Genomic DNA, 1,087,651 nt, shown 5'->3' with positions numbered 1-1,087,651 from the left:
GAGTGCTGTTTTAAATTCTTATTTTCTTAGTATTTCCTTTTTTTTTTGCATTGTTTGAATTCTTCTTTTATCTTGCTGCATCCCCCGCATCTGCTTTATGTTATTACTGTATATAAGAACATTAAAAGATCCTTGCCTGATCAGACCAAAGGCCTATCCAGTAGAAATGTGCACCAACCACAATATTCAGTTTCAACTCAGAGCTTCAAAAAACAACGAAGTTGGACTTGATTGTTCAAATCCACTTTGTTTTCCCCATCCACATTCACTATTGAGAAGTTTTAAAATGCTTATAACTTTTTTTATTTGACAGAAGTGGATAAAATTTGCAAGCATGGTAGCCCCTCCAGATTTGTGCAAATTACAAGTAAATAATTCTAGGGACTTTTGTGTTGAACAACTCTAAAATGTGATCACCACTCTTCCCCTGCAGAAGGGAACCATCTCTAACTTTTTTTTTGCAGAACTGGGTGAAATTTGCATGCAAGGCCATCCCTCTGAGGGCATAAATTTGAGGACTCCTTCACTTCCTGAGTAATCATTCCTGCTCTTTAAAAGTGAGATCAGTCAGTTGTGCATGAGTGCTTCTACACCTTTCCCCATTCTGACATCTTACCTCCGCTTAGAGACATAAAACTTAACCTTGCAGTGCTGTTCCCTGCAACTGGTATTGTAGAACACTGGCCAATCCCTCTGATTACAATGCAGACAACAGCCTTAGTCCTCTGTGTCCTTGCCCCACTCTGTATTTGCTCTCCTCTTCTCTCCGTTATCCCACCCTGGTGTTATGGAAAGCTTAGATACATTGCTTTTGCTTTCAAAAATGACTGCAGCATTTTTCAAAACATCTGGATGACTAAGGTGCCACTAAGTGATTCAGGGTTATGCACTTTGAATCATGTTGCCTTGTAGAGATTCCAGTACAGCTGACATGACTAGTACCCATTGCTTGCCTTATCTTCCATGAATTTGTCTAAACCTCATAGATAGATGATAGATAGATAGATGATAGATGATAGATAGATAGATAGATAGATAGATATAGTTTGACCCTTAATTTTTATTCAGCCTCAGAATTAATGTACTTTTATCGAATTTGTCTAAACCTCTTTTAAAGTTATCCAGGTAATAGAAAAGTAGGATCTAAATTATTAACTATTCACCTGTCAGGGACTGGACTGAAGAGGAGGAGGAATGGTGGAGGTCACCCCCTTTCTCTGGTAACTCTCAGAGAAAAGGGAGGCAGTCTCAAATTACAGCAAAGCTTTGAGGAAGATAATAGCTCAGAGACAGGTGAACAGCAGAGTTATGAGGTGTTAGGAGGAGGAGGGGAGGCAGAGCAGCTAGCTGACACGTCACTGGATAGCATAACTGACCCTCCTTCCCCCAAAATGTGGTGTTCATTACGTGTGAAAGAACAAAGGGCACAGAGGCAGTTGACCATGGACAGAAGCTGCAGAGGAAGGTGTTGTTGCTAAGAGTGAAGGGGGAGGAGCTCAGTGTGAGCAACGCCATCAGTGAGGAATGACAGGATTATTTGTCTTTCACCGTGATACTGAAAGAAATCATAAGTAAGAACTTTCTTGTTTTCTCCCTGCTCCTTGGTGCCATCAGGGGAGGGAAAGAATTCTTCACACCTGACATCACCTAACTTGGGGAAAAGCCTCATTGAATGTGTGAAGACTTTTGAATAAACATGCACAACATCATGTTTCACAGCTTCAATGGTATTAAAACAAAGACAGCAGCTTGAAAGGAGACCTGATTGCATTAGAACGATCATGTTCTCTTTGGTGTTTTCTTCTATCATTCTGCCCCCCCCCCCCGTCAAAAACCCAGACACCCTTTCAGGATGTGTATAATTGGGATGTGTTATCACAGTGGCTCAAGAGTATCTTGATGTCAAAGGTAGAGTGATATCCAACTAGTTCATACCCAAACGAGACCCACTGAAATAAAGTCTACTTTCAGTGGGTCTACTCTATGATTGATTAACACTGGATATCACACATAGTTTCTGACTTCTTACAATGAATGACTACTGACTGTGATTATTCTTGCTGGTGGTGGAAAATCACACTGTGCATATGCTCAGAAGTCCTGTTTGGGAGTTCAGTTTTGCATTTAAAAAAATCAGACTGTGACATTACCACAGCAGATTTGAAGTGAAGGCATGTGGCAAAATATGTTCAGAGAAGGAGAAACACTGTGTGGGTTTAATCAGGGGGAAAATCCATGGAGATAATTTTCATAATTAGTTATACTGATTTAGATCTAACTCTGATTATAATGAGCTGCATTGTGTCAGTCAGCACATAGCTGGTTGTGCTGTTTTCTTGGGAATTCTTGAAATAAGATAACTCAGTCTGAATCCTCCCCTCCTTTTTTATTCCATGTGAAAATCCATCATGTTATGTGAGCAAATCCTTAGGACAAAGGGATCATCATTTCTTTCAGATGTCTCTTCTATGGAAGAAGATACTCAACATGCATCTGGAGCTCAGATTATATTTAAAATGCTCACCTCACTTTGGGTACTCTAAGGATGGATTACCAAGAAATAGTCCATCTGGAGCAATCCTCAAGCACTAACTATTACTGGCAATTGAGAATTGTATACTGTAGATGTAAATAAATGGAATATTTGCATCCTGGTAAAGCTGATTGGAGTCTACACTGCCATTTTTTATTAAGCAACCAGGCTCTTGTAAAATCACCTCCACATAGTAATGTGGCAGTGTGGCATGCTGAGGTATGTTGACAGGGTGTGTGTGTGGAGCCGGGAGAGTTTTCAGATTCAGAAATGTCGTGTGTGAATCTGCCTTCAGCGGCCATGTTATTAATGCAAACCTGCATTTGTTATGTTGATGTGTATAGCTGTAGCTGTGTATGTATGTGTGTGTCTGTATCCATGACAAATCTATAAATAGATACATAGCAATGCACTAGGATAGTTTGTGGTGATTAAACATCTGGCAATGACTAGATGAACTGCATTCCAGTCACAGAGGAGTAGAGTAAGCTAGGGGTACTTGACTGCCATTGGTTAAGATGGTCAGATCTTAGAGACGTGTACAATGGCAGAAAGGCTTTGAGAGACCAAGCCGCTAGTATATGGGTCATCCAATGAAACGTGAGAAAGGAAGACATTCTTTGCAGAGCACATAGATGGAGGTGGATGGACGAACTGGGTAAATTATGGTTAACGCTGTCAGGGTTGTTGCTGCTGTTGTTGTTTGGTAGACCAGATGCTAGCTTTGTGACAAATGACAAATGACTAGCCAGAGATTGTGTTATGGCTATGGTTGCTGCATTTTTTTCTACCATTCTCCAACAATTAATGAGAAAAGAAATTGCAGGTGAAAAAATGTTAAAGGTGACAGGAAAAAGAAGAGATATGGGGTTGCATTTATCTTACTTCTGAAGTGGCCATGGGGTATTTGTGGGTGCCCTTCCTTTCATTCTACAAATCATCTCACCACTGGCCTGTATTCTGCAGCCTTCCTGGGTGCCCACACTTCACTTAAAGCCCATCCTGACTTCCCATGGGGCACTTTCCCACCAGGAAGCATGGCCAGCTGCCAGCCCAGCCAAGAGGTTGCAGAGTGCCAGATAAATGTTCGGTGGCTAGAAAAAACCACATACACCACCCTCAGCCGCCTTGCAATGACAAGGTAAGCTCAAAGCTCTGCACCTTCAGAACTTCTAAAGAAATTATTCATTGCACTGAGAATGACATAGAAAAGAGAAGCCTCTAAGATTAAGAAAACTTTCAGGAAATTGGAAGACAGATTTCAACACAGCACGGTACAGAAAACTAGTAATACTACATGAACAACAGAAACATTGGCTGTGGGTGTAGAGAGAAAACAAATGTTTGCTCTTTTCATGCTAGTTCCTTCACCTGAGAAATCTAAGTTGCCCTTCCCGAGACATGAATTAAGAGTGGGTTGCTTTGATGTATTGATACTCAAAGCTGGCAATGTTATTATATAATCCTAGCCAAATTTGAGCTGCTTCTCCCCTCTCCCCCTGCCTCATATTGAATGGCATATATAGTCTGAAGGTCCTTGTCAATTTTTTTGTGCCTAACTGTCAGGGGCGGGCTTGGATCTTTCAGATTTCAGCCTTCTGCTCTTCACATGCACTATATCATAGTTGTGACACCATATGGCGGCCCCTAGGCTTGGCGCCCAGTGTAAGGCTACTATATTTTTTTCAAAGAATCCGGGGTTATTTTAAAAAAAATATTAAGAAGTAATATCTTCTCTTCTGTGGTCTCCCCTGTCGTGCGGCCATCCTCTGGGCCCTGGCCTGCTCTCTTGGAGTGCTAGCTGCCGTGGAGTAGGCTCAGGTCAGGCCTGGGCTTGGCCATGTGTCCTTAACCTCCCGGTGCTCTCCTCCCTCTCCTCCTCAGCAGATGGGGTGGCAGCGCGGCAAGGTCGGGGCTCCCCTCTTTTTTCTCTTTGCATCAGCTCTGGGGTTTTCCTGGCCCCGGAGCACCGCTGGGCAGTTGGCTGGGTGGCCAGGCACTCTTGCTCCCAGCTTGCTTTGGGTTGGGGGGGTCAGTAGTTCCCCCAGTTGTTGTGCCAGGCATCCCCGGTTCCCCCATGGCAGTGGCAGCGGCAGCAGCAATCTCAGCAGCCTGGTACTGCAGTTGGCTCTGGCTGGCTTCAAGAGCTGCTCGCTGCCATGGCGCCTGCCTTTTTGCCTCGCCAGAAGTCCCCATATGATGTGTCTTGTGCCATTGAACCAATCACACAACATTCATTCCCTACTAATAAATCTACAACACTTAAAATATAAATCCGGGGACATTAAATGAAATCTGGGGACAGATTTTGTCTGTGGACAGATTTGTAAATCCGGGGACTGTCCCCGGGAAACAGGGACATCTGGTAACCATAGCCCAGTGTGGTGAACTGGTAGCACTGACCTAAATCTTCATCTGGTAATAGTCAAGATTCTTGATATGGGAAGTTGGGAAGTTACGGGTTAACTGACAGAAAATGTGCAAGTTTGACCTTTTGTTTCACCCCAAGCTCCCTCACCCCACCCCATGTTCCTGCCTGCCTTTGTGCCAACTTGAGTGGGCAATCAGGGTTGACCTTCCTTTCACCCCTGCCAACACCCTGAAGCAGATCACACTGTAACAATTTCACAAGTAACAATCCATAAATACTTCTCCAAGTCCTGTGCATGGGTCATGCTGTTCATCTGCCAGGAGGCCAGAGCGAGAGGGGCCAATTCTTCTCAGAGGAGAAGATGGTGAAATGCAAACAGGGGACACAGAAAGGGCTGAACTCCTCAATGCCTTCTTTGCCTCAGTCTTCTCCAATAAAGAAAACAATGCCCAACCTGAAGAATTTGGAGCAAATGATTCAGCAAAGGAAACACAGCCCAGAATAACTAAGGAGATAGTACAAGAATACTTGGCTAGTTTAGATGTATTCAAGTCTCCAGGGCCAGATGAACTGCATCCAAGAGTATTAAAAGAACTGGCAGATGTGATCTCAGAACCACTGGCAGTCATCTTTGAGAATTCCTGGAGAACGGGCGAAGTCCCGGCAAACTGGAGGAGGGCAAATGTTGTCCCTATTTTCAAAAAGGGGAAAAGAGAGGACCCAAATAATTACCGCCCAGTCAGTCTGACATCAATACCAGGGAAGATTCTGGAGCAGATCATTAAGCAAACAGTCTGTGAGCACCTAGAAAGGAATGCTGTGATCACCAATAGTCAGCATGGATTTCTGAAAAATAAGTCATGTCAGACTAACCTGATCTCGTTTTTTGACAGAATTACAAGCCTGGTAGATGAAGGGAACACAGTGGATGTAGCCTACCTTGATTTCAGCAAGGCATTTGACAAGGTGCCCCATGATATTCTTGTAAAGAAGCTGGTAAAATGTGGTCTTGACTATGCTACCACTCAGTGGATTTGTAACTGGCTGACTGACCGAACCCAAAGGGTGCTCATCAATGGTTCCTCTTCATCCTGGAGAAGAGTGACTAGTGGGGTGCCACAGGGTTCTGTCTTGGGCCCGGTCTTATTCAACATCTTTATCAACGACTTGGATGATGGACTCAAGGGCATCCTGATCAAATTTGCAGATGACACCAAACTGGGAGGGGTGGCTAACACCCCAGAGGACAGGATCACACTTCAAAACGACCTTGACAGATTAGAGAACTGGGCAAAAACAAACAAGATGAATTTTAACAGGGAGAAATGTAAAGTATTGCACTTTGGCAAAAATAATGAGAGGCACAAATACAAGATGGGGGACACCTGGCTTGAGAGCAGTACATGTGAAAAGGATCTAGGAGTCTTGGTCGACCACAAACTTGACATGAGCCAACAGTGTGATGCGGCAGCTAAAAAAGCCAATGCAATTCTGGGCTGCATCAATAGGAGTATATAGCATCTAGATCAAGGGAAGTAATAGTGCCACTGTATTCTGCTCTGGTCAGACCTCACCTGGAGTACTGTGTCCAGTTCTGGGCACCACAGTTCAAGAAGGACACTGACAAACTGGAACGTGTCCAGAGGAGGGCAACCAAAATGGTCAAAGGCCTGGAAACGATGCCTTATGAGGAACGGCTAAGGGAGCTGGGCATGTTTAGCCTGGAGAAGAGGAGGTTAAGGGGTGATATGATAGCCATGTTCAAATATATAAAAGGATGTCACATAGAGGAGGGAGAAAGGTTGTTTTCTGCTGCTCCAGAGAAGCGGACACGGAGCAATGGATCCAAACTACAAGAAGATTCCACCTAAACATTAGGAAGAACTTCCTGACAGTAAGAGCTGTTCGACAGTGGAATTTGCTGCCAAGGAGTGTGGTGGAGTCTCCTACTTTGGAGGTCTTTAAGCAGAGGCTTGACAACCATATGTCAGGAGTGCTCTGATGGTGTTTCCTGCTTGGCAGGGGGTTGGACTCGATGGCCCTTGTGGTCTCTTCCATGATTCTATGATTCTATGATTCAATTCCAAACTCAGCGATTGCTGCCAGAAGTAGATCACACAGAAGACTTCTTCTATCTATCTAGCAGCAAGAACAAGTTCAGAAGTCAGAACAAACTTTTCTCGTTTATCTTGGTGGTATGTTCTGTATGTTTTATTAATAATTGTTTGGCGAAAGTACAGCAGGTGTGATCCAAGAACAGTATGAGCAGCCTGATTTATTTCACCCTACATCTCTGCTTTGAACCTATTACCCAAGAGAATAGTCCTATTTACTTTAAAGCTAAGGTGTGTTGCAAAGCAGGTTCTCCATCTTAGTCCAAGGAAGGCACACACAACTGTAAGGTTTAACAAGGTTGCTTTACTCAGGAGGATCAGCCATTAGATGTTACAGACAGAAGCAAGCAAGGAAGGCAAAGGGGAAATGAAGAAAGCCACTCAGGCCTCTTTCCCAGATATGTGGCCTTATTTCTTATGTGGAATAGTTATCTACCTTCCAAACAGTAAGCCTACTGTTGCCTTTGCTTGTCTATCTTTCTTGTCCCATTTGTAGGGATTTTTGGAAAAACGGTATTTCAACTTTAAATTTCCACAATTAAAACAAGGGTCAGGATACCATGCTAGTTATGCCCTAAGATCTGAAGGACCCTTCTGTATGTTCCATCTATGGTTTGACTGATGAACGCTGAAGAAAGGGCCTTCTCTGTGGCTGTCCCTAATTTGTGGGACTCTACACCATGGGATGGGGATGCGGGTGGTGCTGTGGGTTAAACCACAGAGCCTAGGGCTTGTCAATCAGAAGGTCAGTGGTTCAAATCCCAGTGACAGGGTGAGCTCCCGTTGCTCGGTCCCTGCTCCTGCCAACTTAGCAGTTTGAAAGCATGAAGTGCAAGTAGATAAATAGGTACCACTCCGGCGGGAAGGTTAACGGCGTTTCCGTGCGCTGCTCTGGTTCGCCAGAAGCGGCTTAGTCATGCTGGCTACATGACCTGGAAGCTGTATGCCGGCTCCCTCGGCCAATAAAGTGAGATGAGTGCCACAACCCCAGAGTCGTCCGCGACTGGACCTAATGGTCAGGGGTCCCTTTACCTTTACCTTTAGACCATGGGATGCTAAGGTGCCCCTCTCTCTTATGGTGTTTTGCTGTGAGGTGAAAATGTTCTCTGTACCCAGACATTTACAGTGCTACCTCAGGTTACAAACGCTTCAGATTACAAACACTTTGGATTAACAAACTCCACTAAACCAGAAGTAGTATGTCAGGTTGAGAACTTTGCCCTAGGATGAGAACAAAAAATCACTCACCGGTGGCGCAGCAGAAGGCCCCATTAGCGAAAGCACGCCTCAGGTTCAGAACGGTTTCAGGTTAAGAACGGACCTCCGGAATGAATTAAGTTTGTAACCCGAGGTACCACTGTATTTTATGGGTTAGATAGTTTTTTATCTGATGTTTTTGTTTTATTAGGCTGCACTGTCCTTTTTTTATTATATTGCCTTTTTGTAATTGCACAATAGTTTATGGCTGGCTTTAATTGCTGTCAGCATAGGCACCAGAAAGGCAGGATATAAAATGGCATAAAAATAAAATAAATTCAGGTGGCAGCAGCTGGCAATCCATTTGGGTAGTCTATTGTGCATGACAAGGGTCAAGATGCCTAATTTAAGTTGACTTCTCTTGTGCCCTTCCTGCCCCCTTCCCAGGAATGCCAGGGTAAGGATCCCCATGGTATGTCATGGTCCTCATTTAAATTTGGGAGGGAGAACCAATAAACCGCAATTCACTGAAATGTCTTCATTTCGTGTGGAGTGCATTCTCATGGACCATTATGCTGAAGCCGTGAAAGTAGCATTTGTTCTACTAAAGAGATGGATGCTATGAAATTGATAAGCCATATGCCATGCTGCAGAGTCTACCTGCCTGTAATGAGCTCTTACCTGCTGGCATAATTTATCTAGCGAATTGCTATCTTGCACATGCAGAAAGCTGGTCCATGACAACCTGCTATTCCACTTTATAACCTTTTCTGTTTCTGTGTGCTGTTTTCACATTCCTCTGCCAAAGCTCTTGTGCCATATGCTTTCATGCTCTTAAAATGGGTATGGGGAGCCTGTAGCTCTCCAGATGTTGATGGATGCCAACCCATTATCCCTGGTCATTATTCTATAAAGATGGGAGATGACTGTGATACACCGACAGTGCTATTTTTTGATAAAAAAGAGGTGCCAGAACTCACCATGAACACCTCCCTCGTTCTCTTAGAATGGCAGTGGTGCCCATTTGCGAGATGCTGGAACTGAGTTCCAGTGAGTTCCAGCTGGGGGAAAACCCCGGAAACACACACACCATGTTATGGCAAGGTGGAAGTAGGTGTCCCATCACAAGGTGAGCCATGAAGGGGGCATGCTTGTTTTTCCAATCACTATCTGTTGAACATAACAAACTCAGCGGAGAGATCAAACTGGCTGCAGTCGATTTCAACTGAGATTCATAGCCTTGAAAATTGTTGGGAGCAAATTGATGCAACTGAATCATGTTGTCAGGCAGCAGCGGGGCGGGGGGGGGAGGGGGAGAACAGACTGCTGGTTATTATTGCCAGCACGTTAATTAGATCTCAAGGCCATTGCTTGAGTGTGGAAAATGCCTCCTTTCCACTCAACCATAAGCTGAAAACATAGAAGATAAAAGCAGAGCACTACAAGTGGAGGGAAAGCACTCTGCTGCACATTTTTCTCTTTTTGATAATTGATTCACCTAAAAGCCACTGGCAGATGGCCTGGTCTACCCAGGGCTGACTTTTTAGATACCACCACTCTTACTTTAAATGAACCATATGCCAAGGCTCACAGCATTAAAGGTCAGACCTGAATGTCTTCATCTCTCTGCTTTGTTCCTCAAGGTTTTAAAAAGGGGGAGATGGCAAGCAACCGCATAAAGCTGGATCCAGATATTTGATCCTGCAAATCCAAAATGATTAATAGTCATGGGTTCTCAAGACAAAGGCATTTTGTCTTATCTGGGAAGACGAGACAATGCAATGCTAACATAAGACATACTGGATTGCTTTTTCTAATTTAATGATGTACTGCTGAGGGTTGCTTCACAGCTGAATTTTGCTCACTTGATGCCTTCCATGTGTGTGAATCAGCCACTGGAGATCAGACATCAGAGCAACTAAAATGTAATGCTTTTCAATAGTTCACATACTCAGCTGTGTTTCATCAAAGACCAGGACAACTTTGAGCTTCTCACATTCCTTGTTCAAAAGGTGACCAGATAGACAAATGACTTCAGAACTGGTGATGGGGCAGAGTCCTCCACACCTGAGGGAAACAGAGTGGCTTAGAAAGCACAGCCCAGGCTACATGCCTCACATAGTCTTGTCTGCTTCCAGCCCCTCAGCATCTGTTGCCTGTGATGTTGCTTCACTCTGCCTGATAGTAGGGCGAGCCCTGTCCAAAATGATGAGAAATCAAGAGATCTATATGCTCACCCTAAGTATACTGATGTTTGGTTTTAGCTGTGCTAAGGTTCTGCAAATGGTTTTCCTAGTGTTCATGTCTAAAATTTGCACTAAATTCTTCAGGGCTAATATGTAAGGTGACATTTTTATTTGAACCAAAGCCCCATCTTCCATGGGACCCTTGTCTGCATGTTTCTAACGCATGCACAGGGTAGGAAAAAAATGAGGATTTGGAGCCAATAGGATCAAGAGACAGGGTTTCTCTGGTCCTACATTCTCCCAGGAGCTGCCAAGCGCTTGAGCTTGAGTTTGCTGATGCCCACTAGCTATCATACGTAGCTCCCAGCTAGAAGAGCAAGAAGCAATTTCACAAGGGAGAGACAAATCTGGAAACAGAACACAAAGCATATAACAGTAAATTTGCACCAGTACTGATTGGGAGCAGTCAATAAACTGAGTAATTAATTAACTATTGGCTGAGAGGAGTATGTGTTAATGCATTTTGTTACTGAGACCATAATATGGTGCTCTGAGGCTTTCCTATGTAATTAAAAAAAATATGGATTCCTACCTAAGTTATTTAGTCTCAGCCCTATTGCTTCACTATGCTGAAGACAAAGATCAAAGGTAGGAAGGGTAAATGATATCTAGCAGCACATGCCTTCAAACCACTGAGCACCAGCTTTTTCGTGAAATATTTGAATAATTGTAGAAACTTAAATGAATGGACGCAGGTGGCACTGTGGTCTAAACCACTGAGCCTTGGGCTTGCTAATCAAAAGATTGGCAGTTCGAATCCCTGCAACGGGGTGAGCTCCCATTGCTTGGTCCCAGCTCCTGCCAATCTAGCAATTCAGAAGCACGCCAAAAAGTGCAAGTAGATAAATAGGTACCGCTCCGGCAGGAAGGTAAACAGTGTTTCTGTGCACTGCTCTGGTTTTGCCAGAAGCGGCTTAGTCATGCTGGCCACATGACCCAGAAAAACTGTCTGTGGACAAACGCCGGCTCCCTCAGCCTGTAAAGCGAGATGAGTGCCGCAACCCCAGAGTCATCTGCGACTGGACTTAACTGCCAGGGGTCCTTTACCTTTTTTTTTTTAGAAGCTTAAATGAGAATGTTGTTGATCATCCATTTCTTTAGCATTGAAGGCTGTGGTGTCAAGTGAAGCTAAGGCCCCATCTGGTCTATATGTTTAAGAAGGATTATATGTTTAAACAGGTTTATGCCACCTTAAACAGTTATGGCTTCCCCAAAGAATCTTGGAAACTAATTTGTTAAGATTCCGAAGAGTTGCTAGGAGACTTCTATCCCCCTCACAGAACTGTGCAGGGATTGATAGTTAAAGCACTCTGGGAACTGTAGCTCTGTGAGGTGAATGGGACAACCCTGAATAAACTAGAGTTCCCAGGATTCTCTGGGGGAAGCCATGCCTGTTTCAAGTGGTGCTGTACCATAAATGTATAGCGCAGATGAGAATTAATGTGTGATATAGTATTAGGCACTGAGGAGATAATGATAGGAATTGACACTGGGGAAAAGGTACCACCACTGTATTGTAGAGGCACTCGTGACAGCAGAGATTCAGTTATGTTGGAAGGAAATGACAGGAGATTTCTTCTTAGCTTATACAGGGCCAGTGTCAGCCCTGCTGATACCAGCCCTGCCCCCTGTTATTTCCTAGCCTGGCCAAGTAGTGCCAAGCAACTAGATCTAGTACAGGATCTAGTGTTGCTCTTGGCAGGGGCAGACTTTGGTAATCTTTCATAATATGGTGCCTTGTGTGAGGCTAAAATTTTATGCCAGTGTGAAATTCTTTTGGGCGCAGTGAGAAATTGAATGTGTGGCAAGATCCAGACACCCACCACTGTTACAGCACTGTTGAAGCAGCCAGGTAAACCCACCAGGACCATTAATAGAGGACACTACTTTACTGAGTGCCCCCTCAGACCAGCTTCTGGCCTTTCTCATATTATTAACAGCTAGTCCTGGTGCTGTTGGGAGTCTTGCCACGAAGAAGCTGAGCCAAAACAGCTGCAGTTCTTGAACTTGCGCCATTGCTGCTTATTAATTCCATAAAATAAAATAAACATTCCAGTTCAGTCTTACTTGAACCATGGGATTTTGGTAAACTTTACAATGTGCTCCTGTAAATAAACCTGCTTGTCCCAGGAGTGCAACCTGCCTAATAAGTAGGTAATGGGAAATCAAACTAGACATCTTGGAAATATTACTCTGCTGCATATAATGCCAGTCCACCATACACTGTTTTTTTTAAAAAACCCCATTTGTTTTCAATCAATATTTTCTTAGAGTCAGGGCAGGTTATTATTATTATTTTAAGTTGGAGAAATCTATGCTTGTTCTCATCCATCATACTCTTGCTTTTCCACTGCTTCACGCTCCCCAAAAGGCATCTATTTATTTATTTATATTATTTATATTTTGCCCTTTGGCAAATGGCGCCACAAGTTAAAATACAAAAATAAAACATAAAATTGCCACACAAAACAGTTGCAGGATCTCAGCAGAAGGAAATAATGAGATCTCTGACCTAGATATTATTTCCTTCTGCTGAGGAGAATGGTTTACAGAATCATAATAATTCACATACAACAATATGCAGTGGTACCTCGGGTTACATATGCTTCAGGTTACATTTGCTTCAAGTTACAGACTCTGCTAACCCAGAAATACTACCTCGGGTTAAGAACTTTGCTTCAGGGTGAGAACAGAAATCGTGCTCCGGCGGCGCGGCAGCAGCAGGAGGCCCCATTAGCTAAAGTGGTGATTCAGGTTAAGAACAGTTTCAGGTTAAGAACGGACTTCCGGAACGAATTAAGAACGTAACCAGAGGTACCACTGTATACAGATTCCTTGCAGCATGTATGGTGACAATGTAGGTGTCATTTATTTTTTTAAAATTAGGCATAATTAGCTCTTGTTGTGGTGAGGCAGGATGATGTGGGAAGATCAATATAGCTTCATCTGCCCTTACTGCCCATAGCACACCCCAGTCTGGGCTCTGACTATATTCAAGTGTAATACAGAATGCATGGAGACTTAAACGGAGCGCAGCAGGCGGGCAGCAGGTATGGCCACTGGCGGAGGAAGGCGAGTGTGGGTGGTGCGGTGCGCACCGGGTGTTAGCCATGAGGGCGGGTGACATTGCCACACCACACCACACACACACACACACACACACACACACACACACACACACACAAACACACTTGCTGCACGAGCGGCGCCCCAGACGCTTACTGCATGGGTGGCAGGCCACTAGGGACCATGCTGCTGCGGGCAGCTAGAGGCACCCCTCCCGACGCTCGCCATGTGGGTGCCAGGCGGCTAGGGAAGCTCGCTGCGTGGGTGGCAAGCATCACCCTCCCCACCCTCACCGTGCAGGGGGCTAGGGATGCTCGCTGTTCGGGTGGCACGTGGCTAGGGATGCTCGCTGTACAGGCAGCTAGCCCTGCCCCTACACCACTCCGGGTGCCCTGGGTATGGCAACTAGTCCCAAACCTTCACCCATTGAGCTGGAAGGCCTAAAGAGGGCTTGCAAGCACAAGAAGGCATCCCTGCAACCAGCAAACCTGCCTTATTGGGGATTCTCAATTGCAAGGGACCTTTTAAGTGCATTCAGCCAAATGCACTTACAGGGGCGCATTCATGCTTCCGTTTGCTTCACCGCTTTCCCCTAGGGAAACCTGTGGTTTGGTGCTGAATTAGAGCAAATAGCAATTGGGTTTTTCAGGGATTTCTATTTCTTCCCATTTAACAGCGGGTTTTCCAGGGGGAAAGTGGCAGGGCAAAGACAAAACCGCTTGGACATTGTCTTGCCGAATCCAAGGTGATTCTTTTAAAATGAGATTCAGAAACAATACAAAATACACAAGGGAGTGAGAAGATCAAAGGTTTCATTCTACAGCAGCAAGCAAGGTATACATACCATGCAAGCACTTCAGTCTGCCACTTGGAAGCCCTCAAGCAGTGGCGAAGTGACTCCTGCAGGTAGCCTTAGTTTGCGCAGCCCTGTGGCTGATCAGTCCCTGCACAAGGTTCAAAGAAACTCTGCCCAAACCGTCTGATTTTATGGATAGCCTGTGTGGCTTCCAAGACTGGCTACATGCAGATCATTCATTAGCCACCCCCTCCCAATGCCTCACTTTCTCAAAACAATGTCCAACATAAAAGAAGCTCCCCAGCATTATCCTCCACAACTGATGAGGCAGCTGTGTGGAGGGGCTTTACCTCCTCCTGACATTCTCAATACATCTAAGACTGTTCTCACACCATCAAAACACTTAACAAGAACGAGGGAGGGGGAAGGAACAGAGGCAGGAAGGGCTCTGTGTTAGATCAGTAACACCTCGATACATTTTTGTCTTCAGGTTGCATTTTCCATACAGACATGTGCCTAGAATGCACAGCACAAGTGGAAGTGTAGGTAAGCCCTCAGCCTCTTTTCAGATTTTCCAAGAAGGTCAGGGTTGGAGCAGATAGACCTGGTGCATCCAGGAATGTTGAGGATGGAGCTGGAGACTTGTTAATTTTCCAGCATTTCATAAGCTTCACAATTGTTTTTACACTCGTCAGACCAAAATGTGACACACTCTGTCAACTAGAAATGGATAAAAAAGCATTTGTTAGAGTGAGGGCACACACACACACACATTCAAATCATGTCTCCCTCTATTTTTGGTGTCTTGTTTTGTTTTTAGTGTTGTCATTTTAGTTTTTATTCTGTCCAGGGCCTTCAAAAGCTAAAAGTAGCCCAGACCTGTCTGGATCTCTGAGAGGACCTGCCTGGGAGATGTTCAGGAGACCCATACTCCCCTCACAGAGCTACAATTTCCAGAGTGCCCTGGGAAGAGAGGTTTACTGTCAAACCACTCTGGGGTCTCCTAACAATAACACCCTTAGCAAACTGCAGTTCCCCAGATTCCTTGCGGGAAAGGCATTACAGTCGTACCTCGGAAGTCAAACGGAATCCGTTCTGGAAGTTCGTTCGACTTCCGATTGGCTTCCGATTGGTTGCAGGAACCTCCTGCAGCCAATCAGAAGCTGGAGAAGCTGTGTCGGATGTTCAGGTTCTAAAGAACGTTCATAAACCAGAACGCTCACTTCCGGGTTTGAGGTGTTCAGGAGCCAAAACGTTCGACTCGCAAGGTGTTCGGGATCTAAGGTATGACTGTACTGTTTAAAGTGGTATCACACTGCATTAAATGTACAGTCATACCTCGGGTTGAATGTGCTTCGGGATGAGCGCGTTCGAGTTGCACTCTGCGGCAACCCGGATGCAGATGCTCAAAATGACGTCACGCTCATGCGCAGAAGCACCGAAACGTGATCCGTGCATGAGCAGACGTGCGGACACGGGTTACGTTTGCTTCTAGATGCGAACAGGGCTCCAGAACGGATCCCATTCGCATCTAGAGGAAACACTGTATAAGGTGCATGCTGCCTCAGTTGTTAGTTAGTGCAACTTCTCTTGAGATTTGTGCTCCCTTCTAAAAGAGTAGGCTTCTGTTGCATGTAGGAACAACTTACTGTGGGGGTCAATTCCAAATCATCTACAAAGGAAAGCTACTTGTGATGCTTCAAGCAGAGGCGAAAACACCATCTGTTTTTTATGGTAATGAACAATCAAGCTCCGTAGTTATCCTGTCAGCAGGGAGAAGAGCCATGAGGTTCTGGCATCCACAAATAATATGCCAAATACAATTGGATCAGGATATTTGTTCTTGGAGTGTCATGTTGCAGTGCCCGAACATGCGGAATCAAATCAATGGTTATGTGCTTGCTTGATAAGAACAGCACATTAAAATTGAGAAAATATCAAAGCCTATGTCACCTAAAAAAGAAAAGATAAGCTTCTATCTGCTGGCAGAGGTGAGATTTTGAGCAGAGAATCCATCATAAATGAAGTGTTTTCTGAAAGCACTACTGCAGCAATTGTATGAAGCAGTCATATTGCACTGCAATTGTGCCAAGTCCTTGACAGTTCTTAACCCTATCTCGGAAGGTAGATTAATGCAAACTTTCAAAAACCTGAGGATGGAAATTGAAGTCTTAAGAGTATTTAGGGACGCTTTTAATGTTTGATGTATCACAGTATTTTAATATTCTTTTGGAAGCCGCACAGAGTGGCTGGGGAAACCCAGCCAGATGGGCGGGGTATAAATAATAAATTATTATTATTATTATTATTATTATTATTATTATTATTATTATTATTATTATTATTATTAGTGAAAGGCAGGGAAACCAAGTGCTACCCAACAATCTTTGATGTTCTCATCTTTCTAGTTATTTCATATTACGTTGGTTCATGTCTGGGTTCTGCACTGGAGAATTTGCTCTGCTGCCCTGCAGCTATAAGGTTTATTGTTGAGAGCTGCTCAATTTTGACAGTCCTTCTTCCACAAGTGCTGGTGTCAACTGTTTTAACCACTGTTTTAAAAATATTTTTTATGGGTGTTGGATTTGAAAGCTGTTGCTCTTGTTGGTTTAATGATGCATACATTCCTGCCCTGCTGGGACCATCTAAGGTAGGGTGGGTTATAAATATCCTAAACAAAATAACTCAATGAGAGGATACTGTTTCACTTGGATACTTGGATGCTGCCCTGACACAGCAGCCAAATGCAGCCTTACATTGCCCAACAAAAACTTGCTTTCTGCACCCTTTGTGTTTCAAAATTGTGTGCAATATATTGAGGGATTACCACTCTCTAATCTGCTGTTTTGTGTTTCTTTCCCACTATTAATAAGGCGTATCCATCTATAGAAGCCCAGAGCCATTCAATAACCACATTGCCACAAAAATGAAAAAGTCTCAGTGATTTGAAAGTTTTCAGGGTATACACTGATTTCACAAAAACCAGGTCTAAAAATTAATTGGCAGAGCACTGACAATATCTGTCACTGAATGGTTTAGCATAGATGTGGAATTAGAAGGGCCAGGTTTTAGACATTCACTTCCTTGGAGACATATTCTCCTCACCACCACTTTTGTTGTTGGAAAAATGTGTCCATATACATGTATATGGGCTGCATCTGACTAAATTGCATGGCAGACTTAAATTTGTTGATGGATCTGCTCTGAATAAGACTCTGCTGCATTCCCAAATTCTTATGCATTGCATTTTTATTCCACTTATCACAAATATGAACATTTTATAAACTCAGCCATAAAGCATGTTTTCTTCTGCCTTCCCTCTCTCATTCCCACCCCTCAGTTCAACAGTTTCACATTATTCAGCTGATTTTGCTGTTTGCCAAACCCGGCTTATCCGTTCTTTACAGATTCGAATGCTCGTATTTTCCAATTTGTTGCCCTGAACACACATTGATTGCTTGAATAGATGTACGGCTTATTTTATTTCTCTGCATTCCTATTACTCAATATGGGGTGCTTACAAAGGAAAATAGTACAAAATATGAAGCTGGTGTTGTTACATTTGATTTTACTGCAAAATGACATTTTTGAACTGAAGGAACCATGAGGAGTCACATTGTTAGAAGCTTTGGGGGCTGGAAGACAGAGAGTTCCTTTATATTCCACAGATTAAGAGCAGTGAATATTTCTGAGCCTGAGGGCCAAATTCCCTCTTGGGGAACCTTATGGGGGCCACATACTAGTAGGGGGTGGGGCCGTGTGCAAAAGTGGACAGAGCAGTAGATTTGAATCTGACCTTTGTGCCGGGCAAAAGTGATAGATTTACACACACACACCCATATATATCTCCTTCCAAATAAGCCAGGCAAAAGCAGTCAAGGAAGGTGTGGCCTGGTGTAGGAGGTGTGGTCTATGGAGGGTTAGACAGAGAGGCATGGAGGGGCACATAGGGCCCCTGAACCTGAGGTTGCCTGCCACTGCTGCAGATGGATGGCTTCAAATGTTGCATAGGATAGCTATTGAAGAGTGTAAACATGGGTAATATGTACATTTGCTTTTGTACTTTCAGTGCAATGGCCCAAGGTCCATAGCCCTCTTCTTCTGCTCATTCAATGTTAAAATTTAAAACAGCAATACCGTGGTACCTCGGGTTACATACACTTCAGGTTACAGACTCCGCTAACCCAAAAATAGTGCTTCAGGATGAGAACAGAAATTGTGCTCTGGTGGCACGGCAGCAGCGGGAGGACCCCATTAGCTAAAGTGGTGCTTCAGGTTAAGAACAGTTTCAGGTTAAGAATAGACCTCCGGAACGAATTAAGTACTTAACCTGAGGTACCACTGTATAAGGATTTGTACCTAGGCCCTTTAAACTATTTTAAACAATAAGCTATTTGGTGGGGCAGACTAAAGATTCAGGAAAGGCAGAAGTGTGGCAATAGCACATAGTGTCATAATGACCACTCCCTTAAACGGCTTAGATGGGGATTAGACAAATTCACAAGCATTATGTATGCCAATGACTTTTATTTAGGATTGCTCGGTTCAGAGGCAGCATGCCTTTGAAATACCAGTTGCTGGAGAATAACATTGAGAGAGGGCTGTCATCTCCTGCTTTTGGGCTTCCTATAGGCATCTGATGAGAAACAGGGTGTATTAGATATCCCTTTGCCTTGTTTTCTTAATAGTGTGTTAAAAAAAGTGAGTCGATTACCAATAAAGTTGGTTCTGCGAAATGGCCATCAGCTCAGTTCTGTTCAATCCCAATAAGCCAACACAGCAGTTTTAAGTTTAGTGGGTTTCCTAGTGCTGTGTGTGGCAACTACGGTAAATTCACATTTCCATTTATATTGTGTTGAAAAGGTTTGATGGCTTCCCTCTTCCATTCTCCATCTGCATAAGATTAACCTTTCCTGTTTCGCTAAAGGCTCTGGTGAACCTATATGCAGCTTTGGAGAAAACGAGAATTTTTATGTTTGCCACACTGTGCCTGAGCATCTGACCTAAAGAAACGCCTGAAGAGTAAGCCGTTTCCCATTACAATCTCCTCATGCTTCTATGGGGGTGGTGATAAACATCCAAAATATAAGCCTGCAGCACTACTGAACAGCGAATAGTTCCCAAATGGTCTTCCCCCCACTTCCAAATTGCTTCCTGATTTGTTGCTGCTTCATGGTTGCACACACGCACACCCTGCCACCGCCCATTATAATTTCTAAGTAAGGCTTTTATGAAATTTATGTGGAAAGACCTTATCAATTACTGCAAATGTCAGGCAAACAACCATAAGGCCTCCCTAATGGTTTGGCCTTTTAAGCAGAAAACAGGAAATTTGGTGACCTAAGCAACGGCTGCATTGAGGGCTGTTTTGTGGCTAGAAGCACACTCAAACACATTTCTTAAGGAGAAAATATCTGGCTGGAAGGCTGTTTGGGGCTCTGTAAGCCTGGCTGCAAGGTACTTCTCCAGCAGCTCCTTGCTGTTATTAACCTATTTGACTCCCCAGGAAACGAGCAGTTTCCAGCATTCTAAGCGTGACCATGCATCCTGTTCTACAATGGGAGCTGGAATATGCGTCTCCCTGTAGAGATACATGTGAGCTGTTGCTATTCTTATTTGTGGTTTTTAACTTGCTGCTCACCAAAAAGTCCCAAGAGGTTACAGCATATAAAAACAAAAATTAAAACAGTTAAACAACCCAACCCATGACACCCAAATCAGTAATGCAGAAAGCACATTGCAGGGGAGGACACCAAAACCAATTCTTCAGCTTTCAAAGGTAATGAGGTATATCTTCAGAGCAACCGGCAGAAGCTGCTCACTTCTGCAGGGAGGACATTCTACCTTCTTGGAGCCAGATGTGCAGATAAGAGACATGCCTCTCACTGCAAGGGGAGATTTCATGCACTTGCTTCCCACATGTGAGGGGCTCGACTTCCTACTTACTTGAGAACCAGACCACAGTCTGTGGTGAAAAGCTGGGAAGGCAGTGATGGCAATGAAAACAGGGAGTGCTGCCCTACCACCCCAGTCAAGCTTAGCAAGTGGCAGGAGGCAGCATCCCAAGTGGGGGTAGCCAAGGCATCCAAGCCAGGATGACCCTAAACGAAGCAGTTCAAAAGGGCTTGCTTTTTCAACAGAAGTGCAGGGGTGAGAGACCCTTGTTTCATGAAAGGATCATGGGAATGGTGGCGCAGAGGTGGTTTTAGGGTAGCACAACCAGTATGGTCACCTTGAGCACCGTACTGTTGGTGCCACCACAATGCTGTAGAGTGGAGCACAAGAGGTGGGGTGTGTGTCACATTTTAGCGTTGCACAGGGCACTGCTGCCCTGTTGCAAAGGCTGCCACTGTTGCGGAGTCCTGAAAAGAGTGGTAGCAACCCTCCTCCCCTTAATCCAGCCATTTCTCCCAGGGTGGAGTGATCATCATGGAACTCTGCAGGCAGGCAGCCCCTATCCAAAGTCTTCCACTTCTCGCCAACCAATATAACCAGGAAGTCTCAGTTAAACAAGCTTTGAGTTAACCTTGCACCCCTGAAGGAACTGGAGCAGGTCTTCTTTTCCTTTTTCCCCTAGTTGTTGTAACCTTACTTTGCATAATTACTTGACCTCTGTTAACTTATGACTGTTCCTTCCACACTGTTTTGCACTGGGCATATCCTTTAAGGTGACATTAAAGAGAACAGAGGGAAGCCTCTGCAGAGTCATTCACTGCCCCCTTTGGCTTTTTCAGTACAAGAGCAACCATTCAAGGGTCAGGACACACATAAAGCCCAAATATATTCCTGAAGCCAGAAGCAGCATATTTGAGCCAGAAGTATCCTCCAAAATTGGCCTTCATTAAAAAGCAATCCCACCTAGACACTAGTCTTCATCCCAGAAGGACTCTGCCCTAGCTGTCGGCAATTGGGCCTATGGCAGGTCTTGAAAATGTGACTCAGTGGCTAACATTCAGGGAGTTAGCTCATACTAAGAGAGCTCCATACTAACTTGGCTCACCCTCCAGCTTTGTCTAAATAGGATATTGCAAGAGAGGTAGCCACATTACCCAAGGCAGCAGCCTCTTTGAACATAGATGCCAGACCAGGCTATCTGACGCTCTGTGGATCCTAGAAGAATTGCAGGACTGGCTGTCATGGTTCCCCATGAAGCCTCAAATTCCAGTTAGGAGTGGGAGGCTTCTGAGGATGAGGACTTGGAACAGGGGGAGGAAAAAGAATATGCAGCAAAGTCCATCTGATGAAGCCCCACCCTGACCCCAGATGTACCTAGATCTGACAAGGCAGGAGACCCAGTGGCTGCCTCTTCCTAGCCTGTGGAGGATGAGAGAGGTTCAGGGGCACAACCTGCTGTGACAGAGCAGAAGAGCTCTGAGGAGGAGACACACCCAGCAATCTCCCCCAGGAAGAGGCACTGCATCAGGAAAATGGAGGAGAATCATCATTCTCAGAGAAGCACCACCTCCAGGCCAGGAAAGCTCACAAGGATGGGGATATCCACCAGTGGCTGAGTCTTCTTTGCCTCAGCTGAAAAGCTGGACAGGAAAGTGGAGGATCTTGTTAGAGCAATGTCACAGCTTCCATGGAGTATTGGAAATCTTATTCTCGGGCTCTTGAACCTTGGACTAGATTTATTGTTGCTATTCCTGTGCCCCAGGGACACGGGTGGTGCTGTGGGTTAAACCACAGAGTCTAGGGCTTGCCAATCAGAAGGTTAGCAGTTTGAATCCCCGCAGCGGGGTGAACTCCTGCTCCTGCCAACCTAGCAGTTTGAAAGCACGTCAAAGTGCAAGTAGATAAATAGGTACCGCTCCGGCAAGAAGGTAAACGGTGTTTCTGTGTGCTGCTCTGGTTCACCAGAAGTGGCTTAGTCATGCTGGTCACATGACCTGGAAGCTGTACGCCGGCTCCCTTGGCCAATAAAGCGAGATGAGCGCCACAACCCCAGAGTTGGTCATGACTGGACCTAATGGTCAGGGGTCCCTTTACCTTTACATTCCTGTGCCTTGGAAGGGTACCTACACTAGATTCTGCTCCTTCCTAGCTGCAGAGTCTGCAGAAATTAGACTGCTATAATAAAAGTTTACTTGCAAGCAAATGCCTCTGTTATCTGCTTTGAGGTGGGAACCAGGGCACAAGTCTCCTTGCTAGGTCTGAGCAGCAAAGAGAGTGTGGGAATGTTAAGGATAGTAGGAAAGGATATATTGGACAAGTATTATCCTTCCTTCACCCACGCTAGTAAGTGATGTAGAAGAGCAGATTCCCCTTAATATAGCTGGAAGCTAGTTTGCAGATTTGTTTGAATCTCTTCGTTAAGATTATTTCCTGGTGTCCACTTTGATCCCTCTTAAAATAATAAAGACACGAGAGTCTTTCTGAGTAAAGTAGAAAAATGTTTACTTACATTTCATTTTACTTGGTACTTACATAAAGAAACAGTGTGAGTTCATCTCATAGGAAGACTGAACTCATGTGCTGCTGGCTGAGAGCCAGCAGACAGCAAAATTACATTTATAGAACAAAATGGCTGCAGGAGAACAGCAACAAGACAACAAGAATCAAGTCAAACTGAGCAACTGAGAAAATGGCTGCGTGACTCGACTCTTTTATGGAGTCAGCCAGGGCCACACCCATCTCCCAGGTCATATGCAGGGGTAGAAACTCCAGACCAGTGGAACAGGAAGTTACACTGACTGGATGTCCCCCTGCCTGTGCCCACTCTAGGGAAATAAGGAATGTTGGACTTGACTGTACCAATGGATTACATCCCACAGAGAGCTACTCTTGCAGACCCAGATTCCCAGCATGTAGTATGCATCACGTAGTAGTTACAGGAAAATAGGTAGCTGAGTGAGCTATGAGTTCTTCTAGCATCCATCAGGGGTTGGGATGACGGTCTCTGTTTCTTTGGGATGCAGGATGGAGAGTTGTGTGTTTGGGGTGTGCATAGAATCCCTGACTAAAGGCAACCTCTTGTACAAAGGTAGGAGCCCACTCCTGCATCTGTCCTCACCTGCCATTGGCATGCAGCCTTGGACTGAAAAAATTCCCCACCCCCTGAAGCACCCCCTGCCCTGACATGCAGTAGCTGCCACTGTGTCCTTCCTAGAAGCCTGCCAGGCAAAGATTTTATCACTTTGCCAGTCATTTGGAAGCTGAGAGACTTGACTAGCTTGAACCAATCTTAGTCCCCGAATCCTGTTGTGTTATTAGCGGGCTGAAGGAGCTGAAGTTGCTGGCTGGTTTTAAATGAGGTGTTTAAATGTGCTATTTTAATGCACCTCTTATCTCTTTCTATGCAGTTAGACACCTTGAGTGTCCCAAGTGGACCTGAAAGGATGGCTATTTATATTGAGAAAGAGCAGAGCAATGTTAAAAAGAATTAAATGTTGTTGTTGTTTTTTGGGGGGGAATAGATGAGGTGAGTAAGCAGCTGCGCTGTTCCAAGGACGTCAGCTTCCAAGCCCAGAAGATAGTTCAGTCATTTGTGTCGTGGTACAAATAGCTATACTCTCTAGATTAAGGCCAGACTGAACAATTTTAGCACTGTGCATGCTTTTTAAGAGTATAGACTATTTGTGTTCGCATCACTTCTGTGCAGACATTTAGAGTTCAAAACACGGGAAGCTCTCCGATGCTCTGTTTCCGTTCAGAGCCAAAAGGACATTATGCATCTTCTTTTCATGAAATGTTTTTTATGCATTAGGATTGTGCAGTGAACTAGAGAATAGACCATGAACTCTTCTGCCCTTTCATTAAATTGTAAATTATATTTACAATGCGCGTAGGTGTTATTTAGCAATGTGATTTCTCATGCGTTCAACTGAAACCCACACAGCAGTCAACAACAGCAGCTTCCTCAGAGCAGCCAACTTCACTGGCAGTCACATGAAGACAGGTTAGGGCATCTGCAGCCAAGGCTTCTATAACTATGGAACATGGGAGACAGATACCTGGCTTGTCCTGGTTACTGTCAAATCCTCCTTCCTTTCCAAAATATTCGGTCCAACTTTGGATATTGGCTGCTGCAGGGACACGCTAGCTATCATTGCATCCCTGCTAGCTGTATCTGACTGTGAGGTGCTGGTTATATGTCTAGCCACGCCAGGCTAGATTATGCTTCCCCAATGTTAGTGGGCAGCTTTGCATTATATGGACTGGTTATGAGAACTATCTGTACTGTATATAAATGCATCCCTTCTAACGAAGCTTATGATTTACAGCTGATGAAGATAGAGTAGTGTTTTCTAAGGGATCTATCCTCAGGCATAGTGGCTCTGCCCCTTGAGCCTGCTACATATTAGAGTGACTCTACCATCTGCTGTGCCAGGTTCCACCCCTTGACACTTCTGGATTCTGCCCCAGAGCCCAGCTTAGGTATCATAATTTTTATTCTTTCAGGAATTGGCTGTCCTGCTATCTGGAGCCATGGATATAGAGGAGAGGAGGGCATAAACTTGCATCTGCATCCCAAGTGTTCTTGTATCCTCAAATACAGAGGTAGTCTGGATTTGTTACTCTTGCCATTTCCTACATTCCTGTGCTTCTACCTCCAGGAGAAAACAGAGAGAACAAGCAGTGAAGACAACTTTGTCCAGCCAGGAGGTGGAAACCATTATGTTAGTTGTAATGGACTATATGTACAATAGGGAAACAGAAAGAGATATTGGTCATAGGGGTCCTGGTGGTTGTTCTTGGGGGTTTTTTGTGGGGGGGGGTTGCAGAGAATCACCTGGGAAGCCTATGCCCACTGAAGGAATTCTCACTTGATGAAAGATCATTTGCCAATTTTACACTGACTGATATGCGCTCTATAATCACAGGGAGTCATAATTTTCCCAGAGCACATCAATCACTATAAACCTGCAATTTGAGACACATTTTCTGGAGAGCAAGCCCGATGATCATAATGGAAATTCACTCCTGAAGAAAGATACTAAGGGATACAACATAACTCAGAAGATGAGAAAGGATTCCATGTGCAAAGAAAAAAAATTGTGTGAACAAGTCCTTTGTACAGTGGTACCTTGGGTTAAGAACTTAATTCGTTCTGGAAGTCCGTTCTTTCCCCCCCCCCCTTATTTTTTTAATTTTTTCACAAAAATTTAAACACACAAACAAATAAACAAACATAAATCATAACCTTATTAAAACTAATCTAATTAACATTGTTAAATGATTTCCTCATATCCCCTTGGTTAGATTTCAGTGCATATCATTTTAACGGTTTTCCAAATCAGTATTCTTATAAAATTAATCACTTAACATCTTTCTTTCTTCCCAATTCAGTATTAAACATATTAATTCATTACATTACATATTTAAATCCTAAGCCTATCCGGTATTTGCAAGCTTTTTCCAATTAATTTAACTTAACATATTTAACTAAATAGTCATTAAATTTTGTCCATTCTTCCTGATACTCCTCCTCCTTCTGGTCACGGACTCTTTCAGTCAGGTAGGCTAGCTCCGAAAAATCCATCATCTTCATCTGCCATTCTTCCACTGTTGGTACTTCTTGCTTTTTCCAGTTCTTGGCTAGTAAAAATTGAGCAGCAGTTGTGGCATACAAAAATAATTTAACATTTTTCTCGGGCAATTCCAGACCTGTTATTCCTAGAAGAAAGGCCTCTGGTTTTTTTATGAATGTATATTTCAACATTTTTTTCAATTCATTATAAATCTTTTCCCAGAAGTCTTTCACCTTGGGGCAGGTCAACCACATATGATAGAAGGTACCTTCTTTTTCTTTATATTTCCAGCATTGATTATCACAGTTATGATAAATCTTTGCTAATTTAACAGGAGTCAGATACCATTCTATACATCATATTCATTATATTTTCCTTTAGTACAGTACATGCAGTGAACCTGACCCCTTTCTTCCACAATCTTTCCCAATCCTCAAACATTATGTTATGTCCTATTTCTCTTGCCCAATCTATCATCCCTGATTTAACTTGTTCATCCTTTGTATGCTACTCCAACAATAAATTATACATTTTAGACAAATTTTTAACTTTGGAATACAACAACCCAGTCTCCAACTTAGATTTTTCAGAAGCAAAACTGTTTTTCTTATCTAGTTTATATAATTCATTAATCTGGTGATAATGTAGCCAATTTAACTTATCTTTAACTTGATCAAATGGTTTTAGTTTATATCATTCTTTATCCTCCAATAATAAATCTGAATATCTCAACCATTTGATATCCATATTTAACTTTTTCTGGACCTTAGCCTCCATTGGTGAAAGCCATCTGGGCGTCTTCCTTTCTAAAAGATCTTTAGATTTTATCCAAACATTATACAACGATTTCCTAATTACATGATTTTTAAATGCATTATGAGCAGTTACTTTATCATACCATAAATATGCATGCCAACCAAACACATTGTCAAATCCCTCTAAATCTAAAACATCAGTATCTTCTAATTGTATCCACTCTGTAATCCAGCAAAGTGCAGCTGCTTCAAAGTATATTTTCAAATCTGGCAGGGAGAATCCCCCTCTTTTTTTAGAGTCTGTAAGTAGTTTATATTTAATTCTGGTCCCCCCCCCCGGCCAGATAAATCTAGATGGCGCTTTTTGCATTCTTTAAAACATTTCACATTGTCTATGATTGGGAGGGCTTGAAATAAAAAAAAAAGCATCTTTGGCAATACATTCATCTTAACCACTGCGATCCGGCCCATTAATGACAATTTTAAATTTGACCATATCTAAATCTCTCTTAATTTCATTCCACAATTTCTCATAATTATCTTTATACAAATTTAATTTTTTTCCCCAGACAGAATCACCCCCAGATATTTAACTTTCTTCACGAAATCTAGGCTTGTCTTTTGTAATAGTTTCCTTTCATCATTATCTAGATTTTTCTCTAATACTTTGGTTTTGCTCTTATTTAACTTAAATCCTGCTACCTGACCGAATTTTTGTATCAGCTCCAGTAATTTTACTGCACTGGAGCCTGGATCTTGTAATGTCAATACTAAATCGTCAGCAAAGGCTTTTAATTTATATTGTTTGGATCCTACTGTGATACCTTTAATTTGTTCATCTTTTCTAATCATACTTAGCAAGACCTCTAGGACTGAAATAAACAGCAGAGGGGAAAGTGGACACCCTTGCCTGGTTCCTTTCTCAATTCTAATTTCCTCCGATACCACATTATTTACAATAATTTTAGCTTTTTCTTCTTGATAGATCACTTTGATACATTTAAAAAATCTTGACCAACCGCCATACTTTCAAAGTTATGTAACATAAAACTCCAAGATACGTTGTCAAAGGCTTTCTTTGCATCAATAAACATTAACATTGCTTTGCAGTTCTTTCTTGCTTCCAACTTTTCTAAAATATCAACAACATTCCTAATATTATCTTTCATATGTCTTCCTGGCAGAAATCCTCCCTGGTCCTTATGTATATGCTCAGACGAAACCTTATTAAGCCTGTTAGCCAGTATATTTGCAAAAAAATTATAATCCACATTAAGTAAGGAGATTTGTCTATAGTTCTTGACATTAAATCTATCTTGGCCCTGTTTGGGAATCAGAGTAATATAAGCTTCCTTCCAGGTTTCAGGTGCTTTGCCCCCTCGTAAAATCAAATTACATACTTCTACCAGAGGTTGAACGAGCCAATCTTTCAATGTCTTGTCATATTTCACTGATAGACCATCTGGTCCAGGTGCCTTGCCAAGTTGCATTAAATTTATTGCATGTTCTGGAAGTCTATTCTTAACCTGAAACTGTTCTTAACCTGAGGTACCACTTTAGCTAATGGGGCCTCCCGCTGCCACCATGCCGCCGCCGCACAATTTCTGTTCTCATTCTGAAGCAAAGTTCTTAACCCAAGGTACTATTTCTGGGTTAGCAGAGTCTGTAACCTGAAGCGTCTGTAACCTGAAGCGTCTGTAACCTGAAGCGTCTGTAACCCGAGGTACCACTGTACTGGGTAAACTTAACTATAGTTTAAATCTGAAAGTTCAGGCATTCAGTGAAACTAATGAAAAACCATTTGTTCACATATTTGCATGATGTTCACAAACGGACAAAAAACAGACATGTGGGTGGATGCATCGGGAAGTGAGAGAACCTCAGACTGTACAGCAGACTCCATTTCCATGGTTACAGGTGGAGGAAGGGGGATCATGGTTCCACCCCCCCCCCACCGTGTAATCCCGTTATGCATCAGACATTCCATAATGCCACAATGCAGTGCTTGGCTGAAGTCTGTTGCTAGCTCTGCTTGTCAAGAAATGTTCTTGCATGGACAAAGAGGGGTGGAATCAAAGTGAATACAGAAGTGGGGTTGAAATGACCTTGATGTATTCTTTCCCTTTTTGGAACCATTATATCAAAATGTTTTCTGTTGCCACAGCTACTTCATAGTGTGCCACTTGTTCTAGTCACAGCAGCAGCAACCAGCAGGCGCTAGAGGTTTTCATTTCAGGTGAGGCAGAGCACACTGCTTACAAATTAGGGAATGGGAACTTTTCCCAGAGGGCAGAGTTCATTCCCTTTTGGGGGCTGCATTGGCAGTGCAGGGTGCAGTCAGAGGCAAAAGTGGGTGGAGCAATGGATCTGATTTTTTGACCCCTGGGCCTGACATTCCCTCCGTCCAGGTATGAAACATGAGAAATGGCATCAAGACAGAACAGACAGCATTCAAGATAGAGCACCATTCTTTGGGCTCTTCTGTTTCAAGTGAAGAAATGTTTTACTGGAGTTAATGAGAAATGGTGTGAGACACGGGCATGGAAGAAGTCCACAAAACAGCTGGGTCTGACATTTGACGCCTATAAAAGCTTTACAAGGCTTTAATTGAAGTTCCTTTTATAGACAAATTTAATGCTGCTTAATGGGACAGTATTGCTGATGTCAACACAACCAATTGCAGAAGCCTCTCTCTCTCTCTCTCTCTCTCTCTCTCTCTCTCTCACACACACACACACACAATAATTTGCAGGAGCCATTGACCTTTGCTATTTGGGTATAAAATACAAACATGTATGGATAACAAGTAGTTAAAATTACTGAAATAAATAAAAATATCAGTCATCACAATTTGTGCACAAGTACAAAACTGTTAACACTATTAAGTAGATAAACTTATCAAACTCAATGAGAATTTAAAATTATACATTTTAAAACACAGTGCATTATGGCCCTTCTTCTTTTTTTGGAAGCTGCCAATAATTTTGCAACTTTTGCTGCAACCAACTTGTCTCGATCTGCAAGGAGAAACATCATATAATCGCCATCTGAACTCCCTGGCTGGGACAGTGTTATTGGAGTGATTAACTCCTTATGTGAATCTTTGTACAAAGAGCCAAACAACAATGCATGCTCAAATCAACAGATATAAATAAATCCATGAACCACAGTTTTGGAACTACCACCTACACATGCAGTTCTGTAATTTCATTGGGTTTCAAGGTCTGTGACAATGATGCTGCTTGAAGCTTGTTTACTACTCAGAATTAAAGCAGCAGCTAACACAGGAACACAATGACGTTTCCGTGAGCTGCTCTGGTTCGCCAGAAGCAGCTTAGTCATGCTGGCCACATGACCCAGAAGCTGTACGCCGGCTCCCTCGGCCAATAAAGTGAGATGAGCGCCGCAACCCCAGAGTCGGTCACGACTGGACTTAATGGTCAGGGGTCCTTTTACCTTTTACACAGGAGAGTGCTTTATACCAAGTGAGAGCACTGGTCCATCTACATCATTCTTGCACTAGCAGGCAGTCACTCTTCAGACATTCAGAGAGGAGCCCTTCCCAGCCTGCTACCTGACGATACCCAAGATTGAACCATGGGACCTTTTGCATCAAAGCTTGTGTTCTACCATCTTACAGGTGACCTTGTACCATGAAGTTTAACTGAAGCAAATGTTTGATTTCAATGTCTTTGGCAAGTGTGTCATGTTTAAATACATAAATAAATAAAATGGAACCTCTTCAACTTTGCAAATGTAAAGAAATATTAAAATAACGAGTGATTTTAATAAGACTTGATGAAAATTGTTGCATGTACAGTTCAACGCAAATACTGGGTTTATAATTACATAGCCACTTTTTAAAAAATGCAATTAAATGGAATACATGCGATAGGAATTAGCATGCTTTTCAAGAGCAAGTCATTTAATTCAGTGTCAAGCACTTCCAATTAACCTATCAGCCATTAACTGCTTTAATTTATCCAAATTGTGCTGTGAAAGGCTAATTGGAGCTGCTGAAAGAAGTTGTCATCTTAGCAAAGATAAAGGTGTTTCATTGCATATGTGCATAAGCATTAGCCGAGAGTGTGCAATTTTTGGCTGGCAACCAGACGCTATGGAAATAAGGAGAGCAGAGAGGGATACTTTGCTAAGCATTTTCCAATCTTTTAAAATCTGGACACATCAGAAGTGTATGTGCCTTGAGCTGTGACCCCCGCTTCTTCTGTAGTGAAAGAATGGCCCCCTGTCTCCTCCCACTGCCCATTCCTCTGGGAATTCTCCTGATTCTGCAGAGCACATTTGGGGGAGGTATGAGGAAGACAGGAGAAAAGAGGAAGCCCCAATGTACTTGCAGGAGTCCTTGTGATGGCTAGTGTCACTGGCGGAGGAATGAGAGTGCAGAGGGACCGCTCCCGGCACCACTATTCCAGTAGGGTGCCATCGCAGCGGGGCCCCCCCAGACACACGCCGTGACCCCCCGCACGCTGGGCGCCATGCCCCCACAGGCGGCGTGCTATGCCCTCAGAACGCACGCCACACCCTTGGGAGTGGCATACCATGCCCCCAGGATGCACGCCACACCCCTGCGGGCAGTGTGTCACGCCCCCAGGGGTGTGTCACCCCCCAGGGGACACCAGCCACACCCTCACCTGCTCTCCGCCCCTGGTAGCGGAGCATGCAGCTTCGCCACTGGCTAGTGTATTGAGTTATTTGAATCTGGCCCTTTGGGATCCAGCGCTGGATTTACATATAAGCTAAACAAGCTATAGCTTAGGGCCCCACTCTCTTGGGGCCCCCAAAAAAATATAAATGAAAAAAACCTGGATGTACATTTCCAAAATATAAGATAAAAAACAAATAAAATAAAACCTACATACAGCAACAGTGTTTTGTGTTGTGTAGGTTCCTATGATGTAAGTAATGGGCCCCGCCTGCTAGCCTGCTCCCTAAAATATCACTGGTTTGCTCATTTCTGTATATAGGGTGCCTACATTCTGCATGGACTGGTTGCACGGCAACATGTGCAAATGGCTTTAGAAAACTATTAGGTCCATAAATTACTATATAGCATATAGTCAACACAAAAAACAGTGACAATTTGTTGTTGACAAAGCACAGGTGGACATATAAAGGGCCCCATTACCAGCAGTTGCTTAGGGCCTCAAACCTAAATCTGGCCCTGCTCTTAACCTAACCCAGGCATAGGCAAACTCGGCCCTCCAGATGTTTTGAGACTACAGTTCCCATCACCCCTGACCACTGGTCCTGTTAGCTAGGGATGAGGGGAGTTGTAATCCCAAAACATCTGAAGGGCTGAGTTTGCCTATGCCTGACCTAACCTCTACCTCACAGGGTTGTTGTGAGGATAAAAGGGAAAGAATGGCCCATATATGCTACTTTGCTGTCCTTGTAAAAAAAGGCATGTAATAAGTAAAATGGGCAACCAAAATAGTCATGAGGTCCGGCTAACTAACCTATGAGGAAAGATGGAGTCAGGAGAGACAACAGAAAGTACTTCTCTACACATCATGAAATTAAACTATGCAATTCACTACCATAAGCTGTAGTGGTGGTTGTCTACTTGGACAGCTTTAAAATCCTATTAGATAAATTTGTGGCACATTGATTGCAATGCAAGAATATAAGTATAAAGCACTCTGCCTTTTAAATCAACGAGGAAGTGCTTATCTTTGCTTGAATTGTACCCAGTGTTCTAGTTTGTAAAAAGGCTTGTCAATAAAGGGTGTGATGGTTGATTTATCATTAAAAATATATTCACTTCTGGATTGAATATCTCTGGATAAGGACCCTGTGTTTAATGTGTAGGTGGACATTTTTTAAGAGAAGTCAATCTCTAACCATTTTATTATTTAACCATTTTACTAAAAGGAACAATGAGGGAATTTTAAATCAGGCAGCAATTTTAAACCCCATTGATTTCAAAAGGGACAGAGCTGAGTTTGTGCTTATCCCTTCCAATCTAAATCAATGAGACGCAAACCAAGTGGCTATAAAAGTATAAAAGGCACAATCTTCATGTCTGTTCAAGGAGCCCTCTTCTCCAGCCAAAGGAATAATAAGCCCTGACTTAAGTGTTCAGTGGTCCTGATGCAGTGCAAAAGAGCATCTTGCTGAGATGTACTGACTGCAGAATGTAGCCCTCCTCTCATTGTCTTGCATACCTGTTAGGCAAGATGTGTGTGAATGGAAGCCCGCTCCCACGGCCTGCATTGCATTCTGGACAATAATTCTGTTTTGTGGTCCATTTTGGAGCATGCCGAAGATGGGTGGTTGGAATAACTGTTTCTCGTGGGTCAGCACAGCAAATACTTCATTTCTGATCCTTACCAATACATTTGCCTTTCTTGCTCTGAAATGAGTCAGAATATAAATATTAGATCAGGCAGGAAAAAGAACACATGTTTTCATTTTCAACACTTGCATCCTTTGAACAATTTTCAGTTGCTCTTTTTCTTTTAGAAAACGGAGGCAGTCTATTAGGTTTGGCAGGTTGCCTTTTGCAATGACATCGTGCTTTGTCTCTTCACTGAAGCACTGTGATTAAAGGAAAGCAGTTTTTGACATTAGGAGTGAGGAGACAAAATGGGATTAGATTGATGACTTCTCCTTCTCCTTCGTGAAATTGGAACAAGTGTTTCCCCTTCTCCCCTAAATAACAATAGACCAACTTAGTTGTGTGAATTCAGTCAATATAAACTATTTCTATGCATTTCAGAAAGCATTGTGTTTTCATTTCAGTCACACACTGAAGGTTTAAGGCCTGCAGAATACAACAGGTGCAGATAAGTTTTTATTGCCTGAGGGCCATATTTTTAGAGGGAAGCCAGTCAGGGGCCACATTTCAGTGGTGGGTATGAGCCAGAGGCAAAAGTGAGTGGAGTCATAGGCAAAAATGTTGGTAGAGCAAGGGATATGACTCTTATTTTTTGTACAGTAGGTTACAGTAGGCTCAGGGGTCAGCAAACTTTTTCAGCATGGGACCGGACCACTGTCCCTCAGACCTTGTGTGGGGCTGGACTATATTTTGAGGGGGGGGTGAACAAATTCCTATGCCCCACAAATAACCCAGAGATGCATTTTAAATAAAAGCACACATTCTACTCATGTAAAAACACCAGGCAGGCCACACAAATTGTCAAGGGGTCCTACACACGAGTAGGAATCCGGCAGAGACACATGCCCAACTGGCATGTTCTCTACCTCCTGGTCGGTCGTTTGGGAGATTCAAAAGCTTTTTCCAGCCAGAAAATCACAGCAACTGATACCAAGAGGCATCAGCACACTTCAAGATCAGCAGAGTATAGGCAGTCAGTGTTCAGACTCAGTAGCACAGCTTTTCAGCTAAACTACGTTTATGTACATATACACACTTGGAACATCGCAACTCAGCTCCTTCCTCTTCAGCCTCAAGCAGCAAAGAGAAAGAACAAAAGGACAAATGTCCTACATCACGGAAACACAGTAATAAAAACATCCTGTCTCTGTCACTTCCCACAATGTGGAATGAAAACATACACCGTCATGTGATAAAAACAATCCCATGACTGCAACACGGGAAAAGAATCTTAACACAAATAACCCAGAGATGCATTTTAAATGAAAGGTCACATTCTACCCATGTAAAAACACGCTGATTCCCGGACCATCCATGGGCCGCATTTAGAAGGCGATTGGGCCGGATCCGGCCCTGGGCCTTATTTTGCCTACCCATGTTCTAGCCAGACAAAAGTCAAAGGTTTATGCACACACACCCTGATACACATTTCAGCAAAGTAAAACAGATCAGGGCCAGAGTGTGGTGTTGGGAAGAGGGTGTGTGGCCTGAGGAGAACACACAGCTTGGGGGCAGTCTTGAAGGTCGTATAAAGAACCACATTTGGCCTCCTGGCCTGAGAATCCCCAACTAAGATATGGGGGTTGGGGAGAGCAATGTGCCTAGGAAGTATTTTACTTCATTGATCTTGTGGGTGAAATTAAGCTATATCTATTTGTTCCACAAACCATAACCATCAAATACAGTGCAGGGTTATCAAGACAACCACAGCATAGAGAGGAGAATAAAAAGGCACATAAACTGTGCCTTTAAAAATAAAAAATATAACAAAATCCATGAGCAATCACAAATAGTTAAAAATAGACTTTTTTAAAATGCAGAACTCATCTTCCTTTTAATAATTGTGGGCTAGTTTTGATGGCTACAGTGAAGAACTTGGCTATAATTTATGCAATCTGAGGCCCAGAGCCTACCATTCAAATATAAGCATTGACTGTATCTGTGTTCCCCAAGTGCAGAGAAAGTATTAGGAAGATAAATTGGGATTTTATATCCTTATAAAAATTGCAGTATACGAGGACATGGGCTAATGTCTCGGCTAAGCCGTTTTTACAAGAACTGCCAAGACAGTCTGATAAATTGGCCTCCCATAACAGTGTTGAACCTGGCCATTGAAGATGCTCTCCTGTATCCAGGGATAATTAGTGTTGCTAAATATCTAGCAAGGCAATAATTACAACTAAGTTGTAGACCAGGAGACAAATCTTTTTGCCAGAGTGAATGGATTTTGCGAGTTAAGTTCTGGAGACCTTTAATGCAGCAGTTGCTTTTTTCCTAACTCAAGAGATAGAAAAAGTGGGCATCCCACTTTTGAGCATGCGGCCATACGGCTCAGAGTATGAACTCCACCCTGTCTGACCCACATCTGCCTCTGCTATACTGGTCTTGCAGATTCTTGAATGGCTTCAGAACCTTGCCACAGATGTGAGAAGGCAGATGCAGCAGCGGGAGAAAAGAAATTACTATATGCTGTCTGAATATTGTAATTCTGCATGCTGTATACTGCCTTGCTGTATTTCTAGGGACTGTCTAAAAATAATCGAATAAATGAATAGGTAATAGATTCAAAAGACCTTCTTGACAGAAATGCCAAAATTTGCCACCAAGTGAACCAAACATGATGACCCACAACCTAGTTTTACTAATATTCTTGCATATCATCCCAGGCAGTACAGTTCTATTAACCTCTAACATCAAAAGCTAAATTGCAAGTAATAGTAGTCCAATGAGTCTTTTTTGTAATAGTAATAGTAATAATTTGTTATAGTAGCCCAATGAGTCGGCCCCTGGCAGAACCGTCCAAATCGCTCCCCCTAGCCACAGACAAATTAGCTCTTCTTTCTGCCTCTCCTCCAACCTCCCCCCTCCCCCTCTATTAAAAACCTTTTCTTATGAGGCAATAGTCGATATTTTTATTTATAGACATATTTATGGACACATTTTAAAGCTGATTTTGCGCCCCCACCTGCGCCCCTGGCGGGGGCCCACCTCACCACCCCCTAGCTACGGCCCTGCTCCCAGCCTAACCTACCTCACAGGGTTGTTGTGAGGACAAAATGCAGAGGTAAACCATGTGTACCTCCTAGAGCTCATTGGAGGAAAAGGTGGTATATAAATGTAATAACCTTTATCCAGCTTGAGCAACATCAGATATTTTAAAGTCAACCCACAGCCAGGGTTTACTGTGGCACCACAGTACCCAGCCAGCATGCTTAAAAAACAACAACACACCTATATTAATGATGGTCCTCTCTACATCTAACTGTAATTTCATAGTATGTAAATAAAAGGCATTCTTACTTGAAGCTCCATAGGAAGGAACAGGGGCTTCCTGTGCAAAACAGAGGCCAAATCTTCTGGTCTTGTGCCTTGTGGCTGTGCAGGAAGAGAAGAGTCCAAGGCTCATTCAAGCATTTTGTCAGATTTTTTTTCATTTAGTTAATAAAATTTATATACTGCTTGGTTGTAATAAAACTTCTAAATGGATTTTTTAAAAAATAATATATATATATTAAAACTCTTTTTAAAAATGGTATTTATAAACAGTCAAAACATAATTAAAATCAGCAATAGGCTAAAAAGGCATCTCAGCTTCTACATATCCAGATAGGCTTGCCTAAACAAAAATGTTTTAAGCAGATATTAAAAAGAGTTCAGTTGAGGGTGCCAGCCTGATGTCAATAGGCAAGTGAAGGGGTCACCACACTATAAGATTGATTTCTTACAAGTGCCATTTCTGCAGACTGAAATGGCTGAGTGGACATGTGTGGAGTAAGGCAAAAGAGGCCAATTAGTTCCTTTCCTAAAGGCAACTCATTTTGAGGATCAGACCGACAAGTGCTAAGGAGATACCAGCCTCATAATGGCAGAACTGAAGCAAAGGGAAGGAGGGAACAGACACATACTTAGGAATCTAAATTAGACACAAATAAGGTGGATAAACCGTTGAGAGTCAAAGCGTTATTTGCAGACTACAGGGCAGAGGAAATAAATAACACACCCACTTTTCAGTTCCAACTAGGAATGTTGTTTTCATGCACTTAGATGGTCATTAGCATCTCAAAGTTATTGCCTTTTTTACGTTTTCCATTAAAGTGCCTCACAGCAGCACCAACACACAGAGAAAAAATGTGCAGTGAAGTCCAATTAATGTTCCTCAATTAAATATGTGGGATATGTGTCTTAATGGACGTGCAGATAAGCACGTCATTATCCCAGTCAACTTTCATTGTAGCTCATCAGGAAAGTAGAGAGAAAATAGTGTACTGCTATCATTACTTAGCATTGCTAATAGTATATCAAATAACCTACTTGTGATCCTGCATTATGTTATTTCCCCCCAAAGATCTCTTTTTTCTACATTAAATATAATTGAGTTGGTATGGGTATATGCTGCCCATATTAGTACTGTGTGGAAAAGATTATGGGCATTTTGGTGATGATGTTTTTTAAACAAACAAACAAACAAACAAAAACAAACAAACTTTTTCCTCTGGTGCCCCCTGCTGGTACTTCTGATTAACTCTCTCCCTGCTCTGCTTCAAATCCACTTAACCTTTTATCATATCTGCTCTTCATATGTGGATTTTTTTCTAGTAAAATTGCAACTGCTGTGAAGATAAGTGATGCTAGTGAATCAAGAACAATGTGGGTGAGGGACAATGGCTACTTTGTCAAGTTTTTTTTCAGAGTAGAAGCAATGATGTCATCTGCTGGAGGGTCAGGATTTACTGGCACAGCGGAATGTGTGTGTGTGTGTGTTACGGAGCATTCTTCCATTTGTTCACAGTGAAGCAGTAATTGTTGTTGTGCTGGATGTATGCAGAACTGCTCTCACAAAAGGCTGTGACAGTGATGGAGAAAAGCCAGCCTCACTTTTTATGTTTGCGACAACAGCTGCATGGATGCTACTAGCCCAGAGATGGAAAGAAGACAGAGTCCTTACCAGAGAGGAATGGCAAACCAAGCTGTTGGACTACAATGAAATGGAAAAACTGACCAGAAAACTCAGGAACCAAGGAGACAAAAACTTCAAGAAAGAATGGGGGGAAATTATAATTTATTTAGAAGACCACTGTACGCAGATGAAAACATTAGCAGGATTTTAATATCGCTTGTAATGTAACATCACAGCCAGATGGGCGGGATATAAATAAATTACTACTGCTACTACTACTACACTTTGGACAATATGGACAGATAAAAACTACAGAATATGAAATAACATGCAGTTGAAAATGTTGACAATAAGACCCGTGGAAGGGGTAGTGGAAAGTCTCGAGATTCAGAGAAATCTCTATATACAGATGTGCATTTGGTAGTGTTATAAATTTACATGTGTAAAACCAAATAAAAATGAGAGAGAGAGAGAGGGAGAGAGAGAGAGAGAGAAGCCAGCTTCTGTTCTGATTTGTTGCTGTACCAGCTCCTCGGCAGGTGGTCATGCAAAACTACTGTGAGCGCAGGATTCAGACCCTGCTCATCACCCCTTCCCCCTCCCCACTTTTCACTCTAAGGGTGGAACTAGACATGAGAATGGCAGACCCATGTCTTCAAATGCTGGTTGAACCAATTGGTCGTCGAGTAGGATGAGAACGTGGTTTCAACAGAAAAGTGACAAGTAAGAGGGGAGTGCGAAACTGTTCCTCCAGCCACTGCTCTTCCTCTTTAAAAATCCTTGCTGTGTGATAGCGGTGGAAGGAGGGGGCACTGTGATGGAAACAAAGCAGGAGGGGGAAAACACTTCCTCTCTAGCACATCTCTGTTTAAAATGCCCACATTCCCTAACAGGGGTGCAGGCTTCACCCTTCGCCGCTTTTGTAGATCTAAAAGCAGCCTTTGACACAGTCCCCAGAACCAGACTACGGGACAGACTTAGGGCCACCAACATCGACAGAAGGCTATTGCACTTAATACAGGCTGTTCACACAAACATGGCCCTTAGAGTCAGGTGTAGCCGCTTAGGGCACCTGTCAGCTCCGTGAATCTCAAGCCTCTCATGCCTCCGCTGACAGAGCCTGAGAAGGCAAGAGATGTGATTAGGTTGGAATGTGAAGCGGGGGAGGAGCAGCCAAGCTGTAGTAGGAGCTGATCTCACAGAACAAAGAGCAGGGAGAGGAGAAGCTGCCCGGGGGGAGAGAGAGACTGATTGCTCCAGTTTGAACTCTGATGCAGAGATCCCAGAAATAGCCTGTCCAAAAAACCGTAGGCTCGAGAGAATCTGTGAGAAGAGGGGGAAAAAGAAAGCGAAAGTGGGGGTTTCGTTGCTGGAGGAGGAAGGGGCGGAGCTCAGACTCGGCAACTACAAACTAGGATGAGCATGCCGAAGACTGAGCTCCGCAGTGATTTATGAGTTTGAGCAATAAACCTGAGATAATTACTGCTGGAGTTGTCTCGCGTCTGTGGGGAAGAATCAAGCCATTACAGCACCTAGCAGACCCCATTAAAACCTTTAAGGGTGTTAGGCAAGGGGGCCTTGCTATTCAATTTCTATCTCAATAACCTGGTGAACACTCTCAATAACCCCAAACTTCATCCACCGAAGACTGCAAATAGGCATACAGTGGTACCTCTGGTTGCGAACAGGATCCGTTCCGGAGGCCCGTTTGCAACATGAAAAGCCCCCAACCTGAAGCGCCATATCTGCGCAGGTGCGCAGTGCAATTTGGCACTTGTGTGCATGCGCAAAGCACGATTTAGAGCTTCTGCGCATGCGTGAGTGGCGAAAACTGGAAGTAACCCTTTCCAGTACTTCCGGATTGCCACGGGGCACAACCTGAAAAAACGTATCATGAAGCAAACATAAGAAGAAGAAGAAGAGTTTGGATTTGATATCCCGCTTTATCACTACCCGAAGGAGTCTCAAAGCGGCTAACATTCTCCTTTCCCTTCCTCCCCCACAACAAACACTCTGTGAGTTGAGTGGGGCTGAGAGACTTCAAAGAAGTGTGACTGGCCCAAGGTCACCCAGCAGCTGCATGTGGAGGAGCGGAGACGCGAACCCGGTTCCCCAGATTACGAGTCCACCACTCTTAACCACTACACCACACTGGCACACTGGCTCACTGACTCACATAACATGAGGCATGACTGTATCACGGTTCTGCTATACGCAGACAACACGGTAATACTCTCTAGAACCCCTGTAGGGCTCAGTAGAGCTTTAAGAAAACTTGCAGTCTATTGTGAAACAAAATGGCTTAAAATAAATTATCAGAAGACCAAGATTCTCGCTTTTGTTTTTTGTTTTTCATAATAATATTTATTATTTTCCATACATAGACATAATAAGAGAAAAAGTTGACAATAATAAAGGGGGGGAAGAAATAGAAAAAAGAAAAAAGAATATAGAACATAAAATAGAACAAATCACCACCACACTTCTCGCTTTTGGGGAAAAACCAAAGCCCAGAAGCTGGGAACTCCAAAGTCACAAATTAGAACAAGTCTCGAACTATAAGTACCTAGGAATGGCGGTCCAGTCTTCAGGATCCAACAAAATTCATATAAATTCCATCGCAGTGGTGTAGCGTGGGTTGTCAGCACCCGGGGCAAGGCAAGTAATTTGCACCCCCTAACCCGTGGATTTGCGCCCCCTAACCCGTGGATTTGCGCCCCCTAACCCTAACCCCCAGATGTTGTGCCCGGTGCGGCCGCCCCCCCCTGTACCCCCCACGCTACGCTACTGTTCCATCGGGAGTGTTGAGGAATAATCTGCAAACTTTACCCTCAAATTCTTTAGAACACAAGGGGATTTTTCCGTCCCCACGGCCCTAAAACTATATAAGGCCAAAATGTTGACACAGCTCCTTTATGGAACCTTCTTAGGCCCACCATCCTCTTCCTTCTCTCCCCTTGAAAGAGTTCAATCTAAACTCCTCAGAGCCCTCCTACAAGTCTCCAGATGCGTTCCAAATGCATGGGTCAGATTAGAAACTGGGATGGTGAGAATAGAGGCTTATATTAGTTTAACATCCATCTACAAATGGCTGATGCTGAAATTGCTCCCACAAGGAATAGCTCCACTCATTCTATGTGACTGGTTCCAGTCTGGCTGGCAGACAGCAGTTCTGAATACTCTTCAGGAATTGGGCTTTGTTCCTCAAGCCCTTTTAAATTTGGGCCTGGGTCAAGCAAGATCTGTGGTCAGGCAAAGAATCATGGACACAGAGAGAGAGCATGACTGCTTGAGGTCCCCCGATTATATAATTGTAGAAAATGAGAGATATGTTGCAGCCCCGGCAGCATACCCCTATTTTCTTGCATCAAGAAACACAAGAAGGGCCTTTACTCTAGCCAGAAGCTCGGCCTTGCCCTCGCTGGTTTTGGAAGGAACATTTGGAAAAGTCCCACATGCTCAGAGACTTTGCGCCTGCCCGTTAGGGGAAATAGGAACCCTGAGCATTTATTTTTTAGATGTCCCTTTTATGACAAGATACACAGAGATACTACTGACCCTCAGCTGGAGAGGCTTGCCAACCTTTTGGATAAGTCTAAACTCAATTTTCTCCTCTTAGGCAAAGACCACAAGATGACCTGGATGGTCGCCAGATTCTGTGCGCAGATTTGCAGGTGCAGACCACCCCCTGAAACAAATTAGTTCACTGGGAAAACAGTTGAAGTCGGCCTCCATGGTGGCAGGGCCAATTTGTATGGTAGCTCAAAGTTTAGGTCTTTATGTGTATATGCGTTCATCTCAAATTTTAATCTTTCAGCTGTTGTTGTACAATGTTTTAAATGTATTTTTTTTTCTTTTGAAAGCTGTCCCAGTTGTACTTTTTGAGCTGGTCTTTGACCGTAATAAAATTATGAAGATGAAGCCTACATTCCCTGTTTATTGCCTGCATTTGAAGGCTCACATCTGCTGTCTGTTAGGTGTGACATTTTTAGGACTCACTCTATTTTTTGTGATTGTAAGTTGTATTAAACTACTTAATGCTCTATTTTAGATTGTTATAACCCATGATCTTAGGGTGAACAGAGAGATGATGATGGTGATAATAATCATGATGATGATGATGATGATGATGTTACAAGGGTTAGAAAAACTTATAGTTGTCTTCGGGAGAAGCCATTGAAAACAACTTCCCATGGGCGCCCTATTTTTGTCTCAGCCCACAGGGGTGCTGTAGAAAATAGCCTCCTTACATGGTCCCCATCTGGGCTATGATATCCATAAGCATTCAGCATGTTAAGACACACACAGTCAAGGTGTGACGTTTTTCCACTTTCCAAGTATACTTGGGGTGGGTGTGAAAACTCACAAAGTTATGGTGAGTACCTGAATGGATATGGTGTATCCTTATGCTCAGTAGCACCCCTGGGGTGACTTTGATGCATGAATGTTGCATGGCATTCAGATGTTGCTGGCCTCCAACTCTCATTGGTCTCCGCTGCCACAGTCAATGAGCAGGGATTGTAGGAGTGGAACTCCAACAATGTGTGGAGGACCACAACTCGCCCATCCCTACTGTAATGCATGCTCCATCTCTATGGCAGGAAGCTGGGATGCAGTGTGCAGGGTACTACTCGTCGCACTCCATTTAGCAGCCACAGGCTTCTGCCTTTGAAAGAGAGTCAGGGTCTAACAGATTTCTTCGGTCTTCTCTGCTCTCATTATCTCTTTTCAAAGGGTTGCACAAATTGGCCAGTGCTTTCTTGTCCTGAGCCAGAGGCCACACGTCTGTAATTACTTTGTATCACTAGAATAGGGGCCAGCAAAAGTTTTCAGCAGGGGGCCAGTCCACTGTCGCTCAGTCCTTGGGAGGGGCTGGACTATATTTTTGGGGGCAAGAGCGATTTCCTATGCCCCACAAATAACCCAGAGATGCATTTTAAATAAAAGGACACATTCTACTCACCTAAAAACACGCTGATTCCCAGACTGTCCACGGGCCAGATTTAGAAGGTGATTGGGCCAGATCCAGCCCCTGGGCCTTAGTTTGCCTACCCATTCACTAGAAGATACAGGTGCATCTGCCATTGCAAAATGCAGGCGTAAATGATGGCCAGTAAATAAAACAAAAAACGCTAAAGCAATAGCCAAAACTTAATTACATTGGCCAAGTCATTATAATCCTTAAAATATTATCCATGAGGCATCCTCTTGGGTGTACACAGGCCCCAATGTTCATTTTATATTCTTATATGCATTTTTAAAAATTCTGATCTGTTTCTGAGGCATTCTGTGCTCTCTCCACTTCAATCTGTGTTTCGGTTTCCAGCAGCTCTGTTAAGATGTAACCATGTAGTCCCTTTTCAATCTAAATAACAGCTATTACGTACTCCCCTATGGGCCAAAGTGGATGAAATTTACAGGTACAGGAGCCCCTTCACAGTTGATTACGGCTGCCAAATTGCAGCTAAATAGCCTCAGGGGCTTTTTGTGGGAGAAGCAAAAGGGATTCACTTTCCTTCCTTATAAGAAGGGAGAGTGGAAGTTTGTCTTACTCTTCCTTACTTTAAAACAATTAAGAGGTGGCCGAGTCATGTGTACATTTCAAAATCTTTTCTCTCCAGTGGTTATTTGTGTCCTCTGACAGAACTTATAGGTCTCTGAGAGGCCTTATACTGTGATGCTGCCTCCAGAGTTTTGAAGAGTTCTGGCATGCTTTTTTTAAAAAAAGAAAACCAAAAAAAATATATATGCTGTACTGCTTTAACAAAAACAATGCAGAGCTGTAGACAATATGTTGGACAGCCTCACTTCTTGTAAAGTTCATGTATCTAGAGAAACACAGAGATATACAGAAACATAGAAAGCTATACTCACAGAGAAAAGCTCTGAAACAAAGTGAAAGAGCAACATGAGGCTTTGTGAGGGCCCTTAACCAACTCAAGGTGGCAGTGGTTGACATTATGCTTTGACTCAGGAGGAGAGGGCTACCCAAATCACCCTGATTCACCTTATTATCTGGCTTCCACAAAAAGCTAACGCACGTCCCTAGCATCTGTCATTTGCATGAGTACTACTTTGTAATATATAGCAAAAATGTGTCCATATGTTATCCATTTACATAGTTGGTTATGTGGGAGCCAGTTGAAGTTAAATCCTTCAAAGACAGAGGTCCTTTGGCTGGGTTAGGACAATATGGGATTGGGGGGGCCAACTCCCATCTCTTGTGGGGGCGCAATTAGTGCCAGCGCTGTCTATTAAGAGTTTGGGTGTAATCTTTGACACCTCCCTTTCTATGGAGGTACAGGTTGCAGCTATAACAAAGGTGGAATTTTTTCATCTCCACCAAGCTAAGCAGTTGGCTCCTTACCTCTCTTGCCCTGACCTATCCACTGTGATCCATGCAATGGTCACCTCCAGGCTTGATTATTGTAACTCACTCTACGTGGGGCTGCCCTTGAGACTGACCCAGAAACTCCAGCGGGTGCAGAATGCCATGGTGAGACTCCTTACGGGGTCCTAGCCGCAGGATCACATTCACCCCGTGCTATACCATCTTCAGGATCAGGTTTAAGGTGCTGGTTTTAACCTTTAAAGCCCTATACGGTCTAGGACCCTCGTACTTACTGGGCGCCTCTCCTGGTATGTCCTACAGAGGACCTTATGGTCTTCAAATAAAAACATCTTGGAGATCCCGGGCCACAGGGAGCTTAGACTGGCCTTGACCAGAGCCAGGGCTTTTTCAGCCGTGACCCCAATCTGATGGAACGCTCTGTCACAAGAAACTAGGGCCCTGTGGGACTTGACATCTTTCTGCATGGCCTGCAAGATGGAGCTGTTCCGCCAGGCCTTTGGCCAAGGCACAGTCTGACCCCCTTTCTCCTTCTGTAATCTTCATAGAACTCTAACCCAATGGTTGCCATTAATTTGATTCTGAATTGATTCTAGAATGTATTTTAATTAACTGACTGTGCGATTTTATGCACAGTGTGCTATTTTTACCTGTTGTTAGCTGCTCTGAGTCCAGCTTTGGCCAGGGAGGGCAGGATACAAATTAATAATAATAATAATAATAATAATAATAATAATAATAATAATAATAATAATAGGTTTTTCTCCCCATTTCCCAATGCTTTTTACAAATTTGGAGGGCCAGATTCAACAAAACAAGCATGCTGGTGGGAGCCAGCCTAATGAGTCCCACTAAGCTTCCCACCTCTCTTCCTGCCACCCTTAATTAACTCTGGGGAATTAGGAGAACCCCCTCCCTGAACAGTGCACAGGGGGAGGAGGGTGGAGATCCTTCCATTCGGCAAGTAGAAGTGCTTGCTCTAATGAAGCAATCATCATAGAGTGATGTTGAACTCCTCCCATTGTTTCCCCTAAGCCAGTGTTTCCCAACCTTTTTTGGGCAAAGGCACACTTGTTTGATGAAAAAAATCTCGAGGCACACCACCATTACAGCCCCGTGACGTCAGCGCGCAGCGTCACGCCGGGAGGGACGCACAAAAGTGAAAGTTTTCAATTTTTTTCCCTCCCCCTTGCCGGGGAACCTCCAAGCTTTGGGGGTGGGGGGGGAGGAGGCAGCAAAGCGGGGCAGGAAGGAGAGCGCGGCTTGGCTGGGTGAGCTTTGGCAGGGGCAGGGAATGAGAGCCGCGAGGCGGGCGCTGCGGACGGAGGCGCTGCCAGCCGAGCTCGCAGGCAGCCAGGCAGGCAGACGGCGAGAGCCCCGCGCTGGGCGGCCTCTCCTCGCCGCCGCCGCCCCGCCTCTCGCCGCCCGACTCGCCCGCCTCCCTCCAGGCAACACCTCGCGGCACACCAGGCAACATCTCGCGGCACACTAGTGTGCCGCGGAACAGTGGTTGGGAAACACTGCCCTAAGCAGCCTTTCCCACTGGATAAAGCTCATTCAGCTCACTAGCACTATGAAGAGTAAAGGGTAATGTAGCAGATGGGTGATAGGTGGCATGGAGGAGGAGAGAGAAAATGAAAATATAGGACTCAAACAAATAACCACAATTTAAAAACAATTGCACTTTTTGATGGAGAAAAAAGTCAGGGCTTTAAAAAAAGAGTGAGGGTCAGAGTTACTTAGCTTTGTTAAACATTTCTGTTTCAGCAGCTCAGGAAAGTTGCAGATTTTGAATAGTACAATCAGTGGGTGCCAAAAATAGAAATGACAGTATTTCAACTTGGAAACAACAAAAGCATCAATCAACCACATCCATGTGGCTGAACAGATATATCTCTGGTGTTAGTTTGGAAATAAAACGAAAGGGCATGACTTATGAAAATCTCCAGATTTTAAATCAGATTTGCAATACAAGCCTGAAATCCATCTCCTCAACTCTCGGAATGTGACATTGCTGGGATAATATTACTATAATCATGTATCCAAAAACTTGTTCATACGATTTAAAAGGTTGCATCGCCACTGAGTAGTGTGGGCTTTTGATCCTTTTCTCAAGGCTTGCTTTTTCTTAAATAGATTAAACCGCTATTATCATCATCCCAGAGATCCTTCAAAACTCACAGGACCAATGGAATTTAATTAACAGATATAAACCTCATGGGTATCATCACTGATTTTCATCAGAGGAAGATTATTTCCTCCAAGGTTTTGGAAGAGCCATGTTAATGCTCATGAAGGAGCTGTTAGATGTGCCTTGTTATGGGGTTCACCAGTAGGAGTAAAGCCTTTAGATTTCCTTGAAACTGGAATCATGATCTTCAAGTGTGCTATAATGAACAGGGTGCTCTATCATTTGTAGACTGACACTTCAAAACTGAAAGCCCACAGGGGGAATGAATGTGTGGAGGCTGGAAGTGGGGTTAGCAAGCAGATCCCTCTTTCCCTCTGTGTATTCACTGTATGCAAAAGTGATCTAAGGCCAGGCAGCAAGGTCCAAGTATTACCGTATTTTTCGCCCTATAGGACGCACTTTTCCCCCTCCAAAATGAAGGGGAAATGTGTGTGCGTCTTATGGGGCGAATGCAGGCTTTCGCGGAAGCCTGGAGAGTGACAGGAGACGGTGCGCACCGACCCCTCTCGCTCTCCAGGCTTCTGGAAGCTTCTCCCCCCAGCCCGGCAAGCTCCCAGAGCGATGCCGAAGCTGCGCGCAGCTTTGGCATCGCTCTGGCCCCGCGCCTGGGGGAAAAAAAATAATTTTCCTATGGGCCGGGGCGTCCTATAGGGAGAAAAATACAGTAAATTTAGAATAGGACATGGAAGAAACAATGACCTTTTATGTATCTAGGTGGGCTGGCTGCATTCAGAGTTTCATGCCAATACCTTGAACCATGTCTGGAGATCTGTACTGCAATACTGTGAGGCAAGTAACATTACTTACTTAAATAAACAACAACCCCATACATACCTGAATTCAGAGGTCCCAACCATTAAAATCTATAAAATAATACTTTTTTTATTTATAAAAACAGATTAAAACTCAAAGCAACTGCCTAGCCTTTTACTCCCAGCAGCCAAAACCTGACTTTCCTGAATAAAGATTTTTCCTTAAAATAAAGTGGCAAGGAAACAGGAAGGCAGATATTGTTGACATATGCAACATTCAGAGAAATGCGACCCAGGTATGAAAGATAATCTAGATATATATATGAAATCTCTAGCTATAGCCTGGGATTACAGCGGACTCTCACAGCAAGTTACCAGAGGCTGAGGTACATTTGTTACTCTGAGCAGCACATTAATGTATGCCTTGGTTTCTACTGTATGAATGCATGAATAGAGAACCTATTAGAGTAATATTAATCTTTCTTTCTCCCCTGACAGTTAATCTCCTTTCCCACCCACATACACTGTGATCAGCTAAGTTTTGCATCTAGCTGGCTGCTGTTTTAGTCTGAGGTCAGAAAGACCTGGAGTGTCAAATGTTCTGGGTTGCTGCATCTAATATATTGCCATCTGTGTAGATGAGAAGGAGCTTCTGGGGATCTTAGAAAGGCCTCTTTCTTTCTTTCTTTCTTCCTTCCTTCCTTCCTTCCTTCCTTCCTTCCTTCCTTCCTTCTGCCGTATGGACAGTGTTCAGGTTTTAGAGCACAGCTTCTTCTTTGAGCCCTGTTTGCTCAGTGCTTTTGTTTGGTCTTTCTGGCCCATGTGCATTTTACAGAATTGACGCCTCTCTATTTTGAGAGATGACAAATTAAAACATTTAGGATTAGGGAGAGCTTATTGAATCTTTCTGGCACCAAATAGAAAAGGATCTATTGAGTTAGTCTACAGACCATATCAAAAGAGAACAAACTAAAATACATTTAAAATTCCGTATAAAAGTATACAAGAAGCAGAACTGCTTCTTAGGTCTTTACCGAAACAAAACTCATAATCAAAAATTGGGGAAATGTCAGAATGAATGTATACCTTCAAAACTCAGCATCTACACCATAGTTGACTAAAGCAGATTCTGAGTACAGTGGTACCTCGGGTTAAGAACTTAATTCGTTCTGGAGGTCCCTTCTTAATCTGAAACTGTTCTTAACCTGAGGTACCACTTTAGCTAATGGGGCCTCCCCCTGCCACTGCGCGATTTCTGTTCTCATCCTGAAGCAAAGGTCTTAACCCGAGGTACTATTTCTGGGTTAGCGGAGTCTGTAACCTGAAGCGTATGTAACCCGTATCCTGAGGCTAGAAACCATTACTATAAAAGAGGCTTCTGACACTGAGAGACACATCCTCCAGAAAGGAGAGGACCCTGCTCCTTTCTCATCCACACCTGTCTAATGTTCAGGTAAAATAGCCACTGGTTCCTAAGAACATAAGAAGAAAGCTGCTGGATTAGGCCATAGTGTATCCAGTCCAACATCCTTTTCTCACAGTGGCCCGACATTGATGATTTTGGAGCACCATGAACAGGACCTGAACGCAACATCTCTTTCCCCGCTTGTGATTCCCAGCAACTGGTACTCAAAGGCATACTTCCTCCAACAATGGATGGAGAGCATTGACACCATGATTAGTAGCCACTAATAGCATCATTCTCCTTTTTACCCTGCTTATTCAGTGGCAGTGAGTCTCCCAGCTGTGCTCCTTCTCCTGGCTTGTGGCTGCCACCCCCACCCCCAATTCGCCTTAGAATAGAAAGAGCGAAGGGGCAAATATGGTGACTGCTAAGACCTAGGAGTGTTGCCACTGCTTCAAATTTTGTACTACCACACCGCCTTGATTAGTTGGTCTGTATAATGTTGTTTTTGGTAAGTGTGGCCTTTTATTTGAATGAATAAATTTAGAGATGAGTGCTTGCCATTTCTTACATCTGGAAGCCACTAAATGGACAGGCAATTCTCAATATAAATAAACTTTATAATGTGGGGCGGAAGTAGGCAGCGAGGTCACAGTACTTCTATTAAAAACAGATGGGTGGTAGGTGGCATGGAAGAGGAGAGAGAAAATTAACATAACAATATTGGACTCAAACAAATAACCACAATTTTAAAACAATTGCACATTCTTTTAATGCAGAAAAAAACAAGGCTTTAAAAAGAGTGAGAGTGAAGGATCAGAGTTACTTAGCTTTGTTAAATATTTCTGTTTCAGCAGCTAAAGAAAGTTGCAGGTTTTGAATAGTACAATCAGTGGGTGCCAAAAATAGAAATGACAGTAATTCAACAAGTATTACTTCCATTAAAAAAATCCACAACTATTAATCCTGCCTCCAGCTTTCCTCATTTCAGCTTTATTACTTTTTGCAGGGTTTCATCATTTTGTTCTTGCCATTATTAAACAATTAGGAGTTGGAAACCACCCAGACGTAACTCCCCCCCCCCACGGTAGGGGATAGAAGCATGGGTGTAGCTAGTATTTACATTAGCGGGGGCCAGGCATTATGTTAGGGTGACAGAGCCTTGTTTAGTTAAATATTTTTATTGATTTACTTGATGGGGGGCAGCTGCCCCCTCCACCCCACGCCTTGGTTACACCCATGGATAGAAGTCAAATTTAATATCAGAGGAATCCACAAGCCAGGGAGCTAGAACATTTCTTGCACTATCTGACTTCCTTCCCCCAACCCCTAACTCCAGTTCTTGAAATAAGCCAAGCTGGTATAAGTAAAGGTAAAGGGACCCCTGACCATTAGGTCCAGTCGTGACCGACTCTGGGGTTGCGGTGCTCATCTCGCTTTATTGGCCAAGGGAGCCGGCATACAGCTTCTGGGTCATGTGGCCAGCATGACTAAGCCACTTCTGGTGAACCAGAGCACAGAAACTCCCAAATCAATGGACCATAGGCAGGAATAAGTGGCTGTTTAAGCTTCTGCACCCTTGTGCAGCACTTTAGATATTAGAATGAAACTCTCCACCCCCAGTTTCAGTTTTGTGATGGAGGCAGACTCTGGGATAAAAAAATTGGTTACCATCATTTCTAATGTCTACCTTTGCTCTTAGATGTTAATTTTGTTAAGCACTGGCAGGGGACTGCCATCAGAATGGGGGAGGGAGGCAGGGGGATACCGAGAGCCTCCAAAGCTCCTGAGAAGCAGCTCCTCCTCCGGCAGTGGAGAAAGCCACACCTCCAGTGGAGCAGAGGGGGAAGGGGATAGCCGAGTGACGGGAAGGTTCAAAGATGTTTCTGAGAGCCCAAGCGTCTCACCTAGCCCAGCCGGCCAGGAGGTGCACACACCGCTTCCATCGCCCTGCTTGTGCAGGGGGTTGAAACATAAGGAGGGGAGGCAGAGATTTGGGATGTCCAAGTTCTTACGCTGGGGGAAAAACCAGAAGGGGGCACTCCCGGAATCTGCAAGTGACTAAGACAGACATGAACTTTGGGTTTCTGCACTGTACATAGCTTGCACCAATAAAACCTGTAAAAGGCAGGTCGGAGTCCTGCCTGGCACTCACAAGCGACCACCACCAGCGCCTGACAAGCACCTATGCAGCCTTGTATTCTGTAAACCCTGCTAAGGCTGTGTCATTGCTTTGATGACATTGCTACGTTCTGCATGTTGTGTAATATACCCATTTTTCTTCATTTTCTACCTTTTATTCAAGAAGGGCTTTAAACTTTATTCTTCTGCCTACGGCACAGAACCATTACAAAGAATGCCAGCTGTGTGCAGCATGTGGAACTTAGAAGCTGTGACTTTTGGTTACTATCAGTAGCTGTTTGACCAGCCTGCAATTGTGTGGCATGTTTCACACACATTCTCTCTCTCTCTCTCTCTCTCTCTCTCTCTCTCTCTCTCTCACACACACACACACACACACAGCGGCAGTGGCAGCATTGGAGCTTCTCTCTCAAGGCATAATGAGTTCCTAAGCCAGCAAGCAGGTGACTTAGACTATTACTTTTTATTTTTTAAAGCTAAGGAATTCAGACATTTACAAAGCATGTTAGAAAGCAAAAGGTGGAGGCAGCGCTTGAAGGCTGCAGATACAGAGAAACTGCTATTGCAAAGGTTGCTTAACTACATACCGTAATTACTGTTGCTAAGCAATCAGATGAAGGAATGCTGACCATCCCCACTAGGAACTTAGGAGGAGACAGGGCATCCCAGTGCAGCAGGAAAAAGCAGGAGCAGCTGATTGTTGCTGCTACTCTGATGCTGGAGAGAGGAGGGGAGTCTGTCTTGTGTGCTGTGGTATGTATGTTTAAGCACTTTCCACCCTGTCCGCATTATTTCTTTCACCCGCTCCCCACCCCCAACCCCCAAGTGTGCTGCCTTTACAGGATAAAACACAATTGGCTGTTTTTGATATATTTTACTTTGAATAAACTTCCTTGAAATAAATGAGGCTTCTCCCTACTGAGAAAAAGAAATGGTGCTATTGCAATGTGTTACCTCCCCTAATTTTCCATGCCCCCCCCCATCGGCTGCTACTAGTCTTCTTATCATCACTGGGCTGTTATTTATTAATATACAGGGTAATTAGTCCCATTCCTGTGGTTGGAACAGTCACCCACACAGTTTAAGGGGGGGGGTGTAGCTTGATAAGTTGGCTATTTGTAGACCTGGACCAAGACATATTACTACCTGAAACAGAGCCCCTACCTCTGTTCCACTGTGAAAGGGGTTTGATTACATGTAATTTCCCAGTAGGGTAGCCTGTGTCAGCCTCCTTTTCTTTTATCTTAATACATTTTGAAAAGTTGGGTACTATTTCTAGCTTGATAGAGGGTAAAGTACAGTCACCATAGATGTAAGCCTAGTAAAAGCAGCGAGGTATTCTCTGTTCGAGAGAGGGAAGTGGGAAAATATGAGGCAATTGCTTGCTTTTAGATGCTAGGATTTTCTGCCACTGTGGTGAGCTGTAGATTCTGCAGGCTCACAAGCCTAGCTGGGGTGCTTTAAATTCAGCTACGGGTAACTGCCAGCAGGAGCCATTTTTGATAGCATCCTGTTTATGAAAGTTGGGTCTGGAAGTCTACAAACTTTACTAAGTTTTATTTCAGCCAAGGCTGTTTGGTAGGCTGATAGATTTCAGTGCCGTGAGGGAGAAATTAAAATATGAGATTATTAAAATTGGAATCATATTCACTTCATAATGATCATAATGGAAAATATAAACTCTTTAAAAAGACAGTGATTTCCTTATTTTGGGGGGGAGGGTGTTCTCTCTCTTTTAATTATGCACTGTAGTTGGGGAATATACTAATTCTCACACACACACACACACACACACACACACACACACATATATATATATATATATGCTTTCGTAGATTTTCACGGGTACAGGAATGTAGGTTTTGGTGTCTTCGGGTGTCTTCCCGTGTAAGAGTTGGGGTGTCTAGGCGACGTTTCGACGAGGTGACGAGATGACGAGTGAGACCTCGTCGAAACGTCGCCTAGACACCCCAACTCTTACACGGGAAGACACCCGAAGACACCAAAACATATATATATATATATATATATATATATATATATATATATATATATATATTTCTATGCTGCTGGTTAGAAAAAAGGGGGGAGGGCCTTATCTCAATGGTGGAGTGACTGCTTTGCACACTGCAGGTCCCAAGTTCAATCCCTGCCATCACCATGTGGGGCTGGAAGAGACCCCTGCCCGAAACCCTGGGGAGCCTCTGCCAGTCAGTGTAGACAATTTAGCCAGGCAGTGTTTCTCAAATTTAAGTCTCCAGCTGTTGTCGGACTACAACTTCCATCATCCCTAGCTAGTAGGACCAGTGGTCAGGGATGATGGGAGTTGTAGTCCAACAACAGACGGAGACCCAAGTTCAAAACAGGAAAGGACTTTGGGACCGCATCAGTATAATGCAGCTTCCTATGTTCCTATCATCAGGTCACCACCACCAAAGTCATAAGCAAAGAACCCAATCCAACTGCACAAGGGCACATTGTCATTACCAGAGATGCAACAAGCACACTGTACACACCGCTGCAGACACCTTCGTCTTGCAGCAGCACTGCCTATATTGCTGGGAGCTAGTTTTCCCTTTTCAAGGTACAGCTTGAAATGCTCCAGTGAGCTGTAACCTGGAGATAATAGTGGGGTGAGAAAAATGGATTCTCCAATATCATCTTTGCGGCTCTAAGTAGTTGTAATGCTTTAAACACAAACACCTGCTGCCTCAGTTCAAGCTCTTAAATGGATTATTGCTTGCTGCTAACAGGTGAATCCGACCATTGCTCTGATAATGTTTTGTGCCTTTTGACCTCCAGGTGTTCCTTCACAGTTGGATTTCAAGGAGGTCATGAGTTGTAATGAAAACTATATGAAGCAGCACGGGAGCATAGCTTCTGTGCTTGAACATTAACAGTTGGCAGGCAGGAAGCACTTTGGACGATAAAAATTGCCGTGTGATTGCTTTTCAAGTCTGAGAAAGGATGGGCATCGCCTGTTTTCAGTGTGTGTGTGTGTGTGTGTGCGCGCGCGCTCTATGGTCGATGAACCAATAAAATCTCAGAATCAAAGTCATGGGAATAAATGTGAACACCTCAAAATCAGGGCCAGCCTATGCACACGTATCAAGGGGTAATTGACTAATTTAATCCAGTGGTACTTACTTTTGAGTAGACATGCCTAGGAACGTGCTGCTACATAAGACTGAGAAACCAGCTCCATTTTTATTGCTGCAAGCATGAAAAGTATGTCATCGATTCTCCAGAGAAAGCTTTCCAAAAGAAAAAAAGGTGATTATATCAAAACACTCGATAACCATGTAAGGATGTAAGCTTGCCTTGGCTATGAACTCAGTAGGTGGCCATAGGCATGCAGCTAGACTACCTGTCTGTCCCTGCCTCCCTTGGCCAACTGCTATATAAGTGGTAAGTAGAATCTGGCTCAGTGCAGCTCTTAAGAAATGAAAGTCATGAATCAATCGAAACGTTTCACGGCTGTCTATATATTAATGCTTGTTTGGTGATAATTAGATGTTTTATTGGTAAATACAAAAAGGAAAGGAAGACATTGGTGTCCCCCCTCTCCTCCACATCTGTAAGGCTTTTTACCATTTCACTATGTTCCAGGTAAAGAAATCTAAAAATAGTTTCTGCATGCAGCACTAAAGAGAAGCAGTGTGGAGTAGCAGTTAGAATTTTAAACTAGAACCTGGGAAACCGGGGTTCAAGTCCTCCATTTGGCCATGTAGCTCATTGGGTGACCTTGGGCCAGTCACTGCCTCTCAGTCTAACCTACCTCACTTGATTATTGTGGGATTAAATGAGGGCGGGAAGGACCATGTATGCCACCTTGAGCCCCTTAGAGGAAAAGGTGGGATGATGATGATGATAATCTATTACTTGTACCCTGCCCATCTGACTGGGTTGCCCCAGCCACTCTGGGCAGCTTCCAACAGAATATAACAGAACATGGCAAAACATCAGTCATTAAATCTTCCCGATATAGGGCTGCCTTCATTTACGTCTTCAGATATAAATGCAGTAAGTAAATAAAACGTACAGCAAAATGCTATGAATAAATAAATAATCAACCCATTTATTCTTGAAGGCCTTTACATTAGCTGTTGCCTAAATCAACATAAAGCGGGAGGGCGGCAGCCAAAGCCATCCTGAGAGGGAGTTCCATACATGCCGACCTGCAGTCCTGAAAAGATGCTTCCCATCACTGTAGACAATAGTGAACTAGATGGATCAATGATCTGATTCAGTATAAAGCAGCTTCCTATGAGGATTTGGAGAGAAAAGAGATCTGAATTTTGTATATTCTCATAGCCATGCAGATGAGGGGTTCCTGCATTTCCTAATCCTTTGAAATATCACATAACAAAATGTAGCACGTGGGTTATCATCAAGACACATGAGAACAGCAAAATCAGATCACCATGAAAGTACAAGGACTATACAAAGAAATGATCGAAGCAAAGTGAGTTTTGTGGCAACAACCACATGACCCATTTTTATTCATCCATTTTTAAGAACAATTTTCTGTACTCCATTTTTCAGAAGAGGTGACAGTCAAAGCAGAGGAGAGAGGAAAGCTGGGAATCAATCAAAACACTTGGGTAACTAGTCTATTCTCTAATCAACACCAGTGAATTACAAAGATAATACTGTCTCATGCTGATCTACAAATTAGTTTAATAGACAATAATGGCACAGACAGTAACTCTGGTAGAAGCAAATTGGCTTAGACTGGCAAAGCAAAGTTAATAGACACCAAGGTAGCATTTTATTCCATCTCATTTGAGTTTATAATGGGTTCGTTTGCCTATTGAGGGAAAGCAGATAGTCTAATCTTATTCCACACATGACCTTAAGGGCTTGGCCATTTAATTGCATTTTTTTTCCTATGAAAAGAAAATTATTCAAAGTGCTGTAAAGTACTGCAAAGGAGTTCTTTATTGTTTCAAATTACTCTCCAATTTAATCTAGGGGAAAACAGAAATAAGCATATTGATTTCTGAAACCCTTTCAACAGGAAAATTCACAGCTCATAAAGGAACAGATTTTCTATTGATTCACAGTTTTAAAACCTGCTGCATATATATATGATGTGAGTAAAAGCTCTCAAGCCAAACCCCTCTTTCTTCCATCTTTCTACATCTTTCTAATGTATGAGAGGCCATGGGGGGCAGATTTCTGACTTGTGGATCTACTTTGGTTTTTTTACTAGAAGGTCAGGATCCACCAACCACAGCCAGATGCAAAACACATTCTGTTAGATTGAGAGGACTGGGTGCCTATGAGCACACTTTGAGTCTAGGAATATGTTTTCAGTACCAGAACTGAATGTATTATACAACCCTTGTATGCAAAAGCCCATCATTTAGGCCAGGCATGCCCAAAGTCTGCTTTGGGGGCCTAATCTGGCCTGTCGGTCGGTTCAATCCTAAAAAAAGCTCTCAACAACTCTGGGGTCAAATCCTAAAAAGGGGTCAACAACTTTGGTCAGCCCTCCTGCATGTTCACGTCATCAAATCTGGCCCTCTTTGAAAAAAGTTTGGGTACCCCCCGATAGGTGGAATAAGTAATTCTCATGTTTGCTGTTATGAAACAACTGGGAGTCAGAAACCATTGCAGAGCTACTGCATATCACCCAGAGATCAACCAGTAGATTCTGATAAACCTTCTTCCCATTGGACCTAGGCATTACAAGGAAGAAGGTGGAAGCCATCATGGAGAAATGGTATCACCCCATGTCTCTAGTTAAGCCTCATTGGAGAAAACCCACAAGAATCATTGCACTTGAGATATATATTTTTTTCAAAGCAGGAAGCACACAGCTCTTTGTTTTTCTCTGGTAGTACATGATGCAAAAACTGGTGACCTAAATGCTTATGAATGAAGCATCATTAGGAAATAACTGCTTGCTGTGTGCGTTCTTTTGTACCATGCATATGTATATGTACATGTACATGTACATGTACATGTGGAGAGTTACATTCAATAAATAACACACTGAGGGCACAAGGAGAAGGGGACGACAGAGGACGAGATAGAATCATAGAATCATAGAATCATAGAATCATAGAATCCTAGAGTTGGAAGAGACCACAAGGGCCATCGAGTCCAACCCCCTGCCAAGCAGGAAACACCATCAGAGCACTCCTGACATATGGTTGTCAAGCCTCTGCTTAAAGACCTCCAAAGTAGGAGACTCCACCACACTCCTTGGCAGCAAATTCCACTGTCGAACAGCTCTTACTGTCAGGAAGTTCTTCCGAATGTTTAGGTGGAATCTTCTTTCTTGTAGTTTGGATCCATTGCTCCGTGTCCACTTCTCTGGAGCAGCAGAAAACAACCTTTCTCCCTCCTCTATGTGACATCCTTTTATATATTTGAACATGGCTATCATATCACCCCTTAACCTCCTCTTCTCCAGGCTAAACATGCCCAGCTCCCTTAGCCGTTCCTCATAAGGCATCGTTTCCAGGCCTTGGACCATTTTGGTTGCCCTCCTCTGGACACGTTCCAGTTTGTCAGTGTCCTTCTTGAACTGTGGTGCCCAGAACTGGACACAGTACTCCAGGTGAGGTCTGACCAGAGCAGAATACAGTGGCACTATTACTTCCCTTGATCTAGATGCTATACTCCTATTGATGCAGCCCAGAATTGCATTGGCTTTTTTAGCTGCTGCGTCACACTGCTGGCTCATGTCAAGTTTGTGGTCAACCAAGACTCCTAGATCCTTTTCACATGTACTGCTCTCAAGCCAGGTGTCCCCCATCTTGTATTTGTGCCTCTCATTTTTTTTGCCCAAGTGCAATACTTTACATTTCTCCCTGTTAAAATTCATCTTGTTTGTTTTTGCCCAGTTCTCTAATCTGTCAAGGTCGTTTTGAAGTGTGATCCTGTCCTCTGGGGTGTTAGCCACCCCTCCCAGTTTGGTGTCATCTGCAAATTTGATCAGGATGCCCTTGAGTCCATCATCCAAGTCGTTGATAAAGATGTTGAATAAGACAGAACCCTGTGGCACCCCACTAGTCACTCTTCTCCAGGATGAAGAGGAACCATTGATGAGCACTCTTTGGGTTCGGTCAGTCATCCAGTTACAAATCCACTGAGTGGTAGCATAGTCAAGACCACATTTTACCAGTTTCTTTACAAGAATATCATGGGGCACCTTGTCAAATGCCTTGCTGAAATCAAGGTAGGCTACATCCACTGCGTTCCCTTCATCTACCAGGCTTGTAATTCTGTCAAAAAACGAGATCAGGTTAGATGGTTGGACAGTGTTCTCAAAGCTACCATCATGAGTTTGACTAGGCTGCGGGAGGCAGTGGAAGACAGGAGTGCCTGGCGTGCTCTGGTCCATGGGGTCACGAAGAGTCAGACACGACTAAACGACTAAACAACAACAAATATACTCTGACCCTTGACTTGGCAATACTGATAAAAAGAACTCAATGTAATATGTTATATGATTAATTGACAATACTTAATCAAAAGTACTTGCTTCCAAGCAGTGTTGTCTGATGGTGAAACACAGCTGAATATGAGGGGTTTTCCTCAGCAAATATGTTTAATATTCTAATGGCTTGTCATCACCAATGCCCACCAGTATATTTGAGATGCACATATTTGCACTTGCTTCCCCTGAGCAGTGGGTAACTGAGAATGCCTTGTTAGACATTGCATAGGTGAGAAGTGATAACTGTGCATAATGTAGTCCTTCAGGAAGAGGGGCAACCTGCCCATTGGAAATGACAACACTTAAACAGTTGCAGTTTTGTGTTTACTGGGGAAATTAATGCTAGCCATTCCCCTTGTAAAACAAGACTGCATTTTAATATGAGCAAATGATTGCAGTAACTTTCATGCAGCCTGAATTTATTCCTTTTGGCATTTGCACTTACTTAATTTCAATATGCATTAAGCTTTGAAACACAGGGCGATCTTTAGTTCAGTCTGGTACGATTAACCCATTGATGCAATTTTATTTGTTTGCTCCCAGTTGCTGAAGAACTCAAAGGAAAATGCTTTCCCGAGGCTTTAATGTTCAGATTGCTGTGATACATATGCAAATCACTGGCTTAAGGCCCAACGGGCACTTAATTAATGCAACGTACAGCTACACAAAAGCAGGTGATTCCCAAAGCTTAGACATAGATCCTATAGAAAGGAATGGGCAGGAATACTGCAGCAAGCAGTTCTGCTGCCTAGCAATCAATCTCTCACTATGCCTAGTTGGTGGCATCATCTGTTCTTGCCTCAATTGGCACCTCCTGGATCTAGGTGATGGTGGAGGTTTCTCTGCCCCCTGAGGGGTTGGTGGGGCTAGTGGAATGTCTCCCTCTGGAAAGGCAGGGCTACAGCAATCCCAGTGCTTGATGGTGCCAGGGTGGGTCGCACAATAGGCACCATAGAAGTGTCAGAAGTAGGCTCCAAAAGCTGGGGAAAGAGAGGTGGGGCTCGTGACTCTTGTTAAAGAGACAGGTGAAGTGAGAGAACAGATTGAGGTAAAGCTGGGTCCTCACTCTGAGGCTGCCCCAACTCTGTCAGAAACCTCCCCATCCCATTGGAGTCTCCCCTGGGTCTTCAGCAAACCCTCTATCAGCATTGTCCTGACTTTGCCAGTGCATGACAATAGCGTCTACTAAACTGGAGGAAGAGCATAATGCATCCAGATAAAATATGGTGTTTAACACAATCCTTGGTGCACATTAATAAATAAGGACCATTTGATACATAGGAGCTGTTTCTGAATAAGCAAACGTGAGACTGGACTGCACCTGATGCTGCAAAAATTTGGAGTACTTATCCTTGAGTAGATTGTGGACTTGGTGCTTTGATCTCAGTTTTGGAAGGCTGTGGGAGAGAATAGGATATTTGATTTTTTCTCTCTTTAAGTTGCCCATGGTGTTAGGAACTCTTTGTTCACCATTTGTTTCTCAGTTCCTGTGCTAAAGGCTGGCATTAGCTCTTTTTTAGATTCATGAAAGCATCTTCCATCCGCTTTGTCCTTGGAAAGGTCCCCTCTAGCAAGAGAATCAGTGCTTCCCTTTCTGAAGCTAAACAAACAATACATCATTATTCTATGCTTGATAACTGGAATTGCAAATCAACTAGATCAACCACTGTTGGGAATAGATTTACATGCAATGTAATATCTGCTGATGGAAATGCACTTATCACATTAGTGTGTAAGTACTTGTTATATTGAATTGTACATGGAAGGCATCTGGTATATTTTGGATGAAGCTGTGCCTACATTGGCTGTTGTACCATAATTTATCCACATGAATGTATGAAGCTGCTGAGATCATCGCTCCATCAAGACCAGTATAATCTGCTTTAATCATCAGTAGCGCTTCAGGGTTTTAGACTGAATCTCTCCCCAACTTCTGTAATCTGTAATCCTTTTAACTAGGGATGCTGGAGACAGGACCTGCATGCAAAGCACACCCCTTCCAGTGAGGTGTCCATTAGATCCTTAGATCAGAGGTGGGGGCCCTGCAGCCTTCTAGATGTTGTCAGACTCCATCTCCGACTAGCCCCAGCCAGCATGGCCAATGCCCAGAAAGGATGCCCAGCCAGCATGGCCAATGCCCAGAAAGTCCCAAAGGATACGAAAGGCCACAACACCCTCACCCCTGTTGTAGATTCATACTTGTTTTCCAAGTGATGAAATTTGCTCATATTTGTATACACCTCTAGAGAAGAGTATAACCAGAAATTTTAAAATTATGTTTCTCCTTCCCCTTTCAGGGGAAGGAATGTGCGGCTTTCTCTTGCCCTTGGCAGCACAGACCAATTCAGTTCATTACCTGGTACCATGTTGATATATTGTTGTATTGTGTATTTTGGGTCTATGGACTGCAATAAAGCTGTGTGTGTGCTACCATGATGATATTATAAATATTTCTCAACTGGTTGGAATCAGATAGGCAGCAGGAAAAAACCCTCTTTCTTCCCAGTGGTGGCAAAATGAGAAATAGAGAAGGAGAACAAACATGAATAAAAGGGCAAGCTGAAGAATGACCGGAACCCTCAAAATCCCATTTTCACATTAAAAATGTTTGCCATTGGCACATGTCCATTCCCAAGTTAGCATCTCCATTGGATGTTTGACTTTTGCATCATTCACACATGCTGTTTCTCGATAACTCCAAATGTAGAATACATTTGAAATGCTGTTTCATTGTTGAACAGCTATCAAGCTTTACTGTGAAGAATCACAGGCACCCAGATAAGCAGCAGTTGCTCAATGTCTTTGCACCCTGCAAACAGTTCCCCCCTCCTACTATATGTAGACATTAACATAGTCATTGTAATCCTCATGTAATAAGATGCTTTAAGTAAAATAAAGAAGTTTGGCTGAATTGCAAATAATGATGGGGCAAACTCCATTAAACAGTTCTTGTGCATTGCTCTACTGTAGATTTTATGAGAGGGTTAACAAATGCATCATCCAACCCCTTATTATGTGATTTACTGGTAGATCCTTTGAGCTCTAATAAAACTGTTGCCAAACAGGTGGCAATATATATGGATGTTGCAATGTATCTCAGACCTGCTATGATTGCTACTATCTTGTCACCTTTAATAATTAATGATTCAATCTACTGGAGCTGTGATTTTGAATTACTGTATATTATGTACTTTGTTTAATGGTCGACTGACTGTAATAACATTTGATTGATATTATTCCATTAGGCTGGGAAGATCAAACTGCCTCCCTTCCCCAAACTCAGAAAGTGACTCAGTTTATTCCAAGTCAAATTCCAAGCCAAATCATTATGTCTCAACCAATGTTATTACTAGTACAACAGGAACCCCCCCCCCCAAAAAAAATATTCAACTAGGGTGAGCATCCTTCACACACAGCAGAGACCAGCAGGATAACTGTGTCAGGACAATGGATAGCTCACTGCTGTGGCTGTTTAGGCAAGGCAGGAAGTCCGACAGCAAAATGAAACTGCTGCTGTGTCTGAAAAGGCAGGCACAAGGTTCTCTGGAAAGTGTAGAAGGATGGGTGTACTTGACTTCTTCTCTGGAAGGCTCACATCTGACCTGAAGAAAAACCTCAGTGGCTAGAACATTCAACATTCAACTTATCTTTGTGACTGACTGAGATCTGCAGTCTCAAGTAGAAAAAAATGGTGATATCCCTAATGGCTATGAGAGATGCAAGCATACTGCATAGTTCTTATGTATAATAATAATAATAATAATAATAATAATAATAATAATAATAATAATAATAATTTATTATTTATACCCCACCCATCTGGCTGGATTTCCCCAGCCACTCTGGGCGGCTTCCAAAAGAATATTAAAATACTGTGATACATCAAACATAAAAAGCTTCCCTAAACAGGGCTGCCTTCAGATGTCTTCTAAAACAGTGTTTCCCAACCGGTGTTCCGCGGCACACGAGTGTGCCGTGAGACATCGGCTGGTGTGCCGCGAGATGCCTGGAGGGAGGCGGGTGAGTCGGGCGGCGAGAGGCGGGGCGGCGGCGGCGAGGAGAGGCCGCGCCTCCTGCTGCTGCCTGGCGCTCCTCCTCGCAGCCGGCAGCGCTGCCTGGGCGCCTCCGCGCGACTCTGCCTCGCTGGGTTTGGTCTCCCAGCAGAGACGGGTCACACGCGCACCTCCCTCCCTCCCTCAGCCTGTGCGGAGGGAGAGCCAGAGAGAGGCATCGCTCCTGCGCGGCGGGAGAGGGAGCAGCTGGAGCGATGCCCCAAACGAAGGCATGGGACCGGAGGGGAAATCCTCTCCGAGGAGGATTGAGCGCAGCTGAGAGAAGCCTTTCGAGGAGCTGCCGTGTCCCCTGGAAACCCCCTTCCCAGCTCTGCCTGCCTGCCTGCCCAAAGCTTGGAGGTTCCCCGGCAAGGGGGAGGGGAAAAACTTTCACTTTTGTGCGTCCCTCCCGGCGTGACGCTGCGCGCTGATGTCACGGGGCGGGGCTTTAATGGTGGTGTGCCGCGAGATTTTTTTTCAGTAAACAGGTGTGCCGTTGCCCAAAAACGTTTGGGAAACACTGTTCTAAAAGTCTGGTAGTTGTTGTTCTCTTTGACATCTGGTGGGAGGGCGTTCCACAGGGAGGGCGCCACTACCGAGAAGGCCCTCTGCCTGGTTCCCTGTAACTTGGCTTCTCGCAATGAGGGAACCGCCAGAAGGCCCTCGGTGCTGGACCTCAGTGTCCGGGTAGAACGATGGAGGTGGAGACGCTCCTTCAGGTATACTGGACCGAGGCCGTTTAGGGCTTTAAAGGTCAGCACCAACACTTTGAATTGTGCTCGGAAACGTACTGGGAGCCAATGTAGGTCTTTCAAGACCGGTGTTATATGGTCTCGGCGGCCACTCCCAGTCACCAGTCTGGCTGCTGCATTCTGGATTAGTTGTAGTTTCCGGGTCACCTTCAAAGGTAGCCCCACGTAGAGCGCATTGCAGTAGTCCAAGCCTTGTATGCCTTGATTATTTCAGAAAGTGGGTTTCTGTTGAGAACCTGGCTCTTCACTTCCAGTCACTGAATTCCAGAAGCTTTACATCATGCCCTCCAGTCATTGGCCTTGCACAGGGCTTCCTAGGTGTTGAAAAACATTGGAGGACTGGTTTATAGTACCCAAGCACTCCAAAGCTCTTGCTGTGCAGAGGCTTTGCATAAATGTCTGCAACATTCTAGGGCCCAAAGTGGTGGCTTAGACATGTGGGGCTGTGATTTCATCAGTCTGTGGTTAGTTGATAGTTTTCATGACTGATTGACCAACATTTTTCACAGACACCTCTGTCATCTCTTCCTAATGAACCTTTGTCCATGTCTTGCTGTTGTTCTTTTACTTGCATCATATCCAGGGCAAGTTTCTTCCTCCTGAGCAGAGATAACTTTTTTTAAAAAATTGCTGCTTATATGTCACTCCACTTCTGGAAGTTCAAACATTTTTGACAACCTCTATATCGTCCTTTTATGTGAATAAGAGAGTGTATGTTTAGCAAAAACCACCCATTACATTTGTCTTCTGCATGATGTAACTTCCTGTACGCTTGGATGTGTTGAATGATTCTCACCACCACCTTCTAAGTGAAGATTTCAACAGCTGATCTAAAAAGTCTTGTCAAAAATGCTTCCATGCTGTTCAACCAATTTCACAGGCATTTAGAGTACACAGTACTGTGTGGCATTTCCCTGAGCCATTTGAAAAGCAGAATTTCTTTCAATATTTGTCCTTGTTTGATCCCTAAATAAAATCTGTTTCCATTGCCAATTTGGTGTCTCACTGTTTAAATTGGCAGCAAATGTTATGACAATACTTGCAGGCTCAGGTTTGTATTAGTTTTCCTGTTAGGAAGTGCTAAGTTTAGCAAGAGTGAGAATTTTGAGGAAAGACTGAAAATAGTTGATAACTTAATATTCACCCTGGCTTATTTCTATTCTGGAATCAGAACATTTTCACCACTGTACTTGTTTCACCTTTCAGCAGGCAACAGAACTTTCCAGACTTAATTCTGAGATAATGGTACCCCAGAGACAACTTAAATGTTACATACAACTATATGAAAGGAAGCCCAGGCCACAGCCTCCTCTCATGAAAGGGCTTCAGAAAGGTACAGGTTTCAGCAGAGGAGTAATGAAGTGGCGACCACTTTCCCACCAGCTGCTTTTCTGCTCCACGGCTGAATTTTCCCCATGGAAATCTGGACTGCACCACTGCCAGTGTACACACAGAACACCTCAAGGGGCAGGGGAGCAGGCGGTGATTTGAAGTGAGGAAGTAGCAGGTGGGGAAAGGGTTAAACAACCACTAGTACACATAACACCAAACAAGTAATGCCTGTTTTGTAAGGGGAAAGGCAGGCATTTGGTACACTGGCTGTACAAAAGTGATCAAAGAAGGAAAGTGCTTGGCTAGCAATTCATTTATATCTCTGGCAAAGAGCTGATGACAATGTGGAGCAGTGATAGTTGAGGAAGAAAGAGGCAGGTGAAGATTTCTCCTGTTATGGGTACAATGTGTGAACTAAAATTCTCACCAAACATGGGATTTACTACATTCGTTTTATTGGGTATAATGTCTGTACTTTTATCCCAATTGCTAATGTTCCTTTTACAAGGCAGTTCCTTGTAAAAAGTGTTTTTTTGATTGATAGACCTCCACCTCGTGCTAAATTTTAAAGGGTGGGAAAGAAGCATAGGCTGTCATACCAGCCCAAATTCTGTCAGCACAAAAGTCCTGCAATTTCCCAAGTTAATGGGGTTGCAAATGACTCCCCCCCCCCCGGAGACTATTAACTAAGCTTCTGCTAGAGTCCACTAGATTTCTAGAAATGGCTTCTATGCTGTGTGAAAGATCACATAAAATGTGAAAATGAGCAGGTGAGGAAACATTGTGAAGATGAAATAAAGTGCTATCTTAATGCAGCCTGTGATATTCCTAGTGTACAATTTTGGCCTTCAAATGTCACTATTAGCATAGCTTGCATTCTTTTATAAATGTGCCCATTTTGCCTATACTTAAGGATTTAGCATGCCTCATTCTAGACTTCACATCTAAATATTTGAGTGTGTATGTGGGGGAGGGAGAAGGCTTAGGGGCGTTGGCAGAATGACAAGAAAGCATTAATGTTAAATCAATATGAAACAAGACTGATGGTCTCATGGTTGCAATCCTAAGCACATTTAATTGGTGACACTAATTAAATCAATGGGCTTTTTTCCACACATATATTTCAGGATCAGGCTGAAAGACTGATGTGAAATCAATGGTAGCTGGACATTTGCTTTAAAAAGCAAAGTTGATAACCTTGGGATTCTATACTGAGCATTAGACAATGTGCAGAAACCAGATCCTGTACAAAATTATATTCCCAATCCAGTGATTTCTTATTGATGCAAAAGGGCCAGCACACAGTCAGAATGTCCCTGTCACAGCGATATGGCGAGGGCCATTCATTAAGATTTCCCCTGACCCACTTTTGGTTATCATAGGAGGATGAAATTGCACATGTATAATTGTACATCTCTCCACAGGTAACATGGAAATTTGTAGCTCTAACAGTTTCTCAGTTACAGGTGCTAATGTGGAGTAACATCTGATAATAGAACCAGTTGAAAGCAGAGCAGTCATCAGGTTCCTGTACTTGAAAGGGGACATACCACAGGAGATGTTTGATGAGATGAAAGGGACTTATGGGGAGGATGTGCCATCGTATGACATAGTCAAGCACTGGCACCATCAGTTCAGGTGTGGTCGGACTTTGGTGGAACGGCTCCAATTCCTGGGTGACCACAGCCCTCAGTTGATGAAGAGACCATCCAGCAAGTGGAGGCCGCCATTCTGGAGGATCACCACATAATCATTCGCCAACTAGCTGCAGATGTCAAGATCAGTGTCGGTTCTGTAGAAAAATTACCCATGACCATTTGCACATGGGAAAGGTGTCCACACAGTGGGTTCCCCGACTGCTGATGCCTTTCCAGAAGCAGGAACGAGTCACATGCTCATGGGCTCGTTTGGCTATGTGTCACAGAAACTATGATGACTTCTTCACCAGACCAATTACTCAGGATGAAACATGAGTCCATCATTATGATCCAGAGACTAAATTCCAGTCCAAACAATGGAAGCACTCTACCTCACCACCTCCTAAGTAGGCACGTGTCCAACCATCAGTGGGCAAGGTCATGCTCACAGTCTTTTGGGACCAGCACGGAGTAGTGGTGATGGATTTCCTGGCAAAGTGTACCACAATTACCGGGACATACTACGCTCCACTGCTGCAGAAATTGTGGAAGGCCATCAGACTCGAGAGGCATGGTATGCTGACCAAAGATGTCTGCCTCCTGCAGGATAACACCTGGTTCACAACTCACATGTTGCTCAGATGGAAGCATGGTTCAGTGGCTATGAAATCTTTCCTCACCCCCCTTCTTCTCCTGACCCCGCACCATCAGACTTCCACCTCTTTCCAACCATGATGTTATTTTTGAGGGACAAGCTTTTCCAGATGATGAAATGCTGATTTCTGAGCTCAAGTTGTGGCTTCTGATGCAACCTGTTGACTTCTACAGATGAGGTCTCCACAGCTGCATAAAGCGATGGGAGAAGTGTTTAACTCTTGCTGGTAGCTATGTGGAGAAGGACTAATAACTGTGCCCAATTTTGTTTGTCTCAGTCCATGGGAAGTATGTCAGGGGAAATCTTCAATGAATGCCCTTCGCATGTGTATCTCAACAGGAAAAATGAGACTCCTGTGTTCTCTCCATTTTTGTTTGTGACAAATGGATCTTCCTCTTTTCAGAATCATGGGGCAAATTACCTGGGCGTGACTTGCATGCATCTGTTCCAAATTGAGTCATGTCCAGTATTTCACATTAATTTGAAAGCGGCTTTCTGATTAAAACCAACATGATGTTTCATACTCAGATGAAATGGAAAAGGTCAGGACTATTCTTTGCATTTTATTATTACTTATTAATTTCAGTTTTCTCATGGGAAGTCACTCAACACCATCAGCTAAAATGTGGCGTTCTCTTAAATATGAATTTCAAACCCTGCAACATTCATTTTACCTCCTGAAAAGGAGATTTCTAAGGTTTGGGCAATTTAAGTTGATCCACATTGAAATTTATGTTTGGTTTCATATTCTGTTCCATGGTTTTATCTTATTCCTGGTAAAGGCTTTTGTCACAGACATTGTGCTTGAGGTCATGACTTGCATTACATTATTACCTGTTTCATTTTTACTTCTAGAAGCCCTATTCTAACTCTGTACACATATCCCCTCATTAGAGAGAAAAAAGCAGTACCTGTGTCTAATTCAGCCTTCTAGCTGTTACCCTTCAGATGCTTTGTACTAAAATTCCCATCAGCCTCAGCCACCACAGCCAATGGTCAGGGATAATGGGAGTTGTAGTCTAAAAATCTGAAGTGCACCAGGCAAGAGAAGGCCAAACTAAACATAGGTACTACAGTGGAACCTGTTAGGATATTTCCGTTCCACCTTAAAAGGGAGCAGGCTTTGTGACTTACAGAGTCTGCGCATGTCCTGTTCACAGGATGTTTATGTTCTGCTGTTCCTTTCGTTTTCTCAGTCGGTCAGAGACGCTGACTGAGAACGGTCATGTTTTTCTTTGTTCTGTTCTACACGAAATAAAGTCTGTAAATATGCTAAATATGCTCTTCTGCGGTGCAGCTTTCTGCCTGTGTTTCTGCTGATAAACATTGTGCACAAGCCTGGAATGTGGCTATCTATTTCTGAGGCTTCGTGTCGCTAACTGCTGGATCTGCCTGTCTACGGGAGATCGATGGATGTCCGGCAGCCGGCTTGGGGCCATGATGGACAATATCTCCCTGGCAGTTTCCCAACAACAAGGTTTCAGGCCCAGATTCACAGCACCTACAGGAGAGTAAAAGCTGCAACAGACTGTGTCTAAGAGGTATGATGTGGGAAAAGCGAAAGAAAGGGAGGCTTTTCTGTTTTACCTCAACAAGGAGCCTTTGAACTCCGGAAGGCTTAATTGGCCTGGGAGCTGCGCCAAAGAGGCTTCGTGATTAATGGCTGGCAAGATAAGGAGTCTCTGAAGTAAATAAGACTCACGGCTCAAAGGAAAAGCTGGAAATGGAGTTTTTCCAAGCTTATGGAGATGCTGACTGTCCTAAGTTAAATGCGAAAAATTATGAAACCTGGGCAAAATGGTGTGAAAGTTTGCTGCGTCAGTTTGGGGTGTGGCACACCGTATCTGAGCCCCCTCCGGTTCCTCTGACAGAGAAATGGAAAGGCCAAAATTCGAAGGCGATAGACGTAATAGTCTTATCCGTCTCTCTTGAGGAAATTAAGACGCTGGCTGGCAACACCACTGCACATGGGATGTGGACTGCTTTGAAAGCTGCTCATTTGCCAGTCATCCCAGCCCAGAGTTTGACTGCATCGGAGGTCCTAGCTGTTTCCCAGAATGCAAGTGAATGCAGGGATGCTGAGGGCACCGGTTGCAAGCTGCAGGGGGAGCTGACCGTCACATCATCCCAGGCAGCATTCCAGCCTCCAGGGGGAGCCAAGGAGTCGGCAGCTGAAGACTTCCGGGTTGGCGCGATTCGGAAATGGTGGATTCCCTCCGAGCTGCGGAGGGAATCGGCTCAACCGAGGACGGGTCTTTGCCGCGCCGGCGACGCGGGGACCCTTAAAAACCGCAGGCGCGGAAGCCTGCGGACTGAAGACTCGGCGGGTGCCTTAAGCGCCCCCCCGATCCACGAAGAGCCTTTTTAAAGGCTGCGGAGAGGATACAGAGGGTGGCGTGGCACTGAGAGTCGATCGCTACCTCGGTGGAGTGAAGCCGCGAGCCATGACCAGAGAGCGCTGACTTCCTTCCTTGCAATTTGGACTGAAAAGAAAGAACCCGGAAGTAAGACGGAATTGGATTTAAAAAAAACACATTACCCTGAATTGGAGACGACCGGGGGGTGTGCTAAAAGGAAGTCCGCACCCCCCCTTGCAGATGATCTAAGCAACGACAAAGTGCTAAGCTGGAGAGCCTACCCTTGGAGGGGTGAGTTAAAAAGGACACTAACTTCCAAGATTTAGTTAAAAGAAATTTTGAGCTGGAGAGTGGAGACTGGGAAGCCTTCTTTTTGTTTTAAACAACCCCCCCTCCCGGGCCCGGGAGCGTCCTGTCTCTGTGCCTGTGTAAGAGCTGTGGAGTTTGACAGCTGTCAAAGCTGTCAAGCGGGCAGTTTAGAGTGGGAAAATTGCTATTTAAGATCCCTCTGGACTAAGATGAGTTACAATTGAACCAAAATTGTTGGAAACAAAGTAATAAAAATAAGTTAAAGGATTGTTGGAGAAAAGACTAATAAGTAACCAGATTCCCCCTAGGGGGAATTCTGTGAAACTACAATGGATACAATGGCTGTGGATGGAAAGTTACTAGTGGAAATCGAAAGGATGTTTCAATTGGTGGGAACTCTACAAGAGCAGAGCTTAGCTATGAATAAACAACTTATGACCTTGACTTCTGGAACAGGCAGCTCTGCTGTATGTATTGAGGACCTGAATGAGAAAGAATCCACAGCTGAATGGGAACTGATATCTGAAGAGGTGGAAGAGACTAAACAAGAAAAAGAGAAAGTAAAGCTGGGAAGTAATAACCAAAAGCCGACATCTGTGGAATACAAGCAAGGAGATTTTTGGATTACATCACAAGTCTGCGAAAGATGAAGAAGAAGAAGGAGGAGGCCCCGGGAGTTTATGGAACACAGGAACTTAAAACAAAGAAATATGATTGGGGCCTCCATCCTGATTTTGACTTTGAAGATGCAGGATTTGTGGAAATTTTTCAGCAGTGGCTTCCAAATGTCCTTGTGGGAAGAGAATATGGTTTGATGGCGAAAGAACTCTTTCCAGATTTGATGACCGACATAAAGGACTACCAACAAGACCGGCAGAGAGGGACTGAAAGAGACTTGAAAGCCTCGGACGTGAGGAACCCAGGCTAAGAACTGTTATTCTGGATATGTATTGGGAAGGGACAAAAACCGGGGATGGGAGGGAGGGAAGAAGAGAACCTTAAAAACACTCAAGACCTTTAGGTTTAGTTAATATGACTTTTAATTAAGACAAAATGAGAAATCGACGGAAGAGAACTTGAGTCCAACTTAGGAAAAAACTATATTTTGTTTATAAAAAAGGTAATAAGATGGTTAAGAGGAGAAACACCAAATTGCTGACACAATCTTGGGAATTGGGATGCACGAGGGGGGGGTGGGGGGAAGTCTGGGAATAGGGTTAGGAAACTAGGTTTTTCGGAATTTATACATGTTTTTGTCTTGTGTCTTTTGTGTGTGTGTTTTGTCTTTATAAAAGTGGAAAAACCAACTAAATTTTTTTTAAAAAAAAAAAAACAAGGAGTCGGCAACTGAGAGCTCTGTTTCTCATGGGAACCAAGGCCATCGCCTTTGCAGAGGCCAGAAAGGCAAAGGTAAACAGAGGCAGACGCCTGCAGATGGCCAGAAGCAGAGGGAGGGTGAAGAGCCCGCGCCAGGGAAAAACAAAGCGTTGTTTGCTGGCACAGCTTCACCAAAGGCTAAAGGCACGTCTGCTGACCAGAAGCAGGGGGGCAAGCTGCAAAAGCCCACGCCAGTGGAAAACAAGGTTTTGTTTGCTGGCACAGCTTCACCAAAGGCTAAAGGCACGTCTGGTGGCCAGGAGCAGCAGGGGGGCAAGCTGCAAAAGCCCACACCGGTGGGAACCAAAGGTTTGCTTGCTGTAAAGACTGCTCCAACAGCCAAAGGCAGATTTATTGTTGATTCAGGTGCGAGCCGCCACGTTTCGAAGGATCGCCACCTCTTTATCTCCTTCACACCTCAAGAAGGTGAGATCCACCTAGCTGATGGAAGGACGTTGCAAATTGCAGGAGAAGGGACTGTGAAACTTGCAAGTTTGCACACAACCATCAGCGGTGTACTTTATGTTCCAGGCGCTGCAAGCAACTTGCTGAGTGTCCCGCAGCTTACTGGGCGTGGTTTTCAGATTTCCTTCAAGAGGAGCGTCTGTGTCATCAGTAAAGGCAAAGAGGACTATTTGCATGCAAAGTTTATGGATGGTTTGTTCCATATAACTTATGATGACACTGCTGTTGTGTCTAATGCTGATTCTTGTTGTGTTGCACAAACTAACAAAGTTCTTCATGCAGGTTGCATTCACGATGCACATCGAAGGTTTTGTCACCTCTCTTGGAAGGCACTGGCCAAGATGCCAGAGGTGGTTGAGGGTTTGAACATCAAACCCTGTAAATTTCACATGAAATGTGTATCTTGTGCAGAGAACAAGGTGAAGGTTGCTCCAAAAGGCAAGGAGTCTAGCAGGCAGGCCTCCAAGCCCTACCAGCTAGTGCATGCGGACCTGGTTGGGCCACTTGCGCCCTCTTTAGGAGGAGCAAGGTACTTCATGATTCTAATTGATTCTTTTTCCAGGTACATTCATGTGTTTTTGCTCGAACAGAAATCGCAAGCGTTTCCGAAGTTTAAGGCATTCTGTGCTTGGTTGGAGAATGTGCACGGTAAACGTATTGCCTGTTTGTTTACCGATCGGGGCGGGGAATTCACTTCTCAGCAGTTTGAAGCTTTCCTGACTGAGAAGGGAATCCAGCATGACATGTCAACGCCCAGATCGCCATGGATGAATGGGCTTGTGGAGAGAGCAAATCAGACATTGCTGCAAGGAATAAAAACCTTGTTGCATGATGCCAATCTCCCTGATAAGTTTTGGGGCGAAGCTCTGGGGAATTTTTTTTACAGCTTTAATCGCAGATTGTCATCACCCATTGGCTGTACCCCCTATGAGAAGATGTTTGGCAAGAAGCCCAACATCAAGCACATGAGAATCTTTGGATCTGACATGTGGGTACGCACACAACAAACCAACAAGCTTGGGAAGCGTGGAGCACATGGTTTGTTCATGGGGTACGAAAAAGGTGCATACAGGGTATGGATGACTAACTCTAAGTCCATTAAGTTCACAAGGAGTGTTGAGTACAATCCTAAGTGGGGGGGAAATGTGGGAATTTTCCAGAGTTACCCAGAGGAGGATGAAGGTGATGTCAAGCAAGCAGCTAAAGATGAGAAAGCTGCTGCTGCTGATGATGATGATGATGATGAGGATGAGGATGAGGATGATGATGATGATCAGAGTTCGGATTCCAGTTCAGTGGGCGGCGCTGCTGCTGGTGCTAGTGACAGTGATGACACAGCAGACTACAAGAGCGCACAGGCCTCAGTCACACCATCTGATGCGTCTGACAATGAACTGGAAGAACCACTGTTCACCATTGGTCATTTTTCTCCTAAGAAAGAGGAGATGAGTCCAGAAGACTTGCGTCTAGTGCATAGGTCTGAAAGGGCAACCAAAGGCAGACCTCCAAAGAGGTATGCTGATGAGTTTGCTAAGACAGCAACTGCTGTTCTTAGTAGCTCAGAGAAGGTGTGGGAACCTTCAAGCTTCAAAGAGGTTCAGGAGTTAACCTCTAAAGATGCTGAGCCTTGGCTTAATGCCATGAAGGCTGAAGTTGATTCCTTGAACAGGAACCAAACTTGGGAACTGGTACCGGTAGTCCCAGGAATGAGACTGGTTGGCAGCAAATGGGTCTTCAAGGCCAAGACAGACCAGAATGGCAAGGTAGTCAGACACAAAGCCAGATTGGTTGCCAGAGGTTTTTCACAGGTACCAGGACAGGATTACCATGAGATCTACTCACCCACAGTCAAATATGAGAGCATTCGGCTGATGCTCAAGATCGCTGCGGAGGAGAAACTGCATGTTTCCCATCATGACATTAATACAGCTTTTTTGTACGGGATTTTGAATGAAGAGCTGTTCATGCTTCCACCTGATGGGGTGCATATACAGAAGGGAATGGTCTGTAAACTGCGGAAATCCTTATATGGTCTTAAGCAGAGTGCCAGGTGTTGGAACACAAAACTCACTGAGACATTGCTTTCTCTAGGTTTTCACCAGGGCAAAGCTGATCCATGTGTGTTTGTCAAGGAGGAGGGGCAAAACAAACTGTATTGTTTATGTTTTGTTGATGATCTTCTGATGTTTTGGAAGAATCAGGCTTTTTATCAAAGCACCCTAGCTCAGCTGAAGGAGCACTTTGACTGAAGGATCTTGGTGAGGTATCCAACTATCTTTCTCTGCAGGTGGAGAGAGACCAAGCAGGTAATTTTCTGGTACATCAAACACAGAAAATTGCTGATGTATTAACCAGGTTGAATTTGGTTGATGCAAACCCAGCAGACACACCGATGGTGACAGGTTACCAGGTAGACAGTACTGCTGTAGCGTTTTCTGACACAACGCTGTACAGATGCATTCTAGGCAAGCTGAATTTCATTGCTAGATGCTCAAGACCTGACATAGCTGTAAGCTGTAATCTGCTTAGCAGACATGCCAACAATCCTACGGTTCAGGATTGGAAAGCTCTGAAGCGCATAGCCTGCTATTTGAAAGGGACTATGCACTACAGGCTGAGGTTCACCAGTCAAAAGACTGGAGGTCTTGAAATCTTTGCAGATGCAAGTTTTGGAAGTGACACCACAGATGGTACAAGCACTTCTGGAGTATGCTACATGTACAACCACTGCCTGTTTGACTGGTTGTGCAAGAAGCAGACAACAGTGAGCCTAAGTTCCTGTGAAGCAGAACTCAATGCTCTGTCATTTTCACTCATGGATTGTGAATGGTTGATGCAACTGTTTAAGGACATCAGGGTGTCTGTGAAATGTCCTGTACAAGTGTATCAAGACAATAGATCGTGTTTGGCTTTGCTGAACTCCGAGAGTTGCAAGCAAAGAACCAAGTACTTGCAGATTAAGCTACATCGTGCAAGAGAGTGTATTCAGAAAGGACTGATTCAGGTGTCCTACATGCCAGGAAATGAAATTCCTGCTGATCTGTTGTCTAAGGTTGTTAACAGAGAACAACTTAAAGTTTATGTACAAAGGTTGCAATTGGGTTGAACCACAGGTACTACAGGTTACACGGAAAGGGGGAGGATGTTAGGATATTTCCATTCCACCTTAAAAGGGAGCAGGCTTTGTGACTTACAGAATCTGCGCATGTCCTGTTCACAGGATGTTTATGTTCTGCTGTTCCTTTCGTTTTCTCAGTCGGTCAGAGACGCTGACTGAGAACGGTCATGTTTTTCTTTGTTCTGTTCTACGCTAAATAAAGTCTGTAAATATGCTAAATATGCTCTTCTGCGGTGCAGCTTTCTGCCTGTGTTTCTGCTGATAAACATTGTGCACAAGCCTGGAATGTGGCTATCTATTTCTGAGGCTTCGTGTCGCTAACTGCTGGATCTGCCTGTCTACGGGAGATCGATGGACATCCGGCAGCCGGCTTTGGGCCATGATGGACAATATCTCCCTGGCAGTTTCCCAAATGGCTTAGTTGCCGAACAAATCGGCCCCCGAATGCTGCAAACCTGGAAGTAAGTGTTCTGGTCTGCGAACGTTTTTTGGAAGCTGAATGTTCGATGTAGCTTCCACTTGAATGCAGGAAGCTCCTACAGCCAACTGGAAGCTGCACTTTGGTTTTCGAATGGGTTCAGGAGTCAAACAGACTCCCGGAACAGATTAAGTTGAAGAACCAAGGTACCACTGTATTTAGTTTTTAGTTTCCCCTTCACCTATACACCAGTATATATGCAAATATTAAACTTTTTCTAATTTCATTGTTATTTCTGTTAGAATAATACACAATTTCCAGAGGGGAGGGAGAGCAATTCTACTGGGCCTCTTATACCTGACTTAGTTTAGGGCCTGTGAATGTCTTTACCTGGCACTGATTAGAGTCTTGGATTTTAAACTACAATTTAGACCACAACCTCCCTGCTCCAACCCTGGCCTCTGAACACCTATACACATTTTTGCTCTCTGTTTTTGCAGAAGGATGAGTGGTATTTTCTGACTTTAAAAAAGCAAGCTGAGATGATCACTGCAACAAGTGTTGCTTGGAGGCAATTTTTATTGCCCAATAAATCACATATTGAGAACTGTATAAACCATTAGATGATCTGGCCTGTGTCGCTCCTATCCTCACTCGTTCCCTATTAAGGTTGTACATAAAGACACATTCAGTATGTAAGCAATATTGAAGAATGATGAGAATGTGCCATCCTGGGTAATTGTTCTCTACCAAGAAACATGAAAGACAGAAAAAAGAACCCAGGAAGGGAGAGAGAAAAGAAAAGAAAAGAAAAGCTGAGCATATGTGTGAGCTGTGACTGTTCTTGCTGCCTCTGAAATCAGATTATTAGTGCAATTAGTGAAGGTTACGTATATGGGACTCCAGCAGCAGGCTGTCTAGTTTATAAAAATGAGTGTAATAATAAAAGAAATACTTCCCTGAGACAGGAACAGTACAAATATTGAAACATAGCCGCTTTAGGCTACTGTACCTTAGCCAGTTATTAGTTTTGTCCACCTGGCCAGCAGAAATCCATGGAGGATAATGCTTGCTAATATTGCTGGCTGGGCTATCTCTACCATTAGGCAGAATGAGTTAGCGGCCTCAGGCGGCAGATGCTGGGAGGGGGACAGGGAGCGTCAACAAGGTGTTGGAGGACAGAGCTGTGTAGCCTATGTGGGCACCCTGTGGGCACCTTGAGCACCCTGAGGGGTACCTATGAGGGCACTCTGAGCACCCTGAGCTGGACTGCTGCACTCCAAAGCAAACTGTCCTATCACCGGTATTGAAAGACAATACGGCTGCTAACCTGATCAGCTTTTCTATATGGAATGGTGAGCACCATCTTGTCATTTGCCTCAGGCAGCAAAATATTTTAGGCCATAAATTTACATAAGTATGGAAATGTTGCTGTGTGAAAATACATTTCCTTTATTCTGTCCTGAGTTTTCAGTCTTCGATGGGGGTGACATGCCTGCCAATGTTGGGGCTGGGGCTTTTGTGCATTCCCTGGCCCTGCCTTGAACATTTGCATTCATTGCCTCTGATCAGCGCCAACGTCTTGTCACCACTAAGGTGGGAGTTAAACCAAGGTTATACAAACCAAATGTCTATCCACTGGGCAAGAGTGAAGAGGGCAGTGTAAGATAGTTGTCTTCTCAAATAGCCAAAATAAAAGTGAAGCATGAAAGCTGTTCTATTTATGCTTTAGTTACTAAAGGAGGAAAAAACAAAAATGCCAGTAATGCTTTATTCATGTACAGAAGACGCATAATTAATGGCACTATATATTAATGTTAATTAAGTTCTACAGACTTTCAGTTTGGATATAGAGTCTGTGCATTATTTCATTATCAATTTAATATTCTACATTTTAACTATTCTGCAAACATTCTATTTAATATTTAATAATTAGACATAGCATTAAGAGCACGAGCTTAAAACAAAATTAGAAATGGCAACATAAAAGGCAAATTACCAGAACGCAGCTTTTATTCTTATTTACACAAACCTCCTTAGCAGAGTATAAAAGCTGCTTTTGTTCAAGAAACAAAACAGCAAACTAGACCATCAGTGTTTATTTTAGTTAGGGTTGTGTCTACAAAATAACTTAAAATGGTTCATGGCTTCACATACCCTGGATGAAACCTTGGGAACTGCAATCCATAAAGGTCTCAATAGAGAGAATTTTGGCACTTGACAATGTTATAATAGGCATATTTCAGTGAGAAAAAAATCATTACAGTTTTGTAGTACAGAATCTTTTCTAAGGCAGAAGATATAATGACACTCTAAGGCAGCCTTCTTCAACCTGGTGCCCTCCAGATATTTTGGACTACAACTCCCATCAGTTCCAGCCACCCTGGCCCAAGGGTCCCATGCTTCAGAAGTTGTTTCTCCAAGTCATGAGGGGGGAGTAGACCTAGGGACTCAGCAATACAGCTGCAAATAAATAAATAAATAAATAAATGTGTTTTAAGTGCAATATACAATGAGGCACTAGATGGTGATGATGAGCTTTATGGAAAATTCAATGTACAGTGGTACCTTGGTTTTCGAACATCTCCATTGACAAATGTTTTGGTTTTCGAACACCATAAACCCGGAAGTAAATATTTCAGTTTTCAGACACTTTCCGGAAGTCAAACGTACCACACAACTTCCGTATTGAGTTTTCTGTATTGAGTCTTCTGTGTTCTGCTTCCATGTTGAGTTTTTGTTTTTTGAACGTTTTGGAACTCAAATGGTCTTACGGAACAGATTACATTCGAAAACTGAGGTACCACTGTATTCTTTTAAAAATGCTCTGAAAAAAGTCATTTTCAGAATGGTTTTTATATGTGTGTAGATTCTACCCTAGTGGATCTTTCCCACATGGGATTACAATACCTGGAAAGGGCTTGAGGGTGGTAGGATGTTTAGATATCTTCCAAGTGTGGGAATGTTAGCTGTGTGGGAATGCTTTCAACAATAAAAGTCGAAAGTTTTGCATCCTCCTGGTCTGAGCCTACAAGCATTTGAGCTTACACCCCAGAAGTATGCACCTTCCCCTGTGGCTTCTATCCTTGTGCTGAAACTGCTGATCATGAATGAGAGAGAGAGAGAGAGAGAGAGAGAGAGAGAGAGAGAGAGAGAGAGAGAGAGAGAGAGATGGCAAGAAAGAAAAAGCAGATGAAATGATATAATAGACACAACTCACCGTATTAGATTTATATGAGAGTCTGCCATTCTTAAGAGCAGCATATTTTTTTGTCCCAGTACCCATGTCACAAGACTTGTGGCAAACCCTCAGTCTGGACTTTCCATAAGCGATATGTGTGCCTTTTGAAGTGGAAGGTAATGAGAAACAGCCCTTGTACACAGACTGTTCATTTATCAAGTGCTGTTATTGATTTGTGTTATTAACATTCTAGTGGGGCCCTTTTGAAACAGCAGAAAGCTCTCTTGAAATCTCTTGTTGATGTTGATTTAAATGCTAACAAAGGAAGACAACTATTATGGGGCTGTCAAAAACCCTGTCTGTCAGAACTACCAGGAAAAGGGAGAGGTGGGGTAACAACAACACTCCAATGCCTTTGTTTGAGATGTCGGTTTCATATTTCCCTGGGAAAATGCATTCATCTGCTGTTCATATCAATCCATAACCTGGAAACAAGTTAGTCATACAGTTCATTAGAAAACACTATTTTTTTTTTTATTTCAAAGGAGAGAGAAAATATTTATGAGAAAAGGGTTTAATAAATAAAAGACATGGAAGAGGAGATGCCATGGATCTGGTCCAATTATGTGTGTTTGTGTGTGTGCACAACTGCTGGGGCTGCCTAATGGAGTCCCTGTTAGAAAAGTAGAGACTGTGCGGATCAGCTGTTCTGAATTTACAATACATTAGGGGGCAGTGAGAGAACAATATGCCACCTCCATCCATCCAAACAGAGTTTCTGCAGCTCTAGTAGAGCTGGCCATGTGCAGCTTTGATAACTGGATGGAGGAGGTGGGCTGCACATGCAGCAGCATCCTGCCTTAAACTGACGCCAGATCAGTGTGTCACTGGAGCAGGGAAGTCCAGGTTCTGTCCTGCTCAGCATAATGAGGAAAACCCCAAAATACAGCATGGCTGGCAGACCACAGTTTAAAATAAATGAACGCACATTGTATCTATAGAGAAGGGTCTGCTGTAAGATCATTCACTCCAGAATCTAAAACTACCTAAAGATATACAGTGGTACCTCGCAAGACGAAATTAATACGTTCTGCGAGTCTCTTCGTCTTGCGGTTTTTTCATCTTGCGAAGCACGGCTATTAGCGGCTTAGCGGCTATTAACGGTTTAGCAGCTTTAAGAAAAAGGAAACAAACTCACAAGAACTCGCAAGACGTTCGTCTTGTGAAGCAACCCCATAGGGAAATTCGTCTTGCGGAACGACTCAAAAAACGGAAAACTCTTTCGTCTTGCGCGTTTTTCGTCTTGCGAGGCATTCGTCTTGCGAGGTACCACTGTAATTAAAACATGTTTAAACCACCCTTGCCTGGGAGTAAGCCTCATTGAACTCAAAGACTCTTACTTCTGAGGAACATATATAGAAATGCACTGCTACTGCATTCTTTTCCCTGGTCTCATCTAATGGTTTTTGTAACTACTACCTTCCTGTTCCCACCACCACTATCTCATTTCCTTTTAAAATGTATACAGAATTCAGCTTGTTAACTGACCAGGAAGATGCTAAACTCTGGGCTTTGTTTTCAGAACTGCCAAGCAAATTACAGCCTACGTGCTCTTGTATTATATAGCTCATCAAGACTTGCTTTATTGTGACGATGGAAGAGTGCCGAAAATAGCTAGAGAAAATTCTGCAGCAAATGATCAGGTTTTGATGTGCCCTCCATCGCTTGCGATGTTCACGAGCAATTGTGATGTTTTACAAAGAGTAAGGAGCTCTTGAATTAGCATTCTAGGGGCCAGAGCACTGAAAGAATCAGAAAAGACTGGATAAGCTTGTTGATGGTTGATGCTCCCACAGGGGAATGAGGCCCCCCAGCTTCCATCCAAAAAGACAGAAAAGTGTTTTGGGTGGGGGGAGCACACCATTCAGGCATTAATGAAATCACTTTGTTTTTGAAAATTTTGTTAATAATTTATCTTTACATTTTTGCTGCCAGCAGATTGTTAATGACTGATTCTTCTTTTTCCAATGGGACAATAACTCTGTTCCTCTAAGTGGTTAGGAAAGAATCAAAATACATAGTTGCCTGCTATATATTTAAGTGCATGTCTTGTTTGGCACTCAGTAACGTAGCAACTGGATTTCAGGGTAATTGTACACCAAATGTTTTAGAAAAAAAGACCACTTATTTCCTAAAATGCACTTCAACACACAACTCTACTTGAAAATAAACATTTCTATACATTAAAAAAAACTAAGCTTGGACCAAAATGGGGGAAATAATCTCCTCCAGCTTTCAATGAAATACAAAAATGCTTCTCTTTCATGCTTTCACATTAGATCCAGTGAGGGATACTGTATGAAATGCCAGCCTTAAACCATGGATACCTGCTTTTGACTCATCCATAAAATTGCTTGGTGACCTTCTCTGCAGGATTGTGAGAATAAAGGCGGGTAAGGTAAATCCATGCCTACCACCCATAACTTATTGGCAGAAGGTAGGATAAAAATCTAATAAATAGATATACACATACCCGCAGTTTCTCTTTGCTGATTTAAATAGCTTTTCAAATCGAATGCAGTCAGAAAACAATACTCACTATGGTTTAGTCTGCAAAAAGCAGACTAAGGGGAGCAGTTCCCATTTCTCCTGAGATCAGGGGTGGGTAAACTTTAGTCCTCCGGGTGTTGTCCAACTACAACTCCCATCATGCTCCCATGGTTATGCTCACTGGGAATGATGTGTTAGAGTACAACATTTGGATTTATTTATTTATTTAACCCCACCCATCTGGCTGGGTTTCCCCAGCCACTCTGGGCAGCTCCCAACAAAATATTAAAAATACAATAAAGCACAAAACATTAAAAACTTCCCTAAACAGGGCTGTCTTCAGATGTCTTCTAAAAGTCAAATAGTTGTTTATTTCCATGACATCTGTTGGGAGGGTGTTCCACAGTGTGGGCACCACTACTGAGAAGGCTCTCTGCCTGGTTCCCTGTAACCTCACTTCTTGCAGTGAGGTAGCTGCCAGAAGGCCCTCGGAGCTGGACCGGGCTGAACGATGGGGATGGAGAGGCTCCTTCAGGTACACTGGGCCAAGGCCATTTAGGGCTTTAAAGGTCAGCACCAACACTTTGAACTACAAGTTAGCCATCCTTGCCTTACAACAGCACATATTGTTGGGACACATATTAAAGACATGTGTCACTTTCATCACCCTTGAAATACACATGTTTGAGGTGTTTCCAGAATGGTAAAAGGGTAGATTTTTGCCCTCTCAGTTTTGACACATGCTTCTGAGTAGATGGTGACTCCCAGTTATTAAGCACTACAAATGCACATCATTGTGGTAATCTTACTTCACTGCCTCCAATTCCACTATACTACTGCATATTCCCTTTAACTTGAGCACAGAATGATGTTTTCCTCCATTTAAAAGAGTGGTGTGCAACTGCTGCTGAAAATTTAGGGATTGGGGCCAAGAGCTTCCAGTTGCTGACTCTTTCCTGAGCCAGGAGGCACTTCCGGAAGTATGTCAGCAGCCATGACAGGCCTTGCAGCAAAGGAGGCCTCAGCCTCATCGCAATGGTGGTGATGGCAGTGGTGACGAGGCAGCAGCAGTGGGTCAAGGGGTCCTGGGTGCACTTGTAGTCAAGGGGGATGGAAGGAGGCAAGGTGGTATGGGGGTGGGGTGGCATGGGGGTGTCCCGGATTTGGGTTGGGAAAAGTTGGAGGTTGTGCCTAAGGCTGACATTGGAATCTTTCAGATGTGACACAAGCCTTGTCCCCAGTGCTGCATCACTGTCAGCCTATGCAGCATCCAGGTGAAGGTGGAGAAAACTTGAAGAGGAGAACCATAAGCTTCTACTATGATGAAGGGCCCTGCATAGACAGAGTTCTCAATCACGGAGGAAGCCTATGTATGTATATACAGCAGGCTCCTGTCTCGGGATTCCTCTGGTCGTGTGGGCACAGCTAGCAATGTCTGGGAGGGAGGGATCATATATCTAATAAAATAAAAAAGGCAATGGAAGGGGGGCAGGTCTTTCATGTCCTACAAAACTCTTTATCCCTCCAGTAGCATCAAAGCAAATAAATTATACACCAGAAGTTCATGCAATTTGTGTGATTTGCACAATTTGTACAGGCTGCAAGATTTAGGCTTTTCTTGGAGACTCTCTATGCCATACTGGTGATCAATACGATGAGCTATGGGCACACAGTGACATGTATGAAATATGCAGTGATGCAAAATGCAATTAATGCCATGAAACAGCGGTTGGCTTCCTTACCTCCTATTCTTTATCACATACCAGGAGAACAAAGGTCAAATCTCTCTTTGTTGGGTTTTCTCTTTTTGCTGTTACTTTCCCAAGCTCCTTCCACAATGGTGCCAATGACTTTATTATCAGATGTACTGATTCATCAACAGGTAAGGGTTAGCACTTCTTATTTCATGTTTCCTCTTCATTTTAGCAATACTTGGGAATATTCAAACAATTTTTTTCATGGTTCCCACTTTGCTGTCACTTCAGAACTTGATGCTTCTTACATGTTTCATTTTATTCTAGAAAACTAAAAAAGGTTTTAATTCATTTGAACAAATTTATCATTAGTAAGGCATTCTTCTCTTTCTGTCCCCTTCTGACAAGTGGATCTCTTAAAAATAATAATGCAAACTATAGGAATTAAAGTGCTTCAACTTTTCATTTAGGAACACTGCATAATGATCATCCATGCTTATCACTTCATACTCTGACATACAACTTTTATGAACAAATAACTTGATTACCAAATCTTATGAATATGCATCTCTTTATTAACACAGTTGACATCAAATGTCCTGATTACAGCAGTTACAAGGGGAAGAGAGTAGCATCCTTATGACTGATAAGAATATTTAACTCCCATGTGCTTCATTAGACATATGTCATCTGCCCTTGTTGCATACCTGGTTTTGATATACATATAATAAACAAATATTCTTTAAAATGAAACCAACAAGTTAATAAAGTATTACTGTCTTGATAATGCAGATGGGGTGCCTAACAGCAAGAGTTGTTCAAGGTCTCCTATTAGGGTCCTGATAAGGGCAAGATTTCAATCAGGGATTTACAATTTTGGGGTTCAGTCTCTTAGCTGCTGCAGTACAATAGTTCCCGATAGGGATGGTATAAATTTTAAATATTATTATGGCATTTGGGTGCCCTGCAGGCTTGTGAGTCTGTATTGTATTTCTTTCATTTATTTATAGGAATCCTTGCCCATCCCTCACCATAAGTTTCCAGAGTGGGTCAAAACAATGTCAAGTTACAATATTTAAATAAATTAATCTGTCAGGATCTGTCAGAGGAAGAGGAGGAGGAAGAAACAGAGGGTGAGCATGGGGGAGGGTCCAAGCTATGTGTTGTGAGAGATTCTTGCCCCGTTTTTCCTGGATGCCACAGAAGGGGACAGAGAACAATGTGAGTCAACCTCCACCCTGCCCCCTGAGAGTGAACCTTTCGTGATAGCCAAGGAGGCAGTTGGCCAGTAAGCAGAACCAATAGAAGGAGAGACAGAAGGACTGACTCAGGCCCCATCTCTAAGGCCACAGGATGGCCACTGCACCTGCAATTTGTCTGTCCCTCCCAACACCAGGTGCAGACCCTCTAAACCCATCCCAAAATTGAAGGGGTTTCTGCTAAACGAGATGGTGCTTCTATGGGCAAAAGCAGCACTCCCTTGACACCCCCAGCACGCCTGGTGTTGTACCAAGTACCCAGATGTAAACAAACAATAAACGTCCATAAAAATGGCAAAATTAGTTTCTTTCCCAAATAGGTTTTATCTTAAACAATTGCAAACACAGTAAATAAAGAGTTCATTTGTAATGTATCAGTGGCTCCAATTGCATTTGCAATGGTTTAAGAGAAAACCTATTTGGGAAAGAAACTACTTTTGCCAATTTTATGGACATTTATTGTTTGTTTACAGATAGTTGCCTTGGTGGTATTATCTTGTGTCGATTGCAGTAGTCATTATATCACCACCCTGTTCATTGTTTTATTGAGTAACCAGATAGGAACAGCTGAATTAGGTCACTCCCACCCAGCTCATCCACCCAAGTGTCTTTGATATATGCCAAGTCAGCACCTTCATTCACAACCAAGTTGTCAATGAGCATGGTCTTATTAGGGACTGACTTGGCACCACCAAGGACTGAAGAGATAAGCTACCAGTAACTTCTGGAGAACTGGGGGGCTGGAAAAAGGAACCAAACATATAGGCCTCTGCCCCAAATGGTGGTAAGACCCTCCACTCTAACTATACCTTCACCTGTCCACCACCACAGAAATTTGCAACTCTCTGCTACCTGCCCACCCTGACACATCTAGTATCATTAGATGCAACTGGGAGAGTAGGGCCACAGATAATAATTTATGGTCCAATACTAAGTGCTTAGGCCCACTGTCAGTTGGAATAGCACCACTGCAACATTCTTCCCACTGTTTCTCACTCAGAGGCAACATCACCAAACCAAACTTCCCCGACCTCAGGCTATCACCCTGCATAAGAGTCACAGTGCCTGGCCTATAATTCCATATCTTGACTAAGAGGGGGCTTCCCTGCTCTTGTACCTCCCCAAAGTGAAGACTCCAAAGGCAAAACCCTATTGGTGTCATTCCCTTTGGGGATGATCCAACTGCCCATGGCAGAGTTTGTCCTTATATTAAGGCAGTCTCTGGAACACCTCCAGCTGTATCCACTCAACCACATACTTCTGATGCCCATTGCCCACCACTAGGGACATGTGCTGGGCCATGGGGTAATTTTTGCAGAGAATGACCTAGGTAAGTGATGGGGAGTGACCTAGGCAGAGATCAGTGTTAGGAATGAAAAATGAAACATATTCAATTTAGAATAGTTTCCAAGTGCACTCTTCATGCCATCAATAAAAAGGAGAACAAAGACGGACCATTTAAAAATAAATCACAGGGGCTAAACTATCCCCAGTATAATGAAAAATGCTTCCGGAATCAATGTCTTTTCAACTTAGGAAGATGAATTCACTAGATAGTATATTTTTTCTGGCTTGACTTATTGCATTGCTAACTTGATTTGCAAGTGCACCATCTTCTTCTGGACCGATGAATCATGAAGGTGTGTGATTTCTTGGACAAAAGCAAGCTGCTTGTGATGTTACATTAACATGATGCCTTGGCAAAAACTAATTTCATAACTCATTATTTTAAAAGAAAATGTTATGCCTTTATGTATTGGTTTTCTGTTGTCTTGGGAAACCAGAGATTGCCTGTTCAGGAAACTGTATATTGGGTATAATGGCTTGTATCAGGAGCCCCTGAGAAGGCTCAGGGGATGGTTTTGTTTCTTGTTCCGAGTCAAGCATTTCATCGCATTTGAGTAAGGAAGGGAGCTTTGCAATTGGTGAGAATAAGAATTCATGATGGTGGTAGTAGTGCTAACTAGTATTACAATAATAAAGAACAGGGAAAGAACAGGTATGGCAGGTCCCTTCTCCAAGGAGCTTACAATCTAAAATCCCAGAAAAAGGGGTCATGGAGGGATGGGTAAGCAGGGGGAGAAGATGTGATTATTAATGTGCTTTGCCTTAGTTACTGTACGTTATAGGGACTTGGGGGGGTAGGCAGCTGTGAAAGAAGTGAATGCTGTGCTAGAGATGAGCAGGAAAGGGTTTGGATATAAAACTGTCAATATCATAATCCCACTGTACAAACATACCATGAGACCACATTTTGAATACTGTGCACAGTTCCGGTCACTTCAACTCTAAAAGGTTATTGCAGAGCTGGAGAAGATTCGGAAAAGGGCAACTAAAATAATCAAGGGGGTTGGAACAACTCCCCTTTGAGGAAAGGTTGAAACATTTTGGCCTTTTTAGGGCGAGTAAGAGCAGACATGATGGGGTGCATACAATTACACAAGGTGTGGAGAAAAGGGAAAAGTTTTTCTCCGCCTCTTGTAATACTACAAACAAAAGGAAGAACTTCTTCACACAGCATATAACCATGGCTACTTAGAGAGAGGTTGCATTGAATTCAATAGGGCTTAGTCCCAGGTAGGTAGTTATAGGACTGCCAGCTTCATGTGTGGATGGTGACTAAAACCTTAAAAATTCTAGCACATGTGAGCGCACACATGAATACAATTTCTAATTTGCCTCCCTAACATTTAGTTGAAAGGCAAAATAGGGACACATAGTGATTTTCTAGGCAAAATAGGAAGACTTCATCTGGATTATCCCTGGTAATAAGGGCTATTCAAAGCATATGGAGGCAATACTACTCTCATAATGTCCTGCTGCTTCTGGAAATTTAATATTGAATATATCCAATGGCAGTTCTTTGAGCCGTGCTGTGAATCTTGCCTCATCCCCAGCCCTAGCCCACACACCAAAATCTACTTGCCGTTTCCTAGAGACCATGACAGAGAGACACAGAGCAATTAACTCCAGGTTAATCTTTAAACAACCGTAGGATATAATGTAGCCCTCGTTTGCTGAACTTACAAAAATGGATGCTCAGGGAAGTGGTTATAGCAGAAGCAGCAGTGCTCCGGTACAAGCCATTGGGTGGACTTTGCAAACCTACCGCCCAGGACAAATGCTCTGTTGGGTCAGCAAAATGTCAGCTCTTCCATTTCAGCTATTTCCACATCTTAAGAAGCTTGCAGAGGAAAGAACAAATGCAGAGATTTCACCAGGCATGTAAACACAAGCATTAATCCATGTGTGGGACTCAATCAATTATCTTAATTTTGTGTAAATCCTTCCAGAACCCGCCTGAAAGGCCCAAGCAGATAACAAGCTCCTTGCACTAGCAGTGGGGTTTCATTTCTGAATGCACGAAGGGTTTTAGAGAGGGATCGACATTCATAGCCTTTCCGTGCTTCATTACTTTACAAGTGACAGTAATTAGGTCTGCCAAGTAAGCAGTGGACAAGCATTCATCTAGATGATCACATCCTTTTGACTTCAACAACATTGCACATGATTCATGGAGAGCGTTGTCTTGCTCCATGACTCTGCGGAACAGGGTAGGAAGGAAAGTTTGTACTGATGAGAAATGGAAAACTAATCTCCACCAAGTTTGTCAGGAGGGATTTTGTGTAGCATCTTTCTTTGCCCCTATTTCTCATACTGCATAAGGGCTGTTCTACATATCCATGCATGTCCATCAAATCTTATCACTGACATCTCTGCCCCTATGGGCAAATACAACACCTCCCCCCCCCCCCGAGAGCTTGAAGTCATCCTTACAGGGAAGCTGCTGACTGGGACTTTTCTTTCTGTAATTATCTGAAGTAATAACACCCTCTGCTCAACTCACTCCCTCTCCCATTGTCAGTGAGGAATGGTGGAGACCGCCTCCCCGGCCTGACTCTTCCAGAGGAGGAGGAGACAGTTCAGAATTACAACAGAGGTTTGAGGGAGATCACAGCTCGGAGGCAGATGAGGGAGAAAGCTGGGAAATAATGGGAGAGGAAGAAGCAGCAGCACCAGAGGGGTGATAGCTGAAGGACACAGTGTCTTTAGAAAGCATTCCAGGACCCCCCTCCCAGAACCTGGCGAGCCTTGAAAGTAGGAGAGCAAAGAGCTCAAAAGGCAGAGGGCACTTCTCAGCACTCATAGTGATGACGCATGAAAGGATAGAGGGAATGGAGACTCACTCAGGGCAATGCCATTATTCCAAGAGGCTGCGTTTCCAAGCCTCTCTCTGTGAATATTGAATAAAAAGCAATTGGTAAGAACTCTTCCTTGTCTTTTCCGTTCCTGGCAATCTGCTGTGGGGGTTGGATCCTCTGCCACCTGCCACCCATTCATGCACCCAAGTAGCCCTAGTAAATCACTTAGAGATTTCTACTGAAATATGAAGTTGCATATAAATTAACTAGATAGATAGATGATAGATTAGATAGATAGATAGATAGATAGATAGATAGATAGATAGATGATAGATATAGATAGATACCTATTAAAAACAACAGACTTAATTCGTCCAGTTGCTTAATACAAAGAAGCGTACTCTGAGTGGGGCTAACTCTGGATAAAACCCACGGTATGTTTCTTCTTCCCAAGAAGCCATAGGTGCTACCTGAAAACAGCAAAGGATAGAGGCTCATTTGAATGCCTGCTACTTCCGCCTATGTTTCATTTTAAGATGGTGACCAGGCGTAGATGCCTTCCATGGCCCCAACTTGGGATGGGAAAAATTGTCAATTTTGGTTTCCCTCACTGCCTCATTTTTCCAAGCTTCAGTTCAGTTCTCCCCATTTCCACATCAGTTTGCAATTTAAAAAAAGGCCCCATGAAAATTCGTCAACATTTTAATGAAAATTTCTCCTAATAAACACATTTTTGCAAAGCAATTCCCCCAATATGGTGCTTGTTTGTATGTTGTTTTCACCAATATATTGTTGTATGCCACCCCCAACCTTCAAGTGGTGCGAGATTCCAGGGGTTCCAGTTGCTTAGACAGCAGAGACTGTGATGTCTTTATGATATATGGTTTATTTACACACATATACAACCTGAGTCTTCGATGGAACATTAACACCCCAAGAGGGCCTTGCTTCTTGCATAGCCAGAGCCTTGGATTCCAGCAGAAGTGGAACCCAAGAAAGAAAATTGTTTGCTTTCTAGTCTGATTGAGAATTCTGGAGCATGCAAAAGTTGGCATTTTTTTGTAACATTTTGGTTGGCCTAAGAAAGCATTTGCCCTAACGTGGATTTTGGAATTGTTCTGCTTATGTACTCCCCATTTTCAGTTTCCATTTCTTCCCTGTGAGAGATGGCCTCATAAATTTACTCTGCTTCTCAAAAACAGTCATAATCATACCAGTAATATATACTGCAGCACATAAAAGAAGAGGCATAGTGACTACCAGTGATGAAAGTATTATTTTAGATCATAAAGCCTATTTCTTTCAAGGGCAGAGGGCACATTGTATTAATTATACATTTCCTAATGCATTCTCATAAGAGAGAGAACCGGCCCAAACAGAGATGACTAATCGTCATTACATTTCTGAGAATGAAGCTGGCGTCTAATACCAATTGTCTAAATTCACACTGTTGCTGAATCAAAGTACCTACCTTAAGCTGTGGCTAGAGAAAGTGAACAGAGACAGTCAATAAATAAGGGGAATTTGGCTTACAGTGTCCTGTAAGTGAGAAAGAATAGGAGAAGAACAGTCATTTTGAGCAAATGAAAGGTTGATCTGTATCTCTTTGTATGTGTTCTGAGCAAAGGAACCATAAGGTCTGGCTGTTGACAGAGACACTAAGCACACAATTTCCTGCAAGACTATTTTATACAACTATGAAATATTTACGAGAGAATTTCATCGGAATTGGAAACTGTCTCATTATCGGAGAAGTGACAAGATGAGCTCAAAGAAATGCCCCCAAGAAATACATCTGAGAAGTAGCAACCTGGTTATTTTTGGAACAACATCTAAATGTGTCTGAAAGTTACGGGGGTGTCTGTCTCTTGATTTACACACACACACACACACACACACACACACACACACACACACTTGTTCTCTTTAATTAAATGAAGGCTGGAATGAACAAGTCTGAGTAAGAAGAGGATGCTTGTTACTAAAGAAGGCATCCTGCCTCCAGAGAATGCTTTGGGTTTTTTGCTTCCATTAAAAATTCTAACAAACAAGATCCACAAAGATCTCTTGGAGGTCTTTTCTAAGACTTCAAGAAAAAGCACGGATTAGTGACATGACTCCAGAGCATCTCTGGCAGCTGTGATCCTCAGATGGGTTCGGCACTGGAGTCACATAAACACTGACGGCTCTGGTCAAGTACTGTGAACACTGACTGACAGTGGCTCTGCAGGTGTCTTTTAGTCTTTCCCAGGTCTGGCCCTTCCACGAGGCAGAGTGATGCAGCTGCCTCAGACGACAAGTTCTGGGGTGTGGAAATTTGTGGTCTGCCCCTGCTGCCCATAAGCTAACTTGTTGCCTATGGGGGTGGTGGAGGACCGGTGCTGAAGTAAGACTCAACCACGAGTCTAGCCAGAGTGTGTGTTCCGTTGATAGGGAATGCACTATCCTGTTCTTTGCTTCAGGCAACAAAATGGCTTGGGCCACTCCTGGTCTTTCCTCTCCCAGATCCAATGTCTGATAGCCCACTGGTTCCCATAAAGAATTTCTGTACTGTTAAGAGTATTTATTTTATTTTAGTGACCTCACCAGCAGAACTGCACTCCTAATAATTACATGTATTTCTCACTGACAGGTAGAAATATTATTCTTAATCGTCCTATGATGAAGAGCAATTTAGTCCCATAATGATTTCTATCAGTTCACTTTGGTAAGAGTAAGATAGATGTTGACCTTATAGTCCACTTCCTTCTGCAAATTAGAATACGATAAGCAATCTCTCCCCCCCAACACACACACACACACACACACACACACACACACACACACACTGATAGAATAAAGCAGAGATTTATCCTTCTCATCTCAACTGATTAAGAGATTTACCTCTCGGCAATGAATGAATTAATACGTTGCTCAGGGAAAAGAGACAAACAAGTTTAATTAATAAGCCTATTTAACATCACTCCAGACACATTTTCATTTATACACTAAGCAAACTAAATGTATACAATTAATTACATGAACAATACCAGAGCTGAAGAGTTGATTGATGAATTAAGGGTAAAAACTGTTCTAACCAACTCTATTTTGACTCAGAATTATATTCTCTCCCTTAAAGGAATAAATGGATATGTACATGGAGGAAAGACCTGCTAATGATTAGCCACAGAAGCTACAGAGGGAAGGGCTGTAGCTCAGTGGCAGATCATCTGCTTTGCATGCAGAAGGTCCCACGTTCTATCTTCTGCATCACCAAGGGAGGCTTGGAAAGACTCTCTGTCCAGAAACCTGGAAAGCCACTGCCAGTTGGTACAGACAATACTCAGCTAAATGGAGCGTTGTTCTGTCTTGGTATAAGGCTGTGGGGCTAAGTGTTGTGATCAGCAAAGCCTTTAAATTATGGTTACCAGATTTTTTTCAATGAATCCAGGGACTTTTTTTACTTTTTCTTTATTTGAAGCTGATTAGCAACAGGGAGGCAGTAGTGGGGATAGTGAGGCAAAAGACCCTGAGCCCAAGCACACATGCATATTGTATAAAGGTGCAAAGCCCTTCTCTTGCACCCTGTGAAACATAAATGCACAAAGTTTTTTAAAAAACTGGGCAACGGCTGCCCACCTGTGTCTCCCGAGCCTCCCCTGATCAGTCAAAACAAAGGGGGAAGGAGATTGCACAATACACATCATATGCGCACAAGACACATCATATGGGGACTTTCGGTGAGGAAAAATGGCAGGCGCCACAGCAGTGAGCAGCTCTTGAAGCCAGCCAGAGCCAACTGCGCTACCAGGCTGGCTCTGGGCTGCTGAGGATGCCGCTGCCATGTTTCCCACGGACAGATTCGAGAAATCTGGGGACATTCCAGGGACAGAATTTGTCGAGGGACAGATTTGCAAATCCGGGGACTGCCCCTGGGAACGTCTGATAACCCTACTTTAAATTCCAGGTGCTGGGGACAAGCAACAGAAGGCCGTCACTTTCACCCTCTTCATTTGAATTTCCAAAAGCAGAAAGGGCAAAGCGTTTGGTAACTCTTCCTTCCAATGTGAGGGGGTGTGACCTAGCTAAGCCTGGCAGTACAGCTTACTCTATTGTCATAACCCCTTCATGCATTAATTAGAGTTAAGCACACTGGTTATATGATGCTGGATTTATTCCAGATAAATGGAACCAGTTTCTTCCCCACTTCTTCAGAATTTCCTCCAGCATGTGGATAGCACGGCATGGAGAAACGTTACTTGCATAGAAAAAGACACGCCTGAATAAGGCTACTGCAGTATAGAATTCAAACCAAATTCTGGGTATTGATTTGTTTGAATTTATAACCTTGACAGCTATTAGTTGCTCCTGGATACAGGACAGCAGTTCGAAGCCAATCATTAGGTGTTCATTTAGATCCATGTGTTGTGATATTTTTTTTTTAAGACTAATGAACTTGGATCCATACTGCATTAAAAAATACAAGGTCAGCCAACAGGAAAAGACAAAGAAACACTACAGTGGAGATTATTTCCACCCCACCCCGGTGAATCACTCTTGTATTACCAATTTACAAAAATCCCAGCATAAGTTAACTGCATTCCTATGTGTTGCATGCAGTAGGGTGTTGTAATGTAACTTGATCTATGGGAGGAAATGCACCTTGACAGCTGCCCTCATGGATTTGGAATGCTCTTTTCAAAATGCTAGATTTCGTTTAAAGGTTGGCATATGCAGTGATGAAGTGGGTGCTGCCAACCCTTTAATAAATGATGGCAAAATTAATTTTGGAAGGAGGCTAGCAGACATTTTCATTGAAGTCCTAGCTAGAATGTGGAATGTTCGGGGACGGGTGTTTTTTGTGAAGGCCACTACAGCAATAGCAGAAAAACACCACAGGAGAAGTCGATTGTAGGAGAAGTAGCAGTTCAACATGCACTCTGAATAGGTTTGGTAGGTGTGTGAAAGGTACATACATACACTGGTTTTTTATTCATCTTTTTTGATAAAATATATGAGGCGCTGTTACTCCTAAATTGATAAATTTGATAAAACTTTGCAGTGTCATTTGCGGTAGCCTGGTACCCATTATCTCCTTCTCATCTTCTACTATGGAAAAACAACTGAAGGTGCCATAGAAAAACAATGTATAAAATTCCTTTTATCCAGCAATCCTGCAGAGGCCATGTATGTCAAGGAAGGGCTGCTGCGGTTTAACCAACCCACATTTGTATTATTGTGTGCAAGGTTCCTGAATGCAAGGATTAACCATCTGCATGATCCCCTTTGTCTCCTGCTGCCACTCTTTCCTGTTAAGTAAATAATACTGATGTGTGTTTGGAGAGGAATTAGGCTGCATGATGACCGAGTCCCTTCTAATCCCCTTGATCCAGCAAGGTTTAAAATCGAATGGAAGATCACATGGTGGAATTAGCCAGGCACGGGTTGCAAATACTGCCTAAGAATCGTCCTTGGTCTGACAAGGTAAGCTGTGCTGTGCCCCTCCCTCACCTGGCCAGTAGTGAGAAGGCAAAGGTCAGAGTTGTGAGAGAGATTGCTGGGCTAGAAACAGGCTGCAGGCAGAAGCCAGAGAGTGATAGCCATGCTTGATTTCTTATTGAATCCCAAGCTGTGGTTATGGGAGAAGCATGACCTCCTGGGGCATTAATGCAGAGGCCTTCTGAAATTAGACAGTGTTGTGTAAAATTAGGATGAGGGCTGCAGGTTGCCCACCCCTGCTCTGAATCTTGGGTGACTAACTTTTGGCCTTCTAGATCTTGGGTGACTAACCTTTGGCATTCCAGATGTCACTGGGATACAATTCCAATCATATCTGACTGTTGGACCTGCTGGCTGGGGCTGATGGGAATTAGAGACCAATAACATCCTGAAGGTGACTGGATAGCTATTTCCAAAGTACATAAAATTCACAGAAGACTGTTGAAAAAATTCTAGCTTTTCATTGTATGTTTTAGATATGTGGACAAAACTTTTTATAGTACTTGAAAGTGACAACAAAAGCTTGTGGCAAATACGATAGGCACAGGAGAAAAAAAGGATTCATTATTCTCAGCAGTAAGGAAATGGCAAAGATGATCGCCAACTCTAAATGATAAGCCAACGGTTTTCTCAAGAGGGCCACCAAGGAAGCACAATACTTACCGAAGAGGATCACAGAACAGTCATGTAAGAAACTTACAGCACTTTGTAAAATGATGCTATTTTTATGTTTCACTAAAGGGCTCTGAAGGAAATTGCAATAATTTCTCTCTCTCTCTCTGTATTCTTTAGCATTTTATTGGTACATTAAAAGTGCAGCTGTATTCTTTCCTTGACTCCTTGGAAAACATTTTAGCAGCAACACGTAAACCACAAGTCTCGTTAAAACGTTCCTGAACAATATTTCCTAAACTGTCAATGAGGAGACTTTGTGGAAGAACAAGGTAGCCTTTTGCTGAACAATGTCAAAGCTTTCATTTCTAAGATGGATTTCTGGGGCCATTTGATTTTGTCAGAACCCATTAGCCATTATACTGATCACTCAAAAAGCCACTTAGGAAAATTATGGTTTTCAAAACACTCAAAACACCTTTTACAGTTTCAAAGCATAAAGAAGCCTCAGCATCTTCTATCTATCATCTATCTATATCTATCTATCATCTATCTATCTATCTATCTATCTATCATCTATCTATCTATCTATCTATCATCAACCAACCAACCACCTCACACCCAAAAGTTACTGAACCAGTGTACAATATAATATAATATAAAGTACAGAATAATATTGGCCACTGAGCAATAAAATAAAAGCAATAACACAATGACACAATTTCTACAATTAATATTCTATAAAATGACTGGGTCACATTTCAAGGAAAGCATTCTTAAACCAAAATGTGTTCAATTGCTGCACAAGATGCTAGGTTCATGATTAGTTTAAGTTGGCAGTTGTTTCCAGAGGGCTGGAGCTGCATCACCAAAAGCCTTAGTATAAACTAATTGCATCCCTGGGACATGTAGTACTCTTATTAGCACCCCATCTAAGTAGCACAGCTACCAGGCAGAGATATGGGGTGAAGCAATTTCTTAGGTTTGTAGTGAAAAGCAATACAGTATTTAACTTCTCTTTACTATGCCAGCATGGTCTGTATAGCAGGCATGACTAAACAACCAAGCATCATTTTATATGGACATTCTCAAATATTGCTTACTAGAATGCATTAGCTATTCAAGGAGGTAAAAATGTTCACTGAAGGCATATGATCAAAATGATCTTACTTTAGTTACTCTTTGCTAAGGAAACCAAACAGTCTAAAAGTTTTGATCCAGACCACACAGCACAGCAATGACAGGTTAATTTGCATTCGGTCCTTTTCTTGCAGACCATATCAGTCTGTTGAATATTTCTTTCACAATCACAATTGGATCTTCTCTTCTCCATTTCCAGTGATGAGCCCATTGATGGCTGGAATTTTAATAGATTCCATGTCAATTTACTCAGTTTGTAAACAAAGCACATGTGATTACTGCCAGTCAGATAAGGATGCATTGTGGTTCACCAGGGCAGAGGAGAGATCATTGCACTAAGCACACCACTTTGATGATGTGCACATGGCAATAATTGACAATGATTTTGGAGTTCAGAATATGGGAGAACTTTCATGTGAGCTTATGCTATTGGAGTCATAAGTCACACATGAGCAGAATGCTTGAATTGGACTGAACTGTAATAGGAAATGAAAACACTGAAAATAGCATTTCTTCTTAAAAGTAGTAGACTTGTTAAAACGGTAAAATTTAATCCATGCTTCTTCAAAAGGCACCACTCATGTAACTACGTTAAGGTTTGGGGAATATGAATATTCACATTTAATTGACTGGTTAATATGCAGATGACTAATCAACTGACATTATTCAGTTGTTTCAAAGCACAAGTTGCTGTTTCATTGCTAAACAGGGTAACATCAGTTTGCCATTCTAAGATGGCTAGCTGGTATTTCAGGATAGACTAGCAAGACTTGGATTTTCAATCACTGGCCACATGCAGCATATATTTGTAATGTTGTGCAAGGGTGGGATAGACCTGGATCCAAAGCTTTTTCTGGGCAGCCTGAAGGCAATTGGACTCATGCAGCAGATGCTGTCATCCCCATCCCAGCACATCTGCAATATTCCATGACCCCATGGAGGATCTACCTTAGCCTCTCCCTCCAATTTTCTGAGGGATGCAGCAGGGAGGAAATCAGCAACTTCCCCTGAATGATACTTGGATCTAAGCCACAGCTAATTTATATGAAACTATGCATAATTGTCTTCATTGACTTTGTTACTGCAGTGTGCCTATTGGCAGATGGCCCTCAATTGGATTGGATCTAGCATCTGTCATTGCAAAATCCATTTTGTTGCTCCATGGGTGCCAGAGTGTTTTTGACAGTTATTTTATTTAAAGTTCCAATATCCCGTGATGGTCCCAGGTTGCCAAACTGGTTTAAACTTGCTTGGAAATCATGTCCTCTGTTTCCAGGTGTATGGCAGCCAGATATAGTTAATCAGTGCTAGAGACAACGAAGATGCACAGAAACTTTCATTAAATATAACATTATTTCACATGTTTTGGAGCTGCTGATACGGGGAGGGAAAATATTGTTGATTTGGCAGGCAACATACCATTTGCAAAGGTCTTTCTTGACTTTGACAGGCATCAAGGTTCAGGCCATATGCCATATGGAATCACACTATTGGTCTGTCTAGCTCAATAATGTCTACTGGTATTTGGATTCCAGACAGGGACATTATGCTCTATTTATGTACTTAATACTTAACCTAGGGATGGATCTCCAGAAGTTGCTGGACTACAGTTCCCTTAGCTTTGCCTGAACAATGACTTTACAGTGGTACCTCGGGTTACATACGCTTCAGGTTACAGACTCCGCTAACCCAGAAATAGTACCTCGGGTTAAGAACTTTGCTTCAGGATGAGAACACAAATCATGCTCTGGCAGCGCGGCAGCAGCAGGAGGCCCCATTAGCTAAAGTGGTGCTTCAGGTTAAGAACAGTTTCAGGTTAAGAACGGACCTCCGGAATGAATTAAGTACTTAACCCGAGGTACCACTGTACCTGAACAGGGACTAACTAATCTGCAACATAACTTGCAACTGAGAGGGTTGGGAAACTGGATTATTCTTTTGACTGCAATCCTATATGCACAAATATCAGGTTGTGGAGTGGCTGCCCAATAACCATTCAGTATAACCCTTACCCATCAGGAATATTTGTGTGTGCTCCATCTCAAGCATGCAGAATGCTTCCTGCAAAAACAGGAATGAGCAGGCACCTGGTATAGGACAGAGACCAGGAATTTTGAAAAAAGAGAGAGGCTTGAATTGTCTTGGGAACTGCAAGGATGGCAGAATTGAAAACAGCAGCAACTGTTTCTCAGAATAGCTGATAAAGGAGACTTAGACTGGATTCTCCAGGAGCTACTGCATAGGACCACAGGACTACAGGAAGGTGCCATATGGAATCACACTATTGGTCTGTCTAGCTCAATAATGTCTACTGGTATTTGGATTCCAGACAGGGACATTATGCTCTATTTATGTACTTAATACTTAACCTAGGGATGGATCTCCAGAAGTTGCTGGACTACAGTTCCCATTAGCTCTAGCCAGGCCAGTGTGGTGAGTAATCAAGGGTGATAGTCCCACAATACCTAGAGAGTCACAGGTTCCCCGTTCCTGCATTAGGCATTGCATCTGTCCTTTGCCACAAGGTTATATTGTCTCTTTTCTAATCTCGATATTTTCTAATCTCTTAAAGCAGATCTCAGATATGAATGCAGAAAGTATTTTTCCCCTGGCAATAAGTGCCGTAGAAGTGTTTACAGCTTTTGCTACACTCAGCAAGCAATTCTTGCAGTGATTAGATCTCTACAGTCCTTTGGGAGAGTATCAGCTTTTATGGAAGCATTTCCAATCAGAACTATCTAGTTCTAGTTTATGAAACAGACTTCAGAAATGCTGTTTTCCTGGAAGGGTGCATGGGTACTTGTAGCTAAAAGGAGCAGGAGGCACTGTGATGTATCCAAAGCAATGTTCTAAGGCAGCTTGGAGAGAAGTCAAATGGGATGAAAGGAGAGCAACAATTGCAGGATATAATTGGGAATTCAGTGAAGTGCATATGAAACAAGGATGAAAATGCTTGACATCCTAAGCTGAGATATGAAGATCTCAGTTTGTCATGAAAAAGATGGGTAGTTTTTAAAAATCTAGTTAATTGCTTAGTCAACTTGTGTAGGATCAGGTAGTTCTACTCATGTCTTTTATAGAATCAGAGAGATGGGCGACCTTTCCATAGGTTTGTTTGCTGGGAAGAGGACTGATGGCAAGCCTAGCCTATGGAGAAGACGCCAAGGGGACTTTGGATGTTCTGTGTATTAACTGAAAGCCCTCCCCCCAAGTCTTGTAGTGCTAAAAGAGACTAACAAATTTATTGTAGCATAAGATTCATAGACTTCATAAGATGCTTTAGCGTGCTACAAGACTTTTTGTTTTTGTTCCTGTTCCATTAGCAGTAGTGGACCAGGAACAAAGCCCCCTATGACATGAAAGGGAAAGGGAGGGAGGAGAGAGATAATAGCTGTAAATGGGCACTGCAGAAGGATTGCTATCACCATCATGTTACACTTAGAAGGGGAGAGATGGGGAATCTTTGTCCCTTGAGCTGTTGTTGGACTACAGTGACAAATCTTTTAATGTTTAATAGGTTATTGTATTTTATATTCTATTGGAAGCTGCCCAGAGTGGCTGGAGAAACCTAGCCAGATGGGTGGGGGTATAAATAATATATTATTATTATTATTATTATTATTATTATTATTATTATTATTATCCACACCATTCATTCAAAGCACTCTTCAGCCACCATGGACTCCCGCAATGAATCCTGGGAACTGTGCTAAGGGTGCTGAGAGCTGTTAGGAGACTATTCACAGAGCTACAGTTCCCAGCCACCTTAACAAACCAGGATTCCTAGAGGGGAGGCATTACCATTCAGTGGTGTAACAGTGCTTTAAAATGCAAATTTTCTAGAAGAGGCAATTAGAATAAGATATATTACTTGACTACTGATGTAAACCTCCAGAATGTATTTGGTATTGTTAAGTTTTTAACCTCTATCTTCAGTACATTGTGTTTTATTTTATTGTTATGGCTAGTGGCTGATACAGATAAAGATTCTTCTGATTCTGCTTTAAAACGTAGGATTTGGGTGTGACCCAACTCCCATCAGCTTTGACCATTGGCCATGCTGGTAGGGGCTGATGGGAGTTGTAGTTCAGCAACATCTGGAGATCCATGTTTCCCACCCTGCAACAAAAATTTTCAAATGTTATCAGCGGTAATTGCATAAGCTAATTTGAAGTAGAAGCATTACTGTAACGATTCCTAATTGAAAGTATGTGATTGCCTTCCTTTCTAAGTTTCTGACTTTGTTCTCCATAATGAGAGAGCATCTCAAGGGCAATCTTTTAAAATGCAATAAAAACATCACATGTAGGATTGGATCCAGATCCTAACCCACCTCCTCACCCCCATGGCCCAGTGGGATCCCTGACGTGCCATCTCAAGATCTAACACTGGCCAACTCCCAAGGGCTGGTGGCAATGGATTTGGGTGCTTCACAACCAATTGGAAATAGTATTCCAACAGCAAGGGCTAGTTGGAATGGAGTCAAAATCCTTGGCCTTTTAATTTGTCCTGGCTTTGGAGCTTCCAGTTATCTCCAACTCTTTCAATCAGTTCCCAATACTTTGGCCAGTAGGCCTCCATATTGGGCTTTTTTTTAGAAATCTTGGCTTCCACAGGTGATAGCCACCTCGGGGTCTTGCTTTCTAATAAATCCTTGTACTTCATCCAGACGGCAAAAATTGATTTTCTGACAATATGATTTTTAAACAATTTATGGACCTTCGCCTTGTCATACCACAAGTATGCATGCCAACCATACACATTATCAAACCCTTCCAGATCTAGGACATCGGTGTTTTCCAACAGGAACCAATCCTTCAACCAGCAGAAGGCTGCAGCTTCATAGTACAACCTTAAGTCCGGCAGGGCAAACCCCCCTCTTTCTTTTGAGTCGGTTAGTATTTTAAATTTTATTCGGGGCTTTTTGCCCTGCCAGACAAACTTAGAAATATCCTTCTGCCATTTTCCAAAACATTCCATTCTGTCCACGACCTGAAGGGTCTGAAATAAAAATAGCATTTTAGGCAAAACACACATCTTTATAGCTGCGATTCGGCCTGACAAGGTAAGTTTCAATCTTGACCAAATATCCAAGTCTTTTTTAATTTCCAACCAACATTTTTCATAGTTATCTTTAAAAAGGTTTAAATTTTTAGTGGACAAGTATACCCCCAGGTATTTCACTTTTTTAACCACACTTAACTCTGTCTCTTTCTGATACTCCTCTATCTCTGTAGATGTCAGATTTTTGACCAAAACCTTAGTTTTTTGTTTGTTTAACTTAAATCCCGCCACCCGACCAAACTCCAAAATAAGTTCCAGAACTCTTCTTGTACTAGATACTGGCTCCTGTACTGTCAAGACTAGGTCATCTGCAAAGGCTTTCAGTTTGTATTGTTTCGCTCCGACCTCTATACCTTGCACCAGACAAGTGGGCCTCAGAAAAGAAAGTTCCTTCTTTACCCAAAGGGTTCTTTGTCCTCCAAATGTCAATCAAGTCCATATTGTCTGTCATTTCAAAGAAAGTTTTAGGGAGTCTGCCGTCTGTTGTTAAGTTTTGATTTTGGGATTTGTCCATATTTGTAGACACCACCCCATTCATATCTCCCATCACAATAATATTAGCATAGTCCAAATAGTCCATCATTGTCTCATGCAGCTTCTTGTAGAATTCTGATTTTCCATCATTTGGCGCGTAGATTCCTAATATCAAAATCTTTTCCCCTTGTGTTTGAATTTCAATTGCGAGGATTCTTCCATGATCATCTTTAAATAAAAATTTTGGCGACAGGTTCTCCTTTGCATAAATTACAACACCTCTTTTTTTAACTTTGTCTGATGAGATAAATTCTTGGCCAAGTCTTTTATTAATTAATACTTTCCTGTGGAGCCTAGTCACATGTGTTTCTTGCAAACATATTACATCCAATTGTTCTTTTTTTAGGATATGAAATATCCTTCTCCTTTTTTCCGGAGAATTCCCGCCATTTATGTTCCAACTAAGTAGCTGCAGAGACATCCTGTTCTATTTAAGATGTTCTTAAGATGGGGTGTCTTCCTTTTGTTCAGATCCCGAAGGTATAGGCGTTGGCCCACTTCCGGGCGGTGCTGGTGCTGGTAAAACTGGAAACCAATCCGCTCCTTTTTGGAGATCTTCTCCGTGGTCGTGAAGGAACCTTTGGTTATCTTCAGGTGTTCTTATTTTAACCTTCCTTTCTTTGTAGGTGAAGGATAATCCCTGTGGAAACTCCCACCTATAGGGGATTGCGTTGTGTCTCAGCAATTTTGCTAATTCTGTATAGGTGGCTCTAAGGTCCAGCAGCTGCCTCGGGATATCTCTGTAAATTTCCACTCTTTTGTCTTGTATTTCAATTGCTTTTTTGAAGTGAAGGCCTAGGATCTTGTCTCTCTCTTCCTTTGTTCTTAAAATTATCAAGCAGTCTCTAGATCTGTCTTTCCTTACCAGTCTTCCCAATCTATATGCCGAGACAATCCTAAAATCCGTGTCTTCCTTTAAGCCCCAGAACTTCGAGAATTCCTGTGTTAAGTATCCAATCAAATCTCCTTGCTCGAGTTCTGGAATACCTCTCAATTTGATGTTGCTCTCACGATTTTTCAGTTCCACCATTGACAGATAGACTTGTTGTTCACCCACCTGTTTGTGCAGGGGCCTAACTTCTCCTTTTATTTCTTCAACCTCTTTTTGTAGGACTCCCACTTTCTGGATTGCTTCTCCAGCTAATTCTCGATTTTCCGCTGTTGCTCCTTGCAATTTCTCTATGGCTTGCGTGTGCTGGGAAACTTGGTCAGTCAGTTTTTGGATCGAGGAAGTTGCTTTATCTATCTTCACAGACTGATCGTCCACCTTCTGATTTAAACTTGATAGTTGCTCCAATATTTGTTTTAATAGTGTGTCTGACCCACCTGCTGCCATATCTTCCTCAGTGGACTTCTCAGTTATTTCCCCTTGTTCTCTATGAGACACCAGTACAGCTGGAACCGACGAACGGCGTCCTTGGGTCAATGTTGTTTGTACAAATTGTGCTGGTCTTCTTTCCTTTTCCTTTTCTTTTTCCTTAGCCTCTTTAGTTTCCTTTGCTTTAGACGCTCTTGTTCTCCCTGCACCACTCATTACACATCTGTCAATGTTCAAGGTCAAATTGTCTATTGTTCCATGGGAAAGACAAATTCAGGAGTAAACAGCCAGTGAGATGGAATTCAAAACAAAAGTCAGTTCCCAGGATTTTGTAATCCGAAAACCCTGTAGGGGGAGTGCCACCCGATTTCAAAGACAAGGAAGGAAGTAATCCGCCATTGAAGTTCCAAATTGTTTCAAAACAGTAAATTCGTTAATCCAAAAGTCCCTTCATAAATTCAAGATCTCCCAAAGCACCTTTTATAAATCGACAAAGTTTCACGAAAGGTGCTTGTAACAGTATCCCAATCAGTCTTTTCTGCTCAAATATAACAATTACTTTCTAGCACAGTTTGCAACTGTTTCCGCAGTTTGACACAGTCTCTCTCTCTGGCAGCCCGACAATCTGGCTCTTTAAAAATACAGCCCAAAGAAGAAAAAAGATAGGAGGAAAGTCACCATCTACTGCTTCTTTTAGTCAATGTCCATTTCCACCTTGAGCTCAATAAAATAGGCAAATTTTATAGCACGAAAAAGTTTAAGCTTCCCAAAGTCCCGTTTCAAATGCTTCCGTTTCTAAAAGCTTTGCTTTGATCTTGTCAGCAATGTCGGAAGACGGACTTCCCTTTTCTCGTCTCCCGCTTTCAGCCAAATTAACCGAATTTCTTTGCCAAATTTTAAACCCCTTTACTCACGGGTATGTTGCTTGCAGTTTAGCGTTGATTTTAGGAAGAAGGATCAGCGCTCATCTGTAACAGCCGCGCGGCTTCGCTTCCGCGGAAAGAGCGATGAACTCACAGCACCGCTACCCCTCCTTCACTCCGGGTCTCCTTACGGGGTCCCTTCTGTGCTTTCGGAGCAGCTTCTGGTGCCCGCCGAGTCCCACGGCCACGGGCTCACTCTACCCGTGGTTTATCTTGATGGGTCGTCGCTATGCCGCAGCGAACGACCCTTTTCCGCGGAGCCCCTCTTCAGAGCCCGAAGAGGACCGCCATTACAGTTTCGCGCCGCCCCCGGAAGGTGCGAGATTGGCTACATTATGCTCAAATTCAAGAGGTATTTAAAATGGACAGAAAAGTGGGTTTCCAGTTGGAGAAATCGAAACTGGAGACGGAGCTGCTAGAACCAAAGACTAAGGTACTTTCGAGGATGTATGACTTGCTGCTTAAATGGAACACACAGGATGAGACAGTTAAATCTGCTATGATAAAATGGGCACAGGATGTGGGACACAACATTATGTCTGAAGACTGGGAAAGGTTATGGAACACCGGTATGAAATTCACGGCATGTAGTGCCTTGAAAGAGAACATTATGAAAATGGTATACCGGTGGTACATGACTCCAGTCAAGCTGGCTAAAATATATCATCTTTCTGATAATAAGTGTTGGAAATGCAAGGAGGCAGAAGGGACATTCTTTCACCTCTGGTGGACCTGCCCGAAAGTAAAGGCCTTTTGGGAAATCATACATAATGAGCTGAAAAAGGTATTCAGATATACCTTCTCTAAGAAACCAGAGGCCTTTCTCTTGGGCATGGTGGACCGGAAGGTGCCAAAGAAGGACAGAACCTTGTTTATGTATGCAACCACAGCAGCTAGGATTCTCATCGCTAAGTTCTGGAAAACACCAGATTTACCCACACTGGAGGACTGGCAGACGCAGTTGATGGACTATATGGAGTTGGCAGAAATGACTGGCAGAATCCGAGATCTGAGCGAAGAAACTATGGAGGAGGACTGGAAAAAATTTAAGGACTATTTGCAAAAACATTATAAGTTGTTTGAATGTTAAGATAGCGCACGATTAAGAAATGTTATGTTTCCGCAATTTATTTTAAGAAATGATAAAGCAAGTATTGATAGAAAAAACGAGAAATATTTGAAACAAATTATTATGTTTATTAAGAATGTCAAAACTAAATTACAATTTTTTGAAATTGGTAACATAATACATTTAAAGGTATAATAAGATGGGAAACAAGATAACAAATTGCTGAACTGGCTAGAACAATGAATGCAATGCTGAGAGGATGCGAGGAGGTCCAAAAGTGAATTGCTGAAAGATGTTAAGGAAAGTTTCATAACATTTTTTTCTTGTTTTTATTTTTCCTTATATATATATATAAAAAATGTTTCTTGTATGTTGCCATGTAAACAAATTTGTTAATCTATGAAAAGAAACGCAATAAAAAATCTTTATAAAAAAAAAACAAAATCCTTGGCCTAACTGCCATTGTGAACTCCACTTACCTGTTGTATAAACATGTGTTTATTATGCTCAAGCAGATGGTGATGGTGTAAAAGGAATACTTTTAGATTCATGCAAGTTATAAAAACATACCAGAAATGAAAATACTTGGAAATATTACTAGCAAGCCAGGCCAAATAATTTGGCCTTAAAAATCCACTCAAAATTTTATTATTTTCTGGAATGATAAATTTATGGACAATATCCAAACATATAGTAATGTCATTGCTCTCTGGCAATAATGTACCAAATCTACTGTATATAGTTTATTTAAATTATATATCAGGCAAGCATTATTGCATTTCTGGGGCCTTGTTGAGTACTTTCCTCTAGCAACAATCCTTCTAAGTGGAGATTTTTTATCCCACTTGGTATCTGTGTTGGATCTGAAACTTGTCTTATGTATGTGATTGCTGTTTTTTAATTATTTTGCATGTATATTTTTTAAAAAAAATGTTTTTATATATGCAATTTTCTTAACTGTTTATATAAATGAAAATACTTTTTGTATGTTTTTATTGTATTCCAAGTTGCTTTGAGATGCCTCTCAGGAAGTGATTCACGAGTGAAATACAATATATAAACAATTAGTTTCCAAAATTTCCTCTGCACAGTTTTCATCTCAGCTATTATCTGAATGCTAAAATATTAGCCCCTTCCCTATAAATATTTGATATTTATTTGATATGGATGATATTTGACTAGGCAACTGACTTAATCAGTGGGTCTAATGCTAATCACTAGAGAAGCAATCAATGAATGCCATAGACTCTAGCAGGTGGGTAGTGCAGTTCTATGATTCCACTCACACCAGTGTCATGTCCCTACTCTGGTTAGGAAAGGAGAATGGTAAACCCCACAGAATTGTTGGAATTCCTTCAAATACACACATACCCAACACACACACAAATATATACAAAGTGGTCAAAAACGTCTACCACCATTTCTGTGGTGGCAGTTGTGAGGGGAAATATTTGGCCCAGCACTCAACTTTTCCTAAGTTGCATAAGATACAAGAGAGTGAATTTTGGGCAGCAGTTCAATCACCTTCACCTAGACTTTTTCATTACTGAACATCTCTTACTTCAGAAAATGAGACTACTAGAAGTGGAATTGTGTTCTCCAAAAACAGACAGCAACATATTATATGCTGCCCAGAAAGCTTTTCTTCCCTCCTCCACTCTCTAGCTAGTATCAATCTTTTTGAGAAATTCTTGAATAGTTGGAGACATTAAACCAAAGATTGCATTTGGCAGTGGGTGGGGGACCCTCCATAACTGACCATTTATCAGAATCCTTTTTTATTTTTGGAAAACAGACTACACCCCTGCTTTATTGCTTAGAAAAATTTCACGCAAGGAGATCTAAAACAGAGATACATTTCTTTATATTTTACATGGGGGCAATGATATATATCTATATTCATAGCACATTGCTTTTCCTGTTTTGCTTTCCTTTCCTTAGAGGATAGAACTTATTTTTGTTTCAAATCATTCTGCAAGTTAAGGTGGTGTTATTTTCTGGCATTATTGTCTTCTTGGGTTTTTTTGGTTGTTTTTCCCCCCCTAAGAGCTGGCAGAAGCTGTCTTTATTCCTTCAAGGCTGAATACTCTCAACTCATAAATATTGCCATCAGCAAACATGAACTCAACTGCATAAAACATCTACCAGGTGGCGGTGTCTTTGACCACAGTTACTGCAATAGAGACTTCCACTAACAAAAAGCCATAAAGCAGAAAATAGAAAGAAAAAATCCCTATAGCCAAGTTTATATTTATCATTGCCACCTGCTGACTTGTACCAGAATAAGTAGTAGGCATCCCATGATTTCTAGGCAACAGCATCAAATACAGTGCTCCTGAAGACAGTGCTCCATAGACCAAATGGAGCAAACAGCACGCAGACCTAGTGGTGGGAGGAAAAAATCCTTAAATAAGAGACACGGGGGAATGATTAATGGACTTCAATGTCTGTACACTAATGCGCAAAGCATGGGAAATAAACAAGATGAGCTTGAGCTCTTAGTACAGCAAACTAAATATGACATAATAGGCATCACTGAAACCTGGTGGGATAAGTCCCACGATTGGAATGTAATAATGGGGGGATACAATCTATTTCAGAGAAACAGACCAGACAAGAAAGGAGGAGGAGTGGCGTTATATGTCAGGGATGTGTATACCTGTGAAGAGATCCAAGATTTAGAACCTCAAAGCCAAAGTGAGAGCATTTGGGTCAAAATTAAGGGAGAGAAGAATAACAGAGATCTCATTGTGGGAGTTTACTATAGATCCCCAAGCCAAACGGAGGACATAGATGATGCCTTCCTGGAACAGATGGCCAAGCATGCAAAAGGAAGGGAGATAGTAGTAATGGGGGACTTCAATTACCCGGATATTTGTTGGATGTCAAACTCAGCCAAGAGCATAAGGTCAAACAGATTCCTCACTGGCCTTGCAGACAACTTCATTGTCCAGAAAGTGGGAGAAGCAACAAGAGGAACAGCCATTTTAGATCTGGTCCTAACCAATGTTGATGACCTGGTTAGTGGGGTAGAAGTGGAAGGATCATTAGGCGCGAGTGATCATGCTCTTCTGAAGTTTACTATACAGCGGAAAGGAGCAGCCAAGCATACTAGGACTCAATTTCTTGACTTTAAGAAAGCCGACTTCATAAAACTTAGGGAAGTGCTGGGTGAGATCCCATGGACAGTAATACTAAAAGGAAAGGGAGTTCATGATGGCTGGGAGTTTGTTAAGAGGGAGATACTAAAAGCACAACGTCAGGCAATACCAATGAGAGGGAAACATGGAAGGTGCCTAAAGAAGCCAGGGTGGCTATCTAAAGAACTTTTAACTGAGTTAAGATTAAAAAAGGATGTGTACAAAAAATGGAGAAGGGGGGAAACCACCAAAGAGGAATTCAAACAAATAGCCAGCACGTGTAGACACAAAGTCAGAAAAGCTAAAGCACAGAATGAACTCAGGCTTGCTAGAGAGGTTAAAAGCAACAAAAAAGGTTTCTATGGGTATGTTCGTAGCAAAAGGAAGAACAAAGAAACAGTGGGGTCACTCAGAGGAGAAGATGGTGAAATGCAAACAGGGGACACAGAAAGGGCTGAACTCCTCAATGCCTTCTTTGCCTCAGTCTTCTCCGATAAGGAAAACAATGCCTGACCTGAAGAATTTGGAGCAAATGATTCAGCAAAGGAAACACAGCCCAGAATAACTAAGGAGATAGTACAAGAATACTTGGCCAGTTTAGATGTATTCAAGTCTCCAGGGCCAGATGAACTGCATCCAAGAGTATTAAAAGAACTGGCAGATGTGATCTCAGAACCACTGGCAGTCATCTTTGAGAATTCCTGGAGAACAGGCGAAGTCCCGGCAGACTGGAGGAGGGCAAATGTTGTCCCTATTTTCAAAAAGGGGGAAAGAGAGGACCCAAATAATTACAGTCAGTCTGACATCAATACCAGGGAAGATTCTGGAGCAGATCATTAAGCAAACAGTCTGTGTGCACCTAGAAAGGAATGCTGTGATCACCAATAGTCAGCATGGATTTCTGAAAAATAAGTCATGTCAGACTAACCTGATCTCGTTTTTTGACAGAATTACAAGCCTGGTAGATGAAGGGAACGCAGTAGATGTAGCCTACCTTGATTTCAGCAAGGCATTTGACAAGGTGCCCCATGATATTCTTGTAAAGAAGCTGGTAAAATGCGGTCTTGACTATGCTACCACTCAGTGGATTTGTAACTGGCTGACTGACCGAACCCAAAGGGTGCTCATCAATGGTTCCTCTTCATCCTGGAGAAGAGTGACTAGTGGGGTGCCACAGGGTTCTGTCTTGGGCCCGGTCTTATTCAACATCTTTATCAACGACTTGGATGATGGACTCAAGGGCATCCTGATCAAATTTGCAGATGACACCAAACTGGGAGGGGTGGCTAACACCCCAGAGGACAGGATCACACTTCAAAACGACCTTGACAGATTAGAGAACTGGGCAAAAACAAACAAGATGAATTTTAACAGGGAGAAATGTAAAGTATTGCACTTGGGCAAAAATAATGAGAGGCACAAATACAAGATGGGGGACACCTGGCTTGAGAGCAGTACATGTGAAAAGGATCTAGGAGTCTTGGTTGACCACAAACTTGACATGAGCCAACAGTGTGATGCGGCAGCTTAAAAAGCCAATGCAATTCTGGGCTGCATCAATAGGAGTATATAGCATCTAGATCAAGGGAAGTAATAGTGCCACTGTATTCTGCTCTGGTCAGACCTCACCTGGAGTACTGTGTCCAGTTCTGGGCACCACAGTTCAAGAAGGACACTGACAAACTGGAACGTGTCCAGAGGAGGGCAACCAAAATGGTCAAAGGCCTGGAAACGATGCCTTATGAGGAACGGCTAAGGGAGCTGGGCATGTTTAGCCTGGAGAAGAGGAGGTTAAGGGGTGATATGATAGCCATGTTCAAATATATAAAAGGATGTCACATAGAGGAGGGAGAAAGGTTGTTTTCTGCTGCTCCAGAGAAGCGGACACGGAGCAATGGAGCCAAACTACATGAAAGAAGATTCCACCTAAACATTAGGAAGAACTTCCTGACAGTAAGAGCTGTTCGACAGTGGAATTTGCTGCCAAGGAGTGTGGTGGAGTCTCCTACTTTGGAGGTCTTTAAGCAGAGGCTTGACAACCATATGTCAGGAGTGCTCTGATGGTGTTTCCTGCTTGGCAGGGGGTTGGACTCGATGGCCCTTGTGGTCTCTTCCAACTCTATGATTCTATGATTCTATGATTCTATGAAATACATCATAATAGTGATGTGGGAAAGTTAACACAGCAACTATGACAGCTGCTCCCCCACAAAGGTCCCTACCAATGCTAGGGACTTTCCAGGGTTCTAAAATGCAGATGATAAAAGGCCTTCTAAGAATTGTTTCCCATATGTTGGAAGGCTATCAAAATAGCAGTGGAGGGGGATAGAACTAGGATGCTTGTCACTGCTGCCCTAGGTCCATCCCTCTTCACAGGTGATTACTAACACCTTCACACTGCAAGAATGTCACCTACTCTCCCTTTATTTCTTAGATTTCTATTCCACCTTCCTCCCAAAGGAGCCCATGGCAGCAAAACAGCAAAGCCACACAATTTTCTTTTCTTTTCTTTTTTTAGAAATACCTCTTGCAATTAAGGGAAACTGTGTACAGGTTTAGGAAACCTCCCTTCGTTGATAGAAGTAATGCAGATGTCTCTCACACAGAGGATGTGGGGGTCAATGTGTTCTTGTAGTGGTTACAGTACTGAAGGGGGAAAACATTATTCCCTTCCTCTTCAGCAATGATGTCTCAGAGCTCCCGAGAGAGCAAGAACATTGTGAGCTCTTTAAGCACAGTTGTGGCCACCATTGATCATTCATGTCTGCTGCATCCATCAGGAGCCCACAACCTTTTCTATTTCAGCGACTGATTGATGGCTTGCGATGCGGTTGTGCAATAAACTTTAGCTGCTGTCTCCTGGCTGGCTGGAAAATTTGGTGGTTGTTTGCAAAACCCTCAGCTGGAACTTTTTGCTCTGGCCATTAGGATGTCAACCTTGAGAAGAAAGCAAAAAGAACTTCAGGAGTCGCTATCATGGCACTCACTCCAATTGATAGCCTGGACTCCAATAAGTAGGGGGCCTTCTAGAGATGTTGGGTACAGGTTCTAGGCTCCAAAACACTGGGGAGGGTACTGAGACACAACCTGTGCTATTTGACTGAAGGGACCTTGAACCGTAGAAACCTGAATCGAGATCTCCAGAGTGACTATAATGCCCCAGGAATCATCCCACTGAACTCTAGGCTCCTTGTGGGCCACCCAGTGCAGGCAACAAGCCTGGATATGGGGTGAAGTGATCTCCAAGGTAAACTACCATATTTTTCGCCCTATAAGACACACTTTTTCCCCTCCAAAAATGAAGGGGAAATGTGTGTGCGTCCTATGGGGCGAATGCAGGCTTTCGCTGAAGCCTGGAGAGCGAGAGACATCGGTGCGCACCGACCCCTCTCGCTCTCCAGGCTTCAGGAAGCTATCCGCTAGCTGTGGGAGACCCAGCTCTCCCAGGGCTAGCGGAGAGCTTGCCTGCACCCAGAAGCTTGGGGCGCGCTGAGCTCCACACGCCCCAAGCTTCGGGATTAGCGAAGTGCTCCGCTAGCCCTGGGAGAGCCGCGCGGCTCTCCCAAGGCTAGCGGAGGCCTTGCCGGCACCCAGAAGCTTGGGGCGCACTGAGCTCCGCATGCCCCAAGCTTCAGGATTAGCGCAGCGGTCCGCTAGCCCTGGGAGAGCCACGCGGCTCTCCCAGGGCTAGCAGACTGCTTGCCGGCACCCAGAAGCTTGGGGCGCGCTGAGCTCCGCACGCCCCAAGCTTCGGGATTAGCGCAGCGCACCTGGGGGGGGGAATAAAAAAAATTCCTTTATTTCCCCCCAAAAAAACTGGGTGCGTCCTATGGGCCGGTGCTTCCTATGGGGCGAAAAATACAGTAGTTGACTTAGCCACTTGGAACCAGTTTACCTGCAAGATCACCTTGCCCCATATATGCCCACCCAAATGCTTGTCTTGTTGTCCTGGAATTATGGATGATCAAGCCCTACCATTAGTACCAGTGGAACTGGTACTTCTAAGCAACTGCATTTTGTGGCACATGGTTTAAGTTAACATTTCATAGCTCCTGCTAGCTATGTTATTTCCTTTGAAGAAGAAAGAAAATCTACACACTTAGGATGTCAGTTGACATATTTCAGATTCATTATGCAGTAGTCCTTAATGGCTAATATGAAACAAAGGCGCCTTGTCATCTTCATTTTGTTCAGAAAAGGCTTGAAACACAACAATCTCAGAAGCGTCTGTATTCAATGACAAGATGACTCAGTGTGTGTCAAAGTAATTAAGAGCTGTTTGTTCTCTGCACTCCCGGTGAAACAGACATTTTACAGCTCAGTGGTGCTGTCTTTAAAACGCTCTCTGAGATTTCACAGGAGCTGAATGTAGAAGGCTACAGTCTTGTCTGCCCTGTTGCAACATGGAGGGTTATTTTTATTGGAAGTTCATCAGTACAAATCTGAACACGAGAGTAATTGTGTCAGCAAAGTACAGTAACGCAGAAGCCGTTGCACTCTGCAAACACTGTGAGTTTTCAACTAGTAAAACCAGTTGAATTGTATCAAGAATATTAGGAAACCGGCTGCCTTACCTATCAGAGTGTTTTCAGGCAAACAAGAAAAAAGACTCAGCTAATAACTCTCCCTGTTTGTCACCATTCTGCTTCTGTCTACAGTGGTGACGAGCTTGTCTGCTGGATATAGGCTGTTGTTTAAGAAGCAATGCTTACCAAGACAAGGTATAATTTAAAGTCTCTGACACAAATCACGTTCAAGCTGGTGAAAAAAGTTTCAGTGATTTCACAGAGTGTTTGCTTGGTTGCACCTCAAATATCCTGAAATCATTGCAATGAATAGCTGGTTATGACGACTTTGGGCAAAACAGAGGAAACAAAACTTAGTTTTCCTCAGTCATGTACAGAGGAGATGAAACAGGCCAGTGTAAGATGGACATCAGTCTGATTAATATTGCACATTCTTCACTTGATGAATGCAGTATTTGAGGATGTACGAATGGGCCATCACCAATATGATACCCCACAGGCAGAATATTAGTATCACCTGAAAACAATGCTTTTAATCCATAATACTTTTAAGTGGAAGAAGGTCACACATTCTGTTGCTTGCAAGCATGAGTGACTCAGTCCATTGCCGAAAACAAGGATGGGGAATCTGTGACCCTCCAGAGATTGTTGGACTCCAACTCCCATCAGCTCCATCCAGCATGGTCAATGGACAGGGATGATGCAAGCTGTAGCACAACAGCATCTAGAGGACCACATGTTCGACCTAAAAACAGAGCCTAGTGGTGAATATTATCTTGCCTTATCTTAATTTCCTCAACTACACTGATCCATCTATGGTTCCTTTTGAACAGAGATGACTTGGCCTTTGTACTCCATGCTCTGGTGAGTTCCAGAACAAATTATTACAATGAATTTAAATGAGGCTAACTACTTGAAGACTACTTGAAAGCCTCAACTGGTCTAATAGGCAGCAGTCGGGCTATAGTTCCATTTGGAATCCACATTATCCCTGTTTGTTCTTGGGTCCAATTCAAGGTGTAAACACATTCGTGTTTAAAGTGCTAAATGAATTAGGCCCCAAATAGCTGAAAGACTGTCTCCTTCCCTGTGGGTCTTGGGTTATAAGCTCAGGGGAAGGGGCCTCTTGGTAGCTACAAAACCTCAGAGGTTAGGGGGATAGCAAACTGAGAGAGGGCATTTTCTGTGGCAGCCCCCAAGCTGTGTATCTTATATCTGTGTTTATATGATGAATACTTGATTTGAGAAAGGGAATGAGACTACAGTGGTGCCCCGCAAGACGAATGCCTCGCAAGACGGAAAACCCGCTAGACGAAAGGGTTTTCCGTTTTTCGATGTGCTTCGCAAGACGATTTTCCCTATGGGCTTGCTTTGCAAGACGAAAACGTCTTGCGAGTGTTCCGATTTTTTTTTGCTCCCCCCTTTTTCTAAGCCGCTAATAGCCTTTTAGCCGCTAATCCGCTAAGCCTTTAATAGCCGCTAGGCCTTTAATAGCTGCTAAACCGCTAATAGCGCTAAGCCGCTAAGCCGCTAATAGGGTTGCTTCACAAGACGAAAAAACCGCTAGATGAAGAGACTCGCGGAATGGATTATTTTCGTCTTGCGAGGCACCACTGTATTTCTGCAGGATCACACACATTCATTTGGTTCCATTTCAGAAGTAAGCTAGATTTGTTAGCTGCCAGTGGAGATGCATGATAGTAGTTGTGGGATAATTCAGAGACTTGGGTATTTCTCCAGCAAGGCAGATAAAGTGAAACTAGTTCCATCTATAACAGACAAGTTGAAATGCATGTGTATCTCATTTGATCTAATCATCTTCATTTAGCACTTTACCCTTTTCTCCTCCCTATTTCATCCCCACAACAGCCCTGTGAGGTAGGTTAGGCTGAGAGAGGCAGCAACCAGCCCAAGGTCACCCGATCAACTAGTAGTCCAACACTCTAACCACTACACCATGCTGGCTCAGTTTGCACCTTCAAGAAATCCTGTAATTGTAGACCAAGAATTTATCCATCCATTTATCCATCCCTAAGAGATATGGAAGGGAAGGAATCTGTGCTCTGAAAATTTAATGATCTGAACATGCCAGCAGTGTCTTTTCAAAACCCATAGTCTTTTAGTGTGTATTAATTGAAAGTCATGTTAGTATTTTAACAGTCTCAGGGAACACATATCAAGAATCAGTGTAGCAAATTAAAATCTGAGAGACGTATTCAGCAGAGTGTCTCTTATCTGGATATATCCCACACTGTTTTTCTTCATGGTTAACCTTTACAGAGTACACAATCGGTAACCAGTGTACCATGAAACTGTTTTGTGGCAGGCATGAGCTATTTACACGAGTGTTTTGCTGTGTCTACCCTAGGCCACTCCTCTCTCCAGGTTCAGCTACTGAGATGTCTGCTACCATTCATCAGAAGATTTTATCTGGCTCAGTCACCCAGGCTGTGTTGCGTAGCAGCTGCCTTCCTACTAAAAACCAGCTGCTTCCAGGTGACTGAATGGATCCATGTAGATAAATCTTTGCTTTTTACAAAAAATGAAATTGCTGGCTGAAAGACTGCAGTAGGAAAATGTGTGCTTTTCTGAAATCCAACCCCATAAAATCTCCAGATTACAGTTGCAGATGATAGGCAGAGACACAAGATTTGAAAAAAAACCCTAAATCACAGCCAGGCCCAGATTAATGAGGAACCTGTGGAAGGGCCTCAGTAGTATGTACTATGTATGTCAATAATACCTGAACTATGGTCTGACCCCTTATATACCTACCTAATACCCCTTGGACATTAGACTAGTGCCATCTTTGTTGACTTCTGAGAGCCTGCCAAAGTCCTTCCTCTTTCAACAAGCCTTTTAAGCTGAGACCTTTCACAGTCTGCATATGTACTAGAATTGTTTTTAAGCTGTTTTTAGTTGTTTTACTACTTGTTGCTTGCTGCCCTGGGCTCCTTTGCAAGGAATGTATTAAATGAATAAAGTCATCAAACAAATTAAGTACAAATTCACAAATGTACTCCAGTTCAAGAAAAAGCATACGGACACTAAGTCATTTCTTTAGAATTCCTCCCACCACTACCACCCTTTCCCAGCTTTGGCTGTGGTCACCATGAATGGTGTTGTTCAGCCCAGGAGCTCAATATGGCATACATCCAGGGATTTCTCTTCCAACAACACTGGAAGAAAGATAAGGCTAAGAGAAAGTGACTCACTCAAGGTCACCCACTGAGCTTTGTGACTGCCCTGGCCTTATTCTCACATGTTCAGTGCTCACTAGGAATACAAGAGAAATTTTGAGTCGGCTCACATTTAAAGTGAGAGCTTACTTAATTTGCACTTCACTTTCTGAAACAAGATGCAAACTGAAAAACAGGCATCTTTTGACATTCACTCTTCTCTGAATTTTGCAATGCACTTCTCCAGCAAAGTATAAAAAAAATATTCCAGTGGAAAGTGTGTGTATAAATGTGAAAATAACATAGAAAGTGCTGGGGGGGGGGAAAATGGTTTTGCAAAAAAAAAGCATATTAGGGAAAGTTGTATATAGAAATGCACATATGATGAGAAATTCACATTAAAATGATGCTGAATTTTCATGAGTTTTTTATTATTAAATAAAAAAGCAATGTAGAAATGTCAAAAACTAAACATAAGATTGGGCAAATGAGAAACTAAATGAAACTGAAATTAAGAAATCCCTAGGGGGTCACATAATTCACAGAAGCTGAGCGCTGAAGTTGCAAACTATGGGAGGTTCAAGTCAATATCTGAAATCTACCTCCACATTACAATTACACATTATAGAATGATGAAGAAGTGATTGGAAAGTCATGGTTCCACATTTAAACAAGCAACAGTTTCCCATTAACGTTACTCTGACAACTGTGGTTTTGGAGCTCTTGGGGGGGGGGGATAATATTATTCTATTCCATATGACCAGCTGTGCCATGAAAGTCATGCCTAATGAGGATGTAAACTATGCAGTCTCAGATATATGAAACTAAAAGGTGGAGTTATCTGAAGGGGCTAAATCTAAAGTTGACACCCGCCAAGCACTTTACCTGCAGTAGTTCATTGCTATACCGTGGTATCTCGGGTTAAGAACTTAATTCGTTCTGGAGGTCTGTTCTTAACCTGAAACTGTTCTTAACCTGAAGCACCACTTTACCTAATGGGGCCTCCTGATGCCACTGCGCCGCTGCTGCACGATTTCTGTTCTCATCCTGAAGCAAAGTTCTTAACCTGAAGTAATATTTCTAGGTTAGCGGAGTCTGTAACCTAAAGCGTATGTAACCTGAAGCATATGTAACCCGAGGTACCACTGTATATTTTGTTGAATAAGCAGGAATGGCTTAGTCTGTCTCTCGCCTGACTTCAGGGTGAAAGGACTCTGCACCTAATTCTGTTTCTGGTACCGAAAACAACTTTCTAGACTTAGAATGAGCTCAGAAGTATCTTGTTTTTTAATTTTCCTATTATTATTATTATTATTATTATTATTATTATTATTATTATTATTATTACCAACCTTCACCAGCAAGTCCCAGGGCAGGTTACCACTATTTAAAATTCAGAATTTAAAATGGTTAAAACATATTACATTCAGAATAATAGGGTGGGTCCTGAAAATACACATCTATGTTTTTTAGTTTATGGTCCTGATTGGTGGATCTTGAGATTCGGGGGGGGGGGGACCAAAATAGATCCAACAAGCCTGAAATCAGTCCATCCCTTTACTAAGGAACACTGTCTCATGATGTCTTCATTTTGTAAAATAAAATTAAAAAGGCACTGGCATCTAATCAAAGAGTTGATTAAAAAATAACTTGAGAACAAGGCCATATCTTTTTCAGTGAAATAGTTTGTTACCGCTTTTGAGTTCACGGTTTGCTTCATTATGCTTAATTCAAAGGCTTATCCATCCAATTACTTGGCTTAAATTCTTTTTTGATGTAAAATCACGTTCTGTGCCAATACTGCAAAGATACTAATTGGTTTTGATATTAATTAAGCCTGTCCCTAATTTAAATCGCAGACAAACAGCAAGTTCTATATTACACTAAACTACAAAAAAGGGTGTAACGTTCATCACAGGTTGCAGATGCAGCTGGCTTACATGCAGATAGTGGGAGGGCCAGCCTATCAAAATCTCATAGTAATAATTAACAGACATTTAACAGTAACATGCAGTTTTTTATTGCTGTACTTGTTGCCATTGTCTCCCTTATGAAAGACAAAAACAAAAAACGAGTTCCATTAAAATGGGCATCAGCTTAAACAGATCACTCTACATACGACAGACAGAAGTTTTGTAATTAGTGAACCATGATGGCACAACAATACAACCCTCCAGTTCCTAACAGAAGCCAGAGGACATCTCTGACTCTCTGCCACAGCAACTACCTTTATCTCAATCCCTGGACTCAGCTACATTGGCAAAGAAAAAACACTTTATATGCATTATAACACCATTACAACAGAGGGCGCTGTGGAGTTTCATTTTTGCCAATCTGATTTCTCATACAAAGTTTACAACATGTTTAACTGAAACACGTCTTTCATGTGTCTAGATCCAGCCCCTGTCTGCAAACTGAAGGCTGGCAGTCTGAAGCAGGAAACCTGCTTCTATGCATGTAGGCTCTCCATGCTACATAGACCCTATGCTACATAGACCCTAGATTTCCCAATGACACAGATTTCCTGTGACACAGGGAGCTTCCACAAGTCTAGAAGGTGTGCCTGAGCTGTTTTTTCTATGTCATACCCCTCAACCATCCCAATTTAAGTAGGACATCCAGGAATTACAGAAGCCATCCCGACTTCTGATTTGATCCTGGAATGTCCTGTTTTTTGGGTCCGGAACTGTGGCATGAGCCAGCTGACTCATGCCATAGTGCTGGACCAAAAGGTGCTCATTTTTTGGTCTGACACTCTTGTACAAGTCCCCCAACTCCCATGAAAAACAAGCGTCCCAATTTTGATCAGTGGGATGTTGGAAGATATGATATGTATATTTACAAAAATATGAGCCTCCGCCATCTTCCTCTTCCCTTCTTGCCCCCCACAGGCACACGTTCTGTAGTAGAAGTGTTTTATTCAGGGATAGTCATGGTTCACAGAGGAAAAGACCACTACATTCTGCACAGAAGTGAAGTCCCCCCACCTCCAGTTTCTTGGTAGAGACCTTCATGCCTTTAGAAATGTTCAAATAGTGGGTGCCTTTGAGCAAAGGACTGTCCTCTGAAAAACAGAATTTGTTGAGGTAGTTCAGAAATCTTAATAGACTCTGTAACTAATTTCAAAAGTTAATTCATTTTAATTTCCATTTTACAGATGAGAAGCTAATAACCAGTAAATGAAAAAAGGGTAGTTGATGGCCATGCTGTAGACTGAGTGCCTTCAGGCAGTAGTGCAGCTGCAGGGATTATTAATTATGCTGATCCCTGTATATTGGCCTAGTTTACCAGGTGGGATGAACTGAGATATTGGGTCAGCCAGCATGTAGCCACCAAGAGTCTAGATCAGCCTTTCTCAACACTGAGTCCCCGGAGGTTGTTGGACTACAACTCCCATCATCCCTGACTACTGGTCCTGCTAGCGAGGAATGATGGAAGATGTAGTCCAACAACATATGGGGACCCAAGCTTGATAAAAGCTGGCCTAGAGAGTATATAAATCTCTCAGATGAGGTCTGGCCCCTGAGCTTTGATGTGGCACCTGGCAGCAAGGGTGCTGTGTACTGGCCACCTGGACTCTGTTATTGTTTGCTGGGGCTCCTGGTAACAGGACGAGGAAGTCGTTTTATCTTGTTTATGCTGTGTTATTTTGTTAAAGACTGTTTCACTGCTTTTTGTGCTGTATTCAAACCTGCTATCTAATAAAAGCGGGAAACATCCGACCCTCCACTTGTGTTGTTATTGCCACTGAATTCAAAAGAACTCTTCCATTTGGTCAAGCACACAGGGCTATTGACAGACGTTTGCCCTTGCTAGCTTAGAAGCCATTCTTCAAAAGAAACAAGTGTACTGTCTGCTTGTTGGCAGGAGCATTAAATTCACTCACGAGCCAGTCAACTGTGCAAACACCTCATGCTGTCTGGCTGCTGTTTGTCTAGGTCCCTCTGATGTGCTCCCCTTAAACGTTTCACTAGGAGAGTCGGAGCTGCTCGCCTAACCAGATTATTCAGGCAGAACAGTGGCGAGCAGCATCTACAGCAGTTCAAAGAAGGGCACTTCTCTGAGGAAAGATAATGCTGCTGAGAATTCACCGAGCACGTGCTGTGTCTTGTGGCATGAGAAAAAAGAAGAAGCTATGAGCAGAGAGCCATCACAACACTTTAGATAGATAAGAGTTGAGGAAATTGAAGAGCCTCAACTGAAGTTTTAGAGAAGTATTCCCTAGTTTCCAGTCATGTCCCAATAAAATTCCCCTTCTTTTGGTATGTCAAAGGGGGAATATCCTAAGAGATATTTTAACACCCCAATGGGAAGAAGATGTTTGTTGAATCCATTGGCTTGAAAAAGAAAGTGCCTGGTAATTTTCTTGCAACAAATAGTTTTAAATACATAAGAATGGGAAATGAAAAATGCCCAGTAAAAAGCTGTACTCTATATGATATGTGAAAGAATTATTGACTTTAGCATGCGGAGCCTCAGGTCAAGGGGCCAAATGTGCTTCTGTGGTAGGATGGGGTAACTGGCAGGAATAATGGGTATTTAGCCTACTGTGCCATGTGCCAGCCCCTCCTTAAGCCCGGGGAATTATGGTTGTCCTATCAGCCAGCCCTTGGGTCTGTGGCTGCTGCTGAATGCCAGGTCGGTTCTGAGTAAAGCCTCCCTCATCCACGATCTGATTGCGGATGAGGAGCTGAACTGGTCTGTATCACTGAGACCTGGGTAGGTGAGCAGGATGGAGTTGGTCTCACTCAGCTGTGCCCACCTGGGTACTCAGTGTAGCATCAGAACAGACTTGAGGGTAAGGGAGGATGAGTTGCTGAAGTCTACAGAGATTCCATCTCTCTATCTCCAGGCTCTCTTTCCAGTGTGTTCCTGGCACTGGGCAATCAGGAGAGATTAGGGATTCTGCTGGTTTACTACCCACCTCGCTGCCCAGCAGTCTCCCTGCCCAAGCTGACAGAACCGGTCTCGGAGGCAGTGTTGAGGAGTCCCAGACTACTGGCTTTGGAGGACTTCAACATCTGTGCTGAGGTGACTGGCTCTGGGGTGGCCTGGAACTTCATGGCTGCCATGACAACCATGAGGCTGTCCCAACATGTCACCAGCCCGGCGCATGTGGCAGGCCACACTCTGGACCTTGTTTCTCAGCTGGGCAGGAAGAGGGTGATCTGAAAGTGGGGGGGGGGGGTATTGGCATCAGTCCCTTGTCATGGTCAGATCATTTCCTGCTGAGATTTAGGCTACAGAGAAAAATATATGCACTTTGTACACTTTCTACACTTCAGGTATGCTACTGCTTATTTCCCTTCCCTGGTTTTTCAGAAGGCTGGTGTTGTTAGATATGTTATATGTATTATAGTTGCATCTGAGATAAGTAGGTAATTACTTACGTTAAGAGACTCTGTGTTTTGCAGGGTTGTGGAGTTATTGCTGAGTTGACATTGTGTTTTTAATTTGATATTGCTGCTTAGTATGCATTGCTTATTATGCATTAGGTACTATTATGTATTATGACTATTGCTGCTTATTAATATTACTTGCATTTATATACTATAATATTCAGCCAAGGTTTATTCAGAGCACTCCCACTGAAATTAATTAAGATGACTAAGTTAGGTCCATTACTTTCAGTGGGTCTACTTTGAGTAAAATTTAGTTGAATACTACCCTTAATTTTTTTTTGGGGGGGTGGGTATTGTACGGGTGTCATGTTATATATTTCTATTATATTGTTTATTATGTTCTATGTTGCAAACTGTCCTATGAACATTTGATGAAGGGCAGTATATATTTTTTAAGAAAAAAAATACAATATATATGCATCTATTATTTGTTGTACTAGTCATATTCCATGTTTTAATAAAAATAGCTAAACTGGGCAGCCATGTTGAAAGAATGGTCTGTTTGATTGGGAAAAAATGGAATCCCTTTATGGTACATTAGAGTTTTGTGATATACATGGAAGACGAGAGAGAGAACTTTTTTTGTCAGATTTAAATACCGGAATCGATAAAAAGGGAAATAAATCCCATTGCTCCTCTCCTAATTGAAATCAATGAAAGACTTTCCAGTGACATTGGTGTTGATAATTAATTTCAATCCCAAGTGAAAATGTAAACTAATGATGAAGGAAAATGCACATTTGTATTGAGAATGTCCTTTTAATAATATATATGGCATTTATATGCCACCTAATTAAACAATGTTGTTTGGGCAGTTCACAAATGAAAGCTAAAGAAATTGGTTTTCAACTAATCCATTGTAAGGAACTGAAATGCAACTCACTAGAGGGCCTTTCTTCCACAAAGCTTTTAAAAAAGCTCAAATTAGTTTTTTGAGGGGGGGGGTTAAAGTCCACTCACCTTTTCTGGCGGGTAGCGTTGTGGCCAGGCATCCAGGCCCCTGCAGTGATCCAGCGGAGGGTGGAGATTGAAGCCCCCTCCCCTTGTGCAGTCCCAGATGCGCCATCATTGCTGGGCAGGGCCATGCCCAGGGGTGGCCACACTGTCCAATCAGTGCCGTTGGGGGCGTGGCTGTGGGAAATTTAAACTGTGGCACAGCCAGGGGGGCCTGTTCTCTCTCCCTTAACTGGATCTTGCCCTTCCTCATTGGATACTCCATGGTGATCCCCTTTTGCAGCCTTTTGATTACTGGGTGTGTCCCCATCCCACCTCCTCTCCAATTCCTGCAAGATGTGCTGCTACTCTTGAGTTAGGCAGCATGAAGTTTCTTAATTTCATTATTCAAGATAGAAAATCAATTTAACATGAAAAACAAAACAGAAACAAGGACACCTCACCAGGGAAATAAGAAAGGAACAGAATACCAGTTCCTGCATTATTGCCTTGCATGCATACAATTTTAATTTAACATTGTATTATTGAGCAATAAAGAAGTTAACTTTAGCTATTTTTAAATTATTCCCTGTCGTCACATCCCTATTAACTTTATGATCAAATCAATCTTTATTGTATTAAATGAAATTAAAATCTGTTTAAATTATTCTCTAACATCCCTATTAACTTAACCATCCAATCAATCTTTACTGTATAGCCAATTTTTTTTAAAAAAGCCTTTCCGTTTATCATGATAGTCTAAACAGATCAAAATATAAAGCCATCATATGAATTATATTCCTCACTGTTATGGTCTAACCATCTCATTACTCAGGGTTTGTGACTAAATCTTGGCTTCATCTTTCTCAGACAAAGCCACTTTAAAAAGTAACTTTTTCCTCCTTTGGAAGCCTTTGAACAATTGCTATAAATTTTGTTTGCATTGTGCACCAGTGATTTTTCTAAATTCTTGTAGGCCTTAAGTACATCTTCAGTAAGTCTTTTTGTTGATACAGTATATATATCATACAGGAAGCCTGTTGTTGTTGTTTAAATTTCTATACCACCATTCATCCAAGGATCACAGGGTGAATTATATTGTTGCAGCTGCTGGAATCTGTCTTCAGCAGATTGCATGGTCATGTCTAAGACAACATAGTAGAAACCTACTTTGATTTTTTTCTTTGATCTTCCTGGGCCTCCTACTCAAGCTGCCAGTTCTTTTGCCCTTTTCTAACTTGTTCTGTCTCAAATGTTGGTAGTACAGTATTTCCACCTCCTTTAAAATCTCAGTAGCATCTATCAAAACTTGTTGAAATCCCTCACTGCACCTGCAGCCCACTAGGTAATTCTTGGCCACTTGCAATTGGCTTGCAGCTTAATTTAAATTGGCTTCCTTACTTTGCTTGTAAGATTCACTTCAAAAAGGGATACTACGGACCTGAACTTAAAAATTGCATCAGCAAGGGCCTTAGCTTTAATTTGGGAAGTATTTCCAGATAAACCTTTGAGGCTTGCATCATCAAAGATCTCTACTAAATCATCATCTATACTACCAGTACAATATCTCAGTGGTTTCCCATCTTGTTTCACTCAATGGCTGAACAGTTCTGCCTAAGTCTGATACATGGCAAGTTAGAATTTGCCAACTCTGAGTTGATGCAGAGAAATAATTATACAGTACATCAGTTGAACCAAACTGAAGAAAATGGTCGCTTCCAGACAACATTTAGTGGCATCACTGACTACCAACTTTAAAGAGTGTGCATTGCCGGGCACAAAAAGGTACATGTGGGTTTTAATGTTACTCCCATTATCATAACTTTGACCACACAGATTCTCAATTGGTAATCCTATTTTCTCAAGATGTTCAGGAAGAGTTTCTGTCATAAAGGCAGCTGTAGTTTCCTTTAGTGGAATAAATCCCAATAAATTTTCTCTCTCTATAACCTGCGGCTCAGAAATCTCACCTTTTCTTTAAACTAAAAAGTCCCAAACGCTGCAACCTTTCCTCATAGAGGAGTTGCTCCACTCCTTGATCATTTTGGTTGACCTTTTTCTGAACCTTTCCCAACTCTAAAATATCCTTTTTTTAGGTGAAGCAACCAGAACAAAGCAGAGTTCCAAAAATGCAGTCACATCATAGATTCGTATAGCAGCATTATGATATTGGCCATTTTATTTTTCAATTATTTCCCTAATGATCCCTAGCATGGAATTTGCCTTTCCACGGCCACCACACACTGTGTCGACATCTTCATTGAGCTATCTACTGCCACCCCAAGGTCCCATTCCTGGTCCATCACTCCCAGTTCAGACCCCATGAGCATACATGAGAAATGAAGACCTTTTCTGCACTGGCACACATCACTTTGCACTTGTTTACACTTAATTGCATTTTCCACTTTACTGCCCATTCACAGAGTTTGGAGAGGTCCTTTAGGAGCTCTTCACAACCTCCTTTTGTTTTAATAACCCTGAAGAATTTAGTATCATCAACAAACCATTAACTCATTGATTTGGAGTAGATTTTTCATAAAACAACATATTGCAAATCAATGTCAAGAGTTTGGCGTTTTAATGTTTTAATTATGTTGTTTCTGCTATCTTAAGGTGTTTTTACTGTGTGCTTTTTCACATTCATTTTCAGCTAGCAGGAATACAGTTTGCCTTTTTGTAGAATTTGGATACAGAGACCAAAAAAAATAGGCATAAGTATATCTACTGCTGTTGGTGCACTTGGACACCCATCACTGAATGATGAAATTTACAGCTTTGCTCCGTAATAATATTATACAAAGCTAGAGTATGTGGCTGTACAATCAACAGATTGACAGGGACTAAAATATGTCCACTATTGCAATTCATTATCTTGAATTGTAAGTCCCTTCTTTCTGCAGTGCTGAAGCTTGTTTCTTTAGGAGCTGGTGTGCATTAATGATAAACTAAGAGGGGTAGCCAGGAACTGCCAAGGTCAAATTTCATCTACAAATTTACTGGGTAGTTTAGGTGTGGAGAATCCATATTTCAGAAGGAGAGCACATACAGTACAGTACTATACATTCAGAAGGTTCAAGTCTCAATCCACAGCACTATGCTACAAAAAGTTGAGCCTTTGTGGTACCACAGGACTGCTTCATGAAGACTAATAATTCTTCCTTAATTTTAATAATAATAATAATAATAATAATAATAATAATAATAATAATAATAATTTATTTATACCCCGCCCATCTGGCTGGGTTTCCCCAGCCACTCTGGGCGGCTTCCAAAAGAATATTAAAATACTATGATACATCAAACATTAAAAGCTTCCCTAAACAGGGCTGCCTTCAGATGTCTTCTAAAAGTCTGGTAGTTGTTGTTCTCTTTGACATCTGGTGGGAGGGCGTTCCACAGGGAGGGCGCCACTACCGAGAAGGCCCTCTGCCTGGTTCCCTGTAACTTGGCTTCTCGCAGTGAGGGAACTGCCAGAAGGCCCTCGGTGCTGGACCTCAGTGTCCGGGTAGAACGATGGAGGTGGAGATGCTCCTTCAGGTATAATAAAATTCCATGGCTATCCGCATTTTTGAATTTTCCTTCGGGTCATGGCTTTGGGGACTGTCATGATGAGCTCTTAATGCTTCAAAATTTGCCACTGCACCCTTGCAGCTACCCTTTTGAGGATAAGCACACAAGGAAGAATTGGGGGATATTTGGTCATAATAACTCCATAGCTTTGAGCAGATCCACGTGATATATTTAAAGCATATTCAATGCACATTTACAGCAAATGACTTTTCCCAGGGAATCTGTAATTTTCCCTTCTTGGAGGTACCATTTCCAACACTTTCAAGTAAATTACAGGATTGAGGGGGCATGACTTTTTGAAGTGGTATAGCGCTCCTTTAAACATACAGTGCAGATGTGGCCTTTGTTGGGGAAAGTCATGCACTGAAAATTCATTTGTTCCTCACATAATGATTAAAAGCATTATGATGCTGAAGGCTTCCACGTAGCCTCCAACCCCCTGGCCATGCCTAGACCTGCTTAGATCCACAATCTGTACCTCACAGACCACGACATTCTGCCTTCAAACTACCGTGGTACCTCAGGTTACAGATGCTTCAGGTTACAGACTCCGCTAACCCAGAAATAGTACCTCGGGTTAAGAACTTTGCTTCAGGGTGAGAACAGAAATTGTGCTCTGGTGGCGCGACAGCAGCGGGAGGCCCCATTAGCTAAAGTGATACCTCAGGTTAAGAACAGTTTCAGGTTAAGAACAAATTAAGTTCTTAGCCTGAGGTACCACTGTACAGTCCTCAATGCTAATGTATTTGGGAGCAATGGAACGTTAGCTGGCATCTTATAACTCATCAGCAACTGTAAAATGGGCAGGATATAGGCTGTAAATCAACCTATACTCAACAAGAAGAAATAGGTATTTTACACAGGCAATTTAAATTGTTATTGCCTAGCTTTGCACTTCTCCCAGTTGCAGCAATAAAATAAAACAAATATAATAGCTTTGGCAAAGTAATAAGAATATGTTTTCAGTTGCTTTTGCTGACGAGTTGAAATCAGTTTCCTTATTTACAGTATTTGTTACTCCAAACTTTACAATCAGAGTCTGTGCAATCTTATTCCAAGAATTTATTTGCAAATATTAATAATCCTGTCCCCAAGCTCTATAAACTTTGAAAGGAAATTACTCCATGGAATTTTCTTGAAAAGCAAGGGGACTGGGTGGAGATATTTTAATCTGATGAGTTGTCCTGCTTTTCTGCGTAACTGTTTCACTTTTTCACATTTGAAAGCTTATTATTTATTATTTGGGTTGGACCTTATTTGGGCAGGATCAATCTGTGCCTCATCCAGTTTGATCTGTACCACAGATCCACATTGCAATATGTGATTCCAGATTTCCCATTTTTCACATAGGTGCATGCAATTTGGTGACATGCTGACCCCATAAGAGGGGAAATTCTGCACCCCAAGAGCTGTCAGTGTATTCTTTCACAGCTGAGGCCTCTGAATACCACGGACCAGGATGGAGAGCACGGAGCTGGGGTTGTTTTTCCTCTATCCCATAAACACCATGCCAAATTTCTAACGTGGGCTGCATGAGCTGCTGTGGATGCATAGATTTGGACTCCCTATAAAAATTGATGTAAACTAATTGACTGCATACCTGTATACTAATAGTGTGATTAATATTCCTTAGGCTAGGGAAATCAATTATTAGTGTTTCTTCCCTAGTTAAATACTACACAATGGGGAAATCAGATCATTTCATAATCAGAGCACATGCATGCAGATCCTGACGATTTATGAGCGTAGGAAAAGTTTTCAGAATTCTCCTTAAGTTTAGTTGCCAGTGCATTAAATGGACATCCATCTTCTTCCTTGGTAAACAGTTTATCAAAGCAATGAATGTGACATGACAGAAAAAATAACAACCTTTTTGTGGAGAAAATTATGTGCAGGGCAGAGTAATAAGTCAAACCTTTGCCAGACAGAGTATGAGGTACAAAGTATCAATAAGCTCATGATTTGAGGCAAATTGTTTAGCAATTTCTTCAGCCTTCAAATAAATTAAAAGCTGGTGGCACTTGTAAGAATATTGATCTTACAAGAATGGATTGTCCACCTTTAGTGATGAAATCCAGTATCCAAAATTAGTAGTTTTCTTTTAATTTTAATCATTAGACTGAAGTTATAAATTAAGTTGGAGGGATGTAAGAGAAGATTAAATCTCTGCTATGTAGAAGCAACTGTGAGAATTGCGCTTCGAGACCCCCCAACCACCCCCCAAAAATGAAGACACAGTGACAAAGGATTTTAGTTTAAGTTATTGGGCAAAATTTAGGCCACAACTTTATTGAATACAGAATGTGAGTGGCATTGGCGTAGGCATTGGAATCATCCAATCTATAGCTAACTCCCACCTGCATCGTGGGAAATCTGATGAAAGGGTGAAACAGTGCAAGAGGGAGCCCCGCCGATGTGAACCAACTCGAGCTCACCCCCGGTGCCCCCATGGGGTCATGGTATGGCCCTAGCCCCTACCGCGGGGTTTCGGACAAGACCCAGGCCAACCCCGGATTCCTTTAATGGAATATCCTTGAGCTTGGAGGGGCAGGTGATGGCCGCACCTCCCCTCCCCACACATTGCTGATCCAATGCCTAATGGCCAAACCTTACAAAGTTGTGATGATTGCTACACCGTAGATGAAAACCAAATGGCTCTGCCAATCAGCCAGATGGAAAAATTCCTACCAGGCCCCCATTGCAAAACAGGCGACCAACAACATCCATTGCAAGGCCAGCGCACCAGATAAAGGGGTGGGCGGGTGATCCGTGCATGAAGGGAATGCCTACCCTCCTTGAAGAGGATCTGATTAATCAGATATTGGGAAGATTGATCAATCAGGAATTTAAAGAGAGAAGAAGAAGAAGAAGAAGAAGAAGAAGAAGAAGAAGAAGAAGAAGAAGAAGAAGAAGAAGAAGAAGAGTAGCAGTAGTAGTAGTAGTAGTTTGGATTTGATATCCCGCTTTATCACTACCTGAAGGAGTCTCAAAGCGGCTACCATTCTCCTTTCCCTTCCTCCCCCACAACAAACACTCTGTGAGGTGAGTGGGGCTGAGAGACTGAGGTTCACCAGATTATGAGTCTACCGCTCTTAACCACTACACCACACTGGAAGCAAAGGGAGACATACATACATCACATACTAACATGGGTGCCTTTACTAGTAGCAGATTATGAGGTAGGGTAGTGACACTCACCTGACCTCTGGCCAGCTGCATGCCTGCTGCTACCAGGAGGTACTGTAGAGGGAGTGGGCCGAGGCAGTAGTGGGATCAGCACAGGGGAAAGGTACTGAGCCCTGAATTGGCTTCACTGGCATCTTTGCATCACACTGCTGCCTTTTCCTCCCCTCCCTTCTACCTCCTGGTAGGCAGCAGCATGGTCGACCAGAGGTCAGGTAGAGTGCTGCTGTCCAACCACACTATCTGTTGCTGCTTGTATTTGCAAAGCCAAAATTCCCACTCACCATAGACCATTACAGAGTACAGTGGTACCTCGGGTTACAAACTTAATTCATTCTGGAGGTCCATTCTTAACCCGAAACTGTTCTTAACCTGAAGTGCACTTTCACTGATGGGGCCTCCCGCTGCTGCCATGCCACCAGCGCACGATTTCCATTCTCATCCTGGGGCAAAGTTCTTAACCCAAGGTACTACTTACGGGTTAGCAGAGTTTGGAACCCAAAGCATTTGGAACCCGAGGTACCACTGTAATTATATAAAGGATATTTGCACAATTATAATATTCCTTTCATTTTTTTGTTTTACATGTTGAGGCCAAATATAACCTATTCTTTTAAAATAATCATTGCTTTTTTCTGGATTGAATGCAGAAAACCAGCTTTAAATCGCTATTAGCATGGGAAGCTTGGAATGATCTATTTTCAGCTATGTAATTTGCCTCCTATTGTTCACACACATTTAAATATACACATATATGCATATATATATACATACACACACACACGTGTATATATATATATATATATATATATATATATATATATATATATATATATAGCGCAGCATGCACACCTAGGATGATGGAAGATGTTAGTGCCAGAGCAACATAATTGATCCCTGACATTTTATTCACTCTTGATGTCTAATTGTCATCTATTTCAGTCAGAAATAAGTCTGGGATGTAGAATGTGATTGTGGGGTAGGAGCTATAAGTCATATTTTCTAAAATAGCATAACTATTTGATCAGACTTCCCTCTCAACCTCTCATTACATTGTACACTGTTATTAGTGGTGACTTAAGAAATAATGGAACATTGTTTTGATAGTGGGGGGGCGGGTCTGAATATTTTCCCCAGACACACACTTTTGCAGAACCAATGTTTGGAGGGGAGAATCTTTGGAAGGGTGAGATTCTAAGATTTTTCAGGTAACTTTTTTAATTCAAGGTGGTCAAGCATGTGTCTTTCTACACACACACACACACACACACACACACACACACACACACACTTTTCTTTTTAACATTAAAAATGCAATATGGTGTCATTCCTCTGAGGCATTCTGTTCCAGCTTGGGGCATGTCTGGTCTCTTGTGGGCATCTAAACTAGCTCTTGAAACCATAGCAAGCATCTTCTTTTAAGCTTTTAAAAAGAAAGAAAAAACAAAACACTTCAATCTTTTAGAGCTATTTTGTCCTAGCTCCACGAAATGTCAGCTTAAGGTTCCAATTTTTATTTTTATTAATTAATTAACATGCTATTTGGCTCTTACTAAGACACACAAGCACATTGCACAATGATATATATTCACTTTTTATTGTTTTTTTGGGGGGGTTAAGGTGGGGTGGTACGGGTTGTCTGAAAGATAAGCTAACTAATAAACCTCATTACCCCTTGGATAGTGACATATTACAAAAGATCCAACTACTTTTATGTTGTTGAAAATACCATAAAATCTGCAACTGCATACTGAACACTTCACAGAATTGATTAGTTTCTCTTCAAATATTATATGTCATGAACATAATGTCCCTTATTAAACCCACCTTGTGTCATAGTGACTGGCTGTGGGCTTGAGGAATTAATAGCTAGATCAACACTGAACATTTTACAAAGTGATTTTGGAGAGTCGACAGTGGGAAAATGGATTGTTCTGTGCAAACTTTGCTGGCTGGCTCTCTTTATCCACCTTCTGTACCACAGGAAATGGACCTTGTTTTTTTAGGCTGTACTGAGGAAATGGACCTTTTTTTTTTAGGTTATAGACCCAGTCACCTGGGACTGCTTGTAGCTCTGCTGCCTGCTGTCACCCACCAGTACCAATAAAGCCCACCAGAACCCTAGTATTGTTGTTGTTGTTGTTGTTGTTGTTGTTGTTGTTGTTTATACCCTACCCATCTGGCTGGGTTTCCCCAGCCATTCTGGGCAGCTCACAACAGAATATTATTAATAATAAAAAAGCCACAAAACATTAAACATTAAAAACTTCCCTAAACAGGGCTGCCTTCAGATATCTTCTAAAAGTCAGATATTTGTTTATTTTCTTGACATCTGATGGGAGGGCATTCTACAGGGCAGGTGCCACCACTGAGAAAGCCCTCTGCCTGGTTCCCTGTAGCTTCACTTCTCACAGTGAAGGAACTGCCAGAAGGCCCTCGGAGCTGGACCTCAGTATCCGGGTTGAACGATTGGGGGGTGGGGAGAGACCTACCATGGTGCATTTTGCCCAGAGACCTCTCAAACCTAGAGGAGGACCTTTTAAAAAAAACAGATAAACCCACAACCAATACACTCCAAACCACATAAAATGCACTGACTGTATTTCATGGGATTAAATATACAAGGAGTCACTATTTTCCCCTCCCCAAGTAATGAAGGCTGATAAAATGATGAAAAGCCAGTGCATATCAATCACATTTTTTTCCTAATGAGATCAGTGCATAAAAAGTATTAAAAGTTCATGGACTCCTTCAACGGTCATTGATCAAGATGCAGCCAGGTAGTTGATCTTCCCAGTGTTGTGAAACTGAAAGCACTGGATTTGTCACCCATCCTGCACAACAGGGCCCACAGGAGCTGCCAACTTTCTGCTCTGGAATCCGGTATTTTTTTAAAATAAAATGGCTAAATGAAACAAACTTCCTGTCAGCAAGCTTCATTCACCCCATTGTGAGAGAAAAATCCTCACCTACTGATCTCCTGCAATAAAGCTCAACAGTAGCCTGTCATTCATCCAGAAACCTCCCCTCATTTGGCAAAAATGTAAATACATGTCACTGTCGAAGAGGCAGAAATGGCTATTATCAAGCTGCCTTGGGCTTGGAGGAGTCTTGTCCATCACATGCACCTCCTGACTCACACTCTAAAAGGGCACTACATAAATCATCCTCAGAATAAACATGCAAAATGAGCAATTTTATGCAAATTTGGACATGAATATTTGCATGTGTTCTTTTCAAGCCAGACTTTGACTCTTGGTGGAGAATGTGAGTTCGCTCTGCACAGTTGTGTTGTCAGCCTGCTAATGTTTAGGATCTCCAAGAGTTCACCTGTGCAATGCAAGCTCTTAAAATAACAAGCAGGGGTTGCTGAGAAAGGACCTGACAGCAATCCTAGTAGCATTATTTGCAATTATACCTTCTATACCCCAATCAAGAGTAGAGGGGGGAATAGGAGTATCTCCCCCCTCGTCCCATTCTGTGGCTTGATTAATGCTTTTGTTTGCTCTGCTGTCCTCCCAACATCCAATTAAGCAAGCAGAATTTCAAATTAATTCCAAAATTAGAGCAGGCAGGGCTCACCTCTGCTTTCAATTTCTCCAGTTCATTTGCATCTTTCTCCTCCCCCCTTCCTATTGCCAACATAAACATGGATATTAATTAAAAACTGGGGGAGAGGACCATTTTGATGTGACCATATACATGAATGATTTGCATCAAAATTCTTTCCGGTGTGGCGTTTTACTGAGGCACACATGGGTTCCTACCCATTGGTTCCATACCAACACAAAAAGAATCTTCCACATCCAAAGCAGATTTTAGCCCTTCCCCTAATTCTCTTAAGCCCAACTTCGTTTTAACTAGTTGTCAAATTGAAAGTTCATTGCTTGTGTTTGTATCACCAGGCAGCATTCAGTATACGGTAAACATCTTACTTAACTGTTGCTTCTGTCTGGTTCACTACAGCAATTAGCCTTTATATTTCTAAGGTCTAAGAATGTACTTTCCAATGATTGTTACTTTTCACTTATCTTTAGCATTTATATTCTAATGACTCCTCCAAAGACTGCATCTATGGATAAGAAGAAGGGTGCTACGGGCTGCCAGTATAAAAGAATACCCTCACAAATACAATTATATTTGTTTGTTTCTTCTTAACGAGCCCCAGTTAATTGGTCTGAAACACACAAGTTCTTTGCAACTGCATCTCTTCAGTGCAGACATACATCTCAGACAAACCTTTGGAAGACATCACATTCCCAACTGAATTGGATTAGCCACTCAAGTAAGGCTTTTGAAAAGTTTCAAACAACCCACTCTCTGTGTGGAAGCTTAAACAGGCCCCTTATGGTTGCAGCACTCAAGTATAAGCCTAGTGGAAGAAAGACAACAAACCTTCCATTTGACAAGTGAGGAGAGAGTGGGGCTTTGATTATGGAAAGAAATAGGTACATGCAGGAGTGCCAACATGAAAAAAATATATGGGGGGGGGGGAGTAAGTCCCACCCTGCATAATCAATCACATGATACAGTGCATACACACCATTTGAATGACAATGCCCATCAATTTTGTGGGGCCCAGCTCCTCAAATATTTTATTAGGGGGCCAAAGGGACCTCAGACCTTAGGAGCTGGCTCCTACAGGTACATGCTGAAATGCTTGCCTTTGATCTGTAAAATGGGAACGAGTTATCTAAGTGTTGTATGTGGAAACATTTATAGATTTATTACATCTATATCACACCTTTCCTCCCAAGAGCTCACAGTGACATACATGGTTCCTCTTCTTCCCCATTTTATCCTCACAACAACCCTGTAAGAAGTTAGGATGAAAGACTGTGACAGGCTCAAGGCCACCCAGTGAGCCAGTTCTGCCTTTAGGCAGCAGATGTGGATGAATGGGACAGAGGGGTTGGAGGACAGAGCTGTGTGCATCACACACAGCCTGCCCTGTGTCCCGTAGGTTAGCTGCTGCCCCCAAACACAATGGCTAGCATGTTCTCTCCATCCTGGCTGATCGTTCAGGAGCTTCAAGAGCTTTACTCTGCCCAAACATCACAGTGACTGATGCCAAAAAGCACACTCAGCGATCCTGAGAGTATTTGCAGTTTGCGTAACAGAACTCAGTAGCTCAGTATTTTGGCTAATCTGTGTTTATTTACATATAATACACTCGGAGCATTCTGCCTTAGTTCCTTCCTCTTTCTCATCAGACAGCAAAGAGAGAAAGAACAAAGGACAATAGTCCCACTTCACGGAACACAGTAGCGCAAACATCCTGTCTCTGTCACTTCCCACACTGTGGAATGAAAACATACACTGTCATGTGACAGACAACAATCCCATGACTGCAAACACGGAGCAGGAATCTTAACAGCCGGTTGTCCCTGCCTGCCTGCCTTGGGGAGAGGGTGGGGCTGCTGCACAGAACAACGCTCACCAGGAGCCCCACAGACCAAAGCTAAGCTTGCAGCTGCCCGATCATCCCCTGGTCACCCCAGTCTACCTGCCAGAGAGCTGGGAGGTGTCAGTCTATCTGGAGGAGGGGCTGAAAGCGCTGCCCAGTCTACTGGCCCATGGAACCATTGGCACATCCAGGTCTATTGTGAGGCAAGTGCTCTCCTGTCTACTCACTGGGGAGGCTGGGGCTGCCGGGTCTACTTGGGAGGAAGAGCTAATTTGTCCATGGCTAGGGGGCACAATCTAGATGGTTCTGCCAGGGGCGCAAGCTCACTTAGCTATGGCTCTGACCAGGGCTGATACGAGCTGGAGTCCAACATGATCTGGAGGGCCACAGGTTCCCCATCCCTAACTTATGTGGTGATAAAAGGTTTTGGAGCAGATTATAGAATGCATACTCTGTTCATCTAGCACTAGCCAGTGTTCGGGCCTCATCCTTTCACTTGACATTCCCTGGTGCACAAAACTGAAATCTATTGATATAGAGAGAAACTTGCCTAGGTCAAGCAGCAGCCAAATCGGTGACTTTGCATGCAGTAATTGCCACTGTGACAGAGCCCAGGAGGAGACCAGAACTGGTCATGAAGGCTGCTTTCACCTTTTTGAAATGCCCATTGCATTTCTTCCGTGTCCCAGAGTAATTGAAAAAATGTTCACATCTTTGCCTAGAGTGAAAGCTATAAAATGCATTAAATTGGCTTGGTGTGTTCAAGACGACTTTTGCAAAAGTTGGTTTTTGCTTTCTTCTGGCTTTGCTGAATAGAAGTTCTGTTATCAGCACAATACCACTGCCAAAAAATTCTCCTCCTTCAGCGTTTAACTCGCCACCCAGATAGGCAAATGCTCTCATGCGAGGGGATGTCAAGCTGAATCCTCTTTCATCTCCTCAGCAGTTCTTTCCTTCCCATCCCTCACTAACAAAAAAATCTCTCTCTGATGTCTTTTCACCAGTTTTACAGGTGTAGAATCTATTTGCCAACCCAGTAGAACTGCTTTCCCTTACAATAAATTGGAATGTGTCAGCTAGGAGGTGAACGAACACTTATTAATTCAATAAATAATCCATTATATGCACAGGGCCGTCTTTACCCAGGGGTGCAAGGGGTGTGGGGCAGCCGGATGCTGAATTCTGGGGGGTGCCAGGCACCCACTGCTGAAACCACCTAAGCTCTTAACTATCTACCTGTTATGAAATAATAACATTTTTTGATCAAGCTAGAAAAACAAAATACATATATACCTAGGTACAGTGGTACCTTGGGTTACATATGCTTAAGGTTACATACGCTTCAAGTTACAGACTCCGCTAAGCCAGAAATAGTACCTTGGGTTAATAACTTTGCTTCAGGATGAGAACAGAAATCATGCTCCGGAGGCGCAGTGGCAGCAGGAGGCCCCCTTAGCTAAAGTGGTGCTTCAGGTTAAGAACAGTTTCAGGTTAAGAACGGACCTCCAAAACAAATTAAGTACATAACCAGAGCTACCACTGTATTACTGAAATGTATACCTACTGTTTCACGAAAGGACTTTCAACTTTGTGCGCTAATTTATGAAAGATGCACCACGCCAGCGGTGGCGCTTGTCAGATGAGTAAACGGCGGTGCTTGTTATTCTCAACGGTGCCGTGCACGAGAAATTAACTCTTACAAAATATTATGTTACATACAGTATTGTATTGAGCTGCTATGTGGCAGTGGGGTCAGCGGCACCTTTGACACGACTGATCTTGCGCCGCCTGCCTGCCGGCTGCATGTAAGCCACGCAAGATCAGTCGTGTCAAAGGTGCTGCTGACCCTGAGTGAAACATTGCAAATTGGGTTTTAATTTCCTCACTTACAGTTTAAATTCATTTAGAGAAATGGTTAAAAAATGTTTATTTTCACTAATTGTCTGCATTTTCTTTGACTAACTACTTAGTACTTAGGGCTCTACTACACATGCATTTCAGCATGCAATTTTTGTTTTCCATTTCCGCAAAAATGCGCCTAGAGCATGCACACACTATGAATTCCGTGAGCTGCATTTTTTCTTCATTTTACGATGAATGCTGAAGTTAATTTGGGGGCTAAACTAAATTTGGGGGCGCTGGGCAGATTTTTGCACCCCAGCGGCGCATATGCTAAAGACGGCCCTGTATATACACTGAGCTCTGACTTGCTCACCAGCAGTCTGATTTGCATATATAGAATAAAAATCCCAGTTCTAAAAAATCTCTAGTTCCTCTGAACAGTTGTGAGACTACGGCAAAAATGAAGGAATGCTTTTGTATTATTCTGCCTGCTTTACCTGAAATCATTTTTCCCTTTAATGCAGTTAGATATTACCGGTACTTCAGTGTCGTCCCTCTAGATGGATTAACAAAATATATTTTCATCACATAATGTACACTTTTCTCTTATTAATGCTGGCAGTTGATATTTCCTATTAATTTTAAAAGTTGGAGATAAAAGCCTCTTTTTATATGAAAACAAAACATCATTTTGTAAAATAATTAGAAAATTGAAAAGATCCAATCCAGCTGACAAGGGTTGACCTTTCAAGATAGGAACAAAATGAAAGTTAATCAAACATCAAAGATGTTTTAAAGAGATTTTTCCTTCCAACAGAACTATCATTCCCTTTTAAAATTCTGCTTGCTATTAGAACCTCTGAGGAAAAAAGTATAGGCTTACAAAGATGTTTCAAAAACAAAGAACTGAGTGATTACTTGGTTCCCTTCAAACCAGGCAACAGGGTAGGTAGGTTGAGGCAAAGACTGTAATTGTGTTTCATTGGAATTATGAGATCTAAAATCTTCCCTCATTAAGTTGTAGTTTAGTGGTCCTCAGCCATGGCCCTATTTATACTTTATTCACATAACCATGTTGAATATATTCTTTTCACAGCCATGGGCTGCAGCTGGTTGTCTGTAAACAGACCCAACAGACAAACCCTTGCTCAGGAGTAGGTGAACCATGCAAACAGGTGTCTCAATCCTCCAGAGTCTCTATGTCTGTGATGAGACATCAGAATGCAGCTAAAAGCACAATTTTTTGCAAGTTTCTAAAATGTTTGGGGAGCCACCATAGATGCAAAAGATTCTCAACCACAGAAGTTCACCTTCCACGAGTTGGAAAGTGACAAGAATGGTGACAAAGATGGAGCTATGTTTATGTTAGACTAATTTCAAACTTACAACGTGAAAAGGGCTACTGTTACAGCCCAATCTTATATGCATTCGCTTGAACATTCAATAAGGATTACTTCCACAGAAGTGTGTGGCGGACTGCAGCTCTTCTTAACACAACGATTCCTCCTGTTTATGATCCTTACAACTTCTAAAGCCAAGAGAAGATTATCCACTGGCTCTTTCTAAGAAAGGGTGGGAGAGGGAAGAGGCCCTGACAATCATTTTGCCCATTAGATAAATGAGAATTTAGAAAGAGGGCAAGCACAAGCAACCCCCCCCCCCCAAAAAAAACCCCCATCTCTGGCTGTGCTTTCCACACAAAAATCAGGTCAAAGTAGGTGTAAACATAACTGAACACATCGAAGAATACACCTCGGGGGGGGGGCAATACTGGTGTGATGTGTGTCTGCACCTGCTAGAATTTCAGTTCTGTCCTTTCCATCAAAGCCAGATTTTCTGAGATTTTGATGGAGATGAAAGAAAGCCTGGCAAAACAGAGTTGGATCATTCTTGAATAATGACTGACATGTAGATGTCCCAAACGGTCATGGTTCTTCTGCACTAATTCATTGCTGTGTTGCACTGAACGGCTAGTGTGGAAACACAACTATTCATTATCTTTGTCTCTGGTGGGGGGGAAAGGTTGTTTAAGTACAAAGAGGCCTCCAAAAGATTGTAGGAGCAGACAGAAGAAGATGGGGTTATTGAGTCTTCCCTCACAACATATGAAGCATGGCAGATGCTAATAACATAAACATGTCATCCTTATAAATTATAAGCTATGTGCAGCAGCTCTAGATTGGTTTAATTGCTCTGCTAAATTATTTACACTTGCCAGTTACAATTACTTTTGCAGACGATCAGCATGTTATGTGAATGTGTTGATGCCGCAAAGCAACCCAGGGTTCTGTGGTAAGCTGGCCAGGGGGGAGTCCACAGTGGTGGCACAAGGCAGGGCCAGAGGAGGTCTTTCCTTAGGTCTTCTATCAAACTTAGCAGCAGGAGTGCCACCAGCAAACTGACATATAATGGCAGCTCTAATGTTTGATGCATTAGGGAAATTGGGAAAGGAGTACGGCAAGGCTGTATATTGTCTCCCTGCTTATTTAACTTATATACAGAATTCATCATGCGAAAGGCTGGGCTGGATGAATCCCAAGCTGGAATTAAGATTACCGGAAGAAATATCAACAACCTCAGATATGCAGATGACACAACCTTGATGGCGGAAAGTGAGGAGGAATTAAAGAACCTTTTAATGAGGGTGAAAGAGGAGAGCACAAAATATGGTCTGAAGCTCAACACCAAAAAAAACGAAGATCATGGCCACTGGTCCCATCACCTCCTGGCAAATAGAAGGGGAAGAATTGGAGGCAGTGAGAGATTTTACTTTCTTGGGCTCCGTGATCACTGCAGATGGTGACAGCAGTCATGAAATTAAAAGACGCCTGCTCCTTGGGAGAAAGGCGATGGCAAACCTAGACAGCATATTAAAAAGCAGAGACATCACCTTGCCAACAAAGGTCCGTATAGTTAAAGCCATGGTTTTCCCAGTAGTAATGTATGGAAGTGAGAGCTGGACCATAAAGAAGGCTGATCGCCGAAGAATTGATGCTTTTGAATTATGGTGCTGGAGGAGACTCTTGAGAGTCCCATGGACTGCAAGAAGATCAAATGCATCCATTCTGAAGGAAATTAGCCCTGGGTGCTCACTGGAAGGACAGATCGTGAAGCTGAGGCTCCAATACTTTGGCCACTTCATGAGAAGAGAAGACTCCCTGGAAAAGACCCTGATGTTGGGCAAGATGGAGGGCACGAGGAGAGGGGACAACAGAGGACGAGATGGTTGGACAGTGTTCTTGAAGCGACAAACATGAGTCTGACCAAGCTGCGGGAGGCAGTGGAAGACAGGGGTGCCTGGCGTGCTCTCGTCCATGGGGTCATGATGAGTCGGACACGACTAAACGACTAAACAACAACAATACAAATTATACAATATTAATATTTTGCATTTTTTGGGTGCGTTTCACTTAATGAGTCCCATTAGCAGAAGCGCTGTGTAAGGACTTCCACTTCCCTGCTGTGGGAAACACTGGATTTTGCTTAAAAATAATACAGCAAGTTTGATGTGGTGAATCGTACGAACAAGATATGACTGTTGTCATGACTTTCGCTTTTTAAAGGTTAGCTAGACTTTGGATCCCCTCCTTCTGCTTTTCATGTGCTATGCAAGCAACATCTAAAACAAGCAACATCTAAAATGCCCTTTGCACATAAAAAGCCACAGACATCTGAAGACTCTGGCATTCGCTTAATGTTATGCAACAGAAGGTAGATAGTCAAAAAGCATTTTTAAGTAGGTGGGGGAAAGAAATTGCATAAAGTAACTTTACAATTGGACCAGAACCTTAAGCATTAATTTATCATGATGTAAAGGGCTAAAATGTGGAGCATATATTAGGGCTGCCAGATGATTAAAACACTTAGCAATCTTCCATAATACAAAGATAGATCCAAAGATAGCTCAGCTGTTCTTGACTAAATATCACAGATCAAACAAAATTCTGTGACTTTTTTAAAGGACACTCTTCTTTAGTTCATTACCTGAATATAGGTAAGCAATGAAACAATCTGGGTTTCCCCCCCCCCAAATGAAAACCCTGACTGAAATCCATTTTGTAAACTGCTTCTGATATAGCCATTGACTAATTCTAATTAATTGTTGATTTCAGTCTTGGTGTTATCTTTTACTCTGATGAACTATTTCAATTCAATTTAAGGACCCATCCTAACACAGAGCTACAAACGATCTTAGGTTCATGTTTACCTTGTAGTGCAATCCTGTGCATATCGATTCAGAAGCAAGCCCCATTATGTTCAATGACAGGTGACTATGGGATTGCATTCTAAAAGGTTTGACATTCTTAACTGTAACACTTCTACAATTTCCAGTGGCTGTGACTTGCATATGAATATATTGCATTGATGCTCATGAAGGAACACATGGAAAGTTCAGTTGTTTAGAGCATTGTGCTGATAATACCAAGGTTGTAGGTTCGATCCCCGCATGGGACAGCTGCATATTCCTGCACTGCAGAGGGTTGGACTAGTTGATCCTCAGGGTCCTTTCCAACTCTCTGATTCCATGAATATATATATTTATTAATAAAATTAAAGTGCAGAAGTTGTAGGTGTGCTGATCCCAGGCTTACTTAGTAGAGGGTGCCAGAAGTGGGAGATCATGAAGGGGCTGAGGAAGCTGGTCCTGCTCTGAGACTTTGCACCAGTGCCCCAATGAAACTCGCGAGGAAGCAGTTGGCAGCATCCCAAATGGGAGATGGCAGGAAGGGGCAAAGCTTGGGAGGCATGAGACCAGACTGTCCTAGTTAACACATACTTTCCTCTACACTTGGGGGGGGGAGAGAAGCAGGAGGTACCACTGGCCACTACACTAGCTTCCTGTCAGGTGAGCTGCTGCTGCTTACCAAGGGGGGTCAGGGCAGCGTGGTGCAAACACACTAGCAGGGTTTCCTGGTTGGCTTTGCACCAAGCTAACCTCTGCCTCAACACACACATCCTCCATCCTAGTAAGTAAGCAACAACAATCAACCTGCACATAATCTAGCATGGTGGCTCTATCCCACCCAGCAAACTAGTTCTGAGAGCCACCACAGCTGTAGAGACACTGAAACTAGTGAACAGGGGGAAATCTTATTGAAGAAGGTGACAAGCAAGTAGTAATACTGCTCCCCTACAAAGGATGACAACTCTGTCGGCTACAGCATCTCAAGCCAACAGAGACGAGTTGTCAGTCCAGTTTGGAGGCCTGCCACCTACATCGTCAGAGGCAGGTGGGCTTGATTGGCCAGCAGGTGTACAGTGTTTTCTGTACAGTGGTACCTCAGGTTACAGACGCTTCAGGTTACAGATGCTTCAGGTTACAGACTCCACTAACCCAGAAATAGTACCTCAGGTTAAGAACTTTGCTTCAGGATAAGAACAGAAATCGCGCAACAGAAGCGGGAGGCCCCATTAGCTAAAGTGGTGCTTCAGGTTAAGAACGGACCTCCAGAACGAATTAAGTTCTTTACCCAAGGTACCACTGTATAAGTAACCCATAAAATGCTTGACCAGAGGCCGGCAGTCATGAAGAATGCTTGCTGTTTCGGCATCTGTCCCGGGTCTGTAAAGGTAGCAAGGTCTCCCACCTTGCCTTGTAAGCTTTCACCTATTTACAATAAAGGACTAGAATTGATCACTCTGGCATTTTGACATCCTTCTTTGGAAACCCTGCACCAAACCACATGCACAGGACCTGCTTTGGCCCTGTGGATCAGGACAGATGGTTGTATTGGACTTTTGAAAATAAATTTAAAATTGGCACTTCAGTCACATGATTTTGGCAGTTTTATTTTCAGTCCCTTTCCTAATGCTTCCTAGCATGGAATATGCCCTTTTCACAGCTGCCATATGCCAGCTTGGTGTTTTTTTTTTTATTTAGCCAACTCAGTCACTGCCTTCTCAGGCATATGTGAAGCATTTTTTATATATTTTTTTATATATTTCAGGTCTAATGCTCCTCACTTACAATAGCAAAATAAATGCATTTAGCATTTCCTTGCCCGTTCATCCAGTTTGTAAAGCTCCCTTTGATACTTATTGCAATCCTTAAAATACAATAAAAAACCACCCTAAATAAAGTGGAACCATCAGCATACTTGAGAACCTTGCTGCTTATCCCTAACCCCGGATGATTTATGAACAAGTTTAAAAAGCACACGTCCCAATATTACTTCCTTCCATTGTGAGAAATGCCCACTTGCATCTTTCAGTAACTGATAAAGAAATCTATTACATGCATTTTCAGAAATGAACAAGCCAAGATCAATTAAATACTTTTCCAAACCCTGATGGAATTTAATCATCACATATCCGTATGCTGTTTTAAGGCTTGCCAATAGAGATAAATCTCTCTGCACAAAACGATCCCTTAAGTGTTTTTAAATTTCTAATTTAGTGGTCAGCAGCAGCCACGTTGCTTTGAAATAATTCATGAAAAAAGCCATAGATCAGAAACAAGTGGGCAGTTTTATTTATGCCACATGTTGGGGCTGATGAAATTATATTGAATCTGTTCACATAAACAAAGCTTTGGAAGTCCAGCTTCTGATATATAGTATACCTTATAAGCCCAGACTTAAGTAAGTGTGAATCACTGCTTGTATCATGCCAGTTTCGATTCTCAGCATAACTAAAAGAGAACTCCTAGGAGTTCCTAAAATGTAATTTAGGTTTTTATTATAAAGAAAAAACAAATTTGGTTTTCTACCAAAGCTCCATATTTTAGGGCCATAATTTAGGATGCATTGAGGTTTCCCTCCAAGGTTTTCAGTATCAGTGTTCATCCCCTGAAGTCCAGCAGAATGTTATTATACTGAGAAGAATTGCTCAATTTTCAGCTTTGCCTGAGCTAAGTGGTTTTTCTCCCTATATGTTCACATTGCAAAAAAAGTAATAATCCTAAATAGCAATAAAATGTGACCTACTCCATGGAATTTACTCCCACAAGAGCTAGTGATGGCCACCAATGTGAATGGCTTTCAAAGATCTCTCCTCCCCTCCCCTCCACACCACTGTGTGGGCCACAGTTGGGCCCGAGGGGGGTGGGCTTACACGTACTGTTCCATGCCAGCACGCTACCCTTCGTTCAATGGTTCCAGGAAAACAGGGTACCACCCTTGGAGAGGCACAGATCATCTGATCCAGGAAGTTCTGGACTCTGCGGATAAAGATCAATGAGCCAATCTGAAGGACAGAAGCTCAAAATCTAGCAGCAAAGATTATTAAGCTAATTCATGGAGGGTGATGCTGTCAATGAACATGGCTATGTTCTGTCTCCCAATATTAGAAGCAGTAGGCCTTTGAATAGCAGTTGCTGCAAATCACAGGTAGGAAATTGTAGTTTTACTCAGGTTCTTCTGGTGGGCTTCCCATGGACATCTGGCTGGCCACCTGTAAGAACAAGATGCTGTACTAGATGGGTCTTTGATCTAATCCAGTACTCTCATTTTATGATTTATGGCCTAATGCAACACTTTTTTGTGTTTTCATAATTTATAGACAAAAATAACCCAAGGCAGCTGGCAGTTGGCCTAGCTCACCCTTCAGTTTTGTTATAATGGACCAATGCAACTATCTGATTTTAATCTAGCATAAAGCTATCTTTGCAATTATTTATTCTATTATGCCATCCCAAGCCAGTAGCATATTCTTATGGTATCATATAGATTTGGTCTGCTTTCTCTACTACATTTTCCAATCAAAGTCCTGAGGCTGCTTAAGACCAGCAAATTTATTATAATGTAAGTCACACATTCTAATTTCAAAAGAAATGCCTGCCCTACCGGTCCTGAAAAGAAGCATGAAAATCATTTAGATCAGCCTTCTGCAATGTTGCAGATGTTTTGGACTACAGCTTCCATCTTTGCTGGACCCTGACCATTGAGTTTGATGGCTGGAGTTGTTGGAAGGTGAAGCCGCAACAATATCTGGCACTCAGGGAGAAGCATAAGGAAGGACCGATTGATTGAATAATAGTACAGTGGTACCTCAGGTTACATACGCTTCAGGTTACATAGGCTTCAGGTTACAGACTCCGCTAACCCAGAAATATTACCTCGGGTTAAGAACTTTGCTTCAGGATGAGAACAGAAATCGTGCTCCGGTGGTGCGGCAGCAGCGGGAGGCCCCATTAGCTAAAGTGGTGCTTCAGGTTAAGAACAGACCTCTGGAACGAATTAAGTACTTATGAGGTACCTGAGGTACCACTGTAATACTAAACCTCTATTCCTGCAAATTTTTACACTTTACAAGTGGAAATGCAGAAGGAAGGCTCCCATGAGGGCCAACAAGCAACAAATGGAGGGAACCAACTAGGTCAGGAGAATACTAGCAATCCTGCACATACCAACTTTCCAAAGTACTAACTGAAGCGGAAGTCTTTTGTTGAAGCAGCCACGTCATTGATCCCTCTCAAAGCAACCACATGGAGACAGCCTCATGCAGTAAAATAACACACAAGAAGCGTTTCCCGCACACAGTTCCTGTGATTTCAGCCACACCCCACTTTCTGGGTGGTTTTTTTACTGTCATGGTTAAAATACCTGGAATGTCTTGGAAATCCAGTTCACAACAAGTGATTTGCCACTTAGAGCTATCTCTTTGCCATTGCATTTCGATTCCAGTGCATCAGTGCATGAATCGTGACTCAGAGTTCATGGATCACTGTCTTATACAAATAGGGAGAAATTTAGAAATGTGTCTTGCATTTAAGGACATAGAATCTGAAGGTAACATTGTTAACAGGTAGGATAAACAGATAATTGCAGTGATGTTATCAGAAGATTGTGGATTGTGTTGAAACAACTAAGGGCTCTTTCATTGCCTGGGCTTCACTTTCAAAGCAGATTGCCTACTGTCACCTGGAGACAGACAGGTGACCTGGGGCAAGAGGTTTGCTGTTATTGTAGTTAAACTGTCAGTTGTCAGATGAAGAGGTGCAGAAGGAGAGAACAAACACCACACAAAGGTCATCGTGCTCTGAACTGAAGAGAAAGGGCAATCATTTAAATAAGCAAAGAAGACTCTTAAGCAACAGAACCGAGTAGGTCAAGTCACACTCATTTCTCCAGCTCCTATAATGTCACGCTTGTGCACTAGTCTGAGCAGTTTAGAATTATGCCTTGCCATCAACTTGACCAGTCTTTGACATCCAGCTAGTCCCTCCAGTGTCTGCCTTTGGCACACTATAGGACAATGAGTTATTATACATCTTTCACAACCTCTACAAACTACATTTGACCAAATCATTTTCAGGTACCTTGCAGCTGCAAAGTTATATGTTTCTGGTGCTTAATTACAAGGATGGACCTTGTACATAGAAAACTACAAACAGGTTTCTAGTACTGTACATGATTCATAAAACCTAAAAGTTTATGTTGATTAATCTTGCTACTGTTCCACAGCATGGCTGGAGTGATATCCAACTGCTTTTTACTCATTGTAGACCTATTGAAATTAAACAATATGACTAAATTAGGTCCATTGATTTCCATGGGTCTACTCTGATTAAAACTTAGTTGAATACCACCCTTTCCCCCCTTTCTAATTACTGAAGGCATACAGTATGTCTTCTGCCTTGCAGGCAGAAAGCCAATTTAATTGAACAGAGAAAGCAAATAAACAACAGCACTAAATATATTTCTTGCTAGCTGGCAGATTGTTGTTTCTTCCATTTCATTTTGTGACCACTCAGAGAAATGTGTAATAAACATGCTGTAAACTTCTGTGGGTTTTTCCAGCTCTTCATCAAGTTGCACTTTCATTGGCAGAAGGCACTGCTACTGTTACTATTTCTATGGGAAAGGGGAAACCATGAAACCCCATGGAAATGACATACAAAGCAAAACTGATACAAGGAACATAGCCTGGTGCAGTGTAGCATGGCATGTATATCTACAACAGCATGCACAGAATGAACAGGGGTTGCCCCATTCAGTGTCAGGCAAGCTTTGAATGTGTAGTCCAAATGTGCAGATGTATCTTTTCATACAAGAGGAAGTAAACAGGGAGGAGGAAAACTGCATGCATCTGGAAGCAAGTGTCCCTCACATTTTGGGGTGCTTATTTAGGTTTTTTTGGCAACAGATCTACAGATGAACATGAATACAAAAACTTGTGTGGTGTGGCTTAGTTTCTGAATAATAGGTGTGGTGTCAATATTGTCTGGAAATCATACTAGGATCCTTTTACACCAGGCATGTCCAAGGTCCAGCTCAGGGATCTAATCCAGCCCTGCAATCAGTTTAATCCGGCCCCTGTGGCAGTTTATTTCCTTGGGTAAAATCCACACATGTTCACTTCATCAAATCTGGCCCCTGTCTTACATAGAAGCTCTTCCCCTGTCCATAGCTGTGCAGAGAATAATAAAATGTGAGTGAGGTGACAGTCACATTCTGCACATGTGGAATGATACACTTTCCTAAATAAGTGCTATACAAGTCTTACTGTCGTGAAAACAGCAAGGTCAAAAAGTGTGATCCTACCAAGTCAAAATGTTACCAACCACTACTGCAGCACAGGTCCCACTTCTCTGATTTTCAGGTGCAAATTGAAGCTTTTTCATGGTTTGGACTGTGGCCATGATAAAAACATAAGAAGAGCCCTGCAGAATCAAATCCAAGGCCTATCTAGTTTGGCACTGATGCCAATCCACAAGTGAAGATGAGTTACAATGTTTACATTGCCCCAAAGCCTCAGCAAGGGCACATCTATGCCACACTTCTGTTTGGTCTGAGATTTCTTCTGTTTGTCCCGTGACTTATCAGCATGGATCCTAGAGGTTCTCCTTTTGTCCCACCACTTTTCCAAAGAAAACTCATAGTTTACTGCTGAATCAGAACATTCCAATGCTGCTGTTAACCATGGGTTTTCTCTGTGAAAGCGGAGGGACAAAGGAAGAGCCTCTCAGACCCATGTCGAGAAGTCGGTGAACAAACGGAAGAAATCTCACACCAAAGAGAAGAGGAGGAACCCTGAGTTGCCAGGTTTTCAACCAATGCTGCAACAAAGCCAGACAGGCCTCTTCATCCTTAAGTTAAGCCTCTGAAGCTGTATTTTTTCAGTCCTTATGCCAGTATTCTTATTTAATGTAGCTTCTGAACTCAGCTGTGTAGCAAGATTATGCAAGAAGCAATAAGAAGTGTTTTCATTTTAAATTCAGTATTATAAAACTCACTATGTTCCCTGTATTCACTGTGGTTTTAATTTCATTTTAAAGCAGTAATGCTTCTCTGGCATGATTTATTGAGCTCATGATGCCCACTGTTCTCGGATCCATTAGGCACTAGGGATACAGACTTGTGTTAGCCCTAATTTCTCAAATCAGTCGTCTAACCCTTAATAGTCTACAAACAGCTCAGTCCTCAATTCCCTCCTGTCTTACTGCAGCGCAAGCGCACACACACACACACACACATACACACACACTCTCATCGGTATCTTACATGCCGAAAACAGGCAGAGCTGAAAAACTGTGCTTCATCTGCCTCTAAAGAAAAACATCTTTCTTCTAGCTGGTGTTATCAGCTATGGACAGGCCAATTAAAAATACAAGAACACAATGTACTAAAACATTGACAAAAAACAACAGTAGCCATGGCATAAAGCTATATCTTCCAGATCTCAGAAGGCCTGAATGTGTATTGACCTCCTAAAAATCTGAGTGGACTGGGCCTGACAGAGCTCCCTGTGGAAGTTGTTTCAGAAAGCAGGGGCCACTACAAAACACACACACACACACACACACACAACCCTTTCTACTTCCAGTAGAAGACAAGGTCATCTTGCCTGGATGGCAGTAGGGGCATCTGAGGTTATATCACCACAGTAAACTCATAGTACAAACATATGAAGGAAGTGGGTCTTTATACATATAAGATTCTATGAGGTATAGAGTCTATACCCGGCTTCCTCAAACTCGGCCCTCCAGATGTCTTTGGCCTACAACTCCCATGATCCCTAGCTAGCAGGACCAGTGGTCAGGGATGATGGGAACTGTAGCCTCAAAACATCTGGAGGGCCGAGTTTGAGGAAGCCTGGCCTATACCAACAGACTCCCTCCCTCCCTTCAGACATTTGCACTGTACATGTGGGCAGCAGAGGGAGGAACTACTCAGTACATCTGTGGACCCCACTTACACGTTCTCCTTAATACTGGTGCTCCCACACTCAGATCCCTAGATGAGCTTTTCCAGTGGTTTTACATAGACATTAAAAAGCATAGAAGTGAAGCCGGAACCCAGTGGGACTCCATGGAATCATTCCCAAGGGGAAGGACAACAATCTCCCAGCACCACCATCTGGAACTATTTGGGATGGTAGGCAAAGAAGGTGGAACTACTGCAAATCAGTGCCCCTTCCTAATCCAGAAAATCTATCCAAAATTATACCATTGTCAAATAAAAGACACTGACTGATCCAGAAGAATCCAAAAGCTTATACTCTCTGTGTTTCTCACCTAGTATAGGTTATAACTAGAATCCCATCTAGAATCTTGTACAGAAGCCAGATTGTAATGGATCTATATCATCTACTTCTATCACTTCCCAGTTAGCCTTCTTGATCTGATGGCTGGAAGCTAGAAACAAATCTAACAGAAGGGGCTGAAGACAGAATTTCTTCAGCAACAGGTTTTTGGTAGCCCATCAAAGCTTACACTATAAAAGATGAAGTGATGGTTGCCAATTTAGTTGGTACAAATTCCTGGAAATGAAGGTCATTAATGGCTACTAATCACGATGGCTTTTGGGCTATCCTACCTCCAGGTACGTAGGTGCATCCTTCTGAATGCCAGTTGTGCTGCTGTCCTGCTTCTCAGAAGCTTCTCAGAAACACCTGGTTGGGCTCTGAGAACAGAGGGTGCTGTGTGAGGCTTTTGCTCTGTTCCAGCCGGGCTCCTTTTTGGTTCTTTTTGTTATTTGCATGGCCAGTGTTCTTAGCTCTGAGGGTGCCAGAAAAGGGAGAAGAGGGAGCACCTGGAAACATGAGTTCTCTAAATATATGATTGTTGATTTGTACTGAGTAGGCATGCTGTCTATGTACCTCTGCATCTGAATAATACTTTTATTTATTTTTTCTTCACAGGAAATCGGAAGGCCAATCCACTCAGAGAATTCTGTCTCTACACTTGGATTGCCTTTTCTGCAATGAGATGACCTTTGTGATCAGAGGTGCCTCCTGGTAAGATACATGTTAATGTTAATGAAGACTCTTCCTACCAACACTGTTTAAGAGATAACTATTGTGATTATCTTACTTACTGGTTGGAAATGCTTTTCATCGGATCTCTATTATTTCAGGATGGGAGAAAAGAGTAAAAATCTTTGCAACGCCCCACAGTGAATGTTACCACAATGCAATAATTATTATGCCTATGACATAGGCAGTGGCATACAATAGTTCTCAGTTATATAGTTAATGATTCTTAGATTGAAAAGCAAGGAATGAAAATACGTAAGAAGTGCACTGAAAAGGCAGTTCGCTGTTCTTTGCAGCAGAAGAGAAGGAAATGAAACGTCCTGTGAGAACAACAAAGACGAGCCTCCACATTTAAACAGAAACAGAAAAGTGGAAGGAATAAATGCATTAACTTGAAAATGTCTGTAGCAAGTTATTTGCATATGCATAAGGACATAAAAATGGAATAGTTAAACAGCTATAAAAGCTGTCTTAATTTATCATTATAGATCTCAGCTGACTATCTTCAAATGAGTGGAATGTTCTAAGGGTAGAGAAGAACATTCTGGTGTGTTAATAAAATAAAGTAAAAGTTAGCTACATAAATTCTGGCCTTCACAGATTGTGATCCACTGCCAGCCATGTGTGGCAGCCTGCCAGGGGCTTAACATACATCTCCTGGCTTTGCTGCTTACCTGGGACTGGGGGAAAATGGGACTTTGACATCTGAGCTGCATTCTGTGTAGTGGGTCGCAAGTTGTGTTGGTGTTCATTCATGAAACGGGCATTTCATGCTGGACTTAATGCACCTCAAATGAGTTAAATCAAGGGTGGGGAATCCAGGGCTGCATTCCCTTTGTAAGGGGGCACACAGGGGGCAATTAAGATGGCTTACACGAGCCTTCTCTTCCTCCCCACTTTATCCTCACTAGAATCCTGTGAGGTTGCTTTGACTAGGAGTGAGCGACTGGTCCAAAGTAACCCAGTACCTTTCATGGCTGAGCAGGACTAGAACTTGCATTTCCAAACTCTCCATCCAGCATTCTAACTTCACCACACTGACCCCACATATATGATGGGCCCCCTCAAGGCAGGGACCCCAAAGCAGGCCCCCAGACAGTGGCCAAGAATGCTGAGTGTCTTGTGGGGCTGGGAGCAGAAACTAGAGGGAAATGGAATATCCTGGGGAAAGAGCATGGCTGGCTGGCTGAACTGAATTTTGCTGCAGGTCTCACTTGTCTTGCACTACAGTGGTACCTCGGGTTAAGTACTTAATTCATTCTGGAGGTCCGTTCTTAACCTGAAACTGTTCTTAACCTGAAGCACCACTTTAGCTAATGGGGCCTCCTCCTGCTGCCGCTGCGCCACCAGAGCATGATTTCTGTTCTTATCCTGAAGCAAAGTTCTTAACCTGAAACACTATTTCTGGGTTAGCAGAGTCTGTAACCTGAAGCGTATGTAACCTGAAGCGTATGTAATCCGAGGTACCACTGTATTTATAGATACCCGACACTTAGCACTCTGTTTTCTTCCAATTGAGCTGAATCTCTTCTTGTTTTGGAGAGAGAGAAGAGTTTTGGATTTGATATCCCGCCTTTCACTCCCCTTCAGGAGTCTCAAAGCGGCTAACATTCTCCTTTCCCTTCCTCCCCCACAACAAACACTCTGTGAGGTGAGTGGGGCTGAGAGACTTCAGAGAAGTGTGACTGGCCCAAGGTCACCCAGCAGCTGCATGTGGAGGAGCGGAGACGCGAACCCGGTTCCCCAGATTACAAGACTACCGCTCTTAACCACTACACCACACTGGCTTGTGTTCCTTTGGCAGATGTCATTGGAATCTGTCAGGGGTAACTTGATTTCTGCACATTGGAGGAGTGAAAACATATTTTTCTTCTTGCTTTGAGTGAAAAACCATTGAGAATTGATTTGTTAATAACAAGTGTAAAACAACATTGTTTGGGAACCAAGTAACCAAGTAAGCTCTCTCTTTGTTGGTATTCCCAAGGACACAACAGTACTATTACATTTGCTCAATGTAGGAAAATGAGAAATTTGATTCCGTTTCAACCTAAGGGGAAACTTACATAGTTTGTAGATTCCAAGACACTATGTGCATCAAAGCCAGTTATCCATTGAAATTTGCAGCCCTCCAAATTTTGCAACGCAGTTCTCCAGCCAAGGAATGTGTGCACAAATGCATATAAACTCTGCATAGCAGTGCATACCTTATTTTTCGGCGTATAAGACGCCCCCATGTATAAGACTATTTTTTTGGACCCAAAATAAAGAAATCAATATATTTGGGGAGGTCTCCCATCAGTTTTTGAGCTTTTTAGAGGGAAGTTAGCCAACTTCTGTTGCTGAGCTTTGGGGGGGGGGGCATTCGCCACAGCCGTCGCCAACAATTGGCTGCCCACCCAATATGGACACTAACAATCTCCCGCACATTCAACAATCGCCCGCTCACCCAACTCAGCATTCACTATCTGTATAAGATGACCCACAATTTTTGCCTCAACTTTTTAAGTAAAAAACTTCGTCAACTTTTTAAGTAAAAAACACAGAAAAACACAGTATTTGTAAAACAATAAAATGGCTGACACATCAGGGTTGATGACAACCTTTCTTACAACAACTAAAATTCTCCTGTCAAGGCAACACCTCTCAGACTGAGAAGCCATACCAGAGTCAGCAGCTTTAGTGGCTCCTGGCACCATCTCAGCTTAGCAGACATTGGTAGCTGCAATGCCACTTCTGCCCATTGGCAGTGATGGCACTGCAGTGGTACAGAGAACAGGCCAGCAACTCCTTCAGCAGGTTGCTATATGCTGGTGGTACAAAGAGTAAGAAGCCAGGCCAAGTAATTTGAGTATGCAGTTCAAAGCCCATGGCAACTCTCTTCTCCTCTGCAACACGTGAGTTACAAGTTCAATTGCATTTATTGTCTGGAAAACAACTGTCTGGAAATGCCCCACAATGACAAGCTGTCTGGTTGCTATTGCCATGAGCATTTGATGCTTTAAATAAGATAGCTCATCTATCGTTGGCAGGGTTTAAGATGAAATGCAGCACCTACTTGTCGCAGCATCACCAGGTACTGAGTCAGATGCCAGTTCTTTTGATTTGAAAAGAACAAATCTAAAACAAAGTTGCCAGGTCACAGAGCTGATTTGTGTTTGGTCTAGTGAAGCAAGAAGCTTTTCTCACAAATTCATTTATCTTCCATTCTTAGAAGATTTCCTTTTATTCAGCCACCACCCCCTAATTTCTTTCCCAGCCTGACAGTCTGCCATTAGCAGTGACAGCCTAATAAATCTCTGTTGTTTAGATTTTTCTGCTACATGGATCTCTCATGCTAAAGAAAAGAATACATCTCATATTTCTTCAGCATGTGCTCCTTACAATAACTACATTGCCGATTGTCAGGGAACTGCCATCGCAGTCAGGAGTGGTGGAAGGGCTCCCGAGCGATGCCGGAGAAGGTCCCAGCAGAAAAAGAGGGGACTCAGTGACAGGGGAAGGAAATCAGCGTTACACCAGGGAGAAAGGCGGACAGAGGCGGGTTTCGGAGGGATGGCTCCAGGACTCTTCGCCAGAGACCAGCAGGGAGAGCATTGGTTCTCCACTGCCCACACCCACCCTGCACAGAAGACTTCCGTGCAGGGAGGCGAGGCGGAGACTATCTGTCAAGGAACTTTTATGTTGGAAGAAGTTCAGGAAACGCCCACTGACGGATGCTGCCAGTGACTAAGACAGACACGGAATCAGGACTGTCCAGCCAGGGAAAGGTTTATCCAGGCAACCTCACCGAGAGTGGCGGCAACTTACGCACGAGCAACCCCCAATTCCCATTACACCGATGACTGAATAGTCTAAGGATCAATGAGTAGTCATAGCAATCGAGTTGATGGATTAGCAGTTCTTCCTATACTTTGCCCTGAAACATCCAGTTGCCTTGCAGGTTAACAGGAAGAAGAAAGCAAAAGTGGGAAGGCAATAATGACAATGAAAGCGTGGGTGGAGACCACCATGTTCACAAGAGCGATTGGTTGTTAACAAGCAAGGATAGCAAATGTGGTTGTTGAACTTCAACTCCCATCAGCCCCAGCCAGCATAGCCAATGGAAAGGGGTGATGGGAATTGTAGTACAGAAGCAACTGCAAGGCCATGGGTTACTACCCCTATCTAGATCTTCCGTAAAAGGTTATAGATGTCTTTCCTCAAAATATAATTTTTGTTGGGAGAGGGCACCACATTGGCTATTTTTCTTCAAATGTTTTCCTGAAAACACAAAGTGCAGGGGATCAAATAAGCAACAGCATGAAGAGAATAGGATTAAAATTTGCCATTACAGAGTGCCGCTGAAGAAGGAATTGGACTGAAACACACTGGGCTGAATAAACAAGTTTATTTCCTTCCGTTTTCTTACAGCTTAAAGAGGCTCACTCTCTAATACCCTGAAGCTGGCACTAGTCACCTCCCTTTAAGAGAGAGAAATACATGCCTCTTCAGGTACCCATTTATTCCCCTCCAGAAAGTTCTTCTTACCTGCCTATGAAGGGCAGCACCTGAAAGGCTACAGTTGTGGCACCGCCATCCACAAGGTGATTGCTTGGAGAAAGATCTTCCTTCTGGTGCTGCGCCTCCAAGGGTACTCAACAGAACTTTTACTCATGCACTGGTCATAGTCATATCTTAAAGAGGGATAGAAGATGCTTTATATCATAGCATTAAAGGGATTGACAAGTTCTAGAAAAGATCATGGAACTAGAGGTAATCTCAGGTTGTGTATAGTCAGACACTGAATCAAAAAGTGTCCAAATCCAGTGGCAGGTTTTTATTTTTTTATTTTTGCTTTCTCTGTAATTTCAGTCATACGATCTCATGAGGTCATATGATGTCACATGACCATAGGAGCCAACTCCAGGGGGCCATGGGTGCTTGATCACCCACAATAATATAATTGGGGGGGCTGGGCACCCACAAGGTCAATGAGCAATGGCAAACTCCCTGTGGAAAAGGGCACCTTGCTGGCTACAGAGGAGGAGGAGGAGGAGGAAGAGGAGGCCCCCTCCAATAACGCAATGCGGCATTGCACTACGTGCAGGCACGTGCATGTGATGTCACACATTTGTGTTATGGCGGCGGGCATCCACAATCCTGAGGGGGAGATGGCGCCCCTGCACGTGACCACATTTCTTAAGGATAAAACTTGTTCCCACTCTCCTCAAATCAGGCATATAAGTGGCTCTGTATTTTATTAATGGGTTCAATATATATCCATATTGCAAGACAACCCATGTTGGATCATGCTAAAATAAAGTTGATCAGGAGCTCACCAAGTTAGTGGCTAAATATATCTATTTTTTAATTATTTTTTTGGAAATACACTGCAGACGTCTGATCTCCCTGGAGACCAAGAGATGTGATGACAGACTGCTCTGTCTCCTTTCTTTTAGCAAATGTTTTGTGCCACCGGGGAAGTGGTAATTCTGTATTGATTTGTTTTGGATGTTGTACGTGATGCCAATAAAAGGTTTGATGATGATAAATAAAGTTGATTGGGTAAAACATGCATCCGGTTGCATCAGACAAAGGATGGTTCTGCCTACAACTTCATGAGACAAGACACTGTCAGCCTTTGAAGTTGCCACAGCAGTGAAACGCAGCAGTTATTTTGATACCTTATCAACTAACCCCAGTTCCCTGTATGGATGTACTAAGACCCAATGGCAGAGAGGTGTGGAGGATAACAAGGGGAAAACAGGCCCTTTCTGTGGTAAACCCCTAGTTGTGGAACACTCTCCTCAGGAAAGCTCCTCAGATCATTGTCCTCTTTCCAGCATCAGGTGAAGATCTTTTTTTCTTTTTTTATTATTCTCCCAGATATTGGGGCACTAATATGGGCCACTGTCTTTTATGATGTCTCTGGCTGCGGTTGATTCATCTCTCTGTCGGGTGGGAGGAGTTTTGTGATCTGTTTTTGTGGGTGACCTTTCAGCATACTGTTGTTAGAACTCATTTATTTTCTATGTTGCATGCTTGTTTTATATTTGTACTTTTGTCACTAGCTTCAGGACTTTTGCGAGGGAAGCAACACACAAATTAAATAGATGAAGAAAATAATGAATTGAGACTTTTACAAATGGTGCCAGAAAACAAAACAAAACATGAGGAGCAAATCTGGGGTCTAGCTTTCAATAGCTTTCACCCCACAACAACAACAACAGGCCCAATCTAGTTGTGGTCCCTGCATTCTGTCAACACAAATAACCTACTCCAGTGAGATGTTTCCTGACTCTTAAAATAATAATAATAATTGAATTGTATAGCTTGAGTTATCCCTTCAAATTAAATGGCAGACTGGCAGACAGCAGAAAGGGCAACTTAATAAAAAATAGATACAGAGACAATCAAATTCCAGGACTCGTATACATTTTGGTTTTCTTCAGATTCCTTCCAATTTACTACAACCAGCCTACACGCTGATTGTCACTCTGGTGAATGCCAAACTCATTTATTTTGACTGTTGATCATTGTTGATTCCGTACTTGTGGGAGATGTCAGAAATTACACCGAATGTTTTTCCAACACATAGTTTTAGAGTATTCTGAAAGTTCAGGGTTCTTTGAAAAAGTAACTCATTATATAGAAATGAATGCTTTCCCCCTGCCATATTGAGTTCTACCATGGAATGTTTAAGAGAAGTAAGTCAACACCAGCCAAGTCAAATCATGGAATGGCAGTGAAGAGACAAAATTATTATATGGCCATGCATTAGTGAGAGATTATTGGAGCTGGCTTCTGTCATGGATCAACAAACCTGCATCTACAGCCAATGCAAGTTGTTCTTCAAATGTTATCAGAAATGTGGTCAGCTAGATGTGGAAATGTCTTCCACATTAATCTGTTGACACTTTGCCAGTGATATCTGAAGCTAGGCAAATAGTGGTCATATCAAACTGAGATAAAGGCCATGAAGCATGCTTCTAAACCAAGTAACTAGAGCAGAGGTGCTTTTTTTAGGCCTAAGGGCTACATTCATGCTTGATCAGCTCTATGGGGCTGCATGCCATTGGTGGGTATGGCCACCCCACAGTTTTGCACACAGGCACATGCAAAATACAAAATACACAGTCAAACAGCCACCCTCAGCTGATCCACTCATCAAATGATTGATCTGATGAATAGGGAAAGCCAATCGGAATCCATATCAAGGTGTTGAGATGGGTGAATAGGTTTCACCCTCTTTGCCCACTACCACCCAAGTACTGTATCTACATTTTTTCTTTTTCTTTTGATAGGGTCTTTGTGGGAGTTCAGAAAAAATTGTTTGTTGTGGATAAGAGCCCTGGGCTGGGGGGTTAGCTAATTCAAAAGGTCTCCACAGACCCTATATTCAGATTCTATGCCCTTGCCCAGGGCTTCCACTGATGGGACTCATTAATTGAAAACCAACCATTATTTAGTAGAAGATACTGAATATTGCAAACTAGAGTTCACCTCCTGCCAAATTCAGGCATGACAGTGTAAGTACATCGAATCTAAGAACAGCTCTCATGATTGTATGGAAATCAATTATTCCATCAAGCGCTTACACAACCGCTGATAAATAATACAGTGCATTATTTGTCGGGGAGCGTAAGTCAGCAGCAGGATAGCAATAATCCTAATGTGTATAATTGGTTTTCTAGGATTTGCCTTTACGATGTCTGCAAATTTCTCTCATTGCACAGCAGAGGCAGAACAAACCACATTAACTTTTAAAAGTAAAGCTCATGCAGACAAAAATAATTAACTGATCTCAGCTTCTCACTGTCGTGAGGCAGCAAATACTGTAAGAGTGGCTATGTGTATAGATCCATTGCAGCCACTCACTGAAGCCCAGTATTAAAGTAATTGGAACCATGGGCTATATCCATTGGTGACCCTCAGCTCACAGAAGCTCTTTGCTGCAGCAAAGACTTCCGTGAATAGATGGGGGAGAAACAATTGCTGCAATTTCCCCCTTTCTCCTGAAGCTCCTTGCATGAACTTCCAAAGGGCTCTGGAACTCTCTGGAGCAGATGGGGGGAGCACAGGGGAGAGGGGGAAATCAACCAACATTACCTTTTCTAGGGTTCCTCTGCAAATTGCTGATTGGTGTTATTGAAAGGAATACTTCCATTACTTCCCCACATAAAGTGAAAAGCAATGCAACGTTTCATTTTCAGATTGGAAACACATCACACATAAAGTGTTTCTGCAACAATTCAGCATCAAATCAGGCTGGAGATGGAATAATCTAACTTGTGAGAGTTCCCTGTCATTGATCATGGTATGTGTTATAAAATGCAATGGGTCACCAAATTATTTTGTTCAAACTTCCTTCAAAACCTGAGGAAATCACCACCATTGGTGGCATAGCAGCAGTTAAAAAAGCTAAAATAACTGGCATTCATTCAATCTGGAGAATTTTGAAGGTACTAATCTTCAAGAAATGAAAAACTACTCCTTTGGGTCTAAATGTGAATTTGTGCTGTGCTGAAACCTGTCCTCCAATTTCTCCAAAGTTTTCTTGGCCAGCAAAAGTGGCTTCCATCTTTCTGCCTCATTCCTGAGGCACTTTAGAATTTATTTATATCTTTGGTGGGTGTGGAGTTGAGTTTACCTCGTGTCTGTGCGGTGGTTAAGGTATTTTGATGTGTGTGCTTTCTTTTCCATTAACCATTTCTCCAGCACTTTGCAGCCTCCCCAGCTGCCTGTGCTTCCTGATCTGAGAAAACCCCATGGGAGGAGTTATCCATGATGTCTTCCCTCAAGCTTTAATTGAATCACAGGAAGCCAGGCTGGCTGGCTACAGGGCTCTGGAGATCGGTGTGCTCACTGATCTTGCTTTTAAAGGAAGTTCTTTTTATTACTATATTTTAAAAATCCACACGGATTACTTTAAAAGTAAGAAAGCATGTAGAAAAAGTGACTAGCTCGTAGGCATGCAGTTGGCAATCTCATATCCTCACAGGAAATCTCAGCTAAGGACATAATGCTTTGGGGGGAAGTCTGGCACCCAGGAGCGTTGCAGAAAGCAGACTCACAAGCACCCTGTAGCCATCTCAAATGTAAGGCAAATGCACCCAACCTCTGCACCCTGCCCATAAGAATTTGAGCAAAATAATTTCTCTCCTATGATAATTTTCAAATGCAATTCAATTTTTTAATTAATGAGTATAGAATGACACACACCACCAAAGAAAAAAGAAAAAAGAAGAAGAGAAAAGCTGTTGGCACAGCGCTAAAAGGCTTAGGTTTTAATTACTAACTATGAGAGGAAGAAAAATACTTGTTTGGTCATGCTGTTGTCACATCGCTAAAAATTAACAGGTCAAACTCTCCATATGCCCCTGTGGATTCAGCTTGAAACGGCTCTATCTGAAGAGCGTTATGGGGACTTTATATTCTTTTATTTCAAGCTTTTCCAGCTGTGCCCGGGGAGCAGCTTTAGATAACTATCACAATTTTAATGGGGGGGGGGGATGGCTGTGTTTCTTTGTTTGTTATTTTGCAAGCTCTATATACCTGATTCTAATGAAGCCTCAAAGCAGCTTACTCTATCATCTATCTATCTATCTATCCATCCATCTATCATCTATCTATCAACAGTTTAAAACAGCTATTTGAAACATTCAAGAGTAATGAAAATCGATGGTAAGCTTTTTTTAAAAAAACGAGTTTTAAATGTATGTCAACACTCTACATGTCTGGACAATTTTGTCCAAACTAAAATGCACCAAAGGCATTCAACATTATGAAAGCTAACTAAATATTTAATAAACATAAAAGATAAATAAATAAACATAGAAGATGCAATGGGTCAGTGTGTCTTTTGTTTTTGTTTTTATTATGTATTTATTTTGTGGTTTTGATATTGTAATTTGATGCTGTGAACTGCCCTGAGATCTACGGGAATAGGGCAGTATACAAATTTAATAAATACATAAACAAATACAGAGGTCAGTATCCATGGTGTTGCCTATGTACACTTAGCACCTAGACCAGGCTTCCACAACCTCGGCCTTCCAGATGTTTTTGGCCTACAACTCCCATGATCCCTAGCTAGCAGGACCAGTGGTCAGGGATGCTGGGAATTGTAGTCTCAAAACATCTGGAGGGCCGCAGTTGAGGAAGCCTGACCTAGGCAGCAGACTGAGTAGGCACACAGTTCACTTGACCACACTCTTGCCTACATATCAGATTTCTATTTAAATCATAGTAACTCTCTTCAAATGTGTATCTCTGCAGATAGATTAGCATCTTCTTTGTTGATGTGCAAGTGGGTGCTATCTTCATTACCAGCCCCATCATCCCCAACCAGCATGGGCAATAAGGATGATGGGATTTGGAGTCTAGCCCACATCTGGGAACCCAAGCTCAGAGAAGGCTGGCCACTGTTATAATCTGTTAGATATTTGTTCTGCTATCAATCATTTTATGTATGCTATTTTTGCATTTTTGTTGTGGTCTGTAGCCAATATAGAAATAAAACTGAACAAATATGTGCTCTCCCTTTGCTCAAACAGCTTAGGGCAGAATTACCAAAGCTCCAAGCCAGAGCAAACATCCTATGCCTGGGACTATGAATGGATGTAAACACTGGGCAGGGAATTAATTACAATGATCCTACCATGCTTCTCCTCAGTTGCCATTGCACTGCTCTGTACTTGTCATTCTAAAAAGGCTGTTAACAGGAACAGATAGAGGCAGAAAACAGGAACTAGTGAACCTGTTGATTCTTAGAGCAGTGTGCAACCTCACATAGTTCTCTTCACACCCTTCCTTCCTTTTTTTATTTATTTGTTTTAAAAAATCTAGCACATAAAGCTAAAGCATGGTTGTCACAAATAAAGAAAGCAAAATACTTTTAACAGATTGAAAGCCGTGCACAAGTAGACCTGCAATTTTGCGGTGCTTGGGGCTGCTGATCACATAATAGCAAAGGTAAGATGCGTCTTCTGTCTCTGACATGGATTTTTACTGCCAGTGTAAAAGTGTATAAAAATGAGGAGGCCCCTTAGCAACCAATCAAGCTGTGCTGCAGTTGAAACCAAAATAACTCTAATATTTTAAAATTACGATTTAAAAGCGCGCACACAAAAGCCCACAAAATGCTCTACCCACCTGGCCTCATGACATGAACCGTAACAGTAGTTTATTGCCCAGAATGCTTTTGCCAAATCTAACGACAGGAAAAAAATTCTAGGGGGTGGTAGCGATAATGGATACAGTTTTCTCTTAATGAGAACTTGTCTGTACCTTAGCCCTTAAAATGATTTATGGAACTAGCACTAAAGTAGTACTAAAGAGTGGAGATCTTACCAGTTGCTGGAAAGCTCAGAAGGAGAGAATACTCAGGAGGAGAGACATATGGTTGGCTCACATGTTACTTGCTGGATCAGGAATGAATCGCAAGCCTACAGCAGATCTGCCTAACCAAAACCTCATATGACTGGGGATGCTTTCTAGTCAGGCTGCATTGCTTTCAGTGGAATGCACACAGGTCACATCCACAACATACATTTTAAATACATTTAATGCATGTTGAAAGCTCACAGCTCCCCCCCCCAAATAACCCTGGGAACTACAGTTTGTTAAGGGTGCTGGGCATTTCAGCTCTAAGGGATAAACTACAGTTCCAAGAACATTGGAATGATGCTCTTCCCTTTGAAGATTTGCATTCCATTTGAAAGCAATGCTGATGGGCTCACGAGCAGCCAGGTGTATATCTGGTTTAGTCTGTGGTCTTTCAGACTGCAAGGCATAGGGTAGGGTTTTAAAAATCATTTCTCAAGGGTCTCTCCCATCTGTATGGATGTCCTCTATTCCTGTTCCTTCCTCTGTTTTGGTGCTCTGCATGTCCACTTTACTAATAAGGAGATACAGCATTACATGGCATGTCAAGAAGAACAAAAGATCCTGATTATAACAGAAGGCCAGTCACAGTATTTGCAAAATTAGCCAACAAAAAAATCCCATTCCTAGAGGATTTAGGGCTTGCAGCTAAGCTGCTTGTTCAGAGCTGAATGCTACAACACCAGATGCATCCACTGGAATAGGTTTTGCATAACTTTGCCAATATTTTCTTGTTTTCTTTCTAGAAAAATAAAGACGGAAACACAGAGATATTTTGCTTCTGTTAAACAGGATATTTTTTTTGAAAAAAGCAGACACACAATTGGTAATAAGAGAAAGCACACAATAGGATTATTCATTGGGTTTTTTAAATTGTAGTCCATATTCTCTCATCATTGGCAGTGTCTCTTTCAAAACAACGTCTGCAGCTAATCCACAGAGCCACAGTTCAAACTGAGCATCTCTTGCATGTAGAGCATTTACATTTTAACCTGCACATAAAATGTTTTTAACTAAGTTGTTTTTGTTTTATTTCCAAATAATGTATTATTAAATTTAAGCATCCTTGAATCCCAACCTGGGAGAGAGGTGGGATATAAATACATTAAATAAAAATAGTGTTTGTAACTTCACATGCCCTGGCAGTAAGAACAAATTCTGAACTGAGTTTTAGCAAACCCTCTCTCAAATTAGAAAGAGGAGAAGCAGGGAATAGCTATGGATATATAAACTTGTAGAAGTTTACTCTGTGGGCTTGTAAAATGCCCCACTTGTTTACCATTAGTGCTTGTTTACCATCAGTTTGAGTTGGATTGGTTAGTTATTTATTTATAAAAAAATTGGAAAGAAATGGAAATAGCAAGCAGTTTTTTGTACCGTCTATGCAGTGCTTTTCTTTTAGAAAAAAGGTCCTGGTACCAAATATCCTTGAACACCTACAGAAAAGAAGCACTGCATCTATGTATGCTCATAATAAAGAAATGAAAAAGAAACTGGCATCATTTTTTCACAAAACATCTCCAGAAGGTAGAATCAAACTATGTCTTGAGTCAGACTCCTGATATTCTCCTTCCACCTCTGGCTTTTTGAGCTTGCCTCCTAGAGAATATGAAAAGCCTCAGGGCAATTTCTTGTATCTGGTGACAGAGATGTGATGCATAGCTTGAGGGCAATGATGTGCCAGGGCTTCTATTTTGCTGCCAGGTGAGCCTGTTTCTTTGTCATGTATCTCTCATTCAAGAAAAAAAAGGAAATCATCCCATTTCACCTTATCTTGCTGAAGATTTGATGACTCAGTTGGTACCAAAATGAGTGTGGGAGATAAAAGCTTAAGCATCCAGATCAAGAGACAGGTGAGGATAATTTGATAACTGCCTTGAGGTCTCTTCCAACTCTATGATTCTATGAATTTTGTCCCACATGGTGGCTGTACATAAAGAATAAACAGATTACAGCACCTGTCAAAAGCCAGTAATAGCAAAAGGGTGAAATAATTTGTTGCTTGCATCTACTAGAGACCAAAGTTGGCTGACGAATGTACCTGTATTTTTACTATGTTTACTAAAGGTTAATCAGATACAGCCGGAAAACTCTGGAATGAAAAGTAATTGTGAACTGGTGACAGCTCTACAAGAAGAATAACAAGAACTTGTAAATGCTATGTAGAGGGGAAATGAGAGTTGTCAACGTAAGAATAGAAGAGAAAAAATAGGAGGGGGAGTCGCACAATATTATGTGAAAGACTTGTCAGCGAGAAGATCTGAGGAATGACTTTATCTAGCTGAAAAGGCTGTTAAAATCCAAATTGGGTCACTAATTGTGAACAGCCACTAATCAAATGTAACTGCATGTTTTATTTAGATTCCACCACCTCCTTCCAAAAGACTCACAGCTGGATACAATCAATCCATCTTACTTCTTACAACAACATTAGTGTTGTGTTAGCTCAGTGGCAGACCATCTGCTTTGCATGCAGAAGGTCCCAGGGTCCATTGCTGGTACCTCCAGATAACAAAAGGGATGCCCAATGTCTAAAACTCTGTAGAGAGTTATTACTAGTCAGTGTGGACAATACGGAGATAGAAGGAGTAGTGATCTGACTCGCTGTAAGATAGCTTTTTATGTTCCTTACTTTTGTGAGGACTTATAATTTATAGCTCAAACCTTACAATGTATATATGTTCGGCTTTGCATATCTCCCTGGGTACTCTAGCTGTCATATCCCAAATGAAACAGACTAACTTATTCCTGTTTGTTCTCAGTGAACTCCATCATCACATCTGGGAAAGTGGGTTTAAAGATATCTCACCTGATCCAGAAAGGCTCCATGTGTGCACGCGCAGAGATACAGGATGGCCACCATAATTGCAACAATATTTTCCCAAAGGTTTCCACAATTTTAGCACTAATGTTGACCCTAAGCCCATTTGCTTCTGGGGCCCTTGAGCATGAATCAGGACCTCCAGAATGTCTGTGCTCAGAGCCTGAACCTCCTTGCCCCCAAAGCAACCATTTCCCCACTGCACATTCTCATATCAGCCCATCAGCATAGGAAATGAGCCTGGAGAGAATGGTCCAAAGAAAGGAGGAGAGCTGGGCTCCAAGGCAGGCCTGGCCCTTTAAAACCTTCATGGAAGGGGCTGGGAGAGATTATCTGGCCCTGGAGGAATTTCATTTCAGTCCAGTTCTAGACTTCATTGAAGCAAGTTGCTCACTTGGAGCTCTCCAGGGTGCTGCAGTTACTGGCCTGCCTTGACATCTTGTCCCATATGCTTCTTATCAGGGTCAGGACAAGACATGCAGGGAGGTTCCTCCTCCCCAGCATGCAGCTGGCCAGCACACATGGTCAGATTAGACCCAGTGAATTTGTTCAAAGCCAAATAAGCCGCTTCTGTCCCCTGAAAATTGGTACTCTTGCACTTTTAATAGGTGTGTTTTTATGCTGCATTCACTCATGTTCCTTCTAGGTCAAGTAATGCAACATGCTCAAGAGGTCATCATGCCTCCAGTCAAGCTTCTAAGCACAAACTGTTTCTCTTTTATTTATAAGCTGCCTTCACATTTCTACTGTACCAGCCCCAAATAGTGCTAATTGTATCAGTCATTAATGACCTTGGTATGAAATAAACCAATTGTAAATGGTGGGAATGGTGTTCAAATTAGAAAAGAACACTCTGCTTACCCTGAAAGAAGCAACAAGTAAACTAGCTTTGTCACAAAACCATTTCAACACTGCAAAACAAAGCTAGCTAAAGACACACTTCAAAGCCTAGGATACGTCATCTTCTCCAAAGTACAAGGAACAGCAGCCCACCAGGACCTTCTGGGTGTGACCTCAGTCTGGAGGAAAACTCTACATTTAACACATACTTCATAGCAGTGTTACCAGACTAATAAATCTATGAGGATGTGTTGGCATCCTAAGATAACAAAGGATGTGAAAGAAGGGTTGAACAAATAATCCATTGTAGCTGGGGGAAAGGGTAGAAAAGTTGGTGCAGAAAACAATGGCTTTTGGTATGATGGAAGGGGCAAGAACTCTGCAGCACAATGTATCTGATGCCACAACTACCACCCCACTTCCTCCTCTATCACTCAGAACTCCTAGACTGGTCATCTAGCTATTAGAGTACCTACTCCTAATAATTATACCTCTGTAGAGTATGTGGGTGTAAGAGAGAAAGAGGCTTGATCTTGTGACTTGGCAACAAAGAGAAGGCATGCTGAAAACAAAAATATTTTGCAGGGTTGGGAGAAAAATATTAAAAATGGATCAGAGGTGAGGGTTGCAATCATAAATGATGGGATCACACTCTCTTGCTCCCCAGCAATACCTCTGAAATGATGTTGTGGGTTGACATGCTGTCATTTAAACAGAAGCGTTGAGAAAAATGGCAGTGCATCAACTTCAAATGTTTTTGAAAAGAAACAAAGAAAAAATCTAATTAAAATGCTGCTCATACTATCATAGTAAGCACTCACTGATTTTTCAAAACTAATACAGTGGTACCTCAGTTTACGAACTTAATCCATTCCAGAAGTCTGTTCTTAAACCGAAACTGTTCTTAAACTGAGATGCGCTTTCCCTAATGAGGACTCCCACCGCCAGTGCCCTACCACCGGTTGGCTTCCATTCTTAGACCGAGGTAAAGTTTGCAAACTGGGACACTACTTCCGTTTTTGCGGAGTCCATAAACCGAATAGTTCGGAAACAGGATTGTTCATAAACCGAGGTACCACTCTATTGCCAAAATATCTGCCCCATTTTTTGAGCCTGCAAAAAATGGGCTGCAAAAATTGAACTGTATTTTCAGCTCAGTGCTATTCTAAACAGATATTGAAGCACTTTTACAACAGTTTTGTATGTCCCTTTTGTGTCATATCGGGATTTTATTGGGTGGTTGTGGACCATCTGCCCTGACTCTTCTAGAGGAAAACTGGAAAGAGAAAGATGAGAGGATTGATTTAAGTTCCATTCAATTCTATGTGGAAACAAGAATAGTACTAAACTAGTTTTAAAATGTTTCATTCATGGAAAATAGCCAGTCTTTGTTTACTGTACAAAAATTCTTACTAGCTTGTGATTCTGTGCAAAATGCCAAAGCACTGTTTACAATTCCTGTTTGTTTCTTTAGGTCTTATGTGGAAAGAGATTTCAGCAGATTACTGTCATTGTCACATTGAATTTAGATGCAGTTTCTCATCTGTGACTTTTGGATCATACTATGCTTGAAATGCAAAGCCACAAACAAAAATATAGTGTAATCTAGTATTCAAGCAAGAGAGCCGAAGTTTGGTCCATTTTAAATATATTTTTCTCCCAACCCTTAACCTGCAAAATATTTTGTTTTTAGTATCCCTTCTCCTTGTTCCCTCCATCCATATTTTGGAGGGGTGAGGGAAACAGAGTAAAAATATTTGGTCTAGTTTAATGCCATCCATCCTCTCCCCCACTCCACCACAAAAATGCTCAGGTTCAGACTTTGAAGTACCTCATGGGAAATGAGTTTCAAAATTGTGGAGCAGCTATACAAAACACCACTCTGCTTTTTTTAATTTGGAATGCAGCTGTTGTAAGCAAAGAGACATCCTTGATTGCTCTTAAATCACAATGACCGCTCCATGCTTAAAACGGGGGGCGCCCTTTGCGTGGACGCGCACAGCCCCTAGATCTGGAGCGGCTCCAACAGCATAGGCTTGGTTTGCCTTCCCTCAGGTGGGATACCTGGAGGTCTCCGCCTACCTCTGTCAGTTGTCCAATCCCACCTGGGGAAGCGTTGCCAAGGAGACCAGGCCAGGTAGGGGAGGGATTACCTGCCCACACAATAGAGGGAGGATCTTACCTGGGAATCCTCACTTGGCTCCAGAGCTTCTCCCACCCTACCCACCCTCAGTTAATGTCTTACTTGCAGGTTAACTTTTCTTCACAGGTCTTGCAGGTTAACTTTTCTTCACAGGTATGCGGGCACTGCTACGTTAAGGTCGCTGTTAAAGGGCCGGAAAGGAATTTCCCTGCATTGGCAGGTTTCGCCTTTCCCGTAGCAAAACGTCACAACTTTGGCGGTATCAGGCCTTGGGCGGAATCCTTTAGTCGATCTTCCTCTTTGCGGCGGCGATACCAGGGTTCCCCGTTAAAGGGGTTTCTGAAGGGAGGCTTTGACCATACGCCGAAAGGTTGTCATTGCTCTCCCCTGCGGTGGCGGCGTAACGGGGGCGGCTATCTCTGCTTGAACATATGTTCTCCAGAGCCGGCCCATCCCCCCCCCACACACACACACACTGGATAACCCTGATGCTCCCTAGGTCCCCGGCTGGGGACTGGGGAGGGAGAACACCCAATGCCTGAGCCAAGGTCTACCCACATTTGAAATTTAATAAAGTTGTGGCCAATTTAATCCCATAGCATGTTGTCATGAGTCGTTATTTCACATGACGGGGGGGGACCGCGTGGGATCTGGGGACTCCGCCTGTCCACGCAATGGAACAAAAGATGGAGTGGCCTTTAAAGCACATGGAGCCCTAGCTACTTAAGAATATACTACTCTGCTGTGTGACATTTGCTATTTTCAGTATTGAGTTCTTTGACCCATGAAGAAGTCAGTTCTGTAAAACCTGAGCCTGGATGGAGGACAGCTTCAAATAACTGCTTTCTATTTATTTACCTGATGCAAAAGCCTACCTTTCATATATTAAAAGGTGCACTGTCTAGCAGTCCAGTTCGTGAACTCTGCCAAAATATATTTGCTTCAAGGATTCAGTTATATTCTGGTGGTAAAGGCACATCATCGTAGCCTGTGCATGTTGATGTGACTTCTTTCTGCACCAGCAAGAGCTTATCTGCATTGTAGTTGCCTAAGTAGTTCTAAATTAGAATGGCAGGATTTGGCCAAGATATACCCTAAGGGAGGAACTGGAGTTTTGCAATTAAGTGGAAATAAAAACTTGGAGCACTATGTGTCAGCAACTCTATTTATCGTCCTGCCTTTGAAAACAAAATGATTAAAATCATGATTAAAATAAAGGCATACTTTCATTTTTCATCTACTGAATCTAACATGCAGGCTTGGTGTAATTAAAAAGCGGGAAGGGAGCTTCATGTAAATGCTCTTCTTCTGCTTACTTTGAATTAATGAGTTGCCTTCAATAGCAGAAAAGAGACATTTGATTAATGATCTGCTTATCAAGAACACTCTTGCTAGAACCAGAGTCCAAATTGGTTATGGCAATGGTTTCTAATTCCAGCTACAGATCATACATTCGGAAAATGCATTTCCCATTTGTTTGCAGATGAAGAGAAAAAACCATGCAGTCTCAAAGATGCAAATGGTATAATAATTGCAGTCATCACAACACTGAGAGCAAACACGCTCATATTAAAAGTCCTTGGACTATCATCTGCAGTCCCTTATTCATGCCTTTTTATAACAGAGGGCAAGAATCAGGTGTGACAGAAGTGAAACCAAAACACTGAAATCCTGGGGCATTAAAGCAGCAAAGACAGAACCCTGTGGGCCACATTTGGAGATCAAAGATGAACCTTTGCTGATGACATGCAGACTTGGCTTCAGAACTCAAGATCTGCATTTGTTTGAAGCTGCCCAGCATTCACATGGCATACAAACAGCTGTGGATAGCCACATTTTCTAGTTTTGATATTAGAGGGCAAGCTAGGAGAAGTACTTCAGGGTCAACTAGGGTTGCTATAATGTCTGGGATTTCCAGGCATATCAGGAATACTGCAGTCAGCAGCAGTGTCTGGGCGAAAATCATCGAAATGTCCCCGGAAAATTTGAATGTATGGCAGCCCATGTTGGCAGTGCTGCTTTTGCTGATTTTCCATAAAAATAATTCAAAACCAGCATGTTTTTTGTGATTTTGCCCAGAAAGCTCAACAACTTTAAGCAGAACTAAATAATATTAAAAAAAACCGCAACAACTTTTCTGTCCAGACCTTCACTGTTTGAAATATGGCAAACCCAGTGACAACAGAAGCACAATCACTAAAGTGTGCAGCTAGGGTTACTCTTCAAGGTGAGCCTTGAGATTATCCAGGAAAACCAGCAAAAGCAAAGAAATAGCAGAAATAAGGCATGTGTGGACTGAATGCATTTTGAAATCAAACTTCTCTTATCCCCACCCCGACCCCAATTCACTGCAAGGAAGATAATAAAATCAAAATTAAGGTAAGTGTTCTCAATTTAGAACGCTTTGGAGAAGGATCATTTGGGAGACTCATCAGTCAGTTTCAGTGACCATCCATTTTTAAAAGCTTAATCAGAGCAATGTAATATATAGCCATTCATCTTTTGGTTTTGCAGCTAACATCAGGCTGTGTAATTAATCTCTGGGCCATTCAAGTAATTTTGGATTGTGCAATTAATCTTTGAATTGGGCAGTTATTTTTTGGAGTGTGCAATTAATTTTCTGAACTACAGTGTACCATTGACTTGTGGGCAGAACACACAATTTTAAGTCTGGGTAACAGATACTTCAGCGTTGTCAATTAGATTTTGGGCTGTGGGTCTTTTATATATTTTTTCATTAATTTGGGCAGCTTAATTGAGATGAGTGTTATGAAACAGAATAGCTCAAGTTAAAAAACACTGTTGCAATAAAAACCAGAAGTGGAAAAGTTGCAGCTGTGGAAACTTTTCTAGTTTCTATCTAGTTTTCCATTTAAAAATATGTAGCAATTTGTAGCAATGGAAAATGCATACACAACACCAGAAAAAAGATTGCTGAATTTAAGGTATTTCAGAAAAGAATGACTGGGGGCATGGAGGAGAGGAGAGATGTAAAAGACAGAAAGTGTAAAAAGATTAAAATGATCAGAAGATCAAGCGTGTATATGTGGATATATACATGCAAAAGGGGTTTTTTTTAATAAAAAGAGAAATTATAAGACACATAAAGTGGGAAAATAGAACACATGGTAGGAGGAAAAGAAGAATGAAACCTACAGCTGACATTGATGATGGATAAAGTGAGGACAAGTGGAAAGCTAGATTAAAAAATCATTAAAATTTTGAAAATTAGCAAACTGAAAGGAGATAATTTACAAACCAGCTCTACTGATCTACTGCGCTAATGACTGCCATGTAAATGTTAACACTAGCCATCAGATGTCCCTGTTTTCAAGAAAAATGGCTTTGTTGCCGTTTTGAGAATTTCCTTAGATTATTGACAAAAGATCTCCATTTGGCCAAAGAAGGTACACTAAACTGAGATTTGGGGAACCAAGGACAAGAAAGCATGTCGCTTCGCACCAGCAGGCCTCCTTCATAATAGACACAAGAGCAGCTTTCACAATCTATATGCAAGGGACACAAAGCTTCTGCACTTTGTGGGCGATTTCCTCCCTGCCCATTTTTTAATGCGATCAAATCACCCAACCACAAATGTTGACTGAGTCTCCAGATACCTGGAACAGAAGAGTTCTAAGCATGATGCACTGAGAAAGCCACTGGTAAGCACATTCACAGCCATTAGGTTAGGAACCTACATCCTAAAATATGCACAGGGCACCCCTTTGTATGCATCACCCACAACAGGCAGGGGGAATCCTACAAACATCCTAGATAGCCTTCCCCTCTTTCAATCCTAAGGATCGTAGGGAGAAGGCAAATAGATAAAGGAGGGTATGTTCCTTTTCCACCTTTTACTGCTAGCATCCTACTGATGTAAGAGCCACAGTTCAGTGATGGAGAATCTGCCTTGCATGCTGAAGTTTCAGGGTCAATGCTCTTCACCTCCAGGTAAGGCTGAGGAGCTGCTGCCCATCAGTGTAAACAGTATTGAACTAGGTGGAACAATGGTCTGATAAGGCAGCTACCTACTGTAAATTCCCCTTCCCCAAGCATAACTGTGCCTCCTAGTGTAGAGGTGAGCCAATTACTATCCAGCAGGCATAATCTAGATCAGGGGTGGCCAACTCTCAAGAGACTGCGATCTACTTTCAGAAATAAAAACTGGCAGTGGTCTACCCCTGGTTTTTCTGGGTTCAGCTCAAAGTTCTTCACCTTTTTTTAGGTAGTAGGAAAGGCCCATTTGGAGGGGCAACTCAAAGATGTTGAGCTTTTTAAAGGGAGGTTAAAAAAAGCTGGGGGGGGGAGTTCCATTTTGGGGGTTAAAGGCAAAGGACAGAGGGGTAAAATCACTCACAAGATAATCACTATGGATCGAAACAGCAGCACAGATAAAGCTCTGTCTTCCCTTCCAGAGATCATACAACAATGGAGGGAAGGGTGAGGGGGCATGGCCAGAGATCAACTGTGATCTACCAAAACCTCACGGGGATCTACCAGTACATCACAATCGACCTGTTGGACATCCCTGATCTAGATCATTGGATTCCTCTGTCAGAGGTCATCACTTTGCAGACAGTCATTCTGCTGCTTGTCTCACATCTGCCCTCTCTTGTCATGCTTCCTTCTTTCAGTGAAATCAAGCAGAGCCATTGGAAAGAAATCAAGCAGACCCATTGGAAAGAACCACAGGTGGGTCAAATGTCTTCCAGAGGCAACACAAGTGTGTGTTTGTCAGTGTGTCTGTGTGTGTTGAGTTTAATTACATCACTGAAGTGACAGCAGGCCTTAAAGCCAGTCTAGGACTTGAACGGAAGAAGGAGCTGCATGGAAATGCCTCAGTTTTTTAAACTTTTTGTTGGGTTAGGCAACAAGCACCTTCTTATACCTCAACTTCTTTATGTTCCTCTGACTTTGCACTCTAATAATGTTTTTACCCCCTAAAGATTGGAGCTTCTCAGCCAATGTCAATGACTGCTGTACCCGTCTCAGACTTCTGTTACATGATTCAGTCAATCACTGCCTGGATTTTTGGTTCACTGCCTCCACATTGTACTACAGAATTTTACCTCATGCTTTAAAACTTTAAATTCTAAGCATTCCACTACTTTCATCAGTTTTAGCAAAGGAATAATTCATATGAACTGGCATATCTTCAAGTGGATAGGGTTCCCAGTGTATTAATTGCAACAGTTGGTTAGAGTGTGGTGCTGACAATGCCAAGGTTGCAGGTTCGATCCCTGTAAGGGACAGCTGCATATTCCTGCATTGCAGGGCATTGGACTAGATTATCCCTTCTAACTCTCTGATTCTATGACAAATGGAAGTAGCTTTCACTTCACCACCTTTTTATATTTATGGACAAAGATTAAAGATGAACAATATTTGCACTTGATCTTCATGGTGGACCTTTCTCTGGCAGTTCCAGATCAATGGCTGCCAGAAACACTACACAAGAAAATAGTGCTGGTCATAAAACTAAAATGTACAACCTATCACAGGTTTAATTTAGTTCATCACATTTAATTCAGCTCACAGCCATGGCGAGTACAAGCAACAGAGGACTGCAATTAGAGGAAAACACTTGGACTTGGCAGAGAGTTTGGGTCATAACAACACTGATTGCAATCGTCTAGTGTCAAAGTATCATATTATATGTGGTTGAAGTGATGAACATTTCAGAATTCAGACTCTTCCCAACTAAAGGAATTAAAAGCTGTTTTGCTTATTCTCTCAACTTCAGCATTGTTGAGGACAGGAATGGCCGGCATTGCAGAATCAACGCCCTGGCAGCAGCATCACTACCACTTACCAGGGTGGCGCAGGGCAGGGCGGTGGCAAGGTCAGGGGTGCACCAGTGAGCCAATCCCACTAGTGTGCCCATGCAACCCCAACTTTGCTATCACCCCACCAGACACTAGGACTCAGCTATACAGCTGCAAATAAAACATTTAAAGCAGGCATGGCCAAACTTGGTCTCCAGATGTTTTGGGACTACAACTCCAATCATCCTTAGCCAACAGGACCAGTGGTCAGGAATGATGGGAATTATAGTCCCAAAACATCTGGAGGGCCAAGTTTGGCCGTGCTTGGTTTAAAGTGTGTTTTAAGTGCGATATACAATGTGACGGGACACGGGTGGTGCTGTGGGTTAAACCACAGAGCCTAGGACTTGCCGATCAGAACGTCGGCAGTTCGAATCCCCACAACAGGGTGAGCTCCCGTTGCTTGGTCCCTGCTCCTGGCAACCTATAAGTTCAAAAGCACATCAAAGTGCAAGTAGATAAATACGTACCGCTCCGGTGGGAAGGTAAACAGCGTTTCCTTCTGCTGCTCTGGTTCGCCAGAAGTGGCTTAGTCATGCTGGCCATATGCCCCGGAAGCTGTCTGTGGACAAACACTGGCTCCCTCGGCCTATAGAGCGAGGTGGGTGTCACAACCCCAGAGTCATCCGCGACTGGACCTAATGGTCAGGGGTCTCTTTACCTTTATACAATGTGACAATACATGGTGATGGTGAGCCTTAAGGGAAATTCCATGTATTTTTAAAAACGCTTTTAAAAAAAACATTTTCAGAACGGTTTTTATCCATGTGTATATTCCACCTCAGTGTGAAAAGTGTGCACAGATTATGAACATGAGTTCAGCAGTGACCTCTATGAAAGTGTCACCACCATCATTGTGACATCTGCTCAGCTTTCGTTTAGAGATTCTGGGCATGTGGACATCTTCCTGTTTGAATAGAACTTAGAGTTGGCCAGCACTGACTGGTCAGCCCTTCTGTTATTCTGTCATTCAGTTTCTCAGAACAGGATTGTACAGCGTATTGATTGGCCGGCTCTCGTATATAAGGCAATTTCAAAGAGAGAGAGGGGGGAAACAGCTGGGAGAGCTCCTTTTTAAAAAAGAAAGAACTAAGCAGGGGTGAGGGGACAATGTATCCATCTACTTGCTTATAGGGGTGGGCAGGCAGTTACCAGCTTTTGCTCCCAAACTCCAATTTATAATGTGTCGAAACAGGGAGGAAGGAGAGCTCCCTGCACAGAACAAAATTTAGCACCTGCTTCTGTTTCCATTCATGTTTGTATGGTGTGGTTAGCTGATTTTAAACTCTAAACTGAATGGTCTTATGGACGGGCTCTTCAGATGGTGATGTGTATTACTTCAAAATGTGGCCAGTGAGCCCCATTGTACTTGGAGACCCTCCCACTCATTCTGCCTAATGAGCCTTGGCTAGCATTAGCCAAAGGCTGGTCTCTCTCTTCCCTGTACATTTACAGGATGATATCCAAGTCAGAGCAAACTTACTGGATTCAATGAACTTAACTCTTGAATATTACTAACACTGGAGATCGCCAAATGCTTTTATTGGTGGCTGTAGATGTGAGTGAACATTGTCCTAGAGAAAGTGTGTGTCCAATGAAGTCTGCCCACTTGCACAATGGACATCTTCTGTAATGTGACTTTTGGTTTCCATTTCCTTTCCCCTCCTGCAGCCCCAGGTGTACCCCCAAAATATGCTTGGAAGGGTCCACCAAATTCCAGAGTAGATTGCGGAAGGCATGTTCTGATGCCTGTTCAAGTTCTGCTGGATCCTACCCAGTAGAACCTATACTATTCTAGCTTATGAAGAGAGGCAACTGGATATAAACTTTCAATTGTAATATATACTTCTTAGTCATCAAAGACACATTGAAAATTCTCCCATCAGCCTTTTAAGACAGACACTTGAAAGGACACAACAGGAAGATACATTTTACAGAGAAAGACAGTCCCTTCAGGCTCAACTAAATGGCATTAAGCATGACATACAATACTTCTTGTTTTTGAATTTCACAGGTAAACAGATACAGTTTAATGGAGCAGCAAAAAAGATCCATGAAAGATACTGCTTCATTTCTCCCCAAAAAGTATATTTTTATGCTGTTGATTTTCTATTTGCATAATATTCCATTAGAACCGGTAAAATAATTTAATATGATACAGTGGTACCTGGGGTTACAGACGCTTCAGGTTACAGACTCAGCTAATCCAGAAATAGTACCTCGGGTTAAGAACTTTGCTTCAGGATGAGAACAGAAATCGGGCAGCGGCGGCAAGGCAGCAGTGGGAGGCCCCATTAGCTAAAGTGGTACCTCAGGTTAAGAACAGTTTCAGGTTAAGAACGGACCTCTGGAATGAATTAAGTTCTTAACCCAAGGTACCACTGTACTATGCAAGCCACAATAATGTTTGTTAAATAATGACAAAATGACACTCTGGGGTTGCGGCATCCATCTCGTTTTATTGGCCGAGGGAGCCGGCGTACAGCTTCCGGGTCATGTGGCCAGCATGACTACGCCGCTTCTGGCGAACCAGAGCAGCACACGGAAACGCCGTTTACCTTCCCGCCGGAGTGGTACCTATTTATCTCCTTGCACTTTGATGTGCTTTCAAACTGCTAGGTTGGCAGGAGCAGGGACCGAGCAACGGGAGCTCACCCCGTCGCAGGAATTCGAACCGCCGACCTTCTGATTGGCAAGTCCTAGGCTCTGTGGTTTAATCCACAGTGCCACCCACGTCCCACAAAATGACAAAGACAAAGAGACCCTATAAACTTTATATTGGGAGAAGTGCCCTATAGAAAAGAGAAAAAAAATTGTTTTCTTAACACTTTTCACTATAAGATATATCTCACAATGACAAAAAGAAACAAGATGAGAATGCTATGTGAAATTACAGGAAAATTGCTTGAAAAATAAAGGATGGATATGGAAGAGAGAGGCACATTATTCCTGTTGTAAAGAGCCTGAAAAATTTGCTACTACACTTGCCATGCAAGACTTAGAGAAGACTTCCATAATGGGGGGGGGGGCTACTCCTACTAAACTACTTATAAGCAAACCTAATGGATTTGACAGTTGTACAAAAAAAATTATAGGCATAGTGAATAAATTCTTGGAAATCATATGAGGAAAAGGTTGAAGGAAAATCGGAGAAGCCTGTTATTTTCTTTTCCCCTCAAAAATGAAATAAATGGCAAAGAAAAAGCAGAAGATTAAAAGACAGAGACCTAATTTATGCCCCATCTGATAAAAGAACAATAAAAAAGGAATAAAGTTTCCCCAAGAACTCAGATGTCTTTGTGCTACCATTATATGTACAACTTCTGTACAAAACTTCTGTACAATTGCCAAATCCGTTTGTGAACACGAAGTTGAGTGGAAGTATTATTAGGTGCACGGCATTTTTTTTGCCAGCATTAAGCAAGCAAATGATTTATCCTTTGCATTTTCATTCTTTGGCAAACTCTCCTCACCCCCACTGAATGGTTTGCAGCCAGGTCACTTAAAGACAGGGCTGGCCCCAGCATTAGGTGGAATGAGGTGACTTTCTCGGGTGGCAAATGCTAGAGAGCAGCAAAGGAAGCCCCCTGGCCTTAACTTTCTGGTGGAGGACAGAATTTGAGAAAACAGACTATTTACAGAAAAAGATTAGCCGTTCCATTGACTATCACTTCAATCCTAATCTTCTCTGTGCACAGAATTGTAGGGTTGGAGAATCATTAATGGGCTTGAAGAAACCTTTTGGCTCCACATTCTTATCAGATCTTGGCCTCGTGGACCAAACTTGACAGGTGGGCAGGGATGCCCACTCGTCAATCATATGGCATCACAATGATGCCAAGGGATTGGGCGTTTTGAAATCTCAATGCTGGAGACCTAGGGTTGCAAAGAACCCTACAAGGGGCTTGAAAGTGCCTGAGGCTACTTTATTACCCAGCAGAGAGAAACTCACTTACAGCCAAAGATTGCTTTCCCTTGCCAATGCGCAATCAAGTGTGCACTTTAAGGATCCCAATGGTGCATTGGCAGCCCCATCTCTACCTATTGCACATCCAGTGCTTTTGTTTTTCTGGGGGCAGAAAAGATCTAGTTAAAAGTATGGCACTTTCTGTAACAACTTCACTAAGTTGTTTTTCTAGAAGAAAAGTGCTGCCCACACCTATCATCATATATGGGTGTGGTTTGGGGAAAATAGCCTCATGGGACAACTTTGAACTCCTGGTGGCCCATGTTAGGCTAGTGGTTCCCCAGGCCTGATATGGTCCAACCCCTGGACTCAGTGGCGGATCTGCAATGCTAAACACAACTACAGCATCCCTGACAGATGACCGTCCACCTCCCGCTTAAATACCTCCAGGAATGGAGGGGCTACTAGCATGCAATTTAACAGCAGAAGTTATTAACAAGAGTAACATAGCTCAGTTATTTCCCATCATCTCAAAAGAGATGAACAAATTATACCTTGAAAATTCCTCCTCATCCTGCCCCGCTCTCCTCTGCAACAGAAAACTTCTGGAGGTAAATCCCATGCAGATAATACTCACCATTTCCCAGCAAATTATTCTCAGCTACCGCAGCTTTGCTTTAATTTGCAGTTAAAATAGCATTATCTGAAATTTTCTTCGAGTACCATTATTACTTTGTTCCATACTGATAATGCGGCTTTATGAAGGCTGGAAGAAGGGAAATGGCATAAGTGGGTTCTTTGATTATGAGCTTCACATATTGAAATTAGGCATTCAGCAGAACCTTGAAGCCACAATAGAATCTTTAGAAAATATCCCATTACTTCACATAGCTGATAAGAAGATACATAGGTCATCTCCTGCCATTTCTGCTATTGCATCTTCTTCATTCTGTGCTGTTTTATTACAGTCCACAGGAGTGTTACAGGCTGATCTATCAAATGAGAACAGTGAGTCCAAAAGTTAATGCTCCTTTGTCAAAGATTATGCATTGCCAGCCTCTGTCATCCATAGATCAAGACTATACCAATATCTGCATTCCTCAGTGTACCTACCTGTCCTCAGGGGTAATAAAAACTGACAGCTGTACGTTCCCTTTCCTCCATTGATTTGGAGTAAGCTTTTCTCCTGATCTTCTTCTTGCACTGCTTTGTTTCTTAAAACAGCTGCTCAGAATCTTGGAGGCAGGGCATGCTCATTTAATTCTTTGGTTGTTTTCAGCTGACAAAGGCTCCCAGAGCAGCTGAGAAAGATCAGAAACAAGACAGTCCCTGCCCTCAGGCTTACAATATAAAAGCCCATGGCACAAAAGGAAAATGGATTGGGAGGGAAGAGGAAAACAGCTGTCTGAAGCATGAGCTCTTATTTACAAATGATATCTAAGTCAAAATGTTTATCTGACTGGCCTGAGCATCTCCCTCACCTTCCCTCCTCACTTTACATTTCTGTTAGGAAACTTCAGCTTTTTTATTCTTCTGCTCTTCTGTAATCCATACATTTAGTCTCCTGCAGCAAGACTTAAGGGAGTGGCATAGATGAAACCACATCCATAGCCCCACATCTCATGCTGGCCAAGGCAGAAAGGGGAGCAGGAAAAATGCCTCTTTGCTATGCCAGCTTCTAGGCTGGTGATTCAGAGAGGCCTGTTGCAATCATGTGACAGCAGCAGGACGACCCCAGGATCCCCCATTTGGGGACTTCCAACTACTGCCAGTGGTAACTCCTGCCTGCTGTTTGAATAGCTGCATTGGGAAACTGATCATTGGTGGACCCAGGCAGGACTGGTCAGAGAGATACCTCTGCCTCATCTTAACAGCATCCAGCACAGTGGAACAGAGGCTTGGACTGTTCTGCCCATATGCTTAGTCAAGCTCAATGACATTCAGATGGGCATCATGATGTGCCCTGACACCTGCTGACATGCAGATCTCTCTTGCTGGATTGGAGTGAACGACACAGGACACAATCCTAACTCCACCTACTTTGAAGTAACATCGGTTGAATTCAATGGGTCTTCCCTATGAGTAGACATGGTTAGGAGTGCGGCCTAAATTCAGTAACTGAAAGCATGTAAGAGCCTTGTCCCAACATTTTTTAAAAATCGCATACCATCTGCATCAAGGAATAGATCTTTCATTATTGTGTGCCTTAAAATTAAAGCACATTCTGTTAGATTCAGGTTACGAAAGTAATTAGCAGAGCAGTAATCAGGATATGTTTGAAAAAAATAAAGATACTTTTCTAATAGTATTAATAATAGCATATACAATACACCAATAAGGCCAAGCAGTTCATGACCCCTCCATGTTTAGGTTAGCTCACTTGCTAATGAAGAGTGCAGCTTTGAAGTGATCATGTAATCTCTGTGTGTTCCAATTAAACAGCACTGGACAGGATCTAAATCATTGGCAGATGCAATTAATAGCAATAAATATTCATGTGTATGGCTTTGCGGCAAGTTACATAATCTGGCTGCTCATTAAAAATAATGCACTATAAAAGAGCATCAAGAATTAGAGCCATAAAGTTCTGTTCTGGAAAGAGAGTAATCAACGTGAAGTTATTAAAATGTGTCTGTTCCTTACTACATTGCCTGGGGAAGATTTTATGCAGTGTCTGATCGCATAGTCAAAGATTTTGGGTGCCCCCCCTTCATAATTAGCATATGACAAAAAACATTATCAAAGTAACTCATATTGGCGCACTGCTGTTGTAGAACTGCCTAGATTTCTGGTGTTAAAAATTGAGATAACTATTTTCCGGTCTACAACCTAGACAGAGATTGTTCCCTTCCCTGAGAATAAGAGATGGAAAGTGGTTTTAAGGAAGAACCACATAGTTCCTGGACGAATGGCATGGCTCCTTCTCATACTAATAGCGCCCTTGCCCTGAATGGTGCATGAACTGGGACATGGAAAGAAATTATGCTGTTCACCAAGTTCAAATGGATCCTCCTTATCCAGAGAGCATGAATAGACATTGCCCAATGTCCTAGGGAGGAGAGGGCTGGCTGGATCTGTATATGGGAGGCTTATATAGGCTTCCTATAAGAGGTACTGTGGTGTGTTCAGGCCTGTCCAAGCAATGGCAGGGAGAAATAGTGACTGGATGATCAAAAGTTCTCTTGTGCAGAAGACTGAATCATGGCCTACAGTGTGTGTCAGTGCCTGTTTAATTGTAAGCAAGTACCATCATGTTCAATAGAGATAATGATGATGAAGGTGATGACGATGATGATGATTAAACTTTCTGTTCTAGTAACATGCAGTTTTTTAAGTTCAATCTAAAACCAGATGGTTCATTAACTTTATAAAAATGGTTAAAGCCAGTTGAGAACCCTACATTATGATTTCTTGCAAAAATGCCTTCTAGCTTCACATTCTCAACTAGTTTTTGTTTCTTAGTCACAACCAGTTTATGCACCTCTGCTGCTGGGGTTGGTTCCTTTTTCCATTTTCTGAAAGAGGAACTCCTCCCCAGCAAATGCACAGATAGCCTAGATCAGCCTTCCAGATGTCATTGGGCTTCAACTCCCATCAGCCCCAGCCAGCAAGGCCAGGGATGATGGGGGTTGTAGTCCAGCCCATATCTAGGAGGCCCACATTCTCACCCCTGGCCTAGATTTTTCTGTTTTCTTTTACTATCAAATGTCAATATAATTCTAACTTGGACTACTGCAATACGCTCTACGTGGGGCTACCTTTGAAGGTGACCCGGAAACTACAACTAATCCAGAATGCGGCAGCTAGACTGGTGACTGGGAGCGGCCGCAGAGACCACATAACACCGGTCTTGAAAGGCCTACATTGGCTCCCAGTACGTTTCCGAGCACAATTCAAAGTGTTGGTGCTGACCTTTAAAGCCCTAAACGGCCTTGGTCCAGTATATCTGAAGGAGCGTCTCCACCCCCATCGTTCTACCCGGACACTGAGGTCCAGCGCCGAGGGCCTTCTGGCGGTTCCCTCACTGTGAGAAGCCAAGTTACAGGGAACCAGGCAGAGGGCCTTCTCAGTAGTGGCTCCTTCCCTGTGGAACACCCTCCCACCAGATGTCAAAGAGAACAACAACTACCAGGCTTGTAGAAGACATCTGAAGGCAGCCCTGTTTAGGGAAGCTTTTAATGTTTGATGTATTTTAATATTCTTTTGGAAGCCGCCCAGAGTGGCTGGGGAAGCCCAGCCAGATGGGCGGGGTATAAATAAATTATTATTATTATTATTATTATTATTATTATTATTATTATTATTATTATTATTATTATTATTATTATAACTTCCAGGGATTACCAGGTTTCTGAGAAAAGGCCTAATCATATGAAAAATTATGTGCAAAAAATATACATATAATATTTTAAGAAAGGGCAAGCCACGTGTTATACCATTCTTCTGCAGCATAATTTTATAAGTATATTAATAGTGTATTTTATACAGTTATATGTATCTGTTTATGTAGGCTTGGAGGAAACTAGGAATGTTTATGTGTAGAACATTATATATATGACAACACATATAATGTGTGATTATTGTTTTTATTTTAGTTGATTGGGGGGATCCCTTCTCACTGAGACTAAAAAGTGATTCGGGAATTTAAAAATAAGTACGTGTGTGTGTAGATAAGATTTTCAGAAAATTTCACCCCTATTATTCACACATGCTAGGGTAGCAGCTAACTGCGTATGATAAATGTATTGTCAACAAAGCATCAAGGGAGAAGAATTCTATTAAGAATAGTTCTCTGTTGCTTTGAAACTGGGAGAGAGGCAACACTCAGATTTTCTGAGAGGTAGTTACTGGATTCTTTATTAACATGCTAATGGTATCTACTAGAGCCTGCTGAGCTGTAATTATGTTTGTTGACCAAATCACTTGGTAGAAGAAACATAGCACTATATACTCATCTTGCCAGTAAAGAGGTTCATCTAAATAAGATGTGATTGTTGTCCATATTTCAAAAGAAAGAGTATTCTTTCTTTGGAGAAGGAAGAAGAAAGTGAAAACAAATTTATTTTTCTAACATTGGATTTTCATACGTCTTAAGATCAAAAGTATTGCATGGCTGTGATGAATGAGAATGGAATGAGATCAAGCATATCCTCTTCCCTACTCCTATAGAGAGGTAATATTTCCCAGAACTCCTAGTTACCCAACACAAAAACAAACAAATAAATGGCATATGAGTCAAGGGATATCTGCGGACACCACTATCAAGAAGACCCTCTGCCTGGTTCCCTATAACCTCACTTCTTGCAGTGAGGGAACCACCATAAGGCCCTTGGTGCAGGACCTCAGTGTCCGGGCTGAATGGTGGGGGTGGAGACGCTCCTACAGGATGTATAACTCACAATCATCAGAATACCCATCCAATGGAATGCTTAGTGGGTGTTTTGATACAATTACAGTGGGACCTCGGGTTACATACTCCGCTAACCCAGAAATATTACCTCGGGTCAAGAACTTTGCTTCAGGATGAGAACAGAAATCATGTAGCGGCGGGAGGCCCCATTAGCTAAAGTGGTGCTTCAGGTTAAGAACAGTTTCAGGTTAAGAACGGACCTCTGGAACGAATTAAGTACTTTACCTGAGGTACCACTGTATTGGGTGTCTGCAACTAGGGATGGACAGAACAGCCTTTCTGGTCCATATCCATTTTTCATGTGCTCATTCATAAATCCATTTCATCCAGTCCATAATCTGCAATTATTTTAATCCATTCAAAAATCCATAATTAAATAAACCTTTTATCACAAAATTAATATTTAGATACATATTTTTATTAGTTTGTGGGTGCTAGACTCCCATAAATTCCTGATTCAAGCTAGTGTTAGAATTTAACTAAGGCTTGTGTGCTAGACCCAATGTGTTTTAAGGTGTGTGTGTGTGATGCTGGAAATTAGCATGTGTGAAAAGCTAATTAAGCTAAACAAACTTCCTAAACTGTATTAGACACTTCTAAATCCTAGGGAATCAACATGTGGTAAGTGTCAATTGAGTCAGACTCATTTCTTTTGAGGTAATAGTCTGGGCATGGGCCATTAGGACACAACAAAGGACTGTGGCCTTCCCCTGTGTTAGAAAAGGTCAGAGCTTAGGTTAGTGAGGAGTTAGGCGTCATGCAGTGGAGTTAGTAAGCAGCAGACTGGAGAAAGAAAGTCAGAGAGCAACATTTGAGAGCAATCGTTGGGGTCTGCTTAAGTTCAGAACCTCTTGGGCTGTTGATGTTGTGAGCCCCTCCCTTGTAGGCTTAGGTTGTATATATGGGGTGGCATGTAACATTGGTGTCAGCTAGGGGTTGTATATAACAATATTTTATCACCAAATGTGTATTTAAATCAATATTTTACCTCAGTATACACATTTCTTGTCCTAAAATATACATTCCAATGCATTTTTATTTTCTTTCTGAGCTAAGAACTAATTTCAGCAAGTCTGAAATCTGATCAGGTCAGCTCAGTCATGCCTACCTGTAACTAGAGGTAGAGAGGAGGTATGGATTCTCTGGGGCGAAAGGCAGCAATTGTAATGTGTTGCAAAGAAAGATTGGTTTTTTTTAAATGAACTTATCAAGGGGGAACCTAGAATCAAGTGAACGTCAGTTTTACAGAGCCCAAAGACTCCCCTTCTTGAAGCTCTTTTATGCTTTCCTTCTGTTGATAACAGGAATCTGTTGGAAGTCAGTTGAACAGGTGCAGCACATTTCAGAAATTGCGATGGGATACAGCTATGCTTCAAAATGAGCTCATTTGAAAGTCAGCATATTCCACATAGGAATAATCCACTGAACCACCCAATCCTTTTTTAATAGTTGAATTTTCATAGAAACTTTTCCTTTTACAGTACATAATGCATAATACAAAACAATCCAACAGAATCACAACAATTCACATCCAAAATTGAAGGTACAAGAGTTACAGAGCACAAGAAGAGTAGTTATATTTACAGGAGAAAGGAGACTTATACTATAAAAAGCAAAGTGAGCAGATGACAGTATCAGGATGGAGATCTTAAATGCTTTGGTAGTAAGTCACACCAGAAAGACTGCTGCAATAAGAAATATTTGATGCAATATTCATTGTGGGAAAAGGAACTGAGGAGATATTGTACTACTTCAGTATTTTGCATATTCCATGCCATGTGAGAAGTCACATTGAAATGAAATGTGATCAAGGGGAAATGCTTTTTTAAAAAAAAATGCAGAGTTAACATATGAGGGCATAAATCTTATTATAAATAGATTTAAGAAAATTACAGGTAAGGCGAGAGGAACAGTTTTACCCTGGAGTCCTGAAGAAAAATCTTAAATGAAGTTTAAGTAAAGACTGCAATACTAATACTAATTTTCAAAGGCAAGCCAATCAATTCATGCAGGACTTGCCATTAAGATTGTGGCGAAGTCTTCTATAAGGGGGGGGGGGAGGCATATTGTAGCTCTTTTTATATTTTTCCTTTTTTTTGAAAATGTACAGTTTAGAATGGAAATACATAGAGCATAGTGCTAGGCTGTGTATATAAGGGGCGATGTGATCTTTTGGTATGCTAGTCGCAATCTTTCTACAACCAAACCAATGCCATAAACCTACTGCGGTAGCTAATTGGCGGCATTTTAACAGTATGCTATGACTTTTAATAAACCAGTTTTATACTATTTTAATACTAAATCCTGAATATAGCAAAACCATGAATCTTCCATCTCTGCCACTTATAAGGTGACCATTAAAAATCAACATTGTACCAGAATTTTTAAACTTTTTTGCACCTCTGAACTCTGCCTATATCCTATTTTTCATTAATTGTAGTTGGGGTTTTGCACTGCATGTACCAAAGAGCTGAATTCTTTAGCCTAATTGTTCCAAAATGTTCTGTCTGAAATGAAGGAAGGATCGTGCGTGTTTCAAACAAGATGCTTCGGGGGCAGAAATAGGAGAAATACTTTGGAGCATTTATTTTTTTAAACAAAACAAAACACATTCTTCCCCTTTTTCAACTAAGTTTGAAATAACAGTCTGAAAAAGTGCTTGAGAGAAGGATGACAACATTATAACGGAGCCTTATTTTGAGTTCTCCTTGGATTATTGCTAATGGTCCAGTGGGGCACTGTTCTCTCTCCTTGCCACAGACACACAAATACTACCCCTGATATCAAAGCACATAATTTTATCATGAAAAAAACCCAGTCTGTTGAAAAGACAGAAATGAGTGATGGGTTTTACACTGTACAATCCTATGCAAACATAGCTTACTCAGGAATATGTTCTATTGTGTCTAATGGGGCTAACAGGGGTGCTTGAATAAAATATTCCCGGGGGGGCAGTAAGCTCCACCCCACATGACATGGTGCACGCACACCATTTGAATGGCAATGCCCATCAGTTGGGGGGGCTTAAATATTTTATTGGGGGCAGCGAAGGGACTTCGGCTTCTGGGAGTTGGCTCCTATGGTCCCTAGTAAGTGTGTGTAGGATTTCAGTCAAAAGTGCAAATAATATTTTGCTAGAATTTGGGTCACACCCTGGCACAGGAAGTGATTATGGTAGAATTTGTTGTTGTTTAGTCGTTTAGTCGTATCCGACTCTTCGTGACCCCATGGACCAGAGCACGCCAGGCACTCCTGTCTTCCACTGCCTCCCACAGTTTGTTCAAACTCGTGTTGGTAGCTTTGAGAACACTGTCCAACCATCTTGTCCTCTGCCGTCCCCTTCTCCTTGTGCCCTCAATCTTTCCCAACATCAGGGTCTTCTCCAGGGAGTCTTCTCTTCTCATGAGGTGACCAAAAGTATTGGAGCCTCAGCTTCAGATCTGTCCTTCCACCAACTACTGGTGCTGAAGAAACTGAAATTGACCAATTCTATGAAGACTTACAACACCTTATAGAAATGACACCAAAGAAGGATGTTCTTCTCATTATAGGGGACTGGAATGCTAAAGTACGGAGTCAAGAGATAAACTGGCAAGTTTGGCCTTGGAGTTCAAAACAAAGCAGGGCAAAGGCTAATAGAGTTCTGCCAAGAGAACAAGCTGGTCATCACAAACACTCTTTTCCAACAACACAAGAGACAACTCTACACATGGACGTCACCAGATGGGCAGCATCAAAATCAGATTGATTATATTCTCTGCAGCCAAAGATGGAGAAGTTCTATACAGTCAGCAAAAACAAGACCTAGAGCTGACTGTGGCTCAGATCATCAGCTTCTTATAGGAAAATTCAAGCTTAAACTGAAGAAAGTAGGAAAAACCACTGGGCCAGTAAGATACAATCTAAATCAAATCCCTTATGACAGTGGAAGTGAGGAACAGGTTCAAGGATTTAGATTTGGTGGACAGAGTGCCTGAAGAACTATGGGTGGAGGCTCGTAACATTATACAGGAGGCAGCAACGAAAACCATCCCAATGAAAAGGAAATGCAAGAAAGCAAAGTGGCTATCCAACGAGGCCTTACAAATAGCGGGGGAGAGAAGGCAAGCAAAATGTGAGGGAGATAGTGAAAGATACAGGAAACTGAATGTAGATTTCCAAAAAATAGCAAGGAGAGGCAAGAAGGCCTTCTTAAACGAACAAATAGAGGAAAACAATAGAATGGGAAAAACCAGAGATCTGTTCAAGAAAATTGAAGATATGAAAGGAACATTTCGTACAAAGATTACCATAGTAAAGGACAAAAGTGGTAAGGACCTAACAGAAGCAGAAGACATCAAGAAGAGGTGGCAAGAATACACAGAGGAATTATACCAGAAAGAAATGGTTGTCTCGTACACCCCAGGTAGTGTGGTTGCTGACCTTGAGCCACTCTCCAAGGAGAGTGAAGTCCAATGGGCCTTAGAAAGCACTGCTAATAACAAGGCCAGTGAAAGTGATGATATTCCAGCTGAACTATTTAAAATTTTAAACGATGATGCTGTTAATGTGCTACCTTCAATATGCCAGCAAGTTTGGAAAACTCAGCAGTGGCCAGAGGATTGGAGAAGATCCGTCTACATCCCAATCCCAAAGAAGGGCAGTGCCAAAGAATGCTCCAACTACCACACAATTGCACTCATTTCACACGCTAGCAAGGTTATGCTTAAAAGTCTACAAGGCAGGCTTAAGCAGTATGTGAACCAAGAACTCCCAGAAGTGCAAGCTGGATTTCGAAGGGGCAGAGGAACCAGAGACCAAATTGCAAACATACGCTGGATTATGGAGAAAGCTAGAGAGTTCCAGAAAGACATCTACTTCTGCTTCACTGACTATGCAAAAGCCTTTGACTGTGTCGACCACAGCAAACTATGGCAAGTTCTTAAAGAAATGGGAGTGCCTGATCACCTCATCTGTCTCCTGGGAACAAGACAAGAAGGACAAGAAGCTACAGTTAGAAATGGATATGGAACAACTGATTGGTTCAAAGTTGGGAAAGGAGTACGACAAGGCTGTATATTGTCTCCCTGCTTATTTAATTTAATTTATCTCTGCCCTAGGGCATGTGAATAACATCTCCTAGTTCTAATCTAACAGTTCCTGAGATTCATGACCTCTTAAGGCATTGTATGAGCAAGAAAATCCTGTTCATGCTGTCTCTTTACTTGTGGTCAGCTAATCTCTAGAATCTGTAAGGGATGGCAGGATGGATGGATGGATTTGCACATGTAATGAAATAAGGGTTTTGCTTTTATACCACTTGCACTGAGATGCACAAACCGCAGCTATCTGTGTGGTGGCTATGAGCCAGGTGCCCACCAGCAAGCAGCTGACAAACACAGAATTTTTCAAGTATTAAAAAAGGGATATATTTAAGGTTCATCATTCTGAGTCTCACAAATCAGTCAGCAAGTCAACCGTACTCACACACACAAACACTCACACTTTAGAAATCAGCCTGACTTATAGGAAACTTCGTCAACTTTCAATTTATGAGTGTTCATAAAAAATGAGAACCCTCTCTTCAATCCCAGACTTAAAAATGAAATGTCATAGATCACATTTATTAATTATATTCCTGGTTTAGTACTAGAGCAGCACATTTCTCAAGTTAATTGCCAGAACAGGAACAATGTTGTGACATTAACATTGTCTTAGGTCAAATTGGAATTCGAAAGCTGGAGGAAACTATTATTGCTTGTCAGGGGCCAATATGGAAGGATGGCATTTTCTGGAAGATAAAATAGTAATGCCTGCATAAAAAAATGGGCTCATGGGCCTATTTAAAAAGGTGGTTCATGGCATGCACATAGAAATGTATGCAAAGTAGAACAAAAATGTAGTAAAGTATCTCTGGGAGCATTCTTATGGCTAAAGAAGGTGAATAGGCAACTGAGATTAGACTTAATTTTATAATCCTTGACATTTTTAATACCTGGGGCATATGGAAGTACATAACAGTTTCAGAAAAATCAGCATTAATGCAATGCTCACCAAGTAGAGGAATCCATTTCTGGAAATATAATCTCCTTGCTGAGTTTTGGAAATGGGCGGGAGTGCACTGCTTTGTCTTGGTTTGTGCTTTGCTGAAAGAATAAAGTGGGAGAGAGAACAATGTGCATTTTCAGCAGGTCATGCTATAATAATAAGAGCCCTGCTAGATCAGCCCAAAGTCTGATCTCGTCGAGAACACTAGCCAACCATGGGCACATTCACATCTTACATTTAAATCACACAGCTACCCCCCAAAGAATCTCTCGGGAGTCCAAGCAGGGGAAAGGGAAAATAAATAAATTAGAGAAAATTGAAAGCAGGATTCAATGAGCTTGTCAAACAAATCGGGACTAAACTTGACACATGACAAAAAAAACAAGAAAGCAATTGATTATCAATATGAGTGAGGCCAATGGGAGTAGCAGAGCCATTTAGTGTCCATCAAGGCAAGTTGGTCAAACCTATTAAGCTATCTAATGACTGGAGGGAACCGCAGGCTAAGTGAGTTCTCTTGACAGTCAGCTGTTTCTTCTCTGAGCTTTGTGAACTAAAGCTCACAAGTGTAGAGTGTATATGCCAAGCGTATAGAGTGCTGTGAAAAATTGTGGGCTATGACACAGCAGAGTCAATTTGCACACAACATTGCGTTTTCCTGCTGCCTTCTGAAAGGGTGCCGTTTCGCCAGAAGCCATGGTAAGATGGGGGGAGGGGAGGGGAGAGACAAAACAGCATTTTTCCCTTCTTTGATTGCTTTTTTGCATGGTCTCAGAGGATTTCCCTGGATTTTTCTATCATTTTGGGATCAAAATTCCATGTGCAGGAGTGCATTAGAAATTTTCCAATAGGAAGCAACAGAAATTGTTGGCTTGTTATGTGAACGCTCACCCATTGAGCGTTGTGTTCAGACAGTGAGACCTGTGTGCATATTAAATAAAAGGGGAGATAATAAACAACCTTGTCATACCCCCTTTGATGTTGGAATTGTGGCTGGCAGCTGCCCATTCAATCCTACTCTCACTCTCATATTTGTTTCAGAGTATCAGAACAAATATCGAAGGAGGCCCTTCCCCATGTTCCATCATTAAGTAGAAAAGAGAAAGTACTTTTCTACTTTCTCTCTGTAGTGTCCCTGACTGTGGAATGCCCACTTGAAGGAGGCACGCTTGGCACCAACACTGTATCCTTTTCAGTGCACAAGCACTTTTGATGGTGATATTCTAAGCTGTTTGAATGGACACACCCCTTTTAATGCCATTGCCTTGTTGATTTGTGAAACCCTTTCCGGATGAAGGACAGCTTAGACATTATAATGAAGTACACTGCATGAGGCAGCTGTTGATGTGGCAGAAGGAAGGCACCCAGAACACTTTATTCTGTTATTACAGTGAACCTGCTCTTTGTGTTGACACACACTTTATTTGGATTTATCATGGTGGGCACAGGAGTGGCTGGTCACTGGTGGGGTGAGGTGCTAGAGACCCCCTTGTCTCCAGGCAGTGGTGTATGGAGACAGTCTGGGAGTAGCACAGTTCAGGCACACCAAGAGAGCTAATCCTGCACTTATGCCAGCACACCCACATTCCCCCAACCTTACAGCCACACTAACCTCAGCAACTAACTGTCCCACTCTGTAGCATGTTAGGTATCACTCGTCACGCAACAGGAAAAGGGTGCAGATAACTTTAAGGACATGTTCTATGAGTTCTGGGTGTGGGTTTTCTCGGCTAATTAGGACGAGCTGGTGATGTGTATAAAGAGAGAAGAAGTTGCCGTTTGCAACTGCCTGCAGAAAGAGAACACCCACATGCTTTGTGTTTGTTGTTTGTGTAGTCATAATAAAACTCTTGTTTGAGTATTTTACATTGGTCTCGTGGTTCTGTCATCTGCCGCCAGGGACAATTCGCCTCCATTACAGCAGCCAGGAGATTCCTTTCCCTGGAACCAGCCCTACCCACTGGCCACTTCTTTGTAGGCATAGGGAAAACCGACAAGAGTAGCTCACATGGGATGCACACAACTTTAAAGAAGGAATTAGGTGCATTTATGCAGGATCAGTTGATTGACAGCAATCATAGCAAAGTGGAACCTCCAGCTTCAAAAATAATGTATTCCTCCTTTAAAACAGGGAGGATGGACTCCAATTCCATAAGCCCCAACCAGCATGGCCAGTGGTCAAGTATGAGGGAAGCTATAGTCCAGCAACATATGCAGGACCACCAGCTTCCCACCCCTAGGTCAGCAAATGCTTCCAACCCAAATGTTGGGAATTTTTTAATTTGATGTGTATTTTCAGCACCGTGTCCCCACGATGCTGATGCTTTGTGACAGCGCCAGGATTCCCTTCACACAAAGCAAGTCAAGTCTTGAATGCTGCTCAGGTTTATTTTGCACTCAGCATATTATGGTTGAGACATTCTCAGACTTTTTACACTTTTCAATCACCTCTATTTTGGCAGTTTGGTTCATCTCACTCAGAAAGCAATGTGATTTGGGCTGAGCTCTGTGCCACTAAATTTGGATCAAACACTTGAAAGTTATCCCACATGTTTAAGTGATATGCCATGTCTAATATGAAGTAAACATATTATGGAGAGTGAAAACCGTGCCTTTAGCTAAGCAGATAGGAAGAAGGAAAATGGCAGATGATACAAATACTCCTCTACTTGTACTGACTTCAAAGAGATAGGCCTAGTTGTGGTGAATTTATCCTTTTAACTGCAAATTCTAGGCAGATTGCTGTTATTATGTGGAAATATAAATTACAGCATAACAGGATATTCCGCGCATTGCACTGGGGAGGAACTAGCATCAAAACAACATCCAGCAACACTGAATTTCCTGTCTGGAGTTTGAATAGCCTCACTGCTGAGTCTTCTCCCTTTGTTATTGGGATGAATGCCCAAGCAGCGCTGAAGATGATACCATGGCAACTCCCTTGTCTGTCTACAAGCACCAGCACAATAGGATAATAGAGATGGAAAGGACCAAAAACCATCGATTCCAGGCTGCATGTCATGCCCCATTAAATACAGCCTCCATTCATGTAATGTGCCAAGTGCCCCAATTTTTCCCATTCCAAGCATGGCTGGTAAGCTATAATCGACTTGGTGGGCTGCAAATTGTGACGGCTGTCTGATCTAGTCCACTACTGATGCAAGGATGAATAATCACCCTCCGAGACATGCCCCACATATGCAGTTCACTTGACACATGCAAAACCACAGTGTTCTAGTTTATTTAGGCCATACCATACATTTAAAGCAGTATCATACCACTATAAACAGTCATGGCTTCCCCCAAAGAATCCTGGGAACTGTCTTCTCTCTCTTCCCAGGGAAGAGAGAAAAATTATGAGAAGAAATTGTTTTCCTCCTCCACCCCCAGAATAGTGATCAGTCAGATCCTGAACATGAGGCGCACATCCACTGGACCTCCCACCCCCCAAAATTGTTTTCACTTTCCACCATAAGCCTAATATATTTCACATTCTGTGGGGGGGGGGGGTTATTGCTTTTTTTTTAAAAAAAGTATTATATATTTTTCTGTTTTTATATTTTAAATTGCCCTGAGATCCCTAGGTGAAGGGCAGTATAGAAATTTAATAAATAATGATGATACTAATAATCATTGCAATTTCAAATTCCCTGTGGAAGACAGCATCAAGACCTTAGGGCAATAATCCCTGATTTAACTGGCTACAGCTAACATACCATGACGTTTTAAAAAGTCTTTATAAATGCATCCAACCAATGCACTGAGATGCATATTGAACGCTCTCTCATATTTAGATATCTCTCCAACAATCATTCTGTTTATGTTCTTCCACCCTGAAGTCTCACAAGGCCAGGCAGACAAGAACCAGACCAAATTATTCCCACATGCCTCATGCTTTGTGCTGCTTCTTCCCTGGAACACCTCAAAAGCATACTAGCATTTTCCATTGTAAAAACAGAGTTATACTCAAGTTCTTTGAGACACAGCCAGATATCTGCAATATTCTGGTTGGGTCCCCTTCCCCCTGTCACCATTCAGAGTGATTATAAGAATAAATGAGAGCAGCCAATGTATGCTCCCACATCTATTTATACTATGGATGATAATTAGCATCTAATACCTGCTTTATTTCTTCACATTATTTAAAGAAGTCATGTGAGAGTGTGTGTTTGATTTATATATGAACATATAAATATCTCCAACTGAGAAAATATTGAGACAAAAATATTACTTTTTAAGGGATGGCACAAACTTTGAAAATATATATATCTTTCAGGAAATAAGTCTTTTTATGTCTAAAATATATGTTGTTACTTTTTTGTGAAGAAAAACAGATAACTTTGTGTTGCTTTGGGTTCAAGATTCAGGAAACCTCAAAATGTCTGATGCTTGGGAATGTGGTTTAATTTTTCTCATTAAACGTAAATGAACTGCCTATAAGGAAATGACTAGGCTTATTTAGAATATTTTGTTGACCACCCAATCAACAATGTCCTCGGGGATTCACACAGAGTGCAAGCAACTAAAAATAATTAAAACTTAATTAAAACATTAAACATTAATCAGTTCAATTTCCTGCTTAAAAAACAGCACAAGCTGCATAATCCAGCAAAAATAGGTCTACATTTGATTCAGAAAGGATCAAAATGGAGGCAGCAGGCATACAGAATCATAGAATCATAGAGTTGGAATAGACCACAAGGGCCATTGAGTCCAACCCCCTGCCAAGCAGGAAACACCATCAGAGCACTCCTGACATATGGTTGTCAAGCCTCTGCTTAAAGACCTCCAAAGTAGGAGACTCCACCACACTCCTTGGCAGCAAATTCCACTGTCGAACAGCTCTTACTGTCAGGAAGTTCTTCCTAATGTTTAGGTGGAATCTTCTTTCTTGTAGTTTGGATCCATTGCTCCGTGTCCGCTTCTCTGGAGCAGCAGAAAACAACCTTTCTCCCTCCTCTATATGACATCCTTTTATATACTTGAACATGGCTATCATATCACCCCTTAACCTCCTCTTCTCCAGGCTAAACATACCCAGCTCCCTTAGCCATTCCTCATAAGGCATCGTTTCCAGGCCTTTGACCATTTTGGTTGCCCTCCTCTGGACACGTTCCAGTTTGTCAGTGTCCTTCTTGAACTGTGGTGCCCAGAACTGGACACAGTACTCCAGGTGAGGTCTGACCAGAGCAGAATACAGTGGCACTATTATTTCCCTTGATCTAGATGCTATACTCCTATTGATGCAGCCCAGAATTGCATTGGCTTTTTTAGCTGCCGCGTCACACTGTTGGCTCATGTCAAGTTTGTGGTCAACCAAGACTCCTAGATCCTTTTCACATGTACTGCTCTCAAGCCAGGTGTCCCCCATCTTGTATTTGTGCCTCTCATTTTTTTTGCCCAAGTGCAATACTTTACATTTCTCCCTGTTAAAGTTCATCTTGTTTGTTTTTGCCCAGTTCTCTAATCTGTCAAGGTCGTTTTGAAGTGTGATCCTGTCCTCTGGGTGTTAGCCACCCCTCCCAGGGGACAATTTCACCAAAGGGGTGCCACAACTGAAGGGGCCTGAAGCAGTAGATGATGCCACAAAAAATTGCCAAGCAATCCTAAAGTGGTGATGATATCTCATAGCCAGAGCCACATTTAGGTTGGATGAGGCCCTAAACTACTGAAGGTAATGGGGCCCTTTATATGTCCAGCTGTCCTTTGTCATCAACAATTTGTCGCTGTTTTTTGTGCTGAATATATGCCCATTGTGGGAAGCAGGTGGCGCTGTGGGTAAAAGCCTCAGCGCCTAGGGCTTGCCGATCGAAAGGTCGGCGGTTCGAATCCCTGCGGCGGGGTGCGCTCCCGTCGTTCGGTCCCAGCGCCTGCCAACCTAGCAGTTCGAAAGCACCCCCGGGTGCAAGTAGATAAATAGGGACCGCTTACAAGCGGAAATGTAAACGGCGTTTCTGTGTGCGGCTCTGGTTTGCCAGAGCAGCGATGTCACGTTGGCCACGTGACCCGGAAGTGTCTTCGGACAGCGCTGGCCCCCGGCCTCTTGAGTGAGATGGGCGCACAACCCTAGAGTCTGGCAAGACTGGCCCGTACGGGCAGGGGTACCTTTACCTTTACCTATATGCCCTTTACTTGCATCATAGGAGCCTACACAACACAGAACACTGTTGCTGTATGTAGGTTTTATTTTAGTTGGTTTTTATCTTATATTTTGGAAATGTGCATCCAGTTGTTTTTTTCCTTTACAATTTTTTGGGGCCCAGCCCAAGAGAGTGGGGCCCTAAGCTATAGCTTGTTTAGTTTATACGTAAATCCGGCACTGCTCATAGCAGAGGAATTGACATTTTCTAAAGTCTGCCAGCTTGCTCTGGCCATACTAGAAGAGGGTGGAATTTTCCCCCAATTTAACCTTTCCCCCTTTCCATTGACTGACTGGAGAAAATTGACTACCGCATCTCCAAGGCTGGTGTAGCATTGGACCCACTTTGAAGGTGAATCAGCAGCCTTCCTCAACTCCCCCCTCCCACCCACCCATCCCACTGCTGAGAGCACAATAACAGCAACAGAAGTTCCTCCACTACATTGGGGAGGCGTCACTCTTTGCTGGCAAAGAGGGAAGTTGGCAGCATCTTATGACCTCCCAACTTACCTCACAGGAAGTATAGGGAGTTAGAAGTGAATATTTAAAATGTGGAAGGTAAGGGCATTCTTGTCACCCATGAGACATGTAACAGTTAAAACAATAACAACTGAAAGAGTGCTTTCAGGTGACCAGTTCAGCCATCCTGATTTCTTTGCCGAGAGATTAGATGGCATTGGCTACTGAATGAGCATTCATCCTGATTTGCTTGCAGGGAGGGCTTGATGGCATTGGGTCAATACAAGCCACGCTTTCCCTGCCACTTTCATCATCACAAAAAGGAAAGTGTGATCTGTTGGAAAAGCTGGTTTCTTTGCAAGACCTCCCAGTCAAATCTACCTATGTGACCTGAATTTGCTGGTATGTGATTGAATTTGAGCTGAAAATAGAGATGATCTGGAAGATTTAATGATTTAAAACAAAAACAAAACCCTGCTTGTCTCAGATCAGAGTTAAGATGTTCTCCTGTTGGCTCAAGTTCCACAAAGCTGGAAAACAGGCCATGTGGACCATGAATAATGTTTAAAGAGTAAATGGCAATTGAAATCTAACTAACCAGAAAGGAACACTGTGACCTAATGGAAAACCATATCCTTAGGAACAACATGATTTAATGAAATTCACATCTTTGAGTTCCGAGTCTTGGTATGCTCAGGACCACTTCAAACAACTGGGTTTATAGAAAAGTAAAGGATGATTAAACACCTGCTTATTTTAGTTTGCCATTTTTCTTTTTACAACCTGTAACTCAAAGTACTTCTTTTGTGCAACCTTAAAACTTGATAGAGTTACACACAGCTCGTAACTCACAACTTGTGTGCATTTAAACTTGTGCACATTCAGCTTTATGCACTTGGCAAAGAAAGAAATAAAAAGGGGGCAGAAAGGGAAAAAAGACTTTGGCTATATCACCTGCCATTGAGCCCAGTGTGTTTTGACTATGTCATTTTGGCTTTATGCACTGTAAAATTGATAGTTTCACTTCCTCTGAAGTAGATATTTCCCTCTGATGATTGGGAAACTATAATCATCCTTAGATATGCCCCATACATTTTTCTCTTCAAACGAAAGATGGGTGTAAAAGCTTGCCTTTTTGATATCAGCTGAGTTTGCTTCTAAGAGAGACTCAAGGCTTGCTTCTCAGGTCAGGTAATCAAGTAGCATGTCTCACTCTGAAATTCAACGTATTTGATTATTAAATTGTTAAATTATATATTTTTTACATATGATTGATCAATCTTATATTTTTAGTAAATAAATGTGTTGATTAAAGCTAGGAGACTAAGATTATGTTCTGAACTCTAAATATTACATGTGATCTTCTGGGTGCTACTTCACCAGTTGAACCAAGAATTTGATACATAAAAGGTATTCTTATGCAGGGCAATTTTTGTCAAATAGCCAGCCTGGCTTAATTGACAGAAATAGCTTAGAAGGGTGTCTGCATATTTTAAATAAAAGAGAGAGCACCCCTGGGTCAGACATTATGCTAGGTGCTGGATCTAAAGTCCCTGGGAACCTCATATTTTCCTCCCTGCACTTTGGTTTCCAAGCTGACTTTGAAGTGAAGAACTAAGTGATATAAGCCTTTGCTTGTCTCTCCCCTCAAGTTTCCAAGTGCTGCCGAAACAAAGTTGTTTGTTAACAAGGTCGTGGGATCCCAGTGCTGAACTTAACTGCATTTTCAGTTATTTGAAAGTTAAGTGGCTGGGTTGGCATTTAATTAACTGGCTGTTGGGAGTGCAAGACTGCCCAAAGCACAGCAGGCTTCAATTGCCTGCATTAGGGTCATTAGCCGCATTTGATCATCTTTACTGACATTACCCGTGCCTTCTTGGTTGGCAGTTTTCAAAGTATAGTCTGTAGTTTACCTCCAAGATACAGTAACTGGGTGCCTGGCTTGGAAAACTGAGGTAAATTCAATTTGCTGGGTACATACCAGCCAGCTATAGTGCTCTTTTTCACCATCATTCTCCTTAATCTACTGTCAGTGGCTGAGGTAAGAAAACCGCCTGACAGAATTCTGAGTTCATTCAAAGTCAAGAACATGAGCCAAGCAGCTGGGCAAAGCAATCCTCTGAGGGTTCTAGGCAGAGAAGTGTTAGCAATGTGCTTATGAGAGTGGAAGAAGAACTGGCTTGATCAGGCCAAAATTCCCAGCTCATTCAACATCCTGTACTCACAGGGACCACTCAGATCTGTGGGTTCTGTATCTCCCACATTTGCCAGCTCCAGAACTCATGAATCTCTACCATCAGCTTCCAGAAACTGAGAGAGAACCTCTGGAATATTTCTTCTTTCGATAGAGAAGAGAAGAACAGAAAAAGCCCAAGTGCTGGAATGATTCAAGGAAGGGGAGAAACCTTAATGAAACTCCAAAGCCCTATCTTCTACCCATCCCCAGTTTGGGCCAATTCAGCCCTCCTTCACCTCTCTGGGTAGCCTTCCAAAAGACCAGTAGCCAGAAGGCTACCACAAACAGTGGTTCTGTTAGGTAATGTTATACTCTGGGCTTCAGGGTTTTTAGATGGAAATGTGTATTTGTTTCAAAATGTGGGGAGCCAGACTGCTGCATTTGGGGGCCCTCCTGCTAATTTTCCTGAGTGAGACCAAGAATTTCTGCCCCAAAGTCTTGCTGTGAAAGCACCACAGGTCATGAAAGCTAAGCTTCCTGCACAGCACAGCCATAACTGAAGCCCTGCTTATTATAGAAAACTTGAAAGTTCATATAGACACATCTTCAATATTTTTCTGGCCATATTTTCATTAAAGGGAGAGTTATTTCTAAGCTTGAGTCAGGTCTAGTGCATTGATTAGTTATATGCTGTCTGCATATGTCTATGGCTGAGTGTAAGTGGTACTCCAGTCACTTATTTTTATTTCGTGCAGATTTAGATTTTTGTAATTTCAGACGGGTAATCTTGTTATGCAATGTTCATCATGTAAACACTTCAGAGCGTTTCAACAGCTTTGTTTACAAGAGCCTCATACCGAGATCAATACGTGCCTTGGATTCAGCCAAATGTGATGCTTGAGGCCTGCCATCGAATTAACTATTGTATTTACTACTCAGTCATGGGGCTGAAATTTGGTTTTTAAAAAAGAAAAGCCAGCAAAGAATGAAACAGTGAAGGCGTGCTGCGGGCATGAAATACCACATTTATTTTATTTTGAAGAAGTGATTAATTAATGAAAACCTTAGCTGGGCTGGTGATTCTGATATTAAGCTAATTATGTGAACAGTTAGTCTACATAGGCAGCTTTTTCTCCTAGTAAAAGCTCTGTCCCTTTTCCTTGGTAATTTGGGAAGAGAAGCATGGATTCATAGCTGCAGAATAATGGATACCGCTGAAATAAGAAAAAAGTAGCATCAAACTGAATATAACCCAGGATGCACAAAAAGCACAGGAAGCTGTATTGGTTCATAAAGAAAATGCCAAAATCCACAATCAGGCAATACTTTTACTAGAACCATAGAGAAGGCACCCTAGCTCAGAGAAAGGCTCCTGTCTGGAACCCAAGAGAGCCACGACCAATCAGCACACAGAGTACTCAGCTAGATGGGCACAGGAAGCTGGCTTATACCAAGCCAGACCATTGGTCCATTGAGCTCAGTGTTGTCAACACTGACTGGCAGCTCTGCAAGGTTTTAGACTGGGGACATTCTCAGTCCCACCTGGCGATGCCAGGGATTGAACTTGGACCTCCTGCAAGCAAAGAAAGTGCTGTGCCAATGAGCTATAGCTGGTCTGACTTGGTATAAGGCCCGTAAAAGCAAACTCAGTCTAGTCCTATACAGAGTAGTAAACACCAAGCCAGTTGTTTTCAATTTGCTTAACTTTGCACAGGAGGGTGGAACTGTGACTAGCCAGTTCCATGTCATTTTCAGTGTTTGGCCCGTTGGTGAGTAATATAAAATTCCTGCATGAATCACAAGACTTTGAGCTATTTTGCTCCTTTTGGTCCCCAACGTAGCCTGTATCTCAATATGAGTTTGAATTGGTCAGTAGTGGTGGTGTGTCTGTGCCAAGGTGACAGAATAATCCAGGCAGCTGTTAATGACATAGCATTGCTAACTTTTCCTTTAAATTGGACAAAATTAGTGGAGTCACTAAATGCCTGTGCCAAATGCCACTTTCTGGAGAGTCTCCCTCTGAGAGAAAAATAATCAACTGGTCATCAGAGAAACTGTGGCAAAGGAGCCCAAGGAAACCGAAGCATTTGCCCTTTTTGAAAATGCTACGGCAAATTTGCAGAGGGTGATTCACTAAGTAATTTTCTTCACAGGCTTCAAACCAAGGACTATAGATACATTGCAATGGGCTTGATACATTCCCAAAAGCTGACCAGCAGGTGGGGGGGGGTGTTTACAGGGATTTGTTTTGATTTGCCTTGGACTATTGATTTTCAGTCTCTTGCTTCTTGGATCAATTTGTCAAATTACTGTGCTGCTCTTAACCCACCTGTGACTAGAGGGTTTGAAGAGAGCATTTCCAGTGTGTTTTTAGGTGTAGATGGTAGCATATGGGCACTGGGCAAAATTTGGCTAGAATATGTATCATTTTATAAAGGTGTCCATTATTTAAATCAGCAAGACCTTCTGGTAACAATTGTATGGTTTAGCTTGCAGTGTATTTCATGCTTCCCATTGAGAAGGTCCAGGGGAAACATACACTGACTGCATGATTCAGTTAGGACCGTAACTGAGGAAGCAGCCTGCCTATGTCCAAGGTATTTATAGGCTGTGTAGTTTGGCTCAAAGTGAATCTTAGTCCACTTAGTTTTATCTCCTTCCTCCCAATTCACAATTGGGAAAGCAGAAAACAGATACTGATAGATATCAGATAGATACAGATAGATATTAGATATATATTTGATAGATATCAGCCCCTCAGGAGGGTATAAAGCTTGCCAGATAACAAGCAAATAGGTCCAGAAGTTTTTGTCCTGGGCACCTTTAAAGTTCATTTGCTTGCTTGCATTTTAAAGAAACATCTCTAAATGTTTAGTTTGGCAGAAGTGGATGGAATTTGCAGGCACGCTTACAAGTGGAATTTCAGAAGTTAAGTTGTAGTGACCTACCCTTGTGGGAGTTCTGGTGTTCAGTTCTCATAGGAACTATGAAACTTCAATGCCCACATGCTCTGTGGGGGAGTTCTGAATTGACACAGCTGCCTCCATTATTGAATCTATATGCTGGGTACAGCTGCTTCTGTAGAAGTGATGGAATGCAGCTTCATTACCTCTTTAAAGTAAAATAAATAGCCTCTATTTTTTTTTATTCCCCAAAAGCCACCTCTTGAAATCATTCTGGAGAATATTAGCTAGAATCCAGGCATTCAAGGGCATATTTATCAAGCAGTAAATAAGGAAATCATTTATTGTATTAAATAACCCACAGATACTCTGGAGACATTGAGCCCAGTCATGCCACACTAAAATGAATGGGGCAAGGCAAGTTCAAGAAGCAGTAGAGGTTCCCAGCATCATGTATTGTGATGGTTTATGGGTGCCTAGTGGATTCTGCACATTACTTGGTTTTTAGACATATGGCATGTTGTTCCAAGTTTGATAGAACAATAATTCATTGCCAGTCTGTGCTCCATTTCATTATTGCTTGATTTCCTCCCCCTCCCCACTTTTCTTTTCCAGACTTGCATGACTAGGGTTGCTTTTACACTAGAGTCCACTTATATTGGTTTTTCTGCAATTATCTAGGAGCAGAAGTAAAATGACAGTTCCCCACAGCATTTTAATATAGCTCTATATTGGCCACCAGTGTTCTTCCCCATAATAGATATTTCTATTATGTTTACTCACAATTCCCATTCAGTAAAACTTCCTAGCAAGTTCAGTGCAACTTTTATGACTCGCAGGCTGGACCCATTTTTTCACTTCCTGTTTTGATGACAGCTGGGGAATTACTCTCCATTGCTCACATTTTTTAGTCTTTCTAAATAGAAAACTAGCACTAGGTCACTCATAAAATAATAATAATAATACAAGGAAACAATTAAAAACCCTGATAGCTCCCCTGTGGGAACAGAAACAGACATTGAGGCAATTCATGGAGCAATTATCAGGCTAATAATAACCACTAATTAACCCACCTGAGAAAAGCCAAAATAGTGCTTCACCTGTCAGTGCTAGGCAGGATGCAGCCATGAATCAGGTCAGAAAAAACATGGGATAACAACACAGGAAACTGTGGACTGCTCTATTTCCCCCCTTCTGAGGTTAACAGTGGCTTGGGCCTGGCTTAAACTTAGAGCAGAAAAACACTACATCAATGAAGTGTTTCTGTTCAAAACTAAAGCAGAAGTTTCCATGGCTGCTTTAAAGTCTTCTTTCTACAGATCTCCCACATCATGTCTTTTTTCAAAAATGTTGTTCACTTGTAAGGCTAATGGGGCTTGATGCTGGTGCTCATTATTAACTTGTTGGCCACTTAATAAAAAATAATAATCTGTAAGCAACTTACAAAAGATTGTAGCCTAAAAATGGACACTACATTGTTTTTTTAAATTACAAAAACCATAAAAGAGACACACCAACAGCAGAAAACCTCTGCAACAAAAAAAACACACAACAACAACAGCTAGTGAATAAATAGAACAGTTCACATAAGCACTGAAATGATGTTCATGATAGCTCCTGGCAGACCTGACTACAGAGAGAGCATTCCATATGCAGGGGGCCACAGCTGAAAAGATCCTCTCCACCGCCACCGCAACTTGGCATAATATTTGATTTATTGTATTTCTATGCCACTTTCCAGTCAAATAACATTATTAACAAAACAGCAGGGGGAAAAATAAGCTAAACATTATCACACCACTCAGACACTGGAATGCATGCAATAATATATTTAATGTATCATGTAGTTTGACTCCCAGATGAGAGGTTTACAGTGCCTCATAGAGGCTGCGCAAGTTGTTCACAAACCACACCCTCTCTCCTCTCCCATTATGTCTGATACAATGTCTGATTATGTTCCTCCTCAAAAGAGGGAGGGGGTTGCATGTAAGTATGCAGCAGCCACACCATGTCATGTGATGTCACTCATTCACAACAAAATCGAAGATACCCATTGACACAGGGCTCATCCACACTTCCCTTTGTCCCACAGGTTTTTCTTTTCTTTTCTCCCAGTAGTTTCCCCAGGAAAACCCTCTTTTGACTGCTTGATCGGAACAAACATGAAGCCACAGAAAACCCAATTGTCATTTGTTCCAGTTCAGCAGCAAACCATTGGTTACTTTGGAGAAACTGGTGGGACAAAACTAAAACCTCTTGGACCCATGCCTAGAAATCATGGGACAAACAGATTGTTGTTGTTTATACATACATACCCTGCCCATCTGGCTGGGTTTCCCTAGCCACTCTGGGCTGCTCACAACAGAATACTAAAAACACGATAAAAGATCAAACATTAAAAACTTCCCTAAACAGGGTTGCTTTCAGATGTCTTCTAAAAGTCAGATAGTTGTTTATTTCCTTGACATCTGATGGGAGGGCATTTAACAGGGAGGGCGCCACTACCAAGAAGGCCCTCTACATGGTTCTCTGTAACCTCACTTCTCGCAGGAAGGGAACCGCCAGAAGGCATTCAGAGCTGGAGCTGTGTCCAGGCTGAACGATGGGGGATGGATGAGCCCTCGGAAAACATATGAACAAAGGCATAATCTGTCTTCAAAAGGAAACTCATCTCATAAAGGCTGCCCTTTCAAAACTTCTGCAAAAAAACAAACAAACCTACAAAGCATTTCAGTGTCACAAACGATTTGTAAGAAGGTGGTTGCAACGTGTGTGCACTGCGCTTCCAAGTTCCTGCCGCAAAACCCCTCAAAGGGGACAAACACATTTTCCAGAGAGCAGACTTCAAAGCCAAACACCACAGGGTTCCAATTATCCTCATTCATGAACGCTGTGGTTTCTCTTGCAATGTCAAATGCCGTGGACTGCTAGCATTTTCAGCCCCTGCAAACCAAAGTAGAAACTAACACCAATTAGCAACATTTGGGGTAACCTGTTTATTTCATGAGCTTATAGGCTGCTATTCAGCATTAGGCTCCCAGAGCCGTGCTGATATTGAATAACGAAACAATGTTATTAAAATATAGTATCGAAACAGGAAAAAGCAGAAACTAGGCAAATCAATAAATTCTAAGGGGGTGGCAAAATTCATGTTTAAGCAAGCTGTGTAAAACAAACAAGAATGTTTAGGCAATTTTTAAAAAGTTTTTGCCAGGCAGTTAGAAGACATCAAAGTTGGTGTCAAGTGGTCTTCCATAAAGACCAGATATGGAGCACCACTGAGAAGACCCTCTCCTGATGTTGTGGCTGCAGCAGCTGGTTCTAGCAAGATCTCGCCAAACTATCGAGGGATCTTGTGAGATCTCAAGAGAACCGCCAGAGGTGATGCACAACAGAGAGCAACTTTTCATATAGTCTTGACATGTAAAAGGCATGTCTTGCGCACTTCCCTGTTGCAAAGTGTGCATATTCCACATGCGTTGACTAGAGAAGGGAATGCCCAAGTTCTTCCTCTGCGCACTGAGTGGGAACTTCCAATTTAAGTGCAAGAAAACAGAAAGCCCAAGTCATTCACTTTATTAATTTATTTAATAAATAAAATTTTAAAATAGTGTTTGGCTATTTATGACCTTTAAAATATATTTGCGGAAGGAGGTTATTTGGGGGTTTTTTTGTTCTTCTTGATTTTATTCTGTATTTTGTGTTCTCATTTTGCATTTTTATGGTGTGAACTGCACTGTGATCTTCGGATGAAGTGGAGGGGGTATACAAATAAAATAAATAATAAAACAAAATAAAATAAATAAATTAACACATCTGCGTTTTACCAGTTTATGCAACATAAGCAATCTTGGGTTTCACAACTGGCTAGGATCATGGCTTCAAATGTTGCTGGACTATAATTCACACCATCCCTGACCGTTTGGCTGTGGAGCCCCAAGAAGGAGAGAAGAGGGAGGTCAAAACTCAGGCATCAATTTCTAAACAGTTATTTCTGTATTTACCAGCTGTCACAGTTCAGAGGCAGCAGGTGCCTGGTGGAGCTGGGCCTGCAGCAAAGCAGATAAGACTGAGCTCTGCCTCCTCTCTATCCCACAGAGGCAGTTTGATAGAATGGCTGCCCACAAGGCCCGATGGAGCTGATCTTTCATAGCAGAGCTGATGGAGTGAGCACTGTTTCTCAGCTCTCCTGCTGCTGAAATGGTTGCTTCCAGACAGGGCCGGATTTAGGTTTCATGAGGCCCTAAACTGCTGAGGGTAATGGGATATTTTTGGGAGCAGACTAGCAGGCAGGCCCATTTCTTACATCATAGGAGCCTACACAACACAAAACACTGTTACGGAAACACATCCATCTCATTACAAGAGTGGTGAGTGTCTTCAGCAGCAGTCCCATGTGTTTTTCATAATATCTGCTTCCACCTCAACTTCCAAAATATCTGAGTTTCGGTTCCAGAAAATGCTTCTCCTATATAGGCTGGCAAGCATTGCTATGTCATCAGTCCTCTCTTATTGTGAATGATAAAAGTTTGGCCCGAATTCAAAGGGAATTTTAGTGTAGGATTGGACCTCGAATAGCCAAACTTCAGATTCCATCTGGTTAGAGAGTATTAGTCAAATCACTAATTCTCTCCACTCAGTTATTGGGAGTTCCAGGGTTCGATAATGGAGAGACTCCAGCTGGCCAGTGTGCCTCACCCTCTCACTCAGAGCTACACTGAAAATTATTAAAGGTTAAGCTTTATGCATCATTTCCATCAAGACTTTGCTGACCTGCTGTGAACCACAGTGCCCAGAACACTGAGGTACTACCATGAGGTGGTGCCAGAAAGGCAATGATTTCACCTTTCAGTCATTTCACTTCAGTATATTTACAACAGTGGTGGATGGCGAATTTTTTGCCAAGTAACTGCTCAAAAGTGGACACAACATTAGTTCCAAAGGGATTGTCTCCAGTGTCGTTAGTCGGACTGAAGCATTAATTTTACCAGGCACATTTGTTGTGGTGACGGGGAGTATAAGTGAGTTTCTAGTGCTTAATTATTAGCATCAAGCGATCATGTTTTTCTTTCCTAGGCAGTCAATCAACCAGAGGTAAGAGTTTCGAAGCCAGGCAACACAGCTGAAAAACCGATGACATTTGGTTAGACAAACAGACACTTTCTCCTGTGCTCTCCGTGTGCATTTGATTGAAAGCAGTGTAAGACATAGACTGCATCTGAACCTGGGTATTCGAGAAAAAGGTCCAGTTTATCTCCTGACCCTTTAAACTATGAAAGGACTCTTCCCTGCTACCAATTAACGAACAAAGTTTTGTTCATTAGGGATGTCACGAATCTACGTGTTTTTCTATTGCAAACCATAATTCTTTACATTGTGAAAGATATTCCCAGCCCACTCACTTCCTCCTCCCACTCACTTCTACAGGCAGTACCATCTCCAAGCACTTCCTCTTGACCCAGGAGCCAGTTATGTGCAGCATGTGTGACCAGGCTGCAGGTGCTCCAGTGCCTCAGCAATGCCTGGCTTGGTTTAGATTGTCATGTTAGTGTTCCAAAAGCTTCTCTTTAACTTCCTCTCATAGATGACTGGTTGCCATTCATTCCCATGGGGAATAGTAAAATGCTGCACTAGGGATTCTAGTGGAAATTAAAAGTAGATTCCACTAGCCTGAAGTCTGCCTTAAAATGTCCTGCCTTCATACACACAAGAGTCCTTGAAAGGCCAGACAAACTTTCTATTCTTCCTCATAATTTTCATTCCCTTTGATTTCAATCACTTGAAAATAAACCAATGGAGGTTCTATTTTTTCACTGCAATGCACCAAATGCATACGGTAAATATAATTCAAACATGATAATTTAGAATTAATTTATCCTGTTCTTTGTTTCATTGGGAGATTATAGCTCTGAGGGTTAATGGTTTGACATTTACCTGTGCTGGTTTAAAAGAAAGCATATTTCCTCAGATATTTATGATCCATAAAGATTCTGGCACAAGCTTTCCCTGCTGCCTTCAGCTGACTTATCACCTCTGCAGGATATATTTCAAGCACTACTGCAGTTCCATCTGTCTCAGGAAGGGCTGCTCCCTCAACTCAAGTTCACTCAGGAAACACAAAATAACTATGCATTTCTTGCACATACCAGATATATATGATCCACAACTCAAATGGCATACTTGGGCCAGTTCACATGTCAACGGGGAAGCCAAGGTTGTGCAATGAAGCAGCAGACCCCCTTTCATAGTGCATAGATGTCATGTGAAACAAAGATATACATACACCTGTGCACTTATATGCCCAGATCACCTTCTCTTGAAAAGAGAGAGAATGGTTGCTCAAATTGAGCATATACATAGAATCATAGAATCGTATAATTGTAGAGTTGGAAGGGACCACAGGAGTCATCTAGTCCAACCTTCTGCAACGCAGGAATCTTTTCCCAATGTAGGACTCAAATCCATGAGCCTGAGATTCAGAGTCTCATGCTCTACCAACAAGATCATAACATATTGTAAAACTTACAGTGAAAAGCATACATACCTCCTCATAAGAACATGAGAAGAACCTGCTGGATCCTGCCAACAGTCATCTAGTCCAGCATCTTGTTCTCACAAAGGCCACCCAGATGCCTTTGGGAAGCTCAAAAGCAGGAGCAGAGAACAACCTCCCAACCTTGTGATTCCCAGCAATTGGTATCAGTATTTTCTCCTCCTTTAATATCCATATAATATTCCAAGCTGATGAATATATAGACTGTTGCTTCAACTTTTTGCAGACTTCTTTCCGCTCCATGTGGGGCTGGTCCAAAAGCTCCAGTTGGTACAGAATGCAGCAGCTAGACTTGTTTGGAGGTTCTAGCAGGGGAGCGCAGCTATCATATACCCTTGACCAAAGAATGGTACACTCCTTCTATCTGGGATGGTTGTCCTCTTCCGCCCAGCACACAGTTTTAGGAGGGATGCACATGGAGCAGTGAGGGAGGAAGGGGACACCTGCCTAGCCAGCCAGATCAGCCAAATCAACCCTGGCGATCAATGGGGTGACATATGTCACAGCCAGATCGCCCTCACATCCGATGGGGGCAGATGGCCAAGAGCATATGACAGCCCCGCTAAAATATCTGCACTAGCTTCCCATATGCTATCAGGCCAGCTTCAAGGTTCTTGTGCTGATATGCAAAGCTCCAAACAATTTGGTCTTAGGAGCCCTCATATTCCAGCTTAACAACTGAGATCATCCAGAAAATAGCTGCTAGTTGTCCTCCCATGTTACAGAGGGCCTCAGCAAGAAGACGGGCATTTAGTGTAGATGGCCCCATACTGTTTGGTTTCTTAAATAGTGTTTATGTTTTAATATTGCACACCATCCTGATGTTCTATAATCTGGTGGTACGGAATAATTTATGAAAGGAAGGAAGGAAGGAAGGAAGGGAGGGAGGGAGGGAGGGAGGGAGGGACATAGTGTCATATGTACTTTGTTCCTAAGTCAGTGTGTTTGAGTGTTGGACTAAGGCCTGAGAGAGCTGAATTGAAGCCTGCATTCATCTATGAAGCTCACTAGTTGACCTTGGGCCAGTTGCCATCTCTCAACCTAACCTACTTCATAGGGTTGTTTTGAGGATAAAATGTGGAGAATGGGAATCATATCAGCTTTTTGCAAGAATGGTGGGATATAAATATAATAATAAATAAATAGCATTATAAAGACAAAACCTTTGCTTACTTCAGCCTTGTAGTTTATTCCACCACTGCTCTGCTTCCAGCTGTGATTTACTTGGTTCACTGTTGAGTAAGCTATATTAGATCCACCGTGTGACATATGGTGCAGTGATTTTTCTCTTGCTTACCAGGCAGCATTGCCTCTTTCTTCCAAAAGCAATGAGCCTTTAAACACCTGGATAAAAAAAGAATTAGCTGTCTGTTCCCAAGGACAATACGGCACTCAGAAGGAAGAAAAAGACACATATATATTGTGGTGGTGTGAACAAATCCTTGGAGCACTTTTTATTTATTTTTTCTGGGAAATGTTTTTACAGAAATACTTTAACTTGAAAAGTAGCTGACCATTGTACAAAAAAATGTCCTTATTTGTTAAAATCTATTCTGTGTCATGAGAGATGCTTTCAGGTTATGCCATATTTTAGAAATAAAGAGACAAAAATATTTCCTATGAATGTAGGTTTAGGCTACATTTTTCCATTGAAGGATTTTAAAATAGAGTGCGGCTATCAAAAGTATAGCCTAAATGAAGACATGCTTAGAGCTGGGATTATACAGTAATCAGTTTCAAAGAAGAATAAACAAATTCCATAGAGAACAAAATAAATTTCTTGCAGCCATTCTTTCCTGCATTTTACTTTTATATATTATATAATTTCATTTCTTTTCTCTAATAAATCAAAGAAGCTGAGAGAAGCAAGTTTTGGTAATATGCATGCTGTCTTGAAATATTCTTGCCAAGCTCAATCTAGCTATTATTTTAAAAAATATTTCATAGTTTATTAGTTGATTAGATTTCTATTTTCAAAGTATCATTGAAAAACACAGGTGAAAACACTGGAGCGGGATTTAGTTATGCCTAGCTAAGAACAGCTGCAGTTTTCTGCATGTTTACCCAGAAGTTTCAGAGCAACCCAACCACCCCCTCCCCACCCACCCAGCCCTCCCTATCTCCCCCAGTCTTCACCTGCAGAGCGACACCAGAACTCCCTCTTCTGCGTACAGATCATGTGAGTGGGTGGAAGTGTCACCACTGGGTCCCCCCCCCCCCGCAGAAAGCTCTAAAAGAAGGCATTCCAAGGATGGGAAGAACTGAGCTGCTCCAGGATACAATGAATATTGAGCTGACCTCAGTGGAATCTGCCTGCTCTAGGTATGTTGCAGAATTCCAACAAACAAGAGAAACAGATGGAGGAAATGCAATTGTATACTTTAGGTATCTTCTTCTTTAAGCCAGCTGCATATTTTTCCATAGGAAGACACACAAAGACACATGGAGAAATGTCATTGTTCTTATCAACACTCTATTGGTTTCCTTTGAAATTCATCAGAAATTCTGAATAGAAACACCTAAAATTTATATTTTAGATGACATTTGGAGACAGCCTAGCAGAGTTTTCAAACTAGCAGCCATTCCAGTTTTCCTTCCAAATGAAGAAGCCCGTTGCAACATCAGGGATGGAAACACAATTCAGACCTTGTGCTGAAATAGTTCTCTTGAATGTTTGCTTATAACCATGAGCTTGTTGACATCTAGGCAAGAGCAACCAGGTCTTACTGCATATTTGGGATGTGGCAGTGATGTATGATCAGACATTGATGAATGATGAAGCCCTGCAGCATCAGTGGATCCAAGATGCTTAGCGCCTGCCATGATTTGTTCTGAGCAACAAATTGATACTGTGCTACGTTGTTTTGAAGGACCAACTTCAGCCCATTAACTCTTATCTTAATTTATGAGATGAAGTTTTTTTGGAGCCTGCCGGTAAGAGTTGTCTAAATGAACTCCAATTCAAAGTACAGAGAAAGTTACAGGATTTAAGAACATTTAAGCCTGATACAAGGAGCTACTGTAGCATAACTGGCCTTGAACCAATTTAAGACTAATTAATCTAACGTAACTGGATGTTCATTAACTTAAACTAAAGATATGATTTCCCTAGCCTAACAGCTATTTAGTTTAAAATAAAATAATGTTCATCTTATTTAGCAGGAGTATTGTTCTATTACAGTGACACTTCTAACCATGCAAAATGATTTATGACTTTTCCATTGATCCTTACCACAACCCTGAAGTTGGGCATATTTCCATTTAAGTTTTGGATATTTATATCCTGCTCTTCAATCAAAAAGGATTAGTGTGCATTTTTTAAAAAATGAATCAAGTGGAAATTTCAAATGAAACAGTAAATTATAAAAATAGCAAAAAAGGCAGAAAATGTCTGTGTTGAGATACAGGCTTAGAACATCTGAAAACTATGAGAGTTAATAATAAAGGTATAGTTTTATTACTTTGTATTTTATAATGTTGTTTTTTAATGTTTTAAGCTGCTTTGAATCTCAACTTGGAATAAAGGCAGGATGTAAATACATTTAATAATTTCAAAAACAGCAACAACAATACTTTGTACTTGGAGATATTTAAATATTAAGTAGTTTAGGAATGCTAAATAGGCTCCTGAATCATTTTACTTAAGCCCCAGCTGACATCTTGGAATGGAGATTCTCAATAACAGAAGCAATCCCTATTTCATTTAATATCACATCAAAGTTTAGGGGTACTCCTGGATCTAACATTGTCATTTGAGGCACAAGTGGCCTTGGTGATTGGAGTGCCTGTCCTGTTTTGAGCAACAGCTGGCTATAGCCCCTTTTGGACAGAGATGACTTGTCCATGATGCTCCAAGCTCTGGAAACTTCCACATAGGTTTATTGCAACGCACTCTTGAAGACGACTCAGAAATATCAGCTGGCCCAAAATGCAGCAGCAAGACTGGGGTTGAAACCCTGTTCTAAAACAGCTGCATTGGCTGCCAGCTTGTTTCTGAGCCTGATTCAAGGTGCTCACGTTAGCATTTAAAGCCCTCAATGACTTAGGCGGCAAATATCTGAAATACTATCTCCTTCCCTACAGATTCTCTTGGATCAGCAGAGGGGGGCGCTTTTGGTAATTCCACCTCCCTTAGAAACTGAGGGGGGTGGTCTGGAAGAGGGCATTCTCTATAGCAGCCCCTAAGTTGTGGAACTCCATCCCCACACAGGTATATCTGGCTTCCTCACTATGCAACTTTCAGTGAAAGCTGAAGATGGACTTTTTTACCCTGGTTTCTGACACCTGAGATGTGTGATTTCAGGGCCCACCCTGTGGTTTCCTGTGATTGCAATCTGTTTTCATTGTTAATAGTAGGGTAATCGAATTAACAACAAGAACAACTTTGAAAACTTCTCCCTAACTTCCCAGCCTTCTCTTTGCCAAATGACTGAGTTCATCCTCTTGAAAACTATCACCAATTCCTCTGTTGTAGCAGCTAAGATGCTTTGTTAAGCCTGAAGGCTGATGGCTTGTTTAGGCAGCTAAGATTCTTCAGAAGTGGGGCCACATACTTCCTTGTGCTTCCTCTACGCAGTTCAAGAGAATGCTTGACTCTTAGGCAATAGCAGCTGTTCGTCTACACTGGTGGTAGCCAGCACAATATGGTCCAGGCGATGCAGGGTTCCAATTCCCCGTCTGGAAGGCCAGAGATTCTCCATCGCCATCACCACTGACTTCAAGCATCCAGTCGACCAAGACAGGGATCAAGGGTTGTACCTGAAATTCCCACCTTTTAAAAGAAGAGTGGTGTCATGGAGGCTTATAATCCAGAATCAACCATTCAAACAATGTGATTTATTCAATGTAGAATCATAGAATGGCAGAGTTGGAAGGGACCCTGAGTGCCATCTAGTCCAACCCCCTGCAATGCAGGAATCTCAGCTAAAGCATCCATGACAGATGGCCATCCAACATCTGCTTTAAAATCTCCAAGGAAGGAGAGCCCACCACCTTCGGAGGAAGATTGCTGCACTGTCAAACAGCTCTTGCTGTCAGAAAATTCTTCCCAACATTTATTTCAAATCTCATTTCTTAAGAGATCAAAATTAAGCAGGGCATTTCCGCCTGTCTAAGTTTTAGACAAATGCTTTCTCTTTGGCTCCAATTCCCCCCCCCCAAAAAAAAAAAAACATCTAGAAAGGAAGCGACAGCCATCCAAATTTTTGGCCAAAGTTTGCTTCTTGCCAGGCTTGTAATATTTAAACCTGCTTGAGATCTAAGGAGAGGTAGTGGTGCAGAGCATTCTTCCCTCACCCATCTCTCATTAAAAATGGGTTCTTATAAACAGTAAGTTCATCAGAGAGAGAGATGGTGCATATTTCAAAAGGAGGGCAGTAGTGCAGAGCAAAGTCATGTCTATGCCTGCTGGATGCAATTTGCTCAAAGCTATCCCTTCTTTTACAGCAGCCAGAGAAGTACTGCAGTGTTTTAGCGCCTTCTTGTGTTGGTCTCTGGCAATACAAATGAAAGAAATCTCAGAAGTGCTCTCTCTTCTAAGCAGCATATAAAAACGCTGTGCGTGGACTGCTTTCTTTCATTTATTGTGGAATTCCGGTTGAGAGAGTTTGCTTTAGCAGGGTGTAAAAATGGTGATACATATTCAGCTTTGCTTTTAAAATACGTGGTGTTTAAACAGTTCGTATAACTGACTCGGAACCTTCATTTGTCCCATGCATTGTGCACCTATTATGCACACCCCCGGAATCAAGTCCAAAAGAATGGGAGTCACTCCCTTCGACATATGTGCTTTAGACTACTGTCTAAATGAACTGTGTCCCCACAATAGAATAGGAAAAGATGGCCAGTCCCCTTGTCTCTTATACTGAGTGAGAAGGTAAAGGTAAAGGGACCGCTGACCATTAGGTCCGGTCATGACCGACTCTAGGGTTGCGGCGCTCATCTCGCTTTATTGGCCGAGGGAGCCGGCGTGCAGCTTCCAGGTCATGTGGCCAGCATGACTAAGCTGCTTCTGGAGAACCAGAGCAGCACACAGAAACGCCATTGACCTTCCTGCCGGAGCGGTACCTATTTATCTACTTGCACTTTGACGTGCTTTTGAACTGCTAGGTTGGCAGGAGCTGGGACCGAGCAATGGGCGCTCACCCCATCACAGGGATTTGAACTGCTGACCTTCTATTGGCAAGCCGAGGCTCTAGACCACAGCGCCACCTGCATCCCATCTTATAGTGGGGTTCTATTCCTGTTTGCTTGCTTACTGCTTGCTGGGTGCAATGGTTTTTTTTAGGTGTCCCCTAGAGACACATAGGTAAACTACCACACCCCAGCATTATGGCAGGCAGACACCAGTCCCAAATATTTATATACTAATGGAGACCAAAATGGTCCCCAGGCAGCCTGTCTCCTGAAGTGAGAGGCCAGTGCCACTTCAGCACAGTCACTTTAGACAGTTGTCTAAGTCAAGTACCCCAGAAGGCAAGTGCTTAAGAAAATGGCATGGAGATCACTTACCAGAAGGCAAATGAATACAGCAGACAGCCTTACAATTTCTATTTGAATCTTATTTCTACTAGCAACACAAAGCTATTAAGGAAAAACAATTCCTTATTCTCCAATTCCTTGCTTCAACAACATACCCACTCCTACAGACCAGGAGTCTTAGGGTAGAGATAGACAGAGCAGTCTATTTCCAATCTGTGACAGTTTTGCATGTGTTCAGGTATATATCTTTTCCATCCCATTTTCTGCCTTTTTTTAAACTGCATGAAAAATCACATTTAGGGGGAAATGCATGTGGGTAAAAATATGGGTACAATCACATTTAAATCATGCACATTTTCCCTAAAGCGTGTATTTTTTTTGTACACACACATCTTGAGCTGGGAGCTACATTGCAAAATTTGGGGAACTGCATAATCAAAACAGTAGTTGTGTTCTGATCTGCATATTAGTCCCAAAAGTGCATATTAAATGGATTTGCTTAAAAGTGCAGACTAAACAAAATTCTCCGGTATCTTTTCCTTGGGGTTTGCTCCAGGTTTGAGGGGACCCTCAGCAAAGTGCCCTCTCGTCACCTGGAAGAGGGGTGAGCTCCAGCCTTACCTGGACGTGGCAGTGACAAGCAGCCATTTTAATTTCATAGTAACATAGGAAGCTGCCTTATACCAAATCAGACCATTGGACCATCTAGCTCCATGTTGTCTACACTGAGAAGCAGAGGGTCTTAGGAGTTTCCCAGCCCTACCTGGAGAGGTTAGGATTTGAACCTGGAACCTTCTGCAAAGCACTCCATTCACTCTTTGCCAGTCATTCAAACTCCCATGTTTGTGTGGCTTTCTTTAAATAAATCATAATTTATTTTTTAAAATAAATTACCCCAGAGGCATTTTGCACCTTTAAGAAATAATAATGCCTTCAGATTTTCATCCTAACTGTTGTTAATTGACAATTTTTAGCCATGTACCCATAATTTTATTTAATGTTATCAGCTTATATTTCATAGTCATGTGAGACCCAGTATTATTTTTATTTCTTAAATTTGTATTTCATCCGCAGATCTCAGGGTGGTATTATCCATCCGCAGATCTCAAGGCAGTAGTATCAGAGCCGTACGCATCAAAGAAAATGGTAAAGTCTCCACCTCATACATTCTCCACTGATTTACTTACAGTCCATCCAATTATCCTCACACGACAGAGTTGTCCCAAAAGAAGGTATTGGCTGAGATGACAAGATGCACAAAAGCCAACTAGACATGCAACTAGCTCTTACTTCAGCACTGGCAAGACGACAGAGCCCTCCACCTTACCTGATTGTGGCAGGTTATAAACTAGACTCAGAAAAATCTAGACTCGGGGAACTCAGGAAAGGCCAGTTCTGTCTTCTCTCCACTCCTTATTATCTGCCACCAGAGGCAGCTATCTCACTCTGCTTAATAATAGGGACAGCCCAGTCAACATGTACCACTTCCACTCACACCCATACTTTCTTCTTTTAGGCTTACCTTATGAAGATAACCCTTCACAGCACCAATCATTTCCTTATAGGATAATCTAGATTACAGCAGAGTTGCCAGCGTTTCAGTTGTCCCCTGCCATTGTGCCTTTAACAGAGGCTTGATATGTGTGAATTAGCTGGTGATGCTTTTAGCTGCATAACCATAAACATAGCCAGCTTCTCTAACTCCTGCTTATCCAGCCACAACAGCAGGACCCGGTTAAACCTGTTGGCAACGCAAGATGCCGATTATCCAAACGAAAAATCAGTTATAACAGTAGTACCACACTGATGAGGTCCTTAAATTCATGGACCACTCCATAACGCTGGCATCTGCATCTCTAAGGTTTGACTCTGTCATTTTGTAACTTCTGCCACATCCATCAGTTGCAGAATCCATTGTAGCACAGAGCATAATAAATGCTGAGAAGCAGTCAGGCACTCACCATACCTTCAGCAAGCAAATCAGTCGAGCCCTGCTACAGAAAGCAGAAACAGGTCTGATCAAAAGCTTCATTGGGACATTTTAGGGGGGGAAACCATGTTATCATTATTGGGGGGGGATTTGCTGCCATATACACAGCTTGAAGACTATTTTTTAAAGTAAGGTAAGGTCTAGCCAGTGCTTTTTTCTGGGGGGACGCAGGGGCGTGCATAGCCGCTCTGAGCCCGGCCTTGGCTGGGGAGGGCGGGGTATAAATAAAAAATTATTATTATTATTATTATTATTACCCCTAAACATTTTGTGAATTTAATTTTGGCCTCATTGAGGGGCAGTATTTCAGTATGAGTAGGAAAATGAGAATACCCCTAAACATTTTTTTTAAAGAAAAAAATACACTGGTGCTAGCTGATTGACAACCTGATCCTACCCATTTTTCCTCTATAAGCAGCTGAATATTTCATCCACTACATGTGCAAAATTTAAACATTTACCTGTGGAAACATTTTGTCCATCTGGAATATTTATATATTGCCCATGAGTTTTGCAGATCCCCCAGGGCAGCTCATAACAATCACCAAAACAATACCAATGTTGAACAAATATTTACATTTTAATATAAATCCCAATTAAAAAAATATTAATACAGAATGGGGGGGGATGGGGGACCCTGCAGAATCAGTAGACAACATGTCAGCAGCTTTGAAACCGGCTTAGGTCATATGCTGGGTATCTTGGGAAAATAAAAAGTCTTCACTGAAGTGACTTCCAGTTTCGCAGTGGGTGAAGTGCCAGTAAAAAGGCCTCTTTCCACTGAACCTCAGAAAGCCAAGTAGGTGCAGGAGGACCTCTAACACACATGGGGAAAGTTAACGCTTTCTAAGCTCCCGTGTAATTTCCAGTATATGTTCTTGACAATCCAAGCCAACTCTGAAGTCTTTCTCTGCCTAAAACTCCATGTCTAGGACAAACCCCAGTTCAAAACAGCAAGGAGAACATGGCAAGAAATACCTCAGTTTGAAACTCTGGGTAGTTTCTGTCAATCAGAGCAGGAGACACTGGGCCAAATATTGCTAACCTATATAAAAGCTCGGGACAGCTCAGTAGGAGGTTACACTGAAAAATTGCTTGTCCCTATAAGATCACCTTGGGAAATTTCACTCGTGGGGCTCAAACCCCACACAATAGCACAGGGCAGTGACCTGAAAATTGTCATTTGGTGTACGGATGCTTTTAATGAAATAAATAAGCAGGCAAACAAACAGCTGGCCCAGCCTAAGGCTCCTTTCTGTGCGCCTGTGCCTCATGCTGGCTTGGAGTGGTAGCAGCAGCAAACCAGTGGAGCCGATTCCATCAAACAGCAGGAGTCGAAGCAGCTGCTGTTTCTCCAAGGATTCTTTGAAGGAGTCTTTGCACCTCCTCCTCCTGCTGGGATGCTTGGATGCAGCATGGAAACTGCAAGGCAATTATCACCTCTAGGGGGGCTCTACTTGTTGTTTCTTTTTTTTTTTTTTTTTTGTTTCAACTTCTTTATTATTATTTTTCCCTCATGAATGTAACCATATAAAAACCACGATGTCAGTTTTCGAAGGGGCAAGGGATTTTTTATTTAAAAACACACACCCCTCCCTCCCACAGATCCGAACAAGGAATTGTTCTACTAAGAGATTGATCTGGGAATGTGAGGTTCTTCTTTGCTGAAAATGATTTGGTGGAATATAGGAAACAGCGTGCATCTGGGGAGCTCCCTTTTTAATTGCTTACTTCATTACAGTCAGTGGGTGAGATCTGATGTAATGATGTTCAAGCTCTACGTACAACTGTCTCCAGCAGCAGCAGCAGCAGTTGCCATAGAGGTTGCACAACATTGTCTTGTGTGACAGGTTTCCCACATGCTGACAACCTTTGGAACTCACTCCCACTGAATGTCAGGCAGGCGCCTTCTCTATAGTCTTTTCAGCCCATGCTAAAGATGTCCACCTTTCAACAAGCCTTCTGAAATCTTTATCCCAGTGGGTATCTGTCATGAATTAGAATTGATGTTACGTATGTGCTGCTGCTGTTTTCAAATTGTTTTATCAGATGATAGGCCTTGCATTTACAAAGGCTGTCATCAATACCTTGAAACACTTTTTCCATAGGGAGTTTCCCTACATTTTCACATTGCCGTCTCATGTTGCCCCATGTGGCAGAGTAGAACACTTCTGGTATAGTATATTATGCAACTTGTCACACCAGATTAATCACCTGGGTTGCTAAGTAGAGCACAGTGTTTTTATTCTGGAATTTTTGCTGGGAAGGTGAAAAAAGCAGATGGGGGAGGAAGGTCACAGCTACTATCTTATTCTATGTGTGGGGGGGGAGGAAGTGTAATGTTTGCTCTTTGGTGGTTGTGGGATTCATTTTCTGTCTGGAAAATAGCAAATTTGCTTATTTTCCTAGTGTCCCTTGGTCATGTATGTTTTCATATGTTATGGATTGTTGAGGAAAGCAAAATAAGCCATTTTAAATGCAAATATTAGCCAATGGAGCAACTGACTATAGAGGCATGTACAAGCAATTCAAGTTTCAGATTGATAGTTTCCTTATCATCTGGTTTGATATGTTTGACAGTTTTGTCTGTGCCTGATAACAAAGTCCATTCAAGCATTTTGAATTAACACTTAAAAAAAAAGTACAAGGAAAATATTCGTTTTCCCTATGTGCATGCTTGCCTGCAGCTTATGAGCTCTTTGGGGACAGTAAGCTATATTTAGCATCTATTAGTTCTAATTACTTCCTTCTTTCCCCATATACAATTCTCTCATCTCTCGATCTCTCAGGCCCCATCTTCGCCATACATTTAAAGCAATGCTATAGCTCTTTAAATAGTTACTGCTTTCCCCCAAATATTCCTGGGAGCTGCAGTTTGTTAAAGGTGCCGAGAGTTGTTAGAAGACCCCCATTTCCCTCACAGAGGACTGGAAAAATTCATTGGAGGATAAGCCTTTCAATGGCTACAAGCCATGATGGCTGTGCTCTACCCATCCTGTCAGAGATAGTATGCCTCTGGGAGAATCAGTAGGTGGGGAAGGGTTAAGCACTCCTTCCTGCCTGCCAGCTCTCCCTTGTCCTTGGTGCTGCTGTGAGGGGAACAAGAGGAGAAATCCTTATACCCATCTCTGGTACAGCAGGCATGTGGAATAAAGATTCGCTACATTTACCATATCTAGGCAAGTATGAATACTGTAAGCCTAAAAAAAAAAGTGTTCTGTAAACCTGATCTTGGAACAACTTCAAAGAAACTATAAAACTATTGTTTTCTTTCTGCATCTCCACAATGAAAAATGCTGTCTGGGTAAGTTTCAAGAAATTTACAAGTGTTTGTCATTCCTGGTTTATTTTTTATTTTTTTAAATAATATTTATTAGTTTTCCAACAAATTAAACACAACACTACAAAACACCAAAAAAGAAAAAACATACAATACAATACAAAAAAGAAACAAACAAAACAAAACAAAAAAACCATTTAAAACACAATCCAATTTCAACATCTTATCTTTCTTTCCCTTATTTCCTCGACCTCCTCACACCTCCCTTTTTGTATTCCATTTCTGTTAATTGTTTCAGCAATTCCTTTCCCTCTTCCTCTGTTTTCTATCCTATAATTGTCTTAACACATTCTAACCATATTTTTCCCTTTAAAGCTCTATTAATCTATTTATACTTAATTCCTTGTAACATTTCTACTAAAGCCATATAACTTCATTCCAACATTTTTCTAACATTCATTAATTTTACAGTATTTCTGTAAATAGTCTTTAAACTTTTTCCAGTCTTCTTCCACCGACTCTTCCCCCTGGTCTCGGATTCTGCCAGTCATTTCCGCCAATTCCATGTAGTCCATCAACTTCATCTGCCATTCTTCCCTGGTGGGTAAATCTTGTGTCTTCCAATATTTCGTGATGAGTATTCTTGCTGCTGTTGTTGTTGCATACATAAAAAAAGTTCTATCCTTCTTTAACACCAATTGGCCAACCATGCCCAGGAGAAAGGCCTCTGGTTTCTTAAGGAATGTATATTTAAATACCTTTTTCATTTCATTATATATCATCTCCCAGAAAGCCTTAATCCTTGGGCACGTCCACCAAAGGTGAAAGAATGTACCTTCAGACTCATTACATTTCCAACATTTATTATCGGGCAAATGATAGATTTTTTCAAGCTTAACTGGTGTCATGTACCACCTGTAAATCATTTTCATTAAATTTTCTCTTAGGGCATTACATGCCGTAAATTTCATACCTGTGGTCCATAACCGTTCCCAGTCAGCCATCATTATGTTATGTCCAACATCTTGTGCCCATTTAATCATAGCTGATTTCACCGTTTCATCCTGAGTGTTCCATTTCAACAGCAAGTTATACATTCTTGACAAATTCTTGGTTTTTGGATCTAACAATTCTGTTTCCAATTTTGATTTTTCCACCTGGAAACCAACTTTTTTGTCCAATTTGTATGCCTCCATTATTTGATGATAATGGAGCCAATCTCGCACTTTGTTTTTCAATTTTTCAAAGCTCTGCAATTTTATTCTCTCTCCATCTTGTTCCAGAATTTCCCAATATTTCGGCCATTTGGCCTCCATATTGAGTTTTTTCTGTGCCTTCGCTTCCATGTCATTCCTGGTTTAAACCCTGAAGCCCCTAGAGCTAAATGAACATCTTCTTTCAGTAAGCACAGGTGCCTGTCTCCTCCCTGTTCAGCCTCTTCCTGCCCACAAGGACAAATGCACAGAAAGGGTTAACCTTGGCACTTTAGGATGAGCTCCTTGCAATTATGAAAACTGCTGGGGATACAGCAAGAGGTAATATAAAGAACAAAAATCCTATTAACTTCAACGGGGTTAGGGCTGGTCGAGCACTTTGAGGATCAATGGGCACTTCAGGGCTATTATTCAGTCTGAAGTCGTTGACAGCAAATGATATTTGCCTGAATAAAAATTGATTAAAGATCAAATAAGGGCCTAAGAGCCTGGCTCTGGAATCTTGAATTATTTGGTTTAATAGCCACTTGCCATGCACAGATTGCAAAGAAGGTTCGCCTTTTTTTCTTTGCAAAATGAAATTATAGAGCTGGAACAAGATTTGGGGATATTCTGAAAAATGAATGACCATTAAGAATGCCAAGCATGTGATAAGGCAGAAAGATCTAACGGCACAGTTCCCCATTTCAAATTTCATTATAAAGTTGGAAGTATTATGTAAATGAAACGCTCTTAAAAGTTGCAAATATTAAACGGAGGCTTCGGATAATCTGCTCTTGGCCTGTACATTTGATGCAGCCAGTTAGGTAACACACCCAGTGCCTGAACATTCCTGTCTCTCTGATGAATGGTCATGGCTCGTTGATAAACTGCATGGTTTGCATGCAAGAGGTCCCAAGTTCAGCCCCAAAGATCTACAGGTAGGGCTGGGGAAAGGCTCCTTTGAAACCTGTCTTGAAATCCACTGCCAGTTGGTATAGACTAGATAGAAAATGATCTGACTCCATGTAAGACTTATTCTACAATGAAAGACAAAAGAAGCAGTTCACCAATATCAGAAAAAGTGAATCAGAAAAAGCTGATGAGGTGCAATTTTAATTTAATGAAGACTACCCAATGCATGTTCAGCAGAGGAAACAGTTGACCATATATATATTTGGAAAATGGGCTTCTTTTGCCCAGAGGGAACAAGTCATATCACTGCTCAGCCTTCTTCTTTATCCTATCAGCCCCAACCAGCATGGTCATTGGTCAGGAATTCTGAAAGTTGCAGCCCCAGATGTCTTAACAGTGCCACGTTGAGGAAGGTTCAGTCATATGATCTTCCTGAGGTGCTACAGTTGTAAGAAGGCTGAACTCAGTGCAGTGTGCTGCATGGTGCTTCTAGATGGGCTGCTCAGCTCTCCTCTTAGCTTGGGGCATGAGATTGCCAATTTCTGTTGCAAAAACAAAAATTTAGCACATCTACAAAGCTGCAAACGAAAAGCAAATATTTAATGAGAAAGCTCATTAAGACGTGTTTTTGCTTGCAAATAACTTGGTCACGTTTCCTTTGCAACACATCAGAAGGGCTACATGAAAATATGCAGCGGGTGATTCTGTTATTTGCATGGAATCTATCCATGCCCCACCCCCAAATACTTTCTGTCAAATTGTCATAGGGTTTCAGGGCTATTTTTAGCATCCAGGAGGCTCCAAAAAAATTTTTTTTACAGGTCAGAGATTCCTAATGGAAGTAATTGGATTTTTAATTAGTTCTTTCAAGTTTCTAAATTTGGCATTTCCAGCAAATAGCCAGTTGCTATACAAGCAGAAGAAAGCAAAGCAATAATTATGAACAGTTTGGACCCCTCTCTGCTGGAAGCATGGTTCACTTCCTAGTGTCTTTGCTGACCCTTGGAAAAAACATGAATAAAGCAGTTCAGAGTGTTCAGCCAATTTAAGGGCTTGGTTGACTGAATATTCAAAGCCCTCTAATTGTGAATTGCAGATACCACATATTGTGTGGGGCTTTCTTTGCTATGGTGTATCGTATGGGGGGGACACATCCTAGTCAATTAGTGGTGGTTGGAATGATAATAAAACATGCACCCATCTTTAAAAATAATTCCCCCGTCCATTCTGATTGGGAGTAGTCAGGGACTAATTTGAGATAAACTTGAGTTTCCCCCCTGATTGGCACATATTTCCAAAGTCCCTGTTTTCAGTGCCAGGACAATGTCTGGGAACATGAGAAGTGATCACTGAATGTCTTTCAACATCTACAAAGCTCCTTCCTCTTTTTAACCGCCCCCCTCTCCCCAATTCTGGTTTTGAAGAATAGGATTTGGCAACAGGAGGCATAAGCTCCAAGTGAACTGGAAGCCTAACCCCCCCCCCCAGTAGAAATGAATCATTGTGGATTTATTTCAAATTTTTGCTGGGTGTTTCCTCAAAATACCATGCCTGAAAGTCAGGGTTGGCCTTCCAGATGTTGATGAACACCAAGTCCCATGAGTCCCAGGCAGCATGGCCCATGGTCAGGGATGATAGCAATTGTAGTCCAACATCTGGAGAACCATGTTTCCCACCCAGCCATGAATCTTGAACTTGTACTACAGCAGCCTGCCAGTGTGAAGTTCTCCTCTGCAGCCCTCTGACGTAAACTAGATCACTAAGCCTTCTTAATCGAAATATAAAATAAAAAAATAAAATAAAAAATTGTCCAGTAGCACCTTAGAGACCAACTAAGTTTGTTCTTGGCATAAGCTTTCATGTGCATGCAGATACACTGAAACAGAAGTCACCAGACCCTTATATATAGTGGGAGGGTGGGGTGGGGGGTTTTCCCAGGAGGGTAGTAGGAAATGAATGATTGACTCAATGGGTATGGTAAACCTGTTGACGACTGTTAAAGGTAAAGGTAAAGGGACCCCTGACCATTAGATCCAGTCGCGGACGACTCTGGGGTTGCGGCGCTCATCTTGCTTTATGTGGCCAGCATGACTAAGCTGCTTCTGGCGAACCAGCGCAGCACACGGAAATGCCGTTTACCTTCCCACCGGAGCGGTACCTATTTATCTACTTGCACTTTGATGTGCTTTTGAACTGCTAGGTTGGCAGGAGCAGGGACCGAGCAATGGGAGCTCACCCCGTTGTGGAGATTCAAACCGCCGACCTTCTGATTGGCAAGTTAACAACTGCAATTAGTCCCACAGGAAAAAGCAAGCGGTAGTATGCATCCAATATCTCTATGAAGACCAGGTCTCACCATAGTTTTCAGTTTAGTGATAAGTTGTAATTCAGTAACTTCTCTTTCAAGTCTGTTTCTGAAATTCTTTTGTAATAAGACAGCTGCTTTGAGATCCTGTATTGAATGTCCTGGGAGATTAAAGTGTTCTCCTACTGGCTTGTCTGGCTTGTGATTCCTGATGTCAGATTTATGTCCATTTATCCTTAAGCCTTCTTAGTTGTAGCACCCTGGGATAAATGCCTTTCCGAAAGAAGCTTGCCCCGTGTCAATCCTGATGTCATCCTAGAATCAGGTGGACACCTTTTAAAAAATAATTTGTCTGGGCATGTGATGTAAACTAGTTTTAATTCTGGCATTATATACTCTGTTGACTTCTGTTGATGTTCTGTTGATTGATGTCAGTCAACAAGGCAGGTTCAGAGAAAGCGAGAGAGAACACAGCTCTAATTTTTCATATATATGCAGTCCTGAAACTCTTGCACTGAAGAGTGGCATAGAAATTTTCTGAAGAAACAAATATTGGTTTATTGATTTAGGTAATTTATAACCCACTCTTCATTAAAACTAGCCCTGGAGCAGAGTACAACATAACCATATATAATACATAATAAAAGAAAGCAACCTGAAATATCAGACCACAACCACAACATTTCAAATTTAACAGGTATCACGAGAGTGACAAAACAGCTCCTGCAGTCAAATAACCAAATGCCTGAACAAATAAAAAAACAAAATTTAAAAGACACCTAAAATTCATTGCAGTTGGTAATGACTATCAGGGGTCAGATGGAATCTGCCCAAATTTATCTTATCAGAATTCCTAGCACAGCAGAAGGATTAGATCAGACATAGGCAAACTCGGCCCTCCAAATGTTTTGGGACTACAACTCCCATCATCCCTGATCACTGGTCCTGTTAGTTAGGGATGATGGGAGTTGTAGTCCCAAAACATTTGGAGGGCCGAGTTTGCCTATGCCTGGATTAGATAAACCAGAAAACTTCAACTCTTGGTGCCGGCAGGAGACAGATGGGAAAGAAGCAAAGCTTGCTGCAATTGCTTGCAAACCACACACATTTTAATAAGTGTATCTGATGCAAAGCTTTATTAATGGTGAGAAAATACAATTGAAAAGGGATGACCATGTGCTGAAAACTTGCCAGGATTGGGCTCCAGGATTGGGTTAAAATGCACCACCCTCAAAAAATTATGATATTCACTTTGTGATTATTAACATTTATTTATTCAAATATTGATATGCCACTGTTCATAAAACATATCTGTTTTGCTTGGGGTTTTATTTTTCCAAAGAAGGACCTCAACACTTGTTGACTATCAGAAAGCCACCGTTGTTGGGTTTGTGTGTCTTTGAAATACAGCAAGACAATGTTTTCCTATCATTTGTAATGGTTTAATAGTGAGCAACAAGCATGGCTCTTTTCCCACAAAGAACAAAGGCCCTTGTTGGTATCCTTATCTCCCATCCACAAGGCTCCTCATCTGCAAGAAAACAAAAAACAAACAAGCAGAAAGCAATATTATTACAGGAGGAAGAAACCCAGAAACCACAGCAAAAAAAAAAAAAGAAAATAAACACAAAAGCATGTGAGCAAATGAACAAAAAAATGATAAATATGGAGATGGACAGAGACACAGAAGAACAAGCCAGGAAACAAGCCAAAGGATGAAAAGGAGGGACACGGTCCTCTGACCTACCAGGTCACACCTGCATGGGACATTTGAAGGGAATGTGTTTATGTCATTTCTAATGGCTTTAATGTCTTTGTCCTAAGAAGAGGCCTTTCTTCTGTGGTTCTGAGTGCAGCGTGTTAGTCTCACAACAGCTGTGTGAAGATATGTGAGGCTAAGATGTCGGGCCAGTTTTTACAGATGTACAAATATCAACAGGTTTCTTCTCCATGTTGCGACTGCTCTCAGCCAAATGTGCTGTGCCGTGCTGTTAGGGATGCTGCAAGCATTTGGAAAGGGGTGCTCTAAAATGCAGATTTTCATATTACTCAGGGCATGGAGAGAGTGGATCGAGGAAAGCTTTCCTCCCTCTCTCACCCCCCTAGAACTCATGGATATCCAATGAAGTCAGATGCTGGAAGATTCAGCACAAATAAAAGAACATGCTTCTTCACACATCACAGTGAAACTTTGGAACTCACTGCCACAGGAGACAGAGGTGGCCCCCAACCTAGATGGCTTTAAAAAGAGGATTAGACAAATTAATGGAGGAGAGGGCTATTCATGGCTACTAGCTAGGATGGCTATGCTCTTTCTCTACACTTAAGAGGCAGCAACACTTCCTCTAATACCAGTTGTAGGAAACCACAGGAGGGGCGAGCGCTCTTGTGTTTGGGTCCTGCTGGTGGGCATCTGTTTGGCCATTGTGAGAACAAGATGCTGGACTACTAGACAGGTTATTTGTTTGTTCAGATGTCCCTCTTGGAAAGCCCACATGCGTTTGCATGGCAAATGCAGCCTTGATTGTTGTCTGATGTGAAAGCAGTCAAGCTCACCTCTGCCCACCTTGCAGCCACATGCCACAACCATTTGTGCCACTACCAGGGAAAAGGCCGTCTGATATTCAGACAACTTGTGCTGCTGTATGGGACGCAAGGTGGCAATCATACACACACACACACCGTATTTTTCCATGTATAAGACGATGCTTTTTGCTTTAAAAAATTAAGCAAAAATTGGGTGTCGTCTTATACACAGAAAGTGAATGCAGGGGGGGGCATGCGATTAATGGCAGCAGCAAGCAAGAGATTGGCAGTGGTGATGGGGCGGGTGATTGGTGGCTGTGGCAAGGCCTGCTGGTGATTGGCTGCGGCTGTGGCAATTGGGCAGGCGATTGGCGGCTGTGGCGAGACGGGCGGTGATTGGCAGCTGCGGCAAGTGTGCAAGTGGGTTGTTGGTGGCAATGAGCAGGCAGACAATTGGTGACTGCAGCGAGGTGTATGATTGGCAGTGGCTGTGGCAAGTGAACGACAGTGGCAGGTAAGCGGGTGAGCGATTGGCGGACGTGACCTTCCCCCACCCCACCCCAAAAAAGCTAATTTCTTAAAAAAATTCTAAATTTCTAAAAACTTAATTTCTTAATTTTGGGTTAAAAAAAATAGGGGTCGTCTTATACATGGGGGTGTCTTATACATGGAAAAATACAGTATATCACATGTGTTTAATAATCATGAAGCAAGCATGATGAGATGGCTGTGCAATTTCTTTGGCTATGGTTGCATGAAAGAACAAGGTTATTTGGAAGTCAAAGTCATTTTGAAACTGACTTCCTATGCAATCTGCTTAAGAAGAGAACCCAAATGCTTTTAGCTGAATTCCACTGGAATGGCTGTAGCCACAATTTCACTAGTTGTTGCTATAGAGTTTTAGGTCACTTTGTTTTTTTAACTGCATTTTATTGATCTTCAGTTATAACAGGACTGAACCACAATAATGTTATTACCAGTTCACCCCACTCCCCGAGATACAAAGACAGCATTAAAGGATAGTATATTGGAATCAAGACTTTATTTAATAAAATGGATATACCACTTGATTGTTTTTAAAAGGGGGAAAGCCTCTACACAGTTTGCAGCTGTATAAAAGAGAACAAGGAAAAACTATTGATAAAAAGTTAAAAACAGGAATTAAAAATATTCAGGAGGAGCTAAAGATATCAGCAGCAGCTAAAGAAACAAAATACATGTTTGGGTAGGCTTGCCTAAACAAAAATGTTTTAAGCAGGCACCAAGACTACAGTGAAGGTGCCAGCCTGATGTCAACAGGCAGGGAATTCCAAAGTGTAGGAGATGCCACCATTTCTTACAAGTGTGGAATGGGTATTATGTGACATGTGTAACAGTGTCAGTTCAACGCTCTGTAAGAAATCTCTAGTCTGCCTCATAGAACTAAATGTATCATTACTTCCTCAGCCTTTGTCTTCTAAATCAGGGATGAGCAGCTCAACTTGATATTCAGGGTTTTCTAAAATCCATCATTTCCCAGGTGGATCCGACTCCAGCCTCAGGCACAAGATGGAAGCCGTTGCTGCAAGTGCTGCCAGAATGCGACAAAAATATATATGCAGAAATGTATGGTTGATTATAAGGATCTGATATCAAGATTTGTTAGCCCATGATTACATTATTGCTTAATATATTGCATTATATTATGCTGTTCATATTTTATTTTACTCTTCTTGTAATTTTGTGTGGTGGTTCATTTTTAATTGTGGTTGCTATCGCTTTCTGGCTGAAACAATAAAATCTATATCAATTCCAAATCACAGTCCCTGCTGAATCTTCGCCTTGGCGTCAGACAGAAAACATAATTTTTGTTGTTTCCTGAGTGGCATTTTAAAAAATGCCTTGGAAATTCTGATGCTGGGATTTCCAGCCCAGGAAGTATCTGTAATTGAGAGTTTGCCAACCTGTACTCAACATAGATTTTTATTTTTATATGGCTGTTTTTGGTTTTTCTTCAACAATCAGGGTGTTTATTTAAAAATAACAAATAAGAGGCATTTAATTAACAGCCTTTCCTGTCTCTTCCAAAGGCTTTCTCCAAGTTTCAGGCTTCGCTCCCTTTCTAAATTACTAGGATAGAACAATGGGGCATAATTAGAGCATGCACAGGACAGCTTATTAATAAAGAACCCAATCTATTCTTTGCAGAACGCAGCAGGTCTGGCGGCCCTTTGTATAAGCACTGTGTGTACAGAAGAGGGCAGCATTATGTGGCATGTACTTCCCATGAGTGCAGTGATCTGGATATTATTGCACAGATGCCAAAGCATGCAGGATTTTAAAGCACACTGCAGCCAACACTGAATAAATTGGGTCCTATCTGTGTGTGTCCCCTACTGTACACTGAAGCCTCTGGGTGACTTATAAAAGGATCAGAAATGCAAGAATTAAAATACATAAATGCATCTCATCAAGCAATCACTAAAAAAACACACCACCCTGTATGTAACTGTATATAAGAAGAGATTTCCTCACACCAAGAATGTCAACTCCAATGATCTGTATTAAAACTGTCTACTGAGGGAAAGTGTTCTCTTTTAAACCCAAGCACTGTGTCACTGAAAACTAATAAAACACTAAAAGGCACTAAAACTGTGGGGCAGGGAGAGAGAAACCTATTTGAATGGCACTGTAGCAGGGCTGCTACCAAAAAGGCCCTGTCTCTCATCACCACCCTCTGGATTCCACTCCAGAGGGCACTTTGAAGAGGTCCTCTGTAAATAATCTTAGGCACACATGTGAACCCATGACCCCATGAGTTCATGATTGTTGTTGATTTCTGCAGGAATAGCATGAAGGACTTGATCTCCTAGTCACCCACCACAGACACTACTACTAGCCTAGTGTATCTGAATGTACTAGCATGGCTTGTAGTGCCTGGGGGACCAACAAATGCAGGAAATTTCCATTATAATATCAGTCCAATTGAGAGTGCTAGTGATAACCAGCAACAGCTAGATTTTTTTCATTTAAAAAAATTGTGAAATACCGGTAATTCCCATCAATATTGTTGAGTCCCTGGGTTGATCCATTGAACTGCACCATTGATTCCACATGTATGAACTGCCCATACCCCACTCCCAGCCTTCCTCTCTGTGTACGAAGCATGAATGGACCAATATTATATTCCACATCTATGCACTCCTGTGGGACGCGGGTGGCGCTGTGGGTAAAACCTCAGCGCCTAGGACTTGCCGATCAGAAGGTCGGCGGTTCGAATCCCCACGGCGGGATGCGCTCCCGTTGCTCAGTCCCAGCGCCTGGCCACCTAGCAGTTCGAAAGCACCCCCGGATGCAAGTAGATAAATAGGGACCGCTTACTAGTGGGAAGGTAAATGGCGTTTCCATGTGCTGCGCTGGCTCGCCAGATGTAGCTTGTCACGCTGGCCACGTGACCCGGAAGTGTCTGCAGACAGCGCTGGCCCCCGGCCTCTTAAGTGAGATGGGCGCACAACCCTAGAGTCGGACACGACTGGCCCGTACGGGCAGGGGTACCTTTACCTTTATGCACTCCTGAATAGTCTGGAAACACGTCCATGGTTCTTTAGGGCCGAAAAAGGAGCAACAGAAAAACAAATCCATGTGTTGGAAGCAGTCCTACCACCTCACCCCTCCCCCTATAAGGCAGGGAGGCCATTGGAAGCAAGTGTCCTGTTTCACACAACAGCTTCAGCAGTGCAGGGGATCTCTGACCCAAGGGGAGAGTTCAGGTTCAGGGTGAAGAGCAAGGCAAAGTAACACTAGGTCTGGGACTAGTGTTGATGCCAAGTAAGGCGCCCTGGACAGCTCCATGCTGGGCTCCAGCTGCAGGCTCCACAAGGGCACCACTGAGCAGCCCACCTCATCACAGGCCCTTCTTTGTGTGCCTCCTTGAGAGGTCCAGAGGCTGGCAATACACAAACAGGCCTTTTCTGTAGTTCTGGAATGCTCAACCCAGGGAGGTTTGGCTGGCACCTTCATTAAACATTATACATTATACATGAGGTATGTCCCCTGTCAGATCATGCCACCATGATGTCTGGAAATCCCCTTGTCTGAAAAAACACAGTGGGAAAGATACGGTTTTCTCATTGAAGGAAGCACACCCTGCCCCACCAGGAAAAAAGGAATGGTATTGTAGCCAACGGATAAAGGAGCACAAGGGGTGTGTGCATCTCATTTTCTGCAACCCAGCAACCGACTGCACAGTCTTGCTTGCAGTGCCTTCGGAACAGAGCTTTTCTATGAAGAGACTGGAGCTGGAGCTGAGCACTCATGAAGAGAAGCAGAGCTCTGAACAGCGAACTTCTACTATTCTATAATATTTGTGAACTTTTCAGTGCCGTTGGGGCCTCATTTGATTTTAATTCTAAATTACGTATTGAACTGCCTTGCATCCACCTACCTTTAAAGCACTTCCAAGATCCTGGCCTATGATAGGACAGCCATAGCTGATAACAAGGGGGAGGAGCACAGCTCAATAGCACAGCACCTGCTGTGCATGGTGAAGACCCTGGAGAACTACTGCCGCTCAATACAGACAATACTGAGCTAAATGGATCAGTTGTCTACATGGTTTAAGGCAGCTCCCCATGCCCCTAACTTCCTTCAGATTCAGATGAATGCTAGTGCATATCATAGAGCTAGCAAGAAGTGAGACACAGTGCCGTTCATTTCTGACTGCCCATTTAGACTTTACTCTGACAGCCCATTTAGACCTTATTCAAGCAAGCATCTTCTCATTACTTTCCCAAGACTTTTAAGCAAAGTTTATAGCCATGCATTACTTGGGCCAAACTTAGATGCTCTCTCTCTCTGTTTTCTGCTGCCAAACTGCAAACAGAGCTATTTCCCTGTTTACTTTCAGTTTAAGTGTTTGTGTTCCCTTCATGTTTAATCTTCTTTCTCTGGTGGTGCTCCTGAGTCATGTGTTAGGCCGCCTTATGAAGTTTCTCCATTAAACTATCAGGGCATGCATACATACATAATTTTATGTGCCTTTCCATAGTTCAAAATATGCTCAAGGCGGCTTACAAGATGAGAAAATGCATAACTACAATGTAACAAATGTAGACATAAATAAAGCATTAAAAAATACAAAACCAAACCAAACAATTTCCACATAAATCACAACAAAAACTAAAATAATATACTCACTTGTACTCTAAATCCTGCAATTTTTTGACTGTGAAGATTACACACAAACAAAATTACAGTGGTACCTTGGTTCCAGAACTCAATCCGTTCTAGAAGTCTATTCTACTTCCAAAACGTTCAAAAACCAAGGTACAGCTTCCGATTGTCTGATTGGCCCCAGAAACAATGCCGACAACTGAAATGGACGTTCAACTTCCGAAAAACATTCACAAACCGGAACACTTACTTCCGGATTTGTGGCATTTGGGAGCCAACTTGTTCCTCAACTAAGCCATTTGGGAACCACTGTATACAGATAAATAAAAGAGAAGAATATGTAACATTACATAGCTATTTATTATTAGACATATTTGCATCCTATCAGTGTTTCAAGTTGTTGAGGACAATATGCTTGAGATAAACAATCATTTTATTATATGAGGGAAGTCCCCTCAGGTGAGGGCAGCCTTTGCCAATCTGGAGCCCTGCAAGTCCTTTGGACTACAATGCCCATCAACTTGAACTAGCATGGTTATGCTGTTTGGGGCTGATAGTTGTAGTGCAAAACATCTAGGGTGCACTAAGTTGGCAAAGACTGGCCTAGAGGTATTGATTAATATCCAAAGCTCTCTCTCCTTGGATTTGTCTCTCCTCTGTAACTCCCAACTCAACATCCAGAGGGTTGGGAGACTTTCAGGACCTACAAGGAGAGGAGACAGAAGTCTCATCATGTGAGTGGAACTCCTTGCATGCAGTGCTGGGTGCACCCTATGTTCCTACAGCAGGACTCAAGCCTTTCTCCTGGGCTTTCCATGTTGAGCCTGTACTTGCAGTACCAGTGTGATTTGGACAGGTGGTGTAGTGCTATCATTACTGGGTTGTAAATTGTGCATGGAGTATAGATCTGGGTGACTCCATGGTGTTGTTCAGCCACTGCTGCACACTGATTGGTGCATGGGTACTGTGAGCGCAGTGTCAGTGTGCAACATCATGATTGCTGACAAGAACTTCCAGGAATGCTGTGGGCATGTCTATCAGTGTTACTATGTTGACTTGAGTTTCTTCTACTCTTGCAGTTTTGATCTTGTGGCAAGTTGGGCAAAGGATGAAGATTATGTTGCACTGGTGTTAGATATCATTATTAAGCCCTACGTTATATATGAGCTACAGGATGGCCCATCCTTCTCTCAAATGCTAGGTGCTGCTCCGGCTAGAATACAGCCATTATCAAAGCCCCCGCTCTCTCTTTCATAACCACTTCAGAAAACACCTGCTCGCACAATGTGAAAATGAAACTGAACTATATTTTTTTAAAGCCATTGACCAGCTCTCTTTAACATTACATTGCACTAAATGCAGAACTCTTTCAAAATGTTTTTCTCCCTAACAAAATTGTCACTTGATTAGCCCTGGAAATTAATCTCAGCTTGCTGAAATACCCCCCTGTATATATTGAATAGCAGCTCTTGAGAAGGGACAAGAATGTAACTCAGTGCTTTTCCATACTTCGCCAATGTGCAGCTGGGTTGGAGCAGTTTCCGTGTTTTAGAAAGTGCACAGAAGATCGGTCACAATATTTTCTTTTCCTTCTGGGGTTGCTACAATGAATATCCACAGGCCTCTCACCACCTCCTCATCATCTGTAACATCAGGTAAAAAAATAACAGCATATCCATTTTCTGGTTGACTTGCCAGAGGCAGCTTCACAGATTTTGACTGTGTGAAACATCATGGTTATATTTGGATTTCCTACAGCTGATATGTAGCATATGGACATCGCACACATCTGCAACTGGTACCACTGTATCAAGCAGTGTCGAATCGATTAAATTAAATAGTTTAAACTGAATTTCAAATAAATGTGCAATTAATTGTAACTGTTTGGAATTCTATTGTGTTGTTATCTTCCTTAGTGGACAATGCTTTTTGATAGGGTAGGGAGCTTTGGGACCCACTGGACTAGGTGGACCGTAGCGCATTCAGTCAAAGGCTGCCCCTGATGTCGTGTCTGGGGGGTGGTCTGCTCTTTATTCCCCGGATCCATCCCAGCAGTATAAGCTGCCGGACTTCTCAGCGTCGTCCGGGCTCCGGAGGCAGCTCCGCTTCCCGACACGGCCGCCCGCTGCGCTCGGACGCCCAAGTCCGAATCTAGCTCGGCTGCCAACCTCCCCACCGGAAAAAGGCAGCTCTTCTCTCTTGCTTGGCCGAAACTTAGCCGTTTCCTCTCTCCGATATGAAACAAATAAATGAGCAAATAAATCTGGAGCGGCTCCCGCCACCTCGCCCGGGCGCTCACCTGGACGCGCGTGCGCCCCGCACAAACACGTGGCCCGCTGGCCTGCTCGCGGGGATCTTTTCAACGTGCCGCCTTCTCTCCTCCGGAAAACTCAGCCCGAGGGTGGGTGTGGGGTGGGGGGGCTAGTCTGGGCAACTCCCCCTCCCTCCTGCCCCGCTCGCCAGATAGCCTCCTCCCCCACCTCCTCGGAATCTCCCCGGGGAGGGGGGAGGCGGCGCGTGGGGGGGGGCGTGGGCGGCGGCGGCGTGTGTGCGGAGGAGGGGGGCAGCGAGGAGTGAGTCACGCTCGGGAGAAGCGGGGAAACTCCAGCTGCTGTGCCGGGGCCAGCGCTGGCGGCAAGGCGCGTGCGCAGACTGAGGTCTGGGCTCTCCACCCTCCTCCTCCTTCCCTTGCTTTGCTCCCTCTCTCTCCTTCCCCCCTCTCCCTCCCTCCCTCCCTTCCTCTCTCTCTCCCTGCCGGCTGGGTGCTGAAGTTGGGCGGATGGCAGCCCAGCAGCTCCGCTAGGGACCAGCGGCGCCAGCCTTTTTCGCCGGGATCGCTCAGGGCGGAGCGCGCGCAGCCAGGCGGGGGCGGGTAAGACGCCGGAGCGCTTTCCCTTTGGCAATCTCGGCCGCGCACGGAGCCCCGGCCCCAAAATGTCTGCTTTTGGAGGGACCCAGATGCATGCAGGGGGGAATGGCGAGAGCTCCATCAGGAGCCTGGCGAGGGGAGAGGGAGCTCCGCGCGGGCGGAGGGCGACAGGGGGCGAGCGGGGGGGGGCTGGCGGCGCCTTCAGAGGTGCGCGCCTCCGGGTGTGCTGGGTGCCGGCGGGGGGGGGTGTTGTTTCTCTCCAGTGATGCAGAAAGGGGTGGGGAGCGAGAGAGGCTCGCCGGGGTGTCTTCCCTGGACCGACTACCACACGCACACACGGGGGCTGCAGATGGAGGAGAAGGATGCTGCCGGGCTTGGCGAGCGAAGGGTTGGAAACCGAGCGAGTCAGAGAGGCAGAAGATGGGGTTGGGAAGAGGAGATTTTTTTTCCCGGGTGGGTGGGGAGAAATTTCGTAAAAAGGGGTGTAGCGCTGAAAAGAGGGGTGGCAGAGCTCCTGAAATGTGCACATGTCCGTTTTTCAGAGATGAAAAGATGCTGGGTGGTTTGGTTTTGTAATTCCCTCAAATGCCTCCCAGAGAGGTATCTGGGTTGATTCCCTGAAAGTCTCCAGCCAGCCGATTCACACCCCTCACATCTCTAATGCATAATCCTGGCAACGTGTAGAGCCATTTAAGAAAAATGTTATGGGGTTTTTTTAAGCGCTTCCAAATCTTGGATTAGAACTCTTTCCTTTTAAATAATCAGCGGCAACCCCTAAGGGAATTTAACATGCCACCAATTTCAGAAAGAGGGGGGGGTGAAAAGAGGAGAAACACCCACTGAATCTCTAGTAGCTGCTTTGGTGTGAAGGGGACACCACGGAGGGATGGGAGGGGGGGTGAGAGGGGGTGACAGACAGCCTCTTTGCCTTTCCTAGGGAGAGCCAGGCATGCTTCCCCCCTTTCTATACCAGGCAGAGCCTCTCCTGGCTGAACGCCACCCAGCCACCCTCTTCATGCACTCTGCGGCATCGGCAGGGGGGCTTGGACTTGGCCAGATTCTTCTCCCCATTTCTGTGGAAATATTGGGGGAGGGTGAGATTGGAGGAGAGAGAGAGAGAGAGAAAGAGAGAGAGAGAGAGAGAGAGAGAGAGAGAGAGAGAGACTAGGCTACAGCTAGCAGGATCCTTGCCAGCCTGCTTAGGCTAGAAGGGCAGCAGAGCATCTCTCCCCAGGTAGAATCAAAATCTGTTGCCCACCCACCCATAGCTGATACACTGATGGAGTGATTGAAATCTTCAGTCTTTGCTTAGAGTGTCCTGGCGGAATTGCTGACTCTGCCAATAGGCATGTATGTGTGTGTAATTGGGGGGGGGGGGCGACGACAATACACAGGGTAAGGAGAGAAGGGTGGCAGATTGTGATGGATGGCATCTTCCTTTCAAAGTCAGCTCTCCCTCCATCTTTCTCTCCAGGAAGCCATGAGATCTGATGCCTCAACACTCTTTTCTGCTTACCTCTCAGCTTCTAGGATTCCTTTCCTTCCAGTCAGTTTCTGGTCTCTCAGGATAATTTTTAGGTAGATGGGCTACTCAAGTCAAGACCACTACTTCTATGCTCTTTTAAAATTTGAATTAATGGGATCTTTCTTCAAAGAGTTGTAAAATGTTTTAGTTTCTTAATTTCCATTATAGCGTTGTATTAGGAAGGTCTCCAGGGGAGTGGTGAAGGGGTATTGGGCACTCACCCAAAATGTTGCCTGCAAACCCCAGCATATATTTGTTTGTAATTTGTGTGACAAAATCCTTACTCCCTTCATAATGGCCTTTGTACTTCTTCACTCCCCCAGTCTAGCTTTCCAGCATTGGCCCTGACAAGTCGACAACCTGCCTTTGTGTTTCTGTACTTCATTCATACTATGTATGTTAAATTGGAATCAATCAGAAAATTATTGTCACAGGGATGTGGTTATTCCATAGCATTCTTCATTGCCCAATCTCTGCACTGCTTCTGCTGCACACCTCCTTTTCCCCATTCATAGCCTAATCTCTATGCATAGTTAGTCAAAAGTAATTCCCTATGAGAACACAGGAGAGGAGCCTCAGTTCTGCATCAGAAAAGTGGTTTCGTCTGTGGTCATTTGCGGAAAAGGAAGGTCTGGATTTAAACTAAACCAAAAGCTGCGCTCAAACTCCTAGAATCCTTAAACTTTCAGCTTATGAGTGGGCAGTCTATTGTAATTCTTTGGTGATGGAGATACACTCTATACATGTTCTGAGGCACTCTTAGTTCATATGTTCAAGGGCCAAATCTTGGCGTGGTAAATAGATTCTGGGTTCAGCCCTGGTCAGGCTAGTCTCAAACTAAACTCTCACCCCTCTTACTCAGAATATTATTAGTGTCAGGGGACTAATGAAACATCAAACAAAACTATAATCTGTTCTTATCAGTTTTTTCTTCTCTCAATAACTTCCTGGCTCCTGTATCATGTGTGTCCCTTGCAGCTGAATGAGTGAAGGAACCTCATATGTCTTGTTTGAAAAGCAGAACATGAAAGATGCATAAAAATAAAGCAAAGCTGTGTGTTGGAGGTGAAGTGGAGGGTATGGAAGTTCTAACATACTGCATGGACCAGGCCTATATTTATGGCATGCCAAAGTATTGTCAGTGTGGAATGAACCAGAGTGAGGGATTTTTTTAAATTTCAAGACCCACATTCCCTGAGCGGTAACTTATCTGGGGTTGTATGCCAGTAGTGGGGAAGGAACGAAAGTGGGAAGAGGTTACAGGATTGCATGGTCCACACACTCTTTCTATGCCACCCCTTCTCTCTCCTCTGTCTTTTTCTCTTACACACACATGCACATGATCTGTAAGAAGAATCAGTTCTAGGTATCTATCCGCAGCATGCATAAGAATGTATTAAATAAGTCGGGGGGGGGCATCACTGCCCTAAAAAATCACTCCTTTATACTGGGTAGCAAATAAAATTATAACAGAGAAATGACTTGAATTCATGTCTTTTCAACAGGGACAAACATCTCTCTTTTGCAGTTTCCAATCTTCCTGGCATAACTGCCATGGTTTGTACATAAGTAGCCCCATTTCTTTGTGTGTTGACATTTTCATGAGCTTCCTATGGATGGACTAGTTGAACTTCCCCTCTCATCAGAAGTATTGGGATTGAAAGGCATGGACATGACACAAAGAGGAAATAGAATGCCCTCCATGTTACCTTGGCCTGCTCCTTTGCCCCTAGCTGTCAGGGGGACATGCTACTTATCTTGGATGTTGGCTGGAACTCTGGGCTCAGGAGGTTATAAGCATGTGGTTGAACCTCTGGTTGGCCCACTTTGTTGATAAACTGCTTGGCACCCTTCTTCCTCTATTTCATTTAATCAAGATGGCTTCCTCCAGACAGTTCTAGAATCTAAGCAGAAAGAACTAAGTTGTGTGTTGGTGAAGGAACCCAACAAATCTTCACTAGGTGGAGGGAGAATGGAGTTTGAGGAAACAGTAGAGAATAATGGAAGGAAGAGCTTCTAATGAAGATTCAGGGACCATATTTTCCGATCAATACAGTGGTACCTCAGGTTACGAACTTAATTCATTCCGGAGGTCCGTTCTTAACCTGAAACCGTTCTTAACCTGAGGTACCACTTTAGCTAATGGAGCCTCCCACTGCCGCCGCCCTGCTGCCGCGTGATTTCTGTTCTCATCCTGGGGCAAAGTTCTCAACCCGAGGTACTGCTTCTGGGTTAGCGGAGTCTGTAACCTGAAGTGTTTATAACCCGAAGCGTTTGTAACCCAAGGTACCACTGTACTTCATCAAACTTCCTTGGTCTTCAGCTTAGTTTCCTGGTGGTCTGCCCTAGAGCAGGGACGGGGTACCTGTCATCCTCCAGATTTTTATTCTTGTTGGACTCTGGCACGAGACCCATCAGCCCCAGCCAGCAGGTTTAATGGTCAGGGATGAAGGGGGCTGGTAGTTCAGCATTGGGTATGTTGGTTGGAGTTGATGGAGGCTGCTCTATTCTAAGAGTCATCCATCTTCCGAGCTCTCATATATTTGCTTAGCTCTTGTCTTGCTGATCAGTTCTATGCCGTGATCGTCTGCAGAGAAACCCCTCACTAGAAAACAAGGACAATATTTTTTTACAAGTGTGTAAGAATAATGATGTAGCTGCTAGAGTAGTGACATTCAACTACAGAGACCCGAATGCAAAATCTCTGCTCAGACACAAAGCTTCCTGGGAGACTGCTGGCTAGTTATTACCTCCTAGGCTATAATAAAAAAACCTTACATGGTTGTTGTAACAATGAAAAATCAGGGTAAAATCTGCATTCACTGGATTATATTGCTCTGTTAATACAACTCTTGCATTTTCAATTGGCTTGCAAAGAGTTGCAGGGTACATGTATTGTATATGCTAGGTAGAAGGGGTTGCCAACTTGTCTGGACGTTGGTTTTAATAGCAGCATAATACACAGGAATCAGTAGGTGAAACTTTTTAGAAGAAAGAAGATAAGCAAAATAGTAGCAACCTAAAGGTACTGGTAACATGTGCCAATGGTGAATATTGAGTTGACGAGCCACCTATAACCCTTAACAATACTCAATAGCCGACTGTTTCAGCTTCTAAACATGGCCTTTCATGGCAAATCAAACATTTGGGTTGACTTTTTACAAGACAATACATATAAACTTGACAGCATATTCTAGGCATGGGGGCGGAAATGAGAGAATTTGGTGGTGATTTTGGGTCTGACTGACTGGCATCTGCAATGGAATTTTGTTGAAAGGAGACTCCAGAATACTTTCGCCTTGAATTTGGCTTCCCATTACACACAGCTATGCTAGGCCTATTCAGTAGGGTCCAGGCTTTGGTGTGTGGTAAAGTTATCATCAGTGCATGCCTAGAAGTCAGCATTCCTCATTCATGGTGCCGATCTGGCCATCCCTGTCTAGTCATCCAAGGCTCTTGTCTATGCCATGCAGTCTGCAGCAGGCCCAGGAATGCCCCAAATGTGCAAGGAGGAGGCTTCTAATATTGTTGTTGTTGTTGTTAAAGAGTAAATAGGATGCTGCAGGCAGCATCATCTGTGTTCTGTAGTTTCAATCCACAAATGCAGCATTTTTCAATAATCAGAAGGTTCAGCACATCAGCTTTTAAAGTATTTTAAAAGCAAGTTTCTGTCTTTTAAGGCCACAAATATGTTTTCAAAAACATGGGGTGAACCAAAATCCCAGCAACTCGAGAAGAGCAGAATTTCTGTGAATGGTAAGACTGGTTTTCAGTTATCCTCATAGCTCTTGCCCCTTACCATGGCTAGCAGAAACAAAATATATTTGGTAAAATATATAAACATATGAAGATGTATATGGGATGGAGAATCCAGCTTTTATTGGAACAGAATTGAAGGGAGAATTTAACTTTTTTTAAAAGAAAGAAAGAAAGATAGAACACTGTTATCTGATAGATGCATTGGCAACGATGGATCGAAACATCCATGCAAAGCTATCAGCAGCCTGGTCCTATTGATCATTTTTACCTACCACAGCACAAAAAGTGGTTTGCACCATGTAAAGTGAAGCAGTACCTTCTGCCGAGCCTGCTTTTCTGAGTATCTACAAATGGTGACCCACCAAACTAGCATCAGCTCACCAAAGACCTGATAAACCTTCTGTTTTTTGCTGCTTGCCTGACATTACTAAAACAGGATTGTCAAACAGCTGCCAAGTTGTGTGTCTGATGGCAAGGATGCATTTCTTGGCACAATGGAAGAACCAGATAGATGCCTTCTTAAAACTTTTCACTCAGGCATTTCCTTTGGGGTGATCCAACTATATTGATTTATTAATCCAATCTACAGGCTTGTGGTGCATTTTGTATTTATTTTCTGGGTGTTATTTTGTTGTTTGCTTTTCACCATCATGATATTTTCTTGAAGTTGGCAATGTAGACATTTTAGCAAATAATTAAATAAATAGGAGGGAGGAAGAGTACTTCGTTGTCATTGCTGCAAGGAGGCTGCCGGCAACCAGATTTTTAAAGGCACCAATGGCAGTTAGGTTCTTGGATTCTTGCAGACTGGCTGGTGAGTTGTGTTTCAGTTGGTGGATTTCAAATTGTGCAGACCGTGTGTGGAATCTTTGTGCAAATGAAAACAAGGCTCGGTGGTCCTATGAACTAGGACAGAGATGAGCGCCCCCATCCTATAATGTGAGGCTTAGTTTAAATACTTCATTAATAGGGCTGTGAGACTTGAAGTCTCCTGTTCACAAAGTATTTAATTTAGTGCACTGTATTAAAGCTACTTTGGTACCACTGAATTTGTTTAATCTAAATTGGCATACATGGCTTGCACTGTTTGCCTTCTGCCTCCCACCCGTCTTCATGAAGACTGAATCTGAAAGACAAATAAGAATCCAGATTAAAGAATGCCTTAAAATGGAGAATTTATGTGTGAACTCTTGACAGAAAATAGCCTGATATGTGGGGTTAGAACTATTGGAATGGTGCCCCATCAATATCCTATCACTTTGCTTTGTAATGAAGTAAAACTCCTCAGGAATGTAACTGCTGCCTTATCCTGAGTCAGATCATTGGTCAGTTTAGCTCGGTGATGCCTACACAGGCTGGAATCAGCTTTCCAGGGGTTCAGACAGGCGACATAAGAACATTAGAAGAGACTGCTAGATCTAGTCAAGGGCCATCTACTCCATCATCCTGTTTTTGCAGTGGCCAACCAGTTGCCTGTGAGAAATCTGCAAGCAGGACCTGAGCAGAAGAGCCCTCTCCTCTCCTGCTGTTTCCAGCAACTGGTATTCAGAAGCATTACCTCCTCTGACTATGGAGGCAGAGCACAGCCATCTTGGCTAGCAGTCAGCCTTCCCTGAGTATGGGACCTTCGACATACAAAGCAGATTCTCTGTCACTAAGAAGTTACTTTATAATGAATTTAACGTTGAAAAAAACTAGACCCAATAAAGCAATTTATTGAAAAGGAGTGTTCATGCCAACAAATTGGAATATGTGGGTTAGTCTGAGGCAATGAATGCTGGCATTAACCAACAAATGAGCATATGTTAATGTCTTGTGAGAGTTGCATCCCCTGAGCCTATCCTGCACTGAGCCCAAGCATATCCACCTACAATCTGGACTTGGCGCCTTTAACTGCTACTGATATACCAGTGGCTTCCCTTACTAAGCTGGCTGAGGGGGTCTCAGGTGTGATATTTGACAGACTCCGGGTCTTAGACTTGGGGCACTTCAGTCCCAAAGTCCAGCCCTACTGTATATGGCGAGGGAAAGGCTCTTGGCATGAATTTTGGTAGAGAAGAAAGCATGGTCGATAGTATAATGGAGATGTGTGGAGTCCTAGCATAGGGCTTCCCTATCCTTTGATCATATCCTCAAACTACAGTCATACCTTGGTTGTCAAATGCCTTGGTAGTCAGACCTTTTGGCTCCTGAACACTGCAAACCCGGAAGTGAGTGTTCCAGTTTGCGAACGTTTTTTGGAAGCTGAACGTCCGACGTGGCTTCCACTTGAGTGCAGGAAGCTCCTGCAGCCAACCGGAAGCAACGTCTTGGTTTTTGAACCATTTCGGGAGTCGAACAGACTCCCGGAATGGATTAAGTTCAACAACCAAGGTACCACTGTATATTTAATAAGTGGCTTGCCACTATATTTAGCGATTCCTCCTGTGTGATTAATGTATACTTAATACTGAGGTTCAGTTGGCTGGATCAAGATGGGCCATTTTTGAGAGCTAAAGGCGCTTTCCTAAAGGTGGTTCAAGCCATATCATTCCATCTTAAACATCTGTAGCTTTCCCCAAAATCCTGGCTGGGGACAGTAGTTTGTTAAGGATGCCGAAACTCCTATTCCCATCACAGAGCTACAGTTCCCTGGAAAGAGGGATTGACTGTTAAACCACTCTGAGAATTACAAGTCTGTGCAGATGAAGCCTTCCTAGGGAGTAAGCCCCAATGAACACATGCCCATTTCTTAACTTGGCTAGTGTTGTTGTGTATAATGAAATTCTGACTGTATTCAAGTATGAGTGAGTAACATAGAGAATGAGAGTAGCAAACAACAAATTAAGACCCTTCAGTATAGTGTGTGTGTTACAGCTTTCAAAAAATTGTGGTGCAGCATGTCCCTGAACCTTTTAGTAGTGGATTACTCATATATCTCATGAACTGCTATATTATTCTTTCCTTCATCACCATTTAACATGAAGCCTGTCCCCATTTTCCCTTGTATGTTTCATTTGGCTTTGAATATGACCCTCCAATAGCCGGCCTGCTTCGTCCAATGAACAAATTACATTGCATGATTTCCCCAATTCATTTTGTCCCTCTTTTGTCACATTTAAAACACTTTTAAAATGGGAGAGAACAACCCCAGTCTGCATCTCAGCGAAGGCAGCAGGTTCAACAGATGTTGCTGAGTTTGTTCAGTCGGGCGTTCTCAATAACTGCAAAACTGCTAATTGTGACAGGCAGCAGATTTTATAACCTTGTGCTGGCATCCAGTTACAGTGTTCCCTGCCTAAATCAGCTTTGCCAAATGTATTCCTACGGCTGCTGCATGCTCAAAGCCCACAGAGACTGGAGACAGACAAAAAAAAATCTTATTTATGTAAAACGTTAGTTAGCTGCTCTTCAGCTGTAGCTCCCTAAACATAACTTCTTATTATTTTTAAAAAAAACTAATATCCAGATTGTCTTCCATCATGAAACCCAAGACAGCATATATACGAATATAAGGCAAGACTGCTGGATCAGAACAGTTGTCCACCTAGTCCAGCATCCTGTTCTCAGTGGCCAACCAGATGCCTGTGAGAAGTCTGCAACTGGGCATGAGCACAACAGCACTCTGCCCACCTGCAGATCCCTGCAACTGGCATTCAGAGACATGGTGCTCCTGCCAGTGGAAATAGAGCATAGCCAAATGGTTCTCTTGCATACACCCCTCCCTTCTGAGCTTACCTTCTACTTGCATTGGGGTAAAAGCTCTATTTACACCAATGGAAGTTTTTCTTCTAACGTGAATAGCAGGTGTGTGGCACAAATGGACCTCTTGCTCCACTTGCTAGGGTCGTGATCCAGACTGATAACTGTATGAATGGTGTCTAATTTCAAAGACTGCCTCTTCCATATGAACCAACCCAGACCCTGAAATCATCTTCTGAGGCCCTCCTTCCTAAACCTCCTCCTCAAGCGGTCTGGAGGGTGGCAACACAAGAACAGACCTTCTCTGCAGTGGCTCTCCATCTGTGGAATGCTCTCCCCAGGGAAGTTCGCCTGGTGCCTTTATTATACACCTTTAGGCGCTAGGTAAAAACATTATTTTTTAACCATGCCCTTGATTGACCTGATTGACATCCTATACCCATTTTAAAATGTGGCTCTTTTTGGGAGGGGGTGTTTTTGGGTTATTATTCTTATTTTGATTTTATATTATTGTGATATTTTCTGTGAACCGCCCTGAGAACTCCGGGTATAGGGCGGTATATAAATTCAATAAATAAATAATCTAGCTTTGCCCTGATCTAGGCATCCTCAATTTAGAAAATTTTCTGTTGTATATTTTTCAGCAGAAAACCTCCTGTTTTTATCAATTAATTAAAAACATAATGCAGCTCCTGTACAAGTCGAGCTAGGTGGCTAGAATGTTTACACAATACCAGCAAAATCCAAAATTAACTTTTAATTAATTAACTTTTCTCAAGTTAATTAAAGACAGGCACAAGAGACAGGGCCTTCTTAGTGGTGGCCCACTGCTTATGGTACTCCCTCTTCATAGGGGCATTTGTGGCCACATTGATACCAGACTTTTTTATTTTTTTTTTTAAAAAAAGCCTTGAAGACCCACTTCTTTCACTTGTCTTTTGGTTCAGACTTGGTTTGGCTTGATGCTGTTTTAGAAAATATTAGTTCCAATCAGATGAACTGAGGAAGCCGGCTTTCTATTAATTCCCTAAAGTTGTCACATTTGATGATGTTTGGTCACCAGGGGGATGTATTGAAGGTCGGGCTACCACAAAAAAGCAAAGAAGTGCCAGGAATTATAGACCCAGGTCATGTTATCTTTCGCACAGCCCTGCTGGGCCTGATTGTTGCACTTCCCAGCAGGGGATTCCCCCAAACAGAGCCTCCTGGCACAGAATCTGCTCTGCCATTCTCAGGGGAAAAGGAGCCGTGTTTTAGACTGGAATGTTCAAGCGACAATTCCTGAGTCTTTGTGCACACACTGATAGGTACGTTAATATCTGGGTGAGGAGAGGCGGAAGAGAAATGCAGACTGAATGAAAAATTCAGTGATGAGCCATGTTTGCTGTAATGCTGCTTTTTGAACTCGGGAGAGGTTCATCTAGTGTACATTTTTCTTCATGGCAAGATCATCACAGGCTTCACACTGCTACCGTTTAATTCCTGCCATGCTCAGCTTCAAGCAGATGCAAGCAGACAATCGGACTGATGCTGATTTGCCTCATTTGAAGAGCGGATTCACTGCACGGTGCTTCTCTCCATCAGTAAGTCCCATTGTAACAGGCACAAGCGAGAGAGCAGGTTCAGTGCATTTATTTAGTGCATGCATTAAGTACCTAGATACTTGGTCAAATCCACGGTTTGATTTTGTTCCAGAAACGGCAAAATGCTATATATTAGCTGGCAGTTCCTTGCGAAGTGAGATCGCATTTTAACGTATCGCTAATATAATTTTGTTCGTACGGCAGTTCCAAACCGTTATACTGGTCAGCATTCATGAGGCAATTTAGGGCGTTCAAAGCATTTCCTGCACATTCTCTTGTTTGTAATCCTGTAATTCTGTTTGTAATTATATGGCAAATAATCCTGTAAGGTAGATCAGTTTTATTCTTCTCAGATTGCAGAGGAGAGTCTGAGTTTATGAGAATGTGGAATGCCTATAACCACTGTATTCAAGGCAGAGGTTTGCTTCAAACAGGGTGGGGGAGGGAGGCTGAGGCTTCCTGATTTGCCACTCAAATCTCTCAGGGTGCTTCCAGATGGGGGTTTAATATTGCAAACACACGAATCAAATAGATCATTAGATATATAGAGATAGGGAGATATAGTTGGGTTTTTCTGCCAAAAGGGTATATCCAAATTAAATCAGGGGCGAGGGGAGGGATACAAACTGGAATTTTGATACCAATGGCATCATGTGGAGACTGGCATGCATGAGAAGCACCAACCACACAATAAACACTGATTTTGAAGCACCCTTGGTATTTGTACAATATGTTGTGAGGGCATCAGAATTAGCGTCTCTAGGAATTCAAATAGCCTGATTATAGCTTCTTAAAAGCCAATGTGGAGGCAGTGGTTAGAGTGCTGGACTCGAATATGAGAGACTAGAGTTCAATCCTCACTCACAAGGAAGCTCACTGGTTGACCTTTGGCCAGTCACTGTCTCTCAGACTAACCTACTTCACTGGATTGTTGTGAAGATGAAAATCAGAGAGGGGAGAAACATGTATGGCATTTTTATCCTTGGAAGATAAGCTGAATATAAATGCATCTTAAAAAATAAATAAATCACCTCTTAAATACCCAAAGTGTGAAGGGAAGATGAGAAATTTCAGTCCTGTACGAACGTGTTATTCTGTATCAGGAATAATCCCTGGTAGATTACCCTCACTTGGCTTACTTTTTTGTGTTTTGAAATGCCTGATTAACATGTTTGTTAATGTGAGTTATAAGAGTTACCAGAGTCAGCATTCTTCAGTCCTTTACCCTGTCCTAGAAGTCTCCAGAACAGGAGAGGGGCCCCTGCAGATCTTGTTGGACTGACTCCAACTCCCATCAGCCCCAGCCAGCAATGATCAGGGACGAAGAGAGTCATGAGTCAATCCAACAACATCTGGGTGTCCACCAGTTCCCCACCCCTGCTCTATAAGTTAGATATCTGAGTGAAGACTGGATGCATCTCATCTCTAGTCCGCATCCATGTGACTCAGGTGTGGGAAACCTTTGGCACATGAGACCTCATTGTACAACAACTCCCATCATTGTTGGCCTTGGCCATGATTGCTAGGACTGATGGGAGTTGTAGTTCTGCAACATCTGGAGGGCCAAAGGTTATCCACTCTCATGTACAGACTGCTACATGTGTTTCCCAGTAGGCAAATAAAGAGGCAGACACATAAACTAGGCCACTTTTATATAACCTTCAATTAAAATCGGCAGAAGGGGGTTGACTGTGGGGCGGGAACTGACTATACTGGATAACTATAGCCTTTGGGAGACCCAGCCTTGCCCAAGGAATTAGGGAATAGCTCCCTAGCCTACTTGATTTGAGTATGGTTTCAAAGGAGGCCCCTACCTCCTTTTTAACCAGGCCTTTGGTTGATCTTATTGACATCCAACACCATTTTAAAATGTGGCTTTTGGTGGGGGGTTATTGGGTTATTGCTTTTGATTTGATATGTTGTGGTCTTGTTGTGAACTGCCCTGAGACCTCTGGGTATAGGGCGGTGTATAAGTTCAAATAATAATAATAATAATAATAATAATAATAATAATAATAATAATAATAATACCTCACCCTCTGAACTGTGGAGTCCAAAAAGTGAGCCTCCGGGCTGACCAATCTCATGAAAGGTGCTGAAAGGGTATCACCAGGTTCAACCAAACTACCGTATTTTTCGCTCTATAACACGTACCCGACCATAACACGCACGTAGTTTTTAGAGGAGGAAAATCCGTAGGCATGCCACCCGTAGGCATTTCCTCCATAACACACACAGACATTTCCCCTTACTTTCTAGGAGGAAAAAAGTGAGTGTTATGGTGCAAAAAATACGGTATTTCTTTCCCCACATCTAAACTGCCAAAAGTGACAAAATCAAGCAGTTTTACCTATTTAAACAACACAGTAGTCTGAGTTGCACCCTGTCAAGTGTGAATGAAGCAGATGGGGGGGGGGAATCCTACATAATCTCCTAGTGGCAACCCCAAAGCACACTGGGAAGCTGCTGCAAAGCGGAGAGGCTGGAGGGAAGGCAGGCTGTTCCTTATATAGGGATCAAGCCCTCCCTCCCTCCTTGGACCACCTTTGGAATGTGCCAGTCAATGCCAAGGGTTTTCCCACGCTGCCTCTCTTGCACGCCGCTGTCTCAGCAACATTTGGGCTGCTTGGCGGAATGTTCTTCAGATGCTGCAACCGGTGATTTAGATTTTGAATGATTGAAAACACGTGCTTTGTTAAACCAAATGAACAAATGCCCCCCTTAGCTTTTAAATGAGCATTGGACACAGGCTCTTTAACAATATAGCTCACAGCAAGCAGAGTGGAACCTGCAGCAGCAAGTAACGGTGGTGGAGGAGGAAGAAGCGTTGGGTAGTGGCTCCCAGTGTGGGACTGGGTGCAGGAATAGGGTCCTTGGTGTGTTACATTCAGGCTCCTGCTCTCATCTGTGAAACATTGCAGGGTATGTGAATGCCTTTGCTGAATTTGCTTTCTTTTTCTTTCATTTTCAGACCAATTACCCAGTTTACCAGGATAATTATGCACCCTCCTGATAAACTCAAAAGTATTGGCGATCCTTCCAGTTTAGCACAGTGTACTAATTTGATGAGCACACTCGCTCTCTGTTCCTGAGTCCAAGTCATTAATAAAAATGATGATCAAGCCCTGGCCTGGGAATGATTCCTTTGGGACTATGCTTAACTTCGCTTAATTATTACTTGATAAATACTCAATTGCACTTTAAGAATAGCTTGTCATCACGTTATGTACATACCTGATGGTAGCTTCCTTTCCTGCCCCAACCACAATCACTTAATCAAAATTTATTTTTACTTACAGAGATGCCCTTTAGAAAAATTAGCAAGAAAAACAGAGAGTCAACAGTAGGTATTTTAGGATGCAATCCTGCACAAAATTAGGCTCATTGAATCTAATACATGAAATGCATGATTGTATTTCATGGAGGGGTGTCTGTAATGTTTACTTTCAATTCATTAAATTAGGAAAGGAATTCATGAAATTCAATTCCTGAAATTAGGAAATTAGGAAATTCATGAAATTGGGGAAGGAGGTGTGTGGCGTTTGCCCTCCTAGGTGTGTGACATCATACTGGGTTCATAGGGAAAGGGTTAACGAATTGTAAAATGACTAACCAATGGGAACCCAGGGGGCAGAGTTATCTGTGTATAAGGTTTAAGCACAGAGGTTTCTTTGGGGGGGGAGTTAGAGTTAGGGTGGTTGAGAAGACAGTCTGGAGTTAGAAGAGACAGATAAGAAAAGTCTGTAGGTTGGGCTAGTCTGGTGTGAGAGAGTGAGAGAATTTGTTAAGAGGAGTCAGTCAAACAGTTGAGATAATCAGTCAGAAGGTATCAGGAAGGTATAGGCCGGTAAAGAAACTAAAGTTAAGGTACTGACAGGAATATTATTGGAGAAACGATAAACTGAGTCTGGACTTAGTGTTTTACCAGAGAGTAACTGGTTGGTGGCAGCGGGGAAGCGAGCACAGTGGTGGCACAGGGATCAATAGACCGTTAAACGTCCGTGGACCTTGTGTGATCGCCACAAGGTGTTAACTCTTTTATCCTTGATTACAATAAAAATCACACATGCACACCCCTCATCTAAGTTGCTGTTGCTGAAGGATTGAAGCCACAGGGATTAACTGCAGGTCCATAAGAGTTTTAGATTTATTTGATCAAATTGCTGAATTAAACCAAATTAGTTTATCCACAAAAGTAATGGGGACCACATTGTAATTTTTTATGTTTATCTATTACATTTATATCCCACCTTTTCCTCCAAGGAGCTTAGGGTGGCATACATGGTTCCCCCCTTCCTCATTTAATCCCCACAACAACCCTGTGAGGTAGGTTAGGCTGCGAGGCAGTGACTGGTCCAAGGTCATCCAGTGAAATCCATGGTCTAGTGGGGATTTGAACCCTAGGCTCCCAGGTGCTAGTCCAACACTCTAACCACTACACCACAAGGGCAGGTTGCATCTGGTTCAACAATCTTGTAATTGTTTACGGCATATTCCTCAGTGTCTTCACACATTTCCCAGACACACATGGTTCCACTTCCCAGAATTTCAATCTCTGGTTTTAAATTTTGGTTTCTCTCTTTTCAAAGGAAAATAAAAGTAATAAGGGATGCAGCCCAGCCAAAACCACCAGATTATTTTAAGGTGCAATAAATTAAACGGGAATAATAAAAAAAAAAGGTTTGTGCCACTTACTGGAAATGTATGGAATTTTGCAACTGGTGTTATTAATGACTAATTTCGGCCAGTTCTGCTTGTGGTTCTTGTGGCTATCATTGCTGGGAGGTGATGTTGGATTTCAAAAGGTGTTGAAAAAGTCTGAAATTGTGTAACTCTCCTTCTCAGACATGGACTGAAACTATTGAGTTTCAGAGGCCACAGGCACGTGCAGTTTTACATGCGTATATCTTCCTAACATGCAAAAATATGATAAACATTGACATTGTTGTATAAACACTGACAAATCCAGATGAATTTTTGGCTGGCTGACAATAGATACATCTTTCCTGATACATATATTTGTGATGTAAATTTAAATACGATATTGTAACATTTCAACACTTGTTGTAACATCCAGTGCTTTTTTTCTGGGGGAAAAATGATCATTTTCCTACTCATATTGAAATACTGCCCTCAATGAGGCCAAACTTAGATTCACAAAATGTTTAAGGGTATGTGTACCCTAGCGTACCCCCCCCCAAAAAAAAACTGGTAACATCTATTTTCCTACTCCATGTTCGTTTGGAATACATTGAGGTTCTACCATCCTAAGCCTACACAGAGACATAGAAGCATAGTCTGACTCAGTGTAGGAAGCTGCAGTGAAAGTTGGTCCATTAGAGCAGAAGAGACATAAGTCTGCCCTTAGCCAGACGCTGCCTGCCTACCTTTTTGCTTGCAACCTGATCAAGCGATGGCCCAGAGAGGAGGATGGGGACAAAACTAGAATTACCTTATTTTTCCGTCTATAAGACACCCCCATGTATAAGGTTTTCTCCGTAGTGATGTATGGAAGTGAGAGCTGGACCATAAAGAAAGCTGATTGCCAAAGAATTTATGCTTTTGAATTATGGTGCTGGAGGAGACTCTTGAGAGTCCCATGGAGTGCAAGAAGATCAAACGCATCCATTCTGAAGGAAATCAGCCCTCACTTGGAAGGACAGATCCTGAAGCTGAGGCTCCAGTACTTTGGCCACCTCATGAGAAGAGAAGACTCCCTGGAGAAGACCCTGATGTTGGGAAAGATGGAGGGCACAAGGAGAAGGGGACGACAGAGGACGAGATGGTTGGACAGTGTTCTCGAAGCTACCAGCATGAGTTTGACCAAACTGTGGGAGGCAGTGGAAGACAGGAGTGCCTGGCGTGCTCTGGTCCATGGGGTCATGAAGAGTCAGGCATGACTAAATGACTAAACAACAACAACAATATGTATAAGATGCCCCCTATTTTTGGAGATTCTGATTTAAGAAAATGGGAGGAGATGGCCCCCGTGTATAAGATGCCCCCAAATTTTGGACATTATTTTTTAGGGAGAAAACCTAGTCTTATACAAGGAAAAATACACTACTTGGCTCTGGGTCCACCTACAGTTGGTCCCCCTGACTTCCGCCCTTCCAGCTGTGATAAGCACATTTAAAACAGGACTAAATCCCTAGCAAGTGGACACACATGGTCAGCAGTGGAGGAAGCCACTCAGGCACCTGGGGCAGGGCAAGCCACCCATAGCGGCAGGGCAAGGGCGGGGTGAGCCGCACCGTGGGACCTCTGGAGTCTGCCTGCCTCCTCCCACTCAGCCACCCTACAGCTGGGTGGGAGGCAGCAGGCAGACCATTTGTGCAACACGAAGCCTGGCTCAGGCGCGTGGCTTGGGCGCACTGCAGGCCCCATGGTGACTGCCGCCTGGCATTTTGTCACACACACCCCCCAGTGGTGACACCCGAGGAAGAGCGCACCCACTGTACCCCCCTTCCTCTGCCCCTGCACATGGTGAAGGTCCATTTATCCAGCTGGGAAAGCCTGTTGGAACAAAAATGTCTTAAATTGTTTCCAGAAAGGGCAAGTAGCGAGTGCCTGTCTGATCTTAACAGGAAGGCTATTCCACAGAACAAGGGCAGCCACACTAAAAGCCCTTCCTCCAAGTTACTACTGGAGTGTGTGTAGTATTTATATGCTATGTTGATGGTTTTCAACATAGAACGCCCTCCCATCAGATGTCAAGGAGATAAACAACTATCTGACGTCTAGAACAGTGTTTCCCAAACGTTTTTGGGCAACGGCACACCTGTGTACTAAAAAAAAATCTCGCGGCACACCACCATTAAAGCCCCGCCCCGTGACGTCAGCGCGCAGCGTCACGCCGGGAGGGACGCACAAAAGTGAACGTTTTTTCCCTCGGCAGCTCCTCTCAGCTGCGCTCAATCCGCCTCCGCGCAGGCTGAGGGAGGGAGGGAGGGGCGCGTGTGACCCGTCTCTGCTGGGAGACCAAACCCAGCGAGACAAAGTCGCGCGGAGGCGCCCAGGCAGCGCTGCCGGCTGCGAGGAGGAGCGCCAGGCAGCAGCAGGAGGCGCGGCCTCTCCTCGCCGCCCCCGCCCCGCCTCTCGCCGCCCGACTCGCCCGCCTCCCTCCAGGCATCTCGCGGCACACCAGCCGGTGTCTCACGGCACACTCGTGTGCCGGGGAACACCGGTTGGGAAACACTGGTCTAGAAGACATTTGAAGGCAGCCCTGTTTAGGGAAGTTTTTAATGACTGATGTTTTAATGTACTTTTAATCTTTTATTAGAAGCCACCCAGAGTTGTTGGGGAAACCCAGCCAGATGGGTGGGGTATAAATATTTTATTTTTATTTTTATTATTATTTCTTCACACTTTTGTGAAGAAGGCATGGTTATGAAATGCATTAACTAAATGAAACCGATGGCTCTCTCCTGCCTCTGCTTACAGGTAACTACAATTTTGTTTGCTTGCTTGCTTCTATTAGTGTAGTACAGATGATAGGATATAGGGATTTTTGTTTCAAGGTGGACAGCTGAACTAGATAAATGTGGAAGATCATTTGAGTTGGCAGTGCTGTGTGCTGCTATACACACACAAGGAAGAATTTGGTAAGAAAGGGACATTTTCTTGTCACGTAATGATACGTACAATAAGTGTCCAATGGAGCAGAGAAAGAAATGATGGTGACAAATAGAAAACTACCTATTTCTGTGTAGCTTATTTGCTACTTTTAAGCCATAAAATGGAAATCTTTAAACAAAGCTTCTGGCACTTGTCTTGAAAAGGGAATGTGTTATTAGGCTTCATTGATAAAGAGATCCCGCAATTTGGCAAGGCAAATAACTCTTCATTAACTCTGTTACACCGGCAGCTCTCCCTCACACCTTCCTTTTGATCAATGAACCAGGAACTTCCCTGAGAGATAGATCACTGGATTCAATTTAGGAAGCTTGTCAGTAGCATAACTCAGTGATTTGCTTTCAGCAAAGAGCTGGGGCATACACAGAAGTGACCTGTTTCCCCTCACTATCACTTTTGTGAGTTCACAACTATATGGAGAACTGTTCCTGCTAGTGTGACCTCAGTTTGACCTCCTGACCCCTAGCTTAGCCTAACATATTTTTGCACATGGTTATTTATCAGCCCAGCATCAGCCCCTGACATCCTTGAGGTGCACTTGCTGGGTTCACAGGTGTCTGGTCTGGTCCTGAGCTCACTCCTCTGTTTGGATTTACCTAGTTACAGTGGCAAGTGGCTATGAGTGATCTGCCATTTTAAGCTTGTCACAGTATGGTCTCTTTAGGATACGTTTTCCTATTAAAAATGAGCATACGAGGCAGTTTGGTACCATCTGCACAACATGAAAGGACAGCAGTAGATTAGGTCTTTTCATGACCACTTGTTTTGATTGCCACTCTTTTGATCCCTTTCATATCAACAGTTCTGTTGGAAGGCACATCAAAATTGAGAGGCACCCATGTTTGCAATCTGACTTGGTTTTTTGGAGTTTTATGACATAGAAGTGAAATGCTTGAATTATATCCTCATAAGCATTTTCTGCACAAACTTGGTTCGTGTTCCCATAGCCAAGCCTTCTCTCCTCATGAAGTTGTAGCACCATTTTGCCTTTCCTATGAAGTCAGCAATGTTCATTTCCTTTGCAAACCTTTTTGCCTCATATTGTATCATCTTGGTTGACACACTTATCCCACTTTGACATTGCTCCATAATTCTTGTCTTAAGCCTCTGCTCCAAGTTTGGCCATTTTGCTGGTTTTTCTCTTAAGGCCCTTTTCTGTTTTGACATTTTGAGGAGACGCTCTTCCTGTTTTCTCCACTTTCTGATCATGCACTCGGGGGGGGGGGCTTTATTTCCATGGTTTTTTGCGTAATTGATGACTTTTAACTTGAATTTTGCAGAATATGTCAATCTTTTTTATTTTCTGACATTTTTATGGGCTAGTGCTAAAAAAACTGTTAATGCAGTACAGTGGTACCTCAGGTTACATACGCTTCAGGTTACATACGCTTCAGGTTACAGACTCCGCTAACCCAGAAATAGTACCTCAGGTTAAGAACTTTGCTTCAGGATGAGAACAGAAATCGTGGTGGCGCAGCGGCAGCAGGAGGCCCCATTAGCTAAAGTGGTGCTTCAGGTTAAGAACAGTTTCAGGTTAAGAACGGACCTCCGGCACAAATTAAGTACTTAACCAGAGGTACCACTGTACTCTGAAGTTACGGTAATGGCTCCACAGTGCATGCTGGGAGACAACAGCTCCCACAATACAGCAGGTGGTGTGAGTGCATGCTGGGACATCACAGATTATTCCCTCTGATCCCCATTTCAGCCCCCATAAACATCAGAAAGCCAGACCTTTCTCATTACAAACATTACAACCTAGAGCATGGATTTAAACTTGATTTGATGATTCCAGAATTCCTGTCCTAAATTCCACTCTTCCTTTTTGCTACTCTTTTTTTCCTATTATTTTTATCACTTTTAGATATGTTTTATTTTGTATTATATATGAAGTTTATTTGACATTTATTTGACATTGTGGGACATTGAGGCAAGCTGTGTAAAGAATAGCAATTCTATCAACTAATACTAACCCATTTTAGAAAATACATCCTTATAATCATGCCTGAGGATAGTGGAAATGATCCAATCTAGGAGAGTGTAAACAACCCCTAGGAAAAAACATTTCCTTAAGCATGCTTAGCATTCCCAGGAGTCCTGCGGGGATGACACACACAACATATACTATAGTTTCCTTACCCTTATTAAATCAAATTATACAAATGCAGCTTTGATTGTCTTTCCTTTGATCATACAATAAGAGGCATCACTATGTGCCTGGAAGCAGCAAATGCTGAGGAATGATTGTGATTGGAAACTCTTGAAACTGGAACGAAAGGTTTACCCGATGATTTATTATCATGAAAATTAGTCTATGGAACCACAAAGAAATAATTCCTTCTGTGTCTGATGTGACGTAAGCTTAGTTCTTTGCTAACTTTTCAAGAAATTATAGACTTCCATGTTACATTGTACATTCATTCACAGTCCATCTTTCTCAGCATCACTTTCAACCGCACTAATAATTTATCCTCACGGGATAGGTCAAGAATCCCTCCTTATCTTTCAAAAGCTAATTTTAGTGAACCAGAGAGAGAGAGAGAGAAAGGGAGGGAGGGAAGGAAGGAAGGAAGGAAGGAAGGAAGGAAGGAAGGAAGGAAGGAAGGAAGGAAGGAAAGACGGAAGGAAGGAAGGAAGGAAGGTTGATGGTACACAATTTTAGTTGATGGGATTATTGCACAGATAATGCAGAAATATGAATGGAGGGTTCTACTACAGTCGTACCTTGAAAGCTGAACGGAATCCATTCCAGAAGTCCATTGAACTTCTAAAACATTTGGAAACCAAGGCACAGCTTCCGATTGGCTTCAGGACACCGGATGTACAGCTTACAAAGAACGTTCACAAACCGGAACACTCACTTCCAGGTTTGCGGCATTCGGGAGCCAAAACGTGCGAGTGCCAAGGCGTTCAGCTTCCAAGGTACGACTGTACTTGTAAGATCATTGGAGAGACATTGCTTTTCTCAAAGCTCAGTAACTTTAACTTGACATACACAAACAGAAGATGTATCGTTCATACATTTCATCATCTGAAAGAAGAAATCTTTAAATGCTCTCCCTTATTAATGTCTGGACCCAATTCAAGATGCTAGTGCTGATCTTTAGAAAGCTAATACCAAAGGGCAAATATTATTAGTAGCATTAGAAAAATCTTTGCCTGTCACATAAAACTAGATAAAGTTGGTGTCAGGTGTACCTCCCTAGGGAGAGCATCCCACAAGAATAGCCAACATGCCTTCTAAGGAGGTCCTTGTTAATCTGGCCCTTCTGGGCTCAAGGAAACACTGGAATCAGCTGCAATCTTACGTCTGTGGTCCTTGTCTGTGGTTCAGTGTTGTCCAAAAATTTGAGGTACAAATCTGAAAGCAGACATTGCACCCACAGCTTCAAAAAGCAAATCTGATTGCTGTGGTAATGTAATAATGATTTAGGAACCTTAAAAAGAATATTATGGAGAAGAAAAAATCTAAAATTATGTCACTGGTATATTCACCTCCATATAGAGCTACAAATGTTCTAGTTTTGTGGTTTTAAATTTTCCCACTTCATTGCGTAGGATTCTGGGATATATTCTAGTGTCCCCAGACCAGTGGCCGGCCCTGTTATTACTGATAAGTGTGTGTGCCTTTGCACACATTTATTTGAACATGTATTTTACACATGTACTCACAAAATGGCTAATTTGGGCGAATTAGCAATACTTATCGAGGGATGTTTAGTGGAGAAAATTGGATGCTACAGACATGATGGCATTAACTGGGATTGGCTTGTTTACTTTGCGGTTTTTAGCGGTAATCAGTAAAACCCAATAAAAGCAATAACCGCTCTTGCTGTTGCAATTGCAATTTTTGTTTACAAATGAATAATGGTATTTAGGAGTAAGATCATGCCAAGGTAAAATGATTTAGAAGCAATGACAACTGTTTTTGTGGCTCAAAATACCGTATGGAGCATATAATTTATTACCACTGCAGAAACAAAAGGGGAAGGACTAGAAGTGAAGCATTTCTGAACATGGAGTTTAGAGACTCAGCTTTGCTATGGCGAGAGCAGGGGAACCAGGATGAGAAAATGTTACATGCAATAGTTATTTCCGTCTTATGAGAGCCAGGAGATGCAAAAGTTAGAGAGAAACTATAGAGTCCAGTCAATATACTGGCCTACCTTTACGTAAAAGGAATAGGAAGAACACTCTGGATCATGGTTTCACAATGGTTTGCTGTAGCAGCAGGGTGAGAGCCACAACTAGTCTTGGATGCTTCAGCAGGAGTTTAGGTATTTAAAATAGTGTTTCCACCTGTTGGAACAGTGGCAGAATCCTAGCTTTCACTGGGGAGGCCAGTCACCCAACTCCAAATCGATTCACCACCACCATTGCTTCCCTTGGTTCTTGCGAACCCACCAAACCTTGGTTCTGAAACAAAGTCTTGTGCACATTTAACAAAAAAAAAATTCCCTTTTAGAAACTGTGACAATTCCCAAAATAAAATAACATGGCATCCAAGGAATCAGTTAGATAATTGCAACCTGCTTGTGCCTGACATATGCTGAAATCAAAGCAGGCTACTAGCACAGCCTGTTTCCCTTGTACCATAACAGCACATTCATTGCTCAGAGCAAAGCCAAATCGCACATATTCTCGAGGCATGTACAGAGTTCCAGCTGAACTCATTGACACTGGAGAAGAGGAGGTTAAGGGGTGATATGATAGCCATGTTCAAATATATAAAAGGATGTCACATAGAAGAGGGAGAAAGGTTGTTTTCTGCTGCTCCAGAGAAGCGGACACGGAGCAATGGAGCCAAACTACAAGAAAGAAGATTCCACCTAAACATTAGGAAGAACTTCCTGACAGTAAGAGCTGTTCGACAGTGGAATTTGCTGCCAAGGAGTGTGGTGGAGTCTCTTACTTTGGAGGTCTTTAAGCAGAGGCTTGACAACCATATGTCAGGAGTGCTCTGATGGTGTTTCCTGCTTGGCAGGGGGTTGGACTCGATGGCCCTTGTGGTCTCTTCCAACTCTATGATTCTATGATTCTATTCTATTCTATGATTCTATTTCCTCTTTGACAGCAATATGTGACTGAGTGTGCACAGTGAACTAGAACACACTCAAAACCTCTCCATAGCTGTGTAATAAAGGGACAGATCAGCTGTGGTGAGCAAGCTATATTCAGGGAAGCTCAGCTTGCCTATTAAGTTGTGGGTGAACATATCAGATGACGCAGCGATTCTTCAAGCAACTCTTCTTTATTCCCAGGCCAGAACAGAACTGAACTGAAGGGTTCCGCCAGCCTGCTTATATAGAGTTCCAGTACAACGTAACTGTAACAACTTTCTGTAACTATCCAATCACTGAATGTCACTTTTGATCCCTTATTTGCATATGTGGACCTGAGTAAAACTATCTACAGTATCCCCCTGCTGGCACAGGGTGAGAACTTCAGTACATAACATTGCCATTAAAGAAACTTTTAAGGATATACCCCAGTTTCCTAGAAAACAATCTGAAAACCACCAGGGCTCTAATAGATATCAAATTTTATGGTCTATAATTTAGGAAATGGTGCTGGACCTTCCACTTTGGACTGAGCACATTGTCTATGCCAAAATTCTGGTTTTAAATACAGTACTCTCTTCACATATTGTATTACAAAAGAAGGCATAGAATGGCAATGCAGTACATTATGCAGTCCATAACTCTTATAAAATGGATTGCTCCCCGTAGTTTTCTAAAGCCTGTAGTCATGCTACTCACTGAATTTCATTGCTGCAAGTCTAATATAGAAAAATTTGGTGGGAAAGCTATTAATAATCAAGTTTGTATATTAATAGTGGTCCACTGGGATTTGGCTGCTGTGTTGAAAGTTTTCTGGTACTTAGGGAACCCAAGTCCCTAGAATACCTAAAGAAGCCTTGAAGTGGGGTGGGATATAATTTTCAGTGTTTTTTGCTGTCCTAAAAGCCACTCGTGTGAGTGGTATATTCTTGCTTACTTACTTTATCAATCATAACTGTTCTGAAATGCTAAAAGGAGCACCTACAGCATAGTCTTGTGCACATTTAACAAAAAAAATAATAATGAACCTGGCTGTGTTTGATGGGTCTCACAGCAAAGTATTGGTAGCATTGCATGAGTTAGGAGCTAGTAAGAGACTGGCTGCTTAAGATGAAATTCCACTTCTGATAGCTTTCCTTAGTGCTAGTTAGCTCAACTTTTTGTTTTGCTTCAATACAGATTGAGTGTTTTGTTTTGGGCATATTGTGGTTGATGATGATGTGTTAAACAAACAGCCATCTCAAGGCACTCCACACATAAGATGATTAAAAAGCAGTCAAATACAAAAACATCAGATACATTTAAAACAAGACAAAAGCCCTAATAAAGTAGACACTTTCAGCAAAGACCCAAATACCCAGGTGGGAAAGCCTGTCAGAAAGTGCAGACAGTGGGTGCCTGTCATATCTTGATAGGAATGCCATTCCACAGAACAGGAGCAATGTAGTGGGAATTGATGAGCACTCTCATGAATAAGTTTGCCACACATTCTCACTTCATGTGGATGCAGAAGGTTACGCAGACACTGAAGACCACCATAATAAGTATGTCCAGCAACCTGTTCACTTCAGCAGACACAGAATAAATCCAAAATGGATGACCAAAACCAGATCCCTTCTCTCCCTGCCCAGGGAGAAAGGCTTATAATGTTCATTTGATTTCAGTCTTCACTAATACATTTTCCATGATCCAATAAGGAAGAAAATTGCAATTCTCTAACTGTAAGACTTCTGCAGCAAGAAGCACGGCTGCAGCAGGAACTAAAATTGTCCCCAGACTTCCAGTTTATCTAGTGTATTCCTGAGTACAGCCTTTAGCTTTTAAAGAATGCTCAAATGTGGTTCATGTTCCTGTGCGTTTGCTACAGTGCTTTTAAGGGTGTGATTTATTTCTAACCATGATATGCCCCGTTAACCTGTATGAGTAGAAATATTTTCTGCTTGAGTGTGAATCTCTGTATTCAGATATTTAGATTATATTATTATTTTATCAATAAAAATTCATCAAATTGCAACACAAAGATGAAACTTGTACTACCTTGAAACTCATTGTTCTGAATTGAAACAAATTATGGAGACAAGTTTTGAAAGAAATTGCTATCCACTTGCCTTCCTTCACTTTGGATAGAACTAAAGCTTACTGCACAGGTGTCAAACACAAGGCCCGCGGGCCGAATCCGGCCCGCCAGACCTCGTCATGTGGCCCTTGTACATTTGAATATCTACTTATATTCTAGTTCCGGGCAAGCGGCTTCTCTAAAAGACAGGAACCGGCCGCAGCCCCGGGTTTTTATTCTCCTCCCTTCCTTTTGCTGTGGAGAGGGAGGGCGCGTGGGTGGCTGAGTTGGAGGGTGAAGATTTGGGTTGGGCAAGAAGGATCAAGGGTCGGGAGCAAAAGCGCAAGTCAGGGCTCCCTCGCCACCCCCACCCCCCTCTTAGGACATCCGAGCAGACCCCGCAGCACAGGCAGCCGTGAATGGGGTGGGGGAAGGCAGGCGAGAGAGACCACCAATCCGGGCCAGCTGTGCCCAAAGAGGGTCGGCGATCCAGCTGCACCGCAGCCCGCCCACCCCCCCTCCTCCAACGCGAAGATCAGTCACACATGCTCGCCAGCCAAGCTCCGGGACGCGGGCCTGACTGAGTCCCTGGCGCAGCCGCTGAAGCTAGCAAATGCACGGGAGCGGCAGGGTGAGAAGAAGCTGGGCTCCGGTTAGGTCGCCAAAAATGCTGTAGGTGTGAGGCTGCGCGGCACGCTTATTATACGGCGCGCTGTATCCCTCCGCCGGAGCAGCACCTTTTCCCCTCTCCCTCCTGGGACTGGGGCATGTGGCAGCAGAGTGACTGCAGCAGGCAGCCCTGCCCCCTCCCCTCCCCACACCCGCCCCGGCCCCTCCCCTGCTCCCTCCCAGCCACCAGCCCAGCTGGGCGCGCGCTCCATCTCCCTCCAAGGAAACGGCGGGCAGCTGCAGCAGCCAGCGCACTGGCTTCGGAGCGCCTGCCAGGGGTTGCAGCAGATGCTGCTTGCGGCTTAGGCTGCTTCCGTGTTCCTGCTTTGGTCCGAGAGGCCGAGCTGTTCCGCAGCAGGCAGGGAGAAGGGCAGGCTGTGTGTCTGCTGCTTCCCTCGGAAGCCCTGAGGTGCAGAAGCCTGGCAATAAAAACAAGAGCGGAAAGGGGCCTGGCGAGGATGCATTTGGGGCTGGCCCTACCATAGGCGCCGACTCCATGGGGCTTGAGGGGGCTCGAGCCCCCTCAAAAAATTTTGGGGGGGGCTCGGCCCCCCCAATAATCTCGGGCGGGCGCCCTTCCAGCAGAGCGCCGCCGCCGTCGCCCGTCTCCTCCCAGCCTGCTCCTTCGCCAGCCAGCCAGCCGCGCGCCCTAATCGGAGAGCCCCGGCCAAGGCACTGCCGGAAATCCCGCGAGAACAGGGGAATCCCGACTGGCCACACCTCCCAGCCAGCCAATCGGCTGGCTGGGGGGGCGTGGCTTGCCCTATTTAGGGCCGGAGCCACTTTATTTGCATATTCATGAGCTTATTTATTATTCATGAGCTTTCCCGGGCCCCCCCAATATTTTTTCTAAGTCCTCGTCCCTGGGCCCTACTGTTAGGCAGAGTGAGGAGGAGAGATCTTGAGGCGACTGGTTTGGGGGTGGGGGTGGGGGGCAAGAAGAGGAAGCAAATTCTTGCCTAGTTCACTTATTGTTTCTGGAGTTTTGCTCCCAGGGAGAAGGAGAGGAACCTGTGGGAATTCGCAGTATCTGCAATAGCCAGCCTGTACATTTGAATATCTACTTGCCATTATTTTGACTATGTTTCTGCTTTCAGAGCTAGTTATTACTTACATTATTACAAAAAACAGTAATAATTGAATGCAGTGACAATAATTTATGATAATAAAGAGTGGACACATAGTCCTACAGATACAACCAGCCCTTTGAGGGTGACCAAACTGCTGATGCGGCCCCCGATGAATTTGAGTTTGACACCCCTGGCTTACTGCAAACAAGTGGCTGCATCTCCGGTCCTCTATCTCCTCCTCCTCCCTCCGCTGTGACTTCCACTACTACAAAATACGTAATGTAACATCACCATACTACATGCTTCCTGCATTTCACTCCACTCCATTGGCTGTTGCTTGTTGTGGAGGCAGAGAAGCACACAGTGAAATCGCTTTACCTTTTTTGTGACTTACCAAAGGAGAGAGGAAGAAGAGGCATGGGCTGCTCTTTTGGGGAGCAGTCATACTTTGAAATGGGGGACAAATTTGCTGCAGTTCATATTTAGGAACAAAGCGATCTAATTTGCACTATTTCTGAAACAATCCGCAAATCAAAATACAGACCCCTCTGAATTTTTTTCAGTGCAGTTCTCCAGGTATGTGCAAAAATGTATATGCTAGAGCAAATGCATGCCTAAAATGCATGTGTTTGTTGATGAAAATCGTATAGGAAGAGCTTTTCAAAAATACTAGGCAAAATTGCATGCAGAAATGTGTACATCACGAGAACTTAAGAAGCCCTTGCTGGATGGGGGCAATTACCCTTCTAGCCTGTCAACCTGTTCTCACAGTGGGTAACCAGATGCCTGTGGGAAGTGCACAAGCAGGGCTTGTGGGCAAGAGCACTCTGTCCACCTGTGATTGCCAGCAGCTGGTGTTCAGAGCCATGCTGCTTCCAGCAGTGGAGACAGAACATAGCCATTGTGGCTAGCGATTAGCACTTAAATGCTGGCAATGGCTTTCTAAAAATAAATCGCAAACTGATGGGGAATATCAGAACTGAACTTAAGCTTCGGGAAATGAAACATGAGAGAAACCTCAATTAATTCTCTGTTATCCATATGACATTCTTCTCCAAATCATTGCCTTCCCACACTCTCTCCTCCTCCCTCGGTCTGGATTTTCTCTCAGTCTCCTTTTCAGTGCATCCCTCGTATGAGAGAATCCAGACTGCGGGAGGGGAAAGTGTGAGGAGGCAGCTATTTGGAGAACATCATATGGATGATGGAGAATTAATGGGGGTGCAGGAAGCTTGCTGTCCACATAAAACAACAGTATGGATGAGTCCGTAGTAAAATTTATGTTTGCAGTGTTGCAAGTTTTCCACTTGACAAGCCTTTCTCTTCTGACGATTATCAACTGACATTTTTGCAGCTGCAAATAAAGTTGTAACAGGCTGGACTTAAATGGAACTTGCTCCTGCTCTAATGCTAAACACATTTGTGTAGAAATAAGCAAGATTTTGTTGTTTAAAAAATGATAAATATGTTTTAAACGTTAAGTAATATAATGAGTCTCTACAACCATGTATGTACCTAGCTGGCTGTCCCCTAAGTATGAAATGTTGCTGTTTTTTATAAAAAGGAAGGAAGAAAGGAAGGATACTTCAGCAACCAGTGTCAGCCCCATTAGCTCCTGGCATGCTCATACTGGCCCAGTTGCTGACACTGGTCCTATTTGCTGCTGTCCCCATCTTCTTCCATTCTCTTGGAATTTGGGGTGGTGGGGATTTGGGGTTTTGGATTTCAACCATGAGGTCTAGCCTTAGCTGAATCACTGGGCTGTGTTGTTGATGCAACTGGGCTGATAAGTCTTACACTCAATTCAGCCATGCATGGATGGCTAGTTAGATAGGATGCCCATTGGAATGCACATCACATTGAAAGTGACATGGTGGAGGAGGAAGATAGCTGCATATTGGTGCACATCTAGAAATGCAATGTGATGTAAAAGGTAAAGGTAAAGGGACCCCTGACCATTAGGTCCAGTCGTGGCCGACTCTGGGGTTGCGGCACTCATCTCACTTTATTGGCCAAGGGAGCCGGCGTACAGCTTCCGGGTCATGTGGCCAGCATGACTAAGCCACTTCTGGCGAACCAGAGCAGCGCACAGAAACACCATTTACCTTCCCGCCGGAGCGGTACCTATTTATCTGCTTTGACATGCTTTCGAACTGCTAGGTTGGCAGGAGCAGGGACCAAGCAACTGGAGCTCACCCTGTCGCAGAGATTCAAACCGCCGACCTTCTGATTGGCAAGTCCTAGGCTCTGTGGTTTAACCCACAGCACCACCCGCGTCCCCCGCAATGTGATGTAGTTGTTTGCTATTTGCAGTGCACGACTTTCAGTGACCCGTTCAGGTGCTCTCTAACTAGTTATACATAACGTACATAGACTTGAACTAGATTGAGTCAAAGGTCTGAAAATACTGCAGGACATGAAATCAGCAAGGCAAGGCAAAGAATGGTTACTTGGGCAAAAAGAATATGTTTCCTTCTCATTTACTGCCTCATTGAGAATGAAGGCAATGGGAGGACTTTGCCCCTTTGTGATATTGCCACACAGCCCAATCTGATTGGTTATATGACACTGTGAGGTCATCACACTCACTACATGATGTCTGATTGGCGTGGATCATGCACTGAAATAGAGAGCATCCCTAAAAATGGCCATGAAACTGTGAATGTGGGCAGTGGGAGGGGAGGGAGATTGCAAAAATCCGCTATGGTGTATGAGGTTTCCTTCCCCTTAGAAGTCCATTTCGCAAGACAGAATATCAAACCTCGTGAAAATTTAGCACAGCACTATTTTAACTGTTAAATTAGTCAGTGAAATGTCAACCAATTCTAAAATGTCAGATTCACCTGAACTTGGAGAGAGAAATTATATTTCTGAAATCCAAACTTAAATTGCCCCAGCCTTCCCTATAAAAATGTAGCAAGTTAAATAGGAGTGAAACTGTGAGAACACAAGTCCTCTAATAAATGCAAGACGTTTTATTTGAATTATAAAAGGACGCCATAGACCCACTGTGTTTGTTCTATTAAGATTTAGTGTTCTAAAATACAGGACATGCAGCGTTTTCTATGTAGCTGTGATGTCCTGGAACAACAGAAAATACTTTAGAAGAATGCAAAATCCATTAGAAGCAGGAACATTTGGCAACCTGTAGTCTGGGAGTAATCTAGCTAGCTGTTACTCTGTCTTGATTGGAGCTATCACTCACTTGTAGTTCAGCTACCTCCCTGAAGGCCTAAAAGGTAGCTTTGAAACATAGTTTCTCCTTATTCCAGTATTCTTGATAGGCAGCAATAGTAAGATACCAGCTTAAACTGGAAAAGTGCTTTACACAGTGGTGCCCCTCAAGACGAATGCCTCGCAAGACGAAAAACCCGCTAGATGAAAGGGTTTTCCGTTTTTCGATGTGCTTCGCAAGACGAATTTCCCTATGGGCTTGCTTCGCAAGACGAAAACGTCTTGCAAGTCTTGCGATTTTTTTCGCTCCCCCCCTTTTTCTAAGCCGCTAAGCCGCTAATAGCCTTTTAGCCGCTAAGCCGCTAAGCCTTTAATAGCCCCTAAACCGCTAATAGCGCTAATCCACTAAGCCGCTAACAGGGTTGCTTCGCAAGACGAAAAAACCGCTAGACGAAGAGACTCACGGAACGGATTATTTTTGTCTTGCGAGGCACCACTGTACTAGGCTAGGCTATTCATCCATTTATGTATTGCCCACACATATTGGCAGCTGTCCTCTCCAGGAAGCCAGGCAGAAAACTTTTCCATGACCTCTAGTGGAGAAACTAGAGACTGAAACTGGGGCATTCAGCATGTGCTGGGTCACCAGGCTATGGTAGGGTTACCATACATCCATAATTTCCCGGACATATCCAGAATACTGCAGTTGGAAGCAGCGTCTGGGCAGAAATCGCTAAAATGTCCAGGAAGATCCAGCCATATAGCAACCCTAAGCTATGGTTCCTTTGCAATGACAGTCAAAGCTTGGTTGTCAAACGTAATCTGTTCCGGAAGCCCATTCGGCTTCCGAAATGTTTGACAACTGAGGTTGCAGGAGCTTCCTGTACTCAAGCAGAAGCTGTGTCAGACATTCAGCTTCTGAAAAACGTTAGAAAACCGGAGCATTTACTTCCGGGTTTGCAGCGTTCAGGAGCCGAAACGTTCCAAAACAGAGGCATTTGAGAGTCAAGGTTTGACTGTAACGGATCTGCATTATAGCTGCCAAGTATTCAATGTAGGCATCCTTGCAAGAGGGTAACAATCATAATTATGTTTGTTGCTATTATTATTATTATTAAAAAAAACCACATCAGGAGATGCCCATTTTAGCTTTGGATAAGAGGAGTGCTCAACATCAACCCTGCTGTGTGTGAATCCCTTGCAAATGACCACAGTGCTTGGAGACAGGCAGGTTGTGTATCTATAGCAGTGACCAGAGAAGGAATGGCTGCTGGGAGGAGCACAGATAGAAGAAATTCCATGGTGCATCTGCAGCAGCAAAACTGGATGCCTTCATCTGCCCCAGCTGCAATAAAACATGTCTCTTCTATATCAGTCTCTATAGCTACAGCAAGCGCTGCAACCTTCCAACAGTTTGACCTCACCTCCATAGGCGCAGTCCTCCATTGTCTCCCAAGATAGATGGATGCCCACAAAGGGGGAATGCTCAGCCTCTAAAAAATAGGTAGGAAATCTTCAGCCTTCCAGATGTTGTTGGACTCCAACTCCCAGCAATTCCAGTCAGCATGGCCAATGGGAGTTGTAGTACAGCAACATTTAGAGGGCAAGAGGCTCCTAACTCCTACTCTACTGATCTTCCAAAAAGTTGAAGAGACTTGTGAACTGACAATATACATTGCTGCATAGACAGCATTGCTGCATATAGACAGCTGTAGAAACTAACTTCCCCATTCAGTTTTGGGAACCTGTATTCTGTTCAGCTATAAGTATTTCAGACATGCTGACCTAGCACTGAATCTGATTTATAGGAGAATCTGCAAGATAATTGACACTCTTGTCATAGTTTGTTCAGCAGTCTATAAAGACAACATTCTAAACAGCCTCATCTACTGATCTTGAGGGTCCTATTTGTCAAAATTAAGTGGATACGCTGACTTCCCCTGCCTTTGCAATTGGAGGAACTTCTTAATAGCTTCCTGTATAATAGCTCAGCTAGGGGATTGCAAATTTGTGCTAATACTCAGGGTAAGATTAGAGAGCTGGGAATTGCACAGATCTGACAAGCCACAATATTTATGTGCTGTAATTTCAATGTGCCCACAGGATTTAAAGGACGAAGGTTTGAGTTTGGATAGCCCATTCTTGATATACATCTTTGGAGTATGAGATTAGTCAGTAGTGATGCAATAAACAGAAATAGGCTAGAGTTAGTCATGGAATTAGATCACTGGAAAGCAGCTTTGGAGTTTCTTCATCTCCTTAAACATCACTAAAGCAAGAGATACTACATATTTTTGAGGTGTGTATAAAGAAAGGAAGAGGAAAGGCATCCATTGTCCCCAAGAGATTTCTGAACACTTTTATCGGAACAACTTGAAGGATACTAAATTTGATATGGAAACTATGAAACTGAAAGTTCGCGATGCTAAGCCCTGTCAAATTAAAATTAAAAAGTCTTCACCTAGTCCGGAAGACCATATTGCACAGTGTCAGATGAGCCTTCTTGGGAAGGGCATTCCACATGTGTGGTAACACAACTGAGAAGGCCTCTGGTCATCATCTAATTTTGGAATGTGACAGAACTCAGAGGAGCCTCAAATAATCAATGTAATGTCTGCTGAGCGGGTGCAAAGAAAAGTTGGAGCTTGGTTTTGCCTCTCCTGGTAGCTGTCAGTGCATAAGGTCCAAAGACGTCTCTTAATAAGATTTCACTTGTGACTTTTTTTCAGTAGATACAGTAAGTATGGAATAAACCCAGTCACATGGGTGGGGTAAGGTAAAGGGACCCCTGACCATTAGGTCCAGTCATGGCCGACTCTGGGGTTGCGGCACTCATCTCGCTTTATTGGTCAAGGGAGCCGGTGTCCCATGGGTGGGGTATAAGCATTAATAATAATAATAATAATAATAATAATAATAATAATAATAATAATTCCATTAACATGTGCTGTGTATGTGCCTGACTCTCTGCACCAATGAGAAGGAGAAGAATCCCTTTTGGGTTTTCTTCAATACAAACTGGAAAATTTGCGGATTCTTTGTAACTAAGTATCATGCCCCAATCTAGGGCATTTAACAGATTAAGCGGCGACTTTCTGTTTCTTTGCATTTCTTATCTTTTTCTCCCCAAATGTATCTCTAGAAGATCATGGTTTTATATGCTGGTTAGTAAACCAAAATTAAGCCAAATTTTCCCAGTTCAGATGTAATAGGAAATGATGAATTCATTAAACAAACCAAGATAAAAGCAGCAAAGCTGGCACACAAGGGGAGGATTAAGGAGAAATCCCATGATTGTTCTTGACTTTGTCATGGCCTGTTGGTTTTCTTTGTAGTAGATGGTTGCAATGGAACCTCTTCCTTACCTGGCTAAAGGAAAAGACTGAGCAGTGCCAGCTACAGCCACGTATTCATTTGCATGAAATCTGGGTATCCTGCTCTGATTCGTTAGTGTTCAAAGTCAGCACACAACAATTTAACCGCGACAAGCATGTGAATTACCCAGAGCAGTCTCTGTGATGAGCATACCTTGTTTTGATACTCCCCACCCCCGAAAGCTTTGAACTTAAAGATGATAGAGATTTATGCCTTGAATAATCACAACAAATTTTGTAGTCCTTCACATTCATTAGCTTCAAAGGAATACAAAATCACAGGAGTCTGTTTTATTTGCAGCATACACTTCAAAATTCAAATTGTTTTACAAGTAAAGGAAAAAAAGTAGCAGCAAGAAAAAGGGAAAATAGTTAAAACTTGTAAGCGTTTCATGTAGAGAGCTGGAAGTGAAAATATGCTACAGATTAATCTGTGATCTCTCATTCTCTCCTCTCCAATCATGAAAGAGTGTCATGATTTTCAACAGATACATATGCTCCTTTATTTACCGCTAAATCTTACTGAGTTCAAAGACTATCTCCAGGTAAATATGCAAGGGATTAGTTTTCTCCAACTTGATTGTTGTGTTATTTGAAAAATGTGGTATTTCATATTCCTCTCACAAAGTGCAATGGCCAGGGTGGCCTGTGTGGAGAGACTGGTTGTTAAGCCACTTTGAGAACTGTAGCTCTGGGAGGAGTATAGGGGTCTCCTCACAACTCTCAACATCTTAACAAACTACCACTCTCAGGATTCTTTGGGAGGAGCCATGACTCCTTTAAAGTGGTATCAGAGTGTTTTAAATGCATGATGTGAATGTGGCCGCAGAGGACTTCAAGGCTAACTCCAATCCTGTGATTCTAGACATCCACCTGCTTTAATAGAAATAGCAGGTTTTTTGGGGGGAGGGGAGTTACCTACACCTTTAGACTGGCACCGTAGCCATTCATTTTGTTACTAAACAATTTAAAGAAAGAATGCGTTTTCAGAAATGGAAAACTTCCAGCCGAAAATCATACTGGAGGGAAGTATTCCATGCACATTGATAAATGGAGGCGGGATGGAGCATAAATTAACCGAAGGCTACTGCAAAGTTCTGGATTAATTTTGAAAATTCTCCTACTTAAATTTAAGCTCCAAAAGAGTGTGATGCAGGGCAGATTGATTGTTTTTTAGTGATTCCCTCCCCAGGGGCGGAGGAAGGGGGTACGGTGGGAGCGGGTCACCCCAGGTGTCACCACTGAGGGAGGTGACAAAATGCCGGGTGGCACTCACTGCTGGGACTGCAGCACGCTCGAGCCATGCATCTCTCCTGGGAGTGACGCAGTGGCTTGGGCACACGCATGCTCTGCGATGCCCCAAACGGTCCGCCCGCCGCCTCCCCCTCAGCTGTAGGGCAGCTGAGTGAGAGGAGGCAGGCAGACTCCTCGGAGGACCCGCAGAGAGTCCTGCCCCAGCTCGTCCCGCCCCACTGGCAGCTGGCCCCGCCCTTGGGTGCAGGGCACACATGCCGCCCCAGGCGCCCGATCAGCTTGCTCCACCGCTGTCCCTCCCCCCTATGTTTTAGCTCTTCCTATTCTATCTGTAAGCCGCCTTGAGTCCCTGACAGATAAAACAGCAGGATATAAATAAATATTATGGTGATGATGTGGAGGATAGTGGGGTAGTCAACCTCCCTTTGACTACCTCTGCAGGAAAGACAAGATGTGGGAGAAATTCATTCCACAGAGTGCCATTATTATTGTTGTTGTTGTTGTTGTTGTTGTTGTTGTTGTTGTTGTTGTTGTTATCCACCTTTTTCCCTGACATGGACTCAGCTTACTGGACTCTTTTCTAGGATCTTTTGCTTTTCTCATATTTTCCCCAAGATATATTCATTCCTTCCAGAATAGTTTCCACCACAATAATTTCATGCCACGCCAGTTTTCATTTGGGGAATATACATGCAGTTCTGTTACCTTTTCTACCACAAGGCTTGGGCTTGTCATTGCCTTTTTAAGGTCTATTCAAAGGGCAAACCAAGTGTTACTTGCAGAGGAGAGCAATAACCTGCACAGCATGTGGAAGCTGAAAGAGAGTGTTTAAATTTGTGACTTCTGCCAGGAGGCTTTCATGGTGTTATTTGAATGGTCCTCTTCAAGGAAACCTGGATCAAAGCAAGTTCCCTTGGGGCCAAGGAGAAATATTCCAGGTCTAAATTACTGACCTATGCCATTTTGTCACCTTGAAGCATGAACATTAATAAAAAGAAAGAAAGAAAAAAAGAACAGCACATTTAGAGGTATTTTTCCCCGTTATGAATAAATGTTTATTTTTCCTTTCCACTTGTCCCAACCTTTACTTATTTGATAAGTATATGCAAATTTACTATTGGCAGACCTCTCTTGCTAGATGGAAAGATGGAGGGCACACTGGGTTTAGACAAATCTCTACGCCTGAGGCAAAAGTGGAATGCCTGAAACTTGTGGTCATGGCACTTTGTTGGGGGGGGGGGAATCTCGATGGCTTGGTATTAGACTGGTTTAAAATGGGTAGAGAACTTTATTTAGGCCCAAAAGATGCTCTCAAATTGGATGATGCAGTTATGCTGCCAAAGCTAAGCAGGCTGAGCAGGAATACTTACTGATTTGAGCTTTCTGGAGGTCAAATGGGGCACAAGTGTAATAAACAGAGGACTGTAACCATAGTGGAAGTGGATGGAGGGGGTCAGCGGAGGGTAGGTGCAGTTCTGTGTGCCGATAAAATACAGGTGATAGGGTGTATTTAGATAGGATTCTTTAGATGATTCACTATTCCGGTTCTGGATTTGTGTAATGGAAGTATATAGAAAGTAAATAATATAATGGAGTTGCTTTCTAGTCGGCAAGGCAATTGTTCAACTCAGAAATTGTCTGTTGCACTTTGCTAGTCATAGAGTTGTGCCTAGTTATGTGAAGGTCTGAGAATCTGCATGGATACAAGGAAGAAGCTAACATTCCTGGTACCAGGTGTGGATCTTCCAAGGTCCCATCCCAAGGCATTGCTGTGTGAGCATGGGGATTTTTTTTATTTTTTTTATTTTTTATTTTGCTAATTACTTCTGTGGGCAGAGTGCAGTCTGTGATAATTAATTCTCCCTAAATATGGTAACAAGCTTCTGTGGGGCTTCACTTTATGGAGAACCAAGCCTCAGGAGATAGCTTGTGGTTTAATTATAAAAAATCACGCGACTCTCTTGGCCTGTGAATAATAATAATGATAATAAAACTTTTCTCTCGCTTGTTTCTGTTGTTTAACACTGGCCATTGTTGGCACAATTGAATGATTGACTCACTAAGTGAAAACAGCAGCACAATATTGAGAGAAGGGTGGTGTTGTCATCAACAGTATAGAGGCTTGTGCTTCTCTGTTGCGGTTTCCAGTGTTTCGGGTGTTAATGAATCTTAAGTAAATAGTCAAGCTGTGGCATGGAACTTCATATCTAAGTTAGAAATCATATGCAAACTTACTTAGGTGCAATTCTTGTTGAATTCAAAAGGAGTTATTTCTTTGTATAAATATGCATAGGTTTGGGCTTCCTGGGGAGGTTGTTTTCTCCTCTGTCCGACTACTAAATTTTGTAGATTTCATTAATCGAGTTGCAGAGGTTTCAAAATAACAACTCCCAGAGAGAGAGAAATGCCTACCCTGCCATGAGAAAAATGTGGTATTTTTGTGCATCAACTTCAAAATGCAGCTCAGACCCTAATCTGGCTTTTCCAAAACAGTTCAGCTCAGTCCAAATCGCTTCAGATGCTGCTCAATTCAGCTTAAGGTTCCAGGCCAAGTCTGCTTCAGGAAAAACAAAGATTCATTTCATTTCACCGTCCCGCTCCTGCCCCCACCCCCCATTGATGATTTCAGAATTTTTTAAAATGGGTATTGCTTTTTCCCCTTTTGGGGAGAAGTGAATGAAATTTTCAGGCATAGTGGATAAAGCCAGCCAAATTACAATGAAATAAGTCTTGAGGTTTCTGAACTGGGCACCTTAACAGTTTGATTTTATATATATAAGAGAAAATGTCTAACATTTTTACAAAGCCATTCCAATAAGTAGAACAGATAACACAGAATTAAATATATTACACAGTTAAAATAATTATTAAAACCAGGTACTTTATCAGATAAGAGTTTGCTCCCCTGAAGAATTTAACTGATATTTCCCCACAAACTTTTCCTCTTCAAATTGTCACTTTTTCAGCAGTGTATTTCATAATTCCTTGTGAAGAAATTCTCAGAGTTAACCAATTTTAACTTTATTGTACAGATAGATATGACATATCCAGCAGAATTCAACCTATCCGTGACTTATGGTGCTTCACCAGGGCTTGCAATATATGTTTTCTGCTTGCAATAACAAAAACCAGTGAGATTGGCAAAGATCCGGCAGGCAACATAGTGAGAAGCAATGAGGCACATTGATTTCATTTTTCACAAATTGTTCCAGGTTCACAATCAAATTGTGAAAGTAGTATTGTCCATGTTGCGTGGGTACAATATCTACTTTTATATGAACCCAGAAGAGTGGCCACTTAAGCACTGCAAAAAAAGAAAAAGAAACTGCCAGCAAATATATTACCAAAAAAGGGGGAAACTAGAACACAGATGTACCTTAGCTAATTTACGTGCCTAAGTGCAAATTTAGAAATAATTTTATAAATGAGATAGAATTAGAATACATCTCATCATAGTGTGGAAGACTGACCAGGTGCTCGCCAATAAAGGGATTTTATTGTGTGCAATAAAATAAAATAAAAAAATATATAAAAAAATATAAAATAAATTTCAGGCTCCTGCTCTCCATTCTTTTTTCTTTAAAACTGGGCTTCATCTGGCCAGCCCTTCAAATAGAGGATGTTCCTCTGCAAAGTAAGGCATATATTGCCACGCTGTTTAGAGTAAAACAGGGAATATGTCTGTGTGTCTTCAGTGACATTCTTTCTCTGCAAAAAGAAAAGAAAGACGGAAAAGCTGTGATAGTCACATTGTCATTGGCATCTTAAACACTACCAAGTGCTATACAAACTGTGAGATGTGTACCACTGAACATGGGTAACAAAAAGACTTTCTTAAACCAAAGGAATATAAAACAGCAAGATGGGATCTGTGAACATCTTTTAGGTGTTAAGCCTTGTGGCAAGCAACCCTGAAGCACTATCTCCCCAGATCCACACTTCAAAACCTTTCTGGCAGTGAAAGATATCTGCCCTTCTCCCCACATCACTACAGAAAACATATTTGCTGGAGAGGGAACCATTTTTCAGGAATGCACATTGAAGAGGGAGCCCTTTGAACTCCTTTCCCTGTTCTCCTGATTAAGTCTAGAGGCCATCTTTGCTTCCAGAAAGGTTTAGGGAGATGGAGACTGGCAGATGGAAATTTGCCCTGTACTCCTTACCTTCCGTGTAGCTTCTTTTCTGCATTCCTTCCTCCCACTTAGGGTCCCTGGAAATCCCACTTCACCTGAGACACAAAGTGGCAGACAGGATGTCACGCCGATGCTTTGATTTGTATTTTGAAGTTGAAAGAGGGCGTGAGCCGTTGGCTTCAATTTAGAAAGAGCACAAATGCAGGTTGCGTTTCCTTCATGTTCTTTTATGTCTGTGTTCTTGTAGCCACTGGGGTGCTGAAGTAGCTGAAATGAGAAAAAGGCAACAGCCACAAAATGAAGAAACATCTGCTGTGTCTCAAGCACCTGGAAACCAAAGGCCCAACAACACATGTTGCTTCTGTTGGTGTTGTTGTTGCAGCTGCTCATGGTATGTCACACAGTCTATTTGATACCATAGCTAGCGCAGGTAAATGTCAACCCAAAGCAATCAGTTGTCAGGCTTAATGTAAAAAGCTGGGGGGGGGGGGCTTTTCTGTGCAGTAAGGTTGTTGCACTATAAACGCTCATTTGATTCTCATTGCTTGCACACAGACTTCATGTCTTCTCTCAACGTTGTGCTCATGTTGCACATTAAAAAAAAAGAAAGTAATTGAACAATGTGATTCCTAAGCCTCTGTGCACACATGCGCACACACAGAGCTCCCCCCTGATAATGCAACCAGAGCGAAGCAAGAAGAGCATTTGTGTGCATTTGCTTTTTGCATATAATTTGACCCTCTCTAAAGTTGTTCTAGGAGAACTGGCTTCCCCCCTAACCAATTTTAAAAGATGGGCATTTGAAAAGACTTTCCAAATTTTATATCTATGAAAACTTCCAACTGTAGAAATAAAAAAAAGTAATGTAGCAAATATGTGCAAAAAAGTAGTTTTCTGATTATTTGGGGAAGCAGGGCATGGGGAAGAAAAAATGGGTGATGATCTGTGCATTTTGAATTAATGGGAAACATGAGCAAAACTGTCTTGTTTATTTCTACCTGATAACCTACAGAATGTATTTATAGTCAGGATGCATTCAAATTCCACTGAGATCCTTCAACTGGCAAAGAGCCGTCATCTTAATGGGGATCAGGCCAGGAAATAGTTGCTGTTCAGCTCTTCCTAAAAGAATCATCAGCTCAGGAAATATGAGACTGAAATTTAGTGTTTATTTTCCTGTTTTTAAAATAACCTCAGATAACCATGTGATCTTTCTAGGCTGGGATAGCCTGCCTAGGATGCCTGTCCCAAAAGTGTATATATAAAACTTTTAATATAGCAATATTTATATGCATGTGAACAGCTCAGTGGCATCAACAGGGCTGCAGTTACAATACAGCTATTTACTTGCTTAGATGCTCTGGGTTTCCCATGTGTACACATCTGTCTAGAAATGCCAGTAGCTAAAATTTCATAGCAGGGATACAGACCCTCAGCCCCATGAGCCAAATGTCATCCTCTGAGTCTTGGGAATCTCCCCAGACCAAACACTCTCACAAACCACACCCCTCACCAGCCCTGTCTTGCACCCTCCGTGAGTGTTTTTGCTTGGCTGAAATGTGTCCTTGGACTCTGATAACATTGGTTACTTGCTTGTTTGGAGGATGGAGAGAAATGTGTCAACGTGAAGAAACTGGGCTACCAAAGACAAAGTTTGCATTTGTTGCTCTGACCTGGCAATGGCATATCGCCCCAGGAAAGCTACCAGAAGGGAATGTGACCCCTGGGCTAATTAAAAAGGTCCCCTGCCTTGCTGTAGTGTGATGAAGAAACAGACCCCAAGATGGAACAATGGTGCCATTAGGGCAGAACCTTGAGACAGAAATCCAGAACCGTATGAAGTGTGAATCAGGTCAGTCTGCTTAAAAATGCAGACCAAGCAAAATCCCCACTCATCCCTGCCTGCACTGTGTGGTTTTATAAGCTTGAAAGAAACCATTATGTACAGAGAAGATTTCCTGCTCCATTATTCTACCATTTCTCTTCCTAGGGGAAGATGGTTTCCAAATATTTCTGGCCAACGGCACCTATGCCATTCGCCTTTGCAAACCGCTGTCCATATCACCATTCATGTGTGTGAATTGTGCCTTGGATGTATGGGGAAGCCATCATGTGACCATTTTCTCTCGTGGCCAAATGCAGTCCTCACACTGGCTACCAACTCACATCATCAACAACAACTACAATTTATTTATACCCCGCCCATCTGGCTGGGTTTCCCCAGCCACTCCGGGCGGCTCCCAAGAGAATATTAAAAACACAATAAAATATCAAACATTAAAAACTTCCCTGATAGTCAGGTAGTTGTTTATTTCTTTGACATCTGATGGGCGGGCACCACTACCAAGAAGGCCCTCTGTCTGGTTCCCTGTAACCTCACTTCTCTCAGTGAGGGAACCGCCAGAAGGCCTTCGGCACTGGACCTCAGTGTCCGGGCTGAACAATGGGGGTAGAGACACTCCTTCAGGTACACTGGGCCGAGGCCTAGAAGGGCACTTTGATGTCCATGCTATATAGTCATGGACATCAAAGTGCTCTTCCAGGGTCAAGCCAAGTGTTTGTTTGTCTGGGAAAGGGGTGGGAAAATTGGTTGCTATGAAGCTTTCTCCTGATTGCTTTTGCATGCTGGATAAGGAATAAAAAAGACTTTTTAAATATAGGTGAATATATAGGTGAATAATAGCAGTAGCAGCCAGTGTGGTGGGGCAGGAATATGGAGCCACCCACACTGACCTCACCTCAGCTTACCTGGATGCTGGATTTCCACTGGTACCCGTACAGTCCTAGCTTGGCAACATCCTTCCCCACTCTATACCCATCCAGGTAAGCTGCATCCCTCCCAATTTTGGTAGGGCAAATCCACATCTCTGCCTCACCACACACACACTGCTAGTAAATAGTAGGGATAATGCAAGCTCTTCTCTGTGTTACGCAAGTGTCACCCATGGCTGTCAGCTAATAGAATTGTATTTTTCTGCTCTTTAAAAGCAAGCTGAATTTATTTACATTATACTTCTCTGGGAACTTTTCTTAGCTTGAAGTCATTCTCAGATGGTATTTAAAAACATTGTTGCCCTTGGCAAGACTCCAAAACTCCACAGTCCCCATATAGTAGCTTGTGAGTATTTGGGATCTACGCATCAGCATTCGTTGCTTACATGCCCCCCAACCCAAGTCTTCAGTGTGTTTGTAAGCTGCAATACTGTCTGTCGTCACAGATTATGTGCTGCTAGTTATACAGTGTTCTTGTGAGAGTTTGGGCAAGCCTGTTACAGCTTGCCTGCTTTAAAAAATAATAACGTTAGAAAGTTAGGATCAAAGTTGTGGTGGAAATGCTATTGCTTGCAATTTTTAGAATTAGATTGGACAAAAGTATGGAAAAAGAATGTAAGGAGAAACAGATTGGATGGCCTAATAACTTTTTCTTCCATCTCTAACATTTGCAGTGGAAGGGTTTTTTAAAAAATTGGTTTTCTTTCAGGAAACAGGGAAAGATACAGCACAGATCTTTGAAGACCAAATGAATCAAATACATGATTCTAAAGGCTACTAAAATTACAGCAGCACATCCAACTCATGCTAATGGGGGACAATGATGAAGTTGCATCTTAACTCTTTACACGATGACTGCTGTGTCCATATAGAAACTCAGGTTGACTCCTGTTGCCATTTAGCTCCAGCAAAAATAATAGTTGTGAGTTTCATCTTAAATAAGCTCCTTGAATGGTGCAGATGACCATGGAAATGACCATCACCATTTATGCAGAACTTTCAATGTACAGCCTGGTCTGCAAATAAAAAGTCCCTACCTGAAGGGTTTTCAATCTAAAATAGGCACAAGAAGCAACAGGGGAAAGGGAAGATGAAGGCAGAGGAAGAATGTGTGACTATTTCAATTACACATACTCTGGCTTAGTCTCCACCTTACTATAACTAAGCAGATGATCCAAAGGCTTTGTAGGAAAGCTGAGCACAGCAGCACTAATGATGGGGACTGTGGTTGCCATTTTCTCTGCAGATATCCATTTAGTGTGGCATTATCAAATGCAGTTGTAGACCCACTGAAATGAATACCGTATTTTTCGCCCCATAAGACGCACTTTTTCCCCTCCAAAAATGAAGGGGAAATCGGGGTGCGTCTTATGGGGCGAATGCCTGCAATCCTCGCGCGCCCGGCAGGAGGTCCCACCGGGTGCGCAAGGCTTGGGGCGGCAGCCTGTCGCCCGAAGCACGGGGAGCCCTCCGGAGGGCTCTCCCTGCTTCGGGCGAATGCCTGCAAGCCTCGCGCACCCGGCAGGAGGTCCCGCCCGGTGCGCGAGGCTTGGGGCGGCAGCCCGTCGCCCGAAGCACGGGGAGCCCTCCGGAGGGCTCTCCCTGCTTCGGGCGAATGCCTGCAAGCCTCGCGCGCCCGGCAGGAGGTCCCGCCCGGTGCGCGAGGCTTGGGGCGGCAGCCTGTCGCCCGAAGCACGGGGAGCCCTGGGGAGGGCTCTCCCTGCTTCGGGCGAATGCCTGCAAGCCTCGCGCGCCCGGCAGGAGGTCCCGCCCGGTGCGCGAGGCTTGGGGCGGCAGCCCGTCGCCCGAAGCATGGGGAGCCCTCCGGAGGGCTCTCCCTGCTTCGGGCGAATGCCTGCAAGCCTCGCGCGCCCGGCAGGAGGTCCCGCCCGGTGCGCGAGGCTTGGGGCGGCAGCCCGTCGCCCGAAGCACGGGGAGCCCTCCGGAGGGCTCTCCCTGCTTCGGGCGAATGCCAGCAAGCCTCGCGCGCCCGGCAGGAGGTCCCGCCCGGTGCGCGAGGCTTGGGGCGGCAGCCTGTCGCCCGAAGCACGGGGAGCCCTCCGGAGGGCTCTCCCTGCTTCGGGCGAGTGTCTGCAAGCCTCGCGCACCCGGCAGGAGGTCCCGCCCGGTGCGCGAGGCTTGGGGAGGCAGCCTGTCGCCCGAAGCACGGGGAGCCCTGGGGAGGGCTCTCCCTGCTTCGGGCGAGTGTCTGCAAGCCTCGCGCACCCGGCAGGAGGTCCCACCGGGTGCGCGAGGCTTGGGGCGGCAGCGGACTGCTTGCGCGCACCTAGAAGCTTGGGGCGCGCTGAGCTCAGCACGCCCCAAGCTCCTGGTGTAGCGCAGCGATCCGCTAGCCCTGGGAGAGCCCCGCGGCTTTCCCAAGGATAGCGGACTGCTTGCGCGCACGCAGAAGCTTGGGGCGCGCTGACCTCAGCTCGTCCCAAGCTTCTGGATTAGCGCAGGGGTCCGCTAGCCCTGGGAGAGGCGCCCGGCTCTCCCACGCTAGCGGAGACCTTGCCTGCACGCAGAAGCTTGGGGCGCGCTGAGCTCCGCACGCCCCAAGCTCCTGGTGTAGCGCAGCGCACCTGGGGGGGAAATAAAATTTTTTTCCTTTATTTCCCCCCCAAAAAACTAGGTGCGTCTTATGGGCCGGTGCGTCTTATGGGGCGAAAAATACGGTAACTAACTTTCACCCTTCCCGCCCCCCAAGCCTTAGTTGGATACAATCCATAGTGTCAGTCCAGGGCATTTGCAGGTGGAGCAAAGGCTGTCAAGAGGTGATTCATTGCCAGAACAGCCACATAGGTACCAGTGAAAATGAAAGCAAGCAACACCCCACTCTGCCCAACCGATTCACTTAAATTATCCCATTTTTCCACCTGCACATGGTGTGGAGACAGAGAATTTAGTGCATTTTGCAGCAGCATTTCCCCTTCCCTCCCAAAGCCCAAAGCCTCTTATAAAATCTGCTAAGGTCATTTTGATGCCCATTTTATAAATGAAGAATAAATTCTTTTTCCAGACCATGCAGGCTGCTGTTGGAAGCCAGTCACTTAACGTCCATGCCCAATACTCATCCCCTGGACCGCACTGTAATTCCAGTGGATTGACGTGCATGCTTCTGTTCCTGGTAAAGGCTTGGAAGACCTTTGTACCTTTGAGCCGGGACCTTTTTAAAAGCACCAGTCATCCTTAAGGCTGCATCTGTTTGACTGGCACATTTCATGTCAGGTGATGTTTAGTTTTCGCTTTCACTGCAGCCAACATTTGAATCAGAATGAGGATTAAGCCTTTTGTTTGCGCAGCAACTGATAGTTAAATACCCACACCTTTGTTCAGTGGATAGTAAATTTATGACATCAATCAAAGCATTAGATATGGCATGAGAACAATTAGCTGTTTAAGAGAGGATGTGCCTCTTCTGTCATTTATGCCTCTTTAATAATAGGCATTAGGCCACATGGTACCTATTAATACTGCAAGGTTTCTTAGCTGGAAATATAGACCTAAGAGTGGATGTTAAGGAATAATCAAAAATGTCATTTCGTAGAAAGACAGACATCTCTTCTCATTAACTTTCTTCCTGCTGGTTAAGTAAGTTCACTGATGAATCAAGATTTCATTTGCAGTGAACCTTCACAAAGTAAGGAAAGATTAGTCAGAGCCTCTCTAAATGTAACTAAGTGTGATCTACACATTTTGTTTTGTTTAAAGCATGATACGGTTATCCTAGAGGCTGTGCCATTTCTGGAGGCAGATGGGGGTGCAAGTGGGACTGAATGCTCCTCCTCCTGGTCAGAAAACCTTTTGTCTCTGGAAAGCTAGGGTGCATGAAATAATGGTTGCTTACCTGCTTATTTTCTATGTGCAGGCAAGTTTGGCATAAAACTGCTCTACCCCAGGATTATTTCGCATGTTTACTTAATATCTTTTTTTTAAAAAAAACAAAGAAAAAGACATAGTATTTGACTGGTGGGGCTTGCATTCAATCTGGATACCAAGATCCAAGGAAAGAGAAGAGCCAAGGATGCGGACTTCCGGGTTAGCGCCACCGGCAATGGCGGGCTTCCTCTGATCTGGAGGAACCCGCTCCATGAAAATCAGGGTCTGCACCGCCACGGCGAGGCGGAGACCCATCAAAAACCACAGGCGGGAGAAGCCTGTGGACCTGGGATTCGGCTGGCACCTTTAGCGCCTCCCCTACTCATGGGGAAACCCGACTATGGGGATCCGGAGCGACGTGGGGTGAGCGGCGCGGTGCTTCGAATCGATTGCTCTTTTCACGGAGTGAAGCCGCATTGCTGTTGTCGGAGAGCACTGACTTTTTTCCTGTGGACAATTGGACTCTAAACAAGTACCCATGAGTAGAACGGAAAATTGGATTATTAAACTTCGTAATTTGGCACCGGAGCGGGAAGGTCTAAACAGGAAGTCCGCCTTCTGCTTTTGTAAACAGCTTGAAGCAAAGACATCGCAAGCTAAAGTCTGGAAAGTCATTTGTAAAGGACTAAATTTCCATAGGTTAAAACTACAAACCCCCCTTGGAAGCAGGAGAAGAGGGGGGAAATCTTAAATTGTTCAAGCCTGCAGGAGAGGGAGTAAAGAAAGATAAATTTCTATTGTCTTGAACCTGGGAACAGGCTGTCAAAGATAGACGTTTGGGGAAAGTTCATTGACTGTGAATAATAATGCATGTTGACAGATAGTTAAATAAGAGAAACATATTGATTCCAATGTTTCCTTTTGCACTAAAAAGGAACAAAGATTTGAAAAACGAAAGCAATTTTGTTGCTGGATCTGCTTGTAAAAGGATGGATACAAATAGAAATTGTTTCCTCTAGAGGGAGCTTTTGAACTGTTGTTGGAGTGGACCTGGGGAACTCTACAGCTGTAGAGATTAGAGAGCGTGAGAAACAGGCTCTGACCTTGGATAAGAATGTTGACACAGGAAACCTTAGTGTCTGCTTTGTGCAGGACAAGTGCTTTGTTGGAGCAGCTTCATGCAAAGATGGATTTGATGACTACTGCAATTGATAATTTCGGTCAAACAGTGACCACTGATATAGAACCTGCTCAACAACTGACCCAGGATTCTGCCCTGACAGGGCAAGTTGCGGAGAAGACAAAGGAGGAGGTTGTTATTGAACCTCAAGTAATACAAGTTGAGAGAGATGCGGCCTTGCAGGAGCATAAGCTGTCGTTTCTGAGGACTGAATCTGGAGTGAGGCAGACTTGGAGAGACGGAGTCCTGTTGGGACTGGAGATGGCAAGTTGGTCAGATCCTCCTATGCAGGGATGCTCTGACCTTTGGGATTTGGTTTTGGGCCAGGAGGAGATTGGAGTGGTCGAGGCACTCAACTTTGGAGGGGCATTGAAGTATGTTTTGGAATATTTTTTGGATTTTAGTGCTAACCATGGAAAACGGGCTGACTGGCCAAGAAGGGATAAAGACACTCTTAGGTTGTTCCCCCGAGATCTACTCCTCAGAGACAAAGGAAGGAAATTAAGAACAAGACCAGCAGAAGACAAAGTAAAGTGCAGGTACAATTATGAAGAAGATCTGCAGAAGGGACATGGAAAAGAGTTAAGAGCCTCGGACATAAGATCACCAGGTTGATGGACTAGATGGAACAGATAGAAAGGACTGACAGAACCCGAGACCAGGAAGAAGAGACGGTGGATGAAGATTGGCAGAAAGTTTAAAAATTCATTTAGAGAAATATTGCAAAATTAACGACTGTTAGGAAAATCTTGGAATGAAACTATTAGGCTTTAGTAGAAATGTTATAAGGAGTTATGTATAAATAAGTTTTTAAGTTTTAGGGGTTTTTTATGGTAAGATAAGGCTAAAATAAATTAAGATAACTAAAGGACAGAATACAGTGAAAGATGGAAAGGATTTGCGGAGATAATTAATAATTAGAATGCAAAAAAGGGAGGTGTGAGGAGGTCGAGGAAATAGGTTAATGAAGATAAGGGTATGGGAATATTGGATTTGTTTTTAAATTTATTTTTTTGTTCTTGTTTTTGATTTTGGTGTATAGTATGTTTGGTACTTTTTATTCTCTTTGTATTGATTTGTATTGTTTAATCCCTTTTTTCTGTGCTTTTCTTTTTTTCTCTCTTTTCTGTAACTTTAAATTCCCAATAAATATCATTTTTTAAAAAAAAAAAAAAAGAGAGAGAGAGAGAGAAGAGCCAAGGATACTTGTCTGCCTTAAGGGACAATGGAAGCTGATACAACTCGCTCCCACAGGAGGCAATGATGGACAACAACTTGGAGGACTTTAATAGAGGAGGTTGTCAATGGCCACTAACCATGATTGCTGGGCTTTGTCTCCACCATCAGAGGCTTAATGCTTCTGAATACCAGTTGCTTAGAAGGGGAGAGTCATCTTTTGCTTGGGTCCTACTTGTGGGTTTCTCACAGGCATCTGGTTGGCCACAGTGAAAACAGAATGCTTAACTAGATGGGCCATTGGCCTGACCCAGCAGGCTCTTCTTGTGGAGAATTCCCATCCCACTAAAAAAGGGAGGGAGGGAGAGAATTGCCCAACCTGCCCTCAGTTCCATCAAAAAATAGATAAGAAGGCATCCAGGTAGTGCAGCTGGGATATGGGAGGAACTCAGAGATGTAAAAACATATGCTGAAGTGAGATACCCACAGTGAATTTTTACCTCCCTTATCTCTTTCCTTTCCACCAATCCATTTTCCACTCAAGCTCTATCCACAAAACAATGCAAGAAAATGTATGCATGTGGTTGCATAGCCTATGGGATTCTAAGAAAGTTATGATGACCTTTGGTTTTAGCAAATAAAGTGTTGACTGACATTCAGAAGAAACCGTGTGAGAATACCCTTGCATGATATTTTTAAAATTTTGTTTATTTCAGCTGGCAAATTACTGCATTTGTATTAATATTACATCGCTAGTTGTCTAAGAGAGGACCGTAGTCCATTCTTTAAAAATGAAAATAACTTATTTGACTATGCACTTGCCTAGTCCTAAGAATCATTCAAGTCTCTTTTACCAACCTTTGAAGCAGATTGGATCCATATTTTCATATGGATATGTCCTCCAAACCCTCAAATAAGATGACTCTCTCCCGTTAGACTTCTTTAGTTCAGATATTTAGAAATCTGCACCGTATTCAATTTATGCCTGGCATCTAAGACACACCTCATCTTGCTGCCACCTCCATCCACACAAAGCATCAGAGTGAGCATTTTTTTTAAAGAGAAGCAAGAACAACTGGTTCGAATTATGCAGCCTCACAACCTCTTATTCACTCTAGCCAGAACAGCACTGACCTCCTGCTTGGCTGACCCTTTAGAGATGGTTAAAGCCATCAGTTATATTACAGCTGTAACAACTGCAACTGTATAAGTAAGTTTCAATAATGACCTTGGCATCAGAATCTTCAGTCACACCATCTTCATCTCACCTTGGGGATGGGGAACCTGTGGTCTTCCAGATATGTACTAAAATACCCATCATCCCTAATCACTGGCCATGCTGGATGGAGCTGATGGGAATGAGAATCTAACAAAACATCTAGAGAACCACAGCCCCTCATTCTTGCTGTAATGGCTTGGCATACTTTCCTAATGTATTAGGACTAACAAAACTCCTTTTCCTTGGGGATTATAATTTTAGGGGGCAACTGATGAGCTGAATTTGTGAAATATTTTTAAAGCCACTAATTCAGACCCTCCAAGTGTCCCTATTTTCTGGGGTGTTGCTGATTTAGAGAAGCCGTACCAGTTTCTGATTTGATCCCGAAATGTACCACTTTTCCTTAGGATCTCCCTGTTTTCACAGGAGAAATGTTGGAGGGTATGGAGTTATCTAACCCCTGAGCCATCTGAAGGCAACCTTGTGAAGGGAATGTTGTTGTTTTTTAAGTTTAGTGTTTTATTATGTTTTAATATATGTTGGAAGCTGCCCAGAGTGGCTGGGGCAACCCAGTAAAATTATCATAATGGAATGGAACATCCCTATTTTCACCAGAGAAATGTTGGAGGATATACTAATTCCATCAGGTGGCAGAAGAGCCTATTGCAACATGTGCCTTGAAATTTGAAGAACCCTGCATTTTAATAGAACTCTAGGCCCCCCCGTCCCTGAACATGCCTGTCAGAGCTGCTTCCAGGTCCCAGCTCACAGAGGACCACGCTAGCCGGTAGTACTGTACAAAAGTCTTTATTGAGTTAGTTTCCATTTTAAGCCGCAGCGTGCAGCTCTACGTCTTAGAAGCTAGACCGGCGAAGCTCCGTCTGAGTCTCTGCCTCCTGTACACCAACTTAATACTCTAGCCTTACTCCACCTCTTCCGTCTTTCCTTCCTCCTCTGGGTCCCTCTACCCCCCGTGGTCTCTTCCTTCCTGGACTCTTCAGACGCCGACCCCCCGGACTCTGCTCCCTCTTTGCGGCGGGCTTTAGGACCTGGCTCCCTATCCGGACTGCTTACTGTGCCGCCTTCCTGTGCATTTGAACTTGGCGCGCGCGCGCAGCCTTCAACCTTCCTCTTGACCGTTTCCTCGCTCCCCGATGGAGGTGTGGCCAATCCTAACTCCTGCCTTCCCGCTTGCGGCGAGCCGCCAGCTCCCGATGCCTGCGACCCCTCCCCCCTACTGTGCTCTGGTGGGGAAGCTGCTCCCGATTTCCAACTGCTGCTCTCTGAGTCTCCTCTGGTCCCTTCTTCCTGGGGTGTCCCCCTAGGTGCCCCCCTTGCTCTGACCACTGGCGCCCCTTTCTGTGAATCTTCCGATTCACTGGAAAGACTCGGAGATCTCGGGCCGCTGTCATCGCTTATATTTCCTTCGGATTCCTCCCCCTCGCTCTCTGTTTCCTCCCTTTCCTGTGCCTCTGCTCCTGAACCCCTGACAATGCCCTATACTAATTAAATCACACCACCCATCATGAAACCATACCAAAGCTCAAAACCTTACTTCTGCCACAGTGTCATAAACGTAAGGTGGATAGATTAGTTCAGTAACTGACAGTATTTCCACCATTTCCCCCCAGTAAGTAAGCAAACAAAAGTTTTACATTATTTTAATAGAGTGAAGTACAATACAAGGTCTTAGTTCTTCAAAAATTGGCTGTTGGCTCCTGACCTTCAAAGTGAAAAGTCAGAGTTGGGCATGGAAGTGTAAGGCCCAGAATGGCAGCAAGCCAGCACTGGAACCAGGTGAACTCAGCAAGCCTTCAGGCTGCTCACTAAAGTACTCAGAGTCAGCAAAAGTCACTGTTGGCAAGAAACCTCTTCTTTCTGGTTTTGTAATTTGCCTCGATAGTCTGAAAGCTCTTGCTTCTGACCTTATTACACAAATATTTCTTTTTATTAAAAGGAACATTTTTTCCTTGTATGGGTTTAACAGCTAACTTGGAGTTATAAAAAAAAGTCACAGCGTCCATGCTTTTGTCATTATTTTTACAGTGAATTTGTGAGGTGTCTGACAGCTATACATGTATTTTGGTAAAGACCTACAGAGAGAGAGAGAGAGAGATTAAGCGTCTTGTTCTCCATCCCACACTAGGAGCCAGATTTCTCTCCTGTTATTTAAATGTAGCTATCACTATAAAATTTGAGGCTGTCAGATTATTTATAAAGATGGCTGGCTATGTTATCACACATAGCTGTGGAGATTTTCCGAGTGGAAAGCAGTTTGAAACAGGGATTGATCTTCATTGGTCTATATACTCTCGGTCTCATCCCACTTCTGCCCCTGGTGACCAGTTTTTGAAGAAGAGGGGGGAAATAACTCTGTGAAATGTATTTGACCAGAGGCAGCTGGGGGGCAGGATCCATTGGAGGAAATGCTTCTCTTCAAGCAGTTTTTAACTCCCTTAAGAGCTATTGCCTTACTTCAGCCACACTTGGATGGAAGAAATTACTGAGCTTCACACTAACAAAAACCCTCAGCAGCAGGCCTACACAACTTGTGACCCATCAAGCTGAGTGAAACCCACCAGTCACATATGGCAACCCACCAGGGGTTCGTTTCTACGTCCTGCTGGGTCTAGCCTACCCAGGGCTTTGATAGGTAGCATCATCTGTTCATGTCTCATTGAGTAAATCTTCAGTAAGTAGCAAAGCAGGTTCATTAACCTGAACATTTCCAGTTTGTCTATTTGAATGCAAATAACTTCTTCGCACACTATTTTGTGAGGCCCTGGGAGTCTGCTTTGTGTTCCTTAATAGCCAAGTGATTCTGATCTTTAAGCAAGGGGTTGGTTTGAAGCTTGGTAGTTCTGCTCTCCGCTACATAAAGATTTTGCATTGATTCATCCTCCAGCACTGAATTATTGACCTTATCAGTTGCATTTACAATCAAGGGAGTAAATTTTTCAGGAGCCTGCAGCCCGGAGGAGCTGCTTATTCTTTCCCAAGTTCTAGCACTTGTGCCTCCCTGACAATATCTTAAATCCTTTCCCTGGGGGGAGGACACCAGCTTTTGAGGATTTTAGAACAACCACCTGGCCAGCTGCAGAGATCATAGCGGTAGAACAGCCTCCACCAACCTAGTGTCCTCCAGCCAGTACAGGGCATAGATTTGCATATAATTTGCATTGATTTATATAATTATTTTTAAATATGCCTATGCATTAGCTAATGTGAATTATATGCAAATATGTGCCCTGTGCTTAGTCCATTGTACCTGCTCAGTCTGCTGTCCAGTTGCTCACCACTGCTGGGCAATGTCAGGGTATCCTTCTCCCTACTTATTGCCCTATGTCTGTGACTTGGCCTGGCAGCCCATCAAACAGAAGACACCTTCAAATGGAGGTCTGTCCTCTGGTAATCCTTCAACTAGAGGGGACCATCCTCTATAAAGTAGGACACATGGCCACCCTACTTAGCTGGCAGCCAATGGTGGGCTTGATGAGCTAGCTGCATTCTCTTCATTAATCCCTAGGGATATGGTACACCTGGGTTGCATCAAGAGAAGTTGCCAGGTGTTAGTAGTGACATAATGAGGTTATGGGACAGACAGGGTCTGTAGAGCAGGTATCTACAATTCAGTAAACAGAGAAGCCTTTGTTGGAAGCATGCAGAAGAGTGATGGAGACTGTAACCCTATGCCCACTTACCTGGGAAGATGTTTCATTGACCTCAGTGGTACATACTTCTGAGTATACATGTGTAAAAATGTACAGTGAGTGTGTATGATAACACTGTTTAGCCTTATTAGAAGGCAGAGATGGAAATGCTGTAACTTGCCTTTTCCTTTGGTCTATGTAGTCAAGCTCTGAACACAGCCTGCTCTGCACACCTAGAGTTTTCTTTCTCACACCTAGTATCACTTAAATTGTTGTGTGAGGAAAGATTTTGTGTTTTGTCCCAAAGAAAGCCCCATGCAAAAAAAAAAAAAAAATAGTCTGCTACAAAACTGCTCAGGATGCAAGATGTGGGAAAGAAACAAAACCTCAGTGTCCTTTTGGCTTCTTAAATTGGACACCCCTCCCCACAAGATGCAGTTCTCTTTCCCATAAGACTTCACACTGTTTTGAATGTCAAGGTGCATTATGTGAAATTAAGACAAGTTCACCTCAGGACATAAACAATTACAAAACAGTATAAGGGTCAACTGAAGGGACAGGAAACAGTGGCAGAGATGCCAGGGTTAAGGTTGTCAATCCTTTCATATGTCTTTATTCAACAACTAGAGTACCAAGTATAAATGTGATATATCCACACATACAAAAGTATCCTTTACAGAGTTACAGTTCTCAGCACCCTTAAACTACAGTTCCTAGGATCCTTTGTAGGACGCCATGTGCTTTAGATGTGCATTAGATGTATGGTGTGGCTGTGACCTACATTTCATTTCGTTTTACTCTCTTTTATTCAGAAGACTGCAGTGAAACTCAAGTCCATAAGACAGACACAGCATTGGCATGATTTCCCCTATTTTTCAAAAAAAAAAATCCATTGCTAGAAACTGTGAAGATAATGTGCTTTGCCAGCGCAGACCAACAATGTGTCATCTGTCAGTAAGTTCCTATGAGCTTGTATAGACTGCATTTGCCTAACAGGGGTGACATCATCTTGGTACACTCTCTGCTCAGCTCAGGAACTATGCAAAACTCATATCTACAAAGAATAGCCACCTGTGTATATGGAAGTGATGTTTTCTCAGGCATGGTTCCTGGCTGCTATGTATAGAACCAACTTAAGTCTTCTTTCAGTTGAACGACCAGCAGCAGCTTGGGTGTGGTGTGCTTTGACGGGATCCAGCTCACCCCTCCTATCAAATATTTACCCTTCAAACGGAAAATGATTGCAGTCAAGAAACTGTTTTCAGGGAGCTTACTTGAAACAGTGTAATTGTGCTCACTGAAAATAATAAATATATTAGTCTCTTCAGTTTGATAAGGACTGGGGAATTTTGATTTTTCTGACTTCATGGGCATATTGCAAGATGGTTTGGAGGGATTTCATGTTGTCATTTTAGTGAGGTTGGCATGTTGGCATCGTTGGAGACCAAGAATACCTGTTTAATCCCCTACTAGGAAATTCAGCTACTGTCCTTGCACCTTTATGAGTGGTGTGATGGGCAGCAGTTAGCAGGTAATGACATTGAACTCATTGGTATTGGGAGAGAGGCAATGAGAGTGCTACCCTGTTGGTTCTCTTCACGTCTCAGGGGCTTTTGACACCGTTGCCAATGGTGTTCTTCAGGAGCAACTGAGGAAGGTGGTGGTACTATCTTACAGGGGTTCTGCTCCTACCTGCAGGGTCGCTACCAGAAAGTCGTACTAGGCGATGGTTGCTCAGCTTCATGGCTTTGGACCTGTGAGATCCCTCAAGAGCCCAAGCTGTCTCCTTTGCTATTTGACACCTATATGAAATCGTTGGGAGCTGACATCTGGGGATTTGGAGCACGGTGTCATCAATATGCTGATGACACACAGCTCTATTTTTCCATTCCATTGGAACCAGGAGAGGCTGTGAAGGTTTTGGACAGACATCTGGATGGGGGTCAATAAACTGGGGTTAGGGAAGGGAACAAGTGCTTGCGGGGTTTTCTGCCATAGGTCCCAAAATAACTTGGTTGGCTTTGGATATTTTGCACCTTGACTTGGTGGGAAGCCTCAGGCAGCAGATTGTCTTGGGTTAGTCTTGCCAGTGAAACTCTATAAATAAAAAGCAGCAGGTAAGAGAGTTGGGAATTAGACCAAGCATCAAAATAAAACTCTTGTTTTGAGTTTCCGAAGACACATCTGAAAGTTCTGACTTTAGTGACTGAATCTAACTCAGCGGCCCAGTTCACATTGGGCCAACCCTGACTTATGGTTTGTTTGAAGTGAAGGAACCATGATCCCCAGTTCAGGTGTAATGACACATGAGGGATCATGGTCTGTTGCTCCCATTAATTAGGGGGAAGGAGTGAGCTGGGAGCCTTCTGTGCATTCACAATAATCCTCTAAGATTTTCTGCAACATGCAAACACTGCCAATGTTTTGATAATGGAATTATAAAAAAAAAAAATATCCCCTTCACCCCCTATAGTGGAGGATGAAAGATATAACTTCTGGCTGATATATTAGCTCACAGAATAATTTCCTGCTTGCAGAGGGTTTATCTTCCAACTATGTATCATTCCAAATCAGCTTAAAATGTCAGTTGCACCAGGAATAAGTGTCTGGGATTTTTAAACAGAACTCAAGCACTATCTCTGGACTCCAAAGAATTAAGCAACTCTTTCAAGACTGTCTCCTTACTTAAAACCAAGATGTTGTGGAATCCTTCAATTAAAAAGCAGCCCTACTCTTTCTTAAGACAGAAGGCAAAGAAGATAAACAGCCTTTAAAAATCTGGCAGAATATAAATATTCATCCATGTGGAGGCCCTACTGATGTGCTTAGGCATCCTTTCATACAGAATGTGCATCGTGTCTCCTTGTCTCTCTCCCCTTTTCTTCATTTTCACAATTTGGCTTCATGGAATTCTATTTGTACCTCTTACCTTCATTTTTGCTTCTCCTATAATGTTCATTCGCATGGAGGGATTCATCCCATCATTTCTGTTTCCAGATGTTAGTTGATTCCAAAGTGCCCTCTCCAAAGTATGTTTTAAACCTCCCCTGGTGCACTTTATGTTCCACTTTACATGATTCAACTTGCAGTTGGTTGGAGCAAACATTATGGATGGCCACTTACCTGTATTAAAATGGCCACAGTCACATACTTAAATGGGACATTGTGGTGGACCAGTTTTCATCACTTGCCTGGCAGTGTCCGAACAGCTCATATAGCAATAATCACATGATCACTGAGAAATGCAATATGTACTTAGTGACATCCTAGTCATAAACATTTGGCTTGTGATATGTTCACAGTACTGATCTGACAGTTGCTCTAACGTGGTCTGGTTTAGTTTCATTCTGGATCAGGAATGATTCAAATGTGTGGGGCCGGCTTCAACTCAATAGTTGTACTGGCAGGAGCCAGAGCAACGAGTCCTGCTGGCACAATGGAGCTTGCTCATTTCTGCTCCCCTGTATGCCCCTGCTTTCCTCAGCTCAGTGGGGTTGGGAGAACCCCCAAAACAGCACATCAAGGGAGGGGAGATAGTTCCATCAGCAGAAATGCTTATGCTGATGGAAGAATCATAGTAGCATGATGTTGAATTTCATCCATGGTACCTCTAACTCAGGCTTCCTCAACCTCGGCCCTCCAGATGTTTTGAGACTACAATTCCCATCATCCCTGGCCACTGGTCCTGCTAGCTAGGGATCATGGGAGTTGTAGGTCAAAAACATCTGGAGGGCCAAGTCTGAGGAAGCCTGCTCTGGCTGGATTGTCACATTCATTGCACATGGATAGATACGTTCCAGTTGTTGGATGAGAAAACAACCACAGTGCCAAGAAGATGACCAGTGCTGTATGTTTTCCCAGCACAGATACTCTGTTTTCCCCAAAACAGGCAATCAGCTCACACTCTAGATAGAGAGATAACGCTAAAAAAAAAGAGGCTACGTATTCCCTTCTAATAGATAAGGCATGTTATTTATATTATTACTGTATCATGCTGAAGTTCAGTATTTACACTTTAAATACTCTAGGGGGTGCATTTACTCAGGGAAAATCAATAGTTAAGACTTCTGACTCAGTCCTATGGCACAAGAGCTTTCCACACATTTTTCAAAGGATCTGCTGACAAAGCAAGTTCAGCGCTTCCCCTTGCTGTTCCACCTTCTGCCCAGTCCCCTGCATGTTTAATTAGTGTCAAGACTTGTCCCTTCTTCCCCGTTGCCACTGTTCACCACTGTCATTTTTATGTTTTGTGTGCAGGCACATACACAGACATTTTAAAATGGGCAGCAAGGAGAATAGCATGGATCACCTGAAAAGAGCGGAAGAGGGAACAGGGAGCTATCAGCAGTGCCATAGATCAGTGGGTGGGGATTACATACCTGCCAACTATATGCATTCAATAAAACTTTCTCCAAATACGAATCAATAAGAAATGAAGAACTTTCACAAGTTCCATTTTCAATCATTCCATTGTAATAGATTGGCATTCCCTAAACACTTCAACCAGCATCTCTGCCTATAAGCCACATTTATTTGACTGTATTATAGCGCACACAGCATCTGGGTTACAGCATGTTGCCATAGTGCAATGCATGCTGCATGCTAAGTATATATTTGCTGGCATAGCAAATATATAGGGATGGCCCTTTTGCTTATTATCCTGCACATGCTCACCTAGACAGTCACTGAATTCAGCTGCTTAGCAAGAACCTGATTAATATGAATGCAGTTGGGGGTGTGAATGAATGTGAGTGATGGCAGGTACATCTTCATCACAATTTTGTCCCACCTTTCCTCCAAGCAGCTCATATGTTTGGGGAGGGAGAAGTACATGATCCCCCCCACCCCTATTACATCCTCACAACAACCTCCAAGGATATCCTAATGCAGCTTTAAAGTCTATGGAGAGCCCAAGGTCACAAGTAGGATTCTAAATAGTATTGTACCTAAGTAACTCTGGTCCACAGTCCATGCTCTCTGCCTACTATATCACACTGTCTACAACACAAGTTTGTGATGTTCAACATTTACTCCCAAAGCAGGTGGCTTATTTGTTCTATTGGCGCTTTCCCATTTTATGAGTCTTCAGAAAGTCAACTGGTGCAAATTTCTCTCTCACACACACACAGTTCTGCTTCTCCATTGAAATCATAGTTACTGCTGCATTACTGAATCACTGCTGAATCATTGTTGCAGACCAAAGACCAATGACATAGTAGTATTCTTATAGTGCCTGTAAGACAGAAATATGCTCGGAAACTGACACATTGGGGGGAAGGGGATTTCTGGCCCCCTCGTTTCAGTTTTTAGCATACAATTCATGCTACAAAAGGGTTAAGTAATTATGGAAAGGCACACTCTGTTTCCCAAGGGCAACATTATAACCCTGCTCAGTTTCTTAGAAACACTGGGTACACATGAATGAATATTAGTGCTAAGCCAGACTAGTGGGCTTATACCCCTCAAACATTTACATACCCCTCAAAAAGTATGCTCTGTGTTCAGCAGGGACACTTGAAAGGCACAAAGCTGTTCACCAAGATATTTTAGGATTCATTCATTACTCTTAAACTGAGCTTTCAGTGTTTATAGCTGACTATTCTACACTGCTTAGGATGATTGGCATGTGCTGCAAATGGCTGGTACTGTAAGGCTGAAATCCAGTGCACACTTACCTGGGACTCTGAAATTAAGTCCCAGTAAACTTAATAAGACAGGTAGAAGATTTCACTAATTTTTTCACCAAGAGCAGAAGTCATAATTTTGAAGCCTCACAGTGTTATCGAAAATGGTGGCTGCCATTTCTAATTTACTAGTCAGGTGACCCATTAACCATAAACGTGGATTACTGGGGGGGGGCATGGCTGGCCACAATTCTAGAACTATAACTATCCTTATTGAAAATCATTTTGGTTCTGTCAAGGCTTCAGGTGGTTCCCCTGATGAAATCTCAAAAAAATCAACTTTTTGCTTTAAGTAAAATTGCATGGATCCACTAGTGCCAGGTTTTCCCAGTTTTATCCTCTGTATGGAGAGTTTCTTCAACAGCCCTTGACTCCAGTGCTGTAGAGAATCAGATGGTGCCCACAGAATAACTTTACTAACAACCTACATGAATGCTTTCTGTGGGTCCTGGTTAGGGCTGTGAGCAGCCCCATGGGGGGGGGGGGATATCTAGTCTTTGTTTCCCTTAGAAATCCAGAGAAGCTCAAGCAGAAACTATTCCAAACTCCATTTTTTGCCTAGTGGCAACTATAAATTAGCTTACTGTATACCTACTGTTTTGTTGTGAATAATACACCTATTAGGGATCTTAAGCATAGTCATAGAAACCTAACATACAAATTTGGGAAGCAAATATTATTTCACAGCAAATATTTTTGTAGGAGAAAAAAAAATCCCCCATTACTATCCATTAAGCATTATAAAAGAGAGAAACAGGTCTTTGGGTGCAGAAATTTACATTGTTCTCTGCATCTAGTAATTGGAAGTAGATTTGATTTTGATTTTTTTGCTGGAAAGCAAACATGCTTTTATTGGCTTGAAGAGATTACTGGCCAAAGTGCCATTTATCACAGTGGTACATATTGAACTCACAGCCGAGGAGTATTCCTTGCACCTTAGTATTAAAACTATGGCTGGAGGCTCAATACCTATGTTTTATTCATTGAAGATGATGTATAGTTTGGATTAACTCTCTGGACAATGTCATCAATCATCATAAGACAAGCTCCCAGTAGTGCTAGGGCATACTGTTGTACATAGATATGTTTTTACACCCGATTACATTGTGAATGATAATATGACTTCTTAAAGATATATGCTGAACATTAATGGCTCTAGTTGAAATAAATAGATGTTGCATAGTAGCAGTACCAGATTTGCTGGATTGTGCCCCAGTTTAAACCAGGCAGGTGCACCAAGTATTGGGGACGGAGGGCTCTTCAGCCTCCCAAAAAATTCAAGGAGGGGGCTGCCCCCCCAAAAAAAATCCTGTGGCCCTGCTCTGCCTCCTCCTCCCTGCCCGTTGTCGCACAGGTAGAAGGAGGCCAATTGTGGAGCCTGGCAGCTATGCTCCAGAATTGTGTGGCAGCAGCTCCCAGCGAGATCTCACAAGATCTCACCAGAAGCAACACAATTCTGGAAGGTGACGTTTCGGCCGGGTGGAGGTGACACCTTCCTGTTTCACCTCAGATGGCAAAACGGGGCAGGCTGCCCCTGCGTAGATGCCATACAGATACAGTATGTCTGGCTTTAAATACTTATTTATGAAAATAACAACTGTTGGGCCTTTTAAATAATGACAATATGGAACATCTTTTCTTTGTTCTTTTCTTTCTTCTTTTCTTTTCTGTTCTGTTCTTTTCACATATGTGTTCCAAATATTAAAATACAGAGAGAGTCAGTTTATTGTCAGGACTTAATCACTGAAACAAATAAAGATTACAAAAGTTACAATTGAGGTGTTGATATTAAATTTACAATCTGTCTCCCTTGGTGTTCCTTTGAGTAGAGGAGATGGAGGAGTCTTACAAGGTCAGGGGAATCTCTTTTCATGATGGGTATTCCAATGGTGGCCTGCATTTGCCACCAAGACAATGTCTCCTTTAAGAATGCGGGTTCACGTTAAACCTCAGTGTTGTTTTATATATTGTATATTCATTGTTTTAAATTAATTCTCTCTAGACAAAATAAAGTGTTGTACTACATTGCAGCCTCACTGTTAGGAATGAAGATAGAGGGGACAGTACAGGAAGGCCGACACACACAACTAAAATGGAGAGTATTCAAGTCATAGAAGAGTGGTAAGTTTGCTGTTTGTCTTCTCTATTTGCCTCTTACCATAAACTAAGATGGTCACAATCTTCTGCACACATACTTGGAACTAAGTCCCACTGAACTCAATGGGCGGTATCAATGGCTACCTTAGCACAAAGATCTCTGTTTGTGCCATGGAACTTCCTTCCCTCCCCTCTTCCCAAATCTGCTCTGGACGGTTGGGAAAAACACAGAACAAGTTGGGGAAGAAATGAGTAGAAGGGAGGGAAGTTTCATTGTGTAGCCAGAATAAGGTTACCAGATTTTTTTCAATGAATCCAGGGACACTTTTCAACTTCAATGGATTTTATATGGGGACTGATTTGTAAATCCGGGGACATCTGGTAACCTAATGGAACTACTTTGTTGTGGCTTACTTCTGAGTAAACATCTACAGGATTGCACTGTTAGTTGCTTCACTGTGTGTGCTTTCCTGTAATTCATACAAAAGCAACAACCAGAAATTTGAGTTTCAATCCAGTCTTCATGTAATATAACAGCAAAGGAGCATTGCTGATGCATAGTTGTGGTATAAATAAAATAAAATCAGGCATGCTTTCTCGTTTCTGTCAGCATATCAATGAATAATAATGCATTTTTTTCTGTGCAGAGAAATAACTGTAAGAAGCAGAATTAGATTCAGGGCTGTGCATGCTCCATGCAAAAATAAGTGTGTGTTAAAACTCCTGTGTTATGGACATACAAATTCTGTGCCAAGAAAAGCTGAACTCATCATCATATATAAATTAGGAAATTGAATAAATTTTGCACACTGACTCTTTTGCGTAATTTATTTTGCTTTTGCTTGTCATGGTGAGAAGCAAATAACTATATGGAGCCCTGAGCTCTGCTACCAAACTATTGGCATTCTTATTCATCCATACTTCTATGCCTTCTTACAGTTTAGTAAGTCACTGTTAATTTTATTATGTATGTTTTTAAAACTGTTTATCAGTTTCTGATAATTAGTATAATTACTTGCTGTTCTTAATATCTGTTTTTAGCATTATTTTAATGCATATTTTATACTCTTATGTAAACTGCTTACAGGTATGGGCTTGTGTGTGTTTTTGTCCTCTCTCCTCCTTGTGCAATAAAAGGGGAGTGAAAGCTTTCACTTTCGCTGTTGAATAAACCACAGTTCCATGTTATGTATGAACCTAGAGAACTGTGGATAGTTATAACCAATGTTAGTTACAATGGTCTGATACATAACAGATTGTGAAACTAACAGGTTGCTTGTTAGTTAAGTAACAGGCTGTTAGTTTGTTAACTAACAGGTTGTAGAAACATGCTGGCAAGCGTGGGGGCAATTCCTACTGAAATCTCAGAAACCAGATCTTTTAATTAATGCAAGTGGAAGGCTCAGGAAGGCACAGTTGAAATTTTAATGGTCATCTGAGCTGGGTCTCTCTGTTGCATCATCCATTGAGGATTCACACAACTGACAACACTCAGCTGAGGTTCTGGAAGAGCAGGGAAGTTCATCCCTTGTTCTGTCATCAGACACATACCCATGTCACAATTACACTGATGTAGTTACCTTTCAGGCATACGTGCTACCTTATACTGAGTCAGACCATTAATCTATCTAACTCAGTGTTGTCTACACTAGGAGCAGACAGCCTTCTAGGCCCCAAGTGGCAGTGTGTGAGCTTTTGGATCTAGTGGGTGTGGTTAGTGATAGGTGTGGCTGGAGCCAGTGTTGACCTATACAGAATTCACATGCACACAATGTTCTTTTTCTTTTGCCCCAGTTTTTCCTTTCATTGGTTTTTCATTAGCCTCCCTATCCCCTTTCATTTGCCTCCCTTTACAGAATCAATTCATTTCTGACATTACACTGCTGCTCCTCCCTTTTTATATTAGTTCAAGTTATTGGCCTAATCCTGTCTTATTGATAACCTTACTACATGCTATAAATTACAAAAATAAGAGTATTGGAGCTTACTGTTGTTGTTGTTGTTGTTAAGTTAAACTATTGCACCAATTCAAGATCTGAGACTTTACAAAATTGCCTTCATGGTTTTCAGTCTAACTTTTTTCTTCCCTTTCCACTTCAAGGCAATGCCATCTTGTGGACAAGAATGATTTTTCATAACATAGCATTCATTAGTTTCAAAGAATGGTATCCCATATTTCTGGTCTTTATAAGTTGAAGAAAGGTTTTAATAATCCATTGCACAGCCATTTTGCTTATAGAAAAAATTTTAATATCCTTTTTAGAATTAATTCACACGTCTCATGTTTCCCCTCTGGCCAACTCAAGTCAAAGAGTGAAGCTTTCATTGGAGAGGGTGTATGGTGTGTGGGAGTGTAAATGCATGCCAGGGGGGGCATGCACCTGCTCTCCATCCACGCTTGCTGACTTGTCAGTTTGAGGTCTGCGCTTTGGGATTAGGATAAGATTTGTATTTGGATTTCCATGGGAGACAAAATCTCTGTCCCCAATCCCAGCACTCATCTCTGACTCCTGTACATAACCTGACAACCTACTTCTGTCATCTCTTTCTAAATTTGAATTGTTTGACTGCTAGCTTTTAGAATTAGAAACCCTGAATAACTTTTCGTTGTTGTTGCTCTTGTCATTGTTTGTTTGCTGTTTTGCAGCCAAAACCCTACAGAAGATGAAATCCTGTCTTGGGCTCAAAATTTTGACAAGATGATGAAAACACCAGCCGGTAGGAATATTTTCAGAGAATTTCTTCGAACAGAATATAGCGAAGAAAACTTGCTGTTCTGGCTAGCATGTGAAGACCTGAAGAAGGAACAGAACAAAGAAATTGTTGAAGAAAAGGCAAGGCTTATATACGAAGACTACATTTCTATACTTTCACCCAAAGAGGTAATACCATAAATTCCAAATTGGCATACAAGCTTGGGGTCAAATGTGGCCCCAGGCCCCTTGTTCTCTCTGGCCCTTGGAATTCTCTGAGGGCCATGCCCTTCATCTGCTCTGCTGTGCATTCCCCTTGAGTGTTTTAACTGGCCTGAACTATGATAATTCCCCTTGCTTGTTGGGTGAAGAATGGAGAATATGATTTGTGCAGCTGGAATGCAGTCTACAAAAACAAAGGGAAAAGTTCCAAACCCCTGCCATAAAGGCTTGCAGTTGCCTTTAGGTTAGAAAGCATGAAGTAAACTCCTTCACAAGTGGTGTGTAAAGGCGCCATAATTGATAAACTCTTTGCTGTAATGCTCTCTAACAATGGGAAGTGAAAACAACATGGCAGCAGTTGTTCAGCAAAGTGATAGTGCAAAGCAGGCATTATGCCTGACAATGGAGAGAGTCCTGGGAAAGGTTGAGGCAGAGGGTCGGGCTTGCTTTGCAACCAAACTGGACTAACAATGTATGGAACAGATAAATAAATACCTGAAATGGTCCTATGTCTATGCTTTTCCACCCAGGCCAATGACTCAGTAGTTCAGGCAAAAATGCATAGGTTTGTATCATTCCATTTTCATTTGCATTGATTTAAAGAAACACAGCACATTTCATATCAATCATACAACTGATAAAGATGTCAAAGGGCTTATGACAGTCCTTCCATGTAGGCAAGATCCAGTTGGGTGCAACGGCGATTGAGTAAGACTGAAGCCTTAAAGTGAGATCTGTATACCTTTCTTGAGTGAGGGCTTGATCAACTTCTCTTCCTCTTCTCTTTAGGTTAGTCTAGACTCACGGGTGCGAGAAGTGATCAACAGAAATTTGTTGGATCCCAATCCGCATATGTACGAAGACGCTCAACTTCAGATCTATACGTTAATGCACAGAGACTCTTTCCCAAGGTTTTTGAACTCTCAGATTTATAAGTCTCTTGTCGAAAGTACTGTGGGCTCTACTTCTGAAACTTAGATCTATTTGAGAGGGGCTGAAATCCTGATTTAGCTTTTGGGGTGGGGTGAGGGTGGAGATACTATTAGGATGAAGACAGAAGAAGCATTTTTAGAGTGGCGGGGCTGCTCTGGAAGCACCCTTGCTGCATTCAATCCAAAACGTACCTTTCTTCTCCCACGTCAACCTCTGGGGGGGGGGACCAGTTCTGCACCTTTGAAGCAGAGTCTGGCTGTGCACGGTGCTGATTTGCAGAGCCCACCCCCCGAAAAACCTCCCCCGCAATAGCTGGAGCAGTTTTGCACTTTAAGAAACGTATCCTTTTTCAATGAATAAGGTGACAAATGAGCAGATTGAACGCTGTGCTTTTTTAAAAAGAGAGAGAGAAAAGGTGGATTAAATGGAGGGGGGGGAGCAAGACTGACAGCTGAGCCAAGCTTTACTTTGCTGGCATGTCTACGTCTGTCTTTTCGCTTGTGAGGCTGAGAGGAAGCCAGGTTCACCCCACAGCTGAGAGACATGCTACAAGCTCTCTTTTTGTATTCCATCTGTCTTCACCTTAGTAGTTTACTAACATCTGGAACTGAGTTCCTGGAGAACTACAGTTTAGCACTACTCAGGCTACTGTGAAGAAAACAAATACACGCAATGGTCTTTGTCTACATTTTACCAAGGTCCTTCATGCTTGAGTTTGGAAGGGGGAAAGAGTAGATTTGCTAAATAACCACTCGTTTCACACACTTTTCACAGCTGCAGTTGAGATTGCAATGACATGCGTGTCGTTTTATGAAGTATTTCCTTGTGTACCCTCACACAGCATGTGCAAAGCAAAAACTGCTTCATTTACCACTTTGTTGTTGCAATATTTAATCCAACAACATAAATTATATCGGTATTTAATAACATTTTGTGCAATATGGTCTTACAGTACACACAGGAATCCTCGGAACAGGCCGAAAAGCAACTTGCATTTTTAAACAACATATGCGAACACTGTCAGAAACTAGCCCTGAAGTGTAGCAATGTTATTCCAAGCGCTCTGTGGAGGAAAATCCATTGCTATGGAAGACAGACAAGCTTTCTGTGTAAGATGGAGAGAGAGATGGAGCATGTGTGTGTTATTTATCATTAATTTAAAAATTCAAAACAAGGGGTTCCTCTTGTTGACTGCCATAATTGTGGCATTTTCATTGCAGAGTTCAAAATGTCAAAAAAAATAAACATAAACAAAGCACAATTACATGAAGGGATCCATGTTGGGGTTACATAGTATATGCGCTGACATTGTTTTTAATTGTTATAAGAACAGATAATCAATGTACATTTCAGATGTCGGATAATGTAACAGATTTATTAAAGACTGGCTATCCAGTTATCTCACGCTGCTGTGTAATGTTATGTAATTCAGCAAAACAAAACAAAAACCCAGAAAACAAAAAAAATTAATGCATACACACAACCATGGTTGATAAGTTACCTTTTTTAATTAAAAAGTTTAAATTTTTTAAAGGGAAAAATGCCTAGATGTAGCATTTCAGTCCACACTGAGGACTACTATTTGTCTGTCAGTTATTTTTTTCTAAAAAGTGTTATCATATGAAATGGAATGTTCATGTGTTTTCCAGAAACTGAAACCAAATTGTTATTAAAAAAAAAAAAAGGCTGAAGAAGACTATCTTCTGACCTGCCTAATTTTGAAGGATTTGTTGTGGAGTAGAAAAAGTTTACAGAGATTTAAATAAATATTAATTTTTTTAAAAAAAGTGGCCCAAGAATGAGATCGGTGGGTGTTCTATTATCTTTGTTATTTGTTCAAAAACAAAATCAGACAAACAAAAGGACTTCTTTTAAGCACTAGAATGAAAGAGGGAACAAAGTAGTTCAGCCACCTTAAGCTCAGTTTACTTGGGCCATCTTTTTGCACAAGCCACTCTGGACTGAACGTGAGCTCAGGCAGTGAGTAATGGGGCTTTTGTGGAACTCCCATTCATTGCTTTTGTGCAATGGTCGAGATTCCTGGGGGGGGGGGGAATATACACACTCCCTTTGCTGCTAGTTTAGTTTTGTAGGTAGCTGCTTAATGTGGTTTTTTTAAAAAAATAAACTTTCCTGATTTAAATATGTTCTTGGACCTTGCGAATAAATATCTAATCTAAAAATTGAAAGAAAACACCACACATTTTCACAGCTGTTCAAACCAGTGGTGCGTGTTGACATATTTCCTTTGAGGAACTTTTTTAAAGCAGGCCATAGGGTTTTGAAGAGTTTTGTTTTGGGTTTTTTTGACCATCCAAAACCTCAGTGATGCTTCTCCCTTAATGTCAGCCAGTTGACGTGGTTGGCCCTCGTTTAAAATAAACCTCACTGTGGTGTTAACTGAGTAGACTTTGGTTCTCAAATGTTGGCCTCTTGTCTGCAAGCTATTCCTAAAGGGCAACATCTCTGAAGGGCCACCAGGCATGCTGAGGTGCAGCCCCCCTCCCATCTTTAGGTGACATTTGACCCAGGGCTGTGCTGAATAGGATGTCCTCAGAAGCTCCATTGCAGTGGCCAAAATGACTCTCTGCCGGCATAGGTACTGATTGGTGCAGAATAACTTTCAGAGCTGGATAGTCCTACCCCAGTCCTAAACATCTGCACCAGAAGTCCTTTTATCCATGCCAGCAGAATATCAGAGTACCCTAAATACCCCCTTCCTAAATCCCTTTTTGCTGGTGATTGGGCCATTCATATGTTTCCAAAATGATCTTTCTTTCTGTTTTTCTTTCTTTTTTTCTTTCTTCCTCTCTTTCCTTTGCTACCTCTTCATTTTTAATTTATTGAACACATGTCAAAGGGCAGACGTGGGGAATTTTTGCTTATTATTTTACTTGAAATCTGTAGAACTTTTAGGTGGGAGGGAGGGAGGGAGACGCAGGCAATTTAGCTGCTCATTTTCTTAAGCTCATTTGGTTTTTTTGTAATTTATATAGAATTCAGGAGATAATGACTTTAAAGGGCTATTCTTTATTCCCTATGCAACTCTTTGGATAACTGTGGTAGTGTTTGACAAAATGGGAGTTTTAAAAAAAGAGGAGAGAATAAATAAATAAATAAGAGGAAATTCTGCAAAGCAGAAAACATAAAAGGTCTGTTTACACTGGCGTTGCTGACTATCCTACCATAATCAGCACTTTTAAATATTGTTGTTTATGAAACTGTAGTTTAAAATGCAAGATGAATTATTTATAAAGGACATTCTTTTAATAAATATCTGTTTTGTCTGAAAAGTGTTATTGTGTTATGATATACTTTATTCATGTTGGTTAGTTATTTACCATTATGAATAAATTTTAAAGATATATTGATAGAATAATACCTTTGAAGATGTTTACAAAGACAGATTTTTTTTCCCTAAAGGGGGGTGGGAATGGACAAGGGGAGTGGAACTGACAGAGAAATGCCTCCTCCTACTGTGAAATTCTCATTGTGAACGAAATAAATGTAAGATATGTGGTTTTTTTCCTAACCAGAATTGATTTAACTGTGGTATTGCATATCAAGAGCACCACAGTTAACGTCATATTTACTATGGTACTCTGAATATATAGCACCCTTCCTGTATATATATGGTGTGAATTCAGGTTTGTTACAGTGTTTGAAACACAATTATCTCTGGTGCACACAACTAGGTACTATGTAATTAGAGAATACTGCATGTATACAACTTTCAATATTTAGACTTCATATTTTGATGTTACTATTTGATGGTGACCTGTTAATCAGAAGCTATCTTTATAAGATACTTTTAATACAGTAGGCGAGTTGTCAGTTTGACAGAATTTATCTTCTGAGGAAACTTGATAAAAACTATAAGGGCCCGAAAACATCACCCTGAATTCTAGCATTGGATTTCATAGTACCTGTATTTGGGGGAGGGGGGGAATGTATAGCATTTAAACAAACTTTTCAGAAATTGGTTAGTGTGCTATTGCAATGAGACTGTGTTAACATTTCAGTCTATGTCCTTCTTAAGGGGTCAGTAGACTCACCATACAACACTCCAAATGTTCTTCCTAGGAGTAGATGTATATTTTAAATACACAGGATATATATGCCTTTTGCCGGTTTGTTTTTTATTAAAAAAACCCATGCAGGTTGTTGGTGTCAAACTCCTGTGGCTGCAAAAACAGCCAGAGTTTTTTCGTGCCACTTTTGCATACCTCAATCTGTTTTATGAAATTGATGCAGTATTGGCAATGTTTTAGACGGTAACATAATCTCATTGCTCTCGGTATATTTGCAAAATTGAGCAGCCAATGATTAAACTTCTAAAAAGATTACCGTATTGTGCATGCGCTATACAATAACTTTAAAACAAACAAATGCCTACCTATACTTAACTACTTGCAGGCGAAAATAGATTTAAACTGTATTTACTTCCTGGATTTTGGATTTTCATGAGGCCACACATATATGAAATAAATATGAAACTTTTTATTTAAAAATGGCTTGGAATAAATTATCTATACACTGTGATCATGCAAAAGCCCACACATGTCTCTCATTCATCTAAGTGCTGTTGATATTTCTTATTCCAACTAATCTTTTTATTGAATGTTTATAAGTAAGGGTGCTCTATGGACTGTGGCTTATGACAGCAATTTACTGTATTTTCTGCTCTATAAGACTCACTTTTTCCCTCCTAAAAAGTAAGGGGAAATGTGTGTGCGTCTTATGGAGTGAATGCTGGCTGTACAGCTATCCCAGAAGCCAGAACAGCAAGAGGGATTGCTGCTTTCGCTGCACAGAGATCCCTCTTGCTGTTCTGGCTTCTGAGATTCAGAATATTTTTTTTCTTGTTTTCCTCCTCCAAAAACTAGGTGCGTCTTGTGGTCTGGTGCGTCTTATAGAGCGAAAAATACGGTACTAGGCATTTGGGGCATAAACCTGAATCCATAGATGCAGTTGTATTAGCAAAAGGTGCTTCTACTCACTCAAACCAGGGGGGTCCTTAATTTCACTAGTTCTCCGTTAACATGCTAGCCCCCTTGCCATTTCCTGTGCTATTCTGGAGGATCCCCAACCTAAAAGAGTGGCTTTTTAGGGGCTCAGTGCTGCAACAGGAAGGAGGCAGAAAAGTGCCACTCTAGAAGTAGAACCAGATCCTGGAAGTTAAGATCTATATTGTAACCCACCCACCCCATCACACATGCTGCCCACTTCATGCTTCATTTATCCTCTGGATGGAAGAGGATTGATTGTTTTGTACTGTTTGATCTCCCCTTTCCTATACTTTTTATATGGTTTCTGATATATCCCAGTTAAAGTGAATTGAGGAATGGGGGAGGAATATCCAAGGTCTTGGGATCTAAAGTGTTGACAACTAGTAAAATTCTTAACAACACTTGCTGATACAGCAGGTAATATACAAGACATGTTAATAATTCGTTATTGGTTTTTTGTATTCACACTTCTGAGAGATTTTGAGTTGAAGGGGGAAATGTGTGAGACCCCATAGGAATTAACACTAGCGAAGGGTGATTACAGACCACAGACACTCTCTCTGTATAGTTGTACCCCTGTACTATGAACAATAATTATTAATAAAATTTTATATTTTATACTTCAAATGGGAGTCATTGTCTAATACATCAGATTTTTTCCCCCATCTCTGACTTAATCAGGATCTGTTTGACCCCAAGAGCAGATCAGTGGGATGAGTTAGAAAAGGGACTCATTTTAGAATATACTGTTGTATTTTGAGTCACACACCAATATAGGAGTTCATATACAGGGCTCAAGTATATTAACTATTTCTCCCAGGTAAACAATTTCCATGTTAGGGAGCAGCACAGAGCCGGATCTGGAAAATCCATAGGTGGAACTCTGCTCACAGTACACTCTGACTAAAGAAGGGGTGGAGATGGGGCTTGGGGCTTCAAGAGGAAATAAAGACAGAAATTGGTGGAAATCCTACACACACACCTTTTCCCAGTATGTCTCCTCTCCAGACCTTGGTCCTTCCACCAACAGAAGGAGCTGTTCAGTTTGCACAAGGGCAAGTCTGAATCTAACCTCATGACAGAAACTTTCACCAACTAGAGTCCATCAGATGCATGAAGTGTTATCCCTAAGTTGTTAGGTACACATGAAGGTGGAGAAAGAAAAATCTAAACAATATCAGAGAAAAATGAAATACGAAAACCCAGATGTTGAAAATTACATAAAGGTTAAATGTATGTAAAATAAGCACACTGGTCATTCACAAGGCAGCATTAACAGTAGTACTTATTCAGCTGAAGCATTTATGCATGCCACTACAATCCCCAGCACAAAAACTATATAGTTTACTTCCATGGGCATAGGCAGTGCTCTTTTAGGGGGTACTCAATGGTACGCAGTACCGGCAGCACCTCTCTCTTTTTGTTAAACAGTGTGGCACCTACTGTAACAACTTTGTGGTGTGTCCCGGCACCACATTTCTAGAAAGGAAAAAAGCACTGGGCGTAGCTAGGATTTATGTCATAGGGGTCAGGCTTTATGTTAGGGGGCAGAACCGAGTTATCTGCAACACGATTGTTCCGTTAGTTAAGTATTTTTATTTATTTACTTGAATAAGGGGGGGCAGCTGCACCCTTCTGGCTACCCTCATCATGTTTACTTCTACTTCTGCTGGAGAGGTGCTCCTTGGTTGGCTGTGGGTAGGGCGAGGTGCAACACACACTTTATTTTTTAACCTGCTGTTTAGTATGCCGTTAAACTGGTGTTTCAATAATAATAATAATAATAATAATAATAATAATAATAATAATAATAATAATGAAAAATTGACAACCAACACAGGTAAACAAATACCTGTGTTTGTCAGTCATCCCAGCACCTTTCAATTAATTGCCCAGAAACCGGGAGGCAACCAGCAACCATTCTGGTTGGGTTACCTCTCTCTAATGTTTCATTTCATGATGTTTATAGAAACGTTTGACTCCTTCCTCCCGTCGGGAGTCGCATCTTTTCGGCTTTTTCCGGATTTTGCTGCCGTTTCAGTGAATGGGAACTAGCAATGCAAGCCCTGCACGACAGTGCCCAACTGAACACATGACAACCCGTACCAGCAAAAGAAGCCCACGCATTATTACCTCCCTACCTCTATCTCCCGCCTTTTCTCCGTAGAGCTCGGGGCAGCACGCGCGGCTCTTGCAATTCCCACTCCCCCCTTATCCTCACAACAACCCTGCCATGTAGGCTCGGCTGAGTGACTGCACAAGCCCACTCAGTGAGCCTCGTATCCGGTGTGTGCGTGTATGTGTGGACTGGAACCCGGGTATTCCCTGGCCATGGTCTTAAAGAGACTCGGGAATGAAGCGCTTCCGTGATTTGCCAACGCGGTTCCTACCCGGCATAGAACGCCGTCCAAATGTGAACCCGAAGTGAAGGCGGTTCGTATTGCCCACTCTTGTTTTATCTCTATGCTGGACGCGGGGCCGGTTCGTTTGTTTCCGGAAGTTGCCGGCCTCGTGACCGGAAGCGGAAACTTTCCGGGCAAGGGAGGGCGTGGTTTGCCGTCGGCATGTGGCGGAGTGTTGGGCGCAGTCTGTTGTGGCGGCGGCTGCAGCAGCAGCAGCGGAGGTGGAGGTCGCGCGCCTCGTCTTCTTCGCCGCTCGCCGTTGCCCTCGCGCCGGGGCGGTGGGAGACGACGGCACCTCGGCGCTCCTCCAGCAGCCAGGCTGGCTTGCGCGAGCTGTTCGAGCTGCCGGCGCTGCAGCGCTTTCTGGAGCGGCAGCAGCAGGAGCCGGGGCTGCTTCGCGGGGCTTCCTGGCCGGACTTGGCAGCGCGGATTCGCCTCCTGCGGGAGAAGGAGCAGGAGCTGCGCGACACGGAGCGCCTGGCGCAGGAAGGTGAGGCCGCCTCGGCAGACTCCGTAGCCACAGCCCGCTTGGCGCTCGTTGCCCTAAGCCGCAGCTTCAGTGGTGGCTGCCACACCGTCTGCACCAGAGGGAGAGAGGCGAGTCTTCCCGGGCTTGGTTCTCTCCTGCAGGGACCATCCTATATCGCCGTCATGTAACGCTATTAGTACTTGCATTTAGTGCATTGAAATTCTTATACAGGGGGCGGGTATTTTAGTTGTATTATCGTTACAGGCATTATTTGCTAACAATAGCTGTATTCTAGATGAACATGAAGATTTGCGGAAGCTGGCGGAAAAAGAAGCTGTTTCCTGTCAGGAAGAGATAGCAGAATTGAAACACCAGGTACATTGCTTCCTTTTTTTATTCATTTTATTTAAAACATTGCTTTTCATTGTGGGAATAATTCCAGAGTGGAATATGATATGCAGCATTATTTTCATATTGCTGAATGCATGGAACTGGTTACATTTCGGCTCCCGAACTATAGAAAACCAGAAGTGACTTTTCTAATGCTTTTTGGAAGCCGAATGTCCTTCTGGTTTCTGCAGCCAATCGGAAGCCGCGCCTTGGTTTTCTAACGGTTTCGGGAGTCGAACGGATTTCTCAAACACATTCTGTTCGAGAACCAAGGTACAACTGTATATATATATTGATTATTGTTCTTATTGCATGTGTTCCAGCAAGGTATGTGATCGGATACTATTGGCTGAAGTTTTTATTTGGGTAGAAAGGCATCCCTTTTTCGTTACAGATTGTATTGCTTTTGATTCCTTCAGAAGAAACAGATAGAAGTGATCTCATCATGGAAGTGACTGCTGGAGTTGGAGGGCAGGAAGCAATGCTGTTCACAGCAGAGATGTTTGATATGTATCAACAGTATGCTGCATATAAAAAGTGGAATTTTGAAGTTCTGGAATATGCTTCTAGTGACATAGGTAAGTAACCAGTGCATATACCGCTGTCACCCTACACATTACATTGCTGCAGGGGACATCTTATTTTTTCTGCTGCTAAATATGAGTGTTGCAGTATGAATGGTTATATATCATTGAAATCCAGCAAACATGTCTAGGAATCTTGTAGAGGTTTGCCCAGTAAGCACCTAGTGTTTAAAGATGCATGCACTCTTGTGTATGACAACCACATGAGTAAAATGAAAATAGTAGCATAAAAACAGTGTGAAGCTGCCTTCAGTAACCCTCTTAGAATACTCTGCTGAAGAAATTGCATCCAACAATTACACCCAGTTAGATCCAACAACAACTGGAGGGCCAGTTCCTTACCCTATTATATGTTGTTATAATAATTACCTAGTTTATAGGAATATTATATGAATTAATGAGTATTTTCATAGGTTGGCTATGATAGGCCTTTCCACAGCTGATTGCACTAAGTAATGGACCAAAGATACGGACCGGAAGAGTGTTGGAGGCAGAAAACTGTGATTAATTGGAAACTTCCTGGTTTGATCGTTGTGGCGTTAAGGGGCTGCATGTGCAGGCAAAGGCACAAACCATGGGCATGAACATATGTCTGGTTAATAAGATCAGAGATGACTGTCTGAACTTAATCAGTGTAAAAGCAATAATATACATGAGTGGGACCCCCAACAAAATACTGTGGTGTGGAATGCTCCTATTTGGTGTTCCAGCCAGTTCTTTCTTCTTTCAGGATGTTCCATTCCTTTTCTTCTGCTGGTTTTCTGCCTTTACTACTCCAACAGACACTCAGTATTCTCTGGCTGCTGTTCATGTTCAGTCCTTAATGGTTTGGCTTTATTTGAGGGTGAAGTGGGGTGGGGGGTGGGCGGCTTAGGTTCTTTAATTAATTTTTCTACTTCTGCCAACCTTAGGGTTCTCCTTAGCATGGTGATACCCCCTTTAACTCAACAACACACAAGTTTGCTATCAGTATATCCGGTTATTTATAAACTTTCTAGGAACGGGGCAAAAATTAAGAACAAAATACAAACTCTGGTTGTAAGCTTAAATTAATCAGTCACAATATAAATCCTTCAGTCAACTTTTCCAAATGGATTGTACTATACAGTTACAGTGCATTTTTATTTTTATTGAAGGTGGTTTGAGACATGCATCTGCTGTTATAGGAGGCCTCGACACGTATAAACAGATGAAGTTTGAAGGGGGCGTACATCGTGTCCAGAGAGTGCCTAAGACAGAAAAGCAAGGACGCATTCACACCAGCACAATGACTGTAGCAATTTTACCACAACCAGATGAGGTATGATACAGTTACACAGTTGCAGGACTAGATGACGCTAAGGTCCCTTTTCAACGCTACAATTCTATGATTCTGAGTAGGTGCTCAAATATTCTGCTTTCAGATATGCTCTTTTATGTAGACTTACTATGCTCAGAATAATTATTGATTTTATTACTTGATTATTTCATTTATAATCCACCTTTCTGCCAAGGAGCTCTAGGTGGTATACATAGTTCTCTGCAGAAGGCAGCTTATTGTTTCGGAAGAGTGTTTTAAAGGGTGGTGGGTGGCCCAGGTATCAGTGAAAAACTTGCTTTGTCATTTTAAATAAGAATGATTTGTAAATCGAATTATCTGCTGTTCATTTACAAAGCATAAGTTGAATGTGTCTCTTTCACATTGCAGATAAATTTGACAATTAATCCTAAAGACTTGCGTATTGAAACTAAACGAGCCAGTGGAGCTGGTGGTCAGCATGTAAATAAAACTGATAGCGCTGTAAGAATAGTCCATATTCCCACAGGTACATTAGAACTTACTTTCTACCTTGGTGAAATCTGTTTCTGCATATTATGATTTACACAAACAGTGAGCATGGCTTAGTAGCAGTACAAATGCTATGTAGGCAGAAGATTCCAGGAGTCAGTGTGGATACTGCTGCCAGTCAGAGTCGATGGACTGAGTGGTCTCATTCAGTGTCAGGGGTCACTGTTGCTCTCCCCTTCTTACTGCCATTGTTGGGCCACCTCTGAGTGGCTGCAGACCTCTGTGCCTGCCAAGGACATAAAACACAGGTGCTAGGAAGCTGCAGACAGGCTAGAAGACTGGTAGAAATGGTGGGGTAGAATTAACTGGAAGTGAGGGGCAGAGACACAGAGGGCTGGTGGCTGGAAAATAAACCAAGAACCTGAGCAAGGGGTGAGGTGGAGGAAACAAGAGGATACAAGAACCTAAGGAGACGGAGAGGTGGGCAGGAAGTAGTTAATAGTGTGTAGGTGGGAAGCAGGTGGTGTGTGAGAGGGAGACAGTGGAAAAAGCATGGACATAGGCAGCAATGCCCTTAAAAGGAGAACTGGACAAGCCACCAGAGAGAAGCAAATGGCATGCGGAATGCAGAGATCACAAAAAGCCTGCACACATTACCACTGCTAGATGAAGGTGTTTGGCCCAGAGATGCTGACCCATGGAAGAAGCCACCTGCTGACCAACCCATGCAGCATAATGTAGAGAAGCAAGAAGCTAGTCTTGACTTTGCATTACCCACCAGGGATCACTACCCTAGAGAAAGCTCTGAGAACACCTTAATTATATAAGGTGTTAAAAAAACAGACGTTGAGCAAGTTAGCTTTGTGCCAGGGAGATTCATGGAATGGGGAGGTGTTGCGTCCACCTAACTGAGTGACACTCATTGTAAGGCAACTTCATATATACATGTCAGAAAACCTAGGATTGCCACCAGTACTGCTTCTCCAACAAGTATATTTGGGTGACTAACACATCCATAAATACATAATTTTTCCATTCATATTCAAGACTTTTGCATGTACAGGTAATAAATGTGGCGTTAACCTGTGAATTCAGTGATACCTTAATCTATTTTTTTAAAAGCTACGATTATCAGTGGCCTCTACATGAATTTTCACTTTGAACTACAGTTTTTACCAACCATAAGTGTGAATTCTGCAGATAGTATTTGAATTCCTGGAGTATGTGGGAATTAGTTATAGTTAACAGTGCAAAGGGTTTGTGTTTCCACATTTAACCTCTTTTGATGCTATTTGCAACAGACAGTGTACCTTCTGAATAACCTACCAGTAGTAAAGCATAATCACAGCAAGGTCCTTCCTTTCTTACAAATCTACTTAATATTTAGCTTTTCCTATTTCTCTTTTCCAGTCCTCAGTGCCTTCCCTCTTTTCTGCTTAAATTGCAACATAGCATAGCAATGTATTTGGTTTTTTCCTGTTTGGGGCTAAATGCCTACCAGACGTCCTGCTTCTAGTGCAGGGTTGACTAACCTTTGAGTATCCAGATCCTTTTGGATTCCAGTTCTTTTCGCGTAGTCGGGGATGATGGGCCCTAGGAACAGTGCTCTGTTCCCACTGGAGCTTATTGCTTTCGTTTTGCTATCTTGGTAATCACCAGGCTTCACACTGCTGCCATTACAGTAGCATATACTTCCCCAAGCCCTGAGTTCAGAAACTAGCAGTTGTGTAACTTAAATTGCTTGTCAGATCTCACTGTGCTCCTTGGAAGTTGGCCTTCATCCTTCCCTTAGCACTCTTTGTTTTGTTCTTGACTGATCATTTTTCTTGCTGCTGCAGGTGTTGTGTCTGAGTGTCAGCAGGAAAGATCTCAAATAAAAAATAAAGAAAAGGCTATGAAGATCCTTCGTGCCAAGCTATACAGTATCAAACTTGAAGAAGAGACCAGAAAAACAGAAATTGCTAGAAAGATTCAGGTAATGTTTAATTTACTCTTCATCAGTGCCTGGAAACTTGAGTTTAAGTTCTACTGGGACAAGTACGTACATCAAACATGACAAGAAGGCATGAGCTGATGATATAATTGGGCTGAAGGGCGCAAAGAAGAAATCTACAGCATGAAGCTTGGAATTTTAATAGGCATTGTGTGGTGGAGAAAAAATAGGTTTCTTAAACAGCACAGTGAAGTAGAGTAATTTAACAATTAACACCTCACTTAAAATAAAATAAAGTGAGCATAAAGCTTACCAGCATGTCTGTTAATACCCTTAAGTGTATCCCTGAAACTAATGACAGTACTTATTAGTGTGCACCCCGACTTTTATAGCTGTGCTCAGAAGGCGAGGAAACTGCCCTCAGTTCTTCTGGTAGCACCTTGGGCAGAGAAGGTGTGGTATAGTAGTTAGTGTATTTGTGCAGGGAAAATAAGTTTCCTATAGTGTTTTCCTATACATTTGCATCTCTAATATGTTTTCAGTTCAATCCATGCATGTATCTGAGCTCTTGTTCATGGCGCAATAACCCAGTTAGTCGCCAAGGAACTAGATACAGCATGCTCTTGTTTTCTTCATATTCTGGCAAGGTGTCTCTGAGAGCCCAAGGCACCTCCAAGTGCATCTGCTCTCCCTCCTGTTCCCTTTAAAAGTTTGACTGGCTGAGAGAAGTGATGCCTCAATTTGTCAGAAGCAGGAAATGTTATAAGAGATGCAGTACACATGTTCTGTTTCTCCTACTTACAGTAGTTGCTTTTTAGGTGTAAGCATAATGGAGAGAGCTATAAGCCTCTCCTGTTACACTACATTTATTTATTTTGCTCAAGAAATCTATTGCGTAAGCTATTCAGGGTGAGGGCTTATCTTCTGGGTCTTTTTGGTTATGTTAACTCTGCAAAGGATTAGGTATATATAAAAAAACCCTGATCAAATTTTTCTTTTTCTGATTAGACTGGGTCCAGAGGAAGGTCGGAGAAAATCAGAACCTACAACTTTCCCCAGGATCGTGTTACTGATCACAGAATAAGCAGATCAGTGCATGACATTGAAAGGTTCATGTTGGGGGAGGAACTGCTAGATGACATGATAAAGTCCCTAAGAGAATATGCTGATTATGAGACTGTATTGGAAGTTATTTCTGAAAGTGATCCAACCAGGCTGAGATGATCTGCCCCACAGGTACAGAATGCAACCAACTAGCTTCCTGCATCTGCTAGCTTTGGACCTACCTGACATTGAAATCTCTCTTTCTGTGAAAAAGGGTGAAGTTAGCATTATTCTCAAATTGCTTCTTGAAGCAGACAGCTATGATGGTGCTAAGCAAATTGACACTTGAGACAGATTTTTGAATGGATGCCGGTGCTGTACACTTCAGAGGTGGGCAAGAAATTGAGAACACACTGTCAATGAATAGCTTTTTTACAGCGAAAATCATTCAGTGCAATAAGAAAGCTAACATGATGTTTTAAGTTATTACAATGTTGATACCTTAATCTAAAACCTGGAAGAAATTCTATTGTTTTCAGTGGCACTTGGATTTGTCACCACATGTAAATTTGAATTTATTTATTGTGACATTGTTAGAAAATTATACATAAGATTCTAACAGCTGTAGTGCCATAGCAAGTCAGAGGATTGGGCTTTTGCTGGTTGCCCCTCTGTTATGTTAAATGAAACTTCTTTAAAATCTGAGCCTACTTGTGTTGAATCCTTTGGCCCAGTTATGCACATGGATCCCATGAGTAAAGAGAACACTGTTACACTTTCCATCATGCTGTCTAAATAGCTGGTCACCCCATACTTACATGTCCTAGTTTTCCACCACGCATGGAAATTTGACTGGGAACTTTGGAACCTTAGAGCCTGCCTAGAGGTAGCCAGCTGGACCTCATTTTCTATCATCCATGACCACTGGCCAAGCTGACCTGGAATGATGGGAGTTGGAGTATAACAATGCCTGAAGGGCATCTCATTGGATATCCCCTAGAGCCTGCCTTCAAACAGAAGGAAGAGTCTAGGTCACTGGTATTTTAGCTGCTGTCTCGTAACCCAGAAATCTAGAGGAAATGAAGAGCCTTATGGTTCACAGGCAAGTGCCTAATGGCTGGTTTGAAAAAGAATAATAAAAGTCCTCACTTTAGATGGCAAGTCTTTAAAAGGACACTCAAATACTCTACTCTTCCCAACTGCAGAGGTCCAAGATCATCTTCACAGCTTCCCAGTGGGCTGCTTAACTCCTTGCGCTGAGGCAAACTCCAATCAAATTGGCTTTCTATATAGGGAGTTCCTTTTTCTGTGCTTTTCACACCTGTGACTGTGCTGTGAAAAAGAACCCCACTGGATAATCTGCTCTGAAATTCTATCTACAATGAGTTGACAGGAATTTGTTAAATAGGGATGGAAATGTTGGGGGACATCCAACCAAGTTGTCCCATTAGCACAAGGATGTCTGTCTATTAAACAGAACTTCCTTTCTCTGTGCCCCCCTTAATCTGCCTTTGGGCTTTCCCAAACCCTCTGGACCAGATTGGGGGAGGGGGGGAATGCATGAAGGTGAAGCTCCATTGCACAAACCAATTATTGGCCTGATGGAACTACTTTGTTGGATATTGCCCCCTGGCTTTACTTTCCTGTGTACAACCTTGAAGTAGAAAGCTTTCAAGAAGAATTTTGATTTAATATTTTTTATTTTAAAAAACCAGCTACTAATAAGAAAACACACCCCTGCACACATGCCTGTAGCAATATCTTTGGCATGTTTCAGGCTGAGGTACCGCATTTTTCGCCCTATAGGGCGCACCGGCCCATAGGGCGCACCTAGTTTTTTTTGGGGGGGTGATAAAGAAAAAAAATTATTTTCCCCCCAGGCGCGGGGCTGGGGCGGGGGAAGCCCAAGCTTCCCACAACCCCAGCCCCCAGAACAGGCTGCTATCCGCAAGCCTAGGGAGCCTGGCGGGAAGTCGCGCCGGTCTCCCCAGGCTTGCGGGTATCTGCCCGAAGTGTGCCCCAGGCTTCGGGATGCAGGCAGCTCTCCGCAAGCCTTGGGAGACCGGCGGGAACTCCCACGGGCTCCCAAGGCTTGCAGATAGCTTCCTGAAGCCTGGAGAGCGAGGGGGGTCGGTGCGCACTGACCCCTCTCGCTCTCCAGGCTTCAGCAAAAGCCTGCATTCGCCCCATAGGACGCACACACATTTCCCCTTCATTTTTGGAGGGGAAAAAGTGCGTCCTATGGGGCAAAAAATACGGTAATCTAATAGTGATTTGTAAATGTCTCACAGAAGATCAAGTAACTTTCTTGAAGTTGGGAAATTCTGATCCAGTGATTTAGTTAGAAACAGTCTGATATTCTCTTTGGAGATTTATCCCAGCAGTTCAGTAGGTTTCTGTGATTATTCTCTTGTATCATCCTGTAACAGAATACAGCCATACTGCTGGGGGTTGCGGGACTTTTAAAGTTCTTTGCACATTTATTTCATACAGCTTTTACATTTCATTCCCTGCTTGTTATTATTCAGGGTGGGGGGAAATTATAGCCAGTTGTGAAACTATGAAACATTTTGGGAGTCCCAGATATGCAAGGACATAGGGTTGAAAAGTGAGTCCAAAGAGATTCTTTGGGACAAACTGGAAAAGCTTTGCAACAAGAGACAACTTGTGTTATGGCAATCTTTAACTTGAGAATTCAGTATCTTGCACTCTTATCTTTCAATATATAATGCCAGTGATAGCACTCTTTATAATGTTAAAGCCAAGATAAAAATGATGTACACAAATTAGCATTTTACCCTTTTCACAGTGCAGTAGGATCAATCTCTTTTACCACTTGTACACTCTCTAACATAAGCTCTCTGGTAAGAAATGTGTGGGCTTTTATGTTTGTTTGTTTGTTTGTTTGTTTTTTAAAAAACACCGTTTTAAAACAACATATAGAGAGCCAGAGAGCCTTACTGAGATAGCTTTCCTTTGCTCAGAAATTCTTTTCTGTCCTTGGTAGTTGTTACAGGTCAGGGGTCAGCAATCTTTTCCAGCCATGGGCCGGTCCACTGTCCCTCAGACCATGTGGTGGGCCGGACTATATTCTGGGAGGGGGGAAATGAACAAATTCCTATGCCCCACAAATCACCCAGAGATGCATTTGAAATAAAAGGACACATTCTACTCATGTAAAAACACGCTGATTCCCGGACCATCTGCGGGCTGGATTGAGAAGGCGAATGGGCCGTATCCGGCCCCTGGGCCTTAGATTGCCTACCCCTGTTATAGGTGGCTTGTTTTTATTCATAAGATTCAAGAACCATGGCTTACAGCACAAAGGCAGAAGGATTCAAAGATGCCCTACCTTTCTGTTGGGCTGCCTTCCTTACTGCCCTGCCCTGAAGGCAGTTTGTAACAATTAAATCCAGTGGAAGAGCCTGACCCCTTGCCCTCAAGACAGCTAATTCTATCACTTGGCATGATTACCTCAAAGGCAGGGTAGAGTCCTGGTCTTTCTTTGTTGGGGCAGTAAGCTCTAGTAAGCTCTTTCTCCTTACCTTTCGTAGGGCTGTTCTCAGTGATAAGATTTATTTCTAATCACTGAGAAAAGATGAAAACCTACCCTAAATCTAATTGCCATATTTCTTTCCTGTCTACGTCTACCTGTTGCATCACTACAACTAAATAACTGGAGCGTTTATGCTTGAAAGAGGCAAGTTGAAGCATCTGCCTCACCTGTTTCAAGGAAAGAAGCACCTATATATAAGGATTTGTTTCCTTTAAAAAGGCATAAACAAAACCGATATCTGTAGTGATAATTTCTCAACATGGGATAATGAAATTATGTCAAAAGATATTTTACAATTTAGGAGAACATGAGATGGATATGAAACGGTAATCTTAATTTGTTTCACCTATAGGCCACAACAAAATTATGGGTCTACAAGTGGTGAAAATATAGGATAGATTACCCAAGTTTAAAATTACGTTGCTGTATTAAGTGAGGGTAGTTAAAACTACTTGATTTAAGATAATTTCTACCTGAATGTCCTAAAAGCTGAGAAAGCATTTCTGCAGTGAAGCCACTATCATGCTATAGTAAAATGAATTTCAGGAAGGACTGTGCCTATCTCAAAAGCACAAGTTTTTGTTAGGTTTAAATCATAAATTCTTAAAATATGAAGTGCATTTGCTTCTGGAAAAACAACTTCGTAGTATTTTATTTCATATGCTGATTTGCTGTAAAAGATTTTCCAAGTATTTTTATTGTTCTTTGTTGGAATATTAGCTTGTGTGTTGCTGAAAGATGCCTTGGCTCTTTAATGATCATAAAAACATTTAAATGTGATATTAACATTTTTACTTAGGAGAATCTCAACAAATATGCTGCATATTTAGAGTGTGATCCTAAACACAATTATCCAAAAGCAAGTCTCTCTGAATTCAATAAAATGTTGCTTTCTTGTAACTGTGTTTAAGATCAATTTTAGAATCAATCCTATTCACATTTACCTGGGAGTAAGTCTTATGGAACTCAATGGGACTTATGCATAGGACTCTTATCTCTGCACACGTATCCTATAGATGCTGCTTTATGTTTAGACATAGAGGGGAAATAATGTATTCTTTTGATACTAAAATTTGTGGCAGAAAGATCCATACTATCTATCATACCCTACTCCAGTGTAGCAGACAGCCTTATCTAAGGGCCAGTATTTCTTGCCAACCCTGTTTGGTTTTTTAAAAAACAAAGTATTACATTGATTTTTATTCAACGCTGATAGCTTTGTAGCTGGAGGCAAAGGTAATGTGTTAGTGTTTGCTATTTATATGTAAAGATCTGCATAAACACTTCAGAGGCATGAAGTGTTATGTGTTTATTCATGATACATTATTTGTTGAATGAATCTATGGATAGCTTTGAGGCTCTATGAACAAGCTAATAAAAATTGTTAAGAGCTGGTCTTCTAAGAGTTGGATAGGAAAGTATAGCTGTCACAATTATTACTTAGTGCATCTATCTAGGATTGTACCCAGTGCCTCTCATGCACTTCCACGCTGCTTTTGTAACTGATGTGTTTGGGGAGGGGGTGAAAGATAGGTAATGGTACATTCCTAGTCCCAACACAGTTAACACTCTTGATAGCTGTGGGAATGTATTAATATCTTTTGCACAAACATAAAACTGCTGCAAACTGATGACCTGGAAAGAGCCTTGGTGCATTCAACTTTCACTAAAACCAGTGGAAAATGGCGTAGACATGGCAGAAGGAATCTTATTACATTCTGTAGCTTTAAACTGAGGTCTACTAGCATAATTTGTCCAATTCTACTATTGTAGAATTATTGTATTCTATTGTTCTATAATTCTATTATTGTAGAATAATGGTAATAACAAAATTAATTGTAATGCAATTTCATAATATTTATACCTTTGATAAGACTTCACCAAGCTGTCCTTGATTCAGAAATGGGAGCAATTTCCATCAGGTAGCTGGGGAAGTTTCAAGAGAGATTAAACTAAATATTGGGCTTCATTGTCCAAGACCACTGCAGCAAGACATGATTGCACCATTAGAGTATCAGAATAGAATGTACTCCCATACTTGCAGCTTATATCTGCTTCTCCTCCTGAATACATGCAAACTTACAATTAAAGATAATAGCCCAAGGCTTGTTTACAGGAAAACCCTCTGCAGTGCAGGGGGTTGGACTAGATGACCCTCATAGTCCCAACTCTACAATTCCACGCTTTCATGTGTGGAGGTGTAGGAGGCCAACAAAGTACAGTCATTACTGTTACGAGTGTGCTTTTTAAGGATGAATATATTGGGACGTGGGTGGTGCTGTGGGTTAAACCACAGAGCCTAGGACTTGCCGATCAGAAGGTCGGCTGTTCGAATCCCTGCGACGGGGTGAGCTCCCGTTGCTCGGCCCCTGCTCCTGCCAACCTAGAAGTTCGAAAGCACATCAGAGTGCAAGTAGATAAATAGGTACTGCTCCGGTGGGAAGGTAAACGGCGTTTCCGTGCGCTGCTCTGGTTCGCCATAAGCAGCTTAGTCATGCTGGCCACATGACCTGGAAGCTGTACACTGGCTCCCTCGGCCAATAAAGCGAGATGAGCGCCGCAACCCCAGAGTTGGCCACGACTGGACCTAATGGTCAGGGGTCCCTTTACCCTTATATTGGAGCAAGCTGTGGCTTTAATTCCAAACTTACTTAGACTTAAAGCTACAGCCTAATTCTGTGAAAAGGTTTAGCTTTAGGATTTGTTTGCAGCAGCAGGGTTTAAAACTAGTAGGCTTTATAAAATAAAATATCTGAGAAGCTGAACAATGAAATCTGCTTCCTTAAACCAAGCCAATCCACTCCAGCCCGCCCCCGGCCCCCAAAAAAACCAGGTATCATAGAAGGAAATACTGTACTCCCAGGTCAGTTTCTGGTCCCTGTTTCTTGACTGTGTTATAAGAACCCAATTAATTTAGGAAATTGCTGCCAAGTTAATCATACTCATAATTGCGAAAGCTCTAGTTTTAAGAAGGAGACTTAATTATATACCAGTTTCCTGTACCAGTTATATTAAAAACCGCAGGCCGGGGGAGATGGAACATGTCTAAGAGGCGGTACAGTGTTACGTGTCTCCTCCTCCTCAGTTATCCTAATACAGTACTATCGTGGCAAGAGGTCTGAAGAGGCGGAGAGCCCGCCAGGCCCGAATGGTGTCTCCTGAACGCGCAGGAGCCCGGGGCTGGGCGCCAGACTCTGACCAATAGAACAGCCCGGGGAAGGAGAGCGCGAGCTCTTTCGAAATCGTGGGCAGGCGCCACAGCCTCTCCCGCGCTCCAACGCGTTTCTCTCCAAAGCTCGAGAGAGACAGCGCGCACGCGGGAGGGGCGGGGGATGGGCACGCCTTTTCCCCGCCCCGCCACCTCAAGGCCCGAGTAGCAGAGGCTCGCGCCCTCAGCCTTTAAAACCTCTTGTCAGGCGAGAGAGAGAGGGAAAACCACCCCCAACGGCAGCTCCGCCTCTCGCGAGCGGGCATTGGCCTCCGCCTCTCCCTTTCCTCGTATTGGCCGCCGAGCTTCGGCGGCGGCTCCCCATTGGCTCCTCTAGTTTTGGATACCAGATTCAAAGTTTTTAAAAGTACCCGGCAAAGAAATTCCGCCCAGAGCAGGCAAGCGGGCTAGTGGCGGCTGGGGAAGCAGCGCCGAGGAAGAGCCCCGTTAGGGAAAAGGACGGAGGAAGAAGAAAAGGGAAGGAAAACGTAGAAGTGCATCGACTCCTCCGTTCCAGGTACAGGGGAGGGAAGCAGGGATGAAAGAGGCGCCTGCAAGGCTGCAATGCCCTCTTTGGGGAGGGGGTGATGTGGGGGGCTCAAATCCCCCCAAGAACGCCTGATAGCAATGGATGGGAAGGGATTAGGATCCAGCTTGGTATGGATGGGCTGAAAAAGTCCATATTTCCCCCTCTTCTCCCCAATAAAAGGGAACTGACGCTGGAAAGGAGTCCCGCCGGCGGGAGAAGCCCTGAGTCGCTCTCCCGCGTAGTGGACGGGGAGCTCCTTTAAAGTGCGGGAAATGATGATCCCCTTTACCACCTTAGCTCTTCTCCGTTTACTGAACTCGTTTATTATCCCTCGATCTCCTCCAGAGATGGGTTTCTCCCCACCCCGGCCAACCGCCTCCCCCCACCCCAAATTGTGCCTTACAGCGCACGTGGGGGTATGGATTGGGGAGCCCTTGAAAAAACACTGAATGGTCTCTTCTACCCACCCGAGATCCTTTTCTCCACCTCGCCCCGCAAACTCTTATTTTTCTTGCCCTGGGAGGCCTGGTGGGCACCATTTCTGCAGGGCGCGGGCGAGTTTGCGCCTCCCTCGCTTCTGTAATCTGGAGCCCGCCAGGGTGGGAGCAGCCATTAAGCGCGTGCTCGAGCCTTGAATTGGAGGGGGGGTCGGAGGTGCGACTTAATATCTCCTCCCCCCCCCCCAGAAAGACATACATTTATTAAGAGGAAAACCACGCAAGGCGGGCCTCCCATGTCCATTCTCCCATCTCCCGCGCTCCTTGAGAAGGCGCCTCCCCAACCCCTCAGAGATGGCAGCGGGCTGAGGAGAAATAACAGCGATTTTGGACTGCTCTAACCAACGAATAGGGGTGGGTCGGTGGGTGAGGCCCGATAGACAGAAACTGCCACTCACCTTGATATTGGGGGTGGGGGGCTTTTCCTCATTGTTCCTTGGGGGACGGCAGTGTGATTCCCTCACATCTGAATATATTTTCCCCCACAGCATATATACTGCCTTTTAGGGTGTAATGCCCAAAACAGCATTTGGATTTCCCCACCCCCTTCACATTACAAACTGTACCTCACTGTTGAGTAGGGGTGCTTGAGAAAAGGACTGGCGGTGTGCTTAATGCACCATAGCTGTATTTTTTTTAGCCACCACTAGGTTCCATGACTGCCTCGCCTTGGAGAAAGGCTACCGTATTTCTCCTGACCTTTCCCTAGCAGCATTCTGAATGAAGGGGAAACCCCTAATAATCCTTCAGAAAGTAGAACCATTATTTCCCCAGGACCCAGCTGGAAATCTCACTGATAATGCTTTAACTGTACACCAGGGAATTGGACAAACATGCCAGTTCAGGACCATCTATCCTGATCTGCCATTTTGTAGCCCTCCTTTTATAGCTTTCCAAGTTGTTCCATACCTGGCATACAATATGTCTATGCAGAGTAAATAATTTTTGGTTTGGCAGTTTATCCTCATCTTCGCTAGAGGTAAAATGCCTTGTAAAATGTGTTTTGTAAGTTATTTTGTTCATTTGTATTAAAGCGAGCTGTCTATAAACAGTAAGAAATAATCACATGTATAAAAAGCCCTATATTTCTGCAGCGTAATTTTATATTAACATGAAAGTGTTGAATTAAATGTTTTAAAACAAATGAACAGCCCTTCAACAATGCTTCCAGATTGTCTTCTGAAATAATTTTAAGGCTAATGTCTTTTTATTTTTGTTTTAGATACAATTCTGACAATATTTAAAAACAAACCACTTTGAAAATGAAACGTGATGTTAATTGTTACTATGTTCACTGTGGACATTCACCATTAAAACCAGGTGGAACAGAGAAAAGATCAGAAGAGCTCTGTATTGCTAATTATGATAAAGACTTTTGTAAAGACTGCAGTAAAGACTATCAGAAGGTTTTCTACAGTGACCTGCACAATGGAAGTCCCAAGAGTGTCAACATCCAAAGTGGCGAGGAACCTGTACATAACAACAAAGAAAACCAAGAAATATTGTGGAGGCATGTTCAGAGTGTCAGTGAAATGGACAATGGAAATGAGGACAGTGGGTATTCCTCTTTGTTGGGCAATCAGCACGAATCTACTGTCCACGATGATAGCATGCCTTTGGCAGGAAACATCAATAATACACCAAATCACCATCTTAATCAAAGAAAAAATTTGCTTCCAGTCCTCCATTTTGAAGAACTTGTCTGCTCAACTTTGAAAAAAACTAGTAGAAGAAATCCAAAGACATGGGCTCTTGTCTTAGATAAGATTGTTTCCAAGCAAAACATGGAATTTAGGAATCTAATTGGCAAAAAAATGGGACTAGATAAATTAGACATTCTTGGTGAGCTGTTCCATGGAAAGTTCAGTCATCTACTAGCAAGTATCTTAAAACATCTCAGCTATATGGACTTGATAAAGTGAGTTCATTTAATATGGTGTTTGTACATTAAGCTGAATTATTAGGTCAAGCTTAAGAGACCATTTTTAGTGCACTAATTTTCCTCATGGACGAATACTGCATGAAGACATAACTTATGTGTCAGCTAGCATACCCATGTGAAGTATTGTGCAAATATTCTCTTTTACTGTCTGTTCCCAGTGCTCTGGCAATAAATATTAATATCTCAGAATGACCTTCATTGGGTGACATCCAATCAGCAGAAGAGACCTGTTGGTTATGCAACAGGATTCCTCTTTCTATTCACCTTTGCAGTTGCACCAAACTCCAAAATATACTCTGGAGGATTGGAAGACCCTCTGAGCATATGAGGCGAGGAAGGGGAAGTCTGTTCACATGACATTGGATGTTACCCATTCAATTTAATTTGTTAAGGCATTGGTAGGGAAAACAATTTTATATTTGTAGATGTTAGAACCCTTTATCATTTTTCATTTCTGCTTTCCTTTATTTCATTTCGAACTATTCAAAATAGAATATGAACCTGTCCAACTCCTATGCTGTGCTAAGCTTAGAGTGGACACTTCTGAAACGTGCACGTCCTTTCTAAAAGGGCATAGGAGGGAGATGAATGTACAGCTCTGCACTGAGGTTGCCTATAGATTTATAACAATGAACAGGTTTATAAATGGTGCCTTGAAGGTATCTGTAGGTAGAATTGTTTACTTGGTTAAGCAACGGGATTTGGTCTTATTTTCTGAATATAACTGATGGGTTTTTTCACAACAGTGTGGCTAAAGTGAGCACTACGTGGAAAAAAATTCTACAAGATGACAAGTGGGCTTTCCAGATGTATAACAAAGCACTGAAATTGACTTTGGTAAGAATCTCTACTTTCTACTGTTTTTATTATTGAAGCACCTACACATCTAGGAACTGGGGCAGGGGGTTCTATTATTTCTGTTGCAAGCCTCCGATTGCTAACACAAGCTAAAAAGCAGAGGTAGAGAACCTCAGGCTCTGTCTGGTCCAAGGCACACACCTCACAGGCTCTCCTTTGTACTCCCAAGTCTTCATGCATGGCTGAAATGCCTCCATGAATTCTGATGATGCCTCTTCCTTCTATGAGGGTAGAGAGGTACATGCATAGGAACTAGTCTACTGTACAAAGGCACAGTTTGGATTTGTTGCTCCACCCAATTTTGCCTCTGGCCCCACCCACCACTGACATGTTGGCCATTGGGCTGAAAAGGTATATACACCCCTCCTGTAAAGGTAACTTGCTCGTTTTCTCAGGCCCGCAAGTTTTGGCTGGATTTGTTAGCCTGCTTTTATTTGTGCCAGATAACTTGGTAGGGCCTGATTAATATATGTGGCAAGGCTCAAGAGTAAGGGCTGGGCCTTGGTCAGCTTTGCATGCAACTGTTTTGCCCCGCTAATTGTGCAAGCAGCAAAGCATGCCAGGAGTCTATATGCTAGATTGCCAGTGGCAATGCCTGTACAATCAAATCTTGTTTTAATCATCTGAGATATTCCGAAACTTCATACAACCACACACAGCGCTTTGCAAACATACAATCTAAGAAGGAACAATTAACTAATTTCCCATTATGTCCAAACCAGGAGACAGCAGATAATGGCTTCTAAACAAGTCAGAATATGAAAAGGTGGCTTAAAAAGCTGGTTTTCAGAACCTGGTTTGTTTGGGCGATATTAACCATAGTTTCCCATTCAGTTGGAATAGAAATGTATGACTAGTAGAGGCTTCCTGTCATGCATGCTTACATAAAGGTGCTGTATATGGGTACATGCACATTGGGCAAAAAGATTCCTGCGTTGCAGGGGGTTGGACTAGATGGTCCCTTCCAACTCTATACTTCTATGAACCTCAGACATATCTCATCTTACTAAGCCAAGATTGGATTGTGAATGTGGCCAGTGGCTGTTGCTACAGGCAGTCCATCAAATAGATTTTTTTGAAGCCCTGGTTCCAGTCTTGCAAATAAATTTGGGGAAGGTATTGGCCCACACATACATTTAGTAGCCTGCCAGCCAATCCATATTTGTATTGCTCTCTTTGGAAGTTCCAAAAGCAAAAAACACTAATTTTTAATCTAATTAGATTTTTAATCTAATTTTTAATACCTCAATTTTTAATAAGGTCCCCAAAGACACATTTGGAGGCTATTGGGCCATATGCCACCTGGAGGGCTGATACAAGCTGTGAGTTAAAATGCCGTGTTCTGCACCAGGGGTCTTTTATTCATGAAAATTCCTGAGAATTTGGCAAAGGTGCTGAGCCATCTATTGGTCAGATAGTAGATTGTCTTTTGTAGGAATACTGCCAGAAACTAGAAGGAAGACGTCTCCGAAGTATCAGCTAAATTTCCTTATTCTGCTTTTGTTTCTTTACTCCCTGAATACAAAAGCAGGTTCCGATGTGTGTGTGTATACTAACAGATAATTAGCACTTTACTTTCTTTTTTAATCCGCAGTCTTGTAATAAACATTATTTTCTTGGCAGAATAACAGTGTGAAGGCCTCCAGACAGGGTGATACAAGGGAATATGCTCTTTGTCGAGAACCGTTAACTCACGTTCAGAAAGTATCAGCTGCACAAAACTCTAAAAAAACATCCAGAATCAAGGTGGACAATCAGAGCTCTTCCTCCTACAGCCGGTACACACAGTTTTCTGAGGTAAAGTGCTTTTAATTCTGAGTGGCTTCTGGTGATGCCACATTGTTAGTAATAATTTCAAGTACAGTGGCCCCATATCATGTGCCAGTTATTCTTATACAGTACAAACCTTGTGAAGCCAGATTAAGCGAGCAACATATTGAACTGTTTAACAGGCTGTATCTTTTGACAATGAATTTGAAGTAGGGGAAGCCTTAAATTCTTTTTAGAAGGGCAAGCAAGCTGTAAAAACATGGTGTGTAATTAAATGAGCTTCATTTTGATTCAGGGAGATGTTTACGAAAGTAAAATCCTTTAAAAAAATATTTTATTTTGCTCAACAGGTTGCCATGACTTTGAAAAACACTGAAAGCCTGAAAGTCTGCAGCTACTGTGGTTCACCTGCTAAGTATGATTCCCATCTGCAGAGGGCAACATGTATCCGTGAAGGCTGTGGTTTTGACTTTTGCACAAAGTGCTTATGCAGCTACCATAGTGCCAAGGACTGCTCAAGTGGAAAGTCTTTGAAGCCCTCCTTCAAATCAGGACCCCTTCCTGGTACCAAAAAAAGCAAACAAAATTTACGCAGGCTTTAATTTGAACTGAGGGACAGGCTGTGGCTGTTGTACCATGGGACCTGATTTGGAAGTCCAAAAGAGTGAATATGAAAGAAAGAACTGACTTGTTTAAAACCACTTTTTAAAAAGAATGAAAACATAAATGTATTTTGGAACTTTTCCAGTGGGTTAGATGCTTTTAAATTTTTAAAAAATGAATTTGCTATTCCAAATGTCCTACCTGCTGTTTTAAAAAGGGTATTCGCCAAAAAAAAATTTAATTCAATTTGTTTTAAGGGGATGGAGAGGGTAGCATCTGGACAAAAAGTGGAATTAGGTTTTGAAAGTTCAGTAGAATAAATTTGTTTTAAGAAATGAGCTTTTGTTTTAATGTATTCAGACTTCATGCCTTACAAAAGCTTTTAGAACTTTACTGTTGAATGACAATGGATATGAAATGCATTTTTTGCTAAATACGCAATAATACCCTTGTATTTGCGGTTTGAAATATTTATTGACCAAGTTTTGTCTAATTATTTTCAAAGCATTGGATGTGACTGGGATTAATAACCACTCTGGTCTTCATAACTGCTGAAACAATACTGTTTATCATGCCCCCATTTCATTCCTGGGCAAATACCCTGATGGCCAGTTATCCCTTTACTTTTCTTCAAATCCAAGATGCTTCTCCTGCCTATATACTTGTAAATACTTAAATATTTGTCTGTCTCTATGCTGAAAAATAAATTTAACTTTATAAATAATACCAGCACTATGTTTGTTACAGCACACAAATAACTAGAGACAGGTACATTCCAGCATGGACAGAACTCCATACAATGGGCGAGGCAGTCACACATACCATGTCAAGCTAGCCATGTGCACATCACAGTTCAGGCCCAATGAAGAGTCACTAGGGACAAATAAGGCTTGGAGGGTCACATTTGACCTCTGGCCTTGAGGTTCCCAACTCCTGGTCTAGATTTTTAGAATGGAAAATTGCCCTGAGCAATAAGAACAAGAACTGTGTGTGTTTTTTAATCCTCTCTCATAACAAAGAGTTCCACGACAGATATTACACATGCAGCTGGAGAGAAAATTTCTTCGCCATACTTAGAAATCAAGAACTTATCAGAGAGTGGGAGCATTTTAAGCTCTGTCTGGTATGCTTATTTTACTGTGGGGATTCCTGTGGTACTTGTATGCACAGTGGTGTGGCGCTTAGCCCATTTGAGTTCTTGCCCATATACTTGATGTATCCCCTTGATTCCTGCTATATTGTGACACTGCTACCAACTTTTTGCACTTAAGGAAACCTAACAGTGAAATGTTGCTCCCTACAAAACATATTCTCTTCCAGTTTTTTAGAAGTTCTTTGGCATTGATTGTGTATTATATTGCACATAGCCTTAGCTTTGCCTTATGCAGTTTTACGTACTTAGTAGTAATTATGCCACAATCGTGCTTTGAAAATGTAAGTTGCTCGAAAAATTGCATGGGCCTGGTATCTTTTCTAGGGTCCTTCAACTGGCCTAAGTTACACCATTTTCTTTTTTTACAGTGACTGCTTAGTTATTGCATAGGTTAAAGGAGACCACACGATGGGGCTGTTGCAGCATTACACAAATGTCCTAGGAAAACATGTTTTCGAATGGGAGAAGAAAAACATTACAGTGCATTTTGATTCATTTTATGAGTTGTTATAAGGCATGTTCCACAACCTTTTTCTTGATCTCACCACCCTGGAGAACCACAGACATCCGCCTGAATCCATTTAAAATAAACAATGTTTAGACTTTATAATTTTACAGAAAGCCCACAAAACAAGTTCAGAGTGAAAGGGTTGCAGGGAATGAAAGAGATGGGATCAGGAAGGAGAAAGGAGCCACAGTGATCTGATGTGGTTCTTCTGCATGTCTTTATATTTTCTTTTATGGCTGCTTACATTATTTGGTGTCAGGAAGACATCTCTTATGAATCTTAATCACTTCATGATGAAAAGGTAAGTGCAAAATTTCTGTAGTGTAGTCACCTTATTTTAAAAAATGTCCTACTTTTTACCACCTGGGTGTCAATGTGGCCTACTATAATAAAAAAAATCCAATATAAAATAATATGTAATTTAAATTTCAAGAAGTTAAAATCTCAGGAATTGGAACAAAGGACTTCCAAAAATCAAGGGGAATCCCATACAGAAACCCTGAAATACCCGTAGGGGCATGATAGTGCTATAATTGCTCACCGTGCTGTGTTATAAATTTTGCCTACAGTTTTTAAGTAAACTGTCTTCAAGTCATACTGTTATTACAGTTTTGGTGTACCAAGCAGGGATACAGAAAGTTGGAAAGTAGGTGCAGGGTGAAGAGATCTGTGGGTGCCCTTATGTGGACAGGGATAGCCTAACTACTGTTGTCCATGCTCTGGTAACCTAGGTTAGATTACTGCAACAGGTTATATGTTGGGCTTCCTTTGAAGACTGTTCAGAAACTTCAGCTAGTGCAGAATTCAGCAATCAAGTTTCTCACCAGGGTAAATAATTAGAATAAAAAGAGCTCATCAGCAGCCTTTTCATTAAAAGCAGTTAGTTCCCAAAAGCTTGCCTGCAGAAGCACAAGGAGGGAGCCAATCTAACTTTTCTAGGAAAGGAGTTCCAACGTTTGGGAGCAGCTACCAAGAAGGCCCTCTCCCACATCCCTTCCAAATGCCCCCTCCCTTCTGATGTTTGTGCATATCCATTTGCAAGGATGCCAGGAGATGGACTACTCCACATGCCCCCTTGGCATGTTCAAACACTGGAAAAGGCAACAGTAAATGCACAGTGCTACTTTTATCTAAATTTACCCATCGTGATGTTTTCCCATTTACTCTGCCTTCCCTCTTAGGGAAGTGGTGTAGCACAGTAGTACAGTGGTACCTCAGGTTACATACGCTTCAGGTTACAGACTCCGCAAATCCAGAAATAGTGCTTCAGGTTAAGAACTTTGCTTCAGGATGAGAACAGAAATCGTGCTCCGGCGGCAGCAGGAGGCCCCATTAGCTAAAGTGGTGCTTCAGGTTAAGAACAGTTTCAGGTTAACGGATCTCCAGAACAAATTAAGTACTTAACCCGAGCTACCACTGTAGAGCATCTGCTTTGCATGCAGAAACTTGCAGGTTCAATCTCCAGCATCTCTAGGCAGGCCTGGGAGAGAACTTTGTACCTTGAAGTGCTGCTACCAGTCACCATAGACAATATTGATCAAGATGGACTTAAGGGATTGTCCTAGTGTTAGAGAGCTTCCTATATTCCTGGTTCTACCTGGTCTTGTTCTGTTATGGCTCTTTGGGTGCTTCAAGGCAACCTGTTTGTACATTCAACATCAGTCCTGATTTGTTCACATAAAGCTGATACAAAGGATTTATTGAGCATTTGATCTAATTTATTTAAATATTTTAAAACAGCTTTCAAATAAAATATCACAAGATACTAAAAAAACACAAATACTACAATAAAAGCATCAAGCACACAACCAAAAGCTGGTTGGTAAAGAATCTCAGGTTTGAAAGGTCTTTTTCAGAAGAAGTCTGAAAGAGCAGGGGTGACTACTGCTGAACCCGTATTGGCAGTAATTGGGAAATACTTCCAGGTAAAGATATGTAGGGTTGCACTGTAAGTGTGTTTAGGATAGAAGCCCAAATCATGCATGGCCACCTACTTTGCAGTAAACATACTGTTGGAGGCAACGTGGTGCTCCCACCATCTGGCAGCTTGGTACAATGGTACAATGAAGTCTGCATTCCATAGGTTCATCAGAGGGGTGTGGCTGATTATCTCAAGGCGATTTGGCCTTAAAATGAATAATTGAGAGGATAAGGTTGGCCTCCTATTCCAGGGCAATGATGAGACTGAACATTGGCTCTGTTCTTCACAACTTGTATTCATTTCCCCCTCTCCTTCCCACTAGAGGGCAAACTACATCTTTTCATTTTCAGGCAACAAAACGAGAAACAAAGTCTCATTTGAGCTAATTTTGCAAGTTGTTAACAAGGCATGAATCGGAAAGGGAACCATATAGCTTGTTAGGTACATGTCTTCAACTTAGTACTGTATTGTTTTGTGAGGATTTAATTCAGTTTAACTTATTGCATTACAAATGCAGATGTGTCTTAGAACACAATGAACTGGGGGAAAGATCAGCTACAGTTTGCTCATAAATACATTTTAAGCAGCTACTTTAAACAAGGCATGCTTCTCATTTTAAAGTAGAATGCCATTTCCAATCTAAAATCCTAGTGACATGAGGAGTGAATAATTCCATGGGAAGTGGTATATCTATATAGAATACATTTTAAAATCTAAATTCTGCTCCAAGAAAGACTGTATGCTGTGGTTAGTACAAATATATGTACACATTTCCTTATTTCCTGTATTATATTCTCTCTGGGTTGGGACACAGCACTATGCAGGTGCTTCCAAATACCAGTTTCTGTATTCTTGTGCTCAGGTCCTGCTTCCAGGTTTGTCACAGGCATCTGGTTGGCCACTGTGAGAAGAGGATGCTGGAGCATTCAAAGTGTTGGTGCTGACCTTTAAAGCCCCAAATGGTCTCGGCCCAGTGTACCTGAAAGAGCGTCTCCACACACATTGTTCAGCCTGGATACTGAGGTCCAGCGCCGAGGGCCTTCTGGCAGTTCCCTCACTGCAAGAAGTGAATTTACAGGGAACCAGGCAGAGGACCTTCTTTAAGTTGTGCCTGCCCTGTGGAATGCCCTCCTATCAGATGCCAAGGAAAGAAACAACTACAGCGGACGCTCGGGTTGTGAACGTGATCCGTGCAGGATGCACGTTCGCAACCCGCAGCTGCGCGTCTGTGCACGCGCAGGTTGCATTCGGCACTTCTGCACATGCGCAAAGCACGATTCAGTGCTTCTGCGCATGTGTGACTGCTGAAACCTGGAAATAACCCGTTCCTGTACTTCCAGGTTTTGGCAGTCCGTAACCTGAAAAAACGCAACCTGAAGCGTCTGTAACCCAAGGTATGACTGTATTTGACTTTTAGAAGACACCTGAAGGCAGCCCAGTATGGAGAAGTTTTTAATGTTGTATGGTTTATTATGCTTCTGTACTTGTTGGAAGCTGCCCAGAGTGGCTGGGGCAACCCAGTCAGATGGGTGGGGTACAAATAATAAAATTACTACTACTGCTACTACTACAAAATGGTCCATAGAATTGTAGAGTTGGAATGGAGCGCAAGAGTCATTATTCCAACCCACTACAATGCTCTGTTCTGATCAAAGGCAATAGAGCACCATAAGACACGCAAAACAAATTTAAGAATGGATATAACTAAATTGTGTGCCTGAATAGGCCTGAAATGAAAAAAAGTTCAGCCTCTAATTATGTCTGACTACAACACAAAGTGATGCCTTGCACAGGTGAAATGGCAAGCCTGTATCAAAGTTAAGCATAAGCTATGTGTGCCACATTGGGGGGGGGGCGGATATATTACTACTCTGACATTCCAAGCATGGAATCATCTGCTGCATGTGTGGCTAAACACCCTCTGGGTGTCTGTATATTATATCACAAGGGAATTAAGACTTAATGGTCATGTTTGCCTTTTAATGGTCATGTTTGCAAAATGTGATTAAGAAAGGAGCACCTGCTGGAAAAGATTTTACTGCAGCCCAAATTGCAGAAGAAGAAGAAAATATTGTTACCCTGTTAGGGAAACAGAATTCTGCTCTTTGTCAGATTTCTTAACTAAGGAAATGAAGACTCCAAAGTGGAAGATGCTCCCATCTAATTTCCTCCCTTGTTTCATATGCCTTATTAAATATTAAATTCAATTTGGCGCTTTGTTTAATTGAAATACACCTTTTAATCCCTAAATTTTATTCCCATCAGGCCTCTGCTGCAGCAGACCTAAACACGTTCAGAAACTTTCATGAGCTTTCAAGCTAAGACTCTGAATCAGCAGACTTGACCTCTGCAAAGGCCCTCTTACTCACAGCAGTCACAGGGGGCCGAGTGCAAAAGAGAAAAAATAACTTCAAACAGTTTTTTTCTAACCCTACCTGCTCTCTCCTATGTATCCATTCCCTTGGTATTCAAGGATGAAACAGAAACAGAATACCCTCTCCACCTCCAGATTGGAGTGTTATGTTTCTTGCCACGGAAAAATAGCAATGTATTCCCTCCTAGGGAACTATTGCCCTGCAGTAGACAAATGCGGTTCAAGAGCAGTATACGTATAGCATAAACGCATAATTTAAAAGGTTATTCAAATAAATCAGTACAATTGCAGGGTTAATTTTTTAACAGAAGTCTGAATCAAGTTATGGGACACTAACTTAACTCCCCAACTCTACTAATTTAACTCTGCCCCAAGCATTGTTATGGATGCACCCAAGACACAGAAAATTAGAGAAAGGATCCAGCAGTGTTTTTACAGCTATTTCATCCGCTGCTCAATAAAAAGGGAACTTCAGGATGAATTGCAAACTGGCATAAAGAGAAATTTATTGATTGGATGGGCAATGATCAGATACAGAGAAAGACCAAGTGAGAGAAAGTTTGAGAGATATAGAATTTATATTGTATGAATATTTTCAAATTAGAGATTTTTTAAATATAATTGGTTGTGAACTTACAGAGGAGGATTAAGGCAGCCAAATAATGTTGAGAAATTAATTTGTCAAAAGCGTGTCCAGTTTTTAAAAAAATATTCATATAGCACTCAGTACACAAGTGAACCATGTTATAAAGATATGACTGCATTGCAGGGGGTTGGACTAGATGACCCTTGGGTCCCTTCCAGCTCTATGATTCTATGACTGGGACATCAATCCCAAGAAATGTCCGGAAATATATAGGGGAAAATAATTCCAAATATATTGCAACATTAACATTGATAGCTAATTCTATAAAGCTTTGGACAATGTGGCATTTAACATCAACTCAGATCCAGTGGTACCTTGGTTCTCAAACACCTTGGTACTCAAACACCTTGGAACCCTAACACTGCAAACCTGGAAGGAAGTGTTCCTTTGCAAACTGTTTTCGGAAGCGAAATGTGCTCCATAAGAGTGTTACACTTCCAATTTGAGTGTTATGTTTCCGATTTGAGTGGAGTGCCACACTAACATTTTTGAGTGTTACACTTCCGATTTTGAGTGCCACGCTTCCGTTTTGAGTGTTACTCTGAGGTCTGTCTGTTTTTTGCTATTTATTTTGAGTTTTTGTTTTTGCCGCTCTTTTTGTTTTGTTTTTGTGACTGTGCGGAACCCAGTTCAGCTACTGATTAATTGTGTGACTGCAGTACATTGTTTATTGCTTTCATTTTATGGATCAATGGTCTTATTAGATAGTAAAATTCATGTTGAATTGCTGTTTTGAGGGTTGCTTTTAAAAGTCTGGACCAATTAATCCATTTTGCATTACTTTCTATGAGAAAGTGTGCCTTGGTTTTGGAACACTTTGGTTTTGGAACAGATTTCTGGGATGGATTAAGTTTGAGAACCAAGATACCACTGTATTTAGAGTATGCAAAACAGGAAATGGCAGATGATATAAATGAGGAATGGATAAAGCAGATTTTATCCACTGCTTGTGGAACTGTCCCAAAGCTAAAAAGTACTATGAAATGGCATCCAAGATAAGCAATATTTTGAAGTATGGTTGGACCCAAACATATACTGTACTTACTAGTACATCTTCAGCATGCAGTCCCTAAAGATAGAGATAAGTTATTGCACTGGATTATTCTAACAGCAAGGACTGTGTATGTGGATCATTGGAAAAAGAAAGAATGCCCCTGCTTAAGGGAATGGTTTATAAAATTCAGGACCTGAGCATAACAGCACTCAAGCCTGGGTTCCTCCCCCAGCTGGTATCAAGAGGCATAGCTTCCTCCATGACTGCATACCTGCCAAGTGCCCCAGAAAAAAATAGGACATCCTGTTTTTTCACGCAAGATTGCAGTGGCCACTTTTTTCCAGGGTGCTTTTTGGGAGGTGAAAGTGGAGCACAGGTCATGTGACTAACCTGGGAGCATGTCCTGGAAGATGCACATCCTGGTTTTGGGTCTGAAAAAGTTGGGTGGAGGTAGCACATACTCATAATGACTAGAAGCCATGGGTAGCTTTATCTTTCATGAACTTGTCGAATCCTCTCTTGTGGCAGTGAATTCCATAGTTTCCTTAGGTGCTTGGGAGCATAACTGAAACAGAAGGGACATTATTCAGTCTCTGCTGCATCCTCCCAACCCCACACTAAGCAGCTGAGCCACTTTGCCCCATTGACGGTCTCCCTTGTAGAAGGGAGGGCTGAACTCACCTAAAGTTGGATGTAAAGGACTGGGCAGCGTTCTTATTCATTGCAGCAAATGAAAGCCTTTTCTGTTACCTTCATAAAGTCAGAATAGCAGCCTAAAAATTATAGCGATGTTTCAGAAGCATTATTGCCATGAATTCAAAGTTAAAGTCTTTTATCTTCCCCTTAACCTCTCTGTAACCTCCTCCTCCCACAGCTCTGCATTACCCAAAGACTGGGGGTGGGTTAGTCTATTGAAGCAGTGCTCCATAATGACATTGCCTTTCATTATCGATCTTAGGATCTCTTTCTTGCACACAGATGTATCCCTAATAAGATCTTCCCTTTTAAAAATGTTCTAGGCCAAACGTGTAAGTTATATAGATTCTGCAGGGGCCAGAAGAACAGAAAATGCAGCAAATAGTATCACCATAATTTGTACAAATTATTTCCCAACTTTATTGTGAAATTTCAAATGACTATGACTTCATGTGATAATTCCAATAGCCACATTAAGCATGGGGTTGCAAGAATTCTATTTCAGTCGGCTAATCTTAGCTAACCAAACAAGCTCTGCACAAAACTTTGGGTAAACATCTGAACCATAATGCTTTAGGTTTGTGTAATGTATCACTAGGGAAGAATCTTGTTCAGTCTAGTAAAACTGCAGAAAATATTCATTCTTAGGTGTATTTGAATTAATGATATTTTAAGGTCATGATCTAATAGTGTAACCTCCTATTTCCTCTTTATACCAACCATGGTTTCCAGCATTGTGAATAAGTCACATGAGCCTTTAGCTTGTGTGCTCCTTGCTTCCTTTACTACATGCTAGAGAAAGAAATCAAAAGCATCTGTTTCTGGTTGTAACCACAGTTCTCTATGATGTGCATACTCAGGGAACTGTAGCTCATGCAAACCATAGTTTCAAAACAAACAAGGATATGAAACTACAGCTTGATATTCACTTGTTTTCACTAACCAGTTTAAATAAACCATGGCTCCCTGAGTTGTCATGCCAGAGGGAACTTTGGTTTTGTTTGAAATGGGGAATGAAAGCTGTCACTCATCTCCTCAGAAAAGAAGGGAGGAGGAGTGGGGAGTGTGAAAGCCTGAGGTTTTATGTAGCTTCTTTATGTAGTAAGAAACCATGTTTGCCTGTTATATCTAACCTGGGCCTCTGTGTTACACTGTAAACTGCTTTTCAACTTGAGCTGTGGAATAATGTTGCGCTTCGAGGCCCACAAGCCCTTCCCCTGAAAATAACTTCACACTGACACATAATTTTAGTTATTGGGCAAAATTTAGGCCACAACTTTAATGATTACAGCAAAGTGAGCAGTATTGGCTTAGGCATTGGCAACAGACTATAACTGACTCCTGCCTCTCTGGCTGGAAGTGTGAACGGGTAAACAACAAACGAGGGAGTAACATCGATGAAGACCAACCGAAGCTCACCCCGGAGTTCCTGCGGTCCTGGCATGGCCCTAGCCCCTCAAGCAGACTTCGGACGAGATCCAGGACCCCCAGATTCCTTTACCGGAATACCCTTCTTCATGGAGGGGCAGGGACCTTCCCTCCCACACACTTCAATAAGCCAAATGCCTAACTGCCAAACATTACAAAGTTGTGATGATTGCTAAGGTGGTAGGCAAAAACCAAGTGGCTACAGCCAATCTGCCAAATGGAAAAAATTCCTACCCAGCCCCTGCTCCAAAGCAGGTGACCCAATCCAAAGCAAGGCCAAAGCAGCAGCACCTAAAATTAGGGAGGGAGGACAGGCGTTTGGCAGCGCGAAGCAAGCACCCTCAGTTACGTCGCACTTCCGCTTTTATAGACCCCAGGAATCGCGCCAACTGCCCCGATTGGCCCAAACAGCCTGGCACAATCCTGGGGCCTAATGGTTAAGGCTTGGGCCACGCCTGATGACAACTCTCCCAGTGGGGGTGCCTTAGGAGCCCGTGCGCAACCAGGACCCTCACTAAGGAGGATCCCAACTGTAAAAAACAAACAAACCCACAGATAAAAAAGGTGTACTTACATAGGATCTGATATATATGCACCTCTAAGGATCATGGTTCGGTCTTCATCTAATCCCTGCATCTTGTTATGTAAAATTCAGCCCATGCCTGATTCTTGCAATAATAGATTTGTAGCTGAATCAGAAGGTACATGACCTCTTGCTTGTAGTGTGATCCTGCTGATGTTCTTGCAGGGCCAAACACTGGTGGGCTGAGATAAATGAATGTCTTAAATGTTAAGTTTCATTGAAAGAGACAGGCTTTTCCAGGCAGAAGGAAAATGTGAGAGAATAAATATAATTTTGTTTGTAATAGTCCCCGGCGCTATCCTTTTGAATAATTCAGCAGAGAACTCTCATCAGTGCTGCAAAGGAGCATAATGATACTAACATATAATAGTCCTATTATGCAGGCATGATCTTGCAAAGTAAATTTAACACATTATTAAACTGCTAATAATATTGGTACTACTCTGTGTAGGGCTGCATATTAGCTCCAAACAAGCCAGAAAATGGCCTGTAGGCCATTATCATCGCCACCTCCTCAACACAGGGCAGGAGGAAAGGTTTAGACCCATACTTGTGCTGCAGCCCTGTCCAAATTGGCTGCTTCCCACATGAATGCTCATAACTCAGTGGTAGACCACATGCTCTTTGTTCAATCCTCCAGGTTGGACTGGAAAAGACTCTGGTGTGAAACTCTGAAGAGGCACTGCCAATCAGTGCGGCCCAGTGTTTCTCAAACTTGAGTTTCCAGCTGTTGTTGGACTACAACTCCCATCACCCCTAGCTAGCAGGACCAATGGTCAGGGATGATGGGAGTTGTAGTTCAACAACAGCTGAAGACACAAGTGTGAGAAGCACTGGTGCAGGCCAGATGGATCAGTGGTCCAGCTCAGTATTAGGAAGCTCTCTGTATTCCCATGTCAGGACAGGAGGCACACCCTCTACATTTAATTTGATCCTAAACAAAACCAAGAAAGTGATGTGTCTGGGTGTTCCCAGCTCTCACCCTCCACTACTAAGAAACATTTTAAGCATTTGGTGGCAGAGGGAGGAGGCTTGTTTAAAAACATTCTAGTAGGATACAGAGAACAAATTATTTGCAATGAGGTCCTGGTGGTTTAAGCAATTTCATTTTAGTTGGGGGCTATGAATAGGAATTGAATACAGAGGATTAGACCGGACACTCAGAAATGTGTGTGAAGATTATTAAGCGCTTACAGTGAAATGTGGCTATGACAGGGGCTTATTGTGAAATCAGATGGCAAGGTGATCCAAAACAGTCAAGATTCATGCAAATGGAAGAAATCTACCTGAAGTCACCCCTTACATATTTAACCTCCCTGGGTGGGCTTCCTCTGCAGCTTGCAGCACAATTACATTTCCTTACAACATTAGATTACTGTACTTTTTTAGTGCTGATTTAACAGCTGTTAAATTACTCATCACCACCAATGCTGTTATTCAAGCTAAGTGGCATTGAGTAAAATATGTTAATGCAATAACTTTTATGGTATCTAGATCGGCCAGACATTACTTGAAAATCAACACTCTGAGAACTTAAGATCTAGGTATAATCTGAAACTCATTGACATAGATGGCAGCTTCCTCACAGGACACACAGCAGCCCGGCAGGGGGTCTGACATTCTAACAGGATTAAAGCCCACCCCTACTGCCATAGTCCTGATCCAGGCATCTTCCAGTTTTTAAAAATCCCATCTATGCAACACTAAACTACATGACTACACGGTGAGGACTAATGCTGCTGGAACTGTATGTTTAACACCATGTGTGGTGAACCTCTAAACTGCAGGTGGCAGCTTCTCAATGAAAATAATTCTGACCCTGATTTGAGTCACCCCACACAGATGGACCATTAAAGGTAAAGGTAAAGGTACCTCTGCCCGTACGGGCCAGTCTTGACAGACTCTAGGGTTGTGTGCTCATCTCACTCTAGAGGCCGGGAGCCAGCACTGTCCGCAGACACTTCCGGGTCACGTGGCCAGCGTGACAAGCAGCATCTGGCGAGCCAGCGCAGCACACGGAAACACCGTTTCCCACTGGTAAGCGGTCCCTATTTATCTACTTGCACCTGGGGGTGCTTTCGAACTGCTAGGTTGGCAGGCGCTGGGACCAAACGACGGGAGCGCACCCCGCCGCGGGGATTCGAACCGCCAACCATGCGATCTGCAAGTCCTAGGCACTGAGGTTTTACCCACACAGATGGGCCATTAGTTCCTTCATATAGGAGGGCTTCTTTTCTCAGCTGAACAACAAGGTCTTCCGTGAAAGTTGGTGTGTTGCTGCATCCTTGATTATTCTTTGCTGCTACGTGTCCTGGTCCAGGATGCTGGATGGTCCCCCTACTCCAGGTTTTTTGCTTCCTGACCCAATGCTGCTGTCCATGGTCCTGAAACACAGCAAGTTTGGCCTTCAATATCCTCTCTCCTTACATTAACTTTCGGTTCACTTCCTTTCTACATAGCAAAACTCTGCTCCAAGGCACATAAATCAAGATGGTATATTCGTTCAGTTGATAGGTTCCAGAAAATGGGCTATGCTTCTACGTTAACTACAACAGTATATTTTTTTTTATTGGTTAACTTAGGGGTCAGGAATCTAGGCCCTTGTCAATTTGAGGGAGGCTCTTGTTCCTTCCCCCCCATTTTCTGGAGTCCGTGTATCCTCCTGCACACCAGCCTTTTGGTGGAGGAACACAAAAAGCCATAAATTAGAGAAACCTTAATTTATACATGGTAAATATGCACAGTTCTTTGGATCACAGCCTTAGATTTGATTCTTCCTCCTGCTCAGGCTACGATTACTGCCATTCCTGAAGTTCTGTGTCTTTCTTAAATCCTGCTCTTTATTGCGAGTGTGCTGAGTACAGCTTGGTAATGTCAAACATCTCTGATTTGATTTGTGTGGAACCAGATGTCAACAAATTGGAATTTAATGTTGTTGAAGCAGATGACAATGTAGGAAGCATAAAAGGCCTTCACTGCCAGTAACAATCAAAAGCAAACATTTGCATCTTGTTGGCCAAATACTGCATCCTCTGTAATTTGTGTGCATTAGAAGAATATCAGAAAAACAATTGAGACTATATTTTTATTTCTTCCCAAGGAACAGTATTAAGCTGGTGTATTTTTTTAAATTTTGCAACCTACCTGGCAGCTTTCCTTAATGGGTCTTAAGAAAATTGTATGGGGTCTTCCAGTTACATATTTGATACCACCTACATTAGGCAGAGGACTGATGGCTTTCCCCTCAAAAACACTGGAATGAAAAAACTGGTACAACAAATGGCCACATTTATGTGATGAATTTCTTGAGTGTGTGGAAGGGAATATTTCCACTGTTTTTCTAGTTGGCTAGAATGTGTAAATGCTCTCTATCAGAAAGATCTGCATGCTCATTTAGATTTATTTTACACATAAAAAGTAACCCAGCTTTGCCACCATGGTGTGTTGCTGCACCCTTCACAAAAGGAAGCCACACCCAGTTTTCTGTACCTGCATGATACATGTCTTTTCACCTCTATGGCACCATCACACTTTTTTAACATTTGGGTGGTAGATACTGAATTTTAAAAAATACCTTTTTGAAATCTTTGGTTGTTTTAAGCTGTTTTGCAAGCCACTCTGGAAAGGTTTTCTTCAAGGACAGAGTATATGAATCCATAAAAATAAACCAGCAGACAAGCTGTGCCCTTTTAAAAAAGTAATGTGCAAGGAGTGTCATCACCAGAGACAAAGACTGCTGCCATGGTGACTTAGACAACTCTCCAACCAGACATGCCCCTGAAGGTTCCTTTTATTCTCAGTCTGGCAGTGGAATAGATAGCCATCCTTCCAAGGCCAAAAATATTGATACTTCCGCCTACAGTGCACCAGCTGGCTGGCAACGAATGATGCCTCAAATGGCCATCTGTTCAGTAATCACTGTGCAATCATGAGGGGCATTGAGGGCCTAGGTATTCATTTTGACTGTTTGGAAACCAGCGCTTAGTGGTTCCTGCTCACAGAATTGCTCTTGCAAAAGTAAACGTAAAACCAGGGGTGCAAAAAAGCAGGTGCCCAGTCATAACTGGCAGTTTAAAAATGGTCCTTGCAACTGGTGCCTGTGTTAGTGAGAAGGGCAAGAGGGAAGGATGTTTCTCCCCCTCCATACTTATTTATTGAAGAGTCTTTTAGAAGAATGTTCCTAAGAAAGCAGTGCACAGCAATATATAAATTAAGCAAATTTATCACAATAACATATCAAGCAATACGGTTTAAAACTAAAGAAAAGGCAGTAGCAATAAAGGCAAACAAAATGAAACCCTAGCCAGTGATAACATCAGAATAGCACTTGGCCCAGTAAAACAATAAAATCACAATATAACCAAAGATAAAGCAAGCACCAACAATTTCAGGAGCCCAACTGAAGCCTTAGGTCTGCCTGGAGCCCTCCAGAAGTGGTTCGACTGCAACTCCCACCAGCCCCCAGCTTGCAGCTGCAACGGCTGATCTGAAAAAGCAGCAGCAGATAGATATCAGGGATCTGTGTACTTTATTGCAGAACTGGGCAGACTTCAGATTTGTGGGATCAACTTTGTTCTTTTTTACTAGAACTGTGAGTTCCACCAACTGGGAGCAAACGTGTATGAGAATGAGGGGTTAAAAATAGAAACCATTCACAGGAATATTTGGGACCTGCCCAAGAATCACTTGCACAGTTGGCCCCCAAATAAATCCAAAATGGTGAGCGCTAGAGGAAATGTAATACACGCCCCCAATGTGTTTTTTTGAAGTTTCTAGGCTGTTCCCCTTCCTTTCACCCTCTATCTAGCCTTCTCTTCCCTCGGTTATTATACAGGTTTCCTACTCCTCTCCCCCCCAGCATTTTAAAGGTCTGATATTGAGGTGATTCTTGAAGAAATGGTGAAGAGCAAATGAGATCTGAGCTAGTATTTTCCCCATTTCAAATATCACCTCATATATAAAGCCCTGCACAATAACATATTGCTACAAATCCTCATCAACAATGTGGCTGCAGTAATAATACCTGCCTACTTTACAGGGTTGTTATAAGAATTGCAGAGAACAGGAATTACTTTTTGCACTGAACTATGCTATATAAGGGACGCGGGTGGCGCTGTGGGTTAAACCACAAAGCCTAGGGACTTGCCGATCAGAAGGTCGGCGGTTCAAATCCCTACGACGGGGTGAGCTCCCGTTGCTCGGTCTCTGCTCCTGCCAACCTAGCAGTTCGAAAGCATGTCAAAGTGCAAGTAGATAAATAGGTACCGCTCCAGCAGGAAGGTAAACAGTGTTTCTGTGCACTGCTCTGGTTCACCAGAAGCGGCTTAGTCATGCTGGCCACATGACCCTCGGCTCCCTCGGCCAATAAAGCGAGATGAGCGCCGCAACCCCAGAGTCGGCCACAACTGGACCTAATGGTCAGGGGTCTCTTTACCTTTTATGCTATATAAATGCAATACTAATAGAAATGTATTGCATCTCATCTGTTTTCGCTACTGTGTGAAGCATGGTTTCCCCACAGTTGTGCCCCCAAGCCACCACCCTTTTTCATTTGGCAGTAAATATTGTATCCTATTCAACATTGTATCCATAACACTTGAAATGTCAAGATGTCTAATTTTGTGTTCTATTCAGGGTATAGCTCAGATACCAAGGCATATCTGTGTCCAAATTATTTTCTTAAGAACAAGAAAGCCCCTGAAAGAAGCCAGATGAGAATAGTAATCCTGCTTAAGCTCTCTGTTATTTTCACGTTGAGGGTATTGCATAGCGTAATCATGCCAGTGAAGGATCTTACATGGTAAAATCTTATTACAGCTAATGGGAACTGTGCTCTTGCCTGTCTCTGTATCTGCACACACCAACCCATCCCAACCTACAGCTGAAAAAGCAGTTTGGGAAGGGTGATCTTCAGATGAAAATGACGGGGAAGAAAGGGGTTAAGCAGCCCTTCTCTGTCCACTTTTCCTTTGCTCTGACTCACAACCTGCCCAGGGTGATGAGGTGTGTTTTAAAATACATGTGTTTTATTGTTTTTTTCACTTGTAGGGCAGGACTCCTTACTCTGTGTATAATGAGTAGTCTGAGCCAGAGGGAGTAAGATATGGCTGCTTTCATGCATTGCAATGGAAAGGGTAAAAAAAACACACAAAAAACTTGTCTAATGGACACATAACCAGAGGTCATATATTTCCCATTCTTATTTTACTCCCTAATTAAATTACATTTCAAATCATTTCAGACAAAGTAAGTTATCACCGTCGAAATAGCTACTGGGGGTAGATATTTTTGTTATAGCCATTGAAACATCATTGCAAGATTATAGAGACCAAATGTTGTACCTAAAGTTAGAGATGGTCAGAGCTATGGAGAGTTCAGTCCAGTTCTCAGAAGGGATAGAACTAAGTCCATCCTTTTCTTATTTCCAGGCAGATTTTCAAGGGGAAATCCTTAAAAGTTTGCACAGAAACACATATTGCAGATACATCTACTGCCGTGGACTCCTCCGGGAGGAAGGATGGGATATAAATTAAATTATTTTTTAAACAAAAACAAAACTTGCAAGGTTGTGCACTGCCTTCATATTCCCCCTTTCACCTTTGTGAACATAAAGAACTTCCCCCTCTGAGTGGCAGGGCTTGGTGACTCCCAGCAGGGGGAATTGCATGGAAAACAACATGGCTGCCTCCAGTGTTTACATTACAGAAGCCTCAGATTGTCCTTGCAAAATGGGTACAAATATAGGAAAGGGAAAGCCATCGAGGCAGAATTCTAACTGCAGTTTATTCCCTTTTCCTGACTTTTTCCTAACTGATATTCTGTGCATTATGTTGAGCTTTCATAAGACATAAAAGCTACTTCCAGCCAACTGAAGGAATGTAGCACAAGTTTAGTGCTCATTTCTGTGTTATATTATTCCAGAAAAAATCTGGAATTTGCAGCCTCCTCAATCCAGTTTTGTGTGGTAATTTTCCTGCCTTTTTCACGGGTTCATGCCACAACCACTCAGGTGACAATCATCCTGGCATGCCCACTTCAAAGCTTTTTCTTTTTGCCTAATGAGAAGGCTGGTATTTTGGCATTGAATGGCAGAATGCAGAGGGAGAGGGATAACACACTGGCCCCTGTTGATGTTTGTTGCTTGTTGCTGTGCAAATGACATTTAGTGCAACCTGGCGGTACAACGGTTGAGGTGTGATGGAACAGGTTTGTGCAGTGTGAAAGGAATGTCAGAAAATGGGACAGAAATGCCAGCCTTATAATCAGTTAAACTAATGTAATAAACCCTATATGTGAATGCAAGCCAAGGCTCTTGATGCTCCCTTTGCACCAAAAAGTTAGCCCTTTTGAACTTCATGCCTTTTCCTGTTACCACAAGACTTGGATGCAAAGGGGCAGCTGGGAGTGCACTTAGAAGGTGGGAGTGTTACTGATTCTATTTAAAAAACTAATCTCTTCCAGATATTGAGAATTGGAGCACTTTTCTTCTGCGTAAGAGAAAGGAAATAGAAAAAACATAGCAAGGGGAAAATAGCAACTGGGAGGAAATGGGGTAGAAGGTTTTCCTCTAAATTAGCTAAGGTACAAACAATTCTTTACTTAAGATGTTTAGACTCCATATTTCTATAATAAATTCTTTTCTTTTTTTATTCTTCCCATTGAAAGATCTGACCGACCACCCCTTCAATAATTACCTTTTTGTCCTTGAACATATATAGAAGGTAAGAATGTGTATCATTTTGTATCTCTCAAGCTTTAATCTTCAAACAGAATCCAAAACTAGGCTAACAGCTTCTTGCCTACACCTTACACAATAACAAGAATGAAGTAATAATTCCATTTCATCTTCCTCACCTATGTACAGCATTGCTATAATTATATTATTAAGAGTGCTAACAAAAGCATATTGTAGCCAGTCTCTTGATAAAGAAAGCTTTAGTCTTCATTTACCGCCTCCGGAATCTATTGACTTTGGGTTCACTCTCTTCCAGATTTCACGCTACTTATCACTCCTTTAAATAAAGCCCTAAATTAGCTGGGAAGTGAGCCTTTTTCTGCCTCACTATCCCCTTCTCCTAAAATAATTATTACAGAAACCCATAGCACTGGTGAAATTTTGATAATGGCCAGCAATGTTTCATTTGGTGGTGGTGTTAAAATTTATTACCCGGCATTCACTCTGAGGTATGATATATTCTCATTCATCCAGACACAGAAGTTATTTTAACTGATCATGTGAATGTACAGTTCAGATAACTTCGGTTATAGTTGTTTTCACCTTACATATCGGGGTAGAGAACAGGGTGGCCCTCCAGATGTTGCTGGACTGCAAATCCCATCACCCCTGACCTTTAGGAGCTGAAGTCCAACAACATCTGGAGAGTAACAGGTTCCCTAGCCTGTTTCATCAAAGCCAACCAGGGATCATGTAGTGAACACAAGATTGTGATGCCCTGTGGCTAGTAAGATTTGGTTATGTGGCCAGCAGTATTGCACAGGTGGCATTGCTCTCCTGGCTTCCCAACACCTGTGTGTCACTGCCAGTTACCAAGAAGGAAAAGGGCAAGGCAGTGGAATAGTACAGGCACAGGAATACCAGATTGACTCCCCCACTACAGCCACACTGACCGAGCTTTTTGCTGCATTGCTCCATCCCCTCCACCCTTAACAGGCAGCAAGACACAGAATTCGGAAGCCAGGAGAGCAATGCACCTGCCTCCCCCGCTCCACCCGAGTGCAGCCCCATTGGCCAGTGCTGTATGTGGCAATGACACCGAGGGCAGATAAAGCCCTCCCTTTTTCTTCACTCTGAATGCAATGGGAGAAAGATGACATTCCTGTTACCCATCTAGCCTCACTACGCTGCAGATTTTGTAGCCTGTCAGCACTGCAAGGAAGACACCCAGCATTAGTTCCCTCCAATCCCGTCCCTTGAAGACCTTTCAGACTCCCCTGGGGATGAAAATGTTCACAAAATGCACCTTTACCATTCTGATCCTGTGCTACTTCTGAGTTCTGTTAAAGTAAGCCTTGTAAGGCCCACAGCCATGGTAACACCTTAGTAACCAGCATCCAAGTTTAAATAAAATTAGTGCCTATATATTAGATTTTCAAATGTTCCAAGGTCTCTCACTTGCTTAAGAATCTATTCCTCCCACAAACCAAGGAACCAGGAAAAATAGGAAAGGAGAGCATTGGCATGTTAGGTGCTGACAAAATAATGGCTACAGCCTAACTTAAAGGATTGTGTGCATTTCTTAACTGATTAGGCAACACTTTGGACCATGCTCTGAAATATTTGTATTTGACCCAAAGTAGAACTGATTCCTGGTTGTTTTTTTTAAGAGAGAGAGTGTTACATGTAGCATTAATATGCCAGTTGGGGGGTGAGGTGGGGGGATTTCTGCTTCTAGAACTGTTATTCTTCTCGTACAAAGGGCGTTTTCATACTGCACAGCTAGGGTAATCCAAACCTTCTTTGCAACAGTCTTGGTGGTGGCGGATTGAGCATATGTATCCCTCCGCCAAGCCCTGCCACCCGGTACTAACCTCCTCATCCCAGAATCATTCTAGTGGTGTGGATCTCCTCCTACTGTCTGGCAAATCAGCAAGAGGGCAGGTATGTTGCCTGCTGGTGGTAGTCAGTGAAGAAGAGCTCTGGAATGGGGTGTTGTGTGGGTGGGGAGGAGCTGAACCAGCTCAGAATCTTGTTGGATGCCATCAAGTGATATCATTGAGAGTGGTAAAGGCCCAATTGCTGTACCAGCTCCAGGAGGGTGCAGTGTCCCGAAACCCAGCATAACCCAAGTTGAGTCCCAACAGTGCTCACAATTCCAAGGGCAACACTAGAGAGTACTTAGACAAACCAAAGGGTCAAATGCCAGTCCAGGTCCAATACACCAAGCAAGGTCCAAAGTCATTCATCCCTCCTCTGAAGTAGCTCCAGGGTTGGAAAACCTGAAGTCAGTCCCAAAGGCACAACCCAGTGGAGTTCCCAAAACAGCCAAGCTATGATCCATCAAAAGAGCCATTGCTTTGCTTCCCTTGTATCCTTCCAATTTTGATTGACTTCAAGCTGGGTTTGCTGCAGCTGAGCAGCTGTGCTTCTCCACTTGATGAGGCATGTGATACTCACCTGCCCTGAGCCTCATCCAGCTGAGTGACTTTAAACCTCCTCCCAGACCTAACAAGCCCTATGGTCTTCACCTGGTCAACTAGTTAGACCTTCCATTGTTCCCAATGCTTTGGAGTCCGCCATGTCCACGGAGATGGGGGCACCTCTGGTTCTGGAGATGTATCTATTTCCTTTGGCTCCTGTGAACTTTCAGCTGCTCCCTCCCTCAATATCCTCTGATTTCCTGTAAGTACCTCCTAAGCCCCCCAAGCTCCCCATTCCCACCTTCAGTTTGCCCCATGGCTACACCCCTCACTGGGATCCTCTTCTCCTTCCTCAGCATCCTGCCAGTTCATGACATGCAACGATCTGCCTGCTTCCCTTTCACCCCAGTTGTCATGCACAAGACTGAGGATACAGTGATGGCAGCACCACTCCATTCAGCCCTGCCAGGCAGTGGCCAAGGTTAGGATTGCACCATTTGTTGTGTTAATTTTGTTTTGAGATTATGTCAATGAGCTTCAACGAACTGGGAAAGTGTTGTATTCCATTAGCAGCCTTCCCCCATTATACATTGTTATATACTGAGTTGAATAGGATCCAAAAGGCAGCAGTCTGATTGGTCTTAGAACAATAGGATTCAGAATGCAGCAGTCTGATTGGTCCACAGGAGCCACCCAATCCAGCTCTAGGTGGAAAGGAATCTGCAACCTGATTGGCCTACCAGAGAATCCCAGAATTAGCCAATCACCTGGGGCCCATTGTGTAAATAATGTATATAAGGCAGACATTCTGGGGGAAGTCCCATTCCTCGTCTCCACTATGAGCTGAATAAAGAGCATGAAATCCACGCTCGTCTCCGAGTATATTTCATACATCCTGCTTGCATTTGGGTTCCTAGAATGTAGCAAAAAAGCACTTAAAGATTTGTATTTGTATTAAGGAAAGACAAAGTATGTGTGGCCAATGTGTACCAGAGAAAAATGGTATCTAATTCAGCACAAAACACATACATTTAGTCATGAGTCCTGAAGCTAACTGCAAGGCCTGGAAAACTATTTCTCCATCTGATAACAAACATCACAGAGGTGTGACTAAATGAGATTCAGCTGGTAAAGCAGGGACAGAATATGGTGTCTAAATAGTCTAAATAATCTACAGTGGTACCTCGGGTTAAGTACTTAATTCGTTCCGGAGGTCCATTCTTAACCTGAAACTGTTCTTAACCTGAAGCACCACTTTAGCTAATGGGGCTTCCTGCTGCCGCCATGCCGCCGGAGCACGATTTCTGTTCTCATCCTGAAGCAAAGTTCTTCACCGAGGTACTATTTCTGGGTTAGCAGAGTCTGTAACCTGAAGCGTATGTAACCTGAAGCGTATGTAACCCGAGGTACCACTGTACTCACAATGAATGAATACTTGAAAACAGTAAGCAGAACTTGTAGCAAGGACAGAATGGAAGAAATCAAAACAAGGCCTACAGACTTGCATCAAATAAGGCAGTGTTTCCCAACCTTGGGCCTCCAGCTGTTTTCAAACTACAATTCCCATCATCTCTGACCACTGGTCTTGCTAGCTGAGGATTATGGGAGTTGTAGTCCAAAAACAGCTGGAGGCCCAAGGTTGGGAAATGCGGAAATAAGGCCACAAAAGCCTCCTTGATTTCAATAGAATATAGCAGGCTTCCTCATCCTTGGCCCTCCAGATGTTTTTGGGCTACAACTCCCATGATCCCTAGCTAGCAGGACCAGTGGTCAGGGATGATGGGAATTGTAGTCTCAAAAAAACTGTAGGGCCGAGGTTGAGGAAGCCTAGAATATAGGCATCCTTAATTGGCACAGAAATGCAGATCATATAATGTGCTTTGCTCTGTCAAAGCCTCATCATATTCTGCTCTGTCATTTTGGTTCAGCACAAAGCACACCCCAAGCACTTTTGGTGCTTTGGCTTGCCAAGTAAATGTCAGTTTCCCACTGTTTCCTGTTTTATGACAAACTCCTGTAGGGTTCCTGATCATCTAACCAAAGTCATTAGATACCTTTAGTCAACCATGAATACTGTTGCTATATGTAGCCTCTGCTCAGAAAGTTCTCTTGCTTGTCTGGAGTTAGTGACGTCAGATCCTTTAGCCAGTGGGATTCAGAGATCAGCTATTTTGAAATCATGGGCTATGCGAAGCTTGGAAATGCTAGATTCAAGCTGTATTCCTTAGTGCATGCCACTGAATTCATTAGAAGGCAGCGTTCTTGTAAACAATTGTTTCTAGTCGTCTTAAAATTATTAGTTCCACTTTTAAAGTGATCCATGAGTAATAGAGGACTGGGAGCACGAACATAAATAAACCCATGTTTGGAGATTTTGTCTGGAACATAAACAAAAGCAAGATGAAGTAGCTGATTTGTTCCTGCCTCATGCATTGAGGGTTTCTTGGCATTTTCACTGAGAATCTCTTATTAAAGAAAGATTTTAGGGAGCATCCCATCTCGACTGGTTTAATGCACCTTGCAGGACCTTACTGTAGAATTGCGAGCAACATCTTTTGCAAGCTTAATTTAAATATGCATTCCTTCTGAGTACTTGTGGATGTGATTGCCTAAAAATATCCATTAGTTTGGCATACTGCAAGGTAAAATGTCTTTGTAAATAAGCCTGCTCCTTGGGCAATTGTGTAAGGCTTCCCACAGGCATCTGGCTGGCCACTGAGAATAGGATGCTGGATTAGAGGAGGCATTGGCCTGATCCAACAGACTTGCTTTATGTTCTTACGTAAGTAGTCCAGTAAATATCAGTTCAGCAGTGCGTCAGGCACATGTTGAAGCAATCGTACACATAACCACTTCAGCCATGACAAATGTTCACAATCTTAAAATATATAGACGCAATCTTCACATTAATATATTAAAAAGGAAATTCCTGAGATGGATATGGCCCTTTCTGTGAATAATTAATATTTGTTTTATCTTCTGTTTCCCATAAAAAGTTAAATGAAAATGACTTGTTTCAAATCTACTTTAATTTTTCTTGTCTTTTAATTTCCCATTTAAATTAAAGTTATTTTAATATATTCAGTCCTTTTATCCTACACCATGTCTTTCCTCTTATCTTTTAGGGTCCATAAAAATGCATAGGCTATGGGCCATAAATATAACTGATGACTCAGCCCTGCTCCAGCGTTGGCACTGGGGTAATTTTAAACACATACGTGCGGAATTAGAAGACAGCCATTGGAGACACTGAAGCTTTTGCTGTAGAAATGTTGCAGTCCGTAAGGGGAACCCCAGGCCTGGAGGCCAAATGCAGCTTGTTGAAAATATAATGTCTTCAGGGGGCACCAAAAAGGCAACAGAGATTGTTCCTGCCTAATATTCAGGGGAAGGGAGTACACATGGGTAGGTACCACCATATTAAAGGCCTGACTTCTTTATTGTGCAGGATGGACCTCCTGAAAAAATGCTGCCTACAGGAGGCCCTCACCTGAGGAGGACAGTGATCAGTTAGTTGTAAAATGGGTAAAATGATTCTTTCATAGAATCTTAAGAATTGGAAGGGTCATCTAGTCCAACCCCCTGCAATGCAGAAATCTCAGCTGAAACATCAATGGCAAATGGCCATCCAACCTTTGTTTAAAAACCCCCAAGGAAGGAGAGTCCACCATCTCTGTTCCACTGCTGAACAGCTCTTCCTGTCAGAAAGTTTTTTCGAATGTTTAGCCGGTATCTCCTTGAATGAAGCCATTGGTTTGAGTCCTACCCTCCAGAGCAGGAGAAAACAAGCATGCTCCCTCCTCCAAGTACCTTTCAGGTAAGCCTGGCCTATACATATAGCAGAATGAGGTGATAGATTGGACTACACCACTTCAACATGGCGAGATGCCACATCTGGAGGCTCCCCATGTAACAAAGATTCTGGTAAGTAGAAAACTGTCAGCTCAGGGAGATTTCAAAGATAGGACTTCTGCCTCCCCACCCCCACCCCTGCTGGGTATGCTGCACTTATTATTATTAGCCAAAATAAATGTGTTATTTTGTTTTTAAGGCAGTACATTCCAAGATGCTATTCCCTGTCTGCAGTCTGAATTGCTAAAGTCCACCATATACTTCAAGCAAAGGAAGACGAGAACCTGAATGCTAAACAAAAATGTCATTCTGCCTAGTGTTAACATTTTAAGCTATGCTAGGAGATTATTGTAGGGTAACCCACAAAATGGCCGTCATGTGTTGCTGGACTACAACCCTCATCAGCCCCAGCTAGCATGGCCAGTGGTCAATAATGATGGGCCTTGTAGTCCAGTGGCATGTGAATACTCCATGATCTGAGATGCTTAGTCTGCAATCCTATACTGTTTGCCTGGGAGCAGGCCCCAAGGAACTCAATGGGGACTTACTTCTGAGTAGACATGTAAGGGATCACACAGTCAAAGAACAACTAAACTCAATTAAACCTTTGCCCCCACAGCTGTTCCAACAGGAATTGCTCCCCTCCCCAAAGCATGTCAGTTATTCACAATGGAAGGCTCCCATTGATGTCAGTGGCAGATTCTCTCCCATTGTGAATAACGCACACTCTTTGTTTTTTAAAAAATCAACTACATGACAGACATTCCATCTACTTTGATCCTTATGCTCAAGCGTCAATGTGCCAACTGGGGCCCTGGTGAAGAGACAGAGATGGCTTGAGAAAAATGTGGTTGGCACACATAGGCTAAACCAATGACATCATTTGCCATTTTTATTTACTTGTATAATGTTTACAAATATTTCTTTTAAGGCACCCCATAGGCATAGTATCTAGGCTCTTTGGGTTTTGCAGAATTTATTATGCCATCAAGCAATGTCTCTTGCATGGTCAGGCTGCATTTGCCTTTGCAAGTTAATGGACAGCAGGCATGTTGGAAAGGGCAAAAATAATCCATCAGGGAACCTAATCAGCTTCTGTGTAAGGAAGCATCACCATCCTTTTCATGAGTCTCCCACTTGAGTGGCAAAAAAATAATAGTCATACAATTTTGTGACTTAAGGTAATTTGTTTCTGAGACAATAGACAATTAATCATACTCTTGTCCTTTCTTCAAGAGATGGCCTGTGATTGAAATTGCATGCTCATTAGAGCAATTAGATCATGAAAGGGCTTCATTTGGCTTAGGAAGTTATGTGGCCTGATACGTAGCATTACTTTCTCCATTTAAAACTGAACATAGTTCCAAGAATCTGCAAAGTAATTGGCCACCTTTCTTGATAGTGCACTAAAAACTCTGCTCTTTAAGTCATTTCTCTGATGTCATTGTGTAACTCAACTGCTCTGATCTTCTGAGAGACATCTACAAATGGCTCTATATTTAACTCTTGCCATGAGTAGGAGATAGTTTCATTCTGGATGAAATAATGAATGAATATTATCATCCACCACAACCTACTAAGGAAAGGGCCATTAAACAGTATCTATAATTTAGATTTTAAAAGAAAAGCCACAATTTGCTTGACAGAATTAATTCTAATCATCATACATTGCAATCTAATACTGAGCTATGCAGAATAAGTCAAATTCAGATGCAAAAATAGTTGCTATTTCTAGATTAATACAATTCACATGCCATATAGCAAAACTATCAGCTAACATCTCTACTTCATAGACAAGGTGAAGGAACACAATCCAAGTATCTGGTGAGTTTTACATAGTCAGAAAAGTATTCACACACTCAACTGGAATACCGGAGGCTACATTATATGAATACTTTTTATGAATTCATTTTATGAATGAATGCATTTTTGTGCATGCTACTTGACTGGAGAACTATACTGCAAAATTATGAGGAAAATGGATTCTCAAAGATGGTCATATTTCAGTTCCCATATTGTTTTGGTAAGTGCTGATTAGATAGGTTTCTCTATAAAAGCAAACTGAATCAAATTTCTTCCCTATCCTTAGCTAGGATTTTTAAAGAAACACTTCTTTGGAAATAAGTTCTACGTAAATCAATGGTTCTTGCATCCAAGTAAGTCTCTTTAGACCCAAAGTGTTTTTTCTAAAGAAATGAATTAAAGCTGGGAGATTAGACTAGGACAGAGAAAAATGCAGCATAGTGTTTATTCTTCCAGTTTGTCTGCTGACAGAAGGTGTCAGGCTGGACTAAGCAGTTGTATGGACTGCAAGGCCAATGTGGTTGTCAGTGGCTGCTTCAGTCAAATGACAACAGCCCCCCGTCCAGTTTCATTAGAATTGTGCGTCCCTGGACTCCAGCTCTAACAGCCATACTGCCAGCAGCCTAACTGAAAGTGGAAGTTCAGTGACATTTGGATGAGGATGATTCAGACATACATTCTCTGAGGAGGGCCTTGGATGCAATGATTCCTAATATTTGAAATATATTTTTTTAAAAAGAGTTGGTAACTTTTAAAAAAATAATAGATGGGAGTTGGAGAGGATGGCTCACAATTGTACACATGGGTTTGTCCAGAAATTTATTTTTGATCACAAGCAAATTTCACAGAAAAGCTATTAAAAACTCATGATTAATCTATTACAATTTATTTAATCAAGTTGAAGCTTTACTTAGAATGTCTCCATGTATTGCCTTGCATTGTCTTCTGCTGTTTACGTATGAACTCACTACAGCTGAGTTAATGGTAAATCAAATTTTATTCTTGATGAGGCCTGGGAGTCTGTGGAGAGTAGTATATCACTCCTCCAGCCAGGCTGCACCTCTGAGTCAGCTCTCCAGAAGCTGCCTTCCTGGGCTATAGCTGTTTGCTTTAACAGGGCCAAATGCCAGATATTTAGTGGATAATACATATGTTACACTCATATTCTCAATAAACATTAAATGAAAAAATCCCTAGATATTTCCAGCCAGCAGACAGGTACAAAGCTAAATAATTCGTTCTGTGTGTGTTCTAGGTGGCGCTGTGGGTTAAACCACAGAGCCTAGGACTTGCCGATCAGAAGGTCGGCAGTTCGAATCCCTGTGACGGGGTGAGCTCCCGTCGCTTGGTCCCTGCTCCTGCCAATCTAGCAGTTCGAAAGCACGTCAAAGTGCAAGTAGATAAATAGGTACCACTGCGGCGGGAAGGTAAACAGCATTTCCGTGCGCTGTTCTGGTTTGCCAGAAGCGGCTTAGTCTTGCTGGCCACATGACCCGGAAGCTGTACGCCAGCTCCCTTGGCCTGTAAAGCGAGATGAGCGCCGCAACCCCAGAGTCGGTCACAACTGGACCTAATGGTCAGGGGCCCCTTTACCTTTACCTAGGGTGTGACATAGTCCTTCCACTTGAGTGGATACTTGCTGATGCCTCTGGAGAGCAATGTGATAATAGTGCTTCTGCCCACGGCACTTATTGCCATGACCTCACCCTGGCTACTGTATGGTCTTGTGCAGGTGTCCAAGTTGGTTACAATTTCATCCCTCTCAATTGCTCCCTTTGTCTCATCTGCTGTTTCAGCTGCACCTTAGTGTCTGCCCACTTTTCATTTATATTCTATATGACCTGGGATCAGGGCTGAGCCTCCCATGAGGTGAGGTGGGACAGCCTCTGAGGAACATGCTGCTTGCTGCTGCCACCCATCACCACCGTCCTCCACCTTCTCCTCTCAGGCCTCATTTTACTCTCTCGCCACCTTGACCATGGGGGGGGGGCTACTGTGAAGAAGAAGGAAGCACTAGGGCTGTGGAGAAAGAGTAGGGGCAGCGGGGAGGGTAGAAGAGGTGGCAACATTTGTTATTTTGCTTCAAGGAGGACGTCTCCTCCTCCCAGAGGGGAGGAGTTGTGAGTGGGAGCAGACCCTGAAATGACTCCCCACTGAGCGGGGTGGAGTCATGTATTGCTGTTTTATCCAATGCCTAAGCCAATACCACTCACATGCTGTAACCAATAAAGTTGTGGCCTAATTTTACCCATTAACCTAAAATAATGTGTCTTTGTGTCTTATTATAATCCTATGTGGGTGGCGGGTCCTTGACTCACAACAAAACATCCTGGGACAGCCCTGCTGGGGATTTCCTAAGTGCCATTGCCCATTCTGGCTTTGAACAATCGCATTTACATTTTGGGAGAAGAGTCTTGATATTTTGGCTCTTTTATCATAGTGCAATTTCTGTTTTACTTTTTCATCAAAGCAGCTTTGTTTCACCTTGGATGATGATCTGATGCTCTTGTCTGCAGCAGGGAGTCTTTGGCATATGTCCTGGATCTGAGCCTTCTGCTCATTAGCATTTGAGCATATCCTCATTTTATGGAAACAAAATAAAAAAAAATTCCTTCCAGTAGCACCTTACAGACCAACTAAGTTTGTTATTGGTATGAGCTTTCGTGTGCATGCACACTTCTTCAGATACCATGCACACGAAAGCTCATACCAATAACAAACTTAGTTGGTCTCTAAGGGGCTACTGGAAGGAATTTTTTTTTAATTTTGTTTTGACTACGGCAGACCAACACAGCTACCTACCTGAAACTCATTTTATGGGTGTGCCAAATATTTAGTTGATAAAGCATACATTAACACTTGTGTCTTTCTCCAGAGTTTTCAGCTGATTGTTTTGTTCACAATCTTTAATTCTTGCTCTACAGAGTATGGAATCGTTTAGGAAGAAAACTTTAACTACCAGCCATTTTATTTGCTAGAGCTGCTTATTTTTAAATCCAGGTGGCTTTCCACACATATGCTGCACAAAGTATCATTCAAAAGAAAAGCAACCCAGAAATATCTGCCTCTTAGCTCCTTGATCTTGGTTTCTCATTAAGCAGTCCACTCTCTAAGCTACTTGAAGAGATTTTATGCTAGTTTCCATATATTATGGTTCTTACCTTTGAACAGAAATGTTTGGGAAAAGGAGAAATCCAATATTGGGAAGGACTAGGTATTGTGTGGGGCCAGTGGATGCCTTACTGTTGCAATGCAGACTTGTGAATCTTATGGACGATGCCATCGAGAGGTCAAACATTTCCATTTCAAGGATAATCTGGAGATGGAGGCTTGCAAAATAACAAATATCCTATTCCAGAAAGTGATTGTGAGGAGGAGAAAGTCAAGTGGAAGCAGAAGCTGAATAGTGGGCACCTCCAGACTGCCAGTATTTTGCTGGAGGGAATCAAGCATTTATATATCTTCATATATAATAAGATTATAATAATGTTGTCACACTGCAGTTTGCATGGTCCTGATAGGTGGCCACACAAATTGCACCTTGACAGCAGAGCAGCCGGTGCTTGGTCCAGAGAGACGAGTGAGCAGCCCAGGCAAGCTGCAGGGGGACAACCAGGAGAGACAGTGACAGCTCTCCAGTAACTGTATATACATTCAGTTTTTCTCTATCTTATCTTTCTTCACGGTATAGGTGTGTATATTGTATCTGAGAAGCAAGCAGATGCCCTTGGCACTTATTGCCTTGTAGGATGTTGCTCCAAAGAAGCAAACCAGAGCATTCAAAGGGACTTCTTCTAACCCACCGGCATCAACTTGACACTCCTTACTTCCTTGGACATCACCCAACAGGTAAATCTAGTTTTGAACAAGCCAAGATATAAAATTGCTAACAAGAGTTTAAACCAACCACAGCCTCCTTCCCCCCACCCTGAATTGGAATATAATGAGGAATTGTGGCTTGTTGAAAAGTTGAAATTTATCTTATTTAAATCCTGTTGGTTTCAGTGGCAGAATTACGGGATTTAAAAGTGGCTGGATTATACCCAAACCTTCCTGTGGTTTTGCATGTAAATTCGATTGGAGCACTGTTGTGCTTGTACAGCAGATTAGTGCAGAAGTGTGAGCACTTAATGTGAGCTGTTCACTCAGTGAGAGCAGCAGGTATGCTTTCCTGCCTTTTGTTTTTCTTGACCTGCTGACACACAGATTTTGTCTACTTCTTATGCCTTTCAACTTGCAGTCTCCTAGGAACAAACATAATGCACACATATGCAAGAAACAAAAACAGGTGTTGTTTTCGCCACCTTTTATCAAAGCTTTGTAAACGCCTATTTGCTGCAGCTATTACCAGTTTTCTGCGTTTCCTTTTAATTTAGAAAAGAAATTCTTAGAAATTTGCATTTTCTGAATCTTTGCTAATTGACCAGAAGCCATTGACCTTTCTAGCAAGCAAACTAAGACAAGGAGTCACTGGCCCTGAATGAGTACTATAAAAACCGTGTTTCACTTTTTGAAATAATGGTTGTTGTTTTTTAATTTATACAGCATATAAGCCTTGATAAGTTTCATAGGCAAAAGCAGACAGGCCTGTGCTCCCCAAGAGTTTACAATCTCAGTTAGATGGTAGGGAAATGATGGGAATAGGAAGAAGAAACAATGCTAGCAAGAGACGAATGTGGGAAAATGCCATGTCACATTATTTAATAAGTTAGGAATGAGGATCAAGTCAAAGGTGAGTTTTGAGGGATGGTTTTAGAGCGGGGGCAGCACACATTTGGGGGTGTTCCAAAACTCCCATAGTTCCATAGCAGCAAGGGAAAATCCTGTTAGAGTTATGTTAAAGGACCAGAGACCTTTGTGAGGTTCAGATGCCAATCTTATACATTTGTGGGATAAATCCGACTGAACTCAATCAGACTTACTTCTGAATAGGCATGCATAGGATTGTACTGCGAGGATGCAGAGTTGAAGAAATGGGGGTCATGGGTGGGGATATCATGACAAACAAAGACTGAAAAATAGGACTCCATTTCATACTGCAAATGGGCCTGCCCATGTAAAAAGCTCCTTGCTTCTGGAAAGCTAGCAAATCAGGGAGAAGGCTGTGTCTCCCAAAAAGGCAACTTTGAGTGAATGACTAAAGTATTTTAAGAAGAAAAGTAATAAGCAAGAATGCCAAATTATTAATGCTATGCCTCTGATGTTAGTCATCCTCAATGAAATTTGTGAACTGCATTACATCAACCAGTTCAGTATGCAACTGGGAATATTGAATTTTGTGATTCTCTAATATTTCTTTAATATTTGACTGTTTCTGAGAGTGATGCTTTGACTAAATTCGCAGACTGTTAACATCTACACAGAAAGTTAATTACCCGATCTTTTAATGACATTCTGCGCAGCTTTATTACTCTAAGGAACAGGTTCCCATGGAAGGAAATGCTATTAGCTCCTCAGGGCACAATATGTAATTCTATCTGTGTTCCATCATTCAACGTCACTTGCATGGAGAAATTGATTTGTAGTTATGGTTCATCAAAACTATATCCATTATCTAGTTACAAGTGTGAACGTAATTTCATCCTCTGGTGCCAAAATGCTAATATTTACAGTATGTCTCTAAAATATATTTGACATCTAAGAGTTTGTCCTGTATTATGTCTTTCAGCCAGATCTGAACCATGTTTACATAAGAAGTAAGCCGCACTTACTGTCATACTTAATTTGCTTACTTTGGATTTCATAGGCCTTTACTATTTTATGAATTTGAGAGAATTCATTCCCCTGCCCGAGATGAATCAGGCAGATCAGTATAGTGTGTAGAAGCTGTTTGGATTTTATAGGAATTGTGAAACTAATTATGCAACTGATAAAAGCAATTTAGAGTGACAGCCTAAAAGTCTTTCCATACTCTTTTTGCTGAGGCCACCTAGCCCATCCAATAACTGTTCAAGAGCACTGTCATGGCACTCACGACCTTTGGGTGGTGGTTGGAGGGGGTAGGGAGAGTGGGCAGTGCGCCGGGAGTGGCTGCTAACAGTTGAGTGTTGTGGCAAGGTAGCCCTAGGTGAGTACTGCTGTGCTCAAGTCCTGATTTCAGGCATCCCATAGGCATTTGGTTGGTCACTGTGAGAAGAGGATGCTGGACTAGATGGGCCTGATCCAACAGGCTTTCCATGCTACTGCACTTGTCCTCATTTGTGCACTTATGCACTACAACAAATATGAAACACCTGAAGATTACTAGTGTCCTCTTTAAAGTGTGGCACTGACAACCGGATGCAGCCTCTCTCTCTCTCTCTGTGTGTGTGTGTGTGTGTGTGTGTGTGTGTGTGTGTGTTTATTTCATAAAATTTATACACTGCTTGATTCTAGGAAGGAGAAAAGCCTCAAGCGGCTTACAAAAAAGATAAAACAATAAAATTATCAGTAAGAAAAATTAACAACAATAATTTAAAACCAATGCATACAGAAGGTCATCAACTGCCTTCACAGTAACTGAATCACAAATCTGCAAGACTAGAATTTTTGGGACCCCAGAGATACACCCTGAACAGAGTGGAACTATTACTTTTTACAACCGGACACAGGTGTGAAGCTGCATCACACGAGTAGCTCATGTTCAGCTTGGGAACAACTTAGGGAGGGATAGCCAATGTAGTGCCCTCCAGATGTTGAGGACTACAACTTCCATCGTAGCTGAGCACTGAAATTGTAGACCACATCTGGAAGGCGCCGTGTTGGCTTAGCCAGACTAAGTCATGTAAATACTTTTCATATGCAGTCAAGCCAGGTCTCCACAGGCTAATATTTGTGCTTTGTTTTTACCTAAATCCAGGTCTTTACCATTATCTTAATCGTTGGTTTTGGCCTAGAGTCCCAGCCTGTCAAGATCATTCTGAATCTTAATTCTGCTTTCTCTGATGTTGGCTATCCCTCCCAGCTTTGGGACATCTTCAAATCTGATAAGCCAACCTATGCCCCATCATAGAACAGACCTCCTGCCAGGTTGATGCAGAACCATCAATGAGCACTCACTGGATATGCTTTTCAACCAGATCTGGATCTGCCTAGCGGTAGTACTAACAATAGTCCACATTTTATATTGCCAACCAATATATATTGAGGAGAGATCTCAGGGGAAAAGATCTGCATGGACATAAGTGGCTCACTCCTTTTTACCCCAACCATACATAAAAGTCTTTGGAGAAACTGGGGGGGCCACTAGGGGGCGCATCGGAAGATGGCTGACAATAACATCTCTCCGACCCACACGAGGTAATTTGGAGGCTATGATGGGAGTAATTAGCCTCCCTACCCCCCCCCAGGATGGTGGGGGGGACTGCCTTGTCTGCTGTGCCCTATACCACCCCCGAATTTGTGGGGATGGGGGCACTAGGCACAAAGCCCTCCTGTGGGATTCCAGTGCTCCTGGATGCCGTCCCTGATCCGCGCCACTAGCTGCAAGAACTTCAAAAAGAAACAATTTGGATGAAGGAATGCACATATTTCAAGGAAGGAGGGGGAGTAAAGACTGCTAACAGAAGAGATCTCTGGTAAAACAAGACAAGAATAAATCATGAGAAGATACGCCAAGATTTGGTATGGCAAATGACTGATGGGGGGGGGGGAACTTTCCTTTCTTTTCTTATGTGATTAAACAAGAATCCCCTCCCCTTACGAGTCAGAAATGTCATTTTAAGGACTTAAGCTGTGGATTTAAGGCTGTGTGGAGATAAACTTTCGAACCAAAGCATGTTTTAAGAAGAGCGTGGAATGTATAAGAGCTCTGGAATGACGCAGTTAAAAATGCCGTCGCCATATTGGGAAGTTCTGTTGGAGGTCTTGAGTCTGGGAGGAGAAATAGAGAAATAGAGCTGTTTTTATATTGTGGGTGAAACTCCTCAGAGGGACTTAAGAGCGACAGTTTTGCGAGATTAACGATGGAAAGAGCGATGTTATTTATGAAGGCGATGATATGTGGAAACCATCTCGATTTGAGGATTGGAAGAACGGAAAAATTCACACAGGATCATTATTGGTGTTTATCGGCTTAAGGAGACTATCAGAAGAGATCATAAAGAAAAAAGAGAAAATATATGAACAAGATGTGATGTGGAAACAGCAAGATAAGACTGGATAGAATTATGAACTCTGTTTGGACTGATTTGGACTGATTTGGACATTAACGCAGTAGTAAGAAGATGATCAGAATCCCCCTTCGGATCTTGAAATATGGGTCCCCCCAACAAAATTTATAATTCGGCTTTGTAATTCGGAATTTATGTGATGTGATTTAATTTGATTTGATTGGCCAGTTAATAAAAATTATTTTAAAAAAATATATTTTAAAAAAAGTCTTTGGAGAAACTGGACTGTTTTGGACCCTTTCAACTGAGGACTGAGACATTCAAGCCACTTATACCTCAACCTATGGGGTCCATATGGTATACACTATACCTGCTCTTTAAAAAGAGAGACTGAGAACAAGGATTCCCAAGGTTCCTTCAGGAAGCTTTGTTGGGAAATAACTCTCATATCAGGTACATATTCTCCTGTGTCTGCAGCACTGAAGTGACCTCTCCGGGGCGCAAACCTGGGTAGCGCAGTAGTATTCCCGACTATTCATGCATGATAATAATAGCAATACTAGTTAAACTCTTCTGCTTAAAGTCAACAGTTTTGCATTGATTTTACTTTTAAAAAATTAACATTTCATTAAAAATGCTCCAGTGTTCTTGTGACTCATCGTCTATGATTCAGAACTTCTCAGGCCATTTTGTAAAGGGCAGCATGCTAATGTCAGATTAAAAAGGAGGGGAGAAATCTAATTTGGTGCTACTTCACAAGCACTGCTGCTAGATTTCCCCCTCCTCCTTACACACATCCCTCTTACTCATAGTCTTCTTCCCTCTTGAATAACATTGCTTCCTGTACTCCAAGTTTAAATACCAAGCAAAATTACTCTCAGGTTGGTGAATAGAAAGATGCTTACGGATTAGGTTAAAGAGTGCCAAAACTCAATCAGTCAGAAAGCTGCCTTACACCACTTATATCCCCCTCTGTGTGAGCAATACTCAACAGCTTAGTCTCAGTTTCTCCATCTATAAAATAATAATAACAGTGGCTATTATTATAAATAGTAATAACAAAAAGCCCATTTATATAGACTGTCTGAGTGCCCAAAAGCCTTCACATTTTTTTGTATGCTGTATGTTGTTTTTGTATTTTATACTGTAGTAACTAATAAGGTTTATCATTAATTTATCTCAGTAATCCTTATAACACCCCTGTAAGGTAGGACGCGGATGGCGCTGTGGTCTAAACCACTAAGCCTAGGGCTTGCCAATCGGAAGGTCGGCTGTTCAAATCCCCACGACAGGGTGAGCGCCCGTTGCTCGGTCCCAGCTCCTGCCAACCTGGCAGTTCGAAAGCACGTCAAAGTGCAAGTAGATCAATAGGTACCACTCCAGCAGGAAGGTAAACGGCGTTTCCGTGTGCTGCTCTGGTTTCTCCAGAAGTGGCTTAGTCATGCTGACGACATGACCCGGAAGCTGTATGCTGGCTCCTCAGCCAGTAAAGCGAGATGAGCGCCGCAACCCCAGTGCCGTTTGCGACTGGACTTAACTGTCAGGGGTCCTTTACCTTTACCTTTTTAAGGTAGGACAATACTATAATCTGTAACACAGATGGAGGTCTTGGAATGAGGAACAGTGTCTTGCTTAACACTGTGCTCACATCAGAGGTATTAACTAAATGTTCATACTCTTGATCACTATGCTATACCCAGTGGTACAGTTTTGGGGGGGCATAGCAGAGGTTGTCCCAAGCACAAAATTGTTAGAGGTGCAAAATTTCAACACCTGTGCTGCCACAATACAGCTGTGTACATCTATTACTGGGGTCTGTTGAAAATGGCTTCTTCATGTGAAACAGGAAGTGACCTCTCCAAACAACCGAACGACCCTTCTTTTCTTATTTCTGTGGCTGCGATCTCTTGGGTAACATCAAGCAGTTAAATGTGCATGCACACTCCATTCATTTCCCTCCCACCCACCTCACCTCTACACAGCCCCATGTGCTGGTGACCAGCTCTACACCATTGGCTATGCCAACTCTTATGTTCCTTACACCTTATCTACTTGACCAAATCCAAATCCTCTACTGATATTCAGCCCAGAAGAAAGAAAATGCTGTGATTCTGGGAACAGGCTTGGATTCAGGTTCCATTGCAACCATGGGCTCACAGCAACTTGGCCAAAGCCTCACAAGCTGCCAGACTAGTTTTTCATCTGATGAGATGAGGATAGAAATCTAACTGACATGCTTGTTGTGCAGGGGTAGCACAATGGACTGGATCATAACCCCCCAGCTGTTCCATGAATGGAAAAACTCTTCTGTTCACAGAAGGAGCTGAAATCCAACTGAGGCTCCCCACTGGAGGAAGGGAGAGGAAGTGATTTTTGCTCATTTCCCTTGCAGCTACCTGCATGGGCTTTCATGCAGCTATAGAGGGTCCTGCAACTCTCTGGAACAAAATTTCAGGAGCTTGCCGAGGGGAAGGGGAAAACCAGTGAAAATCTTCTCTCATCCATTCCTGCACAGTTTCAAAACATACTTATATAAATGACTGATAGGAAGGATATGTGTTGTCACTAGTAGTCAACAACATAACAGTTCCTAAGGTTTTGCTTCTTACAGATGTAGATATAAAGGATTAGACTGTTTCTGGACTTGAAAGCTCTCTGTTTCACCATCTCCTCTGACTCACTGGCTGGTGATTTTATTTCGTATTGAACACTAGTCAATAAATTCACTTATAGTTCTTTCCATGTCCCTAAAGAGGAATTTTGAGAAAATGAGGGTTGAAGGTTCCATATGTCTAAGCTGCAGTGGCTGGTTAAAGTGATTTCCATTGAAAAGTTAGTTGATTTGCTTGGGCTTAAATTCAGGTTAGGGTATATTTTTCTTCTGTTTCAAAGTCTATTAAACTGCCTTCATTATGTTTCCGCAGCCAGCACAGCTGTCTTTTACTGCTGAGCTTTTCCATCTTTTATTAATTATGCACTCAGACATATGAACAGACCATTTGTAAATGATAAACATTCCAGATCTGGTATTGTATAACTTGCACACTTTATATTGCAACAGACATGTGCCCTTCAGATGAGGTTGAGGTATTTGTAAATCAATTGTTTAAAAAGGTTATGAGTCCTTTTTCTTTTTTGAAAACAGAAATTGCAGCATTACAATTATTATGATGGCTTCATGTGATCACATGGCCTACAGGGTAAGCACAATGATCACCTGATACTTTGGTGGTTTGTAGCTTCTGTCATATACTAGCTCTCCTCCTTGAAAACCTCTTCCAGTGATTTCAACCAGCTGTTGTCAATAATGGCTTATCACATGACCCTTTTACAGTTATATAAGGATTATTTAATAGCCACATCTCTTACCATGTGAGCCTGCCCAGTCTCTCAGAGGTCTTGTTGGATGCCCATAGCCATCTAAGGTTCAGCTGGTGAGAATGAGGTAGGGCCTTCATGTTGTTGTTCTGGAATATCTTGCCCGTGGAGATCCTCTTTGGTCCTTCTTGTTTAGACTGAATACCTTTTTGTTCCAGCAGGTCATCGTCTTGCCAGCAGTGTAATTTACAATGCAACCCAGTGGGGTAGCAGAGGGGGAAGTTGGGAGGATATCTCCAGGACTATTCTTCTCAGAGCAGGACTGATGATGCAAATGGACTCACTTCCTCCTCCCTTAACATCCCTTGTCACACCATGTGATATCTAGATCTCAACCAACTTATTGCTTGGTTTGCCCATTCACCATTCCAGCTGCAGCAGACAGTAGTGACCCATATGGGAAATGAACACAAAAGAAGCCTATCTGTGGCTTGGTGATGGCTGCTGTAGCCCACTTAAAAATGCTTGTAAATGGAAATGCATTTTAATGAACAGCATATCTTCCAAAAGTAACCATTGGAGATGGTTTTCTCCAGCGTGGTACATGGGATACTAGCCAATGTTAGTCATACTTAGAACAATCTCATTGAAATTTGTGGGTGGTATTCAACTAGGTCAGGGGTCTGCAACCTTTAAGACAAAAAGAGCCACTTGGACCGAAGAAGAAAAAACTGGGAGCCGCAAAACCATTGCGACATTTAAAACAGTGGGGAGTGTCGGGGCACACAATGCGCCTCCTCCCCTCGCTAGTATCTGCCCCGGAGCCGCGGCAAAAGTGTAAAAGAGCCACATGCGGCTCCGGAGCCACGGGTTGCTGACCCCTGAACTAGGTTTTACTCAGAATACACCCACTGAAATTAGTGAACATTACTGAATTAGATCCATTAATTTCAATGGGCCGCCTCTGAGTAAAGCTGAGTTGACTACCACCCATTGGACCTAAATAACAAGTTCATTGATTTAAATGGGTGTCTTTTAAGACATAGTTGGATGTTGCCTATAGGCTTTAGAGTTCCTTGCAGTAAGAGGCTTGGTTTCCCCCCTCCTCCCTCTTTTCTGCTGGCAACTAAAAACATTACCTGAACTGGTGTTTGCTTAGTTTACTTTCTGAAATTTGGTCTCCCCTAAGTTCTATTATAGGTGATGGAATCTTGCTCCTGCTGCAATGTGTTCCATTTTAATTGCTTTTTATACTGTTTTACAGTTAGTTGCTTTAGTGTGTTTTTTAGTCACATTGGAAGTCAAAAAGTGAGAGACAATTATGTGAATAAATAAAATAAAATATTCATGCTGTAGTTTTCCTGGCTGTTCCCCCCCCCCAAAAAAAAAAATACACAGCATAAATAAACACAGCAGGTGCCCAAACAAGTTCCCACACCAGTTTCCCACAGAAATGCACAAAATAGGTGTATGCAGAAAGACCGTTTACTTTTTGCAAGCAGCAGGTGGCTATTGTGGCCCAGGGGAGGTGGGGAGTGTGTGAATAAGATGATGTCCACACATAGCTGTCAACTTACAGATTTGAAAATAAGGGACCAGCAGCCTTGAAAATAAGGGACTCATGCTGGTAGCTTCGAGAACACTGTCCAACCAGCTTTGTAACCAGAGGTTCAACTGAATAGAATCTGAATCACATGCACCACAAGGCCTATGCAGCCTCAACTTAAGATGGCTCCCCGGCCTGGCTTTGCACTGCAAAGTTTGCAGCAGCACGTGCAACAAAATGGCGTCCAGCATTCAAAAACCCCCTCAGCTTGCATTAACTAGCCACACACAAGGCATGCAAGCTCCACCCCCCAGTCGTTCTTAGACTTCTTATTGGGTGAGCAACACAGCCAAGCAACACAGTTGGAGCCTCCCTCCTCCCTGGCCGGCTGGGAGGGGGGGAGAGGAGCTGCTTCCTTTGAAATTTAAGGGACATCATTTAAGGGACATTTAAGGGACATCCATCAATAAGGGACAACATGGCGCTGGAATAAGGGACTGTCCCTTCAAATAAGGGACACTTGACAGCTATGTGTCCACATGATCAGCTGGTGTTGTTGTTGGCCTCGGCTGGTTGCAGGGGTGGGTGGGATTTCCTGCCAACCTTCAAATTCAAATGGACGGTGCTCTGGCAGCAGATATGACAGAGCCAGTCCTCACTCTGGTCCACCGCCACAGCATAAAAGCCGTATGCACTGCAAGATTTTTTGCCCCAGTCTGCATCACTTTTTACTTACATTTGTGGGCACAGTTGCAACCACCAAGTTGCTTTTCTTTAAATGGACAAGAGGTGATTTGCAGTGGGGGGGTGGGGAGCAGGTTGAATGCCAAAGATTTACAAAATGCAGAGTATACATGCATGAAGACAGAACATTTCTCACCATATAACAGTGCAGGGAATCCCTCGCTTAGTTTTGAGCCCTGTGGATCTTTGGAAAGGGGCTTACTTGTTATAAAGCACTATTTATGGCATCTTTTCCATTTGAATGTGGATGAGTCTTCTGATCTGTGGGAATCTACCAGTCAAATGAACCCTAGCATCCTAAAAAATATACATCAGATGGAATAAGCCAAGGGGATGAATTTTAATTTTCTGAAGTACTAGGATTTCTTTGCTAAAATGATAGAGGTGGAGCAGAGAGTAGTTGTCAAAGAAATAAATTATTTAACTCTCAGTTATGAATCCAATCCATAGGGAGGCAAATATTTTTAGCTACTGCCTTTTTACATGCACTGGTAACTGACAGCAGCCAGATCCTGTAATTAACTAACCTATTAAATATTAATTTTTCAGTAAATTAGTAGTATAGAAAATGATGATGGTTTAATGTTGGGTGGCAAGAGGGGAGAAACCCAGGGAATGGAAGGGCTACTGTTATGAGCTTGTGGGGAGGGGAGGAAGTAGACTGTGTGTAAGATCCTTCTAACTCCTGGATCCAGCAAGTCTTGAAATATAAGCCAGGCTAGCTTCATAGAATCATAGAATAGAATCATAGAATCATAGAGTTGGAAGAGACCACAAGGGCCATCGAGTCCAACCCCCTGCCAAGCAGGAAACACCATCAGAGCACTCCTGACATATGGTTGTCAAGCCTCTGCTTAAAGACCTCCAAAGTAGGAGACTCCACCACACTCCTTGGCAGCAAATTCCACTGTCGAACAGCTCTTACTGTCAGGAAGTTCTTCCTAATGTTTAGGTGGAATCTTCTTTCTTGTAGTTTGGATCCATTGCTCCGTGTCCGCTTCTCTGGAGCAGCAGAAAACAACCTTTCTCCCTCCTCTATGTGACATCCTTTTATATATTTGAACATGGCTATCATATCACCCCTTAACCTCCTTTTCTCCAGGCTTCCTGTCTTGAGTTGATAGCCTAGTTGGTGGGCCATTAAGAGAACAAAGGTAAGGGGCCCCTGGGCGAGATAGCAAATGTTTGGAGTCCCTCTCTCAACTCAGAGATAGAGGGACAAAGCCTGAAGTTAGAGTTGAGAATTTGCAGTGAAGTGACCTAGAGGTAAAGCAGCAAGCTGGAGAGAGAGTCAGAGCAATGGTTGATTTCTGTTTGAATCAAAGGCCATGACTATGGGAGAACCAAGACCCTCTGGGGTGCTAATATTGCAAACCCCTCCACCACTTGCTCAGTTTGTATATATGTGAAAATAAAGCCTATAGCATGAAGACACCACAGTCTCCTCTGTGCCTTATTCCCAAAAGGAAACATGAGCCCCGGGTAAGTGCCTGGAACCCCTGAAATCTTGCACTGTTCAGAGACTGGGGTGGCGTGCAACTGCTACCTTTATATACATTTTCCTTCCTGAACTCGAGAGATGCAAATGAAGATTAAGATGTTTCTGCTCTTATAATTACAGTAGACAAGTGAGAGTAGAAAATAAGATTCAAAGACGAATTGGGAATACAGGCAAGATGTCTGAATTTTTTCTTTCAGTTCTAAAACTAGAGCACTTTGAGGTGTAAACAAGAAGCTAGATTGCCGGGGCATCACTGTGCCTGCACATATAGACACCCTTTACCATGCCATATATATATATATATATATATATATATATATATATATATATATACTTTAACTGAGCCAGGGGCATATGCACATATGCACACATGTGTGGGTTTGTGGTAGAGCTTTTTGCATTCTCCTTGCTGGATGGAGAGCTGCATATATAAATTGATACTGGGTGCACGATTCCTGATCAAGTAGTTGGAGCTGCACCTGCATGACACTGTTAAAATAAAAATGCAGCCCCCACCAACCACCTTTCTGGAAGAGAGTGGGAAAGAGGCTAGATTTTGCTTCCTCCTCCCCACCCATCCCCTGATCTGATATCACAGAATCGTAGAATTATAGAAGAAGAAGAGGAGTTTGGATTTGATATCTCGCTTTATCACTACCCAAAGGAGTCTCAAAGCGGCTAACATTCTCCTTTCCCTTCCTCCCCCACAACAAACACTCTGTGAGGTGAGTGAGGCTCAGAGACTTCAGAGAGACCCCACAACAAACACCTCTGTGAGGTGAGTGAGGCTGTGACTAGCCCAAGGTCACCCAGCAGCTGCATGTGGAGGAGCGGAGACGCGAACCCGGTTCCCCAGATTACGAGATTACAGATTACTCTTAACCACTACACCACACTTGAGAATCATCAAGCCCAACCCCATTTTACTGGACTTTTCTTTGATGGGTAAAGTTTTCCATATATGAAGAGAGACATACACCTTGGGATGTGGGGGCAGACCTCGGTCTTGGTCTTTCATGCCCAAACACCCCTATTCAGACAATATCAGAAACATACAGTTCTGATGCCTCACCTACTTCACCTGGCATTTCTCCAGGGGCACCGGTGGGGTGAGAGTAGGCCTCACCTCCTACTCTCAAGGTTCAAGTCTTGATCTCTCCAAACACCATGTCCAAATCCAGTGATCGCAAGGACAAGAAAACTCCCACTGAAGAATGAGCCCCTGCTGACTTTACTGTTCGAACCCACAAAAGCTGGTGTCGCCACATTTCTACAGGATCCAGATGAAGACATAGCTGTCAACGTTTCCCTTTTTTAAAAGGGAAATTCCCTTATTCCAAATAGGATTCCTCGCAAGAAAAGGGAAAAGTTGACAGCTATGGATGAAGAAGTTGCCAAAATAGAAATGACCAAGAAGAAACAGAACGAGAGCCAGCTGTTTTCAAACTATGATGTGTGTGCACATCCCCATATGCTGATTCAGAGAAAGATGATGAGCTGGGAAGCCCAAACTTCTCTCCTTTCATGCACCTGCTTCACCTGGGACATCAGGGACTGCTATAGTCAGGGTGCTGGGAAATCCTAGTGAGTGTAGAGTGGCATCCAAAGTAACATTCTTTTTCATGTGAATTTTGCTCATAATCAGGGTCATTGAAAGCTTCCACTACAACATATGGATTGGCTTTCCTGATTCAGCTATATGAAGCTAGTTTGTCTGAATGTGTACTTCCAACAGTTCCTGGCTTGCAGCACACTCTGTTCTGGAACTAGTATGTTAAAGCATAGGAGATGCCTTCCAGCTCTATTCTTCTCAGGGTAACATTTATGTGTCTTCATCATTTGTTGACTGCAATATTGAGCAACGACCAGACCCAAAATTGTAGAGTCATTGCTCAATATTGGGAGACTCAGGTTCAATCCAGGAAGCTGAGTGCAAACAAAACCGTGGTAAGAGAAAATGCCTCCCTTGCAGTATTAACTGTCTGAAATAAACTGAAGACCATATTTGCATATTACATAACTCAAGGCCCAATCAAAGCCTATTCCCCTTTTGCTAACTGTCATGATGGGGAAAAAATAGTACAGGAATAAGAACTGTGCATTTACGTAAAATCATTAACATTCTTTTGATTTTTTTCTGAAGGCAACTTAACGTTATTGAAATACAGATCTGGCCTAATTTCCCAGCTGAAAATAAAAAGCCTTGGAGTATTATAGAGAACTCACACATTTTGAAAAGCAAATTACTTTTTAAAAAAGAACAGAGTTGTTGCTAAATATATACATATCACAATGTTAAAGTTAAAAGTGATGGAATTGGACCCACAGTTCGCTCCTCATTCCATGAGGGAAGCTCTGCTCTGGATACTCTGGCTGGTAAAAACAGGGAACCATTGGGGCCAATTTCAGTTTCCCCCTGCCACCGCCATGCCGCTTCTCACACTGTTCCAGAGCCTCCTCCATCCTTCTGGTGCAGATTTGGGGGGGGTATATGGGGCTGCAGTTGGAGGGAGAAATCATCAAAACCCATCTCCCCCCAAATAGGGCTCCTCCACTGGTTCAGAAATCTTCTGTAGACAAAAGAAACTCTTCTGTTTGTGGGGGGCATATTGCAGATGCAACTCAGAAACAGAATATTTTGAAAGTCAGCACTAGATATCTTATTTAGTTAGTTAGGAGTAAGTGTAATATGTGTGATTTTGCATGCATTTCAATGAATGATTATTTATACTAATCACACTGCAGAAGTTTCCCCTCCATATTGAGGTGGAGCAGGAAGTGATTCAACTGGAAAGCACAGCTAGAATAGTTTCTGGCTATTCCAAGGCTCAGCTTGCAGGTCAAGGTCATGTTGTAACAAACATGATATTCAGAAACTCTCTAAGGTGAGGCTTTTTCTTCATGATGCTCTGAAGTCAAAGTGCAACAGTGACATACTGCTTAATTATAGCATAGTGTGAGATCTTTATGGCTTTTAATACCTGAAAATGTCATTATCAACATTTATAGAGAAAGAAAGGTGGAGGTCTTTGTGGAAAGTACACACAGAGTTCTAAAGGGCAAGGAATAGTTGACATATTAAACAGTCTCATTCACAGGAGTTCAATAAGAGATGTTAAGAACTAGAGTGGGGTCGTCCCCCCCGCCTAATCCCCTCCCCCCCAGAATGCTGCTTCATGGCTAATGTTCTCTGGGAGTTTCCTGAGCAATTGAATAGTTACTCACATTGAATACCTGCATTCAACAGTCAATAATTTATGGTTTCAGTATTTGGCATATAACACTATATGACACCTGGCACCTGCTAATAGTATTTGACAGTTTTCATAGCTACTACAGTCATACCTTGGTTTTCGAACGGAATCTGTTCTGGAAGTCCGTTTGACTTCCGAAAATGTTCAAAAACTAAGGAGTCACTTCCATTTGGCTGCAGGAGCTTCCTGCACTCAACCGGAAGCTGCAGAATCCATGTTGGACTTTCAGCTTCCAAAAAAAGTCTGCAAACCGGACTCACTTCTGGGTTTGTGGCATTCGGGAGCCAAAACATTCAAGTCACAAGGAGTTCGAAAACCAAGGTAAGACTGTACTTGAGAGTAACTCTCAAAGATTCCAACCTTTTTTCTCTTCAGGGAACACTTTCCAAGTTTACATCTGACATGTATGCAGATGTTAGGAGTCCCTGCATGTTGCAGAGGATCCTGGAGCATATTTTAGGGTGTGAGAACAGTGTCCACAAGGAATAGAATTGGGACTCATGCATTGTGAAATGAGTTTGTCTCAGAACACACCCAAACATTCCTCAACTGCAGCCAGCAGGAGACTATCACTGGGCTTTCCCCCCCCTGAGCCAATGATGGGTTCTTTGTAAGTTGATTACGAAGTCAATTTACAAAGAACTGCATTTATCAGAAAACATTTGAAAACCACATGCATATCATATTTGATACTATTTTATGACTGGTTCTGAGGTGATTTTGAGAAGAGTTGGTTGAAGAGATTCAGCTAGGGCATTTAAGAGTGGAGCAGTTGCAGACAGTGTGGTGGTAGCACTGAATCAGCAGGTGAGTCGCTGCTGCTTACAAGGGAGAAACAAGGTGGCAGGGAACACACCAGTGGTGCCAATACAGTGTTCCTGCTGGTATCTTTGCACAGCATCAAGCTCCCCACTGCCTTTCTCTTCCCACTCTCCCTTCCAGTAAGCAGCAGCTTCCCATCTGCCAGAAGGTCAGGTAAGTGCCGCCACTGTCCCATTCTGCTACTGCAGCCTTTCTCAATATCTGGATCTCCAGATATTGTTGGACTACAACTCCCATTATCCCTGACCGCTGGTCCTGCTAGCTAGGGATGATGGGAGTTGTAGTCCAGCAGCATCTGGGCACCCAAGTTTGAGAAAAGCTGGATGAGAGAGAGAAGAGAGACCAGGGACAGAGAATGTGCACAAAACCTTTTCATTCAGGGAGGACTGTAGAGGAGAGAACAGCAACTTCCTTCCTTCACACAGTGTTTGTCCAGCAGATGACCAAGGGTCAGGCAATATCAGAATGAGGCATGATATAGTGGTTTGATTGTTGGACTAGAACCTGGGAGACCCGGGTGAAAATTCCCACTCAGCCATGAAGCTCACTGAGTGAGCTTGGGCCAGTCACCATCTCAGCCTAACCTACCTCAAAACCTGTGAGGATAAAATGGAGAGAGTGTGGGTGGGGAACCAAGTTGGTGCAGACCTTGAAGCACTCAGAAAAGCTCCATTAGACTGAACTATGAGAATGCAAAGATGGAGATGAAGTTGTGTTGTTGGTGATAATGCCACCATCACAGAATAGGTTCTTAGTAAGCAATTTCCTATGTTCAAACAAATTTACTGCATTTTTATTGATGCCCACATTTGCGCCATCTCCCTGGTAAACCAAAAAGCTGATTCAGTAGGCATGGGATGGGACCAGGGCAAAGGGTGATCATCTTAACCAGTCAACGCTTCCTATTAAATTGGTATTTCATTGGCAGCTTATGCTCTGCTATTACCTTGGGTCCTTTACACAACTCATTATCTGTTTGCACAAAGGAAGAGTTAGGGAAGCAGCTGCAGTTTGACTGCTTCTCAATACACACAGAATATTTGTAAGCAATTACATCTCAGCATCTCTTCTGAACTCATCTTCTTGTTGCATAGCAAAGAGGGCAGATTAATTATTATAAGGATCCGGACTTCATGCACATCCCCTGTAAAGTAGGTTAAAGTATATAAGAAGTTTCTTTCCCACAGTCCCTTCTCTTCACAAAGACAGAGAAAGAACGAGATGGCAGCTCACCCCTCCACAATGAGCAAAAATTAGTTCAGACCCTTACACATACAAAATGCTATCTGAAGAAATTGTGTTTTATTGTGAGTTAATTGTTTTCATTTAACTCGGCGGAGAGAGCAGACGCACATGGCAGAACGGAAGACATCAAAAACAGAAGAAAACAAGCAAACAGCGATGTTTAGCAGTCTCTGATAGTACCAACAGATTGAACCCCCCCCCCCACACACACACACAATAACTTAACTGCAAATGTATCCAGCATTTTGGGTTGCCACTACCTGTCTTGAGAGATGTTCTTATGCCTTAAAGAGCTATTAATCAAGGAAGATACAGTACAGCAAAGGGAGTAATGGGCATGCACACCCCACCATACCACCAAGCTACCAAGTCAGAAAACGGACTAAATTGTACTTAGGATATTCACCATCAGCACCTCAGAAATGAACAAGGGTTGCCACTAGGTAACACTCACAGGGACACACTACTGGCTCCTCTCTATGGAGGGCGTCAGCCACCACGTGAATAATGGTAGCTGCATGGCCAGCCACTACATGGAGGCACCAGTTCTCACAAACTTTGCCTCAACTGCAAATGGCCTGCTTGTGCTCCTAAGCTCAGTTGTGGCACATGAGCTGAGGTGCTGCTGATGGACCACAGTCAGTCACCAGGTCTCAGATGGGGTGGGACAGGGCAGGTTAGCAGCAAAGGTGGAGAGATGCTGAGTGGGAGATGGCAGACACCGGTGAAGGCACACTTGTGGCCAGTCCTTTCCCCCACCCTCATCACCACTCTGCCATGCTCTGTGCTAGCAAGTGGAAGCAGCACTACAACCAGGTGGGCAGCACAGGGGCGGCAGCCCACCTCACATGGAAGGAATTTGTGTAGGGCAGCTACTACCGGTAATGTGAACAGACCCTTGAGGAGAGAAATGGGCTTCCCATCAAGTTTCCCATGCTCCACACTGGCCTAGCCAGAGGGTTTTGTATAAAATCTGTTCGATCGGAGACAACCCTGAAACAAAAGCCATGAGACATCTATCATAATCACTTTCAAGGCCTGGAAAAACAACAACACTGTTGTTTATTTCCAGCCTTAGGAAGGAATTTGCTTTGTCTAAACTTGATTGACTAAACGGCAGATCCATTTCTCTATTTCTTTTCTGTATTTCATTACCAGCTGGTCATTTTATTGAATTGCATGTTTAAAATCCAGCTGAGGAATGTATTATGTATCTTTGCATTCAGTGAGGCTTTCCATGTTTTTAGATAAAAACCTGTTAAATCCCTAATCCAGGGATACCATGTGTGCAGCACCTTTTATTATTTCAACATCTTCAAACTCAATTTGTGGTTTTTATTCTATTTCCTTTTGCAAAAGGCTAGCCTTTTCCCAACAAATATGGGCCAGGCTCAATATTATTTGCTGGGGGCAGGAAAGGGATTCACACAGAATTTCAGCAATCTAGCCTTTTTCTTGAGATGCCTCATTCCATGCCCAATAAGTGTGAGATGCCTTTGCCCAGTGGTGCTGGGTCCCATAAATTGCAGCAAAATACCAGGCAAGGTTTTGCTCAGTATCTTGTCTGTGCGATGGGCTCATGGGAAAAAGCTGCCCCATGAGCCCTTGCAAAGTGGAGGAGAAAACATATATAAGGCTGCTTCCCTTGGAGCTCAGAAACATTTTGCTTTGAGAGCATCCCATCTGCCCACCCTCAGGTTAGTGCCTTCACTGAGCAATTTTAGGTTGCTGGTTAACAGGACAGGAAAGGATTTTTCTCTCTCAACCTGGTTGTTGTTGGTGGGGGGGTTGCCTTTCCCTTAGTGAAATTATGGAGGAAGAACATTGTTTGTATGAGGGTGGAAATGGCATTGGGCAGGAGAAACATAATATGGGGGGGGCATAAGGGGCCTGAGGGGAAGATGGACTACAGCACCCCCAAGCTCGGGTTGGGTATCTGCCTGGGTGAAATCTGCACCCTGGTCCCCCAGTGAGGCCTTGCTTGCTTGGCTTGCACCACGGCAAGGTTCAGCACTGGCTGAATGGAATGGGTTTGGGGTGATCTAAACCCAGTGGACCCATTCTATCAACATGAGGCTTGTGGAATAATGAACTGATCTTGGGACCCAGTGCCAACCCTTACCCTACGTGCTGCTCTCCATAAAGATTTGGCTTGATTTTATCTCATCACCATTGTACGGTCTGGTTACAGTCATACCTCATGTTATGTTTGCTTCACGTTGCGGCTTTTCAGGTTACGAACGCAGCAAACATGGAAGTGTTTACCTCCAGGTTCACCACAAACGCATGCGCAGAAGCACTCTATCGCGCTTCGCGCACATGCAGTAGCAACACTCTACTTATGGACTTGTTGGGGTGCGAGCGGCACCCCAAAATGAATCGTGTTCGTAAGGAGAGATACCACTGCATTTTGCTGCTCTCATGGATCACATAATGCACCTGCCTGGGCAATGAGTTCCTCATTTGGGTTGACTGAGGCACAATAATGACCTCACAGTGGTCAGCTGTTCTTATCCAGTTACCCAGAATCCTCCTAGATCTTAATCCTTTATTCTAACAGAAATAATGTAGGATTTGGTTGTAAGTCTCCTGAATTGATAGCCAATAATCAAATATTGGGACGCAGGTGGCGCTGTGGGTTAAACCACAGAGCCTAGGGCTTGCCGATCAGAAGGTTGGCGGTTCGAATCCCCACAATGGGGTGAGCTCCCGTTGCTCAGTCCCTGCTCCTGCCAACCTAGCAGTTCAAAAGCACGTCAAAGTGCAAGTAGATAAATAGGTACCACTCCGGCGGGAAGGTAAACGGTGTTTCTGTGCGCTGCTGTGGTTTGCCAGAAGTGGCTTAGTCATGCTGGCCACATGACCCGGAAGCTGTACGCCGGCTCCCTCAGCCAATAAAGCGAGATGAGTGCTGCAACCTCAGAGTCGTCTGTGACTGGACCTAATGGTCAGGGGTCCCTTTAATCAAATATTACATTCTCAAATGAATGATTAAAATGGCTAACTATTGTTTTGATGGCAGGTTCTTGAGCAGTTCTTTCTTTATACCACCTGAGTGATTTCAAAAAAAACCCTTAGTAACAGTGTAGTGTGCCCTGCTCACAGATTTTCCATGCTCTGTGAACTCAAGTTGGCTGATCTGAAGCTGCAGATGGTTCAAATGGTGTCTGCTAAGCTGCTGAGGGAGGAAGCACGGTGGACCTATGTGTCGCTGGTCCTTCAAGCATTGCATTAGTTGCCTGTGCACCATCGGACCCAATTCATAATGCTACTAGTGTACACTGATGTAAAAACCACTTGAGGCTTTTAACAGTCAAGCAGCATATATATTAATTGTGTGAAACGAATAAATATGCGGCTTGAGGGTCCAAGTACTTAGCACCTCCCTCAGTACCAATGTGAGCTTTACCATTGAATGGGAAGGCCCTGCTGCTGGTGCTACAAATGGACAGGACTCTGAAGAAGTGACCCATAGCATAAGTTTCTCTGTGGTGGTGGCCCAACGACAGAAATCCCTTTCTGGTGAAGTTCAGTTGTTGACAAAACCTGTTGGTTTTTCAATAAGGTGTTTGATATTTAAAGGGCAATAAGTTTTTAGGAGCATTGGAAATTGTTGTATATGGCAGAAGTGTGTTTTCACTTGCTTTGGTTTTTGTAATATTTTTAACTCTGATGTTGTAAAGCTGCCTTGGGCTCCTTTCGGAGGAAGGATGGGGTAAAAATCAAACAAATCTTCATCCCCATCCCCACCATCTGACATTATGGTAGCCTTATAATATTGTCACCCTGTGGATTTTAATTGTGTGGCAAGCTGGCAATGGGAAAACTGTGGGGAACTTCCCAAATAACTGTCACCAGCAGTGGCCATCTTAGAAGCACCTTGAGATCATAACTCTTGGGGACATTTAACTTAAAAAACCCTCTGCTTGTTGCTTTCAGTGTGTTTGCACTTCACCCACTTAGCATGCCTCCATACAATGGCAAGAAAGTGGAACTATAGCCCATGATAAAAGCTTACTAGAAAAATTATGGCTGTAATAAATGCACTCCCCTTGCTCTATGCAGAGTTTCATAAATGTACTCTTCTAAATGCATTTTATCTTTTCTTATTGCTTTCTCCAAGGACATCATCATTTTGGAGGCGGCTGGAAAAGGGGATACTGTATAGTGAATCCCTTAATTGGTCTGACCACTGTCACCTTGCACTGCCATTGTTGCATTTACAGGGGAGGAAATCCATCACAAAGCTTGCTGCTCCTTCTGAAAAGAGCATTTGGGTGAGAATGCTATTCATGCAGAGAATGGGAGAAAAAAATGAAGTGGTATAGCAGCTAATAGAGTTTGAATCAGAAATTCTGTGCTAGACGGTGCAGGATGCTCTCATGTGCTTTTCTACCTCATCTATTGCTATTTAAAGCATCTCCTTTTTTGGTTTCCCCAAAAAGTCTTTTTACGGTAATTTCAACTTTCTCCCAACATTTCCAACTGTGGCAAATTTTAAAGGAAGAGCTCAGAGATAAGAATATGCACAAGCTCCACATGCATGAAATTCCAGACTATAATACGTGTTCTGGATTGAGTGGGACACTTTCTGCTGGGATTTTGGTATATCCCATCAATCAACCTACTTCACTTCATTTCCAAAGTACAGTGGTACCTCGCAAGACAAATGCCTCGCAAGACAAAAAACTCGCTAGACGAAAGGTTTTTCCGTTTTCGAGTTGCCTTGCAAGACGAATTTCCCTATGGGCTTGCTTCGCAAGACGAAAACGTCTTGCAAGTTTGTTTCCTTTTTCTTAACACTGTTAATACAGTTGCGACTTGACATAGTAGCCTTTTTTGAGGTTTTTAAAGACTTTGGTGATTTTTGAAGCTTTTCCAGAACTTCTTTTGCAGCCATTTGGTAAGTTAAGTTTTTAAAACTTTTTTGGGGGGGGTTGGATTTTGGGTTCGGGTGTTTGGAATTCAAGGACTTGGTGTTGGGGAGGGGTTTGCAAGAATCTGGAAGCTTGTGTGTTTTTTCTGCATTTTTATGATTTTTTGTGACCATTGGGGCACTCTGCTGTTTTTCAAAAAAAATTCTGGATTTGAATTTCTGTGTGCTGGGTGGCTGGGGGAACAGTTGGGGAGGGGTTTGCAAGAATCTGGAAGCTTGTGTGTTTTTTTCTGCATTTTTATGATTTTCTGTGACCATTGGGCCACTCTGCTCTTTTTTAAAAAAAATTCTGGATTTGAATTTCTGTGTGCTGGGTGGCTGGGGGAACAGTTGGGGAGGGGTTTGTAAGAATCTGGAAGCTTGTGTGTTTTTTTCTGCATTTTTATGATTTTCTGTGACCATTGGGCCACTCTGCTCTTTTTTTAAAAAAATTCTAGATTTGAATTTCTGTGTGCTGGGTGGCTGGGGAAACAGTTGGAGAGGGGTTTGCAAGAATCTGGAAGCTTGTGTGTTTTTTTCTGGCATGGAGAGGCTGCCAGTTCTGATGTTTCTGCGGCTGAAGACTTTGCAGCGGAGTTCCTGGAGGTTGTGAAGACGGAGGGCTACGTTCCACAGCAGGTCTTCAACTGCGACGAGACCGGGCTGTTTTGGAAGAGGATGCCCAAAAGGACTTTCATCACACAGGAGGAGGCCAAGTTGCCTGGCCACAAGCCCATGAAGGACCGTCTGACCCTGCTCTTCTGTGCCAACGCAAGCGGCGACCTGAAGATCAAGCCCCTGCTGGTGTACCACTCGGAGAACCCACGGGCCTTCAAGAGACACAAGATCGACAAGGAGTGGCTGAGTGTCATGTGGCGATCCAACAGCAAGGCTTGGGTCACACGTGTGCTGTTTGTGGACTGGGTCAATCTTGCTTTTGGCCCTGCTGTCAAGCAGTACCTGCTGGACAATGACCTGCCGCTGAAGGCTTTGCTTCTGATGGACAATGCTCCTGCCCATCCTAAAGGCCTTGAGGTGGACTTGTTGGAGGAGTTCAGCTTCATCAACATCATGTTCCTGCCGCCTAACACCACGCCACTGCTCCAGCCGATGGATCAGCAGGTCATCGCCAATTTCAAAAAACTCTACACCAAGGAGCTTTTCAGGCGATGCTTCGAGGTGACTGACTGCACCACCATCACCCTGTGGGAATTCTGGAAGGACCACTTCGACATCGTCACCTGCTTGAAGATGATCACCACGGCCTGGAACGGGATCAGCCAGAGAAATTTGAATTGCGCTTGGCGCAGCCTGTGGCCGGACTGTGTGGCACCAAGTGACTCTGATGCACCAGAGTCAACAGTGGTGCAGGACATTGTTGCCTTGGGGAGGACCATGGGCCTGGAGGTCACGGAGGAGGACGTCTGCGAGCTGGTGGAGGAGCATGACGACGAGCTGACCACCGTGGAGCTGGTCGAACTGCAGGCAGAGGCTGCGCAGGAGCAGGCCTCACTGGAAGAGGAGGAAGCAACTGAGGAACGGCTGTCCTCCGAAAAACTGAGGGACATTTGCCTGAAGTGGAAGGAGGTGCAGACTTTTGCAGAGCAGCACCACCCTGAGAAGCACGTGGCACATGACGTTGGGAACATTTTTGATACGAGGGTCATGTCACCTTTCAGGGAGGTGCTGAAAAGGCGGATGAAGCAGCAGACTATGGACAGGTTCTTGAGCAAGAAGCAAAGAGTGGAAGAGGAGCCTTCTTCGAGTGGTCCCCCAGAGTCTTAGAAAATGTACTGTACACTTTGTTGATTTTTAAATGTTTTTCTGTCATGTTTATAAAGTTAATTTATTTTCCCTTCAGTTTTTGAACTGCTCTTTATAGTATGTGTGACTTTAAAGAGCAGTTAATAAACTGTTGTTGTACCAAATTTGGCTTTGTTTGGACTTTTTTTGACCATAGGAACGCATTAATTGATTTTCAATGCATTCCTATGGGATTTCGTGATTCGCAAGACGAAAAATTCGCTAGACGACAAAACTTGCGGAACGAATTAATTTCGTCTTGCGGGGCACCACTGTATAATGAATGTTTTATTTTGGGTAATTTGGAAGAAGAGTTATTTTTACACCCTGAAACATGGGCATATTTCAGATAAAGAATTTAGGATTTAAAATATCTTTCAGACATTGGATCTCTTGGGCATGGCCTTTACATCCTATTTGATCATGACTGTCACATCTGTTAACATAGCTGGCACAAGACATTTTGCTGCCTGAGGCAAAGGACAAGATGATGCTCCTGTTCCATGTTCAGAAGGTGACTAGAATGAGATCTGGCTCAAACCCCAGAGCTGCCAACAGGACAGTAGCACCTGGCTAGTTTAGAGGGTGCGGGGCATGGCACCCACCACACCCACTTCTGCTCTCCAAGAGGGGAACAGCCAAGGAGGTAGTAGTAGTGGTGGTGCCCCTCAGCAACTGTCACCTGAGGCAGTTGCCTCCCTCTGCCCAATGGTCACACCATCCCTATCTGTCAGCATAAAACAAGTGCACCTATTTTCATCGCACAGACATTGAAGAGGATGGGAAAGCTAACCTTGTTTCAATTTCTTCCAAAGTGGGCATTTCAGTGATAGCTGTACACCTCCCTGTGTGCTCAGTGTTTTCCCTGTTCCTTTTGCTGAGCCCCCATGCCTTCATTCAGAATGGAAAATCTGATTAGTACTTAACTGACCAGTTTGGCTGAAATCAGAAAAAGCCAATTAAACAATGGGAATACTGCGTAATTAGATTTGCCACCAGCTAATTATCAGCCAGACCGCATCCAGCACTTCCACAAACGGATGGAAGGAGGAATAAAAGTTGCAGTCCGGCAAGTGTATATGTGGCTTTCCCTCCGCCTTTCCCCAAAGAACACTTTAAAATGTAAGCTCTCCCCTTCATTCCATATGCATTTTCACAGGCCTTGTCCAAAATAAGCAATTGTTTGCATTGTGGCTGTGGTGGAGTTGCCATTTCATGGGGAGAAAGGAAAGAGGGGGGCCTGCAGTTCTTTGCTTGGTGAGCTGGTAGGAGAGGAAAGAGACATGTATGAGTGACAGGAGGCTGCATTTTTAAGCATATTCCACAAAATTGCTTCCTTTCACAGCCCACAGATGCGGCTGGCAACCTTCCTTAACACAACTGAAGTTCCTACCAAACTGACCCTGTGTCTTTCCTCAGAAGTCTGACTTTTTATGGACAAAAATGACTGGAAAGAAGGGAGGTGGTGGCAGAAACACAAAGTGGACTCCCTCCCCCCCCCATAGAATGAAAGTATAGACTCTCCAGGTTCAACCTTGGTACTGAAAATGGGTTCTTGGGCTAACATGAGGTAGCCCTGGGTGGGTAGTAAATAGAGAATGTGCCTGGACAGTCACAAAGTGTGTGTAGGCATGTGTGAAAGACAGAAAGACAGACAGACAGACAAACAGGCCACATCAGTACGGAGCTACTAAAAGATATCCAGGAAAAAACAACAATGGATGAGTGAAGAAGGACCAGATTCTTTCAAAACTGTTGAATGAGCTAGTGGCTGTGCTCAGGTTTCTTGGTTTCAGACTTATATGAGAGTCATACCACAAGCCTTGTAAGACCTTTTGTGTGTGAAGGAGTGGATGTACATACATGTGTAAGTTGTAGTTGATCAGTAGCTGGAGAAGAAAATGTATCTGCACATGCTCAAAGGAGCTTTCCCTCACATATTCCACAGTCAAGCCCCGATATTGAACAAGGGAATCCGAAGAAGCGAACTACAGCTGTGATGGTGGTGTCTGAATTTTGTATATTTACATACTGCTCTCTCATAAAATATCAGGGTGGTGGGCAGCAATATAGAAGCATACAAACAGTAAAAAGCAGTACAGAACAATCCTTAACTTGACCGGCGACTCAATAATATTTCAAACAACTACACAGACCTGTTGGCATAGTTACTGTTTACAACTAATCAGCCAAATCAAGAATTTGGATTGCCAGTCCACCAGCATGCAACAAGGATTGCAGTTTTACTTGGCCTCTGCCTATATTTAAGACTGATTAGAAAACACACCCTCTAATTTGTGTAGAATGCACAGAAATTAGCCACAGTCAAAGTTGATTGCCTCTGTGTTTACAGAACACAGACAAAATTGTTGGATTGATGCAGGAAATCAAAAAGTGATATTTTGCATTTAAGGTTACAAAGCAAATCGTTCATGCCTGTCCTTTCTGGCCTTCAGATCTATTATTACACAGGGGCATCTTCATGTTCTGAAGGCTACCCTGATTGATCACATTTGCTTTACAAATCATATTTGGCTCACCGTTTTTCCCCTGTCTCCAAATCTGCATCAGTACTTATCTGTGAGAGCCACAGGGCAACCTTATTCCACTGATTGCTAAAATAGCCCAAGGACAGGAATTATAAGTGGAGAATGGAAGTAGTTTTAAGATGTTGGAAGTTTGATATGGATAAGCATCTAGGATTTGCAAGGCTTATCCCTAGATTATCAAAGCCCTTTAAGATTTCTCCTTTCCTCCACACATTCTCCCTTTTTAATCTCTCTTGTTTCATTCACCATACCAATTTACAACAGCAAGTCTCCTTCATGCTGTTTGAAATTCCACAGAATGATCCAAATAAGGTGATCCATGGATGAGACTAGGCTTCCAGATGCCCATCATTTTCTGAATCAAAAGCAATTATGTCACTGAACTATAATCTAGTTTTGAAATATAATTTTGGTGTGCGTGTAATGTGTATGTATCAATCTTTCAGTGCTGAACTGGGTCCATGTCCTGCCATACTTCTTATTTGACTGAGTTTACAATCTGAGCAGGAAAAGAAACGGGCCAACAAGTGAACAGCTACTCCTTCCTCATTCTTAGGCTACTTACCAAGTTCTGGCTCTTGTAATGGTGGGAGGGCAGCAGGATGGGGGGGGCACATAAGCATTCATGGGAAAATATTAGTGAACTATCATTTGTCTTGTGTTTTTGGCCTCTGTGCATTGATCTGCTGCTGTGAAAAGTAATGCTTTCAAAGGGTCTATAGTGGTAAAAAAAAGGGGGGAAAGAAAAGATGGTGCACCAAATATTCCATGCCAAACAAACTCTCATTGTGTCTATACTAGTTTCTGTACACATACTCAGATTTTTCTTCCTTTTTTATCTAATAAAAGCAATAACACAAAAAATCAATACGGCATTAAAGCCAACAGCAAACTCCCTTTGATATTTATGGCTGTGGACTGCATGGCTATAAAGCAATCGGGGAGGAAAATGTAAAAAAACAATAACTCATAAGGCTATATAGCCTGAAATAATTATTAAAATATTGTTGGAACAAGTGTCCTGCTGGGCCCTGTAGCATCTTTAATAGGGGTGTGCAAGCAGGGGTGTCATTTAGTTACCAATTTGCTTGTGTTATTAAAAGATTATTATGGTTTTTTAAAACTTTACTTATTTTTTTTAAAAAAAATATAAATCAACACACATCGAACAATTCATACATTAAACATCGACTTCCCTTCTCCCCACTTCAATGGTTCATTACATTGCTTCGTTGCTGCATACTCTGATTACTATCTATTTTAGCTCATCCAATTCTTCTCTTGATTATATTTTTACTGCTAGATTTATTATTCTAATCCTGCTAATGTTTTAAGATGTTTACAGTAATCTTTCAAATAATCAACAAACATTTTCCAATCATCCTTAAAAATTCTCCTTTCCTGCTCTCCTAGTTTACCAGTTAAGCTAGCCAGATTAATTTGCTTTGTTTGTTTGAATTACAGTATGTTAATTATTATTCTCCTTTATTTTTGTCTCCTGTTACTATCAAAGGGAGATCCTGTCTGTCTTCTGCTGCCTGTACCTTTGGGTGTATTTGATTCAAATGGAATGATATCTTTAAGGTATTCTATGGCTCCCTCAAAGCATTAGCCATGCCAATTGTCAGATTGTTTAAAAGAGGTTCCATTTTAGAGGCACATCCTATATAATCCCCCATTTATTCCAGCTGCATTTCTTCTGGTGACGACTTTGAGGTTTTCCATCCAATTGTTATGCCATTTTCAGACCTTCTATTGCCTCTCCAAAGGATCATCTCTGACAAATTTTAGATTGAGAAGAGCCAGGGTTCTCATATTATGGTCAATTTTAAAAGGTGAAGAGAGAAAACAGAGCTTATCAACTCTCCTCCCCCCACTTTCCTCTAACCTTTTGGTGATGTGTACAGGGAGTACACATCTCCAGTTGAAATGAACGAGATATGAATGGATTTCTTCCTTCAAAATTCATTCATTTGAATTCTCATTTATTTCTACAACCAAAATGGTTTCATTTCTTTTCAAAATCAATGCACATACTTAAGGCTGCATCCAGCAAAGTTGTCTTGTCCATGCAATGATTTCTGCATGTGCTGAGGAACTTCCCTCTGCTCTCCTTGCATATCCCCCAAATCTTTTCTGGAGTTACTCTAAGGCCTTTGGTGCAGATTTGAGGGCATGCAGGGAGATGTGAGAGTGGGGATCCTCCCATACCCATATTCGTCCTTGTGCGAATGGGAAGCCTTCATTGGATACAACTCTTTGTCTCTAAAGATGAGGTGAGGAACCTTTCCCCTTGTCCTGAGCCACATTCCTTCATGGGATATTTATCCTTCTGCCACCTCCTTTTCTCTCTTTCTGCCACCCTTTTTCTCACTCCCACTCTCTTTAACTTCTCTTCTCTTTCTTTTTAACTCCCTGTCCAGGAGCAGCCAGCACAGAATGGCGGTGTCATGCAGCCACCTTCTCAACAATGCTATTGGTGTGGGGTTGGGGGCAGGATGGTGGTGAGCTGAGGGCTGAGAAGGCACATCCTTGGGGCAACAGTCATGTGTTTATGTTTCCAAGCTAAAGCAAAGGAAGTGGCCTTATAGAGGGATGGAACTTTCAGAAAACCTCACCGAATATTTTTCTAGTTCCATCTCATAAGAAGCAATTCCATTCTGCTAACAATATAATTTTTTTTACCGTATTATATGCATTATTATATGCATACATACATTATTATACATGTAACATCCTATATATATATATATATATATATATATATTAATTACATGTATAATATATGCATGTTATACACATATACCCTCCAGGTTTCCTAAAGTAACCAGCACATGGCCTGATGCATACAACAATGCATATAACTGTTTAAAAATATATTTTGATATTATAAAGTTATGCTACAGAAATATTGTACAGCATAATCCAGACTTTCTAATATGTATTTTTGGCATACAATTAGTAGGGCTTAAAAAAAAAAAAACACACATGGGACTTCCGGGTTGGCGCGAACAGCTAATGGCGGATTCCCTCCGAGCTCCGGAGGGAATCGGCTCCGCTGGGGACGGGTCCTGCCGCGACGGCGACGCGGGGACCCTCAAAAACCTCAGGCGCGGATGCCTGAGGACCTGGTGACTCGGTGGGCACCTTAAGCGCCCTCCCCGATTCACGAAGAGCCTTTTTAAAGGCTACGGAGAGGATACGGAGAGTGGCGTGGTGCTGAGAGCAAACCGCTACCCCAGCGGAGCGAAGCCGTGTGCCATGGCTGAAGAGCGCTGACTTGCTTCCTTGAAAATTTGGACTGAAAGAATTACCCGTGAGTAAGACGGATTGGGACTTTAAAAATTCTTCCCTGAATTGGAGACGACCGGGGGGTGTGCTAAAAGGAAGTCCGCACCCCCCCCCCCCTGCAGACGATCTAAGCAACGACATAAGAGCTAAGCTGGAGAGCCTACCCTTGGTGGGGTGAGTTAAAAAGGACACTAACTTTCAAGATTTACTTAAAGGAAATTTTGTGCTGGAGAGTGGAGTTTTGGAGACCCTCTTTATGTTTTGAACAACCCCCCCTCCCGGGCTCGGGAACGTCCTGCCTTTGTGCCTGCGTAAGAGCTGCGGAGTTTGACAGCTGTCAAAGCTGTCAAACGGGCAGTTTAAAGCGGAAAAATCACTATTTAAGATCCCTCTGGATTAAGATGAGTTATAATTGAGTTAAAATTGTTGGAAACAAAGTAACAATAACAAGCTAAAGGACTGTTGGAGAAAAGACTAATAAGTAACCAGATTCCCTCTAGGGGGAATTCTGTGAAACTACAATGGATACAATGGCTGTGGATGGAAAGTTACTAGTGGAAATCGAAAGGATGTTTCAATTGGTGGGAACCTTACAAGAGCAGAGCTCAGCCATGAATAAACAACTCAACATTATGACCTTGGGAACAGGCAACTCTGCTGTTTGTATTGAGGACCTGAATGAGAAAGAATCCACAGCTGAATGGGAAACAATGTCTACAGAGGTGGAAGAGACTAAACAAGAAAAAGAGAAAGTAACCTTGGGAAGCAACAATCAAAAGCTGACATCTGTGGAACACAAGCAAGGAGACTCTGGGAACACATCTACCACAAGTCTGCGAAAGATGCAGAAGGAGGAGGAGGAGGTTCTGGGACAATATGTACAGGAACTTAAAATAAAGAAATATGATTGGGGCCTCCTTTTGGACTTTGACTTTGAGGATACAGGCTTTGTGGAAATACTCCAGCAGTTGCTTTCAAAACTCCTTGTGGGAAGAGAATATGTTTTGATGGTGAAAGATCTTTTTCCAGACTCGATGATTGACATAAAGGACAACCAGCGAGACCGGCGGAGAGGGACTGAAAGGGACTTGAAAGCCTCGGACGTGAGGAACCCAGGCTGAGAATCTTGACTTTGGATTTTTATTGGGAAGGGACAAAAACCGGGGATGGGAGGGAGGGAAGAGGAGATTCTTAAAAACTCTTAAGACTTTCATGTTTGGTTAATATGACTTTTATTCAAGACAAAATGAAAAATCGATGGAAGAGAACTTAAGTCCAACTTAGGAAAATCAATTATTTTTTTATTAGAAAAGAGGCAACAAAATGAATAAGATGGTTAAGAGGAGAAATGCCAACTTGCTGATATAATCCTGGGAATTGGGATGCACGAGGGGGGGGTGGGGGGAAGCCAGGGAACAAGGTTATGAGAAGAGGATCTGCTGAACCTATACATGTTTGTGTCTTGTGTTATTGCTGTGTTTGTATTGTCTTTATAAAAGCAGAAAACCCAATAAAAATTAAAAAAAAAAACACACATGAAGAATAATACATGGACAGTTCAGTCATGAACGGGTACTCAATGAGAGACAGTCCAATGCAAGCAAAGCTTGATTGGGTTGGTACTGGCAGGTTCCAACTATAAATCTATTTAAAATGGGTTCTTCCTCCATCTCTAGCCTTACACCAGATCAGACTGTCAATCTAGCCTATAGGCAGTGGCTCTCCAAGGTTTCAAGAAGAAACCTGCTACCTGATCTTTTCAACAAGAGAGAATATGGTTGCATCCAAGCATGTGCTCTACCACTCAGCTATGTTCCTGGTGCTCTTTCAAAACAGTCATCATGTAGTCCATCAGCGGAGACCAGAAATAAATACTGAGTGCAATGCTTTTAAGCTTGGTGTTGATACTTCTTCCCCTGCTTCATAGGGTTCTTTCCTATATTTGGCACCATGCTTTAGTATCAGCAAATGTCACAGACAGACCTTTTGTTTTCACATGACCACTTCAGCCTGCATACAAGTTCAATATTTAGCTAGGCACCCTTCTACTTTATGAATCCCAAACATTCCCCATCTGCTGCAAACCACATAGTCTTAGCAAACTTTGTCCTGTCTTGCTGGACAAAGAGATTATTTGACAGCAGTTTAATAAGTCTTCACCTGGCTCCGTGAAACCCAAAAGGAGCACTCCAAATGAGATCCAGATTACAGTCAATATTCAATATGCCCTCTGGAAACCAGATGTGATAGCTTTTCTTCCTTCAGGTACTTATTAAGAACTTAATTGTATGGTGGAAATTATCCAGTGCTTTTTTCTAGGGAGTATTCAAGGGTGCACAGTACCGGCACCTCTTTTTTGTTGTTGATGTTAAAAAGTGTAGCACTTACTGTAACAACTTCATGGTGAGTACCGGCACCACTTTTTCTAAGAAAAAAAGCTCTGAACTTACCTATAGATGTCAAGAGAAAGAGACTGTTTTCAGAGGACCATGCAGGCATTGTGCCACCTGAAGAATATTACAAAAGTGCCAATCAATCCACATGCAATATGGAATTAGAAAAATCAGTGATGGGGTGGAACTAGGGTTGGGAACATAGGAGCTAACTCCAGACTGGGATCTCTCCTAGCCATTCCTGAAGATCCTGGGGGATTGGACCTGGGATCTTCTGCATGCAAAGCAGCCATTCTGCCACTAAGCTGTAGCCCTTGCTCAGGGTTGATCAACTGAGCTGTGAAAGAAGCATAAGATTCCATCCATTGCAGCTTTCCTGTTTCCATACTGAATGGTTGAGAGGACCATGAAAAGATTAGATGTTTCCAGCTTGATCTTGTTTTAGGGGGTGAAGCATATTGTCAGGGACTGGCTGAACACTGAGGAGTGGTGGCTCTATTGCTGAGCTATGGAGAGTCTGACCATAGCCAACATCCAAATCACATTCTTTAGCTCAGAAATCTTTCATGTGATTATCCCATAGATTTAACATCACTGAGTATATGCATTTCTCCTAATTTTCAAATTAATGTTCTATTGTATTTGCTTATCTATTGAAAATTGTTATTGAAAATGGCTTGTTCTGTTTCACTTTTAAGACCCAGTGAACTATGGCTTTAGTGGGGGAATTTAATCAATTCAAAACTTCCTTTCGGCAAAATAAATTTTATGTCCATATTGTAGCAGTGTTTCAAATGTGCTACCTATTAGAATAGCCTTATAGAAGAGAGATGCTCATAGCATTTTTATTGCACTTTCATTTGGCTGATGTTCCCCTTAGTTTACAAGATTCATTTTGTTCACACTACTCTTGGTATTAAAGTGCAGGAATCACCTTCGTACACCTTAGGGTTGCTGGGGCCAACAGCAAAATATACAGACTGAAATTAAGTATGAAAAAGTGTTATAATATTATAAGAACAATACATATTTTGAAGGCCACTAAAAAGGCATTTTTAAAAAATTATCTAAAATCAGCTTCAGTTTCTTTCCAAATATTAACTGGTTTCCTGTTGTAATAGCATCTTACTATTACTTTTTAAATTTTTTAAAAAATGAATCTTAATACTACTCTGAAAAGAGATATAAAACAAACCTGTGCATATGTCTTTGAAAGAAAAGTACAACCAGAGCTCCTAGCTTCATGGAGAAAGCCCATATGGAGGCTTTTCAGACATTAAAATATGAGGTTGAGCATACATGAACCCACGTTCCCCTCCATGTGTTCAGCTAACATCTGATCAGGGCAAAATTTGGAATATTGACATTTCAAATGCTTTTAAGGCCATGGGTTGGTTCAACATGAGGCAATGCAAGTTCTGGATAATATAAAGTATATACTGCTATACCATCTACCAAAGGCACATGAAATTCATGCTGAAATCTGATATGCCGTGAGCAAGATTTGCCATTGTGTGAATGGTGTATGTTCTCCATGTGTGAGGCACAGGAAATTTACATTGTGTTTAACAGAGAGTTCGATTTTCTTAGACATGTCAGCAGCCTCTACTTTCTGTACCTCTCTAAGATTGTTCATCTTGGAAATTCTGGACCACAACGTTTCCCATTTCCACACATTATACAATTATTGTCAGATCACCATAATCTACAATAATGCATGAAGCCATGATGCCAGAACTTACTTTTTAAATTACTATGGCAAGAATAAAGTCATCAAGTCACAGACTTCTATGCTGCGTAAGTGCTCGAGCTGGAAAAAGATATGAAGGCTTCAAGAGTAATACACTGGCTTTATTCAACTGCATGAGTCAGTTCATTGCTCTGCCAAATGGAGAATGTCAGTGTTATTTCATTTTCCAATTTGTTACAAGTGTACTTGTCATGCTTCCTGATCAAAAAAGCATATCGGCTTGGGCAGCTCACTCTGAAAGTTATGAGGACTGCTGCACCCAACCACAAGCAAAGGCACTCCATCCCGTGAGGCAGACGTTGGCATGATGGCGCAGGACGGCTCACATACACATCCCATGCTGTCCACAGAATCAGTTACTAAAACCCTTCTTATTTCAAGCACCACAAAGCTGGGAAACTGGAAGCTAAGACTGATGTATTAACAGGCAGGCCCTGCTGAAACAGCTGAGCTGATGCTTCCTGATGGGAACAATGGATTGGCTCTGCTAACCTCCACATCACCGCACCCCTCTCCCTGACAGTAAGTAGCAGTGGTACTTCCTGCTGGGAAGTTAGTGTTGTAGCTCCACTCTACTGGGCAAGCCTCTTCTGGTGTCCCATGATCAGCAATGATGATGTTGAGAGCCAGTGTGGTGTAGTGGTTAAGAGCAGTGGACTTGTAATCTGGTGATCAGGGTTCGCGTCCCTGCTCCTCCACATGCAGCTGCTGGGTGACCTTGGACTAGTCACACTTCTCTGAAGTCTCTCAGCCTCACTCACCTCACAGAGTGTTTGTTGTGGGGGAGTAAGGGAAAGGAGATTGTTAGCTGCTTTGAGACTTCTTAGGGTAGTGATAAAGTGGGATACCAAATCCAAACTCTTCTTCTTCTATGTCACCAATTGTGCTTGCTTGCAACTTATTCTCATAAGTCCTGTGGCCCCATCAGGATTGGGGTCATACTGATGAGGAGGAAGTAGAAGGGAGAAGGAAATCATATACCTGTAGGTTCTCTCCCTTCCACCTCTCCTATGCAGCAGGGAGCCTCATTGGGAGCTGAGGAGGGCATTGACCACCCACTGAGGTAGAGGCGATGGAGAATGAACAGGAGTCAGAAGGGGAACAATCAGATGTTGTCTCTGTAGATGAGTACAGACTCACCCATACCCAGTGTACATTTACAAATGTGGCCTTCTTGCCATGCCTCATATTTAAAAGCTTGGCAGGAGTTTGGGACATACACGTTGCTTCTGCTCAGTTCTGAACTTCTTGTCTGGCTCCTGAACTCTTGGCTCCTAATGCTAAGCCCATCACTTTAATTGCTTGAATAAAGAACTCTGTCTTACATGCAAGTTAAGATCCTCTCCCACTGTTTTGGGCAGGAGTCCGCACGTGTTCTGTCCAGGAGTGAATGCAGTTATGGGAGAAGTAGCATGTGAACTTTAGGCTTCCCTTCTGCCTACGACAATAATACTTTGTCGTTCCAGTGTGGTGGCCAGAGGAAAGCAGCTCTCCAGTGGTCTGATTTCACATAGCACTAGAAGCACAACTGATGCTAGGATATTGCAGTGACTTTCAATGGTAATTTTGGCAGTGCTTATGGAAGGGTGATGCTCCTGTGGCCACAACCTGGAGACCATCCCTAGATCATGACACAGATAGACAGGGAAGCAGTTTTTGGTGACCATAGTTAGGCCTTAATGAGGCCTGAGTATAATGAAGGCCTGAAGTGATACAATAACACAAAGAAAAGGGGGAGGGAAATATTTACTATCAATTGCCCAGAAAGTAGTACAAGAAGTAATGTTAAATCCTGAAAAATTGAGCTATATATGAGACTGTTCTTCCTAACTGTACATTTGCATTCCAACTGTTCTTATTTTGTCCACATCTTAAAATGCAATAGTTCGAACTGAATTTTTGCCCTGCCTTGTTGGCAACTTTACCTTGCTATGCCACCAACAATATGAAAGACCCTAATACGTTTATTAAATCAGTTCCAGTTTGAAGCTGAGCATTCACATTTGCGTTTAACATTTTCTTCACCTCTGGGACAATTATTTTTTAAGCACATCAGAATGTAATCATCATGTTTTGAGGTTCCTGAGGCTAAAGATTTACAGAACAGAGCTTTGTAGCTAGGCCAGTAAAGGCCATGGTAAGAACACGGCAGGTTAAAATGCCCTCTCACCGACATCTTAAGCTCACCAACAAATCAAAGTTTCTGTCCTTTTGGAAATCCCCAGAGCCATGCTCCTCTGACAGGGATGATATTATCTGTCACCTTTAAATCGTCTAAGCCTCAGTTCAAGCAAGCCTTGACAGTCTCTTTAGTTGCCAAGGTCAATACCTCTGCACCTGTTGCAACCACTTGTGACAGTAAAAATGGAGGTAAAGAGAGATATCCCGATACAGAAGAATGCTGCTCACACAATGCTAATTCATAAAAGAACCTTTTGCATGATTGTCAAACACAACATGAGGTCATCTATTCCATCTTTGCAAGTGCCAAACAACAGTAGCCTTGAAGAGGTTATAGCTTTGTTGGAATCAAGGGGCTTTTTGAAGTTTCAGTGTATATTAAAAAGGAAACATGATGCATGGTGACATCATAAGACAATCAACAGATGAGTCATTGGCAAATATATATTTACAAATAATCAGAAAGGATTTGTTAAAAGAATCACATCAGAGTAACTTGGTTTCTTTTTTAAACTCCAAAGTGTTACAAGTTGAAAGAGCTCTTTATAAGAGGTACTACTACCAGTGCTTTTTTCCCTTAAAAATGTTTAGGGGTACTCTCATTTTCCTACTCATATTGAAATAATGTCCCCCAATGATGCCAAACTTAGAGTCACAAAATGTTTTTGGATATGTGTACCCCTGCGTATCCCCATAAAAGAACGCACTGACTACTGCTATGCTGGGAGAACATCTAAATGACCCAACAACATGAGCAGGGTTGTATGCAAGGGTCTTCCCTTCTGAACTGGCAACCCCTCCCAGCAGTTTGCTAATTCCACAGAAACAATCCATGCTAATCCTGCCATCCAAACTGTTCAGTTAGTGAGACACAGCTCAATGCTGTAAGAGACATATCTGCTCATTGATAAGGAACTCCAATGTGGATGGGATAATAATAATAATAATAATAATAATAATAATAATAATTTATTATTTATACCCCGCCCATCTGGCTGGGCCTCCCCAGCCACTCTGGGCGGCTTCCATAAAAACCAAAAATACAGTAAAATGTCACACGTTAAAAACTTCCCTGAACAGGGCTGCCTTAAGATGTCTCCTGAATGTCAGATAGTTGTTTATCGCTTTGACATCTGCTGGAAGGGCGTTCCACAGGGCGGGCGCCACTACCGAGAAGGCCCTCTGCCTGGTTCCCTGTAGCTTTGCTTCTCGCAGTGAGGGAACCGCCAGAAGGCCCTCGGCGCTGGACCTCAGCGTCCGGGCAGACTGATGGGGGTGGAGACGCTCCTTCAGGTATACTGGACCGAGGCCGTTTAGGGCTTTAAAGGTCAGCACCAACACTTTGAATTGTGCTCGGAAACGTACTGGGAGCCAATGCAGGTCTTTCAAGACCGGTGTTATATGGTCTCGGCGGCCGCTCCCAGTCACCAGTCTAGCTGCCGCATTCTGGATTAGTTGTAGTTTCCGCGTCACCTTCAAAGGTAGCCCCACGTAGAGCGCATTGCAGTAGTCCAAGCGGGAGATAACCAGAGCATGCACCACTCTGGCGAGACAGTCCGCAGGCAGATAGGGTCTCAGCCTACGTACCAGATGGAGCTGGTAAACAGCTGCCCTGGACACAGATTTGACCTGTGCCTCCATGGACAGCTGTGAGTCCAAAATGACTCCCAGGCTGCGCACCTGGTCCTTCAGGGGCACAGTTACCCCATTCAGGACCAGGGAATCCTCCACACCTGCCCGCCTCCTGTCCCCCAAAAACAGTACTTCTGTCTTGTCAGGATTCAACCTCAATCTGTTAGCCGCCATCCATCCTCCAACCGCCTCCAGACACTCACACAGGACCTTCACCGCCTTCACTGGTTCTGATTTAAAAGAGAGGTAGAGCTGGGTGTCATCCGCATACTGATGAACACCCAGCCCAAACCTCCTGATGATCTCTCCCAGCGGCTTCATATAGATGTTAAAAAGCATGGGGGAGAGGACAGAACCCTGAGGCACCCCACAAGTGAGGGCCCAAGGGTCTGAACACTCATCCCCCACCACCACTTTCTGAACACGGCCCAGGAGGAAGGAGCGGAACCACTGTATAACAGTGCCCCCAGCTCCCAGCCCCTCAAGACGGTCCAGAAGGATGCTATGGTCGATGGTATCAAACGCCGCTGAGAGATCCAGCAGAACTAGGAAACAGCTCTCACCCTTGTCCCTAGCCCGCCGGAGATCATCAACCAGTGCGACCAAGGCAGTTTCAGTCCCATGATGAGGCCTGAATCCCGACTGGAAGGGATCCAAATGGTCCGCTTCTTCCAGGCGTGCCTGGAGTTGTTCAGCAACCACTCGCTCAATCACCTTGCCCAGGAATGGAAGATTTGAGACTGGGCGATAGTTGGCCATCGTGGCCGCATCTAAAGATGGTTTTTTAAGAAGCGGTTTAATAACCGCCTCTTTCAGCGGGTCTGGGAAGGCTCCCTCACGGAGGGAAGCATTCACCACCCCACGAAGCCCATCGCCCAGTCCTTCCCGGCTAGCTTTTATAAGCCAGGATGGGCAAGGATCCAGGAGACAGGTGGTTGATTTCACTCGTCCAAGCAGCCTGTCCACATCCTCGGAGGTAACAGATTGAAATTGGATAATATTTATATGTCATTAGACGTGGTTGAAAAAAAATGGCTGTACTGCTGTTTTACCACAAAACTTTTATTGTACTGATACGTTCTAATGCATTGCTGTGAACTGCTTTGGGCTTTTCAAAATGTAAGCAGTTCACAAATGTTTTTAAATAAATGAATATCCCCTTATTTGACCCAAGACTGACCAATCTTTAGATAGATAGATGTATACACATAAACGAAAGAAAGAAAGAAAGAAAGAAAGAAAGAAAGAAAGAAAGAAAGACGCACACCAATTGCCCATAAGAAATTGCCTCTATTCCTGAAGAAAATGTGTATACAGCTCCTTTTTGGGAAACAAATTGCCTCTATCGCAGCAGGGAAAATGTCACATCTAAATCAGTTATACCTGATGAAGAGTTGTTTCTGATCCCAAACACACTGGAAAACACTGAAGAGGTGGCAGTAAAAAATATTTATTGCTTTCACTTTGATTACTTTCATGCTATGTTTGCTGTACCACCTGCTGCATTGATGACACTTCAAGATAAGCCAAGGTAGCCCAATGGATGAAGCAGGAGGAATAGTGTGGATACAGTGAATCTTGACTCTTAACAGCAGTGCCACACTTCCAACTGAGAGACAATAATATAATGTCATGTCAAAATGGGTATGAAGAGAGTGTCTGCAGGAGGCTAGAGGTAGATAGAGAGGATTACACCTGTGAAATAAATCCATTTCTTGTATTTCATACCAATAGTGAATGAACCCCCTTGTAATCCTAGCAATGAGATTGTTGATAGCAAAACTTGTTTGACTTTAGTAGACCAGAAAAGGTGTAGGTTTTGGAGATAATGATAATATGGGCCCAAGCATCATTTTACCCCCTTCAATTCAACATCCCTCTGCATGTGCATCTGCTTGGTGGCTCAGCAATAGCAGCAGCTTTCCAATTTATTTTAACATGACTATTCTCAGGTAAATGGATTGTGAAATACAGACTTAATGAGAAGATTTAAAAAAGCATGTTCAAGAGTATTTTCAGCCCATTGAAATGTAGACTATAAACAACATACTTACTCTTTTCTTATTAAGTTTGATTTCTTGCGTAGTATTTCTTCACAGAACAGAACGCACAATGTTTTCAGAACTGGCAAATGAGCGAGACCAATTCCTGATCAGAATCAAGAATGGTTTATTTTTCATGCTCCTCTTAACTGTTGGGAAAGTCTTGTGTACCCATTTCAAAAAAGAAAGAAAAAGCAATAATCCTGGTCAAACTAATAGTTCTCACCCGAGCTCAGGAAGGCCACACAGGTGAGATAGCTTGAGAAAGACAACTGAGGAGAACAGTTTGAACATTTCATTTGCACTGACTTGACCATCGCTCAGTGCACAGTGATTTTAAATTGTTGTCATATAGTTACCAACCATTTTCATCCATATGTGCCATCGTAAAAAGTGATACATGTACAAGTGTAGTGTAAGCTCTGCATCCACAATTAGAGACCTGTGGACATATTAAAGGGCTACTATGGCAAATTAATTTGGACAAAAGCTGCCATTTGGAAACAAAATCTGACTCTTATGTTTCTCTGCTGGCATGGGAGCTATTAGCAGCATAGGAAAGAATGACACTTCAAGTAATGTTACAAACCCCAGGCCACATGGAAGCATAATATATTCCAACTTGTCCCCATGCTAGGGAGGCAGTTCTTGACACAGAGGAACTGAAGTGTGTGCAATAAGTTGTTTATGGTGCAGACGTTCTCATATTCCTAAGAGGTACAGAATAGAGGAGCATTGAAGGAGCAAAAATGGGCAGAGAAATGGATGTGGCATTTGTATTGCACACTAGACTACATTCCAACTACACAAAAGCCAGAGGTTTCTACACACCTGTCTCGATCCAAACAAGCACAAGGACATTTCAATGACACATTTCTGCCAGACAAAAGCACTCAAGAGGGGTGTATCCTGGGGCCAGACAGAGAAGATGCTATAAATCTACTAGGAGGCCAAATGATGCTGCTAAAAGTTGAAAGTATATTACATATTTTAAGCTAATTATGCAAATACTATGGAGAAAGGAGTGGATTACTTGTTTAGTATTGAGAATCACTGCCACAAAGACTAGAAGTTTATTCTTTTCAAAATGTTTGCTTGGATTTTCATGATACTAACGCAGCCAGGAAGAATATGAAAGAATACTGTGAGGCTATAGACTTAGCAGCCCCCTAGAGAATGATATTTCAAACTATGTGGCATAATGATTAGAGTGTTTGACTATGATTTAGGAGAGTAGGGTTTGAATCCCTACTCAACCACAAAGCTCATTGACTTACTTTGGGGTAGTCGCCATCTCTTAGCCTAACCTACCTCACAGGGTTGTTGTGAGGATGAAATGGGGAGGAGGAGGAGAACCATCTACACAACCTTGAGCTCCTTAGGAGAAAATGTGGCATCTAAATGTAATAATTAATTAATAGTCCAGAGTACTTTGTTTCACTGCTCTACACATCAGCTAAGGATCTGGATGTCTCTCACTCCAAAAGGTCACTCAGGATCTCCCAGGTTAAAAGTCAATTACATTTTCTTGTTTGTTTGTTTTTTAAAAATAATATTTATTACTTTTAAACCTTACAAAAAGAAGAAAAGCAAAGAAAAAAAAGAAGAAAGAAGAAAAAACATACAACACAATATATAAACAATACACAACACAACATTAACACATTAAACAAAACAAAAGCAAAAACAGTTCAAAAAACACACATCATACCATCTCAATATCCTCTCTTTCATTCCCTTGTTTCATCGACCTCCTCTCACCTCCCTTTTTGTATTCCATTTCTATTAATTATTTCAGCAAATCCTTTCCATCTTTCTCTATTTTCTGTCATATGATTATCTTAACATATTTTAACCTTATTTTCCATTAAAACTATATTATTTATTTATTTATACTTAATTCCTTAAAACATTTCTACTAAAGCCATATAATTTCCTTCCAAAATTTTTCTAACACTCATTAATTTTACATTATTTCCATATATAGATTTTAAACTTTTTCCAATATTCTTCCACCGTCTCTTCTCCCTGGTCTCGGATTCTGCCAGTCCTTTCCGTCAATTCCATATAGTCCATCAACCTGGTGATCTTCTGTCCGAGGCTCTTAACTCTTTTCCAAGTCCCTTCTGTGAGTCTTCTTCATGTTTATACATGCACTTTACTTTGTCTTCTCCTGATCTTGTTCTTATTTTCCTTCCTTTGATGCTGAAAAGTAGATCTCGGGGAAATTCCCACCTAACAATGTTTCGGAGAGCCAGTGTGGTGTAGTGGTTAAGAGCGGTAGTCTCGTAATCTGGGGAACCGGGTTCGCGTCTCCGCTCCTCCACATGCAGCTGCTGGGTGACCTTGGGCTAGTCACACTTCTTTGAAGTCTCTCAGCCCCACTCACCTCACAGAGTGTTTGTTGTGGGGGAGGAAGGGAAAGGAGAATGTTAGCCGCTTTGAGACTTCTTGAAGGGAGTGAAAGGCGGGATATCAAATCCAAACTCTTCTTCTTCTTCTTCTTTATTCCTTCTCGACAAATCAGCCAAATCTCCATAGTCAAAAGTAAAGTTCACAAGATATTTCCAGTCGTATTTCAAAGTTCCTCCAAGTCTGGCGGTCCCCACAACTCCAGTCTCCTCCTGACCCAAGTCCAGGTCCCAAAGGTCAACAAATCCCTGCATGAAGGGATCTATCCAACTTTCCTTCTCCAGTCCAAGCGGGACTCCAATCCTCAAAGTCTGGCTTTCTCTAAATTCAGTCATAAAAGGCATCAACTTATAGTCATCAAATTGCATCCGCGAGGCTGGGGCTCTAACAACTTTCTCCCCCGCCTTCTCCTCAATTTGCCATGTCAAAGTAGATCCCTGTATTGATTCCTGGATAGTTTCTTTATTAATATTCACTTTTTGTCCCAAGTTAGTCACTTTTAGTTCCAAGTTATCAATTTTTATAATCATCACATCCGTCTTCCTGTGGAGCTGTTCCAGTGAGTCATTAATCTTACATAATGCAACCACTAAGGCTTCTTCTGTCAACATTCTTGACGGTCCAAGGTCAATCCCAGATTCTCAAGGTCTTGTCTTACAGCTGGAAATTCCCCCAGCTCCGCTCATGTAACAATTTCAAAGGCTTCCTCTAGGGGGAAACAATTTCTATTTGTATCAATCCTTTTAAGCACAGTTCCAACAATAAAGTTAGTTTCAATTTTTCAATTACATTTACTCCTTTTTAAATGCAGAAGGAGACAATGGAAACAATGTATTTCTCTTCTTTAACTTACTGTCAACAAACGATCTATTCACAGTCAATGAGCATATCCAAAACTTCAGTCTTACTAGCAGCCCGTTTCCAGGTTCAGAGCAGTGGTAATTTGACTTTCTTCACTCTCTCCTGCAGGTTTACGAGGTCTAAAAATTCCCCCCTCTCCTCCTGCTTCCAAGGGGGGTTTGATGATTTTAGCCGATGGAAGTTTAATCCTTTAAGAAAAGCTTTCCAAGACTTTAGCTTGCAGCCTTTTTTGCTTCAGTCTATTTACAAAAGGGGAAGGCGGACTTCCTGTTTGAAACCTCCCCGTTTCGGTACCAAATTAAGACGTTTAAAAATCCAATTTTCCGTTCTACTCACGGGTAGTTGTTTTAAAATCAAATTGTCCACAGGAAAAAGTCAGTACTCTCCGGCAACAGCAATGCGGCTTCACTCCGTGAAAGAAGCAGTCAATTCGAAGCACCGCGCCACTCACCCCACGTCGCTCCGGATCCCTGAAACCGGGTTTCCCCGCGAGTAGGGGAGGCGCAAAAGGTGCCAGCCGAATCCCACGTTCACAGGCTTCTCCCGCCTGTGATTTTTGGTGGGTCCCCGCCTTCGCCGTGGCGGCCAGACCCTAATTTCCACGAAGCGAATTCCTCCCGATCAGAGGAATTCAGCCATTACCGGAGGCGCTAACCCGGAAGTCCAGTCAATTACATTTTTTTGAACTTGGAGGACTTTTAGGCAAGCCTACAGGATTTTGGAATGAATACATTCTATTCTGTTCTGTTCTGAGATGTGTTATTATCTGTTAATCCATGATGCAGAACTTAACCTGGCACAGGAGGAAAAACACTTCTTAATAATAATAATAATAATAATAATTTATTTATATCCCGCCCTCCCCAGCCGAAGCCGGGCTCAGGGCGGCTAACAACAATAAAACAGTACAAAAGTACAGCATAAACAACATTCTAAAATCATTCATTATAAAATTAATTCAGTGTAAAAAGTAGAAAATTCTGAGATGCTGATATTCAAGAACAACCCATACAAGATGTTGTAAAGAGATTTGTATCTTAAAAGCTTCAGATAAAAAGTCAGCACTTCTTAAAATTAAATAATGCTACCTGTAAAGAGATATCTGCTTGGGCTACAATGATGAAATTTAAGTTTTAGTGTTAATTTAAAACATGATGTAACAACATAGTGACTGGATGATATGTTGTTCATTTTATTGGAACTTGCATTTAAAGTAGGGAGGGGGACCCTGTGGCCCTCCAGATGGACCAGGCGACCCTTAGCTATGCTGGCTAGGGCTGATGGAGTGCCACATTCTCTGGGTTGCATGATATCTTAGTGATATCCTGAGTAGACCCATTGAAATTAATGTACATGACTAACTTTGGTTCACTCATTTCAGGGGGTCTACTCTGAGCTCAAAAACTGGGAGAAGTTGTCATGAGCTAGGCTCGCTGAACAATATAACTGAAATACTCTCTTGTGATAAAAGTAAAGTTACTAATGCAGAGCAAAGAAAAAAGCTAAATTAAACTATGCTATACTAGAAACAAACTTCACTTGCATCCTCTTAAAAAAACCTGCAAGGGGGAAAGAGTCCGTGAGGATCCTGGGGAATACGCTGAATGTGTGAAGTTTGTGAATGATAATGCTGGTATAGCTCTTAGCTTGAATAAATTCTTGTTTTGCCGTCACACAAAAAGCCAAAGGTCACACTCTGGGGACTCCTATATTTTCCCAAGTGGGAGGAAAGGAAAATCAAGCCTTGAAAAACTTACTAATTACATCATAGAAGATAAGCAACTGGGGCTGATGAAAGATCACAAAGAAAACACACAGATACATTGCATTCCAAATGCTGCAAGCTAGCAAAGGAACCTCATAAATCCTGCAAAGGTTTCTGTTAGCTTAAGAGGAAGGAAGGATGGAACCCACACGCTATCAGTGTTAGAAACTCAGATATATAAGGTAGGCGTCAAACGGCTCCTTAAACCAGGGTTACAGTCACCCAAATAGAATGCTTAGTTGCCATTTTGGGGCCAGACAGCTCAAAAGCCATATTTTTCAATACGACTTTTATGGTTCCTGAAATTCATTCTGATTGCACAGATAAAATATAATGAATAGAATTCTACAGGGTGTGTTGTTGGTGTGTGGAAACAGTAACGATCCAATGATCCCCAGGCAGTGTCTGAAACTCCCATTGTTTTAAGCAAATTCTGTGACAGGGAATTTCATTAGTGTGAGCAGTTTCTGAGCTCTGGGCATCTAAGATTTCAGAATAAAACTGCAGAGTGGAAGGAAAAGAGGACCTTCTTTTGCCTCCCAACTTCCAGCTACTCTCTGAAGACTGGAGAAGAGACCTTAAGAATATTAGAGGGGTGGGCAGAGGAAAAACTAGACCATGTGAAAAATGAACATAATATTTTAGCTGCAGTTCATTCATCTTCAGATTTGTATTCTTGGTATAAAAAGTGCACCTAGACGTTCCGTTGTTGCACCCATAACCTAGGCTTAAGGTGTCATTTAGCTCCTAGCTTTCATATCTTAGCTTCTAACACTGTCCCCAGGCGTGCACCTCCAGATGGTGGAGATATCAGGCACCATCCTGAACCTGGGCACCTTCACTTGGTTGCAAGTGACTGATAGCTAGGTGCAAAATGCATGCAATGCAGAGCCAGCTGTAAATGGTGTTTTCAGGGCCAGGTTTCTGAGGCCCATTAGGAATAGGGTATCTGTGCCCTTTGTTTCCTTCTTCAAACTATATTTCTCCTTCCTTGTGGCCCCTTAAATTTTTTTGTAGGAGTAAATTTACCTATTTTGTTTGCCTCAGCTCCAATTGCTTCATTATGGTTTACAATGCCCAGTGCTTTTTTTCTAGAAAAAGTGGTGCCGGTACTCACCATGAAGTTGTTACAGTAAGTGCCACACTTTTTAACAACAACAAAAAGGTGCCGGTACTGCATACCCTTGAGTACCCAGGGGGCAATGACCATGCCAATGATAGGCAGATTTTATGAATAGTATCAGAGCCTGGTATCTTCCACACAGAGTACAGAATACTGAGAAAGTGTGGAGAGAGTCTCTTCCTTTAAATTCCTGGGAGTTTACCTTAGTGAAGACCTCACTTGGAAAAACAATATAACACAGGTGGTTAGGAAGGCCCAACAGAGACTCAATTTTCTCAGGGTCTTGCAAAAGAACAATGTTAAACAACAATTGATGACCTCCTTCTACCGGTCCACAATAGAAAGTGTCCTCTTATATTGTATCACAGTGTGGTACAACCATGGACAGAAAGTCTTTACAGAGGGTGGTGAACACAACACATGATATCATGGGCTGTCCCCTGAGCCCGCTAGATGACATCACAAGGGATTGTTGCCTTAGGAGAGCAAGAAAAATTTTCTGGGACGATTCACACCCTGGCCAGCACCTCTTTAATCTTCTACCCTCGGGCAGGAGATACAGAAGTATAATCAGTCATACAAACAGGCTAAAAAACAGTTTCTATCCGTGGGCTGTTAGGCTGCTGAATGGAAAATAATATAGTGCAACTGACTTTCGGGGTTGGTGTGTTGTGCGACAAGCACACAGAGTGCAATGAGATTGAGTGTTTTGGGGAGGGAGGCTCGGTTAATTTCAATGTTCACAGGTTGTACATTGACAATAAAGATATTATTATATAATTTTCAGTTTTGGTGGTTTCTGTTTGCTTCTCTAAAATGTTTTCATACATACAAACAAGTCAGGGGCTGGGGTATAATCAATCATTTCCTGTAATTTGCAAATGTCTTGGGGAGGGGCAGGGAATCATTCCAGATAAACATTTCCATCCCAAACATTTCCATCCCAACATATCAAACAAAAAAAGAGAGAACAACTCATCTATACAAAACAGTTTTATGATCAGAAAGGACAGAGCAGTAGACAAAAGGCTGCCCTCTTAAACAAATACTCTTTTAAAACAGTTAAAATTCAATTTCTCCAAAAAAAAGGCACTTACAGTAATTCAGCTGCAATTCATTTATGTATTAAGCAGATGTATATATAGTGCTCAAAAATGCCAGCGAATACTCCCACACCACAGCACTTCCATGAAGATGAATTAAAACTGCCACATACTGTTTGATCCAAGTAAACACAGGCGGAAGAAACCCTGATTAAAAATCTCAAATAACAGGAGTCACCATTGATGCGTAGTGCAGAATAATTCCACAGCACTAGCGGAGATTTAATGCTATTAGTACCATTCATATGGAGCTCTGTATGAAGGATTGTAAAGGAGCCTTTCTATGGGTAAGCTAATAGTCTGAGTTTGCAGTGCTACTATAATGCAGCATGGCTTCCCAAATTAAAGTTATATATGACTAGACTCAGGAGACCAGAGTTCAAATCACCACTCAGCAATCACCCTCACTAGGTGGCCTTGGCCTACTCACTATCTTCTAGCCTAACCAACCTCACAGGGCTGTTGTGAAGGTAAAATGGGAGGCGGGGGAGGGAGGAATAAACACACCACCTTGAGAGCTCCTTGGAAGAAAGGCGGTATTTAAAAGTCATAGGAATAATAATAGCAGCCATTGGACCTTCCCAGAGGCAACTGTGGTATGGGGAGAGGGGGATGGAATATATATAAGCCCCACATTGGAAGCTGGCCTATAAAAGAAGAGGGAAATACATACACACAGCTGAGGGGCGAGAAAAGGGAACAGTGCTACTCAGGTATTAAAACACACTAAGGGAGAGAAGCACTGTACCACCTCCTCTCTCCCCCTATCAAAGCAATGGGGCAGAGAAGGCACATAGTAAAGGCTGTTCTTTGTCAAAGTATTTTAAAAGGACAGGAAAGAAGAATGGGGGAAACTACCTCAGCCATCCTTCACTCACAAGTCACGGAAACAACAGCGGCCATATGGAAACATACTGGGAGCTAATGTAGGTCTTGAGCAATTCCACAAACAGAGAAAGATTCAGTATTGTTCTTTCATATTTTTAAGTGCCCATAGGCTGTTCTTAATGAGGTCCTTCTGAAAGAAAAAGAGTGGGTTTAAAAAATACAAACAACCCCCATACAAAAGGAAAAGCTGCTCTGACCTTCTTACGTGATGTTCTGTATGTTCTGCTCTCGAAAGGCAGCCTAATTATCTCGTGTGAGGAGCACTCTTTGAAATATAAGTAACGTGTAAACACTGTTCTACCATATTAAAGCCTAGAAAAATGAGCTCTTTGAATTGATTACACTTGGAAGAAAATGTATTTAAAGACTAGCATTGTAGTGCCTGCTATGGGTAATTCCACTGTCTTGACCCCAGTCTCTTTCAAAAGTTGGCTCCATTTCTAAGGTAGAAAGAATTAGGGTAAGTACTTGTGGCCCCCTCACCTCTTTCAAGTGCAGAATGAATCACAGAGTAATCTTCCAAGCTGTGCTTTCAGTTGGATTTCTTTATGCCTGCACAGCTGCAAGCTAATAATCCAGTAGGTAATCCTTTTGAAAATCCTTTGGCTCTACCGTCACCCTCCCACCAATGGTGACCAGCACTATGCTTTGGCTAGATTTCAACTGCAGTCTGTCTGTCTGTCTGTCTGTCTAGCTATCTATTCAGAAGCATTATATGCTGGCTTCCTCTCTCTCAATCTATTTTGTCAGTATCTGGTTAAGAAGTGTCTAGAAAGAAAGAGAAAGTGGTGATAGCCATGTCATTGTACCTAGAAAAATTTAGGCACTTTATACAATAATTAATTTCATCATCCATTTAGAAGTAGATTCTGGTGGTATTGGGCCTTGCAAATAAAAACAAACAAACTATAAGTGTAACAGCAAGGCACAGTAGTGTGTCACAGGAAAAGTGCTCTAAAATGCCTTCAGTGATTAATTATTGTGATGAATGTAATGTAATTAAAGAATTGGGCTCCTGTGAGCCCAACCAAGCCATCTACAGAGGATTGATTCATCATTCTTTTATTTACCCTTTGCCCATAGCACACAGTTTGTAGAGCATAGGGCTGCCATACGTCTGGATTGCAAAGGTAGAATTGACATCGGGGGGGGGGGATTTCTGGGGGGAATTTCCAAAAGGCGGCGTTTTGTTCTGGTAAGTCGATCAAAAAATCACGTGTTTTTTTGGCATTTTTGTAAAAAAAATATGAAATATGGCAACCCTAGTAGAGCACCCAGTTTGCCTGCAGATGGTCCCAGGTTCAATCCCCAGCACCTTCATTTGGGACGAAAACACCTTCCTGTCTGAAAGTGTTGCCAGCCAGCTTAGACAATACAGGCAAATAATCTGACTCAGTGTAAGACAGCTTCTCACACCCAGAAAGCCTCTGTCAAAGGCACATAATTCTGTGCTTTTTCATGGGTGCAGTTAGACTATCCAGTTGCTCCAATAAAAGAGATGCAGCAAAAGTATCTGACCTAGAAGGAGCCACACCCCAAATGATGCAGAAACTCCACATGTCAACTCCCTAGCCTTTGGAACATCCTCCTAAGAGATGTGTAAGTGGCTGTATCAGTGCCGGCATTCAGAAAGGCTTTGGAGACTCATCTGTTTCAATTGGCTTCTGACTAAGATTATTTTTATTAAGGTTGCTGGTAGTGTCAATGTATTGGTTTCATGCTGCTAGTTATGGGATCTTGTTAATTTTTTTAGGCTGGGCTGATCAATGCCTCAGAGTCAAATGTAAAGACTCTGAAGGCCTTTATTGACTTATAGAAGTATGCCCAAATATAAGTTCTACTATCAGTCTTGGGAATGATGAAATGTGTCCTGCCTGTGACTCAGAATGCCCTGGGGAAAAAATTGAAAAGTGAGTTGTATCAATCAATGCATGCATAAAAAGGCTATGGGAATCAGGCATCAGAGTGGTAGAATATGGTATAAAGCCTGGATCGGTAGCTGTTGTTGCATTTAGAATTCAAAGATAGGGTGACTCAGACTTTAAAGATGATTTAGGTGAAAACAATATTTCAGCTTCTCTGCTTCAACCTTGAACAGGCTTTTCAGATAGGCAAGTGATTTATTTTTTGAGGTTCCAATAGGAAACTGGGTTCTGGGCTTTTCCAGTTGAATGTAATCTGTGGCTATTTGAGTAAGTCATGTCTCCAGAGACCACACATGCTGGCTCCACAGAAGCTGGGCTTATCCCATGAAAAGGTCAGTGTGCTGCAGAAGTCAGTAAACCAAACTAATTCAAGCTGGGGAATTGCTTGGAAACAAGGCAGAGAATGTTTGTAAATGAGAACGCCACTTCCTACTGTGTGCTTGTGCCAGTTTTCTGGAAAAATAACTCCACCATCCAGTGCAGATCTAGTTTTTCCCATTCTTACAAAATATTCTAACATCTACTGCATCTATCTTATTGCTTCCCAGCTTCTAACCATAACTCATTTGCCTATGTTAGCCATATTGCACTTCAACTTACGTTAAGCCAATTCCTGCTCTAAAAATCTGAGATTCCTTTTATGTCTGACCCTCTAGGGTCCTGCCCTAAGCTTTAGGAACACCAATCAGTCTGGTGACATTAAGAAAATGTCAGCTGGTTGATCTTGTGAAATGTGTTCTTCACACCCAAATGTGAGCTTTGCCATAGATAACAAATGCTACAAGTGATGAGCATGAGATTCCCTTTCCATAACAATGGACTGTCACAAAATGTGCATCTCAATCTTAGCCATGTTTATTTGGAAGCAGGTCCCACTGGTATCAGTGACACCGACTTCTCAGTAAGTGTGGTTTGGATTGCTGCCTGCACACACTTGTCTTTGAGTGAGCACGGTTGACGTCAGAAGGACACAGTTGGAAGGGGTCTTATAGGCTGCCTAGCCCAACCCATTGCTTGTTGCAAGAAATCCATCACTAAATCATCCTGTAGAGACGGCTAGGCTCATGCTGCAGTCCAGGGTGCCTTAGATGCATGCTGGAAATGACTGGAGAAGGTATGCAATGCCAGCTTCTCTTCAGTGGCCATGTTGCTACTGAATACCAATTGCTGGAATCACAAGTGGGGACAGCACTGTTGCACTTGGGCCCCAAAGACATCTGGCTGACAGCTCTGAGAACAGAATACTGGACTTCTTATGTTCTTAGGTGCAGATCTATTCAATTTCATATTCAGCATCAGTTGCTTGAAAGAACTTCTGGGTGGTGGTTACAGAGATACATGTGATGGTTACACCGAATGCACAGTACAGACAAATCACATGCAGTTAAACCCTAGTGGCCTACTCTCTTACTCTCTCCCATGAGTCAAGAGTACTGGCCTTTCCTCTACACATTATTTTTCCAAACTCTGTAGATAGAGGGACAAAGGGGCTTGTGGGAGTTGCAGCAGAAAAGAGCAGGTGGGTAAAGGTTAAGCATTCCCTATGCTTTTCTGGTTCTCTGTTTCAAATGGCAACCTGTAGATGCTGCTTCAAATGGGAGCTGGACAACTGGGATTTCCTTACACACATTCATGTGTAACATGAAGTTTGATGCTGAATTTCTCCCTCAAAAGCAGATGTTCTAGCATCCTTCAAGTTTGGGTAGCTAATATGGTCAGCAATGATGGGTGTTGCAATCTATTTACTGCAATTGTGTATTTGCATTCTAGTCTCTGGGATGTTCTGTTTTTAACGCTCTCAAACTTGCACACCCTTTGACCCTGAGGAAATGTGATGAATGCTATGGCAGAGAAAAAATGGATCACCCCCCATGGCCAAATTTATAAAAACAAAGCTTCCAGCCCTCCCCCCACCCGACAACATATTCTACCCCCGGGCAAGAGCCTGTTGGTGGAGCCTGCCCCCTCTTCTGGGTGAGAGAGGGGAGGGGTGTGTGTACAGTGGTACCTCGGGTTAAGAACTTAATTCGTTCTGGAGGTCCGTTCTTAACCTGAAACTGTTCTTAACCTGAGGTACCACTTTAGTTAATGGAGCCTCCCGCCGCCGCCACATGATTTATGTTCTCACCCTGAAGCAAAGTTCTTAACCCAAGGTACTATTTCTGGGTTAGTGGAGTCTGTAACCTGAAGCGTCTGTAGCCTGAAGCGTCTGTAACCCGAGGTACCGCTGTACACCTTAGGTGAGAGATAGGATGTCTTAGTGGATCCACCCCCCATTTCTTGGCACATGGCTAACTGGCATTCCTAAGCTATATCCAGTGGGATTGATTAATTTCCTACAGGAAGCAGTGATGGCTTTAAAAGGTTAGAAAAATTCATTGAGGACAGTTATGTTGAAAGCTACTAGCCACGATGGCTGTGCTCTGCCTCCACAGTTGGCGGCAGTAATGCTTCCAAATACCAGTTGGTGGAAACCACAGGAGGGGAGAGAGGGTTTCCCACAGGCATCTGGTTGGCCACTGTGGCAACAGGATGCTGGACAAGATCCAGCAGGCTCTTCTTATGTTCTTACGACTGGTGTTTTGTGCTATTTTACTTTACTTTTCTTTTTTTTCACTGCATTCATTGTTTTAATTATACTTTTATTGTATATTTATTTTGAATTAGGAAGTGTTGTTCATATTTGTTAATGCTGTGAGCTTCTTTCACATCAACGTGGTTGCTGGAAAAGCAAATCAAATCATTTTCTTTGGAGTATACCAAGGCAGCTCCTGGGTACCTATGAGTTTCTCATACTGTTTTGGAGAACCAAATATCCTATGTGAGTGCCATTTATTCCACCTCTGCTTTTTGTGGCACCCCTCTTTCATGATGGCCATAAACACACCATAATTTCACAGAGCAAAATAGGAACACTCTTGTAACACTCCTCCAGTTGTTACAACAGAGATCGTTGCTTGAGATGCCCACTTGCACACCTTCCTCGCTTAACGTGGAGATGGTTGGGGACTTAGCACACAGGGTGACACACACAGGGACCTTGTGGGTGGGGCTTGCATTTGTAGCGCTGCCCCCCCCCCCCACCCACAGCTGCAGAGTGAATGTGTACAAGGGAGCTTACAAAACTGATGGTAAAGACAAAGTAATACACCACCTGAGGCCACTGCCTCACATTGCCTAATGGTAGGAGCAGCTTTTGTCTAGACCATTCTGTTGCACTGGAGCAGTTCCTGGAACTATTTCAGGCATTGCAGAAGGTCAGTTAATGCAAGGTGTGAGCTTGCTTTGAACAGTGCTATTCCTTTTACTTTGTATTGACCCCTGTTCTCTTGCTTCCTGAAATAACAGAGTTAGGGTGATGTCTATCACCTGACAACTCCCCAGTTTATTGCAGCACTGAATCAAACCAATGATATTTGCAGTGATAATAAAATGTCTTTATTGTCTGCATATTTCATCGGTTACATTCATTTTGGAAAAAAATAGTAAAGTGTCTCCAGTCCTACATATACAATGTCAAATGCACTTTAATCCTAGCATCCATTATTTTAGCACAAATCAATGATTTTAACAAATCGAGGGGAAGTGTTCACCTTTGGCAATTGTGGGATTACATTGATTCTTATAGCCCAGTAGCTATATCATTAAATGGAAAAAGATACCTGTAAATATACAGGATATATATCTGACTTTAGTTTGGTTGGCTATGAAAATAATCTGAATTTGCACCAATGATGCAGTTGCCTATGAAAAAATCCATCCAGTGTTGTGCCCTTTTACATTAACTGGTAGTCTTTCACAAAGGTTTATCTACATTTGGAGGTGGGGGAACATTTACTAAACCTGGGGGTGGGGAGTTTTAAAAATGTCTCTCATCTGACTGAGATTCTTCTCAGTGTCCTCAAAATTCCTACAGGTATTTTGCCTTAGGAGACCCCTCCGGATTGTCTGGAATCTTGCTGGCAGGGAGAAGAGGGTTCAATGGCACCTTAGGGGTGCATGAAGCGCACCTGATATGTGTTATGAATTGTACTGAAAAATATTTCACCACCACCACTCCTAAATTCCTACCAACATTTTGCTTTAGAAAAGTTCTTCAACATATCCCTCTCCAGTTTCATCTTAGGCAATTCTAAGTATAGTGAAGCAGCAATTTGAATATAGTTAATTCATTTGGAGTCATGCCGTATCCCCATCACTGCACTGAAAAAGTGAGAAAGCTCACTCTCTGCCCATCCAGTTCATGAGTTCAAGATAGTAGTTTAAGTGCTAAGGAGCAATTAATCAGCATACAGTGATTTTGTATATGCAGCCATAAGCAGCAGTTTAATGTACTTTCTGTCCTGTGCGTTGCTTGCCTTTCTTTGAAATGCAGTTATCAAAATAACAGATTTACAGCATAAGAGATCATAGGATTTGTTGTGAGTTAAAACTAGCATACATATGTACAGCTTTAGGTAGATCACTCTAAAGTAATATTTACAGTGTAAACATCCATTTTTATTATATAAGAAACAAAAATATCACAATTTTCACTTCACAATATATCTGTTTTGGTTTAAATACGGAAATCATCTCTTTGAAATACTATGAGAAACTCAAAAAAATAGTTTGATCTCATCTTTAGGATTTTTTTGCAGGGTTTTTTCCTTTTACGGAGTTGTCTTCAGACATTCTAGGGAGAGAGAAAAATAACACGTACTTTAGAAACATTAATTTAGAAAATGATGGTAACACTTATTAAAAGATTGTACAGTAATCCTGAATTTTTTTAAAAAGTTCTCAATGCATATGCTAGAAATGGGTCTGAGTGACTCACTCAGTCTTTTGCCTACTTACCTGGGAGTAAGTCCCATTGAATTCTTTGGGACTTACTTTTGAGTAGATGTATAGGATTGCACCATAGGTAAAGAAATCAAATGAACCATGGTTGCTATTGCAATGCTTCTGACGGTATACAATTGATGTAACAGTCTCCCACTTCGTGACACTTATGCTGAGCCCTCAGAGCATTCCCTTCTCTTGAAGTACAGAGCTCTTTGTGCTCTATGCTCCTCAAGCTAGCAGGCCACCCTCAGGTGTAGCAAAGAAGCTATCAGATCATCATTGTTGAAGTACAAGTCAACTGGTGGAATGGGTGGGAACAGGAGTGCAGTTTTGTCTATCATTTCAGGCAGCAAAATGTTTGGGGCTGATGTGGCTCAGGTGGCAGCCATATGCAAACACAGGCACTGTACCCAGTTAGGTCAGTGTATAGGATAAAAACCTTTTAAACATGACTTATGTTTTGTCAGCTCCAAGACTTTAGCTGGAACTGGACCTTAATCAGTGGATATTCTCCTACTGACGGTCTGTGGCAGCTGTGGACAGCCTTTGGTGCTCTAGATATTGCTGAACTACAACTCCCATCATCCCAGGCCATTGACCATGCTTGCTGGAGCTGATGGGAGTTGTAGTTCCGCAACATCAGGTGGGCTAAATGTTCCCTACTGCTGGCCTACAGAATGGGTTGTATGATCTGGAGATGGAAGTGAAGCCAGGGCAAGGGCGTGGGCTAAGTCTTGGAAAGCAACTTATTGAAATTGCTTGTCCATTGCCTGGTTAAGGACAGAAGTCCAAACCTCTAGTATTTCTATTAGGGCTATTCAATCCAGGGCCCTCATATTCTTTGCCAGCATCACTAATGGTTGCCCTTGCTTTCAGGAAAGATCTGGAGCCAGAGACAAGGCTCTCTCTTCCAATGCTGTGGGCTTTGTATAAGAGGTGATAAACCTGTGGCACCTCCAGATGTTGCTAATTCCAACTCCCACAAGCACCAATGGTCAGGGATGAAAGGGCTTGTAGTCTGACATCATCTGGTGGGCCACAGCTTTCCCATCCCTGGTTGTTCAACAGTGGCTCATGTTGTTGGGCTGTTAGCCAGTAGACAACAATAAACTTGTACAAATGCAGACCTCCTTGGGAAAATGTCATGGTAAATCAAATCATCTTCATGGCATGGCCAATAATGTCATTTAACTGCCCAAATAGGAGCTGCAATAAGATATAGGGGCTTGTCTTTAAGCATCTCAATGACAAAATAAGATAAGAATGATAAGACGCATCATTTCCTCTAATAGCAAACCCAGATGGTTGAGTGCCCAATAGGATTGGAGCCAAAGTAGAAACAAGAAAGAAGTAGCAGGATGCTTAGAGTCATGCAGAAGAACAAAGGGGTGGGGGTTATTTCTTTTAAACAAAAAAACAAAGGGGGCAAAACCCCAAAGTACAGTCTAGTGAGACTGAGCACACTTAGTGGCATCCTGAAATGGACCACTCCTGTTGATGGATGGGGATGCATGGTTTAAATAAATGCATAATTTCTCTCAAGTTATGTTTCACAGGACTCCTTCAGAAAAAAAACTTCACTTCAACAAATTCAAACTCTAATAAGTGTAAAAATCATTTTATGTTTGACACTGATTGCATGCCATCTACCCATATTATCCTCGGTACTCACTGATATAAGAAGTCAACGTCCTCCCCACAGTGCCTCTTTTGACCCCCTTAGGCTGCAATCCTACCCATGTCTACAGAGAAATAACTTCCTTTGAATTCAACAGGGCTTTCTCCCAGGTAACTTGTGTTCGTACTGCAGCCTTAGTAAATAGCAGCCCACAGTGTGAGTGTCACTAATACGAATATGAACCAGACTTCTGGCCAAGAATCTTTTTATGCTTACCCACTAAATAGATGGTCAGATTCAGAAGCGACTTAGATTTCAACTAATCAGAAGGCCAAGAAAGGTATGAGGAAAGGTGTGGGTGGACTTATTTTTGTTTTAATTAAAAGAAATGCCAGTGCAGTTATCCTCAGAGACACAGTACTATTCACCCTAATTAAACAAGTCAGTTTGGGTTTCATGCCTTAGCACACACAATCTGAGAAAACCCAAGTGAGCCAGGTGAATTAATATTATCAAACCACTCATTTTCATTAGAAATACTTCACAGATAATATCGTTATTTAATCCATGCAATTATCTTCCTGTGATGTGATTCCCACAGAAATGTCATATGGGAGTCATGTCATTAAGAGCAATTTTCTGGAAAACCCCGGTGGCACATATGAACTATGCACATAATAAACATAAGATGGTTACTCTGGTTGGGAAGATGTTCAGACTTACCAATGGGAGGTGATTCAGAAGCTCAAGGTCATCTACAGTGACATCATCATAGTTTTCAGAGAAGGCAGGGTCAAGCAATTCCGTTTCATCCCGAAGGCTGGCTGGGTTTAGCTCTTCCTGACTGTGGCAGAGCAGAAGCTTAGATTTAGTTTAATTTACTTCTTCTTGGAATTCATCTTAGAAACTTTCTCCTTTGTTGCATTTTATTGCATCATTAGCCTTTATTAAAATGATTCAACCTGTCTAGCTTTATTATACAAAACAATGTATAGCACTTTTATAGAAATCAGTTTACCTCAAGGCATAATGCTGAACGTTTTAGTTAATAATTATGTAATTGCTGCTTGAGAACAAGCGGGTTAGTTCTCACATTCTTAGTTAAATCATGCCTTCTATAGAAAGCATGGAAAAATATGGCTGGATCATGATGCCCTTTCTTTCTGTACACAATCTTTGTTCTTTCAAGCTATTTTTGTTATAAATTGTCCTCAGAAGAAAGCCGCTGTGATACAACGTCGTTTGCACTTTTCTATATGTTAAAAGGAAGATTGCATTAATAGCTCGTCACTGCTGGAGACTTCTAAAAAAACTACCTGTCTTTTGTGCACTCTTTCTTCCTACCTTCTTTTCCCAGTTAAAACAGAGTTCAAATATTTCTTCACAGCCATCTGCTTTCGAAAGCGACTGTAGTTGTCAGTAAAGACAGCATCTGAATGGCGTTTGACTGGCGGTGTCTGTTCATCAAGGGGAGTGTTATTTCTTGAACATAAAAGAGACTTGCAATTAATACACAAGCCAATCAAAATTCAAGAATTTCAAAACCCACAGGTTGTATTTCTTGAAAGCTAAGTAACTGATGGAAAGTCTATTCTCACTTTTCTTTTACTACATTAATACAATGACCTCATTTCTTGACCATGTTCTTAACACAGGTGTGGGGAACCTTTGCTGAACTACAAATCCCACCAGCCCAGAATAGACCAACTGAAATCAATGGGCCAAAGTTAGTCATGGCCATTAATTATAATGGATTACTCTGAGTAAAAGTTAGTTGACTAAACCAAATTTACTCTGAAAAGAATTCAAATCTTGTGGTAATAAATATTGAAAAGATACGGTACTTTTGAGTTCTGTCCTGCACTGTTAAGCATGCTTGGAAACCCCACTGAAACCAGTGCAAAATAAGCATGGGTCTCTCATTGATTTCAAGCAAAACAAGCAGTGACAAATGCTTGGTGGATAAAATACAGCATAATATGAAATGGAGTTGCCTTTATACTTTTTACTGTCAGTAGCTCTCCCAGCTAGCAGTCTCTTTACTATCTGTCAAGGATGCTTTAGCTGAGATTCCTGCATTGGACTAGATGACCCTTGGGATCCCTTCCAACTCTACAACTCTATGATTCTTTGACTCTTCAACAGAAGATATCAGAAACTGAACAGGGATTTTATGCAAGCAAAGCTAAGACTACATCCCTCCCACCATATTTGCCACACTGCTTGTACCAGTTATGGATAAGCTTGTACCAATTATGGATATCCAACTTTAAAAACTTGGCTTTCAGATTTCACTTTCAGAACAGTGGAGACACTGAGGGTGGCCTTCTAGCAGTGATCAGAGGAGAAATGAGTGCTGGAAGGAGTGCAGAGAGAAGAAACATCATGGTGCACCTGCAGCAGCACAACCAGATGACTTCATCTGCCCCAGATGCAACAAAACATGCCTCTCCCACATCGGTCTCTACACCCACAGCAGGCACTGTAACTCTCCAGCAATTCAGCTTCACCCCCAAAGTTGCACTCCTCCATTGTCTCCCGAGATAGATGCCAACAAAATACAAACACATGATGATCGTATGATCAGTGTTTGAATTCAAACATAGTGGAATGTGGGTATTTAAGAGGAATGTAGGGGAAACCAGCTGAGTCTGGGAAACAGGAGGAATAGTTACTAACCCAACTCTTTTTCCTATAAGCGATTCCAAATATTTTCTTGCTGAAATTTGACCCAAAAGTTTGCTGTAGCCGCTTGTGAAGAGTCCATCGGCATGTCTTGTGTTCCTGCAATTGAAAGTCCTACAGTAAAAAGCTGTGACCTACATTTTCAAGATTGTATATAGTTTCATGTTTACAGCTAATGTACAGACAACCATATAGTTACTGCAGCTAAAGATATGTGGATCCTTACAGTTCCAAACGCATAATTCTAGTAATGCAAACATAGCTTAAAGGCCATGAAAGAGGGAGAGAGGAATGGTCAGAAAGCCTCAGTGAAATTACAAGCAGTTCAGTATTCAGATTTGCAATGATTATTAGATTATTATTATTTTTTAAAAATGCCTTACCTATCCATAGCTCTGTACACATCATAATAGAACTTGTCATTCTCAGGTAGTGTAGTTTGCAAAATGTCAGCCTCAGATTTTAATGAGCCTTGAGAATGATCAGATTCACCTGCCCCATCAAATGGCATTCTGTTTCCTAATCTAGTGAAGAAGAGGAAAAGAAAACAATGTTTGAAGATGCTAGAGAATTCTTACAATCGCCTCCCAGGTTAAGATTGACTATTACTATAAGATGCCTATAGTAAGCAATTCATAAATGAAATCATTATTCTCATTCATTATGACAATGAAGAATATTAGTCACAACTGCAGATATTTTAAAACTGTGTCCATATCATGCAGATGTCCCTACTCTTTTAATTATTTCAGTACAGACTTCACAATGAACAGTTATACATGCAGAATGATTTCATTATGTGCTGATAAGATAATACAGAAAACATGGTCTTGCCAATGGGATAGATTTAGGTACACTAAGCTCTCCCATTCAAATCAAGGGGACTTCAAAGTAGTTAACTTCAGTTGATCACAACCATAGTAAATGACCTAAGGGAGTTTCAGTGCGAAAAGGAGATTTTTATAGTGTAATCCTATTCATGTCTGCTGAGAAGTCCTATTGACCACAAATGGACCAACTCCCAGGTGCATGTTTATAGCATTGCAGCTTCAGTCTGTAATTTAACTTATTGTATAAATGCGTGCACATGGCAGTCCCTGTGGTGTTATATTGATAAACCTCAAACATGATGATGGGAGCAGGACAAGGGAAATTAGAACACTATGCAAAAGTCAAATGCCATGGTTTAAGTATGGTGACCAGGTAAAAAAGAGGACAGGATTCCTATACCATTAACAGTTGTGTAGAGGAGGGAATTCTAGCACATGTAGCTAGCATAATAAGCTGTTCCTGCCAAATTTCCCTCTTCTACACTATTAAAAGTGTCGAAGTTCTGTCCTCCATTTCACCTGACCACCCTGTTATCAAGCTCCAGCAATCTTATACAATTGAAGAAGCTCCATTTCTTCAAAGGATCTTACAGAGCCCCCAAAGGCTTTCTGTAAGTAAAAGAATGTTTCCTTGTACGAATACACAAATGTAAACGAGAAGCCTCCTCAGTTTGCTGATGCTGTTATTCATAAAATCAAACCCCCAGCCAGCAGTCTCTTTGGATAATTTACCTGACAAGTTTGGGGAACCTTCAAACATCACTGAATTGTGTCTGAATTGGCCAAACATTTGGCTTCCCAGGGCTGATTTGACAACTGTAGCCAATAGATAATCTCAAATGAATGATAATCTCAAATGACAAATCAATAAAACAATTTAATTGTAATAGATGTTTTGAAACAATGGTTGGACAAAGTGATTCATAGCATGCCAACTATTAACCACAAGGTAATCACACTGAACTGTTCAGGACTGAATACGTGACCCAATCGGATATATACAGGAAGTAAAAAAAAAAAGTTAAAAAAAACTAAGATCAGAAAGATTGTTGTTTGAATATCTGCTAACTTTTTTCTGTGAAACTGACAACCATCTCTGGCTTGAGATGACTAGTTCCATATTCCTTCCTGCTTCTATCTTTTCATTTCAAGTATTTGTATACCACTTTTTATCAGAATCGATCATAAAGCAGTTTACAAAGGAAATTAAACACCAAAATTAAATAATACCATATATAAAGCAGATAAATCAAGATCCATTCCACTCAGTCCCCACCAAAATTCCTCAGTCAACCACCACCTGGACACATTCACCCTCCCTCACTCTCAACAATCACCCATCCCAAAAACCTGCATAAATTCTAAAACTAATATGTGATGTGACTAAAGGAAGAGAGCGTCCTAGTTCTGATATGATGTTGAAAGTTATGTTTCTGCTAATAAAAAACATGAGTTGGGGGACATTTAATGCTCACTTAAAATACACAATGGGATCTTGAAGCTCCTGGGGGTTGGTAAGAGGTGGAAGTAACCCCCAGCACTTGTTTTCCCAATTTTTCTCAGAAAAGGCTTTAATAAAAGCCATTTTTCTCCTAAGGATTCTTCAACATAAAATTCTTTCTGAGGTAAGATCCATGGACAATACTGAGTGCTACTTATAGCAAACATATAATCTATGATGCCCACTTTAAGATTCTTCCAGCCCTTTGATTCTAGAACTGCTTCAGTTATGAATTTTCCAATGTACATAGACATGCTATAAAGTCCTTTGTAATGATGGTTTTGCGTTGATTTGACATCTGAGTTTACGATTATGTTCTATGATGTCTGTTTCAAGCACAGGGTTGCAAAAAATATTTTAAGTCATATATGAGAGACCGATGGCCTTTCATAAGTTATTGAACTCAAAAATTTTATCAGCCCAGGTCAGCATAGGCAGAGGTTGAATACCAGATAGTTGAATACCATCCAGGGAGCAACAGGTTCCTCACCCCTGAGTAATATGTTCCTCTTATCACGGACTAAATACCAAGGTAGTTGTGATGGGAAATCACTTGACGAATATTACCTATGTTTCACTTCAACCTGGCTGTCTCTTTGTATGGAATTCCATTCTGTCAGTCCTAATCATGATCTAATGGTAAACACAAGAATATCTGGATCCTCTTTTGAATGACCCAAATTGTTTCTGACAGACGAGTGCCGTTCTCAAAAGCACAATTCAACAAGAACGCCTTTCATCTTGCCGTGCCCCTTCTGTGCCTATTAACAAGCTATTAGAGCATAAATGTGCTTCTGAAGCTGGACATTTAGTTGGCTGGCATTCACTGCTAATGACCGCTAAACTAGGCTAGACCCTAGACTGTTGAGTGCTAATACTCAAGCAGCTCATGATAACCGCCATTAAGAGTATGAATGCAACCAATAATTGTGGACATGTTGATCTGGATTTATATTCTTCTTCCATATAATAGTCCATATTAAACATTTGTAGTAATGGAAGCTGAACTAAAGCTAGAGGTTTTATGTCTCCTGGCAGAAGAGCAGTCAGGAGGCTTAGGACAGACTTTGCTTGATATACACAAGGTCTTGTTGTCTGTTATAAAACAAAGTTTTATTTTGGCGCTCTCTTTTACTTTTAGATATTCAGTTGAGATTATGTAGGTTGGGATGCTGGATCTGCCAGTGTGATCCCACCTCACTTATAGGTGAGTTTATTACCGTATACTGTATGAATAGGACTCTTGAGTGCTTTTGAACAAAGATGGAATGGATGAATCTTCTAGTTAGTTTCTAAAGATTCTCCTGTTGTGGCTGGAATATGTAGATAGTGTTCAGGCAACATGCCTCTTGGTTTTATTTACTAAACATTTTTCTCTGAGTTTTAATATGTAACCGGGCAGTAAACATGTGGGGTTTTAAGAATATCCACGTCTATGTCAAATGCTTATCAAAGAGCTATCTTTTATCCCTGGGACAGATTGCTTTGAAATACACCTGACTGTTTTTCTCTGTCCCCACTTCTTGCTGTGTGTGTGTATACCTGCATCCTCTCATAAGGAGAGGACCCTTGGAAGCTAAAAGTCAGGCCCTTGAGGAGGAGAAGGATGGTGATGATTATGATGATGATTTATTGTACCCCAGCCGCTCTGGGCATGGATCCTAGAACACACCAAGCTTACAACAGCAATTTCAACACAGTAATAACGAATGCTGAAACAACCTTCCCTAACCTGGGGCTTTCCAGATATTTCAGACTCCATCAGCCCCAGCTGGCATGGCCAGTGGTCAGGGAGGATGGGAGCTGTAGTCCAAGAACATATGGAGAGCTCTATGTTGGAGAAGGCTGGGTTAAAAGGATGGCATGGAAGTAAAACAGATAAAGCAAATGGTAAAGAGAGCCATTGTATTTTCACTCTTTGGCTAGGTATTGCAAAGTTGCAGATGCACTTCCATTGCATACAAGGAATCTCAATGATTTTTCAAGGGCACCGAACTGAATAATTTGATGAACATTTTGGACTAACATCTATCAAAGTTACTGCCAAGTAAATATGTCCTCATTTCTTCCTGTTCATTTGTATTGAACTATTTAGCTATTTCTAGCCTCTTACACATGAAGCAGTGAGAGTCAGTAACAAAAGGCATAAAAGCATACATGAAATATCCAGTCAAGCTATGCCCAAAGTTAAGTTTTCAAAAAAGTGCTCAGTTCCCTTTTGGCTAGTCCAAGTAAAATGATATTGCAAATTTTCCTAAGCACATTCAGGTTGGCCATTGTAAGGTAGGCAGCATTAGAGCATTTCAAACTGGAGGGTTTGGGGGGTTTTTTGTTACAGTTTTGTGACATCTGCATCTCCTGTTGGATTTGCAAATCATGCTGTTCTCTAGGTAGGCTTAGCTGGAGCAACCCTTACCTCATAGCAGAGTATGTTCCCAGAGGAGGTAAAGCGAGTGCTTGAGTGCAGAGAACATAGAGGAGAGCAAAGGAGAGGAGAAGCTGGGGGCCACTTCCATGTTCCATCTCTGTGGACCTGCCTGGACAAAGATAATTTTAAAAAATGTTAACCTCTTGTTGTCAATGCCCAAATTTTGCATAAACAAAAAGACATGGCAAAGGGTGGCCTAATAAACATGAAATTGGTAATTCTGAATAGGCAAAGGAAGACCACTGTAGGGCACATTTCAAAATATTAAAAAATTATATTAATTTAAAATATTATTAATTGGGCAAAATCATTTGGATTCCTGGTGTTAAGGAATTGTCCTTGAACAAGAAGGTTGAGAGAGACAAATAAGTTTCTTATGACAGATTCCTTGTGAGATAAGTAATGTGCAGTTGGTAGCAAAGGCATGGATGATTCTTGTATGAATGAGAAGATGAATCACAACAACCATTCGTTGCAGGGGGTTGGACTAGATGACCATCTAGGTCTACAGTTCTATGATTCTTTGCTGCCTTGACAGATCAACTTCTTCGTGCATTAAAAGTGCTTATTTTGGTGAGATACACAGTATAAGTTACCTAGAAGCTTTCGGCGAAGCTTAACTTTAAAAAAAGTCAGAGGGTTGACATGCAAGCCGGCAGAGAGAGAAGGAGATAGGTACACAGACTGACAGAAGAAATCACCTTGTTAATAGTATATTGGGGTCAAAATGTTAATTTAAATCAGTTTGATTTTCATAGTGATTTTCCTGTGTCTGGTATTAAAATATGACCATATAACTTTGATATTTCTGCTACCTGACTTATTAAGCCTAAATGTATTTTACTGCTTTAACAACTGAAAATGCACCATGTATATAATTCAGCATATAAAATCATACATTTTATGAAATGTACAGAGCAAGCATGTTTACTCAGAAGTAAGTCCCACTTTGCTCAATCAGAGTCACTGCCAGATAACTGTACGCAGGACCGCAGCTGAAGACAAAAAGTGCAGTTCCTCTTTACAGCTTTGAATCAAGATAGTAAATAAATGCTGTTTGCAACCCAGGAGCAGTTACTCGGCGATACCGTTGAAATTCACTGGGAACAGGTCCAGAACTTCCACTTTAAGGGCTTTGGAACTAGAGACAAGGCACTAATGAGCTGGAAAGGGATTTCACATGGCTGTAACGATAATTCATTCATTCTCATGCAAAGGCATCTCTTTTCATTGTTTTACAGTAGCAACTGCACACAAACCCACCCCCCACCCCCCAGTGTGGAAGGGGGAGCTGCATTCCCTTCATCAGATACCAAGAATGTTGCTAAGAATAAAATCCATGTGAAATTGAAGTGGACAATTTCAGAGGAAAGGTCATGTGCAACACAATTCACACTCTAGAAATCTGGATAAGGGAGAAGAAGAAGCAGGCAGAGAAACAAAATTATGATAATAAAATAGAAAAAGAGTAGTGAGCAGGGACTCCCATAAGCATAACAGCCGGAAGTAAGATCAAAAGCAGGAGCGGATCTGAAATACTGATTATTTTTCCTGAGGCCAAAGGAAACAACTTCAGTTATCTGGGAGATTAATCAGTAAAGGCATCAAAAGAAGAATTATCTCTCGACCAGATTTGCTTCCAGTCTGTGCATAGAAACTTTTTTGCCGCATTTCTTTTGCCACAAACAAACATTAGTCTGGTGTTTCTCTGAACTGAAATCTTCCAGCACCACAAAGGGAAACTCCTAAAACTTTTACTTACAAATCAAGAAGAAGAACCTCAAAGGCAGGTGACACTAGGAGCTCTCCGAAGTGCTGAAGTCCCTCGGCAGCTCCTTGGCTGATCCACAAGTTTCTTCCTCAGGTGCTGAGCAGGAATGTGCCAAGGAAAGTGCCTGTCCGTTTCTGCTCCCTCTAACTGCCGGTCTGAAGTTTCAGCAGCTCTCCTTCCTGGGCGAATGCCTCTCTCCCCCTTCAGTGCACTCTGTGCAGCCTTTCAAGCAGCCTCATCTTATAGGGTTTATATACACAGGACCACTTTTCCGCTTCAAAAAGAGCAATCACGTTACGTTGGAGACGTCACACTCCCAAGGGGATGAATGGAAATGTCTGTGATTGTTTTGTCCAGGATGCTGTGAGACAAAGGAAGTTCATATTTAATTCATGGGAAGCCCCCCCCCCCGCCTCCTCTCTGTTTAAATTGATTTATTGCTATATTGATGAATGACTTAACATGAGTAACACTGGACTGGGCAAAGAATGCAGCTTTTAAGACACAAATCCTTCTTTCAGGAAGATGGGACTTATAAAACAGAAACCCAGAGCATTAAGTCATAGTTACCCATAGTGGGTCTCTTCTCTCCCCAATTCTTTTAATTTCAGGGAAATTGCCAAGCCAGAGCTCCCTGACACGTCTTTGAAAGATGAGCAAGAAATATCAGAAGATCCTGATATCAATTTCAAGACATACGACTATGTCTTTGACTTCTAAATTCTCAGATCAAAGAACAACTAAGTTTGAGTACTGTGTATGTTTGATTTTAACATCAGGCTATACTAAAAGTTATTTTCATATTACACAGAGAGCAAACCTAAATGCTTTGCTTAGTGGAATTTCCTACATTTTTACACTGGAGCAGATAATACCTAGGATGTTCCTTTTAAATATTTTACTTTTCATATATTCGTATTTCTTCACTCTGACAGATATCCTTTCTTTTCAATACCCTTTCTTTTCAAAGACAGGACTACTGTACTTGCTGCTCTCTCTCTCATTTTACCCAACGTGTTTGCCCATTCCAGCAATCCCAGCTAATAAAGCATTAGTCAAAACTTGTACCCATAAACTAAACCAAATAATGGCTGACATTTAACTCTCTAGTTTGTTTGTATCACTGATTCCCCAGAATTAGCTGGTTAAACATTATTTATTGTAAAGGGAAAGACACATAGAACATGAGGCCAATTCTTGGTGCTGAAAAAGAGAAACGACTCGTAAAGTGAAAAATTCCCCCCAGATAGACCTATTAAGTTTCAATGAAATTCCCAGCCTTGGACTCAAAAAATGTTACTTCATCTGACTGAGGGCTCAACAGAGCCACACCTCAGATCCTCTTCCAAAGGCTGTGGCTTGTAACATATGAAATATAAGCATAATTGAAAGATATCTGTTCAGCAGGACAATTTCCCAGCATGCATGTAGAGAACAGGCTATCTGTCCTAGAGGTTTATCCTCACCAGGAGTGCCAACTTGGCCCCACTACTGTGAGTGCCTGGGGCTGTGTGTGCCATGCAGCATGCATGGCCCTGGCATCAAACTTTGTGGATGCCCAGCCCCTTCATGGGGAATTTGTGGGTGCTCAGGCACCCAGGGTCCCAGGGAGTTGGCACCTATGGCCCCCACCCATACATTTTTAACATTTCCCACAGCTAGGTTTATGCCTTCCAAGTTGATCACCATTTGCACAGCGAAAGAAACAGTTTCTGTAATAACAAATTTTAGAAGAGAGGTGTATACTCACCCCCCAGGTTTGCTTTCATTACTTTGGTGGAACTGTTGTTTTAATTTTATTTCTCTCAGTATGCAAGCTGGCCAGGCATCACAGGTCTCTGACCAAGTACAAAGTGCTTTTTCCCAACCATTCAGTAGCCACGGTCACCCCAATAACATATTAGCTTTGCATTAATATATTTTCATTTTATAATATTATGTATATAATTTCATATCAATATGTTCATTTTATGCTGGCCACTTTATATGTTGTTTTTGGAAGAGGTTTACGCCAGGCTCTGAGTTTTATGCATTGTATTTGCATATTTTATCACGTTTGGTAAACCATCCAGAGGACCTCAGTTGATGGGTGGTCTTGAAATGGGAAATTAGTAAATAGGTGATGATAAACAACAGTTTAAGGATCATGACTATGGGATCAGAGGGAATGGTTTTCATCCTGTAGTGCCTAAAATCCATCTTTCTTGACTGCTTAAGATAATGGGAGTTGGAGTCCAATAACATCTGGCTTCTTCTTCTTCTTCTTCTTCTTCTTCTTCTTCTTCTTCTTCTTCTTCTTCTTCTTGAATTTATATACCTCCCTATACCCGGAAGTCTCAAGGAGGCCCACATAAAAAGATCACAGTATATAAAATTAAAACAATAACCCAATTTTAGGTTGAAGTGTTTATTAAGCTGTGACGCACAGATCTTACGTCACTTGAAAATGCAGTATTAGGAGATATGCAGAAAAAGTATTCAAGGGCCAAATCTGATATTTACATTCCAGGAGCCGTCAGTGCAGTGGGGCAGGGGATTGAAGTTTGCAATTCATAAGCAGCAAGGCTGGGGCTCTGAAGGCGCAGGAGCACCCATGCAGCCCCAGCCTTGCCAGGTCCACCTCCCCCACAGTCTTGGTAAGCGGCAGCGATGCCACTGTCAGGTGGATGCCTCTGGAACCCCAAACCACTGCATTGACCACTCCTGCTGCATTCTCTGCCTTTATATTCCCACCACATTTTGTAGGCTTACACATGATTTATGCATTAAGCACAGGCAACAGGTTTCTTCTGCAAAGGATGTGGCTACATAGGTTTCTTCTACAAAGAATATTTTGTACAAAGATTTGTACTAATCCCAATTAGAGAGGCGGGGTGCATTGGAGGGCTCCGGCAAGGCAAGGTTCAATGGTGGGACGAAGTCTAAGCACAGACTTCCAGAGCACTTTGTGTGCCTTGGCAATCCAGACATTTTTAAACAGCTGCAGACATGTGCCTTTAAAAAGGTTTTTACAAACTTTCATTATAGCAGTCTAATAGCACAGACCAAGCGGCTAGAGAAGAGCAAATACCAGACTAGGTGCTTTAACAAGGCAGAGGAGTAGCAACTATAATTCCAGTCCAAGGAAACAACCAAGGCTCAAGAGTCCAAGATTAGGTGCATCTAGAGGGGATGTTAGCCAAATGGGCTAGGCTGCATTGTCTCAGCTCTCCATCTGAGTCCTTGTCCTCCAAAGTCTCCCACTCCTGCTCTGAATCCGAGGCTCAGTGGGGATAATGAGAGGTATATAAATAGCATAAAGTTTCAAAAAGTAAAGATAGCCATGTTGACCTGTAAGAAATAATCCAAAGTTCATATTAGGGCAATAACTTTATTGGGCCAACCAAAATATCACTATCTGCATGTTAAACTTCCCAGTAATTTTAATCAGGCTAGATGGTATACAATGGAAGGATCAAATGTGGGAGGAGGTAGAAGACATTCAAATGAGGCTCTCTTAGCTGTTTTGTCGGTTTAAGGCTGTGCCAAGGGTTGGATAATCCAAAGAGTTTGTCCGCAGGGATTTTTCTTTTAATGTTTCTTATGTAACACCCATCCAAAGGGCAGGAAAGTGGAAAGATTGCAGCAAACAACCATCACTTGGTCAGTTGTGGATTATGTACTAGGCATGATCTAGCCAAAATTAAAGTTCCATTGGTTCCATGGAACATTTGAGCATTAATAGAAACAATGTTTAATTTCCACTGAATGGAGCTGTTTCTTCTCACTCTTAAACCAAGCTAATTTATCCTGATCTTTATCCAGAGATTTCCAAATCATAACCCATCTGCTCATGAGCAAATGCCACTGAAATTTAAGATGACTTGCTCAAAAGTAAATCACATAAGACTCATAGCCCCCAAACCCAATAAATGTGGAAGATATTACCATTTCCTCTTCCTTCTAATAAACTTCCCATCTCTCCCCTGTTTCATGTATTTGCGAGTTTAGGCAAACCTGATGGTGAATATTCAGTAATCCTTAATCACATTTTCTAATTCACTTACATAAAAATTAAATGAATTAAACCCAAAAAGAAATTGTCTGGATTTGTTTTCTGGGATGACAGCAGGGTGACTTAAACCAGAGTTCCTGGAAAGGACTGATTCCAGGAAGTTTGTTCCCCTTCTTCCTCTGTAACTGGCTGGGAAACAAACAGTCATGCCATGGGATGGCAGGACAGGCCATCGGTTTCTTGTGGTCACCCTGTTCTTCATTAAGTTTCCTAATATTTAACTTTACAAGTAGGATATAGAAAGTGAGCAGGAGGATAGGAAAGGGTGCTGAAATAGGAGGACTCAAACAAAGTACTTAGTCCATAGCAAAGTTCTATTATTTATTATAAACACTAGTCTCTCTTTTTTTTTAGAAAGCTGAACTCAAAGGAACTTACAAAAATGAATATTAAAAACAAGCATAAAAACAATCTAAAATGCACCATTAATATATATAAAAGAGCAGAACCAACCCAACCCCATTAAAAATAAGCACACAAATAAAGTTTGGGTGAATAAGAATGTTTTTGCCTGTTATCTAAAAATAGATGGTGATGGTTCCAGGTAAGCCTCCCTGGGGAGAGCATTCCATAAATGAGGAGCCACCACCGAGAAGGTCCATACTTGTGTCTCCTCCCTCTGCACCTCCCTCAGTGGGGGACACACAGGGCCTTGGATGAAGAATTCAGGGTCCAGGTTGGCTCTTGTCATTTCATCCAACTTTTTCAGATAAAAAACCGAAGTGTGTGTCTTCTGGGATGCACTCCCAAGTCACATGACCCATGCCACAATCTCACCCTCCCAAGAGCTCTTTTTGGGGGGTGCATTTTGAGGCACCACACAATATTGCGACCCTGGAAAAAACGCTTGGGGGGGGCAAGTGTGTGGGGCAAGAGTGCATGAGATTGCAGCACTGACAATGGCCATCGTGATCTTGTGAGAAAAAATGGGCTGTCCCATTTTTTCCTGGACACGGTGTGTGTGGGGCGGAGAATCAGGCCTTGAAGTATTGAGGTCCTGAGCCACAAAAGGCTTTGCCGGTCAAAACCAGCACTTCGAACTGGGCCTGGAAACTAACTGGTAGCCAATGCAGTGACGTCAGGTGTCCTGTTAGGTGTTCAGACCCATCTTGTCCCCGTCAGCCATTTGGCCACTGAATTCTGCACCTTTTGCAGCTTCAAAGTTCTGCCACCTACTGAAGTGAATGGAAACAGTGTAAGAGCAAAGCAGTGCTCTTCTGCAGTTCTTGTGAGAACATGAGATGAGGCCTGCTGGCTCAAAACATCCAATCCGGCATGCTGTTTCCCACAGTGGCCTAGAAGGGCATGGAAGGATCAACTCTTGTATGATTCTGTGTGCCCAGCAGCTGATTTTGGGGGGTATCTGATCCTCTGGTTGGTGCACACTGCTTTGAATGAGAAGAGGGCTACTGATCTAGCATTATGGTTTAATGACATCCACTGGTAGATTAAAAGACTCTTTCTGTTGAGTGGTGGCAAACATCTAAACATCGTGTACATCAGTATGAAAGTTCAGCTTAGCTCTCCAGGTACCTCCCATTCATTTTAGTGAGAAACTTCCAAGTGTCTGGAATGGGCTGGAATTTGTTTGTTTGTTGTTTTAGAATAAATATAAGGAAAAAGTAACTAGATTCTTCTTAGTAAATCTGCACTTCCTGCTCACTGGGAAAGAAGACATGAAACAGCACAGAGAAGGAAAGGTTGTAAGAGAGCATCAATCTGAATAGCACTGGCTATTTGGAGGTGGCTCAGGGAACATATATTTAAAAGTGATAGTCACATGTTCTGCTTTATGTAGACACCATACAATTCAATTCTCTATTTTGAGAAAAGTCACAGGCCTACTATAGCAACCACAAAACCGAGTATTCTGGCTTGAGAACATGGTGGTTCAACATGGCATGAGAGCACCACCTTGCGGTGAAAAGAAATAACTTCCTAATCTAATTTTGGCTTCTCATAACACTTTTTATTAGGGTTGATGGCCATTAAAACATTTCTAGTTTAAATGCGAAAGACTCTTGATCCATTTTCTCAAATCTCTGGCAAGATGCTATGTTCCTGTTCCCCTGTGAAATCTTACTTATCACAAGGTGATATTTATCAGCTGACTACTCCTTCCCCTTATCTGAAACAATTTTTTGCCTTGCCCTACTAACATCAACACCAACACAAAACAGATCCTTTCATAAGCCCACCAGACCACAGTTTATGAAGGAAACATGTTTTGAATTAAATATAGCGTGCTTGCAAACCCTGTGCTGAGATGCTTGCTGCTCATTCATGCAAGTTTGTTTTTTTTATAATCCACATGGTGTTGTCTGCATCAAAATGCCAGCACTTTATATTCCCACTTCCCCATTTAATCTGCATTTATCCTTCACAGGAAAATCTAATGCGTATTTAAGATTTTTATTTTTAACCTGTTTGAGGTATCCGAATACTCACCTGCAATATTAAATAAACCCCTATCTAGAAGCACTAATAGTCTGCCTCACTGTACATGCAACAGGAAAACCCACTCAGTCATAAAGCTGACTACAGTATGTGACCTTGGCTCAGTCCCTCATTCTCAAACCAAAAAACTTCACAGGGTTATTCACAGAATAGAATGGAGTGGGAGAGTGAATAGAAGTGTAGTGTAACAGCTTTATATGAAGAAATAAAAAGGAAGGAAACACTGATTCCTGAAACTAACCCTTGATTTACAGCCCATGGTCTTCTTACAAGAGTGTACCTGGATTCACATGTGCACAACCGGCACTCATGTATGTGTATATACACACTGCTGAGAGGTTTAGGATCTTCTGCTGAAGTTATAATGCACACTTGTTTATGAGTATGTGTTTTACTTTTAACCCTATGTCCCCAAGAAGCTCACACACAGAGGAATAAAGAAAGCTTGTTTGAGCCTGGATAGCTCAGTTGGTTAGAGCACGGTGCTCATAACACCAAGGTTGCAGGTTTGATCCCCATATGGGACAGCTGTATTGCAGGGGATTGGACTAGAATGATCCTCAGGGTCTCTTCCAACATTACAGCTTTATGATTCTATGATTACATGAAATAAAAGTGACTATTTAAATTGCAAAAACTGCAGTTTAAGCAGGCAGCAACTCCTGCAACATCTGAAGAGTGATGGATTCCCTACAGGAATGTAGACATGACAATTTTGCCATAAACCCTAGCTAGAAGTAGAAAGGGGGAGGAAGGAAAGTATACCTGTTCTTAAAGTGAAGTGGAAGTGTGCTGAGTCTTGGGGAGCACTGTGTAAGTTCTGTCCTGTTGGGGCTGGAAGAGATAGCTGCCTGTCAGCAGAGCCAACTGCCTACTGGGAATCTGGGGTTTTAAAAATAACATTCTTTCTAGCAGGAAAGGGAGGGGATTTAAAATGAACAGTGGCCTACCCCTTTCTCACCTTGACCATCCTAGTGAGAAATGGCTAAAACGTGGTCATCCCATTAGTTTCTCACTCTGTGTGTGTTCTGCTTAACAAAAGGGTGAATGACTTGGGACAGTGAGCGGTTAACTGAAGTGGCCGTCTCTTTGCCTGCCTCCTGTAGCATCATTAGCTTGAAGGCATCCATTCAGGAGTTTGAATAGACTTTGCTAGCAACTTGATGTGATGTATGGTAGTGATGTATGGAAGTATGGAAGTGAGAGCTGGACCATAAAGAAGGCTGATCGCCGAAAAATTGATGCTTTTGAATTATGGTATTGGAGGAGACTCTTGAGAGTCCCATGGACTGCGAAAAGATCAAACACTATCCATTCTTAAGGAAATCTGTCCTGAGTGCTCACTGGAAGGGCAGATTGTGAAGCTGAGGCTCCCATACTTTGGCCACCTCATGAGAAGAGAAGACTCCCTGGAAAAGACCCTGGTGTTGGGAAAGATGGAGGGCACAAGGAGAAGTGGGAGACAGAGGACAAGATGGTTGGATAGTGTGCTTGAAGCTACCAGCATGAGTTTGACCAAACTGCGGGAGGCAGTGGAAGACAGAAGTGCCTGGCATGCTCTGGTCCATGGGGTCACGAAGAGTCGTACACGACTAAATGACTAAACAACAACAACAGCAACTTGAATTGCATATGTTGACTTTTCCAAGGTATGAAGTATTTCCTGAGATGAGGCCAGTATCAGGCTCCTACCAAAGTCAAGCAAGGCTCAAGGTGGAGAATCTCATGTCATGTTTAGGTTAAACAGTGGTGGACTTGGGTAATACAGTGCTCTGCGCAAATCTCATGTCATGTTTAAGTAAAACAGTGGTGAACTTGGGTAATACAGTGCCCTGCGCAAGGCCAAAAAATGATGCCTCCCCACAGCCCTCGTGCTGCCTTCCTAAAGGCGGTTAAGGAAGGCACAGTGCGAGGCTCTGGCAGGTTCCTAGAGCCCTCCCAGGGTCCTAGAGCCCTCTCAAAGCTGGCAAAGTGCTAACTAGGCTTTGGGAAGGAGGAAGGAGGACTCAAGGACCTTGTCAGGGCCTCACGCCTGCTGGCGACCCCCTTGGCTGAGTGCCCAGTAAAACACCAATCAGCAATGAAATGTAAATAAAACCATGGGGTTTACTTTTAAGGTACCATATCTAACTTTGGGACACTGGTTGAGAAAAGATTATCAGAGGGTTATCCTCTGATACTATAGTTTTCTGATTCTTGCTATTCTTTTCCTGGGCTTGAAATGTATTTGTCTGCCCAGACTTGAGTGAGCCATGCCAAAGTCGCTAACCTTGAAAGGTCTTACATCAGTGATATATGAGTTGTTGAATTTGCGTCAAGCTTCCACCCATCCTGTAGAGCTGTTGTTTCCAAATCTCCCCTTTTTTGCACCTGTTACGTTGAGAGTGCCATTTAAATCAATCTGCAGATCAATGTTATAGCCAGACTCTAGCAGGAAAGACAGCAGTTATTTATATCTCTTCTTGTGATCCTAGTAAATATGTTTAAATGCACGTTATGACATGAAGGATTAGGAGTTGAAGGATATAAATATTGTGTGTGTGTGTGTGTGTGTGTGTGTGTGTGTGTGTGTGTGTGTGTGATGTGTTCCCTGTGAAATGACCAAAAGCGACAGGTTTGTACCAGGATGAGACTGCGGCGCTTGCAGTCAGTGACAGGCTGCCCTTCTCCCTCCTCGGGGAAAAGCCCCCAAGAGCCACACACACACTCCGTGCAGCTCTTTAAAGGGAGTGTGGCTCTTGGGGGCTTTTGCTGGAGGTGGGGGAAGTGAGAGAGCCTCGCTCTGTCCCTTCCCCTGCCTCCCACAAAAGCCAGGGTTAGCTGCACGAAGCCTCCCCAGGGCAGTGGGATGAAGGCTCCCCGCTGTCCTGCAGAGGCTTCGCGGGCTACACCAGAGCTGCTCCCAGAGCTTGCAGGGCTGGTAGTGGGGGAAGCCCGGCTTCCCCCCTCCCAGCCCCAGGGACCACACATTCGCTCCATAAGACGCACAGACATTTCCCCTTAGATTTTAAGAGGGGGGAAGTGCATCTTATGTGTGCTGGTCCCGCGGGGAAGGTTACCGTTGGCGTAGTCAAAGTCCGGTCCTGGGTCACTAGCCTGGAAACAGTTCACAAGGAGCGGGGCGAGGTCCGGAGCAGGAAGCCGGGCGGGGACAGGAACACTGGAGGGTCAGGTCTGGGTCCGGGCAGGAACAGGTACTCAACAACGACGTTGCTCCCGCAACCTGGGACCGGGCTGACTGGCCTTTATCTTCTCTGAGGCCAGGGGCGGTCCTGGCCCCCAGGAGACCCGCCTCTCCTGGCCTTAAGGCGAGCACTCCTCCTGGGAGAAACCAGTTCCCTTTGCCTCTCTGCCCTGAGCCTCTGCAGTTCAGGAGAGGCTGAAGGGTTAGTGGGCCCAGGGGGAGACTCACCTGTAGGCACTGAGTCCTCAACCACCTCTGGAGCCAGAGTGGATTCACCTGGTGCCTGCTCCTGAGGATCCGGCACAGGTGCAGGCGCCTCAGAATCAAGGCCCTGCCCCAGTTCAGCCGGCCCTGGAGGCGGGGGACTCCTGTGCAGGCTGGGATTCCTCCGGTTCACCCTCTGAATCGGATTCCCAGGCCATCACATTATGGAGGGAAAAATACGGTTTAAAACCTCCACAATAGGGCTTCCAGTTTTTGCTGCCATGGTGAGCACGGTTCCTACGATAGCAGACCCCAGGCATGCAGCCAGTTAAGGATAATTTGAGAGTAATTATCCTTGCAAGCCCCCCCCCCCCCGACTGCTTTCACTCACAGATCGTCTGGTGCCTGCCTCCACTCCTACAGAATGCAGGGGGGAGGGGACGCTGAGTGCATAGCCTCCTCAAACCAGTTTGAAATTTACGGCATGTAATGCCTTAAAGGAAAATATTATGAAAATGATTTATAGGTGGTACATGACCCCAGTCAAGCTAGCAAAAATCTACCATTTGCCTGATAATAAGTGTTGGAAATGTAAAGAAACTGAAGGTACTTTTTATCACCTTTGGTGGACGTTCCCGAAGATTAAGGCTTTCTGGGAAATGATATATAATGAAATGGAAAAGGTACTTAAATGTACTTTCCCTAAGAAACCAGAGGCCTTTCTCTTGGGCATTGGCGGCCAATTGGTGTCAAAGAAAGATAGAACTTTTTTTATGTACGCCACTACAGCAGCAAGAGTACTTATTGCAAAGCATTGGAAGACTCAAGATCTACCCACTCTGGAAGAATGGCAGATGAAGGTGATAGACTATATGGGACTGGCTGAAATGACCGGCAGAATCCGTGACCAGGGGAAAGAGACGGCGGAAGAAGATTGGAAGAAATTCAAAGTGTACCTTAATAAATACTGTAAAATTAATGAATGTTAAAATGCCGTGGTTTTAGGAAAAAGGGGGACTACAGCTGTAAAAGATTAAGTAAAAGAAAAGAACAAAGGGAAAATTTGATAAAATTAAGTGTGAGGATTTGCTGAAATAATCTTTGAAATTGGGATGTAGAAAGGGGAGGTATGGGGGAAGTTGGCGAAGTAAGGTTTAAGAAAAAGGGGTATGAAATTATACATGTTTGTTTGTGTGTTTGTTTTTGTTTGTATTGTGTATTGTTTGTGTTTATAAAAACTGTGAAAAACCAATAAAATTTTTATTAAAAAAAAATATGAGTGCATAGCCTCCTCACACATCGGAAACTCTCCAACGTGGTCACCATGAGTGGAGATTCTTCTGTTTTATAAGATATATCAGAATTTGGACTTAAGAAACTGGCATGTTCTGGAAAAAGGAGAAAAATTAACCTGCTAAATGAATCAGCCACTGAGTGCCAAGGTCTTGATCTGGAAAAGATTTTTGTCGTAATTGGATCGGTATGTGGTGGAGAGAACCCTTTGTTTTGTCTTTATATATTCACTATGCTGTTTTACGATTTGGCAGCTCTTCACGGAAGAAAAAAAAGTTAGTTACTAATGGATTGTAATTATTAATGGATAGCAATTATTAATGGAGGGAATAAACAAGAACTTTATAATGCTTATGGATTAATTGAAAGAATGGAACTGTGTGGAAAATCTTGGGATGTTCTGTGGCAATACCCTCCTATGGAGGACTCTAACTTTGATTTATTATGGTGTTGGCGAGATATCAGCTTGTTATCGGATGGGAAAGTATTCAAAGAAAACGCTAGAAGTCTACCTGGAGTAATGGTCAGACGTCAGACCACTTTCGGTTTTAAGAAAAGCATGATGGTGAAAGGTCTCTATGCAGTAAAATTGAGTCCTTGGAGTGGGGGGGGGGGGAATGCCAAAAATGATTGACTGCAACCGGAAAGGAAGGTTGAACATTTTTTTAAAAAAAATCCACACAGAAAGTTACCAGGTATTAACTCCTCTTGCAAATTAAAGGATATGGAACAATTAAATACGAACAAAAGTCAACACATCAGTGGCTGTTAAAATAAAGGATCAATGCCGGAACTGTATTTTTTGGATTAAATAAGCAAATTGGAGTGGGAACAATGAATCAACATCTCCTAAAAATCTCCTAAAATCAGAACATGGGAAGTCAACCAAAATGTTTAATTTGGAATCTGACAATTGGCTTTTTAAATTGAATTATGATTTGGTATTGTATTAATGTGGTCTATATTGTTATTAATGAAAAATTAATAAAAAATATTATGATGAAACCTCTACAATATATGGTGATGGCCATTAAGCTACATGATTTTAAAAGGAATCTAAATCAATTTATGGAAGATAAGGGTTATCAATTGCTGCTAGTAAATGATAACTATACTACCTCTAGAATTGGAAGCAGTATTCCAGCTGTGGCCCTCATATCCCGCTTGTGGCCTTCCCAATGGAATCTGCTTGGCCACTCTACTTATGTTCTTTTGCTAGGTCCAAGCTATCTGAAAGAACATGTTCCCTCATATGAATCTGCCCAGGTTTTAAGATCTTTGGAGGAGGCCCTTCTCTTGTTCCCACCACCCTCAGGGACGCTTGATAGGGATGTGGAAAAAAGGGCCTTTTTGGTGGCTGCTCCCAGACTTTGGAACTCCTTCCCTGTAGAAGTTAGACTGACTTCCTCTTTCTCATCCTTCCAGGAGCAGGTGAAGACTTTCTTGCTCTAAGTCCCCCGAGTCCCTGTCAGGGAAAATTTCTCTAATACCTGAGATGTCACACACAAAACAGCATAAAAGAAAGAAACAATAGCAAGTGAGCTGGGAAGGCTTATGTTGCTTGCTCCACTGTATTTACCCAAAGCACTCCTTCTGTTTGTGAACTTTTTGATACATGCCTCGTTTTCCCAGAACTATGTCCCAGTCCATCCAGAGATGGAGCTATAAGAGCACTGTTGAGGGCAGCACAATTCAGCATACAGGACATCCATGAACTATGCTTTACTCACTGGCTTCAGGTATTTCCTGGAGTTAATGTACGGTTCAAGATTTCCCTGTAGTGACCTTCTTCTTCCTTAACCATCTTGCAATAAATGATGTGTCATGCTACTGAATGATAATCACCGTATCAAATGAGAATGTTCTGGTTTATTGAAGTCAATGAAGCAGAAGTAAGAAAACCAATGGAGTAAGGCTTTCACCTGAGCTCTGAAACAAGAACACTGGTGTAGGGAACCTTTGGCCTGCCAGACAACGCTGAACAAAAACTCCCATCAGCCCCAGCAACCATGACCAGTGCATAGCTGTCAACATTTCCCCTTTTTAAGGGAAATTCCCTTATTCTGAATAGGATTCCTCGCAAGAAAAGGGAAAAGTTGACAGCTATGGACCAGTGACCTTGGATGGTGGCAGTTGTAGCTCAGCAACATCTGGCAGGCCAAAGGTTCTTGACATCTGCATAAACAAAGGAATGGGAGGATGGTAACTGCATGTCATTCAAGAAGTGACTTGCCTTATGAACATTCCTTATTTATTACAGCATCATGGAAAGTAAGAGGCGGGAGGGTCATTTCTTCTACTTGATAGTCCTCTATTTGAAGGACTCTACTCTCCATTAAAAGTCCAGTTTAAAGACCAAAAAATGAGGGTACAGCAGAGGCATTGAATTTGTTCATCAACAGGTAATATCTGGACAGCACACTTGAGTAGTGACACACAGGCCACCAAGCCAATCCACTTCAGTTTGGTAAGTCACATCCTACCTCACTGTGGTCAGATGTCCTGTATTTCTATGTAAGTTACAGTAATTCTAAATTTGCAGAGGTTTTGCACATCTTTTTTAGGGGACACATGGCAACTCTTAAGCAGTCACCCTAGTAAGACATTAGAACTTTTAACAGCATACTAAGTAATAATAATAATAATCTGGGCGGCCCCCAACAGAACACCAATAACAATAATAAAAAAGCAACAACAACAAACATTAAAAACTTCTCTAAACAGTGTTGCTTTCAGATGGCTTCTAGAAGTCAGACAGTTGTTTATTTCCTTGACATCTGAAGGGAAGGGCATTCCATAGGGTGGGTGCCACTATTGAGAAGGCCCTCTGCCTGGTTCTCTGTAGCTTCACTTCTTGCAGTAGCATTTCAAGACAGAGATATCAGCTATGACTTAATCCATTGCATTATATATAGCTATTCTGTTCCAAAGGAATACAAATCCTGGTTAAGTGCCAAGACTCCTGGAATTTCGGACATCTCTTGGCAGAGATTGGGGTGGCCAGCAGCAATATACTCAAAGGCACAATAATATTTAGCCATGAGCAGAATTAGAATGGAGGACAGGCTGATGTTACACAAGGGCCTTGATGTTTTCTGGCTGCTGTTTCATATAGCATGGATTTACTAGATTTTGCATGGAAACCTGAATGATTTGTAAAATAGCTGCTTGTGTCTCTGGGTGGTATGCAGCATGGGGTTACGGAAAGGAAAAATAGTGGCTCCATATTAGCAAACGATTGTCTGAGAGCTATTCAAATAAAGCAAACCAATAAATTTTTCAGATCAATTCTTTTCTAGAAATGATACTTTTTCAAGGCATGTGGAAACAATGTAAAGGACTATAGTTGTCAAAGTATTCTCTGTTCGGGGTTCCTTTTAATGTCACATAAATACATTACTGCATGCATTTAAGGACAGTTCATTTGCTCTTGAACCAAATGGCATTTTACATAGTCATTTTGCTTCGGAATCCCAGCTAGTCCTACAATGCTTTCAACCAATTGAACTTTAACTATATTTACTAACTGTTCGACGGCCCTGTTTAAAAACTCTGTGTGTGCATGTGCCATGCACATGGTGGTATGAGTTTCCCTTCAAAACTTTGGAATAATCACAAATATTGTTTGTCAGACACTGCCTCAACTCACTTTCTGCCATTACTAAGCAGGACTGGATGAAATATTAGTTGGAATTATTCCTTGTATAATCATGTTTGCACCCACATTTACACACTTCATAAAAGCAATGTACAAATTGACCCTAAGTCATCCATTTTTGAAAGAAAAAAAGTGGTTGAGTTGGTTCCCTTTTTTCAAATAGGTTTCAGATTTTTGCAAATAACAATGGAAGAATCAACCTACCACCACCGAAAAGGCAAGATCCTTAATCAGCAACCAGTTGACACTTTAGTTGCAAGCTTACAAAATTTTTAGTCATATCAGGGCTTGCAGTCCAAAATTTGATAGCAGTTCAGTTATCAGCCATTGGTTAAAAATGGTGTTATCAAGTCAGTGATGGGGGGGGCTGCCTTTTGTATGAGATGCATTAGCTGTATTAATTTTGTTTCCTTTGGACATGCTATGCCAGAGATACGTTTCCCATTCCTGTTTCTTTCATTTCTCTAGAAACTGATTTGCATCACTAGCATCTTCTAATCTCATAAAGTAATCTATAGGCCAGGGATCTGGCATGTGTCATTACAAGTCTGAGCAGACATTTCCAGTAAATACAGTTTTCGTTTTACACTTAAAAACAGATACTGAGATGACTCAAAACATGTGGTGATTTGCTTGCGAACTTTAAAAATTTGATTTCATGAAGTAGGAGCAGTTGTCTGTGTCTGAACAGCAGGGTTGAAAGTCTTTACCAATGAAAGGTCAACATTCCAACAGATACGGCTGGAATCATTCATCTTCTTTCACAGAATGCAAATGATCATTATGAGATAGGTCACCAGGCTTCTGTTTAGGAAACAGGGAAATGTGAAAAGTGCAAACAGGCATCAGAGGATATGGATTCTGCTTGGCCCTTACTGAAGAAACCTTGCAAGGGTGCTGTTTTAACACCAGGAATCAACATTCAAGTGAAATGATAAAAGCAAAGTAATAACACTCTCAATATATACAAAAGAATCTCTTCACCCTTCATATAAAAGGAAATGGGAATGGGATTTAGCAAATATTGGGTTAACAATCATCGAAGTAGAATGGACATGGGCATTAGAAAACATTCCAAAAATGCTTATTAGTGTGAACCTGAAAGACAATATTAAAATGGTACTTAATTCTACACAGCATTAGTAAAAAAATTGTCCAAAACATGCAGCTCTACAGTTCTATGATTCTATGCATTGTCTTGGAGCTAAAATATAATTAAGGCAGATTTAATGCATGTTTTATGGAGTTGTAAAAAAAATAATGAGGGGCGCGGGTGGCGCTGTGGGTAAAACCTCAGCGCCTAGGACTTGCTGATCACATGGTCGGCGGTTCGAATCCCCGCAGCGGGTGAGCTCCCGTCATTCGGTCCCAGCGCCTGCCAACCTAGCAGTTTGAAAGCACCCCCGGGTGCAAGTAGATAAATAGGGACCGCTTACCAGCGGGAAGGTAAACGGCGTTCCGTGTGCTGCGCTGGCTCGCCAGATGCAGCTTGTCACGCTGGCCACGTGACCCGGAAGTGTCTGCGGACAGCGCTGGCTCCCGGCCTATAGAGTGAGATGAGCGCACAACCCTAGAGTCTGGCAAGACTGGCCCGTACGGGCAGGGGTACCTTTACCTTTACCTTTAAAAAAAATAATGGTGCATTTCTGGACAGAAGTACTGGATTCAAGCTTAAGTCTGATTCCTCAAGGTGCTAATTTACAGGGGAGCCTATGCATGCAGGACAGACTCCCCTCATCAGGCCATCCCACCACAATGCATTGATGACAGGAACAGTGGTGACAGAGAGGCAATGGTGGGGGACATTCTTACCCCAGCACAATGAACAATCATGTCAGGCAAGTATGTTTATGTATACTTTGTTGTTTAGTCGTTTATTCGTGTCCGACTCTTTGTGACCCCGTGGACCAGAAGCCTTTAGAACAACGTGCCCTAGCAGGAATGAATGTTCCTGCTATTGCCCCATTAAAACTGGAGGAAGTTGTCTTGCAGTTCCTCCTGTGGCTCCCAGAGTGAATGTTCCTGCTATTGCCCCATTAAAACTGGAGGAAGCATTCTTGCAGTTCCTCCTGTGGCTCCCAGATAACATCGGACCAGGCCATTAGTGAACTAGACCTGCAAAAATACTGGCCAGGATGGTGCCAAGGACGCGTGGCTTTAAGCCAATCTGTGCCATTTGCACTCAACCTTGGGTTTTAAATATGGACGGGAGACAGTGTGGTTACATTTCCAGATCACTTTTCTTGGGGCAGTTTGGAATCCTTCTCTTCATGCCGTCTCAGATAGAAGTCTGATTTCATCTTGTGTATCAGATTCTGTGGTGTAGCTGATAAACAACACCTCTCCCAAGTCATCAGGTCAATCAACTGATGAGAAAGGGGAGGGGTGATCTCTGTCTCCATTGTGGTGCTGAGATTTGGCAAAAAGGCCAAGACCTTCCTGCCCAACCCACCTGCACGGTGGGGATGAAAATCACTCTGGTTGTGCAGGTGTGCTCTACCATTTTAGGCCATTTCTGCCAAATTAGGTTGAGGGTCTGGCTGGGGATTCACAGAAGAAAGCTTGGCAGACCAGATCAGACACATGAGCTGTCAACTGATCATTGATAAAGTAGTGCACTGAGGACCGGATCTGAACATGGGAAGCCATAGTGCAAATCTCACTCACAGGCAAGCTCACCAGATGACCTTGAGCATGTCACTGTCTTTGAGTTAAAAATGCCTTGCTTATAGATATGAAGATTTGCCTTCCATGGTCAAAGCCAAATGACAGACAGACTATCCTTAAGGCATATGAGATTCAGAAGAATTGAAATCAAGGCTCAATCTTATTTTACTCACATCTGACTTCTCTCTCCTTTCCTACAGGTCAAATTTGCCATGGCGCTCTGGACCATTATTCTTCCTCTCCTACTAATCCTTTCTCTTTCTGATGGCTTTCCTGATGATGAGCGTATCAAGGAATGTGGGGCTCACTATGCTGAGCTGGTTAAGAACCTATGCCAAGGTATGTTTTCTGTTGCCTACCACAGATAATTTGCTTATGATTGCTTTACCAAACTCAAATTATTTCTTGTTCCTTGTTTCTTGTTTTATTACCTTTTATTTCTGATTAGCTTTTATTTCATGGATTAGCTTCTTATTGCATTTTGAATATGCTCTCAGTGACTTTCAGCTCTTCATGGTAAAGAAGAATTTACTTAGCTAGCAAGCTTTCAGTAGGCAGAGAATATCTGGAGAATAGTCAACATCAAACTTTACATAGGAAAGTTTGGGGAGCTAATAAGCTATACTTCAAACTCATTCATCAGTTATTTCAGAACAGTGGCCAGGTATCAATGCATAAAACCCCCCAAGAGCTGGTCAGTTCTCATTTAAAATAAGCAAAACACTAAAATTCAAATAAAACTCACAAATGGCTACAAACAAAACTGCTTGATTCTAAAGTTGACAATCTAGGCACACTTACTTTGACGGAAGCCCAACGCTGAACTCAGTTGGAGTAAACAAGTGCAGGATCAGCCCTAAATGTCACCACATTTCCAAAATATCAGCTCTTTTCACTAACCTTGCCAAGATCCCTGATTCACATAGCTCGAGCTTTGCGTAAATCCACAGGAACATGGCTTCCCTGAGTCAATCTTGTCTCATAGGAGGGGAGAATCTACTCATGTTTACACCTGTTATGAAAGTTACCTCCATGGGAGACAGAATGGGTTAAGGATGGCATCCTGCATATGTCCGAAACCTGGCTTATTGGTCACTTGCTCTGCACCCCCCGTATGTTGACTTGTAAGGCAAGGAAAATAGGAATGATAGGGTCAAGTCCTGCTAGCGTTGACTAGTAGGCTTGAGAAGGACTACTTCTCTACTTGAAGGAAGCCCCATAGTTCTGGCCAAATGTACATAAGGCTTGAAAGATGCATGTACGAGAGAGTGATTTCAGCTTTCATACAGAATACTATATTTTAAATATAGATCTCCCATTCTCCTGCAGGAGGTGTTTCTGGGAGCATTGGAGAAGAGTGCTGTACCACTGACTGCTCCTATAAGGAGATAAAGGAACGCTACTGTCCCTGAACAGTGTCTATGCGTGCATGGAGAAATAAGCACTTTGCTATTGTGGCTTTAAAGTAATTGAAATAAAGTGCTACCAATAGAAATATAAGCAGCCATTGTGCCTGATTATGTATGTATGTCTGGAAGTTATGTACTGTATTTCATCAGTGCTGTATTATTTTAAAATCCCTAGATTGCAAAGTTCAGAAGAAAATTATTGCATCACTCTTTCCTTCCTTTTTTTAAAAAAGAAAATCTTTGCCTTTGCTTCCAGGCCCCAAAGGGGCCCCCCAAAACACCATCCAGCTTTTAAAATAAGCTGTTAGAATTCAGTACATAGGTTAAGAAGTCCTTTGTGCCAAGGGTGTGAAAAGGGGTTGGATTAGATGTGGTGAGGTGTTTCCTCACTGCAGACCTGGGGGAACAATTAGGATGGTCCACCCCAGAGACTGAATCTAGTTCATTTCCAGAGGCCCTACGGGGAGTTCCCTATACAGTGGTACCTCGGGTTAAGTACTTAATTTGTTCCGGAGGTCCGTACTTAACCTGAAACTATTCTTAACCTGAAGCACCACTTTAGCTAATGGGGGCCTACTGATGCTGCCGCGCCACCGGAGCACGATTTCTATTCTCATCCTGAAGCAAAGTTCTTAACCTGAAGCACTATTTCTGGGTTAGCGGAGTCTGTAACCTGAAGCGTATGTAACCTGAAGCATATGTAACCCGAGGTACCACTGTACCTGCTTCTATTGAAACCCTAATAATTTTGTGGGAAAGACCCTCACTAAGAAAGGGAAAATACACCCCCATAAACTATGACATGGATTTGCCAGAAATATGCAAATGTTAATTTATACATAAAGGTAAAGGTAAGGGTACCCCTGCCTGTCAGGGCCAGTCGTGACCAACTCTAGGGTTGCACACTCATCTCGCTCAAGAGGCCGGGAGCTGGAGCTGTCCAAAGACACTTCCAGGTCATGTGGCCAGCATGACGAAGCTGAATCTGGCGAGCCAGCACCAGCGCCGCACACAGAAACGCCGTTTACCTTCCCGCTATAAAGCAGTCCCTATTTATCTACTTGCACTTAGGGGTGCTTTCGAACTGCTAGGTGGGCAGGAGCTGGGACCGAACGACAGGAGCTCACCCCGCCGTGGGGATTTGAACCGCCGACCTTTCGATCAGCAAGTCCTAGGCTCTGTGGTTTAACCCACAGCGCCACCCGCGTCCCTCCATTTATACATACTTGTGCAAATTTAGTTATACTTGCTGTAATTTAAATAGGCTATAATGCCTCTCCTTGTAGTTGGGAAGATTGTACACAGCTAGCTGCAATTGGAACTTGCCAGAGGCTTGACACAGCTGACCCACATCTCCATGCAGCTTCACATCTGTGGAGGGGGGCCCTATTCCTCCTTGGCATACTATAAAGTGGAAGAGAAAGTAGAAGGGATAAAGTAGCCAGGGGAGCAGAACAGATTTGGAGGGAAGAGATACAGTGGTACCTTGGTTCTCAAACTTAATCCGTTCCAGGAGTCTGTTCGACTCTCAAAATGGTTCGAAAACCAAGGCACTGCTTCCGATTGGCTGCAGGAGCTTCCTGCACTCAATCGGAAGGTGCGGAAGCCGTGCTGGATGTTCGGCTTCCGAAAAATGTTCACAAACCGGAACACTCACTTCTGGGTTTGTGGCATTCAGGAGCCGGTTTTCTCGGGAGCCAAGTCATTTGAGTACCAAGGTACCACTGTACTTTAAAAGTGAAGCATGCAGAAAGTAGAAAACAACAGAAAACTTTTTCCGAGCCCAAAGAGCACACCTTCTAGGGACAGAAGTTGAGGGGAAAGAGAAATTACTTTATGCAGAAACCTCAGGGAGGGCTCTTTACTTAGAGCACACACACCCCGCCCCCTGGTGAATCCCTGTGGGTACCAAGTCTGTTCTTTCTACAGCTTAACATGTATTAAATAATAAAAAATAAGAGCAGTCTCTTCCCTCCTAACAAGTCAAAAGAAACAGAGACAGGTAGGGATGGGAACAGGTAGCTCACTTGCCATAGGGCCTTCCTGCCAAGGAGGAGAAGAATTAATCAAGGGAATTTGCACAAATAGCTTGTCAGTATCAATGGTGCTAAAGAGCAGAAAAGAGGTCCTGCTGGGGAATTTTCTTTATCGTTCTCCAAGTTCTCAACTACAGCATAAATAAAGAATCAGTGCTTTGTTGTAGCCAGATTTTCAAGGGTACAAATCTGATGGCATTCAGTAAGGGGAAAACTCATTTCAGGTATAAATTGGAATATTTCTTAAAATAACCAAAAATATAACATAGAGCAATATTTATGACTTTATTTAAATCCCAACATTTCCAACATGCCGATAAAAAAGAGATTTGTCTAGTCTTTAAATATATACCATCAAGCAACTGACCACAAACCACAGGATTCATATTTCAGCTTCCCTGACCTGAGCACACAAAACATTCCTTTGTGCATCCTGTGTAAATTATAGCAGGAAAACACAGTACATAATGAAGTCTCATAAATTCCTTATGAAAACTAATGCTATACATGGGATAATACCTTATATAAGCTATATACAGATCATTTGCAACATTTCCAGAAGTAAATACTAAAAAAACAAAAAACCCATTTATTTAAAGAGCTTTTCCATTATCATCGAAAACACAGACTGAACAACTTAGCTATGCATTCTGGAGGAAATCTTATTCTCTTCTGAACAGCAATTGTATTGATCTCAGCAGGCAATGGAAGCAGAATTAAAGGCTCAGGGATTTTTCATTGCTGTGATATATTTCTAGGTACACTAATAATAACAGTAAGTACACTAATAATATCAGTGGCAGTATCATAGACAATGAGGTTAATCCAAGGCATGATTATTGCCAAACTGAAAACTTTGACAGCCTGCAAGCATTGGAATGCATTGAAACCAGCTCAAAATTTAACATTATGTGATTTGATGGCAACATCCCAATAAAAGCACCAAGACTCATCATAGGGAAAGCAGAAGCATGACTGACATATACTTCTCCTTTGCCCAACTCTTTTATTTCATGCTTAGGAGGCTTATTGGAGGGATTGACTCAGGAATCCCCTCATCCTGGGGTTAACATTGACATTGTTGCACACATATTTTTTTTTTTTAGCTTTAGGGCAGTGGTTCCCATTCCCCACCCCCACTCCCATGGACCACTTGGAAATGGTTGGGAATTATATTTCCCTGCCTGTTGTCGCAAATGTAATGTGCTGTACAATTTTTGGTTGTGTTTTGATTGTTTCTTTTATTTCTGATATTGCATTTTACTCTATCACATTTTGAATTCCATAGAATTCAATAGAACTCAAATTGGAAGGGTTCTGCAGAGACCACAGAGCACCTGAATGAAGCTTGCAGACCACAGTTTGGGAACCCCTTCTCTAGGAGATTTTTCTTATATCTACCCTGATGTTTAGCTTTCTGAATTCAGTGAGACTTACTCCTAAGAAAGCATGTGAAGCTAGCAGCCTTAATCAGAAAATGGTTCCAATTAGAAAGATCTTAAAACATAAATCGAGGATCTTAGCCCACAGAAATACAATACGAATACTAAGCTATTTACATCTATTTTTAAAAATCATGTAAATCTTGTAATCACATGGCACTATGGCCAACTGCTGGCCACATGACCCGGAAACTGTACACCGGCTCCCTCAGCCAATAAAGCAAGATGAGCGCCACAACCCCAGAGTCGGTCACGACTGGACCTAATGGTCAGGGGTCCCTTTACCTTTATGGCCAACTGATGAACAAGTGGTAGGATTTATTTACTTACTTTGTATATCAAAATGCCCAGAGGAAAATGCTTTGACAAAGAAAAGAAAAGAAAAGAAAAGAAAAGAAAAGAAAAGAAAAAAGAAAAGAAAACCTAAATAAAAACAGCAGTTTCATCACTGTGTTTAAGGTTAACTGGAGGATATTCACAAAGATAACTATTTTTACATTCTGTGTCTTCAGAAATGAGTCAATTTGTTAGACTAGATGAAGTCTGCATCTAAACTAAAGGCAACGGTTACAATGCAAATATAAACACACAGTGATGTTGCATACCATTGTGAATAATAGCACAAGAGAGGCCTTTGTCGCCGAAAGAGACATCAGGGTTTCACTCCAGCAAATGCCTATCATAGAGGGGCACAGAATTATCACTTGGGTCTCCGCACTGCAGGTCCTTGCAATGGTAGACTTCATAGGTGTCTTCATAGAGCCCACAGAAAATCATACAACTGAGATTCTTTCTATATACATACATCCCCAAGAATTGGAGTCAAGAGTCTGGGAAAGCCTTTATGATAGAGTCGTAAGCAGGAGGTGGTGTTTGTGTTGAGTTGGAGACACGAAGACTATTATTGGACCAGTGGAACTCGGGACGAGATAGGCTGTTGGTGGTGGTCCCAGTAAGTGTGGTGGTGGTGGTGGTGGCTGGTACCAACGTAATCAGCTGACTCTCCGTTTCTACAGGAAGCGGGGGGCTCTGCAGGAAGGGATGAAACGTTGAGGCTCGGAAGCTTGATTTCCTTGGGAAGGAGTTGGCCTGCTCCAAGGAAGCTTGCCTTTGGAAGGTCAGGCTGGCCAAGCTGAGGTTACTGCGGCGTTCGCAGCTGCTGTTGCGATAAAATCCTGGCCTGCTGGCAGAAGATCCACGAGAAGCTCTGGGACGCCGGCTAGAGGATGAGGTGCTCCACTGGGAAATATGGGCACTGGCTCTGCGACCAGACAGGCAAGCCAGCAATGCCCAGATTACACCTCCGATCACAAGTCCAATGACCATAGAAACGGAAAATGCTATTATCATATGATCTAAAACAAAAGAAGTAAAATGGGGTGAATATTTCAGGGAATCATATAATTGTAGAGTTGGAACGGACCCTGAGGGCCATCTATTCCAATGAAAAAAAATACAACAACTCTACTAAAATGTGTGGGAGGATAAAAGCTTTATTTTGTGCATCAATGGAGCTTGTACTTCTCATATACAATGCAATCCTAAGCATGTTGACTGAGCTGTAAGTCCAAAATCAAATGGACTTTTGAAGTGTGTTCAAGACTGCTGACTGAGATAGACCAAACAGAGTACAAGATTTATCACTTCAATTTTGCATAACTTTAGTGGTCAGTTTTCACATTATTTATCAATTAAGAAAATAAGGTCAGTGTGTTCACAAACTTCTGTATTCACAAACTATATTATTTTGAATGTATCTCTGTCCTTGTTTAAGTAGAAAATTTGCCTTCATTTGTTTTGTAAAGGTTAATCTTTTTTTAAAGCAATAAAAAAATGCTTTGTGGCTTTTTCTGTAATCAAGTGGTAAATAAATTGTATGAAATACATAAAATATGAAATAAATAAAAATCAGTCCTCCCTTTGAGAATGTGTCCAATTGCACAGTGGCATTCCCCACACACATCAAGTTTGTACTCCATAAGAAAGTAGACTGTTCTGCTGAACAAGCCCTTCAGTTAGAAGAACAATATTGCCATTTAAAACATGCCTTCAGTTAACAGTTGAGGTAAATAAATTTTGCCTTTGATGTGAAGAATTTCCAGGAAAGCTAAATCATGTGAATAAGTGTGGCAAAATTTATCAGGAGTGCGATTTCACACATCTCTAGATCAGAGAGTGTGGCAGAGAGTAAGCTAGCCATCTGTTGCAGAAAATAAAACCAAAATAATATTGTTGCATCTTTTTATAACAACAACAACAGACTCTGCAATTTTTCCTTAGAATGATCAATATATCCATATAGTGTAAGTATATTGCCCTCTGCTGGAAAACTACATAAATGAATATATCAGTTTGACAGCCCAACACTCCCCCACCCCTGCCAGTCCACACAGCCATTAAAAAGAGAATAAGGGGGGGGGGGTATTACCAGAAATTTAACACATTTAGTAGGATTTTGAACCCTTACATGACCACTCTTACATAGCAATTCATTTCACAAGGTTTCCTTGTGAAAGTAGCTACAAAAACTGTTGAAACCAAATTGGCAATCTCAATAAAGAAGGCATTTATGACTCTGACTGTAAATTTCTCTTTGGTTCTTCTGGGTATATTTGAATTTCTGCTCATTTCTTTTTCATATCTAGGCTTGGATGTGTATGTGTTGATATATTTCTTTAGAAATATTTGGCCAGTTCGGTTTACAGCTGTTGTAGGAAGGTGATATGTATTATTTCCAAAATATACTTCCCCATGGTAATCCCCCACAATCATTACTACCAAATGTCAACTTTGCACCAGGAAAAGTCTTTGTGACCAGTTTCTTTCCTGTGCCTTTCAGCAACAGCTTGATATTAGCTGATGCTAATTGTTGCCATTAAAAACTTGCCCTGTGATTCCCGCACACCACGCTGCTCTCAGAGCCACAAAAACTGGCTGGCCAGATAAGTACTGCCTGTTTTGGGACCACAGTTGATGGCAATGCTCCAATCATTTCAACTCCCATGGGGAAGTTTCAGAAGGTACTCTCTCCTTCTTCTTATGTTGCTGCGGCTCTGTAACGTGGCAAGCTACATTCCCCCGTCCTAAAAAAGTATTAAAGGTACAAGAAACTGACTATAATATATTTTGCTGCTCTGCTATGGTGTCAGGCACAGAAAGACATGTTAGGTCCCAGGACACGGTCTAAGCAGGGGCGGAGGAGGAAGGGGTGTGTAGTGGGTGCGGTCTGACCTGGGTGTCACCACTGAGGGAGGTGACAAAATGCCGGGCAGCACTCACTGCAGGGCCTGCAGCACACCCAAGCCACACGTCTCTTCTGGGAGAGACATGGTGGCTTGGGCGCGCACAGGCTCCGCGCTGCCCAAACGGTCCGCCCGCTGCCTCCCCTCCAGCTATAGGGCAACTGAGTGGGAGGAGGCAGGCAGACTCTGGAGGCCCCACGGTGCACCCCACACTGCCCCTATGGGAGGCTTGCCCCGCCGCTGGGTCTAAGGGCTCGTGCAGCCACCCTGCTGAAGCTAAGCAGGTCAAGGTCTGACAATTCAGGGGAATGTCTGAGATCCTGAACTCCTCAGGCTGTTGACTAAATGCGCAGGCTTATTTTACAGTTCCTCACTTGCCTGCTTAACAGTTACGTGCAGATGCAGAATGGTAATCTTGTTCCCTGAACTTGCTTTTCCCCTTGTCTTCCTCCTGTAATTCCTGGGTTGGACTACACTACAGCTAGCCCAGTGCATTCTGGGAATATGGTCTGGATCAGCCATAAACATGGCATCCCTCTTTCCCCGCTACATGCGAAATCACAAGCATAATTGAATATTCATAGCACTTGAAAACACTTCTACCACAACTGTACAAGAAAAAACACATTGAGCTCCATGATGGAAGAAGTTTAAGATAAATGTTGTCAGTAAACAGCTGTTACTGAAATTGTCAGAGATGAAAAGCTACTTTCTTAGAGTTTCAGTAGATACTCAAAATAAGGCACTTAACCATTTGAAACCTGAATCATTACAGCAGAATTATTTTTAAAATAAGCTAATTATGTCATGTATTACCGATGTTTCTATAGTACTGAAGTGGTCATAAGCCATTTCTGTAATGTTACCCTTTCTTATCCCCCCCATAAAGAATAAGTGATCATATGCAATATAGCAGATAATAATAATAATTACGATTCCAGAAGGCAATTAGACAGTAAGAGGGGACAATAACATCACCCAGACCTAGGTGGGGCTTGATTTATGACTTTTGTTCATATTCAAAATTATATGAGGTGGACATTTCAGTTTCCTGTAGTTGTTGGTTACCCACCAATCAGCATGGCTTTTGCAAAGTTGGCAAGCCTGATGCCTGATGTGGAGCCAAGTTGCTTCAGGTGTTCCTTACAAAAAACGGAAATTCAGCAGACATTGCAATCAGCAAAATATCCTGTAACATTTGCAGAATGCATTAAAAATTTGGTCAACAAAACTTTGGCTTTGTGACTGGGAAAGATGTAGCTGAGAAGAAAGGCTGTGCATTTGTTTATTTTAACATTATACATTGAACTCCAACTTCCTTTTCCTGCCATATGTGAACAAATATTTCCAGCACATTTACAATATGCTGGTTTCAGCAGCAATGTGAATGCCGGGTGGATTTCTTTTATTAGTATAATGAATATGGCACAGTATTCCTCCCACTGCATTTTGACTGCTACTTTTGTCACCAAAAATAAAAATAATGGGTAACTACTTTACCCTTTAAAGGTAAAGGTAAAGGGACCCCTAACCATTAGGTCCAGGCATAACTGACTCTGGGGTTGCGGCGCTCATCTCGCTTTATTGGCCGAGGGAGCCGGCGTACAGCTTCCGGGTCATGTGGCCAGCATGACTAAGCCGCTTCTGGCAAACCAAAGCAGTGCACGGAAACGCCATTTATCTTCCTGCCGGAGCGGTACCTATTTATCTACTTGCACTTTGACTTGCTTTCAAACTGCTAGGTGGGCAGGAGCAGGGACCGAGCAATGGGAGCTCACCCCATCACGGGGATTTGAACCGCTGACCTTCTGATCGGCAAGTCCTAGGCTCTGTGGTTTAACCCACAGCACCACCCACGTCCCTATACTTTACCCTTTAGAAATTGACAAAACTCCTAATTGTTCAGGTGGGTAAATTGCTCTGGACTCTATCACTCCGTTACTGGGTTCATCCCTCTTTAAAGGTCCCAGATGCATGTTTTGTTCCCAGGGAAATTAAGGGTTAGCTCAAGCCCAAAAACTGACTTAGGTCCCAAATATCTGCAAGATTGCCTCCTTCCCTACAGACCCTCAGCAGAGAGTCCCTCATGGTATTTTCCAAAGTGTTTCCAGAAAGGGTATGTGGCTCTACTTCCAACAAGCCTCTACCCTAGTCCAGAATATCCTGACTGCAGAATAGAGAGAAGTGCATACACCAGTGAAGGACTTGGGGCTTTCAAATTTCAGTGATTCCCTGTGCAATGCCCAAATTAGTTCCCCACCCCTGCCTCTCACCTTCCTTTTCTTGTTGTGGCATTCCCCTCTTGACTCAGTGCCCAGTGCAGGCAAACTAGTTGAGCTCCCCTAAATCCATCTCTGCAAACACCCAGTGGACTTCATGACCAAGTGAGGATTTGAAGCCTTGTCTCCCAGGTCCTAGTCCAACTCTCTAAAAGTTTGGGCTCTATGCCTCCCTGGGTATCATACTGACTGAATCCATGTTTCTCCTCGAACCTAGGATAATCACAGTTGCTGTTGATACCTCTGATCTCAAAACTCCCATGCCTTTAGGACAGTAATTCTCAAACTGCTCCAGATCCAGTGCTGGGTTTACGTATAAGCTAAGCAAGCTTTAGCTTAGGGCCCCACTCTCTTGGGGGGCCCCAAAAAAATTAAAAGAAAAAAAATGATGTACATTTCTAAAATATACGATAAAAAACAAATAAAATAAAACCTACATACAGCAACAGTGTTTTGTGTTGTGTAGGCTCCTATGATGTAAATATCCCTGCCTGCTAGCCTGCTCCCTTAAATATCACTGGTTTGCTCATTTCTATGTACAGTGGTATCTTGGTTTGCATATGTCTTAGTTTGCATACATTTTGGATTACAAACACGTCAATTCCGGAAGTGTGTGTCCCAGTTTGCAACCTTTTTTTTTTCTTGGATTACAACCCTTCCCCCCCCTTTTTTTTTTGGAGGCCCCACTGGTGAAAGAAAGCGTGTCTTGGGTTACAACCTGTTTTGGTTTACAAACGGACCTCCAGAACGGATTATGGATGTAAACCAAGGTACCACTGTATAGGCCGCCTACATTCTGCATGTGTGTCAGGGAACACAGGAGGGAGCCAGGGGGCTACAGAGAGCTTCTGACACTTCTGAGGAGCAGCGCCTTGTTCAACGGTGGGGAAAGCCACACCTCCAGTGGAGCAGGGGGGGAAGGGGGCAACCAAGCGAGGGGAGGGCTCGAAGATGCTACTGAGAGCCCAAGCGCCTCACCTAGCCTAGCTATCCAGGAAGCAGACATGCCGTTTCCATCACCTAGCCTGCACAGAGGAGTGAAACATAAGGAGGGGAGGCAGAGATTTGGGGTATCTAAGTTCTTATGTTGGGGGAGAAGCCGGAAGGGGCCACTCGCAGAATCTGCAAGTGACTAAGACGGACATGAACTTTGTGGTTCTACACTGTAAATAGTTTGCACCAATAAAACCTGAAAAGACAGGAAGGAGTCCTGCCTGGTTACTCACGAGCAACCAGCGCCTGACAGCGTGCAAATGGCTTTAGATACCTATTAGGTCCATAAATTTCCATAAAGGAGGCATGTCCAGCTCCCAAGAGACTACGATCTTCTCTCACTTTAAAAATAATGGCAGCGATCTACCCATTGGATTGACCAAAGTTGTTGAGCTTTCTTTGAGGAGATTTTGGGGGGGGGGGATCGATCAGGATCACCAGATTGACTACGATCGACCACAGACACCCTGTGATTGACCCGTAAATCGTGATTGACTGGTTGGACATGACTGCCATATAGCATATATTTAACACAAAACACCAGCTGCAATTTGTTGTTGACAAAGGACAGCTGGACATATAAAGGGCCCCATTAACTTCAGTAACTTAGGGCTTCATCAAATCTAAATCCGGCCTGTCCAGATCCCTGAAGGATATGTGATGCTGGGGATCGGGGGCTCCTCTCCCAAAACGAAGGAGAATCTGCATGAGGGAAGCACTATCCTCAAGGAGGCAGCCACCAGAGAAGTGAGAACTTCACAAAGATAAGGGCCCCAAACAAATGTCTCTGTGGGATGGGAGCATCATTTAACAGTTTATGGTGGAAGCACACTGCCCATGTTTCTTGACATCATCTCACTTGACACTTAAATAGACTTATGTCAAGGGAAAACAGGGCAGGCTGTTCCTGTTTCACAGTTCATGCTAAAGTAGCTGGAATGCCTGATGCTATTGCCACAGGGGAGGGGCTGTGCTTTTTCCATATCCTGGGGTTTGAAAAAGAAATGAATGTTCTATGTTGATCTAGTAGAATAATAGTAATGAGGATGCCAGTAAGCCCAGGAATGTGGAAAAACATGCCCCAGTCTAGAAAACCAAGCAAGCAAGCACACACACACACACACACACACACACACACACACACACACATAACTTCTTTATAGTATTGAAAAATGTAACCAGGGCTGGTAGTAATTCTGAACTTAGCGTTGTAATGATCAAAAATCCTTAGTCAAACCTCTCAACAAAGTTTTCTTAATAACTAGCTGATTCTTTCCTCAGAAAGCAAAACAATAATAAAAAGCGTATAGTTTTTCTCATGGTTGTTAAAATGTTGAACGCATTCAATGAAACTTGACAGGGAAAATGGGATAGCAAAATATTAGGGTTTACCATGTTTGCAGATATGCCTGTTTTAAAATATACTGTAAAATATTATAACAAAAGTGTATAATTAACACGTTAGAAAGAGATCATCTAATGGACAACATAATTGTATCACAGAGACAGAATTCAGAGAGAATATAAAAATGAAAATAATTATAAGTCACATAATGATATGTACTTACCCCAGAAATTACTCGGCAATAAGTTGTCAGGACTGGTGTTGTTGGCATCCATGGTATTCAAAATTGTCAAAATAATGAAAATATCCACAGTGGAACACTTGGTGTATATTAGAAAGTTGACTTGGAAAAGAACGTCCTTACATATTCCCTCAGATTGTTCTGTTTGCATAAAAGGAAATCAGTGTATCACATTTCCTGCTTTTATACTCAAATTAGCAACTGTTTGCCTTATCTTAGATTGCCACATGGTTCCTGAGACAGGGGGACGATTTCCTTCTCGTCATTTCCTCGGCTAGGCAGTGAATAATTCAAGAACAATACTTCATCCCCCTGAGTTCTGCTTGTTATTGGATCAAGCTCATCCCTAAAATAAAGAGGAGAGTTACTTTTCCTTTTCCAGCATTTCTGTGCACAGAGAGCCTCACTCTGCATTCCTAACTATTCAAAAGCACACACATGGGCAACTTGTTTGTACATTAGGAATTCATGACTGGACATCTCTAAACTTGGTGTGGTGTTGCACTTTTCAGAAAGGTGTTCTGTTGTTTCTCAGCCCAGAACAAACTGCTGGTACTAACCATTAAAGCTCCAAAGATAGTGTCCTCCCATATATTCCATCCTGGACCCACAGATAATCTTCAGAGGCCCTTTCTCTGGGCACCATCACCAAATGAGGTGATGTGAATGGGTGCCATTTTGGTGGTGCCGTTCCAGTTGTGGGATGCTCTCCCCAGAGAGGTTCACCTGATGCCTATGCCCTGATCATTTTGGCAGCTCACTTTGCCTCAGTATGTTCTGTTTGTTTGTTTGTTTGTTTGTTTGTTTGTTTGTTTAAAAAACCACATCCAGTCCTTTTTAGACCTTGGGCACTACTAATTTTGCTCTGCTTTAATCTAATGTTGTTTCAATTGATGTTTCGTTTTTTATTGTTCATGTTCCTGCAGCTGTTGCTTTAAATAAATATTAATGGCTTTAAAGAACATTTAAACGCCTTCCACAGAACTTATTGCTAATAGGCAGTATAACAAATGCTGAAAATGAAGAGTACAACTTCAACATTATTTTAGTTGCATTTTTGACACTGTTCCCTAAAGAAAAGGAAATACCCAGACTTCCATCCTCATTCATGCTTCTTTCTTACTGTAAACAAGAAAACAGAATGGGAGATTCAGGTCTGATCTGCATACCTCCTCAATTCCCCAGAAGCAACAAAGCTAACCCTTGACTCTTGTTGTCTCCCAGCTCTTAAGGAAAAGAGCAGAAGGGAGAATAGGTGTTGACTTTTGTTGCTGCTGGATGCCCAGACCTGCTTCCTGATCACTGTCCCACCAGTGGCGTAGCGTGGGTTGTCAGCACCCGGGGCAAGGCAAGTAATTTGCCACTCTGTCCCACTACTCTGAATAGGGAGCCTGGTATATTCACTGAAAGAGGTGAAGCCCACCTTTTGCTAGCATTGAAATGGATTGTCCATTCCATGCATTTTTTTTATTTAAAAAAATCTGCAGCTCTCCACATTAGTTAGAGGCCAGATTGAGCAGCCTGAACCCACATATTTGCTGGCCTGAACCCAGCAAGGCAAGCCCAGGGTGTTTTGCATTCAGAGGCAAAACCAAAAATGCCACCCACTGCTGCCTCCTCTGCAGCTATTAAAAAACAGCTATATGAACATGTATAATAATAATGGAAACTTGTAGAAAAGCAGTTTAGAAAAACAGTAGTGGACAGCATTCACCAAAACTACCTCTGCAGCTCTGAAGTAGCATGGCTAAGAGGAATCCATAGTCAAACAAGCCAGAAAATATCTGCAATAACACAGAGTCCATCATTTTGGCATGGTAGAAGTCAAATAAACCATACAGAATCAGAAATGCTTCCACTCACTATTTTTGGCCTATGTAGCAGAAATCCCAGAGCACTCCCCCAGGATAAAATTTAATGATGCAAATATTTGTACAGTGGTACCTTGGATTACAGGACGCGGGTGGCGCTGTGGGTAAAACCTGAGCGCCTAGGACTTGCCGATCGTATGGTTGATGGTTCGAATCCCCGCGGCGGGGTGAGCTCCCGTCATTCGGTCCCAGCTCCTGCCCACCTAGAAGTTCGAAAGCACTCCCAAGTGCAAGTAGATAAATAGGTACCACTTTATAGCGGGAAGGTAAATGGCATTACCATGTGCTGCGCTGGTGCTGGCTCGCCAGAGCAGCTTCGTCACACTGGCCATGTGACCCGGAAGTGTCTCCGGACAGCGCTGGCCCCCGGCCTCTTAAGTGAGATGGGTGCACAACCCTAGAGTCGGACACGACTGGCCCGTACGGGCAGGGGTGCCTTTACCTTTACCTCGGGTTAAGTACTTAATTTGTTCCAGAGGTCTGTTCTTAACTTGAAACTGTTCTTAACCTGAAGCACCACTTTAGCAAATGAGGCCTCCCACTGCCGCCGCACCACTGGAGCCCGATTTCTGTTCTCATCCTGAGGCAAAGTTCTTAACCTGAGGTACTATTTCTGGGTTAGCGGAGTCTGTAACCTGAAGTGTATATAAACTGAAGCGTATGTAACCCGAGGTACCACTGTATATGATTGTAGAAGCCTTTGGGACACACTGTCAGTTTAAGCAGACACAATATTATTGGGCTTCATATGTGCTGATTTTGACCTGAAGGTAGCACTGCTTCCCAAGCAAAACTGTAGTGGCTTACATCCTGCCTTCTGCTTCTCCCACCATGCAATCAAGCCAAAAGGCAGTGTCAAATGAATCACTTCCTTCCTTCTTGGCTTTAGACGTGTTTGGGTAACTTGCAGCCTGTGTGCCACATCCATTCTCTGCCTGGCCCATCCCAAGACTCCCAGTGTGAGGTGTAAGAGACGGTCTTGTTCAGCACCATTTCTTGAGCAACTGCTCTGGGAGTGGTGCTATTCAGACCAGACATCTTACTCCCAGCAATCAGTGAAATACCGTATTTTTCGCTCTAGAACACACACCCGACCATAACACGCACGTAGTTTTTAGGGGAGGAAAATCCGTAGGCATGCCACCCATAGGCATTTCCTCCATAACACGCACAGACATTTCCCCTTATTTTCTAGGAGGAAAAAAGTGAGTGTTATGGTGCAAAAAATACGGTAATCTGCAGGATTGCATAGGGAGAGGTACTGCTGGGACAAAAGTGGCGCTTCTCAAACTGCTTTTAACCTGTCAGCAGCATTACCAGGAAGGAATGCTGGCCATTCCAAACCACCAGAAGAAGAAGAAGAGTTTGGATTTGATATCCCGCCTTTCACTCCCCTTCAGGAGTCTCAAAGCGGCTAACAATCTCCTTTCCCTTCCTCCCCCACAACAAACACTCTGTGAGGTGAGTGGGGCTGAGAGACTTCAAAGAAGTGTGACTGGCCCAAGGTCACCCAGCAGCTGCATGTGGAGGAGCGGAGACACGAACCCGGTTACCCAGATTACGTGACTACCGCTCTTAACCACTACACCACACTGGCTCTTGCCACACTGGCAAGTGCCATTTCACACAATGAAGACCTCTGGCAAATCCTCTCACAAAGACGCAGCAGAGGCACAGGGGCTGCTACCTCAGCACATGCAAGCATAACTAGCCAGCACAGGCTGCAGGTGTCACGGCCTGCATTGGGCCCTGCTCACACTCAGTAGCCACATGTCTGTCCAGAGTCCCATAGCCTTTGTCACCATCACGTGACCTCAAGTGGTAAGAGTGTAAGTTCTCCTGCCATACAACAGTGCTTCACAGCAGAAGCTTGAAGCTGTCCAGCAAACCACTGCATGACCCACTGCTGTACTGTGGTAAATAAGCATTTTGTCTTTGAAATGTCGTCATGCCCATTTTGAATCTGGCTTGCAAATTTCTTTCTCAAACGGCTCATGCTGCCTTTTTATACTCTTGACATTTGACAAAACAAAGGCAAATATGTTGCCCCACTGAGGCACTAAGATATCTAAGAGATAAAAAGCACAGAGATACTTATGTATGCTCAAAAGGACCTGTCAACATCAAAAGGTGAGGTAAAAAATGTGTAAAAAACTTTTAATGAGCAAATCAATGGCAGATTTCTGGCTTTTAGAGTTCTCTGGAAAAATCAAGTCTTACATATGATATGGGAATGAATAATTTATTTTTTAAAACCTGTCATTATAATTGGTGGAGTAGAAGGAGAGCTCATATACCGGTAATTGTATGTATCACAGAGGCTCCATAAAATGTCTCTCTACCCATTATGCCCTTCCACAGAGTCCCTACCAGTGGAAGCTATGGAAAATAACAAACAAGCAAACAAAAAAGGTGGATTGGTTTAGGAGAATTCCCTGACTGAGTTTGGATAGGAAGCTTTGTAAGGCTCCATCAGGTAAAAGGTAAAGGTAAAGGTACCCCTGCCCGTACGGGCCAGTCTTGACAGACTCTAGGGTTGTGCGCTCATCTCACTCTAGAGGCCGGGAGCAGACACTTCCAGGTCACATGGCCAGTGTGACATCACTGCTCTGGCGAGCCTGCACCAGCGCAGCACACGGAACGCCGTTTACCTTCCCGCTATGAAGCAGTACCTATTTATCTACTTGCACTTTTTTTTAAGGAAATTTCTTCCAGTAGCACCTTAAAGACCAACTAAGTTAGTTCTTGGTATGAGCTTTCGTGTGCATGCACACTTCTTCAGATACACTGAAACAGAAGTTGCCAGATCCTTCTATATAGTGAGAAGGTGGGGAGGGGTATTACTCAGAAGGGTGGTGGGAATGGGAGATTGGCAGATAGCTGAGATGAGCCTGTTGACGACTCTTAACGACTGTAATAGGTCTTACAGGAAAAGGCAAGGGGTGAGAAGGTGAGAAATGGCTTAGTCATGTATAATGAGATAAGAATCCAATGTCTTTGTTCAGACCAGGGTGCTTTCGAACTGCTAGGTGGGCAGGAGCTGGGACCGAAGGACGGGAGCTCACCCCGCCACGGGGATTCGAACCGCCGACCATACGATCGGCAAGTCCTAGGCACTGTGGTTTTACCCACAGCGCCACCCGCGTCCCAAGGCTCCATCAAGCCCATGTTAAAATGACAGGCACATCAAAAGTACACTATTCTCAGCTATTGATTAGTGACAATTATTCTGTTATAAAGTATTCTTACTACTTCCTACCCCACCCCAGATAAGGGCAGTTCTGGCTATTAATAATACCCCTAACTACAGGGAACCCCCATTTACATGGGTGTTATGTTCCGAGGCACCATGTGCACCAGTGAAATCACATATATTCCATTGATTTTTCAGTGGAACAAACAAACATCTTCTTCTGCCCCTTACCCTGTCCCCACCCCACCCCATTCTGCTCCTTTTTGTGGCATTTTTGGTCACTTCCAGGTTCGGCCCGATGTGTATATGCATGGCCATGCACATATTGAATGTGTGCAAATGGCAGGTTGCCTGTACATCTCTTAGAATGCTTAGTGTTCCCCTAGACCAGGCATGTCCAAATTCCAAGAGACTGCGATCTACTCCCACTATTAAAAAAACTGCCAGTGATCTACTGGCTTGACCAGAGTTGTTGAGCTCACTCATCCCGCCACAGGCACCTACAAACTCCCAAATACAAAGACACTGGGCTATAGATTAACAGTATAGATTAACAAGCCTCCAACTGGAGTCAGTGTCAGCCCATCCATTAAGCATCAACCCTCAAAAGTCTAGCCCCCAAACTCTGTTAATCAATGCAACAGGGAGGCTGCCTCCTGCTGGTGTCAAAATAAAAAAATTCCTTCCAGTAGCACCTTAAAGACCAACTAAGTTAGTTCTTGGTATGAGCTTTCGTGTGCATGCACACTTCTTCAGATACACTGAAACAGAAGTTGCCAGATCCTTCTATATAGTGAGAAGGTGGGGAGGGGTGTTACTCAGAAGGGTGGTGGGAATGGGAGATAGGCAGATAGCTGAGAGAGCCTCTTGACGACTCTTAACGACTGTAATAGGTCTTACAGGAAAAGGCAAGGGGTGGGAAGGTGAGAAATGGTTTAGTTATGTATAGTGAGATAAGAATCCAAAGGATCTGGCAACTTCTGTTTCAGTGTATCTGAAGAAGTGTGCATGCACACGAAAGCTCATACCAAGAACTAACTTAGTTGGTCTTTAAGGTGCTACTGGAAGGAATTTTTTTATTTTGACTATGGCAGACCAACACGGCTACCTATCTACTCCTGCTGGTGTGATAAAGCTGGTATTGCTGTCTTTAGTAATTAGTGGGCTTCTCTGAGATGAAAGGGGTATATAAAATAAATAAATAAATAAATAAATAAATAAATAAATAAATAAATAAATAAATAAATAAATAAATAAATAAAATGACAGATACCAGGGGCAAATCAAGCACTCAAAACCAGTACTGGGACTAAACCCCCAAATACCATTAATAAGCAGTTTTATTTTCAAACTGACTGAAGCTTAAAACATCAGGACAACCAGGGATTCCCCATCCCTGACTTAACAGTATGGTAATAACAAGCTATCTCCTTGAAAACAACAGGGAGAGATCTCCAACTGTCAGATGATAATCTAACAATTAACTCCCAAAAGCTTAGTTAAACATTTAGCCCACAGGCAAGTAATTTATTGAACAAAGCAAATGGCTGGCTAGCACTATAACAATATTGCTGTGGTTCTAGAAGTTCTTAAAAGTACATTTTCTTGAAATTAAATGTCAGGGAAAGCTCATTGACTTGATTCCACAGTTCACAGCTTTGCTATATAGAAATTTAAGGGGGGAAATGCTGCTGTCCAGAAGGTGGTGGTATGCGACTACCTTTTATATAAGTGTAACAAATTAGCCATTATGCAATAACTTATTTTTAGCTACTGACTTTCCCTGCTATTTGTCTATTATAAAAAGCGCAAAACATGCTTAGTCAGAAATAAGCAACAAGGTGTTCAATTTACCTGGTGCATGTGCATGTGTGTAGGATTAAAGCCTTCATTTGAAATGACAGGAGAATTTTCACCTGACATATTTTTTTTTAAAAAAATGCAAAATGCATTCTTACTTTTCACCTTGATCTCAGACAACCTGCCACAGGAAAGCTGTTTCCCGGTTGCTATGTGAAAAAGAAGTGCAAAGTATGGAGATTTCAAGGAGCAGTAAATTAGACAGGAGCAGAAAAAGTAGGGGGAAACAGCACCTCTTTAGAATCCCATAGATTCCTATTGACTGGTTCCAAACAACTTACTTCTCAATCACTGTGTATCTGAAGAAGTGTGCATGCACACGAAAGCTCATACCAAGAACTAACTTAGTTGGTCTTTAAGGTGCTACTGGAAGGAATTTTTTATTTTCTCAATCACAGGTTTGACTTCACTCATTGGCTAAAAAGACTGACAGATAGGAACAGCCGGGTTGTCTCTTTTCACAGAAATAACTTAGAAGGGTATCTGCTCGTTTTATTTCATTTCTTTCTAGGGCTACTATTTTATTTTTTTTAAAGAAAGCTCAGAGTCTGCATGCATTGCAATGGAGGAGTTTGCATTGGCAGCTTCTGCTGCAGATGATTCTGACAAGGTAGGCACAAGTTAAATGAAACTGAGATGAAAAAAACATAGATGTGCTGGAGGTCAGGCATGAGAGCAGGCAACAAGATGTAGGCAAGGCCAGACATGTAGTTGGAAGATTGGCTGGATATTAGTACCAGGTTGGCCAGAAGACAATGGTCAAAGGCAAGGCGAATTTGCTCATATTTAGACATGCAGCTTGGAACAGGAACTGTTTATAACCAACCAAACCCCTATTGATATCTAAAGTTACGTGATCCTGGCTGGACTGAACAGCTACAGTTCTGGCTCCTGCCATTATATGATGGGTGCTGCAGCATAACAGATATTGATCTGGTAGATCCTTAGTCCAAGAACAGTCCCAGTGGCAAATGGAGTAAGGTGTCTAAGCTTTGCTGCCAGACTCCCCAGTTCAAATCCCCCTGCACTTCGAACATTCTTCCCATCCAAACTGAACTTTCACTTCACTCACATAATTTGCACTGTTTGTCAGCATTCTATGGGTGAGTGGCTAGAGTGTTCATGAACATTCCAGAGCCAGCCATTGTCCCACTCTGGAAATGAAAGCTTCTCCCTATGATTTTAAAAAAGATATTCCATTTTGACTTGCAATAATCTGCAGACTTATTAAGGTTGCCCCTGTACTGAATATATTGCCCGCATCACCACTGTATAGTCCCATTCCTGCATCTGTGCAGGAGGCCCTGGGGAAGATCAGGTTCCTGAATACCTCAGCACGTGAGGGCTTCCTTTGAAGCAACTGTTCAGGTGAAGATGCAGTATGAACAACAACAGAAGTGGCTGGGTTACTTTGCAGAGAAGAAAAATTTGCACCTGTACTGCATAGCTGAAATCTAAGATCTTGCAAGCAGCCTTTGTACTTAGTGGCATGTATTTGTATATAGTGCTTGGGGTATTTTTAGAAACACAGCACAGTGAGAATGCAGGCTTCTGCCCTCCTGCTTGCATTAAATTTCACACATTTCTCATTTCTTGGAGCATCTTCTATGAGAGTCATAACTCTGGTGCACTTTTATTCGGTCCCCTTTTTCCTCTAGACATCTCACAGCATCCTTGGCATTCTTTTCATTAAATCATACTGATTCCCATATAGGGCGTAAGGGAGAGCATCACCACCAGTCTCACAACTGGCTTTCAGTGCCTCAGAAGGCAGATGAAGCACTGAAAACCAGTTGCGGGAGTAATGGTGATGCTCTCTCTTCTGAAAGCTAAGAGGTAATAAAGTAATGCCTTTGAGTAGGTATAGGGAATAACCACACCTAGACTACAACTAGGCCTAAGATTAAGATTAGATTGCTAAAGGAATAATCTACAAATACACATAAGCCCTAACATTTCTTAATTTAAGAAGAACCCTTACTTTTAAGGTATGAGACCCCTCCTCCTTAGCGTGTAACCATTCTGAATCTCTCTTTTTTCTGAAGAAGAAACGTTATGAGATATTTACCTAGTAAGACTGAGAATGTGTCTTTAAAAGGAAACAGAGGCAACTATGAAACCAACCACTTCCTTTTCTGCCAACTTCCTCAGTGCAATCAAACAACGTAAGACACACAAGAACAGGTACTGGTAATACGGTCTTTTTATATGTATTTTAAAAAACATTGTTAAGTGGCTAATGCTTCACAGGGGTCTTGTCCCTTTTTTTGTTAAATAATGATAACAGTATGAGATTTTCTGTATTACTACTTTAATTTGGATTAGTGCTAGGCTGAAATGGATTTAATGCATAAATATGTACACTGTCCTTGGGAGCTTTCAGTACCTTCATGACAGCCACTTATATTTATTTTAGGGACGTGAGTGGCGTTGTGGTCTAAACCACTGAGCCTCTTGGGCTTGCTGATCAGAAGATAGGCAGTTTGATTCCGTGTGACTGGGTGAGCTCCCATTGCTCTGTCCCAGCTTCTGCCAACCTAGCAGTTTGAAAGGATACCAGTGCAAGTAGATAAATAGGTACCATTGTGGCGGGAAGGTAAACCAGTGTTTCCCAACCTTTTTTGGGCAAAGGCACACTTGTTTGATGAAAAAAATCTCGAGGCACACCACCATTACAGCCCCGTGACGTCAGCGCGCAGCGTCACGCCGGGAGGGACGCACGAAAGTGTAAGTTTCAATTTTTTTCCCTCCCCCTTGCCGGGGAACCTCCAAGCTTTGGGGGTGGGGGGGGAGGCAGCAAAGCGAGGGACTGAGGGACTCCTCCAACGACAAGGGTTGGGGAAGAAGAGAAAGGGCTATTCCGCTCCAGTCACGGGAGGGGAATATGTACTGGCCCAACTGGTGTGCGGTCTTCGGAAAGCGGGGTGCGGGAAGGAAGCCTAGGCTCGGGGTCCACCGACCTCGGCGGAGAAAGGCAACAACTGAAGCCTCCCGACGGTTTCGGGGGAGACGTTCAGAGCTTCCCTGGGAGTTTCTCAGCCTGCCTTTCGGAGGAAGAGGCGGAGGGGGCCTGGGGATGGCGGTGGCCTCGGCCTCGGCCTCCCTCCGTCCCTCTACCTTTGTAGTGGACGCGCAGGTTGTTCTGCGAGAGGCCGATGTAGCTGAATTTGTCCTTCGGGCTCCAGGAGCGCGGCAGCGGCGTCTCCTGCTCGTCCACGGCCGGGTAGAGCCGCTTGAGGCGCCGCTTGAGCTCCTTCTCCTGCTCGTTCAGGGCCGGGTCGCCGCCGTGAGGGAAGGGCGCCGGGGCGCTGCTGCTGCTGCTGCCGCCGCCGCTCCCAGCAGGCATGGGCCCAGCTGAGGCGGCGGCGGCTGTTGTGGTGGTGGCGGCGATAGCGGGCGGAGGAGGGGGCGGCGGCGGGGCCGAGGTGGCCGGCGGCGGCGGGGGAGGCGGCGGCGGGTGGAGCAGGAGGGCGGCCGAGGCCGGTGAGGGAGTAGGGTTGCCCGGGGCTTGAGGAGCCGTCGCCGGGAGTTGCTGCTGCTGTTGTTGCTGCTGCTGCCCGGACATGCCGGCCTCCTCCTCGTCCGCTGTCCCAAGTGAACTGAGAGGAAGCTTGAAAGAGGTGTAGTATAATATAAAACGGGAAGAGGAAGCCCCAAACCGGAGTGAGACCCGGGGAAGAAGGAAGAGGCGGCAAAGAGAGGCTCCGCTTCTTCGGCTGAGGGACCCGACTGAGCTCGCGCGAAGGCGAGCAGGGGGGTTGGAAACAGACGGAGCCGATGACGAGCCGGCGCGTGCATGCAGCGGCTGGCCTCGTAGGGAGCCGAGGGGCGGGGCTTCCTTTCTGAAGGAGCTGAGGGTGGGGGTCCTCCGGCGCCTTCGGCGAAACGGCGCCGGCCCAGAGCGCTTCTAGGAGGCTGCCTTTGTGCGCGACGTAAAGCCCTCTTTCCCTCCCTCCAGCCCCGTGTCACCTGTGGAAAAGGGGGCTGGATCCAGTGACGCAACTCGGAAAACTGTTAGGGAAGCCAGAGCAGGAAAGTGAGTGGGGGGCGGCGGCGCCGCTTTAACCCACGTTTCCTTTTTGAAAGAGAAACTTAAGTCAGTGTTTCCCAACCTTTTTTGGACTTGCCCGCCTCCCTCCAGGCAACATCTCGCGGCACACTAGTGTGCCGCGGAACACCGGTTGGGAAACACTGAGGTAAACAACATTTCCATGCACTCTGGTTTCTGTCACAGTGTTCCGTTGTGCCAGAAGCAGTTTAGTCATGCTGGCCACATGAGCCAGGAAGTTGTTTGCGGACAAATGCCAGCTCCCTCGGCCTGAAGAGAGATGAGTGCTGCACCCCACAGTCGCCTTTGACTGGATTTAACCATCATGGGGTCACTGACCAATTTACCTTTACCTATATTTATTTTAGGGACGCAGGTGGCACTGTGGGTTAAACCACAGAGCCTAGGGCTTGCCGATCAGAATGTCGGCGGTTCGAATCCCTGTGACGGGGTGAGCTCCCGTTGCTCAGTCCCAGCTCCTGCCAACCTAGCAGTTCGAAAGTACGTCAAAGTGCAAGTAGATAAATAGGTACCGCTCTGGCGGGAAGATAAACGGCGTTTCCGTGTGCTGCTCTGGTTCGACAGAAGCGGCTTAGTCATGCTGGCCACATGACCTGGAAGCTGTACGCCGGCTCCCTCGGCCAATAAAGCGAGATGAGCGCCGCAACCCCAGAGTCAGTCACGACTGGACCTAATGGTCAGGGGTCCCTTTACCTTTACCTTATATTTATTTTATATATTTGTTTCTATTTATTACAACTTTCATCTCCCTGATTTCTCTCCATACCTAAAGTTTGTTGGTAAGCAGGGCCAGATTTAGGTTCGATGAGGCCCTAACCTACTGAAAGTAATGGGGCCTTTTATATGTCCAGCTGTCCTTTGTCAACAACAAATTGTCACTGTTTTTTGTGTTGAATATATGCTATATGGTAATTTATGGACCTAATAGGTATCTAAAGCCATTTGGACATAACAAAATAAGTATTTTATCAAAGTAATTGTTGAACTGAAATACATTTAAGAAGAAGTATATTAATAGTGAAACACAATTAAGAAGTTTATTGGGGGGGCGAGAGAGTGGGGCCCCAAGCTATAGCTTATTTACCTTATACGTAAATCCAGCACTGATTAAGACAAAAATACCTTTCCCCACCAATTTCAACAAGGCAGAGGAGCAACTAACGCTCTCTTGCTTGTGGCAAATACAGAATTCCCATGGCATTTCTGGAAGGCCTGTAACTCAGTGATAGAGCATCTTTTTTGCATCCAGAAGGTCTCCACTTCCTTCACTTGCATTTCTAGGTAGGGTTGGGAGAGAGTGAAATCCTGGAGACCCTCTGCCAATCACTGTAGGGAATACTAAGCTAAATGGACTCAGTACAAGGCAGCTTTCTTTGTCCCTAATCGTGGTTCAATTCTGCAAGCAGGATTCTAGCTGGATGAAAGTATTTGATGGAGAAACTTCCATATCTCTCCATTCTGAGACATGTGTAGCTTGTCCCCAGCACAGAAATGCAACATACCCCTCCCCCCCATCCCAGGATAATTCAGATATGTAAATGCACACAGCCATACGACTCCATCCTATCTACTCTGTGTTCTACCTGCCTTCTTCTATCGCAACTAATCTTCACTTCTTATGATAAATACATTTATATAGCATAACTAGAATTCAGACACTGCTTTTTTAATGCCCTATTTTCTGTCTTTATTTTTAGCAATCAGAATTCCTTGTACTCTGTGTGCTCAAAAATTCAGCTATCTATAAGTTGGATGGAGGGAGTTGTAGTATTTATATTGTGCCATCAAGTTAAAAAAAAGACTCAGTGAGCAGCTGTGCATTAGGTTCTATTGGAGAGACTGAAAATTTACAAGTGCAAAATCACCCAGGATCCAAAAAAAATCTGATGCAGACATCTAGGAGCTTAATTTTTATTTTTTGTTCCAATTCATGCTGGTTCACAGGAATCTGAAAAATGTATCTTGCTTCATCGCCATATCACTGTTGTCTTTCCTCTAAAACTGCTTAGAAGCTGCTCATTTAAGGGTGAAAAGTGGGGGAAATGTTGGGGAAACTCTAAAAGCATGGACGTGAGCATGCACACCATCTCACTTGAACCATAGTTCAAATGCACCTGTACATAGTGCAGAAAATAGTCTTTGGCTGAAATCCTATGCGCCCTAACTGTAGAGTAAACCCCACTGAACTAAGTGGGTTCGATGTCAGAAATAGCAAAAGATGACAAATACCAATAAGCAATAACTAGTGTTCATGCAAAAACCACAACATTTTTCTTGGCTCCAAGTTATAAACAGGAGTCAGAGAAAATAGGCTAATGTTATATTTTTAGCTCTTACTTAGATGCCTTCCTGTCACTTACCTCTCTTTATACTGCAGCTTTCGTTCTGCAGTGCTCAGTTGATTGATAGACTGTGAGCAGAAGCCGAAAATGATCATATTAAATTAGCAGAGTGCACAAGTGAAAAGGCAGATCAAAATAATGCATATACTAGACAAAAAAATATGAATATTGTGTCTACTGAGTTCTGAAGCTTTGACTTGCCAAGTAATACATTATGGAGAGAAAGAAAGGAAAAAACAGTATTATTAACATAAGCAGGTCATTTCATGACTGGTGTTCAGTCTGAGGACTCCCCTAAGTGGTAGGGGAATGGTGAACAGGCAAGGGAAACAAAATTGAGATGAAACCCACTGGACACCACCTGGACTGTTAACTGGTTAAACCAGTCTTATCAATTAAAAGTAATAATTTGGTACACATTGTATTATCTTGTAAAGAACTTACTTGTTATAGCAATACACATCACCAAATTCTGTCTAAATATATTAAGATTCTGCCTTCTTTAACACTTAGATAACTTCCAAGCTTTGTAATAACTGCATAATTGTACATTTTTCGTTCCACATTCTGTTATTAGAAGGATTTGCACCTTTGCCCTATATATATGTAACAATATCTTACTGTAACATATTGTAAATTAGTTCACTTTGAGCAGCTGCTTTTTTAGTATTGGCCAATAAATATAAGACATATTTTGAGTATATGGAAAATAACTGCACAGCTGAAGACACTGGCAGCATTAAGATAAATTCAACAGAGTAAATAATTTTTGATGGATATAAAAGTGGAAAATTTATTTGAATTGTTATAGTAAAATATGCAGGGATGTATGATATGTAAAATAAACCTCAGAAAGAGATGAAGGAAAGTCATTGGATATTTAAAGTTTGTAAAATGTTTAGTTGAAATTACAAAACAGAAAATGTAATTTAAAATATTATAAAAATAAATAAAGACATAAAACAAAAATATTTTTTCAAATCATTTTATTTTATTAATAATTTGACTTTTAATCAATTAAATTTAAATAAATTGGAGAAAATAGCATCAAAAACCCATCACATAGGAATATTTTAAGACAGAACTTAGAAACAATAAACAAAACTACCACTCACTGATTGTTAGAACATCTGAAGTATTTATTCTTATGTAACAGTGATGCTAGGATAAAGTCCTTCATCAAAGGCTTCTTAGCAAGCAAACTTAGCAGCCCTGAGATGAGAGTACCTGTACTTTTATGGACCAGTGTCACAAACTGGCTGGACGACAGGGAAGAGGAAGAGGACGCCGGCGAGGGGTGTAGCTGAGACTGGGACACACTGGGGCAAGCAGGGGCTGGAGAAAGAAGTACTCACAGGGTGACAGAGGATGGCGAGTGGACAGAGGACAACGAACAAGAACTAGAGCAGCCGGGCCAAAGGGGCCCCGTCCCCATGAACATGGCAGGCTCCAAGGCAAAGGGAGCAGCAGGAGTGGCACTCTAGTTGGCTGAGGCAGGCAAGGGCCCACAGGACAGCTCGCTAACTGGCCAGGTGGAGCTTCCTAGCTCTGGGAGGAAGCCTGTGATTTCTCATCTGGAGTAGGCTTGGAACCAGTGAAGGTCACATGCCTCATCAAGCCCAGATGCTGCAATCAGCATGCAAAGTACAAAAGGGAAGCAGAGCTGAGTTGCTGTATCTGCTCAGCTGCCCATATTGATGGACCTTGATGTGTGTGCTCCTGGATCTCTATGGCACTGTGCTTCAGGTTTGACTCTGGACTGTATCCTGACTGCTGGACTTCAGACTTGGCTACTTGGATTGACCCTGGACTGTGTTTCCTGACCTTGGAACTTTATTTGTGTGGACTGAGCCCTGGACTTTGGACTTGACAATGCCAGGTAGGCCAGGGGTTCAGGGCAATCAGTGACTGGTTAAAAAACAGGAAGTAGAGTAGGAAGAAAAATACGGTAATCGATGGACTTGTGGTCTGGGTATATGGAAGCTTCCTATGGGTGTGTTCATATTGGAGCGCAGGCAAATTTGTTTCTGTATGGTGTGTTTCACATCTCTTCCCACCATAGCTGTTGATATCAGCATGGCTTCATTTGTGTCAGACTTGTTTCTGTTTGTGTACACACAGGGGGCACTGATGGGCAGGGATGTCTTCACTCTATAGCTAGACATGAATTAGGGATGAACTCCATCTGGTGTGAAACTGGTTTGAGAAGCAATGCATTGAGCGGTAGCATTTGATAACAAAGTACAGGTTACATATGCATTTTGAATAATGTTGTGTGAACACAGATTAAAAATTAGAGGCAGCAACACTTCTGAATAGTTGGAAACCACAGGAAGTGAGGGAGCCCTTTTGCTCAAATCCTGCTTGCAGGTTTCCCAGGTATCTGGTTGGCCACTGTGACAACAGGATGCTGGAACAGACTGGCCATGGGCCTGATCCAGCAGGCTCTTCTTATGTCCATGTGTCAACTCCGCACTGGAAACCCAGCAAACCACAGGAAACTGGAGTGTGACCATACCCTATCATGTCCCAATAACGTTAGTTCAAGTGCCACGTTGTTCTACAGAGACAGACCCATGTCCACTTCCAGCTGACGAGCAATGGCTTAAGTGGCTTCAATGTCAAGCAGACCCTCAAAAGCTTCCATGTTAAGAGGACAACGAATAGCTGAGGGTTGTTGCTTATGAACATCGCATGACCTTACAGTGCCCTTAACACAATTTCTGTACGAAGTATCGACCTAGAAATGCCAGTTGCAGGTGAAAAGACCCCATCGCCGCCGGCAGAGCGCGTCAACTGGGCGAAAAGCGCCGCCGCTGGGCTGCTTCGAGGCGCCGCCCCTGCCTCCCTTCGCTTTCTCGCATCTAGTCGGGGCATCACGTGAGGGAATCTGCCCTTGAAAAAAATGGCGGGCCTCCCATGCAGAAAGACCAGAGTCTGCCCGCTGCACGCGCGCGCGCCAGCCACCCGCTCCGAGATCGGCAGCTCGGCTTTGGCAGAAGGCGCTCGGCCGGCTGCTGTTGGGTGCCTCAACCCCGCGTGCGTGTGTTTGTAAAGAGACGAAGAGGGAGCTGGAAGGAGCCCTTCCTCCTGTCCTTTTGCCCAGGGTGGGAAGCGGGAGAGCGACACCCGCGGCCACACGCGCCACTAACAACAAACACCCTCGCAGCTGCCGCTCCGGCGCCGCAGCAGGACAGGCGCGCGCCCTCGTTCTCGGGATGGCGGGCTAGCCGGGCGCGCTGCGTGGCTCCCTCAGATGGAGTCGCGCCGCGCGCGCGCGCACAACTAGCCTCGCGCAGCATCCTTCTGCGGGGTGGGAGGGGGGGAGCAAAACGCAGCACCCCGAGTCAGCTCCCCCTCCCTCCCTCGTCGTCCCAGTAGACGCGCACGCACCTGCTTGCCTTCCCCTCCCTCACGCGCGCAGAGAAAACCCCCGCGCCTGTGGCTGAGGAGAAGCTCCGCGCGCTTTGCAGAAGCGAGGGGGGGGGGGAGAAGAGGCGGAGCTTTCTCGGCCGCGGCTGCTGCTAGGTGCAGCAGTGCGTGTGTATACGCCTGTCGCCGGGTTGGGATTGTTGCCCGCGGTAACCAGGGAGCCAGCAGCCCGAGGCGTCTGGCAGCTCCGGAGCCCTGGGATTCGGGAGAGAGGCAGCGGTTCGGGTGTCGTCCGCAGAGGGTGGCTCGCAGGGGCCGAGCAGGGAGCGCTGGCCAAGGGGGAGCAGCAGCAGCAGCAGCAGCAGCAGCTGCGAAGAGTCCCGGACGGGGAGCGTGAAGGAGGTACAAAACCCACAGCCGGCGTTGGCGGGCTCTCGCGTTCCTCGTCGCCGGGGATGCTTCTGCTTTCTGCGCTGTCATGTCCGTCGAGGAGGCAGGCTGGGGCAGGGCAGGTACAAGGGACAGCATTGCTGCCGCCTTGGGGATTGGGCAGCTGGAAGGGCGCTTTGAGATCTAGATCTCCGCATCATGCGACTCGCAGGCAATGAAGCCGGAGCCTAGGGCCAGCCAAAGCAAATTGGGGGGCAAAAATCGTTTTCTTGATTTGTGGGGTTCTCAGTTTTGTGGGCGACTGAGCCAGATCTAAAATCAAGTATTTATTATTACTAGGGCGGAAAAACAGCCCAAAACCTGATTATGGATATTTCTCCAAGAAAATACAATGTGGACTGCTGACTGGGGAGGGGTGGCAGGGTGGGCAATATTTGCAAGAAGTAAGCTGGATATGCCTGTCACACTGATAGTTTATATTCAGCTCATGTAACTGAAAGCAAAATAACTTTTGCCTTGGAAGTGATGACTCACTTTTTTTGGTGCCTGTTTACTCTTGCATTTTTTCTTTCTTTTTGAGAGCTGAAGAATAGTTTTGCTTCATATGTGCAAAAGAAGTGCAACCAATAACCCATGGCTACAGCTGGACTAATCTGCTATATGTACAACTTCAAGCAGAAACATTTAGCAGCCAGGTCATTTCACACTGAACATTCCGTTAGTCGGTAACATGCCAGCTCTGGAGATTCTGTTGGTGGATTAGCTCAGCCTAGGAGGTAGTCAGTTGCTCAGTGATTTACAGCTCTTTCTGGTCAAGGCACCTCATGAAACATTTTGTGGGTTGGTACTTTTTATCCGCTGGGCTGCTCTAACCTTGTAATTTGTTGTTGTGCTACTTACTGATTGTAACACTAGTAACCAGCTTTGCACACAAAGCAATTCATGCTAATGCCAAGGAATCAACAGCCTTCCTGTGTGTGCTTGTGTGACTATATTTTTCGTCCATATGGCCTCGGACACCTGCAGGGTGCTGAGATTCGTAGAATCATCAAGTCATAGAATTGTAGTGTTGGCAGGGACACCAAGGGTCAAACCCCAAGACTGCTGTCTGAGCAGAACTAAAAGCATTGTATTATGTTATTCATTCATTTGATTTATATACCATGCTTCATCAAAAGATCTCAGGGCAGTTCATAAAATGAAAACACAAGATAAAAGCATAAATAAATAGTCAAAACAATAACCTCCCCTCCCACAAACACTTTTAAAAAGCTGTGTGTGTGATACTAATCCTGGCCCAATTTGTAAATAATGAATTATGTGTTTTATTTCCAACAGAGGAACAGGTGTATTTTAGCATTTGATCCTAAAAAATAACTGCATAAATAAAAATTATAGTTTCTCCGTTGGGGGGGTTAAAAAACCATTTTAGAGGAAACAAATCTGTTCTGAACTTTGATCATGAATCAACAAGAGCTTTAATCAAGGTCACAATGCTTCATCTACTTCTTTGTGGGAAAATCCCTTTGAACACAGTGATTTACTTATGAGTAAACATGCATGACATTGAGGGGCAAGGCTGGAGTCATGGGCATATTTGCAGCTAGTCTGGTTGTTTACATGTTTAATTAGTGATAGTTTCACTGAAACCAGGGATCAGCTACTCAGTAGATGTGCAGCTACCACGCAGGATTGTGGCTTTACAAGGAAACAACTGTCATTGAACTTAAAGCATGTGCAGGATCAGGATGCTTAGCTTAATTCATAAATGGCATACTAGAAACTTAAAGGAAATGTATTTCACTATCAATGTTGCCTCTCCTTACTTTATGAGCTTTTATTTGTTATATACAATAGCTTCAATTTTGTAATAGTCTTGGGGCAGTCATTTTATGAAAGCAGATACATATTATCTTCAGGGATGCATGATACATTTTTTACCTAGCACACACTGTTTCGGATCAAAAGTGGAAGCATCTAACCTAGTTTTCTCCAGTTCTTAGAACTTACATTACATACTGTAGCTCCCCAATCCAGCATCAATAACTCTGTCTATGGTTGAGTATGCAATGGTATCTGCACACACTTGTGAGCACAGGGGCTGTTACTGAGTTGAAGGGTCAATGAATTGGAGAAGTAAACCTGTACTAACAGTATGACAGGTTAACTCTGACTCCCATCTCAAGTCATGTGGAAAAAAAATATGAACAATGCAGCTCTTTAGGAATGTTTTATGCTCGAGTCACTTTGGAATAATGGAGCAGAAGGGGATGTGACCACCTGAAATCACCTCATTGGTGGGAGGATTTATTCTACACAGGGCTTGATTGGTGCCATCTACCTCTAGAACCTTCACTGCAGCTTAACATATATTTTCTCCCAATGTCCCATCCACCCCCTTCAATGAGGTTTGAGATTCACTGAGCTAACCTCAAGTAGAATAGTATAAAGTAGTATGCAGAACTTGTTTTCTTCCTTCCTTTTCATTTGTGATGAGGCTGACTCTGATTCTCAACTTCCATAAACTTTTTTTTAATTTAGTGACTAACAATTCTACTGTTTGTTACTTATTATGAACAGGATGGACCTTAATCTTTGGACTGTCCAAGTATCATGTGATGTAGAAAGCTGTAGAGGGAGCATATGTTGTATTTCAAACAAAAAGTTTACTTAATGGCTTGTAAACAATAGGTTTAAAAATTATAATGTGTAGCTTGGCTTATTGAAGCTGAATTATAAATGTGAAAGACCAAAAGTTCCCCCCTCCCGTTCCATAAACAGACTTCCTGTTCGACTGGGCTCTGCTAACTTTCATGAAGACAGTGTGAATTACATCACTTGATGATATGGACACAAGTATCCAGGAAAAGAAAATATTTTCTTTCTGTTTTGAGAGGTAGGAAGGGAAATGTCACCATAATTCTGCAGTACATCTATACCTCAGGACACCCCTACCCTCAGTAGTACAAAGAAATGAAGTGTCACTTTATATTATCTTAATAGCACTGCAAGACCTGCCAGACTTAATGACTACAGTATATATTTGTGCCTTGATCATCTTTCAAATGCTACACTCCTTTCCAGAAGTAGGCTGCCAATGGCAGGAGTGCCTTATCTCTGCAGAACCATGCTAATTGAGAGTACATGCCATTGAATTTAATTGAGCTTACTTCTGAGTAAACATGTACAGGATCACACTGCACTTTCTTAGTCAGAGTTAAATCACACTGAACTGAATCTGATTTTCTGATGAATTATCATGGTTAGGATTGGGGAATAGGAGTACATCACACACACACACACACACACACACACACACACACACCCCTCATGCAATATCAGAGCTGTGTATAGCAATATAAAATCATCACGAAACATTAAAAGCACTATTGAACCTTCTGCAACTTTAAGCCCACGTGGAGAACCTGCTGCACTCCAGAAGTTGTTGGACTCTGACTCCTATAATCCCCATAGCCAACAACTTCTAGAGGGCCATAGGTCCCCTATTCCTGTTGTTAATGACCTGCTCAATTTTTTTGATTTCATTTCCATACAGCTAGTGCATAGCCTTCTCCCTCTCCTCCTTATGAAAGCTCATTCCCCAGTAAACTAATTACTCAGTCAGTTTGTCACAAGACTTTTTGTATTGCCATTATAACCAGATATTTCTGGTTATCAGAAATTTGTCTTAATGTTTTAGAGGCATGTTGAGAATGCAAGCAAGTTTCAGTATTGCATGACAGTAGGAAGTGAATCTTACATGGCATTTTTTGTATTTATATGTGGAAGTTGAAGCTGTTATCGTGACTAAAGGTATGTAATGTAAAGTATGCCCAAGGGAAAGCAATATAAGTTCTAATGCCCTGATTTTATAATTTGGCAGTCCCAGAATGAGTAGGTGTAAGGTCATCTCACAATGCAATGCCAATGTTTATGCTTATGTTGCTGATTTGACCTTAGAACTGGCTCTGGCCATGATTCCAGGTAAACACATCTGCACAGTGTGAGCAGTTCAACAGCATTTGTAGATGAAGCAATTGCACCAGTGATCTACTGTACAATGTGGCAGATCACATTGTAGATCGCTCATGGTGTTTTTTGGCTTTTTGGGATTTAAAAAAAGACTTGTACAACCCTAAGCTAGGCTTTCCTGTAGTAAGTGCTTACTGTATGGTATCCAAGTAGAGCTCAAATTTTAGAGAGTAAAGTAGATTATCTCAACCCCACTTGTCAGGCATAGAATTATGCCTTTAAGGTGTGGTGGTGCAAGCCCTTAATTGTCCTTCTGCAGTTAAAAGCAGATGAAGAGGAATGGGTTGCCTAGGATCACACATTGATATCATTAATTAGAAGCATTTGTATGGAAAACATGCCATGTTAGTCAGGAATCATTATCTTCTCACATTTGTCGTTATCATGTCATGCCAACCTCTCCTCCATCTCCTTGTGGTGTTTTGTAAGGAGGGCTCATAAATGAGTAGTAAAAGTGGTTGTGTGAGCTAGGGACATCTGTGTGAACACTCTACATGCAATAACAACAGCTTCCAGGATGATGACAGTACTTTAAAATGGAACTACATATAAAACATCAGTGACAACATTGACAACCACAAGTCACACATTCCACCTCCCTTCACCCTATAAATACAGGGTTGGCCCTGGATGAATACTTGATGTGAACAGGCCCTAAAAAACTTCAGTTTCCATACGATTGACCTTTTATGTTAAAAAAAGAAAGATGCAGCAATAACTTTATGGCAATTTGATTTTGAGTCATATGTCAGCTTTTTGGGAGGAAAGTAACTGAAATTGGATTCTTAGGGGCACAATTAATTATTTCTTAATGAAGGTACAAAAAGCAAGTTTTAAAAGGCACACATGGTGCAATATGAATGACACGTAAGTGTTTGATGAGATTGCAATAAATTTGAAAGAAGGGAACCCCAGTTATGTATTTTTTTTCAGGGAACCTCAGCCATTTGACTACTCATACTTCATTCACAGCTGTCCATCTTGCATGTATATTTTTCAGTGTAAAAACAACTATCATTTGAATCATACCAACAGGTGTGTTGTTGCTGGTTTTAAAAAAAGACAAGAATGCAGTCTTATTATTCTGTGGTAATTCTGCTGAATGTCTAAGATTGCTGAAGTGGGCATACTGTTGATGTTGTCTCCTCTTCTGTTAATGCTCTTTTTCTGCCCATCTGTTGCAGCTTAATTTCCCTTTGTTTAGACAAGTCTAGTTTTCCACCCTACACAAAGAAGTGTAACATTTACCACAAATACAATATAGCTTGGAGTCTCACTTTACATTTAGAAAGATAATTAATTGGCTATCTGTTGCTTAAAGTCTTACCACACTTGGGTAATAAAGCTATAAAAAATGGTATTCAACAGTTTGTGTAAACAAGCTATTCTAATGTAAACAAAATAAGTGGTAGATGTGAATTTTAATTTATATTCCAAATCTGTAGAGTGTTTCCTAATACTGGTTCTAATATATTGTCTCCATATAACTTGAAATAACTAATACATGGAATCCCTTTGACACTGAGAGTTTAAAGAAATAATAATTTTGCATGTATTAAAATAAAACCAATTTAATTCATATTTTAATCAGATAATGAAAGTTACATTTACGTATTTCAACAATTAATATACTACTTAACTCTTATATATTAGGATATAGCTTGCATAAATGCAGCATACCATTCTAATATCCCATATTTATCAAATAATGTCAGTATTGTCATCTTTGCATCTTGTCATCCAATGATCTGGTTTTAGACCATTTTATTGATACATAAAATGCATATCAAGCATGCACTAACCGATAAAAGCTCTAGTCCTTAAGGTGTTGCAATAATTATTGTAATGGTTGTTGCGACAGAGTCACATACAGGTAGCTGTCCCTTTGAAATGTTGCTTGTACACATGATCCTAGTCAGGGTATATGTTCTACAGGTGTATCCATCCTTCCGGTCTAGAAAATAGTGTAAAGTCACGTTTTATACTTGCAGAGCTCTATACACTGCCTGAATGGAAGACCACCAGTCGGATATCAGAGGCAGTAAAGTTTTTGAATACCAGTTGATGGAAAGTGCAGAAGCGGAGAGGACTCTTGTTCTCTGGTCCTGCTTTTTGGCTTCCCACAAGCATCTGGCTGAATGCTGTGAGAACAGGATGCTGGGCTAGACGGTCATTGGCCTGATCCAGCAGGCCCTTCTTATGCTCAGATGTTTTTTAATGAACCATATATAAGGCATGCTGAGCTTGTTTGGAAAAAGAGCAAAGAGTGGGTAGATGTGAATGAATGCATAGCTCCCTGATAGTGAGAAGCATTCCTGTTTTCATGACATTTCCCTTTTATCACAGGCTTCCTCTTCCACATATTCCTTTTCTAATGGCTTTGTCTGTTTTGTCTATAGCCTGCCTGGTGGCCTCCACTTACAACAAAGCACTTCCAGACTCTTTCAGCGAAGCGAAACTGCCATTCCTTGGGGATGGATGACTGTTAAATGTACCTTATTTCAGAACATTCTGGTTCAATAGACTAAATGTATTTATATCTATAAGCATCCCAACAGTCATTATAATTTCTGCTAACCTACACTTCATAAAAGGAAGTGCACACTGCACACAGAGTAGTAGTCTTCAATAAAATACCACTTCATCTCATCCATCTTGGGCCACATTTAGAAAATCATAAATATGCACAAGTCAATTGCCTCTGCATGCAGCCCCTTGGTGAAACTTACGTTTAAACCAGGAAGTCTCTAATTAACCATAGTTTCTGTCTTGTCTGAATTGGGAAACTATGGTTGCCACCTTCAGAACAAGCCAAGATATATATCCTGGCTTCTTCTAAAGCTGATAACCATAGAACCAAAAGACTCATGTGTATCTTGATTTAATAAGCTGAGATACGATCATCTGAACTGGGCCATCTGAACTGGGCCATTGCATCTTTCATTTCATTTCTCCTTCCACCAGGGATGCCATACAAGAGCCATTTTGTTGTGCATCAGTTTGCCACAGATAGGTGAAACATTTGCTGCTCAGAGCTTGCATGCCTATTGAGACAAACCAAATGACAGAAAGGACCCCAGTGTGACAAGAAAAAGAAGTTTAAGGGAGCAGAAAACTGGATTATTGTATCAAACCTTGACTACATATAGTGTGTGCTGTGTATCTGAATATGAAAAGGCAATTTTTTCCCCCCAGGGAAACTGTTTGTAATCCGGCCATAGGGCAGGACCTTTGAATTTTAAGGTTCATTTCATAACAACTCCCTTATAAGTGAGAGGGAACACTAAACAAATTTTCTCCTTTTTAAAGGATGGATAAATAAATATACCACAATAAGAGGTGCTCCTGTTATAGCAACAGTATAAACAGCTCTATGCTAAGCTTGTTAAATGTATTTTGAATCCCATGATACCTAGCGTTCATGGTTGATAATCTATGCTATTATAAATGACTGGCTTGATTCACTTACAGTCTTTAATCAATGCTGCTGGTGTGTGTGTGTGTGTGTATGTGTGTACTTCCTGGTTTTTAAATAAATGCTGTGCTGTTAGAGGACAGAAATGTTTCATATTGCATAATATTACAGAACACATAAAATTTGCCGCACTGAAAAGTAAGATGATATTAAGAGAGTACCGGTAAATAATTCCTGTGCCTTCAGGCATAAATGATTGCTGGTGGAACTCAAGGAAAATACTTCTGGCATTATCCTACTACTAGTACACTGTCCTACTACACCACAATATTTTCCCACATGTTCAGTTACAACTGCACTGTTGCTGCAAAAAACAGCTTTGTGTGCAAGTCATAGGTAAAACAGAATAAACTGCTGAATATAAGTACAGTGCAAAAATCTGGTGAGGAAACGAAGAAGTCTTGGAAGTGGCACAAACAATTAATAAAGCCATGTAATTTGAAGACAAGCCTTTTCCCTAAACAGGGCTGCCTTCAGATGTCAGATAGTTGTTTATTTCCTTGACATCTGATGGGAGGGCATTACATAGGGCGGGTGCCACCACTGAGAAGGCCCTCTGCCTGGTTCCCTGTAATCTCAGTTCTTGCAGTGAGGGAACCACCAAAGTCCCTGGGTGCTGGACCTCAGTGAACAATGGGGGTGGAGACACTCCTTCAGGTACACTGGGCCAAGGCCATTTAGGGCTTTAAAGGTCAGCACCAACACTTTGAATTGTGCTTGGAAACGTACTGGGAGCCAATGTAGGTCTTTCAGGACCAGTGTTATATGGTCTTGGTGGCCACTCCCAGTCACCAGTCTAGCTGCCACATTCTGGATTAGTTGCAGTTTCTGGGTCACCTTCAAAGGTAGCCCCACGTAGAGCGCATTGCAGTAGTCCAAGCGGGGAAATACAGTGGTACCTCAGTTTAAGAACAGCCCTGTTTACGAACTATTTGGTATACGAACTCTGCAAAACCGGAAGTGTTCCAGTTAGCGAATTTTACCTCGGTCTACGAATGGAAGCCGAATGGTGGAAGGGTACCAGTGGCAGGAGGCCTCATTAGGGAAAGCGCACCTTGGTTTAAGAACAGCTTTGGTTTAAGAACAGACTTCCGGAACGGATTAAGTTCGTAAACCAAGGTACCACTAACTAGAGCATGCACAACTCTGGCTAGACAATCTGTGGGCAAAACGCATCTAGAACAATGTTTCAAATGCTGCTTTGCTGCCTATAATAAGCTAACTTAGCTATCTCTTCCCATACTTGCTCCTCTCAGTCCCACCTATCCTTTTTACTTACTGAGGCCTTTTGTGAGATAGGCTTCTATACTACTTTCTTCCACCATCAGCAGGTAGTTATTTGTTTTTATACACTCCAGCTAGTCCTTCTTTCTGTCTTGGCTGTGAGAAGAGGTAGCATTGTGAGTAAATACTGTGCACCCACAATGGTTGCATTTAAGTGCTTAACTACAGAGAGTGTAGTGTTGTGTTCTGAAACCATCTGAAACCATACTCACTACTTTCTAAGGAAACTGTCCATTAACTAGGTTGAAAGATATGTGTATAGATATATACCACAATCCTGAAGATGCACATTGTTACTGTACACAAAAGGCTTGTGCCAACCAGCATAATTATTGTGGAATAATCACTGTGTGTTGCCATCTCCAACACAGTTATAAATGGTTAATTCAGCATGTCAGGAATGTAGATTTCTACAAAGCTGAATCCATGGTAGATGAAATGCCCATAAGATGGTCTGCATGAACTCATGTTTTCCCCATTCCTTCTTTGCCACCTAAGCCATTTCCCAGCCACATAGTCTTGTCTTTTATGTGGCAATGCTGCTGTACTGAAGGTTGAAGGGGAAACCAGCAGCAGCCCACAATTTTTAGTGTTCCTCTGGTGCAGCAGCCCTTGTGCTACTTTTCCAATGCAGTGGCTCATAGAATTAGGTCATTAGTCACCTGGGACAGCTAAGGCACCCAGATTTTTGAATGTATTAGCTAGTGACAGTATAGTGAAGTATTTTTATACCAAGACTATGTTCTCTGAAGCCCACTCTTGCATTTTTCTGTCTTTTCAGACTTCAGGTCTCCTGAAAGAGAGCATTCCTAAAGCACCGCCATTTCTGAGAGCTGCACTTGTATTGACTGAAGAGCTGCAGTGACTTAGTAAGGCATGCCGTGCTACAACTCATGATGTTTTGCAAAAAGAAGTAATCAAAATCTTACATCTTAAAGTGGAAAAACAGCAGACTTTTTGCTACACAGTAACAATGGCCACCTCAAGACTAGTAGCAAGAACACCTCGTGATATTGCTGGTGTGATGCAGAGACTCCAAGGTAAGCAATTTGACAGAGAACAGCTGAGCTTTGCTATATTAACTTCTTCAGATGTTACGGAAGTCTAGTGGAACACAGTGCCTGTGTGTTAGGCTCTTGAAAGCATAAGGCAACACCACGGGGAAATTTTGGACAAGTCCTGTTGAGATGTATGGGATATGTTCTGTTGGATTGATTTATGTCCAGAACAAATTACTTTTATTGCCACTTCCTAACAATAAAATGCTTATGATAACGTTTCTGCTCCTGTATAGCTAAAGGTATTTAAAAGCATATGAAAATGTATACAGTGGTCTATTGACCGAGACACTGCTCTCTAATCAGCCACTCCATGCACCTCTTGTGAAACTACCCTTTACTCATTAATTTGCTCATGTACAAGTGGCAATAGCCATCTTTGTATACAGATGGAAAGTAACACTGGGGGGGGGGGACTGAGATAACTTGGCTCATTTCAGTATGGGCAAAGGCTTTGTTTTGGGCTGAAGTAGCCTTGGTTACTCTAATGGATGACCTTAGCTATTTTTGCTGACCTCATGGTGGCTTTTGATACCATCTGACATGGTACCTTATTGGACTGACTGTGGGTTGGGGGTTGGACGCATTGTATTGTGGTGGCTCTGCTGCTTTCTGTAGAACTGGTTTCAGAATGTGGCATTTGGGGACTGTGGCTTGGCCCCGTGGTGGTTCTGCTGTGGAGTCCCACAGGGTTTCATCCTGTCTTCTCTGGTTGCTTTATGTCTGTATGAAGTTGCTGGGAGAAGCCATCAGGGGATTTGGTGTGTGGTGTTATCAATATGCAGACAACACCAATGTCTGTTTCTCCTTGTCATCTGTATCTGGAGAAGCTGTGCAGGCCCTGGACCAATGTCTGAACATGATGGAATAGATGAGAACCAATAGAATGAAGCTGAATACCAGCAAGATGCTGATCATGTGGGTTGGTGGTTTCCAGATACTGGAATTAGGTACATGACTTGCTCTGAAAAAACAGGTTTGTAGTCTAGGGATACTCCTTGATCTAGGATTGTATTGTTCCTGGAGCACAAATAGCTTTAGCGGCAAGTAGTGCCTCTCTCAAGCTTCAGCTGGTTCACCAACTCTGGCTGCTCCTGGATAGGGACATCTTGGCCACTGTGACCCATACACTGATAACCTTCCATGTTTAATACCATAATGTATGTGGAGGATTGTTCAGAAGCTGTTGCTAGTGAAAAATGTAGCAGCTAGATAGCTGAGTACTTCAGCTCCTCAGAATTATCTTACACCAATACTGAGAGGATTGTACAGACTGCCAATTTTCCAGATTCAAGGTACTAATAATAACTTATAAAATTGTAAAAAAATGTGGGAACTTATATATTTGAAGCGTCATCTCCCTCTGTGTCCATCTACCTTTGTGTTAAAAGCAGCAGCTAAAGAAATATGGCATGTGGCAACTAAGAAATGGGCCCTGTGGGGGAATACAAATTATGGAACGCTCTTTCCCTTGAAGTATGATTGGCAGTAAGGCTGAGTTTCTGGTGCCAACTTCAGATGACTTATTCCAGCAGGGCTTTATGGGGGGGGGGTGTTGATGTTGTTTTTGCTACTGGTTTCACTGTGGTTTTATCTGCTCCTTTTCATCTGCTTATTTGACTACTGTAGTTGGGACTCGTTTCATTTTAATTTACAGTATTTAATCTGCCCCACCCTGGGATCACTCTCTAAAAAAGAATCCATTAAAATATTTTTGGTAAATAAAATAGATTGTACATACTGTATGCTAATTAGTTCATAGAAGAGGAAAGGTGACTGTTTTATTCATGAAGAAAAGAGCTATCATTTTTTACAGCAGCATGATGTGCTTAATTGAGATGTCTTCTATTGTTTGCTATCTTGCTGCTCATAGTTGTAGTTATTTTAATTATGCAATTGTGTAATTTTAGTGTTTGGCTTTATTGTCTTTTGTATTACTGTTTGGTAATACAAAATACTGTTTGCTTTGTTTTTAAAGCAAAAAATAGAATATAAATGTTAGATGATTTAAAGTAAAAAAGTAAATGAAAACCATAGCAAAAAAACCACAAAATCTTATTCCATCTGAAACCACATTGACCACCGCCACAACATCTGCTGCCTGGCCATTCACAGTGGCAGCAGTGGAAAATGATGGTGAAGCAGGCAGAACAAACTGATTGGGCCCAATGCCCAATGCTCAGACTCACCTCACTTTCAAGAGTGCCCCATTTCAGGGCTGTGCCAGGTTCTACTTGTGGGGATATACCTGTGGGAGATTTGCTGAGCTGGCAGAAGTAAGTGGAAGGACACCAACCCCCCTCCCAGCCTGCTTTAAAGCAGATTTGGATTGCAGTTGAATTCAACTAAACAAACAAAATCAGATTCCAGTCATTGGGACAGGGGGAGAATCTCATGTCTCTGGTTATAGGGTGGAACACATGGAAACTACTGTGATCAATTGCGTTAAGGCAGTTCCATCAGCACAAGGATTTGCACAGTGGAAGCTTCTCCCTCTCTGTTCCCTCCACATGCCCCCTAAATCTGTTCTGGGAGTTTCCCCAACCCTCTGGTACAGATTTGGGAAGGTGCCAGGCCATGTGGGCGGAAGAGAGGAGAGAAGTCCCATTGCAGAAGCTGAATATTTTTGTGTTGAGAGAACATATTAGTAGAATACTACCCAAAGCTAATGTAGGGTATAATAAATACAGATATTTCATCTAGCAATGGGCCCAAAGCTTGAAAAGCTAGCTCAAAACTGGCCAGTTGGCTACATTGGCTTAAGATCAGGCAATTAATATATGTGCATTTGTATCTAAGGCTCAGTTAAGAGCTTGCTTGTCATTGGAACAATACTGCATTCAGCTTGTCTTGCTTCCAGACCCACTATCACTTGGAGCTCTCCGTGGTACTAACCACTTCCCTGCTTTTATTATCTTAAACCTGACCTCTGCTTTTTTTCTCACCACATTTCTTGAACTTTCCCCTTGCTGGTCATCAGGTAACCTTTTACTGCACCTAACAGTATTTATCAGAACCTGAGTTGTGTTAGCTGAGTTGCCTTTCTGAATTTTTATGTGGGCCCTCAATATGGACTTATCAGTATTTTACGTCCCTGGAATTATGGCTCCATTGTGCCCCACTTGGATAGACCTCTAATCCCATCAGTAACTTTTACTTGAAACATTACATGAGTGCATTTTCAGTTTTCATCATTCTTTTGGAAATTTCTCAAACTGCTGATGACTCATTTATATAACTGATGATGCTTGAGAAGAAGGGAGGGTGGGGAAGGCAATAAACTGGCACATGGACATTTATGTTAGTGCACCCACAGTTTTCTAACCTGTTCGCTCATTTCCTTGCTCTAAAATAAAGAGGGTTTCCTTTGTATTGTCAGCATCTGGTTTCTGCTGCAAGATCAAACAGGAGTTAAATAAATATTTCACCTCTGCCGAGCTTGAGTACAGTTCTTTTTTTAGGCTGTGGTCCTGCATTATGGATGAGCAGACAATCTGCAGTGCAGACTCTTTCTGGCCTTTATGAATTAAGAGTTTCAGCTCTAGTAGATGTCAGACATAAGTGATGAGGGAATTATAAATATCCCTGTAGACTTGAAAATGCTATGTCAGGTCTGCACAACTTGTACCCTATCAGCCCAGACACAAGCCACTAATTATGTATCATGACCTGCAATTTTGCCATCCCTGGCAGGACTCTGGATAAAACAGATCTGCCCAACCTACATGGTTGTTTTAACATGCCCATTCTACTGTTATAATCATATCTGCTTAAATTCGCAAAGTAAATTCAGTTATCTGTACTATTAACTCCTGCTGGTTTCACAGCAAAAAAAGATGCTGTCTGTAGATTTGGTACTCTGCTCCATTCATGGTATAGGTCATCTACCAAGACAACCAAAAATGTTTGTTCCCATCTTCAGCTGGTGCAGAATTCAGCGGCCAGGTTGTTCACTGGGGCAAGGCAGTTTGAGCATATTATGCTGATCCTGGCCCAACTGCACTGGCTGCCAATTAGTTTCAGAGCACAATTCAAAGTACTAGTTTTTACCCATAAAGCCTTAAATGGCTCATGACTGCAATACATCAAGGGTCACTTCTCTCCAGACGAACCTACCCAGACCCTGTGAGCATCATCTGAGACCCTTCTTCATGTGCCTCCTTCAGAAAAGGTCTAGAGAGTGGGAAGACGAGAACGGGCCTTTTCTGCAGTGGCTTCCATTTGTGGAAAGCTCTCCCTAGAGAAGTTGGCCTAGAATTAAATAGTTGATAGGCTCCTTAAGATTATCTTGTCCACTCCTTTGCACAAGGCAAAACCTATCAATCTCAAAAATTTGAAAAGCATCTTGGGGAAGTAGACATAGGTCATCCTATTCAATGTTCACCATAGCCTAGTAATGGGAAGCTATGGGCTGAGTGTGCAGTTCTTTAAGAATATAGGTCATGCCTACTTTGTCCCTGAAGCAGCCACCAGCTCAAGAATCACATGGCTCAACATCACATGATCTAAGTTTTCATATTCATTTCAGAACAATAATTGTTTTCCACGTAATTCCAAAACAGAATGGGTGACTGTCTCAAGTGCCATATAGAGAATTCTCAACAGAACAGAAAGGTAATGGAGAAGAGGTACAAATGGTGGCAGGCTCTTATGTGTACTTTGTCTGATAGAGAAAATATTTGTGCATAAAGACTTAGATGGATTTTGGGGCAACCCAATAGTTTCCATCATTATGACTCCTTCCAGATGTTCTACATCTAGGTTAGGGAAGAATGTACTAAATAAACAACTATATCAGCATTCTTTTTTCTGTTATCAATTTTTCCACCACACACCTGCACCTTGAGAAACAATGAAGCCAAACCTGAGTTATAGGAATCATAGCAAAGTAGACAGATTGAGATCATTCATCCCCTAAGAGCAGTTCTTATCTGGGCAGCTAAAGAATACATGATTGTCCCTGCTTGGGCACTGTGAGCCCATTGTTTCAAATAAAGCATTTCAAATCTAAATTTAAGATACTTTTAAGCATGGCCCACTTCCCAAAGAAGTGAAAACTCCAGGGTGTGTGTATAACTAGGGTCTATTTTCTTTGGAATCAGATCACAGGAGGCTTACTGGTGTTTTGTTACACACACATACACACACACTTATACAGGTGGAGCATAGGTGAAGATGCTGGTTAAGTCAAATAGATGTCCCAAATTCATTCTCCCCATCAGATATTTAAGGGAACCACTTGCAGCACAGATCCTTACAGTGAGCAACTTGGCCTTCTGTGTCCTTGTATTAGTTTCAACTCAGTTTGTCTCTCTACTCCAATTACTCAAACTTCTCTCTTAGCACATTCTACAGCTGGGAGGAGGAAGGGGGTACAGTCAGTTCTCTTCCCAAAAGTCTCTTCTTTCAGAAGACTCCAGCTAGAGGGCATAGCAAGGTAAGATGCTAGGTGGGTCTGCTAAACCACTAAGACAATCTCTGACAGTCCTGCTAGTCATTCTGGTTTGGCTGGTTTCACAGACCCTACCATTAGACTCCACAAGTATCACAGGCAGGTGTGGTTGGTGAGAGAGGCATAATGCCACACTCCTGGCAGCAGAGATGCTGTTGGTTATTGAGTGAAGAAGTGGAGGGACAAGGCAGCAGGGAGAGCCTTGTGGTGCAGCTGCATTGGTGGGGACACCAAATTGGCTCCACCAATGCATCCACACAGTGCCAGCTTCCCTGCTGTTTTCCCCCTCTTCCTCCTGGGAAGCAGTAGTGGCTCTGTTGCTTGAAGGCCAGGCGCATAGCAGCACCTCTCATCACCAAATGTTCCTGATCACAGTCTTAGAAGGGATGTTGCAGTCATCTAGTTCAACCACCAATCTCATAACAACGTGAAACAATACTTTGTTTCATTTTTTGAGTTTTGAAGAAATAGGCCAGGTTTTTCTTTTTTCAATATCTGCTAGCAGTGCTTAGTACTTCCCACATTTCAGTTTGCTTTTAGCTCTGACACACAAGTTTTTAAAAATGTATTATTTATTTAAAATAAAAAGAATTATTGGACGAAAGAAGGAGAAGGGGGGAACTTACAAGATTGTTATGCTTATCATAATAATAATAATAATAATAATAATAATAATAATAATAATAATAATAATAATAATTTATTATTTATACCCCGCCCATCTGGCTGGGCTTCCCCAGCCACTCTGGGCGGCTTCCAAAAGAATATTAAAATACTATAATACATCAAACATTAAAAGCTTCCCGAAGCTTCTTAAACTTATCCTAAACAGTAATATATAAAAAAATAGTCCAGTGTCACCTTAGAGACCAACTAAGGTTGTTCTAGGTATAAGCTTTCATGTGCATGCACACTTCTTCAGACACTGAAGAAGTGTGCATGCACACGAAAGCTTATACCTAGAACAAACTTAGTTGGTCTCTAAGGTACTACTGGACTATTTTTTATTTTTTTATTTCCACTATGTCAGACCAACACGGCTACCTACCTTATCCTAAACAGTGATACAAGTGTTAAAAAACTATGACCAAGTTGAATCCAGCTTGGATTTGCTCTTCTGCATGGAGGTGAGAAAAAAGCCATTGTCATGCATTATCTAAACATAGAGCAAACAGATGTCATATGTGTATCATTCCACCCCACATGCATTCACATTGTGGTTATTGCCAAGTAGGGGAGAAATTGCATGTTTTGTAATATGTAATAATTTTTTTTTTTTTTGCATTTTTACTTTGGTACTTCTACCACTTATGCTCATCCACATTTGTACTTATAGTTCTGATTTACAGAGAGCTGGACCTATCAATCTTGACTGAGTGCTGCAAAGGTTAGAAGTGCTACTAAAATATAGTAAGAGAGAGAAGTATTTGCATATCTTACAATAATAAATAATAGCTAGCTCATACTGTGTACAAAACTTTCCATTTTCAAAGTGTTTGTTTTGAAAATTGAAAGTTCTGTATAAACTTTTGTAAAATGTGGGTAGGAAATCAAATACTTCAAATACTTCAAATTACAAAAAGTTCTAACAAAAGCATACTAGAAAAAATTGATTTGCTACATATTTCTGTGAAGTATTCCTTCTCTCGAAGAAGATTTTTGTTGTAGTTGCCTTAAGCATGTACAGTATGTGCTTTCTTTAATAAATGTCATCTATACCTATTGCCTGGGCAAATTAACCAACAGCAATATTTGAAATAAGATCATTAGACAGCTAAGAGGCAAAGCTGATCTGAGCCAAAGCAACCAATAAATGAAAAACTAAATATGCACTACTGAGTCCATGGAAGTTGGCAGCTGAATTCTAATATGTGCATATACATTTTGAACCTTGATTTGCATGTTTCCTCTTTAAAAATCCAGGCCAACGTACATGGGCTTATCTCTTATTTATCCTCTCAACAATTCTTTGTGGCAGATTATATTGAAAGGCAGTTATTTGCACCAAGCCACTAAAAAAACTTCATGGCTGAATAGATTTCAACTCACCCCTGTGTGTGTGGTGTTTGGGTGGTCCACATACAACTCCATCACTCTTAGCCTTTAAAGCTTACCTTGACTAAGATATTGACAGACAGGGAAGTGATGTATCTGATGAGATCAGGGGTTGGCACTAAACTTCCATATAAAAAAAGATCATGGAGTAAATTTTAAGATGGAAGTCAATTGTGGGATCTCTACCTTAACCATGTTACTTAAAAAAACCCACAGTTGATCTTATTTAGAAGTTGCACACAGTAGAATCTGAGATCCATAAAGATGACACAATGAAAAGCAGAACGGAACTCAGAAAACTGGGCTGTAATTGAATAAAGAGCATTGGAAGTAACACATGTAAGTGTAACCTGTTATTCAGGAAAGAGTTGAAAAGGAGCAAATATGAATCATTTCTCACTGAGTAATTGAAAATGACTCTTGGAATGGAATTCTAAGACAAATCAAGATGGATAGACCATCACAAACCTCACAAAAGTAAACCAGAATAGCATAACAGTGAAATTTCTGTACTTGGAGAACAAAGAAGAGATTTTAAGGAATAATATTAGGAGACTTGTATGAAGGCGGGAAGGTTTTCTGTGCGTCAAGATTTTATCTTAAGAAGCTGCTTATAGAATCCGCAGGAGGTTGTACTTTTAAAATATTGTCATGAAGGAGGATCAGACACATATAGAAAGAAAAATTTCTGATGTTAATTAAAATGGGACTCGGAATCAGAGCAAATTATGATGGGATTAATAAGAATGAAGAAACTCCTGTTGCTACAAAAGAAGCACGTAATTGACTACAAGTCGCAAGTAGCATGATCTAAATCTGGGCAAACAAAAACCATATCAGCCACAAGCTTTATTCAGATTTAATATCCAAACCATAACCTGGCCATTGTGAATGAGTTCTGTACATGTGTGCTCCACACATTGTTCTCTCTTTACCTCCTATTACCATATACTTTGATTACTTCACCTTATTCCTGATTTGCTAAATCTTGGTTGGCCTTCATACCAGAAATGTTTTTGCAACCATATTTTTATTGATTCCAGTGTCATGGCAAACTGATTTGTTCGAAGCAGGAAGTCAGGATGGAAATTAGAACATCACCCTTTCCTCCTCTTACAAAAACTATTTTTGTTATTTTATATTAATGAATATTTGAATTTCTCCTACAAATTGATGGGTTTAGTCTACAACAGTCACAGCTTTGTAAGACAGTGGTGGGAAACATTTCTAATTGTCAGCTTTTAAACATATGCAGCAGCAACCTGCTATATATTTTGAACTTTTCTCTAAAATTCTGTTGAACGCTGTACAGTATCTAAATTATTAGCTAACAACTTAAATTTAAAAATGCATACAATTTGCTAGAGAACCTGCATTATATTACTTGAGCGAAAGAGTGGCTAATTCTGATGTCACACTGTGTAAATCAAGAATGCCATACCTTTGGAACTGTAAGACATACAAGACCAGAGAAAAAAGGCAGTTGGAAACCCATGCAAAGTAAGAGGTTTATACTGCCAAAATCATTTCATCACAGAGTTTCCTTGGGGTTGATTTCACACCATGAGTAACTTGTGGCAAAGGCGTACGCTATAAAATGAACAGTAAGTTGTCAGAGCGGAAAGGTATTCTCAGAAGACTATGAAAATAATTGTTATAATAATCTCATTGCCAGGTGCTTCGAAGTTTCCCAGCAGAACTCCCATGTTTAAAAATGGATCTAGAGTAGAGGTACAGAAGCTCTCCAAAGCTCTGCTTGCATTACATCAGAAAGAATTCTCTGAAATTGAAAACACTTGTACTTTTCCAAGGCAATAACCCAGAGGGGCTTGGAAAAATTCCCCCACCAACCTCCACCATCCCCAGACACTCCTCTTGCCAACTCCAAATCACACCCTTTCTTCCTTTCACTTATTTGTGAGCAGCAGTGGAAGCAGCAAAACTGATGTGAAGGGAGAGGAGACAAGGTCTTTGTGGCTCTACCACACCAGGGGATCATGGGAGAAGTACTTCTCATGAGGGCTGCTGAAGAGAGCATCACAGTGCATTGTAGAGCAATAGATTAAGAAGGGAAGAGATAATCTGCTTCCTCCTTCTGTCCTACATGCCTCTTCTGTTGCTCCCACTGCTGCCATTTATTAGATAAGTTAGGGGAAATGAAGTATGTGAGGAGGCTGGCAATTCAGGGCATTTTGGAACAGCAAGGGTGGGCAAGGGGGAAGCTGGAAATTCTTCTCCAACTCATATTTTGATCCAATTTGAAAATGGCTTCTAAGAGGTGCTTTAGTTCATAATTGAGTTTGGCTCAGAATGACTTTGCTGGCATCTCTAATTTAGAAGATGGATCCAAAGCTATAAACCACATGAACAATGCTTTCCCCCGTTAGAATACCTACTTCCACTCCTATTTTCTAGATAAGCAGCACAAGGTTTATGGGATGGGGAATGTTAGTAGCAATGAGACTCTTGATGCTTCAACCAACATTTTGGGAACATCAGCAAACATTGGACATCTCTCCAATGTTGGACCTGGAGTCATAAACATAGCTGCTGCTGTGTTAAGAAGTTTTCAATGCTAATTACACTTTATAGAGAAGGCAGAGCAATCTAAACTGTAGGAAGCCAGCATCATTTATACTGGGGTAACTTACCCCTATTCTAAACTCCATTCAGGAGTGGGTTACTGCCAGCTGAACCAGCCCAAGCCTGGCAGAGCAAGAATAAGACTTTAAAATTGAGTTTGACTTATATCACCCATTTTACCAACATATGCTGGGTTACTAGATCATATGACAGAGTTTGGAATAGGGGCCCACTTCTTCTTGAGGAGTTACCTCAGCCTTGGCTCACCCCAGTGGATCTTGGGTTTGGAATGCACCCTTAGTTTCCTTTCACTGAATAAACTTTCTAGCTCATTACAACCTCACCACCCCCTTTACTGTTAAACAACACAAGGCTTTCGGTAGTAAACCATTTTTCTTCATTCTGTTGGTGTTCAGTTGTGCAAATGTCATAACAATTGCCATCATCGTCATCCTGCAATTTGGAAAAGGCTGCAATCCTAATTACAATTTCCAGGAAGTAAGAGCTGCAGCCACAGGGTAAGAGGACAGTGCCTTACAGATTGTGAACTGGTTTGAAGACGTGAAAGTAATGTTAGATATTAACTGGTGCTATTTTGAAAGCACAGAGCTTAGTTCTCTGCACAGTATGATAGCTTGAAGTGCCACCTCTTTCCTCAAATACTTTTGACTTCCACAGATTATCAGATGCCATGGAGAAGCAGTAGGGAACTGACACTTCCAGTGAGACTTGTGTAAACTTCCTGGGGGTATTTCTTTCACCAGTGTCAGGAGCACAATGCTGAGCTGAATGGGACTGTTCATGTATGCTGCGTAGTATTTTTTCTTTAGTTAAAGAACTGCTAGACAGCAGCATTTCATAGCAAGAAGGAGATAACAGTCTAAATGTTTTGGGGCCTGGGAGAGAATAAAAAAATAGACTTAATACTTAGATTTGCATGCTGACATTATTTCACTAACAGGATATAGTATGTCCCTTCCTATTTGACTCTCTTTAGCCTTCCCAGACATTAAATAACTTAACAGCAGTTCAGAGTTCCTCTAAACAGATGCAGACCATCTGTCTTGAGTTTCCTTCTGGTGGTCCACAGCATGTCTGTAGATTTGTGGTTCAAGACAAGATGGCACAAGTCAGTCATCACCTCTGTACTGTATTTTAAGTGTGTTCTCTTCTTTGCTCTAATTTTAGACACTGTACTTAATGGTCTTACAGCAGTTCACCTCTTTAGATGTTAATGTGTGCTACTTTGGTTACTCTATTTGGGAGCCAGTGGCGTAGCGTGGGTTGTCAGCACCCGGGGCAAGACAAGTAATTTGCGCCCCCTAACCTGTGGATTTGCGCCCCCTAACCCGTGGATTTGCGCCCCCTAACCCTAACCCCCAGATGTTGTGCCCGGTGCGGCCGCCCCCCCCTGCACCCCCCACGCTACGCCACTGTTGGGAGCCCTCCTGCTCATTCTGCTGAATGGGGCCCTGGAGCTCTGCCGCAAAGTCCTGTCTGAACAACACCATTCAGCCATACAGAGCAGGCTTCAAAATAATAGCTTTTGAAAAAATCACATACTTTAGAAGGTTTATTTGTTGACATTTTGTTTACTGGTTTTTTGAAGATTTTCAGAGTAAAAAGCAAAATGTAGTGAATAGATGGAGGACCTGGGGTTGGGTCATAGTTCATGATAGAGTACATGTTTTGTATGCAGAAGAACCCTGGTTCAGTCCCTGCCATCTTTGGGAAGTGCTAGAGAAGATCCATGTCTGAGACCATGGACAGCAATAGCTAGCTAGTCAATGGAGCCAATACTGAACTAAAATGATCAATAGTCTGGTCTTATCTAAGATAGCTTTCATAGCTATCTGGAGATAGTGGCCCTCCAGGTGTTGCTGGGCTTCAGCATCTCCAATCAGTAGCAATGCTGTTCAATAGACTAACTGGGGCTGAAGGAATTTGTCCAACACCTTCTGGAGAGCCAGAGGTTCCCCATCCCTGTTGTAGTGTTTGGTTGACATTTTAATTTTTCACACTAAAAATATGAGATAAACATAGATATTTTGCTGCCAGTTCTGCAGAGATAAACAGTCGTCTTCATCCAAATAATGACGCGGATAATAAAACTCTGAAGCCAAAAAGAGGACGAGAAAAAAGTTCATAGATGACAAACTTGAGATGGGAAATGCTTAATTTTTAGCAGTTGCATGGGTACCTTTAGTGTGTTTATTTTCACAGAATCTCATGTATAAATTGAACTGTAACCAGCATTCGCAAATCACAAAATCTCAGTATAAAGTACGGTGCAGTTGAAAATAATCTACTGCAGATGTGACCTTTTATAATTCTGTTGCATACTTGAACATTGTGTGATGCCCAGCTGCTTTCTGAATTTCTCCCTTGCAGTAATTAGGCAGACTTGAAGTGGCTGGCTGCCACTAGAGCCAGCTATAAGCAGCTTTGGTGGTTGGTGGGGAGGAGGTTGGTATTGCTTGGTGAAAATATATATTGCATGTTATAAAATAATTCATTTGTGAGTAGACTCACAAATATATCTTGGTACTTGTATCATGCAGGCCAGTGATTACATTCTCTACATTTATCATACCAGTAGACTATCAAAGCTTTGAAGAACATAAGAAATAATTAATGGAAATAAACCGCTACTGCCTTAAACTTTAAAATCTATTTATGTTTTGCAACCCTCACTCAAAATTGATATTTAACTCCAGTAATCAAAGAGAGATATATTATAATCTAGCTGCATTCATGTAAATTGCTATGTTCTAGCAAATACATTAAATATTATAGCCGCATAGCCACACAAGAGGGAATTCTGTTATCATCATGGTAAGAAACAAGTGGCACTATATTAATGCTGGAATGAATAAACTATATTATGTATTAACCGCTTCAGGTTGTGATAAGCTCATAGCCCACTATACTTACTAGAGCATAAAATAAAAGGAATACTATATTATTTCATTTTTGAGTGGTAATTATGCCTACTATAAAGTTTGCAAGGGTCTGTAGAGTAATGGAAAAATCAAAATGGTCCTGGCTCTGTTGAATGGATACAGATTATAAAACGTTGCTGCCTTTTCCTTCAGTAAAAGGCACTAACACACTAAACTGAAAATCCAGAATACATATAATTCCTTTCGGTGCATGGGGTAAATTGGGCTGAAGTTCAATAATAAAATGTAGATTGATTTTATTCTTATTAATATGATTTATTACATTTCTGTTCCACCCTTCAGCTGAGAATCACAGGGCAGTTCACAATATAACACAAGAATGCACAACATAGTAACAAACAAAAACAACAACCCCCCCCCCACAATTTTAGGGAAATAATGTGTTGTATCTTTTTAGAAATGTGTGCATCTGCTTTTCTTCAAAATGCAAAGTTCAGGAAAAGTTTTATTGTGAGAAAGCTCAACTGTCATGAATATGTTTTCCTGTTTCCATGTCCTGCCCTCAAGGAACCAACGGCAGCATTAGCTCTAATGGACACATGACAAAATGTTGTAGGGGTTAAAACTGGGGCAGGGACAGACCCCTGTTAAGGCCTACCAGGGTTGGGCTTCCCTGTCTAGGGGTTGTCCCCTCACCTACCCCTCCATTAATAGGGTATCCCATGAAAGGGATCCATCAAAGAGTTGCATCTGTCCATATGCCCAGGAGGGGGCCTGGATTTCAGGATCCCCCTATTTGATGTAAATCATAGGAATCCCCGCTGCCAGGTTAACCCTTGATGTCATTTCCAGCAAGTGGGCCAGAAATAAATGATTGCCCATTGCCTATGCCAGACCTCTTCATCTGTAGTCAACATCTGTAGTCAAAAGTTGTGACCTGATTTGATCCCATTCAATAATGTGATGTCTTTTATTTGGGACTCATCCAAATTGGGCGGGGGGGGGCCCTGCAAGGACTAGCGGGGGTTAGGCTTCCCTGCCTCACCCTTTTGTTTTGTTTTGTTTTGTTTTGTTTTGTGTATATTGAGTAATAGCCTAGGGCCATGACAGTCACATTGAACAAACAGGTTGAGTAACAATAAAAGGTGTTCCAGCGCTGTGTCTACCCTCATAATTCAGCTGTATACTCTGAACTGCAGCTAAATAAGCCAAGGAGGGACAATCCATCATGACAGCTTTATGTGAGAAGCTTATTGTCTCAAGACCACAAGTAGATTACTATTTTCATGTTCCTTATTTTACAAAATTGCAGGTGGTCTTAGTGGGTCTCTAATCCTTCTTTAAAGCACAGCCCGTTTCCAGTAGCTTTGAATCCCACACACTGTCTGCACAACAAGGAATGGGTAGAGGCAAGCAGTATGGCTGCTGGAGAAAATGATATGAAGCTGAACTGCTTTCTGCATTAGACACTTCAGGTTTACATTGGCTCCTAGCTCCCTATACTTAACAGAACATAAAATTAAATACTGTAATTTTTCTTCCCATTTTTCCAGAGGTAATTAATTATGCCTGCTATTAAATCTGACTACTCAGCAAGGAAATTTCCAGTAATGGAAAACCTAGAAGGTTTTTGTCTCGGATGTACTAACAGACATATTGTAAATCTGTAAAAGGGAAAAAAAAAATCACTAAAGTTTAACTAAGTAGTCAGCCAACATTTCCTAAGATTGCATTTTGTTGCACAATTGTTTGTTTCATGTTACAATAAAAGTTATTGCCTGTAAACTACACCACTTCCAGGCCAAAGAGGGAAATCTGGAATGACTAAAATATGTAATTTCTATAACAGAATTGCATTGTGCTGAACGAAGGACCAAAATGAAACATGGGCTAATTTGGGGGAAAGTATGCATTATATATTTAAATACCTTATGTCTATTAAGGCACTTGGAGTGTTTTACAGTTTATAATAATGGCTTACAATCTAAGGAATACAATTTAAAAGAAATGGAGAGGGAAGAGGAAAATAAGCAAAATCAGGTACTGGCTGGAAGTCTCTGAGGAAAGAAGAGGAATGGCAGTTGGTCCCAAGTAGGTAGTTGACTCTGACATAGCCAGAAATAGCTACTCATAATGTACATGAATGTCTCCCCCCCCCCCAGGTACTAAATGAAGATATACAGTGACTTAGAGCAGAAATTATATTACTCATGAGGGCCTTCTGCAGAAAGTTAGTTGTGAGGAAGTCGTTTGATATTACATGAAAAAAGAAGAGAGCAGATGCAGGATAGCTCAAATGGAGCTGTCTATTTAATACAGAAGAATAGGCTTTTGTTAAAAACTTCAAGGCTGGAATCCTGGTCTGTGCTCTCAAGTGTGTTTCAGATTGGCTGCTCTGCGTTTTTATTGCCATGTCGCTGAGTTACCACCTAGATTACTGCAGTTGCTCACTTGATAGAAACATAGTGGACCTGGGGCAACAGGAAGAAATTATTCTTTCTAATGTACTTTTTCATTTATTTTATTGATGTAGATATTGATATGATGCACTACGGATGTGTGAGTAATGTGACATCACCAAATCAAAATTGCTTCCCAGGTTTTCTAGATGGGACCCTAGGCAAGTGAGAAAAACCTCTGGAGTTTACAGTAGAGTCTACAATAGAGTTGGAAGGGACCACGAGGGTCATCTAGTCCAAGTGCCTGCAATACAGGAATCTTTTGCCCAATGTGGGGTTTGAGCCCCACGTTCAAGAGTCTCATGCTTTACCAACTGAGCTATCATTTTGCTTCAGAGTATCAGCTGAATTTGGGAGTGGGGTGTGAGCTTTGGTGGGGGGGGGGGAAGGCTGTAACTCCAAAATGAAATGTAAGTGAAGGTGCAAATTAAGTCTCCTTTGTCAGCCCCCTGCAACTCCCCCTTCCATTTTTTCCTTTTTATTTTTTTGAGCTGTTGGCTTTGCCCAGTGGCTTCAGTGGTGCAGTGTGGCAGCAGCAGTGGAGCTCTGGCTGTTATGAATCATGCTGGGGAGGAAGAATAGTAGTAACCAGAGTTTCACAGCTGTGGGTACACTACTGAAAATACATAGGAGGGGGAGAAATGTTTTTTGTCTCTAAAGAAGGAAAAAAGGAGTGTGGTGTGGTGACTTGAAATCACTGGCCTATGCAGTGTATTGTACCCTTTGCATTATAAACACATGGTTGAGTTAAACATTTATTTCCCCTACAACTGTGTATGTATTTATGAATCATCGTATTTTTTAAAAAAAAATCATGGTGACTTACACAACTATAAATGCCAGCCAAAACCCCAGCAAGAACTAAAACAATAAAATGAATAGGGGTGGAAATTCCAATTATATGTGAAGCACCACTAAATTAGGCAGAATCCATAAGTCTTTAAAATGTAATTTGTTTGTGTTAGAAGTGCTGTTTGGAATTGTAAGATACAACACATGTTTTACCTCCCCCCCCCCCCGCTTTTAAAGTGAATTCGGCTTAAGGCACACTATAAAAACAATCTGACATCATTAACACTCACAGTGTAGGAGGTCTAATTGTTTTGTTTTACCAGGAACAGATGAAGTCATAGCCATGTTTCTGGTTTCCACAGCCCTCCACCCATCATCAGTGTTCCAAAAATGAAATCAGGGTAGAAAATATAACTGCCATGATAAATGGGTGTTTCGGACATGTTTTAGTGTATTTTTGGTGGAAGAAAGGGAGAGTGCCTTGTCAAATAATGATTACTTCTACTGTGACTTGTATGTATCTTCCTATAAGATACCTGAAACCATTAGTTCTTGTTGACAGAGTGTGTTCTGATTAAACACACTTTCATAAAAAATTATCATATGAACTAATCCTGATGCTACCTAAACATCTGATATTTCAATTTATTTTCTTGTGTCTGTAATTTGAATGAAATGTCTGCACTGGTTAAAATGAAAAGTAAAAGACACCTAATTTTAAAATCAAATGTTTAAAATAAACATAACTTTCCCATTTTATATTGCATTAACAACTTTGTCAAGTGCTTCATGCCAAACAGCAAAATGTCTTCTTACTGTTCTTTTGAAAACAGCCTGAGACTGCAGTTTTATGCACACTTATATTGGAATCAGCTTCTTAAAATTACAAAAGACTAAATATATATAGAATTGGACTGCTAGTTTCTACTATAAACCTGAATAGTTCACTAGAGCCATGAATGCTGTGTATTCATTTTGGCAAACATACATAAACACACAGTCATGGTATTGTATTAATGTACATAAAATATATAGGTAATGTATTAATTGCAAAATTTGTAGCATTGTTTAACCAGTGAAGAACCAGAAGGTGGAGTGGTGAAGTGGCATTAACTCACACTTCTTTGTCCTTGATATTCTGTGAAATTGGTGTTGTTTTCAGTCCAAGACTCACATTCCCTTTTGGGGACTGCATGACAGTGGTGGGTAGAATCAGCGACAAAAGCAGGCTAAGCAATGGAGATGACTCTTGCCGCTATACATTTCACCTATAAAAAAGACAGACTTCTACACACATGCACCTTCAGTCACCGGGGAAGCAAGAGACATTATAACCACGAAAGGGTGCATCCTAGCCAGGCAAAAGCATTCAAAGAGGTTGTGGGTGGCTGTGGCTTGAGGGGGCATGGTCCTAGGGATAGAGGAATATGGGGGCATAGAGAACCATATTTGGTCCTTAGGCCTGAAATTCCACACTCCTGCCCTAGTTGTTACAGTAATGTCAAATGTTTATTTTCCCTCATTCTCATCTGGTGCAGGCAGCTGCCATGATATTAGCTGGGAGAATGGGTAGACTTCTGTCTAAATAATATTAAAGTATGATGGAGGGAGATCTAACTATGATTGAAATTCATCACATTTATTAATGAAGCAGATCTTTCTGAATAAACATGTGCTTTTCCAGTAAACTTTAGTACTTTATTTTAAGGGGCTTTGGTTTATTTTGGTTTATTTCATTTCACAACATTTCTATACCACTTGATTGTAATAAAACCTTGAAGCAGTTTATGTAAAGAATAAAACAATAAAATTATCAGCAAAACAGTTAAAAACAAGTGTTTAAAACATTCAGAAAGAATTAAAATCGACAATATAACTTGAGATTGTCTAGCTTTATGAAGCGACTGACATATAGTAGCTTATGGTGGAATAACTTCTTGTCAATACAATAACCCCACATTCTCTTCTTAAATTTTATTAATTCCTTAGGTCACTTTCATTACATACTGGACATTTCTGTGCTTTATGTTTTTGACCTCTTGAATTCTTTTTGCCAATATCCACTACAGTGCTTTATGCTGGGCTTTGCTGTCACAAAAAACAACTGTCAATGTATCTTGCAGTTATTTGTAAGAAGGAAAGTCACAGCTCACATGCCCACACTAACCAGTTTTTCTTTGGATGCACATACTGAACTGTCCATAAATAAAAAGGCAGGCCACAAACAAAGAATCAAGGACACCTTCATTTTGTTTTCCTCTGCAGATGGAGTGTGTTTGTCATTTAACTGCTTGAAAATTAATCATAACTCATTTATTCAGTGCACCATATGTGCATCACCAAACTGACAAGCTTTCCAGGTTTAGCAGCAATACCAAAATGCTTCCTAAAAAGCAAAGATGACAAGAAGCCAGATTGATGCTGGTTCCCTGGTAGAGATTAGTATATAGGTATTTAGTTTCTCTCTCTCTCAGAATTTATTATGACCTTCCATGTGTAGTTTTCCCAAAACTGAAGTACTAGTCTAATTGTTTTTAAAAAGCAGAGGCCCTTAAAATATAGCATTTTAAACACTTATTTATTAAACTGTTCCTACTAAGGGGCGGACTAGCAGATTTTATATATGATTTGGCAGTCTTGAGTATCTGTGCAAGAGACTCAGCAATGACGAATCTTTATAATGGCTGAAAATAGAATAAACCAGATGCTCCTCAGTTATGCAGGATCCCTGATCATGTAAAGCCATTTTCATAGAATTGTAGAGTTGGAAGGGACCACAAGGGTCATATAGTCCAGCCCCTTGCAATGCAGGAATTGCTTTATTTTATTTTATTTATTTCCCAAAGTGGGGCTTGAACCCACAACCCTGAGATTAAGTGTCTCATACTCTATTCCCAGCAAAAAGTAAAATTCCTGACACCCACAAAGTTGATGAGCTTTTTTAAGAAACCCACCCCAAAATTGTTGAGCTTTTATTGGGAACCTCTCCCAAAGGTGATTTTTAGCTTTTGAAGCTGTTTTCGCTGCTTTTGCCATTGCATCACTGTACATCCAGGTTTCCCCAGCAAAATTCCTCCCTGACACCATTTTTACACCCGAAAACTAGCCCATGTCCTACACCAGTGATGGGAGAGAATTGGATGCAGAGCAACTGGGAGTGTGTACACAGTTTATACGATTGTACTATATATGTTCAAGCATTCCATTTTCAAAGCATTATTAGGCCTACTGTCATGCTGCATTACTCTTAAAATATGACTTGCCACAGGACGAATATGTCATATTATAATAATTTGTTATGCCTATATTAAGGGCTATGTGATTGCTTCTTGGGGACAGTTTAGAGTTCAGATGACATGCTAAACTGACATTAATCTAACATAGAAGCTAAAGCTCCTGACCTCCTCCTTGCAGCCATGCTGGAGAAAGGAGAGTAACATGCAAGCAAGGAGGACAGACTAGGCTAGTTCAACCAGAGCCATTGTAAGTGTGTGTGTGTACACATATAGAGAAACTAAATGAGAAAGGACTTATGCAGTTTTAATCTCAATGCATGGATGCAGTGTGAAGAAAGTGTAGCACCCTGCTTGTGGTTAACACTTAGCTGGAATGAAATATTCAACGCAGCAACAGAGAAATTAAAATAATAATTTATTTGTCAGACAAATAAATGAGAGGCACAGTGGTATATGGTTACCAAGCTCTGGCCCCTGCCTCCTGCCATTATGGCCAGCCCTTATATTTCCTTAATCCAGCCCCTTTGCTCCTCCTTTGGCTGCCTCTGTTCAATCAGCCTGCTTGAATTTCCTATTGGCTGATTGCTATAACCAATTTTAAGATACACTCATATCCTCCTGTCCATATATGGAACACAAAGAGCTATATATTGTTACATCTATAAATGACAAATAAGTAGTAATATATCTTACATGTGTCTCAACAAGGAATCTTAATTACCAGCTCACCTCTTGCCCTCCTTGCCCTCCAAAACAGATGGTTAATAATTTTAAAATTTTATCTTGAACAGATGTCAGAGACCTTGGGTTCACATAAACATTGAAAGATCTCTTTCATTTGAAGGTTTCTAAACAAATGTTTGACAACTAATATATCTGGATGGCGTCTCATTGTCTAGGAGGAAAACACTGTCAAGGTTCTCTAAAAACAGCTGGTCTTGTGCCTGGCATGAAACTTTTGAAAATCTAAGCCCATTTAATTTAGGAACCTGATCAAGATATAAGCCAATATATGCCTTGATTAAAAATGCAGTCTATATTCAGATGCCACATTCCCCCCTTTCAAGCTCAAGGACCAAGCGTCCTTGATAGCTTGATCTGCATCATATTCTGAGTTAAAGCTGTGTATAGGGCCATGATATGAGGTAGAGTTTCATTCGAAATCATCTTGCTAATTGTACTTCTAAAACATGAAATGATACATGGCATCATACATAAAACCATCACTACTACTGTCAAGAAAAACAAGCAAGACAATAATATCCCTTTGAGTCCTGTGACATTAGGTAACCATCCCATATCCCATCCTTCCCATGTTTGTACTGGGACATGTGCTATATTCTCCATCTTTGTGGCCAACACACGGATTGCCTCACCATTATCAGAAATGTTAAAGCAACAGGCATTCCCTGTCAAGTTCAAGACTCCACATAGGCAAGTACATAATCCATTCCCATTTTCAGCTGCAAAATGCGGCTCTACTTTCATCCAACTGTTATGCAATACGTCTCAAACTCTGGGCCGTTACATTGGTTACAAGTTCCACTACTGCTTGCAATCGAATTATTCTGTTTAGATTATAAATAGGATCCTGTGCCCCTTGTATGAGCTCACCAGGATTCCAGGAGGCAGGATCATAATAGGCTATAATGCGCTCTGGTGGCCAATCATCAGTACCGCTCCAACTTTGGGTACTTCCTCCTGCTATATGAGAAATATCAGCGTTTCTTCGTGTTCGCTTGGCCAAATTAGTGGACAAAATCCACATTGGTGGTAATACCCATCCCAGGAAACAAGTCCCACTCCATTTGGAAGGGAGTTTCTTGTATGCCCATTCTCCACATATCCACCACAACCATGGGTCTGAGGGTTTTGGTATGTGGAGTGCATGAGGCGAAATATCACAAGGGGTATATAGTTCACAGTGCAGTATGTTAGATTGCCTTTCTCTGTCACAGTTATGTTCCATACCACTTTCCATGCATGAATAAAAGGGGTTGCACAGGGCAAGGTATTCCGAGTTCGATAGGTAGTACCGTTTGCCCAGGTATGACTATTCTTAATATAATCCCAAGTATAGTGGCAATGAGAAGAGCCTATCATGGTAGAATCAGCTGCATCTGATGATTTATGTACACAGAATTCCCCTTGTACAGGTATAACTCGTAATGTTTAGTTGAGTTCCATCCGAGGAAATTCTGTACTTCTGTTTGGTGTGGCATTTCGCTTACCATACCAATAGCATTTAATGGTATCGGTAATAAGGGCATACCTCCCTCTGAATCATCTGGCCCAAGAGAGCAAACAAGGCAATTGGTCCTATTTGCAACATTGGCTTACCATTTCAGCTAAACCTACCCACATTTGTGGTCATAGCGGAATCCATATTTAGCAAATTTGGTCAGATTCAAGGACCCTCCCCTTCCCAAGGGATCAGGATTAATAATAAAATCATGTTGATGTCTAGCATATGCATTCCTTCCACAAAAGATTACCGTATTGTGATAGCATATAAATATTAGTCCCTATATAATTCCCCCAGTGACAGAAATGGGGAACCACCAAGACCAAAACATATATCCCAAAGATCCCCAATGTGTAATATCCCTGATAATTGTTCCACAAGGGGGCAGTCAATCAATTGTATAAGAGAATCTTCCCGCTCACAGTCTCTGGTTCAGACGCTCCTCAAGCTTCAGGCGTGCGCAGGTCAGCCAGCTTCCAGGGTGTGGCTGCAGCAGGCCGGTCGTCTAATGTTGCCCGTGACCTAGCCCGTTCCCGGTAGGGCTAGATACAGGGGTTTTTTGGAGAGAGTCAGTTTAAGAGGATTAGAGGGGTCACCTTTGCATGTCCAACTGCCTTCGGACTTCTTCAAACGGGAGTGATGAATCCAGGGGGGTCACCTCAGCTACCTTCACCGCTGTTGGAGTAGAGAGCAAGACGGTGTAAGGTCCACGCCACTTAGGTGCAACTGGATCACGTTTCCACTCTTTCACCCATATGCTATGCCAGCCTGGAGCTGATGAATCGGCTTGGCAATGCTGCACGGCGTGCGCTCGAGGGCCCACCTGTTAAGATAAAAACAAACAAACAAACAAACACGAGAGAGAGACAAAAACACGGGAGAGAGATTGCACTTGTCCCTGTGTCGCATGTTCTCTTATTTGTTTGAGGTCAGTTGGAATATCCTGAACAAAGGAGGGCGGCCTCCCATACAGGAGCTCAAAAGGTGACAACTTAAGTCTTTTGTGGGTGTGCACCGAACACAAAACAGTGTTATGGGTAACACGTCTACCCTCCTGAGACTTTAGACATATTAGTGGGCTTCTGGCATGCCCTGCAGATACCTTGTACAAGTGTCTGGCGATAGGTGGTAAGCCTGGCCAGGTGAATTGCATTGTTTGGATCCCAATTAGGATCTTCCAAGGGAAAGTTGTAAATATTTCCCACTCTGGCCTGCTCACGCAAATATATCTGTGCCTTTTCAATTATGTCTCTCCTTTCCTCAGTGGTGAACAGAGTATTCAGGAGCTGGCGGCAATCTGTCCAAGTAGGACTGTGAGTATTTATTATTGAAGTCACCAAGTCCATCATAGCCTGAGGTGGCTGTATTGCTTGCTGACCGATCAAGGTCTCCCTGTAACTTCTGTAATAATTCTCTAGAACTTGGATGTACAGGGGTTTGGGGTGGGCAATTAGTTGTTCCACTAAAGGAGACTGTAGATGGAGTTCTACTGGGACTCACAGGTGGAATAACCACTTCTGCTTGGGCTTCATTATAGAACTCCAATGCCTCCTGAAGATATTTATCATAATCTATCAAGGAATCAAGTTCTGTGACTCCACCCCCATTATTCATTCCACTTTCTTGCCTTGGGGTTACAACTGGTGGAGTGTTTGGATTTATTTGGCAAGATTCCTTTCCTAACTTTGGCTTTTACAGCCAATAATTTGCATCGTTGGACTTTGCATTCCCTTATCCATGGAGGATTTTTATTTAATGTGCTCAGCCAGGAATCTATATATGAAAATTGTTCTGGGCACCCTCCAGTCTCTTTGGCGATGTTAGACGAAAGTTTGCTTACTAAATTTATATCAAAGGTTCCTTGAGATGGCCATTCAATATTTTGATTCGGCCACTCTAATTCACATAACGTTCTCAGGCGCTCTGGCGTCAGTTTGACTCCATATGCCCCTGAGAAGGCTTTCTTAAAATTATTTAACATACATTCAAAAGGTGTACTTCCCCCCCTTTGAACCCCCAACTCCCATTGTATGGCCCTGTGAAGTATCCACTCAGTCACTCACACACACACCTTACTGGTAAACGAAGTAGTACTCACTCCACACTTAGGTCAGCTACACATTGTACTTTCTCACACATGCAATGCGCCAGATACTTCACCACACACTACCTCCCATTCTTCCCTTCTCCCCCACCAGATCACCATCTGATATACCCAGCCACCTAGCGTACTCAGTTCCCCTTTACTGAGACGCAGAAGTTTGATCAGGACTTCTCTTCCTCCCAATTAATTGGAGGGCCAAAACCCCTTAGTGCACTTACCCTTAGCTGGTTCCCTGTTTATTTCTCTGGTCCCCCCCGGTCCGTCGCCGTCGGTGGGCAGGGTATCAGACAGACGAGACTGCTGCGTTCCCCTGGAAAAAAATTTTTCCAGTGCGCGCTGGGTAGGCACAGTTGTCCTCTCTCTTGTACCCCGTCCAGTGAGGCGAAGGCGCTGCGTTCCAGCAGACCACTTATCCGAGTCGCAGGCACCATAAAATGTAGCACCCTGCTTGTGGTTAACACTTAGCTGGAATGAAATATTCAACGCAGCAACAGAGAAATTAAAATAATAATTTATTTGTCAGACAAATAAATGAGAGGCACAGTGGTATATGGTTACCAAGCTCTGGCCCCTGCCTCCTGCCATTATGGCCAGCCCTTATATTTCCTTAATCCAGCCCCTTTGCTCCTCCTTTGGCTGCCTCTGTTCAATCAGCCTGCTTGAATTTCCTATTGGCTGATTGCTATAACCAATTTTAAGATACACTCATATCCTCCTGTCCATATATGGAACACAAAGAGCTATATATTGTTACATCTATAAATGACAAATAAGTAGTAATATATCTTACATGTGTCTCAACAAGGAATCTTAATTACCAGCTCACCTCTTGCCCTCCTTGCCCTCCAAAACAGATGGTTAATAATTTTAAAATTTTATCTTGAACAGATGTCAGAGACCTTGGGTTCACATAAACATTGAAAGATCTCTTTCATTTGAAGGTTTCTAAACAAATGTTTGACAACTAATATATCTGGATGGCGTCTCATTGTCTAGGAGGAAAACACTGTCAAGGTTCTCTAAAAACAGCTGGTCTTGTGCCTGGCATGAAACTTTTGAAAATCTAAGCCCATTTAATTTAGGAACCTGATCAAGATATAAGCCAATATATGCCTTGATTAAAAATGCAGTCTATATTCAGATGCCACAAAAGAGGCCCCAATTCCGTTTTCTCCTCTCTATGCCCCCTTTATTTCTGGAACAGGTTTGGAACTTACCCCTGCTTATGAAAAAACAATTTACTGTAATTCCAGTGGTAGCGGCCACTGTGGCCCTGTACAACTGCTGGAGAGCTGAGGGACAGTGGCAGTTAGCCCACGTGGTCAGGTGACATCAGGACTGACCTCACCTGGCTGTGGGGACTGGCAGGACATCCCACCAAATAATTTTAAATTTAAATTTGCCAGAGGCCCAGAGAGTTGGGCAATGCCTTGTTGGCAGACCTGGCTGAACCAGTTTCCAGTCTTGTCTGCTTCCCATCCACCCTGCATATTGTGTGCATGCCTAGTGGTAAGCAGGTAGTGCACATATATGACCTTGTTGTGGAACTGCTCAGTCGCTGTATTCCAGACCAGGAAGGAAGGATTTGCGGACCAGGAAGGAATTTGCCAGTAGACGTATTGGGCCTGTCTGCAGTTTTTGCCTTCCTCATAGCAATTGTAACAACTTTTGGTGAAAAAAGGCATGAGGTCAGATCCTTAGTCTAAACCTTGGGGTTGATTGGGTCCGAAAGGTCAGCTAGGAGCTGACAGGCCATAGAACATCCCTGAATGGAATCCTGGTGGGATTACCCCATTAGATTTGTGTCAATGGGTGCTATCCATTTGCCAGGATCAACCCTGATAGAGATATCAGCCAGCAATCTCAAACTGGTGCCATGCCTTTCTTACCACATACACATTAACCAAGCCCCTCCCTCAGTAACTACTGGCCCTCTTTGAAACCCTATAGAGCTGCTATATGATGGTATAGACAATGCTGAGCTAGGTGGACCCAATGGTTTGACTCAGTATAAAGAAGCTTCCTCTGTTCTTATCTAATGAATTAGTTATTCAGGTGCCAGTGCATTTTCCTTGACTTTTGAAGAAGGCAACCTTTTGTGCATTTTGCATATGATCTCAGACACCTCTTAACTTTCAAGGGAAAATACATACCGTATATTATGGCAGATTAAATATATTGTGTATTCCAAAGAAGTAAAAGCTAATAGGAAAGAAAATTATGCAAAGAGTTTACAAAGCTGTGAAGGAAATCAGTCATGCAATGTAGTAGAGGAATAAAATGCCTGAGCTCTGCATACAATGGCACTGTGTCCAGAAAAACTTGTCTGGGCATGCTTCTTTATGAGACACTATTTGGTTTTCTAACATGGACAATAAGAAAGGGTACTTTCCCATGTTAATTAAAATAATACTCAAATAATAGCTTGCCTAAAAAGAGGGAGGAGGAAGGGAGGGAGATACCAAGGCTACTGTACTTGAAAAAGGGAGTGACCCACAGAGGAGACATAGTAGGAAGCCAATTGCTCAAAAGGTTTTGTTTGTTGCTTGCTTCATCCTTGCAATGAGAAGTTCTTCATTCTTTTTTCTCTCTCCTTCAAATGAAATAGCATTAGCACATCATTTATTTATTTTTGTGATGATTGTCTTGTTTACAAAGATTGTTTACAAATTTGACATTCTGGAAGTAAATAGGCATTCCTGCAGCAGGGAGGAAAGTTGCTGATATGGCATCAGATTTCTGAACATCACCTGGTGCAGCCTTCCTTTTCAAAAGCTGAACCTTGGTTTGGCTAATTCCCACTATAAAACTCAGTTTTTTATTTTCCAAATTCAAAACTTGCAACTGCTGACTGTTTCTCTGTTGTACACGACTATAGAGCTCTTGACTGTGATCCTATACTCTTGGGTGAATTGCTCATTTGGAAAACCACCCACAGGTGTTAAAAGCCATTAACATGCTTTCATCTGGCCCCTGAACACTCATAGTGATTAAGCTGACCAAAGGCACAGCAGTGTTACACAAATGTGATGAGCTGAAATCCAATACTATAATAAGGGATAGAGCCTGTCACTATTACTCAAGCTGACCAGTACACTTCTGATAAGTGGTTGTTTCATTGAATTAAAAAAGAAATACTACACAATGTAGCAAGAAGGAGGATTGCCAGTACAGTAGACCTCAGTTTTAAGTAACTTTCTTTATAGATTTCACCAGTTTCAACAACAATGTATTTGGTCTTTGTCCTAGTTGCTGGGCATCTGGAATGCATTCTAAGCTATGATTATCTTTGGTTTTGTCCAGTGACCAGTTTCTTTGGTTAACTGTGCCACATCCTATTCATTTTGTGGGTGAAATGAGACACACAAATTTTCCTATCTGCAGACATCGTGTCACAATGGAGAGATACCGTGACTGGTTTCATTAATGCATCCTTTTTCACATTGCTGTGATGAAGCAGTACATACCGCCTGCTATAACAGAAGTCAGTACGCACTGTGATATTGCTACTGCTTCCCACAATCTTGGCTTGGTTAACGTGCCTGAGTTCAGTGTTAAGAGGCTCTTATTTCCATAATGATTAGGCTGATTTTATATATTTATATTCAACTAAGGCAGGATCATGCCAAATGTTGGAGCATTTATTCAGGAACATATCCAAGAAACAATTTTGCAACTAGACACTATTTATGATTCTGGCATTCATATCTGTGGGTCAGCAAACACTATGTAAAGTAACTATGTTTTACTGAGAATGTCCTTTAACCATGATTGCCTGCACACTTTCTAATTAATGTGCGAGGACTAAAAAAATGACTTTTAAAAATGACTTAACCACTGGTATAAAAGCCTTAGGATTTTACAAAAACCTCTTAAGCTATTCACATATCCTCTGAGTACTTGGCTCATACTCTATGTAACTGTTCATTTCTTGCAGTGGCATAGCCTGATTGGTCTATTCATTGTTATAGCTATTGTTATTGTTATTGTTATTAATTGGATTTATGCACCACCCTTCATCAAAAGATCTAAGGGCTATTCACAAGTTAAAATTTCAAGATAAAAGCACAATTAGTTAAACTATTAAGCTAACTGCAGTTTCCGAAGTAATAAATAAATCTCAATAAAGCTAAAATGTTTGCCATTATAAAGAAATGCTACTGTGTCTTGCAAATTATTATTTGGTGCCTTGGTGCCTTCTTTACATTATGACTGTGGTTTATGATTTTCCATTGAAAGCGGCATAAAATGCATTTGCTATGCTATTCTATGTATGCTATCACTCTGATTTGGAAACAGGTTCTTTGCAATTTCATGAGAGACCCATAGAATGAGGAACCATTGCTATTTCATGCACTCTATCAGCCTTTTTCTTTAAAGTAGGGGTTTTCAAAGGTGAATATAAGAAAAATGGCCCAGCCCTTTGCTAAGCCTCTGCTGTTTCAGTAAGTTATTTTTAATGCCTATTAGTTTCTATTCTCCGCTGTCATAAGGCAATGGGAAGCTTGAGCAAAATCAAGCTAGGCTGCCATGTATTGTAATGTATACTTAGCCTAGCAGCCTTCAGGATGGCTCCATGCTATTGGTCAAACCACATATTTTTCAACGAATGAGCTATTTTCTTAAATTAGTTGTAATTGGTACTAATTGCCTCAAAATAATTACAGGGTTTTGTTGAGGCAGGATAACAGAAACTGGTGAGCCTATTAAATACAGCATTTCAAGAAAATAGGAAGCAGCCTGCTTCAATTGCTTTAAGAATTCATCCTCTTCAGAGACTGTTTTGAGTATTACCGTAACTGGTGTAAAGCTCAGGCAGTTCTGAGCCTTAGGCTACGTATATATGTATTGTGATACATGGAAGCCTGGCTTGATTTCAGAATTGCTGAAATGAAATAAAAAATGAATCCAAAAGTCTTGAACTAAGTTAGTCCTCAGTTAGTTAGTTAGTATATAAATAAACAAGCAAATCATTAAAACACCAATACCCAAACATTTATGGAAGAGTCCATCCATATTTTAGTTACTTGTCCTGTTTCCTGTATCCATGCAGGGATCCTAGGAGGTGGGAAAACACATGCTGAAAGGAAGGATCAGGACAGGAATCAAGCCTTGTTAAAACAAAATGGAGACTCGTTGGGAAGATGATTGAGGCAATGTGAAGCACGTTGTTTGGCACATTAACCTGACAGCTGTGAGGGCTCATAGACAGAAGGAAGACTAGACTTTGACTGAGTTCACCAAGAAGAAAGCTCCTCTATCTCAGTGTACCTGCAATGGAGGGATGAAGGAGGGAGTTAGTTAAGTTAGGCTGCAGGTTGAGCTAGATCCTTGAAAGCTTTATAAAACTTGCTGCTCATTAAAAACCACACTCATTTGCTATTAAACTATTCCAAATTTGTTTAACACACCAGACAGAAGTTATATAAGCCACAACCAGCCTTTAGCTATCCAACACATTTTTGTACTTGATATTGTATTTTTCTTGCACAAACAGTTTTGCCAGATTAATCACTTCCACATTAATTACCAAACTAATCATTTCAACACCATGATAAACTTTTTCCCCTTTCCTGTTCTATCTTGTTCCTCCATTCCGTGTTAAAGTATGCATAACACATCGGGATCAAGACTGCAACCTGCCGTTACAATCCTAAAAATCCACACTGCATACATTCATTATACTCTGATTTTATATATGTAATTATCACACTGATATAAAGTTATTGCTCCCTCTGCTGAAAACTATGTGAAAATCAGGGCACATGTGCAGAAGAGAAGCTGTGAGAATGAGAACAATGGTGGAGATGCCTGTGCAAAAGAGTTGCTATGGAAATGCCTAGAAATAATTCTGCAGGCTTACTTGGCAAAAGCCTTCATACGTCTTGTTTTTGTTTTGGGGCAGTTTTCAGAGTACCAAAACCAATGAAACAAATTCGTGGGAACGAATTCTCATTTTTTAAAAGATAAAAAGGCTACATAAAAACAGCAGCTATGTTTTTGTTGTTGGCTTGCTTATTTGTTTTAAATCAAGGTCTTCAACTTTTACAGCACTTCCTTTCCATCCAATAGTTACAGACTGCCTGTATTCTGAGGTATTGGAATTAGAAATTATCTTGTCCAGAGTCCACAGGATTCTCCAGAACTGTGATAAGTTTTGAGTGCCTTAACAAGAGAAGGACGTTAACTGATAATGTACTGAAAATGTACAAGCAAGAATGCACATCACTTGGCTTAAAATAATTAAGAAGCAAGAGGCAAGCCCCCTCCTAAAGGATTGTGGAGGAAAGTGAATCTATTTTGCTCCCCCGACAAAACCCCTTGGAAATGTAATTTGACATTCTTAATATACTCTAAAAGGGCTGTTTTTGTTGAAACAAACAAATGGGGAAAATATATACTGTATAGCCCAGGGGTCTGCAACCCGCGGCTCCGGAGCCACATGTGGCTCTTTTACACCTTTGCCACGGCTCCGGGGCGGATACTAGCGAGGGGAGGAGGCTCATTGTGCGCCCCGACACTCCCCACTGTCGTGGGCGCTGTACTGGCTGTGACGTCGCATGGGGGCGGTGTGTGCGTTACGATCTTGTATATATAGCATTAAGGTAAGAAACAATATATGCAGTGTTATATTTGTTTTAAATGTTGCAATGGTTTTGCGGCTCCCAGTTTTTTTTTCTCTTTGGAAACGGGTCCAAGTGGCTCTTTTTGTCTTAAAGGTTGCAGACCCCTGGTATAGCCCTATTTAGGTTCAACATGACAGTGAATGGAATCCACATATTTTCATTTATACATAACAGTTTGATCCACAAATCCAAATTTACAAAACACTGCCAAACCATGGGGGGGCAGGGTGAATCAGCCACTCCAGCAGCGGAAGCCCAATACAATATATGTGTTAGTATATATTGTGGCACACCACCTTGTTAATTTATATGAGTTGACAGGATCTAAACATTTTTTATATTTCATGGTTTTTTAAATAAATGAATTAAAAAATTGTGTTCCCATATCGGAGCATTTGTAACATGGTGTGTAACTGAATACACTAGATGGAATTAATAATTAATTAATCAATCAATTAATGAATCATTTTGGGTACCATTGCCTTGGAAGGGAGTTGGGACCACAAGGATTTTCTAGCCCAAACCCATGCGATGCAGGAATATTACGCCCAATGTGTGGCTTGAACTCATGACCCTGAATTAAGAGTCTCATGCTCTACCGACTGAGCTGTCCTCTGCTCCCAGGTTGCATTCATGGCAAAAATCTTGAAGTAAGACAGGGCAGTGGGGAAAGGGGAGGGGCTTGCTATGATACAATGTGACAATCCCCATAATTCTGTAATTACACTCAATAAGGTTATACAAGCACCTACAGTGCTACCTTGGGTTACATACGCTTCAGGTTACAGACTCCGCTAACCCAGAAATAGTGCTTCAGGTTAAGAACTTTGCTTCAGGATGAGAACAGAAATCGTGCTCTGGTGGCGCGGTGGCAGCAGGAGACCCCATTAGCTAAAGTGGTGCTTCAGGTTAAGAACAGTTTCAGGTTAAGTACGGACCTCCGGAACGAATTAAGTACTTAACCTGAGGTACCACTGTATAGGAAAATAATCACATTCTAGTTTTATTACTAATTTTATTAACTTTACAAATACTTAATGCAATAGTCTTGCAAATAATTAATCGCATGCCTTATTATCTGTAGCAAGTGGTCAGGAAGCTGAGAGCTGATATGTTTTGTTCTTAAAGGATACATGTGATCAAGTTGGTGTGTAAGGCAAATGAGCTTGCAAACTTTGTAGACGTTTACATAGTATGGTATGACTAACAGAGAAATCTGTGAATACATACAGATATACGTAGATGAGAGCTGGTTTTGTTCATTGAAATCTTCTGGCGGTCCATTGCCAAGTTTACCAGATCAGGCACCATTTGTTATCCCTATTCCCTGCCTGCGTTAAAATTAATGCAGTAATTTAATGCAGCAGGGTTAATACCCAGAATTAGAAACCATAAAGTTCTGTTCATTAGATTTCACCCTTGCTGTACAGTGTATCAAATGCATTATTAAAATCCATCTAGCACACATGCCTGTTCAGATTAATTTTTATTTTGTTATTATTTAGAGCTGCATTCAATTTATAAAGGCAATAGACATCGATATATAAATATAACATGATGCAAAGAATGTACCGTATGTTTTGTATCACTCTACATGTTGCCCTCCATTTTCTAAAGCTTTAAAAATATTGCTTTCTTCATCTTGTCAGATGAGTATGCTGGCTTTTATTTTAAAACTGGGTCCTAAAAAATCTGAACTGGGCATATCTGCTTTTACTGCCAGAACAAGTCTGACTAGAATACCAGTGCAACATAATGGTCTCTTTATTCCTTTTTTAGATGAGCAGGAGTCAGTGCAAAAGAGGACTTTCACAAAATGGATCAACACTCATCTGGCCAAGGTAATACATTTTTTTCTCTCCTACCACCTACAGTAAAACTAGCAGTTATTTATTTATTCATACATACATACATACATACATACCCCGCCCGTCTGGCTGGGTTTCCACAGCCACTCTGGGCGGCTTCCAACAAAAGATTAAAAATACATTAAAACATCAGTCATTAAAAAGTTCCCTAAACAGGGAGCAATCCCTAAACAGCAGAGCAAACCCACCACACTAAATGAGATTTAGATGTCTCAAAATTTCCCACCCTCACCACCAGGCTCATCTTGGTTTAGTTGCTCTTCACTGGCAGGGGAGGTCCCTACTACACCCACTGAAAGGATGGGCAGGTGGAAGCTACCACTGGTGGAAGCTAGTAGAAGCTCCACAAATGAGGTGTTTCTAGGGTGAGAAGGGGGCAGAGCAGGGCCAAACAAGATTCTTCTTGTCCAATGGTTGGCAATGGACTCAGTGGGTGTAGCTACTTCTGCAAGTTCGGCCTCAGCCCACATGAGTGGCAGGGCTTTAGATGCAACCATGGCTTTGCCTCTCTGTTCAGACCTGCTCCTCCCAGAGGGTTAGGAATGCTTCTGTAGTTGTATCCAATTTGTTTGAGGCTTTGAGGGAAGGAAAGCGGATACAGTTTTCCATAACTGCAATGATTTAAAGTCCAAAAACTCTTCTATGTGGAAAATATGTACGGCAATAGAGGTTGCTAGGTATTATCAGTAGAAACTTGTGTTTCCTGTATAATGCTGGGGAGGAAATAAAAGGGAAATTGAAGAATTGGATGTACTTATACTTCCAAGGGCTTCTATTTCAAATTCCTAAAAATAAAGTATTTCCCTGTGTTTCATACTGACAACCTTGGAAAGTTAGCCTTGTAAATGTTTTGACTACATTTCTAAATATATATATGTGTGTGAGAGAGATGTACTTTTAAATACATTATTTATCTATGCTTGATTTGGATTAACTTCACATCAAAGATTTGTGATCAAAATGACAGTACTGTGTATTGAAATGAAAATGTTACTGCACTACTTCACTACAGTTGCTTTTGAAAGGAATGACTCAATATTTTTCCAGTTCAGTTTTCCAGCCTCAATTTCCAAATATGAGTGGATACTGTTGGGGGGATTATGGTGTACATTATTAGAAGTAAGTCAAACTTACATCCCATCACCCCATCCCCCATTGTGTTGTTATTGGCATTGTGACAGGAAAATCCCAATTTCATACATTCTTCCAAAGAAATATGTTAGGTTCCGGCTTCACTTCTTGAAAAATATCTGTGGGCATTTTCAGAGGCTATCCTCCCACGTCTGCAACCTCAAGGAAATATTAGAAATAGCTGGCTTTGAGCTTGTGTGTTCCCTATTGCTTTCTTTCCTCACCTAGTAAGGGAAGAACAGATGAAGTTCAAGATTCTGTGTTCATTTAAACTTTTTATTTCTTTGATCTTATAGGATAAAACTCACATTCTAAAAGTTATCCCAGGGCTCCAGATGGATCCTATGTTTCAAAACCTGGGGTATCCTGATTAATTTGTTATGTTCCAACTGGAGTTAGAGCAGGAGAACTGGAAAGTTAAGAGCAGGAGCACATGAACCCGAGGCTTGTTCCTGATCTCTCCCCAGGAAAAAGAATCCCTAGCTCAAGTACCCTATGGAAAGGCCCAGTTATTTCCCCTATAGCAAATAGAAACCACTAAGACTGCAATCTTAGCTCAACCACGCACATAGTTGAACACTTCCACGAGAAATAGTGATGGCCACCAACGTGAATGGCTAAAAAAGGATTAGACAATTCATGGCAGATATGGCCATCAGTGTCTCCTTGTAAGGACAGTTTTACCTCCACTGTCAGAGGCAGTAAACCTTTGAATGCCAGTTGTTGGAAACAACAAGTGTTGATGTGCTCAGATCCTGCTTGCTGGCTTCCTCTAGGCATCTGATTGGTCACTGTGTAATCCTATGCAAATTTAATAATTACCGCTGAGATTATTGGAACTTTACACATAAACAAGCACAGAATCAGCTGTAAGGCTATGCTTACCCTGGAAAAATCCTGACTACTTTCAGTGATACTTAATTTTAAGTAAAATGTGTACCTTGAGCCTAGAGGTCTCAAAAATAGGAGTTCCTGATACAGAGGGATGAAACAAGAGCTAAAAAAATCTATCTGATGGCTAGGTGGAAATGTCTTTAACGAAACTGAGGACAATGGGGCTTATCTTTTCTGTGGATAGCACATAGTAGTAAAAAAAGGTGGACTACAAATGTATTACGAATGTGCTTAAATCTCTCCAATTAAAATAAATAGGAGAGCTGGAGTTTTTCTAGATCATGCCCATTGCTTGAGTGTCTGTATACGAGTGTGTAATTGAGCACTTTCATTAGGCAGAATCACCATTGCCAAAGCCATCACAACCCATATGCTTAATTAGTAATCACGTCTGAGTTTACGCATTTCAGCGAATAAGCAGTGTGGGGAAAGCCAACATGCTGACCTTTTAAAAATGCTTCCACTTAATTCATATGCCTCCTACTGTGTTCACAAAATTACTTGTGATGATGGCTCCTTAACAGCAGAGTTGCATGCTCACACACCCTCGTAAATATCAGACCTGCTGAGAGCAAAACCCCAAACCATATGTGCTGCTATTGTACAGAGATTAGTTATGATCTAAAATACTATGACACTAGTACACTTTTATTTTTGGAGCAGGGGCTGCTTCCCCTGCAAGCATTTCTTGCCAACTTGCCTACCCCCCCACCCTCTGTCAACCCCCATCCCTTTATACCTGACCAGCCCTGTCCCCTTACAGCTTGCCCCAGATCCTCTCTTCCCACTCCTTAGAGATCCCCTCAACTCCCTTTCCTCTTCTCATAAGTGACCTCAAACCCCCTACCCCAAGATGTGACAATCAGCTGATTATCAGGTCTTGCATATCCACTTGTAATGTGCAGAACTCTGAATGGGGTTTGCAGACACCCCTGCCCAGCTAGGTTTTTACCTATCCTGCATCTGACATCATATATAACAGGCATATGGAAGGTGGTTGTAGCTTGGCAGAATGGCCTAGTAGATCAAATGGGGAGGCCTGGGACACTGGAGGTGCCCACACTTGGTCTACTATATCAGAGATCTATCATAAAACTTACATTACTCTTCCACAGTTGTTGTAAACCTTGTGTCACACAACCTATTTTGCATTTGTGCTTGCAAATTTCATAAAGCTAGACTGTCTTGATTTAATGGCACATTCACCAACTTAAATCAGTATTATGTACTGTATAAATAGCTTTGTGATTGAACTACAGTCGTACCTTGGAAGTCAAACGGAATCTATTCCGGAAGTCCGTTCAACTTCTAAAACGTTTGGAAACCAAAGCACAGCTTCTGATTGGCTGCAGGAAGCTCATGTAGCCAATTGGAAGGGGCAGAAGTCACGGCGGATGTTCAGGTTCTAAAAATAGTTTGCAACCTGGAACAATCACTTCCGGGTTTGCGGCATTCGGGAGCCAAAACGTCTGAGTTCCAGGGTGTTCAGGATCCAAGGTACAACTGTATTAGTAGGTAGCGTGTGTGTGTGTGTGTGTGTGTGTGTGCGCGCGCTAAGTTCATTTTTGTTTTCATGCAGTGAACCAACGTTGCTAACTTCTGCCTTCTGTTGTGTACCATTATTTTTCTATTAAAATCAAAACAGTTTACATGATAGTCTAGTAGTCTTATTGTAGAATATATTGATAGCTTGTCCACTAAGAAAATGGCCATATCAATTTTCTTCTTTCTAGCTATCACATTCATTATTAATTATTCACATACAAGATGGGGGGGAAATTGCTCAAATAAGGTTGTTTAGTGTTTATTAATGACTTTATATGAGAAAATGGGTTTTTTCATATTTCATGGAGAGTATTTCCTACAAACAATACTGAATGAAACCATTTTAAAGTCAGTTCTTGCATTACAGGATCAGGGTGTTTCATGCTTTCTCTGCTTGCTTTCTACACTGCCAGAGAAGCATCAGAACATGTGTAATGGGCCAACTAGATAGTCATTTCTAGGACTGGGTTGAAATTCCAGGTCATCTGTTTTCTGCCATTTGTGGGAGGAGTGTTGCAAAATACAAGGGGGTGAAAGTTTTCCTCAAATTTCCAGGGTAGGACGTTTGGACATGATTAGCTTACCTAACTTTATGAGGTGGTCAAAGTTTCACCACCCTGCTTCTTCAACCTTAACAAAAAGCATTGAAGCCATAGGGCAAGGTTGCATTTTCTTGGGGCTAGGCAAGAAACATACTGCCTGCATCATGGCGTAGCATAGATCCCATGGGCATAGTTATACCAAGCAGGGAGAGTGTTTTAACATGCTCTGCTTTCCCTGGGAACCATGTACTCAGAGATATTCCTGCCTGGCGCATAGGAAATCAGATTTTCTATATGATCAGGAGCCCATTTTTAAAAAAATAAAAAGAGTAGTTTGAAGGAAGACCCTTGGGCAAGTCACCAACATCAGAAAGGTAAGTGTGACCAAACCACCCACCCCTTTTCAAAATTTTGGGGAACATTTATTCTGCCTCATGAAAGCTAGAAATAACAATCCCATCATTTTCATGGGGGACAAATGGACTGGTGGAAAAGGGAAGCTATTTTTGACCCATCCTGAGTTATTTCACATACAGTGTTAGCCTTCCTTTTTTGAGGAGAGACATTGATATGGTGAATAACTGTATGGTTAGCCACTACTAAATATGATTGAACTATAACAGACCAGTAAGAGACAAAACCAGCAGGTATCAGCAAACAATGTGACTCCTGTAACTAAAGATCCAGCCGTAAGATACAAAATTTTCTGCTTTGTGAACCTATTGCAGAATAGGAGTGCTATGCCCAGTTATGTTGTCTTAGCATCCTGTGGGGAAATACTCTTTATGAGGCCTCCAGTCATCTACTTTTAATCTGTAGGAGCAGCACAGGAGACTTGTGTGTGCTGTACAGGCATGCATTTTCATAAGTACAGACTGCATGCAATAAAGTAGGCATCTTAAGATTTATGACAGTGCTGTTCTATTATCCACCAAGCAGCTAGAGAACACACAAAGATTTATATATTCAGATGTCATTACATGAACAGAGTCAAGTGCTTGTGTAAGTTAAAAGCATTCGGCTTCTTTGAAAATTGTACAGAAAAAGATACAGTAGGTGTACATACGGTAATAGTTTGACATTTGTCAACATCACCGCTGAGACTTGAGAGTAAAGCACACAGCAAATATGGTAAATATCAGCAACAGTTATGAGCTAGAAGAATGATATTGTCAGTCTTACTGCTTCTGCTGTCATGCCTTCTCTTACCTTTATGAAACTTAACCAGTTTACCCTGCCTAAGAATCAGAAAAATATGCCACAACAAAAAGAAAATCTGATGCTGTATCAAAAACATGCTGCTTTGTGTTCTGTTTGCAGAACACCTCAAGGGGTAGATCCTGTATCTCCTTACAAGGCTTTTAAAAATATAAGAACGAGGCAATCCCTTCTTTCAGTGAAAGGCTCTGCAAGTCTTTGGGTTATTCTGCTTCATCAAGCAGAATAACCATTCCCAGCTATAAACAGAGCAAGCTCACTTGCATGTGCATATTCCTATAAATAGTTTGGATGGGTAGTTTCTTCATAACAAGTCCATACTCATCATTTTCAAGACAATAGAATGGGGGTAAAGTCACCATTCTACAATGGTTCAGCTTCTGTTTGATTATTTTCCTCATCCTTTGACTTCCTCTGCATTAATTTGTCACAAATATTGTGAGATTTTAAAGCTTTGTTTCCAGATCATGGAGGGGCCACCGGTTACCTTTTTATGCTGATGAATGACTTTTATTACTGCTGGCCTGTAAAAACAACAACAACATTCTGGAGCTGTGCTCCTCTTCATTTCTTCTCCACTACACCACTGAATATATTATACCACCCATACAAGAAATCTTCAAAATGTAAATAGAATGGCCAGCAGCAGGGAGTAGGATAGAGATGCTTAACCTGTGGCAAGGAAAGAATGCATAACTCAATTTCTGCATCTGAGTTCTTTCCACTTCTTTTCCTCCCAGCGAAATCCTCCCATGGTGGTCAATGATCTGTTTGAAGACATCAAAGATGGAATAGTATTGATATCCCTTTTGGAGGTTCTCTCAGGACAAAAACTGGCAAGTATTTTCCTATGACATATATATTATTTATAATGCATTTTTAATTTGCACCATCATTATTAATATGCCATGTTAGTGTAGCTCCAAATATGTGACAATTTTTTAGACATAAAATGCCAAGATTCTCCGCCCCCACCGTGCCACTCAATAAGTAATGTGTACAAACTTTATGGAGTCTCCAATTTCTGATTGATATATGAACCAGCAGTCCTGGCAGGATCAGGTTCACTCAGTGGGTGGTTTCAGAAAGAGCTAGTCCAGTGGGCAGCAAGTGATGTTTAGGTTGCGTATTATATCTAAGTTTAGATATTTAGGTTCAGGGTTGGGTTCCAGGAAAGGATTTCCCAGGGAAAACCAAGCACAACTAGAGAAGCTTGATCAAAAGCAGGTTTCTTCAACAGACAGTTTAGCAAATAGAAAATAGAAATCTATTCCAGCATCTCAGGCAAGCTGAGCTGCTACAACCCAGAGCAAATTAGGGCAGAGGCAGGCTAGGGCAGGTATTCAGAGTACACAATTAGAAGTGCCAGTGCTGGTCTGCAGTAGCAATTCACAAGGAGCTGTTTGCACCAAAATGAAGAACCTTTCAGTTATGTGCACCTCACTGACAACTTTGTCATATAATAATAATAATAATAATAATAATAATAATTATTATTATTATTATTATTATTATTATTATTATTATTATTATTATTATTTATTTGTACCCCGCCCATCTGGCTGGGTTTCCCCAGCCACTCTGGGTGGCTTCCACAAAGACCAAAAATACACTAAGATGTCACACATTAAAAACTTCCCTGAACTTAGGATGTATTCTGAATGTCAGGTAGTTGTTTATCTCTTTGACACCTGATGGGAGGGCGTTCCAAAGGACGGGCGCCACTACCAAGAAGGCCCTCTGCCTGGTTCCCTGTAGCTTTGCTTCCTGCAATGAGGGAACCGCCAGAAGGCCCTCGGCGCTGGACCTTGGCGTCTGGGCAGAACGATGGGGGTGGAGACGCTCCTTCAGGTATACTGGGCCGAGGCCCAGTATACCTTCAGCTGGGATGCAGGGAAGCAGCTGAGAGGCAGTAGTATGTGACAATGTCCTGAGCTAATTCCTCAAGCACTTGTATGAAACCTGTGAACACTCATTCTATATAAAATATGAAACATGATTTCAGCAAATTAAATAATTTTATCATAAAGTTAGTCATAGACTGCAGATCATTTAGTAGAGTGACATACAATGTTCTGAGTGAAATTTGCTTCAAAGCGTCTTTTTTGAGGCATATGACTCTCATGGCCCTTCTTATTTTTACTTGTTTAAATTGCACTTTTGATCAAGGTCTCTCCTGTTTTGATAAGGAAATCCTCCCTCTTGTGGTAGAATTTTAATAAAATGCTCTGGAGTGTGTTTCACCACATTCACATTGAAAGGCAGAGACAGATTATTTTGATTAAAGTGTGGTTACTGTGTGGACTTAAAGACTGTGAGACATTAAAGAGGTATAGATAAGGCTAGTTCCAGAACCATTTCTTCTCTTCCAGGTTTCAGCTGTCAGAAACAGGTATTAAGAACAAAATAAAATAAAATGGTTTTGTGTTTTACCACATTTGGGATCTGTGGCTGGCCACTTGCTTGTTCTGGGAATAAAGCTTCTTTATTACCTTACAGTGATTGAGTTATATGTAGTTGGTTTGCATGCATAACTGGAAGTAAGGAGCCAATGCTGAGTCAGAAAAAAAATAAGAAGGACTTTAAAAGGTCAATGTTGTTGTTGTTTAAAAAATCAGAATATTGACTTTAGGAGGGGAAATCAGTACATTTTCTTGGAAGCAAATCTTGATAGAATTCACCAAGTTTCCTTTCAAGAGGAGTGTGTTTAGGATCTTACTGTCAGGCCATGGTGGTACTTAATTGTCCTTGTTGTTTGTACTTTTTAAAAGCCCTGTGAACAAGGCCGAAAGCTGAAGAGAATTCATGGAGTAGCCAACATTGGCACAGCCCTTAAGTTCCTGGAAGGACGGCGGGTAAGTCCCACAGATAGCTAGATGTTTACAGTTGCAATTTGTGTATGAACTACAGTCATTCAGAGTGCATTAGCATGGTCCTAATTCTAAAAGCAGCTACTATAAATTTTGCTGTTATTGCTGCCACTGCCTTATCTTGGTTGACTTATCCATTTAATCTGTTTCTCTAACAAGAATTTTTAAAGAAACATATGAAATGGAAAAGGTCAAGGAGAGAAAATAAGAATTATAGAATTCTAAAACTGAATACAAATATATTAGCTAATAATATTTCATAAAATCATAGAATTGGAAGGTCCCCTGAGGATCATCTAGTCTGAAGGCATGTGAAGCTACCATCTTGCTGAAGTTAAGCAAGTCTGGGTCTGATCAGTGCCTGGAAGGTGGCCTCCTAGGAACCATGTGAGATATAGATATAAAAAAAGAACATGAAATAAGCATGTCAGGTTCTTTATGGTATTCACTGATTTCTGTATATGGCAACAAGGTCTATTTTTGTCTTCTCTCATCTCTGTGTCCTATGCATTATTCAGATAATTCATTTTAAATATATGTTGTTTTGTTTTTCATGCTAGTCTGTGTACAGAGGATCACCGGTTGGTACAATAATTTTATGAAACATTAAACCATATAAATGAGTCAATTGAATAAAATGAGTGTCAGTAAAATGAGTTGCACAATTCTAAGCATGTTAGAAACGCAGCTGTGTTCAATGGAGTTTACTCCTGGGTAAACGAGTTCAGGATTGCAGCCCAAATAGTACAGCTTTTTCCATCTGCTGTTAGCCACATTACTAAATATTTTACGTACGGAGTAAAGGTAGTGGGTGGAATTCAACATTGCACTATAATGAATGTCCTGCTTGTGCAGATGGAACCCTCCTCCCCTGCACACTGTTCTGAGGGTTCTCCTGATTTCCCCCAGAATCAGTTTCAGCGGTGCAGTGGGTGGGTGGGTGGGTGGGGAGGGGGCTTTACATAGGCATTGGATTGGCCATTCTGAGAACAGGGTGCTGGACTAGACGGGCATTAGCCTGATCAGCCATGCTTTTGACCACCCATGCTCACTCTTTGTCACATTGCCTTGTCCTTCTGTTTGAGCTGGGGAAAATAAACAAAGCACCCTGCCGCTAATGCCAGTTCAGCTATAAAGGCATATTTGCAGTGCATTCACAATAGGGCAAGCTTTCCTGTTACACCTGTGTATATTGAGGACAATTGAATCTTAAATTCAAAAGTACATGCATAATTTTATACGTCATTTCTGTGATTATTTTATATGTTCTCTTTCTCAAAAATACTATATACTATGCTTATTAAGCTTCACTTTCCCCCCCAAAAAATCCACATTGCTATAAAAATCACTCCGTTGCTGTGGCTTTCTGTTGTGGGTGATAATAGTGTGCCTTTCTTTCCCTAAAACAGATTAAGCTTGTCAACATTAATTCAACTGACATTGCTGATGGAAGACCGTCTATCGTGCTTGGGCTGGTGTGGACCATAATTTTGTATTTTCAGGTACAGTTGTTGTTGTTTGTTTAATGTATGAGAGAAGCCTACAATAGTTATAGCAATAATTCCAAAATGGTTTGTCAAGGGGCACTAATGTGCTGTGGCAGAACTGCTCGTGTATCATGAGAAGTAAATTAGCTCCTGAGAATTTGCGGTACGTGGAATGGGGACATTTAGAGCAGTTGGAACAAAGGGTCAAAATTTCCCTATGCTGCTTTCTGCTCCAACCAAAAATGGATTGCCCCACAGCTGTTTTATATACAAATGACTTCAGTAAATATAATGTGTATTTTGGCCCTTAGGCGGTAGATTTAAACTCCATCTAAGAGACTCTTCATTAAGGATGCTATTGGAACAATAAAGAGATCTGACAGGGGTTTTTTTTGTTTCGTTTTTTACTATTTTGAAGAGCTAGATCAGAAGAAAGCCCTATAGTACCGTATTTTTCGCCCTATAAGACGCACTTTTCCCCCTCCAAAAATGAAGGGGAAATGTGGGTGCGTCTTATGGGGCGAATGCAGGCTTTCGCTGAAGCCTGGAGAGCAAGAGCGGTAGGTGCGCACCGACCCCTCTCGCTCTCCAGGCTTCGCGGACCTCTCCCCAAGCAGCGGGAATGCTCCCGCTGCTTGGGGAGAGTTGCCGGCATCCTGAAGCCTGCGCGCGCTGATCCCAGCGCCGGCAGGCTTCGCGGATCTCTCCGCAAGCAGCGGGAACGTTCCCGCTGCTTGGGGAGAGTTGCAGGCATCCCGAAGCCTGCCCGCGCTGATCCCAGCGCCGGCAGGCTTCGCGGATCTCTCCGCAAGCAGCGGGAACGTTCCCGCTGCTTGGGGAGAGTTGCAGGCATCCCGAAGCCTGCCCGCGCTGATCCCAGCGCCGGCAGGCTTCGCGGATCTCTCCGCAAGCAGCGGGAACGTTCCCGCTGCTTGGGGAGAGTTGCAGGCATCCCGAAGCCTGCGCGCGCTGATCCCAGCGCCTGCAGGCTTCGCGGATCTCTCCGCAAGCAGCGGGAACGTTCCCGCTGCTTGGGGAGAGTTGCAGGCATCCCGAAGCCTGCCCGCGCTGATCCCAGCGCCGGCAGGCTCCGCGGATCTCTCCGCAAGCAACGGGAACGTTCCCGCTGCTTGGGGAGAGTTGCAGGCATCCCGAAGCCTGCCCGCGCTGATCCCAGCGCCGGCAGGCTTCGCGGATCTCTCCGCAAGCAGCGGGAACGTTCCCGCTGCTTGGGGAGAGTTGCAGGCATCCCGAAGCCTGCGCGCGCTGATCCCAGCGCCTGCAGGCTTCGCGGATCTCTCCGCAAGCAGCGGGAACGTTCCCGCTGCTTGGGGAGAGTTGCAGGCATCCCGAAGCCTGCCCGCGCTGATCCCAGCGCCGGCAGGCTCCGCGGATCTCTCCGCAAGCAACGGGAACGTTCCCGCTGCTTGGGGAGAGTTGCAGGCATCCCGAAGCCTGCCCGCGCTGATCCCAGCGCCGGCAGGCTTCGCGGATCTCTCCGCAAGCAGCGGGAACGTTCCCGCTGCTTGGGGAGAGTTGCAGGCATCCCGAAGCCTGCGCGCGCTGATCCCAGCGCCTGCAGGCTTCGCGGATCTCTCCGCAAGCAGCGGGAACGTTCCCGCTGCTTGGGGAGAGTTGCAGGCATCCCGAAGCCTGCCCGCGCTGATCCCAGCGCCGGCAGGCTTCGCGGATCTCTCCGCAAGCAACGGGAACGTTCCCGCTGCTTGGGGAGAGTTGCAGGCATCCCGAAGCCTGCCCGCGCTGATCCCAGCGCCGGCAGGCTTCGCGGATCTCTCCGCAAGCAGCGGGAACGTTCCCGCTGCTTGGGGAGAGTTGCAGGCATCCCGAAGCCTGCCCGCGCTGATCCCAGCGCCGGCAGGCTTCGCGGATCTCTCCGCAAGCAGCGGGAACGTTCCCGCTGCTTGGGGAGAGTTGCAGGCATCCCGAAGCCTGCCCGCGCTGATCCCAGCGCGTGCAGGCTTCGCGGATCTCTCCGCAAGCAGCGGGAACCACCGCTGGGCTCCCACGGCTTGCAGAGAGCTGCCTGTTTGCGGGCTGGGGTCGGGGGAAGCTCGGGCTGCCCCAGCCCCGCGCCTGGGGGGGAAATAATTTTTTTCCTTTATTTCCCCCCCAAAAAACTAGGTGCGTCTTATGGGCCGGAGCGTCTTATGGGGCGCAAAATACGGTAATTGCTATAATGTGGCTTTCCGTTTTCCCTTTTCACTGGTCATTGTTGGTCAAATTGTACATATTTTAAAAATACTTGATTCTGTTATCCAGTATCATTTCCAAACTTAAACTAGCACCCCTAATTTGCATGTGGCTATATATGCAAATGTAGCCCTGGGTTCCTTTGGAAGGAATGAGAGGATATAAATTTAATAAATACCAGTACTAATAATAAATAGATACTGCAATATGGAATGGATACAATTCCCATCAAAGGTTGTATGTGAAAGCCAAGAAACTTTGGCTATAGCCCTAAAGAAAATTAATTGAAATAAAGTCCTGTACAAATAAGTTTGAATTATTTCCAAATTAATGGCCACAACTTAGCAAATCAGATCTGCATGATTTATATAGTTGGAAAAGGAACAGGAGCAATGCATTATGCAGTCTTCCCTTCCTTTAGGCCTTACAGGAAGTACAAAGCAGAAGAGTATGTTTCATTGAAATGCAAGCCCTGACTGGGCAGCAGCAGACATTAACAAAGCAATGAGACTATTTCCACAGCCCAACCACTCATGCCAACCAGGCTGAAAGGCAAATCACTGTGCCAGCCTGGAGCTGGTGCAGCAATTGAGCCCAAATTAAATTTAATGTCATGGGGCTTCTAGGGATCCAGTGGAACCTGGCTGGCTCAGACAGTTTCCACCTTCTTTTGGAGTTTTCTGCAGGATGCTGCTAGCAGGAATTTTTCACTGGCTGCTTGTGCCCACCCATTAATTCAGTGGGCAGAATGGAGTTGCAGTAACATTAACCTTGCCTCTATTTAGAGATGCTATCATAGGACAAACACCTTCAAACTATGTTACCTTGAGTAACTCAGGGTCGGGGGGGGGGGGATGAAAAGTGGCCCAGATGTGAGACAGCTGTGAAAATGCTCCAGACATAGGTCTAGTTCACAGTGCTGCCTACTCCTATGAACACCTCAGACATGTTTACGGCTACTAAAAATGCCATTCCACTATCATGTGGAATGGCATCTGCGAGTGCATTAGTACTGTGTGTAAAGGATGTATATGTGGCCTCTATATTTTGTATATTACACATAAATAGCATGTGTATTGAGCCATAACTTGGCCAAAGTATGACCAATGCTCCTAAGAGTGATCTGCCCTACATTTTTTGAGGCATGTCCTAAAATTTAGAGTTTGGCTAAGAGTTCATTTGATCTTGCCCAGCTATTTTTGGTGTGGTCTTTTTTTATGAGGTCCACTGACCAGTTCTAGACGATCTGATCTGCAGAAGGAAATAGGCTTTTTGTAAATTGACTGTTTCCATTATGCTTAACCAACTTTATTCCATAAACAGATTGAGGAGCTTACAAGCAACCTCCCTCAGCTCCAGTCACTCTCCAATAGTACCTCATCTGTGGACAGTGTTGTCAGTTCTGAGACAGCCAGTCCACCATCCAAGCGTAAAGTGGTCACCAAAGTCCAAGGGAATGCAAAGAAGGCTTTGCTAAAATGGGTGCAGTACACAGCAGCAAAGTGAGTAATCTGTAGATTGATATTAGCTAAATAATGTAGTAATAATTTATAGCACCTGCAAATGAAGAAGGTTTGTGCCAGAGAGATCAATAAAAATTGAAAAGGAAATTGTCTTCTGTCAGAATGGCTGTAAGAGGCAATACATTGTCAAAACACTTAAAATTCTTTTCCCAGCTTGAAATCATGAGCAGAGCAATTCAGTGCTATCAGATTTTGTACCTTACTTCACTAATTGAATTTTCCTTCACTTTGCCAGTGTATCCTCACAACTTGGCCAGTGATTGAATATAACATTCTCTTTGTAAACATCTAAGTAATTTTATAATGCCAACTTTAATTTCATATTTGCACATAAAGAAAAATATGTGTATTTCTGTATCTTCAATTTTAAGCTTTTAGAACACAATGGAAAGAAACCTTTGGCCTACAGTTTGTGGCACTGCATTTGTTTAGTCTTAACTGAAGCCAGAAGAGTGTGGGATATAGAAGGCATCAGAGGAAGATGACAAGACAGAGAAGCTTAGATGAAAGCAAGCAACTGGAGCAGTGTATAGCAACAGCCTTCAGCTGTTTGAATCTCTTAAAAACATTCATCAATAACATATGTAATCAGACTGTTAACCAATTTGTGTTTGCTTTAAATAGCTTGAACAACCTACAGTTCAACAGCCTGTGATTATGGCAGTGCTGGTGTACTATCCATCTAGTTAGTTTGGACAGTTGCTATCTAACATCCAGAATAGATTGGCCAAGAGAGAATGTGTGTTTTTCTAGATAGTTTCACCAGTGTAGAGTGTGGCTTTATGTTGCTTGCAGCTTCTTTGCCACCTTCTGAGTATATATAACCAGGATAGGATATGACCTTGATAAATTAGATAACTCTGCAATAAATAATGAAATGAAACTGAGCAGGAGACAGCAATATCATGTCATTGCAACAGAGGGCAAATACTGTTCTGGGATGTACTGATGGAAACATAGTATGTATGACACAGACACCAATCCTTCAGTTTTTCAAGGACAACTGCAGGGCATGCTCTCTGTTCCCTTTCTTGTTTATTCTTCTGCCTTGTAAAGAACTCTCCCAACTTCCCCATTACTGTTGACTTCAAGGCTATTATCTAGAAATTAACTGTTTTATAGGCAGAATTAACAAAGTCTGCTGGGGTCCATCATTCAGTCTGCCCCCCCCCCCCACACACTTATTTAGTCATACATAAATGAGAGCTTGCATGAATACGAGTTGAAAAGAAAGACGGGTGTTTTATGTAAAATCAGGAACAGCAACTATAGTTAATTCAACTGAAAAGAAAGTTCTGTTCCAGGCATTGCAGAAATTGTAACCCAAACCCAGGTTAATGATATAAGGGAAGATAAAAGTTGGGGGTCAGAACAGGTTGTTACAACATAATTTCTTCTTGTTGTGAAGGCAAGCTGGAATTGAAGTCAAGGATTTTGGAAGAAGCTGGAGGAGTGGTGTTGCCTTTCATTCAGTTATTCATGCCATCCGTCCAGAACTAGTGGACTTGGAGAGGTTGAAAACAAGATCTAACAAGGAAAATTTGGAAGAGGCATTTACAATTGCAGAGTCAGAATTAGGAATTCCAAGACTTCTTGATCCTGAAGGTATAATATCATTGAATTTAACCACTGTTGAACTGTAACCCTAGCCTCATTTGAGTTTTGTTTTTCGGAGGGAGCTCTTTTTAAAATACTTGTGTGTGTGTGTGTGATATTTTAATTTTGCATGATTGAGGGCAGTGTATGGCCCAACATTTTATACAGTTCAGCTTTGTGTTAATTTACTGTCTTCCTCATTCTTTTCAGATGTGGATGTGGACAAGCCAGATGAGAAATCAGTGATGACCTATGTAGCACAATTCCTGAAACACCTCCCAGATCCTCATAATGCAGCCGGTGATGCACAGGAGACAGATGTATGTTCTTAATTCTATTTTACATAGACTGCACAACTTTTACACAATATGTGCAGTGTGGACAATATTTTACATAGACATTGATTCTGTATTCTCTCTGTTTGTCAAAGCACAATAGGGGTCTAAAGAAGCTAGGAATAGTTTGAGTTGAGGGCTGTTGAGAGAAGATGATTAAGTACAATTTAGGGGGAATAAATGTTAGCAATTTTTGTTTCCTATTAACTATTAAGCTATATGCAGCCCAATCCTGTGCATTTTTACTCAGAAGTAAGTCTAATATAGCTCAATAGTGTTTACTCCTCTCTAAGTGTGTGCAGGATTGCAATGTAAGGAACAATATATAAGTAAAGAATGCAAAATTTATTACAGTGCAAATAATTGACATGGGGATACACGTTCATCTGTCCTTTCTAATTCACTTGGATTGTTGACTTTAGAAAATCTGTTTCTGCTCTGTATTTCTTTCCTGTTGGACTGGCCTAACTGTAGTATATTTTGTCAGCAAACAATTTTTCATTTGGCTTTTCATCCTGATCATACCATCTTTTGTTTGGCAAGGGCTAGTAGTGCCACTACTGAGACAATCTGTTCAGCTTCTCACCAGCAGCAGGACAGAGAAAATGCATCTGGTGCTTCTCAGCAATAACCCATGAGTTTTGTGGCTGAAGTGTGTAGACTTTCTGCCCTTTCCAGCCCAGCTCTCAGCAGTGACGGTGAATCATTCAATGTAAAGGGATAATGCAAAGCGTTTTCTTTGCAGCTCACACATATATTTTAATATTTATGCCCCCTCAGGATATTTATATTTCTCTTGTTATTTATAACAAGAGAAAAATAACATTGTTATTTACATCTTGGTAGATCAGTGCCATATCTAGGGAAGCAGTTCATAGTATAGCTTTCGCGTGCTTCTAATAAGAACTATTTGCTATTGGACTTCAGGGGCAGCTGGGGCATTGATTTCACTAGATGCAAAAAGTAGGAGCTAGGGCTAGTCTGGTGCAATTATTGGCTGAATCAGTGTTGCTAAATTCATTGGAGGCAGGGTCCATTGCAGTCCTATAGTACAGCTCTCTATCTTAGTATTTGAGCCTTGGCAACTGCCTTTTAAAATACACTGCCATGTCCTCTATGTAGAAGATGGATGTGGTGTAAGAGGCCTTTTATCCAAAGAACAAGACCATAAAATTCAGAATGTATTGCGCCTCCAGCTTTTTGAATAGGAAATGGAGATTACTTACTAGACAAATATGTATTGATACAAATCATTGCTAAAATAAGTCACTCAGTTTTTGCTGAAAATCACCAGGAAAATTGCATTTCCTTTGGGTCTCTGTGTTTTCCTGTTGTCATCTCATCTTTCTTCCAGTGCTGATTTGTCCGTAGTTGCAGTGCAGTGCATTCAGGCATAACACAGAATATAGCGCTGTTGTCTTTAGTGTGGAGCAGTGGTTTGTGATATGGTTGGTGGTCACATATTTTTCTATTTGCACTAGCAAAGCTCACCCTGCCCCCTTTTGCCACATATATGTGCATATACCCACTCATGCATGCATGCATGCACACTAACAAGGAGTTTCCCTATCAGTGCCACCTATGGAGAAACTTGGTACAGGGCTTGTCAATTTCACCAGGCTTCTCCCAGGAAAATCCTTGTCTATCAGGGTGTGTGTGTGTCTATCAGGCTCTGTGTATACTCCCCTCTTCTCAGCGCTTATTGAGTTTTCTATTTGGCACAGAGGCAGCTGGAAGGGTCTTGTGCCACTCACTTTGTCTCCCATCAGTAGCATCCCTGCACTTACTGGGAGTGAGAGGGCTATGGTGGCGGGGAGGTTGGCAGCTGAATCAGCTGATTGGTTCTGCTGCTGGACCTATGAACCTCCCCTTCCTGGTAAGTTCAGAAATGATGATGATGAGAGACCAGGTGCATAGCGCCACTCTCTCCACCAGATGCCTCCAACTTGGTGCCCAACTTGGGAACACCATTCCATGGTGTTCTTTGCCTCCATTCCTTCCAGTGAAAGAAACTATAACTGGTGGCTTGGATGATGAGATAACCCTTGAGATAGTGGTGTAGCAGCTGACTTCTCCCCATTGGTGTTAGGCAGAGAAAGCAGTAAGCAGGCAAAGTGGAAAAGAAGGGAGGTTACTATGATCACGGCCCCCTTCTTGCCCTTCTCTTATGTGTTGCACCTTACATGGGAACTAGAGAAAATACAATAGAAGTGTAAATCTCTCCCCCACCAGCTTTTTGGGTTTTTTATCTAGAATAGGCTTCCTCAACCTCAGCCCTCCAGATGTTTTTTGGCCTACAACTCCCATGATCCCTAGCTAGCAGGACCAGTGGTCAGGGATGATGGGAATTGTAGTCTCAAAATATCTGGAGGGCCGAGGTTGACGAAGCCTGATCTAGAAGCAACTCTACTCCACTGACCCCCAAAAACATGTAGGCTGCACTGTGCAAGAGCAGCAAACAGAAATGCAGCCCTCCCTATGGAACAGCCAGACAGAAGACCTCTGCTGTTTCTGCCCAGCTGTGTCAAATGATCTTGCTCTTAGTGCTACTTGTGGTTTATCAGGTTTACAGGTTGGCCACCCATGCACTATAAGGCTGGGTTCCCTTTCTCCATCCCATAATATGAAAAAAACAGGAATTGAAAAATTATTAGAACAGACATATTGTTTCTTTTTAAAAGATATTAAACATTTTTTAATTTATTTATTTTTTAAATTGAAGACACATTCAGTGAATGCCATTAAACAGAAGTGTTGATAAGAAAGGGGAATACAGAATACAAGGGGAAGAAATAATGCAACCAGTTTGAACAAAAAGCAGAACACAATCAACTCAGGTGGATAACCCAGGCATTGACAATGCAATAACCAGAGGTAGATGAAAGGGGAGAAATGTCATCGGTAAAGTAGAAAGGAGCCAAATAATTATTTATTACTATCCCAGAAATAAGTGTTTATAGCAGTCAAGTAATTTGCTGGATTCCCTGCTACAAGGCCAGGAAGCATGATAGACCTATTCACTAGATCACTCGTCACATAAATCTTATCATTAAGTGATTACAAAAATCACTTGTGACTGTGACTGTCTGACTTTATGTGCCTCTGTTGTACTGTTTTGTCCCACAGATGCTACTTAATGTTTTTAATCTAACATTTTCATACTATTTTGTGTGATCACTTTTTTACTTCTCTTTTCATTGGCTAGCAGTTCATTATTTTTCACAGAGGTTTCTTTCATGCAATTACACTAAAGATTGTTCAGAGATTTTCTGTTAGTTGGTATGACTACTGATGTGAAGTCTCAAAAAGTTGTGCTGATTGGTACTTAACCATTTCTAACTGTAAAATTGTTTATCATTGGTATTCACATGTGCCTTAAAGCATAAGAACTAAACAGTGCTCTCCCTACTTCCCAAATTGTGTTAGGATGAGGTTAGCAAAGGTGCAACCACACACACTAATTTAGTGTAAATCCAACTATAGTGAGGGTTCAGTACTAGGGACATTCAGTCAACCCTTGTCTTGCCTAGAAGGGAAGGCATCTCATGTCTCAGGAGCCTATTTCTCCCTAGAACTTTGTGCCCACCTCTCATCTGCTTTACGGCTACTGAGAAACATATCTACAGTTGGGAACTGTAGAGATAAGTTATAATATTTGATCAACAAGGAGCCAAGACTCAAAGTCTTCTCTCTTCCAAGAGGTCTGGACCTGAAGATTTAGCAACTTCCTGTGCATTGAAGAATAATGTACATACATTTTTCAATGTACTTCTCTCTCCTTTCTTTCTTTTTTCTGTGTTTATTTATTTATTTGCCTTTCTCTGCTCCCGCTATCCATTTTTCTTCATATCGCTAGAAGCCGCTTCAAGCAATTTCATCTTTTGTTATTTCTAAACCTAAATACAAGGTAAGGTTTAAACATGGTGAATTAAACTGACTCACTAGTTTATATTATTTATCATTATGTATGTAAACCACTTGATCATCAAAAACCTATAGTTGGCATTGCTAGATATTAACTAGCATGTTTGTGGGGGGGGTCTTCACCTTTTATCTTTAGACACTATATTTAACTGATCATCCTTATATAACAGATGGTTAATTAAACATTTTATAACATACTTTCTATGTCATCTAAAGTTACATATACTAACCAGTTTAATGTAGCAAATAATAACAAAATACTCTTCAAGGCAAAACTGTGTAAGGAACATTTCAATAGTCCCCAGGTGCTGACAAAGCTGACAACCAGCTCTTGTCAACAAAAGTCAAACATTCAACACTTTGTAGCCAGTCTTAGTCCAGTATCAGGAAAGTATTGCATTCAGAGGCAGCTGCTAGATGTGAAAATTTGGCCAAATAAGGGGTGCAGAATCTGCATGCAAAAACTTGCTTCTGTACACTAGTCTCCTTTGCCAGGTTAACTTTTGAAGTGGCTCACAACATGAAAAGAAAAATCAACGATAAAATAATATAACTAAAGAGCATAAAATAACATTGTGAAATAAAAACCCCCACAGATTTAAAACAGCCAGGTCACTAACAATAGTTAAAAAAATGCAAAGTAGAACAATATCCATACAATTGGATACACATCTGGCTTGTTCCATATCTTAGTGGATAGATTAATGTACATATTTTGTCACGCCACCCAATTTCTGAGCAGTGTGAAGTTCCAGGGATTCCAGGTGCTTACCCTGGGTCTGTATTTACTTTGGAATGAGATATAGTGGAGACTGTGGAGTCATTATGATATAAGGTTTATTTACACATATATACAACCTGAGTCTACAATGGAGGGGTTCACAGCATTAACACTCCAAAAGGGCCTTGCTTCTTTCATAGCCACAGCGTTGGATTCCAGCAGAAATCATGCATGGCTGTGTCTTTCTGGCTTCCCAGCTTGCTTCCAGCTTCTGGCTCACAGAACACAAACTCTTAACTCTGGCCTTTGTCTTTCTAACTACCAGACAGTTGAGGGAAGAGTATGGGTATTTTCTGTCTGGCACAGAACCACTTCCTTTGTTACCTTAAGGAACCATACATAGGCCATTACCTCACCAGGAACTTCAGACCTTGTGCAAGTATAGCATATACTCTGCTAGCTCAACTTGAAATAATATTTCTATTTGGACTCTGGAGATGTGTAAACGTATCAGACTAATTGCCTGCTTCCTGTGAGAGGACTTCTCATGGGCATCTGGTTGTTGACTGTGGCAACAGAGTGTTGTAGTAGGTGGGCCTTTGGCCTGATCCAGCAAAGTTCTTCTTATGTTCTTACCTCTTGCACCTTTCTCACTACCACTCCAAAAACAGCAGCCAGGGGACAGAGGTTGGAGCCTTTCCCCCTGTGTTGTTGCCCTTGACAGAGTTGCTGTTAGGCAGGAGCAGAAAACTTGCTTTGAAAGGACAATTCACAACAAGGGATCAGCACAGTGGGAAAGGGGTAAACCTCCCTTCTCCCATGGCTCTGAACCAAATGCCACCCACACGTCTGCAGCTGCTTTTATCAGAAAAATGAAGAATGAAGAGGGGAAAGGATGTCTGGTCTGGAGATGTGTTTGCACTTTTGCAACATTGTGTCTAGTTTGTTCTTTGCATTTTAATAGTGATGCTCTATAGAATATTCAGCAAATCTTCAGAAAGCTATTCACTTTTCTTTATACAAAGCTAAAACACAACATTTTGAGAGCCAAATCCTGTTAAGTTGGCTTTTTTATTTTTACATGGTGATGGCCAATGTTAGTCATGCTCAGAACTGACTTCTGTAGTAACTTAGCAGTTCAAAAGCATGTCAAAGTGCAAGTAGATAAATAGGTACCACTCCGGCGGGAAGGTAAACGGCGTTTCCGTGTGCTGTTCTGGTTCGCAAGAAGCGGCTTAGTCATGCTGGCCACATGACCCGGAAGCTGTACGCCAGCTCCCTCAGCCAATAAAGTGAGATGAGCACTGCAACCCCAGAGTCAGTCACGACTGGACCTAATGGTCAGGGGTCCCTTTACCTTTACCTAAATTCATTAAGTTTAGTAGGTCTCCTAGTTGGATATCACCATGAGAAATGACTTTATTTTCCAAAACAACGTTGCCCTACATCCTGATGTTCAAGCATATGGTAAATTTGTGTGTGTGTGTAAAGAAATAACTTTTAAAAAGTTATAACATTTTAATCCTGCTCTTCCAAAGAGTTCCCATATTCCATGATAACTATTTTCCACTTTCTTTGAAAATAAAAAGGTTAGGTTAGGATGAAATGGTGATTGCCCCAGTGATACCCAGTAGTTTTGTAGTGGTGTAGAGATAGGAATCCAACTTTCCATTATCAAAGCCCAATATGCTAACTGCTACACTACGGGCTCTCCTTTAATGTTATGGGGTGAGTGTGAGTGGGTGCAAAAAAGTTACTCATAGTGCTCAAAGTGGAAAGGAAAAAGGCAATGGGTGGTTTCAGATCCCATTAGCTTCAATTACATCAGTTACAAAGACGTAGGATAGATTGAGGCCTGACTCAACACAAGTAAAATGACAACAAATGGAACCTGATTAAGCTTGCCATGGCATGACCATTTTCAACTTGCAGCAATATGGAGGCAGGTAGTACTAGTAGTACTATAAGAGGCCCATCTGTATTGGCAGTCTGCTGGCTTTTGAATACACACTTGTTTACACAGGTATTCCCCTGATTTCCGGTCCTTGGTGTCCTATCTTTTAATTGTTGTATGTACTGTTTTATGGTATATTTTAACTATAGATCTAGTTTAATGGCTTTATGTGTTTTTATTTTTTGTAAACCACTTAGAAACCTATTCTGCACTGAAGCAATATATAGATTAATAAATAATCCTACCCCATCTCACTTTGATCACCAGCTCATCCTATAATTTCAACACTTGCTGAAAACCCATTTATTTTCTGAGGCCTTTATTGGTGACTAATACTAGCTGACTTCTTTTAATACTAGCTGCTTTCTTTCTGTTAACCTAGTGGCTGCTATTTTACTCTGAATTGTAACTGTATTGTAGTTGTGCTCCCCCCTTTTTTCTTTTTTTGAATACCACCTTGTTATTGTGTAACAAGGTATGTAACATGCTGAAGTTGGAAGCAGCCATGGGTGACATCAAATATCCTGATTCCCAGAAAAAAGATAGGCCAGTAAATGCCACATTGTGCACCACAAGTACCTGTGCTACTTCCTAGATGTGTCTATGTTGCATCCATTTCTGTTCTTTTAGATTAATGCATTTGTTCCTGTTTAAACATTTCCCTAGGTGCGAAATAGCAAATGGGGTTTTTTTTTTAATGGTACAGTTCTGTCTCAATAACACCTTAATCTGTTGAAGATATAAATTCAAATATTTGCTTAGATTGAATTCAGTTTGTTAAACAGCAGTATGGTGTTAGGAATATAGGTTGTTAAACCTTTTTACCCAATTCAGTTGCACACAGCAGCTGACCTCTTTCAGCCCCTCTTGCAATAAGCAGACCACACAAAGTTAAGTAAGTTAAAAATGTTTTACTTACAGATTTTATGTCTCAATCCTCCATTGCTCCATGCAGCAGAAAGGATAATACAGGCAAAATATAGAATATAATTCCAAACATGTGCTGTAAACTGAGAAGCAAGCTTACACACATCCTCCTTAGTTGGTTACATGATACAGCAAGAGAGATAGGAAGGAAGGAAGATGAAATAAGCTTCGCTTCCTCTCCAGAGGAGAGGGGGCATGACCTAACTGAGCATAGGAATCAACTCCAGTCTTAACCCCTTCATGCACTAACTAGCACTGTGCTTGCTAGTTATGTCTGACTGCAACCTCTCACAGGAACATCATTTCCATCTATCAATTGGTCATGTGTCTGGGGCTGATGGAAGTTGGAGTTCAAAATCATCTGAAGGGCAATGGGTTCCCAATCCCCAGTCTCAAGTTTGCTTTCATGGCCATGCAGTCCCCTAGAGTCCCATTGCATTATCCCTATTTGAGTGTTCATACTGCACATGGTAGTAATCAAATGAGGGGAAGAGCAGAACACTGTTCACTATCCCCACCCCTGCTGTCACATCCTTAAGTGTCCCTGCCACTGTGTGTGTGTGTGTAAGTCTGACATAAGAGGAAAGAGTGTAGTTCAGTGGTAGAGAATCTGCTTTGAATGCAGAAGGTTCCAGGTTCAAACCAGTCATATCTAGGTAGGAGTGGGAATGGCCCCTGCCTGTAACCCTGGCAAATCACTGCCAGTCAGTGCAGATAATACTGACCTAGAAGTACCAATAGTCTGACTCAGTGTAAGGCAGCTTTTCTGTTCCTCGGGTGGGGACAGTGAGTGCAGTGCAGTGAGTGTCTCATGAGGTCTGAACACCAGAATAGGGCTCCTGTAATCTGACAAAATTGTGCTGCATCAAGGTGAAAGCAAATGACTTACACAATGACTATCCCATGATTTTTGAGAATGCCCAAACATGAAGATACGCCATTATCATTATTATTATTAATACCCTGCCCATCTGGCTTGGCCTCCCCAGCCACTCTGGACAGCTTCCAACAGGATTTTTAAAAACTCAATTAAAGTTCAAACATTAAAAACTTCCCTAAACAGGGTTGCCTTCATATGTCTTCTAAAAGTCAGATAGTTGTTTATTTCCTTGACATCTGGTGGGAGGGCCTTCCACAGGGCAGGCACCACTACCGAGAAGGCCCTCTCCCTGCTTCCTAGTAACCTCACTTCTCTCAGTGAGGGAACTGCCAGAAGGCCCTTGGCGCTGGACCTCTGTGTCCAGGCAGAACGATGGGGGTGGAGATGCTCCTTCAGGTATACTGGGCCAAGGCCATTTAGGGCTTTAAAGGTCAGCACCAACGCTTTGAATAGTGCTTGGAAACGTACTGGGAGCCAATGTAGGTCTTTCAGGACAAGTGTTAAATGGTCTTGGCAGCCACTCCCAGTCACCAGTCTAGCTGCTGCATTCTGGATTAATTGTAGTTTCTGGGTCACCTTCAAAGGTAGCCCCATGTAGAGCGCATTGCAGTAGTCCAAGCGGGAGACTACTGCACCACTCTGGCGAGACATTCTGTGGGTAGGTAGGGTTTCAGCCTGCGTACCAGATGGAGCTGGTAGACAGCTGTCCTGGACACATATGCTATGAGGAAACAAAGAAATTATTTGTATGCCACCCCATATCTGTAGATCTGAGGGCAGTTCACAACATAAAATTAGAGCAAAAGCTGTACACATACTTGGAAAATGTGAAACTGGTTTTGCATGATAAAACAATTTATAGCACACACAGTCTTACATCTTAAACAAGATGTGGTTTTCATTTGGCCTATTTATTTTTGCCTGTCACAGAGAGAGGACAGACTAATGCTAAGAGACCTGAAAATATGGGTAGAACAATTTGAAAGAGACTTGACAAGAGCACAAATGGTGGAAGCAAGCTTGCAGGAGAAGTACCAGGTAAGAATGTTGCAAAATTAAATATTTGATTTTTAAAAATAGTGATTCCTTGAAGCAAGTGTTATGCGTGTGGTTAGCTTACGCTAGCCAAACTTTCACAATGCTCCCTTGATGTGAGTTTGTTGCGGGGAGAAGAGGGCATTTCAGACTTAGTTAAAAATGAAGAAAGCCTTTCATATGGCATATGAGACACACATTCTCAAGCTTACATGTGATCTAATCCCACCACATATGTGACCAAAACTCCAAGATTAATTTCAGATTTAGCCAGCATAGTGCAAAAGCACACTTCAAATATATAATCAAGGAACTGTGAAGAACTGGAGGCCTCCAAATGTGCTACAGCACCTCAGTGTAGAACAAGCCCTCAACACTGTCTCTGCAGGACTGGTTTCAGGTCTGAGCTGCTCCTTGGCAGAGAGCCCTGTAGTGGATCTCTTCCTCTGTTTATAGATGCTGCTGGGCTTGGAGCTTGGAGCTTGGAGGCAGTAACAGTGCTTCAAGCAGGCAGGCAGCTGAGCCAAAGTCCTGTTGTTGTTGTTGTTGTTGTTGTTGTTACCTGATTACAAAACTGATTTAAAACTAAAGCAGAACAAAAGCTAAAAATGTTCATATACATAAAAGGCAGCATAATACAACCCATCCACTAAAGGAGGGCACAGTATCTAAAACTTTCCAAGTTAAAACCTGGCTGAAAGTAAATGCTTTTGTCTGGCACAATAGGTTTGGACCAGCACTTTAAATTTAGCCCAGAAGCTAGCTTCTGCTTAGAGCTTTCAGATTGGGAAAAGGTGATCCATGGGACCCCAGAATGCTGGTATCATAACAGATGCACAAGGGTGCTGGGTGGTGGTGCTGTCCACGTACCCCTGCTTCCTCCAGATAACTCAAATAGCTCTCCAGAGGCAGTAGGAATGACAGAGACAATTTGATTAGCAGTGGATGCTGTTACAAATGCATGGTTTGTCCAGTATTACAGATCACAGAATGTAGATTTGGAAGGGAGCATGAGGGTCATCTAGTCCAACCCCCTACTTGCAGGGATCTTTCACCCAACGTGGGGCTCAAGCCCATGACCCTGAGATTAAGAGGCTCATGCTCTACTGACTGAGCTATCCCTCATCTCATTAATTTCTTGAGTGTTCTGCTTCCCATCCTATATGGGTCAGAAGAATATTGGGTCCTTGCTATGTCTTATGTCTGCTTTTCTATTTTGGCTTGGGAGGAACTTTATTTGTTCTTTTGCCAATATTTCTTTTATCCTTGCTCTCTTGTTTTCCTTGCAGTCCTTTAAACATTTCAGAGTACAGTATGAAATAAAGAGGAAACAGATTGAATCTGCAATACAGTCTCTAAGGAAAGATGGCAAACTGTCTCTTGATCAAGCTCTGGTGAAGCAAGCATGGGACAGAGTTACTTCCCGGGTACGTTTTCAAAAAAATATTGTTGCACACATCCCAGTCTCTGAGCAGTGAGATACCACCACTTACACTGGGTTTGCTTTCTTAGAATGAAGGTAAATGGAGGCTGTGGTCTCTTTAGGATATATAGATTGATTTGCACACCTATACAATCTGAGCATAGCATGAAGAGGCTCATAGCATCAACACTCCACAAGTCTTGCCTCCCAATAAGGTTCCCAAGCCATAGCACTGGGTTTAGCACAGAGCAAGACAAGTCTCTGTGTTCCAAGCTTCCAGCATGAGCCAAAATTCTCTCTCACACATAGTCTCCCTTGGCCTGATATTCCCCATCCAAGGTTGAGTGGCAATCAACCAGGTAAGCGGGGCAGGTGCGAAGGCCTACCCCTTATTGGACAGCACCACCATTTAGTGAAAATCTCACCTGAATAAGAGAGATTCATTCTCTCTTTCTCTCTCTTTCTCTCTCTCTCTCTCTCTCTCTCTCTCTCTCTCTCTCTCTCTCCCACCCACACCCCAGTATTTTCCTCCCTTCTGTGGCCCTAAAATCTACTCTATGTTCCCCACAGGTAGCTACTAGGCAGCTATGCAACTATACTGTTTAGAAGACATAGCAATGTTCATGTCCATTGCTCACTGCTTCTTCTGGTTATACAGCCCATACACTAAAAGGCACAGTCACTGGCCATATTCCAGAGTGTTGCATTCTAGGATCCTACCTGCCTAATAGGCTGATTGACTTCCTCCTGGGGCCTGATTGGGCTGCTCCTGCAGGCCAATCAGGTTGTTGCATTCTAGGATCCTACCTGCCTATTGTTCTAGGATCCAAGCTTAGTACTTAACAGGTATAGAAGTTTTCGTGCAGAAGGAAAGATGGTACAGTTCAGGAACTGGAAATGCTGATAGGAGCAGAGTGGTGTATATCACAGTATAGGTACTTCAAGTTTCTTACTAGATTGATTGATTTATATATATTTTTCCTGAAAATTTTGTTATTGTATGGCAACACTAGCCACTTGTCTGAAATCTCAGTTTAATGCAACTGTCAGCTTATCCATAAAGAATTTTTTAATATACTTACACCTCTGCTTGTTGTGGAGGAGCCAAACCATATGGTTAGCATTGTGTTCACAACATCATTATTTATCAATATTTTCATGTGTATCTGGGGGTTTTGAATCAAATACGTTACATCCCCCCACATCCCTAAATAATACCCCCAGACTATACATGCTGATGCTACTAACAGTCTTAATGTTTGTATTTTCCAGATATTTGAATGGCACCTGCACCTTGATAAATCTCTCCCTGCTCCTCTGGGTACTATTGGAGCCTGGCTTCATCGTGCAGAGGCTTCTCTTACGGAAGAAATCATCAGTCAACAAGCTCATGAGGAAACAGCAAACATCATAAACAGAAAGCTTGGACAGCAAAAGGTTTGTAGTGTGATTCTTCATAACGGTGATATTAAAACTATCACATTTTGCTAAAACACAGTGTAGGATGATATTTTGATAACATGAACAGTGTTAGGTTCTTTTGTCAAAAACTAAGTAAAAAGAAGGAGGCTGAAATAGATTGGTATTCTTCACGATAGGAGAAAAAAGATCCTACTTTTAAAAAAGAAGGGTGTGCATTTCCTTTACTGTTTTCAGCTTTTGCTATCATGTTTTCTGAATGGAGGCCCAAATATGTTATGCTAGTTTTGCTACATTCTTTGAAATAAAAAGAGAATCCTGAATGAAACATTGCTTTCATGAGCGATATGTTAGCAGCCTAGGTTAAATGAACACTTGGCCAGCTTTCTCTGTTCCCTCTAACTTCATCCATTCTCTTGCTTTGTTTATATCCCTATTAATAAATGCATATCTTAAGGGCTTAAGCACAAAACTAAGGAACACAAGCATAAGTGGGCAAAAAATAGGGCAATTTCAAGGAGGAATAAGTTTCCAAAGGTTTTGGAAACCACCTGCCAACCAAGTGATAGTTTCATAACTTCATTCTGCCTTTTTGGTAGAGGGGAGGTGCTTGACTGTGGAGCTTTAACCACTATCATTTCACCCCAGAATGGCGCCATGACAAGATCATTTAAGAAGAAAAGGCAGCAGCTGGAATATGGTTTCTGTCAGAGCAGAGATCTTTCCTGACCTTGATGAAAAAGCCAAAGGGCAGAATGGGGCACCAGTCAAAACAGAAAGGGAGGCCTGCAGAGTCTCAGAAGCAAACTGCATATTTTCCGGGGCTATGGCAGGCTCCAGGGGGAGGGAATATTCAGTGAAAATTGCCTCCTCCCCTGTTCTGCCACTGGGATTCCTTTGCTGGATCTGTTGACAGAAGAATCCCTTCCATTTGTGGGAGGTGAAGGCTGGTTCCATTCAACCCAATGAAATATGTTTTAATTTAAAAAAGTGCACCCCATTTTCTCTTTGGTATTGAAACAATATTAGTGATATTAAATAAATGCCATTATTTACTCCTATGCAATTTTAAGTGGGCTTTCTACAAAGGTCTTCTAATTGTTTGATCTTAATGATTTATTTTCTTATTCTTTTTGTTATTAAAATGTGCGGCATCTCTTTGCAAAGTTGTAAGAAAAAAATTCTTCTTTGTTATGACATAAGTTAATATTTAGTTAATTGGTTTTCTCATTCTGAATTGCGATGGGAAGATCTGAAGTGGGGAATTTAGACATGGGATTAAATGTGTCCTTCTTAAAATCAGATTAATTTGGGGCATCTGGTGGATGCCCTCTAAATCAATCTAGCTTACAGGTCCCATTTCCAAATTAAAGATTGGAAGATGTCTCCCAGTGCTTTTAGTAGACTACTTTAACTGTACTAATGTGACTAACAATGAAATCCTATACATGTCTATTCAGAAGAATGCCCAGTTGAGTTCAGTAGGACTTGGCAGATTCCTGCCTTAAATTTATTTAAATGTACATCATTGCATGTGTTAGGAGGCCATCAGCATAGGGCTTAATGATGCCTGCCTGGCTGTGACCATGAGCAGCTTGTAGATAGCAGCATCTGGGAAGGAGAGGAATGACTTGATGCCTATATAGGAAATATCCAGAGCCCTCCAGTTGCAAATAATGACTGGTACTTTGCATGTATGCTGCCCGCATGCAGTTTAGGGCAAGCCAGGAGGGAATGTGTAATTCTCAAATTATTTTTAATGCTCCTGATTGCAAGCTTTACCTCATAGAATCATAGAGTTGGAAGGGACCCTAAGGATCATCTAGTCCAACCCCCTGGAATGCAGGAATATGGAGCTGCCCCTTAGGGGGATCAAACCCTCAACCTTGGCATGTCAGCACTAACCAACTGAGCTATCCACCTCCTCAAAGTGTTCCATTTAAACTTCATAACTTTCAGTTGATGGATCATGTTTTTAAAGAAATGTTTTACAATTATAAATACTTCCCAAAATTATTATCCCTCTGCAACTTTATAGTGTTTAGAATGCTTCTTTATCAACAGCTGTAGCTCCTTGAAAATGTCGTTCAGGCACTTGTAATGCATTACATTTTGTTGTGTCTTCAAATGTTGCATTTTTCAAGAATTGCTCTCCACCTAGGGATGTACGAACATGCCTCAATCCTTTCCAATATTCTTTTGCACATTCATCTGACATTTTTTGTTCTGCTGCAATTGTTTTTATGTTCCACAAGCCAATGTTCAGTTTCATCGTCACCTCATGTCAGTTTGCCTAGCGCACAACAGACGCTCAGGGTTGGATTCACCTAATGATTTCCATCAGCAAGCTCCTTTCACCCCTCTCTTCCACTGTCACTGGCATCCCTGAAATTGGCCCACGGGGAGTTGGAGAAGCCCCAGAACAGGGGGAGGAGAGGGGGGATCATTCTACCTGACAAGCTGCACTGCTTGTGCTGATGGGACATTCACCATAGTGTGACATTGAAATCCATCCTGATATCTCAATTCCAGTCCCATACTTATTCAATTAAATAAAATAAGACAATAGGATAAGATAATATAAAATTAATTTGTATTTTGTCTCCATCTAAGTCTTACTAAGGGATGTGGGTAGCGCTGTGGTCGATCTAAACCACAGAGCCAAGGACTTGCTGATCAGAAGGTCGGCGGTTCGAATCCCCGCGACGGGGTGAACGCCTGTTGCTCGGTCCCAGCTGCTGCCAACCTAGCAGTTCAAAAGCATGTCAAAGTGCAAGGAGATAAATAGGTACCACTCCAGCGGGAAGGTAAACGGCGTTTCTGTGGGCTGCTCTGGTTTCGCCAGAAGCCACTTAGTCATGCTGGCCGCATGACCCGGAAAAACTGTCTGCGGACAAACGTCAGCTCCCTCGGCCAGTAAAGCGAGATGAGTGCCGCAACCCCAGAGTCGTTTGCAACTGGACTTAACTGTCAAGAGTCTCTTACCATTTTTTTTTTAACTCTTACTAGTTCCTTGGGCAGTACCACTGCCCTTTTACCGATTTAGGCTCTAGTTTTTTGGGTTAGGTTTGCATTTAATTTGCAGCTGTGTTCTGTTTCTTGCGCCTGTCTTTATTAGTACTTTGTTGTGTATTTGTTGGCGTGGGTGTGAGAGAGCTAATTGTGAGTACACTGTATACAGCCCAGCGCATTGTACAGTTGTACAAGTACAGTGGTACCTCAGGTTACAGACGCTTCAGGTTACAGATGCTTCAGGTTACAGACTCTGCTAACCCAGAAATAGTACCTCGGGTTAAGAACTTTGCTTCAGGATGAGAACAGAAATCATGCAGCGGTGGCGCGGCCGCAGTGGGAGGCCCATTAGCTAAAGTGGTATCTCAGGTTAAGAACAGTTTCAGGTTAAGAACGGACCTCCAGAATGAATTAAGTTCTTAACCCGAGGTACTACTGTAGCTGTGTTAGATGTTTATACACAGTGAGTATGTAAACTAAAAAGCATCTATGAAGCATCAGCTCAGTAGCCATTGTGCCACAATAGGCAGAAGTGGCAGAGCTGTTGGCAGTAGCAGCAGCACGTGTCAGGTGGTTGTGGGCAGCAGCCCATTCTGATTCCTTACTGTTGTAAATCTACTTGGATGTGTTGTTGTCTTTCAAGTTAAGGGCTATGAAAAGCAGTATTTTGGAGTAATTTTGTCGCAAGAATGACAAGTGGAAAAATTGAAGTTGGCTTACTTATTTACCTATATCAACCTTATGCTAGTCAGTTTACATAAGGGCTATGCGTCACTAAATCCTCCACACTCAGGCAGCCCAAGGACAGATACATGTAGCATCTTTTCATTCTGGATATTTCTTAAGTGATGATTACTAGTAATTCATTTTAATATGTAATCTCCCTTAAACCTTTGAAGTACTGTTGCTTAGATACTACAGAGAAGAGTTATTATTAGGCTTATACTGATTTGTATTTATCAGCATGGGTTAGCGGCTTCCCATGCTTCTAACACAGACAATACTTATTGATCAGTTTTATTTCATGTGCCAAAGTTCACTATGCATTGAATACATAACATACTTGATGGATCTAAATCTGCAGGTTTTAAGAGGGGAAAGAATTTGTTCAGGTGCTTTGAGCAGTGCAGTAAATGTGCAGTGTTGGGATTGAGGTGGAAAATTATAGACATGAAATGTTAACAGCTGCCAACTGTTGATTTTTATCTCAACAAATGATAGATTGGTAGATAGATACCTTATGCAACATGTTCCCTGTAAGTGCTTTAGGCAGTGCCTCTATTGCCTGTTTTCAAATGTGTCAGAATTATTAGGCACAGCTTTGGCTCAGTATCTCACAAGGCACTTTCCTTCTGTAGAAGCTTTTGCTGCTGTAAATGCTTTACCTCGCATATAAATGTAGCAGCGTGATCAAATGCTCTCATACACTGAGTCATCAGTACAGCTTTTAAAAATTGTACTTATTAAAATTGTCTACGGTGAACCTTTTTTCGCCTTCTCTTTCCCTTTAAAAAAATATCCAATTTAGGATGTGCTTAAAAATGTAGATGGTTACAAAAAGACATTCCAGGAGATCCACAGAGCTCGATTTGTCAATGGAGTCCCTGTTCCACCAGAACAGCTAGATGATATGGCAGAGAGGTAAGTCATATTTCATTCTTAAATGCTGCAATGATAAAAGGATCTGTTTGATTTACATTATTTTCAGTTAAAATCGGTGCCTCTTAGGTTTCCAGTGCGCTTTTACTGTCTATGGAAACAACAAGTTGTTGTTGTAAACATCTTGCAAAGCCTTTTCTGGCTATTACTGATAAAAGCTTAAAATTAAATAAGCTGTGGATTTTTATCTCTCTCTCTCTCTGTATGTATATAGTGGTTGTTTGTTGTCAGTGAATGTTAGGAAATATGTTATGTAACAACACCTTGAACATATTTATGGGAGAAGTAGGAAAAGGATCTTACTTGACAATGAAAAGCATTTAGACTACAGTACTAAATATATTTACTAAAAAGCAAGCTCTGTTGAATTAAATGAAATGTACTTTGATGTAAGCATGTTTACTACAGAGCAGTAAGTCACATTTTCTTCACTTAATAAACATAGTCATTAGTTTGCTACTAATTAGCAATATACAAAATAACGACAATGTAAAATTAAATGTGCCTTTAGGCTTTGCATTTGCAGCCTGAAAACTTAATTTTCTGCAAATTGAATGTTAACTATAGTGTGATTCATGTCTAGGTTTGAATTTGTTGCCTCTACATCTGAGCTCCATCTGCTGAAAATGGAATTCTTGGAACTGAAATACCGTCTGCTATCACTCTTGGTCCTTGCAGAATCAAAATTAAAATCATGGATTATCAAATATGGAAGAAGGGAATCTGTTGAACTACTTCTTCAAAACTATATTGTAAGCTTATCTTGATTCATTTTTGAATGCAACCTTGAAACGTAAATGAAATATATAAACCAAGAATGCAAAAATAAATAGATCTTACAGGATGGTGTCAAAATGGTGCCCCTCCATTGGTGGAGCACATCCTTCAGCGGAATGAGCAGAGAAGCAACCTTTGGCAATTACTCTTCTCCCATGCAATCCCCATGCCCCTTGAAAGCTGCTCTGGGGGCCTACCCAATCCTCCAGAACAGATTTGGGGGGAGCGTTCAGGGCAAATAAAATTGCCTCACTCCCTTTCCTGCTGATGGATAACACCAGCTGGATAACACCCACAGCTGCATGGTCTGTATGATGGCAATCTTTCTTCCTTTTTGGAAAGAAAAAGCTTCCTTCTTCTTCTAGGCTAACATATTTTCCACAGAAAGGAATTACAGAATGAGTGGAGGTGAAGCCTCCCACATTGTGATGAGTCAAGGCACACACTGTGCCACATCGCCCATGTTCTTAATATATGCTCTTTTTACTAGGCAACTGTCAATCCTCTGGAAATGAACTGTTCCCTCCTAAGCAGTCACAAAGCATTCATGTTCAGCTTTCTTAGCATTTTACTTAAGAACCTGCAGTTTTGTGTTACACTGCAACTGACTCAGTTACAGAATTTGCACTTTGCCTGCAGAATGTGCCAGGTTCAAACCCTGTCATTGCTAGGTGAACTTGGGAAAGGCTACTGGCTGAAATCCTGGAAATCCAGTCAGTAGGTAATACTGAGCTAGATGGACCAATGTTCTGGCCAGTATGAGGTAGGTTTGTATTTTTGATGCACAGAATATATCAATCTAATATATTCAATATAATATATTGATATATTATATCACTATAAAGCTGTTCCACACATAGTGTTGGATCTGGACTAAGTTACTTAGGTTCCATTGAATTCATTGGAACGATCTATTTATGACTTGAGTTCCACTGGTTTCAACGGGAACTAAGTATAACTAATAGAGCAGCCCCAAGTCCCAGCTGACAACCATAGTGTAGACTAATGTGGTGTATTGATCACTGCATCCCAAGTCTTCCTAAAGATTGCAAGACCAACAAGTCTCTATGGCTGAGATAGCAGTGGTGCAAATTTTGTTGTTTGGTTGCTTTTACAGAATCTGAGCATCATAGCTTCCATTTTTAAAAGAGGTGGGAAAGCCTTCTATGCCTCAAACTTACATATATGTGTTAAAAGCAGCTTCTGCTACAATCTTAATTCAAAGCAAAATGGAGAGTGCCCTCAGTCATAGAAGTGGGACTTAACTAATCTTCAACTCATACCAACTATTCTCATGGCCTCAGTGAGACAATAGTCCTAGTTAGCCAATAATCATTTGGATAGTAGACATGCATTTTGAAGTGAAATGGAAAACCAAATAAGTGAGATAATAGCTCTCTTTTTAAACATATTTATTAAGCTTGCATAAATTTTTTACATAAAATGAATAAGTGCATTTTGTTATTTTATATATTCCAGAATCTGATGAGGTTGCTAATGTCAGTAATCCATTTGCCAAACTGAAACATGTCTATGCTAAAAAAAAAAAAAGGATAGTGATGGAATCTATACATGCTATACTGACTGCAAAAATGTCTGTTGTGCCAGAACTCTCCATAATTACCTACATTACTGAATAGAGGAGTGTCCTGTACCATCCCCCATACAAGAGGAAACTCTGGGTAGATTAGGGAATATCCTCAAGATATGCACACTTTTTAAGAAAAAAACTTCTGGGGATGGAAACTTAAGGGGGGTACCCTAAAATAGTCCAATAATAACATGATGGAACAGTACATTAAAAGACTGGAAGGAGGTGGGGGGAGCTGACAGTTGAGTGAGAGGTTGGAACAGAATGGAGTAATTGGAACAGGAGTGTGGAGAATTGTATGTATATATATGTGGTAGGAAGAACCATCTCATTGTCAGAAAAGGTCACTTCCTGTTTTACAAGAAGCTATTTTTAAATGACCCCATGAATGGGAGAGAGAGCCATCCATAGAAATTAATGGAGAAATAAGATAATTTAATACAGCTTGGATTGGGCACAATATACCCATACCCCCCACAACCCTTTCAGAATGCTGACCTTCTGTTGGAGCACGAGACTGTTGGGTGGAGCTGTCAGCCAGGTTGGGGTGCAAGGTGCTAGATTGGAGCAGTTACGAACACTGCAACATCTTGCTGAAGGGTCCCATTTGTTTTAATTATCTACTGATTGTTGACGTGGGAAGAGAATGACCTAGGTGGAATCTATACACATATAAAAAAACGCTGTGAAAATGCTTTATTTTAAAATGTTTTGAAAAATACGTTGAACTTTGCATCTAGTGTCACATTTGTATGTTACACTTTACAACACATTTAAAAAGTTTTATTTGCAGCTGTGTAGCTGTGTAGCTGAGTCTGTTCTTCAGTGCAACATATCATTTACAGTTGCAAACATGTGAAGTTGACACTAGAAGAGCTTACTAGTAAAGTCAAGCTGCATTTTGTAGTTGCAGACAGGCCACTCATCTCCCCAGTATTCTCTTTTCTCCATTCATTTCTGTGCAAGCCAAATCCCACCTAACTTTGAAGATCCATCAAATTCAATAGGATATTTGAAGAGATATGGGGCAGTATTCAACCAACATTTTTGTGCCAATGCAACGATTAGCAGTAGCACAAGTGGTTAGCCTCCCTCTCCTACTCTCATCCCATCCCCAAATCTGCTCTGCACATTACTATAGACAGTCTTGAATTAGTTTATATAAAATATGAAGGGATTCATGTTGTTCAAAATGAAAAGAGAGGAAGGGAAGTCATTGATATTTTAAGGTTGTTTAAGTGAATATTCTAAAATGCAAAATGGAAATTTAATAAAAAAAAAATAAACTCTGAATTAGACGGACCAGTGCTCTGATGCATTATAAGACAGTCATTCATTTAATCTGAATGACATCCCAATCCCTAATTGTGACACCTTTCAATAACTAATAATTTGTGCTCAATGATTATTGAAATCCTCTCTTAATATTTTACAAAGTAATGCACTTTTTGATGATGGTGTAAAGTTTATTAATGTTCAGAAGCATTTCCATATTTCATTTTATAAGCCAATAGAGAAAGATGAAATCAGACAAAATTCTTAACATACATGAAAATGTAGGTAATGTTTATTTCCCCATAAATTGTATCAGTATCATTTGCATTCTCTCTTTCTCTTTCTTTTTAGTCTGTTATAGAAAACAACAAATTTTTTGAGCAGTATGAAGTTACTTACCAAATCTTGAAAAAGGCAGCTGAGATGTATGCCAGAGCTAATGGCTCATGTAAGTAACAATGTATTTGTTTGGCAATAGATTAAAGTTATTCTGGGCTCCATTTTTGCTGTATGATCAAGCTGAACTGTTGCTAAGCAATTTGGAACATGACAAAATTTAGAGTTCAGTGTACAAATTAACAACTAGAAGATCAACTAGATGAAGAAAATTCAAAGCAATATTCTTGGCAATAACACAGTAGGCATTCTCTAGTTTTGCACTGAAGCATATGGAAGCAAGCAATCCCTAAGCAAAACATAGGAGTCCCTTGACAGCATTATAGGTAACAGCTAGTAATTTAATTAGTGTATCATTGTTGATTTCAGGCACCTGTATCATCCACATGTTCTACCCTTAGTACAGAGAAATTGATGTGGCTTTCTGCTTCCTTGTTTGATAAACAGATTTCTATGAATCCATAGGCCAGCATTGTATAAGAAATGAACAGATACACTGTGATATTCCTTACATATTTTATTGTTTGTACAAAGTGCTTGAATTCTTAGCCTTAAGATTGCATTGATACAGCAAAGACCATTTCCTTTTTCTTGGTCATGTATTTCCAGTGGTATAAGAACTAGGCTTTAGGATAAATAAGAACCATATAGCCCAGCCCCACACCTGCAGTAAGGCTGGGGGTAATAATACTACTGACCTTGTACCGTTATTGTAGCAATTACCAAGCACTAGGGAATGTTCTATAAATACAAACAAGAGAATTCCCTATGGAGATGGGTGGAGAGGTGGATTATTCTCTCCTGCCTCCCCCCCCCCCCCGCCATTTTCCATTTAAAAAAAATCCCTCCCTTTAGCGTTAGTGGGGTGAATTAACCATGCCAGCTCATATTTTTAAGCCATTGGGATGGCAATATTAATTAAATTTACATATGACCTAAGGCAATAGCTCTGAAGTGAAAAAGCACACTCTGTGTTGAGATTGTGAGTGCATGTGTGTTGTAGCCAGGGGGGGTTTTCAGCTGGGACTCACTGGAACTTAGTTCCAACACCATTATAAGAGAACAAGGGAGGCGTTCATGGTGAGTTCCAGCACCTCTTTTTCTAGAAAAAAAGCACTGGTTGTAGCAGACATAATATTTGAAGCTACATTCTATTCCCCCCTGAATTAGGGAGAAGGAGGGATACTTCTTTAAAGATGCTGCTCACCATATGCTGTTTTCATCTGTACCAGGTTAAATATTGAAAACAAAAGCAAAACGCTACTGCCCAGTTAACCAGGGCACAGTCTGGGGCCAATCAAAATTTTTAGAATTGGTTAATCTAGCTAATTAATGGATTAAAAGTTGCAGCGCTGGGAATACTCACTTCAGTTGGGTCAAGATTTATGTTAAATTCCAGTACTGTATTTCAGCTGAAGAGATAGAGAGTGTTATGAGATTCATGAATGAGACAACAACACAGTGGAGGCACTTGTCAGTAGAGGTGAGAAGTGTGAGAAGCATGTTAGAAGAAGTCATTGCTAATTGGGACCGATATAGCAGCACAGTGGCCAGTCTGCAAGCCTGGCTAGAAGATGCCGAAAAAATGCTGAATCACTCTGAACATGCCAAAAAGGTAAGGAATATTCTTTGATTAATGCTATAGTGGCTGTGTGTGCTCTTTGCCATTGTTTAACAGGGACCCTGATCCAAAGAACGTTAAGCACAGCAGCACTAGACACATGTGGACCAGCATCATTTGCTAACAAAACAAATAATTAGCTACAATAGATTTGGTCAGCTATTAGAAAGGGGGCAGGCTAGATGTTACAGGGCAGCATAGGAGACAACTCCTAGGGGCCAAGGTCCCTTCAGGCCCCCCAATAAAATATTTGAGGGGGCCAGTGCCCCCCAAAGTTGATGAGTATTGCCATTCAAATGTGCCATGTCATGTACCGTATTTTTCGCTCTATAACACGCACCAGACCATAACACGCACATAGTTTTTAGAGGAGGAAAACAAGAAAAAAATATTCTAAACAAAACAGTGGATGTATGATTTTTGTGGTTCATGCTGTGGCCACAGACATGTGATCTGACGGTGAGTTTGGGGTAGCCCAATGCAAAAATCCTGAGGATCCATGTGGATCCATGCTAAAGTCGCCCTAAAGTCGCAGGGGCGCTGGGGGAGTGAACAGGAAGCAGGAGGAGGAGAACAATCCCTCTCACACACACAGACACACAGAGTATCAATCCTAAAGTCACAGGAGAGGCAGGGGCGCTGGGAGTGGGAAGCAAGAGAAGGAGAACGATCCCCCCCCTCTCTCTCTCTCTCACACACACACACACACACAGTATCAATCCTAAAGTCTCAGGAGAGCGCAGGGGCGCTGGGAGAGTGAACGGGAAGCAAGAGGAGAACGATGCCTCACACACACACAGACACACACACAGAGTATCAATCCTAAAGTCGCAGGGGCGCTGGAAGTAGCAGGGGCACTGGGAGAGTGAAGGGGAAGCAAGAGGAGAAGGATGCCTCACGCACACACAGACACACAGAGTATCAATCCTAAAGTCACAGGAGAGCGCTGGGGTGCTGTGAGAATGAACAGGAAGGAGGAGGAGGAGAACGATAGCTCAAGCACACACACACACACACACACACACAGCCCCTACAGTGGCTGATCCAAAATCGGACAGCAAAAAACTGCAGGCAGGGACATAGAGCACGGGGTTGTTTTAAAGCAACCAACCCCGATCTGCTTCTCTCCCTCCTCCCGGCTAGGCTGGCTGAAAAGCTTTGCTGCTACTTCGCAGCTCACTGGAGAAGAGAGAGGGACATAGAGCACGGGGTTGTTTTAAAGCAACCAACCCCGATTTGCTTCTCTCCCTCCTCCGGGCTAGGCTCGCTGACAGGAGCCGCTTACACCCGCTTTGCAGTTTCAAAGAGAGCCACGGACTGCTCACAACTGCAGCGGATTCCCCTGCCATCTGTAGGCATTCGCTCCATAACACGCACAGACATTTCCCCTTACTTTCCAGGAGGAAAAAACTGCGTGTTATAGAGCGGAAAATACGGTAATTGCTTACCTGCCCCTCCCCGCAAAAAAATTATTCAAGTTGGCACCCCTGCAGGGCAGGAGGATTCAGAGGTAGATACAGGTCTGGCATCATCTCCCAGAAAGAGGAGATGGAAAGAGGAGACACATACACCTAGATGTAGCACCAACAGTAGTGAAGCCACTATATGCTCAGGTCCTCCGACAAGAGTGATCAGAGGATTAGCTTTGAAAGAAGCCAAGGCTCAGAATATGGAAAGAAATAGGTAGTAGAAATAATTTATTATCATAGTTTGCTGAAGGCTGTCATGCATAGTGTCTTCAAAGATCAGCCTTGTCCAGGATCTCCTTACACACATGGAATCTCTGATATGTACAGTTTCTGCATAGGTGCCCCCATGCTTCCCTTTAGAAGGCAGGCAGGGCCAGTAAATATTTTGGTGGCTTTTTTTGCCAGTTTAGTCCTACATAGTCTCCAAGGTTCTTTGAGTGCTTTGGCCACACAGCTGCCAAACAGTCCTCAGCCTTTTCCCCCAGTATGAAGTTGAAGAGGTTGGGATCACCTCACAGCTGCTCTTGTTCACATTTGTAGCTTCAAAGTTTGGAAGAAGCTTACCTATTTATTCTTAACAAGCCAAGTGTATTTGTTGAAGCATGAACTGTAAATAAAGCAAGGTTGCACCTCAGTGTCTCAAATCTTCATTTGGGTAGTCTTAATGATGACTACCTGCCCCCATAACAAATAGGTACCAAAAGTTTTTTGTTTTTTACAACATGCAGAAAACAGACATTGTCAGACTAGTTGTAAAGGGAAGTAAGGAGGAAACCAAATGATGCTTTAATAAGTGGTGTGAGGTTTTTATGTTTGCATTTTCAGAATTCATTGCTAGTTGTGTTCTTCTTAGGATTTCTTCCGGCATTTACCGCAGTGGATTCAGCAGCACACTGCTATGAATGATGCTGGCAATTTTCTGATCGAGACGTGTGATGAGACCATTTCCAGAGATTTAAAACAACAGCTGCTGTTGCTGAATGGACGATGGAGAGAGTTATTTATGCAAGTCAAACAAGTATGTCCTTGGTGGTTTTTGTTCCATAGTTTTACCCATTGACACAAAAAGGAGCTGAAAGGGCAAAATCACTTCCCCAAGGTGTCTTTTCACATGAGAAAGGATTTAAAGCGAGGCAGGAAACAGTTAAGCGGGGATATGTGGAAAGGTGGAAGGGGGCACAGAGAGAGAGAGAGAGAGAGAGAGAGAAGGAGGAAAGGGTCACCATGTAGATTTGTTCGCAACTTCAAAAACACATCCCATTACTCAGGAAAAGAAACCCATGAATACCTGAGTGTAGGTGCTTAAGAGATACAGAGTGCGTGGCAGCGAAGAGAGAAGCGGCTCCGCACAGCTCCCAAGCACTGGTGGAATGGCTTGCTTTCCCCTCTTGCCTGCCTCTGCCTTTAAGGGCGATGCCTGAGCCCGAGTGAGTTCAGGGGGCAGCAGCACAGGCACAGGCTCCCCCACCAACGGAGCGGGAGGGAGGAAAGCCCTGTGGCACTGCCAGTGCAATTCTGGCATACTTCCTCTGACCTTAGATGCAGAACATACAATGCTGACTCCTTATCCATACGCTCTCCACTACACAGCGTCGAGTTCAGCCACATTTTGTCGTGCTTGTTGACTGAACAACCCCCTCAGTGATGATACCTGGGGGTGGACCGCACCCACCGCACCCCCTTCCTATGCCACTGTAAAGATGTGCATGTTACTTAATGCTATTTTCAATGCGAAAATATCACTTCACAGAGTTCTAAAAATAATACTGGATGAAATGCAAGCATTTGCTCCTGAACCAGTCAGTGTTCTATTAACCCTCTGTTTTATCTGCTTTCATAGTACGCTCGGGCTGATGAATTAGACAGAATGAGAAAAGAATATTTGGATGGTGTAGCTACCTTGTCTGCTTTCACTGATCAAGCAAAGAGGAAATTCCGTGTTCCTTTAGAAGTGTCCTTTCTAAATATGAAAATGTTTGTTCAAGAAATAGAGGCAAGTTTCTTTTTCTTCCAGCAGAGACCATTCTTTAAACATTCAGGGTTTAGTCCAATGGAGAGAGCAAGGTGATGTTTTGCTACCCTTTCAGCTCCCAACACCACCTCCCACACTGGTCCAGGGTGTTGGGGGACTGGGTTTAGTTTACCCAACTATTATTTCTTTGTCTTCTGTCCTGTCCTGCCTGTTGTACCCAGGGTTTATGGGAAAGTGCATCCTCTAGGACAGAGCCTTATTTAGCTGGTGCATCAGTTTATATGTTCTGGTTTTCAGGTACTTTCTTTCCTTGCAAATATTACACTTTTCATTGTATTTCTCCCTTGCTTACATGAGAACCAGGAAGAGCTGGTGTAGTATAGTCATTATAATGGTGGACCAGAGGTAGTATTAAGTTTTACTCAGAGTAGATCTTGCACCTACAACTAGCCGGACAGTCACTGTATAAAAAGAAAGTGCATACCTACATACATAGTTACTGCTGAACTATTTGTTGCAGGATATTAAACAGAAAGTGCCTGTGATGGAATCGCAGTACAAGATGGTTACAAGGACAGCACAACTTGTTACCAAGGAACTTCCACCAGAAGAAGTCAATGAAATGCTTGCAACTATGTCAGGAATCAAAGGACAGCTTGGCAAGGTATTCAAGCAATTGTTGAAGATGTTCTAAGGCTTAGATATAAGGCCAGGACTGATGTGCATGCCTACTTGGATGTAAGTCTTGGAGAATTCAGTGGGACTTTATCCCAGATGAGTGCCTGTAGGATTACAGTATTATTTGCCCTATCAAAGAGGAAATCAGGCAAGGATGGCAGGTAAGATGAGGCTAAAAGGGTAGGCAGAGAAATGTGTGGGAGAGAGAAGCTGATGTGGAGTATAAGACAGTAGAATGACATATCACCCACACAAATGTTCTAATGATAATTTAATAACTACATATTAAAGTCAACATATAGTGAATAATATTATAGGAACCTGTTACTATTTTAAACCTTTTATGTTGGTGCTAAGGGAATAAAGATGCATTACAAGGCCCATTTTACTTTAAAAATGCACAATATACAATAATGTGAATATATATATTTTTCAGGTAGATGGTACCTGTCCGGTTGTGCTCTATGAATCTCAGCAGCTGCTGCCTCACCTGGAAGAATTGGAGAAGCAAATTACAAATTTTTATGAATCTCTTGAGAAAGTCAATGAAATTATTTCTGTCCTAGACCCCGAAGTCCAGCCTGCCGATGTTTTTAAACAGCAACATCAGGTATTTCTTCCATGAATGCTCAAAGGGGAGATTCAGTTGAACAGTATACTAAAAAGATTGATATTTTGCTCCAGTTTCAGCTCTGTAAGAATGCACCCAATATTCTACTCTAGGCAACACAAAAGTCACTTTAGATTGCATTGAACTGAAGCTCACCTTATATTTTTCCATTGACTTCAACATATGGTTGAAGAAGGGGGCCTGGCTCAGTGGTATAGCATGTGCAATCCCTGGCATGTCAGATAGCAGAGCCAGGAAAGATCTCTTAACCAGAGACCTTGGGGAGCAGACATTCATTTTTGCATTCATCACGCTAATATTTCTCACTACTCCAAAATATCTGTGGACCTACATGGCAGTGGAAAGCTGCCATGCATCTACACGTTATCGTAAACAGTGTGTTGAGTGCAGAGTGTTGAAAGCAGAAGTCACCTTTGCAAGCTTAGGCAGCAACCCTGTGCACCAATGAAAAAATGTTATTATTCTGAGTGAACATGAAAAAAGGCCTCACTGCATACAGCGTTGTGAATCTATCCTTATTAAAGCAATATGCAGCTCTTTGACCTATGCAGCTATCACACACTTCTATTAGAACCCAGGAATCTCATCTGCTATCATTAGAAGGAATACTTTAGTAAATCTTTGTAAGAAATCAAAGGAATATGACAATAAATTGTCTGGTAAGCAAGTTCCCTCTACCACAGGCTCTGCTTCAGGAGATAATCCTGCTTTGGAGAAATCATAATTAAACCATACCTTCCAGATTATTCCAGGCTGCTGATCTTTGCTTTAAAAAATTACAATAATGGTACTTTCTAAAACACTTAAGGCACCACCTTACTTTTTGTGGTGTTTTAAACAATAATCATTAAAATTCAATGGATTCTACTTGCTGAGTGCCTTTTATTTTTTGCTTTGATGTGCCTCTTTATCTTCTGGGGAATGCAGTGATAGAGACAGAGGAACATACGTATGAGTAACTTAAATCCTGATCCCAAGTATATTCACTCAAAGGTAGTCCCCCACTAGATTTTACTGGGGCTCAATTATATACAAGATGCTTTTAAAACTGCAGCCTTAGTCACCTGCTAAGACATGCATAACTAATGTTACAGTTGAATTTTCCATATGACACAGAAATTGCTTTCTGAATGCTAATAAGCCCACAATACGGGTTTGTCATAAATACAGTGGTACCCCACAAGACGAACGCCTCGCGAGACGAAAAACTCGCAAAACGAAAGGTTTTTTCGTTTTCGAGTTGCCTCGCAAGACGAATTTCCCTATGGGCTTGCTTCGCAAAACGAAGCTTGCCCCGGGGACAGCGGGTCTTCTCTTTTGAAGCAAGGGGCTGCGGGGAGATCGCTTCTCCCCACCGCCCCTTGCTTCAAAAGAGGTCCGGGGGCAGCGGGAAGCGACGCGCTTCTTCCCCGCTTCCCCCGGACGTCTTTTGCAGCAAGGGGCTGCAGGGAGATCGCTATCTCCCTGCAGCCCCTTGCTTCAAAAGAGGTCCGGGGGCAGCGGGAAGCGAAGCGCTTCTTCCCCGCTTCCCCCGGACGTCTTTTGCAGCAAGGGGCTGCAGGGAGATCGCTATCTCCCCGCAGCCCCTTGCTTCAAAAGAGGTCCGGGGGCAGCGGGAAGCGACGCGCTTCTTCCCCGCTTCCCCCAGACGTCTTTTGCAGCAAGGGGCTGCAGGGAGATCGCTATCTCCCCGCAGCCCCTTGCTTCAAAAGAGGTCCGGGGGCAGCGGGAAGCGAAGCGCTTCTTCCCCGCTTCCCCCGGACGTCTTTTGCAGCAAGGGGCTGCAGGGAGATCGCTATCTCCCCGCAGCCCCTTGCTTCAAAAGAGGTCCGGGGGCAGCGGGAAGCGACGCGCTTCTTCCCCGCTTCCCCCGGACGTCTTTTGCAGCAAGGGGCTGCAGGGAGATCGCTATCTCCCCGCAGCCCCTTGCTTCAAAAGAGGTCCGGGGGCAGCGGGAAGCGAAGCGCTTCTTCCCCGCTTCCCCCGGACGTCTTTTGCAGCAAGGGGCTGCAGGGAGATCGCTATCTCCCCGCAGCCCCTTGCTTCAAAAGAGGTCCGGGGGCTAGCGGGAAGCGACGCGCTTCTTCCCCGCTTCCCCCGGACGTCTTTTGCAGCAAGGGGCTGCAGGGAGATCGCTATCAGCGTTCCGAAGTGGGGCGGCTGGGGCAGGTGTTCCCGCCCCCCCCCCCGCTTCGGAACAGCGTTTTAAAATGCTGGGGGTCGGGAGCGAAACATTTTAAAATCTCCCCGGGACAGGGGGAGATTTTAAAATGCTGGGGGTCAGGAGCGAAGCGTTCGCTGCCGACCCCCAGCATTTTAAAATCTCCCCCTGTCCCGGGGAGATTTTAAAATGCTTCGCTCCCGACCCCCAGCATTTTAAAACGCTGTTCCGAAGCGGGGGGGGGCGGGAACACCTGCCCCAGCCGCCCCACTTCGGAACGCTGTTCCGAAGGGGGGCGGGGGGCGGGAACACCTGCCCCAGCCGCCGGGCTTCGTAGCGCTGCTGCGAAGCCGGGCGGGGGGCGGGAACACCTGCCCCAGCCACCCCGCTTTGGAACGCTGCTCCGAAGCGGGGTGGGGGGAACACCTTCTGAAGGCGCTGTCCCGTGGCGATTTTAAAATGCCGCCCGCCAGCATTTTAAGATCGCCCAGACAGCGGAGAAGTCCTCCGCTGTCCCAGGGTTTTTTAAAATGCTGGGGGTGGGAAGAAAAGCCCTTGTTCCCCCCCCCCCAGCCTTCAGAAGAGGTCCGGGGACAGACTGTTCCCGGACCTGGTCTGAAGGCGGTTTCCCTAGGAACGCATTAATTGATTTTCAATGCATTCCTATGGGAAACCGTGCATCGCAAGACGAAAAAACCGCAAGACGAAGAGACTTGCGGAACGAATTAATTTCGTCTTGCGAGGCACCACTGTATAACATATTTACATAGGAAAATAGCCTTGAAGCATTTAATGAGTATCAATGAATCTTCTGTTATAATATTTTAACAACTAAAATTTACATTAAAAGGCCAATACATGATCAATCCTGTTTCATTTCAAATGCTCAAGAGCTATTTGAAAACATTGGGGCTTCAGTGCACATAAACCTCACACATGACTACGACCTTTAAAAAATGTTTGCAAAATAATAAATAGCATCTGATTTTTGTGAAATGATACTACTGCAACTTCTGTATTTTAAGGATAAATTCACTCATTATTATTATGTTAAAAAAGAAAAAAGGTGGCTATACCACTTGGATGTATTAGTTTGGGACTGGTGTTATTTTGACTGTTTAGTTTTCCTTACTGTAAAAACACTTTTAATTTTGCTTTCATTTTTCATTTTCTTTTAGGATCTAGTAGCTTATCAAGAAAATTGCAAGAAAGACATATCACTAATTGAGAGAAACAGTCAGACCATTGTGAAGTTTGTGACTTCAAGTAAGGTGTTACACCACTTCAATCTTTCGGTGCTTCAAAAGAAAGTAGTAGAAATACAAGCTGCTTTTCAGGTAATTTGTTGTGAGAGGAGGCTGGTCCATTCTGCAGCACTCCCAGCATGAAAGAGCTGAGCCTTCATCTCAAATGTCTGAGAAGAAAGCCAGAGCCACCCAGATAACGTCAAATAAGGCAGCTTGAGGTGTGAAAGCAGAGGCTGGGCATCTCTCTCTTAGGAGATGCTTTAGCTGCATCCTGCATCACAGATTCTGCATTCAGTTGAAAGGTTGAACTAGGCAGCCTCCGAGTTACCTTTCAGTTCTGTGATTACACAAAGAAGATTTTCTTGGAATTGTCTGAGTCTGATAAATTTTGGGTAAACCCTTGCCAAATTATGCTGTAGAAATAAAAATGCAGGTTAGATGACAAGAGTAGAGAAGGAAGCAGCCGAAGAACCTAGCAACATGTGACATGCATATTTTTTTTCAAAGGCAAGCTGCTTCAGGAGATGAAAATTTGGAATGGTGGTCCAGTGGAGGAGAGGTGCCTAACCTTTTGCTTTAGCCCCTGGCCACCAAAACCCTTTCCTCCTTGAACTGTACTTACTGGGGCAAATGGCAGTGGCTCCTTCATGATGAGAGAAAGGGAGACATGCTGTGCAGGTCCAGTGGCCTTGGGGGAAGCATTTTTTCCACAAGGGCCACTAAGCAGTACACCACTGGCTTGAGAGGACAGGGAGAAATATTCCTCCTTCTCTCTCAATGTTTCTGGTTCTACCTTTCACCAATGTGCTGGTCCCAGTAACTGCAGTGTGAAATGGAGGCGGTTTCAGGTATTGCAGGTGATTGTGATGGAAAGAAAGAGAAGGTCTGGGGACTTAGGAACTAAGGCCAGTTTAAACTAGGTTTTCAGAACTATTACTTTTAAGATATTGGTGTGTTAGCAATATACTGTATCAGATTTCAGACAAATTGTGGGTCGTATCTGATTTTGCCCTGTTTGATTTCCCATTGATGATTTAAGCACTATAGCTCTCAGAATGTCCAGTTTTCAGGCCATGTGCATATTGAAGCAGACTAAATCTAACCCACCCTCACAGATTCTTTCAAAGCTTCTTATTAAAGAAATGCTAAAAAGGAAACAAGGAAATGTTCATCATTTTGTTTTGTTCCATTTGGAGTAGAGTAACATAATCATGAAAACTAGGGTGATATGCAACTAAGTTTTACTTAAAGTAGACCTATTTAAATTAATGGAGATAACTTCATTCATTTCAGTTCATTTTTTTTCAGTGGGTCCATTCTTTGTTGCATACTACCCCTAGAGTTATTGTTATCTTTTCCTGTTTTCATTTACAAAGAATATGGTCAAGAAGACAAGTGACTGGAAGAAAAATGTGGAGGCAAACAGTCATTTGATGAAGCAGTTTGAGGAATCCAGAACAGAATTAGAAAATGTTCTACAGATGGCACATCGTTGTCTAAAGGAAAAAGGCAGACCTGAAGAACTTCTCAGAAAACATACCGTGAGTATAAACCCTTATTTTCAACATGATCCTGTTCAGCTGATAGCAATGTATATTTAGGAATCACAATAAAGCAAGCATTTACATCTTTGTATGTGACAGGATATAATTTCTGAAAATGCTGATTTTAGTGAAATTGAGAATTAACCTACTCCAGACTCATAAGTTAGGATATGATTGACCTTTTCCTGCTGCAGGCAAATTTCTGCCTGTGGGGAGAGGACGAAAATAACCTCACACCTTTGTGGATGTGCACAAATCACAGTGTACCATCTGTTACTCAGAACAGAAAGTCGGTGTGTACTTGCATATAGCTGCCCATCCACACCTTTCCCCCATAGCTTGAAAGAGAATTCCCATGAGTAGCTGCATGAGAAATAAAAACTGGCCTCCCATTCTGAGTAATGTTTGGGGTTTGTGTGGCTGGATGGGGAGTGAGCAGCACAAGGGACATTTTATATGGAACTTAGTAATATAAATTATGTACTAGCTCTGTTTCCTGCCAATAAAGTTTTAGAGGAAAGTGGTGATATGGAACCTTGTTTCTTGATGTGGCTACTACTTCATCATTCTAATAATTTATCGTTATCGTTATCAATATTACCACCACAACACCAAAATACCCACATGTCCTAAGTTCCTAGTGATATGAAGTATTTGTATTGGCCATGCTTTTCTGGTAGTTTGGACAATATAGGCTCAGATGCCATTCATAAAAGCAGGCCCAACAGCAATACCACCTTCCTCCTTTAGTCTGAGATTTTGTTACCAGTTGTGTGTTTTCCCTAGCAAAGCAGTAACGTTATCACTATGTACTATTATTTTTCAACATCAGGATTTTTTCAGTCAGTTGGACCAGAGGGTGCTAAATGCTTTCCTGAAAGCTTGTGATGAGCTTACTGATATCCTTCCTGAGCAAGAACAACGTGCTCTTCAGGAAGCTGTTAGGAAGTTACATAAGCAATGGAAGGTTAGTATTTCCAGATTTAAGTAAGCATGGTTCCACTTGGTCTCCGTGGGTGGTCTCTTTGTACAAATTTTCTTCTCAGCTTTTCTTGAAATTCCCATGTGTTTATATTGACTTTCATTGTGCAGCTCAAACAATATTTTAAAAAATATTAACATCATATTATAAAATAATGGAAATGAGTATCATGTTAACTTCCTCTTTCCTCTCCCACTGTTTATGGGGTGCAGGATGCCCAGTCAGAAGCTCCATACCATTTACTTCGCTTGAAGATACAAGTGGAAAAGAGCAAATTCCTAGCAACAGTGCAAGAATGTCATGCTGAACTAGCTCGACAGCAAGAGATGATGTCCAAGGAGAGCAGTGAGAAGATAATTAGAGAGCACAAGGTAAGCCTGAAAAGCAGTTATATGGGTACATGTAGAAATTGTACATATGAGCTTGTACAATTCCATGAGAATTATGAAGTACACAATGTGCTTCAGAAGATGAGCAACATGATCCTTACATTCCTGTTCAATATATGCTTGTGTTGAAATAAACCCTATATGATTTCAACTTCCACAGCCAAATGGATAGGATTCTCCAACTTGGATTGTGATCCAAGGGTACTTGTATAGTTTAGGGATTATAAAAAAATTAATCAAAACTACTAGTGCCTGGTCAACAGTGATCACATGGGGAGGGCTGCCCATTAGGTACTTTAAACAGTCATACTTGATATATAGAATCTCAATAGTAATTGTAATACTCAAGAGGAAAGAGAAAAATAAAGTATAAAAAACAACACCATGTGGCAGTTTGAGGGCTGGATTCTTTGCAATGGTGGCACAAGCTGGAGAGAAGGTGTGTGTCTTCTCACAAATGCACTGTCATATATTTTTTTAAATTGAAATGTACCTGCAAGATTTTAAATACCTATGTGAGAAACTATGAGGTTATGTGTGAGCTTATTTATGTGAAAAAGCAGTCATTCAGAATCAACAGCATGTAAGTCTGTCATGTGAACTGGGCTCAAAATACTGCCAGAAACACAGAGTTAGTGTGCTTAGGATTTCAGCTTTAACTTCTCAGACTTTAAATTATTATTGACTGTGACCTGACCTTTAGGTTTTATAACTTCATGAGTCAGTTTTATCTTCCATAGACGTGCAAATACCCGTAATGGAAGGTATATTACATCAAATATATCAATGGAGTTGGCAATCATTTTCCTTTTCTGCCTTCAGTTGTTCTTTGGCGAGAAAGGCTCCTTACAGCTATGTGAGAAAAGATTGCATCTGATTAATGAATTGTGCTTGAAACTGCCTGAATCGGATCCACTTAGGACAACATCACAAAGTAGCCAGAAAAGCCTCAGTGAACTTAAATCCCTGGTTGCCAGCACCTACATGAAGCTAATGGATCACCCAGATAAATGGAAAGACTACAAGGACAGGTACTGTTTGTCTGACAATGGTAAAGACATAATAAAACCTTGGTGAAAAGCACTCCTGCTCATCATTTTGTTATGCCCAAATAAATTTACAACTATAGAACTTCACTCCTGTAGGAGTAATATGTGGGCAGCTGAGGTCCCACAGTAGGCAGGGCTGGAGCCAAAACTTCATAGGCTTCCCTTCTATTTCTCTCTTTTGCCTGCCCTCTTCCTTCTCTCCCTTTCCCTCTCCCTCCCTTCCTTAGAGGTCCTAAACTGAACTTTTACATAGGGCTTTTAGAGTCCTAGGGCCCCAGATGATAAGCCCTAATATACAACAATACTCCTCTGGAGTAGAGGAAATTTTTCCAATCTTACATATATACAGTAACACAGAATATAAAAGTATACCTAAGAGAAGTACAGGCTCTGCATTAAAGAAGAAGGATCAGGATGTTTCCAAAGTATATTCACCAGCTTTAAATGTTCCATCACTGAAAACATTTAACAGAGGCAATTTCCCTTCTAAACAGTCAGAAGCCTTTTGAGGTGTAGTAAGTTCAAAACTCTATTCTTTTAGTTCCATTAAGATTTATATAAATGACTATTGCTGTTTCCTTATTGGCTGTTGGTTGTTTATGTGGTTATGTTTCAGATTTTCTGAATTGGAAAGCTGGATTTCATCAAGGGAAGCCCAGCTCAAGAAGATTAAGCATGGTGCCAGTGATACCACTAAATATAATCACTTTAAAACATCAATAGAGGTACATTTAGAATTACTGAAAATAAGATAGATGTTTTTGCTTGTAATACTAGCAAGATGAGTTCAGATGGTAGAAACTGAAAGTGCAAATAAGCTCTTTTCTGCTTTTGGCATTTTAGAGCACTGAATTGTGGTATAAACTACAGTACTGAGCCTCTTGGGCTTGCTGATTGGAAGGTCGGCAGTTCAAATCCCCACAACGGGGTGAGCGCCTGTTGCTCTATCACAGCTCCTGACAACCTACTTGCACGTCAGTGCAAGTAGATAAATAGATACTGCTGCGGCGGGAAGGTGAATGGCATTTCCGTGCACTCTGGTTTCTGTCATGGTGTTTCGTTGCACCAGAAGTGGTTTAGTCATGCTGGCCACATGACCCGGAAAGCTGTCTGTGGACAAATGTCAGCTCCCTCAGCCTGAAAGTGAGATGAGTGCCACAAACCCATAGTCGCCTTTGACTGGACTTAACCGTCCAGGGGTCCTTTATCTTTATAGCAAATGTAAACAAGGTTATATAAACAGTGGAATGTAAGAGAACTGGCACTTCCTGGGGAAACAGAATCAAGTAGTGGGGCAACCCACAACTGTTGACTAAACTGTTTGTGTTTCTAATTTCTGTATTAATTATATTTCAGGAAATTCAGCAAGAAACTTGCAAGCAAGGAGAAGCTATTAGCTGGTTGAAATCTAGGCTCACTGCCCTGTCTGAAGTTTCTTCAGAGAATGAAGCCAAAAAGCAAGAGGATGAGCTTTCCAGACTTTCAAGTGACTTTAAGAGCCTCTTAGCCTTGTTGATAGAGGTATAGTATCACTTCATTGTACTTATATGCCCTCTCTATGCTTGCCCATCATGATTGAGTTGAGTGAGTCTGAGGTGAGAGGTTGGTTGGATTTAGGGTGTGATGAACACTTCATTGCTTGAAGGGGTGATGCTCTGAAAGAGGTGGTAGTGTGGCTGCTTTCAAAATAAAGTGTGATGCTCCTGGAGGCTTGTGAGAACTATTCCTTGTACATTCCACTCTTTTGGGGAAAGGTGCTAGAGAAGGTGATAGCTGTACAGCTTCAGACACTATTGGAGGAAATGGATTATTTGGACTCATACCACTGTGGGTTCAGCCCTGGATTCAGGAATGAATCAGCCTTAGTTGCCCTTGTGTATGACCTTTATCAGGAGAGAGATTGGGGAGTGTGGCCCTGTTTATCTTGCTTGACATCCCTGCAGCTCTTGATAACATGGTATTGTACGGGACCAACTCTGCGAATTGGGACTAAGGGGCACTGTGTTAGAGTAGTTTGGCTCCTTTATACAGGGTCAGTTTCCAAGTGTTGTATTGGCTGACTATATCCTGACCACAGAGGTCTGTCCTTTCCCAGTGCTAGTTTAACATCTTCTGTGAATATGTGATATCATTGCTCAAAGAGCAGCATTGGCTGCCAAGATGATACTGAGCCAAGTGTAAGTTGTTGTTGTTGTTGTTGGGGTGTTTTTGTCGGCTGACTTATAAATTCCAAAACAGCTTGAGACCTGGCTATCTGAAAGAATGCCCTTACTCATATGGACTGAACTGGTGCATGAGATCCCAAGATGCAGCCTCTGAGGTTGCATATGAACTATCGTACACTTGAAGCACACACACACCCAAATCATGGGAACTGTAACTTTGTGAGGGCTAAACTATAGTTCCCAGGGTTCTTTGAAATGGGTGTTTTAAATGTATTTTGTGTATGCAGCTTGAGAAAGCTTAGCCCTCACTGGGCTTTGTGGGGGAGGGGGGCTTCAGACACATATTTGTTTTTTATTCTCCCTAAATATCCTTGGGGTTTCCCCTGAGCCTGCTAATCGCTTCCTCATGTGCATTAATGATACCATTATGATTGCATAAGGATCCCACTTGGAGGATGGGTTTGCTACTTTGTATATAAAATATGTACTAGTATGGAGGGGAAAGTCATTGAATGATGCCACTTCTGCAATTCATTTAAAAAATCTCTGTAGCTGAACTGGAAACAGGAAAAGTGAGACAGAGCAAATTCAGAAAGCATTAACCAAATGGAATGGAGGGAATCTACTCATACATACTTGCAGTGTGCTGTGGTGACAAAAAATAAAAACTTAGAAATAATAAATTTAATAGTTGGCAAAATTCAGGGTTTTTTTTGAATCATTAAATGCAGGAGTGAATAACCTTTGGCCTTGCAGACGTTGCTGAACTACAACTCCCATCAGCCCCAGCATAAATGTTCACTGGCCAGTAATGGTGAAAGTTGTAGTTCAGCAGCATCTGAAGGGCCAAAGGTTCCTCACCCCTGATTGAAAGTATTGATTCTTGACACTGAACTGCTTCACAGAGGTTTAATATTTCTCCTAACAATAGATTGAGAAAATGTTGAGTGCTGTAGGTGATTGCGTCCAGCACACAGAAGAGGTGAAAGTCAATCTGGAAGAACTGATCACAAATTCAAAAGAAGCTCAGGCAGAAGCTGATAAAATCTTAGAGGTTGAAAGCTTATTACAGGCTCAGCAACTCCTTCGGTATCACCAGGTAGGACAATAGCCCATATGTGAACCTTCACTTGTTTCGGTAGTAAGCACTTTTATAGTCACCTCTTTCACTGCCACTTGTATATATATACATAGCTATGTGGCTATTTCTGTAGTGAGGGAATCAGTATGTCTACATCTGCTTCAGCCCTTACCGATGTTTTCTCCCAGCAAAAGACAAAGAGGCTCCATGAAAAGAGGCAAGATGTGCAACAGCAAATGGCCCGAGGTAAGCAGCTACAGATTGAAGGTGGTCTGTCACCCACTGTGCAAGAAGAGCTATGGAAGTTGGAGAGTATGTTAGAAAACATGCAGCAATCTATGGATAAACGTGAAGATCAATTGCAGGTCAGTGTGTTATTCATGTAACTCCACAGAGAAACAAAAACAGTCCCCTTGTTTATGATTTATTTGCTCTATATTTAGTTGTTTTGTTTTGAGTTTGAACAATGTAATACATTTTCTTGTTAAACTTGGCCATTTTTTCTGCTTGTGAAACACCAGCATCTCCACCTTGCACTTGTCTGCAGACACACAGACATTCCAGCTCCAGGGAGCGGTACAGTATGTGAGCTGTTGGCACAGGGCATAACTCAGGGAAGCTCCCAAGTGTCAGAGCAAGGCAATTATGCAAACCTTGAGCTTCTCTGACAAAGCACTAGGAAAGTTCCTTGTTGGCATGAGCAGAAGATTAAACATATTCCTTTTATATACTCTATATACCTTCTTCTGGGCCATGGGACTTACGTTAAAACTGTCCTAAGGTGGAGCTCCTAACAGTTTCATGGGTTGGGGGTGGTGGCTTACAGAGTGTGTATAAAGAGATTTTGCCTAAGCATCAATTCATGCAGATCGTGATTCTTGCTGAGACAAACTCAGTGATTACACAGCTCCCTTGTTCTCAAGGCTTGGGAACTTTCTTGTGCCAGTGGCTCAGATGCTGCAGGGTTTTCTAGAGCCCTAAAAGCAAGCTTTTACAGGGCTTTTGCATAGCTGTGTCTAAACTGTGATTAGTGTCTATGGAATATGAGCAAAAAAATAGATGAAGTGCTAAAATAGACTGATTTTGCATGTTCAGAAGCTTGTTTTGCATTCTGAGTTGGAGAAGAACCTATTGGGGAAATGGTGTTTGACTCATTATCATTTGAGCTAGACAAAATTAATATTTCAAAGCAGGTCATTATCAACTTTGACAATATTGCTAGTAAATTACAGGGCAGGCAAACTTTTTCTTTTACGTCTTGTTCTTTCTTGTAGCTCACTGTAAGCACATGGGAACAGTTTGAAAGGGACAAAGAAACAGTTGTAAAGTACCTTAGTCATGCAAGCTCTGCTCTTGAACGCATCTTAAGCTTTAGCAGCTTAGAGAGTTTGTCATCAGAACTAGAAAAGACAAAGGTATGTATGTTGCTGTACTTGGAATTTTACAATCATAATTGGTTTTATTTGCTATTGGTTCTTTTGCTGAGGATATATATCTTATTTTATTTCCTTGTTTTTGCCTTGGGCAACATCCTTGAAAATGTGCTATAGTATATTTTTCAAGAAAAAACCACACATCACAATATTGGTCAACCTGGGCATAGGTTATAAACAATTCCCATAGGTTCAGTAGAGTCCTGGTTTTCCTCTCTTTCTACAGTGGGGCACAGAATGCACCAGAACAGACTATGCCAATTCCAAGTTAGTAATCTATCAGTCGGGCAGGATTTCAGGTAGTGGAAAACAGGCCCTGTGCACTTTGGCAATCTTTGGCATGGTGGCTGCTGCATTGGCAGAGGGACTGAATTGTGGCTACCACCTCCAGTTCTGGTGCTGATGTATAAAGCCCTACACAGCTTAGGACCAGGACACCTAAAAGAGCATCTTACCTCATCACTTACATACCCAACTGATCACTGTGCTCTGCAGGAGAGGGAATCCTATATACTCTCTTATCCAAAGATATATTCTGCATGATGTTGGAATCGAGTCTTTAGTGTGGCAGCATCTGCCCTTTGGAATTGCCTCCCATTACATATCAGCCAAGAACTGTTTTTATATATGCCATTGCTTTAGATATGTTTCATTGTACAGGGTGGCTCAAAAGTAGGTATGCTGCTTTAGAATCCATTTTCTTTGTTCTTGACTCAAGTTCTCATCATTCACAGTATCAGGAAAGAAAAATGTTTGTTGTTTGTTTGTTTGTTTGTTTGTTTGTTTGTTTGTTTGTTTTTAAAAGTATACCTACTCTTGGGCCACCCTGTATTATGAAATCATTTTGAATTACTTCATAGGAAGTGATTCATAAAGGAAATAAATAATAACAATCCATTATTATTAGTTCCTTTCAAAAACCTATTTATATACTATACTATTTTGTAATCTGTTCTTTGGGGGTATTCCTCATCTAAACCAGAGATACTTGTACAGTGGTACCTTGGGTTAAGGACTTAATTTGTTCCGGAGGTCCGTTCTTAACCTGAAACTGTTCTTAACCTGAAGCACCACTTTAGCTAATGGGGCCTCCTGCTGCTGCTGTGCCAGCGCCACACAATTTCTGTTCTCATCCTGAAGCAAAGTTCTTAACCCGAGGTACTATTTCTGAGTTAGTGGAGTCTGTAACCTGAAGTGTATGTAACCCGAAGTGTATGTAACCTGAAGCGTATGTAACCCAAGGTACCACTGTAGTAGTAATTTTATGAAGTGGTGTTCTGGGAGTTCTTTTTTTACAAAGGTATCCACTCAAGATGAATAATGATCACTGCTTGACCAGTTGCTAACAATATATCTCTAGACTTTCCCCACAAATATATTCTGTTCATAACTCCACACCTCTTTACAGGCACTTTCTAAGCAGACAGTAGCCATGGCCATGGAGGCTGAGACTCTTGTCAAGAAGTCTTTTGCAATACAGCTTGGTGAGAAGAACAAGCAAACCCTTCAACAGCAAGCAAAGTCGGTCCGGGAACAAGTTAAAAAAATGGAAGCTTCACTTGAAGAAGAGTATGTTCTTAAACAGTCATAGTATTATTTCCTTCCTGACACAAGAATTGTACATTTTGTTGTCTTATCAAAATGTGGTGTTTATTCACAACTGGCTTTGTAAACCTCAGCTTGTCATACAGCAGAAATTACCATGTAGTACTGAAAGAGTATAAACAACTACTTTGATTAACCAATACAGAAAATAGTAACTTGTCCCTCAATGCATTGTACCAAGAAGCAGATTCTCATTTATCAGTGGGACTCAATTCCATGCAAGTGACCTTAGAACTGCCATGCTAAGCTGCAATTATAAATCCAATTATGCATGTTCAAGCCAATTAATTTTAATGTAACTAAGCGCAGTTAATTGAGCACAGAACTGAAGTAATATAATACACTTCAGTAACACACATAGTAAATTATTTGACTCAGGCAAGGATAAATGAATAGTGCCATATCCTAAAGTGCCTGAAGCCTTTAGAAGAAATGTATGCCTAGTTTTTAAAGTATTTTTCTTCATATTTTCCCAGTCTGTGTGCACGAGAATATAAAAATGTGCCATTTTCCTCACTGAAGTTAAAACCCAGTTCTTTTTCTTGTTGCTAAAAATGATGCTTCATTGCAGTGGACTTTCAGCTCAAAGTTCTATTTTCTGCCTCATGTTCATTAACTTGGATCTGGCCTATTGGTCCAGTTTTGGAAATATTAGGACCAGTTAACATGTTATGGCAGTTACACATATAGCAACTTTTACACTGCTGCACGAGACAATTAAAATGATTAGCAGCCGTAATATGTAAACCACCTATTAATTCCAGCAGGGCTTTTGAATAAGCCATCAACATTCCTAAAAGGCCTAAAGGTGCAACCATATTACAACTCACATTATTGGTTAACAAAAATCAAAATATCAGTGGTCACTTCCAATTCACACATTCACTTCAATGTCCACACATTGCTCCAAAGATGTATTCATACAAATGAACCAAAAACTTAAATATATCGCTGTTGCTGCCTTTCAGGGCTGATACATATATTTGCAGTGCCACAGCCCAAGGAGCTGCTCCCAAGAAGTGCTGCCCGGTTCTGTTGAGATCCTAGTTCATTTGGAAAATTCTACAAATCAATGCATCCATGGCATCATATAGTCCCAAAAGAGTTTTCAAGATTGATTCATCCTCACAATGCCTTTGTGGGAGAGTTCACTAATATTCCCATTTCATAGGCGAGAACCTGAGGCGGAAAGTTAGTGAGTTGTTCAAGGCAACCATTGATTTCATGCCTGGACAGAAATTTAAACCACATTACTTCTGATCTAAGTCCAGTGTTCTGTTCTCTGGAACATTACTTTTCAGAATGAACAGTGTTCAGTGATGCAGGTACAACGAAATAAATGTCATTTTTTGCATTTGGCTTCTCATTATACCTTCCCTTTTTCTGCTGAATAAATCTATGTAAATTTGTTTACCTACTTCATGGTTAATTTTCACTACCTTTAGAGAGGAGCTGCATTTTAGTAAGACAATATTGCCCCAGAAGTAATCATGGAGAATGCAATTTCATATGCTATTTGTTTTGTTGTGAGTGGCTTCTTTCTTTCCATATTGCTCTTTTCTCTTTCTCCTAACACCAGTTATGTAATTTTTTAGTGGTCTTTATTCTTTCTTTCCCACAAGTAGAAAAGTTTCCTTCAGAAGACTTCTAGTGCCTTTTTTTTGCTTCCAGTGAGATGCTGTTTTTCAGTGCATGTTTTAACAGATGTAATGTAATTGATCTATGAACAAGGTGCAAGACTATCATAATTAAGTTGAAAAATATGCATGCATCTTCAACTGACTTTGACTTTCTCAGATATGTACTTACCCTAATGTATGGTTTATGTATATAGCTGTATGATTCGTAATGCACATTCTTTCTTTGCAGCCTCACAGATTGCCCTGCTCCTTGCGCCCAATTTGCCTCAGTTCAGCTAACAATAGACTTGTCTTCCTAAATAAGATAGAAAATGTATGCCATCAGTTGTAAAGAAAGCCAGTCATATTCCTTTGGAATTGATGGGTTTTGCAAGTTTGAAATTTGCCCAGAAAGGAAATCCAGCACAACAACAACAAACGTTAGTAGAGTGGGTTTTAGGCTACTACATATCAAGCAGTATTTGTTGAGAAGCATTCTCCCTCTCTTCTAGAGCAGTTGTGGCATGAGCACAATCACACAGGGATGCTCTGTTGAAGCATGTTACACACCTGGTGGTGGGAGGGAGTGGTAAAATGGTAGCTATGAATGAACAGAAGTGGAACAAAGAAAATGCACAATAGAGATTGAGGGAACTACATTACTATGAAAAAGTAATGTAGTAAGAATGACCATGAACTCTTGAACAGTGAACAGGAGCCATTTCAAGGCCTTGCTCAGTAGCTCTGAGTAGTCTGAGATTTCATCAAATATTGTACACATGCTCTCCAAGATTTACTCCAAAGCCTTAATCCATAAATGTTTTTTAAAGGGAGGGGAAGAATGGAAAGCTAATATCCTAAGGGTGCCAAAGCAGATCTGCTGCAACTGTGTGAGCATCAAATAGGTACATGCACTAAATAGCTGCAATGCTGCATTGAATACCAAGGTGCAGAGTAGGTAGGTAGAAATATGCACATGTTCAAAAACCTCTTCTCTACATTTTGTCTTGGTTTCATGGTAAGTCACATCTCCTCAGAACTTCAGTTAATTTGAATGGCTCTGAGTGGCATTCATAGGTTCCAAATTTTTAAATGGCTAAGTCCCTAATTATAATAAACCTATTTAAAAAATCATTCTTAGGTTCTCTTGGCAATGTTGTAGGTGCTATAGGGTAGCTTCTTGCCAGGCTGCTCTTGCTATACATCTTAAAATCACACATGAGAAGTTACGCTAATTCACACAACTTTTTAGGAGCGGGAAGTAGCCAAGCAACTCCCACACTAAAGGACCCCTGACCATTAGGTCCAGTCGTGACCGACTCTAGGTTTGCGGCACTCATCTCGCTTTATTGGCCGAGGGAGCCGGCGTACAGCTTCCAGGTCATGTGGCCAGCATGACTAAGCCGCTTCTGGCAAACCAGAGCAGCGCACGGAAACGGCGTTTACCTTCCCGCCAGAGTGGTACCTATTTATCTACTTGCACTTTGACGTGCTTTCGAACTGTTAGGTTGACAGGAGCAGGGACCAAGCAACAGGAGCTCACCCCATCGCGGGGATTCGAACTGCCGACCTTCTGATCGGCAAGTCCTAGGCTCTGTGGTTTAACCCACAGCGCTACCCGCTCCCTTAACTCCCACACTACTGAGGTAATATAAGGGCAGACTCCTAAGGTGCTATAACTTTTATAAAACCTGTAAACCGACATTTGAAATATGCTTTTTAAATATTAATAAAAAAGGCATGCTATTATGTAAGCATTTTCAGCAAACTGGAGATGTAAGAAAATGGGCATAGTTCAACAGTAACAAACTGTTTATTTTTTCTACTCAATATGGTTGATTTTAGTATTAAAACCATGGAAATGGTGAAAAACAAGTGGGATCATTTTGGCAAAAAATTTGAAGCTTTGTCCATCTGGATCACTGAAAAAGAAAAAGAGCTGGATACCTTGGAAACAACATCGTCCTTGGATATGCAAATCAGCCAAGTTAAGGTGATTGGTTCGCATTATATTTAGCATTAAAATACTGCTTTCTCTCTCCTCTAGAAAGCTTCAAAAGAGAGGAAAATGCTTTTATCTGATTTCACAGCTGCAAAGATGTAAAAAAGAATGTATCACACTTTGAGACAAAGATACTAAGGAGGAAGGTTTTGCAGGAGGTGTGCCCCCCCATAGAGTTGAATTTACACTCAGACCTTTTAGTTTATGTAATAGGAAAACATATAATGGTGTGAATAGATAGATATATTTTCCATTAATATTCTTTACCTGCAAAATATCCTCATGGTATATTTTCACAGAGTGTATAATGTTTTATATTGTGCTATGTATTGCAGCCAGTGGCTACAGTAATTTATTCCAGTATGGTAGATAATTTATGATTTTTGTGTATCTTGTTTCTCAAATAATGCTGAAATAATAAAGCAACTACTGGGCTCAGCAGCTTCTGTACTCAAACCTTTGCTACATACTCTGAATTCTTTTTGTCATATGCTAGGTTCTGTTTTCTTTTTCCAGGTACATTAATAAAATATCAGATGCACATAGTATCTTCAAGTGCTCCTTGATTGTGAACAAGAAAAAGTTGCCCATTTCAGAGGATTGTTTTTATTTCTATGCCATTTTGTTGCAAATGCACAAACACACAAACATATTTTCAACTCTCTCTTTATCTCAGTGGCAAATAATTCAGCTGAAAGCTATGCCTTTATTATGTGATTGGAATCACACACACCCCCAAACAGATGGCTAGAACTTATAATCTTTTGTAGGATGGTGGTTCCTAGATTTAAAAACAACGACACTTGCAACCAAGGATTTACTAGCATCATAAGAGTAAACAGTAAAGCATGGCAGTGCTTGATGACCACTTTTGCACCATGGGGGAATAGAAGTGCAAGCTACTCCCTCCGCAATGTCATATGTGGTGTCAGGTCTGGTGAAGTTCACCATTCTTGATGGATTCTGGGGTTAATGTGTCCCAGAAATGAAAATATCATTTTTATTTTTATTTTTCTTCCATTGAGCATTTTTGCTTAGAGACCTCAAGCTTACAGCTTGAGGTCTACTCTATTCAAGTCCTTTTAAGTTTCTTGAAAATCAGTGGTGCTTAAGTGCTCCTGTTTCATGAATAGCAGACGAGCTCAGCCAAATAAATAAATAAATCTTAGGCAAGTTTCTTAGCTTGTACAGTGGCTTCAGAAGGCATTTTAAAAGTAGTCCATTACTCTCTTTTTTCTGTATTCTGAAATACATATTTGATAAAAACTTTCTGAAATCAGAACATAAGCTGTAGAAAAGTGTCATTAAATTTCTATACTTAAATCTGAAAAGGAGTACATCCACTATGTCTTAAAACGATGGGGAGGAATACTCTTTAAAACTTACAGTAGCAAATTATCCTAATTACTACAAAAATGTATGTACTGCAGTTTTATGTTATCTGTTTTTATTTGCTAAGGATGGTGGAATAGATTTCATGGGAAATAATTTTTCCAAACAAAAATATCTGGATAATATACAATATTACAATTTCAATTACAAATCACATATTACGTCTTTTGCAAATACTGTTTTGTGGTGGTGATGTTTTGGTTCGTGTTGGTGTGTGTTAATGGCCCAGCTTGCATGTCATGTTAAACCATAGTTAGTTTAATTATTGTTTAATGCAAATGAGCAGCATGTCAAGGCACACTTTTCCAAAGTCCCTGCTTCACTTCTCCTGCGCTCGTTTCCTTGGCTGTACCAGAAGCAGCAAACCACAATTCTGGGCTTGTTTCTCTCTGAACAAACTATGTGTGGTAACCAAGATTTGTTAATGGCTTGCTGCTCATGGTTGGGGGAAAACAACCACAAGCTCAGGGTCAGCTAACATGACAAGGTAGGGATTATGCTTTGTTGTTGCCAGTACAATGTAGCCTAGTGAAGTAGGGACTTTGGGGCCATTTATGCTTTCGTGCAATGTGCATTGCCATGCTGGCTGGGGTTGATGGGAGTCTAAAACATCTGGATGGCATTGAGTTAGCAAAGGTGTGTGTAACATAATAAGTGAACACAGTGATTGTGTGGTAGTATATATATGTTTGTTCTTGTCGGTGTGCCTATATGAGTTGGTGTATCCTTTATATATTTTCAACTGAATTACAGAAGATAAATAAATATTACTAAATGTTGAGATATTTTGAGAAAAATGCATTAAAAGAGAAATATAAACACACAAAATTGAACAAGGAAATATATACAGAAATAATGAAACTAGTTAAGTGGATGTCTAAACTTCAGGTTCAAACTTACTGCTGTTCTTCTAGGTCACATTCCTAGAATAAGGGTGTATATAAGCATGTGACTTCGTTCACTTGGTTTAGTCATCTGAAGCTTGTTTGTTGCTTCTCGCTGCATGTGCCAAACTGTGGTATTGATAATGCATTTGGGGAGACAGATATGTAAATAATTCTCCTCTAGTAAGGTGGTTCTATTTGATCGTCATTAACACCATTCTAACTGCAAGAATCTGAGACAAATATTGGTTAGCAACATAAGGAGGGCCAACTGGAGATCCAGAAAGTGATTTTACGTGACATCCTGCTCTTGTTCTGGATTACAAATGCCAAAGTATAACATATTTGCACCTTGCGTCAATTGTGAAGGGCATATGCATGTCTCAAATGTAACTTTCCTCTTTATAATACACAAAAAATGTAAATGAGAAAGGACTGGCCTCTTCCATTCAGTGTATATGAAAAGGTAGCACACATAGGGTATGTGCATCTGTGCTCAGTTCTACTATAGAACTGGATTTCACCTTTTCTGCTTTGGAGGGGACAACAGCAATTAGCACCATAACCTGACAACTGTGGACATATGCACTCTGTAAGGCAATATAGTTTTTTTCTAGGAAAAGCCAAAAGTCAGAATCAAGGCAAAAAAAATAGAAAGCAAGTACAATAAGTACACAAGAAATGTATGTATGTGAAGATTTATTCTGCTTTGCATAATATAATGTGGTTCATATTAAACAATACAGTAATATATAAACAGCACACTATTATCATATCAAAGTTATGTTTTATTGCATTTTAATACAATAAAACGTACTTTTAATAAATGTTTGGAGCATAAAATGCTTCTTTGTTCATGTAAGGGAGCGACCCATCCACATCATTTCTTAAGGGTTACCGATGACTGGATTTTGGAGAGTTCAGGGTGCTGAAAAGGGAATAGTGTGAGAAACTCTCCTTCCACTCTTCCAGGAGTGGAAGTTAGCATCCAAACCACACTGTTCGTTATATTTTCAAAATTCCTCTGATGAAGTGAGTTTTCCCTCAAAGGGTTTTGGGCATTAACAGTAATTCAAGAAGCCTTTTTAAAGAACACTATATTTAATTGCATTGTGAACTCCTAGAAGAGAAAGACATATTATATATACATCTCTTGTGCACCTATTGCCATTGCCTTTTGTTTTATATTGGTTTTATACCATTTTAACTGTCATGGCTTCCTCCAGAAAATCCCAAGAACTGTAATTTGGAGGCACTGTGAGAGTTATGTTTGAGAGCAGTATTCCCCTCACAAAAGTATAGCACCCTGTGGTTAGAGAACTAAAGTTAGATCTTTTTAAGCCTGCCATGAGGTTAGCTCAGTTGATTAGAGTGTAGTGCTAATAATGAAAAGGTTGCTGGTTTGATCCCCGTAAGGCACAGCTGCATATTCCTGCATTCCAGGGGGTTAGACTATATGGTCCTCAGGGTCCCTTCCAACTCTGATTACACACACACACACACACACACACACACACACACACACACACAGTTACCTGGATTGTTTTTCTGTGGAACAAAATGAGCCCATAGCAAAATGCCCACAATCCCTTCTGCTTCTCAGATGCTTAACAGAATCACTAGGTGAAAGAGGATAAATGGATAATTTCATGTTAGCCTGGCTGGGCGCATAAACCAGGAGAAACGCCAATAGTTATTGTCACAATAATGGTTGGTAGGCAGGAGTCCAAAAGCCACCTACACTCTCCATTTATTGCTGCATGTTAGAAGATGAGTGTGGGAGTAAGATTATATAACAGCTACCTGCTTTACAGAAAGATGAAATATTTTGGCTACAATAGCAGTCAGAGTGTTTCCCACAGGACATGTGAAAATACTGACAAAAGATAGCCTGTTATAATTTGATTAATTCCAAATGCATACCGGGAAACTTAAATCTGGTGAATTGTTATGGAATCATCTTAAAGATTGACTTCATAATTTTTCTGACTTGCTATGGGGGAGGCACAATGTTTTCTAGCAGAAAAACTAGTAAAAGTCCATTATTGTTTAACGTGATCTGCATATTAAAAATCAAATGGTTAAATAGTTACTGATAATGCAGTGCTGTGATATATGCCCAGTGCTTTTTTTCTGGGGGGACGCAGGGGTACACATACCCCTAAACATTTTGAGAATCTAAGTTTGGCCTCATTGAGGAGCAGTTTTTCAATATGAGTAGGAAAATGAGAGTACCCCTAAACATTTTTTATAGAAAAAAGCACTGTATATTCCATACATATACCACAGCACAATATTGCCATTAACAATTTACTGAGTTTGTGATGTGCTGATCATGTTAAAACTTTAATTGTCTTTCACTGTTTTTCCTGCTACAAAGCAATATAACTATTTGCAATGGAGGGCTGCTTGCTCTCCATAGAGAGAGTCCCGTGCATTTGTGAATCATTCACCATCCATCTGCAGCTGCTATCTGGAACTATTTACATTGGTTTCATGTGGTGGCTGCAATGTGTGAAGTCGCCCAAGAACAAATGTAACTAACTCCTATATATGTGCATGGCTCGCAGGAAAGCAATAAACACATGCTATAGATTCTTTATGTACAAATTTATTTGCATTTTAGGTCATTATTAAAGAAATAGACGACAAGGAAAATGAAATCCCAAGCTTAGAAAAGGATGCTCAGTCATTTTCTCAATATCTTACATCTGGAGAATCAGCACATATCAAAGCCAAGTTGACACAGATCAGAAGGTATTGGGAAGAACTCCGGGACCGTACACAGCATCTGGAAGGATCAGTAACTGGAAAGGCATCAGTACAGCAAAAATTTGAAGAAAACTTTGCAAAGGTAGACACCGTAAACTTGTTCTGTCATTCAAAAGAGAATGGCCTTAAATGTACTGTCAGGGAAGACCTCAAAAAGTGCACTTAAAAGAAATACTTTCTGTTGTACACACTTGAATTAATGGGGTATTTTGTACGCATGAGTTGCAATCCTTTGTGGGTAATGTAATGCTAAAACTAAACTAAAACCAAGATGAACTAGACTGATCTGCCTGCAGAACAGAAAGTGTCGCCATATTTTTAAAATTATCCATTCTTGTTGGGAATATGGAGTGTAACACTGTCTATGTCTACTCAGAAGTAAGCCCCACCAACTTCAGCTGGACCTAGTCCACTTACGGGTGTAAGGTTTTCCTCCAAAGAGTTGGATGCAATGCTAGGCCTACTCAACATAGTACATCTGTTGAAATTAATTGACATGACTAACATAGGTCCATTAATTTCAACGTGTCTACTCTGAGTAGAACTTAGTTGGCTGCAGCCCAGAGCTTTCTACCTTACCTTGAGCACAATTAACTGGAGTGGGGGTACCGGTGGGATTTCCTACCATATAAGCATGCATAGATGTGTAGATATTTGTAACTTTGTAAATATTTAGTACTTTTTCTTAATTTCTCTGGTTTAGGCCCAAGAGGAGCTGTGCAGATATGAAGGAAAACTGGCAGAGATTGATACTTCATGCTGTTCCTCAGCAGAGACTTACAAGGCCCTTCATAATGTTACGGTAAATATATATAAAGTTTGTTACCTAGTTTCATGTTTAGCATGGAAGAGGTATTTGTACTGGCTGTAGCCAACATTCACCCAATTGAAGAAATCTTGGTTGAACATTACTTCTGCAATCAGCAATCTTGGTGTTGTGGGGGCAAGAGAGAAACCCCATTTGTTTTAAACAAGCGTGAGTTTTAAACTGTTTTAGTCCTGTTTTAAACAACAGGACTAACAGAATAGGTGGGGGAAAGTTAGCTTAAAAAGACATTATTTCAGTTCCACCCAGTAACACTACTGCCCTAAGACAGTCTTAAGAAGGCTAATCAGAAAGCTGTAAGTGTTGCAGGGAGGCATTCCCCCAATTCAGCCTTCCAGTAAAAATAAAATATGACAACAGTTGCCTTTTGTCCACAGCATAGTGGTGTTACTACAGATAGTTTTGCATGATGTGGTGCCACCATCAATAAAGCCTTATAACCTCTATGTATCAGCCTGGGTTAAGCAGTTATACAACCAGCCAAGCCTGAACACCTTCTGGCATTACTGCACTTGAGGATGAGTTAAATAAAGCCATGGCATAATTAGTTCTACTTCTTTTTAGCTATGTGCAAGACAATGTGAGGGCCACGGGGTTGGTAATTGTCTTCTCTTTTGTTGTGTTGAATTAAATAAGGATCTCTGTCAAGTTCTGGAAAAAATGAACCAAACACTGGCCTCTCTCTCATCTGGTTCTCGCAAGATCATGAATAAAGAAAAAGTCGCCCAGGATGTTTTGATGCTTCAGCAAAGACATGAAATGGTTTTGAGACAAGCTAAAGATAGACAGGCCTCGCTAGAGGTTCACCTAGCACAATGGCAGAGGTGAGAAAAGCACTGTGTGATATGCAGGCAGAAAAAATATCTGCAGCTGTCTCCCAGCTTTTGGTTTCATGGGACTTGAACTGATGAGCTCTTTTATTATTATTATTATTATTGGCTGTGTTCTGGTAGACAGGAGAAGGAGCTCTCCGCCTTCACGATTTGTCTAGAAAGGTGTGAAGCTGCAGCCAGACCTTCAGAGCAACATGTTTCTGCTGACAGAGTCAAAGTGGAAAGTGAGCTGCAGTTAGTCCAAGTAAGTTTTGTGGGTTGGCATAGGTTGCTTGCATTGTTCTTGTAGGTTATACTGGGAAATAATTACATGCTATTATTGTTTTACAAAACAATGTGTAGACCTGCAACTCGTGGCAGCTTTCCACTGAATGCTTGAAAGGAGCTAAGCTTAAGGCATAATTTTAAAATCTGCTCACTGAAACAAGCTCAAGACATAGGGTTGTATTCAACATAGTGCTAAGCAAACAATTCCGTAATGCAAGGATTTCTGCTTGTGCAACAGAATACACACACATACTATATCTGTTATGGGGTCCCCCAACCATCCAGAGCAGATTTGAGGAGGACATGGGGTGAATTCAGAGGGAGCAGAGGGGCGGAAGCCCCATTGCACTAGCAGTAATCTTTGTGCTGACAAAGATTAGGTACTGATTTTCCCAGTTTCTGGAATGCCTGAAGCGAACACAATTGCTGGTCCATTAAGCTGAATGCAACCCACCAGGGTCTCAGCAAAGCTCTTGTTTGACTGCCTATGTGGGACCGCCAAAAGAAGTGTTTGGGTTAGTAGCCACACGTTGTGTTCACCTTGCCTCAGTAACATATATGATGCCTACAACAGTTTCTCTGGTTTGCAAATATGCTCATGTGCATGGTAAATGAATTCAACAGATAATCTGCACACATAAAATATCAAATGCAACATTTTATATCAAATGTCACCACCATTCAAAACTCAGCATCCTTTTCTGATTACTTTTCACCCAAATTGCAGTGACATATACTTTCATGTTGGTGAAACCAACATGGAACCAAATTCTGCAATATATTTCAGTGTGAGATCAGCTCTGTGTTGTCATGCTTTTGGCAAACCAGATTTATTACAGTTGCCAAACATGTTGGAGGCCTCACAGCAGTTAAAAAGCAATCCTAGCAATGGCACCCTTTGTTTCGAGCCACCCTAAGGATTTCAGTAAGCATAGTTTCCCATTGCTCTCAAACTGTTTGTCGTTTCTATTTGCTATAATTGATTTCTAGATATTTTTGGTGTTTTGTTTTGTTTTTACTTTTTCTAGATCTAAAATAATTATATTGTTTTAAGGAAACTAATTCAGGACAACATTCAGCAATGAGCACTGAGACTTGCATAATAAATTCAGTCAATTGCAATGCCTCGTTAAATACTGCACAATTAAGTCACTTACAATTTAACTTTCTCTAGATGTGTTTGGTTCAAAGTTATAATTATAATATTAAATATTAAAGGGTTGACACTAAGATATATATTTGTTTCTCAGGATTTGCAATCTGGTATTGCATCCTATGCTTCATTGTATACCAGCCTACTGCAGTTAAATGAATCACTGTTTAAAACAAGTTCCAGCGAAAGTGTGAAAACACTTAAAAAAGACTTGGAAGACTTAGATAGAAGATGGAAAACTCTACCTCAGATAATTACCAAAAGGTTTGTGTTTCTATTTAAATAGCAGCACTTTACTCGCAAACAGATGCTGATCACTGACAGAATGCAGAATGCCACAAGTTAATGTGTCGAATGTAATGGAAATCACACACTGGACTATGTTGTTTGATGGGGACTAAAGTGGAGAGTACAACAATCCAAGAAACCCATATGTACAATCACTGGCATTTTTCTGTCTTCTGCATGGAAGACATTCAGCTCTGAAGTTCAAGACAATGTCTACTTTGAGCAACAGAGTAGGTTATAGGAACTGCTTTATACAACCTCAATGTGGGGATCATTCACTTGGTCAGCTCCCCAACAAAGGTTTATTTGAGAATGCACTCTGAAAGAGAAGATGTTATGAGATTGTTTCCTTTTGAGTGATACTGTGCTGGTCCCGGGGGGGAAAGGTACTAATACCGTATCCGAAGTTCAGTCCAAAGTCACTAGCAGGGTAGACGATCACTAGATGAGGTGCGAGGTCCAAAACAGGGAGCCGGGCGGGGAAGCAGGAACGCTGGAAGGGCAGCAGCAGGAAGCCAGGTGGGTAACAGGAACACTGGTAGAGCAGAAGCAGGGAGCCAGGCGGGGAACAGGAACACTGGTGGGTCAGCAGCGGGCAGCCGGGTGAGGAACAGGAACACCGGAGAGTCAGGAGCAGGAAGCCGGGCGAGGAACAGGCACACCGGGAGTGCAGATCTAGGTCTGGGTAAAGCAGGTACTCCACAACGACGTTGCTCCCGCAACCTGGGACCGGGCTGCCTGGCCTTTATCTTCTTCTAAGGCCGGGGGCGGTCCCGGCCCCCAGGAGCCCCGCCTCTCCTGGCCTTAAGGCGAGCACTCCTCCTGGGAGAGACCAGTTCCCTTCGCCTCTCTGCCCTAAGCCTCTGCAGTTCAGGAGAGGCTGAAGGGTTACTGGGCCCCGGGGGAGGCTCACCTGTAGCCACTGAGTCTTCCAGCACCTCTGGGGCCAGAATGGTCTCACCTGGTGCCTGCCCCTGAGGATCTGGCACAGGTGCAGGCTCCTCAGCATCTAGGCCTTGCCCCAGTTCAGCCGGCCCTGGAGGCGGGGACTCCTGTGCCAGCTGGGATTCCTCCGGTTCACTCTCAGACTCGGAATCCCAGGCCATCACAGATACATCTTTCTATTCATTGTGTCAGCTCTCCTACTTGACTGTGCCCCTGCAGGGATGAGCCATGCAAAATTTGTGTTTGATTAGCTGTACCTGTTTATCATTATTATTTCCCACAGCTCTGTTTTTTATTCCCACACAGAGGATTGTGCTGTACATTACTTACATAATTGAATATGTAACATTCTTTTATTGCATCCTTAACTAAAAAAAACAAAAACTGACCAAGTCAAGATAAAAATGAAAATGTTAATTTCAACATCTTCCAGGATAAATTTCCTCCAGTCTGTTGTTGCTGAGCATAGACAGTACGATGAGCTACTCCTCAGTTTTTCTGACTGGATTAAGCAATTTCTTGGTAAACTGCATGCTACATCTGAAATAAATACAGCTGATCAACAGCCTGCTGTATGTCACAATAAGGTAAATTCAGTGACATCTTTATGACATTTCTGGGTCACTTCTGGGTCTGGTATGATGTGTGTATACATGGTTGTGCACATATTGAATGCTCGTAAATGGCAGGCTGCCTGTAATAAAAGAAGTTGTACAGAATTGGGGGGGGGGAGGAAACGAGCAGAAATTTAGTAACATCAAATGACTTTATCAAATTTGCTGGCAGTGCTAAGCAAGGCTTATGCCAAGAAGAGGTGTTTTCCTTTTGCTTTATAACACTTTTTATTCCCTACCCTTCATCTTAACAGGAACACAGAATGGAAGTGGAAGGAAAGTTCAAAGAACTACAGAGTCTGAAGAGTCATGTTGAAAAGCTGTGCTCTTTCAGTCGGCCAGAAGATCACAGTGTGTTCCAGAATAAGGCTGAAGACTGTCTCCAGCTGTATCAAGAGGCCAGTCAGGTAATTAGCCGCAGGCAAGATGCTTTGCCCCACCTTAAGGCCTTCTTAGAGCTTCATACTGCTGCATCACAAGTTCTTCACCATTTGAGGCAGATGGTAGAAACTACTGGAAACATGGACAAGTCTAAATCCGAAGTGCTGGAGAAGGAATTGAGTGAGGTTATTCAAGATGTCAGCAAACTGGAATCTACAGCAGCCAGTTTAGATTCATCCCTTACTAAAGCACAATATCATTTAAAACATGGAAGCTCTGAGCAAAGAATCTCCTGCAGGAGTATCGCTGACAATATCTGCATAGAATTAGAGTCCGTCCAGTCTTTGCTGGGAACGAAGCAGAGTGAAGCAGAAGCCCTGGGAGCTCTGCACAGGTCTGTCATGGAACGCAAAGAACAGCTCTTAAAAAGCATTGAAGATATCGAAGAAAGGGCTGACAAGGAAGGACTGAATGAACCAAGCCTTCAGGAAGTTCAGCAAAGGTAAAACAAAAAGGAATGCATGCATCACATGAGGATAACTTTCTCAACTGGTTCTTAACTCATTTCACTTACTAAGATTGTGTATTGAGTCAGAACAGCATTTTATTTTATTTATTTATTATTATTATTATTATTATTATTATTATTATTATTATTATTATTTTGCTGTTTGGTCTCGTTGACCTCATTTATAAATCTGTAAGTTGTGGGTCTTAGTCTAAAGAATTGGAACAGACATGGTTGTATCAATAGGGCTTGGTTTTAAGGCAATGGATCTTGTGCTATATTCTGAGTGGAAGCTCAAAGCATGTAGGTATGTGTAGCAGTCAGTAGGTTTCCATTATAAGATGGTACTGGTCTAGGTTGAGGTTGATGGTGCAGTGGAGTTGTTAGTTTTAGCCCTTCATCCTTTTTCTTGATGAAAGTAATAAGGTTAATTGTCAAAACAATAGATATTTTATATGCCACACGCTTAAAACATACATATTTGTATGGAACGGGATATAAAATTTAAGGTGTGAAGGCATTTGTATGGAAAACAGTTACAATAATAGAACTTACCAAACATTGGACAAAAATAGACTAAATTTCAGAAAATATTTGCAAGTACACTGTCCATCAGGAATTGGGTTGGTGTTAACCTTCCTAAGTAGCTAGGTATATGGTTAACAGCAAATAATATAAATCTGTATAAAGATAATTTGCAATTTTGGGACAGAATGAAACTTTCACTGTTAGTAGAGTGTCGACTATAAAAATGAATGTATTACCAATAATGTTATTTTTGTTTCAATCAATTCCAGTGATTGGCAAGACAGATTGTTTCAATGTATGGCAAAAAGATATTTCTAAATATATCTGGTAAGGGGAAAAACCAAGAATAAAATATTGATAGAGGCAAAAGAGAGATGAGGTTTCTCCCTGCCAGATATGAGATTATATTATGAAGCATCATGTATTTGTTGGTTGAAGGAACGGATGACATTGGAGAATTCACATATCTTAGATTTAGAAGTTCATGATAATATTTGTGGTATGAAAATGTGAAAGTACACAAAGGATTTACAAATCACATAATTAGGAAAAAAAATTGTATAGAGTATGGGATAAATACAAAAATTTAATGAAGACAAAAACACCACTTTGGCTCTCTCTGTTAGAATATATATCGTACTACAATTTGATTCATATCATCACAGTTGCTCTAGAATGTTATTGTGATGCTTAACAAAATATTGTATTATATTTTTGTCTGTTTGCAGAGGTGTAGCTTTGTCTGTTTTGTTTGGTGATGTTATTTTTATTTATTTATTAAAGAAACCTAAAAACAAATTAACAATACGTAATAAATATGTTGATTTACAGATTAAGGATTTTTAATCAGTTGGATGATGAACTGAATTCTCACCAGCATGAATTAAAATGGCTGATGAGAAGAGCAAAGCAAATTGCCCAAAGAGATATAAACCTTGCTCAAGCTGTTGACAAGGATATTAATTGTTTGGAAGTCACCTGGGAGGATACTAAGAAACTTATTCAAGAAAAGTAGGTATTTAATTAATTGCAATATTTAAACATTGAAGGTTTTTATGAATATGTTGTAATGACTTAATACACGCTGCTAAAGTTGTAGGTATAAATATCTTCCTTCATGTTTACCCTGCAAGTTGCTCTGAAGAGGGTCAAGCCTTTGCAAAAACTCCAGCTGAATGGTGGCAAATGCTCTGCTAGCATTTGAATGCCCATAGAGGCTTAAAGTCAATCACAAAGCACCTCCTATCTCTCCCTTCCCCTTAGTTCAAAAATTTACCTTTGGAGCAGGAGAAAGTAGTGGAGGTTTTTATTCCACCCCTATTAGATTCTGGGATTGATAGTTCCAATCTCTGTCAGGAAAATACACACTACCAAGGTTCTGGAAGAGGTCACTATTGCATTGTAAATTTCTGTGCCAGAGGTCACTATTGCTACCTTCCCCTGCCCCAAATGCGAGTTTCTAGACCCAGGAGAAGGGCAAGAGTGGCAGCTCCACTTTACGTGGTCAAGGCAAGCATACTGCTGCAAGCAAAATTGCAGACTATTTAGTTCTGTTCACAAGCATTTGAACAGGGCTGCTCAAAGGAGCAAAACAGCTTTATCGGCTGCTTATGTACATACCTCCATTTTCTACTTGGACCTTTGTATCAAAGTGCATGTGCTCATATCTGCTGCTGCAAATCATGGGAAGGGAACTACAAGGCAACAGGAAATTCTGCATGATCAATCATACTCTGGGTGCATAGTAGACAAAGCATATGTGTCATCGCATTTTTTCCCCCACATCATAGGCAGGAGCAGTGTTGTGTCCTTGTTGACCTGATAAGAGAATATCAGAGCCTGAAATCCACAGTAAGCAAAGCCATAGAGGTTGCTAGCAATGTTACAATGACAAAAGCCATGTTGAAGGACCAGGAAGATGTTAGATGGGCTTTATCAAAGGTAAATTAAAATATTTTCATCCTAAAAAAAACAGTAGTAATTATTTAGTGAATCGTTTTAGCAGGATTATAGTCATCTGCCGATTCTTCACTTTTGAGGATAGATTCTTTTATGCAATGAGCTGCTACGTGAGAAGGTAATCCTACGTCCACTGATAAGGTAATGCATAGCAGACATTCGCAAGTGAAACAGTAGGGTTTGGTTGCGGTTGCTTGACTGTGATCTTTATCTGCAATGTAAAACATATGTGCATTGCTTTACCTACAATGAGTAAGTAACTTTATTGCAAAACTCTAGATTGGCCTTTTCAAAATAAAAGTAGTTGCTTGAAATCAATGGTGCCTAAGTTGGTCATGATGGAAAGTTTAAAATGTAACGTGTAAAGGTGATTAGGCAGAATGGATGGTGAATCTGTTTACAGATTTTTGTAACAAGCGAATGTTTCTGTTCCCAGCATGAAGCAGCCAGAAATGAGTTGAATGACAGACAGAGGGAATTGGATGCCTTCACTAACAAAGGAAAACACTTGCTAGCAGAACTGAAAAAGATTCCCAACTGTGATCCCATGCTAGTAAAAGTTGACATGGACAGCACTGTGGACAAATGGCTGGATGTAAGCAGTATACAGTCATACCTTGTGTTGCATTTGCTTCAGGTTGAGCGTTTTCAGGTTGCGTCCCGTGGCGACCCAGAAGTACCAGAAAGGGTTACTTCTGGGTTTCGCAGCTTGCGAATGCGCAGGCGCTCAAAATGACGTTATGCACAGAACTGGCGAATCGCGACCCGCGCACATGCAGACACGGGTTGTGTTCTGCTCAGGTTGCGAATAGGGCTCCGGAACGGATCCCGTTCACAACCAGAGGTACCACTGTATTTGAGATGTAATTCAAAAAGTTAAATACAAACAAGCTGTTATTAGTGAGGAGCATGCTGAGATTTCAAAGTAGCTTTTATTTTGGATCATGTGAGTAACTGAAGTGTGAGTCCAATCATGGGAATGAAGAGTTATATATAATCAGAACTTGGCCTGTATTATACATATACCGTGAAGAATTCATGGCACCTTGAAAGATTTTTTTTATTAAGTAGCAGAATTGCATTGCATCATTTCTCCAAGGAGCACAGTGCAGCATATGCAGAGTTTTCCCATACAGTTCTCAACAATCCTGTGTGTGTGTGTGTAGTTTGACTTGAGAAACAGGAACTGGCTCCTTGTCACCCAGTAAGTTTCTTGGCCTAGTTGGGGTCTGAACCCAGATCTCTGCAGTCTCAGCCGAACAGTTTATTAAGTACACTATATTTATATAAAATGGAAGGAAATGTGAATTTGATTTCTCAAAGTGTGTCTTTTCTCCTGGCAGGAAATAACTACTTCAGAAGGGAAAGCTTTCATCAGGGAAAGTGTTAAGCCCCCTCCCTACATGTAATGGTTCCAATCCTGATTGTGCCCCACACAGCTCTTATTCTTAAAGAGAAAAGCACACCAATATATTCACACACAGTGCATTATGTAATGGAGTCAGCCTTGAAATTCAGGAAGAGAATGAGGCATTGATTATAGCACTAGTTAACACCAAGCCCCCAGATCCAGTGCCACAGAGGCAGCTTGGCTTTTTACTCTCACTCTGTGCAGATCAAGGAGGAATAAGAAGCACAAAGGTTACCTTTTGTTAGGGTTGCTGCTCCTCTGTGTGCTTCTGGTTAGTGGTGATGACTAGAGAAGGAAGGTGGTAGGGTAGAAATTCATTATAATTTGATGCAACTAGGGAGTGAAGATAATGCAACTGGACAAAGGTTCCTGAGCAAGGCTGCAAATTCTTTAAAATAAATTTCTGTTTCTGGCATGAGGATAAATTTGAACCCTTGAGGAAGGTCTTCCCTTTTCCCAGTGACTAAGCAGGGGTCCTTGAAAACACACTTGGATCTTGTAAGAACAACAAAGAATCTGGCACCTTTGTCACTCAGTATACAGATGGCATAGTCAGGAGGATGTTCTCAGTCTGTCTTAGCAATCAACGTGAGCTGTGCTAGAATGACAGGTGGGTCAGCAGAACTAAGCAATTAGTTAAGCAATTAATTGACTTAAACTTACTAGAATAATCAATAAAGATTTATTTAATCAGGCAATATCCCTAATTGCTTTCTTCATTGCATAACAGGTTTCAGAGAAGCTTGACGATAGCATAGATAGGCTGAGTGTCAGTGTGTCACTGTGGGAAGATGTCCTGGCAGTTGGTGATGATGTGGATGGGTGGTGCAACAACTCCATCTCACAGATGAATGGCATTGTCAGCAACCTGGCCAGCTGCCAGGGAACCGAGGCTTTTCTGGAAGAATGCCAGGTACCGTTAAATTGTTAACAGGCAACAAATACACATCCAATGAATACACACAATTTACAGGTGTTAAATGCTTTTGGAAGAATTCCCAGCAGAATTGAAAAAGTCAGGAGGAGTGAGAAGGATGCATCTATCTTTATCTAGATCCTGTGCCTATATCCAATAGTGGTTGGCTCATCTGGCTTCCAATGCCAAGGGTTACTGCCAGTTATCCAGAGACAGAGGGGTAGGGACAAGGCAGCAGGGAGATCAACAAAATGTGGCTGCAGTCACAAATTCCATCAGAGGCTCCCACCATGCTTGCACTGAACTCCTTGTTGCCTTGCTGGTCTGCCTTTTCCTCTCAGTAATGGTTGGCATTGGAAAGCTAGGTGAGCAATGCTGTCGCACTGACCACTACTTCCTGCCCCCGGCTGAGGACATTGGGACCGGGGGCAAGATGGCAGTGTGGGAGCAACAAGAGTCCAGAAGCCAGGGGTCCGAGGGTCAGGAGGCAAGAAGTCACAAAGTTGAGGGTCCAAGGGTGAAGAAGCTGGGAGTCAGGAAGCCGAGGTCCGAGGATCAGGAAGCAAGAAGCCAAACGCAGCAAGGCAGGAATCGTGTTGCTGTGGCGAAGAGCCAAAGGGAAATGCTGACCTTATATCCCTTATATTCCTGCCCGGCTGTTGCCACCAGGTGCAGTGAGTTACCAAGCGGCTTCACCTGTGCGGCCTTGCCTTGCCTCTCCAGAACAAACTTAGGAAGGCCCCAGTCCTGTGAAGCCCTACTGGTCACAGGCCTGGCTCCTGCACGGGCTCCTAACACCATGACCCAAGTTACTTCTTCCAATAGGAATGAATGGCAGCTGTTCACTTATATGGAATGAATGCACTTAGGGCAGTGGTTTTCAACCAGTGTGCCATGGCACCCTGGGGTGCCTTGAATGACGGTCAGGGGTGCCATGAGCAACACTGGCCTCTGTCCCTCTTTCCTTCCCTCCCTCCTCTGATGTCTTTGCCTCCCCAAGGCTTGCACAGCTGTTTATTGCAGCAGCCCTGGCTATAAGCTCTGCAGGAGAATGGTGCCTCTTGCAGGCACCTCTCTTTGGGGTGGGGGGTGGGGGTAAGCACAGACACCAGAGGCTGCAGCACAGGCTGCCTGGAGGACTCCCAAAGAGCGGAGCCTGAGGGAACACTCCATAGGAGGGGGTTTGAAAAAGGGTGAGAGGCTGCTAGCTCTACAGGCAAGGGGTGAGACAACTGGGCTCCTGAGTCCCACAGGGGAGCCACAGAAGGAATGTAGTTGGTTAAGGGAGCCGTGGACTCAAAAAGGTTGAAAACCTCTGACTTGGGATGGAGATATTAAACTAAAGCCATTTTTCCTCATGTGCTCTTTTACAGTCTCAAATTATAAATAAAGAACAGAATGTGGAACAAATCAGTTCAAAAATATCTGAGCTTAAAGAATTAGTAAATGCAGAAGAAGTTCCCCCAAATCTTCAGGTAAGATATTGTAGCCCATTGCAGCTAGTTCTTTAAGGTCCTTTAGGAGCCCAAACAGACTTTCACACTCTTTCAGTCTCAGGCTTCTATGAAGTTTGATTTGAATTAATAGCTCTAATCTTTGTTAAATGTTCCTGTTACAAAACTGTATACATAGACAAGAGGGAGTCTATATTTGGCTCTCGGTGTTTAAAAATCCATCATGTAACTTAGTGACTGATCCTGATTCTTTCATAGAAGAAAGATCAGATGGCCTTATTGTGAAATTCCTGTTGTTAGGCTGAAGATTGTATCAAAGAACAGCCACAATAAGATTATTCCTTTTAATAATGAAGGCAGGTGGTCAAGTGCCAGCTTGAAAGCAAAATGGGACCACCTTTGTAAGACTAAAATGCTAAAGTTTGGTACTGGCAGCTGGAGGGAAGTTATCAGCTCCCCCTCCCCCCCCCCATTGAACACCTCTGCAAGCTTCTGTTTAAGGCTAGCTGAAGTCCTGATCAAGAGGACTCCTCTCAGGGTGAAAGGCTATACTGCAACATTATTATTTTTGTAGCTGCCACTTGTGGGATTTAATGTTTATATTGTTGATTCATTAAAGGACCTTATGTTTTCTTATTTAACAAATGGTACCACAGAAGTGGGATAATAATTATTTTCAGTTGTTTTATGAGTATGACAGGGAGGATTTGCTTTAATGAATCTGCTTGTTTTTGTTTTTGTTTTAGTTTTTAGAAGCAGATTTAAGGAAAAAACTGGTGCACGCTAAAGAAATGTCTGAGATAGCAAAAGAAACACTAAAAGATTTCAGTTCTCAGAAGATGCAGTTACATAGCTTTGTTAATCAGATGGAGAAGTGGCTCACCAAAATGGAAGAATCACTCCTAAGCTGTGCTCATAACCAGGATCTGTCAGGTCTAAGCACAGTCAAGGTGAGTATTACAAAAACAATATAGTATTTATGGTTCATCAGAATTCCATGTCCATTCTTATGTCACTGTAGAAGGGCATTAGTGAGGCTTTGGCATCACCTTGTGGTAGAAGGCAGATTTTTACCTTTACCTTTTATAGAAGGAAGAAAATAGAACTTGTGGGAAGTAGAGAGCTGCCCAGAACCAGTTTGCTTTCTTGCCTTTCATAAAAATGTTCATATCCGCCCCCCTCCCCCCCAGCTTCCATCTCCTTCAGGCATTTGTTCTGTTTTCACCAACCAGGACAGCATACAAGGTGAGGGAAGCATATTGAAGTTGAAGTTCGTGAAGTTAGCAGTTGGCCAGCACTGGCCTCACTACTCTAACAACCAAGTTCATGAGGTTGCCTTGTGAGGTGGGGCAGAAGTCCCCCCGCCCCGCCGACCAGCAGGAGGGAGAGGACAGTGTATCAGACTTGATGGCTCCCGGCCCTGCTCAGCTCTGGCCACCTCCTGATCCCTCTTAGCAGTGTTTTGTTTACATTCCAGTAGCGGCCAGAGCCTCAGCATGCCTGTGCCAGCCCTTCCCTGTCCCCACAACCCTCCTTGTCACTACATAGGCATCCTGCCATTGGTCACACTCTGCACCTGCTCACCACAGATGAGGTGGCAGTGGTGGGAGGCGGCACATCAGGGTTACAAGGAGCATGTTGCAGCAGCTGCCCACCACCACCACCTTCACAGCCACTGCCAGCATGCTCCTTGGAGGCCGGATCTGCCACCTGTCTAGATCCAGCTGCTTGAGGCAGCTGCCTTACCTTGTCTCATGTGTGGGCCGACCCTGGTTTCATGGCACCTTTAGCTCAGAGACAAAAAAAAAAAAGACTTCATCCCAGATATTTCACTGTTTAATGCCAATTACAGGAAATGGACGAGATTTTAAACTAACTTAATATAGTGCATTTATCATGTGTTGGTTTAGAACTATCAGGAAAACCAGTGCTTTTTTCTGGGGGTACGCAGTGGTACGCATACCCCTAAACATTTTGTGAATCTTTGTACTTTTGTCCAGTTACTGTATTTATTTTTCCTGATTTGAACTATAAAATGGTGCTTTTCTTGAGTCAAAATGAGAGTACCCCTAAACATTTTTTAAAGGAAAAAAGCACTGAGGAAAACAAGCAAGCTGTTCCTTCCCCCTGCCCCCTCGCTTTCCCCCTAGAAATCAGCCATCTATTTCCAAGTCAAAATGTGAAAAGTTATCACTATACAGAAGTTTTCATATGATCCAGAGTGGAGAAATTTCCTGCTTTGTTAGGCATGGTAGAAACTTGTAGCAAAGATATTGGAAGCTATATAATGGCAATGAACCAGAGGTATTTCCAGGGTCTAAGGCTTAGATTCGAAGTCTAGAAAAAATGTAAGCAGGGCTGCACATACATTTCAAGAAACTTCAGTTCAACTGATACATGAGGAAGTGTCCCAAAATTAGGGACAATGGTGTATAGTTTCAATGTACTTCATACAGAGGTAAAACAGTTAGTAGAGTAATTTAAAATCAATTTCTTTTCTATTTTGATGGCTAATATTTCCCTCTCTAAGGTTGCAGGTTCAACCCCTTTAAGAGACTGCTGCATATTCTTGCATTGCAGGGGGTTGGACTAGATGACCCTCAGGGGTCCCTTCCAATTCCAAGTAGGGAATAGATATAAATAAGTAAGATGGTATGTATGTGTTCATGATAGATTTAAATAAACATAATGTTCTCTATTTGATGTTACAAATTTTCGCTCAGAAAATACAAAAGGACCTGCAGCAGCAGCAGAGCAACTTTGATTCCACTCAGGAAACACTTAACAGCCTGTGTCGCAAATATCCGTCTGTGGAACTGGAGACTCTTGGGGGCACTGTCACATCGTTAATAAAGAAGTATGAGGCTGTGAACCAGTTATGTTTGAAAACACAGACTTCCATGCAAGAGTCCCTGGAAAAACACTTCTTCCGTGAGTTGTCATGGTTGTTAATATGTGAGCCACAGGAATGTATGAAATTGCTTGAGATGAATCATGCCAGCTTTGATTGGTGAAATGTTTCCATTAACATCACTAACTCATTTTTATGCATAGCCTTTCCTAAAACTCAAGTTGCCAAAAACTTGTTTTACTTATCTTTCCAAGTAGCTGGGTTTTTGCATAAACTGTCTTAATATATTCACTATTCAAAACAGAGAGTCCTAGTCAGTATTCACCAGAATAACTCAGCTGTTATTTCTGTTTTCTAATTTTATTAAACTGCCACTGCTGTTTTGCAGGCTTCCTTGTTTTTGCTAACACCAAAGTGGTCTACCATAGAGAACAATATTCAGTGTTCCATTACTGAATTGAAATCTATGCCATTGTTCTAGTGGCAGTGATTACAGTATACAAGTCAGTAGTGGAAAATAATAATTAAAACAGAGTATTCTTGATGAATTCTGAGCACAGAATATCAGCATCTTTGTATAATATAATAATGTTTTATATCTATCCCTTCTTGTTTTTTTAAGAATCTATGTGTGGATTTCAAAACTGGTATTCTAACCTGAAGACTGCTGTAAAAGACTTAAGTATTACATCTGGAGATAGTAAAGCCATCGAAGCAAAACTCCATGAACTGCAGGTACCGTTACCATGGATGACCAAACAACACATTGTTTGGTTTTCAAGTCTATTGGGTCATGCAGGTGTACCCTTTAAGCACTCACAAAGCTTTGTGGGTTTTGTGAGTGCTCAACATGCATGCTCATCCCCATTACCACCAGCAAAAACTCTGAAAAAAGTATCTCGGTGAAGGCGCAAAGATAACAGGTACAGAAGAACTCACTGAAGACAGGATACTGCTAGCATGTTACTGGTCACAAATAGCATCTTTCCCAAAAACATTGTAGGCATGGTGACATGTTGTATATATCTATGGCATGAAATAATACACATACCGTCAATTGCAGCTATGGAGAAGCCCCTGGGAAATGCTCACTGAATGTACCAACATTAATCTGACTTTAAATTTTACCCAGTCTTAACTGATGATGCTACCAGGCCCTTTGTGTTTCCAGTGATGTCTTTTGGAATACTGTGGATGTTAGAGAGCGCCTTGCAATCTACTCCCACCAAGATCTATCCCCACCACCCTCCCTCCCTCCCTCCCTTTACTTGCCAAGGATGATAAAGATGGTTCCTCAAAACAGCATTTACCATGGTTGTTTGCATACCTGGATGCTACTATGCAAGTGTAAGGTGGATTGCAGAATGTTGGTTCATACCAAACTTTCTCTTTCCATACAAAACTTGCAGGTTAGAATTTTTTTGCTAGTTGGTCTTCTATACACAAGAACTTTGTATTTGTTTTCTAAACAAGGAGTAACATTCAAATCTTCTGTCTACCATCTGAAGTGGTACATTCAAAGGACGTCTGTGCCAACTAATCTTTATGTATATATAGTCTTGGCTTTCTAAACAATTGCTCTTAACATTCATGCTTTAACCAATCTTCTTCATTTCCATTTTCTTTTTCCTTCCTCTACCCACTTTCCCAAGTAAAATTCTGTGTTTGTTCCACTCAGAAAGTGTTGGATTCCGTTGAGGAAGGAAGGAGCAAGCTGGCGGCAGCTTCCCAGGAAGGAGAACATCTGTGTGCTTTCCTACCTAAATCATCTGTGAATAGCATCCAGGAACAGATAAATAAAGCTCATCAGGACTTTGAGGGATTCTTTAAACAGTGCTTGAAAGATAAAGAAGCTCTGGAAGAATGCATTGCGGAGCTGGGAAGGTAGGTTGATTTATTCATTTGTGCATGTGATGCAGTGTATTAAATATCCATATAAATCTGCCTTGTGGTCTTGGTCTACCTATTCTGACCAACAGTGACTCTCGCAACCATGCAGCCCCAGAGCTTTTTAACTGGATTGGGCCTGACAGCTTATGCACACAAAGCATGTGCTTGACCACTGGACTTTGGCCTCTCCTAAAAGTGGATTTGCTTGACAAAAAGAAAACAGTAGCATATAGCTTAACATTATGAAATCGTTGGTAACCATGTCAAAACATTTCCTTTACAGGGAGGAATGTTTGTGGTCTCAGTCCTCTTGCTTACATAACATCAGCAACAAGTCCAGTTTTGAATACTTTTATTCATGTGCTCATAGCAAACAGTCCTTCTTTCTAGTTTGTACAGTTAAAATGGAGATATGGGTAGGATTGTTGACCATTGGACACTCCAGTTGAAGCAGGAGAAAAGGAGCTGTGGATTTGCCTACTTCATTATTTGCCTGACTCCCTTCATCTTCGGTGGCAAGCATGTCTCCAGGATGTCACACAGGCCAGCAGATTATGGTGGGCAATAAACAGTACAACTGGGGAGAGAATGGACCAAACGATCTATGCCTGCATTTTCTCCTGCTTCAACTAGATGTGTAAATGGAGATGCCTAGTATCTGTGGAAAGAGGTTACAACCCTAAAGGAGGAATTCAGCACCGTGCTAAGGTGATCATTCCATCAGGGCAAGCATTTTGGTTCATCAGACAGAATGATCCCCCCTTTCCTGCCCCTGTGCGCTGTCCCAAGAGTTCTCCTGGACCCCTGAGCCAGCTTTAGGGGCACTAAGGGAGCAGGGAGAAGCAAATGGAAACCTTCTGTTGACGGGACTCATTAGGTGAATCCTGTCCTCAATATGTGAGAGAGAGAGAGAGAGAGTGAAAGGGGAGGGGAAATAGAACAACCAAAATAGGCTTATTTGACATTTATATTTCCTGTATAACCATATTTGGGCATTCACCCCTCATACAGTTACATTTGTGTAAGGTAGAGAGTGGGATAATTTTCACTAGCTCTATCCCTGCTGGCCTATTGTTTCCTCATCAGCCCTAACTCCCTCCCCGCCCCCCGCCCCATCCACACATTGCAAGGGGTGGTCTCTGAAAGTGGGAACCTGCTCTAGGCTTTAATGTATGTATGCTCCACACGCATACAGCATATATTGGAGTCACATGAGGGGTGAATGTATGAGTCGGGCTGTAGAGAACAATCCTTCCATTGCCTTCAGTTTCCACGTAGACTATGATAAAAAATTAAGCTGTGCCACTTTTACAATTTTGAAAGCTCCATTCTCCCTATAATTCCCACGGTTTTGCTTGACATATTTAGATCCTTGTTGAGTATTTTTAGGTTACTCGTCACTCAACAAAAATAGTTTGTGTGCTGCTCTCATGCACTAGGCATTAAAGTAAAACTGATATCTAGACAAATTTCTTTCTCAGTTTGTGTAATAGCAGGTGAATTCTCTCTCTATCTAGCAACAGTTGCATACTTCTGCTTTTGTTTTTTTCACAGCTTTGAGGATCTGTGCAAGAGCTGGAGTTTGTGGCTCCATGAAATGGAGGAAAGGATAAGCACAGAAGCTTTGGGTGAGAGCAAACAGAATATTTCTGATAAGAAAAATGAGGTGCAGAAAGTGGAAGCATTCCTAGAAGAGCTGCTGGTGGCCAGGTAAAAAACAAACTTTACCTAAATAGCCTATCTTCTTACCTGCTCTATTATATAATAATGCCTACACGATCCTAAATAGTTTGCTTAATGTGTATTTTTACCAGCACAGTGACAAATAAAAAATGTAATGAAATCAAGAAACAAGTGAGATATGCATATGGGTCTAGTGCTGAACTTTTTTTATTCAAGATAGCTTAGTAGTTAAGGGAAGTTTGCGTACACTGCAATATGCAGTCAGTTCAGGGAACCGTTTCTCATATCCACCATACAGGTTTTGTTCCGTTGCCATAAGTGAGTCGTGGCACATAAATACATCAACAGTCTAGCAAGTCTCAGTCCCCTTAACAACCACATTCTTATTAAGGACTAAGGATGTGGGATGTGACTATGGGGCCCACTATTATATTATGATTACAGTTTTGTTCATGTACCCTTATGTGAATCTTTTACCATTCATATTATATTGGAGCTATATTGCAATAATGAACATTGTCCATAGTTTTTCATATATGTAACTCCGTAAGCTTTCTTCTCTGTTTTTGTTTAGAGAATCCTTTGATAAACTGACCCAGAAGTCACAGGTTTTAAATGAGAAAGGATATAGTACTGGGAAGGAAGTCCGTCTGGCTTCTCAACATTTCTCTGCTTACCATAACCTAATCAAGGCAGTGAAGGAAAAGCTGAAGACCTCTCAGGTGGCTCTCCAGGAACATCAAGCATTAGAAGAAGCTATGCAGGGTATGTGGACCTGGGTGAAAGATGTGCAAGAAAAGCTGGCCTCTGCAGAGGGCACCATTGGGAGCAAAGTCGTGTTGGAGAAACGCCTCATGCAAATACAGGTGAAGTAACAAGATCATGGAACTGTTTGTATCAGAACTGTTCGCTGGGTGCCCTCCAGAAGTTTTTGTGACAATTACCAGCACTTGTGTTGGTGGGGGCTGATGGAAGTTGTAGTCCAAAGCATGTGAGGCACCCAGGTGGCAAAGGTTTCAAGTGTTTATCCTCATATGCTTCCTAAATCCAGATAAAACTCAATCTTTAGTTAAAAGAGATCAAAGACAAAACCGGGGTACTGAAAATACAGAATTGTCCGTATTTCCTCGCTTGTAACCTTCTGTGTCACTTTTGAAAAGAATAATATTCAGCTGTTAAACCAAAACACAAGTGACCATGAAGTGAACACTAAAATTAAAAACTAAAATAACAGCCACAGTTTTTTAAAAAAAGGATCCACCATGAGTAATAACAGGCAACTAAAGCATCATTGGGACGCGGGTGGCGCTGTGGGTTAAACCACAGTGCCTAGGATTTGCCCATCAGAAGGTCGGCGGTTTGAATCCCTGCAACGGGGTGAGTGCCCGTTGCTGAGTCCCTGCTCCTGCCAACCTAGCAGTTCGAAAGCACATCAAAGTACAAGTAGATAAATAGGTACCGCTCTGGTGGGAAGGTAAACAGCATTTCCATGTGCTGCTCTGGTTCGCCAGAAGCAGCTTAGTCATGCTGGCCACATGACCTGGAAGCTGTACGCCGGCTCCCTCAGCCAATAAAGAGAGATGAGCGCCGCAACCCCAGAGTCGGCCACAACTGGACCTAATGGTCAGGGGTCCCTTTACCTTTTAAAGAATCATTATCATCACCATCCCTCAAGCAGGCCAAATGGTAATCAGAATTACTCCTCCACTCTAAGAGACAAAATTCCCCTTGCTTTCAAATGCTGAACCTATCCATTCGTTTCTGTGGCTTACTGGCCAAGGGTACCCAATATATTCTTTCACCTTTAGTGCTAGTTGTGACAACACTTTAAAAGCTATATCAGGCTGAACTATTATTGTAATTCTATAATAATCCTGAAAGGGCTTGCTAAGAGGAACCTAGAATTCAGTATTGTCCATAGAAAAAACTACACAGGTAATCCTTTCTAATGTCACATATGATACAGTTTTTGTTTCAAAACTTGATGGGTGGCATTCTTCTTGTGGGTAATGTGGGTGAACTATTGAAGCTTTACAGTCCTTTTGCTTCCTAGGAGATCCTTTTAATGAAAGGTGAGGGAGAAGTCAAGTTAAATATGGCCATTGGCAAAGGTGAACAAGCCCTTAAAAGTAGCAATGAGGAAGGGCAGAAAGTGATACAGACCCAATTGAAAACATTAAAAGATCTCTGGAGCAGCATTATCAATACCTCCCTGAGCTGTCAAAGGTAAGTTATTTCGCTTTCTACATATACTTGTGATCATTGTTTGGTAACTTTCTTCATTGAGAGTTCATCTTACCTGGTGATTGATTAATTAATTCGCTTAGGACTGGTTTGCATTGATTTGGATTCTAAGATAAGTGAAAGGAAGGAAGTTCATGAAAGAAAAAATTCTGGTCCCCTCCTTGATCTTGCATCTGCCTACACCCTGACAAAGTATCCCTGGAAGGGCAATGAGGCCCTCCAGGACATTGAGGAATGGGAGCCTGGCAGGCTGCTATGGGAGAGAAGGGCCAGCCAAAACCAACTAGCCAGTTCTGAGCAGAGTGCCTTAGGGGCATGGCAGTGATGGCTACTGGCCAGTCTTCTGTGTAAAACATGTCCTTTTCAAGAATAAGGAGGGGGTGGTATGAGAAGGAAACAAACAACTGCTCATTAAAAAGGTTAAGTAAGAGACATGTAACCTTCTCCGCCCCCAAATCATTTCGATTATTTCCCCCTCACTCCTCAATAATAACAAATTTTTCTTTCCCAGTTGCCACCTGTGATTTGGGGTGGGGTGGGGGCTGAATTGGCAGGAGGTGTTTTACAGCAGCCCTAAATCTAGTTCATTCTCTTAAGTGGTGTAAGATTTTAAACGCACTGTGCATTTCTTTACTGCAAGCTTGCTTGAATCTGTGATTCATCAGTGGGATGAATATCTGGAGAGGAAAAGTCAGCTAGACCAGTGGCTGGAGTCAGTAGACCACAAAGTGGAGCAGCCTTTGGAGCCTCAGAATGGCTTGAAAGAGAAATTCTCCCTGCTGGACCATTTCCAGACTATTGTTGCAGAAGTGGAAAACCATTCTAAAGACTTGCACCATCTCATGGGTAAAGCCAGAGAACTGTATGAGAAAACAGAGGATGATTCTTTCAGAGAGGCTGCTCAAGAGGAGCTGAAAATCCAGTTCAGTGACATTGCAACGGTAGTCAAGGTAAATATTATGTATGCTATCCCATATAGATGGAAGTATATTAATCCAAGAGATGCTGTGCTTAAATGTTTTAAACTTCTTTGGAGTAGCTTAGCAGCATCAGCAGTGGACACCATGTTGCAGCTGGGCCACTCATCTAACTTCCATCCAGCTGAGTCACTGCAACACACCTAGAAGGAGAACGAGAGGGACAGGCATCGTTTGCACTATGCTGACCTTATACAGTAGCATGAGATGCTTAAAACCTGTCAGAGAACTCAGGAGGAACTAAGATTTGAGTGGATCATTCCAATACAATTGGTTTTATTTACCATGAAAGGACAGGCAAATATTGACAGGAAGTTATTGGAAATATAGTAGAGAATAAATATTTTGTAACTGGGAAAACGTAGAGTCTATGCAATACAATACTCAAGAAAGCAAACAAAAAATTAAGTAGATGTTTATCTTGTCTGCTCTGTGGCTTCAAGCAAGAGTTCAGTGCAGTGAGTTCCAGGAGGAAATATGGTTCATTATCTGACATTGCTTATTGGATAAGCAAATCCTGAAAGAATCAAGCAGTTCTGCTATCTTGGGATGCAAGGGAACGATTCAGTCATAAGATATGTGTGACTCATCATGTATATTCCTTTGGACTAAAACATATTGCTGCAGTTATAAGAATATTTCATCATGTGTGTAGCTAGAGCAAAGAGGCCCTGTATTGGGGTAGCCAGTGTGGTGCCTTCTAAAATTCATTGGACTACAACTCCCATCATCCCTATTAGCCATATTGACTGGGACTGCTAAGAATTAGAGTACAACAACATCTTGAAGGCTAGTCATACTCTACCACTATAGAGAACCATATTATTGAAACAATATACATTGCCAGCATTCACATAATCTATACTCACAGTGATCTGATTCGGTTCTAGTATAAAACTAAACTGTGGTTTATTGTTATATACACAAGTCCTTGTGTGTCCTCCTCTCCTCTCTTCTTCTGGCACAACTGCAAGGGGAAGATTGGAAGCTTTCACATTCATTTTCAGTCAAGCATGGTTTAGTAGTATGCCCACCCCAGCACTGTGGTTAATTCTGATAGGTAATTAAGAAAACAAATAGGATCATAAACCATGGTTTGAAGATGACTTGTTTGTCTAAATCATAGTTAAGATCAGACTGGTAGTTTGGCAGGGCAGGGGCACTTACCTGACTTCCCATCCCCAGCGTCACTGAGGCTTTCCAGGGGTGAAATGTTGGTGAGGTCTGTTTTCTTGGGTAGAAACTAGACAAATATAGGTCCTCTGGCAGAACTAACTCATTGCATTGTTATTCTGTAAACACCGCATTGAACACAACCTCCTTTTCACTTATAGGAAAAAATGAAGAGAGTGGAAGATATTGTTAAGGACCATCTACTATACCTCGATGCAGTTCATGAATTCACCGACTGGCTTAATTCTGCAAAAGAAGAGCTTCACCGCTGGTCAGATGCGTCAGGGGATTCATCAGCCATACAGAAAAAACTGGCCAAAATTAATGTGAGAAAGTACTGCAGTAGCTTATTAACCTATTAACTTTAGCAAATATCAGTCAAGACATGGTAAAATAAGCATTAAGAAAAGAAAACATTATTTCTTACATTATATATTACAAATTCAGCTGAGAGCTTACCTGCTACTTCAAATTATGTTAAGAGCTCTACTGCTGAACTGCAGCTATTTAAAATAAATCAAAATTATACACAGCATAAGTAGTTGAAGGCTTTTTTATATATATCCAGTTCTTTTAAACAGGTAACATTTTAAACAAACAAAACTTGGCTTCTCATTCTGTAAGCTGTGTTTTATTTATTGAGCTGCTAGCTGACTGTATTTCTGTATGCTAAAACATTAACGTTTTATGCTGTGTTTTATTTTTGTTGGTATTTTGAACCGTCACTTTGTATTTGTAATAATGTATTTTATTCTTTGCCCTGTAAGTCAGTCAGGGATTTTATGCTGATGACTGGCTATATAAGCTTAGTTAATACAATCATACTTCGGCTCCCAAACACCTTGGGAGTCAAACGTTCCAGCTCCCGAACGATCGAAAACCAGAAGTGAGTGTTCCGGTTTTCGAATGTTCTTTTGGAAGCTGAACGTTCGACGGGGCTTCTGTGGCTTCCGATTGGCTGCAGGAGCTTCCTGCAGCCAATCAGAAGCTGTGCTTTGGAAGTTAAATGTTTCAGAAGTTGAACAGACTTCTGGAACGGATTCTGTTTGACTTCCGAGGTACGACTGTAATAACAAGAAGATGAAGAATCAGAAATCGTGTAATAACGGAGCAAGTACATATACCACATGGCAACTGGCCACTTGGTAATTTGAGGATAACACCATCCTTAAGTTATCATACCCAAAACAAAACATGAGTTGTGGGTGCTTTTTCTCCTAGAATGTTTCTATATTTCCAATTGCTGCATCTGACCTTACAGCTCAGTTCAAGACTGTCCAGAATATACAACAATCTGTATCATATAAAATAGACCACATGCCATGTTAATTATAATCAATCCGAACTTGGTTTTCTAGGAAAATATGAGGGCTTTAGATTCTGAAACTCTGTAACTTGGTGCTAATGTTGCGACTTTGTGCACAGCTTTCCTTTTTCTTTTTCCTGCTTTGTTATTTTAACCTTTCACTTACATTTTAGCACAGGCTCGGCACTGTTCAGAAAATATATATTTTGGGTGAAACTGTTTGTGAACATGGAGCAGTCAGTGTAGCTCTTCCGCAGAATGCTGTGTGTCGTTTTGTAGTAAGCATGCCGTTATCCAGCTGAAGTGGATCACAGCCATTTCAGTTGCCATGGCGATATTCCATTGCAGGAGCTGATAGATTCCAGACAGACTGGTGAGGGCCGCCTAAACAGAGTTCAGACGCTGGCTCCAGCGGTGAAAAAGAACACAACTGTTCAGGGGTGCAAGCACATCGAGACCGAAATGCAGGCCCTTCACTCCGACTGGAAGCAGTGGGAAGAGACTGCATTCCAAACCCGAAACAGTTTGCAGGAGCTGGACACTCAGATGGCTCTGTCAGAGCAGGAATTCACCATGCAAGCTTCTCATCTGGAAGAGGCCCTGCAGCGTTTCAGCACACTACTCGCAACCTGGTCTGAAACGCTGACCCCTCTGGATAGTAAGCAGACAGACAAAGAGCTGGTGGAATGCTGGCACCGAGAAAAGGTAAAACCATTTTGTTTCCGTTTTAGCTCTTTCTGCTCTTTTCTTTTTCTGCTGCAAAAGCCTGGGAGGAGGGGGAAAGCCGCTTGTACAAAGAGAGTGTAATATGCAATTGTTGCTAAACTGGAAACTTTGGAACACACTTTTAGAACTAAATCATATAAGTTAACTTCGAAAGCACTAAAACCAGCTACACAGCAAACTGTAGAAGGAGTTTTTTTGTGTGGAAACTATGTGTAGTGATTTCATGGCTTTCTGCATACACACGTGTTGCATTTCATTACTCAGTCCTCGTGGCACTGAAACTGGGGCCTCTGAGCAGAGGCAGAAATAGGATGCAGAAGCTTTGAGTACTGTTTTCTGTTTAACTTTCTCAGCTTTCATCGCAGCAATTGCCATGGGCTGTTTCAAGGGGTTTAGGTAACCAGTAGTCCTGCTGGCCTTGGGTTAAGTGTTTTTCACCAAATTTCCTGCTGGTCTTTACAACCAGTTGCCTTGATGGTTTTGTATAATTTTGGACCAGGAATAATGATCATGGACCATAATGATAGGAGAAATCCATATTTTAATTTGAACTTGAATCCAAACTTAACCGTCTGTAAATGGAAGGGCTCCTTCTGTCCATTGAAGGTTTTTTTTAACCAGTGCATGGTGGGAAGGAAAAGAAGGCAATTTTGGCTAATTCCCCCTTTCCCTCTGAACGCAACACACTGCTCTAGAGATTTGCCCAACCACCTGGAACAGACTTTTGGAGAGTGTAATTGGCTTCAAGAAAGTGTCAAAAGTAAATTAGTTTAGAATACTTACATCCCACTTTATAGCCCCCAAATGCTCTCAAAGCACCTTACAAAATTTGCCTCTCCTCTTGAATGATCCAAATAAAGTTTTTTACACACAGACACCATGCATGGGTCCTGCACTCACCCACGCACCAGCCACAAGCATGGTTTTCCCCTCCAGTATTTGTAAAGTCAGAGCTGTTGCTTCTATACATCAAACTCCACAGCAGCATTTCAGATCTTGCACTAAGCCCTCTCATAGTAGGAACAAAAAAGTTACTCAGTTTTATAAGTTGTTTGATGATCACTCCCGAAGTCTGGATCCAAGCCATGGTTGTTGGCTTTGGAATCTCACGGATTTGCAAGTCTAACCATAGTTCCTGGGTGCATGTAACAGGAAGCTCTAGTTACAGATAGGTAGCCGTGTTGGTAAACTCTAGTTAGGGAAACAAACCAGGAAGCTGTACCTATCTATTGTAAAGGGAGGAGCAAATGGAGAGCACAGCGGCTATTGGTGGGTGCATGAAATCCATACATATCCCACTTTGACTTTTGATCAGGCCAATGTATACATTTCACGAAAAATGGATAATTCCATGTATGCAAATACATATATTTTACTAGTATTGTTTTATTTCAACTAGGAAACATTGAGTGCCCTAACCAAGGCAGAACATATGAACGATGATATAAAAATGCAGCTGAATGACCTTTGTCGGTTTTCCAAAGATTTGAGTACCTATTCTGCAAAGGTGTCACAGTTAATTAAGGAATATAACAGGTGAGTTTCACTTTATAGAACAAACAACCAAAAATCTGTGCATGTCTGTGTTGTGTGACTTAACCGTGATGTTCTTTGAATGTTAGCTTTTTAATTAAAATCTTGCAAAAGCATTAAGAATTAGATCATTCCTCACTTAGAGATAACAGATTCAATGCAGATGTTATTTATGTTTCTCACAGCAGTACTACAGTATTTTGTTGTGTAACACATTTTTATGTTAATTTGGTGTATTGTATTGTACTGGATTAAATATCTCCCTCATTTTGTCTAACATAATCCCAATCTACATTTTCATTTGACTAACATGGGACTCTGAAGTCTTTGTCTACAAGCTTCAAAGGGTTGCCAAAGTAAAGAGCAAGCCTTGCAGCAGAGATTCAGGACAGTATTCAGAGACTTCCAACAATGGCTGGTCAATTCAAAAATCACTACTGCCAAATGTTTTGATGTGCCTCAAAATGTCAGTGAAGCTGCGGCCAATATCCAGAAAATACAGGTAAATTCTAATAAGCTATTCTAATAAGCTGTTCCAGCATTTCCAAAATCCACTTAAACAACATTTTATGCCTGAATAACGTTGCCTGTTGCATTTGTATCAAAGGAATGTGGAACTGAAACTATAACCTGCTCTGAGGGTCTTAGCATAAAGTTAATTTTTAACAGTGCTTAAACACAGTTGGAAAAGAAATGTACTACCCCGCAGGAAACATTTTGGTTTTTTAGGTTAATTTATAAGATTTGGGTAACGCTGTGTGTGTGTGTGTGTGTGTGTGTGTGTGTGTGTGAGAGAGAGAGAGAGAGAGAGAGAGAGAGAGAGAGAGAGGTGTATTCATGAATACAATGAAGAATACTAAATGGTTTGTGTGTGTTTAAGCAATCTATAAATATACTCCAATTGCAGATTTTGCTAATAATCCTGCATAATTAAAAACACAGTAATAGAAGAAGAGTATTATACGTCCTTTGGGGTTTGCAGTATGTTTATAAAACTCACATACACCTGATAAAGGGGAGAATGTAGTGGAACCTGAAATTACACTTGGTTCCTACTTAGTATTGTCTGCCAGAACTCTTGGGATAATATGAGGTTCAAGTTTCATTAGTATATATCTAAAGAAAAGGTCATTTGTTTGTCAAAAACAAAATGCAACCCCAGGCATCTGAAATGGAAGATATTTTTCCTGTTGATTTCCAGAGGACAATTGCACATTAGGGAAATCAAGACCAAAGGGAACTTTATGACAGACAGCTGAAGCAAATTGAAGATAAAGTTATTAGTGAAGAGTAGCTTGCCTGTTTAGCAAAAAAAAAGGGGGGGGAGAGATCCTTCATTATTAATTAATTAGAACATGGGTTATATATATCAGGTTTGGTGTAGAATCTCCTCATTTCAGTTGTGCTAAGTAAAAACAGATCTGGGGGTGAGCTGAGGCAGAGTCTTCACTTGAGTAGAATTTTAGGGACAAGTGATTGAACAAGCAGTCTCTTGCCTTTTTAATTTGTTTGAATAAGGCTATATTGGTATTTATTTATTGCAAGCTGTATAGTTATATAAGACAATCTCTTGATTTAGGAATTCTTATCTGAAACTGAAAAAGGCCAACATAAATTAAACATGGTAGTGTCCAAAGGAGAATTATTAAGTTCTATTTTGCCAAAAGAAAAAGCTAAATCTATCCAAGCTAAAGTTGCTACAGCTAAGGAAGACTGGAAAAAATTTATCTCCACCCTGCACCAGAAGGAAACTTCTTTGGAGGTAATTGTGACCAATTGCAAATAAGCAGATTAATTATAAACATCAGTCTTCTATTTTCCTTTTAAGGATAGTCATGCTTAATGCTATGCTAACTATAACTACTGAGGTTTTAATGTACTGCTGTATTTTATCATGAAGGTTTTCTTATTTGTGTAACCTATTGTGAATTGCTTCGGAATTTATAGAAGAGTTTATCTGCTTTTCATGAAATGGCTAGAAATGTTTTTAAATGGATCAGTAAATTAAATTAAAATTGATGAATACTATATGATTTCCAGGGCTCCTCCAGATAACCTGTTTCTTGATTGATCATTCTGCTCTGCTTGAACAAAGCATATGTACAAGTTAGACTATGTCTGTTCTTTATTGAACATTCATTCTGAGTTGTTTGTAGGGACATTTTCCGACAACGAACATTTATCCTAAGTTGTTTGTGTGGTGTTCAGGTATCTTCCCGCTCATCAGTTCACCCCAGACTTTTCCATGTATTTCCCCAACACTTTTCTTAATAACCCTCCCCCCTTTTTAGTGGATTATTTGTTTTAGTGTGACAGAGTGATTTGATTCACTTCAGTTGCACAATTTGCACTTGAATTCCTCCCACAAAATTTTGGCAGTACAAAGATGACCCCAGTCAAAGCAAGTATGCATTACTTTTAAATCCATGTTGGTGGGATATACATGCATTTTTTAAAAATAAAATATGCTAGAGGAAAGTCTCTGAGGCAGCTTCATACAAAACAATGTGATCTGTATGATACCCAGATCCAAAGCCCTTGGAACTTTAAGGTTTAAACACCAACACTTGGAAATGTGCTTGGAAATGGACTAGGAGTCCGTTTTAAGACTGGCAAGATGTGTTTCATACGCCCTGTACCAGTTAGCAGTCTAGCCCTCATATTTTTTAACTAACTTCACGTTCTGCAGTTGGTGCACCAGCCTAAGCTGTTGAAAAATGCTTCATGCCGTCTGAGCATCCAATGGCAGTGCTGACTCTAATAGCCCCAAACTGAATGTGGCTGATCCTTTGGAAAACAAGCAAAAATTTGAATGTCAGAAGATCCGTTCCCCAACAGTACTTCATCTTGTCTGTTTTGCATTAAATATTGCATTTCATGTGTTGGAAGGCCAAGCTTTTTTCCATATTTTCCTAGAACCTAAAGATCCAGATGAAAGACTTTGAAACCAGTGCTGAACCTCTTCAAGACTGGCTAAATGAAACCAAGACGATGGTACATGATAGCAGCAATCGGCTGCATGACCTTCCGGCTAAAAGGAGAGAACAGCAGAAACTACAGGTGATGGTGATATATGGGCTTCAGGCCTTCCATGTATATGCATGTTTGTGGTTACAGTGGGTCTTGATGTCATGCTTTGTTGCCTTCTCTTAAACAAAGGCTGATTCAGATTATCAGTTCAAGGTATAGCCTAATAGCATTTTATCCTTTATAGGATAGTCTGAAAAATACTAATTCCGTATAAAATATTTTACTAACAGGATGATATTTAGCCCTGTTTTATTATACACTTGAAGATAGAGAGGTGTGCTGCAGAAAGGGTCACATTATCCTTCCAATGTAGGATATGTGGATGTGTAAAAGTTCACAAAATATAGTAGGGGCAAGAAAATACTCGAGTTCAGCATATTAACAAACAAACAAAAAATAGCCAAACAAAGTTGAGTTTTAGACCCAGGATATTTTGGCTTATACAGGATTTTCCTCCCACTCATTAAGTATGGATTGACACAAGAATGACATCACAGACATTATTCTGATGGTGTCAGTGACACGTGCAACCACACTGAGGTGGTAGTGAGGAGTGGTGGGGGCATTAATGCACCTCCCCACTGACAGAATATCGGGATTCAATTACTGAGCAACAGAGGCACTACGTTGTGGAGAGATATTCCCCACATGAACACACACAGAGAACAAATAGGTAACAATTTCACATTCCTTGCTCTATGAACTGATAATCTGGAACAGTCTTTTATGTCAATGGCTCATAACAGATCTTTGCAGATGGCCGTCCTTTTAATTTCCTTGCTGCTTGCTGCCTTTGTGGTTTGCTTTTTTGCACCCACACTTAACAGAAACATGCTTATGCTTTACAGTCTGTCCTTGAGGAAATAAGGTGTCATGAACCTCAGCTCGACAGGCTAAAAGAAAAAGCTCAGCAGCTTTGGGAAGAACAAGCTGCCAGCAAAAGCTTCATGCACAGAGTATCTCAGCTATCCTCTCAATATCTTGCTCTGAGCAATGTAACAAAGGTAATGCGCTTTCACCCTGTGTGCTTTTATGCAATACTTCTAACAAAAAAAATAAATAATGAAAGCTCGTGTCCTGAAATAAACAATTCTCTTTGTATGTAGTCCCCTATGTCCTTGTGCTGGTGATGTTAACAGAGATACTGATAAAAATGTTCAGCAATATTTAAAAGAGCGGGCATAAATAGTAGTATAAAGCATATAAGTTAATGCAGGACTTCTAGATGCAAGAAGACATAGTCAGGCCAATGCTGTACTGCAACTGGTATAGTGTTTCAGCCAGTGTAGGATATCCCCAAAAGGTTGTAGAAGGAGAAACCATCACACCCAGCAGTAGTGCATTTAAGGAAGATTGAAACAGGTCCACTTAACATCATAAACACTGCGGGGGGGGGGGAGTTAGTTTTTTTTAGAGACTGTCCCTGTTTTAGTTCGTGGGGCGTCGTATCCAATGGAATTGAATGGGTGTTCACCCTGTCTGATGACAGGGTCAGTTCCATTGGATACGATGCCCCAGTCTCAAAACTACATTTCACGTAAGACCAGTTGTTCTTTTCATGTTATTTTGAAGGAAATAAACATTGTGGGCTTTTTGATTCATGGTGATCAGTGGTATCACCGAACAGTACCTCTGATTCATTTGGGGGCCCATGCAGTGCTCATGTAGTAGCATAGGCTCCCAAAGGGTTACTCAGGAGATTGTCTTTCAACCAAAATGCCTCACATAAATAACAAAAACACATAATGCATGAAAAGTATAAATGCCCTTTTAAAAATGTTTTCCACATGTGATGTAGACCATAGCTATAATGTTGTACCACATGTACTCAGTTTAAATGCAGCAGGAAATGTATGTATTTCAGTCATAGGGTACGAGTACATATTATACATGTGCTGTACACACCCATTATGTAAAGACACAAAGCTGGAACAGACGGGGATCTCAAAGGCAAAGAAATTTGGACAGTTCATCGATCTAACTTTCTGGCCCGTGGCTAATCCTGACTTTAGTTTTCTGAGATTTCCCTTTCTGATTTTTTTCAACTCTAGTGGAATGATAGATTATCTGAATGGTTGGTAATGTTAACATCTGTATGAATTTAAGGAAAAGGTATCCAGAATGGACAGAATTGTAGCAGAGCACCAGCAGTTCTCTCATGATCTGAAAGAGCTTCAGGACTGGATGGCAGATGCAATTCAGATGCTAGAATCTTACTGCCATCTCACAGCAGACAAAAATGCCCTGGACAGTAGAATGGCAAAGCTGGAGGTAAGTGAATGAGAATTCCCCAAGAAAACTAGTGGGGAAATGGTTAAATGCATCTTCCAATTCTCTACTTGCTTCCTCCTTAAACATCTTTTCATTGAAAAAAATAATAGGTCATCTGTCACAATTGCACTTGCTTGCATACATCAGGTATTTTGGCTCTATGTGTAGGATTGCAACAAGTGTGAGGGCTCATTTCTAAAAACAGCAGGAAAGGACTCTATCATTTCTCCTAATGGAAAAAACAGACTGTTACTTCTACCTTTGTGACATTTTTTCTGAAACTATGGTAGTGCTGTGGAACACTTTGCTTTGCAATTAAATTTGGTGATTTGCAATTAAATTTTGTGGAAGGAGTACAGCATAATGATAAGGATGGAAACAGAATCTTTTTGTTTTACAGGCACTACTGTCGGTGAAACAGGAGAAAGAAATCCAAATGAAAATGGTGCTAACAAGAGGAGACTCCGTTTTGCAAAATACTTCAGTAGAAGGAGTGCCAGTCATTGAACAACAGCTGAGAACACTTAAAGACACATGGGCTTCCCTTTTGTCTGCTTGTATCCAATGTAAAAGGTAAAAGGAGTGAGGGTTTTGAAAAGAAACTTATATGCAGTTGGACATACTGGTTGGTATCAAATGAAGTGGTTCTACAAGGACTTTTGACTTAGCAGTGAAACTCTCTGGACCATATTTTAGGAGTGTACGGGAAGAGGAATGGGAAGGGAAGTTCCACTGCAGTAGCAGAAATCTTTGCACTAGCAGAAGTGCTTTGTTGGACACTACCCACAACAACTGCATTTTAACTCCTTTAGATATATGCTTAATTAAATTTGTAAACCATCAGTGTGCCATTTTCTCACAGACATTTCCCGAGTGTTCCTTTTGAACACTGGCCTATTTTGGGCAAGTGGAGTCTATATTCATAAGCTGAGTCCATACTTTCCACTTTCAGAAATTTTGCATTCAGTTCTTCTAATTTCTCTTTTTTAAAAAATAAACCCAAGGTATCAGATGCAAACAGGAAAACAATAGAAGTTCAAAAGCATTTAAGACTCTGGGGGATTACTAGACATGGGAAATTTCTCAGCTATCAAATCTAAACAAGTTTGCTCAGAAGTAAAGTATAGTGAATTCTGTGAGCTTTATTTCCTAGTAAATTTTATGAGTATTCCAGTTTAAATGATATAGTGAATGAATTAAAAAAAGAAAGAGAGATTTGGTCATTATTTGAATATCAAGGATCACACCCACCATAATTTGTCCCTTATTCATTAATTAGTTTCATAAAGAGCTAGTATAAACATGACTTAATGGGAGTGCAAAGATTTCTAGCATTCCATAATCACTTCATATATATTTTTTCCTTTCCAACAAGACAAGAATGAGAACCTGTCCATAAATCAGCTGGACCAAACAGTCCATGTTAGATTTCTACCACAATTAAAAGCAGTGCATGAGTTGTCATCCTCTTCCTCCAAATTCCTTTCCCTTTTGTGTTGTGTCTTTTAGATTATAAGTCTTAGGGCACTGACATTTGTAAGCTGCTCTGGAAGCCTACTTTGGCTGAAGAGCAGAATGAGAATGTTGATGATGATGATGATTAGAATTTATATACTGCCCTATACCCTGGAAGTCTCAAGGCAGTTCACAGAAAAGTCAGTGCTGGCAGTTCACAAAATAAATGCCTACTCTCCAGCTGCTACATATATAAAACTATAAGCATACATTATGTTATTAGTTTATTCTTGAATGCTCATGTTTGAAAAAATATGAATAAATGGGCCTCTTTCAGCTTCTTAAATGTGTGTGCATATATTCATTGACATTTCAGCCAGCTGGAAGGAGCACTCTCTAAATGGACAAGTTATCAAGATGATGTTCGGCAGTTTACTAGCTGGATGGATAAAATAGAAGCAATCATGAATGCTTCAGAAAGGCAGTGTGCTGAACTTAGGGAGAAAAATTCTGCACTCAGCAAATCTAAGGTTTGTGAAAAGTCCGTTTGTGAAAATTGTAGCAGCATCCACACATGCAGCCAAGAACTCTACATTCTTCTTACAGCAGTAGCATTCTCATGACACGTTATAAACTACTGTACTTCTAAACTGTGTCAAGCAATTTTTCTTTAATGTGAGACGGCTGCTATTGGGGAAATAAGACTCTGATGTGTACACTGGTTATGCACGTACATTCAGGATATGCCCATCCTATGTTCTTAATTAAAACTTAATTACTCTAAACATGTATTTAATTTATAAAAATTGTGCTTTTGATATTGCTTAATTAACTGCTGCATAACTCTATTATACTCCTTGTCAGCTTCATACTTAATTCATATTTGATAAATTATGGAAGCAACTGTCGTTTCTAAACATTTCTAATCAGGTTGTTAACACTCTTTTTGTTTTACAGTTACTTAAGGAAGAAGTGTTTAGTCACAGCACACTGCTAGAGACAATTGAAATTAAAGGCATGGGCATGGCTGAACATTATGTAACTCAGCTTGAACTTCAGGACCTTCGAGAGAGATACCAGTTTCTCAAAGACAGGATAACGGTATTGCTTCTCTTGACAATTCTATGGCTCTTTTCACTTTGTAGAGTTATTTAAAGAAAGTGTGCAAAGCTTTTCTTGCGTCTTTGCTCGTGGAATTCTGGGATTTGTGTGCTTAATTTAACTGATAACCTTAAATTACTGTTGAGTTTTGATGCCAGTTACCATATTCTTTGCTCTATAAGACGCACCAGACCACAAGACGCACCTAGTTTTTGGAGGAGGAAAACAAGAAGAAAAATATTATGAATCTCAGAAGCCAGAACAGCAAGAGGGATCGCTACGCAGTGAAAGCAGCAATCCCTCTTGCTGTTCTGGCTTCTGGGATAGCTGCGCAGCCTGCATTCGCTCCATAAGATGCACACACATTTCCCCTTACTTTTTAGGAGGGAAAAAGTGAGTCTTATACAGCAAAAAAATATGGTAATTTACGAGTAAATCAAATTACATGCAAAAGCTGTGTTTAGTTTATCTGTTCCCCAGTTATATCTTTCCTAAGTATTCAAAGTAATCTACCACTTAAGGAGCCAGGTAACTTAGAGAAATCAGATATTATTATTTTATTATACATTGCACTAGCTTTCCGCGTCTGGTGTCCTTCATTTGTTTGAATGACTATCCTCACTGACCATTGGCCATTGAAGACATTTGGAGGGCATCTGTTTGAAGAAGGCCACACAACATATTTGGTCTGTGTCAGGGAAGCTTTCTCTCTTCAACACTAATGAGCTATTTCTAACAACAGGAGGCAATAACTAAAGCTGAAGAAATGGTCCGCTTGCATCAAGAGTACCAAATAAACCTGAAGGCCTTTGAAGCATGGCTAGAAAAAGAACAGGACAAACTCAACTGCTTGTCACATCTTGAAGGCGATGCAGAGAGACATGAAGCAACACTTGGAAAGCTCCAGGTAGAGTTTTATACATGTAGTGCCCTAATAAGAACATTTAGTACAAGTGGCACAAAAAATGTAACTTCTGCAGTGTATCCCCATACCCTAAGAACAGTGCTGCTGTTCAGGGCATTAGCCAACCTGGAACCCTGTGTTCTTGTTTAGGGTTTGAGGGAGGGGGGCATTCGAGAGGAGGAAGGAAAAGGGAACTCTTCTTTCCCATCCCACTGAGGCCTTTCCCTGCTGTGATATACAGCACTGGAGAGCTCGCGTTTGCAGCAGGCTGCCAACCATGTATGGGGGCTTATTATAGCTAGCTAGCTTGCGTGTGTGTGTGTGTGTTTCTTTTCCTTCCTTTCTCCTGAAATGTCCTTGTATAATGTGGGGAGGGGAGTTTGAAACCTCACCGCATGCATCTTCTCTATCCTCATGCATTCCTATAAATTATCGGAACCTTGAGCGGGCCAATTTTCTGTTCTTACTGGAACATAACTGTTCTTGTCCCAAGTTTCCTTTTTCTTGTTTGCTCTCTCTCTTTTTTATCTGACACTTCAAAAGACACTGCACATCAAGGAGGTTTGTTGATCCTCATCAGGCTGTTTGATGGAGGTATCTGAGTATAGTTTAAAAAATACTTTTCTTTTTATTTACAAACTGATATGCTTCTATATTCATAGGGAGAATGTTATAATCTCTATTTTATTTTTGGGTACCCCCATTTTGCTTCCACATTGATAGGTATCTGTAATGAATATAGGGGTTGCTCGTGCGTAAGTTGCCGCCACTCCTGGCTATGTTGCCTTGTTAAACCTTTTCTGTCTGGACAGCCCTTCACTTCGTGGCTGCCTCAGTCGCTAGCAGAATCCGTCAGTGGGCGTTTCTTAAACCTTTTCCAGCATAAAAGCTGTTTGACGCCAAGTCTCCTCCTACTCTCCCTGCGCGGAAGTCTTCTGCGCAGGGAGGGTGTGGGTAGCGGAGGACCCGTGCTCTCCCCGCTGGTGTCCGGCGAGGAGTCCTGGAGCCCTCTCGTCGATTCCCCCATCTGCCCCCCTTTATCCCTGGTGTTGCGCTGATTTCCTTCCCCTGCTGATGAGCTGCCTCTCTCCCTGCTGGGTCCCTCTCCAGCATCACTTGGGAGCCTTCTCTCCGCCTCTGGCTCCGATGTCAGTTCCCTGACAGTATCCAACCACCAAAGTTCATTACAGTGGTCCCTCGGGTTACAGACACTTCAGGTTACAGACTCCGCTAACCCAGAAATAGTACCTCAGGTTAAGAACTTTGCTTCAGGATGAGAACAGAAATTGCACGGCGGCAGCAGCAGGAGGCCCCATTAGCTAAAGTGGTACCTCAGGTTAAGAATAGTTTCAGGTTAAGAACGGACCTCCAGAATGAATTAAGTTCTTAACCCGAGGTACCACTGTATTACAGGCAATGATGTGTGTTGGTTGCAAATATTATGAAATTTTATGATAATCTGTTCATTGTAAACTGATGTCTGTGAGAACTTTAAAATGCACTTATGCAGTCTCAAATATATGCCAGCTGAATGTAGGGGCTTATACAGTAATACAGAATCTCAGTACGGAATTATGGAATGATTAATGCTAATCTTCCTGCATTTTCAGGAATTACAGATGCATTGTGCTGAGGGACAGGCCTTGCTTAATGCAGCACTCCATGTCAGGGAAGAAGTAATCCCATGGGGTATACCCCAATTGGAAGACAGAGTACTAGAGTCTGTACGTCAAGACTGGACAGTCTATCAACACAAGCTTTCTGAGGTCAGGATGCAACTAAACACTACCCTAAGCAGACTGAGGCTGATGGAGGACAAATTTCTGAAGGTGGATGAGTGGCTCAAAACTCTGGAGGAGAAAGTTAACATCAGAAATGGGCGGCAGTCTGACAGAGCCACAAAGGAAATGCAGCTACAACAAATGAAGGTGATTAAGTTATATGATGATGGTAATTTATAATGGGCCTGGATTTACATTTAGAATGTGCAGCCTGCTAATTTGCATTTGTCCTGCCAATGAGCTTACTAACTAATTTGTTCCAGGTGCTGACTTAGTAAGTAATTTTGTACATCTGAAAGTTGGGCATTTATTTCTACCTGTGCCAACTATTTGGTATTTCTGGGATAAATGTAAATGCAGATGTTTCCAGTCTGAACACAGGTCACCAGTATTCTTACAATGTGTGAATGATGTGTGTATCTTTCTCTGGTGGACCATTATAAAAATAGATGAAATAATAAAGTACCCTGGAACATATTAGTGAATCCTGGCTGGAAATAAGAATACTCAGCTTGTTCTGGCCTACTAGGTAAAAAAGTAAAGGTAAAGAACCCCTGGATGGTTAAGTCCAGTCAAAGGCGACTATGGGGTTGCAGTGCTCATCTTGCTTCAGGCCGAGGGAGCCGGCATTTGTCCAGAGACAGCTTTCTGGGTCATGTGGCCAGTATGACCAACCGCTTCTGGCACAATGGAACACCGTGACAGAAACCAGAGAGCACGAAAATGCCATTTCCCTTCCCACCGCAGCGGTACCTATTTATCTACTTGCACTGGCATCCTTTCGAACTGCTAGGTTGGCAGAAGCTAGGAAAGAACAACAGGAGCAAACCCTGTTGAGAGGATTTGAACCGCTGACCTTCCGATCAGCAAGCCCAAGAGGCACAGTGGTTTAGACCACAATGCCACCCGCTCCCCAAGTTGCTCTCCCTAGTTGCTCTACCATTGAGTTCAGGATAAATATAAGGGAGGTGGTGACCTTTCTATACTGCAAGGGCTTTCCTTGTGGAGGTACTTGCTGGGATTGATTGCGTGCTTTTAGTTGGGATACAGAGATAGATTGGAGCTTAGTGATAGACTGGTTGTGTGTTGTTGGTGCAGAAGAGTACAGAAGACATGAAACAGTTCTAATCAGTGATTTGGCTCCATGTGAAAATGAGTTGTGTAAATGTATGCGTAGGTGCAAAATAATGGGATCTGTGACCCGTCTGTGTGTGTGACTGAGTCAGCTGAACAATCTATGATCATGTGAGGAAGGAGATTAAGTGTGTACGTTTATGTGTAGGATATGTAATTGGTAGTTGAATAGAAATTCAGTACACATAAATATAAAGCTGCAAACAAAGCACATCCACATATTCTTGTATATCACCCAGTAGTGGAACATTAATCTGAATCAGTGTTTAGGATTGGGCATCATTATTTCAGTGTTCTTTTTATATTCCACAAAAATAATATAGTATAAGTGCTCTGTGTTTAAAATGCCATGCTTATAATTGTTTATTTCATAAAGAGAGGTTCCATTCTTCTGTTTTCATTTTAATAGTTCCTAAACCACATTTTTGTCACTTCTGTGATATTATAAAAATGAATATTTTTCTTTTCCACAGAAATGGCACGAGGAGATAACAGTCTATAAAGATGAAGTTGAAGAAGTTGGATTGTTAGCCCAGCAAATTCTGGAGGGGAGTCATACTTCTAGCAGGATGGGAAGGCAAGCAACCTACCTTGCCTCTCAGTACCAAGCTCTAGTTCTTCAAGTACTGGTGAGTTATAAAAATGAAAAAAGAAGTAGAATATATATATATATATATATAGAGAGAGAGAGAGAGAGAGAGAGAGAGAGAGAGAGAGTGTTATTCACTGTTAACTGAAAAGTAACAGGTTTTTTCCATCAGGCTAACTGGTTCACATATAGACAGTCCTAACTGCAGTTTAGGAGTCCTTCAGTCCATTTAATTTTAAAGCTGCCACTGATTTTAATGGTCTGCTTCCAGTCCCATTCTATCTTCTAGATGTAGCTTTTCCTTGCTGATATATCCATATGAAGATAGGGATGATAACAGAGGCAGGGCCAGCAGTGCAGTCTTGCTGCTCCTTCAACACATGGAAATAAATAAAGAATGAATGAAGCTTGTATTATCCGCAGAAGCACACAGAATGTTCTGTTTTCCTGTAGGCACTTGAAGTAGACCAATAAGCTTGGTATTTATTTTTGTGTGTGTGTGTGTGTGACAGGAATGATTTAGTAGTAGTAGAAATAATAATAATAATAATAATAATAATAATAATTTATTATTTATATCCCACCAACCTGGCTGAGTTTCCCCAGCTACTCTGGGCAGCTCCCAACCAAATATTAAAAACACAATACAGCATTAAACATTAAAAACTTCCCTAAACAGGGCTGCCTTCAGGTGTTTTTTATAAGTAAGATAGTTGCTTATTGCCTTGACATCTGTTGGGCAGGCATTCCACAGGGCAAGCACCACTACCAAGAAGGCCCTCTGCCTGGTTCCCTGTAACCTCACTTCTCGCAGTGAGGGAACCACCAGAAGGCCCTCGGTACAGGACCTCAGGGTCCGGGCTGAATGATGGGGGTAGAGACACTCCTTCAGGTATACGGGACCGAGGCCGTTTCGGGCTTTAAAGGTCAGCATCAACATTTTGAATTGTATTCGGAAACGTACTGGGAGAAAGTACAAATACGGTAAGTGCCTCTCCTGATCTATGTTTTATTTATAAACAGTGTGTTTTGTAGTTACTAAAAGAGATGCAAGAAATGGAAAGAGATACAAGAAATGGATAAATAGTCAATAGTGAGACCTGTTTAAAATTTGCTTGCAGGAGCAAATAAAATTCCTTGAAGATGAAATTCGAAGTATGGATGAATCTGAAGTGTGCTTCGCTGCTTACAAGGAATGGTTTGGAGCTACACTTAGGAAATTCAGAGATGTTGTGACGAAGTCTGATGTTGTAGATAAAGCAGCAATGGAGAAGAAAATGCAGAAGCTTGAGGTATAGTTTGCATATGACACTGGTACAGCAATTTAAAACAACACATATTTTACCAGCAGTACATAATGAGGTTGCAAAAGATAAGAAAGCTTAAATCAGTTACAATTGACCATAACAGAAGAAAAATCTCAAGCTCCTGATGCTCAGCAGTAGGAATAAAACTGATTCTGCAGAAGTAATTTACTCTTCAGTCGCAGGCCAAAATATAAACTGTCCATTTTTCTTCTTACAGGATCTCATGAGTGACATGGATGTGGGTCATAATTTACTGAAATCAGCACGTGAAAAAGGAGAGAAAGCTATTAAGTACATGGAGGCAAATGAAGGGGAACAGCTAAAGAAAGAGATCAATGGTTGTGTGGAGCAACTTGATGAGATGACCAGCTCTATCAGGAAAGAACACACAACCTTAGAGAAATGTCTCCATCTGACAAAGGAATTCTTAGATAAGTACAAAGTACAGACTCAGTGGCTGTCAGAGTATCAGATTGTACTACATACCACGGTGGATCCCAAAATGGAATTATATGAGAAAAAGGCACAGCTATCCAAATATAAGGTAAATAAATATTGTGAGCAATAAAATGAGTGAAGTCTTTTTTTTTTTAAATCATATTTATTAGCATTTCCAATAATGACAGAATAAGAAAAATAGAGAAGACAAAGAAAAGAAAGAAAAAGAGAGACAAATTTACATTCTTGCTTTCATAACCTTCTTTCCAGGACTCCCTCCTTCCCCTCCCGACCGTATTCCCCTTTCCCTAAGTTGGTTCCACAAGCTCTCACTCCCAATTAAAACCTAGTATGTTTAACCCTTTAGCCAATTTAAATTTATAGAATCTTACCATCACTCCTCATCTTTAACAGAAATAGAAAAAAGATTTTTCCCCCCAAGATCTGCCCCAATTTCCTTCCACGATTTCCCTCTTTTTTTTTAAAGAAAACATGTTAAATCAAAATACCAAAGTTATATAAAGAAATAGCAGATAAAAGATATAAGAAGATTCAAAAAGTTGGTTACATAGCCTTCGGATTCCAAAATTTCCCCTCCCTTCCCCGGTTTGAATTCCCCATGTCCGTCAATCTGTGTGTTATCAGCCTGGAGGTCTCAAGTCCACAGCCAAATTTTTCTCATTCCACCTTGCCGGTTTTCTTTAAATTTATTTGTTTTATTGATGTTTAACTTCAAAAATCCAGTCTAATAGAGGCCTTTAGTTTCCTTGGTCTTTGTTGCTCCTCCCATTGTTCTTTCCGTGTCGTAGTTAGTCCTTTGTTCTTTTTATTCCTTATTTTCTCAGGTTTCTTATCTTGTTCAGCTGCTAAAACGTTCTTATTCCGAAATCTGGTATCTCTACAGAGGTTTGTTATTCAGGAACCAAAAACTTACGTCCAGTCCCTTCCTTTCTTCAATAGAAAATTCTATTGTCTCCTTTTAGTGTAAACACCTCTGTAGACAAAATACTGTTTCCGTTTAGCCGCTTTCCCAGAGAATAAGTCCTGTGCACAGCCCAGAGTAATTTTCCACATACGACCACTTGTAATGTCCCGAAACGCCTCTAGGGGGATTGCAGTAACTTTGTATCCTCTAATCCAAAAGTCAAGTTGTTGTTTCTTTTTTTCGGCAATTTATATCCATATAATGTCAATTTGTAACCAAAATTAGCCAGCAAAATACTTGTAACAAAGTCCTCTTTATATTCTCAAGCTTTGACAGCTACTTTGACAGCTGTCAAAGTCTCCGTCTCTCTTCGCCAGGCTCCGCGAATCGCCCCGGTTCCCTGGGGGGGTTGCCTTTTCCCTCTCACCCTCCACTCTTCTTCTCCAGCACAATTCTTGTAATTTCGCATCGTGGAATTTATACTTTTTATCAGCGGTAAACTTCTAAATCGATCTTGGTTACCCAGTCCTTGTTTTGAAATGTTTACAATCAGGAGGGGATTGACTTCCTTTTTAGATCGCCCCCGCTCGTGCCAAATCCGAAAAAAAATTTCTTTTTTTTCTCCTTTTATACCCGATTTCCCAATTACTCACGGGTTGTTGTTGATAGTCCGAATTTCAAATGGAAGAAGCCAGCGCTCTCCGTCGAATGGCATGCGGCTGCGCTCGGCAGGGGAAGCGATAGACCCAAAGCACCACGCCACTCCCCGGCACCCGATCCAAAGCCTTTAAAAAGGCTCCTTCACGAGTCGGGAGGGCGCTAGCGGTGCCAGCCGGGTCCCCATGTCCACGGGCTCCGTGCCCGTGGTTTTTGAGGGTCCCCGCGTTGCCGGCGCGGTAGGACCCAACCCCTGCCGAGCAGACTCCCTCCGGAGCTCGGAGGGAGTCCGCCATTCGGCGATGGCGCCAACCCGGAAGTCCCCTAAAATGAGTGAAGTCTTAAGCCAGAAAATGTAACTTGCTTGTGAGTCTCCCATATTTTAAGGATAACTTCACATCACATTTTTAAATGGGTTCTTTCTCAACACAAGAAAATAATGATACTCTGTGTGTTGTGTATTATGTATAAATCCTGTATTCATTTTGAAGCACAGTTTAACTTTATTTTTCATTTTAGTCAATTCAACAGACAGTGTTTTCCCATGAGCCTTCAATAAAATCTGTGACAGAAAAAGGAAAATGCCTTCTTGAGCTAGTGTGTGATGTTAATTTGGCAGAGAACATTCAGAAACTTCAAACTGAATACCAGGAGCTCTGCAGCACAGCAAAGGTAAAATACCTAGGGTCTTATTCAGCTAACCCAGTGCACTAGGAGAAGCCAGCACAAGGATTCTCATAACTGCAATGGGAATTCCCCTGTTCATTGCCTGTACACATCCCATGCCATCCCCAAATTTGCTTTGGAAGGTTGAGAGAACTCCTGGAACAGATTGGGGGGGGCAGGAAGGGGATTAAGCTTTGGTTGTGCAAGGAAAATCCTTGTGCTGGTGAAATGTTAGCCTTCGTGCTACATGGAATACAAGCTATGGCTCTATATAAGCCATGTTTTCTGCTGTAAGATGGTAATAATTATTTCTACAGGTGAATTTAGGCTTGAAACATAGGCTGCCTGCAGTAAGGCCCCTTCATGTCCTGGTGACAGCAGTCCGCAAATAACCTACACTAACGAAATGTTATTAAATTTGCAGAGCTTTCCTGTTGGGTGTGGGAAGTAGGTGACTAGACAAGTAATTTTTGCAGGTGGGGTGGCACACAAACAAAGATTAAAATGTTTGTTGTTCCTCTTGTTCTCTAGTCAATTAGTGCATCTTGCTGCAGATCGCCTCTTTTAAAGTGGAAATTTCCAAGCACTTGGCCAATATAAAGATCCACAGCACAACACTCTGTTTTTTTGCAAAGAGCTGCAAATTGCACACCACAGTACAGATCTACAAGCACATTTCAAAACATCATCCTTCTCTTTGCTCTTGTTTCTTTTTAGATTAGATTTTTAAAGTATTTCTTTTATTCCAGTGTATTATAAAAAGATACTTTGTATGGACTGTGATCACTCTAGAAAGAGCAGAGGGGGGGAATAGGTACTGAGGCAGCCTGAGGAAACAATGCATGTGAAGAGCTGAGAACAGTGTTATGAAAAGGAGCATACATCCCTCTCCCAGGCCACAGGTGTAATTACAAACAAGTTCTGGCAAAAGAATGAAACTTTTTCATACGAAGTTAAACATGTATTTTCATGCTTTTACAATCTGTATTTTGAGGGGGGCATTATTTGGAACTGTTTTTTAAATGTGACTGGTTTCTATGATCATGCAGGCTCATGTTGCAATTTTGGAGGTGAAAGTGAAACAGCATGAAGAATATAACACTGACTTACAAGAAGTGGAAAAGTGGTTGTTACAGATGTCTAGCAGGCTGGTTACTCCTGACCTTATGGAGAACAGTAATCTAGAAATTATAACACAACATTTAGCCAACCACAAGGTAGGTCTAAATGGGCAGCAACAAATCCCCTTTTTCGTATGTTGTAGTGGGCCTTATGAGGTGAATAATATTTCGAAAGGTCATATATAAGATATAAGTATGGTAAAAGTTCATCTTACAGAAAAGCAAGTCATAAGTTCATGTTTACCTTAAAGGCACATGAGACGTGATCAGATTGATTGGGATACTGAAATGAGGGTTTCCCAGGGTCCCTAGATGAGATTGGCTCTACCTATGAGACTTCAGAGACAGAGCTCTGATGTCAGAGAGACCGATTCAATGTTGGAGCCTTGCTCTCTGAAGACACTGGTCCCTCAAACGACTGTCGCCCCAAGTGACATTAGAGTTGTGACATTTGTATGTCCTAACAGGATGCATGATAGGGGCATTTTGGATTGTGGCCTGGGTCTAAAAGATGCAAAGCGATGCTGGCCACCTGACATGCTCTGAAACTGGGGAGATATTTAATCATGCTTCTGAGCATCAGTAAATTTCTTCCTACCCTTTCCCTCCCATTGCTTCCAGTAGGGAAATAGCTATATATTATATATGGAGGAGCACAAAGTATTTCTCTGCCCTCCCTTCTGCCCTAATAGCTTGAGCCTGGCACAGTGTAGGATGAGGCAGCTCAACTACTTTTGTCCTAGCCTGCCCCCCTTTGAATGGTGAATATTAAATGCTGTAAACATTTTCTGTGATATGTTGTGGTGTTTTGAATGCTGCTTTCTTAGGCAATGATGGAAGAGATTGCTGGATTTGAAGATCGCCTGAACAGCCTTAAAAGCAAGGGAGATGACTTGATAAATGAGTGTGCAGAGCATCTCCAAGCAAAATTTAAGCAAAATATAGAAACCCAGCTGCAGGGAACAAGGGATAGCTATTCAGCTATATGTAGCACAACTCAGAGGGTAAGTCCCTATTCATGTATGTTTAGTAGATGCCATTGTAGTATATCATCTACTAGATGCAATACAAAAAATACAATATAATGCAAAATACTGGCAAATAGGGTACAAAATGGGCATCTGAAGAACTGAAAACTGAACATAATTACAGATGGAGGAAAATGGAAGAAATCTCATCTAAGAGTTGAATTGGAAACTCATTTTGGAACACAGGTCATTAGAAACTCATTTCGGAAAACTACAGTAATATCTATATTGCTAATATAGACTATATGTATGTTAGGAGTCTTATGTCTTATATTTGCAACATTTCCATACGGCCAGTTAGCAAAAAGTTTTTAGGTGTTTTATATGTAAAGTTAGCAGTTTACTGCCAGCCTGTCAACTTGGGAAAAGTTTTATCTTCAATAATGACATCAGAAATATTAGGCAACTTATTCATGCTTTTTTTTTTTTGTAGGTGTACCAGAGTTTGGAGCACGAACTCCAGAAACATGTTAACCATCAAGACACACTTCAGCAATGTAAAGTTTGGCTCTCTGCTGTTCGGCCAGAGTTAAAGCCAAATCCTCGTCCGCCTTTCAGCATGGCAGATGCTGTTAAGCAGGTAAGAACAGTCCATATTGAAACATTTGATCAAAATAGAGTATTTACCAAAATGGCTGAATCCAAATGTGTGCATAATTAAACAGAGTTGAGTTGTGCAGGACCCTGGTGTGGGCTAAGCATCCAGGATCGCACTTGGCAACTGGGGGAGGGGTTCTGGCCAGGCAGGGCCCCCACCTGAGCTAGGGGCCTGCTTTGATGCTATCCTTCCCCAGGTCCTTTAATCCTCCCAGGTTGAGTTGAGGCAGCCAGAACTGTGCCCTGTATTCCAAACGCTGTTCAACGCGTTTGGCTATCTCCAGCAGAAATTGTTTGGTAACGCCTTTTTGCATCATTGCAGCATGAATTTCAAATAAATGTTTTTAGTGTTCAAAAGATATACTTTGCATCTCTATGCAAAAAGTCCCTAAAGACTTTAGAGTCAAAATGAACAAGTCCAAATGTGCATTTTGGAGCTGCTTTAAGATACAATCCTGTATCTACTTATTATTCTCCAGATTTCTCAAATGTATCTTGAGCCATTGGAAAATCTTATGGAAGTGTTCAGCATGTTGAATCCAGAATGAGGAATTCTAGCTGTGTCCTCAATAAGATTTATCACCCCCAAATTGTAACGCTACTTAAAAAAATTAAGTAGTATATTCCGTTCATGAAGGAGTATATATCTTGCAGAGCTTGCCCTTGAAAAGCTGCTACTTGAGGTTGTAATATTATTAAGACTAGGATGGATTAAGAAATTAGAAGCCAGACAGTGATGAATCTGTTCAGATGGACAGTAATTAGTTGGTCTAGACAGCCAATCCCTTATTGTTAATTCTCCAAGAACCAGAATCTTGTCCTGTTTCTGTTTTATGAAGTCAGTTTGTCTGGACATAGCTTTCAGTCAGATCTCAAGTAGCCTAACAGATATTTTGTTTTTTGGGGAAATGTTAAATATAAACTTAAATATTAGCATGCATTAATATAGTGAAACAAGTTGATGAGTGGATGGATAATTGCATGCTTTGTTGATGTGTTGCATCTTTGTTATTTATTATTTATACACCTTTCTGAAAAGTTTGTAACAAAAATAACCATAATGATTCTCTCCTGTTTTCAGTTCATCAGACCATTGTATAAATGAAAGCTTTCTTGGTGAAATGTGAAAATATGTTCTCATGAAAAACTTTTCTTATTCTTTTTAGGTTAAGCATTTCAGAGCCCTGCAGGAGCAAGCAAGCACCTATTTGGATCTTTTGTGCTCTATGTGTGATTTATCAAACAGCACAGTGAAAAATACAGCAACAGACATCCAGCTGACAAAGCAAACGGTATGGGATAAACTGTGGCAGACCTCCTCTAATCCTTCTTAGAGGTGCAATTGTCTTACTGTGTCACAAGGGTCATATTAGGTAATAGCAGTTTGAAGAAGCTATTTCGATTTTCATCTGAAAGATATGCATCAATAGCATACCAACTGATGCCGTAATACCTAGAAAACAATAAGTGGTATATCTTTATAGCAGGTAAATAAACAGACTAGCAACGTTTAAAATATATCAGTATTATTTTAAAAAGTCAGGCCTTTATTTTACTGCAGTATTGCAGCATTTCAGAGTGAGTTTGCATATTTAAGCTTTCTTCATTGCTGCTACATAAAAGATTCTAATATTTTCTGAAGCTGAAATCCGCCATGCAACAAAACTGCAATTGCAGTTGCACATTAGGAGTAGGAATCCTAATGGATACATTGACTTTTCCATTTCATTATTAAATTCTCTGTCCTATGACAGAGCAGCCATATTAACTTTAAAGTATAACAAATGCATTCATTTATGCACATGCATTTATACAGTGCAAACAAATCAGGTTGTTGTTGTTTTTAAAAAATGTTCTGAATGATATTTCCATAGTAAGAAATTTTGCTCATAGTAAATAGAATATTTATTGTTGACAAATAAATTATGCACAAAAACTGTTCAGCAATGACCTGTACCTCCTGTAAACATTCAGATTGACTCTTCTTCCCAGCAAGCAAAATAATACAAATCCAGGCCATCTATAAACTATAGTCCAAACAAACCGGTACTGCTGACAATGTTTTCAAAGCCGCTAGAAAGAGAGGTAAAAGATGCAAAGAGAAACTTTAAAGTTCAGTCAGCATTATCCGTTTCTATCCTTAATTTTAATAAAATTATTTAATGAGTGGAGTCTTCCCCATGCTATGGTCATATTGGTTTTGAAATTTCACAGGGTTAAGTCATTCTGGATCCTAGAGACTTATGCAAGCTTCCTTTATCCTCTGTCTCTGTGGCCCATCCCCACCCCCTGCTGTAAATCTATCGCAAGAGTCTGCCCTACATAAAGAGAGGTAGTGTACATCTTAAGACAGCCCATAAAGAATTGCATTAAAATGTTCCTGCTACCCTCCCACATATTTTTCAGATTGAAGATCGGATAATGAACTCTCAGTACCTTGCTCAGGGCTGGGAGGAAATAAAGCAGATGAAGGCAGAGCTTTGGATATGTTTTCAGGATGCAGATCAGCAACTGCAGAATATGAAGAGGCGAGGGGCAGAGCTGGAAATAAACATTGCTCAGAATATGGTGTTGCAGGTGAAGGTAAGGGGCAGCTTCCATTCAAATAAAAGAGAAATCTGTAGCTAACAGGTGATTTATTTTTATTTTAATGTTTGCATATACTTGACACTGTTTGACTGTTATATATTTCTCTGGAAGAAGTGCAGGTATGCAGAAAGAATGTGGGCAGGAGTGGCACTTTATGTGTTTATGCCACGGTATGTTAGAGATGGAAGATGAATGCCCTTTTGAGTTATACAGTTGACTTCATTTCTGAAAAATCAACCATAATCCAGGAAACTGATATAGGCCACTTAGGTTTGGTAGACAGCTACCTTCAGCAGGCAAAATAAAGACATTTTCCTCTGAAATTGATTAGTTGTTTTAGAGAAGTAGGTAGTGGCCGAGTTTTCAAAATACATTCTATGCTTACGCGTGGGTAAAACAGTCTCCAGGTTATCTCAAAATGCCAGGTTGATAAAGTACATTAAGGGAGTTCACGTGATCCACTCCACATAACATGAAGGAAGCTGTGGGACGGCATGGACCGGTCCTGCCTGCTACCTTTGCCATAGGCTGCTGTCACTTATAAACAACCATTTCATATTGATCAGAAAAAGTTCCTCACAGCTCCTACATTTGAAGAGAGACCCAAATCATCTGTAGCCAGGGGAACCCTTTCTGATCAACATGAAGTGGACGTTCATTGGAAGAGTAAGATGATGGGACACAGCAGTGCTGAAGGACAGAGCTAGCCTGTGTGACTATGTTGCACATATTTCTAACATGGAATTTGCTGTATGTAACCCATAATGGGAAACTGTAGTAAATTTAATCCTACATTTTTAAAGAGCAAGAGTCATTGTTTTTTTAAAAAAGAAAAGTAGCCTCAGGGAAGGGGCATTTAGAACAGGGAATTGATGGGAAGAGAGTGCATAACATTTTCCTCACTTCTTCCCTGCTCCATGGATCTTCCCTGCTCCAAATCAACTACCTTAAGTAGCTTTTCTACCCATGAGATTCCAAAGCTGTGTTTGTTCTGCTCTGTGAGAATCCAGTGGGAAAGCTGCTCAAGGAGTATTTTGGAGCAAAGAAACACTAAACAGGGAAAGAGGGTCTGGGTACCCCAAACCCTCACCGGAGCAGCTTATTTTAAAGAAAAAGACTGTTGGTAGTCTTGTTGCATACATTTGCATATAGCATATAGTTTGCCTCTAAAAAAGGAGCTACAGTGGTACCTCGGGTTACATACGCTTCAGGTTACATACGCTTCAGGTTACAGACTCCACTAACCCAGAAATAGTACCTCGGGTTAAGAACTTTGCTTCAGGATGAGAACAGAAATTGTGCTCCGGCAGCAGCAGGAGGCCCCATTAGCTAAAGTGGTGCTTCAGGTTAAGAACAGTTTCAGGTTAAGAACGGACCTCTGGAACGAATTAAGTACTTAACCTGAGGTACCACTGTATTGGAATTTCTACCTAAGGCTTTCCAACCTAAGGCTCAATTTGCCTTCTTCATGGGACATTATACAGAAAACAGGACAGGGAAGAGACAGTTTCCCTTCTAAGGGTGTGAGGAAGAAGGAAAGGGAGCTGTTGGATCCTTTGTCAACTTTCTTTCTGAATCTGGAAGGAAGATTTGCCATTTGAAAAAGCTCTTACTTCTTTGTTTCCCCTGAATTGTCAAAACAGAAATCTTGACATCTCATGAAACAGAAGAATAATGATCTGTCTTCTACAAGTTTTTGTGATACAGCCTAAATAGAATGCATTATACATTCTCATTTAGTTCTCAGGTTGTTAATTCATTACCATTTTCCTTTTTGTATCTCCTCATACAGGAGTTCAGTCAGAAGCTGCAGTCTAAACAGACAGCTTTGACAGCTGTGACTGAAAAGGTGAGCAAACTAACCCAAGGACAGGAGTCACCAGAGCACAAGGAAGTAGGACGCTTGAGCAACCATTGGTTGGACCTTTGCCTTCAAACAAGTAATGTGCTCCTACACAGGGAGGAAGATCTTCAGAGGACAAAGGACTACCATGACCGCCTAAACGTAGTAGAAGTCTTTTTGGAAAAGTTTACACAAGAATGGGACAACCTGGCAAGGTAGGGGCTTGTGGGTTGAGTCAATAAAATCTGTAACACTTCTTTGATACAGACATTGCTAAGGTGACCACTTTTCATTAGAGTCTAGAACTATACTTTTCTGGTTTTAAATCTATTCTGTTGTAAATGTTGCACTTGTACTTTTGGAAGCCACATTGGTAGGGTTTTCCTCTAAAAGGCAAATTGTAATGAATAGAAAATTTGAATATATTGAGCTCTTTTGGTCCATTTAGTTCAGTATTGTCTGTGCTAATTGGAAGTAGCTCTCCAAGGGCTTAGATAAAGACTTTTACTAGGCCTGCTACCCTAGGATCTTTTTCACTGACTACGATAAAGATTGGGCCTAGGACTTCATTCATGCAAAGCATGTGCTCTAGTACTGAGCATCGGCCCTCCTACAGCCTCCACACTCATGTCCCCCTACCTGCTTGCTTGCTTATTTATTTATTTATTTATTTATTTATTTATTTATAATGCCTCCATAAGTCCCTCTCTCCTTCAGGACCAACTATGAAAATGGAAGAAGAGAATGAGCAAGTCAAGAGTGAGCAAGTCTAAACACATGCTTGCACTGCTTGTGGGCACAATAGGGTTAGGGCAATGTTACAGTCATAGGAGATATTGGCATATTTTAGATTGAAGAGCTGGCAGTGTGTGTAGATGCTTTTAAGTTAACAGTATGCCTCAAAGGTTTGCTGAAATGATTGAAAGGATAGTGTACCTAGATGGGTGAACTCCTCTTCAAGCTCACCTTGTAAGTTCAGTTTTTACAAGGTTTCATAGAGAACTCTCAGAAAAGCATGACCTTTTGAAGCCTTTTTGAGATATATTTTAAAAATATACCCATCTGCATATCTTCAATCTTCCTCTCTCCAGCCCACCTTCCACCCATTTATAAAGTTCCAGTCCCCACAACTACAATTCAGAGTGGTATCTGCACTTGTCTTGCTGCTGTAGCAGAGCCAGGTAGAGCGAGGGAGGAGGAGCAAGAAAGATACTGGCATTGCTTCCTCCCACCATTGCCAGAGCAGCAGCAGGCTAAGCAGGTGCCAAGGTGAGCAGGTAGATTGGTGGGTGGGTGACTGGATGGATGAGAGGAGATGACATATTTGGTCTATAACCCAACAGAAGAACACGGGGGACTGCAATGCTTATCTTGGGGTTCATATTTGGAGGCAAAGACCTATGCACTCTAGTGACATCTCCAGTTATACAGAACTTTGCAGTGACAGTGTGTTTCGCAATGATTGCTTTACATATGATTTTTAAATCTCTAATGCCCTTAGGGAATGAAAAGAATGCTTCAGATTTTCACATTGCTTGAACACATCTTCCCCCCACCCAATGCCTGTGCTATTGTTTATATTGAGTTGTGCTCTTAATTTACTTGTTTTTAACAGATCGGATGCTGAAAGTACCACTACCCATCTAGAGGCCTTGAAAAAGCTAGCATTGGCTTTGCAGGAGAGACGATTTGCTCTTGAAGACTTGAAGGATCAGAAGCAGAAAATAACAGAACATCTAAATCTGGATGACAGAGAGTTAGTAAAAGAGCAGACGGGACACTTTGAGCAGCGCTGGATCCAGCTAGAGGACCTTATCAAGAGGAAAATTCAGCTGTCTGTCACCACATTAGAAGAGCTGAGTATGGTGCAGACTAAACTTCAGGAATTAATGGAATGGGCAGAAGAGCAGCAACCTAGCATCTCTGAAGCTCTCAAACACAGTCCACCACCTGAGCTGGCTCAGAACTTCCTCATGGATCATCTCACCATTTGCAGTGAAGTGGAAGCCAAACAACTTGTTTTGAAAGCACTTACAAAGGATGCCAGTAGGGTGATGACTAATTTGGGGCTTAATGAAAGACAGGTGCTCCAGAAATGCCTATCAGATGCCGAAAATCACGTGGATTGCCTTAGCGATTTGGTTGGTCAGAGGAGAAAGCACCTGAATAAGGCATTGTCTGAAAGAACCCAATTCCTCCTGGCAGCCTTTCAAGCAATGAATCACATTCAACAACATGAGAAAAAGGTAATGTTCTATGAGCATATTTGTTTGCTACCAGAAGATGTAAGCAAACAGATCCGGGTTTGTAAGAGTACACAAGCCAGCCTTAAGGCCTACCAGAGTGAAATATCTGCACTGTGGTCTCAAGGGAGGACATTAATGAAGGAAACAACAGAGCAAGAGAAGACTGAAGTGTTAGAGAAACTGCAAGAGCTACAGAACATGTATGACACTATTTTTCAAAAATGTAGCCAGCGACTAATAGACCTGGAGAAACATATGGTTTCTAGAAAATATTTCAAGGAAGATTTGGATAAATTATGCCACTGGCTTAAGCAGTCTGATATTGTTTCATTCCCAGAGATCAATTTAATGAACAGCAATTCTGAACTTTATTCCCAATTAGCAAAGTATCATCAAATTCTTGAGCAGTGCTCTGAATATGAAAATCTTCTGTTGACATTGCAAAGGGATGGCCAGGAAATCTTACCATCACTCAATGAAATGGATCGTTCTTATCTTGATGAAAAGCTGAATGCCTTGCCTCAACAATTTAGTGTGATTGTTTCTCTGGCTAAGGACAAATTCTGTAAAGTCCAAGAGGCAATCTTGGCCCGTAATGAATATGCATCATTAATTGAATTGACAACAAAGGCTCTGTCTGAATTGGAAGATCAACTAGTGAGCCTACATAAGGCCCCTTTTACCCTCTTAGCCAAAGAAGCTGTGTCACTCCAGCAAGATTACAGAAGCGTCCTGGCTGAAGTCATAAACCTTGGTGCTGCTGTTGATGAATTAAACCAGAAGAAGGAAGCATTTCGGAGCACTGGGCAACCATGGCTGCCAGAGGAGATGCTGCTGCTTACCACCTTGTATCACAAACTAAAAAGGCAAATAGAACAGAAAGTAAACCAGTTGGAAGATATGATAGAAGCATATCAAGAACATGAAGAAATGTGTAAGCAACTTGAGATGCAGCTAAATTCTGTAAAAGAAGAGCAAGCAAAAGTTAATGAACAAACACTCCCAGCAGAGGAAAAACTGAAAATGTACCATTCCTTGGCTGGCAGTCTTCAGGATGCTGGGATCCTTTTGAAACGCATAGCTGAACATCTTGAGATGCTTTCCTCCCAGCTTGACCCATCTGTGCATGAAGGAGCAAATCATCAGGTGCGAACTTGGCAGGAGATGCTGAAGACGTTGCAGACTGCCATTGGTGATACTGTGATAGAGTGTGAAAACAGACTGGTGCAAAGCATAGATTTTCAAACTGAAATCTGTCGCTCCCTTGATTGGCTGAGGCACGTTAAGGCAGAACTGAACGATCAACTGAGTATTGAATTAAAGCTAAACATTATCCAGGAAGAGATTCGTAAAGTTCAGATTCAGCAGGAAGAAGTTCAGTCCAGCCTAAGGATAATGGGAGCACTAAGCAGTAAAGAAAAGGAGAAATACACAAAGGCCAAAGAACTGATACCTGCTGACTTGGAAAATAGTCTTGCCGAACTCTCTGAACTTGATGGTGAAGTGAAAGAAGCAATACACAAGCGGCAGGTCAGTGAATCTTGCATTCCTTTAATTTTTTCCCCCAACATTAAGAAGACAAGGAATTAAAGATTTGTATTACAATGATCAGTATGGCATAATAACCAGGGTTAACCTGCTGAAGCCAATTTTAGATTTCATGCTGGTAGTATGGCTGTCATTGGCTCAGTTTGCTCCTAATTCTTAGCCAAACTATGGTTATGCGTGAACAAGCAAGGATGTGGGCAGCCCTGTTTAGGGAAGCTTTTAATATTTGATGAATTATTGTATTTTAATATTTTGTTGGAAGCCACCCAGAGTGGGTGTAGTATAAATACATCATCATCATCATCATTACAATTTGAAGCAAAAAAAGTAGCCACTTTGCTCTTGTCCTGCTCATACTGCTGTGCTATCACTATATAAGACATGGTTTGGCTTAGCATCATATCTGAATGGTGCTTCTACTCAGAACATCAAACTTTGTGTATATCTCATGGTTTTTCTGGAGCAAGACAAACCATGGCTTAGATCTGGTTAGATCAGTAGAATCAGAGGAGGAGCAAAGTGGCTGTGTTTTGTTCCAGGTGCCTACACTCCTGGTTTAGGATTACCAGAGAACCTGGCCAACAGAACCTTAAACAGCAAATGCAATGTAAATGCCACTTAAAAAAACCCAAAAGTTGTTATTATACACCAAAGGTTTTTTAGTCCACAGCTCCTGAGACCATAGAGGCAAGGTCCTAATCACTTAAAAGACTTTGGTGCCCAAGTATGTATCTAATTTAAAATAGAAATGATAATAAACCATAAAATGAAATTTGTATTTTTCAAAATGAAACAAAACCAACAGTAAGATGGGAAGTAATGTTTATTTTTGTATACTTCCACTTTATTTACATTTGAAAAAAATTCTCCTACTTTTAAAATTGCAGTCTTTGATCAGATCAAAACTAATTTTATATAGCACATCGGCTTCTATACTTAAGGCATCCAGCCTGCCCTGTTGCACAGTTGTTCTGTTGGGATTTTTAATATACTTCACCTAAGAAAATGAACGCTCAGCTGAGCAGTTTGTGACCATTAATGTTAAAAATCTAGCAATGGATTAATCCATCCCTGCATAGAGACTTACTCTCTCCTTTTAGTCTGATCTGCCTCATGCTGTGGACATGAGCATAATGCACTCTACTAACAGTCTGGCCATAAACATGAGGCATGTAGGACTTGCTCCATGGTAAATATGCTGTAGGATCATAACTTTGCTTCTTGGGCATCATCAGTGGCTTTTACTAAGAGAAGCTCCCTTTAATAGAGTTTGTGGAAGAGGGGAAATCTGTCTCTCATAAAATAATGAGCAATAGTGAGACAATTCTAATGCAGATATTTTGTGCAGGAATGTGGGAAACCTGTCCCTTTATTTTGATTGAGTTTCCCACTCCATGATCTTGGAACTTAATAGAAACCATTCAGTGTCTCTAGTAACACTTTTAGGAATACAGATTATATATATATGTACACTTGAATGCACTTCCAAATGCAGGTGTTATCTGTTGTATTCAACAATGCATGTATTTTGCATTAGTCATCCCTGCTCTTAAACTCCAGTACGGTTTCCAGATAGATTGGACAGAAGGTGGATTCAACATCGCTGTTCATTTTAGCAGAACTGTGTTAAATCAAACCTGCTGGTTATCACAGCCTCCCTAATTATGTATGTTATATAAGTGGTGTTTTTTCTTAACGACCATACATGTCATTTTAATTTGTTTGTTTTCAGGATAAATTGAATAAATTATATAGCCTGTGCCAAAGATACTACCAGGTTTCCCAGACTGCTGGTGACTGGCTTGAAGACGCCCAGGAATTGCTACAGTTGGCACGCAATGGCCTCGATATGGAGAACTCGGAGGAAAATCTAAAGAACCATATAGATTTTTTTAGCACTGAAAAGCAATTCCGTGTGCATTTGGGAGAACTGCGGACCCTTGTGGCCGACATGGAGCCCTTTATTCAAGTCACAGGAAAAGAGGAGCTGGAGCAGAATGTGAAGGCTTTAGAAGAGAAAGGTGTGGAATCAGAACAAGAAGCACAAGCCCAGAAAGTACAACTGCAAAGGTACATTTTCAGTTTTTGAAATGTCAGATAATATGTCTAGCAGATGGTTGTCGCACAAAATGACAAGATAGTTGCTGTCCTCTTTTCAGAAAGGCAGCTGTTGGGAAATGGGAGGATAAATCCATGACTTCTGTTGTTGGCTTGTAAAAAGGTAGATTTTTTTCCTGCTAGGGTGCTCAGTGGTGGTGTACCCTCCCCACTTTCAGATTAGCCCTGCAGTCAACATTTTGAACCAGTCATAGCAGGTTCAGAGACATACCCATCTTCTTCTGGCTTCTGGAGCAGTTCCCATAAAGATATCAATGAGCTGGGCAAGCATCTACCTCTGTTGCTAGTTCTGTTGCTGACTCCTAGGGTTGAACCACTTTTCTATGGATCCGAGCCCCATTTGTGTCTGTGTGTATGTTGCTTTAGAGTTGTTATATACTACACGGTTTATAGTATTTTTAAATAAATAAATAAATTTAAAGGGGCTGTTTCTCAAAAAAGAGTAGTAGGCTTGTTTGTTTTTGGTCCATCATAATTTGAATGAATTAAATGCAATTAAAAGACCTTGCCTCACATCATTCATATTTACTATCAGTATTTTGCCATTGCCTTACTATTGTTATTTTATAAAACATTTACAGTGCAATCCAGCCAAAGTTAAGCACTGCGGGTTTTAATTGCCATTGATTTCAAATAACTATACATGCCATTGCCTACTCAGAAATAAGTTCCATTGTTTGATTTCTTTTCAAGTTGTGCTTCTGAGTGGCAGGAGTATCAAGTGGCACGGCAGCAAGTTATTGACCTGATGAATGAATCTGAGAAGAAATTATCTGAATTTTCTGTAGCTAAAGCAACTTCCAGTCTTGAAGCAGAAGAAAAATTAATATCACATAAGGTAAAGCTTCTGAATTATGTCAGGTCATATTTTCTCCACTGAAACCACAGGCCTTAATTTAACACAATCTGTTTCAGCTATGCTACACACTTAATGAAGCATAAGATATGCTAAAAAAAATAATTATTTTCATAAGATACGAAAAATCATTCTCTTTGCTTCCTCAGTCACTGGTGTCTGTAGTGAACTCTTTTCATGGGAAGGTCACATCATTGGAGGAGAAGGCATGCCGCCTAGAGAAAATAGGCAACGATGCCAGCAAGGCAACCATAAGTAGGTCCATGACAACCGTTTGGCAACGGTGGACAAGGCTCCGAAGTGTTGCCCAAGACCAGGAGAGGATTTTGGAAGAATCAATGCAGAAATGGAATGTATTTAACAATAAGGTATAAGGATCAAGGTTATTTGGTATCTCTTATTCATTATTACTCATTCTGTGCAAGTATATTTTGCATTTGTAATGTCAATATTCAAATAGTAAAATGAAGAGTTATAGGAAAAGAATATTTTACATATACATGGAAATAAATACCACTTAAGAAGATGGGTTACACTGAAAACAAAGAATTTATCATTGGATCAACTGCATATCTTACAGTGATGTGATGAAGCAAGCTAATCAACATTGCGGACCCATGCACAGGGTAGCTGTGTGTGGTGCGGGAACAAGCAATAAAATATGACAAACACAATCTAAGTTGGATAAACAGATCACAACTTATTGATTACATAACAGGTTTGGTGTAGGCATTGGGCGGGTACCCACGTGTTCAACCAGCCTACCTACAGATTGATGAGCTATTTTTCAACAGCAGGGGTTGACAATTGCCCAATGCCTCTTCTGCCATAGGGAAGTAGGAAAGAACCAGCAATCTGAAAGAGAGCACAAATGCATGGGAAGATCAGTGAAAGGGATGGAGAAGGCCTGGCGGGTCCTCCTTTTATGCTCCTGGAGTGGACTAGACTCCTGTGGTCTTCTCTCTGGTCCACCCCAGAAGCTCTTCCCCTTGGGAGCCCAGCAATGAAACTGACTGGCTCCCTGCACCACATGGGCATAGCCAGGATTTTTGTTAGGGGGTCAGGACCGATGGGATTGGTCAGTTAGTTAAGTATTTCTATTGTTTTATTTGATGGGGGGCTGCCCCCTGCCCCCCCTTGGCGATGCCCATGCTGCAGCACCTGAGACTCCACCCTTGACACTCTGTGAAGTACTTCTCCCTGGGCAGAAGCTCCCTGAAGCCGCCTGCCCTTACTCCCACAGCCACACAGGGCCACAGCTGCAGCTCCTGATGAACTGGGAACAGGTGGGAGGGAGTATTATCAGCTGCAGAACAAGCTAGGAAGCATTGAGATAGCAGTGCTACTTAGATCTTAAGTTTGTGTCCAGTGGTGCTTACAAAACACCACTGTCTTGTAACATGCTTAGTAAGCATGTTATTAACAAAATCAAACATACTATAACCTAATTACAGAAGTACAATTGTGAGTAGCAAACTATTTTTAAAAATATTACTATTATGTGAAAGCTTAAATATAAACAACTGTAAAATATAAGGGAAAGCAATTCAGAGCCTTTAAAATGGTTGTAAATTATTGTGACTGATGAGTTTAAGGAAATGTTTTTTATTGTGTGTGGTTTTTTAAAATCTCATCTTTAGATGAAAAAAGCAACAGAAACTCTTGATCAGTTGCAAGATCGCTTACCAGAAGGTTCAGTAGAAAAGGCCTCAAAGAATGAACTTGCGGATCTTCTGGATTATCACAGTAATTTCATTCTGGAACTTGAACAACAATTGTCATCTCTGGGTCTGCTGAAGCAACAGGCTTTTAGCATGCTCCGGGACACAGAAATAGCCTCTGGTTCCCAAGAGCAAATGCCTATCATGCAAGAAATCAAAGCAATGCAAGACAGATGCCAGAAGTAAGAAAAAGCTATTTTAAACTGTAAATATTGGCTATGATCCATAATTGTATATATTCTGTGAATTTCTCACTGTTGAATATAACAGTTTAAACTGTACAAGTACACAATATTGGTTTCCATCAGCCTAGGATAGGTAACTTAAACTTGCTGATTTAATTAATTATAACAGCCATAATCTAGGGACGTGGGTGGCGCTGTGGGTTAAACCACAGAGCCTAGGACTTGGTGATCAGAAGGTCGGCAGTTCAAATCCCCGTGACTGGGTGAGCTCCCGTTGCTTGGTCCCTGCTCCTGCCAACCTAGCAGTTCGAAAGCACATCAAAGTGCAAGTAGATAAATAGATACCGCTGTGGCAAGAAGGTAAACGGCGTTTCCATGCGCTGCTCTGTTTCGCCAGAAGCAGCTTAGTCCTGCTGGCCACATGACCCGAAAGCTGTACGCCGGCTCCCTCGGCCAGTAAAGCGAGATGAGCGCCGCACCCCAGAGTCGGTCATGACTGGACCTAATGGTCAGGGGTCCCTTTACCTTTACTAACAGCCATAATAATAACATTTATATTCCATTTAAAATATAAATGACAAATTTAATAAATAATAGAATGTGTCCACTAATGTACTCCAAGTTTTTGACAAATGTATGGAGAAGTGTGCTACTCAAATCTTTAAAATGTTGTTTGTATTTTTAAGCATGCAACAAAAGGTGAAAAGAAGTGGGAAAGTGGTTAAACAAGAACTTAAAGAGCGTGAAGAAGTTGAAAAAGAGATTAATAAAGTGAAGTCTTGGATTCAGGAAGCCAGAGAATATTTATTAAATCCTACAATTGAGATAGATCCTCAGCTTGGGGAATTGCAGGTATGTCAGACTTGTATACAGTGCCAGTGTGTTTCTGTAGATTTGGGTGTTTCTGTAGAGAGTGGTTGTGGTGCCCTGTGCAAATTTTAGAATGTACCACACCATTCTTTGCAGCAAACTGAGGTTCCACAGCAGACAGACATGAGAAAATTCAGTTTTAAAAGGATTCCTTTAGGATATGAAGCATGAACACCACTGATTTAGTGAAATCCTATAGCTAAAGTATTTCTCACAGATTCCTTTCAAAAAAAATTTTAAAACTTCCAATAAAGGGAATCCCAAAATTACCTATTACAGTGTTCTAATTATATATACAATGGATTATGTAATACAATATTTGTCAAGTGTCTCATAAAAAAAACATGGGGGCAGAGCAGGCCGCTGTACCTTTTAAATTATCTCCATTTACAGTGCAAAACAAATGTTACTTATATGCTTATAGCATCCGAGTAACAACTCAAAACCAGCTTTATGATTAAATCAGAATGAGTTCTTTGCATTTCTCCCCCATATTTCTGGTTTCATAATTGTGACTGAATCCAACATGGAAGCCACTGCCAGAAATAGAGATAAGGCAGTGGATGGATTGCAAAGTTTTGCAGACCATGTGTTAGTGAAAAAGAACACAAGAATAGTACAGCATCAAGATTTGTTGACAAGGCACAGTACAAACTGTAATCAAGACAAAGGGTGGCCAGCTGGTTCAGAGAGCAGGGTGACCTGGAATGAAATACTCCTGCAGTGAGGCTCTGCTTTGGACAAGGTTAAGGAGGAATTCAGCATTGTGCTAAGTTGATCGTTCAGTCAGTGTAAGCATTTCAGCCTTCCAGATAGAAAATATGCCCTTCTCTTTGCCGCAAAAGCACTGTTCTGGAGATTCTCTCACCCATCCACTAAGCCAGTGTTGCAGGGGGAAATCCCCATTGCAAGTGTGCAGGGCTTCTGCTGATGGGACACATTAGGTGAATCCTATTCAAAGACTCAGTTAAAGCTGTGTTTCTGATGTGTGTGCTGTGGCTGGATGGTTGCCAAATGCCTCTATGACTGATGTGTGCAAAAGCAGGACGCCTGAGGTTGATGACGTTCCCAAAGAACCATCACTCAGAGGATACTAGAGAGGAAGCAATATTGGCAACAGGCTAAAAGAAGTGCAGTCGTTTGGGGTTCTTACTATCCTACTTCCCAAGAAATATCATGTGAGGAAGATTAAGACACTGCTCACTGAGCTGGTCTCCCTCATTATCATTGTTCTGGAAGTAACAGGACTCCAGTGATGCAGAAGTATCCAGGTCAAGGTTGCTTGCTGTGGGCATACAAAAGGGTTCAGCATTATCTTAGATTATCTCTGTTGTCAAAATAGACACACTGAGGTGGGTGAGATTTGACATATTGGAGACAAATTTCAGAGAACACCACTCATTATTTTGTAACCGTATGAAATGTGAAGCTCTAAAACCTATCATTTTTCTCCACTCTTTTGGCAATATTTTCTCTTTCCTGTTAGTCTCTCCTCAACGAAGCAACTATTCACCGCCAGGCTGTTGAGAAAATGGCTGAACAACAGCAGAACAAATATTTGGGACTTTATACCATTTTACCTTCAGAGCTTTCTCTTCAGTTAGCAGAAGTCGGATTGGCACTTGTAAATATACATGAACAGGTAAAATACTTGAAGTGAATACTATCGATTCTGTAAATGGAGTCATGTAATAGCAGAATGAGAAGTAAATCCACACATGCACTCATGTACAATCCCAACCCCACAAAATGGGTGTAATTCCTCCCCCCATACGGCTGTGGATATAGAAATGGGTCTTGGTAGAGATCATTAAAGCATTTTTCCCTATCCCACCTTGCTTGGTCCTTGGCACTACTGTACAGCAACCATTTCTTGCAGCAGGAGCTTATCTGGGCTTTCCATATATACATCTAACTCTGCCTTCTTTTCAAGGGATCTGAATGCAATTTACTTAATGCACACACACATTTGGCCAAGAGGCCAGCTGGGGAGACAGAAGGAGTGAAGAAGTCTCAGTTGAGCCCTATGTCAAACTCCTCACTTACATACAGCAAGACAGAAGCATGCTCTTGTCCCAGTATTCTATTGCGTGTCGAGGTCCCCAGGGCCACCCCAATAACTCACACATCACACAGAATTTTTTGTTTAAGATTTTTGGCATAATTTTGGCCACAACTTTATTAAAATACAAATTTGTGAGTGGTTGCTTAGGCATTGGTTGCGACTATCTGCCCCCACCATGGCGGGCAGACTGACATTCTGCACGATGCGAAAGTCAGAATAGGGGAATACACTTGGGGGTAGCGATGGAGCAGGGAACCTGCCCTCACCCCAAATGCAACCAGGAGCTCATTGCTATGGCCCGAGCCCCCTTGACAGAGTGGACAAGCAATAGTTAGCCCCCAATTCCTTTAACGGAATCCCTTGCAGCAGCAGCATTAGAGGGGCAGGCACTCAACCTACCAAGGGCAGGCACTCAACCACTGCCCCTCAACCAACCAAACCATAAACCAATGCCTAACCACAACCTTACAAGTTGTGACGATTTGCTACGCAGTAGGCAAAAACCAAATGACCCCAGCCAATCAGCCAGATGGACAAAATTCCTACCGGGCCCCTGCCCCAAGAGCAGATGACCCCATGACAGGCATAGCAAGGTCAAAGCGAACAACCCTTAATTCTAGAGAGGGGGGGGCGGGCAATCTGATGCACGGTCGAAAAGAGGAAGCCCTAGCCTCGTGCAAGGAGTTTTAGCATTTCTGGCTGTCAATCAACAAATGACGACAATAAGTTCTTCCCAACAACAAGGGAAGCCCCAATCGCATCAGTGGCCAACGATCAATTAGCCTGCCCCCAACTTTGGAGTGTCCTGGCGGCCCCCACCGCAACACGTGCTCTCCGTGAAGGAGAACACGCTTTGGAGAGATACTTGGCTGCAAAAGTTCGTGTAAAAAATTACTGTTAGACTCTGTTAATTTGCCACAACTTTCTTGCATTTGTCTAAGGAAATGCAAAACTACATACATAATAAACATACAATTTTGTGGTCACACTGATTCTCTCTAATTGATGTATAGTAAACCAGCATGTTTAGTTGCTCTTTTTTAACTTTGGTTTTTTGGCAGATTCAAGCCAAAGAAAAAGAAGCTCAGCAGAGCAAAGCATTGAATCAAGAATTTGATCAAAAGATTCAAGGGATTGCAAAAGAGCTCGATTCAATTCTATTTAAACTGAAGGAGAAGACAAATAACATAACACAAGCTAAAATGGATCAAAGGGTAAATAAGATTCTACTTTGTACAGAATCACTCCCTATTTAATAATCTTGTAGAATCAAATATTTACCACAAAAAAAATCTATATCAAGGATAGCCAACTTAGTGCCCTCACGATGTTGAACTGAAAGTCCCATTGGCCATGCTGGCTGAGGCTGATGGGAGCTGGAATCCAACAACATGTAGAGGACACAATTTGGACTTCCCCTGTACTGTGTTATGAAACCTGGAGCATGGAAAGAGAAGGATTATAATGAAAGTGGGAAGATATCACCCTTTGGTATCATACGTGAAAGCTTTTAAGACTGCATTTGACTAATGGCTGGTTCGTGTATGTGTGTGTATCAATTTATTTCTTGTGAGCTGATGGAGCAGCTGAAAGTTTAATGAAAAGCTTTTCTTTGAGGATCCTGCAAACGATTGATGTCTCTGCTCTCTGATGATCTGTGATCATTTATTCACACACAGAAATCATTAGTTGATGCTAGTCATTTTTGCAAGTGTGAAAGCAAAAGATGGCTTGAGAATTTGCCATCTTCACACATAAGGATAAGCCAAACTTTCTGGCTTATCATGTTCTAATGCAAATGAGCTGCATGCTGATGCACACTGCCTAGTTGATTCCACTTTGCTTCTCCCCAGGCATGAGTGGGATAAACCAGGAAGCTTGATTCCCCCATTATATCTAAAGCTCATTACTCTCTAACAAATAACAATGAGTAAACCAAATACAGTGGTACCTCGGTTTACGAACTTAATCCGTTCCAGAAGTTCGTTCTTAAACCAAAACCATTCTTAAAATGAGGTGTGCTTTCCCTAAATTTAGTGTATTTTTGGTTTCTATGGAAGCCGCTCAGAGTGGCTGGGGAAACCCAGCCAGATGGGTGGGGTACAAATAAATTATTATTATTATTATTATTATTATTATTATTATTATTATTATTATTATCATTATTATTATGAGGCCTCCCACCGCCGGTGCCCTTCCACCGTTCAGCTTCTGTTCTTAGATGGAGGTAAAATTTGCAAACCAGGACATTACTTCCGGTTTTGCTGAGTTTGTAAACCAAACCATTCTTAAACCAGACTGTTCTTAAACTGAGGTACCACTGTACTCATGGCTTAAGGTTGGCTAGCAATATGTCTGGTTAAGGAGCAACAAACTTGATCCATGGTTTGGATATTGCAGCCAAACATTACTCCCACCAAAGGAGGAACAAAATGAGAGTAACTGCAGTAGCATGCTACTTGTTCATGCTAAACCACGATAAGCCAAAATTCTGGCATATCATTCTGTGCAAATGTGATCAATATGATTGTCTTTATGTCATTCTTTAAAAAGAGAGCTATCAATGTTTCTTACTTTTAAATCAATAGAGAAAATGTATAGATATCTAAATCCCCCATTTGTGTCTCATTGTGCATACTATATACATCTAATCCTACAAATTGTTGGGCTGACTACCGTATATATAGTATTGGGAACTTCTCACTTTTAGATGTACGACTCCATGGTATGGTCAATGATTTTCTCTCTCTCTTTCTCTCTCTCTCTCTCCCCCCCCCTCTCTCTCTCTCTGAGTGTGTTCATGTCCATACTCTTACCTTAGTGCTTAGTATAACAATAATAACTCCTTTTGCATGCGTGGGAGGAAAATTACCAGCCACTCCAAAGAAACTGAGCTGGAAGCTATAGGAGAGAAATCTGCACATCCTTCTCATTCCATACAAAAAAATGCTGAAAATGGTGTAACAGTACTCACAAGACTTTGAAAGAAAACAACCTGCCCATTTTTCTCTTTTTCATTCAGTCTTTTCCATTTTTTTGGCAAGTAATGCAGTTTCTTCTCCCTCCAGCTACTGGGTGAAGAATTGGACAGTTGCAACATAAAGCTGATGGAACTCGATGCAGCTGTCCAGGACTTTGCAGAGCAGAATCCTCAGCTGGCTAAGCACCTGGCTGGCAAGATAAGCCAACTGACTGCTCTCCACCAGCAAACTATTAGACAGGCTGAGTACAGGGCATCAAAGCTGAGTCAGGTATAGTATTACATTAGCGTAATGCAATTTCAAATATTGTTGAGATGTTCAAGTATTTTTGAAACAGATAATAGCAGGATGAAGGACTCTTAATACAGTGGTACCTCTGGTTACATACTTAATTCGTTCTGGAGGTCTGTTCTTAACCTGAAACTGTTCATAATGTGAAGCACCACTTTAGCTAATGGGGCCTTCCCGCTGCTTCCACGCGATTTCTGTTCTCATCCTGAAGCAAAGTTCTTAACCCGAGGTACTATTTCTGGGTTAGCGGAGTCTGTAACCTGAAGCGTATGTAACCCGAGGTACCACTGTACACCACCATTCCATGGGAGCACAGAGAACATGGTACTGTGCACAGAATTCAGTTTCCAGGGAATTTCACGTTTGCCCCCCCCCCCCCAAGTCTCCTGCCATCTAAACTGTGAATATAGACATTGTCTGCTGGTAATTTGAGAAGCCAAAGTGAAATTTCCAGTAGGTTAAGTTGAGGCTGCCAGCTCCTTGCCTAGTTCCTTACCCCGAAACAATAACTAGCAAAACCAGAATACAGGAAAAATTGTGCAAAAATATGCAAGTATTTTTAGTTTGTATCTTTGGGTCATATTGCAGAGTTCAGATTTTCTTGGCATGAATTTTGATTTTAAATTGCAGAATACACTACTGTGGCAACATGGTAGAAGGGATGAAAGTGGAAATTATGTTTATCCTTAGATGATAATGTCTTTAAGATTTTAAAAGATTTTTAGACTTTTTAAAAAATATACAGCTTTACAACACAACTTTTTTTCCCCTTTGATGCCTACTCTGGTAAATATGCATAGGATGGCAGTCTTAGAGGGCCTCTTAAAATCCAGTAAGTTCAAAGGGCTTTTCAGAAAGTACAGTAAGGCTGAAAGCGACATAAAGCCCTTATGACTCACTTTTATCCACTAGAGGCACTCAGCCAGGGGACGCGTGTTTGCTGTTACTCTGTGGCCTCTTGTCTTCCATGAGCTTATACCAATTGCCTATGTGATATATTGCATGCTAATATTACTGAGTGACTAACAGTAGTTTCTAGTGGTTTAAAATAATCCTAAATATGGTTTAAATAATCCTAATTGTTCAATATACTAAATGTCCAGAAAAGTATCTTGGAAATATAAACAACTGCCTGATATATTTCTGTGTAGGGCAATATATTGCTTGCCCTTAAAAGGGACTGGTCCTTTGCTTGTAGTCTGTGCGAGTACTCACAAAACATAGTTCAGTCAATAAAGGAAGAGGTGTTGTAGATCAGGGAAGCAAGCAGTGCAGTCATTTGTGATAGAGCCAAATTTATCTTAGTATGTATGCAGTGATACTCCCACACCTTGACATCAATACATTCTAATTCTTCCATGTCGAATTTTCATCTGCGTAAGAAGTAGGCATAATAGGCATATGGCAAATGTACCAATTTTAATGCAATCAGCACATTAGAACAGTAATCGAGAAGTGTAAATGTTAAGAAACTAGAAGAATGGAAGTAATGAAAATTGCTAGGTAAATAAAGTGACAACATTTCAGAAACCAAAAGTATTTTTGCAAGCAAGACTGTACTTTGGATTTATTGAAGTAGATTTTACTTGTCTTTTCAGGCCATTTCTCACTTAGAAGAATATAATGAGATGCTAGAATTCATATTGAAATGGATTGAAAAAGCTAAAATCCTAACACATGGGAGCATTACATGGAATTCTGCCACTCAGCTTCGTGATCAATTTTTGACTCATCAGGTGATTATAGAAAAAACATTTTTCAGATAATATATGAAGGCACAAATTGTTGCACCAAAGATAGTTTCTACCTCTGAACTATAATACCATTGTGTTAGCAAATGAAATTATGAAGTCTGTGCTGTTTTCTGATATATAATATCAGAATATATACATGATATATAATGCTGGAAGCCAGGTCTACATAAATGTTATATATAAAAATAAATTGAAGTAGCTGATCAAACAACATGCGTTCCTGCCCCACTGATGCTCAAATGAAAATGTTTTTATTGTGCTAAGTAATGCCGTTGGCATAAGAAAGTACCCTGCCTCACATTTGTTGCCAGTAAGCAGTTCTTTCCTTATTGGGTTTTGACAGATTGACACAGAGGTTTGTATACTAATTGGGGTTGTTGTTGTTTTTGTACAGAGTGTATTTGGATGTCTCTAATCACATGCTGAGATAGAGTTTTTGTACCTTCAATATTGCAACAGAGGATGTGTATAATAGAATTGTGTGAGGCACACAAGGCCCTGTCCAGACTAATACAGTCTACTCCTGGCTCCATAAAGTATTGGTGTTGATGAATAGCTCATCACTAGAGGAATGAGAGGGACGCAGGTGGCGCTGTGGGTTAAACCACAGAGCCTAGGACTTGCTGATCAGAAGGTCGATGGTTCAAATCCCCGCGACGGGGTGAGCTCCCGTTGCTTGGTCCCTGCTCCTGCCAACCTAGCAGTTCAAAAGTACGTCAAAGTGCAAGTACATAAATAGGTACCGCTGTGGTGGGAAGGTAAACGGCATTTCAGTGTGCTGCTCTGGTTCACCAGAAGTGGCTTAGTCATGCTGGCCACATGACCTGGAAGCTGTACGCCGGCTCCCTTGGCCAATAAAGCGAGATGAGCGCCGCAACCCCAGAGTCATCCGCAACTGGACCTAATGGTCAGGGGTCCCTTTACCTTTACCTTTAGAGGAATGAGTGCTAAATTTTCCTGTCTCAGTCTAGCAACCCTATAGAAATAAGACAACTACTTTATACTTCGTGCTTCAAGTACTGCAGATAGTCATCATGTAATAAGTTTTCCATTAACTACATGGCTTAATGAAACTGCTGCTTAGTAGGTTCTCATAATTTACTACATAGTGTTAGAAATACCAGAAATTTTCAGCTGCCCACTTCATTTTGTTAAGATAAAGACTTGGTACAATAGTTCTCCATAGGTTATTGGGGCGGGGGGTGGTGATTACTTCATCCACTGGGAACTCTATGTTGTTCTCTTACCTGGACAATTCTGGTGGAGTAATAGGCCCAGGAAGAGTTCCCTTTGGTATCTTTTCAGGGGAGTGGATGATGATAGACCATAAATGCAGTGAGGCAGCTGTAAAGGTCCGGTTCACGGGCGATTGAAGTCCCAGCTGGGGACGTCGGGACCGGGGGCAAGATGGCGGGGTGGGAGCAGGAACGGGAGTCCAGAAGCCAGGAGTCGGAAAGCTAAGAGTCCGAGGGTCAGAGAGCCAGGAGTCAAGAAGCCAAGGGTCTGAGGGTCAGGAAGCAAGGAGTCACGAAGTCAAGGGTCCAAGGATCAAGAAGCAAGGAGTCATGAAGTCAGGAGTCCGAGGATCAAGAAGCAAGGAGTCAAACGCAGCAAGGCAGGGAACGTGTTGCTGTGGCAAAGAGCCAAAGGGAAAATGCTGACTTTGTATCCCTTCTCAGCTCTTGCCACCAGGTGCTGTGAGTTACCAATCGGCCTTACCTGTGTGGCCGCGCCTTGCCTCTTCAGAACAAACTTAGGAAGGCCCCAGTCCTGCAGAGTCCTGTTGGTCACAGGGCCTGGCTCCTGCACGCACACCTGACAGCAGCTGTATAAATGACAGTTTCTAGACTCCTGCTTGATCTTCATTTCACCAGTGGGTGCTTCCTGAATTCTGGCAGGAATCAGAGAGGAGTTCTTAGATACCTGTATTCTTAGTAAATCCTTGTGATGCCTTATGCCTTGGTTCTGAGGTCTGAGGCAAGCCACTATTCAAACATATTATTGGGGGGGGGGGGATAACATTATGAAGTCTGAGTGCTGGCACAATATGGTTGAACGTAAACTTTAGCCTATCATTTTTTAAATCATAATCTGAATATTGAAACAAATTCTGTCACTACTCCCACCTAGGCCATGCTTGAAGAATCTGGAGAGATCCATGGAGATCTTGAAGCCATGACTGAGAAGATAGACTATCTGGCGAGTGTGTATTCAACCAAAGGGATGTCTCAACAAGTGTCAGAGCTTGGGCGGCAGACTGAGGAGTTGCAGCAAGTGATCAGACAGCGACTGCAGAATGTTCAGGATGCAGCCAAGGTATTCGGAGTGCCCTTCATATCTAGCTGACAGTTGCAGGTCTGCTCTATGACTGCACAAGGCTAATATAAAACATCTTCTTGTGATTATTCCTTAGTAATGTTTGTTGTAATCTTACCAAATTGGCCCAATATAAGCCACACTTCTTCTTCTTTTCCAAAATTCCGATTGTGAAAAGTTAAAGTGTGGCTTATCTTCATGACCTTACAGTATTGCTGCTGAAACAGCTGCTCACAAGGGCTGTTGGGGGGGTGGGACAACGGCACCCACCCCGGCCGTGTCTCCCAAGCCTCCCCCAAGCTGCTGGGGGGAAGGCTGCTGGCAAAGTAGCGTGGCTCCCCCCCCCACCAGGAAGCAGCCAGGGAGCATGGGGTAATGGTGCGCAGTCCGCCTGCCACTTCCAAGTCTCTTCCAACACTGGCTTGGGGAGGTAGAGCTGGGAAGCTGTAGTATCAGGAGGCGGGTGCGTAGTGAGCTTGGAACTGAATGCCAGTGCCGGCTTGGGGAGCTGGAAACCAAGCGTTGGCTGCCCCCCGTTCAGGGCATTAGAGCCAGGAGGTGGGCCACACCCATAAATAAGCCTTGACTTTTAAAGGTGCAGCTTATATTCAGGGCAATACAGTATATGTTTTATTCTAATCTTAACTTTTTGTAGGACACCCTGCTTAAACACATAAATATACTTAGGAGCCTAAATAAATAAATATACTGCATTTCTAGGGCACAATGCCCAGGACAGTTCCCCTATGCAAGCCACATTGAAATAGACGGAAAGTTGTACAGGAGGCAACAGTTTCAGGTGTGTCCAATTGATGTGCAATTGCTGACATGCAGGTACTTTGGGAATGGGGGAAGAGAACGCTTATGCATGTTCTGCTGAAGTGTGCGGGGACCGGGAACGGAACCCAATCTGAAATGGTCGCTGCCTGTAGAAGATGAGGAACTATAATATGCCAGAGAATGCATATGATATGTATTCCATTTTCCAGAGGCTTGGAGATCACTTAAAATAACACCACTGACTTATGTATCTTAATGCAAGTTTAATGTGGTTTGTGTTTTTCCTAGTTTTTCTGTACTTTTTTCCCCCAGGATATGAAGAAATTTGAAACTGAGGTAAAGGCTCTTCAAACAGCTTTAGAACAAGCCCAAGCAACTCTGACATCTTCAGAGATCAGCCGTTTGAGTCTGAAAGAACAACTTTCTCACCGACAGGTTAGACTGATTATAAGATAATTTTTGTGAAAGGAGAGCAGCAAAGTATTACTTTAGATGGAAATTTATTTACATCGACTGAAGTGACTAAGTTCTGTTTGGGGCCTGCTTTGAGGTGGGATGGAAACCCATTTTATGCACTCTACTTCTGTTTTTGTAGGTGTAGGAAATGTTAAATTATTTGAACAATAGTACTTGGAAAAATTGGTCCATTCAGAACGTAGAAATTACTTGACCTATGAATTTATTCTTCTCTAGCATCCCCTGTTAGTGTCTTCCTAAGGACAAATCCTGTTTCATTGTTGATGGCACTTTGTTACGGTGTTATAAAAACAGACATTTGAGAAAACAGTGTTTCATGATACTGTTGTATGTCCTCCAGTTGAACTGAAATCACCCACTGAATAGCTAAATATATTTGGTTGTTATATTTTAAAAAGACAAAACAATCAACCCCAAGAACTTCTCTAAATATAAATTGCTCAGATTCTTTTCCTGCATAGCTCAGTCAAATCCAAAAGGTAATATTAATTATTTTCAGCTGTAGATGGCAATTTTGTGCTGATGCTTTTAGTTGTTGTTATACACATTACCTCATATAACTGATTTTCTAAAGTGTGAAAATGTAGTAGAGAATGTTTTTCAACATGTCCTGCCAATAAATCATTTAGCACACATTTTGAGATTTTTGTTGAGCTCACTTTAGTAAAAGGCTATTGAGGTCAATGGAGGCATGAGAAGTTGTGTTTTTTAATCGCACTCATGTTATTTCTAGCATCTGCTTTCTGAAATGGAGTCACTGAAGCCAAAGGTTCATGCAGTGCAGATCTGCCAGAGTGCTTTGCGGATTCCTGAAGAAGTGGTTACCATGCTACCAATATGTCACACTGCCCTCAGGCTGCAGGAGGATGCTAGCCATCTACAGCACACTGCTATTCAGCAGTACAACATAATGCAGGCAAGTATAAATTGAATGTGAAAAGAGGTGGCAATATCACAGTTTGGAGTAAATGTCATTTTTTCTTAAGAGCTTTCTTAACAAAGAAAAACGTGTTTTGAATTTCTAGAATCGTTGCTAGTTTAAGAACATTTACATACAGATATATACAGGCGGCCACCATTTTGTGCAGAGGTTCCATTCCTGGCCTCTAACACGTGTCAGTTGAACACACATAAGTGTGCCCCGCCCCCATCACGCCCCCATTCTGCCCATAGCTGTCAACCTTCTCTTTTTTTGCGGGAAATTCCCTTATTCCAGCACCGTTTCCCACTGCTTCCCGCTGCTATCCCAGATTGTTAGATATCCCGTAGACTGTCCCCGGGACAGGTGAGGCTGCTGATCCCTTATTTTCAAGGCTGCTGATCCCTTATTTTCAAATCTGAAAGTTGACAGCTATGATTCTGCCCTATTCCCAGTCCAAAAGGATCTGCACACTGGCAATCGCACGTCAATTGGACGTGCCTAAAATGGTTGTTGCCTATATTACTCAAAAGAAAGTGTGCATTATCTCTCAGAAGTTACAAACTAAAAATACTGAACCACTCGTTTTTCACATGATAAACAACCTGGAATGAAATTTAGACCTCTGGTTTATCAGTGATCTGCATCCCATCCCCCAGTAATTATGTTATAACCCTGCAACAAACATTTGGAACAAATTAATTACTTTGTAAGTCAGATTTAAAGTGTGTAAGTTTAAAAAAAGTATTTAGTAGTAAAAATGTTAATGGCGTCTTACTTGCACTACAAATATCTAGCTTTTTATAGCATTTATAGTCCTAAAGAGAATGATACACACATGTACACAATAGGTGTTTTATTTTCTGGTGTGCTTTCACTGTATTCCCCCTGGTCCTGACATATTTCCTCTCTAGGAAGCAGTAGTACAGTATGAGCAATATGAACAAGAGATGAAACATTTACAGCAACTAATAGAGAGAGCTCATCGTGAGATCCAGGACAAGCCCATATCAACAAGCAACATTCAAGAATTGCAAGCCCAGATTTCATGCCATGAGGTAATGTACCTAAGATTAATCTGTAACTCATTTGCACTTCCTGAAACTTAAGTTTCCATTTCCTTTCCCATTTTCCAGAGTATTACCAGTAACACTTGCAGTCATACCAGACCCTGGCATTTTTGTCTCTTCTGACTCAGACTGGAGAGGAAGAAAAATATATATCAACCCCCTTTTTTGCTGCTTCCTCTCCACAACAGTAGCTATTTCCCATTGAAGAGACTATATCAAAGGGGCTTTCCAATCCCTCCCACTCCCATTTTATATGGATGCACTGCCAACTGTACAACTTATATATGCAGCATTGGGAGGTTTATCCCAGTGTCTGTAGGCAATAGCTGGCAGTCATTTAAAAATCTTAAGTGTCATTGCACAGAAGCAAAACTGGACTTGGATGTAGCTTGTCCAAATATGCCATTGGACTTGGATGTGGGGTGTAGTGGTTAAGAGCAGTAGTCTCATAATCTGGGGAACCGGGTTCGCGTCTCCGCTCCTCCACATGCAGCTGCTGGGTGACCTTGGGCCAGTCACACTTCTTTGAAGTCTCTCAGCCCCACTCACCTCACAGAGTGTTTGTTGTGGGGGAGGAAGGGAAAGGAGAATGTTAGCCGCTTTGAGACTCCTTAAAGGGAGCGAAAGGCGGGATATCAAATTCAAACTCTTCTTCTTCTTCATAGGTGTGAAGTGTAAAGTTTAATATTGCAAGATCTGAGTCTCTTGAATATGGTTTGTGTTGAACAATTAAGACAATTAAGACATACACTTATTTTTCTTAAATTTAACAAAGTACATGTCTTCAAGGAGAAAACAGATCCTCTCGCCTTGTTACAAAGTAAAAGTAAAAATAAAATCAAACACTTATATCACAGCTTTTGTGCATCGGAGACCTATGGTGGCTAGTAATGACATACCATTAAAACAGCAGCATGAGAATCAACATATAAACCTTCTCTTGTATGCTCCTCCCAAGCCACAGGGCTGGTCCACCAGTGAGGCAGTTGCCTTGGGGCAGCAGATGTGGCCTACAAGGAGCATGCCAGTTGCCTCCTCTTGCTTCTCATCCTCTGCTGTGTGGCAACCCACCACTGCCCACTCCTTGCTGACCTTCTCCAACACCAGCAAATGTTAATCAGTAATAAATGAGAAATGGAATATACTTCCTGGTATCTGATTTCGGCTTTGGTGCCTGAACCCAGCTGTGCTATCCCATGCTTCATTATCATTTCATATGAGTCACATACCTCTGTCTATTCCTGTTTGGATCTCATTCCTATCAGCCACCCTTTGGCTTAATTCCATTGCTGATTTATTCATGCAAGAAGTGAATATGCAAAAACAAGGCAATAATCACCACATCCTGTTGGGAGGCAAAGATGTGCAGGCTGTTAAGCATTCTGCATTGATTCCTTGTCTCACAGGTGGAAAAAAAGATCCATTAAAAACCTGAGTGACTGGTTTCATGATACTGGCTATCTCACTGTGAAATTACTCCAGCCCTTAGGCATTCATTCAGGTTAAGCTTTGCAGGAGTTTCTCTTATACTTAATTCATTTGCTCTGAGCTGTCAGACTGTAAAAACATGTTTGGGACCAATGGCATGAGATCACTTTGTTCCAGCTGAATACTTTTGAAAACAATCTTAACAATCGTCCTGCTTTTTTTGAGGACTAAAAACTAAGCAAACATCATATGAAATCAGAAATGCTCTTTCGAAAGGGAAAAAATAGTTAGGGTTGACCATGTGTCCTACTTTAAATAAGACAGGCCTCTATTTTGAAGGTCTGTCAGAGGATAGTCCTCTGTTTTTCAGGTGTTCTCTGTTTGAGGTCTGTCCAGTCCACATCTGATTTAAGAATAATTTGGATCCAGAATACCTGCACGTTTGCATACCAGCTTATTCACTCAGATTAGTGAAGAGTTCTCTTAGTTGTCCCTTGTGTTACAGAGATCTCAACTAGAAGGTAGGCATTTAGTGTAAACAGTCGTATGCTGTGGACCTCTCTTCTAGCAGTGATGTGGCAGGTTCCTCGTTTTTGACTTCCAGGTGTCTCTTGAAAGCTGTTTAATTAGCCAACTATTTTAATGATTATATATATTGTGTTTCACTGTGTTTTGTGGTGTTGCACACTGCGCTGAAATTTTATGACATTGCATCATAGAAATGTTTTTATAAATAAATAAATAAATGTAATCTTAAAAGGGACGCGGGTGGCGCTGTGGGTTAAACAATAGAGCCTAGGCCTTGCCGATCAGAAGGTCGGTGATTTGAATCCCCACGATGGGGTGAGCTCCCGTTGCTCGGTCCCTGCTCCTGCCAACCTAGCAGTTCGAAAGCACATCAAAGTGCAAGTAGATAAATAGGTACTGCTCCGGCGGGAAGGTAAACGGCATTTCCATGCGCTGCTCTGGTTCGCCAGAAGCGGATTATTCATCCTGGCCACATGACCTGGAAGCTGTATGCCAGCTCCCTCAGCCAATAAAGCGAGATGAGCGCCGCAACCCCAGAGTCAGTCATGACTGGACCTAATGGTCAGGGGTCCCTTTACCTAATCATAAAAAGGAAGAGCATGTGCCTTAAAAGTAGTGATGGAAAGACACTGATGGCATTTAAAAACAAACAAACGAGTTTTAACAAGGAGAAGTAGCAGAGATGGGTACAACACAAAAGCTAACACCCAAAAGCTAATATAGCAGAGTCTTTCTAAATTCTTTCTTGCTGTGGTCAAACTGTGTATCAAACTGCCGCTCACCCCGCAGTGTCATCCCCTGTTTTCTCTATTCAAACACCTGCCATTGTTTAAAACAGCCACTTTCCCCCACTCAGTGATTCTCTATTGCTGCTTTAAACATCTGCTGTTTAAAATGGTCATGTTTTCCCTCTAAGTATTACTCCATCCTTTGTTTACTTTTGTGAATCACCTGATATCAAATATAGCACCAAGTAACCTGTTTGCCAACACAGTTTGAAATTGAACTGCACAGGCAAAGTCACAGATCTTTACAGGTGCTAACAATCAGCTGCCATCAGCACTTGCAAAAGCTCAGGGATTTACAAGAGTCAGATATCAGCTACGGTAATTGTTGCCCCTTTCAAAGTGCTGTGCCTTTGCCCTCAGAAACCAGTGCTGTCCCCTCATACACATTTCTTACAAACCTGACTGGAAATATTTAGCTGATCTACCTGTAATGCCTTAGCTACGTTCTTGTGCCATGGTGATATGCATAATCTACAAAACTAGACTGAAACAGCAATCAATAGTGTGTATTCTTAAGTGTGTAATTTTGCTGCTGCAGAGAGGGTTCAACTAGAGCATTAGTACAGAATTAGCTAATTTATTCAGGAATACAATTTGGACCCAGTCCAAGCTGTGACTCTAAATAGAGGCAGTTAAAAGAAAATAAATACCTTGCAGAGTGATATTAAAATGCCAAGTGCAAGCTGCTAGTTTATCACTGCTCCCAGCATTTTAGGACAAAGCAAGAAGAAAGCCACAGTGTTTGTTAATCCATGACAGCCTTGTGCATTAACTTCTCTGTTCATTGTATTCAGTCTGGTCAGAAATGAATGCTGCATGTTTTTTTAAACTTCCAAGTCAATTGCATGACCTCATTTCCTTGGCATGCCTTATCTGGGGACTTTCAGCTTATTTTAGTATCTCACACGGCAGACATGAGTTTTTCCCCTCTTGTTTTCAGCAGGATTTAATGCAGAATTTGCTTATCCCCAGAAATGATGTGAGTTTACCAGACACCTCTTCTATCAGTGACAGGCAGGAAAGATTTTCCATGGTGCTTTTCCATTTTCACTGCATAGCTTTCTGTTCGGTGGTTTAGCTCTGCCTTTCTCTGTGTGTATGTAGCGCGATGCAGCCTGACATGTTTGTTTTCCACAATCAACATCCTGCTGTTCGGCCACTGCTGCTGCTGAGGTAGGGCTTCTGAAACACAGAGCTGTGATTTTATTGGCTGACCTTAGACAAGCAAGCCGGTCTTTCTCTAACGGAAGCAGAATTGCTGCTCCTTCTTACGGCCTCTACATGCTGCATATGATTCTCAAGGAAGAAAATGTTTCCTCAGGAGCTGGCACAGAAGATCAAAGGCTACCAGGAGCAAATAGCATCTCTGAATTCCAAGTGCAAGATGCTAACAATGAAAGCCAAGCACGCCACTATGCTTCTAACAGTAACAGAAGTGGAAGGACTTTCAGAAGGAATGGAGGAGCTGGATTCAGAAGAACTCCTCTCAGCACACTCAGCTCACCCCTCTGTAGTAATGGTAAGCAATAAATGTATAATTTGTCTGTTTCCTGAGGCCACTAGTCATGTACAATACTGGTTCTGACACTATTATGCAAAAGATTGCTACAGTCCATGTTGTTTCTTTGTCTTCATGAGATGTCTGGGTGTTGCTGCTTAGAATGCACTGGAGCTCAAATTTATGCAGCTGTGGTTATTCAGTTTTACAAACCAGCAATTACTGTTATCCTTGGGTGTGTATGAGTGTGGCTTTTGGCAATTCAGCTTTTTAAACATGGATAATTCCTCGGAACCACCAAATAAAATCACATTTATAAAATAACAAAATATAGCTTCACTTTGTACTCCCAAGATGTTATTATTATTATTACTACTATTTTCTGTTTTGTGCATTATCCTCCCTTGGTATACCTAAGTGATGAACTGGGAGAGGGGGAAATTGAAATGATTATTTTGCATATGCATGGAACTTTTTATTTTTAAGTACACTGGATAGCAGTTGAAACCTTGCTGGAATAAAGAATCCATAGGAGATGCTTTACTATTAAGTTGTATGTGTTTATTGCTTTCAGTATCTTTACATGTGGATCTGCTTTTCTTCTGCAACATTCCTCAAATATATTTTATCTAGTAGAAAGGTACATGTTTCCCTAGCTGAATGTTCCAATATTTTCCTGTGATATCTCCTACAACTATGGTGTATGTGGATAAAGTTAAATATGTTCTCAAAAATGCTATCACTTAAATACTTCAGAACTAGAGTAAATAAACTTTCATTCTTTGTCTACATTATTAATACTGTTTTAGTTGGTATGTATCAGATGCCAGGGAGGACAGGGCTTCTAGGTCTAATAGCTATGGAAAAGAGAGAACTTGGGCATGAACATTTTCTCATAGTAAGGTGAGGAAAACTGCCTGCCAAATAAAATTATCACACACAGTTATTAAAGGTACAGGGGCTCTGACTTCCTTTGAAATTTGCTTACCATGTAACTACAGGCTCTTAAACTATGGTCTGTTAGAACTCTAAGCATATGACTGCATTAAATAAAAATCATCCTTGTGGTGACTGAATGATCTTGTCATTTGGGATTGCATTTCCCATGGCAGATGACTGCTGGTCGCTGTCACACACTTCTGTCACCTGTTACTGAGGAGTCTGGGGAAGAGGGAACCAACAGTGAGATTTCTTCTCCACCTGCCTGTCGCTCTCCTTCACCTGTGGCTAATACAGATGCTTCTGTTAACCAGGTATCTCCCTGCTGGCTTTCATTCAATTGTGATGTGTGCAAATATGTGTGGTCCTCAGTGTGCAGTTCCTTATTTGTCCTGTCAGTTAACTTGGAAGTGTTTTCTCAGGGCAAAAAAAATGAAGCTTTTGTTTTAATATTATTATTTAAAGTGAAACTACATGCTGTTCTTTAAAATGTATATAATAGATAAATGCGGTGCAGCATTAAAACTCCTAGCACATTTGAAATGCTAGGCAGGGTCAAGCATGGGTTCAGATTGGATGAGGGACCGCATGTTGAGATTCCTGCATTGCAGGGTGTTAAGGGAGTGGGTGGCACTGTGGTCTAAACCACTGAGCCTAGGACTTGCTGATCAGAAGGTTGGCATTTGAATCCCTGTGACGGGGTGAGCTCCCGTTGCTCTGTCCCAGCTCCTGCCAACCTAGCAGTTCGAAAGCATGCCAGTGCAAGTAGATAAATAGATACTGCTGTGACAAAAAGGTAAACGACGTCCAGTAGCAGTTTAGTCATGCTGGCCACATGACCTCATAGTCGTATTTGACTGGACTTAACCGTCAGGGGGTCCTTTACCTTTACCCATTGGAAGGGGTTGGACTAGATGAACCATGGGTTCCCTTCCAGCTCTACAATTATCTGATACTGGAGATACGGATAAAAGAATGGGAGCATGCACAAGATTTTCAGCATTACAGAAGATCCTGACAAAACACAGCTTTTGTTGTCCCTTTATCTATCTGCATGTTTTCTGCTACTAGGTAGTTGCAAAGATCTTCCTTTGTTCTAATATTATTTCGTTATTGATGGTGACTTTTGTAAATGTGCATTAAATTGTTTCCATTCCATTGCTTTATTTTTGACATGAGCTCTCTTTTCAGTAATTACAGTGCATAGCTCTATCAAAGTGACACTGTAGGTACCTTTGTTAATTAATGAGCATTCTGAAGCTGTTTGATATTTAGTGGTATAATGCAATGAATAAAAATAGAGATGCAGGGCTAAAAAAAACCACACCTTGATGTCAAGCTTATCCAATCAGATATTTTCTTCTCCCTGTTTCACTCCTTGATCTCAATGAAAAATAATGTGCTTTTCTTGCATATTCTCTCATAGATAGATTTCCTCACATATTATATGCATCATTACGTACCGTAATTATTATATGGTTATTATATGCATTTTATGCATATCATAGTATGCAGTTATATACTGCAAGTTTCCTAAAATAACCAGCACATAAACAAATACACAGAATGCTGCATATACAGGAAAAATAATAATATAATAATTTATTATTTATACCCCACCCATCTGGCTGGGTTTCCCTAGCCACTCTGGGCGGCTGCCAACCAAATATTAAAAACACAATACAGCATTATATACATAGTTATGTATTATAACATAATATTGCAGAAGTAAGGTATAGCACAAGGCTTGACTCTTTCATATGAGATATATATGTAATCAATTCTACTGGGGGGTGCCAGTATATAATTTGTTGGAGCTTTTCTTAGAAATAAAATGCTTGAGTTGTAAGCAAGTGCTCAATTCAACAGAAGGTTCAATTCGGGTGTAGCTTGATCAGGTCAGAACTACCATTTCCCATGGATAAATGCATTTCAAACTGATTCCTCCTTCACTAGTAAAGAATGGGAACAGAGCAAGAACAATTTATTCATTACCTAATTATTGTAAGCTAGTAGCAAGTACTTCTTGCTCCAAACAAAAGCAAAAACGCACCACTATTGTGATTCAACAAGGAAATTGATAGGTTAAAATAATAAGCAAAGCAAATGTAGGAAGTGAGATAATGAGCCATTGACTTTGTAAAGTTTAGTTGCATTGCAAGTGTAAAATACAAGAACCTCAGGAATATATATATATATATTGCAATGTATTTTGTAACATGGGAAATTAAGTAAGAAATATGCATTGGGCCAACCTAGAGTTTGAGTGAGTTAAAAATGCAAGTTTGTCAGATCAAAGAGGACAGTCACAGTAGCAATGAGTAAGTAGCAGCACTTTTGTCTTTTTATTTTGCCTAAAGGTGACAGTTGTAGTAGGGGTGTGATGGTTGATCCACACAGCACTCTTACCTTCCTAGTAGCAGAATCGAAGAAGGAGGCTCTGCAGCCACTTGCTGCCTATATTGGTTGCTAGATGGAGGGACCATCATTAGAAGGATTCATTATAAGACTAACAATGTATATTAAAGCTCACAGAGCTATGGCTTGTGAGCAGAGCTATGGGCGTTTTCTTGGGAAATTTACTTAAAAACAAAAGATAAAAACAACAATACGTACAAATAATGATTGTAGAAGATAAGCCATAAATTTAAGCTGTGCAGAGCAACAACAGTAAACAAGAATAAACTGATATTTTCAAGAGTGTATTATGTCTTTTGAAACTGCTGTGTTGTGCTTCATGCTCGTAGGACATTGCTTATTACCAAGCCTTATCTGCTGAACAGTTGCAGACAGAAGCTTCAAAGATTCAGCCCAGCCCCTCATCCACTCAGGAATCCTCTGAGCCGGGGTTAGAGTCTGCCACTAGTGCCAAACTGGATGATTTACAACGTTCTTGGGAAACACTGAAGAATGTGGTAAGTCTCTTGGTGCAAGGAGGAAAAGGAGAGATGTTACTATAATTTTTTGTGTGGTTTAGGTGATTGTGTCAGAGTGGATTGTTTGCAAATATATGCATGACAAAAGAGAGAGAGAGAGAGAGGGAGGGAGAGAACCAACTGGTGTGGTGGCATTTTAGCTGTAAGGAAGTTTCTATGCAGAAAGTTTGGAGGTTTTGAATAAGTTCATCAAGTATACCAAAGCCTCTGAAGGCATACATTATTTTTAAGTAGTGAGGCCAGAGACAATTAGCTTCCATTATTGAAGCTCTGACTTCAGATAATTTAACAATGTGGCTGCTAGATTTCCACCTCGGACTGGGTATTCTGATAAAATCACAACTGTGCTGTGCCAACTGCAGTGGCTCCCAGGGTACTTGAAGGACTACCTGTCTCCAGGTGAGTACCTTTTTATGAGGTGAGGTAGGCAATTACCAAACAGAGCTGCCCTGGTGGTGGTGTCCCAATAGCAGGATGCTCTCCTTAGAGAGGTTTGCTTGCCACCCAACTGTTATTTTTCAGCATCAGAATTTTCCAAAGGCTTGTAGATCTCGTTTACTGCTGTAGACTGCTTTTATAATCCTGTGACCTTTAAGTTTATTGTGAGTCGTATTCAGTGAATGTGTCCTGCCAGCACAAGGATTTCCACTTGCACAGTGGTACTTGCCCTCTCTCCATCTCCACATGGACCCCTAAATCTGTTTTAGGCATTTCCTCAGCACTGAGGAGCAGATTTAGAGATTTTGTGGGGTGTGCTCAAGAGGAGGAGGAGGAAAGTTCTGTTGTTCAAGAAATTGGGATGCACCAGCTGGATACCACCCTATGTTTCATTCTTGTAAACTGCCCCAGGAATATGATTGAAGGGCAGTATAAAAATAGTATACAGTGGTGCCCCGCAAGACGAATGCCTCGCAAGACGGAAAACCCGCTAGACGAAAGGGTTTTCCGTTTTTGAGCTGCTTCGCAAGACGATTTTCCCTATGGGCTTGCTTTGCAAGACGAAAACGTCTTGCGAGTGTTCCGATTTTTTTTCACCCCCCCCCTTTTTCTAAGCCGCTAATAGCCTTTTAGCCGCTAATCTGCTAAGCCTTTAATAGCCGCTAAGCCTTTAATAGCCGCTAAACCGCTAATAGAACTAATCCGCTAAGTCGCTAATAGGGTTGCTTCGCAAGACGAAAAAACCGCTAGACGAAGAGACTCGCGGAATGGATTAATTTCGTCTTGCGAGGCACCACTGTAATCCACAATTGACTCCCTCTTAGCTCCTGTGTAGGCTTTTTCAGTGCAGACATCCATGCCAACACATGGAGATAATGCCCGTAACATGTTGAATGGCAGCAGTGTGGACTCAACTGCTTATCCCAGGTACCATGTGCTGTACTCTTTATGCAAATTCATGTGTAAAACAAACACATTTGTGCAAAGCTTTGTATCGCTATGTCCACAGCAGCCAAACTGCATCAGAGATCATACGAAGCTCCAACTACAGTGGTACCTTGGTTTACTAACTTAATCCATTCCGGAAGTCCGTTCTTAAACCAAGCATTCTTAAACCAAGGTGTGCTTTCCCATAGCAGTGGGGGACTCAATTTACAAATGGAACACACTCAACAGGAAGCGAAACATGTTTTTCTTCCAAGGCAAAGTTCACAAACCAAAACACCTACTTCCGGGTTTGCAGCGTTCTTAATCCAAGTTGTTAATAAACTAAGCTGTTCTTAAACCAAGGTACCACTGTATAGGGAAATTATAGCATAATGATGTAATTTGTAATTATAATAGATAAAATTTCAGACATAATTCACTCTTCTATGGGTAAATATTTCTATTTCTTCGACTCTCCTGCATCACAGCTACCCAATTCATCAGATCCCTGTGAGAGGGGACAGGGTGGGGGTTGCTGAGAGGAAGAGAGGGCAGGAAAATTATCTTCCACTCCCTGCTTCCATGGGTGTTTCTAACTTATTATGTATAACTTTGCTTCCCTCCCTTTTTGGGTTTTTATGATGTTCTGTATATTATGTTCCATATATTGTGTATTTTTGTTCTCATGTGGTATATCAATGCCAGTTTCTTTTACTTTATTGAATAAAGAATTGTTTGTTGGGTTTTTTAAAGAGCTGAATATCTAGTCACGGTTTACTTTACTTGTAGATTAGTGAAAAGCAACGTACCCTCTATGAGGCCCTTGAACGCCAGCAGAAGTACCAAGACTCCCTCCAGTCTACATCCACAAAAATGGAAGCCATCGAGGTGAAATTAAATGAAAGTCTAGGGGTTGGGAAGAGTCCAGAGAGCCAAATGGCTGAACATCAGGTAAAAATAAATGAATGGCAAGATAAATTGTTTGCTTCTTGTTCACTTACAGGTCTTTAGTCTTAAAATCCAAATTCCTGGCACAGTTGTACTGTCTGCCCTGAAAATATGTTGAAAGTCTGTATTTTCTAGTTGTGTGATAATGTTTCCTACTCACCCACCCAATTTTATCCTGTGATTTTTTTGAAAACAACAACAACTAGGCTTTGATGGATGAGATCCTAATGCTTCAGGATGAAATTAGTGAGCTACAAACTTCATTAGCAGACGAGCTGGTGTCTGAACCACTAGATACAGATGCTGCCGACCAGTTGGCTCTACAGTCTACGCTTACAGTCTTAGCAGAGAGGATGGCCACCATTAAGATGAAAGCTTCAGGGAAACGGCAGCTGCTTGAGGTACAAAGATACCGAAAGGAAGTTTTCATCCTGACAAATTTCAATCAGTAAGGTCTTCCATGGTCTTTCAAGTATTTTCAAGTGTCCCTACATTTCGTTTGCTGCTGTAACATGTTTATCACTTGACGAGGGCTGCAGAACTTGCATCTTACCTCACGTGGCACCAGTGCTTTTCAGTAGAGCCTATTCATGCATTCAGCTGCATATCACTGAGTGCTGTTTAAACACATAGTAGGAACTTTATTTATGTGCATGCCTGTGTGAACTAATCCATCATATTACCTTACCTTGTGTGTATCTGTAAGATGAATCTGTAAGATTCCTTCTGCACTGTTCTTTGAGTCTCTGGCCATGTTTCCAATTGCTTGATTCTCCTTTCACACTAAGCTGCCTTCCACATCTCTTCTTTATTCCCTGTCATTTCTTAAATTATTCCTTTAATTCCCATTTTTTTATGTTAAGCTGCTCAGCACACATCACGGTGTTAAGAAAAATTTACCTGAACTCACCTTAAATGAGTACATATTATAATCTGCTGTAGAGTTATATAGAGTGCTTCCTTTCTCCTCTCAGCAAGCCACTTTCTGTTATAAAATTCTTACACCACTATTCACATATATGAGGTTTCTGTGAATCAAAACTTGTCCCTCGACAAATTGGGATACAGTGCAGACTTCCCCTGAAGAATGGGAATGAGGTGATGATTTTAGCTGATCTGCCCCCTTCCCCCAGTGCCACCTCAAACACTGTTTACGAAGGTCTCCCAACCCTCTGCAGCAACTTTTCAGGGGCTTGAGGAGAAAAGAACTGGCAAACTCTGCCATCTGCCCCTTTTCTTGAACTTGAGCAGCACTCCATGGAGTTCAAGTGTAGATCCAACCCATCTATTTTTGTTCCTTCAAACTCGAAAGAATTGCAAATAATGGCCACATCTAATTACTAGGAGAAACTCAATGAGCAACTAGAAGAACAGCGGCAAGAGCAAGCTCTGCAAAGATATCGCACTGAAGCAGATGAACTTGACCACTGGCTCCTGAATACGAAAGCTACACTGGACACCTCATCGGTTACTGTTGAGGAACCCATGGATATGGATTCCCAGCTGGTTGACTGTCAGGTGAAATAGCAACCATCATGTCTAAATATTACTTCTGATGCACTTATAGGGCTTTCTTGTGTGTTTTTTAATTAGGACTCCTCACATGCAAATCACTCATATTCATGTGTTGAGCAGTGCATTGAAAATTTGTTTTTTTTGCATTTACAGTGCATGTAGCACCTGCACATCTCTCGAAACTTTGCCACATCTGGAAGGTGGAATGAGCAGTGTCTAAACCAAGTATTGGCTAAATAGACAGATGACATTCAGAACTAGTTTGTGCAGCTTTCAAATTAGACACGGTCGTAATGTTTTAATCACTGGAACTTTTGAATAGAAAATCTTGTGTTTTGGCCCTACTTTTTCAAATAGAGCAAATAAGTGTTCCCTATTCATTTTTAAAGAAATCAACAAATAATATTACTCGGTTATCCAAGCAGTATGCAGAAATAAAAGTGTTCCAGAATTCTCAAAGCTTTTTAAGTTCATAACAGACTCATGTCTCATGCTCACTTGTTTAAATGAGATCACACTCAAGGATTGAGTTGCTCATTTCAGACATAGCACTAAACTATTAGTTGTTTGTTTGTTTGTTTGTTTGTTTGTTTGTAACAAAATTTGCTTACTGCTTAATTGTAGTAAAACTTCTAAGTGGGTTAATGCATTATTTGGGGACCTGTGGCTCTCAAAATGTTGTTGGACTACAACTCCCACCATTCCTGATCACTGGCTTCCTTGGCTGATGGGAACTGGATTCAATAGCATCTGGAAGGCCACAGGTATCCCATTTCTTCCCTAAATGATGGTCTAGTGTTACATGAGTGAACAGAAGTGAGCTTTGAACTCCCATGCTCCCTCTCCTTTCTCCTTCTCTACTTTAGCCACAGGAAAGATTGGGAATTTTGTTTTAAGTGTATCTCCTTTTTGTTTGCACTTTTAACTCCCCCCCCCCCCCGTTTTTATGATGATGATGATTTTGTAGAAGGCAATTAATAAATTATCACAATCACCTTAAATTTTAAACAAACTGGAGTTGATCTCTGACTGTGTTTTCATAGAATGCTAAGCCATGGAACAAACTTGAGCAAAGCTTTCAACTCATGTGCTCCCCTTTCAGAACCCTGGCTTGTTGTTATATATCACAGATTGTGATTTAAACAAGTGAACATGAGATATGAGTCCGTTATGAACTTAATGAAATTAGGTAGCAACATGCTTATATTCTTTAATGCCCCCTAAAACTGTTTTTGATTCATGTGTTTGATCCTATCTAAAACCACATTTTTAGGGAAGCCAATCTACCATATGCACCTCAAATCTGAGCTAATATCAACACCCCCACAGACACAGAAGCCTATTGAGAATGACAGTTTCGACAATAAAGATTTTAAAAGTGGGAGTTAAATAGATTGGTTTGCCATTTTAAAACAATCCTTAAGTTTCTACGTTTCCTCCTTCTGACTTAATTGTCATCAGATTAAATTGCTCAGGGCAATTAAATCAAAGTCTTTAAACTTCTTGTCAGAATATTGTCCCCGTTTTGGTATGCTGTGGAAGTACTTACCTGCATTTCAAAATAAACATGCCAGAGATTTGTCACTAGAGAGACATAAATCTCTTTCTAGACTAAAGAAGATTATGTGGAGGATCTTAGGGCCATTCATGCACCAATCAGAAAGATCCACAGAAAGCAGAGAAGCTTATCAATACAATCAGAGCAATGAGGAGGAGGGAAGGGAGATGAGCGCAGAAAAAGGGATCTCCCTGCATACAACAGGCAGAAGTGGCAAAACGAGGAGAAGAGAGCAACCATAATCTTCTAATTGCCATTATCTTGGGGTCATAGGTTCTGACATATTGATGCAGTAAAAAACTAGAGCATTTAAGCATCTAAATATCACTGAAATGCAAAAAAAGTCTGTGTTGTGAAAAAGTCTTTGCTTTCAGACAATGCAGACTCTTGTGTTTTGGATGTTACTTGTATGTAAAAATAAAAGTCAGAGCTTTGGGAAATGCAGAATATTGGAAGCACATTTGTGAAGGCTCTGTGGAAAACTCTGTGGAGCAACAATGCAAATCTGCCTTGCTCTTAGCTTGGATGAGGATGAGGTAGGCCCCTGCGGATGCTGCAAGATGTATGAATTTGCCTCCTTGTTTCTGCTGCTTCAGAACATGCTTGTGGAAATTGAGCAGAAGGTAGTGGCTTTGTCTGAGCTGTCTGTACATAACGAAAACCTTCTCATGGAAGGAAAAGCTCATACCAAGGACGAGGCAGAGCAGCTGGCAATAAAGCTCCGAACCCTAAAGGGAAGCCTTTTGGAGTTGCAGAGAGTCCTCCACGACAAGCAGATCATCATCCAAGTAAGGAGCTCTTCCTAATTGGCTTTAAGGGGGAGGTTTTGGGTTTGCATTTTTTCCTTCTGTGGGTTGGGGAAAATTTGAAAAAGAAGAGGCTGTCATTATTATACACCTGGCAGTAATTAAATTCCAGTCAGTTAGAACTGACCCATCAAGTTACAGTTTAATTTCCTTATTATCACCTTTACGGAGAGCTAAATTTATTAAAACCTGCTCCCCGTCTTTGTCTTCTTCTTTGCCATTGTTGAATTGGAAATTGCTTGAATTGGAGCCTATATTTGTTTGTGTTCAGAGATTGGGATTTGTAGCCTTGTCTGTCCCTTGCCCTCTGCCCCCAAAGCACTTTTAAAAATGTTGCAAGTTTAGTTATTAATTTAGATCAGTTCATTCACATATCTCCTAGATAGGAGAAAGAGGCAAGTGCTTTTAAAAAACAACAATTGTGCACCATCATTTTGCGTATGACGCCTGTAAGCAGAAGACTATTTCCAGCAGCAAAATTATTTCACTAGCTTAAGGTGCATGAATTTATTTTAGGGTGTGAGGCAAATTTGACATTAAAAGTTCTATGCCTTTTATTTCATGATAACTCTGGCTGTAATTCCCCCAAAAGAATCCTTTACTCACATGCACCTACATACATGTGTGCATCCACATTTTTTCCTGGCAGCGTTTTCTCACATTAGGGTATATTTAATGCTGCCAATGGCTTCATGTGATATGGAAGCAGCAGTGAGCCTTGGGGATGGGGTAGAGTGTAGGCAATTCCTACGTTTGACCGGAACTTACCGTATTTTTCGCACCATAGGACGCACTTTTTCCCTCCTAAAAAGCAAGGGAAAATGTGTGTGCGTCCTATGGAGCGAATGCAGGGGGGAGGCAGGCGGGAAAAGCCCTCAAGAGCCGCACACAAGCTTCGTGCGCTCCTGCGGGCTTTTCTCTAGGAGGGAGAAGGGAGTGACTGGCTGCAGCAGTCCCTTCTCCCTCCTGGGGGAAAAGCCCCCAAGAGCGGCACCCTCTTTAAAGGCTGCGCGGCTCCTGCGGGCTTTTCTCCGAGGTGGGGGAATTCCCCCACCTCCCAGAAAAGCCAGGAGAAGTCGCACAGCCCCTTTAAAGAGCGCACGGCTTCTGCGGGAGGTGGGGGAAGCTGCAGCAGATTCCCTCCTCCCGGGCTCCCTTTGAAGCGGCAATGTGGGAGGGGAGCAGCTTACACTCGTGTAAGCAGCTCTTCTCCCACTTTCCTGCTTCAAAGCAACCACGGAGGAGGGAAGGAAGGGGACCATGGATCCTCTTCGCTGCTGGAGGCTTCAGCGGATTCCCTCCTCCGTGATTGCTTTGAAGCGGCAATGTGGGAGGGGAGCAGCTTACACTCGTGTAAGCAGCTCCTCTCCCACTTTCCTTCTTCAAAGCAACCACGGAGGAGGGAAAGAGGGGACCCATGGATCCTCTTCGCTGCTCGAGGCTGCAGCAGATTCCCTCCTCCCGGGCTCCCTTTGAAGCAGCAAAGTGGGAGGGGAGCAGCTTACACTCGTGTAAGCAGCTCCTCTCCCACTTTCGGATTCCTCCTCCGTAATTGCTTTGAAGCAGGAAAGTGGGAGGGGGGCAGTTTACACTCGTGTAAGCAGCTCCTCTCCCACTTTCCTGCTTCAAAACAACCACGGAGGAAGGAAAGAGGGGACCCATGGATCCTCTTCGCTGCTCGAGGCTGCAGCAGATTCCCTCCTCCCGGGCTCCCTTTGAAGCAGCAAAGTGGGAGGGGAGCAGCTTACACTCGTGTAAGCAGCTCCTCTCCCACTTTCCTCCTTCAAGGCAACCACGGAGGAGGGAAGGAAGGGGACCATGGATCCTCCCCTGCTGGAGGCTTCAGCGGATTCCCTCCTCCGTGATTGCTTTGAAGCAGCAAAGTGGGAGGGGAGCAGCTTACACTCGTGTAAGCAGCTCCTCTCCCACTTTCCTCCTTCAAAGCAACCACGGAGGAGGGAAGGAAGGGGACCATGGATCCTCCCCTGCTGGAGGCTTCAGCGGATTCCCTCCTCCGTGATTGCTTTGAAGCAGCAAAGTGGGAGGGGAGCAGCTTACACTCGTGTAAGCAGCTCCTCTCCCACTTTCCTCCTTCAAAGCAACCACGGAGGAGGGAAGGAAGGGGACCATGGATCCTCCCCTGCTGGAGGCTTCAGCGGATTCCCTCCTCCGTGATTGCTTTGAAGCAGCAAAGTGGGAGGGGAGCAGCTTACACTCGTGTAAGCAGCTCCTCTCCCACTTTCCTGCTTCAAAGCAACTACGGAGGAGAGAAGGAAGGGGACCATGGATCCACCGCTGCTCACGGCTGCAGCGGATTCCTCCTCCTTGATTGCTGGGAGTTTCTCTGGGCAGGAATTCCCTCAGCTTAAGTGGGGTGGGGGAAGTGTGGCAGGTAGGGGGGTACAAATTGGGAGTGGGCATTGTGTGAAGTGGCTGTGGATCTCCTGCCGCAGAACTGTAGGACTGTATAGAGTTGGGAGGGCCACCCAAGGGTCATCTAGCCCAGCCCCCTCACAATGTAGGAATCACAGCTAAAGAACGCCAGGCAGATGGTCCCCCAACCGCTGCTTAAAAGCCTCCAGTGGTGGAGACCCCAAACACCTTCCGAGGTCATAGAATTGCAGGGTTGGAAGGGAACCCCAGGAGTCATCTAGTCCAGCCCCGGTGGACAGCGGGCGCAATCCATCCCATTGCGCAAGACTAAAGATGCTGTGCAAGGCTAAAGAAGAAGCCAAGGCAGTGAGCGGGATGGATCGCGCTTGCTGCCTTGTCTTCTTTAGCTGCACTGGAGAGGTTTAGCTCCTGGCTGGAGAGGTTGCGCGGCCATGGATCCCGTGCGCTGTCTTGGCTTCTTTGCTCTTTGGGGCTGGGGGGGGGTAACCCGGGCTTCCCCCGCAGCCCCGAGAAGCTCTGGGAGAAGTGGACAGGCTGCATGCAGCCTGTCCGTTGCTCTTTGGGGCTGGGGGGGGGGATAATATTTTTTTCCTTGATTTCCGCCTCTAAAAACTAGGTGCGTCCTGTGGTCCGGTGCGTCCAATAGAGCGAAAAATACGGTACTCTGTATCTCTTTGGATCAGGATCCTAATATTCAGCTAAAATATTTGTTAGGCTAACTTAGTGTATTAAGAACTACACACAAGTTTTTAAGTATTATTATCTACCTCTGAGATTCAGTTTTTCCGCTGTACGTATCCATACAACATTCCCTGGAGCAATATTTGAAGATCACCATCTTCAAAGCCAACTTTTTTATATATGAAATTGCAGAAAGAGCAGCTCGTTCATAGCCTTTAGTAAACCACAGAAAGGGACAACTTCCTCCCTGATCCATTTGGATGTTATCTCCCTACTTGATGTCATAACAAACCAAAACCTCTTTGTAAGCATGTGATTCCCTACTTACGTATAATTCTTCTTTGCATGTTAAGGGCATAAGGAATTCTCTGGGGATTAGTGACCAGAGACTTGAGCAGTACTTGAGAAATGGCAAACCCATCTGATCACTAATCCTGAAGCAGGATAGCGTACCTGTGTCATTAATCTCATGGCAGATGAAACTGAAAATTAAAATGTATGGGAGCTTTTTCTTAACCCCAAAACTCTTCTACATTATGGTATGGCAAACACCTGTTGCCTGGAATATTGACCTTGAAGAGGTCAAGCAGTAGCTTTTTTGTAATCTGCAGCTATACATAGCTCTGGAGAATAGTAAAGGGGAAATGTGCTGAAGAGAGTGACACAAATCAAATTGGAATCTAAATGGCACAAAGTAGATACTTAACATCAGCAGTATTCAGAAACCATTTAATGAACATTTAAGTTTCTCAGATCGCAGTTGAGGTGCTGTTCAGATGCTGTTCAGATGGAAGGCCACATAAGCTTTCCTTACAGTACCAGAATCACATTAAAGCAGGACTTATTATTATTATTATTATTAATGATCTCTCGAAGAAGTAGGAGACTACAAATCCAGACCTGAGAATGACAATCCTATCTCCCTAAATTCATATTCCGCTTGTATTCCTCCTCCCACCCTCTCATTCATTCATTCATTCATTTAAAGCAGGGTGCTATACAGGAAAAGGAGGAGTGTGAACCAGATCTAGCCACTTCTCAAAGCCCCAGTGTACAAGAATGGCTGCTTCAGGCACGGACAACCCGTTCACAACAGCAGCAGAGCAGCCTGCAGAGACAAAAAGTGAGTGTTACTTAGTTACTACAAATCCTAAACCTGTTTAAATGCAGTGAACCATTCGTTTGAATTGTGTATACTTCACATTTGCAGATGTCCACATTCTGTGATGTGGACCCCCCGCTAGCAGGAGAGCTGTGCAACTTTGGGAGCAGGGACAGCAGTACAGCCCCACTTCCCATTACAGTGGTACCTCTGGTTATGTACTTAATTCGTTCTGGAGGTCCGTTCTTAACCTGAAACTGTTCTTAACCTGAAGACCACTTTAGCTAATGGGGCCTCGCTCCGCCACCGCATGATTTCTGTTCTCATCCTGAAGCAAAGTTCTTAACCCAAGGTAATATTTCTGTGTTAGCGGAGTCTGTAACCTGAAATGTATGTAACCTGAGGTACCACTTGTAATAACACGACACCCCTTCATGAAGGGAACTGTGACCCCTTGTGGTCTTTGGGAGTTGTGTTCACTGGTTGCTCCCATCACATGCACTTTGACCCTTCTGTGATTGTTTAAGCTCAATTTAAGTTTCAGCTCAATTTAAGGATAGCCCTTTGTCTGTGGAGGAAAGAAGATGCAAGGAAGCATTATAACTATGGCCAGTCTTATCTGAAATCTTGGTTATTTTCATTTTCCTGTATGCCTAAGATGTATTCTAGCAGTTGTACTGTATTTAGTATTCTTAAATAGTAAACAGGATGCTGTTCAGCCAATTGTGCTTGATTCTTTTTAGGAGCTAGAGAAAGAGCTAGCAGAGCAGAAGAACCTACTTCGCTCCGTGGCAAGTCGTGGAGAGGAAATTCTAACACAGCAATCTACTTCAGAAAACTCTCATCTTAGGTGTGGCTTGATGCATTTTATTCTTGTTCAATAGCTTTGTATTGATTGATCATGCCAGTGTGTGCTCATAACTTCATGTGTTGTTTGTGTTTTATTGTAAATGAAATCTGAAAAACAGCTTACATTTACAATAAGATTCTCAGAATTTATTCAAGATTTTGACAACTGCTGGCTAGATCATAACAGCATATTGTTGTTTTTATCTAATTAATCTAAACATCATTCATATATATATGAATGTTTAGGGAAGCTTTTAATGTTTGATGTATCATAGTATTTTAATATTCTTTTGGAAGCCGCCCAGAGTGGCTGGGGAAACCCAGCCAGATGGGCGGGGTATAAATAAATTATTATTATTATTATTATTATTATTATTATTATTATTATTATTATTATTATTATTATTATTTATATATCCAAGTAAGATAAGCAGAGGATCAAACAAAGCCTGCCAGCACAAGGCTTTGTTAAAAAGAGACATACTAACTCATAATGCACGACTTGCAGATTTCTTATGAAAGGTACCTAAAGTTTATTCTTATACGTAATATAAATTTAATTAATATTTGTTGTATTTAATTTTAAAAACTTTGGAAGGGTTACATTTGTTAAAGAATTAAATGCTTCCTTAATGCAGTGCCTCAAAAATCATACCCTTCAATCTCAAATGTTACTGATTTCAGAAGTGATGAGGCTTCCTAGTTTTAGTGCATAAATACTATGAGTACTTCAGATTTCTATGAAATCCTTAAAACAGCCCAATTAAAGTGTTCTGGAAGTGTAGGAGGTGGCCACCCTCATCACAGCCAGGCAGGACTTCATACACAGTCACTGGATGCAAGTCACCTCCACTTGCGTCCACTTTTAACTTGCATAATCTCAGTGGTTTACATTAACTTTCATGACTGACCCTTCATATCAGGTGTGAACAGTATTTTGATGAGGAGAGTACAGTAGAGTAACAGTCATTCCAGAAATATTGCTGTTTCAGTATTGCTAATTCATATTTGTCTTTTCCATCAACAGGAAGCCTGATGTATTAACAGAGGAACTAGGTTTAGAGGGAGAAAAACCGTCAGCTGAAGATCAAATGAAAATGAAGTGGGAAAGCCTCCATCAAGAATTCAGCATTAAGCACAGGCTGCTGCAGAATGCTCTGGAACAAGAACAAGAGCAGCTGGTAGGTTTTCTTTCAAAACAGTTGTTTTCAGCACTCTTTACCGAAAAAGAAAATGGTAAAATCTACAACCCAGTAATGTCTTTTTCTCAGAATGTAAATTGAAAAAAGGAACACTTTAAATCAAAGCCCTACTAACTGAATAAGGAGAATAAAATCATTATATTCATTTACATTTTTGTCACGTCTGAAAATTGTAATCATTACCTTTTCCTTCCTTCGCAGCTCTACAGCAGGCCAAACCGACTTATATCTGGCATGCCAATGTACAAACAAGAAGGGCAATCTCAAGATAAACCATCAGCTGCATCTTTATTGGTTGGTTTGAATGAGGCTTTTGAAGACGCTTCTTCCCAGGTAGGATATTTGATTATGTTCACTTTTATGTGAAGTTCAATATATACTACTGTACTAATGGACCTGCCTCTCTCTTTTGTGGTGCCTTATTCAGCCTGGAGGTGTGGAGAAGGAGAGCCTGCACTTTGAGCAGAAGTTGTACAGTGGTGTTTCAGCCACCTCTTCCTGGCTAGATGGTGTTGAAGAGCACTTGTTTGTTGCCACAGCCCTGTTGCCCGAAGTGACAGAAGCTTGTCTTTATAACCAGGAAGTAAGTGGTCCTAAAATTGCCATCTTCATTTTTTTATTATTTAAATATGTCTCTCAGTTTTCATTAATTAATGATCCCAGGGCACAAAACATAAAAAACCCAATTAAAAGACAAGCAATAAAACCAATTCAATGACTTAAAATACCAGATAAGATATACTATGTCATCGTATACACTAATCTGGGGTTGTTCCCTATAAAGGCTTGGTTGAAGAGATATGTTTTTTTACCTGGTGATGAAACATAAATAGTGATGGCTCCAGCCACATTAGAGGTACCACTATGGGAAAGGTTTTATCTTCTGCCACTGCATAATGAATTTCCTCCAGTAGTGGAACACTGAGAAGTTCCCCTCCATCACAACAGTAAGAAAGATGCATTAACGTTGGAGCTAGACTTAGAACCGAGGAAGTGGGGAGGCCTTCATCAAGAAAAAAGTGCCAGCTTAAGGTTGTACTTTTTTATTTATTGAAACATAAGACTATACAGCTTATGCCTACAGTTTTAAATGTGATATTGTTAGGTAGAAGAGCAAGTGCAAGGTTCATTTGCTCCTCTGCTGAGCTGCTAAAAAAATCACAGGTAAAGACACCTCAAGTGCCATTAGATCCAACCTGTGTGCCCCCATGGTGGTGGAGAATACGCAAGTGGAAAAGTTGAGTTATGTAGCAGTGGGTGTCATTCTTAGTGTGCCTCACTGGTTTTAAGAGATAAATAAAATAGGTTGCATTTGGCAAGTCTGTCATAGTTCAGTAGAGACAAAATTGTTCTCTCGAAGAAGACACCAATGGTGTCTCTATGTTTCACATCTATGTCACCCACCATTTATGTACATTACTGCTATGTACGTCCGGAGGAGGGGTGGTATTGAGAGATAGTGCTGCTCTTCTTCTTTCTGGAGTGTACACAAGAAGGGATTAGAACATTTGCCCAATTGCAAAACCATGCTTACATTCATACACCAAAACTACTGCAGCACATACATACATCAAGAGAAGTGTGAATATGTGCACATAAGAGGCAACAGGAAATCCAATTTGGGGGTGGGGGTGGGGCAGAGGTGCCAAAATGAAATGTTGTAAACAAAAGTATTTCTGTTTCCTACTTTAGGCTATGTACACATTCCCATTTATTCTGCATCCAGTGCACTCCCTCTGCTGGTTTGGGAAGTGGTGTACACATGACATTAACCACAATCCATATCAATCCTGTATCTCTTCTGTTGTTTCTTCTGAAATACTGCATTTTTATCCATTCCCCCCCCCCCAAAAGCAGCTATGGTCCAAATTGAGAAATAGAATGATCTAGCCAGTAATTGTGCACACAGAGGATTTTCATTATCAGAAAAATTCTGTTGTATATTTATTCTAGCCATATGCTGTAATATTTCAGAAATCAACAGACATCTTGGAAAGGAGAATACAATGGAGCATTTATACAGAACTCTACATGTGTATCTAGGGTGAAGCAATCTGTGCAGGGATTCTTTCACTAATATGAATAGTGAGACTTTTGTACATAAATGGAATCTGCATATGCAGTGGTGTTCCTGCCTACACATTAAGTGCAATTATAAGCATGATTATTCAGAAGTAAGTCCACTATTTTCAGCAGGATTCGCTCCCAGATAAGTGTGCATTAGATTACAGCCTGAGAACTGCCCTACATAGCTGAAATTACTTGATCTGGTTAACTGTGTTCTGAATGAAGATACCTACATTTTGCTTATATGATCTTAACCTATCATGGAACAAGTTTTGAAGAAATAGGAATATAATACTTTGGTATTATATTCTCTCTTTCATCATCATCTTCATAATGATTGGTCTAATATTTGGGAGAGTATATTTTCAAGTGTTGTTTGGTTTTATTCACATATACTCCAGGCTCTGGCTAAAGATATCAAGGAGATGACAGAAAAAATGGATAAGAACAAGAATTTGTTTTCTCACATATTTCCTGACAATGCTGACAATCGAGATGTTATAGAAGACACCTTGGATTGTTTGTTAAGGAGACTAATATTAATGGAGACACTGGTAAACCAAAGATGTCATCAGATGAAAGAGAGACTTCAGCATATTCTGAGTTTTCAGGTAAAGTTTCCCTTAATGTCTTAATGATTTTTTCCCCTTTCAGATATTTTTTCTGAACAGGAACATCATAGGAACAATGAAAGATCACAAAGCAGTGAGTTAGCTTTTGAGTTCCGGAGAACTTTTCCTTGGGCTAAATAGAATGCATATAAGATATATAAAAATGATTTTGAGAATATGCAGTCAGCACATATGTCAACAAATAATGAATAATAAAACAGATAAAAAAGGCATCATTTATCATGATCAGTGTTCAATAAACAAACAAAGGAAGGAAAGAGAGTGAGAGAAAAACATTGCTGGTTGAGGATAAAGGCCACATTGGGGAAAAGAGTCCAGCATTGCAGAGGGTTAGGTTTGAATAAATTACCTTTGTGGTTGCTTCCAACTCTACAGTTCTGTGATTCTGTGACTGCTCATGTGATAACCCATTTCTCAACTGTAGCATCAGTGTATTTGAACAATGTAGAACATAGGTAGGCAAACTAAGGCCTTGGGGCTGGATCCAACCTAATCGCCTTCTCAGTCTAGCCTGCGGACGGTCTGGGAATCAGTGTGTTTTTACATGAGTAGAATGTGTCCTTTTATTTAAAATGCATCTCTGGGTTATTTGGGGAGCATAGGAATTTGTACATTATTATTTTTTCAAAATATAGTCTGGCCCCCCACAAGGTCTGAGGGACAGTGGACTGGCCTCCTGCTGAAAGAGTTTGCTGATCCCTGATGTAGAACTAGAAGCCCTCTAATTACTGTGAGTAGTAGAGGCTGCAAGCTAACTGCCTCACATCACAAATGAAAGAGACTGACATTGGATCGCTCCAAATTATGGCTAACACCAGTGCTTTTTTTCAGGGGGGGACGCAGGGGTACATATACCCCTAAATTTTTTGTGAATCTGAGTTTGGCCTCATTGAGGTGCAGTATTTCAATATGAGTAGGAAAATGAGAGTACCCCTAAACATTTTTTTAGAAAAAAAGCACTGGCTAACATTCTACCATTTTGAAAATCTCACATAAAATTTTCTTCACTGACAGAATGACCTGAAACTGATGTTCACATCACTGGCTGATAACAAGTATATAGCCCTGCAGAAACTAGCTGAAGCAATCGAACGTCCTGAAACAGAACAAATGCAGGTACTGCCCTCTTTCTGTTACTAACCATGGAGAGGGGAAATATATATTATCTAACCTAAAAGTAAAAAACTTTGCTGGACAGCCTTAACACATTTGTTGAGTTGCTGTCTCTGACATCATGCATCACTGTTGTTGTGACACTGGAGGTTCAGTGTTATAATTCTTTCTTATATAGGCTATTCAACAAGCAGAAGATGGACTGAAAGAATTAGATGCAGCAATCAGTGAGTTAAAGAAACGTGGGGATAAACTGCAGATTGACCAATCTTCCATGCAAGAGCTAACAAAACTTCAGGTACATAACCTATTATTAAGAACTTGATAACATTGTTCTTGAAAAATGGTTAGTACTAAATTATTTGTAAGTAACAAGTTATTATTATTTATAGGTAATATTAACATAAATCATAGCATATATACATATGATCCCAGCAGAGGCGCCGAGTTGCGCCCAACATTGGGAGGGGCCATCGCGCACACGTGACATCACACGTGACGCACGTTGGGAGGAAGCCACTGTGAGGCCCGCTGCCACAAGGCCTGCCATGGTCTGCTACCTTTGTGAGGCCCAGCCCTTCAAGATTGTGGGGGCTCAACCCCATCCCAACAGACTTGGGGGGGAGGGGCTGAAGACACCTAAGCCCTACAGAGTTGGAGCCCATGGATTCCATTTTTCAACATCTTCTGATTTTCTGTTTCAGATCATGCAAATTCTTTACCTGCTGCATAATAACATTAGAACATATTCTGTGAGGGTTTAGTTGTCTCTTTACATCAATGAACAAATATATTTTGCAGTCACTGAATGGCAGAAAGCCAGTGGCAGTAGAATATAAAGAGTGCCTGACACAAGAAATAATGGCCACTTAACCTTGTATTGCCAACACTGACTGCAAATTACTCCCAAGAGTCTCAGGCAGAGCACTTTCCCATATATGACTCCCAATAAGTTTTAACTAGAGGTGATAGGAAATGAAATCATAATATTCTGCATGCAAATAGTGCTCTATCACTGAACTGTGGCCTCTGCCCATGGTTTTCATATAGAACACACTGTTGAAATCAGTCAGAATGTTGATGGTTGGTTGTATTTTTTAAAGCTTATTTGGCTTTTCAGACAAGTTAATTCCCAGGTCAATGACTACATTAGAATATTTTTTATGAGTTCGCTGAATTCATTATAAGGCACCCAGGAAAAAAACAGGACACAACTCTCCCCAGTGCAGTGCAGTCACAATTCCCAGAACAACATCTACAACCGAGACCGAGGGCAGGGATGCCTCTGTGGCAGGAGAGCTAATATGGTGCACTTCAAATGTTGTTGGACTACAACTCCGGTCAGCCCCAACTTGGTGACCAATGTTCAGAGATGATGGGGGTGTACCACATTGACTACATCTGCAATACAGCATTTTAAATTTAGTCTCCAAGAAATCTAATTTGTTGTTATTTTACTTTTAGAATTTTTGTAACCCACCCTGAAATCTTAGTAAAAGATGGAATATAAATACTTGAAATAAGTAAATGAAATATATTCCTTATAGATTTTTGACCCAGATAATCATTGAAACACCAATACTGGCAAAATGGATTGACCTGATCTGCAGTGTTTAATATTTGCATGAGTTTTCTCTGTGACTCTAAGGCAGAACATTTATGCCTCTTTTCTCCTATGTCAGGATATGTATGATGAGTTGATAATGGTCATAGGATCCCGGCGCAGTGGGCTGAACCAAAATCTGGCACTTAAGGGTCAGTATGAGCAAGCGTTGCAGGATTTGGCTGACCTAATTGAAACTGGCAAAGAAAAGATGTCAGTTGACCAGAAAATGATAGTTTCCTCTAAAGAGGAAGTCCAAATTCTTCTGGACAAGCACAAGGTAAAAATATGTAATTCTTAGATTTAATTTATTGCTAATATCTTGTTTTTCCATTAGTGTCATTCTGTTGTAGTAGTTGCCTTCAATTTTTCTGTTCTTCATTTCTGGAAAGAGATCTGTTATGATTTAATGACACATGGAATCATTTGAAAATAGTGGTAAAAAATGATAGATTCTGTTTTCTGATACTTTATATATTGCCATGTTATATTGTTGCAATAGTAGGAGCCGAAATGTATTGACCACCTGGAGGGATGCTGTTGAAAAGGCTTTCCTGCATTTCAGGAGGTTGACCATAAGCACACAAGAAGAGCTCTGGTGAATCACTCTGAAGGCTCATCTAGTTCATCAACCAGTTCTCACAGTGGCCAGCCAAATGTCTATGGGAAACCTATAATTGATTACTAGCATACTTGTAAAGGAAATAATAGAAATACAAAATGCTAGTTTATAAAGCAAGGATTAATTTCTGCACATACAAAATTATGCACAAATCCTGCACCAGCATCTGTTCTGCTAGAAGTTGCACTAAAAAGAAATGATGGCTAATCTGTGTGGACAGCCCATGGTTTAAACATCTAGGTAAATCTAAAGTTTGCAGCACATTAGTATAATTTATTTAAAATAATGAATATATGCTGCTGCCCTTTATGCGCTTACCTGGGAGTAAGTAATATGGAGTCCAATAGTACTTATATCTGAGTAAACGTGCATAGGAACATACTGTTTAGTCTAGCTGGATACAAATAATAATACTTGGATGGGGTGTATCATTTTTCAGGAATATTTCCAGGGACTGGAGTCACACGTAATTCTGACGGAAACACTTTTCAGGAAGATTAGCAGCTTTGCTCTTGTGAAGGAAACTCAGTTCCATGGAGATCTGATGGCACAAGCCTCTGCTGTGTTAAAACAGGCTCACAAGAGGGGTGTTGAGCTAGAATATATTTTAGAGGTAAGAACTTCCTTTTTTCCCCTTGCCTTAAAATGTGGGTATTTCAAGTGCATTTCACTCAGTAGTTCCTAGTTTGCACATAACAGGAAGCTATGGTTAACAACGGCTTCCTGGTCGGTCCCCCCCCCCAATGTTTGTGCAAAGAGAGGAGCAAAGAAGGAGCCAAGGAGCTTAATAAGCTGGGTTATAGTAATGCAAATGCAGTCTATGAGTGCTTATCATAGTTAGCTGTAAAATTGTTGAAGGAAAGCAAAATCTTCCTCAGCCATATGGAAGGAAGTGAAGAGAGTGAGTCTGGGAGAAGATTTGTCTCTGTGGTGTTGCACTAAACAATGGTTTAGCATCCAAATGAGAATTGTACTATTCTTTAGATAATGTGTTTGGAAATCACCAAGACACTGGTTCAGCTTTTAACATGTGCATGTCCTTTATAGACTTGGACACATCTGCAAAAAGATTATCAGGATCTTACACGGCAGCTGGAGACGGTTGAAACTAGCATTCCTAGTGTGGGTCTGGTAGAGGAATCTGAGGAGAGGCTTGCAGATCGGATTGCACTTTACCAGGTGATTTTGATGGTTTCCACAGTTTAAATATTGATTATTATTTAAAAAAATACAAAGCATCTATTGCTTTATCTCAGATGATTGCTGTTTGCATGACTGAAGTTTCTATTCTATGTTGCGTTCAAATTAAGACAAAACTTTATTGATTACATGTAAGAGCAGGTTTTGCATTGGCATTGGGCATGCATCCAGTGATCAACCAGCCCGTCTGCTATTTGATACGTAGTTGGGAATGACCAGTATTATGTTCCACCTGCAGCATGAACCACATCCAGTAACCCCCCACTAGTCCTCCCCCCACACACACACACAACATGGAGTGGGGGTCTTCCTCTGCCCATTCCCACTGAGGATCCAGCCCAGTGAGTCTTCCAGCCACACGTTGCGATGATTGCTACCACACATGACACTAAGACTGTGTACATTATTTGCGTCTCGTATAATATTTGTGTGCATATCTAAATTATGTTATTGGAGAAAAGGGAGTGAAAGAGAATTGTTTTAAAATCAAATGCACATTCTGGACAATTTAGTTTTTACATTACACGATAGATATGCAAAAGACATGCAAACATAAGACTAGCCTGCTGAATTAGGCCAGTGGCCCATCCGCTCCAGCACCCTGCTTTCACAGTGGCCAGCCAGATGCCTGTGGGAAACCAGGGAGCAGAAGATGAGCACAAGAGCAATTCCCAATCCCATGGTTTCCAGCAACTAGTATTTGGAAGACGTGGAGACAGAGCATACCCATTGGCTAGTAGCCATTGAAAGCCTTCTCCTCCATGAATTTGTCTAATCCTCTTTTAAAGCCATCCAAGTTGGTGGCCATCACTGCCTCCTGGAGGAGCGAGATTCATAGTTTGACTGTGTGAAGAATTACTTCCATTAGTCCTAAATCTTCCAATGTTCAGCTTTGTTGGTATCTTTTAGTAACATGTAAAAACTGCCAAAGATTTAATTACCACGGAAGTATTTGCTAGGTTTCATAATGAATTTGAAGAGGAAGAGGCTGGGAAGATCAACATGGAGTGGAGGGGGTCCTCTTGGTAGTTTGTGGGTGGGGGTGACCTAGGAGAGGGCATTCTTTGTAGTAGCCCCTAAGTTGTGAAATTGCCTTCCCACAGTGGTGCAACTGGCTTCTTTACTATACAGTTTTCCTGTGAATGCTGAAGACGCACCTCTGTCCTTTGGCCTTTGACGCTTCAGATGTGTGTTTTCAGAGCTTACCCTATTCCTGTGATTACAATCTGTTTCAATTGTTTTCTATTTTGATTTTCAGTTGTCATAACCCACTGTGGGACCTGCTGGGAAAAAAATGTTGTTGATAATGCCTCTTTTCTCTCATTGCCATGACAGCATCTGAAATCTAGCCTTGCTGAATACCAGCCCAAGCTTTACCAAATACTGGATGATGGGAAAAGACTTCTGTTCTCCGTCACCTGTTCAGAATTGGAAACTCAGCTAAACCAACTAGGGGAGCAATGGTTAAATAATACCAGCAAGGTCACCAAGGAACTGCATAGACTGGAAACTATACTTAAACACTGGACAAGGTAGTGTTAATCACATAATAATAATAAAAAAAAATAAATTTTATTTATATCCCGCCCTCCCCAGCCGAAGCCAGGCTCAGGGCGGCTAACAACAATAAAATAATACAACATACAATAAAATAATACAACATTGAACAAGGGGGACTTAACTGCTTTACCATTTTGCATTCCAGCAATCAAATCTTGCCTTTAAAGTTTGTTTGTTTTTTAGTGTAAAACTTTGTAAAAGTTCCTAGGAAATCAATCTTTTGAACAGGCGAAAGCAGACTTAATTATAAATTCTTTCCATCTCCAATACAGTTTTCTTCAAATTTGATCTAGTAAAATATTTGTTACAAACTTTTTTTTAAAAAAAAATGCTTATATGTATCTCCAGTGCAAGTTCCTGCTGTGAACTTTTGTGGCTGATTATTTACTGATGTACAGTCCCACTATCACGTATTTTGGAATATTGCATCACCATAACAGCTTGTATTCTGCATTCTGTATGCTAATAAACCTAGAAGTAGCTTTTAAGTCTAGAGTTCCACAAATCACATACTCTGGGGATGTCTTATATACTTTTAAAATACACTCCCAAAGTCGAATGTGAGTATCGTGAGTTGCAACCAAGTTGAAGACATCAGGAAACAGTAGACACTAAGGTACACTAGGAAAAGTGTGCTTCTTATGTAAAGAAGTACATGTATTTAAGCAGCTGTGTGTGCATAATTACATAGTTTTAAATGAAAAAGTAACTTGTAAAATATAATAGAATTGTAGAGTTGGAAGGGACCACAGGGGTCATCTGGTCCAATTCCATGCAAAGCAGGAATCTTTTGCCCAGCGTGAGATTTGATACCATCACCCTGAGATTAAGAGTCTCACGCTCCACCAACTCAGCTATCCCAGGAATATTCAATCATGTTTCAAGTTAATACAGGCAATCCTCGTTTTGCGCAGAGGTTACGTTCCATAAAGCGTTCCGCCTTTTTAGTGATGTTTTGGATGTGCGTAAATCTGTTATGGCCTGTACATCAATTTTGGTGATATAAGGAGAACGATTTTGTCAGGGGATTGGGGGGGGGTCTTAACTCATGAAAGTTCAGGGTTGAAGTAAGGTGTGAAATGTGTCTGTCCTTTGTCCGCCCAATAGATATCAAAGTGAGTCAGCTGAGCTGATTCATTGGCTCCAGTCAGCAATGGATCGTCTGGAGTTCTGGACCCAGCAATCGGTTACAGTCCCTCAAGAACTGGAATCAGTCAGAGATCACTTGAATGCATTTTTGGTAAGATGCAATAAGTATCCTTGCCAGCTGTGTGTTTCAGGAGATCCTGCTATCATAACACCACCCTAACCAAGACCCCACTTTACAATGTATTGTTTTGATTAGTTTTTCTACTTAATCAAAGAACAATGTAGTTAAAAGACTGTTTGAGCAAAGCTGCTACCTTCCTCACAAGCTAAAGAGACTTACTGCTCTGGAATTCTTACTACCTTATTATACTTTTGTAGTTTTTGCAGTGAAAAAAATCATTCTTGGCTTGCTGCCATTACATGTCAGGTCCCTGAGGTGCTCCCAGTTTGGTGCGCCTTTATAAGTAGGCTGACTTCCCCATTTAGCACCACCACACTAGATGATGGCTTGGCTCATCCAGGGAGCCAGTCAAAAAACCTTGGTAGACTCTGTGGAGGTGGGGCCTACGGCATGGACCAGAGGGAAAAGTTACTGTAGGTTCAAGCCTGGGCTGTGACTTCTGCATTGCCGTTGCAGACTCCTCCACCCACCACACTGTGTTAACATTGTTCTTGCTGTGGACAGAAATTGGTCACTGATTAACAGACCTGGAAAGGAATTTTCCTCACAACCACCATTGGTCTGGGGGTTGTGAGGTTTTCAGTTCCCCCTTTTTGGTGGTGGGAGGGCATTGGGCAGGATCTGCAGCTTATAATGGGCCTTGTGGGAAAGTGCATTAATGCTATGCTGTGGTGGGCCCAAGCCTTTCAACTTCTTATTGGTTTCCGCAGCAAGCAAGCTGGGGAAAGCATCATCCAGTATATGGGCCATATATAACCCACATTATCCTCACTTGTGACCATTCCCGCCCCCCGCCCCCTTGAATGACATTCATGAGTTCACCTGGGACACAATGCATTTAAAGTTATTTTCACACATAGTGCAGATTGGCAACATTTTTGCTGCTAAGCATGTTTATGTCGACTAGTTATACCAAATGCCAATCTTTCCAGGAATTTTCTAAAGAAGTTGATGCCAAGTCATCGCAGAAATCCACTGTTCTGAGTACTGGAAACCAACTCCTGCGACTGAAGAAGGTGGATACTGCAGCTTTGAGGGCAGGATTGTCCCAGATTGACAACCAGTGGACAGAGCTACTCACACAGATTCCTATAGTGCAAGAAAAACTGCATCAGGTATGGCAGATGCTCAGCATTACATCTGAATTCATTATGTTTGCAAGTGATCCAGGGCACATTTATGTGAAAGTATGGCTAACTGAAATCAGTGAGGTTTCCAGATGTTATTAGAGTGGTGTTTCAGTAAGTGGATTTATAGGTATAGAAATCATACCCTCAACAAAATTGCATATGCATTAACACTGCTTTCATTCAGTATCGCTACCTTATAAAGCCTTCTATGCAAATGCCTCTGTTGAACTTATTGCTATGCCTTGCCCCTCAGCACAGCTCAATATATGTGACTGTTTGCAAATCCCTTGTTGGGTCCATGAACCATGTTGGGTTCTGTCTGGGAGATTTTGTGATTACTTGGTCTAGAAACAGCAGCCTACAATTGCTATAGGAAGGTTGCTTTGGGTTTGACCATCCTTAAATGCCTGCATTGACGCTAAAAATTTTTCTGGTGTGCTGGCATTGGGGGGGGGGTGAGATCTGGTTAGAAAGCAGCTAGTCCCCGTTGGGGGGCAGTTTAACTGAGTGGGAATTTTGTGAGGTTGTATTTGATTAGCGTGTTGGACTCCCTTTCTTTGCCTACTCCCTACTGTCTGGAATTCCAATTGGCTGTTAGAGGTGTGGTTTTATTTTTTGACTTGCTGCTATTTTTGTTTGATTGACATTTATCGTGGGCAGGTAAGTGGATTTTAAGAATGAAAATAAGTACCCTGAAGCATCCTTGAGGAAAGAGAACTTTCCAAACAACTTCCATTGCTGACGGGCTTCATAGGTTGCTCTTTGGGGCCTTGACGAATGTTGGACAAGATCATCCCCCTCATCACCCTAGCTAAGGATGAAGAATTTTGGGGAATGTAGGCCTGCTAGAGTGAACATGCTCAGAGAAACACAGGGAAGCAGCCCTACCTGTCTTGCCCAGAGTCCACCTGTCATCACTTTCATAATCTGGTTGAATTTACTGCAGGTCATACTATTATATAATAAGTATGACCTTTATACTAAATCTCTGGGTCTGTCAGGTGGTGCCGTTTCTTCTGAATCTTCTGTTGCTAGAAGTGTACTGACGTTTTTGCCACAGGCAGTGATCCAAAGCATATTTATTTGGAAAAGACCTGCTGAAATCAATCACTGCCCCACCCCAAGATTTCACCAGCTGCATAAGAGGCCAGCCCCGCCCCCCAGGATCCTGCAAGAAGATCCTACTTCGTCCTCAGCCATGAAAGCCACTCCACAAATTGGCTGACATCTTTGATGAACTCCCCATGCTGTGAGGATTCTAGCGTATTTACTTGTAAGAAAGTTACATTGATTTCCATAGGACATTTCCAAATAAATATGCTTTGGATCACAGCCTGAAGCAGAAAAGTTCAGTACGCTTGCAGAAGCAAAAGATTCAGAAAAAAACCCCAGCACTATTATAACTGACAAAGTCTCATTTGTATAATGCATTCAGTAATAGGCACCAGATTTCAATAAAGATGTTGCCAAGTTTCAAAATATTCAAAAGGTGATAACCTATCTAAACTACAAATCTGTCAAGCAGGATTACCCTATTTCTTTCGGTATGCCAAATAATTTTGTTAAAAACTTAGATATTTGTTGCACATGTCTACATGTGTCATGGGACATAATAAAAATAATGTTTTATCACATATTTCTAGAATGAGCCATTCTTTCATGGATTTTATTACTTGGGTTTCATAACTATGTATTTTTTTATTTCTTGCAGCTCCAAATGGACAAGCTTCCTTCTCGTCATGCCATCGTGGAAGTCATGAGTTGGATTTCATTGATGGAAAATGTCATTTCTGAGGATGAGGAAAACTTTAAAAATGTAGTAGGACACAAAGTTATTCAAGACTATCTTCAGAAATATAAGGTAAGTGGTACAGGAGACTTGGAAAGTAGGAAGATCAGCCCAAAGATAAGATAACAAAATTTTAGTATACCTATGAGTTAGGATGTGAATGACTGAATTAAAATAACAACTTTTGTCTTTCCATATAACATGGTTTTATCAATTCTAAACACTTCCAGTAGTACTAAAATCAGTTTTTGTATAGACATTACTGGTTTTAGTATACCAGATCCAATATTAGACTCGTTTGAAACAAAATTATTTTTTCCTACATGAAAATTAAATGCAGTGTCTGCAGAGTCTTGTACTACTTCCCGGGCCTCTGTAATAGGGCCTGCTTTTGAAAATCAGTACACAGAGGGCAGCATGCAACTAACTTGTTCTGTCAGCGCAAGGATTTACACTTGCACAATGACACCTTCCCCCCTCCCCACACAAGCAGTCCCTAATCTTTTCCAGAGGTTCGCAACCCTCCAGAGCACATTTGTAGAGGGCACAGGATATTTGTGGGGACAGGAGAGGAATTTCCATTGTGTAAGCAGAAATCCTTGTGCTGACAGAACAAGTTAGTTGTCTGCTACCCAGATTTTTTTTTTCCAGTGGTGGGTTTTCAATCTGTCCCAAAATTCAATGACTGTGTTTGCACATCATGTTCAGCCACAGCTAATGTTTAATTAAATGCAAATGAGCAGTGTTTGTTTGGCAAACCACAAGCCTGGGCTCAGTCAGCATAACAAGCTTGCATTTTTTTGCTCCTGTTGTGACCAGGAGCACCATAGTTAAACTATGGTTTAACATGAGGAGCCAACCAGGCCAGTATCTTAACAATTGCTTTCGCTGTTTGGGGTCATAGTGACTCTGTCTCTATTATTAGCCTTCCAAAATACATTACTTAGAACTATATATTTTTATGGGTTTTTGGCAAAGCATGATATTACTAGCATTCATTTCTTCTTTCTGTAAAGCAATGTCTGATAGCTTCCATTCTTTCTCTTTTTCACTAGGGTTTCAAGATTGATGTCAACTGTAAGCAGTTAACTGTAGACTTTGTTAACCAATCAGTACTTCAAATTAGTCAGGATGTGGAGAGTAAACGCAGTGACAAGACTGATTTTGCAGAACAACTTGGAGTAATGAATAGGCGTTGGCAGGTCCTGCAAGGCCTGATAACAGAAAAGGTAAGGAAATAAGCCCACCAAATTTACAGAGAATGGCAAGAGCATAAACTGCTTATTAATCAGAGGGAAAGACATATCTGAATTCCATTATTTATGTGTGAGAGCTAGTACTGGACCAAAGTATTTGTCCCAGCAATTTTCATAGCAGGGTTCTTTGTGGCGGGGGGGGGAGGTGAAAATGCATTCCAACCTAAATTCTAAGAATTTGACCTTATGTAAGATGCAGACAAGTCTTTTTCTTACTGTTACTGTTTATTAAAGTAACTTGACTGCCCTGAAGTTCGCTGCCCTACGATGCTCTCGGAACAATGCTATATTCTAAGAAAGCTTGAACTAATACAGAAGTACTTTCCACTGAAAGAAGTAGTTACCTCAACTCTGTGAAGTACATTATTTAAAATATCTGCATATCTTTTTCAGATTCAGTTGTTAGAAGGTTTTCTGGAATCTTGGATAGAATATGAAGACAGTGTTCAATCCCTGAAGATGTGGTTTGAAACTCAGGAGAAGAGACTGAAGGAACAACAGAAAATTGGAGATCAGGCTTCAGTCCAGAATGCCTTGAAAGACTGTCAGGTATTGCTGTGGTGATGGTTGTTAAATTACTGCATTTCTGTCCTAACCTTTCTCTCAAAGGAGACCAGGGTAGCAAACACAAAAATGGTCATATACAATAAAATTAAAAATAAAACACAAGCATTTAAAGAGCCATGTAGTCTCACAGCTAATAATTGCAGGGTTGCCAAGAACAGTATTTTTCAGCCACCAAATGCCTCTGTAAACAGGACTGTTTTAAAGTTTCTCCTGAATGTTAGTAATGAGGGAGACGGGTGCCTCACCAGGGAGGATATTCCACAAACAGGCAACCACTGCTGAGAAGGCTCTGTCTTACAGGTCAATGCCAGCTGGGCAGTATCGCCAACAGAGCTTCCCCTGCAAATATTTGAGGAAGCATTATTTTAGGTATTTGGGTGCCAAGCCATCTAGAAATTTGTATGCTGGTACTATTGTATTGAATTTGACCCAGTAACTGGCAGCCAGTGGAGTGCTTTCAGAACCTGTGGCACATTGGCCCATTGGATCTACCGGGTAGCTGCATTATGCACTAGCTGCAGTTTCTGGGCTGTCTTCAAGGGGAAACACACCTGAAAGACATTACAGTAATCCTGGCATGATGTCGCTAGGACATGGTCAGCTTAAGCCAGGCTATCCTGGTCCAGGAACAGCTGTGCTTAGAATCCAGGTTGGAATCCAGAAGCAGTCCCAGACTAAGAACCTATTCCCTTTGCATTGAAAGGAGGAGGTTGAAACCTCTTCCAGATACCTAATTCCCAAACATGGCAACCACCCATTCACAGCACCTCTGCCTAGCCAGGATTCCTCTTCAGTTTACTGGCCTCCATCAGGCCCATCACTACTTTCAGCAGGCTGGGTGTTGCTTGGCCCTGACACCCCTTGCTCCTTTCCATCCCTCAATTTTATGTGGCCATGTCTCTATTGTGTCTCAGGCATAAGCCGTGACGTATTTGTTCTGTTTTCACTTTCTAGCTATAACTCAATATGGCAATAGATCATTGGAATCACCCCCTTAATGTTGATAAAGATATTTCATTCCTTAGCTCTGACCTAGATTCCAGATCTTAGCTTGGCTCTGTCGGTGTAATTCAATATGGCAGTAGATTGTCTGGATCACTCTCTTATGTTGATAAGCTGTCCCATTATTTAGCTCTGACCTAAATTCAAGACCACCCTGAATCCTGTAGACCTTTCCGGAACTTCGCATATGTGCCACTAGACTGAGGTGAATGTTTTCTATACTTTGAAAACTAAACAATTCTCTCAAGGACCAGATTTTCTATTAAAACATTAAGATATTTCTATTTTAAGTGGCTGGCAAATAGCTTACATCACAGTATCAGGAACAGGGTGGTATTCAGGATTTTCAATTATTCTCTTTGATTTTTGAAATGAAGGGAAACATTTGTGTGTGGGGGGGGTATATTTTTGGTCATCTGGTAGCCTAGATGAACAGAAAACCTAGTCTTGAGTCTTTTTAAAGAAATGTTGTCCTGACAAATAGCAAATTTGTTTTTAAAATATAACATTTCAGATCATGTTGGTCTACCTTAATTATCAAAACGGCACCTATCAAAAAATGAGGGGTGATACCTTTTTTCATTGTTTAACATGATCATGATGATTATTTTAACCTAGTAGGTTGCTTGTCATCCTGTATAAGTAAACCTATGACCAATCACAATCACTAAGAATTTGTTTTTGACTTGAGATGGTAAATAAATAAAATTGTGACACTACATTAATGCTTGCTTGAAACAGGCTGGGTGGATTGCGCTGTTGAATTTGGATCCGCATTTCAATGTGGATGTATTTGTTTTCTTTCTTTTTTCCACACTACAATACTTGCAGTGGGATGTCCATTGAAAACTTCGGCCCACTGTCTGGGCAATGACATTGTGTTTCCTTATACCTTCTAAGCCATGGCTGCAGATAGGTGCCAAAAACACATTAAAGAGTGGAGTTTGCAAACATTTCCCAGTCTCTCTGCAAATGACAACTTTCATGGACCACAGGAAAATTCAGCACAGTACTGTGCATCTGGTTGGCCAAAGTGGGAGCAGGATGGTGGACTAAGTGGGCCTTACGTTAAGCTGCTCCTATGTTCTAAATTTAGATGTGCCTAACTTTCTATGGCCGCATCCTTATTTTGCTACACAATGCGATAACCACAAAGTATAATTTAGCGCCCAGATGTTTTGTGGTAAACATCTAGAACCTCATCCAATTTATTGTCTTTATGTGACAGTGCACGATAGAGACACCCACAAACCAAGGTTTGTACTTGGTTTAGTGAGGAGAGAGCTTAACCATGAGTCATGATTCAGATGGCATAGTAAGCCAAACTTTAACTTGGCTTAAAGTGGCATGGTAGCAAAAAGGACAAGAGGAGCAAACTAGCTGCAAGCTTCCTAAGCCACAGCTTGGCTTAGCGTGTCACACAAACCAGGCCATATTTTGGCAGGAATTTGTCTGCTAAAAACCCAAAGGAATCATTTTTCTAAGTCTTTAGACATGAGTGATATTCAACTTAGTTATACTCAGAGTAAATTCATTGAACTCAATCAGCATAAGTTAGCCTTACGTCTTCTGATTTTAATGGGTCTACTCTTAACACTACCCATTAGAGCAATGTAATGCAAATGTTGCAATTCCTATATTAACTGCTGATAGATTGCATTCAAATTTTCCTCAAATAGTTTAGGAAAATGTCTGCAGTAAATCAGAAGCAAGCACGACACTTTAATTGAGTTATGAGATTGGAAAGATGAAAGTATTTCTCTTCCAGTATTTTTGGCATTTGGTGCATTTTTCTTTCCTTTGATCTCAGGCCAGTTTAAATTTTATTTATTTATTTGAACATTTTGTTGTAGACCTCAGTGTAAATCTAAAAGAGAATATGTTAACCATTAAACCATTCCAAAATGAAGAGTGAAGCATTGGTCTGCCAGGAAATAGGAAAAAAGTGTTTTATACTGAGAAAACAGAACTGGAACAACTTGTCAAAAATGTTGCAATCGTAATTTTATTTAATTGTAACTTTATATTTTAACAGCAAATATAGGTAATATACAACCTTACGAAAGACTATGCAGAAGTCTTCTTGTGATTTCTAGTTATGGGCCATGTGCAATCTAATTAAGTGACATTCAGAATCGCATTCAGAATGTGATGATTCTGAATAAACACAGGGTGGTATCCAGTGCTACTGTTCCACTTGTATGATGGAACTTACTGTTTCTTTCCTCTTCCTTGTAACTCCAGTGGGTTAGGAGACTCTCTGGAGTGGATTTGGGAGGTGTGGGGAGGAGGAGTGGAAAGGTAAGTCCATACAGCATTTTATACAGCCTATTGTTTTAATTAAAAATAATTGAAATGGCAATATGTGAATCATTATTTATGGTGAATCTGTTGCATTAGAGAGCTGTGCAAATTCTCCACCAGATCTTTCACTGTTTATCGGGAACTGTTAATGCTTTTGACATTTGAGAAAGTTGAAAACCTAAAACAAAACCATGGTCATTTGTATTTCTTTCAGGAACTTGAACAGCAAATAAAAGCTAAGGAAAAGGAAGTTGAGAAAGTGGAACAATGTGGCCTTTCCTTGATACAGAATAAAAAAGAAGAAGTTTCTGTTGTTGTCATGAACACACTTCAGAAACTAAACCATTCTTGGGCAAATTTGGACCACATGGTAAGCAAGTATGGCTGCATTTATGAAGAGGGGAATTTTAGCTCAAAGAGCAGCCGGTTGGAATTTATGCATGTGTTGCTGCAGTTTAGCCAAGGAATTTGATTCACTTGTGTAGAATATATGTAGAGCTTTTAAAACATTTTACTCTGTTTGGATTGCAACTCATCTTACAACACAAAAGAATATATAGGCTATTGGTTGGATCCAGATTTTCCATGATGAGGAAGAGGTGACCCTTGGCAATTCTTCCTCCCCACTGCAGACCCCTCTGCCTCCTGAAAATCTGCTCCATATCAGCATGATAGTGCTGGTGGCTGCAGGGGACGGGTGTGTGTGTGTGTCAATATTAGACCAGAGAAAATAATAAAATCTGAAATAGTAACCTTGTCTTCAGAATGATTTAAACCGGCAGCAAATGGCATTTATACTTTCCTTTTTTATTTATTGTTTGGTTCTGTTTCTTTTTCTGTCAGGTTGGCCAGCTGAAAATATTGCTGCAGTCTGTCCTTGATCAGTGGAACTCTTATAAAGCAGCTTATGAAGAACTGAATAGTTACCTGATGGAAGCCAGATACTCGCTATCTCGCTTTCATCTCCTTACAGGTTCCCTGGAAGCAGTGAAGGTTCAGGTTGATAACCTCCAGGTAAGGACATGAGCATCCAAGCCTTTACTGTATTTAGGAAAGTCGGGGAAATTTCCAAACTTTGCAGGGAAGCAAATTATTGCCAATTGAAGCCTTTTAAAACTGTGCTTAAAACATGGCAAACTTGTTCTACAGTTTTCTTCATTCAGTGGTGCTTTAGGATTTCAACACCTCTTAGCACCATTTTAGTTCCTGCTAACAGGTTGCCAGATGTGACTCTGAAAAGAAAATGTAAAACTTTAAAATCAAACTGCAATTAAAATGCCTGCTGGAATAATAATAAAAAAATCTTGAGTTGGTGCTGGAAGTTCAGTAGGTAAAAAGTAAAAAAAAGGGGATCCATAAAAGGTGAAGTCAGACATACCTATAATCAGATGCATAGGGGAATCCATCATCAGCTCCCCATACCTGGGAGGAGGGCAAACCAGGTTGGAGAAAGAGGACCTGTGAACTCAGAGCTGGAGCAAGCTGGGCTTGGTTATGCGGCTGTGGACTTGATAGGCAACCCACAAGACACTGGGAGGTTTATATCCTCTTATGTGGCTCCTACCCCTTTCTGGTTATCTGCTGGGTCCCACTGTACATATGCTCCTGTGCTTCTCCTCCTGAGTAGACCTTGTGGTGAATTCCTCTGACTGCTTGGGAACAGCATCATCATTGGCTCTGGACTTGTTGCTAGGCCCAATGCCACCTTTGCTCCTGGGGAGAAGTGGGAAAGTCTAGGATTGAGGTGGAGTGTGTGAGGCTGTTGTGGGCAGGCAATGTGTTTCAGGCTGTTCAACTGTCTGACAGCAGTGGCACGAGAGGTCTCTACAGAGGCCCACTCCTCTTCTTCCGACGTAGTCTCTCTGGAGTCACATCAACTGGAATTCGAATGGGTAACTCCTGCCTGTGAATAAATAACATAGTGATTTATTATTCCATGTCTTCCTTCCTGGTTGCAATTGCACATTTCTTACCACTTTAATCTCTCTCCCCCTTTTTAAAGAACTTGCAGGATGAATTGGAAAAGCAAGACCATAGCTTACAGAAATTTGGATCAGTGACCAATCAGTTATTGAAAGAATGCCACCCACCTGTCACAGAAGTACTTAACAACACTTTGAAAGAAATGAACTTGAGGTAAGAAAGCAAACGTATTTTTTAAACGTAATCCCAAATAGGTATCTGAAGGGTGGGAGGGGCAAAACAAGCTTGCAGGTTCCTCACATAGTTTTACCTTAATCCTCCCAGCTCTGTAAGGAAAACCCGTTTCTCTCTGAGCCAGTATAACTCTAGGCTGTTCAAGTCATCTGTATAAAACAGGCAAAACAAAAATATTTTTCTGATACCATTTGAAACGTTAAATAGTTCCGGTATAAACCAGAAGCTTCAAAGCAAAGTAGACACCCAAATCCAGTTAAATTATGGTTTCAAACACACACACATTTCTAATAAACCCCCTTGGAAGTCGTGTGAGTTAGAGTACCCCATGAGAGAAGATTGTGATCAAATTTTAATTCTGATCTGCTAGTTTACTACATGTTTGTCTTTTGAATGTGAGTAAACATTCACAGGTCCTTCTATCTGCAATATGGTGTCCAGAATTATACCTCCTTAGCCTACCACTTCATTCTACATGATGTTTTTGGTTCTTTTCTCCACATGTAGTTTTCAAATGAAGGGTTTCTTTAACACCCACACCCCTACATGTCTCTTTTTTTAATTACTTTTTTCTGGAACAAAACAAAGGTCATCATAGAGTTATGAAGATTGGCTTCAAAGTCCATTAGTCAACATACTTGGTGTTCCTTTTTTCAAATTGTTTTTGTGAGAAATAGCCAAATTGCCATCTGATTCATGCAGAAGTTTTGAAACCCAAGATGAAGATGTACTCAAAAGTTCTTCCATAGTCTATTTTGTTTTCTCTCTGTGAGCTCCTCTATCTCACAATCCATTGGTTATAATCACTAGGTGGAACAACCTTCTAGAAGAAATTGCAGAGCATCTGCATTCCAGTACGGGTCTGCTTCAGCTCTGGCAAAAGTACAAAAACTATTACACACAGTGCTGCTCCACAGTTCAGCAGTATGAGGACCGAACAAATGAACTTCTGAAGGCTGCAGCTAGCAAGGACATTGCTGATGATGAAATTACTGCTTGGATTCATGATTGCAACGTAAGTTCAGTAAACTGAAGGCTGTGCCATTAGTCCACACTTTTAAACTGCAGCAAGGTCCCTAATGTTAAATACGCAAGGAGTCTTAAAAACTAGCTGAATACTGACAAGGGAACAGATGAAGTGTTTCCCTTCTCTTCCAATACACCTTTACCATACTCATTCTTCCCCCAGGCGCCAGTCCCTGATCCTCCATTCAGACCATTGCCAATCATAGACCAAGGAGATCAGCTTTTCCAAAACATTTCCCCACACCAAATTTGCCCTGAGACCCTAAGGTATTCCCCCAAATAGCAAATTGGGAGGTTGAGATAAGGTTGCTTATTGCCACCTTACCCCTGAACCCAGATCCTTTTGATTGCTACATCTTCATAGTCCTGGGACTGTGTTATTGCCTTCCCTGTTAATGATGGCTGCACCACCCAGTGAATAGGTTTTCAAATCCCCATGCAGCCATGAAGCTCACTGGGTGAACTTGGGCCAGCCATAGCATAACCTACTTCACAGGGTTGTTGTGGTGGTGAAATGGGGAGGAGGAGAACCATGTACACCACCTTGAGCTCCTTGGAAGATAAAGGTGGCATATAAATGTATGTATGTATGTAGGGGACGCGGGTGGCGCTGTGGGTAAAACCTCAGCGCCTAGGACTTGCCAATCGCATGGTCGGCGGTTCAAATCCCTGCGGCGGGGAGCGCTCCCGTCATTCAGTCCCAGTGCCTGCCAACCTAGCAGTTCGAAAGCACCCCCGGGTGCAAGTAGATAAATAGGGACCGCTTACCAGCGGGAAGGTAAACGGCGTTCCGTGTGCTGCGCTGGCTTGCCAGATGCAGCTTGTCACGCTGGCCACGTGACCCGGAAGTGTATGCGGACAGCGCTGGCTCCCGGCCTATAATGTGAGATAAGTGCACAACCCTAGAGTCTGGCAAGACTGGCCCGTACGGGCAGGGGTACCTTTACCTTTACCTTTATGTATGTATGTATGTATACATGAATGCTTGCCTGCAAGGCAAGGAGCAGGTCCCTAGGACTCACAGCCAAGATGGTCAATACCATTTTCTTCTAGGAGAGCTAACACAGCTGTAACAGTTTAATGTATATTGTTTTATTATGTTGAGGTCAATGTCAACATATTCTAAGTTCGATAATATTTTGCACTATGAAAAATCACCCCTCAGAAGCTACTTGTATGCTGTTATTAAGTATCACAATCTCTGCAGGACTTGCTTAAAGGCATGAAGACCGTACAGGATTCTCTGTTTGTCCTGCATGAATTGGGGGAACAGCTGAAGCAACAGGTGGACTCTTCTGCAGCAGCAGCTCTCCAGTATGGTCAAGTCTCTCTGAACCAGAATTTATCATCCTTAGAACAGGCTCTGAGCAGGCAGCAATCTATACTACAGGTAGGAAGACCTTACCACACACTTACAGCTCCTTCTTTCCCAGTACCTTCCATTGCTCACATAATTCATGTAAGTTTTTAAGTTGATGTTTTGCTGTGATTTTAATACTTCATTGGCAGCCACCCAGAATGGCTGGGGCAACCCAGTCAAATGGGTGGCATAAAATTATTACTATTATTATTTTTAAGTTGGGATTGTCGTACTGCCTTGTTTAGGACATGATAATAGTAATTATCACTTCTGCAAATGAAACCAGCTTTTGCAGAATAGCATTATTGTCACATTGTTTTAACAGTAGTCACCATATTGAATGACTGGTCTGAAAGTTTTCATCAGCAACCATGTCTGCAATGAATGACACAAAAACAATGATATTTGGTCTTTATTTAGCATTTTGCTCTTATTGTGACTAAAATGATCACTTTATGGATGAGTTGCCCCATGGCAACAGGACAGATGTCTGTGGAAAAGGAGGAAAAGTCTTTGTGCAATGTATGGAGCTCATAAGTTGCCGCATTATTATTATTTTAAGGTTTTAATTAATTATGCATGAAATAGGAAACAAAACAAATAAGAAGGAAAAAAACAAGAAAAGGGTAGTATATAGATTCTCTCAGTTGGTAAAATATCAGGGTAGGAGTGCATGAGGAGAAACGAAAAAAAGAGCCGATAAGAAGTCCATATTTATCTAGCAATCTAGCCAGTACTTGCTTATAGCTCTCTGTATAAGTTAACTCCACCTCTAAAAGCTGAGCCATTTAGTTTATTGTTCTCTCCCAGCTTGTTGAAACAAGATATCTGCTGTTTCATTCTCTCTCTCCCTCTCTCTCTCATCTCCACTTTTCTTATAAATAGTTCCTGCATGAATAATGCCTTTGAACGCCAGAAACTGTGATTATTCCATTCTGATTCACCCAAGCTGCAAGATTTGCTAACATACACTGTTACTGGTAGACAATTAGTCAAAAGAAACCCACATTTCATAATTTATGACCTTTCCTTTCCTTTTTTTCTAATCCAAGGCTGGGGTTCAAGATTACCAGACATTTTCCAAGAGCCTAGGAGGACTAGAGGATTGGATAAAGCAAGCTGAAGAAGTGCTAAAAGAACAAGACCCAAGTAGTTCATCTGATCTGTCCACAATACGGAATAGAATGGAAGAGCTTAAAGTGAGTTAGGACAGAAGCATGGATTTTTTTTTACTTGCAAAATTTGTTTGATACTAAAGTATGTTTAATGAGAACAAACACTTCAGGGAACCTTTTCCCAATAAAGTAAACTGTGAGTTGTTGTTTTCCAGCAGAACACAAGGATTTAAACTGAATATGTTTTATTGTTGTAATGGATGTGTCTAAAATCTAAAATTGTGCTAAAATATGAAAGGCATCTTACATGAATATCCATAAAAGCACTGATATGTATGTTCATTCTGGTTCTCTGATGATCAGCACCCTAGCCCATATGCTCTGATTACTTCTTTGTTCCCTGTCACTATACAGCGCCAGATGTTAAAATTCAGCAGCATGGCACCAGATATGGATCGTCTGAATGAGCTGGGATATAGACTACCCCTGAATGATAAAGAAATCAAAAGGATGCAAAATCTAAATAGGCATTGGTCCATTATTTCGTCACAAACCACAGAAAGATTCAGGTGGGACAACTTATAAAGGACCAAAGTTTTAACCTGGACTGAATGGAGGTTTAATGTAGCATGGTTAAATAAATTTGATGTTTCCAGGCTTGGTTTTTAAACTTATTCTATAGTTTCATAAGACTGGGAGAAATTAAAAGTTTGATGGATTCAACTGTGTTCCTGAAAGCAGAATAATCTCCATTAGTCTTCCCTAACCTGGTACGTTACAGATATTTTTGGACCACAACTGTGCTAGCTGGGGCTTTTTATAATCCATAGTATCTGGAGGGTACCAGGTTGGGAAAGCTAGTTCTGCTTGTTTCTATAAAAATGTGTTGTCGTGCTGCAGTTTGGCTGCCAACAGGTGCTGCTGCAAACTACAGCATGACAACACATTTCAGCACAAATGAAAGATTGTAGATGGGCAGCCCAAGCAAACTTTGGAGGGGGCAGCCGCAGCAGGCTGCAGCAGCCCGCCTCCCCCTGCCCCAGCTCAGCTAGTTCCTCTGCCTGCCAACTTTGGGGCCCTGCTTGAAGTGAGCAGGGGCACAACCCCATGTGTGTGTGCACACAGCGTTAGTACCCGTGGGAAGCTTGAGAAGACTCATTCCTGAAATTGCCCTCCTGTACCCACTTACCTGACAGTAATCTCCTGTACTTACTAGTGAATTATCTGAAATAGCAACAATGAGCGAATCACTTCATTTATTGAAACAGAGGTTGCTTTGCTAAACCAGTTCTTCCAAAATGAAGGTAGCTGTGGGTTTTTGTTTATGAACTAAAGGCACATTTTAAGTGGGGAAAACATATTCTTCTAACATTCAAACTAATGAAATAAGCAAGCAGAAATGTGTGTGTTTATTTACTGTGGTAGTTGTTTTAAATTAATTTTTATGTACGTACTTTTTCTTTTTAAAAAATACCCAGTATGAATAAATAAATAATCTCATTTAGGCCAAAGTGAAGTGAAATGGCTCCCTTAAGAACTGCTGTAAATTTGTTTTAGCAAGCTCTGAGGTGTTACTGAATCACTCTTTTATCCTTGCAGTAAGCTGCAATCCTTCATGCTGCAGCAACAGACCTTCCTAGAAAAATGTGAGACTTGGATGGAATTCTTGGTTCAGACGGAACAGAAATTGGCTGCTGAGATTTCAGGAAACTACCAACTTCTTTTGGAACAGCAGAGGGCGCACGAGGCAAGTTGTAATGAAAAAATGAGCAAACTGACAATCCAATCTGTGGCTGGATTGATCAGTGGTTTGTAGATTGCAACCACTGCAACCGTAAGCGTTTGTTGTTCAAGTGTTAGGTTTTGTCATCTTCCATACACCGGGTTCACGTCTCCGCTCCTCCACATGCAGCTGCTGGGTGACCTTGGGCTAGTCACACTTCTCTGAAGTCTCTCAGCCCCACTCACCCCACAGAGTGTTTGTTGTGGGGGAGGAAGGGAAAGGAGAATGTTAGCCGCTTTGAGACTCCTTCGGGTAGTGATAAAGTGGGATATCAAATCCAAACTCTTCTTCTTCTTCATTGTAGCAGTCAAGTGGGCACATGTGGGGCAAGGCAATCTCCTAGATAAACTGGTCCCAAGTTGTTAAGGGTAAATATATTATGGGGTACATTACTTCCTTCAAATCCTTGTATCATCTATAGGAGATCTCATTTTGAGTATATATAAAAACTTCAGTTAAATAGATGGCTCTGTCTGAGTGTTATTTTTTTCCACAGGGTGACATTGGGAGTTGGGTTGTTGTCTCCTGTTGTCCTCACTGTTGAAAGGTCATAGACTGAACTGGCATATGCAGGATCCTGGGATATTTATTTTTAAAGTGGGTGGGAGGGACATAATGCCTCAGTAGGTCAGTAACTGAAGCCCTTGGTCATTTTTTTTTAAAATCTATCAGGCTAAACATGCTAATATATCATTGCATATTCCTTCACCTGTAATGCGATTCTTCTGTCTCCATTTTTAAAGTCTTCCATTGTGGAAAGCTAACAGTGGAGCTTATTGCCACCAGAGGTCTCTAGGGAACAGGCTGTAAACATAACGAGGAATGCTCAGCCATGCTATCTTAAAAGTTGAAAAAGCAATGTGTTTGTTTGTGTTTAGAATACAGTATGCTTCCAGGGTTTTTCCCTTTAAAATGAAGTTTCTTCCCCCTACTTGAAATGTGTTACAGTACTTATACATCATAGAAAGCAATATACTATCATTAATATAAAAACAGGATTAAAAATTTGGTGCTCTCAATTTTCATGGCATAGACCAAATAACTTGAAAACCACAAAAAAACCCCAGACACTTTGATCCTGATTACTTAACGAGTCATCCAGGCTTTGGGAAACTGTACTTAGGTCAATTGGTACCAATAACCAGTTACTTTGTTTGTTTAGAGGAGTCTATTAAAAAAGCTGAATTCTAAGAATACTGACTAAGTGGAAAAATTGTTTTGGAGCCAAATGCTTCAGTGTCCTTAAGCTTATTTGATTCCCCCCCCCTTTTTTCCTTCTTTTTTAAACTTCTAACATGCTAGCTATTCCAAGCAGAGATGTTTAGTCGGCAGCAGATTTTACATTCCATCATCATGGATGGTCAGCACCTTCTTGAGCAAGGACAGGTGGATGACAGGTAAGAATGTGCAGAACTTGACTCTTTATAATTCTGCAGAATTTTTCTCTGTTCTCTGCTCTACTCAAAGTATCAACCACATAAAGTGCAAAATTTGTTGGATTTTCTGAACACATGCCTCTGTGTTTTTTCCTCTGAAAAAGCAGTTGCTCGGTTAGCAGTAGGTCAGCACAGGACTGCTGGCATTTTGCACACACAAATGTGTACACACTAATTCCAGCTACACCACAGTTTCCATTCTGTTTTGCTGCACTGAAGCTTCCACATCCAGCTGGTGGGTGGGCTGAAGGGTTTTGTTATTGATTTGTTCCCCCTGCTTTCTTGTACAACCGTTTGGACATCCAGCTGCCAACTGTGTTCTTCTTCAAATGAAAGTTAAATTGGATAGTTCATTCAGAAGAATAGCCTGGGAAATTGTCCACAGCAGCAGATACAATATTCAGATTATTGTAGTATACCTAATGGTAGCATTTCATTTTTCCTTCCAGTTTAATGGTATCCTTATTTGTGCTAACACAAATTGCCAGGAAAAATAGGCTCCCCCCTGCCTTTTCCTAGAAGAACTTTCTTATAACCATTACAACTAGAATACTAGAAGAGCCTTCTGGATCAGAATCCAGCCTCCATGGCCTGCAGAATGCCCCCAAGCAGAGTCTGAGCACATTAACACTCTTTGCACTTGGGATTCCCAGCAGCTAGTCTGTAGAGACATAGTACTTCCAACTGGAGGTAGTACACCCCCATGATAACTAGTAGCCATTGACAGACTTATCCTTCATGACATGGTCTAATCCTCTTTTAACACTGTCCAGTTTTGTGGTCATCACTATCTTCTCTGGTAGCAAATTCCAAAAGTTTAATTATTCATGAAGAAGTACTTCCTTTTGTCTGTCCTGACTTCCAGCATTGAGCTATATTGGGTGATCCCAGGTTCTAGTGGTGTGAAAGAGGGAGAAAAGCTTTGGGGGTCCATTTTCTCCACACCATGCATAATTTAATTATTTTATATTCCTCTTACTCAACTGAAAAGCTCCCATTGGTGAAACCTTTCCTCATAGGGGAGTTGCTTTCTTAAGGATGTTAGCTGGGTCCTGTGTGTTACCATTGTTGATCTAGTAGTCTGTCAGTAACACCTAGGGCTTTTTCTCTTGATACCACTGTTGGCCACAGTTCCTTGTATTCCTCTCCTGGAAAAAGTTAGTTCAGGCACAGTGATCTGAAATGGTATATTTTATTGTTGTAAGCTTCCATGGAACCTTATGGTAAAGGGTGAATAAGAAATAAAACAAAATAAATCTTCTACAGTGAAGACAGCTACAAATATTTTTTTTCCTCCTTTAGCATCCTTTTGGACTCCCTTTACAAAAGTCCAGTTGACTCTCTAATGAAGGTGAAGTTGGAAGATGTGGGAGATGTAAATGCTGGGTTTAAGCTTCTTGGGCACTGGGGAAAAAAATATTAGGCAACAAAAGTTCTTCTTGAATGCTGCTTTTCTTTCTGAAGTAGTGCTATGCCATTATTTTTCTTCAGTTCATTATTGCGCTTTTTAAAAACTGAACTTTGTAAGAGATCACAGTCTGACCAACTTTTGTTTATCCCTCTTTTTCCTCCATCTTACTGATATGTACAAGCAGTTGTGTGCATTACCAAGCAGCACAAAAAGGAATAAATTTCATCAAAATACTATTTTTCAGCTTGTGCTTTGTCAATGTACTTAGGTGATTGTTCATGTCAGTTACTCAGATGGAAAAATCAGAAGTGACCAGGAGGAACTGCTAGCTGCGGCAAACTTTGCATGTGTTGATTTCAAAAATTACTTTTGACATTCTTAACCTTCAGTCAGAAGGAAGATGGAGCAGAGTGAACCTAAAGAACAGTCACAGGGATGCTTTCATCTCTAGAGTGTTGAGGAAAATGCACTTCAGTAAAAATGTTTCTCATAGAAAAACTCTGGTCTAGACAAAACATACAAGTGTTTATATGCTGATAAATACTTAAGCCAAGATGACTAAATTGCCATGTCTAGCAATAAAATGGAATATATGTATACAGGACATATCAGAAGCCTGGTGGAATTTTGCGGTCTTTATAATCTTACCCTTGAACTTTGTTTTTGTTTGCTCCTCATCTGCCCTCATTGATTCTTTCAAAGAAATTTGCAGATACTCTGTAGTATCACAACGAAACCTTAGAGACAAAGGTACTGGCTATTCCAGCTGCCTTAGCTTTAGCTCCTCTGATCACACCAGAAGTATGATAATAAGACCTTAGAATTGGAGCTCTGACATCAACCAATTTTTGTTAAATTAAAGCATATCATGTTCACAGACACTACAGTTTTTGGAAGCTCTCTTGGTGCTGTTTGGCTGAATGAATCCTTCATTTTGTGCCCTTTCTTCTTATAGGGATGAGTTTAATCTGAAACTGGCCCTCCTCAGTAATCAGTGGCAAGGGGTGATTCGCAGAGCCCAGCAGAGGCGGGGCATAATTGACAGTCAGATTCGCCAGTGGCAACGCTACAGAGAGATGGCAGAGAAATTGCGCAAGTGGCTGGTGGAAGTGTCTGGTCAGACAGCAAGTGGGCTGGGCAATGTTCCTATACCACTGCAGCAGGCTAGAGCATTGCTGGATGAAATGCAGGTAAACCTTGGCAGGCCCTTAAAGTTATAAAACTGGAATTAAGTGCAATTTTTGCTGTAAGTAAAAAGTGAATACATTCATCAGTTGTAGCCGCAATTGGTATAAAATACATACAAAGGATATCATATAAAATATCAGCCTAGCATCTGGCTGATTCCCCATTAGCCATACCTAATTGCTGCTTATTCCCCAGATTTGCTGTGAATGGCTTGTTCCAGGTGCACTTCTTTGGTGTACATCTTTAGGGAGTCCTTGAACCTTAATGCTCACCAGCCAAATTCAAATCTTATATACAGATTCATAGTGTAGATAGGTATGAAGTATTGGGAATTTGTAGTAACTGGGATAAAAGAAGACAATGAAAGGAGTCTCTCCTGCAGTTGTGCTGATAAACAGTAAAAGAAAAGGATAATAGCTCTAAAGTTCTGAAACTGAATATGGGGAAAGGGAAGGGAGGCATCAGACATTGTTTCTGAAGGGTAGCTGATGCTACAGCATTCCTATATTTCAGGCATCCCCAACCTTCCGCCCTCCAGATGTTTTGGACTACAATTCCCATCATCCCTGTCCACTGGTCCTGTTAGCTATGGATAATGGGAGTTGTAGGCCAAAACATCTGGAGGGCCGCAGGTTGGGGATGCCTGCTGTATTTTGTAAGGGCTGTATGAGAGAAACTGGGAAACCGATGTAAATTGCTGAGCATTCTAAGGAAGAGTGAAATGTAATTTTTTAAAAAAGGCTTTGCACATATTTTGGTAACACGTTTTCTAACTATCATTTTCAATATATGGGGTGGCCTCCCAGTAGTAGGAGGCATGTGTGTAGAGGGATAAAAGATAGAGGGGGGAAAGAGTTATTTTGGGAAAGATACGGAGAAAAATGAAAAGGATTCATAAAAAAAGAGAAGGGAGAGCAGAAAAGAAAGAGAGAGGAAAGAGAAAATAGGTTATTTTCCCCCTTTCTCCCATGCCCTGAGGAACAGCAAATGAAATTGTTGGTAGGTGCCTCTTTATTGTAGATACTACTAGTTCTTTCTTTGACACAAGGCAGGTAACTATTGCAAAAAAAAAAAATCTTCTTTAGATAAAAAGAATAAGAGTACTTGTAATAGTTTGGGATTTACAGTAGTTCTGATCCATCAAAGAAAGTATTGTGAAAAAAACCAGAATGATGCTAGAAGAATGTCACTGGTCTTCGCAGCTTAAAGAAAAAGTTCTCCTTCGCCAGCAAGGAAGCTACATCTTAACAGTGGAAGGAGGGAAGCAGCTGTTACTCTGTGCTGATGGTGAGACAGAAACATCCCTACAGTCTGAACTTTCAGAAATCCAGGAGTGCTGGAAATTGGCTAGCCTCAAACTTGAGGAACAGAAGAAACAGCTTACATTCTTGTTAAAAGTAAGTTTACTTAATGAATTCACTACTTCAAATAATGCTGTTTTATTATGCCTCTGTGAGAAAGACAAAGTCACTGACCCCAGCTCTGTCCATGTCTCTCTTCATAACTGCCTTCTCATATCAGGGGTTTGGGACCTGTGGCTTTTCAGGTGTTGCTGGACTACAACTCATCATCCCTGCTCATGTTGGCTGAGGTGGATGAGAGTTGGGAGTCCAGCAACAGCTAGAGGAACCCATGTCCCCCAGCCCTGCGTTATATAATGAGAACAAGATCTCATCTCTACTTTTCAAGATTCTTTGCAAACTAGTTAAAACACTTGGAGTAACTTTGAGGAAGCATTGGCCAATTGCATCACCCTTTTCTTTTCTTTTTTGCATATTCTCTGTATTCTTTCCTTGCCCGGATTCTGAAAATTACATTCATATTGTCTTTCCCCACACCCTCTCCCTTCAGGACTGGGAGAAATGTGAAAAAGGCATAGCAGATTCTCTGGAAAAGTTAAAATCATTCAAGAAGAAGCTCTCCCAGCCACTGCCAGACCATCATGATGAACTCCACACAGAACAGATTCGTTGTAAGGTAAAAACACTCCTGCATAAGGGACTCTGGCCCCAAAGGAGATGCTATATAGCTGCAATGGCATAAAAGTGGCTGCGGCAACCATTGTTCAGAAAATGAGGCAGACTAGCCTATACTGCTGGGCCACAGAGTCAAACCAGATGGGGGGGGGGGCTTGATCAGATGTCCCAACATTTCAAGTTTTGCTTAAAATCAGGCCTTTAGAAGGGCTCCAGTTTTGATCAGATCAACTGTGCTGGGGGAAGGATGTTTCAAAGCCAGAATGTTTGAATTGAGCCAAAGAACCAGAACCCAGATACTTGTTTTTTGCTGCTATTATTTAGGATAGGAAGCTTTTGATAACTATTTTTATTTAATTATAATGATTTAATGTTAGAAAAGAGTTTCTCTTCTATAGTACTGCACAGAATCACCAAAAGCAAATAATAAAGGTGTATTTCTCAAATATTCCAATGCCTTATAGAAATTTTCTTCCAATCCAGGAGCTAGAGAGTGCTGCTGAGGGGTGGACAGATGATCTTGCCCACCTAGCTCTGCTGAAGGAGACTCTGTCCTCTTTTATCAGTGCAGATGATATATCAGTTCTCAATGAGCGCATTGAACTACTGCACAGACAATGGGAAGAACTGTGTCACCAGGTAAAATAGTATAATTCATGGGGGGGGGGCATTCACCATTAGGTTGCACCAAACCTTTAGGTCAGAGCAGAGAACCAGTGTGGTGTAACATCTGGAGTGTTGAGTTTAGATGTGGGAAATTTGGGTTAGAATTTCCTGCTCAACAATGAAGCTCTCTTGAGCAGCCTTGATACAGCTCCAGGAGCTGCTTGAAGGAAAGTTGGTGTGTATATGTGTAATAAAGAGACATAGTCCCATTGGCTGCAAAGCTTATGGGGTTGTCTTAGTCACAAATGGAGCTCTGTTGGGACTCTTTGTATGGACTTCTGTGAATAGACAGTAGACTTTCGTTGATATTGAATCTCAGCTACATGTGCCTGCTCCCCACCCGTTCCCTTTCTTTGTGTTTGTGTATCTGTAGTTCTGTTTTGTATAATAGTCTATTGAAATTGTTCAAAAATAAATGTATAAATGGGGGACGGGAAATACAAATGGGGCTTCCATATGATACTGCTCTGAATGCATGAACAGCATGCATAACAATTGTAGGATTAGTTTCAATTTTGAGTAGAAAACAGCATCATTTAAAAATAATAATAAAAAACCCTCTTAAACCAGTAAGCAACTTCCAGTGCAATATGAGAACCAGTAAGAAGTTACAGACAGTTGCACCAGCCCAGGAAGCCCCTAACTTTATTCATTCAATTAGAAAAAGTAAGGATTGACATGCTACAAACTTAGACTTACCAGCCTTTTGCCATCTGGTGGTTATACTGTGCGCTAGAGGAGAATTTACAAGCAAGGTTGCTAGAACCACACTTTTGCTAATGCTAGTGTGTGGAGAACCGCAAAAGGAAATGGGGTATCATTTCATCTCAGCTTAAAATACACAAAAACGGGGGCCTGCTGCAGTCATTTTATGAAGTGTTCACTTCCTCAGTGGAGAAGCTTATGTAAACTCAGAAGGAGCTGCACTTATAGAAAAGATGAAACAGCTGCAGTAAGTAGGATGCCGTTAGATTGTAGTCATACAATTGTCTTGAAAAATAGCAGGGCATTTTCTCTCAAGATCTTCTTGAATCTTCCTAATCTTCCTTTAGTCTACATTTTAAGATCAAAACAGAGTACTTATGATTTCATACGCAGGGGTCATCTTGTTAAACCAGACACCTATTATTTTCCTGCTGTACTATCTCCCCAAGACTTACTGCTTATTGCTTTTTTGATGTCATCCTTCATGTCTTTAGGTATGTTGGCTAGAAAAGGACAAGCAAATCCATGGGACTTGTGGCTTGTGGGCATATTACTTGTATATAATCTGGTGCCAATAGTGGCCATATTTATGGATTGAGTTGCCAATTTACTTGCATGGCTTTTATTTTTAAAATGCCTGTTGGGCAAATATAGATTAAATTATTAGTGTGAGCAGTAAAAGTATTTCAGTCTAGATCTGCAGTGACTTAAAGTTTGCCTCAGGTCTCATTTCAAGATGAAGTCTTCCTCACATGCTAAATGTTAAGATAATTTTTGTCCTCCCCCCCCCCCAAATTTAAAGTATGAATTCAAATAGCAACTCTCTGTTTCATATTAACTCAAGGCAAACCTAGACTGGCCTCCTATATTTATTTATTTTTATGTATATATGTGTGTGTATGAAGAAAAAATATATACCAGTTAATTAAAACAATCTCCAAGCAGTGTACATAAAACAATATAAAATCAGCAAATGTAAAATAAAACCCATGTATACATAACTAATTTATGTGTCTGGGTTGGATTACTGAAATCATTTTATTTTATTTTAGCAGGCATCTAAAACAGTATAGCAAGGGTGCCTGCCTAATGTCAATAAGCAGGGAGTACCAAGGCCTTGCTGCTGCCACACAGAAATATTGACTTGTAGGAAAGTTCTAGGACACCCTTTCAGCTTATATGGGGATGGCCTCACCTCAACACACCTAGGACAGTAGAACAGAGCCTGTGCACAATACTGAAGACTACAGTTCATCTTTGTGTGACCTCCAGTATTTGAAAATGCCTTCCTGACTTAAATGGGATTTGATCCAGAAGTATCCTGAGATTAACCATGATCATTAAGCTGTTAAAGGAGTCGTGAAAGGTTTTGTCTGCACTTCTCTCTTCAGTGCAGAAACACCTGTACGGCAGCTCAAGGACTCTGTTTTTGTCACAGTGTGATTTTATTTATTTATTTCCTTCTACAAATTTTTTAAGGTTTCCTTGAGACGGCAGCAGGTGAGTGAGAGACTGAATGAGTGGGCAGTCTTCAGTGAGAAGAACAAGGAGCTCTGTGAATGGTTGACACAAATGGAGAGTAAAGTTTCCCAGAATGGAGATATCCTCATTGAAGAAATGATAGAAAAACTCAAAAAGGTACAGTGCTTCTGAATTTCTTTTGTAGACCTTTCTTCAAACATTCTCAGTTTAGACAGTTACATTAAGCTAGGAAAGCACTTGGAAATAATCTAGTGTAATAATTTGTGTCTGTATTTTATTCTTATTATGTCATTATGTCATTGCTGCTAGGTAAGCAATAGGAAGGAACATTGTTTTTAGCTACTGTATGATTTAAATGTTCTTCAAGGCTTTGTTGAAACAAGCATTAAAAAGTACCTGTTTTTTATAGTCTTCAGCTGGAGGGTGTTGTGAATAAGCTTTATGATCTCTCTCAATCCCTCTGTCATCCAGGATTATCAAGATGAAATTGCGGTCGCTCAAGAGAATAAAGTCCAGCTCCAGCAAATGGGAGAGCGACTTGCTAAAGCAAGCCATGAAAGCAAAGCTTTGGAGATTGAGTACAAACTTGGCAAGGTCAATGACAGATGGCAGCATCTTCTGGATCTCATTGCAGCCAGGTAAAATAGATGCTGCTTGTGTTGATGATCATCACAGCAGGCTAAACACAAAGTTGAAGCTTTACCTTAACCAACCATCATCCTTCTTACTTACTGTCCTTCTTTCTTGGCATTTATTCTTCATGATCCATAGTACCTGACATATAATGTCTGTGTTTGTTTTGAAATTTGATACTGGCGCTCAACCTATAACTGCGTGTATTGTAAGGGTATCTAGGCTGCTTTCAGGCTGTGGCTTTTTTGCAGGTATGATTCAACTGTATACCTGCAAATTTAGGTTACACAATTCAAGTGCATCTGGGGCTCTTATGTAACAACCCCTGCCCCCCCAAAAAAATATTTTTTGTGGGTAAAAAAAAAAAGAACACAAGACAAGACAGTGCAGAATCAATCTGCAGTGAGCGTTTATTTTCAAAATGAAACCAGTTTCTCAAGAAGTGCTTTTAGAGACAAAACAATACATCTATTTTTTATTTGTTTATTGCATTTCTATACCACCTTTATATTCCAAGGATCTCAAGGTGGTGTACACGGTTCTTCTCTTCCCCATTTCATCCTCACAACAATCTTGTGAGGTAGGATAGGCTAAGAGATGGTGACAGTGACTGGCCCAAGGTCACCCAGGGAATTTCATGGCGGAGTGGGAATTCGAACCCTGCTCTCCCAGGTCTTATTCCAACACTCTAACCATTACTCCACACTAGATTTAGATTGTGTGTATGACTGCATAGGGGAAAAACAAGTACTCAGTCTTCATTGATTCTAGAATGAAAAGTGTGTATGCAGCTAGAGTCAGCAGTCTGGCTGTCATTGCTCTGAATCTTTGCCCTATGCTGTGCAAAACTCTGTAAGGTGTAGCCAGCCTTTCTCAAACTGGTGCCCTCCACATGTTTTGGACTCCTATGCCCATCAGCCCCAGTCAGCATGGCCCAACAGGCAGGGATCATAGAATCATAGAATTGTTGAGTTGGAAGGGACCCTGAGGATCATCTAGTCCAACCCCCTGCAATGCAGGAATATGGAGCTGTCCCATACGGGGATCAAACCTGCAACCTTGGCATTGTCAGTATCACACTCTAACCAGCTGAGCTATCCAACAGACAGTAATGATGGGAGTTTGTCCAAAACTTTTAGAGGGCAACTGGTTGGTAAAGTCTACTCTAGCCATTGTGGCCACTTTTACACCATTTACTCTCCTGTAAAGGTTTAGATTTTTCAAAGCAGATGCCAAGGCAGAGACATTAGTCTCATTATAACAGGAAGTGGTATTTCTTACAACACCTGTTTGGCTCCTCAGGATGTGGTTTTATAGAAAACAGTAGACCTAGAGCTGTACATGCATTCTGAAACCATTTTTGTTTATTTTGTACAAATGGTTTGCAGAACAGTGTCTCCAAATTTATCAATCCTATAAAGAGCAGTAGCTGGCCACTCAGTAAGTCCAAAGGCCATTTTTACACACACACACACACACACACACACACACACACACACACACACACTATCCTGCTTAGAATGCTTTCTAATGCATTCCTAATTTAACTAAATGAGTTGCTTCTATTTGGGTTCTGCTGCTTCCTCTCAAACCTCCCAAATGTTTTGCTCAATTTCAACTGTGTCATCACAGTTCAGCAGTTCATAGAGCACTGATCTGCTTTCATGAAGTCCTCAATGGTGGCTGCACCATTTTGTCAGGCCAGGGAGGCAGCTTCTCCCTCATTGCACCTTTACTGTCCATTTCCCCAGGTCAAGGAGGCTGGAGTTTAGATGAGAGCTGTTGTCTCATCAGTGAAGCAGCTCAGACTGGGAGCTTATGCAGGCACTGGAGGCTCCCCTGCTTCCTGGCTCTCAGCCAGGCCGCAACCGAAGCAGGTGTTTCCATGTGCCTGTCCCTCCTCCTGAGTAGCTCTGAAGTGCCTGCTGGCTGGTTGGATCCTTTGGCTCTTGGGGAACACTGCTGGAGGATACTGTTCTTTTTGTTGCCCCCAAGTACAGGCTTTATGTCACCTCAAGAGAATGAATGATAGCCATTCATGCCTAGAAGGAAAAAGCAAAGACAAAATGCAGTGGAGCTAATCCTATTTAGGTATATAAAGCATATCTTGTCTTTCTCAGCTATGCCCCACATTAAAACCTGGTTATTTTGTCTCATGGAACTTTTAGGAAACTCTCTAAGCCAGCCTAAATCTCTCCTTCACTGGGCAGTTTGCCCTAAGCAACCATCTATGGACCTAGAGAGGTTCTGTTTTTTTGTACCATGTATATATATATTTAAATTCCATTTCATAAGGAGCCTAACTTCAACATCTGGGGTGGGGAGGAACGAGATGGTTAGAGGCACTGCAACATGTATCTCTCTCCAAATATACATGGCAATTGGTCTCTTTCACTTCTAACGTGCTAGAGGGCAAGTTAGTGGTGGTGGTGAATTGCAGCTGGGGAGAGAAGGCTTAAGCCCCACCTAGCACTGGCTATTACCCATCCTCCCCGCCACTCTGAGGTGCCTTGTATTTTCTTTTTAGAATCCTTGGCATAATTGCTAATCACATAATCATTGCAACATGTAGTAAGGCCCTAAGCTTTAGAGTCCTGTTGCCAGATCTTGTGGCAGTAATTAGATGCTTTCCTTTGTTTATTTTGAAGCTGCTGCCAGTTTCTTTGTGTGGTCTCCACTCCTAGCGCTATGAGAGAGGGATTGTATCTCTTTGAACACGTTCTCGATATCCCATGCAACTTTGCAAACCTTTATCATGCAACCGTTCAATAATATTTTCTCTACGCTCATCTTTGCCATCTAACCCGTCCTTATAAGGAACCTATTGCAGTGCAACAAGTGGGTTATTTTGATTCCCTTCCCCCTCACCTTTTTGAGCAGGGGCAAGGAACCTCAGACTCGGGGGCTGAACAAGGCCACCCAGACCTCTTTATCTGGCCTTTGAGACTCTTCCCAGGCCCTTCACCAGCCTTCCTCAAATTCTTTTGCCTGGTCTGGAATGTGTCCTTGGACTGTGATAAGGCCTATCGCTTGCCTGGGTAGAGAAGTGTGTTTCTGTGTTCCGCTTTCTCATGGCTTGGATGTAGTCTACTGCACAAGGTGAAGGTCACATCTGTTGCTCCACTCACTTTTGCCTCCAGACGTTCCCACCACTGGCATGAGGGTGTTGTGGTCCTTGGGCTCAGAAAGCTTTCCCATGCCTGTGTTACGATACCTGTTTTTGAATCCCATCAGGTTATTTCACCTGTCTCCTCTTTCCTTGATTACCTGTATTTATATAGCAGTACACCTGCCTATGGAGATTAGTATCATACTGCCCCTTTACAGATATTCCCAGGTGGATAACAACCTTTATCCTTTGATTTTAATGGGAGTTGTAGGCCAAAAACATCTGGAGGGCCAAGGTTGAGGAAGTCTGTTTCAGAGGGTTGGCAACCCCTTTGGAACAGGGTGGGAGATGGCACAGGGAGCTGCAGGAGGGAGGAGAGGTCAGCAAAATACAATATTGGCTACTGAAATTGGATCAGCTCACTAACTCTGAATATTGGGATTCTAGGTGATGAAAGGTGGTGTATAAAAATAAACAATACCTCATAGTAAATTTTATTTTCAATTCCTTTCGTTGCAATTGCTAACATTGAATTTTTCCTTATATATAATATGGTCTGCACAAGCACCTATTCTGGCTGGGGATGTACAACTTTCCATCCCGAAAAAGGTGGAAAGTTTCCCCCCAAAAGCACTTGAGAAGTACCCATTCAATTCCTGTCTCCCATTTTCCCCTCCTGCCCTGAATGCAAAAGTGCTCACCTTTGGCAAAGCAAAGTGAAAAGCAAAGAAGGCAGAGGATGGAACATAGGAACCTGCCTTATATGGAATCAGATCACTGTTCCATCTAGCCCAAAATTGTCTTCAATGCTGCATTCAGGTGCATAGCCTTAACCTCAACACTGCCGCCCTCCAGGTAAACAGCAGCAACATCGCTGCTAGGAGGCTGTTGCTTCGGCTCCACCATACCAGGTGATCTGTTCTTCCACACAGCACCCCTATAAATCATTCACTTTTCGTTTTAAAACTTCTTTCTTTGATATCACAGGAATCAATCAATAAGAATCAGCTATTTTAACATTTCAAACTTATTTCCCGGTTCAAATGAATATACTATTTCTAAAACCACCTTGTAAATCATTTGGTTGATTGGGTAGATAAAAATACATTCAGTAAAAATAAATAAATTTACTATGATTTCCCTCCCCCACAAAATAGAGTGTCCATGTCTATCATTTTAAAACACATTTTAAATTCCCTTGCTGTTAGTATAAGTGTTGCTTGTGTGCCTCTCCTTAATACCAATGAGACTTGCTTCACTAAGGCTGGTTTGTGCCCAAGTTTATTGATACTCATTCTTGGGGTGGGTGGGTTGCATAAAATCATTAAACAAGGAACGTGCTCAGTGCCAATTTCTTTTGTATCTTTACTCAAGCTGTAGTAATCTTAAACTTATTCTGAACTTAAACTTTTTCTCTTTTCCTTTCTCTTTTCATTTGTTTAATCCCTTGCCTCTTATAGTCCAGTAGGAATTCTGTCTCTTATAAAAAGAAATCACCCCGATATTACCCATAAAAACAAGGAAAGAAACACACAAGCCTCTGCTTTGTTTACAATAACCGGGCACATTTTCTCCTGGACTCTTGGACAGTTGAGTCTACAACTGTTCAGAGTCTGCAGTGGAGCCTTCCCCCCCTTCCCCCCCCCCCCATTCGTGGCCTACATTCCAGGAGATCACCCTGGCACATGTTGATGAATGTAAGTTTTATTTAGAAACATGACCACTTGTCACTGCTTGGGCTCATATTATCAGGCAGTGAGTTACTAACATTTGTTGGGAGTGTGAGCGTTTTGTGTGTGCACATGGTGCTCTGTGTGGCACACTCTTGAGAAGATTTTGGACTGAATGTTCTTAATTTTTGTGCTGGAAAGCTTAATGCTGGTGTTGGTGGATTTATGGGCCGTGAAGATGGCAGATGACCGCAGTGTGGATTCAGACCTCCCTGATTGCAATTGCGATGTGACAAGGCATGTGAACATTTTGATTCATTATTACTTTTTTCTTTTATGTGTTTCTTTTCCTATTTTAGACCTTTTCCATGTTGAGTAGGTGACTAAATGGGAGCTAAGCGCTGATAAACAGATCCTTACATTTTATAAAGCACAAATCTTTGCAGTTCTGGAATGAGCAAAATGAACTGGAAACAACCACCCTGCTCATCGGAGTGACTTGCTCAGTGAAACCGTACACCTAGTTTTACTGCCAGTTAAATGCAGGATCACAAACTACACATGAGCCATAGCAGAAAATGCATTTGACTTCACAGTCTTCCATGTGCTGTAAAGAAGGCACAGAAAAGGGCAGGCATGGAGACTGGTTTTACAGAAGTATTTCAAGCAGGATATACGCTCTGATCCTTGCTATCAGCATTCTGAATTTATCTTAAACCACCAAAGACACTCTAAATATTACCAGCAAGCTATACATAGCATTTTATGTGTTACTTATTTCCTAAGAGAATGTTATTATAAGTGAACATGTATCAGAGCTGCAATACAGCTTTCTCAGTCACTAGGAAATAGATTTATTTTCTTCTTTAAGTTCTAGATATATAGTTATATTTTCTGAATCCAACTTGCTTTTTTTCTAAAGATCTTAAGATCTGTATAGTTATACCTTGAAGAATTGAAATAAAGCTGGGGGAAAATCTGAAAAAACCTTACACTTCTTTTTTTAAAAAATTAAAAAACCATTACAAGTTATTATTAGAAGCCAGCTGTCTGGCTTAATCATGATTCTATGACTTCATGATACAATGTAGTGCACTTGAATAATAGTAGATGCATGTTCAGTATAAAAATACTTTAAGACATGTATTTGTCTAAAAAGAAATATCATAGTGTTTAATGGTACCAAAAAAAAATTCCCCACACATAAAAATGCCAGATTACTTAGGATTTAAACTAGTTATTGTAATGAAAATATAATGTTACTTTTAAAGTTACAGATATTTGTTAATGAAGAATAATGATCCTGGACAATTAGATTAGAAAGTGAGCAAGGTCAAATGGTTAAGATGTGGGCTGTAAGGAATGTACAGCAAGTCACAGGGGACTTACTGTACTTGTGTATCAGGCTTGCTAAATGTATATAACCTTGGTTAAACCTATCATGTGATGATTTCAAGCTGCTATTTTGAACATGAGCTCTCTGAATCAAGAGAAAGGACTTAGACCAAGCTTCTTAAAGCAGCATGCCCAGGGATTTTCAGGATTGCTGCAGGTTTTCCTAGAACACTGACTCCCAAGGATACTGCTGCATATTTACCTCAAAGGAGATAAAAGCTACTCTGTCTGCAGCTGTGCTGTGGTCTGTCTCTCACATACACACAACAAGAACTACATTCATTCCATTGTCTTTCATGACATTTTCCTGCACATCTATTTGAGTTAGTATGTGTCCTTGTTCCCACACAACTGTGTTTCCTAGATAACATGCATGCAAACAAATCCCGTAAGCCCTGATTCAAGCCAGAGAGCAAAACGGCTGGAGTAAGCCCATGGACACATGTTTATTTTCCATGTTGTTTGAAGCACAAATTATGTTGCTAGGTTTAGTCAAGGGATTTGCCATTTGATGAATGAAAAGCTATTGATAGCTCTGTCATGATTTCTACTTAATCTTCTCCAAACCCAAAGCGTGTGGATATATCTCAGACTTTGATTCTAAGCTTACCTAAGTCAAAGCAGGTTTACAATGTGAGGTTTTGGTTCAGTTGCTGGTGTTTAAAACTTAAAAGTGTTTATTTAATTCACACTTTCCTTCAGGCAGAGGTGGAAAGCTGCCTGGTATGTTGCCAGAAAAACATGCAAAAATGTCTAGAAGAGCACCCAAGTGTTTGCTTTCCCTGTTCCCTCCCCCCCCCCCCAAATATAGACATAAGGAAAATGCTGCAATTAGTCTCAATGCCTTCATTTGTTATCTTATTTTTACTTTTAATCTGTTTTCGGTATTGCTGTTTCATATATTAACCAACCAGCAAGGGGGAAATTGTGCCTTTTTTTCAATCCCTCTATAGATCTAAGTCCTTTTCTCTTCTGGAATCACTTTATTTTTATTTGAAGGTACAGTGCTTTTAGCTCCACCTGCAATTGTGCGAATTTGCACTGTGAATGCTTCACAATTACAGGGTGGGAATGCATGATTGTGACTTTTCTACCACTTTGCTTTTTAATTAAGACCATCTGTGAGCGTAGTAGGTAAGCCACACCCTTTCCATGCGACTGCGCAGCAGCAGCCCTAGGGTGTTCAGGCATTATGGGAAAACAATGCTTGGAGATCAGATTGGGACCTGTCAAGCTAAAGATTCTAAAAGCTGCACATGCACAGAGTGGACCTACGTATACCTTTTGGTTTAGGCTGTTCTCTCCTGACAGACTGGCACCTATTCCAGCACTTTGTGTCTGAAAAGGCAACTACAGTCATACCTCGGGTTACAGCCACTTCAGGTTGCGTTTTTTTGGGTTGTGGACCACCAAATCCAGAAGTACCGGAATGGGCTACTTCCGGATTTTGGTGGTCGTGCATGTGCCGAATCACAACCCGTGCGTGCGCAGACGCGGGTTGCGAACGTGCATCCCGCACGGATCACGTTTGCAACCCAAGCATCCACTGTATTGCATATACATTTTGGAATATGTTATATTCAGAGTGCAATATCCAAGGCTCACATTGGGGCAGGGGTGCGAGAGCCTTCAGTGAAATCCTATCTTCTGGGTACTCTCCCCACCACAACCATTTTAAACCAAATTATGCCTGCTATAGCCATCTAAACACAGGAGCCAATTGCTAGGGGCTGAGGTCCCTTTGCCCCCCTCCCCCAATAAAATATTTGAGGGGGTTGCCCAAAAATTAATGAGCATTCCCATTCAAATAGTGTGCATGCACCACACCTTGTGATCAATTATGAGGGGGGGGGTACCTCTTTCTTCTAAAACAGCTGCTACGGGACCTGTCAGAAAAGGTAGCAGGACCAGTTCCTTCTGCGCCCTGTAATTGAACACTGTAAAAACACTCTGGCATATCTTTTATTAGGAATCTGTTAATTAAAGGGAAGTTGTTTCCCATGGGGGGGGGGGAATCCATGTAAATCATCCATAAGTTTGTTCATTACTTTTCTTGTTTTGAAAAGAATTCCTTCATCTGCCTTCACTAATTTTCCTTGCTAGTCTTTTTCAAGGCTAATGGGGTGTAATTGTATGTAACATATTTTGCTTTAGAAATATTTGATAGATTTGCTGTCATGAAGAAAATGAAAGTTGTAAAATCAAAGTAAATACTTTGGGCGCATTTTGTGTGTCAGTGTGACAAATAGTACTTGGTTTTCTAAATGTAACTGGTTATGTTCTGCTTCTAGGTAGTATTTCTTTGAAAATCATTTAGCCTTCAGTTGACTATCACATTTATGTTGTGAGAAGAGCAGTTTGTTTATATAACACTCAGCCACTACCAGAATTTTGGGAAAAGTTTTATAAAGCACTTCTTTTATTTGTGTGTGTTTTAGAGTGTATATTATAAGAAATATATTGTTTTAAATTTAAATTTGAATGAGAGAAAAAAATACAATTTAATATAACATGCTGTAGCCCTTGGAAAACAAAGTGAATTTGTATTTAGTTGCTTATGAAAGTTACGTTCCAAAAGCAGACAAACAGAATTGTTAATTTTCTTGTTACGCACTAATGTACTTCTAACAAGGTTTCAGTAAAGGCCCCTGCAGGTTAGTAAATCTGTTCCTACTGAAGTTGACAAATGGCTGTTTGAATATGTGAACCAGCCACTTCTTTTCTCCACATGATCCTTTCCATCATGTGGAAGGTCCTGTGGAGAAGTATAAGTGCTGAAAGCCCACACCTGTTTTCTATGCAATCCTGTATGTGGGAGTAAAGAAGTACTTAATTGTACAGGGAAGAAAAAAGAAGCAAAATAAATTGGCCCAAAGATTTTTAGGGCCAAGTTTTTTTCTGTTTTACATTCAGCTTTTGTTTTGAGCTGTGCCAATGGTTCGTTGTGGATATAGCTTAACCACAAAAGACAATACACTGTTCTGCATCAATTATGTTGTTAGAGATTAAAATGTTGGCAAAAAATAGTGCAATCTTGGGTTGGGGAAAAATGCGATAGCCCCACATGAAAAGTTATGCACTGATTAAAGAGGTCTGGATTCCCCATAACAACTACACAGTTGTTGCACTAAGAAAAAATAACCAGAAAAATTCTGAATAATAGCTCATTTCTTTGTTAATCAAGATAAAAGTTAAGGTGGCTATTATCAACGGCAAACACTACTTGGACCAAAATGGGTACCAAGAAGTCTTTTCTTTCTCTTAACAGCACTGCATCTTGAAAGAACTACTTCTACAGTAAAAAGAGTAGTGCTACAGTAAAAAATAATGCTACAATTCACTCTTACATCTGAAAGCATTTTGTTATTGTGTTTAGTACTCCCAGTGTGTTCTGAGAACTGAGCTGTAGAGTCCAAGACTTCAGAAATAGGGTTTGTAGAGATACGTTTCAGATTTTTCTATGTATATTAATCTCACAAAAATGTTTTCCTACTTGGCAGTGCCTTCTGTATCAAGATGTGGTCATGAAATAAGATACATTTTGTTAAAAGTATAAGCCCTTGTTTATAATATTTGTACCTAAGAGCGTGGTGCTCAGATGTAAAAGCCCAACTACTTCTGTACAGAAAATTACGAGAATAAAGATGCTGTTTAACAATGCAGACTATTAAGTAACATACTCATGATCTTGCCTGTGATCCTGCAGGATGAAGAAGCTGAAGGAGACCCTGGTGGCAGTCCAGCAGCTGGATAAGAACATGAGCATCTTGAGATCTTGGCTTGCCCACATTGAGTCAGAATTGTCCAAGCCCATTGTCTATGAAACCTGTGATTCCGAGGAGATTCAAAGGAAACTAAATGAGCAGCAGGTAAAACAAAAATCTGAGGTAGAAGAACAAAAAAAAATCATGAAACACCCACACTCCCCATTGCACAAAGGTGAGAGTGATCCAAGTGTGGTACAGGCTTGGGCCTGCTGTATCCAGCTCAATATTGCAAGAGGGCAGTGAGAGGAAGATGCCCTTAAATTTCATGGCAGGTGATGCTTATAGCATTACTCTGATAGAGTCTTCTGCTGTCAACATGGAACTGCTCACTGACCCTACCAAATGAGGTAAGGCACTGTGATGTTATGTCCAGAATGTCAGCTTCTGCTGTAATTAGCTTTTCATTGTGTGGGAGTTTTGGAGTGGATTGCGAGGCACTGTTTACTGCCATAGACTTAGAGGAAGCCTTCTGTGTTTGTACACTGCAAGCATTATAAATGCCTGAGACTCTCCATACTTGGGGATGCCAAAAGATATGTTCATCGTTGGCTGTTTTTAAACATGTGCTATAATTCCTTTGCATGCAGGGTTGCATGAGCTATACAGAAATAATGTTTAACTTTCAAGCTTGTGCATAACCTGCAGAGCCATGAACACAGAACAAGAAGAATGAAGGGGGGGGGCTGAGCCATTGTTAAGATGTTGAGCATTCATTGTATTGTTTTTTGGTTATATGAATCTGTAGCCCTAAAAATGCCCTTTAGAGATCTCAACTCGCCATTTTACTTAATCATAAGGTTTTCTTCTTGTTTTTAAAATAATTTTCGGCATACCCCATTCTAAGTGCTTGCTTAGAAAAAAATCCATATAGGAGTCAAAGAATCATAGCTTTCTCACTACAACTGAAAAGCTACTTTTGGCAAGACCCAACTGTAGCTTTTACAATGTCTAAAGTGAAAAGGCTGAGCACAAATTTACTCATTACCTTTACACTGAGATAGATGGATTAGTCTATTTTGGGTCCACATCAGTTTTGCATATGACCATTCATAAGTCTGTGTTTCTACATTAATCTGCAGCTTTAAGAAAGTGTCCAAAGAAAAATGTGCATTTGGATTAGATAGATAGATATAGCTATATCACAAAATTTCTAAATGTATTTTGTCCTAAAGTTAAATGCAGTGTTTTGGGTATTTTCTTTAATAAAAGAACTGCAAAATTCAGAGGAATGCAAAATTTGATTCACACATTAGTCCAGGAGATGTTGCATTTTGCAAAGTTAACCCCCCCCCCCCAAAAAAAAGCCAGCATGGGCTGGCGGGGAGAGGGCAGGTCGTTCCATCTGGCAAGCAGAAATGCTTGGGCTGATAAGAATGATCGCCTTGGCATGATGTTGAATTCCACCCCTGGTGTCTTCCTGATAGAGCTCACTATATTGGAACTTTTCCAGTCAGTCTGCTTCTCCAAAGCATGTGTCTTCAGGAAACATGCCACAGGGCTAAGATTAATAGTGAAACCCTACCTAGAAAGTTAAATGGGCCTCACTTTCAGGTAAGTGTACATAGGATTGCAGCCTTGGGGTTTAAAGGCCAGAGACTGCCTACAATGAAATGTATGATGTAGATTTTGACTGGGGCATACAGGTACATATGGACACAAAATTACAGCACCTGGTTAATATCTAGTCACCTATGCAGATGTTTTTCATTTGGAAAAGATCACAAGAATACTGTATGTGCACATGCACAAAAAATAAGAAAAAAAAGCTTTAAATACGGAAAAATATAATACTCTGTAATACTATGAACTACGTTTCACTGAACTCAGTGAGACTTATTTCTGAGAAGGCCCCAGAAAAAGGATTGAACCATTAATATATTTTCTGTGGGGGTCATTCTTTACCCCAGAGGCATATATCTTGCAAATCCTGCAAGCTAGTGACTCTGCAGCTTTGCCCAGACACTAGTACTAATATATTCAAAGTAAAACTAGGTACCATTTATTCACAATTATACTCTGGCATAGCAATGTATCTAAAATGGGTTGAATTTGTACCCCACAGTCAAAGGGTACAGAGTTGAAACTAATGGACCTAACTTAGTCATCAGTTTCAGTGGCCTACTCTGAGCTTTTCTTTCTTTGACAATCACTCATGGCCGAGTAAAATTGCCTTCCATGAAAACATGTTTGTATTACTACTTAGAGCACTGCTCCTGGTGTTATATTTCCTGTTAGACACACACACACACACTATTCAAGGAATGGAAGAGAAGAAAGGGCATAGTTTGAAACATGGGAGGAAACTAAACGTTTTGGAGAAATGTAAACAAGGCAAAATGTTGTCAAGGAAGGAGTGTGAAATGTTACTGGAACTTCAGACTAAGTGACATCTTCTCACTGGAAACTTGTCCCATAGTTATAGCTATTCTTGCTTCACAAGAATAATTCCAGGGTTTAGAAATTTTCAGTAATCTGAGAATTGTTGTTGTACTGTTCAAGTTTAGTCCAGAAGGGATACTGTAAACTGTTGAATCACATGCTTAGGGTTAACTTCTTTTATGAGGATGATTCCATTGCCATATGACCCACCCACCCATCCATCCATTTAGTAATTTCCTTTTGTACTGCAGATATCACCATGTACTGTATACCACACATGCATCTCACACTAACCTTTTTATCTATTGAATTGTTTCCAGCCAAAGCTGGCCCTTGAGGAACACATACCATCCTGTATTTTACATTAGCCTGTATTTTAAAATAATATAGTCTATATTTATCCATATTCCTCCAAACAGGGATCATATGGGACCATGAAAGATGTATATATGGCACAACATAGCAGATACAACCCAGAAGGCACCATTGTTCACATCAGTAATTCTTGTCTGAGGCAACTCCTGTTGAAGTTAACAGAAGATGCACACTTGCACTGTTTTGTGAATTGTTACTAGATAATTTTCTAGATCAGTTAGGCTCTGATTTGATAAACAAAAATCAATATTTGTTAATCAAAAATGTTCACTAGTTATTAAAATTAAGCTACTTGCCTTTGTTGGCATATTAAATATTGTAAAACTTAGTTTAACATAACTCCCTTTAATTCCAGACTTTAAGGTTTGTATAAACTATGCTAACTACTTACCACAATAAGTTCCCAGCTGGTTAATGATAGAGAAATGACGATAAAGGCTAAACAAAGACAATTTTAGTTTTCAAATCAAGTCGTTGCAGGGAAGCACTTTGGGTGCTTTGAAGTGCCACTCAGTTGTCTGACAGCTGAAAGAGAAGTTACTCAGAAATTCAATTCATTTGATTGTATAAGGATTGTTATTTCATAATTCAGCAGAGAGGTTTAAGAGGATTTTCAGGGTTCAAAGAACTGCTCCTAGATACACTCAATATTAAATTGAAAGAAAGGAGTGCTTACTTTGTGTAATCCATAATATGTATATCAATGTTATCAGCATAACTTTTTCCTTCTTTTTAAGCAAAAATATTTGTGCTAATATAGCTAGTAATAGGACTAGGATAAATTGTGTTCGCTGAGCCCGTATTTTATACAGTCTGTATATGATGTTTGTTTGTCAATGAGTGGTGTGTTATGCCTAATAAAGGATTTTGAATTTGAATATAGCTAGTACAAAAGCCTTTGCTTTACTTTTACTTTAGAAGAACACAGGTGGGTAGGTGTGGTGACTGACTGCTTCCCTCTCCTCCCTAAATGTCACTATTTCAGTGGACCTTACTTTTCAGTACATGCATTTAGAATCTGAGTCAAAAACTGTTGGACAAGTTGATAACCACTCATCATAGAATGGCTTTTTTGTAATCAATTGCCAAATAGGCTGCTTTCATCCATTTCTGTTCCAAGTTTGCCTTGCTTGCTTCTGCTGCATATTTTTTTAAAGCTTGCCTCCTCTTTTGTCTAAGATGTTTACAAGCTCATCTGTTGACCTATAGGAGCTGCAAAGGGACATAGAGAAACATAGCACTGGAGTTGCATCTGTCCTCAACCTTTGTGAAGTTCTGCTCCATGACTGTGACGCCTGTGCCACTGAAACAGAATGTGACTCCATCCAGCAGGCCACACGGAACCTGGACCGAAGGTGGCGGAACATCTGTGCTATGTCAATGGAAAGGAGACTCAAGTAAGCGCTCAACCCAGAGAGTCCTCAGATGATTCTCAGTATTTCTTAGAATGGATGAAACCTTGTCAGTTCTGTATTCAACAGAGTACCCACTGCTGGATCTTGGCCCAAATCTTTGGGCTGGATCTAAACATAGAGTTGTGTGCATATAGTTCAAGCAATCTGATTGTGCATATATAGTTCAAGGAGTCTGTCACTGCTGCACATCCTAAAAACATATGTTTTGCATGCAAAAGATCTCAGGTTCAATCTCTAGCATATCCATTCAGGGCTGGGAAACACACTTCTCTAAAACCCAAGAGAGCCATTGCCAGGCAGTATAGACAATGCTGAGCTAGATGGGTGAATGATCTCTATATAAGGTAGTTTCCAACATCACAGTGAATGTTTTGGGGTGTTGGTTATTGTTTTTTAAACCCATTGATAAGTTTATCTCGATGACTATTTTATTTCCTTTGATGATTTACAATTTAATGCTGTGAGTCCCTGTATGATTAGTAATTTGCTATACTGCATGATGGACATACCAATTCATGTGCTAGTGAAAGGAAGCCTCCAGGATGTTTTGTCCCTTAAATTCAACATAGGGCAACTACCGAGAATTTAATGCACAGAGAAAGTTTCTTTTTGTGCTCAGAAATCATTAGAGAGCAGCTGTAGTTTGTAAAAGCAAGATTGCATTTCTGGACCTATTCTGCTCAGCACTTGGTTTACTGTACCCTTATTATAAACATCTTACAATTTTTATATGAATTCCAAATGAGAATTTGCCATGTATAAAGAGAAAAATCAACAGCCCACAGCTGTCTTGCTCCAGCTCAGCCAACGATTTTCATTGCTTGTTAATCAAACTTACTGTCAAGCTTTGGTTAAGAACCAGTTATTGTTCAGTACAACTGTTGTTTGCTTGGGCATGCTTAAGTTTGCAGCATGATTTCCCTGTTGCAGCTGGTGAAGTAAATGAGAAGTTGAAAAATCATTAAAGTGAATCACATCCTATCCTCATTTTTCATTTTCTGCTTCAGGATTGAAGAGACATGGAGACTGTGGCAAAAGTTCCTGGATGATTATTCTCGCTTTGAAGATTGGCTAAAAATTTCTGAAAGAACAGCTGCTTTCCCTAGTTCTTCTGGCGTACTGTACACGGTTGCTAAGGAAGAACTAAAGAAATTTGAGGTGACTTGTTACATTTGAAATATATTACCTTTTGAACCTATTACAGCAGTGAGCGTATTCTTGCCCTGTCAGAGAGCATGTTACTTGATAGGGAAGTTCTTTATTAATATAGAATGATTAATACTTTTGCAGCCATCTCATGAGAAATAATTGGCTAGAGACAAAGAAAGCTCACTCTTTCCATAATGCTATAGGCCTCAGTTTATTCTGCCCACCCACCCCTTCTCCTTTAGCACAGCTACAAGAAGGCAATAGGATATTTTCCCTTCTGTTTTTAACTCACTGTAGTTAATTCTTAAGTCCTAAACCAGACAAACTAGTTAGTGTTAACTCTGGGTTAAGTAAACAAGCTAGCTTCAAATCTGGTTAATACTGGCTTGTTTTCCTAAACTGCATTTCAACACCAACCATAGTCAATGGTTCCAGCCTAACAAGTATCCATGGTCAGTTGAAAATTGGAAACAAAACCTCCTAGTCTCATCCTTGAGAAAAGTGGCAAGAGGAGTGGGCACAAGGCTCATGCATGAATGCTAAATAGTGAGTTAGCAATATGTGTGAATGCAGCCATTGTTTCCAAATCTCCAAATCATTCTTTGAAGGAATGGGAATTTATCAAGAGTATTTAGTTACTGCTTAATTCAGGCAAACCATAGGTAATCTTTAACCTTCATACCAGTATTGGAAAACAGCTTCAAAATATAGGTTCTAATTCTGGTTTGGCAAGCATATGCAAACCATAGTTTGCCAATTTCAATGCAAGCAAGCTTTGCCTGAACCAGGAAGCAGCTAACTGGCTCTAATTGGCTCATTGGCATGATTTAGGGGACTGGAAATATTTCACGTGAACACTATGAGTTTTCTGATTGTACAATGTAGAGAACTGTTCAAAACATTACTTGCCATCCAATTTTACGCAAGTTTTTAATTTTTAAAAACTTGGTAATTTCCCACCATCCTTTCTTTTCTCTTTAATTTCATTTGCAAACTATTGCTATGCTCTTCCAAGTAGGACTTCATCATGCGAACACTCGTATGCATTATTAGGTTTGCAGGATGAGTAATCAATTTCTCTGCAGAAAAACGTTCTTCAAACTTTTCTTCTTACTCATTTCCTCTGCCCCTAACTCACTGAAGATTCATATATTTAATGATTTCCACTGAAACTCAACCAAGTATATTTATTAGCCTTTCTTATTAAAACTGGCTTGATTTCATCTTGAAGCTAGTGTCCTGTAATTTTTGTCTCATCTCCTTGTATTCTCACTGTTTCAAATCACTTTCCCCTTCCTACATGCTGAATTGTATAATTACTGTAGAAAAAAAATTAACTGGTCACTGAAAAGCTCCAAAAATAATTCTAGTTGGCTTTGGAACTTTTCTTTCATTCACTATTTCTACATTCTGTCACAGAATAAGGATTTAAGGTGACAAAAGGCAAAAGAAGGTGAGATTTCTGTAACAATTGTGTAGAAGTGGAACAGCATCATTTTCTGAAATGCCACCTTCTATATACAGTTTCTTAAAGGCACAGGAGCCTCTCCTTGTTTGTGAATCGTTACACCACAAGGTTTTTAAAAACCATACATTGGTCTTTTCTGTAGAGTTTGTATGTACCAAGAACCTAAATGGTTATCAAGATTGGTCTTGAGTTTCTCTGATTATGTCCTTAATGGTGCTTTTGGTTCATTATCAGGATGAGGATTCTAAAATTCTAGCTTAGCTGATGTGACGGTTCTCACTCATGCCATTGCCACTGGGGCTTCAGGCTTAAACACACTCACCTAGGAACAAGTCTAAATGACTTAATTCATTTGTGTGACTTAATTCATTTGTGTGACTGTGTGACTTAATTCTGAGAAGATATTTTTTGAACTTCACTGTAAACAAGGTTGCTAAAGTCAGTTTAGAAACATGTTCTTGTTAATACAGCACTGAGAGCTTGAAAGCATGTGCAGCTGTCCATCCTTTGAACAAAAGTTACTAACAGATTACATGGCAACTGTGGTTCACTAGACATAAGGGCTGCCTGTTATAAAATGTATTTGTGATACATTTAGAGACAGGTGCATTTTGTTTCTGTAAGAGAGATACTTTGCTGATCTTAACACATGTTTTGTTCCTCTGATTACCATTTCCATTGCATTTGAAAACTCTCTTCTCTTCTTTTCTCTTCGTTCTTTCTTACCTATCCACGTTTTTACATTCCACGTATTGACATTTAACCTGAGTTGTTAATTAATGGGAAGAATCATGTGGGGATTTTTGCTGCTTCAAAACTTTTAATAACTCAAGGAAAAACACCAAGCTACAGGACAACGGAAAAATTATGACTAGGATCTTTAGCCAATTTGTTGTAATGGAAAATTCATTCCCACTCCCAATGTTGATTTAGCACACCCAAACACACACACACACACACACACACACACACACACACACACACCATCTACTTAGTTTTCCAAGAGGATATTTTGTAGAATCACAAATGATTACTGCCCAACATCCTATCTCAGTCCTTGAATTCCCATAACAAAAAAGGTTTTGGTCATATGAGACTCACAAATGGAGAGACTGATGTTGTACTTAGGTCCTACTTGCAGGCTTCCCATAGGCATCTTATTGGCCATTTTGAAAACAGGATGCAACTCTAGATGTGCTTTTGGTCTCATCCAGTGACATCCCAGTATCACATGTGTTGTGTAGCTCTGGATTCACTTAAGGGAAAACTGAATTGATTTATTCTTAGTAGAATATGTAGCACCAATCAAAAGTCACTTCTTAAATTACCCCTTCATACATGCATGTAATATCCTTGATAGTAATTTCCATCTACAAAGATCTCTTCTCTTCTGTGGTCCTGTTGCCAAGGTCAGGGACAAGGAAAATACAAACCATGATTTACAGAGGCCAGTGCTCTAATAGGCTCTTTTGTTGCTGCTATTCTTGTAGGCTTTTCAGCGACAAGTTCATGAAAGCCTGACTCAGCTGGAACTGATTAACAAGCAGTACCGCCGCTTGGCCCGAGAGAACCGCACTGACTCTGCTTGCAGCCTCAAGCAGATGGTCCATGAAGGAAACCAGAGATGGGACAATTTACAAAAGCGAGTGACCTCCATCCTCCGCAGGCTTAAAGTATTTCTCCATTCGTAGCTCATTCCTTATGGTGGTATATTTTTGGATCAGGGGAAGGGGGGAGTTGCTGTTGAGAACATTGCAGTTTTATTAATTGATGTGGTAGTTGTAGTGGTTCTGTTTAAGTTATGTTTGATAAAGTTGAAGGCTATAAGCATTTAAATTAGGTTTATTTCCTTTTTTAGCATTTCATTGGTCAGCGTGAGGAGTTTGAGACGGCACGCGACAGCATTCTAGTATGGCTTACAGAGATGGATCTACAGTTAACCAACATTGAACATTTCTCAGAGTGTGATGTTCAGGCCAAGATAAAGCAGCTCAAGGTATAGAAATGCAACCTATAGGCACACAGTAACAAAACAAAACAAAAAACCCCAATAAGCACTTTACGCATTATTTAAAAGGTTTATTCGGAGCAAGTTTCATAAACATGAAAATGGAAAGGAAAGCACTAAGTGGGATTCTCAGCCCACACCAAGTAAATCAGTTCTGGCAAGCGAAAGCAAACAGATGACATCTGAAAGTTTAATTGTTTGTTCACGAGTTGCTTTTCTTTACCCATATTTAGAGAAGAGATGGAGAAATGCCCAGCACAAGTCACTGGGTTGTATCTAAAGTAGCACCAAGTAAGCCTTCTATCAGTGCAAGGATTTCCACTTGCCCAAGACCACTACTTCCCAAGCGTGCTCCCTAAATCTGTACTGGATTTACCCTCAACCCTCCACAGCAGATATGGGGAGGGGACAAGGTGCACACAAGGGAATAGAGAGGAGAAGGTCCCTTGGCACAAGTGAACATTTTTGAGCTGATGGGACATTTCGGTTGTATAGCACTCAAGCTTTGTCCTAACTAAAGATTCTCAGATGGAAGCAGCCTTATACTGCATCAGGCCATTGGTCCATCTAGTGCAGTATTCTCCACACTGAATATTTCCATCCCTACACAGAGATTCTGGGGATTGAACCTGGACCTTTTGTAAAGTATGTGTTCTGCCACTGAGCCACAGCCCTTCCCTTCCATGTCACAGTGGGAAACAGTAGATGGAGCAACGATTAAGGGTCCATCATCATTGCTTCTCTTGGTGGCAGTTGTGATTCCCCATACTCAGGAGTTCCTGGATTCAGGTCTTCTGCCAAATGTCTATTTTCCTATGATACTAGTGGCATGTTTTGTTTTGTTTTGAAGTCAAGTCGACCTATCACCTTATTTTGCATTCACTCTGCAGTGTAAAACAACTAAGGATACTTTTGTTCCAGGAATCAGGTCTGTGTGGTGAATATAGAACTGAATATAGACTCCCGACAGTAGATAGGATCACATCAGTCTTCTGTCTCAACTAATTATATCATTGGGCTATTGCTGAAGGCACCATGACTGAACAACTGTGTTGTAGATGGTGCCTCAAAAAACACATATATTTTGTTTATACTGATAACTCTTTAAATATTTTAAAATCTTGGTATGCACCTGAGTCTGAAAGAATTTAAATAAAGTGAAACTGTCACCAAATAACATAACAGATTAGGAATGCAGGATCTTTATGTGTTATTTCCAGGTGGTGTATAATAACAATATAAAATAGAATACAATATACATTATCTTTGTTGATTGGCTTCTTAAGCGGTTTGACAATGCAAAAGCATGGCTTGAGAATCTTTGTGTTCTTCCTTCTATTTTGTTTACCTATGGGATAATCAACTGCCTGGTCATCTGTGTGCTTGTTGTATACCAGGCTTCAGCAACCTGGTGCTCCCCAGATGTTTGGAATTACCACTTCCATTATCCCTAGCCAGTGCTGGCGGGGACTGATGGGAGTTGAAGTCCTGAGAGATCTGGAGAGCACTAGGTTACAGAAGACTGATCTAGATACTCTCCATAATATAAATGTTTTATAGATTTTCAGTAAATGTACTAGTTTAATGGTTATCTGAACTGTCTTGAAATATCTGTATTTAAATAGCAGGTGGTATAGTGATCATTTAATTAATATGTTTACTGGAAACATTTCACACACACCCCTTAAAATTTCATTATAACTATTATATGCAGGCCTTTCAGCAGGAGATATCATTGAACAACAACAAAATTGAACAGATCATTGCCCAGGGTGAGCAGCTGATAGAAAAAAGTGAGCCTCTGGATGCAGCTGTCATTGAAGAAGAGCTTGATGAGCTTCGGCGATACTGCCAGGAGGTCTTTGGCCGAGTTGAACGGTATCATAAAAAACTAATCCGCCTCCCGGTAAGTTTTTTTTTCACCATAAGCAATTGTTGAAAGCCTTACAGAGGTAGGACATTCAGTATGGCAAATTTAAAGCTTTGTGAATGCATAAGCATGAAATTTGCAAGATCAGAGCTACACAATCCATAATGGACTGCACAGTGGATCCCACTGGACCATTATTTTGTTTCTTTGCAGAAAGGTACACTTCTAAATATAGAGAGGCATCATTATTCATTTAAGTTTCCAGGCTGAAAATGCAAAAGAGAGGTACATAAGAAATATCTGGAAATCAGACTGCTGTTTTCAGAAGATGAAAGAAAAGGACCTAGTACTGGTCCAAATGCATGACTATTTTGGCTCATTTCTGAGATACTGCAGTAAATTTCCTGACTGGAAGGAGATGTTATCTAACAGAGACAATTACCTGATAGGCAGCCATAGAGATGAGCACTAAACATACAAGACATGCTTATTTTTAGCTTTTTTTATTAGTGTTATATGGGAGTTTTAAAAACAACAACACACCCATAAAACCAGAAAAGAAAGAAGCATAATGAGAATGTTGTGAGTTTGAATGTTACACAATGACACTTTTATCTTATTGACCTAGCTAGAGCTAGCACTGATCCATTGAGAAGACTATTAATTGATTCTTTAATGTTTCCTTCTAGCTCACAGATGATGAGCATGACCTCTCTGATCGCGAAGTGGATCTGGATGAATCGGGAGATCTTTCTGACATACATTGGCATGACAAATCTGCAGACAGTGTCCTCTCCCCACACCCTTCCTCCAACCTCTCACTGTCTCTTCCCCAGCCTCTCCGAAGTGAAAGGTCAGGACGTGACACTCCTGCTAGTGTAGATTCCATCCCCTTGGAATGGGATCATGACTATGACCTGAGCCGGGACCTGGAGACGGCCGTTTCAAGAGCGCTGCACTCTGAAGAAGTGGAGGGGCAAGAAGACAAAGAGTTTTATCTCAGAGGAGCAGCAAGCCTAGCAGGTATAATCACTCACCCATCTCTAATCCCTTCATACAGCTCTGCAGGGACATTTCTAAGTCAGCTGACCTTTATTGGCCTACCGTATTTTTCGCCCCATAAGACGCACCGGCCCATAAGACGCACCTAGATTTTAGGGGGGGAAATAAAGGGAAAAAAAATTATTTCCCCCCCAGGTGCGCTGCGCTAATCCAGAAGCTTGGGGCAAGCTGAGGTCAGCGCGCCCCAAGCTTCTGCGTGCCGGCAAGCAGTCCGCTGCCGCCCCAAGCCTCCCGCACCCGGCAGGAGGTCCCGCTGGGTGCGCAAGGCTTGGGGCGGCAGCGGACTGCTTGCGCGCACCTAGAAGCTTGGGGCGTGCTGAGCTCAGCACGCCCCAAGCTTCTGCATGCCGGCAAGCAGTCCGCTGCCGCCCCAAGCCTCCCGCACCCGGCAGGAGGTCCCGCCGGGTGCGCAAGGCTTGGGGCGGCAGCGGACTGCTTGCGCGCACCTAGAAGCTTGGGGCGTGCTGAGCTCAGCACGCCCCAAGCTTCTGCATGCCGGCAAGCAGTCCGCTGCCGCCCCAAGCCTCCCGCACCCGGCAGGAGGTCCCGCCGGGTGCGCGAGGCTTGGGGCGGCAGCGGACTGCTTGCGCGCACCGAGAAGCTTGGGGCGGGCTGAGCTCAGCTGGCCCCAAGCTTCTCGGTGCGCGCAAGCAGTCCGCTGCCGCCCCAAGCCTCGCGCACCCGGTGGGACCTCCTGCCGGGTGCGCGAGGCTTGCAGACACTCGCCCGAAGCAGGGGGAGCCCTCCAGAGGGCTCCCCGTGCTTTGGGCGACAGGCTGCCGCCCCAAGCCTCGCGCACCCGGTCGGACCTCCTGCCGGGTGCGCGAGGCTTGCAGGCATTCGCCCCATAAGACGCACCCCGATTTCCCCTTCATTTTTGGAGGGGAAAAAGTGCGTCTTATGGGGCGAAAAATACGGTAGTTCTTGGCGTAAAGTTGCCGGTTACATGAACAGCTCTGACATATGGTTGCTTTTTAGGAAATTTTCATAGACTGTCAGAGAGGGAACTGGAAGAGATTTTTTCAAACAGAATAGATTAGCTGGCGCTACCCTATTAGTCATAGCAGTCACAGAAGGCAAATTTTCTTGGAAAACTTTGAGTTTAGTTAATAGCTTGGCTTGAAGTCATTGTGGTTCAGGGCCTAGTCTCATGAACTTTGATGAATTTTGTTTTTAATTACCCTCCATGTGTTGAACTAGTAAAGGGAATGCTTCTGCAATGCCAGCTGCTGTATTCCCAGCCACCACAATGATGTGTGAAAAACCACCTCACATTGCCTTGCCTAGCACACAGCTAAAAGTCTGTGGTGTCAAATTCATGGGTGCCATGTTCAAAAAGGATCAGGCACACCCCTTGTTTAGATAAGACAGGAGTTGACATCAGTGGCAATTTAGCAGTGCCGTTTTGACTCTTAAGACTCATGGGTTAAGCATGCTTAGCTGTGTGACCATGCTGGTCCTAGAAAATAATAATCATGCAGAATATTTTAACACGACAGTTTCTGTGGGACAGTGCAGCAGAGGTAAAAGGATGGCGTCAACTTGATCCTGTGAGTGTTTCCATAGTACTATGGAATTTAATGAGACTCCCAAAAGTGAGCATAACATGCACATCTGCCACAAACCTAAGCCTGATTTATATTTTTGTGTCCTGGTCCAATACATAGTTACAAAACACTGGTTTCCATGTCAAACAGGAAGCATGTGTATTCAGTTATGCTTGTTTCTTTGAAATATACACGCCTAACAATACAAAAACTAAGATTTAGCTGGGGATTACAAGAACATCCCTGCAAGGACAGACTAAAAGCCTAGCTTACCCAGCAAACACACTGCTCCCGGATGCTGTTCACCAGTAGGTCCCAGGGTTAAAATAAATAAATAAAAACAGATTAAAGTCCCAGAATAGGCTTCTGTTCATGAGGCTTCATTATCAGAAGTACAACAAGATGGGGGTTGCATGTTTGGTCCTACTGAAATACACAGTTCTGGTCTCTCATCATGTAATTGCACATTAGGGTTTCCCCTTGTTGCCTGTTTCACTTGGATCCTTGAACCATTTTTGGAGAATACACAAAGATTAATTTCAGTTAATGTCTCAAAAGCAGTAGAGAACTGGTGGTTTTCTCTCCTTTTGGGAGATTCAGTGCCTGACGCAAAGGAGACTGAAATAATTGTTGATAAGCAGTCATTTTGGGTTGTGTTTTATTTTTCCAGATATAGTGATCCCTGGGAGCCCTGAGGCCTATATAAAACTTACTGAAAATGCTCTTAGAAATGTCTATGGTAGGCAACAGAAATCATAAAGATTGCCAGACCTAAACCACCAATAACACTGCCTTCTTTCTTGGCATATCTGCTTTCTTAGTCACTACCGTATTTTTCGCACCATAGGGCGCACCGGACCATAGGGTGCACCTAGTTTTGGGAGGCGGAAAACAAGAAAAAATTATTCTGAACCCCAGAAGCCAGAACAGCAAGAGGGATCTGGCTTCTGGGATACCGTGTGGCTGTTCTGGCTTCTGGGGTAACCCCGCCAAGCCTCTTCAGGGCAGCGGGATGAAGGCTCCCCCTGCCCAAAGAGGCTGCGCAGGGTTAAAGCAGAAGCCAGGACAGACGCGTCGCTGAAGGGGCACTGTGCCTTCTCTCTCTCTGTGCAGCGCCCCTCCTTCACAGGAAAGGTGCTGCGCAGAGAGGGAGAAGGCACAGCACCCTTCAGCGAAGCTGGAGAAGGAACAGAAGGAGACCCTTCTGTTCCTCCTCCGGCTTCGCATGGCAGGCGCGTCGTTCAAGGGGCGCTGCGCCTTCTCTCTCTCTGCGCAGCGCCTCTCCTTCACAGGAGAGGCGCTGTGCAGAGAGGGAGAAGGCGCAGCGCCCCTTCAGCGAAGCGGGAGGAGGAACAGAAGGAGACCCTTCTGTTCCTCCTTCGGCTTCCAGGACAGGCGCGTCGCTGCGATGCGGGAGGAGGAACCGAAGGAGTCCCTTCTGTTCCTCCTCCGGCTTCGCATGACAGGCGAGTCGCTCAAGGGGCGCTGCGCCTTCTCTCTCTCTCTCTGCGCAGCGCCTCTCCTTCACAGGAGAGGCGCTGCGCAGAGAGGGGAAAGGCGCAGCACCCTTCAGCGAAGCTGAACAGAAGGAGACCCTTCTGTTCCTCCTCCAGCTTCCAGGACAGGCGCGTCGCCGCGAAGCCAAGGAGCCTGCATTCGCTCCATAGGACGCACACACATTTCCCCTTCATTTTTGGAGGGGAAAAAGTGCGTCCTATAGAGCGAAAAATACGGTACTTATCCCAGCCACTCTTCTTCACACATCAGTGCCAGCATGTTGATAGAAAATAAGGATATTTGCTTATATATTTAGTATTCTGCTTAAAATAATGGTATTAATATTCCTGTTGCATAGCCTATGAATTGAGGGGGAAATAGGTCATCTATGTAACTTTGTGCTTCCTGGGGAGAGGTGGGAGATAGAAATCATAGAATCACAGTATTTTAAGAGAGTAAAAGGATATTTAGGATAACACACTGCTCAAAAGCCAGAGTCTCTGTCTTACATCTTCCTTAAACAAATCTGAAGTAATAATATATCACTAACATTCCAGACACACACCCCAGAATGAATCAGCTTGGGAGGGTTGGGAGAAGAGGATGTGAAAATAGGATAACATCTCCCTTTCTGATTCTATATTCTCTAACCCTCTTGCACAGTTTGAAATATCACAATATTAGTAAGATACAGGCTATTGCCCAATATTTCTGAAGAAGAAATAAGCCACCCTGAAATGGTTTTAATGGAAGGGTCTTTAAGTCATTTTCCGTAGCAAAAGATTTGTCCTATGGTCACTTCACTGCTTTACGGTTTAATTTATTGTTCAAGGCAATGTGCTTACAGATTTCCATGAGTTTTAGCATAATGCCTTCTTGCCATACCAGAAAATTAGCAGTAATGCTCAGAGCATTACAAATATTTTCAAGTTTTCAGGAAAATCTAGGAAAACTACCGTATTTTTCGCCATATAGGACACACTTTTTCCCCTCCAAAAATGAAGGGGAAATCTGGGTGCGTTCTATGGGGCGAATGCAGGCTTTCACTGAAGCTTGGAGAGCGAGAGGGGTCGGTGCGCAATGACCCCTCTCGCTCTCCAGGCTTCAGGAAGACATCCATAGCCTAGGCAGCCCTGCGGGAGTTCCCGCAGGGCTGTCTAGGCTGCGGATAGCAGCCTGCTTCCTGGAGCGCCGGGCGCGCTGAAAGCAGAGCGCCCGCCGCTTCGGGAATACATCCGCAGCCTAGGCAGCCCTGCGGAAGGTCCCGCAGGGCTGTCTAGGCTGCGGGTAGCAGCCTGCCGCCCGGCACGAGGAGCGCCCTGAAACAGAGCGCCCCTCGCGCCCTGCAGACATCCGCAGCGTGGGGAGCCCTGCAGGAGTTCCCCACAGGGCTCACCACACTGCGGATAGGAGCCTGCCTCCCGGCGCGATGGGCGCCCTGAAGCAGAGCGCCCTGCGCGCCGGACAGACATCGGCCAGCCGCACAAGCTCAGGGGACAGCAGGGAGGCGCAGCGCCGCCATCCCGCTGTTCCTCGACCTGGTTCGGTTTCCCCGACCTGGTTTTGGGGGGAAATAAAGGGGGAAAAAATTCCTTTATTTCCTCCCAAAAAAGCCAGGTGCGTCCTATGGGACGGAGCATCCTATGGGACGAAAAATACGGTATATTTATTTGTACAACGCTATACACATCTCCTCAAAGGTTAGACTTTTTGAATTCAGAGGGACTTAGGTAAAGGGACCCCTGACCGTTAGGTCCAGTCGCAGACGACTCTGAGGTTGCGGCGCTCATCTCGCTTTATTGGCCAAGGGAGCTGGCGTACAGCTTCCGGGTCATGTGGTCAGCATGACTAAGCCGCTTCTGGCAAAACCAGAGCAGCGCACGGAAACGTGGTACCTATTTATCTACTTGCACTTTGATGTGCTTTCGAACTGCTAGTTTGGCAGGAGCAGGGATCGAGCAATGGGAGCTCACCCCGTCGCGGGGATTCGAACCACCGACCTTCCGATCGGCAAGCCCTAGGCTCTGTGGTTTAACCCACAGCGCCACCCGCATCAGAGGGACATACTTTCAAGTAAATGTGTATGTGCATGTTGAGACTATAAAATTCCCCAGCATTTATACGGGGTGTGTGGGGAGAGCATCAGTTTCTAGGCTCTTACCAGTTGCCTGCTTAGCATAAATACAGTGGTAGCTCTGGTTACGGATTTAATTCGTTTCGGGGTGCCATGTGCACCCCAAAAAATCCGCGTGGCATGATTGAGCGCTTCTGCGCACACATGCGGTTCGCAGAGCGCTTCTGCGCATACACGAGCGGTGCGGCCATAACCCGAAGATTCCGTAACCTGAGGTTATGCAACATGAAGTACCACTGTACAGTACTGCAAAATGCCTGAAGATACAATGAAACGAGTGCAGAGTGCTTAGTCTTCTAGAATTGTTTTGGGGAATTGAATTTTCCTGATATGTCCTGCTTAAAAATTATTCATTTCTCAGTACACACATTAACCAACATAGTTGCAGATATGTTTGTATAATAGTTACAAATCTATTTGTCACCTGCATGCTATTGTAATTAACTCTTTATCATTCTTTCAAAGCTAGTAGCACCACCTTCAGTATTTTTTCCTACTCACTGAGACATTTCATATTGGTAACATCTATCTGTCTATATTTTCTACAGGAGAACCATGTTCCTTAGAAACACACATCAGACAGCTTGACAAGGCCTTAGACACCAGCCGTTTCCAAATACAGCAAACGGAGAACATAATCCGCAGTAAAACACCAACAGGGCCGGAACTAGATTCTAGCTACAAAGGCTATGTAAGTACTGTGAGCTTAGCCCCCCTCGTGGCTGGACATAAAATTGCTATTCGTTGCTATTTGTATTGTTGCTATTCGCAGTGTGTGTGTCTTACCTGAGCCAGTTGCTGAGAGGGTTTGGGGGGGGGTAAAGTTAGCATCAGGTATAGAGTTCCTTCCATCAAATGCAAAATTTATTATTCCTTTTAGTTGTTGCACATTAGAGAGAGTTTGGATTTGATATCCCGCTTTATCACTACCCGAAGGAGTCTCAAAGCGGCTAACATTCTCCTTTCCCTTCCTCCCCCACAACAAACACTCTGTGAGGTGAGTGGGGCTAAGAGACTTCAGAGAAGTGTGACTAGCCCAAGGTCACCCAGCAGCTGCATGTGGAGGAGCAGAGACACGAACCCAGTTCACCAGATTACGAGTCTACCGCTCTTAACCACTACACCACACACTACACTACACTACACTACACTACACTACACTACACTACACTACACTACACTACACTACACTACAAACAGCAGCCACTGTGCATGCAAGTCAATGGAGCATGAGGTTTTACCCAGCAATTAAGTGGTTGATTTGGACTAAGTAAATTTAAGTAATCCCACCTCTGGATTGCAATACTAGCAATGTTCTACACCACAGGAAAACCACTCTGCCAGCCTATCACTTCTACTTGTAATAGATATAAAAATGAATTGTACTGTGGGATTTTTGTCAGCCCAATCTGATTTTTTTTGGGGGGGGCAGAGAAAGCAATAGAAAACACTGCAGAATTGTTGTAAGCTACTCTCAGCTTCAGCCCAGCTTGCAATATGGATCTAATACCTCTGGACAACACAGTAAATCACCTAGAGTCTGGCTTACAGCGTGAGAGATACACTTCTGGGCTGTTATAAGTCACTCTTTTCTCTTTTCCAGGAATAGCTACTTTAAGCTAACAATTTAGGGACAGTGAACTGCTTTATTTTGGAATTTTCCTTACCGGGCTTGTTTCTTAAATGTCTCACACTGAATAAAAACTGAGAACTGGCAGGAGTTCTTTCCTGCCTTTAGAGTTTGAAATCACTCGCACCTGGTTTAGGTGCATTAAATGTTTTCAGTTCTACACTGATATCATTGGGCAACTTTTTCTTCCCTCCCTAGAGACACTGAAAAATAACTTCTTAGTGTAAACCAGGAAGTGATCTACCCAGACAATGATGGTGTTGTTTCTTCCATGTACATTTCCTCTTTCCTCCTGTTCAACCACTCTGTTCTATTTATTCCATCTCAGGATTTCCCCTCACACCCTCTCAGTCTCTCAGCATTCTGTGCTATGATGGGGCTGTTTGTGGAGTTCTCCTTCTGAAGCTTTTTTCCTTCTGTTTTTTTTTGGGGGGGGTACATGTGTGCCACACATTTTAAGTGTTTACTAAATTTATTATTATTCATACAGCACCTAAAGCTAAATCCATACAAAGACAAGAAAGGCTTGAAAAATAATTAAAAACAGGACAATACTAGGGGGGGCGGGGAGGAAGGGGAAGGAGCTGGGAGTGAAGAGATTCATCCTCAGATTTCTTGAACGCCAAAATGACAGGAGGAAGAGCATTCCAGCGGTCAAGAGCTGCAAATGGAAAGCAGACACAGGCAGGGAATAATAGAACTGGTAACTTATGAAAAAAGCAACAACCTAATAAATCACACCCACCAACATTTTGAAGATTTGTGTGACATGGTGAACTGTGATCTGGACAGGTGGGCAAGGATACAGTGAGCCATGCAACTAGTTCTGCTTGTGCAGGGGACTCTTGAACGGCTGCCACCACCACCATGTCACAACAGAAAACCTGTTTTGAAACTGATCTCTCAAAAGCAGTTTGTGATGCATAGAATCCTAGAATTGTGGTGTTGGAAGAGACCATGAGAGCCATCTAGTCCAACCCTTTGCAATGCTGTTAAGTGGAAAAACTTTTTTTTTTAAATTGCACTGGATGTACATCTTAAGTGGGGTTTTGTCCAAGGGTTTTTAGATCCCAATCTGGTGAATTACTATAGATTTAGTGCTTGCCCAGCAACAACTCACATCTCACTAAAGAAAACATTAACAGTGATTCCTGAAGTGCCTGTTAAAAGCAAACTGTGATCTCAGTTTTAGATTTATACTCTGCATTAGTTTCTTAGTTAAATATCTGAAATTTCAGCAATAGCAAAAACATTTCTGTTAACACATAATCTCTCTCTTTCTTGTGTTTAATTGCCATTAAAAACAAGGGGATAGCCATACAAAGTTTTCTAACCATTAAGACAGTGGAGTTCTATCTATCACATCATGGAATGACTTGTATTAAGAACTAGGATGCAAATTGTTTTGTAGTTAGAATCTTAAGATGTAATCCTATGTATACTTACCTGACTGTAAGCTCCATTGAACTCAATGGGACTTACTTCCTAGGATTTTGCTCTTAGTTCTGTTGTTTCTCCAGCATGGTCATGAATAATGAGAAATGGTTTCTCTCTTTTTCAAACAGATGAAGCTTCTGGGTGAATGCAGTGGGAGCATAGATTCAGTAAGAAGACTTGAGCACAAACTGAAAGAGGAAGAGGAAAAGCTGTCTGGATTTATTAACCTGAACAGCACGGAGACACAAACAGCCGGTAAGTAATATTCAGAGCTGAACTTGCAATGTGAGGAAAACAAGTGATAATGACATGCAGCATTGAACCATGGAAGCACATCGTACTGCTTGCACATTTGGGTGACAGCTTTTTTTTATTCTTTACAATCTGATTTTGGAGCAGCACTGAGACTGCAGTGGCAGCTTTGGTTAATGGTCTTTACCAAGAGATTAGCAGGGGATTGCACAACCTTTTGGAATCTTTTGTTCACTGTTTGATCATGGAACACACATTATCATTGGTACATCAGGATGACAACAGTTTTCTGGGGCTCTTATCCAATTCTAAGTCCATTCTCGAGAGAGTATTTATGGAAGTTGGCTTAAGTTGTTCCACTCATTCTGAGCGAGAGAGATTCAAGAGGCTGATGCGAATAATTTCCTAATGATTTTATTTTAAGACTTGTATCAGGGTGACACACTATTTAAAATTTAATGAATTGTACGAAATGACTTTATGGGTCTTTATAAGAATTTGGAAGTGCCTGAGTTTTCTTAGCTCTAGTTTTAATCAAGTATTTTCCTTGAAGCTCTTAGGATAGACTCCTCTATGCACACTTAGCTAGGGAGTAAGTCCCACTGAGGTCAGTGAGGCTTTCTGTGAGTAACGTACATGAGCTTGCACTGCTGTTTTCCCTGTATGGCACCTAGTTAATATATGTTCCCAACAAATGTTAAATGTTGTTATAGATTATAATTTTTTAATAGTATATCTCAGAATCTTGGTGCTGCTTCCGTCTTGGGTTATGTTGAGGCAGTGGATGGAAGTGAGCTAACTGAATTTGTGAACAAACTGGAATACAGTAAGCCTACAACTTACACACATTTTACTTGTGCACCTTCAGCTTCATGTGCATGGCAAAACAAACAAACAAGTAATGGGCAGAAAGGGGGCAGGGTTCTGAGGACAATGACTTTGGCAATCCCACCAGCCATTCAACTCCAATGGGTTTTGAATCCCAGTGCTTTTCTTCTAAAAAAAATTGGTCCTGGTACTCAGCACAAAGTTATTACAGTAAATGCCTTTCTTCTAGAAGAAAAGGTACTGTGTGCCCTTGAGTACCGCCAGAGAAAAAAAGCACTGGTTTTCACTATACATGATTTTCACTTTAGGCATGAATATAACCCCCGCATAAGTTGCAGGCTTACCGTAATGCTTATTGGGGATGTGGTTTTTAGGTTATGGATGAAGAGAGCAAAGCTCCATATTTAAAATTTAAAATTGACATAGACTAATCCAATATAAGGCTTGAAGTGCTACTGGAGGTCTAGGTAAGTAGCAGTCACCAAGATGAGAGGAAGGCTGTATCAATTTCTGTCACCGCAATCATGCAATTAAAAATGAGCATGCATCTCAAACTGAAATTAGAAATGGGTTTTTGTTTTGTTTTTTAAGATTTTGCCTTGGAATCTGGAACTTTATGTAATGATGGAGCCAGGGGAGTGAGTGTCACAGTTAATTGAATCTGGTGGGAAATTCTCAGACTGATTTGCTTGTGTGAAGCTTCGTTATAGTCCTTAATGAAAACAGCATAGTATTCATCCCTTTCATTAGTTAATTTAGCATGTCATGATAACGATTAGTGCAGTTTTTGGATGCTGTAGTAAATTAATCAGCACAACTCCTTCTGTGAGAATTGTCTTGTTTGGGCTATTACTTTACCAATTAACAGAGTACAGAGTAAATACAGAATCTATATGTTCCCCAGCAAAATGTCCACTATAATGGGTGCAGTATGTATCGATGTGTGCCATATTTCTGAAGCAATTTCATTGTGAGGGAAATGCTTCCTGCCATAGGTGCCAACTCACCGGGTGCCCAAGCACCCACAAAATTCCTCATGAAGGGGCCGGGCACTCACAAATTGCACTACATGGAACCCATGGGTTGTGGGGCCAAGCTGGCATTCCTGCTTCCTGCCCTCAGATAATTAAATCTAGGGAGAAAATAAATAGTCATGAGGATTTCAAAACACACAGCAACTAAGTTAGGGCAAAGTTAGGCTTTGAGAAAACTTCTGCACCCTCAGTACCACCAGCACCTTGCTCAGCCTTAACTAGAAGGGACTCTGAATGTCTCTCTGTGAGCTCTGTACACATTCCTTCCCCCATGATGCCCCTGTCAGTGGTATCTGGTCCAGGCAGTCCCCAAGTTCAGTGCATTACTTTTCATTCTAAGACTGGATGGCAGGCATTCACTTATATGAGTGTCCTCAGGTGTTACTATTGTCATGGAACCTAAGGGTTCATGGTCAGCCCAGAATTTAACTTGCCTTTGTCTGCACACCTTCACCCTAGATTCTGTTTCTTGATCATGCTAACGTGTGATGGAATATTGGGGGGCGGGGGGGGGGAGTCAGGAAGGAAGTTGCTCTTACAGAGAGATCTTTTTCCCTTTAGGTGTGATTGATCGGTGGGAGTTAATCCAGGCCCAGGCCTTAAGTAAAGAACTGAGGATGAAACAGAATCTTCAGCAATGGCAGCAATTTAGTTCTGACCTAAACAGCATCTGGGTTTGGCTTGGAGAAACTGAAGAAGAGTTGGAACAACTGTGTTGCCTTGATCTCAGCACGGATATACAAACCATTGAGCTACGGATTAAAAAACTGAAAGTAGGTTCTAATTCCTGATCTTCTTTTCTGTTGATTTTCTAATATGCTTTATTTTTGTGAGGTGCCATTTCAGGTCCTATTGAAAAAGCACTGCCAATTTCTGGACCCTGCATTTCTTCATATACTAAAGGACTGGAAATGAAAGACTATGATAGTCAATTTCATTGGAGTTTTCTTTTTCTTCTTCTTTAAGTTACATAGTATGCCAGTGTTTATATTCATTTTATTATTTATTTATTTATTCATTCCTTCTCTTCATATCCTACATCTTCCTCCAAAGACACTCACGGTGGCAGGTGGTTAAGATGGCTGGCAGAAGATTTTGCTCTTAAGAGGCAAGCCAAGGGGAGGGCAACCACACTTTCTTTACAAAGAGCACTATAATGTAGTGAAGGCATCAGGCTGCCAACTCAGATCAGCTAAATCTGTGGCATTTTGAGAGAACCAAGAAAAGAACTCTGCTTATTTACCAGTGCACAGTATGGTCAACATCAGACTTCCTTTTGGTTAATATTCTTTTTTTCTTTTGGAATTTGTCCTATAGTCAGACAGGGACTAATGTCTACACTCTAGGCATTAATGGGTTTAACAGTGTATCTTGATGTGTGTGTGGGATACTTCATCCGGGTGGGCCCATAGCTGTTTCCAGAAGATCCAGAGGACAATTTCTTTACATGAATGTGGCATTAATATTTCCTTTGGGCCTGAATTAAAGCCTCATAAACTAAGGCTGCAGTACTTCAGCTAAACCAAACGATGACATCAATTCATTTGCTCTAGAGCAGTGTTTCCCAACCTTTTTTGGGCAAAGGCACACTTGTTTCATGAAAAAAATCTCGAGGCAAGCCACGCCCCCTCCAGCCAGCCGATTGGCTGGCCAGGAGGCGTGGCCGGATGGGATTCCCCTGCTCTCGCGGGGGCTGAGATGGGATTCCCCGCTCACGTGGGGGCGGATGGGATTCCCCGCTCACGTGGGGAAGGGCGTGATGCCCGCAACCCCACCTCCTGGGGCAGGCCCAGTAGCGAGTGGATGCGCAGGCCAAGTAGCGAGCGGCGATGGGATGTGGGAGCTCGCTCGCTCGCCGCTCCGCGTGTTCTCGCCGCCGCCACCCCGCCTCTCACCGCCCGACTCGCCCGCCTCCACGGAACACAAGGCAAAGTTCCACGGCACACTACTGTGCCGCGGAACACCGGTTGGGAAACACTGCTCTAGAGAAAGGTAATTCCCTCTTTGATGCGAAATTCAGAGGCTTGTTCTAAATTAGACTAGTCCAGGACACAGCCCACTATCTGTCTCAGCTTTTTGACATTGTGCGGTACAATATTCACGCTTTTTCTTTCTTTTTTGAAGTTTGTGTCTGTATGGGGCAGATTCAGCTAACAACTCGCACTAGCTAGCCCACAATGACGTCCACTACTACAGTTGGGCTTTCCCCTTCTCAATCCCCACACCCCAAACTCGTTTGGGGAAATCAGGAGAGCCTCCAGAACAGTGTGGGGAGGGGAATCATTCCACAAAGGAAACAGAAATGTTTATGCTGGTGGAACAATTGCCATAGCACAACATTGAATTCCTCCCAAAGTATTTAAATACTTGCTTCCAGATGACATGCTTATTGAGTATTGATCCTAATTTGTTTAAGGGAAAGCTAGGTGATGTCTAGTTAATGAGCATTCATCCTCACTTGTTTGATGAGAGACTAGATGACATTGCATCAAAACTACTACTATCCCACACTTTGCGGTGCAATTTCCATTCACTTCCCTCAAAAAGTCATTTTTGGGGGGAAGCAGATTTCCTGCACAAGACCTCCGAATCTACTATAATTTTGAGATCTGGATTTGCCAGTGTGTAATTGAATCCCCCACACTCCAAAAATAGCAACAGTCTGAAAGTAGGTTATGTGTACAGTCTGGAGTATGAAAAAAAAGCCAGCTCCTGTGGTTCCAACCCCCATCAAATTCAACCATGCCACAAGGCTTTACGTCTTTAAATATTTTATTAGTTTGTTCTGAATTCTACTGCAAACATAAAATCGGAGACCTTTATAAAAATGGGTTCTTACTAGTCAGAAGCCAGACGTATCACTTAAAAATAAAGACACAGTAACTGTCTTTTAAGTTATGAAACTTTAAGAGAGATAGTGGAACTTGTTTCTTCTTGAATTCTCGAGCATGTTTCCTGTAAAAAAGCTTACTCCCGTCTCTCTTCATTCCCCAAGGAGCTACAGAAGGCCGTTGATAACCGCAAAGCCATCATTTTGTCCATCAACCTTTGCAGCTCAGAATTCATGCAGTCTGACAGTGAGGAAAACAAGAAACTGCAGGAACGGTTGTCTCAGATGAACATGCGCTGGGATCATGTCTGTAGTATGCTAGAGGAATGGCGCTGTTCACTGCAGAACGCTCTAATGCAATGTCAGGTCTGTTCTGGTCTATGCAAAATCATTCCCCTTCGATTCTTGGATTAGATGTTGCACCAATTACATTCATTTTCTTAAATGAGTTACTTTAATGTGTGCACACCATGTTATCCTGCCTTGAATATATCACAGAGACATTTTAGACAAGAGCATAAAAAGCAAGTATTTTTGAAGCCCAGAAGCCTAATTATTAAAAGATTTTGGTGCATTAGGTAAAATCTGTTGCACATTTCCTAAATTGCTTCCTGAAAACTGCCTTGCACATTTTCTATATTGATGTTTTTGGCATATTGTTAAGGTGACAGGCCTTATACCATATGTAGGATTTTGTTCCTGTGAAAAGTGATTCAAACATGGATGTAATATTGGTAGCTACTTCCTGTTTGGCGTATTAAATACTCAAGGCCATCAAGGCCTTGTTACACAGAACAGCATTACATATGTTTCATACTGCACTTAACATGTTGTTCATACATAATTTTTGCCAATCCAAATGTGGTTTGGAAGATCAAGCTGTGCAGAACTGCTTGGTTTCCCTCTCATATGTCTGCTTAATACAATGCTCTCTCATTTGTTGTGACTACTGAACCAGAGCAATCACTCCAAAGCAGAACTGCAAACTGGTTCAATTCAAGTTTACAGGGATCGCTCAAACCAGTTTGCCAGTTCTGACATCACAAAAAATTGTGATTTGACAAACCTAGAAGTGTTCTGTTAAGTCAAGTGGGGCCAGAGAGCAGGGAGAAGGATGTATGCTCACAACTCATTTTTTGGAGGATCAGATAATGTAAAATTTGAATGCATCTTTGGAGTTCTGGGCAACACAAAAAAACACATTTGGCATTAAACTTCCATCTATCACTTCTAGGATTTCCATGAGATGAGCCACGGTTTGTTGCTGTGGCTGGAGAACATTGACAGGAGGAAAAATGAGATTGTCCCTATCAATCCAAATCTGGATTCAGACACTCTGCAGGATCATCACAGGCTACTAATGGTACAGTACCTTTCTCTAAAGGAACAATAATTCAGAGATTAAAAAAGAACATAGAAACTAGTATCTGGAACACATATTGGAACACATATTCGAGAATGCATATTCCTGGTATTGACTACCAGGAATGCTAAGATCTTCTTGATTTGGTATAGAAAGCCATCAATCTGTTTTTAAAACATTTTCTTTGCAGTGGGAACCCTGAAATAATGACATATTTATAGCAAATGCAGAACTTGCAAAATAGTGTGCAGTTCAGACATGCTTTTAGAATAAAATGCCAATCATTAATCCTCTCTTTTGAATTTGGATATCTCTTTTTTATTTGCAACAGCAAGTGTATGGTAGTTTAGCTTTATCGGTCCCTGTTCCTGAGTTTTAAGATCAGAAGAAATACTTGAATTACATTTTGACTCATTCAAAGCAACAAAATGCATCTGATTGCCCCCCTTCCTGACAGCAAATAAGGCGTGAACTGCTAGAATCTCAGCTGAAGGTGGCATCTCTTCAAGACATGTCCTGCCAACTGCTAGTCAATGCTGAAGGCAAGGATTGTCTAGAAGCCAAAGAGAAGGTCCATGTGATTGGAAACAGACTCAAAATGCTCCTTAAAGAAGTTTCACATCACATTAAGGAGCTGGAGAAAATCCTAGATGTTTCAAGCAGTCAGCTGGTAAGTCATTCTGCCACGGCAAATCTACTAGTCATTGTGGCTGTTCACTGCTAGGCTGTTTCCAGACAGATGCTTATTGTGACATCATTCATGCAAGTTTTTTGCAGTGCACACATGGCATTGTTGGCATCAAAATGCTTAGATCACACACACCCCTTTAATCTGAAGTTACTGTTTCTGGGGGGAATCCAGTTAGTTAAAAAGCAAAAGCAAAAACCTTGTTGCCAATGCAATATATTGGTGGTCCATCTGCAAATTACACCAGCCCTTTGTTTTTTGATAGGGGACAGAATGTATTTTCCATCTCAAATATGTATTCGTTAAAAGTATATTTTGCTGCTCTGCTATGATCCAAATCTGACAATCTTTTGCAAAATACTGTACTGTATATTTTTTAAAAATATAGCCACAACACTTCCAGCCTGTAGCTGACAAATGAATAAAAACACTATACACCTGTCTCAGTACTGAAAGGGTGATTTGAATACTTTCCATTGCAAGTAGTCCCTCTGTTATTCCCCATTACTAATAAAATATACCACAGTGTACAAATAATACAATGAGTTTTCAGTCTGTCTAGTGTATATCTCTGTGTAGGGAAAAAAATCTGCAATTCAAGTGGGAATTTTTATTGTGTATTCCTTAGGGGGAAAAAACCACCACACACATTAAAGAGCAACTGTTTTCTCGGGCTTGACTTGGCCAGAAATAACAGTTCTCTGCCCAAGGCAAGGTAGAATACTTGTATGCTTGTCTTCACAAACTGTGTTGCATAACCTGTAGCAACTTCGTTTCAAATTGCGAGCAGTTGGTCTGCATTTTTTGTCCTTTTTTGTGAACCAAGTTTATATATAGTGTTTTCTCCCTTCTAATCTCCACTGATTCTGAACCTTAGGATCTGTCCTCCTGGTCATCTGCTGATGAGCTGGACACTTCAGGATCCCTCAGTCCAGTATCGGGAAGGAGTACTCCAAGCAGACAGAGAACGGTAATGTCCCACCAGATACCTTCTGCTAGCTCTTGGGTAGAAGCTCCAGGTAGCTGTAGCCAGGTGACAGGTCCACACCACCTTCCTCCTCCTCATAGGCAAGAAAAAGGCACCAACCCAGAAGAGCTCTCCCTCCAACAAAACACTGCCTCCCTAAACTTTGCTGCATCTCCTTCCCTGCATGAAATCAGGATTATAAAATGCTATATATAGTAAAACCAGGACTCAAAGTGTGGTAGGTGCCTCACGACATGTTAGTCAATCAATCAAAATTTTTTATTGTATATACTCAAAGGCGTTTACAATGGACAACAGAGAATAAAAGGAAACTTTCATCTAAAATTATACACGTAACCTGTAGTAGTTTACAACATAAAAAGAAATTTACAACATTAAGACTTAAGACTGAAGTACATTCACATAGCTAGAACAAAGCTTCTTGGCTGCCAGTGCAAATTTGGCTACCTGTTGTGTAATATATAGATGTTTATCTGCTAGGAGTTCAACTGTCACTTCCTGTGTGGATCAACCTGGAAGCCAATTAAGAATTGGTGATATAAATTTTCCTCTGGGTGTTGTATACAGGGGTCAAGTCAGCAGGTAGTGTGTGGTGTCCTCTACCTGATTGCATCCATGTATACATTTGCAATCCGTATGGGAAATTCCCCAGTACAGTGGTACCTCCAGTTCTGAACGGGATCTGTTCCAGAGGCCTGGACGTATCCCGAAAATTCCATAACCAGAGGACTGCTTCTGCGCGCGCACACGCCGCCGCAGAGTGCTTCTGTGCATGTGCGAGCAGCAAGCCCACTTGGGGGTTTGCCGCAGCCGTAACCCAAAGATTCCATAACCTGAAGGTTACGCAACATGAGGTATGACTGTATTTCCCCTCTAAAAATGCTGAGGGCATCTGTTGAAATCTTAGTTCTACAAAGGCCCTGCGTAGTTGTGGCAAGGTCAGAGTCTCAAGGTAATGGGGCCTTGAGTGATTTGCCTTAATTTGGGAGGTACTAGGTAGAGTAGCGAGCTGCAATGGTGGATGTTTTGTCTTGGTTGGCATCCTGATCAAAAATCCCATTTCTAAGGTCACCCGATGAATACCGTAACATTGTAGGACCACTTACAAAACACAACACAGAAGCTGCTAAGCTATCACTATTAGTGATAAGATAATATTGTAGGGAAGTCCCAGGGATTCAAGAAAACAATTTTACATTCATAAAATTCACCATACACATGTTCGGGGTGGAATTGCTCTTCTTGAGTGTGGAAAATGAGCAGCTTTGTCTTCCTTGTCCTTTGCAATGAAGGTCAAAGGGTGAGAGCCATCATAGTTCAATTGATAATCAGCTCATGAACCAGGATTTCTCCTTGCTCTCTTCCTCCCTGAACCTCCCTGAAGACCCCCCAAAATCTGCTCGAGTAAGAGGGTCAGGAACACTTTAGAGCAGATTTGGGGGGGGCACACAGGGGGCTGGAGGAGAAGGTAGAAACCAGAATTTACATTGTGCAAGCGGATTTTATGCCAGTGGGCAGATACCACTGGGTGTCACCCAAAAGCCCGACCAAAATTATTCCAACTGTTGCTCTTTGTTTTGTAGTGGTGTTGGCAATGAAAACTTGTTTCTTCGGTATGCTGCTGATTTCTTAGCAAACAGAGAAAGCAAGTTGTTTTTTTTCCAATGCAACACACTCCCTGGCTTGCTGAAGGAGTAAAAGCAATACTATTCCAGGCATGCATATGCCAAAGTTTTGTGTGAATAATAATTTGTTTTCTTTTATTTCTGATACTACCCACCACACACGCCCTTCCACCTACTTGCATTTTCCTTTTGTGCCACTGGAATATAGTACAAAGCCAGTCTGTGAGCCACATAATGTACTACTCTTCACTTTGAGTCCTGTAGGGAACTTGGTTTTCATTCTTTTTGTTCGTTTTAATTTAAGTATTATTCAGCTTTCCTTAGCTTTTAGAAAACTATCAATTTTCATTTGCTCTCTTATAAAAAAAAATCTGAGTTCTGTCTTTATGAACCTTACTGCCTCTTAAAATTGATTTCAATACATTCACTAGTTTCGTTTAGATCCTAGTTTGAGAATGTAAAGGAACACTGGCTTTTCAAGGGGAAGATACACAAAAATCATGGCAGTTTTGTTTCCTGGGTCATGACTTTCCTTTTTTTCTTTCAACATTTCTAAAATATAAGTTATATATATATCATGGTTAGCTTATGGATATGAGTAGAAATAGCAGCTTATCGTAGCAAGTAGACATTCACTAAACAATGGTTAGAAATGCAACATGCACAATTTCAATGCCTTAAATCTCTATTTGTCACTTCAAACAGAGCGCTGTTTGGTTGATTGACACACTTTTTTTCTTTTTATCATCACCTTCTCTGGGGTACAGTATGATACAGATGGTTTCTCTAAGGTATATCTTGAAAATTAGCTTTAACATTTTCAAATAGAAATGAAAATTTGAGATTTTTTTGTAAAAAATATATAATGTTCACCACAACAAATTTGAACTAATATAATAGGGTTGGATCCAGAGCTGCATTCAGTGGAATTCCACTAGCACTGGAGGAAGTGGACGGTGCAGTGATTTTCTCCAGTTCTTCCTCCCTTCACAGTCTCCACTGTCCCCTGTAAAGTTGTCACAGAGAGACAGGTGCCTCCACTTCCATTTACACAAAGAATGACTCTAAAGATAACTGATGCAAAACAAGGAAACATTTTCTTAAAATAATAATTACTGTTATTAAAAACAGAATATATTTTTGAAGCATCAGCAAACAAAAGTGTAACTTTTGAATAGATATGAATTAATACAGCAAATTGCTTGAGGCATTTAACCGTAAGTTTCTTTTTTTAATACACCGCACTTTCTTTGTATTGTTTTATTGACTACAGTGTCATTTTAAGTTCATGTTGTACGTTCAGTTTCATATTCAACTAGGAGCAGAAAAGAAAAGCCAGTTTCCTTGATTCATGGAAATTAGTAACTTCATTTGATTTTGTGTTTCCTTTGCTGCACTTTTTAATTTGTTTTTCATCAGTAGCTTGCCTTTATTTGCCTGGACTGAACATTCTTCTTTCTTTACCCCTGTTCATTGCAAACAGCCACGAGGCAAATGTAATGTCTCACAGCCTGGACCCTCTGTCAGCAGTCCACACAGCAGGTACCTTATTCTCCTGGTTTCTGCACTCTGATCTAGAACTTCAAGAGGATGATGGAAACTGTCCATGATATGTAACTGTGCACATTTAATCTGATGAAAAAAGACATCAAGCAGTTTAAGTGTAGGCTTTCTCCTACAAGTATCAAATTACACTAAGACAAAATATTGCACTACAAGCACTCAATAGTATTCTGCTTTTGCTTCCAATGAACTTCAACCTACATTTAAATTATTTAGATGCCTTTGATTAAATGGATGTATGCATTGCATCCATCATTTTGCCACTAAGAAACTACTGGCAGATCTATGCTTAGGTCCATGGCAAAGACTTTTATCATCCTCTTTGTTTCTAGATGTTAAGTTATGGCAGGTATTAGACCAATACAGTATATCAGAATTCACAAAACCCGCAAATCTGAAAATGAAAAAAATCCTCTTAAGATTTGCCTCCTTTATTTTCAAGTTTGTAAAGTTTTGTTCAGTTTGCGGGTTTTCATATTTAATGACTCCAGGCACAGTCCAAAACCTGAGATAACGCTGAAAATGAAGATATGGCAGCAGCACATCTTTTTTTCTCCACTGTGAGAGAACTTCCTTGCAGATGCAATATACTAACCTTAGTAAGGTGCTTGCAGACACAGGGCATTATGAGAGCAGCATACCCCCTCTTTGTGCCAGCACTTGAGAGTAGAGTTAACAGCTGTAGCTTCCAGCTTTCACCTTGTGACCAGCAACCTGTCTTCTCTGCAGCTAACAGTGCTTCTGCATTCTGTCATTGTCAGTGTGATATATTTATGTATCTATAGATATATACATGTCTGTGTGTCTATGTGTGACCTTTTTACCAATCAACAATTCACTCTACCTTCTTGCCCCTTCCTTCTTTGTCTGGCCTGAAATAGAGCTCCAGAAAATGCCCATTTATATTCTACGTTCCTGTCCAATGTTGACATCTGTTGTTGTTTTTAATAACAGGAACCTGACAATGCAGATAGAGATTGAGAGAGAGAGATACAGAAATGAACATACCCTGAAAATGTAGCTCACACCAACAACAGTACTACTGTCTGCCATCCCTTGCTGTGAAGCCCACTAAAAGTTAGAAAGGCTTGGGTCCCATTGATATCAATGGAGCTAAAATGTGCACCTAAATGTCGTGTTCCAATTCATTTCAGTGGGGATGGCATGCCTAGCATTTCCTGGATTGTACCTTATTTTATTTGGACCCCTTGAATCTAAAAGTATGGGAAGTGCGACATAAATACATTTTATACAATAAATCAGCCAGTCAAACAAGCATAGAATAAATCAATCACAAGATAAATCAAGGGCACTCATTCCTTTGCAAACCACATTTTTCTCAGCAAAACACCATTGTGAAATGAATAGGAGGGGAGAAGGAATGCTAATGCTAATCCACTATCCGCTTCTTGCCACATGTCATTTATAGTCCCTTAAAGTTTTACACCCATGCACAGCTTGTGCCTTTTGAATTGTGACAAGCATCAAGTGACTGAAAGAGGAAATGTATTCAGTGCTCCACAAAAAGTTCCCATCCACTTTGCAGTGTCAAAATCAATTGGTTGAAACTCAAAAATATATTAGAGGAAGGTATTCTGGAAAACTACTTGGTTGCTTTATGGAGCTCAGAATAATACAAAATAACTCTAAATTTCAGCTATATAAAAGTAAAATAAATTTTAAAAGACTCATAATTAAAACAAAAATGTGTTGGTAGCTTCGATTAAAACAAAACAAAAATATGTTCCTGGGCTCTTTGGCTATTCCAGTTTTACCCACCCTCATATCTCGGTCTTGCCCTCATAAACAAAAATGAATTCAAATCCCAGAGGTCATGTGACACATGAAGTAGAACACATTTCAGAGTTTTCCAAAATTTTGCTTAAATGCATAAAATATCTGGGACTACCTCTTAGTTGCCTGTTGTTGTTGTCAAGAAAGAAACTTAAGGAAAAACTATTTGTTTCCAATCCGTATGAGGCAGGACCTTATTTTTCACACAAAGGGGGGGGGGGGAGACTGCTTACTGAACAAAAACAAAGCATTGCTTTTTCTGACCAGTCTGTGAAATGAGGTTGCATTTGGGAAGATGGTACCAGTAGGGCTTGCTGTGTACAACAACTTTCCTCTTCCCTCTTCCTCCACACACACACACACACACACACACACACACACACACACACACACACACCCCTCCTTTTTAGAACGTTCTGGCACTGAAAGAGCCAGCCACTGGCTCAGCATGCGCTTCACCACCACTTTGCAGCTTTAGAGCCTGCCTAACTGTGGCATCTATGCATCTTTCTCCAGCACTGTTTATTAACACATCTCTTAGCAGAACAACACAATAGACAATTTGTCATTCAGTCAAGCACGGAATACAAATGAGTTTTCTACTGAATAAGGAAGTTAATCAAGCATGGGAGCCAGACAGGTTGCAGTTGATGTGTAATGTGGTTTTGACTGATAAAGAAGTACAAGCTGTCACTGTGTTCTTTTAATAATCTGGCCTGCCTCTGATCTGAGTACCTTGTGTTTGATCTTGCACTGGATCAGCAATCCTTGGGAGACTAGACACATAAAAGGAGACCAAGGTATTTAACCCGTGGAATTTTGCTGTTGCAAATTTAAAAGGGCAGTGGTTTTAAATGCAAACTCGTCTGGAAGAAGCTGCATCAGACCAAAGGACAGGTACTGTCAAACTACGCATTACCTACGGTTCAGCCCTTCCTATGGACCCTGGCTTTCTCACATTGGTGTGTTTTGGGTGGTGCAAAACACCTATGTTGGCAGGGAACAATGCATATACCGTGGACCCTCGGGTTAAGAACTTACTTCGTTCTGGAGGTCCATTCTTAACCTGAAACTGTTCTTAACCTTGAGGTACCACTTTAGCTAATGTTGCCTCCTGCTGCTGTCGTGCAGTTTCTGTTCTCATCCTGAAGCAAAGTTCTTAACTATTTCTGGGTTAGCGGAGTCTGTAACCTGAAGTGTCTGTAACCCAAGGTACCATTGTATGTGGTGCAGCAATAAAATTGCTAGCACATTTGCATAGCTCAGCAGGGTCCGGTATAGCTTACTAGAACTTCAGGTTAAGCAGCACTTAGATGCTGCTTTATGCCATAGATAGATAGATAGATGATAGATAGATAGATAGATATAGATGATAGATAGATAGATAGATAGAGATAGATAGAATTATCTACTCCAGGACATTGAGTTTTGTCAGGATAAAATCAAAATAAACAAGTGAAATGTTGCATAAAGGAATGGATATTCTCCCCCATGCCATCAGTAATTAGCACAAAAATACCCCAATGATGTATATCAATATCCAAAACTATTCATGAGACTTGGTATTGCCAGCAGTGGCAGATGGAGCTGCACACATATTCAGAGATTTTTCCTGCCATAGCCAACAGTTGAGAGACCTTTTCAAGCAGAGCTGTATCACTGGATTTCAGCCATAGGCTTGAGTCAATATAGATATTTTATGAGATAAAAATGTTAGAGATTAGAGTAATTGTGTCCTTTTCTCCGAAGTGTTTACCCTATAGGATCCCTAAAAGGTCTTGGCGCCAGTGATTCAGTCTGTAGTCTCAGAACCCATTAATCAAGTGCTACATTCTTCTACCTCACTTTTCATTCCCAATAATAATCCAGACTTGAAGATTCATCTTGGCTTTCACAGGAAGCAAGGCAGTGGGTATATGAGCAGAACAAACGTTTTGTGATCAGAAATCATTTTTATGCACAATTGTTAGTTGTAGCTTTGTCCACGACTCCAAATGCCCTCGTTCAGCCATGTGCAACATGTGTCTCAATCTACTTCAGATGAAGAAACTACAAATGAGACCTTAGTGATAGGCAAAATCAGCAGAGCTATTACAAGTGGTGATTGATTTAAAAAACCTTTACAAAGTGTCAGATCAAGTGTTACTCCTACTGAACACAATAATATTGCATATCTACTGAGTGAATGCAACATTTCGCAAAAGAAAAAAAAGAAATAAGAAATTTAATACACAGCTTTGGTAGATTACAAATACATGCAATTAACAAAGGTGTTCCAGGGTAGATGCTGCCCAGTCCAGCATCTGCATATGAAGCTGCCTCATACGGAGTTTGACTTATCCCCAAAGGCTTGTTTTGATCTCAATAGACTCACCTCTGCCAGCCCTATGATTTCAGTAACCACAGCTCAATAATTATTAATGAACCCATTAGTGTATAAATTCTTCTGGTTACATATAAAAATATGCTAAAAATTGGCCTTTCAAAATTGGTTTCCTAGAAACTGGAAATATATGACCATCATTTTGATGCCTCTCTTACAGCATTAAAAAACCTAGGATGTGCATGATGGTGCTCTCTTTCTGATAATTCTGGAGCACTCTTAGTAATTACAGTATTTCAGACATATAATTCCTTGTCCTTTGTATATGGATGTAAATTGTACACTGTTATAATGGATGTGTATGCTTCTCTTATAGAAATATGCATGGGGTAGTATGGGGTAGAGGGTCTCCCTGCCCCTGCCCCCTTTTGAACTAACATGTGTGTAGTAAAGTAACTATTATCGTAAAGGCAGCTTTAGCAACAGTGTTCCTTGATCCTTCCACCAGTCTTTTTGTGGTGCATTAGAATCTGGCATGAGCCGATTTGTTTGTGGTGTTGGGATTTGAGCTATATGACGGGATCCACTTCCAGATGAAGTGTATAATGAGCAATCATCCTGATTTGTTTTCTCAAAATTTATGTGGAAGGTATACGGCATCACCACTGGTGCACTTTCCAGTGTAATTTCCCAACACTTGTCTTGCTGCAAAAAGTCCAGGCGTTTGTGTTTTTTGTTGCTGAAAGCAACATTTGTTGTGCAAGAGCACCAATTAGCCATTGGTATTTATCACAAAGTGCCCACTTCACAATGGGTTATGAAGGTGCCACCCATATGGCCCCGGGGTCACATACTGACATCTACCCATATGTGTGTGAGTTCCATGGAAATGTGCAAATTCCACTGTTCGACAGTGGAATTTGCTGCCAAGGAGTGTGGTGGAGTCTCCTACTTTGGAGGTCTTTAAGCAGAAGCTTGACAACCATATGGCAGGAGTGCTCTGATGGTGTTTCCTGCTTGGCAGGGGGTTGGACTCGATGGCCCTTGTGGTCTCTTCCAACTCTATGATTCTATGAACCCAGAAGTGTTCTCAAGTGTTTTGGAGCTTTACAGCTCTATTAATAAGTCTATGAAAAACATAAACGCCAGTTTGTCAAGGGCTTTGTAAATCTCTGACCACATGAAATAAAGAAACAACATAAATAATTAATAGTGTCTAAATATCTAGGCTATGTGCAGAACAAAAAAGCAAACATGCCCTACCCAGGTTTTATGATCTAATATACACAACAACAAAAAACTATAAAATGATTGAACAAAGCAAAGAAGAAATTAAAGCCATAGTGCCTTTCCCAAAAAGGCTAGCTTAAACAAGTTGGTGACAGTCATTTAAAAAAGGAGAGAGTTAACCAAGTGTAATCTGGCTATGAATCCCATAAATAAGATCAAAGGCTTTCAGATGCTTTTAAGTATCTTGCCAGACCCTGCACCCACAAAATGTGTTCCAGACAGGTAGGGACCCTTCAGAACAGCATGGAAGTTAACTTGGGGATTGTATTTCAACCACTATACCTAGAAAAGGAACATGAAAGTGTGTCTATAAAGACATGGAAGAAAGGCAGAACCCTGAAAACCAATATGATATCCAAAAGAGAGAAATAGACAGTGCTTTAAATAAAGCAATATCAAAAGCTGAATACAAATTAAGAGTAAGAACGAAAAGAAAGAAGATTAAGGAAAGCAAAGTAGTTTCTATTGCATGATAGATCAGGAAACAAAAGTTAAAATAACAAAAAGGGGGAAAATAGAGTCAGATAATTTCTAAAAATCTAAGAGCACACCATCAAGCAATTTAGAAACAAATGTAAAAAGAGAAACAAAATAATAAGTAGCTGAACTAGATGAACTGGAGAGGTCTATTTTTTAATAATACTGGAAAAAGTGATAAAAATTTAAATTCAGATAAAAAAGGCAAGTAGCTGAAGAAAGACCAATGTTTCAATAATATGCCATGCTTATTTTTGGGTAGGCTTATGAAGTTTGTTGAATTAGGACTCAGAAAGGAACTTTGAACATTTATAAAACCTGCCTCAAGGGAGAAACAAGCTTTATAAGCTCCAAAATGCAGTCCCAACTTAAATTAAGTTTTATCTAAAAAGTGTCAACAGGATTTTCAGCCTATGTAAAAATGGCTTGCATTTTTAATAACCTTTTTATTTTGCCCTTTCCCCAAGTGTCTTGGGTTGGCAAACATGGGTTCTACTGTTTTGTCCTCTCAAATTTATGCAATTTTAACCCTTTGAGATACATTAGGCTAAGAGATCAGGTCAGACCCAAAATTCCTGCATTGCAGGGGTTGGACTAGATGACCCTCTGGGTCCCTTCCAACTCTACAATTCTAAGAGTCTCAACACTACAGCAGAATTTGAACCCAGTTCTCTCCACTCTGCATCCTGAACAAATGCAGAGGCCACATCAACAGGGTATACCAGCCTTATCACAACCACAGAGAGGTAGGAGGACAAACTGTTTTGGAATGGACTTAACTCCCCCCCCCCCCCAAGAAATAGACAAGGCTTAAGGGCAGAAGAATGCCAAGTGGTTCAAGAACTTCAGCATTTTGGAAGATGGTGTTATTGTTCGATGCTGGGGGGGGGGGATAGAATGCAGATGGTAATTCCACATACAGTGAGGTTTTTGGCTAGTGGGAGAATCAGGATTGTGCTTCCTGATCTCAATTCCTCGCTGCACTTTTATACTGTTGGAGGTGATGTCTGTACATGGGGTCTGTTCTATTACTGCACAATCAGAGCTATGATAGGTTATATGTGCATGCCTGTCCCAAATGCCACCTCCAGTATGTAGACACTGGGCCAGCAGGCACAATTATGGACACATACAATGCACATAAGGCTGTGGACTAAGTAAAAGCCATGTGAGAAAATAGTCACAGTTAAAGGCTGTGCAGCCTAAGATGGCAGTTGGGCAGCACTACCTGTTCCCTTTGTCTATACCTAAGCCCATTAACTCCTCAAGCTGGCATTGTCAGATACTCGAAGGCTGGGTCTAATTGAACTTTAATATAGAATGCTCTGATGCTGTTAAATGTGCCATATCGTTTTGATGCATTCATAATAGAAGGCTGCATACTTAATAACAGACTAAGCAGCTTTCCATCCTAGTTTCAGTGATGTGCCTGTAAATAATCTGCCACCTTTTGTTTTTGATCTTGGACCTCTTGTCAGCTCTCTCATCTCAAACAGTTAATCATTTATTAGCTTTGAACATTCAGGTCTCCATTAGTCAACTAAAAGTAGCCAACAGAACTTCCTGGTTTACTTGAGGATTTTGAAGGGTGGGAAGATATGTGCCCATAATTTGTCCAGTGGCAACAAAAGACTTTCTCCCCACCCCTACCCTCATCATCCTTGCAATGATAGCAACTGGAGATGCAGTTGCTTTGATTAATCACAAGGCAGAAGGGTGGATATTATTTCCTGGCTGAAATAAAAAGAATCCTTGTTAGGACAAGCAACAGTCTTTCTGTTAATTTGTACTGCATTCTTTTTTCCAGGGTAGTAAATTATACTCAAAGAGGAATGGTACATCTGAAGTTCCACATTTGCTTTTAATTGCTGATTCAGTGCAAAATGAGCTACACTGTACTGTGCAATCTAAAATCCTTCTAATTGGATATTGGCATACTTACTGTGATCCTGACATGGGGGGGGGATACTTGGGCTACACTCCTTAAGAAATATTGTTGATCAGTAGCATGGATCGTGACTGATATACCTGATGGGTGACTGATGTAGTGGTGTTACATTTGGGAGAGAGGGTAGCATACTACTTAAAATAATTTCTAATACCCAAATAGTCTTTTGAGTAACTAGAAAACGTCCACTTTAATGTAAAATGCATTTGGAATCTCTAAATCATGGATATTTCAGGCAGCATCTTGGCCTGGGTGTCATTTCACAGTAATGCATTGGTTTATTTCTGTATTGGATTGTCTCTTTAGGTGCACAAGAGATGGCTTAGATTCCTCCCATTCTGAGGTTCAGCCAGTTCGGCGGCGGCGGCAGCAGCAGCAATGCTTCTTCCTCAGGGTCCTCCGAGCCGCTCTCCCACTTCAGCTCCTCCTGCTGTTCTTAATTGGTCTTGCCTGCCTGGTGCCAATGACGGAGGAAGACTATAGCTGCGCCCTCTCCAATAACTTTGCACGCTCCTTTCACCCCATGCTAAGGTATACTAATGGCCCGCCACCTTTATGAAGCAGCTGGAAAGACAGCAGAGAAGCTTGTATCAAATGCAGGTACATCCACTGCAGAGTAGTTCTCCTGTGACCTCCTTGGACACAAAAATAAGTCAACTTGGCACTAAGTTAAATATGTATCAGTACCAAAATGAGTCATGCACTATGTGAGTAGCATTGTTTAAAACTCACATCTCTGGCACTGAAAAAGCTATGAAATAAGTGATAGCATATTTTTCCTTTTTTGCCAATATTCTGGACTTCTCAGTCACTTTTATAATTTGGGCCAGTGCCCTGTACTATGCATAGACAAGGACTTCAGTCTGAAAGAAGATATTTCCCATGTGCAGCTCATAAAGATCTATTACTCAAACTTTCATTATCTGCATTATTGGTATTTTACAAGTATACACACACTCATAGAATCATTAAAAACCAAACTCTGCTAAAGAGATTCTAGACTATTGTAACATAAATTTTAAGGAGATTGCAAGGCCATGTATTATTTCCCCATTTTTTGTGGGGTTTTGGGTGGAGCATGATGTTCTAACCTTCGCTTTGGATGCACAAGCTGTAAATCAGAACAGCACTTTTTATAGTTAAAAAAGTAATGGATGTAATAAATAAATCATGGAAGGCTTTATGAACAAAAATCATGAATGTTAAGTATTAAAAAAGAAACATATTTATGTATGTACAGTTTGCTAAAACTAGTTTTGTTGTATTGATTTCTTGTTATAGAAAACCATGAAATTTTTGTCGATGTGCTTTTTAAAAATTATTTTGGAGCAATATATAAGCAAAACGTCAAGGCCAAATTTCTCAGTCTCTTTCTCTCACTCTCACTATATTATGCACGCGTGTGCACACACACACACACACACACACACCCCAAATACATTATTAAGGCCATGGGAATGTATTTAGAAATATACAGGGCAAGCACAGTTATGAATAGTTTTCCAGATATTCTGGTCTATAGGAAAAGTGTTGAATTAAAAGAATGGTCTAATTCATAAGGGCTATCTACATGAGGAAATACTTTCACAACTGTGTGATGCTCAATATATATCTATATAATTTAAGCATCTAAAATGGACTACTAAATTGCAGAGCCAATTTGTGGCCTAAATTTCCTGGCAAGAACTACTTGCCTCTCCTCCCAGTGGGTGGGGGCAGGGGATTGGGTGCCCGTTTCCGTGCGGCTGAGGGGGGGGGCTAATTTCCTTCCCCAATGGTTGTGTCTGCTTCTAATGGCCCGTCTGTGATTCCAGCCAAACACAGGTTGTTGGGGGCGGGGAGCGTTGTTGAGGCTTCAGGGTAGACTCAACTTTCTTGGAGAGAAAGTTCCACATTCAGGGTGCTGTCATTGAGACAGCCCTGCCTCAGAATATCATCATTGACAGGATATAGAGCAGGGTCTCCCCTGCTGACCTCAGAGCATACTTAAAGGATGTGCTCCTTTAAGTAGGTCATTTAAGGCTTTGTACATCAGTATCAATGTCTTGAATTGGACATAGTAGCTCATTGGCAGACTGTCGTCAAGGTTAGCCCCATATAGACTGCATTGCAGCAATTCAGGCTATTAGAGTAAGGATTACAGTCATACTGAATGACCTAGCCAGAGCTAGGCATAGGCACTCCTTTTCACTGAGGCCCCCTAAGCCTCTTGTGACAACTTTGCGTCTAGGAGAACCCCCAAGCTACGTACCTGTTCCTACATGGCTGTTTTGATGCCTTACCCAGACCTGAAGTCAGACATAGATAGATCTAGATAAAACATTCCATCCAATAACATTTGCAGTTCCTTAGCCATCACTTTTTCAACTTGCCCAAGAAAGGGACATTAGCAACATGGCAATGGTTGATAATACCTCAGTTTACAGGGGTGGCCTCTTCAGGAGGAGGTTGCACCACCACTGCTTTCAAGATTGATCTATGCTGAAGATGGGCTTGACAGTCATTCCCTAGGACAGGCTGTGAATTGTTGTGCTCAACAAAGCTAGAAATCTCCAACATATTTCTTTGCTCCTCACCAAAGAATTATCAATGCTGTGTGGGAAGCCATGAAGGAATAAAACTGATCTATCCCTCAGAGTGTGATTAGAGCCGAACTTTTTACAGCCAGACAATATTAAGATTTCATACTAGAAGGAAGTCTGCAGTGCACTTGGTAAAGTTTAAGGCAAACTCTATTTCAGCTTCTGTTCAGTTTTCTCTATAGCTTCTTTCACACTCATGGCAATAGAATTACATTCATCTTCTGCTGTTCCTGGCCCATGGCTCTTCAGTCGGCCACAAGCCACAATTTGCATACACTTGTACATGTCTATTGGTATTAATCAGCCAAAACTGGAATTCAGATTATATGAGGAGAACATAATCTTTCATGGGAAGTAGTTGTGGGAGGCAAAGGGAAATAGGTAGATGAATATGCAGTTGTATATTTATTCAGATATTGCTCTCTAGTAGAGCCAAGGCATAGGCTTACACACTAATTTATAGCTCTGCAGAGCATCATCATTCTCTCCTTTCAACAAAAGGGAAATCGTATGCACAGCTGGTTAAACTGTTGACAAAAACACCTCTGTTTTCATGACACATAGTTCATGTAAGGCATTTTTGTTCTTTGTAGACTTTTGAGGAATGTTAAAAGATGGGCACCAGTTCCTCCCCACACATACATTAAAAGAGTGCATGAAGTGCATGAAGCAGAGTCATAGGGCTGTGTGGCTTAGCCACCCCTTTACCCATAATGTCAAGAAGCAGTGTGCACTTACCAATGTATTTGTATAGCACTCCTCCACTCAAGGGGGGGTGGGGATTTGACCCAATCAGTGTCTCTCCTCCTATGGAAGAGCCCTAAGGAAACATAGAGGTAGGGGGGAAGTATAAGATCAGGAAAGTACATAAACAACACAGTAACAAAGCAACATGAAGCCTTGTGGGGGCCCAAATATGACTAGGGGTGGGGTGTGCGTCCACTAGGTGGAGGGTGAAATACCTGTTTTCACATCTCTGCCTAATGATACTCTAGTAGTTTAGCTGTCCTGATCTATATAAGGGCAGACAGTCTTTCCGGTATCCTGGTCCCAAGTTGTTCTGGGCTTTATATGTTAATTACAAGGCCTTTAACATGAAAACTAATTGGCAGCATGGGACATGCCTAGGATCAAGGCAGCAGGAGATGGCAGAGATCTGTGGATCTGGCAGCAAGATTATAACAAGTAATTTAATGAAGATTTTGCAATCTCCAACCATAAATCTTGAGGGTGGGCCAGCAACACTTCCTTGCATGTGTGCTAGCTCCCTTGCATAGCAGAGTGGTGATCACAGTTGCATTTTCATCATCTAGTCTTTGCATATATTGTAAGGGTAACTTTTTCTGCAGGCAGTCTGCTGTAAGGGTATAGACTCCTCACATTATAGGTGCTGGATTATCCTAGCAATGCATGAGAGGTGTGTGGCCTGGCAAACACAGATGTGATAAAAGGGTTGGAGCCAGGGAGCATGAGCCCAGTCTCCCCCCTTCCTGCAATTATAACCTTGTGGGAGAAAATGCCAGAATAGGCTTGTTAACATATCTAAATCTATCAAGATACAAAGGTGTTTGGGGGAAGAGGCTAAAAGAAAACCAGCACCATATAAATTCATATTTCTCTCCTAAAATGTTTTACTGGTAGTGTAAACAACTGTTCTACTGAAATGTGCGGCCTGTGATTTTACACACACATTGAGCATACAGGTTATTTCCAAAACTATAGGTAAACCAGGGAAATGGTAACGGCACAGCTGTGATAGCAATACCGCAATGGGGGGGGGGGAGGCAGCTGTGGTTAGAGTCACAAACAGAAAAATGCTGAAAGGATAGGCTGGTTTCTGTTTAGTTTATCCCAAAATATCCCTGCAAGTTTTAAACTTCCTTAAGTCCCTCACCACCAAATTCTGCCCTCTCACCAAGCAAAAACGTGTGCTGCTCCCTTGGCTTCCTGCTTGTATGTGATCACTTCCTCTCTCAGTGTTGTTTTGAGGTGGTGGAGTGGAGCTGCAGCTGGAAGGCAAACTCAATTGCTTCCCTTCATTGCCACCTGCCATGGTTTTCCTCCTCTGTGTAGCTTGCAATATTCACTGTGGAGTTCAGGAGCCCAGCAAAGCATAGAAGATGCTAGAAGGTGAGCACACAAATAAACAGCCTGCAAGGAAACAAAGGTAGAAGAAACTGGGCAGTGATTTTTGAAGAAGTGCTTCTCCCTGAGGTACGTAATTTCTGCTTTTCAGTTGTTTAGAGCACTGTGGTCAGGGTGAAGCGTCATTTTCCTGCTTGGAATGAGCAGATACTTACAGTATTTGAAAATGTGGTTGATTAACATAATTTGATATTATACTAAGGATTCTTAGGCCTCACTCATAATGGTGAATAATACTTCCAATTAATTCAACAAGCTGAAATTTAGCTCACAAGTTCCACAAGTTACCCTGGTGACCAGAACGATTATGAAAAAGGGAGCCTTGTATGTTTCTGCTTGTATGTTGCCAAACGTGTTTCTTCAAAAGGTGAGGGAATTTCCTCACAGCCCAGGAAGCTGAAATTTGAAGCACCTGTAGGCCAAGACACCTGGGATTACTTTTAAAAAAAAAAGCCTGAACAAAAAAATGTGTCTATATACCTGCCTCAAAAAATGGCATATGAAGTGAAACTTCAACAGGAGTCAGCTCATAGTTAGAAAACTACATACAGCCCCCCCCCTCAATTACTCGAAGTCTGAGGGGGGAGTCATTCTTAACCAAATAGTTAACATTTACAGGGCAGAATAGCCACAGGTGGGCTGTATAATGTTGGGTTGTGGTAGTTCCATTGCCCTATCACACACCTGCATGTCAGCAGCTAGAAATGTGCTATCTATGCTTGCAGAGTGCAGGCTGAATTTACAATGTGCATGAGGATATGGAACAAGTCCCAGCTGAGGTCAGTCAAACAGGCAATTGACAAAAGCACCATTTTGCCATTGTCTCCTGCTTGACATTTGAGGATAAACTTGGGAAATACACTGGAGCTCTGAGTCCTAAACTTCAGTTTTGGGGGCAGGGCCAGTAACAGAGGAAAGGAGAAAAGGAAATTGGGGAGTGAAGTAGGTGTATATGTGTATTGGGGCAGGTGGTGGTGGTGGGGTTATCCCTTGTTAATTTTTTGCAAGGCTGGTGGATATAAGCTGAATAGTTGCAGAGTCTACGGGAGCACAGGGAAGATAATTAGAATATGCTAATTCATCCCAGCCCTTCAATTGTACTCAGTAAATTTATCTTTATAGTATCCACTTAATTTCCAGCATTGTTGTGATTGTGTGTTTCGCTTAATTTATATTTTACTAAATTTCCTGAGAGTTGCATCCAAAATGTCAACATTTTAGTAGCATTTAATGCTGCAGTAGATAATGCTTGCCGTGTGTTGAATTTAAATAAGGAGAAAGGAAAGAAACCGATGAGAGAGCCCACAGCTTAGTGGTTGAGTATATGCTTTACATGGAAAATGGTTCAGATTTACTGTTGGCTATCTCCGTTTAAAAAGGGTCAGCGCAGCAGGACTAGGGGAAAACCCAGAGATCTTGAAAAGCTCATGCTAATCAGTGTTAGCTACTTCTAGGCAGAACCAGCTCAGTGTTAAAGCACCTGCTTTCTATGCAGGACATATGTTCAATCCTTGGCACTTCCAGATAAGACAAAAAATGAAGGTTCAAAGCTTTATTCTTTGAAATCAATATTACACAGTTGGGACTTTTCCTTCTGAAAAGTCCTAGAAACAGGTGGCTGGAGAGTGTAGTGAATGTATAACTTTCCTTAGCACACTAACCCTATTTCATGGGGTACAAAGGATGGGGTACACACACACACACACACACACACACACACACCCCTACTCCCCTGCCAAAGACTGGGACTGTGACAAGTAAAAATGGGGGGAGAGAGACAGAGAGAGAGAGAGAGAGAGAGAGAGAGATGAATGCTGCAGACACATGTCCTTGGATTTCTGTTGTTTAAGTCTTCCCTGAATTGTAATCCCTTTTTGCGAATTGTAATCCTTTTCCCAATTGGTCGTCTTAGTCTTCTTAGTTGCTCTAGACCAGGCATGGCCAAACTCGGCCCTCCATATGTTTTGGGACTACAACTCCCACCATCCCTAGCTAACAGGACCAGTGGTCATGGATGATGGGAATTGTAGTCCCAAAACATCTGGAGGGCTGAGTTTGGCCATGCCTTCTCTAGACCTTCTCTGCAATTGGTTTCTCTGTCTTGGCTTCTACATCCAAATTGCCTTTTCCCAATTGGCACTGGGGCAGAACTCCCTTTATATACACATGGAATAGTGAAGCATAGTCCTATCCTACAAGATCAAGAATGCAATTGGCTGTGAATACAGCATAGTCAAAAAACAAGTTTGTCTCACCATTGTCCTCTTCACATGCATGGGAATAGCCTCAGTTTTGTGTAGGTCCAAAGTTTGTAGCATAGTAAAGAGCAAAAGCGCATATTGGTGGCACTGCTCATCTGCTAGGCCAAACCTATTTCTTATCTACTCCTGTAAGCAAAATCCATTCACACACAAACGCACGCCTCTGGAATGTTGTTTCCAAGCAACTACTAAAGCTTATCTGTTGTTCTTGAGAAGTTGCTAAAACTTCAAGGCTGCTTCATGCAAAAGTTAAACTTCTAACTGGATCGCAGCTTCAATAATAATAACACAGCTTCAATAATAATGAAAGAATAGAATATAGTAAAGAGATATGTAAAGACATTTGATACATGTTTTATAAAGCATAATATGTGAATATCATAAGCTTAAATTTCTCTTAAGCTTAAATTTCTCTAATAAACATTAATATACTAGGTTTCCAAATATACAAGCTGGACCTAATGCTTTGGGCTTATTGTGGTTGACAGTTTACTGAAATAATATCTGAAGATACAGGATGCATTTTAATTGTAACACTAGAGAGGGGCCTTATCTTCTGGGGAGGTTCTCACTATGCTGCAGAAAATTCACTGAGCAGAGATCTACTACCACTGTCAGTGTACCCACTAGTAGTATAATTCAGCATGAATGCCTGAAAGTAACTTCAATATTTGAAATATATACATAGGAAAATACCCTGGAAATTACTTATATGGAATATATACTTTTTAAAAAAAAACCCAATGTAGACATAGTCTGAAATATTTTGAAAGAAGGACAAGTAGGAACTACTCAAACCCATCAAAGCAACTCAGTTCAGACCATGGTTGTTGTCTTATCAGATTATTTCATTATTAAAAGTTGGAGCAATTAATTTAATTTACCTGGATGTTGGTAAACTGTTGACTCTGTCTTGAAAGAACTTGTTTTTGAGCTATTAAAACAGGAGAATTATGATGCTCATAAATGTCATGTCTGTCTTCTGCTTGGTATCAGTCATATGTACAATCTCAAGTGGCACTCAGAGCCTGTTCCTCTATGAAACTGAATACCATATGCTCATGCCAGAATCTTGTTCACTCTCCAAATTAACCAAACAAATCACACCGTCATATACTAAGGAAGTCACAGGCAGTTATTGCTCAATCTCTGGTGGCAGAATGCCACTTCATTCTCTGAGAAGTTGGATGCTGATCTCATGGGTTGTGTATCTGGTTGGTATGCCTGAATTTCATTTGATATTGACTCTGTGTCTTATAAAAATGATTTATTGAGCTTATGAAACTGAAAGGCAGTGAGAATATATGATGGCCACCATTCAGTGTTGTATATCAGTACTACACAAGTGCCACAACATGCCATGCATGCTCACCACTGCTGTTGCAATGGCCCAAGTGTTATCCAGGATTGGAGACCAGAAGCTTCCCTAAGCCCTGATCAAGAAAGAACCTGAATGTGCCGCACAATTCTGTATATGTTTACTTAGAAGTAAATCCCACTGGCTTTGATGGGGCTTGCTGCCAGCTAAGTGTGTATTAGGATTGCAGCTCTGGTCTGAGTACTGTGTGTGATCAGGCCAGATACTTAACTTACCTGGACTGTGTCCACTCTAGGGCATTAATGTGTATGCCGGTCATTGTTTCCAGGTGCGCAATTGTGTGCACCTTCAGGTGCAAATGAGCACTTTCAGTTTAATGCTTCTGAAATCGTTTTCAGAGTTTCGTGGCCACACTGGTGGGTGGTGCTTGACAGGTTGTATTTGTGCTGTGTGTTCTTGCCTTTCCCCTCGATTAGTGTTTCCCTGCCCCTCCCTAAGCTCCAGAAACCTGAGATCCCCAGGGGGCATGCATGCAGGTATTTGCATGGGCATGCACACTTTTTTAAAAATTATTTTTTAAGTACAAGTTTCTCAACAGCAACTTTTGAACAAAAGAGCAGTCAACATCAATGATAAATGTGTGTTACTCCAAGCCAGGAAACATGAAGCCCATTATGGGTAATGTAGGTAGTTCCTTCATGCTAAAATATATCACAAAACAACAAGTAAAAAGAGAATTGGCACTGTTTGAACACACAATTCCAATGCCTAAATTTTTGGTAATTAGAGTATGGTGGAACTGTCTTGTTGGAGTAAGTATGAAAAGAGCCCATAGTCTTAAATCAGTTCTTCTTCCCTGGTTCCACAGTAATCTTTGTGCCAGAGACAGCTACTATGTGGTGGCAGCTATCATGAGTTAAGTGCTAGTCTGAAAATTATTGTTCAGGACTGTTACAAATAACCTCAGAGAGTGTCTGCACATTGGGAAATGTGTGAACTAACCAGGGTTGTCCCTGGGATCATGATAGGCCAGAGATAGCAGCCAAAGGGCTCAATCTCCCATCTTATAGCTCCACAACGTCTGGTATTTTCGTCATTATCTTTCAACACTGGCAACAGATACTAATGCTATAAAACAAAATTAATTATACCTCTAAATGAGTATGCATTACACATGCCTGATTTTGTTTCAGGGTGAGCTGAGTTAAAGCAAGGAAACTTAAATTATTAAGATAGATTTATTGTAATTTAGAAGCAAGTCTGATTGGACAAGGGGAGATTTATTTGTCAGTAGGAATGTACAGGAGCAAGATGTAAACATACAGAATTTTCCACCAGCAAATGCTGGTAATACACACTGATCAATGGAGACAAAAATATTAACAAGAATAGTCATAGTTTTAGTTAATATTACTGTTGCATGCCACCTCAGTCTCTGGTGCAAGATTCCAGGGGCTCCAGTCTAAACAACTTACCGGTATATACTCAGTCTGAGCCTATGATGGAGGGCTTCACAACATTAATGCCCCAAGAGAGCCTGCCTTCCTTCCTCCGTAGCCACAGCCTTGGATTCAAACAGAAATCAAACATCTCTCTCTTCCCATATTGCTGCTTTGCTTCTAGCTCATATCCAACTCTCTGCTCTCAACTCTGCCTTTGTCCTTCTAACTACCCCACCTATTGGCTATCTCTCACAGAGCCCTGTCCTGTGTTCTCCTTAATGGCCCATCAGGCAATCGCCTCACCAGGAAACTAGCCTGGATATTCAAAGACTATTACCCTCCCCCCCGGCAACTCATAACATTACTTATATAGAGTGCATAAGTGTAGGTTTTAACATAAGAAATAGTAGGCCCAAAAGTTGGATCTCAGTGCCCCAGCACACGCCCCACTTGTGATTCCCAGCAAATTGTATTCAGAGTCATACGTCATACTGCCTCTTACAGTGGAAGTGAAACAAAGTCGTTGTGGCTAGTAGGTGTTGATAGCCTTATTTGTCTAATCCTCTTAAATCCATCCTAGCCTGTGGTCACTATTTCTTGTGGGAGCTAATTCCACAGTTAAAATGCGCACTGTGTGCACTTTTGTTTGCCCTGAATCCAGCTTCATTGGATGGGCCACCCCTTTTTCCTTTTTAATGGCCTCCTTTTTATGCTTAAGGGCTGTTCTTTTAACAGAACAAAAGAGAGAGAGGCTGGATCTACACACACACCTTTAAAACGTTATTAGAACGATATTAGAAATATCGTTCTAAAATGTCAGTCCCATTTAGTTTCTCTTTCATCATTGTTGTTGTTTAGTTGTTAAGTTGTGTCCGACTCTTCGTGACCCCATGGACCAGAGCACGTCAGGCACTCCTGTCTTCCACTGCCTCCCGCAGCTTGGTCAAACTCATGTTTGTAGCTTCGAAAACACTGTCCAACTATCTCGACCTCTGTTGTCCCCTTCTCCTTGTGCCCTCCATCTTTCCCAACATCAGGGTCTTTTCCAGGGAGTCTTCTCTTCTCATGAGGTGGCCAAAGTATTGGAGCCTCAGTTTCACGATCTGTCCTTCCAGTGAGCACTCAGGACAGATTTCCTTAAGAATGGATAGGTTTGATCTTCTTGCAGTCCATGGGACTCTCAAGAGTCTCCTCCAGCACCATAATTCAAAAGCATCAATTCTTCGGCGATCAGCCTTCTTTACGGTCCAGCTCTCACTTCCCTACATCACTACTGGGAAAACCATAGCTTTAACTATACGGACCTCTGTCGAGAAGGTGATGTCTCTTCTTTTTAAGAAGCTGTCTAGGTTTGTCATTGCTTTTCTCCCAAGAAGCAGGCGTCTTTTAATTTCGTGACTGCTGTCACCATCTGCAGTGATCATGGAACTCAAGAAAGTAAAATCTCTCACTGCCTCCATTTCTTCCCCTTCTATTTGCCAGGAGGTGATGGGACCAGTGGCCATGATCTTCGTTTTTTTGATGTTGAGCTTCAGACCATATTTTGCGCTCTCCTCTTTCACCCTCATTAAAAGGTTCTTTAATTCCTCCTCACTTTCTGCCATCAAGGTTGTGTCATCTGCATATCTGAGGTTGTTGATATTTCTTCCGGCAATCTTAATTCCGGCTACGGATTCATCCAGCACAGCCTTTCACATGATGAATTCTGCATATAAGTTAAATAAACAGGGAGACAATATACAGCCTTGTCGTACTTCTTTCCGAATTTTGAACCAATCAGTTGTTCCATATCCAGTTCTAACTGTAGCTTCTTGTCCCACATAGAGATTTCTCAGGAGACAGATGAGGTGATCAGGCACTCCCATTTCTTTAAGAACTTGCCATAGTTTGTTGTGGTCGACACAGTCAAAGGCTTTTGCATAGTCGATGAAGCAGAAGTAGATGTTTTTCTGGAACTCTCTAGCTTTCTCCATAATCCAGCGCATGTTTGCAGTTTGGTCTCTGGTTCCTCTGCCCCTTTCATTACGTTTCCACAAAGTCTACCCCGTTTAAGATAGCTAGTACCTTTGCAACGCCCTCTGCTGTCACATTTCAATAACACATTATTAAAGTCCTAAACTAAGCGTAATATGACCCTTAACATTTTTAAACGTTTTCTTAACCCTTTCCTAATGTTATGAAACATGAGTGTAGATTCGCCCACAGTGGGGATGACCAGCTGCAACAACAACAACGAAAGGTTTCAGTAGTTTATTTATTTTTAAAAATTAGTTTTTATTAAAGATTTTCTTTTCTGTACAAACAAAAAGTACAAATAGTGTCTCCACTTTCAATTCAGAGATTATTTTTCATGGTTTGTTTGCATTCAGTATGTCATGTACATTGTGCGTTTGAGGGGAAATGAAGCTATCTAGCCCCTCTGAGATTCTCATTGAATAGCAGGAAATGCCCCCAAATAAATTATCATTTCTATGCAACAATTAGAAGTGCAGATTTCTTGCTATTGCTCTCATCTTTTCAGTCCAAGGCAAAGATTTAAAAATATGTTTAAAGAAAATAAAAGTTGTAGTTATTTTGTAGTCTGCTGTAAGCAGTGCTTTTTTCCTAAAAAAATGTTTAGGGGTACTCTCATTTTCCTACTCATATTGAAATACTGCCCCTCAGTGAGGCTAATCTTAGATTCACAAAATGTTTAGGTGTATGCGTCCCCCTTCGTCTCTCCAGAAAAAAATCACTGGCTGTTAGTAGGTTCTGAGTCTGAAAAAATTAAAGACTTCAATAATAATATTTTTAAGTACTTAAAAAAATGTCCTCTTCTTATACTTACATTATATTAATTTTACCACAGAGCCTAGGACTTGCCGATCAGAAGGTTGGCGGTTCGAATCCCTGCAACGGGGTGAGCTCCCGTTGTTTGGTCCCTGCTCCTGCCAACCTAGCAGTTTGAAAGCAGGTCAAAGTGTAAGTAGATAAATAGGTACCGCTCTGGTGGGAAGGTAAACGCCGTTTCCGTGTGCTGCTCTGGTTCGCCATGCTGGCCACATGACCCGGAAGCTGTACGACGGCTCCCTCGGCCAATAAAGCGAGATGAGCACCGCAACCCCAGAGTTGGCCACAACTGGACCTAATGGTCAGGGGTCCCTTAACCTTAATCTTAAAAATGAAAATAGCCCAGTGAATACAATCTGCTTGAATTGCTAAGAAGCATTTCTGTATAAACTTGTTTCAGAGAGATCCAATAAATAAATAAATAACCACATGGTTAGAGGAAAAGCTCCGTCATGACTTAAAAATAGCAGATAAAATCTGAATTATATGAAATGACTGTTCTTCAGAGTAGAAAGAAATGTTAAAGAGAATGATTAAGAGTGTTCTGTGTTGTTTTAATATGTTATTTTATTTGAAGCAAAGAGATGTAAACACCACTATGTTTCGCTTATGAACACCAATGAAGAATGTGATAGATACCAGATGGGATGAGTGATGAGTCACAACTCTACTTTGGGGTCAGAGAAGTGCAGCACAAAAGATGGGTGGGATTTAACGTGGTAGGAAACTGCGTTGTTAAACTAATGCTGGTGTGTCCTAGAACTCATCTAAATGGTGCTTACTTGTAGAACTGGATGCAGGCATGAAGCCCAGCTGGTGTTGTATGCAAGAAGGCTGCAGCCTGTTAGCTCCCTGTAGTGCAGGGGAGCGAGAGATAGGTAGGAGGCATCTACTGTATAGGACAAGCAGTGTCCCTTTACTGCTATCCCACTCTGTGGGTTAATGTGCTAGCCTTTTTCCAGACATCCATCTGGCTGCTTGCTATGGGGCCAAACTGGTAGTGTTTGCAGTTGCCATGTAGACAGGCTCACATACAACAACAGCTAGTGAGGCATAAAATGCTGATCAATTCACATTTGGGTAGCACTCACAACAATGATTTTTTTTTCTGTTAGAAGTGGCCTAGAATATAGGAAACCAAACCCATTTCTTAACAATGTGCTTGTTTTGAAAAGAAAAGAGCACGTACTGTTGACCATGAGACTCATCTTAAAGGCATTGGAGATTTACAGGTAGATAAAATATCTAGAGAGGAGATGGAGAGCATGTATTGTCATTTTGTTTGGTGAGTCAGTAAGAATGCCAGGAAAGAAGAGTAAGCAACACAAAGCACTGAAATATGTCTCTTTGTTGTTTAGTCGTTTAGTCGTATCCGACTCTTCGTGACCCCACGGACCAGAGCACGCCAGGCACTCCTGTCTTCGAAATATGTCTCTAATCATAAGTAAAATAAAATAGACAATGAAGCAATGCCCATACATTTGCAACTTCAAGGGGTCACTCACACATTTTAATTTGCTTAAGATAATTTATATGTATAGATATGTATTTAAATGTATATGTATAGATATGTATTTAAATATAATTACTATAATTTAAATAGACATAGGGTGGGATCCAACTAAGTTGTTGCATGCACAAAATGAGGTCCGCTCACACAATGAGACCTCACCCCTCCCAACCTCAACACCCTGCACATCCACAGGACTGAAGGAAACCCAAGAACGGGTTTGGGGGCACACAGAAGAGATCGGGGGAGGTTCCATTGCATGGATTGATCACATGCATAGCCCACTTAGCACTGCATTCGGAAGAGTGCAACCAAGTGACCTGTGCTCATTCTTTGTCTGCTGTCCAGGTGCAGACTGTTGGTCAGCAAAGATCCCTGTTCTCTCCTTATGATTCTTTATCTTTAAGCTGGACTTCAAGTGGACAGACCTCCAGTTGGACAACTATTTCAATTAGAAGACTGCCATTAGTAAAGCAGGATACCCCAGCAGCTTTCTGTGGTGTTGAAGCAGAAACAGCTGGCTAGGTTGCATTGTGAAGCTGGTCTCCTGGCAAGAGCATCACTGCTGCTTACTGGGACAGTTCCATGGGGTGTGCTACAAAATCAGCTTCTTGGTAGTGGCACAACTTATCACTGGGCAACAATTTTTTTTACTTTTTGAATGTTCTCTAGATTTCTACAACTGATTTAGGGTATTTTTGCACAGCTAAATCAGGAAATGGCATCCGTTTCTCTTCATCAGGTCAGGTTTTTGTGTTATGTTGATTTGAAAAAAAATCAAATCTTGTGTCAAAATCGATTACATTTTTGTGGCATTATAGTATTTATTATTTATTATATATAATATTTATTAGGGGTAGTAGAAGGACGCAGGTGGTGCTGTGGGTTAAACCACAGAGCCTAGGAGTTGCCGATCAGAAGGTTGGTGGTTCGAATCCCCGCGACGGGGTGAGCTCCCGTTGCTCGGTCCCTGCTCTGTCCTGCCCACCTAGCAGTTCGAAAGCACATCAAAGTGCAAGTAGATAAATAGGTACCGCTCTGGCAGGAAGGTAAACGGTGTTTCCGTGCACTGCTCTGGTTCGCCAGAAGCAGCTTAGTCATGCTGGCCACATGACCCGGAAGCTGTAGGCCGGCTCCCTCGGCCAATAAAGCAAGATGAGCGCCGCAACCCCTGAGTCGGTCACAACTGGACCTAATGGTCAGGGGTCCCTTTACCTTTACCTAGTCCACTAAGTTTTACCCAGTGAAATGCATGAACAGGTCTACGTTAAGCCCTTGCCGTGAGCATCTAGTTGGCTATCATGAGAACAGGATACTGGACTAGGTGCACAACTAGTCTGTCTGTTGCAGCAGGGCTGTTCTTAATGGGTCTACTTTAAGTAAAACTTAGTTGAATAGTGCCCTAGTACTTATTTGATTTTCTTTTTTTGTACCCACCCTTCACCTTTAAGGTTCCAGTGCGGGTTACAGCAATTTAAAAATGCAACATCAAAATCAGTTTAAAACTAACTGCAGTCAAGAAAGTAGGGTGTTGTTGTTGTTGTTTAGTCGTGTCCGACTCTTTGTGACCCCATGGACCAGAGCACACCAGGCACTCCTGTCTTCCACTGCCTCCTGCAGTTTGCTCAAACTCATGCTTTGGCTTCGAGAACACTGTCCAACCATCTCATCCTCTGTCGAATTCAGTTTGGATGACCATCATATCTACTACTGTGGGAAAGAATCCCGTAAAAGAAATGGAGTGGCCCTCATAGAAAGTAGAGTAGGTCCTGGAAATATAATTATTTGGTTGCTATTTCAAGGTGCTCATGTTAGCGTTAAAAGTCACAAACAATTTAGGCCCCAGATATCTGAAAGACTGGCTTTGTTCCTATGGATCCTCTTTGAATAATAGAATTGTAGAGTTGGGAGAGACCCGAAGGGTCATCTAGTCTAACCCCCTGCAATGAAGGAATCTCAGCTAGAGCATCCATGACAGATGGTCACCCAACTTCTGCTTACAAGCCTCCAAGGAAGGAGAGTCCACAACCTCCTGAGGGAAACCATTCCACTGTAAAACAACTCTTACAGTCAGAAAGCTTTTTCTGATGTTTGGTTGGAATCCCTTTTCTTGTTGCTTGAGGCCATTGGTCCGAGTCCTACCCTCCAGAGCAGGAGAAAACAAGTGTGGGTACTAAGATTGGCAGGGGACTCTCTTAGTAGTGCCTTGGTAGCACCTTGACCCTAGGAAGTGGTGGTGGCCTGTCAAAAGGCATTCTCTGTAGAAGTATTTAAGTTTTGAGGGCTCCCTCCCCACAGAGGTGCAAATGGCATCTTCATTATGCAGCTTCCAATGAACGTTGAAGACGCACCTCTTCAGGACCCACCTTATTTTTGCGATTGTAAATTGTTTAGAACTGTTTTCAATATTGTACTTTAATGTTGTAACCTGCCCTGGAACCCTGGGGTGAAGGACAGGCATAGTAATAAGAAGTACATATAACCATAACAACCACAATAATAACTCACAGGTGTCAGTTGCCAGCGTAACAGCTTCCACATCCTGGGAAGTGTGGGCCAGGGTGGTGGCAAAGTCAGGGTGGTGCCAACCCACCAATATAACCAATCTGGCCCTCCCACCAAGATAGCCACACATCTCCATAATTGCTGCCACCCTGCCCCAGTCATCAGCAACAACGCTGCTTCCAGGAGGCTGGTTCTACAGCCCTGTTGTGCTGGCCACACCTATGTAAAAGTCTGTATAGTGTATGGGGGGGCAGTGTATCTGAGTGAATGCTGCCTTTGCTGTGAGTCCAACTCTCCAGGTGTTTTGTAGAGTGTTTAATGAGCTGCAGTAGTTGTGTCTGTGTAAATGAATTCTACACTAAACTGTGGTCAACCTTTGTCTCTGCACACGCGTGCACGCGCGCGCACACACACACACACACACACACACACACACACACACAGAGTCTTTCAAGTATATTTTTAAAGAACTACAAAATAGAGAAAACCAGATGCTCACAATAAGTGTAAGACTACATTTTTGCTGCAGTTAATAAGCAAGGGTTATTGTTCTTGGGGAAATCATTAATTGTGCACATTCTTTCTTGGACAAAGACCCATTCCATTTGTCAAATTACTTGCTTAACCCATCAGACTTTGAAGGTGGCTTAACAGACTGCTGCTAAAATAGTTTATATAAATAGGCTCTTTTGAATTGTTTAATGGGTAGAAATACTTCTAAACACAGCACGTAGATGACCTGTGTGGTTTGCCGCCCAAGGTATAGTGGTAGTGGCCACCAACTTGTATGACTTTACGTGTTGAAAAGAGAAAAGAACATTGACTAAGACAGAAGCTGAGATGTGCTGCATTTTCAGTGGTGCTTGAATTCAGCTTTGCAAAAAGAAATTTCATGAAGGCCACAAAATCTGGCAAAGGGAATGGAGAAAGTGTAAATTAAGTTGCCTCCTGATGGAGACTTTGGAATAGAATGAAGGAGAGCTTTAGTGAAGAGTGGGTGTTCAGTGCCAGAAGATATATACAGTACCTGCCTTGAACTAATGTAATATATGGACTGCCTGCAAATTTCTCAAGCCCCCAATCTCTGACAGCTGAACAATCATCTGTTGACATGTCAGCAAGACACCGCTCTAAAGTGGAGTCGATGGGGGTCTAAAGGCCCATAGAAAAAGCAATGTGAGTGGGCTGTAGTTAGCAAGTAATTTTACACTTTCAGCAAGCTGTCTCTGCACTTCCAGAAACGCAGAAACCTTTATGATGCTGGTCAGGAAGTTAATTTTGAAAGTAGTGAACTTGTAAATGAGTGGAAAGGCATGAGGCACTGAAGTCAAACAGAAATCTCCAAAGAAGACTTTCAGAGGATGATGTGATGGAGCCAGCACATATTATAAAGATAATTTTTTGTATTGGCAATATTATTATTAAAAACTATTGAGGCAGCCACAGTATGTTTATGGATTATCTGTTGCTATGGAAAAACCTCTTCAGTTTACTTTATTTCCACCTTCTACGTTCTTTAGTCCTGTTTATCTTATCCTGGAGTGTGACTGTAAAAGGTATAGGGTTTAGGCTCTTTTTCATTTATTTGTTATTTGTATATTTAGTTCTTAAATTTCTATACCACCCTTCACCCAAGGCTCACAGGGCAGTTTGCAACATAAAAACGCAAAAATACATACCATAGTAACAAACAAAAAAAAACCCTCTCTCTCAAACACACAGTTTAAAAGGCCATAAATTGTTTAATTAGCAAAAGGCCTGGGAGAAGAGGAATGTTTCTGCTTGGCGGCTGAAGATATGTAACCAAGGTGCCAGGTGGACCTGGCAGTCAGGGCAGTCGGGCCAGGACTGGCGTTACATGCTCAAATTGTTTTGCAACCTGGGCGTTAAATTCTGCACCAGCTAGGTAATCTAATCTAGAGGTTACCAGAGCATAGACAGCAGAAGTTAGGCTATTCCTGTCCATATAGGGGCACAGCTGGGCTGTCAACCAGATTGGCCTCATTGAACTGTCAATCCATTTTTGTATCCAAGACAAGCTGCAGTTCCCAGGAGGATACTTTAGGGGAAGCCAAGACTGTTAAGAGTGTTATAAGAGAGTTTTTAATGTATTGTGGGATGTAGCAGCTGAATCTGGTTAGGCTCTCCCTTCAGATCTTCACACGCAGGCACTGAGGAAGTCTTTCCCCTGTATCTTTGTGGAATACAAGGTGCATAGCTGTCAACATTTCCCTTTTTTTAAGGGAAATTCCCTTATTCCAAATAGGATTCCTCGCAAGAAAAGGGAGAAGTTGGCAGCTATGACAAGGTGCAGCAACAGCTTACTGCAAGTGTTGGCTGGGACAACCACCTGCGGCCCCACACTCTAATCAAGTACAAAAGCCTGCCTGCCTCCTTTATAGTCAGTCAGTCAGTCAGTCTCAGGCTACCTTGTGTTGAGTTCAGCAGCATGGCAAGCATGCAAGTGTTTCCCTACAAAAGCACAGGCAGATGACCTTTTCTCCCTTAGCCCAAAGCCATCCACATCAGTAGTAGTTCCTTGGCTGAGAGATGTCCTCACGCTCATACCCAGTTGACCAGGACATCACAAGGAGGCAGCAGCCATCTTGTTCATGTAGATCACAGATCGAACAAAATGGTGCAGTTTAAGGACAAATAATGGATTCATATTTGATGCTAAATCTTTGACTAAAATGGGAGACGATGACCTTGAAAAGTGTATCTTTGCACTTTGAGGGAGATGTGGATTCAACAGAGTTGTTGGTTGAGTTAAAGAGGTGGTTGTTGATACTAGAACTCAAAATGTTGAAATTGCTCCCTGCCCCTCTGCAGAAAAATAAGCCAATCTGTGCTCATCTGTGTTGCAAGAGTAACTAGTAAGATTGAACACTTATTTCAGTTGAACATAAAATTGGGTGAGGCTTGGATTACAGTGTTTTCATTTAGGACTTATCATCCCAGAAGGTTTGGAAATGTTAATTTCATTTAATAGGGCACTAGAGAATTAAACCTTAAATCATTATACTGTTCTTTATCAGTGTACTGGATATCACCAGTTCACCACATGACCTGCCTATGCGGATATCACACAGTATGCTTTGTGTGTGTGTTTGCTCTTTCTGTTTATGGTATTTAAGAGCATCACATATGGAAGTAATGGCTTGCTTATTGTTGCTTTGTTTTCAGTGTAGTTTTGATACAACATATAAAGTAATATTCTCCACTCCTGTTGTAATAAAAAGTGACCACAATGAATGTATTATGATACATAGTTCCATATTTTCATTGCAGCTTCATATATATAACTAAGTGATATTTTATGCCTGACTTGCTTTCATACCTTTAAGGGGCCCCTCATGACTCTCTTGCCCAGGGCTCCCCAATCTGTCTTGGACCACCACCGATACTGGTGCAATATATTATTCAATTTGTAGTGATGTTACAGCAGCACTATGATAACATATACCAGGGGTCTGCAACCCGCGGCTCCGGAGCTGCATGTGGCTCTTTTACACCTTTGCTGCGGCTCCGGGGCGGATACTAGCGGGGGGAGGAGGCGCATTGTGCGCCCCGACACTCCCCACTGTGGCGGGCGCTGTACTGGCTGTGACGTCGCATGGGGGCGGTGCATGTGTCATGCACCGTCCCGACGTCACCTTCCCACCCGCTGTCAGATCGCGGCTCCGGAGATATATTTGTTTTAAATGTTGCAATGGTTTTGCGGCTCCCAGTTTTTTCCCCCTTCGGAAACGGGTCCAAGTGGCTCTTTTTGTCTTAAAGGTTGCAGACCCCTGACATATACCAACAATTTAGCAGAATCTCCATCACGTCCTTTTTCCCCAGAGAGGAAGAAACCTCTCGATGAAAACAGTAATTATCACTCATAGTATAGCAGGCAACTGCTATGGATAATGATTCTTGAACTTTTAAAAACCAACCTATGAACCAGTCTTCACCCCATACCCATTCATTGACTTGGGAATAATTTACCTTGGGTCCTTGCAGGTTCATCAAGTGTAAAGGTAAAAGGGACCCCTGACCATTAGGTCCAGTCACGGACGACTCTGGGGTTGCAGCACTCATCTCACTTTATTGGCCGAGGGAGCCGGCGTACAGCTTCCAGGTCATGTGGCCAGCAGGACTAAGCTGCTTCTGGCAAACCAGAGCCGCGCACAGAAACGCCATTTACCTTCCTTCCGGAGCGATACCTGTTTATCTACTTGCACTTTGATGTGCTTTCTACAACAATATGCTGCATTGTGGAGTGCTCTTGTTTAGGGTCCCAGCCACCCAGCTATGTCCTGATACAGGTTACACAATTTCATTCCCTGCTCAAGCTTTTCAGAGTGTTTTCAAACACCCCCACTCTCCATCCCACTTCCTGTAGCCACCAAGCATGCTCACTGGTGTTCGAGGTCCCTCTGCCCATTTAGGGCTTTTCCTTTTTAAGTTTTTTAATACACCAAATGTTGTTCAACAGTGTCAGTTCATACATTCAACGGCATTTCATCAAATGTTGGTTAATCAAGTGCTTGTATGATCTAGCCCTTATGAGACACCTAATATTGTTCAAGTGGGTCCCAATTCACTATCACACAAGGATTTCTTTAAAATGGGAGTGGAGAACAATATAAAGATCTACTGATTGCTATGTGAGAGATTTGCAAGTAAATTTGCAAAGGTTTATGGCACGCAATAGCTTAATGATAATAAGTAAACTTGCAAAAAAAAAAAATCATTTGCCATGCCTGGCCTTGTACTCATTTCTTATCTGTAAAATAGGAGTATTTATTGGATGCCATTCACCATTTATTTGGGAAGCTCTGCTGACTAGATAGTATTTTGTATTAGATCTTTGATCTGCAGTATACTGTATATGTACCTGCATATGCAGGTTTCCCCCATTTTTAGTTCACAGAATACAGCTGCTACACATACACGGGGATTAGTATTTTGAAGTAAGCTCTGGTTAATGGACATCAGGGTTCTTGTAAAAAAAAATTCTTTTCAAGGTCCCTTAAACTTGAAATTGATTATTCTTCCACAGTACCATTTCATCTATTTAACAGTTGTATTCTGGGAGTTTAGCATAAAAGTGGAAGGAGGATTTTTATTATGTAGAATCAAATCATTTTGCAGGGTGGGGGTACAAGCCCAAGGTTGCATGATTTGTTTTTAAATGGATGAATCTGTTTTTCAGATCCTCATGTGAAGGTTAAAACTAATGTAAAATTTTCAGTTTTTGTTGTTTGTGCGTTTACTTTTGTATTGTACATAAGTTTTAACCTTCACTTATTTTCAAAACCAAAGAATTGTGTTTTTGTTTTTGTTTTACTAAAGCTAAATGAGAGGGAAATGTAACCAGTCATTATTGAGAACTGTACCCAAGGTAATATATTTTAGTAATACACAAACTAGAATGTGCTGTGGTTCATTGTTTTATTTTGACATCAAAGCTGAGAAAATCTTGACAGATCAGATATCCTGCTGATTTTTTTTCTGAAGCTGCTTGTAACATTTTTTGAAAGTGCAAAAAAGGAAGTTTACCCTTTTTAAACTTTTCTTTCATTTAACAAAGCAATATTCTAACAAAACAGGGACATCAATTATACCATTACATGCATCAGCAAAAGAGCAGAATAATTCAACAAATACATTATGGCCCATGAGCCTCATAATAAAGGGAAAGCTTTACAATGAAAGGATATTGTAGTGCACAAAAAGCTTCATTTTAAAAATATATACAATAAGGTGGCATAAAGTGGCTTGTTGAGTTTATTCTCTGACTAGCATCCTTCTGCCATTCTTAGATGGGCACTTCAAGATTGAGTACACTGCTTGTTTTTTGTTTTTGTTTATTTTTTTAGAAAAAGGTGCACAGCAGGACAACATTCCTACTAAAATACAGGCTTGCAGCATGGCAGCATATAAGTTTAGGCACATTTGAATGCAAAAAAAGTAGATTCTTTACAAAAATCTCTTTAGAACAGTGCAAAGTTGAAGTGCCCGTCAAAAGGCAATGATCACATACAGAACAATATTCCAGACAGTAACACATCCATATTTGAATTAAAACTAGAGAATGCATCTATAAAGAGAAGGCTTTTCATGTAAAAGAAAATTTTTGGTACCCCAAGATTTATGTCACAATTCCACTCCAACAATGTTTTATGTACTAGGACAGATAGCTTAAAACACTGCATTAAGATCAAGTCTTGACTCAGCAGTCACTTCAGTTCTGAAGACTCACTTCACAAAGCCACAGTAAGAGACATTAGAAAAAAAGCTTTCAGAAATTGTATGTGTAATGTAGAGCAAACAATTAATTTGACTTACCCTGCAGAGCATTTGCATCTTCAAAAGTTTGTGTACTTAAAAGTTGGCTTTTAGCTTTGCATTTTAAAAGCAGTAGCACTGAGAACATGTCTGTAAAATGAAGGCTCAAGTCCATACCAAATTGTATGGCAAGTACTAGCACCACAATCCAGCAAACAAAAGCTGTGTAAGCAGGATTCCATGTGTACAGCAAATGCTAATGAAGATGCTTATCTAGGCTCCTTAAAACTAACTAGATGTGTTTTTTTGAGGTGGATGGGAATGTGCTTCCCCACTTAGGACTTAGTTGTAAGACACGATGAAAGCCGGATCAGGGCATAGCTAATTTTCCAATGGGCAAGTTTAGGTTGATAATTATGTACAGAAGGACAACTTTTTAAATGGCAATAGGCTAATGGAAAACCATCAAGGAAAAATTCGGCCACTTGCATTGTTTTCTGTCACAGAATATTATCATGAGATTAACAGGATAGTAAGTAATGTGAGAGATTACACAAAAAAGGGCAATTTTTGCCCCAAGTGTTTTGAGACCACATTAAGATGAAAATTCCTTAATTGTGCAGTGGCAAAAGTCAACATACACAAACATCCAGGAGTTTCCACTGTAATTCTTGCTCTCCCTCAGTTGGCTTGCCCCAGCAATAACCAGGAATGTAACTAATACAGGCAACTCTCAACTTAGGCAAGCGGTTTCCCTAGGAACGCATTAATTGATTTTCAATGCATTCCTATGGGAAACCGTGCTTCGCAAGACGAAAAACTCGCAAGAAGAAAAAACTTGCGGAACGAATTAATTTCGTCTTGCGAGGCACCACTGTATGCATGCACACGAAAGCTCATACCAATAACAAACTTAGTTGGTCTCTAAGTTGCTACTGGAAGGATTTTCTAAAAAGACAATTACTGTTGCGCAGCACTATCTCTTACAGATTTAATTTTTTTCCATGCAGGAGACAGAACAATAAGTCTCTCATTGTTTTCTGTGTGTAGTAGGGGCATTTCAGATGGCATGAGCATACAGAAAAGCATAACCCTGCCACACAGAAAACGATGACTGGGTGAGGCTGATTATCTGCAGGAGGAGGTTTGCCTGAGCAAGAGTCCACAATACCATTAAATACAAGAATGGCTTTCATACTTGGCTATAAAAGCTGCCCTTACCAAAAAAAGAAATAATGAAAAGAGACAAATATCACCACTCAAGGCTTTTCCACTCCTGTGTATTTCCAGTGAGCCTGTTAATTGACATTAGATAAGGCAAGTTAATCCAACATATTACAATGATTTGGCATGTAGCAAGATTACATTTTCTATATCTCCAGGGCGTTTTATGTTTTGGTCTTTAAATTTAAGTGCAGTATCAACCGTTCGGTTTAAAAAGAAGAACCAATCCTTGCCATATTTGGTATCTTTCATATCCATCATTAGTAGTATTTTGGTAAGAAACGTAATTAGCTGCCTTGAATGTCCTTCCTTCATTAAAGGATAGTTCCTCATCGTGTTCAGGTACAAGGCTAAATTAGTGCTGTCTTGGCTAATGTAAATATAAAAATTGATATGAAATAGTGTTTCTAACAATCGCTAAGCCTTAGGCACAAATGATTGCATATGAGAGGATAGCTGAAAAGTATAAAAACAGCATATGGTGATTTTTGTATTTTAGTTGGTTGACTGGGTTAATACAACAGTTACATTCAGTTGTCTGTTAGGTGAGCTCTGCATGTGTGTATATAATATGCATACAAACACACACATTACATCATTTAAGGTGCTTTCAATAATAATGATAAAACAATGCTTTCAACAATCTAACAATAGTAACAACTAACCACCCCACCCCTGCAAAGTTAAACAGATTTAATAGAAAGTAACACATTCCCCCCTTGGACTCCCAAGCTAAACCTGCCACAGGTATGTTGGCATTAAAACTAGAGATTTAAAACCACAAATTCTGGTTGCAAACTGACATTTCCCCTCCCTCACCCACAGCTTCTTTGTAGCTTGTCTTATTTTTGTTTGCTTCTTTCTGAAGCCAAAGCAATTATTTCCATAGTCTTTATCAAAACTGATGTCTATAAATTACAAAAATTAGTTCAGATCTACTTAAGTAATTTACACAAGTGGCTATTAAGTAGGAGAACCAAGAAAGCAGCTGTGTATTTAGATCAATGATGGTTAATTTGTGTTGTACACATTACCTTCCATCCAGAGTTCAACATCTCTGTTATCCAATGCAACCACAGAGCTCTTGTGCCTGACAATTGTTCCCTATTCACTATAATGGAGGGAAAGCCCCTGGGTGTCCTTTGTGCCATTTTCACTGATGTTAATGGGTAAGTCCTTGCAAGCACAGGAGTTCTGTACACACATAAAGCTCTGCGCCCACAAAGAAACAGAGGATTGGGGAAATAGCTAAAAATACCCCCTAGAAAAAAGGGTACAAATTATATGTATCGGGTGTTATAAGCACTGGGATACAAATGGATAAACTTTGCTGATTATTTTAAATGTTGTCCTACACACATTTTGACTTCTTGCTTATACTTCATGCTATGCAATACACAAGAAAGCAGTTATCACTTGAAAATGTGTCAATTTCTGACAAGGCACTTTGTAGTCCCCAACAGCTTTGGGGAAGTTTCAAAGCAGAACCATTTTTGTTGTTTTGTTGTACATTTTGAATGCAGAAAGACAAATACTTCATTACGTTAATAAAAAGCAAGGCCACCAGAAATAAAGCTCAATATCTAGGCATTGGTGAGCGCATTTTGCAAAATTAAGACGAGATGAAAACTATTCACAACATTAGTGCTTGTACTGCTTTTTATAGATTTTGGGTAGAGGCAGGAGCGCAACAATATATACCACAAAAGCAGCTCATGATGATCACCTGCAGATTTGGTTCCATTCTGCCCCCAGGTGTGTGTGCTCATCATCATTAGTTGGGGCCAGTATGTGCCTGGGCCAATGGCAGAAAGTGACCTTGGCTGCAGTGCAACACAAATTGTCTTTACTCACATCACCTCTTTGCCAGTAGTTACTCAACACAGAGCTATTTTGTACACTGGGGAGCATCCAGTCACAAACATGAAGACTCACTTCTGTACCTATGTAGAACCCAAAGACCCCACATTATTGTCCTCTTGTGCAGTATTGATAGTATGCAATAGATACAATTGTTCTGTTTCCCAGCAATTGTAAGGATACAAGCTTCTTCTTTGAGACCAAATTCAATGCCATTCATACAAGTGAGAGTGCTGCTACCCCTAAGTATGCCGCAGCAAGCTGTTCAGTTGCAGTACAAAATGGCAACATACAAAGGGAAGCTCCCATTCTAGTGTGGTATCTTCCTGGCAGCACCAACAAAACTTCCCACATGATCAGTCAGATTTTGCCATCTCATACTATAATGTATCAGGTAGTGTCTAAACTGAACCATTTTGATTCTTCTGCTTATTTATAAAATGCATTAATTGCCTTTCTGGTCAAAGGCAATATATAAAAAACTTCTGCTATAATTGTTAATGCAGGGTTGACTCCCAGACAACTGTGGGAAGGATATACTTCTGCACAGTACTTTTGTACAATCCTTTCATTCCAAACACATTGCAGAAATTAGTAGGCCCATGTGCTGGATTCTGCCTGTAGCTACCCATCTAAGAATTCTTTATGTGATCATAAAACCAGGGCTTCTTTTCCCAGCTGGAACTCACTGGAACTTGGTTCTGGCACATCTCAGAAGGGTTCTGGCACCTTTCAGGTGGGCGCCATTGCCATTCTAAAAGAATGAGGGAGGTATTCATGGTGAGTTCCGGCACTTCTTTTTCTAGAAAAATAGCTCTGCATAAAGCTACCTGTTCCATCTCTACCAACATAAGCTCTGTAATGCTGTACCAAGCCCATTATGGGTGCCACTGCAACCTAGCACTTCTTTGTCACTCATAACAAGTTAATTGAAGGATTTGTTGCTGAAGTCATCTGTTCACGTGGTCTAAAGTTTTTGTTTAGCTGTGTATAGATTACGTCCCTGAAATAACAATAAAAAAGCCTGAATGGTGATATTCTAAATCCTGTTGGTTTTTCTTGAAATATGAATGAGACTGGAGTCTAACAAAATCTGAGTAGTTCGCCATCATTTTGTGTGTACGTGGGTGTGCTGGGGGGGAATAGGGTTCTTACATTTATCAAAGAGCCAATGAACATCAAATGTAAACATCACCTACTCAAACTCAGCTGGGATCTTTGCTCAGTTGATTTAAAAGAGAAAGGTCACCCAAATTTTCAGTCTGATACCAGCAAAAAGACCTCAGGAATCCTCATGATTGTGTTATGTTTATATTAAACAGAGATAATTGTTTCTGACTCCCCATATTATGTCCAAAATTATACATTCCACTAACAATATCATCAAGCAATGCTTTGGGAATCACTGGTGATTGTTGAGTATTGGAGTGCTTACACATGGTACCAGTTCAGCTAAGCCTGAAGTAGGTAGTTTTTTTAATGGGATTATCAGAAAGCTGTAGGCTATTTGAAATGTAGGCTCTCATTTGGTTTCTGGCTCCTTTGCATCTTCCTTTTTGTTCACACGGCAAGGTGGTAAGGAATGCATTGCAGTGGATGTGGTTGCTAACTGGTTCATGGCCTCATCTTCACGTGGCGGTGGTTTTTTTGCTGCAGGGGCATGCAAACGGTGGGCATCTAGCATTTCCAGCAGCAAATCATAAAGAGGGACCACATTCTTGCACTTCATGTTGTAGAGGTGCTCCATTCCTTTATTGCTGCAGATTCACATAGAAATAAAACAAGATGTTATCATGCAGAGAAATCATACTTCCAGGCATGGATCTACCATAGGACAAAGTAGGGGAATCCAACTTTGGAATACCCTGAGAAGTGCCACCTATTGACACGATGGTGGTGGTGGTGGTGATGATACTATTCAGGGGTTGAATTCATTTCTTTTTCTTTTTGCTTCCGAGACCAACATGTCTTAAGTCTCTTCACGAGACTCTGCAACATTTTTAGGGCATATCCAGATGCTGCAGATCTTTGTCTCAGAAATGTTGCAATTCCCTAGAGAGATAGGCAATACATTTGTCCTCATAGTAATGCTATTGTGAGTGACATTCTAAGATTGTTCTACTGCTGTCATGTTGCACAGTGGTGAAAACTCAGTAACATTGAAAAAGGACTTGAGTTCAGTGAAAAAGTGCATGCTTTACCCCAGGGATAGCCAATATGGTGGCCTCCAGTTATTGTTGGACTACAACCATCAGTCCCAGCCAGCGTAACCAAGGATCTGGCATGATGGGAGCTGTAGTCTCAAGAGAGGGAACCACATTGGCTACCCTGCTTTATGTGCATAGGGGCCTTGGTTCAATCCCTCTGTGTTTTCCAGTAGAACTTTTGACTGTGACGTCTGAAACTCTGGAGAGCTGCTACCAGTTAGGTTACACCCTCTAAGAAAGAAGGAACAATAGTGCAACTTGACATATTCCTTAAATGTTTATGAATTCTGAACTACTCTTTAAAAGCACTCCATATTATGATAAGAATTTGGTGGTGCTAGTGGCTCTGGGCCTGTCCACAGATCCTGACTCTTCCCTCATAGGCCCCTTTCCTTCCCTGCCCTCATTTTAAAACACCACTACAGTATCATGTTTCACTAGAGATGTACAATTGCTTATATACCCCACACATAACTTATTATTTATTTTATTTCTTTATAAGATTCCTTACCAGCCCTTCACCATAAGGCCCCAAACACAGCCTTCCAGCCATGTATTGTGACCTGTCAGGGAAAGTGGAAAAAAGGATGGAAGACAGGAATGAGAAAAGAGAATGTCTGAGGTGTACTAAAATTTAATGCATTCAGTCCAATGCGCTTTATCTTAATGACATGAATCGCTTTGTAACAGAACATGTCCAAAATACAGAGGTCTGTAGCCAAGGGCTACTCAGAGTAGACCCATTGATATGGGACCTAAGTTAATAATGTCCAATAATTTTAACTGGCCTCCTTGGAGTACAATTGACGCTGGAAATAACAAAGATTGTTTTATACTGCCTCTGATGAAGAGAGCGATCTAAACACAGTGGCCTGAATAAATTATACTTTAGTGCACCATTAGAGGTTCTCTCTTCTCATTCCTGTCCTGGAAATTTACTGTATATCTTTTACTAATAAGAGTCACAATTTACTTCTTCCTTAAAAAAACCTAAACCTAAAAGGCATACCAGTATGTGCTTGTCATGTGTGTAGAAACATTAGGTTATCTGACTTTCCATTGTTTTAATGAATTGTTGTTATTATTGTTATTTACCGTATTTTTCGCTCTATAAGACACACCAGACCACAAGACGCAACTAGTTTTTGGAGAAGGAAAACAAGAAAAAATATATTCTGAATCTCAGAAGCCAGAACAGCAAGTGGGATCGCTGCACAGTGAAAGCAGCAATCCCTCTTGCTCTTCTGGCTTCTGGGATAGCTGCGCAGCCTGCATTCGCTCCATAACACAAACACACATTTCGCCTTACTTTTTAGGAGGGAAAAAGTGAGTCTTATAGAGCAAAAAATACGGTACTTGTACCCCTCCCATCTGACTGGGTTGCCCCAGCCACTCTGGGCAGCTTCCAACAAAATATACAAAACTGCAACAAAACATCACACATTAAAAGCTTCCTGATGCAGCGCTGCCTTAAAAGTTATATAATAATTTATCTCTTTGACTTCTAATGGGATGGAGTTCCATAGGCGGGTGCCACTACTGAGAAGGCCCTCTGCCTGGTTCCCTATATGCTAACTTCTTGCAATGAGGGAACCTCCAGAAGGCCCTCAGAGCTTGACCTCAGTGTCCAAGCTGAATGATGGGAATGAAGACACTCCTTCAGGTATACAGGACCAAAGCCATTTAGGGATTTAAAAGTCAACACCAACACTTTGGCTCCCAGTACGTTTCTGAGCATAAATCAATGTAGATCTTTTAGGACTTGTGTTATATGGCCCTGGCAGCTGTTCCCAGTCACCAGTCTAGCAGCTGCATTCTGGGTTAATGGTAGTTCCAAGTCACTTTCAAAGGTAGCCCCACATAGAGCACATTGCAATAGTCCACGTGGGAGATAACAATAGCATGTATCACTCTGGGAAGACAGTGTACAGGCAGTTAGGGTCTCAGCCTGTGTACCACATGGAGCTGGTAGACAGCTGCCCTGGACACAGAGTTGACCTGTACCTCCATGGGCAGCTGTGAGTCCAAAATGACCCTGGGGCTGTGTACCTGGTCTTTTAGGGGCACAGTTACCCCATTCAGGACCAGGGAGTCCCCCACAAACAGTATTCAACATCAATCAGTTAACCGTCACCTATCCTCCAACCGTCTCCAAGAAACTCACAAAGGACATTCACCACCTTCACTGGTTTCAATTTAAATGAGAGGTAGAGCTGGGTATTGTCCACATACTGGTGGACACTCAGCCAAATCCCCCTGATGATCTCTCCCAGCGGCTTCATATAGAAGTTAAAAAGGATGGGGAAGAGGATGGAACCTTGAGGCACCCCACAAGTGAGCACCCACAGGTCCAAACACTCACCCCCCAACACCATTTTCTGTACACAGACTAGGAGGGAGCAGAACCACTACATAACAATGCCTCCAGCTCCCAAACCTCCTAGATGGTCCAGATGGATACTATGATGGTATCAAAAGCTGCTGAGAGATCCAGCAAAACTAGGGAACAGTTTTCCCCTCTGTCCCCAGCCTGCTGGAGATTATTGACCGGCATGACCAAGGTGGTTTCAGGCCTGAACTCTGATTGGAAGGGGTCCAAATGTTCCACATCCTCTAGAGATGCTTGAAGTTGTTCAGTGACCACCCACTCAATCATCTTACCCTGGATTGGAATATTTGAGACTGGATGATAATTGGCCGAGGTGACCAGGTTGAAAAATGGTGTTTTAAGAAGCGGTTTAATAACCACTTCTTTAAGGGGGTCCAGGAAGACTCCCTTACAGAGGGAAGCATTCACCACAGAGCCCATTGCCCAGCCCTGTCTGGCTCATTTTTATGAGCCAGAATGGGCAAGGATCAAGGAGACAGGTGGTCGGTTTTACTTCTCCAAGCAGCCTGTCCACATCCTTGGAGGTAGCAGGTTGAAACTGATCCCATACAACTCATCTAGACAGGGCACTGGCACTCCCCCGCTCCGGCCCTGCTACCACGGTGGACTCTACCTCTTTCCAAATTTGATTGATTTTATCTGCAAAATTGTTGCAGGAGATCTTGGGGTCCTTACCAGACCCCAATGGTGAAGGTGGTTCTATTAGACTATGAACCACATGAAAGAGTCTATTGTAACTGCTTTTCACAAATGCGACATTTATTTATTGAATTTATATACCACCCTATAACTGCAGGTCTCAGGGTGGTTCACAGAATAAAATCAAAATATAAAACTACAAAAAAGCAACAACAACCCAATAACTCCCTTACACACACACACCCCATTTTAAAAGGACATTGGGTTGATTTGATTGACATCCTAAGGCCTGGTTAAAAAGGAATGTTTTTGCCTGGTGCCTAAAGGTGTATCATGAAGGCGCCAGGTGAACTTCCCTGGGGAGAGCATTCCACAGATGGGGAGTCACTGCAGAAAAGGCCCGTTCTCGTGTTGCCACCCTCCAGACCTCTCAAGTTTAGAGGTGATGGAGGTTAATTAAATAATTTCAGAGCGGACAACCTTGTCTGCAGAAGTACTTGTCGGTATATCTCCTTATGGTGAAGGGAAAAGAACATTTTTGACACTCCCTGTAGCATATTATATTATGATGTCTGCTTTGTTTACAAGTTAGCATTCACTAGTGCAACTCACCTCATGTGCCTAATGTGGGAAAGGATGAGGAGGAGCTGAGCCAGTCGCCTATGCTGCTGCTGCAGAGAGAGGCCTGATTTGGCCATCAGATGTATCAAGGTGTCTGTGATTTTATCAAGAACGCGATGGATATGGTCTTTTTCCTCCAGTGATTTTAAGCTGCTGGAAAGAAATGTGTAGATACCTATGGAAGAAGGCAAGAGAGAGAAAAAAGTGAAGTGGCAGCAGGATTCTAATATGTGAACTTTGTTCAATGACAACATATATATCCACACTACAAATGTAGGTGGTAAACACTCTTACCTGGGATTTTTAGTCCTTTTTTCCTTTTAAAAGATTAAATTTATTGTATTTTGTTAAAGCACAGATAAGGCAAGGCAAAGTAATGAACTAAACAGACACAGGACCGAGAACAAACCACAACAGACTCAAGTTGTGTTCTATGAATAAAGAGAACATATTAAGCACTTTTAACAAATAATTGAAGCTCAACACCACAGCAGACTGAAATTAAATCCACAAAATGGCATAGAAGCAATGTAAATTTACAGTACTGTTCCACTTTGGCTCCAACTGAGGCATCAACTGATTATCTCTATCTGATTTTCTCTGACTGAAGCATGAATAGCTGGTCAATCAAAAAGAAAAATAGGTGTGGAACTTCCATTAGAAATCATAACCTTTAGGGAAGATTCAAATATTCAATAATATTCAATAAAGGTGACACAAAGTCTTCACACATGAATTCAGTATTCTGTGTAAAGATCCGGCCTCCACACTCCCCAGCTCCTATGAAAGAGGGTCTCATATTAAAACTTATCTCAGAAGGAAGACTGGAGCTAACCTTTGGTCTTAACCTTCCCTCTAAGATGGTAATTATGGAAACAAGCCTTTCATCCTCACCATACACACCAAAAAAGGGGAAAGAAAAGTGAATGTAAACTTTGATTGCTAGATATAAGACAGACAGTCACATTGCCACATGCTCCTCATCCCTTTATCATATCATCAGCATTCTGGCAGTCTGCTTCAAACTTTGCAGCTGGGCTGCTTGGACTGCAAGCCACAACACATTAATTCCAGAAGTTTCCTATTAAAGTCATTTGCACTATTTCACAATATATGAGTAGTTTTGTAGGCAAACTGACAATGCCTAAGTGCTGAGTTTATACTTGTTTCCCCATCCAATTAAATAGACTATATATATAACCCATGATCTTCAGTTAAACTCAGGAAAACTGGTTATGGGTCTCAAAGTTTGGTGTCAAACTCTCAAATCCTTAGGAAGTTCATTATGCTAAAATCACATGAAAATCCACAGGACAGGTTAGCTGCAACAAATCTGAGACTGCAGTTTTACATTCATGCGCTATTGTAAAATACTAAGTTTAATGAACTGGATTTTAAGTTCATTATATTCAGTGAGAAAACTTCTGAGTAAAAATATGTACTCATTGTAAGAGCCAAGGGTTGAAGTGTAACAGTCAATGTTTCCAGGGCATTCAAGAAAGTGTGACTAATTTTCTTTGGATTGGGGCCCCAGAATACAGTGCTACACTACTGCACTCCATAGAGTGCATGGTTGTAATACTTTTTTGCTTGCTTGTTTGTTTCCCAAAAATACAACTTTGTTTTGTAAGTTGAAGGGTTAATTTCATTTCTTCCACAGCGAATCTAGGGGCAGATTCCATTTTGTTACTAAGCTGATGAAATACTGATTCTGTCCTTGCAGCAAGAGACACGCTGCTGTCCAAATATCTGGATAAAATTTCACAAATTGGTGTCAATGTCCTATATTTTGCAACTGCAAACACGAACAGAAGGGGAGGGTGAAAACACTACTTTCACTTTAGGCCAATGTTAATTCCGCCTGCATGCAGCTGAATGCTCATAAAAAAATAAAGCAAGCATAACTTGTGACCCACCAAATGACATCCATCTCCTCTCCTTCCAAGTGATGGGGCTTATACACTTACCTTTCATCTACTCTCTCCAGGCATTGTCCACACTTTGAAGCTCTGTGTCCAAGCATGGGCGTAGCCAAGATTTTTTGGGGGGGGTGGGTAGGCTTTTGTTAGGGGGGAAGAACCTCAGATTTATATTTTTATTGCTTTTTATTTACTTAGGGGGGCAGTTGACCCCTGACCTACGCCCATGAGCCCAAGCATCCTTTTTTGCCCTGGAGTTTTCCCTGCAAAAACGCACTCGATTGGAGCAAACAGCAATCATCAGAAAACCCAAACTGGTTTTTGCTCTGTTGCCCAACAGCATTGCTCTGTTGTCCTCAGCTACAACTAGAATTGCTATAATACCTTGTGTATATTAATTGTGGCTTTTTTTACATCAAAACAAAGCTCCTGCATATTCTGTTCAGAATGCTGATGCCACAATAATTTGTGCTGTCTGTTGCTTTGACTACAGCAGCTTGTCCTGCAATTCAACCCTCAGAGAATAGCTAATAGGAATAACATGAGATTCAAGAAAAAATATGTAACAAGCTACAGCATCATAAGAAACTAGAATCAAAGCCTCAAATAATATGAGGGATGTGTGGCCTGTTATCTGTCCGAACTGAGGAGGAGCTGGTAATCAAAATGGGCAACAAATTGAACACGAGTCAGGAATGCGATATTGTGGAACAAATGGCAAATACCAAAACTACATTTACAGAAATACTGGCTTGCATTCAAAGATAAGGAAACAGAAGTAAGTTTAGCTTCACCTCCTCCCCCCCACCAAGCCATTTGCACTCACACCCTCAAAAGCATCTATAGAGGATCTGGTCTCTTCCCTGATTTGAAGCTATTCCACCTTCATCATCTCACATTTTTCTGGAGCTCCCCCCAAACCCTCTGACAAAACATTTGGGGAATGCTGGCAGATGTAGGGGATATGAAACTTCACATTCACTTGTCCATTCAAGTCTTTGTATCAAAGACAAGTAAAGCCAACACTATTGAAATCACAGGAGCTTTGCAAAGCAGCCTTGTGTCCCATGTTCTGGTGCAATGCCCAAAGCAGTGATTTTACCTGTAGGTCATGCAACAGTTCAAGGTATGCATGTATCTGATGCATGTCATTGGGGCCTTGCCTCAAGCTTTCGTGAACCCTAGGAAATACTTTTCTGCACTACTTGCTTATTTCTTTGGCTTCCCTGTGGAAGGGTGGATTAGCAATCTCACACTGTCCAGAGCCTTTCAAATATCTATTGAACCTGGGCAGCTGCCCGAATAGTATCTTATAAGAAGATGCAACAGAAAAAATGGATTATTACCACATCTACAGGGGAATATCTGGAGGGAAGTTTGGATATCAAAAAGTTTATGAAATTTTATCGATGTTAACAAACTTTATCTTACTGTACATGCTGCTTAACGTTGGAACAAGCTTCCAATTGCATATGTAACCCCCCCCCCCCAAAAAAGGAGCAAGCACATGTCCATGAGTGGAAGATGTGGGTAGGGTTTGCTTGCAGCTCTGAAATTCAATTATTGTGCTGCATACTAGCATTAAGCTCCTTGTTACTGCCTGAACAACTTTAGCACAAATGTGGATCCATTAAAATTTGTAGTGTTGGTGGGAGAGGGATGCACCCTCACCAACTCCACTGGGCACAAACCTGTACATACACAGACACACACCTCACACACGCATACATACACATGGGCACATACGTCCCCCCCCCTTACATGCCACACATTACACAAATATGACTGAATGAAGAAGGAACAAACTTTACCTCCCTTGCCCAACCTATTCAATTAAACACAGTGGAAGGTATGTGGCAAATGGAAGACACCTTCCCTATGCCCATATTTTCCTCTCTCTCATACAGCACATGCACATACCCATCACTCTTTTCTTCTCTCTCTCCCTTCCAACCAACCCACTCTCCTTTTACCTTCCCATCCACCTAATTTTCCTATTCATTTTGCCCTTTCCCAGGGTATATATCAGGTATTGTGGTGCTGGTGTCTGTCAGCCAAATATAGATGCTAACTGTGTAAATGTAATTAGCATGTCCAGTTTAAAGAGCAGGCATGGATTGGCAAGCAGTACTGAGATTATAACACATGGTTAGATTAATACTATGACTCCCTACAATTAGGAGAACTATGATGCCCCACAATTTAAACACACACACACTGTTTCATTTTTACTTTTTACTTATAACTGTATGGCAACAAGAACAGGAAAAAGTAGCAACATGGAATTTGAAATTAGAGCTGACCCCTTAACAAGCATATCTCACTTACCAGAATTGAGTAGGACAATGGATTTAAGGCACACAAATTCTTCCCCTTGGACGTTCATCATTCGAAAGCGGGAAGATGTGGCCAGCAGCATGTCAAATATTTCCAAAAAACCTTCAACACATTTTCCTTGATTCCTGCAAGAAAAGATCAGAATCTGAGTGATGCACGTGTGTTTCTGTGTGATTAGCACTCAAAAGGGAGAGCTGAGACATCAACTGAATCTGAGTGTAGAACATGTGAGCTGGAGAGAAAACCAATTGGGGCCCAAGGGTCAGAGATGAAAATTGGCCCAAGAAAGACAATAGATCTCTACAAGTGAAGGGAATCAACAACCCACAGGCAACCAGTGATGAGGCCCTACCAGATGAAGAATTCAAAGACTTTATATTTGTAGTGGCTGGAGTCCTGGAAGTGCAGGAAGTGCTACTATTATAGCTGCATAAAACTGAAGGAGCACTAAATCCTAAACCACTTCAATTGCATGCAATCACTTACTTTTAAGGGTAAAGTACTAAATACAATCCACAGAAACTAAAGAAAGTAATACACGCTATATACACAAACTTCAGAATCATTCTTTCCTCTCATCACTTGGAAAGCAGCTTATTTCTTCATCAGACATTATCCAGATGCTATAATCTAGTTGTCAAATAAAATATGGGTTGTTACCCATATCAAATAACACAGCCTGACCTAAATGCGTGATTTTCTTTCAAACATTTAATTCTTGGGAAAGAGATCATAAACAGGATGCCAATAAGCTTTTATTCTAGTAAGTCATACAAGTATATAATTTTTTAAAAAATCTTTTAACAGTGGGTTCCTATACAGATTTTCTCAGGAACTGAGTTCATTGGGTATAGAATTACAGCCTGAATTATCTTTTGAGTTATTATTTATTAAATTTCTGTACTGTCCTTCATCTGAAGATCACAGGGTAGTTTACAATATAAAAACACAAACATACACAACATAATAATAAACTAAAACAGTAACTCAGTTTAAAAAGCCATAGATTGTTTAATTAGTCAAAAGCCTGGGAAAATAGGAATCTTTTTGCATGTTTTTAATATGGTGTTTAGTATAAGTAATGAGCATCCATAAGGCACTGCATCTTTTAAAAACTGGTTTTAAATTCAATACTACCTGAAAACTACAGAAAATACCTGTTTTATTTAAACATCTCTAGGAGGCTGTATGTTTTATAATAATTATATTCGTTGCCAAAAGGGTAGTATATACAGGAGGGAAATTGTGTGACCTGAAAATCTGAGAGAAGTCTTTCTACCTGAATTCCTTCACACCCACTGAGTTAATTGAGTTTGAATTGCTGCCGCTAGGCTGGAAATTTCATTTTTGTTCTAACTCATAAAACTGTAAAATGGGTTAGGCAAAATGGCAATGAAGTTCAGTCCATGCCAAAGAGCAGGTTCCAATACTGTATTCTCAAATATTTCCAGGATTTGTATTAATTCAAGCTTGCAATAATGTGATCTTTCTCTAATTGTTTTCTAAGTGCTGCTGTATTGATTTTTTGATATATGAGGAATTGTGATTTTGAGCTGCAATTATTTCTGCATGCAACCAAGAGCAGTTGCTATAGGGTATCTGCTAAATTGAGTTAAATGATTGATAGATAGATGATAGATAGAGGATAGATAGGAGCTGACAGTTCCATAAATATATTGCAATTGTATATGTACCAGCAGGAAAGCCACTAATAATAACATAAATGAAGCCTCCATCTATACAAATAGTGACTACATTTTTATGATCAGTTAGAGATTCCTTCCATTCTGCACATAAATACTATTCTTGCAGTACATGACTTGAGTTACCTAATAGCTAAGAACATATATGTTAGAGGCGAGCTAGTGAATGTACTGCACAGGGCAGAAGGTTGCATTTGGCTTGCAAAAAAACTGAAATTGTCATATTGACTGATTAGCTGGGATAAAGCGTTAAGATTATTAACAGTCACTTAAAAAAGAACATTGCTTCAGCTACCAGTGTAATGGGGTGGGAAGAAGGGGAGACAGAGGGATTTACATGTTCCAATATAATTCAGTCGTTTTGTTTTAATTGCCAGCTGTTGACTGTTCAATCCTGCTTCAGAAACACCTGTGTGGATTTTGGCTTGGCAACAATCATTATATAAACAGACAGCTATGGGTCCCACCCACCTGAAGTATCTTCCGACACTGCCCTATGATCTAAGCCATAAAATCTTAATAAGAAAATCTTATTCCCCAATAAAATCTTAATAAGAAAAATGAGCTAAGAACAGAAGTATAAAACTGGTTGAGTACACTTGAGCAATATATCTAACCACAAACCCCAGCAAATTCTATTGATAGCATTGCTTCATATGACTGGAATCAATACATTTCTGAAGATATTCCTTCATCAGTGCCATTTGGTCATGGACACAAGGTCATGGGTGCAATTATGATGAATTAGATTGGATGAAATTTATGGATGACTCCCCCTCACACACACCATGCCTTGTGGGGAGGAGAACTGACAAGGAGAGCCTGCTCAACACACACATGTGGAGCTCTATCTGCAAACCTACAGCAGGCTTCTCTCTTGAGCCCTTCCTCCCTGCACATGGGCAGCACAATGACAGGGCTTGCACAATGGCTCAATGGGACCTCATGCCTTCTGAGTATCTACAGCAGGCATATCCAAAGTCCGGCCCAGGGGCCTAATCCAGCCCACTGGTGGGGGGTTTAATCCGGCCCATGTGGCAGTTTATTTCGTGGGGTAAAATCCTAAAAGAAGCTCAACAACTTCAATCCTCTTTGAAAAAAGTTTGGACACCCCTGATCTACAAGATTGGGGTAAACATGCTTAGCCTGAGGGTCACATTCCCTTCTGGGCAATCTTTCAAGAGCCACATGCCAGCAGTGTAGGAGGACAGAGGTAAAAGTGTGCAGGGAACGAAGGTAAATTTTACTTTTGATCAGTGGCTACTTTTAACACACACTCTCATGCACCCCATTCTCCATTCATTCACCTAGCAAAAATACTTGGGGTGCCCAGTGGGGCCAGTGAGCAGTGGAGCCTGGGAAGAGTCCCATTGATCAGATGGAAAGGCATAGAGGGTCACTTTTGAACCCAGGCTTGAGGTTCCTGGCCTCTCATATATATGCATACATGCCTACCAAACTTGTCAAGCAAAGTGAATGCAGACAAAGTAACCACTGTGGGATGGCAAATCCCTTTGTCACATGCTCAGAGAGGTGGAAATTTTGCCCAGTTTGGTGCCCTGAGACGTTTTGTTATATAAAAGTAAATGGAAGTATTTTAAGTGTGTGGTTGGAAAGGTTTTACCAAGAGTCTGCCTCCAAGAAGGGATGATTAAAAGCAATTATTTACGACTGCTGCTTAGCCTTCTAAGCGAATATCCAAATATGCAGTCAGCACTTCAGCAAAGAACATTTTTCAAAGACTGAGGCCAGTCTGTAAAGTAAATCATCCTTTTGGAAGTGGTTTCCTCTGCTGAGGCACTGGTAAAAGGTTTCTATTTGAGTTCTCTGGTTGTAGCTTGTTCTAGAAATAGCAAAGAAATAGATGCACAATATTATTCGAAGGATAGAGATCCTGTTTCATCTCTGTGTTAATGTGAGAAGTACCAAAATCCCCCCCTCCTCTAAAATCAGTTCTAATGTTTTATGCTTATTTTTTCTCTACCATAGACTAAGACTCAGCTATGAAGTAATATTAGAATAACTCTAGCTGTAGAGATAGGGAAGAAGATTGAGTTTGCATTTAAAAACGAATCTACCGTATTTTTCGCCCCATAGGACGCACCGGCCCATAGGACGCATCAAGTTTTTTTGGGGGGAAATAAAGGGAAAAAAATTTATTTCCCCCCCCCCAGGCGCTTGTGGGGCCGGCAGTGGGGAGAAGCGCTCTTCTCCCTGCAGCCTGCCTTCAAATCAGGTCCGGGGACAGCGGGGAGACGCGCTGTGCCTCCCCGCTGTCCCCGGAGCTTGCGAGGCCGGCAGCGGGGAGAAGCGCTCTTCTCCCCGCCGCCCGCCTTCAGATCAGGTCCGGGGACAGCGGGGAGACGCGCTGTGCCTCCCCGCTGTCCCCGGAGCTTGCGAGGCCGGCAGCGGGGAGAAGCGCTCTTCTCCCCGCCGCCCGCCTTCAGATCAGGTCCGGGGACAGCGGGGAGACGCGCTGCGCCTCCCCACTGTCCCTGGAGCTTGCGGGGCTGGCGGCGGGGTCTCCCCGCTGTCAGCCTCCAAACCACTTCGGGAGACAGCGGGATGGCGGCGTTCCGCCTCCCTCTGTCCCCCGACCTTGTGGGACTGGTGCTGGGGCTCTCCTGAAGCCTGGAGAGCGAGAGGGGTCGGTGCGCACCGACCCCTCTCGCTCTCCAGGCTTCAGCGAAAGCCTGCATTCGCCCCATAGGACACACACACATTTCCCCTTCATTTTTGGAGGGGAAAAAGTGCGTCCTATAGGGCGAAAAATACGGTACCTAATTTGCAATTTCTAATACGCAAACCAAAACATAAGTCACCTTTTGAAATTCACAGTTCTCTGAATTTTGCGGTGCAGTTTTCCAGCAAAGTAATGTTTATAAAAATGTACACACCAGGGTGAACCATGCACACAAATGCATATATTAGTGAAAATAACACACCAAAATGCATCACATTAGAAGAAACTGTTTTGCAAAAATGAGCATTTTAAGCAAAAATGCATACAAAAACATAGAAAAAAATTGCATTATAATGCTGGTGAATTTTCCGAAGGACTTATTTAAAAATACCAAACTGATGAGAAAATGTGGAGAACAAAGATTGAAAAAATGAGCAACAAATTGATATTCACTCATCTCTACATAGTAGTGCGTGGTTTTATCTTGATTCGCACATTAAGAAGTAATAGTCTGGATTATTGTTGTTCAGATATGAGGAGCTTCATTAATGCATATAATAACTCTATCTCCCACATTAACGATGTGCCATAGAGTTTTCAGCATCACACAAAGGAAACAGAGTCTGACACTAAAATCCTATGCAACCTTTAAAAAGGTAAAGGACTCCTGACAGTTAAGTCCAGATGCAGACAACTCTGGGGTTGCAGCGCTCATCTCGCTTTACAGCCCGAGGGAGCTTGCATTTGTCCAGAGACAGTTTTTCTGGGTCATGTAGCCAGCATGACTAAGATGCTTCTGGCGCAGCAGAACACCGAAACCAGAGCAACGCATGGAAACACCGTTTACCTTCCCGCTGGAGCGGTACCTATTTATCTACTTGCACTTTTTGGAGTGCTTTCGAACTGCTAGGTTGGCAGGTGCTGGGACCGAGCAACAGGAGCTCACCCCATCGCGGGGATTTGAACCGCGACCTTCTGATCGGCAAGCCCAAGAGGCTCAGTGGTTTAGACCACAGTGCCACCCCATCCCTATATGTAACCTTTACTAGAGTATAATTGCCATTGAATTCAGTAGAAAACAGAAATTTGTCTTACCATAAATTTCTGTTTGAATATGCTGCTGGAGAACATTCCTGATGGGGATGACACCTCCTACTGGAAGGACCAAGCAGGGTTCACTGAAGCCTCTTGCCTCCTTTCCAGAGGGAGGAGTCAACCCTCTCTCCAGACCAACCGGCAGAGCAGACAATTCCCTGGCCCCTAAACAATCATTCAAATGGAGCCGCATCCTTATCAAGAACGTCCACCAGCATCTGGCAAACTTACATATGAGCAAATATGCTTCAGCTTGTGCTAGGAGAAATTAATGGTGTAGCAAAAGCTAACAACTAAACTATCATTTGTTACTGATTTCCCAAATTCAAAGCTAAAACTCTATCCATGTGCCACCTTTGCTTTCATAGTGGATGTGAATATAAATCTATAGCACCAGGTTTAACTAACTGCTCTATTTTGTCTGTGATTATAGAACAACAAAATGCCTACTATTTAGTTTTACACATAAGAGACCCAGTTGACAGGAAAGGCAGGCTTATCAAATGGTTAAAGGAGTCTAGATAGCAGTTTATCCTCTAGCTGCATAATCTATCACTGTATCAGAAGTGTGTGTGGGAGAGTAAATTGTGAGGTCTTTTGCATTATAGGATTTTATCTGGACTGTGTTGAGGAATGAACTCACAAGAAATGGGAGATAGCTTGATTTATTTCTGAGACTGCCTGAATTCAGTATAAAAACGAAACTTAAGCCCTCTGCATTCCTTTACACTCCCTCCCACCTACCCATCCTTGATCTCCGAGTAACCCCTTCCTTATAAACACTTCTGATCTGGCTAGTGATGGCAGTGGTGCACTAGTCAGAAGGCATGGGAAGGATGAAAGTGTGTCCCAAGGCCAGTGTCAATGGTCAGTATCACCTCATAGAATCATAGAATCATAGAATCATAGAGTTGGAAAAGACCACAAGGGCCATCGAGTCCAACCCCCTGCCAAGCAGGAAACACCATCAGAGCACTCCTGACATATGGTTGTCAAGCCTCTGCTTAAAGACCTCCAAAGTAGGAGACTCCACCACACTCCTTGGCAGCAAATTCCACTGTTGAACAGCTCTTACTGTCAGGAAGTTCTTCCTAATGTTTAGGTGGAATCTTCTTTCTTGTAGTTTGGATCCATTGCTCCGTGTCCGCTTCTCTGGAGCAGCAGAAAACAACCTTTATCCCTCCTCTATGTGACATCCTTTTATATATTTGAACATGGCTATCATATCACCCCTTAACCTCCTCTTCTCCAGGCTAAACATGCCCAGCTCCCTTAGCCGTTCCTCATAAGGCATCGTTTCCAGGCCTTTGACCATTTTGGTTGCCCTCCTCTGGACACGTTCCAGTTTGTCAGTGTCCTTCTTGAATTGTGGTGCCCAGAACTGGACACAGTACTCCAGGTGTGGTCTGACCAGAGCAGAATACAGTGGCACTATTACTTCCCTTGATCTAGATGCTATACTCCTATTGATGCAGCCCAGAATTGCATTGGCTTTTTTAGCTGCCGCGTCACACTGTTGGCTCATGTCAAGTTTGTGGTCAACCAAGACTCCTAGATCCTTTTCACATGTACTGCTCTCAAGCCAGGTGTCACCCATCTTGTATTTGTGCCTCTCATTTTTTTTGCCCAAGTGCAATACTTTACATTTCTCCCTGTTAAAATTCATCTTGTTTGTTTTTGCCCAGTTCTCTAATCTGTCAAGGTCGTTTTGAAGTGTGATCCTGTCCTCTGGGGTGTTAGCCACCCCTCCCAGTTTAGTGTCATCTGCAAATTTGATCAGGATGCCCTTGAGTCCATCATCCAAGTCGTTGATAAAGATGTTGAATAAGACCGGGCCCAAGACAGAACCCTGTGGCACCCCACTAGTCACTCTTCTCCAGGATGAAGAGGAACCATTGATGAGCACTCTTTGGGTTCGGTCAGTCAGCCAGTTACAAATCCACTGAGTGGTAGCATAGTCAAGACCGCATTTTACCAGCTTCTTTACAAGAATATCATGGGGCACCTTGTCAAATGCCTTGCTGAAATCAAGGTAGGCTACATCCACTGCGTTCCCTTCATCTACCAGGCTTGTAATTCTGTCAAAAAATGAGATCAGGTTAGTCTGACATGACTTATTTTTCAGAAATCCATGCTGACTATTGGTGATCACAGCATTCCTTTCTAGGTGCTCACAGACTGTTTGCTTAATGATCTGCTCCAGAATCTTCCCTGCTATTGATGTCAGACTGACTGGGCGGTAATTATTTGGGTCCTCTCTTTCCCCCTTTTTGAAAATAGGGACAACATTTGCCCTCCTCCAGTCTGCCGGGACTTCGCCTGTTCTCCAGGAATTCTCAAAGATGACTGCCAGTGGTTCTGAGATCACATCTGCCAGTTCTTTTAATACTCTTGGATGCAGTTCATCTGGCCCTGGAGACTTGAATACATCTAAACTAGCCAAATATTCTTGTACTATCTCCTTAGTTATTCTGGGCTGTGTTTCCTTTGCTGAATCATTTGCTCCAAATTCTTCAGGTCGGGCATTGTTTTCTTTATCGGAGAAGACTGAGGCAAAGAAGGCATTGAGGAGTTCAGCCCTTTCTGTGTCCCCTGTTTGCATTTCACCATCTTCTCCTCTGAGTGACCCCACTGTTTCTTTGTTCTTCCTTTTGCTACGAACATACCCATAAAAGCCTTTTTTGTTGCTTTTAACCTCTCTAGCAAGTCTGAGTTCATTCTGTGCTTTAGCTTTTCTGACTTTGTGTCTACACGTGCTGGCTATTTGTTTGAATTCCTCTTTGGTGGTTTCCCCCCTTTTCCATTTTTTGTACACATCCTTTTTTAATCTTAATTCAGTTAAAAGTTCTTTAGATAGCCACCCTGGCTTCTTTAGGCACCTTCCATGTTTCCGTCTCATTGGTATTGCCTGACGTTGTGCTTTTACTATCTCCCTCTTAACAAACTCCCAGCCATCATGAACTCCCTTTCCCTTTAGTATTGCTGTCCATGGGATCTCACCTGGAGGCCCGCAACCAGCTCTTCCTCTGCACCATTCATTTGCCACTCACTTTAGTCCAGAAAATGGTGGTGGTGAGAAGGGGATGCAGAAGACACCATTGCCCATTGAAGGTACCTTTCCCAAGAGGGTTTGGTTTTGGAACTACTAGACTCTTCAACCACGGTCAGAGCTGGAGTTTCAGGTAGCTTATTGTAAGCGTCTTGCTTTACTCCCAGCAGGAAGGCTGAATAGAAGCATTCCAGAACATAATGTCTTAATGGCTTTACCAAGGTCTACGCTAATTGCCAGCAGCCTTTGGGAAAACAATAGTTCCTAAAGGCTACTAGGTTTTCTTTGAGTTGAACAGTTTGAGACTGGAGCTCATATCTCAGCCCAGATCTGGTGGACCTCAATGTCATATCTTATACTGTTCTGGCCTTGCTAATACACCTCACTTTACCACCATCCGCTTTTTCATACACATTCGCACAAACTCACACATGGACAGGTAACACAATATGACTCTCACACATATACCACAATTCCATCCCATACATAAAGCCTCATTAGTAAATATACACAGAACACAATGTAATAATACACTCTCAAGGTCACCAGTACAGTGGCCAAGCTATTCCAATCCAAATACACAGTAGATGGCATCTGAGCTGAAAATGGCAAAAGACACTTCTAGCCACAGAGATCATTTTGGCCTCTAATGACAATTATATATCAAGGAATACTCCAAGTTACGTACCTGCTCCTTCTTATGGAGTGCAGCCCCATCCAGAACAAGCAATTGGTCTATCTTCCAGATATGGAGCCACATACCCTCAAAGCTTCTGTCTTCCCAAGATAATAGCTTAAGTCCACTGGCCTTCATCCAGAATACTCAACCTCTCCTGATTCAGGTGTTATGGAGAAATAGAGCTGTGTGTCTCCAGCATACTGATAACACCATGCCCCAAAACTCCTAATGACTGCTCCCAGATAGTACTGGAGACAAAATAGTGTCCTGTGGGAACTATTACAAGTGCCAAAGGGTGAGGTACACTCTCTCAATTCTGCTCTCTGAATACTGTGGTCAATGGTATCAAAAGCCACTGAAAACTACAAGTAAGAGGGCACATTCCCCCATCCACCTCTTGATAAAGGCCATTGTTCAGGGCCACCAAGGCTGATTCAGTCCCCAATTAAAGCAGATATATGTCATTCAGGAACATTTGCAGCTGCTCCACCACAATAGCTGATGCCTTCCAATAGATTACTATCCTCTGACAGCCCTTCCATCAAATGACTGGCCTCTGTAATATAGGGTGCATATCCACTCTAAAGAAAGGCTGGCACAAATATGATGATCTAGCAGCCAAGTCTATAACTGCTTCCACTTTCCCCTGCAGCTGCAATCACAAAAATGACTGCTAGGTTACTGTATGTGTAGCCTGTTCCATGTTGCAATTTGTCTATGTCCTCATATACCTGCATATACTTTTGAATAGTGGAATTTAGCAGTATGAATTAGGTCTCAGTAGTTTAAGCTATTTAGAGAGTGAAGTACAACAATATCCACGAAGAGCATTCAACAGAAAACTATTTGATGGAATGGAAAGAAACAGGTATGTAGAAGTGAAGCTAATTATTTCACAACACAATCATGTACATGCCTATTCAGACATGTCTATTCAGATGTCCCTTAAGTTTAATGGGGCTAAATGTGTGTTGGATTGCAGCCTTAAAAGCATTATTCATTCTTGGAAACGGAAATACTCATTTCTATATTTTAATGACTTGCTGGACATGGTGATTTTATGCATTTGGAATACTGTGTACGGTTCTGGTCGCCTCACCTCAAAAAGGATATAGCAGAGTTGGCAAAGCTTCAGAAAAGGGCAACTAACATAATCAAGGGGATGGAGCACCTTTCCTTTGAGGAAGGCATTTGGGATTTTTTTAGTTTAGAGAAAAGAAGAATAAGAGGTGAAGTAACAGAAATTTATAAAACTATGCATGGTAGATATGGAGAAAAGGGTGGAGCAAACATTTGCACCTTCTCTCGTAACACCACAACACGTAGGCATCCAATGAAGCTGAATGTTGGATTTATCATGGAGGATAAAGGCTATCAACAATACAAGCCATGATGGACATGTTCCACCTTCACTGTCAGAGTGGGTATGCTTCTGAATACCAGCTGCTGGGAATTGCAAGTGGGCAGAGCACAGCTGCCCTCAGCTACTGTTACACTCAAGTGCTGCAGGCTACCCACAGGCATCTGGTTGGCCACTATGAGGTCAGGATGCTGGACTAGATGAGCCAATGGCAAGACCCAGCAGGGTCATCTTATGTTCTGTTTACCCAGGATTTCCCTGAACTTTAGTACCAGTCCCTGGTGCCCTTAGTTACTGAGTTGTTTATCCTGATAACTATTGATATTTATTGTGTACTGCAGGATTGAAAATCAGTAAAGGTATCTATTTAATAAATATCTCCCAGAAAAGTTCCTTTGACAATTTAAGCAGTAAAATTGTGCAACAGAAGTGACTTCATAAATCCCATTGAACTTAATAAAATGAACTTCAGAATAAACATAAACAGGATTGTGCTCTTAAAGACCACACATTATTCTGCTGTTCGGTGGAATTTGTGCTAGTAGTTCCAACCCAGAAATTATAATAAAAATAGTGGCTAACAGTCTGTTAAGTCTCATATCCGGCATCTGAAAATGTCTTTATGCAGTGACTTAAAAGGAAAGGGGGAGGGGGAAGCTTTCTGCTCATTTACTGCCTTTTTATGAAACAAGGGAATTTCTTCCTGGCTTCAGTTGGCAATTATTTGATGTGTTGAAAACACTGAATTCTCAGCATCTAAAATTTTATCTGAACTAGCCTGGTGAAAATGCTTCTGCACTTCATGACTATAGCCATTGAAAAATCATTTGCAAGGACCTTTATCATAAGTTTTGAAGTAGTAGATAGGTAGCCGTGTTGGTCTGCCATAGTCAAAATAAAAAAAGAAGTATCTGAAGAAGTGTGCATGCACACGAAAGCTCATACCAAGAACTAACTTAGTTGGTCTTTAAGGTGCTACTGGAAGGAATTTTTTTATAAGTTTTGAAAGCAGCTGAAAAAGGTTCAACAGGGTAGGCAGGTGAAAAATGCCTGTTGTTTTGCATGACAAACTACACCTGTTGAAATTCCCTCTACTATGCAAGAAACCCTGCCCTCTTTTGCATCTAGCCACCCTGTTCCTTAACCTTTTATCTTTTGTCTTGTTTTCTCTGCTGCTGTTCTTATTTTATTTGCTATTTTTGTTGTTATTTTATATTTACTCTGTAAAGTTCCATTCATCAGCTTAGGCTCCTGCACCACTTCAGCTCCTCCTGGCCACAGTTATCCATTCAATGGTAACATTTCATTTGGATTTTTGCAATGTACAGTGGTGCCTCGCAAGACGAAATTAATTCGTTCCGCAAGTCTCTTCGTCTTGCGAGTTTTTCATCTTGCGATGCACGGTTTCCCATAGGAATGCATTGAAAATCAATTAATGCGTTCCTAGGGAAACCGCCTTCAGACCAGGTCCAGGGACAGTCTGTCCCCGGACCTCTTCTGAAGGCGGGGGGGGGGACAAGGGCTTTTCTTCCCACCCCCAGCATTTTAAAAAACCCCGGGACAGCGGAGGACTTCTCCCCTGTCCGGGCGATCTTAAAATGCTGGCGGGCGGCATTTTAAAATCGCCCCGGGACAGCGGAGGACTTCTCCGCTGTCCAGGGCGATTTAAAAGCCCCTGGGATGGCAGGCAGGGGGGACAAAGACTTTTGCCCCCCGCCAGCCTTCAGAAGAGGTCCTGGACCTCTTCTGAAGGCGGGCGGGGGGCGAAAGTCTTTGCTCCCCCCGCCTGCCTTCAAAAGCCCTCCGGGACAGGCAGGCAGGGGGGAGCAAAGACTTTCGCCCCCCGCCCGCCTTCAGAAGGTGTTCCCGCCCCGCCGCCCGGCTTCGGAGCATCGTTCCGAAGCCCGGCAGCGGCGGGAGGAGGCGTTCCCGCCCCACTGCCCGGCTTTGGAGGAGGTCCGAGGACAGTGGGGAAGACGCGCTGCGCTTCCCCGCTGTCCCGGATATTTCCTTATGGGCTGTCGTCTTGCGAAGCAAGCCCATAGGGAAATTCGTCTTGCGAAGCGCCTCCAAAACGGAAAACCCTTTCGTCTAGCGGGTTTTCCGTCTTGCGAGGCGTTCGTCTTGCGAGGTACCACTGTACTGTGAATAGAATCCCCTTTAAGGGATGTTTTGAAACTGCACTGTCTGTGAACTGCTAGTATTGAATTCCTCATTCTTTTGAACATTGCTTGATAATAGAAATGGTACCTAATCCCAAAAAGAGACAGGAAAAACTGAAATAGTTATCGTTTTTTAAAAAAGGTCCAGTTCTACCTAACTTTCCACTGGAGTATGCGTTCTTACTGTATGCGGTGGCACTGCAAAAACTAATGAAACGTTTTCTCTGCAAGAATGAGGGATTATTATTTTTTCATTTAAATCTTACTAATAAAGGAACACCAATAAAGAAAGCAGTGGTTTGATTTTGCTACCCCTTGCATTACTCAAGAATGAATATGTAGGATGTCTGCTGTCCAAGCTGTCTCCATTCCAGCTTACCATTTCAAATTCCAAGGTCAATTGAGGAATAGCTATGAAATATCAAATGGTAAAGCTAAAACAGTTTTAGCTGTGATTTAATAAAAGGTCAGGGGAATATTTCAAACACCAACATAAACACCAACAACAGCACTTGATTGACAACAATATTTTCCCATCCTGTTTCTCTGGCTGCTGCGATAATGGCAGCCACCAGAAACCAGGTCCCTGGCTCAATTCTAAAGGAAATATTTGTGTGCTGCAAAGAACCACCCTCAGCCTCCAATAATGGAATAGCAATCCTTGGCCTATTTTAAAAAGAAAAACAGGCTACTTTGACTATTGGGTTCATTTCTACTGTTGCTGCTTTTTTTCAAATTCATAGATAAAATAAATATTGATCCCCAAACGGTCACTTCTCTCTCAGCACTTTTCACACAGTTATTTGTTTGAAAGTATTTGCCAAAATCGCAGGAAAATCTCAGAACCTGCCAGATGATCACTTAACTAGAAGCAAGTCCTATATTTAAGTGGCTAACTTTGTTTAGAAGAGACAGGGAAACAGCATGCATGCTGCCCTGAGTTCTATACTGGGGAAAGGATGGGATATAAATGCAATAGACAAATAAATATCATTCTGGAGAAACTACTAAGCTCATCTCTCTCGTTGTAATACTCTTGAAATATGGTTGAGCAAATACACACATAGCATGAAATCGGTTAGGTGGCATTTGTTGCTGGTATTGATCTGCATCCTGACTCCAGGCTTCATTGTGTAAATGTATAGATACAATACTGTTAGTGTTCCAGTTTTAGGCTTGTTCTTCTCTGCGACTGGCATTTGGTATAAATGGCATGGTAGCAGGTCAGGCTGATACTAATAATATTGCATAGCATGACAGTTACAACAGCAAATAACAGAAATAAACAAAGAACATGTGGACTGACCTGTCCAACAGCAGGTTAGGGGCAAACAATAGCTTTCCTGGATGCTCCATGGACCGCCACACTAAGCCAATCATCAGTATCTCAAGCCAGGCACATTCCAGGAGATGGACCTGATCATGGAGTGATAAATCCACAAACCCTAAAGAAGAAAATGAAGACCAGTATGTGGCAATGTGAAAACAGTAGCTGGTGTAATACAGTGGGGGGGGGGCTGGGGGCTGGGTGTAAGAAACCTAACCCTGCTTGGCACAGAGTTCCCTAGAAAATACTACTACTATCGCTTACCTTAATCCGTTTCACAGAATTGTTGTGATAGAAAAACAAGATCGCCTCAGGCATGCTGCCCTTACAAGCTCAAATGAAGGGTGGAACACAAACATGACAATAAAACCTTTCTTTAAATGCAAGTAGACATATTGGAATTTTTTTTTTGGGGGGGGGGAGAATATTAGAGCTCCCTGGACTAGTTCAGATCAGAAAGACTGAATCATAGCTAACTTTTTAAATAATAATATTTTTTCCTTCCCCCTTGTGTTTGCTATTGGAATATTAATGCAGTTGTTTAAAATGCATAATAGTAATTTGACAAGTTGTTGATTTTCTGTGGTCTTGAAAATTAATAATATAAAAATCGCTACTTCTGTGGTGTAGAATCTTTGGCTTTCCTTCTTAAGCTACGCATTTGGAATCTTCATGCACTTATAAATCACACACTGCTAACCTTCCATACCAAGGCTCCATGCATGTATCGTGGCCTGATTATGCTACATGGTACTCCCAATCTTCCCTCAACTTAAGCAAGGGTGTTGACACTTGGAGCATAGATAGTCCATCAACAGATGATAAAGAAAATATTATATGGAATCCTTGACTATTTTAATTCTAAGTCCTTTCACATTTCAGACCTCAATATTCTGCAATGAATTTACACTCCTTTTGCAATGTAGAACCTTCTGGCTACATTTTTAAACCACATCTTTGAAACCAGCATACTAAAACGTGTATTTCCAGTCTGTTTTGCCCCCTGGCCCATAGCCAGGGTGAGTACATTGATTGCTTCACCTGGAATTCTTGTTCATGCCACCCAGGATAAATACAAACAAACAAAGGCACCTCAGACTTTTTATTTTATGAGATTACTCTTCCAATCAGAATGAATTTAATTTAGATAATGGGTGAGAAACTGGCTAATCCTCCAGCCACCCCTCCCTCCACACAAAAATATAGATCCAACTCTGAACATCTGCCCCCCTGACTGCAACCTTGGTCTGTCCTATCACCTTTGGGTGCTAAAAGAGTAACTGAGACTGTTGGTGGAATGCCTACTGCCTGCCAAGTCATTTCTGGCATCTTGAATTTTAGTGGCCGAAACCACAGCTTGACAATCGCCAGAATATACTCTGGAGATTGCTCACAGGAGAGGATGTGGAGAACTCTGTCTATGAATTCTTAAAAGGAATTATGTGTGCTGCTTGAGTTACTTTTGTCTGGTGAAGCTGTGTAATTAGTCTATTTTAGGAACTATGTTATCTCAGTAAACAATAACTAGCATGGGATATGTATTGAGAAGACAGATTATTTTACTTCTTGGTCCCTGATCACAGGTTGAATTGTTTTGAGAAGTGGTGTCTTTTGCTTAAAAGAATAATCCTACCAAGGTTTTTAGGATTTGGATAATAGAGGAATAATATTTGCATCAAAAGCAGCAATTAATGACTAAGATCTTGTGTCGGGAGGTATACTCTTGTCTAGAATAACTTAGCTATTCTGTTTGTTAAATGATTTGATAATTAGACATGAACTTAGGCTGTGTCTGAATTAGAAGATAACCAAGTCAACCAAGTATTTGCTACACCTGTTTAATGTGGATTTGTACAATTAAGGAGAGCTTTTTTCCTTACCTTACTGTTTATTGGGAAATTTGCAATTGATTGCCTAAGCCCAAAATTCTGCAACAAATTGCTTTGATTTAGGAACTGTGTGTTCTGATTAGAAGCGGGAACTCTGTGTTCTCTTGCACCTGGGAACTGTGTGTTCTTCTGTTGGAACTGGGGGAAGTATTGCACAGTTGGTTGCTTGGAGCTTGAAACTATGCAATCTATTGTTTTAACTTATATATCAATTTTGATATATTCTTTTTGCTCTTTCATTGTTTGAGATACATTTATTTTATTTATTTATTTCACAAGATTTATGTTGCAGTTACACTTCAAAGCAGTTTACAAAAAGAAAACAAAAAATTATCAGTAAAAACAGAAAAAACCTTGAAGAAATACATATATTTGTTAAAGTATTTACTGGCATCCCAATTAAGCACTGAAAGTAAAGTTTAACCTATGGAAGATCACGTCAAAGAATGTGACAACAGAAGTAGCAGTAATAATATTAAACCAATATGTTTAAAAGAAAAAGCAGAAGGCAACAACTTAATTGAATGCCTAGGAGAACTTTGCCTCTCCTTAAATTTTGAAATAAAATAATATGATCAGTGAAGTTATTTTGTAGTGATTTTAGAAATTAAATAATAAAATAATTTTAACCATAAATTACCAAAATAGAAAAAAATGAAATTAATGTAGCAATCTTACTAGCAGAAGGCTGGCTGAAGGGCCATATGATACGGAGTGCATTCCACTTCATCAGCAAAGAAAGAAACCTGTTGTCAGAGCAAAACTAATGTAGTTGGAGGTTCCCCAATATACTGGGAAGCAGAAAACCCCCCCAGGTGTGTTAGTTCTGCTGGTGTGAGTAATGTGGTGTACTGACAAAGAGAATGCATGAGTCCTCTGTTTCATTTTTAGATTGTTTATCAAAAACCTTGAAACAGCAAATGGAAACTTCTGTTGTATACTCTGATGGTCTTAGAATTCTTAAAATAGGAAATACTTTTTTCAGGTTCAAATCAAATAAATAATTACAAAAGTAAAAATGTTGCACTAAAACAAGGGTGGGAAACCACAAGCCTGGGGACCAAATACAACCTCCATGCACCCTCCCTTAGGACTCTGCTCACCCCATGCCCCCTAAGCCACCACTTGCTCTGTGCCCTCTAGTGATTGGACCCACTGGAATGCGTCCTGTGATAATGCCTCCTGCTTGCCAGGATGGAGGATAGGCAGTAGTGTGTGTCTGGCCACACCCACTTTGCAACACCCACCACACCTTGAGAAGACTGCCCAGCAGGGAATATGGACCTCACATTGAAAAAGATTCCACACCCTGCACTAAGAAAATTCAGAGCCAAATATTTAGGCAGAATTAGATTCATTCAGGAAAAAGTCAGAGCAAATCAATACTGATGAGAAACTGCTAACATTATTACTTTTGTAGAACAACCATTCTCTCTCTCTAAAAAAAAAAGACCAATAAATTATTGGAAAAGGAAGGGAATTCCTCCCGGTTTCGATTTAAGGTATGATGAATTAATTTGAATTATTTTATTTTATTTTAAAACTGTATCAATCTTATTCCCCAAACATGATAGAATCTGAGATCTTTAAGGCTATCCCAGTTAATAGAAATAGATAGATGTAACTAAACGCAGGAATAGATCATTTAGTGTGACTGCACCTACTCTTTAGAACTCCCTGCCCATTAATATTAGCCAGGTGCCTTTACTGTATTTCTATTCCACTGCTTGCACCCCATTCCTTTCTTGAAGTTGCAGCAGCTTAAGAATGGTTGAGGCTATGGTCAGGCTAGTGCCACCCCCAAATTGGTGATGCTGTGGAATTTCTGGCCTAGCTGTTCTTGGTTTTGATTGTAATGAAGAGGCACTGAGCTCTCCACATAAAGGCATCATTACAAAGAAGGAAGGAGCTGACATCAAGAAAGCATTTGACACAGTGGAGTGGAGTGTTGTCTTTTAAACTTTTTAGTGTTTAAATATAAACTGACGTTTTCTTTGAATGCATTAAAGCCACTGTAGAACACTACAAATTAAGTTAAAGATTTACAGACAGGAATCAAACAAGTGTGTTTTACATTGAAGCTATCTGCTTTATCATTTGCTATAAGGATAGAAGAACTCATAATAAAGTTTAGGGGAATGCAGGAGCATGCAACCTTTGCCCCCTCTCCCCCCCCCCAGCACAAGGTAATATTTAAATCCAGTATAGTAGCTAGATGTTTTTAACTACTAATTGGGTGATCTCTTTCTGAACTATATTAGATTTTAAAACAGGTCGTCTTCTGAAATCATCCCAATTGGAAATGCCTCAATACAGCTTTGCAAACATGAAGATAAATATAATACGATCCAGAGTTGTTCCTGCTTCCACATTAATTCTAGTACAGAGTTTGAAATCGTGGCAAAAAATGCTTCCTAATTTTATGTGGGAACTCAGAGGGTAGGATAAGTTACTCTGCAGAAACTTAAACAAAATAACTTATCTGTGAGTCTGCCAGGAGCAAATTTGCTTTATTCATTGAGCAAATTGATAAACCTCTACCTCTACACTTTTTTATAGCTCCAGAAGTAAAGGGCCAGAGATTTGCATTTTTTAAATGAAAACTGAAAATTCAGAAAGGGAACCTAGAGTATCCTTAGGGCCTCAAGGCCATGAATATACAGCCTCTGCAACAAACTATACTTTGCATCTCAGCACGGCATTGCAGTCTCTGAAAAAGGATCACTGGCACTGACAGCTCAGTCAAGCAAGCAACTTTTTCTTTAAAATTGTGTTTATTTCACATTGAAATGCCAAACTTTTGGCACTCCAGAACCATGGCTACATTTCAAGCTTCGGTCTAGTCAAGAGGAACATAATCAAGACTACATTTATATAGGGAAAACACCAGATTATATAACAACAGCCTTTCCCCCTATTGCTTATTCACTTTAGTCCAAATGGTTCATAAGCAACTTCATAAATGACGCATAAATGTTCCCTGTCAAAATGCAAGTGCTGCTATTGTGGATTATAGCCAATGTCTACCTGTGTGTTGCTTGGCAAGACTTTCTTTTCACAAAATATGCTTTGCCTCTACTGATTTCGGCCACGATACAAAGAACTGTAATAGTCACACACATAGCTCAGGTACATGCACAGCCAGCATTTCATCCATTGTTTTTGGTGCAGTATTTCCCGCTGCCGAAGTGACAAGCCAATGTTCAGTCTCAAAAACAGCTTGACACTTTGGTAGTGGAAATCGCTGTTTTAAAAACAACAAACAAGAGTTTTTTGTGTATGTACAACCACCCATGCACTGATCTCAAGCTGATAGCTTACTTGTTTCAGTTACAGCTGCCTGCCTTTAATTAGAGTTGTGTTTTGTATTCTCTGTCTGCAAATTACTCAGTACATACACATGCATCACTTCTCTGGATCCAAGTTTCCAATACATTGACCGGGTTAGCACTACACCGTAAGCCAAACTATGGCTTACAGAGACTGGGTGAACATTCAAGCTCACCAAGAGGAGCTTGCAGCCACATTGCTGCTCCTTGGTGCTTTCCACTGCTGTGCCACAATGAGTCAAGGTTTGCCTTAGTATATCATTTGAACTGGGATTCCTGGTTAAGCTCTCTCCTCACTAACCAAAAGCTAGGTTAGTGAAGAGAGAGCTTAACCAGCTTGGATGAGAACAAATCTTGGTTACAGCCTGCGGTTAATGAGGGGAAAGCTAACTATGATAATGTCTCTTGTGTGGCTGGATGAATAATGGAGACAGGGGAGAGTGTAAAAGCCTTCTGTACAAACGTATTTTCAATGAATATTGCATATTGCTCCTTGTAAATCAATGGAGTTGCATCCATTGCTCCCACTTTTTACCTCTCAACCTGCCACTACTGGAATGTAGTCCCCAAATGATTTTCCATGGGGGAATGAAAAACTGGCTAGTCCCCAACCCTCTCATGGAGACTTAGAAAAACCTTTTTTTGAAAAACAGCAGTAAAGGATGAGGAGGCAAAAGGGTTTCTTGGATAAACCTTCCTCCATCTGAGCAACATCACTTTAGTTTTTGCATGCATGAAGTTTAAGCCAGCTGTTGGTTGTTTAAGAGATAAAAGTGCTGTTGACAGTTTTACTATGTGTATGTTATTTAGTGAATAGCACAAGCAGGGAAAAGGAGAAATATAGCTTGATGTTATCTGCATATTGAAAGCTTTTCATCCCCATGGTATTTTATTCTCCCTTTATAGGAAAAAAAGAGCGTACAGCTTTATGACTTGCTGTTTCATAATGAAAGAAAAGTAAATACTCTTTGGGTCATATGTGGCACCTGCCTAAGGAGGAAGGGAAAGTTTACTTCTTTACCAGAAATCCAGGGAAGCAGAAGAGTGAGTGGGTGGAGGGAACCTTTTGTCTATGAGCAACAGTTATAGACAAGTGGCTGCCCTACATGCTTACACTCCTACCACAGTAAGTTACCATTTGGCAAATCCCAGCTTGTGTTCATCTGCTGCCTACACTACAAGTGCTTTCACCTGTCAAATGTGGTGTTAATTCAGATGGGCTATACGTTGCAAAGAGTTGGCAGCAAATCAGAAACAGAAGTATAAGAACAGAATACACCTATGTGCTATCAACTTTATGCATATGAACTTGATTCATCCACATTGGCCTGTGTCAGGCAGCCCTTTCCAGCTTGCTAAACCATCATTCAAAATATTGATGAAGGTCCTGGTTATAATTTTCCCTACTGGAGGGGTCAATGGAGATGGAGAGGAAGCAGTATGTATGCCCAGAGCTTATTAGCAGCTTGCTTGTGGACATCCAATGAAGCTGAATAATGGAAAATTTAGAACAGATAAAATAAAAATACTTCTTTATGGAGCATACAGTCAAACTCTGGAACCCCGTCCCCCGGAGGGAGTGATGGCCACCAATTTGAATGGCTTTAAAAGTAGGTAAGACAAATGGCTGCTAGTCATTATACTTAGGCACTACCTCCAAATTTGGAAGCAGCAATGCTTCAGAATACCAGCTGCTAGAAACCACAAGAGGGGAAAGTGCTGTTGTGCTCACATTCTGGCATCTGGTTGGCCACTGTGAGACTAGGATGCTGGACTAGATGGGCCATTTGTCTGATCCAGCAGGCTCTTCTTATGTTGCTAAACTAACTTCATTAAGCTTGACAGTCATGGAATAAGAGAAGTCTTCTTGTGGATCAGTTAAGTAGCAGGAAGCAGAGAGTAGGAATAAGTGGAAAGTTCTCCAAAAGACGTAGAAAGTGGCGTCTCACAAAGATTGGTATTGGAACCTGTTCATGAACCATGTAGAGTTAGGAGAGAGCAGTGAGGTGGCCAAGTTGGCTGAAATGTTCAGGGTCATTAAAACCAAGACCTTTCCACTTTGAGTGAATAGGCTGAAGTATGAAGTTGGTGCCCTAAAACATAAAGCACAACACAAGCAAGATGCCAAAATATATGTCTAGAATCTTGCCAAAATCAATTAATTTCATTTTTTAAAAAACTTTGTTAATTTCAATAGTGGAGACATCTCCAGCATATATTAAAATCTCTCACTAAAAGCAGTGGGGCTTAAAAAGTGCTCAACTTGGGCTGGATTGGTCTTTGCATTGCATAGATCTGCAGAGATTTGTTAAATATTTCCAACCAGATCTTGATTAAAGATGGCAAAACTTCCCTTGACAAACAGGATCAACTGTATGCATTTTTCAGAAATAAAATGAAACAAAACAAAAAAATAAGCCAGTTCCTCCTTCTGTAAAAATAGACCAGACATTAAATACTGTAAACTGCCTTTTGAGGCATAGTCCTTATCTCATATAGTAAATGGATGTAAAGGACTATATTCCCCTTTAGCCAATTGCTCCAAAGTGGTCCTTTCTGCATAGATGTTGCATCCCACCTAAAACTGAACCATAATTTGTAAATTTACCCCTTTAAGCCCAATTAGCTGGTAGCATGCATTAGGAGAGATGTGGTCAGAGAAACTAGCATCTGGTGTAAATTATTTTAAAAGGTTGTTTTATATTTGCTGTTATGGGCTTTACTATATACAAGTCAGAAAAAACCTTTTAAAGGGAAATTGCAGTTAATATTTACAATTATAATTATAGAGATGGCCATAAAAATGTCAACGTTGCATTATGCCTTTTACTTTAAAGGACATGTCTAATGTTTTATCTAAACTGGTCAAACTTGTGCCTTCAGCTAGCACTTGCAATATTCCATCTGTAGGGCATACATGATACACACACACACATGCATGCATGCTCTGTTTGAGTTATGGAATCACTTAAAATGATTAAATGGTTGGTTATTCAATCAGTTCATTTAAAGTCAAGGAACAAAAGCAACATAATTTTCTACAGGGAAATAAACTGAATAAAAATATTCTCCAGTTGCTTTGGACAATTTTTAGTTGTACAACTTGATTTATTATTTTTCTTCTTCATACTTGCAGTAGGTATGCACCAGATCCAGCATGCACTAGAGGCAATACCAGCCAGCCCCAAGGCTTCTTGGTGTAGGCATAACGTTTTCTAGTCAGCTTATGTAGGTTCTGTGGCAGCTGTCCCAGTTTAAATTTAAGGTAGCATTCAAGTAGCTATACAAGTAGCATATCCCAGAGATGATCATAAATGGGAATCAGCTCATACAGGAACCAGCCTGCATATCCAGTGTTTCCAAGCAAATGGAAATGAAACAATGCTCATTTTCACTGTTGATGTGCAAACAATCGTGCATTTTCAATAGGTTCCTATCCATTAGGGGTTATTGAGATTTCGTTCTTTATATTGGAAGAGTGGCAGTCCTCAGAGCACATCAGCTGATAGGATAGTGTTTTCTGCTTTGTTCCCTGTATTTACTACAACTTCAATCCAAAAAAAGGTCAGCAACTTTGGTCAGCCCTCATGGCCCTTCACGTCATCAAATCTGGCCCTCTTTTTAAAAAGTTTGGACACCCCTGTAATCTAAACCTATTGTTGCTTTCTGTATTAATCAGCTTGAACTCCAGATCTCACTCTCCTCTGTTGTCTTTATGGAGTGGCTGTACAGTTTTAACTATAAGAGTTTTCAGGTGCTTCTTTGAAGAACACAATGTCTTATCACATAATTAAGTGATACAATTACTAGAAGACAAGGCTATGTGCAGTTCCCTGCCAGAGAAATGTTACAAGACCTATGAAGTGTTTATTTTTGTAGATAGTAGTAAAACAATATTTGAGCAAAGTCTTCCATCCCATTACCATTATCTTATCGAGCGTGTATACCAACCATAAAAAACAGCAGCTACTGAACTCCCTCACTGGCAGGAGACAGCTAAATAATGGCTGCCTGCTACTTCATGAGAACTGGCTGTGTTGGCTCTCAAGGGAGCACTTTTGGTTCTGTGATATTTTGGAAGCTGAAACAAGACACACAGACCAAAAAGAGAAGCCTCTTTTCCCAGAACATTCATCAAATGTTCTGTCAGTATAAGTAAAGGGAGCACAACTGTAAACTTAGCAGTGGCATTAAAACAACAACAACACATATCAGATAGACCTAAGTCTTCTTTAGATGTTGTTAACCTCTATTCATGGAGGGCCATGGGCCCTCACATGATTCAGAGACTTATGAATTCAGTCATGGTGCAGTTAAGACTGTCCCATGCTTCACACAGCATACAGGAGTGGGGAACCCTTGGCCCTCTGGATGTTGCTGAACCTCAACTCCCATCAGCCCTAGTGAGTATGGCCAGTGGAGCAGGACAGTGGGAACTGTAGTCAAGCGTTTCCCCCCCACTTGTCGTACCACCAATTCCTGATGGGGGGCACTTCTCCTAGAACCCTGGGAGCAGCTGCTTTTGCCACCCCTGGCTTCTACCACCACCTGTCCTGAGGTAAGTTCTTTGGCTCCATACCTTTCTAGGAGGGCTAGATACTAACAGACAGACAGACAGACAGACAGATAGTTCAGAGTCTTGGGGCACTTGCTCAGGGGTGCCACAGGTAGCTTCACAGGCACTAGAGCACTGCTGGGCACCAGGCTGGGAAAACTCAGCCAGATGGGCGGGATATAAGTAATAAATTATTAGTATTAGTATTATTACTTTATTTTGCAATAAATGCAAACCTTTATTTTTAACCCAGGTGCATGTTTGATTGCTCCCCTCCCTCCATACTTGGTGTACAAAGCAATACCCCCGTGACAAACTGTGACTTCTGCCCCAACATCTTGAAAACTTCACCTGTTTTGGTAACATGTTTGCATTTCTGTGTACTGTTGCACGTGTTATCAGGGATGCGTATTATACACTTGACCCAAAAATGGAATAATGGAACTTGGCTGAAAATATCCCAAGGTGGTAGGATCCAGTGAGGGCTTCTTTTAGCCCTGCTGTTTTTAAACTACTACTTCATAAACCAGATAGTGGGGTTCCATGTTTGCAATAATACTAAGAGCAAAACAGATTTAAGAAGTGGTTTTGAAGGGGAAACATGGTAGGAGGGGGATTTAATTCATTTCCTCATACTCATGTGGTACTCTCCCTCTTACTGCTTTACTGAGATTTGGTGTTGAAGTTAATGCTGCACACAAGATCGGCTGCTATCCTAGCTACTTTGGCCTGCATGTATGGAAGCACATTGTTTCCCAGGCAAGGACCAAGTATCTGGTTGCTGTATTTATACTAGAGGTAGCCAATCCCAGTCCTCACTACTAACTAAATGGACATACTAATAGATACACACACATGAATGTGATGCTCCATGTCCGAATAGGGCTCCTGACAGTTTATGCTCTCATTCCTGTATTCCTCTATGGTTAAGGCTCTGAGATATGGAGGAATCCTACTTTCAAACTAACAGGAGGCCATACTTCACTTTAAAATACATGTGCATTAATTAAAGGAAAGTAGAAAATCAGTAACATTTGCTCAAAGTAGGAATTTAAAATTTTGATTCCTAGTTTAAGCCAGTGACAATGGTTTGAGTAAGCACTGGTTGATCCAACACGTTAACCCATAGTGTAAAATGAACAAAGGTTTAACAAGAATGAACAGATGTTGCCACACTAGGAACAAATTGTGATTTGTTTCTTCAATCAAACTATAAGAAGTAAGCCAGAAACAAAGCTCCGCTTCTGCTCGGGTTTTGCTTGAAGCAAAACAAGCACTGGTTCACATATGATATAAAGTCAGCCTCAGGTTTATGTCCTCCCTGTTGAGACAACAGTAGGAGCAGGGGAGGATTAAAGTAGAGATTGATGAGCAGTGTGCATGAGCACACTACAGTACTTGTTCACATAAAACCATAGTTTCTTTTTAACTAAGCTTTTATGTGAAATTCAAACCCAGCCTAAAATAATGGGGAAAACAAACTGAAGACAGCATTTCAGTGAGTTTCTCTCTTTTTAAAATAGGGAATGTTCTTATCTTTGAGATGATCAGCAATCATATCAGGCATGCCAACATATTAAACAAACACAGAAACGGATTCCTTCAAGAAAAGGCTACGGAGAACAGAATCTGCTAAATCTAAAATGAACTTGAATCTGACAGTGCTTCATCTACAAATAGAAGCTGCTGAGAACATACTGTGCTGTACCAAATAAATGAACTATATCTTCAGAACTAAATAATAAAAAAAATCCTTCCAGTAGCACCTTAGAGACCAACTAAGTTTGTTATTGGTATGAGCTTTCATGTGCATGCACACTTCTTCAGATACTGGTAATTCTTTTAAGTCATTAGAAAACAGAATTGGTCTTTGGCAGAGGCACCTGCACCCATTTTGATGTCTCCATATAGCTCAGGTTTGAAGATTTCCAACAGCTTGTTCATGGGGAAATGGGCAGGTGAGTGTACTCACAGACATAGATGTACTTCCTTCCATTTCTACATTCTAGAACTAATTTCGCTGTCTTGCCTGCAGCACTGAAAGCAGAATCCACTTAGGTGAATTTAAGCCTCTAAAGCATTAGTATGAAAGGGTAAGATTTAAATAATATTTTGTCTGCAGAAAACTATTTTTTCAAGAGAATCTCATTGCAATCTTTATTAAAATATCAAATCTCCCACCCATTATTTGGATGATGTGCCTGGTTTTGCTTGGGAAAGCAAATTTATCATAAATTTATCATAAAGCTAAACAGAGTCCTGCTTCTCCCATCTGTCCCCTCCAGGGCTATGTGCAAGGAAAGGAGAAAGGGGGCAGCAAAATAAATTATAGCAATTTCCCTTAACAACTGCAATAGCATGAATACTTTTAACTGCTGTGTGGGAGTGTCACAATCTGAAAGCTCAAAGGAATATATTATGGGGAGATTTTGAAGTTGGAATGCAGCTGACCATTTGTATTCACTTGGCTTTCTGGAGAATCATAACCAGTTAATGAGCAGCATGTTCCCAGAAAACACATCACTCACCTAACAAGTTTGAGCTCTTTCAACTGAGAACTGCTTCTTTGTTAAATAATGAGATACACTGAAAGTACATGTGCCTGCCAAATCTCAAGCAGCCAAATTTCTCAAAGAAATTATGGCAGGCTAAATGATCATTGAATTATGTGCATGAAACAGTTCCTCTGGTTGGATAATATATTGATATCTATCTATATGTCTATCTATCTATCATCTACCAACTGTAGGCCAACTCGGCCCTCCAGATGTTTTGGGACTACAACTCCCATCTTCCCTGACCACTGGTCCTGTTAGCTAGGGATCATGGGAGTTGTAGTCCCAAAACATCTGGAGGGCCGAGTTGGCCTATGCCTGATCCATCCCTTCACATTTGTCACAGTTAATACCAGTACAGTTGTACCTTGGAAGTCAAACAGAATCCGTTCTGGAAGTCTGTTCAACTTCCAAAACTTTTGAAAACCAAAGTGCAGCTCCTGCAGTCAATCAGAAGCCATGGAAGCCCCAGATGTTCTGCTTCCGAAAATAGTTTGCAAACGAGAACAGTCACTTCTGGGTTTGTGGCGCTTGGGAGCCAAAACATTCGGAAACTAAGCTGTTCAAAAACCAAGGTACGACCGTACTATTAACTAATATTTTTGCCTCAAATGCAAAGTTAATCATACTATTAAACATATATAACATAAGAACATACATACTGAAATGATAGGCACTGTCAACATATTCTACGTAATGCACACCAGGGGTGGAGAACCTATAGCCTGAGGGCCTAGTCCAGTCTATCAGGCCTCCCAATTTGGCCTATGAGGGTGTTTCTGGCAAGCCATGCCCACCTGCCCCACACTTGAAGTCATATATGACATCAGATGTCGTGCAGGTAAAAGTGGGCCTTGGCCGAAAGGGACTTTGCAGGTGGGTTGTCCCTCCTACTTGTCAAAGTTTAAGGGTGGGGATGGGGGGAGATGATCATCTGCCCCCCCCCCAATATCCACAAAGGGTTATAGTCAACATTAGTCATACTCAGAGTAGACCCATTGAAGTGAATAGACATCACATTAATGGATCTACTCTGAGTATAACTTAGTTGGATGCAACCCACAAAACATAATACGGAATTCTAGCCATATCTACTTGGAAGTAAGTCTTATTGAATGCAATGGGGCTAACTTTCCAGTAAAGGGGCTAGAATTGCAGCCTAATTTGTTTTCTACTTTTCTCAACAAGTAATTTACCTGAAAAAGCAATTGATAATAAGTGAATTAAAATATTAAAGATATGCACTAACATCCATGCATCTAGTTTGGCCTTAACTATTGTAGGTGTTGAGCCTTTCAGGGCAATCTGGCTGGGATCAGTGTCAGGAGTTTAAGAGAGAGAAAACCCTTCTCCTAATTTCTGTACTTAACCTGAGTTCAGCTGCATGCAGAGTACAAACTCCAAATGGAAAGGAGATGGCATGAGGCTTTCAAGTTCATTTATGGACAAATCCAGAAAGAAGCAAAACAAACAAGTGGTTTACTCTGTGGAATGTAGGGGCAAAAGGAAGATTTCTGAGAAAAAGAGTAATAGAATGTTCTAAAATAAAATAAAATGCAACAAGTGACCTGAAATTTAGAGAATGTAAATGGTTAAGAGACAAAATTAATCCACCAGGAAACAGATAATTTCTTTAAAAATTCAATGAAATATTCTCATGAGGCCATAAAATCACTTATTTCTTTTTTAAAAAAACCAAAAAACAATTTTGTAAATCTACATCTAAACCAAGAGCAGCATAGTTCTCTGTGCCAGTCAGTAAGTCTTTTGTATGGAAATTAAGTATTGCTGCAACATCCAATTGTCAAACTCTGTAGTGTACAGTGCCATCCTGCAATGTTGCTCTGGTGCAGTAGAATGGGCCTGCACCATACCTAAAGCACCATCTTTATCAACTGTGGTGCAGCACTGTCACACAAAGTAAAGAAGGGAACAGATTGGCAATGCAAGGAAATTGGTTGACAGTAACTCCTCAGTGAAGCAATAGAGCTTCCAGTAAAAGATACCCTTGGTACCAGGGTAATGTAGAGATCTGAGAAAGATAATTAGTAAGCAAGCAATCAGGGGTTAAAAATCCATTCCAGGAACAAGTTCCATGCTGCAGGGAGACTGCAGGAAGTTGGGATGGGAGTGGAGTAACTTGGGGCTACAGCAAGCTAGAGCAGGTTCAAGCTAGAGAAGGAAGCGGACTACAGGCAGGAGGCAGGCATTTTGAATACAAGGCCTGGAATTGGTAAGTAGAAATGCTGCAGGTGTCCATTCAGTGAGCAATGGCCTGTCCTTCAAAGGTCTCATGTTTCTATGGGAAGGACCCCTTACTGCTGGCTAGTGTTGTGGTGCAGTTCCCTGAAGGTCATATACCACAGTAACTGATGGTAGCCTGTCAAACTGAGTGTTAGGCTGAGCTCTAACAGACCCAGGTTTGGAAATGTGCTAACCTCAATGCATCTTTTATGGTGTCTTCAAATAGGAAAATCAATTTTATGGCTGAGATATGGTAGGAAGCTGTTTTAATGTGATTGCAACTAATATGCAGAATAGCAAAGGAGACCTGGTGCAGTGGTACATAATGCTCATTAATGTCCATGTCCATTAATGTCCATTAAGGCTACACTCTGTAAGTCTATGTCCTGAGGATCCATAGCCTTTGATTCCTATAGTTCAGAGATGTCTATTGGACATTAAACAACCAGGTGCTTGAGAGGAATAGGAAAAGGCCTTCCTCATTCTTACTTAAGCCAATGCCTCATTAAATGCCTCCGACAGGAGTGTCGGAGAAAAAGGAAAATAGCAGCAGAGCATCTCTTCCCAACAGTCAGTCTTTATGAGTCTACTGCCCAATCTAATGAGCTGTTGTGCGTGTCTTATAAAATTGAGCCAACAGAAAGCTAAAATGAAAGATGCAATTCTATGTGAAATTAACTGGAAGCATATCCAACTGGACACAGCATGACTTACTTTCAAGGAAACAAACACTTAAATCTACATAGTGTCAGACTTTCCATCCTGCTGTGTTTGAGGATATTTCATAGCTTCTGTTGTTTTTAAAGAAAGACTTCCAGATAATTAGCTTTTTAGTGAAACATTCAGAGAGAGAGAAAATCCTTATTCCTCCAGAAAGCTCTACAAATAATTTGCATATTTTGCCACCCAAACAAATGCATTATCTTATTTAAGAGAAGCAAAACATTAACGTCTCTCATTAAAGTTCATTACATTGCCTTCTGTCCTATTGTAAGATGATCTGTATCTCTTTAATGAGATACGATGTTTTGCATGAAAAATATACAGGAACTGAAGCACTAAACATTGGCATATTGCAGGATAAGGTTCAAATCTTAAAAGCTTGTTTTCCACTGAAATGGCACTCTATTTCCTCCTTCTCCTCACTGTTACATCTGCCTAGGTAACCTCATGATATCCTGCACCTTCCCTCCCACTTCCATATGGCAGTAAATATTGTCCACCCAGTGCGCAGTTGTACAAATAACAGTGAAGAGTTGTGGTAACAGATAACTAGGAATGCTATTATATTTTATCTTCAAATCAAATTCATAAATGACCTTCCAAATTATTAATAATGTGTTTCCAATAAATTCACAACCACTTTAGAAGAGGTATTCTATTTCCCATTCTGAATTGGTGAGTGCCATTATACTCCTCAGGAGCACCCAAAGTTACAAACACACTCGCACACTTCAGGCTTTCATATAGGGTGAAACAATCTGTGAGGGTAAAGGAGCTGCCTAACTGCTCCCCACCCTCGTCCGCTGTCCCTTTTCCAGTCCCTCTCCATGAATTTGAGAGGAAAGGTCTGAAGTGGGGGAGCCCTACTCTACTTGAGGAGGATTCCTGAATGATTTAGATTCTCTCTCTCTCCCCCCCCCCCGGACAACACAGGGAGATCCCACAAGGACAGGAGGAGTTTGCTTCATGGATTCATCATCCGTTTCATGCAAGGGTAAGCTAACCAGGGTAGGCATGACTCCCATCAGTAAGAAGTATCCTTAGCCGTTCTAGGTCACACCTTTGTTAAACCATTTGGCCCTGAAGGAGCTGGTCTTGGAGTATGTTGCCTGGGTAAAACATAGATAATTTGCTATCTCTTATTAGGATCACTTGTAGTTGTGCAAGCATTCAGTTGATAGGGGATTTATTGGGTAGAGGAATTCTGTATAACACAAAACACTGCACATATTTATACTCAGAGATGTTGGTCCTAGTAGTAGTACTGTTACCTATTTTGAATTTATTTTAAATAGCACCATGGTGGAGTGAAATGCCTCAAAACAAGTCTTTGAAAACCCAAGTAGATGTAAACTACAGCTTCCTAGACAGTGGGAAAGCTAGAGTGAGTATGCAACTTTGACTGAAAAGACAGTGAATTTATCTTCATGTGTGCTGAAACAGCTTCTGCAAGTTAGATATTAACTCAGTATTTCACAGCCCCAGCCTGTACAATTGGAGGATGTTGACAGAAAGCAGTAATTCTGCTTACACTTTCACTGCTTATTTTGGCCAGAAATAAATTCAGTGTATTTGTACAAACATAAATACTTCTCAGGTACATAGCCTCTCACTGTGCCCAAATGTTCCTTTCACTATGGTCTCATTAAATGCATCAGCAATTCCACCTTGTCTTACTTTACATTATAAATGGACTCTGCCTACAGTGGCTGATGTTTCCTGTTCTCTCTTTCTTATACACCCTTCAAATGGCTTTATTTCTCACCAGTCTCATTGGTAAATACAGATACAATTCAGTGTTTAAACAATATATGGTTATCAGCGTCCAAAACTCCCATTGTTCCAGGTGCGTTTTGTGACAGGGAATTTCATTAATGTGAGCAGTTTCTGAGCTCTGGGCGCAGTACTGAGCCTGAGATTTCAGATTAAAACTGCCACTGCTGGAAGAAAAGGAGGACGCTTTTCTGCCTCCTCACCTCCAGCCAGTCTCTGAAGACTGGAGAAGGTCTGTGTGTCCTTTTGGACCAGGAGGTGCAGTGAAGTCTGTGGTGTCTTTATGATACAGAGGTACCTCAGGTTACAGACGCTTCAGGTTACAGGTTCCACTAACCCAGAAATAGTACCTCGGATTAAGAACTCTGCTTCAGGATGAGAACAGAAATCATGTGGCGGCAGCGGGAGGCCCCATTAGCTAAAGTGGTGCTTCTGGTTAAGAACAGTTTCAGCTTAATAACAGACCTCCAGAACGAATTAAGTACTTAACCCGAGGTACCTCTGTATATGGTTTATTTATACATATATACAACCTGAAAACTCTTGCCTTTTCTTCTTATTTCTAACCCCATGGAGGGGTTTTCTCCATTTGCTGTCTGCCCACAGTTTCTCTGTAAATAGCCTTCTTAATGGGGCATCACCCATTTCTTTGTGCTCTTTTAATGGTTCATCTCTCCAGGCAATTACCTCATCTGGAAGCCATCTTGGCTTATATTTTAACATGGTTTATATTTTTAAAATGCTAAATTCAATGTCTGGCACCCCAGAATTAGAAGGCGGGTCCCAAATATGAATGCATGAGCATTCTGTTGCGGCCAGCATAACAGGATATGGTATGTGCTTAGTTGTAGAATGTGTGGTGCTCATAGCATTTTCTCCTGCTTGTAAATGTGCCTATGGGCCCAAAAAGGTTGGCGGCTCCTACAATAAATGAATCTCAGAACAGCAGAAAAACTAAAGACACAAGGCAGCAGTGACTATAAACTGTGGCCCTCCAGATGTTGTTTGATTACAACTACCTACAAAGGAAAATCAACAGCTATCTGACTTTTAGAAGAAATCTGAAGGCAGCCCTGTCCTGTATAGGTAAATTTTTAATGTTAGACGTTTTACTGTGTTTGATGTTTTAATTTGTTGGAAGCTGCCAAGAGTAGCTGGGGCAACCCAGTCAGGTGGGCAGCATGTAAATAAATAAATAAAAATAATAATAAAAATAATAATAATAATAATAATAATAATAATAATACCACCACCATCATCCCTGACTACTGGCTACACTGTCTGAGGGCAAATGAGTGGAGTCTAGCAACATTTGGAGGGTCACAGCTCAGCCACCCCAGTGTGAATGAAACCTAGACTCAATATTTTCAATACGGGGGGCGGGGGGGGGGAACAGTACTGAGAAGAAATGTAAAATGTAGACCACAAATGAAATTGTCATAATGGAGAGAGATACATAAGCATTGGAATATGAGAAAGAAAAATGCAGAACATGAGAATAAAGGTTAAACATGAATTGGAGAAGGGAAAACACCTTCACACAAAAAACGGTGTTTATTCAGTGTTGCACCCTGAAATAACTAAACTACCCCAATGTTTATCTGTCAGTTCTTTAGAGACCATGATTTGCCCTTGAGAGTTGCAGGTTTAAGAGCATCCCAGCACAGAAGGAAGGCTAAGAGAGAGCGGAGAAGCTGAAATAAGAGAAGTCTTAAAACTGTAGCTGCAATACATGCTTTGCCATCTCCCTCTGTAGGTGGTTTAGACCTGGGGGCGGCAACGTGCGGCCCATGGGCTGGATGCGGCCCATGAAGACCATTTTACTGGCCCACAAGCCACCCCTGAACCGAGCTGCCCGCTTGGCGAGTCCCCCGCGCACTGCGCTAAACCAGTGCAGCGCGACACAGGGACTCATCGTGCGGTGCCGGAAATTGTGTCTGCGCACGCGCAGATACTGGAAATCACGTCTGTGCATGTCCAGACGCCAAAAATCACTTCTGCACAGGCGCATTTTCCGCGTCTGGACATGCGCGGAAGCAATTACACACTTGGGTCAGAACTTGGGAGACTGATTAAATTTCAAACAATAATATTTTCAACAGTATATGGAAGATAATTACACTTGAATGGTGTGGATTATCTCTTATTTTCTATTTGTGAAAATAAATTTCACAAAATTAACCAAGAATTTTGGTGTAAGGGAGAGGGGGAGGGAGGGGGAGGGAGGGGGGGAGGGAGAGAGAGAGGGAGGGAGGGAGGGAGGGAGGGAGGGAGGGAGGGGGAGAGAGAGAGAGAGAGAGAGAGAGAGAGAGAGAGAGAGAGAGAGAGAGAGAGAGAGAGAAGGAGGAGGAGGAGGAGGAGGAGGAGGAGGAGGAGGAGGAGAAGAAGAAGAAGAAGAAGAAGAAGAAGAAGAAGAAGAAGAAGAAGAAGAAGAAGAAGAAGAATCGTGGCTATTGTTGGTCCTTCACAGAGTGTTCCTAATTTCATGAACAGTCTTTTAAGGTCAAATGAGAAAACAATGCCTTAAGAAAGCCAGCAACTTCAGTGGCATTAAAACAAAAATGCAGTGCCAAGTATTTATCTTTAAAGCTTCAGGAAACCACAAAATAACCATAGCACCATGAATCATCTTGAAACTTCAAAGCCTGCATGCCCAATGTACCATTTTAGGATCATTAAATAATACAGCTACTGTACTGAGTGTAAATCATTAACCAAGCCCACTAAAAGCAATGCCAACCACTTCAACCTTCTTATTAAAAAAGAAAAAAAATATCAACCCTGCCCTTCCCAGTAACTGTACTATTAGCTACTAGTTCTGTTACCTCAGTGTCTAACCACAATTGCCAGCTAACTAACCATCACATTAAACATGCCTGCCTACCTTACATATTAAGTGAGGGATGACATTTTGCACAGTTAATGGTTATAGTATCACCAGGATAATGGATGTGGCCTACAGTAGCATTCCATTTTATAGGTTATGATTGATTCAGGACAGTAAAAATATAATTATCACTAACTGTACAATTTCATCCCTGTTTACTCACAAGCCAGTCTCTATCCTTGCAATCATTATTTAGGAGTTCAACAAAACTTTCTTTTGTGCGAACATGCACACAGGTCTAAACCTGACATGATGTTTTTTTTTTGCTTCACGCAGTTTGGAGTTACAGAGCAGATTAAGGAAAAAGCTTACATAGTCAATGTGGAACGGGAGGACCTGCTGCACTGCAGATTCGAATTGGGTCCCTTCCTGCACCAGCCATGCACAATCAAAGGCATGTTCTCCTTGATGCCTTGCAAGAGCTTCCTTCCCAATTTGCAAAGCAGGTAAATTGGGGTGGATATTCCAATCAGGACCAAAGTGGGGGCAAAGGGTTAAAGCTCCCTTTCCCACACCTCGCTCCCAGTCTGGCTTTGGGGGAGGGGGGCAGCATGTCAGCTATTTAGATTTTAAATAAATGAATTCACCATGCAACATCAAAATCACATCTAGTTTGGCCCTTGGTGACCCACAAAACCTCATGATAGATACAATTACTATTTCAGCTAAATCTCTACGTTCTTTTCGTATTTTTGTTAACGATCCAGACTTTCTTCAGAAGCATGCATCTACTGACAGTGTTTGAACAGAATAGTCTGTTTTTACATTTTATGCAGATGTGTTCTTAATTGTTTGATATCATGTTAATTGTGGTTTTATCATTGTTTTATTGTTCTATAAGCCATAAGGGAGTTGTATGAATTCCAACTCCCATTATTTCTAGTAAGCACAGGTGATGGAAACTGTGGTCAAAAACATCTTGAGAGTACAAGGCTGGAAAAAGCTGGAAAAAATAAAAAAATGAAATTGTGCACAGGGATAGATCATATCTAGTTCTTGGCTAGTGGCTGAAAGCTCAGGTGTTCTTTGATTATACAAGGACAGTGTTGGCCTACAGTGATAAACCAAGTGTTCTTCAGTTCCAGCCATTCCTTAGTTTTGCACATTCTGCTGCACATCAGTTGTATAGATCAATACTTTGGACTTTGCAATATGGTACCTTTTTATAGACCTTAAATCACTTTTAGTTAAGATAGAATAGCCCAAGTTTAGCCTGAAGATGTGGGAACAAACATTTCATGCTACTATGAACTGCCATGATTACACATTATGTCATCCATGAGATCATCAAACAGAAACTGGCAACTATTTCTTTGTCAAACCTTTCTGCTTATACCAGCTATAGCAATTCTGGAAAAGAACAAGTTAATGCCACTGAATATAGTGAGATAATTGTGTGGGTGAACGGAGAAAAGAAGTAATGTTTCTCCAAACTTTCAGACACATTTGCATAAGCAGAATCTAGTCAACAGTTTGTCTTGAGGTATGAACAGCTGTTCAAACATCCTTTACTAATATTCTTACCTGGAACTCTTTTGGCCCAGTTGATCATATGCACCAGTTCTCTGTCAGCCAGGTTGGTCAACAGTGTCATCATAGAAGCTTCATTGAAAGGCCTGCCAGGGTCATATTCTGAATAGACAACAGGTGGTTCAGCCTCTAGCAAGGCACTGACCATCTGATCTGCAGTCAGGGACAGGGCTGGACTGTTCTTTTTGTTATGCTTGATCATCAGAGGACTTGGCCAGAGATTTGGGCTCCTTCTCTCAGCAACAATCCCTGAATTCTTGTTGTCTTGTTCCTCTTTTTGGCGTTTGTGCTTCAATATACGGCCTCCTCTGCGGTCCTTCCGAATTCCTAGAGAGAACATAAAAATTCAGTTAATATAATTCCCTCTTCTTTGAAGCATTATTCAATAGCCAGGCTGGGAATTATGCAAATGCCAATGAATCCAATTTTCTGCTCTAGTGTAAGCCATGCTTTGCACTAAGCTACACTGTGAATTAATGGGAAATATTTTTTAATAGTAGTAGTATTGTTTATACATCACCATCATTATTTTCTTTATTTTATTGTCTTTTATTTTTTCCTTCCTTTTTATTTATTTATTTTTACTTGAAAATCTAACAAATGAAGAGAAATGCAACCAAAAAACAAAACAAAACAAAGAAACACTCCACCAAAATTTCACCAAAAGATTCCTTTGCCTTTCATCGTTCTTGAATGTAATTTGTTTTCACATTAATTGATGGAGAATAGCCAAGGAAAACTGCAGAAGAAATGTTTGGCATACTACTAGCAATGTACCAATGAGATGAGAAAGAAAAGGATAAAAAGAGCCACTGCTTGATGGAAGTTTCAAACAAATGGTCTGCTACTTGGGAAACTGTAATTACCACATAAAAGGCAAGGTGTGGGTGGACGTCTCTGTTTAAGCATTGACTTCACTCTGTACAAAACACTCTAATAATTTAATCAATCCCAAGCCAATAAATCTTGACTTAAAGGCTTCAGTTTAAATCTGACAATGAGGCTTGAAGTTTGTGGTGCTGCTTCCACCTATATCTCTTCTGAAAAAAATGTCTTCTAAGGTTGGAAAGAACTGTTCTACATTGTGAATATATGTATTGAGTGACATGTAATTGAATGAATTTAAAAAGAAAGAAATACCTAAGAAGGTTGGATTATTTAATTGCAATTTATGCACGTTGTCAACTTTCCAACTCTTCAAATAATTGTTTCCAGGTAAAGAGGTTCTGCAAATCCACACTTGCCACCTGATCCTTTATTTTAAAGACAACATGCCTGAAGAACCCTATCATCAGAAACAGCAAAACTTGTGGCAAAACTTTACCATCCGACAAATCTAACTAGCAAACTAATAGGGACAACTCAATCAGAAGCTTCTTGAATTCTGCCACATGGCTCACAATTAATATGATACTAGTTTGGTCTATGAAAACAGAATAGGCAAGCATATGAACGAAGGGAAATAATTTTCACATAGTTATTTGCCTTGTAAATTGACTGTATCCTGCATTATGTCAGTTACTAATTGCATGTGTCTTTACTATGAAGAATCATGTGATTGTTTAAAAACAAAGCGCAGATGTGCATGTCTGACTTCTTGTTTATGTGTTTAAACATGTGTGGGCTATCTTAGAACTCCAAGCAACTAAAATACAGCCTTTACAGATTTGTCATGGCTATTGGCCTAGTTTACAAGAAATGCTAAGCTATTTCTTGTATGAATGAGCTCCATGAGCCAGAGCAAAATGTCAGGTTTGAAGGTTCCCTAGCTCCCCGTCCCCTCTTCTTGCACGGTCAGGATAACTTCTGTTGTGTTTTACTTTCACTTTCAAAGGATCTCATCTTAACATTATATATGAACCAGAGATCCTGGTTTACAACAAACACTGGTTAGTTTCTAAACAAACCAACTTCAAACCATGGATTATGAAGGTGTCTTTTAAAACTAATCATTGCTTGATGAAAAGCTGGCCAAGTAGTAGACTGGGGGAGAGAGAAGGGAACGTGTGAGCCTGACACTTTGCTCAGGCTCATGGAATCACATCAATAGAGCATTAAACCATGATTTAACATTTAAATGGACGAAGCTGTTCTGCACACAAAAGGATGGACATATGGGCAATCTTCTCTTTTGAACTGAGTTAGAAAGCCTGCATATGCAGAACCTGATGCTATTATGAGGTTCTGAACTCTGGGGCCAATTCTCTCCGATGCCAACTTATTCATCTAATCAGTGGTGCAGCTAGAGTCAATGGAGCCATAGGCAGAAAGAGGCAGATGATGGCGGCAGTGGCAACAAGCCTAGTGTCAGCACCTGGGTGGGGTGGGCATGGCAAGGCCCATCAAGGCTGGCTCTTGACTGCCACAGCATCCTTGAAACTTTGTGTGAAACTCTATGTACATGTATCGCCCTGTATTTTGGGAACCAGCATCTAATTACTCATCTCTGACAAGAAAACCAACTATTCCTTACAGTATAAATGTCTTTGGCTCATTTATCTCCCAGTATATTCAGTATAATCTTCCAAACAACAAGTTGCAAATACTTATCCACTTGATAGAAATTTCCTCAAGACAACTTTGGGCACTAGAACTGAGAATTTTAAAAAGATTAATTTTATGCATTCTGTCTTTCTTACATCAGCAGCTAGAAATGTTCTGACCTACAGAGACAAAGGTTTTTTTAAATCTGTAGATGCATCACTGCTCATAAGAGATTTATAGGTTTTTTTCTTACTAGCTCTTATCCCATAGAAGGAGAAGAAACAAGGAGAGATCATTATTAATTCTCTTGAACAAAAAGGGAGTAAGTGCACTTTTCTCTTTGGGTGGAAAAAACCTTGAATGCCTCCATTTTTTTCTGCTTATCAAATTTTATCATGAGTACCCGGTACAAAAAAAAGGAATATAACATGAGCAGCAGACAAGACACAAATTCCTAAAGGGGGGGGGGTCTACTAGGCTACCATTTGAATGATTCACTTTTGGAGCTAAGTGTTAACCAAAGCCTGAAAGCTATGTTAGAACTTAGCTGACTATGAAGCTAGAAGGTTCATATATGACTCCTATACAAAAACACAGCGCTGGAATTCAAAATACAATAAAAAACAAAAGAAAAACCAGAAAATGAACTGAATTGATTCAGAATTACTCAAAACTCACAAACAATACATTATTTGTTTCCTGTAAGTAGATACAAATTTTAACTACTACAATAAAAATGTTTCCAAAGCTCATCACAGAAAATAAAAAGTCCAAAATAAAAATAAATAAATGTTATAGATGGTAATTTTGCTACTCTTAAAATATTTAAATCTTCATCTTCTGTGATTAAAGCTATTGGATGAATGGCACAGAAGCAACTATTTGCCCAGTGTAAAACAAATGCTTTGCTTTAAAAGCTTGGCTAGAGTTGGGGAAGAAGTCACACTCCAGATGTTGTGGGACTACAATTCCCATCACCCCTGATTATTCATCTACAAAAACAACAGCATGCCATTTGTGCTACCCCCTTCCTCCAATCATATCCTTTGCTCATTGGGTTTGTTCCATTTTACTTTCCATTCAAGCCAACAGCGTTCTGTGTTCTGCAACAAGGCAACTGTAGAACTGATATAACAACCTCAAAACCATTCACATTTAAAGTTAAATCACCTGCTCTCAAGCAAAACCAAACCAAAACAAAATAATAGTGCCCACTAAAATGCTCTCAATTGAAGATAGGCCATAAAAGAGAAAATTGCCTCACTGAAAAGAAAAAATAAATACGGAAATGGAGACAGGGACAATAACAGAAAAAAGTGAGTTCTTTTTGAACAGATAGAAAAGATGCCTCCAGGGATCATATTCTACATGTAGGTAGCACTACTTGTGCAACCAGGACCAGCATTTCTGAGCACAGGTCCAAAATACGCAATGCTTGTCTAGACGCCCCGTTAGTCCAGCATTTCCAGCAAGAGGCTCACACTGAAAATGACCTGAGTTTTTTCCTTCTGTGGACTTTTAAAAAACTACCCTTTAGATCTGTTGATGTACGAAGAGCCTTGTTACAAAAGGAGTACAAATTAATATTTCAATTAGGAATCTTGTTTCCAAAAGGTTTGAATACCGTATTTGACCTTGGATGTTATATATAAATTAATTTTTGTGCCTTTGTTTGTTTAGTAGTAACAGAGAAGCGTTACTGTACCTTTAACAATGTACAAATGTGATGATTGATTCCATGCACCTGTAATGTATTTACATGTTTGTTACCATATTCACTGTGACTGTGAGCATTTCGTATGATCTTTTGTCTTGAGCGAACCGTGTTGAGTGATTAAGTAAGACACAACATAAGATGGTATTGCATATATTTTATTGTCTTTCATTTATTGTAACTGGAATGCCATTTTGTATTATTTAGCACTATTGACTAATGAAGCTTGCTGCGAAACCTGGATAATATCCAGAGAACAGATCTCTATTTGGTTCCATTTGACTATTTGTACCATTTTCACCATGGGAGTAGTGAGGAGTTGTTTTCCTGCAACCGCACATACATATATCGCTTAGCGCTTCCAGCAAATGACTATTTGAAGAACGCTTTGTCGCTACCGCTCCTACATATGTGGCTTTGTGCGTCCAGTGAACGACTATTTGAAGAACAATTTGTTTGCTCCAGCTGTGTAATGTAATACTTACTGCATACACAACCAGTACAGTAAAGAGAGAGACATTAGTTCATTCTATGTTTATGAGTATCTCCAGACTTGGTTTTGCAGACTGCACTTTAGTTTGCTTATTGTTTAGTAGGTTTATGAGGTTATATACCTATTCTAGTAAAATTGACCTTTATATTCATAAGCCAGTTTTTGGTGTTGTTGGTTTGTTGTATAATAATTGTCATTACATCTGATACTTTTTGTGCATACATCATATTCCTAGCACCATTAGCCCATGAAAAATCATATTTAGTGGATGCAAGAGCAGCCTAATTTTGAATATGTAGAAATGAATGATAACAAGGCAGGGAATCTGCCCTTTTATGCTGTGTAAGGCAACCTGCGTACTGACCATGCTACATAAATAAATAATAAAAGTTTCTGAAGACTATACATCTGTATTTATCAGAAACTTTCCAAGTATATTTATTATATAAATGATGATGCCAAAAAAGAAAAGGTTCATTTGAAGAAAATAACATCTGTATAAAGCCATGAGAAGACAAGGGTGAACGGAGATGCGACCAGTTGCCACTTTTTCTCTTATACTAAGAGCAGAGATAGGTGTGGGGAAGACACCTTCTATTACAGGTTTCCATCTAACATTTAGGAGACAGCTGCAGGACTCAAGAGATCCTTTCAGACAGCTATCTTGGTAATAGATTGTTCAAGTGAAATTTTTCACTTGATAGATTTTTCAAGTGACAGGCATTTACCACATGCTGAAAAATCCAAAATTATTTAATTCCTGCTTCAGAACTTCATTCAATCAATATAATTGTCCAGCTATGTATTGCTATTTTAGTTGAATGTTTGCACTGTTATTATTACTATTATTTATTGAATTTACACCGTGCCTTTCCTCCTGATGGAGCCCAGGGTGGGAGACACATACACAATTTAAAAACAAATACAAGCAAAATATGAGACTTTTTGGTGAAGAACAGGTAGTCACTCAATAACTGAATTACTGAATGAATGAATGACATTATTTTAGTGGGTCACTTTATCTTATAGACCTGTGAGGGCTTTGATAAATGACAGAGGTCTAATATAGGCAGCAAGTGGAAATAAATTCACGTGGAAATTCATAGAGTTGCTCTGTCATCTGTATTACTTACAGTGCGGTGGTGCTATATCTTCTTCACTGCCACACAATGTGTAGCAAAGGCATGCAGCCAGTCCCAGGTTCTGTCCTTGGCATCTTCTGGCAGGGCTGTAATACACTCTTGTATGAAACCCCGGAAGAGCTCCTGCCAGTCAGTGTAGAGGCAATAAATAATCTTCCCTATTTCTATGCTCACTTTTTATCATAAAGTCATAGAATTATAGAGTTGGAAAGGACCCTGAGGGAAAATCTAGTCCAACTCCCTGCAACGCAGGAATCTCAACTGAGTGCCTGCGTCTGGCAGCAATACAAAAACAGTTCCCTCAGATTCATTTGAAGTTGTTGGCATTGGCAAGGTTAAAAGGAACATGAGGAGTGGGAGAATCATGCTCAGTTCTATTATCAAGGTACCCCTCAGATCAGGAAAGCCTTCTGAGGTGATATTATGCAGGGATGCCTGGAAGCAGTGGGCAAGAACTCTGAAAAACTCATTGCATGGCAAGGCCCCGAACCCTCCCCCTTTGTTGGAATAAGGACACTTGACACCAAAATTTTGGTTAATGGGCTGAGCTGAAAAGGTCACAACTTTATTGGTTACAGAATGTGAGTGGTACTGGCTTAGGCATTGGAACCGAACCGACTATATCTGACTCCTGCCCACCTGCAGGAAGTCTCAGAAGGGTTAACCACCAGTAGGGGGAGCCCTGTGATGCACATCGACTAGGAACTCCCCCAGGGTCACCAATAGGGGTCGTGCCATGACCCTAGCCCCCGCCTGGGCTTCGGACGGGGCTACGCCCCCCAGATTCCTTTAACAGAATACCCTTGAAATAGGAGGAGTAGGTGATGGCCACTACCTCCCCTCACCTCCAAACGAATACTCCAATGCCTAACCGCCAAACCTTACAAAGTTGTGACAATTTGTTACAAGGTAGGCAAAAAAACCAAATGGCTGGTGCCAATTTGTCAAGTGGAAAAAAAATCCTACCAGGCTTCTTCAACAGGCGACCAACCAAGGTCCATAGCAAGGTCAAAGGATTAGGAGCCTAATCTTAGGGAGGGAGAACTGTGTGAGCAGAAACCAGAAAAAAGGGGCGAGTTCCCGCATGTAGGCAGTTTAAATGCTGTGTTCCACGCCCCCTGGCCAACCGGACTGGTCAGCCTAGGGTGCCGGGGTGGAGGGGGACTCCCTAAGACGCAGGGGCTAGCTACACCCCCATGCATGGGGCAGGATCGTGTCCAGCCCGCAACTCCATTTCCCCGGGGAAGGGAAGTGGCTTTTTAGTTCTGAAAGCAGCTTACAATGTGACAGCATTGAGTTCTGCTTCCAATAGGCACCCTTTTATTCTCTTGGAGAATAGGATATAGTCCCAGACCCTCCTGCATCATAGCATCTGCCCTTGACTAATGGAAGCCCCTCCCCCCCCCAGCTGAAGAGGGGCCAAGCAAAGAATGGGTTTTACTGAGACCTACTAAAAGTAATGGACCTAACATAGACATGTTGATTGATTTCAATGGATCTACTAACAATAAAACTTAAGATGAACCCAGTGTTTGTGGACAGTGTTCTTATACAGTTTAGTCACTAGGTGGCACAAAACTTACTTGGCTCTAAGTGGAATCTGGAATTTCCATTGGCTGTACTGTTCTTGCAGATGTTCTGAGTTATAGTCCCTTCCGTATTTACTATATCCACATAAAGATCTGGTCTCGACAAATCTTATATTGTAGAATAAGGCAACATAATGTATTACCGACACCTCAAATTACATGTTTCAATTATTGCCTGCATAGAGTAATCTAATATTTGTTTCAAAATAAATACTTGTGGGGGAGCAAGCCAGGTTGGCTGGCACAAAAATGACCATGTACCTGTAGCCCTACTCCCCAAACATCTAGTAACAAACCTAATGGGGAAATCCAAAGTGAGATTCACAATCTGTTATGCATGCACTTGTCTGGATTCTAGGTGGTGCAGAATACAAGTACTTTCTTGCAAAAATGCAAGATATTTTCTTCCTATCCTCTATATATGTCAAGTGGACAAATATATAAGTCATGGGGGAGGGGAATATAAAAATTACCAACTGCAGCCTTCTAAAAAAATCTTTCAGCCATCAATTTGACCTCAAATTGTCTGGTCTGGCACAAGCCAGTCAATGTGACGCAGGCTTATAAATCAACTTTCCATTGTGCTGCTTAGAGCATAAAGCACACAAGGAAACCATTTTTAAGAAGCCTCAATCTTAAACTTCCCTCCCTCTAGCTGTGTTTGTGCATTGATCCAAATATTGCTACTCTATGTGTGTTTGTGCCTGAAGCAGAATATTTTGGCTGAGGCACCATGGGATATATCTTTGTTTTCCTCTTAAACTATTTCCCCAAACTACCATGTCCTCTATACTGCCTAAAATATCAGGTAGCACAGTATGCACCGTATTTTTCGCCCTATAGGACGCACTTTTCCCCCTCCAAAAATGAAGGGGAAATGTGTGTGCGTCCTATGGGGCGAATGCAGGCTTTTGCTGAAGCCTGGAGAGCGAGAGGGGTCGGTGCGCACCGACCCCTCTTGCTCTCCAGGCTTCAGGAGAGCCCCGTCGCCAGCCCCGCAAACTCGGGGGATAGCGGGAGGTGCAGCGCGCCTTTCCCGCTGTCCCCCGACTTGGCTAGAAGGCTGGCGGGGGGGGGGGAGAGAAGCCTGCTCCTCCCCGTTGCCAGCCCCGCAAAGTCGGGGGACAGCGGGAGGCGTAGCGCGCCTTTCCCGCTGTCCCCCGACTTGGCTAGAAGGCTGGCGGGGGGGGGGAGAGAAGCCTGCTCCTCCCCGTTGCCAGCCCCGCAAAGTCGGGGGACAGCGGGAGGCGTAGCGCGCCTTTTCCGCTGTCCCCCGACTTGGCTAGAAGGCTGGCGGGGGGGGAGAAGCCTGCTCCTCCCTGTCGCCAGCCCCACAAACTCGGGGGACAGTGGGAGGCGCAGCGCGCCTTTCCCGCTGTCCCCCGACTTGGCTAGAAGGCTGGCGGGGGGGGGGAGAAGCCTGCTCCTCCCTGTCGCCAGCCCCGCAAACTCGGGGGGCAGCAGGAGGTGCAGCGCGCCTTTCCCGCTGTCCCCCGACTTGGCTAGAAGGCTGGCAGAGGGCTTTTCCCTCCTCCAGCCCCGCAAGCTCCCAGAGCGATGCCAAAGCTGCGAAAGCCCGAGCTTCCCCAGCCCCGCGTCTGGGGGGGGATAATTTTTTTCCCTTTATTTCCCCCCCCCCCCAATCTAGGTGCGTCCTATGGGCCGGTGCGTCCTATAGGGCGAAAAATACGGTATTTTCATTTTTGTTCATGTTTGACATGGATGGGACTGAAGACAATATTAGGTTACAGAAGGCAGCATGCACAGTACTGTTTCCTGTGTATGCTAAATGGGATGACTACCTGTCACTCACACTTTAAAAATTGATAAATTTTGCTATTCTGTGTTCTGAAGGACACTGGACATATGCTACCTTTGTTCTGCACATGTAATCCTCTGTAGAAGCCAGCTGCAGGATTAAAACAAGAGCCAATCCACAAGTGTCTATGCTAGGTCAGTCAAAGTAGTAGTAGTAGTAGTAGTAGTAGTAGTAGTAGTAGTGATAATGATGATGATGATGATAATAGTAGTAGTAATACTTTTATTAATACTCTACCCATCTGGCTGGGATTCCCAGTGGGAGGTGGAAGGCAGCAAGCAAACATGCCAACATAATGGAATAAATGTGTTGTTGTTTTTTCAGTAGCCGCCCACAGTGCACTTTATGTGAAAGTTATTGTGAGGGATTTGGCCCAAGAGATAATAAATGTCAGCATTCAATCTTTTATATTACAGTTATGGGGCAGGAAAGTGTTGGCACTGTCAAGATCCAATGCCAGTTTTATACCCATGCAATGCAATGTGCTACAGCAGTACATTTTGAGAAAACTATTACTGAAGTTATTAATGCAGTATTTCAGCTGCAACTACTACCTCATCCTTTGCAGTGCAATTCTATCATGTCTACTCTGGCACAAGTCACATTGGGTTCAATGGTACTTACACAATTGTCAGTGTGTGTTTAGAATTCCAGCCTTTGTGAAACTGTCTCCTAAAACTCACATCTACCAGTACAACCCTATGTATATGTCTACTCAGTACAGGTACCAATCCTATAACCAGGTTCCAATATAATATAAACTCTGGGATACAGCCCCATTTATCTCAATGGATATACAGGCTCACACTGTCAATATAATATAAATTTGGAAATTGAGTCCAATTAATAACTTTAGCAAAGTCATCCTTAATTAATTTAGATGAGCTTATTTTACTAGTTTTATTTAATATGCGATGATGTTTTCATGAATTTTATGCTTGCCTTCTAGCATGTCTATTTTTGTCTTTTCTTTCTTTTTGGAGTTAATTTCTGCTGCTACTTTAAACTGCTGGGATTTTAAAACAGTTAAACAATTATTTAATTTGTGCCTAATATGCATATTTTCTTTCTGTTGTAGTTCAAATATACTTTTAAAATATAGAATACATAAAAATCTTTGCTATGGGTTTATACAGTGGTACCTCAGGTTACATACGCTTCAGGTTACAGACTCCGCTAACCCAGAAATAGTACCTCGGGTTAAGAACTTTGCTTCAGGATAAGAACAGAAATCGCGCAGCAGCAGCAGCAGGAGGCGCCATTAGCTAAAGTGGTGTTTCAGGTTAAGAACGGACCTCTGGAACGAATTAAGTACGTAACCAGAGGTACCACTGCATATTTTTTGGCAAAATTATAGCAACATGTTAGAATCATATAATCGTAGTATTGGAAGGTCATTTAGTCCAACCCCCTGCAATGCAGGAATCTTTTTGCCCAAGATGGTGCTCAAACGCACAACCCTGAGATGAAGAAACAATTTTTTCTTCATTTATCTCCTGGTTTAGAAACTGATTTATCTCATTCTAAAGCCTGCCTTTCCTAATCTAAATTGTCGTTATTATTGTCATTATTAATAATTTTGGAAGGCCTGGGCAAATATCTCACATTTGATTAACTCATAGGCCCTTTTGAGCAAGTGGCATACAAAGAAGCAGGTGACAATGAAACAGGCAATGCATATGGTGGGCTCTCAGTCTAAAAGGGTAGTCTAAATGTTTACACAACATTAATACAATTATTTAATTTATTTATTTTCAAGAGAACATTTTATTTTATTCTTACTGTCACATCACATAGCTTAGTGTGGCGCTTTAAGCTATTTACCACTTTCTAAATTGGTGAGATAAAAGATAATTGTTTAATCAGCATACAAACATTTCTCCTGAACCTAGCAGCCTCCTGAAGGAGCAAAGAGATTAAGCAGAGTGGCAACAGTTATGAGATCCGCTGTCTCCCAGGAGCCTGCATTGTAAGACTAATTCACCTATCTAGACTCAACCTGAGTGAATAAACACAACCCTTCTATGTTGCTAGCCACTCTTACAAACCGCCCAGCCTCTATCTAGAGCTCTCCTACATTATGTGCTCTGAAATGTATGCCTGAAGGCAGATTCGAGTTACTGCTGCAGAGTTGCATTATTGCTTATTGCTTAGCATCTGCCTTAGATGTGGCTGTGATCACACACTCTATTTTACTGTGCCCTCACTACTAATAGCAGACCATCCAGGACAACAATAACAACAAAAATCTGTCAAAATTTGTTACGTTTTGCTTCTAAAGCTGTGGAGCTCATTGTCATGAACTGGTAGAACGGTGGGGAAGAGGAAGAGGATCCTGGCGAACGGTAGCTGGGATTGGGACACATTGAAGTGAGCAGGGGATGGGGAAGGAAGTACTCACAGGGTGATGAAGGATGGTGAGGGGACAAAGGTCAATGCACAGGAACCAGAGCAGCAGGACCCATACCAGTGCCAGAGAGGCCCCTGTCTCCATGAACATGGTGGGCCCTGAGGTATAGGGAGCAGCAGGAGTGGCACTCTAGGAGGCTAAGGCAGGCAAGGGCCCACAGCCCAGCTCCTGAGCCCAGGTGGGGCTCGCTAGCTCTGGGAGGAAAGGTGTGATTCCTCAGCTGGAGTAGGCTTGGAACAGGTGAGGGTCACATGCCTCATCAAGCACAGATGCTGCAATTAGCATGCAACATATAAAAGGGAAGCAGAGCTGAGGTGCTGTGTCTGCTCAATGGCCCATGTTGATGGCTCTTGGCTTGGATGCCACTGGACCTCTACAGGACAGTGCTTGACTCTGGGTTGTTATCTGACTGCTGGACCTGGCTACTTGGATTGACCCTGGACTATGTTTCCTGACCTTTGGACTTTGCTTGTGTGGCTTGACCCTCAGACTTTGGACTTGACATACTGACTGGCTGCCAGGTAGGTTCAGGACACTCAGAGTGCACTTCCAACCACTTTAAACAAGCATCTGTGAGGATCCCCCCCCCCAAAAAAATCTCCCTTAAACAGTGGTCAGCATAGTTCAAATGCAAATCCAAATGAAACCAAGACTGCCCTGACCATTCCCATTGGTGCAAGGGGGCCTTGTCTAGAGACTGTTGAGGTAGTTGACAAGGCTTATCCACTCTTTCAAAGTGTGGCCATCAGGTCCAGACATAGCTATGAGCTGCAGCTTTCATCCAGAAAAATCCAGGGTGTGCCTTATGTAATTCCCTTGGCACATTCTCCTGCCCTTGTGGGGAAAACCACCACTCCCATGCTCTACAAGATGCAGCCACCATCTAGGCTCATGTCTATACCCTTTGTCCAGAACGGCCAACATTCTGCTTCTTGATACTGTCTTGGCCCTCCATAACAGTATAGCATACTGTTAATTCCACATTCTGATCAAGAATGTCTTCGCAGAGGTCTCATCCAACTCACGTTGCCATGCTGACTGCCTGCCTTGTAGAGGATCTTGAATTCATAAGCTGCTAAGATCAATGCCCAACACTGTCATCAATCTTCTCTGCAAACAGCCCCACCAATGGTTTGTGGCCTGCTTTGATGGCAAAAGGCTTCCCATGCAGGCTGTGGTAAAACTTCTTTAAGCCAAATACGATTGCTAGACTTTCCTTTTCCAATGTGCCCTGGAGGCATAACCAATTGGCCATTCTTCTGCTGCTGGATCTATTTTATGGGACAGAATTGTCCCTGGTCTACAAGATAAAGCATCACAGGACAAAACTAACTGGGGTCAAAATGGAGTGACTGGAAACCCTCCCTTTGTCTGTCTGCTCAGTAGCACATGGTTTTGTTTAAGTATTTTGTGGGGTTGGTGCCTTTTCAATAGTCAAAGTCCTTATTTTCACTCTTGTCTTGCCCAATAGATGCAGGCCGCCTTTCATTGTTGGTAACTCTCTTCACTGACAAAAGCCCTTCTATCTATTTCCATGCCTACTGGATGATTACTGAACTGTACATTTTTTTTCTATTACAAAGTAAGCATGGATCTCCTCAGCTGCCTCCTGTCCTATTTCCTCCTATAAATAAGAATTATTATTTTTTTGCCTGATTTGGTTGTGCAACCAAATATTGGGTTGCTTTTTTAAAATTAAGATGCAACTCATGTAAATTTGTCCCTGCTGCTTCCCTGGTAGTTGCCACATTTACAGACTGATCCCAGTTCAGCTCCCAATCAGCTAGTAATTGCTCTTGAATTACAACATCACCAACTCCACACACAAATCTGTCTCTCAACATATCCTCCAGAACATTTCCAAAAGAAGGGTTCTGTAAACTTTTTGAGATTAGCTCTATATTGATAAATTCAGCTCTCTCCCCCTCCTATTACATAATTTGAAATGTTCCTGTTATACTTGGCCTTGGAATGCAGCGGTCACTCAAGATTTTTTGTAACCCTGCCAAACTTTTATGCTCTGGTATTTGTGGTTGCAACAAACTTCTTAAAAAGTAGCACCTTTTTTTGACACACACACACACACACACACACACACACACACACACACACGGCAATGCCCTTGGGATGACAATGATAAAACTGATGAAAATGTAAATAGGGGAGGTGCATAACTAGGCATTGTGAGTGCAGGGACAAAGGATAACAATTCAGAGACCAAAGTATCACAGGTGAAACCTCTTGTAGTCATGTTTCTATTCCTCAGAAAGAAAAGGCAGAAAAACAGCAAGAAATTAATTCATAATTTGTGAACTATGGTCCTTATTCAGAAGTGAAGGCAAAACAAAACTGATGCTGAGTAGCAGAATTCTTGGACAAGAATCAGCTGCTTATCAAGTCTAGAGAAAACTAATCTTTTAGGGATCACTTTACAAGGCTTTGCTAAAGGCTGTGAAACAACACACACGCGCTATATGACTCATCACATACTTTAACAAATCAAAATAGCACTTTCTCTTTACTTCCTTGTACTAGAGATTAAATGTCACTATTTGTTCCTGCCAATGTTAACTGGAATTGCCCATGTGGCATAATCTTATTACAAGCAATACTGTACAGTGGTACCTTGGTTTACAACCATAATCTGTTCCGGAGGTCCGTTTGTAAACCAAAACAGGTTGCAACCCAAGGCACATTTTCGCCAATGGGGCCTCCAAAAAAAAATTGTTCATAATACCCAAAAAATGGGTTATAAAAAAAAGAAAATGTTTGCAAACCAGGACACGCACTTCCAGGTTTGTAATCCAAAATGTATGCAAACCAAGGTACCACTGTATTTGAAATTTACATGTTGCCAAAAATTATGAGATCCCAATAGGATATGAAAAAGGATTCTCTGTTTGTGATGCTTTGTTCAATGATGGAACATAAATGGATATGTTCTATTTGTGTGGAAACATAAATATAAGAATACATTGTTTGCCAGAAACTGTGTGCTACTCCCCCCTCCAACCCATCACAATCAAGCATATCTTTTTTGCCTGCACAGATCTGTTTTTTCCTGGCTAACCGGGAGGAACATCCCTTGATCTATCTTTCTTTTTTCTTGGAACAATGCAAGAAGAGCAGAAGTGACTATTCCAATCTACCACTAGGTTCCTCATCGGCTTCCCTTAGAGCACCTTATTGCTGCTTATTTGAATTTTGTGATTTATATTTTTATTTGTAAGCCACCTTCCATAGAAAGGTGGGATATATGTGTTGGGGGGGGGGATGAAATTAACTCCTGTTGAACAACCACTTTGAAGATGGGTTGGCTACTTGACTGCACAATGTCACCCAATGGACATCAGCAGGTGAGCAACTTCAGCGTCTCCTTCATGCACAAGTATGTTCTTCATGTACAAGACATAAGGGTGCTCAATTTATTTTGGAAGTTAAGGTGTAAAAAGTCTGTGATGAAAGAATAATTCATTACATGCCAGTATCTGCTTGCCTCTTGCTGCCCAATACATATTGTTGAACATGGTTGTCCTTGTTATATCGCTGCTTTGCACGTATCAGTAGGCTGTACTACATTCACAAATCCCAAGGGACCCTTCATATCCAAGAAGCATGGTCTCTCTACAATGTTATAAGATGAACAGAAGAACTGGACTATCCATCTGGGCAATCTTTATAATAGCACTGAGGTATGGCCCTTCCAAAGCTCTTTTAATACCTAACAAATTAGAGCTTGCAGGGCAGCAGCTGAAGGAGGAGCAAAAGAGTTTTCTTGTGTGTGTGTTTCTTGTGGCTGATTAGCGGCTCTCCCTGTGCAAAGGTCAGAGGGGGCAGGGTTTCTGTTGAGTCAGGTGATTAGCTGTGGGAGGAGCTTATCAGAGCTTGCAGGGCAGGTGATTAGCTGTGGGAGGAGCTTATCAGAGCTTGCAGGGCAGCGGCGCGGCCTTGCAGGCCTGGCGGCGCGCGCAGTTTGGTCCATCTTTTAGATTTAGGGGAGCTAGTCTCAAACGTTTGTTGGGGGAGACCTGGGTTTTTTTTGGGGGGGGTTATTTGTCCTGTCTTCACGCTTTTTAAGATGGAGGACCACTGTAGCCACCCCCAACGACACGTTTTCAAGATGGAGGGTGAGGGAACAGCTGCAGTCGCCTGCGGTTCCTGCGAAATGTTTGCCATCTTGCCAAAGGTTGCAGGCAGCTTTACCTGCAGCAATTGTATGTTGATTGCCCTCTTAGAAGACAAAGTCCAGCAACTGGAGGAACGTGTACCTACGCTCCAAAGAATTAGAGAGCTGGAGCTCTTCTTGGAAGCAACAGAGAACACCGTCTCCACCAAGGAGGAGACAGGGGACACCCCTGAGAAGGAGGCTAGTTCACCAACACAGGTGCCAGATATATGGAGAAACGTGACTCAAAGAAGTAGGAGGCCCAGGGTTCGCTCTGATTGTTTAGAAATACACAATCGCTTTGAAGTCCTCTCCCCTAGCATGGAAGACGAAGAACAGACTCCATTTGAGGATCTCTCCCTCATTACAGTCGATCAGGTATATGAAGACGAGCAGCAAAGTCAGTCCTCAGGGGATGTGCAGGCGACCTTGGAACGGACAGCTCACGGAAGAACCCCGACCAAACCTAAGAGGCGGCATGTAGTGGTGATAGGGGATTCCCTACTGAGGGGAACAGAAGCAGTGATCTGTGGGCCTGACAAGATGTCTCGGGAGGTGTGCTGTCTCCCCGGGGCTAAGATCCAAGATGTAACTGAACGACTGCAAGGAATCATAAAACCCACTGACAAATACCCCTTCCTCTTGGTTCATGTGGGAACCAATGAAACTGCAAACAATAGCCTCCAGAAGATCAAAAGAGACTACGAGGCTCTGGGCAGGAAATTGAAGCAATTAAATGCACAAATTGTCATCTCATCTATCCTCCCAGTTGAACGACGTGGCCCAGGGAGAGAGGGAAAAATAGTGGAAGTGAACAGCTGGCTTCGCAAATGGTGTAAACAGGAACGGTTTGGATTCTTAGATTACGGACTGCAGTTTCTTGAAGATGGACTTCTGGCAAGCGATGGGCTGCACCTCACCACGGTTGGGAGGAATGTTTTTGCCAAAAATCTCAGAAACCTCATCAGGAGGGCTTTAAACTGACTAATGTGGGGGAGGGAGACAGTGCTCCTGAAGGTAGGAGTCTATCAATTGATGAAGATGATCATCCAAATGTCATAGACCAAATGGAGCAAACAGCACGCAGACCTAGTGGTGGGAGGAAAAAATCCTTAAATAAGAGACACGGGGGAATGATTAATGGACTTCAATGTCTGTACACTAATGCGCAAAGTATGGGAAATAAACAAGATGAGCTTGAGCTCTTGGTACAGCAAACTAAATATGACATAATAGGCATCACTGAAACCTGGTAGGATAAGTCCCACGATTGGAATGTAATAATGGAGGGATACAATCTATTTCAGAGAAACAGACCAGACAAGAAAGGAGGAGGAGTGGTGTTATATGTCAGGGATGTGTATACCTGTGAAGTGATCAAAGATTTAGAACCTCAAAGCCAAAGTGAGAGCATTTGGGTCAAAATTAAGGGAGAGAAGAATAACAGAGACCTCATTGTGGGAGTTTACTATAGATCCCCAAGCCAAACGGAGGACATAGATGATGCCTTCCTGGAACAGATGGCCAAGCATGCAAAAGGAAGGGAGATAGTAGTAATGGGGGACTTCAATTACCCGGATATTTGTTGGATGTCAAACTCAGCCAAGAGCATAAGGTCAAACAGATTCCTCACTGGCCTTGCAGACAACTTCATTGTCCAGAATGTGGGAGAAGCAACAAGAGGAACAGCCATTTTAGATCTGGTCCTAACCAATGTTGATGACCTGGTTAGTGGGGTAGAAGTGGAAGGATCATTAGGCGCCAGTGATCATGCTCTTCTGAAGTTTACTATACAGCGGAAAGGAGCAGCCAAGCATACTAGGACTCAATTTCTTGACTTTAAGAAAGCCGACTTCATAAAACTTAGGGAAGTGCTGGGTGAGATCCCATGGACAGCAATACTAAAAGGAAAGGGAGTTCATGATGGCTGGGAGTTTGTTAAGAGGGAGATAGTAAAAGCACAACGTCAGGCAATACCAATGAGACGGAAACATGGAAGGTGCCTAAAGAAGCCAGGGTGGCTATCTAAAGAACTTTTAACTGAGTTAAGATTAAAAAAGGATGTGTACAAAAAATGGAAAAGGGGGGAAACCACCAAAGAGGAATTCAAACAAATAGCCAGCACATGTAGACACAAAGTCAGAAAAGCTAAAGCACAGAATGAACTCAGGCTTGCTAGAGAGGTTAAAAGCAACAAAAAAGGCTTTTATGGGTATGTCCGTAGCAAAAGGAAGAACAAAGAAACAGTGGGGTCACTCAGAGGAGAAGATGGTGAAATGCAAACAGGGGACACAGAAAGGGCTGAACTTCTCAATGCCTTCTTTGCCTCAGTCTTCTCCAATAAAGAAAACAATGCCCGACCTGAAGAATTTGGAGCAAATGATTCAGCAGAGGAAACACAGCCCAGAATAACTAAGGAGATAGTACAAGAATACTTGGCTAGTTTAGATGTATTCAAGTCTCCAGGGCCAGATGAACTGCATCCAAGAGTATTAAAAGAACTGGCAGATGTGGTCTCAGAACCACTGGCAGTCATCTTTGAGAATTCCTGGAGAACAGGCAAAGTCCCGGCAGACTGGAGGAGGGCAAATGTTGTCCCTATTTTCAAAAAGGGGAAAAGAGAGGACCCAAATAATTATCACCCAGTCAGTCTGACATCAATACCAGGGAAGATTCTGGAGCAGATCATTAAGCAAACAGTCTGTGAGCACCTAGAAAGGAATGCTGTGATCACCAATAGTCAGCATGGTTTTCTGAAAAATAAGTCATGTCAGACTAACTTGATCTCGTTTTTTGACAGAATTACAAGCCTGGTAGATGAAGGGAGTGCAGTGGATGTAGCCTACCTTGATTTCAGCAAGGCATTTGACAAGGTGCCCCATGATATTCTTGTAAAGAAGCTGGTAAAATGCGGTCTTGACTATGCTACCACTCAGTGGATTTGTAACTGGCTGACTGACCGAACCAAAAGGGTGCTCATCAATGGTTCCTCTTCATCCTGGAGAAGAGTGACTAGTGGGGTGCCACAGGGTTCTGTCTTGGGCCCAGTGTTATTCAACATCTTTATCAACAACTTGGATGATGGACTCAAGGGCATCCTGATCAAATTTGCAGATGACACCAAACTGGGAGGGGTGGCTAACACCCCAGAGGACAGGATCACACTTCAAAACAACCTTGACAGATTAGAAAACTGGGCCAAAACAAACAAGATGAACTTTAACAGGGAGAAATGTAAAGTATTGCACTTGGGCAAAAAAAATGAGAGGCACAAATACAAGATGGGTGACACCTGGCTTGAGAGCAGTACATGTGAAAAGGATCTAGGAGTCTTGGTTGACCACAAACTTGACATGAGCCAACAGTGTGACGCGGCAGCTAAAAAAGCCAATGCAATTCTGGGCTGCATCAATAGGAGTATAGCATCTAGATCAAGGGAAGTAATAGTGCCACTGTATTCTACTCTGGTCAGACCTCACCTGGAGTACTGTGTCCAGTTCTGGGCACCACAGTTCAAGAAGGACACTGACAAACTGGAACGTGTCCAGAGGAGGGCAACCAAAATGGTCAAAGGCCTGGAAACGATGCCTTATGAGGAACGGCTAAGGGAGCTGGGCATGTTTAGCCTGGAGAAGAGGAGGTTAAGGGGTGATATGATAGCCATGTTCAAATATATAAAAGGATGTCATATAGAGGAGGGAGAAAGGTTGTTTTCTCCTGCTCCAGAGAAGCGGACACGGAGCAGTGGATCCAAACTACAAGAAAGAAGATTCCACCTAAACATTAGGAAGAACTTCCTGACAGTAAGAGCTGTTCGACAGTGGAATTTGCTGCCAAGGAGTGTGGTGGAGTCTCCTACTTTGGAGGTCTTTAAGCAGAGGCTTGACAACCATATGTCAGGAGTGCTCTGATGGTGTTTCCTGCTTGGCAGGGGGTTGGACTCGATGGCCCTTGTGGTCTATTCCAACTCTATGATTCTATGAAATGTTGAGATAAGCTACTCTTTTCAAATCAGAACAGCAGACTGAGTTAAGCAGGGTGAGGACAGCAATGACATAATTAGGAGCAGAAAGGATAGGTGTGATTTATCATCCAGCTGCATATTTGGTGTGTGTTAGGTGTAAATAGCACTTCTGATGTAGTAATAGGATACAGGCAGTATTATGATGTATGTTTAAACAACCAGCACACTCTTTGTATTTACAGAGCATGAAAAGACTTCTGAACTATAAGTATTTTGGCAGTGTCCTTTTAGTTAATTGGTTCTTTAAATACACAAGTACTAATAACTACATTTTTACGTTGGTACAGGACAGTATGTTTTGAAAATATTATAGACATTCACTTCAGATACAAAACAAATAGTTTCCTACAGCTTGAGTATTTTTCTTCCTCATTCACCAAGTACTATTTTTAGTACAGTATAACGTTGCATTCAAGATAATTGCAAGGCAAATTAGAATTCTTGGAATGATTCCAGATGATGCATTAAAAAATTATTTCCTCTTTGGTTCTGAGAATTCCTTTAATAATCATCTGCTTTTCCTTTGGCATATAATAAATTGTCATCAGAGTATGATTGAAAACAAGCGGCAAGATCAAGAGGAGGTCCGATATGTCAGTAAACTGTTCTGAAGTAGAACAGAGTGGAGTAAAATTCTTCACATTTGCATCAATATAATCATTATGAAGCAACAGCTAATCAATGAAGACTAGCCAAACTCTCTAAAAGGAATGTCTGAGAAATTTATTTTATTTTCTAACAAAGTTTCCCTCCCACCTCCTGCCCTGGCTGGTGTAAGGTGGTAGAGCTTTAGAAATAGTGGGTCACCCTCTACTGTACTCCTCTGTGTGGTGTTTTGCTATTAGGTGCATCCTTTTAGGGGGAAATGTCACAAAAATACAAAAAATATAATACTGTGAAACAGAAGCAAGGAAAGGCTAAGGCTAAGTAAGGCTTACTTAATTTATGTAGTTTATATATTGTCCAATTAAGTACTAACCTATTTATGTACCTAGTACCTAGAATGGTACTAGCCAGAACCTGGAAAACCTTGCAATTAATGAATATTGATCACTCGTATGATATAGTCTGGCAAACAGCCATAATGGAAAAGCTGTTGCAAAAATATATAATTTTTACACTGTGATATTTTATTAAATATGGAAATGAAACAACATATAGATGAGAAATACCTACAACATATATTGCAATATGGTGCAGATAAGCAGGTACTACTCATTAGCTCATTCCTGTGTTTTCCAAGTTGATTGATTGAAAAATTCAGTGAACTGGTTTACTGTAATCACCTCATTATGTACTGTAAAATAATGTGCTTAGTATTTTACTCCCCTAATGACCCATTTTTTTGTCAGAACGGACATGTTGCAGCTCAGCAGTTGAGTATTCAGTCAACTCAATTGTTTCTGCACACAAACAAATTTCCAATCAATACAAATAGCCAGCTGCTATCTGCCACAGTTCAACCCAAATTTAAAGGATTGTATGAACTGGCCAGGAGTCCATACTAATTTCCATTTCATTCATGACTATTCTTTTGAAACTGCTTTTGATCAAGAACACTTCTCCATCTAAAAGTAGATTGCAGCCTTCAGCACAGAACTGCAGAATAAATTTAGTTCCAATCACATTTCAATATAAAACTTCCTATTTTGCTCTTCCTGAAACAATGCACAAACTGAAATGCAGCTTTGGAAATCCTTTGAAATTTGCACCTCTCTGAATTTTGCGATGCAGATCCCCCCCCCCCCATGTGGATTTTAAGGGGCCAAATGCATATTAATTCATATCTTAGTGAAAATAACACAAAAATATGCATTGCTATTAAGAATATTCATTGAGAAATAAGTACATTAGGTAAGATTGCATAAGAAGGTGTATACTAGAAGAAATGTACACTAACAGGCTAATTAATTGTTGTGATTACTTTTTTAAAGTGCAAACTTAAAATTGAGAAACTAAGATTTGTTCATCTCTGCTTTTTGCACTTCAGTTCCTGTCTAGGATATTACAGGATAACATAAAATTCATTAGTAGTCTTGACCATGATTTATGGAAGTAAATGAATTCTAAAATCCTAGTCCTTTGTTTTCTCTTTAAAACTTCAATTTCATAAAATTAATTGCCACTCTCCTTAAGAACTTTGTATTATACAATTGAGATGAATTAATTAAGAAATATTTGTACACGGTTGGATACATACCACCTTTCATCATTCCAACTTCATAACATTTTCGGAGCCTGCAAGCCTGGCAACTTTTCCTCCTGTTCTTGTCAATAGTGCACTGGTTAGTAGCAGGACACATGTAATCATTGTGACCTGTAAAAATCATAGGGAAATGACATTAAAGTGACAATTTTCACAGGAACCCCTAAAACACAATGCTTTCATAAGCTTCTATAATGTTTTACTTTACATTTCTTGCTGGTTGGTTGGCATGAGGGACATTGCCTTTTCAATAGTGGCCCCACATTTCTCTCCCCACAGAAGACCTTATCATTGCTTTGAAGTTGAAAACATGGTGGTGGAGTCTCCTTCTTTGGAGGTCTTTAAGCAGAGGCTTGACAACCATATGTCAGGAGTGCTCTGATGGTGTTTCCTGCTTGGCAGGGGGTTGGACTCGATGGCCCTTGTGGTCTCTTCCAACTCTATGATTCTATGATTCTATGATTTCTATTTAAAAACAACAACCCAGTCTATGTTTAATTAATTTGTCGTGCTGGAAAAACATTTAACTGCGGCAGACAGTATTTTGTATCAAATTGTGCTGGGGGGGAATGAAACTGCTGCTGATTTTTATATTTGAAATCTTATTTTACAGTAGTGCTGCCTTTTGAGTTTTTATATATTTTTATATTTTTCTGTAAGTTGGCGTGTCCTGAAAGGCAAGGTAGATATGCATCAGATAAATACATAAAATAAACTCCTGTCACTTGCTCTTGACCTACTTCTTGATCTAACAAAGGACTATAGCTTTCATCATGTGTATACTGGATGTGTACTAGTGTTCCCTTGAGAATTTTGTATTTCCTATTTGAAATAAAAACAAAAATCCTATGGTACTGAAGCCTTGATGTGGATTGAAAATACAGAGCTGATCCTAGCCAGTCCTCCTTCTACACACAGCTAAACAGGACAAGGTACAGCACACAATGAAACAATTTTATGACAGAACTGTTTGTTCTTCATTCAGGTCAGGGATCTGAAAGTGAGCTTGTTGGAGGCCTTGGTCTCATCAGACCCAGTCCTCTATCATTCATTATATGTTAGCAAAGGTAAAGTGTGTGTTTTTTTAAGAAGCTACTATCAGATTATACCAAGAACAAGTCTGGTGACTTGTACTAAATAAACAAAATAAATAAAATTCCTCCTATTAAGCAGAAGACACTATATAATTTAGTGACAGACCACGTAACACCTAAAAAAAGTATTGTTCAGAATTAAAATTTATTTTATTTATAAACTAGTCACCTAAGGAATTAGAAATGTCTTGACATTTTACTTCTTCAGTTTGTACTGTATCAAAATATATTTACTACATTAGAGTCCACAGAAAATAAAGACTGACTATTCTGTGTTAGTCATACTTACAGTATAAAGCTGAAACCAATGGGTCTATTTTGAGTGTGACTTAGTTGGATATCACCTACTGTTTTAGTAACTTTGCTGCAACTTAAATCCATTAGTTTCAGTGGGTCTACTCTGAGCGTGACTTTATGTGGTATAATTAATTTAAAATTGCAGCAGTCACTAAATTTCACTACCAATTCATAAGCCACATACTATCATAAACAAAGTTTGGGGAGCAATTCTATAGTCCCCGTGCAGAGAAATTTGTGGGTTTTCATCTTGTAGCCACACAGGTTAAACACCCTACAGAGGCATCACAGGAACCTTGACGTGCTTTCGAACTGCTAGGTTGGCAGGAGCAGGGACCAAGCAACGGGAGCTCACCCCGTTGCGGGGATTCGAACCACCAACCTTCCGATCAGCAAGTCCTAGGCTCTGTGGTTTAGCCCACAGCGCCACCCGCATCCCTGATCTCTGGTACTTATACCTATATAATTGTTTACAGTAAGAATGTCACAGTTTACTACTCCAGTTATTATATAATATTCTTCCTAACAGATATTATATTTATTTATTAGATTTACATACCAACTTTTTGCCAAGGCACCCAAGGCAGCTTTAAATTTTTAAAATAATAATTACTAATCATAAAACAGGGACGCGGGTGGTGCTGTGGGTGAAACCACAGAGCCTAGGGCCTGCCAATCAGAAGGTCAGCGGTTCAAATCCCCGCAATGGGGTGAGCTCCCGTTGCTCGGTCCCTGCTCCTGCCAACCTAGCAGTTCAAAAGCATGAAGTGCAAGTAGATAAATAGGTACCACTCCGGCGGGAAGGTAAACAGCGTTTCTGTGCGCTGCTCTGGTTCACCAGAAGTGGCTTAGTCATGCTGGCCACATGACCCAGAAGCTGTATGCCGGCTCCCTTGGCCAATAAAGCGAGATGAGCGCCGCAACCCCAGAGTCCGCCACGACTGGACCTAATGGTCAGGGGTCCCTTTACCTTTACTCATAAAACACCTAAAACCCAGGAAATGGAGTCACATCCTCTGCAACAACACATGCATCTATTCTCTTTCATAAGGTAACGACCACTGTATAGATTAGGAAATGTCAGAGTATGTCTGAAGCACTTTTTCTCATAATCAGAATGTCCTGTGTACATGAAACTCTAGATTACAAAAATAAATCCCACTGGTCACAATAAAACCTCGTTTCCACATAAAGGACTTAGAGCTATCATATGTCTAGTCTTATGTCTAGCATCAGATTTGTTATACAATTCTGCAGGATGTCAAAGACACAAATACATGACCTTAAATGTGATTGAACAGAACAGGATACCTGAGACAGATTGATTTGAGATGAGAAGTCGTAGTAATCAAAGCATAGCTACAAACGAAAGGAAAGCTTCTGACTTTAAGCTAAAGCTTTATTCTGTGTGACCAGTAAATATATTCTGTTGCTCATACTGGCCAAAAGCTATTACAGTGGTGCCTTGGGTTAAGAACTGAATTCGTTCTGGAGGTCCGTTCTTAACCTGAAACTGTTCTTAACCTGAAGCACCACTTTAGCTAATGGGGCCTGCCGCCGTGCTGCCACCGCACAATTTCTGTTCTCATCCTGAAGCAAAATTCTTAACCAAGAGGTATTATTTCTGGGTTAGCGGAGTCTGTAACCTGAAGCGTCTGTAACCCTAGGTACCACTGTACATGGCTTTGTTGTATAAAAAAAATTCTTTAAGTATTAAGTTGCTAAACTTAATTGCCATTGCTAAATAAGAGACACAGTAGACAAAATGTACAACCAAACATCCACTCAGAAGCTCTTCTGAATTCAATGGGGCTTACTTCCAGTGAAGTGGGTTAGGATTAAAGATTAAGTGAATTAACAACTGGCTTTGGGTAGTTTACTCAAAACTCAAAATAATAAAATACTAACAGTAAGTATTTACTGTTTATGGAGATGAGTGGGGAAACCCCCTCCCTGAAATCCAAAGCAAAACAAAAAAGTTTCTATCAAAATAAATATGGAACAAAGTCGCAATAAATACTGTAAGTATTTTATCTTATATTATGAAAAGCAGAACATGTCAGGGTTAACATTGTATGAGTGAAGGTTGTACACCACCCAAAATTGACAAGCAAATGATACTGACCAGAGCTATGGCTTATATAAATAATTTTAAATAATTTGGTGTGCCTAAAGTAGACATACCAAGCATATTTACTCAGATGTAAGTCCCACTGAGCTCAAGGGGACTTACTGTGCAGTAAGTGTGTGTTTAGAATTACAGACCTAGTACATTTGTATCTCAGTAGATAAGTCTTGGCAATTCTGACAAAGCTGACTTCAATCACTCTTCTAAGCCTTACTCTCCATTTACATCCTATCTGGAGGCTGGGCAAGTCTATTATCACATGGTCACAACAATTTAATAATTGCCTTGCTGGATCAGATGAAGTAGTCAAATGTATATTGCCTCCTGCAATGGAGTTTCAGTGCAAGTATCACAGATAATATTGACTGATTGGACTATCTTTCATGAATGTGTGTCTATTACCTGTTTAAAGGCACTAAAACTAGTAGTTCTCTCTACTACATTGTCTCTAAAATGAGGGTGGGGGCTGTCCTATCCATATGAAATTTGTCATTTCTGATGCCAGGGGTGGCTGGAAGGAAGTAGAAAGCATTTCATTCCATGTATATGAAATACACCATATGTATTCATGCTTCTCGCAAGACAACACATTTTGGAAGAGATACATAGGAAGCCAGAGGGTTATTTTCATCTTCCAACCATTAGAAAGTCCTCATTTCTAAGTGGATTTCATGAAGTAATGAAACAAGATATAATCCGGGGATCTCATCAACAATACACCATCTAAGATTCAGTTTCAAAAGGGAATTCTACATTTTCAGTTCATGCTGAGGGTTTTTGGTTTTTTTTTTTGCTACAATGAGTCCATCTCACATGTGTTTTTATTGTAATTTATTTCACATATGTTTTCATCTGTTATGACATGCAGTGGTGCCTCGCAAGACGAAATTAATTCGTTCCGCGAGTTTTGTCGCCTTGCGATTTTTTTCGTCCTGCGAAGCACGGTGTCGGGAAAGTTTTGGAAAATCTTCAAAAAACACCAAAGTCTTTAAAAACCTCAAAAAAGGCTACCACACCGCGTTCTATGAGTTGCTCCTCGAAGTCAAGTCGCAACTGTATTAACGGTGTTAAGAAAAAGGAAACAAACTTGCAAGATGTTTCCGTCTTGCAAAGCAAGCCCATAGGGAAAATCGTCTTGCGAAGCAACTCAAAAAACCAAAAACCCTTTCGTCTAGTGAGTTTTTTGTCTTGCGAGGCATTCGTCTTGCGAGGTACCACTGTATTGTATTCCTAGTTCCATCAATAGAATCCACTGTCTCCTAACACTCATGAGTCTCCAGTTATTTTGACTGTGGTGTTATCAGCTTGGAGGGGTGGGAAGAAAGGAAGCAAGATCCTTCTAACCCCTGGATCCAGCAAGTGTTGAAATATAAGCTAGTGGAGCTTCCTGTGTTGAGGTGATAGCCTGGGTGATGGGCCATTAAGAGAACAAAGGAAAGGGGGCTTTGTGCAAGACGACAAATGCATAGAGTCCCTCTCTCAACTCAGAGATAGTTAGAACAACAAAGACTGAGAGTTTGCAGTGAAGTGACCTAGAAGTAAAGCAACAAGTTGGAGAAAATATCACAGCAAAGTTTTAGTTTTGTTTGCATCCAAGGGCATGGCTAAGGGAGAAACAAGACCCTAGTTGGGGTCTGATGCTGTGAACCTCTCCATCACAGGTTCAGGTTGTAGATATGTGTATATATGTGCACAGGTATATATGTAAATAAACCATATTATCATAAAGACATCACAGTCTCCACTATGCCTCATTTCCAAAAAGAAATATTAACCCTGGGTAAGTGCCTGGAACTCCCGGAATCTCATACCACTTGGAGACTGAGGGGGTGTGCAACAGTATTTTTGTCCAGTCCTTGCCCCAATATCATTTTTCTAGATTATAATCACTATTTCACACCACATATTAAATGTGTACCAATTTACATTTACTTTCACTGAATATCATTTGCCATTTGTTGCCCTTTCAGCTTGGAGAGGTATTTCTGAATTCTTCACAATCTGCTTTGATTTCATCAACTTTCTGTTCTGTGGCAGGCTTCCTCAACCTTGGCCCTCCAGATGTTTTTGGCCTACAACGCCCATGATCCCTAGCTAGCAGGACTAGTGGTCAGCGATGATGGGAAATGTAGTCCCATCTGGAGGGCTGAGGTTGAGGCAGCCTGTTCTGTGGTATCAGCAATAACGTCAATTCATTAAAAAATATATATATATAGATATTTAGATTTAGGTATATAATCTTTCCAGAGAGATCCATTAAGAGTCTTATGATTCTTTTGTTCCCTCATTGTATATCTTTTCCCATTTCAGACAGATAATAAAAAGGGAGTATTCCTTTTCCAGATGACACTTACACATGACATCCTATTCCTACACCCCCGCCAAATGGCTGAACCGATCAACTGTGCAGATTCCAATCTATGAAAAGTGTGGCACAGAGCTATGCTATCTTCCCTTACTCTCTCCATCTGATAAATCACAATTGTTTTTTAGTGCTTGGCTTGTGATCAAGCCAACAGCTGTACTAGAATAAAAAACAAAATCAATCACTCACCACCATCTCCCTGTTATCACCCATGAGACAATGAGCATTTTGGGGAACACATCTTTCAGGATGAAAAAATAAGTTACGTAGCTGCAGAGCCATGTGGAAAAAGTATTTGTCTGCTTTTTCTAATAACTGCAAGTGATACATTTGACACCACCACTATCAAATATCCTGCATGCAAAAAAATGGGCAGAAATGCCTAAAATATAGCATCATCTATAAAAGGTTCTCGGAGAAATAGCTGGTACCCCAATAATGAAATTAATGGAGATTTGCATGTACTGCACTGACACTGGCTAGACTGTTTGGGCTTGAGGGTAAGATTCACCCTTGGGCCAACCCTTCCAGGAGCATCCAGGGATTTGACCAGAGGTGGATGTGGCCAAAAGTAGATGTGGCTGCCCCACACTCTTGCATACACATACACACAGGAAGACTTGCAGACAGACATAAACAAAGTCACACAGTCTGCTCTCCTCAGCTGATTTGTGCAGATGAGCTGTGGAAGCGAGTTATACCCTTCTTCCTTTTAATCATTACCACCCCCCTCTCCTCTCATCAAATTATCATTCTGGTGCTCATTTGCATCCCCATCAGCGCGTTGCCCTCAAATCACCCTAGCATTCTATCAGCTTTTTTCGTTTCTTTTTGTCACTGCCACCAGAATTGGTGGTTTTTTATACAACCCAAAAATATTGCTGCCGAGGTGGTGAGAGATAAGACCCCCAAACTGGGAATTAGGCTCCCCTGCATTAGAGTTTTAATTAAAACAATATAAGCATCATGAATAAAGAAGCTTGCAGAAATGCAAAGGTTACATGAGGTATCATTGTGCAATGGAACTCTGCAGAACTTTGCACTGTGCACTTATTTGCTTTCTTACTAACTTACTATATTTATTATATAAAGTCAACCAGTAACATAGGGCAGCTTTCAACTTATGATAGACTGGAGGGCAAAACATCTGCACTAAGAAAGGTTGCACAAGGAGAGGGCTGCTTACCCCTTCCTTCTACCTGAAGCCTCTCTGCCCCCCAAAAGTCTCCCCATATAATATGAGCCATGTCAGTGGGAGAGAGAATCTTGAACAACTGGGTAGAGGAAGCTTGTGTGAGCAGGAGCATCATGTGCACTGCCACCCAATTCTTGACAATTCCGTTCTCCCATTGCAGCCTCTCACAACATAACACATCAAGGAGGGGCTCTTGACCAACCAGAGTGGTGATGTTGCTTTGTGAGTGTAAGGTTGCAGGGGGTGTTGAACATGAGAGTGATCTGTTGTGTGAGCAACTTTCTCTTTTTAGAGCTAAGCCATGGTGACCAACTCCATATGTTTTTGGGCTACAACCCCCATCACTTCTACCATTGGCCATCCGGGCTGAGGCTGGAGTCCACAACAACTGGAGGGCACGACTTTGTCACTCTGTTCTGAAAGGCAAACCTCTTAGGCCTCAGGCCCAGGCAACATATTGTGGAGAGATATGTGAACGCTGTTGAACAACAACTCCTCGTGTGAAATCCTATGCAAACAGCAACAAATGAAGTGTGTGTGTGTGTGTGTGTGTGTGTGTGTAAATACTAACACAATAACATCACATTTTCTTTTCAACTACTTGCATTGGAGGGTGGGAGGAAATATGAATTGCCCGCAGCTATGCAACTGTCCATCAGCTGAGCTGTGTTTTGGTGGAAGAATCTCAGCTGGGGCTTCTGACTACAAGTGTGACTGTTTTCCCCTCCTTCTCTCAGAGCAGAGTCAGCCCATCCATGATGCAGGGTGAGACAACTGCCTCAGGTGGTGGAAACTGAGGAGGTGGCACTCCCATGAGTGTCCCCACTGCCCTACCACCACAGAAGCAATTCAGGTAAGGGAGGCTTCAGCAGCAGCAGGGAGGCACAACGTTCTACTGCCCAGGTTTTCTGCTGGTCTCCCCCACCCCAGTGGAAAAGGGACCAGCAGCAATGCTCTGTGGAACGCCTCCCCTCTCACTGGGTCGGTGAGAGGCATTCCCTTGTCCAGCTTTGCCACCAGGTGGGCAGGGAACTTTGAAAAACGTTTCATGTAGAACTTCATGCCCTTCTCCATTGCAGGAGCGGCAAGAGGCAGGGGAACTCACTGCTTTATAAGATAGAAGCTTTTGTGTACTCATATGCCTTTATAAAAGAAACATTTTAATTCCCTTCTTACAGTAACATAACAGAGTATAGCAAATGGTGGCAATGATGCATAGCTTCTGCACGCTCTGTCCCAACTGAACATACTGCTTTACTCCAGCCATACTGCTTTATAACAGATTTGGATAGGAATCAAACCAAAACAAACCTTAATATAACAGCAACACAAAATTAATAAATTTGAAGCTTCCAGCTATGCTGAAATAAACTAACAGAGTTTTCTCTCATTCAATCACTTCAGTAAATTCTTTTCATCAAGCCAATCTTTTATATTGCTCTCTCTCACCTTGTGCCTCTACAAGCATAATTATAACCTGCACTTATTATAATGGAACCTTTATAACCGACTTCATCATGCTTTCAAACTCACAACAACCTTTACACCCAAATTCTTTTACATACACCAAATAATAAATTATGGAAGCTTTAGAACTGACCTCATCCCACTTACAAACTCACAATAATTTTTACATCCCCCAAATAAACACTCAAGTTGGCTTTTTGCTGCACAAATATATCATTAAATGAAATATATGCCAATACTATGCTAGATATCCTAGAACCTGGATTTACTTCATTTGACTCAGCATAATTCATTTGTAATAATCATAATTTCAACATGTGTTAGATATTGCTGTAAAATTCTAAATATAAACAAACTGGGAAACAGAATTATTTCATTTTTAAGGAAACATGAATAGTATTGCAAAACTGGAGCCCAAATGATTGACTTCTGGGAGGTTTCAAACTTACTGTGGCAACTGTTGTAATTGTTGATATACAGAGGACAATAATGTAGTAAATTAATCCCATATCTATATGCATAACATTTCTGTCTTTGATGTAGGGGTCAGAATTGCTAATAAATTGAATGCACTGTTTTTAGATCTAGGATATATCTAAAGATATTTCCCAAATAAAAGTAGAAATACAAGGACACATCTCACCCTTCCTTTGGCCATCTTGGAGGGCCTTAGTTTGGGAGTTTCCTTTTATATTTCTGCCACATTATACACACCTACATTTTATCAGTGCAGTGGGACCCCATAACTTCTGCTCATGTTTCTTTTGACAGCAAGTATGGACAGGGTCGTGGTATTGACTACAGGGCGAGAAACTGAGCACGCTCTCTGCTTTGGAGCTCTTCAGTTTAGTTCCAATGTAGATTCTTCAAAACATACAAAAATGTGTGATTTCTAGACACAGGCTTTCTGACTCTCTTTTGGGTGTTAAATCACACATTCATAGTGTCTGATTCTTTGTTCACTATTTAGACCTCCCTTGTATTCTAGTGCTGTGAAGTATGATTTCAACTGTGGGCAGTAAAAGGGTACATACTTCCATTGCTGCAGCTGACCATGCTACCTTGCATTTTTGAGCATGCTCAGTTGCATTTTACAGACTTCCAGTGTGGCAGGCCCTGTTTTCGGAACAGAATCTCTGTTGGGATTCTATTTGTACTTTCCCAAAACAACTGAAAACATACTTGTTTCAACAACCTTTTTCAGTTAGCTTAAAAATGTATTTGCCTTATTTGTTTATTTATATTGTTTATAAACCCATCTTTATTGTTTTCAAAGCAACTTCTAGTTGTTTTTCTGTAAATTGGCTTGAGACTTATGTGGAAGATGATTCAAAATTTAATAAAGTAAATAATAATAGTAATATGTAAAAAGCTGCTATGGATGCTTTCAGTAATCACACAAATCAGGTGTTTTGCAAGGAAGAGGGCATGGATAGAGATAAAATCAAATACCCTTAACTTCTTCCATATAGTTTCTGGGAGTGCTAATGGCTTTTCTTTAGAGGCTTTATGTGCACAACCACAACAGCTGGATTAAGGCATTTGTCCAGAAATGCTTGCTTAGCAGAAAGAAAGGTCAGTATATTTTATTTAATCAGCCCAGCCCAAGGAAACACGGCATTTAACAAGGTGAGCACCAAAGATGAAGAGTAAGCAACAACATCTTCACTGCTGGAGAACTAAACGCATCTTAATACAATATACAACCAAATGGAAGGAAACTTACTCTTTAAAATATGAGGAACACACACACAGTTCTTAAATAAACTATAGAAAATGCAATCAAACTTGTTAATGAATTCCTGTCTCCCACTATAATTGCCCTTTGAAACTTTCCCTTTTAAATTTTACATTGCACTTATTAGCCTGGTATTTAGGTTTCGACTAATACAAGTAGGGGCCTGCAACCAAATGTTGCAGAGGATTTTGAATTATGTTTGTAGCAGATGTATTAGTAAAGAGATAAAAGAAGCATGGGCATTTATTTTCTGGAGTTTTTTGGGGGGTGTTGCCTTGGGGAGCATGCTGCTGTGCTCATGTTTTGCTTGTGAGGTCAGGATGCTGGGCTGCACGGGTCTTTCGCCTCCTCCGGCAGGGATCTTATTTTCTTATAGGTTGGAGCCTTCACTATAGGAACTTATTTTCCTTTTAAAAAATATGATTTTATGTATTCATTTACTTCTGGAGTTTCTATACTGCCTTTCTGCCAAGTCACCCAAGGCAAACACATTATATAACGTGTCAAGTGCCAGAGTCCTCTCAGGCCTACTGGGAGCCAATAGTATGTGTGCTCCCTGGCCTGCCATCTTCTGGCAGCATTGCAAGGGAATAGATTCATGATTTGAAAAGTTATTGGAGTTTGAGTGCTGCTGGAGGAGCAGACTTTACCTCGCCTTTAAGCTTGGTGCTATTGAGGGACATTTCTAGAAAAATAGGTGACGGTACTCACCATGAAGTGGTTACAGTAAGTCTTTAACTCTTTAACAAAAAACAAAAACAAAAAATGGGTCAGTCCTGCGTACCCTTAAGTACCCCCTGAAAAAAACACTGGGTTCTTCCAAGCCCGGAAGAGCAGGAGGAGATTTCCAGACAGAGCTGGTCCTGAGGAGGATGTGGCTATCCTTGAGGTTCTGTCACAAGCATCAATAAGATGTACACACACACACACACACACACACCTGCAAAACTCAGGGTTTCCCCATAGCCAACTTGTTTCCCCTGTAACTGAGTGTGCTTCTCAGAACAAAGTCAGCTATTTTCTTATTTCCACTGAATATTGGAAGGGAGTGAACAGACATGCATATCAATCAACTCTTGTAAATTAAATGCAAACATAGTCAGCAATTGTCAATGATATATTTGTCAATTAAAATGTCTCGTGGAACGTCTGGTGTGAAACTGTCAAAGCTTCTGTGTTCAATGTCTTCTGAGTGAAAGGGATTATTCTAATGGAAGGGCTTATGAGACATATCAGTGTAATTATTTCCATAAAAATGTAGTTGTTTCAGTTATTTATACTACATTTTCAGAAGTTGCAATATCATTTAATCTGCGTCAATCAAAAGACTTGAAATGTCGCACAGTTTTCAAGATGAAAACATGACCCCAGTAAGCAAACTTGCTAGCAAAAGCCTTAAAGATAACATAAATTAACTAAAGATAAGAATTGTAACGATTCAAACTCAAAAATGTATGAAGTTAGGCTATGCTGGGTTCAGAGGTCTGAGACCCTTAAAAATAAGAATTTGGGCTCAGCCTCTGCTTGGTAGGCTTACTTCAGAGTTCCTTCCTTCTTTTAGCTACATGCAGACTTATGTTCCTTCCTTCTAGAATTCCCCCCACCCCTGCCTGCCTACAATAAGTCCTGGGATGGGCTTCTGCTTAGGTCAGAGCATTCTGAACTCTTGGCTTGGGTCAAGAAATGGGAATGTCATAAGCAGTACACACAGCTCAATCTCAGGTGAAGCAACTGATTTTAAGCTGAACAGGTCTTGGCCAAACAAAGTTGTGGTTGCACGTAGGGTTCTTTCATCTCTGTGTACGAGGCTGATTTGGACATAACACTGAAAAAAACCTGATGACCTACATGCACTGGAAACTGAGCTTCTATTAACCGCTACATATTCCATGTGGCAAACAAAAGGAATCTTAAACAAAATTTGGGAGAATGCCAAATATGCCAAATAACTTATCAGACACCAACATACAAATGGGGTTTTTTTTTTAATATCGAAAGGTCAGCTTTTCATGAAAAAGGAAAAAAAGGGTTGCAACAGCAAATGGATTCAAGATGGCAATCCATTAGTAACCCAAATATTGTATGCAATTCTCTCCTTAAGTTTCAGAATACTTTTAAAAAATACATCTGTTGTCAATGACAGGCAAAAAAGATTATCATCCCATTAAGATATGGGGTTCAAAAGAAAAAACAGGTGAAGATTAAAGAAAAGGAGATGAAGATGTTTATGTAAACCACTTAGAGGTTTTGAGAATTAGTATACAAATTGTGTTAAGTAAAAAGTTAACTCCTGCTGGACCCCATTGAAATCAATGGGGCAAGTTAATCAGGGCTAGCTTATGTTCCATTGATTAAAAAAGGAGTTAAATTTGACTATTTTATTTACAATGGGATCTATGACTGCACTCCTATGAACACATACTTGGGAGAATATTCTACAGGGGGATTTCTAATAAATATATATCTTATATTCATGAGATGACAAAGAAATTGGCTGGTGAAAATATACTTCTTCTGTTTAATAGTGCAGTATGGAGCCAAAAAGCCAACTTTAAATGTTCCTAGTTCATAACTGACAAATTGATCTTTACATTTAGCATCAGCTAAACCTATATTGACTAGAATGTATACTATTTTAAAATGGCTCTCTTCAAATCCTTCACACATCTAAGAAGATCCAATTCAGTGGGAAGATTGGGTTTTCATAAGGCACAGCTGCAGAACAACAAGAAAAGCTCTCAGATCCAGGGGAATTAAAACTATAAAAATACAAATTGAGTGACAGTAAGGATGAGTCCTTATTAGAGTCACCTGTGACTGATCCTATATACTATTCTCTAATTTGTTTGATTTTTAAAATGTTAAGATTTGTAGAATGGGCAACACAAATTCAGGCTGACAAGTGAATTTGTGATGCATGAGAAAGGTTTATCAGATGCATGAGAAAATATACTGGAAGAATTTATTGGGTTAGCTGCAAAGTTTCATCCTGTGTATCTGCTACTATGAACAAGCACAGAAAGACAGGGCTGAATATGTTCTTTGTTCAACCATTAGGTACAGCAGGAGTTGGAAAACTGTGTGTGGCTTCATTAGCTAATCAGAGAAGACTGGCTGGGAAAAGAGCTACATGAGGAAGTGGTGTCACATCTACTGCATCCTAACTGAGGCACTACACCCACCCACCCATGCAACACAGACTGACAAGGTAAGAAAACAGCAGGGATGGGCAACCGATGTTGGACTGCAACTCCCATCCGCCACATGGCAATGGTTAATGATGATGGGAGTTGTAGTCCAACAACTGGAAAACTACAGATTGGCTTCTCCTTGCCTAAGGGCTCTGGGAAGAAGCTGAATGAGGAAAGGGTGTGGTTGGTGTTGCGTGGATCCAGGCTGGCTTTCTAGCACGCTGGACAGCTGTGCTGGTTATGCAAGAAAGCTGACAAACCTAGGCTTCCTAAGCGTTGGCTTATTGTATCTCCTGCTCTATAATCAGATCCAAGTACGTGATATTTTTATGTTCACTGAACTGGGACATCTGTATCCAATCCAAAAAAAAGGGTAAATGTGTTTAAGTATCTTTGGGATCTAATGTACAAAATGGCAACAAAAATACATTCTGAGACAGAACATGCTGAAATAGTACCCCTTTTCAGCAGATGGCTGAAGTCTACTGTTCCAGTCAGAATATAAAATTTACTATAAAATGGGCTCCTACATTGTCATTACAGAATAGAAAGCTTTTTGTTTTGACAACGTGAATTTTTTTTTATGTCATGAGACAAAAAAATGAAATAGATAGATAGATAAATAGATAGTTAGTTTCATGCTGCAAAATCCTGTAAGGTTTTGAAAGTATTTTTTCCTCAGTGCACTCCAACCGCAAATGCGATTTTATTTTTCCATGTGGCTCAGAGTGAGAGAAACTTCATCTACATAACTATTTATACTACAACAACATCAGCAGTAGTCAAGAGCCATTGTTTGAATGATATTTATGATATTTCCCCTTTCCCCTCTCGAGTAACTTTTATGGAGAGGAGATTAAACTGAGTGATAAACTAGTACTTGAATGCTTTTGTGTTCTAGGCTCCTCCATGGAGATAGCAACTGAAGCCACTGCCAAACACACTTCAGAGAAATGCAGTGGAGTAAGGAGAAACAGAAATGGTGCTCTTAGACTAAGAAAAAAGTTGTATAGTTAGCTATCCAGAGCAATAATTAGCAAAAAGGGTGAAAAAATACACAAATAATCTTATCCTCAAGTTAAGCACTGATCGTGGATAAGGATGCTTCTCGGCAGAGCATGGAGATTTGCTGGCAGGGGAAGATTATGAAAGTCTAGTAATACCTTTGTGTTTGTGAGAGGCTAGCAGCAAGGCTAGCTGAAGCCACTTCAGCACCTAAGACCGAATGGCAGCCTCACAAAAAGATAGGAAGGAGTGGTGTGAGTTTTGTGTTGGTCTGGTAGAACTAGAGGCTAAAGTAAATCAACATGATGGGCAGAACAATCCAAAGTGAGGCTGGGTAGGAGCAGATCAATCTTGCATCTCAAGCTATGCCAATAGAAGTCAGCAGCAGGTTTTTCCCCCTTTAAAAAAGGGAAATGTTGACAGCTATGTTTGCTACACCAACTAATCTCAAGCATTCTGAAGTAATGTAAGTAACAAGGTGTACTTAAAAGCCATTGCAAATAGACAGCATGTGAACTACTGTACAAACAACACACAGAGAGGGGGGAGAGAGAGAGAGAGAGAGAGCGAGAGAGCAATAAAACAAGCACTTTATTCCAACCCTCAAACTTAGAATAAGAGGAGGTTTAGTTTCTAGCAGAAAAAGTCACTGACCTCTTTTGAAGCACTTACTGTCAGTAAATGGCGAATACCTCTCTCTCCATTTTAGTTTAATTTTTTTTATATTTGGAGATCAGAATGACGGTTAATGAACTTTCAACCTAATTTCTAATTAGTGTGGAAGAGCATGCAGGTGCAAGGGCTACTCCTACTGTGTCTGTAGCTTCAAGATGACTCAAACCAGTGTATATTATTGTGAGGAGCATTGCAGAACCAGGCATGTATTGTCTTAACAATTTCTAACACCTGGGTTTTTACTTTTACTTTTTTTAAAAAAAGAATTCCTTCTGTTAGTGACCTTCAGTGGTCGAATGCCTATCAATTTCTAAGTGAAATGGGATCATCCAAAAATAATATAGCGCTTTCTACATATATTAGGTACTCAGGCGTACTTAAATGTTAGGCTATAAAACACACACACAAAAACCATAAAACTATCTGACAGGAACCTGTAAATTTACAAAATACTGATGAGAGAGAGGTACATGGAGATTTAAAAACATAAATAAATCAGGCAGACATTTGCATTATTTGCACATGCCTGCTCTACCCAACACCCACACACTGAATGTGGCCATCTACAAAGAGGTAGCTACAAGTCAGCAACTACTCACGAATAGGAACTCCATGTGGTCAGGATCACAATCTGATCAACTGTCCTGATTATTGCAGCTTCTTTGGGAGTGGTGTGATATGCAATATAAGGAGTGAGGCCATGATGTGCAGCCTTGCTCAGTTCTCCACACAGAGGCAAACACACGACTCCAAATCTATGGTTGAGAGCAGTCTAAGATGCAGAATTGTAGCACGTCTGCTGAAAATAGTAAAACAAGCCCTACTCAGGTATTTCCCCTCGCGTAATTTCAATGAGAGCCAAGAGTAGTGGTGCACTCATTGAACCTGCCCCTAAAGACATCTGAGCAGCACTTACAATGACCACTCCTCTTAGGGAGATAATACTCTAAAATATTTTATTGCTCAACTGCAACAAAACATGTCTCTCCCCCATTGGTCTCTACAGCCATAGCAGGTGCTGTAACTCTTCAACAAGTCTGACTTCATCCCAAAAACGCACTCTTCCATTGTTGCCCAAGAGCGACGGATGTCAACAATTTTATAACCACATCATAGGGCTTATCCAGAAGAAGATTTTTCAATATCAAGAAAGCAGGATTCTTGAGGCTAACACATGTGAGAACCTGTTGCAGTGACTTCATACCTTGCAGTTTGTAAACTGTATCAAAAAGCAACTGTATTTTATAACACCGATTATTAAATATTAAATGCTTTAAGCTCTTTTGTGGTATTTTTAGCTGTGCTCTTTAAAGTTGACTGAAGGGATCCGAAAAAGGTTGATTGGCTTTTGTATGTTCTGTGTGTGCTCTGAGTTGCACCAGTGTAAGCTAGTTTTTTGTTTTTTTTACTTGACTCAATGTAGAACCCCAGTGTAATAATGCTAAGAGCTGCCCAAGCTAAAGTAGAATTAAATTATGCCGGTTCTCTTTACAGCACAAATATGTTCTGTCAAATGTTACATTATCTCCAGGGTTTGGCAGCAGCCCCTGCAGATGTTGAGTCAGGAGTGGGTGCAGCTTGTTATACCCTTGGGCCTTTACCTTTTCTCTACTGTCGACTTCCACCCCCACGTGTTAATCTCTCCTTATTTAAAAAGGGAATGGACCCACTCAGGTGAACCTATTTTCCAGTTGGATTTGCATGTGCATGTTTCCCCCTCCCCTGCTCATTGATTGAACAATCACTTCAACTAACTTGCTAACACAATGCCAGCAGAATGATTTGAAATCATTTAAAATCATGCCATTACAGGGTTTTCCTTCCTTAACATACACCACCATAGAACTGTGTTCAAACCTTAAGGGCCAGTCTGTATATTGCATGCAGACACATGTATGCATTTCTTCCTCCAACATTTTATTCTCTTAAATGAGACTGCAAGTTTTTAGCTCTGTTCCTTGCCTTCTGGCTATTTTTCTGACACATCTTCCATTTGCAGGTTGAAAAGCAGCTTGATGAAGAAGACAGAAACAGTTAAGGAGCCTCTCTCCCATGCCTGCTATACTTTCACTGAAATCTCAGAAGATGCTTTTGAATAAATACAGAAATGGTAAAATGTGGTTTACAATATAACATTTCACTTGTCCCTAACCCCAATTATTGTAAGTGTTTGGTGAAAAAAAGCTTAACATTTGTTCAGCAATCACCAAGGCTCTCTCTCTGTCACTCTATGCCCCTGCCTTTGTCATAGTGACTTTCAGTTGGGATAATTCTCAAGGTTCAAGCTGTTTAAGACTTTGTAGATAATAAGCCCATTGAAAATGAACCATATACTCTGCAATCATTCTCTAGGCCTCCTACAACTAGTCCTTCATTTTGGCAGTCCTTCCCCCGCGCTCCCCGAAATCACATAGTTGTGTGAACAAATGACGTTAAGAACTACATTGCACTCCATACCCTAAAGAATGCTGCATAAATTATAAACACGCACAGTTCTACTACAGACGTAGTAAGATCTTATGAGAGGTAGTTTTCCAGGCGTATGCATTTATTTATTTTTTTGAGAGGGGTGGGTTCCAGAACTGTAAAGTACTATAGCAGGGTCTTGGTTCCATTCAATTTTCCTTGTTTGTATGTGCCTGTTGTTGTTTTTTATCACAAAAGTGTGTTTTTATCACAATAGCCAGAAAAATGTTCTTGAACCAAGCAGAGTGTGATGAAGGAGCACTGCTGAATACATGGGAATTGGGGTGGGGGTGGGGAGGTCCTGAAAACTACAGGCCACTCAGCTTAACATCTGTTCCAGGAAAACTGTTGGAAAGCATTGTAAAATAAAATTATCTACTACAAGTCTTCCTGAAGCAGAACCAGCATGTCTTCTGCAAGGGGAAGCCCTATCTCAGTAATCTATTTGAAAGTTTCAGCGAGCATATAGATAAAGGTGATCCAGTTGACATTTTGCAATTAGGCTTTCAAAAAGATTCTGACCAAGTACCTCACCAAAGACTCCTGAATAAGCTTAGCAGACAGTAGCAACAAATGGGCAGTTTTCCCAATGGATGGGTGCAGAAAGTGATATTCCCTGCTCAATATGGGAATCTGTGCTTTTTAACTTGCTTTTAAATTATTTAGAGTTGGGAGTAAGAAGTGAGGTAACCAAATTTTCTGATGATACTAAATTGTTGAAGGTGGCTAAAACAAAAAGAGATCTCTCCAAATGGGTGGCCCATAGGCATCTAATTGGCCACTGTGAGAACTGGATTCTGGACTAGATGGGCCATTGGCCTGATCCAGCAGGCATGTCATATGTGTACCAAACAAATCAAAATCGTCTGATGGCAAACATGCTGGGAGTGTCCACCCCCGCCCCCACTTTTTTCTTTATTTTTGTTCTGGGCTTCAAATGCAATTTAGCTCCTGAAATGTAGCTTAGCATTATCAAGCTTATAATTTACAAAGCTTATTTTCACAATTTTACAGGTACAGTCATACCTCAGGTTACAGGTGCTTCATGTTGCGGTTTTTTTGGGTTATGGATGCGCCGAAACCTGGAAGTACCAGAATGGGCTACTTCCGGGTTTTGGTGGTCGCACATGCACAGAAGCGCTAAATCGTGCTTTGCGCATGCACAGAAGCACTGAATTACAACCCGTACGTGCACAGATGCAGCGCTGCGGGTTGCGAATGTGCCTCCCACACGGATCACGTTCGCAACTCAAGCGTCCACTGTACAGTCTTTTCTCTGATACATTGCATAATTATTTGATTACAACAAGTCATGTATTTGCTAAGTAGCCACAATATTATTACCTTGAATACTCCTCTTGAAGAAGGCTTTGCATCCCTCGCAGGACCATACGCCATAATGGTAACCTGAAGCATAGTCATTGCACACTGCACAGTAGCGGGTCTCCTTGGTGGATTCCATGGACAAGCTTCCCTTTTCGTTGCCGCCGACCATTCGCTCTCTGCCACCATGACGCCTGTTATCTGAGCCTGGCCTGTAAAACGAACATTGAAAGAGCTCATTGACCTTGATGATGTTGCCACACACCTGTTTGATTTACCAAGATAATAATGTTTGGCAATTATTTAAGATAATATATCAAATTCATTAGGTGTTGACATCCAATTCAAAAATTAGGCCAGCACCTTGTCCTGAGAAAAGGGAAAGAGCAACTCTTTGGTAACTGTATGGAGCAACTTTCCCTCCCCCAGGATGCTGCAGAAATATCTAGCTGTTGCTTCCCTACAGAGTCACAGCATTGCGGCCAAATTGGCTGCTTCAAGGAAAGCTTTCTGTACTCCACATTCACATGTTGCACCTGCTTCTACACACTGCACTACTTCTTTATTTGCTGGATATAACATGTGCAATAGTGCAGTAAGTAGCCTGACTGCTTCAACATGTGGTATGGGAAGACTTTCCCAGATGCAAATGTTATGGTAGCATCCTAGTGTTTACAAGAAGTAGGACCACTGCTAGGCACTCAGGTAGTGGTGGCTCAGCTATTTCATAGAGCCACTTTTTGTGCTTGTGTTTCCTAAAAACTTGTGTTTCCTAAAAAGAGCAAGAAGGATTGCACTTTATCAACTTTTGCCATTTTGCACCAAAATATATTTTTACTGATATGTTGATTTTCTACAGCAACTGTTTTAGCTGTAGAAGAATATTAACCTAAAAGAAAACAGTGGACTCAGATTGAACTGTGATGGCTAAATGTACTGACTGTTCTCCAAAATTTTAAAGCAATTCTTCCCAGGATTAAGCATTATGTGATGCTCCAAGCTAAACCAGAATGCTTGGGGGACAATAGCAGCTCTGCTGGATCAGAGTGAAGGAGTGGAGAACTAGTAAGTCTCTTGATGCTGTTTGACTACAGCTCCCATCATCTTTGACCACTAGCCATTGTGACAAGTTGAAGGGCCACCAGGATCTTCATCCTAGCCAAGCATCCATCTAGTCCAAGATCCCATTTCCTAGTTGCCAAGCAGATGCTTCTGGGAAGCCCAAAGTTGGTAACATTCAACCAACAACACGCAGAGAGAGTTTTTACTTGCTTTGAGTAAGAAAGATTGAAGTTTTCAAGAAAAGATGGGCAGCATGCAAGTCCCATACACAATTAATATTGGCCCAGGTGTTTGTTTGTTTGTTTGTTTGTTTGTTTGTTTGTTTGTTGTGGTGATAATTTGCATTTTAAGCTTTCCCCATTCAAAATATGATGCTTTCTCTACCCACAAGCAGAGGGAGGTTTAGGGCAGTTTCCCCACACTGGGCATCAAGCAGAGAGGGTGCTCAGCAAGCACTTGCCTGACTACAGGAAGGAAGCATGAGAACTCTGACAGGGTCTGGGAGTCTTCTTGCTTCCTTCCGAAAGCCTAGTTAGTGCTTTCCAGCTCTGGGAAGGAGATGAGAGGGCTCTAGGACCCTGCCAGAGCACTCATATGTCCTTCCCAAAGGCTGGCATGTCATGAGGGCTGGACTGGGAATACCAAAGTTTGGCCTAGCTCAAGGCATCATAGTACCATAATCTGCCCCTGCCACAAGAGACACATGATCACAATAGCTCCCCCCTGCTCTTGTCTCCCAGCAACTGACACTCAAGTGTCATACTTCCTCTAGACAATGCAATCCCATCCTTTTTGAAATCATGGCTAAGAAGTGGGAGAGACCTATCATCATCAATCCACCCAGTGACCATCAATTCCACAAATTAATGATGTATTGTGTGACAGAGTATTTGGCGATAACCAACACTGCATGAGTGTAAGAAAGGCTAATGCAACAAATGTGTCATGAGCCTCATAACTCTGTTGGGATTGGGTTGGCAGGCTCCAATGCCGGAGGAAGAAAGTGGCAGGGGCGGGCTGATAGGTGGGAATCAGGGGGGGAAGGGATGTCTCCAGTGTCTCTTGACTTCAGCCACTTCAGAAGAGGGAGTAAGGATGCTAGTTCCTCCCATCCTGATCTCCCAGCAGAGCAGTGGCAGCTGGGGAGGTCTGTGGGCAGCTGCAGGAGGTGGCGGGATCTGCTCAACAGCCTGAACAAAACTAGGAGCTTCCTTTGCAGATACAAGCAGACTCCTATGCCCCAGGAGAGTGCTCCTTTGCAATCCTGACATTCTCACAAAGAAGTGAGTCCTAAAAGTGAGCACACCACACCTTGCCTTTAATAGCTTGGTTGGTAGGTCATGGAAATTGTTGGGACATCTTAGTTGCTTCTGCCTAGTCCTGAATGTCTTGTTTGGTTCCTGAACATTTGAACTGTGACTCCTGAACTCTTTAAAGCTGATATTTTGTGCAGAAATGTGGGAAACATATTTCAATTGAGTTTTCTAGCCCATGATATTGGAGCTTAATGGAAACGCTTCCGTGCCTCCAGTTTCCTACTATTCAGGTTTTTTGTGGATTGTCATTTGCTCCCAATTCAGCTTTAAAGAGCGGATTTTCATGGGGAAAGCTCTGGAGCAAAAAAAATGGTGCTCCGACATGGAGCTTTAATGCACAGAAGAAAGGTAAGTGTGGATAAGCCCTAAATGTTACAAGTAAGAAAGTGTAATGAGACCTGGAACTATGATGCCTAATAGCTCTGGGATATGCCTCTATATTTCGGTACTATTTTACCAAATTATTCTGTTGAGCCCTCTGTCTCTCGAGATGCCAGTGGGGCAGCTATCTTCCCCCACTGCTCCATCATGGAGCAGTCTGCACCAAATCAAAAGCAAAAGATGCCAGACTATGCACCATGCTCTTGAATATGTAACAACAACTATTCTATTTAATTATTTAAAGTCTGTAATTTGCATTAGCATTTTGGTGGATTTGCTTATTTGCACCCACTTCATTTTTCATCCCAGAAAAAAATGCATAAATGTATTCATCCATTTAAAGATTGAGTAAATAGCTGAGAAGAGCAATAGGTTAATTAGAGCAAAGCCTCGATTTAATCCATGCACCCACAATAATTTGTTTTGAAAAGTTATTATTTAACTAGTCTAGTAGGTCACACCCCGGCAGCAATTACATTTCTTAGAATGTAGATTTTAGAATCAAGTGCTGTTTTGGTAAAATATGAGTGGACCTTGATTTCTTTTCTAGATTTTGTTGCTGCTGATTATTAAAGAGAACTTCCCATGCAAGCACAATGCAATCTTGTTGAAAGAAGCTACGCCCAGTACCACAAAAATGCTATAGGCCAGTTCCAGGTTTCGTGCAGGGTGGATATTACACACGGGGGGGGGGAGGGAGAGAGAGAGCGAGAGAGCGAGAGAGAGCGAGAGAGAGAGCGCACCTACAATGCAGGGGTGGGGAACCTTTGGCCTTCGAAATGTTAAACAACAACTCAGCCCCAGCAAGTATGGACCAGAGGTTCCCCACACCTGCTACAATGTATGAGTTTTCAAAGTCACTCTATTAAAAGTAAATTTCCCCATTTATGTGAATAAAAGATGCACCTTTAAGTGACTTTGTTTCAATGTAGGACTATAAAATAGTGCTAGACAGAAACACTTGGCCTAGACCTTTCTTTGACATTTCAACAGTGGGTCAAAAATGCCCCTCTGGAAATTACCTTTAAAGGTTACATTTAAAGGGTGGGGGAATTCCCTTTCATTCAGATTTTTGTTTGTTTATTGTTGCCACTTTAAGCATTCGTTTTTATTTGGGACAGAATGTGGCGTGAGACTGAGGCAGTGGGGATGCAACTCTCAGGACTCTCCCACGGCCACACCCCTTCCTGAGCCACACACCTCATCAGCTCTGCTTTGCACTCTCCTTGAGCGTTCTTGCCCGGTTTAACCCTCGTAATGCTTCTTGGTTGCCTAGATGGATGAAAGAGTGAAGGGTAAAGAAGCTAGCCTACTGTACAAAGATAAAACTTGCTTCTGTTGCATCACCCACTTTTGCCCCTGGCATGTGCCCTCCCATCCTAGAAGGTTGGCCCAAAGGGAATACGGCACTTGATCTGGAAAAAGGCTCTCCATGAAGTAGGGCATGGGACCTAGTGGGGTTATGCTGAAGGCTTCAGGGAAAACAAGTTTTGAGGAGGGACTGCAATGAAATAAAAGAGGTGCCATCACACATGAGGTAGTTCCAAGCATGTGGAACAGCAAGTGAGAACTGGGTGTACCACAAATATCATCTCTTTGTCTAAAGAAAACCGCCAATCCGTTTTTTTCAGGTGCTAAAACTCTTCTTTTAAGTCTGCCAAGAACAGATAACCCTCAGAGAGCAGCTAGCCTGGAGGCTTAGGGAATCTGAAATAATCAGAAGTAGACACAATGTTCATCCAGTGAGATAAATGCCCTTAGCATTCTCCTATCCATCTGTAGCATTCACTTTCACTTCCTGTACTGTTTACTCATTAACCTCAAACCAGCCCTTCAATCGGTTTCCTTCATTTTCCATTGATTTTTCTTCCCATTTTCAGTCTTTCTACACTTTCTCTATTCCCTTACTTTCACTTTATTTGCATAGCAAATCTTTCTCTTTGCAAAAACAGCGCATAAATGGTTACAAGAGCAGAACATTTGAAATCCTAGGCACAAACAATGCTCATGAAATCCATCTCTAAAATAACTATCATTGCAGTGCCTTTTCTTGTGTCGGTCACCCACAAAAGGTCATTTGAAGTACAGGCTTCAGAATGATTCCTGCCAATGCATAAATGTGAATATTTTGTCAGAATGATCACCCATACAACTTTTCAAAGGGTGATATAGTATTATTTCTCTTTTATAATAGAAGCTCCAAAAGCATTTAACAGAAAAACACTTGCAGTTCACAGGACTGGTATTTGATAAGCTGACTATTCCCAATTACATACTTCCATGTGTAGACACAATAGCCCATTTATAAGTGCAAAAACATCCTATGCTTGTAACTTGAGGCTTTTTGGGTAACCTTCGCCTTGTGTTACTAAAAAGATGGGCACCAGTTGCTTTAATAACCAGCAAGGACACCATAAACAGTTTTATCAGTCTAACCAACAGCTTGAATGTCATCCAGTAACTGGTTTCCAGCTGGTGCAGAAAATGAAAAATAGATGCAATTTGTTTCTGGTTTACTAGCACAGAACACCATTTAATAATGAACAAATTTATTTGCCACCAAAGGCATTCTTTGGTATAGTTTCAAGCCTTAAGCCACTTGTGGAGTGTACTGTAGTAATCTAACACTGGGGTGACAAAATTACAGATAATTTTCGCAAAAACAAGTGACAGCTGCTAGTTTGCCTGTGGCTCCAACTAGCAGACAGCTGCTAGTTTGAGCTGCAGGCTTCCCTGTTAAGAAACATTAATGTTTTTTGTACTCTTGACAAGCAATAAAACCAAACACCATTCCTAGACTTAATTGTTGCAGACACGTACCAAAAAGGTTTGCGCATGAATCAGAAAACCAAAACCAAACAAAGCTTACAATCTGTGGTTCAGATGTATTCAGTACCGTATTCCCTTTTGACTTAAGCTTCAGTAGCTCCCTGTATCCCTTGAAGCGTTCAGTGGTCTAGCAAGTTCCTTTGCCTACAGTTATTGTGACCAAACAAGGCACTGGAAAGCAACTGAAGGCTGTGGGTCCCAGATGTCAAAAAGTAGAAATATGTCAGTGTTTTTCCCAAATTCATTTTAGTCAAGTTCAGCAGGGAGTGGGAGAGGGTTCTTCTAATAACAAAATAAAATGAGGACATGGTGTAAGGCAAAGGATGACTTCAAAGCAACAAGAACTACCTGTTGAGGATGAGGGACAATAAAATGTAGCGTGCCCTCCAGCTTCAGACTGAGAAGCTTCTGGGGCCCCAGGACCACCTGTTGCTTCCAAGGGGCATGAAAGATGCAACTGCAGTCAAGATGCTTACTGATGTAGTGAATTTAAGAGGGTAGGGAGGACATGGGAGCTGCAACTGTGCAGGCTCTGTTTTAATCATCCATTCAGCACAGCCCATGATACCTAATGGAAGGCAGATATCAGAGTAGTGTGGTTTGAATCAGGTGAGGGCATCTCCTTTAAAGGCCAATTATAATTCTAGAATCCCAGCTGATAATGGAATGATTCCTTCACTGCAGGAGCTTGGACTAGATGACCCTCGGGATCCCTTCCAACTCTACAGTTCTATGATTCTATTATACTTCCATGCATTACTGAAAAGCAGGAAGAGGAAGTGAAACAATTTGTGCTTTCTATTACCTTATCTTATTTACAGTGTAACATTTCAAAAGGATTTCATACAGTGAGTAGAAGAATTCTGACTGGCTAGGCAGAAGCAGGTATAATGGAGCAGCATAGTCACAGCTGCATCTGGGACAAACAAAACTCTGCTTGGCATGGCATAGCATAGCAGTTTGGCCCAAATTGGCAGCATCATTCTGCGAGTAGAGGGGGGTGGAGCTCTCCTTTCAGATATTTATAGTCTAAGTTGTTTATAGCTTTGAACACTAATGTGCGGACCTGAAAATGAACTGACAATCAATTAGGGGAAACTGTTTGCAAAGCAATGTGTATATTAGGAAAAAGTGCATACCCATACATGAACAGGAGGAGAAATGTACACTTAAAATGCTGACAAGTCTAAACAACAACAATAACAATAACAATAACAACAACAAATTGATATGGTGAACTGAACACTAGGAATAAGAAACTGAGAGAATTGCCAATTCACTGCCAAAATTCTAATTGATAAAACTGACAATCCATCTGCCCCTTTACCTGTACACTTGAGGATGGGGCAAGCGAAAATGAGAGATGCAGCAAGATGAAAACAACCCATAGCTAGAAAGAGCCAGCCTCCTAGTTCCTTCCACCAGTGAACAAACTGTCCCTGAAGTACCCTGAAGAGCTGGTGGAATCCCTGCCTGACAACCTTCAAATCATCGATTCAAGGTCTGCTGCAGGATTCCATTCTGACACCCAGGACACAGAGTGAGTTTGCAGACTTTATATGTTTGAATAGATGTAACTTATTATTTACCCTGGAAGATAGAGTTATCCCTATGAAGATCAACAAACTGCAGGAAGAAAGTTAATTCTGAGTCCTGGGAAACAGTCAGTTGCACAACGTAGTAGAACAACTACCTGAAGTGAACTGAGTGGACTTTAAACCAAAGTATTCGCCTTCTGCAACAGAGTCAGAATTAGCATTCATTAACTAGCAACATAATTGATTCATGTTTACTCATAAATAAGTCGCACCGTGCTCTGCAAGCTCAGGTCAGTATGCATGATTGCAGCCTAAAGCAGGAATAGGCAAACTTGGCCTTCCAGATGTTTTGGGATTACAACTCCCATCATCCCTGACCACTGGTCCTATTAGCTAGGGGTGATGGGAGTTGTAGTCCCAAAACATCTGGAGGGCCAAGTTTGCCTATGCCTGGCCTAAAGCATTCATACATCATAATCTTATTAAAGACTTATATCAAGAAAATGGACACTTATGGGGGGGTGTAAAACCACTGACCTCACACTTTTACAAGCAACCTCTACCCTTTCCAAAGTGCTGCAAACTTGCCAAAATTTTTGAAGCCTGGACTGAGGCTCACAAATCACTGAAACCTTAAACCAAACGACCAGGGCTGACATTTACAGAGTTGAATTAATCATTTACTGTGGGATTGGCCTGTCATCTGAAGTGAATTAATACAATATAGGATGTAGATTCTGTGCTGACACAAAAAAGGTTTCTAATAGACAATTTGGACACAATCAAATGTTTCATAAAGCAAAGAGACATCTTTACGAAGTGCTTTTGCAACAAAAGACACAGTGATTATGTAAAAGTGGAAACTGGCAAATAAGTTAAATGCATAGAACGATAATGCAAGATTTGGCCAAACCTTTAGGAGAAAATAATAGAAAAGACTTTGAAAGTATTCACTCGGAAAGTTTGGAGCTCAAATCACTGATATTGTCTTTACAAGGACTAAGAGACATCAAATTAATATGGACCTTGGGAAAGCCAGTTAATCTCTTTGAATTGTCCAGCTTTCTAATTGTATGTGTAGGACTTAGTAACGTGGACTGAGGAACAATTGGTATACCTATGTCACGAAAGTATTTATCCTTACTTTCAAAGCCCATAATGGCCTTCCCACCATCTTATGCCTCTGCTCTTAGGAGGGCTCACATGAACCCCTCTGCACATTGAAAAAATGTGCACAGGAAGTCACAGTATTGCACATTATTGCTCTGCCTGCCATCGCCACATTCCCCTGTTGCCTCCACATTCGGTGGACACTGGAAGGTGTTCTACACATGCACACAGGCAGAGTTCTTCAACATGAAGAGGAACACTATATGGGCAGGGGCATAACTTCAACTCTACTGGAAAACATCTATATGTGCACACAACTCCTTTTGAAACGCAGTAAATGCCCAGACACCAGGAAAGTGTGGTGGTATAGGTTTGGGTGCCTCTTATCACTGCCAAACTAAGCATGAGGGTTCATACGGTGCAAGTCATCTTTACCCTAATTGAACATTAGCTCCCTGCTCCCAAAAAAGAAAAAGAAAAAAAGAGATTGGGGCTGGGTCATGTGCTTCCTGGATCACATCAGAACCCTGGGTTGGTATGTTTGTGCATACATGCGTAGCCCCCAAATCTACAAATTACACTATCCATTTTAAAATCACAATATATAGGGAAGCATAAAAGAACTAATAGAGAAAAATGATGTGTGGACAGTTCAGTATAAATCCACCACTAACACAATCAATCAATCAATTAATTAATTTTGTATACCTTCCTTCATCTGGGGTGGGCGGGATATACTGTATTTTTTGCCCTATAGGACGCACTTTTTCCCCTCCAAAAATGAAGGGAAAATGTGTGTGTGTCCTATGGGGCGAGTGCAGGCTTTCGCTGAAGCCTGGAGAGCGAGAGGGGTCGGTGTGCACCGACCCCTCTCGCTCTCTAGGCTTAAGGAAGCTCTGCGCAACCCTAGGGAGACCGGTGCGACTTCGCGCTGGTCTCCCAAGGGTTGCGCAGAGCTGCCTGCGCTCCCGGGCTTCCCACAGCTCTGCGCAACCCTAGGGAGCCCGGCGCAAAGCCGCGACGGGCTCCCAAAGTTTGTGCAGAGCTGTCTGCATTCCGAAGCCTGGGGTGCGCTGAAGAGCGCGCCCGGGCTTCGCGCAGCTCTCCGCAAGCCTGGGGAGACCGGCGCGGCTCCCTAGGCTTGCGGATAGCAGGCTGTTCTGGGGGCTGGGGTCGGGGGAAGCTCGGGCTTCCCCCGCACCAGCCCCGTGCCTGGGGGGGAAATAATTTTTCCCCCTTTATTTCCCCCCAAAAAAACCCTAAGTGCGTCCTATAGGGCGGTGCGCCCTATGGGGCAGAAAATACGGTAAATAAAAATTTATTATTTATTATTATTATCTAACATCTCAGGGCAGATCACAGCATAAAATACAGACTAAAACCATTAAGTATATAATAAAAACAAGAACAAGAACAAAACAATAACCCCTCCTCCTGTACACAGATTTAAAAGTACATAGACTGTTAATAAGGCCTGATTGAAGAGGAACATTTTCGCCTGGCACCTAAATACGTATAATGAAGGCACCAGACAAACCTCCCTGGGGAGAACATTCCACAGAAAGTGATCCACTACTGAAAAGGCCCATTTCCATGTTGCCATCTTCTGAACATCACATGGAGGAGGCACATTAAGAAGGGTTTCAGATGATGATCACAGAGTCTGGGTTGGTTTATATGGAGAGAGGCAGTCCTTGAGGTACTGTGGTCCTGAATTGTTTAAGTCCTTATAAATCAAAGACATGTTGCAGAACACACATACACAAAACCACCAGTCTGGAGGAGCTCACAGTTATTAAGGAACTCAGCTAATGATAGTTCCCAACTATACAGGTAGAAGGTTGGTTGTTAACTCAGTTTTTCAATTTTAGCCTATAAATTTCATTGTTTAATGTCTTAACCTGTATATTAAGGTACTTTTATAGCTCTAAACTCTAAACAAGGTAATGTCTTGATAATATAAATGTTTTAAGTCTTTTGTATTAATCCAGCGTATTTTCTTTTAATTGTTGAATGATCCTGAGTACATTGCAGCAGCCTTTGGCTATGTGCAATAAAACTGACTGACTGAACTCAGTTTTCCAATGTTGCTTTTTACCTCTATCTTTAAAGAATTAAATATAGAAACATCATGTACCATGCTTTGGCAGGTTGATGGTTTTATAATAGTCTAGGATGTTCAGTTGATGTTTTATTGCTAACTAATGTTCTTCTGATTGCTGGGAAACTTCCAATTTTAGGATCATAATTCCCACCAGAGCTTAGGAAATTGATACCTTCCAGCTAACAGAAAAGGGCAGAGATACAGTCTGGAATTGGCTGCAGTTTGTATTGGGGAGAGAGAGATGTGGGTTGACTGAAGATAAAATAACTGGGCTGCAGCTAACTGACTAGAAAACTGAGGCAAGGTTGGTGCATTCTCCCCAAAGTCTCTATTTGTAGACACATTCAAACATGCACAGGCGACGGCTGCCAAGTCCTGTCCTCTCAGGAGCATCACTAGAGCCCACCACGAATTCCAGGGCAAAAGTCTGAAGCAGGGAGCCATTTCCACCCATGGAGACCCCCTGTATGATTTAGATGGCTGTGGTAGAATTACTGTAGAATTGCGAAACAGTAATCACACAAAAGGAAGGACAGACTCCTTGGGTCTGTTAAATCACTGTACCTAACTGGATACTAAAGCCATTATCTTCCAAAGAAACTTGCCTGACCAGTTCAGCAGCTCTTCTACTAGATTCTACGCAGGCCTAGAAGGAACCCAGAGTATATACCTGCTACAAACTCCTAACAATACTTTAACTAATAGTAGTCCTGTTCAGCAAGGATTCACATCCTATGAATTTACAAAGTACATCAAACAAAAACAGAGTGAAGTGAAACAAGAAGGAATCAATGCAAAACCCAAACAAAACACTGCATGAATTTGGTTTTGGACTTTACATCTTTTCTCCACAGGACAAACGGGCACAGGGCAAAGGGCTAATGAAGCCTGCTACTCGTTCCACTCCCAGTCTCAGCCTCTGAGGCTTCTTTTCAAATAAACAAACAGCCTGTTGGCAGACAGATAGGACTGTATGTCACATCTAGTTTGGCCCTGAAACAGACAGTTGTTGAAATGCTTCTGTGGTCTGTTGAATGCCACAGAAATGTTGAATGAACTCCTGCTGGCTCATAAATGCAGGAAAAACTAGGGCTAGGCATTTCCTGCAGCTCCAATATTGATATATTACTTTCCCATTCTATGTGAAACCAGTACAACTTGAACTGAAAAGCTAGTGTATGAGTTGCATTTTGTCAGTCTGTCAGAATCTCATTTCCTCAGAATTCCACATATAGTGTACTCAGTTATACTTTCATTCTTCTAGGTGGCTTACATAATGGCTTATTACTTACAGAACTGCCAAAAAAAATATAAAAGCACACCATTTCTGTTGCCATACTGCTATCTCTACTACTCTCTCTTTGCTTATATGAGCAGTCTCGATATTTCTATTTCTGCCTCTTTTTCAACTATTATCATTTTATATAATTATAAGTATCATCACCATCATCACAATACTATACTGCTCTTAAATTCCTGGTGGAGGAGTGTGTGGTGAGAAATTAAAAGATGCCTCCTTCATGCTCACCAGAAGTGTGCCCAGAAAACAGAAAGTGAGGAGGCCACAGTTGGAAAACACCACAGGAAATAAGACAGTGAGAATAGCCATCAGAGCCAAACTTGTCCCATCTGAAGACTGTTCTTGTCTCACCTGTGAATGATGAGCACTAGTAATGTTAGTAGGATGCCATCACTAAAAATGATGAAACAGAAGTAATGTGAAACCACTGTGTGGGGTTATTCAGAGGTTCTGAGTAAGTGGTCAGCAATATGCTGAAGACACACAGCTCTTTAAATCTGCATGTGTGGCAGTGATGTGCTGAACCAATGTTTTGCCTCAGTAATGGATTGGATGAGAGCCAACAAACTGAAGTTTGACCCAGATAAGACTGAAGCACTGTTAATGGCCAGATTGCTCACTAGCACATGATGATTTGGGCATATTACACCAATCCTGGCCCGACTGCACTGGCTGCCGATTAATTTCCATGCTCAATTCAAAGTGTTGGTTTTGACCTATAGAGTCTTCAATGGCTCAGGACCACAATACCTCAAGGATCACCCTCTCCTCATATGAACTGACCTTGACTCTGCGGTCATATCTGATGCCCTTCTTTGTGACTCTCCCACAAGAGGTCCAGAAGGTGGCAAAATAGGAATGGCCCTTTTCTGAGGTAGCTCCCTGTTTGTGGATTGCTCTCCTCAAGAAGGCTTGCATGGAACCTTCATTACATATCTTTAGGCACCAGGTGAAAATGTTTCTCTTCAGATAGGCATTTGGCTGGGGAGGGGAGCATTATTGGTTTGCTTTTGCTTTATTATGCCTTTTATGTTTCCATTTTGTGAACCGCCCTGTGATCTTCAGGTGAAGGGCAATATGTATGTATGTATGTATGTATGTATGTATGTATGTATATAAATAAATGGAACAGTGATGTGTCAGTTCCCCGTATTATATTGGTGCAGCTGGTTATACTGCACCTGCCTAAGTATAGAGCCTTACATTTCTACCTTTTGACATTGATTTCATTCATTTTGGCCCAACCTTCCCTTCCTTAACTTGGAAAAATCACATTATGGTTTTTCAGTTTGTGAATGAGGACCCACATGAAGTTGTCTGTACCACATTACATGTCTCTGAAAAGACCACAAGCATGAACTACTCTGATTGGACATTTATGAAGAAGACTAATGGAAATCAGTAAACAACATTTGGTACATGATCATAATTCCGTGTATATAATTCTCTGTAACTGCCACTTTTCAGCTGTTACTGGATATAGCAGTCAAGAAGTTAGTAGGATGGCATATACCTAAAAAAATATACAAACTTATACACACTAGGTCCAAGCTAGTGTTATGAAAGTTGCTGGATATTTTGCCTTTAACTTCAAGTTTAAGATTACTGCTCCCATTGTTTTTCCATAGGCTTCTTACTGTATTTTATAGGTATTTCATATACCTACAAATATATCAAGTTCATAATATGCAGAATTATTCAAATAAGCTTGAATGGCATGTCCATTTAAGTAACTGCAACAAAACCTGACATTTAGGAAAATCTAGATTTATAGACAGTTTCCCATTGATGCAGTAGTATTTTTTCTGATTCTTCTGTCTAATAAATTTCATAATTCTTTTACAGCAGATAACTGGTCTAATGTAGCCAACCTAGAACAGTTTTCAGTTTGCTTAAGTATCTTAAACTTTATGAATGAGTAACATATAATGTCTTTCAACAAGCTATTAAAAAGGATCACAGCATTAATGAAAAGCAAATTCTGTCCATTCTTCATTTTAAAAATAAGCCAATTTGATTCTCCCCCCCCACCCTGTAATTTAATGATTTCCTGCTGAGTCAGATATAGGAATGTTCTCTTTCATAACTATACGAATGCTGCTAGTCATACTATTAAGTTTTATGGATATTATAAAACAGTCCATAATAAGAAAGCAAATTACAGACAGCAGGTGGGCATCTTGTTGCCGAGACAGAAGAAGAAACAAATATACTGCTGCCAATCTGCCCAGTGTTAAGTCACTGCACCAAAGAACTTGCTATGGTGTGAAGAGGCCCTAGAAAGAGAGCTGCAAGTGTCCCGTAAACGTATCAGGGCTTGTAAAATATAAATTATAATAACATACATGTGGACAGTAGACTATCCATATCACATCCTGGCAAGTGCAGCTACCCTTAATATTGCAAAATCAAAACGGCAAAAATAAATAGCCTCTGTGGCTTCTTTGAACTTGGGTGAAACAACAACTGTGTTGTACTGTGTTGGTCTATTAGGTCAGGGACAGAGGGGCCATTTTTTAAGGCGAGGGCCACATTCCATTCTGGGCAACAGTTCAGGGGCCACATTTCAGTGGGGGAGCAATGAATGTAAATTTTATCTTTGTATAGTAGGCTAACTGCAGATCCACCCTCTGAGGGCAGAAGCATGAGCATAGGTGGGACACAACTTTGGGATTAAAAAATGGCCACAACTTTATTGATTACAGATGTGGGTAAGCTTTGGCTCAGACACTGGGTGTGTATCCTCCATCAGTCGCCAGGGAGAAGTTTGGACAGGGTCGTGGCCTGGGTTATGAGCCACTTCAAGACACAGGTCAACTAAGCTGGCCCTCTCTAGGCTGCTTTTGGACATTATATGACCTGTCTGCCCACCACTTGGCTTCAGGACAGAAACGTCAACCCAAACCTGTTTACTGCGCCACTAAGAAAAAAACCTATGCCAACACTGTGCCCTCCAGAGATTGTTGAACTATAATTCCCATAATGCCTGATCACTGGCCATATTGGTATCCCTAGTCTAGAAAAAAGGGGACAGTGGCAACACTCAGACATAAGATGGGGGGAAAGATACAGGAACATGATTTCTCCATTAGACATGTTTGGTAAAGTGTGTGTATTGCTGAATAACTCTTCTTAACGGATTTCTGTGCACCGCTGTATGGACACTCAGTAACCTAATTCAGTGCTGACATTAAGTAAATATACTCTTAGTTTCTGTGGTTATCTGATGGCTTTAATGGGAGTCTGGATGAGAGGCCAGACTGAAAGAGGTCATTGAAGCCATCAATTGTCGACAGAAGAGTGGCTTCCTGTGAGGATTAATGAAAGGTGATTTTTGTGCACTTTGTAGTAAATTATAAAGCTGCTAGGAGCTGTGTGCACTTCAATTCTTAACCCCTATAAAAATGTGTGCTTTATTTGTTAGTACCACAATGTACTTGGTTGCTGGTTATTTCACTCTTAATATCTGATTGCACTGGAAATATTTGTCATATCTGATTCTGATTTTTTAAAACTAACTCGTATCAATTGGTACGATCGATAGTTCATTTTATAATAAATCTAAAATGTTATAATATCCAGACTATCAAAATGAATTATTTATTTGGATTGCTGTATTATGTTTTGAGTTGAATTGGCATGTTGACGGTTACTGCATTGATTTGATTTGTGGAAAAGCGGCATACAAATTGAAACAAGAACGACAACAATAATAAATGTAGTAGTTACTTGCTTTGAAGTCTCCTACTTTAGTCTTTATTATAATAGGAAGTAATTGGTGTTTATAGGTCTTAACTAAAACACATAAAGTGCAAACACACAATCAGAATAGATTTGGACTGTAAAAAGTTCTACGCATGATATCAAGGCAACCTGCAAAAAAACCTTGCTCAGTCTGGAAAGCTCAGAGGTTTTCCCTTTTGGATTTTCTAGAGACATTGAGGAAAGAAATCTGCTGTTTTATTCCTGTGAGTCTGTCACAGGAATCACTTATCATTAAGTGGCGACTCTTTCCACTTCCCTTCAGGGCCTATGCACTGTGATTGTTGGATGTGTTTAACTACCAATTAGTATGTGTCCTTCCTGGAATGAAGCAGAACTTTATACAGTAAGCCCGCAACTAACGTGGGGGTTACGTTCCAGGGATCGTGCCTAAAGCCAAAATTGCATATAGTCAAAATACATTGGGTTCAATGGCAGGTAGGATTGCCAAAGTCTTTTTCCCCGCACACTCCTCTCCTCCTGTCAGACCCCTTTTAAATTTAATTTTATTTTTGCAAGCGAGTAAAGCTGAATGTGCACAAGTTAAGTGTGCATAATTTGAGAGCTTACTATATTCCCAGCATGTGATAAACTAGGAAAATGGCCTATATCAGAAAGCATAGTTGAACAATGGATTCATATCCATGACCAAACCACACTGCTTGGACTGAACAATAATGTAGGGTGACCACATGTCTCACTTTACAAAGGATAGTTCTCTTTGTCTTGTCTGTGCCTAGTTTAAAGCAAAAGAATGTAAGAAGGGCCTTGAAGTAGATTATCAAGAGTCAGCATCTAGACAAAAAACTGAACAGGCACACAAGGTCACCTTGCCACAGTCTTCCCAACTATGGTGAGAGGTACGATATTTGTCTTTAAATTCCAGTAATTATTTCTAATTACATACACATCATATACTGTGCAAATTTAATGCAACCCTGTATCCTCTTTTGTCCTTGCTTTTGGCATTTCCTCCTTTCTTACAGTGCATGAATGGCCACACTCTGTCTACACTAATGTCATTTGCATGTCCCGTTGACAACTTGCAAAGGAAAAGAACACAGAGACTTCCATTAAATAATTTAAAAAATGGTTCCAGTGCTAATACTGAGCATCTGTAGCCCTTCTATAGGTCAACCTTTACAAAATATGTTATTATGAATAATAAGCATCTGTGTAGTGTTTTACAGACATCATTCAGTAATTCCTACAACAATCCTTTAAAATCGGTCAATGCTGTTATTTGCATATTGCCAATGCAGGAAGGAGGCCTGAGGCTAAGAGGCAGCACCTTTCTCAATTTTCCAATAGGTTCACAACAGCAGTAACTGGTGATCACACAATCAACTAACATTGAGGATTAAATCAACACCATTTAGCTTTCTGATAAGTTGCACTTCATCAGTTTCACACTGGAGTTTCCCTTTGAAATGTGCAAGAAGTGAGAGTTGAACCACTGATTTGGTTCACAGATGTACAGCTCGGTCACAGCTATTATGCTACCTTAACTCTATTTTGAGACAGAGAGAGAGCAAAAAATATTCCAGCTAGCCATATAAATTTTGCCCATCATACTTAAAATTCATTGTATAAGAGCTGTGAAAAGTCACATTCCAAGTAAAACAGGCTGCACTGCTTCAGCCAAATGGATGCTATTAATGGCAGTGCACACCAGAGGCGGCACCAGGAGTGGTCGAAAAAGTAGAAGCGGCAAAATATATTTCTACATCATATGATAATGAAAGGAATGTAGGAAGGGGGGCAAGTGAGGGGTCAGCTCCTTATTTGGGGGGCCACTTGCCCCCTTGCCCCCCTCTGGTCCCGCCTCTGATGTACACCACCAACACAGTCCTGCTGCCTGAGGAAGATGGCGCCCGTCTTCTATGTGCTGAACGCAGACAAACTAGCACATAAACCTTATTTCAATACTGGCGATGGGACCACTCTCTCCACCATTCCTGCAGATAGCTGGCAGGCTTAGGGGGTGCAAGACATGCTGTATGGCCAACAGCTCTGTCCTACACCACCAGTTCTGCCACCCGAGGTGCCCACCTCTCTCTGTCAAGTACTAGAGCCATCCTTGTTAGCCTATATGTGTCTCACAAACTGGCATACTTTTTATTAGTAATGGGTGGGGGGAAGTATCCATGTTTTGTAGTATATTTCATAAAATGTAACTTAACAAAATAATCCCACATCCTCAAAAAAGCATATATATTGAGATTTGTTTATGCAAAACAGTTGAAATTTAAACAATTAGACCACAATCTGGCTAAGGTTAAGCACACTTCAGTCTAATTAGTTTCACCAGAAGAAACTGGATCATGTTCATAAGAATAAAAAAAATGATTTTAAAAACAGATGATGAGTCAACTATGAATCTTTTACCAGTTTATAGCGCCCAAAGCAAATAATTTCCAAAACAGAACTGAATATATTCTAAAACTCATAAATAGAATGCTTCATTTTTTCATTATTTCACTAGCAGTTTAACCAGTGTTGACACGCTACACTACAACTGTTAAGAGAGCCACCAGAGAGCACACAGTGTACCCACTCTTTTCACTGCTTCTGGTAAAGCGGATCCATAACAATAGCTTTCTTCTTCCCCTGAGCAATGATAATTAATTAGTAATAATATCTTCTGTTACTTTTTTCAGCTAGGATATCAGCTACAAACTGTCTATACCAGTGGACTCAATCAGTGTGCAAGGACTCAACAGTGTAGTGTGAAAAACTTTTGTATTGTTTGACAGATGGCTAGCAAAGGCTTAAAGGTGACATTAGAGTGCAAGGCAACAAGGATTTTAATAATTGCCAGCTGAGATCAAGGTCAACATCAAGGCCAGAAGATGTAACTCCTATATCAGACTCTTCTCAATCTGGCAATGCATAAATAGGTAGAGAAGTTATTCTAACCTGTTACTGTGAGCACTGAAGGGTTTTTATAAGTGGCTATTTAGCTCAGCCGGATACAGAAGCATTTGAGCTGCTTTAACAGCATGAGCACATTCAGCCACGCTGAGCTTTCTAGTCGCAATTCTGCTGGATTACAAAAGAAGGTCTTCTCTACCTTGACCCCATCTGTAACATGCTCCTCATGCTGCTCAGAGAGAGTTGCAAGCGCATCGTTGAAAGGATAGACACTGGATGTAAAGAAAGGTTTGGGCAATCAGCTAAAAATACCACTAGCAGCAGTATAGGACAGACAAGTAGTCTGCCAGTCCAAACGTGGGGAGATGTGGAGCAGGCACTTGTTTGTGTTGGGTAGAGGAAGTAGGCTGTATGCAGAGACCCATCTAACCCCTGGATCCTGCAAGTGTTAGAATATAAGCCAGGCTAGCTTCCTGGTGAGGTGATTGCCTGGGTGATGGGGAAACAAAGGAAACGGATCTGTGTGAGGTGACAAATGGGTGGGGCTGGTAGTTAGAAAAAGACAAATGCAAGAGTTGAAAGTTGTAGTGACATGGGCCAGATGTAAAGCAGCAAGCTGGGAGTAGAGAGAGACAGAGCAATGTCTGATGTCTGTTTGAATCCAAGGCTGTGGCTATGGGAGAAACAAGACCCTTTTGGTGTGTTAATGCTGTGAACCCCTCCACTGTAGGGTCAGGTTGTATAGGTGTGTAAATAAGCCATATATCATAAAGACACTACAGTCTCCACTCTGCCTCGTAGTCCAAAAGGAAACACGAACCCAGGGAAAGGACCTGGAACCCCTGGAATCTCGCACTGCTCGAACATTGGGGTGACATACAATAGCACCCATGAGTTCTAGGGATCAGGGAGCAATGGAAAGCTACCGAGTGGCAGAGGTGAGGTGAGGACCCTAGCAGAGGAAAGCTATTGACCATGAATGCTCTGTATTTCTGTTCCTGCTCTCTTGAATGTAAAGTTCAGGGAGTACCACCAGTCCTCAATCTTTACAATAACAATGAGCTATAATGGCACTGACAAGAATGAGGAGAGAAGGGGGATTCTAATTGGAATAAAATGAAGCATGTCAATGAAAGCGCCCATTATCTGAACTGAAAATAGTTTATTTTTATTGCTTCTTCCTCCACTTTCATTCAGATTGTGCAAGCAGGGGAGGAAAGCCATGCCCTCGTGGAAGCCAGACTACTCTTTGCTTTGCTGCAGCCAAGAACAAACTTCAGCAGAACCGTTTCTAGTACTCTAAACACAGGGAAACTTTAAAAGCAACATTCAACTATATTGATCAACACTATCCTTGCCAATTATCAGAGCGAAGATGTAATTGCAGGCTTCAAAGAAGCAATTTCTGCTCACAGAAAAATTTCAGGAGGGTGGCAATACATCAGATGTTACCTTTGCACATGGCACACACATCAGACAAATATGTAAATCAGATTATTATAGATCTACAGCTGGGACATGTTGTAAAATCATATTTGTAAGAACTGTACCCTCATTTTTCACAAGGCTATATCCCAGTCCTGCCCAACTGAATGCCCTTCATATGTCTTAAGGCTCCAATTCCTATCAGCTTTACCAGCATAAATAATGGGGGTTGTAGTTCAGAATGCCAGGCTGGAAACGGCTGATGAGCTTCTCGGAATGTATACCAAAAGGCATCCCAGTAATAAAACTAAAAATGTATTTGCCACAAACAGTGCTTTTAGTATGAAAGAATGAATGAATTTACTCTAACCTTTCCTTCCACGGTCATTCGTGAGCATTCAGTTACCATAGTAAACTTCTAGTGCTGTTTAGGGCTAAGTGGTGGCAATTGAAATCTTCTTCTTTACAGCTCTAAGCAATGCTAAATTGCCTGCTTTGTAACTCAATGCCGGCCATGCAGGGCTCAGTCAAACAAGTTCAAGTGCCAACTCAGTCCTTAACTAGCTAAAAGTTACAGTATCTTAGCTTCAACTCCCTGTGTACAGATTTAAAAAATAAAATAAAAATTCCTAGGGGGATGCTTTTAGTAAGGAGATTGAAACTGTATGAGAATTTCGCATATAACACTGCAATCTAAAAAATTCTTCCATTAAAACTAATGGAACTTACTTCCAAGTAAGAATAGTTAACGTCTTGAACATTATAACATCTTAAACACTAGAGAGTAGCAGTACAAACCTATGCATGCCTACTCAGAAGTCTCACTCAATTGTTTACATATTTACAGTCATTGATAAACTAAGTGGTTCAGTAAGACTTACTTGCGGGCTGAGTCACAAATGGAAATAAATCTACATTGTAGTGTTAGAAAAATATACGAAAAGAGTCCAGACCACTGACGGTTTGTTAACTTGTAAGAGACCTAACCACAAACTTAAATATCATCAGCAATTCTTTTAAGAAACCTAAACTATTTAATTCAATATTTTTGATCATTTATAGCTGAAAAAATTATAGGGAGTTTTTAAACAGCGTATTTAAAATATGAAGAGGCAGCAAGCCTGTGCATTCTTCCCTATCAGTAATGTTTACGCAACTCAACGGGGCCAAATTCTGAGTAAGCACATGTAGAATTTCAACATGCATTAATTTAAAGTGTATATAGATGCGGCTACTAATCTTTTAAAATGCTATTTTTATAATATCAAGTGAAGAGTATTTCTACTATTACAGTGTCTGTTAAAGCACAGTAATAAATTTTTGCAATAGAGCAATATTTTAAAAGTAGAAGTAACATTTTATTTTTAAAACACAGTGAAAAAAAGAGTGTAAAATGCTTGAAAGGTTTTTGGACAAAAAGAAAGGCATACTACCAAACACATTGTATTTTCCAGAATACAGCTCCTCCGAAAAGTCTAAAGAGAAAGAAGAATAACACTAGCCAAAATATACCTCCAATTCCTTTTTTGAATGCTGATATCACCTCATTTGGGCAATCCATAGAAAAATTAAATGCTCCATCGTAACTTAAATGCAACCTTAATGCCACAATGAAAAATTATATTCCACTATGAACTCTACAAGATAACACAGTTGAAAATTAAATATTTTATTTTCTCTCAAGTCTAGTGGAACTGAGGCTAAAGAAGCCAAACCATACTAGGCTTAGTGAACCATTATCTAATTCTACTGAAGTCATGTTAAGCAATATAGTAAACACAGAAATCAGGAGCTGGCAGTTTCATTCACTCCATGACTGAAAAAAACCCTGTAGTCTTTATGTCTGAGTTTTTAGCACTATCTCTCTCTCTCTCTCTCTCTCTATATATATATATAAAGTACTATTAAAATGATTTTGTCTAAATGGAATGATCATCATTGGAGCTTTCACAAAACACCAAGAGAAATCAATTGCAAATAACTTTGTATATAGTCACAAATGTTCGTAATACATGGCTATTCCTCAAGAACTACTTTTGTTGTCACTATTCTGTGGCTTTGTATAAAGCTCAAAATAAATAAAAAATTGTCCAGTAGCACCTTAGAGACCAGCTAAGTTTGTTCTGGGTATAAGCTTTCATGTGCATGCACACTTCTTCAGAAATGTGTATCTGAAGAAGTGTATACCTAAAGAAGTGTATACCTGAAGAAGTGTACAGTATATCTGAAGAAGTGTGCATGCACATGAAAGCTTATACCCAGAACAAATTAGTTGGTCTCTAAGGTGCTACTGGACAATTTTTTATGTATTTTGATTGCGTCGGACCAACACGGCTACCTACCTGAATTTAGTATAAAGCTGTTATTTTCCAGTTTAGGCAATCAACATCTTCCAGACAGTACATTCTTCATTCTGATATGTGGCAGGTTGCATACTCAGCAGCATCTCATGCCCTAGTCGGCCTAGTGGGTGGCCTTTTTAATCTTCTTGTCATTTCCACTAGAGGAATGTATTAGGAAGCTGCTAGGTCAGTTTATGTTCCATTTCCTTCTATTTATCTATTTATCATTAAATTTTCATCCTGTGCCTTCTTCTAAAGGAGCCCACAGTGGTTCCATGTTGGTTGTACACTTGTTCTAATCTCTTTGGCACTGTTGTAACTTAACAGCACTTTCCCCCAACAGTTCAAAGTTATCTGTTTTTATGTCTCATGGAACATGTTTGTTTGTGTGTTTTAAAACAGGCTCAGCAAGACTTTGGCGAATGACTTTGGGCTTCTGTGGAAATACATAACCAAAACACATGCCATGGCTAAAATCCAGCAATAGGTTCTGTGTTTGAAGGTGTAAGTGTGGCAGATAACAAATTATAAATATTGGAGGAATTATTACTTCTGGTTTTACAGTCTGTTTGCTGCTCAGGCATCCTTGGATTTCTAGGAACCAGCAAGGAAATCTCAAGTAGAGCAGAAAGCACATTGATTAACATAGATTCACGTCAATGCAGCAAACTATTTTGCAGAATTATGCTCCCAATATTCTTGGAACAGATCCCCAAACGTGATCACAAATGCAGAAGAGGTGCATCTTAGAGTATTATTTGCAATAATAATAATAAGTGGTGTTTCAATCCCTCTCTGGATCCTCCACTTAGTTTCATTACTCATGACGCATGTGTGTGCAAGTTGAACTTGATTCGACGAATTATATAGTTGGTGGGAGAGTTAAGCAATGCTTTCTGTTTCATGCTTTTATGATTTCTGTCACCATTGTACCAGCCACATTCCCCCAGCAAGTTCAAAGAGCCCTAAAATCTCTTTATAGATGCAGGCCTATTAAAGTGCCAATGCATGCTACTCCCCCTCATTCTCCGAAAGGGAAGGATTATTTTTTTTAAAAAAAATCTTATCAGCTCTGAGACTTCTCTTAGTGTACTACAAGTTACAGAGAAAAGACATCTGAGAAGCCGATCTTTTAAAACACACCATTGACTGAGTGTGCGCACACAAGTATTGTTAGGACTACCTTATTTCCCCTCCGTGGCCTTAGGTGCACTTTCTAAAAGCTTCTTTATGACTGAAGAACCATCTTTAAGTTAATCACAACTATTTGGAAGGGCAACCCTCTAATTTTCTGAACACTTCATATAAAAGTCAACTGATGCAGTGTAAGGGCAGACGTGGAAAAATCTTTCTGTCCACCGACTTAACGTTCAAACATGTAAACGTATAGAAGGAACAGATTGGTATAATTCAAAAAACTCTTGCATTATAGCTGCTCTTCCATCTGAATTTGCTAGCGTTTCGTTATGTCCTGTCCTAGCTCACTATTTTGGGCTTCAGGGTTGTTTTCTCTCCCCAAGGCAGCCCAACCTGTTTTTCATATGCATTTCGCTTCTAGCGTACACAGCAACAATTACCCAACCGTCACAACAGACATTTTGATTTACACCACACGATCGCTGAGTCGAATAATTCAGCGGTGACTCAACAATTCTGATGGCATAACTCCCCAGAAAGAAAGAAATCACGCTTCTCTCTCTCTCTCTCTCCCCCCCCCTGCTTTAAACACTGTTTTATACACCTGCTCTGTTTCAAATAAATCAGTGGCATGACTTACCTGTAGAAGGCTGTTGGGGCCGCTTCTCTCATCGCAAAGCTGTTTGGTTCGTTCTCAAGGTAGTAAGGTACCTGCTGGCTGGGGTGATGAATGAAAGGTGAAAGCTGAGGTGCCGTCTGTAAGAACACAACAGGGCTCGGAGGAACATTATTCAAAGAATGAAATCCTCCCAAGTTGCTGGACCCAAATGACTCTGTCGTAGGGGCATAACTGAGGCTGGGTGAGCTGTACACCGGAGCAGTAGTGGAAAAATCATAAGCGGCACCTTCTGGGTAGTTGAAAACTCCAGTTTTGCTGCTGTCCACATACATTTCACTAATCGGCCGCTCCAGAGGAATCTTCAGCTGAGGTCTGCTGAGAGGCTCTAGTTCATTGCCTTGTATCTGGTGCAGTAAAGCGACACTGGAGGTTTTTGTGTGAAGGGTCATGGTCATTGTTAGTGGCAGAGAGGGTGTTATATCTTGGTAGGGTGTTAGAAGAAGAATCAGCAGCTGGCAATCCACCTGAAAAAAGAGCAGAAATCAGCTTGAAATAGGGCAAAACCCATGTTTTCTGGCTAACAGACCTGAGTATGCATGTATCCAGCTAGTCCCAGCAAGGAGGAAGATATAACTGAGCAGAGTCTAAGCACAGGGAACCGTGTCGCTCCTGCTCTCTCTCACTCTCTGACTCTAACTTGAAGTACTTCTCATCCGAGCTAATATGCTTTACAACAGTGCTGGCAATAGGCCAGATACTTTTGCCTTGCACTGGCATTGGTTTAAACATCACTTGAAAAACAATTAACTCTGGATTTATACCAAATCATTGTTTCAATGTACTAGTTGTTTAAGTTTTCTCTTTATGTGGCTCTGATAATCAAAGGCAGGCATTGAGGAGCAAATGGGTTGGGGCTTTTAAGTATTCCGAAGGCTAGCACGGAGCCTCGTCTGTTCATGTTGTATACCCCTACCAGGCTTCAGTTATTCTTTCTTTGTCTACTTCCTATCCTGTTCATTTTCATGTTTGTTAGAAATATGGAAAGTGTATACTGTAATGACCCTGGGTAGGACTACAGTGCAGTTGAGAAGTGGCACGGTAAAGTGTGTTTTTGTGAAGGCACACTTGCTTGCTCGCGTGCAGCCAGCCACAGACTGTCAAATTCCAGAAATCAAAGAGTGTTCTGTATCTAAGTCAGAGAAAAGGCACACAAACATGCCTAGTGCAATTATCATGATTCCTGGTATTTAGTAGCAGAAAGCATTTTTTTTTAAAGAAAGAAAAGAAAGAAAAGTTAAACCTGCAGTTATGCTGCCATTGTGCTTATCAGCATGCTTCTTTCCTTTGAATTGCGAAATCAAATAAAAATATATAGTGAAATCAGTCATTGCTTAAACATGTAGCCTCTTGACATTTAACCACATGTTAGCTGCATGGAAAACAAAGAGCTAATAAATCTAGCAACAACAACCAAAAGTCTAGGGTTTTTTTAATCTTCAATTTAACATTGAGACCAATGTATAAAAAGCAGAGCTTTGCAAATATCTAAAGGGATCATTTTAACATATTCAAATAAAAAGAAATTTAACACAAAACAGACTTCAGAATAATTTATTTTGCCATCTCATGATTTTTAACTTTGTAGAAACAAAGAAGCCATTAAATTATTCAAACAGATAGCTTCACAGCTATCTATGCTCCGCTGGTTAAAAAACAAACAAAACCTTTTGTGAAACTGAAACATAGATAGCCAAGTGAATGTATGAATGCAATTCCATACTTAAATGCTTATTTGTTATTCAGATTACAAACCCTTATACAAATGATAGATTGTTTTAAACATTTTTAGCATATACAACAAATAACATGCAGAGATATGAATGAATACACGAATTTGCCTCTATAACCAAAAAAATAGTTTTGAAACAATTTTATCACAAATTATGAAAAAGGACTTTGTTACAAATGAGTAACAAGGTGCATAATTACATAAGTTGTTTTTGCAGTGAATAACAAAATTGTACATTTTACAGAACGCTACCTTGTAATATACAGGTACCATTTTCACCAATCATATCTGAAGACGATTAAAGATATCTTGAATCTCTTTGGATCTTAATCTGCTAGTTTTAATAGATATTCACATTCATACTTGCCCCTACTAGCTTTAATAGATGGCAGAAATCTGGTGAGGAATTATGGTTGTTGTAAATATGCCTGATATGCACAAGAAGGAAAGAAAGATGCACATACCTGAGGATATAGACAGATCCTACAAAAACTCTACAAACATGCATGCATATATGCCCCAGAGCACAAGTGAAAGTGTGGGTGTGGGTGGGTGGGTGTGTGATTCGCTCTCTCTGAACACACATGTGTTTGCAATTTTCATAAGACACCAATGTAACTCCGTTCGTATATCTACTGAAATATGTGAATGCAGTAGTGTTGGGTTGTAAGTTTAAAGCTGGCTAATACATACACGAAGTTTATTTGTGCAGCCATACATTTAATCTAGCATTATTATATTTTCCAAACCAGGGGTCCAATGAAATAAGAGCTACAAACACAAAGGGTAATGAACATGTTTAAATGGAATTTATACCACATTATTTTGAGGTTGGAAAAACATGCTACAGCAGAGGGTACATTAGAGATTGCAGACAAATGTAATTACTGTACACAATTCCCTGACAATGTTAACATACCTGAATCATAATTTCAACATTAAACTGAACTTGCTGAGTTTAAGGGGAAAGGCGGAATCTAAACTAGACATCCAAACCAGGATCCCATTCCCGAGACAGGAACCCACAAGTTCAACCTCTCACAAATTATGCCACATAATCCAAACTAAAGTATGCAAATAGTGTGCAGCACATTATGACGTCTGCAGAACATGAGTTCCAGAAAACTCAAGGAAGTGATCCAAAGCACATTCAACAGAAGGAGAAGACCTCTTAAGATCTACCTTGACAGGATGAGGGTCAATAAACCAAAACTGAATTCTAAATATATGGGAAGGTGGCTCTCAGGTCTGGCGGATTAGAATTCTTCTGCTTCTGGATAAGCAGTCTCCTAGAAGTAGCAGGTATGTAGCATGGAGGTGCTCCTTGGTTTGACAATGTCACATGAGGATCAGGTAGCTTTGGTGCAACAGAGTGCCTTCTACTAAAGGTAAAGGTAAAGGGACCCCTGACCATTAGGTCCAGTCGTGACCGACTCTGGGGTTGCGGTGCTCATCTCACTTTATTGGCCGAGGGAGCCGGCGTACAGCTTCCGGGTCACGTGGCCAGCATGACTAAGCCACTTCTGGTGAACCAGAGCAGCACACGGAAATGTCGTTTACCTTCCCGCTGGAGCGGTACCTATTTATATACTTGCACTGTGATGTGCTTTCGAACTGCTAGGTTGACAGGAGCAGGGACCGAGCAATGGGAGCTCACCCCATCGCGGGGATTCAAACTGCCGACCTTCTGATCAGCAAGCCCTAGGCTCTGTGGTTTAACCCACAGCGCCAGCCGCATCCCACCTTCTAGCTTTGACCAATTGGTCAGCTTTGGCTGTTTCAGGGCAGAGATAGCCTGGCAACATTTACCCTTATTCTGGAAACGTTGTAGCTGGATTAGATTGGGATTACCACAAGCCAACTAGGCTTTTCCATTTGGCCCATGAGGGCATTTTCCCATACCACAGCCACCTGCCTCTCACTTGTCACACCAGGTGTGTGGAAAGGTAAAGATGCAGCTGGATTGGCCAACCTGTAGAAAGCAAGAGTGAACTCCCCACGCTGATGCATACGGAGTACAATCCTACCTAGTTTGGGTGCACTAGTGAGTTCCTCTGAATCCTCTAGGAGTGCTCCTCTGAGGAGTTCAATCCTGTTTGGACACTCTTTCACTTCATCCCCCAAGGGGCCAATTTTGACAGGCGGGTGGGACAAGGATAGTTTGGCCACGGCGATTCATGCATTGGCAACCACAAGACTCAATGATTGCAATATGCTCTTATGTCTGGTTCAGACACTACAGCTAGTGTAAACATCATAGGCTAAACTGTTGGTGGGGGCAGACTGCTGCCAGCACCCCACTTCTCTGAGGAAAAGCTTTCACCAGCTGCTCATGTGCTACTGGGCCAGCTTCAGGCTTCTTGTATTTATTTGAGGTCATTGGGGGAGTCAGTAAGTAGTCCCCCATGGCTCAGATACACGACTCATATTCACCAGGAGCAGTGTGTTCAGTGTTTTAGGTCCAATTTTATGTAACTCCTTTTCAGTTGAGGTCCCTGTTGAATTTCTGGCAACTTCTGATGGTATCTTTCTGTCTCAAGAAATAATGGAGTGCGCCTCCAGGCAGTGGGAGGGGAGTGTCAAACATCTGTGTTAGCAGTACTGAAGTGACCTTCCATAGTATACAAGCCTAGGAAGTGTATGGAGGTCCTAGGCTGCCCAGAGAATGACACCCTCCCCTCGGCCTCACTAATGTGGTCCAAAAGAAAGCAGAGTCATACGTTTGGCATGTGCTTGGCTCGGGGAGTTGCTGGAAGGAGGCGTACAAGGTGCCATCCAACCATCTTAGGGACTCCACTTGGGATTTGTGTAGGGTTTCTTCTTAGCCTTCTCTTCTCCCAAATATATCCAGCAAGACAGCAGGGGCTTTGGATCAGAGCTTTCTTTCTCCTAGATGGGATACCTTCCCAGGTTGTTAATCCCATCTGCCTCTCAATTTCCTCTACAGCACATGCAGAAACCGTCTTGTTGACCGTTGGTCCCACTATTGATCTCATCCGCTCAATCCGTCAGACTCTGATTTAATTGCTTTAACTAATATTTATTTTCATTAGCTTGTATTCCTTGTACACCATTTGTACACTTAGAGACCATTGTAATTAAGTGGTATATAAATTGTAGAAATATGAAATAAAATGAATAAATAAATAAATCCACCTGTCAGCCACCAGAATCATAGAATCATAGAATCATAGAGTTGGAAGAGACCACAAGGGCCATCGAGTCCAACCCCCTGCCAGGTATCATTATAGTTAAAGCTTGCCTGATGTGTTTGTTGTCAGTTTCACATCTGTTCAGTTTTGTTTTGTTCTGTTTCCATTCTGTTTTGTTTTCTGCAAATTGTTCTTCTAAACCACACAAAAACTGTGTTTAAATTGTATACACTTCCTTAAATTGTATTTTTGTAAGCATTTTGTGCCAAAATACTCATTTTGGTATGCATCCCCTACCTCTACACACTTTTAAAGCTGAGAACTGCATTGCAAAATTCAGAGAAGTGTGAAATCCAATGAGTCCCTATACTCCAATTTAGATATTAATCAGGAAAACACTTTTTTAAAAAAATTCAGCATGTTTATAAATTATTTTGTATCCCTACTTAAGACATTTTTATTTGGCATGGAATTTTAAACGATTATATCACCTCAGTCTGCTTTTGGTTTCTATAGTCTTTTGTTTCCTCTCAGTCTATAAATTACTAGGAAGTAATTTTATTGTATTCGCACTTTGAATAATTTTATGGCTGTTGTACACCATCAGAAATCCATTGGATGACAAGTATTTTTAAAAGCCAGTCTCTGTGATTGGCACCTGAATCCAACAAAGAGTCCATTATGTTTGCACTATGTGTGGGGTACAACCCAGCCCAATGCAAAGGACCTCGCCATCTCTTCTCCTCCTCTTGCCAACTCACCTACAGGGAATTAGAAGTTTTGGACTACAAGCAGTCAGGATGGAGGGAAGCTGTAGTCAAGCAGGCTGAAGACTGATGGTGAAGTCATGCTGAAGGCCCTGGTAACCTCACTTAGTAAATGACCCAGATGGAGGGGGGACCAGCTCTGGTGGTCTCATCATACAGCGGTACAACAGTTATTTATTTAACAGAAATCAAGGTTAATCACATAGTAGGCACGGAACAAGCAGCTAATATACAACTACATAGGAAAGGGAAAGTAATTTCAGAAGAAGTAAAAGGGTGGAGTCTCAGCTCCAAGGCATAATAACTAAGAGACAATATTTAACTCTATTATAACCAATTACAACACTGCTCCACCCTTACTTTACAACTCAGACATAGTCCTTCAAATAACATAAGAGCTCTTTGCTCTCTCACTGGCTCACACTTCTCCTCAGGAGTGGGCATCTCCTCTAGATTCATCTGTCCGTCATGGGTGTCTCTGACTTTGTAGCCAACAGTTTTTATGGACAGCCCTGAACAACCAGGTTCAGAATTCTCAATTACTCTCCAGGGCTCTGGTTCTTCTTGGGTGACCGCTCAAGTACTTCAGATGCATCTATCCACATGTAGATGTCACATTAATATTTACAGACTACTCACTATTAGAAGATTGCAACTTTGAATGCTAAAGGCCCCGTTTGTTATCAGGTCATCCCTGGAATCCATGTAAGTTGGTGGGTACTGAGACTTTGTGGGAAGAATGAATTCTGAACCTTTAAGTCTTTGACATGGTAGCCATGTAGGGATTTTTAAGTAGTTTGTCCCCCCCCCCCCAATACTTCTCCTTTCATGTTAGGATACAGTAAATCCAGATGAGTCCTAACAGCAGTTGGCCAGGACTTATGCCTATGATAATTTGTGGTATGGTCCTGTACTTCTTTAAAATTCCTCACTGCTCCTTCAACAAGGTCATTTGAAGCTGGGTGATAGGATGATGTTTGAATGTCCAATGGTGAAGGATGATGGGAACTGTAGTTCAGCAACATCTGGACGGCCAAAACGTTCTCCACATTTTGAATGAGCCTCTGTGAAAAAATCTTCTTCCCTAAAATAGGGTCCCAGCATAGTCTAAATGCAAAATTATTTATGTTATTTATTTCATAAATTCTATAGACCACTTGATTGTAGAAAACCTCAAAGCGGTTTACAAAATGATAAAACAATAAAATCAAGGAAAAAAACACAACAATATATTAAATCATTCAAAAGTTAAAATACTAAAGCAGATTGGAATTACTTCAACTTCCTAAGCATCTGGGTAAAGGTAAAGGTAAAGGGAATCCTGACCATTAGGTACAGTCATGGCCGACTCTGGGGTTGCGGCGCTCATCTCGCTTTATTGGCCAAGGGAGCCAGCGTACAGCTCATGGTCATGTGGCCAGCATGACTAAGCCACCTCTGGCGAACAAGAGCAGTGCACGAAAACGCCGTTTACCTTCCCGCCGGAGCGGTACCTATTTATCTACTTGCACTTTGACATGCTTTTGAACTGCTAGGTTGGCAGGAGCAGGGACTCAGCAACGGGAGCTCACCCCATCACGGGGATTCGAACCGCCAACCTTCTGATCGGCAAGTCCTAGGCTCTGTGGTTTAACCCACAGTGCCACCCACGTCCAAGCATCTGGGTAGGCTTGTCTAAACAAGAATGTTCTTAGCAGGTTCCAAAAGAATACCATGTGGACACCTACTTGATCTCAATAGGCAGGAAGTTCCAAAGTGTAGGTTCTTCTGGAGCAAGGGGGTCTGTGCTGGAATTTCTTGATGCAGCTGACATTGGGAACAGTGCTTAACAACTCTTTCCAAGCCACTAGACATCACTACGAGCTACAGCTTTCATCCAGAAAATTCTTGGCAGGCACCTCATATAAACGTCTCAGAACCCTTTGCTGTTTTTGTCATGACCCACAAGATGCAGGGATAATATAGCTCGGTTCTATATTCATTGCCTGGAATTCATTCCTGGATTCTGTTGTGGCCCATGTAAAATGTAATGGATTACCCCAGATAGTACAGGAGTCTGCTGAGTCCACATTCTGATCTGGAATGCCTCTACAGGGGACAGATCCAGATGTTCTAAAAGCCCAGTGATTTGCATAGGGCAATCTTCAAAAGAGGATGGTTTTAGCAAATACTATCTTAGGATTTGGAAGATGGTCCTGATCTTTCGCATGTGATGAGGAGAATGTAATCAATCATCACCACAACTTCCAGGATGTCCTTTGGGAGCTTTTTCATGGCCCTTTGGAAGATATCTCTGGCTGATGAAACTCCATAGGGCAACCTGTTACACTTGAATTTCTTGCAGTCCTCAAGTTCCATCTGCTGGTAAGCCTGGGGCATGTCCTACTTTTAAAATGGAGGCCTTCTCCAAGCAACGGGAGCAAGTACTACGTTCTTGGAATGGGGTAAATGTCTAATTTATAAATTTGATTGATTATGACTTCTTATTCCAATCTACCCGGTTCTGTTTCAGTTCTCCCTGTGAGAGCACAGGGCACTGCTCTGGTTTTACAGTACTTTGGCTGGCTGCCCTCCTGGTATAAATACTGGCTTTTATTCCTCTTACTGTACCTACTCCTTCTTGAAATATTTTAGGGTGGCTCTCGAGAGGTCTGACAATTTCTATGCCTCTACTTTACTTCAGCCATGTTGAACCAAGCAAAGTTTGGCCTTTCTTCATTTTCTATTAAAGCCTTTAAGACGTTATGTTGACCTTTGTATGTGACTGAACTCTTATTGATCCTAGGACTAGGAGATTTCTGCCAGTGTAAGTCCTTAATTTCACTATTCTCTTGGCCAATGGACTCAGGTCTCCTTTGCATTGTTGGTAACTCTCTTCATTGACAACTGTAACTGAAGCCCCTGACTCTACAGTATTTCCATGCCTACTGGTTGATTACTGAACTGCACAGTTATACTGTAAGTCTCCTTTTTTTCTATTACACAGTAAACCAAGCGGATCTTCTAATCTGCCTCCTCTCCCCTTTCCATCTGTAAATAATAAGCTTTTTGTTTTCTTGCCTCTCTCTTGGTTGTGGAATCAGACAACCTCCTTACGATTTCTCCCTAAATGCCTAGGTTTTATGAATTTATAGCATTGGGACATTCAGTGTTTACCAACATAGGCTGACAGCATTCCTCCTCAACAATAGCACCTTTCCAGATCTCTAAACATCTGCTGTGGGCTGCAGACTTGACTTATAGACTTATTTTGAGTTTCTCTGTTGTCAAGATGCAAATCCTGTACATTTGTCACCGTTGCTTCCATGGTAGTTGCCACCTTTCTCATAGGTCTGATTCCCTATCATCCAGTAATTGCTTTTTATTTTTTCCATGACTAATTCCACACACATATCTGTCTCTCAACGTTCCCTCCAAATTTCCAGAAGAACAGGGTTCAGTAAGTTTTTAGAGATGAGCTATATACTCTGATACAGATTCACCTTCCTTCAACCTCCTATTATGGAATTTGAAACGTTTCACAATTATACTTGGCCTTGGAATATAGTGGTCAGACAAGATCTTTTGCAACTCTGCCAAACTTTTATCCTCTGGCTTTTGTGGTTTTAACAAGCTTCTTAAAAGGGAGTAAGTTGAACATCCACAAGCACTGAGAAATGCTGCCTTTTGTTTGTCATCTCAGTGATTACATTAGCAAGGAAATAGTGGCCCAGTAAGTATGTCAACATATTGCTGCCATTCTTCTGTTTCTGAATTAAATTCCTCAGTTTTTCCACAGGATGGCATACCTGGTTTTTTTTCCTCATTGCCACTGTTAAATTCTTGTTTATTTAATATATAGGCCCAGAATAAGAAGCATACACACTACATAGGGAAAGGAAAGTAACCACAAGAATAAGCTAAACAGTAGAGTCTTAGTTCTAACTATCATAACTGGAGACAATATTAAATCTATAATTACTGATTACACAAGTAGATTAGTTCTTTGGGGTCATCTGACTCCCTAGGCAAAGAGGATTGTGGTTTGTACTGTGCAGGCGCAACTAGGACAGTGTATAATTCAGGAAGACAGTTTAAGTCCAGCAGTGGCTGGCTTAGGGCAGCTGGCTACTAATGAATGGTCACTGTTCCCTCCATCCTGGGATACAGAAAAAACTCCATGGAGAGTAACAATGACAGAGGGTCTCGTGTGGCCGCTTAGGCATCCACCCACCCACCCACCCACCCACCACCCAAAATGGCACACGCTTCTATGGCATTTGCATATGCTAATTTATGGGTATAAATACAAATTTATAAATAATGTCTATAATCTAAATTGAAACAAAATACATCTCATCATAGTGGGGAAGACTGCGACCAAGTGACTTCTGTGTCTTCTCAGTCATCTACCAGGTGCTGTTGATGGACAACTTCAAGGTCTCTGCTCTCCCTTCATATAATTCAGTAGAGGATTCTCCACTGAAAGCTCTTTAAATAGAAAGTTGCACTCTGTAATGTAGGACCTATGACCATCATAAGAAAGCCCCCAATACCTTATTCAGATTCTGCTCAAAAACTGAATGTTGCTACCCAAGGCAAAGCAGGAAGAGGCAAAGCAGGCAGATGTGTAATGAACTGCACTGCTGGGAGGGTGATTAGATGGTACCCAAAATGAGCCGGGCAGGCCTGACCAAATGTGAGGATACACCAAGCCAGCAAGTATTCCTTTCCAACTAGCACTTGCCCAAAATGTGTCATCAAATAGTAGCACAACTGGGTGAAGTAAACCAAGCCTGGTAGCTGAGCCCTATAAGGCTAGCAGAGTAAACTGATCCCCCTGTGCTGGTCTAGTTTCCTTGTCATCAGAATTACAGCAATTATTTTCAAAGCCATCTTGCTGAGTAATGGCTTTAAGTTTATACTCTGCAGAAGATGTATTTGATTATGTGGCTATTATTTTCAGAATTGTAGTGCTTCCAAGGGTTCATTCTCTCCTCAAGTGGTGTTTTCTGAAAATTATACATAAGAGCCTCTGGTAGAGAAAGTGGAATCCAGAATCTATTGAACAAGGCAGAGAATGCAGGTGGAGAACTTGTGGGAGAAGGCAGAACATTCAGATGCCAGTCTATGATAGAGGAAGCCTAGAAGCATTATTGAGCATTTTATACTTGCTGTGTTTTAACACAAGCCAGACTGGGCCAGCTATGGCAACCTATGTCCTTTCCTGAAGGCACTGTGTATTGTACTAAAACTGTAACCAAAGCCACATTTGAACCACTTCTGAGCACTGGTATTCCAAGAAAGTTGTTGACAAACTAGAATGGAGTGGAGAACAGTGTTAGGTAGGAGTTCATGCCTGTTGTATGGTTCTGGGAATATTGGCAATTCACTGAGCTATGCGCTACAACCCATAGGTCCCATTCCTGGTCAGTCACCACCAGTTCAAACTCTATGAGTGTATATGTGGAAATGAGATTTTTTTTCCTCCTACACTTTAATATTTGTTTACACTGAATTGCATTTGCAATTTTATTGCCCATTCACTCAGTTTGAATTAAGTTCTTTTGGGGGCTGAACGATGAACAGTGTCTAGTTCATCTAAGTTCATTATCTTATGTGTGTGTTTGACTTTTTAGATTATTTGGGCCTTTAAACTCAAAGATCATAATCGCTTGGGAAAATAAATTATACAATTCACATTCCTCTGTTTTGATGTTTTCTTAATTTTCCTAAGTATAGTTTATACATTATCTTTCTGCTACATTAACACCTGAAACAAAGCAGTGCTAAACCAGAAAACTGAACAATTACTACAACTGATTGTATAAAGCCTTCTTTTTTCCAGTAAAATGGCAAAGAGGCTATTCCTTTTGCCAGCTTGTTGTAATATTCCAGCTTCAATTTATAATTTCCAACCTCTACACTACTAAATATATTGGAGTCCTGTCCTCATTTGACTCTATTCACCCTACAGCCATGAGGATGATAAAGATCCAGAACATAAATCATGTGAGTAAACATTAAGGATCTATGCACTTGAACTCAGTGAAGAGATAATTGTTGACAATTTTAAATAATAAAAGGCTGTCTCAGACAAGGGGTTGTAAAACGGGTGCAGGTGAGTAAGCCACTGTCATTGCAATATACAGCCCCCCCCAAAATAAAAATAAAAAAATAAAAATCAAAAGCTTTGGAGGGGTAAGATTTCAAAAAGACTAGCTCAAGTCTCAATTATTTCCGTGGGTCTACTCTATGTCTGGATCCAACCAAAGGTTTCTTTGTTTTCTACATACCGTATTTTTCGCCCTATAGGATGCACTTTTTCCCCTCCAAAAATGAAGGGGAAATGTGTGTGTGTCCTATGGGGCGAATGCAGGCTTTCGCTGAAGCCTGGAGAGCAAGAGGGGTCGGTGCGCACCGACCCCTCTCGCTCTCCAGGCTTCAGGAAGCTCTGCGCAACCCTCGGGAGACCGGCTCCGAGGGTTGCGCAGAGCTGCCTGCAGTCCCGGGATCAGCGCAGCTCTGCACGGCCATCGGGAGCGAGGCGCTAAGACCCGCCCCGCTCCGGATGGCAGCGCAGAGCTGCCTGCAGTCCCGGGATCAGCGCAGCTCTGCGCGGCCACTGGGAGCGGGGCGCGAAGTCCCGCCCCGCTCCGGATGGCCGCGCAGAGCTGCCTGCAGTCCCGGGATCAGCGCAGCTCTGCGCGGCCATCGGGAGCGGGGCGCTAAGTCCCGCCCCGCTCCGGATGGCGGCGCAGAGCTGCCTGCCGTCCCAGGATCAGCACAGCTCTGCGCGGCCACTGGGAGCCGGGGGCGAAGCCCCGCCCCGCTCCGGATGGCAGCGCAGAGCTGCCTGCAGTCCCGGGATCAGCGCAGCTCTGAGCGGCCATTGGGAGCGGGGCGCTAAGTCCCTCCCCGCTCCGGATGGTGGCGCAGAGCTGCCTGCAGTCCCGGGATCAGCGCGGCTCTGCGCCGCCATTGGGAACAGGGCGCTAAGTCCCGCCCGGCTCCGGATGGCGGCGCAGAGCTGCTTGCCGTCCCGGGATCAGCGCACTTCTCCCCATCGCCAGCCCCACAAGCTCGGGGGACAGCGGGGAGGCAGAGCGTGCCTTCCCACTGTTCCCCGACCTGGTTCTTCCAGCCCCGCACCTGGGGGGGAAATATTTTTTTTTCCTTTATTTCCCCCCCAAAAAACTAGGTGCATCCTATGGGCCGGAGCGTCCTATGGGGCGCAAAATACGGTAATTCATAAATCTTGACGAACATGATCATATTTCTGGAATACATGGTCTGTTTATTTCCCTTTCATTTATCTCTGTCATTCCAAGTTCCCAAGTCAAGAGAAATGGAGAAATGGTGCATTCAGGGTTCAGGTGTATGAAGATGGTAACACTGGTTGTATTTCTGGACCTCTCAAAGCTTTTTGGTGATTTGTTCTTTGGGGCTGCTAAGCTAGGTGAGCAATCTTACTAGATGCCCATAGTCCTACTATGTACTGCGATGCCTTCTTTTGTCTCAAGCAGCATGCTCTGTTTACACAGGCTCTTCCCTATGATCCCTGCACAGTATTCTCCATCACAGGAGGCAGCCTATGTTGGTAGAAAAGGATCTGAAAATTTGAAATTAAAGTACTAACAAACAAATGAAAACTGACAGATCTATAGCTCTTTGATCAAGTGAGCAGGACTTCTCTTTCTCTTACACACATATATGAAGCTTAAGACTGTACAAGGTTTGTTTTTCTTTAACTAAAAATGACAGAAGAGCAATATCTGTTTGCCAGTTTGCTGTCAGTTTTAGTCTTGGGTTTTCAAAAACTTTTGTATGAGAACATGATCACAAAAAGTTGGCCATCATAGAGCTGAAATCCACACTGAGCTTTAGCTATCACTATATTTGTTGGGTAAAACTTCATGTGAAACCACAGCAGGATGAGAGGATTAACAACTTTACAATGGAAAACTGTGGAACCTATTCCATCAGAAAGAGGAAATAAGCTTGCTAGCAAAGACAAGACAGAAACTGGGCCAGCAGTTTGTCCACATTCAAGCACTGCTGGGAGGCAAAACCACAAGCAGAGAGCCAGAACTCTAGAAGAAACTCCACCATAGTAATTTGAAATCAAGTTTGAGTGGTTCCAGATTGCGTCTGCATTCCATACTGTAGACATTGTCTTTTAAAAGAGCTGGAAGATACAAGACAACCACCACAAGAAGCACAACATGAACATTCACAACATGAATGGTGTTAAATATATATATATAAACTACAGTAGCTCAAGAAACAGATATGTGGAAAGAAATGCCACCAAAAACTCATGTTGTTATTATAAGCACTAAGTATATTATATTGCCTACTTTTCATATTTTGGGTGCTTTTTGAAATCTGCCACAGTTGGGAGGACAGTCCCTAATCCAACTATCGTTTTAGGGCCAAAGTTCAAATTATGCAAAAGATCCATGACTGGAACTTCTGGCTTGCTAACATTTGTTATTGTTTTGACTTTTTTAAAAAATCAGGGGCTCCCAAATAGATCAGATAGAGGGAGAGGAATTGAACTAGATTGTTGTTTGCTATTGTTGTTTGCTAAATTGTTTGCTATTTTCTGTGCTGGAGAACAATACAGACACAAGACAGTATCTGTATTTCTTTGTCTACCTAGCAAGTCAAACAACAGCTGGAGGGAGAAGGATTTACACTGGGAAATTAAATGGGAGAGAAACATTATTCACTAACCTCGCCCCATTTTTCTAGCCTTCCAGATAAATATATTGCTACATCCAATCTAACAAGAGGGAGATCCCCTTGCTGTGCTGCGATTTAAAAGAGATAAGCCACCACCACCCTCCCCGGCTGACTGGATTGGCGGGCCAGGGGCCATGACATGGAGCTTTGCCAGCCGCCACTGTGTGTGGAGGACATGTGATCTGACTGCAACACCATCCCACTCGGAAGTGGGACGACTTTCTCACATAATAAGCAGTATGTCCATCAGTCATGCAATCACATAGATCAGGGATTGGAAACTGGATCTGGCTGGTGGGATGGATCCAAAACACACACACTCTTGTGGGCCATTTTGACAGGCAGACTGCATCCTCTGTGGCAAGAGCTGTGGCCCACCGGTCAATCATATGGCATCAGATGATTCCACTTCAAAGGAAGAATTAGAAATGTGTTCCCAATTTGTCCTTTCTTCCCTCTGCAGCCATAGCTTGAATTCAAGCTATGGCTGCAAAGGAAGGTTGCTGGCTGCACCTGCTAAGGAAAGAATGAGAGTGCATTCCATATGGGCCCCCATTTTTTCCTTGTTAGCTGCAATTCTACATACTGTAAGGTGACAGAAAAAGGTGCCACATTCAAAAAAGCATGGAACCAGCAACTAGAAAGGAAGGATCAGTGAGCCCCCAGTTCTTCCCTTTCAGGCTGGTCCCAGGGTTTTACCTGTCTTCCCTTTCAGGCTGGTCCCAGGGTTTTACAGCTCTTGCCACAGAGGATGCAGAGCCAGTGTGGTGTAGTGGTTAAGAACGGTAGTCTCGTAATCTGGGGAACTGGGCTCGCGTCTCCGCTCCTCCACATGCAGCTGCTGGGTGACCTTGGGCCAGTCACACTTCTGTGAAGTCTCTCAGCCCCACTCACCTCACAGAGTGTTTGTTGTGGGGGAGGAAGGGAAAGGAGAATGTTAGCCGCTTTGAGACTCCTTCGGGTAGTGATAAAGCGGGATATCAAATCCAAACTCCTCTTCTTCTTCTTCCTTGCTTTTTGTAACTGTGTATGTGGAATATGATGGCATAAGCATTAGAGTAACCACCTCATATTTAGTTAGTTGTATTTTATACCCGACGCTTCTTTCAAAAGCTACACAGAGCAGCTTGCAAAATGTGAACGATATAATCAATGCACTAATATAATAGAAAATAACAAATTACCAACATAACAGAAACAGTACAGTCAAGCATTAAAACACCATTACATGACTAAGGAGAGCCAATGGCCCACTGGAATAAAACTGGCCCCACTGCATGTGTTAAAACTAGTAAAGATCGAGTCTCTTACATCCTACTGTCTTAGTCTAATAGGCCTCAACTTTTTTTTTTTAGTACAGACACTGTTGTAATCTCTGCTGCCAGTATTTCAAAGTAGAAAAAGTTTCCACTTACAGGAAATTGTCACTGGTGAACGAATGACAGCTTTTCTCATTCATCCTGCATTGAGATGACAGCTCCAATCAAATACAATTGTAACAAATTGGTTAGCATGACCATAAATCACAACTCTGCATTAGGGGTGGAATTTTCTGAAAATCCCTTTGCTTCCTCCAGTGGTCCCATTCTGGATCAGGCTCCTGCGTCTGCAATTTTGCACTGCCACTTGCTCTGATAAAGCTACTCCCCATCTACCTCACAGTGAACTATGGAGTACCTAATATTAGCTAAAGCTGAAGCTTGGAGAACCACCCCACCAAAGTTGTCCATAAATGTATTCTTATCAAGTCATGCCTACACCACAAACTGTAACTGATAAACATACATACATAGATCTCCTTTGGGGGCATAGCCCACCCAATGAGACTACCCAAGCAGAAATGACATCCATTCAAAAATAGCTTGATCACATAACTAGATTCTCGCGGAAGCAAGCAAAGGAACTGGCATAAAACATACCATACTCAATGTAAGTTTCCTGCCCAAAGTCCTGTTTGATGTTCAACACAAATGCTGTGAATATGTTCCCATGTGAAAGTTTACAGTCACTTAAATGTGATTTCCACCACTGATGGTTAAATGCCTACTTTCAGGCATTCACAACATGCATCCGGATTTGTCGGCATTCACATTTCAAAGTCTAGCTTGTATGAATAGCAACCTGCTATATGAAACTAGTATTTTTTTGCAACTGAGCTTTTCTTTGTCTTATGTACAAAATACAGCTGGTGAATCTGAGGAGATAGCTTAAAGGATTTATCCAATATGGTACAAATTATATGGTTAATTTAAGAACAGAAGGAAAGGATTAGAGAATAATCCCAAAGCATATGGAAGTGGCTTTAGAATAGTTGCACATCTCTCTATCAGTTTCAGGCATGAGTCTGGTCCTCCATAATTTAGGAAACCCAAGGAGATTTGTGTCTGATAGATAAACCCCTGGCAAAGATCAATAGAAGAAGGGCTGAATTGACCTGAGAACTTATTTTGTTATGGGAAGACAGGCATTCTGACCTGAGGCTTATCCTTGTAGCCTGCAAAAGCACCCCATGCAGTGAGTCTAGGGGAACGTTTTACATTAATGCATTAGCATTGTAGAAATCCAGGAAGACATTAAGCCTTCTCCAGAGCAATAACGGCTCCATTAGCATTTGCATTGCAGACGTTCACAGTTGTTTAATTTGCAGAAATTGCCAAGAATTAGTGTTTGGAAGACTGAATTATTGCTGAGAAGCATTTAGTTATTTGAACTCATTTGTACTGTTATGTTGAGGAGAATATTGAGCATTATTCACCATACTGCTTGCTTTAATTACTGAGTAGGGAGTGCTTCACCACAAATGTGATTTTGATACAAGAAAAGAAGAATTTCATGTGCCCTTGTCAAGCAAGCTTCACTACTGCAGGATTTTGTTTGCCAAAAAAATACAGTGCCAAGGTCAGTATGCCCTACAGTAGAAATGAGCAAATAAGGGCCCTCTCCCAACAATATACATAACAGGGTTTGTTCTTTGTGTAGACAAAGTGTGGCTTGACTAATGTGGAATCAGGCTTGTACCCTAGGATAGGTGTGGATAATCGTCAGTCCATGGGTTACATGCGTCCCTCAGCTGCTCTTCATTCAGCGCTCCAAGATTCAGAGACCCCTGTGCACTTTTCCTGACTGCCAGGCTGATCAGCCATCAAGTGGACAACATGGAAAAGATCACTGGGTGCCAGGGACAATGATATTGATACCTGGGGAATGAAGGCTTTAACCTGCCCCTCCACCACAACTCTGCATATGCTCAAATTCACTGTCCCCCACATGGCTAATAGTAGTGCAGAGACAGCAATTTTGGCTGCATTGGAATTGCTAGAGAGTGGCGGCTTCAAGCTCGCTCCACCATTAGGAGACTGAAGAATGAACGCCAAATATCAATGTTGCAAAGGTTGCATGCATACTGCGCTCAGGTATTAAGCACTGCAAAATACGGACACTTTGAATCAGCTTTATGCTTATGGAACAATAGCTTCTGCAAGCACAAATCAAAGCAGAAGTAAAACTCCATCCAATATTCACACCAACAAAGGGGCTAGTAAAATCAATAGCAGGAAAAGCCACTGGTTCGTTGAGCCTTAATGCTTTAATGTTGCATCTCAGCTGCTGTGTAAAGAGAGAAATGCATTTTCATCTCTGGAGTGGAACAAACGGGACTTTGGTGTTTCAGCAACAGTTGTTTTTTCTTGGCAGATGTTTCAACACTCAGAACAGAAAAGATCAAAGAACACAGTTCAGTGCCGGGGGCGGGGGCGGGGTGGGGTAGGAAATCAGGGTTATTCATTATTTCAACAATCTTGGTTTCTTTGCTTGTTCTCTTGTTTGCATTGTTTTCTGGCAAACCAAATGGTGTCACTCCAGAAATACACTGGAGTGGTCAATAGTCTGGATTGTTCTTGGGCAGTAAACTCTCTATGGTAGTACTGTTAACGAAGCTAACATTAAAGATAGCTATATATTTATTCTTTCCTTGACAAACACAACGATTCAAAATACATCAACTTGTCCAAAGGCACGATTTTCTATGGCGTAACAGATATTATGCAAGGTGCACTATTGATGCATTATGCCTCTCTTGAAGTAAAAAAGGTACAATACATTGAAGTGGCTTGAAACTGAGGCTAGACAAATTTAGACCAGAAACCTTGTTTTGGACACATATAATAGTCATTGTATGGATGAGCAAGGGCAAAAAAAAAAAAGTCTCCTAAAATCTTCTGCCCCAGGGCCCACTTGACATGGCTGAAAACTACTGAGAACCACCAAACACAAAATGGTGACAGAGTTTGGCACTGGCAATTACTGGCATCATTTTCTAGTGATATGATCCCACATTTTAAAAGAAAACAATGTAGTGAAATAGAAATTAGTATTAAAAAGCTCTGTTCTATTTCAGTATGGTCTTGGCATAGAATATATATAGTTGCAAGTCGTCTGCAACTCTGCAGAGGTAGGACTTACTGCTGTGTTGCACTGCTCAGCTATTATGTTGACCGTCAGAATAACTTTGATGTAGTGTAAGCAGATGAATCATCTCATGTCTAAGGATAAGACAGCATGTTTTTACTATCCAACTTGCTTTGGAGCATTTAAGACTGCCTATAACATAGGACCTATATGTTTGACAGTTTTGTATCTGTTGTTTCTAAGGTATTTATAGGCTCAGGCTGCAATCCTATATACTCCTACCCAGGAGTATAAACCCCATTGACTCTACTGCCAAGAAGTTGTGTGTAGGATTGCACTATTGGCTATTTTGGGCAGATATTCAAGAACAGGTAGGCTAAAGCTCAACACTTGAATCAGTTTTATTTGTTTTGGAAAGCATAAGGGACATTTGCAGTTTGAGGTTATAGTAAACTCTGTCTATGGGGATTTATATGCCTAATATACTTTCATATTTAATGCAAATAATAAATATATATAATGTATTCATGACAAGACATTATTTCTTTTAGGACTTTTGACATTTTTTATTTGAAGCATTTGGGATGACTTACAGTTTGGTTGGTTCCTAATAGATTGTATCTTAAAATTTAGATGCACCGGAATATTGCCGGTGCATATTGAATTTCTAGTCCTCATGCCAGCACAAGTCAGCTGGATGGCCTGCTCATAACTCTATTGCCACATCTGGGATCTGAGCCCTTGTTCCAGATGTTTCTTGTAGGAGCCATTTCTATCCCATATGTATATATTTCATTCGAGGGTTATTTAAATGTTCATAATTTGATGGAAAATATATGCAACTAGACATACAATGCTTGGGGCAACAGTATATATCTGTATTCTTAATGGGGTTTATTGTGCACTGCCTTATGCACTGCTTTTTTTCAGTGATGAAGCAATTTATAAATTCAGGGTGATATGTAACTCAATCATACTCGGAGTAATCATATCCAGTGAAATCAAAAGATTTAAGTCCATTTCAGTAGGTCAGTTCTGACTATGAAAACCATCAGGTATCACACATAATAGGAAATGCTTTGTGTTCATACCCTTCAGAAGATCTAGGACTCCTATCACCCAGCCAGCATGGCAAATGGTTAGAGATGATGGGAGCTGGAAGTCCAGTAACATCTGGACACCACAGGTCCTACATCTCTACTCTACTAGCCTCTGATCGCATACTAGTTCTAATCTGAGACATGGTTAATCAAACCTATAGTAAAAACATCTGAGAATATCTAGGAGTTTGATGTATGCAGTCTTTTTCAACTGAAATCTGTAAGTAACTTAACCCGCTAAGAAGAAGAAGAGGAGGAGTTTGGATTTGATATCCCGCCTTTCACTCCCCTTCAGGAGTCTCAAAGTGGCTAACATTCTCCTTTCCCTTCCTCCCCCACAACAAACACTCTGTGAGGGGAGTGGGGCTGAGAAACTTCAGAGAAGTGTGACTGGCCCAAGGTCACCCAGCAGCTGCATGTGGAGGAGCGGAGACGCGAACCCGGTTCCCCAGATTACGAGTCTACCACTCTTAACCACTACACCACGCTGGCTCTAAAAAAGGTGCATAGAAAAAAAGACAGAGATATGAATTGAATGGCAGCTGCTGCCTGTTAATAAAGCCAGCTTTCAAACCTGTATTTTGCATGTTTTAACAGAGACCCTCAACATCTTTATAATTATATTAAATATGCCGTAAATATAACCATGGGGGGGGGGACGACAGTGGGATGCAAATAAGAAGCAGGCTGGGGGATACACACACACACACACACACACACACACACACACACACACAAACATTAACACAAGGAGAAAACCTAATAATAACAGCAGTGAAAGGATAATAATGCAGCGAAAGGATAATTGCCCAAAATATTATATACACTGTATTTTGAAGGTTACATAAGATCCTTCATCTTTCAAAGTGGCCCACCTCTCAAATGCTATCTCTTGATGCAGTTTTTCCTAGAAATGTTAATTTCATATAGGAGATACTAGGCCCTGGAACTCCATCATCATGACTTCTAAAGTATATTCCAATTTTTAAAAATGCACTCAATTCACTCTATTATGTTTCTAGCTATCTGTAACTAGCCATATAAAGATACAAGACCAACAGATTCCATTATCTCTAATGAAATTTCAGGAGTGGGGGGCGAGATTTCAATGTATGAAGGATGAATTGCAGTCATGCACTACTGTATAAAGTCCATCCTATGGTGAGTATGCTTCTGTAACCTTAGAACATTTTCCCAATCCTACATTTCAATGTTCTGTGTTAACATCTCAAAAATAAACTCTCTGCTCCTTAGATGCAGTCATTTTTAATACAATCATTTTGAAAAGAGATAGCCAATATAAAAAACAAAAACAGGCCAATGTTCCCTGTAATATTTTTGGGTTGGAGCCAAGCCTATTCATGATTGTAACAGACCCATTGAAATAGACAAGTCTTGTTAACCACGACTAACTTAAGTCCCACTGATTTCAATGAGTCTATTCTAAGCATGACCAAGCCTGGATCCATTCCTTTGCTATATATACACTCAAAAAGAGCCAACCAGCTTAGTGATGATGCTTTGTTAAAAGTAGCCATGCAATAATCTTAATAATTAAACTAACAGGCCCACCAGAATTGGTGTAAATATACAATTAAAAGGCTGATAAAAGTTCTCTCTAGAAATCTAACAAAGCACAACTGTTAAGCAAGATTCAGTATTTTAAAACTTCTGCTTTATACAAGTTGCGCAAAAGAAGGTGCACAGACTGATCCGGTAGCATTCTGGACTGCACCACACCAAACTGAACTGAAACTTTTTAAAATGTTCCCTCAAATCAAAATCTCTTCAATGTTAGCCAGCAGGTCAGGGAGAGGGCTACAGTCTCTCTGATATATTAAGGCACTTCCAGACTGCCACTGTTTTGTGAGTATGATTCAATCATACACCAGCAAATTCAGGCTGTGCAATTAAAGTAGGCCGTGTACTCTTAAAACAACTTTAAAAAATAACTTTATGCAATAAATAAAATGATGGGAAAATATTGGTTAACAATTACTTGACACATCATACAACCTCTTAAAAAACAAATCATAACTCATATCCAATAAAGAACTAATCTTATATAACCACCCCACAATCTTTGTGCAAAAAATTTAGGATGGATATATTTTTACATGGCAGAGTATTCAAAAAGATTACACCCCACTCCCATGCCTGCAATATGAAGTAGTACAGCTCAAGCTTATACTGTACTTCCTCAGCTATCTACTTCATTCTGTCATATGTGGATCATCTCTTGGTAGATATGGCAAGGTACTTGTTGCTTTTCATGTGGCCTATGTTTCTTTTTCTTTTTGGTAAAGGAATGTGTATGGTTCTGATACATAATTGTTAGCTGAGCCTTTGTAGTGTGTGTGGGATATGATTCCAAGTGAAATGAAATGGTTTTAATGCAGAATGTTATTTCCAGAATGAGTTGTGGAGAGATTTTTCAGGGGTAAATATTTTTAGAATACTTCACTGTCTGCCTTTACTACAGTGGTGCCTCGCAAGACAAAAATAATCCGTTCCGCGAGTCTCTTCGTCTAGCGGTTTTTTCGTCTTGCGAAGCAACCCTATTAGCGGATTAGCGGATTAGCGCTATTAGCGGATTAGCGGCTATTAAAGGCTTAGCGGCTTAGTGGCTAAAAGGCTATTAGCGGCTTAGCGGCTTAGAAAAAGGGGGGAAGCGAAAAAAAATCGCAAGACTCACAAGACGTTTTCATCTTGTGAAGCAAGCCCATAGGGAAATTCGTCTTGCGAAGCGCATCGAAAAACGGAAAACCCTTTCGTCTAGCGGGTTTTTCGTCTTGCGAGGCATTCGTCTTGCGGGGCACCACTGTATTCCAAGCAGATGAGCAAACAACATGCCACATTAGATATATTTATTTAACATCACATATTTCTATTTTAACAGTAAACAGCCATTGCCTGGACCTGAATAAGATTGGGACTATAGAGGCAGAGGCACCAGACAATCAGGAGAGCCCAATGCAACAACATAAGACTTCCTCTGAACATTGAGGGGCTCCAACCCCCTAAAAAAATAATTAGAGGCTGAAATTGTCTTGGCTCCTAGTAGTCAGAGCTTATGCATGGAGGTAAGGGAGATTTTAATGCTTTTGCCCCTGCTATGGCCAAATAAAATTCCCTCTCCATCCACCACCAAAAGATCTACTGTCTGCATTAGTAGAGAAATTTCCACTGACAGTAATTGATGCTTCCCTCACAACACAAATGGAATTTTAGAGGCGATTTCTGCTCAGACCTCAGCATAGAAGTGAAGGGTTGGTTAAACTTGTGGATTCACCATGGTTGTTTCATATTCTTGATCTATAAGTTAGTGTATAACTCCAAAATCATAGAAAACTTTATTTCATTTATATGACACAGCAAGCATTGCTGTAAATAAGGAGCCATCAAGCTTTAGGGACCAATGGGCATGTTTGGAATTTTGAAAAAAGGGTTGTGCATACCTGTTACAAAGTGACTGTCATGATATACCACAAAGATATACCACAAAATGGTTGCCACATTTCAAAGACAAGGAAAACACAAGGCCACAAAATAGTGCAGGCATGCTTCCTCATGACTGTCTTGTCAATGGAAAAAAGCACCTACAGCAGTTCCTTACACCTTCCCTCTGTTCAGAATAGATGAAAAGGTGGGTGTCCTATCTTGGAACCCAATGAAATGTGGGCATATTTAAGGGGCTGCATTCAATGTAGGAGATGCTGAGCTAGACAGTCTTTTTGTACACTCTGATTTTTTTTTTTACGGGAAATTTACTGAGATTTTTGCAGGCACCATAGGAGCTACTAGCAAACACAGCTGCATGTTGGCGACCTCTGTTGCAAGTCTACACAATTAAAGTAGTACATTATTGAATTGGAAATGTGGAACTCTAGGCCATCTAGACAAGACACCAATTTTCTAGTCACAATTAGCATTTTTACAAGTCAAAATGATTCTTCAGTGATAACATCCCCAAGCTTTTCAATCAATTAATCAGGCTCCCTCACATATTGTGAGATTGTATCATGTAATCATTATTATTAGTTGCTGATGAGCAGAAATGTGCATGCTCTTGCACTCCTTTTTGCCACATCCTGTAATGTGTGGCTTGGCCATCAGATCATGTACCACCAGAATTTGGAGCAACCCCCATCCGTATATTTTTCATCTAATGCCATAATGATAGTACAAAAGACCTGTTGGAGGAGGGATGAGTATTGTTCTCTTCCTTCAGCCTGAGACAATAAGGTTTCCTTTTATTTTGTATCATACACACCCTTTTACCTAGCCATGCCTCAAAATCAGACCATTATGTAAATACAGCTTGCTATAATCTTCCAGGGTTTTGAACAGTTTTGAAGTTATCTGTCAAGGCCAGGTATCTTATCTCTTTTCTGCTGATTTATAGCCTTGCCTATTTCAGTTCAAATAATTATTTCTCAAAGGCGAAGTTCCAAGTCATCAATGCTGTCATAGATACTATATTCAATTCAGTTTCTGAGAATGCAGAAAAAGCCAGTGAAATTACTGCTATGCAGCACTCCTTTTCAAGATTCTACCCATCAATTAAGACTGTACTATCCTAAATATTAAACTACGTTTGCATGAGAGCTGAAGTAGAAACTGACACTTCTCAAATCAAACATCTGTGCTAATTGTGCTATCCTGCAATCTGTGCTATCTTGGCCTGGTAGTACATAATAAGTACATAATAAGAGCCCTGCGGGATCAGTCCAAAGGCCAATCTAGTCCAGCATCCTGTTCTCACAGTGGCCATCCAGATCTCTATAGGAAGCCTGTAAGGAAGGCATGGGCACATTAGCACTCTCCCTATTTGTGATTCCCTGCAGCTTGCATTCAGAGGCATACAGTGGTACCTCGGGTTACATACGCTTCAGGTTACAGACCCCACTAACCCAGAAATAGTACCTCAGGTTAAGAACTTTGCTTCAGATTGAGAACAGAAATTGTGCTGCAGTGGCGCGGCGGCAGCGGGAGGCCCCATTAGCTAAAGTGGTGCTTCAGGTTAAGAGCAGTTTCAGGTTAAGAACGGACCTCCGGAACAAATTAAGTACGTAACCAGAGGTACCACTGTACTGTCGTAATTCCTTCTATCCCCTGCCAGCATGGCATGTACTTCTCCAACTTCTGGGGGACCACAGGCTCACTATCCCTGCCTCATCTGCCCTTCTGTTTTCCTTAGTTTCCACTGTGTCATGTGGCATATTCACGATAACAAATGCACTTCTTCATAATGATAATCATAGGGTTGCCACATGATTAGGGTGATGGAGTAGTAGAACACATGCTTGGTGAAATACAACAGTAATCTTTGGGGGCAAAGTAATAAATGACTGGCATTTCCCTGTAGGGTTTGTAGTTGTTTTTCAATCAGCACTTAGTATTGTACTGATTATTTTAGCCATTTCTTTTTAAAAGGTCACCTTTCAAAATAAATCTTACAGTCTTCTTCACAAGACACTGTGAGCCATATGACACATTTTAAAGAAAGCTGAAAGGGAAGATTCCAAACGGACTTGTCAGAGCCGCTAGAACAGCTGCAGAGCAGGGCTTTTGCACAGCCTGCGTACTGCATGGTCTCTAGCACCCAGGTATGTATGGGCTTTGCCAGAGCTCAGCAAGGCTGTCTTAGAGCGGCAGAGCACACTTGCAGTTCATGCCCGAAACTAGTCAAAGAACTGAACTATAATGTTATTTGGTATGTGCAAGGGATGCATGATTCATATTCTTGGTATAAACAAATATCCACCAGCAAAATAATGAAAATAGGAAATCCTAGGAGACATCCATATGCTATAATTTTGTAAATAAGAGCTCATGGCTGGGGAATCAATTCATGGTTATCAATATTACTACTTTGAAACAGCTGGATTTGGGAGGATATTCTAGAAACCACACTGATTTTAGAACAGTTCAGCCACAAAAAAAGTTAATATGAGGTTAGCCATAATTGCAAATGTTGTGCTATAGATTATATGTATGCAAAAACTAAAAGGTTTAAATCCACTTAATTTATCCCAAACCAAAACCATTGGGTTTTTTTCCACCAAAGAGCCAAATTCTTCTATTCTGCATGGTTTTTCTGGGCCAAACTTTCCCCTCCTTTTTAAGAAATGGAAAATACACTCAAACTACTGTATAAATTACAAACTAGTTGTTTAGCTTTAATACTAATGTGAGACATAAATCTTTGTAAGCAAGTGGATTCTACATTAAGGATTTCTTCACGTAATTCAGTTGCATTTCAGAAAATTTTCATAAGAGACTTAATTTGCCACTGACGTATGACCAATGCTCAGTTTGTTGAATCAGTATGCAACAGAATCGTAATTAGCAGTAACACAGATATTCTAATACCCCCAGATTATCAAAATTCCTTGTGTGTTTTCTAGGCAGTTTCAGAACAAGATAGTATTACCAATAATGAATTGTGTTTTATATTTTTTAAAGAATTATTTGAATGAAAAAGACCACTAGTAATCTAAAGGCTGAGAATCAGTAACTCAAGGGCAAATGGCATGCCTGGGCTACCAAACTACTTATTACACACACCATGTCACAGTCACCCAGTCCGGGTGAAAGGAAGTGGCAATGCAGTTGGGGTGGAGTTGCAAAACACTTTTCCTATCAAACCTTCCCTGCTCTAAAATCCCCTCTCCCACCACAGTTTTCTCCAGTGGAGTTTGTAATGCATGTTGACTACATTCAGTGCTTTTTTAAAAGAAAAAGGTGACAGCACTCACCATGTTGCTACAGTGTCCCACTTTGAACCTTTGGGTATCTGTACTGCGTACCCTTGAATACTCCCAGAAAAAAGCACTGACTATATTTAAAGTCACGAGAGCGCGGAGGGGGGGAGCCACTGGAAGGCAGATATAGAGCGGATGGGAAGGAAAGCATCCAGCCTGGAAAGTGCTGGATGTCCTACTTTAGCATAAGCTGTGTGCATAGAAATAAATGCATCAGCAAAATAGAAACGACTAACTTAGCTGATGTTTCCAGCTATGCAATGAATAAGGACAGTGTTTTCAGAGCACTGATTGAAAAGAAATTACTTTAACGGACATTGGTTTTTAGAAAATAGACTGATGGAATGGTTTCTCCAGAAGATAGCCAACAATGCCACTCATAATTTATTTACACATCTGGTACAAAAGATACTACATGTTATTTGCTATGGTACCTGCTATTAATGGGCTATTCTGCCCAAACACAGTCAAGCATTAGTCACTGGTTTTTCCTTTGCAAGTCAGCTCATTATTCATGTTGGACTATCCTTTCTCACTAGGAATCCCACACTCTCCCTTCAAGCTCTATGAAATCTCCACCCAGTTTTCATTAAATAAGAAGCAATACCACTTTATACAACTACAGCACCTTTTGCCTCAAGGTAATTTCCAAAATAGTCTCAAAATAGTCTCAACTAGTCTAACAACTCTTTGACTTCAACATCTAATCTAACAGCGCTGTGACATTACCATTTATTTAAATCTGTGAAATAGATTCATGAAGACCCCAGTAGGCTATATTTGCAACCAAATCTAGAATAATGAGCCAATGCATCTCGTTGGGTTAACTAGGCCCAACCTTATTTATTTAACTGCACTACAACATTCCTAAGACTGTGCAAATACTAATGCAGGATTTTTACTGTGATACCTGGATTTGGCCAGAATGTAACTGAAAACCACCCTAAAACGGCAATAGTTTGGAAGTGACCTGAGTTATTTGAGAGATTAAGGGCATGGGTAACAGGCACATCCCTTAGGGGTTGGAGCTGTTTGGCAGCTAAAATCAAGATGAAATGAGATTCTGGAAATGCTGGGGCCAATTTCCCATCCTTGAAAAATGCCACTTAGTTCCCCATATGGGTAAGAAGTCCAGCAGCATCTTTAAGTGGCCAGCACCTTCTGTGTGAGCCACTTTCTTGCTCAAGCAGTGGAGCTACAATAGTTTCTCATAGACAACCTCTCTTTGAGATGCATGGGGAGGGATGGAGAGCAAAGGTAAAAGGTTGTGTGGGAACAATCCTCATTTCAGACAGGGATGTAAAAAAGTGGTGAGCACCTGGTAAATCACAATATACCGTATTTTTTGCTCTATAAGACTCACTTTTTTCCCTCCTAAAAAGTAAGGGGGAATGTGTGTGCGTCTTATGGAGCGAATGCAGGCTGCGCAGCTATCCCAGAAGCCAGAACAGCAAGAGGGATTGCTGCTTTCACTGCGTAGCGATCCCTCTTGCTGTTCTGGCTTCTGAGATTCAGAATATATATTTTTCTTGTTTTCCTCCTCCAAAAACTAGGTGCGTCTTGTGGTCTGGTGCGTCTTATAGAGCGAAAAATACGGTATGTCTAGTAGACCGTGCTGAGCTTGCTTAGTCGCTGGATTTGCAGTCTTACAGACAGTGATGCTACCAAGGATAATAACCAGGAATGAAATTCTGACTTAGAGTAATCAATTTTTAAAAGCTATCAGAGTGCCCACCGTCCTTCTCTTGATAATATACATGTTCCTTTCCTAGAATGTCATTCAGTAAGAAATTGGATACCATTCTGAGGACAATGTATGTTCTGCAGCTCTGAAAAGATAGATATTTCTGAATTTTAAAAGGCATGCATCTTCAATAAAACTTAAATATTTCTTGTTATCTCTCAATTTCTAAGATTCTAGAAAGTAATAAGATTTTGCTACCCAGTAACTCTCATGTCTGATGTTTGAAAAATGCTTATTCTTCCTTCTGCTAAATTTCATTTTTTCCAAGGGGAAAAAAGTGTGTGTGTGCGCGCGCACATATACTACTTCTTATCTCAGGCCAGCAGCAAAAAACCAGCTGGCATGTCGCATTCATACTGACAAGCCACAACTTGTAGAGACCTTCCACTTTGTATCACAGTGCAGTATAGTGGTTAAAGTGTTGGACTAGGGCCTGCAAGACCAACATTCAAATCCTCACTCTGCCGTGAAGCTCACTAGATAATATTTGGTCTGTCATTGCTGCTCAGACTAGTCTACACATCACAGGGCTCTTGTGGAGATAAAATGGGGAGGGAGAGAACTATGTATGCTCTCTTGAGCTCCTTGGAGGAAAGGTGGGATAGAAGTGTAAAATAAGTAAATTTGTGTGCCTGTGGCCAGAGAGGCTGGGGAAGCCCAGCTGGATGGGTGGGGTATAAATAAATTATTTATTATTATTATTATTATTATTATTATTATTATTATTATTATTACAAAGACCCACTATGCTGCATAGTCCCCCAAATGTGGAATGCAGCAATTTTGAAGCGGCCACTGAGGCACAGAAGAGGGTGTAAGAGGCAGTAGAAAACAAGATGGGGACCATGAAGAATCAAGAAGCACAGCTTCAGTAAATTTAGGTAAGAGGTGTGAGGAAGAGCGGGGGAATCAGTGACCCATGACCCATGCCATTGGTTGCTCCATTGACTTGACTGCAAACAAAAGCCCTCTTAAGTTTTTCCAGTCAGAAACTACTGGTGGAGGGGTGCTGCTGTGTAGTATGCAATAGGAAAAGATAGATTTGGCTCATAATTTTAACATTTTCTGAAATATCATCAAGCAATAAGTTAGGAGTAACTGCTATAAAATCAATTTTCCACTTGAAGTGGAGAAAATACATCTGATGTACTTGGAAGGACTTTGCCCTTAAGTATGAAGAAGCTTAAATCATAAAGAAAGTGAATGCTGCTTCACTGTGCACAAGATGTCCTTTGCCCAACCTTGTCCCCTATGTGAAAGGAAACTTTAATGAAAACGAAAATTATGGCTTACCAATCCCCTTCATGGGGGCAAGCCAACGTACCAGAATACCTGCCAACAATTCCACAGGCTGAAAAGCAAACAAAATAAATGAGGGTAGAATTTGTGAAGATCAGAAGCCGTTGAAAGAATCAGTGAAGCAAGAAAAGATTTATGATTCCTACCTGAGATGAATACTCCTGAATGCTTTCTTGTAGCTTTTTTCTTTTTCTTTTGGAGGGAAGGGGGTACATATTCCTGAACTGTGACAACAGCGGATTCATTACATCTTCAACCTAATCTGGAATGTTATATTTTCTGTAAACTCTGTTTTGAAGCATCTTCGCGTGGAATACAGACAGTCCTATGACTAACATCCAGCCTCTTGCTGTAAAGGCTACAATGCTGTTATTGGCAATGATGGCAAATTGACATAAATGAAGCATCTGAACGACTTGTGAAAAGCAAGCCACAAAGTCATTTGAAAATTCCAACTCCGAATGCCTTCAAAAGGGCAGTTTATTCAATCAGCAGAATCAAGTGGTAAAGCAGCTGGAAGAGGAGAGGTGTATAGGCCAGAGAAAGAAGAGTGAGTGGAAGGGTGTCCCATTTGTCATCCTTTTGATCCCTGAGAAACTCGCCAAACTAAACCTACTGCAACCTTGACCTAGGTATGTGCAGTCCAACTGACTGAGTGCTTTTGGGTACAATGGTGTGAGAAGGCTGAGGAAGCTCCATAAAAGCATGCCTCAAGTGAGAGACTAGGGTGGTATCAGCAGGTTCTAGGTTCTCTATATTGTGAGGTTCCGAAGATGTTACAGGAGACCAATTACTAGAAAATATTTGAACTATTTAATAACATATAAAAATGTTTAACACATTATCTCATATAATCGTAAGGAAAGTTTCCACAAAATTCAGTTCAGACGGTAATTAACGCCAATAAATCTAGGGAGAATTTATAACTTTTTGAGGGACAGGTGCTGGCGGTGCCACACTTTTGGAGCAGGTATGTTATATATATTTTGATCTTGCTGCCAAGTACAACTATTCTGATAAGAAATACTTGCTCAGACTAAAGCTATAACCAGGCACATACCCACCCTCAACACTCAAAAGTATCTTCCTTGGTTATTTTAAAGCAATTGTTCACAAAGGAAATCAGTAAGTTGCAGCATCCTCGTTAAGAGAAGCAAATTGCAGTAAACACAGTATCTTCTAAAACTGTATTGAATTTACAATGGTATGGGCAATTTTGGGAGACCTTTTTTATGAAGATCACTTATTAAGAAAAGAGTTAAAGATGCGCACCTACTAAATGAACTGAGGAAAAGTTTATTTATAAATCATCTTTTCATAATCTCCCCCTCCTTTCTTTTTTTGTGTTCTGTTACTGTAATTTTGTTCTTCGTTGCTAAATTTGGTTTTGTCAGGACTAAAGTATTTGATATAAATATATGTGGCATGTTTTATGTTTTTAGGAGTAACTAGCTTCATCTTCCTGAACGCTGAAAAACAGTTCACTGAGTGCTAGATTGCAACTTTTACAGAAAAAGTTACTACAATAGCACTCAGAATTAACCAAAAGAAAACAAAATAAAAACATCATTTATAACACCTTTGCCATGGGAATGACAATGATATTGTAAAGAAGACTGATTTGTCTAAGAAGAGTCTAAGGGTCCAGCAGGTAGCCATGTTTAAGGGCTTATGAAGTTAAGGGCTTATGAAGTTAAAAGAAGTTCCTGTGGACCAGCACCGAGGGCCTTCTGGCGATTCCCTCACTGAGAGAAGTGAGGTTACAGGGAACCAGGCAGAGGGCCTTCTTGGTAGTGGCTCCCGCCCTGTGGAATGCCCTCCCATCAGATGTCAAAGAGATAAACAACTATCTGACTTTTAGAAGACATCTGAAGGCAGCCCTGTTTAGGGAAGTTTTTTATGTTTTAATGTTCTCGTGTTTTTAATATTCTGTTGGGAACCGCCCAGAGTGGCTGGGGAGGCCCGGCAAGGTGGGTGGGTTATAATGAATAAGTTGCTGTTGTTGTTTCTGTTGTTGTTGTTTCTGTTGTTGTTAACAAGAGCTTGCTATTGCTCTCATGTCCTCCTTGTGAGGCACTTCTCACTGTGGAACTAGATGGGTCTTTAGTCTGATCCAGTAGGCTCTTCCTATGTAAATAAATATGGCTGAGACTTTGTTTTAAAGAAATCAGAGGGGTTTTTTTCCTTATCATCCAAGTTCAATACAGAGGAATAAATCAGTATTTCTTTGATTATGTAGTACCTTTTGCCTTTAAAAATAGGTATTACTTTAAATTCAGGCTTTTTAGAGATTTTTTTCCCATGGATGCTTCTAAGAATTCAGAATCATCTGGAGGCAACCACGGAGAGAAGCTGCACAAAATTAGCTCTTTTCCATTCCTTTTTTTCCTCACAGACCACAAATGACTAAAATACATATGAGCAGGCAGGCAGGCAGGGCTAGTAAAAACATAAAAAAGAAGTCTAGAAAAAGTTGTCTACAATGCTGTTTTATGATGTCTGACAGCTCTACTCCATTTGTCTTGGTAGCATTCTTCTTAGGTTTTAAAAGCTGTATGTGCACTCATGAATTATTATGGATGTTACTATTTATCTGCAGTTACACTCTTGCTCCTCCCAAAGGAGAGAAAGAGGAAATGGCTCTACTGCCAGTAGCCACAACTTGGATCAAAATGTGTAACAGAAAAGCTTGCTAATAATTACTTGTGCTTAACTTAAATGACTCCATGCTTTGTAATTCCCATAAAACATGTTTATTCTTTTGGGATGCTCAACTGAGCACCTTTATGAAGGGGTACAAAAGTGCAAGGGTGCAAGTAAACAGGTAAAAAAGAAACGAATCTTAGGACGATTGCATGGGCAGAAAATGAAAGCAGTAGCACAGCAAGTCAACATCAACCAGTTGCCTGAGACATAGGGACTCATTTCTTCTCTTTCTTTTCTCCCAATTCAAAGTCAATGGGAGAGTTTATTTAGATTCAGTGACTTCGTTGGTTCCAGTCTGATTTGCTCAGTAATGCCAAAACATTATTATGTGCACTACATGGTAATTGACTGGTTGGGATCATGCCATGAAGAAGGAAGAAGACCAAAAATGGCGCTGTAGTTACAATTACGTGATATCCCTTTTAGGTAACAAATGCCTTAAAAGTTAATAAATAATTTTAATTTCAAATCAGGTATTTTTAAAATGACTTTTTAAAATCAAATTATACAGAGAAGTAGGGAAGAAATATTCCTAAAATATAGAAAAACAGATTTCCCTCTCTGCTGGTGGAGAGGGAGGTCCACAAGTGAAGAGAGGGATTTGGCACACACCTCAGTACGGCAGAAAAAGGCTCTGCTATTGTTGCTGTGTTGCCAGCAGTAAATGGGGAGTGTCAGGGGAGACCATGTATCTACAGGATGATATGCCTCCTCATTCCCAGAACCCCCAACAAAGCCCTAAATCTACACCTGTCCTGAAGATGGCATTGTTAATTCCTTCCCATTAACTGCAGTGGGGAGGGAGGGACACTAGCAACAACCCTAAAGTAGCATATCAAAGGGATATAGATAGTTAAAATACTAATAAATCTGTTCTCAACCCACAAATAGCAATGCTTTATCTCTGCTAATCTTAACATATTCTGATCTGAGTGGCATCCCTTAGCCATATTAGTTACCCAAATTTCCTCATGTGGACTGTTATTGGCTCCAAAAATGTATCAATGTTTTAAAATGCATATTTTGAGAGAAACAACATGGTAGAAATACAAATCTCAGCATGAATATTTGTGGAGATGTAATTTGCAGTTTTTTTTTATTTGTAGAAGCACAACAAAATGGTGATGAAAATTTGAAAGTGATGCAGACTAGAAATAGATCAATTTGTCTATCCTTACACACACAGACTATCCACAGAATGCATATCAGGTTGGATTGTGAATTGCTCCATGCTGTTTTATCCATGAGGACATGTGGCGTGGACAATTTTACAGTACCTAAGCTGGAGCTAAAGCATCTTGCCACTGTGGGGATAAAACAAAGGCTTAGTATGGGGGGAAAAGTTTCCCACCTATCCTGTCCTTCCCACGCCCTGCCTGAGAGCACTGTATAGAGGAGTTGCTCCTGCTATCTCTGACATTTGGGGGATGACTACCCTTGGTCTTTAGGTTTTTAGATTTTAAGGTGTTAGGATTTTGTTGCATTCATTTTTTGAAAGTTGTGTTCAATTGTTTGAATTTTGTATTTGTATTAAATGTTTGTATTTGTATTAAACTGTTTTTTTTGGGGGGGGGCTTTCTGGCTGAAAGGTGGTATAGAAATAAACTAACTAGTGAACTATTTGCAGAATAGCAACAATCTCACCATCACACTTGGTTTTGGATACATATTATAATTGCCATGTGCAGACTACTTGAAATAGACTCTACTTGGAACCATTTTCATCCATAATGTGTTGGCTCTCATTTCTACACCACATCAGATGTCACTGGCAATATCTAGTGTAAACATGGCCTCCTTCAGTGATGATGACAGTCATCATGGCCAACTGCTCTGTACATTACATCTGCAGTGTAGAAGCTTTGCATGGCAACTGTACCACGTCTGTAAAGGGCAAAAAGGATTCAGGTGAAAAGGATTCTTTTAGTTGATGGAACAGATGGTGCATGCCTTCATTACCAACCATGAAAGATCACAATTCCATGAATACTTATTTGAGAATAAATTCTATTAGGAGAAACCTCTGGAAGTTTTGAGCAGTTTGACAATGGAACCAATAGATGGGTGGTGTGCTCTCCAACACTGGAGATCTTCAAGCAGAGGCTGGGCAGATGTGTGCTGGGATAACCCAACATTGAGCAGCAAATTGGACTAGATGGCCTACTGGACAATTCTATTACTTTATTGCATCCAAGAGGATATTCTTGGTTCAAAGGACACAAAATAATGCAACTACACCATGCATTGTAGCCATACCAAACATGCATCCAACAAAGTCACCTGAATGACTTCTGCCTGTGCAATGGAATTTCTACTCCCTCTCCCTGCATGTCCCTATGCTCCCCCCAAAAAGATGTTCTAGGGGTTCCCCCAACCCCCTGGAGCAGATGGGGGTGCAGGGTGCATGCAGGAAAACTCATCCTATTGTGAAGTGGAAGTCCTTGCAATAATGAGAACTCTGGTGGATACAACCCTAATCTAATGAATCACGCTCTAGGCCGAATCACACATTACATTAAACACACTTTTTAAAAAGTGTGGTTAAGATAGCCACTTCTGTTATGAAGAAAACACCATCTGGATTGGATGCTGCACTGTTTCCCTCACCTAAAATCTTTCTTCCCTGCTGCTATTTTTAATGTATTTATTTCAACAATTATTATATGTATTTATTTCAACAATTTATATACTGCTTAAAACCATGGTTTCTAAGTAGTATGCAATGAAGCTACTAAAAAGATGAAAAGATCATATATGTTAAAATTAACCATAAAATCAGAACATTTGACCAGGAATACGTAGGCACAGCACAGCAGCTAGATTAATACAGGGATGGTGAACCCATAAACCTCCAAAAGTTGTTGAATTCCAACTCACATCAGCCCCAGTTAGCATGGCCTATGATCAGGGATGATGGGATTTGGAGTCCAACCATATCTGAAGGGCCACAAGTTCTGATTTTGATTTTATGTAACATGCTCATTGGCCTTGTGCCATCCCACTGAAACACATAAGTAGCATGGCTCTGTAGTTTTAAGAGACATGTTTTGATTGCGGTACTTGAATTAGGGGGTGCTGGGCCCCATTTTGTGAAAGCTTCCTTAGCTACTATTTTTAAAAAGCCACCATGCCTCATTGGTTAGCTACTGCCCACCTTAAGCAGGGCAGCCCCTGGTCAATAAAGTTCTTCTCTACAGTCACAGCAGATGCTGCAAGCTTCCAACAGTTTGACCTCATCCCAAGGTGCATGCCTCCATTGTCCCCCGAGATAAATGGATGCGTGATTTGACTAAATTGTGAAAAGCAGCAGAGTTTATGAATTTGATTAATAACCCCCCCAAAAAACCATTCTACCCATAGTTTTGTGGGGGGGGGGATTAATGACTCATGCCGTAAGCAGTTTTCCTTTCGTCACAGGGAACATCAGTTTGAGACCTGTAGTGATGTAGGCTGGTTCCCCATATTTTAGACTACAACTCCCATTATTCCTGATCATTGGATGAGTTGCCTGAGGATGCCAACAACTACTTGGGAGCCAAGGTTGAAGAACACTTTCATTATAATTTCAGCCACTTTCACAAATCTATGGTGGCATATTTGCCTGCCAAAAAGGGAATTTTTCACAAAACAAGCAAATTAAACCGCTAAATCATTTAGGCACTAGAAGTGAGGCAGGGACCAGTTTAAATTCAGCAGATGGCCTGTGCAATTGCCTCCAATGAAAAAAACCCCAAATCATTTCTGTTGTTTGTTGACGCTCCTGTTTCTTCACTGTTTTACTATAACAAATATGCTTATGCTTAAGGGAAAATAAAATATTGTGAGGCATTGCAGAAGATATATTATTTTTCAGAATGAATGACACATTGATTTCCTTTCATATTGTTCAAAATGTTGTATTTTAGCCCAGATTATATGGAGTGCTGATCACATCAGGAGACCAATATTTGTCATATCATAGTATGAATAGTTTTCTCCCGAAAATGTTTATTCTTTATTCTCAAATTAAAAAAGAATATCCTGGGAAGAAAAAATATTCAGAGGGAAATGCAGACTCAAGAGAATTAGAGCTTTGCACAATCAACCCATGCCTGGTGAGGTGTTTTTTGGGGGGTTTTTTTTACACACATACACAATCCTACTGTGGACTAATAGAAATTCTCAAATCAACAACCCCATAAATTGGCTGACAGTGGAATTTCATTTTTATCTGTTGCCTCATAGACTAAATAAACAGCATTACAGAAAACTCAGGGTAGAACATGTTCAGGTACAAATATTAATACCATTAAAGGCGGTTAAGCTCTGAAACGTTGGTGTGTTCTGGTTTAAGATTGAAGGATTTTAAACAGATACCTCCATTAAATATTAAGAAATGGAAATGCCTGCCAGAAATGACATCAAGGGTCAACCCGGCAGTAGTGATTCCTATGTCTTACTTCAAATAGGGGGATCCCTACAGTGATCGCCGCCTAGAGGAATGCTGAGGTCCAAGCCCCCATCTGGGCATATGGACAGAAGCAACTCCTTCCTGGATCCCTTTATCAGGATACCCTATTTATGGAGGGGAAGAAGAGGGTACAACCCCCCCATCCAAGACTAAGGTTACCCAATGTCTAAACTGCCCAAGTTGTAATGATTGCTATGAGGTAGGCAAAAACTTCAGGCCATAACCAATTTGCCTGATAGGCAAATTCCTACCTGGCCCTGCTAATATGGTGACCACTATTACCATAGCAAAGCCAAATCAATATGTGAAATGCAATAATAATAGAGTGGATGGGTGGATTGATCCAAGAAAGGAGAGCTGGGTGTCGGGGGTCAGCATGGATAGTTTTAAATCCCCTGGGAGCAGACCTGAGGGAGGCCTGATTGCTCCATCAAGCCCATCCCCAGAGTGTGCCCTGGCTTCTGAGCCAGCCTGTCATTGGCCAATTCAGCAGGCTTATGTGGAGCTGGCTCTATGGGCCAATAAATCATGGCATATGCCCCCTACACTCAACAGACGGTACCAAACTTCTAAAAGACAAAGAAGCTATTGCATTGCACTGGAAAGAACATTACCAGCATCTCCTTAACCACAACTCCCCTGTAGCTGCTGAGGTCCTCTCACAAATTCCACAAAAACAAATTAGAGATGAGCTTGCAGTATCTCCAAATCTGGGAGAGTTGTGTACAACTATTAACCAAATGAAAAACAACAAAGCCAGCAGACCTGGTGGGATACCTGCCATCTTCAAAGTGGGAGGAATTGAACTTACACAACACAAGCTCATTGAAAAATTCTGGGAAAGAGAGGAGATCCCAGCAGACTTTAGGAATGCCAACAGACTGTCTTTATTTTCCCCTTGGCCTTCCCCCACTAACTATGAATGATGATTTTCAAACCACATAGAAAACGGCTGTGGCAACTAACATCTCTCCAGGTTTTCTACTCAGCATGGGATACGAACAGGCCAAAGCTCTCATAAAAGCTCTGTGGCAGGCACAGAGCGCCAATTGGATCTAGCCAGGACCCCAACTTTTACTGCCAATGAATCCTTCAGGTACTTCGTAGGACTGGTCATGTTGTGCGGATGCCGGATGATTGCCTTCCAAAGCAGCTACTCTACTCCAAACTTAAAAATGGAAAGTGCAATGCCGGTGGTCAACAAAAGAGATTTAAAGACTCTCTCAAGGCAAATCTTTAAAAAATGTAATATAAACACTAACAACTGGGAAACACTGGCCTGAGAATGCTCCAATTGGAGACCAGTCTTTACCAAAGGTGTCATCGACTTTGAAGATGCTAGGACTCAGGACAAAAGGGAGAAACGTGCTAAGAGGAAGGCACGTTTGGCAAACCCTCACTATGATCAACTCCCACCCAGAAATCTTTGTCCCCACTGTGGAAGGATGTGTGGATCCAGACCTGGCCTCCACAGTCACTTACGGATTCACTGTTAAGACCGTGTTCATGGAAGACAATCTTACTTGGCTACGAGTGACCGCCAAAGAGAAGAGAGCAGAGCCGGATCTCCGGCTCAGGATAGCCCCTTGCATCCCAACTCTCCAACATCCGGGGGGGGGGGGAGGCAATGGCTCCTGCAACACTGCCACACCCCCAAAGGGTGTCTCTTGCACTTATTAGCTCTGTGATATCACAAAGCAACAGTCTTCCCCAAGTCTGCGACATAGTGAGAGCCTAACAATCTGATCAAAGGCTAGGGTCATGTTTTGAACTAAAAATGGTTGAGAGGTAAGCAACGCTTGATCTATAATCCCTAACTTCTTACTGTGTCATGCGCCTCTGCCTCAGTCCTTTACATACCTAGCAATGTCCCTGGTTGAAGTCTCTTTATCACATGTGCACAACACGTATCATTTCATTTATTTCACCTCTTAAAAACATCCACTTTTTACATACTGAATTGCCTCTATACAGAGACTTCCAGGACCACCCTGCAAAGCCTAAAATTCAGTAGAAATACGCATTTGTCAGCTTATGTTGCCTTTACCCAAGTAAGAGGACTATAAACTTTCTTTCTAAAGTAAGTTTGGGATTAGCAGGATTCAGGATGTACTGGATATCCCTGCTGGAGGCCAAATTCTGTAATTTTCCAGCTGATGTTTGCCACACAGTTAAACAGCATCTTTGGCCAGGGACTACTTTATGTTTTGCTTAAGAAGTAGCTGATGCCAGAATGCCACATGAAATATTGATTTAGCCTGTATATGTCCATTTCATTCTGTGAAGCAAAAATCCACAGAGCACCATGTAAATTAAACAAGTAATGGAAAAGGAGTAAGTACTTTTCTCACTGAGCCATTTCTTTAAAGCATTGGCAGTTTAATTAAAAATTTCTGTTGTAAAAAGAAAAGAAAGAAAACCCATTTTGCTTTTCCTAGCTGCTCAAACCAACAGTTGCACACACTTCTTTTCCTCTTGGATGTTTTTTTTCCTAGAAGTAATACCCCATGAACTCAGCTGGCAATTTACAGGAGTGGGTTTTGTTTTGGAAGTGAAATATAACATCTTTTTCAGGAGGAAAGGAGTATTATTTCTTTTAGTCCCTCACAAAAAGCCTTGAACAGCATGTTGGAGCTAGCTGGGCTTTTTAGATAGGTTCTCTACTTTTTATATTAAAAAAGCAGGCACAGAATGCTTGCAGCTGTTATAAAGTAGGAGTTAGCATCAATGATCTGGTGAAGAAAGAAAGGAGAACTGTTCATCACTTCAAGTATATGAGACAGTGACTGAGCAAGAGGCAATGAAAATCCTGACAACGCAGAACAGCATTTTCCTACTTTTCTTACATTCGGTCTGTACTTTTCATTTCCTAGTTGCCCAAAATCTGCTAAAGAAGAGGAGTTGATATTAATCATTTTCCTAACATTTTCCTCATGCGCAAAATGATTTGCAATGCTTATTATTCTCTGCCACATCTCTTGAGAGCGAGGCCAATTATGTCATTTTAGAAATGAAGAAATGAAGCTGTGGTGAAGCATTGAGGTCATCTGAATTCGACTACTCCACAACTAAATTCTAAACACTACCCAATGGAGCACACTTGATCTCATCCATTACCAAAGGTCTTACTAACTCATACATACCACCACGCAGTATGTATGGGAGACGGATGGCGCTGTGGTCTAAACCACTGAGACTCTTGGGCTTGCTGATCAGAAGGTCGGCAGTTCAAATCCCTGTGACGGAGTGATCTCCAATTGCTCTGTCCCAGCTCCTGCCAACCTAGCACTTTGAAAGCATGCCTGTGTAAGTAGATAAATAGGTACCGCTGCGGCGGGAAGGTAAATGGCGTTTCTGTGTGCTCTAGTTTCTGTCACGGTGTTCTGCTGTACTAGAAGCAGTTTAGTCATGCTGGCTACATGATCCGGCCACATGATCTGGAAAGTTGTCTGTGGACAAACACAGCCTGAAAGTGAGGGTAAGCCCTCGGCCTGAAAGCGAGATGAGTACCACAACCCCACAGTCGCCTTTGACTGCACTCAACCTTCCAGAGGTCCTTTACCTTTACCTTACATACTACCACACAGCCTGTGGCTGCAGATCACACTCTGTAGCAATCCACAGAGGGATATTAGATACGTACTAATCTAATTCTTTGCTAACCCTGGAGCTCAAAAGGTCACCTCTCATGGCTCAATTTTCTGGTGAGTTAACCCAAATATATTTTGTGGGACTCAGAAACTAGCAAAGTGGGAAAAGCGCGTATTTGATGGGCACAAAAGAACATTGATATTCAATCTATTTAAATAACTTTTAAAAAGATTTGTAATTGTAAACAAAACCTCCTTGCCCTAAAGACACAGGCACAGGAAATCAACCTCGCAGAATCATCACTGCTCAAGGTCTGTTTCCAGGAGTATTTATAGCAATGGAAAGCAATTTTCAGTGTTACCTTTTCTTTCTGGTGTTATCAAGGCTACAGTCTCATAGTAACACATACACCAGTTGCTTAACTTTATGAGTGTTCAGTCTTCTAAATTTAGCTAATGGAAAATTACTCTTATTGCCATCCAGTCAGCTTAGGTGTAATCAAATGTATAACATATACAAATGGCAGTAATAATTGCCTTGTGGTTGAATGTCTCCAAAATTAAACACATCAAGGTTGTGATCCTATGCACACTTTCCCGAAATCAATAGGGCTCTCTTAGAAGATCAACATAGGATGACAAGTGCACAAGTTTTACCTGGGAATGTAAGGCTGGCATCTCAAGCATATTGAGAAATTTTATTGTAAGGTTAATCTCCGGGAAAAATTCTGGCAAGGTTGGACAATTTAGAAGAAACTTCTAATACTATACAGTGGTACCTCTACTTACGGACGCGATCCATTCCAGGGTGCCGTTCGCACCCCGAAAAGTCCATAAGTAGAGTGCCGCTTCTGCGCATGATGAAATAGAGCGCTCCTGTGCATGCACGAAGCACGAAGAATGCTTCTGCACGTGCGGTGAAACCCAGAAGTATACACTTCTGGGTTTGCCACATTCACAACCTGAAAATCCACAACCTGAACGCAACTAGAGGTATGACTGTAGTTTGTAAAGTGTACTTATGTCAAAAAGAAACACATTTGGTTATTTCAGGAGATTACCAAGCAAGAAAAAAACTACGGTAATTGGTTGGCTATTTGAAATTCCAATTTTCCCTTCAAGGGCTATTTGGATGCTTGGATACATAGCAGCCTCTTTGTTGCCTGTGGCACTGTTTTTGTTCCCAGAAATAAAAACTTTGCAATATAATACCCTAATGACAGATCACAGTAATAGAAAATAGTAAACTACAAGCTGTGTAACTCCCATTTGCCCTTTCCAAGCATCAGGTTTTCCTTCTATTCAGTTTACTTAGTAATATTGCCCAAAGCAAGAATCCCTTTATTTGTGCACTAATTCTAAATCAGTGTTATAGTCCCTGTCAACTGTCATTATCCTTGGAGTGGAACTGTTGAACTACCACATAAGAGGTGCAATCCACTCAATCGGTAAGAAATAACATGTCATTTTGCAGTACTGCTTCTGAAGAAAATATCTAGTCTGGAAAATTCTTCTCATGGTGACAAACCACGTGATCAAATTAAAGGCTAGAATGCAGATGAGATAACTTACTGTAAATTGCCAAACTTCTCTTGGCTCAGAAGGACAAACACTCTTTTGTCATTATCGCAACCATTTGGAGACAAAATTCACGGTTGTTTCAGTTCAGTTATTTAAAACTTAATTTTTAAAGTGTTACTTAATTTTTAAAGTGTCCTAGCAGTGTTTGTGTGAAAGGCAATGCCAGCCACCTTACTAAGGCATGGAGATAGAAAGGTGTTGGAGTGAGATGTGAGACCAAATTAAACCCCGCTGGTTGGCTCAGGAAGGGATTGTGCTGTCTGCCTGTTTTATGGTTTGTTCCATGGTTCATGTCATAGTGGAAAGTCAGGAAACGAGCATTACAGAAGATCAAAGATCTAGTGCTGCGTCTCATTATGCATCCAACCAAAGCTTCACCCTGGGATACATTATGACTATTTATAATTTTTAACATTTCAACTTTAATGTACTGCCCTCATATATAATTGATATTCATTATACCCTAGAAGAGGGGTGGTGAACCTTTTTCAGCCTGACAGCCTCATTCCTTTCTGCACAACCTTCTGAGGGCCACATACCAGCGATGGGCAGAGCAGTGAATGTAAAATTTACCTTTGTACAGTTCACTAGTTTCCACCTCTGTCTATCTTCCATCCAGATAAGCAAGAGGCATGATCAGAGTTAAAGGAGACATTCCAGGTGGGCAAAAAGTATAATGCAGGACCAAGAAGGGGTGTGGCCTGAGGAGATGATGTGTGGACTGGGAAGAGTTCTGAGGGCCACACAGACGACAGGAATTCCACATTTGGTCCCTGAGTCCCCACCTCTGCCCTAGATTAACAGATTTACAGGTAAAATTATAGAGATCATATCCAATCAGCATATGTTATGCTTCCTAAAGCCATTTCAGCTTCAAATTCTCACTTTTTTTATATAGCAGATGTGAGGCAAAAACAGGGTTGCTGGGTCAGAATTCTGAATGGCACATTTCCCTTTTCGACCCATATCTTCTTGGCTTGTATTTGACATTTCTGTGGCACACAAAGCACAGACAGGATGGTTTCTAATTTATATCTGGTTCTTAGAATTTGAAATGTTAAAATATTCACATTTCTAATATGGCCATGGATCTCCAGTCATAGACACAGGCTATGTACGTACACATTGCTGCTTATTCTGGCTCCAGCTCAGACTCTTTGAAAGTGTTTGAAGCCAAGTACCCAATCCATAAGTATCCTATAGCTTCTTGAAAAATACTTCTGTTTGCTTCACTTTCCCTCAACCCTGCTTCCAGCTGATTAAAAATAAGAATAATACAATGTGCATACTGCCCTTCATCTAAAGATCACACGATAGTTCACAATATGAAAATACAAAATAAGAACACAAAATGCAAAATAAAACAAAAGCAAACCAATAACCTTCCTCCAACCAACACATTTAAAAGGACATAGAACATTCAATCATCCAAAGACCTGGTTATAAACACTTTTGCCTGGTCCCTAAACGGGGGCATAGCGAGGGGGTGCTGGGGATGGGGCTGCAGCCCTAGGCACACAATTTTTTTGCGGAGGCATAAACCAGTCACCCCCAGCATGGCTCAGTGCTTCTCTGTGCCCGCCCAAATGCCGAATCAGCTGGCTGGGTTCCCCCCTGCATGGGTCGGCAGGCAGCCCCACTTTGCTCCATCAGCAAGGGTTGGGTTGGTTCTGTGCACCAGTAACTGAGGCTACGCCACTGTGCCTAAATATATGTAATGAAGGTGGCAGGCAAGCCTCCCTGGGAAGAGCATTCCACAAACGGAGAGTCACCACAGAAAAGGCCTTTTCTCGTGTTGTTGCCCTCCAGGCTACTTGTAGAAGTGCATGCACACACAAGAGCGTCAGTGAATTGGAGTTCAGTATGAGAAAACAAACTAAGTAATGGTAATGGATCAAAACATTCCTTCCAACTACTCTCTGGTATGAACAGCAACATGAAAAAGTGACTTAAAATGCAGCGGGAGAACACAACGCCACTGGGTTTAAAGCCGCTAATGTGACATAGCCTCAATCATTAAAATGGGCTGGAATAGAAACATGCACAGAACACCTTTAAAGTATTAGGCACAATTCAAACTGATGGTAATTATCTTTAAAGTTAATTTAAAGTTAACTTGTTACCTAAGGAGCACTTCTGGGGGCTGGCTCTATCATTATTAGGCAGAGTGAAGCAGCTGCCTCAAGCAGACGTTGGAGAGCTCCCCAGCTGTCTGTGGTGAATGACAGAGGTGTCATGTCACATGGCCCATCATGTGACCCCTTAAACTAACCTACAGGGGGAGGTGTCATTAGAGCTGAGATAAGATTCAGCTGCCAGTCCACCAGCAGAATGGGCACTGACATTGCATTTGTCTCAGGCGACAAAATATTTTGGGCCAGCCCTAATCACTGAATCTCATACCAACCTGCTAAGTTGGTTGTTTCAGTCTTCTCTTTATTATGACTGAAGCAAGGATGGCTGTTAAAAGAGATAAGGAGTTCACTGTGGCTGCACCAAAATTGTAGACCATCTTATCCCATTAAACCTAAGTGCTTTTGAAAAATCTGTTACGTCTGCTTCCATTGTATTATATTTTGTTGCATTTTATTTCAATATTATTTCACTGTGTTCTTTATTTGCTGTAAATTATGCGCATGAGAAGGGCAAGGTAAAAAAATACATAAATTGTAACAATGTGGGTATTTCCTCACCCCATTTTTATGTTGTTTCACAAAACTGCTTGAAATTTTATAAACTATATGTTACTGATTGTTCCCTCAAATAATAAATGAAAGTACCCAAATATGCTTGATTTTATTACAGTGCATGTAAGAGTTTGTGTGAAAATCTTGTATTTTGAGAGGCAGAATCAAGCTAATAATCTCCTTAACAGTAACTGAAGGAATAAGGCAGAAATCACTGAAGCCACTAGTATTTCTGATGATCTTTTTTAAAAATAAAAGATAAATCATGGTGAAATCTCTCACAGGACTTAGGTTCACATGTCTCTAGCTATTACACTATTAAAATATTTTACTAGGGAAAATACAATGGTTGTATTTAAAAATATTTAAAAGCATGTCATACAGAAAGCAGTGGTTACATTTACTTAACAATGTCCCTCATTCACAGCTCTCAAGTACAATTTTAAATGGGTGCAGTCATCAGGCCCTTGAGATTTTTGTGTTTCCTGAAGGATAAAACCTGATTTGCCTCGTCTATTTGAAATGGATGATGACCCCATTTTAAAAACAGTAAGAGTGATCTTGTGTTATCTACTGTATTCATTTCAACTCGCATTAAAAACAAATGCTCCAAACTTGTAGCTATAGGGAAAACATTTAAAAATGTAACTGCACTGTTCCATAAGAGCCAGCAAATCATCATAATAACCCTTGCTATTGAAGGAGGAGACCTTCATACTATTAGGGCTATTTTTACAATAATGGGACATTTGGCAAGATTTCATCCTCTGAACTTCAAACTGGACTGATTCCACAAACATATTTCATACGGGTCATTAGAGGTTCCTTATATCATCATCATTTCAGCTTGTCCAATATCCAACATATTTTTTTTACTCAAGATGCCTAGAATTTGCCCACTGTCTTGTTGGAGTGCTTGAACCCTTGATTACTTTGCAAAAACTATCACTTAAGGCACACAGTCAACTGTGAACTGACCAATGGCATGCTGTAATTTGTATTCCAAGACAAAAAACACTGCCTTGGCCATTTGTTTTGTCTAGTTTTTGTTATTTTGGTTATTGGATGTGTCCAGGCCAACACTGAGTCCTGCCACATTTCATTTCATTTAATTTCACTTTTGGCCCAAATTCTCTCTCTGCAAATATTCACAAGTTTCCCACATTATGGAAGAGAATAACTTGGCACAAGCTCATCATTTTTGTCTGCAGCTTTGTGTCTCCCATAATATGTAGTTCCACTTTTAAAAATGATAGCTAGAATCTTCTTTAATATTCCCTGGTTTTATAACTCTTAGTTGAAGAAAAGGAAGCCCATTGTAGCTAGAATAATCGTTTACATGCTATTTTTAACAAAACCTTACACATTTTGTCATTTCATAAAACTTGTAAAAGCCACTTTTTTAAAAGGCATCGTACATAGAATCATAGAGTTGGAATAGACCACAAGGGCCATCGAGTCCAACCCCCTGCCAAGCAGGAAACACCATCAGAGCACTCCCGACATAAGGTTGTCAAGCCTCTGCTTAAAGACCTCCAAAGAAGGAGTCTCCACCACACTCCTTGGCAGCAAATTCCACTGTCGAACAGCTCTTACTGTCAGGAAGTTTTCCTAATGTTTAGGTGGAATCTTCTTTCTTGTAGTTTGGATCCATTGCACCGTGCATAAGTATGTCCTTCATGTTATAAAGAAAAAAAGGTCAAAAAATATTATATCTTGAAGTATTATTTTTAATTGCACCTAGCATCATTGCAAAAGTAATTGAAAATGTGTATTTGAAGAAATGAAAAGATCCATCTCCAGTCTGTGTAAATTTTTCACGTGATCACTCCTAAGTTTGTTCTGGATTCTTTAAAAACATCTACATATAAATCCAACTTTATCACAAAATAGTATTTGAATATGTATTTTTATCTCAACGTATGCATTTCTGAACAATTTCCTAAACTACTCAGTTGAACACATTTTTGTATGTTTTCTGAGCCAAGAACCATATCACAATATCTGGAGAAGGGTGAAATCATAAAGATAATTATGTTCCAATCCACACCTTAGTCAAGCTGCAAATCAGGATAGCTTACACAGGAATTTGCAGAAATCAAATCCTTCAAGCGTTGTTATTTAGAAGTAGAGCTTTCCCTTTAGAAGTGTCTTCCCTGCTGTAGTGAGAATGACCATGAACAGTTCCACAAGGAATTCACTGTTGACAGGAAGGCTGCTTAAGAAAATGGGGTGTTAACAAAATAATAAAAATGGATTGTAGTGTTGGTAATTTCCTGATGTTTTAAAATCTATATATAGGTGTATTACTGCATGCACAGACACCTCCTTGAAATTCAGTATGACTGGCATAGAATATAGCAACGTGACACAGCAGTTCTGAACGAAAAACAATCCAGTTTGGTGAATTAGGAAAAGAGTAATATACTGAGTAAGCAAACTGTTGGCCAGGATATTACTTTTAATGTTCTTGCCCAGGCCATGAAACTGTATTTTACTTCTCATCCTGAAGTAGAGGGAGCATGTCTTCATTTCCTATTGAAAAGGGTAATTTTGCTTCAGGTCAGAATTTGCAAACTCAAACACAAATAGAACTGTTTCTTATGAGGATAAGGACATGGCTTGGCACTGCGTAAAGATAAACATACTGCAAAGTACTTTCTGGGATTTATTATACGTTTGGGAAAGCCAAATTAATATAATAAATAATTACTTCAGAAACACTGCCCTAAGCCTCAAGATGAGCCCCAAGTCATTTATCTCAACCACTCCCAACCACAAGCATTCAGATTAAAATAGAAAGAGACTTGCATCTAAGCCTTTCTGAGCTTTGCAACAATAACATCACAGCTGCCTACTTTGTTTCCATTCCCAGTTTTTCACGTTTCATACAGTGGTACCTCGGTTTACAAACTTAATCCGTTCCAGAAGTGCGTTCTTAAAGCGAAACTGTTCTTAAACTGAGGCGCACTTTCCCTAATGAGGTCTCTCGCCACCAGTGCCATTCCACTGTTTAGATATCATTCATAGACTGAGGTAAAGTTCACAAACCGGGACACTACTTCTGGTTTTACAGAGTTCATAAACCAAATAGTTCGTAAACAGGGCTGTTCTTAAACTGAGGTACCACTATATTTGAAAGCGCAACAGGACAAAGTGTGAACTATTCTGCCCAAACCCCTAGAAAACGTTGAGCTCAGACAACAGTCTGAAAGTCATTTCTGGCTCACATTGACAAAACTATTGGCAATTTACAAGGATCAATTACATATAGTATGACTATTCAGGCAAACAGTTATTAGAAAGCACATACAATGACCTGACAACCTCCGATAGGAAATGAAATTGATTGATTAAAACAGCAAAACTGGCAGGAGGGGGGCATTTTGTGCAAATACTTTCAATGTGAACATGCCCAAAAACATTGCTTTCCCTTTGAGAGCATTCTTTCTGGCTACAGACTTGGGGGTTGGGGAGGTGGGTATGAGAAATAAGGCCTTGTGAGCTGGGACACCCAAATTGTGGAAAGGCCTTGCTTTTTCATTTGTGGAAAAATGCTGAGAACAGCTCCATTAGCTATTGCTTTACAACTGTCATTTTGATGCTTTTCTTTTAGTATGTTTTATCAGTTGCTGTTTCTTAAGCATTACTTGTAAGCCGCATGGCAGTGTAATAATAATAATAATAATAATAATAATAATAATAATAATAATAATAATAATAATAATATATTTATACCCCGCCCATCTGGCTGGGCTTCCCCAGCCACTCTGGGCGGCTTCCAAAAGAATATTAAAATACTATAATACATCAAACATTAAAAGCTTCCCGAAAGAAATAGTTATCAATTATATGGGGTAGAGCCAGACTTACCCTCCCATGAAGGAGAGCAACTGAGATCCACTGGAGACTGTTCCACTGGAGGAGAGAGAGACCTCAGCAGCACTTTACTGCTGCACCAATGGGTCCCTTGATCATCCAGAACAGCTGGGGGAGGGAGGCAAAGGAGGAATGGGAGGAAAACCCATTCTTAATTACTTGAGAGTAATCCCCATTGGATGAAGAGGCACTTCTGAGAAAACATGCATAGGACTGCATAGGTTGCACATCACTTGGCAAAATACAGTGGTATCTCGTGTTGCGAGCTGTCCCTCTTACAAATTCTTCGGGTTATGTGCTCTGCTAACCCAGAAGTAGATGCCCCTTGTTACAAACTTTGCCCCGGGATGCAAGCGGAGATTGCACTCCGGTGGCGCAGCAACAGAAGGAGGTGCCATTAGCAGAAGTGTGCCTCATGTTACGAGTGGTTTCTGGTTACGAACAGACCTCTGGAACGGATTTTGTAACCGTAGATACCACTGTATGTAGATGTAGACCCAGTATCAGGAGTTGAATACCCTCCAACATTCCCTTGATGAAAATCAGGAGGCAAGTCAGCTGGCTTACACCAGAGTGCAGCTTACACGAGTTAGCTGACTCTTGCAAGAGCACGGCACCACTGCAAGGGCCAGCGCATCCCTGGGACACTCCAGGATCAAATCAGAAGCTGGGATGGCTTCTGTAATTCCAGGAATGTCCTGTTATAATGGTTGGAGTGTATGGCGTTGACATCACAAGACTGAGGCTCATACTCCAACTGTCAGATGTCTAGCCCTCTTCTTATTCTTCCCTTGCCTGTTCACCCACTCATGTCTAGCTTATAAAGAGTGACAAAAGCAAGGGAACATACCATTAGCCTCCACTTGCATAGCTTTCTCCTTCTGCCCAGAAGCAGAGGGCTGGTGACTGGCTATTTCTGAGAGTAGCAAGGGGGATAGGCCCCTATCAGGGAGGGGAACCAGCCCAGGAGGTGCCAGGAATTCTCAAGCCTATATTATGCAGTTAAATGGAAGTTAATGTCTATTGTAAATTTTATTGCTACCTAAACAACACAGCTACCATTACAAGAAAGAAAGCTGCTATTACCGTATTTTTCGCCCTATAGGACGCACTTTTTCCCCTCCAAAAATGAAGGGGAAATCTGGGTGCGTCCTATGGGGCGAATGCAGGCTTTCGCTGAAGCCTGGAGAGCGAGAGGGGACGGTGCGCACCGACCCCTCTCGCTCTCCAGGCTTCAGGAAGCCCTGCGCAACCCTCGGGAGACGGGCTCCGAGGGTTGCGCAGAGCTGCCTGCAGTCCCCGGCTCAGCACAGCTCTGCGCGGCCATCGGGAGCGGGCGCTAAGTCCCGCCCCGCTCGGGATGGTGGCACAGAGCTGTCTGCCCTGCCGGGACTGCAGGCAGATCTGCGCCGCCATCCCGAGCGGGGCGCTAAGTCCCGCCCCGCTCTGGATGGCGGCGCAGAGCTGCCTGCCGTCCCGGGATCAGCGCAGCTCTGCGCGGCCACCGGGAGCCGGGGGCGAAGCCCGCCCCGCTCCAGATGGCCGCGCAAAGCTGCCTGCAGCCCCGGGACTGCAGGCAGATCTGCGCCACCATCCCGAGCGGGGCGCTAAGTCCCGCCCCGCTCGGGATGGCGGCGCAGAGCTGCCTGCAGTCGCGGGATCAGCGCACTTCTCCCCATCGCCAGCCCCACAAGCTCGGGGGACAGCGGGGAGGCAGAGCGTGCCTTCCCACTGTTCCCCGAGCTGGTTCTTCCAGCCCCGCACCTGGGGGGGAAATAATTTTTTTCCCTTTATTTCCCCCCAAAAAAACTAGGTGCGTCCTATGGGCCGGAGCGTCTTATGGGGCGCAAAATACGGTACCTCTTTGTTTCTTTGTTAATTATATCCCCCAAAATAGAACATGAGCTCACTGTTTTTTGTATTAATCTATCTATCCATCCATCCATTTTATTTATTTATTTTCATTTCATTTTTATTTTTTTAAAGCATTTATAAGCTCTATTTAAAGACACACCCCTCCCATGGTGGATCACAATATCAACTTAGCAGATCTGATCTATGAAGGGAAACTGTGTCAAAACCTGTCATATTTGGACAAGGGCATTGCTTGGTTGATACAATGCATACAAACCCTTTAAACCCTTTAACATCCCTCTTTCTGAAATTTTCTCTTATGTCTGTCTACTCATGGATCTACTGAGTTGAAAGTGACAAGCTACTGAAAAATCATTTTGTCAGACCTCTTGTTCAACACAATATCATTGGTAGTGACTGACTGACTGACTAACCAGTCAGTGTAGGAGTTAACCATCGTGTCCATAACCAACAAGTTACTCAGACTGAGGCGCCAAGCTAGAGTAAACAGATGAGACTTCATTGGCTATTTGTAGCCAGAGCCAAACAACTTTAGGAATATAAGGGATGCTATTGGTTATTCATATTACCTCATCTTATTGTGAGCTCAACTGGAAGCTAGAATAGGTCCCTCCCAGTAAGCCAGGAGCAATGAAGCCCCACCAGCCACTACTGCTTCCTCCTATAATAATTTTCTTCTCTTACACTCATCTATTCTATTTCCAATTTATTTGTTGATGATAATGATGATACCTATTCATCTTTTATCTTTTCTGGCCCTTTTACCTCAGAGGAGGAATGTAATGCCTACTCTACTGAACTCATTTGTAAACTGACCACCTTTGCCCATCACACATAGCGTGGGGGGCAGGCAAGTTAGGAAGCGCTGGAGAGGCTGTGGCACTGAGCTCTACCAGAACGTGGCCCAAGGCCTAGTGATGGGTCTGAGCCCACTGTTTGAGAAACACTGGTACAGATTGAGTCTCGTATGTTCAGATGATGCCACCCATTTGTTTCATATAGATGTTAAACATCATGGGGGGAAAGATGGGACCCAGAAATAGAATCTTCAAGGGGTTAGTCTCCAATTAAAAGTGAACCACTACAAAGCAGTGCCGCCAATCCACAACTCAGAAAGCCTGCCCAACATGGTCAGCAGTATCAAAGGCCACTAAGAAGTCTAAGAAAATTAACAAGGTCACACTCTCCCTGCCTTTCCCTCAATAAATGCCATTCTGCTGGTTGTTCAAGGCAGTTTCAGTTCCAAAACCTACTCCAAATTAATAAGTAATCTAGAAATCAGCTTTGTCCAAAAGTATATAGAGTTGCCCAACAACCACCCTTCAGCAACTACTATCAAGGAAGGTTAGGTACCGGTCTATTGCTAACTTCTTCTGGATCCAGGTTAGGTTTTTCATCAGAGGCCAAATCACTGTCTCCTTCAAAAGAAACTGGTCCCACTCTCATCTCCCGGATCCAACCAGACAATCTGTTTGTTAGAATGTGATGAACAATGATGGACAAGGTCAAGCATACAGATGGTTGGCCAGATTTGCTTATAAACCTGGACGTCAGCAACTGAAAGTTGCCCCTACAAATTAGACTTTAAAAACCACAGAATTGCAACAACATAAAAAGTAAACTCAAGACCATCTCGGAGCAAAGTAAACAGGCAAGGCAACATACCGTATTTTTCGCCCTATAGGACGCACTTTTTCCCCTCCAAAAATGAAGGGGAAATCTGGGTGCGTCCTATGGGGCGAATGCAGGCTTTCGCTGAAGCCTGGAGAGCAAGAGGGGTCGGTGCGCTAAGTCCCGCCCCGCTCCGGATGGCAGCGCAGAGCTGCCTGCCGTGCCGGGACTGCAGGCAGATCTGCGCCGCCATCCCGAGCGGGGCGCTAAGTCCCGCCCCGCTCGGGATGGCGGCGAAGAGCTGCCTGCCGTCCCGGGACTGCAGACAGATCTGCTCCGCCATCCCGAGCGGGGCGCTAAGTCCCGCCCCGCTCCGGATGGCGGCGCAGAGCTGCCTGCCGTGCCGGGACTGCAGGCAGATCCGCGCCGCCATCCCGAGCGGGGCGCTAAGTCCCGCCCCGCTCCGGATGGCGGCGCAGAGCTGCCTGCAGTCCCGGGATCAGCACACTTCTCCCCATTGCCAGCCCCACAAGCTCGGGGGACAGCGGGGAGGCAGAGCGTGCCTTCCCACTGTTCCCCGACCTGGTTCTTCCAGCCCCGCACCTGGGGGGGGAAATAATTTTTTTTTCTTTATTTCCCCCCCAAAAAACTAGGTGCGTCCTATGAGCCGGAGCGTCCTATGGGGCGCAAAATACGGTACATGTCAACAGTTCATAGTCTCAGCCACAGCTACAATTGTGATATTCTGTTACTATGTTATGTGAGCAAATTCAAAATTTTGCATTCCAGTTCTTACTTCCAGCAATTGATTCCTATTAAGTGCTAATTACCATGAGAGTTAGCATAACTCTCGTCTAAATGTCTCATCATTATCCAAACTTCTGCAATGTTATTTACAGCATACTGTAGCACTGTTATTTCACTCGTCCTCAAAAACCCATGAGAGAAGCCAGTACTGTACCCCAGATTCTGGGGAAATGGATTGAGAAATAAATAGACTTCCAACTGGACCTGTCTTAAGACAATGTACCAGATGTAGTAAAGAAATAAACTAAATAGACTGACACAAAGACTTGGGGCAGAATGACAGAGATAGAGAAAGGTGATAGCGTCAGCCATCATTGCCTGCGGCATAACTTGTACCTTTTTCTAACTCTCTTTAATCTCTGGCCAAACCTATAAAACTACTCCAGAAGGAATTCAAAGGCGGTATACATATTTGTTGTGGGCTTCCATTGCCTTAGCTTCAGTGAGTCATGCAAGGAAACTAGAACAGTTTTGCAACATTTTTAGAAGATTTGTTTGTTAACGTAAAGTGAAAAAAGGCATAAAGGTGCTGCTGATATATATAGGCAATTATTACAAAGATACTTGCTTCCCACTGCGGGAGGCAGTGGAAGACAGGAGTGCCTGGCGTGCTCTGGTCCATGGGGTCACGAAGAGTCGGACACGACTATACGACTAAACAACAACTTGCTTCCCACAAGCAATTCCCTGCTTAAAAACCCTATTTACAAGAACAGAGACTGCTCCACATTAGGTGCTTTTCACTCACTTTTTACATGGCATCCACACAATGTCATCATGCAGTCATTGTCATCTTGGTTTTTTCCTTGTGGTTCTTTTAAAAAAAATTCCCCCTCAGGCGGCAGAAGTCTGACTTTGGTACTCTGGGGCAGGTACCATTTTAAGACAACCCCCTTTTTAATCAAGTGATCTTTTAGTTATTGCTAAAATGCTTTTCCAGCTATTTACATTTTAATGAAAGGGAGGTATAGTGCTATAACACAACCATGCTGGCTATAAGTCAAGACCATCTTGGCTGTGAGTCCTTGAAGAGCTGTTACCTGCCTGGCAGACCTTTTTTCACCTGGCTGGGGGGGTGTTTACAGAACAGACCCTTGGGCTGGGGTATTGTTTAGAGGGTTTCGCTGAGGGTAGGTTGTTGCTGTTATTGATCTTAACTTTTTGTATCTTTATTTTATATCTTCTTATGATTTATGTGGAAATTGTTCCATTTGTTTACTTTTGATGTTTTATTGATGGTTTATGACTATTTTTGTTGTTTTTTTACATGTCGTCAGCCTCCTTGAACATGGTTTTAACCATGGAAAGGTGGCATACAAATAAATATATGTTTGTTTGCATGCTATAACATCATTTTACAGAAAAATGTTTAATAGAAATCTTTTTAACCATCATTAACCATGCTGCTAAAATGGTGGTAACTGGAAACTTAATTTTCTTTTAAAATGAGCATTCTAGCACTATAGCACCATAATACAGAAAGTAACATTAAAGTATGGTGGTGTTGGTAGTGGCATAACTCTATTTCAGCAAAGTATTTTAGCAATGCTTAAGATGTGGTCACAAAATGTGGGTCATAAAAGAGCTATAGTCAAAGTGTACTGTCCAAAGTATATTGGACAGTGTTGTGAGCCACTCATCTGAAGCAGTCAGCGAATGTGCCTTCTCTTCAGCACCAAAGCTAAGCTCTCCTGGGGCTCTATGCTTTTTTAAGGGGCAAAGAGGGTTTTCTTCTGAAGCAATTTACTCAGGTCTGAAGCAAGGCTCTTCTTTCTCCTTTATTATATAGAATCTGTATAGCTTTTCATAACCAGACATAGATTGAAGCTAGTGTTACTGTACAGTTAAGTGAGGAAATAAACTCATTTATCTGCCAAAAATAAATTGTACACAAATTCCACAGACAAAAACGGTTATGATTCCTTTTACAGTGCGCCTTACTTACAGTTTCATGTGCAACCACACTGGCAACTACAACACTAAGCATTTTTCCTAGCATCTCCATTTACAACACACACTGAGGTATCACTGACAGCTGGCAGCTATGCTACTAAGTCTTCAACTTTTACTCTCACTTATAACATACTTCAATAACAGGTTTCATCTGAAGATTTACACATTCCCTCATTATCTTCCTGCTTTCTAGATGATTTACGATTCTGTCAGAATGTAGCGGTTTTGTTACAGATCCCTAGGAACATATTATTTCCCTTCAAAGTTTTATTAGTCTCACTCAGTGTTCTTCTGCTTTTCATACCAGCAAGATCTATTTTAAATTAAGCTAACAAGACAATGAGTTAAATGATTCTCATGCAGACAACTGTGCTCAATGTGCAGTTGTTTGAAAATCAACTCCCCAACCCAGGTCGGGGGTGGAGCTAAAAGCATGGTCCTACTTCAATCCATGCCCTACATGTGAGTGGTGCATCAGGTTGCCCTGGTGTTATGGAAGAACATTTGAGCTAGGGAGGCTCCTCCCATCTACCTGAGCTTCAGGCTGTTGTGTAAGGCCCTCTGTTTGAAGATTTTTGGCTACTTAGTTGGACAGTACAGTAGAACCCTACTTGTTAACTTTGTATTATTGTTAATTTACTGGGTGACTTTGTAGTTGTTTTTATGTTGTACACTGCTGTCAGCATTGGAAAAGGCAGGTGATAGAAAGAAAGAAAGGTAAATTGCTTGTTTGGAACTTGCATGGTACTTCAACATAAAATTAGTTTTAGTAAGATTAAAAATTTAAAGTTTATATCTGCTCTTTTCAGCAATCACATCTGATTATTTCCCATATGAATATGTTCTTTCTTCTTTCAAAGCACACAAATATGAAACTATAAAGGCCCCTTTGTCTTTACTTGAGAATAAAAAAAGGCTCAAAAGCCTAACTTACTTCATGCATGAATTTCACTCAGATTGAATAATGAAAATAATTATCTGTTTCAGAACAGATTCAGTTTTTGGTTTTCACAAGTTACATGCCTGCTGGGTCTGGGTTACAGGCACTGCATGGGGGAATAGTTAAAATCAAGCTATTCTTACAGCACATATCTTGCTACCTGACTGCCTTTCAGCACTTCAGAGGGAGCTAGAAAGTGGATTAAAAAGTCAGAGGCTTTATTGATCGAACTTATTAACATTTAAAAAAACAACCCTCCTATTTGTATTCTAGGATATCAATATTATGGTTCTGACACATTACTGCTAACTCTGTTCCTTCTGCCTACGGATTTGCAAACTGTAAGTCCTTATTCTTATTACAGATAGGTAGCCGTGTTGGTCTGCCATAGTCAAAATAAAAAAATTCATTCCTGTAGCACCTTAAAGACCAACTAAGTTAGTTCTTGGTATAAGCTTTCGTGTCTGAAGAAGTGTGCATGCACACGAAAGCTTATACCAAGAACTAACTTAGTTGGTCTTTAAGGTGCTACAGGAAGGATTTTTTTTATTTTTTCCTTATTCTTATGACCACCTTTCATGCACTGAAAGTCTGCTAATGAAGAAAGTATCACTCCTACTCTTCTCATTATTCTTTCACTTATTTTGTTCTTATTTTATTATATGAGGGGACAGCCAAGCAGTTCTCCACCAAAAGAGAACAGAGCTGGGTTTGGAATTTGGTTGGTATTTGGGCAGAGTCATCCATCTAGTAATCTCCTTCTATGCTGGGCAGCCTATGAAGATGGTTCAAAAACTGTGGTTAGTGCACAATGATGAAATGAACTTTAAGATTGGGAAAATTAGAAACTGAGAGAAACTGAAATCGATAGTCACCCATTCCCTACTCCTGTCCTAGCTGAACTATACTGGCTACCAATTTGAGGTCTAGGGCTCCTCAACACAGCATTTCAATGAGAATAAAACATATTCCAAAAGCTTTTTTTAAAATTCCTTGGTTATAAAAAATATCAAAATATCTGCGAATATGGTTACCAGCAGACTTAATCAAGTTCATTAAAAAAAAAACACAATAAGCTATACGCTAAAACAAAATGTGATTTGGGGTTCTGGAGATCATTTCCCGTATCATGGATGCACATATTGGCTGTTAGGTTGTTTTGCACAATGCTCTAGATGCTATGTTTAGGTAGAATAATGAAAATATTTTAAAATTTGAGATTATATTATATTATATTATATTATATTATATCAAAGTTTGTTATTCCCTATCTAATTTTTCATGAAGCTCTGTCTCTGTATTCTGCTTGACATTTCTAAAGGCATTGACAGGGAAAGAGTGGTTCTTGGTGCATAATGCACTAAATCCTCTGACCACTGAGAAGCTCCCCCTGTCCCCACCCAATCCCCAGATAGGCTGCTCTGATTTCCCATGGCTGCTATTTACATTTTTTAACATATGCACATTAACTGCATCCATACAATTAACATTATGTCTAGTTTGTACACGGTACTTAGCCAGAGGTATCAGTGGTCTAACTCGGTACAAGGCAACTTCTTAGGTTCTTCTGAAGTTGTGATCCTGTATTGATGATGATGATGATGATGATAATAATAATAATAATAATAATAATAATAATAATAATAATAATAATAATTTTTTATTATTTATACCCCGCCCATCTGGCTGGGTTTCCCCAGCCACTCTGGGCGGCTTCCAACTGAATATTAAAAACAGTACAGCTTCAAACATTAAAAACTTCCCTAAAGAGGGCTGCCTTCAGATGACTTTTAAAAGTAAAATAGTTGTTTATTGCTTTGACATCTGCTGGGAGGGCGTTCCACAGGACAGGCGCCACTACCGAGAAGGCCCTCTGCCTGGTTCCCTGTAACCTTACTTCTCGTAATGAGGGAACCGCCAGAAGGCCCTTGATGCACGGATTGTACACACACACACACACACACACACACACACACACACACACACCACTTTAATTGTAATCACTTCTGGTAGAACTGCAATTCCCAGGGAGGAGGGAATTACTACAGTTTAAATCTGTAAGATAATTATGGTCTATGGGTTTAAACTATAGTGCTATTTTTAATAAAAGAAACAGGTCAACTGAAAAACAATATTTTATGTGTTACTTTAAATACACAATGATTCAGTTAATTACTAGTAACATCTGCTAAATGTTACATGATTAAGATGGCATTGACCTTAAATTATTAAATTGCCGCATAGTTCTTTTTTTAAAAGTCACTCTCTTTATATGGCTAAAACTGGACCATATCTTATTACTATCTAAGAGTAGAAATCTGTGTAACTTGGAAAGCTTTCTGTTTTCACACAGAGATGCCAATCCAATATCACAGTTTCTGTCCTATTACGGGGGGGGGGGGGAGTTAACTACCACATATTACTCAGGGAAACAAACATAGCACTTCACAAAGGCTCGTTCTTAATACACTGGGGTATTTGTCACTAAAATATTTATAGAATATTTTAGTAAAAGATAACAACTCTAATCTGAAGATGTAGCTCTAATTCCAGATATGTTGTGTGCATTCACTGTTTCCTGTACAGTATGCACATTTTATGTTCATCCTGGATACAAATGAATCTCATGAACATAAAAGTTATGTCATCCCAAATCCTGCTGGATTTCATTTTACTTATTTAATATTCTCTTAAGTGTGCTAACTATTTAATTCAGGTTAAAATCTTGAAACCACTTAAGATTAATAGTACTGCAATCCATGATAACAGCTTAAAAACTGCTGTTTTATGTGCAATTTGTCATGGCTAGAACATGTGACCTTTTTAATAATACTTTCGTTCCTTGCTCCTGAATGGGTCAGAGAGAAAACTGGGGAGAGACCTGGCACACAAATCCTCACTGAATAGTAACTGTTGAATTACTGGACCAGTTTTAGAAAAAAAATAAGGATGAAATCTGCATCTATGTGCAAGTTATTCAGCTTCTGACAGGCATTCCTTCAATTTGGTTGCTCTTTTGAAGGATCAGTCACACTGCAATATACCGAAGACACACCATAAATAAAAGTGACGTTACGAAAACAGAAGTTTGAAGAAACTTTTTAATTACTCCCCTGGGCACCATGAGTTGTGTTTAACATGCTGAAAATAAAAACAGCAGTAAACAAAAGTGATTCTGAGGAAGAGCAGAACGTGAAAAAGCCGAGTTATTTTGACTTACTTTTATTTCAGAAAGAAGTTTCCATTGCTTCTGTTGTTGTGTTATTGGCTGACAGGGTCACGGGACCTTGTGAACTAAAATAGAAAAGCCTCAGCAGAGGGAGACTGAAGCAGCAGAATGCCGAGGAGAGAAATGAACTTTAAAACATATAATACACATGAGCTATATTGGCCTGTAAAGTTTGTAGAGAAAAGTTCAGTTTTCTTCCACTGAAGTAAGGGCATCTAGTGTTAAAACCTCTCAACCATCAACCTTGGGCAATTTGTTTTTTAAAGTCCTGTTAAATTTGAGTTGAGGTTTTCCCCCCCCTCTCCTCTGCACATTGTTGTTTGTGTATTAGGAATGTTTACAAGGCCTATTGAGCCAAATTGGGGCTCCAAAACAAGAATAGCCTAGAAGCAAATCATTTCAGAATTATGTAGTGTCGGACATGACTAAACAACTAAACAACAACAAATGCTTCACCGTTTCCAAGAGTACCTGTTGCAGTCCCACTTGCAGTGACCCCTTTCCCAGGAGCTAGTCCTAGTCTAGAAAGGTGAAGAAATGAGACAAGAACAATGTTCTGGGATTTGAAATTGGGCACAATTCCAGATATTCCAGATATATGTAGAATTTGGTTTAGGCATTGGGTATGTATCCCTCCCAGCATCCTGGTGGAAAGCTGAGGCATGAAAGATTGATCATGGGATTAATGGGTCCATCACAAGATGCAGGTCTACATGGATGGCCCTCCCACACTGCTGAAGGAAGAATTCCACCCCAGTGCCTACGTCAGCTAAAGTTGTGACCATTGCTATGTGGAGGGCAAAGCCTGCAAACAGGGTGTATCTATTTGCAGGCAAATTCCTTCCCAGCTCTGGATACGGCAACCATTAAAGAACTAGAGCAAGGCTGTCAATCACATAACCTAGAGGAAGAAACATTAATATACAACAGGCCCAAAGCATGAAAGGGAGGGAGGGATGGGGAGATGTGCTCTTCGGCTGACCGCAGTCCCAAAGTCAGGGCAGCCAGTCTTTTAAATCCAGAGGACGTACTGTAGTGAAGCCTGCTCCACTCTGGTTCGCTCCTGAGCCCTGCCCCACCATGGACTGGCATGATTGGCTGGAATTCAAAACTGGGACTGGCAGGAACTCCCGCCCTACTCCGTGGCCAGCAAGGGGATTTCCCAACTGCTGGTCGTCCAGCCCAGCATTGCTCCCAGGGGTCAGGTCGCAACAGGCCACAACCACCACCTACCCTAGGACTGGATAAGCGGCCATTACTAAAACTTTGCTTTGAAAATTTTATGTCAATCATTAGGTCCTTCATTGAAAAAAAATATTTATTTCTTAGTTAAAAGCTTTCATGGCTCAGTCAATGGGTTTTTTTTTTACTAAATGACAAGACAGCTGTATCTTTGTCTATTCTTTAATAGTTAATTGTTTCATATTGAGATCATTTACAAAGCTATTGCACATGCCTGTCTTGCCTTTGTATTATTTAATTCAAAGGATTGCTGCAGATTAAAACATGAGAACAGACATGAGGTAAAACTGAAAGGATCCCAACCTACACATTACTCTGACATTCAATCAAGTTAAATTCAGGTAGCTACCAAGTTAGAGACACCATTAATTTCAATGTTATTTCTGAATCATAGAACTCAGAAAAATCATCTTCTTCCCAGTGAACTTTTGGAGATTCTGCAAAATATATTAACATCATGAAGGTAGATTAATGCACTTTTCTCAATAAAAGGTTTGGGCATCCTAATTTATATTTTACCCCAGTGATTATTCAAGTTTCTTGCTGAACAAACCTGCTGCATCCTCACATTTATGAAACATAATTAAAGCGGTTTTTTTAATGTCCTTTGATACAAGTCAAATGGCAAGCTAACACCATAACAGATTTTTTTTGGAAGGATGTTCATAATCTCAACCTGTATCACATTGAGCTTATTTTTGTGATCCATAGATCCTGTAAAAATGGTGTGCCCAGTACCATCAATAATTGCCTTTCACTCTCTTAAATGCAGTCCAAAACATACTTATTAGTAAGTCCCATTGGACACAGTGCAAAGGAGTTTCAGGAGTTTCAGTTTCAGGAGGATAGCACTCAGTGGGATATATGCAGAGGGAAGGAGGTGCTCTTGTGCAATGGAGCTTTCCATTTGATTTCATAACCGATGGACAGAATTAAAATATGCAAAATTACTCCAGGTGCCTTTACCACTCAGGCACTATGTTGCATGAAGAAGAAGAAGAAGAAGAAGAGTTTGGATTTGATATCCCGCCTTTCACTCCCCTTCAGGAGTCTCAAAGCGGCTAACATTCTCCTTTCCCTTCCTCCCCCACAACAAACACTCTGTGAGGTGAGTGGGGCTGAGAGACTTCAAAGAAGTGTGACTGGCCCAAGGTCACCCAGCAGCTGCATGTGGAGGAGCGGAGACGCGAACCCGGTTTCCCAGATTACGTGACTACCGCTCTTAACCACTACACCACACTGAATTCAAGCCAGATTATGATGTTACTGCAGTAACATGAGGGCTGCATTAACATAGTTCAGTCCCATGCCACTCAGAGAATTATCATTTCACACATACCTCACGACATTAAAAAGGTTGTGTGAACTGGCCTTAGTGTTATTCTCACTGAAGCATTTATTTGGCCCCATTTTCTGCTTGTACCAGCCAAAAATGCTTTGGCATTTCCTCCTTGTGATATGCAATGTTACTTGTCTGCCAAGGAACCATTCACAATAGGATCTTGTCACACTTAAGCTAGATAACTGGCCACACTCAATTCAAAGGGAAGCTTTCTTCAATTTCATTAAAGACATTACTTTTATTTTCATTTAGGATGAGAATAGGGAATTCTAAATACATACATATTGAAACACATACATATTGAAACATATCAGCTCCCTTTAGTGATAGGATATAATTATTTCCACATTGTTGTGAATAGCAAATCCCTATTACTGAGTATTTTTGTTTAAAAAGCAGTAAAATCTCTTGGTAACACAACAAATTTTCTGCTGATCATTCTTATTTTTTACTATGACAGTAGCCAAGAGCAATATCCTCAACCTATTAGATACTATCAATAGCAATGGATTCAAAGACAAGTGTGTTGTGAAACAGAATGGGCATTAAATACAGATCTGGAGCGTTATCTAGTTTAATTTTGCATATTAGTTATCTGAACATTGATCTACACTATACAGTCATACCTCGGAAGTTGAACGGAATTTGTTCCAGAACTCAGTTCGACTTCCAAAACATTCGGAAACCAAGGCGCGGCTTCCGATTAGTTTTTGATTGTGCAGACATGACAGAAACAATAGCGAAAGCTGTGCCAGATGTTTGGCTTCCAAAAAATTGTTCGAAAACCAGAACACACACTCCCGGTTTTTGATCATTTGGGAGCCGGAACATTTGATTCTCAAGGCGTTAAGGAGCCGAGGTATGACTGTAGATACAATGGGCACAATTCAGCCAAAGTTTAAGAAGGTAGGGCTACTCTGAATATTCACAAGTAGTGGATATGCAATGGTGGGGGTGGGGTAGGTTGGGAGAATTACCCTTGTCTGTAGTCTCCCTCCAGGATATTTCAGAATCAGAGGGTGCTGGCCAGCTGACCCTCTGGTCAGGTGGTGGTGTTGCTAAATGTGAGATCTGCCAAGAAGAAAACATCCACCATTCATTTGACAGTGGCTGGGGGGGGGGGGCAATTTGGCACGTACAACTGAAACATGGGTAGATGGCCTGAGCAAAGCCATCTGTGTCCACTTGGGTACTTGATGCAGCACTAGCCAAGTTCAGAGGGACAGAGTGAGGGGGTGGTTGTCATCCGTAAAGAAATCATACTGAGACTGGGTTTGAGGGATTTTTGTGGTATTGGGCCAAAGAGACAGAACAGGGATGCTATTAGTGTACAATTACCTTACTGTGATACAGTCTCTTTAACCAAGCTGGTGCAATTAGTCTCAAATGTAGTTTTAGAGAACCCCATCGCCACAAGCTATGTCAGCCTCTTTAATAAACTGTTTCATTGCTATGCAGGATGAAGGATGTGATCACGGTTCCTCACTCTCACCTTTACTTTATTATGATTTCCCACACTTTCTATTTTTGTTGCAAATGTATGTTTTAAAAGGATATTAAAAGCCATACGGGATCAGACCAAAAGCTTATCTAACCCACCATCTTGTTATTCAAATGGCGTACCAAGGCATGAAGAAGAGCTCCATTTTGGCTGAGCAGTGGCAGGCCAGAATAATAGTCTTATTATATGTAAATCAATACTTGTCCGAGAGAAGACTTATTTATATTTGCCCCTGTAAGAATAGGTCATAATTATTTTACTTGCAAATTGTGGGCTTTGTTGAATGATAGCTTGATTCTATATGCAGTCACGAAGAAATTCTTAGGTAAGATTTCACCCTAATTTACCCAACTTATACATGTATAACATAGCACAAAAAAGTATAAAGTACATCTGCAGCTCTCATAATTAAAGCTTTGCTAGGGCAAAACTCTCAAGAGAAAGCATGTACAACAAAATCTCCTTGATTTTATCTCTCCTCTGCTGGCAACAATAATCTTTCTGCAGTTAAATGCTTTTAAGTTGTGAAGCTTGAAAGACTGTATACACTAAGAGGTCTACTTGTTAACAGCAGTTTTCTATACAAAACACACACACACACCAAAAAAACAAAACACTATTCAATTGCTTAATCCATGGCTATTTTTCCATGCAAAATTTCTTAGGATTGATGAGTCTGAAAAGTCACTATTTCAGTCTCATGCAATTTTCACAGGTGAGCTGGACCTTTGAGTTAAATTCCAGCCATAACAGTTTAATGGAATAATTTCTGAAGACAGTATAAGAAAGCTGCAGTAAAAAACCCAGCCTCCTGATGCACGCCTTTTGAAATTCCACAGTGTTTTTCATTGCTTGCTATTTTATTTTCAATCGGGGCTGGGAAAGGCAACTTTTACTCTCAATCCTACCTTCTAGAGGTCCTTTCCCTAGAAATCTGCTCCCTCTTCCCATCTCTGTGTTTGCATGTGACTGTGCTTAGACATGTACTGTATTTTGGCTCTTCCCTAACTTAGCCATTCACTAAGTTCATACCAGCTGTATGTTACTGAGGCCAAGTTTACAATGCGAGGCCAGAGAGCAAGATCAGACTAGAGTGCTGAGCATGTCTTTCCTCCAAAACTCCATACTATCTCCTCCTCTTCTTTGTTTGCTTCTTGAGTTTATGTTATATGTGTGCTAGTTTGGTCATGGTTAGAATTATTAACTAATTAACCGAAACGGAAGAAAAGTGCGACTGTATGTGTGTGTATCTCATATTTTCCACATCGCCATGTTATAAGTGCATATTTTGCTGAGCTATTGCAGTATTACATGTGTATATTTTGATCATGATTATATTCAGTAAAAAAAACAAAAAACATTTTAAGACATGCCATTTCCAAAAATCCACGAGACTAGAACATTTGTATGTGAAACACCCGTCTACCAAGGAGGCTTGCTGAGACATGTCCCCTGTCAACTTACTAGATAGCCATAGGTAGGGGACTGCCTCACAGCCTTAGCCACCACCCATTTGCATTATGGAGATAGTGGTGGCCTGCTGTGCAACAGGGTTGCAAGCAATTGCTGAGATTATGGGAAGCACTCCCCATAATGTGCTTTAAGCACTCTCTGTATTATAAATAAAAATAATAAATGAAGGGCTATATGAATACGATGTACTATCATCAGTATCACACAGGCTTAGTTCAATGGTGCTTTAAGTATGACAGAACACCATGGAAGCAGCTTTTATGTTGGTTACAGTGTTGCTTTTTAAAAGTTTGCAATCATGTAGGCAGAACCAATTACCTGCGTATTTATTATGAAATCATCACTGCGATGGAATCATGATTTTGTGGTAAGGATCACAAAAGGGTACCTAGAACTACACCTCTTTATGATCATAATAGTTTTTAGCATTCATATAGTGCTTTTTTAAAAAATTCAGTGCTTCACACACATTATACTGGGCAACAGCTGAAATGGAAATGATATGGAATAATTTCTCTCTTGATTTAATCTCTCCAATAGTAAGTTCAAGACCAAGTGTGGTCGTCGTCATCTGCATCTTTCTTTTTAAAAAATTTGGTGCATTCTCCCTCCGATATCAGTTACATTTGCAAAGATCATTCTGATGTATTTTATTATCGTGTGTGTTGCCTCTGGAGGGAGGTCATGGTGCAATACCAAAAGAGAATTCCTTTTCAGTGATGTTCCCCATACTCTAGAACTCCATCACTCTAGAACATCCACATGAGAGCTTGGAGGTCAGTTAAAAGTTGGCATCAATGATCTGAGAATGCCTGTGCAAAAAGATAGGTTATTGAAACAAGCCACCATGTGGGCCTATCACATTGCACAGGGAAGTTCATTCCACAAAGTGCATGCGACCATGTTCTTGCTGGATGGATTTCTGCAGATCACAACACTGTCAGCAAAGCATCATCTGATGACTGTAGTGATCTCACAGGTCTATTTGGGAAGAGAAACATTTTCTTGGTTGTCTGCTTTTCAAATATGTAGTTTTAGGGATATGGACTGGGATGGTTTGTGGCAGCAACAGCATCTCTAGTGAAAGGAAGGGAACCAAGAGTTGGCCAAGGGAAAGAGGCAAACAAGGTAATAAATGAACTGGTTGTTGCCTTTGTACTTTCACATGACATTCCAGGCTCAACACTGCCAGAAAGATACTGATATGCTGGATGAAGTTCAAAAACAATAAACACAAAAACAACAAGTGAGTTGACCTATGGAATAAGAGTAAAAGGAGCCACAGAAGCACAGTCTGATTAAGAAGTGACTAATAGTCAACTCACAATCTACAAATCACAAAAACGAAGATTGTTGCAAAGAATAAGATGAGTTAGTCAATGTTAAAATGAATCAGTCAATGTTATCTAGGAACAATAGTACGATAATGTACTGGGCATAAAGGAAAGTTTCCAGTTGCTTAAGACCTTTGTAGTAGATAGGTAGCCGTGTTGGTCTGCCATAGTCAAAATAAAAAAATTCCTTCCAGTAGCACCTTAAAGACCAACTAAGTTAGTTCTTGGTATGAGCTTTCGTGTGCATGCACACTTCTTCAGATACTTCTTCAGATCCATTGCCTTTGATGAGGCAATGGACAAAAAAGTGTTGAATAGTTTGTTTAAATGTTAGGGTTCATTATTGTTATTGTTCATTATTGTGTGTACCACTTTAAAAGACAGGAGGCATATCCTGACCTAATTTTTACAGCTGTGTAGCAGGTGCTGATAAGTCACTGTAATTAGCTGATAAAGGTAAAGGGACCCCTGACCGTTAGGTCCAGTCCCGGACGACTCTGGGGCTGTGGTGCTCATCTTGCTTTATTGGCTGAGGGAGCCAGCATACAGCTTCCAGGTCATGTGGCCAACATGACTAAGCCGCTTCTGGCAAACCAGAGCAGCGCACGGATGTTGAATGGTCTCTTTAATTTTGAAGGTTCATTATTGTTCCACAAAATGTGTATTTCTTAAAGGGCCAGAGCAAATAACGTGACCTAGTTTTACAGCTGTGAAGCAGTATAGCAGGTGCTGTTAAGTTGTGGTGATTAAGCTGTTGGGTATAGTATATAAAGAGCACCACCTAGCTCTCTCAGTACCCTGTTGGATGGGTTGGTGGTTAGGTCATTGATATATTATAATTAATGTAAAATGAGTTTTTGTTTTTGTTTTTGTTATTAAAACCTAGCAAAAGTTACTTCTGCATTCCTTGTAATTTGTGGTCTCCTCAGCACGGCTTCTGCAGTACAACTAATCAGCTAACAATGGAAACGCCGTTTACCTTCCCACCAGAGCTGTACCTATTTATCTACTTGCACTTTGATGTGCTTTCAAGCTGCTAGGTTGGCAGGAGAAGGGACCAAGCAACGGGAGCTGATAAATTGCTGTAATTAGCTGTGTCAGCAATTGTGTCAGCAATTGTGAATGGTATATAATGTGCTGTATGTACCTTACTCTGCCTCCCTGGTGAATGGATGGGTGATGATTATAAACACTATGTAAGATTTATGTTAGAGGAGTTTTGTTATTAAACCATGCAAATATATTTTTGCGTCGCTTCAGTGTTTCCATCTGTGTGGTCTACTCTGCACGCACTCTGTGGCATGTTTCAAATGCCCAATTAAAAAGAACTAAATATTAAGTTGGAAAAGCAATCCACCATTTACCTGGAAATGAACTGTGTAATTTCATAGTTGTTGGTCCATCTGATTCTATTTACCATGCAACATTGATTTTTTTCTTTAAAAATTGTACCCTTCAGGCTTTTGTGTTACCAGTACCAGTCAAAACTGAATTAGGTCTTCAGCCCTGAATCAGTTAGGGTGAAGAAACTGATGAACACTGACTGAAGTCAAAGGCACTTATTCAGTTTCAATTCAATGACTCTAGCCTCATTATGTTGTAGCTTAGATGGTATAAAATTGTGTCTGTTCTGCATCATCTGCCCCATAAGGATATAGTTCTGGGAACTGCTAGTTCCGTTTGAACAAAACCCAATGCTTATTAGTGTTCCAACACTGGGTTTCATTGTAGGAAACTAAGTATTTTATTAAAGGGATATTCCTCAGTGGTGTTTTGTGCAATGTGTGGGTCTGTTCCTGATGAAGGGCTGCATAAGATCTGCTGATCAGAAACAAGTCTTTTCCAAGAGTCTGAGCAGAGTCCTTCAACCACTAGACATCTACTCCTGGATAAGCCCACCAGCCTGTCTTTTTAGAAGACTAGTTAGAGTGCTAATTCACAAATAATTTCTTAATGCTCTTTGTAACCACAAAATTCCACATCTGCAAAGCACATCATAAGAATATTTTGGAATAGTTTGTCCTTGCTTCCAGAAAGGAATGGGATGGTATAAAGTCACTTAAATCACATTTTCCTTCATTATGGATTCATCTCACATGGCAGAGGGTTATTAATAAACATCTCAGTATAGCTTTAGGATTGAGTTCAACCATCTAAATATGAAAGGTACATTGCTGAAGAGAGAAATTAGGCTGTACCTGAACAAGCTGCACTAGTACCTTCATTGGTGGTATATATCTCTAATAAGAGTTCCTCCTGTCTAGGTTGTTATTAAGAGACTACTGGTTTAAAATACGAGTACATGCCTTATCTGGAGCCAAACCAGCAATCCATCTACAGTCCAGTACTGGGAGTGTGGTGGGAAAATAACTTTCCTGGATCTCAAGGTCCCTTAGATGACCTTTAGGAGACAAATTAGTGCTCACTTGCATTCAGATCACATGCTTTGCCACTGAGTTATGGGTCTTTTTCATCCTTATCTTCCTTATGTCTTACTCCCCAAACCTTGACTGAAAATTCTCTCTCAAAGATTTATGCTGAATCTTCCTATGAGTAAGTTGCTCACAGTAGTAGATTTTGATATATCTGGTGGGATAAAAGGAGATCTTCATTAAAATGTCCCAAACTCTTCCATTTATAGTTTGAAGATGAAGTCTGTATTTTTATCATCTGCAATTGAATTTTAAGAAGCTCTTGAACTCTTTACTACCTCTGTGTTGACTCAGCTAAAGAAGATGTATATTCCAACTGGGTCTGAACTTTCCAGGGCTTAAATCACAGATTTCTCCTTCTGGAGGAGACATACTGAATCTCAGTGTCCTGAGGATCAGGGTTCATCCATTGTATACACCACCCAAGAATATATTTGCCAAGAATGATTTGCTCATTGCTGGCTTGAAAATCTTTGAGATTTGCCCTTATTAAGAAAACAGAGCTTCCCTCTCCTGCCAGATTAAGAAAATATAAAATGGGGTGTTATTTGCCAAATGAGGTTTCTATATATGATTTATATTATAATTAACTTTTCTGTATCCTTTTCCATAAAGTTCTCTCATTTTCTGTTATGCCATTTCACTGAATGCTTGTAACTATAGACTAAAAGTGTACATGTTTAATTTATTACCAAGAAAACCTTCAATACTGGTAGTTTTGAGTCAGGAAAAGGAATTCAGAACATTTACTAATCAAAAATTACTTTGGTCATAAATGTTTAGTCCAGTGGTAGAGAACCTGTGACCTTCCATGCTCTCTGTCTGGTCTTCAGGACTGTCCTCAAGTCACACACCCCTCCTCAGCCACATCTCCTCTCTCCAGCCCACAACTCTCACTGTTCCTGCTTTACATCTTGCTTGAGTGTTGCCTGGCTGGAATGTTGAACTTGCTTGCCTAGAGGGGTATAGAGGAGGGTGTGTAAAACTAGCCTATTATGCAGATATTTTATCTGACTTTGTTGCTCCACCTCCTTGTACCTCTGGCCCTGCCCACCACTGGCATGTGACTTCTAGGAGACTGCCTAGAATGGAATGTGGCCCCTGCTCCAAAAAGGGTTCCCCTACCACTGCTTTAGTTCCACTGAACTACATGTAGCCAACATCAGAATTGTGGCTTATATTTATACATTAGTGGTTGTTAAGTCATTTTTATGAACTGGGAAAACCATTTACTATGGGGATGATTTTGCCCTTAGCATGCAAGGCAGGCTCACAGCTGTTTGGAGCAGGCGCTGAGTGTGGGAAGTCATGTTTCTTGAGCAGCTTGTGAAACCTAGCATCTTCCTCACTGAAACCTGTGCTCTTGCTCATCTCTCCATGCCCACCAATTTGCCCTGATCATTTGCTGTAATTTAAACTTGACCAGGGAGGTCTTTGCTCATGTCAGATTTCAGTTAACGGCCACAGTTAAGAAGGCTTCCCCCCATAGCAGGCGCTGTGATTCTTCAATGGTTTGACTTCACCACTGGAGCCACACTCCATTGTCTCTTGAGTGAGAAACAGATGCCAACAACTCCATATTTCTGTGGCACTGTATCAGAACTGTGCCCAATATGAGCAGCAGCAAGAGAAAATGCACCCAGATTCCTTTTGCATTAAACATGAAAATTGGCAATGCTGACAGTGTAATGGACTTCCCACAAGTTCAGAAGCAACAGCAACACCACATCAGCAAAGGGCAAACCACAAAGATACAGCAGGCCTATCCTGGCTCCCACCCAACACACACACACACACACACACACACACACACACACACACTTACTTGTAAATAAGGAAAAGATCTTTATTCAGACAAGTAATGGTACAGGCTCAACAGCAGACACTGTACTCTAGAGTCACTTCAGGACTTCAAGAGCAAGACAAGAAATACAGAACTGTACGGAAGTGACAAAGATGACCCAACAGCTTCCCCACCCTTCCCACCAGCTTTTGGGGATAAGGCACAGCATGCTTGCTCATGAGACTCTTGCCTCACAGGAATGCTAAGCTTGCAAACATGTGCTCTGTCAGAACTGGTGGGTCTGCTCCCATCTGCAAAGACCATGCCTGGTTCTATGTACCAAGACCGCACCCTCCTGTTCAGACTCCTGTTCAATCACTACCACCTCCTGTTCAGACGTTCCCCTCAGCTGATCCACGCCCTCTTCAGCCTCCACTGAGGATCTCCATGTTGCAAAAAGGTAAGAGGAAAGAGCTGGTATCCCTTCTCCCCTTTCCAAACCACCTGACATCAGGGTTGAAAAAGGAGGTCCCCTCTTTCAAAGCAGGTTCCCGCCATTCAGCCCCCTCTTCTGTTTCTTCTTCATCTCCTGCGTCAGTCTGCCAGCCTAAGCCTGATCCTAACAATACTGTGGGGCTCATGGCATGAGCCTCTCTTTCATGCTTTTAACATTCTCAAATATGCAGTGACAAATACCTTGGTTTGTTTTCTTACACTGAGGGGCAAGACACAAAGTTAAGGACCCATTATGACCCTAAGTCAGAAAGTCCACAGCATCTGCAACTATAATCTAGTCACCCACAATAGTCTGTTCACCTATACCAGGGATTAGGTTTCCATGCCTTCTCCAAACTGTATTGATAGTTGCACCAATTGTTTAAACATTCCTAAACAAACATGCCCTTTTCTTACAAGAAACTCTACATCACCTGGACTGCCTTATTTCATCTCAATTTGATAGGAGAGCTATAAATCAAGTGCAGCTTCCTAAACTTCATTAGTTCCTACAACCCAGTATATCTGCTTATACTGTGTAACAATATGGTTAACTTGTTAATAGTATGGGGAGAAATGAAATGTCAGTCTTCTGATCACTCCATCATCACAAGCATTTCTGCTTGCCAAATCTCCCCTCTCCTCCAACTGGGTTTTGTAGATTCGCCTGACCCTCCGGAGTGGAATGGGAGACATGGGGGTGCCTGCGGGGAAAGCTCCACTGTGTTAGCAAGAGCCTTTGTGCTGGCTTCCACTGGCATACAAGGTGAGCTGAATGCAGGCCATGGTTGACATTCCTGTAGGTGGGCATTAGAACACTCTCTCTCTCTCTCTCTCTCTCTCTCTCTCTCTCTCTCTCTCTCACACACACACACACACACACACAGTACTTTAAATAACATCAGGAATGCATATATTTCACTGCAGCTGTCCTTAATAGCCAATGAAGCTACAGTAGTTTTCATTTCCTACAGGTCTTTCAGATCAGCAGAACCACAAGCAGTACCTCTAACCAAACACAAACCGCAGGAAAAAAACAGGTGTTAGAGCATGCAATAGGGCTTTAATATTATATCATCAGTACCAAGGCATCTCTTTACTATTTGGTATTCTTCCTATTTGGTATTCTTCATTTTCAAGATTTAGGAGAAATGCCTCATTAGAACCTAAATAAACTTGTGATTTATAAAATGTTGGCACAAATTGCAAAAACGAGGAAAACAATTAAAGTATGCAAAACGATGTGGGAGGTAACAAGTTTGTGTAAAATGCATATAATTCCTTCTGCTCTACCTTGCTATAAGGCAGGTATGGCTCTGCAGATGTTGCTGACACACAACTCCCACCATCCCCAAAAAGCATGGCCAGTGGGAATTGTAGTAAAGCAACATTTGGAGAGCCAAAGGTTCCCCACACTGGCTATAAGGTATGCAGATAGAAACATGCTGTTTTGATACTAGAGATGCCAGCTTGGATTTTCATCTAGATTTCTATGTCTAGTGAAATCCGTGTATAAGACAATGCTTTTTGCTTTAAAAAAAATAGGCAAAAATTGGGTGCCATCTTATACATGGATAGTGAATACAGAGCGGGATGTGCGATTAATGGCAGCAGTAAGCAGGAGATTGGCAGCGGCAATTGGGTGGGTGATTGGTGGCTGTGGCAAGACGGGCAGGTGATGGGCAGGCGATTGGTGGCTGCAGCAAGTGGGCAGGTGGGATGTTGGTGGCAGTGAGTGAGCAGACAATTGGCGGCTGCGGCGAGGTGTGCAATCGGCAGTGGCTGTGCCAAGCGATCAGCAGTGGCGGGCAGGCGAGTGAGCGATTGGCGGAAGTGACCTCCCCCAGCCCACCCCCCAAAAGCTAAACAACTTAAATTCTTAATTTTGGGTTTTTAAAAAATAGGGGTCGTCTTATACATGGGGGCGTCTTATACACGGAAAAATACGGTAATATACCCAAAAAATACCAGACTTGACTAGCTCCAATGAACACATGTGATATGCACATGGATGCTACAGAGAACTTCTGCAACAAATGCAGCCTTCCTGCTATGGGTTGAGTCTTGTGGCCATGACCTCTTGCTTATATAAGGAGCACAAAGCTGTATTCAATAGGAAGAGTGGGGAGGATTAATAGTTCAAGGTCATCAGAGGGCTCAGTTCACAGTGTGAAGTCATCTCTGAATCATATGTCCAGAATACTATTTGGGAAAGCCTGAAATACCAATTCAGATCCGAAAAGTTTATAAAGGCACTGTTTCTAAATCAGACTGAGAGAAATTTGCTAACCTTCAAACTACAGGTAAGCTCTTGTGTTTTTTGTGGAACTACATCACTTCAGACTATACTGGGGTAAAGTATGTTTTTTAATAAGGTAAAGGGACCCCTGATCATTAGGTCCAGTTGTGACCGACTCTGGGGTTGCGGTGCTCATCTTGCTTTATTGGCCAAGGGAACCGGCGTACAGATTCTGGGTCATGTGGCCAACATGACTAAGCCGCTTCTAGCAAACCAGAGCAGCGCGCGGAAACGCTGTTTATCTACTTGCACTTTGACGTGCTTTTGAACTGCTAGGTTGGCAGGAGCAGGGACCCAGCAACGGGAGCTCACCCCGTCATGGGGATTCGAACCACTGACCTTCTGAGTCCTAGGCTCTGTGGTTTAACCCACAGCGCCACCCGCATCCCTATGTTTTTAATAGGAGTCATTTAAAAATGTCCTTTAGATAGAAGAAATGGTGCTACAGTCTTTACCCACAAACTAGATTTCTTTGTGCAAGAAATGAAATCCAGGAAGCATTTAAACACATGATCCTCCGCCAGCAATCTAAAGGAGTACAGCTCCGTGCATTTCTGCTGGACATGTAGGCAGCTTCTCAATAAAAGCTGCTCAACTGCGTCTCCAGGTCATGGGCTGGTCGGGGATGAAGCAACATCTCAATTCTTGTTTTCAAAAATTCAGAATGCAGAGATGGCCTGAAATGTATGAATGTATGTAACTTGTATGGATATTCAATTCAAAGATCAGTGAGAGGAAAATAAACAACTTGGCATGGCTAAAACAGAATCCCATTTCAATTAGATAGGTCATATGCATGTCTATTCAGATTGTGTCCAGTGCGGTTTGTCCCAGCTAAGTGGGTGTAGGATTGCAACCTATGTTACATAAAATGGTATTCCTGGCTAGGTGGTATTTGCATATTTCTTGACAGGATAGTAGAATGGACTCCTACTTTTGTTATGCCTCATTTAGGCATTTGTCTTGTTTTATTTCTTTGGGAAGAAATAATGTATATATGTAGCAGATTGGCACCACTTTAAGAGTAGCTAGCAGAGATGCACCCACACCATGGAGTAATAGCAAATGAGAATTAGTAGTGGTAACTGTATCACTACAGCCAATTAAAACAAAATGCAATTAATTCAACACAGAACACCAGTAACAGGGTAATGAAGCCTTGGCAGGTCTAGTAACCAACCAGGAAAAAGAGAAGAACCACACACACACACACACACACACACACACACCTACCTAGTCATGTTGGCTGCACAAGCTTGTGCTGCTTCCACGTAAGCCCCAGTTAGGTGTGTAGCTTGGAGGGAAAATCAATGTAAGCTGTTGTACTGGGTACATTTGGACCACAGGGATCCCAAGTGCTGAAGCAACACATCTAAATTCTCAAATTAGAGCCATCTAGCAGTGCAAGTATACAATGTTAAAGCAAAGTTCCTTGGTGGGGAGGGCCCATATCTCAGTGGTACTGGCAGACCACTTGCTTTGCATGCAGATGATCCCAGGTTCAGTTTCTGGCATATTCAGTTAAAAGAATCAGATGATGGGAAATATCTGAGACCCTGGGAAACTCCTGCTGGAGTAGACAACACTGGATTAAGTAGACAACTGGTGTCACCTGGTGTAAGGCTGCAGCAAGGATACATAATCCATTTCATGGAGATGTTGAAAAATAGGAATTCCTATGTTGTTGAAAAAATGTCTCCCCACCCCCCACCCCCATTTATCAAAAAACTAATGCATAAGTCTTAATACAGAGTGAGTGTAATTATTCTGTTACATGTTAGTCTTAAAAGTGTGACCAAAGGTTTTCAGGAAGCGTCCTGTCCAAGTTGACCACTACCTTTTCCTCTGCGTTCTAAGAAGATGCTGAGCCCACAGGTTTACAGTTTGTCTACCAAACATCATGGTAAAATCACCTTTATCGCTTTGCGGGATGATATGGGTGGCCAAGTTAACTCAAGATGAGAGAACTCACCCTGGTGCCATTTGAGTATAGGATACAAAAGAGGGATAAAATGCTCCATTAGGTAAACAGAAATATCAGTTCTGTATTTCCCCCCACAAACTTACAAAGGGGGATTTTAAAATACAGGTAGTGCTGATCCATTTGCTTAAACCCTCGCCTTCTCTTTCTTGCCTGACTTGCAGCACAATCCTAACCACAGTAAGTCAGAAGGAAGTCCTATTGAATTCCATGGGCATTACTCCCCGGTAAGGGCACAGGACTGCCACTTCAATCCTACCTCCAAAAAGCATGTAAAGAAGCAACCTCTCTTCCCCTTTTGTTTGTGACTGTTTTTCCTCTGTTGTAAACTCCGCTTGTGTTATGATATGAATTGACTGAATTAATTTTTGGCTTTAATTCTCTCCCGACCCCTGCACTCCACTTATCTGTGCCCTACTGACTGCAATAGGATTTCTGATAGGGGATAGTTAGAATTACACTGTTAGTATTTTACATGTGCCCCATGCGTATATGCCTACACATTCTCTTTTATATTTAATATTAGACATAATTCTTTCATGAATTAAGATAAATTGGGGAGCGGGGATAGGGCATCCACTCCGACATTTCAATGCTTTCTGTACAGTTGAGAACACACCGTTCTTCCAAGTGATATTGCACAAAGAACTTCACTCCCAACTTGACCTGTAGACCCTGAAGCTCTCGCTCTGGGAGTCATTTGAATTTTGGCAGCCAAGCAACTAAGAGCCAATCCCACAGCGCTGCACTGATCACGCTCAGCCTGAATTTAGAGCTTGCAGGTGAAAGAAGCTTGAATTGTCCTGTCTGCCTAGACAGTGGTCTGCTTACATGGTACATTTTTCACTCTAAAACATCTGCTGTATTTAATGCCAGCTAAACTGAAAGGTGAATTAATTTGCTTTGCAGCTGAAAGTTCGTCTTGCTGCAGAACTGCGTAGAGGGTGATGTTCTTAACGTTACCTTTACACATACACATGCCACACACACAAAGTTAAAACAGCCTTTGAAGCCCGAAGTCGCATAATTGCTTCTGGCTTCATTCATAAATAACTGAATGGAAAGATCCATGTGGTTCCCTGCAGGTATCCTTACAATATGACACTTCAACCAAGTGAGTTCTAAAAACATTTTTTCACCCAGAGTGCTGAAGACAGACTGTTATTCCTGCTCTGTGAAAAAGGAAGCACTTATTTTTTTTCCCCTACATCCCCAGTAATTACTGCTCCAGATGTCAGTTTTCCACAGCCGGAGACACAGATTCCAGATAGCAACACCGTCCTCAGCCACTATTCAGGGGGGTGGGAATGCAATCATTGGATGCATTCACTGCTACGGGAAAATGAGTAACTATATCCCACATCACACACATAACTCCTAGGTGTGTACTTAACTTATAGCAGTCTTTAAAAAAAAGCCAATACCACAAACATTCAAGAAAGTAAGATAGTCACCTACTTTGACAGGATCATCTGAGTTGCAGCCAATCTTCTCATTCTGAGACAAAAGCTGGAGCAAGAGACATTAAAATGTCTTTCCCATTGAGTGGTTTCTGCTGCATGTGTGCTTGTATTTTCAGCTATGATGAGATTCTCTTTCTGGCAGTAACTATGAGGCTGATAGAACTGTAAAATGAATAATCATGCTGACTGGCTGGCTGGCTGGCTGAAAAATAAAGTACTAGCACCACCATATGCTAGAGGTTGGGAAATCTATCAAATACCCAAAGAGCCCTGTGAATCCTGTTTTCTCCGCTTCTCTCTCTGCACTTTATAGTTTTGTTTTTTAACTTACCATCAAGGCTGAGAGATATATGACAGGATATAGTGCTATTAATTTGCCAGGAAAATGCTAAGATGGTCCAAATGAATTTCTTTTCCTATGTTATAAATTGTGGAGAAGGTAGAAATTCCCCCCTCTACAACAAAAAAAAGTTGGGCTTCTTAAAAATGCATTAGTTAAGGAGTAGGCAGGAAATGCATGCTGCTAGATATTCATTAGAATGGGGCCACAAGCTCAAAACGTTGGCAAAGGTACGTTAAAGCTGTATGCATTTTCACCTAGTCCTTGGAAGCAAAAGATAGTTTATTGGCCCGTCATTTCCCTCCACTCACCTACTGCTGAGTAGTATGATATTTGCCTGAAGTGGCCCTGAAAGGGATTAGTTTCCTACTGGTTCCTAAGCCCTTCCCATCTGTCACATGATCTTCCCATTTCTGCCTGGAACACAGCTGTTTAAGTTTGCCTTGGGCACAAACAGATCCTGTGAGACAGAAAACAAACTAACAAGTTGCTTACCTAATTTAAAGGAGATATATGGTGAAAAATGAATTTTAAAACAAGACAAAATATTAGCTTCCCTATATGAAAAATGCTGAGGTGGGTTAATAAATGTAAATTATATGGAGTAAACCCTGTGGTCTAATTGCACAGTCATAGACACTTTTAGTCGTCTGCAAATGTTTGAATTGTTACGTGCTATAATACTGTCTGCTGCGTGGCTTCCAGATAAGATTATATAAGACTGTTGGTGGTGGATTAATGTTCTGAGGGGTCCTGTGTGCAATCCTTTGTGGGGACCCTATTTTTTCACCTAAATAAGTGTGACTATGATCAAAATTGGGAATGTATGAGACAATAATCATGTTTCTGCCTTCACACTGTGCTCCTAAAAAAAGTTGGGAACAATCCCTGCTGTGGGCCAGACAGGAGGAATAAGTAATGATAATACAAATGTCTCTGAAATGGGTGTCCCCAAAAGTGGGTGCCCCCCCAAAAAATTGGGAACACTTGGGGGAAATGTTTTGATTATGATAAAGTCTCTGCACTGTCCCACATTAAAACCACTTGGGAACAATCTCTCCCCCACCTTCTCAAAAGTATTTCTATGGGAAGCCAAAGCAAAGGAGGTGAAACAGCCTCAACCTTTCCCTCAGTCCATGCACCCTCCAAAAACCTAAAGAGGTTGACTTATCCTACCCTTTTCTTTCCATCTTTGTCCCACAACTGCCTAGGGAAGTCCTTCCCTCTGGAAAGGAGAGGTGGAGTTAATGCAGCCAACCAGAGTGGCAAGGGGGTGGGCCCTTCCAACTCCACCAAGTGGTCTGTGCTGCACAGCTGGAGGAAGCATTGCTATTGCCTCTCCACCTGCTCTGGGTTAGTGATCCCAGCTTAAAAGGTTGTCTGACATACCTTCTTATCTAAAAGTACTAGAGATTTGGGTTTTTTAAATGAAAGCTCAGAGTCTGCGGCATATCCTAGCATGGGCTCTGGTGCAGTTACTCCAATTACACCGATATGAACTCAGCCCTATTTAGATCCTAAGGATTACTATTGCCTGGTGTCCACACAACCTACTTAATGATTTACAGCTCTGACTTCACTTTTGGCTAAAAGCGACAGGTAGGAGCAGTCAGGCTAGCTCCTTTAACAGAAATTGCTTTAAAATAAGACAGCTGAGTCTGGTGCCTCTGTTCAGAGGCCTTTGGGGGCACCAGGTTGGTGACCCCATCATGAGATAATTTTAATCTGTTTTAGTATTTTGACTTCTGTGTGTTTTAAAGTATGGTTGTGATTTTATTGTAAACCATCTTGAGGTTTTCTACAATCAAGTGGTGTATAAATTTTATGAAATAAATAATGGATCTGACTTAACCTACTATCACCAGGGAGCATGTGTATTAGACTCCAGGGCTTTTATAAATTCATTAGACAAGTCTCCCAATTCATTTCATATACTTTTATTTAATTGATGGGTTTCATTTATATATGTTAATACTAATAGATTTGTATACACCATAGCTTCTTTCCCGCTCATGTCGGCAGAGCATGAGACTCTTAATCCCAGGGTCATGGGTTCGAGCCCCACCTTGGGCAAAAGAAATCCTGCATTGCAGGGAGTTGGACTAGATGATCTGTGTTGTCCCTTATGATTCTATGCCAAGCAAGAACTGAACAAGCTATCCATAAATCCATACTGTAAAACCATAAAATACAAAAAAAACCAAAAAAACACTTTAGATACAATTTCTAAAAGTAATGGCTTGAATTCCAAGTCGCTAAGATTTCAAAATATTAAGCAGTTTATAACTGCCTTTAAATAAAAAACCTTAAAGTACCCTGTCCCCTCCTTCCCTCTGTAAGCTTCTCCAGGTGTTCAAAGGCCCTTCCTGAACAACACAGGTGGGGGCTGTGGGGGAGGAGAAACCCACTTCCTGTGAACTTCCTTATTTCAATTTATGTTAGGATCCAATTCTGATTTTGGCAGCAGCCCACAATGCCCCAACCTACCTTATTCAGGAGAGCCCCCTACTGTCCAGAGAAGCTTCTTGATGGGTGCAGGTGGCTGCAGGAGAAAGGATGTCTGTAAATGTTAACCTGTACGCTCCCTGAGGGGGAAAACAGGTCTCCTAACAACACTCAACACACTGAACAAACTACGGCTCCCAAGATTCCCCACCATGCAAGAACAATTGCCTCAAAAAAAGTTTTTTCACATGCTTGCAGACTTCTAAGGTTTGAAGTTTTTTTCAATCCCAAAATTAAATAATAAAAGTATTTAAATTAAATCAAGAGGATGTGCCTCATCTGAGGCACTCTCAGCCTAGGACCAGACTCCAGATTACACTGATATCCTCAGATGTTTTTTCTAATCCATTTTGTATCTTTCCCTAATCTGCTAATTCCCTAATCCCCATTGCTAATCAGATGATCAGTCTCAATTCCTAATTCAGGTTTGCTCTGGTTAATCCTAACAGCTACTGTTTTGCCACATATCCTAGATGACAATTGATGTTTAGCATCCTTGAATCAGTCATTATCACAGCATTCTGGTGTGGGGAGGGGATACTCCTGTGATGTGGCTTAGAATGCCACTATTATTTCCTGCTCTCTTTTTGCATGCTGAGCCCAAGGATGGTTTCTACGGATGGGAGAGATGCTTGTATTCTGCACAGCATCGCCACTCAAGCACAAGAAGATTGTACTGGGTACAGAAGTCAGCCCTGAATAATGTTGTTTACATTTAAAATAAAATTTCTGACACTTAAATTTGCAAAGTTGGGCTGCAAAGTGTGTGAATAAAATCTAATCACTTTTTTAAAGCTAGAAAAGAAAGCCTACTCATTACCAGCAGCCACAGCCCTCTGCCTCTCCCTGTGACTAACTGAAGAAGCATAAATGATTAATTCATACAGGGGATCATAGAATCCATCTTTCTTGACATGAAATTTTGATTATCGACATACATAATTTTAATGTCTTTCTATTGCTACATGCCAAATATACACAATGGTGGCTCATTCTAATAATGACTAAATAGGCTACATCCCAGGAGTTTGATTTATAGCTTCCCCTTTAAATTTCTACCCATCTCCAGAGCTGAAAGCTGAAACCAGCTTATTCAGGGCTTAGCTGTGTCCTGTCCCTGACATTTCTTGTGTTCATTCCAGCTTTTATAGTTTCGTAGAATTGCTTGATACAGTCCATCTTGCTGTCTTCCTGCTACGGAAAGACTGCTTCCTGCTATATTATGCATAGAGGCAATGCTTTTTTTCTTTAAAAATGTTTAGGGGTACTCTCATTTTGACTCCAGAAAAATCACCATTTAATAGTTCAAATCGGGAAAAATAAATACAGTAAATGGACAAAAGTACAATGATTCACAAAATATTTAGGGGTATGTGTACCCCTGCGTCCCCCCATAAAAAAGCACTTAATAGAGGTATCTCTATCCCTATTTCATAACACTGGATCAGTACCGCAATATAAAGCCTGCATTTTATTTTTAAAGCATTGTGATATGCCTATAAAGAATTCATCTCCCTGTCTACTGTTTATTTAATCTGCTATGTCTCTATTTAATCTCTGTCTAGAACTCAAGGTAATGTATTCCAGTTGTAGTCAAAACAGAAATATACGTAAAAGTACTATTAAGCTGTAAGAGATCTGACTGAGCAACCTACACCGGAACTGAGCATTTTGTTCCTGGATTGCATCCATACTCATACTTCCTATTTTAGTTCTAGGCATCACAGTCAGCACCAGCAGTCAAACCACCTGAGTATTTACATACCCATATCAGATACCCAACATGGAGCTCTCCAGATGTTGTCTGACTACAACCATTAGCCCCACCCAGCATGACTGACAGAGTTGATGGGAGTTGTAGCCTAACACCATATAGAGAGCACAATATTGACTACTGCTGCTGTAATCAGCTCTGAGTGAAGAGAGATATAATTTTTGAGAGTGATAATAGCACTGCTGCTGTCCAACAAGTGAACTTCAGCAGAAGTACTAACGTATTAATCATGAGGTACCCTAGTTGGGTTGTTGAAAATATTTCCAAAATCACTGAGCATATTGTGGTAAATATTTTGGAAACAATAAAAAAGCTGGGCTACATCAGAGTGAGATTATTCACTTTACAACAATCAAGTACTTGACACAATGATCAAATCAGGAGCATATATTGAATAGAAACTGTACTAGCTGTTGGACACCCTATAGCAGGGCAGTCCAACTTTTCATACCAAGTGGACCACAAGAGTACTTCAACATGGAACCAGCAGGCTGTACACTCACTTGTCGCACAGGAGAGCAAGGCCAAAATTTAACACTTTCTTGCAGCCCTCATGCTGCCTTCCCAAAGCCAGCTTAGTGAAGTGTTGGGCTTTGGGAAGGAGGTACAAGGCTCTGCAAGGGTCTTAGAGCCCTCCCATCTACTTCCCAAAGCTGGTAATGTGCTAACTAGGCTTTGGGAAGGAGGAAGGAGGACTCTGGGACCCTTTCAGAGCCCTCACACTGCCTTCAAAAGCCCAGCACCTCATTACTTGGCTTTGGGAGAGCAGTACAAGGGCTGGGAGGGGAGGGTTGGTGTCAAATGTTGCTGAGGACTGCCAAAAAAGGCCTCAAGGGCCACATGCGGCCTTCAGGCCATGTGTTGGACCACTCTGCTCTATAAGTTAGTACAAGAGCAGAGTACCAACTGTCCTGAGGAGGCTCAAAAGAGCAGTATTCCACCAAACCCTTGATAACTGTCATAGATTTTGGTGACCAGAATTGAAAGCAGAAATGAATCCAGTTCTGCAGTTCTAGATCAACTGGTCCACTCTTGCAGGATGATTCTGAAGTCTGCTTAGCAAACCCCAAACATTATGAGTGGGATTCAGCAAAAGTGAGTATGATTTAAAATATGTATATTTATATTATAAATATTTAACATATTTATAACCTACCCTTTGTCATGGGATCTCAGGGTGAAGCAATAAAGAATTATTTAAAACAACAAATCTATTAAACAAAACATAAAAGCAGATAAAATCAGTTAACATCAATCACAAAACTACAGAGAATCATCTATAAAATTCCCAAGCTAACCATTTCCAAATGTTTGAATAAACAGGCATGTTTTAAGCTGGCGCCAAAAGAAAAGAAGAGCCAGCGACAGCCATATCTCAGAGGAAAAGATGTGCCAGTGTTGCATCAAGAGTTGTGGTATTGCCAGTCTTAAATCAAACACATGAGCATCACATGGCAAGACCTGAAACTAAAACAGGATCACCAAGCAGAGAAGTAATTGTGTGTTAAAATGTTATGCCCTACAGTCACACTGACCAGGCCACACCTTGACCAAATCAGACACTCCCATAGATTTCACACCAATTCAACTCACATGTTTATAGAATCCAAAGTTAAAGGGATAGACGAGAGCAATGGCATGTGAGCATACCAAGCGTCATGGCAGTCTTAAAGTGCACACCAACTGGGAAGCTGTACAAGAACATGAGCTCCTGATTACACAGGATTCTCCTCTTTGTGCCCATTGTGATTGTGGTGGAGGAAAGCATCCTGGCATCTCTGCTCCCCTCCCAACCAAGTAGGAGATGGCTGGGAAGGAGAGGGCAGAGGGGCACCCGGGCAGACCTAAGAGTAAACTTAATGCCTCTGGTTGCATTGGAAAGACTGAAATGGGTCCTTCCCACAAAGACACAACCACTGTCTTCCATTGCCCATCCTTACCCACTGTCGGGTTGTGGTCTGATGCCAGATCCCACAGAGAAGGCAGGTATTGTTGGACCCTTGATTGCTCTGAGTGAACAACTCACCCCAGCAAAGGTTGAGTGCAGACTAAGCTTTTTAGCCTCCCACCTCCACCTCTTCCAGGCTCCACTCTGTTGTGGATAATTTTCAGATTCTTAAAATGCCAGTCTTCTGGCCTGAAGATGGGTACTCCTCCATTTATAGTTTCTCACCTAGTGTACTTCCAAGGCTGCTGGACGTACTGTGGGAGACCTTTGATTTCTCAGGGGAAGATGGCTGGGGAGCCTCATGCCTTTGGTGCTATAAGGGAGGTTTTTCTGGGAGTTCCTGATGGTCAGCCTCATGCTCTGTGGACTCAGTGGTTCTCCAGCACCAGGCTCCAAGCCCTGAACCTAACATGGCTACTTGTCTGAGTCCTCTGTTGAAGACTCTATAGCCTCCAGCTCTGAATCTTGTTTGCAGCTGGGCCCTGAGGTCGTGACACTCACCTCTTTTGCTGCAGGGTGGCATAATGTACTTTGAAGTAATCTAGGGCAAGATTGATCTGGACAGATCTTCCTTTTAGTTGTATAACTGCCTCACATTCTCATTGTATTTCCTCCTCGCTTTCCAAATGGGGCGGGGGGGGGGGAGAGTTCATTGCGCTTGTTGGTCTAGGATGATAGAGAGTGCCTTAATCCTCTTTAAATGCACAAACCTAACATTCTGGTATGTGACTGAATCACTCCTGAATCACTGTGTGTCGGGAGGCACACATTGTCACCACTTTAAAAGAGAAAGGTATTTTCAGCAGCTAGAGGAGGGTGATTGGAGTCTAGGAACAGTAGAAAGAAAAAGTGTTAAGCAGCCGCTTCCACAGCTCATCTCCTGTTCCCCCAATCAAACTGGCAGGCTCTTGTGTCTCTCAGCTAATCATCACTTCAATTTATTACAGCCAATGGACCAGAAAAAAGATCTGCATTTGTAAGAATGTGATCATTTAGTGTGGCAGCACATGCACTTTGGAACTCCCTGCCTCTTGAGATTAAGCAGGCATCTTCACTGCACTCTTCGGCACCTGCTAAAAGCATTCATGTTTAGACAAGTATTGCAACTTTTGTATGCTTTGAAGTATGTTTGCGTTTTATCTTTTTGTACACCTAATTTGGTCCTCATGTCTTATATGCATAAATCAGATATTTGCATATCTGATTTGCATTGACTCATGTACGCATTTTGAATTTTAGCAATTATCATCCAGTGTCAGTAAACATTAGAAACTTGATCCATGAGATTCTTTGGTGGTGGGTGGTTTTTTTGCTACAACGAACTAACCTTGCTGCCCACCATGGCATCAGCAAGAGCAACTGAATTCCGGTTTCTGGTGCATGAGAAAGGAACTGTAGACCTATCCTTGCGATCTGGATTCTGCGATTATCCCAGTATGAAGTTATTCCATAAATATTATCATACTGTGAGAAAACTGATCATATGAATCATACTAAAGTGGCAAAATAAAGTTCTTTTATACTCCAACATAAAACTGGGATATAAGACATATAAAAGGGAACTGTTTGTGATCTAGAGGTTTATTCTCTTCATAAATCAGATCTTTGCCAGTTAAATAGGCAAAAGGGTACTCAACAGAAGTGCATGACATAGCATTGCAGCTGAAACAAGCTTATAAAAGTATTTTGTAATGATAAAATAATTAGGAAAGATATTGCCAATCTGCATAAATATCATTTCCCAAATAATTGTGAAATAAATGTAGACAGATATCCAGAAATAATCAAATATTTCTTCATCAAGACAGAGATGCTGATATCCATGTGCTTTTTGCCAGTCACATTGCAGAACTTTAATGCTTTTGGTTAAATATTTACAGTCCACCCAAGGCCTGCTGGGGCAACATCTCATTTTCTCCCTAGAGGCTTGTAGGGATTGCAACTTTATTATCATGGTCATCAACATCAATTACATGATCATTAATTAAATTTCTATACCTCATCTGATATACAATAATATAATAACAAACAAAAACACTTCTCCACAAAGTTTAAAATGCCATAGATTGTTCTTATTATTAATATTATCCAACACAAACCCATTGAAATGAAAAAGATTGTGTTCTGCCGTTATGATAATAATAATACAGTAATCATAATTTATTATTTATACCCCGCCCATCTGGCTGGGTTTCCCCAGCCACTCTGGGCGGCTTCCAACTGAATATTAAAAACAGTACGGCTTCAAACATTAAAAACTTCCCTAAACAAAACAAAAAACAAAAAAATGATAGTCTCTAACTCTTTTTTGTTTTATGTCCCTTTGCTTTTACCTGTTTTTACAAAAGGGGGGGGGTGGAACAGTGGTGAGAAAACTCTCAAATGTCCCTGATTCTGTTTGATGCAAATTTACACTTATTAAATATATAATGTATTAGGCATTATAGCTGATGTTAGGCATTTTCCTACCACATTCCTTTCTTTTTAAGTCACAGATGTGTCCAAATGACTTATTCCCTTCATGTTCTGGCTTATTTGGGTGTGCAATAGCTGACCTTTATCTAATTGGCATCTGATAGAGCACTGGTATGTCATTCTGTTTAAGAAAAATATATGCACTCTGTTGTCCTGGAGTGGGGAGTGGATGGACAATATTTTAGGAATTATCATTGCTACTCGTGATGCTTGTTTGTTTTCTTATTCTTTCAAACATGGCATACAAAACACAAAAGTTATGATTACTGTTTTTAATGACACGGAGACAATGATTGTAACTATCACAATATGACAATACAGCCTCATTTCTCCCCTCTGAGATGGACAAATAAAATATTAAGAAGTGATTTAACTTCTTGCCTGCTTTATTGTTTAGAGAATGCCCTGGTACAAAGAGGCATGTTACCCTTAAGTACATCAACACATGAGCAGACATACCACCTCCGTTTAGATATCCAGGTAACTAGTACATCAAATCCTATATATGTATTCTATCATATCAGCTTTTGATCATACTTGGATCTCTTATACTTTCAACTTAAGAAGATCAACAATAATTCACAGAATTACAAACATCAAAAGCAGACTACAGCCAGGAATAAAAACATGCTATTATCCTAGCATCCATTTCTAAATCTGCATTATATTCCAGCCATTTGAATCAATAAAAGAAGCATTTTGATAGAATAAGTATCTTACTTAAAACATTTACAAGAGAAAAACCCAAATTGTTAATTCAGTGTATAATTCAAGTACTTTCCACTGTGACTTCTGATGTGTCCACCAGCATTAGATATGCATGTTAAGTATTTCCAACTGACACATCATGATTTCCTAAACCCAGATAAACTATTCCCCCTTTAAGACTGATCAAATGGATCAAATGCAACTGCAACTTAAAATGTTGTAAGAACTGTAAGAATGCTACATAATCTCACATTTATTTTTCATGTTAGTTTCTTGTAACATACTACTGTATATAAATGAAAAATGTTACTATATAGTAACTGTATTATACTCAAAATATGGAAACACATAGACAAAATATTGCTGCATCTCAATGAAAAGCCCACTTTGCTTTTCTATTCTGTTGCTATTGTGCATTGTTAAGAGTTGCATATCTAACAGATACAATATTAAAGAGCAAAGGGGGGGAAATAAAATAACTTATTTCTAACAGCTGGTATTTTTTTTAGAAATAGGATGCTAAAATCAGACACACACACACACACACACACACACACACACACGAGTGCTAACTCTATTTGTTCTTAGAAATATCACAAACCTTTGAAGAAAACCTACTACAGAGCCACTTGTACCAGACTCAACCTGATGTTTTAAAATCAGGCACAGAGATCTCCAAGCATTAGGTTGGCCCAATCTGAACATTTTGTTTTATTTGTACAGTACCAGCAACTAGTTAGTGTAGCAGATCATTCCCCAAAAAAAGAATGACCCAGTAAAATTGCTCTTCCTTTTTCTGTATCTCTGGTTTAGAATCATTATCTGTTTTCCCAGTCCAGTCTTAATGCTGTACATTTTACAGAGTATATAGTTCATTACATGACCAACTGGTCATGTTGTTCAGATGCCTGATTGTCATTTTCCAAAGCAACTACTCTATTCCCAATTTAAGAATGGTAAGTGGAATGCCCCACTTCATGGATCACCGCCTTGCCGTGGTGAAGGGGCTTGAATAACTCAGAGAAGTTATGAGCTATGCCGTGCAGGGCCACCCAAGATGGACAGGTCATAGTGGAGAGGTTTGACCAAACGTGATCCACCTGGAGCAGGAACCGGCAAGCCACTCCAGTATCCCTGCCAAGAAAACTCCATGGACAAAGGCAACAAGCATATAAAAGTTATGACGCTGGAAGATGAGCCCCTCAGGTCGGAAGGCGTCCAACATGCTACTGAGGAAGAGCGGAGGACAAGTACAAGTAGATTCAGAACTGATGAAGCGGCTGGGCCAAAGCCGAAAGGACACTCAGTTGTGGATATGCCTGGAAGCAAAAGGAAAGTCCAATGCTGTAAAGAAAAATATTGCATAGGAACCTGGAATGTAAGAACCATGAACCTTGGTAAGTTGGATGTGGTCAAAAAACGAGATGGAAAGAATAAATATTAACATCCTGGGCATCAGTGAACTAAAATGGACAGGAATGGGCGAATTCAGTTTGCATGACCATCATATCTACTACTTACAGATAGGTAGCCGTGTTGGTCTGCCATAGTCAAAATAAAAAAATTTCTTCCAGTAGCACCTTAAAGACCAACTAAGTTAGTTCTTGGTATGAGCTTTCGTGTGCATGCACACTTCTTCAGATACACTGTGTATCTGAAGAAGTGTGCATGCACACGGTAGCTCATACCAAGAACTAACTTAGTTGGTCTTTAAGGTGCTACTGGAAGAAATTTTTTTATTATGTCTACTACTGTGGGCAATAATCCCGTAAAAGAAATGGAGTGGCCCTCATAGTCAACAAAAGAGTGGCAAAAGCTGTACTGGGATGCAATCTCAAAAATGATAGAATGATCTCGATATGAATCCAAGGCAGACCTTTTAACATCACAGTAATGCAAGTTTATGCACCAACCACTGCTGCTGAAGAAACTGAAATTGACCAATTCTATGAAGACTTGCAACACCTTATAGAAATGACACCAAAGAAGGATGTTCCTCACATTATAGGGGATTGGAATGCTAAAGTAGGGAGTCAAGAGATAAAAGGAACAACTGGCAAGTTTGGCCTTGGAATTCAAAACGAAGAAGGCAAAGGCTAATAGAGTTCTGCCAAGAGAACAAGCTGGTCATGACAAACACTCTTTTCCAACAACACAAGAGACGACTCTACACATGGACATCACCAGATGGGCAGCATCGAAATCAGATTGATTATATTCTCTGCAGCCAAAGATGGAGAAGCTCTATACAGTCAGCAAAAAAGAGACATGGAGCGGACTGTGGCTCAGATCATCAGCTTCTTATAGCAAAATTCAAGCTTAAACTGAAGAAAGTAGGAAAAACCACTGGGCCGGTAAGATACAATCTAAGTCAAATCCCTTATGAATACACAGTGGAAGTGAGGAACAGGTTTAAGGATTTAGATTTGGTGGACAGAGTGCCTGAAGAACTATGGATGGAGGCTCGTAATATTACATAGTAGGCAGCAACTAAAACCATCCCAATGAAAAGGAAATGCAAGAAAGCAAATTGGCTGTCCAACAAGGCCTTACAAATAGCGGGGGAGAGAAGGCAAGCAAAATGCGAGGGAGATAGTGAAAGATACAGGAAATTGAATGCAGATTTCCAAAAAATAGCAAGGAGAGACAAGAAGGCCTTCTTAAACGAGCAATGCAAAGAAATAGAAGAAAACAATAGAATGGGGAAAACCAGAGATCTGTTCAAGAAAGTTGGAGATATGAAAGGAACATTTTGTACAAAGATTACCATAATAAAAGACAAAAGTGGAAAGGACCTAACTGAAGCAGAAGACATCAAGAAGAGGTGGCAAGAATACACAGAGGAATTATACCAGAAAGATATGGATGTCTCGTATACCCCAGGTAGTGTGGTTCCTGACCTTGAGCCAGACATCCTGGAGAGTGAAGTTAAATGGGCCTTAGAAAGCACTGCTAATAACAAGGCCAGTGGAAGTGATGATATTGCAGCTGAACTATTTAAATTTTTAAACGATGATGCTGTCAAGGTGCTACACTCAATATGCCAGCAAATTTGGAAAACTCAGCAGTGGCCAGAGGATTGGAGAAGATCAGTCTATATCCCAATCCCAAAGAAGGGCAGTGCCAAAGAATGCTCCAACTACCGCACAATTGCACTCATTTCACACGCTAGCAAGGTTATGCTTAAAATACTACAAGGCAGGCTTAAGCAATATGTGGACCGAGAACTCCCAGAAGTGCAAGCTGGATTTCAAAGGAGAAAGCTAGAGAATTCCAGAAAGACATCTACTTCTGCTTCATTTATGCAAAAGCCTTTGACTGCGTTGACCACAGCAAACTATGGCAAGTTCTTAAAGAAATGGGAATGCCTGATCACCTCATCTGTCTCCTGAGAAATCTCTATGTGGGACAAGAAGCTACAGTTAGAAATGGATATGGAACAACTGATTGGTTCAAAATTGGGAAAGGAGTACGGCAAGGCTGTATATTGTCTCCCTGCTTATTTAACTTATATGCAGAATTCATCATGCAAAAGGCTGGACTGGATGAATCCCAAGCTGGAATTAAGATCGCCGGAAGAAATATCAACAACCTCAGATATGCAGATGACACAACCTTGATGGCAGAAAGTGAGGAGGAATTAAAGAACCTTTTAATGAGGGTGAAAGAGGAGAGCGCAAAATATGGTCTGAAACTCAACATCAAAAAAAGAAGATCATGGTCACTGGTCCCATCACCTACTGGCAAATAGAAGGGGAAGAAATGGAGGCAGTGAGAGATTTTACTTTTTTGGGCTCCATGATCACTGCAGATGGTGACAGCTGTCACAAAATTAAAAGACGCCTGCTCCTTGGGAGAAAGGCGATGGCAAACCTAGACAGCATCTTAAAAAGCAGAGACATCGCCTTGCCAACAAAGGTCCGTATAGCAAAAGCCATGGTTTTCCTAGTAGTGATGTATGGAAGTGAGAGCTGGACCATCAAGAAGGCTGATCGCCGAAGAATTGATGCTTTTGAATTATGGTGCTGGAGGAGACTCTTGAGAGTCCCATGGACTGCAAGAAGATCAAACCTATCCATACTAAAGGAAATCAGCCCTGAGTGCTTACTGGAAGGACAGATCCTGAAGCTGAGGCTCCAATACTTTGGCCACCTCCCAGGAAAAGACCCTGATGTTGGGAAAGATTGAGGGCACAAGGAGAGGGGGACGGTAGAGGACGAGATGGTTGGACAGTGTTCTCGAAGCTACAGACATGAGCCTGACCAAACTGCGGGAGGCGGTGGAAGACAGGAGTGCCTGGTGTGCTCTGGTCCATGGGGTCACGAAGAGTCGGACACGACTAAACGACTAAACAACAACAAAGTGCAAGGCCAGTGGACAGCAAAAGCGGTCTAAAGACACTCTCAAGGCAAATCTTTAAAAATAAAATGTAAACACCAACAACTGGGAATCACTGGCCTGCGAGCACTCCAATTGGAGAATAGCCTCTACCAAAGGCGTCATGAACTTTGAAAAGCACAAACTCAGGACAAAAGGAAGAAACAAGCTAAGAGGAAGGCACGTTTGGCAAACCCTCACCGTGATCAACTCCCACCCAGAAACCTATGTCCCCACTATGGAAGGATGTGTGGATCTAGAATTGGCCTCCAGTCACTTACGGACTCACTGTTATGAGCATATTCATGGAAGACAATCTTACTTAGCTAAAAGTGATTGCCAAAGAAGAAGAAAGAAAAAAGATAATTCATTAATAACAAATTAAGTACAGCTGATCTGAGTGCTGTAAAAGTTTTTTTTTAACTTCAAAGGGCTTCTTAAAGGCTGTGAATCAATCAATCATGCTCAAGGTGGCTTACAAATATATATAACAAACATAACAAAAGTAGTCATAAACAATAAACAAAACATCAAAAGCTACACAACCAAATTGAACAGTCTCCTCAAAAATCATAGGATACAAAATAAAGCTACAAAAAAATAACAGTAACAACAGCAACAACCTCCTAGCTGGCCTAGGACCAGGTCACCTGAAAGACCCTTACACACCAACCAGATTGCTGCAATCATCATCCTGACTGTCCTGCAGCTGCCTTGCAGTCATTTCGCTTGCATTCAAACCAAAGTTTCAGTGCAGCGGCATCTGCATTTTGGAACACTGTTCCTACAGATGTCCGGCAGGCACCCACAATTTTGATGTACTGATTTGATTGTATTTTGGTGTAGACTGCCTTTTTATATATATTTATTTTTACGGATTGGTAGTTTATTAATGCCCTTGTAAGTATTGTTTAACTTCAAGCAAGGTGGGGGCCTAATGCGCTTTCAGTTCATACACTGGAACAAGTTCTGGGCTATATAGAACAATGGTTTGTATGCCCCTCTGAAAAGAATTAAATTTCTCATTCTTCTAATCTCTAAAACAGGAAAGATCAGCCTGGGGTCCCAAGCTATTGTTGGATAATTTATTTATTTGACTTATTAGTTGCATGTTGCCCAAAGGTCTTACAAAACATTTAAAAACAGAAACATAAATACATTACAGCATTACAAAGGATGCATATGAAACACACGCACCTTGACCACTATCACCCCTAGCAACCGTGGCCAATGGTCAGGGATGATGGGAGCTGTAGCCCAATAATATCTGGGATCCCAAGGTAGGGAAAGCCTTTTTTAGATAAACTAGAATGAATATAATGCCATTTTGGGAGAAATTCTTTCTGAAGTGCATAAGAAACAGATTGATCATTTTCGATAAAGACACTTTTAATCAAGTGTAAGCACTTCAGTGTAACAGCCACCAGCTCATAAATCATAGGTTTAAAATTAAAAATCCCAAGCTGGTACTTCTGAAAAATTAGATTCTGAAGTGCTCTAGAGATAATTAGCTTTGCTTTTACTCTGTCAGCAAAGTCATTCCAAAGCCTTTAAGGCTTATACAGAAGAATCCAAAGAAGTGCAAATGGAAGTCTTGTGCTTTCCTGCCCACCCCTTCGCACTACAGCCAATAGTTACTCGTCTTCCACTCCAAAAAGGCCATACCTGGAGTGGCATGCAATGTTGTTGTGGGGCCTGCAGTTGGAGGCAGAATCAACTGAATTTGAGAAATGCCTGGCACTTATGGAAGATTAGTTTAGATTCAAGTCATACCATTTTGCAAAGCTGACTAGGAATATTTTATTTCAAAGACACTGGACACAGTTCAGAGAAACGGAAGTACAGATCAGCAAGTGCGAGCTGCACAAGCATACAGGGTGGAGTGAAAGAAATGGGGTACAAATGGTGAAGAAAAGCCCTTTGCCCCACTCTTGCACCTGCCACCCTTTCAGAGTTTCCTATTTCCCATCTGTTCCCATGCTCCACCCTTTACCCAGCTCTCACCCATAGCCATTGGTGGTAGAGACAGAAAGAAAGTAAACCACTGTATGTTCAATTTCTTACCCACACCTACAGGGCAGGACATAAATTGAAATATCCCTATAATCACTTACAAAAGATACAATCTATATCCATTGCTGGAATTGTATCAGCCATGAATAATGCATTTCATGCTACATTAACTCCGTGGAAATTAACTGATCCATATATAATTATACCTTGTGTGCTGTTTGTACTTCTAGAAAAGTCAGTGGAATTGAATTAAACATATAGGTAGTCTCAGACACACAGTGTATTTGTGTGTGTCTAGATTCTCCACACACACACACACACACACACACACACACACACGATAGATAAAAAGATAGACACTCTTCTGTCATCATCATTGTTCCCTAAAATGTTGAATATTCAAATATATTTCCAAATGGACTGAAATAAAATTAATTTAGCTAGAATTTTACATGGGAGCAGTAAAGCAAGTTCACTGGGCAAACTCAAAATAACCTCTGTCGCTTGGGTAAAGCACATGGGGCATGCACAATTTATAAAGTATTACTTCTGAAATTTAAATCTACCCATATTCTTCATATATTGTCCTTTTTTAACTAAACAAAGGCAGAATCATGAATCCTTCAACCTGGAACATCAGTGGCTGCATTTCCCCCCTCCTTATAGACAATAAGGTGATAGAAGATGTAACGGTTATTGAGTACAGTACTATGATCTAGCCTCTTCATGGATCACTGCCTTGCCGTGGCGAAGGGGCTTGAATAACTCAGAGAAGCTATGAGCTATGCCATGCAGGGCCACCCAAGATGGAAGATCATAGTGGAGAGTTTTGACCAAACGTGATCCGCCTGGAGCAGGAACTGGCAAGCCACTCCAGTATCCCTGCCAAGAAAACTCCATGGACAAAGGCAACAGGCATATAAAGGTTATGACGCTGGAAGATGAGCCCCTCAGGTCGGAAGGCGTCCAACATGCTACTGAGGAAGAGCGGAGGACAAGTACAAGTAGATTCAGAGCTGATGAAGCAGCTGGGCCAAAGCCGAAAGGACACTAAGTTGTGGATATGCCTGGAAGCAAAAGGAAAGTCCAATGCTGTAAAGAAAAATATTGCATAGAAACCTGGAATGTAAGAACCATGAACCTTGGTAAGTTGGATGTGGTCAAAAATGAGATGGCAAGAATAAATATTGACATTCTGGGCATCAGTGAACTAAAATGGACGGGAATGGGCGAATTCAGTTTGGATGACCATCATATCCACTACTGTGGGCAAGAATCCCGTAAAAGAAATGGAGTGGCCCTCCATTTGCCACAAAAGAGTGGCAAAAGCTGTACTGGGATGCAATCTCAAAAATGATAGAATGATCTCGATACGAATTCAAGGCAGACCTCTTAACATCACAGTAATCAAGTTTATGCACCAACCACTGGTGCTGAAGAAACTGAAATTGACCAGTTCTATGAAGACTTCCAACACCTTATAGAAATGACACCAAAGAAGGATGTTCTTCTCATTATAGGGGATTGGAATGCTAAAGTAGGGAGTCAAGAGATAAAAGGAACAACTGGCAAGTTTGGCCTTGGAGTTCAAAACGAAGCAGGGCAAAGGCTAATAGAGTTCTGCCAAGAGAACAAGCTGGTCATCACAAACACTCTTTTCCAACAACACAAGAGACGACGCTACACATGGACATCACCAGATGGGCAGTATCGAAATCAGATTGATTATATTCTCTGCAGCCAAAGATGGAGAAGCTCTATACAGTCAGCAAAAACAAGACCTGGAGCGGACTGTGGCTCAGATCATCAGCTTCTTATAGCAAAATTCAAGCTTAAACTGAAGAAAGTAGGAAAAGCCACTGGGCTGGTAAGATACAATCTAAGTCAAATCCCTTATGAATACACAGTGGAAGTGAGGAACAGGTTTAAGGATTTAGATTTGGTGGACAGAGTGCCTGAAGAACTATGGATGGAGGCTCGTAACATTATACAGGAGGCAGCAACTAAAACCATCCCAATGAAAAGGAAATGCAAGAAAGCAAAGTGGCTGTCCAACAAGGCCTTACAAATAGCGGGGGAGAGAAGGCAAGCAAAATGCGAGGGAGATAGTGAAAGATACAGGAAATTGAATGCAGATTTCCAAAAAATAACAAGGAGAGACAAGAAGACCTTCTTAAACAAGCAATGCAAAGAAATAGAAGAAAACAATAGAATGGGAAAAACCAGAGATCTGTTCAAGAAAATTGGAGATATGAAAGGAACATTTCGTACAAAGATTACCATAATAAAAGACAAAAGTGGTAAGGACCTAACAGAAGCAGAAGATATCAAGAAGAGGTGGCAAGAATACACAGAGGAATTATACCAGAAAGATATGGATGTCTTGTACACCCCAGGTAGTGTGGTTGCTGACCCTGAGCCAGACATCCTGGAGAGTGAAGTCAAATGGGCCTTAGAAAGCACTGCTAATAACAAGGCCAGTGGAAGTGATAATATTCCAGCTGAACTATTAAAATTTTTAAACGATGATGCTGTTAAGGTGCTACACTCAATGTGCAAGCAAATTTGGAAAACTCAGCAGTGGCCAGAGGATTGGAGATCAGTCTACATCCCAATCCCAAAGAAGGGCAGTGCCAAAGAATGCTCCAACTACCGCACAATTGCACTCATTTCACATGCTAGCAAGGTTATGCTTAAAATTCTACAAGGCAGGCTTAAGCAGTATGTGGACCGAGAACTCCCAGAAGTGCAAGCTGGATTTCGAAGGGGCAGAGGAACCAGAGACCAAATTGCAAACATGCGCTGGATTATGGAGCGCATCTTAAAAAGCAGAGACATCACCTTGCCAACAAAGGTCCGTATAATTAAAGCTATGGTTTTCCCAGTTGTGATGTATGGAAGTGAGAGCTGGACCATCAAGAAGGCTGATCGCCGAAGAATTGATGCTTTTGAATTATGGTGCTGGAGGAGACTCTTGAGAGTCCCATGGACTGCAAGAAGATCAAACGCATCCATTCTTAAGGAAATTAGCCCTCAGTGCTCACTGGAAGAACAGATCGTGAAGCTGAGGATCCAGTACTTTGGCCACCTCATGAGAAGAGAAGACTCTCTGGAAAAGACCCTGATGTTGGGAAAGATGGAGGGCACAAGGAGAAGGGGATGACAGAGGACAAGATGGTTAGACAGTGTTCTCGAAGCTACAAACATGAGTCTGACCAGACTGCGGGAGGCGGTGGAAGACAGGAGTGCCTGGCGTGCTCTGGTCCATGGGGTCACGAAGAGTCGGACACGACTAAACGACTAAACAACAACTATGATCCAGGGGTCTCAATGAACACGTGTGGGTTTTAGGTGCACCTAAAACTCCACCTACACATAGGCTGCTTTGTTCTTTTCACTGACTCAGGTAATGATATATACATCCTATGAAGAATTCCACTTCACATGTGGGAGTTCCCACATGCAACAGGGGAGTCCTGGATGTGTGAAGCTCCACCAGAACTTTGGTTCAGGTCCTATTAAGAAAAGATATCTCTGTGAGATACATGTGCTTTGATTCACAGGGACTTATTTTTGGGTAGACATTTTTTAGCAAGAACATGCTGTTAGACCCTTGGAAAATTTGCCATGAATACCCTACATTTTCTCTCATATCCAAATAGGTCAAGGGCCAAAAGGCTGATTCAGTCATGGTGCCTTAGGAATCCATCACTGCCCATGACATTCTACCACACAGTGCCTGCAAAGTTACCAGATAGCAGCATATAGTAGTCCCTGCTCTGTCCTTGCTCACACTGTAGAGATGGTAGCATGGTTGAATGCTACCATTCTACCATGAAGCAGGCGAGATACGGTAATTCTTTTGCTACTTTCCATCCAGAAGCCCTTCAGCAAAAAAGACATCACTGCATTGTGGGTGTGAAGAATGGAACTGCTGTCCAGGTCCATCATTGGTAATTGGTTTCTTGGGACCTGACTACTCCTCCTTGGTCAACTGTGAAAGGCAAATAGTTTGGAGATATGTATGCCTGACATTTTTTGAAAGGCAATATGCAGCAGTGGTCTTCCCTTGTCCTATGAATCATCCAGTGACCTTTAAAGCTGACAACGAAATCTGACATTTTTTCTTTTGCCTGCTGTTTGTTTTCTGCAGTTTGAAAGCCTTTGCTGAACATTGTGCTGATAAAACCCAATAATTAATGTTTTGCATAAGAAAAAATATGACTTCTGTATAGGATTTGCAGTGGCTGCCTGTTAATTACCAGCAATTAGGACTCCTCCCATTCCTAGTACCTTCTGGGTGAAAAACAGCTATCCTTTGAGGTTCAAAATCTAGAGCGGCTGAAAGCCAGATCTCTTTGAAAGTAAGGTTACCCCTTCAATATTTTGCATTGACGTTAATACATTCGTTTGAGTTTAGTGAGTTCACACTTTTACTGCTTTATCATAGACTACATATGATTTGTTTATATTGATTTTTTTTGTCTCCTCCTGTAGTATTTGCTTTAAGTTGTCTGTGCCCCCCCCAAAAGCAACTAATAAATTTAACAACAGCAATAATATTGCTTGCTTAAGTCCCCTGGAGATACTTGTTGGCCCATCTACTCTCTGATTCACATGGCATTGAGATGCTGTGGACTACAGCACCCATCTCCCCTAACCATTAACCGCGTTGCCTGTGGCTGACTGAAAGTCACCATTTGGATCCTCCTTGCTCCAAAGTCATTTCATACAACTTGTGCCAACAAATTCAAGTATTCTTGACAGGGAGACGCAACCAAATCTTGCCAGGAGAAGCAAACATTGGTACTTACCGTGATAAGTTCCATCTCCAGCTGAGGGAGCCCTGATAGGCCTGTGGCAAGTAGAGTGGGCCTGGGGCCTGCAGGTAGGCCCAGAGCCTGTGCCAGGCCAGGCAAACAGGAGTCCTGGTCCCTCACAACCTCCGTGGCTGGGGGATTCGCTGCTGCTGCTGGATTCAGGAAGACTCCGGGTCCCCCTGCAGAGAGATCCATCTCTCAAACGGCTCTGATAAAAGCCCCTTCCGCTGCACTGAAGCCCTTTCCCGAGGCTGCCCACCCCACACAGAAGGCCTCCCAAGACTGTAGGCAGGGGGTGGGGTGGGAAGGCCATGAAATGGACGCCCGGAGAAGGGGAAGGAGAGAGTGGAAACCTGGCAGGAGTTGCGGAAGGGAGCAGAAAGAGGAGCCAGGAAGAGAGACAAAGGAAGAAGAAAGTCCATTCCAAGATGGCGTTCCCGCCTTTTCTCTTTTGCCTAGAGCAGCCGGCAAAGCCACCTGCGGTGGGGCTGTTAGGAACTGGAACTGGAAATGGGCTTGTCTTAGCCTCACGTGTATTCTATAAAAAGATTTTACTGCCTGCCAGTGGGGAGATGGGCAGAGGCAACCCAAACAGCCTCTCCCCCCCTTCTTCCTACAGGAGAATGTCCCTCCTTTCAAGCAGCAACGTGTTACATTCACTTCACTTTTTAAGGTGCACACTTTAAAGCTTGTAATCTGTGAAGCCCAGTAATATCCACAATCCTCCCAGGCCAGGATTGAACACCTGCAAACTGCTTTATACCAATCCAGAACACTGATACCAATATTGAGCCTATGAAACCAGTGTACTTCCTTGTTCACTTGGATCATGCTAGGAGCCAAGGGTCATCACGCAGCCTTTGTGGGCTTGGCTAAACGTATACCCCTATAGCCCCCTTGTTGTCTCTTAGGGCAAGATTGCTGGAATAGGGCTCCTATCTTAAATTGAGCCAGATCATTTGTCCATATAGCACAGTGACATACAGGTGTGAACTCTTTTTTGTTGTTTAGTTATTAATTCCAAGTGTTTATTTAATAAAGTTTCACTTAATTTCTTAGTCATTTGCTACAATTACATTTGTTTCATGTCTGATGCAGAATTAGCTTATTCTTTTCTTCAACTTCCATTTGCGTTGGCTTCCAGTTATTTCAGTGTGTGATCCATACAGTCTTCGGCTGCCTGCAACTTTAGTGGTCTCTATTCTAATGTTTAGACACCCAACTACTCATTCAAGGCATCAGATCTTCCACATCTCTGTTAGATTGCCTATAAAATGGGTGTGGGCTTTTTCCATTTCAAAAGGTGCACAGGCACAGCCTGTTCTCTTCCTCTCCCCCTGTAAGGCTGCTCCAACTGAAATGGGTGAAGCAAATTTTAAAAAGAGCAAATGTATTTTCATTTGTAACTAATTCATTTGATCCCCATTTGTTTTTATAACTAAAATGGAGCTCATTTGTTTCATTTATTATTTATTTTGAAAACAAATATACACTGGTCCTTTCAGCTCTGCTTCCAAAAGAGATGCAGCAGATTGAATGCGGGACCCTTTTCAAGAAAAGTATGTGCTCACCTACTGAGCTATGAGGCAGGGGGTGATGTGTGAAGGATTGGTGATGTGTGAAGAATTGGTTCTAAATTTTCTGATCTGATTAAGTCTTTATTAATGCTGGAAGCTAAGACTGCAATTGTATGCACATTTAACATAGGACTACTTAATATAATGGAACTTACTTCTGAGTAAACAGGCAAAGAACTGAGTTACAATGCATTTAGACTGCAATCTTAAACCAACTTACCAGGGTGTAAGTAAGCACCACTGAATTAGGGCTTACTTCTGAGTAGATATGGTTAGGCTTGTACTATTAATTTATCTAATTAATTTCAAGTTGATGCCAAGCTGTCCTCCCCAGCCCCAATAGGTCTAAATATTGCATGCTCCAATATAATGCCCTCCTTGGGACTGTGGGAATCATTTAAATGTTGCTTGTGATTTTATAGGATTCCTTATATTTCTACAAACATAAAATTGACAAATGTTTCTCAGCATGAAGTAGATTCAAAACAGATCTATTTTATATGCATACAAACCGTGTACATGGCTACTATAATTTTTACTAGCTGAATATTTGTAGCATATTGTAATGCCAGCCAATTGAAATGAGGTTAAATAAAAGACAAGCAGAGGCAGCAGTAAACCTCCAAAGATTTATTTTAACATACTGATCAGAACAGTTGTTTAAAAGCAAACAGTAAAACAAAGTTTCTACTGTAAATCTATAGCAATGACATTTCTGTCAATTCAACTAGTGATCACTAGAGATTACAGTCCAAAGCTTAACCAAATTAAAAGCTCTTCCTGACAGTAAGAGCTGTTCGACAGTGGAATTTGCTGCCAAGGAGTGTGGTGGAGTCTCCTTCTTTGGAGGTCTTTAAGCAGAGGCTTGACAACCATATGTCAGGAGTGCTCTGATGGTGTTTCCTGCTTGGCAGGGGGTTGGACTCAATGGCCCTCAATTCCAACTCTATGATTCTGTTCTATTCTATTCTATTCTAAAATAGATTCACGGTGTTTGCAGGTGGTGCTTATTGTGGTGATCAATGTTCCTCATTCATGGAAGTTTTCTTGCAGCAGTCACATGACACTGTCATCAAATGGCAAACTTATTTCTTTTGTCTTTTAATCTGAATTTATTCTTTTAAGGGAAAATCCAGTACGTTAAAAAACAACAACCACCTGCTGTTTCATATATATTTTCTGAAACAACCTGAGCAAATACAACATGCCCCTTTCCCTCCTCCTCCCCCAAGAGCATGTAGCAAGTATTTATAGGAATAGTTTGCAAAGAAGCACCATGTACTTTAACCTATAAATGCTCTCTGCACTGTCTGGCAGAGTTATTCCAGGTCCTCGCCTATTTGCACATGCCAAATGAAGCTTCATGAAATGTGTCCCTTGATTTTTGTATTCTCTGAACTGTCATTTCTGCTTTCAGCTTTTCTGTTAGGACAATTTGCCGTATTCTGTTGAACTATTCTTCAATCTATTCCTCCAGTTCCAAGACGCTGTCATATGGGCTGCTGTCAACAGGTACATGTTAAGATTTTTATGACACAAATCCTTAACCTCTCACTCAACAAGTTGACAGTAAGGTCATGGGGTAGGGGTCACCCTCCTTTGTTGGGTGATCTACAATGCTGAAAATCTCTTTCTAGGAAACCTGAATTTCTCTACATCACCACACCATTTGTGATACTTCAACAATCCATATGTCATATTAACCCACCACCTAGAAGCATCCTCAGTAGCTGGAAACTAATTGCTATACATTTATGATGATAAACAATATATGTCATAGCTGTAGCATGAATTTTTTAGGTCTTAATTCTGACAAAGACGAGTTGGTTCATTCTGTATTCTCTCTTCCAAACCCACAAATTATTGTATAAGATTTACTTTTATGGTGCTTTACTTTCTAAATATACAGTTTCTATTTTTGTGGAAGCTCTTAGTATATCTAGATTAGGACAGCTGTGTGTGATATTATCAAAAACAAAAATTTAGAATTAAATAATATAAATTTGCCCTGTAAAATTTCCTCATTAAAAATTCAGAAGATGATTAAGTTTTGCTTTCAGCAGACACTAATTGCATAGTTCAATAACCCCTCTGAACTTTGTTCACATTGGACTTATTTTTATTTGCTTTGACTAAACAAGCACAGAAGCAAAGCAGATACTGTCAATATTAAAGTAAAGGTAGAGACATCACCTTGCCAACAAAGGTCCGTATAGTAAAAGCTATGGTTTTCCCAGTAGTGATGTATGGAAGTGAGAGCTGGACCATCAAGGAGGCTGATCGCCGAAGAATTGATGCTTTTGAATTATGGTGCTGGAGGAGACTCTTGAGAGTCCCATGGACTGCAAAAAGATCAAACCTCTCCATTCTTAAGGAAATCAGCCCTGAGTGCTCACTGGAAGGACAGATCGTGAAGCTGAGGCTCCAATACTTTGGCCACCTCATGAGAAGAGAAGACTCCCTGGAAAAGACCCTGATGTTGGGAAAGATGGAGGGCACAAGGAGAAGGGGACGACAGAGGATGAGATGGTTGGATGGTGTTCTTGAAGCTTCCAGCATGAGTTTGATCAAACTGTGGGAGGCAATGGAGGACAGAAGTGCCTGGCGTGCTCTGGTCCATGGGGTCACGAAGAGTTGGACACGACTAAACGACTAAACAACAACAAAGGTACCCCTGCCCATACGGGCCAGTCTTGCCAGACTCTAGGGTTGTGCGCTCATCTCACTCTATAGGCCGGGAGCCAGCGCTGTCCGCAGACACTTCCGGGTCACGTGGCCAGCGTGACAAGCTGTATCTGGCGAGCCAGCGCAGCACACGGAACGCCATTTACCTTCCCACTGGTAAGCGGTCCCTATTTATCTACTTGCACCCGGAGGTGCTTTCGAACTGCTAGGTTGGCAGGCGCTGGGACCGAACGACGGGAGCGTACCCCGCTGCGGGGATTCAAACCGCCGACCATGCAATCAGCAAGTCCTAGGTGCTGAGGTTTTACCCACAGTGCCACCCGCGTCCACTGTCAATATTAAAACTTCTTTATTGCCAAGTTGTAGCCACAAATTATTATGTCTTTGAGTTACAGTGCATGAATACAAAATCTTTCCCAACTGCCTGTGTTTATGGATCCATACACACAGAATTGTTCTTTTTATCATTACCAAATAATTGGGGTCAATCCCCCACCCCCTGCTTCCCTTCTGCCCTCTGCAGGTTTGTATTTTCAAGCATTTCAAGCATGTGCAATCCTATGAACATTTAATTGGAAAAAGCAGGTATCTCAGTGGACTTACTCCTAGGTAATTCTGTACTGCATAGGATTGAAGCCAAAGGCACATTAGCTAGGAAGCAGGTTCAATGAAATCAACAGATTTACTTCTGAGTATAGTCAAGAGTGTGTGCTACACAGCTGGAAGGGTATTTATTTAAAAGGTTTATAGATCACCTTTCTACAAATGTTCTCTAATACAACTCAGAGTGCACTTTCAGTTTCCATTGATTAAATTACAGCCAGGTGTCTCTGTGTGTTTTTATGAAAAAGAAAGAAAGAACTGGGAGCTTGAGTTATGAAAGTTTTGAAAAGCTATTAAATATATACTTAGCAGCTGGTATATGATCTACTCACAGACAGCAGAACAGAAAAGGCAATTTCTGACAATCCCTCTTCCTACAGTACCCTCTCTCCGCAAACTGCCCAACCCTCTAGGGTAGATTCAGAAGGGACATGAGGAACTGCATTGAAGATGAGAGGAGTCACAAAATTATTATCATACAGAGTGACCACAGCAGTTTTTGTGCCAAAACTGGCCCTAAACCCAGATTGAAATGCATCTAGAAAATTAGTTTCCTTCAAGAGCTCCTAGATATGGTCCACGACCACCTGCTCAAGAACCTTGCCCAATAACGTTTCTGTGATTCAGTTCTGTTAGTCTATGGACCTCTGCTCCAAGGAAGGAGAGTCTGTTCCACTGTCAAACAACTCTTCCTTGTCAGAAAGCTCTTACTGATGTTTAAACAGAATCTCATTTCTTCTGACTTGAATCCATTGGTTCAGGTCCTAAAAGGGCAAGGGTCCTGAGCACAAGTGGACCCTGACAGATCCAAGCACGTTTGTCCACATCCTTGAGCCTTACTAACTGAAACTCATCCAACACAACCAGACTAGAAAGTGCTCTGGACACTCTTTGATATTCATCTGCTGTACCAGCAGTCAAGATCCCAGTGGATTCAAGCGATTTTATCCTCAAACTGCTTTGCATACAAGTCATAGCGGTTCTGCCGCTTCCTTCTGGCTAGACTCTTAAGAAGTCTTGCACTACCTGGAAAAGCTCTGCCAGTTGGCACAATGAGGATTCAATTCACTCCCACTAGGCAGGCATGGTGATGATGCCTCACCAGCGTTCGATTGTTTCCTCACTCTAAGCTCTGGAGTACACCAGGGAGCCAAGCAGGTTCCATGAAGCAGGAGAGGGCACTATGGGGCAATCATGTCAACGGCCTGAACAATTCCGATGTCCCAGAGGTCAGACAAGGTTTCGATAGCAGTGGAAGTCATATCAGCTGGAAAACCCCCAGAGCTATCTGGAATCTCATTGGATCCATCAGCCTCTGAGGGTGGACCATCCTCATGGGTCCCCCACCTCTGTAGAGGGGGAAATGTGCTGAAAGCCTAAATCTCAACATGAAGTGATCTGATCATGACAAGGGACTGATGTCAATATCCCCCACTTTCAGACCACCCTCTTCCTTCCCAGTTGAGAAAACAAGATCCAGAGTGTGGTCTGACATATGCGTTGGGCCGGTGACATGTTGAGACAGCTCCACTGTTGTCATGGCAGCCATGAGTCAGCCCAGAGTCAGTCACCTCAATATGGATGTTAAAGCCTCCCAAAGCCAGCAGTCTGGGAGTCCTCAACACCGCTTCTGAGACCAGTTCTGCCAGCTCAAGCAGGGAGACCGCTGGGCAGGGAGGTGGGTGGTAAACCAGCAGAATCTCTAATCTGTTGCAATTGCCCATTGCTAGGGACGCACACTCTGGATCACTTCCCAACTGGACAAAGAAATGGAATTTCGACAGACTACAGCAACTCCGACCCTCCTCTGCCCTGATGCTGCACCGAGTACCGAGGTGGGCAAAGCTGGGTGAGACCAACTCCACCCTGCGCACCCACCCAGGTCTCAGTGATACAGACCAGTTTGGCCTCCTCATTCATAATCGGATCATGGATGAGGGAGGCTTTACTCAGAACCAACCTGGCATTCAGCAGCAACAGCCACAGACTCAAGGGCTGGCTGACAGGACAACCATAATTCCCCAGGTTGGAGGAAGGGCTAGCATATGGCACAGCCACTAATTGCTTTTGCCATATGCCCCTTCCCTGGCTTGTGCTTCCATACCTCTCCTTGTCGAGAACCACTGAAATTAGGTTGGCCCCTGCTCTCCCTAGCTCCTCTCTCCAAGGTACATCCTACGTCTCTTCATTTAAAAACAACAAAACCCCGCAATTTTAAAGCACACACTTTAAAAGCAGTTAAAAATAATTCAAAACACTTTAAACAGGGCAATAAAAACAGCAGCAGAACCCGCCAGGCCAGGTGGGAAAGGCCTGTAAAGCAGGAAGCAGGTCCTCCAGGACTCAAAGCAAAAAAAGCTGCATCCCCCTCTGTTCTCTTTCCCAGTTTCACAGCCAGTCACATCTGAATACATGAACGCCAAGAAACCATAACAGAACAGCTGACTTGGTAAATGTCTAAACTGCTGCACCAACTTCTAAGTGGCACCGAAACTTAAAATTGCTAGGTCAATTACTGAAAACAAATTAGAACCACATGGTGTTAATTAGGTATTACTTAATGCAAAACAGATTCATTATAGAGTACTTAAATGGTTCTATTTGTTCTATTTCTTTTTTGCTTTTTCAACTATATGTATTATGGAAGAGGTGGTAAATCTTAAGAATATGGAGCATCATCATCAAAGTTCTGTAACAGAGCTGGAGAAAAAAAAACCTGGCATCATCTGTCTGTGGCTACATGGCAGCAAAACTAGAACTATTTATGGGTGGCGCCAGACAGAAAAGTGTTCCAGATTAACTAATCCAGAACAAATAATGCCCCGTTTCAATTTTAACCATGACTACCTCAAATTTTTAACTCCCAAATTTTATGCAGGTCTACTCAGACAAAAGTCCCACTAGATATGATGGGGTTATTGTCAAGTACATATTTATTCATTTTCAGTACTGTAGACCAATATAGCTGCTGTTCTGGAAAGCAAGTGAAAGCAACTCCCTTCTGACTTTACTGTACTGTATGCACACAAACTGGAGGGGTAAGAAAGGGAAAAGCAGAAATGGGAAGAGAGAAATTCTAACTGGAAGTCAGAATTGGGCAGCTTCAGAAAGCAGCAGGGGTTGCATAAAGTGGGGCTGGGATTGTAACTTGCACATCTGCGTCCATCTGTGAACAGTGCAACAGAGTGTTCTTTTGCAGCATTTCTTGTAAGCATTAATAGTTGAATGAGGTGGAGCTCTTGGATTCATCTCTTTTTGTTCTATTTTTTGTCCAAGGAATTCCGCAGCTGCAACTAATCTGTCATGTTATTCCCATTTGCTCTCAATTTATAAAACTGGTAACCTGTCATAAGAAATATAAATGAGGATACGTAAGAGGAGAATCAAAAATCCTGTTGAAGAGCTCTCTTTAAAAAAAATAAAAAAATCTTTGGCACAGTTTTTAGGATGTTCTTCATCTGTTAACTAAAGACAGTTGTAATGTGGCAGCTTGAGTAGAAAAAAAACAAAAGTACTGTAGTGGAGAACAGCTATTAAAAAAAAAAGACTGGAAAGAATGCAAACTGGGATGCCTTGGTGTGAAAGTGCTGAACTGATTATTGTGCCCAGCCAAAAGAACATGAATGACTTGTGGAATACTCTTATCTTTCGTTTTGCAAAACAAGGGCACTGACACATAAACTTGGATCCCAAGAAGGACTCATGGAACAGGGTTGGTGGAAAGGAACTTCTATGGCCCCTAAAATAAGGGGACCCTCTGTGGTGGGGTGACCTGCGGCAGATGAACTGATCAAAATTGGGCTCAGGCAGCGTCGATGAGCAAGGTCTCACTAATGGATGACAACGGTAATAATGTTCTTTCCATTTTTGATATCCAGTGCATAAGATGTTCAGCTGTAACAGAATGTTGTTTATTAAGATACTTCATGGCTATTGAACTTCACGGGTGTTGATCGATCTTCTGAAACGTATTACAGACATTTACATTTTTTTAAAAAGCACTCTCACTGTAGGCCCTCTATAATTTTATCACCAACATTCATTGTCAAATCCTGGAATATTTATACTAGCAAAGAGAAGAGGACCACCAGGACAGGAATTCTACTCAGTCCTCGTTACTGCTGCAAAGGGAACGTGTTCAGTGGAGAAGCTGCAATGATCCATCTTGCCTCACCGACATATCTTTGAAGCAGACACAGGGAACAAAGTGATGTGGATGGGAATGGATCAGCCCCTCTAGACGAGTAATTATTTCATAGTCAGGAAGAGCAATGGTGGCAATATTGAGACCCAGCATTCGGGAGACGACTTCTCTGAAGTCCGCCAGCTGTAAAAACAAAGGGGGGGGAGATTAAATTATATCTCATGTCTCCTCCTCCCATACCAATCTGTCCATGCCATAAGCATTTGAAGATCTTCTTAAATTCTCACGCCATTTATGTTAAGGTGGGTGGTGAGGCACCCTGCCAAGGAATGCAGGGAGTGTTCCTGGTGTCTGTTGTTATTTTGGGGCCAGAGGAAGATGGTTTTGCTTGTTTGCTGCCCTTTTAAGATGCTTGGGGTTTTATACCAATTTAAGTTTGAATGTTTTATGCTTCTGTTTTATTGCTATTGCTATTGCTATTGCTTTGTTTGTCTGAAAAGGCTTTTGTTTTCAATATTAATCCTAACAAAAAATAACACATTGCATAACGAAAATGTAAATGAACGTAAATGAATATAACCAAGATCATATTACAAAATTATAAGAATGTAAATAAGTTCTATGGATTATATATTGTCCTCAGCCTTATAATTGCAAAACGTAATAGGTAAGTGCTGGACAAAGTTCTATAAATTTAGTTGTTTGATGTCTTTTTTCTCTTATATAACATGTAAAATTGATTACTATTATTATGTTCCAAATCCTCTCAAGCCAAGCTAAAAATGATGATGCTTTCCACACTTTGTCTTTGGTCATTTTTAAAATAATTTAAATCTATTTCCAGGTCTAACTCTGGGACTGTATCTTGTAGATAATTCAGTAACAATATTTTTGAGTAATTTTTAATAGCAAATATCCATTCTTTTCTAAAATAATGATTTTGAATGGTAAACCAACATGTCTGAATTACTGGACAGTGTGTGTGTATACAATTTGCACATTGAACATTACATCTCCAGCACTTGTCGCCACAGTATATCCTAGAAAGTGCCACAGGGTTCTATCCTAGGCCCATTGTTGTTCAACGTCTTTATAAATGCCTTGGGTGAAGTCATCAAATTTACACATGACACCAAGCTGGAAAGGTAACTAAAGTTGCAGAAGACAGAATTGGGATTCAAGATGACCTTAACAAATTGGAGAACTGGGCCAAAACTATCAAAACCAATTTTAACAGGGACAAATATAAGCTTCTGCACTTAGGCAGGAATAACCCGCTGCATAATTCTATGATTCTATCCTGGGAACATGCAATATCTCTGCAACAAGAGTGCTACTATAAAGAAGTTGTTCTCTTCCTGTGGCTTTATGCTGAGCTCCAAATTGTTTTGTTCTGTCTGTGCTAGGAGAAAGGTTTTGTATTGCCATTTTTGTTGGGGGGTTGTTTTCGTTATTATATTTTGCATTTCTAATGTTGTATAATGCTTACTTTTGCAGAGAATTTTATAGATGGGTAGCCATAGAAATTTTAATGAAAACAATGATTATCGTCATAAAAAAGAAAGCTTACAATAATTTATAAAATGCATAGAATGTAAACTATGAAACAGAAAATAATTGCCTTTCTACTATAAAATCACACCAAGAAATGAACTCAATGTCACTAAAAAGCTTTACATGTCCTTTAAAAAAAAACCAAAGTGGGGTGTTAAAATCTGGCAGGGACTCTTTGCAAGGATGGAGAATCTTTTCTCTGTTGGTGGTTGTACTCCTTTGGGTGAGAGTATTTATTGGAAGATGCTTCATGCGGATGGTGAATGAAAGCCAGAAGTGGATGGAGACAGAGCCAATGGCGTTTAGCAATGTACTTGAGTATCACTGTCCAATGTGGTTTGCCAGACTTGGAGGCTACAGCAATGGCCCTTGACTTTCCACCCTCGCCCTATCTTTGCTGTCTCTCTGTCTCCCTCTCTCTCTCTCTCTCTCTGGATGGGACATGCGTGTGTGGATGGGTGGTGTATATGCATGTCTGTCTGTTGGGTGTGATGCAGTGGCTCTCTTTCTTTGTTACATAATACTGAATAAAGATTATAAATTAAAATAAATTATAATGAGGCATTATTGACCTGACTTTCACATACAGTGGTACCTCTGGTTAAGAACTTAATGCATTCTGGAGGTCCGTTCTTAACCTGAAACTGTTCTTAACCTGAGGTACCACTTTAGCTAATGGGGCCTCCCGCTGCTGCCGCTGCGCGATTTCTGTTCTCATCCTGAAGCAAAGTTCTTAACCCGAGGTACTATTTCTGGATTAGCGGAGTCTGTAACCTGAAGCAAATGTAACCCAAGGTACCACTGTACATGTTGAATTTATGGGCTTGGTCTATGCCACTTCATGCATGTAGGTACTCACATAAAACAATACAAAGTTGGAGTGGGACTTGTAAAACCCATCTAGTCTAAGTGCCTAAATGATGCAGGAAACCCAGAACTAGAGTATACCCAACAGGTGGCTGTCTAGCCTCTGCCTGAAGATGTCCAGTGTGGGAGAGCTCACCTCAGCAGAAATGCACATCTCCACAGAAAAAAATAATAATGTGGAAATCTAGCATGACTCAGTAAGGCTAGATCCTTGACATCTAGCTTTCTGTACAGAAAGGATTATTATTTTTTTGTATGAAAGAACAGTCAGTCATATGAGTCCTTGGATTTTATCTGAAATGATAAAACCCAGCTTCAAGGTTTACCACCTCCACGAAAAGTATTGAGTAGTCAGAAAGAAAGAAGGATGGATGGATAAATAAATATTCAGCTTAGGTTTTCTTTCCTGCTCAGTTCCAGGAAAAAAGCTGGAAGCGATTGTCTTCTGCAAAATATCCAACTTGAAAATTCAATAACTTTAAGTCAAAGCAGTTGAGAAGGAATCTGAAGTTCTGTTTATTTTATACTGCAACCACACATTAAATATTACACACTTCATTGCATGACTTGAATCAATGTCAAAATATATTCAGATCTTTGTGGTTCATTGTGTCCAAAAAGGTCTTTTTCCAAATGCTTACAATTGTTTGTGCTCTTTAATCTGGTGTTATTAGAATAGGTGGCATTTGATGCAACAGATTGCATTATCCTTGTTTTGAGAATAAAGACAAGCTGTCAGGAATCTGCCAAAGAGCAGTGCTATTATCAAATGAAGTGCTTTCTATAAATCAACTACTTTTATTCATGGAAAAGGGCAACCACTTCTATTCTATGAGTGCTGTGCTATACTGTGTGAGCAGTTTAATCTCAAAGCTTTTGTATAAAATGCAGAAGCCACTCTGGCTATGAAGGTGTAAGGAAGGTCTGTCCAATATTTTGTGGGCCCTGGGAAGAGGCTTCTTCAGAGCAAAACAGAAGAGGCTTCCCTGGAACCCCTTCAATTATCATTGGACTCCAACTCCCATCAGCCCCACCCAACGTGGCCAATGGTCAGGACTGAAGGGAGCTGTAGTCCAACAAGCTGTGGAGAGCTTGGAGGGAAGGAAGGTGAGGTGCTTACATCTACTCTGAGGCCATTTGAGGTGGAATGATTGTGAGAGAGCAACATTAGCTGGGGAAATAAATAGCTCTGGATGAAGAACAGGAAGAACTGAATGCTTATTGTTTCACATGGAACCAACACAGCCAGTACACTGATCACTATGATGCCTGATTGCCAACTAGTCCCCTGAGAGGTCTATTGAAAAATCCTTTTTACACGTAAACCCCTAAAGAGTAGTCAGTGCTTTTATATTTGTAGCCAGTGCCATCAGTATAATTACCAATATACTGACTCAATGAAGTTTGGAAGTAAGATAGCAATTATGTATTTTATATACAGAAGCCTTTAAGACATTATACAGCATCCACCCCACAAATTTGTGATCTCCACAGCTCAGGGGGCGTTTGAGTGTGAGAATTTGTGTAAAAAGAGTTGGACTGGCAAATTCTTTTTGGCACTGGCTACCTTAACAGACTTGAACTGGACCTAACGGTCAGGGGTCCCTTTACCTTTATCTTGAAATGTAGTGATGTATTGAAGTGAGAGCTGATCGCTGAAGAATTGATGCTTTTGAATTATAGTGCTGGAGGAGACTCTTGAGAATCCCATGGACTGCAAGAAGATCAAACCTATCCATACTTAAGGAAATCAGCCCTGAGTGCTCACTGGAAAGGACAGATCCTGAAGCTGAGACTCCAATACTTTGGCCACCTCATGAGAAGAGTAGACTCCCTGGAAAAGACCCTGATGTTGGGAAAGATGGAGGGCACAAGGAGAAGGGGACGACAGAGGACGAGATGGTTGGACAGTGTTCTCGAAGCTACCAACATGAGTTTGACCAAACTGCGGGAGGCAGTGGAAGACAGGAGTGCCTGACCATGGGGTCACGAAGAGTCGGACACAACTAAACAACTAAACAACAACAACAACAACTACCTTGAAATGGCATAAATAATACACTAGTAAAAAAAGAAGTCTTCTTTCACTTATGGAGTTTAACTTTTTGTAAACTAAAGAGTATTTTTTAAACTCACACCAAGAAAAAGGAATATGACATTTAAAGCACACACCCGAAATTGCTTCAGATACCAAGTTGCTAAGTGGTAGATGAAGGGAACGCTGGTAGATGAAGGGAACGCAGTGGATGTAGCCTACCTTGATTTCACCAATGCATTCGACAAGGTGCCCCATGATATTCTTGTAAAGAAGCTGGTAAAATGTGGTCTTGACTATGCTACCACTCAGTGGATTTGTAACTGGCTGACTGACCGAACCCAAAGGGTGCTCATCAATGGTTCCTCTTCATCCTGGAGAAGAGTGACTAGTGGGGTGCCACAGGGTTCTGTCCTGGGCCTGGTCTTATTCAACATCTTTATCAACGACTTGGATGATGGACTCAAGGGCATCCTGATCAAATTTGCAGATGACACCAAACTGGGAGGGGTGGCTAACACCCCAGAGGACAGGATCACACTTCAAAACGACCTTGACAGATTAGAGAACTGGGCCAAAACAAACAAGATGAACTTTAACAGGGAGAAATGTAAAGTATTGCACTTGGGCAAAAAAAATGAGAGGCACAAATACAAGATGGGTGACACCTGGCTTGAGAGCAGTACATGTGAAAAGGATCTAGGAGTCTTGGTTGACCACAAACTTGACATGAGCCAACAGTGTGACGCGGCAGCTAAAAAAGCCAATGCAATTCTGGGCTGCATCAATAGGAGTATAGCATCTAGATCAAGGGAAGTAATAGTGCCACTGTATTCTGCTCTGGTCAGACCTCACCTGGAGTACTGTGTCCAGTTCTGGGCACCACAGTTCAAGAAGGACACTGACAAACTGGAACGTGTCCAGAGGAGGGCAACCAAAATGGTCAAAGGCCTGGAAACGATGCCTTATGAGGAACGGCTAAGGGAGCTGGGCATGTTTAGCCTGGAGAAGAGGAGGTTAAGGGGTGATATGATAGCCATGTTCAAATATATAGAAGGATGTCATATAGAGGAGGGAGAAAGGTTGTTTTCTGGTGCTCCAGAGAAGTGGACACGGAGCAATGGATCCAAACTACAAGAAAGAAGATTCCACCTAAACATTAGGAAGAACTTCCTAACAGTAAGAGCTGTTCGACAGTGGAATTTGCTGCCAAGGAGTGTGGTGGAGTCTCCTTCTTTGGAGGTCTTTAAGCAGAGGCTTGACAACCATATGTCAGGAGTGCTCTGATGGTGTTTCCTGCTTGGCAGGGGGTTGTGGTCTATTCCAACTCTTCTATGATTCTATGATTCTATGAAATGCCAAGAGCTGCTTATCGGTCATATTGTTACATACCTGTTTCTCTCTTTTCATCACTGCCTGTAGAGTAGATTTAAGTGTTCCCAGTTCACTGGTAACAGATTCCAGTCTGCTTTTGGCCTTCTCTTTATCTTCCTTTGCTTCACGCTCTATATCATGCAACTCTGATTTGACAGAGGTCAGCTGCTTCTCAGCCTTTGCCTTCATCTTTTCCAGTTTCTCTTGGGACTTGCTTAGATCTTCTATGGTTCTGTCCTGCTCCAGTGTCCTGATCTGTGAACAAATTCCAGAGTTGCCTCAGGAGGGGTGTAAACAGTAGGCTATCTAGCGCAAGGGGGTATAAAGCTAAACTACATAAGATGTGAGAGATCCCTGCTGAGATCTCTTGAGGTTTACATTTTTTATGTAAAAGCAGCCACTTTTGATTGCTGGGGTGCAGAGGATGGTGCGGTTAACCTTCTGCATGCCCTTGCACTGTTTTATTGATCTAAATCCTGCTACCCCAGATGGCTATTTGCCTTGTTGAATAAGACATTGTATATCTCCCCCCCCCCCCCGGAATAAATTGCAGCTTTGGCTGGGTGGGGGTGGTTCAATTAGAAAATGGTGTGAAGGGAAAGTTAAACTCCACTCCCCTTAATGTGGGGCTGAAAATGCATGCTTTGGAGTAATCAGATCCGGAGAGGGGGAGAAGCCAGCAATTAATCCGGGGAATTTCTACACAGGGTGTGTGCTCTACTGCCAAGGCCCTTGCCTACATTTACCCAGAAACAAGTGGTGCTGAGTAGACTTGTATAGACTTGTGTTATTAGCTACTAAGACATTAAGCAGAAGTCCAAGATTCGGAAGAACACAAATTTCTCAGCATTTCTAAATTGCTCTATTTTGCCCAGTACTCAGCATGAGCTGAACAGTTTTGGATACACATATGTAAAATTTAAACTATCCACTGGCATTTGTACACCTTTTGAGCATGGCTTAAAAGAGATAGGTATCATATTTCCCCACCTTCAGTTCGTTGGTGTCAGCCAGTTTAGCTTTCAGGTCTGTATTTGTTTCTCTTGCTAAGGCAAGTTCATTCTGTAATCTGTCCACCTTTTTTTGTAGTTTTCTGACCATCAGGTTGGCATCATCTCTTTCCACAGCCAGGGCTGTGCGCACTTGCTTCTCTTCTTCTAGCTGTGCTATCTTCTGACGCAAAAGTTTCATGTGTAGCTCTTTGCTGTCAAGCTGCTCTTTCTGAGTTCTCAACTACATTGAAAAGTTAAAAAGCAGTGAACACACATACACACGCCACAAAATCACACTTCACCGTGAAATGTAATGGTGAATATTTATTTATTTGCCACCCACAGAAAACATGAATGTTAACATTTTTTGCAAATGTTAGTGGGATCTTTGAAGGGCCGATCAGAAGGTGGACACTGACGTGGGGGCAGTGGAGATTTGGGTGACTGAGTGGAATGTGTTACTGTTTTAGGATGTTGTCTGAGGGTTTGCGTCTTTCTGTTCTTCTCGGGAGGCGGAGATTGCTTTTAAAACTAAGCTGCATTTAGGCAGCAAATCACTCAACAGAATGGCTGTTGTATGGTTGAGAAATGGGGCCACTAAAGCAATTGGGAATGACACTATGTAGTGATGAAGAATTCTTACCTGGACACTACGAAAGATATGACTGACCCCATAGCCTACTCATAGAGGAAACCATATTTTTCCCTCATACATGGTCCTAGTAATGATGTTCCCACTACCCTGGAATCTCTAAGAACTGTAACCTCCTATCCCAAATTTCTCTCTTTTGCTTCTGCTCAAAGGTCTGTCAAAAGTGATGGGGAGGATTTTGCCAAAAAGCTCAAGGCAGCATACATGGTTGTCACTCTCCCCCATTTTTATACTCACAACAAATCTCTCTGATACTGATCTGACACTAACTGCTAGAGTGACTACGCCATGCGGGTCTAAATAATCAGGCACTGCACTTTATTATGTTTTGAAAGGTGGTATTCTCAAATCTTGCTCCACTTTTCCTACCTTTCTTTGTAGATTGCGAGCCATGATCTTATTCTCAGTTAACGTGTCTCCTTCCAGTTTGATCAATTGGTCTGCACGAGCCAATACTGCATCCAACCTCATATCAAATCCAATATCTGCTGCCATTCTGTCAAGATTCATCTTTTCAGAAAGTTGATCCAGGAATTTAAGATACTTCAGAGAATGGGAAGAAATGCAGAAATAAATGAAAAGAGGCAACAAAAATACATTCAAAAAGGAAAAGTGCTTTCTTTTTCCCTAGTAGGTACTTTGATAATGTAATTATTTCTATACATAACTGGTGGAATTGAGGCAGGGTTCGTGTGCACAAAACAGGGTCTGCTTGGGTATAGGAAGACTTTATATCAAGACAGATTATTGGTCCATCTAGCTCAGCAGTTCTGAGCTGGCAGCAGTTCTCCAGGGTTTCACCTGGGGGATGTTCCCAGTCCTATTTGGAGATGTTGGGCATTGAACCAGGGACCTTCTGCATGCAAAGCAGATGTTGTACCACTGAGCTACAGTTCTTCCATATCTTCCCACTGGGCCAGGCAGCAAAAGGCCCTGAACCACTCAGAAAGGCTATGCTGGATGACATCGTGAACATGCAATGGTGGTGGAGAAAAACTGCTTCTTTGCCATCTTCACACCACAGGGTAGGTTCAATAATGTTTCTTATGTTTCGTTGGACTTGCCATAATTGGCATTTTAAGCTAGTTAGCAGTCACATAAACATAGACACTTTTCTTTAATAAGTGTAGCAGATGATCTAGCAATAACTTCCCCTAAATTCCATATTGATTTTTATCAGCATGCCTTCCCCCAAACACTCAGCCACCAGGGTCATATTACTTCAGCAAACATCCAGTTGAATGACCCATTCCCTCCCAGAGCCACAGTCACAGAATCATCTAGCAGGTGGGGGGAAATGTTGGATTTTGACCAAGCTGTCACTCCCCTGATTCATATGAGAAAATGACCTCCTGCAGACAGTTCTCTCTCAACACCAGGAAAGTCATTTAAAAAGCAACATGTCCTAAATATGTGTTTCTCACAGTAGGTGGTTTTGAAACTGGGGCCAAGGTTAGCTGGAAGGAGCCCGCATAACATGACCTATAAAGCAAATTAGCTAAGAGGCAATATGTGCAGGAAAGATCAGTTCTAAAAAGAAAAAGAAAAAGAAAGAAAGAACAGCTTGCTGGGATACATATTAGATTAAGCTACCGTATCAGAATTATTAAACGCAGAAGTTGAATTTATTTTCCTGTTGTTCCCATTTATACTATCACACCAATCATGTATATAGCACATTTTTAATGTGTGCAAATCAGAAAGCAAACAACAAAGGCTGTTCTGAATAACGCAGGTCATTGGTGTGTACCAAAAGCAACCCCCCTCCAAACAAATGTAAGTCTTTTAAAGTGCTACAAAGCTATTTTGTGTATTTGCTGTAACAGACTACTATGACTACATCTCTGGAGCCAAATTAACCAAGATGGGAAACTGCACCATCTTGCAGATCCTAAGAAATGCACTGGATTTCTTTTCAAGCTTTGCTCCTAAAATTAGCTTAGGTGGTTTGTCAGTAACTCTTCAATCTCATATTAAATATATTGTTTCATTTCCCCATTTCCCAACTTCTAGGCAGTTCCTGGAGAGCTTTACATAGTCAGTTTCCTTTAGAGTAGGAATGGGAAACCTCTCCAGATGCTCCACAGCCAGCATCACCAGCGGTGAGGGATGGTGAATGTTGTGGTCCAGCAACATCTGGAGGGCCACAGGTTCCCCATCCCTAATTTAGAGGCCCAACTCCTTAAGATTCTTGGTTTAGTAATGTGTATAACTTTTACATTACTAGGATATTGCAGGTTGTAGGTACGGAAACAGTCATGCAGCAAGCAGTGCTAATCTAAACACCCAAGCACCCCATGAAACATCAGCCACTTTTCTCAGCTAGCTTTGAAACTCAAAACTAACTCCTTTTTCTCTGGGCAAATGTAAAAGTTATCCTTTGGGGTTCCTGGCAGTACTTGCAAGTGCAGTATAATGCAGTCGAAGAACCTTGAGCAGCAGTGGTCAGCTACATGAGTTATTCTGATGACTGGAAATGGTCAAGCTTACTGAAAGAATTACTCATTCATCAGAAGATGTTTATAATAATATGATCGAACCAGCATATTGGAACATGAATTCTGTTGCATTTGGGGCTCTCTCTCTAGCTACCCTTGTGCACATACTATGAATAGAAGCTATTACTTTTTGTTTCTCGAGCTTCAAAGCATCTCGTATCACGTCCCCAGATACCAGCTCTGCTTCCAGACACATCAATTGATCGTGAAGTGTCTCAGATTTGTTTTCTGCTTTTCTGGTCCTCTGCAAAACTTCCTGGTGTGATACAGCCTGAGTCTCCAGTGCCTCAGTCAGTTTAGCTATTTGGCTTTCAAGCTGGGATACCATCTAAGGGGGGCAGGAGGAGAAAGCAAACTAAAGTCAGAGGCTGAGCTTGAAACTAAACTGTGGTGCAAGAGAGGCATTGCCAAACTTTCAGAAATAGATTACACAACAAATAAGCATATGACAACTAGCATTTTAACACTGTATTTGAATAAATAACAAATAGCTATTTCAAGCCTGAGATTGTTTGCCAACCAGCTCTTAATTATGTATTTGATTACTTGATTGTAATACAGACAGATGACATCTTATATTGCCAATCAACCATCACTGAACCATCACTGGAATTTGCAGTCTTATAGATCAGGTTTCCTCAGACTTGGCCCTCCAGATGTTTTTGGCCTACAACTCCCATGATCCCTAGCTAGCAGGCCCAGTGGTCAGGGATGATGGGGATTGTAGTCTCAAAACATCTGGAGGGCCGAGTTTGAGGAAGCCTGCTATAGATTGTGCCAGGCTGATTCAGTGTGCCAAGCACATACAAAACTTAACTAATGGGGATCTGTCTTACATGGACTTCTCCAAATCAGAAGTCCTTCTCAGAAACAAAAGGCTGGGTGGGGATGAGAGACAGATAGAAGAGTAACAGGCTTTGGACCACAGTTTGTGGCAGGCAAGCTGGACAATGAACTAGGTTTCAAATTGGACAGAAAGACCACATACCAATAAAATATGACAGGCCGTGGTGTGAGAAGCCAGTAAGACCACGCTCTGGCCAAATAGCCAGGAACAAGGGTGGGATCTATTAAACTGTAGAACTTGAAAGCAGCTGAGGCATGAGGCAAGCAATAGATTGACTTTTGGAATGAACTACTTAATATATTTTTAAAACATATTTGACATTAAAACAGGAATGCTTTTAAGACATGCATTTTACGCTGACTTAAAACAAAAAACCTAAAACCAGGGTAACCAAAGCCAAAAAAACAGACTAAACCCTATTATGCAAGCCTGTATAAATGATTAAAATGTGTTTTAACTGTTAACTTTACAAATCTTCCATTAGACTCTTATAATTAAGAGTATTAGATTCCACTCACCACATTAATAAGATGGTTTAAATTTAATTGTACTTCTCTGTAGTGGCTTAGGTATTTATTTGTACAGTTTTAGCTCCATTCTCAAAATATTGTTAAATTGTGTTCCTGATTAGCAGATGTAAACCTCGTGTTTGCAAGCTGGCCTGATTTTGCAAGCATTTATGTGCACAACTTTTCCACTGCCCGCTTCAGCACTTAAAGGTTGCAACATTTCAAATACAAACGAGTTGTGTTACCCGAGACTGAGGCACACAGGGTAAAGGTTGTATATAAATGCTATGAAACGCAAACAGCAACAAAGAGATGCAAACAAGTGAGCCGCACAGTTGAAAACATCAAGCCAAGCAATAATAAGGCACAAACCAAGCCAGCTGTTCCTAATGGAAAGATGGAAAAACCTGGCAATCCACCACCCAACCAGGGAATGTGGGTCATCGTCCCCCCCCCCCTTTAGGGCCATTATGTAAAGAGATAGGGCAATGGAGTAATCTCCTTCAAATAACAGCCTAAACAAGGGCACAAAGTAAATGACAAAAGTCTATTAGCAAATTTAGTCAAAGCAATTAAAAATTAATGCTGTAACTTTTTAGTTTTGGTCAACAGGACAGTAGGGAAAAAGTCATATGCCAGCTTCCTGTAAGACTTAGTGAAGGCCAGAGATCAGGCAGGGTAAGAACCTTGCAGCTTCCCATTGGCTCTCTGACTATAGCCTAATGTAGCAAAATGGATTTGGTTATTGAATTTTTTTGGTGAGGAATGATGAAAGAATTGAAGCTTTGAGGGTCATCTAAACAAAGTGACAGCAGCAGTGGGGTGTTATTTGTTCTCTACTTCCAGCACAATAATACAACCCGCCCAGAGTGCAGGCATTATGAGATACCACAAGAAGATTATTATATCATTTTAACCTTCTCAAAAATATAGGACCACATAGTTTCCAAAGCTTCCACATGCTAGATGACTTTACCACCATCCTACACTAGCTATTTTAAAATGTGGGCCTCAAAGCCTCACTTCTACCACCTCACCTGTCTCAATGAGTTGTTGGAATATAGGCAAAAATATTAGATAACTTATTTAATAGCAAAACCTAGAATTTCTGTGCGTTTAAAAATATATATTGTTTGAGCCTTGCACCTAAACACTACATGCTAGATTTGATTTTACACTCTTTTTTTTCTTTTTTTTCTTTTTTTTCTTTTTTTTTTTTTTTTGAAGAGGCCAGCAGATGATCGATCAAGTATAAGTGTATCTGCACTCCAGCCAAAAAACCTGATAGCACTTCCCTTGGAAAAACAAGTTTGGAGTATGCTCAAGTCTTTTCTGACACTGTTATCTCAGTTCCTGACCTTCAAATAGGAACTCTCCAGAGGCTGAAGTGCACTCTTCCTTATTGACAGACATCATTCTGGGGCCATGTAAGCAGGACAAATCTGTACTATGTGCTTGTCTAAGGCTAACTTTTCTTCAGTAAATCCACTCAGTACTTTTCCATCTTTGCTTTCACTGAGAGTGGCCATTTCTATATGGACAAGTATGCACCCTACTTTCTGTGGTAGCCCGAAATGTTTCTGCCAAGCCCACTTGTACAGCATTTCATGAGCCATGGCTCAGAATCCTTCTGGAAAACCAAACCCAACAATCTCATCTCCATTCCAAACAAAAGGGTGCTCTAACTTCCCAGCCACCTGCTACCACAAGTCCCAAAGTTTTGTCTCTTTTATCAAAGCTATTCTTGCCATGAGGATATCACTGAAATTCTAAAAGATCTTTCCACTCAAAGGTAACATTTATAAGCTATTACTACATGGAGAGTTATCCCCACCTCACCAGCAGCCTCCACGACATGGAGTAGGAATAGCACCGCCATTGCAAGAGTAACATGCTCTACTCCAATCATCATCACTCCTGCCTCAAGGGGTTCATTCACCTGCTCATTTTCCAATTTAAAATATAAAGGGTTCTCGAACTTTCTAGCCCCAGGACCCACTTGAGACAGTTGAAAGTACTAAGGCCCACCAGTCACAAAATGATGGCAGGTGAAGGTAGAGTGGTACGGTGGAGCAGCCTGTTCAAGCCAGCCAACCTTCAAGACACCTAGGTACTTCAGCTAATTTGCCGGATTCCTCAGTGAACTCCCCACTGGCGCTTTTCTTGACCATAGATAGCTATGTATCTTAGGTAACCTCCACCTAAGTCTAACACAATGTATAAGGCTACTCAGAAACTTCAGTTAGTATAAAGCAGGGGTGTGGCCTGCAGGGCCTCCCCGTACAGCTTGCACCTCCCTCTGCAGTGTCAACAGAAGTGGTTTTCAAGCCAGAGAGAGAGAGAGAGAGAGAGAGAGAGAGAGAATTGATGGATGTGTGTGCATGTATTAGGGGTGCAGTAGATGTGGACGACACCAATTTTTGGCTCCTGGCCACTGTGGACATGCAGTGTCCAACAGATATCCCATATTTTTAATGTATGATATTTTAGTGTTTTTTGGTTTCTATGGAAGCCGCCCAGAGTGGCTGGGGAAACCCAGCCAGATGGGCGGGGTACAAATAATAAATTATTTATTATTATTATTATTATTATTATTATTATTATTATTATTATTATTATATACAGCACCCCTGAAGAGTCGAAATGCTTCTCCACCCTTAGTGCAAAAACATGGAAGCTAAATTGTTTCCTGGATTAACTGAATAAAACACCAGTCACAACTAGTGCTGATACTGTTATTTTAACTCAATGCATTTTCAACTGGAAACTACTCTGAAAGTCTTACAATAAGCAAATATTCACTTTGGGTGCTGCACCACATGATATACTACTCAGATGTAAGTTTCATTAATGTCAGTGACTCTTTCTCTCAAGTAAGTGGGTATACACTGCAGTGCAAGGCTGAAATCAATGGGATTTACTTATGAGTAGGATTCTGCTGTGACAGCTATAAAGATTAATTAATATGGAGACCCATAATAAATTTTTAAAAAGTCACAGGAGGAGCAAAAGTTGATAAAATTCAATATTGCTGTTATTACTTGATTTGTGATTTCACTCTGAGATCTCCCACTAGCAATAAATTGAAATGAAAGGAAATTATACCATCAATATACACAGTTCTGCTCAGTCACTGAGTTCCAGTTCAGCGAAATTTTAACAATAAAAAGCAGCCTTGCACAATATACAGATGGACAGGCCTCCCAAAAGTGAAACTGATCATTTTTATTCCTAATAACTCACCTGACAGACTTAAAATTTTGCCCATAATTTGCCTGTTTCATTTTAAAATGCCGCACATGAAGTCTTCAAAGACAGGGAAGAGTGGGCTCTGGAAGTTTTGTCAACAGTTATGGAACCAATTCTTATCAGTAATGAATGGGAATTTAAGAGACCAAACAAAAAGATAATGATGAAAAAAGAGAATGATTGAGTATTGTGGTGGGATATGCTGTTGCAACTTGAAATCTGACAGGGTTCATATATTCTGCAAAAGCCTTGTGATCTGGCAAAGCTCTGAACATCTAATGCTGTAATTCATGCATGCACATACTTTCATCATGAGTTTACATATCAAAATTCTCATGCAACAGAAAGGCCACAGGGCATAAATAATTTATGTGCATAGATTGTTTTCCACCGGAGGACTTTTCTTCATTCTACTACTACTATTTTTGAAGGCAGGCTCCATCCATGCCACTACTATGAGTGCCTGTTTGCAGCTCTGCCTCTCCCTAGTTAGATTGTTCTTATTTAGATCATCTCCCCTGCAATGGAAAAGAGGAAGGCTCTCTATTGTCAAGGAAAGTAGGCTCTGTGCCATACACCCAGGCTGGCCAAATATGCTCAGGCTGGCCAAATTGAAATGTTTAGGGCAGCAGCACTACTGCCAAAAAATGCATTCTCTGTGGACCTGTGGTCAGGGAAAGGATTGGATCAGCTTTGATTTAATTGGACATGCTTCTGCTATGGGGCTCTGGGATTGTCTGCAAAGTACCCGTGCTTACTTTCCGGGATGATGAGGCAGATGCTGTGGTGCTTAAACTCCAAAGCTGAAAGGCTTAGATTTGTTTGTTTCTTGTTGTTTTGCAAAGGGTCTATGCAGAACAAGGCAGCCAACACATGCAAGGTTTCAATTCACACAGAAAATAAGCTACAGAAAATCAAGCTTCTCAAGCAATCACAATAGACATCCACATACTGTTTTTTTGCTCTCCTCCATGCGGACCATTTCTCGAATTTTTTCTACAATGTCCTCCTCAGATTGACTGGCTGTAATGCAGCTGCTTCCAAGCAGGGTGATGATTTGCTCTTTAAAGGCATCGTGCAGACGCTTTTCAGCCCTGACCTCTTCCATGCTTGCTTTCAGGTTCTCTTCTTTCTCATGGCAACGTTTCTTTAGGTGGCTCATTTCCTCCTGCAAGACTTCCCAAGCCCTTTGACTTGCAGCCAGTTTCTCTTGGAGGGTTCTGATCTCCCTCTCGAGGTTCTGCTTAGCTGCTGTGGTGCTGCTCAGATCCTAAATAAAAGCCACAGCAATCATATTGTAGCCCCAATTTCCCTTTGCTATATTAATGCACAAGGTTTGCAGATTCTGCATTCAGGGTAATCAACATGAAGTTTAGGGGCCATGTCCACCGCTCACCACACTTTCCCCTTTGAACATCCATGATAAGACAATAAAGCACAGCACAACCTCGGAGAAGGGAATATTTGGGGATGCGGACCTGGGCTTGCTTGTCCTACTCTATGCCATTCATAGAAGTCTAGATTACATAATAATAATAATAATAATAATAATAATAATAATAATAATAATGAGAAAATATTTATATATTTCATAAAATGATGTAGTCCCACCTATAAATCACTAGATGACACCTACTTTTAATACCTTTAAGATTCTTACATACTTATGAGGATTCTCTGCCCCATCACAAACTCTCCATATCAGCTCAGAATGGCCTTCTGTGCACAGACGATGCTTTGGAGAGGCACTGTTGCAGTAGGGAGTCTAAAATTTAAGCAAGCGCCTGCGCACACACACACACAAAGTGCTTGGTTCTCATTCATACAATGTGCTTCCAAAACTCACTGCCTCAGAGAAAAAATACTGGCAAAGCAAAATTTTGGTGATATTTATGAAACGCTGTGGGAGTTTGGCAATAAAAACATTAGATGCTTGTAGACACAGAAACAAACTGTTTAAATTAGACGCAATCTATAAAAACAGCAATGGCTATTAATCCTACAAGTTTAATGCACCTTCTGATTAACAACTGGGAATAGGAAATACTTTTATTCTATGCAAAATGCAAGAATTAGGCAACCAGCTGAGTGCATGTTGAAAGGTTGTTCTGTTTTTTTTTATGACTTATCTGGTTCTGGATGCCAAATGGGAAGTAGAATGCTAGATTTGAAGGGTCAAGTTTATTTCCCTAATTATCCCAACTCTAAGAATAGATTCTTTATAAGAAGAATGAGAAGTGTTAAGTGCATACTTGTCACCACTCAAACCTACTCTAATTAGAGACGTCACATTCAACAAAATCTGCCTTTGTATATTTTGGCATCCTTCCATTTAATTTAATTTTCCTGCTACTTTTCTTAAAAGATCTTGGTGGGGAGGAATCTAATCCAGCGCCAAGAATTAAATTACTGATATTACAGAAAATTGAGGAAACAATTTCAGATTGCAATATTATTTCAACAAATGCACTCTTTCCTCATCGCAGGTGCAGCACAACATCGTTTAGAAACAAAGAGAAACAAATGGACAGATTCTTCCAACCACTCCTGTGAGTAACAGAAAACGTATGTTGCTATTCATATGCAAGGCCCAGAAAGCAGCCACGTCCCTCACACATGTTGGTGCATGTGGGGCACAGAGACTTTTTCCTATTTCTAAAGCTCATACAGAAAAGAAAGTTATAATCTGTGGTGCACTCTTTCATATTGGGGCAAGGAAGGACAAAATTAAGGTCAAATTACAATGATATTGGTTGGGATACAGCTTAATTTGAAATCTCTAAAGAAAAACAGGATGATTACAAGCAGCCATCCTGCATTTAATGAGAGAAAAACAAACATTCCAGATTACATTCGTTTCATTCTTTGATGAAGAACTGCAGACAGTTCTTGGCACTGTGATTCAAAGAGTGTACCAGAGAGGAAAGAATTCAAAGAGAAGAACGGCTGATAAGAAGCCTGAAAGAAACATCATCTGAGGAAGGACTGAAGGAGCTTGGTGTGTCTCTCCTAGAGCAAAGCAAGATTTTCAAGCATTTTGTAAAAGATGCAAGAAAGGAAGCAACAAAAAACTGTTTCTCAGAACCACGGAGGTGGGGAGGTTTAAGAGGGGACGACAAGCAAAAGCAATGACAGGGAAACTGATTTAGATCAAACAATTAGGAAACGTTTCCCAACTATAGAAGAAAGTTAACAGAAAGCTGTGGCATTTTCTGGTTTTCAGGGAGACTAGAGAGGCAGACATCCATTGCAGGCGAAAGAATCAAAATGGGGGAACCAGAGTCCCTTCTGCATTTTGTGGGTAGTGTCCAACGGCTTCCATCCACTGCAGAATGTGTCAGTGCAACCAGGCAAAGAGGAATTTTTCAGTTATTCCCTCCTCTCTGCAGACCCCTGTGCCCCTAGCAGATGTAGGGGAGGCACAGGGGGCTTCAGAGGAAACAACAATTTTCCAAAAATTGCCTCCTGCCCCAGTTCTGCTGATGAATTCCTTCTATTTTCTGCTGGATACTACCTTATGGTTTTCAGAGCTAATATCCATAATGCTCAAAAAGGCAAGGAAAGCAGAGATATCCTAGCATCCATGTTTACTGCATGCAGTGATATACATACTGGCAAGAAAGTATACGTGCTACTTTACAGGAAAGCCCCTTACAGCAAAATTCACCAATTCTCAAAAAGTGACCCACACTTTCAAGTTATAATGTGATCTCCTACTTCAGAACAGCCTTCTAATCCAGCCTATCCAGTGCTAAGGAGTAAGTTTTCTTTTACTAATTTCAAACTTCAGTTAACTATTTTTGTAGCACCCGTTATTAATTATAACTCAGACAGCAGCCTTTGCCTAACAAGCAATATGTTCATTTGTTTGTGGCACAGCTTTTCTGCTTGTGACGTGAATTAATTATCCACAGTTAAGTGCATCTAGCACAGTAAACACACAGTACACAGCTCACAGGATCCAGTAGCTTAACAGTGAACCTGAAAGAGCTGAAACACTCAGGTCCTTCTTGACTTTACTTCCAAACTAGAAAACTATTGTTACTGTAAACCATGTCCCTTTTCGTTCGTGCAATGGCCCATTTGAATACTATAAACCTATAGTTTGTCAAATATCAGGAATGAAAACTCAGTTCAACTATGATTTACGATCCTACTTTGTGGGTGAACTGTGATTTACATGAAGCATAGGTTGCTTGGCTTGGATGGAATGCCAAACTATGGCTTGCTATTAAACCGGAAGTGAAATGGCAAAGTAGTTTGTACAAGCACATTTGCAAGCAGTATTTATTTATTATAAAAATTTCTATGACAGTTATGTGAAGATTCCATAGAATTATGTGAACTGACCCTTGGAAATGCTTTTAGAGAAACTAGATATTAATTCAATACAATGTAAAAGGGAAGCGGGGAGTGATAGTACCGCCTTTGAGGTTGGAACAGGTCTCTGTATAAAAAAAGGATTTTAAAAAAAATATATGTCCCAAGGAGCAACTGAAGATTTATAAATTACTTCAAGTTCCTTTTTGACAAAGTTTTCAGATACTCTGGGGTAAAAAATCCCAAGGAAACAGAATTATTATTTTTTATAACTTGAATTTTTGTCCCTTATTTAAACAAAGAAAAAGTGACATTGGCAATGGTCTAAATGGCAGCTATCTACCCTCTGTCCAAATGAAAATTGTTCCTAAATTATTATTCTTGTTTCAGGTTCTTCCCATGACACTTCATCTCGTCAAAGCTGTTACAATGATCTTGTATTTTTAAAAAGAGACCAAAATTTGCAATGACATTATACAAAACCAGATAAAGGGGAGTGGGGGCTCCTTTATTTAAATCTATACTGCACAGTGTTTCACACACACCAATTAGCCTTTATCATGATGAAGGCAAGAAAATATCAGTTGAAGATAGAAGAAGATATGTTGAATCAATTTCCATTATCAAGTTTCACCCAGTTTCAATTCTTTAAAAAGTCATTGTTGCTGTCTTGACTGTTTTAATGGTTTTCTTATTTTTTAATAGTTTTTTTAATTGTTCTTACCTGCCCCAAAATCACGTATGGTGAAGGGTGGGATCTTATAGGTGAGTGGCTTGAATGCAAGTGTTCAAAACAACTGATATATTAAGATCTGATCATGTTTCCAATATCTCATGAAATAAAACAAAATGTTAATATTTGACAAATAAGTCACTGCCGTATTCTCCATTGTGGTTTTGGCAGGCAGTCTATGCTTACAAAACAGACTTTCCAAAGGGCCATATTCCTTCCTTTACAACAATTCCTAAGTGCACCACAGTTCCTGTAAACATGTGTGACATCTATGCTGAACATTTTAAAAGGGCTTGAATTGAGTGACATAACTGTACAAGAGATCTGGGAAGTTCCATGACCACCAACCCCAAAAGCAGTGTTCTTACTTCAATCCAAATCATTTATCAAATGTGTTCCATGATTTCATAAGTTGTATGTCTGACCACATCCCTTAATAAAGAACATATTTGTTCCTCTAAGTACTATCACCAACAGTATAGAAGTTTCGGGACTGTATTGAGTTCAGCTGAGATGTGATCTGATGCGTGCCTTGTGTTTTTTGACAGAATCTATATTTTCTGGAAAGCCAATATCCCACAAAGGTCTTGTTGTTATGCAAGTTAAACGTGACTGAGTTCCATTGTTTACCATTAAAGTTTTCAGACAAAACATAAGTTTAACTTTATATTTTGATGTACTCCTGAAGTGTTTTCAACAAGATTCATGTGACATGTTTATTGTTCCTTTTAAAAAAGCATTAACTCATTTAATGATGCATTTTAAAAGCATTTACCCATTTAAGATCTATTAGATAAATCAGCCTTTAATTTAAGCCAGATCAGCTGAGTGACTCATGATCTTTTCTCTTTGCTCACCTTCTCATATCTAATGCTTGCCTGAACATCTGTTTCAGTAACTCTTGAACTCTTCCTGCACCGAGAACCACTACAATTTTGTGCGGACAATCACATTTGCTTACCTTATTACCATTACATGACCAGTTGCTTGAATGGCTTCTGGATTAAAATCCAGTTGCTACAGCTGTCTTTTGTAGCTGCAGTCAACCAGTTTGGGGTTTTTGTATCTGAATCAAAAAAATCAAAACGAGGTACCCCAGTTCGCAATGACCCATACAGAGATGGAGACCAGAGGCAGGAAAATGATTCCCATCTGGAACCTGTGCATATGTTTGTGTGTATGTGCTTACTTCAGTGTAACAGCTGCCCCTGATTACAGTTGCTTGTTTAGCAGGAGAATTTAGAAACTTATCAATTTTTAAATGTCATCTGGCAGCTCTTTCACTGTAAGACGGAAGCTGCAAAGAATCAGGGACACCTGCAGTTGGTATATGCCAAAACAAAGAAATGTCTGTGTCCTTAAGTACAAAGTTTTTAAAAACAAATGGACAGTGTGAGGGGGTCTGATCTGGATTGAAACCCAAGTATGGAGAGTAGGGAAGCTTCAACTCATTTTCTCCTGCTATGTTCCTGATCTGAATTTGGATCGAGAACAAGGGTTAAAGAGTTAAAGCCCCTCTAGGATTCCAACTTTCCTAAGGAAAAAACTCCCATTCACATCAATGAGACTTTTTCTCCCCACATGGAAATCAGGCATGGGGCTCCAAGTTCAGATAGGGACCATTGTGAAGCGCAAAAGGTTAACGCCCTATATGGCAATTTGTCTATTAAAAATGCTTGCACTTGTCTAGTCTGATTCTAAGAAAACATTTTGTCACATATACTTCTCTCTCCATCCCCAAACTTGTGACAAGTGACCACCTACCTCTCTTCAAAGTACTGTAAGCCTTTGCATAAAGACTCGATGCCCCACAACAGAAAAATGAAAAAGACTTACATTACTTAACTTGTCCATGTCTTGACAGCAGGATGCTGCCTGCCTCTGTTCTTTGCTCAGTTCTGAGACGAGCCTCATGATGGTTTCTCTATTTGCTTTTGACTCCATGTCATGAACATTTGTGGTCTCCTGGAGTGTGGCAATCTGTCTTTTTAGTACTTTATTTTCTTCGTGCATGTCACTGATCTGGAAGCATGGAAGCTAGTTAAAAACCCCTCCCTGGTTTATGCACATTTAAATACTCTTGCTTATCAAATTATAATTATTTTCTTTTAAACTAAAGCCATGATCCAATCACAGTTAAACTCTTTCAAGTAATACAAATGCTTTCTGCCATAACCTAAACAACCTTACAGCTCTGTGCTATTGCTATTCCGTGGGTCTCACAACATAGATATTTACACATTACTGGGCCACATCTCACACATCCTAAAGAATATCCTAAAGAATAACCATTTCTGGATAAGTATGAAGCATTGCTTTGATCAGGTATGCTATATCCACTTGCTGGGTTTACTACCATAATTACATCCCTTTTCAAGGTTGACAGTTTCTCTACCTCTTGGGCATCGAGCTGTAAAGCAAGGTTAAATGTGTGGTGGTGGTGAATATGTTTTTTTTAAAAAATAATAATGATATTTATTAAAGTTTCAGAAAAAGTTACAAAAATAAGAATAAGAAAAATAAAGAAAAAATAAAGTACAAAATACAAAAAAATAAAAACAGTTAAATACAAATCAATCTTTCCATGTCTTGTCTTTCATTTACTTGTTTCCCTGACCTCCTCACACCTCCCTTTTTTGTATTCCGGTTCAGTTAGTTAATTCAGCAAATCCTTTCCCTCTTTGCTTTTATCTTAATCCTTTATCTTAATGTATTATAACTTTAGATTCTCACCTGTTAACAATCCATTTTTACATACTCCTTTGTAACATTGCTGCTAAAACCACTTAACTTCATTCCAACATCATTCTAACATTCATTAATTTTGCAGTATTTCTGTAAATAGTCTTTAAGGTGGTGGTGAATATGGAAGAACCTGTCTTATGTCAAGAAACATTGCAAGGAGCTTGCTTAGGGCCAACCACCTATAAAATGCTAGATTGTGCTCTACAGCATTGCTCCAGTCTTAGGTCTTTTGCTGCTTTCATTATTACCATACATATTAACCACTGGAATACCTTTACCACTGGCTTGTTTCAGGGGGACAGGATTGTTTGGGTGCATTTGGCTATCAGAATTATATTACCTTGGAAATGTGCTTAGCAGGCTATATTGGGCTCCTTCTGAATGCCTAGGAAAAGGAAGAGCTATCATTAACGTATTAAGGTAATAAGGTAATTAAAGTAATAAGGGGTATGTAGTAGAATGTAGTAGGGGGACGCGGGTGGCGCTGTGGGTAAAACCTCAGCGCCTAGGACTTGCCGATCGCATGGTCGGCGGTTCGAATCCCTGCAGTGGGGTGCGCTCCCGTTGCTCGGTCCCAGCGACTGCCAAGCTAGCAGTTCGAAAGCACCCCTGGGTGCAAGTAGATAAATAGGGACCGCTTACTAGCGGGAAGGTAAACGATGTTTCCGTGTGCTGCTCTGGCTCGCCAGAGCAGCTTCGTCACGCTGGCCACGTGACCCGGAAGTGTCTGCGGACAGCGCTGGCTCCCGGCCTCTAGAGTGAGATGAGCGCACAACCCTAGAGTCTGTCAAGACTGGCCCATACGGGCAGGGGTACCTTTACCTTTTTTAGTAGAATGGTGGCAGAAGGTGGACACACCAGGTAAGGGGGAAACGCAGCTGGTTCTTCTGGTCAATCACTCAGTTTCAATAACACTTTGTGGTCCCACAAATCACAGAGATGCTGCTTTTAAATGTCAGATCAGTTAAAAGGTAAAACAGCAGCTATTTGTGATTTGATATGAGAAGAACATGCGAACCTGGCATGTAAAACATGGGTAGATGGAGGGGAACAATTGAGAAGCTCTTCTTGATGTGTCCACTAGTTTTCCAGATGTAACCTCAACCTCAACGTGGGCGGGAAGGAGGGGTTGCTATTGTCATTAAGGATTGCATCTCCCTTCCCAGATATCCCTTTCAGCAATCTGCCCGTTTTGAATGCCTGGACCTAATACTGGGCTCTTGAAACAGGACTGGGATTCTCCAAGGGATTTTCTGAACTGGGCCTGTGGCCCTGGATAAGGAAATGAGCTTGACCTTCCAATATGAATCTGGATCCATGCCTGCATTTTTTTCAGAACCATGTCCTTTCTTGCAAATTATGCTTTCCTGCTCTGGCACATCCACTGCTGAATATTTGTGGTTTCAGACTTTCTCCTCCTCAAAACCCCTACGACACTATGTATGTCACACTTTCTCATTAGGCTCTTCAATCATCTGCACATGACATGGTAAAAAATAGGAACTCTGGGTTTGGTGTGATATACATACAAATGTGGCTATGTCTCAAAATATTATATAAAACATAAACCTTTGAGAGCAGCATTTCCTGTGGCTCTTCTTTCTCTATTATGCTCATGTCAAAAAAATGACAAAGGTGTGCAATGAATTCATTATGCACCCTGCTGGCCTTAGAGGCTTGGGTCTTGATCTCTTCGGACTCATTCAAATAGGTTCTAAAAAGATATAAAACAAAACAAAAAACCAAACAGCTTATATGATGGACACAAAACAAAGAACATTTTTACATCAACACAGTGGAAACTTCAGCTGGTGCAGAATTCTGCAGCCAGGCTGCTCTCTGGGACAAGACAGTTTGAGCATACTGCACTAATCCTGGCCCAACTGCACTGGCTGCTCGTTAGTTTCTGGCTTTGACCAATAAAGCCTTAAACAGCTCAGGACCTCAAGGACCGCCTCTCTCCAAAGGAACTAACCTGCACCCTGTGTTAATCATCTAAGGCCCTTCTTTATGTGCCCACTCCATAAGAGGCCTGAAAGGTGGCAACACGAGAACGGGCCTTTTCTGTAGTGGCCCCCTGCTTGTGGAATGCTCTCTCCAGGGAGGCTTCACAGATGTCACCCTGAACAACTTGCAGGAAAGGTGGGATGTAAATGTAATTAAACTAAACCAAATCAAAATTCCAGTTCTAAAACATCTGCCCTCCATCAGAAATCAGGTCACAAACTATACTCAATAGGAGTCTAGGTCAAACTCCATAGTGCATTTACAAAGGTTTTTACATCATACCTCCCTATCTCTAGGCACCAAAGAAACAGGATAAAACCAACAAGCTACTAAGATCTAGTTATATATCAGGGGAATGCTGTGGATGTGGCATATCTTGATTTCAGAAAGGTTTTTGACCAAGTCCCCATGAAGGTCACCTAAAACAATTACCCAAAAAGCTAGTGTTATTAAGCCTATTAGCTCTTACATACAAGCTCTCATCTTCCAACTGACCACAGAAACTAAAAAAAGTCAGTGGAAAATACATGTGCTTCCCCAACTTTGTGCCCTCCAGATGTTTTCCAATATAACTTCTACCAGGCTCCAGCCAGCAAGGTGTGGTCCAAAACATCTGGAGAGTAGCAGGTTGGGAAAGGCTGCTCTAGGGCAATTATTTTAGGTTAAGATGTCAGTTTGTTTGATGTCATTACCTGACTTTACTTTCCAGTTCAGTGGTTTTCTCTTTCAGTTCCAAATTCTCCTGGAGAATGGCCTGGGCTTTCAGGTCTGTTTGTTTTTTAGAAAAGGCAATTGTTCCAGATTCCTTCTCAATCTCCTGGAGTCTGCTTTGCATGGAGAGGAGTAGAGAAGATTGCCTAGCATCGTTCTCCTTATAGCTTTCAACGTCAGCCTTCAGTTCCTGAACAGATACTTCTTTAGAGGCTATTTTGGATTTAAGATCTTGAAGCTATAAACAGAAATGGATCATGAAATGCAGGCATGCAAGGGAAATCTCAATATGACCCAGTGCATATTTTAACCATTTTCAAGTATCAGGAGAGGGGGGCATACCGTATTTTTCGCCCCATAGGACGCACCGCCCCATAGGACGCACCTAATTTTTTTGGGGGGGGAATAAAGAAAAAAAATTCCCTCCCCAGGCACGGGGCAGGCACGGGGGAAGCCCGAGCTTCCCCCGACCCCAGCCCCCAGAACAGCCTGCTATCTGCAAGCCTAGGGAGCCGCGCCGGTCTCCCCAGGCTTGCGGAGAGGTGCGTGAAGCCCGGGGGCGCTCTTCAGCGCGCACCAGACTTCGGAATGCAGGCAGCTTTGCGCTACCCTCCGAAGCCCCTCGCGGCTTCGCGCCGGGATCCGGAGGGTGGCGCGGAGCTGCAAGAAGCCCTGGAGCGCAGGCAGCTCCGCGCCACCCTCCGGAGCCCCGCGCGGCTTCGCGCCGGGATCGGGAGGGTGGTGCAGAGCTGCAAGAAGCCCTGGAGCCCAGGCAGCTCCGCGCCACACTCCGGAGCCCCGTGCGACTTTGCGCCGGGATCCGGAGGGTGGCGCAGAGCTGCAGGAAGCCCTGGAGCGCAGACAGCTCTGCGCCACCCTCCGGAGCCCCGTGCGACCTTGCGCCGGGATCCGGAGGGTGGCGCAGAGCTGCAGGAAACCCTGGAGAGCAGGCAGTTCTGCGCCACCCTCCGGAGCCCCGCGCGGCTTCGTGCCGGGATCCGGAGGGTGGCGCAGAGCTGCAGGAAACCCTGGAGAGCAGGCAGTTCTGTGCCACCCTCTGGAGCCACGCGCGGCTTCGTGCCGGGATCCGGAGGGTGGCGCAGAGCTGCAGGAAGCCCGGGAAAGCCTGCATTCGCCCCATAGGACGCACACACATTTCCCCTTCATTTTTGGAGGGGAAAAAGTGCATCCTATAGGGCGAAAAATACGGTAAGTTAATTACTTGTTATTAAGTTATTATCTTAATTACTGAATTTCTTCCTTCCCAGGACAGTTTTAAATTTGCCTATTCACTTAAATTTGTTTTAATTTCTTGCATCAGTGTATTAAATTTAACCAGCAGGGTGGACTGCGCGTGAAAAGAACAAGCCTGATACAACCCTATGCACATGAATTTGAGAGCAAGGTCTACTGAAATCTGTGCCTTTCACTTCTTCACTTCTTAGTAAATGTGCATAGGATTGGTTTGAAAGTACCATATGGAAGAAATGTTTTACCCCTCTATATCAATCAGGCCATGTTAAGTAGACCAAGTTTCTTCAAAAACATTTTCTTTGCAAAACATGCCCCAAATGAACTACTACTACAGATTAGTTTTATAGCACCTTCTTGCCCCTAAAAACGCTTCTGGGCAAGCAACACAGCATACTAAATCTTCCATGTCTGAGTATTTATGTGAGGCTCTACTTCCCCTCACACTTTTTTTTGGGGGGGTGTCCTTCTTTCAGTATTTAAAGCTTTCTTAAAAATTACTATGATCCTAGCCACTTCCCAAACTTCTGACAAAGGAAGCTGATTTTAGCAAAGATTGTTATTCTTATTTCACGTGGAATTCATAAATGGAAGCCATCCTGCCTCATCAACATTACTTTTTCTGTATTATCTGAACAATGATTTTTAATTTTTAAAAAAATCACATAAAAATTTAGTTATTCAAGCTAAGATATGGTTACGGAACAGCAATTTGAGTCCTTAAAGAACAATTCTCAATTTCCCAGTTAAAAACTCATAGAGGAAGATGGAGTCAAAGTGTGAGTTGCAGAAATGAAATTAGCTACTTGGGGAAGGTTTTGCCTTCTACTCACAGCCATAGGACCTTCTCAAAGTGGCTCTCGCACCAAACTAGTTGAACCAAAGTGATTGACTGAATATAAAGTCAATGCTGCTATATTTTGCAAATATCTGCTGAAACGTGTTCAGGATGAGGGTTTTAAACCAGATTATTAAACAGGAATAAAGAGAACCACTGCAGCATTTACACAGTTAAACTTTAATCTGCACAATAAATATAATGGAACTGCTATTAACAGAATTTATGGAAACAGGTGCTTGAAAAGCTTCAGGTTCACCATATGCTGAAGTGTGACATTTGCACTTCAAAATCGTGGGAACTATACTTAACATGCTAACAAGACGCAATAAGGAAAGAAAATCACTTTTCACTCAAAAGTTAATTAAATGGATCTGGCAACAACAAATGTATTCACTTTTGCAACTATGTAATGTGTTTTGTGTTTTCATGTTGCAAACAGCCCTGTGATATTTGGATGATGGGCAGTAAAGTAATTAAGTGATTGATTGACTGATTGATTGATTAAATTCAAAAGACTAGTAAACTATACCTCTTAAAGCAAAAACCTACACCCATAATAAAAGAACAAGACAAAGGAAGCAACTAATGAATGTGCTGGATTTTGCTACAACGTTAAAGTTTATGCATTAAAGCATATTCTCTTACATGTAATTAATGGACTGTCCATTAATTAAAAACAGAAAATGTGGAAAAAGCAAAAAAGTCTGCAGATTATTTTCTTATTTTGTCATGTGTGACCTACATTTACAATTTGATGGACAAATGCATCAGATTGACCTGCAGATCAAGTAAATTATACTGCTTACCCATGTATTGAAGAAGATTCACACTGCCACCCTCATTTCATGGACAGAAGTTGACTGGAATTGCAGCTGAGTCAACACTAGCAATGGGATTGTGTTCTCCACTGCACTTGAGGGCAGCAGGCTACATTAGGGGATGTATGATAAGCCTCTGGCACACATAGTTATAATCTCCAGCAGAGGAGAATGGCCAAGGGACTTGGGACCAGCTTGGACAGAGAGACTGCTGCTGCCCACATCATCTGCCACCTAAGGTGATTGCCTCACTCTACTTAATGGTACCAGCCCAGTCCTTAAAAATGTCCTTAGAAGGTCCAGTCCACACATGGTCACTTGAAAGTCGCTTCCACTACCTTCACAACCTTAAGACTAGAAAACCACCCTGAAATCTGAAAATTAGAGGAGAAATGCCAATTTTAGTGCTTAGGCCATGCAAATTGTAGAAGAACACCGTCATGGATATAGCAAACACTGTACATGTGCTTATTCATGCACAGGGATGTCGCGGCACTCATGCTTCTTGCCTGAGGACAACTTCCTGAAGCCTGCAGTTTGTGTGCTGTGAATGGTTAGTTAGGCATGGCCAATACAAAGTCTTATTAACCAGGATAAACCATTTTAAAACAGGGAATGCCCTTTTTCTGAAAGCTCAGAGAGCAGCTGCCAGTCAGGGTAGACAATACTGAACTAGTTGGACCAATGCTTTGACACAGTATAAAGCACCTTCAGCTGTTCCTCTGCCATCTTGCTCGCATTCCATTCACTTCAATAAGATTTAAGTAGTATGTGGGCTATGGGACCTGGATGGCTAAGCCAAGGGGAAACAAGACTAAGGTTATAGTCCAGTATCAGTCATTCTTACTGAACTCAGTGAAACTTCTGGTTTGTAGTCTAAGGCCTAAAATAAAGTTTGGAGACTTCAGAGGAGACAAACCTCTGGGCACAAGCCAAATACACTAACCATGACCAGGATACCTGTAAAATGAGGCATTTATCAGCATGTACCATCTGGTAAGTGTAGCTCACTGGATGTTTTCTGTGGGTCAAGAAACATTTGTGATACAAAAAGGTTAAGAAACATTTTCATGTAAGTTCCAAACTTACCTCTGCCTGGGAACATTCATACTTCACCAGGAGTGCTGCTAACTCACTACGAGCCGTTTCTGCTGCATTCCGATAGTGGCACAGCTGCTCTCGAGTAACAGGAACATCCGACAGAAAATAATTATGAGCTCCCTAGTGAAAATAGTATAGTCAGGGTCAAAGGCAAAGAATAAGAACTCCTTGTTTTCTTTTCTTCTGTTATTGCTTCACTTAGGTTTCAAAGGACCAATTTTAAGGACAGCTTTCCAATCTGGTGCATGACCTGGGCAAGAAAATCAACTGGGGGGAGTGCCGTCGTGTTAATTTTCTTGGGCCTCTCAGGGACTTTCAATGCCATCAGCCATGGTAGAATTCTGGATTGCCTTGTGGAATTCCAGAGTGGAATTTGCAGCTAAAGTATTATGATGGCTATGATGGTTTCTGGAGGGATTGACCCAGGAAGTGGGGTTGAAAGGCCTCTGTTCTATATCATGGCTATTGGTCATTGGAATAATCAGCTTGCAAACTGGTGCTTGCAAATTGCTGTGGCCCAGGCTTTCCAGGTATTGCCAATCAGCTGATAAGAAGTGCCTGCAACCCCGTGGTCCAGCCACAACTTTGCCTGCCCTAATGGGTGATGCCATATATGACATCAGGTGTGCAGTGTGTGTGGCAAGTGTGTGTGGCTAAGTCAAAACAGCCTCATGGGTCAAAGTAGACATTCGATTAAAATGGAAAAGTAGAATATAGTTTTTAAATGAATACATGTTTGGATTTTTCTTTTTTTGGCTGACACAGTACTCAGGATGTTGATGGTATTTTGTAGTTTTGTACATTTCTCTTGCTGTACAAGAATCCTGAATGTTGTTTCTATAGTCTGAGAACAGCTGGCAACAGTTATCCCCCAAAGCCCAATTATCTTAAATAAAAGCAAGGATTTGTGAAAGTGAGAACAATCAAATACGTGCCTTCCAAATATGCTTCTAACATGACATCTGGGTAACTGTTGCATTGTTTATTTGAATAAAATTAAACCTAATGTGTTTTTGGAGCAGAATTGTATTTAACGCTATGAAGAAAAGATAAACAGTACAACTATGATTTGAGGTTTAAGGAAGGCTGGGGTTAATCTTTATGTGTATAAATAATCAGACAAAGGCATCTAAACAAATTTCAGCTAACCATTCAGACGGCTCAACATGCATTCAAGAGAATGTGAGTAGAAGCCCCATGTAAACATTCCCTGCTCAATACAGTGAAGGCTGGGAACTACACTAACATGGTGATATTCATGGGGATGGAGCATGCATGCCTGCCTCTGCCCCCACCTCCCCAAATACAGTACCCACAGATACAGTGTTTGCCTGAACACACCTTGTGTCTTGGCTTCAATTTGTCTACACTCTGGACTGAATGAAAAATAGAAACCTAAACCTTCCAGTGCTTTTATTTCAGGCTTCTTTTCTGCAATTTGTCCACTTGTTGTAGGCAACAAGGAATTATGTGCTGGCAAGTGAGTGGGATGGCAGAAGAGGGACAGATTGTTCTGTTCTTCTTCCCTTCTTTCCGCCACTCCTTGCAACATTTTGGTTTCCGTGATGACCACACACAAAGGGAACCCCCTTTCTCTGCTGCTAGCTTGCATGCATGGAAGAAACAAACCTCATTTCCATTCTGGTTCCAGTCCAGAAGAGAAGGCTTTCAGTCTTTTCCAGACAACATGGAAATTATGAGACTCTTAGGTTGACAAAATAAGGTGCAGGCTAGTAACTTTTGTGGGCTTATTTACAAGGATGTTCTGTACTCAAATGGTATGATGCTCACAGACCCAGGAAGGGGTTCATGTTTCATATTGTTATGGCTTAAATATTGTTGATTATTCCTTTAAGCACCTCATCTGAGAGGTTTTTACGCCATAATCACTGCTTTCCCCCATTATTGTATACTCTCCAACTAGCACAAGGTCAAATAACATAGTCTAAAAGCCAGCAGTAAACTTAAGAAAATCATCTCAGTTGAACCATTCAAATCCTTTCTGAAGGCCAGAACTAATGTGACTGAGTTCCAGAGATTAGGGGCCATCACTGAAAAGGTCCTGTCTTTATTACCTACTAGGTACACCTGGCATGTGAGTTGTATTTTGTTGCATTAGTAAAACACAACAAACAGTACTGGATGGGATGGGGGGTAATGGCTGTTAGATTATGTTTAGCAAGGCTCCTAGGCCTTTAAAAGCTGTATATTAAGAAATTGTACAGCACCTAGATTGTTTCTGGTGCTTGGCAAATTTTTATACATTACTATTTTTGTTTGTTTGTTTGTTTGTTTGTAGCAGCTCCTGCTGTTTTAGTTGTTATTTGTAGGTTGCATTATTTCACCAACAAATGAGTTTTTCCCAAATGTGAAGTGTTGGCCTGTCTGTTGAATTTCTGCACAGATGGTCACTAAAGTATATACAATTAAAAGGTTACTGTAATCAGAGAATATTTTAGCAATCCTAAATCCACTGAGATCCAAGAAACAGGCTGCATAAAATAAAGCTGGGAAAAGTACACAAAGCAAATACCTTTTGCTCATTTCTGTTCTAAACTGCTGGATGGCTGGGCATCAAAAACCAGGTAAAGTAATGAGGTAGTGGTTTCCTCTGCTCTACTTCCATATGAAATGCTGTAGTAAAAGCGGCTGAGAGACGAGAACAACCACTCCGAACTGATCCATGTGCCTAGACTGTGTGTCAGAATAGCTTTGGAACTACAGAGCCTAACACATCCCATCCACCATGCCAGGTGCTCAACCATCTCCTGTGTTTGCAGTTCCAGGCAGGCAGCAAACCCAGGATATTTATGGAGCCTAGCATATATGGGTGGTTTAAAAGTTGCAAAGGCAAAAGCAGAGCATGCCTCCCAATCTATTATACTAACTGTCCTCACAAGATCTAGGTAGCATCCCTGCAACATGTGGCTCAGAACACGCCCACCAGTTTCCCCATTCTGCAACAACCATTGCGTCAACCTTATATAATCATCTTAAATGTGATATGTGATTTTTGGATATTTCTGTTTCCCTTTAGTCTATGTGCAAGGAAAAACAGACCTTGACATGTTCTGCTGGGTTGGATCTATAAATCAGATATATTCATTTATTTTGGACTCTAATAATGTCTCCATCTTCTTGGGATTACGCTTTACTGGCAATCTGTTTAAAATAAAGCATACAGCTTTGCCTACATGTTATTCATAGACACATTACTCCACACCAAAAACATTTAGAGAGAGAGAGGGGGGGGGATGGGAAAATTAAAGTTCAATCGGGGATAGGGAAAGAAATACAGAATAAAAATAAGTTTTAAAAAGAAAATATTTCTGTGATTTATTTTTTACCGAAATCTGGATGATAAGCAGCTGAAATGCAAACAAAAGAAGAGTCTTGCTTGGATGCCCGCTGTGTCTTTGAAATTCCAAAAGTTACAAAGCACAGATTTATGACCACAGGCAAAATTGCTTTCATCATACACAGAGTTTGCAAATTGCTTTTCTGGCAGCAAAAGCTCAGTGGTTTTTTATGGAGAGTTTCAGAACCTAACAGATCGATTGGGTCATCAAAGGAAATATTACCTTACTGATGACCAGTAACCTTCAGGTTGACCAGTTTTATACTTGCATATCCCAAAAGCAACCCACAGAAGAGAAGAGTTTTATGAAATGGACAGGTAATAAATGCAAGTAAAACCGCACCAAATGGTGAGCAGATGGTTACACTTGTCCTGGATCCCACCCCTGTCCCAATAGGTGAGCCACTTTCCTACAGAAAAATAATGTCCATTAAGAGAGGAAGTAGCCTGCTCTGCATGTAGATACCTCATATGTAAACGGATAAGTTTTTGACGATTAACTGATAAATACATTCTGTTAAATAAATAAATTAAAATGTATGACATTCACACATTTCCTGCCATATATTTTAAGTTAAGTACAGTGGTGCCTTGCAAGACGAAAAAAATCCGTTCCGCGAGTCTCCTCGTCTTGCGGTTTTTTCGTCTTGCGAAGCAAGCCCATTAGCGGATTAGCGGGCTTAGCGGATCAGCTGATAAGCGGCTTAGCGGATCAGCTGATAAGCGGCTTAGCGGATCAGCTGTTAAGCGGCTTAGCGGCTTAGGATCAGCTGATAAGCGGCTTAGCGGCTTGGGAAAGGGGGGGGGGAGGAAAAAAACCCCACAGGAACTCGCAAGACATTTTCGTCTTGCGAAGCAAGCCCATAGGAAATTCGTTTTGCGAAGCACCTCCAAAACGGAAAACCCTTTCGTCTAGCGGGTTTTCCGTCTTGCGAGGCATTCATCTTGCGGGGCACCACTGTAGCTACAATTGACTGCAACAAAAGAAACACACGTGATCTGCATGCAAGTTACATGTCACCTTCTAAACACAAGGGCTTTCCATGCAGCAAACATATATGCCTAAAAATAAGGTGCTCACAGAGTTATTTTATGTTGTTTGTACACTTTACAAAATCACATCAGCCTAGGAGCCAACCACGCAAACACACCCTTAGGATTTAGAATATTATCAGTATTGAATCAGTGTGGGGTAGTGGTTAGAGTGCTGGTCCGGGGACTGGGAGGCCAGGGTTCAAATTCCCATTCAGCTATGTAGCTCATTGGATGAGCTTGGGCCAGCCACTGTTTCTCAGCCTAAGCTACCTCATAGGGTTATTGTTGAGATTAAATAAGACGGGGGAGAACCATAAATGTCACCTTGAGCTCCTTAGAGGAAAAGTAGGTTTAAAGTGTAATAAATAAGGAATGTTGTGGCAACAGTGTACAAGAAAACAGGTCCCTGTCCTGAAGAGCTAACAATTTAAAATTTGATAATGGGGAGGTTATGCCAAAGGCTTAATAGGAAACCGTTACTTGCTACTAGAAGGTGCAGATGAGGAGCTTAATTTGTCTACTATAAAATAATAACAAATCCTATAAAAGGCCTTGCCTTTGTAGAGGAAGGGAGCCTGAAAAAAGAAGAAAGAACAAAGATAAGTAGTTGCTCACTGGCCAAAAAAAAAAAAAAAAAGTGGATTGGTTGTTTTTGTCTGGCTGCTACTGTTATAAAAAATGTATAAAGATGTTTTTGTTTTTTTGCTGTAACTGAACAATAGATCCAATAAATCAATATGCTCAATTTTGCAATTGTTGTATGTTTATGAATCCAGGACTGCTGGTAATTATCTGGATATAGAGAAAAACAACAACGAATGTCAATCCAGAATCTTGACATGAAGGGTGCTTTCAAACAAGGAATTTCCCCAGGGAAATCTGATGTGGTTACATTCACACAAACTCATATTTATTTTGTATCCCATCATGGTTTTAGTATCAATGAAGAGAGAGCTATAAATCCTGTGGGTGGGTAGGTGGGTAGACAGACAAACAAACAAACAAACAAACAAACAAACAAACAGAACAATCCACTTCCATGACTGTCATCCATTTTAGGTATTTCACTCTCCTACTTCCATATTCCAAGATTATGCTTCCACTTTGTTCCTGGGCTTGCATTACATGTGCACTGAGAATATGTTATTACAAAAGTACCCAGTGCTTTGTGGGACCCCTTCAGGAGAAGAAAAGGCTAAGGAGTATACCCTACAAATATGTGGAGTGCAGTCCCTAAGGTGGTTGGATGATGTGGGATATTTCTTTTTAGAGGATGTAATTGCAGTTCTAATTTTAATTATAAATATCAATGAGTTTGCAGTATACACTATTATTATGGACTCTAGAGAAAAAGGTTAGCATAAGTTAAAGTGAACATATGAAAACCACAAAGTGACTTGTCTCCATATGTTATGTGGAAACTGGGTATTACATTACAGGTGTTGTAACTATATGCAGTATAAGTGTAGTGCAAATAAAATGCTACACATGAAATCTTAGTCTTTTGCCCCATCATCTGGAAAGGTCCTATGAGAAACTTGAGCAACAATCTTCCTGGGTTTCTCTGAACTTTAGATCAAAGCCTTGAGTTGGATGAAAGATAAAGAACTGAAAAGAGGAAAACCTTGGATAAATACTCCCTCTTGCAGCATTTTACAAGAAACAGTTTAGTCCTTGAATTAGGAAAGATAAGCTTTAATAACCAAGCTGTACCTAAGTATAATTGAAACAATAATCTTTAGTGCTTTATACCATACAAGGCACACTGCAGCTGTGCTCTATGAAATGAAACAGCAAATGAAATGGATTGATCTGCTACCAGACCTTGAGAACTGACACAGAACAATTCTTTTTAGGGAGGGCCTTCCCTTTTGCTGCTTCCAAAACTTTTACTAGTAGTTAGCTTTCTTGTCCAAGAAAAATACAAATGAAGCAAGTTATACTGAACAGGTACTGAGTGGTCAGACAAGTTGATGATGTGTGGGTTTCTTCCAACAAGAGAGGAACACAAACGGAAGACTAAGACAACATTCAGTCACCCATTCACATCAGTGACATAATATGTAAGCTAGTAAAACAGAGACCATACACAGAGTAACTCCTTCACGGAGCTACAATTTCCAGAGTTCCATAGGCATGAAGATTGACTGTTAAACCACTTTGGGATAGGGAACTAGGGGTCTCCTAACAGCCGCCAGCACCTTGAACAAACTACAGTTCCCAGCATTCTTTGGAGGAAGCCATAACTGTTAAAGTGGTAACAGTGCTTTATATGATGGGGTGGATGTGGTAATAGATCTTTACAGCAGCTGTATTCATAGTTTACAAACAAAACCATGTTACATTGCTCACATTATTGAGTCCAATATAACATGTGAACTAAGGCTGTGTACACACCATATACTAAAAGTACATCTCCCCCAAAGAATCCTGGGAGCTATAGTTTACCCCTCATAGATCTACAGTCCGTAGGACCCTTAACAAACAGCAATACTCAGGATTCTTGGGAGATGCTTATTTGTATAGTGTGTACTTAGCCTAACTCTCTGAATTTCTGTAGAACGTTTTGCTCTTAAAAAACCAAAAGACATCTGGCATCTTCGGTCATAGGTCTCAAGCGGCAAGTTTAGGAAAGACCTTTGCCCAGAATCCTAGGCAACCACTTTTTTTATTTTTTTTAAAAGGATGCTTGCAATTTGATACTGATGAGAAATAAAAACATATAGAATTCTCCTATATAGTAATTTACCCAACAAGCAATACAAAATACAGCGTAAAATTATACAGTGGTACCTTGGGTTAGAACTTAATTTGTTCTGGAGGTCCGTTCTTAACCTGAAACTGTTCTTAACCTGATTAACTGTTCTTAATCTTTAGCTAATGGGGCCTCCCGCTGTTGCCATGCCGCTGCCGTGCGATTTCTGTTCTCATCCTGAAGCAAAGTTCTTAACCTGAGGTACTATTTATGGGTTAGCAGAGTCTGTAACCTGAAGCGCCTGTAACCCGAGGTACCACTCTAGTCTGTTCCTTATTATTCGTGAGCAGTTTGTATTTATCTTTTATTTATTATATTTATATACCACCCTTCATCTGAGTATCCCAATTTGGCTCTGGTCTCTAACTTGTAAAGACTCAGTAGGTTCTGAATGTTGAACAACTGCAACTCCAGTGCGCATTTGTGCGCATTAACAATGCTTTAAATGTTTTATTTATATCACGTTCCTGGTGATAATGCTTAAGGTAGCTCATCATCTTTTTTAGAAAGATCATATAAAGAAAATAGTTGACAATTTAACAACGGACGTTAAAAACAGCGGCAAAAACCCCAACCAGCATTTGTCCCAGGAACTTAAAATGGCTTTCTAGTATCTAAATGACAGTGTAGCACCAAGCAAAATTCATGGGGTGGGGAGATGAGATGTTCTCTGATACGGCAAACACCCTGCTCCAATTGCTGCCTGTTCAGCCAGGAGCAGCTGAAGCAGGACCTTCAAGGTTGGTCCAAACAGGGATCAGGAACCTGTGGCCTTCAAGATGTGGCTGCACTACAACTTCTATCATCCCTGACCACTGGCCACACTAGTTGTACCTGATGGGAGCTGGTGCCTAACTGGGCGGACCATTTTTTATCACTGTAACTTGGTTGAATACTGCCACCTGCGTAATTATAGTCAAGGCACATGACAAACACCGTAACCAGAGGCTTGCAGCACTGAAGACTGAGCCAGAGTTAAAACAGGACTTCAGCCATGACATCAATAAAGGGTCTAAAAACGGAACTGGAAAACAAAGTGCAAGCTAGGGGGCACATCTGAGCTACTGCAGCGACACAGAGGGAACTACAGCACATCCCAACTTGTACTGTACCACGATAGGAGTCGAAACCTTTTCTTTCTGTCTTTTTCTTGGTGATGCTGCTATGCCTATAACAGCTGTGTGCTGAGTAAAATTCAGGAGGTGCCACTTTTCCTACCACGGAGATTCAGCGATGAGGAAAGTTTCACCTGCTGAATTTAGGAAAAGGGTGGGTGCTGGCAACCACAGTTACACATTTACTCATGTAAATAGTCAACATGTACCAACGGAATGTATTAATAGGATTTCTCTTTCGATACCAAGAGAAAACCTTGCCTCTGGATCAGGCACCCCCCAAACTTGGCCCTCCAGCTGTTTTGGGACTACAACTCCCATCATTCCTGACCACTGGTCGTGTTAGCTAGGGATGATGGGAGTTGTAGTCCCAAAAAGCTGGAGGGCCGAGTTTAGGGGTGCCTACTCTGGATATTATATTTGAGAGAACGGGGCCTGCCCAAAGCACTGAGCCGCGCACCAGTAGCTCAGGACTGGAGCTGGGGGTCCATACCTCCGCTTCTAGCGAGGCTGCCGCCGAGGTAGGTGGCAGCAGCAACGGCGCGTTGTTGGTCACATCGATGAGCCTGGCAGAGGCAGAGCCCCCGCGGGAGCTGCTGCTGCTGCTTCTCATGCTCCCCCGGGGCCGCCACGCGCTAGACTTGAGCTGCGCGGCTTCCAATGTTCGATCAGAACTTTACCCGGGAAATCGACCGCGCGCGTCCTCAGCACAAATCTTGCTAAGCGACACTGGTCTCCAGGGAAACAGGCACACACTGCAGAGCTTGTAGATTGGAGGGGACGGCTGATTAGTTCTTCTCGCGAGAGGTCTTGAAGTTGGATTTTATCCAACTGAATAACGTTTGTCTTCCCCTCCAAATGTTTGGGAACTGGGCAAGGAAAGCATTGCCCTCCGTATCAGGTTAGGCTGGTGGTGGCACCAGAAAAGCTGGCGAGGCTTAATGACTTCCAACAGTTTACAGGTTGAGTTAGAACAACGCAAGTTAATTTGTAATTTCCTGCAGGTGGGTGGGGAGAATTTGAAACGCCTTTTCCACACATTGTATTGTTGCGCTTTAAAATCTTGTATTCTTAGCAAATTCTCTATGCGTTTCGTGCACACTTTAAGTGCTATAGGCGTATATACACCTAAGTATGAAACAGTCCTAAGTTTAGAGCTTTGACGACAAATGGCTCTTCTTTATTCTTTCTTTTAAAATATTATATCCTGTTTTCCTGTTTCATTGTTTTTTTAATGATAAAAATGTAAACATATCAAATATATTAAAAGCTTAAACACTTTAAAAGGAGAGCAGATACAGCATCAAAGGTATTCCAGGGAGCAAAAAAAAAAAAAGAGTTAGAAGGAAGCTTGAAGGTTTTTAAACCAAATTCTCTTCTAAATGCCGTCTGCAGTGATGCAACCACAGTATAGTTGACAGATATTGCTGACAGACGGCTGTCCTTTTAACATAAATAGTTCCAGCAAAGGAAAGCACTTCTCCCTATGCAGTCAGTTCCATTGTTGAACAATTTCTACCTTGGGAAAGTTTATCCTAGTGCAGGGATGGCTGGCCTTTCAGATGTTGTTGGACTGCAATTCCCAACTATTGGAAATGCTGGCTGGGTATGATGGAAACTGGAATCCTACACCATCTGGAGGGCCACAGGTTAACTACCCCTGTCCTAATGTTTATCTGAAATCTGCTTTTCTGCAGTTTCTGCCATTGGTTCTTGTTTTGCCCTCTGGAGCAGTAGGGAACGAGTCTTCAGATATCTGAAGACTGCTATAATAGCACATCACATCAATTGCTCCACTTTTGCCTCCATCTCTAACAAGTGGCCCCAGAAGATCGCCCAAAACGGAATGTGGCCCTTGGGCTGAAAAAATTTCCCCACCCCTGCTGTGACTAACACATAAAGCTTGTAAGTACCTAGCACAAATGATCCTGGATTTCTTTGCCTGAAATCTGGCACATTTCTTACCTTTCCTTATGCCTGCAATTTTCAGACTGATGAACCTTGCCCTTTCAGGAAATTTGGATTTATTTGTCTGTAATTTATCCACTCTGGAGGGGCTACCGTGCCCTCACATTTCATCTACTTTTATAAAGGTATGAAGGTATACCCATTGTTTGAATTCCTGCTAGTGAAGTGGGGTCTGGGGAGAGGAGGTAGAGAAAATGAAGTGGACTCGAATGGATGAATTGAATTGGAGAACCCACTAATACACTGAATGGAGGCTTTCTGTTTTACAAACTGCTGAATCCAAACTGAAAATTAGGCTGGTACATAACCATATTATTTTACCTTGCTAAGTAGGTAAGGAGAGAACTGATAGCATGAAACAGTGTTTCAAATAATAACCATTTTAATGATTGATATCCTACCTTGTCCTCCCAAATCATGTCTTTTAACTTAATACGCCAAAAATTGGGATCTTAAAGTGCCAACTGCTAAAGAATTCGGCTTCTATTCCCAATTACAATTAACTAGTTAGAACTGAGGCCAGCTTATGAAATTCATTAGACTTCTAGGTCATCTCCCTTAGAAATCATATTTCAGCCCATAAAAGTCTACTGGTAAAGGTTTGTAAAATCCAGAACACTTAGTAAAAATCTCAGATAAGCCTTTAATCCTTTTGTGGAAACGTAGAAAAGAATTTAAGTTTTCTACTTGGGAAAGCTTCCACTAGAGTCCACTACTCATTTTCTAATTATTTATCAGTAGTGGGAGTGTGGGATTTTCATGACCCTCTTTAGATATATTTTAACCAGCTTTTTAAAGTGTGCCAATTTCCTTTCCAAAAGGAGAACTCACTCCTATTAATAAAAAGAGAAAGGAGGGAACAAAGCCTTTGTTCTTCTTGTGGACCACTTTGCCTTGTCTATGATAATCGCCAGAACTTTGGACAGGATGTTAGATAGATTAGAATTTTTTTTGCTGACTACCAAATATCCATCTACCCAAGATTTATTACAAACTGGCATTCTACCCGTAACATATGTAGAATCTTGTTTATAGAAGATCTTCAGAAAGAGGAAGGGGAGCAGATATAATTAGTATGTTTTTACTACCACTACATTGCATGAATAGAGATGTTATCATCAGGAAGATCAAGCTTTTGAGCTAAGAAAAGTACTGCATTTTCAGACTAAAACGTTGAAAATGCATTCTATTTAATTGCCTCTATTTCTAGAGAACATAAAAGATTCTAGCATTTGCTAAGCACAAAACCTCCAGTAACACAGAGAAACTGTGACTTGGCTTCTGACATGTCTGAATATGTTTACCGGTATATTCTTTGTGTTGTTATCACTTCTGCATGCATTTATCCCATGCTGCATCAGTAATTCTTAAACCTGTAAACTACTATGAGACCTCATACACAGATGAACACGTGTAATACACTGAAACCATATACTTTATGTGTATTTTGTATGCATTGTGAGGAGCAGCGAGTCTACAAATAAAAATGGCTTTTGATGCCAAAATTCACATTATTTGGCAAGGTGAGACCTTTTGTTCAGTCTACAGGACTCTGTAAAGTGTCATGTACATTGGTAGCATAATAAGAAACTGTACCAACACCTGAAAGTTCTTATTATAATGGTATGATTTAACTGTAGTCTAGTGATGCTGGTGTATGGGACACTGGTACAAAAACTGTCAGATACAGGGAATGTATGGCTCTCCAACAGGTGCTCAGTACCCCTGAACACCCCTGGTGTCTGCTGTGGGCCAAAGAAAAAGTGGTCACACGTATGTTTATGTTCTTGCCTACAATATCAATTTTAAATATAAATATATAGCAAACACACATACACAATACACATACACAATTTTCATCAGGGCCACAATATGCAGGAAGGAGAGATTCCATATTTTCATCTTCCAACACAATCCTAATGAAAAACAGACACAGAGCTATTAGACTTGGGAGAAAAGCTCAGCTAATAACTTAATTTTTTTCATAAGGCTTGTGGTTAAGAAAAAATGGGTTAAAGTTAAACCTCCCCTCTGCATGTTGTGATCTTGATGGCAATCATGTTCTCTTGCTGCTGGTGTGGCTTCTAATTAGCATTTTGTATCTCATCTAGTTTGATCGTGTGTTGTCCCTATAAAGTAGTGATGGATAATGCATATATTAAATGCCACAACAAATACAATGGGTGTGTGGCTAGCTCCAAAGCTAAATGGTGACATAATTTTATGTTTTTGAATATGATGGGGCAAAAATCTAATTGAAAGACAACCACAGGCTTTGGAATAGAATTTTTTTTACACACCAGGAATGGTAAAGATTCAAGGATTTTGAGGATCTAAATGCAAGACCACATGTTTAGGTCTATTTAAAAAGAAAGCAAATTGAAGGCTCAATATCTGAGGGCTCACACAAGGCCTCAGATAGTGATATGTCTAAAGGCAACACTTACCCACAGAAAGGTGGGAAAGTGGCAGCACTTATGGAGGTTGATAGAGACTCTGATTCCTATACTGACAGAATTTGCCAAGCCCTAATATGTGATTGGACCACTGCATTGGCACCACTTGCACAGAAATTTGAAAACCTTTCTAATCAAATAAAAGACATCTTTCAAACTGCAAATGAAGCACTGATTTTTGCCACCACTAATCAGTCTGAAATACAATAACTGCATATGGCCACGGATTCTTGCCCTATAGCTCGAGGAACAACCAGAAAGAAATAGATGTAAACATTTTTAATCAGCCTACCAGAGAATTAGGAAGGGCGAGATATGACCAAATCATCTGTGGAACACTTTGGGTGGATTGGATACTAACATTGAATATAAATACCCTCAATCAATAACAGATGTGGAGAGGCACACAGAGTCCCTGGAGGGTTAAATATTATGCAAAATGTGATTAGAGGTGATATTATGTACTATGCAAATTGATGATGCTATATGGAGAAAAGGGTTTGTAGACTGTCTCAAAAGGTCATTATTTGTCACAGTACAATAGACCTAGTTCTCACAAACAGTACAAGAGCTGGTGAACCTATGTCTGGACAGTTCCATTTTGGACTGTGCATGTGATTTAATGATTTACCATTCCATCATATTGAAAAGTGGGGATAAGGGTTTCTACACATAGAAAACATAGGTTATCCTTGACCATTAGCAATGAGGACTGGGGCTGATGGGAGCTGTAGTCCAAATCATCTGTGGAACACTGTGTTGGCTACACAAAGAGGCATATTGGTAACATTGTATCAGAGAAATTGAGACACAGCTGTAGCTCAGTGGTAGAGTATCTGTTTTGCATGCAGAAGGTCCCAGGTTCAATCTCTGGCAACTGCTGGTAGGGATGGGAGAGAGCCCCTATCTGAACAGCAGCTGCCAGTCACTATAGACAGTATTGAGTTAGATGGACCAATGGTCTGACTGAGTGTAATGTAGCGTCCTATATTCCTATAAAGGTTATTAGAAACTGAACTTTGTTTCACGAACATCTTCTAGTTTAAGGTACAGACTCAGGTATACGTCTGTTGGAAAATAGCTATTGTGATTTTGAGAGGTTGCCTTAAATAGACATTGTTTCCATCCCAAACATGGGCCTGAAATTGGATTTGAATGTATCCTAATTATCATCCAGAGCCATCCAGAACACTCCCTCTCCTGTTTCTTTAATCCACGGATGGGGAAGCTATGGTTGTCTAACTCCAATCAATTCTTAACATTGGGGCTGATAAGAGTTGGAGTCTCAAGAACATCGGGAAGGGCCACAGATTCCTCATTTCTGCTTTAAGCTACTGTTGACCAATGCATGCAGCTGTTATACTGAAGAAATTATTGAGATGCTTATTTACATGTGTTATTTTATTAAATTTTCTCCAAAGCAGCTATAAAAACATCTGCTAAAGAACTGTAAATGTAACATACAACACAAGGCAAAGTGCTGCACTGTAATAACTAAAACAGTATAAGAGGACAGATGCAGGCAAACCATTAAAACACGCACTTCTTGACCCTATCCAAAAATATTTTAAGAATAGAGGAAAGATAGCCTTTAAGATGGTTCTGATACTTTAAGAATAACAGGAAAGGGTTTGTAAAATTTCACAATTTCACACAACTTTAAAAATCTGAAGATCTGTAGAACAAAATAAATAACATTAATATTGAACCCCAGTAAACCTTCCAATCTTAAACATCATAAACAGTGTTCATGAACAGTGCAATGCTTTACACAAGCCAATCATGAAGCAGCATCAAACTGAATTATTCCATATTTCCCAATGATCATCCATTCAGGTTCAGTTTTAGTAAGCTGTTCACCTTGCCCAGGTTTCAGCCCAACCTGGATATCACATTTTAGCGTTCTTAAGCTACAGAGAGGGGCAGGGTGAAAATTGTTCAAGGCTTGATGGAATGGCACTGTGAATTCCCACTTCCGATCAGCTATCAACTTTCTGTAGTTCAAATCACCTTTAAAAACAATTAAATTTGACTTCTGCAATTCACTGTACAAATCAGGAGCCACTTGAGCCATCCTACAATATTCATGCGGCGAGGTCCAGAACAAGTGATCATGATAAATCCAAGCGCCATTTTTCAAATAGCCCTCCCAGCAGACACCACACCTAGACATCCCCTTGTGATTAGCTGCCTGCATTTGCTTAATTGTCCAATTCAGGTCACGCCTTGTAGTATCTGACACATACCATGGGATGCTTTTCCCATGGAAATGAATTTCAGTAGCTAATTTGGAGGATAACAAGAAGTCAGCCAGTATAAGGTCAGCAGTAAGTTCAAAACCAGCATTATCCAGGACTATGTCAAGTCTGGTAGTCTGCTTATTCATGTTCTTTTTGTTTATAAGCAGTGACCAAAGCATTTCCATGTGATCCACCAAGATAAAAGGTTTTAACTCTTCCACAGACAGTAATGGGTCAGACTTCTGAGAATTATCTGCCCCAGCTGACATTGACAGGTCACACCTATTACCCCACAGAGAAACCTAAAGAAGGAAAAAGTACACCTTAATCTGTATGCCAAGTGATCCTTGCTCTACTATACACCAAGTGCATCTTCGAGGACTGCAGTTGAGGGGCTACTGAGAGTTCTGCTTGTTGTAACAAGAGAAAGTAGGTCAGAATTGGAGTATTTCTTTTTACTTCCATTGAAACCAATGTGAAAAGGCAGTGGGTTAATTCCCAAGAGGAAAGTATAATATTAATAAAATTTAATAAGAAACGTAAGAAAAACGAGAATTAATCCACTTCTTTTGACCTTGAACAGGCTTAGGAAGTAGCAGTTTCTCTGCCAAGACACACTTACTGTTCTGTCAGGTTCCAATCCACTAAGCCAGGGAACCTCAGGCTCAGGGGGCCAATGTGACCCTCCAGTTCTCCTTCCTCCTTCTAATCTGATATGTATGAAACACCTGTTAGTGAAAGAACATAACTAAACCAATAAATTGGTTTTTATTGAATACTAACAAGTGATGTTGGGACGCAAACCACAGAGCCTAGGACTTGCCGATCAGAAGGTCGGTGGTTCGAATCCCCACAACGGGGTGAGCTCCCGTTGCGCAGTCCCTGCTCCTGCCAACTGCTCCAGCAATTAGAAAGCACGTCAGAGTGCAAGTAGATGAATAGGTACCCCTCCGGCAGGAAAGTAAATGGCATTTCCATGTGCTGCTCTGGTTCGCCAGAAGCGGCTTAGTCATGCTGGCCACATGACCCGGAAGCTGTACACCAATGCTCCCAATAAATCGAGATGAGCTGTACGCCAATAAATCGAGATGAGTGCCGCAACCCCAGAGTCGGTCATGACTGGACCTAATGGTCAGTGGTCCCTTTACCTTTAACAAGTGATGTTACAGAAAAGTTGAGGCCAAAGTGTAATTAATATAGTTTCTGCTTATGCATTTAGCAGTTTTCTGCAGATGGGTTATATGATTAATCTCTCAGTATAAAGCAGACTCCTGATTTAGCTAAGAAGGGACGGGGAACCTGTGGCCTCCCAATGTTCGACTTCTAACTTCCATCATCCCCATCAAACATGGCCAATATATGTGCCTTCCTGTAGCCCTATTTCATTTTGGAGAGGCCTTTAAATGTTGTAGAAACTTTCTGAACCTTCTCTCTCACAGTAAAAGCTGTAGCAATATTTTTGGCAGCATGCCCTAATCAGGTTTTGGCAAAGGAGAGATCAATACCTATGAATTAATAGTTTGGCAAACTACAAAAACAAAAAGCAAGCTAACGATAATAATTGATATACTGTTTTCTGAAGAATCATCATAGGAAGGTATGTGTATGACTGAGAATAAATGCCAGAAACTCTCCATAAAAATATTTTTGCCTTAGTTATTAAATCCACTATGTGCATGGAACAGATTTGGGGTTCTATGTATTATTCCAGGTCATTTGTCATGCTTGTTTCTGGGCCTCAGTAGTCACTATTTTCAACAATATTGCAGAGAACAGTGTATGATGAGTTGGAGGTTTATAAGATAGGAACTCACTTAAAATGGTTCTGATGGCCTGAATAGTTTCTGAACATATTATCACTAATGGTTTCCATTAGGTCATATTTGAAACTAGATATTTAAACTGGATTTTAATATTACAGAATATGTGCAACAGATAAATTATTTAAACAAAATTTTACCTGTAGCAGCTTCAAAAATTCTTCCTTCAGGGATTTTTCATCTAGGCCCTTTATGTTTTTCAACAGCTCTTGTAGATAGGTGCTTAAAACAATAATAGCTTCCTGAGATTCAAAGAAACCATGATCCTTTTCTTTTTTAAATACATCATAGTCACTGATGGGTGGACTAAACAGAAGGGATAGAAACATAAAAATACATTAGTCTTTGACATCACTAAATGCCAAAAACTTTCTCCCATAGCCGTTGCAGTCTCTGCTGAGACTGTAGTATGTCATGTCTAGCATGGTGCTGTGGGATCAGTGTCAGCTGATGGGGCCTGAAGATGTGGACAGTCATGGGTGCAGTGAGGATTTATGGGGGGGGGCAGAACCTAGGTTAGTTAAGTATTTTTATTTACTTGCTCGGGGAGGCAGCTGCCCCCCCTCTTGGCTACACCCACGGACACAGCGCTTGCAGCAGTGTGTCCAAGCTCTCTTATGACAGGATAGGTTCAGAATGTAGCTCACAGTTCTCTGTATTAGGATCCCTGGTGTCCTCAAGGAGGGAGTAGTGTGGTCACTTCCTCTCTTTTTTTTCTCCAAAGTTTTTATGAGAGATTATCTTGTGTTACAAAACAAACAAATAAATGGGGGAAAGTACATATAGCATCTCCATTTCTGATTTATAGAGCCTTTTCCAGTTCATTTACATTGTGTATGAGTCACTGTCATTCTAGAAATGCGGTTGTGGGGGAAGAGAGGGGAGAGGTGGAACGATAACGTTATTCTGTTCTATTGCATAGTGTTTGTGTATGTTATATTGTCAGCATCACATGGGTAGGGCTTTTATTTGTAGATTTGTAATTTGTTTGTGAGTGTGAGGAGGGTTGTTGGGTCAGGTTAGTCATAATATTTCATATGCTGCTTGTGGAGGGGATAGGTCATTGTGTTGTTGTGCTGTGTATGTGATAAAGGGGAACCACTGGGATGAAGGCGTTACTCTCCACTTGATAAGAATTGTTTGCTGCTGATGGAAAGCCTGTCTTGTAAAAACCTATCTTGGCTGACTATAGCCTACCAGGCCAAATTCACAGTTTTACTGTTAGTATATAAAGACCTAAACAGCTTGGAATCAGCTGACTTGAGGAACCACCTTTCCCCATATACCTGATATTTTAAGTTGGAGATGCAGCTAAGGGTTCCATGTTTGTGTTGCTTCTACAAGACAGAAGGCATTTAAGCATGATTGCACCTAGGTTGTGGAACTCCTTGCCTATTACTATTAAGCAAGCTCCATTGGTACTTGGTTTCAGCTGCCTATGTGAGACTCTTGTTGACACAGTACTTTTCTGCTATATAAAGTGGCTCAACTGTCCAGTGATATGCACTTTGCTGCTGGCAAACTATCTTTGTGTTGTTTTATGGATGTGTTATGCTCGCCACTGCTTACTACCTGATATATAAACCTATGTACTTACTTCTGAGCGAGTGCCTCATGAATTCTACGATACATATAACACTCTGTATATAGCCAAGGAGACTGAAACCAGCTTGGTGGTCCATCTGATAATTTTTGATGATATTCTAAGCACTGGTTCCACAGAGTGGTGTCAGGGAGGCTATCATTCAAGGCAGTCAGTGGCTTGTCTGCCTGCAGCTCATCTCGTAACTTGGTCAGAAGGACTATAACTTTCTTCGCTGCTTCAATACCTTTCTAAAATAAAATAGGAAATAAATATTTTCAATCAAATGTGTGTGTTGATAAAACTTACTTTCCCCCCACAAAAAACAAATCTTATTTGATAAATACAGTGCTTTAAGGACCAGAACAGCTATAAAAAGTCATTTTCTCAGGAGTTCCTATCAAAAGTGTAAATCCAGATGACATAGCTCTCAGAGCAGGGAACATAACAAACAACATAGTATTTGAATTAAGCTGAATGAACATTGGCATTGCTAACCTGTCTGTGATCCTGGATGTTAATCAAGTAAATGTGGTTTAAGAGTTAGAAACAAATTTCTAAGACCAGGGCTGCCATCCCTGTGCCCATGGGCCATAGTGGTGCCTGAAAGACTTTAACTGGTGCCCCTAGACATGGTAAGTTATAATGGAAAATGTATAGATACACTTCTAAGCAATTTCTGTGAAATGAGGAAACCTGGCTGCTTCTACCTGTCAGGTGTTTTTAGCTGATGAGTGAAGTCAGAGCTGTGATTTGTGCACTAGGTAATAGGAATCCACAGGGTCTTAAAGAGACACTGCTTCTACCTCCCTAAATGTCCTTTTCCTGCTTCTGCCTCGTGTGCAAAACGTCAACAGATTAGGTATGCAGTCCTGGGAAGTTTCAGTGTTATTTTGTGTTATGCCATGGCCACTCCCATAGCAGTCATGTTGCTATATTACACCTCCCATGGTAGCCATTTTGTGACTGGAACCCCCAGCATGGTCTCAAAGTTAAAAACTTAAGGCCAATGAAAATAACTGGCAGCAGATTCAGGACAAAAGAAAATGCTTGTTCACACAAAGCATATTTTATTGATATCACTGTGCACAATATGTGACTGCCAAAAGTTAAATGGCTTGAATGGGAATGGCAAATTCACGGGGCGGAAAAGTCTTATCACTATCTAATAGTAACAATGGCTACAGAGAACCTCCATGTTCAGAAGCAGTTATGCTACTGCAAGCCAGTTGATAGTGAAAGACAGTAGAAGATGCCTATTCCCTTCATTGTATCTAGTTTGCCACTGGAGAAGCATAATGCTGGATAAGACAGATCTCTAGTCTGATCTAGCATGGCTCTTCACATGCTCAAATGAAATCTGATGTTCTCTAGGCATTTGAAACAATTCTCAAAAGGTACGGGTAGACCTAAGATTTCCAATAAAATATCAAGAGAGAAAAGGTCAAATATACTGATTTCTTACTTCACCGTGTTCTTCAAAGAATTCATTTTTATGTTGCTCCAGATTATTGATAACTCTAGTCAGGATTACTGGCAGCTTGTCTTTAATTGTATTGTATGCAAAGGATCTATGAAGAACAAAATATTATATCTATATAATATCTAAATGTATTTATATTGTAATGTATCCTTTTCTTAGGATTTAAATATTTTAAAATCACAACTTTCTCCCTGTGTAGGACCCAAAGTGGCTCACAGCATAAATTAAAACGTACAACTAAAAACAGTTATAAAGAAACATTAAACTGCATAGATCGCATGCTTCAGAACACTGTAGCTCCAGGCTACAGTCCTAAATACACATCACAGTAGGGTTGGTTGGCCCGTTAAGAGCATTGACGTATCATCCTCTTTTGGCTCCTGCCTTCTAACATAGCCAGCCTAGGGGGTGGACCTGGTTGTCAGTTTCCTCTTCCTTAGCCTCAGTGCTTCCTTTGTGGAGTTTGGAAGTGAGGAGAATGGGTACAAAAGTAGGAATAGTTGGTCCCCCTTGTCATTAGCTTTACCTACTGTTGGCTACCCTACCAGTCATTAGGTCAGGATTAGAACTATTAGCTTCCTAAACTGTTATTGGACACTTCCACATAGCAGTTTCGGGAGAATGAAAAAAAAACCCCACTATTGGATTTTCCACAAATATCATAAATTCACGTTAAATAGGGAAATACCATGGTACATTTTGATGTAGCTGTGAGGATTCAGGTAAGGAGCACAGAGTCCACAGCACACTGCTGTATGGAAGAGCCCTTCATTTCCTTCGTCCAACTGTCATTTCCCAACTGTCACTCCATGCTCCCTCCATCTCTTATATACGAAGTTGTTTTTATCATCTGTACAGTATTCTAATACGATTCGTTTTCCTATTGTTTTAATTCCCTTACACTTTAATTATTTTTTAAAGATCATTTTTGCAAGTTTTTAGCTTTCCATATTTCATCCGCCTTCTTGTCATTTGTGCAAGCCGCTTTCAAATCCGGTCTGGGTGGGGTGGGGGGAATATACTAATAAAAGCCCTGTTGAACACAATTGAATTTATGCCATGAGAGAAAAAACGCTTACGATGCTCTTGCTAGTCAAGGGACATGGAAAATTGATTTAAGATAAAATCTTATTAAAGCCTTGCGCGAAAAAGGAGACTTTGGACACCGGCCTTGTGCCCAAAGCAAACGTGGCACAGGAGCTCAGGGTCTTGGTAAGAGCGGGAGGAAGACCCTGGAAGAGACCTGGACACAAGCTCCCTCTCCCAGCCCCATTTCGCAGAGCCCCGACGAAGCGGCGGCGGGACGCACCCCTTGAACTTGCCCGCGAGCTGAGGCGGCAAAGTTGCCGCCACCGGCGCCGCCATTTTGCTCACTGCGGCGCCTTCCCGGCACGCCACCCGGCGCAGCTAGGCGCTTTCCCAAGCAACGCCTGTTCTCATTGGTCCGCGGCTGCGTTCCCTTGCGCAGCGGCCTTAGAAAGGGAGCAGAGCGAAGCAGCTCCTTCGGTAAGGAGGCAGAGAAGAGGGGCGGGGGGCGGGGTTGATGTAGAGGAGCAGAGGAGCCTCCTCCTCCCCCCGCCCTCGGGAAAAAGAAAAAAAAGGTCACAGGTCTCGTTCTGAGTGGCTATTCGAGATGCGCGCGCATTCCCCTGTGAGACCATCTTCTGTCCTCTTCCGCCCTCACTAGGACCGGGCACAGCTGGCTTCCGCCTCGGATCCTTGGCGCTGAGTAGCTGCGGAGCGAAGAGACGCGAAGTGGGCGGGCGGGGAGAGGGAGCTATTCTTAAAAAGTAAGCTGCAGAAGGTAGTTAGGATTCTTGTGTATATTCTATAACCGCAGATTTACAAAACGGGACACGCAAGGGAGAAGGGACGGGGGGGGGGGGAAGGAGGAAAAAATTAAACTCAGGCACCAGTTCTTAGAACAGTTGTTCTTATAATGACCAGCTGGCACAGTTGATGGGTAGGAGGTGCCTGATAGAGCTGGGCTTTCAGCAAAGCTGATGATGGAAGGAGCCTTCTGCCTCCCAGATTGTCCACTGAGTTTGGTGGAATGGCTACACTAAGGAGACAGTTGAGGGAGAGGATGGAGCTGGTCACAGCACTTCTAAATTATATATACAGGCAGCTACATTTTTGTGCACCTCCAATTGATGCATGACCCCCAACACACGTGTTGTTTTTGGCTCTAGAACGGGCTTAAGGGACAGGGAGTTGCTTGTCATTCATGTCTCAGTTGAGATTATCCCATGTTGTCAGTATCCCTGAACAAGAGTCTGGGCTCTGCAGTAGACTCAAAGCTTAAGATCAATCTAGGCAAGACAAACTTGGAGTAAGAGGGACAGACTATACAGATGAGGAAATACTGGTCCTGGGTGCATATTCTTCTTTAAGGGTGAAGGAAGACCCTTGGACCTGGGATTGTTATTGAAGAACCAGGTGACAATATTAGCTAATTCTTAATAATTACAGGAATACAAAATAGATCTTGCCACTGTCTCAGTGGCAGGGAGGTACAGAGGTGTACCTTAGGTGTTCGTGTAATTTGGTATTGTATACACCCTAATGGACTCCAACTAAACAAAGTACTGCAGGCACCACAATTTTAGCATCAATGTGGGTGTACTAGAGGGAATGTTGAAAATCCATTTGATTCTACACTTAAAAGATAAAGCTGCTTGACTATCTTTGCACCATGACTCTGAGGAGGTCTGTTGATAGATGCTGGTGTTGGAAAAACAAGAGCTTATTGGGATTGTGGGACTGTTTCAACAACTGAACAACAATTGAACAACAATTGAAAAGCCAGAATATATCTAGAATTATGTAAGATGACTGCACCTGAATACCTTGTTGTATCATAAACCCATCTACGCAATAGTACTACATGACTTTTTTTTGCTCTATAAGACGCACCAGACGACAAGACGCACCTAATTTTTGGAGGAGGAAAACAAGAAAAAAAATATTCTGAATCTCAGAAGCCAGAACAGCAATCCCTCTTGCTGTTCTGGCTTCTGGGATAGCTGCACAGCCTGCATTCGCTCCATAAGATGCACACACATTTCCCTTTACTTTTTAGGAGGGAAAAAGTGAGTCTTATAGAGCAAAAAATACGGTAATTTATAATAACTACCACCAAATGATGCAGATACCGCTTATACTGGAGAAAGAATTCAAGCCTATCCATTGAATACATTTGAATCCATTTATTTATTTAAGCTAATCTTGACCAGAGAAGTTCAGGCAGCTTTAAAGTAAGACTTGAGCTACAGAAAAGCAAAAACTTTTAGCAAATCAAAGTGCAATATTTTGTCGTTAATGTTAGAATAGAGGTCAGACAAACCGCAGCTACTAAAGCTGCTCTCACTCAGTGTTTCCTCTGTCAAGCATTCTTTACTTACAAATATCTAAGAATAATGAGGTTTTCATTTTTTAAGACCATGAATACCAGAAAAGGGTTTGTAAAATGTCACAATTGCACACCACCTTAAAAATAGCAGTAAGACCCGTAGAAGAGAACATGCATATTGAAAGCCAGCGGTCTTTCAACCTTGACCAACAAAAGCATTTAGCACAGCACTGTCCTTTAAACTTTGCACATCAATCATGAAGCAGCATCAAACTGAATTATTCCATATTTCCCAATGATCATCCATTCAGGTTCAGTTTTAGTAAGCTGTTCACCTTGCCCAGGTTTCAGCCCAACCTGGATATCACATTTTAGCGTTCTTAAGCTACAGAGAGGGGCAGGGTGAAAATTGTTCAAGGCTTGATGGAATGGCACTGTGAATTCCCACTTCCGATCAGCTATCAACTTTCTGTAGTTCAAATCACCTTTAAAAATAATTAAATTTGACTTCTGCAATTCACTGTACAAATCAGGAGCCACTTGAGCCATCCTACAATATTCATGCGGTGAGGTCCAGAACAAGTGATCATGAAAAATCCAAGCGCCATTTTTCAAATAGCCCTCCCAGCAGACACCACACCTAGACATCCCCTTGTGATTAGCTGCCTGCATCTGCTTAATTGTCCAATTCAGGTCACGCCTTGTAGTATCTGACACATACCATGGGATGCTTTTCCCATGGAAATGAATTTCAGTAGCTAATTTGGAGGATAACAAGAAGTCAGCCAGTATAAGGTCAGCAGTAAGTTCAAAACCAGCATTATCCAGGACTATGTCAAGTCTAGTAGTCTGCTTATTCATGTTCTTTTTGTTTATAAGCAGTGACCAAAGCATTTCCATGTGATCCACCAAGATAAAAGGTTTTAACTCTTCCACAGACAGTAATGGGTCAGACTTCTGAGAACTATCTGCACCGGCTGACAGTGAAAGGTCACACTTATTGCCCCACAGTGAAACCTAAAAGAAGAAGAAAAAGTACACAATCCCTGTGAGCTGAGTAATGCCTTGTTGCACTATCTATCACATATATTTAGATTCAGATTTAACGGCATACTTAAAAAAGCTGGATTCCCAGTAGTCAGCTGTTTAGCAGAGAAGAGCGTCTGAATCAATCTCCTTACTTCTGAACAACTAATTGAGGGGATTCAATCTTATTTTAAAAATATCAACTACCTTTGTTGGAGTAAGCTGGGGAACCATGCACACAACACCCATTTACACAAGCTATTGCCTAGCAAGATAGGGTTAAGGATAGGGATATGGACACTGAAGCCTCCTTTCAAGTACATATATCCCTTATTTAGAGCAGGATGCTGATTTATTGGGGGAGGGGATAATTTTATTATTTATTCAATTTATATTCTGCCGTTCCCCAACCCAGGGCAGCAAATCATCTTGTGAATTGCGGAGCACAGCTAACTCCCAGGTTTCTAAATTCAAAAGCAAAAACTACATCCATCATACTTTAGTCGCAAGTTTAGGTGATGTTTATTAGTTTTCAACAAATGAGCATCACATCAATAACTTTGTAAGGACACCAAAATCAGGTTCCAATGAGGAATAAGTGACAACAGATTATAAGTGAGAGAGAAAAAACAGAAGGAATGTAAATGCTATTTTGTGAAAGATAATCAGGGGAAGCCATGGGTATAGCAGAAAATAAATTTCAGAGAAATTAACATCTCAAAAACATCTATTTCAGAGCTGTGAAATAATTATGTGCATGAAAAAGAATTATGTGCTCGTTTCTGTGCCCCAATATTAGAAGTGCAGCCAATGATATAAGAATTTTACTCACCGTTTAAAACAACATTGCAGAGAACAGTATATGAGTTGTTGAAGGATCTTAACTTTCTTAAAATTATTCTGCTGGCATGGAATAACTTTTCAACATTTCTTATCAGAAATGTGATACGTCTTATGTTTTACATTAGGCCATCTTTGAAACAAGAAACTTAAAAATTAGAAAATATGTGCAACATTAAATAAACAGTAAGTATTACTAGTTTTACCTGAAGCAATTTAAAAAATTCCTTTTCCAATAAATTTTCATCTAGTTTCTCCATGTTTTTCAATATTTCTTGCAGATAAGTACTCATTAGAATTATAGCTTGTTGAGATTCAAAGAAATTGTGTATCTTTTCTTCTTTAAACACATCAAAGTCACTGATGAGTGGACTAAACAGAAAAGGGGGAAAACATAAATTAGTTTTTGACCTTAATAAATACTGAAGACCACATCCACATGTTGAGCTCCCTGCCCCGCCAATTGCTTACCCTGTGACATGGTGCTATGTTGTATACTTCTACACCCCAGCTCAAAGTCATGGGCCTCATTCACAAAATGCTAAGCCAAACCACTGCTTAATATACATAAACAAGTATACTTGTACAAAACTAGGGCACTTCACTCCTTCTTGGGTCCTGCTGTTGCTCCGCTATTGGGAGCTAAGCCATGGTTTGGCTTAGTGTTACCTGTGAATCTCGGCTTGTGGTTTGTCTCACTCCAAACCTTAGTTATACAGCTCATTGTCTGTCTAGAGAAAAACAAGCTAGGAGCACATTTGCACAGAACCCTAAGCCAAACCATGTGCTAGCTCTTGGTAGTGTAGCAGCAGCGGGAGGAGTGAACTACCTGTGATTTCCTAACCGCACTAGCACATTTGCTTATTTATGTTAAGCCACGTTTTGGCTTAGGGTTATGTGTGAATCAGGACACATAATGTAACATGTAACACTCAGCCAAACCATGGCTTAGCTCCCAATAGTGTAGCTACAAAGAACAACAGGAAGTTCCATCCTTAGTCAGACAGGTTTCATATTACTATGTAAATGTTAGAAAGGTGTTTGAGAACAAATACAAAAGTTCTCAGATTCTCCCTGCCCCTGCTCATCATACTTGTAGCATTCATCATAAACACACCAATCCATCCCACCACTATTCTCTTTCCTTGGCCAAGAGCAGAAAGCAGGAATGTTTAATCTGCGGTTCATATTTACCAAATAAGATACATGCAACAAATATATAAAATCAGAAGCTGCCTTCTGCATTGGTCCAATGTAGTTCAGTACTGTCTACACTGACTGGCAGCAGCTCTTCAGGGTTTTCATACAGAACATTCCCATTCCTACATGGAAATGCCAGAGATTGAAACTGGGAGCTTATGCTTGATAAGCAGATACTCTATTACTGAGCTGCAGTTGTTCCCTATTACCCAACTCTGACCAGTGGTTTGGATGTGGTACACAAATGCGTGAGAAGGAAACAATAGCTTGAGTTATAAATATACCAGGAATATTTCATATTTTTTCCCTCCCTTATTAACACACATGGCTCCTGTCTAATAAAAATGACAGAAGTACAGAAATCAAATATCTGAAGTTGTTCAATATAAAATGTTTTTTGTTATTTAAAATAATTAATTCATAAGCAAAGCACACATTTCTTGACATTTTAATGATTCCAAGCAATAATATATAACAAATAAACATTGTAATTATGAAACACAGAATGGTTTCAAAATTGAAACGAACTTTACATTTTTTTCTTCCCAAGAAACAAGGTATTCCTTCATCCTTCCAGGAACAGGAGAAAATAATGTTAACAATTTTTTCCTCATCATTTCAATGTCATCTGATAGGACTCCACATGCAATCTGTACTCCAGATTTGGGTAACTACTATATCCTGAGGCACTGTATAAGCTGTGAAAGTGGGTTATAAGTTACGTAAATTAATATAATTATTCTTAACACATTAACTTTACAGTATTTTTCAACTGATTTTTTTATTTTATTTGATGGCTGTTTTTCTATGGGTGGGGTTCAAAAAAGAAAGTAGCCAACAGTTTTCGTTTCATTCAATTAAGCTGTAGGCTAAAGTGAACAAATCACTTTACAGGTCTATCATTAATCAGAAAGCAAAGGAAGAAGAGAATTACAAAGACTTCAAAATTTGTAGCAAGAAGTGACACTAAAATTCCAACTTGTAGTTATACTATACCTACTAAATTAGGTTTTGAGGTGGATTAGAAAATATTAAAAATGCATGAAATAGACAAGAGTCACTAGGAAGGAACAAAGTTCACCTTCCCCAGTCTTCAGATGTTCCACTGGCACTCTGCTGTTGATCTGTGTACCGCATAGCAGGTTTCAGAGGAAATAACCGAAGCCCAGAAATGGCTGTTGGAGTCCTTCACAGGATGGTGTCTATTTACCCAAACTGCTGCTATGTTGCTCTGGCTCTTGGTGCCAGATGCAAGAGGCAACTATCACTCTGTTGCTGACTAGAAGTCAGGAGAAGGAATAAAAAAGGAAAACAGCTGGCACTTAAGATTGAGTTATTTTCTCTGTTTTACCTTAAGCTTGAACTTTATTCCCCAGTTCCCCATCCCACAGACGGAAACGATACAACAGCAAACAACACACATGCTTACTTTTGAGCGAGTGCCTCATGAATTCTACGATACATATAACACTCTGTATATAGCCAAGGAGACTGAAACCAGCTTGGTGGTTCATCTGATAAACTTTGATGATATTCTAAGCACTGGTTCCAGAGAGTGCTGTCAGGGAGGTTATCAGTCAAGGCAATCAGTGGTTTGTCTGTCTGCAGCTCATTCCGTAACCTGGAGAGATAGGCTATAGCTTTCTTCTCAGATTCAATACCTTTCTAAAATTAAGAGAAAATGAAGAGATAAACAAATGTTTTCAATCTGAATGTGTTTTGTTCATAAAGTTATGTTCTTCAATAAATTGTAGAGTTGCAATAACTTGACTGAATTCCAATCAAAAGCGAAAGTCCAGAACCCAAGTGTCAAACATGACAACCAAATGCTTTAGTCCATAGGTAGGCAACTTGCAGCCTCAGGGCCTAGGGTGACTGAGACGTTACAGGTTTATAAAATTATGCATGGCATGGGAAAAGTGGGCAGAGAATTCTAGAACTTGGGGTTATCTGGTTAAACAGATGGCAGCAGATTCAGGACAGAAAAGTACTTGGTCACACAAGGAATAATTTATGTAATTCACTGCCAAAAGATGTGATGAGGGCCCCTAAGGATACTGGCTTTTTAGTTTGTGCTAGCAAGGCTCTTTGTATGTTCTTATGGAAGCAGAAAAATATTTCCTTAAGCGTGCAGAAATAATTACACAAAGTTTGATTTGCTTAAGGTTTTTAAGAGAACAGCATTGAAAGAGAAAGAATAAAAGGCAGCAATTTCTTACTTCTCCATGTTCTTCAAAGAATTCATTTCTGTGTCGATGCAGAGTATCAATAACTTTAGTCAGGATTAGAGGCAGCCTATCTTTAATTGTATTGTATGCGAAGGATCTATGAAGAACAAAACAATATTGTTTTAGGCTTGTAAATAGCCACTTCCATCACCATCAGAATCACCATCAGGCAACTTTATTAAAGTTAATTTCTACACAGAAGGAGTAAACTACTGTGTTCAGATATCATGGTAACCCATAATTATGTTGGCTCACAAAGTGAGCCTCACCTCCTCCCAAGCTTGCATACTCCTTCCCTCCCTGTTGTAGATAAGACAAGCTTGGAAAGTTTTACTTCTATTTTCAATAAACCAATGCTCATCTTCTTGCTTGAACTTGACAACTGGTTAAACTTTGTTTGAAACATGCCATATTTAACATTAACCACAATTTACGGTTGTAAAAAATTGAAATTAGAAGTGAAAGCTTCCCATCACCGCCTTGTGGCTCTGGAGGAGAAAGAGCAGAGGGAAGGAGCCCAGGTCTATTATTCTTATACACAATAAATTATGGTTTATCATTATGTCTAAACACAGCCTTTTTCTAAACCTCTCATACCCCTCCACACCACATCTCAATGCAAACACAGTATTTATCACACTGAAACATTGAAGCCATTAAGATTTTGCCCAACTGATATGCAGTCCTAAGCAATACACTGATTCCATATATGAAAATTAAGCAGAAATATTACTTCCAAGTGTCCAGACTTGCAGGGGGAAAGTTTTGTGGTCTTAATCTCACACAGTTTACCATGGAAAATAAAGGATGGATTATTGCAGTTACACTTCATCTTCATATGTTCACAGCAACTTCCTTAAACCATGTCCCAGACCAATAAGAACTTGGTCAAATAAGCTAAATATTCTAATTCATATCTAAAGGATGGTATTTATGAGTCTGGGTAACACTTTTAATAATCTTTATCTTAAAAGCAAAATGTCAGTCTTCAGACATTCATTTAATTTGTTGGAAGCCGCCTAGAGTAGCTGGGGTTACCCAGTCAGATGGGCACCATATTATTATTATTTCTTTACTATTAACAAATAAACAACTTAGTTCTCTTCAAAAAAGAGGAGGGGGAGACAATGCCTTGTTTCTGATGTCAGTACATCTGAATTATTGTCTAGAATAGTAAGAAAATGTATGATTTGTTAAATAAATGGCAATTCAAGTATTATTGCTGGGTTTCACAGTAGATAAACATATTTTCAAAACTGGTTTTCATAGAATTGTACAGTTGGAAGGGACCACAAGGATCATCTTGACCCCCCCCCCCAAGCCCTTGCACTGCCTTCCCAAAGCAAAGTAAGGAGGCGCTTGGCTTTGGGAAGGAGGCATGAGGGCTCTGACAGGGCCCTGGGGCTCTCACACCTCATTCCCAAAGCCTAGTTAGCACTTCCAAGCTTTGAGGAGGCAGCAGGGCTCTAGAACCCTGCCAGAAGGTTATGGTGTGTGTCAAATTTTGGCCTCACTACCCCCCCCCAGCGCCCCACCTCCCATGACAAGCAGCATGCAGCCCATAGGTTCTGTGTCAAATAAAACTGCATGGTTAAAATAAAATGTAATACGCGAGAATACAAACATATTGATTAAATAGTCCTCTGTCAAAGACATTGCTCAAATCATGATTTGGACATCTCAAACTTAGCTTCACATACGCTCTGTTCCTCTGACTTAACTTCCTGGTTTTGCCTCAAGCCTGAATGGGAAACTCACTTCTAATTCCGGCTCAGAAACATGTATGGTTTATGCTTTGTTGCGACGTAATAGAAAACTTGGTTTTGCAAACCACCGAGTGATTTGCAGGAGGAGCAGGGAAGACGTGAATACTTGCAGCACGAGGGTTGGAGCGGACCCAACCACCCACTGACAGCCGAAAAAGGCCACTGTGTTCCTGGCTTCTATTGCGAAACCTCCCTTTCCCAACCAGAAGCGGTTCCAAGTGAGGGGAACAGACACCCCTCTGAGACCCCAAATGCCACACTCGCAAATAATTCGCGGAGGCAGCTCCGAATCTGGAAGCCGGCTTTCCGTGCAAAGCGAACTGGAGCTCGGAGGAAGAGCAGAAATGGAAAACAGCGGCTCACTAGAGTGCCGCGTTTTCAGCCGCCCCGGCTCTCCGAGCAAGTAGGGGAAGAGACCCGGACCCTTGTCCCCTGGTACTCTACAGCTCCAGCCTCCCCGCGAATGGCCGACGGTTCACCCCTCGCCCACCCGTTTCTCAGAGCCCCCGACGAAGCGGCGGAGACGGGACGCACCCCTTGAACTTGCCCGCGAGCTGAGGCGGCAGCGTTGCCGTCGGCGCCGCCATTTTGCTCATCGTAGCGCCGCCCGGCGCAGCTGCGCGCTTTCCGAAGCAACGCCTGTTCCCATTGGTCGGCGGCTGAGCTCCCTCGCTCAACGGGCTTAGGGAGGAGGGGCGCTGAAGCGAACCAGCCCCTTCGGTAAAGGAGGGCGGGCGGAGGGATACACAGCCAAACGAAACGCGAGGCCTTGCGGATAATCGCCTCCTCAGGGGGAGGCGGCGACCTTCATCGGCGCTCTTGGGCGGGGAATATGACGTCGCGCGTCAACCGCACAGACGGAGGGGGCGGGGCTGACTCTGTGGCTCCGCCGGCCCTCCGTGGAGAGAGCGGGTCCTCCTCCCACCTTGTGCTTCGACGCCAGGTTGGTAAAAGGCTCCTGCGCGTGGAACTGGGTCTCCCTCTGATTGGATGGTGTTTGGGGCGCGCGCATGGGGCAGAGTGCGAGCGGGGGGGGGTCATTCCTCCCGCACCCGCTTAAAACGCCCTAATCGGATACTGTGATGGTCACCTGCGGCGGGTCGCCTCTTGCGCTCGCAATATGGTTCCCAGCGGAGTCCTTCCCCGCAACCTTCCGGTCTTGTTAGTGGGAGGAATGGAGGCGCTCTGGCATGAATGCGGGAAGCGGTGTGGGTTTCACCCTTAATTTCACCTGTCACCTGGGCGCTGTAAGGGAGGGTTTCAGGGCAAGGCTGGGAATATACTGAGGCCCTACGGCTCCCATGATTCCTGGGCATTTCCCATGTATCCTGTAGTTCCTGGGGGCCCCGGAGTCCAGCTTTTTCTGATCCAAATAATACTAATATGATTGGTGCAGGAATGGCCTGGCCTGAGGGAGAAAATTCTGCAGTGAAGGAAAGATTGGACCTGTGTTGAGATATCCGGCAGTTGTAGGGGGAACGATCATGTGAGTGACAGTCAAATGCAAGATAGACCATTAAGGCAGCACTTCTCAAGCTCTTGGAACTGGGTTCTGCTTCTCAGTTACCGTAATTCCATTCCACCCAGCTCAGCGCTGACAATCTTTATGCAGGCAAGTGCCTAGTTCTTTCACAAAGCTGTGTTTATGTGGCCTGAAGCTAGGTAATATGGCAGTAGCTCCTCCATCTGTACATTGAGCAGAGCCAAGTCTCACCTGCAGGGATGAGGAGAAGTGGAAAGTGTCATATGAGCTTCTGTCACTATAACTTCATCTCCTCACACCTCACAGCAAAGTTGTGCCATCTACATGAAGGCAGAGGTGACTGAAATGCCAAACCTTCACTAGTGGACCCCAGCTACTGTAGGGCCATTCCCAAATAATTTTCCTTTAGGTGCCCTATGCCACACCACAATCTAAGAACCTAGGGTCTAAGGAATACATTTTGACCTTATTCAGTCAGAGTACCATGCTATTCAATGTGTTTCAGTGTATGATGTGTCTAATTTATTAGCCTATCCTGCTCCCCAGTTGGTGAAACTGAACACTCACTGTCTTAGTCATTGGCTGACTCACAGATTCTGTTGAGTATAGACTGCACTATTTACCTTTGGCTGGTTAAAGTTATGCTAAAAGGAATAAAGATGCATCTCCCTGTTTGCCGTTAACCAAATTTTAATATGTTTGAGAACAGATATTTTGATGAGAATATTTTGATCTGACCCCGTGTTTGGCCATTATGTTGCTGTGGTGGGTAAAGTAAATGTATTGCTGCAGTCTTCCTTGCTTGCTTCATTTGAAGCTGAGCCTATGAATGCAGAACGAGCCCTATTATTGATGTGATTGACTTGCTGTAGTGCAGAACTGTTTTTATAAAATGATAAATATTGCTCCTTGTCAGAAAGTTGATGCACTATAACTCTCTCATTCAGGACACAGTGAAAAGATGGCAACTAAACTACTGAGATTCCTGGCTAGATCTTCACACAAAACAAGCGACTGCCAACACTTGCATAAATATGGGCTTTCAGCATCAAGCAACAATCTTCAAGGGGTGTCAAGCAATTCTTTATTAGCATGTAGATCCATCAGTATGTGCATTCCAGAGGCAACAACTTCTTGCTTAAGCAGGCTTTGTGTGCAAGCCAAGGAATGGCAGAGACCACAAGCTAACGTTCCTATTGCAGCAAAGACTGTGAATTATTTGAGTATGCATGTTTGTCCACCACACAGGGAACAATTTTGTGCTCTTAAAAACACAAGTTTCAAGCACAATGCAAAGTGTATGAGAAAATTTACAGATATACCAAATAGACATTATTCAGTTTTATCAAGTAGTAAAATTATGCCAAATCAACATATTTTGCCAGCTAAAAGGCTACCAAAAGCATCGAGGACCAAGCAGCCATCTAGAGCTAATCTGCCACTACCGTCTGAAACTGAGGTAAAGTATTAAAACTTTGAAGTGTAGTACTTATAACACTGAAGGGTTATGAAGACCAGAATAATGTTTCACAACAAGTATTATGCAGGAATGAGAAAACTCCTGTCTTCCTAACAGTACAGGGTGGGACAGCCCATGAAAGCATGAACTCTTTCTTGACCCAATTCCTCAACTTTGGCTGTGTCGATGACTGCAGACCAAGGAAGAGCATTCATGCACAAATATGAGCTTTCGTTTTCTTTTTACTAAAGTCCCTATGGCTCTTGTCATGTTACTTCTATTTTCATTCCTGCCTTAGTGGTGGCATTTGAGTGCTGTTGAAGATATGTTGCATCAGTTTTGGTGTGAGGGGGCTTGCTAGGCACAGTTTAAGACCCTCTGTGAATTAAAAATAATATTCACTTAAAATGCATGTTAAAAACCCTAGATAGAACAAAAATGAACCTGCTTAAATTGTGAAAAGAAAACCAGTATTTGAATAGATGTGGCATTTAAATATACTCAGCAAGCAACTGTTTCAGGGATAGGGAGCTGAATCTGGATGGTGATTTGGATTCCTAATTCCCTCAATCCCTGCAGGCCATCTTGGACAGGTGGGAAGGAGCACCCACTCATAATGACATCAGGTGATTGGTACCTGTTAAATCTGAAAGGAGGTAGCTGTATCTGCCAATCAACTGATTGGTGGATTTGGCAACCTCCTTTGAAGATGTACTTTCAGCACCAAGCAGCTGATTGTTCCTTGGAGCGTGTCTTCAAAGAGGCTTGCTGTAAATACTGATTGGCTGACTGGCAGCTACAGAGAGCCCCTCTGAAATCTATGGCTGCTCTCTAGAAATAAAGAGCAGGCAGAAGGCTCTTCTAACATCAGAAATACCCCCTGCCTGCTCTTTAAGAGTAGAAGGCAGCATTTCTACCTACCTTCATTCCAGCGCTGAAGTGGGGTGGAGAGAAATACAGCTGCTTACTCTGCAAAGTAAAAGGCAGTGTTTTCAGCCACCTGGAGTGGACAGACATGGAAATGTTGGTTATGTGACTGCACCTGTGTGTGCATGTGTTTATATGTGAGAGTGTATGAATGCATATATTTCAGAGAGAGAGACAAGAGACCATCATGTCTAGTGAGAGTATATATGTGCGTTGTGTATGCGTTGTGGTGAGGGGGTGTGTATAGAGTGTGTGTATACAAATGTGAATATGTCATCTATGCACGCCACTGGCATATAACCCTTAGCGGGGTGGTTGACCGTCAATGCAGCCCTTGGGCCAAAGCAGTTTAGCCACTGCTGCACTGTAGAGCACAGCTCTGAAAACCCTAGCTGGCTCACAGATGGTATCAATATAGACTAACAGTAAACTATGGCTACTTTCCCAGTCTCAGTCTAAACCAGGGGTCAGCAACCTAAGGCCCATAGGCCGGAAGCAGCCCGCAGAGGTCATTTGACTGGCCCACGAGCTTCCCCCAAACCGAGCTGCCTGCTCACGCACTGCGCTAAACTGGTGCAGCATGGCACGGGGACTTGCTTCTGCAGCGCCGAAAATCGCGTCTGTGCAGACGCAGAGGCCAAAAATCGCACGCACGCGATCCGGCTCATGGAGGGATCACCGTGCGACCGAACAGGCCAGGCAAGATAAACCTTACTGACCCCTGGTCTAAACCATTCCTTTTTTAAACATCTGCAGTGAACCACATTGTGAAGTAGGCATGCGAATTGTAGCTGGAATTGATACCTGACAATATTTTTTACTAGTCAGCTGAAATGTGCAAAAAGTGACTCTGAGCACAGGCAAGAATGCTTTTATCTTCCCACCAAACCTCTCCTGCCTCAAAGAAAGAGAAGGGCTTTCATCAGACAGAAGGCTTCCTCCCAGGCTGGAGTCACTGTACTTTCCGATTTAGAAGCTACACTACCTGCCCCCACCTCCCTTGCAAGTATCCTCATTACAGGAACTGAAAAATACAGACACCCCATCCAGAAATAAAAGAAAACCACCATTCTTTCCAAATCAAGCATCTTTTTATAAAAATGTTTCCCCCAGAGCTTGCCAACTTTTTCTTTGGCCCTAGGCAGTACTTTTTTTCATAATAAATGTTTAGGGCTACTCTCATTTTGACTCAAGAAAATCACCATTTTATAGTTCAAAATAAATACAGTAAATGGACAAAAGTACAAAGATTTACAAAATGCGTAGGGGTATGCGTACCCCCAGGAAAAAAAGCACTGGCCTTAGGTAGGTTCTTTTTTTGCTCCCTCCACCAAAGAGCATCGTTTTTTTCATAATTGTTATATACGGTGAAATTTCTGTGTAACTCGTGATGCAATCTCCCAAGTGCTGCTCCTGGTCAAGTTACATTGCGACAAGCGTTTGTGTGTACGTGTGTGTGTGTGTGTGTGTGTGTGTGTATGCACGCACATATTGTGCTGTGTGGAGTATGCTCTTAAGTTTCCATGTCACTGAAATGCAGGTTGGTTTCTGAAAACACTGATGTTTTAAACACCCAAAACGTTTGGGGGGTTGTAATTACCGTAAGGTAAAGGTAAAGGTACCCCTGCCCGAACGGGCCAGTCTTGACAGACTCTGGGGTTTGTGCGCCCATCTCACATCTATTGGCCGGGGGCCAGCGCTGTCCGGAGACACTTCCGGGTCACGTGGCCAGCGTGACAAAGCTGCATCTGGCGAGCCAGCGCAGCACACGGAACGCCGTTTACCTTCCCGCTGGTAAGCGGTACCTTTCGAACTGCTAGGTTGGCAGGCGCTGGGACCGAGCAGCGGGAGCGCACCCCGCCGCGGGGATTCGAACCGCCGACCTTTCGATCGGCAAGCCCTAGGCGCTGAGGCTTTAGCCCACAGCGCCACCCGCGTCCCGTACACACAAATAAATGTTTTGCAGACACCTTTTTCTGTTGCTGTGGTTTTTTCCATCTCAAAAATACAGGGCAAAGTGTCAGACATGGTGAAAGGGTAGGTTACTTCAGTGAAAGCTGCCACATGGAAAAACCTTGTGCCAGAGATTGCACTGACTCAGACTATAGTACATAAAAACATTTGGAGTTACTAAATTGTCTCTTTCTTTGATGCAGAGCACCACCTGCTGGATGTTAATGTTGGATTTTTTGCGAGGGCAAGTGTTAATCTTGACACACACCAGATAACAAAATACTTGTCAGTAACACATTTTTTTAGATTATATGAAGTGCTGAAGTTAACAAAAAAATACTTTATTCCAGTTACAGAAAATGAGAGTAATCTTTATAATGCTGCCTTTTTAAGGGGAGAGAAAGAAGGGGATAAAACATTTGGGCAGTAATTTACTCAAGTACTTCACTTGTAGCCTGGTTTTATTTATTTGGAATTGAATCCTACAAAATCTGTTGGGCTTGCAACCCAACTAAGTTTGTATAGGATCATAGCCATATTGCATTTGAGTCTTTTGCATCTCTCTACACCCTGCAAACTCCAGGATGCTTCCAAAGGGTCTTGTTCAACAGGCAAAATGAATAAATAAGCCTATTGCAAGATCTTACACATGGAATCTTATACCATGGTATTCATGAAAGGCTTGCAGTTTGAAACTTAATTATAGGATTTGTGAAGCACAGTGATTTTACCTATTAGCAAAAATCCTAGGATAGCTCTCCTAGTATTTGTGTGACATTTGCATTTTGATACCAGGGGTCATAGAACAGTCGAGTGTATCACAGTGCTGGTGAATAAGCCAAATAAATGTCCTCTAAATATATCACTCGATTGTTTTCTTAAATTAAACTTTGTTCCTTTGGCACAGGATCTGATGCAGTGCACAGCCTTTGCAACAGCAGAAGAATATAATCTTGGTACCCTATGCCATGATCTGACGTCATATGGCTATGTTGAAATAACAACATTACCTAGAGGTAGACCTCTGAACAGTTTGCCCCTCTTCTGTTGAATGCATGGAACACAGTTCCTCTTAGTAATAAAATTGCAGTGTTTATATCAACTGTGGAATAATGATTATCACCTTGTAAAATTCTCTTTCAAAACTTTCTGAACAGAAATGCATCTTGAAACATGCTCCATTGCATGCTGTAATGTGGCTTAGCTGCTACTTCACCAAAAGCATGCCTATTTAATCTTTCTAATGCTTTGAAATGAGACAAACACTTTAAATACTTAGAAGCACATTGGCAAAACATTTTCCTATGACCTGTTCTTTGTGGTAATCCTCTCCACTTTCTTGTATATTTTCTGATATTGTTTAAATTCATAAGAGCAATTTGGTAGGCAAGCATTGTAAAGTAATTCGGAGATATTATTTATTACATGAGTAAACTGAGGAAGGGCCTCGTATAACGGCTTATTGGTTCTTAAACTGAACATAAATTGTCACTCTAGATCAGAGGGTAAAACAATACCACTGTTGAACATACTTTTATTTGCAGATGTTGACAGCATTTCTTTTCATCAATGCCTGTAGATCTTTAATCTGAAAATAGCACTTGTACACATGTACAAGTGAAAAGAAAAAGTTGCCATGTGTATTCTGCATGCAATAGAAGTACTCCTATTCACATCACCAGCCATCCTAGAGCTTCCTCTGCTGTGCTATATAGTGCTAAAGGGCTTGAGGCTTAGGTGTGGAGCTGTATGAGTACTTCAAACCCCTAATTCTGTTTTCAGTATACAGTGGTACCTCGGGTTACAGACGCTTCAGGTTACAGACTCCGCTAACCCAGAAATAGTACCTCGGCTTAAGAACTTTGCTTCAGGATGAGAACAGAAATTGCGCAGCGACAGCGGGAGGCCCCATTAGCTAAAGTGGTGCTTCAGGTTAAGAACAGTTTCAGGTTAAGAACAGACCTCCAGAACGAATTAAGTTCTTAACCCGAGGTACCACTGTACTAGGAACTGTTATGGACTCAAGCAGGCCAAATCTCTCTCTCCCCACATCAGCAGGTGGTACCTTTAACATTTCAGAGGTTCTGAAATAGGACTACAGTGGTACCTCTGGATGTGAATGGGATCCGTTCCAGAGCCCCGTTCGCATCCAGAAGCAAACGCAACCCGTGTGTGTGCGGGTCGCAATTTGCTGCTTCTGCGCATGCACGTGACATCATTTTGACCACAGCACGCAACCCGAAAATACTTCTCCCGAAGCTACTTCAACCTGAGGTATGACTGTATATTAAATGGACACATGCAATGCAACCCAGTAGTTTTACTTAGGTGTAATCACCACAGTTCTCAGTGGGGTTTAGCCCAGATAATTATATCTGGGGTTGTAGGGTAAATGTTTTACAGGGTTTTAAACGCTGTTTCTGTGTCTCAGAATATGATTCTAAATCTGCTTTCTTTTAAACAAGATGCAGCAAACGTTTTGGTGATTGGTACAGAAAGCTCAGCGAAAGAATGTGATCCTGGAATAATTTTTTTCTTCAGGTAAACAATGCCCAGCAATAAAGTGCATGTGAACTAAAAAAATTATTGTAACACAAAATGATAGGTTTTATTGCTTAGCTTGATAGCAACTCTGGGACTTGGGCTTCAAAAGGCCTTAACCCCAAGCAACTACAGATCTTTTCCCCTCCCTCTTTGCTGTAATGAAGGAGGCTGGGGTGGCAGCGCTTTCCTAAGGCCATCAGCTATACACAAACTCCAGAGTAATTCCCAATGAGTACAGGGGCAAGGACTGACAACTGCAATTTCATGCCTTTCTAGATATGTATAGAATTGTACTATGTGATGGCCAGCCTCTGCACTCTATATTTTTTTGAGAATAAATAATTGCAACCATTTAAAAGTTTTTTTAAAGCTATTTAATATTTTCTGAACCCTCATAAACACACCATCACCATCGTAATTGGTTAATTGATCACATGAAGCCAGATAACTAAGATTTAAAATTTTGGATGAGTTGAGGACTGTAGGTTTAACAGTCTATATTCAGTCTGCGTCAGTTTCACATCAGTACAGTCATAAATTGATTCCATGCTGCTTCTGCCTTATTCTGGGTTTTTTAAAAGTCCATTAAAAATTGTATTTATGTACTTAATTTTTAATCACAAAATATTATTTAAATATGTATTTTCCCCTCAGTGTATGCATCTGTATGTTTCTGAGCCACGTATTGCCACTAAAATCTTAAAAGTATAATTTTGTTTTGATTGTGTATTAATTTGGGTGTGAATTATGTCAGTTCACTTAAAGTGGAACAAACTAAATTCTTCTCCATCATTATCTAGAATAGAGTATTTATTCTTGCCAAGAAATACACATGTAAGCATGAAACATAATCTGTGCTAACACCACCTTGAAATTCTGTTCATACAGGGAAGGATCTGTTGTGTTCTGGAATGTTGAAGAAAAAACAGTAAGTGGAAGCCAAATTTTATGAGGTAAACTCCATTGGTCTTTGCAGTTCCACAAAATAAAATGGTTTGGCTAGATTTAAGTGTAGATTTAGCAAATGCTATTAATGTATCTTTTTACATTTTACAGTCTAATTTTTCAGTTTTTTTAAAAATTGTATATGAAGGGCAGTGGGAGTTTTTGTCCCATGTCTTTTGATGCTTTTAATTTTTTAAAAAAACTAAGTTATTCACAATGATGTATTTCTGCAAGTTATTATTTGAGAATAAAGACAATGTTGTCAGTGTAGAAAATTGTAGGAAATCGATGAGATGAGACAGAAGATATTATGGGTCGTGGCCATGTGCAAAGTAGAGCCAGACTCTGAGAGTTACATTTTGCCTTTGCAAGCACAGAGTCCCACATCTGCGCCTAGCAAAGTTACAGAAGTGTGGTGTCAGAGGTTGCTTGTAGGGGGGAAAGAAGTAGGAGGCAGGGATGCTTAACCTCTCTCACACATACCATTTTAGCCTTCCTTCGCACACCCTCCTCTTTTTAAGGTTTATTCCTCTAATGGGCTTGCTTCCAGTTTCAGAGCCCAGATTAAGAAAAAAACAAAAACTGCCTGAGACCATTTTCTGGGGGAGGGATTGAGAGATGGGAAGTGTGAAGCATCTCCTCTCCTAGGTCAATTCTCCCTTTGTAAGTATGCCTCTCTCTGCCCTTGTATTTGCATTGTAAGGAAAAGCTGGAGTTGTTTTCCTTGTGATGTGCAGTTCCACCCTCCCTCTCCATGGTATTTCAAAACTGGCTGAAGGCACCATGACTGTTAGCCTGCAGGTTTATATGATGACCTCCTAGCATTTGTCAGCAATTCTAATATGCAGGATCTTTTCTAGATTAAGAGTATCATGCAAATGCTGGAAAGGCATGAAATTCAGCCATATGAAGTTGCGCTTGTTCACTGGGAAAATGAAGAGATGAACTACAGATTAGGAGAGTAAGTGTTTGTATGCCATCAAGTGCTAGTTTCTGTTCAATGTAGCTTCTTGCATGTATTTGTTTCCTGAAAACATTGCTAAATATTTACGCTACTCTGCCAGCTTGTTTAGACCTCCCATAATCTTTGTAATAAAGCTGCATTTGCAATTCCTTTGCAAAGTAAGAAAGTATTGCCATTGCCATCTTTGAGACAGGGAGCACAAAAATATACTTATTTAAATAATAAAAAAAAACCTTTAGGGAACTGGGGACCACTGCCTCTCATAATGAGGTACTGTATTAATAACTTCATTGGTCCCTTTATAAGCCACAAGGGACATGGATCAGCAAGCGATGGCACACATCCAACCAGTATCTTCAGTCTGCACCAACTGACACTCATTCCAAGATAAATTAACCTTAAGAATCACCTGCACTAACTTAAGAGAAAGTAATGGTGGATGCAACTAACCTCAGAAAGGAATTGCAATGGGCCACTGAGAGTTCTGCCGCCTCAGTCAGCCAGCATATATACTTGGCCCTTTTAAAAAAAAAATCCCAAATAACTTGCTAAGCAGCTTTTGAAACTCCCTGTTCAGGCGAAGAGCTTTTCTTGCTTGACAAATAGAGTTGAAAAAGAAGCTCAACAAGTCTGAAGTTTTCTTCCATTATCTGTGACGGGAACTAAGCATGTTCTTAGGTGCTCTGATTTGTTTTTGTTTTTAAAGTATAGTATAGCTAGTTCCTATGTGTCATGGATTCATACTAGGCATATTCTGTTTTGGTGCATGTGGTCAATTAAAGTATTCCTCTTGCTCTTTACAGAGCACAGTCAAAGCTTCATAGAGGAGAAATCCTGATAAATTCGGAACTAGATCCTGATGAAATTACTCTAGAGAAGTTTGCTTTTTCAAATGCTCTTTGCCTTTCTGGTAAGTGATATATTGCATCAGGCTTTTTAAGCAGCATTTTGCATCAGAATTTGGGATGTGTAGCATGTGCTGCGAAAAACTTTCCCCCAAAGTGTTACCTAAAATGTGTGTATGAGGATAGCTTGGGAATGTGCACCAGAGATAAGTTATGTATAGTAGTATTACTTCGGCATGATGCAAAGAACTTGAAGTGAACTTCAGAGATCATTACAGAGGTACACTGATAAAGTATCCTTAAAATGTGTGTTGCTATGTCTGTTTTGGACAATTCCTTCTTGATATCAAATTCAAATGATAAACAATTTCTTGAGTTACTTCTAGAGTTCAGTGCCACTTAAAGCAATTCAGCTTTGCAGGAAGTAGCCTAAGGCTAATAATTTGTGGTGGGGAGGATTTAGATTGGGAGTTTAGCACCTATTACCTGCTGTCACTTCTAGAATAAAACCTGGACATCCCTACTCCATTGCTGTTTTAAAGTTTGTTTTTAATTCCTAACAACTGGGAAGTCTGATTGCAAGTCTCCCACCTGACATCTGTTTTGGCCCTCAAGCTTTCATTTTTTAGGTTCCTTGCGAAGACATCATATACCATATTTTTCCATATATTGGACGAGGTTTTTTGACTCAAAAATCATGTTAAAAAATTGGGGTCATCCAATACACGGATAGTGGCATATGGGGGGGGGGGAGCAGTGTGCTACCAGCCAGCCAGTCGGCAGGAGCGTGGCTTCCCCCAATGCCGCAGCGAGCGATCTGGGGGGTGATTCTTGCCCGCATCTGCTGGGGGGGGGGGGAAGAAGCTGTGTGCAGCCAGCCAGCTCATTGGCGGGAGTGCAACTTCCCCCAATGCTGCTGCACATGGTGGGTGCTCCCTGGGTCATTTCCCGCGTGCGGCGGCATTGGGGGAGGTTGCACTCCCGTCAACCGGATGGCTGGTGTGAGTGCAACTTCCCCTGATGCCGCTGCACGTGGGAAATGATGCAGGGAGTGTTTCCTGCCTGCAGCTGTGTAGGGGGAGAGGCTCAACAACTTTGGACCATCTCCCCTTGTTTTCCTAAAATTGAGTCCCCAAAAATGGGGGGGTGTCCTTATACTTGGGGGTGTCTTAAAGACGGAAAAATACGGTATTTGAAAGTAGGGACTTGGTTTTGTGATAACATTAAAGGGTAGTGAACTTGAATAATAAATCTCTTGTACTTTTCCCTAATGTAGTGAAGCTGGCAATTTGGGAATCATCATTGGATAATTTTGTAGAATCTATCCAGTCAATACCTGAGGTATTCACTACTTCATTGGTCTTACGTACTATTATTAAATTGAGCTATTTGCAACATATATTCACTCTTAACGTCTCACTACTTTCTTTTTAACAGATACTAAAGTCAAGAAGGAAGGTGAAGCTCTCTCATGCTGATGTGATGCAGAAAATTGGGGAATTATTTGCGTTGAGGTATCTTCATTAAAACAAGGAAACTTAACTTAATTCCCAGGACACTTCGTTGTTATTTATTTCAATTATAAATAGCTTCCCACAAGGCATCCTGAAGACGTTTACAATATATTTTGATCCTTCACTTCCAGCCACCTTCGTTTTCTATCCCCTGCCTTCACTACCAACACAGTTATTGGTTCCCTTTTAAGAAGCAAAACTTCCTATAGAAATCTAGCATCATCTTTTTAAAGATATCCTAAGCTCACACCCAAAGTCAAGCCTACTAATTGCAAGAGGTGGATCGATTTAGGGCACCAAGGATTAGAAACAAAAATGTTAAATACAGTAGAAGAGCACAATGCAGTCATGTCTCTTCCTACACACCCCAGTTAGCACCATATTATCTAAACACTTGGAAATACGTACCCTGTTAACTGGTGTTTATTAAACATGAAACTAGAATCTTCAGTTGAATGGAAATCTTATTGAATAACATTGTGGATTTATTGTAACAGTTTTTAAGAGCTACAGTGTACAGTGCAGCTGCACTTAAGCCTTCATATGTGATAAGAGCATAAGCAAGTGTGTCTGTTATAACCTTAACAAGTTCTGTATTTTCCCCAAATCCTGTTTCTAGGAATGTCTGTAATAGACCTGTATGATTTGTGAAGGGTAATGGTAAATAAAGCTTAGATCAGCTGCTGAGAGCAGGGAATCTCTTTTTGTTTAGAGATGGGAGATAAGCCCTAAATCCTTTAATCATAAGAATTTAGAAGTACCACTGAGAAGTACTAATCATGAGAAGTCCTGCTGCAGGAACAGGTCTTAACCAGAGAGCAGGATTGTTTCCAGATCTTATTGGTAGGATAGTGTAGTCAAGGGAAAAAAGCGGTTCAGTAACAAACATAGTTGTTTGTTCAAAAATAATGGGTGGAATTCAATGTCCTGCTATTCCAAAAGTTCCATCTGCGCAAGTGTATCAGTGTGCCAGACAGAACAATTTCCATGTGCTGTTCTGAAGCTTCTCCTGCGCCAATGGGGGGGCATGTGGGGGGGGGGGAGCCCTGTTGTGGAACCCCTTCTGCAGGACTTCCACTGACAGGATTCATTAGGTGAATCCCACCCAATTTCTTAATTAAATTTGTACCTTTTTAAAGTAATGAATATTTACTTTTTAAATTTATAGTCCAGGCTTCCTCTCAAAGAAGCCCATAAGGGAATACGAAAATCATCACTTTGTTTTGAGTGACCAGTATAGCCTTCATAGAGCCTTCATGGTTTGGCACAAAAAGGAGCCTGAAATACCCCCTTTTCACTCTGATAAAATCATATTTTCCTGGTGTGAGGCACACCATAGGTTGCCATTTTGTTGGTACTGGAAAATTATTATTTTTCTTCAAGCAAGTGAAGCAGCTGTAGCATGTGATAGAAAAATGGATTGTGTAAGCCTGAGAGTTTTCCAGTGCTTATCCATTTTGTGTCAAACCATGGTTTGGCATTACATCTGAACCACCTAGGTATAATTATTAACTCAGATTAGGAGGGAAGAACCACCCATAATTGCTCTGAATCTATGTATTTACCTACCTTTCCTCAGGCACCGCATAAATCTGAGTTCCGACCTGCTGATGACTCCAGATTTCTATTGGGATAGAGAGCATCTTGAACAGTTATATGATAAAACTTGCCAGTTTCTCAGCATTAATCGCAGAGTTAAGGTAGGCACACAATTCCAGCTTTCCTGCCTCAGCAAAAACTTCAGTTTTTGCCAATTGTTCACAGATTGGTTCACCTCAAAGAAGGCTTAAACTTTTCATCCTTCTCCATTTTCTTCTTCTGTTTTCTTGGTCATCTTGGTCGTGTGTGCCACCTTGGGCTTCTTGGAGGAAAGACAGGACATAAATTTAAGTAAATAAAGGCACTTGATGTGTACAAGTATTTCATTGTTGATGAGCAAGAATATGGGCATGGACTCAAAGTGACCCATGTGTAGTTAGAAGATACTTCTGCCTAGTATTGGCTGGGGGATTGTTGATTCTTCCCACTTCACAGGGTATATACTACCCTCTTTACAGGCCATTCCAGAGGGTCCACCAAATTTTGGGAGCATCTTTTCTAGGAGCAAAGGGCTTCCATGGGGCAGTGCACATGCAGAACATTACGTGGTTTGGGGCTTCATGCCATTAATTTTAAACAAACAAAAAAAACCCAATCCCAGTAGTAAACTAGTATTCTGTTTGCTTTCTTAGCAAGGTGAACTATTTGGAAATCTTATTCTCTCTTTCTCTTGGGTAATATGTCCAGTTTTTTTCCATTCCTACTCAGAGCTGGCTTGCTGGTATTGTATTTAATTTTGTTAATTACAGTATAGTTTTCTCATATAGCAAGCTCATCCCGCGTTATAGTGGTACCTCGGGTTAAGAACTGTTCTTAACCTGAGGTGCCACTTTAGCTAATGGGTCTCCCGCCGCCACTGCACGATTTCTGTTCTCATCCTGAAGCAAAGTTCTTAACCCGAGGTACTATTTCTGGGTTAGCGGCGTCTGTAACCTGATTCCCATGAAGCCAGGTTTTCTCTCCTAAAGAATATTAATCTGCTTATCACAATGAATCTTTTGACAATCTATTAACTGCTGTTCCTGCTGATAGGTGTGGTTCCATAGCTGCCTGTGAAAACTCTGGCAGGCCTGTACAAGTCTTACATTAGTGAGTTTCTCTGATTCCTATGTGGCTGGTACTTGGTTTGAAAAAGGGTCTCCATTGGTAAGAACTAGGAGCTGTATTATGTAAACAAGGTCTTGAGGAAGTGATGATTTTTGCCCTCCAGGTGATAAGAGTCCAAAATTGCACTCTTTTTGCTAAAATGCATTTGAAAGGGACATTATTTTGAAAATATGTTGCAGTTAGGGCAGTCCAGCTTGATTGTCACTTGATTGAACAGACAGGAGTGTTTGATGGAGATATGAGAGGAATGCAGTCATTTCTAATTCATTCTTCATGGTTTGCAGCTATCCCATGCTTATGCACACATGCATGTAGGGGAGGAGAAATTATAGTTCAGTTAAGTCTATGGGAATCCTTTACAAGTTGACGCTTTGCACTGGATTGAGTTGGATTTTGCCTTCATCTTCCATTACTTAAACCCAAAACTTTAGAAACTGTTCAATTTTAGTAACTATTAATGAACAAAGTTCCGGCTGATGTAGTCCTTGTGGTCTATATTTGTAAACGACAGTTCAATAAATCTGCTAACACTGAGATGTCAAAACTCCTAATGCTAACTTTATGGTGTTGGGTGCTCTGCTGCATTCATTAATAGAAACATCAGTTCTGATATAGTTCATCAAACTTCAGTATGTTCATTAAGCCCCATTCAGTGGATAAGCTGTTTAGGTGAGAATACCTTGAACAAGTTGTTTACCCAAGGATTTCTGAAGTATCAGTTCCTCTATTGCAGGTGGTGAATGAAAAGCTCCAGCACTGCACAGAGCTGACAGATTTGATGAGAAATCATTTGAGTGAAAAACATGCTTTGCGTTTAGAGTGGATGATAGTGATACTCATCACCATAGAGGTAAGTCTGCAACAATGTGCTGCTGTGCACTAGTATGAACTTAACAGCTTTGTTGAAACAAACATGTATTGAGCTCTTTCCTTGTGAGTACAATCAGTATATCACTTCCTATAATGTTAGCAAGTTCACTGAATCACGTCTTGATACAATTTCAATTTAATTAAACATGATGAGGGAAAGTTGGGGAGAAGTTTGTAAATATCCTCTAGGAATTTATGTAGATATAGCACACTCTAGTGTTCAAAATGGTTCACACACATTATTTTGATGATTCTGGCAACAGAACTATAAAGTAGGCCAGTATTATCCCTAAATCATAAATGCCGAACTGAAACTGAGAGAATAGGGACTTTGATTAAATGAGATTTGAACAAGCAACTTGGCCACTACGCTGCACCAGCATAATTTTTACCTATATGTAAGAAGAAATCAAAATTAGTCATCTAGGACGTCTTCACATCACAAAATTCCATCATGGGATGGTATGTAACCTGCATGTAGTTCAAGTGCCAAGCGTATTCATGGCTTTCTGAGTTTACATGCCCTGAAAGCCACAAGTTACATTGTCTACACTGTTTTCTATGTCACATGATGCATTTCTAAGTTAAGAATGCATATTGATCTGTAATTACCTCCTTCCCGTGTTACTGGAATGTGTGTAGTTTTTATTTCGCAAACTACAAATGCATTTGGTTTCTGGGGGCAATCAACAGCAGTTACACCTGTTAAGTCAAGCAATGGCTGGGAACTGTTCTCTCCAGTTAAGGAACTGCTATGTACAAAATCAGAGCCCCAGTCAGTCTCCACACACTGAGGTGCAAGTGCGAGAGCAAAGCAGAAGACTTTGAATAGCAATTCAAGTAGTACCTGCTGATGAAAGGAGCTGTTCAGTGACCACCTTTTAAGTCAGTGTCTGAAAGAAGGTTGTTATCCTGTCATCCTATCCCCTCCCCACCTGCCTACCTCTGACTTACAGAGGCCTTTGCTTGCATGAATAGTACTGTTTCTTTATCTTTCTAGCCACCAGGCTTATATGGGTGAGTGAGCAACATTAGAATCTTCCGTCACTTATGAAAATGTTAACCATCCCTTTGCCTTTAGCTGCTGAACAGATTGCTTGTGCTGGAGTAAGGGGCCCTATTTGTATTATTTAGCATTAGGGTGTGTGTTTTTTTAAGTGTGGTTTTAAATACCACTGTAAGGAAGAGTTTGGATCTGTTGACTTTCATTACCAATGAAAACACTTGGAAAAAAATATAATAAAATTCTATTTCTTTTGCAGGTCATGTTTGAACTTGGCAGAGTTCTTTTCTGATAACTTGTGAATGATAAGAGAAGTTTGAGAAGATTGTGAAGATAATCCCAACAGCCTTGTGTTTGCTGGACTTCAACTTTATTCTTCACACTTCTGAAAAGTTCAGCAAGTGTTATAATAAATGTATGGACACTTGCTGCTAACAAAACAATTGAATTCACTGAGGTTAAACCAAAGCTTGAATTGGGGATTGTTTCCAAGAAATCATGATTCAGAGTATATTGATCCTTCTTTAAGATATTGTACCTTTGTTTAGAAAGCAGACAACCAAAGACTGGCTTACTAAAGCTGTACCCACAGCTTTAGTTTTTTTATCTGCTGTATAGCAGGAAATTATGTAATGATGCAGTAGTCTGTGCCATGTAAAATAAGGCTTTTATATGGGTTATGTCTCACTGTGTGGTGCGTATTTTGCCACAACTGTGACACATTTGCCAGAATTGAGGGAAGCGCTTCCAGTATTGTACTACTGTGTATGTGGGGAATAAGTTATCCATAGAAAAATAAGTGTGTTGGGAGAAAAATAGGCTGAACTCTTCTCCCAAACATGCTAATTTGTTTTGTGCAGTTTTTTTAAATAGGGAAAGATTTAAACATGTTTCCCCCCGTCTGCAGCATACATAGGAACAGCTCAGGAAAAACATGTCCATGTTACACTGCCAAGTATAAACTGGCTCTTGGCCTGGGCCAGAAGTAGGAGCCCAAACTGATGAACTGGTTCAGTCTTGAAACTGAATCCATAAACAGAAAAACCAGTAACTGTCCCAGGAAGTTAGGAGATTCTTTTGAGGATGAGGGCATTTGTCTCTTCTAACTCTAGAGACATGGACAAAAGAGAATGTATTTTGTAGGAAATTGGAAAAAGGACTCAGAAAGTAAGTTATCCTGCATTTATCTCAACTCCCCACACCAAGCACAAACAGTTTCTTTCTGATTAGTTATTTCGCTGTCCTGATCTAAATAAACCATATTCAAATTTGGAATGACCCCAAAATTTCTATCCAGATGATGCACTAAATATGACGGTCTCTTCAATCAGAAGCACCTAGCTAGTTCAGATTGACTTTAACCTACTTCTCCAAGGAGCAACAGTTATCAAGTTTGCTTATGAGAGATTTCAAGCGGGACTAATAAATGTGTAGGCATAAATTTCATCAAAATGTTTACAGATGTCTTAGTCCTACTTGAAATCTCCAACCAACAGGCTTTGTCAAAATGAAAACATGGGAATAAGGTTTTCTCCACTGTCGCACCCTATGGATCTTCTCCTAAGAGTTAGTTTCCCTGCACAAACATCATTCCACTGACAGCTAAAGGCCTATTTGTTTATCTGGATCTTTGGGGAAGGGTGAAAATGGCTGATGACGTTCTTCCTTGTCTGTACTGTGAATTATGTATTTTAAATTGTTTTGCTGATACTGTTTTGTATCCCTTCAAGATTTTAACTGCCTATCTATTTGTTGCCCTGGGATCCTAAAGGAAGTGCGTGGTCAAATTATAGCTAATAGTAATAAAAAATTTCATCATCTTTTTCCCCTCTAAGTCAGTAGTTATCAAACTTTGTGGTTTTATGCATTTTGAAGTACACCAGGAGTGGGCAATTCCCCCCCCCCCAAGTGTCACATACTACTTTGGAGGTAGGGGAATGTGAATGTGTTTGTGTGTGCGTGCGTGCAAGAAATGGTTGTGGTAATATATATTTCTTCCTCTTCTCACTTAGTGTTTTCTCTCCTCATCACAACAAGTACAAGTATGAGGAAAATAAGTCAGATAGCTCTAGGGAACACACAAAAGCAGACTGAGGGTGGCCCACTCCAGCAGTACGCCCACCAAAAACAGCATTCACATGGCAAAATCTCCCTGCTGTAGTGTTACAAGTACACTTGCGATTTGATAGGTTATTACGAGTTTCTCCCACCACCACTGGCAGCCAGACATTTGAAGAGGGAGCTGAGAAACACTCATCATAGTGCTTCATTGCATGCAGAGTACCTAAAATGCTACATGAGAGAGAGAGAGAGAACAAGGGCACCATTTTGGGCAGCATACCAGCAAGGCTTAGCGTGTGCTTGTTTTTCTTCTGGTCAAGTGAAATGACAAACTTCTGTAGGGTGTGTTACTAGTACAAGGAAACGACATGTTTTAAACATTTGAATATTCTCATTTTACACTTCATGTAGCACTCAAAAGAATTTGATTACCTGTACGAAATGTATCTGAACTGCTTCTTAGTGGGTTGAACAAGTTACTGAACCACTTCTGAAAGGCAACATGAACTGGAAATAAACATAGTTGAATGATGAAATTTGGGCTTAACATCCTGGGTAGCAGCTTTGATATCCTTCAAATTATCCTGAATCTAATCCCTTTTCTTGCTTAATGATGGGACGCTTGACTGTTCTTAAAATGGGGGGACTTCAAAGAGAGCTCAGAGACTCCACTGAAGTACAATTTATCAAAAGGTTCAGTTCTATCATTTATGGGTTGAATTGGAATAACAGGGTTTTAATTACAAATTTGTATTTTGCAAGTGCCAGAACATGTGTCCTTGTCAACAGGGCTTTATGGTCACAATCTACTTTCTGAATTACGTATCAAATGCTAACTGTATTTTTAAGCAACTATTAAGCATGGTTATTTCACATCTTGCAGTAACAGAGATTCTGGTTTCAGATTGATTACAGTACATGGGTTACTTGTGATCAGGCCCCCTTGATGGGCTTCCTGCAGGCATCTGGTTTGCCTCTGTGGAGATGCTGGACTAGATGGGCCATTGGCCTGATCCAGGCTCATCTTTCATTCTGTAGTGAGCTAAACAAAGTCCATAAGCCAGACTTCTACAAGAAGCGTGTTTTTACTAACTTTGTCCACAACTGTATTGTTTGTGTTCATATAACAACCATGAATTCCTTAATTCCAGCAAGTGTGAAGGGAGGAAAATTCTTCCCAGGTTTCTAAACGTATTTTAGTTTGGCAGCTGGGGCAATGGATTAACCAGTAACAGGGAGAGAAAATTATTCTACTTAATGACGAATATATGGAGATGAACTATAGATCCAGAACCACACACAAAATATGAAAACCTGTGAGGTAACTATGGCGGGGTGGTGCATATGCTACAATTCCTCTTTTCTAGCATCTCTCTGGAAAAACATCCATTTGTGAGTCTGCATATTTTATTTCAATGTACTGAAGAACAAGCAAATTTATTTCCTATACTGCAAAAGACAAGAGGAATTTGAAATAGATGAGGATTTGAGAACTGTGTCTAATAGCACCTAGAGGTTTTAATAACTTGAGAAAACTGAGTATGTAAAGGAAATAATTTCAGACAAAATGAAAATACCCTAAGAGGGTTTTCTTGTTTGCCATATAATTTTTTGATTTTTGCCATCCAAAACAAGAGTGGAAGGTTTAATCCCATTTAAAGGATCACAGCAGGCCAGGGAAACACCTATCTTGCAATCAGAGCTGCTCGGCAGAATACACCACTAGGCTGCATGAACCCGTGATATAGCTTGTCCCTAGTAAATTTAAGGCTTAAAAGGCGCTAGGAAGTCTAATTTTTGCTGCAGAATATGGTTATCCCTCTAGAAACTGGTTCACATAGCAACCAACCATGTGAAAGGATGCTTTCAGGCTGTTTAAAACCAAAGGCTCTATTCCAGCATTCACAACTCATCACTACCTGAAGGGGCAGGAGATAAGTGGGAAGAGGTGCTGCCAATGTCTCACTAACACATCATCCTAGCACTACTAGTTGTATAGCTCTAAAGCAGCTGTTTGCCCTAGCCAAGCGTGGAGGCTATTGCTCCAGCTGTGGAAAACGGAGTTCCCAAAAGGGCTTCTTTCTATTCAGGGCTTGAAAATTGACAGAAGGGAGCCCATCCCCAATAGCATGTAAGCAACCAGCAAGCTCTCACACCTCAATGTGTAAACTGAGCCCAACGTGTACAAATCTGAGTGGGCATGGATCTCTTACGTACCTAAGGCCCATTCCTGTTTTATACTTAAGAAAAGTTTCTCGCAAGTCCTAACTTGATCTTGGCACTAAGAAAAAAATCACTAATATTTAACATCCCCAAACAAAGTATTTAAAAAAATAAATTCAAAATTTGCAAGATTATTAGAAGTTATACAAACCTTCAGTGCATGTAAGGATTGCGTCTAGCTGGGATATTTGGAAAACAGCATTTTGTCCAATTCCATGGGTAGCTGCTACAGCCTCAAGTCCTAGTGATCGTGAAAGAAGCCCTATTACGCACCCGACACTTACTACTGTGCTTCCAGTAAACCTTTCAGGCAGTGATCAGCTAGACTATATAGCAGTGGTGGCAAACCTATGGCACGCATGCCAGAGAGGGCACTCAGAGCCCTCTCTGTGGGCATGCACGCCCCAGCAGAGCCATAGCTTCCATGCTGGGGGTGGGGGAGGGCTCGCAAGCGAATCCAAAGCCTGCAGCCCTGGTGCCGTAGCTTCCGTGCCAGGGGTAGGGGAGGAGTGAGGAGAGGACTGGGTTAGGGTTAGGATTAGGGTCAGTGTTGTTTTATGTTTTCTTGTGATTTTGATTCATTTGCAGTTGGTTTGCTTTTTTCAATTTGTTGTGCTGCTGCTTTTTCACGAGTTGCAAGTTTGTTGGCTTTGTGGTTTTCTGGAGTTTCAGCTTTTATTTTGAATGCAGCCCTGCGGGCCCCAATGCTGAGTGAGGGAAGGCTGGGCCCGGGCGGCAAGCGAGCAGGCAAGGGATGTCACCCCCTACCCTGCCTGCTCCACTTCTGAGAGATCCCTGCCTTCCCTCCTGCTTGCAGGCAAGTAGGAGTGGGATTGGGCTGCTCTGCTAGGCAGCGTTGTTGCTTGCATGGGAACAGGAGCTGGATCGGGCCTGCTCAGCTGGGGAGGTATAGGCTCACTGAAGGGTTCATGGCTGCACTCCCCTCAAGGGAGTAGTTTAAAGGAGTCCCCACTACTGCATCAGATCCCCTGCAAGCCCGTGAAGGCAGCCAGGCTGAATAGTTGCTGGGGTTGGGGAAGGTGGAGGCAGCCTGGAAGCTGCATGTGAGAGCCCCTGCACCACCTGAAGGCAACCAGGTGCTCCTCAGCTTCCAAAAAAAGTTCCAAAACCGGAACAGGTTCAGGTTCCCAGTAGTTCAAGAACTAAGCTGTTTGAAAACTGAGGTGCCACTGTATTTATTTTCTCCAATTTGAACTGTATTTATTTTTCCCCTGGTGGTGATTTTCTTGAGTCAAAATGAGAGTTCCCTTAAATATTTTTTTTAGGAAAAAAAGCACTGAGTTATACCATAAAATTATATATAAATGGAAAGATAATTTAATGAAGAATGTAATGCAATAACTTTTATGAAGCATTATTTATTACAACAGTCATAAAGAAGAAACATGAAACACACAGAAAAAAATAAGATACAAAGGTTAAATTGCCGTGTTGGCACTTTGCGATAAATAAGTGGGTTTTGGGTTGCAGTTTGGGCACTCGATGTCTAAAAGGTTCGCAATCACTGGTATATAGATTCCTTTCTTCATGAATGTGAAGCACAATTTCCCACAAAAAATAACAAATAAAACATACAGATTAATCACACAACCACAACTAATCCTCAGATTCTGTCTTGTTCTTAATTTACATGTGTAGCTTTATTGTTTTATACCATTTAAGTAGTGAGCAATGTTTTGGTCCTATGACTGCTTTTACCCAGCAACCAATCACATGCCACAACATATTTATCATTTCCATCCATTAGGTGTAAAGCAGCTCTTACACATACAAAGTCTCACATTTCAAAACTCATTAACCAATTGTTAAAAGCAGAACTCATACACTAAAGTCCTGCTAATTTATTTCACATTAATGTGGAAATTGCACAAGTTTACTGATCTTTTGAAACTGCTTTTTTAAAAAAGTCTACAATCAGTGCATGAAGGCAAACTTTCATGTTTTGTTTCAAATACCTGGATATGTACTACATATGAACACTTAAGTACTGGAAGCATAGGAGCCAATTTCTAGGGGCCGAGGGCCCATTCGCCTCCCCAAATAAAATATTTGAAGGCGTCACACCCCTGCAAAGTTGATGGGCATTGCCATTCAAATGGTGTGCGTGTGCCATGAAATGTGATTATGTGAGTAGGGGCTTACCTACCCCCCTATTTTATTCAAGTTGGCACACCTGACTGCAAGCATACCTCAAGGTTTGACAGGTGCGAAGTCACTAGCAGAGCAATCTTAGGTGGGATTGGAGGAAAAACATGGTAGATACACCACCACATCCCAAACACTGTTGGCTCATGCCAGCCGGGCTGAAAAATGGAGAGAATGGTTTCTTGAAATTATTCATGCCATCTCCAGGCTGGCACAACTGTGGGGCCCAAGGATACACAAGGCTTTGGCTCTAAAACTGCCAGTACACCACCCCTGTGATACTTACCACTTCAGGGCTTAACACTGGAGATAGCTTCTGCCCACCTGGGTAGCACCCCTCACAACTAGCCGTGTGACTCAATGCCAGCAGAGTCAACTACAGTGCTCAGCCTTCAAACATTGGGGATGGGGTTAGAATTGTATACCTACCTGATATTCAAAAGCTGTGTTTAAGACATGTGATTACTTGTTACTGTGTGGTTTAACAGAAGTGATTTGGAGTCTGTATGTATATCACTGAAATGCTGTGATAGGCTAGATGAGCACTAAACCATCTTAACAAAACAGAGGTTCTGGGCACAGATGGTTTATTTGCTCAGGGAGATGGGTGTTCAGCCTGTTCTAGATGGGTTTGCACTCTACCCTATAAGATAAGATTCAGTCTGGGTGTGTTTATGGATCTTGTGTCTTGTGGTACATAGCACCTTTCATTAGCTGTGAGTGCTGTACCAGCCATAGTCTGGCTTGGACAGAGAGAGCCTGGCTATTCTCCATACTCTGATAAACCACCCAGTATTGTTTACTATAATGAATTATATGTGGAACTGCATCTGAAGACTTGCATGATAGTTACTGATGGTACAGAATACAGCTACCAAACTACAGGCATTGCAACATTAGGCTTAAAAACTTCACCAGCTGGTTTGTTTCCAAGCAGAATTCAAGGTATTGATGCAAATTTCCAAAACCATAAACCGTTTTGAGTACTGAGTTCCTAAAGGACATCCATCAGCCCAACGATTTAGGTCAGCAAGCAAGCCTCTCCTTTTCATGAGAGGTAGATGGCAAACCATAGGGAAAGCCTTTTCAGAGAGGATCCTACATTTACAGAATTCCCTTTCCAGGAATACCTGCCCTGCCTGTTTTATCTTTTCAGCATCAGGCAAAGATGTTTTTTGTTACCACAGGCCTTTAAAGCTCTGGACTATCTTTGTTTTTATCTACTTATTCTACTCAATCTTCCTTTTTACTATTTTATTCTGGGTTTGCACTGTTTAATTGTTTTGAATTGCTCTGGGAACTAGTTGGGTGAGGTGATGTACAAATATATCCAATGCTTATCTTGAGGGCTGCACGTGGCCCTCGAGGCATTTCTGGGTGACCCTCAACAACATTTGACACACACACACCTCAGCCCTCACACTGACTTCCCCAAGCCAGTAAAGTGAAGTGCTGGGCTTTGGGAGGAAGCCATGAATGATCTGACAGGGTTCTAGAGTCCTCACACCTCCTTCCCACAGCTGGGAAGTGCTAACTAGGCTTTGGGAAGGAGGTGTGAGGACTCTAGGACCCTGCCAGAGCCTTGCACCTTCTTCCCAAAGCCTGGCTCCTTGCTTAGATGCCTATGGGAAGGGGGTGTGCGGCCCATGGTTTCCATGTCAAAGTAGTCTTGTGGCCCATTTGGTAAAGCTTGACTGCCCTGGTATGGGCACAAGGATGAGACCTGAGGCTACTACCTTAAGCACACTTAAGTCCGACTAAATTCTGTGGGGATTAAGTCAGTATAAGTAAGTCAGTCTGAATGAAATACTTAATTTCAAGCCTTTTCAGATCCATTGAACTTATATAATAAAATTAGTGGTATCAAAGAAATGCAAATATTATGTATTAAACATGTTATGTACAATGGAGCCTGACACTCCATAACAAAACATTATTAGAACTCCTTTGCCTATGGCAGTTTTAAAACTCCACATCAACTTTCTTGAACCAACAAAGAATAGCTACACACCACAGAACTACACAAAACAGAATCTTCAATTTTAAATCCTATGGGCTCCTTACATTTTCTAACAAATAACTTTTTTCTCTAACAGCAAGCTTCCAGTAAATACATAAATGCAGATAGAACAGTTTATTAGATCCTGGTTTGATTAAAATTTAGTAAGTAAAATATTCTGCAACCTTTTCTCTTAATATCATTACAACATAATATTTGTAACACCTAGCATTGTAGATGTTTGAAGCTTAACAGGAAAGGCAGTGTACAGCTACAGATCATACAGAAGAACACAAATAGCCTGTCCAAGTTGTTACAGGAAGCAATTCAGGGAACAAAAGCAAATTCAGCAATTTTTAAGTATTCCAGACCCATGCCTCAACATGACTGGGGGAAAATATCATAAGTATGTATTATAGCTGCAATCCTACATATTGAGAACTCACTACTGCAATCGCATTTCTTTCTATGTTCAGATATAAGGACACCTATTATTCAAAGCACTAGCAAGCAGAAGCATATTCACTTTGGGGCAGATGATGCCATTTATAGATTAGGTTAATTCTCATATGCACCATTGTTATTTGGATTTCTCTCCTTTTTTATAAACACAAAAGGCTACTCAGCAAGCTCTCTTTTTTTACTGCAGTTCTAGAGTCTCAGCACTCCAGTCGTGAACTGACATTTGACTACTGCCACAAAGCATCGAAGCAATAGCCACATGTAATCAAAACATTTCAACAGGTGCCAAGCCAAATGCATGTATTTTTGTACCGATTGTGGCCTATATATCTATACTGCCAACTATGGCATAGTACTTTTTCAGTTACTTATGACACCACTGGATCCCTTTTTTTTAAAGGGTTAACTCTCATCCTCAAGCCTTTTCCTCAGTACAACTGCTGATTGCTAATACATTCAAAAAATTACATATTATCTGGCCCACCATAAACACCTACAAAAATGCACTGAAGAGTAAGTATATTTTATATTCTAAGCAAGGCTTAAGTAGCCACTTAAAATTGCATATTATAAATATTGTAGTGCCAATTCAATCCTTTGAAAATAAATAAACCTCACGTTAAAAATAGTATTGGTCATTAACCCTAGCTGCTGTAGCTCTCCCCCCATCGCACCTTTACTTTCTTACCCTCAAATAAGCGTATCTTATTGTTGTTTTGGCCACCTCGTGGCAATTCCCTCCCTCCTATAACTGCTCGGGGGAGAGAACATCGCATGGAGCGAATGTTTGAAGATGCAGTTCTCGCTCCAGTACGCCGCCTATGTCGGTGCATTACAGCCCAAAGCAGCCACAGCCGACAGGCCCGGCTTCGTTTTTCCCTCTCTCCCCGCCGTTGCAAAAGAGCGCCCGCCCGCCCCGAGCCCGGTGCGGCCTCCGCTTGCTGCTCGCTGGAAGCGGCGCGCGAAAATGCGAGGCGGGCGGGGAAGGAGGCGAGGGGGGAGGGGTGGCTCCTGCTGCTGTTGCCGCCACAGCGCTCGTCGCCGCCTCCCCTCCCCCTCCTCTCTGCCTCTCTCCCCGGCGGGGGCTCCTCGCCACAGCCTCTCTGCTCCGCTCTCGGTCATGTGACCCTAACGTAACCGGACAGGAAAAGCCGCCGCCGCCGCCGTCTCCGACTCCGTTGTTGCTGCTGCTGCTGCTGGGCGCGCGCCGAGGCGGCGGCGGGGGCTCCCGGAGAGCGCGAGCCAGGTGAGCTCCGTCTGCTCCCCCTGCATACACAAGGTGAATCGGGGCGGCGGGGGGGGGAGAGGGAGGGGGAAGCGTGAGCGGCGGCGGCGGAGGAGGCCGAGGCGTCCGGCTACTCCCCCACCCGCTCCATGCCCACCATTGTGCTGGCGGTTGGGCTAGGCCAGGTCGGGACCCGAAAGGAGGGAAAGGGCGGCCCGAGCACCTGAGGGGGATTTCGCGACTAACCGGCGGCGGCCTCGAGACGGTGGAGGCTGTTGCCCCCCCCCGGGGTCGGCGGGTGGGAAGGTCGCCCGGTCAGGACCCGAGGGGGGGATTTCTGCTCCCACCAGCCCTGGCCCGCGGGGTCAGCGTGAGCTGGGCTCGGTTCGGGCCCCTGTGCGCCTGCTTTCCCCGCTCCCTCCGGTCTCCCTCCCTCCCTCCCATGGAGCCGCCGAGCTACGCAGCGGCCTTCCCCGCTTTTTCTCTCACCAGCGGCAGCAGCAGCAGCAGCCCGGCCTAGAGAGGGGGGAGGGGCGGGCGCTGAGGCAGCCGCGCGGAGCGGGAAAGGGAGGGGGAGGGAGGGAGCGAGAAGGAGGGAGGGCGGGGGGGTTGATGGTGGGCGGCTCCGTCTGCGTCTCTTCAGCAGCCTAGGCGGCCCTGGCGACAGCGGCGGATCCCGTCTCTCGCGCGCCTTAGGCGCCGCAGCTCGCTCGCTCGCGCTGCTTACGTCGCCTCGCGCCGCCGTCCGTCCTCGCGTACGCCCCGCCCCCCTCCGGGAGCTGCGTGTACGCGCACGTGGAGACCTCGCGTCGCCGAGGGGAGGGGGAGGGAGGGCAGGGGGCGTGGCGTAGGCGGAGCTGCGGCTGCGAGTGCCCGGGGGCGCGCGCGATGGCTGCGGCGGCTTGGCTTTGCCTGTCCTCTTTCCCCCGCCCGCCCACCGACGGGCAGCCAATAGGAAACGCCGTCAGCGCAGGCACCCCGTGATTCACCGCGGGAAGCGCCGGGTGAGGAGCTAAAAGGAAGGTTGCGGCGCTCCTCCGCTATTGGTTGCTGTTGATTTCTCTCCGTCCGGCTGTCGCCTATGAGCGCCGCCTCGGAGTCTCGCTGGCTCTTGTGGGTTGTTTAGAGAAGGAGCCGCACGGTCTGCTTCCTTGCCGAGCGAGCAGCCGCTTAGTTTGCAAAATGCTCCTTTCCCCCGCTTCCTTCCTGGCCGGGATGCAGACGGGATTTGCCACTTTTATTCGGCGCCTTAAAGCTCTTAAGTGTTTTATTTCGATAATTTCTGTTTGCGCGCAGTAGCGATGAACCAGGATCACAACCACAAGAGCCTCAAATTTTTATTTAGTGCCCCCAACCCAATGTCCTGGTCATCTTGGACTGAAAAACAAATCCGTTAAAGGGGGATATTTAACTTTTAAGTTATCACCAGATTCCCTGGGACTCCTTTGTTTTAAATCCAAGTGTTTCAGGTCTGTACATTGGAATAGCAATGTTGTTGTTTAGTGGTTTAGTCGCGTCCGACTCTTCGTGACCCCATGGACCAGAGCACGCCAGGCACTTCTGTCCTCCACTGCCTCCTGCAGCTTGGTCAAACTCATGCTGGTAGCTTCGAGAACACTGTCCAACCATCTCGTCCTCTGTCGTCCCCTTCTCCTTGTGCCCTCAATCTTTCCCAACATCAGGGTCTATTCCAGGGAGTCTTCTCTTCTTATGAGGTGGCCAAAGTATTGGAGCCTCAGCTTCACGATCTGTCTTTCCAGTGAGCTCTCATTTGCATATAACACTTAATCCAAGGATCTGAGTTTCACACCATAAAAATACAATATAATTTTTAAAAAACCATACATAAAAACAACAAAACCCTTCCCTTCCACAAACACATTTAAAAGAGTATAGGATGTTAAATAGCCAAAGGCTTGGTGGAAGACGAATGTTGTTGCCTGGCGAGAAAAGACCTGTTTTTGTGTTGCTGCCCTCTGGACATCTTGTGGGCACATGAAGAAGATCCTTAGAAGATAATCTGCGGGTCCGGGTAGGTTCATATAGAAAGAGGCAGTCCTTGAGGTATTGTGGTCTTGAGCCATTTACAGCTTTATAGGTCAAAATCAGCACTTTGAATTGGGCCTGGAAACTAAATGGCAGCCAGTACAGTCAGGCAAGGAGTGGTGTAATAAGCTACAATCATTGCCCTGGTGAGCAACTTGGCCATGGGATATTGTTAATAATCTGGGGTGCAAGACAGCCTAAAAATCCAGATCGAGATAGTGCCATAATGTAATTAAGGTTTTATGTGTTTAATTTGGCTTGTGTTACAAATTATGTGCCGTGGGAAGTGATGTATTCTAAGCATCAATAATTACTGTGGGTAAGCCACTAATTAAATTAGGCAGTTTTCTGAAGTTGTGTATCAGGTCAGTAATGCTAGCCAATCAACAAGTGTTGATTGAAAAGACTAATTTCCTTGTTTAGGTGAAGGAGGGGGAGGGGCATAGACCATTTGAAGTTCAAAGCCTCAAAAGAGATGTGTGAAAAGTTAATCCCCTTTGAGGTAGGTAAAACGTAAAGGACCCCTTGGCAGCTAAGTCCAGTCAAAGGCGACTATGGGGTTGAGGCCAAGGGAGCCAGCGTTTGTCCACAGACAGCTTTCCGGGTCATGTGGCCAGCAGAACTTAACTGCTTCTGGCACAACGGAACACTGTGACAGAAACCAGAGCGCACGAAAACACTCTTTACCTTCCCGCCACAGTGGTATCTATATATCTCTTGCACTGGTATTCTCAACCTGCTAGGTTGGCAGGAGCTAGGACAGAGCAATGGGAGCTCACCCTGTCATAGGGATTCGAACTGCCAGCCTTCTGATCAGCAAGCCCAAGAGGCTCAGTGGTTATACCACAGTACCATCCATATCCCTTTGAGGTAATTTGCTTTAGCATAGCAAAGGAGGGACCAGAGCTGAGGCTAGGAAAGAAGCTCTGAGGTTAGGGCTGGACTGATGTAATCAGGAAGCAGAAAGGAACTGCTAAGCTATGTTGTGCCCTGCAGTGCAAGATAGGCTGAAGAGAAAAGATGGTGCTGAGCTTATTGTTGTTGCTGCAATGGAATAAGCTGACATGTTTTGGGCTGCTGCTGCTGCTGCTGCTGCAAACTTCCTCCATTGTAGGCTCCAGGTTGTATATACATTATGTGTAAATAAACCCGCTTAACATCATGAAAGGATGGAGCTCTGTTCAGGCACTGGCTGGGTTCACAGTTCCCCCCGCATCGTGTTTTTTTGTGCACGCACACACACATCATAGTCAGGTCAAAAATTATGAAACCAGTATCATGATATGGACTTCAAACTGGTTTTGGGCAATATATTGCCCAGCCCTAGTGACATTACACCACCTGTAACCTCCCCCTCCCAACTCTGCTATATACCCTGAGCTCAGGAACAGGGTCAATCACTGGCCATTGTCTAGTAATTGCACCTTGATTGCACTTTTCCCCAGGGCAATTTCCTAATGTTGGGCATGTTCCCTTCAATACTTCAAATATTATCTAAATTTTACCATTTATTTATTTCTAACATTCACTAGCCCTAGCAGTTATGGGTACCCCTTTACTCCCAAATTCTGTTTACCCCAGATCTGTAACAGTATGTTTGAGGATATTGTTTTAAACAAGTATATTTGCTTTACAGAATTTAAAAGATGGATTTAGCCAACCATGGACTGATTCTTCTGCAGCAGCTCAATGCTCAACGGGAGTTTGGTTTCCTGTGTGACTGTACAGTTGCTATTGGTGATGTTTACTTCAAGGCACACAAATCTGTCCTTGCCTCTTTTTCCAACTATTTCAAGATGCTGTTTGTTCATCAAAGCAGGTACAGTAGTTATAAAAGAATACACTTTAAAAATGGTATTTAGTTAAGGTAAAATAGTCTGAAGGAATTAGAAAGTGTTAAGGCAGCCTAATGTGAGTTGCTTTATAAATCACAATAACTAAACATCCAGCTTCATCCACAAATCAATTAACCCGATTACAGTGCTAATCCTGTGGATTTCACTCCTAACTAGTTTGTGGATCAAGTTCATGAACTGCTGCCCTGAAGGTATATATTCTGGAATAAATTAGATCACATTTTGCAGAGATTATATATATATATATATATATATATATATATATATATATATATATATATATATATATGCAGGTTTTGGTGTCTTCGGGTGTCTTCCCGTGTAAGAGTTGGGGTGTCTAGGCGACGTTTCGACGAGGTCTCACTCGTCATCTTCAGGCTGGTGCTTTCGGCTTCTTGTTACTGGAACAGAGCAGGATCTCAGTGTTTGAGTTCCTATAAATACTGTTGAGGGGGTGTGGTGTATAGCCTCCAACGTTCTGGGCAGAGAGGAAGTTCCCAGGTTAGTGTGTCTTTTCTTCTTTTGTTCATTAATTACTTGAGGGATATCTTGAGTGATTTCTTGAGTGATATTCTGAGTACCACTTAGGAGGGTCATTAGGTGTGGATTAGTTGCTAAAGCTTTCGTGTCTTGACCTCTTGACCTTGTGAAGAGTTTTTTCTGAGAAGATGGCTGTACTGCACTTAGTTGTGCTCTGGCTTGGCTTCGTGTATAGGGGCGAGCTGTGGTTTTGTGCCCTGTGCCAGCCAGATCTGTGTAGGGATTGCAGGGGGGTGCAGCATCCGGAGGTGCCACTATGGTTTGGCTACTGGATGGTGTCTGTAATTTATCTGTGGAGAGGGTCTGGGTTTGGGTCTGGTGTGGTTGATTGGAGATGGCGTTCTGTGTGCCTCTGGTTCTGGTGTCGGTTTTTGTGGGGAGGGCTATTTTCCAGATGTCTGGCAGGCGGGACGTATCGTCACGCTTGTTCATGTTGTGAGGGTGTTTCTCTATCTCGATGGCTTCCATGATTATTCTCTTGTGGTGGTGTTCCATGTTAAAGAGCAATTTGGAATCTGAAAAATTAATTTCGTGTCCTGTTTCTTTCATGTGTTGGTAAAGAGAGGAAGTTTTTTCTTCTTTTTTGACGGCATTCTTGTGTTCTGCGATACGTGCATTTATTCGTCTGTTTGTTTGTCCAATGTACGTGGCTGGGCAGACTTTGCAGGGTATTTCATAGACCCCTTGGTTTTCTAACTGGATTTTATCTTTGGGGTTTCTGAGGATATTGGCTATTTTTTGGTCTGCAATCCCTACACAGATCTGGCTGGCACAGGGCACAAAACCACAGCTCGCCCCTATACACGAAGCCAAGCCAGAGCACAACTAAGTGCAGTACAGCCATCTTCTCAGAAAAAACTCTTCACAAGGTCAAGAGGTCAAGACACGAAAGCTTTAGCAACTAATCCACACCTAATGACCCTCCTAAGTGGTACTCAGAATATCACTCAAGAAATCACTCAAGATATCCCTCAAGTAATTAATGAACAAAAGAAGAAAAGACACACTAACCTGGGAACTTCCTCTCTGCCCAGAACGTTGGAGGCTATACACCACACCCCCTCAACAGTATTTATAGGAACTCAAACACTGAGATCCTGCTCTGTTCCAGTAACAAGAAGCCGAAAGCACCAGCCTGAAGATGACGAGTGAGACCTCGTCGAAACGTCGCCTAGACACCCCAACTCTTACACGGGAAGACACCCGAAGACACCAAAACCTGCATTCCTGTACCCGTGAAAATCTACGAAAGCATATATATATATATATATATATATATATATATATATATTGCAGCAGTAGAAGTAATGCCTAAACCATGATAACAGATTTATTTTATTTATATGAACATGTCTAGGATTGCATTCTTGTATACTTAAAATTGTGCACTTAGTTGTATACTTAATTATTGTAATCCTTCAGAAGCATTTTATCTTCCTCTTTAATACTGTTTTGAAATTTCTTTCAGTGAATGTGTCCGTTTGAAGGCAACTGACATACAGCCAGATATTTTCAGCTATCTCTTACATTTGATGTACACTGGAAAAATGGCACCTCAGCTCATCGATCCTGTTCGATTGGAGCAAGGAATAAAGTTTCTGCATGCATTCCCGCTTATTCAAGAGGCTAGCCTTGCCAGTCAAGGAAATTTTACACACCCGGAGCAGATTTTTCCATTGGCATCTTCATTATACGGTATTCAGATTGCGGATCACCAGGCAAGAAATTCCACAAAAGCAGCCGCCACAACTGACAAACCTGTTCGAGGACCAAGGCCACAGTCATCAAGAGCAAATCAAGAACAGATGCATGAAGCCACCCAACTGTCACAGATACCACCACCACCGCTGCCTCAAGTGCCCCCAACAAATATGTCCACTTCAGACTCATTACAGCCTCCATTGTCTCCTGAACTGGTTTCTACTGCTCCTCATCCTTCTCCTCCAGGTGATGAAAACAACATGGAAGCCTCCTCCTCAGATGATCAGCCTGCTTCTCTCACAATTGCGCACGTCAAGCCAAGCATTATGAAAAAGAACGGAAGCTTCCCCAAATACTACGCTTGTCACCTCTGCGGTCGGCGATTCAATTTGCGAAGTAGTTTGCGTGAGCATCTCCAGATTCACACAGGGGTGCCTTTCTCATCAAGCCAGCACGGGGAAAGTAGCGTTCCTTTATCTCTTTGTAATAACGCTCCTGAAAAAGATTCTATGGAAGTTGCTGAAGCTGGAATGATTAGCGATAGCGAGCTGCAGCAGATCTCGGATTCACCCATCATTGATGGACAACCGCAGGCTGAAACACCGCCACCCTCTGACATTGCTGACATAGACAACTTGGAGCAAGCAGATCAAGAAAGGGAAGTTAAAAGGCGGAAGTACGAGTGTTCCATTTGTGGGCGCAAATTTATTCAGAAAAGCCACTGGAGGGAGCACATGTACATTCATACTGGCAAGCCTTTCAAGTGCAGCACCTGTGACAAAAGCTTCTGCCGGGCCAATCAAGCTGCTCGACATGTATGTCTAAACCAAAGCATGGACACCTACACCATGGTGGACAAGCAGACTCTGGAGCTTTGTACTTTTGAGGAAGGCAACCAAATGGACAACATGTTGGTACAGACCAACAAACCCTATAAATGCAACTTGTGTGACAAAACGTTCTCTACGCCTAATGAAGTCGTCAAACATTCGTGCCAAAGTCAGAACTCTGTCTTTACTCTAGACGAGGATAGATCCATTTTGCTAGGTGGTGGGGATGCTGAAACCACAGAGAGTGACCATTCGGTCTTAGACTCTATCAAAAAAGAACAGGAAGCAGTGTTGTTAGACTGACTGTGAGGCTCATATCATTATTATTTTTTAAGAAAACAGTTTGTCTTACTCATTTTTACTAAACCAATCCTCCTCCCCTCCCCACAACCATAACTACACTGACATGGAAGGAAGTCTGGCTCTGTTCCTTTTTCCAGCAAAAGTATAAAATTAATAAAGGGTGTTGTATCACATTATAACAATTGATTTTAACCAAGAAGAAAATGTATAAGGGTAACTCAGCTAACTATGTGAATAATGCTAAAATGCATCTGTAACATACTCTAAGCGAGTTCTAAGACTGTTTCTATATATATATACTTGAATGCAGTGAGATGCAATATGAGAAGAAGACAGAAAGGAAACTAAACATGTTCATTAAACTACAATATTTTCTCTCAACAAATAGCATTTTGAGGGAATACCGAAGATACAAAATTCTCACGGTTACACACCTATAAGCTGTGTAAAGTTGTCATTTTACAAAAGCTTGGAAATTCCCTTAATGAACCAAGAACACTATTTTAATCCACATGATTATTGTCAAGTGTTTGTTTCCAGGTAACTTCATTGACATTATGTCCATTAAAAATGTATTATTAAGGCTTGACTCCAAGCGCAGTGACTTGGTAGTCAACCCCACTAACTGCAGTGGGACTTAAAACTTCCAGATAAATGTGTTTAGGACCAGATTTTGCTAAAATAGCAGTAATAATGTGATGGCAATCGTTTTATATGCATAAAAATGTATGTATGTGTGTGTGTGTGTACTTCAGGTAAATGCAGGTAAAATGTGTGCATGCACCCTTTCCAAACTGGCCACTGCTTGTAACGTCTCACAAATTGGTCCTTTTTAAAAGCATATTTACATTTGAATTGGTACAGGGTGTATGCATTTTTTTTATCCTGCTGACTAGTAATTGATAATGATGAACAGTGCTATCACCCAAAACGTGAAGGAAATCAGAGATTAGAAGAATTGTACATAGTGAGCCCTGTGCTAAATGTGGGAATAATAGATTTGAGCCTTTATAGTGTAACTGAAAAAGGAAAAACATTGTGGCTTTTTTATTTTATCAAAGCAGCAATCTGAGTTTATGTGATTAACATGTAGGAATTAAGGGAAAGGAAATCTGGTCTTAAATAATATTTAGCTACTGGCATCCTCTTGTAACATAGCAAATGGTATAATGATGAAACTGTATCATGGTTGGTTTTTAAGTAACAGTACAACATTGAGTGGAAAGCTATATATTCTTTATGTTCCTTCAATTTGGGCACCAGTCAAAGTGCAAAAAGGAATAAAGGGGACGCAGTGTACATTCAAGTTTCTGCTCTGGATAGTACCGTATGCAAATTTAAAATCAAGTTGTTGATTTTTATCTTTTTAATATATAAATATAATAATATTCTCCAATAGTATAAATAACCTGCGAGGAGGGAGTCCATTGAAAGGTCAATTGTCCTGGTGGGAAAGTTTCAAGAAGCAGAGGCATTCCACCAGAAATGGGGGCAGTGTGTGTTTTGATGGGGGAGAGAGAGGCAGATACAAATCTGCTTTTGTATACATGTTTTATTTGAGTATCATCCTATTTTGTGTCTAGTTATGTTTTCCAGTTTGTAAGTTTTTATACATTATTTTATGGAATAAAAAAGGTATAAAACAAAATTTGATTTTTGTCAAGTCAAAGGTGATTGAATGTGAGCTGATCATACGTACATGCTGTGCAGATCTTAGAAATGAACTCAACATGCAGCACGAGGCTGTTTGGGGGCCAAAGCAGCAGGAACAACTGATGTGGGAAATGTGTGTGTTTGCGAGGGGAAAGTCTATGCAGTTTGTGATCATGGGCCTCTTATGTCCCCAAATTACTGCACTGCACAGCCACTCTGGAAAGGGACACACAGAATGTAACTGTTCTGTCATGGGCCTATGCTTGCATCAGATCAAGCATGTGAAGGGATAGAATCGAACTATAAGGCTTTCTTTTTAAAAAATTGAAGGACTAGAAGTAAGCATGTTCTTAGATATCAGATTTCATGACTGCAGCTCAGAGTCCACAAAGAAAAAAATGTAGTCGCCATGTTTAAACAAAGTTCCTGATCCAGGAAGCTGCATGTGAAGAGTGTGTCCCCACTGTTCCTACCCTTTACTCCATTATCGTTTGCTTGGACCCCAGAAATTTAAAAAGCACACTGCCTCACACTCATGACAGAGCCCCACTCCAGAAAATGTCAAAGCTAGCCTGTGTGTGCGCTACACCAATTCAGACTACAAGGACATGTGTTGCATGTTTAAACCAAGCTCCCTTTAGGTACAACAGGGAATAAGGGGCTAGTTGAGCCCCTTCCTTGCTGTGCTATTTATAGGAAATTTGCAAAGTGGCGCAATAAAATACATGTTTTGCCACCTGCAATTTCAAGTGGTATAGGTTGGCTGTCCACCGTAAGGGGCTACTCAGACCCACACAGCCTCACTGAAGTCAGTGGCA

General features: G+C 41.8%; 10 protein-coding genes and 8 long non-coding RNA genes across 58 annotated transcripts; 9 read left to right on the top strand and 9 right to left on the bottom strand.

The window, feature by feature from the left end:
- Positions 1-229,634: 229,634 nt before the first annotated feature.
- Positions 229,635-238,095, bottom strand: LOC308583365. Its single transcript, XR_014006177.1, has 3 exons — positions 237,059-238,095; positions 234,422-234,616; positions 229,635-229,961 (listed from the first exon to the last, which is right to left on the bottom strand). It is a non-coding gene; the product is annotated as an uncharacterized lncRNA (long non-coding RNA).
- On the top strand, positions 230,928-295,831 carry RGS17 (regulator of G protein signaling 17). Of its 7 annotated transcripts, none has more exons than XM_081187242.1 (5): positions 231,088-231,190; positions 270,408-270,551; positions 291,707-291,784; positions 294,408-294,642; positions 295,465-295,831. In XM_081187242.1, the coding sequence occupies exons 2-5, from the start codon at positions 270,433-270,435 to the stop codon at positions 295,651-295,653; spliced, it is 621 nt and encodes a 206-aa protein (XP_081043368.1). In that variant the 5' UTR covers positions 231,088-231,190; positions 270,408-270,432; the 3' UTR covers positions 295,654-295,831. The 7 variants fall into 7 exon arrangements, with proteins under 7 accessions (XP_081043372.1, XP_081043368.1, XP_081043366.1 ...); XM_081187240.1 differs by having other exon boundaries at positions 291,695-291,784; XM_081187241.1 differs by lacking the exon at positions 231,088-231,190 and adding an exon at positions 241,547-241,735 and having other exon boundaries at positions 291,695-291,784.
- On the bottom strand, positions 294,398-303,140 carry LOC308583366. Its single transcript, XR_014006178.1, has 2 exons — positions 303,008-303,140; positions 294,398-294,555 (listed from the first exon to the last, which is right to left on the bottom strand). It is a non-coding gene; the product is annotated as an uncharacterized lncRNA (long non-coding RNA).
- A 41-nt stretch (positions 303,141-303,181) lies between these two features.
- Positions 303,182-309,987, top strand: MTRF1L (mitochondrial translation release factor 1 like; the record flags this gene model as incomplete). 2 transcript variants are annotated; one of them, XM_081187226.1, is made up of 8 exons in its annotated part: positions 303,182-303,509; positions 303,784-303,863; positions 304,273-304,456; positions 305,599-305,762; positions 306,150-306,267; positions 308,069-308,205; positions 309,172-309,399; positions 309,482-309,987. In XM_081187226.1, the coding sequence occupies 7 exons, from the start codon at positions 303,182-303,184 to the stop codon at positions 309,385-309,387; spliced, it is 1,227 nt and encodes a 408-aa protein (XP_081043352.1). In that variant the 3' UTR covers positions 309,388-309,399; positions 309,482-309,987. The 2 variants fall into 2 exon arrangements, with proteins under 2 accessions (XP_081043352.1, XP_081043351.1); XM_081187225.1 differs by having other exon boundaries at positions 309,172-309,987.
- LOC308583369 lies at positions 305,598-316,041 on the bottom strand. Its single transcript, XR_014006183.1, has 3 exons — positions 315,767-316,041; positions 314,628-314,689; positions 305,598-305,691 (listed from the first exon to the last, which is right to left on the bottom strand). It is a non-coding gene; the product is annotated as an uncharacterized lncRNA (long non-coding RNA).
- A 169-nt stretch (positions 316,042-316,210) lies between these two features.
- On the top strand, positions 316,211-322,894 carry FBXO5 (F-box protein 5). 2 transcript variants are annotated; one of them, XM_081187227.1, is made up of 5 exons: positions 316,211-316,488; positions 318,220-318,915; positions 319,686-319,776; positions 321,421-321,594; positions 321,918-322,894. In XM_081187227.1, the coding sequence occupies exons 2-5, from the start codon at positions 318,260-318,262 to the stop codon at positions 322,167-322,169; spliced, it is 1,173 nt and encodes a 390-aa protein (XP_081043353.1). In that variant the 5' UTR covers positions 316,211-316,488; positions 318,220-318,259; the 3' UTR covers positions 322,170-322,894. The 2 variants fall into 2 exon arrangements, with proteins under 2 accessions (XP_081043353.1, XP_081043354.1); XM_081187228.1 differs by lacking the exon at positions 316,211-316,488 and adding an exon at positions 316,549-317,351.
- Positions 322,895-405,677: 82,783 nt separating this feature from the next.
- Positions 405,678-447,708, bottom strand: LOC308583359 (VIP peptides-like). Of its 2 annotated transcripts, XM_081187239.1 has the most exons (8): positions 447,526-447,708; positions 417,031-417,400; positions 415,257-415,377; positions 410,893-411,033; positions 410,504-410,608; positions 409,169-409,306; positions 408,548-408,668; positions 405,678-406,054 (listed from the first exon to the last, which is right to left on the bottom strand). In XM_081187239.1, the coding sequence occupies exons 3-8, from the start codon at positions 415,361-415,363 to the stop codon at positions 406,046-406,048; spliced, it is 621 nt and encodes a 206-aa protein (XP_081043365.1). In that variant the 5' UTR covers positions 415,364-415,377; positions 417,031-417,400; positions 447,526-447,708; the 3' UTR covers positions 405,678-406,045. The 2 variants fall into 2 exon arrangements, with proteins under 2 accessions (XP_081043365.1, XP_081043364.1); XM_081187238.1 differs by lacking the exons at positions 405,678-406,054; positions 408,548-408,668; positions 409,169-409,306; ... (2 more) ...; positions 415,257-415,377; positions 417,031-417,400 and adding an exon at positions 438,268-440,798 and having other exon boundaries at positions 447,526-447,705.
- Positions 447,709-464,407: 16,699 nt separating this feature from the next.
- On the top strand, positions 464,408-749,815 carry SYNE1 (spectrin repeat containing nuclear envelope protein 1). Of its 16 annotated transcripts, none has more exons than XM_081187171.1 (147): positions 464,409-464,652; positions 474,213-474,471; positions 506,724-506,785; positions 512,883-512,978; positions 514,914-514,997; positions 515,573-515,593; positions 516,422-516,514; positions 520,034-520,212; positions 521,642-521,838; positions 522,040-522,149; positions 526,021-526,071; positions 531,501-531,608; positions 532,895-533,032; positions 534,301-534,465; positions 538,988-539,100; positions 539,702-539,870; positions 543,113-543,209; positions 544,570-544,772; positions 547,101-547,265; positions 548,088-548,240; positions 548,740-548,883; positions 549,334-549,507; positions 552,868-553,026; positions 554,313-554,477; positions 555,313-555,447; positions 555,675-555,833; positions 556,674-556,882; positions 557,517-557,625; positions 558,257-558,421; positions 559,997-560,164; positions 560,335-560,511; positions 561,421-561,561; positions 562,988-563,148; positions 566,649-566,796; positions 571,708-571,935; positions 572,557-572,655; positions 573,316-573,503; positions 573,633-573,756; positions 575,030-575,196; positions 576,599-576,752; positions 577,034-577,662; positions 579,028-579,207; positions 579,987-580,137; positions 580,592-580,750; positions 582,297-582,479; positions 583,856-583,957; positions 584,683-584,886; positions 586,660-586,867; positions 587,410-587,522; positions 588,466-588,671; positions 590,232-590,387; positions 590,935-591,226; positions 592,414-592,586; positions 593,245-593,554; positions 594,916-595,080; positions 596,409-596,765; positions 598,186-598,322; positions 598,644-598,821; positions 599,899-600,081; positions 601,236-601,379; positions 602,198-602,353; positions 603,456-603,620; positions 604,021-604,193; positions 605,452-605,605; positions 606,033-606,176; positions 606,919-607,083; positions 608,691-609,008; positions 610,469-610,624; positions 611,706-611,876; positions 612,109-612,435; positions 614,431-614,583; positions 615,627-615,794; positions 616,526-616,702; positions 617,160-617,306; positions 618,490-618,615; positions 619,730-619,906; positions 621,705-621,970; positions 623,371-625,531; positions 627,282-627,619; positions 628,361-628,505; positions 628,673-628,891; positions 630,164-630,426; positions 631,116-631,281; positions 632,786-632,941; positions 634,426-634,578; positions 636,433-636,615; positions 638,235-638,372; positions 640,521-640,706; positions 641,799-641,921; positions 642,697-642,879; positions 643,797-643,940; positions 648,018-648,215; positions 649,307-649,447; positions 651,917-652,048; positions 654,224-654,385; positions 654,589-654,783; positions 655,727-655,900; positions 658,052-658,243; positions 662,325-662,459; positions 663,182-663,288; positions 664,315-664,468; positions 664,691-664,822; positions 664,917-665,072; positions 666,958-667,167; positions 668,203-668,304; positions 668,480-668,599; positions 669,984-670,184; positions 670,966-671,139; positions 671,574-671,705; positions 673,062-673,258; positions 674,394-674,526; positions 675,489-675,671; positions 677,398-677,547; positions 678,531-678,704; positions 679,125-679,280; positions 682,819-682,974; positions 683,448-683,618; positions 684,607-684,740; positions 685,572-685,776; positions 686,995-687,177; positions 688,200-688,346; positions 688,677-688,831; positions 689,862-690,009; positions 691,348-691,442; positions 693,848-694,082; positions 695,283-695,477; positions 695,932-696,057; positions 696,540-696,695; positions 698,907-699,065; positions 699,381-699,547; positions 709,423-709,585; positions 713,447-713,634; positions 714,660-714,810; positions 717,760-717,942; positions 718,128-718,265; positions 719,992-720,183; positions 720,837-721,170; positions 723,427-723,495; positions 726,936-727,078; positions 729,583-729,709; positions 732,130-732,341; positions 734,564-734,764; positions 735,633-735,761; positions 736,219-736,431; positions 737,327-737,419; positions 740,546-740,604; positions 748,764-749,815. In XM_081187171.1, the coding sequence occupies exons 2-147, from the start codon at positions 474,405-474,407 to the stop codon at positions 749,014-749,016; spliced, it is 26,466 nt and encodes an 8,821-aa protein (XP_081043297.1). In that variant the 5' UTR covers positions 464,409-464,652; positions 474,213-474,404; the 3' UTR covers positions 749,017-749,815. The 16 variants fall into 16 exon arrangements, with proteins under 16 accessions (XP_081043288.1, XP_081043297.1, XP_081043295.1 ...); XM_081187169.1 differs by having other exon boundaries at positions 651,881-652,048; positions 662,328-662,459; XM_081187161.1 differs by having other exon boundaries at positions 651,881-652,048; positions 720,984-721,170.
- Positions 737,431-753,078, bottom strand: LOC308583370. Its single transcript, XR_014006184.1, has 3 exons — positions 752,955-753,078; positions 751,778-751,859; positions 737,431-740,136 (listed from the first exon to the last, which is right to left on the bottom strand). It is a non-coding gene; the product is annotated as an uncharacterized lncRNA (long non-coding RNA).
- On the top strand, positions 743,802-746,664 carry LOC308583373. The gene is made up of 2 exons (XR_014006187.1): positions 743,802-745,647; positions 745,825-746,664. It is a non-coding gene; the product is annotated as an uncharacterized lncRNA (long non-coding RNA).
- Positions 747,315-748,470, top strand: LOC308583374. The gene is made up of 2 exons (XR_014006188.1): positions 747,315-747,380; positions 747,690-748,470. It is a non-coding gene; the product is annotated as an uncharacterized lncRNA (long non-coding RNA).
- Positions 753,079-753,116: 38 nt separating the features above from the next.
- LOC308583367 lies at positions 753,117-859,591 on the top strand. Of its 3 annotated transcripts, none has more exons than XR_014006180.1 (6): positions 753,159-753,253; positions 815,170-815,258; positions 849,927-850,042; positions 855,452-855,602; positions 858,760-858,939; positions 859,265-859,591. It is a non-coding gene; the product is annotated as an uncharacterized lncRNA (long non-coding RNA). The 3 variants fall into 3 exon arrangements; XR_014006181.1 differs by lacking the exon at positions 753,159-753,253 and adding an exon at positions 814,793-814,868; XR_014006179.1 differs by lacking the exon at positions 815,170-815,258 and having other exon boundaries at positions 753,117-753,253.
- Positions 772,590-983,224, bottom strand: ESR1 (estrogen receptor 1). Of its 9 annotated transcripts, none has more exons than XM_081187204.1 (11): positions 961,254-961,890; positions 943,905-943,970; positions 884,875-885,377; positions 865,014-865,085; positions 861,076-861,266; positions 842,105-842,221; positions 820,059-820,391; positions 798,559-798,697; positions 784,513-784,646; positions 780,257-780,440; positions 772,590-776,166 (listed from the first exon to the last, which is right to left on the bottom strand). In XM_081187204.1, the coding sequence occupies exons 3-11, from the start codon at positions 885,306-885,308 to the stop codon at positions 775,932-775,934; spliced, it is 1,839 nt and encodes a 612-aa protein (XP_081043330.1). In that variant the 5' UTR covers positions 885,309-885,377; positions 943,905-943,970; positions 961,254-961,890; the 3' UTR covers positions 772,590-775,931. The 9 variants fall into 9 exon arrangements, with proteins under 9 accessions (XP_081043330.1, XP_081043325.1, XP_081043329.1 ...); XM_081187202.1 differs by lacking the exons at positions 943,905-943,970; positions 961,254-961,890 and adding exons at positions 777,128-777,179; positions 982,213-983,224 and having other exon boundaries at positions 776,023-776,166; XM_081187199.1 differs by lacking the exons at positions 943,905-943,970; positions 961,254-961,890 and adding an exon at positions 982,213-983,222.
- A 6,769-nt stretch (positions 983,225-989,993) lies between these two features.
- LOC308583297 (uncharacterized protein) lies at positions 989,994-1,051,342 on the bottom strand. The gene is made up of 19 exons (XM_081187111.1): positions 1,051,090-1,051,342; positions 1,048,781-1,048,886; positions 1,047,991-1,048,226; positions 1,045,568-1,045,733; positions 1,043,754-1,044,512; positions 1,041,466-1,041,767; positions 1,040,126-1,040,231; positions 1,038,676-1,038,911; positions 1,037,219-1,037,384; positions 1,020,320-1,020,451; positions 1,016,302-1,016,558; positions 1,015,172-1,015,316; positions 1,012,694-1,012,879; positions 1,006,757-1,007,074; positions 1,001,327-1,001,527; positions 999,071-999,244; positions 998,048-998,290; positions 997,076-997,312; positions 989,994-991,410 (listed from the first exon to the last, which is right to left on the bottom strand). Exons 1-19 carry the CDS (start codon positions 1,051,149-1,051,151, stop codon positions 991,222-991,224), a joined length of 4,221 nt encoding a protein of 1,406 aa, XP_081043237.1. The 5' UTR covers positions 1,051,152-1,051,342; the 3' UTR covers positions 989,994-991,221.
- Positions 1,034,402-1,035,980, bottom strand: LOC308583358 (damage-control phosphatase ARMT1-like). The gene is made up of 2 exons (XM_081187237.1): positions 1,035,881-1,035,980; positions 1,034,402-1,035,560 (listed from the first exon to the last, which is right to left on the bottom strand). The coding sequence occupies exon 2, from the start codon at positions 1,035,525-1,035,527 to the stop codon at positions 1,034,799-1,034,801; it is 729 nt and encodes a 242-aa protein (XP_081043363.1). The 5' UTR covers positions 1,035,528-1,035,560; positions 1,035,881-1,035,980; the 3' UTR covers positions 1,034,402-1,034,798.
- Positions 1,051,343-1,051,356: 14 nt separating the features above from the next.
- On the top strand, positions 1,051,357-1,069,602 carry RMND1 (required for meiotic nuclear division 1 homolog). Of its 5 annotated transcripts, none has more exons than XM_081187224.1 (13): positions 1,051,357-1,051,498; positions 1,051,952-1,052,041; positions 1,053,424-1,053,497; positions 1,057,285-1,057,393; positions 1,058,843-1,058,918; positions 1,059,810-1,059,849; positions 1,060,727-1,060,827; positions 1,061,634-1,061,740; positions 1,062,952-1,063,016; positions 1,063,113-1,063,189; positions 1,064,769-1,064,889; positions 1,066,629-1,066,745; positions 1,068,028-1,069,602. In XM_081187224.1, the coding sequence occupies exons 4-13, from the start codon at positions 1,057,291-1,057,293 to the stop codon at positions 1,068,058-1,068,060; spliced, it is 840 nt and encodes a 279-aa protein (XP_081043350.1). In that variant the 5' UTR covers positions 1,051,357-1,051,498; positions 1,051,952-1,052,041; positions 1,053,424-1,053,497; positions 1,057,285-1,057,290; the 3' UTR covers positions 1,068,061-1,069,602. The 5 variants fall into 5 exon arrangements, with proteins under 5 accessions (XP_081043350.1, XP_081043347.1, XP_081043349.1 ...); XM_081187221.1 differs by having other exon boundaries at positions 1,052,986-1,053,497; XM_081187223.1 differs by having other exon boundaries at positions 1,051,952-1,052,167.
- On the bottom strand, positions 1,064,896-1,072,793 carry LOC308583371. Its single transcript, XR_014006185.1, has 4 exons — positions 1,072,204-1,072,793; positions 1,072,047-1,072,110; positions 1,070,262-1,070,336; positions 1,064,896-1,065,050 (listed from the first exon to the last, which is right to left on the bottom strand). It is a non-coding gene; the product is annotated as an uncharacterized lncRNA (long non-coding RNA).
- Positions 1,072,794-1,073,433: 640 nt separating this feature from the next.
- ZBTB2 (zinc finger and BTB domain containing 2) lies at positions 1,073,434-1,086,828 on the top strand. 3 transcript variants are annotated; one of them, XM_081187215.1, is made up of 4 exons: positions 1,073,434-1,074,744; positions 1,074,788-1,077,925; positions 1,081,587-1,081,769; positions 1,083,815-1,086,828. In XM_081187215.1, the coding sequence occupies exons 3-4, from the start codon at positions 1,081,597-1,081,599 to the stop codon at positions 1,085,178-1,085,180; spliced, it is 1,539 nt and encodes a 512-aa protein (XP_081043341.1). In that variant the 5' UTR covers positions 1,073,434-1,074,744; positions 1,074,788-1,077,925; positions 1,081,587-1,081,596; the 3' UTR covers positions 1,085,181-1,086,828. The 3 variants fall into 3 exon arrangements, with proteins under 3 accessions (XP_081043341.1, XP_081043340.1, XP_081043342.1); XM_081187214.1 differs by having other exon boundaries at positions 1,073,434-1,077,925; XM_081187216.1 differs by lacking the exons at positions 1,073,434-1,074,744; positions 1,074,788-1,077,925 and adding an exon at positions 1,079,915-1,079,936.
- The last annotated feature ends 823 nt before the right edge of the window (positions 1,086,829-1,087,651 follow it).

This window comes from Podarcis bocagei (genome assembly GCF_964188305.1).
Source record: "Podarcis bocagei genome assembly, chromosome: 3".
In the NCBI taxonomy this organism is placed as follows: domain Eukaryota; kingdom Metazoa; phylum Chordata; class Lepidosauria; order Squamata; family Lacertidae; genus Podarcis; species Podarcis bocagei.
The sequence above is the reverse complement of the archived record's forward strand: the minus strand, read 5'-3'. Positions and strand labels throughout refer to the sequence as shown.

Bases quoted from the DNA above. Each gene is read 5' to 3' on its own strand.
- ESR1 (XM_081187199.1), bottom strand. From the start codon at position 982,413: ATGGATCTCTCTGCAGGGGGACCCGGAGTCTTCCTGAATCCAGCAGCA. The intron at 885,378-982,212 runs GTAAGTACCAAT...CTCTTTTTTCAG, and splicing joins TGGAGATGGAACTTATCACG to GTGGATTGCCAGCTGCTGAT. The intron at 865,086-884,874 runs GTAAGTCATGCC...TCATCCATCTAG, and splicing joins GCCCCAACAGCCTTCTACAG to GCAACCAAGAAGCATTACGA.
- LOC308583297 (XM_081187111.1), bottom strand. From the start codon at position 1,051,151: ATGAGCAAAATGGCGGCGCCGACGGCAACGCTGCCGCCTCAGCTCGCG. The intron at 1,037,385-1,038,675 runs GTAAGTACATAG...CCTTCTGTTTAG, and splicing joins CATGAGGCACTCGCTCAGAA to TCCACCCATCAGTGACTATG. The intron at 999,245-1,001,326 runs GTAATAGCTTCT...CATTCTCTGAAG, and splicing joins TGAAGCTCGAGAAACAAAAA to TATCTTAAATTCCTGGATCA.
- RGS17 (XM_081187240.1), top strand. From the start codon at position 270,433: ATGAGAAAAAGGCAACAGCCACAAAATGAAGAAACATCTGCTGTGTCT. The intron at 291,785-294,407 runs GTAAGTTTGCTG...GCTGTTTTGCAG, and splicing joins ATTCAAGTCATAGAAGAGTG to CCAAAACCCTACAGAAGATG. The intron at 294,643-295,464 runs GTAATACCATAA...TCTTCTCTTTAG, and splicing joins CTATACTTTCACCCAAAGAG to GTTAGTCTAGACTCACGGGT.
- LOC308583358 (XM_081187237.1), bottom strand. From the start codon at position 1,035,527: ATGTCAGCTGGGGCAGATAATTCTCAGAAGTCTGACCCATTACTGTCT.
- LOC308583359 (XM_081187238.1), bottom strand. From the start codon at position 447,694: ATGCAAACAGAACAATCTGAGGGAATATGTAAGGACGTTCTTTTCCAA. The intron at 440,799-447,525 runs GTAAGTACATAT...CTTTTGTTTTAG, and splicing joins ATTGCCGAGTAATTTCTGGG to ATCATATGATAATAGCATTT.
- FBXO5 (XM_081187227.1), top strand. From the start codon at position 318,260: ATGAAACGTGATGTTAATTGTTACTATGTTCACTGTGGACATTCACCA. The intron at 318,916-319,685 runs GTGAGTTCATTT...TTTTCACAACAG, and splicing joins AGCTATATGGACTTGATAAA to TGTGGCTAAAGTGAGCACTA. The intron at 321,595-321,917 runs GTAAAGTGCTTT...TTTGCTCAACAG, and splicing joins GGTACACACAGTTTTCTGAG to GTTGCCATGACTTTGAAAAA.
- ZBTB2 (XM_081187215.1), top strand. From the start codon at position 1,081,597: ATGGATTTAGCCAACCATGGACTGATTCTTCTGCAGCAGCTCAATGCT. The intron at 1,081,770-1,083,814 runs GTACAGTAGTTA...AATTTCTTTCAG, and splicing joins CTGTTTGTTCATCAAAGCAG to TGAATGTGTCCGTTTGAAGG.
- SYNE1 (XM_081187160.1), top strand. From the start codon at position 474,405: ATGGCCACCTCAAGACTAGTAGCAAGAACACCTCGTGATATTGCTGGT. The intron at 548,241-548,739 runs GCAAGTTTCTTT...TATTTGTTGCAG, and splicing joins TGTTTGTTCAAGAAATAGAG to GATATTAAACAGAAAGTGCC. The intron at 664,469-664,690 runs GTAGGTTTTCTT...CTTCCTTCGCAG, and splicing joins AACAAGAACAAGAGCAGCTG to CTCTACAGCAGGCCAAACCG.
- RMND1 (XM_081187221.1), top strand. From the start codon at position 1,053,000: ATGGCAACTAAACTACTGAGATTCCTGGCTAGATCTTCACACAAAACA. The intron at 1,058,919-1,059,809 runs GTAAACAATGCC...CTGTTCATACAG, and splicing joins GGAATAATTTTTTTCTTCAG to GGAAGGATCTGTTGTGTTCT. The intron at 1,064,890-1,066,628 runs GTAGGCACACAA...CCTCTATTGCAG, and splicing joins GCATTAATCGCAGAGTTAAG to GTGGTGAATGAAAAGCTCCA.